General features: G+C 35.4%; 26 protein-coding genes, 2 long non-coding RNA genes and 2 other non-coding genes across 48 annotated transcripts in view; 12 read left to right on the top strand and 18 right to left on the bottom strand.

Annotated features, from left to right (window-relative positions):
* Positions 1 to 61,608, bottom strand: part of LOC126966878 (uncharacterized protein CG3556) — a 121,813-nt gene extending 60,205 nt beyond the window's left edge. Inside the window, exon 1 of one of the 2 annotated variants that reach the window (XM_050811167.1) lies at positions 34,095 to 34,169. In XM_050811167.1, the coding sequence (XP_050667124.1) occupies positions 34,095 to 34,142 (48 nt within the window). In that variant the 5' untranslated portion in view covers positions 34,143 to 34,169. Of the gene's footprint in view, positions 1 to 34,094; positions 34,170 to 61,491 lie in introns of those variants that run through there. The other variant, XM_050811175.1, reaches the window with a different exon arrangement.
* A 20,240-nt stretch (positions 61,609 to 81,848) lies between these two features.
* Positions 81,849 to 104,183, bottom strand: LOC126967071 (gustatory receptor for sugar taste 43a-like). The gene is made up of 10 exons (XM_050811442.1): positions 104,082 to 104,183; positions 100,921 to 101,035; positions 98,132 to 98,325; positions 93,814 to 93,961; positions 92,141 to 92,296; positions 90,691 to 90,834; positions 89,543 to 89,728; positions 85,726 to 85,835; positions 82,180 to 82,341; positions 81,849 to 81,911 (listed from the first exon to the last, which is right to left on the bottom strand). Exons 2-10 carry the CDS (start codon positions 100,955 to 100,957, stop codon positions 81,849 to 81,851), a joined length of 1,200 nt encoding a protein of 399 aa, XP_050667399.1. The 5' UTR covers positions 100,958 to 101,035; positions 104,082 to 104,183.
* Positions 104,184 to 121,251: 17,068 nt separating this feature from the next.
* Positions 121,252 to 123,384, bottom strand: LOC126979522 (uncharacterized). The gene is made up of 7 exons (XM_050828852.1): positions 123,143 to 123,384; positions 122,541 to 122,627; positions 122,372 to 122,422; positions 121,847 to 121,910; positions 121,689 to 121,754; positions 121,451 to 121,564; positions 121,252 to 121,347 (listed from the first exon to the last, which is right to left on the bottom strand). Exons 1-7 carry the CDS (start codon positions 123,223 to 123,225, stop codon positions 121,252 to 121,254), a joined length of 561 nt encoding a protein of 186 aa, XP_050684809.1. The 5' UTR covers positions 123,226 to 123,384.
* Positions 123,385 to 129,563: 6,179 nt separating this feature from the next.
* Positions 129,564 to 131,421, bottom strand: LOC126967471 (uncharacterized). Its single transcript, XR_007730001.1, has 2 exons — positions 131,279 to 131,421; positions 129,564 to 129,842 (listed from the first exon to the last, which is right to left on the bottom strand). It is a non-coding gene; the product is annotated as an uncharacterized LOC126967471 (long non-coding RNA).
* Positions 131,422 to 141,137: 9,716 nt separating this feature from the next.
* Positions 141,138 to 146,614, top strand: LOC126979530 (general odorant-binding protein 84a). Its single transcript, XM_050828865.1, has 4 exons — positions 141,138 to 141,306; positions 143,114 to 143,175; positions 143,830 to 143,980; positions 146,532 to 146,614. The coding sequence occupies exons 1-4, from the start codon at positions 141,138 to 141,140 to the stop codon at positions 146,612 to 146,614; spliced, it is 465 nt and encodes a 154-aa protein (XP_050684822.1).
* A 206-nt stretch (positions 146,615 to 146,820) lies between these two features.
* On the bottom strand, positions 146,821 to 146,894 carry Trnas-uga (transfer RNA serine (anticodon UGA)). Its single transcript has one exon. It is a non-coding gene; the product is annotated as a tRNA-Ser (tRNA).
* Positions 146,895 to 148,132: 1,238 nt separating this feature from the next.
* LOC126967108 (hatching enzyme 1.2-like) lies at positions 148,133 to 161,073 on the bottom strand. Its single transcript, XM_050811518.1, has 7 exons — positions 160,835 to 161,073; positions 155,140 to 155,307; positions 154,329 to 154,475; positions 152,920 to 153,075; positions 151,774 to 151,907; positions 151,227 to 151,312; positions 148,133 to 148,324 (listed from the first exon to the last, which is right to left on the bottom strand). Exons 1-7 carry the CDS (start codon positions 161,037 to 161,039, stop codon positions 148,252 to 148,254), a joined length of 969 nt encoding a protein of 322 aa, XP_050667475.1. The 5' UTR covers positions 161,040 to 161,073; the 3' UTR covers positions 148,133 to 148,251.
* A 6,651-nt stretch (positions 161,074 to 167,724) lies between these two features.
* Positions 167,725 to 223,584, bottom strand: LOC126966683 (max-binding protein MNT-like). 8 transcript variants are annotated; one of them, XM_050810881.1, is made up of 13 exons: positions 214,424 to 214,546; positions 210,199 to 210,691; positions 200,880 to 201,120; positions 197,872 to 198,097; positions 195,449 to 195,590; positions 195,057 to 195,106; positions 194,785 to 194,901; positions 190,046 to 190,123; positions 187,482 to 187,568; positions 186,853 to 186,955; positions 183,678 to 183,746; positions 181,855 to 181,976; positions 167,725 to 177,084 (listed from the first exon to the last, which is right to left on the bottom strand). In XM_050810881.1, exons 2-13 carry the CDS (start codon positions 210,578 to 210,580, stop codon positions 176,953 to 176,955), a joined length of 1,749 nt encoding a protein of 582 aa, XP_050666838.1. In that variant the 5' UTR covers positions 210,581 to 210,691; positions 214,424 to 214,546; the 3' UTR covers positions 167,725 to 176,952. The 8 variants fall into 8 exon arrangements, with proteins under 8 accessions (XP_050666838.1, XP_050666848.1, XP_050666799.1 ...); XM_050810891.1 differs by having other exon boundaries at positions 214,458 to 214,545; XM_050810842.1 differs by having other exon boundaries at positions 214,111 to 214,544.
* Positions 223,585 to 228,352: 4,768 nt separating this feature from the next.
* LOC126966996 (phosphorylase b kinase gamma catalytic chain, liver/testis isoform) lies at positions 228,353 to 252,894 on the bottom strand. Of its 2 annotated transcripts, XM_050811301.1 has the most exons (12): positions 252,509 to 252,894; positions 250,774 to 250,949; positions 247,960 to 248,092; positions 243,926 to 244,077; positions 242,444 to 242,534; positions 240,985 to 241,014; positions 240,005 to 240,111; positions 238,898 to 238,995; positions 235,976 to 236,059; positions 234,130 to 234,291; positions 232,874 to 233,066; positions 228,353 to 231,300 (listed from the first exon to the last, which is right to left on the bottom strand). In XM_050811301.1, the coding sequence occupies exons 1-11, from the start codon at positions 252,598 to 252,600 to the stop codon at positions 232,932 to 232,934; spliced, it is 1,260 nt and encodes a 419-aa protein (XP_050667258.1). In that variant the 5' UTR covers positions 252,601 to 252,894; the 3' UTR covers positions 228,353 to 231,300; positions 232,874 to 232,931. The 2 variants fall into 2 exon arrangements, with proteins under 2 accessions (XP_050667258.1, XP_050667262.1); XM_050811305.1 differs by lacking the exon at positions 235,976 to 236,059.
* On the top strand, positions 250,404 to 250,477 carry Trnas-aga (transfer RNA serine (anticodon AGA)). Its single transcript has one exon. It is a non-coding gene; the product is annotated as a tRNA-Ser (tRNA).
* A 571-nt stretch (positions 252,895 to 253,465) lies between the features above and the next one.
* Positions 253,466 to 370,525, top strand: LOC126966448 (myotubularin-related protein 4-like). Of its 3 annotated transcripts, none has more exons than XM_050810493.1 (21): positions 287,027 to 287,300; positions 302,405 to 302,711; positions 329,987 to 330,142; positions 335,908 to 336,083; positions 342,077 to 342,275; positions 343,242 to 343,381; positions 344,688 to 344,865; positions 345,933 to 346,129; positions 347,015 to 347,207; positions 348,502 to 348,687; positions 349,448 to 349,609; positions 350,750 to 350,912; positions 352,086 to 352,188; positions 355,158 to 355,239; positions 355,938 to 356,192; positions 357,162 to 357,540; positions 359,005 to 359,166; positions 359,986 to 360,209; positions 363,020 to 363,130; positions 363,863 to 364,050; positions 364,208 to 370,525. In XM_050810493.1, the coding sequence occupies exons 2-21, from the start codon at positions 302,565 to 302,567 to the stop codon at positions 364,305 to 364,307; spliced, it is 3,501 nt and encodes a 1,166-aa protein (XP_050666450.1). In that variant the 5' UTR covers positions 287,027 to 287,300; positions 302,405 to 302,564; the 3' UTR covers positions 364,308 to 370,525. The 3 variants fall into 3 exon arrangements, with proteins under 3 accessions (XP_050666464.1, XP_050666450.1, XP_050666457.1); XM_050810500.1 differs by having other exon boundaries at positions 355,941 to 356,192; XM_050810507.1 differs by lacking the exons at positions 287,027 to 287,300; positions 302,405 to 302,711 and adding an exon at positions 253,466 to 253,654.
* Positions 370,526 to 371,858: 1,333 nt separating this feature from the next.
* Positions 371,859 to 384,854, bottom strand: LOC126967194 (WSCD family member AGAP003962). The gene is made up of 5 exons (XM_050811678.1): positions 384,354 to 384,854; positions 383,349 to 383,521; positions 379,485 to 379,569; positions 376,284 to 376,453; positions 371,859 to 374,196 (listed from the first exon to the last, which is right to left on the bottom strand). The coding sequence occupies exons 1-5, from the start codon at positions 384,619 to 384,621 to the stop codon at positions 374,023 to 374,025; spliced, it is 870 nt and encodes a 289-aa protein (XP_050667635.1). The 5' UTR covers positions 384,622 to 384,854; the 3' UTR covers positions 371,859 to 374,022.
* A 467-nt stretch (positions 384,855 to 385,321) lies between these two features.
* LOC126966719 (CCR4-NOT transcription complex subunit 10) lies at positions 385,322 to 387,275 on the top strand. The gene has a single exon (XM_050810944.1). The coding sequence runs from the start codon at positions 385,451 to 385,453 to the stop codon at positions 387,149 to 387,151; it is 1,701 nt and encodes a 566-aa protein (XP_050666901.1). The 5' UTR covers positions 385,322 to 385,450; the 3' UTR covers positions 387,152 to 387,275.
* Positions 387,276 to 387,708: 433 nt separating this feature from the next.
* LOC126967334 (ribonuclease P protein subunit p29) lies at positions 387,709 to 388,698 on the bottom strand. Its single transcript, XM_050811794.1, has one exon. It carries the CDS (start codon positions 388,351 to 388,353, stop codon positions 387,727 to 387,729), a length of 627 nt encoding a protein of 208 aa, XP_050667751.1. The 5' UTR covers positions 388,354 to 388,698; the 3' UTR covers positions 387,709 to 387,726.
* A 2,916-nt stretch (positions 388,699 to 391,614) lies between these two features.
* LOC126979533 (uncharacterized) lies at positions 391,615 to 392,991 on the top strand. The gene is made up of 3 exons (XM_050828879.1): positions 391,615 to 391,715; positions 392,520 to 392,609; positions 392,988 to 392,991. Exons 1-3 carry the CDS (start codon positions 391,615 to 391,617, stop codon positions 392,989 to 392,991), a joined length of 195 nt encoding a protein of 64 aa, XP_050684836.1.
* An 880-nt stretch (positions 392,992 to 393,871) lies between these two features.
* On the top strand, positions 393,872 to 741,763 carry LOC126967144 (aldo-keto reductase AKR2E4-like). Of its 6 annotated transcripts, none has more exons than XR_007729936.1 (7): positions 393,910 to 394,134; positions 394,707 to 394,880; positions 395,968 to 396,084; positions 396,658 to 396,825; positions 397,848 to 398,051; positions 399,791 to 400,948; positions 741,728 to 741,763. XR_007729936.1 is itself a non-coding variant. In XM_050811602.1 (7 exons), exons 2-7 carry the CDS (start codon positions 394,422 to 394,424, stop codon positions 399,968 to 399,970), a joined length of 846 nt encoding a protein of 281 aa, XP_050667559.1. In that variant the 5' UTR covers positions 393,913 to 394,134; positions 394,207 to 394,421; the 3' UTR covers positions 399,971 to 404,130. The 6 variants fall into 6 exon arrangements, 4 of the variants coding, with proteins under 4 accessions (XP_050667568.1, XP_050667577.1, XP_050667543.1 ...); XR_007729937.1 differs by lacking the exon at positions 741,728 to 741,763 and adding an exon at positions 564,140 to 564,175; XM_050811602.1 differs by lacking the exon at positions 741,728 to 741,763 and adding an exon at positions 394,207 to 394,424 and having other exon boundaries at positions 393,913 to 394,134; positions 399,791 to 404,130.
* Positions 404,474 to 426,613, bottom strand: LOC126967110 (putative tricarboxylate transport protein, mitochondrial). The gene is made up of 5 exons (XM_050811530.1): positions 426,331 to 426,613; positions 419,153 to 419,279; positions 406,671 to 406,894; positions 405,990 to 406,154; positions 404,474 to 405,588 (listed from the first exon to the last, which is right to left on the bottom strand). The coding sequence occupies exons 1-5, from the start codon at positions 426,524 to 426,526 to the stop codon at positions 405,350 to 405,352; spliced, it is 951 nt and encodes a 316-aa protein (XP_050667487.1). The 5' UTR covers positions 426,527 to 426,613; the 3' UTR covers positions 404,474 to 405,349.
* LOC126967038 (SWI/SNF-related matrix-associated actin-dependent regulator of chromatin subfamily B member 1-A) lies at positions 435,791 to 444,867 on the top strand. Its single transcript, XM_050811348.1, has 8 exons — positions 435,791 to 435,981; positions 436,057 to 436,247; positions 438,055 to 438,217; positions 438,595 to 438,742; positions 440,756 to 440,967; positions 441,482 to 441,655; positions 442,420 to 442,558; positions 443,026 to 444,867. The coding sequence occupies exons 1-8, from the start codon at positions 435,901 to 435,903 to the stop codon at positions 443,115 to 443,117; spliced, it is 1,200 nt and encodes a 399-aa protein (XP_050667305.1). The 5' UTR covers positions 435,791 to 435,900; the 3' UTR covers positions 443,118 to 444,867.
* Positions 453,841 to 455,489, top strand: LOC126967579 (uncharacterized). Its single transcript, XR_007730036.1, has 3 exons — positions 453,841 to 453,966; positions 454,521 to 454,664; positions 455,150 to 455,489. It is a non-coding gene; the product is annotated as an uncharacterized LOC126967579 (long non-coding RNA).
* Positions 467,107 to 782,468, top strand: LOC126966438 (cyclic nucleotide-gated cation channel alpha-3). Its single transcript, XM_050810481.1, has 10 exons — positions 467,107 to 467,238; positions 611,258 to 611,467; positions 747,005 to 747,162; positions 763,648 to 763,791; positions 764,775 to 764,916; positions 764,989 to 765,186; positions 776,698 to 776,805; positions 778,276 to 778,416; positions 781,988 to 782,140; positions 782,398 to 782,468. The coding sequence occupies exons 2-10, from the start codon at positions 611,330 to 611,332 to the stop codon at positions 782,407 to 782,409; spliced, it is 1,194 nt and encodes a 397-aa protein (XP_050666438.1). The 5' UTR covers positions 467,107 to 467,238; positions 611,258 to 611,329; the 3' UTR covers positions 782,410 to 782,468.
* A 55,638-nt stretch (positions 782,469 to 838,106) lies between these two features.
* LOC126966915 (uncharacterized) lies at positions 838,107 to 846,721 on the top strand. Its single transcript, XM_050811202.1, has 2 exons — positions 838,107 to 838,392; positions 842,804 to 846,721. Exons 1-2 carry the CDS (start codon positions 838,217 to 838,219, stop codon positions 844,071 to 844,073), a joined length of 1,446 nt encoding a protein of 481 aa, XP_050667159.1. The 5' UTR covers positions 838,107 to 838,216; the 3' UTR covers positions 844,074 to 846,721.
* A 5,861-nt stretch (positions 846,722 to 852,582) lies between these two features.
* On the bottom strand, positions 852,583 to 865,661 carry LOC126966966 (histone deacetylase 3-like). The gene is made up of 7 exons (XM_050811287.1): positions 865,094 to 865,661; positions 863,466 to 863,654; positions 862,743 to 863,017; positions 860,895 to 861,082; positions 858,895 to 859,035; positions 857,322 to 857,431; positions 852,583 to 855,583 (listed from the first exon to the last, which is right to left on the bottom strand). Exons 1-7 carry the CDS (start codon positions 865,332 to 865,334, stop codon positions 855,420 to 855,422), a joined length of 1,308 nt encoding a protein of 435 aa, XP_050667244.1. The 5' UTR covers positions 865,335 to 865,661; the 3' UTR covers positions 852,583 to 855,419.
* Positions 865,662 to 868,884: 3,223 nt separating this feature from the next.
* LOC126967340 (protein D2-like) lies at positions 868,885 to 880,249 on the top strand. Of its 2 annotated transcripts, XM_050811800.1 has the most exons (5): positions 868,885 to 869,036; positions 873,081 to 873,190; positions 877,356 to 877,479; positions 878,513 to 878,726; positions 880,064 to 880,249. In XM_050811800.1, exons 1-5 carry the CDS (start codon positions 869,012 to 869,014, stop codon positions 880,200 to 880,202), a joined length of 612 nt encoding a protein of 203 aa, XP_050667757.1. In that variant the 5' UTR covers positions 868,885 to 869,011; the 3' UTR covers positions 880,203 to 880,249. The 2 variants fall into 2 exon arrangements, with proteins under 2 accessions (XP_050667757.1, XP_050667755.1); XM_050811798.1 differs by lacking the exon at positions 868,885 to 869,036 and having other exon boundaries at positions 872,999 to 873,190.
* A 40,642-nt stretch (positions 880,250 to 920,891) lies between these two features.
* LOC126967373 (protein D3-like) lies at positions 920,892 to 927,217 on the bottom strand. The gene is made up of 5 exons (XM_050811814.1): positions 927,138 to 927,217; positions 926,092 to 926,171; positions 922,840 to 922,963; positions 921,651 to 921,864; positions 920,892 to 921,081 (listed from the first exon to the last, which is right to left on the bottom strand). Exons 2-5 carry the CDS (start codon positions 926,167 to 926,169, stop codon positions 920,943 to 920,945), a joined length of 555 nt encoding a protein of 184 aa, XP_050667771.1. The 5' UTR covers positions 926,170 to 926,171; positions 927,138 to 927,217; the 3' UTR covers positions 920,892 to 920,942.
* A 24,313-nt stretch (positions 927,218 to 951,530) lies between these two features.
* Positions 951,531 to 1,027,086, bottom strand: LOC126979540 (uncharacterized). The gene is made up of 2 exons (XM_050828893.1): positions 1,026,851 to 1,027,086; positions 951,531 to 952,485 (listed from the first exon to the last, which is right to left on the bottom strand). Exon 2 carries the CDS (start codon positions 952,476 to 952,478, stop codon positions 951,531 to 951,533), a length of 948 nt encoding a protein of 315 aa, XP_050684850.1. The 5' UTR covers positions 952,479 to 952,485; positions 1,026,851 to 1,027,086.
* A 4,004-nt stretch (positions 1,027,087 to 1,031,090) lies between these two features.
* Positions 1,031,091 to 1,032,842, bottom strand: LOC126967448 (mediator of RNA polymerase II transcription subunit 21). Its single transcript, XM_050811918.1, has 3 exons — positions 1,032,672 to 1,032,842; positions 1,032,310 to 1,032,588; positions 1,031,091 to 1,031,327 (listed from the first exon to the last, which is right to left on the bottom strand). Exons 1-3 carry the CDS (start codon positions 1,032,711 to 1,032,713, stop codon positions 1,031,202 to 1,031,204), a joined length of 447 nt encoding a protein of 148 aa, XP_050667875.1. The 5' UTR covers positions 1,032,714 to 1,032,842; the 3' UTR covers positions 1,031,091 to 1,031,201.
* A 4,470-nt stretch (positions 1,032,843 to 1,037,312) lies between these two features.
* LOC126967090 (solute carrier family 35 member G1) lies at positions 1,037,313 to 1,041,160 on the bottom strand. The gene is made up of 2 exons (XM_050811481.1): positions 1,040,902 to 1,041,160; positions 1,037,313 to 1,040,823 (listed from the first exon to the last, which is right to left on the bottom strand). Exon 2 carries the CDS (start codon positions 1,040,805 to 1,040,807, stop codon positions 1,039,773 to 1,039,775), a length of 1,035 nt encoding a protein of 344 aa, XP_050667438.1. The 5' UTR covers positions 1,040,808 to 1,040,823; positions 1,040,902 to 1,041,160; the 3' UTR covers positions 1,037,313 to 1,039,772.
* Positions 1,041,161 to 1,045,209: 4,049 nt separating this feature from the next.
* Positions 1,045,210 to 1,075,019, top strand: LOC126966524 (zinc finger protein 431-like). 2 transcript variants are annotated; one of them, XM_050810658.1, is made up of 15 exons: positions 1,045,210 to 1,045,552; positions 1,048,124 to 1,048,276; positions 1,049,545 to 1,049,700; positions 1,051,330 to 1,051,581; positions 1,052,587 to 1,052,862; positions 1,059,427 to 1,059,616; positions 1,061,112 to 1,061,289; positions 1,061,862 to 1,062,055; positions 1,063,249 to 1,063,409; positions 1,064,446 to 1,064,604; positions 1,065,334 to 1,065,480; positions 1,066,896 to 1,066,973; positions 1,069,135 to 1,069,203; positions 1,070,015 to 1,070,098; positions 1,071,010 to 1,075,019. In XM_050810658.1, the coding sequence occupies exons 1-15, from the start codon at positions 1,045,421 to 1,045,423 to the stop codon at positions 1,071,133 to 1,071,135; spliced, it is 2,355 nt and encodes a 784-aa protein (XP_050666615.1). In that variant the 5' UTR covers positions 1,045,210 to 1,045,420; the 3' UTR covers positions 1,071,136 to 1,075,019. The 2 variants fall into 2 exon arrangements, with proteins under 2 accessions (XP_050666615.1, XP_050666622.1); XM_050810665.1 differs by having other exon boundaries at positions 1,065,337 to 1,065,480.
* On the bottom strand, positions 1,056,694 to 1,057,888 carry LOC126967095 (dnaJ homolog subfamily B member 13-like). The gene has a single exon (XM_050811487.1). The coding sequence runs from the start codon at positions 1,057,827 to 1,057,829 to the stop codon at positions 1,056,810 to 1,056,812; it is 1,020 nt and encodes a 339-aa protein (XP_050667444.1). The 5' UTR covers positions 1,057,830 to 1,057,888; the 3' UTR covers positions 1,056,694 to 1,056,809.
* A 2,716-nt stretch (positions 1,075,020 to 1,077,735) lies between the features above and the next one.
* On the bottom strand, positions 1,077,736 to 1,092,390 carry LOC126967121 (cyclin-dependent kinase 1). The gene is made up of 7 exons (XM_050811539.1): positions 1,092,016 to 1,092,390; positions 1,091,796 to 1,091,940; positions 1,089,161 to 1,089,295; positions 1,085,911 to 1,086,020; positions 1,085,145 to 1,085,258; positions 1,083,323 to 1,083,425; positions 1,077,736 to 1,081,289 (listed from the first exon to the last, which is right to left on the bottom strand). Exons 1-7 carry the CDS (start codon positions 1,092,162 to 1,092,164, stop codon positions 1,081,101 to 1,081,103), a joined length of 945 nt encoding a protein of 314 aa, XP_050667496.1. The 5' UTR covers positions 1,092,165 to 1,092,390; the 3' UTR covers positions 1,077,736 to 1,081,100.
* Between the last annotated feature and the right edge of the window lie 17,814 nt (positions 1,092,391 to 1,110,204).

Genomic DNA, 1,110,204 nt, shown 5'->3' on the forward strand with positions numbered 1-1,110,204 from the left:
CTAAATTTTTATAGATGAAGCTAATATCGATTTATGGACATTTATACAAACAGAAGAAAGGGGTGGCTCTTCCATAAAAAAAAAGAATATTGAACATGAACCCAAATCGATGGCTTTTTTATAAGCAATGATATGTTGGCAATCAAAGCTCCGTATTGCCAAGCCTTTCAGCGATTTAAAAAATAAAACGGCCTGGAATCAGAACTCATACTTCTTACAAAATGGCTGACTGACAGAAGGATTGCTGCAGTATTGTCACAATCTTGGCGTCAATAGATACTTTTTGTGATTTCCATATATATTTTTTTTTCAGAATACAGCTGTTGTTGCCAGCTGTCAGCTGACCATGTAGGACTGACCCGCAATCAGTACTGTTAATAAAATATATTTTATCATTAAAGAACCCATGCGTAACAATTATTATTAACGTGATTTGTAGGTATGTATCCAATTTAAATGTAAAAAAACGATTTTTGACTGTCGGGTTGTTCGTTATACGTGGCACATCACTATACTCATGTACCCATGCATGAAATATAACATTTTTGGTATGACAGTTTAACTAAAAATATACGAAACTTCATAGACGTGAGCTGTTAAAAGTAGGCGTGTGTTGGCCAATTATCTATGTGTTGACCAATCATAAGGCTGCGTTAGTGGTTACATATGTGTGCGAATGCATGTGTTTATTAGACTAGGGGGTATCTAGGGCGTATAGTACAACATCGAATGGAGACAGTGGTTCCCATACAAATTACGCGCGATGGCTATTCAAATGTCTTTTACCTGTTCTGTGGTCTAAAGAACATTAATTTTTATTCACTTTAGGACATTGTGAAGAGTAACAGACACAAACTGATATGCATACTATTTGAAAGCTGTTCTGTTTTGGGCTCCGTAATCAAAGGGTAACGGGAATGATGTTAAAACCACACTATTCAAGGGATACTGTTTAGGCGTACACCTGCCAGCTGTGGATAACACTTTCGCAGACAGCTATGAGCAGAATAAGAGTCCAGTACAATGACACGTTCCGAGCTCTTATGCGGCTCCCGCGGTGCTGCAGTGAGTCAAACATGTTCGCAGATGCTGGGGTCCCCGACTTTTTCGCGATAATCCGGTCTGGCGTTGCCTCTTTCTGGCGGAGACTGCGACGTTTCCACAACAAAATACTCGTGGCTGTCTCTGACGACATCAGGAATCCAGTGTGTAAGCGCTGGATCTCTGTTCAGATGGACAAGAACAATAAATGACTGCACAAATATGTACAATATGTACAGTTTTAGTTACTTTCATTTTACTTTTAAATCGGCACCCCTTCACAGTGTCTAAATTTTTTTGTAACTGGGTTTTAATGCCTGAAATAAATGCCTTTTATTTATTTATATTACTATTCTGTCCATAGGTCCATTGTAATTCCAACAAATAATATAATTTTTATCAAATACCTAAACAACTGCCATGCAAATAATGTTTTTAGTACAAATCTATTTAAAAATTACATAGTTCTTGTACGATTAGACAGCAACTTCCGATTAGGGTTACCATACGTCCGGATTAATCCGGACATGTCCGGACTTCTAGACTCTAGTCCGGAGTTAGATTTTATTTTTAATAAGATGTAATATAGTAATAATACTTCATATTAACTAATAACAAATTAGTCTTTACGAGACACGATCTAAGCGAGATCAACTAAAAGTCCAGACTTTTATCGAAACTTTTCAAATTACTAAATGGTAACCCTACTTGCGATTGTATTGTCTTTCAATAATCACGTGTATTATTTTATCAGCAATAAATAGAATAATCAACTTATTTTTCTAAGTTGTACAAAAATTAATCTTAATTCTATATATAAACTACCTGACCCAGCAAACGTTGTATTGCCGATATTAATATCGCGATACAAAAGTAACTGTTGATCGTAGATGGGTGAAAATGCTGACTCATAATCAAACAAATTTAAAAAAAAAATGTCAAAAAAATAATAAAAATAAAAATCGTGTGAACCACCCTTAACATTTAGAGGGATTAAAAATAGATGTTGTCCGATTCTCAGACCTACCCAATATGCACTCAAAATTTCATGAGAATCGGTCAAGCCGCTTCGGAGGAGTTCGGTCCTGCAAACCGTGACACGAGAATTTTATATATTAGATTAATCTTGATTCTATACATAAATGTTATTATTATACTACTTAACGAATTCAAGCACGTGTCAAATAAAAACTTATTAAGTAAAGGTATAATACGCAGCTCCTAACTTAATTATTATATTACGTGCTTGTAGAGTTTTCTCACGAAAAATATTTTCCTGAAATAACTTCCCTATCAACACGTTACAAGGCTGTGTCGAAATATTACACAAGTGTAAGCTAAAATACACCGTATTACGTGGAGATATGGTTTGACAGAGCAATTCTATTGAAAATAAATATACGAATAGACGATATTACAGTATCGATATCGTTACTATTATATCCTGGCCTTTATTAAATTTGTTCTATTTTTTCCTTCTTTTTTAGTTTAAAATCTTCATTATAATTTTTCTGGATATCTTTTCGAATTAGATTGATTAGATTGGTCTCCGCTGCGCTCCAACTAGTATCTATTTGGAGTTCTACCTAAGAAAATAACTTTATTATTACGGCAATTATATTGTAGTGTGTGTTTGGCTATTTGTAAAGGTTGCTTGTGTGCATGGCATCTTGAAACTTAATTGGCATCTTTAAAATTTTATAACTTACTAGCTGACCCAGCAAACGTTGTATTGCCGATATTATAATCGCGATACAAAAGTTACTCGTAGATGGGTGAAAATTTGAAGTTGTATGTATTTTTTAATGCTGACTCATTCGTGAAAAAAAAATTCGTATGAAAAAAAAATCCCTTAACATTTAGGGGGATGAAAAATAGATGTTATCCGATTCATGGACCTACCCAATATGCACTCAAAATTTTATGAGAATCGGTCAAGCTTTTTTGGAGGGGTTCAAAGTTATATTATCTATGTATGCAACCCTACTCTTATCAACTCGACTTCAAACAGACAACACAAAGCTTTCATTAATATTCTCTGTGTATGTCTCGTAGTCTCGTAAAGTACGTACGTTAGCAACTAAATTAATAATGCATTTAGTTCAGAACTATTACACAAACTCATACTAATTTGTTCAGGTGTTTATGGAGTTGTTAGAGACAATTTACTATTACTATTTATTTATTTCATATATAAATGTTAGTGAAATAGTCTTAACCTATGTTAGGAAATACAATAATAAATTACATATATGTAAGTAACCATCTTATTCTATATTAGTTGATATAATTAATAAACTTACAAACTAAAGCAGACATCCAGTGCGCTTTGAATGCGCTGTCCTGTCTGTCGGCTATCAAAATAATATTGGGACTCCTCTCCAACCTATTTTTGACGGAGGTGATTCTTTTCCGTATGATTGCGGAAAAACTATCGACACGGTTCTCCACAAACATACCGGACGCGCTACAATACCGAGGCAGTCCCAACATTATCCTGAAGATGTTATTATATTGGACACGGAGAGCATTAATAGATTTTTGGGTATAGTCAACCCACAGACTGCACGTGTAAAAGCTCTGACAGAGTGACTTGAACAGCGTGATCTTTACATATCTTGTGCAACGTGCAAATCTGCGAGCCAACATATTCCCTCTAACCGCCAACGCTCTCCGCTCCCTATCAATGTCACAATTATCCTTCATGTCTGCTGTAACCACATGACCCAGGTATGTGAACTTGTGCACCCTCACCAGCTCTGCACCGTACAACCTCACTGGAGGTACATAGCTCGGAGAAATTCCTCCTGCCGCAAAGACCATGAGCATGCTTTTTTTTACATTATATTTAAGTCCATACTTTTCTGCATAGTCTTCACACACACGCAGCAAATCTCCCAGCGCGCAGACCGATGGGCTCAGCAGCACCATGTCATCCGCGTAACTGATGTTATTAATCATTTGATTATCAATCGACATCCCGCATGCATGGTACTGAGCCCCTCGATCAGCTCGTTCACGTAGAGGCTGAAAAGCTTCGGTGAGCTCCGCGCACCTTGCCTGACTCCGCATTCCAGCCTATACGTGTCCGAGTATACCCCCGTCCACCTTATCTGGTTATCCTGATTTGTATACCAGTACCTGAATATTTATATGAGTTCCTGAGGCAAGCCTGTGCGTCTAAGCTTGTCCCAGAGTATCGGGTATGAAACCAGATCAAAAGCCATTGACAGATCCAAGAAGCAGGCGTACACTGGTGTTTTCCTGCTTGTATAGTACTTGACGGTCTCCTTTAATGTTAACACTGCACTCTCGGTAGACAGTCCCGCTCTAAACCCAAACTGTGCATCATGTAGATCTAGGTATTGATCCAATTGTCTATCCAGGAGGCCGTCAAGTACCTTGGCGGCTTGACAATGCTACTGTTTATCTCATTAGTCCTAAACTAATAATATCAATACCCATCAACTGAATAAAGTTTATCGCGTAGGGATTTGTTTTTATCTAATACTAGTAGTCCCGACTGACGTTGTTCTATAAATAGAAGTAAATGATGTAGGCATTTGGGAATACCGTACCCTAAATCCATCGAAAATGTGAATCAAATTGTTAATGAGTTAAAAATAAAACAAAAAACGTATTTCTGAATGATTTGAGGAGATATATTTGTCATCGCGGACTTTTCTGTAGACCTATATAAGATACACAATTCCACCATACATTATTTTGTTATATCTCAGATAGCTTAGACAGTGCTTTCGTTGAAAGCTCCCAGACGGCTTATCATTTGGGAGCAGGGTGTAGTCGCCAAGAATGGTGTTACGCTTATGCATTAGTGGGTCTCAATCGCAGAGAAAACGAAGAGGTGTTTCATCGGCCTCTAGGGAAAATCTGCAAGTTTTTCCGTTTTTGATTCCGACCACAATGAGGTGCTTGTTTAAGCGACATTGCCCAGTTAGCACCCTGGTAAGTATACATAGGTTTTTCCTGTTCAGTGATAGGGCTTCTATCGCGATTCTACTTTTGAAATCCTTTATCAGTCCTTTAAAAGCCTGCCATTACAATGCAATGCCGCTTAGGAATTTTAATTTAAGCCAAACTTCGTTGCGGATGTTTAGTCTCATTAGGCCGTAATATCACTTACTACGACGGCATTGAAACAAACACAATAATGCTTGCATATTACAGCTTGACGTTAGAAAAAGAAAACCCTGTGGTAGCCAGCCGGTTTCTTGTACAAAGAATCCTCCCACTGGTAGACCATGAGAAAAAGGATGAAAATATATAAATAATATTGCTGTCTGAAGTGATCCTATAAATACGTGAGCACCATGGTAAAACGCTAGCGAATAAATAGCAAAAACTGCGCAAAATTATTATTCAAAATTCATTATCAAAAGAGTCATATTTAAGTTATTCAACTATATTAGTAGTATAGTAGCGTAGTCAATAAGCACTAACAGTAATTATTAATTAAACATCGGATGGGTATAAGTCCCTCGTTATCGTTATCCTTTATTATCGGGATAAGTCCGCACGGTTCGGCCGCCCAAGCAATAATGACTAACTCAATATGACCGCAGTCTTCGCTCTGCCAAGTCTCCCCTCCACATGTTACAGTTAATTTTACAATCATGACGTTTCGGTTCATAAAGGCTCCTCCACTCAGGCACGTTATTATAGGCCGATAATGTCGCATGCGTTATTGCGATAATGCGTCCCGATTCCTTGCACACAGTTGCGTTTCTATCTTACCTTCGTTTCGTCATCTTCCATTTTTGTAATAAGTATTCTTCATCTGATGATATATTACCATCCATATTATAGAAATGTTTTTAGAACACTCATACAGTCATGTAATTACTCTTAAACTGTCAATAATACCTTACCAGTGGGACCACAACGGCGCTTATTTCTGCCGTGAAGCAGTAATGTGTCAACATTACCCTGTGTTTTGGTCTGAAGGGCGCCGTAGCTAGTGAAATTACTGGGCAAATGAGAATTAATATCGCTCTGAATTTTATGGGTTTTTCAAGAATCCTGAGCGGCAATCCATTGTAATGGGTAGGGCGTATGAATTACCATCAGCTGAACGTCCTGCTCGTCTCGTCCCTTATTTTTATAAACCAAACATCCTACAAGTACTGTTGCGTAGCAACCCTTCGAAGTATATGACGAGTCAGTACTAACGTTATTATTGCAGGTGTGTGCACGGTTACATCTAGATCATAGGTTATCAACGTGGGCAATAACGCCCCCTTGTGGGCGTTTGAGACTTTCGGGGGGGGGGACAGTAGAAAACCTAGAGAAAATAAGGGGGCATTGAGATGGCGCAGATGGGGCGTGGGTAGATTAAAAATGTAATCTAAAAAGGAATAAAAATACACGAAAATACTCTTGAAAAAAACATATTCTCAAAGTGAGCAAAATAAGGTTGAGAAACTATGATGTAGATAGACTGTGAGAGTTGTGAACACGTTGAAATAAATAGCGAAGAATTGTTGTTCTATCTTCAGCAACGCATGCACACTAAAATAAAGCGATTAACGAGTATAAGTGGTAGCTCAGGTCAGAGGCATTCGTTTTGGAATGGGTGGTAGTTTTTATGACTTTCAATAAGTGATGTCACACCCTATTCTGAATAAAAATATTTGAAGTTGAATTTAATCCATACTAAAGTAATAAAACTGGCCTGTTGGCATGCGTAGCCTAACAGCAAGAGGCTCTATAAAGAGGTATAAATTATTTAAGTTTTTAATTTTCATATTTTGTATCGTATCTTTGGAGTACAGTGTGTCTTAATAACAATGAAATTAACACGCATAAATTTCCACGATACGATTTAAGATTTATTTTATTACATCTTATGTAACCAAAATAGATATGGAATAAATAATAATAGCTTTAAAGATAAATATATACACTTCTATAATAAAGCCACTGTTCAGGCATTATCTAAAAATAAATTTAAATGTTTTATAAAAAAATGGCTCTGTCGTACATCCTATTACTCCACTGCTGAATATCTAAATGATCGGACAGCCTGGGATTAGATTGTGAATATTTTATAGCGATAGAAATGACTGTACAATATTGTATATTTTTATTGAAACGAGCGCTAAAAAAGAATGCTGGGAGAGTTTCTTGCGCCGCTACTTCTCTCTCAGTGCACCATTTGTTTCCGAAGCGGTAGTAGTATCTAGTAGTATAAGAAATGACATCAAAAAGAATTCTAAAGGAATCAATTTTGAGAAAATAAATGCCTTCTATGCCTTTTATGCCTTTTTATACGCAAAAAAGACTGAAATGCACGAGTTGAAGTAAGCATTACCGCATGTCGGATATAGTTATTAATTCTATGGATTGTTTTCTATTGATTCACGACCGAGATGTACTTCATACTTCTCTACTACTCGAGAAGTACTTGGACAAGTACTTCAACGAGTACTCCGACGAGTACTTCGACGAGTACTTTGGCAAGTATTTCGACGAGTACTTCGACAAGTGATTCGACAACTACTTCGACGAGTACTTCGCCAGGTACTTCACAAAGTACTTTGACAAGTACTTCGAGATGTACTTCGATTAGTTCTTCGAAAAGAACTTCTATGAGTACTTCGCCGAGTACTTCGACGAGTACATCGACAAGTACTTCGACATGTACTTTGACAAATACTGCGACGAGTCCTTCGACAAGTACTTCGACGAGTACTCCGACGAGTATTTCGACAAATATTTTGACGAGTTCTTCGCCAAGTACTTCGGCAAGTACTTCGACAAGTACCTTGACGAGTACTTGGACAAGTACTTCCACGAGTTCTTCGACAAGTACTTCGACAAATACTTCTACAAGTACTTCGACAAGTACTACGACAAGTACTTCGGCTAGAACGTCAAGAAGTACTATAGCCATGTATTATAAGATACATGGCTATAGTACTTCTTATACTTATATTCGCCTCACATGTGAGGCGAGTATCACAAATAAGAATTATATCGACAGATACGGAATTTAGTGCAAAATCAAGTAATTCATGTATCTTCCTTGCCTATACCATACCTCTATCCTACCTTATCAATAATCTCCAAAATTACTATTTTTATGAAACTATTCTTTGATGATAAGTATATTGACCGGTAATATGCCAACATCAACATGCCATTAATTTTTACGGCCCATACTGTCATACGCAAGCGTCGTGTTCGCGCACACCCGACCGAGCTACTTACGTCGTTTGCAAGTAGTTCAAAATAAATTCACGCGCATGGCAACCGGAGCCCCGTGGTTCATCCGAAACGTAGATCTTTACTGCGATCTAGAGCTTCCGACGATAGCTCAACACTTTAATGAGATCTCGCGACGCTTCTTTGACAAGGCGCCTAACCATCCCAACATCTTGGTTAGGAAGGCATGTGGGTACACCCCCCTTCACCATAGTCTCAACCCAATAAGACGTCCCAGGCACGTCACGGTAGACCCTGATGACGACATCACCATCGCGAACGCAGCACCCACACAAACACCGACACAGACACGCACACACCGCCTTCGCAGGCGTAGGTGCGGTCAACCGCCGCAAACAACTGGCACTCGTCACTCTGACGCCATCGTCAGCGGCCCGCAACCTATCTAGGTTTTCATTCATTCTTTTGATACCCGACGAGACGTTAGTTCCTTCCTGTAATCGTTTCACTCCACTCACACTCACTAACGGACTGACATACACCACTTACACAATCACAAACACAGTCCACAAACAGACACAAACACAAACATACATGCCCACAAACATTTACACTACTTACATACATACAAACATACACTCATAAACACATACATCCACACTTACATATATTACAGAAAACATCACCACACTCGCCGGCGAGTGTGTTCTTCTCATCTTTTCATCTTTCATCTTCATTTTCATTCTCTTTCCTTCCCACAAGCACACAGCCGGTCCGAGGTTCGAGTCTCCTTAGGAGACGCCCCGCGACTGTTGTTGCGTAGTCTTTGCGGCCTTCACGGCCCATGTCCTATGTCGCTGTAAAAGCATGGCTATCAGCATAGAGGAGGTTTGAGTCGGTATGGGGTGTCCGCTTACGCGGAAACTCGAGTCTCTCGAAACTCCTCCACTCAGGCACGTTATTATAGGCCGATAATGTCGCATGCGTTATTGCGATAATGCGTCCCGATTCCTTGCACACAGTTGCGTTTCTATCTTACCTTCGTTTCGTCATCTTCCATTTTTGTAATAAGTATTCTTCATCTGATGATATATTACCATCCATATTATAGAAATGTTTTTAGAACACTCAAACTGTCAATGATACCTTACCAGTGGGACCACAACGGCGCTTATTTCTGCCGTGAAGCAGTAATGTGTCAACATTACCCTGTGTTTTGGTCTGAAGGGCGCTGTAGCTAGTGAAATTACTGGGCAAATGAGAATTAATATCGCTCTGAATTTTTGGGTTTTTCAAGAATCCTGAGCGGCAATCCATTGTAATGGGTAGGGCGTATGAATTACCATCAGCTGAACGTCCTGCTCGTCTCGTCCCTTATTTTCATAAAACAAACATCCTACAAGTACTAACGTTATTATCGCAGGTGTGTGCACGGTTGATTGCGTGATACAAAACATTCTAGAACTCATATCGGAATATCGCAGGACGGAGAAACCCAACGTTCTACTTCCATTGCGGCGTGTTTATCGCAGCAGTGTGTAACTCCACGGCCATCTTAATACAAAATGTACGGATATCGCAAAAACGTATACGATATTATCTACATATGATAAGGTCTGTGTGGGGGGGAGCCTTAATTAAATTACTGTTACAAATGCATAATTTTATCAATTGAAAAGTCAAATGAGATAACTGAAATCTTTCATAACGAAAATATTCCATAATATTTAATTAACTTAATTTTGTTGAAAGGCGAAGTTTGGAGTGAAGTCTAAACAAAAGTGAAACGGGAGTTTAATCAAACTTTCTTTTAGTTTTTCCAATTTCAACAAGTCTTTGCTCGAAAATAATTCGAGCAAATTTGCATTAAATTATTAATAGAATTTGGTGAATCAATTAAAATTTGAGCGTATGTGCGTAAACGTATTTGTACATTAAGTTATACTTGAGGATATGTGCTGTTAGAAGCCTTGAAAATATATGTGAAAAATAATTACTACTATTTTAGAGTGTTATTTTTTCTCACTTATAAATTTTCTCTATTTGTAAAATAATTCATAAGATACATAATAGCTTTAAGGGTAAATGTATACACTTCTACAATAAAGTCCCAGCCACTGTTCAGGCATTATCTATAAATAAATTTAAATGTTTTATAAAGAAATGGCTCTGTCGTAAGTCGTATTACTCCACTGCTGAATATCTAAATGATCGGACAGCCTGGGACTAGATTGTGATTATTTTATAGCGACTGTACAATATTGTATATTTTTATTGAAAAGAGCGCAGAAAAAAGAATGCTGGGAGAGTTTCTTGCGCCGCTTCTTCTCTCTCAGAGCGCCATTTGTTTCCGAAGCGGTAGTAGTATCTAGTAGTATAAGAAATGTCATCAAAAAGAATTCTAAAGGAATCAATTTTGAGAAAATAAATGCCTTTTATGCTTTTTAATTACAAATTTGGCTCAGTAATTACTGAGCTTATCTGGCTAATACATTAGGTTTGTGAATCACGTTTGAATAAAATAACTTCTTCATAATTCTTCCCAGTAAAAAATACCAGATATGGAGTGAGTATTGAGTTAAATAGCGATTAAAAGCAAGTGACCCTTTTATCTATTTTAGTATAAATAAATTTTGGACACTATGCAAAAACAAGTCATAAAAAGGTATGTAGGTAAAACATACTCTTCATTTTTCTTGAAATATATTCATATTATCTTGAAATAAGATCTCTATTAGTACGTTACAAAACTGGCTGTGTTGAAATAATGTCTAATGTAAGCTAAAATACACCATATTGCGTGGAGCGATGGATTATTGCCACAAAACACTAAAATTGGGAGAAAGAAAATATAGGAATGAACGATATTACTGTATAGATATCATTGCCTCTATCTTTCATCCCTTTTTACAGTCCGAATAAATCAATCATAAGCAAAAAAAACATTTTGTATATTCCTGGTTTATTCTCAGGTATAACTTTATACCAAGTTTATTTGTAAGGCCGAATATGTTTATTCAGATTTCAGACACTACTCATCCAAGTTTCGTAGTTCGCAAGCCGACAATGCTACGAGAATAAATCGTAGCTAGAACTGTAGCACCATTGATGCCTACGTATTAATTATTGGTTCAAAAACTGGACTGAATTAATATATTTCCATAATAATATAAGATATAGGTGAATTCTTTATTTTAGTTTAATATTACATTCAATTATTATATTATCATGTTTTTACTATATCTAAACTAAACTACATTTTAATTGTATGTATTGTATGAAGTAGGCTAACCTATTTTTTATATGATTTAGAAGATAGCCTAAGAGTTTCTTATCAGTTCGTCTCTCCATCTCGAAGCCACTTTACGAACTGATGTTCATTCATGACGTTTACCAAAATATGTTGTTGCATTATGCCATGCTACTGTAAACAAATATAATATATTTCTTTTCTTTTAATTCGATTAATAAAGAAAATTACTAGATCTGGTAATAAGAGTTTTTTGTATTGTTATGGCACCTTTTATATTTATACTGAACTTCATTAAATTTAGAAACCTTTCTGAAACATTATTTTAATTACGTAAAAAGTAATAGGTTATTAACTTACTTATAAATATTATTTCATTTCCGTTTGCGAATAATAAACCCTATAAATTTACATTTTTAGTATCAATTACAGTAAGGTTCTTAATAACAGTTGAGTTAATCATAACAGTTAAAAGCGGGGAAATAGACAGCTTGCGAGGGTTCGAATGTATAAATATTATACGTCTGTTTCAACATGTCGGTTCCTGATTAATATTATGTTCTCCTTTATTACATCCAGGCATGTGAATGTCGGCATATTTTAAATCATTTTAGATGACCGTTGATGTTTCTAAATGTATCTTGAACTGGCCACTAATAATGAAATAATAAATGAACAATAATAGATTTAAAAGTCGAACGCTCTGAGAATGAGTAATTATTAAATCTTAGATAATTTATACATCTAGATCATAGGTTCTCAACGTGGGCAATAACGCCCCCTTGGGGGGCAGTAGAAACGAGCGCAAAAAAAGAATGCTGGGAGAGTTTCTTGCACCGCTTCTTCTCTCTCAGTGCACCATTTGTTTCCGAAGCGGTAGTAGTATCTAATAGTATAAGAAATGACATCAAAAAGAATTCTAAAGGAATCAATTTTGAGAAAATAAATGCCTTCTATGCCTTTTATGCCTTTTTATACGCAAAAAAGACTGAAATGCACGAGTTGAAGTAAGCATTACCGCATATCGGATATAGCTATTAATTCTATGGATTGTATTCTATTGATTCACGACCGAAATGTACTTCATACTTCTCTACTACTCGAGAAGTACTTTGACAAGACCTTCAACGAGTACTCCGACGAGTACTTCGACGAGTACTTCGACGAGTACTTCGACAAGTGATTCGACAACTACTTCGACGAGTACTTCGCCAGGTACTTCACAAAGTACTTTGACAAGTACTTCGATAAGTTCTGCGACGAGAACTTCTATGAGTACTTCGGCAAGTACTTCGACGAGTACATCGACAAGTACTTCGACATGTACTTCGACAAATACTGCGACGAGTTCTTCGACAAATATTTAAACAAATAATTCTACAAGTACTTCGACAAGTACTTCGACGAGTACTCCGACGAGTATTTCAACAAATACTTTGACGAGTTCTTCGCCAAGTACTTCGGCAAGTACCTTGACGAGTACTTGGACAAGTACTTTGACGAGTTCTTCGACAAGTACTTCGACAAATACTTCTACAAGTACTTCGACAAGTACTTCGACAAGTACTTCGGCTAGAAAGTCAAGAAGTACTATAGCCATGTATAAGGCTTATAATTACTTATAATAGGGAATAATATAAGGGAAATATTTGATGTGAGTATCACAAATAAGAATTATATCGAAAGATTCGGAATTTTGTGCAAAATTCCGAATCTATGATATTTATGAAACTATTCTTTGATGATAAGTATCTTGACCGGCAATATGCCAACATCAACATGCCATTAATTTTTACGGCCCATACTGTCATACGCAAGCGTCGTGTTCGCGCACACCCGACCGAGCTACTTACGTCGTTTGCAAGTAGTTCAAAATAAATTCACGCGCATGGCAACCGGAGCCCCGTGGTTCATCCGAAACGTAGATCTTTACTGCGATCTAGAGCTTCCGACGATAGCTCAACACTTTAATGAGATCTCGCGACGCTTCTTTGACAAGGCGCCTAACCATCCCAACATCTTGATTAGGAAGGCATGTGGGTACACCCCCTTCACCATAGTCTCAACCCAATAAGACGTCCCAGGCACGTCACGGTAGACCCTGATGACGACATCATCATCGCGAACGCAGCACCCACACAAACACCGACACAGACACGCACACACCGCCTTCGCAGGCGTAGGCGCGGTCAACCGCCGCAAACCACTGGCACTCGTCACTCTGACGATGGCCAGCGGCCCGCAACCTAGACACACCACACATTCTTTTGATACCCGACGAGACGTTAGTTCCGTCCTGTAATCGTTTCACTCCACTCACGGACTGACTGACGGACTGACATACACCACTTACACAATCACAAACACAGTCCACAAACAGACACAAACATACATGCCCACAAACATTTACACTACTTACATACATACAAACATACACTCATAAACACATACATCCACACTTACATATATTACACAAAACATCACCACACTCGCCGGCGAGTGTGTTCTTCTCATCTTTTCATCTTTCATCTTCATTTTCATTCTCTTTCCTTCCCACAAGCACACAGCCGGTCCGAGGTTCGAGTCTCCTTAGGAGACGCCCCGTGACTGTTGTTGCGTAGTCTTTGCGGCCTCCACGGCCCATGTCCTATGTCGCTGTAAAAGCATGGCTAAATGGTTTGAGTCAGTATGGGGTGTTCGCTTACGCGGAAACTCGAGTCTCTCGAAACTCCTCCACTCAGGCACGTTATTATAGGCCGATAATGTCGCATGCGTTATTGCGATAATGCGTCCCGATTCCTTGCACACAGTTGCGTTTCTATCTTACCTTCGTTTCGTCATCTTCCATTTTTGTAATAAGTATTCTTCATCTGATGATATATTACCATCCATATTATAGAAATGTTTTTAGAACACTCATACAGTCATGTAATTACTCTTAAACTGTCAATAATACCTTACCAGTGGGACCACAACGGCGCTTATTTCTGCCGTGAAGCAGTAATGTGTCAACATTACCCTGTGTTTTGGTCTGAAGGGCGCCGTAGCTAGTGAAATTACTGGGCAAATGAGAATTAATATCGCTCTGAATTTTTGGGTTTCTCAAGAATCCTGAGCGGCAATCCATTGTAATGGGTAGGGCGTATGAATTACCATCAGCTGAACGTCCTGCTCGTCTCGTCCCTTATTTTCATAAAACAAACATCCTACAAGTACTAACGTTATTATCGCAGGTGTGTGTACGCTTGATTGCGTGATACAAAACATTCTAGAACTCATATCGGAATATCGCAGGATGGAGAAACCCAAAGTTCTACTTCCATTGCGGCGTATTTATCGCAGCAGTGTGTAACTCCACGGCCATCTTCATACAAAATGTACGGTTATCGCAAAAACGTATACGATATTATCGACCTATGATAAGGTCTGTGTGGGGGGAGTCTTAATTAAATTACTGCTACAAATGCATAATTTTATCAATTGAAAAGTCAAATGAGATAACTGAAATCTTTCATAACGAAAATATTCCATAATATTTAATTAACTTAATTTTGTTGAAAGGTGAAGTTTGGAGTGAAGTCTAAACAAAAGTGAAACGGGAGTTTAATCAAACTTTCTTTTAGTTTTTCCAATTTCAACAAGTCTGCTCGAAAATAATTCGAGCAAATTTGCATTAAATTATTAATAGAATTTGGTGAATTAATTAAAATTTGAGCGTATGTGCGTAAACGTATTTGTACATTAAGTTATATTTGAGGATATGTGCTGTTAGAAGCCTTGAAAATATATGTGAAAACTAATTACTACTATTTTAGAGTGTTATTTTTTCTCACTTATAAATTTTCTCTATTTGTAAAATAATTACAAATTTGGCTCAGTAATTACTGAGCTTATCTGGCTAATACATTAGGTTTGTGAATCACGTTTGAATAAAATAACTTCTTCATAATTCTTCTCAGTAAAAAATACCAGATATGGAGTGAGTATTGAGTTAAATAGCGATTAAAAGCAAGTGAACCTTTTATCTATTTTAGTATAAATAAATTTTGGACACTATGCAAAAACAAGTCATAAAAAGGTATGTAGGTAAAACATACTCTTCGTTTTTCTTGAAATATATTCATATTATCTTGAAATAAGATCTCTATTAGTATGTTACAAAACTAGCTGTGTTGAAATAATAAGCTAAAATACACCATATTACGTGGAACGATGGATTATTGCCACAAAACACTAAAATTGGGAGAAAGAAAATATAGGAATGAACGATATTACTGTATAGATATCATTGCCTCTATCTTTCGTCCCTTTTTACAGTGCGAATAAACCAATCATAAGCAAAAAACATTTTGTATATTCCTGGTTCATTCTCAGGTATAACTTTATACCAAGTTTATTTGTGAGGCCGAATATGTTTATTCAGATTTCAGACACTACTCATCCAAGTTTCGTAGTTCGCAAGCCGACAATACTACGAGAATAAATCGTAGCTAGAACTGTAGCACCATTGATGCTTACGTATTAATTATTGGTTCAAAAACTGGACTGAATTAATATATTTCCATAATAATATAAGATATAGGTGAATTCTTTATTTTAGTTTAATATTACATTCAATTATTATATTATCATGTTTTTACTATATCTAAACTAAACTACATTTTGGTTCTGCGCAGGCCACCTAAAATTGTATGTATTGTATGAAGTAGGCTGACCTATTTTTTATATGATTTAGAAGATAGCCTAAGAGTTTCTTATCAGTTCGTCTCTCCATCTCGAAGCCACCTTACAAACTGATGTTCATTCATGACGTTTACCAAAATATGTTGTTGCATTATGCCATGCTACTGTAAACAAACATATTATATTTCTTTTCTTTTAATTAGATTAATAAAAAAAAATTCTAGATCTGGTAATAAGCGTTTTTTGTATTGTTATGGCACCTTTTATATTTATACTGATTTTCATTAAATTTAGAAACCTTTGTGCAATATTTATTTTAATTACGTAAAAAGTAATAGGTTATTAACTTACTTATAAATATTATTACATTTCCGTTTGCGAATAATAAACCCTATAAATTTACATTTTTAGTATCAATTACAGTAAGGTTCTTAATAACAGTTGAGTTAATCATAACAGTTAAAAGCGGGGAAATAGACAGCTTGCGAGGGTTCGAATGTATAAATATTATACGTCTGTTTCAACATGTCGGTTCCTGATTAATATTATGTTCTCCTTTATTACATCCAGGCATGTGAATGTCAGCATATTTTAAATCATTTCAGATGACCGTTGATGTTTCTAAATGTATCTTGAACTGGCCACTAATAATGTGCGCTCTGTGAATGAGTAATTATTAAATCTTAGATAATTTATACATCTAGATCATAGGTTCTCAACGTGGACTTTCGGGGGGGGGGGAGCAGTAGAAGACCCAGAGAAAATAAAGGGGCATTGAGATGGCGCAGATGGGGCGTGGGTAGATTAAAAATATAATCTAAAAAGGCATTAAAATTCACGAAACTACTCTAGAAAAAAACATATTCTCAAAGTGAGCAAAATAAGGTTGAGAAACTATGATGTAGATAGACTGTGGGAGTGAACACGTTGAAATAAATAGCGAAGAATTGTTGTTCTATCTTCAGCAACGCATGCACACTAAAATAAAGCGATTAACGAGTATAAGACGTAGCTCAGGTCAGAGGCATTCGTTTTGGAATGGGTGGTAGTTTTTATGACTTTCAATAAGTGATGTCACACCCTATTCTGAATAAAAATATTTGAAGTTGAATTTAATCCATACTAAAGTAATAAAACTGGCCTGTTGGCATGCGTAGCCTAACAGCAAGAGGCTCTATAAAGACGTATAAATTATTTAAGTTTTTAATTTTCATATTTTTTATTTTATAGGCAAGTACTTCGACGAGTACTTCGACAACTACTTCGACGAGAACTTCGCCAGGTACTTCACAAAGTACTTTGACAAGTACTTCGAAGAGTTCTTCGACGAGAACTTCTATGAGTACTTCGGCGAGTACTTCGAAAAGGACTTCGACGAGTACATCGACAAGTACTTCGACATGTACTTTGACAAATACTGCGACAAATACTTCTACAAGTACTTCGACAAGTACTTCGACGAGTACTCCGACGAGTACTTCGACAAATACTTCGACGAGTACGCTGACGAGTACTTCGACAAATACTTTGATGAGTTCTTCGCCAAGTACTTCGGCAAGTACTTCGACAAGTACTTCGACAAGTACAACGACAAGTACTTCGGCTAGAACGTCAAGAAGTACTATAGCCATGTATTATAAGGGAAATATTTGATGTGACAAATATAATACATCACAAATAAGAATTATATCGACAGATACGGAATTTAGTGCAAAATCAAGTAATTCATATATCTTCCTTGCCTATACCATACCTCTATCCTACCTTATCAATAATCTCCAAAATTACTATTTTTATGAAACTATTCTTTGATGATAAGTATCTTGACCGGCAATATGTCAACATCAACATGCCATTAATTTTTACGGCCCATACTGTCATACGCAAGCGTCGTGTTCGCGCACACCCGACCGAGCTACTTACGTCGTTTGCAAGTAGTTCAAAATAAATTCACGCGCATGGCAACCGGAGCCCCGTGGTTCATCCAAAACGTAGATCTTTACTGCGATCTAGAGCTTCCGACGATAGCTCAACACTTTAATGAGATCTCGCGACGCTTCTTTGACAAGGCGCCAACCATCCCAACATCATGGTTAGGAAGGCATGTGGGTACACCCCCCTTCACCATAGTCTCAACCCAATAAGACATCCCAGGCACGGTAGACCCTGATGACGACATCACCATCGCGAACGCAGCACCCACACAAACACCGACACAGACTTCGCAGGCGTAGGCGCGGTCAACCGCCGCAAACCACTGGAACTCGTCACTCTGACGATGGCCAGCGGCCCGCAACCTAGATAGACACATTCTTTTGATACCCGACGAGACGTTAGTTCCGTCCTGTAATCGTTTCACTCCACTCACACTCACTCACGGACTGACTGACGGACTGACATACACCACTTACACAATCACAAACACAGTCCACAAACAGACACAAACACAAACATACATGCCCACAAACATTTACACTACTTACATACCTACAAACATACAAACATACACTCATAAACACATACATCCACACTTACATACATTACACAAAACATCACCACACTCGCCGTGTGTTCTTCTCATCTTTTCATCTTTCATCTTCATTTTCATTCTCTTTCCTTCCCACAAGCACACAGCCGGACCAAGGGTACCATCAAGCGAAATTTCAATTTTATCGGTCCAATACTTTCAGAGATTAGCTCGTACAAACAGACAAAGAAACAATAAATTTGGAACAAATCGGATTTGCTCTATCTTACATCCCAATGACTCGATTTTGAGCATTTTTTTTGTACAGAAATTCGATCTTTACAGTTTTATTATAAGTATAGACAGACATTGAACTGCAAATGTCAAATTATCACAAACATTTTGTAAGAGCAGCATCCTGAATTCATAAAAACCCAATATTCTTCACGGGGAGGCCGAAAGGGGATAATGTAGCATCAAGATCGTAATCGAAATAAAATCTCTCTGTTATATTTTTTAGCCTTTGTGGCTGGAAAGGAATTCTATTTAAATTTGATACTTGATTGTCGCGTTGTGACTGTACAACCATTTGATTATATTGATCATGCACTGAATTGAAGGCTCTGACCTTATATGGTTGAATAATGTAACCTAATATTATGAAACAAGTATTTCTAATAAGCAAGATGAAAAACAAAATATATAACGATAATATTAGTATACAAGAACAAAGCGGCCAAGTGCAAGTCGGACTTGCCCATGAAGGGTTCCGTAGCAGCAAGTAACTTAATATAAAAGTTGTTTAATAAAAATAATAATATTTAAGTTGAATGAATGAACGGTAAAATTTTAACAAAAAGGTAAAGGTTTACGATTTATGGAAGTTTGCATGATAATATACATCATATTTTTTGTTTTATCATTCTCTTATAATATTATAAGTTATAGGAGGGGACACATTTTACCACTTTGGAAGTGTCTCTCGCGCAAACTATTCAGTTTAGAATAAAAATGATATTAGAAACCTCAATATCATTTTTGTAGACCTATCCATAGATATGGATATATATCGTATGGGTTTGAAGAAAAAAAAATTTTGAGTTTCAGTTCTACGTATTAACCACCAAAATTTACTGTTTTCTCTTCTATTTTTGTGTGACAATGAACAAAGAACAGAACAAAGTGGATGTGACATACGGACGGACAGACAAACAGACATGATGAATCCATAAGGGTTCCGTTTTTTGTCGTTTGGCTACGGAACCCTAACCAGTGCACGGTACACTAGTATTGGTCCTATAAACATAAGTATTAAGGTTAAGTTAAAGATTACTTTAACATGTATAAATTTAAGAAAATTTATTGAATAAGGCGTTACTTTGCGGAAATCCATAATTACACAAATTATTTAAGTTTTCTTTAGTGCTAATTCCGCCAATATTTGTCTTTAAAAACAAAGGATGCCTCGTGTAGAGGCGAAACACGTGTCGAATTGTTTTAAAGACAAATATTGGCGGAATTAGCACTAAAGAAAACTTAAATAATTTGTGTATGTATAAATTTCTTAATGATACCATAGATAGGGAATGGAAGCCACTTAATAATAAATGTTATTGTACGATGTTAATTTGCAATCAAGTTTTATTCCGAAAAAGCCAGCTGAGTTTCTTCCGCCCGTTGTTCTCGTTCATGAGGTTTAATTAGAGATATTAAATACTATTTTGAATTAGAATTTAAATTTTCTTAAGCGTACCTATTCATTTCTGTATAAATAATATACCTTACCTTTTTACTACTCTACGGCTTCAAATATTGTTACGTTGAGTACTAGTAACTGAGCAAAAGACTCTGATATCATAATAATAAACATATTTAAAAGAATAAGGTTGAAAATAAGGAATAGTAGAATTAGACTGGCAATGTTATATCGCAAGTCGTCGATAAGTCGCTGAGATTCAGTCCTATTGAGTTGTCGTCCTATCGAATCAGTACGTGAATACAAATTTTAGACCAAGTTTCAATAGGACGACTTCTGAACAACAACGGTTTTTGGATCGTTATAATAAACGTGAATCGGCCTACTGGAAACATAACATGTTGACGCTTTTCCTTACATCGCATCCACGCATTTAGGTATATGAGGCACCTGCTTACCGTCCAACGAAAAACCTCGTCAATTTTCTTAGTATTAGGACTTTAGCAACATTTCTAAAATCACTCCGTTATAAATCATACTGAAAGTCAAATTTGGACTTTTTTAATGAAAGCAAATAAAAATATTTGAGTTTCGTTTCAGTAAATATACAAATATTGTATAAATAAGATTGTTGAACGGAATAACAGCGTGTTGATATCAAAACGGATATTAAATTTCCTTTATTTGCGTTCTGTTTGTCGTCTATTTACTTTACACCGGATGCTTATATATTCTATCAAATTTTACGTCATTTCTAGTTTTACTTACACTTCAATACCAGGATAAACAGATAGCAAGTGGGCAAAATCCCCTAGATGCAATATTGCGCCGTTCTACATAATTTTACTCAGTTGAAAATATTTTCTCGTAGTTTTTCTCGCTTCACTTTGGTCAACATATTTTGACAGCTCCCATTTATTACTTTGCGATTTTGCCGCTGTGTCAATTGCACTGATTGGCTTCATTTATTTTATTGAGTTAAGATCTTATTTGTAGAAAGTTCTAGGATTGCAATATACTATGGAAAATTGGTCGTCGGCACTCATTAAAAAGGGATTGAATCGACTTACCGTTCATACATCATAACATTCCCGGGAATTGTGATATCAATGACGAACATTATTTAATAAAATAGGTTATTGACCTATTGTATATTTTGGATACGATGTATAATTTTCGAATTTTATATAGCCAGACAGCGGAATTAGATACTGGTCGCTGTGAAGTCACTACTCGCTACTATAGCGGAGCGCGAAGTTATGACATCACGCGGGAACTGCTCCGTATGGAATATTTAAATAATGTTAGGACATAGGATGCCGGTGAATTTCTGCCGTGAAGCTGTAATGTGTAAGGATTACTGTGTTTCGGTTAGCCGTTTCTAGTGTAATTACTGGGCCAATGAGACTTAACATCTTACGTCTCAAGGTGACGTTGTAGTGCCGCTCAGAATTTAGAGGGTCTTTCCATCAGCTGAACGTCCTGCTCGTCTCATCCATTTTCATTAAAAAACATATATATATCTTCACATATAATTTCCCTTACCCAAAATATGCTTTCAGCTACACTTGAATTTAGATTAAAGATATAATAACACTTACGTCATCACCGATATAAGATTATCTTGAAAATCTTAAGAGTCTTAAGTACAGTCTTATGCGTAAGCTTCCACGATACAAGAGATACTTACACAAAGTAGGATGGTTCAACTGTTCTTATAGAAATTATCCTCTTTTACGAGGAGCCTCTCTCCTCGAATGGAGCGCCGAGAGAATATGTCTTCAATGTCTTTATCGATTTTGACTTAATTAAGAAATGTCAAATTCAATGAAATTTACTAAGATAATTTATACGTCTAGATAGATTGTGACAGCTCGAAATATTGAGGTTGACAATTAAACCTCCATTTTGAGTTTGAGTGAATGCAATACTAACACAAAATGTGATACAAATCGCGAGTGTAAGACGTAGCCTGTCACGCACGCTTAAGTTATAAACGTGGCCTGTTTTAATCGGTTGTCTAGCAGCAAAAGGCTAAAAATCTAGACAAAAAAAAATAAAAAATCAAAATAAAATTGATTCAATTAGGCTTAAACTAAGCGCTTATGAATCTTCTCTATAAATATTTCTTTCAAATTACTGAATCTACTAACATATTCGGAAAATGTAGAGCTCTTGAGAAGAACACACAAGAAACACAACGGCCACTCTTTTCAATCAATAGAGTATTTTATAATCGCTGTTATATACAAAATAAATTAATTTGTAAGGGTATGCATCCAATATATGAATAAAATAAAATAAATAATTAATTAAATTAAAGTAATAAATTTATTACTTAAAATGGTTTATTTAGTTATTAAAATTAATTAAATTATAAGAAAAATAAGACTAAATTCTATAAACTTAATAATTAACAGTATGCAAACTGACGCGACGCGCCGCTTGCTGTGTCACACTGAGCGTCGCTGCAGCGACGTGCTCCATACAATATGGTTGAAATAATTTTGACGCTTAGTACCGCGCAGTGCAGCGCTGCGCAGCGCTGCGCTAATGCGTTCCGGCCTTTACCATCATGTGACCGGTTATTGCATTAAAAAAGCTCGTTAAAGTGTCAATTAGCCGTCAAAACTCTCAATATAACATGTAAAAATCTATGTTTACTCTATGATGTAACTAATTACTCAATTTTAATCCGATATATAACCCATACAATTTTCTTTCAGTCAGACATATTGTGTTTGGTTAGTATATTTTTAATGTTACTTGGTATCGAGCGCTGCTTTAACCGCCATTGTTTGAGCATCTGTGTACTGTCGTACACAGATATGATTATATACCTAATGGAGGGGTTTATACACGTACAGTCGTACAGTCAGTAGTACTGTCGGCACAATCATTCTTTCATAACGGGATAATCTCTTTGTAACTGCATCAATTTATTGAGTTGAATCTGGCGTTCTTCAAGCAAATCTCTTCTCCAAACGTTTGTACTTACGTGAAAAAGGTGTTATTTTTCTTTTAATTTTAACGCTTGTGGCATTTATATAGATTAAGGCTGACCTCAACTATTTTAAAGTTTTTTTTCGCATCTAACTTATATTAGTTGAAATATTATTTTTTGTAATCTTTATTATTATTTATTTTATCTTAAATAGTTTTTTTTAATTAAATTTGTACTAAATAATAAATATTAAATATACAAAAGTGCAATAAATACGCGCGAAATATAAAACATCGAAACGCAATGCTATTGGTTGAAGCGCAGTGTGACGTCAGAATCTATCCCAAGAATCTATATTGCACTAATAAATGTATGTCCAGCTAAATTAGTTGTATTCCGAATTTATAGGTATTTCTAGATAAAAAAATAGGTTCTAAATAAGTAGGTAATCACCAACATATTATATACTAAAATTTTCTCCGAAACACGCTGCATCTAATGGTATGAATTATTCTGATCGGTGCAGTAGTTTTCGCAGTATAACAGTTTCGAAGGTAAAAACCGGCCATACATTTATTAGTACAACATAGATTCTTAGGATATACTCTGATGTCACAGAAAACCCGCGCAAAATGGCGCGTTTGAATAGCCGAACTATCTTACAGGGAAAGAACATTTATTTTCCAATAGAATTAGAATGTTTTTATCTATAATTTGATGTGTTTGATAATTTTAAGGATGTAAAAAATCAAATTTAAGTATTTTTAAAATTCATGCATATACCCCATTTCTCATAGTTTGGACTACTTGTGCGCGCAAAACGAGCATTTCACGCGCACGTTACGAGCAATTAATACCCACGCGTGGAGCGACCCCTGATTTGTTGGTTTTTCGAAATAACAAAAAAAGGCGCGTTCGCGGCTGAATGGCGGAAACAGACGTACGCGGGAGGTTCGTAGTAAATGCGCGGTGAGCAAGATGCGTGTTGGTTGCACGGTTGCAGCGAACACTGACCAGTGGGAGGCTCCTTTGCACAGGATGAAGGCTAGATTATGGATACCACAACGGTGCCTAATGCTGCCGTGAAGCAGTTATGAGTAAGCATTACTGTGTTTCGGTTTGAAGGGCGCCGCAGCTAGTGAAATTACTGGGCAAATGAGACTTAATATCTTATGTCTTAAGGTGACGAGCGTATTTGTAGGCGTTTCAATTACCATCAGCAATGCAATGCAATGAAAGGTAGAATGATACATTTCATGTTACGTTTCACCAGTCTGTACGCACCTTAAGACTACATTTTTTTTAAATACTACTAAGCTGCGCCCAGTGAGGAAGCTAGAGGTCCACTTGCACAAGCTCTCGGGAAGCCCAAATGATGGAAGTTTAGAGAGGAGCGCCTTGTGCCATACACGATCAAAGGCCTTCGCTATATCCAGGCTAACTGCCAGGCCTTCCCCCTTGCTTTCAATAGCCGCAGCCCATCTATGTGTTAGGTATACCAGAAGATAACCTGCCGACCGACCATGGCGAAAGCCGTATTGTCGGTCGTTGATCAACTGGTGACCCTCTAGGTATACCAAGAGCTGACGGCTAATTATGCTCTCCATGATTTTGGAGAGCAGAGAGGTAATAGCATCCTGTAGTTTGCCGGATCCGAACTTTCTCCTTTTTTTTGGATCGGATGGACAAGGGCTGACTTCCATGAGTCAGGGACTACGCCTTTGGAATAAGAGTGCCGGAATAAACGCGTTAGCACCGGCGTCAACTCAGGGGCACACGTTCTTACCACGATTGGAGAAATGCCATCCGGCCCGCTCGACTTCCTGACGTCCAATGAAAACAGAGCTCGCCTAACAGTTTTCTGTCTGAACTGTACTTCAGGCATAGAGCTCTGACACCGCGGGATGGTCGGCGGTGTTTTTCCGTTGTCGTCAAGAGTCGAGTTGGAGGCGAAAAGAGCGCACAGGAGATCGGCTTTCTCTTTTGCCGTATGGGCCAGGGTGTGATTCCTCATGTGCAACGGCGGCATGGACGGCTGGCTGAAGTTACCAAGAGCAGCTTCCGACAACGACCAGAACTTGCGTATTCCGGTCGGGTAACTGGAAAGCTGCTTGCCGATTTTGACGACGTGTTTTGACATTGCACGGGCGATTTGTCGCTTAAAAAATCTGGAAGCACGGTTGTATTTCCTCTTAAGAACTATGCAGTTCGGATCCTTTGTGCCCAGCGCCGCAACCCAAGTTCGATACGCCTGTTTTTTGCAGTCAGATGCTGCTTTAACTGACGCATCGAACCAGGGCTGTGATCTGCCACCGATCGATACTGCAGAGCTTGGAATAAAATATCCATGCCCTGTAGTATCACATCGGCTACTGCAACGGCGCAGGCACTAGGATGATCCGAAGGAAACAAACATACGAAACAAACCCTGCTCCAAGGGTAGGATGCAAAAAAGGAACGCATCCTATCCCAATCTGCTGACTTGTAGTACCAAACGCGGCGGGTCGCTGGTGGTCTGCGACTTGGGCGTCGGATAGGCATTACACTCCAGACCAGGCAATGGTCGGACGTTCCGAGAGGGGCGTCGACAATGACCTGGTAACCATCGGGATCTGTAGTCAGCAGAAGATCTAATAAGGACGGCATGTGGCTATCCACATACGGGAGCCGCGTTGGCGACTCAACCAATTGGGACAGACCGTACGCCAATGCAAAATTATGCACAGATCGCCCTGCGTAGGGGGGGAATGGCCTCCGGTCCTCGACACTAACCTATACGAAACATAGCGGCACTAGGCCGCTATTTCACGCCGGTATTCTGTGCGAGTGTGGTAATTAACCCGGACGAGTCTGGCCCGATTGTGCTGACGTCAAAAGACGGCTGCGTGACTCTCCCACATCTAAAAAGCCCTTAGTCGCCTCTTACGACACCCATGGGCCTGGGACTCCCCTATTCTTTTTATGCCCCGGGGAAAGTACAGTCGTATGAAAACAATAAAATATTTCACGTCTAAATGTGAATTTAATATTTGAATGATATATTTAATAGATCTAAGTTGTATGCTGACTGTACATTCACGATATGAATGCCAGAGTAGATGGCATTGTGCCAACGTCCCGTATCTGATTTGTTAATAGATAAATCGCGGGCGTTTGCCTCCACACAATGTGCTATCCATTATATGATAAGGAGACAGATTCCCAACCATTTTTAAACCAATTTAAAGTTCATTCTTAAAAAGTGAAAGAGTTTGTGTCAACTATAATCCTGAGTCATATCCGAATATTTAGATGTCTTGACTTAGATTAAGGATTGGTCTCCGCTGCGCTCCAATTAGATACCGCAGGCGTAGTCACAAAGTGCGGCAACTATTACTATACCCAAGTGGGCGTACTACCAGTCTCTAACAACAACTAATTGTGTGGCGTTGACGTGCCACATGTTAAACTTTGCTAATAATTGAAACTAAAATGCTGGGTTGCATAGTAAAACTTTGTAAAAATAATACTACAAGAAATAAGAAAGACACTGGAATCACATATTGTCAGTAAGTATTTTGTATTTTATAAATTTCAATGTAAAATAACACGAAGCGCATATAGGTTAGAAAATTTGAAAGACGCCATTGAGTGTCAAAATGCCACGCACACAAGCATCTTTATAATTAGCCAATACACACCACAATATAAAGTTGCCGTAATAAAAAAGCTAATGTTCTTAGGTAGAGCGGTATTTAGTTGGAGCGTAGCGGAGACCAATCCTAAACCTTAGTGTCTTGGTAGATTTCTGAATGACTACGAATATTTTGCAAATGCTCAAAATATAAATAGGTACTTAATGGGCGTCGGAATATTGGGTCTCGAAAGCTCGAAAGAATGCCAATTCCGCGGTCATTTGGAAGACAAAGCCAAATTAGCTTCGAAGAAACTATTCCTCATAAATATGGCATGGCAATACTTCAAGCCGGCCCACATTCTAGTGTTTTACAAAGCGCAGCTCCGGCCACGTATGGAGTATTGTCATCTCTGTTCTGCTGCACCCAATTATCAGCTCGAACCTTTACAACAAATTGAACAATAATCGCTAATAGTGCAGACGAGGCATAAGGCTCCATCTTTAGTGGGGTAGAAGAAACTACGGCGAGAGACGCAAGCCTTTATGATTCACTTTACAGCCACACCGAGATTGTTGCCTTTGATAAGACTTCAAGAACAAAATTACTCGGAAGCCTTAGATAATATAAGATAGACTTATACGTTCGGATAGAGCCTCTTACGGCTAGAGCACCGATGATTATTATGGCTACTATTACTTTAGTGTGCGTGTCAAGCTACTTAGTACTCGCGATTAGTATGTAACTTTGTGTTAGTGTGCGTGCATTGCTCAAAATAGATGCTAACGATCAACCTCAATTTTTTTCGAAGTTTTAACAGCCGTCACAGTCTATCTACACGCACAAATGATCTAAGTAAGTAAGTAAATAGCAGCAAAAAGTATAGTGTTTTTTCATCAAATTTCGAGGGAAAAAAATATACTGTAAAAGATAAAAATAAAAAATAAAAATTTGTTATTTTATTGTTAAAAATTTATTAGTTGTTTAAATATGTAAATTTATTTTTCACATAAATTTTGAGGTTATGTGAAAAAAGTGAGAAAACAAAAGTTGTAGATCTTTTTATTATCTACAACTATGTTATTCAACGTTTTCCATTGGACTTGTAGTTTCGCCGAAAATCGAGGTAAACTGTTTGTTACCCTTAAGCCCCCCCCCCCCCCCCTTTTATGCTTCCTAAGCTTAGATCGCCCGCAATTTATTTTTTTGTTCATTTTTGTTATATTCTCTTCCTTTTCCAACGGTTTTCATCCTACTATTATTCTTGGTGGTTTCAAAAATTATCGACCCTGGAAAGTCAAAGTTATCCAAATAAAAGTGATGGTACCTCTTTGGTGATCATCATGGTGTATTTCACTACAGCTGCTTCAGATGCGGTATACCGAAATTAGCAAATGTTAATTATACTGTACTTGAGATGTACAATGATGGCCGAACTTGCAGTAAGGCAGCTCAACTCACCAACCGATCTTCAACATTATGGGTTCATGATGACCTCACACGGCTTTATGAACAGTTTCAATTCTACAGGATCAACATTTAAAAGCCTTTCACTATCCTTTGGTAAACTAAAAATTATTCTTCTCAGGATTTATTTAGTCTACGTGGCCAGAGATCTACCACAAAAACATAAATGACCTTTTCGTGAGATGGCGGAAATATAGATAACGAGGGTAAATACCTCGATAAAATAATTATATTAAAACTAATAAAAAATGATATTTTCAGAATAAAACGGTGTTTTCTTATTTTAACCAGTAAATAGTAATTTCCATTAACTTTTAGCCTAACTTTTTAATGACCTTGAACTAAAGTATTATTACGCATGTTTGAAATTGGAATTATTTGTGTAAATAGTTTTGTATTTTATACATTTAAGTTACCTTATGAGGCAATTGAATAAGGATTAGCTGATTATGTTTTATTTTATTGAAAGTAAGGGCTTAGACGAGCAGGACGTTCAGCTGATGGTAATTAATACGCTCAGGATTCTTGGAATACCCCAAAATTCTCAGTGGCTCTACAATAGCGCTCGTCACCTTGAGATATAAGATGTTAAGTCTCATTTGCCCAATAATTTCACTAGCTACGGCGCTCTTCAGACCTAAACACAATAATCTTCACATATTACTGCTTCACGTCAGAAAGAGCGCCATTGTGATACCCATAATCTAGCCGGCATCCTGTGCAAAGGAGTCTCCCACTGGTAAACGTTTATGTAAACATAAATAATCATTTCAATATCCTACTAATATGTATAAACACAGACATACAAAGCAAGCCACACTGCACCTGTTTCCTGCAATTAGAGCTTCGATCGACAATTATTAATGACGATCACAATTTCATTGAATTTCGCCCAGCAACGTTGACATATTAATTCCAGCTAATATCGATTCCGCCCGGAACTCTACAAATTGATACCAAATCAATTGTTCGCTAAAAGTGATGCCTGTTTTGTAAATTATGTCAGGTATTTTGATAATATATGAATGAAATACCCAACTGTCTATGGGTGGAAATGTGCCTCACTATTTGTTCCGTTACCGTAACACGTTACACATAACGTTTATATTTCGCGCCACCGATGAACGATAGTTGACACTTGAATTTAGTGCAATGACAACCTGCAGCTAACACTAGCTGTCATGCACGTTGTTTTTGACGTATGTCAGCGAACGCACTCCGATGTGGTACCGCGTGTGGAGACACAGCCGTCAACGAAAACGGTTACAAACAAAACCGTCGCGCGCGCGCATCATCTCCAAGATCCTATCGACCACGTGAGAATCCCCGTAGCTGGTGGAGAATCATCGAGTGTTAGTAGCAGTTCGAGGTACGTACGTGCATTGTATTGTTATTGCCTATTTCAAAGTGTTCACATCGTCATCGTTAGATCCTGTCGGTCTAAATTCCCAATGTGGCACGGGCCACCAAGTTGCGAGTTTGCCACACTATTTTTATGACAAAAATAGGCTGATGAATAATGATTATTGTGGTTGATTCACCCAGTCCATTCCAATGCAGTGCTGCCTAGGATTCAGGATTGAAGCAAAAATTCTGATCGGTCCTACAATTGCGCTCGTCACCTTGAGACATTAGATGTTCAGTCTCATTTGCCCAGGAATTTCATTAGCTACGGTACCCTTCAGACCGAAACACAATAATACTTACACATTACTGCTTCACGGCAGAAATAGGCGCCGTTGTGGTACCCATAATCTAGCCGGCTTCTTGTGCAAAGGTGTGAAGTGAAAAGTGAGGCTCACTTGTGGTGGCTTTCATCAATTTCTAGAGCAAACTTTAAAAAGCTAGTCCACAAGGAAAGGCCAGTAACGCTCTTGTGATTCCTCTGGTATTGTTGGTTGATCCAATCGCTTCCAAAGTTCACAGAATTACTCACAGGCTAATCTGAAGATTGCCTTAATATTGTAACGAAATCCGTTTTGAACTCCACAGGGACGGAACACAAATAATAAACACGCCATGTATTTTATTTAATAAGCACATCTCACCTATAACTGACAACGACTATTACAAAAAATTAAAGAATATGTGAAACCTGTAATTTGGATGGATTTTATTGTATCTGTATTTTTGATTAGTTTGTTAATTTTATTAAAAATAAACAACAATTGTAGATAAGGATTTATTTTCACTCCTACATAATTTTAAACCGCGTTTAGTAAAAGTGAGTATATTGCCGGTAATTTTGTTTTTCGGTTTATCCTTTAGCTTAAATAAACTTGGAATATCATTTTTCTATACTAAAAATTCCTTTCTTAAAAACTTAGAATCCAGTGGAGCTTTTAGGCATCTTTATAATATATTAACTTAGGAAAATTTGTGTACGGAGCGGAATAACCGCACGCAATTTATTTTATTAACCGACTTCAAAAAAGGATGAGGTTCTCAATTCATCGGTATGCTGAGATGAGAAAACCATGAGTCTTAAATGTGTTATACATACGTATAGTAAAGTTGATGATAAATTTACGAATTACTCAAAATCGCTCCAACCTATTTCGATGATTCTGATTACGGAATCCATGACAAAGTAACGGAACTCTTCAATTCTTAGGAGCAAATTAACGATACTCGGCCGACTCTTTTTTATGCTATCCGGATATAAGTCATCATTACTTGACCATAACATAGTTCCATAACTACTACGACTACGACAATTACTTGACCATTCAAGTAATTGTCGTAGTCGAATATGATGATCAATGAGACTCGTTAACGACTTACAGTAAGGGTGCGATCTGTGGCAGAATTTTAGAAATTCTGTCTGTAATAAAATGACAATGCGCTTACGTTCATTGCTGCATTGAAAAATTTTGTATATCTACACATATTTAGACAAATTGTTAGTTACTGTACTTCAAATTCGTATTATTATACAATCTAATTCTAGTTACGATTATTGTAGTTTTTGGAGTCGGTTTCATCCAGGATAGCATTGTAACTACATACATAGTTATAGCTGAGATGTGCTTGAGTCGTGAGGAGGCGAGAGGCGAGAGCGGGTCGCGGCGGAAGGACACCGATTCCAAAAATTACTATAATCGTAACTAGAATTAGATTAATTAATTGGATTGTATAGAAATATGCAATTTTTTTATACTTTTTTAGTGCATATTATATCTATTGTTTTGGAATAGTGTTTTTGAAGTGGGTTGTTTTTTTGTTAAAATATTTTCTTGGTACCAAAGAGATTGCACCTCGTTCCAAATATTCAGTGAACGCCTCTCGTAAGAGGATTATTCATCGATTTATGACTTATCACATTTTCAGTAATCAATATGTGTACCTGTTTAACGGACGCTGATTTTATTAAAATTAAAGTAACGCTGAAAATAACATCTTTGTCACATATAAACATCCGAGTTGTAAAAAAAAAAATATTGAAGTAGGCGGAAATTACATTGCGGAAATCCATAATCAAACAATTCGATACGTGTTTCGCCTCTACACGAGGCATGCTCAGGACATGTTGACTCGCCAATTGAATTGTTTAAAAGACAAATATTGGCAGAATTAACACTAAATAAAACTCAAAACATTTGGATAATCCGACTTGTAGACATTTTATAGCTTTATTGAATTCATAGATACTTTACTGCAATAAACTCGTAAGCACCAACAATAACTTTAAAAAACTATGGTATTACACGGTGATAAACGATCCTCTTAAAGATAACGTCATGAGAAATGCATTTTACAGTTTTATGAAATTTATATTCCCATTAATACAAGTTATTTCCAGCCGTCTAACCCATTAATCTGACATAACGCTGTTGTTTAGAAAATGGAACATGTTTGCATGTGCTACTGCGGACGTATATACGTGGGGCACTCAGACTTTTGAAAAACTAACAAATCACCTTATATGGATTAAATATCTTTTCTTAAACATGCATGGAAATATTGTCATTATTTTCGAAGAAAGAACACGCGAAGTATCGTATTTTCGAACAAAGAAAATCAAATCCATTGCAGGAGCGTTTTTTGAATTTGGAACATTACAAAGCTCCTGCAATGTTGTATAAAACGGCGTGCTGGGGCTATTAAATACTCTTTGATCGGATCTCTTTTGTCATTCTTGGCATACCTTTGCGTTTGATTGTCGGCACAGATGATAAACAAAAATTAGAGTCAAAGCTTAAAATTCATCTTGATTTGTTATATACATACCTACTTAACAAATATAAATTTATAATAATTAAAATGAGTTTCAACGGTTCAGAGAGTGAAATGGAGATTGATTGTAGTCCACCAGATTTAAGATCAGAAGCCAAATTGACAATGGAAAACCTGCTTCCAGCAAAGTCATAAGAAAAATACATGAAAGTATATGAAAATTTTATGAGTTTGAAAAACGAGAAAAAAGTGAACATTTTCTCGGAATATTTTTGGAAATATTTTTGGCGTATTTAATTTTAATTTTAATGGGATTTCTAAAACTAAAAAACCATCAAAAACATTATGGGCAATTTATTCCATTTCACATACACATATCATGTTAAAAACGGCATAAACTTGAGAAAACCTATTTCGGCTAAGGGATCAGCCTAGCTATCGAACGCTGAAATGTTACCAGGTTTATTGGTGCATCTGAAGTGATAGTTCTAAGTTAAATAAATCATAAGAAGTACCTAGAATTCAATCCCGATTTTGGGGAGTTTGGTTTTGAGTCTTAAAATGTTATAAAATTTATCGCACCAATAAATGACGACTAGATACCGGACTACCTAAGAACAATAGCCTTTTTATTGCGGCTACTATTAGATGCTTGTGTGCGTGGCATCTTGACACTCAATGGCATCTTTCAAATTTTGTCACATACGCTTCGTGTTATTTTTACATTGAATTATTAAAAGTTTGACAAAACATAATAGTGTGACGTCAACGTCACACATTGTTCTCCACGAGACCACACGAGACTGGCTCGAGTACGCCTACGGGCGTAGTATTAGTTGCCGCACCAGAGAGTGACCAATCATTAATGTAAGCCAATAAACTTTAAATATTATAAGCACAAAAAACTATCTTAACTAACATCAAAAAAAGAAGGAGTTCATTATGTAGAGTGAATTTATTGGATTGTTATTTCAGAACTGGGCGGTGTATTGGAATTTCGTTTTCATTGGAATTGTTTCAATTTTCGGTTTAGTCGTGTTTTAAAAATCATATTTGTTAATGGAATCTATAACGACAAAAGGCATATAGATTTTTTGATATTTTCAAAAATAAATCAGGCATTATGTATGTCACTAATCAACAAGCATAAACTTAACTGAATGGTTGAATTAAAAGCAATATTGCCACTGGGAAAATTTGAGATTTAATAGAAGCCCACTGAACAACTAAAATGTTAAACAACGGACAAGGAAGGCCGACCCCATGTAAATGGGAATAGATCTAGGAGAAAGAAGAAGAAGATATATTCCATACTATATAGCCTCAATGTATTCTGACCTAAAATATCCTATGATGAGCCTAGGTAACACCGGGCAAAGAAGTTATTGCGGAGATTAGTTATATGTGGAATAAAATTCCATGAAAACCGCACGACGTTGAAAATACATCTTTAGATATGTCCGATAACCTGAGCGGACTGTAGATAATGTTAATTAAAAAAAAATGGCGATCGAATGAGAACCTGTCGGTCAAAGATTGGCAATCGTAAATAGAAATCTTCATCCACTAACCTTGAACTCCCACTTAATTGCTCTGATTTGGTTTCCTCGGAGGTGCATGGCACGCAATTGTCACGGACAAGAGTATATCCAGAACGTCTGGTCGACAAGCTTCTCGGATCACGGTCTAACGTAGACTGCTGGGGCGTGGTGCGTGCAGGGCCGCGGTCGCCATTACATTGCAAAAAAGATGAGGGTAGTCAGAAGGATGAATTTAAATCTACCCACCAAACCTTATAATGACCGATGATTATTCTTATGTTCTAGTGGTGCTGGTTATTGCGTGTGTTGATACTGGAACTTCCCTTTCTCCTTTGGAACCTTTCTCCGTCGTAGCAGACGCACAATCAAGCGAGGTCTCTAAGCAATGCTAACTGTTCCAGTCGTCCACTGGACCTAGAGTACTGGACCCAACATACTTTCAGGAGTTCAGCGTTGTCCACGGATGAGATCAAGCAAGAGACGAGAGCAGTATTTCATGTGTTGCCGAAACTGCAACTTAAAGAGTGCTAGAATGAAAGCTGGTATGAAGTACTATCTCGATCCAATAATCCTTTTTTTGAAGCTAATGACAACCATTGTCTCATTGTTTTAAATCAAAAAAATCTTCAATGACCTAAGAGTATATTCATAATTTTATTCTATCAATATATTTTGCATAGAATTAGAGGACGTACGAGTCACGAGAGAATATTTATTTCGTAATTTTATTTATAATAGATAGCAACAGCTATTATACGCCTCGTAACTATAATATCCATTCTTAACAATTTAAATTGAACCTCATTGCAAAATATCTTCACGTTTTTCTAGAAGCAATTTACATCAGGATCATTTCCGATCGGGCGTCACTACCAGATGGCCATCGGATATTGAGTCTGCGTAACAGAGAGTATGATATTTTACTCATTTTTATTGATTTGAACATTACCAGGGCTTCATAAGGAATTCTTTATTAAATGTCTCGCCATTGTTTTGGTTACACTAATCAGCTGCAATGAGTTTTCACATATTTCCAAAAATACTTTAAATTTAAATGTAAGTTTTCAGTTAAATCTGTATATTTTTACACTATGCGAACTTTTGTTATGTAGTAATTTTAAATTTAGAAACATGTAGAATGCCAAAGAGAAAACATTTAATAAGAAAATCCTAATTTGTGGCGTGTCGTGTGGAGGTAGAAGTCGACGGTAGGAATCAGATCAAACATCTCTTAAGAAACTTAAGAAACTTTAAGATTTCACAGATATCATTACCCAATATTCCGATACTAGGCGAGGCAGGGGAGTGTTATTGAAGAGCGGTGATTCGACAAATGGGGTGTTTGTTTCTTGACGCACAACCTTGAATCTTCCGGGGATTCAGTAAAACAAGGTTCTTTTAACCCCATTCCACGACCATCATATGAAAAGACCGGATAGAAGAAAAGTTTAATCCGATTCTGTTTGTCGATGTCTATAGTGAGACCTAAATGTAGATGACATGTCCAGTACTGTTATCTAAATAGTAACGAATTGATATGCAGAAAAACTGTGTACGTGGTGTGTGTGTGGGCGTCCAGTGAATGCTGCGCCCAGTTGGGAAGCTGATAATCTACTTACATAAACTCTAGGGAAGCCTAATTGATGTTAGTTGAGAGGAGACCAGCTAGTGTTATACCCGATCGAAGGTCTTTGCTATATTCAGTTTAACTGCCAGGCTGTGTATAAGTAAAAGGGCTACAACAAAATATTATAAAAACCATAATGGTAACCATGAAAATTAAAGAAAATAATTATTTTATAACAATTTTTTTCTATGAAAATAAGGGACGAGACGAGCAGGTCGTTTATTAGCTGATGGTAATTGATACGCTTTACATTACAATGCAGTGCTGCTCAGGATTCTTGAAAAACCCAAAAAGTCTGAGTGGCACTACAATTGCGCTCGTCACCTTGACATAAGATGCTAAGTCTCATTTGCCCAGTAATTTCATTAGCTACGGCTCCCTTCAGACTGAAACACATTAATGTTGACACATCACTGCTTCACGGCAGAAATAGGCACCGTTGTGGTACCCATAATCTAGCCGACTTCTTGCGCAAAGGAGCCTCCCACTGGTAGAAACCAAAAAAGTACATACTATTTAAAAATATTTAACCGACAAACTTCAAACAAAACAAAAACTCTTCACACACACATCACTGCCAACCACACTACCATGCAAGCCAATATCAGGTACTAAATAGGTAATAAATTATAATTTTTACATTTTTCGTCTTGACTACTAAATAAAATATCATTTTCTGGAATGGGAAAAGCACTCTTATACTAATAGTATAGTTTTTGATCGATACCGATAGTTTTTGATTAGCGTATCATAAAAAAAATCTAGAACGAAAATAAATAATTTAAAGCGGCACGGAAATTCTATTTCAGAAAGTTGAAGCAATGACTATTCCATTATTGGGATAGTATAACAAATGTTTTAGAATGACACGACACGCCACAAATTATGATATCATCCCCACCAGCTGGGATCCCACAGTGTGGCGTTACACGGTACACCACAGTAAGGTTTTCAAGGAACCTTCTTCCACGTACGACCAAGCTGGTATGAGGTTCCTTGTGCGGTGTTTCCAGGACGATACGACATGGGTGCCTTCAAAAGAAGCGTTTTCTAATGGTCCAGTGCTCTTGTGATTCCTCTGGTGTTATAAAGAATGTGAGCGGCGGTGATCACTTAACATCTGGTGACCCGTACCCTCGTCGTTCCTCTCTTTAATAAAAAAAAGCTATAAAAATTACAACAGCTTTTTTATGAAATAAATTTTTATTAAAAGTTATAACTTTCATGGAGTCCCAAATTAAGGTTCCGTTAGGACGAGTAACAATGATTCAACGAAACAAAGTTTACAAAGACATTTAATTAGACAGTTCTACGTGATAATAATTGCTTATTAATTTCAATTTAACACGCCTAAATAATAATGCAAAATATTCCAATTAAAATTCAACACGTTGCTCGAAACCGAAACATTTATTCAATTAATATTTAATAAGTTACACACACGGTCAAACGTGAACGAAATAATTTAAACAACATTGAGTTAAATTTAGCTCGATCCATTCGATCGCATAACAGATTATATAAATTATCGGTGATGTTTTTAATAATAATTTAAGATGAATACTTTTATCTAATGTTAAAGCATATCACATATATAGTTTATAGTTTTGGTTTGACACTCTCTTGGAAGCATTCGTAGTCATACAAAAACGTATACACACACAAACATATTTTATATTTAGTCTCAATAATATAGAAAATAAAATGCAATTATATAATTAACAAGGAGTGGGGAGGAGACTCATAGCACAGGCCAGGAGACTCATAGCACAGGTTCTACCTAGTTTGACCTCATGTCTCCTAGCTGTAGTTTAACATTTATAGCTAATATATTTATAACTGTAGTTTAACACATATTGGGAGAAAATATACGTATTTGATTTGGTTTAGTAATGTTTTTGTTAATTATCAGAGCGTTGCAAAACGTACAAATGAATCCGGAATATCGAAGAAAAATTGGTACGAGGCGGCAATGGAAATGGAACTTGCCGGATGAGAGACAATAGCCCTAGCCTATACTTAAATTCGCTCTTCCACCGGGTGCCATTTTATTGAAGTTAGAAAAATGTTTTGAGTTCCCCTGTTATATCACAGAGAAACATCATTCATAATCATCATCATCAGCCGGAAGACGTACAATGATGGACAAAGGTCACCCCACGACGATCGGTCCTGCGCTGCCCTCATCCAACGTATTCCGGCGATCTTGACCAGATCGTCGGCCCATCTTGTGGGGGGCTGGTAGACCTGTGGTACTGCGTCTTCCGGTACGTGGTTGCCATTCGAGCACTTTACTGCCCCAACGGCCATCTGTCCGTCGAACTATGTGCCCTGCTCACTATCACTCCAGTTTTGCAATCAGTTGAAAGAAAAATTATAGTTACAATAATTCAAAGATTTTGAAAACGAATTAGTTACAACCTATTTTATTTTATACTGTGATCCTGTCAAACAAATTTACTAAAGAAACATCGATATTACAGATAATTGATATAAGAAGCTTTGGTTCCTATTATTAAAACAATAATATTATGACGCAGACTTAGAAATACGAAGTGTATTTTACCAGCCGAAATTGTTGCGGTTTAAATAATTCGTTAACCCTTCGTCGCTTAAATTTACCGAGGTTACTCCGGGAATTTAACAAATAACATTCTGTACAAAACCGCAGATTACAAAACCTGGTTTTGGTTTCTTGGGCTTAAATCGCTTTAACAGACAGAGAAGTTGTCACATTGTGATTTATTTGTGTTTTGTCTTTCTATGTTCATTGCTTTATTGTTTAATAGTATTAATAATGCAAAACTAGCTTATTAGAAATCCTTTCTAAATACGTAGCTCAACTGACAGAACATAATAAAAAAGGCCCGACTCTTCATTATAAAAAAACTCTTGCGGGTGAAAAATCCATTCTTAGCTGACCTCTACTCGGCGAAAGAAATATTCTTAACAAATTTCATGTCTATACGCCTTATGGTTCTAAAAATATCTCGTGATAAGCTAATACAAAGAGTTACATAAAAACCGCATTGTGGAGGAATACGACCCGAATGGTGACGAAGATATTCAAGATGGTGAAGAAGACGTTTTTGGGGTGAGAAGCGATGATAGAATTCCAGTAATACATGTGGTGCAAGAAAAACAACAAAGTGACATCGAATCTTATTTTAAACGTCAATAAAATCACTCACATAGCTTCGGAAACAAATAGTGCGCTGAGAGAGAAGTAACAGTCAAAAAAGCTCTCCCAGTTTTTTTTGCGCTTATTGCATAACATCTAAGCGACGCCAAGTGATGAAGCCTCAACAAAGTGCTGGATTCCTGACAGTTGGAGCAGCTCTTGCGGGTAACTGGTGCCGCTCAAATCTAGGGCACCCATAAACAAAGTACATTTGGGAGTAATACCTGAAGAAACATATACATGATATACATTGGTTTTTTGGTGCAAATGAGCGTTTTTATTTAACCCAACGTTTCGTTGCTTTTCTTTTTCAAGCTGATTAAGGTTGATAGCAGTCGAAATGTATCTGTCAGAGTTTAAAAAATATGAAGATTTGCAACAATTGGATGTAGTACTCGTTGTAGATGGATGAGTTATGCAAAAATTTACTAATAGTGTTATTTTTAAGCATACATTTGGGTTTTCATTTGGAAATTTGTTGTATATTTCTAATTCGTCTTCTCTATTCAAATTTGAATGTGTTGTAACCAAGGTACTGAAACAACATAATAAGTCAGACCGGACCCAAAACCCATCTGTCTGAGGTATATTTTCATGGACAATTATTGTTATACTGTGTTGGAGCCTATAAGAATCATAGCACATCGCTATTTGCCCCCTGTTTTCCGTGCGTATGAGGATGCATGAACACATCTGTTGAAAATAAGCAATATTTATGTTCAGAAGACTTCAATGTTTCTATTTTTATGATTATTTGTATAGTTAATACCAATCAGTAACGGAAAATTAAAATTGCTGACTAACAATTAGGCATTTTTCACTGGTGATCTCAAGTGATCTCAAACACGATACACAGCAAGTTAAGTAGAAGAGACATGTCTCAAAATGTCCTCTTAGTGGTGGAATGAAAATTGCGACGAAAAAATGTGATCTAAAGCGCGATAAAATTAATATTCTTCTATGTAGCACGGAGTATATTCAGTAAAGGTTGCTGACGTGTGACATTACAGGCTGTTTGATCAACGTCTGAGCGGTCATGCGAGCGAGCGCAGTCTCCGTGAATTCTATTAATATCACTTTGCATCTTTCTCCTAGAAAGATTTAAATTTATAATATTTGACAGCATCGGATGCGGTGTTCACTTACAAATTATTCACGACAGGTGACCCTTACTCTCTTTGATAAAAATATTGCTGGACGCGCCTACTACTACTATACGTACGGCACGCTATGATGGCCGTTTTGACGTTTGTCCACTCATGAAGTTTCGTATTAATTAATAATTACATTGCAGAAATTTATAAAATGTAACTTTTCCTACAATTAAAAGTAATCACAGCATGCTTTGTGTTACAAAAATTATTAGTAAGGAGAAATCTAGAAAAATATTGATTAAAATTAGTAACTTACCAGCTATTTATATAATATAATATTACATTGATTTCTAAACTGAAGCTTTAAACTAAAGATTCTAATTATTGGTGTACTTATTTACCACAAAACATGAAATTCAAAATGAAATATAATACGACCGTCACATAGGATCGCTGGCCAGCACAACTACAATTTCCGGCAAACTCGCATCAATGCTCAATGCAAAACAAAGCAGTTTCGACTTCGAAAAGTACAAATTATGCCTAATTGTGAGTCAACAATTGTAATTTTCCATTGCTGATTACTATCGGTAATGGATTGAGACCAGCCTTTCTAGTATTGCGATGGAAATAAACTATACAAATAATCATTAAGATTGAAATATTAAAGTGTTCTGAACGATTATTTGCATATGAGAGCTATACAAGCATGTGTTACTATGTCGAGTGCACATTGAGTGCACAACTTGTACAGCTTTAGTGTTCGAACACCCGGGAATAGTATGCTTTGTTCTGAGCCTTTCTCGTTTTTATATTGCACGCCTTTGAATAGCGGATGTGCATGTACGATGCACTGGGCATTTGAAAATGTTCTACTTCAGTTAATTTACAGCTAGCAGTAACAACGTTTTAAAGGACCTTTGTTCATTGTTACTAGAACTATCTCATATATACACTATATACATATAGATATATACATACAGACTCACAGACAAGAGATGGACGATACAGACAATGAAATGGAAAGGGCCGATGGGCATTAGAAAAGTTGAAAGACCGTTTAAGAGGTGGACTGATGATCTAATGGAATATTCTGGAAAATTCTGGCAAATTATGGGCAAAGACTGTATAGTATGGAAGAAAATTGAAGAGGCCTTCATCCAAAGAGAGCCTATTAAAAAATAGACAAAAACTTAATCACATAAAACTTTTTCTCTTTTTTAATTCTTATAATAGTAGGCTTAAGTTAAGTTAAGGTTTCTAACAATAATTGTAAGATTTTTAATTTTTAAATTTAATTTAATTTGGTTATGTAACTAATGTAGTATGGGAATAAATAGTTTTTTTGTATTGTTTTTTTAAGAAGAATAAAGTTATTAAATTATTCGATGCTTTCGTGAAAAATCTGGAAAGAAATGAAAAAATAGTGCCGTCTAGGGATGCCTGTTTTCGAAACCGTTATACCATACTGAAAACGTTAACGTTTTGGGTCTGTGGAGCGCGCGGCAGCTGCCACTCTGTATACGTATATCGTGTAACGGTCCTAAATCTGATACTATCGTGTAACGCCTAAATCTGACGCTTAGCTCGAGTTGACAGCCCGCGCAGCGAGCGACCTGTACGTCAACTACAAGAAGTAATTTTAATTAATTAATTAAAGCAACAACGATAAACCACTTATTACAAGCGTGACAGCTATGAAGTGCGGAATACACATTTCGGAGTCAATTTAAGAATCTTATATTACAGGTACATATTATGTTTGAAATTGGTCCAAATTCTTACTTTTAACGCTGCAGACACATACATCAATGTACGTTTTAAAAAAAACATTGTTGGTTTTATGAAACCACGGTAAGAGTGAAACTTTTTTTCACATTAGGTATGTCTATACCAAAAAACTAAAAATTTGTAATTATCAATTTTACTAACTTAATTATTAATTATATTAAATAATAATTATAATGACAAAAACAAACAAAATAGCGTGAAGCACTGGCACAAATGAGTAATAGTCTATACACTACACGGTCAGCTGCTGCGAACTATAGGCGCCGCCCGACCGTCACGCGACATGCAACACACAGACGAAAAAGTTTGAGACGATGTAATTAAAGTTTCACTTTAAAAATATCTTATATAATATCTATCTTAATTTAAAAAAATATCTTCCGATGATGTTTATCTCTTACAACAACGCGTGTCAGTGAGACAGAAAGTCGCTACAGAGTAACTTCCCTGCGTTCGAGAAAACATGTCAAAAGTAAATAAGGACCGGCAAAGAACCCCAAAGTTTAATTAAATTCTCCTCAGTTGTTCCTTTTGTTTGAACATGTTTCATCCTTACATCGTTAAATCCCTCTTACAAAGTCTTAACTATTCTTACACCCTTCAATTTCTTACATTACGCATTTATATGTATGTTTTAGCTCAACTGAACAATATACAAGCATTTTCTTCATAATTTGAATAAGTTTGTGCATTTCATCGTCTCAGTATAATATTCTTCTAGAGTGCTTTCTTGAGAAGGGCGGTGATGGCCAAGTCGGAAACTACGAGACTTAGAGGAAAATCATGAAAGGTGTCATGCCCTCGATTTATAAGAAACCAATAAATGCATTTCGTTTTTCAAAAATTTTTGAACTTTTCAAGGAAATCGACCCGAATGATTTTTCAAAAAAATACACCTGTATTATTGGACTAATGGACTCTGTTGCTGATAAGGATCAATCTTTGCAAAGAAATTTTTTACTAAAAATAAAAGGAAATACCAAATTTTCTGTTTTATTATTTGGATTTTTTATATTTGGAAGAACACTCATCTCCAATTCAAACTTTTTATTAGAAATCTCACTTTTTTGTTGATATTCTATGGAGGATAAATCCTGTCATGTTATTAAATACAGTAAGGTCTTTAGAGAGACGTATAAACTTATGCATTTGAGTCAATTATGGAAACCATTTTGAGTAACTTATTAGGTAGGTAAAAGTGAGATATGAAAAGCAATTTGTAAATTTTTTATATTTGCATATCCTTATTAACAACAGAGTCCATTGGTTCAATAATACAGGTTGTAATTTTTTTGAAAAATCATTCGGGTCGATTTCCGTCAAAACTTCAAGAAATTTAAAAAAAAACTAAATATGCAGTTAATTGTTTCCTATAAATCGAGGGCATGACTCTTTTCACAACTTTTTTCTAAGTCTCGTAGTTTCCGACTTGGCCATCACCGCCCTTCTCAAAAAAACATCCTGTATAGCTTTCTGTTTTTGCCAATAACGAAAATCTTTATTGTCATAGCGTATTTTTTCAGTTTTGTCTCGTATAAGTACCATAAACATGTCCCTAACATCTGGGTAAATTAGTCAGCCGATTGGAAGCTAGCCAGTTCGTTGGATGCCGGCATTTGACTATGACATGGCTGAAAAAGAACTAGCCCAGTTGTCAAACGCAATTTCTTTAAGGAAAACTGTTGTAAGGGCAACAGAAAAGTAAGTAATTGGGGATATATATACAACATATTAATAGTAAATAGTCGACTTCTTTGGTTATGATAATGGGTTTGCATAATATTACGTGACTGGCACTAGTATAGTTAACATTGTGTAAAAAGAATATTTTAGCATACTCTATTAGTGTTATAGATTAAAGAATACACCTTTATGATATACGAGTACAATACTCTATTCTAGAGTACAGTCAGCGTAGCGAAACTTTTTAAGAAAACAGCGATTCACTCGATTGTATGAAACGTGCAGTCACTGATAGATTGACAGATGACGGCAATAATCTTGTAAAAAATGTATATAGCCGAAATCCACTACGTTTTAAGCAACTGTTCGTTTTCAAACTTAGCTGGTTTATATATACTTCTTCGACAATCGCCATACTGTAATAACTATGCGTCAAACTTATGTCAAATGACTGCACGATTCATACTAAACTAAATTAAAATTTTTACTTAGGCAGTCCCGTCTCTATTGCGTAGTATTTAAATCCTCTTTGAGTACGGTTGGCAACTCTAGTTATAGGAGGCCTATACTGTTATGGTAGAAATAGGCTAAAAAGAAGAAGTTAGTTTAACTGATTTATGAATTTATTGAAGCAGGCGTTACTTTGCGGAAATCCATAACTATCCAAATGTTGTGAGTTTTCTTGAGTGTTAATTCCGCCAATATTTGGCTTCAAACAATTCATCACGTGTTTCGCCTCTACACGCGGCATGCTTAGGAGATGTTGACTCGCCAAAGACGGAGAGTTAACAGTCAAGATAAGTCCCAATTTTTGGATGATATACGAATGTTTAAGAGTCAAATAATACAATGTTCACGAGAATTATAACGCATCGCAACACTGCTTCGCGCTCCCGAAAGTAACGATTTAACATGAAAAAGCGACCCAGATCTCTTTGAACTCGTACAAATGTTACCAGTTTTAAAAATTATTTCAAAAGATAGCACAATAGTGGGATGGTACTCCAGAGCTCGGCACGGCATGATTATGAACGAATGAATACGAATTACTCGAAATGGGTCGGGAATATTCTCGACAGCGATGACGTTGCATATAAATTTTATTGCATGAGAATTTTATTTTTTGTATATATCAAGTGGTGAGAATCGAAATGAAATATTTTAAGAGCAGAAACAACTTGTTTGTTTAACCGCGATGTTCCCACATTTCGGTTTTGTAGCGGACGTTTATATTTTGTTTTGCTGGTGCAGATTATCCGGCCAGCAAGCAAATTATAATTTGAACATTTTCTTACATGTGCCCTCAGTAAACTATGGTGATTTTTTATGTTCGACACAAACAAAATACTGCTACATAATAGTTGTAAAATAATATATAATAAAATAATTTTGACTTCCCTAGTTTCTGAAATACTTATAACCCAGTCATATTAGGTAAAAAAAGGGGTCAACCTCGGAATGAAAGATAATAAGCTGTTAATTTGTAATAAACCTTTGTTTTGTCGTTCTACAAGTTGCCTCAAAAGTCACAAGGGCTATCGTTTCTTAAGATATTGAAGGTCAAAGGTCGTAAAAATCGGTTTTTCGTGAATATCTTGCTTTCTATTGTTTAAATGAGATTTGCAGCTTTTTTACGTATAAGGTACGCGGAGAGCATTGACAATGTTTAATTAATTCAATTATTATTTAATAATTTTTCCTTTTTGTTTTTCGTCTAATTAGTGTAAGTAGCAATGGCGTGGTAAATGGACAATAAACAAAATTAAATAAATAAAATAATGATATATCTTTAAAATAATCAAGGATAATAACTTCGATCTAAATATGAAATCTGAGCTGATCTCTATCTTTGTGAAATTTTGTTCCCTGCCTTACCATAATTTTTTTATTATTATAGTAATAATATCAACTGATTCGATCGGATCAGAAATGCGGAGATCCGTAGGAGAAACAAAGTCACCAACATAACCCAAATGATTGCGAAACTGTAGTGGCAGTGGGTAGGGCACATAGCTCGGCGGACAGATGGCCGTTGGGGCAGTAAGGTCCTCGAATGGCGACCACGTACCGGTAGGCGTAGTGTTGGTAGACTCCCCACAAGATGGACCGACGATGTGGTCAAGATCGCCGGAATACGTTGGATGAGGGTAGCGCAGGACCGATCGCCATGATCTTTTGGGGAGGCCTTTGTCCAGCAGTTGACGTCTTCCGGTTGAAATGATGAATAGTATGTAAACTCATTTGCAAAAAAAAAAGACGTGTGGCACTCGGGGACTGCCGCGGTGAAGGTATCGCATAGCATTTTTTATCAAATTATGCAATTATATATATATATTTTTTATGCAGTATTTTTTTTAATAAAATTAATTTAAAAAAAGCAAACGGGAACTGAGTAAAATTTAACTTGCAAGATTTGAGTATAGACAGAGAACGGGACAGGTGAAACTAAATAAAAATGCTTGTGAAAATAACAAAAATGATAATAATTGAATAAGAAAGAGGTGATAAAAAAAATAAAGAAATTAAAAAAAAATCAAGATGTAGGTACCCAAGGCCTTCGAACCTGGACCTTCTGCACAACGAGCATATGTGATAACCGCTGTTCCACGGCAACTGTAAAAAGTGTGCCGAAATATCTATATACATGTAGTAAGTAAGTGTTAGGTTATTTTCGTTACGGAATTTCTGGATTCGGTCCCCACGCTCAAGTCCCGCGATAGAGGCTATGCAATAGCTTAGAAAACTACGTTTAAAAAAAACCGACTTCAGAAACTAAAGAGTATAAAATAACTTAATAAAGGTTTAATATAATACACCACTTATGCAAACCTAAAATAATACCTTAATAATAATATTAATAAAATATTTAAATAATATTCTAATTTATCATTAAGCATAAAATAACACGGTGGAAAAACAACAAATTTCTAATTAGATAAAGTATAATGAATGCTTATTTCACTACTATGATTAATTTTCTTGCAATAATGTAAGAAGAAATTTAGCAATTTTCATTTGTTTAATGTCACAGAAGGAAATAGTTTCCGACAATTTGTTGCAATTGTCTCCTCCAGCCGCAAGTACTGTTCAGTTCAACTTTCAAAAGTGTTCAATTTTCAATGGTTTCATAATGCTCCAGATGAGACCAGGAACCTTTACTTCAATATGTTAATCTTAATTTTATAAACAGAAACGCTTATGTGTCACAATCATACAAAATATATCCAATACGCCATTCCATAGATGGATTGAAAAAGAGAATATCAAACGTTTAATAGATAAACCTTAGATACATAGATTAAGGATTGTTCTCCGCTGCGTTCCAATTCGGTATCTGTACCGCAAGCGTAGTCGCAAAGTGCGGCAAGTAATAACTACGCCCAAGTGGGCGTACTCGAGCCAGTCGACGTTGACCTGCCACATGTCTGACTTTGCTAATAATTGAAACTAAAATATAGGGTTGCGTAGTAACACTGAAAAATGCCATACAATTTCAAGATGCCACGTACACAAGCATCTAATAGTTGCCGTAATAAAAAAGCTGTTGTTCTTAGGTAGTGCGGTACCAAGTTGTAGCGCAGCGGAGACCAATCCTTAATCTAAGCTAAGATAATTTACAAGTCTAGATAGAGCCTCTTGTTTTCTTCTGACATCAGGCCAGGTTTATTACTTTAATATGCATGACTGTTAAGTCGCAATACGTCAGTCGCCTTGTTTTAGGATCATTGCGTTTGCGGAAAATAGAATAAAGTTCACCGCTATTTTTTTCGACGAGTTCACAGTTGTCACAGTCTACCTAGACGTATAAAATCTATATAAATATATATATATATATATATATATATATATATATATATATATATATATATATATATATATATATATAAGAGATTTCCACGTATATAGTCACTTATCACGATATCTCTGGAACCATTAGAGCTAAAGTCTTGAAATTTGGTAGAAATATTCTTTTCACCGAGTAGAGGTCAGCTAAGAACGGATTTTCCAAAATTCCATCCGCAAGAGTTATTTTTTATTATGCACGAAAAACGTCTGTCGGGTCAGCTAGTATTATCTAAGAGAAAAACAACTATTTTTATTTTTGTTTATCTCTAGCATTTTTGCATAATAAATTTTGGATTGGAAATTTTGTATTGGAGCTGTGGATAGAAATCGGCTGTGAATGTTCAAATATCTACAGTTCAATTATTTTAGGAGACTCGATCTTTCAGCCAGGCTGAATTTGAAGAATAAAAATGAAACACAAATAATCTTGTAAATCGTTTCCAATGGTAAGAGGAAAGTACTGAAAAATCTCGTCATATTTAGATAATGGTCTAGAAGCAGAGAGCCTAATTCATTATTTATAGCTTCATGATCATCAATTTACAAAATATTTTTAAATTTTTAAAAGCGATTAAGAAAAATTACTCAAAGTAAATTATTCCTAAAAATAACTCAAAAGATTTATTGGGTACAGTCGATGCATCATGCGAAGATTTTATTAAAATATGTATATAGTATACCTTAAACTTAACTACAAAAGTTCACTGTGCCAACCTTGGCCAGGCACCACAAACTATACCCGTTTACGAGTATGATGCGTGGATCAACCACTCCGTTTCCCTCAACACGAACGCAAGTAATAAAGACAAGGCCATACCAACTTATTCTGAAGTGTACTTATTTATGTTAGGCTCGACTAGTTCATCCTAGGCTAAGCGGGGTTTTTCGAAAGCGGATAGGAGAATATATTTTAACCTAGTCTGTACCTGTATATCCTATCGCCTAAACCATGAACTGATTTGGACTAGTTTGTTCTAAAATCGTGTTTGACCGGTAGCATACAAGAGAGAGTTTGTTTAAAAGTACTTATAAAGTACAATAAGAGTTTGAGTAACATTATCGTATAGTAGTTTTAGGTTAAAATAATAATCTATGAAACAGTTAATATGAGAAAATTACCGTCTTATGATTCTGTATGTAAATCGGACGTACCAACTACTCACATAAATTACGTACGCTCTAAGTTCGCCTTGGGAAGTTATTTCCATGTCTCTTTGCTTTGTACGGAGTCGTTATCTATTCAATAGCAGAGGATACATATAGTAGTCCCATTACATTAAATGTCGAAAGCGTGTGAGATTAACGACGACGACCTGTATAGCCGAGTGGTTAGCGATCCTACCTACTAAGCTAGAGGTCCCGGGTTCGAATTCCGGTAGGTGCAAGCATTTATATGATTAATATGGATGTTTGTTTCCGAGTCATGAATGTTTAAATGTATTTATGTATGTTTATATGTATGTTTATATGTATGTTTATATGAATTTATGTATGCTTAAGTAAGTATATTGTATTAAATATATCATTGTCTTGTAACCCATAACACAGGCTATATATGCATAACTTGGGGCAAGATAATTTGTGTGAAAAGTGTGTCAGTATATTATTAAAAGCTCAATATTATTATATAAACACTAGCTGACTCAGCAAACGTTGTATTGCCGATATAAAAATCGCGATACAAAAGTAACTGTTGATCGTAGATGGGTGAAAATTTGAAGTTGTATGTATTTTTTAATGCTGACTCATAATCCAACAAATTTAAAAAAAAATGTCAAAAAAATTCAAAAAAAAAAAATCGTGTGGATCACCCTTAACATTTAGGGGTACGAAAAATAGATGTTGGCCGATTCTCAGACCTACTCAATATGCTCACAAAATTTCATGAGAATCGTTCAAGCCGTTTCGGAGGAGTACGGGAACGAACATTGTGACACGAGAATTTTATATATAAGATATTTATGCAGGATTTGATACTACATGTATTTCAAACAAGTAATTATCGGATTATACGTATGGATATTATATTCTAAAATACAATACCTCGGCCATGTTTAGTATACTTGGGCCGCCCACGCTATGTATAAAACATTATTAATGTTATTCTATACAATACCGATTTAAGTAATGTTTTTAATATTGCAACAATAGTAATATTTTTTATGGTTGATTCTCTTTGTCCAAGACATAAAACTCATCAAATAAATCAATATTTTAATCTGTGTGAGCCAGTAAAAATAGGATCGAGACTTAGAAATAACGAGTGATAGTTAATGAGCAATAAATAATATAATGAATTTGGACTATATTGGGTTAAGTTACGAAAATTTAAGTCCATGTTACGTCCGTTGGTGCTGGGGCTGCTGCTTCGACTGCCGAAGACAGCAAGCGTCCGAAATATGTCGGTCTCAGTGAGTCTTACATTTTTGTGCCATTCGGTGTAAGATACTTGGCCCATGGGACCCAGAGGCGCGGAGATTGTATAGAGTACTATATACACGCCTTAATAGAGCTACTGGAAACCCAGGTACTAGCAGGTACTTCAGTCAACAGGAAAGGTTGCCAGTGTTCTTGGTACGCTTCTCCGTAATGATAGTTTTAATATAATTTAATCATAGTATTATAAATAATAGTTATAAGACTTCTTTTTTTTTAATAAATACATTTGGACTATTGCATGCCGCTTTTTGTAAGAAGATGGTTAAATGATACAATTCGAATCTGCACCGATATATGTAAGGGTTGGGCGGATGGATTATGGGCTGTCATAAAAAAATTATCAAGAATCCAACTAACGTATCGAATAATTATATATAACGAATAAATAAAATATTTGATTATTTATTTATTGTATACTAGCTGACCCGACAGACGTTGTTCTGTAGATAATAAAAAAATACTGTTTTATAGGAATTTGCCAAAAATATTTCAAGATGTTTTATTACTGAGCGACTACACTTGTACAGAGTTCGTTACATCACTGGTCGTCTTACCACAGATACATATTAGATAGCTATAATGTTATTATAATGAAAGGTACAATCACGTCGAAAAATTAAGAAAAGGTACAATCGTGTTAGTACAAGTATATCATATGTGGTATAGTCCATAGAGCATACTTCTAAAGAAAGAAAGACGGTTTTGCGGATGTCCATAGGTTTTACAGTTTCCCATCACGTAATTCACATGCCCGATTGCACCCTTTTATAAAAAATAAAGTCGTAATATTGGTAACAAAATCGACAACCAAAATTTAAGGGTATATGGACTATAAACTTAGTATACAACCGTTATAGACAAACACTAATTAAAATGTACATGTGTGCTAGTTTTACAGATGTGTTGGTGAGTTTGTGAAGTGTGTAGTATTTTTGGTCAATCCCTATGACAAATATTGATAAACGGCGTCATATTTACGTATACAATATTTTATTTTTTAACACATATTTTTTTTATTAATATAATATTTAGAAAATAGTTTGTAAAGTATAGATTTATTTAGTACAGTCGATGCATTATGCGAAGATTTTATTGAAATTTATACAATACCTTAAACGTAACTACATGAGTTCACGAGTATGATGCGTGGATCAGCCATCGTTTCCCTCAACACGAACGCAACTAGTATAGACTAGGCCAGACCAACTTATCTTGAGGGTTTATTTATGTAAGGCTCAACTAGTTCAGCCTAGGCTGACTAGTTATATAAAATATTTTACTGAATATGTTCCAGGAAAGCTGTATAGAAGAAAATTTATTGATGTAGGCGATACTTTGCGGAAATCCATAATTATACAAATGATTGAATCTGAACTAAAGTCACGAGTCTCGTGCCAGATTTTGGCGAGACAACACGTCCTGAGGATGCCTCGTGTAGAGGCGAAACACATGTCGAATTGTTTAAAAACAAATATTGGCGGAATTAACACTAAAGAAAACTTAAATCATTTGTATGTATAGAAGAATTTTGTATATGTATTACTATAATCTGGATTCTAGCTGTAGATAACAACACGATCTAACATAGAACCCGACACCATTATACTATTTAATTCAAATCCGTTAAAACACAGAACAATTACGATAAAATCACTAAAATAATAATGCGGTCTAATTTGACAAGAGACTAATGGACACCAAATTGTTTCATAACGGTTTCACGGTCCAAGTATTCCGTCTCTTTCTTACACCTAGAATTTTGTGTAAGGATAGTTATCACACTTTCACACAGGGTTCGTCTATAACGCTAGTATACTAAGTTTTGATTTGGCTAGAAACAATATTTCCCTTGTAACAATTACTATGTTTTCGCGCAACATTATAATCGTATATGCCAACGTTTTTATGTGGGGACTTTATTTCCATAAGCAATTGCTTTATAATGCAAATGAAAAGTATAAAATTTTCAAGTGGCCTAGAAACTTGTTACCTCTTCTGTGCTATAATAAATAGCAAATTATATCGAAAAATTTCAGAATGGCTAAAGATTTATTAAAAGTTAATCTTCTTTTCAATTTAGAGACACCAGCTTCCCTTACAAATATAAATATTTGATAATTCTACAATGATCTTTCACATATTTTAACTGTTTCAAGCATTAAATTCCTAGAGAGTCGTAAATCACATTGTTTCAACAAGAATCCCAGCTTGAACTCAATTATCTTAGTATCGTTAACATAATATAATAGTTGCAAAGTATTTATATTATATAACGGACTTATACCCACAATTTCGTGTGCGTGTAACTTCAACTGTAATTTCCAAACTGGGGTACACGGGATAATACACCAGTGAATTACGCTACTTGTGACTATCATAAATTTATTATGCACAAAATCATACAAGTATACTTTGGAATTTTCTGACATTTTAATTTTCTTTGCTATGAATGCGAGATCTTATTTTTTTTAACCGACTTCAAAAAGAGGAGGTTCTCAATTCAATTGGTATTTTTTCATGTATGTACACCGATTATGCTGAGATTTATGATCCAATTGACGTAATTCTTCTTTAGTTCGATACGGAATAGATGCCTTTGTAAAGATTTAACAAAGTTTGTGTCCAGTAGTTTTCATTTTATGAACAGTTTTTATGAAAAAATTTGTTTACACAGTTACAGTTGTTTTTTTTTGTGAACTAAAAAACTGTAAAAAGTAAAAAAAAAATTTCGTTTAAGAAACGGACTTCAAAAATTTAAAAGCATAAAATATACGTCTTAAGCACACTTTTACCTTTAATATTAATAAAATACTATTATTTGTTTGTGCTACATATTGATAGCTTTGAAGTTGGTGCCAAGTCAAATCTAATAGTATCTACTATAATATATAGTACCTACACTAGCCACGCGTGACTTTGAGCGGGATAGCTTCGTCTAGAACAAAACATCCCAAAAGGGCAGACACGCGCGGCCAGACGTCCTTTTTATAATTACAGTAAGTAAGCTGTTTATAACACAGAACAGAAAAAAAATATTAAGTTTTATTTTGTTAAGGGCTTGACACCGACGTAAAACCTATCAATAGGTAGCACATATAAATAATAGTATTTTATTAATATTAAAGGTAAAGGTTTGCATAAGATGTGTATTAAATTACTTTTTTTTAAAGTTATTTTATATTTTTCAGTTTTTGAAGTCGGTTTTTTTTATACGAACTTTTTTTATTAAGCCGACACTAAATGCCAGCGACCTTGAGCGATATGAGTTCACGGCTGCCGGCCCACCATCTATGTAACAAAGCCAATATTTTCAAAATTATTGCGTGGAAAACAGTTTATATAAACTGCTTACAATCCTCGTTATTCACTACTAATCTGAATAAATGAACCTACACAAAAAAGCACAAGCTATAAGAATAACTTTTCTGAGAGAAGTACCAAAAAAATAAGTCACGTCATGCCAAAAAACTTGTTTAACTTCAAAGAAATGTGGTAGATCAAAAAGGCTCGGCAGTGTTAACTATAGCCAACAGCAAGCATTAGCAACCTACAAATAAGACTTAAGGATATGTGTAACAGGATTAACTAGTGTTCATAGCTCGAAATGCTATACTTTCACCACAAAACTTGTCTAAAAACACCATGTTTGCGTGTTTTCTGCTTACTTTTCGCCTTAAAGAAAGTAATTTGATCATTCGTGCACTTCTCTTTACGGTTCTCCACACAGACGATGTCGCGGGAAGAAGCTGTAAGTCGTAAGTGATGAGATAGAATCATTACACTGCACGCGAAAATGCATCTTATTTGTCGCTTATTACTTCATTGTGCGAGTAATTTACTCATAACGCTACGTCCTTCACACAGCCATTATGTCGTCCACTTTGTACAGCACGGTCACTCATAATATTATGTTTTACATGAGGATAAATTGTCATCACTTTTACCACGAGAAATGTCTTGCTACTTTCAAATTAAAATTCAAATATTTTTATTCAAAACTAGACGTTGTTCTGTATATAATAAATAAAATAATGTTTTTATTTGAATTTGTCAATAATATATCATAACATCTAAAATTTCTTCGTAAAATATGCACCCTGCTGTCTTAATGAAATTGTTTCACAGCAGAACTGTCAAACCGTGCGTCAATAAATTCTCAAATAGAAATTATGTATTCACACATCATCAAAAACATTTAATTCCGAGCATTTTCCAATTTATTCACCTTTTAAACCTTCTCTGGACTTCCACAAATAATTCAAGACCTAAATTTTCCAAATCGGTCCAGCCGTTCTCGAGTTTTCGCGAGACTAACGAACAGCAATTCATTTTTATGTATATTCAAAATAGGATGTGACATCACTTATTGAAAGTCAAAAAACTACCACCCATTCCAAAATGATCCAACCTGAGGAGAACGGGCGCAACAAACTCAGCGGGCTTTCTTTTTACATCGAAAAAATATGTTTAGAAAGTAATATTGTACAATTAAACTTATTATTTAATAGCCTAAGGGCGGTTACGCAGTTTTTAATAAGATTAAAAAAAACCCGAACTAATCTTTGATTATAGATAAATGCTTTTGAAGTCTTGGGCATTGTGGCAGCAATGTCTATCATAAAAGATATTATATTTAAATATTTCTTAGGCTTCAGATGATTTATTATTCAAGTCAAACGCAAGTAACATAACAAAGTTTTCCAGTTTTCAAAGCTGCCAAAGTAATGCCAGTTTTAAATCGGATTTGTCAGCGCTAATAGTAAATACTTAGTACCTCAAACTCGACACAGTAAGGCGCCAACTTTTGTAGGTTTAAAATAGCAAAAGTGTTTCGCCGTCGAGATTGTTCCCGCTCAACATAAACGTTTTTGACCTGACCCGGTTCCAGCATTTCAGAATTTCTCACTGTGATTATCTCCTGACCTAAATCTGACAGGTTTTATGAGGAGGTCTGTTCATCAGTCATTGCTTTACTCACGTAGATTACGTAACATCATTCATAGTCACTGCTCAACAGTTATAATAACGATAAAACAAGCTTTTACCGCCGGTTTTGCTCGCTTTATAAGCTGTGATATAGTGTTTTTTTTGACCAGGATCTCATAAACATTTCAGAATTCGAAAATTCTATTTGTTTAAAAAACTAAAAAAACTTATATGTCATTAAGTTTTGATGCTTGCCTCCTTGAGGAATTTTTAGAATTTTTTTTCATGAAAGTAATGGATGACGTTCAGCTGATGGTAATTGATACGCCCTGCCTATTACAATGCAGTGCCGCTCAGGATTCTTGAAAAACCCCAAAAAATTCTGAGCGGCACTACAACTGCGCTCGTCATCTTGAAACATAAGATGTTAAATCTCAATTGCCCAGTAATTTCACTAGCTACGGCGCCGTTCAGACCGAAATACAGTTATGCTTATACATGACTGCTTCACGGCAGAAATAGACGCTGTTGTGGTAGCCATAATCTAGCCGGCATCCTGTGCAAAGGAGCCTCCCACTGGTGAAAGATAACCAATCTATTTATTATAACGAGCTATTTCGATGAATAGGTTATTTATAAGAAAAAAAAAACTGAAATAGAAATAGGTAATAACTAAATAAAAACAAGTATATACGTAATCTCAAAACTTAAAACATACTTATTCAGGCTTATGCCTTAGAGCCCCTGATACATATACATATGTACTTCCCCCTCTCGAAAAAAAACTTGTTTGAAATTTAATTAGTTTTATTAATTTAGAGAATTGGTAACAAGACCATCAGCTCAAATCAAAATTGTAACAAAAAAACAACCGACTTCAAAAACACTACTCCAAAACAATATATATAATATGCACTAAAAAGTATAAAAATAATTGCGTATTCTTAGATAATCTAATTAATTAATCTAATTCTAGTTATGATTATTGATATTATGAATCTGGACCACACGGGAAGCACCAGCTTTCAAATAAAAAAAGAATGATCAAAATCGGTTCACCCAGTCCAAAGTTCTGAGGTAACAAACATAAAAAAAACCAACGAATTGAGAACCTCCTCCTTTTTTGAAGTCGGTTCAAAATGTATAAAAGAAGAATATTTAAATCATTTTCCGATATACTCGATTACAAGAAGAAATCCAGTTAGGTTTTCCCTTATCAGCTGTTCTTTTGAACATTAAAATAATATAAACACAGAAACAACAGAAACTGATCGGTGACAGTTCTCAGCTTATACGAGTAATTTATAATAAATACTATTGAACCCGACAGACTTTGTTCTGTACATAATAAAGAAATTACTATTTTTTATGAACATGTCAATAATATTTCATAACATCAAGAATTATTTCGTAAGATATACTCCCTGTTAAGTATCTGTTGTTATAATGAAATTGTTTCACAGCAGAATTGTCAAACCGTGCGACAATAAATTCTCTCATAGAAAATATGTCCATACAAAAAAAATATTGGAAATAAAAATAATAACGGGTCCCAAATCGAAATAAAAACTATTTTATCTCTTAAGTTGGAGTAAACTGCACTCCATGAAGTACTCCCCATCAAAATCCGTTCATTAGTTTAAGGGTTCACTGGAAACAATCATCAAGACACTGAATTTTTCTATATATATACTGAAAATGGTCATTGTTTGAGGCTCTTTCACGCCTAAACCACTGATCGTATCGACATGAAACTACCACCATTCGATGCGAGATTTATCCCAGATGGTTTATGGCTACTTTTTCGAATTCTAACGTTCCTTTATTAATTTATTATCCTTTTAAAAAATCGGGCGTGAACGGCCAGTACCTTTATATTAAGATTTTATGAAAAAACTTGCCGTTTTGCTTAGAATCGCGATAAAACCTGTTTTTGTGACATTTGCCCGAGTAAATATTTATCCAGGCGGCGGATCGATGAGGACTTTAAAATTTCCAATTTTCAGCTGGGTCCGAATTTATGAAACTTCCGATGTCCAAATTGACCGGACTATATTTCATATTTTCACAATATAGAGTACAATACCCTGTTGAATAGTGAAATTTAACAGATGTAGAGACACTTTTCTTTATAATTTATAGGAATGCTGGCGGGATACTAGATGTAACAAATGTTACGAACAAGGATTACGATAGACTACTCTTATTTAAATGCCGAAAGCATGAAATGGGTCTAATTATCGATTGCACTGTGCTTCCCCGGGGCTTAAAAAAAAATAGGGGAGTCCCAGGCCCAAGGGTGTCGTAAGAGGCGACTAAGGGCTTTTAGAAGTTGGAGAGACGCGCTGTCGTCTTGTGTCAGCACAAACGGGCCAGACTCGTCTTGGTAATTTACCACACTCGCACAGAATACCGGCGTGTTGTAGAGGCCAAGTGCAGCTATGTTTCGCATAGGTTAGTGTCGAGGACCGGAGCCCATCTCTCATGTAGAAATTGGCCTCTAGACTGATAAAGCTACAATCAACTAAAAGTTTCTTTTATTTCTATTAGGTCACATGACTAAGTTTTACGTATATTTCGTTTCTTAGAGTAATAATATATACAATACAGAGTTGTCCTGTACACACATGTACAATTAAAAAAATCGGTCCAGACGTTAGGAGGTTGTTCAATTGTGAATCTAAACCATCCTCGAATCAACTTGAACGCACAGAAAAATTCATTCAAATCGGTCCAGACGTTTAGGAGGAGTTCACTGTCAACATACGTACAGAAGATTTATATTATAAGATATAGCTAATATTTTATGCCCATAAATTTACTTGCTTCGCTATGGATATGTAAATAAAGTAAAACCTCAGACATCCAAGTAATAAAACTTAGCTACACCCCATCCAACCGCATAGTACCTATTTAAGACGTAATGTATGAAAAACGCCATATAAATTCCATGGCTGGCGAAGTCAAATAATATTGCGAGAAAGTCTAGTGCAAAATTGTTTTATGAATTATTTAAGTTCGCAAGGGAAATGTTCGTAATGCGAAATGTTAGATTTCTTTTTTAGTTTTGAATAAATTTCTACAGAAACTTTGCAGACTTTTGACTCCGGGATTGTATTGTATCTCCTAAAATTTCTGCGATTCTGATCATTCGATTAATCGAGTTATTTTATCATGTAATAATTTTCGTTCATTAAAGCTGTATAGAACTGACCAATTGTAGTTTATTTGCTAAAAATATTAATTACTCGCAAGTACTGTTACGTTCCCGCGCAATTTTTTGTAAACTTTTGTATAGAGTGTTCGAATCTACCTATTCAAAACTATACCTACATTATTTGTCTTCATTTAATTATAAGTTCAAAGGGAAATAGCACTTCCTACAACCAGAAATCAAATGAGGCGCGCGTGTTTCTCAATGCTTCAGATTGAGTTACTCGGTACGCCACGGGTATATTGATTGGTAACGTGCCTGCTTATTTTCTCTATTATCTATGATTCGCCAAGTCGCGCACGCAGCTACAGTTGTGTTCTCTTTGTTATCCCCCATATTGCCAACATAAACCCAATCTTAAGAATGTGTTGCTCATTTAATGAAATAGCCAAATTAGACATAGATGTGTCCGATTCTAGACTTTCGTAATTTTTTAATATTTTTACTTAGTAAAATAATTAAGTAGATTAGGGAATTTCGTTGTTGATTTAGCTGTGTGACCCTACAGGATTGCAATAAGATTTAAATGATTAATTTAATAGGTTAGAAATTATTGTAATCTATTAAGATTGACTAAATAAATATTTAATTTGTGTAAATTGAAATGCATCATAACCACTTTGTGCATGGCTATCAGTGCAATTATATTATCTTTAACACACCATTTCAGTATAGTGATTTAAAATTAACCTTTAAAATTATTTGAAGTGTGGGAAGTGAGCGAAGTATATAGAGCAAGCTAGCAAGAGCCCGTGGACCACAGACCTACGTCATTTTATAAAAGCTGAAAGTTTGTCATTGCATGCCCCCAACACAGGTAAGAACGATGGTCCATTATGGAGTTTGGGTTGCAGTGGCTTTGGCAGGTAAACGGTACTAAAAGTGTGTTAAATACCGTTCTAAATACATCAAAGAATAAAGTGCGATTTTTCGGTATTACCTTCAGAATATTATTAAAAATCACGTAATTCATTGCCAGACACTTACCATCGTGGCAACCCCTTGCCAGACACTCTTAATGTTCACGAAATTATAATTTTACTTACGTCATAGTATAAAAGCTGATTTTTATATATAATACTTAGGTAATAAGTATATGATGTTTCCCCATTAGCCAGACAGTTTTGATAGTTCCAACCCCTTGCCAGACGTGGCTTTGACAGGTAAACGGTACTAAAGGTGTAAAATACCGATCAAAATACATCAAAGAATAAAGTGAGATGTTTCGGTATTACCTTCACAATATTATTAAAAATCACGTTATTCATTTCCAGACACTTAACATCGTGGCAACCCCTTGTCAGACACCCTGGGGCTCTTAGACCAATATATATGTTATTATAAATTATAGTAATAGATTCTTACAGTTAAAGGGAGTGTCTCGATCGAGTCGGTGGAAGAATATTTCTGATATCTTTTTCAGTAATGAAAAACCAAAATAACTAAGTGTGAGAAAAAGTCTTCACCAGCCTTCCCAAATCGGCAGTGCCCCAGGGCACTAGATTTTTCAGATACACTAAAACAGAGTGTACCGTTCCACCCACCCACGTTTGCATGGTCTTATAGCTTGTTTCAATAGCTTTCTGCTACATTCACTCAAATCATCCTAATTATAATCAATCTATTGCTACACGTAAAATAATACGCATTGACAGAACGCGCGAGCGCCAAAATCGCGCCGATCTGAGGCATACCACGCGATCAGTCTCCCAATCGGTGAAGTTCAACGTGGGCATCATTCTGAGTTTGGTGGTCTTCTTAAGCAGTAACAAAGCTTAATTTTGTGAAAAAGTAGTAAAAACGTCAGCTAAAGTGTACCAAGAGACTATCTTAGATCATGTTTTGAAACATCCTAGCAATACGCTTATTAAAAATGTGCCTTTGACTTGCCGAACTGATGTAGCTTCATGATACTTACCAAATGTTGTTGCTATATGTTATGCTATTATCAGTCCCTATGGTAATTAAATATAACTCTATTTCTTAATGTCACGCCGACATCGTTGAAGAAATCTCTAGAACAAGCTGAGACTACATTTCTCATGAATGTGTGTCTGTGTGTGTAAACCGATAGATTTTCCAGACAGATTAAGGGCCCGCGTTTTAACCTTAAGTTTTAACTTAAGGTTCATTTCTAATATAATTATTTTTTGAAGTGAAAATTTCTTTAGCCGCGTTGGGCACTTTATGGAAGGGGAATCTTTTTGGTTCCCGTCAGCGACATGCTAATGACTACAGCACGCGATAAATTAATATTTAAAAAATAAATATAAATATATTATATGAAAATGCTTATATCAGTATATCTGTAGCTATACAGCTGACGTATTGTGTAACATTAGTGCTATGTAAATCTTATAAGTGAAATTGAATAGATTTAGTGAAAAATTAAATTTTTGTGAAAAATCATAAAGATTTATAAATAAATTGAAATTTATAATTAGATTGTTTTTAAACATTATGATATTTCTTATATTTATACTAAAAGTTCTAAGTTTTCACATCTATCGGCAACATCTCTACAACTGCCATTTTTTTTTATTTTTTGCTGAGACTTTAATAAATAAAAATATACAAGTTTTTTTTAATATTGCATACTAATCATCATAATTAAAAATAATCATAAAAAAATGTATTTGATTTTTTTGTAACAGAAGTTATGGCAAAACTTGGTAAGTTTTGCCATATACCTTCATTATTTGGTCTTTTATTTTTTGCATTTCCTTCATTTAATAAATAAATAAAATGTAAAAAGAATATTACTTCACAATAACTCAAATCCGAAAATATATTATCTTTCATTTCCGACTCCCATATATTCTGAAGCTAAAATAATTATAAATCTGTACTGTTGTAAAAAGAAAAATTTAACTTTAATTATTATAATAATATTTCTACCACCTGGATTTGTAATCAATTTTCTGATAGACTTTTAAAATATTTTTCTGTTTTTTCGGCAACTTTCTATTAAAGTGATCAACGCAAGACAATCTATTTACCATACAATAGACGTATTATATGATAAATATAGTATATAAAAAAATATCTATATTCCTTGTCTTCAGAAGCCTATACATGTACCTACCTATATTTTTTCCTTTGGTGCATTTCATGATTTATTGCAGCATTCATCTATAGCAATTTAATAGGCGTTTTACGTCCAGGATTCAAATCGGCTTTATGATTAAATTATTAATATTATCATTAATTTGATTAATAGATAATTAAATCACTGATGTACTTTCTTTTTATTATATTTACATTGTTATTATTACTAAAAAAATATAATTATTCGTGTTTTACTGCATTATTTAGTATGATTACAATTGTTGGTTAAATAAACACTAATTTACGTAATTTAAAATGAGTTCGTACTAAAAAATAATGTTCCATATTTAAATGTTAAACTTGAACATTTCAGATAGCATAGACAACTTTTTAATTACTTTTTCAGGATTAAACATTCAACTTTTCATACAAAGCCAAGCATCTACAAGGCTCAGCTTTTCATTGTGACTGAAAGCTTATAGAAACTTTATGAATGTATTAATCAAATCTACTTTTTAGGCTTTTATTATAAAATATATTAAGTGTTAAGCAATTTTATTTAATAAATAATCACTTACCGATATGTGGAAAGGATTATGAACACTATTTAACTATAAACACGTCCGCCCCAGACAGCAGATACGCGGGGACTGAATAATAAAATTCAGTCTTTAGCCTACAGGCTTATACTTCAGAGGACTGTACACCCCAGTGCAATCCAACTGCAATCCCTCCATATTTGCGTTTCCTTTTCATACAATTTTCAACCTTATAGCTCTTGATTACAATCGCGTAATCTACTAGGCTATAGGTATATTGTGTACGTACTTTGATAATAGAGCTTAAATTCGTTTGTATACGTCATGTGTTAGTCAGACTTGGTTAATGTATTGTGTCTAAGCGGCCGTCTCATCCTTTATGCTCCATCGCTTATACGATGTGTGTAACAATGTTTATGAGGGATATTGAATGTTGTTTTGTACAGAATTAGGGTTTTGGAAATGTGTTAATAAATTAACAGGATAATTTTTGAATTATTTTGCAGTATTATATTTTGTTGTTTTTTATAACAGAGTATAAAATGTAATAATATATTTGTTTGGAAGTTTTTTTAAGCATCCGTCAAGTCGTTTTCGTCGAAGGGACCTACACCTATCCGTGCAATTGATGAAAAGGTTTTTATCAAATTAAATATGACTTATTATATAACGCGTATAGTTTTCGGTAAGACCCCCAAATTTTTATATTAAATATAAAGTAATCTATAATAATTGAAACTATCTTTGCTTATATGTTTACTTCTAAAGTCAACTTGGCATGATTGGACAACGGCTGGTATTTATATATAGTAAGAGAAAATCATATTATCTCTAAACTACTTCAAAATGTTTGTTCTAGAGCAAAGTCAGCGCTCCCCCAAAGATCGCCAGTCCTCATCCAACCTATTCCGGCGATCCTGACCAGATATACCAGTGGGAGGCTCCTTTGCATCGGATTTCTACCGTGAAGCAATAATTGCTGTGTGTAAGCATTACTGTGTTTCCTTCTGAAGGGCCCCGTAGCTAGTGAAATTCCTGGGCAAATGAGACTTGACATCTTATGTCTCAAGGGGACGAGCGTAGTTGTAGTGCCGCTTAGGAGTTTTGGGTTTTACAACAATCCTGAGCGGCATAGCATTGTAATGGACAGGGCGTATCAATCAGCATTAGCTGAACGTCCTGCTCACAACAAGTTCACCAGTCCATCTTGTGGGGGATCTATCAAATAATGCAGTGTAAGCGGTGTGTATACACCTAACCTGATTCTTAATACTTGTATAAGTATTAAGAATTATCGATCAGCATCAAATAGAATAAGAACGACTTCGAAAATGATTAACCGGGAATAGAACATTGAATAAAATCTAATAATTATAAACAATACAATAATAGTAAACTCTGAGTTGGAAAGTGTTTCCGTTTTTAAAATTTTTCTGCTAAAACTCAAGTTTACTTTCAAACACTCTCGTCTCATCCACGAGTTACTGAGTCACTTCTATTGGAAAATGATAAAGAATGTCAACAAAATCTTTGTTGGACACGTAAAACTTACTAAAACTTTTAAATATTCACTACTAATAATATATTAGGGGAAAAAATAAATATATAAAATAATAAATAAATATATACAGTGTATAATTACGGCGCTTAAACTATATTATTAATAAATTTTATTAAATTATATTATTATTTAATATACGGCTCTATAATGGCAACATTAAATGAACACACGGATAGAGCTACTTAACCGCAATCATAAAAAATAAATTTAAAAATAAACATACATAATTCATTGAAATAAACCATTTTTTGTAAGTAATCTAGTAGCCGTGAGCTAGCGTAGGCACTGACACTTGTTCCACGCCGCGCCGTAGCCGTCGGAATAGCCCAGTTTTCAATGTTTGTTATTAAGATATTTTGTACCTTAAAAAATACGGATTCAATACCAATTTGTTATAAAAACATGAGAATTATTTATATTTTCAAAATTAAAATCATAGTTTTATTATCTTTATGTCACGAGACCGAAAGCACCGACCACCATTTTGTCACGTCACTAGCACTCAGCATAAACAATATATTTTTAGCAACACGCTAACGATACAGATTATGAAAAGTCATTTTGATATAAAAAAAAACAATAAGGATAGCACTGGACATTTGACGTTTCTTTGTTTATGTTATTATGACGTCACGATCATGGCGGCTCCCTTTTTGGCGCGACTATTGATCGTTTAAATTTAAAACAATTTTTTTTAGACATAAAGTGGAATTATTTGGAGAAATTAAAAATAGCAGTTGGATATCGAAACTTTACGATCATTTTTGAATATATTCTAAAAATTCGAAGGATAGCCTATTCGTAGGTGAATAGCACGTAGGGATTCGAAAATAAAATTAGAATTTTATTTTCGAAATGTATCATTTTTTTTTAAAATTTCAATTATTTTCTTTAGTTTTAAATTTATTTTCTTATTATCAAGGATAAGTATTTCTTACCCGTGTTCATTTAATGTGGCCATTGTAGCGTTACGCTATATAAATACATTTTTTTTTGTAAAAGACACCTGTGGTCTGTGTGTTATATCTTACATATTCGGTGGTTCCCAGGACATGCAGTATTCAAGGACAATGATTGCAAGAATGTGTCAATAGCAATCAATTTTGCTATAAGCCATTTTGAAGTATGTAAATAAATATTTCTAAATCCCCTTTGCAACAATATTGGTTCAGTAAACCCAAGAATAGCACTCTGGGTTTGAACCAATCCAAAACATCTTCTTTCTTTTAAAGGGGCAAACGTACAAGCGGTTCACGTAACGGAGATTTAAAAACCAGCCGCCCATGGATATCGCAACATGACCAAGAGATACATAAGGGCGACCTTTAAGGTACTTAAGGACCCTAAGTCGTATTATATGCTAGTGAGGCAGAGGTAGGTAGGGAAAACTTACCTTAACCAAGATTGTTTTTAATTTTATTGGGGCACTGCAGGCTGAGTAAGCATCTCTTAGTTCTGCCACTTATTCGCATAATGATAATTCGCCTTGTACCGATTTGAGAGCATTTTTTTTTTTCAGTTTGCTACTTTTGCTGAAGCTTGAGGCGTTGCCTTGTCCTAAATTTCCTATGACGGAGGGCTGGTACTCGATTTTAGCGGAAGTATTTGTATCGTATATTAACAGAAGTTGACATTTTTCAAATATTATCTTTTATAATATCAAGGGGCGTATTACGAGGTACAGCGTCAGACCATTGTAAAATGTAGGAAAACATTTTTTTGTTGTTAGTGTTGTATCCACGTAAAGAATATAACGATGTTTCTATATTTCATGACTAAACCACTTATAAGGCATAATATAATAGAAAGTGCGTTTGTACGCATACAAAGAGCAATTCACATTGCGCCAGTTAATATTTTCGCAATTTGTGATAATAATAGTCAAATAAGTGAACTTAATTATATTCATGTAAATCTGCGTGGTTGGTATTTATTAGTAAAAAGGTACATAATCTCGTGCAAAGGTTTAGCGGTTTTTATCGTGCAAAGGTTCCTTAAGTCTAAGCTACAGTGACATGAATTGTGAAGAAGTGAATGACAGTCTCTTCATACACTTTGGCTGAAGTTTTCACTACTTTTTAAAAAAAAAAGCTTAGTAACTCTTCGATAAAACAACCCCCACACAAACCATCACTGACACAGGAAGATGGAGACGTTGCCCTTTTTCAACCACTTGAGAAGCATCTTAGGAGCTAAGGCCGTAAAATTTGTTATTTTTAACCGACTTCAAAAAGGAGGGGTTATCAATTCGATCGGTATTTTTTTTATGTATGTACACCGATTACTTTAAGATTTACGTAATTTTACATAGTTTGGCCCAGTAGTTCTCATTATATGAAAATTTTTGTTTACCTCGATGATACAATTGTTTTTTGTGTACGGCTTTTTTAAGAGTATTCATTCAGGTTGATTATATATTATAATTATTAGCTGACATTAAAAAAAAATAAAAAAAAAACTTCCTTAAAAAAACCGACCTCAAAAACTAAAAAAGTATCAAAATATAACTAAAAATAATAGACACGCGTGGCCAGACAACCTTAATAATTACAGTAAGCTATTTATAATATTAAGTTTTATTTTGTTTAGGGCTTTGCACCGACTTAAAACCTATCAAGAGGATCAGTGAAAGGGAAATTTCCTTTTCACCTGCGTACCCAACACCAACAAGAAGCATTTTGATCTAGTCCACTATCTTTAAGTGTAGGGATTGTGAGGATTACCTTAGGGCATGTCCTATTTATCGAAAATAAACGGGATAGGATACAATGTGTATGATTAAGCAGTGATTTCAGGACATTATCCAATAGACATAAATTCCTATCGATAAAAATGTACGTCACTAAACGCTATTCTTCAATTTACGGCGCGGCCAATATTCCACAGCTCACTAAATTTATAAAGGCCACAACGAAACACTGGTGTCAAAAGCGGGAATCCCGCGTGTAGATGACTTAACTTAATAACGGGAATATTTCGTTTGTTTATTTTTGTTTTAAGCTTGTATAAACCTGACTGTCATTAACAGAGTATTGTCTGGCTAACTTGATATTTACTGACCGTTTGCTATTATATCATTATTAAAAATGTGCCTTCGATCGAGTTTTTGATTTTATTGCGAGAAAGTACTAGAGATATTCCAAACTAATTAACTAAAATTTAAGTGCTATTTCGCCTTGATGAGGACATCAGTCACACATGCACCTCATCATCACTGCACTGTATGCTCCGCTATCTCTTGTTGAGTCTTCTCAATTTAATAATCGATCACACTGCCGGTATCAGGACTGCTTAGTGTGGCCTTAATCTAAGAATTTCCTTTGTATACGAACAGAATCCCTTTGAATTGACCAGATAAAATTGCGCCGTTCAATTGGCGCCTCATTACACACGATGAACGCATCGGTTTATAAAGACCTGAAGTTGATGCAACACGCCCTTTGTGGTCTTTCATTTCTGGCATAGAAACACAGATTTAAGGTTGTATCGGAATACTTCTAGTTTACGCTACGATTCCATTGCCATACAGTATTGGCAATACTCACGCTAACTCCTCTTCATTTCCTTCATTCAACATTCCGGCTTTTTCCGACAGCGTTTGGCTTGCATATCATGGCGTGTGTATTCTTGAGGTTTATGTCATCGCCATAATCAAAATCCTTCAGGGTAGAAGGATTAGTTCTATTGTTATATTGTTTGCTACCAGCTAATGTTTCCAGCCGTTGTGATGACTGACGCTCTTACAAAAAGGACGTATTTACATTGAAACTAGGCCTTACTATAAACCACACCAAAACTAAGCTTATGGTAGTCGACCGCGCCAAAAAAAACTAACAATGACTGGAGCGCTGAATCTAAAACAGGTCGACAAATTCACCTATCTGGGGTCTAGTATCAGCAACAACGGGTCATGCGAACTGGCTTCGAATTGAAATGGATAAAAGTGCAATGTGTCAACTCGGAAAATATGGCGTGACCGTAACATCTCACGAAAAACAGTAATTTTTTTTCCATCTTTAGCTATGGGGCTGAGACATGGATACTAAAGAAGGCCGACAGAGATCGGATTGATGCCTTTGCGATGTGGTGCTCGAGGAAGATGTATCATCCTCATCCATCATCATCATCATGCTGACTCATCCATCTGCCTCCCTACGGAGGCCAAAGAACTCTAAGATTCTACAATCTTAGAGTTCTTTGGCCATCATATTGCCGGAAAAAGTGACCACAACCTCGAACAACTAATGTTAATTTTATTAGTTTAATGACGACAGACGACGACCCAGAGATCGCAGCCCTATAAGGCTATCTCTGGATACCGGAATTCATGACGCACTGCACGTAGCCAAATATAGACACAGATGGCGAACTATTGTCAAAAAGTTGAATCCTAAGAGAAATCACGACCCTCAGCAATGAGAAATAAGACGCGAGGAGCAGGAGCAGGGACGTATTTACATAACAAACTACAGTAATTGTCCTTTAGTTTCAAGTGTTACTGTATCCTGATTTGCCGAGTTAAGAAGCAGCCACGTTGTTACCAATGCTTTTACTTTACTTATGGTTATGGTTTGTTCAGTGGCTTTGGTAGAGTTCAGTGCAGTCTTCTATCACTGCAACCAATGTGATCTATTGTGATACCACCGTTATCTATAGCTCAGTTAACGTTACTTTCTCGCAGTTAAAACAAAAACTCGATCGACGGCACCTTTTTTAGTCAAGGTCAAAAAAATATTTATTCACTGTAAAACTTTATAAGTTATTTAGATCAAGTCAGGATGAAGTACAAAAGTTACAATAGCATTCAAATGAGTATAGCAATATTCATTAACAAAATTTAGCACATTAATTCCAACTATCTTTATCATTCAAATATATGTGCGTATAAGAGCTTCTCGTATATGTTCTCGTAGTGTACTGTCATAATATTAATTCCACTAAACTTTTCTCTCAATGAATCCCTTGAACGCATTTTATAGACTGCTCGAATTGCTCTTTTCTGCAGCACAAATATGTTGTCAATATCTGCAGCCCTACCCCACAATATAATTCCGTAAGACATGACACTATGAAAGTAGCTGAAATATACAAGTCTAGCCGTTTCAACATCTGTCAGCTGCCTATTTTTTTTTTATCCCAAATGCTGCAGAGCTAAGTCGATCACATAAGTTTTTTATATGACCATTGTAGCTTAAAGTAATGCCTAGGAATGTTGTTGTTTCTACGACATCAAGTTTGTCATTATAATTTTTTATAGGTAATGTAGTTTTGTAGGTTTGATAATGATATAATAAGCAAACGGTCAGCAAATATCAAGTTAGCCGCACAAAACTGTTAATGACAGTCAGTTTTTTACAAGCGTAACACAAAAATAAACAAAGGAAATTTTGACTTTACCGCTTTTGACACCAGTATTTATATATATACAGGTGTCCCAAAGTTATGGGACATTAAGGGAAAGTACTTTAAATATCGAAGATATGCTATTTTACTGAAAGAAGACTTTATGTTATTTTTAAAAGTTAGTAATTCTGCATTCAAAGATTTTCTAAAAATTACTTGCCTCGTCTGGGAATCAAACCGACTTAAATGTAAAAAAAACACTCCTACTCTTATGATGCCAATCGAAAGAATGGCCAAAAACTAATAACTCTTCTTAAGTAACATAGTATTTTAAAAGAATGTAGTCAATTATGTGGGTATTTTTTTGTAAATTAATTAATTAAATGCTCAAAATGTGATCCTCTTGTCTTACGCAAATCGCCAATCTTTTAATGAGTCCGCTGCCTGTTGATTTTCTTATCATTTTATGGTGAATACTCGATATGATATGGCACAATTCTGTTTGTAACTCGCCCACATTCTCGTATCGTTTTTTGTATAGCATATCTTTAGTTCTAGTTTTTGGCCATTCTTTCGATTGGCATCATAAGAGTAGGGGTGTTTTTTTTTTTACATTTAAGTCGGTTCGATTCCCAGACGAGGCAAGTAATTTTTAGAAAATCTTTGAATGTAGAAGTACTAACTTTTAAAAATAACATAAAGTCTTCTTTCAGTAAAATAGCCTATCTTCGATATTTAAGGTACTTTCCCTTCATGTCCCATAACTTTGGGACAGCCTGTATATACCCACGTGTTAATTACAACTTATTTCATTAGTACCTGCTAAAGACAATTATAATCTAGTCACAGGCTCTTTTATAATAATTATAAGTGATTTTTCATTTCAAATCGTAAGAATAATCTAACATCTCTTGTTAAACTTTTGTGCAATAATTCACCGTAATAGATACAGTACGTCTGTGTTCACCGGATAATCGCAGTCATCTGAAATTGTTCGCAGGAAGTTAAACTATTAGACTCCGCTCTTCGTGAAATACTGTCACAGATGGTGTCAATTTAACACACGGCTCCTAAGAATAACAAACATTTTACGTAATTCAAATTCAAATATTTTTATTGTAAATCGGATATCAAATCGCTTAGTGTAAGTCAATAACTACCACGCATTCAAAAAGTATGCCTCAGACCTGAGAAGAACGGGCACAACAAACTTATAATTGAGTAGCCTTAGGGCGGTAGCACCATTCCAGATCTGTGGTATCGTTAAGAAAGTCATCATACAAACATATTCTACACAAACGTTTTTAAACAATTATTTTGAATTTAGTTAAGTTTTGAATATATTCTGGGTTCTTGTTGTACAAGCATATTATCACAGACATCGCCCCACAAAACACGTTTTACTTACTCGACTTACTCGACTCGAGTAGTTGGCATAATTACACGCACAATATCGTGTAGGTAACATGAATTAATGTAACGCTTTTTAATGGTTTGTATACAACGTATTTATATTGAATTCCCATAACTTTAAGGTTACAATCTATAGCTAAAAAGAAAAGAAAAGTCCAAAAAACATGTGTTCTAAAATTCATATTATGGGTGTAAAATATTTTTAAATGAAGATTGTGTTTTGGTTGTAACCAGTATCAAAGAATAAGTAATAGTTAGTATGCCAAGTCCTAATCTTAGCGATGTTGCCAAACTTACACTTGCAAAGTTAATCAAAGGACATAATAATCAATAGAAGCAAGAAGATCTCTCTCCCGGATGATTATTTGTGAACTCTCGATATTTCGAAACTGTCTTTGTGGAGGCGCTTACAACAAGGAAATAGGGGGGTATTAGCAAGTAAGACTTACAATAGGACTCGTTCAAACACGCGGAAGCACTGTTGAAGTGAATAACATCTGATGGGAGGGTCACTTCGTAACGTAACGCGTTACGACCCCAGTCTGTCTGGCTTCCCTCTCTACCATGCATACGGCAGCGATAGGCAGGCTTATATTCTCTCACTCTAACCAATTGTTACTTTTATAGGATAAAATAATAATACTAAAATAAATAAATAAAAATACTAAAGAATTGTAACTAAGAATAAAATATATTTTATAATCAAATTATTCAAAACTTCCTTAAGTCATTATTAAATTATTTATGAATACTCACGTTCTTTCGGTGTGGGTACCGACTAGTTTCGGACCATTTGGAGGTCCTTCATCAGGGTGAGTGTGGTGGGTTCGCGGTAACTATACCACCTACCTAGTTAAAAAGTTATCATTTCTAGTTAAGTACTTGCAAAAGTAGTCTTTGTATTACATGGCTCAAAATGGCAGACAGACTCTTTCTATGAATTCTTTCTATGCATCGGCTAGAATGTCGGAATTACAGTACAACTACATTAGCTAATTAGCCAATTTAAAAAGAATAGTGATGTACACAGTGTCAATACTCGAAACAAACATAAACTCGCAATTCCATCTACTAGGCTCCGTAAAATTGCTAAATCTTTTAAAGTGGATTGTGTTGTATTTAATAATAAACTCCCAAATGAAATTAAAATGTTACCTATTAAAAAATTTAAATGTATCGTAAAAAATAAATTAACATCTAAGGCCTATTATAGCGTGAAAGATTATTTGAATGATAAAGATAGTTGGAATTCTAAATGTTGTTAATGAATATTGTTATACTCATTTGAATGCTATTGTAACTTTTGTACTTCATCCTGACTTGCATTAGTGCAAGTCACTGTAAAACTTATAAAGTTTTACAGTGAATAAAGATTTTTTGACTTTGACTTGACTTTGACTACACATCTTTTGAAGATGACCAGTGCAACCGCGATATAGGGATTCCAAGTGACACATTGTCTTGGGCACTGGGCAGAGTGAGTCACTCATACACTTACAACATACCATCGTATAGATAATAGAACAACAAAGCGTCCTGTTCGAATAGTTTTTGATGTGCAATAAGTGATTTTAAATCCTATTCTTATAAAAAAATTATTTGAATATTGTCATGTAACTCACCAGTATGGTATTCTATCAAAATATTCGAACAAAAAGCAATTTAAGAACTTGTATGTGGTACCTATGGTGAAGTGTACGTGTGAGTGTAAAAAAATTGCTCGTCTGTTAAATCGGTTTTAGGATGTAGTTATGTATGCACGCAAGAAGTTATACTTCTATATAAACGAATGTCGCAACGTCAGAAAATCTTAGGAACCAACTTCACCCTGTTACTTTTGTGTTACAGTGGTGCGCACGCATTTTAAAATTTCACTCTCGCAATTTTTTCATAACACACCTAAAGAAGTATAACTTCAAAAATCCTGCAAGCTACAATTACGTTAGTATACATGGGATATAAATATATATTATTATTATTACCAGTGGGAGGCTCCTTTGCACAGGATGCCGGCTACTTTATGGGTACCACAACGGCGTCAATTTCTGCCGCGAAGGAGTAATGTAAGCATAACTGTATTTCGATCTGAAGGGGGCCGTATCTAGTGAAATTACTGGGCAAATGAGACGTAACATGTCTCAAGGTGACGAGCGCAGTTGTAGTGCCGCTCAGAATTTTTAGGTTTATCAATAATTCTGAGAAGCACTGTATTATAATGGGCAGGGCGTATCAATTACAATCAGCTGAACGTCCTGCTCATCTCGTCCCTTATTTACATAAAAAAAATACCGCGTTACATACAACTCTTCCGCCAGCAAACATTATGTGCGTAATAAGGTAAGGCAATATCCGACGCGTATTTTGAAAATATTCAGATACTGTAATAAAACGTTATAACAGTTATATAAAAGTTTATAGCATTACGTGAACACAGTCGACGTGAATCCCTCAACAACGCAACTACAAAGGATGAAAAAGTGAACAATGTTTTTCATTAAACAAAAATGTTACAAGTCGGACGCAACAATGCGAATCAAACAAATAATTCAAACATTTTTAGCATGGATATTGCAACTGAAATTAAAATGGATAAGTTGGAATCCAGGATTAAAGGGAATTTATAAATCTTTGTGAGCTTTATGAAATCATTGAAGTATCGAACATTTTTATATCCGATTCGAGTATTATTTCGATGGAATGTGAATTGGGGTGTAATATTTTAGCGCTTGGTAACACTCTCTCATTAAAAGCATTAAGGCAGTCAAGTTATCTTGACATCTGCTAGTATTGGTGGGATGAGGCCCACAGACTTAGACTAAAATCTATAGAACGTACTGAGACTTTGCTCAAGCTTTACTTACGTAAGGTCGCGTTTCCACCTGCAAGCAAACTCGCGGAAGTCTTGCATTAGTTCCTTGCAATAGTGTTTACATGTCGTACTAATTCCTGCAATTTCTTTCTGCTATAAATGTCTTGCGAAAAGCTCGCGGAGGTGCTTACACACGAGAGCTTACTAGCATCGGGATAGGAACTATCGTCAAGCCGCCAAGGCTTTGCCGTTGACTCATTATTTTCAATTTAAACAAAAACATAAGCCGTTCGGGCGATACTTGCTGCGAGATATACGAAACTAGATCGATAAGCAGTGAGATCTGTCGGGAGTCGGTGCAGATATGTGTAGACATGTTTTTGCAACTACTCGCAGGAAGCGCTTGATAAACTGTCGCGACAGCACTTGCAACGGTACTTTACACCTGCAAGCTGCTGTCAGACAGGCTGTCGGACATTTCTCGCGGAAGTTGTCTTGCAGGTGGGAACGCGGCCTAAAACTTAGCTGAGTGTGATAAAACTTGCACTAGACTATTGCAATGGGCTGTCTTAGCTTAAGTTTATCTGATTTTTAAACCCCTTCTAACTTTGAACATGATTCATATATTGGATGCAGTACAAACTAATTTGTTTTGTATAATACAGCGATTGTAAAATATTATACTTATTGAAAACAGTGGTCGTTGAGTTTCTTGTATGTTTTTCACACGAGCTCTAGTTTTTCCTAACATTAATAATTTCAGAGAAATATTTATAGTGAAAATTCAAAAGCGCTTAGTTAAAGCCTAATTAAATAAAGTTTCTTTGAATTTGACTAAGCTCAGCATTATTTAATCAGCTGTCAAATGACTATAAAAACGAAATCAAAGCTTATGCTAAGCTTATACTCAGCTAGGTTTTTCCGTGAGTTAAGTCTAAGTACGCTCGATAGATTTTTTTAATGAAAATTTGGGACAAGACGAGCAGGTCGTTCAGCTGATGGTAATTAATACGCCCTGCCCATTACAATGCACTGCCGCTCAGGATTCTTGAAAAGCCCAAAATTCTGAGCGGCACTACAATTGCGCTCGTCACCTTAAGACATAAGATATTAAGTCTCATTTGCCCAGTAATTTCACTAGCTACGGCGCCCTTCAGACCGAAACACAGTAATGTTTACACATTATAGACGACCTGTATAGCCGAGTGGTTAGCGATCCTACCTACTAAGCTAGAGGTCCCGGGTTCGAATCCCGGTAGGTGAAAGCATTTATATGATGAATATGGATGTTTGTTACCGATGTATGTTTAAATGTATTTATGTATGTTTATATATGTATTTATGTATGTTTAAGTAAGTATATTGTATTAAATATATCATTGTCTTGTAACCCATAACACATGCTATATATGCTTAATTTGGGGCAAGATAATTTGTGTATAAAGTGTGTCAATATTATTATTATTATTATCCTTATTATTGTGGTACCCATAATCTTGCCGGCATCCTGTGCAAAGGAGCCTGCCACTGGTAAATATCACAGTCTGAGCTCTCTACCCTGGCTTGTTTTCACTCATTTAAATATGTCTTGACATTTAAGGATGATAAATACCTGTCGTACTTTAAATCTGGTTATCACAAAACGACCAATCTATTCTATGCAAAGGTAATCTATTAAGTTTAATATTATGGGAATAACTGGCCAGTGAATAAATACTTTTCTTAATACTAGAGCTCGAAATTCGATCATAATTCATATAATTATAAAGTTTTAATTTTATAAGGGCTTATTGGTCAAAGACCTTTATAGATATACATAATGTATGTGTGTATGTTGTGAATAATTCAAGAATCAGTGTGTGTAATATTTATTTTAATTAAACTAAATTATTTTAGCATTTTATATAAGAACAATATCCTTATGCACTCGTATCTACTCTATATAATGTTTAAATGTGTCAAATGAAATGATGATGAAAAAAATGCGCATTTTTTTTAAAAGAGTGCTTAAAAAGTTTTTGCTTTACGCTTTTATGATTGTGCAGACTACGTTTAACTTACAAATATCTCAAAAGCGTTCCATTTCTGTTGTTAGTATGTCACTCGAATTAAACTTACATTGAGTGTAAAGCATTCAAGTCTACGAGGCTGTGGCACTTTATTCTAAGTTATATCAACCTCCATACCGATTCCACTTCTGGATTTTGCACATTGAGGTGCATCTACTCAATTACCCGACCGCACTTTATCTATATTCATACAAAGCATAGATTTATCAAATTTGAAGCAACCCGCTTCATCTTCGTTCTAGTTCAAATTGAAATATAATATAAAATAGTTGCCTTGGAAATATTTAACAGATAAGTGATGTCTTTAAATTATATATAGAACTTAACTGTAAATGATAATTAATAACGATTAACGGGCTAATTTAATAACGATTAATTATGCTGTGGATGCTCTCAAATGCGCTTATTATTATTTTTTGTTTATAAGTATCTATGATATAATTCTTCCGTTTAAGTCTCCTTCATCATTTTCAGCCGAAAGACGTTCAGAGCTGGACAAAGACCTCCCCCAAAGATCTCCACGATGATCGGTCCTTTGCTGCCCCTAACCAACATATTCTGGTAATCTTGACCAGTTTCGTCGGTCCATCGTGTGGGGGGCCTACCAACACTGCGTCTTCTAGTACGTGGTCGCCTTTCGAGGTCTTTTCTGCCCCACCAGCCTGTCCGTCGAACTATGTGCCCTGCCCACTGCAACTTCAGTTTCCCAATCATTTGGGCTATGTCGGTGTCTTTGGTTCTCCTTTGGACCTCCTCATTTCTGATTCGATCTCGGAGGGAAACTCCGAGCATAGCCCACTCCATTGCCCTCTGAGCGACCATGAGCTATCTCATCAGGCCCATAGTTAGCGACCACGTCTGCGTACCGTAAGTCACACTGGTTAAAAACCTTCGTCTTCAGACGCTGTGGTATTTGGAACGAGAAGGTTATACGGAGCTACTAGCTAGAGAAGTAGTGGCGCAAGAAACTCTCCCAGCATTCTATTTTATTTATAGATAATGCCTGAACAGTGGCTGGGACTTCATTATAAAAGTGTATATATTTACCCTTTAAGCTATTATATACCTTATGAAGCCTACTAGAATTAGTTACAAGCAATCCCTTATTTCTAGTGTTTTAATAATGAGAATCACTATTAAGAGCAACAAGGTGACGATTTTTGTGAACGCATATTGCAACAGTTACGGGGGGCTTAAAGGAAACTACCCGTACCGGCCTTTAAGGAATGTTTATTATGAATCAATTAATTTACTATAATATGAGCAAGGGTCGTAGGTTGTTGGTTGATTGATCTAGCTCGCCTTCGTAGTCCAGTACTCCCCTGACGCCGAAGACGCCGTTGCAGGCCCCTCAGCTGGAGGCTAGAACTCAGCGTGTCGCAGGTATATCGGATGATCAGACGTGTAATCAACCACTGGAACTTGGTGGAATCTACCTAACTTCCCCATCGGGGTGACAAGTTATCCTTGAACATTATTTAAATATTATAGTCCACTAGACAATAGTGGTTATACAAAATGATAAATACGGTAAGACGACAACATTAAATCAAATAATGTATTTTGTACGGCAAACGTGAGAAGACACTGAGCTACCTTAGTGAAGGCTTGCACATACAATTACGTGTTGCTGTTACCGAGCGCAGCCGTGGTATGGCCAGGGGTGGGACAGACGCCTTAAAGTGACGTTTTCAGAAGGCTGTAGTGCCATCTGTTAGTTGGCCCGAAAATGAAAGCTTTGTCAGCTGTCACTCGCTTTGAAACCTTTCAACTTTTCTTTAATTGTGTCACTGCCTACTGGTCATAAAATGGCGGCTACTTCTAGCGGTTGCGCACGTATGTAACTCTCGTGTTCCATTTTGCATATTTACACTACTAAATCTATGCTTTATGTTCTATGTTGTGACAAAATTAAATAACTAACTCTACGCGCAATTTCAACATGGTAAAAAATTGCAATACCTACATTAAAAAGTAGAGTTAGTTATTTAATTGCGCCACAACATTAAAAATTAATTTTATAATTTCGAGCATATATATAGTTATTTAAGGGGCCAATCTCCAGATGGCGCTTTTTCAAATAGACAGCTCATAATGCGTAGAGAGGGCTCTCTTTTCCCTATATATTATTATACTCTTTGGGTATGGCGATAGCCGGGCGACGGGTGACGCGAGCGAGCCATGCATTTTTTATCTATAGAAAAAATAAATTGTTATTTAATATACTCACTTTTTATTGTTTTATATTAAGTTTTTATTAATTATTTTATGTCAAAATAAAGTGTATGTAGATACAACGTTATAATATTAATTTTTTATAAATGTACTGACAATGAACAGTCATAAATTTATTTCTTCAAATTTTTCTTTTTTAATTTATTAAATAAAAAAATACTTTTACACCAACACCTAACACACTAACACCCCTAATGTTAAAAATAAATCTATAATTACCCGCGTTAGCCTTTTAAAAAGTATTTTATTCAAATAAATGTGTAACACTCAGAGAAAATATTAAAGTAATATAACATTAAAATTAAATAAGACTGCAAACTTTCCGTCCGGTTCTATGAGAATCTAATAACAAAATAAGTTTATAATGTAGGTATGTTGGCACGAGACTCAGGAAAACTTATTCCCTTACAAGTAAATAATTTTAAACTTAAACTTTGTCGACCGGGAGTTGTACACGGTAGCTACACACGACTTTCTAGTTGTAGTTTTTGTTTACTTACAACTTAGAAATGCAAAAGTCAGCTAGTATACTCTGTATATATTTGAGCCACGGAATGTTTAACGTATGTTTTTTAAACAATTTAAAATTTGAAAACAAAATTTTATGAACGATGCGAGCCTCGAACCCACGACCTCTGGCGTTCCGTGCCATAACCTGAGAATTGAAGAAAGCATACAAGATTTTTTGGCGATACGTCACTCGAACGGTTAGCTCAGTTGGCAGAGCACTGGCACGGAATGCCAGAGTCCCGCATCGTTCATAAAATTTTCTTTTCAAATTTTATTTGTGTATTAATCCTGGCAGTGAGGGTTACCACTTTAAAAAAACATAGCAAATTGTTTAGATTTACAAGAGCGACATCTCAAGTCAATTTCCTGTCAATATTTGCAAATGTTGGGTTTGAGAAGGTTATCAACTGTAAAGTAGATCCTGTAGATGCAGCCACTACCTGACAGTTGAACAAAGCATACAAGATTTTATGACAATACGTCACTCGAACAGTTAGCTCAGTTGGCAGAGCACTGGCACGGAACGCCAGAGGTCGTGGGCTCGAGTCCCGCATCGTTCATAAAATTTTGTTTTCAAATTTTATTTGTTAATTAATCCTGCAACTGATGGTTATCACTTTAAAACAACATAAGAAATTGTTTTAACAATATGGTTTTTATTTTCACTTTTGGGATTAATAACACAAATTGAATTTGTAAACAAAATTTATGAACGATGCAAAGTAGATCCTGTAGATGAAGCCATAACCTGAGAGTCGAACAAGACATATCAAGATTTATGAACGATATGGCTTTCGAGCGGTTGGCTCAACGGTAGAGAGCTCGCACGTAACGCGAGAGGCCTCGGGTTTGTGACCAGCATCGTTTATAAATATTGGTTACAAATTTAATTTGTGTATATATTTTCCTTTACATTGGGCTGTTTGCAAAATGATTTTTTTTGTTGTAGAGAAAGCAGAGCTCGTGAGTGAACTTACAAGAAACTCAACGGCTACGCATTTACATCAAATAGGCTATTTTTTTAATGGCTGTCATAAGCATAATAAGTTAGTTTGTAAGTTGCTGCATGCGGTATGATAATAAATCATTTGAAAAGTTAAAAAGAGTTTTTAATTTGAAATATTTCATAAGAAGTAATTAAAAATAAACTGTGTTACTATAAATTATATATTGGATGCAAGAAGATGCAATTGTGCAAAGATACAATATCGGTTAGTGTTACTTTGTTTATTTATGCCCTCTAACATGAGTTGAACTCAATACAATATGATTGATAATATTTAATAGGGATCAGCTTACACTGGACGTATATGTTTATTATATATCTTTACACAAGCAATTCTTTTATATATCTATATATATAAAAATGAAGGGAACGAAATGAAAACTCGAGAACGGCTGGACCGAATTGGCTAATTTTGGTGTTGAATTATTTGTGGAAGTCCAGAGAAGGTTTAAAAGGTGAATAAATATGAAAATGTTCGGAATTAAGAAAAAAAAAACAACAATTTTGTTTTTCCTTTGATGTGTCGCCCGTCGTTCATAATCAAATTGAAAGAATAGTTTAAAATGAATAACGAATTAGAATCTTTGTATCTGTTTAAATTTCTCAGGAGTTAAAAAAACAAACTTAATTTTAGCTGCCTATATTCAAATTCAAATTCAAATATTTTTATTCAAAATAGGATTTATAATCACTTATTGAACGTCAAAATCTACCACCCATTCAAAAGAGACTGCCTCAGACCTGAGAAGAATGGGCGCAAGAAACTCAGCGGGCTTTTTTTTTATATAAAATATGGATTACAATGTGATATCGTACAATAAACATTAATAATTAAAGAGCCTGAGGGTGTTCGCTTTAATCCCAGTCCGTGGTGTAATTAAGAAAATCGTTTATGCTATAATAACCTTTCCCACCCAAACGTTTTTTAACAATTCTTTTAAATTTCGTAACACATTTGTTTTGTACATTTTCTGGGATCATATTGTAGAAGCATATACATCGCCCAACAAAAGACTTACTAACTCGACCCAACCTAGTAGTAGGCATAACAAGTTTATGTTTGTTCCTCGTGTTAACATTATGAATGTCACAGTTTCTAGAAAATTCCTCAATGTGCTTATGAACATACAAAACATTATCAAAAATGTATTCAGAAGCAACAGTCAAAATGTTTATTTCTATAAATTTTTCTCTTAATGATTCTTTAGGACCTAGGTTATAAATCGCGCGAATAGCCCTCTTCTGCAGCACAAAGGTAGTATTAATATCGGCCGCACTGCCCCATAACAATATACCATAGGACATAATACTATGAAAATAACTAAAGTATACTAATCTCGCCGTATCTATGTCAGTTAATCGTCTGATTTTCTTAACCGCATATGCTGCAGAACTAAGCCTATTCGCCAATCCTTCAATATGGGGGCCCCACTGCCAAGAAATATAGCAGATTCCACTGGTTTTACCACCTCTCCATTTAATAAAATATTCGCATCTACATTTTTGACATTTGGCGCGGTGAATTTAATATATTTGGTTTTATGATTACTTAACAATAAGTTATGATGATTATTTAACCAGTACACGATGTCAGATAGAGCATTGTTTACTTCGTCATATAAAACTTGGCTTCGTTTCACTTTGAATATAAGTGAAGTGTCATCCGCAAATATATAGTTTATAGATTAACTATAGTTGATGATGATACTATGATGGCAATACAACGTTTGCTGGGTCAGCTAGTATATATATATATATAATCTGAGTTCAGGAAACGGCTCCAACGATTTTCATAAGATTTAGTAAGTTTTAATGAGAACCCAGGTGTCCTATTAGATTATAGATTTCGTTCTTATTGTAATTATGCTGAGCTTAAGGTTAGGGGCCGAGCCAACGGCCTTGAGGAATCGAGCAGAGCTAGGTTACCTTACTCGCACAAGATTGCCATAGTTTATATTCAGAATTAGGAGCATTTTAATTGTTTAAATATAAACTTAAATATAATACAATTTTCTTTACAAAACTATGTCATGTTTATTGATGTACAATTAATAAATTTTCAATCTATCAAGATTGAATGATTAGCATGGCTCCAACTGTTAAAGTATTTTGCTAATTTTTTTCGCACTGTCTCTAAAAAATAGAAATGTAAAAATGAATATTTTTTTGTAAAAATATAAGTGTTGTATTAACCGTTAAGAAATGGTTTCAATTATGCGATATTTTGACGATTTCTTAAGTTAGCGGCATTAAGATTAAGACAGCCCAATGCTAAGTCAAGCCAAGTCAAGTTCGCATTTTATCAAACTCGGCTAAGTTGTACGTAAGTAAGGTCTAAGTACAAGTTTTAATGACAAACATCATTAGCAAACGAGTTATTTTATCGTTATGATAATTAAATTAGTAAATTGTACAACTATAATTGAATATGTAAAGTTTCGCGGTTTTTAAGAATTTTGTAACCACGTCAACGAATCTGTCGCATTATAAATTGTATATTGATGAACACTTTCAAAATGACAACCAGTTCAGTCGTGGTCATAATTTGTTTACTTTTAACTGTTGTGTCTTCGAGCAATACACATTCGGGTATTAAAAGTGTTCGCAGTATAAATGGTCACAGAAGAACAGATACATGGACCAAGTTACCATTATTGCTATTATCGGCTTTTCAAGGGAATCGCTGTGCAACCGGCTTCGCTAAAGTGAATGGAAAATGTGTATCTGTACATAAATAACTAAATATAAATCGCATTGCGTTCTTATTGTGAATTATTATTTATAATTATGTAGAAAAAATTATGGTTTTTTAAAATTAAAAGTTTTTTTACATTGTCTGAAAATTACACATGAAAATTAACTTAAATGTATATTACTATATCAGTTGTATCTGCAATAAATATTGTACAGCCTAATTCATGTTTTCATTAAATAACGAAAAATTTGTTTGGGTAATGTTTTTATATTAAACAAATAAGTACCTTTTCAGGGTTCCGTAGCCAAATGGCGAGAAACGGAACCCTTATGGGCTCGTCATGTCTGTCTGTCTGTCCGTCCGTATTTCACAGCCACTTTTTTCCGAAACTATAAGAACTATACTGTTAAAACTAGATGTAATCTGTAAGCCGCAAGATTTTTACACAAGAATAGAAAAAAACAATAAATTTTAGAAATGAATCTCAAAATTTTTTTTTCATCAAACCCATACTTGGGTATCTATCTATATATAGGTCTTCAAAAATGATGTTGAGGTTTCTTATATAATTTTTTTGAAATGGATAAAAAAATGGATAGCGGAGTCTTATTACCACGGATTACCATTAAACTTTAAGAAAGATTAAAAAATAATAGATTTATTCAAACATTAATTTATCAATTTATTATAATAATCATTTGATTTAACTTATTTAAAATTACATTTATATTTAGATTAATACTAATTAGATAAAATTAAGAGTCATATCTCTGGAACTGTATCAATATAACTAAATATGTAGTTACAGCGCCAAATACCTGAAAAAAAATAAAACTTGTATTTTGAAATTGCTAGAGACTACATAACTATCAAATGTTTCACTTAGACCCTTAGTTAGTTTAGAGATTAGTCTTAGTATTTTGACGTTCAATAAGTTATTTTAAATCTTATTTTGAATAGTAAAAATATTTGGAGTTGGAATTCTATAGGGAAAAGAATACCAAGTAAAATTATACTCAGTTCTACTTGAAACCTTTATCTAACCACTTGAAAACTCGTTTGTCACTGCAAATGCATTCAACTTACGGAAGCGACTAATGGTCTCCCGAGTGTGCACATTCCCAGAGGTGAGTAGCAGATAGATCGTAACATCAGCTGTCGGGAGAACAATTCGAGGCGAGACGGCAACATTCCCGTAGACGAGGATGACGTCATAAGCCGACACACCAACTCCTCCGTTCTTTTACTCTGCATATAATAAATCTTTGATAATATATACGACTAGATAGACTGTGACAGCTGTGAAATAATAGAAAAAAAATTAGGCTGACTGTTAACCACTATTTTGAGCAATGCAACGCTAAAGAAAAATCGGTTGTTTAGCAGCAAGAGGCTCTATCTAGGCGTATGAATTATCTAAGCCTATTATACCTGACGACCTGTATAGCCGAGTGGTTAGCGATCCTACCTACTAAGCTAGAGTTCCCGGGTTCGAATCCCGGTAGGTGCAAGCATTTTTATGATGAATATGGATGTTTGTTTCCGAGTCATGGATGTTTAACTGTATTTATGTATGTTTATATGAACTTATGTATGTTTAAGTAAGTATATTGTATTAAATATATCGTTGTCTTGTAACCCATAACACAGGCTATGTATGCTTAACTTGGGGCAAGATAATTTGTGTAAAAAGTGTGTCAATATTATTATTATGCTCAAATAATATTTCTTGCAAAGCCATTAAGTTTATCAGCATCTGTTTGTATAGTGCTTGTCTTAAATAACTTACTGCTGTATATATACAGCTTCATCTATTTCCTACATTAGAAGAATATTATTAATGTTAGAATATTTAATTAATATGGAAAATCATAAATGCAATTTCGTTTCGTATAAGAGCGTATGACATTGAGCACTAGAGCGCACCTATATGATCTATTTTGGAGTTTTTTGTTAAAAAATTACTAGAATTTGTTTCTTTTTTCAATATTGCTGCTTTAATGTCTCGAAAATTAAATTTCATATAGAACGTAAATTTTCGAAATTCAAAAAATTCGAAAAAAAATTGTAAAAATTCGAAACGTCGGGTTAACTAAAATAAAAATGTAACTTTTACGCAAACATCTAATGTAAAACCGTTACAACTACACGCGTTTTAATCCTTTAAAAGTGTTTTATTTAAACGTAAATTTTACTCCAAAATAATCATCCAGTATTTAGCAGGCTCGACAAAAGAATAAAAAATAGTATCAGAGAGATAAAATACTGTAAATTTATAAATCTTGCTTGAGAATATGAATATATTGAATATGCTCATAGAATTTCCTTCGAAGTTTAAGTATATAACAATTTAATTCTATGGAGTTCTCTTAATAACTTGTATAATTTTATTTTACTCAAAAGAGAGCAAAAAAGAATGCCCCCAGAGTTTTTTGCGCAGTTTCTTTTCTCTCTGAGCGACATTTGTTTTCGAAGCGGCGGTAGTGTTTGAACTGACATCGAAAAGAATTCTAAAGGAATCAATTTTGAGAAAAATTAAATGTTTTTTTTTGCCTTTAATAAGAACGTTCTTTTTTATACATATTTCGCACATAATATTACATATATTTTAATACCGCGTTTACATTCAGCCCGTTGCCATGCCAGTGAGCAGAGTTATTTTATGAAAATTAGGTTAAGGTAAATTAAATAAACAAGGTTCCAGAGCAACAGGACGTTCAGCTGATGGTAATTGATACGCACTGCCAATAACAATACAGTGCCGCTCAGGATTATTGAAACACAAAAATTCTGAGCGGCACTACAACTGCGGTCGTCACCTTGAGACATAAGTTACCAAGTTTCATTTGCCTAGTAATTTCACTAGCTACGGCGCACTTCAGACCGAAACACAGTAATATGTACACATAACTGCTTCACGGCACAAATAGGTGCCGTTGTGGTACCCATAATCTAGCCGGCATCCGGTGCAACCTTTGCGTACTATTTTTCCCCAACCAAAAAGTGCCAAAAAGGTAGTGTAGTGTATGATACTTTTTATTTTTTTAAATCACATGTTGTAACTAATAAATCATAAATTGACTTCGGAATATTTAGTTTAAACCTAAACATTCGGTTGATATTACTCTAAATAACATAATTTTTGTTTCCAAAAAAGTTAGAAAAGAAAATTACGTCGGTGGTTGTCTTCATTTTTTTTATTCTAATTTGTACCAAAACAACAATGGCGAAATTTTACCTGACTATAAGAATAACCGTCTATCGATAGGATAGTTACAAAAAAAACTTCATAGATAAATTGACTTGTTAGATAAAATTGTATTGCAAAAGGAACCGGGGAAATAAATGAAATAATTATTTCATTTTCACATTATATGCTGTCACAACTATGAAATCATATCCATTTTAGGTTACATCAAGGAAAGCTATCTGTCAATATGACTGACAGCGATGAGCGAATGATCAATGAGTATCTATACCTGTCACCTATGCCTAATACTAATAATACCTATCAATTATAGTTACCGCTGTTGTGTTGTTTTGTGCTTTCTGTATATTAATAAGTAGTTTCTATTTTACCTGGCTTGGTTTTGGACTTGAATAATATCTTTCTCTCGTTTTAAACTCTGAACCTCATTTTGAACTACTTCTGCTCTCCATTACCGGACTATGATATGCCCCACGATTTGGTCTAACGTACGCTGTTTATATAACAATAAACAATATAAAATATTTTGCTTGTTTAATTTACTACTACCTACTTCTACAAAATAAGAACTTGGATTGAGAAAAAGACAATAGGAAACTAGGTACTTATTTCACCAGTTTTTTAAGATTATAAAAATGTAAGTACTTTTAAAAGTCGACCCGAGCCTTAAACTCGGGCGTAGGTTAAGTACACTTTAGAAGTACCTACCTACGACTATGGATTGCGCATTTGACTTCCCTCTTTTAAAATTACTTATAAAGCTATGGACAACCAACTCTGGTTTGTTGAAAATAAACTGTTTTTACCATTGCATCAAGTAACAAGTTTCCATTTTATCATAATATAATACTCAGAGTTGTTGACCGTAGACAGTTTAGTAATGAGAAATTAATTAACTATTTGCCTATGGTTACTAGTTCCTATCCTTAAGATTTTTGGAATTCGTGTTATTCAGTGTTATTGTTGTTGGAACATGTTAGAATATAATAGATAAGTATACTATAGTTAGAACGCTAAAGTAATAAACAGAAAAACCTAACCTAAAAATTCAAACAAAATAATCATTTATTTCTCCATTATCCCGGTTCTAAATTAAAAATGAATTATGTCAGTAGATGCAGAAAATTATAGAGAATTAAGTAGTACACGTCAGTTCTTGAGACGCTATCATTCAATTTCAAATATTTTGTAGTATGAAACTTCGCCATTGTTCTTTATAGCATTGTGGGATTAGGATGCGACAATTAGGCATAGTTGGATATAGCGCTTGGACACAACCCGAGATTCGCGGGTTCACATCCGGCATCTTTCATAAAAATCGACTTGTACGATCTTCGTATGTCCCATAAAAATAGCCAAAACATTATCTTCATTGTCAAAAATGATGATAAATTAAAGGTTAAAGACGGCTGTACAATATTTACCTCGGTGATGGTATAATGACAAGGTTCCACAACGACGAACATCCGAAGGACGTGAATAGCAATCCACAGAAACTGCAACACCATGAAGTGAAGCCGATGTGTTGATATCACTGTAAATATGCCTGCCATGAGCTTGCCAAAAGTGAGAAAGTGAGGGCATACGTAGTATATTCATATTATATATGTACATGGGACACACTAAAAGATTTACACTTCTAGCTAATCGGAACTATTTGAATTTCGAATGTTATATTTTTTGAGACGCTGGAACCTTCTTCGTAATAAAAAAAAAAACAAATGGCGGGAAATCATTCGTCAAACCCAGGCTGTTAAAAAAGGTACGCGAAAGACGACCAATAAGCCGCGTTCTCCTACATCATAACAACGCTTCATCTACATCATCTTCATGACATCTTCACACACGGCCAACAAAACTAAGTCATTTTTAGCTTCCGAAAAGTAGACCTTGACGAGTTCGTCACCCATCCTTCACATAGCCCCGACCTAGCAACCTGTGATTTCTGTATTTTCCCCGAAATCAAAGATTTGATGAGAAGTTTCACTTTTACCAATTGCGAAGCAGTGATAGCGTTCAATCAGCACGTAGAAAATATGCCTTCAGATCTGTGGTATTCATGTTTAAAAAAATGGTTCGATCGCATGACAAAATGTTTAAAATGTAAAGGAGAGTATTTTCAAAAGCAATAAACATAACATTTTGCTTATAACATGTTGTTTTTTTAAGTTGCATTACAAAGTAGGGAGAGAATGTCTGTTGAAACTTGTGTTTATAAAATAGACAAAACAACATATATAGTATAGATTGAGAACGATTCTAACGATCTTAATTTGGCATGCTCAAAGTATACTTATCTCAATTCAGAAACAGAATTGAAATTGATTTTACGTTGAACAATACTTAAGTCGTACTTAATACAAAATTCTTAATTCAGAAAACAGCTGTTAGAATCTCTTAAATACATAAGGAACCTCATTATACCGTACCACCATTATAATATAGGACTTTATATTGCTTGGTTTTAATTTACAAATACTCTTTCTATTTTTAAGAACTCTACCATTAGTTGTGCTTAGTGAGAGTTTCTCAGTAGAAGGCAGTAGCCGTTGTCTGTTCTGTGTATCAGTCAGGTCACAGAAATCACTGGGTTACGATATCGAATAGACACACTCACTCGGTTCCAGCATAAAGAAGCAAAGCATTACGATAAAATGAAACAGCTCAGCAATAAATGACGAGAGGCACGCCTCCGTTACTGTCTTCTACTAACAGTAGAGGAAAAAATCATTGTGCTCTTTCGACGCCATACAAATCATTGTTAAGTTTCACGCGATCGAATAGGTAAAAAATCTCACACTTGGTACTCTGGTGGCATTAAAAAGTTCATCACACTCATCACATCACATTCACTTGAACTCGTTTTGTCAAATATAATTTATTTTTCAAAGTCAATGATGAGCAAAACAATATTTCCCGCGGTAAAGTGTTCATTTGTTTTGTATAAATACCACTGGACAGGCTGTTCCAAACATATGTGTTTGACAGATATTTTTTTTGTGGCTATTTAAAGCGCCACTCGCGAGCGTCCAGATAAATAATTTTGACGCATAAAACAAATGGCTGTGAAGGAACGTACAATAGTCTGAAGTATTTTTACATTTTGAATTAATTTCGTATGGTTTCCGTGTTATTTATACTTCAAGAATCAACGTAATAAAGTACAATTGTTTTGGAAATAGTTTCCCACTGTCTATGTTGTCCACTAGGTTATCATCTAACTAGTTTAAGTACCGCTGACTCTCGCTACATGGCCAACAGCGCCAAAATGGCGAATATCAAACAGGCACAAAAGCACTTTCATCCGCAAAAGGACATCCGCCAGTCCAATAGTTTATAGTAGAGGATGTCTACAGCTGTGGTAGAGGTCAGTGGTCACGATACCTTAGTAACACTGAAAACGTTTAGAAAATGAAAACCGGCTTAATGTAACGTAACCACTAAATATGCTAACGAAGTTTAAATATTTTGGCCACTGGGTCTCCGACAACCTAAGTGATAACTGATAAACGTAGGGCGTTGGCTGTCCGCTGTAATATGCTGGCCCGAAGGTTTGTGCGTTGCAGTGTACAAGTCAACATAACTCTGTTTAAGGTTTATTGCCAATCATTTTACACGTGCAGCCTTTGGACCGGCTATACGCAGAGGGTATACAACGCGCTGCGAGTGCAATATAATGACGCGTTTAGGGTAGTGATGGGGCTGCCTAGGTTTTGTAGTGCATCCGGCATGTTTGCGGAGGCGCGCGTTGATGATTTTTACGCGATCATTAGAAAAAGATGCGCATCATTAATGAACAGGCTCCAGGCTAGCCCGAACACTATCCTAAGCGCGTTGGCATGCAGGTGGGACTCCCCACTGCTGAGGCATTGGATAGGTTTGCATGCGCCTCTAGCTAGGTGCAACTTATTGTGAAACTAACTAACCTTACTAACATAATTTTTAAGAAAATTGTAACTAACATACAATTACTAACACTACCACTAACATTACTAACTTAGTCTAAGAATAATTGTTACTAACTTACTAACTAATACTTATGGATGTATAGTGTCCGAAATAAATGATTATTATTATATTATTATTATTAATGTAGAAAGTTGCCAATACGTTTATTGTTTTTTGTAGTAATCTCCGTACCTCTCTACACATCGTTGCATTCGATGGAACCACTGAGAAAAGCAGTGGGCCCATTCTTCCTTAATCTCTTCTATGGCATTTTCTTACGCTTTCACCGCATCTTCAGGGCTCGTAAAGCGAATACCTCGAATTTTATCTTTAGTTCTTGAGAATAAATAAAAGTCGCAGGGCGGCAGGTCATGACTGTATGGCGGATGACTCATTATCTCCACTCCTGCCATAGTCAAATATTCAACAGTCCGTTTTGCGGAGTGAGCTGAAGCATTGTCGTGGTGAAGGAGGATCCTGCTTTAAAGGCGCTGCTGTCGAATTTGTTCCAAGACAACAGGCGAACAGCGATTGACATACCAGTCTGCAGTAACTGTCCTTCCATCTTCTAGCACAACTGTCGCGAAATGACCTTTCCGACCAAAGAATGAGGTCTTCATCATCATCTTTTTTCCTTGACTTCTTTCTTTCTTTACCTTAGTTGGCCGATCCTCGAAAGGAAACACCCACTGAGCTGATTGTCTTTTTTTTTCGGGTTCGTAGCAATATATCCAGCTTTCATCACCTGTGACGATGTCAAATACAGCATTTAAGTCACCGCCGTTGAACTTATCTAACATTTGGCGACACCAGTCCATGCGAAGGTGTTTCTGGTCGTCGGTTAAAGTATGGGGAATCCATCTGGTACAAAGCTTCCTGACGCCTAAATGTTCATATAATATTTTTTGAACTTGACTCATACCAGTGCCTAGGCTTGTCCGTATCTGCTGATAGGTCACTCTCTTATCTTCCTCTATCATGCGTCGCACAGCACTGATGTTATCTTCAGTAGTTGCTGTTAAAGGACGTCCCTCACGCGGATCATCATTGAGATTGCTACGTCCACGCTTAAACTCCACGTTAAACCAATTGTAAATAGTTGCACGAGATGGAGCTTAACATAAAAACAAATGACAAATGAATGCAATATACTACATAAGGTTACCAAAGAGTTCTAAAATTGAAATTCAAAAAAAAAGTTTTCATTAGCAATGTTTATAATGGGCCAGTTCTAAATATTTTCAGTGTTACCCACGTACTCGCCGTGTTACAATGTCAAACTACCAAACTCACTCAGTTCCATAATAAAGAAGTATGGAGTCACAATCAAATGCAGCAGCGTAGATATAAGTATGATGATGAGCGGCAGACCATAGCTGCTGTCTATTCTGTTCACCACGTCGCACAGAGCACCGTGTAGACTTGCCAGACGGCGGATAGCTTCACACGGTGCCACGACTAGCTTCGGCACGCCATTCACTGAAATCATTTGTAAGCAAAAGCAATATTTGTTAGCACTCAGGAGACAGAGATATGACTTTAATACTTTGGTAGCAATAATGTTTAATGTTACTGGTCGCGATGGGTAATCTAAAAGATTATTTTGAGTGGACTGTATGAAAAAAAGGTCGCAGGGTTCGTCTCCTTGTAATACCAATTAGCTCCATGCAGTACAATTCCAGGGACTAATCTTGATATCTTCTGCAGGCCCCGCCAGGACGTCACTTTAATACACCACTGACACAGTTTATTTACAAATTAATATTAATTATAAAGAGCCCAAATATTAGATAAAAAGTTTATAATATAAGATACGCGCATCGAATGCACGGTTTGAGATGCTGTGTTGATATATACCCTTTACGGTCGCTTCGCGAATGACATCGCGATCCAAGTTAATCCTTTCACTCTACGCAATGAAGCTAATTGGCAGAACCAGTTACAGAAAATAAATCTCAAAGGTTATTTTGCAGAATATCGGGAATTTATGACCTGAACGAAATGCCATTGACTACAATATAAGCACTGAAGCATGTCCGAGCCACCAAATAAAATAAAATTAAAATTTACAACTGACTTATCTATATATGGAAAAAAATCTGTGTACCCACATTTAATTATTGCCCATAATGTGAGTAGGTAGGAATTCATGGGCTAGAAGGAAAGAAAAGAGGACGTAACTAGTTTTAAGAACTGTATAGATCAATGTGAGTTGCACAAACTTTGAATTTATGAAGGTTTGTGGAGGTTTACTGGAAGACTGTCGAATAAATGTAATTGCATTGATACGAGCGACGATCGACGTTCTCTGGAGGAGAAGCAACGGTCTTTTCGGTTCTTATTCCCATATTCCCCACTAACCAGTCCTTAAGTGAAACGAGAACAAAATCTTTTCAGTAGATCAGATAGATGAGTCCATTTCATTTATTTGGAATACGTACCACCCTTTTTTATTATGACCACATTTCCTTTCTCAGGTGGAGCGGTCAGCGAGTCCACCAGTAAGCTGATATTGTGAGTTCGATTCTCGGCCGACACTCGAACAGCGAACACGTTCATGGGGGGAGTTGATTCAATCCTCTCCACTGTAAGTGATATTGATTATGGGTTACCCCGTAAACATTACATACCTATATAAATATCTAGAGATAAGTTCGTTGACAGTAATCTATTTATTATTTGTCGCTTTCTGATGTAAAATTTAGTTTTTTTATGACAATAAGGGACGAGACGATCAGGACGTTCAGATGATGGCCTGATTGAAAGATACGCATACAAAGAGTAAAATACTAATCAAGTCTCTCTTATATGATAGCCAGCAATCTAATTAATTTATTAGATTAACTTTAAGCCCCCTTGGATTAAGCTTCATGTCTCCTTTTGTCTGCCCTTTATTCAAAACTCAAAATATCTTTATTTAGTGTGGACTATATTTCTTTTAATAGCGAAGTCGAACAAAGTCATGGGCAACTTCAAAATTTAACAATGTCGAGGAGAACTGGATAGAAATAAATTGACATCTACTTTTCTAAAAGCAATTATGGCTTCAGCTTTTTGAAATACCCGATGAACATAAGATAGCTTAAAATAACAATATTGAGGTAGTAATAGGTAGGTAAATAGTATAAGGGACGAGACGAGCAGGACGTTAAGCTGATGGTAATTGATACACCCTGCCCATTACAATGCAGTGCCGCTCAGGATTCTTGAAAAATCAATAAATTCTGAGCGGCACTACAACTGCGCTCGTCAGCTTGAGACATAAGTTGTCAAGTCTCATTTGCCCAGTAATTTCATTAGTTACGGCGCCTTTCAGACCGAAACACAGCAATGCTTACACATTACTGTTTCACGGTAGAAATAGGCGTCGTTGTGGTACCTGGTATAACATAAAAGATGCATTAATTACCTTTTAAATAAACAGCAATTTTCGGGTGTCGACGCCAGATTTCATACACCCATCAAATATTACTTCGTTTACCTACTCTGTCAATCATACTTCATCTTACTGTCAAATACAATCTTCATTCATTCACTCTATTCTACTTCAACTACTTGCACATGACACCTGAACTACACAAGAACTATAATTGTAATCCTGTTAAGACAGACGAAATATACATCTTTAAGAAGATACCAATCTTTCTTTTGTTCATCGTGAACACCGGCATGAACAAGAGAAATAACTTCGACAGCAAATATTAAATATAGATCTGAAGGATTTTTACGAAGACAGTATCAGCCAAATCGAGCAGCTCAAGCTATTGCTTCCCTCGCCATATTTTAAGGAAGTTAACTTTCTACGACATGACGAGGCCATTAAGTAAATGTTTGTTAACATCAAGATTAAATTCAGCAAACGTAGCTCTAAATAACTTTGAATCGACTTACCAGGTACCATCAACTGTTTAGCGGTGATAGTGAGCACATCATTGACAGCTTTAAACCGGGCCCTCACCGACAGCGCCGTGAACGCAAACTGCAGCTCAAGAACAATCACCACGTACCACAGGAGGTAGAACCCGATGTAGTTCGTTACGACATCCCCTGGAAGTATGTGTCAATGCGATAGTTCCGGAGGATGAAAAGAAACTACCCGTGCCGGCCTTTAAAATAAAAAAATATAAATATACGAGCACGGGTCGAGGGTTTTAGGGTTGGTCGATCTAGTTCGCCTTTGCATTCTGGTACTCCCCTGACGGTAAAGACCCCTCAGTTAGAGGCAAGTATTATGTCGGATGGTCAGTGTCCGTGCAATCATCCGCTGGAACTTCAGGGGATACTGTACTGACTCCCTAATTAATAATTATAATTATTACGAAAGTTTATGGGCTTAAAAATTGTCAACTACTAGTTTATTTGTGACCTAAATTTAAAACAAAAGCCCGCTCGAAGGAAAAGGTTTATTCTTCTAGGAAATCGATATCGGGTTTTGATTGGAATCCCAACTCCAACTCATATAATACTATTTATTCAAACTGACTATTCAATTTTTAATTGTTATAATTATTATAATATCCGCTTTGTTTTTTTTCCTGATAAATAGTGAAACACACAGAAAAAGAGCTGTGTTATACTTAACTACATTATTAAATGTAGAATCTATACAATGCTTCAGGTTTTTCCAAAATATTTTATTTGGGAATTACTTTTTACAAGTTGTCGATTGTTAGAATGACTCTTAAGGCACCATTCCATTAATGCTGTGCTGCACACTGTTCAGATACAGATATTTTCCTTCGTGATATTATGAGAGTAAAAATTAACAAAATTTGCGCGCACTCTGTTGAAAAATTCAAAGAACTGAGAACTTTTGTTCGTGCACTCGTCAAAGTTTACTCACGATACATACACACAAGTGTTCACACATTCAGAATTATTCCGCAAATACGATTCTTGTCACCCAGATATTAGAATGCAAAAACACCCAAGAGTAGGTCTTGCTTTTAATAGTGAATCGAAAACTGACTTTTTTTTATGAAAATAAGGGACGAGACGAGCAGGCCGTTCAGTTGATGGTAATTAATGCGCCCTGCCCATTACAATGAAGTGCCGCTCAAGATTCTTGAAAAACCCTAGAAATTTTGTGCGGCACTACGTCTGCGCTCGTCACCTTGAGACATAAGATGTAAAGTCTCATTTGCCTAGTAATTTCACTAGCAACGGCGCCCTTCAGACCGAAACACAGTAATGTTTACTGCTTCACGGCAGAAATAGGCACCGTTGTGGTACCCATAATTTAGCCGGCATCCTGTGCAAAGGAGCCTTGCACTGGTACTGGACTACGAAGAGAAAATAATAAGACTCGAATTCATCATGTTATAGGATTTCCGATATATGGAAATGTATTGTACAGGTCGCTTAAAAAAGTAATGCACAGTTTTGTCGGCTTCAGCAGTTTTGCAAACTGTCAAAAAAATGCTGAACATTGTCTCAATGAAATGGCGCCTTTAGGTATCATCATCATTATCAGCCGAAAGACGTCCACTGTTGGACAAAGACCTAAGGAATACCTAGTGTTGATTGTACTAATCTTTGAACTAGCCGCATCGATGTTAACTTACATTGACGATCGATCTTCTTCGCTTGCATCGCGTAGAAGCAGAAATCATCAGCAATCAGCACAGTGAAGAAGATGAGAATAGCCAGCAGTATAGCGCAGAGCTTGCGCTCAGTCGTGGTGGAGTAATGAGCCCCGATCGTGTTGTCCACCTGACATACATAAAATTAATGTTAAAATATTGTTTACATACTATACATGAGCACGTACAATTACGCTCATGATTCATAATAAAATCAGCAAGTACCGTACAGTTTTTTAAGTTCATAATTATGTTTTATCTTTTGTTTGAATGTTAATGGACATAGATCATAATGGGGCTGACATGTACATATACATATAAAAGCCCTTAAAAAAATAAAGAAAAACTAAATATCTTGTTTTACAATCCTGGGTTTCAAGCCCTTTTGTGCCAATAGTTTTTCGTCGACCACGCTAGCCCAATACTGATGGTCTATTAATAATGCATTTTGTTTTTTTATGAGCAAAAGTGACAAAGTGCGCAACCCTTCATTACACTGTAGTTTACTGAGCAGCGATTTTGTGCGACAACTAATTGATGTTTAGTCTGACTAGCCCATTGATTTCATAAAATACGGTGCCCTTCAAGAGTAACATAATAATGCTAGCAAATTACTGTTTAATGGCAGAAAAAGACACCAATGTGCATCCACCCAGCCGGCAAAGCATCTCAGTGGTATATAGTGTCTATACTCTAAGCTTTAAGTGTACCATCAAAGTGTGTAATGAACATCCACATGTGCCTTGGTGTTTCCAAGACAATTCAATATGGGTTTCTGAAAAATAAAAGCGCGTACACCTGCCTAAACTAATGACACTTACCGTTTCAACATATATCTCTTTTTTGTTTTGCCTAATCTTTTCAACGGATGACAACAAAAAAAACATTTTTATGGAAAAAGAGGACTAACGAGCGAACGGGTCACCTGGTTACCCTGCGGGATGGTCAACGATGTTTTTCCGTTGTCGTCAAGAGTCTAGTTGGAGGCAAATAGAGTGCACAGAAGGTCGGCCTTAGTCTTTTGCCGTATGGGTCAGGGTGCCATTCCTTATGTGATTGAAGTTACAAAGAGTAGCTTTTGACAAAAACCAGAACTTGCGTGTTCCAGTCGGGTAACTGGAAAGCTGCTCGCCGATTTTGACGACGTGCTTCGATTTCGCACTGGCGATTTGCCACTTACAACTTCTTAGGTACGGAATATGTCGCAGATTCATTTGGATTAAGATTGGGCGCCACGGTGTTGGTATCCGCCATGTTGTTTTAAGTCGAGCAGTACGCACCGTTGGTCGCTAGCTTGAAGATGAATGCGACTTCGAAATGAGTGCTCTACTGATGGACAATAATAACTTCAATCATGTCACAGACATTGACATTTGCCCTGTACTTTCCCCGGGGCGTAAAAAGAATAGGGGAGTCCCAGGCCCATGGGTGTCGTATGAGGCGACTAAGGGCTTTTTAGAAGTGGGAGAGTCATGCCGTCAGTACAATCGGGCCAGACTCGTCCGGGTTAATTACCACACTCGCACAGTATACCGGCGTGAAGTAGCGGCCTAGTGCCGCTATGTTTCATATAGGTTAGTGTCGAGGACCGGTGGCCATCCCTTACCCCCCCCCCCACCCAACAAAATATGAGAGCGGTCCGTACAATGATATCACCCCAGGAGGGTACCGGCTCTAGCATAGCCGGAGAATCCCTCCCCGAGCACTCTCGCTCGGGCTGCCCTTCGTATTCTGGGGTGGGCACAGAACCGCGCATGACCGAGGACAAACGAGGCAGAAACACCACGGCACCCCGCTCCACGCTCAACGTGGACTTTTGCAATATCAGGGGAATTCACTCCAATTTAAACGCCGTCCACCACCACCTTGAGACGGCGCAGCCGGCCTTGTGTTTCCTTACGGAGACGCAGATATCTCGACCTAGCGATACCTCATATTTAATCTACCCCGGGTACAAAATTGAGCACAATTTTTTGCCTCATGCCGGGGTATGTGTCTACGTTAGGGAGGATATCTGCTGTCGCCGTCTCGGCAATTTTGAGGGTAGGGACCTGTCTACTCTCTGGCTCCGCGTAGATTTAGAGGACCGCGTCCGTATCTATGCGTGTGTCTACAGGTCCCATAGTGGTAACGCAGAAACCGATCATCTCATGGGCTGCGTTCAATCGGCAATTGACGACGTGCTTGCACAGATCCCCTCCGCTGAAATCGTAGTCTTGGGTGATTTCAACGGGCACAATGCCGAATGGCTTGGATCACGTACCACAGACTACGCAGGGCGATCTGTGCATAATTTTGCATTGGCGTATGGTCTGCCCCAATTGGTTGAGTCGTTAACGCGGCTCCCGGATGTGGATAGCCACATGCCGTCCTTATTAGATCTTCTGCTGACTACACATCCCGATGGTTACCAGGTCTTTGTCGACGCCCCTCTCGGAACGTCCGACCATTGCCTGGTCAGGAGTGTAGTGCCTATCCGACGCCAACGTCGCAGACCACCAGCGACCCGCCGCCTTTGGCACAACAAGTCAGCAGATTGGGATAGGATGCGTTCCTTTTTTGCATCCTACCCTTGGGGCAAGGTTTGTTTCCCTTCGGATGATCTTAGTGCCTGCGCCGTTGCAGTAGCCGATGTGATACTGCAGGGCATGGATATTTTTATACCAAGCTCTGTAGTACCGGTGGCAGTTCACAGCCCTGGTTCGATGCGTCAGTTAAAGCAGCATCTGACTGCAAAAAACAGGCGTATCGAACTTGGGTTGCGGCGCTGGGCACAAAGGATCCGAACTGCAAAGTTCTTAAGAGGAAATATAACCGTGCCTCCAGATTTTTTAAGGGGCAAATCGCCCATGCGAAGTCTAAGCACGTCGTCAAAATCGGCGAGCAGCTTTCCAGTTACCCGACCGGAACACGCAAGTTCTGGTCGTTGTCGAAAGCTGCTCTTGGTAACTTCAACCAGCCGTCCATGCCGCCGTTGCACATGAGGAATGACACCCTGGCCCATACGGCAAAAGAGAAAGCCGAGCTCCTGTGCGTTCTTTTCGCCTCCAACTCGACTCTTGACGACAACGGAAATACACCGCCAACTATCCCGCGGTGTCAGAGCTCTATGCCTGAAGTACAGTTCAGACAGAAAACTGTTAGGCGAGCTCTGTTTTCGCTGGACATCAGGAAGTCGAGCGGGCCGGATGGCATTTCTCCAATCGTGCTTAGAACGTGTGCCCCTGAGTTGACGCCGGTACTAACGCGTTTATTCCAGCACTCTTATTCCAAAGGCGTAGTCCCTGACTCATGGAAGTCAGCCCTTGTCCATCCGATCCAAAAAAAAGGAGACAGTTCGGATCCGGCGAACTACAGGCCTATTGCTGTCACCTCCCTGCTCTCTAAAATCAGGGAGAGCATAATTAGTCGCCAGCTTTTAGTATACCTAGAGGGTCACCAGTTGATCAACGACCGACAGTACGGCTTTCGCCATGGACGGTCGGCAGGTGATCTTCTGGTATACCTAATACAAAGATGGGCGGCGGCTATTGAAAGCAAGGGGGAAGGCCTGGCAGTTAGCCTGGATATAGCGAAGGCCTTTGATCGTGTATGACACAAGGCACTCCTCTCAAAACTTCCATTATTTGGGCTTCCCGAGAGCTTGTGCAAGTGGACCTCCAGCTTCCTCACTGGGCGTAGCATACAGGTCGTTGTCGACGGATATTGCTCGAACCCGAAGCCCGTGAATGCTGGAGTGCCCCAAGGCTGTGTGCTATCTCCTACGCTGTTTCTTCTGCATATCAATGATATGTTGGATACCTCCAACATACATTGCTCCCCACCATGTGTGGCGGTCTTCTACAGTGCGGTTTTCAAGGAGCTTTCTCCCTCGTACTACAAAGCTATGGAATGAGCTTCCTTGTTGCGGTGTTTGCGGGACGATATGACATGGGTACCTTCAAAAAAAGCGCGTACACCTTCCTTAAAGGCCGGCAACGCTCTTGTGATTCCTCTGGTGTTGCAAGAGAATGTGGGCGGCGGTGATCACTTCACACCAGGTGACCCGTACGCTCGTTTGTCCTCCTATTCCATAAAAAAAACATACACAGTGACAACTTCAAACACACCTTGACAGGTGACCCGTACGCTCGTTTGTCCTCCTATTCCATAAAAAAAAACATACACAGTGACAACTTCAAACACACCTTGACAGATGACGTTCGCCATCAGTTCAGCCACGATACAAAGAATAGAATATATTCATACAGGCAATACTACTATAAAATTTTAATTCTCCGACATAAATTTGGTTATTTACCGTGGCAATACTGTCCATGAAACGCAGCATGTTCCTCATTCTGGCGGGTGCGCCGTAGACCCCTGCGCCTGCTGTCACCACTACCACCAGGACATCACACGTGGACACGAACTGTGCCATCGTTGACGTCATCCGGACCGACTTCTGCACGCCCACGTTTATTTCGGCCACCAGACCGAACACTGTGCCAATCACTGGGGACGTAAAATATTTATATATTGGAAAACCTAATACATTTATTGTAGTTTTATGATATCATATTATTAAAGTGAAACTTTTATTACATCGCCTCAAATTTTTTCGCCCAGATATGTCGCATGTCGCATTGCAATCGGCCACGGAGTACAGCGTATAGTGAATTGTATCATTAATTGCGGCCGCGGAATTATATCATTAAGTTCAACTATTGCTTTTAAGTAAGTTTGGCCGCGCAGTTTAAGTTCCTAGATTAAAGCTCTGGTTCCTGAGAGGGAGAGTAGGTAACTTCGAAGGTAGGTTTTTTTATTATATACTTATACTATACTTTTATTATTATATATATATATATATATAGATAGTATAATATATATAGAAAAAAGTTTCACTTGAAACGCGGTTTCATAAAAATCCCACAAATGTTTTTTAATTGCAGACGGTCACAGCATTTCATAATAGAGGTGTCATTTCCTCGGGATGAATATGACAGGATTTCTAAATTAATATAACTTAAATTTAACTAAATTATTGCAAAAATAGCATTTGAACTTTGAACTTAGGCACGGTTTTCGAAAATCGAATAATCAGACTAAATGCGGATGTCAATTGGTCGCCTCGGAGCTGTAATTTGAGCCCTGAGGATTATTTTCTGTGGGGAACCATTAACGATAAATGTTACGCAGCCATCCAGAGACGATTGAAGCGTTCAAACGTAAAATCGAAGTTGCCATTGAAGAGATTCAAGCCGAAACTATGTACAATGTACTGAAAATTTAGGTTGATCGGATGGTGTACTGCCGAGCCAGTCGTGGTGGTTATATGAATGATATTGTATTCCATTCTTATATGACAAAGTTCAACCTTTCCAAAACAACAATAGAATTTTGAAAAAATAATCAGATTTTTTTATAGTCTTCAATTTTGTATACAATACAATACAATGTAGATTCAAATTTGAAACTCTACATGGCCCACCCTTTATTATTACTATACGGGTCCTTGTGTAAGCCTTTATTTAAACTGACGTTTTATAAGATTTTTTTAATGACAACAAGGGACGAGACCAGCAGGACTTTCAGCTGATGGTAATTGATACGTCCTGCCCATTACAAAGCTGTGCCGCTCAGAATTTTAGAAAAACCCAACAATAGGCACCATAATTGCGCTCGCCACCTTAAGACATAAGATGTTAAGTCTCATTTGCCCAGTAATTTCACTAGCTATGGCGCCCTTCAGACCGTAATACAGTAATGTTTACACATTACTGCTTCACGGCAGAAATAGACGCTGTTGTGATACCCATATACTAGCCGGCATCCTGTGCAAAGGAGCCTCCCACTGGTAAACAAGATTTAGTAAACACGATTTCGTAATTAAAGATATAGAAAGTTAAAATTTGACATTTATAACAACTTATTAGGACCGACTCGTATAGAGGCTTGAGAATTACTGATGACTCAGATTGACTACGAACTGCCCTTGCTCTCGCGCAAAATGACCATGAGCTGCTGATGCTAACATCGATATTTGTGGAGTCAGCCTGTCCCTATACATAGCCAGGGTATAACATTTGTGCGTCCTTAATATATGTCGGAGAATTAGAATATAAAAGTAATAAGGCCTGTATGATTATATTTTACTCTGTGTAATGGGCTGAACTGATGGCGAACTTCATCTTTCAAAGTGTGTTTGAAGTTGTCACTGTCGGTGACGTGATTAAAGTTAGTTATTATTGTCCATCAGTAGAGCGCTCATTGAGAAGTCGCATTCGTCTTCAAGCTAGCGCCCGCGCCGGTTGTGCGCACTGATCGACTTAAATAACATGGTGGATACCAACGCCGTGAAATATATAATACATAAATCGTCAGAAGTGCGCTATTATTGCCATCTAGATACAGTCCTCTTAACTCACCACATTCAATTAACATAGCACTAACAGGAGTTAAGTTCGGAACACGTCGAAAGTTATAGTCGTGAAAAATACGTTACAGTTCAAATCCAAAATATTTTTATTCAAAATAGGATGACATCACTTATTGAAAGTCAAAATCTACCACCCATTCCAAAAATAATGCCTCAGACCTGAGAAAAATGGGCGCAACAAAAACAGTGGTTGTTCTTTCAGCAAAAAAATATGTTTACAAAGTAATATTGTACACTTAAACTTATTATTTAATAGCCTGAAGGCGGTCCCTCCATTATCATTGAGAAAGTCATTTATATCATAGTAATCTTTACCTCACAAACGTTTTCTAACAATTCCTTTGAATAACGTAACACTTTTGTTTATAACATTTTCTGGTATCTTGTTGTAAAAGCACATACATCGCCACATAAAGCATACACAAGACTTACTAACTCGACTTTGCCGAGTACTAGGCATTACAAGCTTATGTCGGTTCCTGGTGTTAACATTATGGTAATGACAGTTTCTAGCAAATTCACTTATGTGCCTATGAACATACATTGCATTAGAAATAATAAGATAAATTGAAGTCGTAACAAAAACATTTCGAAATCGTTAAAGCGGTTTTCCGTTAAATAACTTTCAAACAAATACATAATACGTGGGGAGATATTAACGTTATACATACCCAATATTGTCACAAGTATATAGCTGTATACACACATGCCATTCGACAATTGAACTGAAAACCCACTGCCAAGTGACTCGAATCGGAGCGGCGCCAAACCGAACAAACTCGATATCTAAAAAAAAAACAAAAAAAAAAACAATAACTTAAACCTATTTTGTAAAACAGCCTCAATAAAATAATTTAATAAAACTGAATTGCAATGGATTTATATCATAGCATTAATAAGTTTGTAAGTCGACCTGTTATAGTTAAAAAATCATTGTAATTGTTGGATGCAATTACTAATTGTGACAGTAATCACGACCATCATGTTCACGAAGCGTCCTTACACAAACAATGAATTCAAGCTCTTAAGGTTGATGCATCCAATATACGATAATTTATATTTATACAGTTAATTTCTCATTACTTTTTATGAAATAATTTATGTTATTTAAACACGACTTATATATTGGGATGCAGCACCTTACAAACTAATTTGTTATGTGTATTTCAGCCATTGTATAATAATCTATTTGATTGAAAGAGTGGCCGTTTCTTATATTATGTTCTTCTCACGAGCTCAACATTTTACGAACATATGGTAATTTTAGTAATTTAAAAGAAATATTTGACGTGACGATTCAAAATTGCTTAGTTTATGCGTAATTGGATAAAGTTTATTTGACTTTGATAAATTTCGATTAAGATAAAAAAAGATGTAGGATATTATCAATAATTAATTAAATCAAATCAAATCAAAATATTTTATTGCAAGTCACATTTTACAGTAGGATTGTTGGTACATTAATGGGTAGACAATATGTGACGCCCTGCAAGGGCACAGCAACGTTGTACATAAAATAAATAAGTCTTATACATTCTTATACTATATTGTAACTAATTCTCACACTTGTAATTAAAAAATTCGGGTAAATCGTAGAAGCATTTTGAAACTAAAAAAATTTTAAGATGTCTTTTAAATAGAGAAGGCTTCTCTTTATTTTTAATTTCGTTTGGGATGTGATTATAAATTTTTATTGCTGGTTGCTGTGGTGAGGGCTCGATGACACTAATGACATACTTATTTGGTAGTGCTGAGTATAAGTCCGAATGTTTTTTAACAAATTTACATGCTTCTAGGATGTAAATTGAAGTAAGAGTTAAATTTTTGTGTTTAATTAAATATGGTCTACATGAAACTATCTGCTGAATATTTTCTAAAATTCTGATACATTTTTTCTGTTGAATAAATATATCTTTTATTTCACTACAGTTTCCCCATATTAATATTCCATATGATTCTAGATAGAATGTGCATATGCATAATAAGCAGCAAGGGCAGATTTGAAATCTGTTACGCGTTTTAGTTGGTAAAGAGCATAAGTAAAAGATGACATTTTGCTTTTTAATTTCTGTAGATATGGCTTCCATGTCAAGTGTGAGTCTTAATCAATTCCCAGTAGTGTAGCTGTGTCAACTGTTTCAAGTTGTGAATTTTTGTAAGAATATGATATATTTAAGGGGGATTTTTGATAAGGTTTAAAAGGTATAATTTTAGTTTTATTAATATTAAGTTCAAGATTATTATTATTTAGCCAACAAAAGATTTTGTCCATTGTAATATTAAATTTTTCTTCTAGTTGTTTAAAATTAGAGCATGGGATCAAAATAGAAATGTCATCAGCAAAAAGAGTACAATCATCGTCTATTAAGTTAGGAAGATCATTTAAAAATATGAGAGAGATAATTATGAAATATATAAAAAATTCGAATCAAACTACTGAACTCATTTAAATCATATTTTACATACTGTGTGCAGTTTGATCCAACCTTAGAGATATGTTAGTCTTTATATCGATTTCGTGCTCCTTAATATTTTTTAATTTCAAATTTTATTTCTGTATGAATAATTCTATAAGATATATTTTTGACGCACAGTTTGACAGTTCTCCTGTGACCTGCGGACCTACCATGAAATCTTATTGCGATTCAATTGACAACCTAAAATGAACTGCTTTGCTATTTCGCACCACGACGTGATTAGAGCTATCTAATTTAGGTTGACGTCAAATCAACGGATTAAATCGCAATGATGTCAAATATGATATCAACTGGAATCGCAAACTGATTTAGTTCGTTCATCCATCCGTACCATGAGGTGTTATTTCAACCTAAACTGGATAGCTTATTTGTCAAAGTGACCGATTCGAAAAAAGTTGCTACCTCCAAAAAAAGGAAGGTGAATCGTGTTGTTAATAACATTTAAAAAATGGTGAAAACATAGAGAAGAAAAATTTTATTGATTAAAGATGAGATGAGAATACTTTATTGGACTTTTTTGTAAAACAAAGTACTGAAAATAAATACCAAGAATGAAAATACTAAAGACGAGGCAGTAAGGTCCCGGGCTATAGCCTGTTCGCAAGAACGAATTAAAAAAAAATTACTCTGTGGTCCTGTCAAATCAAACATCAATTATGCATATATATCAATATATGATACTCAAATGTATCGCACACGAAGATCAACAGCTAGTCTACTACATATTTTGTTTAATTCAGTATTTTATTTTTAAGTAGTGTTTATCACTTAGATTAAGGATTGGTCTCCACTGCGCTCCAACTAGATATCGCACTAGCTAAGAACAATAGCTTTTTATTATGGCAACTATTAGATGCTTGTGTGCGTGGCATATTCACTCTCAATAGCATCTTTAAAATTTGTAACTCATATACGCTTCGTGTTATTTTACATTGAAATTAATAAAATACAAAATACTTACTGATGATATGTGATCCCAGTGTCTTTCTAATTTCTTGTAGTATTATTTTACCAAATTTTACAACGAAACCCGGCATTTTCAATTATTAGCAAAGTTTAACAGAACATGTGGCACGTCAACGTCACACATTGTTTAAGAGTGGCTCGAGTACACCCACTTGGTATTAGGACGTAGTATAGTAGTTGCCACACTTTGCGATTACACTTGCGGTATCTAGTTGGAACGCAGCGGAGACCAATCCTTGATCTAAGGAATATCAATATGTTGTAAAGGACACAAAGAATATATTAAATTTCGTTCTTTAGTTCACTGATAATAAAGTTTACCTAAGCCTATTAAAGAGGATATATTTAATACTAATAATCCTTAATCTGAGATTTTACGACATTCTTACCCTCAGAATGAAGGCATGCGCACCACCAACAAGGCTGTGTGTCACATTATCATCGCCGAAGTGATTGCGGTTGTGCGCAGGCGACGCTTCGTCCTCACGATCTGAATTTGCACCTGGAATTTATGATTTCCAAGTCATTTGTAGAACGTTTTAGATACAAGCTAATCCACTAATTTCTTTTTTTGTAAGGGACAAGGCGAGTCAGACGTTCAATTGATGGTAATTTATACGCCCTGACCATTACAATGCAGTTCCGCTCAGGATTCTCGAGAGACTCAGAAATTGAGGCATATAATGTTAAGTGCGGTATTTTTTAATATGTAGTAATAGAAAGATAAGAATTTATATAGTATTTGTGTAAACAGCCTTTACATCACCGCTTTAAAATTGCCATTTTTTAAAAGTATTAAAATGAATATAGTCTGTTATCCTTAAGAGAAAGACATATGCCGTCGGGGAATTTTATGTCGATGTATATATGATACACAGCGTTTTCGTTGAAAGCTCCGACACGGCTTATTTTTTTCCGATACCTCCAACAAATATCGTTAATGTATACAAAAATCTTTACAAAAACTAAACATATTATTTACTAAAACCTTCCTCGAGAACCATTACTATCCATTGGTGAAAAAAGCATGAAAATCCATTCAGTAGTTTTTCTGTTTATCGCGAACTGACAGACAGACAGACGAGGTGGAGGACTTTGCTTTATAGTAGTGATTATTTGATACTTACTTTGAGACTTCATAAAAAATGTAACAAATTAAATACTGTGTTTACTTTCTCGTTCTAAATAATGTCTATTTATTAGCTACAGTACGGTATAATATCAATTAAAGTACAGAACAGGTGGTTGTGAGAGCTAATCAAACAGTGAATCGATCAATTTTATAACTCCCGTCAAAACTAATAACACTTACAGGGAAATATGAAACTTTAATGTGAGATTCTATATTATCTTTCTATCGAGATTCTATATAAATTAATCGTGAGTCTAGCTTCTATAGCTATTATATTCTAGAGATTACCAGTGGGACGCTCCTTTGCACAGGATGCCGCCTAGATTATGGGTACCGCAACGGCGCCTATTTCTGCCGTGAAGCAGTAATGTGTAAGCATTACTGTGTTTCAGTCTGAAGAGCGCCGTAGCTAGTGAAATTACTTGTCAAATAAGACTTAACATCTTATGTCTCAAGGTGACGAGCGCAGTTGTAGTGCCACTCAGAATTTTTGGGGTTTTTCAAGAATCCCGAGTGGCACTGCATTGTAATGGGCAGGGCGTATCAATTACCATCAGGTGAACGTCCTTCTCGTCTCGTCTCTTATTTTCATAAAAAAAAGATGGTTTGGCTATGTCGAGAGAATGAATGAAGAACGATTGACGAAAAAAGTGTATAATGCCAGTGTGAATGAAAGTGTTGGAAGGGGTACACCTAGGCGGACTTTTCGAGACCAAATCAGCGACGTCTTGAAAATGGCCAGGTCAAGAGTACCCTAAACCGAAGAGGATGTTTGAAGGAAATAATGAAAGTGGACAAAGCGAAATAGGTATGTAAGGATCGTAGCAAGTGGAAAGAAGTAGTCTCTGCCTACCCCTACAGGAAAGAGGTACATACATACATACATATAGTATGTAACTTTTGGAGCTATGTGTAAGCAATTTCAATGGAATGTAAAAACGTGAGATGAGTGATAGATGTATCTTGCCTCCGAAACAACGGGTTGCGGATTCGAATTCGAAGGATTAAAATCCGTTGATAAGTTTAGGAGTTCACTGGAAACAAACATCAGACACTGGGTTTATACATATTAAGATTAAGTGGGAATTACTGATAACTATGATTTATAGTGTTCAGGTTTGGGTTATCAATTTGGTATTGTACGTCCGACTCCTTGTGTGTCCTAGAGTTGTGATTGTTAATGTCATAGCCTCTGGTTATGATTAATATTACGTTGACTTCATTTCATGTATTTTGTATTAGTTGCTTTTGGAATAAACCTTAAATGTATTTACAACAAGATGGTCCACAAATAACTGTTATAAATATATTTTTATAAAATTTAAATAATTTTAGATCCCAAATCAAAATAAAAACTATCCTATCTCTCAAGTTGGACTAAACTTCACTCCATGAAGAAATCTCCATTAAAATCCGTTCATTATTCTAGGATTGCATATACGCTAATATCATATATGCTAATATCAGGAACACACTGGATTTATATATATTAGGATAACATTTTCAATATACATACTTTTAATTTAGTATATATTGCTCTGGTAAATTTTGTTCCAATGATTCGCGCTGCTTTTATCGACTCGAGACGACCTTTTCCGAAATTGCGTGAAAGGCGATCTCATTCGATACCCAATAAATACCCAACATGCAAAAAGAAGTATTCACTTCAAAAAAAAATAATACGGGTTGCACTCCGGGAGTGCCGACAGAAGTGAAAGCTTATTTTGCCGCGTTAGCCATTTTTTAGACGGGTTAGTGGGTAAAAAATTGCATTTTATTTATGAATTGTTTTTTAATAATTATTAAAAACTTTAAAATACATATTAATATTCTTTTATGAATCATCGTTAACAATTTCGACTACTCTCGTATCATTATCATAAAAATTATTACAATCTAAAATAGAAACTATAGATTCATGGTAACTAAAATAGGAAAAAAAATTGATTCGACGTATATATAATAATAATATATCTAAATTTAATTTATCTAGACGCATTCGCGGTCTGCTATATGTACATGCATATATGCACACAGTATAGCTGCGTCTCGTAACGGTGTCGCGAGTCCAGAGATTTTATCTCATCTAAAAATATGCGTATTAAAGAAGATTTCACTTCAAAAATTCAAGTAGATCCTTGAATTGGATTTTAATATAAAAGTTAAGAATACTTGAAAGGAGGTTTTGAATAAGTTTTACCTGTTTACCTTTCGAACTCTCTATTTACGAATCAATCAATCAAATTTTAGAAAATTTATTGAAGTAGGCGTTACTTTGCGGAAATTCATAATCAAACAAATGATTTGAGTTTTCTTTAGTGTTAATTCCGCCAATATTTGTCTTAATTAATCTTATTAATTCGACACGTGTTTCGCCTCTACACGAGGCATCCTCAGGACGTGTTGTCTCGTCAAAATCTCGGATCTGAGAGTCTCGTGCCAGATTATCAAAGTTTAGCTAGAAATCTCTCCGTGATATACGATATTTTTAACTAAACAATTTTATGACAACACACTACGTATAATTATACAGATAATTAAAACACATGTTGCATGCAGATAGTTAATGTTTAAATCATGTTTATTACTGTTTTTATAGCTGTAATTTTTTCAATATCAAAAAACAACACAAAATAATATGTATGTATTACACCTTCCTTAAAGGCCGGCAACGCTCCTGTGATTCCTCTGGTGTTGCAAGAGAGTATGGGCGGCGATGATCACTTAACAACAGGTGACCCGTACGCTTGTTTGTCCTCCTATTCCATAAAAAAAAAAATGTGTGTGTTTGTGTAAGCGCGTGATTTTTGTGCTAGTATAAGAAATCAGTCCTGCTAAACATGATCCCCCTTTATTCATAATGAACCGCTAACTTTAAACAGCCGCTTAGGAGTGTTTTTTCTCATTCTGATTTAGGTCAATAGAAGAAGACAGAGTGAGAATTAGCAATGCTTTAAGTTAGCAGACTATTATGAATAAGGGGGTAAATATATAGGTGTGGCAAATTAAACACAAGGAAACAAAATTGATATTTTTAACCTACTTCAATAAGGAGGAGGTTCTCAATTCGATCGGTATTAATTTTTGAGATTTATGATCGGATTTAATAAGAGTAATTATTCTTTGGTTCGATGCGGAATAGATGCTATTTGGCCCCAAAGAAATTTTACATGGTTTGTTTTGTTTATTTCTTATGAAAATGTTTGTTTACGTGGATGATATAATTGTTTTTTGTCTACGGCTTTTTAGGAGTTTTCATTTAGGTTGATTATATATATTATTATTATTAGCTGACTATGAGTATAAAGTAAAAAATAAATAAAAAACTGAAAAGTATCAAATAAGTAAAAATTAAATTTACATCTCTTATGCAAACCTTTACGTTTAATATTAATAAAATACTATTATTTGTATGTGCTTGTATATTTGTTGTATTGTTATCTTTGAAGTCGGTGCCAAGCCAAATGTAATAGTAGGTACCTACACTCGCCACGCGTGAGTGTGAGCTTCGTCTAGAACAAAACAACCCAAGCGGACAGACACGCGTGGCCACACAACCTTAATGATTACAGTAAGTAAGCTGTTTATAATATTAGGTTTTATATTGTTTAGGCCTTGGCACCGACTTAAAACCTATGAATTTGTACCTACTTGTAAATAAATAAATAAATGAATAGGTAGTCCACAAAAATAATATTATTTTATTAATATTAAAGGTAAAGGTTTGCATAAGAGGTGTATTTAATTAAATTTTTAGTTATTTGATACTTTTCAGGTTTTGAAGTCGGTTTTTTAAACGTAGTTTTTTTTTCAATAGTATAAATACTACTATATATTTACTCAAATTATAAAGCCTCAAACTAGTTATAGCTTATACTATAGGTCCCAGACTATAATATATATAATACGATATACATACTTAAATGTACATATATACAAATGATATGTTTATCACAGTTATTTATGGACCATCTTGTTGTAAATACATTTAAGGTTTATTCCAAAAGCAACTAATATAAAATATATGAAATGAAGTCAACGAGGCTACATTAACAATGACGCCTGTAGGATACACAAAAAGTCGGACGTACGATTGATACGAAAAGATTGATAAAAAAAGAAATTGATACCCTAAACCTAAACACACTGTAAGTCATCAGTAATTCCCACTAAATCTTACTATATGTAAATCCAGTGCCTTGATGTTTGTTTGAAGTGAACTCTTATACTAATGAACGGATTTTAATTGGCATTACTTCATGGAGTGCAGTTTAGTCCATCTTGAGAGATAGGATAGTTTTTATATCGATTTGGGACCTATAATTATATTTATTTCCAATATTGGTTTTTTATTGACATATTCTCTATGAGAGATTTATTGACGCATGATTTCATTATAACAACAGGGTGCATATTTTACGAAATAATCCTTGATGTTATGAAATATTATTGACAAATTCATATAAAACAGTATTTTATTTATGATGTGACCAACGTCTGTAGCGAAAAATATAAACTGACTAGTTTATATTTTTCCCGCCATATCTCGAATTTATATATTTAAAATCTGGAAGTTAAATCAGGGCATTTAACATAAGGCAACTGATATCGATCTCAATTAAATTTTCCGATAATAGCAAGTTGTACCTTCACCATTCATTTATAATTATTTGTACAGGGCGTGCCATAGAATGAATAATGTATTTATGAACGATCAATGCATTATTATTTATCAGATTTATGGCCATGTTGAGTCGTATTTTTTATTCCGTTCTTCCTTTATTGGCGAACTATATTACTGTATTTTTATATTCACTTTATTTCGTTCACCAACAGATTTACATTATTAATTTGTAAGGCATTGTTTATTTGGCGTTTGAGTATGTTTGAGGCATAATTTTACATATTATATTGTAAATGAAATGATTTGTAAAACGATGAAAATGTAAATCTTAGAAGTAGTAGAAGTAGCGGTAGATTCGATATCAAATTCAAATCAAGACATTCATAAGTGTCATTTCCGTTACCTACATGAATAAAGTGATTTTGATTATTTTTCAATACAGAAATTGAGTACACAATTTTTTATATTAGAAAGAATGTACAACCTATTTATAGGCGAAAACAACTTGTTTGTTTAAATATTACTTAATGCATCGCAATAAATATTACCGTTGCAAGGAACCTCAAAAAGAAAAAGCTGAACCCTTATAGGAACGCCTGTTTGTTCATCTGTCTGTCAAGACCCTTCATTTCGGGAATGCGTGGAAGTATAGAGTTGAGTTAAACGATAAACTCAAGTCTACAGCCTCTGGAAGCTGTGAAAAACCAAGCTTCTAAGTTAACGTAAAAAATTACGGCCATTTATGCTGCCAAAAACCTATATTTCGGCAATCACAAGGGAATCACAATTTATAGGGTATTTTCTATTGACTGAGTACTACAAAGTTTGAAAAGTAATACCGTCTTATACTACATGTATAGGGAATAGTCTGAAACTTATACATTTTTAATAAAATAAAAATAAACAGAGTTTTCATGCAAGGAACGGCGCGGGCGGTCCTAATTATTATGAATTAAGTTTAACCGTGTCATGTGGGATATCGTATGAAAGGGCTTCACTGGCACAAGCTCAAACAGATTTATAAAAGATTTTAAATTATTTTTATAATGTGAAATTTTCGAATAATGACGAAGAATGAAAAGAAAACAGCATATGTATACATGTATTTTATATATTTATATCATAATTGCATTAAAAATATGAGGCTCATTTAAAATGATCTCCAATTGGACTCCGAATTACTTTAGACGTTGAATACACTTATCAATTTAAACACTTAGTGTCTCCATACTAAAACTTTCTACTACCAATCTTGTAGATTAATTTAGGAACTCCAAATTATCATGTCAGGGCATACCAATACTCTCTAAAAAAATCATAAATTATAATTGGAGACTATATTACTCCCAGTCTTTAGCACTGATGAAATTTTTTTCCAACCACGCTTTAATGGATTGAACTGGGTCTTGTTGAAACAACCATTCTTGGTCATGGAGCATGGTATTGCTAAGGAGCTTAACCGACTTCTTTTCTCTCTCGACATCGTATTATCTTGATACACATGCCTATGTATAGGTATCATTTCGTTATGGGGGTACCACAAGGGTCCATTCTTGGACCCTTCCTCTTCCTAATTTATATAAATGATCTACATAAACTTATATAAAAAAAAGCACAAGGTGGTATTGTTTGCGGATGACACTTCAATCATATTCAAAGTGAAACGAAGCCAAGTTTTATATCACGAAGTAAACAATGCTCTATCTGATATCGTGTACTGGTTTAGCGCCAATAACTTATTGTTAAATAGCCATAAAGCCAAATATATTAAATTTACCGCGCCAAATATCAAAAATGTAGATGCGAATATTTTATTAAATGGAGAGGTGGTAAAACCAGTGGAATCTGCTGTATTCCTTGGCATTACTCTTAATTCCAAATTGCAATGGGGCAATTGCAATATGGGGATATTGAAGGATTGGCGAATAGGCTTAGTTCTGCAGCATATGCGGTTAAGAAAATTAGACGGTTAACTGACATAGATACGGCGCGACCAGTACACTTTAGTTATTTTCATAGTTTTATGTCCTATGGTATATTGTTATGGGGCAGTGCGATCGATATTAATACCATCTTTGTGCTGCATAAGAGGGCTATTCGCGCGATTTATGATTTATGCGCGGTCCTAAAGAATCATTAAAAGAAAAATTTAAAGAAGTAAACATTTTGACTGTTGCTTCTCAATATATTTTTGATAATGTTCTGTAAGTTCATAAGCACATTGAGGAGTTTTCTAGAAACTGTGACATTCATAATGTTAACACGAGGAACAAACATAAACTTGTTATGCCTACTTCTCTGTTGGGTCGAGTTAGTAAGTCTTTTGTTGGGCGATGTATATGCTTCTATAATATGATTCCAGAAAATGTATAAAATGTGTTACGAAATTTAAAAGAATTGTTAAAAAACGTTTGTGTGGTAAAGTTATACTATAACTATTGCATACACACTTTTCTTAATGACACCACGGACGAATAAAGCGAACACCCTCAGGCCCTTTAATTATAAATGTTTCAATATAACATTGTAATCCATATTTTTATATTAAAAAAAAATCCCGCTGAGTTTCTTGCGCCCATTCCTCTCAGGTCGGAGGCAGTCTTTTTTGAATGGGTGATAGTTTTTGACATTCAATAAGTGATTTTGAATAAAAATATTTGAATTTGAAATTTGAAATTTGAATTATTGCCATGAATATGGCTCAAACAATCTGCTCTCACTTCTCCCTCTCCTCCTTATTCAAATTCAAATTCAAATATTTTTATTCAAAATAGGATGTGAAATCACTTATTGAGAGTAAAAACTACCACCCATTCCAAAATGAATGCCTCAGGCCTGAGAAGAATGGGCGCAACAAACTCAGCGGGCTTTTTTTTTTCATCATGAACTATCATCATATCCCGACAAATTATCACTGAGGTCGGATAGTACCAACTTTTTACTCTGCTGACTTATTTAGAAGCTTTTATAGAAAATTTATTGAACTAGGCGTTACTTTGCGAAAATCCATAATTATAAAAATGATTTAAGTTTTCTTTAGTGTTTGTTATAACAAATAGTGGCGGAATTAACACTAAAGTTAACTTAAATCATTTGTAGATTTTATAGAGCTTTTATCATAAACTCGTTCATTTTCGTTGTAATGTTGCTCGTTATAAAAAAGTTATCGTCAGTAGTTATGTTCGGACGATCATAAAAGGTCTTTTTAAAAATTATTATTTATTACACAAAACTAATTACAATGATATTAAAATATGACGTGTTACTTATAACAAGACTAGAGCGAAAGTGAATTATAAAAATATTAAATTATAGACAATCGAAATTCAGTGTCAGCATCTATTCACTTGTTCAATCTGCCACTCAGCTCTTTCACACCGATGGGGCCCCGGTAACGCAGTAAATAACTTTTTTATAGCTCCTTTTGTGTATGGTAGAAGTTTTTTTGAACTTACCACCCTCTTCATTTTTAATTTATCAGTAAAATAAGGAAAAGTGTGACTGTTATAACGTCCAAGTCCTAAGTTATCTCTTAAAACATGCGTCATGATTCTAGGTGCTGTTTTAGTATCCCAAGATAAAAAAATGGTTTTGGTCAGGATTTCTTCAAATTATTTTCTTATTTCTTTCTACGGGTATTACGCAGACGTTTTTCTGTCGCAAGCAGAATTTCGTACCACCAATTCAGAGCTTGGAACACAAACTTTCGATTAACATCAAGCAGATGAGTATCCAAATGATTTGAGTTTTCTTTAGTGTTAATTCCGCCAATATTTGTCTTAAAACAATTCGACACGTGTTTCGCCTCTACACGAGGCATCCTCAGGACGTGTTGTCTCGCCAAAATCTGGCACTGAGTTTCAAAAATTGCAATTGTCTCTAATGCTTGATCAGCAATTCGGGTCTTTATTCACTTCATTTTAATATCACAAGAATATTTACAAGATTGGTGCGAAAACGAGAACAGACATTGAACAAAGTCATGTAAAGTATTTTTTTTTATTTATTCATGGCACATAACAACATATCACAGGCACAAAAACTTTTTTTACTGTAGGGAGGACAAACACTCAATCACAAGAGCGTTGCTGACCATATAAACCGTTGAACAAATAAATAAATATGAATTTGAAAACCGAAACCACACGTGGTGGGCGAGGTTCGAACCGGGGACTCCGAAGCAGTACACAGCTATAAAAATAAGTCTATAATAATATAATATTGACACACTTTTTACACAAATTATCTTGCCCCAAGTTAAGCATATATAGCCTGTGTTATGGGTTACAAGACAATGATATATTTAATACAATATACTTACTTAAACATATATAATTCGTATAAACATACATAAACACATTTGAACATCCATGACTCGGAAACAAACATCCATATTCATCATATAAATGCTTGTACCTACCGGGATTCGAATCCGGGACCTCTAGCTTAGTAAGTACGATCGCTAACCACTCGGCTATACAGGTCGTCTATAATTAATAGTAGTTAAAAAAAAAACTAAAAAACACGCGTTATATAGAAAACTGACATAAAAAATATTGGTTTCTTTATAACAGTGTGTTTTTTTTAAATTATTATTTTGCATTGTCGAATTATAAATTCTCTTTTGTATTCGAAAATTTCCTGATATTAGATAAATCGGTTAAATATAATGGTTGTAATTTAAAATTAACATAAATTTCTGCCTTAAAGACGATAGACGAAAATTATATAAATTAACTAAAATCTTTATTTTATTAAATTGAAAAATGGAATAGTTTTATCAAATTAATGTATTGTCACCGGTCCGTGGGTAAAATCGCGCCCAAATATGTCGGTTACAAACAAACATACATACAGGTGAAGTAATAAAAATCATGATATAAAGACCGGCATCAATTTAATTTTAATATATATCTAGGTGTATATTGTCTTAGTATAAACAGATACTAATGAAATATGTGCCCTTACATTATTTTAGGCTTACAATACTAAAAAAAATTTAAAAGAACAGCAGCATTGAAAATTTTCTGTAGAGATTTACTTTTCACGTGAAGCACACACATTTCGTTTGTAATGTGATTGTGGGTGCAATATTATGTAGACAATTTGTTTTTTTATTTATGAAAATAAGGAACGGGACGAGCAGGACATTCAGCTGATGGTAATTGATACGCCGCACCCATTACTATGCAGTGCCGCTCAGGATTCTTGAAAAACCCAAAAACTCTGAGCGGCACCACAATTTTCCCAAGGATTTCACTGGCTACGGCGCCCATCAGACCGAAACACAATAATGTTTACACATTACTGCTTCACGGCAGAAATAGGCGCCATAATCAAGCCGGCATCCTTTGCAAAAGAGCCTCCCACTCATAGTATGGCTGTATGTAACATATTGTTATATTTTATTGTTTATGCTTTGCCTCGCAAGCAATAGGGAGGTTCAATTACTGCTAGAGATTGAAGTGCTTAAAATGTGCTGGTTTGTATGTAGTATATACCACAAGAAAGGTAATTTAACAGACTATAAAAATAAAAATATTTAATTTTAAAACTTTATCTGCGTAAAATACGAAAAACCGTCAAAATGAGGTCAGCCGTAAAAATTATCTGTAGCAGTCGATTAAAACATTCTTTTTTGTATTATCTATAATGTTTTAGTAACTATTCTATGAATAATTAGTAACTTTGAAGTATGTTTTACTTATAAAAAATTATAACATTCATTGGTAATAATCTAAATGTAATCTGTAGAATCGAAAAAAATCATAAAAATGCATGACAGCCCTGACAGCTGTAAAAATGTCGAAAAAATTGACTTTAGAACTAACCTCTATATTGAGCACTTCCCGCGCACTGGCACAGTGTCATACAAATCGCAATTGTAAGAGGTAGCTTGTCACGCACACTAATAAAACTAATATTCCTGGCCTGTTTTTATCGGATGTCTAACAGCAAGGGACTATCTAGACGTATTAATTATATAAGGATTTTGTCCTTCTTGGTTTGGATAGTAGAATAACATAGTACTCATTTGCTTCTATTTAAAACACGATCTACTTACTTAACATAAGCCCAAGTAAGTTAAATTTGAATCAGTGTGTAGCTATTTTCTCAACTAAATTATTATCTTAAACATACCAAAAACAGAAACAATTTTTCAAAAAATCATTTACTACTTCATAATAAAGTAACTTTAACTCAATTATCAAATTAAATATTAAAATCATAATCGAAAGATTTTTAACTTTATTTTCGCAACATATAAAATATATTTACAAACCCATTGTTTTAGGATAACACTGTTTCACGAAAACAAGTATCAATAGAACGCGAATATTATTTTTCATTGAAACTTTTAACTTTATATTTAGATAAGTTCGTGTGAACTGAGGGCGAGCGGGATTGATACTAGCCTACACAGCACAGTTCCCGATACTATAATTTATAAACACAAACATATATGTGTATTTTACTGGAAGACCATTAATTTAATTTGAGGCAGACTCACCAAAGCCCTTTTTATGTTTCATAATCTTTTAGATCTAATTCAAACTAACCTTTTTAAAGTGAAACGTTTATTTTATTGTTTTTAATGTAAAAGGAGGACAAACGAGCGTACGGGTCACCTGGTGTTAAGTGATCACCGCATCGTCCCGGAAACACCGGACAAGGAAGTTCAATCCACATCTTTGTAGAACGTGGAAGAAAGCTCCTTGAAAACCGCACGGTGGAGGACCGCCACACATGCAGGTGGTGGGGACGATATTCTCACTCCTAACTTGTGGCGTGTCGTGGGAAGGTGGAATTCGGCGGTAGGAATCAGGTGAAACAGCTCTTCGGAACACTCCCCATGATATTTTTTTTTATGGAATAGGAGGACAAACGAGCGTACGGGTCACATGTTGTTAAGTGATCACCGCCGCCCACAATCTCTTGCAACACCAGAGGAATCACAGGAGCGTTGCCGGCCTTTAAGGAAGGTGTACGCGCTTTTTTTGAAGGTACCCATGTCGTATCGTCCCTGAAGCACCGCACCAGGAAGCTCATTCCACAGCTTTGTAGTACGTGGAAGAAAGCTCCTTGAAAACCGCACTGTGGAGGAAACCGCCACACATCCAGATGGTGAGGATGATATCCTAACTTGTGGCGTGTCGTGCGAAGGTGGAATTCGGCGGCGGGAATCAGGTTGAACAGCTCTTTGGAACACTCCCCGTGATAAATGCGGTAGAAGACACACAATGAAGCGACGTCTCTACACAACGCCAAGTGATCCGGCCGTTCACAGAGCACTGGGTCCCAGACAATTCGAGCTGCTCTGCGTTGCACGCGGTCAAATGGATCGAGCTGATACTGGGGTGCGCCAGACCAGAGATGACAGCAATACTCCATGTGTGGCCGGACCTGCGCTTTGTAGAGCGCTAGTATGTGGGCCGGCTTGAAGTATTGCCGTGCTCTATTAATGACGCCCAGTTTCTTTGAAGCCAATTTGGCTTTGCCTTCCAGATGACCACGAAATTGGCAATCGCTCGAGATTTCGAGACCCAGTATTCCGATACTAGGCGAGGCTTTGAGGGAAGTGTTGTCGAAGAGCAGTGATACGACAAATGGGGTTTTTTTAGTGGTAAACGCGCAAACTTGAGTCTTCTGGGGGTTAAATTGGACAAGGTTCAATTTTCCCCATTCCGCGACCTTCTCAAGAGAGGACTCGATAGAAGACACAAGTTTCTCCCGGTACTGGTCGACGATTTCCCGAGAGAGACCTGCATGGCCCGTGTATATGGCATCACCAGTGCTGTCGTCTGCATAGCAATGAATGTTGGAGGTGTCCAACATATCATTGATATGCAGAAGAAACAGCGTGAGAGACAGCACACAGCCTTGGGGCACTCCCGGATTCACGGGCTTCGGGTTCGAGCAATATCCGTCGACAACGACCTGTATGCTACGCCCAGTGAGGAAGCTGGAGGTCCACTTGCACAAGCTCTCGAGAAGCCCAAATGATGGAAGTTTGGAGAGGAGCGCCTTGTGCCATACACGATCAAAGGCCTTCGCTATATCCAGGCTAACTGCCAGGCCTTCCCCCTTGCTTTCAATAGCCGCAGCCCATCTATGTGTCAGGTATACCAGAAGATCACCTGCCGACCGACCATTGCGAAACCCGTATTGTCGGTCGTTGATCAACTGGTGACCCTCTGGGTATACCAAGAGCTGACGGCTAATTATGCTCTCCATGATTTTGGAGAGCAGGGAGGTAATAGCAATAGGCCTGTCACGAATTTATAATAAACAGTACGCTGAGTTTGACGTATTTCACTTATCAAAAATTAAGTTAAAAACAGAAATAATAAAACATCATCGTAAAAAATAATAATAATAGGTAACGCAACACACACAAACACACACGCACACACACACACCACACACGCATACACACACCACACACGCACACACACACCACACACGCACACACACACCACACACGCACACACACACACAGACACGCGCGCGCTATTGTAATCTTTTATTTTATTTGTTAGTATATATAGTACATTTTTAAGTCTATTCTGTTAAGGTGACGCATTGATAAACAATTATTTGAAATCGGGTGCCACGCCCCCATGAGCTCCCCGCAATCAGTTCATATCCCGGTAATTTAGCAGCAGCTATCGTGCACTCGGGCCACGCGAGCGGCCCGTCTCGCGTCATAACTCGCGCGCTACTCTGTCGTGCGCTGCCGCGCTGGGACATAGACGTCGTGGAGTCGCCTTACCTCTATTTAGTTTTTTATAATGATTTGAATATTTTAAATTTTTGTAGACAAGCTGATATTTTTTGTGGTACTATGTCGATAAAAATAATTTGACGGCATGATAAACATTAAGTGATGAACAAATACCCACATACTAAACATACCTACCTACCTACAAACTTATATACATACAAACGCCGGATCTCATATTCATTGCTATATTGTTATATAAGTATATATATTTATATATATAAATATATATATAGATATTTATGTATTATATGTATTTTAGTAAGTATAATTATTTTCCATTTAATCCTTTGTATTCATACCTTATGTATGTACACGAACCTGCCACTAAAGGCACCTCTCTCTAGCCTCAAAAGGTTTGCTGGAAGAAAACTCTTGTTAGGGTTGTTTGCTTGCCTTTGTACATGTCCTCTATTTCTGTCTTTTTCCTATGTATTGTATTGTGTGCAATAAAGAATTAAGGACTGCTTCCGCTCTTATTAGATTTTAGTATAATTATAAAATTCTGACATAGGTAAGTATAATAATATATAAGTAAAAACCAAAATTAAGAGGTAGGTAAGAAAAATTTCGTTGTCATTTAATTTTTGTTACTTATTATAATGTAACGATTACCTAAATAAGTTATCAAATTATTGAGGACATAGTAGGTAGTTTGCGGTCAATATTCAGAAAAAGCCATAATATATTCTGAACTATCTACGACAGAAACATCGTCTGCGTCAGCAACATCTTCGTCAACAAAAGCAAAATTGTCGACATCAGCAGTTTTATCCGTGTCAGCAACAGTATCATCAGAATTTTCTTTTGATTTTGGTTCTTCTGAAATATTTACAATATTTGACGCAGCATTTTCCTTGCTTTGTGCAACCACGTACTCCGGATCACGAATTGGCTTATTCCTTATGTGTCTGGGATCGACTAACTCAGGAAGGAGACAATCGTAATAGAATTTCAGCAATTTTGGTTCCATCACGTCTGCCCAATACATTTCATCTTTTTCTATAATTTCTGTTTTTATTTTATTATCGCCAAACCAAATTCCAAACAAACATTGTTGTTTTTTGCAGATATGCAATTGACCTTGCACTTGAAAATACCAATCCGATTTTTGGTTAATCACTACTGCGCCATTTTTATTTTTTTTTATAAAAATGCATCTTGTTCTGCCGAATCGCTTCTTCTAAACCAATTTTAAATGGTGCTATGGGACATTTTATTTCCACAATCATGTCGCTTGTGATGCCATCAGGCGTTGCACCCAAAAATGGGTATTTGTCATCAATAAATAAGCCACAATTTTCAATCTTAACATTTTTCATTATAGATAGTTGTTCCAGCGCGATTTTTTCATATTTTTTTCCATGGCTTATTGACGAAACATGGTCAATATTAGGTTTATACAGTAGATTTCTTACTATGTTTTGGCATGTATTTGTCTGTTTTCGTTTTACAATTTTTCCAAAATTTGAGGCTGTTAACATGTTTCGCCTTAGCTCTAACCATTCTCCAGATTCACTCTGTAATATGGTTCTCTTTTCAATATCTCTTCGCTCTTCATCAGTTTTCATCAAATTTTGTACTAAGGTAGTTTTTGCTTTTTTCAAAGTGTCTTCGTCTAAATCTGGTTTGTCTACTATTTCACCATAAGCCAAATTAAGCGTCCTTGGTACCAATAAGCGATTCTTTTTTCTTATACATTTTTTTGTCTTAGCCCTTTTATCGTTCATTGTTTGTTCATGTTTTTTAATAGACTGTTTGGGACTGTTTCCACATATATTTCGATGCACAGTAGATAATAGTTTGCCTGTATTGAAAGAAATTACAGCGGCTGAGCATCTTGCTTGATAAGATCGTCTTTGAGAATAATTTATTCTTTTTCCGCCCACTAGTTTTGCAATGACGCCATTGAATCTTTCCACAATATTGCTATCGACATCTTCAATTAGACTATGTGCTTTATCAGCTAATCGAGCAACTAGTGTTTTTATTTTCTGCCAAAGTAAACTGCCGAAAAATGTGTTGGGAGCTTCTGGATGCATATTATATTTACATAATAGCTGATTACAATTTCCATGACGATTAAAAGCATGGCAAATAGATGCATTTATGTCTTTGTACAAACCATCTTCATTCCTGCTCTCTTTGTGAAGTTTTATGGCCTCGCATATATATTTCCTTGACCGTAGTATTTTTTCTTGTGTAAGGTTTTTTCTATCCACCACTTTATAATGTGTATCAGTAGTAAGCTGTTGTAACTTGTTGCAATAATTTCTTTATAAGTGATTGCGACAGTAAATTTTTGCAACTGTAATACCTGGATATGGCCGAGCATCTAATATTTTCGAATAAGTGCTGCTATCACCATCAGCAATAAAACGTGCGTAAACCAAACCATGCATATCAATAGATTGCTTGAACCCTTCGGTTATAATAGTTGACTCCATAGCAGTAGAAGCTCCATCGAAATTCTTATAGCACTCGTGTTCTTTTGGGCTTTCTTGTTTCTTTTGAGATCTGGCGCAAATACAACAATATTTGTTTTTTACACACATGTACAGGACTTGGCCGAAACGTCTGCCAATAATGGCTGCAGCTCCTGATAACGCTGCGTAATTTGTTCTGTACGAACGTTTACTCCAGCACCCATCTACAATTACATCAATCATTGGTATTCCGTCTTTCGTGACTTTTCCTTCTTTAATTGCTTCTTCTCTTTCTCTTTCACCAGCTAATTTCATTTCGTCCCAAGCAGTGTCCTCCCAATCCCTACATATATCATTTTGAGTTTTATTATAGGTATATTCTGACATAATAGGTAAACCTACTGCTGCTGAAAATTGTTTTAATTGCGCATGACCACAACCTGCGGCCGTTATACCCGCAACAGCATCTTTGTTCACATCATCCAATGACGATTTTATTTTATTTTTATAATTACACATCATACATACATATGTGTATTCAGATTGCAATCCTATTCGATGTTCAGAAATTAATTTCATTGTAGATAATCCGCATTTAAAGAGATTTGTGTTGAGAAATTTTTACAAGTTCTGATGTGAAATGATTAAAATCTATTATTCGGTGCCCCAAGTTTTGTATTTCAGGCTGCATCTGAAAGATACAGAAATATTTATTTGTTTATTGTGGGTCTTGTATGATCTTCCTACTTTTGTAAGGACATGCAATGTAAATCTTACAAAAGCAGAATGCTTACCGTTACTTCAGATGTGCCTTCAACTATATATGGAAGTGCATTACTTTCTTCACATTGATTTTCAGGTAATACGTTTGAAGCCTGGTCCTTTTCCTTATATTGATTTTCTTCTGTCTAAAAATTAAAAATGTATGATTGATTATTTACATTCTAGCCCATGACCAAAATAATCACTCTAGTAAAAATACTTTGTTCGAATAAAGCTACGATATAAAACGAATAATAAAATTTTGTTTACCATTGCTTCTGATTCGCATTGCGATATATTTGGAGGCGCATCATTATCATCTAATTCCATCTCAATCTGAAAGATAAATTAAACAATTATGATATGATGTTATGATTAATTTATGACCTTTCAGGTCATGTTATAAAATGTCGTAAAAATAAACTTACTGTTGTTTTAGGCGTTTTTTCTTCAAAATAACATGGAAGTGAGTTCTGATCCTTTTCGGCCGCCCTAAAAAAACATTAGTAAACTTGACAAGGCCTGTGATGGGTGGAAGGATTTGATGAAGAAATTTGTCCAGCAGCGGAACAACATTAAAAGAGAAAAAACCGGCCAAATGCGAGTTGGACTCGCGCATGAAGGGTCCCTTACCATTACCTATCTATAAAAACGGCAAAAACGGCACGTTTGTTGTATGGGAGCCCCCGTAAATATTTATTTTATTCTATTTTTTAGTATTTTTTGTTAAAGCGGCAACAGAAATACATCATCTGTGAAAATGTCAACTGGCTAACTATCACGGTTCATGAGATACAGCCTGATGACAGACGGTCAGACAGACAGATGGACGGACAGCGGAGTTTTAGTAATAGGGTCCCGATTTACCCTTTGGGTACGGAACTCTAAAAACAAACAACACTTTACTTTTATAAATTGACACTTATATCTATGTAGGTAATCATGAAACTTACGTGAGCGTCACATTTTGTAAATCTGCATACGACGATGACATTTCTTGTCTTCTACAAAATAAAATTCTAGTCATGTCTAGTTCATTGGAATATTATTTTCACACACGTTCAAAACTATTATTATGCAGTCACAGTGTGATAAATATGTAGTAGATAATTACATACATACCCTTCTAAAGAATCGATTGTATTCGTTTCAGTTTCGCCTAAATCCAGAGACGACTCCATAGTTTTTCTTTGTTCGGACAATTGTTTCCTAGAATTTTCATATTAGGTTTTTACTTTTAGGTACCCATGTAGGAATAATATACAAAATAAACATTATAATTATGATGAATGGTAGAACAGGGTTTTTCTGAAGGTAGATAGGCAAATACCTACCTTATTATGATGAAAAATATAAATATATTACCTACCTACATACTTCAAAAATATTCTGTGAGTGATTGTCTTTGTCGCTGAGTAGGTAAGGTACCTACTAGGTACCAAAATACTGTTTTTTATGATACCAAATACACATCTTATAAAGAAACTTTATATAATTTTTAACCTACACACGCAGTGTAGGTAGGTACCTGCACACACATTACTTTGGCATGTACTTTACTGTTCATGTACCTGTTCCTTCCTATCCTAGGTATCTACCTTCTTTCTAACTAGGTAAGCAAGTACATAAGTAGGTATGTGGATTATGAATAGGAATTAGTAGGTACCTGCCTATATACTATTCATAATTCAAATAAAAGAAATATGTATCTCACGTTTACTTACCTTTTCTTGACCATATCCTTACATTTTTCAATGTACAGAGCTTTCATCTTCATTTTAGAAACTTTTAACTTTTTTTTTCCCATTTTTAATAATTTGTAATATTTTATTCAGAATAAGATACGGTTATCGATGCTCGGGAGCTCGATTGGCACAAGTCCGACGCTGACAATGGTCAGAAACGGACTGAGGGGGGCCGCCTGCATACAAACAAACGCGATAGCTAGCTTGAAATTAAAAGTCGTAAGCGCCAAAACACTATATCTCGTATAAAATAAAAACTATTGGTAATTATGTAAATTCCAATTACCATTTTGAAAAGGGTGTTTATACTTATATGTATATAAAATTAAGAGCCATAAATCGGTTCCGTTCAGTTGTAAAGTGAAAATCTATGTTTTTATTTAGCAGATTTTGAGTATTTTTTTTGTGCTGTAATAGTTGACCAATCGTGTAAAACCAATTACCAATTTGAAGTTAAGCTCATGAACAACTCAAAACATAAAATATTAATTCCGAATGTTTTGTAATTGCTGAAAAAAGTTGAAATCCCTGATGCAATACCGTCAATGCGTCGTCTTAATATATGATTTCTTTTTATAATTTAAAATTTATGTAATCCTTAGTGGCTATATGTAAAACCTAGGTTAATTTTGTAAAAATAATTGTTGTGTACGCTGTTGATTACTTTAATAAATAAATAAATAAATAAATAAACAAATAAATAAATAAATAAGTAGTTTGCCGGATCCGAACTGTCTCCTTTTTTTTGGATCGGATGGACAAGGGCAGACTTCCATGAGTCGGGGACTACGCTTTTAGAATAAGAGTGCCGGAAAAAACGCGTTAGCACCGGCGTCAACTCAGGGGCACACGTTCTAAGCACGATTGGAGAAATGCCATCCGGCCCGCTCGACTTCCTGACGTCCAACGAAAACAGAGCTCGCCTAACAGTTTTCTGTCTGAACTGTACTTCAGGCATAGAGCTTTGACACCGCGGGATGGTCGGCGGTGTTTTTCCGTTGTCGTCAAGAGTCGAGTTGGAGGCTAAAAGAGTGCACAAGAGATCGGCTTTCTCTTTTGCCGTATGGGCCAGGGTGTCATTCCTCATGTGCAACGGTGGCATGGACGGCTGGCTGAAGTTACCAAGAGCAGCTTTCGACAACGATCAGAACTTGCGTGTTCCGGTCGGGTAACTGGAAAGCTGCTCGCCGATTTTGACGACGTGTTTTGACTTTGCACGGGCGATTTGCCGCTTAAAAAATCTGGAGGCACGGTTGTATTTCCTCTTAAGAACTGTGCAGTTCGGATCCTTTGTGCCCAGCGCCGCAACCCAAGATCGATACGCCTGTTTTTTGCAGTCAGATGCTGCTTTAACTGACGCATCGAACCAGGGCTGTGATTTGCCACCGATGGGTACTACAGAGTTTGGTATAAAAATATCCATACCCTGTAGTATCACATCGGCTACTGCAACGGCGCAGGTAATGCGGTAATTGAACGCGCCTTAAACTTTTTCTATCGCTAAATATTATTTGTATGCGCTGAAATATTTTGTGTTTTAGAAGATTAGTTAAAAATATTTTTGTCATTGATGCGTTGAACTTGAATTATTATTATTAAGTAATCAATATGCTTTCCATCCAAGGGCATATTTTGTTAACATACAAGTTGACTGTCACATTTCTGTTAATTCCTCAGTTGATTTTAGTTGGTATATAAACATATAAGTGTCACGCAAATGACTGATTTGTTATGTTGTATACACATTTAAATAACATTAGTTTATTCTATATATCTACTTGTTTAGTGTACATCAATTGTAGCTATCTTGGATCTCAAGAATAGTCGCAATTTCCTTTTCTGCACCCCTAATAACATTTTTTTAATGGAAGAAGAGGACAATCGACCTTACGGGTCACTTGATGTTAAGTAATCACCACCGCCCACATTCTTTTAACGAGCCTCACGTACCCGTTTGTCGTTTCATGCGTACCAGTGGGAGGCTCCTTTGCACAGGAAGCCGGCTAGATTACGGCGCCTTTTTCTGCTGTGAAGCAGTAATGTGTAAACATTACTGTGTTTCGGTCGGAAGGGTGCCGTAGCTAGTGAAATTACTGGTCAAATGAGACTTAACATCTTATATCCCAAGGTGACGCGCGCAATTGTAGTGCCGCTCAGAATTATGGGAATTTTCTAGAATCCTAAGCGGCACTGCACTGTAATGGGTAGGGCGTATCAATTACCATTAGCTGAACGTCCCGCTCGCCTCGTCCCTTATTTTCATAACAAAAAAAAATCCAAATTCATATAGTTGAAAAGATAATTGTTTCAGGAATAATTCAAAATAAATGTTTATAAAACCGGACAAATGCATCTACCTCTGCTTATAAAAAAAGGCCAAGTACGAGTCGGACTCTCCCATGAAGGGTTTCGTAGCAGCAAGTAACAACAACAAAAGTTCTTTAATAATTATAATAACATTTGAGCTGATTGAATGAAAGGTAAATTACAGTTTACGATATATAACTCGTTCAAACCAGGTTCAATCCAGGTAATGAATATCATATATTACTTTTAGTTTTATCATTCTCTTATTTTAGAAGTTACAGAAACACATTTTACCACTTTGGAAGTGTCTCTCGCGCAAATTATTTAGTTTAGAAAAAAATATATGAGAAATCTCAATTTCATTTTTGAAGACCTATCCATACATACTCCACACGTATACCCCCAAACTATTTTTAAGTTTCAGTTCTAAGTAACTCCCAAAAATTTTTTTTTCAAAGTTTTTTTAAAAGTAATTAAAAATCTGTTTAAGCTTGGGCCAATGAGTTCGGCCCTGTAATTCATACGACACCCCATATGACACAGTTAACCTAATTCAAAATTTAATCACCAGTTCTTGCATCCTGTTCTTTTATTTGAAAAGAGATATTCCATATACCTGTAGTATAAGACGGCATTACTTGCCAAATTTCATAGTTCTAGTTGAGCGGAAAATAACCTATAAGTTTTGATTATAATAATAATATTGACACACTTTTAAATGATATAAATGATTGCACCTACCGGGTTTCGAATCCCGGGATCTCTAGCTCAGTAGGCAGTGGGCTACTGGGGTCTAACATTACCTCAAAAGTGTCGAAATACACTTTTTATGCGGAATAAACGGCTGTTATCTTTTCTTTTACGTAAAGTTTGATTTTTTCTTAGCTTCAATAGACTCAAAAGTCGTTTATATCGTTTTACCCTCATATTTCACCTCGATACCTCCACGCGTTCCCGAGATAAGGGGTCTTGACAGTCAGGCAGATAGCCAGACAAACGGACGGATTAACAACAAAGGGATCATATAATGGTATCGTTATTCCTTTTGAGGTACAGAACCCTAAACAGTATGTAATAACTAGAATTATCAGAGGACATTGTTATCTGACCATCCCACGCAGATTAATGCTTGATTTAATGCAACAAGACAGTATTATATTTTTTTCTTTATAAAATGTGGCAAGGTGATATGTAATATGATCTTGAACGTATGTATTCCCGTTACAGTATTTAGCCTTCTAATTATCTAATATTACATTGCATGGTAAAAGCTTTTACATGTATTTTTAAATAAATTATCATAACGGTATAAAGGTATGCGTTGACTTGAATATAAACTCTTCATCTAAGCTCGCGTACACTAGCACTAGTAGATAGACCTAACTCTTAATTTTTGTGTGTCGTCATTTTGAATAATAGATGTATTGTCTGTTTAACCAATTTAAGATATAAATGTATACGATTTTAAAAATCTTTAAGTAAAGAAATTCAAAAATTGTCAGTTAATAATTTTTAACATTCGTCTAACAGTTAATTGAGTTGTATGGCCTATTCCAGTTTAAAAGACTTCATTAATAAAATATATCAAGCCTTATTATTAATCATCATCATCAACATCATCAGCTGGAAGACGTCCACTGCTGGACAGAGGCCCCCCACAAGATGGACCCACGATATGGTCAATCTCTGGTTTGTCTGGTTGGATGAGGGCAGCGCAGGACCGATCGTCGTGGAAATCTTCCGGCTGGCATATAATTTTATATTATATATTTAAATTGCTTATTATAATTTTTAGTTATTTATTATTGATAATATTATTAATATTGAGTCTATCTGTTATTATTTGTAAGCACAAAACACTATTTGCGTGTTCTTGTCGCTTTTTCTCAGGTGATTCGCGATAGTCAAGCCCATAGTAGTTAAGCCAGAAGATTGAAGGAGACTAAATTCATCCTGTTAAATAAAGAAAGTCTGAATTAGAATTAGAATTTGGAATTGAATTAAATCATCCCGACACTAGTCGATGCATACACACAACTCTGGGTGAACCTTAAGCTATAAAACTTATGTCTCTCTATGACAGAGTACATCACGAGTCCCTTCTGAAGAAACTTTCGTCCTGTGGGTTGTCCGATATACTGTTAAACTGGTTTAGGTCATACTTAGTGGATCGAAAATCTAAAGTGGTTATAGCCGGGCATTCCTCTAAATGTTTTACAGCCGTGTCTGGGGTACCACAGGGCTCTCATCTTGGGTCCTTGCTCTTCAATATATTTATAAATGATATTGGAACTTGCTTTCAAAATTCTAAATTTTATATGTTTGCGGATGACCTAAAAATTTTCAGACCGGTCAACTCGTCTGATGACTGTGTTTTGTTGCAGAAATATTTGGATAGATTGAGCAGATGGTGTGGTATAAATGGCATGTCCCTAAATAATCAGAAATGTTATGTTATAAGCTTCACGAGAAAGAAAACAAAAATACCCAGGTCATACTACATCAACTGCGCACCGTTGACTGAGGTCGATCATATTTGCGATTTGGGAGTCACCCTTGACTGTAAGCTGAGATTCAATGTACATATTGACAACATTGTAAAGAGAAGCTTCAAGACTCTTGGATTTGTCATAAGAAGCATCAGGGAGTTTAAGTTACCCAGCACTAAAATATTATTACACAACTGTTTAGTGCGTAGCTCTCTGGAGTATTGCAGTGTCGTATGGAACCCTCACTACGATGTTTTCAATAAGCGTTTGGAGAGTGTACAAAAGAGATTTTTATGGCACCTATCTTATTCATGTAATTTGGCCAAGAAACTCCCAAACTATAAAGATCGTTTGCGATGCTTCGGTTTAGTTTCGTTAAATAACCGCAGAAAAATGCATGATGCTGTATTTTTGTATAAACTGGTCAACAGCACAATCGACAGTCCTTATCTTATTTCAAAATTAAACATTTTTGTTCCAAGAAGACTGCCCAGGTCCAAGAAATACACCCCATTTATAATGAGTCCAGCACGGTCTAATCTGGGCCTCAATTCTTCTTTGAACAGAATTGCAAGTACTTACAACGCTGTTCATAACTGCACTGTTAATGGCGATGATAGTTATATTAAGGGTGGCCAAGCTATTGATATCTTCTATGATCACCTTCATAGCTACAAAAGAAAAATACAGCACTCTGTTTTGTCCTCACACTCAATAACTCTAATAACAATTAGCTTTCGCTAATATGTCTAATATGTCTAATTTTGCAATTGTAATCGTTTTAGTTCTAATGTATTAACAATGATTTATTGGATCAGCTCTTTTTCCATAGGACTTATATTTTATGAAATTACATGACATTACCTGAATACATTATAATAGTTAATCTGGTTAACATTTATTTAAATTGTATATGAGGGATTTCATTAGGCACTGTATAAATGTTACGGATACACAATTATATTAGTAATATTGGTTATTTATGCAACTGTTATTTAATATGGGGTATTAAAACACGAACGTGGGTTTATATATGATAATAGTGTTACATGAGTGTTTTAATACCTAATTATGAACAGTTGCGTACAAGACTTTAGCTACACCCATAATATGAAACCTCTATAAATGATTCTGAAACAGTTAGCTAACATTAAAAAAGCCAGTCCTAGTAACCATTATATCATCCAAAGGAGTGTTTTTATGGAAACTGATGATATAATGTTTTACTGAATTTCATTACAATACTCGTTTGGATGATGTAATGGTTATTAGGACATTGGGTGTTTTAATGTTGGCAATAAGCTAACTGTTTTACAATCTTTAATAAAGGATTTTAATCATGGGTGTAGATAAACATATTAATACTATAATTGTGTATTTTAATTAAATTAGGGTGTAGTAAATTATGTCAAATTTTGACAAATCCTTAGAAATGTATTCAGATAAACCAACAAAATAATAATATGTCAATTCTATTAATAATATAGCAAAGGGCTAAGGACTAGAAGAAAATAACGTAAAAACAAAAAAAGGGGTGTGGAGATGTAGAATTTGTAGATCATAAATCACTTATGCCTAACATAAATTTTGTAATGAAAATAAAGTTCTCGATAGAGCACACAGATTTATATTAAAGTTTATTATTAAGTATATTACTCATGATTGCCGATTTAATTGAAATTTGGAGTACAATATGCAGTGCGATTAAACTTAAGTTTCTGTGTGTTGTTCTTCATATTTCTCTATCTCACGTTCCAATTGATTCAAGGAATTTATCAGTTGTTCTTCAGTAATGGACGGTGAATCCTCTTCAGAGGTTGCTTTGCCATCATTATTCAGCTCCTCTGGAGTTTCCACATCATTCTCTGAATCTGTTTTTGTATCTGGAATAGAAAAATATTTGTAGTGTAGATGCATAGTTCTTATTGCATGGTGAGTCTGCATATGACTATCTCTGTAAAATTGTTTTGGAAAATTAAATAGTTTGAAACAATCTGAGCATTTGGTGGTGAGGCAAAACGTGTTTATACACGCATAGACAAAAGCTGTTGAGTTTTCAAAAAACAAGTATCGATACTTTCATTAGTATTTATTCAAACAAAACAAATCTTATAACTATATTTACAATACTATGACTACATAAAATTAAAACTATCATAACGTGGAAGCGTACAAAGAATACAGGCAGCATTTCGGCGTTGGATAGATCCTGACCGACCTGATCCGTTGACCGAAATAGCTGCTGAAGATAGTACTTTGTACATTGTCCGCGCCTCTTAGCCCCACGGGATATTTATTTTTTGTAATTTATATCAAAATTAAAATTCATTTGTGACAAGAAATTTTTTCATCGAGGTATATTCGCGGTCAAGGCGCTTATTTCATGTAAGGCGCAGTAGCTATGTGATTTTTATTAAGGACGCGGCTCTAAAGAACTATGAGTTTTCATGAACTGATAATCAACAACTACATCAGAAGTGACCAATACATAGAGTCCCGAGATTGGAAAGATGTTGGAGCAGAATCTTATCATTTAACTTTATCAGATAGAAGGACATCGCGAAGGAACAAAATGTGAAATTTAATTGACGTATGCTTAACTAATTATTAGCATTAATTGTAACCAGTGGGAGGCTCCTTTGCACAGGATGCCGGCTAGATTATGGGTACTGCAATGGTGCCTATTTCTGCTGTGAAGCAGTAATGTGTAAACATTACTGTGTTTCGGTCTAAAGGGCGCCGCAGCTAGTGAAATTACTGGGCAAATGAGACTTTACATCTCGTTACAAAGTGACGAGCGCAATTCTACCTAGTGCCTCTCAGAATTTTTGGGCTTTTCAAGAATCCTGAGCGGCACTGCATTGTATTGGGCAGGGCGTATCAATTACCATCAGCTGAGCGTCCTGCTCTTCTCGTCCCGTATTTTCATAAAATATAACCCTATGCGGTTTTTTAGATACTAAGTTGACCAACTTTTGTATATACTGGAATAGCCCGCTGAGTTTGTTGCGCCCATTCTTCTCAGGCCTGAGGCATTCATTTTGGAATGGGTGGTAGTTTTTTGACTTTCAATAAGTGATTTCACATCCTATTTTGAATAAAAATATTTGAATTTGAATTTGTAATATCATAAATAAAAAAATAAAAAATTCAAAGCCGTTTTCTTATCAAGCTGCTTCTAAATTGATCAACAATGTATATCTTAACTTAAAACTATCATAAAATGTGTGCTCTGCCAATATTATACTTTACCCGTATATTCCAGGTGCAATTTAACAAACCTGTTAAAAATAAGAATTAGAAAAAGTTAATTACTCACATCCAAAGTTCATTAATACAATGATTAGCAAAATATATGAAAAACCCGATTTCAGTATCATATTTACTGCACAATGCACACGACACTCTCGAATGCTCTTTGGTTAAATATGAACTAAACAACCTACCGAGGTCTTATGTAGATTGGTATACAGGAAATAACAGATAACAATATGTAATTACAAATTCTAATACCTACTCAAAGTAGGGTTCATCGATAAGGGGTTTTACCATTAAAACCTTACAAATTACAGTGGCATAAAGTTATACCTGAGTATAAACAAAGAATATGCAAAATGTTTATAAATACACATTTTGCTTGCCTCTCGTTTACACCAAGAAACAAGTCAAAAAAAATGTTTTATACAAAACTTGTAGAATACTTGTCAAAATATTTGTTGTAAACATGTATTGCAATTGTCTGAAACATACTTTCGTTCACACTGTGTTGCCAACGAGTCTTTATACAAGTATAAATCACATTTGCGTTCACATACAGGTCTGAGTCATGTTTGATCGAGAATGATACATTGACAGCATTCACACTAAACTAAAACATACATGTTTTAAACAAGTATTGTTAATTTTATTGAAGTTTATGTATAGTACTTATTTAAAACAAGTTTTATACACTATCCATGCTTGTTGGATAAAGTTTTATACATTTACCGAACAGACCGCATTACTTTTTAAAGTGGGAAAGAAGATGACCAATGGAGTGTCAAAGAAAAAAACTTTATTAGAAATATTTAATACGATTGGTTTATTCTGACACATAACGTTTCCCGCTTTATTGTGCAAGGCTGCTTGACATTTGGAAAACTTCAGAATAATCATTGTATTGACAGTGTTGTCAACGAAATTGTCATTATTTTGCATATTCTTGGTTTATGCTCAGTTAAAACTTTGTGTTTGTATAATAAGTTTATTTGTAAGGCCGTTAAGCTCTGGCTCTTATGGATGAGTATAATTTGAAGATTATAGTGATTATTGATTGCTTAATTGCTTAATCTTTTCGTGAATAGGACTCAAGATTATGTTAAAATAATGAGCTCATTCACTCAAAAATTCTAAGTATTTGAAAAACCCAAAAATTCTGAGCGGCACTACAATTGCACTCGTCACCTTGAGACATAAGATAATAAGTCTCATTTACCCAGTAATTTCTTCCCTTCAGACCGAACCACAATAATGCTTACTGTTATCACATAGATAATGGCGAGAAAAATCTTTCGAAATAGATAGCTTAGATCAAATAGATTAACCCCTTTATTCATAATGTGCCGCTAACTTAAAACAGCTGCTAAGGAGGGTTTTTTCTCATTCTGACTACAATGACTACTGACAATAGAAAAAGACAGAGTGAGAATTAGCAATGCTTTAAGTTAGCAGACTACTATGAATGAGGGGGTAAGAAGATACCTCGTAATAATGAGCGATTAATAATGAGTAATTTTCCACGAAGCTGTGGAATGAGCTTCCTTGTGCGGTGTTTCCGGGACGATACGACATGGGTACCTTCAAGAAAAGCGCGTACACCTTCCTTAAAGGCCGGCAACGCTCTTGTGATTCCTCTGGTGTTGCAGGAGAGTGTGGGCGGCGGTGATCACTTAACACCAGGTGACCCGTACGCTCGTTTGTCCTCCTATTCCATAAAAAAAAAAAAAAAAATATTTTAAAAATCGGAATATGTTGGATGAGCGCAGCGCAGGACTGACCGTCATGACGATATTTGGGGGAGGACATTGTCCAGCAGTGGACGTCTTCCGGCTGTAATGATCATGATGATGATAATGAGAAATATTGGGTAATGAACTAAAAGCTAATAACTCAAAAATAAACAGGTAATAACAACACAGAATATTAAAGAAAATGTTAATAATGATGAAGACAATGTACTTAAAGCTAACAAATGATTTTATAGGCCCTTGGAACGCGAGTCATCATAATATGTCCGTATTAAATCACACTGATCATACTCAAAAATAAATATGTTGGTCGCATGTCATTTCTATCAGTATGATTACTGCGTGTAGTTAATATTAATATAAATTCTATTTATATAGACGTGATTTGAGTTTAAGACTCATTTAATACGAGCACTGTACGAACAATTTATAATTATCAATACGGTTACTGTTCGAACAATTTATAATTATTAATACGGGTACTGGACAAACAATTTATTATTGTTTAAATTTGTTTTTGGGACCTACTAGTGAACAACAAAATATAAAAACACAATCTCCCCCAATCCGACTGGTCCTCGTGGGGGATGAAGACCACAACCTTCCAACAATCCAAAAACGAAAAGAAAAAAATCTATATTGCAGCACTAAATACCCTTACTCTGAGAAATGAAGAAAACTTAATAGAATTGACATACGCGCTAGAACATATCAAATGGGACATCGTTGGCCTTAGCGAAGTGAGACGATTGGGAGAAAGGATTGTTTCATATCAGGATTTCTTATTATACCATATAGGGACCACTCCTGGCCATCATGGGGTTGGCTTTATTGTAAAGAAACACCTGACAAACTTTATAGAAGGGTTCATGGGCATTTCGGAGCGCATAGCAATGATGAATTTAAAGCTATCAGGATACCAAGACTCATGGTCTATTATACAAGTGTACTCACCTACAGAACAGTCAGACCTAGAAACAATAGATATATTTTATCTTGAATTAAATAAAGTCATCCGAGATCACGCTCATAAAAACTTAATAGTAATGGGAGATTTCAATGGCAGAATTGGAGACAGGCGTCCTGGACACAACACACTAGGAATATCCACATACTGCAAGAAAACCAGAAGCAGGAATGAAGAAAAAATTGTTTATTTCACTCAAGAAAACAACCTTTCCATTTTAAATACTATATATAGGAAAAACAAGAAAAGAATGTGGACTTGGATCTCACCAGACGGGAACACAAAAAACGAAATTGATTTCTTCATGACTAACAAGAAAAGTTACTTCAGCAACTTTAACGTCATTAATCAATTTAATTTCAACACCAATCATAGGATAATCAGGGCAGAATTAAAAACTAAACAACCAAAGAAACCTAGACCAAGGCAAGAACTAGTAAATGTCAAGCTCGGAAAACATAAAATGGAACAATTATCGGCCAGCCTGAGAGAGAAATTCACAAACTTTAAAGAAAAAACAAAGAACCTAAACATACAGGAAAAATACAACTGGATAGAGAATATTTATATATAACTGAATTTATTATAACTGAAACAAAAATCGCTGCAAATTCCAGTAGGGAACACAAGCAATGGCTAACAACTACCACTATTAAATTGCTAGAAAAAAGAAGCCACTTAATCAACACAAGAGATGCAAAGGACAGAAGAAAAAATCTGACAGAAATTAACAAAGAAATAAATAAAAACATAAGAATAGATAGGAACAGAAATAGAATGGAGACTATTGAAAAACATATAATAAAAGCGAGTGGTATCAAAAAAACACACAAGGAACTAAGTAAATCTGTAGACTGGGTAGTAAAAATGAAAAGCAATAGAGGAAAATGGAACCACGACAGAAATGACATATTGGATATTGCAACATCCTATTACAAAGATGAAACACTTCACCAGAAGAAATGAATTTGGCCGAGACCTCAGTTATTCCCGAAATTCTTCACGTAGAAACAGAGAAAGCAAAAGACACACTACGGAAAGACAAAGCACCAGGACCAGATGGTATAAATAACGAGATAATAATGCAAAATAAGCAGGTAATCACTCCGATCCTCACGGAAATGTTTAATGATATAATAGACACAGAAATCATCCCACAACAATGGACAGAATCAAACATTATTCTTCTATATAAAAAGGGAGATAAACACGACATCGGAAACTACCGCCCAATTAGTCTCATGTCTAATATATATAAGATATTTGCCAAGATAATTTTAAAACGGATAGAAGGAACACTAGATGAAAATCAACCCATCGAACAGGCGGGCTTTTGGAAAGGCTACTCAGTAGTCGATCACATTCATGTTGTCCGCCAGATCTTAGACAAGTATAAAGCCTATCAGCGCGAATACTACATTGCTTTTATCGACTATACCAAAGCATTCGACTCCTTGCATCACGAAAAGATATGGAAGTCCCTTAAGGAACAAGGAATCGAACAAAAATATATCCGTCTAATAAAAAATGTATATAGTCATAGTACCGCAAGAATCCAGCTAGAAAAGAAAAGTGAACCATTCAGAGTACAAAAAGGAGTCAGACAAGGAGACCCTCTATCTCCAAAGCTATTCACAGCGGTTCTTGAAACAATCTTTAGGGGCCTTAACTGGGAAAACCTCGGAATCAATGTCGACGGAGCCTCCCTAACACACTTGAGGTTCGCAGACGATATAGTGTTATTTGCTGAAACGCCGGAAAACATACAACAAATGATCCATGAATTAGCGGATGAAAGTGAGAAGATAGGCTTAAAGTTGAACCCAGAGAAAACAAAGGTTATGACAAACGGAAAGAAAACCACTATACATCTAGGAAATAACCAAATCGATTACACCGACGAATACACCTATCTGGGACAGCTAATAACACAAGATGATCCTATACCCAAAGAAGTTGAGAGAAGAATAACAAATGCCTGAAAGAGATAGGCCATGTAAGACAAAACTCTTCACATTAATGTAAAGAAAAAACTATTTAACACCTGCGTACTACCTGTCTTAATGTATGGCAGCCAAACATGGCCTTTAACACAAAATACGACGAGAAAACTGGAAACCTGCCAACATGCAATGGAAAGAAGTATGCTGAATAGGAAAAGGTCGGACAGAATAAAAAACCATTACATCAGAAAAAAGACAAAGGTCATAGACATAACATCCAAAATCAGAAGACGGAAATGGAAATGGGCAGGACACATGATAAGAGGTCAAGAGAAATGGAGCAAAATTGTAACACGCTGGTACCCTAGAGAAGGGAAAAAGAAAAGGGGCAGACCACAGAAAAGGTGGGATGATGATATTAGACAAGTAGCAGGAGTTACATGGAATAGAGTTGCACAAGATAGGCAGGAATGGAAAAGGTTGGAGGAGGCCTTTGCCGATTGGCAAATAGACCTACAAAAAATAGTTAAGTATAAGAATAGAATATATTAAGACTAGTTTAGAAAATAAAAATAAATTTGTTATATTCATAGATTTTAGATCATAATACTTTGTAAACAGATATTAAGTTGGTCTGAATAAAGGGCTCTATTATTACTAGCGAACAAGGGCCGATTCGTGCGTTATGGTCAACAGTCTAAATTTGTTTTTGGGACCAAAAAATTGGATACATGTAGGAATAAATATAATTTATTCGACCAGTACCCGTACAAATAGTCACTTCGTTGATTTTATTAGATTAAAGCTATGCATTACAGTTTTAATTTCCAGATTCCTCTAGATGTGCAAGAATAAAGTGTCGATTGTCAATCATTTACTGTTAGGTGACTAGCATGGCCTTCTTTTACCCATAAAATATATACATAATATTTTAATATAGCCTGAGCAGTTTTGGTAGGGCCCCGACAAGATGGACCGACGATCTGGTCAAGTTTGCCGGAGTACGTTGGATGAGGGCAGCGCAGGACCGATAGTCGTGGAAATCTTTGAGGGTGGCATTTGTCCAGCAGTGGACGTCTTTCGGCAGATGTTGATGATGATAGCCTGAGCTTTTAAAATACAGAGAAATAGTATATGAAAGTAATGCTTTAAATGGCAAACAAAGAAGTCGTTTACACAAATCGGCTTCATTTGCGAACATTCGCGTAACTTGGCATAGAGAAATAGATAAAGATTACCCCCTTTATTTTGAGAGTCTGATTCAATAGCTTTGACATTATACGTGCCATTTGAGAACAATTTAATAAAGCATAATGATATAATAGCAAATTATCAATGCAATAGAGCAGTACTGAGCGTATAATAGGAGATGTAATTATTATAACAATTTAATAGTTATTTGCTTAATGTGCCAGGCTTTGAGAACACTAAATTCAATATACCTAATAATAAATCTTTATTTGTTGCAAAAAAAAAATACAATTTTGCTTAAAATTACCCTCGACCCCCAAACTAGGACAGCCCGTGACATGGGGGTCAGTCTCTTCCCAGTTCTGCAATGTAAAATGTCAAAATAACAAACATCAACATATTTTAAGGTCTTACAATGGAAGTTATGCAACAAATTATGAACACAAAAACTATCTTATATATAATTTAGGGCGTGTGTTGTGTGTTAGTATTATATGCTATCGACTGTAAGGATATATTGTTTGTTTCCATTAATACCTATATAAAAACACGAAGGTAACTACCATAATTAATTATTTGGAACTAAATTGATGCTGTTATTCTAATGGGCGCTAAAGAAACAAATTCTTAAATGTTATTTATTACTTCTTTTCTATTCCGTTAGATCCTAAGTGATTTGTTGTTCTAAACGTGTTTTAAAGTTGATTTCGTCAAGAGCGTCATCTCAAGTCAATTTCCTAATATGCAATTATTGTGGTTAAGCAAATTATGAACTGCAAAGTAAATCCTGTAGATGGGGCCAAAACCTGAGAGTTGAACAAGACATACCAAGATTTACATTCGGTTCGTTACTCGGACGGTTGGCTCAGTTGGTAAGAGCGCTCGGACGGACCGGAGAAGCGCGGGTTCAAATTCCGCATCGTCCAAAAATATATGTTCCTAAAAATATTATATTTGCGGCATAAAGTTACATTTATATTTTGGCCCAATACAAACTTTAGGATTTCTTTATACGAAAACAATTCAATCGCGTCAACTGAATTTCATTAATTATTATTACATATATTATTATTATTATCAAGACGTTTCGTTGATAATAATAATATTGCAGCGACCAGGTGTCTAAAAGCTGGACTGTGGCAGTGGACAGTCAGTTATACATTGGAGAAAGCTAAACGCAGGATAACAAGCCGACTATAAAACATATGGTCTGTGTCTTCTATCGAGTCCTCTCTTGAGAAGGTCGCGGAATGGGGTAAATTGAACCTTGTCCAATTCAATCCCCAGAAGACTCAATTTTGCGCGTTTACCACTAAAAAAACCCCATTTGTCGTATCACCGCTCTTCGACAACACTCCCCTTAAAGCCTCGCCTAGTATCGGAATACTGGGTCTCGAAATCCCCACCACTCATGGAGTATTGCTGTCATCTCTGGTCTGGCGCACCCCAGTATCAGCCCGATCCATTTTACCGCGTGCAAAGCAGAGCAGCTCGAATTGTGGGGGACCCAGTGCTCTGTGAACGGCTGGATCACTTGGCGTAGCGGAGAGACGTCGCTTCATTGTGTGTCCTCTATCGCCTTTATCACGCTCCCCGTTCCGAAGAGCTGTTTAACCTGATTGCTGCCACCGAATTCCACCTTCGCACGACACGCCACAAGTAAGGTTATTATCCCCACCATCTGGATGTTTGGCGGTTTTTCAAGGAGCAGGTTATCAAGGAGCTTTTTTCCACGTACTACAAAGCTGTGGAATGAGCTTCCTTGTGCGGTGTTTCCGGGACGATACGACATGTGTACCTTCAAAAAAAGCGCGTACACCTTCCTTAAAGGCCGGCAACGCTCCTGTAATCCCTCTGGTGTTGCAAGAGAATGTGGGCGGAGGTGATCACTAATTTGTAGCGTATGTGAACACCATCGACCAAACAAAAATTCGGGTAGGTTTCACCGAAAAAATGGTGCCACGAAAAACATCATTTTTGAGTAAACGGTATAGAAAATTGCTAATACCTGGGATCCGATGATATCCAAAATAAATACACTAAATTCTTTTATAGTAAATAATTTTTTTCTTAAACCTACAACAAATGCCACTTCCGTAGCAATAAAAGGCGCGAAACTATTCACAACTTAGACAATTACTATCTCGAGCGATCATGTTACAATTTTCACTGTATAAATAAATTATGTTAAATTTATAGTGAATTGCTGTAAGCTTTATTGAAAGTGATTTGTTGGAAATAAATAGCATTTCTTTTTTTTTCTTGTTATGTTATCAAAACTGATTACTGTAACTTGAGTGACATTTTTTACAATCTATAGAATATATAAAAATCTTGTGTCATAATTTTAGTATACTATACGTATATATTTTTTAACGCAATTGTTATTATAAATTATTTATATGGCATTACAACATATTTTAGCGTGTCAGCTAGCTAGTAATCTATATATATAAAAATGAATTGGTGTTCGTTAGTCTCGCTAAAACTCGAGAACCGATGGACCGATTTGGCTAATTTTGGTCTTGAATTATTTTTGGAAGTCCAGGGAAGGTTTAAAAGGTGAATTAATAGGAAAACGCTCAGAATTAAATAAAAACAACAATTTTGTTTTTTCTTTGATGTGACCCCGTCGTTCAGAAATCAAATTAAAAGAATAGTTTAAAATTAATAACATATAAGAATTATTATATCTTTCTAACTTTTTCAGGTAAAAAATAAACCTAATTTTGGCTAACTACGGTTGGTAGATGAAAAACAGTTCTATTCTATTCTATTCTTTCTACTGTGGCTTCTGTGGAAGATATACCACAGATTTGCCAGAATCACGTTAGATTAGACTACCAAGCTTTGATTATGTGTCTTCTAAGTTTAACGGTAATAATCGGTGTTCAGATTACATAAAGTTTAATTTTCTAATAATATCTGAAACAAATTATATACATGCTTGTAAGACTATAAACGACATACACAAATAGAAATACTTAAATAATTAATTAATATAAGTACTAAATAATATTTACAACTTAATCTTATTTATTTTAATATATTTACACAAAATATTTACAAAAGGAGTGTAAACTAGGGAGAGGAGACATTTAACGGAGGTTGGACGGGGGACTTCAGCGGGTATATAATTGTGCAGAGAAGATTGCATTAAGGGACAGCTAAAGAATAAATGATCCATGTTTCCCTCATCAAGGCCACAATCACATAGAGAATGATCCCTAATTCTAAGTTTAGCTAGAAAGACTGGAGTGCAGGCATGGTTTAAACGTAAGCGGCATATAGTTGAGATTATTGTTTTATTATGAATCCTACATTTTGAGAACCAAGGTTTTTGAGGAATTTCTGGTTGGAGTTCTCCATAAAATTTACCTTTTAAAGTTTTGGAAACTTGCCAAATGTTTGACCAACTCTCATACATCTTGGGTTTCAGGGTAGAGCACAAGTCGTGAGTGAATATTTCAGAATACTGAAAGGAACCTGAATGAGCAGCTGATCTAGCACAGGCATCTGCATTTTCATTACCAGAGATGCCCATGTGACCTGGAATCCAAGCTAAAACTATGTTAATTTTGAGTTCATAGCACTATTTCAAAGTTTCTCTTATTTTGAGAATGATGGGAAACAGACTTTTTGACTTAAACGGATTTGAGAGAATTGATTGGAGGCAACTTTTAGAGTCTGAAAGAAAAGAAACGAGTTTGCGTAAATCAAACAGCCATAATATTGTCATTCGAGCTGACAAAACACCTGCCGATGAACCCACAAGGAGGTTTTATTCACCCATCATTGACGAAGTGGCTGTTTTTATTGTGGGAGAAAATTTACAATCTAAAACAACTATTCTTATTTCCAATATTTGTTTTGTATGGACATATTTTCTATTATTGACAAATTCATTAAAAACATTAGTCTGTTTATTATATACAGAACAACGTATGTCGGGTCAGCTAGTATTATAATATAAATTGCCAGCAGGTTTTCAATATCTGCCATTTGATAGATATACATATCTGTAGATTGGTAACATAGTTCAAAATCAGTCTGACCAGGGTATCAGAAAATATGAAGACTGTTTTAATTTTGACTTTAGCACTTTTTACGTTTTCATTGATAAGCACTAGGAAAACTGAGAATGTTACTCAAGAAGCAGTTACAAAAGAAGCTCCAGATAATGACTTTAATCTGACAGATGTCATGACGCAATGTAATGAAAGCTTCCGAATTCAAATGTGTAAGTATTTTTAAAAAAAGAAAGAAACGTCAAGTTAAACCACGGACTAATAAAAAAGAAGGACTCCGCTCCGTGATATTAGCAAGTGAAGCACCGTTATGTTAGTGTGTGTGCGGTTACGGGGGATACTAGTTAGGTACACAATTTTTTCTCCCTTAAATAATCATATAGGGCCACAAATACTTACATATTATCATTTTTATACTTTTACACAACGCATGACGGCATTTTTATAATATTTTATTGAGACGCAAACTGATCTGTCACAGACGATGACAATTCTCAAGTGTGTGCGCGGGGCTATGTTTTTACACGTTAATCGGCATGTTTTGTTGCTACACTGTTATGTAAGGTGACACGGAGTCCTTATTTTTTTACTAGTCCGTGAGTTAAACTTGCCTGCTCATTAAAGGCAGCGAAATAATTAGGATATAATTCAATTCAATTAATGTAAATTATTGTAACAGACCAAAATTTAAAATTCGCACCTTAGAACATGTCATGTGAGATTTCTTCCATGTTCATCTTAGTATTATTGAAACAGACATAGTAATAAGACTCTGTGTTATGTATGTTTTGATTGTTTGACTATTATTTAGTTGTTGTATAAAATATATATTAAATTTATATTTAATTAATTAATATTTTAATTTGTACACTGTACATATATGTGGACAATTAAGTAGTAAGTTTCTGGGTTTACTATTTGTAATTAAATTATTTAAAACATCAGTTATGGTATTTGAAAATGGAATACGCCGAGAGCGGGTTATATTTTAGTTTGTTTTTTATGTTGTCATCGGTGACGAAACGGTTAAAAGCAATATACCCAATATTTTTTTTTATGGAAAAAGGAGGACAAACGACCGTACGGGTATTAAGTGATCACCGCCGCCCACATTATCTTGCAACACTGGAAGAATCACAGGAGTGTTGCCGGCCTTTAAGGAAGGTGTACGCGCTTTTATTGAAGGTACCCATGTCGGAAACACTGCACAAGGAAGCTCATTCCACAGCTTTGTAGTACGTGGAAGAAAGCCCCTTGAAAAGCGCACTGTGAAAAACCTCCTCACATCCAGATGGTTGGGATGATATCCTAATTTGTGGCGTGTCATGACGGTGGAATTTGGCGGCAGGAAGCAGGTGAAACAGCTTTTCGGAACACTCCCCGTGATAAATGCGGTAGAAGACGCACAATGAAGCGACGTCTCTACGCATCGCCAAGTGATCCAGCCGTTCACAGAGCGCTGGGTCCCCGACAATTAGAACTGCTCTGCGTTGCACGCGGTCTATATTGTGTTTATATTGCTTTCAACCTAAAAGAAAAAACCAATCGGCCGAATAAAGAAAAAGCACGAGACGATAAATAAGATTAACGCTCGAAAAATGACCGTAGATTGGTATGTAAAAACGTGCTAATGAAAAAGTTACGTACTCGCAGCAAAGTTGTCCTTTATCATGATAACACGTTTTGAAGGCCTCAAATAACACAAAGAACTGGTGACACCATTTCTTATATTTTTTGTAACTTTTAAAATTAAAGATAAACTAATAAGGAAGGAATAAGATTTGACATTCCCGAAGAGGCGATGAATGCGTTCAAAGAAGCCATTCAAAATGTCCCTCGGAGAGACAAATGCTTCTAGCTATGGTTCCAAAAAATGCAAAAGTGTGTGAATAATGAAGGGTACTTTGAAAAACAATAAATATATCATAAACATATCTGACATTATTTATGAGAATCCAAAAATTTACAGTATGTTATGTATAATTATGCAGTATTATTGATTTATCTTATTATTTTCAGCATACTTGGAAGCATTAAATGTAAGTGGTAGTATACCAGATGAAACAGATAAAACACCTAAGGTAATAAGCTCATATTTTTACAATTTTTATTTGAAAAATTCATAACTATGTTGTCTACCGATACGCTGCTGATATTAATTCTTAAATTATTTATTTTTATACATACTTGTTACATACAATTGCGGTACACATATAATATTATAATATTATTTATAAATATCTCATGTTATAATGTACAAAACTTGAACAAAAAAACACTAATAGGACATCTGGATTCGAACTGAGGTCTTCTGCTTTCCGGATCACCCAATTTCCCATCTGAGCTATTACAGTCTTGTATATATTTGTATTCTAATGTTATTGTAGTTTCTTATTAAAACACGGATAAAACTACATTTTTTTAAATAGATTTTTTTTTTTTTGTTTTTGAGACCTACTAGTTAATAAGGGCCGATTCGCTGAGATAACAATTAGTTGCTTGAATCGAATTATAGATATAGTATCACTAGTGATTTTATAATTCACGGCTTTGACAATATACCTGCGTGTGTATGTGTACACAATATACCCTCTGTTTTTTCATTTAATAACCGCTTTTTTAATAATTTCAAGGGATTTATTTGATGTAGAATTCAACTTCATTTTTACACGCGTTTCTTAGAAAAAGTGACTCGAACGGTGGAAAGAATCCTAAAATGCTATTTTAAACTTCAGTGTTTCCTGAGATGCGTGCTAGAGAAGACTAAGGTATTATCAGAAGATGGCGAATTTGACGTGGAGCGAACAGCTGATGTCCTCAGCATGGTGAGGCATGGCACTGCTAAGAATGATGTTGAGGAGATGGCGAACCGATGTTCAGATAGACGTAAGTTTTACTCGATACAGATGTTATATTACATAATATTAAACAAGTATTTTATAAGCACTTACACCGGGTACACGTGCTCATGTGTACCCGGACGAAGTTGCGAAGTCATACGTACACAACCATGGCGATTTCTGTACTAGACTGGTAGGTATGTATTTTTTATTTTTATGGAAAAGGAGGACAAACGAGCGTTAAGTCACGGGTGTTAAGTAATCACCACACATAGGAGCGTTGCCGGCCTTTAACAAAGGTGTACGCGGTTTTTTTTTAAGGTATCCATGTCGTATCATCCCGAAACACCGCACAAGGAAGCTCATTCCACAGCTTTGTAGGAAGAAAGCTCCTTGACAACCGCACTGTGGAGGATGATAGGGATGATATCCTAATTTGTTGGGTGTCGTGCGAAGGTAGATACGGCAGCAGGAATCAGTCGAAACAGCTCGTCGGAACACTCCCCGTGATAAATGCGGTAGAAGACACAAAATGAAGCGACGTGTCTACGCAACGCCAAGTGAACTGGCCGTTCACAAAGCACTGGGTACCCGACAATTCGACAATACGGGGGTGCGCCAGATCAGAGATGACAGCAATACTCCGTATATGGCCGGACCTGCGCTTTGTATAGCGTTAGAATGTGGGCCGGCTTGAAGTATTGCCGTGCTCTATTTATGACTCCCAGCTTCCTCGAAGCCAATTTGGCTTTGCCCTCCAGATGGAAACGTAACCCCGAAACAGAACCAGAGGGTATGTATGTGTGTGTGGCTATGTTTTATTCTATCTAGTAGCTATAATATATCTATAGCTAGTTGTACTATTGGTTACTTCAAGCTAATAACTTGTGCCATGTTTTCATTTCTTATTGATTAAAGTCTTCATAAGTCATTTCACATTCCAGAAGAAATTATTTTTTTCATCAATGTTGTTTTATAAGCGAGCGTACAAGTCATCTGAAATTAAGGCTAGGTTGCATCATATGAGCTGTTATAGTTACGGTTTAAGTCAAATTTATCGTGAACAGTAACGCTGACTTAAACATAGACTGCGGACTGTGTTGCACCATCGCATTCCTTGGGATAGTTAAAGTAAGAGATAAAAGGTGAAATATCAAGTCTTTAGAGACTGAGCGTTTGGAGATTAAATAAAACAACTGCTTGACTGTGAGGAATATGTGGAAGATATGATTTATTTGAAAGTTACATGATATATATACAAAATCCTTAAAACTAGTTACCCAATTACAATTGTTACTTAAAAAATATTTACAAGTTCAGAAAATACACACCAATACTAAAGCTTACATTTTAACCAATAGTAAAACGTTTCATTCAATAAGAATTGAGAATAATATTATGTGTTCTATCTCGCTCTAAAACTAATGCTATAGCAGTAAGCCGGCCAGAGAGCGCGGTTTGTGTAAACTCGCGTCGAGCCTAGATCATACGATGTCAATGAGCATTCAGCACCTACTCTGTCGCTCATAGGACGCTCGGCCTTGCTGTGCGGTTCATCACGCGAGTATATCATGCGATCACGTGAGTATATCTGCGGTCGTCGAGAGAACGTGACGATGCTCGTACATCTATGAGATGACTACTGGTGATCTGTATGATTCTATGAATTGATGTACAGCATTATGAAATGGTTCTTATCAGAGCTAATATTACGTTATATAAAATAAAATGTTCTTTTCAGAACGAATCTTTCGGCATACGCTTATTACAGTTATTATGCACGATTACTATTTCTACGATCTATAATGCTACGTTACAAGTTAGATATTAGACATTTGTATTAATTGATATTATTGGTTGTAGGTACAGCTACAAGTCAATATCGAATATATATTTGAAACTTTTAACAGGTCGCTATTTAGCTATTTAAGTACAATGCTATGATTACATTAGCTATTTAATATTAACAATAGCTTTAACGGGCGATCGGAACGTTACGGTTAACAGTTAAAGTTATGAGACGTCATCTAAAATTTGTCAAATGGTGCAACACATATTTTGCTTAACCGGTAATTTAACATGATTGTTATTGCTAAAATTAGTTGATGCAACCCACCCTTCGTGTTCCCCGCAGCCTGTAAAGAATACACACGACCATGAGTGCCCATGTCGTATAGACCTGTAATTACCACACTGGAAAGCTCTTCTGTTTAGTATAATTTTTTTTGAAGTGAATGCTTTTTTAGCGGCGTTGAACATTTTTCTTGGGATGGGTATAAAATGTTAAACTCGCGTCAGGACACGTGTCCTGATCGAAAATTGGTAAGACTATTCTATACAGTGTTTTGGTACCAGGCAATCATAGTGGAAGAAGAGAATGTCTTATGTATGACACGAGTATACCTTAATATATTAAATGTGCAACCTGTATTTTTTTCAAAGTTAAATGCACCATTGGACGGATGTGACGTGGTTACAAGTGCAGGATTAAAAATATATCAATTTGTGGTCTTTACATTTAGTTTTCACCATCAGCATTTATAGGGCGAAGAACCACAAATAGCCTCTTTTAAATGATTTTCTTATTTTATTTTCAGCGGAGAAGTGTCAATGCGAGAGGTCGTATAACTATTTAAAATGTCTCATTGAAGCAGATTTAGAGAGACACAAAATGGAATAAGCGATGTATAAACTACAGTAATTATTGATGAACCACGACATTAAGATTTAAATGAAGCAAAGAAAAAAAATAAAAAAAATGTTCACCATAATTAAATATTTACTATGCACGAAACATTGTTTTAGTTTATAGTTTTAAGAAATATCGTAAGAAGGTATGACTATATATTAGTACATAAATAAAATTTGAAAAACAACAAAATTTTATGAACGATGCGGGATTCGAACCCACGACCTCCGGCGTTCAGTGCCGGTGCTCTAACCAACTGAGCTATCCGTTCGAGTGTCGTGTCGTTATAAAATCTTGTATGGTTTGTTCAACTCTCAGGTTGTCGCTTGGTGGTTGCTTAGAGCACCGGCACGGAACGCCGGAGGTCGTGGGTTCGAGTCCCGCATTGATCATAAAAGTTTGTTGTTTTTCAAATTTTATTTGTGTATTAATCCTAGAAGTGAGGGTTATTACTTTAAAAGCATAACAAATTGTATATATATACTTTCTCATATTTTCGAATGCAGTAAATATCGTGATTCAAATCACAATTCAAAGAGTATTAACAGAGACAGGCCGATCTTTTCAACCTAACATATTTAAATAAATACAAAATGTAAAAACACAGTTACAATTACACGCGTTTTAATCTTTTAAACGTGTTTTATTTAAATGTGTCGCGGAAATCAAAGAAAATACTAACATAACATAGTTTCATAATAAGATTAGAATTAACTTTCGTTATTGGGTAATACATAACTACAGTAAATACAAATTTAGATTGATTTTCAATGTCAGATAAAGCAAATGCACATACAAAATAACTTCGTCTTCATGGCAAAATGAGAACATAAATTGCCTCACAGCTGCAATGAATAGTAGGCATTATAATATTATCTGATAATTTGTCACATCTACGTTTTTTATCTGATTAGGTCAAAGAGAGTTCAAAAAAAACAGCTGATAAGGGTTGCGGCAATCATAGTTTTTGCGAAAACTTAACACTTTAAATATTGTATTAAAATATAATGCTTCATTGCTGACTTCACATAGTCATTAGAGATGACCTAAGGAATGTCTGGTTCAAAGCATAGTATACCCATTAAGTTATGACTCGGGTACGTTTTCATTATTTTCATCATGTTGATTATCTACCAGTGGAAGGCTCCTTTGTACAGGATTCCGGCTAGATTATGAATGCCGTAAAGTAGTAATGTGTAAACATTATTGTGTTTCGGTCTGAAGTGTGCCGTAACTAGTGAAATTACTGGGCAAATGAGACTTAACATCTTATGTAAGGTGACGAGCGCCATTGTAGAGCACCTCTGAGTTTTTGGGTTTTTCAAAAATCCTGAGCGGCACTGCATTTTAAAGGGCAGGGCGTATCAATTACCATCAGCTGAACGTCCTGCTCGTCGCTTCCATTAATGTCATTAAAAAAAACATAAATTATAAGAATTATCGTGATGAATATAGGTTTCCAAAATTCCAGTTTACATACACAAAGAAACTACAAAGAAAAAACACAAATTTAAACTGTTTGTTTTATTAAAAGCTTATAAATACAGAGATTCTTAAGAAAATCAAATGTGATACAAAATTAAAAACAATTTTGCCATTTATTCAAATACCATAAATAGGTATTATTTCTAATAAATATCTCGACCCTTGCCGCTGAACATATTTTGCCAAATAGATCCCAACCAGCCAGTTTGTGGTTCTCTGAAAAGTTAAAAGTTAGGTTTTACAATAGATTTAGGTTTTAAGAAAATTAAGTCGCTACTTAGTATAGTATAGATGTATCTATTGAACAAAGTCTTAGTAATTATAAATATTAATTAAAAATACGCTATTATGTTTTTTTTAAGTTATAAAAGTAGTTTTTAACACGCTTTTTATTAGCTTCACCTGCATGTATGTTTGTTTGTAACCGACTCATTTGGGCGCGATTTTGACCCACTTTAAACGGCCAGATTTCGTTCAAACTTCGCAGATTTATCGAGGACCGGTGACAATACATCAATTTGATAAAAGTATTCCATTTTGCAATTTGCAAAAAAAAAACAGATTTTTGTTAATTTAGGAAATTTTCAAAGAGAATTTTCAATTCAAGAATACAAATAATAGTTTAAGAAAGTAATAAACACGCTTTTATAATTAAACCAAACTAAAAAGAAGGAATTATTTTCTATTTTTTAAGTTCGGTCTTCTATAAACAGGTGTGTTTTAGCTTTTTTTTAACTACTAGTTATTTTCTTAATTACACTTCAAACTCCAAGTCAAATAAACTTATCAATTATTAGGTTTAAACTAAGCGCTTTTGAATACTCACTATGAATATTTCTTTTAATTATTACTAAATGTGTTCGGAAAAAGTTGAGCTCGTGAGAAGAACATACAAAAAACTCAACGGCTCTATTCAATCAAATAAAGTATTTTACAATGGCTGTAATATACATAACAAATTAGTTTGTAAGGTGCTTCATCCAATACATATGAATCATGTTTTATTATATTAATTATTTTATAAAAAGTAATATTGAATAAACTGTATTAATTTAAATTATCGCATATTTGATGCATCACCTTTAGAGCTTGAATTCATTGTTTGTGTAAGGATTTTTCTTGAAAATGATGGTCGTGATTACTGTCATAAATAGTAATTGCATCCAACAAATACAATGATTAACAAACTATAAAAAGTCGACCTGGCACCACAAGCAGCACCCGTTCACGAGTTGACGCATGGACCAGCCATCATTCCTTTCGCTCATATTTGAGGGAAGGAGACGACCCTGCACACGACGCCCCGCCGCCGCAAGCAATGCCATTCAGTGGGCATGAAGAACCATGTTGTAATGTTACAACATGGTTCATACCAACATGTTGTAATGTTACAACATGTTGGTATGTACCAACGCATGATAACTACAAAATTAATGGTCACAGAGCAAGCCCACAAGTGATTCTATATAATGCAATTACATTGGATTCTTCTTATATTTATGTTTTAGCAGCATTACCCTCTCCCTACTTCAATCTGATATATAAAATTCTCGTGTCATGGTGTTAGGCATAAAAAGGCATAAAAGGCATTTATTTTCTCAAAATTAATTCGTTTAGAATTCTTTTTGATGTCATTTCTTATACTACTACCGCTTCGGAAACAAATGGCACTCTGAGAGAGAAGAAGCGGTGCAAGAAACTCTCCCAGCATTTTTTTTGTGCTCTTTTCAAAAAAAATATACAATATTGTACAGTCATTTCTATCGCTATAAAATAATCACAATCTAGTCCCAGGCTGTCCGATCATTTAGATATTCAGCAGTGGAGTAATAGGATTTACGACAGAGCCATTTTTTTATAAAACATTTAAATTTATTTATAGATAATGCCTGAACAGTGGCTGGGACTTTATTATAGGAGTGTTTACATTTACCCTTAAAGCTATAATGTATCTTATGAAGCCTACTAGAATTAGTAACAAGCAATCCCTTATTTCTAGTGTTATAATATTGTTAAAGTTAAACAAGTTAAATAAGTTAAACATTGAACTCCTCCGAAACAGCTTGACCGATTCTCATCAAATTTTGAGTGCATATTGGATAGGTCTGAGAATCGGACAACATCTATTTTTCATCCCCCTAAATGTTAAGGGATTAACACGATTTTTTTTTTAGTTTTTTTGAGATCTTTTTTTAATTTGTTAGATTATGAGTCAGCATTAAAAAATACATACAACTTCAAATTTTCACCCATCTCCGATCAACAGTAACTTTTGTATCGCAATTTTAATATCGGCAAAACAACGTTTGCTGGGTAAGCTAGTTAAATATAAAAATGATTTTATCCAAGTGTAGTATATATAGTATAGGTATTGTAATTTTTAGGTAAGTATCAACATGTTGTTCATAGATCCGATTCATATTCAAAGATATTTCACTATATTATGGTCTATATGATTTTTGAATGTTATCTAGCTATGTAGGTGAGTCAAAGTATATATGTAGATTGTGATATTAAGCTATTGCATAGCTTCTATCGCGGGCCTTGGGCGTGGAGACCGAATCCAGAATTCCGTAACGAAAATAACCTAACACTTACTTACTAGATCTATATAGATATTTCTGTGTCTTTTTGTGCAGAAGGTCTCAGGTTCGAGCCTGGGGTACGTCTTGATTTTTTTAATTTCTTTTTTTTTTATCACGATTTTAAATTTTTATTTTTATGACAAGCATTTTTATTTAATTTCACCTGTCCGTTGTCTGTCTGTAATCAAATCTAGCAAGTTAAATTTTACTCACTTCCCGTTTGCTATTTTTTTTAAATTAATTTTATCAAAATAAAAATACTGCATAAATAAAAGAAATAAATAATTATAATTGCATAAGTTGATAAAAAACGCTATGCAATAGCTTTACCGCGGCAGTCCCCGAGTGCCACACGTCTTTTTTTTTTTGTAAAATCTATATATTTTTCTTTACTTTATTGTAATAACAGTAGTAAAGAGCTTACAATTATTATTATTTTATTGATGCAGAAATTGCAACATTATCAAGGTTTTAACTGAACAGAAAATCTTAACACTTTTGTACGTGAAAAAAAAGTATGCATTTTAACTTACTCCTTATTGCAGTTATACATGTTGTTAACTTTCTTAACATCGCCGCGACTCAATCCTTCCCGCTGACCAATTTTTACGTTTTTCATCTAAAATTGCATATATAACAATTATTAATGCGGTTAAAAATATCGTGTTACTTTCTTTCATCTTAACACAATCTTTAAGTTAGTTATTAGTTAAGTTCAAATACTCCTCCCAAAATGTTTCCGTGTAAAACATGATTTAGTAATCCCGCCCCCCAAGGCCCCCGCCCGGCTTCACCGTAAAAGCCTTTAGGGGTATCAGCACAGGTTTTTAGTCGGTAGGGGGTGTTTAGACTTGAGCCCGACATATGGGCCACGTTTCGGGGTCTTCAAGATGTAAATGTATTTTCCTACTCTCCAAAAAGAATAATAAAACTCCCTGCGGATAATTCAGCGTGGAACTATTATATACATCAAAAAATGGCTATTATAATTAATATGAAATAAAACTTTTTGGAAATTTACGGCTGAACATTGAACATTTCTTACCCTAGGCTTCTCACCTATTATTTTATACCCCTTACCTTTGGCTCTATAGTTCTCTTGGAGTTTTTCGAAAACGCAAATTCCGAATAATGCATCACACTGTTGTAGTCATATCCAATACCAAAATCATTTGTGTTTTTCTTGTCAGATATCTTGAAATTTATTTCTGCTCCTGTGAAGTATTTAAACAATTCTATTTAAATTTCTTACTTACATATGAAGTGCGTTTTGATGGGAAAGTTGTTATGCTTCCCTGGTAAATTCGACCAATAATTAAAATGAAGTATAGGAAATATGATTGACCCGTGAGGTTGAAATTTTGGCAGTATCAAAGATACGCTTGTACACGATATTTTTTATGAGAAAAACTGGTAAGTGATACGCCCTGCCCATGAGAGTGTAGTGCTGCTAAGGATTCGTGATTGAACTTCTGAGTAGCAATTCAATTGCGCTCGTCGCTTTGAGATATAATTTCACTAGCAACGGCACTCTTCATACCGAAACACAATAATGCCTGCACGTTCATACTTTACGGCGGAAAAGGGCACATAGTTAATTTTACGGAACTTGCATTTTAATCCGAAGCTAATCAGCCTGGGCTATTATTATTAATGGTAATCGATTCTTAATGAGTATACTTTACATCTTCAAAGTAGTCTTCGCACAAATAATTCCCATCATTTAAGCCGCAAGATGTCAACTGCTGGACAAAGGCCTCCCCCAAAGATCGCCAAGACGATTGGTACTGCGCTGCCCTCATCCAACCTATTCAGGCGATCTTGACCAGATTATCAGGTCCATCTTGGGAGGGACCTACCAACACTTCATCTTCCGGTACGTGGTCGCCATTCAAGGCCCTTACTGCCCCAACGGTTATTTGTCCGTCGAGCTATGTTTTTGCCCTCTGCCACTTCAGCTTCTCAACTATGTCAGTGACTTTGGTTTTCTACTGATCTCCTCATTTCTGATTCAATCTTGCAGAAAAACTCCGAGCATAACCATCTCCATTGCTCTTTGAACGACCATGAACTTCCACATAAGGCCCATAGTTTGTGACCACGTCTGCTCTCTGTATATCATCAATGGCATCACACACTGGTAAAAAACCTTCGACTTTAGATACTGTAGATAGATAATACCTACTTTATTTAGGTACTTTAGATAGATAATAGACAGTCTCATACCAGGTTTAACGTTATTATATTGTATAGTAACATAGTCATCTCGTTCTGGCCGGCTCTGTTCGTGCATGAAGCCGATCGCATGCAGCAGTTCATGCAGGACTGTCCCCTTCTTGGACACGCAGCCTGGAGACTGTAGGTTCACCTCCTGACGCCCTCCTGCAGTAAATGCATCGTTATAGCCATATCCATAGTAATGATATAATATTGCATTTAGATATTTATTTTTGTAATAATAAGTCATCTGGTACTAACTGATAAGTTAATTATATATTATGCTGCGACATTAGAAGACAATATTTATCGATCTCCATCCATTTATTTATCGTTAAAACTTGGCAAGTTTTATAGTATGAGGTGAAGTGTGAACTGCTGGAAATCTAACCACGTCATTGGCAACACTGTGGAGGAATGCCACACATGCAAAAGGCGAGGATGGAAGTAATGATGAAAATCGCTGGCAGGAATGAGGTCTAAGAGTTCTCAGGCATGCTACCCTTAATTACCGTGAAGTCTACGTGAATGAATGAATTGACGTCTCATGGACTTATAAAATACTCCATATCCACCAACTAGAAGTCTCCCAAAGGACTATGGAAAGAGCTATGTTGGCAATTTCTCTACGCGATTACGTCCGGATCACCGAAATCCACAGGAGAACGGGACTAACTGACATAGCAAAAACCATATCCTCTAGGAAGTGGAAGTGGGCGGGCCATATTTTTCGTAGGGCCGATGGCGCATGGGGCAAAAAGTTGTTGGAGTGGAGACCAGGAAAGGGGTTCAGGAATGTTGGGAGACAGACAGCAAGATAGACGGACGATTTGGTGCGAGCGGCTGGGAAGGACTGGATGCCGATAATTCAGACCTGCACAAAACGGTCTAAAATGGAAGAGACCTTTACTTAGTATTGGGTAAATCAAGGTTGAAGAAGAAAAAGAAGAAGACTTATAATATACTAGTGAATAGGCAACCTAACAGCCCGATTATGCCTGACTTATTTTGATTTATCAATTACTAGTCAAAATAATATTTTTATTGGGTCTGTTTACGACTTGACAATCAAAATCTGTTACAGTAACATAAGATTCGTTTTCCTTTTCTATCTTTCTATATCTCGGTTAGAGATTTTCTTCTCTCTCGCTTCTCTACTCTATTATAGTAAGTCTTCGCTATATTCACGACAAGTAATTGAGCCGTTCACAGAGTACATATTCGGTGATCCGAGCAGATCTATTCTGCATGCGGTCTAAGAGTTTGATCTAATACTGTTCACCTGATCATATATGAGAGCAATGATCATATATGTAGCTGGGCGGTTTGAAGTAAACACCACATTTTCTTTCTTTGTTTTTTCGCAAACAAAACTAAACTTAAACTAAAGTCTTCTGAAGCTTAAAATATAAACAAACCTATACGACCGACGCTGGACCAACAACCTGTTTTTGTGTTTTTTATGATAATGTAATCAGCTTCCTTCTGATGAGGAACAAATCTCAAACAAGTCAGTCGATGGTAATCGGCAATGGCCTTTCTGATCGTATCACGCTGGTCTTGGTCTGAAAACGATTACTTAGTTAATAATTAAGTTATGAAAATTAATAAAAAGAAAAAAAATAATTTAAACATTTATTAATCTCTTTCAGCCATATGTATCTACAACCCATCCATCTGACCTCAAGGGCTGTTGAAGCAATCCTGTACCATTTCTAGCCTTTTTTTATGACAATAAAGGACAAAGGCGATCACGATGTTCATCTGATACAGTGATACAATGCAGTGCCGCTCAGGATTCTTGAAAAACCCAAAAATTCTGAGCGGCACTACAATAATTGCGCTCGTCACCTCGAGACATAAGATGTTAAGTCTCATTTTTCAAATAATTTCACTCGCTCCACCGCCCTTCAGACCGTAACACTATAATGCTCACAGATTACTGCTTCACGGCAGAAAAAGGCTCCGTTGTGGTATCCATAATCTTGGCTCTAGCCGGCATATTGTACAAAGAAGAAGTGCTTCTTCCAACACGCTTGGGCCTGGGACTTCCCTATTCTTTTATGACCCAGGGACACGCAACACGCAACTTCTTGAAGAGTATTATAATACGAATGTTCGCTTTACTTTCAATATCTAACCCTAGGTAATGTATGCTGAAAAACACCAATCAATCCATCTGTTTTCATGGGGATGTTGAAAAAATTATATTATACCAAAAATACTTACTGAAGCTACTATCGATAACGTAAGGTATGATGCCTTTGGACCAACGCGATGTTTTGTCTCTCATACCATTTCGCGATAAATTTGGTATTAAAATATCGCCCTCTAAATAACTGCCCATTTCTTCCGGGTTCATTAGAGATGATTCGGTCCATTCCGATATCGCGTCTCCTACAATGAAACAAAAATAAAAGAATTAATTGAAAGCAGATGCCTAACATAATAATATAATAGATAATTTATTCGTCTAGATCATAAGTTCTCAACGTGGGCGATAACGCCCCCTTGTGGGCGTTCGAGACTTTCGGGGGGGGCAGTAGAAGACCCAGAGAAAATTAGGGGGCATTGAGATGGCGCAGATGGGGCGTGGGTAGATTAAAAAATATTGTCTAAAAGGCACAAAGTGAGCGGTGAGCAAAATAAGGGAGAGAAACTATGGTCTAGATGGATCTTCTTCCTTTGCCCAATATGCCTTCGTAGAATGCTTGAATTCTTCGGACATATTGCTCGTAAAGAGGGTCACAACCTTGAACAGCTGATGGTGACAGGCAAAGTAGATGGCAAACGTCCCAGAGGACGCTATCCCACGAGATGGTCGGACCAAATACGATCATCTCTGAACATCAGCTTCCATAATGCTCTTCATAAATCTAAGGATCGCAGCAGATGGAGGGGAATCGTACGGGAGAAACTGATGCAGCGGGGGGAGTCACCACCCTCAGTAATAAGTAAAACGACGTGAGGAGGAAATGGATCCTCTTGCTGTTAGGCAACGCAGGACAATAGGCCAGGTTTATTACTTTAGTGTGCATGAGAGCTACGTCTTACACTCGCGAAACGTTAGTCAGTTTGTTTTAGAGTGCGTGTGTTGCTAAGGATAGAGGTTAAGGTTTGCCGCTATTTTTTACGACGCGTTCACAGCGGTTGAGTCTATCTGGACCTATAAACTATCAACAAATATGATACGTAGATGATGGGAGCTTTTTTAGAGTGATTATATTCGTTTGAAAAGTTACTTCCATACTTTGGCTCTGTTGGAAGAAGAAATTTGTTTGCAACTAGCTGACCCGACAGTATAAATAATACTGTTTTTTTATGAATTTGTCAATAATATTTCAAAACATTTCGGCATTTTACGCGAAGCCACACCAGAGCATTCATGTCGTTGATCATGAATCCTTTCAATCTGCGTCAACTTCTGGCAATGCTGTTGTATGTACGAAGACACAGAAAAAGTAAAGAATTTTGGGTGCACCCTCTCTTGGTGGACTGACGTTTAAAAGGAGCTTTTTACAATGACCACGCAGCGTTACGTCAATACGACAGGAAATTTTATAATTTCTACCGAATGAATGTGTCCACATTCGATTTTATTTTACATTAAATAAAAGAAAATATTTTGCGACAAGACACAAAATTAAGACATTGAATATCAGCCAGAAGAAATGCTTGCAGTCACATTAAGGTCTTAATCAGACAATATATTTTATTATTGCTTACTTATAAGTACTTATGAAGGTAGATCAACAATACACATCCTGTAATTCGGATCGGATGCAGTACGCTAGCGTTCATAAAAATAATACTATGGCTACTTCGGGCCGTCAATAATCTTCTCCGGAACGGAGATTAATGGTTGACGGAAAAAAATCGGATGACGGAAGCCGGATCTAGTTCGTAAACTACCATACAATTAGTTCTACGACTAACGTGTTTTTGGGGATACGGATCGGACTCTGATCGGACTTACAGCGAAAGCGAAACTTATTACATTATTTTACGTCAAATGAATGAAGTCACAAAACGGTAGAAATGCTTAAAACCTTTTTTTTATACTTTTAAAACATTTCCGATGTTTAGCAAACTTTATCACTTTTAAATTACAACGTAAACTGCATTTTCTTATCAGGATATCATAAAACCGAGGAAATGGCTGTCATCGCCGTCAGGAGGTGACACATCTCAATCAAACATTATCACTTCGTGGAGGTGTCACTCCACTAATTTGAATAATTTATTTACGATGGTGTTACTACATGACCTTAAGGAAATATTTCATACCTACGCAACTAGCTTATACGCGCGACTATGTCTATTGTATCTAAACACAATAGACATAGTCGCGCCTCTAAAGGCACATGGAAATATAGTATATACTAATAAAATATGAAATAAAAATAATAGTTTAATACTACAATTAAAACCAATAGTATGCTATTCACTACTGCCAATCTAATTGACTTCAGTTCATACATTTTAGAACAATCAAAGTAAAAAGGAAGGCTTAAATATATAAAAATCGCGCTTTAAGTATTTATTTCCATATTGTTAAGATACATATTTATTTTTGTAAATTAATGCTTGTCCTCCACAAACCATATGTATTTTTCTAGTTATATCCCTCAATACGTAGATAGGGTTGTAGTAATAAGTTTTCTGAGACCTACATATATAAGGCTTAATTGTTAATTGCTATAATAAGTAGATTATAAGTAATTATGTACATATCTTATTAACAAATATAGAAATTTGAAATAAGATTTTTTTTGTAAATTAGTGCTTTCATACCACCTCCATGATAGCGTTAAACGTTTAACGCAACCTTGTTGGAAATCGCATTAGAAGTTTTACTTCAATAAACAGATGTACTTTAAAATGCGTTACCAGTATTGTTGATAATCACTTATGTCATTTGTGTAATTAATGAGGCAGCTCCAACTAGCCATAATTTAGAACATTATATATTTCTCTTTAATCTCAATTAATATTGTATAAACACTTTTTCTATGTATGTAGCATTGTATATCTCAAAGTTAACATAGTAAGATATGGATAGCGTATCCGACTACAATTTTATTAAGTCTTATATTTTGTTTTTAAAACAATTCGACACGTGATTCGCCTCTACACTAGGCATCCTCAGGACGTGTTGTCTCGCCAAAAGTAAGTCTCGTGCCAGATTTTCTCGTGAAGAGGCGAAAAACGTGTCGAATTATTTTAAAAACAAATATTGGCGGAATTAACATTAAAGAAAACTTAACAAGTAACGCCAAATTCAATAAATTTTCTTAAGTCTTATATGTTATTTCTTTAAGTACCAACTCTGTGAGTTGTAGTTGTTTGCTTTTCTTAATAAAATATAAAAAAAGGACTCACGCTCTATATATAACGCTTGTTCGAGTACAGTCGGCTCTAGGTACTAAGGGAGCACGACCAGCCAATGCAAAATTTACCAAAGTTATTTATAGAGAATATTACAAATATTATTATTAAAATATTATTATATAAAGAAAATTGTATTCTGTTTTATTCAAGTCGAGTAATGTATTAATAACCTAGCTTTGGTAAAGTTTTCACTCCTGTCTTCTGGTTTTTATTCTTAGATATTCACCGGAACAAACATGACATGCCACAAGTTAGTATATCATCCCCACCATCTGGATGTGTGGCGGTCCTCCACAGTGCGGTTTTCAAGGAGCTTTATTCCACGTACTACAAAGCTGTGGAATGAACTTCCTTGTGCGGTGTTTCCGGGACGATACGACATGGGTACCTTCAAAAAAAGCGCGTACACCTTCCTTAAAGGCCGGCAACGCTCCTGTGATTCCTCTGGTGTTGCAAGAGATTGTGGGCGGCGGTGATCACTTAAAAACAGGTGACCCGTACGTTCGTTTGTCCTCCTATTCCATAAAACAAAAATACATACACACATTAATAGATATTCCCGAATAATATCAATATTTAAAAAAAATATGGTTTACAAAAAAATCATCAAAATAGACGAAGCGCGTTTATATTTCCATAAGCTTAATGTTTTTATTTGAACCGATTCGAACCTAATTTTTTTTTTATAAAAAAATATACATATTTTATTTAAATAAAACACTTTTAAAGGATTAAGACGCGTGTAATTGTAACTGTGATTTTTGCCTGGGGACTGCAGATGAGTCCCCCGCAAAACGAGATCTGGAAAGGTCTTGAAACGTCGGGTTAACTAAAATGAAAAAGGTAACTTTTATGCTGTGTTTATGTTTTCATTTCTGTGTTTCGGTCTGAAGGGCACCGTAGCTAGTGAAATTACTGGGCAAATGATACTTAACATCTGATGTCTCAAGGTGACGAGCGCAATTGTGCTGCTGAGTGCCGCTCAGTTTTTTCGGGGTTTTTCAAGAATTCTGAGCGGCACTGCACTGTAATGGGCAGGGCATATCAATTACCATCAGCTGAAGTCCTGCTCGTCTCGTCCCTTATTTTCATTTAAAAAAAAACATTTATGCAAAAATCTAACACAGTTACAATTACACGCGTTTTAATCCTTTAAAAGTGTTTTATTTAAATGTGTAACACTCGCGTTAATTAAAGAAAATACTATATACATATTTTAATTACATTAAATAATTGTTAAATAATTAATTATTAAAATACGATAATTATTCAGAAATACCAAAATTTCACAGTTCACAAAAATTTGTGCAAAATTATACGACGACGAAGTACGGGTTGTGTTAGTGGGACACGATATTTGTATGGGAACTCACATTACCTCTTCATGAAAAGACAAAATTAGTCTCCAAATATTAAACCAAAATTAATTTGAATAAATCACGTGAATAAGCTGCAATTAATGAAACTGCGAACCAGAATCATGGTACGTATAATGTTACAATTATGTAATAGTATTTTTAATATAGATAAAGACATTGATATCTTTTTTCTGATTTAATTATTTCTGATTTAAAAAAAAAAAAAAAACAAATTTATATTGCTCTCCAAAAATTGTAGAATTTATATTTTAAAATATCACATGTGCATGTAGTACACATCTTGTGCCTACCTCAAATTTAAGTACATTTAAACCATTTTTCTCAGTGCATATGGTTATAAATTGTATTCAGTTGTTAGGCCTTTATGAATAAATAAATCACTATCTGTAAATAAAAATAAAAAATATGCAATTCATGTGTGAAATTTATATATGGACACATATTTTTTCCCAAATGTACATTTTTTGGTGGCCTTACTCATGTATGAATAGATTGGCATTGATTTTGAAAATTAGAAGCCAAGTCAGAACTGCCACTATACAAGATAGAAAATACTATAAAATTACTAAATTCGCACTGATTTTACTTATATATTCAAGGTCAAATAACAACCATACTTTATCTATTGACATCACAAATATAGCTTCGGTTATCAACATAAAATGCACATATTTCTCGCTAATAAAGTAGCGATCTATGGATGATAGTAATAGTTAAAATCAATGAAGTATTTTATTTTTATTTTATGCATAGAAACATACTTACAGAAAAGTATTACATAATAAACGATAATAATCTAATTGGGTGCAAGTTAACCTTTCTATCTAATTAACCGACATTACAATATTCTTTATGTACCTTTGTAAATTGGCCTGTTGTTTATTTATATGAACTTAGATTAGTATGGGTAAAATTCTAGGAAAAAAAAATAATAACATGAACAATTTCTTATAAATACAGATAAAAATCGATGTATCTCACATAAAAAAAAATGTACTTAGGTACGTTTTCGCCAATTTATTGCGAACTCCCGCTAAATAAATAAATTCAAAAGACAAAGAAATTGATAACAAAAATGAATTTGTGGGCTATTACTGCTAAATCGTAATAAACACTACAAATAAATTAAAAAAAAAAAATAAAAACAAACTTACCACTTTCATTCTTGGGACTTCCATACGCCTGTGAATCCAGATCTGATATATCTATTACGTTATCAATGTCATCATCAATATTGTTAGATGCATAATCGTCCCATAGATAGATGATATCCGCATCTTCTACAGGGAGTGAATTTGAAAAATCAAATAAAAGAAAAACGCAAAAAAATAATAGTGCCATCCTAAAAGTACCAGGCATGTAGAATGTAGAAAGCGATGTGAGTTAATTTTCCCGCACAATTTATATTTACGTGTCTGGGACAAGCAAGCTTCTGTGCGCCAAACTTCCTGATAAGGAATTTACTTGTGTTGGTATTAAATGCTGAAAATATTTGCATAAGATGTTTCCGAATTATGTAATTGGTTAGGAAATGTTTTATCTAATGCGACAAGGTAATGGTGGCATATTAAATATTTTTTGTTTGTAGTTGTCTGTACTCTCGTTATGTATATACGGCCTTGTTACTAATATTTACATTACGTTATGCCCTGTGACTGTATTCAAGGATAATGCACATCCATGCCCTAGAACAGGAAAAGTAAAGTAGGCTTTAGAACGTCATAGTAATAAATGTTACAATACAATTACACGCATTTAAAAAAATCTTTACAAAGGTGTTTATTTATTTTTATTTTTATGATAATAAGGAACGAGACGAGCAGGACGTTCAGCTGATGGTAATTGATACGCCATGGCCATAACAATACAGTGCCGCTCAGGATTCTCAAAAAAACCCAAAAATTCTGAGCGGCACTACAATTGCGCTCGTCACCTTAAGACATAAGATGTTAAGCCTTATTTGCCCAGTAATTTCACTAGCTACGGCGCCTTTCAGACCGAAACACAGTAATGCTTACACATTACTGCTTCACGGCAGAAATAGGCGCCGTTGTGGTACCCATAATCTAGCCGGTTTCCTGTGCAAAGGAGCCTCCCACTGGTATTTAAAAGATTTTATTCAAAAAGCACTTAACAAGTAAATACTGGAATGGAATTTTAATTTGATTTAAACCTTGGCTGTCCAATTTATAAATAGCTACCCACGATATCTCCCGCATGTTATTATCGTCATAAAATACCTGCCGCTTATGATTTTTTTGTTGTTTTGTTTAAGTTGTACTTTGTAGTACAAAATAGTGACATTTCACTAACAAACGAATGTGAATTTATCTGTTTATTACGCTTTCACGCCAAAACTACTTAACCGAACTTCATGGAATTTTATGCAAAAATTGTCAGTGGTGCAGAAAAGGACATAGGACACATTTCATCAAGAAAGACAAAATTCTTTCATCGTCATCAGCTTCACCATCATCATCAGCCGGAAGACGTCCACTGCTGGACAAAGGTCTCCAAAGATCTCCACGACGATCGGCCAGGCGTTGCCAGTCAGTCCAACTTGTGGGGGGCCTACCAACCCTGCGTCTTCCGGTTCGTGGTCGCCATTCGAAGACTTTACTGCCCCAACGGCCATCTGTCCGTCAAACTATGTGCCCTGCCCATTGCCACTTCAGTTTCGCAATAATTTGGGCTATGTCGGTGACTTTGGTTCTCCAACAGATCTCCTATATTCTTCCATAGTGACAGAAAAATATGTAAATATGTTTAAGATCGTCTGACATATTTACTTTTCGAATATTTTATTTTCATTTGAATTAAAATTCACTATCCCAGTGCCTGTGCCGTTTCATTGGCTGATGTGAAACTAAAGGGCAAGGATATTATCATAGCAATACCTGAACCGATCGGTTGCAGACCATAGCCCTGGTTCGCTGCGTCAGTAAGAGCAGAAACACAAAAAACAGGCGTGTCACACTGCAAAGTTCTTAAGACGAAATACTACTATGATCTCCTCCACCATCAATCGCTGATGCGAAATTTAGGCCATTGTCAAAATCTGCAAGCAACTTTCAAGCTACCACTCCGCAAGAGCATTCTAGGGGATGTCGGAAGCTGCCATTAACTTCATCTTAACTATGTAACTTCTGCTTGCCGTCCCTGTACATTGGATATAAGACCCATGTCCGTACGGCAAAAGAGAAAGGCGATCTTGGCACTCATTTTCCACTCATTTCCACTAGCTTGTCCTAGCTGCTCTTATCGATATTGGAAGATCCTTCCCGCACTGTCAGAGCTCTATGTCGGAAGTAAAATGAGTTCACGCCGGTACTAACGCGTTTATTCCGGCACTCTTACTCAATAGATCAAGGACTGATCAATATCTGCACTAGTCCATACAAACCCCAAAAAAAAAGGCGAAAGCTCGGATCCGACTAGCTACATGCCTAAAATCGTAACCCCCCTTTTCGGCCATGCACGTCTCTCCCGGGAGATCGTCGATCATTACCGGAAGAAATTTGAATATTAACAAAAACAAAAAGTACCTCAATAAAACACCCAGAAGACTCAAATTTGCGCCTATTCCTATTACCGCTCTTCGACGAAATTCTCCTTAACGCTACGCTTAGCATATCCTATATTACTATAATCACAGAGGAGGGATGGATATATACGTATTCTATAATATATAATCGCTTCTATTTACTAAAATCTCTCGAGATTTCGAGATCCAGTGGTTTAGGAATCTCGAGAAAATGGTTGTCATAAATAGAGCAAGGCAATACGTTAAGCCGGCTCATATTCTAGTGCTCTATAATGTGCCTACACCTAAAATAGATATTCGATATATCGTGGCATTAGTCGTGTCGAATCCTACGCTCAGTTACATCGTATTCAATGTCGAAACGATGATTGAACGAACGAAACATTTTTCGATATTATCGGTCCTAACCCTACTCATAGTTGAAAATGTCAGAGACGAATATGGGATTTGACAAATAATCATTTTTGAATATTTTTCATTTCGTGTAAATGATGGTGCAGAGTCTGGCATGGTCCTTAGTGCCTCAACTATGTTTTCACTTTTGACACTTAACAGCGACATAGCACACATAATATTTATTTTTTCAAGGCTTGCGCACAATTCATTCACTCTAACATCGTAAATAAAATCAAAATATTACTCTATGGTTACGATGTTGTTACGATAAACGATAAGGAATTCGAATATTTGTTAGAGTAGGGTAGGTGCGATATATTCGGGGGTCTTATCGTATCGTTCCGAATATATCGTTGTCGATTTTGCGAGTAGACCTCCTGGGCCGGCCACGTATCGAGTATTTGGCTGAGATCTGAGATGAGAGAGAGGGTATTTAGACTTTACTCACGTAACACTTAGCTGAGTGTAAGCTAAAAATAATATTTGAAATCGTTTTTATAGTCATTTGACAGCTGAAATTATGCTGAGATTAATCTCAGCTTAAGCTAAGACACTCCAATGCAAAAGTCTAGTTCGCGTTGTATCATCAAGTTTTACGTAAGTAAAGTCTGAGCAAAGTCTAAGTACGCTCTATAGAACTAAGACTTATTCTCATCCCTGGTCTGGTACATCCCAGGATCAGCTAAAACCTCTTCACCGAATGCAACACAGAGATGCTCGAATTGTCTGGGATCCCGTGCGAATGGCTAGATCACTTGGCGTTGCGTTGAGACGTCGTTTCAATTTGTAACCTCTAACATATTTGTAAAAAGGCATAAAAGGCATTTATTTTCTCAAAATTGATTCTTTTAGAATTCTTTTTGATGTCATTTCTAATAACTACTAGATACTACTACCGCTTCGGAAACAAATGGCACTCTGAGAGAGAAGAAGCGGCGCAAGAAACTCTCCCAGCATTCTTTTTTTGCGCTCTTTTTAATAAAAATATACAATATTGTATAGTAATTTCTATCGCTATAAAATAATCACAATCTAATCCCAGGCTGTCCGATCATTAAGATATTCAGCAGCGGAGTAATAGGATTTACGACAGAGCCATTTTTTTATAAAACATTTAAATTTATTTTTAGATAATGCCTGAACAGTGGCTTTATTATAGAAGTGTATACATTCAACCTTAAAGCTACTATGTATCTTATGAAGCCTACTAGAATTAGTTACAAGTAATCCCTTATTTCTAGTGTTATAATAGTAGAATTCCATTTTCGCCTTACACGCAAAAAACTTGGATATCAACCCTCGCAATGCGGTTTCCAGGAGACTTTCTTATATAACCAAACGGTGGAAAGAGTTTCCTTGCGCGGTGTTTATAGCACGATATGCCAGGGGTCGGTACCTTCTTTGAGGTCTACGCGTTTACACTTTCCTCAGAGGCCGGCAACGGTCCTGTGATTCCTCTGGTGTTGCAGACTAATGTAGACGCCGCTGTTTCGGTGATAACTTAACATTTGGTGACCCGTATGATTATCCTCCTTTTCCGAACAAAAATACATTCCAAATCAAAAAAACATGTTATAAATTGACTTACCTAATCTTTAACATGGTTGATAGTAAAGTAGAAGCATTTTATTTATAGTTCGAAACTATCTTGTCTAATAGATAAAAGTAAGTTCAAATACCTGTTAATTACTCAAGTATACGAAAAACAAATGAAATGCTTAGAAATGTGGGCCCCCTATTCTTGTACATAATGTATGGTGTGGCATTTAAGATATAAAATAGTTAATAATAAAATTGAGACTCATACTCAGATAAAATGTTTTGCGAGTAATTTTAATGCTTTTCAAAGTCAAAGTCAAATAAACTTTATCCAATTAGGCTGAGTGCTTTTGAATCATCATCATCAGCCGGAAGACGTCCATTGCTGGACAAAGGCCTCCCCCAAAGATTTCCACGACGATCGGTCCTGCGCTGTCCTCATCCAACGTATTCCGGTGATCTTGACCATATACCACAGTGTCTGAAGACGAAGGTTTTCAACCAGTGTGTGTTGCCAGTGATGACTTACGGTACGCAGACGTGGTCGCTAACTATGGCCCTTATGAGAAAGCTCATGGTCGCTCTGAGGGCAATGGAGATCCGTAGACGAACCAAAGTTACCGATATAGTCCAAATGATTACGAAAATGAAGTTGCAGTGGGCAGGGCACATAGTTTGACGGACAGATGGCCGTTGGGTCAGTAAAGTCCTCGAATGGTGACCACGTACCAGAAGACGCAGTGATGGTAGACCCTTCACAAGATGGACTGACGATCTGGTCAAGATCGCCGGTATACGTTGGATGAGGGCTTTTGAATAGCTACTATAAATTACTGAATTTACCATAATATGTTGGGAAAACTTTGAGCTCGTGAGAAGAACATAAAAGAAACTCAACGGCTACTCTTTTCAATCAAATAGAGTATTTTACAATGGCTGTAATATTTAAAATGTAATGTAATTGTAATATTTAAATAATATAAGTCATTTCTTACAAACCTTTAGCGTTTGAATTCACTGTTTGTGGAAGGATGCTTCGTGAACATGATGGTCGTGATTACTGTCATAGTTAATAATTGCATCCAACAAATACAATGATTTAATAATTACTAGCTGCCCTGCAAACGTTGTATTGCCATGATATAAAGTAATAGGAAAAAATCAATACTTAAAATTAAAGTTTGTTTTTTTACCTCCTGAGAAAGTTAGAAAGATATAAGGATTCTATATTAGTTATACATTTTAAACTATTCTTTCAATTTGATTTCTTGACACATCAAAGTAAATACAAAATTGTTGTTTTTATTTAATTCCGAGCATTTTGATATTTATTCACCTTTTAAACCTTCTCTAGACTTCCACATATAATTCAAGACCAAAACTAGCCAAATCGGTCCTGCCGTTCTCGAGTTTTAGCGAGACTAACGAACAGCAATTCATTTTTTTATAGATAGATTGATAACTGATCGATCGGCACCACAATCAGCATTATCATTTTATCGACAGCATCAATATTTATTTATACATAGTTAAGAGAAGTCTTTGCACATATTGTATGTTTAAGTTTGAAATTAAAAAAAATGGCTCTTCTTTTTGTACATGGCTGATTTTGATTATATTGAAAAAGTTGCATTGATTTCGGTTTCTCCGTTCTTTACAAGATTATAGCCGTCATCTATTAAATCACTGCACGTTTTTCTCTCTATCAAAATGAGGAAATGTATACATTTTAAAATGCAGATTCAACGCAAGCCGCGAAATAAAATTGTGACGTTTAAGGGCCTAACGCAGTAATAAGATTACAATTAATTAAATCTATTTAAAAAGCATAGTGATTCGGTGTTATAATTTTCTTTTTTTTTAATATAATAGTTTTGATTAATTGTAATCCATATTTTTGCTGCAACGAAATAACAGGTGTGAATTTTCTGTGAAATGCCTTTTGATAGGCTTTATTTTCCTAACATTTACCATAGTAATGTATTTTTTGAACACCATCAAAAAGTAAAGATTTCGACGTACTTAAAGCCCACCGACTTTTTTGAAAAAGCTAATATTCTTACGGGAGCAATTTGATTCAAAATTAATATTTCAAATCAAAATAGTTACAGTATATTTGGGACATTAAAAGGTAACTTTGTGCCAAATTTCGTGGAAAAAAAAAATATTTTACTAAAGATAAAAATAAAAAAAAAAAAAACTTGGTTAGTTGAATTATTCACATTGATTTTGAGGCTATGTGAAAAAATTGTGAAAACAAGTAATGTTGCCATCTGCAACATTAATTGTTTTCACAATTTAATTGTTTTTTACTACCAACAACTTTGCTATTTAACTTTTTTCCATTCGACTTAATAGATTCGCTGGAAATCGAGATAAGCCATTTTTTAACCTTTAAACAAACGTCTCATTTGCCCATCAATTTCACTAGCTACGAAGTGCCTTCAGACCGAAACACAATAATGCTTACACATTACTGCTTCACGGCAAAAAAAAAGCGCCGAAAAATATAAAAATAACTAGCTTATATGACAGAAAACTTAGGGAATAAAAGAAATAAACGAATTATAAATATGCATCTCTTGTATTTCTATAATATTACATTTTACACTAGATTATTTATTTACATGAGCATTCACTCTTCACAAATATTGTAACATTCAAAATAAATTTATCTTTCTCAAACGTCTTGTACAAATATTTTTACAAACGTCAGATTTAGACAAGTGCAACCATGTACACTATTTCATTATAATTTTACAAATAATTAAAAAAATAAATATTCACGTCATCAATAACAATAATTCGTCATCAAATAACACAACACTAGCGACAAAATGTGCCAATTAATTATTGCAGAACTTAAAATTGTGACTATAAAATAATACCATTCCTGTTTTATGAGGATTTTCTTTTATTATCGATAAAGATCCTCCTTGGATCTTGAGCGATCAGTTATATGTAGAGTTGCAGAATTAAGTTAATTAAGCATTTTATGTTGAATCATATTATGAACAACTGATTTTCTTTGATTAACAACATTATATAATGTAAATGTGTAATATTTAAATAAAATACTTTAAAAGGATTAAAACGCGTGTATTTGTAACTGTATGTTTTAAATAAGTTATTTGCGTAAAAATTTATTATTTATTTAACTCAACGTTTCGTAAGTTTCTTAGTTTCGTAAGCAGGAGCACATTTTCAGGGGGACTCAACAAATTATAAAAAAATGTAACTTAAATACCAAATATGCAAATAACTTGTGTAAAAATTTTAGTTACAATTTACACGCGTTGACAATCTTTTTAAAAGTATTTTATATAAATGTTATTTAATTTTTAATAATATTTTTAAGACGCATTACAATATTTTTCGCAGTACCTAATCGAGGCTGTATATTAGACATACATATTCTATGACTGAATGAAGTATAAGTCCTGAATACAGGTTTCGTTCTAACAACACAGGTTTTAGTCAATATATGATCAATTGTGCCGGTGCTCTATGCTAAAGTCAAACACTCGGTGCCCGCATTACCATAAACCACCGGTTGTTTACAGATATTGATGATGCGTCAATAACAACAGATATACAAAGATAAATAAAATTTGAAAACAAAATTTTATGAAAGATGCAAGACTCGAACCCAAGACCTCTGGCGTTCCGTGCGGGTGGCGAATCGTCATAAAATCTTGTATGCTTTGTTCGACTCTCAGGTTGTGGCAAAGTTCAAATTTTATTTTTGTATTAATCCTAGAAGTGAGGGTTATCACTTTAAGAATATAACAAATTGTTTTGATATATATAATATAGATGTCTAGAAAAATGAAGACGTGTCAGTTAATATTTTCTTCAAGCGTCACCTCAATCTGTATTCGTCCGTTAGTATTTTTAAAGACAGTATAGTTCAATATTTTACATACAAATAAATTAAAATACACAAAATATGATAACAAAATTTATGTACGATGCGGGACTCGAACCCGCGACCTCTCGCGTTAGGTGCGAGAGCTCTTTCCACTGAGCCAACCGTTCGAGTTACGTATCGTTGATAAATCTTGTGTTAAGATCAACTCTCAGGTTGTGGCTTCATCTACAGGATCTACTTTACAGTTGATAACCTGCTCAACCCCAATATTTGCATATAAGGAAATTGACTTTAGATGTCGCTCTTTCAAATCTAAGCGGCATCATTTATAAATTTTGTATACTAAATTTGTATAATTAATCCCAGAAGTGAGGGTATATCACTTGAAAAAATAACAAATTGTTTATACACTTTTATCATTGACAATGTATTTATATTTCGAACATTATAAAGCTTAAGCAAATACTGCATCGTCTGAATAATCGGACGTAGTTCCTTAAAAACGTTCCAAGCCACAAACATCACATTTTAAGGAATTCGTATTTAAAGTTTAATAATTATTAGTGTGTTCCGTACATATATCCGTACCCGTATGCTGAGATGGTTTGGACATGTCGAGAGAATGAATGAAGAACGATTGACGAAGAAAGTGTATAAGGCCAGTGTGAATGAAAGTGTTGGAAGGGGTAGACCTAGGCGGACGTTTCAAGATCAAGTCAGGGACGTCTTCAAAAAAGGCCAGGTCAAGAGTACCCTAAACCGGAGAGCATGTATGAAAGGAATAATGAAAGTGGACGAAGCGAAACAAGTATGTAAGGATCGTAACAAGTGGAAAGAAGTGGTCTCTGCCTACCCCTACGGGAAAGAGGCGTGATATTATGTATGTATGTTCCGTACATATGGGTTTCACCTACTAAGTCATGGTGTCATTTAAAGAGTGACACTCTAGGGTTAGGGTTGCCACTCTAGGGTTCGGGTTGCCACTCTAGGGTTAGGGTTGCCACTCTAGGGTTAGGGTTGCCACTCTAGGATTGCCATTTTTTGTCAGTCTGTTAATATGAATCACGTGACCAGGTTTGTTTTCTTAACGCAATTTCGACAAGATTGTGGTTTGGAACGTTTTTCTGGAAGTACGTCCAATTAGGATTCATCAAAATACTCACGCAAACTATCGAATACAAACATTTACAAATTTAATATGACAGTTCCTAATTTATAGTAGCGCTAGGAAATCAGTTCTAAATGATCAAAAATGAGCAACGCACGGGCTTATAATTTTTTTATGGAATAGGGGGACAAACGAACATACGGGTCAGCTGGTGTTAAGTGATCACCGCCGCCCACATGCTCTTGCAACATCAGAGGAATCACAATATATTATTATAAGTATATTATATTAAAATTATAAGTATTATATATAGATAGTTTTTTTATGACAATAAGAGACGAGACGAACAGGACGTTCAGCTGATGGTAAATGATACGCCCTGCCCATTAAAATGCAGTGCCACTTAGGATTCTTGTAAACCCTTAAAAATTTTGAACGGCACTACAATTTCGCTCGTCTTCTTGAGAAAAGTCTCATTTTCCTAGTATTTTACTGTACAACACAGTAATGCTTACACATAACTGCTTCACGGCAGAAATAGGCGCCGTTGTGATACACATAATACATTTTTAATATAATTTAATTAACACGAGTTTTTATCATTTAAAAAGGATTTTATTTTAATAAATGTGTAAAACTTGCGTTAATAAAAAAGACCAATAAACTATTATCACCATAATATTATGATAATTTGAGCGTTACCAAACGCCATAAGATTTAATTAGAATTAAGATTAAGTAGAAAGTTACCAGTGGGAGGCTCCATTGCACAGGAAGCCGGCTAGATTATGGGTACCACAACGGCGCATATTTCTGCCGTGAAGCAGTAGCTTGGCAAATGAGACTTAACATCTTATGTCTCAATGTGACGAGCGCAGTTGTAGAGGCGCTCAGAATTTTTAAGTTTTCCAAGAATCCTGAGCGACACTACATTGCAATGGGTAGGGCGTATCATTTACCATCATATGAACGTCGTGCTCGTCTTGTCCCTTATTTTCGTAAAAAAAAAAAACAATAGCTACATTTAACAAACACACGGGTTGATATAGCAGCCACGCGCTACCGTAGTAACTGACACCTACTTGTCCCACGTCAAGCCGCAGCTGTTCAGAGCTCATAGGTACTCGTCTACGTAAGGCAAGGTATTTGTTTCTTTGAAAATTTTACTTATTATTATTTTTAGAATTTTTATGATTATTCTCTGTCCAAAAACATTAACCCATATTAATTTGTGAAGCTATGATTAGTTATTGTACCGTATTTTTTTTTTGTTTCAAGCCAAACCACACATTTTAATCATAAATTAATAACATATCTTAATAAATTTTTAATTACACAGTTGTGAGTTGGTATTTGGCAGTTAAAAGAAAAAGATTTTTATTCCTGGCATAAATCATAATTCACAACATAAAATATTTTAATTATTACGGTTAAGTAAGTAATTCTAACGGTTTGTTCATTTAAAGTCAAAAAACAGTATTTATTAGGCCAACGCGTTAAAAATCTGCTACATATGAAGCTGCACGAAAATCCACATGATCTATTAATTTTATATTAAAATACGAATTTTCAGTATTGTCTACTCCCTACTTAGGAGATTAGAAAGATTTTAGAGGACTAAATACACTTAAAATATTTTATAAAATCCACTGTGAATGTAGGTAAGTTAACATTCAGTTTAAGCCGCGTGGTAAAATTAGCAGTGTGCGCTATCGCTAAAGCGACTATCGACGATTCAGGTGTATTTTCAGTGTGGAGTTTTGTTCTTATTTGACTTTTCAAAACTTCTTTGCTGACGCTACTTTGCTGAAGAACTGTCATTATTAAATTTTCGAACTATTAACCCCTATTTCATGACAATAAATAAGGTCCTCCGACAAACTAGCGACTTAAAACATTCAGTGAAATTTTTAAGACTTGCTGCCGAGCCCGAACGATCCTGCCTAAATCTAAATTCACGTCAGTCTATACGCTAAATATAGGGAATGGATGCATTTATGGAATACTGGCAGCGAATTCCGAATTTTGCTACGGATTAGAACTCCACTATATTTCATCAGTGTGCCTAGTATGACTAGATCAAGATGGAGACAACCCAATATGATCTCTGATGAAGTTAACATATAAGAAAAACAATAGAATTGTATGTGCAGTGGATAAGCTGTGTTCTTAAGGGCCATATTGCCACCACACACACATATTGTACCATATTTGAGTTTCAGAAAGACAGGCGGTCTTATCACAGTAGCTTAGATCACATTATTCACTGCAGTAGGCGTAGTGACCGCGCATAGCGAAAGATGGTCTCCTTTCGTCACTTTTACTCATAAAATATAGAAGCTTTTCCAATACTGCGATTGTAGGATCAGTAGCCAAAACAACTTAAAAAACCCGTCAAAGATGTTAAAAGTCGCTAGTTTGTTGCAGCCCTAAGAGCGACGATATCACAACAAGTAAGTAATAAAAATGTCTGTAAGTCAACAACAATGGATTGGAACATATAACAACTTTAACTACAATGTTTTTTATATTGTTTTACTTAACATTTTATGCCTTCACTTATTGAAGAAAAGGTACCTATTATTTTACATCTTATGCAATTAAGTAATAAATATTATGACGTTCCGAATTCGAAATTGAGTTAAACTTAGAGCACATAATATAAAAGTAGACAAGATAAATTTTTCAATTAAAATTTTGGATTTTCTAGTCAATTTAATGTCAAAGTAAAACAATTTGAAAACTCCTTATTATTTATTCCGTCCTAGTGGATTATTAAACAGATATAAACGGTTACCAATCATATATATCAGTGGTATTCAATAATTTTACATAAAATGTATTGAACAAATAGGTTATTAATAAATTAATTTAATTAATAAATAATATTTTTTTATTGCGATTAATAAATATAAAAAAAAAGCCAAAAACATATAATATGATAGTTGTGCGGTAGCTTCATTCCGCTTTATTTATGAAATACCTGAGGATTTCCATAACTAATATTTTTTTCTCAATGAAAAATGTACCAGCCATTTTTAAAGATCATACTTAATAACTTAGATACTTTATACGTCTAGATAGTCTCTTGCTGTTAGACAATCGATGAAAACAGCCCAGGAATATTAGTTTAGTGTGCGTGACAAGCTACGTCTTACACTCGCGATATGTATGACACTTTGTGTTAGTGTGCGTGAATTGCTCAAAGTAGGCACATGTATCAGGCTTATTACACTTGACTGAATTTAGTCGTCTTAATTTAGTCATTACTGAATTAAGTAAAGTATAATCGCATTCAGGAAGCTAGCATCCTAAATTCAGAAGCAATTTTAAATCTTGATATGAATTTCCTGTTGCAATAAATCTTAGTGTTACAAGCAATCTTTCTTTTACACTAATACGTCTCGTAGGATAGTATCTTGCTTTCAAATAAACGATGTCACAAGATTTATTAATATGTTTATCTACACCCATGCTTTAAATCCTCTATTAAAGTTGATGAAACAGCTTATTGCCAACATTAAAACACCCAATGTTCTAATAACCATTACATCACCCAAACGAGTGTTGTAATTTTGTACTGAATTTCATAACAAAACTCCTATGTTTTTTTTTCGATACCTTCATGCGCAAGGAGTTTCAACAGACAGCCACATTCTTATAGCTCGATGCGTGGTATCTGTATGAATTTCAAAAAAAGAACATTTACGTTAACGCGCGTTACACACTACCAGAACGTCGCACGCCGTAAAAAAAAAGTAGGTTATTCGAATCCCCGCCATTTTTCTTCGATATATTTATTGTTTTGTTTACAAAAAATGAACGATTCATTTTAAACGCTGCAAAGGGGGCATTATATTCTATTGAATTTTAATTATAGCACTATACAAAATCTAAATTAATACTAAAATAATTGTTTCATAATTACTTAGTTTATTTGTATATAATCAGTAATGGATGATATTAGGTTACTACTAGGACTGGTGTTTTAATGTTAGCAGTAAGATGCTAACTGTTTCAGAATATTTTAGAGGATTCATATTTTGGGTGTAGATAAAGTCTTGTATGCAACTGTTGATAATTAGGTATTAAAACACTCATGTGATACTATTATCCACATTCGTGTTTTAATACCCCTTATTACACAACAGTTGCATAAATAACTATAAAAGATCTCGAATCCATTCGGTTCAAAAACACCCATAATATGTAATCATGTTTGCTAACTTTCCGCGCAGTAATATCTTTCACCCATGTTCTTTTCTTTTTTCAATTTTAATTGAGCCAACGGCCAGGCAAATGTCAATTTTTTGGTGCCTGGACAACACTGGACCCATCTTCGTACTTATACCACACGTCCGAATTCGTCGCGCTTTAAGTGGTGACTGATTCAGTAACTAAATTTAGGACAGTGTGATCAGTAGCTTCTAAATTTGCTTCTGAATTTAGATGACTAAATTCAGTAATAACCGCATTAATAATTTATTTCGACGATTTCATAGCTGTAATAGTCTATCTAGACGTAATAATGATCTAACCTTAATAGTTTAAGAGCAACATTTTTAAATGTTACTTTATAAAATTATTCACAATTAGGCACTAGCTACGAGAACACGTTTTAAACAGTTGTTTTTTACAGAAGTGTCAACTCTACATATGCAAACGACCTATACACATCACAGCTGTTGTAAGACATATTAAGTAATAAGTTTTTATAACTTAGATTGAGGATTGGTGTGCGATGTGCTCCAACTAGATAGCGCACTACCTAAGAACAATAGATTTTTTATTACGGCAACTATTATATGCTTGTGTACATGGCATCTTGACACTCAATTGAATTTTTAATTAATAAAATACAAAAAAATAACTGATGATATACAGTGATCCCAGTGTCTTTCTTATTTCTTGTAGTATTATTCTTTTAGAGTTTTACCACGCAACCCGGCATTTTAATTTCAATTATTAGCAAAGTTTAACAGAATATGTGGCACGTCAACGTCACACATTATTCGAGACTGGCTCGAGTACGCCCACTTAGGCGTAGTAATAGTTGCCGCACTTTACAACTACACCTGCGGTATCTAGTTGTAGCGCAGCGGAGACCAATACTTAATCTAAGTTTTATAATTATCTACTGTTGTGACGCGATTAGATTTATGAAATTATGTTTTTAAATTACTGCTCATTTAATTACAAAAACTATAATATAAATAGGTATTTTAGTAAAAACTTTCTTAATTGAAAACAATAAAATAGAACTCTTGAAACTGAAAAATGTTAGCAGACGTGTCAAACGTTATCAAAATCACAAATAGGCAAAAAAAAATGGCAGAAGTAAATTCCCAATTATCTCTCTTATAACTTTCAACCAGAATAATTTATCATCAACCTAAAATCCATATTGTTTCTAAATATTTCTGACAGACATCTCTCTCTATGATTTAAAACTGAAAACTTAGATTAAGGATTGGTCTCCGCTGCCCTACAACTAGATACCGCATTACCTAAGAAGTAGCTTAATAATAGCATCTTCATTGCGGCATATATTAGATGCTTGTGGCATCTTGACACTCAATGGCATCTTCAAATTTTGTAACATACGCTTCGTGTTATTTTACATTAAAACTAATAAAATACAAAATAATTACTGATAATATTATGTGATTCCAGTGTCTTTCTTTTATTATTATTGTTTCCAAGTTTTACTACGCATCCCGGCATTTTAGTTTCAATTATTAGCAAAGTTTAACAAAACATGTGGCACGTTAACGTCACACATTGTTCAAAACTGGCTCGCGTACGCCTATTAGGGCATAGTAAAACTTGAAGCACTTTGTGACTACGCCTGCAGTATCTAGTTGGAGCGCAGCGGAGACCAATCCTTAATCTAAGACTGCAAATAATAAATAAAATTAAATCAATATATTACAATTAGTATTTCTCTATACACTCCCTACTCTGTACAAAACGTTGAATCTATGTAGAAAAATATATAGTCTACTCTTATATCAATTTGGCCGGCAATCATTGTCAACCGCACTTACCATCACATTTTGTTAACCATTATGTACATCAATAATTCATACAACTTTTACACGCGTGTATGATAAGACGCACTTTATGAGCACGAATTTCACGTCTCTAATTTCAGTCGCACGCGTATTGTTCCAATATAAGATATTGTAAAACATATTGATAACATTTAACCTGATTTGACAGCATGAGGTAGAGTGACATTAAATATAAAATATACTCAACATAGCTCACTAAACATCAATTCATATATTTAGTATTGCTGACTGGCAGTGGAGAAAAGTTGTAACACCCATTTAAGAGAAGTAATACCTATTTATACGTAACTTAATCACTCAACCTTGAATTGTGAATACATATACTCGTAAAAACATTTACAGATAAGCTGATTAGCTCATTATTGAATTGTCTTGAAACTCAGTTTCTTAAAGCATTAGTTTCTTTTTTATATATACATGAAATTTTGCTAAGATTTAAGTCACACACAAAAAATAATCCATTAAAAAATAAATATTTGTAAAATTCTAAACAATCTTGGCTTATCAGTCATATTAACGCGCCACGTTGAAAATATAATAAAATATCAATATAGTTTACTAATTAAATGTTTTCAAAAGTTACAAAATAAATATAATTGTTTTCATAAACTATAAAATTACTTAACTGAAATTGTAATTTAAGATTTTTTATTAATTGTTTTTTTTTTTAAATGGTCACTGCACGAATTAATGATCTGTAGAATGTGTTCGGGTACCAGGCAAGCAGAGTACGCGCAGAGGTCACGTGGAAGGTTTTGAGGAATGCGCGCTGGTAACCACGACCATGGGCTTTACGATCGTTGTCGCGCTTAAGTATTGGGCACTTACGGTCAATGGAGCCACGCTGCCTTTAACCATCTGAGCTTCAACCATCTGGAACATAATTGTGATATATACATAATTGTGATATATAAGTATATAGTTTGGCGTTCACATTACGCGATATAATCGTAAGTATTTATCACGGAACAGAAAAAACTAGAGGAAGTGGCATGTGGGCGTTACCCTGTCGCCACTATTGTGTACAAATGTGCCTATTCGAGGCTCAAGTGAGACCAATCATTTGATGTCAAGTGAAGTATAATTATCTTTTAAAAAAATACAAATATGCCTTATTGTGCTATTTTTGACTGTAGAAATAATAGCCGCAATAAAAATAATTCCAACGAAGGTATTTCCTATCATCGGTATTCATAATTTTCCGATATAAATACAATTAATATTTTTTATATGTTGTGCAAAATATACAATTAAAAATGAACCATAAAATTACGATTTCATTTGCCTTTATGTTTACTTTAATCGATATAACGTATGATAGAATAATTCATGTAAACAATAAAAATATCTTGCTACTCAACAAGTGCATGCATGTACATATCGATATAATTTTATCGAAATAAATTTTAACTTTATAAATTGTATTCAAGTATTGCTCTTTTCCATGCATCATGCGATAAGGGTTGTAAGCAAAATGTTATGATATGGTTGTGGTAATAGTGTACAAGAGAGACTACGATGAATTCAAATTAATACATCAAAAAAGTCATGCATGATATTACAAATTTACCATTTATATTAATTAATTTCTAAGACTTTATTCACTCAAATGCAAAATGCATGTAAACTTTTTTGTTATTGATGACATACTGGTTGGATGTAAAAAAAAATCGGTTGTTTTGTTTTTTTTTTCATAAAATTAAATGAAAGGGAATCGGTTTGAATTTAAGTGCGTTTTTATTGCTACGTTGAGTCTTGATTTTATAATTTTACCAACCATTTAAATAAAGTTAGCGACAAAATTGAATTGTTAGATATTCTTTACCTCATGGAGCGACGTCATTTGACGGCAAATGAAATGCAAAGAGCTGTAGGGATGTTGCAAGCGGGAGGTAATCAATCTCAGGTACCTCGGCATTTTGGCATTCATAGAAGTGTTATTTGTCGTCTTTGGCAGCGCTACAATAATACAAGGGATCAGGACATGCTCCAGAGACGTGTTTTGAAGGACTTGGACGGAGTGACATTAACCCAACAGCTGAAGGATTTGCTAGAATTCCATTGGGAGCGAATACCGCAAGATGACATAAACAGTCTCATTATTAATTCAATGAATAATCGTTGCCGACAAGTTCTGAATAGCAGAGGAGGCCATACTTTGTATTAAATTATCCTATTCTTTCACAATAAATTCATTTTCTTTAGAAATTTAATTTTGTTAAAAAAATGTTTAGTTGCTTATGTACCTTAGTTTCTGCAGTATATTCTAATATTGTTAATTTCTGTTATTAAAAGAACTTATAAAGACAACAGCTGTTATTTTTACACCATAGGACCCTAAAAATATTATTTTAAAAATAAAATACAACGTTATAATGTGAAAAACCATCCTAAAATTTAAATTAGTACATGTTGCTTAGACTTTTTTGATGTGTGTAGTGTTAATTGTCTCTTAACTAATTATTATTTAACAAATATGTGTAAGTGTGTAAATTTTAATATTCAACATATATTGAGTTTCCATCGATAAGGTGGAGTAGGTAGAGGAAATACGTCATAGAATTATAAAAAATAGATCGAAAACCATGATTTTCATGGTTCAGAATTCATATTCTGGGAATGTTTGCCATTTTCATCGTAACATATGTACATCATAATATAAAATATCATATATGATGGGACTTACAATATTATTAATACTTCATCAGTACTTATAGCTTCTCTTTTTATTAATCATTCGTTATTGCTTGTTTTGGAAATTTTCTTTCCGCACGCGCATTATGTATGGAAGCAGTACGGTTTATAAAATCTCATGCCTTACTGGCCCCTGGGTTTATACAGAATAACGATGAATACTTATTAAAAAAAACTATGTTTTATGCGTGTATTGCTTACCAGGTAAATACAGGGTGGACCAAAAGTCCGTTTATAATTGGAATGATGATTAAAAAAAACTAATTACAGTAGATCAAAATAGTTAATTGTTTTCGATAGTAAACAAAAGGGGAATTTATTTCTTAAAAATCACGTCATCCATATGCAATCCTTCATTATTCTGGCATTGCTGCAATCTAGAGCGGAAATTTTCGATGACAGCTTTACATGTTTCTGTTGAGATGTTTTGGATTTCTGTGCGAATACGATCCTTTAATTCGTCAAGAGTTACTGGGTTGGTTGGCTGGAATGCAGGGGTTTTTGATCACCATGACATAGTGTAACTCCGATAGCGACAATTTTGTCTATTAACATGCCCATTTAGGTGGAAGTGTGCCTCGTTGACAAAAAAATGTTTGTAAAACTGGTGAATCGCTCTACCATTTCGTTCGCAAACTGCAACCTAGTGGCATGGTCCTGAGGCCTTAATTCCTGCACCATTTGGATTTTATAGGGATGTAGACTTAAATCTTTCTTGAGAATGCGGTTTAATACATCATTATCTTGGCACGTTAAGGACAGCAGACCGCTTTCGAGTTGAAAGTCCAGGTTGGTCACGAACAGACGATTTTACTCGCTCCACGTTTTCGGGGTCCCTCGACGTTCTAGGCCGGCCAGATCGAGGTAAATCCATTGTTGAACCCGTCTTCTCAAACTTGAGCACCCATTTTTTAATTACCACGCCTGATGGAGCATGATTTTTGTGTCGTATCTTGTAATAATTGCAAAACTTTCGTTGAGCTAAGGTCGCAGAATCGTTGTTTCGATAGTACTCGCGTACACAAAACACACGTTGACTACCGCTGAACGACGTCATGGTACTAAATTCCCATTGGCCGCTCTTGCAATGTGTAACCCCTCCACCCCCCTCCGCCGCCGCTGCTAGACGCGGCAACCGATTCAAATGTTAAGAGACTTTTGGACCACCCTGTATAATAATATATTGATTTTGTAACTTTCCAAGACTATTCGTGCACGCTGTCTTGATTTTATTTGAATTGAGCTGAATATTGTCCATCCTTTCAAATAAAACTATACCCAAGAAAAAATATTGGCCTAATAATATTTTATCGGTAATATACTTTATCAACCCTGATTGCATAATTTCTAGTTTTCACTAACTTATCGATATGTTAATTCATTTTCGTACAACACTACGTATCTTGACAGAAGTCAAATCTATGGTTACAGAGTTTCTATTACTTCAAGTTTTTATATGTTATTTTTCGCAATTTAAGAAAAAGCTTTGACGTTGATCACTTTTAGAATATGAGATTAGCGTAGTTGTACTAAGTTCGAAATTGATGTAAATAAATAAATAAAGTTGTAGTTATGTCTTTTCGTGATTGTGAATTTAGGCCTATCAAAAAGCCGGAATTAAGTGTGTGTATAACATATTTAATAGATAAATGTGTGAGTTTGGCGACATCGGTTTCCATAATAAAATGCCATGATACCACTTCCACTAGTTTTTTCTGTTCTGTGGTATTTATAGTATATGGTAAGATCAGTTGACCGCGATCTTTGAAGACTGTGCACACGATCGACACAATGGAGTTTATAATTGAAAGTCTTCAAAGCTCATCGACGATGATGACAATGCACATTTGAAACTATGTTGTCATTGATGCTACGAAAGAAGAAAAATGCCAATTCCACCTTCGCACGACACGCCACAAGTAAGGATATCATCTCCACCATCTGGATGTGTGACGGTCCTCCACAGTGCGGTTTTCCAGGAGCTTTCTTCCTCGTACTACGAAGCTGTGGAATGAGCTTCCTTGTGCGGTGTTTCCGGGACGATATGACATGGGTACCTTCAAAAAAAAGCGCGTACACCTTCCTTAAAGGCCGGCAACGCTCTTGTGATTCCTCTGGTGTTGCAACAGAATGTGGGCGGCGGTGATCACTTAACACCAGGTGACCCGTATGCTCGTTTGTCCTCCTATATGGTATACCATAAAAAAATGCCAGAGCATGGATATCAAATGATATAAAGTTCAGAGGAGAACGTGGCGATTGAAACTTGGAGATGGAAGAAGGAGAAGAGGGCAGCTCACGATATTGTACAACATAAACTTAGCACATGCTCAATTTTATTGCGTATAGTAATGCAATAATAAATTGTATAGTGAAGTGTGACCCTGTCTATAATACTTAATGTATGGTGCGCGATATTGTTGTGATATGAACTATTTAATAAAATAAGTACTAAATTATTATTCAATAGATACAGGGACCCTTCAGTCCGAAACACAGTAATGCTTACACATTACTGCTTCATGGCAGAAATAAGCGCCTTTGTGGTACTCATAATCTAGCCGGCATCCAGTGTAAAGGTCCTCCCAATGCTAATTCAGTCGTTTGTCGAACAACCGACTTTACCAGTGGGAGGCTCCTTTGCACAGGATGCCGGCTAGATTATGGGTACCACAACGGCGCCTGTTTCTGTATTTCGGTCTGAAGGGCGCCGTAGCTAGTAAAATTACTGGGCAAATGAGACTTAACATCTTATGTCTCAAGGTGACGAGCGCAATTGTGGTGCCGCACAGAATTTTTGGGTTTTTCAAGAATCCTGAGCGGCATTGCATTGTTATGGGCAGGGCGTATCAATTACCATCAGCTGAAGGTCCTGCTCATCGCGTCCCTTATTATCATAAAAAAAGCCGATGCAAATCATAGCACGCTATAGTATTCTAGAGTAGTTACCTTGTGTGTGAGCGTGTGCGCCTGAAGCAGGTGCGTGTGTGTCGCCGACTGGGACACCACGAGGGGCGACAGACCGTTCATCAACACGCTTCCTGCACCAACACCGTTCTCCTCCCCGCAATCTGTATGGTACAATCAGTATGTAATATAAACTATTACCCCCTTATTCATAATAGTCTGCTAACTTAAGGCATTAACTAATTCTCACTCTGCCTTCTTCTATTGACCTAAGTCAGAATGAGAAAAAACACTCCTAAGCGGCTGTTTAAAGTAAGCGGACCATTATGAAAGGGGGTTAATCCATATTTATCAAAGAAGAGCATGCAGGTACTTGATGATAACTAAATCACAAGAGCCGCACCTACAGACAGACCTAGACAGTATTTTTTTACAAAAAACTAATTAAAATTTACAAATACGGGCGCACGGAAACCTCGAGGTAGATAAGAAGTCGGTCTCTCGCTTACAGCGACATGCTTGCTGCTTTTATTCCAGTAGTCATATGTATTTTCCTTTCTCTGCTCATTACAGTACTTACTCCACGTACAACTAAGCCGTGGAATGAGCTTCCTTGTACATAGGTACCTTCAAAAAGCGCGTACACCTTCCTTAATGGCCGGTAACGCTCGTGTGATTCCTCTGGTGTTGCAAGACCAAACAAAAATATATTTAAAAAACTATTGAATAATTATTTATTGTTGCAGTAACATTTGTAAAATACGTTTTAAGATTTATTTTATGAGACTCGCTCGATCCTGTAGACAATATAGTTTATAATAAATAAATAAAAAAAGAGTGTGGGCGGCGGTGATCACCTAACACCAGGTGGCCCGTTTGTCCGTACGCTCATTTGTCCTCATTTTTCATAAAAAAAATATAATGTAGTAAATCCTGTCAACAAAACTAACGAAAGAATTACACCTAGGTTTCTAATTAGGCAAAGTAAGTAGGGTATTCCTTCATCTGTAAACCTTACAGCTACAAGTCAACAGGTCCTTATCGTGAATGTCGCCTGCTGACTTATTGGTTCGCCACAGCACTGAGAAGGTATCCAATAGGTAAATACGAGCACACAGTAAACTGATTTATCAATGTGTTACGAACCCATCGCTAGCTGCCTTGCGTTCTTAGTACAATTTAAAATTAATCTTATTGGTTATTATTACCTATACGAACTATGAGGAACCTGCATTTCGGCGTTTACAATTTTATTGAAAATTCTTGTACATTCTGAACGCTGAAAATACTCCGTAGTAATAGAATCACGTGCACTGTTCTATTTTCCAGCGGTTTAAGTTTACGTAATGTATATTTCTTAATAATTATGAAATACTTATCTTCTTTAATATATATAAAAATTTCGTGTCACGTTGTTTGTCCGCGATGGACTTCTAAACTATATAACGGATTTTAATGGGGATTAATTACTTCATGGAGTGCAGTTTAGTCCAACTTGAGAGATAGGATAGTTTTTATTTCCCTAACCCATAATTATTTTTATTTTCAATATTTGTGTTATATGGACATTATTTTCTATGAGAGAATTAGTGACGCGAATTTAATGTTTGACAGTTCCGCTGTGAAACAATTTCATTAAAACAACAGGGAGCATTTTTTACGAAATAATTCTTAATGTTTTGAAATATTATTGACAAATTCCTATAAAACAGTTCTTTTTATTATCTACAGAACAACGTCTGTCGGGTCAGCTAGTATAAATATAAGCACGCGCGATTCTGCGGGCCGTGAGTTTCCCGCCAAGTCTGAACGCATTCAATTAATTTAGGTCACATGCCTTTTTAATATTAAAATTTTGGTCTCACCTGTACTTATGGAACTCGAGTGCACTATGCCATTCTCTTTGGGTATTCGATTGTTTGATGATGTCATACCTATAACAAATAAATCCACATTAATAATACTCGATTTTCGAAACCTTTCATAGTTATTACAGATTCATATAGTTACGCGGTTGGCGCAATTTTATCACAGGGTGAGATCGGCAAAGTCCTTTGAATCTCTAACTTTCAAAAAGAAGTATTCTACAACCGAGAGCTAAAATCTCGGTATTCTATTCGGTATTAACACATTCCGACTTCTATGGTTATAAATTTAAGATCAATACAGACCATCGCCTTCTGTTTAACCCTTAACACCCAGGCAGTTGCTTACGTCGATGAATACTTAATTAGAAGAGTTTAACTACTAGACTGTATGTAAACAGGGTAGAATGTGTTGCAACGCAGAACTATGTATCATCACCCAGTAAATGCTATGACACGTTTCTAATCTTTTTATTACTTACTAGTTGACCCAGCAAACGTTGTATTGCCATATAAAGTAATAAGAAAATTTATAATAAAAAATTTTGAGGTATAAAAAATAGATGCCGACCGATTCTCAGACTATATAATATTTAGGTTATATAGTTATTTTATAATTATCTAGGCTAATCATATAGGTGTGCAAAATAGATGTCATCGGGAAACAACTGTTATATTTCTGAATATTGGCCAAGAAGTGCTTAGTATTATTTAGAAAGAAAGATATATAAAATGTAATTAGTCATTTATTATAGATTACTCTTTCAATTTGATTTCTGAACGACGGGGACACATCAAAGGAAAAACAAAATTTATGTTTCTTTTAATTTTTTCCGAGAATTTTTCATATTTATTCACCTTTTAAACCTTCCCTGGACTCCCACAAATAATTCGGTCCAGCCGTTCTCGAGTTTTAACGATACTAAACGAACAGCAATTCATTTTTATATATATAGATGAGAAATGAATGCATTATACACAAAGCGATAAAGTTAATGAAAGTTAAAAAAGAAACAAAATAACAAATATCAATTGCTTGTCTGTTTTCTCTAGACTTAAAAGTAAGTAAGTAAGACTTAAGTACTCTGTGCTACAAACAATTTACAATGACAGATAATTCTGCTGAGGTGCGCGATGGCGAAAGCGAACGAATTATACAGATTGCCGGTAACACATACGAGGGGAGGCTGATAAGTAATCTAACTAACTATGAAAGAAAAGACTTTGATGGCTAGTTTTTTTTTTATTTTTCTATATAGTCTCCTGCAAGTGAAATACACTTATGACATTTGAAAATAAATGACATCATGCCGTTATAATAGTAATTTTTATTTTGCTCGTCAAAATGGTCAGTCACAGCCTCCTTCATTTCTTCGTCCGTCGAAAATCTGCGACCCCTCAATTTTTTCTTTAAATCTTTGAATAAGAAATAATCACAGGGAGCCAGATCTGGACTATAAGGTGGATGGTTAATTTCTGTGAAGCCGTTTTTGCTCAGGGCTGACCTCGCCGATAAGGCTGTGTGTACAGGAGCATTGTCTTGTAAAATCAGACCACCTTTGCTGAGTTTGCCTCTCCGCTTTTCTTTGATTTGTTCACGAAGCTGGTCAAGCAAGTTTGCATAATATTCAGCATTCATTGTTGTATTTTTAGGCAAATAGTCTATCATCAAAATCCCTTCGACATCCCAAAATACGATGGCCATTAATTTTCCAGCCGACGGCCGAACCTTGAACTTCCTTGGCGGCTTTTCTCCTTTAAATTTCCATTGCATTGACTCTTGTTTGCTTTCCGGATCCCACTGGCGAATCCAAGTTTCATCACAGGTCACAATTCGAGAGATAGTCTCTTCTTCTTTACCTTTGACCAGGTCTAGAAATGCCTGACAACATTCTACTCGCCTTTGTTTGTCAAAGGGGGTCAACATTCTAGGGACCCAACGCGCGCTTACCTTGGACATGCCCAAATGTTCGTGAATAATTTCATGAACTCGTTCCTTGCTAATGCCCACATCTCTGGCTATCTCCCACTGCTTGATTCGCCGATCTGCAAGAATCAGGTTCTTCACCTTTTCAACATTATCTGCGGTAACAGCAGAAATTGGCCTTCCACTACGTGGGTCGTCTTCCAGGCTCTCACGGCCATGTTTAAATTGCTTCGACCAAAACTTTATGACGAATTCAGAAGGACTTGAATCACCAAACACCTTTAACATGCGCTCTCTGATCTGCGTAGGTGTGTTTCCTTCTTTACTTAGGAATTTAATCACTGCTCGATGCTCAAATTTCATCATTTTACAATTTTCTTTCGACATGGTGAAATCAAAGCCGCGCCAAAAAAACAAAAGCAAGCGAAAAAAAATAAGCGTCATAATTTTGAAAAAGGAATAAATATAGAATATGATTTTGCAGTGGCCAGTTCGATTTTCAAAACTTTCTTTAACAAAGAAGATTTTATATCAGCCACCCCTCGTACATGACTTTAGGTTTGATGTTTGACCAAACGCTCACCATAGACTAAAATATAGATGCTTTTTAAAGATATTGAAGAATGAGCGATTGACTCAGTCGTGTCAACTTGGCTACCAAGTTAGCGTTTTCTACAATCGCTTACTCCGAATGGTTGATATAAAGCGTTTGTAACTTGGCTATGCCTGCTCATACACACACATATTAAACACATACATATTAAAAAGAATAGTGATATTCACAGTATCAATACTCGAAACAAACATAAGCTCGCAATTCCATCTACTAGGCTCCATAAAATTGCTAAATCTTTTAAAGTGGATTGTGTTATATTTTAATATATAATAATTTATTTTTTTCAAATTTTAATCATACCTCCTAGATTATACAAGGCAGTAACAAACATCAATATTCATCATAATATGTTTGCACCTACCTGGATTCAAACCAGAGACCTCTAGTTTAGTGGCCAAGGTCACTAACCGTGGGCTATTCGTGGGTTCATCAAAATTATTTTTATTAATATATTTTTTTTATGTTTTTTTTTATCGTTTTACAATTTCAATTTCTAAATTTTGACTAATTTAACTTAATCTAGCAGGAGTCGACAGGGATTTTTAACAAGGATCCTTTTTTGTAGCATTCATGCTTAAGCGCTTTTAAAACGCGACTATTTTTATCAAGCTGTAAAAACATAGATTAGTTACCATTTGTATGAACAGTGGGGCTCTGTAACACCCTCAAACCGCCGGTGGTCGACAACAACTGGATGGTCGCCGGACTCACCATCAGTCCGCCGTTTCCCACCACCTGTAACGTTATGTTCTCCTGATACTTTTCGCTCTGTATATTAATAGTTTTGAAGTTCTTCTTTTGATACTTCTTTAGGCGCGTTATGAAAAAATTATGAGAGTGAAATTTTAAGATGCGCGCGCATCACTGTAACACAAAATTAACAGGGTTAGTTTTTCTGACGTTTTTTTTGGTTTGTTCGTCAATTTTTAGGATAGGAAAAGGGTTCAAGCCCGTACAGCCGTATTCGTTATTTTATAATTTTTTGTCAAAGCCATCGTTGCAAGATTTTTACAATATTGTTCTTTCTACAAACGTAGAATAGCACGAGGAATATTTTTTTTTAATGCGGAGAGTGTAACTACGCCAAGGCATGTAGGTAGGCCTATGTAATATTTATTTTTAATTCCAAACAAATATCCAACAAAAAAAAATACTCTGATAAAGTACAATATGAATATGAGATAATAAAAGCTGTTATTTTTATTAATTAAATATATAACGTATTTAAATTAATATTAAATTTTATTTGCAGTAAATTTACCTGTGAGATAGGCAGGTGTATCTGTGTGGGTTGCACTATACTGCTTAAGCTATTACTGCTCGCCAGGATACCGTTCTCTTGCGTTTTCTGAAGTAATATCAACAAGTACTTTTAGTAACACGATAAACAATAATAGTATGTGTTAAGATGATTGGGTACTTCGGAGTGATCACTTCCATTTTATTTATAATTTAGTTTTTAACTTTATTAATTTAAATTATCTTTGCATTTAGGCATTTCGGAAGAAACCCGTATTTATTAATATCTAGGGATATTAGGCAAGATTGTGAGGCTAATATTTAATAACTTAAGCCTCGACCATCAATAAAGCCATCGTTCATCGTAAGGTCAGCTTAACATTTGATGACGAGATGAAAAATGCACTTTGAAAGGTATTTATTAATAGTTATTTATGCAACTGTTGTGTAATAAGGGGTATTAAAACACGAATGTGGATTTATCTCACGAGGCGAAGCCGAGTGTGATAATAGTATCACATGAGTGTTTTAATACCTAATTATCAACAGTTGCATACAAGACTTTATCTACACCTAAAATATGAATCCTTTAAAAGATTCTGAAACAGTTATCTTACTGCTAACATAAAAACAGCCAGTCCTAGTAGTAACATAATATTATCATCCATTACTGATTATATACAAATAAAATAAGTATTAATGGAAGAATTATTTATTTTAGTAGTAATTTACATTTTTTATAGTGCAATAATTAAAATTCACTTGAATATTATGTTCTTTTGGAAATTAATCGCTCATTTTTTATAAACAAAACAATAAAAATATCGTAAAAAAATGGCGAGGATTCGAATAACCTACTTTTTTTACGGCGCGCGACGTTCTGGTGGTGTGGAACGCGCGTAAACCAAAATGTTCTTTTTTTGAAATTCATACAGATGCCACGCATCGAGCTATAAGAATGTGGCTGTCTGTTAAAACTCTAGAAGCATGAAGGGAATGAAAAAAAAATAGGAGTGTTGTTATGAAATTCAGTACAACATTACAACACTCTTTTGGATGACGTAATGGTTATTAGAACATTGGGTGTTTTAATGTAGGCAATAAGCTAACTGTTTCAGAATCTTTAATAGAGTATTTAAAGCATGGGTGTAGATAAACTTTATTAAACAACTCCCCTTAGTATATCTCGTTATTTATAACGGGTTATTTATAACCCTTTAGGGTTACCTCGTAAGTCGACCTAGATCCTTTATGGGGCTATAGTTTAGATCATTTCTGACTGATTTGACTATGAAACACCATATCCTAAATCCAATTTGAAGTATTTTTCATAAAAATTCCGTTTTTTGCCTTTTTTGTAATCTGAGCCTCTGGAATGTTTGTTTATACGTTTTATTTTAGAAGATGAATTGCTCTATCCATTTCAATTAAAAAAATACAGTTGCATAATAAAATGAGTCGTGAAAGATGGAGAATAGTGAAAAATCAAACAAAAAAAAACCTAAGATGTGTTTTAAGAGATACTTAAAAAAAATCGATGGAAGTCTGATTGCAGATGAGCTTAAAACATCTCCATTTTGTCATTTGTTATACGGTAGAAGATACATGGAAACCCTCCCCCACATATATACGCAACAAGAATCGAGCCGATGAGGGATTACTAGATCCGCGATTATTCGTTCCGCTCTTCGATGCATGCGATAAAATGGCGGAAGCTGAAACTGTGGAGCCCACGCCCAGAGGTGACAACAGTACTCCATGTGAGGCCGAATTTGCACCTTAAGTTATTGCACACAGTGGCTTGAAATGAAATACTGTCTCACCTTACTGAGCACACCAAGCTATTTTGAGATAAATTTTGCCTTCTCTCCGAAGTAACCACGGAACTGAATCATGAACCAACTATGTCTATACAACCTATGGCATTGGGCATAAGGGAGTGTTCTTACGATGAGAAAGAAAAATTTTTGCTCACTGAGTTTCTTCTGGATCGCCTTCTCAGCTGAGGGCCTCACTGGCCATAGTAAATATAGGATTAAACGTTATTAAAGAAATTATGAGTTTTTAAGGAAGACTTAAGTAGTGAATGCACAAACCTGCGTTTTCTTTAAAGTAAAAAAATAAAGCCGGGCCTTTCGAGGCTTTTTTTATGAAAATTAGGGACGAGACGAGCAGGACGTTCAGTTGATGGTAATTGATGCGCCCTGCCCATTACAACACAGTGCCGCTCGGGATTCTTGAAAAAAACAAAAATTCTGAGCGGCACTACAATTGCGCTCGTCACCTTCAGACGGTACTTTGCACGGTCATTTCACTAGCTGCGGCGCCCTTCAGATCGAAACACAATAATGTTTACTCATAGCTGTTTCACAGCAGAAAAAGGTGCCGCTGTGGTACCCATAATCTAGCTTACATCGTGTGCAAGGGAGCCTCCCACTGGCACGAGGTTGCATAACACAGTCTCGAGTTTATTCTCGTGGATTCTACTCTGAGGGATGTTGGCAATTCTTGGCACTATTATTCCATCGTAATAACCGGACTCTGGAGCCATATGAAGTGGATTGAACTGTACTAAATTATAATTACCTGTGCTGTTGATTCTGCCGGAGCTATACTCGTTAAAGTGAGAGTATTATGCCTCGCGCCGTATGATGTCCGAACGACCTGCAAATAACACTCATACATTTCAAACCTACAAACAGTATTATCTAGCCATTTTTCCCGAAGGATGGGCAGATACGATTTTAAGACAAAAGTATACTTTTCAATAGATGGCGTACTTGCAAAGCTTTGGCATCTAAGGCATCTTTCTATTACGCGGTCGAGACAACTTTTACGAGCCCAATCATTACTTTTGCAGTTAACTTTTAAATGTATAAGTCAATTTAAAAAGTTTAGTACCTGCAAGCTATTTTCATAGTTATAATAAAATCGGATAGATTTTCTACGAAGAAAAATTGATGAGTCTTAGCTCTCTTATATTTAATTACCAGGTCTTATTTAATTAATATAACATCAATATTTGTCGATTATTCGATTTTTATAGTAAGTATAATGTATAAGCGTACGATCGCGTTACCTATTTTCGTTGTAAAAAGGTCCATTTGTAAAAACGCGCCATCTTCCGAATGTAAGTATTTTGAAATAAACTTATATTTAATTCTTTGATTAGTTTTTAGTACTTCCCACAACTGTAAGGTAACCAATAAACTGAATCAAAGCTTAAATTTGTCGCAACGTTTTATATTATCATTCTCAACAATAATAATTGTTGAACCGCGACTTCGGGTTGGGCAAAACCGGGATATGGATGGAGAAATGCTATTATTTACACTTATGAATGGTAAATTACAATTGTATCAATTGTCTAGCGCTTAGCAGAAAGGAACCAGTCCACAAAATCATAAAAAAATACTGTTTGACATCCCGAACAAAACTTATCCGATATTCCTAATTTAAAAAGGAACCAGTCTACTTCTCGTATCTGTAGCAAAGATATTGTAAACATTCACCAAAAAGTCACAAAACAAAACAATAACCATCTTTGACTTTGGACCTCAAATACTCAGCTTAGTTTGCATGTGGTCTGGTTCCATTCTGCTAAGCGCTAGCCAATTTATCTCTACTTCGGAGCTGATAAAAGTTTAATTTACAGTTACAAATATTTACAGTTTCGGCTTGAGCGTGCATGTATTTTGGGACCCACTGATAACGATAGCGTACATGTTGGAAACTTAGCCCCTTATTCATAATGGTCCGCTAACTTTAAACAGCCGCTTAGGAGTGTTTTTTCTCATTCTGACTTAGGTCAATAGAAGAAGACAGAGTGAGAATTTGCAATGCTTTAAGTTAGAAGAGTATTATGAATAAGGGGGTTAGTTATAGGTGTAGAACGGGATAAAAGTAATAAAAAAGCAAATGGTAGGGACGTATAAAAGTGGGGGAAAACATAAATATGAAAAAAACTATATATTAAGTACTTATTATTATTAATTATACCAAGACGTGTGGGTAGAGGTTATTGTTACCGATAGATTAAAGTGCTTACTGTATCATAATGTAAACAATATAATTATTGTATAAACCTAGCTATTTAGGTTTTTAGTAAAATGTACGTAAGTAGGTACCTCCAATTGAAAATTACCTAGGTCAAAGAATCGTAAAAGGAAGATACTTAATGCGCTTATTTTTCGTTTTCTAAAATAAATGACTGTATTGATAGAATTTAACAGGCATTGAATTAATTTTTACTAGGATTTTTTCAAGAAATTTATAGCTCTTTAGCGCCTTAGCTCTTTTTATGAGGTTCCGAATTTAAATAAAATGACAACTGACAAGGGCTGTCAATTAAAGCCAATACATTTTCTATCTCAATTTATTTTGTAACAAATTTCAATCTTTTCCTTTATTCTTTTGACTCTCATAACTCAGAATCTAACTAATTTTTATTTAAACACCGAATAAACTTATTATTATAATTTATATATCAACTTGCGTATGTACGATGTTTCGTTATTTTATAAATTATGTGGGTCCATTTGTGCCATACACCTTTGCAATTACGAGGGGTGGCTGATATAAAATCTACTTTGTTAAAGAAAGTTTTGAAAATCGAAATGGCCACTGCAAAATCATATTCTATATTTATTCCTTTTTCAAAATTATGACGCTTATTTTTTTTCGCTTGCTTTTGTTTTTGTGGCGCGGCTTTGATTTCACCATGTCGAAAGAAAATTGTAAAATGATGAAATTTGAGCATCGAGCAGTGATTAAATTCCTAAGTAAAGAAGGAAATACGCCTACGCAGATCAGAGAGCGCATGTTAAAGGTGTTTGGTGATTCAAGTCCTTCTGAATTCGTCATAAAGTTTTGGTCGAAGCAATTTAAACATGGCCGTGAGAGCCTGGAAGACGACCCACGTAGTGGAAGGCCAATTTCTGCTGTTACCGCAGATAATGTTGAAAAGGTGAAGAACCTGATTCTTGCAGATCGGCGAATCAAGCAGTGGGAGATAACCAGAGATGTGGGCATTAGCTAGGAACGAGTTCATGAAATTATTCACGAACATTTGGGCATGTCCAAGGTGAGCGCGCGTTGGGTCCCTAGAATGTTGACCCCCTTTGACAAACAAAGGCGAGTAGAATGTTGTCAGGCATTTCTAGACCTGGTCAAAGGTAAAGAAGAAGAGACTATCTCTCGAATTGTGACCTGTGATGAAACTTGGATTCGCCAGTGGGATCCGGAAAGCAAACAAGAGTCAATGCAATGGAAATTTAAAGGAGAAAAGCCGCCAAGGAAGTTCAAGGTTCGGCCGTCGGCTGGAAAACTAATGGCCACCGTATTTTGGGATGTCGAAGGGATTTTGATGATAGATTATTTGCCTAAAAATACAACAATGAATGCTGAATATTATGCAAACTTGCTTGACCAGCTTCGTGAACAAATCAAAGAAAAGCGGAGAGGCAAACTCAGCAAAGGTGTTCTGATTTTACAAGACAATGCTCCTGTACACACAGCCTTAACGGCGAGGTCAGCCCTGAGCAAAAACGGCTTCACAGAAATTAACCATCCACCTTATAGTCCAGATCAGGCTCCCTGTGACTATTTCTTATACAAAGATTTAAAGAAAAAATTGAGGGGTCGCAGATTTTCGACGGACGAAGAAATGAAGGAGGCTGTGACTGACCATTTTGACGAGCAAAATAAAAATTACTATTATAACGGCATGATGTCACTTATTTGCAAATGTCATAAGTGTATTTCACTTGCAGGAGACTATATAGAAAAATAAAAAAAAAACTAGCAATCAAAGTCTTTTCTTTCATAGTTAGGTAGATTACTTATCAGCCTCCCCTCGTAGTTTTACACAAATTGAAATTTATAATAGATTTATATAATCTGTAGGCTGCATTTTAATGCACACAAAAAACCTCTATCGGCTTGACTTACTATAATCACGGATTAGTAAAAAAAGAAGGACTCCGTGCAGTGATATTCGCAAGTGAAGCACCTTTATGCTAGTGTGTGTGCGGTTACGGGGTATACCAGTTACACAATTTTTTCTCCCTTAAATAATCATATATCCACAAATACTTTTATGTTAATGTTTTTACACTTTTTCACAACGCACGACAGCATTTTTAAAATATTTTATTGAGACGCAAACTGATCTGTCACAGACGATGACAATTTAAGTAAGTGTGTGTGTGGGGCTATGTATTTACACGTTAATCGGCTTGTTTTGGTGCTACACTGTTATGTAAGGTGACACGGAGTCATTATTTTTTAACTAGTCCGTGACTATAATATTCAATTTAAAGGAAATTCATAACAAACTCAAGTGAGACAGTTACAGAACTCACAGACCTCCATTTGCCAAATTATTGACTTTTCAAGGCGGCAAAGCAATTTTCACATTCCACTTTCGTCCACAGAGGAGATAAAGAATAAGGGGGCGGGAATCTCGTAGCCGTTTCTTGGGTATTTATGATATTTGGTCCCAATATGACTCACGAGATGCAAGGGAAATAGAATCATTCATAACTGCGAATCTACTAGATATTAGTGCGAACAGGTATGTAATTTCGGCTTCCTGAGCTCCTGTTATTATAATCCATAATAGGCCCATAATAGGCCCAGCTAGCTTTTTTATCAGGGGGAGATAACGAGTACAATGGTGCATACTGCATAAAGAGACCTAAGTCCTAAAACCTAATCGTTTTGAAGTTAAAAAGCATCACCTTACTTTTGTCAAAATAATTTAAGTTAGGTTCCAAATAAAATATTTCCAAAAATTTAAGTACATATTGCATTCATGATTTGGACCGGGCAGACGTTGTCCTGTCCAAAAATGTGATTATTATCATATTATGATTTTATGAATTTGTCAAGGTATTAGAAATATTTTATCAAAGTGCTTAGGATTCCTGTACAAAAGAGGGTCTGAACCAGAAAGATAATCATTACAAATATTACAGTATCAACCGACTGAAATTTATATTTTTCTCAAAAGATTTTTATAAAAAAACGAAATGAGACCGCGTAATGGGATAAAAACAAAATGCAACTCTCGAATTTTTATCCTATTTTCGTACAAATTTATAATCAAAATTACACATCAAAATCAGTTAAGTTGTCTTGTTTAGGTGATACATACATACATTATATACAGTTGTGTAGGTTTTAATTAATATAAGACAATTCATAATATAAAATAAAATGCATAATATACAGAAATATATATAGCCCATCTCGCTCTTCCTAACGTTTTTCTAATTCTAATTCTAATCAGCCCTAATTTCTAACTGTGTACCAGGATAGCATACCTGCGAGGTAGTTGGTGCTATTTGTATGGGCAACGTGCGCAGTTTTGTGGTGAGGTTCCAAGTGCGGGGGGGCGACGTCTCTGCCAAAGCGGCAGACCGCGGCGGCGAAGAGGTTATCTGAAAGCAAGCCAAATAAATATGTATTATTACACTAAACACAGACTAATATTTACAGTAATTAGTTTTTAGAATTTTCGATAAGTTAATAATTACTACTACTTTGCAATGTAAAATTAAAAAAAAATCATTGTTTAGAAAATATTCATACTTACACTTATAGGAATCCCAGTAATACTTTCGTCTTTTTCTTCAGTAGCGGTATCTGAAATAAGATTTTCTAATGATTAATAAATAATTTTAAACATTTTTCAGATCCTTTTACGTATACAATAATTTTGATGTTGCTTGGTATATGCTGTCACCTGATTATGAATTGATAAACTTTAACTTCTAAAATATCGTTTCTTTTTTAATTTACTAATAAAAACTCTAAACCATTAGAAAACTGTCAGGTGTCAACACTTAATTATTCAAATCTCATATCCAACATGGATTCATTCAATAATAATTAAATTAATAAAATAAGCTGTTAACATTGTCAAATATTAAATAATATCGAGCGTAAGTACCAGGCGCACAGCGGTCAAGAGGAGCTCTCACTCACCGATAGTACGTGGACGATGTGACGTAGTCGCGCGAGTCGAGACCTCTCGCTTTAACGCAGCAAGGCGCTGTTGCGCGGCGATCTTCTCTCTCGCTAGCCTTTCCATCTCGTGCTCGCATTCGCGCTCCTTGCGTCTTAGCACCTGCGAATATTGTACTAGGTCAGCAAAGCTTCTATAGATATTCATTGAATTATCTCTATCGTAGTGAGTACGTGTACGACGGCTCATCGCTTCCTTAGCAATCAGTATTATATAACAGTAAGGGTTACAATCTATATTATGTTGTCCTGTTATTCCTAAATTCGCATATCTAAGTAAATAATTAAATACCCATACCGATTGGGTTTAATATTATATGTAATGCGTAAATGCAATAAGTTCCATCTTTGTATCCCTTAAAGTTCGTTATGGCATTACAAAATATAATACCATTTCGTTCGTACTACCGACATCATAAGGTTTAATGCTTGAAAAGTATAATTTGATTAGGACCGACCCGCGAGGCGGAGTATACAAATTAACATGTTTTCCTGAAGAAAAATAAAACTTCATGAAATTATTCAAGCGATTTCTAAGCAAAAACAAATGGAAGCCAATCGATTGCTGAGAAATTTTAAATAGTACATTGGTATAATTTGACATGTTTATAAAAGTATCAATACATATAAAAGCAATAACCTACATGTATGTTATACATTTAAATTTAAATATTTATTTAATATTGAGTATTCACATCACTTTTTAAATACTAGAATCACCAATTCGTTCAATGATCGTTTAATAAAAATAAATGATTAATTACACAAATTAAACTTGAAAACAAAATTTTTTAACGATTCGGGACTCGAAAGCGTTCCGTGAGAGTTGAACAAGACATTCGAGATTTATCAACGATATGTCACTCGAACGGTTGGCTCAGTGGAGCTCTCGCACGGAACGCGAAAGGTTGCGGGTTTGAGTCCCGCATCGTTCATAAATTTTGTTTTCAAATTTAATTTGTGTAATTAATCCCAGAATTGAGGGTTTTCACTTTAAAAAAATAACAAATTGTTGAGAATAAACGATTATTAATTAGTCAAATAAAATATACTTAGTTTAAAAACACTGGGTAGTTTTATGGTAAATTTTGATATTTTGTTTGTTATTAGGAACTCAGCAAGGTGTGTGATTTGAGTGTCTGTAAGAACTAAGAAGGTTATAATCTAAATTCCTATTTATTTATTTATTCAGTGAAAGGAAATATAAAAGTTAGTTTACTTTTCTTTCGAGGGTTACTATATAATATATTTTTATTAGTTTCAATTCTAATTTCTAAACAAATAAAATAAACACAATAATTAGGGCTCACTGGCGAGCAGGAGCACGGGGAGCAATACCCTGCATTCGCATTAATTTCGCTCACCGTTAAAGATTCAATTTGTTAAGTGCGTAAATAGCTTGCCGTATTTAAAATAAACATGTGAAATATTTAATATCATAAATACAATGATTTACAAATCTTTCAAATGTTTAATCATTTATAATTTTGTTAATACCTGACATACCACACCAGTTACGATTAAAACAAAATTTTTTTAACACTTTAATCGAAAAATACACACATATAATATATACTACACATACACTACAACCAATAGTAGAACTTCCATCCATCCATAACACCTTTCTACATAGCTATACCATCTTCATAGAAAAATGAAGGTACCTATAACCATATGCTTCGTTGAATACGTCACTACATTATTATATACAAATGGCCAAGCTGCCTTCTAGAAGAATAATAAAAAAAAATATAAATTTTTATTTGGAATAACAAAGCTAATACAAACGATGATAGCTGCAAAAGTATTAACTACAGCGCAACTAACAACGCTCTTACAGCCCCAACAATAAGGAATAATATTCCATGCACAAAGATGTAGATATAAACACCACCCTAATTCATAATAGTCTGCTAACTTAAAGCATTGCTAATTCTCACTCTGTCTTCTTCTATTGACCTAAGTCAAAATGAGAAAAAACACTCCTAAACGGCTGTTTAAAGTTAGCGGACCATTATGAATAAGGGGGTAAATAGAGTAGGTACGGTAATTGATATCAAGAAATTAAAAAAATAGTACAGTACATGTGATTTCAAATTTGAGGTGAAGTGTGTGGGTGAGTGTTAGTGATATTCAAGCAGTGATTGTGAAGTTAGTTACATGTGTGCTGTGTGTTTTTTTAGGTGTGTGAGGGAGTGATGAATATTTTACACTTCCACGAGTTTCTCTGTATCTTCATATTCTAGTGTTTTTAACCAGGAGTCAAGTTTCGCTTTGCATTTCCTCTTGGTCAGTGGGTAAGCTTTTGTTGGTTTTGTTTTAAATTTTAGAGCTATGTGTTTGTAATGGCGACTTGCATTGTAGTTCACTAAACAACTCACCTGTATGTACCGTATCGCAGAGCCCAATATAGATAGGTTGGAAGTCTTCTTGTCGTCGGGTGTCGCAGGCAGCTGCCGCTTGAGCAGCTCGAAGCACTCCTTGAGGTGCGCGCGCCGGTTCTTCTCCAGCTTGTTGTGAACCTCACGGGTGCCAGCGCGGGGGACGCTACTGCTGCTTCCACTGCTGCTATTGCTGACCGAAGGCGGCGACGGAATCTGTGCCGTTCTGAACACAGACAACTTACTATAACTAAGTACCACAGTGACCGAACTCTGACACAGATATCTAAATAACAAGGAACTAGAAGTGACATAGCCGCGTTATACATTTCAATCGTGAGACTTAATAATAGATTCTGGCGAGTTATTAATTAGTCGTGATTTAGTATAAATCGATACGGCGGACTTGAAACTACACCTAAATTTGGAGCACTTTACTACATCCGCTAACATCGGAAGCTCTTCCACAAAAATCGGCAAATTTTTATTTAACTAAACTGCTGCTTTTTTCACACAATTTCTATGAAAGTTTCTTAATATCCGAAGCGTAAGGCACTAGTTTAGTACTAATAACATTTCAAATACCTTTTTATTTAGATATTTATGAAGGATTTATGGATTTATCGCTACATAAATGGAGAGGATGGAAGATGGGAAAGCGAAAAAGGTTTCCCAGAGGATGACATCTATACGGGTGATCACCCAAAAAAAAATCTTTGTGTAGTATGTAATAGTCAAACAAATCGTGAGAGCCGATTGCAAGTAAAGCAAAAAGTAGATACAAAAATTAAATCTAAAAAAACTAAAATAAAACTCGCTTTAAAAGGAGATATTTTTTATTGTGATAAGTTCTTTCTGTCTTTTTCATGACAATGAACATGTGCACTTTATCGCTATAGAACAAGCAACTAATGTTAAAAAAAAATTAATCAAGGTTTTTTTAGTTTATATATAAAGGAGCCTTTAATTTATAAATATTTTAATGCTGTTTTTGTAACTAAAAATATATAAAATAAAATTAAAGAGGCAGGATAAAATAGTATCGGACACCTAAATGGGTTAAAACGTGTTCAAAAATTCCGTTACATGTACAAGCATTGAATATTATACCTATTAACTACATAACTCAATTTTCCATATACATATTAAATTTTCTGATCTTATTACCAACTACTTTTAAATAAATTTTAGGTGAAAATCAACACAAATCTGTTTCGTTGCTAATACGTCGTTCGTTTATTAATGTAAGTAATAAAAATGCGATAGATCTGCGGGTAGCTGATTAAATTACAAAACCGGGAGCCGTATACTAATGAGACATCAATGATGCATTCAGCGAAGAACAAGCTGCGAATGAATAATAGATTTAACTCAATATTCAAAACATCAACTTAAGAAATTCAAACCTTGACAACAATCAGCGGAGATTGGATAAACAACACTTAACCAGCTCTCCAGCGCCAAGGGTGAATTAGGATTCGATTATGACCTATTTACATTTCATTGCTATGCGATAGAATATACTAGATGCGACATATTCATGCTTCTTTCTTTATTTGTGTCGATATTTACAAACCAAATGATATTATTTAAAACTGATGTGCCTTCTAGTTAGTTAATGTTTGTGTCGACATCTTGGAGACTAATTCCAAACGCTCAGAAATTCAAATGCAAATTTGTTATATTTTAAAGTGATAACCCTCACTTCTGGGATTAATTGCACAAATTAAATTTGAAAACAAAATATATGAACGATGCGGGATTCGAACGCGAGAAGTCGCGGGTTCGATTGCGCATCATTCATAAATTTTGTTTTCAAACTTAATTTGTATACTAAATATGCTATTTTGTTTATCGTAGTATGATTTAGCTCTCGTTAATTATAAAGAAAGTTTAAGATAATTAGTTCGATACATTTTTTTAACTAATGGATCCATAAGCATCTCAAAATTTATATTCGGACCACATTCTATTGAAAGTTCTGTTTAAAAAATATCGCAGCATATATTATATAGTACATAGTGTAGTTAAACGGGACAATAACGTTATTATTAATTAAATTTAAACATTAACTTTTCTAATTTAACAGTTTTCTTTTATTATAAACAGACTTGAACACGCATATGTACGGATTTATACAACAGCTATGTCGCATGCTATTAAGGAATTAAATATTTTTGTACTTAATATTGTAATATTTACATACAAGTACTTTAACTACAAATTATCTAAACTAATTTTATAAAGAGGGTTACTAGACCGTTTTAAAATTCTTTCATTACGTACTTGAAATCAAGAATTTTTCAATACGCGTAGAGAGTATTTTTAAATATACTAATGTCGGATATTCCACGTAAATTACTTCACGGTAGAAAAGGCGCCGTTGTATTACCCATGATCTATCCCAGGGGTGCTCAAGCTTGAACTGCTGGCGATCTACCTCAAAATTGTTAGGCTACGATCGATCGGCTCTGAGAGGCTTCAAGTTTGTGTGATGAAGGATTGTCGTCTAGGTAGAGTGTCACGATGACATACATATTAGTTTTGCGCAAAATATGCATTTTTTTAGTCAAGGTAAGTGTAGGTCTGCTCTTAAATGTCAATGAAAAAACGCATAATTATTATTCAAAATTTATTGGTTCTTACAAAACAAACGCGTTCTAAAGTTCTAAGCTTAACTAAATAGTGACTTTGGATGTTGAAGTGTGACACTGCATGTCCTGAGCATACTTTTCATAAGATGGTACGTAATTACCGATTTTAGTTTATTATACCGGATTTTTTTCTCGAGATCGACTCAAAAAGCACTATCGATCGACCTGTCGATCCCGATCGACCGTTTGAGCACCCCTGATCTAGCCGGATATGACCAAACTTTGCTTAAAAATACATTCAAACTTGCGCGACCCATCCGAAGCCAAGCCAGTTTTTGTTTCTTCTATTATAAATAATCCCTTTCAACTCACAGCTATTTTTGAGACCGTGCATACAAGGAGATCATAACATACCCAGCATTGCTTGTAGTTCGTGTTCTGGAATGTTCTTGTGCAAAGTCGAGGATGGACGCCGAGGGTTGTTGGACCGGCTCAAGAGGCAATGCAGGGGCGAGCGGAGGCACAGGCGCGGCCGCGGGGGCAAGTGCAGGGGAGGGGGCAAGAGCCGCGACCGACCCCGGCGATGGCGGCCGGATCACACCAATGCTCCGTGTAACCGACACCTGCAGTGTAACTGGCGACTTTGGCTCCTCTTCTGCAACAAAAAAATAATCAATGAAGCAACAAAGAACGTCAAAGGATACAAACCGCGGCGCTCAAATACCAGGCAAACATAAACTACCAAGAGATCATCCTACTCGATTCGTCATACGATTACTATTATGCTTGACATTTCAAAGCCCGGTTTCACTGAGCTAACTTATGTTTAAATTGACAATATTCCAGCCATTTATTATCTATATATATAAGAGATTTCCACGTATATAGTCACTCATCACGATATCTCTGGAACCATTAGGCGTAGAGACTTGAAATTTGGTAGGAATATACCTTTAGTCGAGTAGAGGTCAGCTAAGAACGGATTTTACGAAATTCTATCGGCGAGAGTTTTTTTTTAACAGAACAACGTCTGTCGGGACCGCTAGTTTATTTATAAAGAAGACCAGAATGTTTAAGAGTAAGTATCAGAGGCGTCACGTTCGCTTTGTTGTGGGATGTGGAATTTAAGATTAATATTTTGTATTTGAGTAACGCCAGTATAATATTAATTTTTTTTTTCATTGATGCCAAGTTCAGAGTAATTCAAGAGAGCCATGTACCAGCTACCCTTCCAAAGATCATAAGTTTTATGGATCGCTTTATAAACCATTCATGTTCTTCTATATAATAATAATAATAATATTGACACACTTTTTACACAAATTATCTTGCCCCAATTTAAGCATATATCGCCTGTGTTATGGGTTACAAGACAATTATATATTTAATACAATATACTTACTTAAACATACATAAATTCATATAAACATACATATAAACAAACATAAATACATTTAAACATCCATGACTCGGAAACGAACACCTATATTCATCATATAAATGCTTGCACCTACCGGGAACCGAACCTGGGACCTCTAGCTTAGTAGGTAGGATCGCTAACCACTCGGCTATACAGGTCGTCTATATGACAGAGTATTTTTGAAGTGATAACTTCTTATGGGGATATATATAATTTCTTATTACCATAATAATTATCTGCTTAATATACATAAAATTTAAGTTATAATCTAAACATTTCTCAAGTTAAACAATTTCAATATTAAATAGGTGATGTTAGAAGTTATGACTTCTTTCCAAGACGCACACTTTTTTTAAATCTTCACTTGTATGCCTATTTCGCTCTATCTCTCTCTCTTTCTGTCTTTGCGGCTTCGTATGCCTTATATTATAATCCTATTATTGTTTCATGCACCTTTCTCCAGGGACAAATGCCGCGATATCGTATGACCGATAAGAGTTTCAGCGAAACCATATTTTATTGGTGCAAACTTGCATGACGATGTTCGATAATGTTGTAAATTAGAGTATTTAATAATTTAATGATTTTTAATGAATATTTCGATATAGGATTGTCATTGCTAATACGAATACTGTGAACACTGCATCAACGCGAGGATATTTGTATAAAATACAGCTATACTCACTTATCGAGCCTCCCTTAATAGATTTTACCCGAATGGGCGTTACATAATCAAGCGTGACGTTTTAGTCTCATTCAACACCCACAAAACGCACAGTGCGTTTTAAACTTCAAAAACCAACTCGTCATTTCGACTCAAAGTTTTTATATGTCCTTAACCAAGCTCGAGACTGGTTCAACAGGTGGTAGTGGAAATATACTACCTTTAAAATTAGGGTTGACACTATCATTAAATTAAAAAGTTTCATATATCCAGAAACACGTAAAAAAATGACAATATTTCCAACCTCATCTGAAAAATTATGCTCGCTTAGTAAAAAACAGCTAGTTTAATCTTTTTTATACGCTTGTTTGTATGTTTGTAACCGACTTCTTTGGGCGCGATTTTGACCCAATTTAAACGGCTAGATTTCGTTCAAACTTTGTAGATTTATCGAGGACCGATGACATTACACTAATTTAACTAAAAAATTGAAAATGCTTTTTAAGATATTATTAAACACGCTTTTTTTACAATGAAATATATTTTTTTTACACTATTTTCAATTTAAATTTATTTTCTATTTTTTAGTTGAATTTTATATAAAGCGTGCTTTTTAGTTTTTTTTAACTATTATTTTTACTTTAATCCTACCATAATTGTGTGGCGTATCGTACCTGGATGCGTAAGGGTACAAATAAATAATAAGTGTAAATTTAAGTTATAAAAAATAATTTATCCTTATTAGACCAAAATTAGATGACAACCCTACAAGAACAACATTAAATGCTGATTTTTTCGATTCTTTATTCGAGATATTATAAAATCAGCGAGTAATATACGCTACCTATTTGTTATAACAACTACAACTATAATAAAAAAATTAATTAATGTAATAGGTTAATAATTGAGTGTTAATAATAAATTTATTAAAAAAGTTACGAGACGAGTAAGACACCCTGATGGTAGGTGATAATACGATTTGCCCATCAGCGTCCTTGATTGAACCCAAATTCAAAACGGCTTTGCAATTGCACTCGTCACTGTGACATAAGATTTTGTTTCTTTAGTTCTTAATGGCAGTATAAGGCGCCAGATTCCTGTGCATAAAAGTCTCCAGCTCCATGTAAGTAATTATCAGGATAGCATATCTTATAATAAATAATATTATAGACAAATTCACCAAATTAGTATTTTATTTATTACGTACAGAACAACGGCTGTCGGTTCAGCTAGTTAGTAAGTATGTAAATTGTACTGAAAATAATTCTTTATATATATCTCGAAGGTGTTTGTTAAGTAAGTATAAACCTGTGTTTGACGTCCAAATGAAACATTGGAAGTACTTCAATGGCTTTTTGTGTTATGTTGTTCAGGAAATAAAAAATATCGTACTTTGAGTTAGTCTATAAAATCTCTAATCTCTGGTTTCCTCAGTTATTTTCTGATTAATTATTAAAATTATCTTTTTATATTATGATGTAACAACTCAAGCATGATAAATCACCCAAATGTAGTATTAACAAGGTTTCAAAGTACATATTACTCCAAATACCTGAATTATTTTAAGGCCACGTAAAACCAACGAAGGAAGCCAGATAAACATCTCCCTTCTCTTTCACTCGCGTCGCAACACAATTACTCTTTCTCTTTCGTTCCATAGATTTCTTACGCCGTCGTTCGTCATATATATATTATTGTTTATTAATTGATTTGACGTTAAGACTAACTAAGGTTTAAAAAATAACTATTGGTTTGGTTTATAAGATTGATTAGTCTTTCAGAACTTGGGCATGTAGAATATCATATATTATATGGAGACGTCATGGAATAAAAAACGTGCCGTGGATATATGAATAATATTATCATGTGAAAGCATATCGTATTTGTTAAATTATTTATTATTATATTCAACAGGAAAATGAATTTGTCTTTCTGAAGGAACCATATTGAAAAGATAGATGTCAAGAACACAAGTATTGGTTGTGCAAAAGCCAACAGGGAGATGGGCATTCGGTCGAATAAAACCCATTTCTACAACAGCCACTATGAGTACTCGGGCGCTTAGAGTATTTAACCAAAAGATTAATTCAGTTATTCACTACAGATGTAGTTTTTATTTTAACTTTGAGCTCTTAGCGATAATAAGTGCCAAGTTTATTTATTAAATAATCCAGCAGGGAAAACACACTCGAATTTAAGAGATTTATTTAAAACAACCCCTACCTACTTACCTACGCACGGAAACACGAAATTATAATAAATATTATACTTATTATGTAATAGTTATGGTTTTTTCCTGTAGAAATGGATATCGAACCAACAACCCATTTTCGATATGAAACTCATACCGCTCGTTATTAATTTATTATTCACGATTTACATGTAAATTATTTTGAGAGAGAGCCCCGCTCTTGTACACCTAAATCTTAAACACGCAAAATTGGGAAAGCCGTTACTGTTGGTTAAATGCTCTAAGACCTGGAGGTATTATTACGTGAGGTTGTGCGGTACCAGGCGCGCGGCGGCCGGTGTCAGCAACGTGAAAGTAGGTACCTACATATTCGTCTACAATTCTTTATTTTTTTTTCCTGATTCATGTTGGTTACAAAATTTCATGTGTTACCAGAATTTTGTTTTTTAATATTTTTACAAGATTCAAAGTCGAAGTCCAATAACCTTGAACATAAAGACTACAAAAAGTAGCGCTGTTTATTTCGACTTAGAAATGCTATACGCAATACAATAATTCAGTGATAGAACCTGAAATGAGCGGACAAGAGTACTTAATTTATATGGCAATACAACGTTTGCCGGGTCTTCTAAAAAAACTAATCCGACAGCTAAATCGCATTACGGTACGCACTACACATACGAGTAACTACTGTTTATGACCATTTAATACATATTTTCAAGTCTTTCAAATGATACTGATAAAATTTAAATTTAAAATACAAGACCTTTGTATAATAAATGTATGTATCATCGTCAGCTGTAAGCAAAATTCAGACGAACTCTTCACAGCTTATACGAGCCTAGTACAAGGGGGCATAATGGCGCGGTGTGATGGGTTTGAATCGTGTGAGCAGTACGTACTCGGCGAGAGCGAGACAGATGTAAGAGCAGTCAGCAGAGCGCAGACGTACTGAATGTTAGGCAATATGGCGGGACATTTAAATAACTTACATTATGCAATATTTACAAGTATTTACTTTGATTAACGCGAGTGTCACACATTTATTTAAAACGATAATAATTATTCCTCTTTTTGTAAGACTTAAATATTACTTTATTAATATGTTGATACTAAAATTTCTAATTTTAGGCCTTCTGACTTCTGAGATGCAGTCCAACCTCATGAGTACCTGTTTTATTTAATCATGTGGTCGAACGATCAGTTTTTTTTTATTAAAATATCATATAAGGTACTTCGACTGAGCGAAAATCCGACTCACCTAAGTGTCACTTCGCGGTTAACATTTTTCACAAATTAGGCGTTACAGAAAACATGTTTTAAATGCATTCGTATGCCGTAAGAGTTTAATTTAGATCATTAGGTTAACCTTGCATAAATGGTAAAAATGTGACAAGGCGATTACGTGTTGCACGGGTGAGAAAGAGATAAAACATAAAATGAGCGCTGCGTAAGCGGTTTTAAGTTAGTGTGTGCTTCCAATAACATAAAACGTTTGATTTTTTTATACTTTATTACAATTATTCGATCAATCTGAATTAGGTAATCATTAATAATTATATTATTGAACTTGGGTGATATTTTGCTAGCTATAAATATATATATAAAGCTATTTTGTGGTCAAGCACGTATTTTTAGAATTCTTAAATTTAGAACGATTATTATTATATTATACAGGATAATTATGTTTTAATTAATAATGGGAACTTGATATTTTCACATAAATGGTACAAATTAAAATTAAACATTTAAATGTGTGTATAGTCGTGGTAATAATAAATAATTTAAAACAGACGAAAGTTATGACTAGAGTTTGAAAGTACCTAGTAGCCATTACCATACTTAGTTCGCGGATATAGACTATAGAAACGCCAAACTATTTCAAAAATCCAATTCCGCTGAAATATATTGCATACAAAATATAGGTATTATTAATATTAGTCACGGTAGATAATTGATAAATTAATACACTAGAAATTAAGATCATCGCGTAAAAAAAAATATTTTAATTTACAGTGCACGATTTTCTAAAGAAACACAGGTTGTTTGAAGATAATGATAAATATCTCCATAATAAAAATATTACACAGCGCCAAAACAGAAAACTACTAGGCGCCCGCCCTCGACCTTGCTACGTCTCGTCCGTTCGTTAACGTGTGCTATGTTTTAAGCTGCTGAGGCATTCTGTTGTCCTAGTAGATGCAGACACAAATTGCGACTACGGCGCGCAAAAGTTGGGACGGAATCTATCTGAGTTATTTATTGTATGTTGAGTACTTGCTTGTTCGAGAGAGATGACAAGACAAAGCTTGTAGGAAAAAGATAAATTCGAGGTATAAAAACACTCAACTGTGCTATTTTTATTCCTCTTGACTATTTTAAAGCCGTTATATTATATTAACACTAAAATATGCTAAAAGTAGATTCAAAGAGGGAGATGAACAATTATTCGTTTTTATTTTATTTTTTATATAATTGACCCATTTTAATTATAAGTTTTATGAAATAATAATAATAATAAATATCGCTTTTACTTAAGTATTAATAAATAAAAGTGGTAAATACTTATGGTATTCATAATTTTTTTATATTTCCCAAATATTGAGGTAAGTCATTATTAAAAATGGCCCGTTAATATTATTATTAATTTAACTTAATCATTTTTTAAGATTTTTCGGAATCTACTAATCAATGCTACTGTGCGACAAGAGCCGCGCCTCCTGCAGATATTATAATAGTATCGTATTACTAATCCCCCAAAGTCAACAAAACAACGAGAGATACCAAGGTTATTGTATACATAACATCGATAACAGCATAGTGTTTATATCACTATATGGCCCCTTAGTTTTACTTTATTAATAAATATAAAATTAAACTAGATTAAGCTATATTTACTTTATGACATCCTGGTAGTTTATAATACATAATATCCATTATACAAACTGGTGATGCCATTTGTCCCAACTCCAAAGTATTTTTTGGTTAAGAGGACATTTGAGAGAGAGAGATAGATTAGATTTAAGAATGATAATTTTTTTAAACATTTGCTGCTTTTTTCACTGACCTTCTATCAAAGACCCTCACGAACAACAAATATGACGTAACGCGTGAATAGTAGATAAATGTTATTAATATTTATATCCCAGTCTTGATGTTATTCAAAATGACTTATTCCAAATTTACTTTCCGAGAAAATATCGTACCAATAAAATTCAATAAATAAAACTCTTATACAAAGCTCTACCAGTAACTCTACATTGCAATTTTGACACGTTTTGCCTTCAAATAAACTATCTGTCTTGGGTCAGCTTTCTCAGAATATCATCTGTTACATAATCTAATTTGTTTTAATCTACAATTTTTTAAGAAAGTGGAGAACAATCGAGCATACGGGGGTCGTACTTGTCGACTAATTTTAAGTTTATCACCGCTGTCTCCAGTTTTCTGCAACACCAGATACACATTAATCTCGTCAGGAGCCCTGCGGGCCTTTAAGGAAGGTGGCTCGCTTTATTGTATGTATCTAAGTCGTTTCGTCCTTGGACCACTGTGTAGTGTAGCTCATTGCAGTTGGGTGGTAAGTGGCAAAAACGTTCATTGAAAATCGGACAGTTGAGGTACGCTACACATACAGATGGTGGGTATATATTATATGTATGTGGTGCGTCGTGCGAAGGTGGAATTGGACGGCAGGGATCAGATCAAGTAACATTTAGTCACACTTGCAATTCGATCTTCGATCACATAACATCAGGTGACAATTAGTACGCTCGTTTTCCTCATCAATAAAAACCAATTTATTTTTGCCAAACGGCTAAAGATGTGTGTAGTCTAGAGTTATCGCGATTTATGCCGCTTTCTCTCAACTTCTTGCTTTATGCTCATCAATCAATCTCTTCAATAACGCGACACACGATTCGGTTTCATTACGGCTCAATAAAGAATCACAAATGAGTACACGGTTCGTTAGGTTTCTTTTAATGAGCTCGTGGGGCACCCAAATATCAAGCTTTTATATGCGTAACTACCTTTTTTTAAAATAGGTCAATATTGTTTTTTGGTCATTCCCAGAAGATATGCCGATCTTGCTCCACTTTCTCAAAAGTGGGATGGAAAACTTTAAACGTGACTTTAATTTTATATTAATTAATTAATTAATTATCTTCATACATATTCTATTTATAATTTTAAAATATTTTGACTACCTACTTATATGTAAACATGTTTTCTATGGGTCCCTGACCTGCAATAAAATGAAAAAAAAAAAAAAAACCAACTTGTGCTACTGTTACTGACACTGTATTTGGTCCATAAATGTCACAAATAATTTTAGGTGTATTTGTCCTTGATTGTAATAAATATTAAATAGCTGGAATTCTTCTGGAAACATTTAACAATTTTTTTTACAATGAAACCTTTTTATATCATCATATCCAGCCAAATAGGTATACAAATAGTAAAACTAAGGTAAAAACAAAGTTTACTAGGTACAAGTTTAATACTTTATACGAAAAGTCTTTTTCCCAACCTATTTATGTAAGTATATTTTATAAATTAGCTAAAGTGATAATAAGTGAAACAGGGCTAAAATGATATTAAAAATAAACATAATATGTTAATTACAGACGAATCTTGAAACATAAAACAGGTATACTGCATCTGCACGCTCCGGCCTCGGCCATATTACTAATATTAATCAAGGAACTTTCTCGCACGCTAACACACCATCTTGCATAAACGTTGCAGTTGCTTGCTAGATATGCATGCATATGCATTTACATCGCTTATCAATACCTAAAGCTAATAAGATATTGCTTGGTAACAGTATCCTTTACCATAGCGCGTTGTCGGTCTTACAACATGATGAAAGGTAAATACTTAATAACCAAATACAGTAAATAATAATGATTCGATGTTATGTAACAACAGTTAGCTGATAGTCATTGACAAATTTCATCGTCGGAACGAGTGTTGAGCGTCGATTGTCGACTCCCGACGAACACGATTGTGCAAAAACACAATAACAAGGTTGGTGTTGCAAGGTCAGCCGCCGTTCGCCGCCCGCAGCCGGCCCGTCTAATACCGAACCAATGTTGCCAATTTGTCTAATTATTGTTACCTCTGCAGAACATTCTAGATTAATTTTATGATGACTGCCGGGTATTCCTATTCTTACTAATCAGGATCTTATAATATAATCACAAATAGGTACTTTTAATTTAATAATGAGATCTATTAACACACATTAATGAAAAAAACTCATTAGAGAAAAGCTCGAGAAACTCAAAAGAAAAACAATAAATATTCGAAACTTAAGTATTTCAAATAATACGTACATAATATATTACATCATGTCGTGTTTATTACTTATTAAGATTGTCGCCAAGACGCCTATAATATGTACATAGATACCTACTAAATTAAGAATACTAAACGATAATATATTAAAACTTACCCAAATATTCTTTAATCCATTTCTTTTTAGGTGGTCTAGCAACGTTTGGAGAAGAATTGGAAATAATCGGACGAATGACCGATGTTGATGAATTCTTCGTTTCCACACGGGCGACAGAACTCACAGGAGTTATAACAGACTGTGGGTAACCGTATCCGTTCGCTACGTGGCTGAAAGCTTGCAGTGGGTTATATGCTTTCAGTGTAATCGGTATGGGCTCAACTAGGCTTCCAAATTCTGTTTCCCGGGTATTCATTGCGATAGTGTGCAGTGTGTTGGTGTAGTATTCTGGTCCAGATTGCCCCACGTTGCCAAATATCACTCCGTCGCTCAAGTTGGCAGTGACAATGTTAATATCGGAGTTTTCCATGAGAACAGCCATTCTACGTTACTAACTCACAGTTTTCACAAAACGTCCGAATCATTTCACTTTTTCTTTTATACTTAAGTACACTTAGAATTAAGTCACTTTAAAAATTGTTTATAAAATCACCTACGCACATAAAGGGCTAATTTTACAAAATAAATTATAAATATTAATATCAAAAGCGATGGCGATTGGCGGGTGTGTTTGCGCTAGTCATCGCTTTCTAAAACATGATTTTTTGATTAAAACCATATAACATTTTTTATTAGTTGTTACAGCCATAATAATCAGTAATCACAATATTATTATTTTAATGCGAAATTGAAATCAATAACCTCGAGGTGATAGCAACACACGTGTGATAGAGATAGAATGTATCGAATGAAGCGAGTAGGAACAATGATAACAGTGTCGTGCGGCACGAAGGCCAATAGCACTGTCAATACTCAGCTTACTCAGTAGACGGTACTCGACAGAGCGGTGCGCTCAACAAGTGAGGGGGACGGATGATGTACGCATGGCCGTCATAGTGACATGGCTACGAGCACGTGTACTACGCCCCTCCCGCCTCGCGCTGTTGGCATAATACCAATTCACCTCTTACAACATCATGTGAGCCTAGTAGTAGTGAGAGTCTATATTTTGCACAGTGGACCATGGGACGGTAAATACCTATCTGTGTGGACTTGGGACCTTATTAGCTGACATTTATTTTAAGCACTGAGGATTTATTTGACAGTATGTCAAGCAGACAATAAAAAGGATATCTATACCGACTTGAATACGGTCAAAATTGAACAAATTATTAGGAAGAATTTCTGAAAACGAACGTTTTTTTCACAATAAAAAACGGCATAACAATCTAGTATAGAAAGCTGAAGCTATAACGAATATATTTATTGAAATAAAAGGGAATGAGTAACCAAAGCAACAAAACACGTACCTGCCTGCTCCGAGTTCAAAGCGAAAACATACGGTGTTACGCCACCTTGTATAAGAAACAGCACGCAATACTTATACTATTTATATTCAAAGAAAATGACATAATTAAAATTGAGTTCAATCGAACGATTCTGGACAGGAAAATCTAGACATTCCTGATGATGATTCAGAAGTATTCATTATAGGTATGGAAGATCGACCTAGTAAAACAGTTAGGCAATGTGCCTAAAAACTTAATCACGCACTCATGACAACAAACATTTACACATAAATTATCAACAAACAACTCTGTTTTGAAGAAGACTTGAAGAATAAATAGTTTTTTCAGTCATTTCTTGCAAGACTACAAAGTAGAAAATAAATTCCTTACCAGCCAAAGACTACTACTTAAATCTCTTGAAAAAGCGCCTTTGCCAGGGGAAATGATTCCCGTTAAAGATGTAAGGAATGCTCAAATTGTTAATAGCGCGGGAAAAAAAATCTATGCGATCTTTACAATGAAATGTAATATTTCTTTTCTTATCGTCTTTGTTTTTTTGATTTTCTCGGATTATAGTGGTTGTTGTCTAGTTTTGACAAGAACGAATCTATAATTTCATGAGTCAAGTTTGTTAAAGAATATCAATCAGATTTTGTAATACTTATCATATTGAAAAAAAAAATACACGAGCTACTTATTATGCAATCTGGTAAAGATAATAATTGTCGTGGTAGTCAAACTCGACACTCAAGTGTTAAAAGTTGGAAGTTGAATATAATATTTAATAACTGTAAATTGACGAATTGCCTACTTAGCAAGACGTCCCGGGTCAGAAACAGAAATCCTAAACTGTACTGCATTGTAATAGACAGGGAAATTACTATCAGGTAAATATCTTGCTCATCTAGTCACTTTTATTAAAAAAAAAACTATCTACTAAATTAACACCCAAAAGTATTCCGGCTCTGTTGCTTAACTTCTAGACAATGGCTGACTCAATGTAAGATATTTAATCATGATCTGTTAAAATAATATTCGAGCTAAGAATTAATTAGTTTAATAATATTGCGATGACAGCACAACATAAAAACGTCTGACCATGTACTTGAATAAGCAGAAAACGTTGGCAATTAGAACTGCTCTGTAACTTGATTAGTAAGCTGTAATATTGTAGTCTATAAATTTTTGAATGCGCCATGCCTATATTGGTAATTAAATATATTTTCAAAAAAACAATTTCTACTTATATACCCCAAAAATGATTGTAGAATTATTGTTGTCTGTGCTTTTTTTGTGGGCGCTTATCCCAGATCTGCCGATTTTCGAACATGGGCGAACATTGTATCCCAAAATTTTGTTCCTCTGGGAGTGCGCTTTGTCAAAATAGTAGTGAACAAATGAGCGGGCAGAGGACTTTACATCAACCATATAAATAAAATATTTAAAAGAGCAATTATTGTTGAATTCCTTGAAGACTCTTCCATACACACACTTTCGGAGTCGAAGGTAATGGTAAGGATTTGAAGCGTCATACGTAAAAATCGTTTGACTTTTTGTCCGTCTCGACTTTATTTCAGTTCTAGTTATAAATACCAATGTTATAGACTTATTTGACATGACTAGCACAAAGCACTCATCATACCAGCCGGAAGGCACCCACTGCTGGACAAAGGCCTCCCCCAAAGATCTCCACGACGATCAGGAGGAGCGCTGATCTCTTCCAAACTATTCCGGCGATGTTGACCAGATCATTGGTCCAATTTGTGGGGGCCTACCAACATTGTGTCTTCCGGTACGTGGATGCCCTTCGAGGACTTTGTTGCCCCAACGGCCATCTGTCCGTCAAGTTTGTCATGCCTTTGGTATATTTATGTTGTGTCAGTTAAGTATCCTTAACTGCTGTGCATCAATGTAAGTCTTAATAAAAAGGTAAAATAAGGATGGTAGTCTCTAAAAGCATCTACTAAAATTTTGTTACTACGATGCGTGCTGTTTTGAACAATTATTGTAACTAACTGTGCAGTCGCCACTAGACTGGGTCGGGAATCCGGATTTTTTTAGGATTTGGTAAGGTGCCATTTTATTTGACCAATAATTCACGAATTGCAATTTAAGAAAACAAAGTAAAATACAGCTTTATTATTTCAATATTTAGAGAAAGTCTGAAGCAGTTCGCATATAACTCATTGGAAAATTGTTAAAAAGTTTCAATGATACTTGTCTGAAAGACGTATTACAGTTTGTAGCCAAACAAAAAAAGTATGTATCGAAAATAATCAACGGCATTTATAAACAAAGATTAATAAAGATACCATTAATAACAGAAAATGAGCGATAAAACCAAGCGACAACTAGCGTGACCAAACTTTGTTTCAAATAAGAGAAATTAATTTTGCTATACCAACATCTATTCTCTCAATCTATGTTGGTTAAGGTACCATACAATGTCGCTAACTTTAACAATATTTCACACCTAGCTAGGTACAGACAGGGAAAGACTAAGCAGATTTGTGTGTAAGAAAGTAATTTGTAAATCGATCTGAATGTAAATATTGTTCACGTCATTCACTGTCATATTGGTCATGTGAATGAACATGGACATAAAATAAAACTATTAACTTACTGCGATACAATAATAAGACGGCGATATTGCGGGGCTGTAAAGATTCGATGGAAATGTTTTATTCCCTAATTAGTAAAACGTTCTAGAAAGTGTACTTTGTATCAGATTGTCTGAGTCTAGTATAATAGGCCTGTCATGGGCGATGGCGGCGATCGCGATGGTCTCAATGAGCCAGCTGATGTCCAGCTAGTGGGTTGTGGGCACGTGGGGCGTCAGGTGCCGCCGACCTCGTCTCGCCTTCGAGGTCGCGCGGATGATAACACGCGCTATTTCCGAACGCAGCTGCCGGCTGCAACAACCGTCGCAAACGCACCCGCGAATCACTTTCAACTGTCCAAACTGCGAACCGTAGGCGTCACTAGAGCGAGCGATCCACAGACCGCAGCGGTATATAGCGACAGCCGGCGCTTGCAGCCGCCCGACGTCGTCACGCACCGCTCGACGACTGACCCACAATGAAAGACGGAGGATCGCGTGGGGTACGGGGGGCGGAGGAGGAGGTGCGCGACCTCCGGCGGCCCCCTGGCCCCGCGCCGCTCCACTCTCGCACCGACCGCGACGACAACAAGCGAAATCGCGATGCGGCGGCGGAAGCGGGTACCCGCGGGGGACGGAGGAGGGCACACGCGGTCGAGCGCAGCGCAACACTTACAAACGCCGACTGCATGACTCGTCTGACGTCTCGCCGTCGCTTTATATAACGCGCTGCACGACTGCGCCATATACATATGTACTAGGAACCCAGCAGTACCTACAGACCGGCTCAGACAACACCCACCCGATTCAAAAGCCCTTAAACAGGAGTACGAGATATATTACAGACAGCTTCATGCGACTACACGTCCAAAAACTTGGTTAGCAACAGCCGAACATAATAAGGTGAATGGACCGTTGTGACCGAATCAAAACAAAATCGGGATGTTGTTAATACGCAGTGCCGACCGATAATTTGATATTTGTTGCCTGAAAACAAACGTGGCTCATGTACGAATAAATATACTGTACCGAATCTGAGATATAGGATATAACAATATAGAGAGTAGGTACGTCGAAACTGCTCGGTGACGTGATTACACGTGTGCGCTGCGCCTCTGCTAGAGTTACACATTTAGATAATAGATAGATAATGTTCAGTGACGCATACAAACGCGAGCCACGTGAAGCTCTGTGTCTACGAAGCGTGCGCAAGTGTGCGAATGCGAACGGCCCCAAAATAAATAAAGATAAAACGCTAAAAACAGACATATAAAAATCGAATATAAACTGGAATATAGCTCATATTTCTGATACAACTTGGGGATAAATTAATGACCAGGATATATGGGTGTTGGTTCCGATAAGGTTGAAGGGAGATAAAAGCGTGAGAGGGGTGGAGTGCGCTTGCGTGCGGCGGCTGACCTTGGCTCGGTGCAGCGTGCAGCGACTAGGCCGCTGCTGACCCCGCCGGCCCGCGCTCCTGTTCAGACACCTCCCCGCACCTCATGTATTCCTCGTAGCCCGTAGGCCACACCTGCCGGTTTAGCAGGTTGCCAGTCTAGCAAAATCTCTAGATTTCTATTTCAGGCGCTACCAGCATGGATTTGACGATTACTTGTTCGCGCAAAATGATTATACGATACTAGTGTGAATAACCTGGCCTGTTCCTCGTTAAAACCTGTAGTTATTTTCAAGATACAATAATATTATTCTTGTTTTCAACAGTAATTTAGTGTTAGTAAAAACTATATTACCTTCCTCAAATTATTTAGATACTTATGCAATTGACTCATCTTAAACTTATGTAAGAACTTTAAGTATTGCATCTGCAATTACGAAACCTATTTATATTTAATTACTTATTACATTAGTCACATCATTATCTTCCTAAAGGCCTTTGATACAATAGATTTTTCAGTATACCAGGTACCTGTTACTAATTACCAATATTTTTTTAAAATTTATCGGCACTTGTATGTACATATTTTGTTATATGTGCTGACATAGTCTCTATTGTATGACGTAAGTTTTGCGTTTCTCTTTGAACTCTCATAATTTTCACCAGCATTCGTTCCCCACTCAATCACGCAAATATTTTTTCCTCTTTCAACAGTTCATTAGATTTATTTGAACTGTGATTGCATACTACATTTATTATACATTGCATACCGAGACACGGTAGACATGTTTCAAATCTTATAATACTACAGTCTCACCACAGTTTCCACGGCATCATCGAAGCTCACATAATAAAATTAAGCGGATTGTGGTTCACTAATTTCCCGGCATTCACTTTTGAGAACAGTGGATACGACAAAAGACACTACGTATACAAGAAAGAGTTTTAAAAATTTCCTATAAATACCAAAATAATCTCATGCACTTATTTACATACTTGGTAATCTCGAGTATATCTCTGATAGAATCATCGTGGAAAGTACGTCTAGTTTATCTTTCTCAACACATTCATCACATCCATAAAGATTTTTACAGCTAATATACATCCAGCAACCCGTTGGTCGACAGGCAAATAGATATGTATACCAGTTGACCAAGGGGCTCTTCTAAATGATTGCACTATGCCTGGCATTAAAATTTGCGAATTCCAACACGTGTGGCAACATTTAAATGATGATAATTGTCAAGATAAGTCTGTATCGTAGCAGAATGTGTTGAAAAAAATCATGACATACAGTTGTCGAGATTCTATAAACGGTTAATATCTTAAGCATTCCTCTGGAAATTATTATGGAAAAAAATATATGTCACATCTCTTGGGAAAGAACTGTATTTATGTAAGTTTAGAACAATGTCAGTTTTATGTAGATGATCTGTCTCGCTAGCAAAAAGTGCAGAAAGACCAACGCGTAGTTTTTTGCAGTGGGTCCCGTCATTTGCATTGTTCTGGGCAGGCAAAATTTACTTTTTGGGCTAACCATTAACGAATTACCATTAGCAAACATTACCGAATGAATGTCACTTTTTCTCACAAAAAGAAAACATCTCAAAAATCAAACGAATACAGGACTAGGCGAAATCTTAGAACAAACATTACAGGACACCTTTCAAAGCTTTAATACAAATAATTTTGGGAAGGTTCCCAGATAAGATTATCTACTAAGCAAAAGCAGAAAAATAACTGAATGGCTGAACATGAATTCCAACCGTAATTTATTAAAACCTCCCAAAAGACATTAGAACGCTCATGAATGCAGTTGGTCTGGGGAGATGGGGATGAGGATAGTAGTAGTAGAAGTTCACATTTAAAAAAAAATATTGCTTTAGCCACTTCGAAGAAAGTCGGATACAAATAAACAACCTGTTTTTTATATGGATACAAAATATACATCCTGTATTTTATACTTAATTGAGTAACGGTGCACTCGCGTCATGTTTCCCAAGCGACAGTTAAGACGAATAAGTTTACAACACTAATTTATTGAATAATGCGCATGTATAAAATATTTAAGTTATCGTGGCTACATCGACAATGTTGTTTGCGCTGATCGTTGGACCATTGGTTCAATTCCTTCTGTTTTAGGACAAAGGTTTATAAGGCATAATTTTATTACACTAGATTTACCTTACTCAGCAAAAAATATCATTACATTAGCTTCAATGCCAATTGCATAGAAAACGCGTAGGATATTATTACCTCATTTTTTAGAAGTAATGTTAATAAATAGTTTCTGGTAAAGGATAAGCGTTTGTTGATCAAGTTTGATCACCGCTCAAAACATACACATACAAAAAAAAATACAGACGACTATCAAAATGATCAAGTATTGTCAGCGCCATTTGTCCTCTCCGCTGTATAAACTCGTAAGTATAACAGCATATTTGATGAAGCAACGGTACCACGTAACGAGAATCCTTTATGAATATTTCAATACTGTTTCGTTATATAACAATATAACAGTATTTTTTGGTTTTTGGCCGTCATGGCCAACTAGTACGCTATCGCATTTTACTTCTTTTTTTTTGTCGATCACCACGGCGCATTTAAAGATACTAGGTGATCACCACCACCCATCAAAACTCACACATTAAAATTCTATTTCGCAATATGTGGTCTACCGCAGGTCTAGTTTTTGACTATACTTCATATTAATGTAACAAAAGCCGACAACGATTAAAAGAAATTTATTCAATTAAATAAATAAAAATTGTTAATCACTTCTATTTAAGCGTGTTTTTTTTAGTTTCTTAACCATTATTTATTTTTGCTTATGATAATTTTGTAGCAACTAATAATCGACATTTTGGTGTGCGCATAATATTATGTATTACGCATGCGTCTGTGGTACAATTTTGGTTACGCGACATAAAAACCGCTTATCCTAAAGATCCTGCTAAGAAAAATGGAACAGATTATATTAATTACTAGCTGACCCGACAGACGTTGTTCTGTTCATAATAAAAAAAAACTCTTGCAGATGTAATTTTGGAAAATCCGTTCTTAGCTGACCTCTACTCGGTGAAAAGAAAATTCCTACCAAATTTCAAGTCTTTAGCTCTAATGGTTCTAGAGATATCGTGATGAGTGACTATATACGTGGAAATCTCTTATATATATACAGATTGAATTGTCAACTATCATCTTCATCAATTAATTAACTTTATAAGAAAAAATATTATACAATTAGTTCTTTTGTGCTAAAAAATTTCTAAAAACAAATCTGGATGCTATGTGCATTCCACAAGCTAAACTGCACACGAATGCAATAACAATCATTGTATAGTGAGTAGACGCTAGTCTTGTCGAGGCCACTCGGGTCCCTTTCACCATTCTGTTTGCCGGGTACTAGTTTGAACTCAGTTCCTTGATTCTTCAGTTTAAGTGCATAAAAAGGGCGTTTCGTGGGGCGTATGTATTTTATTTTGCATTCCTTTGATAGACACTTATTATAATAACGTTCGTTGGCAAAAAAATGTTTTAGTTTTCATTTTACAATTTTAATTTTAGGAGGTACACGTACGAGTAGGTACGTACTTTAGGAACTTGATGAAGATTAAGTTTCTATAATGTTTTTTATTTTTTGTAGCTTTGTAAGATCTTACAAGTCAAAACGTACAAATATTAAACTGGTCTCATTAACTTTTATTAGATCCTACATAAAAACACGAAACTGAAAAAACCGAAAAGATACGTAAACACATAATAGTCGTGTTTAAGTAATAAATTAATCAGGAAGTACCTATTCAACATCGTAGTAAAGAGTGGTCTCTCTTTGTATTGAAGTCTGGACCATACATATATACATAATACAGACTGCATGCAAGATCACACTTCCACGAACTGTTATGAGAGTGGGTGAGGCGGGAGAAATATACCAGGACCCCAGCGAGTGAAAAGATGTCTCTTCTATCGAATGAAGCAGTTTGTACACAGTGTTTGTACTTTGTATGTACATACTACATGACGTTGTACGTAAAGTGCGAATGAATAATGAGATTGTAAATGGCGTTCCGTTTACTTAGTAACCGCTTGGACGCTTGCACACTATCGCCGTCTGTACTTACACTGGCTTGGATTGAAAATTGCGATATTTGTAATATCCCATATTATGCTTACACGGACTAAAGTAAAGTTATTTATATGAATAAAATTCATATTTAAATTTTTTTTGCCATAATATCTTCATTCAATAAATTAAAGTTGTTAAAGTCTTAAGTAACAACTATTTTTACTCAGTCATGTGTGTACGCGGACAAAGTCGCGCATATCAGCTAGTAGAAAATAGAAAGCAATGGGACAATCGTATTACAATTCTTCAGAAAAATAGTGACAACACGATGCTCAAGTGTTCTTTCAAAAAATCTTGAATACAGCCCGTATGTAAATGAATACAATAACGTTTCCAAAACACTAATGGCCGGCGTGAAAGTACTCAGCAACTCATGTCAGTTAGCTACGCGTGCTATCGTAGAACGATAACCATTGCTAAACAAGATAACGCGAACCTTTCATTGTTCTACCCCTTTACGTAACGAAACTGATTAATTTTATATGTACATATTTCAAATTATTCGTGCCTGGTTTTCATTCAATTTGTTCATTTATACAAGAACATAAAATTTTGTAACAATTTATACATAAAATAATATATGTTTAATCTATAGTTAATCATAATAAATCACGTTTTCTAACAACACACCAGCACACAATAAAAAGTGAACACAGCTATAGGGGTCTTTTTTGGTTATTGCGATTGGTTCCTGTACGCACAAAAAATAATCAAAATACTTATTTTCTTCTCGTATATAGAGAGGGAAAACGAGCAAGAGACACACGTGAAGTAAGTAATATTTGAGGTTGTTTGTTGTGCTCTCACGCCTTAGCTTTATACATATTATCCCAATTATTTTAAGATCTCCCGAAGAATGGCCATTACGTATTTGATGCGGAAGAAGTCGTGGGCAGAATACAGTAATGAGCTTCCTTGTTCGGTGTTTCCAGGGCGATACGACATGGGTACCTTTAAAAAAACCGCGTACACTTTTCTAAAGGGTCGGCAACTCTCAACTCTTGTTGCAAGAGAATGTACGCTCGTTTGTCCTCTCTTCGGGAATGAGGTAAAACAGCTCAGAAACACTCCTCGTGATAAATGCGCTAGAAGAGACACAATTAAGCGACGTCTCTACGCAACTCCACGTGATCTAGCCGTTCACAGAGCACTGGGTCCTCGATAATTCGAGCAGCTCTACGTTGCACGCACTCAAATGGTTCGAGCTAATGATACTGGTGTACGCCAAACCAGAGATGACAACAATACTCTATATATGGCCGGACCTGTGCTTTGTAGAGCGCTATAATGTGGGCTGGCTTGAAGTATTGCCGTGCTCTATGTATGACGGCTACCTTCTTCGAAGCCAATTTGGCTATGTAATCCGGATGACCACGGAATTGGCAATTGCTCGAGACCTTCGAGACCCAGTGTTCCGATACTAGGCGAGGGTTTGAGGGAGGTGTTTTCGAAGAGCGGTGATACGACAAATGGGGTTTTTTAGTGGTAAACGCACAAACTTGAGTCTTCTGGGGTTAAATTGGACAAGGTTTATTTCACCCCACAAGTTTCATCCGGCACTGGTCGACGATTTCCCGAGAGACCTACACGACCCGAGTATACGACATCACCAGTGCTGTCGTCTGCATAGCAATGTATGTTGGAGGTGTCCAACATATTATTGATATAGTACTATATTAAATACTTAATACTTATCTTTAATATCAGTACTAAGCTAAAATAACCTTATAAAATAAGGGAACTCAAACCTAGAAAGATTTGTTAGTTAGGCAATTAGTAAAAACTAATCTCATACTAAATGTATGGAAGTGTTTATTTATTTATTTATTAAAGTAATCAACAGCGTACACAACAATTATTTTTACAATCTTAACCTAGGTTTTACATAAAGCCACAAAGGATTACATAAATTTTAAAAAGAAATCATATATTAACAGAATAGACTTAAAAATGTACTATATATACTAACAAATAAAAGATTACAATACGCGCGCGCGTGTGTGTGTGTGGTGTGTGTGCGTGTTTGTGTGTGTTGCGTTACCTATTATTATTATTTTTTACGATGATATTTTATTATTTCTGTTTTTAACTTAATTTATGATAAGTGAAATACGTCAAACTCAGCGTACTGTTTATTATAAATTCGTGACAGACGCGGAATTATGGAATTTTGGGCATAATTTGTATTAGGTTTGGGAACATGCAAAAGGCGCGTGTGACGCGATCTTAAAGATTGAGCGTTTAATGAAAAGGCTGACAGTGTGTGTTAAATAAAAATTTTTCGATACTTCTCGTTTGATTTTTAAAAAGTCACTCATATCATTTTACTGATTAAATAATGTACATTCGATAACAATTCAAAGTTTTTTGATATCTAAAATAGTTACAGAATAATCGCCAGGTCAAACTTAAAGTCAGTAAAGTCTTAAAAAACACATCGTCAACAATGTTGATCTCATCAGGAGTTCCTCAAGGACCACTACTAGGTCCCCTACTCTTTAATATATTTATAAACGATATTTCTTCGTGCATAATTAATTGAAAAATAAAATTATATGAAGTTTTCCTAAAATTGTAAAATAAAATAAAAATAAATATTACATAAACAAACTGTACTAAACGCTGTCTGTTAATGTTTAATATGTAATTTTTTTTTTCTTTGCCAATGAAAAAGGATACGGCTTAATTGTGAACTGCTCTGGGTGGTGTTATTATAGCATAAAGTATTCAGTCGATTCTGAATCAGTTTAACTTTTACAAGTGTAAAATACCAGAAGAAAAATTAATTACAAGGTAATTGAATCTTTGGTTTCTAATCTCGACATTGCTAGAAAAGTGAACCAATATTGTTGATAATAGCAACGATTGCTGCAAATACAATGCATTATAGACTCTATATCGTAGTGCAAAGGATTTCAATTGCATTGTTTTCGTAGCGTAGCTTGATGGAGACCACGAGTCCATCGTTTTACCAACAACCGAGAGACGCGTGACCGTTACGCAACGCCACTGATCATCACGCCCGCGCCACTCTCAACTTGAAAACCATTTTGAAATGCAAACTTTATTTGAAACAATGCTACGAGGTGAGGTTCCGAACAGGCCGGCCGATGCGTCTGCGATTACAACCGCCGCGGGACTCCGCGCCCGCACCCCTCACATACCGCCAGACGGCAGTCACCACTCACCCCCTCCCCGCGTACTGCACGACTCGATCAGCTGACCGCGCGCTCCTTGTCGCTCTTACAAACAAATGCGTCATGATTGTTCTCTATAATGCATACGTGATTATGGCTTGTGTGCTCGTCAATAAATGACACAGTACGATCCGACATAGTGCAACGACAGCGCTATGTAGAACATTCATGCAACACGCAAATATAAAACAGTACTTACATAGGTACCTACATAATATAGGTACATGTAGCTTACATGCGTAACATCACTCAAGCGGTATAGAACACGTTACCACTATAAACATACCATTCGCTGTCGAACAAAAATACTAGTTGTAGAGTCGAGAATGGCTTGGCACTACTTTCGGATCGTATAAGCCAGTAAGAGTTTAGTACGCGGCGAGGATTTCTCACGAAAGCTAAACCGTGGACGGACACGTCATCGTCAGAATCGGCGTAATAGTTACGGTAATTGACACAAGCGAGGAAGACTGTACAGTTGTGGGGAAAACGTCGGGTGGTGTTCGTAGAGTTTCTTGCTTCCTTTGTTTACGTGGGGCGGGGCGGGCCGCGCTGCACTCAAGGTCAAGATCGCAAGACGACGGGTGACACAGCACCGGCTCCGGGACGTGCTGGAGCGAGGGTCGGTAACTTACCGGCCTGGAGGCGACGCTCCTGCAGCTCGATGAAGCGCGCCGCCTCTAAAAGCGTGTCGAGGAGGCTCATGGCGGAGGGCGGCCGGAGCGCGCGCGTTGTAAGCGCGCCCGAAGTCACGCCGCGACTGACCGGGCCACGCGCGCCGGTCTCCGCTCACGTGGCCGGCGCGCCAACCGACCAATGGGCGGCCGGCGGCGGCATCACGTGGCAGCCGCAGTTGACCAATGGGAGCAGCGAGCGGGAGTCGCGAGGGGCGTGCACGATCAATGCCGATGCAGCGATCGAATGCAATCTGTACCGGGTACCTAGTACTCTGTTATCTGTAGTCACTCACTCACTACTCGCTACTGAGTACTGATCACTAGTCTGTACTCCGTAGACAGTAGAGTACCGATTAGCGTTGTTCTCCGACGCGGCTTGCTAGTTTTGTTTATCTGTGTTGCATTGTAGCCCGCCGGTGACTATGAAGACAGAAGAGCACGTGCCATATGGCCGACTTTCACTTTGCTGTTTGCGAGTTGTGCCTCGATTAAATATGAAGTAGTTGAGTTCCTCTAATTTAGTGTATATTTTCTAACTTACCTACTAAGTACTATATTCACAATCTTGAAATGTAGTCACCACAACGGCGCCACGTATCAGTATCTATTAACGATCCTGAAATCTTAAGAAATGTAAAAATTGATTGGCCGTTTAGCAGATTAAGACAAAATAATTCTAATTTCGTATCAAGACTGAGATCCGGAAGAAAGTCATCTAAATAAAAATTACAAAAATATCTATATTCATCCCCTTATCGCAGGCCATGGAGAAAAGGTATAAAAAATTTATTAAAATACCTACTGTAGCAGTGAAAGTGCAGCAAACAGAGTGATTTTCAGTTTAATAATATTTGTGTGGATGTCGTGTAAGATATAATACTTGGCACTGAAATATCAAGTAAACGGACGTAAGCCTAGACTTCGCGGTATAAAAACTTAACTAAAAAGGTACGTCCTTTGGTCCAACAACCATTGCCAGTAAATTCCACCGGGTCAAAATAAATGTACTCAACCAGTTATTTAGGAACACCGCCACAGTAACCATTTATAATCCCACTGTCTTCGCCGGAGAATACGAGCTCTCACAGCGAGCTGCACTTCTCAGAATTCCTATCACGGAAGGTCGTAACTAGGAACCCCCTTATCAAAAACCCTCCTCTCAAAACCAATTCTGTTAGAACCAATACTGCTAGTCATCCTCATATCTACTTCGATAAAAAAAAATTGTATTTCCGCCATCTTGCATTTTACTCGCGTGATTTGTCTATTTTTTATGACAATAAGGGAGGAGATGAGTAGGATGGTGATTGATACGCCCTGCCCATTACAATGCAGTGCCGCTCAGGATTCTTTAAAAAGCCAGAAATGCTGAGCGGCACTACAATTGCGCTCGTCACCTTGAGACATAAGATGTTAAGTCACATTTACCCAGTAATTTCCATTACTGCTTCAAGGCGGAAAATGGCGCCGTTGTGGTAGCCATAATCTAGTCGGCATCCTGTGCAAAGAAGCATCCCAATGGTAAATGCTCAAAGTCTATTATTAGTTGGTATAAAATGCCCTATTATTAGGTTTATACCTAAATATAAATAAATGTTAATTTAATGACTAATTCGGATAATATTTTTTGGCAGTTCCATAATATACATGAAAGGTTTTAATAAAAAAAAAAAAACAAATATTAAAAATTGCGTGGAAAAAGCTAAAATAAATCTGTCCACAATGGAACTTGGACAAGGAACATTTTGAAGAACTCAGCAATGGCAAAATTTTTGCAGCAATGTAAATAAGTATAGTGTGGGATGACCGCACGATAGCACAAAAAATGGCCTTCGGAGGAAAGTCCTTAAGATAGAACTAATAAAGATCTGAGACACAATAGAAACCAATTTAGTGTAGCGATTGCCGATTACTTCAGTAGCTGTACTACGTTTTGTGTCAAACATTACCAGTGATTCCACGGGCAATGCCAGCGGTGAACTCAATGCATGTTTATCACCTGCAATTGCTGGAAACACGCCATGATATTATTATTTATATTAATAGTAGTATTATTATTATTATATAATTTAAGCAATATATGTTTCCAATTGCAAAATGATCGATCTGGAGGCAAGCAAGAATATGCGTGTCGAGTTGCAAAATTATCGATATAGAATATTTTCAAAAAAAAAAAAATACCTTGTGAATGGCAAAATCCCTATTGACGATTCGTCTGGCCTTAGAATAATAATGCGTCATTACGCGTTGTACATTACATTTCCTGTAGATTTTTATCAGTTTACTCAAACAACAACCAAACTCATTCAAAAGTTGTTCCCAAACGTCGCGGTCGCTCAAAATTAGAAAGGTCATTAGTGAAAATTGTAATCGAAGCAACAATAATTATAAAAGGGAAAAAATAATAGAGAAGGAGTGGTGATAGGTACAACGCATCCTAATGATCATCAACATTTCAGCCGGAAAACGTCCACTGCTGGACAAAGGCCTCCCCCAAGGATCGCCACAATCAGTCCTGCGCTGCCTTCATCCAAACTACTCCGGCGATCTTGACCAGATCGGTCCATCTTGTGGGGGCCTACCAACACTACGTCTTCCGGTACGTGGTCGGCAAGCGAGGACCTTACTGCCCCAACGGCCATTTGTCCGTCGAGCTATGTGCCCTGCCCATTGCCACTTCAGTCTCGCAATTCGATAATGACTGCAATTTCCAATTCGGTTTGCTACTGTAATTACCATAAATAAGTTACTAATAATCTTAATCTTAACCCATGCTTTTCTCATAGACGGCAATTGTATGTTGCCTGCCCCCGCGTAGAGAAACCGTCAGCTTCATTTATTTACCTGTCAAGTAATTACGAAATAGTATATTAAGATACAAATGAGCTAAGTTGCTCATTATACACGAGGCTGTGGGTTGGCTTAAATCAACCGAGTGTCTAGTGAGCAAGTTGCTCACGAGTTTCATACGCACATTTTCAACACTCTTGCGAGGAAAAAACAAACATGTATTGCATAAATCATCCAAACAAAATAGGTATGTTAACGGATTTTTTTTTGCATGCGCCAAATGTAAGATGATTGATTACATAGTCCTACAGCCTACATACGTTTTATCACTAAAATTTTAATTTTAAAAAACGTATCTATTTTATAACAAATTATTGTGATATATTGATAATTAGATAATAACGGTTTTCGTCTTAATTAGGGACACATTTGTTTCTTCCAGAAATGTAAATGGATTTTCATGGACACTTAAAACCTCTTTGTTGTTACAAAAAAAAACTGTATTACCCGAGTAAATTGAAAATGATCTGTTTATATATTTGCAGTTAAGATGATTGATTGAGATGTAATAAGGCTCACTGACGTGCAAGTGTTGAAAAAATATAAGAATGAGTATCATCTAGTTAACATGCAACGTTAATACTGAAAATATAGCATAAACTTTTAAATTTCTTAGGCTTGCCGACGAACATTATAATACTTAGTAGGATTATTTATAAACATTCATCTACATTGCGGTTTACAAGTACCTAACTTTCTTTCACATACTATTCCAACTGTGGGAAATATTCATGCGTGGTGTTAGGTATCTACTACTAGCAAAGAATATGTAATAGTACAGAAGCCACTCCGCAAAATCAATTAAAGATACTTATATGGACTCTTGCGGCCATACAATAAGTTGTTGACCTACATTTTTATTCACCAAGAAGTTGCGTCTCTTTCTTTCGCGTGACTCTTACCTGCTCTGACGACATTAGGGTTGTCTTCTTTACCTAAAACTCTACCAATCTATTATAAGGTCGACATGGAAAAATAACTCAGTTTTTTCTATAATATACCTACATCGGTATGTAATCGTAATTTTAAATCAATATTCTTTCGTTGTCAAACCTACTTAGTATATAGGAAATAAATAGGTAGTTATCATAATAATTAATTTAAATTAGATTTTTTCAGCGTCTCGAAGCTTAAAAAAATAATTTTGGATCGCAATGACCTTTAATATGCATTGCTTTTCTTATGTTTCTCCATTTTTAAATGATAAGACGGACTGGTGAAGTAGGTGATGAACAAAACTCGCGAGTATGTCACTGCTCGCTCGTGAGACCTTACAGGATTCCACAGATTAGGAATGGAGCGACCGCCCTCAGGCTATTAAATAATAAGATTAATTGCACAATATTACTTTATAAACATATTTTTTAATGAAAAAAATAGCCTGTTAAAAAAGTTCGTGCGCCCATTCTTCTCAGCTCTGAGGCACTCTTTTTGGAATGGGTGGTAGTTTTTGACTTTCATTAAGTGATGTCACATTCTATTTTGAATAAAAATATTTGAGGCCGCCGCGCGTAGGTACCTACTTACATTTGCAATACCTACACGAGGAGTGGGACAGGCCTGCTAACTACTAGGGTAACATACGTCAAAAAAGCGCTGGGAACACTCTCATTATTATTTCGAAATACGGGAGGCGGTGGTCACATAACATCTGGAGTATGTTCGTATTTTATATAATATTTATCATACAGTTTGTTTAATACATTCATATAGTTTAAAAATGTTTAAGCAAGGTTCCATGTTAATAGCTTATATCATTTAAATACGTCTAGATAGACAGCTGAGGAAACGTCGAAAAATATTGAGTTGAGTTAACCTCTATTTTGAGCAATGCAACACTTACCACAAAGTGTCATAGTAATCGCGAGTGTAAGACGTAGGCCTATGTATGTAGGTTTTTATCGGTTGTCTAACAGCAGGAGACTCTATCTAGAGTCTAGACATATAAATTATCTATGGTTGATACTATCGAGTATTTAAGAAATGTATCGAATGTCACAATAATCGATGGATCAAAGTAAATAATGTTTAATATACACTTTCATCATAGTTTATTTCACAATCCAAATAAAACGAATACACACATTATTTCTAAATCATAACAAATCTAACACATAATAGATACACGAATACAATATATTAACCCCCTTATTCATAATGGTCCGCTAACTTAAAACAGCCGCTAAGGAGTGTTTTTTCTCATTCTGACGTAGGTCAATAGAAGACAGAGTGTGAATTAGCAATGCTTTTAGTTAGCAGACTATTATGAATAAGGTGGTATATATATATATATATAGGGCAGCCTGGGTGGTATAAAACTGATTTTAAGTAAAAATAAATATCACACAAATAAGTTTTACAAATAGCAGGATTTTTTTCCCAATTTTCGCGTATTTCTATTGCACCGTTTTGCCTAGATTATAATATAAAAGAAATATGAAATCCCGAAGTGTGATGACGTTATTTAAGAGTGGCAATTAGATTTTTGCCACCTCTTCTCATTGACGGTACGGAGTTTCGTCATTTTTGTTATACAAATAGTAAGTCAAAAACTACTTTGTTCTGTCGCTAAACATCTACAATCGCTGTCACCAGATCTAGTAGCTAAAAATATGGATTTGTCATAAAAATTTGCAATAACATGTACGCATATAAAAAGTAAAAAAGGAGATATTAATATATACATAGAATAACACTGTAACAGGCTGATGTTTATACATTATGGATATTGACGAAAAAAACAAATTTAACATTTTAATATTTTAATTTAAAATTAAATTTTTAACATCAATGCCCCGCGGTGGATTTTTATGGGTAGATTCCCAAATGATTGAAATCATAATTATCTTAACTTAATAAAAATAATTAATAGGCAAGGAAGTTAGACCGAGCTATTCAAAGGTACTTTAATTAATAAAATATTTGAAACCAATAAGAAAGCAAGAAAGATTATTTTTCAGAAAATTTATTTTATTTCCATTGATAAAGACAATTTTCCAAAGTAATAATATCTCTAGTGTGATCAGCCAGTGTCAAATTTTTAGTAACAGGTTATTTTTAATGAATAAATAAAAAATATTGGATAGTCATCTACCGACGTGCTCTGGGTTACCACCTAGTCAATGATAGTTACGTTACCTCCCCGGGTCAACAATAATAATATAACAAATCGATTCCGCACGTTCGCCATTTGCGAAAAAATAAAACAAAGAAAGAATATCAATAAAAAAAAGTTTAATCCTTGAATAAGTAATAATTACAGATTTTTCCCGGTAAAAGTAGCTTCTTGATATAATATTGGGGCGATGTTAAATTAATTTAATATTCATCACTATCATTACGATAATTTGTTTTTGTTTTAACTTCAATAATAAAATATGCAAAAATGTTAGGTCTGCCCTAACGGTTACTAAACTTTCTATGCATTAAGCTACTTCGATGACAGCCATTTACCTAAACTCAAAATAACTTTAATTGTGTTATACGTTAAGATTATACATAAATACTAAAAAAATCTATTTATCTCAAATCATTAATTCGTCTTTTTATAGTAGTTATACATATTTACGCAGTATTATATTCAATGTATACAAAAAAAAATGTAGAGAAAACTTTTTGATTAGAAACTTCCCTTCATGCGGTTGTAGATTAAAAATCAGACAAACGTCTACTTTTTGAGCAAATGTTTTAAAAATTACTTTAATGTTTTTCTTTTAAGAACCTCATCTTGATAATGTTTTCACTTCTTTGTTATTTTTTTTTTATTGGAAAGCAAACAATTAGTAACATGATTTAAAAATGAAATTGGTTAAAATATTCTGTATAGACTACAATAGTCTATGGTAAATTCGCGCCTTTTTACTTGATATCTATTATCTCTCTAATCTATGCACTTCACTGCAGCTTTTTGTACTATGATAAATTTTCTATAATTTAGCGAAGCTCCCACCGGGTGACTCCAATTGATTTCTGTGTTGAATAATTGTTTCTCGGCCATTTCTGAAGCGATTTTAAAATTTTTTGAACTCATTGAAAGATTTCGATTTTCTAGATTATTATTATATTATACAGAATTTTGTATTTCGACTTGATTCAATTATTATAATTAAAAACAAACATGATTTAAAAATTATTCTAAATTAGCACGCGCTATTTATATTTATTTAAAAAATGACCCGATTTATCAAATCTTGTTTGATTAATTCTGTTTTGTTTTTGTACACAGACTTAGTTTACCTCGCTTCGCTCAAATAAACGCCGCAGCGAAACGGTACGACGAGCGACTGCGGCATCCTAGTATAACTTAACAGATTCGTAATCGTTGTCTCGTGGAGATAGATGGGCGGATTCGTCGAGATATACATATAGATACTCCTTCGTGGAGTTTGTGCGGAATATAAAATTTTATGTTTTTTTTTATAAATTGGGCGAGAAACCAGTACCTGGTGGTATGTAATAACCGCCGCCCATACAACTATCGCCGCAAAATAAACATTATCTCAAATAATAATAATATAACGACTCCTAATATGTCATTTAACAACGTTACATTTCTACAAAAGCATTTCTTTGTAAACATACCATTTTGTCTTTTTATTTCATAATTATTACTTTATCTAACACCGAAAAACTCACGGTGATCAAACCAATCAGGTATCACAAACTAAATAATACTTACTACAAGGTACAAATAATATAATGAGATATAATTACTAAGCATTATATATAGTCACAAATTTATTGCTTTCTTTACCAATGCTACATTTGTACTGCGCTATCTATTTATATCAAAATTTACGTTCTAACAACGTATACTTAGTGTAAGGTAAGATGGGTAAACATATAAATAAAATAACAATTTTACTAGTTATAAAAACGCTATTCCGAAGCTTTGAATCAACAACGGCGACAACTTTCTCTAAATCTCTTCTTAGCTGTTGCTCTCCTGGTAAATTCGCTCCACTGTAAAACAAAAATTATAATCCTTTTACAATAAAAATTTACATATTTTGTCTACACTGAGGTAGAGAGAGAGAGAGTCAACACAGAGCAGCTCGAATTGTCGGGGACCCAGTGCTCTGTGAACGGCTCGATCACTTGGCGTTGCGTAGAGACGTCACTAAATTGTGTCTTATACTGCATTTATCACGGGGAGTGTTCCGAAGAGCTGTTTCACCTGATGCCTGCCGCCAACACGCCACAAATTAGGATATCATCCCCACCATCTGGATGTGTGGCGGTCCTCCACAGTGCGGTTTACAAGGAGCTTTCTTCCACGTACTACAAAGCTGTAGAATGAGCTTCCTTGTGCGTTGTTTCCGGGACTCTACGACATGGGTATCTTCAAAAAAAGTGCGTACACGCCGGCAACGCTCCTGTGTTTCCTCTGGTGTTGCAAGAGAATGTGGCCGGATGTGGTGACTTAACACCAGGTGACCCGTACGCTCGTTTGTCCTTCTTTTTCCATAAAAAAAAAAAACACTCTACAGCGCAACTTATACAAAATATTAATTTGATAAGTAAAACAGTATTTCTACAGTATCATAAGTACAATTTTAGACCATATAAATTATTTTTTAACATTAATAGTAATTTAAATCCGTTGTAAGGACATCAGATAGACCAATTTAAATGGCCGTAAGTTGATAGTCTACAAACCGGCAATGTTCATCATCGTAACGTATACAAGTAAATTTGACCGAATAGCTTGGCAATTTACAATAGGTACTGTCAATTCAAGAAAAAAATTCCTACTAAAAAGAATTAACAGACTGAGTAGTAAAGGTTTAATTTGATATCCTGTAACTCTTGTAAAAAACGGAGATCCCCGAAATCCACTACGTTTTAAGCAACCGCTCGCTTTCAAACTTAGCCGGATTATACTTCGTCGCCAATCGCCATATTGTTGTTAAGACTATTTCAAACTTATGTCAAATCATTGCACGTTTTATACTAAAATAAATTTCAATTTTTTCTTAGGCAGTCGTGCCTCTCATTATGTAGTATTTACATCCTCTTTGTTAGAGACTTTTGTCAAGAGATGCGTTGCCAGCCTTATTCTTGCTGATGTCCGTGGGCGGCTGCTTTTTTTTACTTTCCATCAGTCGAGCCACTTCACCGTTTGCTCTTTCCAATATAAAAAAAAAGTTTTACAATTTCATCCTTATCTATTTCCTTTGGTCGATAAGACATGCTAGCGTACGAGTCAGCCTGCCGAGTAACTTTCTTATTTTTTATGTTTTATAGTTATTTTCCAATTTTTGACATAGTTGTCATAGACCTTTTCACCGTTTTTCAATGAAAACAAGTCGATATCACGGAGTATTGCGATTAGACACCAGCAAATATGTATCGTGTAGACTTCTCAGGCGAGCTACTCGCGTACGAGTAGACAAGCCAAATAGCTGTCTACTAATGTGATACTATTATAACAAATTCGTGTTTTAATACTCCTCTTTGTACAAAGGTCAGTTACCTATACAATAATTAAGTATTGGCTAACTAAATAATATTTAACAGATAGTTTAAAATTTACCTCTAGTATCAGGAGAGCAGAGACAGTGAGGAGATATCCAAAAGCAAGCGTAGTGCGTCTATCGACTCAAATTGCTAACGTACAAGCTCTTCAGCTCCGTTTTAGGTGTATTCTCAAAGAGGGCTGCCCTGTTCTGACCTTCGCCCTTCTTAACCCAATGCCCGTACACCCGGAAAGCGCATCCGTCGATAACCTAAAAATTATTAAAAAGATTTTAACTGTATATTGGGCCTCTGAAAAATTTTTGGAGAAAAATAATTACAATGCGATGATGACATTAGCAAAGTAACAATCAGGCTTTAATCATTTTTATATGTCTAGATAGACTGTGACAGCTGTGAGGTCAACCTCTATTTTGAGCAATGCACACTAACAAAGCACTTAAAAAATGGCTCTGTCGTAAATCGAACTACTACTCAGCTGAATATCTAAGTGATCGGACAGCCTGGGATTGCAAGAGAACAAGAAATAATATATATTTCTAACAGATCAAGCAAACAAAATAATGACAGTAGGAGTCTCTTTTAATTGCTCAGGATGCCGGCTAGATTATAGGTACCACAACGGTGCCTATTTCTGCTGTGAATCAGTAAGGTGTAAACATTACTGTGTTTTGATCTGAAGGGCACCGTAGCTAGTGAAATTATTGGGCAAATGAGACTTAACATCTTATGTCTCAAGGCAACGATGACGAGCGCAATTGTAGTGCCGCTCAAAATTTTGGGTTTTTCAACTATCCTAAGCGGCACTGCATTGTAATGGGCAAGGCGTATCAGTGACCATCAGCTGAACGTCTTGATAGTCTCGTCCCTCATTTTCATAAAAAAAAGAGTTTAATACATTTATAGACAGTGGTAAGTTGGAATATAAAATTAAAGAACCTTAGCACCAATGTTAGAGGGTTTTCTAATTAGATTTGATATGGAAATAAATTTTTTCCGGATCATTCTGATAAAATTTAGCTGTCGGTATCAACAGATGACGCCATTTTGTGTCGCGCGATGTGGTGCGTGTGTGTGAGTACACAGGTGTCTAATACACAAATAAAATTTGAAAACAAAAATTTTATGAACGATGCGGAACTCGAACCCACGACGACCTCTCGCGTTCCGTGCGAGTGCTCTTCCAACTGAGCTAACCATACGAGTGACGTAACGTCATAAAATCTTGTATTCTTTGTTTGTTAATTGTATGAGGATCCTAGAAGTGAGGGTTATCACTTTAAAAACATAACAAATTGTTTAGGTGTGTAGTACCTTCCGGAGCACCCGAAGCGTGTAGGGGTCACCGAGAGCGTCGTACAGCGGTATCGCTCTTGCGGCGGTATGCGGCAGGTGACGTAACCGCACTGCGGCGCGGACGGTTATCAGGGCGAGTCGTAACTTGGCGCGCGCGTTGAAACCGCTCGACTTTATAGCCTGTGTGAATATGACAGTACACATTAAAGCTAAATTTTTACCTCAGATCATTTATACGTCTAGATAACTGTGACAGCTGTGAAAACGTTAAAAGAAATTATGTTTAGAACTAACCGCTATTTTGAGGAATTTATGCACACTGAATGAATGATTGCGAAACTGAAGTGGCAGTGGGCAGTGCACATAGTTCGACGGACAGATGGCCGTTGGGGCAGTAAAGTCCTCGAATGGCGACCACGTACAGAAAGACGCAGTGTTGGTAGGCCCCCCATAAGATGGACCGAACATCTAGTCAAGATCGCCGGAATACGTTGGATGTGGGCAGCGCAGGGCGGATTGTCACGCACACTAAACTAATATTACTTTTATCACTTGTTTAACAGCAAGAAACTCTATCTAGACGCATAAATTATCAAAGATGTGTACTTGGTATTAATAAACATAGCAGTGTTTTCGCTTAAATTACTCTTTTTAACCAATCTTAATATATTTGTTTTACCTTGTTGACTATGTGTCAAATAAGAGTAAACTTAATAAAAATTACTTCTTCTAATTCTTTATAGTGGCTTAGTCTAATAATTCACAAATTCTTGATTATTTTCATATAAAATAACCACAGCGCATTGTGTTCACTATCAATTATTGATGACGAAGACATTTTGGAAATTTTGATTAAATAAAATAATAATATTAAAACATAATATGATAAAAAAAATTAAATTCATTAAACTAAGGTTAAGAAAATGTTTGTACTAAAATATATCACAACATAATTAACAGCTCATGCTTTCTACTAATCTTCTTGACATTTTTAGAACCGGGTCTGAAACGATAGCTTCGTTGTCTCAGATCGTCACCTTGTACTGAAAGCTGCTCTGTGAGATTCGTAAGATAAGAGCTTGCTTCCTTGATAATATTAGGCCGAAGAGGAAGTTCAAAAAGCAGTTCTTCGTATTTATTGGTTAAATTCAAAACATTTATATCCGGGTTAAAAAAAATATGTGCATAAAAACGTATATATGCAGTTATAGTCCCTGTCATAAGACACTATAAATTATGTTAACAAATATTCAGGGGCTCGCAACATTTGGATGGAAGGTAAAATAAAATTTTTGTGATATATTTATATGTATATAATATTTAAGAATATGGTTTTAGATGACTATATTGCCTTCCACTTCACCCGCGTGTATTTCAAAATTGATTAGCTGTATTAATATCACTCATTTATCAATTTCAAAAGTGAAAAAGCAATATGTAAAAACCTAACAACTACTATACTTAATAACCATTAATATCGCAATATTTAACAACAACAACTAAAAATTGAAACAATTAAATATCAAATAACAAACAACCTCAAGCGCATTCGACGTCTTGACGTCTACTTCAAAATGGCGGACCAAATGTTTACATCCAAGGAGTCGGACTCGTTCCTGTACTATAAACATTGAGCTTTCGCTTTCTATCGTTAAAATATAACCCACCTGATTTGAACAGGTCGTTACTTTGTATTACCCGTATAGTAATTACAGTTAATTTTATTTGGTTAGCTAATAATATTGTCGTATTCAACACAGTAGAAGTTATACATGTACTTAATTTATAGCTTCTCGTGGCGGGGACTTTAGTTCGTGCATTAACGATGTGCATAATAAGCATGCTTATGTGTGTGCAACATTACCAGGGCAATCTGATCTATTCTGGACATCCTTCGGCTGGTTGTCGACAAAGACTTCTTCAGCGGCGTGACGTCCTGGTCCCATAGCTAACAGCGACAATACATTTTAGCGACATGCAGAAAAAATATGTGGAAAAAGTATTTTTGGTATGTGAAATAGTTCAATGTCTTGCGGAGATTGTTAATTCCTAGGCGAAGGCTAGACGTACAATAAATATTTTTATTGGAGCGTATTAAAGGTCTGCACGTGGCGTTTGGTTGTGTAGAACCATTTAAAAATTATTTACTGTATTTATGGGAAACGGCACAAAGGGAGACAAATAAAAATATTGTAGGATGATTTGGCCACAATTTGGAGAGTGGCACTGGATGGAAATGAATGAAGGGGGGTTTTAGAGGAGGACTACGCTACGTCACAAAACAGCCAGTTCCAAAGTGATTTCGCACGACACGCCACAATTAGGATGTCATCCCCACTATCAGAATGTTTGGCGTTCCTCCACAGTGCGGTTTCAAGGAACTTTCTTCCGGGTACGACAAAGATGTGGAATGAGCTTCCTTGTGCGATGTTTCCAGGACGATACGACATGAGCACCTTCAAAAAAAGCGCGTACACTTTTGTAAAGGGCCGGTAAAGTTCTTGTGATTCCTCTGGTGATGCAAGATAATGTAGGCGGCGGTGATCACTTAACATCAGATGACCCGTACACTCGTTTGTCCTCTCTTTCATAAAAAAAGCTTAAACAGGCAGCTGATACCAATCAATTCATTGTTCCATTCAACAAGCAATGTATAAAAATGTCAGGGATAATAGAATGTATTTCCAATTATTTTTAGTGCCGTTATCGTTTCGTGTGTCAGTCTAGTAGTACGTTGTGATTACGTATTATTTTAAGTGTTGTGATAAAATTATTATTTGGAAAAAAGTAGTGAATTCAAATTGTAATTTAAGTAATAACTCATTGAGTCATATTCGTGTTCTTTGTTTTAAACCCCGTCTGTTTTCTAAGGATATTCTGTTTAGAGACTGTTTATCGTGTACCTAATCAAAACATCCGAGCGTTTAGGACGATTTATTGTCAGTCCGCCGTCAATATGGATATCTTGGTGATAATTATGGAACAAGTAGTTGCGCGTCCAATGTTTATCACTTTACAAACTGTAGTGGTTTTCGACAACGATGTAGATATACTGTGGATATTCTGACGTCGTTCGTGTTTAGAACCTTTCTCAAAAACCTAACGACCAAACGATACATAAAATCATTTTGTTCTTAGACTGACACTAACTACTAACTATAGTCGAAAATGTAATTTCAAGATCAAAAATGTAAACAATGAAATGTCACTGTCAAAATGACAACTCAGAGGTAATCAACATTTTCTAGGTACTTTAATTATAAACTTTTTTTGTGGCACTGCACTGTATGCGCATTCAGCCAAATTATAAACTTATTTTGAGTGTCTTTATTTGATAATGGTTACCAAACATAAAACAGATAATTTAATAAGACTTGTCATACCTGTCACTACGACCAAGATTTTTTTGAAGCATTATTTACGTTTTTCGAATATTTAGACGAGCCAAATGTCAGAGCTTCTATCTTATTGCCAGTGGCAAAGCAAAGTTTGCACAAAAAATTACATTTTAATTTTCGGATGTATTTTATGCTATATAACAAAGAGAAAAAGTTATGCAATATTTATTTTTATGTATTTAGACCACACTTATAATTTTAGAGTGATACTTTAGTATATTACGATACACACAACGGAAAATGTTATTATTTTTAGTTTTCGACATTTGAGTATTTTTGTTGCGTCACTTTGCATATATTGTAATAGAAGTGATTTGTAAATTGCATTAAAAATAAGTAAACTTGTAACACCTAATATGCCTTGAAAAGAGCAACCTTAAAGTTTCTTGCTCATTCTTCTCTGAGGAAATCTGCCTTCCGAATGAGCTGTATGACAAACAATTTACATATTTCAAATGTAATATGATTTATCTATGAAATAAAAATATTTATGATTTGATTTAATCTCGAATTGGAATTCCTCCTATAACTATACCAATAACTACTGCCCGAACTGTGAGACAGTTTTATACATCTATTACACAAATGTAACAAAGAGAAAGTAAGCGAAATCGGACGGGCATTCGAAAATAGGCAGTTTTATAGTCACTATATGAATTCGCATTTCAACCAAATAATTTAGATGTGTATACTTTTTCACGTTTTTTATCACCAATTTATAATCAGGGTATAATAATAGCAACATTAACCTTGTAGCATCTATGGTAACGTCCGCACCTGAAGGAAGCCATATTAGTCAAGTAATTACTGAGCGTCTTGACTCAGTGTGTGCCCGCGGTCTTTCAAGATATCTCAATTCGGATGCTATGGCATAGATCATGATAATAATTTCTTTACGTACAGCCTTCGCCTTACATATCAAATAATGTTATATATTAAAGTAAGGGTACTTCAATATCTATTGAACTAAATTTTACAAGATCGATTTTAACATCGAACAGATAGCATTACCTTAATCAATTTATAAGACTACAACATCCCAAGACATTGACAAAAATTTCGGCATTGATTACATGCATATAATAATGTTGAATTGAAAATTATGAATACTGCAAAAGATAAGGAGAAATAAAAAGTGACATACACGAATTGTGTATGGTAATGTAAATTATTATCTAATATGTCGTCGGAATCATAATATTAGTATTGTATAAAAAAAAGCATTATGTAAAAGTTTCGATAAAAATTGGATTAATATTTCCAATATTATGATTCCAATTTAATATATTTTTTAAATTAATTGAAAATCATGCTCGTTGCCTCAAGAATTGTCTAATAATTAAGAATAATAAATCAGAAGTACTAGCACTACATAAATCAAAGAATACCTTCGTGTGGAAGAACGGATGCCCCAACGCGTCAGATATTTTGATCCTTTCCATTGGATCGACAACTAGAAATCTCCTTATTAGATCCTTCGGGTCTTCTGCAAGATATCACGAATGTTATTAATATTTGGTTAATTATAAATTATTAACTAGCCTTTTTCTCAAAAGTTTACATTGTGAATAATTGGCAATAAAATATCTATAATCTTGTTCTTTATAATCTAATTATTGTAAACCTTGAATTCAGATAAACAAAAAAGGTTTTAATTTAAACTTATTTGTTTAGTCGCGTTCTCTGCCGCAACATTCGGTTCGGACCTTCGCGTATTTAACGCGAGTGCGGCGTTCGGTTCACGCCATGCGAACTATTTATTACCCCACTTATTCATAATGGTCCGCTAACTTTAAACAGCCTCTTAGGAGTGTTTTTTCTCATTCTGACTTAGGTCAATAGAAGAAGACAGAATGAGAATTAGCAATGTTTTAAGTTAGCAGACTATTATGAATAAGGGGGTACATGTTTAGCGATAGAATGCTTTTAATTAGGAGGATTCGAGTCACGGTAACTGAAAGCTGTTGAGTTGCACTTTTTGATCCGATAGGGAATGTGTCTATTAAAACTTCGCTTATATAACTAATAACCGTTCAAGGCAAAATATAAAATTGTTATTATGAAAATATACGTATTATAGTACCGAAGCGGCCAACTTTAAACGACCTAATTCGCAAAATAATCTATAGGCTATAAAAACGGATGAATATAACGGATAATATAAGATACCTATCAGGAAAACATACTATTTAAATGAAAATAAGGGACGAGCAGGGTGTTCAGCTGATGGTAATTGATACGCCCTACCCATTGTATTGCAGTAACGCTCAGGATTCTTAAATATCCAAAAATTCTAAGCGGCACTACTCGTGTGCTCGATACCTTGAGATATAAGATGTTGTCTCATTTACCCAGTAATTTCATTAGCTATGGCGCCATTCAGACCGAAACACAATAAACATTACACATTAGTGTGCTTCACGCTGTGGTACCCATAAACAAGCCGGCATCCGGTACAAAGGAACCTCCCACGGATATGTACGGTAGGTACGTACCTGAGATATCAACCCACTCGGGGCTGGTGAAGGAGTACTTTCCCTCCATAATGTTCCTCAGCATAACCATCTGCTTCCGGTGCCAGAAGGGAGGGCAACCGACCAATCTGGAAATACACATGTTATTTAATGAAACCGAACCAGTATCCCGTCGGACCAACAGATCAAAATCAAAAATATTTTATTGATATATAATCAAAAGATTACTCTTCAACGTCAGTCACCAAAAATACAATTCAAATACATGCTAATTACACAAAGGTTCAAACATATTATACAGGCTGTCCCAAAGTTATGGGACATGAAGGGAAAGTACCTTAAATATCGAAGATAGGCTATTTTACTGAAAGAAGACTTTATGTTATTTTTAAAAGTTAGTAATTCTGCATTCAAAGATTTTCGAAAAATTACTTGCCTCGTCTGGGAATCGAACCGACTTAAATGTAAAAAAAAACACCCCTACTTTTATGATGCCAATTGAAAGAATGACCAAAAACTAATAACTCTTCTTAAGAAACATAGTATATTTTAAAAATAATGCAAACCAGTAAAACAATACAAGGCTGAACAATAAAATCCATAAAAAATAACAACTATAATACTATTGAATACGACACGCCATAAGTTAGGATATCATCCCCACCATCTGGATGTGTGGCGGTCCTCCACAGTGCGGTTTTCTAGTAGCTTTCTTCCACGTACTACAAAGCTGTGGAATGAGCTTCCTGTTGCGGTGTTTCCGGGACGATACGACATGGGTACCTTCAAAAAAAGCGCGTACACCTTCCTTAAAGGCCGGCAACGCTCTTGTGATTCCTCTGATGTTGCAAGAGAATGTGGGCGGCGGTGATCACTTAACACCAGGTGACCCGTACACTCGTTTGTCCTCCTATTCCATAAAAAAAAGTCTGCGTTTAGTAAAAGATAAAAGATCAGACCAAGCATATGTATAGATAATGCTGTCTGTCAAAACTACTTACAATGTGAACATTATAACACCACAAGCCCATCTGAAAATAAAACAAATTTTTATCAATTTTACTACAATTGAAATGGGGGTAAATATAAGGGGATTTTTTTTATGAGAAAAAGTGACGAAACGAACAGAACCCTTAGATAATTTAAACGTCTAGATAAAGCCTCCCTTACTGTGAGGCAACGTATGACAACAGGCCTGGTTTGTTAATTTTGTGTGTGTGACAAGCTATGTGTTACAATCGGGATACGTATATAACTTTGTTTTAGTGTGCGTGCGTTGCAGAAAATAGAGATTAACAGTTCGCCCCTATTTTTTTCGTCGTGTTCACAGTTTATCTAGATGTATAAATTATCTAAGGCCCTACCCATTTTAATGATATAGACACACGATGAAGCGACGTCTCTACGCAACGCCAAGTGATCGAGCTGTTCACAGAAAGTGTTCTGGGTCCCCGTCAATTCGAGCTGCTCTGCGCTGCACGAGGTCAAATGGATCGAGCTGATACTGGTTTTTTAAAATACACAGATTCTATACTAGGTTGAAACCTACTATAGATATCAGAGCACTTTCCCCATTTCAGATAAATTTATTACAATATTAACTTAGTATTGAATGATATGTATGAGTAATGAAGAAAAATTTACAAATTATATTTTTTTTTAAAGTGAGTACAACCATTTTTTTGTTTATGGCAACACTCCCAATCTTCCTTGCGTGTAATATGTATTATATATAATATTAAAAAAGAGTTATTGAACAGTTTAATTTGCCTTTTTATGTATATATCCAAATATAGCCAAAGATGGGAGGACGACCTCGGCAAAATTCGCAGGAGTGACCTGGAGCCGGGTTGCAATAGACATTAAGGAGTGGAAAAGGTTGGAGGAGGACTATGCCATCAGTAGAGGACAACATAGATTTCATACAACTTAGACATAAGTATTGTCTTTTCTGTAGAATAAAAGAATAAAAGGCTATATTATTAGTTTTCATTTCTCATACTCGGAAAGTAATGTTGTTTTGATCTGATTATTGGGTGAAAAATGCTGCTTCCCTCCGTAGAGAGGGAAAAACTCATACAAATTACTTCCCACCTAAGGGCCGGAATGAACTTTAAAATTAGAACTGTTCATAGCAGTTTTATGTAAAAAAAAAACTAATTAAAAAAAATGCTGCGGCTATGTGACTTTCTAAACAGCCAGTGTGAACTTAGAGCATACTTCTTTGAGCGGAAAACAGCAACGATTACGTGGTAATCTCCATATTTGAAATTAAAAAGGTGTACATAAATTGGCGGGATACTAATCTGTGCTTAGATAAACAACTAGTTTTATTTTCCTCATATTCGAAATGAAAAGTAGAGTGTTTAACACGGGTAAAAGTATCAATTCCTACTCGGACTATAGCCGACCTCTCGGTTAACAATCTAGTATTTATGTATGTATCCTTATTATACGTACAAATCGACCTCTCGCCCGTAGCCCGGAGCGTCTTCGAACATGTTCGCCTTCAGCGTCTCCGGTGCCAGGTATCCCGGGGTGCCACATAATTCTGTCCACAATTTTTTATAGTTTTTACATATACATATTATCATCAACTTTTAAGAAGCTTGTTGGTGACGTTGTATAATATAACAAGCAATAAAAAAGGACAGAATGGGCACAATTATTATTTTTTATATATAAGACGGGCCCATTGGGAAGTGGTCATGCAAACCGCCCATGGACATCCGCATACCAGGGATCAAGAGATGCGTTGCAGGGGTGTATGCTCAAAGTTTAAGGTCCCTAAGTCGTATCGGTTTTGGAAAAATGTGATTGTACGAGCAAGCTCTACGCTTGAAGGTCTCTAAGTCGTATCAGTTTTGAAAGTTGCAGCCTTTAAGGCCGCTATACCAAGAAGCGCCTAAATAGCGCATAATTGATGGTTTATACAAAGCTTATATTTTTACAAAAAAAAAAAATTTTAAATCTACAGAATATGAGAAGAAAATTCATATTATCTTTACATTTCTATTTTTTGTACAGAATGCGAAAAAGTCCCTAAAATAAATTATAAATATAATACCAAAATAAAAATTATAAGAACATTTATTAATTATACACCAATACTATTTAACATGACATAGTTTTGTTATTTTTGTAAAGAAAATTGTAGCATATTTGTAATGAATTAAAATGCTTCTAATTCTGAATTAAAACAACGGCGATCTTGTGCGAGAGAGGTAACCTAGCTCCGCTCGATTCCGCTCAAGGCCATTGGCTCGGTCCCCAGCCTTAATTGATTCGATAAATTAGATGCGATGGTGCGAGACAAGAAGTTTATCGCACGGTTGTAGGGTTTCTCATTTTCACGTTATATCCGTTTGAATGGAATGGTATGGAGTTTGTCTGCTGCATTCAACCCGAAGAACTCAATAACAACAACGACATCAACATTTAAAGAAAAACAAAATATTCTATAACAAGCACAATATGCAAATTAAAGTTGAAAACAAAAATTAATGAACGATGCGGGACACGAACCCGCGACCTCTCGAGTTCCGTGCGAGCGCTCTTCCCCTAAGCCAACCGTTAGAGTGACGTATCGTTGATAAATCTTGTATGTCTTGTTGAACTCTCAGGTTGCGAGTTCGAGTCCCGCATCGTTAATAAATTTTGTTTTCATATTTAATTTGTGTAATTAACTCAAAAGTGAGGGTCATCACTTTAAAAAATAACAAATTGTTTAAGCTAGTAAATGTTTTAATTTTGAATGTGCTTTCGTGTTAGTATAGTGTCGCAATATAACATTATATTAATAAGATTGTTTTTTATTTTCTTTGTAGGTGTAGACTGTATGAATGTATCAATTGGGCCATAGTTCGATTCACCTACGAGGGTATTGAGACGAGAGGCGTACACACACAGGATTTGCTAGCACACTCCTTTGGACTAACTTACCAAACAATTTCTCTCCATCTTTAAGCACCTTTGCAAATCCAAAATCAGTAATCTTAACATTGAGCTGGTCATCCAAAAGTATATTCTCAGGTTTTAGGTCGCGGTGCACAATATCCTTGTCATGTATGTATCGCACGCCTTCCAACACTTGCCTGTAAGCATTTACAACAGACTATATCAGTTCCTCATAGAAAAATGATCCATATAGAAATTTCTTAAAGTAGATAGAATAAGAGATCTTCTTTTTTGTATGAAAATTAGGGATGAAACGATCAAGATGAGAACTGATGTTAACTAATACGCCTTGCCCATTACAATGCAATGCCACTCAGGATTCTTGAAAAACCCAAAATTCTGAGCGGCACTACAATTGCGCTCGTCACCTTGAGACATAAGATGTTAAGTCTCAATTGCCCAGTAATTTCACTAGCTAAGGCCCCTTCAGACCGAAACACAGAAATGTTTACACATTACTGCTTCACGGCAGAAATAGGCGCCGTTGCTCGCAAAGGAGCCTCTCACTGGTTCTTCTATAACATTACAAATATTACACCTAAGGAAATATTTTTAATATAATTCACTTTTTAATCTGTCATAACTAAGGACACAAAAATATTTGAGCCCGATTCCTTTCACCTTCTTGGGTTAGAGCCCCATCACATACAGAGAGTAAATACATAATATGTAGTTAAGTTTTTCGTAAAAGGTTTATGATTTCATATTCACGCATTCATTATTTTTTGATGAAACGAAAACCCTTATTTGTAAAACCAACTCGCAACTTTTATTTTTATTGATTAATTTGGACAACCATATGGAAAGAATATTAATGCAAATAAATTGAGCTTATTGTCTTACTAATCACTTTAGAAGCTAAGATAAAAGCCCTGTGATGCATAATTATAAGTAATCTTAAAAAAAAATCATCATCATCAGCCGGAAGACATCTACTGCTGGACAAAGGCCTCCCCTAAAGATCTCCATGACGATTGCTCCTGCGCTGCCCTCATCCGACGTATCCCGGCGATCTTGACCAGATCGTTGGTCCATCTTATGGGCCGGCTAGCACTGCGTCTTCCGGTACGTGGTCGCCATCCGTCGAACTATGTGCCCTGCCCAGTGCCACTTCAGTTTCGCAATTATTTGGGCTATGTCGGTGAATTTGATTCTCCTACGAATCTCATTTTTGATACGATATAATACAATTTTAAAAACAAATATTATATTTACTGAAGAAGAAGAAAAGATATATCAACAAATGGGAGACTGCCTTTTTAGTATGGACAAAAGTATTGACCTTAATATTACTGTGTTCTGATGAAAACGCCTTTATTTGATAATGTTATCATAATGAAATAATACACACCAACTTTAGTCAAAGTCCACTCAGGGAGTTAAGAGATATTGAATACTAGCTTTTCCCCGCGACTACGTCCGCGTGTGATGAATACTTTGGGCAGCATTTTTTAAATATTTTAACATACTTTCAAATAATACACATACAAACTGCTGTGGTTAATACATTTTTATAAACTACCAACTATAGAACTTCCATACCCGTTGTTCAACCTCACACAGGTCGAAATTTCAAAAACGCTAGAACAAATATTTATTTCTTATCAAGTGCCTAAATACAAAGTTTCATGGTGTCTTATTCGAAAATGACGATCTTCCATAAAAACATCCAGCCCTGTTCCAACCCCTCCAAGCTTTTTATTCGCGATAAAAAGTATCCTAACTGGTTTAGTCGTAAAAGCGTAACAAACAAACTTACATTCACATTTATAATATTAGTAGGGATATAGTCACATAGAGTACATTTAACAGGACTCTATGCAAGATTGTTTAAGACTATCATTACCTTTTTGGATGTATTTTACAAATTTCATTCATAAAAAAATTAATTATTAAATTAAATAGCGGAAATTAACAATACATAATCATGTTATTAAGATTGCTTAACAGAATGACTATTTAAGAGCTAGACATCTCTTCAAAAGCATCAAATCCCCATCTAATCCCTATAGCAAGTCAGTATAGCAAACCTACAAACACCATATTAATATTATTTAATAATAAAAAATAAAGAATAAAGAAACCCAAATATCTTAAGCAAATATTATTTCATACAATGCATTGCTTGCTATTAATAATTCTAATTGTACTTGACTTAGATTTCACGTTTGATGCAACCTTGATGTTAATTTATGAAAATATACTAACAAATATGTAATGTATTCATTCTGTAATTTTTCATCAATACTATTTCACTTGGATTTAATGTATTATCTAAGCATATATTTATATAGACTATTTTGGACTTCATTCATCAACATCATCAGCCAGTAGACGTCCACAGCTGTACAAAGGCCTCCGCCAAAGATCTCCTCGACGATTGATCCAATGTATTCCGGCGATCTCCGCCAGATCGGCAGTCCATCTTGTGGGGGGCCTACCAACACTGCGTCTTCCGGTACGTGGTGGACTGATTTTTGCTATGTTGGTGACTATGGATTTCCACATTCTTGATTCGATCTCGGCGGAAAACTCCTTCAAGCATAGCCCTCTCATTGCACTTTAAGCGACCATGAGTTTTCTCATCAGGCACATAGTTAGCGACCTTATGGTTCCAGAGATATCGTGATCAGTCAATACATAGGTCGAAATCTCTTAGGTATACTTAGTCTAGCCATAATTACTGTTACAATTAAAAATAAACAAACTATTACAGTTGAATTTGGAATCTGTCATTTTTATATGATTGATCATTGAGTTTTCACATTTTGGCGCCAATTCATTGTACAATATTTTGCAATATTAAAATGGAGTCGGTGATAAAGAGAACCGAATTGCTGTGATTGCATTACACAAATTTGAGCCAAATGCAATTTTTAAAACTCTCCATACGCTTGGTATTAGTAAAATTATTGTGTACCGGGATTTTAAGAAGTACAATGAGACCTCCTCCGTTTGTGACAGAAAAAGATCTGGCCGACCTCGTAGTGTTCTTACGCAAAAGTTGGTCAAAGCAGTTAGGGAAAGAATTCGAAGAAATCCTGTCCGAAAGTAAAGATTTTATCTCGGGAGAAGAAGAAATCGAAACAACTTCTGAAGCAGTATGACCGTATTTATGCTTAAAGCTCCAAGGAAGCTTCCCAATTAGTCGACAGAGTGCAACGTTGCCCACGTACTCTATCCGACTTCAGTAATAGTTTGGTGGGGAATACCCCATCCAAATCAAAGTTGAAGGTATGAAGAAGTGACTGAGCCATACGTTTGTGAAAAGGTATCAAAACATCAGCACAAATGTATCAAGATAACATTCTTGAGAAGGTACTGAAGCCCCTTAACAAAACCATGTTCAATAACCAGTAATGGTCATTAAAGCAAGACTCGGCACCGGATCATTAAGCTCGGTCTACGCAGTCGTGAATTCCTGATCTTAATCCGCTGGATTATGATTTATAGTTTGTTTTAGAGAATACGGCTTGATAATTTGGAGTCCCTAAAACAATCCGTACAATTGGTAGTGAAGAGTTTTCCCATGGAAAGAGTGTGTGCTTCTATTGATAACTGGCCTCAACGTTTAAAGGACTGTATTGCAGCCAATGGAGACCATTTCCAATAAGCTTTATATTTTTAATTGTTTTATATTTATGTATTAAACTAGCACTCATTTTAAAAGTAATAAATGTTATTTGCAATAGAATTTTTATTTTCTTAGTTTCCGTATTTATGGCAAGACTTGGTATACATAAAGAGAGCACCACTTTGCAGGTTCAATACTCTCTTAAACATTAGCTTACAAGGTAAGCTTATTTTTCTGTTTTTCGTGTTCAAAATAATAATTTCGAACTATATTGAAGTTATAGAAATAAGTAAATAATTAATTTCGAATAGTCAGTGAGAAATAGATATTACGATTTGGTGTTAGTACTTAAATTACTGCACTGAAATTAAAAAAAGATTATTTTGTTCGCTACCATAGATACAAGTCTCTTAACATATTAGTTGTACACATATATATTGCCTACCTCATGATGTACCGAGTCTTCTTCTCCGATAGAGTGACAACAGATGTTAGATAGTCAAAAAGCTCACCATTCTTGCATAGCTCAAAAACCAGAAATATAAATGTCTCTGATTCAAACACATCCTGTAGCTCGACTGAAACGAAAAAGGTATAGTTCAACTTCAGTTAAGGATGTGTATACATGTGAAACATCAGAAATTTAATTCAATGTGTACAATGTGTATACAGGATAGGAGATTAAGAAGACCAACACCTTTACAGGGTTATAGTTATCATAGTTACTGATCTATTTGACTATGATCACAATTATTGATGTAAGAGTGGCTTTGTGATTCAAAGGTGTCATTTTTGACGATGATAGCAAGGAATTGTTGAATGCAGACCTCCCAAGATCTGTTAATGTGTGAGCGTTTGAGGGAGGCCTAGTGGATGTTTATGGGATGATGATAAAACAAATTGAGTTAGTATAATACTAAGGTTAGTTTGATTATTTCTTGAACATTAAAATGGATCCTGGTTAATAGGGGTTATGTTGAACATTAATAACAGAATACTAGGCAACACTATTAATTTGAGAAAGTCCCCACATCAAACTCAGAAAGGTAAACTTCGGTTAAACCATAGTGTTGCAAATACATTACAGTGTTACATTCCGTTAGTTAACTTCCCAACTAGAGCAATAATGGGGTACCTACTGTATTAAAAGGAGGTGTTGCCGGTTTGTTCACTTGTGTACTAGTACTTGTAAATAATAATAATATGTCACATAGATACAAGAAATCAGCTGCACATGTTTTTGTGTTTACATAAACACAACAACATGTGCAGCTGTGCACATTAACACAACACAATTTTTTTATACAAATTTTACCAAAAATTATTAATTATTAAGGATGCGGGGCTCGAATCTGCGACCTTTCGGGTTCTGTCCGAGTGCTCTTGCCAACTGAGCCAACCGTTCATAAATTTCCGTATATCTTGTTCAATACTGAGGTTGTGGCTCAATCTACTGAATCTACTTTACAGTTGATATCCTGCTTAACCCCAATAAATTTATTATAAGTAATGTATGTGTGACACATGTGGTGGGGTATTTTGTTTTATATACTAGTATAAATGTATAGACAAAATTATTAACCCAAATAAATAAAATGAATATTGTATAGAGCACATAACTTGAATTATCTGCATTGACCTCAAATATTTAATGTATATATGATTCAATATAGACAGTATAGTCAAATAACTGTTATAATAGCACTCTAAAAATTAAATAAATTAATAGTTAATTGAATATTTCATTCACTGTCATTTAGTTGCATTTTTGAAGAACAGGGCATTAGTATAAGGTACCTTGAAGGAACACTCATTATCTCAGCACATGCCAATCAAGTTTTGATAGTAAATTTAATTTAAATAGACACTTACATGTTGATAGGCTTGTGATGAGTTCGCTGATTCTTGGCACTCCAATGGACACAGGTTGACCTGTGTCCATCATGATTATCATATGGGCACAACTTTGAGGATATCCCTTAACTATTTAAGTAAAGTTAAAAACCATCAAAGCTGATACATGGTTTGAATGTTAATGATGTTATAATGGATACTACTTATCCATTAGATTTTAATATAAACAAATTAGCTAATTTAATTAGTCTTTGCTTGTAGTAAGTCTGATTAATGTTTTTCTTATAAATATTTCTATGATTTTTTAAATTTCTGTCTGTATGTTCTTTTATAATTCAAGATTTCTATGCAAGCACTATCTCAATTAAAATTGATGTGTCTGTGTTCCATTTAACAGGCTAGCATTTAGCACCAAAATTTGAAATTTACATCTTCAGGAAATCTCAAAAATTCGGGTTATAATGTCCTTTCCTATTCAAGGTATGTGTAAAATTTGTGTGAAAGCCAAACACAAAAACAAACTGCAGTCATGTTATAATAACAATTACATATAACAACCTGCCTAGGCTCAATAACAAAAAAGATTATATATAGGTAGTTATAGTAATCATAACAAATAAATTCAAACATCTTGAAAAATCAGACAATTAGAAATTAATGTGTTTCTTATACATGTGTTTATGTCAATGATAGACTTTAGTATAATGATTTTGGTACACCATAATGTGGTAATTATATAAGGTACAAATTTTGAATCCTCTCTTTTGGATTGTGTTAGTAGCTTTCAGGGGTGTGTCAAAACTAATTCTAGCTTATCTAACCAAATAGACAGATATATCGAGTTTACTTCGACTTTACTTACATAAAACTTAACTGAGTGTAAGCTTAGCATAATCTTTGATTTCTCTATTATAATTACACAAATAAAATTTGAAAAACAAAATTTTATGATCGATGCGGGATTCAAACTCTCAGGTTGTGGCTTCATTGGAGAGTTGAACATAGCAAACAGAATTTTATAACGAGGCTGTACTCGAACGGTTAGCTCAGTTGGTTAGAGCACCGGCACAGAATGCCGGAGGTCATGGGTTCAAATCCCGCATCGTTCATAAAATTTTGTTTTTCAAATTTTATTTGTGTATTAATCCTAGAAGTGAGGGTTATCACTTTAAAAACATAACATATTGTCTATTATAATTATTTAGCAGCTGAAATTATGCTGAGCTTAAGCTTAGCTTGCAGCCAATGCGAAAGTCAAGTTCACATAATATCACACTCATCTAAGTTTTATGTAGGTAAAATCTGAACAAGTCTAAGTACACTCCATAGATCTCATCCTTAAACTATATATATATTAGTATGGCCCATTCGGTTAAAATTTTACATAAATAAATAACTCACTCACTAATATATGGATGCCCCGCCACCATTCTCAATATATTGATTTCCTGTCGAGTAGCATCTCTCATTGTATGAGTGTCAACTCCATCCTGTGACTCTTGACTCAGGTCAATAATTTTTGCTGCAAACTCTTTCCCAGTTTCTTTTTCTATACATCTTCTTACTGTAGAACTTATGCCTCTATAATAAAAAGTATTATAATTAAACCAAAATATGCTATCAGTTTACAACCATTTTTTGATTATCCCCTCAGCTCCGACGCAAATAGAATTTAAAATGGTGCAACTGGGAGGGCCATGCACATCTCACAGGCACTTGAGTGGGTCCGGTTACAATATAAACATTTTTTCCCATTTATGATGAGTGTAGGCATGTTACTTATAATGGGCCCTTATAAGTTCCTTATGAAATAAGCTATGTTGTTGATTAATAATGGTAGGGATAAAGACTTTGTAATTTCGTCAATCATTGGCTAAAGTTGAAGTTTTTTTCCCTACAGGATTTTTTTATTTAAACCCTCAGATCAAACAAATACGACAATGTTTTATAGAAATTGCTAAATATATTTCAATACAAAACATTATTTAACTGTAATTTTATGTAAAAGGTTACATCTCCATACTTTTTTTTAAACAAAAAACATGAGAAAATTAAGTCCAATGCAGGGTGCTCGCACACCTGAATTAATGAATAAATATTTTAACAAAAAATGTATGGCGCTGAGTGTGCTGTTGACATTAATGCTTTTCTTGTTTATCCAAAATTGATAATAAAGAAAAAAAAGAAATCTGAGACCATAGCGGATCGAACATAATATGTCTGGTTCACAGTTAACTCCATTTTGACACCATACAAATTAGGTCTGTGTACCAATTAAGGGGTTATGGGAGTAATTTACAGAATGCGCAGAAAATCAACATCATGTTAAGCGGCATCATCTGGGCATAAAAATGACAATATTATGGTCTGAACTGTAAATTTCAGCTATGCCTCCAAACATTTAGGATAATACTTTGGTATTTACGTGAATGGTATGGAGGAAGCATTTGCCGATTTAGCATTTAAGTTTTCTTTGTTAATCCCACATAAGAAAATTGTATTCCAAACCTTACACTCTACATTGAGTAGATGTATGATTGTTATTAGTTTTAAGTGAATTAATTAAATATATAATAGTAAATACTGATATTTTTGGGCCCTTCGGTTGAGGCTTTTGTAATATAAAGAGACCTAACGAAATGTTCTCCAGGACACATCATACAGGAAAATGATTCTGGGACTAAAGAAAAAATATTGTCTCCTGAGCTGTAATAATAATCCATGTCAAACACAGCAGAACAAACAGACTGTTGTCAACCAGTGTGATGGCAGTTCAGCCTCTGATACAAAGATAAAGTCAGTTCACTATAAATTCTACACAAATGTTCTTTGATGATGTAAGCTCTAACCTCAACAGAATTAAAATGATTTAAACAAAAGCTGAAATGTGTTCATAATACTGAACACTGATTACATATGCCTACAATATAATTCACTTTAATAAATTATTTGATATAATATGTAATTAATAGAACTAATTCAATTTTTATAATTTAATACAGTCTTAAATTTGAAAAGATTTTAGCATTTAAGATAACACTTTTAAAAAATTAATGAATACAAAAATATTACTATTAAAAGCGAGCTGTGTAGAAATACTTGTCGATCAAAGTAATCAAATATTATCATCAATACTTTACCTTCCTATTATTTCTTTAGGCTCATACTTTGCGTAGAATTCTTTTGCAGCATCTTTATCAGGCAAGTTATCATCATCTTCTTCCTTGGCCATATTTAAAACTGTCGAACTTATATTTTTAACTAAGAGCCAAGAGCAGCATTCGAGTCCTCACAATATCAAAATCCTGAAATATCTGTTACGATTCACGAAAAATTATTATGTCGTATCGGCTAAGAGATGCTCCAGATACCATACAGCCAGTTCTTATTATATAAACTAATTATTCCGTCTTTAGTGGATTGATTATAAATAAATCTATAACGTATTCCTATTTCCTAAACGCTCATGCTAAGAAATTAAAAATTCACACACTAACAAGTAACTTAGCCCGACATAGGTATTATGTACCAGACACCAGAGTAAACTGACATTGACATTTGACATTTTACAGAAATAAAATTTTATTTAGTTTGTTTTACGGTCCCGAGATCAAGCACTTTTTCGCATTTTTATTGCGTGGCATGGATGCTAGTTTTATAGGCAAAATAGGAAAGAAATAAAGCAATATTTTTATTTATTAAAATATTTATGAATGTGGTTGCCATCTGCTTAAAAAAATAATCTATAAAAATAAATATTACATGTATAGATAAATAAGCACCGTTTTAGTTATTTAACCACCACAGACTTTTAGTTATGTACAGTATGGCCTGAACGAATCGATGCCAATCCTGCAAATAACAAAATTTCCAAGTAAAGTTACACGTAGTAAAATGAGGGCAGATATTTAATTAATTATCTATGGGTATCATAAACTCTTTGGACATTATTTTACTGACAGCTGATAATGTTGTATTGTCAACAGCTGATTTCGTTTTTAAGGTATGTTGTCAATTCAGTGAAGTAGTAGTTTCGACTCTTTCTTGCAAAGCTAGTACGGTATTTTTGTCTCTTTCACTATTAATTTTATGAATTGTTACATATCTACCTTCTTGGTTTTTCGACATACATAAATGCCTTATAAATTGTTCTTCCGTCCGTTGTTTGCGTTTTATCGGTATTATGAAAATTAAAATAGTGCTTTGCTGTGAATAGTTAACACAAAAAAGGATTTCCTGGATTGCATAGACCTGTGATAGTGCTTGCCTTTTCGGATCTTTATAAGGTAAATAAAATTGCGCATTCATTTGTGTCCTTACTAAGTAGTAGCAATCGTTTGTACTGATCGAATTGTACTTTTAAATCAACCTTGAAATGTTCTACAAATTGTAATTTGTACGTCACGTAAGGTGTGTTGGAGTTAGTGACCAATAAATACAGGCTAAGACACTGAATATTACTTACCTGCTTAAAAAAAAATACTTGGCAATGAGCTGGTCCAAGTGAAACCTAATCTCAGCCATAAATACCATAACATTAATATTTAGGTACAAATTTTCCAAATCATCAGATATAATAACATTAAGTACTTATTGTGTGTTTATTTTTATCTAATAAATCTATTTCAAGGGGGTAGCAAATTTGTGTTAGTATTTATTTATTGTTTACCTCATAGATTTAGATTATTAATAAATAATTTAGTAAATATTATATTGAATTTGAAGAACAAGTCATAGCATACATGGCTCAATAGTCTGCAACTAAGATAATCCAATGTAAATGATCCAATCTACGGTCCAATCCGATCCAATCAATGGTAAATCAACAATCTAAGTCCTTGGCCCCACTCATATCAGCAAAGATATTGATGACATTGTAGTTAGGTTACAATTATATGGCTGTATGTGTAGAACCTATGATTCCACAGAAGATGAATTTACACCATAACAAAATGTATTATATCAAATGTATTAAACTTTTTTATGAAGTAATATAATTTGAACACTATGTGAGTTGTAAAGATTGCAGTTTTTTCGAAGTAACACTGTTGTTGAGGCTCTTTTGCTTAAGCTATAGTTCAAGGAGATGAGAGAAGAGGATGTAAATACTATGTAATAAGTAATAATTGAAATTATATATGTATGAAATGTGCAGTGATTTGACATAAGTTTGAATCAGTAGTAATTACAGTATGGCGATTGGCAACAAAGTATAATCCAGCTATGTTTTAAAGATTTCAGCGATCTCCGTTTGTTATAAGATTATAGCCGTCATCTGTCAATCTAACAATGAATGCACATTTCATACAAAAAAGTGAATCACTGTTTTCTTAGAGATTTTCTCTAGGTTACTATAGTGCTATGTTACCCATGAGTCGTTTCCATCAGTGACCTTGAAGACCATAGACTGAGATGAATCTATTTGCAAGTCTAATATAAATTTAATTGGAATATTATCTATTATAATGTATACTTGAAAAGCATTTAGAAAGTAACAAATGTTGGATAAATATAAGATGAAATCCTAGCTTTCAGCATTTCTGTGAACGACAGAAATATGTCCATATTTCTGTCGTTTATTATTTAGCTGTCCAGCTAAATAATAAATTTCAATATTAACAAAATTCTTCTCATAGATTGACTCTACTACATTCAAATTTTATAAGGTGTTCCTTAATTTTGTAATACCATGGGAAATATACACCTGAAATCACAGACGTTATCCAGTTTGGTCAGCTGATGGTCCAGGGAAGGATAATGGTTTCAATAATATTAATTTAGATTGTTTATCCTGTTATCTTTTCCATCACACATATTAATATTCCACTTCAACTTTTTCAAGTGATACTCCTCACACCTGATGCTTTCCGGGCACTCTAAACCATGATTAATAATATTAATTTGAATTCATTTTTTCATCAAAATATATATTTGTTGTAAGTAATATTCACTATTCCATCATATTTGGTTTATATTCTAATTTGTCTAAGTACTTACCCCCTTATTCATAATAGTCTGCTAACTTAAAGCATTGCTAATTCTCACTCTGTCTTCTTCTATTGACCTAAGTCTGAATGAGAAAAAGCACTCCTATGTGGCTGTTTAAATTGAGCGGACCATTATGAATAAGGGGGTTAGAATTCAAATTCAATTTCTGTTTTTTATGCTATGATTATTATCTACTTCAAAGTTTCATAACAAAGTATGTTTGTAATTGTGACTAAAGCAGTCACAATTAAATTTCTTAATTTGTGCAAATTATGTTATTTTATAAATTTTAAAAATCTATGTTTAAGTCAGCTAATTTCATCAATAGCTGGATGGAGGATGAGTCAATACTTTTAATGTATTGTGTACTGGTAGAAGTGTGTTTGTCATAGACTTTGGTGAATATTTAATGACCTGATCATATGACACATACTACACCTAAATATATTAATGTTATATCCACTTATTGAAATAAGACATGCCTCAATCATATTAAGACCTACCGGCTAACTGGTACCTGCCTGCAGACTTCATCAGTATCATCATCTTAGCCGAAAGACTGCAGTTCACTGCTCGACAAATGCATCCCCGAAAGATCTCCATGACAATAGGTCCTGAGGTGCCCTCATTCAACTTATCCCGGTGATTTGGACCAGATCATTGGTCCATCTTGTTGGACCTACCTCTTTTTTATATAAAAAACAAACTTCCGGATGATATGGACTGCCATATGGACGGCCTTCTGTCTTCGAGGTATGTGCCCTGCACACTGTCAATTCAGTTTCGCAATCATCCGGGCTATGGCGGTGACTGGTTCTCCTCATTTTTGATTCGACCTCACAGTTATACTCCGAGCATAGCCCTCAGTTGCCCTCCGTGCGACCATGAGCTTTCTCATACCCATAGTTGGCGACCACATCTGCGTTCCGTAGGTCATCACTGGCATGACACACTGGTAAAATACCTTCGTCTTAATACTTTACGGAGCGTCCCAAACGCTGCCCATCCGACGAGTGATCTCTCTCTCGAAACCTGGACCTACCTCGCTCGATTGTTTGTTCAAGGTGGAACGAACTCTTCACAAATTTCGAGAGCACAGTTTCAAAATGTTACGGAAGTAGGCGACAAAATTCCATTTAGACCAGGGTCGATAATTTTTGAAACCAAAAAAATTACAGTAGGATGAAACCCATTGGTAAAGGACGATAATATAACAAAAATTAAGGGAAAAATAAATTACGGGCGATCTGAGGTCGGGAAGTGGAAATGGGGGGGTGTTTTAGGGTAAAAAACGGTTTATCTCGATTTCCGGCAAAACTACAAGTCCTATGGCAAAAAGTTAGTTGGCAAAGTTGTAGGTAATAAAGAGATCTACAACTTTTGTAATTACACTTTTTTCACATAACCTCAAAATTTAGGCGAAAAATTCAAAAAACCAAGTTTTTGGTTTTTTATTTATATCTTTATCAAAAAAGAAAAAAAAAATCTACGAAATTTGGTGAAAACTTACCTTATTATGTCCCAAATACACTGTAATTTATTTGATTTAAAATATTTATTTCTTCGCCTTATTTTAACTTAATATCAAAAAAGCACCCTAATTTTCAATCGAAAATTCTGACGTCAAAATCTCAGCTTTTTTCAAAAAGTTTGGGGGCTTTTTGTTCGTTGAAATATCTACTTTCTATGGTGTAAAAAAAATATATATTATAACTGTAAATGTTCGGAAAATTTAAGTCCAACAAAAGGCATTTCATAAAGAATTCATACCTGTTGTTTCGTAGCAGCAAAATTACGAAATTTTAGAAACTGAATGGAAAATAAATATTCTGTGTTTGAATGTTTTGATTTTTTCGGCAGTAAGTACCTATTAAGAAGCCTTTGTTTCATGCGCCCTATATGATTTAGCCCTTTGAAGTACTCTTACTTGTAAAAACGAACACGGATTCGAAAACGTTTGTATAGAGATATGTTTCTTTCTTCACTTCCCCTATTGTTACTTCTGAAAGCAATCCATAAGATTCGCATTGAAGAATTTTTCCATGGACTAAGTGCGCATTTCAATCGATAACTGGCGTCAAGGTTTAAAGGATTCTATTAAGGCCAATGGAAATCAATTTGAATAAACAATAATAACTATTAAAATTTAGGTGGCGGTTTTACTAGCGGGAGGCTCCTTTTGCACAGGATGCCGGCTAGATTATGGGTACCACAACGGCACCTATTTCTGCCATGAAGCAGTAATGTGTAAGCATTATTGTATTTCGGTGTGAAGGGCGCTAGTGAAATTACTGGGCAAATGATACTTCACATCTTATGTCTCAAGATGTCGAGCGCAATTCTACTGCCGCTCAGAAAAATCATTATCTTAAAAAAGGTAGTCTTGTTTGTTCTCTACTGTCAGTAGTTATCGTATTGTAATAGATAATAATACAAACGAGGGAATTTTATCACAAATTTGTCACCAAGTACGTACTGTGCGGTGGAGTATTCTGCGTACAATCTATTTATCCCCAGCAATCTGCCCTTGTCAAGGACAAGGTCACCGAGTGAACGTCTGGACTCTGAACATCGATCGGATGTCGGGCCTCTCGTATGAAGTATATAGGTAGTATATAACACTTAGGGTTGCCACCCGTATTTCAGGTATTCGTAACTTAAATATTGACACATACCAGCCATACTCATTGACATAAACACAAAAAACTTTCTCCTTACTTATCCAAATATACTAATCATTCATCATTTATTTATTCATCTTTAAAAATAAAATGTCTGTGTGACAAGTTGTTGGATAAAAAAGTTTTTAAAAATTTCAATATATGATACTCTTTTTCTGTACTGTTTATTAATTATCCTAATTTAAATCAGTAATACTTTACTTATTCCAAAAAAAGTAGACAACCCTAGTGACATTGCAATAATATTAAATTACACACCAACAATCTATACTAGTTTAATAGTACTGAAGCGTTTGTTTTTGTTGCTCTCTTGGGTCAAATCCATTGTCCTGAATTGACCCGTAGACCAGGGTCGATAGTTTTTGAAATTTTTCACTTTTTAACGTTTTCAACGGCTTCAGCACTGGTCTACCGAGATCCGAACCGATACTGCGTTATTTAAATCATAGTAGGTATTATATAATAGACTACCGGACGTACGCGACTTTGTCCCTTTATCGTATATTTTGGCGAATTATTTTTTTGTATGTGAATCACTACGAATGAAACAAACACTAGCTGTGTCATTAATAGCGTGAAGTAAAGTTATTCCAAATTTAAAACTTGTCTTCATCCTACCTTTGTATTGTCACTACAGAATTACAAGTTAGAGAAAAGTAATTTTAAACTTGGGAGTAACTTTTCATTGCATTTATTAATAAGATAGATGTTTTTTTTTTTTATGAAAATGCGGGACGCGACGGGCAGGACGTTCAGTTAATGGTAATTGATACGTCCTGGCCATGCCGCTCAGGATTCTTGAAAAGCCCAAAAATTCAGAGCGGCACCACAATTGAGCTCGTCACCTTGAGACATAATATGTCTCATTCGCCCAGTAATTTCACTAGCTAAGGCGCCCTTCAGAACGAAACAATAATGTTTACACATGACTGCTTCACGGCAGTAATAGGCGCCGTTGTGGTACCGATAATCTAGGGGGCATCCTGTGCAAAGGAGCCTCCCACTGGTGAGCTTCAAGAAGCTTACCACAGTTAAACAGAATTCAAATCAGTTTAGCCGTTTCTTAGTTTACCGAGGATAAAGAAATAGACAGCCCCGGTACATAAATACGACATGGATAGATCGTTTGTTCAAAATATTTGATGTATCGACTTATACGATAAGTTTACGATTTAAATGTAAAGAATTGGCTTCCGACCATAGACGCTAAATTAGAAGGGAATTAATGTTACATCGCTTTATGTTTAGTATTTATTCGCAGGATGTGGACTGTACCCTATTTATTATTTTAATACGTGAGCCAACAAATAAGATTTCAAAATACCAATTACAGGTCATCGCTAGTAGAAATAAAGTAAAGGTAGACATAGACACAGGGGCGTATCTACCACCTTATCAATTATACGGGGCCCCGGGGAAATGGGGCATCCGACGTGCGGAAGCAAAAATTTATAAAAACTTGCTGCTTGCCGAAAGAAAATCAATGAGAGACTAGAGAGAGAGATATTTAATTTGAATTGTTTCTAACAAATTTTACTTCCACATAATTATCTATTATGATGATTAAATATTTCTTTTAATTTTATGCAATGTTTTTTTCTTCTGTGAGTAATCTTTACCCTTCAAATTGGGGGTCCTTACCCAAGAAAATTTTTATACGGGGCCCCGCCAAGGCACGCTACGTCACTGCATAGACATATCAGTCAAAATTTAAAAAATGGTTAAGATAAACAATGAACTTTAGCTGAGATCTATAGAGCGTACTTAGACACAGACTTTACTTAAGTAAAACTTAGCTGTATGTAAGCTTAGCATTATCTTTGCCTAAAAGGCATTTTTTTCTCAAAATTGATTCCTTTACAATTCTTTTTGATGTCAGTTCTAATATCAGTACTACCGCTTCGGAAACAAATGGCGCCTGCCGCGATGCATAACATAGCCGCTTTGTGGAACCAATTACTGGTTGCGATTTTCCGAGCTTAGTGACCTTCAAACATGGGGCATTATGCATACCACCTTAAAGACCGGCAACGCATCATTTGAGCACGACTCTCATCACCATTTCCCATCACATCTCTTGCCCGTTTGCCCCCTCTTATATAAAGAAAATAGGCATATAATGTTTTATATACTTACTAGCTGACCCAGCAAACGTTTTATTGCCGATATTAAAATCGCGATACAAAAGTAACTGTTGATGAAGTTGTATGTATTTTTTAATGCTGACTCATATTCAAACATATTTAAAAAAAAATGTCAAAAAAATTAAAAAATATTTTCGTGTGAACCACTCTTAACATTTAGGGGGATGAAAAATAGATGTTGTCCGATTCTCAGACTTAATGAAATTTTGAGTGCATATTAGATGCACTCAAAATTTCATGAGAATCGGTCAAGCCGTTTCGGAGGAGTTCAAAGTTTAACACCATGGCACGAGAAATTTATATACTAGGTTATCTAAAATTTTATTCAGCACTCGTGGTACTTCCTGCGTTGTTAGTGTTTGACATTTTTATAAAGGAAAATTTTGTTGTCCATTAAATTACAGTCTTATTTTTCTTAATAATATAACAGGCAAGTTGCGGTTTATAATTTATTTATAATGGCGACCACTGCAGTTTAATTGCATGCAAAGACCCAACTTTCTGGTTTGCAACATTAATAGCACGCAGGACTTGTATATTTTATGTTAATTAAATTCTATGCTGACAACCAACAAGACAAAGTGTAGGGTTTACTTGCCTGAGCCGTGAGCAGTTGACAAAAGAGAAGGAAAATTATCAAATCTCTCTATCGATATTTATAGAAATACTAGCTGACGTTGTTCTGTAGATAATAAAAAAAATACTGTTTTATAGGAATTTGCTGATAATAATTTCAAAACATCAAGAATTAATTCGTAAAAAATGCTCCCTGTTGTTATAATGAAATTGTTTCACAGCGGAACTGTCAAACATTAAATTCGCGTCACTAAATTCTCTCATAGAAAATATGTCCATACAACACAAACATTGAAAATAAAAATATGGGTATATTATGGGTCCCAAATCGAAATAAAAACTATCCTATCCCTCAAGTTGGACTAAACTGCACTCCATGAAGTAATCCCCATTAAAATCCGTTCATTAGTTTAGGAGTCCATCGCGGACAAACAACATGTCACGTAATTTATATATATTAAGAATGTAATCGTGACGGCCGCGGGCGGCGTCTGTACATTAACGGCCGTTTTCAATAACCTATCTATCCTTAGTTTAACTTACTAGAGGTAGACAAATCTATTCATTTACGCTTACTTACATTTCAATAACCTATCGACATAAAGCATTGGACTATAACTACATTGGACATAACTATGGATAGATAAAATCTTGTCATTTAAACGGTGACAGTACGGTATACATAACTAGAGATAGTTTATTGAAAACGGTCGTTAATGTTTGTTATTTGATTGGGCCCAAAAAGTAGTTATATATTCATCTGGTTATCTGTCAATGAAATCTTAGAAACGACTGAACCGATTTTCATGTGGTAACATTCACTGTCGTATTAATAAACGCAATGTTAAGCTACTACCAAATTTAGAAATGCTTCTCCCTGTCATGTTATTCTATAGTAACGTAAAGGTAAGATAAAAACAACTTTTAAATTTGGAGTAACTTTACTTCGAGTTTTGTCGACAATCAAAGAAAGAATCAAGACATCATTAACTAGGTTCAGCTAGGACTGTGAATTGTCAACTAGGACTGAATATCTAAGTGACAGCCTGGGATTAGATTATGATTATTTTATAGTAATAGCAATGACAGTACAATATTGTATATTTTTATTAAGAAGAGCGCAAAAAACATGGAGAGTTTCTTGCGCCGCTTCTTCTCTCTCAGAGCGCCATTTGTTTCCGAAGCGATAGTAGTATCTAGTATTTCGGAAATGACATCAATAAGAATTCTAAAGGAATGAAATTTTGAGAAAATAAATGCCTTTTATGCCTTTTGTCGCGCCTGGTTGTGATAAAGTTGTTATTATAAGTAAAAATTGTTAATTTTAAAACTTCAAACAAAAATTTTGAAGTAAGTACATAATAATATGAGAAAAATATTCTTTTTTCAAAACTATATTATTTAGTTACTAAAATACTGAAGCAGGATTGTTAATATGACAGTACTTTTTCATGGTGGATAAATTTCTGAATATAACTCAATTTTAATTTCTTATGTCTATCTAGTTCGATTCTGGTTAATTATTTAAGAATAAAATTTACTTAAGCAAACACTACTTATTTCACAATTTTTATGACAATAAGGGACAAGATGAGCAGGATGTTCATCTGATGGTTATTGATACGCCCTGCCCATTACAATGTAGTGCCGCTCATCATCGGATTGTTGAAAATCCCAAAAATTCTGATCGGCACCACAATTTCGCTCGTCTTCTTGAGACATTAGATGTTAAGTCTCATTTGCCCAGTAATTTCACTAGTTACGTCAGTACAATATAGTATATTTTTATTAAAAAGAGCGCAAAAAAAAGAATGCTGGGAGAGTTTCTTGCGCTCTTCTCTCTCAGAGCGCCATTTGTTTCCGAAGCGGTAGTAGTATCTAGTATATTAGAAATGACATCAAAAAGAATTCTGAGAAACTAAATGTCTTTTATGCCTTTTACGTCGCCCTTCAGACCGAAACACAATAATGCTTACACATTACTGCTTCACGGCAGAAATAGGCGCCGTTCTGGTACCCATGAGTTAATGGTTATTTAGAAGCCTTCTCCATGGCTTGGTAATGAAATCAAAGGTTGGTTTTCCTTTGTCCATTTTTAATGTAGTTTCAGATTCCCTACGCCTATAATTTATTCTTATATCAAGGCCTGACGCCACCACTTCCTCCCAAGAGCTCCGCGAGGGTCTCACGTGGCTGTATACATATAACATGCACTGTGCATTGAGCACATGCATGCACGCGACATGTTTATATAATTGGACACACAACAGTGTTGCGAGGCGTGCGCGTGACGTGGCAATCAGCATAATGAGTTTGTTTACAATTTCCATCGGCCAACTATTTATAATGAATATGTTTATCAGGAAGTAAGTATTTAATACGGGTTCCGTACCTGAAGGGCATCTCACAATATGTTGCGATTATGAGACTGATAACATTTTAATGGAGACTGTAACATTACAATTGTAAATAAAATATGTGGCGTTGGTTTTTGAAGTTATACTTCTTTAGGCGCGTTATGAAAAAATAATGAGAGTGAAATATCAAGATGCGCGCGCATCTGCACTGTAACACAAAAGTAACAGGGTGACGTTGGTTCCTATAATTTTTCTGAAGTTTGCGACGTTAATTTTTTTTTTGTTTTCTTTGTCCATTATTAGGATAGGCAAAGAGTTCAATCCCGTACAGGCGTATTCGTTATTTAATAATTAATTGTCAAAGCCGTCGATTTTTACAATATTGTCCTTTCTACAAACGTAGTACACACCCCTTTTTCTTTTGTAGCTACTAAAGTTATTTCGAATATATGATTAATATTTAATTTTCATGTCAACGTACTGTTCTTTAGTTTGTGGAAAAGTAAACACATCGTAGGTAATCTTACAAATCAATTTTGTTATGTATGTTTTTATTTGATACGTTTGTATTATAACTAACCCAGAAGTGAGGGGGAAATCTCTTTTAAAAATAACGAATAGTTTAGATTTGAAAGAGCTACATCTCAAGTAAATTTTCTAATATGCAATTATTGGGGTTGAGCAAGTTATCAACTGTAAAGTAGATACTGTAGATAAAGCCACAACATCAATATCAAGATTTACGTTCTATGCGTCAGTCGAACGGTTGGCTCAGTTGGTAAGAGCGCTCGGACGGAACCCAAGATGCGCGTTGGAAGACCATGATATAGTCAAACCTACTGAGTATATAAAATTAATAGGTAACTTTCATAAATGGTAATCTCATTATAATAATAATCACTATAAATTAGATTCTTTCAGTGTCTTTAAGAAGATTATAAAATTTAATTTTGGATCGCAATGACCTTTAATATTTTTTTATGTTTCTTCATTTTTTTAAATATCGGTCGGATTAGTGAAGTAAGTGACAGCCAAGCTCGCGCGTGCGTCACTGCTCGCTCGAGTCCCTACTGCAGGGGTGGTACAGACGCCTTAAAGTGACGTTTTCAGAAATCTGTAGTGCCATCTGTTAGTTGGCCCGCAAATTAAAGCTTTGTCAGCTGTCACTCGCTTTGAATCCTTCCTACTTTTCTTTATTTGTGTCACTGCCGCCCACTGGTCATAAAATGGCGGCTACTTCTAGCGTTTGCGCATGTATCGTGTTCCATTTTGCATATTTACACTACTAAATCTATCCTTCATGTTCTATGTTGTGACAAAATTAAATAACTAACTCTACGCGCAATTTCAACATGGTAAAAAATTGCAATACCTACATTAAAAAGTAGAGTTAGTTATTTAATTGCGTCACAACATTAAAAATGAATTTTATAATTTCGATTTTATATATAGTTATTTTCGGGGCCAATCTCCAGATGGCGCTAGTTTTCAAATAGACAGTTCATAATGCGTAGAGAGTGCTCTCTTTTTGCTATATATTATTATACTCTTTGCCCTACTGGCTGGACTACTGTGTAGAAGCCGCCAGGCCAGACAGGCTTATCTGCGGCGCCATAGGTTGAACCGTTGACTCTCACCACAGAACCCCTGGTTCGAACCTCGTCCGCCATGTACCGATGTGTTTTCATTTTTTCGAATGCATATACGCACTTTTATTATACGGTTTATAAGATCCGCAATGCTCTTGTAATTGCTCTGGTTTTACAAGAAAATATGGCCAGCTGTGATCACATAGCATCAGGTGACACGTATGCTGATTTATCCTCTTTCCCTCCTCTCCCACAAAAAAGAAATCTGATTAAACCACCCAAAATACAGAGTCGTCACTAGTCCAAGAATATGGGTATATGCGTGACACGTTTTTCGTCCGCGATGGACTCCTAAACTAGGTAATGAACAGATTTTAATGGGGGTTACTTCATGGAGTGCAGTTAGGTCCAACTTGAGAGATAGGTTACTTTTAATTTCGATTTGGGACCCATAATTATTTTTATTTCCAATATTTGTTTTGTATGGACATATTTTCTGTGAGATAATTTATTGACGGACGGTTTGACAGTTCTGCTGTGAAAAAATTTCATTATAACTCAACAAGATAGACCAGGGTCGATACTGCTGCTAAATAACAGGTATGAATTCTTTATGAAATGCATTTTGTTGGACCTTAATTTTCCGAACATTTACAATTGTAATTTATATTTTTTTACACCATCAGAAAGTAGATATTTCAACAAACAAAAAGCCCCCAAACTTTTTGAAAAAGCTGATATTTTGACGTCAGAATTTTCGATTGAAAATTAGGGTGCTTTTTTTGATATTAAGTTAAAATAAGGCGAAAAAATAAATATTTTAAATCAAATAAATTACAGTGTATTTGGGACATAATAAGGTAAGTTTTCATCAAATTTCGTAGAAAAATTTTTTTTTCGAAAAAGATATAAATACAAAACCAAAAACTTGGTTTTTTTGAATTTTTCACTTAAATGTGAAAAAAATGTAAGTACAAAAGTTGTAGATCTCTTTATTACCTACAACTTTGCCACTTAACTTTTTGCCATAGGACTTGTAGTTTTGCTGGAAATCTAGATAAACCGTTTTTTACCCTAAAACACCCCCCCCCCTTTTCCACTTCCCGACCTCAGATCGCCCGTAATTTATTTTTCCCTTAATTTTTGTTATATTCTCGTCCATTTCCAATGGGTTTCATCCTACTATTATTTTGTTTTACTTTTTATCATTTTCAAAGGCTTCGGCACTGGTCTAATAAGCATATGTTATGAAATAATTCTTGATGAAATGAATTGACAATTACATGAAAAACAGTATTTTTTTTATGTACAGTACAACGTCTGTCGGATCAGCTTGTTATGTTATATATTATCAAACATCTTTAGCACATACCGCATAAAAGGTTAAGATTACCTTGTATATTACAGGTTAAGTATAAACATTTTAACATAATATTATTACGGACGGTGATATAAAAATGGACGTTGCGAAGATTGTATAATTATCCTGTTTGCGACGTTCAAACTTGTTTGTTAGTACATGACTGTATTTAAGATTGTTAACTCTCATCATATGAAAAGCGCGCTTGACTTTGAACTCTTACGATACTGGATGCCACGATATTAAGAGCTATATTTCACCAGGACACCACCCACCCATAAGATACCAAACTAGACACCATACAGACACCAGATAACGCTTCCGAGATGGTCGCGTCACCAAATTTTCCACAAACATTACTGTGTTTCGGTGTGAAGGGCGCCGTAGCTATTGTATGTAAGTACTGGGCAAATGAGACTTAACATGTTATGTCTCAAGGTGACGAACGCAATTGTAGTGCCGCTCAGAATGTTTGGGTTTTTCTAGAATTCTGAGCAGCACTGCATTGAAATGGGCATTGCATATCAATCACCAATCAACTGAACGTCCTGCTCGTCTCGTCCAAAATCATCCTACCTAATCATATTGAAAAGTACGACTAAAATAAAACACTTCTACGATCTACTTTAATAGAATATATATTCAATAATTTCACTATGATCACAACTATATACATCGTAACACTAAATGATATATAACACTAGGACAGTCGGGTGACCAGCAGTTTGCACGTCCACCACTTTGGACTGCCCCGACAAGAAGTGCCCGATAGCGGAGAGCAATTCCTAACAGTCACCATACTGCCAACTTAATTATACGACACTGCCAACTTCATAATAAAGTGACATCACTATGATTTTTCATGTGATTATACAATATTACAATTACAAAAAAAATAACCAAATATAATATCTAACTATAAAAAAACTACGTTTAAAAAAACCGACTTCAAAAACTGAAAAGTATGAAATAACTAAAAATTTAATTTAAAACACCTCTTATGCAAACCTTTACCTTTAATATTAATAAAATACTATTATTTATATGTGCTACCTATTGTTGGGGTTTAAGTCGGTGCCAAGCCCTAAACATAACAATATTATAAACAGCTTACTTACTAGTTTACTGTAATTATTAAGGTTGTCTGTCCGCTTGGGTTGTTTTGTTCTAGACGAAGCTATCCCCCTCAAAGTCTCGCGTGGCGAGCATAGGTACCTACATTTGGCTTTACTATTCAACCTGAATGAAAACCCCTTCAAAAAGCCGTACACAAAAAAGAATTATATCATCCAGGTAGACAAAAATGTTCATAAAATGATAACTCCTGGACCAAATGGCATCTATTCTTCATCGAACTAAAGAAGAATTACGTAAATCGAATCATATATCTCAGAGTAATCGGTGTGCATACATAAACAAAAACACCGATTGAATTGAGAACCTCCTCCTTTTTGAAGTCGGTTTAAAACAACATAATATTAACAGGCTAAATATTATTATATTATCATAACTGAATGTTGGTACTAATTGAAATGTCAAATAACCATTTAACGATGAACTTGTAAACTGCAGTAATTCACAATACAATCGAGTTGTTTTATAAATACTGCAGATATTTTAAAGAACTGCAGATTTCTTGCAAACGCAAGGCATGTTTATTGCACACTCCGATTCAGAAAAAGCAAGTAACTTGCTTTGTATCGAAGAGTTAGTTTTAGATTCTTCTTATTTTTTTCTTAATAGGTTTTTTCTACCATATTCAAATTCAAATGTATTTATTCAAAATAGGATGTGATATCACTTATTGTAAGTCAAAAACTACAAATTATTCCTATAAGTATGCCTCAGACCTGAGAAGAACGGGCTCAACAAACTCAGCGGGCTTCTCTTTTTTTTTCTCAAAAAAATACGATTACAAAATAATATCGTTCAATTAAACTTATTGTTTAATAGCCTGAGGGCGGTCGCTCCATTCCCAATCTATGGTATCATTGAGAAAGTAATTTTATGTTATAGTAACCTTTACCACACAAACGTTTTTTAACAATTCTTTTGTTTTTCGTTATACATTATGAACTTTTTCTGAGATCTTGTAAAAGCATATACATCGGCCCCATAAATGACTTAATAACTTGATTTAGCCGAGTAGTAGGCATCATAAGTTTATGTCTGTTCCAAGTGTCAACATTATGTTTATTATGATGTGTAATATAATGATGGTGTTAGCATCTTTTACCTGCCGCTATAGATTTCTATATTGGGCTCCCATCTCCTATATGCATCCCGTTCACCCCGCGACATGTTTTAATTTCATATTTCTAGCGCATATGCAATCTTCCTCTTGGGTCCTTCTGCCTCCAATGCTGCCGCTCTAGAACTGTCTTCCACTAGGAATCTGCGTTTATTGTTACGTGACTAAGGCATCGTAACTGTTTATTATCTACTTGACGGTATCTGCGAGTTCTTCGCGTAAGGGTCGAATGTACCCTGAAACGAAGTACCGTTCATAAGTGAAGGAGCGAATGCTAATTGGGCATTTCGGCCTTAGTTTGTGACTCTCTCGTTTCGGTAAAGGTATAAAAGATATTTATTTTCTCAAAATTGATTCCTTTGGAATTCTTTTTAATGGTATTTCTAATATACTAGATAGTACTACCGCTTCGGAATGGCGCTCTGAGAGAGAAGAAGCGGCGCAAGAAATGCACTCCCTACCAGCATTATTTTAAATATACAATATTGTACTGGCATTGCTATTGCTATAAAATATTCATAATGTAGTCCCAGGCTGTCGGATCATTTAGATATTCAGCTGTGGAGTAGAAGGATTTACGTCAGAATAATTTTTGAATAAAACACTTAAATTTATTTATAGATAATGCCTGAACAGTGACTGGGATTTTATTATAAAAGTGTAGACATTTACCCTTAAAGCTATTATGTAATCCCTTATTTCTAGTGTTATAATAATGAAAATCTGTATTATGAGTAAAAAGGTGACGATTTCTGTGAACGTATATTAAATTTTCATTGACTGACAATGAATAGTCATAATATTTATTTATTTAAATTCTCCTTGAGACTGTCTACTTACGCATTTTTAACTTTTAAAATAAATTGCCAATTTTTATATAATTTACACAATTGGCGAAAATGACGAACATCTAGTCATTTTCTTCGAAAATTTTATGCTAATTAATTACTAAATATGTATATTTGTCACGGTCGATTTTAGCCGCCAGCCACATGTAACGAACTCGACACAGACAAAAGTCGAATGCTTGTTTTGTGGCGTGTGGATCTAGTCTTTTGCCGCGTTTTTGAGCATCATATTCATATATTTTATGCCACCTGCGCCGCATAAGGTCTCCTGCAAGTTTATTTTTCCTGTAATATAAAATATAATATCACTGGTGTGTGTGGGCAAGTGGGTCGCGGGAGACCTCATAGAACATTCGTCGCCAAAACTGAGGACGGTTTGAGAAAAGGAAAGGTCCGAAGCACCCGGAACCGGCAAGCGTGTATGTAAATAGTAATGAATGTAGAGGAATCGCATGAAGTTTGACAAAATCTAGCCGCCATTTTGTTCAAATTGTGCAAATCGCGCGAACAATGCATTTTATAAAAAGTAATCAAGGTGACCTTGAGTTTCAATTCAGATAATATAAACACGTAGCGGGGTCGTCGAACCCGTCTGCTATGTAAATTAATGTCGTTACTCGATACCACGTAAATCTTGTACAGTGTACGTACATTCAGTAATTCTTTATTCAAGTTTTATACGCCCCGGCCTGACTCTTGAGCGGGGAGTTAGTTTTACTTCGCGATTGATACCGCGTGCTAGCATTCTAATACCGCATTTTTTACTCTTACGCATTTTATGACATTTCGTTTAATTTCAAAATTTGATAATGAATATTTATCGAAACAAGCTCCGATGGCGAGATATTGGATGTACTAATTTTATTACAATTATTTGCTCACTGTCTCTTATGCTATTTATCAACAATAATGCGCCGCTTATCGACTTTCGTACTGGAAGACGCAGTGTTGGTAGGCCCCCCACAAGATGGACCGACGATCTGGTCAAGATCGCCGGAATACGTTGGATGAGAGCAACGCAGGACCGATCGTCGTGGAAATCTTTGGGGTGGGCCTTTGGGCAGCAGTGGACGTCTTCCGGCTGATGAAGATGATGATGATGAATCGAGTTTATTTTAACTGCAGACACTAATTGCTGTGTAGATTCATATACATATTAATAAATGTAATGGCGGTTTGTTACCCTTTAAAGATTTATTAGGTATCTATTTTTACTACCCCCGACCTAAAGCGCTTTTTATTTGTCAGGCCCAGCCGTAGAAGGCTTAATTATTTTAAAAATATTCTAAAAAATAAAACATTAGCAGAGAGTGTTCCGAAGAGCTGTTTGACCCGTTTAATGCCGCCAAATTCCACCTTCGCACGACACGCCGCAAATTAGGATATCATCCCCACCATCTGGATGTGTGGCGTTCCTCCACAGTGCGGTTTCAAGAAACTTTTTTCCACGTACAACCCAGATTTGGAATGAGCTTCCTTGATGATACGACATGGGTACCTTCATATAAAGCGCGTATACACACGTATTTCTTAAAGGCCGGCAATGCTCCTGAGATTCCTCTGGTGTTTGCTAGGGATTGTGGGCAGAAACATTTCAGTTAACAGGTGACTTATAGGCCATATTTATCGTAACAGCGGATGTGAACCAAAGCGTACGGAAACTCTTTCTCAACCTTGAACTATACCAGTCAACCTTAGAACACTACCTACTTCTGTTTACATTACTCCTATTTCTTTCCTTTGCAGCTCTCAAAAAATATTTATTCTTCACTCGTATATGAGAAACTATTAACATGAAGTACATTATTTTTATTAATGATATTTTTATTGGCATTATTTTTTAACCTTGGTAGTGAGTTTTGCAATTATTGCAATTTTCATAGGGATCTCTATTTTCTTTAAACAAATTGCAGCCCATGTAGGTTTACCATCTGTCTGGATTAATCCGGACTTTTAAACTCCTGAGGGCCTACCATCAACTTTTAATAAGCGATGCGATTCCGATGCAGTTCAGTTTAGGTACCTAAATTGAATCACTAAAATTCGTACCATGAAGTGCATTTTACCAAATGGCGTTTGGATAGCTTATGAAGAATGAACGGAAGAAATTTGTCTGAGGTCTGCGGTGTGAGAAAGAGATGACGCTCTACAGTCGTTGTATAAGTTTGTCTCTCTTACTCGAACCATATGCGTTGCGTTTCGAAACCTAAAATGATATAATTTTAGCGGTTCTTTTGCATAGAAAATACTTAAAATATATTTTAAAATTGCGCTTTATAGCTTCAAATTATAAACCATTAAGCCCTTTTTTGTAATTATTAAATAATAGTAATATAAATAAATATAGTTCTTTGAATTACAAATTAAATGTTTCTCAGGTGTTTTTGTAAAAATAACAAGTTATGAACGCCACCCCCATTGATGTTTGATTTGACAGGACCACAAAGTACATTTTTTTAATTCGTTCTTTCGAACAGGCTATAGCCCGGGCCCTTAATGCCTCGTCTTTAGTATTTTCATTTTTGGTATTTATTTTCAGTATTTTCTTTTACAAAAAAGTCCAATAAAATATTCTCATCTCATCTTTCATCAATAAAATTTTTCTTTTCTGTAAGTTTTCACTATTTTTTAAAAGTTATTATTGTCGAGCTATCCAGTTTAGATTGCAATATTACCTCATGGTACGAATGAATGAACGAACTAAATCAGTTTGCGATTCAAGTGATACTATTTTTGACATTCAATTGACATCACTGCGATTTAATCAGTTGATTTGACGTCAACCTAAATAAGCTCTAATCACGTCGTGGTACGAAATAGCAAAGCAGTTCATTTAAGGTTGTCAATTGAATCGCAATAAGAGTTCATGGTAGGCCCGCAGTACGGATTTTGTGCGGATTTTATTTTTAAGTAGATGGAATATAGTAATAACACTTCATAGTAACTAATATCAAATAAATATTTAATCTTTACAAGAAACAAAATCTAAACGAGATCGACTAAAAAGCCCGGACTTTTATTGAAATGTCAGGCATGTTGTCAGGACTTTTAAAATTAATAAATGGTTACCCTAAGGCATAAAGGCATTTATTTTCCCAAAATTGATTCCTTTAGAATTCTTTTTGATGTAATTTCTAATAACTACTAGATACTACTACCGCTTCGGAAACAAATGGCGCTCTGAGAGAGAAAAAGTGGCACAAGAAACTCTCCCAGCATTCTTTTTTTGCGCCCTTTTTAATAAAAATATACAATATTGTACTGTCATTGCTATTGCTATAAAATAACCTTAATCTAGTCCCAGACTGTCCGATTACTTAGATATATTAAGCTGTGGAGTAATAGGATTTACGACAGAGCCATTTTTAATAAAACATTTAAATTTATTTATTGATAATGCCTGAACAGTGGCTGAGACTTTATTATAAAAGTATAAGCCATTGTTTATCGCTGATAATGTAACTCTCTCTATGTGAAACAATTTTTGATATCGAATTAGTAGTTTTTAAGGTTATCAATTAAAAACAAAGCCAATACAAAAATATTGGATGATAATATGTGTAGCATTATAAGTAGGTTAATGTAGAATACATACATTGAAGCAAACGGTTTATTTACTTTTATTAATTTATTTCATATATGAAAACCAACAGCAATCAATCATCTATATAATATATAAAAGTGAATTGCTGTTCGTTAGTCTCGCTAAAACTCGTGAACGGCTGGACCGATTTGGCTAATTTTCTTGGTCTTGAATTATTTGTGGAAGTACAGGGAAGGTTTAAATAAATAGGAAAATGCTCGGAATTAAATAAAAACAACAAATTTGTTTTTCCTTTGATGCGTACCCCGTCGAATTTATTGACGCAACGGTTTGACAGTTATGCTGTGAAACGATTTCATTACAACAACAGGGTGCATTTTTACGAAGCAATTCTTGATGTTATGAAATATTATTGACAAATTCATAAAAAAAAAAAAAACAATTTTATTTATTATATACAGAACAGCGTCTGTCGGGTCAGCTAGTTTTAAATAAAATCTTATAGTAACCAGGTCCTCACGGATAGCAAATTACTAGTTTAAAATAATTACGAGCACTTAAGTAAATACTGACAATTTTAGTAGTAGATACAAGTATGCTCCAAGAATTAAGTCAAAGAAATCGTAACTCAACAACTGCCTGGCCGATGCTACGTTTGTTTTAGAAAAATAGGTGGTTTCTAATAAAAAATAGGTCAAAGCCTACTCACTTAAATCAATTTTATTAAAGTTACTGTTCACTCGCCACAAGTAGGAATTTTGTCTGTATTTGGATAAGAGGATTGAAACGCAAAAGACTAACAGGGGACTTGTAAAAAAATAAGGACTCCGTGTCACCTTACATAACAGTGTAGCACCAAAAGAAGCCGATTAACGTGTAAATACATAGCCCCACGCACACACTTACACTACTACAGACCGATGGGCGGCTATTACATTATGTTTGAATATAATTTAATAATAAACAGTACAAAAATCCACTCTGAGCAGGAAGTAGCTTCTGATTTTGAGAATTTTTTTTCTGACATTCCAGTTTCCAACTCAACTAGTTTGTTCTCCTCCACCAGTGTTGCCGAGTCACTTCTTTTGGAAAATGTTAAGGAATGTAAACAAAATTTCAAATTCAGTGTTGTTAGCCCAACAGAAATAATTAAAACTTTCAGATCCTTAGAAATGAAAAAAACTGCTGATATATGGGGTATATCTGTAAAAATAATAAGTTCTGTTATTGTCGTCATAGCACCATATCTAGCACTAGTTTTTAATAACTGTATTGATCATGGCGTGTTTCCTGACCTTCTGAAGAATAGTAAAATTACACCAATATTTAAATCGGGACTTATTTTTGAGGCCTGGGAGGAATCACAGAATGCACTTGGTATCTTCTGTGATTTATCTAAGGCTTTTGATTGTGTTCAACATTCAACGCTGGTTAGGAAGCTATGTCACTATGTTATAAGAGGATCTGCACTCCATCTTCTGATCTCATATTTAAATAATAGGATTCAGAGGGTCGAGGTAAATGGCAGGAGATCTCCTGGGACTCCTCTCGGTATATACGGGTACCACAAGGGTCTATTCTTGGACCCTTCCTCGTCCTAATTTATATAAATGATCTACCTAACCTTGGAGAAAAAAACACAAGGTGGTATTGTTCGCGGATGACACTTCACTTATATTCAAAGTGAAACGAAGCCAAGTTTTATATGACGAAGTAAACAATGCTCTATCTGACATCGTGTACTGGTTTAGCGTCAATAACTTATTGTTAAATAGTAGTAGTAGTCATAAAACCAAATATAAATTCACCGCGCCAAATGTCAAAAATGTATATGCGGATATTTTTTTAAATGGAGAGGTGGTAAAACCAGTGGAATCTGCTGTATATCTTGGCATTACTCTTGATTCCAACTTGCAGTGGGGCCCCCATATTGAAGGATTGGCGAATAGGCTTAGTTCTGCAGCATATGCGGTTAAGAAAATTAGACGGTTAACTTACATAGATACGGCGTGATTAGTATACTTTAGTAATTTTCATAGTATTATGTCCTAAAGTATATTGTTATGGGGCGGCCGATATCAATACCATCTTTGTGCTGCAAAAGAGGGCTATTCGCGCGATTTATAACCTAGGTCCTAAAGAATCATTAAGAGAAAAATTTAAACATTTTGACTGTTGCTTCTCAATACATTTTTGATAATGTTCTGTATGTTCATAACCACATTGAGGAATTTTCTAGAAACTGTGACATTCATAATGTTAACACGAGGAACAAACATAAACTTGTTATGCCTACTACTCGGTTGGGTCGAGTTAGTAAGTCTTTTGTTGGGCGATGTATATGCTTCTACAATATGATCCCAGAAAATGTACAAAACAAATGTGTTACGAAATTTAAAAGAATTGTTAAAAAACGTTTGTGTGGGAAAGGTTATTATAGCATAAACGATTTTCTTAATGACGGACTGGGAATAAAGCGAACACCCTCAGGCTCTTTAATTATATGTTTATTGTACGATATTACATTGTAATCCATATTTTATATTTAAAAAAAGCCCGCTGAGTTTCTTGCGCCCATTCTTCTCAGGTCTGAGGTCTCTTTTGAATGGGTGGTAGTTTTTGACGTTCAATAAGTGATTTTAAATCCTATTTTGAATAAAAATATTTGAATTGAATTTGAATTTATGAGAATTGTCATCATCTGTGACAGATCAGTGTGCGTCTCAATAAAATTTTAAAAATGCCGTCGTGCGTTGTGAAAAAGTGTCAAAACGATACTATATAAGTATTTGTGGCCATATATGATTATTTAAAGGAGATAAAATTGTGTAACTAGTATCCCCCGTAACCGCACACATACTAGCATAACGGTGCTTCACTTGCTAATATCACGGCGCGGAGTGTTTCTTTTTTTTACTCGTCCGTGACAGCGGTATTAAATTTTATCAAATTAAAGTAATCTTCAAGATGAAAGTAATCTGCAAATGTATTATTGGAGAGAATATTTTCTAATAAAATATTAGACAGAGGTGAGGCTATTTAAATAATGCATGTATCAATACTGTTTATCAACTATGTTGGTGGTTGATACAAGTGTACCTTCCACTGATAACGTTATCAGCTGGTGTGAGGTAATTGCGGCGCTTGTGGCATACTTGTCATTGCATTATTTTAAAATATTGTGTATTTTTGATAAAGAACGAAGACAAATATAACAGAGCAATTATAGGACTTTGCATATTATTTTGTCTTTCTGCATAGTATTTATTAACGTTCCCGAAATGAGGAGATCCATAGGAGAACAAACTCAGCGACATAGCTCAAAAATCTGCGTTATCATAGCCCAGATGATTGCAAAACTGAAGTGGCAGTGGGCAGGGCATTCATAGCTCGACGGACAGGTGGCCGCTGGGGCAGTCCTCGAAGGGTGACCACAGACCGGAAGACGTACTGCCGCCCCCCCATAAGATAGACCGATAATCTGGTCAATATCGCCGGAATAGGCAGCAAAGGACTGATCGTCGTGGAGATTTTTGGGGAGGCCTAGCAGTGGACGGCTTTCGGCTGAAAAGATGATGATGATATTATTTTTACTCCAGAGGATACATTTCTAAGTATATCATAAATTATATAAAAAATTGTTCAAGTTTAAAAAAAATCACACAATGAAGTCAACACATTGCAATCAACCCCTTGATAAATAAATAATGATTTAAAAAGAGTCAAATATTAAAAAAAAAATGTTGGATACGTTATAATTTTCAAGGTCAAGAAGAAAATACACGTCCCACAGGATATATTATACACAAAACTATTATCTCCTCTAAATGGGGTAAATATTTCCATATCGTACTTTAATAATGAACACTGTTTCTCAATCTGTCTTGGTTCACATTAGTTTTTATTTTTATCAGTTGAAATTATTTTTGGGTCAGACAAATAAGCATTCTATAAATCGGGCCTTCACCGAGCTTAACTAAACCGTGAATATTGGTTGCAATTTTGCAAATAAAAGTCTTTCATAGCGGTTGAAATCATGTGTCATCCTAGCAACATGTACCAGGACTTCATATGCAGTTTAGAGGTTCATGCACAATGCAAATTTCGCTTCTGACATGTGTACTTTGTACGCACGCAATTTTTGTTTTGCTATTTTTTTTATCAAAATATTGTGAAATAGACATTGATATCGTTCTTATCATGATTTAATTTGGTCGGGCTGCAAGGCTGGCATTGTAATGGAATCTCAAGAATTTACCTAACCTCTTACATTGTTTTGAATGCATAATTAATTAAAATATTTTTTTATTGTTTGAATATTAATTTACAGTCAACATCATTGTGGGCTGTTACCCCATTAAATTCAAATTACACACAATGTTTCTTATGTTCTTTGATTTCACTAATTTTTATAACAATTTCTTTGTTTGTTTCAGGTAAATAATATACATGTAACAGGGTGCTAGAAACTGCAGGAGATGAAATTGGTGAGTAGATCTAACTTGTTTAAACATTTATACGTACTACGAGGATCAGCAATCGTTGTATATACTAAACCATTGAACCGAACAGATTTATGCGCTGGGAATCGAGCATGTCTTTAAGGGCAAAAAATATTTTCACAGGACTCCTCCAAAAGATTGACTTTACCAAATCTTACAACAACAATGGTATTTTCAACTCTTTAATATCGTGATACACAGGAAACAGTGTCTAAGTATTTAGCGAGTTTTTTTTTTCATTTTCCGTATCATACCAAACCAATATTTTTTGATATTAAGGTAATATTTTGTTTACTTAAACATCACAAGAAAATAATTTTCTTTTAATATTTACACTTAAATGGACATATTTTCACAAATTCAGTGTTAATAGGTCGGGTTACAGTTCTATAATATAATATATAATATCTAAGTATAATTGAATAAACTTGTAGTAAAATCTCTTTGGCGGCAAGTACTATTTGTGAAATTTATATTTTAATGCTATTTATATATTTTTATGTTAAGCATGCTTTCTTTACATACTTATATTCCCATATGTTTCTTTTGGTTTGGCTCATGTTTGATAGCCGTAGTTGAAGCTTGGTAAAATGTATTTGCATCTATTGGTATTCCCGGATCTTTCATAATTTCTCCCTCGTTGTATGATCTGTTTGTGAGAGATATTTGTTTTCCGTGCAAATGTGTTTTAGTCTACATAGGTAATCAATTTTAAATCGAGTTGATCGAAATTTTATGGGGGCTAAATCATTATTTTAGCTTTAATTACTTTCAAAACAAAAGTTGGTAAATGTGTTGTTCTGTCACTTTTTTTTTACTTTTTCGTTGCACTTCTGAACGACTTGTTTTGGGTTTTGAATGTGGGAAATTCACTTTTAAAATCTGGTTTATGCGATCATTGTATTACTAGAGTTTTGCATTACCCTTGAAGGTTCAAGGTTGACGAAGCCGTGTTGTCCGGCGCGCCAGGGCTTATCTAGTAATCACGCACCGACACATGCGATGTACATTCCCCACTCCTCCCAATATACCGTGAACAGTCCGTATTCCAGAGGTCGTCTCAATCCGTACTCTATAATCAAGTGTATTGTTGTCACAACAAAACAATTTATCATTAATTATATTACTTTATACAGTATGTGAATTATGAGTATGGAGAGGGCTATACTCGGAGTTTCCCTGTAAGATCGAATCGGAAATGATGAGATCCGTAGGAGAACCAAATTCAACGATATAGCCTAGATGGTTGCGAAACTGAAGTGGCTGTGGGCAGGGTACATAGCTCGACGGACAGATGGTTGGTGGTTGGGGCAATAAAGTCCTCGAATGGCGGTCACGTACCGTTAGACGAAGTGTTGTTATCCCTATAAGATGGACCGAAGATCTGGTCAAGATCGCCAGAACAAGTTGGATGATAGCAGCGCAGGACCTATAATCATTTCTTTATGGAATAGGAGGACAAACGAGCGTACGGGTCACCTGGTGTTAAGTGATCACCACCGCCCATATTCTCTTGCAACATCAGAGGAACCACAAGAGGGTTGCCGGTCTTTAAGGAAGGTGGACGCCCTTTTTTTGAAAGTTCCCATGTCGTATCGTCCCGGAAACACCGCACAAGGAAGCTCATTCCACAGCCTTGTAGTACGAGGAAGAAAGCTCCTTGAAAACCGCACTGTGGAGGACCGCCACATATCCAGATGGTGGGGATGATATTCTTACTTGTGGCATGTCGTGCAAAGGTGGAACTCGGCGGCAGGAATCAGGTTAAATAGCTCTTCATTCTTAATTAACACTCCCCGTGATAAATGCGGTAGAAGACACACAATGAACGCGGTCTCTACGCAACGCCAAGTAATCCAGCCGTTCACAGAGCACTGGCTCCCCGACAATTCGAGCTGCTCTGCGTTGCGCGCGGTCAAATAGATCGAGCTGATACTAGGGTACGCCAGACCAGAGATGACAGCAATATTCCATGTGTGGCCAGACCTGCGCTTTGTAGAGCGCTAGAATATGGGCCGGCTTGAAGTATTGCCGTGATCTTTTAATGACGCTCAGCTTCTTCATAGCCAATTTGGCTTTGCCCTCCAGATGGCCACGGAATTGGCAATCGCTCGAGGTTTCGAGACCCAGTACTCCGATACTAGGCGAGGCTTTAAGGGAAGTGTTGTCGAAGAGCGGTGATACGACAAATGGTTTTTTTTTGTGGTAAACGCGCAAACTTGCGTCTTCTTGGGGTTAAATTGGACAAGGTTCAATTTACCCCATTCCGCGACCTTCTCGAGAGAGGACTCGATAGACGACACAAGTTTCTGCGCTGGTCGACGATTTCCCGAGAGAGACATCATGGCGATCTTTGGAGGAGGCGTAGTGTTGGTAGGCCCCCCACAAGATGGACCGTCGAACTGGTCAAGATCGCCGGAATACGTTGGATGATGGTAGCGCAGGATCTATCATCATGGCCATCGTTGGAGGACGCCCCTCAAAAGATGGACCGAAGATCTGGTTAAGATCGCTGGAATACGTTGGATGATGGCAGCGCAGGACCTATCATCATGGCGATCTTTGGGGGGGCGTAGTGTTGGTAGGCCCCCCACAAAAATGGCCAACGATCTGGTCAAGATCGCTGGAATACGTTGGATGATGGCAGCGCAGGACCTATCATCATGGCGGTCTTTAGAGGAGGCGTAGTGTTGGTAGGCTCCCACAAGATGGACCGACAATCTGGTCAAGATCGCTGGAATACGTTGGATGATGGCAGCGCAGGACCTATCATCATGGCGGTCTTTAGAGGAGGCGTAGTGTTGGTAGGCTCCCACAAGATGGACCGACAATCTGGTCAAGATCGCTGGAATACGTTGGATGATGGCAGCGCAGGACCTATCATCATGGCGGTCTTTAGAGGAGGCGTAGTGTTGGTAGGCTCCCACAAGATGGACCGACAATCTGGTCAAGATCGCTGGAATACGTTGGATGAGGGCAGCGCGGAACCGAAAAGGCCTCCCCCAAAGATCGCCATTAATCGTCGACGATTCAGGCCTTTGTCCAGCAGTGGACTTCTTCCGGCTGAAATGATGATGATGACTGGTTACTAAAGATATTTTAAGAAAGCTTGCAATTTTCCATAACAGTGTGTCAGTCTCTTAGCCTTATTGCATGTAAACAAGCAACACGCGATGCCCTTGTCCCAAATTACGTCTACGTGACGGAAAGCACGCTGTGGTATTTCTATGGAGTTTGCTAGAGATTTCCCATGTTGTGTATTGTTAGAGAAAGGTGCGATGAATCTTATGGTATATAGTTGCGTTTTGAAAGTCATAACAGTTACTTACCTAATAAATGATAAAATAACTATTAACGGCGTTAAAATAAAATACCTTATAAATATTTCAGACATAATTTTTTTTATCATAGTTATTCAATGTAATTACTATTTAATAATAATATTAAATATTGTAACTAAACATTGTAATTATCAACGTTTCAATCGTGATCAGTATTTTTTTTTATGGTATAGGAGGACAAACAAGCGTACGGGTCACCTGTTGTTAAGTAATCACCGCCGCCCAAAATCTCTTGCAACACCAGAGGAATCACAGGAGCGTTGCCGGCCTTTAAGGAAGGTGTACGCGCTTTTCTGATTGATTAAAATTAAATTTGAATCACAATAAATTTGGTCATGTCATCACTAGTTAAAAACTTAGTAAAGTGAATGCGCGTTGTAAGAGATCGTAAATATGCAGTTTATACATATACTAGCAGACCCGACCGACGTTGTTCTGTTCATAAAAAAAAAACTCTTGCGGATGGAATTTTGGAAAATTAGCTGACCTCTACTCGGTGAAAAGAATATTCCTACGAAATTTCAAGTCTTTAGCTCTAATGGTTCCAGAGATATCGTGATGAGTGACTATATATGTTCGTATATAGTAACGTTCTCCGCGTACATCAACTGTTCATTCTGAGAGCAACTATTACAACTCACAGCAGAGTTTCAGATTCTCCGCAATACAATGATCTAATCAAACAAAGAGTCTTTAAAATCCATAACCCCCAGGTTAATAGCACCTTTATCAAAAGACTACCGTATTTTCTTCTGCCACATATATACAATAAACTTTGCCGTATTTTAAACCTGAAAAAACTTACTACCCGCGATTCAAAACGAAAAATTGAATTACACTTATTTAGTCTAGATTATCAAGAAACTGAAAATATCATTCAGACAATTTTATAAAAAGGATTGAAACTCTCACACACAATCACTGACACACACACACACATACACACACACACGCACGCACACTTTATTGTTTGTTAAGAAGTTTTTATTTTTATTTTCTTTAATTTTACATTACTATTATTTTTCTGGCATCTCCATGCTATGTTCCGCGAGTCAAATAGAAGTAACTTTCTTTAGTAACTGTGTTTCCCGGCTTCTGTGTCACAAGCACCTTGCTTAGTGCAGAGCCAACACTCAGTACATATAACGTACAAGGTACTCAAATATTCACAATTATGTTAAAGTGTAATGTGTTAACCTTAATTACTTTGTATGTATCTTAATTCTGGTAATAAATTTATTATTAATATTATATGTGGATATCTCTTCTATATATATAGATACCTAAAGTCAGTTTATACATATATACCTATATATACTGGAATAACAGTTATATATTATACAGTAAAAGCTTATTCTCGTTTCCACTATTCGCGGATTAAAAAAAATGCAACCCAATGCCTATATTTGCGGGTAAATATTTCTTTTTTCACGCATCTAATCGTTACATCGGTACATACATATAAATAAAATGGTTCCAATAGGTAACCAAACCAATATCCTTTGCAAACGCGTCGTCAAATGGACTAATAAAAATGAATAAGATAAAATCTAAGCTAAAAAGCATTTAACTATTATTCAGAGTTTCCCGCCCGTGAATAAAAAGCTTTTACTATACATATTAAACTTTTCAATAACCCTGTACACATAACGCAATATTATGGAAATATTACTCATTTAAGTTTTTTATTAATGAAATATAACCGGTGCCGGGGTCCCTCGGGGGATATAGCCCGAGGAGAAGAATGGAACAGTTATAGAAATGATGGACCTGTTTGTTAAAAATAACGGTGTGTATGTATTTTTAAAAGGTTGATTAAAATGAATGAATGAATTAAAATGCTGTGGAATGAGCTTCCTTGTGCGATGTTTTCGGGACGTAACGACCTTCAAAAAAAAGCGCGCACACCTTCATTAAAGGCCGGCAACGCTCCTGTGATTCCTCTGGTGTTGCAAAAGAATGTGGGCGGCGGTGATCACTTAACACCAGGTGACCCGTACGCCCGTTTGTCCTCCTTTTCCATAAAAATATGGGTATTTAATTAAAAATATTCTATAAATGGCATCGAGAAATACAGGGCGTCCCATGGCTGTGCCACATGGAGGGGAAGTACCTTAAATATTGTAGATGTAACATTTTACTGAAAGAAAACTTTATTTTATTTAAAAAAAAAAATTAAAGTGCGTTCGTAGATTTTTAAATATTTAAATCGAACCCGCTACACGAGAAAGAATACCCTGTAGCTTTATCATACTCATCGAAAAGCTTCATCATAAGGCTTATTTTTGGCACATAAAATAGAATTAGAAATAAAAGGAAGACCATAAAATTTAAAATGTTGTTAAGAAAAATGAGAATCTGACATTGACGCAAGGATATACAACTTACATTATCATGTTCGATTCCCGGTTCAATCGGGCAATTATTGGAAAAGCTATGAATGCAGTTTCAAATATTTTTTAACTTAAAACAAAGACTTCTTTCAGTAAAATGTTACATCTACAATATTTGAGGTACCTACTTTCCCTACATGTGACATAGCCATGGGACACCTGTATATTAATAAAATTTCAACCCCCATTTCTTCACAGTTGGGTATGTAATTCTTCCATAAAATTAAAGGACTACACTAAACCTTGTGTATATATATGCCGTGTTTATATTTGCTTTACTATGACTTAAAACCTAGCAATAGGTAGCACATATAAAAAATTGTATTTTATTAATATTAAACGTAAAGGTTTGCATAAGAGGTGCATTCAATTAAATTTTTAGTTATTTAATACTTTTCACTTTTTGAAGTCGGTTTTTTTTTTCATATTACAAACAGCCCCTTAAATGTTATATGTAATTATGTACCTTAATTTATACGTCTAGATAGCCTTTTCCTGTTAGACAACCGATGAAAACAGGCCAGGTTTAATAATTTAGTGTGCGTGACAAGCTACGTCTTACACTCGGGAATTTGTGTTAGTGTGCGTGCATTGCTCATAATAGAGGTTAACTCTGAACTCAGTTTTTTCCGACGTTTTCACAGCTGTCATAGTCTATCAGACGTATTAATGATCTACAAATTTTAATCGTTGATTATTAATTTAGACACGTCTCAAATTCAAATCAATTTATATTCTTAGCCTCGACGACGGCGTCTGTTAGTCATAACCGTGATGTGTCGCCATGGAAGTAAGTAATAAGTCATGCCATATTATAACATTCCAATACTGATAACAAAATATTAAAAGTTAACAGATACTTTTAGCTATTGTTGACTATATATTTGAATTTTAAGTAATTCTAATACTTGCATATTAAACGGTTAATACTTAATAGGCGTGTAGACCAGGGTCGATAATTTTTTAAACCAAAAATAAATAATAGTAGGATGAAACCCATTGGTAAAGGACGAGTATATATCAAAAATTAAGGGAAAAATAAATTACGGGCGATGTGAGGTCGGGAAGTGGAAAAGGGGGGGTGTTTTAGGGTAAAAAACGGTTTATCTCGATTTCCGGCAAAACTACAAGTCCTATGGCAAAATGTTAATTGGCAAAGTTGTAGGTTATAAAGAGATCTACAACTTTTGTAATTACACTTTTTTCACATAACCTCAAAGTTTATGTGAAAAATTCAAAAAACCAAGTTTTTGGTTTTTTATTTTTATCTTTTACAAAAAAAAATATTTTTCACGAAATATTGTTAAAAGTTACCTTTTTATGTTCCAAATACACTGTAATTTATTTGAATTGAAATATTTATTTTTTCACCTTATTTTGACTCAAATATCGGAAAAGAACCCTTATTTTCAATCAAAAATTCACACGTCAAAATATCAGCTTTTTTCAAAAAACTTATGTGCTTCCTATTATTGTTTGTTACCTCAGAACTTTAGACTGGGTGAACTGATTTTGATAATTCCTTTTTTTATTTAAAATCTGGTCTTTTCCGTGTGATCCCTTGATCTGACAGTGGCGTCCTTGAGCTATAAAAGCCTTAAATGTATGTGCGCGACAAACTTACGAATAACTCAATATTGTGCCAACGGATTTCGATGATTCATTTTTTATTGGAAAGGATTTACTTTAAAGCAGTGCAATGCGACTACAATATCTATTCTATTGTTCTAGGGCTGATTATTTATTGGAATGTCTATGGACCAGTTAGAGTAAGTTGAATAACAACTTGGAAAAACTTTTGCTCGCAAAGTATCACAATTTTTGGCTTAGGAATTTTGGCTCTAAAGGTCATGCGATTGTCAGTGAATTATAAGTATCGCTTACTTCGTTCTGCGCTGTTCTGTTAATTATATCAAATTAAATAAACAAAAATTATGTCCTGACATTTTTTGATAGGACGATTTCGCCATTATTTGGATCCCGATGGGAGCACAACTAAAAATTTACAGTTTTCGGTAGAAATTGTCAATCCCGATGGGCTTGAACCTGATTGTAATAAGGTTCTTAGAGCTGCGGCTTAGCTTAAATTGCGCAAATTCTATAACCTCTAGAAATTTTCCTGTTCTGTCTGTCAGAACATGCACAGTTAATGAGTTGTAGAGCAAAAATTGAGAAAGTACTTAATATATCGAAGGTTTATACGTTTTGCACAGGGAGCGCATGTTGTTAGAAGTTACGACTATCCTAGATTTAAACGAGCCTTTTAACTTCAGTAGCTATAACAGTTTACCTCAACAACTAGAACTACACAAATAAAATTTGAAAAACAAAATTTTATGAACGATGCGGGATTCGAACCCACGACCTCCGGCGTTCCGTGCCGGTGCTCTAACCAGGCGGTACTCGAACGGTTAGCTCAGTTGGTTGCATCGTTCATAAAATTTTGTTTTTCAAATTTTATTTGTGTATTAATCCTTGAAGTGAGGGTTATCACGTTAAAACATAACATATTAACTAGAACTACATCAAGCTTTGCGATTTCAATGTGGATGTCCACTGGGTTAGTGGTGGTTTTAACTTTCTATTTCTATTATAAGTCTTCCGGATGAAATGAGAGCGTATAATAATTATTGTTTGTACCTACTGGAATACTTGGACTTAAAGAAAATTTTGAACCGAATAGAATATTTATATATAATTTGAAATATCCAATAAAAAATTTGGAAGTTGCTTTGCAAAAATAAACTTTGGAGTGAAAAATCTCCGAATTTTCAGCTATAACAACATTCTTTTTTTTTAAGAATTTGATAGAATTAGTACTTTTCTAAAACTTAAACTGAACGATTTTTCAATTTAATATGTAAATTTTGAATAAACAAAAGAAAACCAGTAAAATAAATGCCCATTTGCAGCTACATGATCAACACAAATATTGTAGGGTTGGATATAGCGTTTACAATCCTAGTCAGTCTGCGCCTTAAGATTCTTGTTTTCTTTTTTTTAATTTTATCAGATAATAATAGGGTTGGTAACCCTACTATACAGGTTGGTTTTTTGAGAAGGCCGATGATGGCCAAGTCGGAAACTACGAGACTTAGGAGAGATAAGTCGTGAAAGGAGTCATGCCCTCGATTTATATAAACCAGTAACTGCATACCTATTTAGTTTCTTTTTTTTTTAAATAAACTTTTGACGGATGATTTATAAAAAAAATTACATACTGTATTATTGAACCGGTGGACTCTGTTGCTAATAAGGATCAAACTTTGGAAAGATGTGTTCTGTTTCCTTTCATTTTTAGTAATACATTTCTTTCCTATAACTAGAAATAAATAAAAATACTTTATTCAGTCTAAATAACGGTGGCAGCCCTACTCTTACATCTTGATATTCTTCCCTTTCTCATAAATAAAGAGTTTTGGCGCCTTTCTTTACTTGCAAAAACGGACTTAGATATTATTTGCGAAAAGTGGTTGTAAGCTTAGACAAACTTAAAGGGGTTTATTTTTAGAAAAGTAACTAGTTAAATATTCGTCATCAATGATTAACTACCAATCGGGTTTGTTATCGAATTTACCAGTTCTATTAATAGATTCCTGTGTCGATTTAGTTTTGGTACCTAATTAGTGTCTGGCCTTATAATATAAAATGCCATAGTGCAGAAAAATTTGCGATATGTTAGCTAAATAGCATAAAGGCGTTAAGAGCTATTACTATAGCTCAATTTATTGTTCAATGTTAATCATTGCCACGAGCGTTCCAATGAATTGCATGTTTTTTGCGGTCTGCAGTGCCAGACCTTGCTCCAATCGCGAGGAGGATTGTGCGCGCGTCAGTGGCGTCTCATTCTTCAATATTCACTCTTCAATCACAATAATAATTAGTACAGCGTGTAATATATCTCATAATATTCTAAACTCTATTCGTAATAGTCACAAGTCACAATTACTCTAGTCCGAGACTCACGCTTTGCTACAGACGCCGCCGGCTCCCCCCGCCGCCCTCGTAGTATTTGCCGCACCCCCTCCGTTCTCCGCACCAGCCTGCCCCTCCCGGCCCCCTCACGCAGTTAGCTCGCAGCTGCCGCGCACGGACGTCGCATACTACATGCGACCACGTTGTCCCTCAACTATAATATGGATAAACGGCAAATTCGCGATCATAACAACTGTCAGTTTACGTACCCGTGGTTCTGTGAGGTCTCCGATAAATACAAATGGATTATATTGTGAAGTGAACAGTGACCGACGTTTGTTTAAAGGTCGACGATGGAATTTACAGTGTGGCTAAGACTTACACGGTGCGGCGGATTGAATTAATATTATGCTGGCGGAAATATTACCGTAAATTACATTGATGTATGATATTATTTATTGTTATTAATGCAATCATATGTGCTTGAAAAACGAATTGGAAGGTTTTATTAGAGTTAATTGAAACTTCATAACGATACGCGGCGGGGCGGCATGGCGTAGTCGTGGCGTCCACGTTATAATATGCCGACTGCCGCGTAATATGACTTTTAGCTAAAATCTCCATTTGATAGTATACTAAAACAGATATAATACGTAATGCTATGCCTACAAACATTTTATAAACATAGAAACGAATAGATATCAGATTTATCGTTGAACAGTAAAAATAAACAACGACAATTAGCACTACCCTTTATTTTCTTTTGAACCTTTTTGATTGCATTTCGACACCAAGGCCAATCATTCAATCTAATCATTGAAGCAAGTCAATTCTAGTTGGGCTTCTAAGTTTGTGTTGCAATGTGAATCATAGTAAGGTACTTGCACATCAAGGTTAATAATTATTGTTAAATTGTAGAAAAAAATAGGAAGACATTAGTATGCAATCGACTCCGACTGCAGTGTGCTTTATGAGTTATATTATGCACTTAACGCGTAGGCGTGGCGGCAGACATTCTCTCGTTTCTGATTTCCTGGTATAAGTTCACACAAGGCAAGTGAAATTCTCCATGGAAATGTTAAATAATGGAATTTATTTAACTTCCGTGGTCGTCTACAGAGCTTTAATTTATGAAAACACATAAATATATAGTCAATTTGAAATTCAGTTTTTTTTAAGCCGCCAGATATATGTGCCTACAATTTGATTGGAAAATTTACGCGCAATTAATGGAAAGCTTGCTTGCCGCATTAGGGAGAGGTTATGCAATTGGAGACCGCCACGTGGCAGACAGTCATAACGCGCATGTCTGTCTGGTGTACGATGCAGCTTTTACGTGGAATTTCTTGAAAGAAAAAAAAAAGAAGTCGGTATATCCAATACACGTATAAGAATTATTATAAGTTCCAAGTACAGCTAAAAACAATTAAAACAATGTAAAACTTATGATACTTATGTTTTATACCTATTATTTATTTATATGATAGAATAATAGAAAGCTTAAGACAATAATAAGACACCGTTTTTCAGAAAGTCGTTGTGTGCAATTGTAATTGATTGTAACAATTGTATATTACGTTAAACTTAATATGGCCACGTGGAATTGGTTTCTAATGCGCAAGTCTACGTGCCACAGCTGAGTACAGAGAAAATCGTTAAGTTATTCTTCGAACCACAACTGAACGACACTTTTAAGGGTCAAGAAGCTATATAATTTGAGAAACCGCATCATTTTGTTGGCATCCGAAGTTCAAACTTATTCTTATTAATAATAGGTACTAAAATCCATAACCATATCGAATACTATGTAGAAAGATTTTTATTTCATAACATTCAGTCATAATGTTAACACCAGGAACAGACATAAACTTATGATGCCTACTAATCGGCTGAGTCGAGTTAGTAAGTCTTTTGTGGGGCGATGTATATGCTTTTACAACAAGATCCCAGAAAATGTTCAAAAGAAAAGTATTACGTTATTCGAAAGAATTGTTAAAAAACGTTTGTGTGGTAAAGGTTACTATAACATAAATGACTTTCTTAATGATACCACAGATTGGAAATGGAGTGACCGCCCTTAGGCTATTAAATAATAAGTTTAATTGTACAATATTACTTTGTAATCATATTTATTCGATGAAAAAAAAAGCCCGCTGAGTTTGTTGCGCCCGTTCTTCTCAGGTCTGAGGAATTCATTTTGGAATGGGTGGTAGTTTTTTGACTTTCAATAAGTGGTGTCACATCCTATCTTCTATATATATAAAAATGAATTGCTGTCCGTTAGCCTCGCTAAAACTCGAGAACGGCTGGACCGATTTGGCTAATTTTGGTCTTGAATTATTTGTGGAAGTCCAGAGAAGGTTTAAAGGGTGAAGAAATAGGAAAATGCTGTTGAATTAAAAAAAACAACAAATTTGTTTTTCCTTTGATGTGTCCATACATAATTTCAATGAGAGAATTTATTGACGCACGGTTTGTCAGTTCTGCTGTCAAACAATTTCATTACGACAGCAGGGTGCATATTTTACGAAGTAATTTTTGATGTTATGATATATTATTGACAAATTCATATAAAAACATTATTTTATTTATTATATACAGAACAACGTGTGTCGGGTCAGCTAGTTTTGAATAAAAATATTTCAATTTGAATTCCTATTGGAGTTATGTGTATTCTAGTACGTACACCTCAAAAATCTATTAATACGCGATCCGTGACGTGTCTTTGTAATAAAGTTTGTAATTATTATCGATATTTTTTACATTTCCTACAAATAATATCTATAACCCGGTCAACCAATTTGTACACACGTATATCTCTCATTGCATAATTCCTCAATTATGAATAAATACGGTTCAGTAATTCTAAATTTATGACGATACCGTCTAACAGCATTTATTTTTTATTCATACAGATTTGATATTTGCAAAGCTCCCAAGGTCGCTTCATCTTGCTGTGTGCGTCTGATAAACCGGTTCTCGACAATCGTATTAGCTTCAATGTATCAGTTTGTGATAATCATCGCATTAATAACAGGAAGAAATATAACTTTTTTATGCCTCTTACTCAGGGGTGCTCAAGCTTGAACTGCTGGCGATCTACCTCAAAATTGTTAGACTACGATCGATCGGCTCTGAGAGGCTTCAAGTATGTGTGATGAAGGATTGTCGTCTAGGTAGAGTGTCACGATGACATACATATTAGTTTTGCGCAAAATATGCATTTTTTTAGTCAAGTTAAGTGTAGGTCTACTCTTAAATGTCAATGAAAAAACTCATAATTATTATTCAAAATTGCGAGTTTATTGGTTCTTACAAAACAAACGCGTTCTAAAGTTCTAAGCTTAACTAAAGAGCGACTTTGGATGTTGAATATTCATGACATTGCATGTCCTGAGCATACTTTTCATAAGATGGTACGCAATTACCGATTTTAGTTTATCATACCGGATTTTTTCTCGAGATCGACTCAAAAAGCACTCGCGATCGACCAGTCGATCCCGATCGACCGTTTGAGTACCCCTGCTCTTACTAATCTAAGTCTTGTTATTAAGTTGGGTGAACTATATACATCCACTAGCTGACCCGATAGATGTTGTTCAGTACATAATAAATAAAGTACAATTTTTTATGAATTTGTCAATAATATTTCAAAACATCAAGAATTATTTCGTCCCAAATCGAAATAAAAACTATCCTATCAATGAAGTTGCACTAAACTGCACTCCATGAAGTAATCCCCATTTAAATCCGTTCGTTTGTTTAGGAGTCCATCGCGGACAAACAACGTGACACGTAATTTATATATATTATTAAGATAACAGGATCCCAGAAAATTTGTTGCCTTATTCTTAATGTATGGTATCTAACATTTGAAAAAAAGTGTCCATGTCAAATTTTGATAAAAATATTGAGCTTGTATGAGAATTTGACTTGCGGTTCAATACTTCGAGTGGCCGTGTTATCTCAAACGTTATTATTTACGTTTTAGCTGTTATCATCAAAATATTAAAAGTTTTATCAGAAATGTCTTTGTTCGACCTTGTCGGCTTGTTCGACCTTGTGTGTTTGTGCATCTAGATAATTGTCAATGTAAATAACTCCAATGACATATTATGATGTTTAGGATGAGAGGTGCTTTTGGAAGTGCAAATATTTCTTTATTCTTAACTAGTGTTACCAAATTTTATTAGAATAAATTGAGTATATCTGATATTGAAGTAGTTAAATAAATAATATGGCCTTCTAAAAAAAAATTATTAGTTATTTTATAATTTTTAAAAAGAATGCAACAATTCTCAAAGTAATTTGTGACATGACATCGACATTCAGAAACGTCCGAATGTGGCCTTGGGGAATTGGTGATACCACCATATTGACAGTAAATAATTATAATATTGACAATCTTTTTACACAAATTCTCTCGCCTCAAATTAAGCATATATAGCCTGTGTTATGAGTTGCAAGACAACGATAAATTTAATACAATATACTTATTTAAACATACATAAATACATATAAACATCCATGACTCGGAAACAAACATCCATATCCATCATATAAATGCTTGCACCTACCGGGATTCGAACCTGGGACCTCTAGCTTAGTAGCTAGGATCGCTAACTACTCGGCTATACAGGTCGTCGTAAATAGTCGACTACTTTGGGTCTTATAAAGGGTTTGCATAATATTACACGACTGGCACTAGTTTAGTAAACTTTGTGTAAAAAATAATATTTCAGCATACTTTATTAGTGTCATAGACTACAGAGTACACGCACATGGAGTTCAATACTCTATTTTAGAGTACGATTGGCAACGCTAATCTTACGATTACCGCAATAATTATTGACTGTCTACCCACAGTAGATGCATTAATACACACACTATAAATAAATGATGATATTAGCCAAATATTTTGTAAACATGAACCCCGTTATTCATATTGGTCCGCTAACTTTAAACAGCCGCTTAGGAGTGTTTTTTTCTCATTCTGACTTAGGTCAATAGAAGAAGACAGAGTGAGAATTAGCAATGCTTTAAGTTAGCAGACTATTATGAATAAGAGGGTAAGTATATTATCATATCATGAATAAATAATATTATAATATCTTTAAATTTAACAACCAGATCAGGGTGCAAGGTTAAATCAACAGTTTATTGCATATTTTGTTTTAAATCTGGATCAATATCAATGATTAATAATAATTTAAAGATTATAGCGTCCCATTCAAAATTAGTTGAAGAAAAGAACATTTTAAATGTGGTTATTAAGTTTTTAATAATACAGGATAATGAGACTTGCAATCTTAGGGATTGGTCTATGTATTTATCAATTTTCTATGACAAAACCTAATTCAGTATGTATTTAACGATATAACAACATTTAATTTGTTAATTGGCCTGATAACACTACCAGCAATGGAAACGGTAGGATTTGATACTACGGGATTTCTTTTCGGATAGATGAAATAGTCCTACTCGGAATTGCAAGTGACGATCATGCAATTTTGTCGTGTTTCATGCCTGTGAAATAATTTTGAATGGGACAGAAAACACGGTTGCGATGGTAATTCAATAATCCGGTTGCAATTTTAGAATGTTATTGAATATCGCGGTATTCTTGGCGATCGACCGCGACGACGAAATCTAATGTTCTAGATACAGGCCGATATCTTATTTCAATATTTACATAATACATTAAAATAACGCTTGCGAATATATTTATAATTGCGACGGATTAAAAGCTAATTTTCTGTGCCAATGCGATGTAGAGGAATGCCGGTAATGTGAGAGAAGTGAATGGGGGCCAGTTGATATTCTTGCGGTCCAGCGGCTTCAGCGAGAGCAGACTCAATAATCTAAATGCAGTACATTGCCGGTGTTTAAAGCACATGCCAAGGGTTGCGTGGTTTCTGACAAGAAGTGTGCTCTGTTCTCGATAATTGTCCGTTAATTTTTTTCGGGTACATGTGCCGTGCATTCCTCAGTGAGTACTCAAGATATTGTACATTAAGATTATTAAAAGTATTGTCAATAGTTACTATTTAATTTAAACGGAAGTCAATCGACCTATAATTTTTCTATGAAATCTATGAGTTGCCACACACAAAACTAAAAAACACGCTTTGGTTGAAAAGATAATGGTTGAAATTTAAAAATTTACATCAATCCCTACCTTAACGAAGGTACATGAAAAAGTATATTTAAATTAACATAATTCCTATTTTGAAAATTGAAAAATAGAATAATTTTATCAAATTAATGTAATGTCGTCGGTCCTCGACCACGATATATCTACGAAGTTTGAACAGGTGAAGCTAGGAAAAAGCGTGTATATAAATATTCAGAATAATTAGATAGTGATTTCATCTGCGTAAAATTTGGTTATACATATAACGCTCCCATGGCTCATTTTGAAAACATCAATTTGGTAGTTTAGGCGTAAATGAGGAAGACTGACACCGGAGTTACTTTTACATTTACAATATTTTAATTGTATGGATTCGTTCCTATAAAAGAGTTAGTAATTTTTTTTGTTCCAATTAACTCGGAGTATGTCGTTTTATGCGGAAATTAGAGAGAGGGATAAGATTCCCTCCTTTGCTTCGTTCTTATAACTAGTTTAGTCTTATTATTGCGGTTTTCAAGCAGCTTTCTTCCATGTACTATAAAGCTGTGGAATGAGCTTCCCTTTGCGGTGTGTGTGCAAAAAATTCGTATTGACGACATGGGTACCTTCAAAAACAGCACGTACACCTTCCTTAAAGGCCGGCAACGCTCATGTGATTGCTCACTTAACACCAGGCCAGGTGACCCGAACGCTCGTTTGTCCTCCTTTTCCAAAAAAAAAAGAAAATATTAATCATTTCATCTTATGACAAAAATGTTATCAGGAAGGAGCGACCTCAATTGCCCGGAATGCACTTCCAAGCAAATACCGGTTGTGTTGCAAGAGCAGTGACCACCAGGGCAGCATGAGTTCCCTACGTCTATAAAAAAAAGAACATCTGATATTGTTGTGAACGAATACGATTCAGCTGGACATACAAATTCAAATTCAAAAACACTTTATGTAGGTCACAGGAATGACACTTATGAATGTCAAAAAAAAAATATAAAAATATTGTTTCTTATTGAATTTACCGCTACTTCGTAAAGGGTTGAGCTAATGAGAAGAAGTAGCAAGAAACTCATTGCCACTCTTTTAAGTCAAGATTTACATTTTAATTGTTTACAAATAATTTCAATTACAATATATGCAAAGTGACGCAACATAAATACTCAAATGTCAAAAACTGAAAGGCTTACATGAGTAAGTCAAAAAAATAAAAAAAGGTAAATTAATACTTATAAACACAAGAATTATTGAGTATAGTAGATGCATCAATCCACACATACCGTAAATAAATAGAGGCATTATGTGAGCATTTCATAAAATAAAATATATAATAACTTTAACTTTAAAGGAAATAATAATAATAAAAAAACACATCAAGCAGGCATACATGTAATGAAATTACATTACAAAATAATTTGTTAAACGAGCAACTAATACTGTAACCGAAATAGCGACACTAATTAATTAACTAAATTATCATATTCATAATTAACTTCACCCGAAAATATGAAAATTAATTAATTAACTACTTATTTGCTGATCTTAATTTAAAAGCACTTTAGTAATATGTACTGAGTTTTTAATATGACTGATTTTTCTTGACGTGAAAACTTCTGAAATCGCGCTGAGCAATATATTTTGTGGGTACTGAATGAGACTGAGCCATTACACTCGCCTATATAACGCTCGTTTAAGTAAGTAAGATCTTTTTTTTTATGGAATAGGAGGACAAGGTAGCGTACGGGTCACCTGTTGTTAAGTGATCACCGCCGCCCACAATCTCTTGCAACACCAGAGGAATCACAGGAGCGTTACCGGCCTTTAAGGAAGGTGTACGCGCTTTTTTTGAAGGTACCCATGTCGTATCGTCCCGGAAACACCGCACAAGGAAGTTCATTCCACAGCTTTGTAGTACGTGGAAGAAAGCTCCTTGTAAACCGCACTGTGGAGGACCGCCACACATCCAGATGGTGGGGATGATATCCTATTCGGATTCGATACACAAGTACTTAATTAAGTACAATGAAATAATCCATAATTCATGTGGTAATTGTGGTTTCGTTATCACGAATAAAAACTATTATTTCATTTTTGCTCCAGTAAATCAACGATAGGCGTCGGTGACCGCATTCCTCGTCAGCACGCACACACGCAAAGTGGAGCGGGCATCCGTCGTACTGTTACACTAAGTCTTCTCGTATACAGTGCGCTACCTCGTCACATCTTCTGTTGCCCTGGTACCTACATAAAAATTTCGTGTCACGTTGTTTGTCCGCGATGAACTCCTGGACTACTGAATCGATTTTAATCAAATCGTATGCAGTTTTTATTTCAATTCATGGCCCTAATATCTTTTTAAATTTAATATTTTATTTCTGTATGAATAATTCTATGAGAAAAATTTTTGACTCACATACAGTTCTATTCTAAACAATTTTTTATTTTTTTAAAGTAATAATCCTCACTTCTGGGATTAATCACACAAATTAAATTTATAAACAATCTAAAGCCGCAACCTGAGAGTTGAACACGACATATACAAGATTTCTCAACGACACGTCACCCGAACGGTTTGCTTAATGGAAGAGCACTCGCATGGAACGCGAGAGGTCGGGTTCGAGTCATGTAGTAAATTTTGTTTAGAAATTTATTTTTTATAGTTTTATTGTGACATTATCTAATTACAAGAACAGGGAAAAACGAAATGGTTATTGTAATTTAAAAAGTCTACTTTCGTAAGTAATTGACTAAAAAGATTATTAAATTTTGATGTGAATTTTGTATAATATATTTTGCATTTGTTTAGGTAAGACGAAGCGCACCAGCCACAAGCTAGTTTGTGTATTTATTATTTATTTATTTATTAAGAATAATATACATTTTGACAAAAGCCGTCTAGACATACCGTCTAGGGGACTAGTCGACTAGGGGACCATACAATCTCACTATATATTGTTTAACAATTAACAAAATAAACATGTTATCAATTTTATTTCCAATAGATATTTTTTAACGTATTTTTAAATTTAATTTTATTGGGCTCGTTTCTAATATCGAAGCAAGCAGTTAAGGATATAGGGGTGGCGTTTCTAAATAGTTCTACCACATGTATGTATGTATATTACAGCCATTGTAAAATACCCTATTTGATTGAAAAGAGTGGCCGTTGAGGTTCTTGTATGTTCTTCTTACGAGCTCAACGATTTACGAACATATGGTAAATTCAGTAATATAAAATCAATATTTAAGAGACCCCGCAAACTGCAGACTTTTGATCGGCCGATAGTTTGGTTGGTTTCTTAATCAGTATGAAGATGTATGAGAGTGCGCACATTATAACGATTCGGTATTGGCCGACAAAAAAGTTTGATGGGCTACACGATTGCCTTCAAACTGAACCGTCAGCAAACTATCGGCCGACTGTTAAATCAATACAGCGCTCTTCTAGGCGCGCACACCACCGATTGTTTAGTCGGCCAGACTCATCAATAGCCGATTTAAAACTTATAGCGAATCGTCCCTAAAACTGTCGGCCGATAGTTGTCTAGTGTGCGCACTCATCACAGACCCAACTGTTTAGTCGGGCCAGTGTGCGCACTTAACAGCCGAACTGAAACAAACTATCGGCCGATCGAATACCATTTCAACTTATGAGTGTAACTACTCATCCTAAACTTCCAATCTTTATATATGTCACTGAACTCCTCCAAGACGGCTGGACCGATTTTGATGAAATTTTTTGTGTGAGTTCAAGGGGATTCGAGGATGGTTTAGATTCACAATTGAACTACCTCCTAAACGGCTGGACCGATTTTGATGATATTTTGGTGTGTTCCAGTGAATTTGAGATTGGCGTGTGTCTTCAGGTGGATTCGAGAATGGTTTAAATTCACAATTAAACCACCACCTAAACGGCTGGACCGATTTTGATGATTTTTTTGTTTGTTTCAGTGAATTTGAGATTGGTTTAGATTCTTAATTCCGTCCATATAATATAATTCTCCTGCTCATGTGATGTTAGTGAACTCCTCCTAACGGCTGGACCGATTTTTCACATTTAAGACGTGTATACAGGACAACGTCTGTTGGGTCCACTAGTTAAAGATAAAATTATTACGATATTAAACTATGCGGCTTGTATCAATGTCCAGGACATTTTTGGTCTCGTAACTTAAAACATACAATCGTTATAGAACAATCTCTCATAAACACATGCTTAACGCCACTACCATCTCAACATCTATCGGATAAATCAATAAGGCTTTACGGAAAGGAGTCTAGTAAGGCTTCGCGGGTAATTATAGTGTATGGCGTGAAGCGCCGGCTTATGGTATCCAACGGCTTAGTATGTTGCATCGATTTGTTGTCGACTGTAATTGTTTTATTCGAAATAAAATTAAACACATGTACAGGATGTCCCAAAGTTATGGGACATGAAGGGAAATTACCTTAAATATCGTTGACAGGGTATTTTACGAATAATCAATGCTATCTATGGAATGATAATATCTCTACTTTTCGGACGTCGTCGTCGGCAGTAAATAACTTTCTTGAAATTTGACTCAAACATTTTACGTTGCTCCTTTCTTTTAAAATACTATGTTACTTAAGAAGAGTTATTAGTTTTTGGCCATTGTTTCGATTGGCATCATTTAATTGGGGTTTTTTTTTTACATTTAAGTCGTTTCGATTCCCAGACGAGGCAAGTATTTTTTAGAAAATCTTTGAATGCAGAACTACTAACATTTAAAAATAACAAAGTATTCTTTCAGTAAAATACCCTATCTACGATATTTAAGGTACTTTCCCTTCGTGTCCCATAACTTTGGGACAGCCTACATATTTATGTTAGCAATGAATTTTAATAGTGTAAAACATTACGTGAATTAAATTGATATGGTTGGATTTTTTTTTTTATACGAAACTATAAGATTAAAATAATCTTAAAAATAGTGGAATAATATTGAAAGAAAGAAATATATATTATTTTTATATTGAAACTTATAAGTAGTATGTAAGTTTACACAAATACAAAAGATTTATAAAATAAACTTAAGATTTTGATAAACAAGCAAAAAAAACTTTATACGATTAAAAAAATGGTCCCAACTCAACATGTTTGCTAGTTTGAAAACCAACGCGGGTCTACCGTTGGGCCATTTGTTGACGTCATGATAAATATGAAGATATTATATATAAAGCAAAAAATTTTTAATGGCAGCAAATTAAAAGTAACATGGAATAAAAACTATATCTTATAAACGAATTTAAATTTAATTTCTTAATGTATCGATCTGATTTATATATAACGATGGGCAATGAGTTATAAATTTACGTTTGTACTTGTATACTATTGATTTTATAGAATACTAGCTGACCCAGCAAACGTTGTATTGCCGATATTAAAATCGCGATACAAAAGTAACTTTTGAAGTTGTATGTATTTTTTAATGCTGACTCATAATCAAACAAATGTAAAAAAAAACATTTTGGCGTGGACCACCCTTAACATTTAGGGGGATGAAAAATAGATGTTTTCCGATTCTCAGACCTACCCAATATGCACAAAATTTCATGAGAATCAGTCAAGCCGTTTCGGAGGAGTTTAACTGCAAACATCGCGACACGAGAATTTTATATGTTAGATAGACGATTATGTAATATTATTTCAAATTGCTGTATAGTTTGAACATACATAGATTGTGATACAAGTATTAAATATAAATATAATAAGAATAGTTTTTTCCCATGAATGATACGTGAAGCCATACGAAATAGTAAAACATCAAATGTATCGAGATTGACAATGGTATAGACCAGAGATTAGCAAACTTATTTCTTTGAAAATCAATTATTTTTCAGCACCACCAATTTTTTATACACTCCTAGTACAAGTATTCCTAGTTTTATTCCTAATTGGAGCGTCCGTGCACTCATACATTTTAAATTCATATCCGTGATTCTTCAAAGTGGCCGTAATACAAATACATACATTCAATTCGTATTTTTTTTTTCATGGATCCGGAAAATCACGGATGAGTGAACAAACACCCTTATTCTAAATTTTAAGTATAAAGTATCTAAATGAATTTACAAATCAAACATCTCTCCTGACGCGTCATTACCCCTCATTTTTGTCTGGGTCCTTTAACGCCCCCCGTCTAGGTCTCTATAGCCCACAAGGGGGCGTTATCGCCTACTCTGAGAAAGACTGGTATAGACCTACGCGTTCTTACTTAAATGGTCACTGCTATGATGTCAGGAATATAGAAATGTCTCAAATGATATTTACCAATCATTCCATATAATATGCTATTTACACCGTATGTATTAGATTGTAATAAACAAAAAACTCACGTATGTGCCGTTAATGATATTAATTAATTAATAGTTAGAGACCTATCTACTAAGATCGAGGTCCCGGGTTCGAATCCCGGGAGGTGCGAACATTTATATGATGAATATGGATGTCTGTTTCCGAGTCTTTGATGTTTATATGTATTTATGTATGTTTAAGTAAGTATATCGTTGTTTTGCAATCCATAGCACAGGCTATGCCTAATTTGGGGCAAGATAATTTGTGTAGAAGTGTAATTTTTTAGCTATGAGAAAGAAATAAGGTGTATATATAATATATGCAGACCACATGTCTTGAGTCCCGTTTAACAAAGCACCGTCTCCTTAATAATACATATTAGGTTGATATGATTTTATACTAATAATATGTCCTAAAGTGTACCTAGTGTACTCAATGATTATAGAGTACATTCTGTCGTGGACGAGTTAAGACAAGCGGCAGTAATTGTCATGATATGATCTGTTGACAATATCTTGTTACGTTCAATGATGTGTTTAACCGCATTCGTTGTATACTGTGTCATGACGGGCGAAATAGCATGTGCAATGTATGAAGATGTTGGATATTATACGCTTCCTTATGTATGCAAATTGTATATTAGCAGACAAAGATAGTCCATGGTCAATTATATTACTATACATGAAGAACAGATGATATAGTTAATGTTACGGCCAGGGTTGTACTTGAAAACTTGTAAGTGGTCTTGAGATGGAATTGAGACGAATTTTGGCTTAGTCTAAAATTTTTATATTGTTTTAATGTAGGAGTGTGCGCGGGTAATGTATGTATGTTTGTTTGTTTGTAACGGACTCATTTGGGCGCGATTTTGACCTACTTTAAACGGCCAGATTTCGTTCAAACTTCGCAGATTTATCGAGGACCGATGACAATACAATTAATTTGATAAAATTACTCCGTTTGTCAATTTGCAAAGTAAGATTTTTGTTGATTTATATATTTTTTTCATCGTCTCGTCGATACGGTAGGAATTGATTTTCATTTTAAATTTCAACCAATGCTTTTCAACCAAAGCGTGTTTTTTTTATACTACTTTTGATATTATTATTTGCAAATATATTACGTATCTATATTATTTGAAGGTGGTTTGTTCTCCCGTCGGAGTTATGAACTTTCCTTATACCATTGGCAGGATTCTTTGTGCAATATATTGGCTAGGTGGATAACAAAGCGGTGTTCTTGGTACTTTATGATGTGAAGTGGAACCAAATTACAGGGCGAATGATACTTACCGTCTTATGCCTTAAAGTGACGAGCGTAATAATTGCGATGCTGCTCTAAATTTCGGGTTTAATAAAAAAATCCTGAGAGGCACACTGCATTGTAATGATAAGGGCGTATCACTTATAATAATTAAAATAATATAGCCTTTATTCAGATGGCAAATTTACATATTGTATATTTCTATCCTTAACTATATATCTATCACTATCTGTTTGTCTATTGGCAAAGGCCTCTTCCATCTTCTTCCACTCTTTTCTATCTTTAGCTATTCTAGACCATGTCTTGCCTGCTATCGTCCTAAGTTCGTCTTACCATCTCCTGTATTTTCCCCCCCGTTTCCTTTTTAGGTTTCTGGGATACCGGATAAACTATTAAGGCGACACTAAATTCCAGCGACCTTGAGCGATATGAGTTCACGGCTGCCGGCCCGCAATCTACATAGATTGCGGGCCGGCAAAGCCAATATTTCCAAAATTCTTGCGTGGAAAACAGTTTATATGCTTACAATCCTCGTTATTCACTACTAATAAATTTTCTGAGAGAAGTACCAAAAAAATGCGTCACGCCATGCCAAAAAACTTGTTTAACTTCAAAGAAAAGTGGTAGTTCAAAATTGCAACAGTGAACTGGCGATAAGAATTACTTATCGGGTATATTGGGACAGCTTCAGATTATTGACAGTAGAAGGTAGTAATTTATCTCGATCTGTAAATAGTATATTGGGAACGGACGTATAGAAAAACTCGGAATATTCACTATGAAAGGCCCATTTCTAATAATATGTTATTCCGTAAACAAGTCTATTAGTGTTCTCGGTTGAAACTACACGGTGTAAGACTCTTTCAATCAAAATAATATTCGTATTGATTGGTCAATGAACCGAAATGAAGCATTGCATTATACGAAGATAACATCGTGAATAGTGAGCGGTGCGTAACGAGAGCGCGCCCTCTCGCGATGAATGCGTGGAACTATTAGTGCGTTCACATGTCCTTATTGGTCGGTAGCTGGTACATACTGCCCGGTACGGAAATGCGTAATTCGTATGCTTCACGAGGTTTCTTTAACGCTTTCTAAGGCCTTGTACACATGTACAAAGAACGACTACCAATCGAATACAGGCGTACTACATTTTACTTCTATTTTGCCCACTTCGCTACTCGTGCAATAGTCTTCTTTGGAATATTTGGACCCAACCACAAACAGTGTAAAAAATAACAATAATATTAACATGCTTTTATACAAATTATCTTGCCCCAAACTAGGGCCGGTACTATGGGTACAAGACAACAATATACTTAAACATACATAAATACATATAAACAACTTCGATGTTTGCTGAGGTTGTTTTAGTACCGCGGACTCACGCTACATGGCCAACAGCGCCAAAATGGCGAGTATCAAACCGGCACAAAAGCACTTTGACACCCGCCAGTCCAGTGGTATATAGTAGAGGTCAGTGTCTACAACAAAGCAGTTTCGGACAACATCTTTTGGTGCCAAACATGTCAAATTAACAATAATATACAACACTTCCGCCTCAGATTGTTTTGATCGACGGAATCCGAACGGTATCCTCGTAAATGACAAGGTTTATTTAAATTATGCTAACTATGACAAACGCTCAAGGCGCTTGCTGAGCCAATTATTATTTCAAGCATATTTGATTGCATCGCGAGGCATTTTCAAATTGTTTTAACGAACAATGCCAGCGTCGTACTAAGCAGTGACGTCAAAACTGTCCTTACGTTAATTGCAGTAATAAATATTCCCCGCCAAAGATAATTAAAATTCGAAAATTTTTCACCTTTAGCGTATTCTTTCAGAACGGTGTGATTCGATGTGCGCAAATGTGATTTTTTTACAAGTGTAGTGCTTTGTTAGATACATAATACATATTTAGAGTTTTATACGTTTTATACCTGAAATATGGATCTTTGTGTGTTGGTCGTTTGAACTAGTGTCAAGTGGAGTGTCGGGTAGATTATGCTGATCAACACGTACCTTGACACGGAGGATTTCGTGCACCTTTATTACGCTGAGGATGAGCCGACGCCGAGCCAGGGTTGTGGTGCCGGTGCTCGCATGGCCTCAAAGTATCCCCCGCGGCCTCCCTCGCCGGACTATGAACAGGTAATCCTGGACCATGTACCGTACTGTAGTCGACTAGCTACCAGCTCTTGCAACTGTTTTAAAAAAAATCAAACCAAATTTCAATTATCTTAGACCTAGTGTCTCACGCTGAGATGGGCGTACCTAGACTTTGCTCAGACTTTCCTTTTTTTTATGAAAATAATGGACGAAACGAACGGAACGTTCAGCTGATGGTAATTGATACACCCTGTCCATTACATTGCAATACCGCTCAGGATTCTTGAAAAACCCCAAAAGTCCTGAGTGGAACTACAATAATTGAGTTCGTCACCTTGAGACATTAGATGTTAAGTCTCATTTGCCCAGTAATTTCACTAGTTACGGCACCCTTCACACCGAAACAATAATGTTGACACATTATTGCTTCACGGCAGAAATAGGCGTTACTTACGTGAAACATAGCTTAGTGTAAGCTTATCATAATCTTTGATTTTGTTTATATACTCATTTGACAGCTGAAATTATGCTGGGCTTAAGATAAACCAGTCCAATGCAAAAGTCAAGTTCGCGTTTTATCGAATTCACCTAAGTTTTACGTAAGTAAAGTCTGAGCAAAGTCTAAGTAAGCTCTATGGATCTCAGCCTTAGATAGTCTAGTTTTAGCTATCTTGACTATCATCGGTAAGTGAAAACTCATAAAGCCAGTTAATGCTAATACTTACGCTATCGTCGATAAGTCTGCATATAATCTTAATGAACCCTGAAAGAAAATAGATGTAGTACAGTGCTTCTATTGATTCGTCTTAACTATAGCTCTAGCGTGTCCCAAGATAATATATCACAGAGGTCTGAATAAAGTATCTCTAAAGCTCTTCGACCTTATGACCCAAACCTACAGTCCCACTATCCTCTTAAGAAGCCTCTTAGAACCACGAAAGAATTATGAGGTTCTAGTTGGAGCTACTTATATCAAACATCATTGTTGCATTCCATTGACGACCTGTATAGCCAAGTGGTTAGCGGTCCTACCTACTAAGCTAGAGGTCCCGGGTTCGAATCCCGGTAGGTGCAAGCATTTATATGATGAATATGGATGTTTGTTACCGAGTCATGGATGTTTAAATGTATTTATGTATGCTTATATGAATGTATGTATGTTTAAGTAGGTATATTGTATTAAATATATCATTGGCTTGTAACCCATAACACAGGCTATATATGCTTAACTTGGGGCAAGATAATTTGTGTAAAAAGTGTGTCAATATTATTATTATTATTCCATTCTACTTCCCTTACCTGATAATTACCGAAGCATTGACAAATATTTGCCACAGTGACTAGTTGTTTACGAGAGCATCATAGATTGATACCAATATCTTAAACCTTATGAGAAGTTCAGCTGTCATACAATAAATTTTTTCGGGTCTTAAGCCAATCCCCGTATCCTATTTTGTCCGCCATTTATTTGCCGCAAGAAAACGTGACAGTGATAATCTTAATCCAGGTTAAGTTAATATGTTTTATGTGTAAATAGGTGACATTTTCAATGCGAGCGAAAGTAGATATTTTTATATTATATTTGCTCAAAGAATATATTATATACTTTATTCTTTTTGACAGATGACACTAGCAATCGCATATACTAAGCATGTTTAGAAAAATACTTTTTAAAGGATTAAAACACGTGTTGTGAAATTATATCTGTGTTTTACATTAGATCTTTGCGTAAATGTTTTTTTTTATTATTATTAGCTTGGCGAACCAAACACAATATCTCAAGCCGGCTTAAAGAACACATCGCGTATATCAAACACAGACGTCACTCTGAGTCACCTGTATGTAAACACGATATCAGTCAAAACCGCTACATCTGCTTCGACCAACCAGAAGTTTTGGTAAAAGAGAATAGATTACTCTCAAGACTGGTACTTGAAGCCATTGAAATTAAAAAAAAAAACACTCAAATTTCAATAGAGATGACGGTCTATAATTATCTTAGACCTGAGATCCAATGATCTCTAAATTAAAAAGAAGAGGACAATGTCAGTAATTTTTGTCAAACTATGATATTACTATATTGACTCTTTTCAACCGCAGTCGCCCTGAAAACGTGATCTGGAAAGCCCTCGAAATGTCGGCTTAGCTAAAATAATAATAAAAATGTGACTTTTGCGTAAAAATCGAATGTAAAATCACAGTTACCATTATTACAGTGCACAATGTATGTGCACAGGAATATTAACTTGTTTACGAAAAATAGCGATAGTCATAAGTTTAATACTAGGAATAAGGATAAGCTTGCTGTTACCACTACCAGGCTCCATAAAGTCGATAAATCATTTGCTGATATGCTTAATCTGACAATAAACAAATTTAAAAATTCAATTAAACGGAAACTTTATAAAAAAAACTTACTATAAAATAACGGATTACTTAGATGATAAAATAATGCTTGGGAATGAACATGCTCTAACTCTGTTTTAATAAAACAAAATGTGTATTATAATTTTCTAGAGATAAGTATATGTATTATTTTTACAAACTACATTATATAGCTCTTATTATTACAAGAAACCTTAAATTGACGATTCAAAATGATCAAATATGATTTCAATGAATAAAGATATTTTGAATTAGACACGCGTTTTAATCCTTTAAAAAGTGTTTTATTTAAATGTGTAACATTCGCGTTAATTAAAAAAAAGTACTTTTAAGTATGCTTTTGATTGAAACTTGGAATAAGCTAGTGGAATGTAGTTAAACAGCTCTTCGGATAGTCCAGAATAGAATGAAGAATGCAGGGGAAAACGCAATGCTGTCTGATGTTCCTAAGAAACGCCTAATGAGTCCAATAAAGAGTTTTCTTTGATTATTGTACATAATAAAACACTTACGAACCACCTGAATAGAATATATATTCAATGAATTAACTATAACCACAACTATATACAAGTAACATTTAATGATTTATAACAATAGAGCAGGGACCGGCAGCTAACACGTCCGACACTTTCGACTGCCCCAACAAGAAGTGCCCAATAGCTGAGAGCAATTCCGAATTCGTAACAGTTACAGTACTGCCAATCTTAATAATACGAAACTACCAACTTTATAATAAAGTGACATTATTAAGATTTTGCATGTGATGAATATACTCAATATTATATATTATTTAGATATTCTAAATATAATAACTATAACAATATAATATGAACACGTTAGAAATTATTCTATTAATATTATCATAACTTATTAAATTTTATAGAAATAACTACGGATTAAACTCTCCCATCCAAGTCATATGTGTAAGCTATAATATAATATTTAAGTTAGATCATATTAATATCTATATTTTTCTTTTATAAAAAACAGGTGTCCTCGTCATTAAAAAGCTTAAATATAGATTAGTGTGTAAGTAATTAGTAGTAAATTCATTACTTTTATTATTTTAAATTTGTTTTTAGCATTATTTAGTTTAGTTACGTTGTGCATACCTTTAATTTGTAAATAGTAACACTTATTAATGTTTATCTTATTCGTAGCTATATGTTTAATTATGTATCTAGTTGGTACCTAAGCCTTAATAAATAAATAAATAACTGAATGTTGGCACTAATTGGAATGTCAAATAACCATAACAATTGCGAGGGTAAACTAAAAAACTTTTAACGCGTGTAATTTATAACTGAGTTTTAAGGACGTCGGTGGTGCAAAGGCTAAATAATGCTGATTCAAATTCAAAGATTTTTATTCAAAATAGGATTTAAAATCACTTATTGCACGTCAAAAACTACCACCCATTCAAAAAAGACTGCCTCAGACCTGAGAAGAATGGGCGCAAGAAACTCAGCGGGCTTTTTTTTGATATAAAATATGGATTACAATGTGATATCGCACAATAAACATTTATAATTAAAGAGCCTGAGGGTGTTCGCTTTATTCCCAGTCCGTGGTGTCATTAAGAAAATCGTTTATGCTATAATAACCTTTCCCACACAAATGTTTTTTAACAATTCTTTTATATTTCGTAACACATTTGTTTTGTGCATTTTCTGAGATCATATTGTAGAAGCATATACTATATATATGATCCCTCTGAGGCTGAGGCGCCGGCTCATTCACGGCAATGGCAATGTTTTTTTTTCGAATTCAAATTTACGTTGATTTGACGCGCTTACGCTGAAAGAAGACAGCGTGATTAATTTTACACATGTGAATAAATTAATAAGCTGTGTATAAAGTCGCACTAATCTAACTGATCTCTTAACGGCTGAACCCAAGGCGTATTTACCCAAAATATGGGCACAGTACCTACACGTGGAAGATACGCGTATTTTAATATTCAACTACGGGGCAAAAATAAAGAACGTCTTCTTGCAAATTATGTTTATTACGATTGAATTATACTGTAGAATGTCTTTTTCAATTCTCATTGAAATTTTACAAAATAAAGTGATTTTTTATTTGAATTTTATGTGACTAATGGCCCTTTTCAATAAACTATATATCGTTAGTTTAACTTGCGGATACATTGCTGTCGCCGTTTAATGACAAGATCTTATCTATCCATAGTTATGTCCAATATAGTTATATTCTAATGCTATCTGTCAATAGGTTATTGGAATGTAAGTAAGCGTAAAAGGATAGATTTGTTTACCTCGAGTAAGTTAAACTAAGGATAGATAGGTTATTGAAAACGGCCGTATATCGAATTCGCCACACAGTTACATAATATAAAATCACACTTGACAGCCTCTTAAAATCAACTTGTACTTATACAGAAGGTCGTTAGAAGGATGATGCAAAATAAACAAATAAAGGAAATGTCATCGTCACCTTGACGCTCCACGACTTGCCTGTAGTTTTTGTGTTGATGTGCACACGCTTTGCGTCCTGAGTCTGTTTCGAGTACAGCCTGGCCGCTAATTATTTAGTAAATTTTACGGTCGTTTCACCGTTGATTGCGTAACATTTTTTTTATGACAGTAAGGGACGAGGCGAGCAGGACGTTCAGCTGATGGTAATTGAATGCAGTGCCGCCTCTGGATTCTTGAAAAACCCATAAATTCTAGCCGGGACTACAAAAGCGCTCGTCATATTGGGACATAAGATGTTAAGTATTATTTGTCCAGTAATTTTACTAGATACGGCGCCCTTCAGACCGAAACACAATAATGCTTACACATTACTGCTTCACGGCAGAAATAGGCGCCGTTGAGGTACCCATAATCTAGCCGGCATCCTGTGTAGAGAAGACTAGATGATTGCGGCCTTTTGAAGACGCATCGCCAAACTGAAGTGCTCTCATTCAAAAATATAGTTAAGGTACCTGGTGGTTGGTACAACAAATGCGTCAAGATTGAGTTGTTTTTTTTTTTTGGAAAGGATGAAGTTACATTTATTTATTGAATACCCCGAAACAGGGCCCATTTGGCGGGCTCGGGTGTTTGACTAGAAACCAGCCTTGGATGCGGAAATGTAGCTCAGTCAGCGGCGTGGGGTGTCTCGGAAGGAGACTCGAACCTCGGACCGACTGCTTACTAGGCTGGATGGAGTGAAGATCACTAACGATCTAATATATCTGTTAGTCGAGTCGAAATCTCCCTTGTAGTCAAGTACGACTTCGATTAGGTGGGAAAGTGATATATAATAATTCACTCGAAACCTCTTTGAATTTATCCAAATGGAATTCGATTTATGTTGCTATGCCTTGAACACAAAATGGAAATTCGATAGGTGGGTAATTTAGCCATGTAAACGTAACGGGCGGACAGAGAGTGACTTTCCCATTTATGTATATTATTAGCATAGACTATTTATAAATCAATTACTAATTAACGTTCAAATCACATGCCGCAACAAGCGCGTGCGCTCCGTATATGAATAAATAGTACCCACAGTGAATAGTTGGCGTTACTTGAATGGATTCGAATGTGTGTCAGCTGATGTGGGAGTTTTCTATTGGCCCGTACGGCCCTACGCCATGTGCCACGTGCGATCGCCAAACTTATATCTGACAGACCAACTATCATTATTCATTATATAGGCACCCGCATGCACCAAAATCACAGCTAGCTGACGTCACAAACATCATAATCTCCTATTTCATTAACAATAACTAGAGTGTGGTACTAGAAACTGATAAATTTTAATAATATCGGAACTAACAAGCGATGGTTATGCTTCTTATAGATGGTATGTCCATGTCGGGTTATCTATCGCACAAAATAATGGCAGATGACGGCTATATCTAATAATCTTGTAAAAAACGGAGATAGCCGAAATCCATTTCGTATTAAGCAACTAATCGCTTTCAAACTTAGCCGGATTATACTGCATCGCCCAATTGTAATGACTATTTCCATCTTTTGTCAAATCACTGCACGTTTCATACTAAACTAAATTTCAATTTTTACTTAGGCAGAATGACCACCTCTTATTACGAAGTTAGTATTTACATCCTCTTTGGTGATATAAATTACATAGATAAATATAATTAACATAAAAATGTATAATAACTTAGTTAACGCAATGCATTTTTGCTGTACCTACTTATATATAAAATCAGGATTTTGGTTTTCTTAGAATTATGAGCGATATTGCATAGCATATAAGCATAGCGAATTAAATTCCAACAGGTAAACTCAAACAGCGTCTTGAATTATCATAAAACATAAGTAATTAAATAAATCTAGTTGCGATAATTCTTATATAATACGCACACTCGTTGACAAAATACCAGCACGCCATGAGTGTAGCGGAGGTATTGTGTCATAGAGCTACTAGATATGGCCTCAATTGTATCTCCAGTAGTATCCCATGACTCAACATCTTGACACAAACGCCATTGCGTCAAATGCTTGGCACGCTATTAAATTAAGCGGCGCTACATTCATATTTAGACTCTAGTCACTTGTGCTAAGATTAACAATTGGATGCCGATGTGTTGAGGGCTGATTAACATCCGAAGACATTGTTCTCGGTGTGTGGCGAGTTGCAAGAACCATTCAAGCCCCTTGACACCGTACGTCACGGCGGACTGAATTATGTTGTGAATGAACAGATACGGTTTCTGGGAAAACTATGATAATAATGAACTCAAGGCAATTCAGAAATTCCAAGCGATTAGTAGAGTGAAAAAGATTATTTGCAATTCAAAACACAAACATAGAATACATTAAATGCATACATTGAAACACCAGTTATGTATTTACCAGTGGGATGCTCCTTTCCTTTATTGCCGTTGTTCATGAGTGACTGGTTTTTTTATAGAAATGTCTCCTAGAAACTGAAAGAGATTATTCGTATAGCTAGGTACCTTAAATTTTCTGGTCGTTGAATGGATGTCTAACGGCCGTTCCCAATATTCAGTCTATCTCTTACTTGAGATAAAAATCTTAACTAACGTTGACTTTTCTGTCCCAATAAACTTATCGACGGTAACTCAAGGTGAGTTCCATGCGTCCCAATAAAAGGCGATAAGAATGACTTATCGGTTATATTGGGACAGCTTCAGATTATTGACAGCTAATTACTGACAGTAGAAGGTAGTAATCTCTATCTGTACATAGTAAATTGGGGACGGCCGTAAGAAAAAAGTTATTCACCCGATTGTATGAAACGTGCAGTTATTGATAGATTGACAGATGATGGCTATAATCTGGTAAAAAACGGAGATAGCCAAAATCCACTACGTTATAAGCAACTGTTCAATTTCAAACTTAGCTAGATTATACTCCATCGCCAATCACCATACTGTAATTACTTCTATAACTTATGTCAAATCACTGCACGTTTCATACTAAACTAGGCCTCTTAATACTTAATATTTACGTACTCTTTGGCCAGTATATTGTAATTATATAATTATACAAAGAAAGGCTCTTTTTGTAAATGTAAAAGCCAATTTCTCACAATAATTTATTATTATTTACTAACTAACTCTGAAGATTGTCTAAACTCTAATCCAAGGCAAAACGCGTGAATAAGCAAGAATCTGCACATTTTGTTGCCTTTGTCTTTGACCAATTTGAGGAAAAGCAGAGAATGGAGACCTTGAATGGCGGATGTTTTTGTGATGATACCAACGACCTAAATTCGCAGTCAGGCCTTCGCCCAGAATAAACACCGGCTATCGAACGTATTTTAATTCCAGATCATTTGGTGCAAAACAGCTGTCTGAGAGAAGTCTTATTTCAGTAGCCTTCTTGTTCTAAATATAATTAATTTATTGAAGACTTAATTGTATTCGGTTTATATTGAACAGCTTCAAACTAAATATTGAAGAGCTGTTTCACCTAATTCCTGCCGCCGATTTCCTTCTTCGTACGACACGCCACAAATTACGATAGCATCCCCACCATCTGGATGTGTGGCGGTCTTCCACTGTGCGCTTTTCAAGGAGCTTTCTTCCACGTCCTACAAAGCTGTGGAATGAGCTTCCTTGTGCGGTGTTTCCGGGACGATACGTCATGGGTACGTTCAAAAAAAGCGCGTACACCTTCCTTAAAGGCTGGCAACGCTCCTGTGATTCCTCTGGTGTTGCAAGATAATATGGGCGGCGGTGATCACTTAACACCAGGTGACTCGTACACTCGTTTGTCAATTTTTCCATAAAAAAAACTGCTTTTGATTTTGAGGAACTCTCAGAAGATAGGAAGCGGACTATATGTTATGTTGAGTGTTTTTGGCGGTAGGAATGAATAAATAATATGTACCTAATAAGATTCCAAAGGCCAACTTAAAAACGTTAAAATAATTGGTAAATTGTAGAGCAGTTCTATTATCGGCCTTAGTTATTAAATGTGTTTATGGTTAAGTCAAGTTTGTAAGTATTTTTTTTGGCGAATGGCGATATTTATGCTTTTACAATATGATCCTATAATATTAACTAAACAAATGTGTTACGAAATTAAAAAGAATTGTTAAAAAACGTTTTTATGGTAAATGTTAACATCAAATTATGGCCTTTTAATGAAAACACAAAAAAAAAACCCGGTAAGATTGTTGCAAATATGAATTTCATAGTCAGCCAAAGCAAAGTAGGTGTTGCTTGTAACCGGGGTTTCCACCATTCACCACCAGTGGGAGGCTCCTTTGCACAGGATGCCGGCTAGATTATGGGTATAACAACGGCGTCTATTTCTGCCGTGAAGCAGTAATGTGTTAACATTATTGTGTTTCGATCTGAAGGATGCCGTAGCCAGTGAAATTACTGGGCAAATAAGACTTAACATCTTACGTCTCAAGGTGACGAGTGCAGTTGTAGTGCAGCTCAGAATTTTTGGGCTTTTCAGGAAACCTGAGCGGCACTGAATTGTAATGGGCAGGGCAATCAATTACCATCATCTGAACGTTCTGCTCGTCTCGTCCCTTTTTGTCATTAAAAAACAATGCAGTTAATAATGCCTTTTACAAGTTTTTTAGAGCAGGAAGGTAATAAGTAGTACCGATAAGATCCGATGTACAAGGGCTGACATCCATGAGTCTGGGATTTTGTCTTTTAAGTATGATTGACGTCATAATCACGACCCGATCGGAGAAATGCCATACGGCCCGCTCAACATCTCAACGTGCAAGGAAAACGGAGCTCGCTGAACAGCTCTTCCGGCATAGAGAGCTCGCTTGCAATAATTAATGTGTAACTTTTACTCTCTGTTTTGATGTAGCGATATTATTTGAAACATTAATATTTATTTATAAAAAGTTGTTATTATTCTTAAAGTGTAAAAAGTGCGATTATAATGGTCTCTTTTTAATTGGAATATTTATAGCTTACGAGCTTTTGCGTTGAATAGATACTTTGGGTAATTTTTATTTTTATTTTTAATACGGTTTTATTAGCTTCATACGTATGTTAGTATGTAACGGAATCTTTGAACATGGTTTTGACCCCCTTCAAATCGTCGGATTAAAATCGAAATTTATGGGATACTTGATAAGGACCGATGACAGTTCAATATAACAAAAAAAAAAAAATAGTGTAAGAAATAATGATTTTATTGTAAAAAAAGCGTGGGGTGTTTTTCAGTATATTATCAAAATGATATCTGTTCGTAAAATATTTTTTACTATTGATCCCCGCGCTTTTTTACAATAAAATCATTTTTTCTTACACCATTTTTAATTCAAATTTATTAAGATTTATTTTCTATTTTTTTGTGAGATTTTCTATAAAAGTGTATTTTTTTAAGTTTTTTTTTAAACTATTACTTTTTTGGTATATTTTTCAAATGATACACATACAAACCGCTCTTTCTGCTGCTGGCAGCGCTCTTCTATGATACAGCGCATAATCCTTGTCATTGTGGACAGTCTCTTTAATAGTATTTCCCTGTGAACGTTAATCTTCTATTTCATTCCCATGTAAGTAAAAGTGTAAAAAATGCCCTTCTCAAGTGCCTTAATACAAACTTTCAAGGTTTTATCTTCAAAAATGTCGAATTTTTATACAAACTGCCATCACCCATCCATTTATTTTTTTGCAATAATCTATGTCCTTTTTCAAGCTCTAGGCTATGTCTGCACTAAATTTTATCAAAATCGGTTCACTGGTTTAGGCGTAAAAGCGTAACAAACAAACTTAAATTCACATAGAAAGACTAGGTGATTCGAATAATTACAGTGGTTTCAATTTATAGTCTAAATATTGAAAATTGCAACTGATTCACACCACCCGTATACTGAATTACATCAATATCCGATTAGCCTTGATATATAAGAATTCAAATGGAATAAACGTCTATTGAGGTCAATAAACATGGTGGTGATGGCGCGAGCGTCATAACAAAAGTGGGGTATAGATACACACGTTGTTGTACGCAAGGACGTAGAGCTGTCTGCGGACGGCCGGCGGAAGTGACGACACGCCGAGCCCTCGATAAACACGTCACGTCACTAACCATATTTTGTGCTTAGAGTCTACAGTCTACAGGATAGGGTTGGTGCGGCAGTACACTCGACAATTAACATTTCGCCACCTAGAATGCCTTATACATATCTTTAAACTGAGCAATTCTTGTATACAGGATGTCCCAAAGTTATGGTACATGAAGGGAAAGTACCTTAAATATCGAAGATAGGCTATTTTACTGAAAGAAGACTGTGTTATTTTTAAAAGTTAGTACTGCATTCAAAGATTTTCTAAAAATTACTTGCCTCGTCTGGGAATCGAACCGACTTAAATGTAAAAAAAACATCCCTACTTTTATGATGCCAATCGAAATAATGGCCAAAAAGTAATAACTCTTCTTAAGTAATATAGTATTTTAAAATTTATTTCTTCTTTCAGTAAAATATCTTCTTATATCTTCGATATTTAAGGTAGGTACCTACTCTCCCTTCATGTCCTATAACTTTGGGATACCCTGTATATATATACTAGCTGACTCTACAGACGTTGTTCTGTACATAATAATAAACAAAATATTGTTTTTTTTTCAAATTTGTCAATTATTCTTCATAGTATAAAGAATTTTTTCTTAACGTATGCTCCTTGTTGGAACTGTCAAACTGTGCGTCAATAATTTGTCTCACAGAAAATATGTGCATACAAAACAAATATTGGAAATAAAATGGGTCCCAAATCGAATTAAAAACTATCCTATCTCTCTAGTTGGACTAAACTGCATTCCATCAAGTAATCCCCATTTAAATCCGTACATTAGTTTAGGAGTCCATCGCGGACAAACAACGTGTCACGTCATTTATATATATTATGATTAAGATATAATCTGAATGTCGGAAACGGCTCCAACGTTCTTAATCAAATTTAACAGGTAGTTTCGGGGGCGATAAATCGATCTAGCTAGGTTTCAATTTTAAAAAAATGTAGTTTTATCCGAGTTTTAATGAGAAACAGCTACAATAAAATTAGAATATTAAGGTAAATTTCGCCACTATATACAAGACTGTAATAGATCAGATGGGAACTTGGGTGATCCGGAAAGCACAAGACCCCGGTGGGAATCCAGATGTCCTATTACTTTTTTTTTTTTCAAGTTTTGTACATTATTAACAATCCGAGCAGGGCTCGGTCGGCCGGATATTATATATTATATTAAGAATAAAGCAGTTGTGTTATAATTTTAATCAAAATACTAATGAGCCAAGCGTAGCTCACTGTTCACAACTTGTCAATAAACAACCGTTTTAGTAATAATAGATTCACCCCCTTATTCATAATAGTCTCCTAACTTAAAGCATTGCTAATTCTCACTCTGTCTTCTTCTATTGACCTAAGTCAGAATGAGAAAAAACACTCCGTAGCGGCTGTTTAAAGTTAACGGACCATTATGAATAAGGGGGTCAATCTCTTTTTCTATCTTGCTGTATCGCCATTAGATATGTTTTTCACTCTCGCACGCTCTGTTTGTATATAATATACGCTAGTAAATTGTAAGTTTTTAACCGCCACAATATAAACAGGGCATTGTTTATATTAAAAATTGTTACGATCGTCAGTTGCGTCTCCTGCGCGTTAATACTCTAAGAGACTATTTTTTTTTTGACAGTTACCATCCATTTGATTTTTCATTGTTTTAATAGATTATTTTATGAAGTGTGCCTTTGTAAAAAGACTAAAGTGCCTCTGTACTGTATACATTGTCTCTCACTATCAAGAATTTATTCGGAGTCAAAACAAATTTCTCTAAACTTTTCTTTTAATGATTTTTTTTGATCATATTTATAAATAGCGCGAATAGCCCACTGCACAAAGATGGTATTGATATCGACTGCACTGACTGACACCCATAATATCCATAGGACATACTTTTTTTTATGGAAAAGTGCTAGTGTCTTGCGAAGGTGCAATTCCGCGACAGAATTCAGGCTGAAACAGTTTTTTGGAACACTTCCCGTGATAAATGCGGTAGAGTAACAGTGAAGCGATGTCTCTACGCAACGCCAAGTCTAGCCGTTCACAGAGCACTGGTTCTAAACTATAATTAACAATAACTAAAGTAAACTAGTCGAACCGTTTTTATTTATTTCCTGGTAGTATGCTCGATTAATGTAAGCCTCAAAACATGGCATTTGTAACCGGATTTATTCGGTTCTATTGGAGTTCCAAGCTCTTAATTAGCTCTCATTAAATTCTACCTGACAATTTTACGAATATTGCTCTTAGAAATTCCATAAGCGTTCCTATTCCGTCCCTATATTCGGGTTCCGTAGCCAAATGGCAAGAAACAGATTCCGTTATAAGGATTCTTATGGATACGTCATGTCTGTCTGTCTCTCCGTCCGTATGTGACAGCCACTTTTTTCCGAAACTATACGAACTGTACTGTTGAAACTTGGTAAGTAGTTGTATTCTGTGAACCGCATTAAGATTTAAGACAAAAATAGAAAAAAAAAATTTGGTGGTTACTTACTTAATACATAGAACTGAAACTAAAATTTTTTTTCTAAACTGATTTATTGCGCGAGAAACACTTCCAAAGTGGTAAAATGTGTGTCCCACCTCCCCCTGTAACTTCTAAAATAAGAGAATGATCGAAATAAAAAAATATTTGATGTCCATTACCATGCAAACTTCCAGCGAAAATTGGTATGAACGAGATCTACTAAGTAGTTTTTTTTAATACGTCGTAAACCGCAATTTACCTGTCATTCAATGAACTCAAATATTATTGTTGTTATTAAAGAACTTTATATTATGTAACTTGCTGCTACGGAACCCTTTATGGGCGAGTGCGACTCACACTTGGCCGTTTTTTAAATTAATTACGAAGTACGTCCCCTCCCAAACGATATATTAATCAGATGTTATGATCTACGTTCATATACAGGACATGTGATAAGAAGCAAATGAAAGAAGATAAATGGACAAAAGTCACTATAGAGTGGTATCCAAGATATGGAAATAGAAATAGAGGGATACAAACGATACGATGGGAAGATGATTTCAAAAAGATAGCTGGACCAACATGGAGAAGAACAACTTACGACAGGAAAATGTGGAAAGATCTGGAGGAGGCCTGTGTCGGCGGACAAGCGAGCAATGATTAACATAAGATATAGTATATATTACCAGTTACCAGTGGGAGGCTCCTTTTCTACCGTGGAGAAGAAATGTGTAAACATTACTGTGTTTCGGTCTGTAGGGCTCCGTAGCTAGTGAAATTACTGGGCAAATGAGACTTGACGTCTTATGTCTCAAGGTGACGAGCGCAATTATAGTGCCGCTCAGAATTTTTGGGTTTTTCAAGAATCCTGATCGGCACTGCATTGTAATGGGTGGGTCGAATCAATTACCATCAGCTGAATGTCCTCCTCGTCTCGTCTCTTATTTTCATACAAAAAAATATAAGGTGAAATTTTATTATAATCATTTACGGCTGTTTTCAATAACGTATCTCTAGTTACGGATACATTGCTGTCACCGTTTAATGTCTAGATATTATCTATCCATAGTAATCTCCAATATAGTTATGTCCAATGCTTTATGTCGATAGGCTATTGAAATGTAAGTAAGCGTAAAAGGATAGATTTGTCTACCTCTAGTAAGTTAAAGTAAGCATACATACGTTATTGAAAACGGCCGTTAGTATATTCAGTTGTAGCATAAAAGCTTCATTCATTCATGATCTACGTTCTAATCCCAAGTCAATCTAAGCTCTAACTACAACATTAAAAGTCCAATAAATTGAAAGTTTTATTCTCGGTTCGATCTTAGTTCAAGTTTATGGCCACTGTACAAGTTGTTATATGTAGTTGCATGGATCTGGACAAGTTTAACGAACTTTAAAGTTTGAACCGGCCGAGTGTATAAATAGAGTTGTATTGTCGGGTGCCCGTTTTATGAGGTGTCGTTTTAAATAAGCCGGTTTATCTTCGCCAGCGGTAACGCCCACACGCGCTGCTTTCCTTATTATAATTACACTGCTATTAATTGTTACTGGTAGGTCAGCACAGACTGTAAGCGTAGTTATATGTATTTATTGTTATGGAAGAGAACGTGTCACCTGATGTTAAGTGATCACCGCCGCATCTTGCAACACTAGAAGAATCAAAGGAGCGTTGGTGTCCTTTAAGTAAGGTTTTTTTTTTCGACAGGAGGAAAAAACATTTACGAATTGAAGACCCCGAAACGGGGCCTATTTGTCGGGCTCGGGTGTAAACACCCCCTACCGACTAAAAACCTCCTCTGTGCTGATAGCCCTAAAGGCTTTTACAGCGAAGCCGGGCGGGGGCCTTGGAGGCCGAAAATGTAGCTCACAGGCGCGGGTCTTCTCGGAAGCAGACTCGAACCTTCGGACCGCCTGCTAACTAGGCTGGATGGAGAGAAGATCACTAACGATCTAATATATCTGTTAGTCCAGTGGACTCTAGGTTTGAAGAGACTTCGCACTCGCCGGAGAGTGCGGTGATATATGTATGTGTGTGCACATACTTAAATAAGGTGTTCGAGCTTTTTTTGGTGTCAAGATGTCACTAACACAAAACGTATCTAATAGTTGCCGTAATAAAACAGCTATTGTTCTTAGGTAGTGCGGTATCTAGGTGGAGCGCAGCGGAGACCAATCCTTAATCTAAGTAGTATTACATGTTGTACAATGGTAGGGAACCGTTCGTGTGCGTTCGTTCGGTTCAACTAAAAGTCTCGAGTTCTTTAGGATTTAGTATTACACTCTATTATCTAATATATAAAATTCTCATGTCGCGGTGTTTGTAGTTAAACTCCTCCGAAACGGCTTAACCTATTCTCATGAAATTTTGAGTGCATATTGGGTAGGTCTGAGAATCGGACAGCATCTATTTTTCATCCCCCTAAATGTTAAGGGTGGTCCACAGCAATTTTTTTTTATTTAAAAAAAATACATACAACTTCAAATTTTCACCCATCTTCGATTAACAGTTACTTTTGTATCGCGATTTTAATATCGGCAATACAACGTTTGCTGGGTCAACTAGTGTATTATATAATATATTATTGTAGGCGAACCTTGATGTAAGCCGACAATCCGTACTTTTCGATACTTATCGAAAAAAACTTTATGTACATAATAAAATGTGTTACAAAAGTTTATTAACTTTGAATAGAATAAATTATATCATGCATTATTCATATATATGTATATATGTAACTGCAATGCTTTACATACACAACAAGAATGCTATACTTATTGGAATACTATATATATTTTTTTAATGAAAATAAGGGACGAGATGAGCAGGACGTTCAGCTGATAGTAATTACTATACGCCCTGCCCATTACAATGCAGCGCCGCTCAAGATTATTGAAATACCCAAAGATTCTGAGAGGTACTACAGTTGCGCTCGTCACCTTGAGACATAAGATGTCAAATCTCATTTGCCTAGTAATTTCACTAGTTACGGCGCCCTTCAGACCGAAACACAGTACACATTACTGCTTCACGGCAGAAATAGGCGCCGTTGTGGTACCCATAATCTAGTCGGCATCCTGTGCGAAGGAGCCTCACACTGGTAGATAGTAATATCGTTCGAGCAACGTTTCATCTTGTAGCTACTGTCATAAGCCCGGTCCTCTTTTGGTATCGCTGGCGGCCGCGAGGGTGAACGCACCGCGCGTGGTGGGCGCACACCCACGCGGAGACCATTGTTCGATTATAGCGGCCATTACATCGCATTATCACCATGCCCATGAGCGCGAATCATTGGTGATTCATACCCAATGATTAAAATTATTATTACAGATGCCTCTTATGATAATCTACTTTCTCCTTAACAAGATTGTGAGATTCCTGTAACTTTCGATTAATTTTATCGGTAAATGTTTGTGTATGCTCGTGCTGTATAGCTTGAATTAGTCCCAATTTAGTTATTTAACCCAGGATTTTCATAATGCTAATAATAGACTTTCTTTAGAATCATGCCTTGCTTGACGATACGCTAGCAGACATGCTGCATTTGCATTTTCCATGGTCCAGTAATATTTCTGTAGTTATCCTATATCCTTATAATTTATACGTCTGGATAGAGCCTCTTGCTGTTAGACAACCGATGAAAATTTTTAACAACAGAACATTTTAACAGCTGTCATAGTCTATCAAGATGTATATAAATTCTCTAAGCTTAGCCCATTAAAGAGATAGTCTTCGTGCAATGAAAAGTCTTTCACCCATCACCTCCTCTTCATGACAAAACCAGTTCGACATACAAGCCACAGTTTTCAAATCGCAAAATGAATTATATCCTAGATGTCCGTATTCGTTAGTAATACGATGTAATAACTCAATGAATATTAATCTCCTTGCCAGAGATGCACTTCCTTATTCCGCATCTGGCATGGAAATCCACGATTAAAATAGTATACACATGTGGTGGCAACACTTTGACCTCGCGACCGTGAGAACTGTCTGTTTCAGTGACGTCAATGACTGTCAAGTAAATAAACAGATAAAACTGCAATCTCTAGTAACGAAATCAATCATAAAAAATGTGTGTGTGTGTGTGTACACTTACGTACGCACTCAAGAAGTAATACTTTGGCTACTAAAAAGATTAGGAAAACGATTGACCCTAAAGGCCATCACTGCAATTTCCCGCTAAAGGCTACAAATAGTTCTTGTTACAATTTTGAGGTCAAAAATATAATCTGTGTTATTTAGAGCTCTTCGAGATTTTTTTCGTAGTTGTTTGAGATGTCTCAAAATCTACCGGTCCGAATTTAGCTTCCTGGGACCTTAAAACGTAGAGTTCTGCTGAAAGCTCGATTTCCGAAAAACAGGGTAAAACATTTTAAATTGTTAAGCGGAAATTGGAAGTGAAAAATATTGCTCGTGTTACTACACGATTTTTTTTTATTGGTTGTTAGTTTTGATACCTTCTAATACAATATACCCCTGGGTCTTTTGCGTTTGTACTAATCTGAAAATACACTCACCTATATCTAGACTATGCCAAACATATAATTCTCCCGATGTATCTGTAGACATATTTACGTTACCCATTGCATTTAAGACTGCTGTTCGGAAGTTTTTGAATAATGTTAAATGTAGTTTTGAACTTAATGTACTTGATATATTTTGTTACCTGGTTTGCATGTTGTGGCACCTATATTCAGTGCACTTAAAATTTTATTTAGACATTTACTTATTTAAAGATTACTTTTGGTGTAACTGTCACTGGATGTCCTTAAAGAAATAAATAAATATTGTTCTTTCAGAAAAAAAAATAGTAGTAGATAGAACAATATTGTATTCGAAGGTATTAAAATTTGCAATCAATAAAAAAATATCCGTACGATTTAGATAAATAACGTTTATTTGAATAGCATTAAGTGAATTATTTTTATACAATTAAAAAGTAGTTTTTTTTTTGGAACTTATACATATTTTGTTGAAATTTATTTGATTCTCGTCAATTGCTTGTGGTTCTGTAGATATATTATAAGTTAAAAGAGGATTTTAACGCTAACTGCAGCATGATAAGATGATAAGTACTCTAGTTGAGCACCTGACGTCAAGGTGTCGAATTTGGGTGTTGGGTGTGCGCGCATCATAAAATTCACTTTATTCCCTAACGCGCCAAAATCGTATAACTTCAATGATTTATAAAATCTTAATCCAAATCAGTTGTTATCACTTTTCTTGACGTGATTCAGTACATTTTTAGGGTTCCGTAGCCAAATGGCAAATAACCGGTCCTTCTATCCGTCCGTGTATGTTATAGCCAATTTTTTCCGAAACTCTAAGAATTATACTGTTGAAACTTGGTAAGTAGATGTATTTTGTAAACCGCATTAGGATTTTCATCAAACCGATACGTTTATCTATGAATTGGTACTGAAATGATATTGAGGTTTCTAATATAATTTTTTCTAAATTAAAAATAGTTTGCGAGAGAGACACTTCCAAAGTGGTAAAATGTGTACGTCCCCGAATAACTTCTAAAATAAGAGACTGATCGAACTAAAACGAATATATGATTTACATTACCATGCAGACTTCCACCGTAAATTGGTTTGAACGAGATCTAGTAGTAAGTAGTTTTATCAATAACTGAATTTATAAAAAATACACTATTATTAAAACATCTGTCAAAGTTAAAATGAACTACAAGAACTCTTATATTCTGTTATTTGCTGCTATGGGCGAGTTCGACTCGCACTTGGCCGCTTTTTATTATTTATAAGTAGGCACTTATAGTGTATTTTTACACTATACACACGGCAGTAATAATTGCGGCAGTGGGTAATACCCCGTCGGACAAAGGCCCGCGGCGCCTCGTTACGTCACCTCGTCGGAATGTTACGCCAGTGGCCAACTGTTTAGAAAGCGAGTTGTATTGGTGTCTATCGCCTACTAGCTCACTCCCACAAACACTCGGGGTATTTTAACCGACTTCCAAAAGGAGGAGGTTCTCAATTCGATCTGTATTTATTTTTTAAGTATGTACACCGTCTACGCTGAGGTTTATGATCCGACTTACGTAATTGTTAGGTCTGAAGTCGGTGCCAAGCCAAATGTAATAGCAGGTACCTACACTCGCCACGCGTGACTTTGAGCGGGACAGCTTCGTCTAGAACCAACAAACAACCTAAGCGGGCAAGCACCGACTTACACCCTATAATAGGTAGCACATGCAAATAAAAGTATTTTATTAATATTAAAGGTTTGCATAAGAGGTGTATTAAACTAAATCTCTATTAAGTTATTTTATACAGTTTTTGAAGTCGTTTTGTTTTTAATTTAGTTTGTTTTCATAGTCGTTTAGAGGCTTATATTAAAGGTTACTTATAATGGATATGATATTCGCAACATATAAAGTACCGATTTCGTATCCATCCATCGTACAATTGCCACAACGGAGTCTGCTACTACAATACCAAAAACAGATTGGTCTAAGTAAATATCTATCTGTCTAATCTGTCAAACGCAATGTAAAGTTACTCCACGTTTAAAATTACTTCTCCCTGTCATGTAGCTCTGTAGTTACAAAGGTAATATAAAGACAAACGGCCTTACAAATACAGTTGGTATAAAGCTATACCTGGGCATAAAGTTTTTTTTTATGGAATAGGAGGACAAATGAGCGTACAGGTCACCTGGTGTTAATTTATCACCGCCGCCCACATTCTCTCGCAACACCAGAGGAATCACAAGAGCGTTACCGGCCTTAAAGGATGGTGTACGCGCTTTTTTTGAAGGTACCCGTGTCGTATCGTCCCGGAAACACCGTACAAGGAAGCTCATTCCACAGCTTTGTAGTACGTGGAAGAAAGCTCCTTGAAAACCGCACTGTGCAAAATATTGACTATATGTCTGACTGTCACTGTCAATACAATGATCATTCTGGAGTTTTCCGTACGTCAAGCAGCCTTGCAAATAAACGCGGGAAACGTTGATGCAAAATGTCTATGTGTAAACATTTTGCATATTCTTGTTATATACTTGCTGTCTGTTCTACAAACTTTTATTCGTTTGTATGTATGTCGGGTGAAACACATGAACTTCTGAATGAATTTTGTTATAGGGAAAACATTTTCACGCCTGCATCTAGGCTCATTTTTTTAGCTGCTTTATAGCTTCCACGCGGACGACGTCGCGGGCAACAGCTAGTTATACATTATGTCTAAAATATTGATCTTCTACAGACAATAAATTACAGTCTACAGTTTTTTTGTTTGAATAATCAGAAATCGTGTTCGTTTAAAACAAAGAGTGAAGGCCAACGCACCTCGTATGTTGTTTTCATAATCGCCAATTAAATTTTTTAACAGATAAAATTGATGCCGTCTTTATTAAATATGAATATTTTTAAACTCTCTTGGTCTCGCTTTTTCGTTCGTTCATCGACTTTCAAATCACAACGATGATAAATAAGTTTTAACTCCAAAAATTGTAGCTTGGCAAAGAGACGCTTGCGAATATGATATTCCCGACGTGAAGCGAAACCTGTTTCCCATTTTTATTTTCTATAGATTGTTACCTACTCTTGGTTCTATTGTGGTTCGCATTCTCTTTGTACGCGCTTTTGTCCTTTATCCCGACAGTGACCGTGCATTTTCGTGTAACGGAACGTGGGATGAAGTGATTCACTCTCAGTTACTCATTTAGCTTTGTGTTAACTGTACATTCATTGCAAATAATTTCAATTATCATTCTGTAGAGTTAAGTACACTTTGACAACCCTGTTCACCATGTGGAATACACTAGATAGCATATTGGTATCAATATAATTTAAAGGCCGGCAACCCTCTTGTGATTCCTCTGGTGTTGCAAGAGAATGTGGGCGGCGGTGATCACTTAACACCAGGTGACCCGTACGCACGTTTGTCCTCCTATGTCATAAAAAAAAATATATATAAAATATATATTCTTTGAATTCTAATGCATTTTGCATCTCAGACCTCTCTCAATTCAATGTACACCTTTTCAAAAGGGGCCTTAAAGAACGTTGTATGTTTTGGTATTACTTCAAAATGTGCATGTAGACATATATTATTAGAGAATTTTATTAGTAACCCGCCAAAAAACCTAGACAGGTCAAAATAGTAGGGTTACGAAAGAGGTTAAAGGTTACTTAGACAAAGGTGACGTGTGATATTTTTTTTTTAATTTTGCGTTATTTGCGGAAATCCCTAATTATCCAAATGAGTCTTGAGTATCAATTACTCTAAGATAAGACTGCTTCATGTTGTTAAAAGTTATTGAATATTATATCAATTATCTTAATATATATAAATTACGTGACGCGTTTTTTGTCCGCGATGGACTCCTAAACTAATGAACGGATTTTAATGGGGATTACTTCATGGACTGCAGTTTAGTCCAACTTGAGAGATAGGATAGTTTTTATTTCGATTTGGAACCCATAATTGTTTCTATTTTCAAAATTTGTTTTGTATAGACATATTTTCTATGAGTGAATTTATTGGCGCATGGTATGACAGTTCTGCTGTGAAACAATTCCAATAACAATACAGGGAACATATTTTACGAAATAATTCTTGATTTTATTGAATATTATTGACAAATTAATAAAAAAACACATTTTTTTTTATTATGTAGTTACAAAACAACGCCTGTCGGATCAGCTAGTAGTTACTACATGATGTTTAATATAGTAAAATATACCTTTATTTGTTTACGGTGTGTGTGGATTAGTGCATCGACTGTAGGAACTCAATAACTCTTGTGGTTTTCATCTTGTATTATTTAACGTTTTTTTAGCATCACTCACATATTATATTGTAATTAAATAAGTTTTACAACAATGAAACTGTAAATGTTGATTTAATAGAGTATACCACTTCTTCTCAGTAAAACTGAACCTGTTCCGAAGTGATGTTAAATGGTAAAAAGCATAACTATTGATATTCTTAATTTTAGTCATTTATTTTTGACTTAAATGAATAGTGATTTTGCTTTGATTTGCCATTGGAGATTGTATGTTTGAGATAAGACATTTATAAACAGTCTCTTAATGTTATTCTCTCAATTTTCGTTACATTCTTAATATTTTATTATCATTGCTTTTTAAACCTGCTGCATTTTATGGCATATCTTTATAACGGTGCGATAAAAAAACCTGTACAAAAATTAAATTTGAAAACAAAATTAATGAACGATGGCGGCGACGTGGGGCGGGCCGTTCCCTTCCCTAAAATATGGCCGAGGGAGACGATGGCTGGTCCATGCGTCATGCTCGTGAACGGGTGCTACTTGTGGGGGCTGGATGATCTTGTTACCGGGAGGTCTGCTTGATGTGTTTTTTTATTATTATTATTTCCTTTAAAGTTAAAGTTATTATATATTTTATTTTATGAAATGCTCACATAATGCCTCTATTTATTTACGGTATGTGTTGATTGATGCATCTACTATACTCAATAACTCTTGTGTTTAAAAGTATTAATTTTAATTTACCTTTTTTTTCTTTTCTTGACTTACTCATGTAAGCCTTTCAGTTTTTGACATTTGAGTATTTTTGTTGCGTCACTTTGCATATATTGTAATTGAAATGATTTGTAAAACAAATAAAATGTAAATCTTGACTTAAAAGAGTGGCAATGAGTTTCTTGCTACTTCTTCTAATTAGCTCAACCCTTTACGAAGTAGCAGTAAATTCAATAAGAAAAAATATTTATATATTTTTTTTTGACATTCATAAGTGTCATTTTTGTGACCTACATGAATAAAGTGTTTTTGAATTTGAATTTTGAATTGGAATTTGATGCGGGACTCGATCCCGCGATTTCTGAGTCAACCGTTCGAGTGACGTCACGTTCATAAATCTTGATACGTCTTGTTCAACTCTCACAGTTTGTGGCTTTTATTCGTGTAATTAATCGCAGAGGTGAGGGTAATTACTTTAAAAAATTACAAATTGTGTAAAATTAAGCTTGTTACGATACATGACCAGGAACCGTAAATTTAACGTTACGTCACAGAAATAACCATTAAAACTGAATTTAATTGCGTTGAATAAAAACTTAATTCAAATATTATATCATTATGAAGTAGAATGTCTGAAATATAAACCTTAATAGGTATTTATGTTCGACGTGGTAAAAAGCCTTGAACAGATGACACCATCTAGTCATGTTATTTTTCCATAATATTTATTTATTACACATTTTTTATGACAATACGGGACGAGACGAGCAGGACGTTCAGCTGATGGTAATTGATACACCCTGCCCATTACAAAGCAGTGCCGCTGAGGACTCTTGAAATACCCAAAATCTCTGAGCGGCACTATAATTGCGCTCGTCAACTCGAGACATAAGATGTCAAGTCTCATTTGCCCAGTAATTTCACTAGCTACGGCGCCCTTCAGACCGAAACACAGTACATATTACTGCTTCACGGCAGTAATAGGCGCCGTTGTGGTTCCCATAATCTAGCCGGCATCCTGTGCAAAGGAGCCTCCCACTGGTAAATACACATAACCAAATAAAGCAAAAGCTACTGAATAGATTTGATTAAAATTTTGCATATTATGTATTAAAAAGGCGATATTAATTAAATTAGGCATTATTTCACGGAAATCCATTATTATTAACAATTGGTCGGCACAACAAATTCACTTTAAAATATATATTAATTCTAGTCTTTAAATAATGACATTTAAAAATAATAATAATAATTTAATTTGACCTAAGTGCTTAAAATATAGAGTTTATTAATGTTAAATCAATTATAGTAATAACCAGAAATGGCCGATAACATTGATACATTAAAACTATTTACACCCAATTGTTACATGTTTTCTAGCAAAATAAAGGATTTATTTATTTATTTAACATACAGGCTACATATTGTCACTCTAGCGTCCACGCAGACGACTCCGCAGGCATCAGCTAGTACATGTGACCATGATAATTTCTGCTGCTTATCCGCTAATCGTCGCGTCGTACATTTCGACGTGTCTTTTTCTAACGTGCATCATTGTGCAAGGATTGTTTCGGTTTAAAGTGCACCATAGTTAATGAAATTACTGGGTTTATGCGATTGAATGTCGTTATATATCAAAGTGACGAGCCCAATAGCCATGCCGCTTAGTTTTGGAGTCACAATAATTCTGATCAGCGCTGCACTTTTTTTTTTACGTAAACTTACAAAAAGCATCTGTAAATAGTCAACATTTTTTTTTAAGTATTCTTTTATCTCGTGCGCCAGTCATGAGCATGTCGGTGACGCGAATCGTTGAAGAAGTATTCACTTCAATAATAATTGGTGATAAAATGGATTGTATTTTGAAGAACTCAATTAATGTTTTAATTGATATATATATAAAAAAAATATTTTTCACCCTATTCGTCGTTAGTGTAGTGTAGTGTTATAATTATTTTTTGTTAATAAAATAATCACTCTGTATAAAAAGTAACAATATTTTTAGCGTTAAAATTGTGGGTATTTGTAAATTATTTAGTTTGTAATGTTGTTTATGCGATTGAATGTCGTAAATATCAAAGTGACGAGCCCAATAGCCATGCTGCTTAGTTTTGGAGCCTCAATAATTCTGATCAGCGCTGCACTGTTTTTTTTTACGTAAACTTACGAAAAGCATCTGTAAATAGTCATAAAATGTTCACAAGTGCGCAAAAGCGTCATAAAGTAAATTATTATATTGTAAGTTATTAAAAATACGTCAGTGGATACACTACAGGGTCGCTTAATATTATAGTAACCTTTTCCCATTAAAACAGTTTTTATATACGTCTTGAATGTTTTGTCAGGCTGTTATGGTCGTGGCGAGCTTATTATAGAATGTTTATGTTCGCCTCGTCATCATCGAAAGACTAATAATGTTAAGGAAAGTCTTATAATCAAGCGACAATACATAATAAGGTAATGTCTCTCGCTGTTCGTTGCTCCCTCCATTATCAAGGACTTGAAGTTGAACTTTGTACCAAACGGGCACGCGGCTTGTGTTCACGGTCTGTTCAATACGTGATATCGAAGTTTCGAAGTGAATGTTGCGACGAGCTTCAGTGAGTCTTTGTGCTCCAAACGATATTATTTACGTCCATCAGCCCGCCCTAATTGCTCATCTTCAAGTGCACTGTCGATTGAGTGTTTGTTTGTGTCTGGCTGAGTTTATATTGTGTATGTTCCAAGTTTGTCGTCAAAGCTAAGTCTTATATCACCTCTTTAAAGACTTGCTGATGTCATCTTGAGCAGCTGTTTATAATAAAATTATTGGTTTCACTAATAGCTGCAATGAGTTACTTCATATAATTTGTGTTTTTTTTCATATGATTGAGGGCGGAAAGAAGGAAGGAAGTGTCAGGGCTGAGCCCTATACCTTGGCTCTTCTTCTCGCAAAACGTTGGGAGAGTCTGTGGGTATTGAGACTGTCGGCGCTATTCGCACGTTGTATATTTTTTTGGAACGAAGTTCCTTATCGCGCGTTGTGAAAGGGGGCTAGACGGAAAAAATTCTTACGAAAAGTTGTCACGACACTTTTTGCTATAGTAAGCTATTGTACGCTATTGTAAGCTGTGCGGCGTGAGATTGAATTAAATAATAATTATATAATTGTGGATATTATAACTAATTGAATTATTATATTAATATAATTATATAATTAATTAATTATTATTATTATTAATTTTTAAAATTAATTTTAACAAAGTGGACGATTATATAAATTATTATATTATATTCAATTATATTTATTAATTTTATCGATTCCACCACATTTGCCAAAATTAAATTTTATTGAGCAGCGACTTGTATCACCGAGAATTCCCTTCAAATAAGGAGACTTAGACATGTTGACGGTTATATAATATTTATTAATAATATATAATATATTTTTCACCCTCCTCGTCGTTCTTGTAGTGTTATTATTTTTTGTTAATAAAATAATCACTCTGTATAAAAAGTAACAATACTTTTATTGTTCAAATTGAGGGTATTTGTAAATTATTAAATTTGTAATGATGTTCATATAATGTCTTAGTACATAAATGTTTATCATTTGTTTTTTTTTTTTTCTGTATAATTAATATTTGTATGTAGTTTTAAGTTGTTTACTCTTTCTTTTATAATTAATTAAGTATTACACTTCAAATTTAAATAATATTATGTATTTCGACGACCTTTTATACACGGTAAAATTCGGATGAGTTTATTTATATGGCATTCAGCTGATGGTAATTGATACGCCCTGCCTATTACAATGTAGTGCCGCTCTGGATTCTTGAAAAACGTAAAAAATCTGAGCGGCACTACAATTGCGCTCGTCACCTTGATACGTAAGATGTTAAGTCCCATTTGCCTCGTAATTTCACTAGCTACGGCGCCCTTCAGATCGAAAAATAGTAAAGTATACACATGACTGCTTCACGGCAGAAATAGGCGGCGTTGTGGTACACATAATCTAGCCGGCATCCGGTGCAAAGGTGCCTCCCACTGGTAAATGGTTTATGTATGTACAAGAATTTCGATATCTATGATCACGGACGAGTAAAAAAATAAGGACTCCGTGTCACCTTACATAACAGTGAGACACCAAAACAAGCCGGTAAACGTGTAAATACATAGCCCCACGCACACACACTAATACAAGCCGATCGGCCGCCATTATGAGATTTGCCATCGTCTGTGACAGATTAGTTTGCGTCGCAATAAAATATTTTAAAAATGCCGACGTGTATTGTGAATATGTGAAAAAAAAGTATTTGTGGATATATGATTATTAAAGTAGAAAAAATTGTGTAACTGGTATACTCCGTAACCGCACACACACTAGCATAAAGGTGCTTCACTTGCTAATATCACGGCGCTGAGTCCTTCTGTTTTTACAAGTCCGTGTCTATGATGTGTTATTTGTTAATAATTAATATAACGTGTGTGGTCGTCGGTCGCAGGTGGCCATGAGCGAGCGCGAGCGGGGCCGCCTGCCGCCGCCGGAGCCGCCGCCGCACCGCGTGCGCGCCGCTGACATGTACCCGCGCATGCGCACGCACTACGACGAGCCCGGGGTCGAGCCGCGCTTCACGCCCATATGCGGCGAGTTCATACAGGTACCTACACGCACTACATACACATTTTATGGGAAAACGTTTGTTTGTTTAGCGAGCTGATCTGTTTTTGAATCACATACAATTTATGCCGTACGGCAAAAAATAATCCGTAAATATAGTGGACCTTTAGCATTTATCGAATAGGCGCACGTAAATTTTTGTAGACTTTAGTCAACGAAATCCTTTGAGAAACTCCGATTTGTGATTTTCGTTTCAAAAATAGAGGTTAATATTCATTTTCAATGTAGCTGTTTTGGTACGAGCAGTACAAACATGATTTTTAACAGTATTTAAAAAAAAACGGAAGGCACATAAGCGTGGCAAAATATATTGCAAATTTCTATCTTTTTTTTTCCGTAATTTTTTCATATGTTTAAAATAAAAATATCCTAATAAATATAAAAACTCCTTCATGCGACGAATCTGCGAACTCAATGTGTTTAACACCGCCGGACATTTAAAAAGAAATGAAAACGTATCGCCAAGTCAAAGGCAAAATATCATCTTACCACTTCCATACAAAACCGCCACCAATTTGTGTAATGCAAAAAGTAGGTACCAGAAAGTCAAAATCTTTATCGGAAAACGTTTTTCTTGTTTATTAAGCGATCTGATCTATTTATCAAATTCAAATTCAAATATTTTTTATTAAAAATAGGATGTGACATCACTTATTGAAAGTCAAAAACTACCACCCATTCCAAAATGAATGCCTCACACCTGAGAAGAATGGGCGCAACAAACTCAGCGGGCTTTTTTTTCATCGAATAAATATGTTAACAATGTAATATTGTACTATTAAACTTATTATTTATTAGCCTGAGGCGGTCACTCCATTCCCAATCTGTGGTATCATTAAGAAAGTCATTTATGTTATAGTAACCACACAAACGTATTTAAAAATTCTTTTGAATAATCAAGCATCAAGCCCTCATTACTTTAGGGTTAGGTACCTAAACCTCCATGCACGATTTTGGTGAAACGGGATTTGATCATCAAACCACAGAGTATAGGGATATATACTTACTTGTTAACAGAGATACAGCTCCCATACTATGAATGAAACTACTTTTAATCGCATAAGAAGAGCGACAATTTGTTTAAATAGTTTTAGGATTTAAAACTTTCAATGTTGGGCAACTGACCAGAGATTATGGAACACCAGTGGGAAGTTCCTATGCACAGGATGCCGGATAGATTATGGCTACCACAAAAGCGCCTTTTTCTGCCGTGAAGCAGTAATGTGTAAGCATTACTGTGTTTCGGCAAATGAGACTTATCATCTTATGTCTCAAGGTGACGAGCGCAGTTGTAGTGCTGCTCAGAGATTTTATGTTTTTTCAATAATCTTGAGTGGCACAGCATTGTTATGGGCAGGGCTTATTAATTACTATCATCTGAACGTCCTGCTCGTCTCGTCTATTATTGTCAAAAAAAAACACAGTTTGACGATTGTGCTAAACAGAACCGATTGACAGTCAGATGGATTTAAGTGTAAAAAGTCAAATGTCTTTACAGGATAAAATGTGTAAATATTTACCAATGAGCTAGCTTTATCATCAAGGGTTGTAATTTTTTTTTATGCAATAGGGGGACAAACCAGCGTACGGGTCACCTGGTGTTAAGTGATCACCGCCGCCCACAATCTCCCGCAGCACCAGAGGAATCACATGTGCGTTGCCGGCCTTTAAGGAAGGTGTACGCGCTTTTTTTGAAGGTACCCATGTCGTATCGTCCCGGAAACACCGCACAAGGAAGCTCATTCCACAGCTTTGTAGTACGAGGAAGAAAGCTCCTTCAAAACCGCACTGTGGAGGACCGACACACATCCAGATGGTGAGGATGATATCCTAACTTGTGGCGTGTCGTGCGAAGGTGGAATTCGGCGGCAGGAATCAGGTTAAATTAAATTGCAATACTGTTGATTTTGTGCTGTTGCTTTCTGTGCTGTGTTGCCGAGGGCCTCTGCGCTTTCACTCATCTTCATTGCTGACAGCAAGCCACATAGCCACAAGCCTGACAGACTACAGATCACCACAGTTATATACAGTTCACAGTTAAACATTTATATGATTTAACTTCAAGGTGAATTCAGCGGAATAAGCAAGTCACATTGATTACGGAGCTAAAAATATAATGCTTATCATCAGTTCAAAAGTAGCACATAAGGTTAATAGGTTTTTACTCGGTTACACAACACATGCTCCAATAATACATATTATTTACTAGGTGAACCGACAGACGCGGTTCTGTGAATTAAAAAAAAAATTAATGATTTAATAATATGTAATAACTAGCTGACCCGGCAAACGTTGTTTTGCCATATAAATTTATTTTTGGAGTTAGACCGTTTCTTGGACATTGCAACATTACTTTATTTTGATAAAATAAACGTAACCTAAGTTACTACATATTACAGCAGCAACCTGCCAATAAAATTCCCGTCAAAATCGGCCCAGCTATTTCAGAGATTAGCCGGAACAAACAGACAGACAAAAATTGTAAAAAAAAAAAATGTTAGTTTCATGTATGCACCGTATATTCATATACATGTAGTAAAAAACGGTTATTGCAATATTACAAACAGATACTCCAATTTTATTTATATGTATGTATAGATAAAATGATAAGGATTAAGGCGCGGTCATACCTCAATATCCACAAGAATTGGTTTCTTAGAGAGTCGATTACAACATAACGCAATGAAAATATTCCGACGAAAAAAATACAGTGAACAAACAAGGGCTTAAAGAAAATTTTGAACCGAATAGAATATTTATATATAATTTGAAATATCCAATAAAAAATTTGGAAGTTGTTTTGCAAAAATAAACTTTGGAGTCAAAAATCTCCGAATTTTCAGTTATAACAACATTCTTTTTTTAAAGAATTTGATAGAATTAGTACTTTTCTAAAACTTAAACCGAACGATTTTTCAATTTAATTCGTAAATTTTGAATAAACAAAACAAAACCAGTAAAATAAATGCCCATTTTCAGCTTCTCCACATGATCAACACAAATATGGTAGGGTTGGTTGTAGCGTTTACAATCCCAGTCAGTCCGCGCCTTAATATCGTCTTTGTGTAAACAGCTTTTACATTACCTCTTTATAATTGTCAATTTTTTAAACTATTAACTTGGATATAGTATGTTATCCGTAAGAGATAGACAGACGCCATCGCGGACTTTTTAATAGACCTATATAAGATACACAATTCCATAAAATATTTAGTTTTATCCCAAAGGGCTTTAGACAGCGTTTTCGTTGAAAGCTTTCAGGCGGCTTATTTTTTTCCGAGACCTTCAACAAATATCATTATTGTTCCAAAATTGTATTCAAAAACTTAACAAATTATATACTTAAACCGTCCTTGGCCATCAGGCTATTAGTATCTGGTGAAAACAACATGAAAATCGGTGCAGTAGTTTTTAAGTTTATCGCGAACAGACAGACAGACGCAGCGCAGTACTTTGTTCTATAATATGTAGTGATAATACTACAATGCAAGACTCTCTATACCTGCTAATACCAATAACATGTATGTTTGCAAATATACAATTGTACTGTTGAAATAATTTTGAAATCAATTCAAGTAGTTTTGGACTTTATTTATTACAGACATGATATAGTTATTTATGCAACTGTTGTGTAATAAGGGGTATTAAAACACGAATGTGGATTTATCTCACGAGGCGAAGCCGAGTGTGATAATAGTATCACATGAGTGTTTTAATACCTAATTATCAACAGTTGCATATAAGACTTTATCTACACCCAGAATTTGAATCCTCTAAAACATTCTGAAACAGCTTACTGCTAACATTAAAACAGCCAGTCCTAGTAGTAACCTAATATCATCCATTACTGATTTTAAACAAATTAAATAAGTATTAAGAAATAATTATTTATTTTAGTAGTAATTTACATTTTGTGTAGTGCAATAATTAAAATTCACTTGAATATTATGTTCTTTTGCAGCATTTAAAATGAATCGCTCATTTTTTGTAAACAAAACAATAAAAATATCGAAGAAATTTGGCGGGGATTCCAATAACCTACTTTTTTACGGCGCGCGACGTTCTGGTAGTATGGAACGCGCGTAAACGAAAATGTTCTTTTTTTGAAATTCATATACAGATACCACGCATCGAGCAATAAGAATGTGGCTGTCTGCTAAAACTCTTTGAGCGTGAAGGGATAGAAAAAAAAATAGCAGTGTTGTTATGAAATTCAGTACAACATTACAACACTCGTTTGGATGATGTTATGGTTATTAGGACATTGGGTGTTTTAATGTTGGTAATAAGCTAACTGTTTCAGAATCTTTAATAGAGGATTTAAGGCATAGATGTAGATAAAATATGTTACAAGTTTCCTAGGTAGTGGAATTTATCGTAAGCAGGTACGTCAATGTAACATAATATTATGCATAGGTGCGTACATTTATGTAACGACTCCATTGTATTATTTACCATTTTTATTAGGTAGCTATACTTACATTTGAATAATTTGTAAATGTGTTTACTATAATGTAAAATATGAGTACGTTGAACTCGGAATTTGTATAAAATGAAAGAATAAAAAATAGTGCTAAGTCTTACCGGAACATTTACTATAAAAAGATATTAAAATCTCTAGGTATTTGATCGTTTTTAGTGATCAATTTTCAGAGAAATCACACCTAGTTAAGTTAATATTTTTTTTATTGTTTCAGATGGTTTATTTCATCATATTTTAGAGAGCTTGCATGAAATTAAAGTTTGTCTGCACATGAGCGTATGGGGATGGTTAAAGACTATAGACCAGGCTAACAGTAGATACAGAGAGCTTGTATGAAAGGATTGTTGTGAGTGTTAGAAACGAGGAAAGTTTCCATGGTAACCGATGACCGAATCTTCGTCGACCCCTCTGAGAGGCAGGCGTTATTATTTATAAATAGAACAATGATTTTAATCTATACAATACTAAAACTGCCTGAGGTATAAACTGTCACTACTTTGAAGCGTACTAACGACTGTTCCCAATATTCAGTCTATCTCTTGCTTGAGATGAAAGTCGTAACTATCATTGACTTTTCTTTCCCAATAAACTACACGCTATTTGTCAATGGGACGACGTATAGCTTACCCGCAATTCACGAGTCCCAGTATAAGGCGATAAGAATGACTTATCGTGTATATTGGGACAGCTTCAGATTATTGACAGCTAATTACTGGCAGTATTGCCGCGATGGATAGCTCATTCTTTACCGTGATTTTACTTGCCAGCGCTTGGGTGTCTATTGGCTCTTTTGAGCCGAGAATTTTGACACCAAAAGGTACAAAAATGTTACTAAAACTGGAATATTTAAGATGTTTGCTAAAGTAGCCTGGATATGATAAGAAGTCAGACTGAAAAATCAGTACTGTTTCATAGCCACGGCCGTGTCACAGCTAATCCTGAGTCGGTGACCCATTTCCTGCACTGCACAGGAACTCTCCAATATTAATTCAATTACTATTTAAATAGTACTTTATCGGTTTGTTTTGTAATTTAATCTTTTTATATTAAGTGTATCCTGTGAGTGTTTTGTGAATTAAATGATTTTCTTTCTTTCAAGTCAGAGTTGCCATGCAAGTCGTATTCCACACCAGCTCTCTTTCCTGTACCCAAACCACCAACTTCACACCATCAAGACTAATGTTAATAATCCCTTAAAATATTATGGATAAAGAATATTAAGTACCAGGCGTACATAAATATAACGAAGGTTATTTCCACAGTGGGTTGGCCGCACGTCGGACGGCGGTACAATAGCAATGTCCAACTACCGTCTCCATCTGCAGCCGAGGAAGCGCGGCGCGACCGGCGCGTCGGTTCCACTTCGCCTCATCGATGCGATGGAGATCCGAGATACTCTGTGCCTCATCATACTGTGCAAACATGGACGTCAGCTGAAGTAAGTATACTATATAAATTGTATTGAAGATATGATGACAAACGATTAGCCTCGTCATTAAATTACTTAAAGTTTTAAAAAGAAGCTTTAGTATAAAAAGTTTAACTACGCTTGCACTTACCGCATGAAAAGACATAAAAGGCATTTATTTTCTCAAAATTGATTCCTTTAGAATTCTTTTTGATGTCATTTCTAATAAACTAGATACTACTACCGCTTCGGAAACAAATGGCGCTCTGAGAGAGAAGAAGCGGCGCAAGAAACTCTCCCAGCATTCTTTTTTTCTGCTCTTTTTAATAAAAAAATATAGAATATTGTACGGTTTTTGCTATAAAATAATCATAATGTAGTCGCAGGCTGTCCGATCACTTAGATATTCAGCTGTGGGGTAGTAGGGTTTATGACAGAGCCATTTTTTTATACATAATGTCTTACTACTTTACTAGTACTTATAGTTACTATAAAAGTGTATACATTTACCCTTAAAGCTATTATGTTTTTTATAAAGCCTACTAGACTTAGTTACAAGCAATCCCTTATTTCTAGTTTTATAATATTGAAAATTATCACCATTAAGAGCAAAAAAGTGACGAATTTTGTAAACGTATATTAAATTTCTTTAATTTTTTTATAGCACGAACAGCTCTCTTTTGCAGAGCAAACACTATATCAATGTCAGCAGCATGACCCCACAGTAAAATATGCAATATTAATGACCCAAAGACCTTGATCATATCATCCCACTATCTGCCTTGTATCTTTCTGATAATTTGACAGATGATAGCCAATAACCAGATAACTTTTTCTACTCCCCTATATTTATATGTCATTTTTACAGCTACCGTCAATCAGTGGTAATATAAGTACATGCTTTATTCAGTTTTTGAAAAAGCCTATACTCTATGGCCTAAAAAAGCATTGTTTACCGTACTTGTCGCCAAAAATGCGCAGTTGTTATGGTGCCACAGACAACTAAATCTCCGTTAAGTAACCTACGTACCTAGTAAGTGAACCTACCCTAGGTTCATAGAAATATTCAGTAGTACGTAGTACATACTATATTACATACATAATATTTTCATGTTTACATCATTAGACTAAACATTCTAATATCAACTTAAGAAAAAAACTTTCTAAGTTGTAAAAATTGTTATTTGCCATGATTCTACTAGGTACTTATAGTTTATAATTTTCAATTTTCCCGCGTTGGCTGTTGGGGTGTACCTTTGCCATGCCTTGAAGGAAAAATAAAACCCTTCACCAGAGATAAGTATGTATATTCTAACGGCTGTTCCCATTATATATTGTCTACAGTTAGAGATAAATTACTAACTTCTACTGTCAATAATTAGCTGTCAATAATCTCTTGCTGTCCCAATATACCCGATAAGTTGTTCTTATCGCCTTATATTGGGACGCATAAACGTTATATCGCTGGTAAGCTATACGTCGTCCCATTTTACTGTCGATAAGTTTATTGGGACAGAAAAGTCAACGATAGTTAGGATTTTTATCTCAAGTAGGCCACAACAGGAGATAGACTGAATATTGGGAACGGCCGTTAGTGTATACAGTGATCAAGTGTGTTTTGTCAATGTCTTCATCGCTCATCTTGATCTGGAATACAAGACTTACTTCCCCGGTTTAGTTGTGGGTATTCTAATAACGATCTTATTCAAAGGCAGCTTCCTCTGTGCAGCGGATATTACTGATAAGCAGACACTGTTTTATTCGGCGGAAACGTGGTTATTGTTCGATATAATACGTCTGTTTAAAGAAGTTTATAAATAAGTCAATTGTTGTGTTGTTATGCAGTATCTTATTAACATACTAACTAGCTGACCCGACAGACATTGTTGTGTACATAGTAAATACTGTTTTTTATGAATTTATCAATAATATTTCATAACATCGAGAATTATTTCGTAAAATATGCGTCAATAAATTCACTCATAGAAATTATTTCAACACAAATTTTGGAAAAAAATTTATTATTGGTCCCATATCGAAATAAAAACTATCCTAACTCTCAAGTTGGATTAAACTGCACTCCATGAAATAATCTCCATTAAAATCAGTTCATTAGTTCAGGAGTTCACTGGAAACAAACAACATGACACTGGATTTCTTTTACTAACGTTATTAAATGGCACTATAGGCAGGCATATAATCAAGTCTAGCCATCGCAACAAGAAAATTAGTTCTACACTTTGAATATGACCCTTTAAATGGGCTTAAAAAGTAATTAAATGGTACGCGCCCATTAAATGATTCAAAGTAAAAAAACACACATTGTAGGTTACCTGCGTATGTAACAGACGCCATTTTTTTTTGTAATATTTGATTGATTGTCTGTGCGTCTGTTCACCTTTGTCTCAGAAGCAACTACACAGATTTGCGAATGTGGTCCTAACTAGTACTACAATATATATTTATTTAGTAATAATAACAATAAATTTCATTTATTAATTTGTTTTAAAATGTTTTGAAAGAATTTGTATACTATATACTGTTACACAAATTTTAATTATTTTCTACAAAAAGAAAAAAATTAAATCAAAAATCTCAATTTTATTTATTTAGCATTTTAGTAAATAGTATTTGAAGGACTTCCCTTTTAAGTTCGCAGAGCCTGTGTTAGTGAAGACCGCTCTTTCCAACGGATAAGAATGCTTACACATTTAACGAAAATATAAATTATACTTCAATAAACCAATCTTAGGCATAAAATAAACAAACTAAAAATTGTTTCAATATTGAAGGTAGATTTATATTTGCGTGGCTCTCACTAATCTTGTAAATAATATACCTACATAAAAACACTTGTTATCGATCGACTACTGCAAGCTCCTTGTAATATTTGCATGTTTCAAGCAAGTCGGTTTGCATACAAAACATTAATATACGTTTCCATAGAGTAACCCCCTTAATGGTCCGCGAACTTTAAACAGCCGCTTAGGAGTGTTTTTTATCATTCTGACTTAGGTGAATAGAAGTAGACAGAGTGAGAATTAGCAATGCTTTAAGTTAGCAGACTAATATAAATAAGGGGGTTTATATTTGAGATTTTTACACGCTTTTTGTTAGCTTCACCTGTATGATTTTTTTTTGTAATCGACTTATTTGGGCGCGATTTTGATCCACGTATAACGGCCAGATTTCGTTCAAACATCGTAGATTTATCCAGGACCGATGACAACACGTTAATTTGATAAAATTATTCGATTTTTCAATTAGAAATATAATATTTTTTTGTTAATTTATATAATTTTCAACTATCTTCTATAGGGCAGGAATTGATGTTAATTTTAAATTTCAAAATAAGTTTTCAATTTTTTAGTTTGGTTTTCTGTAAATAGCGTGTTTTTTTTAACTACTATTTATTTATACACATACTTATGTTATGAATATTTGTCTGTTTGATAAACCGTGTGTTTGCCACTCTACATTGAAAAGAGTGATGAGTAAGGATTAGCAGTATCAACCCACATAATATTTTTCAAATGCAGTATTTTGGCGAGTGTTGGCAACTCTAAAGTTCTCACTGGTTGTAGATTATATTGCCCTTGACATAAATAAGAAGTGCATGAGCGATCAAGTTGATTTTTATTTCGTGCATCGGCAAGATTGATAAATTGAGGCCGTTGAGAGAATGATTTAGGGATGGGCCGAGCTTCGTTTTACATTCGGTTTATCCGATATTCGGCGGCTTGGACAGAACTTCGGCGTTCGGCCGAAGCGCGGCTATTCAGTACAAGAAAAAAATAAAAAAAATATCTGCACTAAATTAATAAAACAAGTCCTTTAAAACTTGCAAGAATATTTTAGTATTTCTCAAATTAAACCTCGTTAAAACACCTAATACCACGAAATAATACGTTAACCCCCTTATTCATAATGGTCCGCTAACTTAAAACAGCCGCTAAGGAGTGTTTTTTCTCATTCTGACTTAGGTCAATAGAAGAAGACAGAGTTTGAATCAGCAATCCTGTAAGTTAGCGGACTATTATGAATAAGGGGGTTAATCTAAACAAAAACGCACTCGTCATGAAGATGACGTATTTGTCAATGAGCGCCGACGATGGCCAAATGCATGAAACGTCGAAAATCAATCAAACTTTGACCAAATTTATGATATTTACCGAAGTTCGGCCCATCACTAGAGTGAATCACACCGCAGTCTACACATTATTAAGAATTAACTATTTGAAGTTGATTGATTGAAGTAATTTATAGACGTACTTAATGTTCGATATTGGAAACATTACCGAGACATCACTTGTTAAAGTAAATGGAATATTAATTAAGGTTATTTCACAGCGAATAAGAATGTTTTACAATAAAATAGACGCTATGAGAAATAAGTACCTATAGAGGAATGAATATACAATGTTCTTTTGTATACATTTTGCAGATTAATGCAGTGACAAAATTGTTCTTAACTTTTCTATTTATTTTTATTTATTTATTTATATAACCACACTACATCCATCATTACAGGTTTAACCTGATGCGACAGATAATGAACAAATAAATAGAATAATATAAGAATACAAACTATACAATACTTATCTATAGCAATATGTTTAAACGCGTCAGTATAGGAGTCTTCTAATTCTAATCTCGCAGATTATTTTTTTTTATTTGACGTATACGACGTTATACGTAAACATGGCAGGATCGTTTTATGAGTTGAAGAAGCTCGGAGCAAGTCAGCTCATAAGTGCTCAAAGTGTAGTGAAATTACTGGGCAAAAGAGTCTTATGTCTCAAGGTGACGAGCGCAATTGTTCTGCCGCTCAGAATTTTTAAGTTTTTCAAGAATCCTGAGCAGCACGGCGCCTATTTCTGACGTGATGTGTAAACATTACTGTGTTTCGGTCTGAAGGGCGCCGTAGCTAGTGAAATTACTGGGCAAATGAGACATCGTATGCCTCAAGGTGACGAGCACAATTGTAGTGCTGCTCAGAATTTTTGTGTTTTTCAAGAATCCTGAGCGGCACTACATTGTAATGGGTAGGGCGTTTCAATTACCATCAGCTGAACGTCCTGCTCGTCTCGTCAGTGTTTCCAGGATTTCTTTAAAAAAAACACGTATTCAAATCAAAAATCCGGTAACGCGCCTGTAATTCCTCTGCTGTGCAAGTGAGCATGGCAGGCGGTGATCACTTAACATCAGATAATCCATACGCTCGATTGTCCTCATTTTTCTTACATTAAAGTAACCTTAAAAACACTTCAATACATGCAGTGATGTGCACGTAACATGCATCTGGCATGCAGACGGTATGTGACTTAAATGTCTTGTGAGATATTACTCTCATAAATTAAATTATAACTGACATATACAAACTTGACTGAAACGCAAGATATTGTAAATCACTAATTACTGTAACACTAGTGTGCGACGGTAAATAATATCTATGTTACTGGCAAACCTGACGAAAAATATACTATTGTTCTGTATGAGTCGGACACGCATTATGACAACTAAAATGACACACTGCTGAAATTCTCTGGACATATTGCTCGTAAAAAGCGTCACAATCTTGAACAGCTGATGGTGACAGGCAAGGTAGATGGCAAACGTCCCATAGGACGCAGTCCCACGAGATGGTCGAACCAAATACGATCTTCTCTGAACATCAACTTCCACAATTCCTTCATAAAGCTAAAGATCGCAGCAGATGGAGGGAAATCGTACGGGAGTAACTGATGCAGCGGGGGGAGTCACGACCCTCAGTAATGGGGGAAACGACTCGAGGAGGTTAAACAATCGGGCAATACAATACACAAAATGAAAAGAAAATGTGGTCTAAAAGTCTAACGGCGGTTTTTCTTGTAATCGAGTTTATTGAAAAATTATTTAAATATTCTTCTGAATTGTATTTTGGTATTAGTTAATGGTCTTGTTGCCTATGCTCTAAAATCTAAATAAATTAAATTATAAAAAATTAAATAAATTGACTAGTAAGTTGTTTTTGTGTTTTCTAGGTGTGTGTTCAATACGGGTGACCAATGCATGGAGTGGTGCAGAAGGTTGACAACTGCTGCGTTAACTCCGATCGCTTCATTACAAGATACCTTCGCGGCAGCGTACGCTGCCTGGGCCAAGGAGCAGCCACCGTCTTCCGTTCACAGGGCATTGATAAGAGCTTCCCTAGCGCAGCAGCCTCATTGGTTCGGTCCTGAGGTGAGGATATCTCTATATGAAACAAGGTAGATAAATTAGAACTTTTCTTATTTTATGACTGCCTGGTGTATAGCTTGTGTCTTGTTTGATTTATCGAGAATTATGTTCCTGTTTGCGTTATTATTAACCTAAATTTAGATGTTGTTTATGCCTTATCAACTACAAATAATTAAGTACGTCAGATATTATGGACCTCAATTAGTGACGTGCGTGAGAGTTCCCTTGCTTCTCTATCTCGTATGAGCCTTTCAAACGTGTGTTATTAATGGTACTCGTGAACTGGCCTCTTTTCAGTACATACCCGATCTGATCATAGAAGTACGCTTAAATCGACCTTTATCAACGTATCTCACAAATATTGCTTTAAATTTGTGCATCATTCATCTTTATACAGTAGAGTCACTACGTCTTCATTACTTCTACATCGCTTTTTTATGGCAAAAGAGGATAAACGAGCTCACGGGTCTCCTGGTGTTAAGTGATCACCGTCAAACACAATCACAGGAGCGTTGGCGGCCCTTAAGGAAAGTGTACGCGCTTTTTTTTAAGGTATTCATACCGTATCGTCCCGGAAAAGGAAACTCATTCTACATCTTTTTAGTACGTGAAAAAAAGTTCCTTTGAAACCACACTATGGAAGAACGCCACTCATCAAGATGGTAGGGATGATATCCTAATTTGTGGCCTGTTGTGCGAAGGTGGAATTCGGCGGAAGTAATCAGGTGAAACAGCTCTTTGGAACACTCCCCGTGATAAATGCGATAGAAGAGACATAATGAAACGACGTCTCTACGTAACGCCAGGTGATTGATCCGTTCACAGAGCACTGGTTCCCCGATAATTCGAGCAACTGCGGGGTGTCTTACTTATGTCACTCATGGTAGATATATTTTGGCTTATTAATGGCTTAAAAAGTTATGTTATTGCTTTTTGATTGGAGTTGACATTTGGTCTATTTGACAACAGGTGGAGCGGTTAGGGTTCAGTGAGAAGGGGCCGTGGCGCGTGACGGCTGCCAACGCCGAGTACAAGCTGTGCCCCTCGTACCCTCCCCTCCTCGTGGTGCCAGCGTCCATTGGAGACGACAACCTGGAAGCTGTCGCACGGTTAGATTGTGTTGCTCTTAGTGTATGGATGTGTGCGTACTTATTAGTACACGATAAACAAGGTAGAAAGGCCAAGAAGAGAAAACTATTATTATCCAACTTTGAAGTATACATCAGCGAGGTTTCACTACAGTTTACAAGATGCCTCTGGTGGCATGCTGATATACTGTAGGGGGTAATGACTTAACCTTTCATACATTTGGTATAAAATAATAAATGATCCATCATTTTAAGCATGTTCTGTTTGGTTTCTCCCAATCGCCTATTAAAAGGTCGTCAAATGTCCAAGTGGCTTTGTATATACGTCATACGTATTATGTAGATGTACATTAACGCCTTATTTCGTGGGCAGTAATGTTCAAAGTCTATCGTATACACCCATAAGAAGCTCATAAGTAAGTCTTTTGTGGTTCGATGTATATACTCGTACAACAAGATCCCAGAAAAAGTAAAAAATGCATTATGAAATTCAGAAGTTTTGTTAAAATACGTTTGTGTGGTAAAGGTTACTAAAACATAAAATACTCTTAATGATACCACAGGTTGAGAATGGAGCGACCGCCCTCAGGCTATCAAATAATAAGTTTAATTGTACAATATTATTTTGTAAACATATTTTTTGATGAAATTTTTCATCAAAAAATATTTGATTTTTTGATGAAAAATTCATATTCAGTTTTCAGCGGGTTTATTTAAACCCGCTGAGTTTGTTGCGCTCGAACGAGAAGAATTTCTCACGTCTGAGGTATTCGTTTTGGAATAGGTGGGAGTAGATTAGACTTTCAATAAGTGATGTCACATCCTATTTTGAATAAAAATATTTGAATTTGAATTGATTATGGTGTGAAAGGGGCAGAAAACTTCCTTCATAGACAATTTTTGTTCGTGATGGTCTAGTTGTTTGCTGTCATCATCATTAGCCGGAAGACGTCCACTGCTGGACAAAGGCCCCTGCCAAAGATTTCCACGAAGATCGGTCCTGCGCTGCCCTCATCCAACGTATTCCGGCGATTCTTGTGGGGGGCCTACCAACAATGCGTCCGGTACGTGATCGCCATTCGAGGACTTTACTGAGCCAACGGCCATCTGTCCGTTAAGTTGTGTGCCCTGCCCACTGCCGCAGTCAGTTTCGCATTCATTTGGACTATATCGGTAACTTTGGTTCCTACGGATCTCCTCATTTCTGAATCGAACTCGCAGGGAAACTCCGAGCATAGCCCTCTCCATTGCTCACTGAGCGATCATGAGGTTTCGTTTTTTGCTGTACGTCAATGTTTTTAATGACATATATTTGTGTTGGGTGCAGGTTTCGTGCGATGCGGCGCATCCCGGCGGTGGTGTGGCGTCACCGCGGCTCGGGCGCAGTGATCGCGCGCTCCTCGCAGCCCGAGGTGGGCTGGTTCGGCGCGCGCTCCAGCGAAGACGAACGCATGCTGGCCGCCTTCGTGAGCGCATGCAATGCGGACAGACCGCACCCGCACAAAGTGAGAGGAACATTAAGAAACCTCTACCAGTTTTATGACTGCCTGGTCGTTTAGAAGCAGCTGCAATTCGGACAGACCGCACTCGTACTGAGTAGCGATAGTCTACTGTACTAGTTATTTATGCAACTGTTGTGTAATAAAGGGTATTATAAAACGAATGTGGATTTATCACACGATGATGATGTGATAATAGTATCACATGAGTGTTTTAATACCTAATTATCAACAGTTGCATACAAGACTTAATCTACACCCAGAATATGAATCCTCTAAAAGATTCTAGAACGGTTAGCTGCTAACATTAAAACACCAGTCCTAGTAGTAACCTAATATCATTCAATACATTACAAATAAACTAAGTATTAATGAAACAATTATTTATTTTAGTAGTAATTTACATTTTGTATAGTGTAATAATTAAAATTCACTCAATTCACTCAAGGGATCGAAAAAAAAACATAGGAGTGTTATTATGAAATTCAGTACAACATTACAATATTCGTTTGGATGATGTAATGGTTATTAGAACATTGGGTGTTTTTATGTTGGCAATAAGCTAACTGTTTCAGAATCTTTAATAGAGAGGATTTAAAGCATGGGTGTAGATAAACTTATTTACACATTCTGCTGTGCAGTGTTTGTTCGGACAGACCGCGTTAATACTAAGTAGCCGTGGAGTCTACAGTACAATTATTCACATATCACGCAGTAACTCTGAATTATATGAGTCGAGTGACACCTGCTCACAACATGTATGTGATCTGGTTCCAGATGAACTCCACTAAGCTACTACCAGTGGGAGGCTCCTTTGCACAGGAAGCCGGCTAGATTATGGGTACCATAACGAAGGCTATTTCTGCCGTGAAGCAGTAATGTGTAAACATTACTGTGTTGCGGTCTGAAGGGCTCCGTAGCTAGTGAAATTACTGGGCAAATGAGACTTAACATCTTATATCTCAAGGTGACGAGCGAAATTGTAGTGCCGCTCAGAATTTTTGGTATCAATTACCATCAGCTGAACGTTCGGCTCGTCTCGTCCCTTATTTTCATTAAAAAAAATGTTCCAGAGCGGCAAGCTGATGATCGTGGACGCTCGCTCGTACACGTCGGCGGTCACCAACCGCGCGCGCGGAGGCGGCTGCGAGTACCAGCAGTACTACCCCAGCGCCGACATCCAGTTCATGGGGCTGCCCAACATACACCACGTGCGACGCTCCTACCAGCAGATGCGGCAGCTGGCCGCCGAGCCCAGCGACCAGCCAAAGTACGTCACACAACCCAAAATTTATATATATGTATTAGCAAATCTGTTAGGATAGATGTTAAAATATCGATAGAAAAAAAACATTACAAGACCATTTCAATTCAAACAACAAGTCAACATTTCGTTTAAATGTTTCGTGCCGTGTATTTACATCCTCTTTGTAGTCTTTGCAGTCTGACAAACGTCATAAAACGGGTGGGGATGAATGTACAGTACCTACTTACAAAGAGAACATTCAGTAAAATGATTGCATGACAACAGATGTCATTGTCGTCGCAAGTGACATCCTACAATATATAATTATTAATACAATAATTCTAAACGAGCACTATGTTTGACAATATTGCTGTTTACTTGCCGGCAACAATCAGTTTGTTGCGGCTATAGATACATGATTTATATGATTTATCTTATAAAGATTGACTGCTCGAGTGTACTGAATTATTTCCTGATTATTTCAGTTATTACTTTAGTCAGCTCTTTAGTCAGGACATCATTTTTCACGCCACGCGAATTTTGCGACTAGCGCCGTGATTATTTGAATAATTTGTGATGTTGACGGTACTTATGTAGGCATATTATATTACTATACAAGCGTTACGTTAATATAATGGCCGTTTAGACAAATTTAGTAATATTTATTTAATTTTATATCGAAGAAAATCATTATCTTTTGGTAGCAATTATAGTGATACCTACAAATAGAGTTTATATTTTTTTTAAAGCTGTATCCTGCTCCACGCTATATTTAGATTTTTATAACAGGTATCTACACTCCATTTAAAACGCCATTCAACACCACTTTAAAGTGGTCACCAGATCAGGTGACTGGTTTGATGCCTTTTCATAAATAAATCAATACATAGAATGTGTGGTATGTTACAGTTGGCACAGCAACCTGGAGCGCACACTCTGGCTCCAGAACCTCTCTGACGTTCTGCGCGCCGCGTGCCTGGTAGCCCGAGCGGTGGAGGCCGGCTGCCCGGTGCTGGTGCACTGCTCGGACGGATGGGACCGCACGCCGCAGCTGTCGTCTGCGGCACAGCTACTGCTCGACCCCCACTACCGCACCCGCCAGGTTCGTGCACACAACCTCCTCGACAATCTGCGCGCCGCGTAGACTACCAACATTTTTTGTTCATAAAAATACGAGACGAGACGAGCAGGACGTTCGCTGATGGTAATGCATACGCCCTGCCCATTACAATGCAGTGCCACTCAGGATTCTTGAAAAGCCTATAAATTCTGAGCGGCATTACAATTGCGCTCGTCACCTTGAGACATAAGATGTTAAATCTCATTTGCCCAGTAATTTCACTAGGTGCGACGCCCTTCAGACCGAAACACAGTAATGTTTACACATTACTGCTTCACGGCAGAAATAGGCGCCGATGTGGTTACCCATAATCTAGCCGGCTTCCTGTGCAAAGGAGCCTCCAACATAACCATCCTCATCATCCAAATTGATGGCATTCCGGATGATCCTCTGCTCCTCCTCTGGTTCGGATAAACAGTACCCGTATATCAGAACTGATACTACTAAACGACCTTCAAGCATATTTTCACATTGAGTAGCACATACCTAAACCTCTGGTACTACAGATGTCCATTGGTGGATGGTTTTTAATTTCCATGACGTGGGCCATTTGCACATTTGCCCCTATTATAAGAAAAAACTATCAATGTAATTTCTACCATGTATATTTATACATACTACGGATTTAGAGTGTGTCAATAGTTGGCAAGTGGCAACATTCATATAGTTCCTCAACCAATATATTCCTATATAGTAACCCCCTTATTCATAATAGTCTGCTAACTTAAAACATTGCTAATTCTCACTCTGTCTTCTTCTATTGACCTAAGTCAGAATGAGAAAAAACATTCCTAAGCGGCTGTTGAAAATTAGCGGACCATTATGAATAAAGGGGTATGAATATATCAATGATTACCACAATGGATGCTTCTTTGTCCACTCATTTCATATATTTTATCTAAAAATAATTGATAAGTGTGTCTTAATAATTTCCCCGCATCCTTGGACAAAGTGAAGAAAATATAATTGAGAAATTGCATAAAAACGCGCATAATTATAAATTTTTATCCTTTAAATATTATTTTATTTAATAGTGTGAAACTCGTGAATCAAATCGCCTACACCTTAAATGCCGGCAACGCTGCTGTGATTCTTCTGGTGTTGCAAGAGAATGTGGGCGGCGGTGATCACTTAACACCAGGTGACCCGTACGCTCGTTTGTCCTCCTTATTCCATAAAAAAAAGAAAGGAAATTAGAATATTAGATGGGCAATTTTAGCAGATAACATAAGTACTTATATTGAAATGTGAAATTTTTCATGTCTTTAATTTTTAGGGTTTTCGTATTCTAATCGAACGGGAATGGCTCGACTTCGGACATAAGTTCGGCGATCGCTGCGGCCACCAGTTTGGTGGCGAAGACCCCAACGAGCGCTCGCCGATATTCTTGCAGTGGCTGCACGTGGTGTACCAGCTTGTCAGGCAGTTTCCCTGCAGCTTCGAGTTCAGTGAGGCTTATCTGGTGAGTTATCACTTTTAAATCAATATTAAGATTAAGTCTTGATTTCAAACACGGTAATGGCCTTGTAACAAAACACATCTGATGACAGATATTGAAAAGGAAAACTAGGTTTATTTATGGGGGCAATATTCAATATATCACAACCAGCACTAAGCAATTTTTGTTTTATTTAGAGATGGCCGTCGAATAGGCTTATCTACAGATCATGGATGAACTATGACAGCTGTGAAACCGTCGAAAAAGATTGATTTTAGAGTAAACCTATATTTTGAGCAATGCACTCACACTAGCACAAAGAGTCATACAAATCGCGAATGTAAGACGTGGCTTGTCACGCACAATAAAGTATTAAACCTGGCCTGTTTTTAACGATTGTCTAACAGCAAGAGACTATCCATATCCATCTACTCTATCTATAGAGTCTAGACGTAACTTATCTAAAGACGTGATGTCTGTCAGTGGCAATAACCCGACAGTGTTTACTGTCTGTAGTATGAACCAGTGATAGCGTTTGCTGTACGTAGCGATGACGGATGGCGCGGTGCTAGTGAAATTACTGGACAAAGACTTAACATATTATGTCTCAAGGTGAGCAGCGCAGTTTTAGTGCCGCTCAGAATTATTGGGTTTTCAAGAATCCTGAGAACCACTGCATTGTAATGCGCAGTGCGGATCAATTACCATCAGTTGAACCGTCTCGTCAATTTGTCATTAGTAAGAACTATTATCAACTTGCTAATGAGTGTGCTTTGAATTTTAGATAAAGCTAGCGGTGCACGTGCACTCGTGCATGTTTGGCACGTTCCTGTGCAACAACGGTCGCGAACGCATGGAGTGCGGGGCCGCGTCCGCGCCGGTCGCCTGGCACCTGCTGAGTGCGCCCGCCTACAGGAACCATCTGTACGCGCCGACACAGCACCAGGTGACTACACCGTACACTGAGTAATAAATCTATATTCCTTCGTTTAATGTTTAATAAACCTACATCAGAGATACTATCCATGGTTTTCTTCAAATCTGAGCTGGAACATGACTCGCATAAGATAAACAAAGTGCTCAACGCCGTTAAAGAAGTCTTCATTTCAATAATCTTATATATAAAATTCCCGTGTCCTGGTGTTTATTACCAAACTCCTCCGCAACGAGTAAACCAATTTGTTTAAAAATTTGTATGTATATCGGGTAGGTCTGAGAATTTTCCAACATTTATTATTCATACCCCTAAACGATAAGGGTCACCCACAATTTTTTTTATTTTATTATGATTCAGTATGGTTGATTTATTTTTCAACATTATAAATACATACAACTTCAAATTTTCACCCGTCTACGATCAACATCTATTTTTGTATCGCGATTTTAATATTATTCTATCCCATCCAATGGCAATCGAATATAATGATTGTTGTAGTTCGATAAATTTTATGTACAATATATTTGGTAGGTTTGAGAATCGGTCGTCATCAATTTTTTGTAGCCCAAAAATTTTAATTATTGAATTTTTTTATTACTTTATATGGCAATACAACGTTTGCTGGGTGAGAAGAGTACATACATATATAAAACCACGCCTCTTTCCCGTAGGGGTAGGCAGAGACCACTTCTTTCCACTTGCTACGATCCTTACATACTTGTTTCGCTTCATCCACTTTCATTATTCCTTTCATACATGCTCTCCGGTTTAGGGTACTCTTGACCTGGCCTTTTTTCAAGACGTCCCTTATTGGATCTTGAAGCGTCCGCCTAGGTCTACCCCTTCCAACACTTTCATTCACACTTTCTTTGTCAATCGTTCTTCATTCATTCTCTCGACATGTTCAAACCATCTCAGCATACCTTTCTCAATTTTTGTCACAACATCTTCTTTCAGACCACAACGTTTCCTTATCTCACTAATTCTTATCCTGTCACTCAGTTTAACTCCTATCATACTTCTCAACGCTCTCATCTCAACTGCATTTATTCTGCTTTCATGTTTCTTCTGCCATAACCAACTTTCACTTCCGTACATGAGTGAGGGAGTAGAGTAGTGGTAGTAAAAGTATATAATTGTTGATATCAGGTGCTGTGGCCGGAGTGCAGCGTGCGCTCCATGCAGGTGTGGTGGGAGCTGTTCTCGGGCGAGTGTCGCGAGACTGCCGGAGACATCGCGGCCTCGCTCCGGGACTCGCACCACGACCCGCCCTTGATGGCGCTCGCAGACAACACCCCGCAGGCACACTTCGGTAACTACCACTAGCATCCCCAATCCCACCTTGATGCGGTAGCTTGATCATGAATAGTCTTTCAAAGAAAAATTTAAAGAAATAAATATTATGATTGTTCATTGTCAGTACATTTAATATACGTTCACAAAAATCGTCACCTTTTTGCTCTCTTAATGGTGATTTCCATTATTATAACACTAGAAATAAGGGATTGCTTGTATCAAATTATAACTATAGTAGGTAATGTCGTAGGCTTCATAAGATACATAATAGCTTTAAGGGTAAATGTATACACTTTTATAATAAAGTCCCAGCCACTGTTCAGGGATTATCTATAAATAAATTTAAATTTAAGGCGCCATCTACTGGGACGAATTGTGGTCTTAAACTATTGAAAATATACAGTTCTCTCAATGTCCATTGTAAATAAACAAAATCGGACTTTATACCATATAACACGCAATCCACACCAAATTAATATATATTGGACCATGATGATGAATATATTGGAACTAAAAATATCTAAAACAAAAAATGATGTGGTGCATATTATTTATATTTTTTTTCCAATAAAAATTTAATGCAGTCTGTTTATGTATCATAGTTATCTAATTGTCTCTATTATCTCCGTCTATTGTCTCCGCTGCGCCCCAACTAGATACCGCACTACCTAAGAACAATAGCGTTTTTATTACGGCAACTATAAGATGCTTGTGTGCGCGGCATCTTGACACTCAATGGTATCCATAAATTTTTTTAACAAACGCTTCGTGTTATTTTACATTGAAATTAATAAAATACAAAATATTTACTGATGATATGTGATCCCAGTGTCTTTCTTATTTGTGTAAATTATTATACAAAGTTTTAATACGCAAGCCGGTATTTTAGTTTCAATTGTTAGCAAAGTTTAACTGAACATGTGGCACGTCAATGGCACACATCGTTCGAGACTGGTTCGAGTACGCCCACTTAGGCGTAGTATTCGTTGCCGCACTTTGCGACCACGTCTGACCACGGGACCACGAAAAGTATATTTTTGTGGGCCAAGATTACATTTAGTAACAGGTAAACAACACGATTTCTCGTGAAGAATATGCTATGATTCAGTTATAGGGAACCCATAATATATATTCGGCATTGGACTGTTTAATAGATGATACATTGACTATCTGCTGTCGTGATTTAAAGGTGCGATGACGAAGACTCGGTCGTGTGACAACTTGCTTTGTGATGGAGAGAAAAGGACCGCGCAGAGGAGATGCAGCGATCCCAGCCTAGTCCCTGACGTCATGTGAGTAGACCCTGTGTACTAATATATATATAATATATAAAATTCTCGTGTCATGGTGTTAAACATTGAACTCCTACGATACGGCTTGACCGATTCTCATGAAATTTTGAGTGCATATTGGGTAGGTCTGAGAATCGGACAAAATCTATTTTTCATCCCCCTACATGTTAAGGGTGGTCCACACGAAATATTTATTTTTATTTTTTGACTTTTTTTTTAAATTTGTCTAAAAATAAAATTATCAGTCAGCATTAAAAAATACATACAACTTCAAATTTTCACCCATCTACGATGAACAGTTACTTTTGTATCGCGATTTTAATATCGGCAATACAACGTTTGCTGGGACAGCTAGTATATATATATATATATATATATATATATATATATATATATATTACGTACAATAATACGTATGTCTGTATTATAATTATGATATGATATTATTATTATATATGTGTATCCAATTTTCTATCTAAAATTATTGTTGAAATAGTACTGAACAAGTACGCTACGCTCGGCTCGTGCGTTGTGACTAAGATTGTTAATTTGTTTTTGGGACCCACCACTTAACAAATGACTTACAATAAATACAATAAACAAACAAATCAGAGACGTCCTCATAAACTAACGACCAGAAAAATTTTCAAAAAATCATTGCCTTACAATATCACTATACTATAGGCCGTTAAATTGTAAGAAATAAAGTCGATTGACAATCTACAATTTAATCGTAATATCACGGTTTTGACAATAAACCTGCGGCATAATATATATACATACATAGTAATGCTGGAAAAAGCAGCTATTCCATTGATAAAACTGATATATTTATCGTCTTCAGTGTTCGTCTTATTACTGAATCTTGACTAATATCTGTCCAGCATCTGAGTTCCATAATTAATGCAACATTATTAATATTAACCTTAACCATCTTACCACTCCTGTTCTTCTCTATCAATTTGTCTCCAATTTCGCCTCGCTTCAGTCGCACTAACTAACAAACCAACACTGTCTATCAAATTGACGCCGTCTATTTTTATTTAAACCTTTAATTAGGCCAAACACATTAAATGCACAGAATAAAAACAATTCATTGAATAATTTTATGATGACACACTTATATAAATTTAATATCTTTTTAAAGGATTAAATCGTGTGTAAATTGTAACTGTGTTTTTACATTGATTTTGCATAAAACTCACATTTTTATTATTATTTTAGTTAACCCTACGTTTTCAGATCACGTTTACAGGGGGACTTTATTTAAATATGTAACTATCGGGTTAATCAAAGAAAAACAAATCAAAAAACCACATATAACATATCAATCTAACTGCAGACGGTGAACAAGAATATTTTTAATAAAGAGAAAAATGTCTAAGATTACCCATTTTTTTTAATGTATATAAAATAATTTTAACTCGAAAAATTAAGAGAGCGATCAGCAGATGAGTCTAAAGGTCAGTTCAATTTGAGTGACTCACATCCCTCTTATTTTGTAATCATTACCAACCAACCATTGTAACCCGCTAACAAGAAATAAACGACCTGAATAGATTGAAACTAATGCATGCGCGGAAGCATTCGTTCCGACACGCAATCCTACGTTAGCCTTGATTTATTAATTTAGAGCATCGGCCAAATAAAACCTAAACATACACATTTGAAGTTATACTTTTTATAGTGAATTATCACGATGCGCGCGCACACCCGTCGCGCAAATTCAAGACCCTGACGTTAGTTGGGCAACTAGACCATTTTTTTTAACGCTGAAAAATCCTCATGGATACCCCACAGGTGCGGGGGGCGCTGTCGGGTTATGCCGGACTCTTACCGGCTAAAAACCAGCTGTGTTCCTCCTCCCCGTCTCCGTCGGACCAGCGGAAGTGTGCGAAAGCGTACCCGCAGCTCCGACGGTTGTCCGACTTGGACCCATCTTGTGGGGCGCCCACCTGTGGCGCCACTCACTCTTCAACCTGGCGTGCTGGAACACGGGACACGCCAGCCGTCTCGGGGGTCTCCTCCAACTGGGCCATGGTATCCCCCCGTCCCACCACCCGGAGACCCACATTAAGGGGGAAGGCGGCGCTCATGTGCCGAGCGCTTCCGTCCCACTCTCTTGCGGCGGATTTGGTTTGACGGGGGATTGCCTTCCCTCACCCGCTCCGCCACCTCCTTTTGCACCGTGGTAATTATTTTAGATAGGTTTTTTTCCTCGCGGCCCCCACCGGAGTAGCGGCCCTGACGCCCACTGGTCAGGGAGTGAGTCGGCCAGCGGTGGCCTAAGCCAATGCTGCCAGTCCCGCGACCGACAGCCCGTCGCCCCCATCCTAGATAACTCTTTATTTACCCACCCTAGTCCCATCCACAGTGCCCTCTGCTAAATCAGAGGGACACGCAGAGAGACACCACCCCTGTGCCGCTCTTAGTCTGGCCCCTCTCTTCAAGCCTGTCCGTTATGGGTAGCCCTGTACGGCATAGCCTTGGAGATCCGTGGGACACGCAAACCCCCCCACCACGACAAGGTGGCAGCACGATCGGGGAGGTGGGCAACTAGACCATTTGTATCGTACTTCAGCTATTAAGCCTCTTGTTACTCATATATCTTCTAAACCACAACTAATCGACGAAAATAAAATAAATTTTTAAAATAATTATTTTTTTAAGTATTTTTGTATTATTACACCAACGAAGAATAACTTTTTGCTTGATAAGATAAGAACACACACCCTTTTTTTGAAACATCAGAATTTTACTTTTCAATGTAATTATATGCTTCTTAAATATGTATGTTATTTTTGCCTATAATTAAAGTAGCACTCAACTTGTATTTTTGTCAATATTATTCGTGTATATTTTATTGGTGCAATAAGTAAATATGACGTCACTAGAAAAAATAGTCGTTTATGTTTATTGAGTAGTGGTAATACATAACGAGTTATTGACATGTTGCCATATTGTTACAGGAAATTGTCTGTATTAATGAATGGCCTCAGTGGTAGCGACGAGAGAGTATCACCCGTCGCACACACTCGCACGCCCGCACAGGTACGTACGCGCACACTCACGAATACTCTCTTATGCTTTGTAGGACATAGGTTTTTTTGAAGAGGACAAACGAGCGTTTTTCAGGGTCCCTTTATAGTGAGTGATCTTCGCTGCCCATACTCTATTTACTTTACGTGAGTGTACGCCCTTTTTTCCGAAGCTAATATCACAGTTTGATTGCCTGTGGAAGAGCGTTCCTTCCGTGCTATGATATTTTAGTATTTAGCGTATGGAATTGTATTGCTCACAAACGATGGCAGAGGATGTGCCCTGTGAAACTATTATGTAGTAGTAATGTTAATTTCTCACTATTTGATATATCATATAATTAAATATTAAGTTTCCACATTCTAATGGGTAAAATCAACACATCATATCGATACCTCAGTTTCAAATAAAGACTTCTATCTAGGTATCTAGACAAGCTCTGTGGCCTTAAACAATTGCTCACCGTGTTCAATTATGTGCAAATATTAATATTACTGAGTGAAATAGATACGATTTTGACAGACAACACACATAAATCTATACCTGTATAAACCTATTTATATTTTTATTTGTAGCACTATAGAGATACTGACTTTATTTAGAATTTTAATCATATTTTTATATTAATAAATGTAAATTTATTTCTTGTTTGGCTTAAAGAACTTGTGTCCAAAGCCGTTAATAAATTTAAAAACAAAAATACGTTGAAGCAGGTGGAGGTCGACCCGGAACACTTCGAGGGCCACACAAACGACATCACCAGCAACTCGTCGTCTCTGGAGCGCGAGCTGTCGTCGTTGACGATTGCGGCCGCGGAAGCGCCCGTAGTCAACGTGGCGGCACTCATTGACGCCACGGAAGCGGACACCGAGCTCACTAACGGAGCGGACGTGCCGGACGGCGCGCAACCGGACCCTGACCGGAACGTTTTCGATCTGTATGCGGACGTGTTTGACGTTACCGAGGTTAATATTTTTTATACAAATTCTTTCGTAGCTCTGTAAGACTGAGCGTGGCTAACGTAGTTCCGAACATTGCGGGGTAGAAGAGCTTTTGTAGGCTATAAGTATGCAAGGCTCGAATGACATAGGCATGTGTCTGTCGTAGGCACTGCTACGCTTATCGTGATGCTATTAATAAAACTGCAGTAAGTAATGATTGCATTATGTTAACTTCAGCCGAAAGTCCCTTGTTGGACAAAGACCTCCCCCTAAGATCACCATGACGATCGGTCCTTCGCTATCCAACCTAGCTCGGAGATCATGAGAAGATCATTGGTCCATCTTGTAGTCTTATCTTGCTTCTTGTGAAGCTCTTCAATTGTAACAATTTTTTCATCAGTGAAATGTATATTTCTGTATTTTTCACCCATTTTGATCGCCCACTTTCTTTAACTTTAGGAATCGATTCAGGGCATTTCCTGTATATCGACGATAAACTTCCGTGTTTCTTTTATGATGCAATATTAAGAAATTCTTAATTATAATAAATTTTGTTTCCTAAAAGGATTTCGGCGAATTCTTGCTTTAATAGCATTAATTGTCTTTAAAGTTCTAAGTGTACTTCGTTGCTTCGATCTATTATGATCTTCGACAGAGTATGTTTTGATAAATCTATCGACGGTACGTAGAATCCGACTCCATACCCACTTTGTGCAAGCAATCACTGCAATTCTGTCTTCTTTAACACCCTACTCCATTATTGTGAATTCCATTTTAATATTAACCTTAAAAAAATATGCGTAATGGCGCAAAATGATCGCAGTTAATATAATAACCGCGTTCCAAATTTGAACCCAAAAAAAATATATTGGGACAATATTTATGGCGAGAATAGTTATTTTAATGTTAATATAATGCATAAATTGATTCTAACGTTATTGGACAGAAGAGAATCCTTACATTAACAAATTGTGTACTTATTTTATTTCACAGACCACCCGAGAAGCAAGTCGAACACGCAACATAAGCATAACATGGCGGTCGGTTTCCGAGTCCAGCAACCAATCGTCTACCTTCGATATCCCGGAGAACTCTCCCCAGAACCGCGTCATTCCACATTCTATCCGACTCACTGATGAGCTCACCATAGACAGCAGAACCTCCTCCGACAGAGACACGCCCATCATAGACGCCCGCATCTCCTCCCCGAGGGAAACTTCACCAATAGATAACCACATCACGACGCAGACGGAGGGAGACCTAGTGAATCACAATATTGTCAACGGCAACACAAACCACAACCGGCAAGAAAATGGAATTGCCAACGGGCTTGAAGACGTCACAGCGCAGTTAATAGATGCCGAGATTAATGGTAAGTTTAAATGTACTTATTAAATATAAAAATTCTTACACATTGAGTATAGTCCAGTTTTTAGTTTTATTTATTTAGAGAATTGGTACCAAGACCATCAATAGCTCAATATTTAAATCACTCTTCAATATTTGATAACAAGAAAAAACCCTGTTAGGTTTATGGGCAAAAAAAAATTCTTGATGTACGGTAGACGTCCATTTTGTTAATCGTATAGACCAGTCAAAAGACAAATAATAAAAATTATAATGAAAACACGTTTTGAGGTTGTCAACTAACACACTGGTATTTATTTTAAAAGTCAACCACATTACATTAACGCCACAGATGACACTAGTAGCAAGTAAGTACACTGAGAATACAACTCTGTTATTGTAGATATAAATTTAACAAAAATTTTAATACAGTCGTGATTTTAGCCCTCGCTTTGTTTCTGTCGTTGAATCTGAAAAATTTAATGAATTATTGTCGAAATACTATATACATGTTGAGTTTATGATATATACAAAATTTTACATAATATTTAGTTAAGCAGTTAACTATTTATTTATTTATTATAGGCACACCAACAAGCTATTCTAAACTAAACAAAAATAAGAAAAATATAAAACAAACATTATGAACAGAATAGCTTTCTTACAGGTATGTACAGCTCTGTTGTATTATTAAAGATAATTTTAGTACAAAAAACGCAAAGTACTTCATTTATTTATTTACTAATAATCCAACAGCTTTATTTACCATTACAATAGACTTACAAATAATTTTACAAATATGCCAATTTAGGATTAAGAATAATAGTTACAAAACTTTAATAGTTATACATTTGTTATATTATGCTAATATTATTACATACGTTAGTAATAATATTATTTAAGAGGTGTGTGTGTGTGTGTATAGTGTAGGTGAGTGAGGGTGTAGGTGATTGAGTGTTTTCGTGTTTATGTTATACAATTTTATTTTCGTGTGTTTTAAGTATTGAGATTTCGTGTAAAAAGCGTTGCTTAGACGTCGCAAAAATGTCAGTACCTGCGTAGTCGGTATTATATAAGTATGTTATACGTTTTAAAATATAGTTCTGGGCATAATTTGTGGTTACTTGGGGGACGTGAAACAAGGCAGTGTGACGGGTTCTGTAGTCCGGTACGCTAAGATATATAGATTCTAATAATTCCGACCAGTCTATAAGGTTATTCAATAACATATGGAGTAACAGTAAATCGCTTTTTCTCCGCCGTATAAGCAGAGGTTCCATTCTAAAGCGTACACAGACATCGTCATAGGTGTCGAAATGAGAGTAATTCTTGAAGCACAAGAATCTAACAAACTTTTTTTGTATAGACTCTACTTTAACGATTAATAACTATAAAAGGTTATATATCATTTCGCGGTTCATACTATAGGTATAGACCATGGTGTAATTTTATAATGTTTAAATTATATTACAATATAATGAATGTAAAGGTGGTGTATCATCGAGCGGCGCCAGCTCTGAGAGTGACGGTGAAGGTCGGACGAGCACCATGCGGGCCGGCCGCGGGCGGGACTCCAAGGGTGGACGGATCTCCAGTCTACTTACACTATGTCCAGCGTCGCCGCGACGTCCTTATTGCCGCTGCGCTCCTGGTAATTGCTAGCACGATTATTGCAAGAACAGCTCTTATGACATCTATTCCAAAGATTATGAAACGCTACAATAATAAGATTACAGGGTTCTGGCGTTGTAAAATTGAAATCGTTCTTTATAAGATACTTAAAATAGATATTTATAAGTTTCCAGGATTACGCGATGTTTCCAGAGCGAAACGAAATGGGTATCTGCAAAAAAGCGCGTACACTTTTTTAAACGGGCAACAACGCTCCTTCTCTCCCTCTTGTTGCTTGCAACACCAGAGGAATTACATCAGAAGTGATCACGTGAGCGACGGTGATCACTTAACCTCCTCATATTCCATGACAAAAACAGTTGAATGCGCATATGATATCACAACAACGTTAAGTGACTAGAAGACACTATAGAGTAATTTGGCTACCTAACCTATCTCTCAAGCGTCGAATACTGTTTTCATACGTTCATACGAATATGAAATCGATTACATTCAAAACTTTTAAAGCGCTAAATATAGGAATTTGGTTCCCCGCTCAAATCGGCTCGAAAGCGGCCCCAATAGTTGGTGATGGTTTTTAGTTGGTGACTTGATGTTTTTGGGCATTTATTATGCCAATGTAATCTAAAATAATGTCATAGTATTTGAATTATTATTATACCTCATACTTTATTAAATATTAGTTTTTTTTTAAATTTATTACAACTAAACCAGGTTATATTTTGAATTATTAAAATGGCCAAAAGTTGGTAACACTTTCTCAGAGTGGAACGTCGAAATCGCTTGTATTACTGGAAGAAATAAATCATACGTTTTACCTAAATGATGTGTTTGTTAGCATCGGCGGAATCAAGTGCACTGAAGGGATGCTTCTGCGGCGCGTGCGCATCGGGCGCGGGTTGCGAGGCGGGCGACGTGTGCGGCGGACACGCGCGCTGCGTGTGCGGCGCGGGGCCGAGGCCGGACGGCGCGGCGAGCGGCAGCCGGGACGCGGTGGACGGCCTGCCGCCCGCCGCCGACGCCGTGCAGGCGAGGCTACACCAGATTATACTGTATCAGAAGGTAATAGATATATATCGGGCGCGGGTTGCGAGGCGGGCGACGTGTGCGGCGGACACGCGCGCTGCGTGTGCGGCGCGGGGCCGAGGCCGGACGGCGCGGCGAGCGGCAGCCGGGACGCGGTGGACGGCCTGCCGCCCGCCGCCGACGCCGTGCAGGCGAGGCTACACCAGATTATACTGTATCAGAAGGTAATAGATATATATCGGGCGCGGGTTGCGAGGCGGGCGACGTGTGCGGCGGACACGCGCGCTGCGTGTGCGGCGCGGGGCCGAGGCCGGACGGCGCGGCGAGCGGCAGCCGGGACGCGGTGGACGGCCTGCCGCCCGCCGCCGACGCCGTGCAGGCGAGGCTACACCAGATTATACTGTATCAGAAGGTAATAGATATATATCGGGCGCGGGTTGCGAGGCGGGCGACGTGTGCGGCGGACACGCGCGCTGCGTGTGCGGCGCGGGGCCGAGGCCGGACGGCGCGGCGAGCGGCAGCCGGGACGCGGTGGACGGCCTGCCGCCCGCCGCCGACGCCGTGCAGGCGAGGCTACACCAGATTATACTGTATCAGAAGGTAATAGATATATATCGGGCGCGGGTTGCGAGGCGGGCGACGTGTGCGGCGGACACGCGCGCTGCGTGTGCGGCGCGGGGCCGAGGCCGGACGGCGCGGCGAGCGGCAGCCGGGACGCGGTGGACGGCCTGCCGCCCGCCGCCGACGCCGTGCAGGCGAGGCTACACCAGATTATACTGTATCAGAAGGTAATAGATATATATCGGGCGCGGGTTGCGAGGCGGGCGACGTGTGCGGCGGACACGCGCGCTGCGTGTGCGGCGCGGGGCCGAGGCCGGACGGCGCGGCGAGCGGCAGCCGGGACGCGGTGGACGGCCTGCCGCCCGCCGCCGACGCCGTGCAGGCGAGGCTACACCAGATTATACTGTATCAGAAGGTAATAGATATATATCGGGCGCGGGTTGCGAGGCGGGCGACGTGTGCGGCGGACACGCGCGCTGCGTGTGCGGCGCGGGGCCGAGGCCGGACGGCGCGGCGAGCGGCAGCCGGGACGCGGTGGACGGCCTGCCGCCCGCCGCCGACGCCGTGCAGGCGAGGCTACACCAGATTATACTGTATCAGAAGGTAATAGATATATATCGGGCGCGGGTTGCGAGGCGGGCGACGTGTGCGGCGGACACGCGCGCTGCGTGTGTGTGTAATAGATATAATATATTAGGTGCACTATTTTATCCCAACTGAGCTAACTGTTCGAGTGACGTATCGTCATAAAATCTTGTATGCTTTGTTCAATAGCACTGACACGTAACGAACGAGACAAGTGAAGCACCTTTAAGCTAATGTGTGTGTAGTTGCGGGAGATACCAGATAACACAAATTATGTCCCGTTATTAGTCATAGTATTATATAGCCACAATACATTAAACTCCAATTTTCTAATTTCTGAGAGTCAGATTGTTTAATAAATTAAATATAAATATTGCAGGCATAGTATGAGTAAAAGTAATTGCGTGCGTACAAAGTACAGAAGTCAGAAATGAAACCAGCATTGTGCATAAACCACTTAACTGCATATGAAGTCCTGGTACATGTTGCTAGAATGACATATGATTTCAACGAATATGAAAGACATTACTATTACCGCTACCAAATTTATGTTCTCCTGGTGTCTATGTAGTATACGTTGTGCGCATGACGTTATTAAGCTACTCGCGTTATACATATGACAATCTCTTCTTCAACTATGATCGCCTGGTAAGAAAACACTGTATAATGCTTACTATCTCATTTTCTCCCACTTTTCTTATGAATTTATGTGTCTGTCTCTTTTAGTGTCGCCCTTTTTCGTTTCATAGACTTTCAAATCACAACGACGCTAAAGAAGTTTTCACTTCAATAGTATGCATATTTCTGTCTCATTCTTTGCCGGCTTCATCCTACACACTTTTGTATTTGTGTCTCTTACCTGTCGTTTTTTCCGTTGCATCCGGTTTGAAATCATAACGATTCTAAAGTTCTAAGTTTCACTTTAATAAATAAATTATATAAAAAAACAGGTTGAAAGGAAGGATTGCGGGGTTTATTTCTGTGTCCATGTTTTGTTTACAGTATCTTTTGTTCTAACTGATATAAAAATGACGTACTCACATTTCTTATTTTTAAGAAAACCCACACAAATTCATTCTTAAATTCCTTTGTTTGCCACTGACGTGGTATCAAATAAGTACATTTTTGGAGAACAAATAGCAATGTGCTTTATAGTGATTTGGTTGCTAGGTAAATACACAAGTGATAGAAATTTTGACAGAGTGCTGGATCTAGTACAGTAGTACGGGATCCTCGACAACGAGTAGCTCTGCGTTGCACGTTATTTAATGTTTAGAACTGATACTGGGATGCACTAGATTAAAGATGAGAACGATACTCATATTGAAGTAGTGTTCCACTAACTTTAAAAAAAATATTGTTTAACACATACCTGTTATCAGAAATCACTGCATCTTGAAACAGATAATAATTTATCTACTTAGAACACTATTACATGGATTACCCAATTTTTCGGGTAAAGTCCCTGTTTATTTACCGGCCACACTGGATGTCACTATCCGTCACAGATGATGGCAGATGTCATAATGGCGGCCGATCGGCTTATATTAGTGTAAGTGTGTGCGTGGAGCTTGCATGGATACTTAAATTGGCTTGTGTTGATGCTTCACTGTTATGTAGGTGGCACAGAGTCCTTATTTTTTTACTCGTCCGTGGATACTAACTACATCATCATCACCAGTTATGTTACCTACTTACAGAAGGTGGTGGAAGAGTTGAGTGGTCAGCTACGGGAGGCCCGCGAAGCTCTCCGGCGCGCGTCTCCTTCGAGGCCACCGCCCGCGGCGCCCATGCGGCCCCGCCCCGCTCAGGTATACGAGATGATATAGATTGATATAAATATGATAACAGACTGTTATGAACTGTTGTTATATGAGGTAAAAGGCCGAGTTATAATATTAGTTTTATGTAAAAGCGACAGTCGCCGCGCGGTGTGCGGAGTTGGCTACATTCAGTCTTGAGAGTTAGTTGCGTGTAAAAATTAAAGTTGTGTGTGGAAATTAAAGTAATTCGGGAGTCAAAAAGTTTTTTTTAAATGGCCATTAGCGCGTTCATTCTAACAAAACGAAGGATACGGGCTATTGGCTGCTACTTTGGCGTATTTTGTAGTTCGCCTAAGAAGATAAGAGAGATCTGCATTGATTTTATCTGCCATAGTTCTAAAGCTAAACGAATAGATTTATTAGATCCCGAGTTGGAGTCCCGGTAGGTATAAACTTTTATATGATAAATAATAAATATGGATGTTATACGATGGATTCTGTTAAAGTGTGTCAATATTATCTTATCTTATATATATAGAAAAATATATAATGGAAATGGTCTTTGTTTGAGGCTAATCACGCCTAAACCACAGATCGTATCGACATGAAACCACCACCATTCGATGCGAAATTTATCCTAGAAGGTTTATAGCTATTTATTTTTTGAATGCCAACATTCCTTCATTAATTTATTTCCTTTTAAAACTCGCCTAGCGTGGCGGGAGGAAACGACTAGTTATTATAATAAAAAAAAATGATATATCGATATTGTGGTTCTAGATGTCAGGGAGCGTGATAAATGGAAGTGGTAGCGGAAGCGGAAGCGGCAGTAGTAGCAGCGGGAGCGCTTCCGAGGTGGAGGTGGGCGAGGACGCCCGCGGCGTGGTGTGGTTGCCGGACAGTGCCGCGCCCCGCTGTCAACACTGCCGCAACCAGTTCTGGCTGGCGCGGCGGCGACACCACTGCCGGTACGGACACCCGCAAGGAGATACTCAACGCGGTTATTACTGCAGCGTTCAAAGTCAAATGAATTTACAGTTTAATTCAGAAGTGTACCTAGCATAATGTTTATTAAAATGTGTAGGTATGTAATATTGATGATCCAATTTCTTTGTTGTACAACAGGCGGTGCGGCGGGATATTCTGCGGGTCGTGCTCGGAGATGAGCTCGTGGGGCGAGGTGGGCGCCGTGCGCGTTTGCCGCCGGTGCCGCGTGCTGCGGTGACCCGGCTGCAGTCCGGCGCCGGTCGTCCGCGAACTGATCGACTCAACGCTGTCCTAACCGTTATTGTTGTACAAATTATTATTACTAGTCCGAAGATTCGTCGCTCGATCGATCCGAGTGGAGAACCCTTCCGATATCCTAACACGATTGCTATTTATATTACTGTTGTGATCGGGGCGGCAGCCCCCCGCGCCGTCCCACCACACCCTCTAACATTATTGTACAAATTATTACGCCACTCCGGTAATTTGTCGCTCGATCGATCCGAGTGACGGTAAACTAGACTGTTCGCTTTCTCTTTCTGTTGTATTGTACGAATTATGAACAGATCCCATATGAGTCATAGACTATGACGTCACACGTCCGACGAGACACCATGTTGTCCGTTAATGTTACGATTTATAAACACCAAACTGTCAATCTAATTATACATCGAAAGCTTGGAATTCGAATAGTTAACGAACTGTGCAGCAACTAATACGTCACTTCTACTGGCACAATATTAAAACGGTCACTTAAACGCACTTGTGTACAGTATTCATCAGAATCGTTGAATTATTTTCCAATCGACTTATATAATAAATATTGTGTTGCTTAAAATAACATAACCACATACAAAATTATTTGAGATACTAACGCAAGTTAATATGGTGAATAATATTTCTTTAAAATTGTCATTTATCAGTCAGACATTATCTGTAGATGTGAATTTCTTCGTTTCATGCGTTTAAAACGACTTGAAACACGTCAACTGTCGTAAAAAAAAAAACGAAAAAATGGAGGTCTAACCTACATCAAGAATATTTATTCCCGTATTAACCTTACGGCGGTTTTTCTTTTAATCAAGTATATCGAAAAATGATTTAAATATTCTTATTTTATTGTATTTTGGTTTGAGTTATCAGTGCTCGAAATAAAAAGAAATAAAGTGACACAAACAAATGAAACAGTCGAGAGAACTTTTAAGTCGTCAGAATATATTAAGGTATACTCGCGTCATACAATCTCTTCTTAATCTATAATCGCCTGGTACCAAAAGACTGTATTATGCTTCCTTTCTCATTTTCTCCCACTTTAAATCGTATCTGTCTCTTTTTACTTATCTCTTTTTTATTTCATCGACTTTCAAATCACAATGATGTTTAAGAAGTTTTTACTTCATAATTAACAATTGTATTTTGTAAAGTGATAAAAAAAGTTCGAGTTGTGTTAAATCTATATAATGTTGGATACTTCAAATAAGTACCAAAATGTCTACTCCAAATGATAATTCACATTCAATTACCGATGATTAAAATATATTAGAAAATGTATTTTTGGGAGATCATGTAAAAACAAATATTTATATTAATATTGTGCCAGTAGATATGCTGGTTATTTATTAAAAGAAGAATTAAAAAGTGAGCGCGGCGCAATAGACACTAGTCTTCAAAGTAACTAATGAACTGAACTAAATTTGACGATATACAAGCATTGTATGTCAATTGGTCTTCATTATTTGGCTAATAATATGCATAATAATTGATATCGTAAATTATTTATAGGAACTATGGTTCCCAACTGCCAGTATTAAATAAAACATAAAGTTTAATTTATTCTATATTTTATTGTACAAAACAGATAGATAAAAGATCAGATATTTCGTTAAAGTATTTACATTTTACACTATATCATTTATATACTTTTTCTAATCCTCGACTTTTATCTGACATTATACAACCACAATCAGTAATATAAGTATAGACTGTAATGAGTTTGAAGAAGTCTATACTCTATGGCCCAAAAATGCACAGTTGTTATGGTGCCACAGACTACTCAATTTAGGTTAAGTATGGCAGGTTCATAGAAATATTATGTAGAAATATACATACCATATTAAATACATAATATTTTCATGTTTAAACCATTAGACTAAACATTTAAATGTGAACTAAAGAAAAAACTTGTTACTATAATTTGCTAACATGCTGCTAGATATATTTTGTAATTCAATTTCCTCTCGTTGGCTGTTTGGGTGTACCTTTGCCATTCCTTGAAGGAAAAATGAAACATCTCACCAGAGATAAATATGTATACAATATATAAAATACTATAATGTATCTGAAGCTTCAAAATATATAGTGATAATATGTTTCTAATATGATGGATTATCTCTAGGTTTCTATCTTTAGAAAACGCTCTGGTTCATCCCTCATTGCTGGCAGTCGGGAACCAACCATATCTTATAATCCGTGCCTATAATAATTAAATATAAATGTTGTCAACACAAGAGGCGGCAACAAATTGTACATTTCTCACATTTGCAACGCAATTTTTTGTTAAAGAGAAATTTTTCTTTTTCACACGACTGTAATAAATATTTTTCTTTTTTTATGGCAACTTCAGAAGTTGGTTTTTACGACGATATAAAAAAAAATTAAGAGTTATGACATGTGTATCATTGATATTGACGTAATGCCAGATGATATTTTACTTACTAGGTATCAGGTAAGCAAACGTAATAATATGGATTAATTAGCTGAAACTCCAAAAATATTATATTTTAATAAATAATTGTTCACCACATATATAAATTATGAGATAGTGTAATCGAACAATGTTTTAAATTACGTGTTTTGACATTTTCTTACGTCACCTGTCAATCGCCCGTAAAAACATCGTTATCATCCTCTTTTTTTTATAAGATTTTATGGCTTGGTAACGAGACCTTTAAGCCAAATGTCTCTCACTCTCTATTGCAACACAAATACTACAGTGTACATAGAGCTAGTATTATTAGAAGCTTCAAGTAAATATTCAGTAAAATATTAGCGCATAGATCATATTCTGTGGCAAATGATTGACGTATATTGTTTACTAGTTTGTAAATTAATAATCATCTGACCCAGTAGGTTAAATATTATCCAATAATTTATAGTAAAATTGCGCATAAATAAAAATATATATTAAAAAAAAAAAATTAAAATGGTTGTAGTTAATTATTTTTTGCTAGTCAGTAAATGAATACCCTAATAGTTCGCACACGTTAGGGTCGATTACGCTGTGATTTTAGCGAAATTGTTGGCTCTATACAGCTGTAGTTTGACGACCTTGCCAAAAACCCGATTAAAAATTCTGTTCATCAGATAGCTATCACGCGTCAACACAGAATCACTCTCTGGGCTTGTCTGTAGATTGCTTGAAAATTTCTTCTTAATTGGTCCAGCCGCTTTGAAATTCAAATATTTATATTCCAAATAGGATAATAAGATACAACTTATTGAATCTCAAAAACTACCACCCATTCGAAAAAGTATGCCTCAGACCTGAGAAGAACGGGCGCAAGAAACTCAGCCGCCTATTTTTGTAAATAATAAGGTTACGATGTTATATCAACAATAAAATTTATTATTTAATAATCTGAAGGCGGTCGCTCTATTCCCAATCTGTGGTAACAATGAGAAAGTCATTTGTGTTATAGTTACCTTTAAAACACAAATGTGGATTTGGAGTTGGTACTACACTTATTTGCAAATATATTAGTTTATGTCGTGTTACGACGCTTTGAAGAATTTGCATTTTTATTATTTGCCATCTATACTATAACATTTCTCTTTAGCAAAAAAATGCATTGTATGTTATTTCTATAATAATTAAATTATTTCTCGCTGTAAAACATTAGTAATTATTAAATTATGAGATTTCGGTGCAGGGCTTATTTGTGTGACCTTCCCAATTTAAAAGCCGTAGGCGGCACCTGTTACATAACGCCATGTTTTGTAAAAGTGTATATTTGTAGTGCTGCGAACTTGTTTATCCGCCTACAGTCATTTTAAATTTCGAAGTTTTATACTAATCTTGATTATATTCTCACACTCGCCTCAGCTCTTAAGTGATCGGTTTGATATGTAGGTAAATTATATGGAGTGTCGCGACGAATTGCGTGCCCTCCAACTAGCTCAAGGATAGGTATAACGTTATACTCTATAAACCTTTTAAATTATTTATACGTCTAGATAAACTGTGACAGCTGTAAACGCGTCGAAAAAAATAGCGGCGTACTGTTAGCCTCTGTTTTCAGCAACGCACGTACACTAGTGACTAACGTGTCGAGAGTAAGACGTAGCTGTAATGCACACTAAAGTAATAAACCAGGCCTGTTGTCTTAAACGTATAAATTATCTAAGGTGTATAGTGACTTAATTGTCATTCGACGTTGGAAAAAAATAAAATTAGAGAAATTCGTCGCCGGTGGTGTTTAGTGAATGTTCGAAGGCTGATATTGAGCTGTTGATCTTGTTTCTACAAATTTATAATGGGCTGTTTGTGAGCGGTGCGTTACGCGCCACACTGAGGACGCAACGCTATTGCCGTTGAGTTCACATCTATCTTCAAAGTTAATGATACTCTTTTGTTCATGCACCCAGATACCAGATGCTATACACAATATTTATTATATAATTATCAACATTGACTAGCATTATTTGCAAGAAAACGTCATATATATGACTGAAACTAATTTTTACAAAATAAAAAACATCTGAACGTAACGTTATTATAAACTAATGTACATAGAAGTTAGAATGAAACCGCGAAAACACTCATCAATAGGAATGGGCCACTGACCTTTATAAATACCACTGGACAGGCTGTTCCATATGTTTGACAGCAAATTTCTGTGCCTATTTGAAGCGCCACTCGCGAGCGTCCAGAGAACTAATGTTGACGTATGATGATACAAATTGCTGCGAAGGAACGTAAAATACTCTGAAGTATTTTTACATTTTGAATTAATTTCATTCTTTTTCCGTGTTATTTTTACTTCAATATTCCACGTTATAAAGTACACTTTTTTTTTTTGTAAATAGTTTCCCATCATCTATTGATTTTAGTTTTAGAGATACTAGTTTTAATACCGCAAATTCTCGCTACATGGCCAACAGCGCCAAAATGGCGAATATCAAACAGGCACAAAAGCACTTTGACAGCTGCCAATCCAGTGGTATATAGTAGAGGTCACTGGACTGGGCTAAGATACTATTTGATGTTGACGTTTAGCAACTCATTAGCACTTTTGTCAAGCCCCGTCGATTGTTACAGTACGTGAGTAAAGTAGTCCCGTAAGTGCGCGCGCGTGCGCAGGCGCGGCGTCGCCATATTGACTGATCTAGATATGGTGGCGACGGCCGCGCTAGCTGCAAAACCGAACATTGTTGTATATGTATCTTTTATTGTATTTCTTATGTTAATATTTTCTAGTTTTTAGCTCCTTCCAAAGAGACCGCTTTTGTTTTGTATTGAAGTTTGTCGATTTGGAAATATTATGTACTTGTTTTCACTTTGTTTTTTTTGTTTTTCACTTTATCCCGCTTTGTATATTGTATTTAAGCCGCGGTATTGGCTAAGTATTTTAAAACACATTAGATTCGTGCCACGTTCAAAATGTTTGTATATTATCATATCGGAGTTAGAGGTCTTGAATTTATTGATTTTTGTGATAATTTTGTATAATGTTAAGAGTTTAATATCGTGTTATATGAGGTTGAATTTTACTGGTGAAGTATATATTATAGACTTGAGGCGGGCCGTTGTGTTTGTTTCAATTTGTGAATGGTGTGTACAACACTACACATGACAATAGCTTGACAACGCGCCGCGTAGACAGAGCCACTGATATTTATCTGTCTAAAACATAGAAACTCATAGACACATCTGCCAAAATAATTATTGTATAGTTTTGTGTATGGACACCCGGGGCACTGTGGCTAGACAAACAATTATTGAAATGATAATATTAATTAGACGTTAAACATTTCCTAGCCCATGAAAACGATGGCATTGAGACATAGATTCAGTTTGTTTCAAGGTACACTTTATAATTATTATTTGTATAAACACGAAGTCTCAACCAGTCCGTAGGTTTGAACATAATAATATATTCGCTATTCATTTATTTTTTTAAGTTATTTTATTAACTTTCATCATTAACAATAGTTCGTACCTCGAGTCGCATCGCCTCGGTGTCGCTGTCGCCCTAATATAAAGCAATAACTATATAGCCTCTACATCGCTTTGTGTAAAAATGCGTTAATTTATTTGAGAGCCGTGGATGTGTTGGTATTTACATATATTTTATAACGTAAACGATAAACTTTGAGTAACTTCTGTTCCATATACACAGTGCAAACTCGTTTGACACAATTGTGAATGAAATAAAGCATATTTAGTTTTATGAGTAATTTGTTTATTTATTTATTTATTACCCTTATATACCTTTCATCCCAATATTCTTTGTTACTTCCCGGTTATATTACCACCGACGTCGCATCGTCGCTTTGTTACGGTGTGCAAAACAAGCTTAATAATTAGGATAATATTATAACGAACAAATAAAAAAAGATTTAGTTTGACGTTGTGTTGTGATGCTGATTATTATTATAATAATGATGAAAGAATCTGGCTTAAGTAAAAAAGATTTTATTTTACTGGTAATAATAGCGACACGGGACATCAGAAACTACAGAACTATTTACAACATAAGTCAAAAAATAACAATGAAAACATCAGAAAAAACCAGTGATAGCACGAAAATATAAAAAAAACGGTTATGAAACTAAGCCGTACTGATGCAACAGGACGAGCGTGAGGGAGGAGATAGAGCAAGTTCCAGAGATAATGTGAGGTCGTGTATTATCAAGCACCATAGTTATTTATGTATTAAAATAAAGCCATATACTTAGATTAAGGATTGGTCTCCGTTGCGCTCCAACTAGATACCGCACTACCTAAGAACAATAGCATTTTTATTACGGCAACTATTAGATGCTTGTGTGCGTGGCAGGTTGACTTTGACTTGATTTTACAATGAAATTAATAAAATACAAAAAACTTACTGATGATATGTGATCCCAGTGTCTTTCTTATTTCTTGTAGTATTATATTCTACAAAGTTTTACTACGCAATCCGTCATCCTAGTTTCAATTATTAGCAAAGTGTAACACAACATGTGGCACGTCAACGTCACACGTTCGAGACTGGCTCGAGTATAAGCCACTAGGGCGAAGTATTAGTTGCCGCTCTTTGCGACTACGCCTGCGGTATCTAGTTGGAGCGCAGCGGAGACCTTATCCTTAATCTACGGCCATATAGTTGCAACTTGGCCAACAATGTAACTAATAATAAATAAAAAATTAACAAGGTATAAATAACATAAATTATTTTAGACCTAGTTGTATAATACACTGGTAGGCGCCCAGTGCCCTGGTCTTGAATGATAGGGAGATCTTAGCGTCCAATTAAAAAGTAGACTGTAATTAATAAATTTAATTCGTGAAGTTCAATTGACAAAGGTAATATTACGTTAACACGACAGTCCGTTCGTATCAAAAATGACGGTCGCGAGGCTCTCTGCTACGCGACCGTATTGCATCCAAAACCGGTCTGTCCGCGCGACCGTCTTAATTCGGCCGCTTAACACAGCGACTGTATCGCTAAGAAACAGAAAAGTTTGTTCCCAAGATGTTTTGAGCAATAGGTATATATATATAAATAAAATCCTTTGATATGAGTACAACGTTTATTAAAATTATTATAAAGTAACAAAAAATACAAAACATTAACATATTGTAAACTTATGAAACTATTAAACATATTTACACAATCGTTGGAAAATAGTAACATTGTTATTAATTTAATGACTAGAAATTCAAACACTTAATAAACTGAGGCCGTTAATAGTTATTTATGCGACTGTTGTGTAATAAGGGGTATTAAAACACGAATGTGGATAATAGTATTACATGAGTGTTTTAATACCTAATTATCAACAGTTGCATACAAGACTTTATCTACACCCAGAATATGAATCCTCTAAAAGATTCTGGAACATTTAGCTTACTGCTAACATTAAAACACCAGTCCTAGTAGTAACCTAATATCGTTCATTACTGAGTATATACAAATAAACTAAGTATTAATGAAACAATTATTTATTTTAGTAGTAATTTACATTTAGTATAGTGCAATAATTAAAATTCACTCGAATATAATGTTCTTTTGCAGCGTTTAAAATGAATCGCTCATTTTTTGTAAACAAAACAATAAAAATATCGAAGAAAAATGACGGGGATTCGAATAACCTACTTTTTTACGGCGCGCGACGTTCTGGTAGTGTGGAACGCGCGTAAACGAAAATGTTCTTTTTTTGAAATTCATACAGATACCACGCATCGAGTAATAAGAACGTGGCTGTCTGTTGAAACTCTTTGCGCATGAAGGGATTAAAAAAAAACATACGAGTGTTGTTATGAAATTCAGTACAACATTACAACACTCTTTTGGATGATGTAATAGTTATTAGAACATTGGGTATTTAATGTTGGCAATAAGCTAACTGTTTCAGAATCTTTAATAGAGGATTTAAAGCATGAGTGTAGATAATAGAACATTACAACATTCATCTTAAACCATATTAAATAGTAACTATAGTCCATACAAAAATTACCTATAGGATTTTGTTATTGCCGCTATAAAATGAGCACTTGTTTTCGACTTAGGGAACATCATTCCTATTTGTGCTAATATAGCTAGGTACCAAAATATATAATCTTGTTGTTAAACCCATGTTTAGATTTTAACCAAATTTGGTACCTAAATATGGCGTAGGTATCTGTAAGTAGTGCCGCCCTAGCCTTGCGCGGGATCATTTTTAGTGCATGGTCACAACATAAATACATAAAAATATTTTCTAAGCTAAACTGTGACCTCCGGTTAATTGAGCGCAATGACGCTTTGCATAAGCTGCGTGGGTTGTGTGGAAGTGCTTTGGGTAGTAGAAAAGTCCACTTTTATGTAGCATGGCTGGAAAGAGCACTATTTCGTTCTTTGTAGGCTATAGTTCCAGCAATTTCCACGCCAGCCACTCCGATCAGGAGCCAGGATCGAAAATGAAAACATGTTTTAGCATGTTTACAAGAGACTGAAGATGTGAAGGGAGATATTGAAAGGAGAGTGACTCAGGGAAACTATGTGAATGGAGCGCTGCATGCCTATATTAACGACTAGACTGTGCCGAAAGAGGCGCGACAGGCGAGCATTTATGAAAATAGTAATTAATGTAGACGAAGTGACGTTCTGTTATCTCGGCCTACTCCTACGGGAAGAAGGCAGTGTTGAGTGTATGTATGCATGTAGTAACTTATTTTCTCGGCTTTGATTTACATTTTCATGGGGACGGTTCCACGCCTCATAAAAGGCGCCATAAATATTATACTTTTCTCTTATATATTATCGTTTATCGCAATTAGCATTTTGGCGGCCCTTGCCACCTGGTACCGGTGATTGCTAAATATAAATTCAGTTGTGTAATACAAATTATTTTCTTGTAAATAATACTTTTACGTTATAGGATCATACCACTTATGTAAGCCGCAGTATGAACTTTGAGCGGTGTCATTGAATTAACTGAAGTCAAATAACAATAAATCTACGTTCGCCATTCGTTCTGTTATAACAATAAACCCTCAAATTCAGAGGAACAGTCCGCCCGTCCATCATCAAGTGACGTGAACCCACGGGGGTTTACGCACCTGAACATAGATATAGCTCACCGTCAAGTTCTGTTACCAAGGCCTACAGTAAAATCGCGGAAATCTATATTTATAGACACGACAAAATATTTCGCAAACTTGATTGATATCACTCGATTTCCAGTTTGAGTATTTTGTATTAGGTTCATTAGTAAGTAACATTCTGAACAGTTCTCTGGTAGTCTATGACCATATTGAGCACGTTGTGCCAAACAGTTTGTATGGCTACGTACATGTTTGGTGTGTATGGGTCAAAGTCCTTGTATTTCTTTTTTCGTCTGTAGATGCCTTCTTTGTACGCCAACGCACAACTCATGTCCTCCTGGTGGTCAAATGTAAGACATAAAATACGTGTTAATTAAGACATTAACTACTTTAACTGTGCTGAGTACTTTATATTGTGGGCATTGAATGAGAATCAACTGTCACGCTCATCAAAAGTAACGCTTGTCGGGTCAAAATAGACCTGGGAAAATCATTTGTAATGAAATAAAAATGAACTAATACTTAATAATAATTTTGCATTGCCGAAAAAATTGATACCTTAAAACTATTTACACCCATTGTTACATGTTTTCTAGCAAAATAAAGGATTTATTTATTATTATCTATTCCACAAGCCAATCCCATGATGAAGCGGGAAGCAAAACGCTTCAAGTGTATAATTAAGTTAAAATAACATTAGAATGAATTGCACTAATGAATGACAAAATTTATACAGCTACAATGGCAGTAAATAATACTAATAATATACACAAATAGGTACTTAACCGTAATCACAAAAAAAATAAAGCCAAAAATAAAAATTCATAATTCACCTAGGTAAATAAATTTCTCACAACATTATCTCAGAACACCCTGTAAGTAATCTAGTCATGCATGCATGTCAATTCACGAAACATACTGTATTTATCAATAATTATTATGTTAACATCTTAAGGCGAAGGGTAAACAGAAAACACGCAAACAAGGTGTTTTTAGACAAGTTTTGAGGTGAAAATATAGGATTTGGAGCTATGAACACTACTTTATCATGTTACACATACCCTTAAGTATTACTTGTAGGTTGCTAATGCTTATTGTTGGTCAAAGTTAGCACTCCAGAGCTATTATGAACTACCAATTTTCTTTGCAGTTAAACAAGTTTTTTCTCAGCATCATGCATTTGTTTAGTATACTACTATCATAAAAGTTGTTCTTATAGATTTTACTTTTTTTATGTAGGTACATTTATTCAGATATGATAATGAGGATTGTAAGCAATTAAACAATTTGCGCCTGTTAAAATGTTAAATTTTCGACGCATAAATTTTGAAAATATTGGCTTTGTTTTATAGGAGCCGTAGACTCATATCGCTCAAGGTCGCCGGCATTTAGTGTCGCCTTAAGTACAATGTTTCTTGCAAATAAAATTTCATTTCATAGTAGCCGTGAGGCACTGACGCCTATTTCTTACACGTGGCGCCGTAGCCGTCGGAACTCGTAGGTGAATAGAGCCCACGTAAGGGTGATTAAAATTTTGTTTCCTAAATGTATAAGTGATTTTTTTGTTTGGAAATTTCAATTACTTACCTACTCTAATTTTTCAAATCTATTTTTTTACGATTAAGATTAAGTAGGTCTACCCGTGTGTTCATTTAATGTCGCCATTGTTTTTTTTTATCGAAAAAGGAGAACACACGAGCGTACCTGGTGTTAAGTGATCACCGCCGCCCACGTTATCTTGTAACACCAAAAGAATCACAGGAGCGTTGCCGGCCTTTAAGGAAGGTGTTCGCGCTCTTCTTGAAGGTACCCATGTCTTATCGTCCCGGAAACACCGCACAAGGAAGCTCATTCCACAGCTTTATAGTATAGTAGCGCCACGCTGTATATTTTACAATTTCCTTCTTCGGTAAGGTTTACTACTCATATAATTGATGTCAAAAACAAGATTAAAAACACCTCACGTTCTGGACACCCGATTGTGAAATTTGTTTTGGACTGAAACCTTCAGATATATCTATCATCATCACCAATCATATAATATATATACATAATATCTGCCTACCGCGCTGGGAGTTTCATTTCTATTAATAATATACAAATACCTATATTGAAATAAAATTTGGAAAACAAAATTTTATGAACGATGCGGGACTCGAACCCACGACCTTTCGCGTTCAGTGCGAGTGCTCTTCCAACTGTACCTAACCGTTCGAGTGAGCGTCGTCATAAAATCTTGTATGCTTGGTCAACTTGCAGTTCAACAATTTGCTATGTTTAAAAAAACAAAACAATGCCTATATTGTTTTTCATTTATTGTATGTAAATTATGATTGAAATATTCACTTGGTGGTAAATGAACCCAAAACTGATACAGAACATAGAGAGATGATAAGTTCAACAATCTAGTGTCACTTAACTTACTTCGTCTACGGTGTGGTTGAGAAAGTCAAGAGTCCGTTGCAACGTCATCCGTGTGTCCCGCACCAGAGTCTCATAGAACACTATATGAAGTGGGCCTTTGAAAGTGGTCAGCCACATCCTGTGCATGCTCTCCCAACCCGTCAACTCCACAGATACGTATTTTGACCAACCTGTAGACAAACTAAAATATAATTAAAAGGCTCCTTTGTACAGGATGCGCGCTACATTATGGGTTGGGACCCAAGCCCACAACGGCGCCTTTTTCTACCGTCAAGCAGTAATGTGTAAGCATTATTGTGTCTCGGTCTCTTCGGGCCGCAGCTAGTGAAATTACTGGACAAATGAGAATTAACATCTTATGTCTCTAGGTGACGAGCGCAATTGTAGTGGCACTCACAAATTTTTGAGTTTTCAAGAGTTCTGAGAGGTACTGCAATGTAATGGGAAGGGCGTATCAGTTACCATCATTTAAACTTACTGTCATAAAAAAAAACTAATATTTCACGCAAGTCCGCACGTTGAAAAAGGGGCGGTACCCGATATTAAAGTCTGCGTCACATGAATATGCAAACGATACTTATGATTGGTGATTTATGAAGTGTCTGCCTGGACTTGAAATAATTAAGATGACGGCCTCTCCCCATTTAAACTTGCGGGTATGCTAGAACCTCTATTCTTAATCCTAGTTAGGACTAGACTAGTAGAGTTTGTATTCATATTTTATTGACTAAGTATAATACTCGCAACTATCAAAAAAATATTAAACTTTTTGTAATCACAATCTATGTATATACAAGAGATTTCCACGTATATAGTCACTCATCACGATATCTCTGGAACCATTAGAGCTAAAGATGTGAAATTTGGTAGGAATATTCTTTTCACCGAGTAGAGGTCAGCTATGAACGGATTTTACAAAATTCCACCCCTAATTATTATTTATATTTCCAATATTTGTTTTGAATGGACATATTTTCTATGAGAGAATTTATTGACGGACTGCTGTGAAACAATTTCATTATAAGATCTGGAAGCATATTTAACGAAATCTTGATGTTATGAAATATTATTGACAAATTCATAAAAAATCAGTATTTTATTTATTATGTACAGATTGTTCTGTACATTATTAACAACGTACAGATGTTGTCGTCTGTCGGTTCAGCTAGTTTATAATAAAATATAAACTAGAAAAATCCACACAACAAATTGTAATATTAAGAATTATAAAAAGAAATACTAAAATTGGTAATATAATGTTCTCACCAGTGGGCAGAGATATGACTTTTCACGACATTTAAAATTCTACTAAAATAAAAGGTTTTGACTTGTTTACTTCGTACTTGGCACCACCACCACTCATAGGTGTTATTTGACTATTGATGTTAATTTTGAAATTTAAAGTAATAGCTACCATTCACAAGTTGTAATAAGAGTTAATTTTGAATAGCAAAAAATTCTTTCGGCAATGTCGCATTTACAACTTGTTCACAATAAAGTATCTACACATTATTATTATTTTTTGTGTATTAAAAGTATAAAAAAAAATTTATTGAATTAGGCGTTACTTTGCGGAAATCCATAATTATACAAATGATTTAAATTTTCTCTAGTGTTAATTCCGCCAATATTTGCTTTTAAAAACAATTCGACACGTGTTTCGCCTCTACACGAGGCATCCTCAGGACGTGTTGTCTCGCCAAAAACGAGACACGACACGTCTCGTGCCAGATTTTGGCGAGACACAACACGTCTCGTGCCAGATTTTGGCGAGACACAACACGTCTCGTGCCAGATTTTGGCGAGACACGACACGTCTCGTGCCAGATTTTGGCGAGACACAACACGTCTCGTGCCAGATTTTGGCGAGACACAACACGTCTCGTGCCAGATTTTGGCGAGACACAACACGTCTCGTGCCAGATTTTGGCGAGACAACACGTCCTGAGGATGCCTCGTGTAGAGGCGAAACACGTGTCGAATTGTTTTAAAAGCAAATATTGGCGGAATTAACACTAAAGAAAACTTAAATCATTTGTATATTAAAAATACATTTTAATTTTCAAACGCCAGACAGGAGAGAACAGAAGTAGAAGTAGTAGCGACCTCACTTTAGGACCCGTAATGCTTGTTCCTTTTTTTATGGAATAGGAGGACAAACGAGCGTACGGGTCACCTGGTGTTAAGTGATCACCGCCGCCCACATTCTCTTGCAAAACCAGAGGAATCACAAGAGCGTTGCCGGCCTTTAAGGGAGGTCTACGCGCTTATTTTGAAGGTACCCATGTTGTATCGTCCCGGAAACACCACACAAGGAAGCTCATTCCACAGCTTCGTAGTACGAGGGAGAAAGCTCCTTGAAAACCGCACTGTGGAGGACCGCCATACATCCAGATGGTGGGGATGATATCCTAGCTTGTGGCGTGTCGTGCGAAGGTGGAAGCTTCCTTTGGCTTGTCGGAAACATTCTTACCACTACAATTAAAATTCAAATATTTTTATTCAAAATAGTATTTAAAATCACCTATTGTACGTCAAAATCTATCTACCATCCATTCGAAAATAGCGTGCCTCAGACTATTTGCCCACACAATACAACTTGTTACCTTAGATAATTTATACGTCTATAATCTAGATAGTGCGTGCATTGCCCAAAATAGAGGTTAACTGTCAACCTCAATTTTTTTTGACGTTTTCACAGCTATTCTATCTATCTATTATATTATATATACTAGTTGACCCGACAGACGTTGTTCTGTATATAATAAATAAAATAATGTTTTTTTATGAATTTGTCAGTAATATATCATAACATCAAGAATTAGTTCGTAAAATATGCTCCCTGTTGTTGTAATGAAATTATTACACAGCAGAACTGTCAAACCGTGCGTCAATAAATTCTCTCATAGAACTTATGTCCATACAAAACAAATATCGGACGACGGGGGACACATCAAAGGAAAAACAAAATTGTTGTTTTTACTATATTTCCGAACACTTTCATATTTATTCACCTTTTAAACCTTCCCTGGACTTCCACAAATAATTTAAGGCCAATATTAGCCAAATTGGTCCAGCCGTTCTCGAGTTTTAGGGAGACTAACGAACAGCAATTCATTTTTATATTTATAGATCTATATTCTATCGAGACGGATAAATTATCTAAGGTTGTAACACAAATAATAATGAATGAAAACCCACTTGATCTGTGTTCATTTGATTTTCTTTTGAAAGCAGACTTAGGTGCTGTTCCAATGTGACCTTTGTGTAATCTGTTGAAGTCAGCCTAAAAACAATTCCATATATTAATCAGTATACATATACATAAATCAAACCAAGTAAAAAGTTTGCAAAATAGTACCCATATACAACAGATAGATAATTTTTTTAATGTAAATAAGGGAAGAGACGAGCAGGACGTTCAGCTGATGGTATTTGATACGCCCTGCCCATTACAATGCCGCTTTACATTTACTTTAATTACATTACCGCTCAGGATTATTGAAAAAACCCAAAAATTCTTATCGGCACTACAACTGCGCTCGTCACCTTGAGACATAAAATGTTAAGTCTCATTTGCCCAGTAATTTCACTAGCCACGCCGCCCTTCAGATCGAAACAGTAATTCTTACACAGAAATGCTTCACGGCAGAAATAGGCGCCATAATCTAGCCGGCATCCGGTGTAAAGGAGCCTCCCACTGGTAACTTTAACAGTGGGAGGCTTTAACTTTTACCAGCGGGAGGCTCCTTTGCACAGGATGCCGGCTAGATTATGGGTACCACAACGGCGCCTATTTCTGCCGTGAAGCAGTAATGTGTAAGCATTACTGTGTTTTGGTCTGAAGGGCGCCGTAGCTAGTGAAATTACTGGGCAAATGAGACTTAACATATTGTCTTAAGGTGACGAGCGCAGTTGTAGTGCCGATAAGAATTTTTGGGTTTTTTCAATAATCCTGAGTGGCACTGCATTGTAATGGGCCGGGGTATCAAATACCATCAGCTGAACGTCCTGCTCGTCTTGTCCCTTATTTTCATAAAAAAAAAAAAAACTTTAACAGAATTGTGAATTCGACTTTAATATTTTGTCATTTTTCCTTTTGTACTACTTAGTACTAACAATATTATATTATGTATGAACTTGTTGATACAGAACTTCTACTGCTGATTATTATGTTCATTCCATAATAAATACATTCTTTCTTCTCAAGTAGATACAAAAGAAGTAAACTAAATTAAGAATGAGTGTGCCTTAATGGATTGATTGTTACTAGTATAGATAATTTATAAGTCTAGATTTATTATTATTATTATTTGGGGATTTCAATGCACTTAAATCCTAGGATTTCTATTGTGCCCCTTCTTGCGCTAGCGCGCCTGTTCTCAAACTGATAAGTTAGGGAGGAGAATCGAGACTACTAACTAGGATACGTGTTACTGTGCCGATATTTAAATTATATCCTCGAGACCTATTACTTTTCGAAGGCGTAAGATCCTCAGAGGGTCCAGGCATGGCACGTCCTCTGCTTTGAGTGAAGGTGTATATATATATATATATATATATATATATATATATATATGTGTCTAAATAGTCTCTTACTATTCGAGTCCGAATGTCCGAATGCAGAAGAACATTGAGTTAGTGAGAACCACCAAACAGCATAAGATCTCGTACCTCGGTCATATATTGCACAACGACAGGCGGTACGCCTGCTGGGAAAAGAGGTATTGGAAGAAGAAAGAAGTCTTGGAAAACAGGCCATGAATATTTGTTTAGTGTGTGTGCGTTTCTCAAAATATAGGTTAGTCCTAAACTCAATTTTTTTCGACATTGTCACAGCTGTCATAGTCATATTCGTCCATTAGGTGCATGCGTGCATAGTTCAAATACTTCGCTAGCTAATAAAATATTTGCATGACAGATACTCAATACCTTCTACTTGATAACTCTACATTTATTTTATGATATATTTAATTTTTCATAGCATCACTTGATTTTCAATGTTCCAAGAAGTTTCTTAAAACTTGTTCTAGTTAAATAACGAACGATGTGGTGCTAAAAGGGTTTCTATAATTTGGCATTCATAAGTTTAAGTTCTTGACCTTAATGAATTTTCAAATTGAAATCAATCTATGTTAAACGTAATTATTCAAACAGGCCAACACAGTTTGTACAGCTGCATGCTCAGAGAAATTGGCAAGAAGAAGAAGAAAATCATATTATCAAAGAATTAACACATAAAAAAAATTTGTTGAAATATTTATTTCAAGTACACAGTCGAGTATGAACAGTCCAGCATTTAAAGATATCTAAGAATTACGATGATAAAAGCACAAAAATAATACATTATGGCTACATACACCATGCATAACACATCAATAAAAATTATTCTATATAAAAAAAAGTGTTACCTTAAATATTACCCACAAAATTTTATTTGTACATCCATTAAGAGTACATACTTGAGTAACCAAGTATAGTTAAAATTTTATTTTACAGGAAGATCTATGGACTTAAAAACAAAACTGATATAATGAAATAATATTTCAACAAATTTAACGAGTAGATTATGGGTGGTGTCATATAATGTGTCACAGAGGAGAGAGAGAGAGAGAGAGTTTGTACATTGTACATTCAATATTCATATACATATTAATTTTGTACACCACTCAAAATCTATGCTGAGGTCTAAATCTATTGCATCTAACCTTTAGGCAGAGTATCATCAGGATTTTAACCAGATTAGTTGTTTAATGATATTGCAATTATAATTTTGTGATCTTCTACAAGATGGAAGCATGTTGTACAGCGTATAAACAAACTGAAATAAACACAGAAACAAGAAGACATTAAAACACTGCACATAAGTGAATAACTAAATACAGAGCCAAATGGGTGGATATTATAATATTTGGGTTAAAGGTATGAAATTATTGTTTTGTACTGGAGAATTCAAATATTTTTATCTTCGATTGAAGTAATTACCCTCATTTTCGATAAACACATTTATCTCAAGGTCATTTATGCCAAGAGACCTGGACACAACAAAGACATTTTATAAAGGTCCAAGATTATTTGAAGTGTGACACAGAGAAAAAGTTTTACTCTGAAATGTTGCACCAAGGAGATTATTATCCAAAGTACCCTGTACTGATACACCAATATGGCAATTTCATACTTAAACTCCTTTTACATACATATCACATTTTTTTTTTTTTTGGAGTTTATGGTCTGGTATCTAGACCTTAAGGCCAAGTCTTGAGTATTTCTATTAGGTATCTTATAATTTCCCAACTGTATTTTTTATGAATTTATATAGAGGCACGTAATAGGATCTATTTTTCAACATATCACGCAGGCGGCGGGAGGGATCTTGCACTGTCAATTGATTTTGCACTATTTCACTGACAAGAATCAATCTGTCAAACGAAAAGCACTCACATTTAAATATGAAATGTTCGATATCACCAACAGAATTATTGCAGAAGGTGCAGTAGCTACTCTCCACTATACCCAACCGAGCCAGGTGGGCCGGGACGGTGGTACATATCACATAAATTTAAGTAAATTATAAAGTGTATACAACAATAGAAAATCATGCAAAGCAAAAATCTAAAAATATGAGTTATAGTAAAATCTCTACTATACTGGCAACCTTAATGCCGTAATTTAACAAGCAACTTGTTTATATACATATTGTATATCTTGGAATGGGCTTGTTAAAATTTGAATTAAATTTACTACATACATAAATAAGTGCTTTTTGGTGCATGTAGCTAGATGAGATTCCACCCCTAAAACCCCCCATGTAGTAAATTTATCCATATCTTAGGAGCCAATTCCAAGATATGTGTAGTACATAAAGTTGCTTGTTTAATTATATAAGAACAATAAAGAAATATTACTATCAGAATATTTTTCATAGAACCTATCCTGGATTATATCCTACTTTACTTTGAACAATTTAACAGTTAATATAAAGTTAAGCGTAAGTTACTTAAGTTTAGTTGTACAACACTATCAGAAATTATTAAACACTTTGTATGGACACACAAAAATACTCACTAATAAAGCATCTCTTGGATTCCTGATAAGTAGAATAGCAGAATCATACTTCCTGTTTGTTGTTGGTGTCTCATGAGTTTTGACTACTAACACCGATCCATCTGTCACATTTTCAGCAGGAAAACCATGTAGTTTCAGACCATAATCCATGTATACTGACCCAGTCATTATTCCTAGAAAAGGAGATAGTATTTTAATGTGGTGTGGTATTTAATTAATAAAAAAAATGATGAGCCTATTGCTCAAGTATTTTTTAAGAAATTAAGGGACAAGATGAGCAGGACTTTCAGCTGATGGTAATTGATACACCCAGCCCATTACAATGCAGTGCCCCTCAGGATTCTTGAAAAACCCAAAAATTCTGTGTGGCACTACAATTGTGCTTGACACATTAGTCTCATTTGTCCCAGTAATTTCACTAGCTATGGCACCCTTCACTGCAGAAATAGGCGCCATTGTGGTACCCATAATTTAGCCAGTGTCCTGTGCATATGACCCTCCCACTGGGGAGGAGCCTTCCAATGGTATCCCTCTGGCCACATATGTCTCTGTTCCTAAGCTGCTTGTATGAATAGCTAAATCATTTAATATTTTAACTTTTAATTTAATGAGTGATTAATAAAAGAAGAACATTGAAACCTAATTTCACCCCAAGACTTTCAATATTTATTAACTTGTTTCGAAATTCACTTACTTACTTACGAAATTGTTTCAACAATATTTACATTTGATCAAATATTAAGTAAATGATTTAAGTTTTCTTTAGTGTTAATTCCGCCAATATTTGTTTTTAAAACAATTCGACACATGTTTCGCCTCTACATGAGGCATCCTCAGGACATGTTGTCTCGCCAAAATCTGGCACGAGACTCAAATCATTTGTATAATTATGGATTTCCGCAAAGTAACGCCTAATTCAATAAATTTTCAAATATTAAGTATCTAAACAAAGGTGCATTGAATATTTGTCATTATAATGCACAAAACTTGAGCACTATGAATTACCTGTAGCTTGCTGCAGTAAATATCTTAACCAAGTATTTCCACTGCCAGGATAAGAAACAAGAGCAACAACATTTTGAGACGGTGGAATTCGCAACTTCAGCTCCTTACACCAATCAACACTGGGATGTTTATAACCAAACCGAGAAACGTACCTAGTCCCATATAGGGAACTTCTAGTGCTGTACAGGGGACTGAGCATAAAAATGATTATAGAAAAGTGTAACACTGCAATACAAGCTGCTAGTATTAACAACAAGCGTCTAGACATTTCTGTTGCATTACTACATACGTAAGTACGCAATTAGCAAGATTCATTTCTTTTTAGCCGATTCAGACTTTAGCCTAGTCATTGCTAAGTTTAAAGTTTACATTAATATGCAATTGCTTTAGCCTTGTGTATACTTAAGTTGTAGTTAACAGCGCATGAACTCTATAAAATAAAAATATAACAACAGTATCAAGTCATAGTATGAAAATAATATGTTCATCGAATTTGAAACAACATTCACCTGTCACCACTTATTCACCATAATAGTAGTAAAATATAAATAAAATTGTTGTTATTTATGACAGTGACTCCAATTGATACTTGAGGTTGACAGTCACACTTATTAATATATAGTATTTACATACTCTTTGACGCCTATGACCAAAGATTATATTTACTTTAGCGTGACATGACACAAACGACAGTATGACACAAATATACATATGACACAGGAGGAGCAAAAGTGATGATTTAAGATCTTAAAATATTAAAGGATACCAATTCTAACTTTATTATAAATTATACAATATGTATGCAGGTTTCATTATTACTGTTATTATGGTAAAGATATGTTATTATCTATGGCAATAATAAAATATATAGTCTTTGTACAGTATTTGGATTTCTGTAAATGGCTTAAAGGTCTCGTTATCAGGCCATAATATCCAAAAAAAAAAAAGGATTTCTGTAATCTGTAAACTGACGTACTGATTTGATTTGTATTTTGGTTATTTGGTTGATGAAAATATTCTTTGTAATTTGTAAATCTTTAAACTTATAATTAATTCATTGCACTTGTTATTTATGTTGCATTAATTGCAATTTCATAATGGCGAACAATAAAGACGAAATTGTTGTTGCGGCTTACCAAAGTTATCTTAAAAGCGACTACGTATCAACTCAAGAACGTTTAAATGAACTTGAGACTTTAGTAGGAAACAATGCTGTATTACTGAAACGAATAAAACACAATAAAGCTGTAGTTGAATTTGCTGCAAGTGATTGGAAAAATATAGATTCATTCAGGAAATCAATAACTGATATCATAGGAGCTACTTATCCTGATGAAGAAATAACAATACTTCTTCCATTTGCTGCGTATAACTATGCTGTTATCCTCTACCATTCAAGATATTATTACCAAAGCTCAGTCATATTGGAAAACTTATTAACCTCTAATGTTATTCATGATACCAAATTATTACATCAAGTTGTTTTATTACTCTTAGAATGTACATTATGCAGACGGACATATAATAAAACACTTGAAATAGCTAAGAGTTATGGTGAATCATTAAAATCTAATAATGAACTGTGTGACTTGTTTCAAAGACTGGTCTGTAGAGCTCAAGTATATCTTGGCCAAAAAGTTATGTTGAAACTTGATACAATAGAGAACATGTTCATAATGGCCCAACAACATTATTTAAATGGAAATGTAAATGATGCTGTCAATACATTGGCTATCTATAAAACACTTAAATATAATTACAATATGAAAAATGAGGGCGAAGACATATGGGCTGCCATAAATAATAACCTTGGAGTAATTTATTTATCATTGAAAAAGCCATATTTGGCTTCCAAGTATTTTCAAAATGCGCTGAAGGAACATTTTATGAGTATGGAGAGTGAAGATAGTGAGAGGTTAACAGTCTGCAAGGATCGCCCAATATATGTTTATAATTTAGGACTAGCTCTATTAGCAACTAAGAATTTAGAAGGTGCATTTGAATGTTTGGTTGAAGCTGCAAGACATTATCCCAATAATCCTAAAGTATGGGTTAGACTGGCAGAATGTTGTATCAAAAAATGTTGCAGCGAAGAGGCTCAGCAATTTACTGTTAAAAAGCTGGGAAGTGGACCACATACAAGAATATTGGTGACTAAAGAAAAAGAGAAATACTCAGCATCTGGAGAATCCTTTGCTATACCTTCTCTATCACTTGAATTTGCTGCATTATGCTTAAGAAATGCTACAACATTACTACCAAATCAGGAACCTCCAACAGATGTTACAGAACCAATGATTCAAGCTCCCCCTGGGCCTCCTATAAACTGGAAGGAAAGATGTGAATTGAAGAATCTTATACTACTCTTACAAAGTTATATATTTTTGCAGTTACAAGATCCGTTAGCAGCTTTAGTAAGTGCTAATGATTTACTATCTCAAACAGATTGCTCTAAAATTCATAAAACATGGGCACATGTATATGCTGCGGAAGCATTGATATTTCTAGACAAAACAGTTGAGGCTATAGAACATTTACAGCCGGCTATGATTCATGAGCTGGTTTCAGAATTTTCTGATAAGATGCGTGATGTAATTGGAGTAGCTGTTTGGACAAAAGCAGCTGTTTGTAATATACTAAGAGGGGATCTTGTGCAAGCAAGAAAAGTATTGCAACAAATTAGTAACTCTAAAGTTTTGCCGTTGCAGATGTATGTTGAAATTTGTTTGGGAAATATAGAAAGTTGTCGTACAATTTTGCGTAAAATTCGCTATACAAATACAAATGTATCAATATAGCAGTGTCCTTCCCAAGTGCATCTGTTTGTGATAACTTTTGTGCTTGAGTTTATTTGTAAAAAATTAAATAATGTAAGATAATTTATTTTTTCAATATTAAGGCATAAATGAAGTTACAATTAAATGTATATTATGTTTCTAAATCTATTTATAATTTTCTAATCTTCCTTGTATTTGTTATTTATATGTAGTGATGAGGAGACTATTAGTTAAATATTTTGAACAGATTTAAGTCAGCCCACATAAATATTAATTTGTGGACCAAATCAAATTATAAGAAAATGACACTGACAAAATATGTATTTGATGTAGAACTAAGAGGGCTACAATCTTACGTAAACAATTATATATTTACATATTTACTATATATACTTGAATATCTGTGTTGAAAATGAAAATAGGAGGGAATAATTACTTTCTATTACATTATCATTATCCTATTACACACCTATCAACCCCAATAAAAATCAGCTGTATGGAAGCTTACCAGACATATTCTTTAAAAAAAAGCTATACTAAGTATTTGGTCCATATATATACAATAATAAATCAACTAGTATTATTTATATTTTTATTCATAAATCTAGATGTGAATGACTTTTAAATTTCTTTGTTGATCTTTCTGCTGGTCTAATACATATATGTTTACCAAAAATAGTTATGATAATATTTTTAACATAGAAATTAAAGACACTCTCCTTTTTAGGGATTGTGGTGATAATATTATTTTCAGATATAATTTTAAAAGTATTCTTTGTGTCCATTACACATATACCCTTTATATCAACATAACTTGGACATTTTGATCTTACTACATGCAATCTACTTCCATGGAAATCTGCCTTGTAGAATGTTTGACTAAACTGTTCCCACCTTTTGTCTAATGGAGCTGGAATAGGCTTATCCAATTCTAACATTTGACTGATATAACCATTCCATAGTTCATTTAGTGGGACCATATCAGAATACTTTAGACAGTTTCTGGGGAAGTCATAAAAACCTAATTTATTTTTCTCTTTTCGGGTAATAATCTTTGATTTGCGGTTTTTCTTAGTGCTTTGTTGTTTACTTCTCTTTTTTCCCAGGAGAAAATCTTTTTTAAGTTCAGTTTCAATGTGAGGGTGGTCCTTTTTTCTGACATTGCTTTCTAGAAACTTTAAAACTCTTTCTGATGCTTCGTCCTTAACCTCAACAAAACTCATACTTCTATTCTGTTTAATAGTTCGGAAAATCTAAAAAAGCACGCCTAAATCCGAACATTAATTTTAAACTACAGAATTATGAAAATGAATATTCTCGACATTGAACACAAACTTTTTTTTAAAGATTTTGTGGTCTGGTAACGAGACCTTTAAGCTAGGACGCAGAAGTAGTTCCATGCGAAGGGCTTGTCATGGCTCGTGGCGGCATCGTGAGGGGGGTAATATAAGGGCATCGAAGGCTAGTCCATGCGTAATGCTCGTAAACCAGCATCCAGCGCTGCTTATCACAGCTGCTTATTGTGTCTGGTCGGTCCTATCTTCGGGGTTTGTATTTTTAAATTGATAATATTATATAATTTGTAAGTTACTGGTTTAAATATAATATAATTGCTCAAATAATACCTTTACTTATATATAGTGTATTCAAATTGATGTATCTACTGCACTCGTTAGGTACTCGGTAAAGCTATATATATATATATATATTCGGGTACTCCAGAAAATAACCAGCGCTGTAATATGTGAAAAAACCTTTTTCAATTTTTATTTATTTTCTATTCTTTAATTTTGTAAATCATTATTATTTTCTATTCCATAGTTTAATCTTAATTAACCTTTAATAAAGTTTATTTGACTTCAAAAATTATATATTTTATATTTGTGTTATCGATTTATTAAAAAAAGATCTTGGAGGGGTTGAAATAGGGACTGGAAAATTGTTTGGAAATTCGTTATTATCGAAGATGGATACCATGCAATTTTGTATTTAGGCACTTGATAAGAAATAAATAAATTTATGTTTTTTTTTTTGAAATGGGGTGTCGTTAAGTATTTCATAAAAAATGTGAGCCGTCACGGAACGCCTGGCAGATGTGAAACATCGACATTATTTTGTAAAAGTAATATGCAGAAAAGAACATATTGTGATAGGAACTAAGTATGTCATAATGATAAAAAAAGTAATTACGATTTTTTTCCAGACAACGATGACTATTTATTGAATATACATTTATTTTCATTAAATACAAAAATTTACGATATTATTTCAAATCGTGACTATTTAATTCGTTTAATCAGTGGCTTCGGTAATAGTTATATTCGATGTTGTCTCTGAGGACGGTATTACTGTGACAAGGCGACGCGTCGCCATGCCAGAAATCGGTTTTACGTGCGGCTATAGATTTTTCACATCAAAAATAAATAAAAAACACGATAACTCAAAAATGTTTAACTTTTCCATATTGCATAATAAGAAAAAGTGAAACATAGCAAATAGTCACCCCAATTATTTCTTAATAGTATGAGACGTTGCTAACGTCGGAAAATTAAGAATTTCAGGTAGGCTAGTTTTTTAATACTATGCTATATCTCCCACTCTCCCGGACGTTATGTGGACTTTCTAGCTGGCAGTAGAGGTTGCGTTCATTAGTGCGCATCAAACCTTTACAGGTAAAATAACGATTTTTCAAATAATTTTATATTTAATATACTAATATATTTTTAATTTAATATATTTTATAATAAAATGTTTTTTAAGTGTTTAGAAATTCAAAATTTACCCAACAGTAATTCAGTTCGGTTCGGTTGTTAAACCTCCAGCCAGGCTGCTTTAAAACTGAAAAGTTATATGGTATCGTGTGGTTAGTATTGCTTGGTCTAGAAATGGTCGCTAAATAAGAGATGTTGAATAAAACCATCTACCGATAAATTTAACTAATATAAATCAACGATTAGGTTCAATAAATAAAATGAACGATTAATATTATTGAATAAAAATATAATTCAACTTCAACCATTTCAATCTGGATTGATGACGATACTTCAACCAATTTCGAATTAATTAAATTGAATGATTTCAAATTTAACTTTTAAATATCTGAGTGACAGTCAACATTTTCGTACGTAGGTATGTATAATATAATGCAACCGCACTGAAGTATAACTAATTATTATGTTAACGTCATTCTATTGCCGTCCTAACTAAAGTGAATAAGTGACTATAGAATGTTTATGTTTGAATTGTTTGCACGAAGTGAAATCGCGGCACGAGTTGTACCATCTGCCCATTCACATTCACGGCATGCTCGCCATCGTATGTGAAACTCGCCGCGAAATGGACGTTGAAACTAAGCTGCTGCAATAACTCTCTTTGCTATGGCGACATATGATTAAGTATTTAGATGTCCAAAACAAGAAAGTTTTAGAAAACGTTGGTAAAAAGGAGATGTTGGATGACTGAAATACATCGTAAACTATCAAGGTTTGCTAATATAGTGAATTTAACTTAACTTACTACGTATGTGATAACTGTATTTATAATTATATAAAATTAACGCTTTAAGGCATTCCATGGAGAAGTTATCAGATTATTATTACATTCTGAACCCAGTGGCAAATTTAAAAAAATACTCGTATGTGAACAGGTGACATGTACACATATTGTGTACTTTTTCTCTCAGTTCTTTCTGTTATCTCAGTTTCATTACTCCGATCGTTCACGCGTGACTCAATTTTAGCACACGCGTCTGCACACGTCGCACGGACGTGCAGACTGAAATACATCGTAAACTATCAAGGTTTGCTAATATAGTGAATTTAACTTAACTTACTAGGTATGTGATAACTGTATTTATAATTATATAAAATTAACGCTTTAACGCTTTCTATGGAGCAGTTATCAGATTATTATTAATTTCTGAACCCAGTGGCAATTTTAAAAAATACTCGTATGTGAACAGGTGACATGTACACATATTGTGTACTTTTTCTCTCAGTTCTTTCTGTTATTTCAGTTTCATTACTCCGATCGTTCACGCGTGACTCAATTTTAGCACACGCGTCTGCACACGTCCGTGCGACGTGTGTCTGTTAGTCCAGAATAATCGTTCAAGTGGCACGGGGCCGTGAATGTGGATGTGTACGCGTGAACGCTGCGCGAAGGACCCACAAACACCGATGAGGAGGATGAGGACATGGTGCCGCCCTTCTTGTTGTCCAGGGTGTACCAGGAGTCACTGGACACTCCGGTAGACCCAGAAGTGGTTCTGCCTGCTGCCTCCGAGCCCAGGCTCGTAAACTATTCAACAATTCCTGTACAACACCATCTCCAGAGATGGTGTTGTACAGGAATTGGCAGGTCTAGGTGATGGTACACTTCGACCTGTTGATCTTTTTGACTTTGTGTGGACGGATTACCCCAGCTCTCCCACACCATCAAGCGAGAAAAGGGAGCCGTTCACTCCAGATTATATTGGCCCCACTATGCCATGTGAAAATCAATATGACATTTTCACTGCCATTTGGGACCAACATATAATGGACCATATTGTAAAAAATACCAACAGGTACGCGGAAGATGAAGTGTCAAAAAGAATGGACAGAGGCAGCCTTGGCCCATGGAGCTGTCTCAATTTTTGGAAAGAGATAACAATAGACGAAAGGTACACGTTGTTTGAAATAATTTTAACAATGGGTATCGTTATAAAAATACAATAGCAGATTACTGCTCAACATCTGGAGACATTTTTTCAACGCCCGGTTTCCGTGCACGCGATTGTGATGTCCCTAAAGCGATTTCAACGTTTGACTTCTTGCCTACATTTCAATAATAATAGGAAAATGCGTGCACACGAACTAAAGCGATTTCAACGTTTGACTTCTTGCCTACATTTCAATAATAATAGGAAAATGCGTGCACACGAACTCAACCCATCACAAGCCAAACTTTTTAAATTAGAGCCTATAATCCACAATACAAAATTTCATCCATGTTTAAACGTACTGTTGCGAATCGCAAAGTACCTTGGGCGATTTGCTGTTCATGCCTACAAAAGAGTCACACCCCAAACCGGATCGCCACTTGATGCGTCGCCACCTTCCATCGTGCTGGAGCTCCTCCGTGGGCTCGAAGGTAAGGGGTATACTTCTATGGACAATTTCTACAATTCCCCAGCTCTGGCCCGATATTTGAAAGCGCATGGCTTTGACGTGGTGGGGATTCTACGCACAAACCGCCAGTTTGTGCATAGTCAATTGACCGAATTGACCAAGGCCAACATGCGACCTGGTTAAATTGCTGGTTTCACTTCTAGTGACGTGAACATCTTGGTATGGCGCGATGAAAATAGAATCGCCACCATTTCTACATACCACGGAAAAGAAACTAGCATAATACTAGGTAAAGTTAAGCCATGCTTACTTCTTTATTATAACATCATGATGAAGGGTGTTGACAAAAAAGATCAGATGTTGGCCATGTATCCGATAGAACGGAAACGAACCCAGGTATGGTACAAAAAGTTTTTTCCCAGACTACTGAACGTCTCTGTCCTTAATTCCTACATCATAGCTTCCAAATCATCCCCTTCCAAGTTGATTCATCATCGTATTTTCCGTATGAACCTTATTAATTCCCTCCTTAGCCGACACAGTAGACCTCCAAATCCTACTCCTCGTCCAGTAGTATCTTCCAACCAATTTTTGGCAAAAACGCACCACGTTATGGAGCATTCGGTTGGCACCAACAAAAGTCGGCTGCGACGTAGGTGTTGCGTTTGCAAAAAGTTGACACATTTTTGCTGTGCAGGCTGCGAAAAGACAGTTTCTATTTCAACTTGTTTTGTTTCCCGTCACAGCTAATTTTATTTTTTATAATCGTGTCTTATAAGTTAAAACATACTACTTAGGGACCTTTAAGAAAAGAGCACACTCCCGTCTCTTGACACCTGTGAGATACGACTTAGGGACCTTCAAGAAAAGAGCATACTCCCCCCATCTCTTAGACCTCCCATGATTATTCTGTAGCAATGACAGTACAATGTTATATTTTAAGTTTTTAATAATTTTATTTTTTATACATATGTCTATCTTATATTTTGAAAAAAAAAAATCTTTTATAATACTGTCCCAGCGACTGTTCAGGCATAAATGTTTTAAATTGGTGTTTACTGTTTTATGTAAAGTAAATAAAATTTAAAAAAAAACGCAAAGAAAATAATGCTGGAATAATTTCTTGTGCCGCTTGTTCTCTCTCGGAGAGCCAATTGTTTCCGAAGCGGTGGTAGCGTTAAAAATATATTTTTTTTAAAGATAATTATGCTTCACTTGACCTCATATGAATGGTCTCACTTGACCCCCGAGTAGGTACAGTTTTACACAATAATGACGACAGGGTAACGCCCACATGCCACTTCCACTAGTTTTTTCTGTTGCGTGATGTAAATACTACGTATTAAGAGGCGGGACTGCCTCAGTAAAAATGAAAATTTAATTTAGTATGAAAGTGGCAGAGATTTGACAATAAGTTTGAAATAGTAGTAATTACAGGCAATTGACGACGAAGTATAATCCGGCAAAGTCGGAATACGAACAGTCGTTGAAAAGGCAGTGGATTTCGGCTATCTTCGTTTTAAACAAGATTATAGCCGTCATCTGCCAATCAACCAATGACTGCACGTATCATACAATCGAGTGAATCGCTTTTGACAGTTTCGCTAGGCTGACAGAATTCATTTCACGTCACTGTCAGTCGTCATCTGGTTTGTAGTTTGTTATTTGTACGAAACTTTTTTTTGTATTTATTTATTCGGTATTCCGGCCTGCAAACACAGTTCTTGCAAATAACAACTAATTAATTAAATTGCAAATTAAAGTGAAATAGAACTAAACGTAATTTCTTATCATTGCTAAATATTTTATTAAATTATAATGGACAAAAAGGTCCACAGCGTCAAGTTTAATAATGGACTTGAAATTCCAATCATCGGACTTGGTACATATTCAGTAAGTCTTAATAATACAATTTAAATCAATTACCTTAACGCTGATCTGATGAAACGATGATATCTGTTTCAGAAAGCCGGTGGTGCTTTATAAATGAACTTGCACCTTTTGACCTTCTTCGACCTTTATTTCCTACCATTACTATTTAGTAATTTGTAAAGTTAATATAATTTGTTTATGTGTAGTTTTATTATTATATCCCATCTAATTTGGAATAAAATTCAGAACAGTTAGAGAGCCGGAACATATTCGGACTAGAGTCTAAAAGTCAGGATTAATCCGGAGGAATGGTAACCCTACTTGTACATGATAATTTAAAATTTTATGGGAACTATTCCCACTAATCACAGAATAAGCAGGCCCACTTCATGATCCTATACTATACTAGACTATACAATCTTGATCACATCATACTGCACCTGTTAATGTTTCATTATGCATAAATACCTGTCTGTAATATAATTAGACATACTTGCACAATTCTAACAGAAATACACTTCTTGTACTTACCTTCAGTACTAATGCAAACAATTTTCAGGCAAAAATGAAAGATAAATTATTAATCATTGCAGAGAAACCCTCAACCAGGGCAATTTAGGCAAGCAGTGGAATGGGGTATTGAAGCTGGGTATCGGCATATTGATACTGCTTCTATGTACAAAAATGAAGTTGAAGTGGGAGAAGGAATTGCAAATAAAATTAATCAGGGACTGGTTACTCGGAAAGATTTGTTTATAACTACTAAAGTAAGAAGTACATAGGAGAGTATAGAATAGTATTATTTATTATTTTAATCAAATTGATTTCACAATGTTTGTATCTATACTATTATCATCAGTATCTAGATACTTCCTTCATCTTGATGAAAATTCTTAAGTTACAGATGTACATATAGAACATAGTAGAATTTGTGTCAGTCATTCATAAAACTAATATTTCTCACCATCTTTGACATAAAAATAAAATTATGAACTGTATATTATAGCTAATATCCATACCTGAGTTATTTACTGAGTGTAACAAATCTTTGCTCCATACATACTACAAAAAGAAAGATCTTACGTTAATGTGTCTGGCTTAAACTATTCAAATACAAATATTTTTATTCAAAATAGGATTTAAAATCACTTATTGAACGTCAAAAACTACCACCATTCAAAAGAGACTGTCTCAGACCTGAGAAGAATGAGCGCAAGAAACTCAGCGGGCTTTTTTTTTAAATATAAAATATGGATTACAATGTGTAATATCATACAATAAACATTTGTAATTAAAGAGCCTGAGGGTGTTCGCTTTATTCCCAGTCCGTGGTGTCATTAAGAAAATCGTTTATGCTATAATAACCTTTCCCACACAAAAGTTTTTTAACAATTCTTTTAAATTTTGTAACACATTTTTTTTGTACATTTTCTGGGATCATATTATAGATGCATATACATCGCCCAACAAAAGACTTACTAACTCGACCCAACCAAGTAGTAGCCATAACAAGTTTATGTATGTTCCTCATGTTAACATTATGAATGTCACAGTTTCTAGAAAATTCCTCAATGTGCTTATGAACATACAGAACATTCCACATATTCTTATTTTGATTTTTTTTAAATAAGAAATTATAACAATTACAAATATTTTATTAATACTCAGACTTTTTTAGGAAATAAAATTAATAGTGATTGTTGTTGGTGGATGGTGAAATTAAAGATTCATTTAATCAGTGACTTCAATATACCAACTAGGAATAATAAATACCTTTGGAAACCTAAACCTGTGATTGTTAAATTCACAGCCAAATTTTATTTATTTATTATATTTGGTTCTTTATTTTAACAGTTGTGGAATGACCATCATGCTGAAAATAAAGTAATAATAGGTCTAAAAGATTCACTTGGAAAGCTTCAATTGGATTATCTAGATTTATATCTAGTTCACTGGCCTGTTGCAGCTACAGTGAGTAACCAGCTTATGTTTATAGAGAAGAAAGAAAAGAAGTAGAACTTATAAAATAAATATAGCATTCTTTAGATTCTCTTAATACATAATATTAATTTAAAAAGCATTTTATTAACATTTCAATTACCTTGTAACTTTAGCAATGTCAAATATTATTGAGAGATATACAAACTATTACCATGATATTATAAGATACTAGCTGACCCAGCAAACTTTGTATTGCCGATATTAAAATCGCGATACAAAAGTAACTGTTGATCGTAGATGGGTGAAAATTTGAAGTTGTATGTATTTTTTAATGCTGACTCATAATCAAACAAATTAAAAAAAAAAAGTCAAAAAAATTAAAAAAAAAAATTCGTGTGGACCACCCGTAACATTTAGGGGTATGAAAAATAGATGTTGGCCGATTCTCAGACCTACTCAATATGCTCACAAAATTTCATGAGAATCAGTCAAGCTGTTTCGGAGGAGTATGGGAACGAACATTGTGACACGAGAATTTTATATATAATATTATATGATCTGTAAACTCTTTCAATTGGATAAAGGATTGAAAGGATATTTCAGATTAATGGAGAAGATGAAGAAATAGATTATATAGATACTTGGAGAGGAATGGAGGAGGCAGTGAGGCAAGGTCTCACAAAGTCAATTGGTGTCTCGAACTTCAACGAAGAGCAGTTGGCTAGACTACTACAATATGCAAAAGTGAAGCCAGTTGTCAATCAAATTGAAGTGAGTGTGTATCTACTTATATTTTGTATTTATTTAAAGGCATAAAAGGCATTTATTTTCTCAAAATTGATTCCTTTAGAATTCTTTTTGATGTCATTTCTTATGCTACTAGATACTATTACCGCTTCGGAAACAAATGGGGCTCTGAGAGAGAAGTAGCGGCGCAAGAAACTCTCCCAGCATTCTTTTTTTTCTGCTCTTTTCAATAAAAATATACAATATTGTACAGTCATTTCTATCGCTATAAAATAATCACAATCTAGTCCCAGGCTGTCCAATCATTTAGATATTCAGCTGTGGAGTAATAATAATTTATGTCAGGGTTGTGTGGGGGCTGTTGAGTCCAAACTTATTATTTATTTAGATAAAATGTGGAGGAATATGGCCACACATTTATTTGTATTACATTGTAATTGTGAATATTACCATTTATTACCATCCTATAATATTTTGTTGTATAATTTTAATAATTTTGTTCTACTAATTTGTAATGAAAAGCGCAAATTCTTGCCATGTTCTATACATTGCATTTCACAATAATGTACACAACATTTTTATGGAACTTTATTCCATGTTAAATTGTTAATTTATTGTATAATATATATAATTATTTTGTTCCTAATTTAATTTTTACTGTATGTTAATGTTGTAGTTTTTAATCATGTGATTATGAGTACAGCTACTTGTATTATATATATTATAGCATAAAATATTGATGACCAGTATGGCCGGATGGTTGGTTAGTGACACTGACTACTAAGCTAGAGTTCCCGGGTTCGAGTCCCGGTAGGTGCAATCATTTATATGACGAATATGGATCTTTGTTTTCGAGTCATGAATGTTTAAGTAAGTATATTGAATTAAATATATAGTTGTCTTGTACCCACAGTACAGGCTATGCCTAGTTTGGGGCGAGATAATTTGTGTAAAAGTGTGTCAATATTTATATTATATATTGTATTGTTTTTTAGAGTGAACGGAACTGTGTGTATGTCACCTTAATTTGATTGCACTTTTTTCAGATTAGTCCAACATTGACTCAACATAAACTAGTTGATTATTGTAAGAGTGTATCAGTGGTCCCTGTAGCATACACACCGCTTGGCTTATTATCTGATGCACGGCCAGAGTTCATTGGAAAGGATACCATCAAAAATGATCCCAGGTTAGATGCTTTAGCTAATAAGTACAAGAAGACTAAAGCACAGATTGCTCTAAAGTATTTGGTAAGTACACAATTAATTAACTAAATCACTTATCAGATTGCTTAAAAGTAAATATTTATTTTCTAGATTTGTCAATATTAATTATAGGTTAAAAATAATTTAATATTCATATTCAAATTTGAAAAGGGCATAATAAAGGGTCTGCCAAATTACTTTTTCTTAAATGCTATAAAAAAAACTAATGAATATTTTCTCAAATTTATTTTTTTATTTGAAAGTACAATCCTACCGGTTAATAATGGAAAATAATTTCATTCAAATGGCTGCCTCGGCTGGCCATGCAGTATGCCTACACGATCGGTAAAATTTTTAAGCACATTATCGATTGTGTGGCTTGTCGGCGTAATACTTATCTTTGACGGCACCCCACAAATAATAGTCCAACGGTGTCAAATCGCAGCTCCGAGGTGGCCAAACGACATCAGCTCTGCGGCTGACAATGCGATCTTCAAAAACAGGGCGCAAAACATCGAGTGTAGCTTCGGCTGTGTGGCACGTAGCGCCGTCTGTTGAAACCAAATGTTGCCAATATCCTCCTCTTCATTTTTTGTGAACAAAAATTCGTTCAAAATGGCCCGATAACAATCGCTATTGACTGTAACGGCCACTCCTGATTTTCGAAGAAAAATGGCCCAATTACGCCCCTGGACCAAAATCCTCACCTCGTTTTGGGTGCGTCGGCTTTGCAATGTAAATATGCGAGCGGGTTTTCTGTGCCCCAAATGCGACAATTTTGCTTGTTTACATACCCGCCAAGATCAAAATCAGCTTCATCTGAAAAGATGTTTTTTTTGGCAAAATCGGCATCTTCTGTAAGTCGATCGCAGGCCCACTTAGCGAAGCGAAAACGCGTTGGATGGTCAGTTGGCTTCAACTCCTGAACCAATTGGACTTTGTATGGCGTCATACCAAGGTCTTTATACAAAATTCGTCTCAATGATGTCTCCGAAATGTTCAATTGTTGAGAACGACGGTGAATTGATGTTGATGGCGCTTCACGCACACTTTCTGCCACATCAGCAATATTCTCGGGTGTACGCACTGTTTTTGGCTTTTCACGCTTTGGTTTATCGATGAGGATGCCAGATTCTTTCACTTTTTTCACAAGATAACGAACATACGGAGCTGACGGTGCTTCTCTTCTTCCAAAATCCGTACGCAATTTTCGCACACATTCTGCAATTTTCAAAGTAATGTCGCAATATTTCCCAGCGTTGTTCAAGCGTATACAGAACCATATTCGTTCAGCGGAAGGATAAAACTAATTATCTGTCAAATCAAACATGAACTAAGTGTTACCATTCACGAAATAAGCACTAGTTGAAAAAAAAGTTAGATAGCGGACCCTTTATTATTATGTTTGTTATCATTGGTCAGATCAAGGCTAAAACACATAGAACTATATGAAACATTTTTAAGACTATTCATTGAATAATTACATACCTACATGTGTAAAAGCATTAATGTGATAGATAATAACTGAAAAGGCCTGGCAGAGTTAGCCTAGAGATAGCATAGAAGGCCTTTCATTGTGTATAGAACGAGGTACTTCTTTCAAAACTTCCATCATATGGGCTTCCAGAGTTTATGCAAGTGTTAATTTATTCCTCGAATTTTATGAAAATATGTCAACAATTTATCATTTTTTATGTTTTTACTTCATTAAAATGTAACTGATAAACAAGATTATTTTTCTGGCAATTTAATAATGATGTATAAAATATGTTGATATGTTTTAGGTACAACGGAATATAGTAGTTATACCAAAATCATTTACCAAGTCGCGCATAGAGGAAAATTTGAATCTATTTGATTTTCAATTGAACGAACAAGAGATGGCGCTAGTGGACAGCTTTAATATTGATCATAGGTGTGTTCCGGCTACATCATTCGCTAAATATAAAAATTATCCATTTTAAACAGACTTAGATTACATGTTGGTAATAGTCAGTAAGCAAAAAATAATAATGTTGTAAATTGAATTGGGAAGATTAGGAATTTTAAGGAATGTAATATTTTTTTAATTGACAGATTTAGGGTTGTAAGCTTTGATGAAATATGAACTAGAATAAACGTCGCCTTAATAATAGAGGTCGCAAGAGAAAGTGTGGCCTTATTTTTGTTTAGTATGGTTGATCTAAAGCCAACATGTGGCCACTCTCCTTTTAAAATGAGTAGTTAAATTTCAAACATTGCCTATCAAGGATTCTAGATCATTTTAACAAATTTTTTAGTGTTAAGGATTTATATCTTCATATTTTATTATTAACGCAACGCAATCAGTTGTTAAACCTGATATTTAAAATTTATTTTGGTTTTGACTATTGTGATGCGACAACGTTTTTACTGAAAATGTGATATTTTGCTTAATTTAAATTTTATAACATTATTTTATTCATTCACTATAAATATAATGAATGAATGATAAATATCTAATAATCAAATCTCAAAATCAGAGGTTCTTGGATATGGTTATGTTTGAAATTTAGCGACTCATATTGTAAAAAAGGCACTTCACAAAAATAATAATTTTTACCTAAATTATACGTCTAATTATAACTATATAGTAATTGTGAGTATTACGTAAGTTTTAGTTCATATTAAGTATGTAAGAAGGGCGCGAATACCATATAGGTCACATATATAGAACATATAGGTCACCAATTCAATGAGACGTGTATATCTAGTGTAAATTATAAAACACATCTCCCAGAATACATACTTTGCTTGTTGCTTTTATATAGCTTTGTTAATTGATAGGTTTAGGGTTAGGGCTTAATTAAGCATTAATATGGGTAAATCTAATATATAAAATTCTCATGTCGCGGTGTTTGTAGTTAAACTCCTTCGAAACGGCTTGACCGATTCTCATGAAATTTTGAGTGCATTTTGGGTAGGTCTGAGAATCCGACAACATCTATTTTTGGGTGGTCCACGCCAAAAATTTTTTTTTACACTTTTTTTTAAATTTGAGAGTCAGCATTAAAAATTACAACAACTTCAAATTTTCACCCATCTACGATCAACAGTTACTTTTGTATCGCGATTTTAATATCGGCAATACAACGTTTGCTGGGTCAGCTAGATACTATAATAATGGCCATAAATTCTATTACAAATAAAACGTACCTATTTATATTCTTTTGTCGTAATTTAATCTTAATAACTCTTATATGTATTGAAGTCTGCAATAAATAAAAATTAATTCTATTCGCATTTCGAAATGATCCTTGATCTTTAGCCTTTTTTACCGGCCCTTAGTCGGTCTGGCCACGAATCTTTGGATTTACGCCAGGCTGTTTCCATGGGTAGTTTAGCCACTGCTTGTTTAAGAGATATTTTAGACGACTCAAGATGATGTCCACTTCCTCCCCCTCTCAGGATGATGTCCACTTTGCACTATTCTGAACACATGTGAAGCTTTTTTGGAAATATATCATCGTGCAATTTGTCAGATTAATTATTGTTTCCTTATAGGATTTTTGCCGAATTCCTTTTTAAACAGTCTTTTAATGGATTTCAACAGATGATGTGTTGGTCGATCTATATCTATATTGTCTATCGATATCGGTTGGTATATCGATAATACGAATATGAACTGTCTTGGAATGAGCTACGGCTCCCCAACCTTTTTTGTGCAAGACAATCACTGTAATTCTGTTTTCTTTTATATCGGGAGGTGGAGAAAACCATTATTGTGATTTAAGGACGCGTTCTCAAAACAGAGAGCTATCGAATCGCACCATTACACTGACACCGCTCAAACACATAGGTACACGTACTTAAAGTTAATTGCGGGAACAGAATGAATTTGATACTTTAATAAGTGAATTTTTTTCACAGATAACTTTAATGTTTTTTTAATACCTATGTATTTTTGATAATTGGTTGATGTATCCGTTTAGTAGTTAAATATTACAACTTTAGATGGCAATTCTATCGCATAACGTCGTGTGCAGTAAACGCAAGTTTTTTATAAATACAAGATGGCCGCCGTGAAAAATTATGATTTCAACATTTTGGATATCGTATCCAAGGTTCTCGAGGGTGAGAGAACGAATTTGAGATCATTTTTGAAATCCAATATAGCTGCCGCGCAAAATTATGATTTCAATATAGTCCTTTTATTTAGAGATGAACTTATAAATCACTAATTCTTCAAAAATACAGAAACACAATTTTTAGAAAATCTGACTGCGTACAAAATAAGTATGTAACGTATCAAAGACAGTATTGTAGAGCTTTTAAAAAATATTCATGTTCGTACAGCGATCTTCTCAAGCACGAGCTGCTGCTTACAACCGACACAGTGTCTACCCACGACGGCGGCCGAACGCGGACTGACGTTGTTTCGATAGATCTTTCTATGCAATGCGTACGGACGGAGTGACAAAATAAAATAACCCTTAACCACACATTAAAGCTCATGCTTATCAGAAAAATATATGAATTTTAGACGATTAATTTTTTTTTTGTAATAATTATAACATATTCATTAATTTATTTCCCGTATTTTTAAATATATTATATCTGCTTTCCTTACGTATTTTTAAAGAGACAAAATTATGTAACGGTAATAGTTTTTACGACATAAAATATGAAAATTTCAAAGCAAAAATTTCCCGCTAATTGGAGATAAAGAAGTAATCTATGTGTGGAAATTTTTAGTTTTGTTAGATTTAGTTTCATTTCATCACAAACTACCAAAAAATATCTTATTTTTGTCGGATCGCAAATGCGTCCTCAATAATACTTACGATCAAAAAAATGATTGAAATTTTCGAACACAATAAAAGCGTTTCAAATTTTAATTTAAATAAAATACTTTATAAAGGATTAAAATGTGTTTTTTTAAAGTGTTTTGTTTAAATGAGCAGCACTCGCGTTAATAAAAAAAATATGTATTTTAGTTGTAACAGTTATTATGGCCAAGTTAGTAATTGGGTATAACTACTTACATATAAGCGAAGGAGAGTTTTAAGTTTAACATTTTATGGAATTGTGATTTATTGATGTGATAGTAATGTATAGGAAATAAGTGAAATATAAATATTATCAATTAAAATGGGACCACATGGATTGAGGAATCATCTACGTAATCATGGACGGTTTAAAAATGGAAATGGTGTTTATTTGCACTTATTGCTTATATTCTTTTGGTATTGGTAGAAAAGGTATTTGTAAATAAAACATCTTTCTTAAAAAAAAACTGATATTGATAAAAATTTAAAAAGCGTTATTTTTTGGAAATCCATTATTATCTAAATTTTATGAGTTATCTTACGTATTTCTTCGGCTAAGATTTATTAGTTTACATGCAGTATAAACCTAAAGCTCAACTGCACGGCTTAGAGTTGAAGGTTAACCCCTTTCTTTTTTTCGGAGGACGCGTTTAACGCGGCCCACGCTGATCTCCCGAGTCCGGGTTATTAGGCAAAATAAATCTCTACTTCAACCAATCAATCACCGAATTCTGGAGCGAGAGTAACTACGGTGTTAACGTGTGTTACTAATACGGTGTTTCTTTAATCGTTGAAGCTATTTACTTAGATAACTTATACGTCTAGATGGAGCGTCTTGATGCTATACAAGCGATGAAAAAAGGCCAGGTGTACTTTAGTGTGCGTGACAGGCTACGCCTTACACTCGCGATTTATATGTCACTTTGTGTTAGTGTGCGTGAATTGCTCAAAATAGAGGTTAGTTCTAAAATTATTTTTTTCCAAAAGTTCGCCGCTTTTTTTAGACGTTCTCATAGCTGTCACAGTTTATATAGACGTATACGTGATCTAAGGCGTGACAGAATTCACATAAAAAAGACAAATTATTTATGTTTTTCATAAACGGTAAGTACAAGTTAATTTTAGAGTGGTAAACTTGTATGTAGCTCAATATTATCTAAGCAATAACACGATACTCTATAGATTAGTAATTTCGTAATAGTTGTATAAAGTTGTTAATAGAAAACAAACGGTTTACTATTTTGATAAATGTGATATTCCAATTTGATACTAAATCTATATTGATTAATACTTTTGTTATTTTCTGAAAAATAAATCAAATATGCAAGATAAAATAATACTTTTACTTATTTAGTCTTTATTTCCCAATATTTTAATATTACGAAGACCATATGTTTATCTAAGAACTGAGAATCCACTTACTATCCACACAAAAAGATGGTTCAGTAATGAGAACAGGCGCAGGAAACTTACCAGCCCTTTTTAAGATAGAAATTTCAACCTAAAAGGTGGTAAACAATCCTGGAATTTGTTTTCGGGTTAGAGTCCCGCATCGATCATAATATTTGTGTATATACATATTATATTATTATTGATAGACTATTATAATAAATATCAATTAAAAAAAACAGTCTGGATACGAAGACCATTCGGTCTGTTATATCAGAATAAAACAAATAATTTTCTCTAAAATATTTATTTAGTATTTGAAATGTATAAACGGCAACATGTCATGTCAAATGCAATGAATTATAATATTATATAAACCCATATTAAAGTTACAAAGGAATGTCTAATTAAGACCTCTCAAATATAGTTAAAACATTTTAAACTTAACAATCCCCAACCAAGTTTCTAAACTAATTTGTCAGTTTCCGAAACGCAATCAAATAAAAAAATCTTTAATAGTCAAACTTTTGTTTCGAGAGATCTTAATAAGTAAACAAAAATAAGAAATGCATCGTAAATAATAAAAAAAAAATTGAATAATATTCAAAATATAAAGATATAACAATTACACCCATAATTGAAACTTATTACACACACAGCCTGTAAAAAAAACAATATGAAAAAGTCATTTGATTTAAAAACATTCAATAAATAATAATTTGTCAACTTATTAAATTAAATAAAGATTAACAAAACAAATAAAAAAACCTTGCAGCAAACAACATAAATAAATACATAAGCTTGGCTTGATCTATTAAAAATAATTCCAAAGTATACAAAAATATATTTACCCTTATTCTATGTCTATTTATAGCACAGCTTTGTATTTTTGTACAAAAAACATACAAACAACTATTGTATGAACAATTGAAATACAACAACATTGTATCTGTAACCAGAATTATCAACACTTATCCCCAATTTTTAAAATGATAATTAATAAAAAATAACAAAGAATAATGGAAGGATTGTTGATTGTAAAATACTGTTTTCATATTTCAATTGTCCTCAAACAGATAACATTAGTTCGAGTGAAAAACATTTGCATCTATCCTAAGTCACATATTTTCCATTGATTCGATAATACATTATGTGTATAACTTATACTTATTTCCATACATAGTTGAAGGCATCCATTATACTGTCATATATCATGAAGGTGATGGCTACATCGAATACTACTCGGCTTAGCCTAGGAACTGTACCCTTGTAGAAAGCGAAGGGACCTTCTTGTTTCCATGTTTTGATGAAACAATCTACTGTGCTCTTATATTTGGCAGCTTCTAGGCCCTGCATTCTGGTCTTGACGACATCGATGGGTGTGTTACCAAACACTGATGCTGCTCCTATGAGACAAAATGTATTTTAGTCTGTGTAACTTACATTAATGCTCGTTATATCAATACCTCAGTTCCAAGTTTAAAAAAAAAAGGATTCCGAAAGAAAATTACTTAACTAACAAAAGTTACTGTATGTACTGAAAATATTCTAGACTTATGAAGAAACAACTTAACTGCATTCACTTATTGACTTGTTTCTCTGTGGTAATGGTTAGTTTTTTTTTATGGATCAATTTTCATACATATCCCAAAATAACTGAATTTAGGTCTTGTTACATTTTGGAACTAAGGGTATTGATATAATATCTATAATGTTGGGCTTTTCCAAAAATTAAAAATATGACTAATTAATTAATCATTTCGATTTTATTTTTGACTCTAGCTCAGTTGTGACGTCACAAGCATACCTGCAACACCACCAAACAGTCCTACGATGTATTTGGGCACGTGCTTGTCTTTATCACCGCCCTTGTACCAGTCCCGGAGAGACTCCATCACGAAGAATCTGATGGCCTGGTTACTTCCTTGCTTCATTACGGTTGCTGTCACACCTTTGTACACCCCACCTATACCTGCAATGATATCATACAATCAAAATAACCTCACCTAAACGAACAGTTCTTGCCTTATACAACATTTATAGAAAGTAGACTCTCACGAATTTGATACACATAAATTTTAATTTTTGTAACATTAGGTTGGGCCCATATATAACAAATGGCGAATGAAAATGAGTATATGTAGCGATGGTCTATGAGTTTAGTTGCCAAATATAGAAATATACAAAAGTATGTTGTTGATTAATTTTATTTAACTAGTTTGAGCTTATATTGAAGTAGGCGTTACTTTGCGGAAATCCATAATTATACAAATAATTTGAGTTTTCTTTAGTGTTAATTCCGCCAATATTTGTCTTTAAATAGTTCGACACGTGTTTCGCCTCTACACGAGGCATCCTCAGGACGTGTTGTCTCGCCAAAATCTGGCACGAGGCTTTCGTTTAGAAGGAATAATTCGCCTCGCTATAAATGGGACCCGACCTTAAGCAATATTAAAGTTTCACTTGTAACAGTTGTTCATAGCTATACCTTCTTCTCTTACAATAGTCCTGACACCATGGAAGAACCCCCGGAACCTGGGCTTCTCAGTCCTCATGTCGTTAATGAACTTGACCTTGACGGTCTCCATGGGGGTAACAGCGAACACCGCCTCGGCGACCCCGGCAGCCAGACCACACATCATCTTCCCACTAGCAGATAGGGTTCCGTTTTCATTAACCATGTATATTTTTGCCTGCTCGAACACGCCAAACCTGAAACGTGATAAAATATATGGCAGGGGAAGCTTAAAGGGCAGCGAGTCTTTAGCTGTAAAGGACATCCGTCTCTTGAATGAATTTTCTTTCAGATTCATGCCCGAGGTCCGCTTTAAATTAATTTCCCGTCCCTCGGAAAGTCTTAATAACTATGGGACAAAATATATTCTAATTTCTATCCTTTTCTTTTTGAAAATTTCACGATAATCGGTCTTAACCGATTTTCACGCCTTAACTCATCATAATCATGAGATGTGAAAGCGTTTCAAATAAACGTCGCTTACTTGTGTGTCTTCTACCGCATTCATCACGGAGAGTGGTCCGAAGAGCTGTTTAACCTGATTCCTGCCGCCGAATTCCACCTTCGCACGACACAAGTTAGAATATCATCCCCACCATCTGAATGTGTGGCGGTCCTCCACAGTGCGGTTTTTAAGGAGCTTTCTTCCACGTACTACAACGCTGTGGAATGAGCTTCCTTGTGCGGTGTTTCCGGGACGATACGACATGGGTACCTTCAAAAAAAAGCGCGTACACCTTCCTTATAGGCCGGCAACGCTCTTGTGATTCCTCTGGTGTTGCAAGAGAATGTGGGCGGCGGTGATCACTTAACACCAGGTGACCCGTACGCTCGTTTGTCCTCCTATTCCATAAAAAAAAATAAACATTTATAATGACTTAACGCCAGGTGACCCGTACGCTCGTTTGTCCTCCTATTCTATAAAAAAAAATGATTGTCTTTTAAATAAAGTGGAAAACTCACAACAAACACCATTAACCACTAAAGAGAAACCGTTGAGTGAATGCAGTTTAGTTGTTACTTCCAATAATTTATCTTCATAAGTCTAGAATATTATCGTTTCGTACAGTAACATCTCGAGTTATTTTTTGAATTTTGTTTGAGAACAAACAACACATAACACTTTTCTGAATTGTTACTCTTTGGAACTGAGGTATCGATGTAATATGTTTGGCGCTATAGCTGGAAAACACCTCGTAGCTCTCTGTTCGATCCTCACCCGCCACGTACCAATGCGTTTTCGAACTCATCTGGGGGCACGGAAGTGCCCCGCCAAGTCGGGCATAAAAAAAGGGGCACGGCCGTTCCATCCTTTTTTCGAAGCAGTTCAGGAAAGATTACAAGCAGGCATCGTATAGACACGGCGTATTTAAAATTTCATTCAATTTGAACCAGTAATTTAAAAATTATAACAATTCAAAAATTTTGTAACTCACTGACTGACTGACTGACCGATCATCGGAAGTTTAAGGCACTTTTAGAATTTATAGAAGCTTCAAATTTAGAATACAATAAGTATTAAGTGTATTAATCAAGGGAAAATATTTTGCAATTTCGGTCCTGATATCTAAATACACTTACTGCAGAAATAACTTTGTAATCTCATATATTACAAAGATATTTATGCACATATACTCCACAATTGAGTTGTTACAGCTAATTGTTCATTTGTAACTTGCAATTGTTTGTAATGTTCATTATCTTTGTGTAATCAACTGTTGTCTTTTGTTTGTAACAAGACGCGCTTGTAAACAAGAACCGTTTGCTTTCGTGGAATTTCATATAAGGAAAATATAATCCGAGTTATAAATTTGAACACTACGGAATTATATTGTGGGGTAGGGCCGCAGATATTGACAACATATTTGTGTTGCAAAAACGGGCAATTCGAGCAGTCTATAAAATGCGTTCGAGAGATTCATTGAGAGAAAAGTTTAATGAAATTAATATGATGACAGTACACTGCCAGTACATATACGAGAACCTCCTGCACGCTCATACACATAGTAGCCAATTTAAAAACAATAGTGATGTACATAATGTCAATACTCGAAACAAACAAACTCGCAATTCCATCTACTAGGCTCCGTAAAATTACTAAATCTTTAAAGTGGACTGTGTTACATTTTAAAATAAACTCAAATGATATTAAAATATTACAAATTAAAAAAATGTATCGTAAAAATAAATTAACATCTAAGGTCTATTATAATGTGAAAGATTATGTGAATGATAAAGATATTTGGGATTAATATTTCTAATATGAATATTGTTATACTCATTTGAATGCTTTTGTACTTCAGCCTGACTTGCACTAATTAACTTATAAAGTTTAACATTGAATAAAGATTTTTTTGAATTTAAACTTGAACTACAAACAACTAGTTAGTCGTGTTATTAACATTAGTTATCTAATAAATCGTACAGTCAAATGACACATTATTTGAATATGACCTTCTCGGATGATTTTATGTAGATACTAACTACTTACTATTTAAAGTCCTTGAACATTTTAAAATATATCAAATATAATTATTAGCCTTTGTTAGAAATAATCTTAGAGAGCAAATAAGTACTATAATTAAGATTCCATGGGGTATCAAAATACAGGAAACGAGATAATTTCCGAGTTTTATTGTTTGACGAAGTAACTTTTATAAACATTTTAATAGGCATCTAATTTGATACAAATTCATCGATTTTAGATCAGTAATAAATACTTAATGCTAAAAACAAGAAATCTGTTATCGATTTCAATGGTATAAATTGCCTAAATTACGGAGACACTCCTGCCGAGTCGATAAATAACATATAAGATGATACATTATATTTAGATTTGTTATAAATTGCTATCACCTAGCTATATTATTATCAACTATCTTATTTTGATAATTTAAACTCTACTACTATAACTTTAACAAAATAAAAAAGCAAATTGACAGTACGGTAAAAAGATACCACAGAAACTAAGTGAGGAGAAATTTGGGAGCACGGCCTTTACCTAAGGTTTAAATAAATTCTATGTTCATAACTATTATACTAAAGGGATAGAATTGAATGTATGAAAATCATTAGCGGAACTAAGGTTAAGTAATAAATAAAAATATCACGAGTGTTTGTGATATTACATAATAATATTATGCAAATTAACACGTCCGGATCGTCATTGAACACTGCATGTTTCTGAACATTGACCGACATTATATATTGAACTTTGACTGCTTGCTTATCAATTGAGTGGCTCGTAATTTGAATTTGTATCTATGTTATAATCATTAGGCACCATTTCCATCTATCAGATACTTGCAATGAATCCGTCCTACTATTTTCGGTTATCAGTAGAGCTTGTTTTGCACGGTGTAACAATTTTTGCGTCGCGGTTCGCATACCAACGCCTCGTTGGAAGGCCGGGTCCACAGGTAACGAACGGCGGCGAAAGAATGTGAGTGGAATGAAAGAGAAAGAGTATGTACAGCGAGGCAAGTAAAAGACAAGGCCAAAGGCGAACGACAAATTGCGGTAACTCCAAGTAACGGAACGGATTCGGTGCAATATGCCCGTGACAAGACCGAGCAAATGATCAATTCGACAAGATTTTTTTAAGCCCCGGAGACGAAGTGGACATTATGGACAAAGCAGTATGTTTAGATAACCGGCAGATACAGAAATACAATAATAACTGAGTAGGTATGAGTCAGTTTAACAAATACAGGTACTTGTGTCCTTATTTAAATTTGAATCCATTTTTTATCAGCCATTCTGAACGAGTTTTGAGTAGGTCCACTCCAGATTGCGCCAATTAACCCGGTCTTACGCTACCTCCATCCAGTTCACTCCTGCAATTTTCTTGACGTCATCCTACCATCGTATCTGTGGTCTGTTCCTCGTTCTCTTTTCGTCTCAAGTTCTCCATTCCATTTTTACTGCACAATCCATGTTTTCTGGATATGTTTCCCGTCACATATCCAGTAACACAACAATATAGTTGTAGTGGCAGTACTGCTCAAGATGAGTAACCAACTGCTACTGATAGGAAATCACTTGTTTATCGCTCAATATCGCTCGATTCGTGTACTATGACGTATTGCGGAGAGGGGACCATAGTTTGTATTGCATCGCATTTAGTGGCCCAGCGAGATTATCGTCCATATAGATAGTGCGTTAGTTACAATCTATCTTTGAAGCGCCTGATTGGCCTGATAGTGTTACTCGTGATCCATTTGACATCGAGGTCATATTTACATTTCATACTTAGTTCTATAATCATGGTATTTGTACCAACGATCTGATAGTTTATAGCGATGTTTTACTATTTCGTTGACTATTTACAGGTGAGATTCGTACTTATTTACGCCCTCTCAAATAAACTTGGTATAAAGTTATACCAAAGAATAAACCAAGAAAATGCAAAAAGTTGACTTTATCCCTGACAACACTGTCCATACAATGGTATTTCTGAAGTTTTCCGAATGTCAAGCAGCCTTGCAAATAAACACGTCCGGATAAACAGCTTATCATAAGCAATATATCTGCCCTGTGCTTCCCAGGGGCGTAAAAAGAATAGGGTAGTCCCAGGCCCAAAGGTGTCGTAAGAGGCGACTACGGGCTTATTGAAAGTGGGAGAGTCACGCTCGGGCGGCCCCTCGTGTTCTGGGGAGGGTACCGCGTATGTCACAGGACAAATAGGGCAGCAACACCACGGCACCCCGCTCCACGCTTAATGTGGACTTTTGCAACATCCGGGGAATTCACTCCAACTTAAACGCCGTTCACCACCACCTTGAGACGGCGCAGCCCGCCATGTGTTTCCTTACGGAGACGCAGATATCTCGACCTAGCGATACGTCATATTTAACGTACCCCGGGTACAATATTGAGCACAAATTTTTTGCCTCATGCGTCGGGGTATGTGTGTACGTTAGGGAGGTGTGTCGCCGTCTCGGCAATTTGAGGGTAGGGACCTGTCTACTCTCTGGCTCCGCGTAGATTCAGAGGTCCGCGTCCGCATCTATGCGTGTGTTTACAGGTACCATAGTGGTAACGCAGAAACCGATCAACGCAGCCCGTTCAAGCGGCAATTGACGACGTGCTTGCACAGATTCCCTCCGCTGAAATCGTAGTCTTGGGTGATTTCAACGGGCACAATGCCGAATGGCTTGGATCACGTACCACAGACTACGCAGGGCGATCTGTGTACAATTTTGCATTGGCGTATGGTCTGTCCCAATTGGTTGCGTCGTCTACGCGGCTCCCGGATGTGGATAGCCACATGCCGTCCTTATTAGATCTTCTGCTGACTACACATCCCGATAGTTACCAGGTCTCTGTCGACGCCCCTCTCGGAACGTCTGACCATTGCCTGGTCAGGAGTGTAGTGCCCATCCGACGCCAACGTCGCAGACCACCAGCGACCCGCCGCGTTTGGCACTACAAGTCAGCAGATTGGGATAGGATGCGTTCCTTTTTTGCATCCTACCCTTAAGGCAAGGTTTGTTTCCCTTCGGATGATCCTAGTGCCTGCGCCGTTGCAGTAGCCGATGTGATACTGCAGGGCATGGATATTTTTATACCAAGCTCTGTTGTACCGATCGGTGGCAGATCACAGCCCTGGTTCGATGAGTCGGTTAAAGCAGCATCTGATTGCAAAAAACAGGCGTATCGAACTTGGGTTGCGGCGCTGGGTACAAAGGATCCGATTAAGAGGAAACATAACCGTGCCTCCAGATTTTTTAAGCGGCAAATTGCCCGTGCGAAGTCAAAGCACGTCGTCAAAATCGGCGAGCAGCTTTCCAGTTACCCGACCGGAACACGCAAGTTCTGGTCGTTGTCGAAAGCTGCTCTTGGTAACTTCAACCAGCCGTCCATGCCGCCGTTGCACATGGGGAATGACACCCTGGCCCATACGGCAAAAGAGAAAGCCGATCTACTGTGCGCTCTTTTCGCCTCCAACTCGACTCTTGACGACAACGGAAAAACACCGCCGACCATCCGCGGTGTCAGAGCTCTATGCCTGAAGTACAGTTCAGACAGAAAACTGTTAGGCGAGCTCTGTTTTCGTTGGACGTCAGGAAGTCGAGCGGGCCGGATGGCATTTCTCCAAAAGTGCTTAGAACGTGTGCCCCTGAGTTGACGCCGGTGCTAACCCGTTTATTCCGGCACTCTTATTCCAAAGGCGTAATCCCTAACTCATGGAAGGCAGCCCTTGTCCATCCGATCCAAAAAAAGGAGACAGTTCGGATCCGGCAAACTACAGGCCTATTGCTATTACCTCTCTGCTCTCCAAAATCATGGAGAGCATAATTAGCCGTCAGCTCTTGGTATACCTAGAGGATCACCAGTTGATCAACGACCGACAAAACGGCTTTCGCCATGGTCGGTCGGCAGGTGATCTTCTGGTATACCTATCACATAGATGGGCGGCGGCTATTGAAAGCAAGGGGGAAGGCCTGGCAGTTAGCCTGGATATAGCGAAGGCCTTTGATCGTGTATGGGCACAAGGCGCTCCTCTCAAAACTTTCATTATTTGGGCTTTCCTACTGCTTCTGCCATTGGACCTCCAGCTTCCTCACTGGGCGTAGCATACAAGTCGTTGTCGACGGTTTTTGCTCGAATCCCAAGCCCGTGAACGCTGGAGTGCCCCAAGGCTGTGTGCTATCTCCCACGCTGTTTCTTCTGCATATCAATGATACGTTGGACACCACCAACATACATTGCTATGCAGACGACAGCACTGGTGATGTCGTATACACGGGCCATGCAAGTCTCTCTCGGGAAAACGTCGACCAGTGCCGGGAGAAACTTGTGTCTTCTATCGAGTCCTCTCTCGAGAAGGTCGCGGAATGGGGTAAATTAAACTTTGGCCAATTCAACCCCCAGAAGACTCGAGTTTGCGCGTTTACCACTAAAAAATCCCCATTTGCCGTATCACCGCTCTTCGACAACACTTCCCTAAAAGCCTCGCCTAGTATCGGAATACTGGGCCTCGAAATCTCGAGGGATTGCCGATTCCGTGGCCATTTGGAGGGCAAAGCCAAATTGGCTTCGAAGAAGCTGGGCGTCATCAATAGAGCACGGCAATACTTCAAGCCGGCCCACATTCTAGCGCTCTACAAAGCGCAGGTCCGGCCACACATGGAGTATTGCTGTCATCTCTGGTCTGGCGCACCCCAGTATCAGCTCGATCCATTTGACCGCGTGCAACGCAGAGCAGCTCGAATTGTCGGGGACCCAGTGCTCTGTGAACGGCTAGGTCACTTGGCGTTCCGTAGAGACGTCGCTTCATTGTGTGTCTTCTACCGCATTTATCACGGGGAGTGTTTAACCTGATTCCCGCCGCCGAATTCCACCTTCGCACGACACGCCACAAGTTAGGATATCATCCCCACCATCTGGATGTGTGGCGGTCCTCTACAGTGCGGTTTTCTAGGAGCTTTCTTCCACGTACTACAAAGCTGTGGAATGAGCTTCCTTGTGCGGTGTTTCCGGGACGATACGACATGGGTACCTTCAAAAAAAGCGCGTACACCTTCCTTGAAGGCCGGCAACGCTCTTGTGATTCTTCTGGTGTTGCAAGAGAATGTGGGCGGCGGTGATCACTTAACACCAGGTGACCCGTACGCTCGTTTGTCCTCCTATTCCATAAAAAAAATCATTAATTAATAAACATTTTGATATTTTTGGCTTATACTCATGTAGAACTTTATACCAAGTTTATTTGTAAGGCCGATAAAGTTTTAACGATAAAAGAAAAACTATATCGCATTTAAGGAGGCTTCAAAAGCAAATCGAAAAGAGGTAATTTTACTTTTTTCTTTCTTTATTATATGTCTGATCCAAAATGAAAAAGCCGACTGAATGTGAATCTTTGAAGCAAAATTTTTTTTTCGATAAAATAAATAAAATAAAGATATAATAAAAGTAGACATTCACGCCACTGACGAGTAAAAAAGAAGGACTCCGTGTCACCTTACATAACAGTGAGGCACCAAAACAAGCCGGTAAACATAGCTCCACGCATACACTTACACTAATACAGGCCGATCGGCCGCCATTATGAGGTTTGCCATCGTCTGTGACAAGATCAGTTTGCGTCGCAATAAAATATTTTAAAAATGCCGTCGTGCGTTGTGAAAATGTGTGATCTAAGGGAGAAAAAATTGTGTTACTGGTATACCCCGTAACCGCACACACACTATCATAAAGGTGCTTCACTTGCTAATATCAAGGCGCGGAGTCCTTCTTTTTTTACTGGTCCGTGATACACGCAACTTATTTTTATATCAATTGAATATAATTTTTAATTACTAGCGGACATGTGTTTTGTGACCTTCGTTTCATTTATTTAGAAAATATGAACTGAAGCAATAGTGAATCGTCAAATATAATCCGACCTAAACCGTATCGATCATTCGTACCTGGTGTGTGTGAAGGTCGACCACATAAACTATTGACTTAATCCAATTTAGTTTTCGTTAACATACCTATATCACTATCGCCGGAGAAATCTAACTCTGTGCCCAACCTATCATCAATGTCGCAGAATGAACCAACTTTTGAGACTCAACTTTTGTATTACCACTAAGAACTTTTGGGTTTTTCAAGAATCCTGAGCCGCACTGCATTATAATGGGCGAGGCGTATCAATTACCATCAGCTGAACGTCCTGCTCGTCTCGTCTCTTGTTATCATAAAAAAAACGTAACTCCAGGAGGGCAAATAAAAGATACCTAGAAACTGCTGGCACAGATGAATTTTCCGAAATTAAAGAAGAAATGAGGGAGTTGGTGTGCTCCATGGTAAATCACCCTTCGATATAATATTATGTTAGCCCTAAGCGCGAAGCTGTTAGTTGTAAAACAAATATCAGACGTGTAACGTGACACAGGAATAAAAAGCCGTCTCAATGCCGTGGACTATACAATACCAGAGCACATTAACTTTCGTTTATCAGCCGCACGACAAGTAGGCAAACACATTACAAATTAGTTTTATCTTTATCATTATCATATTGTTCAAACGAGAAACTTGTTCAAAATGACAACGCGATAGCACATCTTTATCTGGAGCTGATTCTCATTTATCTTACCAGGGATAATTCACAGATGATACATAAAGTCAAAGTCAAATAAACTGAGCGCTTTTGTCGTGACTATTAATATTTCTTTTAAATTACTCAAAGTACATTTTTTTCGGTAAACTAGAGCTCGTGAGAAGAACATACAAGACACTCAATAGCCACTCTTTTCTTTCAAATAGAGTATTGTAGAATAGTTGTAATATACCTAGTCCAGCTATAAGTTCTGTTACAAATGAAAATGCATTTTTTAAAATGAAGTAATGTAATATTATTAAATTTATACCTACATATTTATTAATGTCGTGAAGCAGTAATATGTAAGCGTTATTGTGTTTAAAGGTGCCGTAGCTAGTGAAACTACTGGGCAAATGAGATTTAACATCTTATGTCTCAAACTCTCAGACTTGAGAGTCTCCAGGTGACGAGCACAATTATAGAGCCGCTCTGAATTCTTGAGGTTTTTCAAGAATCCTGAGCGGCACTGCATTGTAATAGGTAGAGCGTATTAATTACCATCAGCTGAACGACCTACTTGTCTTTTCCATTATTTTCTTTAAAAAAAAAGAATATCTCCATTAAAAATCGAATTAAAATAAGTGGCTAAGTGTGAGGGGACTCAAACAGAATCTGTTATCTAATATTATCGTAGGTACATGATGACGTAACTATAATATGTATGTTATCTAGCCGGCATCCTGTACAAAGGAGCCTCCCACTGGTAAACTGAGATAATCGCGTCTGAAGTTTCTAGCCCACTTTTCGGACTTAAAGCATTATTAATCTTTTAAAATTGGTGGTCGATTCACTTTCAACGAGTGATTGAAAAATCCAATGTTGTATTTTTTTAAATCTCAGATTTCACCGAGTAATCTTTTCTTAATACATTTCCCGAGTGTTCATTTGGTGGAGTTGACCCTTTGGAATTTATGTAATATATTCGTATTACTCGAAAAACTTAAACGGGAATCAAGTCCAACTGGTGATCGTTTTGACAGCCTGCACGAGGACAGAGCTCTACAAACAAATATGTTGAGATATATAAGAAAGAGATTGCATTTTATTTATTTCTAGAACACGAACGGCATTGGAATTAAAAATAGAAAGCCAATACTGTGTTTAAAAAACCCGCTGCTTGTGATTTGTAAGTTCGTGTTATTTTTATTATATTAACGAATAATATATTCGTTCACGGATTGTTATTGTATGTTAAAACAATTAAATTATAACCTCACAATAGTTTAATGAATTATTAAGCTTACTACCGACATAATTTGTTCAACAATGTTTATGCGCGTAGAAAAACAGCCGTTGAAAAGATTTTGTGCAACGAATGTGATTTAGAAATTCAAGACCTATCACTATTTTATCCGCTTCATTAAACTTTCTGGCGTGCGCCAAGGCTCGCATTTAGAGCCGTTATGCTTAAGTAACAATATTTTAATCATAACCGCACAAAAGTAATATTAAATCAATTAAATCATAACCTCACAATAGTATAATGAATCATTAAGCTAACTACTAATGTTTTCCTTGTTCCACAATGTTTATTGCGCGTATTTCAACGTAGACTGATGGAAATACAGTGGTGGTAAAGAGTATACAATGTGATATAAGTGTACAAGACGTATCACTATTTTATCCGCTTCATATACTTTCTGGCGTACCCCAAGGCTCGCATTTATAGCCGCTATACTTAAGTAACAAAATTTTATAAGCTCATATTTCAACGTAGACTGATAGAAAAACGGCGGTGTAAAGAGTATACAACGAATGTGATATAGAAAAAGACCTATCACTATTTTATCCTTCATAAACTTTCTGGCGTGCGCCAAGGCTCGTATTTAGTGCCGTTATAATTAAGTAAAAATATTTTAATCATAACCGCACAAAAGAAATATTAAAGCAATTAAATCATAACCTCACAATAGTATAATGAATCATTTAGTTTACCACCGATATAACTATGTAGTTCAACAATATTTTTCTCAGTTTGCATAAATGACAAGATTTTACAATACAGCCTTGAGTCTTACAAACAAAATTATATCTTTGTATAATTTCTTAAAGGTAAATTGATTGCTCGGTGCTTTGTGGGAACGCCGGAACATTTACAATTCTTCATCAAATTTAATGATTCAAACACTACTTAAAAACTAATATTTGCCGCTATTGACGAAAAATAGCCAAGAAATTATGAAAAATAAACAGTACAGTATTTCCCCGTAACCTTCAAATAGATACTTCTCCGAATTTTATAAAATTTCATAGATGAGGGCTTAGGGCTAACTAGGGTTTAAACTCTCTTAATTCAACAGCCAATGTGTGTAATCAATATTTTTTTAAATTAAATAATCTAATCTAATGACATCTTTCTTAACATTGTTCTTGTCTCTGTATCATTAAAAACAATAAAAATTGCTTAACAGCTGTGAACATGTCGAAAAAAATAGCGGCGAACAGTTAACTTCTATTTTCAGCAACGCACATTAAGACTAAGTGACATACATACCGCGAGTGTAAAACTTTAGAGGCCAGCTGAGTTTTACACACTATATTCTAAGTATGCTCTATAGATCTCGGCCTAAGACGTAGCATGCACACTAAATAAACACGTAATAAACCTGGCCTAATGTCAGTGCCGGAATAAGCAAACGCGGGGTCCGTAGTAAATTCTTTCAGAGAGCCCTTGGTCTATTTTGGAAATAGTCTGTTACCGAGTGCCTGACGTGGATTGTCTTACTTGTAAATGTTTCACGTTTTTGTAACTTGAAGTAAATTCAATAAACCACATCTTAATAAGTTTCATTCAAAAATTACGCAGAGATGAGTTAGAGAGAGATGGTTTAAATATGCGGGGCCCCCTTTCGCATGCGTTGCCTAACAGCTAGAGCCTTAACTAATCTAGACCAAAGTCTAGACTTATAAATTATCTAAGTTTTGTTCACACCTTTAATTTAGATAGAAATATAATCTTATTCGTACATGTAAAATTATGTGTCTAGTTTTTGAGCCTAAATAAATATAATCTTTTTTTTATGAAAATAAGGGACGAGTTGAGCAGGACTTTCAGCTGATGGTAATTGATACGCCCTGCCCATTACAGTGCAGTGCCGCTCAGGATTACTGAAACGGCAAAAATTCTGAGCGGCACTACAACTGCGCTCGTCACCTTGAGACATAAGTTGTCAAGTCTCATTTGCCCTGTAATTTCACTAGCTACGGCGCCGTTCAGACCGAAACAAAGTAATGCTTACACATTACTGCTTCACGGAAGAAAAAGGCGCCGTTGTGGTACCCATAATCTAGCCGGCTTCCGGTGCAAAGGAGCCTCCCACTGGTAACATAAGAAAGATTAGTAGAATTATATCGAAGTGCTTACCTGACTGCGGACTTTGGGATAGATCCATACAACAACACGCTGAGTCCTCTGTAGAGACCAAAAAAGCCATGGCCTTTGACAGTTTTCTTGACGCAGTCGAAAATACCGGAGTACTTTTTGGTGCCACCTGAGAAGTAAACGATTTTTTAATGTTATTCCAATTTGTCAAAATATTACTCTAAACTCTTGTCTAGTCATATTGCTCTCTAGTCTCTAGTTCTAGGTGTAGCCCGATCAGTTTGACCGGATCTAGCTGATTTATTCGTCAGATATACAGTACTTTGTGAGCGGCTTGATCGCACATGTCTCTTCAGATTGAGTCTAGTGCATTTATCACAATAGAGTGTTCTGGAAAACTGTTTTTGTACATAATCCTCCCGCTCAATTCCACCGTTGTACCAGACGCCAAAAATATACCTAATTAAAATCCTCACTATATATCTTAATAATATATATAAATTGCGTGTCACGTTGTTTGTCCGCGATGGACTCCTAAAATAATGAACGGATTTTAATGTGGAATTACTTCATGGAGTGCAGTTTAATCCAACTTGAGAGATAGGATAGTTTTTATTCCGATTTGGGACCCATAATTATTTTTATTTTCAATATTTGTTTTGTATGGACATATTTTCTATGGGAGAATTTAGTCAAGCACTGTTTGACAGTTCATTATAACAACAGGGAGCATTTTTTACGAAATAATTCTTGATGTTTTGAAATATTAGTGGCAAGTCTTATAAAACAGTATTTTTTTATTATCTACAGAACAACGTCTGTCGGATGACCTAGTAATTATATATAACACTAGCTGACCCGACAGAAGTTGTTCTGTATATAATAAATAAAATAATGTTTTTATATGAATTTGTCAATAATATATCATAACATCAAAAATTACTTCGTAAATATGCACCCTGTTGTAATGAAATTGTTTCACAGCAGAACTGTCAAACCGTGCGTCAATAAATTCTCTCATAGAAATTATGTATGGACACATCAAAGGAAAAACAAATTTGTTGTTTTTATTTAATTTAGCAGCATTTTCCTATTTATTCACCTTTTAAACCTTCCCTAGACTTCCACAAATAATTCAAGACCTACATTGGCCAAATCGGTACAGCCGTTCTCGAGTTTTAGCGAGACTAACGAACAGCAATTCATATATATATATATATATATATATATATATATATATATATATATAATATAGATAGATAGAAGATAGATTATGTATTACTTATTTGTGAGATATATTGTGTTTTTAATAAATCAAATGAAAAGATACATTGTGATTTAATGCGATGGCCAAGTCTATGCTGTAGAGTATTTGATTGACAAGCAGCCACGTTGGAATGAACCCCATAGTAATTTGAATATTGGGGGGTGTGGCGCCGGGCAGGGAGTTATTTCGGACACAATATAATAATAATTGTTATAAAGCTTTATTTGATTCCATGTAAAAATTACAAGATATTTAATCTTAATTCTTAGTTACTATCCCTGGTTAGTATGGACAAAAGGGGTCCGTAAAGTAAAAGCCTCCTCCAAAGAATTCCATTCAGTTTTGGTTTTTGCAGTCTCTATCCAACTACCAGTGGGAGGTCCCTTTGCACAGGATGCCGGCTAAATTATGGGTACCAAAACGGCGCCTATTTCTGCCGTGAAGCAGTAATGTGCAAACATTACTGTGTTTCGGTCTGAAGGGCGCCATAGCTAGTGAAATTACTGGCCAAATTCGAATTAACATATTATGACTCAAGGTGAGCGCAATTGGTAGAGTCGCTCAGATTTTTTTTGGTTTCTCGAGAATCCTGAGAAGCACTGCATTTTAATGGGCAGGGCGTATCAATTACCATCAGCTGAATGCCCTGCTCGTCTCATTCCTTATTATCTTAAAAAAAAACTTTGCCCCGCCACCACAACTATTTCATCTGCCCATGTACCACAAGGCCTGCCTCTCTTTCTGATGCCTCGAGGTCCGGACCATTTAATTGTTTTGGGTGTCCATCTGTCGTCCATTTTCTTGCAAGGGAGAAAGTAAGTGCATTTATTTAAAACATAAAATAGCTAATCTATTTATTTAAAACATAAAATATTTTCAATATTGATATGGCCGCTATAAGATTTCGTAGGTTACCTAATTATGTAATAACTTAAGACAGAAGGACCCCTAAGTAAATAAATAAAATGGCAGATTTGGTATTACAAGGATCTCACAACTTTTTACGGTAGAAGAACTGGGTTGCGAGACTTGGTTTTGTTTACAAGTTATGTTTTGATAGCATTACTCTTACATTATCATATTATCTAACTTTCCAAAATTTTTGCATTTCAATTAACGATATATGGAAAGTTGTTGATCTGTTTTTCGATTTTTCCAGATACATATTATAGTTCTCTCACTAAAATCTGGATTCTAAAATAGTTATTTATGCAACTGTTGCGTAATAAAGGGTATTAAAACACGAATGTGGGTTTGAGGCGAAGCCGAGTGTGATAATAGAATCGCATGAGTGTTTTAATACCAAATTACCAACAATTGCATACAAGACTTTATCTACACCCATAATATGAATCCAATATAAAAGATTTTGAAACAGTTAGCTTACTGCTAACTTTAAAAAGCCAGTCCTAGTAACCATAACATCATCCAAAGTAGTGTTATTATGAAAACGGATGGTATAATGTGGTACTGAATTTCATTACAACACACACTCGTTTGGATGATGTAATGGTTATTAGGACATTGGGTGTTTTAATGTTGGCAATGAGCTAACTGTGTTAGATCTTTAATAGAGGATTTAAAGCATGGGTGTAGAAAATATAATTTACGCAACGCATTGTGTCCAAAATAGGTTAAAAATAAAAGACAGAGCGAGAAACGCAGACACCCGCAGTAAAACTAAAATGACCGATGCACTTACTTTCACCCTTGAAAGAAAATGGAAGTGGACGGGGCACGTGGCCAGATACACTGACGACAGATGGACACACAGAATAATTAAATGAACCGGACCTTGAGTCATCAGAAAGAGAGGCAGGCCTTGTAGCAGAAAAAAACTAAAATGTTGTTCGAGGTAGTAGAGAATATGTATATATAATACATACCTACAAAATTTTAAAATCTACAGTTTTATATACGGTTCTTACTTTGTAGGTCGAGTGGCATTCACCTCCAAGTGAAGAAGGGTTATATTTTATGAATGGATAGCGAGCTAAAATCACTATGAGATGCCCACATACCTCTATACCGAACATCTTCAGGGCATCATTCATGAAGCTGTAAAGTGCCCACTGCCTTATCAATTCAAGGCATCATTTATACCAAAAAGTGCCCACTGTACTTAATACATCCAGGATATCAATGATGTTGTAGGTTGGGAACATATCATTGCAATTCCTAGATTCCTTATAGACACTCAGCCATGTAAATGTATATTTATATATAAAAAAAACATAGCGAAAAAGTCTTGTTCTAACAAGCATGTGAATGATCTAGAAAAATTGAGACATATATCTTTCAGTATAAGTTATTGATGATGAATGACAACGGAACTTCGACTTTGTGTAGTACATGCTAAAGTCGAATATCGTTTACGTTTTATTTCACATTATAAACACGGACGATCAATATCAGCGATTCATTTTTTATTTATGCATACATTGACGTAGTTTAAACAAGTAGGCTTCCAATTGCCTAGTAAATGGTCAAAAATTTCAAGCAGTGTTGACATTAAACAGATAACATTAAAACATTCATTCAAATTAACATGAGTTAAGAAAGAATGCCTTATCAAATATATAAGGCAAGTGTGTGTGGGCAAGTCGGTCGCGGGAGACCTCGTAGAACATTCGTCGACCAAATTGGGCACCCGCACCCGGAACCGGCGAGGGTGTATATAAAGAGTAATGAATGTAGGGGAAGCGCGTGAGGTTTGTAAGGATAGAAGCAAGTGGCATTCTGTTGTCTCTACCTACCCCAACAAGAAAAAAGCATGAGTGTGTGTGTGTCATTTGGGGAATCTAACCTAATGAGTCAAGGGCCATGTAGATTAACGTTATGGACAGATTAAGAATTGCTCTCCACTACGCTCCAACTAGATATCGTTCGTTCGGTATCTTGTGAAAAAAGTAAAAGAAACTGGCATCTTCATCGATAAACCAAAGCGTGAAAAGCCAAAAACAGTGCGTACACCCGAGAATATTGCTGATGTGGCAGAAAGTGTGCGTGAAGCGCCATCAACATCAATTCACCGTCGTTCTCAACAATTGAACATTTCGGAGACATCATTGAGACGAATTTTGTATAAGGACCTTGGTATGACGCCATCCATACAAAGTCCAATTGGTTCAGGAGTTGAAGCCAACTGGCCCTCCAATGCGTTTTCGCTTCGCTAAGTGGGCCTGCGATCGACTTACAGAAGATGCCGATTTTGCCAAAAAAATCATCTTTTCAGATGAAGCTCATTTTGATCTTGGCGGGTATCTAAACAAGCAAAATTGTCGCATTTGGGGCACAGAAAACCTGCTCGCATACATTGAAAAGCCGACGCACCCAAAACGAGTCGAGGATTTTGGTCCAGAGGCATAATTGGGCCATTTTTCTTCGAAAATGAGCAAGGAGTGGCCGTTACAGTCAATGTCGATCGTTATCGGGCCATGTTGAACGAATTTTTGTTCACAAAAAATGAAGAGGAGGATATTGGCAACATTTGGTTTCAACAGACGGCGCTACGTGCCACACAGCCGAAGCTACACTCGATGTTTTGCGCCCTGTTTTTGAAGATCGCATTGTCAGCCGCAGAGCTGATGTCGTTTGGCCACCTCGGAGCTGCGATTTGACACCGTTGGACTATTATTTGTGGGGTGCCGTCAAAGATAAGTATTACGCCGACAAGCCACACAATCGATAATGTGCTTAAAAATTTGACCGATCGTGTAGGCATACTGCATGGCCAGCCGAGGCAGCCATTTGAAATTATTTTCCATTATTAACCGGAAGGATTGTACTTTCAAATAAAAAAATAAATTTGAGATATTATTCAGTAGTTTGTTTATAGCATTTAAAAGAAAAAAAAGGTATTTGGCGGACCCTTTACAAGAAATAAGAAAGCACTGGGATACTGGACTGTATATCATCAGTAAGTGTATGATACAAAATTTGAAAGATGCCATTAGTATGCTGTGTAGTTGAAGCACAGTGAAACCAATCCTTAATCTAAGGTCTGGCATTAGTTTACGAAACACTTTTCAAGTAACAATTCCAAATTAAAAAATCTCAAGCTCATTATAAATCATCAGAATATAAGCGCTGATTGTATCTGTTATCAGCTGCACACTGTCTCACAGCACCATAATCATTGACTCCATTTTATTTATGCATTATGCATAAAACACCACTCAGGAACCATGTAACGGCCTATAAAATCCTTATCATTTTCAAACTAGTTATGTTTACTTTGAGTATATCTGTATAACATATTATCTTTATTATCTCTGTTTTGTCTACTCTAGTTTTTTAAGGTCACCTAACTTACTTATAATTTTAATTAATTGAACTTGATTATGAAGGTACAGTGCTGCTCAACTGAATGACCGCCTATCTGAACTACTACGCCCGACCCGCACGACATTTTAATTGCACTCTTATATCATCATGATAAACTAGTTGATAAACGATATTTTTCCACATGAAAGTAAACTCCCTAAAATGCCTAAATGATTGACAGTGAAGATCAACCTGAATTAAAGATTTTTTAAGAATTAATTGTACCTACAATCATGTAAATTAACATGTTTTACTACAAAATTGTTTGTACTTTTTTCATTTAATTCCTATTTGTCATTAAAGATATACAATAGATATGGTTATCATTTAACTGTAAATATGTATAGCTGAATCAATTTACATAATATAGGAAGTTCGATTATCCAAAAATATCTGTTTTCTGAACACCCATGGCCCCTAATTCGTTCCGATAATCAACAGTCTACAGTACATAAGTAACCTACAAACTGCTTCTCAAACAGCTTTGTGAAGGGGCCAAAATAAGTACAATGTGGCAAAGCATGATTTTAACATTAATAGGAATAAAAAGTAAATGATAAAAAGGTTAAAACAGTCAGTAGTCATATACTTATTGGAAATTTTTATAAAAATCATATTAAAATATGTATAATAAGTTATCTGTTAATTAGGATTATGTCATGGACTACAAAATTTAATTTAATGACTACAAAATAAGTGCCAACTTATTGAAAATTAAAATTTGATAATAACTAGTTATACCAGTGGGAGGCTCCTTTGCACAGGAAGCCGGCTAGATTATGGGTGCCACAATGGCGCCTATTTCTGCCGTAAAGCAGGAATGTGTAAGCATTACTGTGTCTCGGTCTGAAGGGCGCCGTAGCTAGTTAAATTACTGGGCAAATGAGGATCTGAACATCTTATGTCTCAAGGTGACGAGCACAATTGTAGTGCCGCTCAGAATTTTTTGGTATTTTGAGAATCCTGAGCGGCACTGCATTGTAATGGGCGTGACGTATCAATTATCATCAGCTGAACGTCCTGCTCGCCCCGTCCCTTATTATCATAAAAAAAAATGTATTTTGCAATAAACAAAAATATTTTAATTACAATATCCATTACTAATGAAGCTGGTATAACATGTTTGATATTGTCTGCTATAATTATATACAAATATTTAAATTATTTATGTAAATATTTTTATCATTTATAATATATAATAATATAAAGTTTGTTTATTCTGGTCAGATAAGTACACAATAAACTAGTTATTGGCATTTATTTTCCGTACTTAGATAATAATATGTAGTTTCTTACTTTTTATATGTGAACAAAGTCCAATAATCTAATTGGAAAAATTAATATTGTTTCATAAACTGTTACGTCGCGCCACTTTATAATAGCGAAGTGTGGCTGTTGTTCAACCTCGAAATGCTATCTTTGTAATTCTGCTTTAAAGGAAGGAAATTACCTTATTATTCAATAAATTATTTAATAGTTGCCGGTCGTAATGACGCAAGCGACGAATATTTACTTTATAAAAATGCGAAGATATCGGTAAAACATCTACAGGTGATAAGACTTTATAAAATAGATAGGTTGATGACTGATCGAATATATATTATAAGTGAAATAAATACTAGCTGACCTTTTTCGTCTAACTGGAGCTGAGTTTTCACATATTCGGTAGGAAATGTTATTAAAATTTCAATGCCACCAGTTATGCCTCCAGCTACTACTCCTTTAAGTCCGGTAGATCCGCCACCCGTAGCAGCCGCGGCTCCAGTTTCCGTCATCCATGGTCTCGAAAAGGGATTTTTGAAATTTCCTGTCCCACTAGACATTATAAAAGAATTTCACTTAACCGATATTTTCAACTGGAGCGCGCGACACACAACACACCTCCCATCGATTCAAAATACTTACTGCCAATCTGATTTTAGAATCTGTCATCTGCGCTGACAACTGACAGCTAAGTGCTGACAAACGAGTGAATGACAACTAACAAATAGAAATTACAACCATGTATTGACAAGTGACAACAGTGATATGACAAACTCCAGCAAAAGAATCAAAGATATTTTGACCATAAACTTAGTATGCTAGCGTAACAGAAAATCACTCTCCTCATTACAGCGAGACTAAATTTGAAATGTTCATGTCACGTGCTAGATTAACAGCTAATGTTTTAATGGGTTAGTAAAGTGACATCGACGTCATTGCAATATCGATGGAAAAGGTTCGGCAATATTAATATCACATTTGATTGGTATTTTGTATGTTTTATTGCTATGTAATATTTATTTGATGTAAATAAAAAGAGAACATGGCTATAACAGTAATAAAAAAACGCTAATATATCTTTAATTTTCCAACATTAAGTTGTTTTTTATGTCTTTACCTGTTATGATATGTAAATATCATTCGCAGTCTGATAGCGGAACAGCAAAAGTGAGCTGAAAGACACTGTAAGCACACTTTTCTGCTTAGTCGTGTGTTTACTGTATGTCAATCATCAAGTCTAAGTGTGCTGTAAAAAAGTGCTCAAATTATAGGTTAACGACGCAAAAAAACATAGTGTGACCTTATCACCGGTAAGTTTAATTAATTAATTTAAGATGGGTCCGCAAAAAGCGTAAATAATTTAGTGAAACGAATATTTTTTCATTATATATTGCACAATTATAATTGACAAGAATTAACATCACTTTCTCTCCCGCTTGTCAGAATGAGACAGATGAAAGGACGCGACAACAGTCAGAAATGAATACTGTACAGTCGCTCTTTTTTTAAAGACTAGTAGTAGTAGTAGTAAGACTAGTACTATTTAGAAACAAACGCATCGTTACCATTGTGATAATAGATACTTATTTACACCGAAAATTTGTAAAAGATAATCTTTTTCAGGTTTTCCGTACACGAGATATTGAAAGAGAATTGGGACCAGTTCGTAGCAAGAAAGAGATATGAAAAAATTTACAAACCAAATCAGTCCACTATCATTTGCTCGAATCATTTCCTTGAGGCTGATTTATATATCACCACTAAAGGATTTAAACGTTTAAGAATTCATGCTATTCATGCATGTAAATGAAATGTAAAAATATTGAAATCTCTTTCGAATATCAATATATTTAGTCAAATTGACGCTTACACAAAATTCCAATTTAGCCACGTTTATAATTTATATGTTGATGTCCGCGTATACTAAATATGCCAAAAGATACCATGGGAAAGATGTCTAAGTGTAAAATACAAAATTTGACAAATTAAATTTATTTCAGGGAACTTAACATTTTAACCTTTCCGGATCGGCGCGCTCCGGATCTCGCTGTACACTGTAGATCGGCAAGCTTCCGGCATTTTCGCGGCATTTTCCCCGTGTGTATTATTTTACGTGTAGTTATAAAATGCTTATAACTAGGGTGATTTGAGTGACTGTCACTGAAAGCTATTGAAACAAGCTATAAGACCATGTATAAATTATTCATATTGTCTTTCTTTTGTTATTTCACACAGACTTTTCATTCGAAAAAAAGTGTAAAAATAGGTATATTTTAAAATAAATATTGTTATTATTGTTAATTACTTGTTTTATTTATTTCCTTTTATGTTTTTGTAATGAATAGTATATGTTAATTATAAAATAAAGCTTAAATCTCCACAAAGAACGATCTTCGTGTAAAGTCTTGATAACGACCGCTCGCTGCGCCGGCCGGGAACAAGTGGACACATAAGTGCTTTGTCCGTAAAGCTATGACGTCGAATATTGGTGGCCTTGAATCGTAACGGATCGAAATGTGTTTGGGAATTCACTCGTTCATAACTGCGTAGGCAAATAAACCAACTTGTACACCTACTTACCGAATTATTTTCTGAAAAAAAAAACTTATATAATATGAGAGTTTAGAAACTTAAAAAATATTTACAAGTTCAGAAAATACACACCAATACTAAAGCTTACATTTTAACCCGTAGTAAAACGTTTCATTCAATAAGAATTGAGAATAATATTATGTGTTCTATCTCGCTCTAAAACTAATGCTATCGCAGTTTGTGTAAACTCGCGTCGAACCTCGATCATACGATGTCAATGAGCATTCAGCACCTACTCTGTCGCTTATTGATTAAAATTGCATGAATAGCGATCGACCCCCGAGTCCCGACGCGTCATTCGAGGACGCTCGGCCTTGCTATGCGGTTGTGTAACGCGGAGCATATGACTGATCACGTGAGTATATCTGCGGTCGTCGAGAGAACGTGACGACGCACGTACATCCATGAGATGTCTACTGGTGATCTGTATGATTCTATGAGTTGATGTACAGCATTATGAAATGGTTCTTATCAGAGCCAATATTACGTTATATAAAATAAAATGTTCTTTTCAGAACGAATCTTTCAGCATACGCTTATTACAGTTATTATGCACGACTAATATTTCTACGATCTATCCAATGCTACGTTACAAGTTAGATATTAGACATTTGTATTAATTGATATTATTGGTTGTAGGTACAGCTACAGGAGTCCCCTTCAAGTGAAACGCACCGGCAACTTGATGTGTCGGCCTGTCCTTGACATTTTGATAGGCTGGGACGTCAAGTTGTTCGTAGGGTCTGGTAACTTGGTATTTTGGGTATTGGTGGAATGTTTGTAAGGTATGGTATCGGTAAGGTTTTTGGTAACTTGTACAGGTAAAGGTAATGAATATAATGTATTGTTTTCTTCAGTTTCATTTAATAAATATGCAGGTTTTAAACAGTCGATCGATATGTTTGTTTGTCGACCTGGTAACTGAATGGTATAAACTTTACCGCTTCGTTTGATAACACGGTACGGTCCTTCATATTGTGTTTGTAATGGTGGTTTTACTGAATCTATTCTAATAAACACATGACTGCATGTATGTAAGTATTGATGAACAAATATGTGTTTGTTATTACGATGTGAAGTAGGTTAGTGTGGTTTATTAGCTGCGATATGGGTACGTAATTTATCAACGTAGGTATGATCCAATGAGGTAGATGATGTTTGTGTGTTTATGTCGAAGAAATCACTTGGTAGACGAAGGTTATAGCCGTATGTTAGTTCGGCGGCGCTAACGCCTGTGTCCGATCGTAGAACTGCGCGCAGGCCTAATAATACGGTTGGTGGTTCATTGACCCATGCACAGGTGTTCATTAACCTTGAACGAAGGACTGTCTTCAAGCAACGATGAAAGCGTTCTACCTTTCCGTTACTCTTTGGGTTATAGCTAGTACTTCGTATCCGTTTAACTCCCATAGTTTTCATGAGGTTGTTAAACAGAGAGCTTTCGAATTGTCGACCTTGATCGCTTGTTAGTGTCGCCGGGCATCAAAATCTTGAGATCCAGTGATTGTATATGATATCTACAATTGTCTCGGCTGTAATATTGTCGCTAGGGATTGCCTCAGGCCAACCAGTATGTCCGTCGATCATTGTTATCAGATAACGATGTCCTTGAGCAGAGGTAGGTAGAGGTCCAACAATATCTATGTGTATATGCTGAAAACGATCGCTTGCGTCAAAACATTGAATTTTGCTGAATGTGTGGCGTTGTATTTTACTTTTCTGACAATTTATACAAGTTTTACTTCACTTCCCGATGTCGATATTCATTGATGGCCAAAAGAATTTTTGAGATATTAATTTACGTGATGTTCGTATTCCTGGGTGAGTAATATTATGTACACTATTAAAAATTTGTTTGTGGAATTCTTTAGGTATGTAAGGACGTACATGACTTGTTGATGTTTCCCAATATAATTCTAGGTTCGTGTTAGGTACATTTATTTTCTTGAAGGTTAAGTTTGGTTGTTGAATGAGTTGTTTTATGCTGCTGTCTCGCTCTTGTGTACCCTCTTAATTCTATTGTTTAGATATGAAGTCAGAAGATCGAGCGCAGTTCCTTTTATGCCATAGTGGTATAGCTTCCTGACCAGCGTTGAATGTTGAACACAATCAAAAGCCTCAGATAAATCACAGAAGATGCCAAGTGCATTCTGCGATTCCTCCCAGGCATCAATAATATTCTTGATCAGCTCAACACCTGCATTCGTTGTTGAACGTCCCCTAGTAAAGCCAAATTATTTCAAATGAAGTAACTTATGAGAGTTAAAGTAAGTGAGACTTATGAGACTTAAAATTATTTTTTCAAAATTTTACTAAGGGTCGGCAAAACCGACAAAGGACTATAGTTGTTCGGGTCAGAAGAGCATCCCGACTTAAATATTGGTGTAATTTTACTATGTTTCAGAAGGTCAGGAAACATGCCACGATTAATACAATTATTAAATACTATTGCAAGATATGCTATGCTATGACATCGATTATTGAACTTATTATTTTAACAGAAATGCCCCATATATCAGCAGTTTTCTAAGTGACTCAGCAACACTGGTAGAGGAGACAAGAGTGTTTGTAATAGAAACTGGAATCTCAGAAAAAATTCTCAAAAGCAGTAGCAACTTCCTGCCGAGATTGAATTATTGTATTGTTTATTGATAGATTATATTCAATGTCTTTTAATTGTCTTTTAATCTTCCAGATTCCCAGTTAATAACATTCCAAGTCATCTTTATTTTATTTGGTGCATTTTTAATTATTTGTCTGATATGCATAGACTTTGCAATAGAACAAACACTTTTAAATAATTTAGAGTATTTTTTAACATACTCGAGAAAAGATGCATCATGATTATACAATGATCTCTCACTATACAGTTCATATAGCCTTTGTCTGCTCCTATGAATTCTATTTTCTACTCTAAACTATTCTAAACTATTCTTGCACTCTTCGAATGATTGTGATGCTTCGTCGGTCCATTCAATTATTGTTTTATCACGTTTCTTGACATGGTGTAGGTAAGCGTTTAGCGGAGAGCGCGTTTTTTTTTGTATTGATGCAGCATTCGGTATGTGGTCACGATAGAAATTTAACATGCCTAGAAATCGTCTTAAACCTTCTATAGTTTTCGGTTTTGAATATTGGGTAATGGCTTTAATCTTCTCTTCTAGTGGCTGTATACCGTTTTTTGATACGATGTATCCAAGAAATTTGACTTCCGTTTGGCCTAAGTTACACTTCGCGGGGTTGATAGTGATACCGTTTTCTTCCAATCTTCTAAGAACTGTTCTTAGGTGATCGCGATGCTCAGTCTCGTTTTCTGAGGCTATGAGCAAATCGTCGATGAATGGGAAAACGTAGTCTAATCCACGGAGCACTTCGTGAATAAATCGCTGAAATGATTGTCCCGCATTCTTCAGACCAGGACACATGAGTCATGGTCTGAGACCTGAGAAGAATGGGCGCAAGAAACTCAGCGGGCTTTTTTTTTATATAAAATATGGATTACAATGTAATATCGTACAATAAACATCAATAATTAAAGAGCCTGAGGGTGTTCGCTTTAATCCCAGTCCGTGGTGTCATTAAGAAAATCGTTTATGCTATAATAACCTTTCCCACACAAACGTTTTTTAACAATTCTTTTAAATTTCGTAACACATTTGTTTTGTACATTTTCTGGGATCATATTGTAGAAGCATATACATCGCCCAACAAAAGACTTACTAACTCGACCCAACCGAGTAGTAGGCATAACAAGTTTATGTTTGTTCCTCGTGTTAACATTATGAATGTCACAGTTTCTAGAAAATTCCTCAATGTGCTTATGAACATACAAAACATTATCAAAAATGTATTGAGAAGCAACAGTCAAAATGTTTATTTCTTTAAATTTTTCTCTTAATGATTCTTTAGGACCTAGGTTATAAATCGCGCGAATAGCCCTCTTCTGCAGCACAAATATAGTATTAATATCGGCCGCACTGCCCCATAACAATATACCATAGGACATAATACTATGAAAATAACTAAAGTATACTAATCTCGCCGTATCTATGTCAGTTAACCGTCTGATTTTCTTAACCGCATATGCTGCAGAACTAAGCCTATTCGCCAATCCTTCAATATGGGGGCCCCACTGCAATTTGGAATCAAGAGTAATGCCAAGAAATATAGCAGATTCCACTGGTTTTACCACCTCTCCATTTAATAAAATATTCGCATCTACATTTTTGACAATTGGCGCGGTGAATTTAATATATTTGGTTTTATGATTATTTAACAATAAGTTATTGGCGCTTAACCAGTACACGATGTCAGATAGAGCATTGTTTACTTCGTCATATAAAACTTTGCTTCGTTTCACTTTGAATATAAGTGAAGTGTCATCCGCAAACAATACCACCTTGTGTTTTTTTGATTAATGTTTTCTCACCATAAGTTGAAATTGTTGTGTTGTTTGCAGCGTACAATTTAAATGGTGGAGGCGTTGCTTTCAGGCCTAGTTTTCTTGGTAGGACGGATATATTAGCACCGGTATCTACTAAGAATGACATCTTTGTTTTCTTGTCTGTGACAAAAAGGCGCTATGAAGTGTGAAGGACGCCGGGTTCCGCCGCAGCTAGCGTCCGTTCTAGTTTCCCGATGGCTCTTTCTTGAAGCTGCAGGGCGTAGTACAACGTCGTGCTTCACTACCAAATCGGCGATGGTAATAACAGTAAAGTGTTGGTGATCTATTGAGTGTGCGGGAACGGTGTTGTGACGAAGTTCTATTGCAAGATGACGAGCGAAATCGGTGGCGATGATAGTGTTGAGATAGCCTTGACTTGAGTTCGGCGACTTCTAGAGATAGTTTTCGTATCTCGTTAATAAGGAATTGTGTGTGATCTACCTGATTTGACGTCGATGATTCTGGACCTGATGCTGGTGGCTGGCTGGAGACGGCTGCTACCTCCTGGATTTGCTCCATCATCGTGTCAGCAAGCAACGCTAGTTCCTCCAGCGTGGGCTTCGCGCTAAATGACTCGCTGACGGCGAGCACGCAGCGGATGTGGGCTGGCAGCAGCTTATTCCACATCATGCGGAGGGTGGAGTCTGTAACTTTGTCCCTTGCAAGGTTACGCATGCGTCGCAGTAGCTGTGAAGGCTTCTGGTCTCCGAGCTCCATCTCGGCGAGTAGCTTGCGGCTGTCGGATTCTTCATACACCGATATGAGACGTTCCTTGATTGCTGAATATTGTTTGTCTCTCGGTATGTTAAATAGGATGTCGGAGATTTGTTCGATGTCAGCCTTTTCTAATTGGACGAGCACCATCTGTGTCAGCTGGGCTTGACTCCTCTTGAGGTCATCGGTGGCGGCTTCAAAGTTCGGCACAATCGCGGATTTTCCCGCCAAAATGGTGGTATGCGCATTGACAGTGAAATGCTGGAGATTACTGTCGCGGTTGGCGCTGGGAGTGGCTGAGCCTGGTTTGTGTCTTCCATTTCTTCGTCGGGTTGATATTCCTCGAGAAGAGATTCGTCGAACAGGAATTCGTCGTTTCGGCGAGCTGGTGAAGCTGTTCTTCGATGTGTAGCCGGGCAGAGGTTCGGTGTTCTTCTGTTCTGGCTTCCTTCCGTCGGCGTTCTTGTTCGGGTTCCTTCCATCGGTGTTCTTGTTCGGGTTCCTTCCGTCGGTGTTCTTGTTCGGGTTCCTTCCGTCGGTGTTCTTGTTCGGGTTCCTTCCGTCGGTGTTCTTGTTCGGGTTCCTTCCGTCGGTGTTCTTGTTCGGGGTCACCACTTTAGAGACTGAGCGTTTGGCGATTAAATAAAACAACTTCTTGACTGTGAGGAATATGTGGAAGATATGATTTACTTGAAAGTTACATGATATATATACAAAATCCTTAAAACTAGTTACCCAATTACAATTGTTACTTAAAAAATATTTACAAGTTCAGATAATACACACCAATACTAAAGCTTACATTTTAACCAATAGTAAAACGTTTCATTCAATAAGAATTGAGAATAATATTATGTTTTCTATCTCGCTCTAAAACGAATGCTATCGCAGTTTGTGTAAACTCGCGTCGAACCTCGATCATACGATGTCAATGAGCATTCAGCACCTACTCTGTCGCTCATTGATTAAAATTGCGTCATTCGAGATCGCTCGGCCTTGCTGTGCGGTTGTGTAACGCGGAGCATATGACTGATCACGTGAGTATATCTGCGGTCGTCAAGAGAACGTGACGATGCTCGTACATCCATGAGATGACTACTGGTGATCTGTATGTTTCTATGAGTTGATGTACAGCATTATGAAATGGTTCTTATCAGAGCTATTATTACGTTATATAAAATAAAATGTTCTTTTCAGAACGAATCTTTCAGCATACGCTTATTACATTTATTATGCACGATTAATATTTCTACGATCTATAATGCTATGTTACAAGTTAGATATTAGACATTTGTATTAATTGATATTATTGGTTGTAGGTACAGCTACAAGTGTTTGTTTCGCTTATTATAAATTATCTCAACTTATTAGATCCAAATCCATTTAGAGCGTTAAGGAGTAACACATATATTCACAGACCAATAAATAAACATTCAAACTCTCGCCCTTATAATATTAGTGTAATATTTGATTAAAAACGTTAAAAAAGTCCGACAACAGATTTTGATCAGAAAATAGGGACACACTGACAAACATAAATATTATAGCAACCTTCTTTTTTGTAAGGTTCAAAAAAAAATACTTAACTGCTACTCCACTGGTGTTCAAGCCGGGTTCTGAAATTCAACATACGCAATTTAAATAGATGTGTTTGCAAAATACAGCAATAGCAAAAATAATAAGTTCTGAAATGAACGCTGATAGTTGTATTATTACATATTCTTTGCTGATAGTTACTGTTTTAGAACAGACATGTATTTTGCTTTTGCATAATACCACCCACATCACATTGACAGTTGGTATTCTACAACCAGGCGTTATTAAAGAAATTTCTTGCCAGGCTCAGCCACCTTGTGGAATCAATTATCGGCTGATGTTTTCCCGATCCGATATGACATAGTGGGCAGTTGATCATTCCCATCCCGTGAGCCTCTTGCCCGTTTGCCTCCTCTAATATAAAAAGCCGTCTCTTTTTATCGCACTCAAATCATAAAAAAACGCCGAAGAATTGGCTGTATGGGCTCTAACCTTTTGCCTGTCCTAAAATTGGACGAAGAAACTAAAAAAATATCACTAAATGGCTGTCTGATTGTGTAGGTTAATTTGTTATTGTTTTATTCATGTTTTGAAGATAAAGAAACATTAACATAAATTCTCTCAATTGTTAGAGCAAATTATATCAAAATGGCTTTGCGGACGTACGGCGATAAGCCGATAAGTTTTCAAATTGAAGAAGGTGGAGATTTTTACTGTGTTGGATCAGAGGTATAAAAACAACTTAGTCGAAAATATTAAACCAAAAACATCCAGTATTGTAACCTTGTTACTTGTTATTTATAGGTGGGTAACTATTTACGTCTATTCCGTGGATCTTTATACAAGAAATACCCTGGCATGTCCAGGAGGACACTCACAAATGAAGAACGAAAACGATTAGTTGATAATGGCTTAGGTCCCCATGTCTTGTCTAGCTCCGTGTCTCTCTTGAAGGCTTCTGAAGTCGAAGACATTATTGAAGGCAATGATGAGAAGTAAGTCTGAAGGTTTATTAAGATCGCTACATTTCTAACGGTTGGGACTGTTTTAATGAGCAGAAGTGACAAGACAACCAAATGTTCACCAGTTTCTAAGTGAAAAATCCTGTCTTTATGTTATAATATATAATATTGACACACTTTTACACTAATTATCCTGCCCCAAACTAGGCGTAGCCTGTACTATGGGTACAAAGACAACAATATATTTAATACAATATACTTACTTCAACATACATAAATACAAATAAACATCCATGACTCGGAAACAAACATCCATATTTATCATATAAATGATTGCACCTACTGGGGTTCAAACCCGGGACCTCTAGCTTAGTAGTCCGGGTCACTAACCATTGGGCTATATGGGTCATCTATGATAACTAGTGCAGGTCAGGTTTATTGTATCCCATAATTTTGAGTAGCATTGCATTGTGTTTGTTACTTTGAGACAAAATGTTTACATTTAATACAATGTTTGCACATTACTACTTAACAACAGTGAAAGGTATTTAAATAAAACACTTTTAAAGGATTAAAACACGTGTAATTGTAACGGTTTTACATTAGATCTTTGCGTTCAAGATCTGGAAAGGTCTTGAAATGTCGGGTTAACTAAAATAAAAATGTAACTTACGCAAACATCTAATGTAAGACGTTACAATTACACACATTTTAATCCTTTAATAGTGTTTTATTTAAATGTATGTGTAAATTTCAAAATACTATGTGCAACAGTAAAGACTGGAAAATGCTAAAGAGAAAGGTATTGCTGTGGTACCCAACATGTTGGCATCCTTTGCAAACAAGTAAATAAATCACTACGTTGATACATCTAAGTATTTTAATCCTGTTTTAAACCATCTTGTATCAGTGTAAAATTTATCACTATAGACTGCATTTACTCTGTGCCTACATTCAACATACTTGCTAATTCTGCTTTTGAAGTGATAAAAACTCAGAGTACACAAAGATGTTGAGCTAATATATTTGTTATGTAATAAACTTTCTGTGAAAAATAAAATAATATATTGATAACACAAGAAGAAATACTTTTTTTTTATGCAATAGGAGGACAAACTAGCGTACGGGTCACCTGGTGTTAAGTGATCACCGCCGCCCACATTCTCTTGCAACACCAGAGGAATCACAAGAATGTTGCCGGCCTTTAAGGAAAGTGTACACGCTTTTTTTTAAGGTACCCATGTCATATCGTCCCGGAAACACCACACAAGGAAGCTCATTTCACAGCTTTGTAGTACGTGGAAGAAAGCTCCACTTAACAACTTAACACCATACCTGTTACACCCAGTTTTAATTTAATATTTGCAGCATGAGGCAAGCTTTAAAGCTTTTGTAGCTATAAAATGGTTACTATATATTATGCTTATGGGTTAGTGGCACAATAGGTGAAAACATGGACTGTCAACCTGGTTTAATCCACCCCTGTGATGAATCACTACTATTATATTATGTTATCTATGTGTTTGTTTGTCCTCTTCCATTAAAAAGAACTACAACATGAAATTTATTGTGGATATGTTGTGATTGATCCTGTCCCAAAAAAGTTGAGTCTTGACTAATTCTGTTTAAGATGCTTTATTGAGTATTTCAAGTAAAACTTTGAAGATAAAATTTGCTCAATATTTCTGTGCTCCTGTAAAATTATTTTCTGTACCATCATGATACCGACCATCCTTCACCGAGATAAATTATTCCAAGCTATCACAGTTCTTCCTTAACAGTCTTACCAACTTGATCCTAAAGCAATATTAATACATTGTGCTATTTTTTTACACAACAGGTATAAGGCAATTTCAGTAAGTCAAGAGCTGGCAACACCTAGAGAAGGTAAAACAAAGAAGCCACATAATCCATCATGGCTGCCAGTGATGCCAAACTCCTCTCACTTAGATGCTGTACCACAAGCAACACCAATAAGCAGAACAAGAGTTCATAATAAAAAGGTAAGTTTATATTCTAGTAGGTGGAATGATTTCTTGCATTATTACAGTATGACAAAGGCCAAGAAGAATGTTGACAGAAAGTGTGTTTAAGATTTTCGAAATTATACATAGATTTCATTCACACTTTAATAATTAAGCAATATGTTGTGAGGAAACCGCAAACTACTGCAAAGAAAACGTCAAAAAAAATACTACTTAAGTGTTTGTATGACAAGCGTTAAACATCTTACACTCGCGATTTGTATTTCCCTTTCTGTTAGTGTGTTTGCATTGCTGAAAATAGAGGCTAACTGTCAACCTCAATTTATTAGACGTTTTCACAGCTGTAATGTTCTATCTAGACATATAAATGATGTAAGCTTATAAAAATGTTTCAGGTGCGCACTTTTCCACTGTGTTTTGATGACACTGATATGAGTTCAATGCTGGAGAATGCCTCACAGAAGCAAATTTTGGTACCAATTAGACTTGATATGGAGATAGAAGGACAAAAACTGAGGGATACATTCACATGGAACAAAAATGGTATGTAAATGACATGAACACAACAGAGATACATATACAGGGATTAATTAAGTTTTAAATTCATTAGTTTTGTGTCAATGTTCAATTACAAAGAAGCTCAATAGGTTTATTTTTACTTGCATTTGCTTGAGTCTGGACCATAAAATTAACACTACATCTATAATATTATGTTTGTTTATTTTATGTAAAACTTTTTAATATTTCTCTATGGTTCCACTTTAACTCCGATCAAATAAATAAAACTAATATGTACCAATAATAACAATAAAAGCGGTACGCACGTCGCGGTGAGCGACTGCCAAACCAATGCATGTCTACCTCGAGGGTCGACCGCAACGACAGGTATGTTTAGTACCTACATCCCGGAGTGACACATGTCTTGTTGCAGAATAGAGGGAGACACTACCCTCCTTCACATGGCACCCCAGCAATGTTCTTGGATGGCTACGGCAGTTCAAAAACGCTGCTAGTTTTCTGAGACGGCCTGTGTTTGTTGGAGTAAGATTAACAGACACGCACAGTGGGCCAATCAAGTGCCCGAATGCGTAAATAGCCAAGTCAAAAAAAAAGTCTTACTAACTAACCCCAACTCAATTCCGTAGGACCACAGGCTTTAAGATACTTTTATATAGGAGTAATTTATTACAGAGAGACAATTTTGAGTGCCGTGACATTAGCCAGTTCATCTTTCTGAGTTGTATGCCAAGTGCTTTTCTTTTATTGAAAATATGTTTTTTCCATGTCAGTCTTCTGTCCATGAGTATACCCAAATATCGCACTTCCTCGCATTGGGGTATTTCAATGTTATTCAATTTTACTGGAGGGCATGAGCCATGTCTAAGTGTGAAGGTCATATGAGCAGATTTGGACTCATTCGCTTTGATGCACCAGTCGCGCAGCCACACGGTTATCTCATCAAGACTTCGTTGGATATTGGATGCAATTTCCGGATCTTCATGAGTAGATAACACGGCTGTATCATCAGCGAAGGTGCCCTCAAGTACATTTTTTGCTAATGGTAGGTCAAACGTATACGTACGTACCCTAATATATGTGCGAAGGGAACGATGGCTGGTCCATGCGTCAACGGTCCTCGTGAATGGGTGCTGCTGTGCGGTGCCAGGTCGACCTGTTATAATTAATTAATCATTGTATTTGTTGGATGCAATTACTAATTTTGACAGTAATCACGACCGTCATGTTCACGAATCCTTCATCCTTACACAAACATCGAGTTCAAGCTCTAAAGGTTGATGCATCCAATATACGATAATTTTATATACAATTATTTCTTTATTACTTTTCATTTAAATACATTTTGTTCTTTATTACTTTCATGTAATAATTTATATTATTTAAACACCTCTCATATATTGGATGCAGCCACCTTATAAACTAATTTATTATGTATATTACAGCCATTGTAAAATACTCTAGTTGATTGAAAAGATACTCAAATCTTATATGGTCTTCTCACTTTTACGAACTCATGGTAAATTCAGTAATTTAAAAGAAATATTTATAGTGACGATTCAGAAGATCTTAGTTTAAGTCTATTTGAATAAAGTTTATATGACTTTGACTTTGACTGTATACGGCTAGATCACTTGACGTTGCGTAGAGACGTCGCTTCATTGTGTGTCTTCAATCGCATCACGGGGATTGTTCCGAAGAGCTGTTTGATTTTATTCCTGCTGCCGAATTGCACCACAGGCCATAAATTAGGATATCATCCTGACTATCTGAATGTTTTGACTTTCTCTTCGGTGCGGTATCAAAGAGATTTCATCCACGTAAACTATGATTGAGCTTCCTTGTGCGATCCAGGACGATACAACATGGGTACCTTAATGAAAAGCGCATACACTTTCAAAAGCCCGCAATGGTTCTGTGATTCCTCTGGTGTTGCTAGAAAATATGGGTGGCAGTCATAACTTAACATCAGGTGTTCCATATGCTTGTTTGTGCTTCCATAAAAAAATATGGTGTTATTCACTTTATTATGTTTTTTAGAATCAATTATAACCCCGGAGCAGTTCGCCGAAGTATTATGTGATGACTTGGAACTAAATACTAGTACATTCATCCCGGCGATTGCGTCGTCGATCCGACAGCAAATTGAGGCATACCCAAGTGAACCTCCCGCCCTTTTGGAAGAACAAACTGACCAGAGAGTTATCATTAAACTTAATATACATGTTGGAAACACATCTCTTGTAGACACGGTAAGCTTGATTGGATGGTGTTTTTAGTGTTAACGAGATATTAAGTCCCTGATTTCTTAAAGGCCTTTTTTGAAAAGTTTGCATATATATCTATACATATTAACAAGATTGGAGAATCTGTTTGTAATATTGAAATAACCGTTTTTTACTACATGTATATGAATATATACGGTACATACACCAAAATAACATTTTTTACTATTTTTGTCTGTCTGCCTGTTTGTTCCTGCTAATCTCTGAAATGGCTGGGAAATTTTGACAAGACTTTTATTGGCAGGTATAGATGTAATAAGGAGTAACTTAGGATACATTTATTTTAGAAAAATAAAGTAATGTTGCAATGTCCAAGAAAAGGTCTAACTCTAAAAATTATTTATATGGCAAAACAACATTTGTCGGGTCAGCTAGTTATAAAATAACGTCTGTTGAACTTGGAAACCAACTTTAATGTGGTTTATGCATGTCGTCCAGATAACATTAACAGTACAAGCTCTGACTAATAAGTTGTTTTCAGATTGAATGGGATATGTCTGAGAAAGAAAATAACCCTGAGCAGTTTGCAATGAAACTATGTGCTGAACTAGGCCTGGGTGGAGAGTTTGTGACCGGGATAGCATACAGTATCAGAGGTCAACTGAGCTGGCATCTGCGTACATATGGGTTCAATGAGGCTCTACCCACTGTAGAGGTATTCAATTTTTTTCACAAGTCACAAAATATCAAGATTTTTTTTTCATATTTGGAGTTAGATCTATAGAGCGTACTAAGCCTTTGCTCAGACTTTACTTACGAGAAACTTAGCTGAGTGTGATAAAACCGGAACTTGACTCAGCATAATTTGAGTTGTCAAATGACTATAAAAACGAAATAAAAGATTACGATAAGCTTACACTCTGCTAAGTCTCTCGTAAGTAAAGTCTGAGCTAACTCTAAATATGCTCTAAAGATTCTATTCTATTCTTTCTAGTGGCTTCTGTGGAAGGGGCACCACAACTCGCCAATGTCACGTTTCAGTAGTCCAACAAGCTTAGAGTGTTTTTTGATCGGTGTAAACGAGTTTATAAGTAATTATAGTAATGACCGGTGCCCAGAATCAAAACAGATTTATTTTCTTATTATACCTGAAACAAATATACATGCTGTTAGATTGTTAGGCTCTACCCACTATAGAGGTATTAAATTTTTTCACAAGTCACAAAATATCAATACTTAGACTTTGCTCAGACTTTACTTACGAGAAACTTGACTTTTGCATTGGGCTGTCTCAGCATTATTTAAGTTGTCAAATGATTATAAAAATGAAATAAAAGATTACGATAAGCTTACACTCTGCTAAGTTTCTCGTAAGTAAAGTCTGAGCTAACTCTAAATATGCTCTAAAGATTTTAGACTAAGTGATTGCAAATTTGATTGACATTTCTCATTATAAATATATTTTATTGTCACTTTCAGACGCCGTACCGCCAACCGTCGGATGCCGAGATCTGGGCTCCACACCTGGAGACCCTCACGAATGCTGAGATGGAGAAGAAGATTCGAGACCAAGACAGAAACACGAGGAGAATGAGACGCTTGGCTAACACTACTCCTGGTATATAAAGCCTTTTATTAAATTAATTCCGATGTATTTTTGGCGGAAATTTTGTGAGAATTGGCCCATCTGTTTAGCTACTTTTGGGTAGTGTCGCACTAAATAGGCGCTAGTGATGTAAATTAAAATATATCAAAATTTTTGTGTAGGAGCGAGCTATTGATACTATATAAATCTGATGTTAATTGTTATGAAACGAGCTAAAATAAAAGAAAATGTAGTTGTTCAGTTTTGCCCCATTCTATAATTATTGATTTTGTATTATTTTGTAAATTGATATCGTATGAGCGACTTTTTTAATTTATTGTAAAATTATCTTTATAATTAGAATTTAAACAATATTTCTAAAAAAAGCATTTAATAAAATATAAAACTGCATGAAAGAACTGTTTGGGTTTGCGTAAAAAAACGAGAGACTAGACGTTGAAACTTGGTGTGTTTTAAGTACTTAATAATTTATTTCACAGATGTATCTCTGAGTCGCGCTGTCAACCGACTCATCAGAGCAGATGAAGTGTTGTTCCCGACTACGCCGGAGAAGAGGAGGAAGAAAATATAATTGCATAAAGACCACAGCATTGGTTTATTTTTTTATTATATTTTATTAATTATGTAATACTATAAGTTTTTATTTAGGCAGGAGATAGGTTATCATTTCAAAATAGTCCTAATGAATGTATTTTGTGAAAAACGCACTTTAATGTTTATGAGTTATATTATGCAGTAACTTTTTAGAAGAACTAAGAATTAAATATCATTTATCAAATTTTTGGTAAAAAGAAATATTTTCATTTATAATAATAAAATAAGAGAAAACACATCAACAACCATTTTATAAATAGTAAAAAAGAAGGAATGTCCAAAGTTTTACAAACATTAATAAAAGTGTTCAATTTATTTCATCAGGTTCAAATCATAATTTATAGCTGCCGAAGATACCTGTATTCCTCACGAGACTCATCAAATATTTGTATTTTACTTCGCTAATGGGTAAAACCTGGAAGCACACTGTCAGTGACCTGATTAAAAATGTGTTCCTTAATTTGAAATAAAATTATAAAAATAATTAAAAGTGGAATGCTCTTTAACATCATAACATTATGCATTACTTAGTAGCCTACACCAACCTGACATGGACTCAATTGTGGTGACCTTTCCACAAAAGCCACAATATAAAGATTAAAATAGAAAAGAATGTGTTTCCTATCTGCTCACTTGAACCTGTAATGTCAACCTAGCATTCTGCATCGTCTATAGGAGATATGACAGCATCGAAGAAATTTTTCTGGTTAATACCAGTGGCTGCTTTACATAAAATGTGATGCATAACCACACCTGGATGATAACCTCAATGGCGCATTTCGCAGTAAATTACACCTGGCACAGCCATTTTGTGGAATCATATTCTGCAGGATGAAGGACCCCTAAATGTAAGGTCGTACTTCCACTTCTAAAGCCGGCAACAGCTCCTGATCTCTGGTGTAGCAATGTTCACGGGCGGCTGTTTATCATTTTCCATTAAGTTTCATGTTATGCTGTCCTCCTTATATTATAAATAAAACTACTTCTAAACATATTTACAGGGAGCAGGCTGTTGATATGCTCACTATTATAATTGAATCATAAAATTGCCGATCCATGTCCAAGGATGGTTAGCCTGACTTGATTGTCTTGGCATTATATGTTGCTAGGTCTTGTAGTCTTGCCGAATTCGGGAATTATTAGCACCCCCTGCCCCGGTTGTTTATCGTGCTGCTACCGAAGCCACCACGAGTGGGGCCGCCGGGAACTGTGGGCCGGGGTCTTACAGTGTCTGTCATTTGTCATTTTGCGCGGTTGTAGCATAATCGCCACGCTTGGCAGGTGGTTTGGCGAACATAGTAGATGTTGATGCTCTCTCGGAAGGAAGCTGCTACTCAGTTTCTTTTCTTTCCATCCCTTAGTCGCCTCTTACGACACCAACGCGAGATGGGATGGTGTTATTCTGTTGCGACTTGCCTATTTGCCCCCTCTAATATTATAAAAAAAAAATTTACGTCAGCCATATCCAAGACATAAGTCTAGTCTTCATTCGTACCATACGAAAAATACTCCACATGGAAATGAATGTTATATTCCCCGGAGGAATTTCAAGCCTCTGACTTCGACTTAGGAGACAGACTTATTCCACCTTTATTAAATGGCACTACGAAGTTCTCTTGGACTGAAATATTATAATATAGGATATTATGTAATTGTTTAAGCATTTCTTATAATGTGTTTTTGGTTAAGTGTGAAATTGTGAGAAAATAAGTAAAAGTTCTTCATAACTAAGTTGTTTTATTTTTTCTCTGACAACAAGCAGAGACGAATTTATCACGATAGTTTTTTTACTATACCTACTGCAAAATGCTTTATGAATGTAAATATACAGCAAGCACTAGTTCTTAAATACCAAAATGTTTCACGACGTTACACTTTAAAAAAAATCCCTCTAAAGCTATTTTTAATAACCTACTCGCCAACAATAATTATTAAAAGGCATAAAGCAATAAGTGTTAAGGCAACGATGGGATGCGGTAATGAGGGAGAGCGTCCCCCTCCTATAAGCACCATCTGCAGTCGTACCGATTCATTATATTGCAAATCGGTACTACGCTAACGCTATCGGTACGGTAAGAACGCAGAACGAAAGAATTGACCCACTAGGTATTTGTATTTATACACATAGTACGATGGCTTGCTGTTCATCCTTCTTTTAAATAATAATTTCATTTGGTTTATGGGCCAAAAGGCATACGGTGATAACTTAGTGTGCATCATATATTATTCCACTGCCGTTAGGTGTAATACATCTATGATCATGAATGACAGTCCACAGGTTATCGCTCAAGCGGAATCTAAGGTACGCGAAATACGTTGTTGATATGATTGTTTGACAGCTGTCAGCTGCCACAAGTGTACCTACGTGTTTTCATCATTTCTTGCGCCAACTCTGAAGACGCACACTGGAGATGACCTACTGAAGGTAATCTTGTGCTCATATTCCAGAAGATATCTCAATACCTAATCCATGATTAAGTGTGTTTTGCCAATCATCATAACTGTATAATAGAAGCTAAGCACACCTGATCACGAATTTTGTATTGAGACGCCTTCTTGATGGAATACGGCCTTGTTCTAATCAAAAAGTACACTAAACTAATAAAAAATATCAGCCGCAGCTGTCAAATCTTAGGTAATTTATAATTTTCTTGATGCTGGAGAAAAATCCGATGAAAACAGGCCAGGTTTATTACTTTAGTGTGCGTGAAAAGCTGCGTCCTACGCTCGCAAAATAATAACAAAATAACAGCAACATTGAGCGGTGTGAACTAACCTTTAAGTAAGTACTTATACATCTATGTATAAATTTACAAATTAATTCTCATTTGCCGTATGTATAAATTGTGATAAATGCCGATCGCCATCTATTGCATCTAAAATAGAAGCTATGTCGTGCCTTATCCAAATACCTGGTAAACCTACATAGCATGGCAACGTACAATTTAAGAACTTTGTATTACAGCTTCATGGGACTGACTTAATACTTCCGCATGATCTTGTGAAAAACAGTATTGACAGCTGGGCAGACGAACAAAAATGATGCGATCCTTATCGAATTCCTTTTTCTATGAGAGCTACGGAATCCTAAGAACATCTGCTTCTCGACACCGGTGTTGTTAGCGACAGTGTCGCTCGGCTTAAGCTACGTTAGGATCAGCAGTACTAGCCAAGTTACAACCGCTTTGTATCGACTCTCTTTCTACAAGCGTCAACAATTCGGAGTTGTCACGACTGAGTCAATCGCTCGTTCTCCAATATCTTTAGAAAACATCTTTAATTTTAGTTTATGGTGAGCGTTCTTTCAAACTTCAAACCTATCAGTCACAGTTTATTTAGATCTTAGTGCGCGCGCGGGATAAAGTTTTGATTTAATTGTTGATTGTGTTTTAAAGACTTAAAAGCTTAAAATGTAACCGAAATAAGGTACGAGTTCTTCATATAGCCACAGCACCAAGAGCCGACGCCACCCTGCAGTAGCAACGGCAGCAAATGCCGCCCCGCATGGATCGGGAGTGCTTCGGGCGCAACCGCGCCCTTACCTGACACGGATCGTCTTTCAGTCATTCTTCTGCAACAATAAATAAACACACACGGCGCCTGGGCACGCCGTTTACGTTATGAATTCGTGAAAGAGCATTATGCTCCTCAATCTTAACAAAATTAAAAAGTTGATACAGTAAATGTTGTCTCGACAAACCATTAGAATATGTGAATCGATGCGCGTTTTAGCACATTGTAAATAAGTATGTGATACCCTGATGCAACACGAGCAGTTGCCACAATGCAGCACCATAAAACTGTCCCCTCCGCCACCGCAAGACACAGGTGACGCTAACATCACCGTCAGCCACCAGCGACACCATGCGATGCCGCATGCCTCTTCCGTAGATGCTGCACATGGGGCCAGGCGAAGCAACTAATGCAGGTGCCAAAGTGGCACCGACGCCAAAGTAGCGTGACGAGCCAGTGACTCACACTTGGATCCATTAAATATGAAAAATTCATTGAACGCCTTCTAGTTAATCCTGTTTCAGCACTGTCGGATTTCTAAATAAAATTTGCAAAAGGTAGTTACACATCTCACCAACTGCGCCACCGACACAGACTCAAAGCCCAAGGACGTTTGCCAATGGTATACCATCGTCTCGTCGTGTAGTGTTTCCTATAGGGTCGCTGGTTTTTAGCTCGTTTAATGAATGAATTTATATAGGCACTTGCAATCAACCAAAAATTATGAAATAGAAGTGAAATGCACTCCACTAACCTTTGAACACTCCCACGCCACTCAGGTGGCGGCGGCGCAGTAGCTCCAACGGTCCTGACTCTGGTATTCCAAGGTGAACGTCACAGTGGCAATCTCAAGCTTGCAAAGTGATAACGTAAAGACACTAGCATTGAACGTAAACGTGGTGGAGAGTCACGAAGCTTGTGGTAGACTTGATGACAACAGGATATCACTCGGGGTAAACATGGTTTATAGATGTAATGTTAGCAACCACGCCCGAGCAAAGCTCAACAGCCCCTCTCCGCTTGTTAACCCAAGCGCGACTCCTGTCATCGGCTAGCGGAGATGACACGAGTCGCGCAATGATAATGACGAGACGTACAACTATCCTCATGATTTTTAATAAAATCAGCAAGTACCGTACAGATATGTACCAAGGTTTAAACACATTTGATGTGGTATAGAGTACATATTGGTCCGAATTTTTTGACGACGTGAATTGTGCATCCTACAATATGGATATCCAATATATTTTCAAAAACCCGATAAAAATAATGAAAAGTGGTTTTGAAATAGAATCATCAGATCCCTCGACGTGCTTTTTATTAGTAGAGTTTCCCAAATGCAGCTTTACTAACCAGTAGTTTGAATCTAAATGTGAGTTGGTCCGGTTTTACTCGGATAATGTTATGGACACCATTAAAAACCTTTATAATTGTTCGCAAATTAATTAATCGATGTAATATCTGGGACGTGATCTGCATTAATGAAGTTCTAAAGTTCAGTCAAACGGGTCCTTTATTTGCCAGGTATCACCCGCCAGTAATATGTATTTTTATCATATAATATGTATTAAGTTTATACATGGCATCTTATAGCAGATATTATTGTTGACATTAGAAAAAAGTGAAGATCCCAAAGCGCAAGGCTACGTTTTAGGCCATTAATTATATATTTACTAATTGCCAAATCATTTTTCTTCTTTTAAGTTGCTTAAAAATAAGTTTTCTATTTTGTACACTGCAAAACTTTATAAACTTGATGATACTCATTTTAATGCTTTTCCGACCGGTACCGCCGCAACCGGTATGTCCCTGCATTTTAAATCTGTAATATATTCTAAAATATTCATTTTAATTACATGCTATAAAGGGCCATATTGAAAATGAAAATGAATTTATTTCGGAAGAAAAACTGACACATTCACACAAAAAAGTTAAAGAGAACAAAATATATGCTTAATCTAATACTTAACTTACTTAACTTAATACAAAAGAAATAAAAGCAAAACTTGATGTGGCAGTGGTCTTCCAAAACTGGAGTCCACTCAGTTATAGTTGTGTCCATACACTATGAGCACAACACTGATTTTCAGTGACCCCATTGTGTGAAGTTTGGAGCTGAACTGACATATTTTTAAAAGTAAAATATAATTAATTGTGGCACTAACATAATTAGTATGAGAAAAAAGAAAAATATGATTAACAAAAAAAATGTTACTAAAAATAAATATGACAATAACAAAAATAATAAAAAACGTATGTGTAAATATATAAGGAAGAAAAAATAATAATAAATACCAGAAGCTATTTTATATAATACAATGAAATTTAAACAGTGTTCACCAAGGCAGGAGATGTAGGGAGGTATTGGTCATTAATAAGTATTTTTTGTATTTTTTTCTGAAATTCGACACTGTATATAAACCCCGTAGCGGCGGTGGTAAATTATTCCAGCACTTGGTGGCATTGTACTTGAAACTTCCCCTGAAAGCCGCAGTGTGATGCTTGGGAGGACAAAGCTTAGCCTTTACAATGTTCCTTGTTATGAAATTCAACACCCTGCCCTTATTTGCCCATAACAGTTTCGAATAGAGATATGCTGGCGTTTTTGACTTTATAATTCCAACAATCATACAAGCGAAGTGTAGCCGTCTGCGACTTTCCATGTTCAGAATATTGGCTTCTCTAAGATACGGACTCACATGAGATCTGTGTGGAATATTCCAACAAAACCAGGCGCAGGCATTTTGCACTCGCTGTATAGTACTTTTGGTGCGGGCTCGTAGTCTAGGACCATACGTAGTGTCATTATAATTAAATTTTGAGAGTACCAAAGCATCACACAACCTGACACGTAGATTTGTATTTAAATAGTACCTAATGCGATAGAGTACTTTTAAACGATAAAAACAGTTCGCAACAGTAGAGTTTATATGTTTCTCAAATCTAAGATTCTCTTCAAATATTAATCCTAGATTACGAACCTCATGAACTCGCTCAATAACTTTATTATTAATAACTATTTTAGGATTGTAACGTTCAATTTTTTCAACGACTTTAGGGGTTCCCAGTATCATAAATTTGGTCTTAGATGGATTAAGAACCAGTGAATTATTTACCGACCAAGTATAGATTTGGCTGACATCTGAATTAATATTTTTTTCTGCATTTGAAATCTCGTTTGGCTTGAAAGTTATGTAAAGTTGAATATCATCTGCATATATTTGATATTTACAATGTTTAATGTTTTTAACTACATCGGCACTATACAAGATAAATAATAGCGGTCCTAATATTGATCCCTGAGGTACTCCGCGCTCAAGAGCATTACAATCAGAGAATGACCTACTTCCATCTTCCTGTGTAATGACTACAGTTTGGGTTCGATTACTTAGGTAACTGTGGAACCATTTTATTGCTTTCGGACTCAATCCATAGTAACTTAGTTTGGAGAGCAGCAGACTCGAATTTATGGTATCAAATGCGCGCGAGTAATCAAGTAGTAATAAAATCGTACCCTTTCCATCATCTTGTGCAGTAAGAATATTGTCAACTACGTCCATTAACGCTGTAGTTGTCCCTCCGTGTTTTCTAAACCTTCTGTTTGTTAAACTTTTGGTATGGGACGCACTAGGGCATGACGCCATAAGTCTGGAAACTTACTTGACGACAAGGATGTATTTATGATATGAGTAAGTACAGTAAGAGTTTTTTTGTGTAGTCAGCTTAAGCATATCCAATGAAATATCATCAATTCCCACGGCTTGCGATTTCAACTCATTCAAAGTCTGAAATACCGTATGTCCATTTACTAGTTTAAAATCGAAAACAGAGTCACTATGGCGATGGAACTCATAATATGTCAGAGTAGACAGAGGAATCTCAGCACTGCCTGGGATGTTAAGGAAGCTATTATTAATTTCATTAGGATTTGCAAGGTGAGATGGTAATATGTATTCTTTTTTCGTAGTGATTTGAGTATTCTGTTTAATATGCTTCCACAATACTTGAGGTTTATTTATATTGGAGTTATATATATGCATGTTTCTCTCTTTGTATTGCGAACTTAACATAGTTTTTTATTTCTTTATAAAATTGCTTATGAGATTCAAGCTTACTTTTGCGTGCCCTTACTTGTCGTGATGAAGCCACGACACTGCATCATCTTCCTAATATTGTATGTAATCCAAGGGTGTGTATTACATTTGATTTAACATATTTCTTTGGTGCATAAAAATCGAATAAAGATAATAGTATCGATGTTAATGAGACTACAATTTCATCAACATTTTCTAATATTAATAATTTCTCTCACTGGATGTCACTTAATGATTGCTTAAAATCGTTCACGTTAATGTCTTTTATAGGTCGACACACGACCTGTTTTGGAACAGGTTGGTCTTTATTTATATTTAAAACACATGATATAAACGCATGGCTACTCAGACTTTCAACATGATCCACTGTAACAGATGATACGGGAACATGTGTGCATATTAAATCTATAAGTGTTTCTGTTTGAGAAGTGAAATGCGTTGCCTCTGTCACATGTTGTTTTAATTTAAAGGTGTTTAAAAATGTTTCAAGTTTTTTGTAATTAATATGACTCGAATCAAAAAAGTTAATATTAAAATCCCTAAGTAAGACAATGTTTTCACACAAGACAAACGCGCCCATTGACTCAGTAAGAGCATCAAAGAATGTATTGACATCCATCCAATCCAATCAATTCGACCAAAACTCTGCCACGGATAAAAAGATTAAGCCACATCTGTTCAACGCTTGGTGTAATTGGATGTGATAAGATACGTACAGATAGGCCTTGTCTCGTGTAGAATCCAACGCCACCGCCTCGAGAGCGCACGCTGGTTGGGCGCGGAACATGTCGTAGTTTGTATCCAGGGACAGCGGGTGCGCGACCCTCCTGGCCCTGGCGCAGCCACGTTTCGTTTGTAGCCATCAAATCAACAGTATGACGTTGCATTGCCGCTACAAATTCGTCATGTCTGGTTCCAAGTGAGCCGGGATTTAGCAGACCAATTTTAAGTTTTTTTTTATAACTGAACAGAGTGATATTTTGAAACAATGTATATGTGACCAAGTGAAATAACGTTTATATGTGTAAGAGAATAAAGTAAATAAAAATTTGTTAGTATAATATGTAGATAATTTTTCATTTTATATAACCATACTTGATTTAAAATATTTATACGCACATATAATAAAATAACATCACAACCGCTGTTAAAATTTAAAGTTAATAAAACTTGACCACAATAGTACTGCAAAACCATGCCACATAGAATCTCTATATAATAATAACACATTAAAGCTAGAATAAACATAACTAAAATATAGTACATAAAGTTCCAGACAATATTATAATTATTGCCGTTATCATTCAGACTCAGCGTCATTAGAAAAGAGAGAAGTGCATTAAAATAATAATAATTTGCTGTGATTAATGTTTTTGTAGCTCTCGAAATTCCAATATAATGTGATTGACAAATGTTTACTATAGCGAAAACAATATAATTAAAATTATGTAATAAAAATAAATTACTTTTAAAAAGTACTAAACTCACTCTTTGCCAAAAACCTTACTGATGTCCTGTTCAGAACGAATAACATGAACAGAGGATTTCTGATCTCGCCGAGCATATATTATCCCACCCCGGGTCCACACAAAGCGCCAATTTCTCTGTCGTGCAAGTTCCTCTCTCGCCAGGTAAAACAATTTACGATTTACGCGAGTCAGGTGCTCGTTTACATAAAAACGGCGCGGTTCTCCCCCTAAGCCCATTCCCATAGTGTCCACTCCACGCCGGACGCGCGCCGCGTGCAGGAACTCATCGCGCAGGTATCGGCGTGTGAGTCGCACCACAACGGCGCGCGGCCGTCGGGTTCCTTCGGAGCCGGCTCCCCTGGATTCCACAGCATTGATGCGTGCACCGAGCCTATATGCATTCACTATATCACGTTCCTCGAGACTAAACCCTATCTTTTGAGCGAGTGTAATGACAACGTGTAACAGATTCTCCCCATTATTTTCCTGGAGACCTGAGATCTCGACATCGTTTAGCAACTTATCTTGTTCCGAGTCATTTAGTCATTATTTTTATTTATATTTTTTTAAGCTGTCAATAGTCTCGTTGACCTCTGAACATTGCTTCAGCTGATCCTGGTCGGCACAAAATTTTGTCTCAAGTCGGTTTATTCGTTCCTCAATACTGTCCATTCTATTGGTGAGTTTTTCCACAACTGACGTATATTTAGACAAAATTGAAATCTCAGACCGCAAAAGCTTCATTTCCTCCGCGAGTGAAGGTGGATTGCAAGACCTGGGACTACTGGTGTCCTCTTCTTGGGAGCTAGGGGTATTCACCTCCCTGCAAGCTTCCTTAGTTTTAATGCTCATGTTACAATCCTTGCAACTCCACTTGTTATTATTTCGAGCATCCGGATAACACGTCTTATGGAATAACACTGAACATTTTTTACACTTAGCGCCATCTGACCCCTCTGCGAAGAACCTTCCACAGTTGTTGCACTTTGCCATTATAAATTATTTTTTTTTAATTTTGCTATGGGTGTACTAGATGGCAATAGTAGCACGAAGATGATTAAATTATTTTTATTGAATGAAGATTTAAATGTGGGTAAGCAGAAAAAAAAGCACTGGTCGTTGAACTATTTCGGGGTTTTATGCAATAAATAGACTTTACACACTGGTATAACACTGTATGTCACAGGTAAAATTATATTACACTAATATTTCCACTTTTTATGTCCGGGATTACACTTTTTTCACTAATTTACGAATAAATTGCGCGACAACTAATGACAGCAGCTCCAAACGTCATTGATTTATATTATTTGCAAAATGTATTTAATGTACTTTATTGTATAAGGATTAACACTGTATTGATTAATTTCGGGTTATCACTTGTAGCCTAGAGAGTATCATAATATTTTAGAAAAATACCCAGAAATGACTAAACCATCTGGCATACATAACACACCCACTCACGGCACTGTACACCATATCAGAACCACATCTAGACCACCAATTTGTCATAACCCACGAAGGTTGGCACCTGAAAAACTGAAAATAGCTAAGGCTGAGTTTGACTTAATGTCACAGAATGGCACTTGTCCTCCTTCTGAGTCACCATGGGCGTCATCTCTGCACCTAGCACCGAAGAAGTAGAACGGCTGGAGACCTTGCGGTGACTACAGAATGCTCAACGCACGTACAATCCCTGACCGGTATCCGGTTCGTCACATCCAGGACTTCGCTCACAGTCTTTCGGGATGTAAGGTCTTTTCGTCTATCGACTTAATTAAAGCTTTCAATCAGATTGCTGTGAATCCTAGTGACGTACCAAAGACCGCAATCACAACCCCGTTCGGTCTTTACGAATTTCCATACATGACGTTTGGACTTCGTAATGCCGGACAGACGTTTCAGCGTTTTGTTGATGAGATGTTGCGTGGGCTAGACTTTAATTACGCTTATCTGGACGATTTTTTGGTCTTTTCGAAAGACCAGAAGTCCCACGAGCAACATTTGCACAAACTTTTCACCAGACTTCGTGAGTGGTCATCAACACTGCAAAGTGTATTTTCGGTGTACCGTCCATAACATTCCTTGGATATACAATTTCAGCAGAGGGCACAAAACCATTGCCTTCGAAGGTAGAAGCTATAAAAAGTTATCCAACTCCTAAGACAGTCAAAGATCTTCGTCGATTTCTTGGTATGATTAATTTCTACCGACGATTTTTACCAGGAGCTGCAGCCTTCCAAGCGCCTTTGAATGCACTACTTACCGGCTCTGTTAAAGGTTCCCATCCAATTAACTTTACAGATGTTGAGCTAGAAGCATTCCAGACCTGTAAAAGATGTCTTGAAGATGCAGCTACGCTAGCACACCCGGACTTCGAGGCTAAGTTGGCAGTAGTTACGGATGCATCTGACAAAGCAATTGGTGCAGTCCTCCAGCAGCTCAAAGGTAACTCATGGCAACCTTTAGCATTCTTTTCTCGAAAGCTTAGCTGACTCAGGTAAACTATTCACCGTACGATCGTGAACTGCTTGCATTTTATGAAAGTATTAAATATTTTCGGCATATGTTAGAAGCTCGACATTTCGTGATTTATACAGATCACAAGCCTCTGACATTTGCTTTCAATACTAAAAAGCAAAATTGCTCACCGATACAGTCCCGTCACCTTGATTTTATTGCCCAGTTTACCACGGATATCAGGCATATATCGGGGAAAGATAACGTGGTTGCTGACACTCTGTCGAGAATAGAAGCTATCACACAGCCGTTAGACCTGGAAAAGCTAGCACTAGCACAGCAGTCCGACAATGAGTTGAAAGCTCTTCGTCAGGGCGACACCTCATTACGACTCCGTCAAGTAATATTATCTGGCACATATTGTAAATTATATTGCGACGACAGCAATGACACATTAAGACCTTTTGTTACAGAAGGCTTGCGCAAACAGGTTTTTGACAGTCTCCATTCATTGAGTCACCCTGAAGCTAATGCTACAGCTACTTTGGTCGCTGAAGGGTTTGTGTGGCCCGGAGTTAGGAAGCAATGCAGAGACTGGGTTCGTTGTTGTTTAGCTTGTCAACGTTCTTAGTTTACACGTCACGTGTCTTCGCCGTTAGGTCATTTTAAACTACCACAATCTAGGCTCTCATTTGTACACATTGACCTCTTGGTCCACTATCTATAGCTAACGGCTATCGCTATTGTCTCACCGCCGTCGATAGATTCACACGTTGGCCTGAGGCAATACCTTTAGTTGATGTATCTGCCGAAACTGTAGTTAAAGCCTTATTAAGCGGATGGATATCTCGCTTCGGATGCCCTAACGATATCGTTACGGACCGTGGTAGACAGTTTGAGTCGACACTCTTTAAAACCCTTTCGCAAATTGCCGGATTCCAGCACCGAAAAACCACTGCGTATCATCCGGCATGCAACGACTTAGTGGAAAGATTTCATAGGCAACTTAAAGCTGCCGTAATCTGCCACGCCAGCGACAATTGGGTTGACTCTCTCCCACTAGTTCTATTAGGAATCCGAGCCGCATTTAAAGAGGATCTTCAAATATCGTCCGCAGAACTTCTGTATGGAGAACCCTTGCGTCTCCCTGGCCAATTCTTTTGTCACCAGTTTGAAGAGTCTATTGACATTACAGATTTTGCGGTACGTCTCCGCAAACGAGCTGAGGAGTTGAAACCAGTACCTGCTTCATGGCATTGTGGTAAGCGTCCTTGCTTCGTTTTTAAGGATTTAGCCTCCTCTTCTCATGTCCTATTGAGAGATGACAATGTAGGAGGAGCCTTAAAACCAGCGTATTCTGGGCCCTACTGGGTTAGTCAAAGGGGAGACAAGTTTTTCAAAATTTTGATAAATGGCAAGGAGCGTACAGTATCAATAGACCGCATCAAACCAGCCTATATGGTCCAGACATTAACACGCACGACACAATATCACTTTACCAAACCACACCAAACATAACATACACCAGACACCCCCACAACACCAGATGTATCTGAAGATACAGGAAGATTTACAAGATCAGGTCGTAGGGTACAATTCCCGGACTATTATCGCCCTTGACGGTCTCTGGAGGGGGGTTATGTGGTGGTTAGTTAAGTTTCGTGCTTTCGCGCGCCCGAGAGCACTTGTAGCTTCGGGACGCGACTGTCATTGGCGCGCGTGATGTATAGACTGAGTTGACAGCTGTGGTGTGTCTAGGGGTGGGACAGACGCCTTAAAGAGACGTTTACAGAAGACTGTAGTGCCATCTGTTCGTTGGCCCGAAAAAGAAAGCTTTGGCAGCTGTCACTCGCTTTGAAACCTTTCAACTTTTCTTTGTTTGTGTCACTGCCCACTGGTCAAAAAATGGCGGCTACTTCTAGCGTTTGCGCATGTAGCTCTCTTGTTCCATTTTGCATATTTACACAACTAAATCTATCCTATATGTTCTATGTTTTGACAAAATTAAATAACTAACTCTACGCGGAATTTCAGCATGGTAAAAAATTAAAAAGAAGAGTTAGTTATTTAATTGCGTCACAACATTAAATTTCCAGATGGCTGTAGTTTTCAAATAGACGGCTCATAATGCGTAGAGAGGGCTCTCTTTTCCCAATATATTATTATACTCTTTGGGTGTGTCGCCGCGGCAAGTCGATACTGCGCCGGCGCATGCGCAGCATAAACCATTCCAGACTCTTAAAGACCTTTTTTAAGATGTACGATACTGTATAAGAACCGCACCAGAATCCATTCCGTAGTTTTAAGATCTAAGCATACATAGGGACAGACAGCGGGAATCGACTTTGTTTTAAACTATGTAGTGATGCGTAAATAATATTGTAGAATTCTCTTGAAATTCACACTACCACATGTACGAAGATAACCCAAAAATTTATAGACCTGTAAAAATACTTCGCTCGTTGATTTGCTACTGCGAGACTTGGACAGGCTTTCAGATATCTAGGTGCTTTCAGATATGTAGCTTCGGAGGCCCGCAGCTACACCTCAACAAAACGGTAAAATAACTTTAACAATGTCAGCAACAGTGATAATTTATTTATTAGTCTATATTTAGAAATTTTACAGATAATATCTATATAAACTTATATGAGAGGATTAATTATAAATTATTTGTGAATCTTAGTATTTAAGTTTTATCGTGTAACTGTTATATAGAATATCTCGTACCTTTAAACGAGCAATTCTTGTATATATATATATCTAATCTGAATCTCAGAAACGGCTGCAACGATTTTAATGAAATTAAGTATAAGAGCGAGAAAATGATCTAGCTAGGTTTCAATTTTAAAAAAATGTAGTTTTATCCGTGTTTTAATCAGAAACAGCTACAATAACATTACAATATAAAGGTAAATTTCGGCACTATATACGAGACTACAATAGCTCAGATGGGACATTGGCTGATCTTGAAAGCAGAAGACCCCGGTTCGAATCCAGATGTCCTATAAGTTCTTTTTTGTTTAAGTATTGTACATTCTTAAAAATCCGAGCAATGCTCGGTCGTCCGGATATTATATAATTATCTCTTATATAGAATCCTAGCTGACCCAGCAAACGTTGTATTGCCGATATTAAAATCGCGATACAAAAGTAACTGTTGATCGTAGATAGGTGAAAATTTGAAATTGTATGTATTTTTTCATGCTGACTCATAATCAAATAAATTAAAAAAAAAAAAAAAAAAAAAATTGGCGTGGACCACCCTTAACATTTAGGGGGATGATAAATAGATGTTGTCCGATTCTGAGACCTACCCAATATGCACTCAAAATTTCATTAGAATCGGTCAAGCCGTTTCGAAGGAGTTTAACTACAAACACAGCGACATAAGAATTTTATATATTAGATATAAAACAAATGCTCCTGTGGGTCACCTGTTCTAACAACAATGTGGGTGGTGATCAGTGTGGGATTTCTTTAATTAATCCTTATCTGTGATTATGGTATCGTAGTCACCATAAAATTACTATATACTAGCGTAAACACAACCTGACAATTCGAAAATGCATAACAAACTATATGCATAAAAATGTGTGCGTTAGTTAATGGTTTATTATTCAAAATACGCCTCCTAAAGATCCCGTGGACGGCATTTCACACCAATGTATCCATCCTCAAAGAGCTTCGTATTAAAGACAGACTATTGTCAATTGTGCAACTAAGAATACTGAAGTTCTTTGGTCACGTCTCTAGAAATGAGAACTCGATGGAGAGACTGGTAGTTCAGGGCCAGGTGGAAGGCAAGAGAGCACGCGGTCGATCGCCAACCCGCTGGATAGACGCCATCACAAAGGCTACTGAGTCCACCATAGTCCAGTGTACTCGCAACGCCTCTAACCGCCAGAAATGGAAGCACATCGCCAGGAGATCTTGGAGGATGTTGACCCACCGAACACTCCACCATGTACCTCGTCAGCGCAACCACGACCACTCTGACGAGAGTGTCCGACTAAGAAGATTCAAAATACTAAGGAGTAAGAGAGAGGACAGCGTGGCTGACTCTTTACGACTTGTCAATAAAATCAGTTACAGTAACAATAGATTCGCTTACCTTTTTTATCTTGCTGCATCTCCGTTAGAGAAGTTTTTCTCTGTCAATGTCATCTCGTATGTATCTAGTTTATAGTAGATGTTGTATTTATACGACAACGATTTGGAAAATTTAAATCTATTGAGTTAGGCGTTACTTTGCGGAAATCCATAATTAAACAAAATCTGGCACCAGACTGATATATTTTGGTGAGACAACACGTCCTGAGGTGCCTCGTGTATAGGCGAAACACGTGTCGAATTGTTTTTAAAAATAAATATTGGCGGAATTAACACTAAAGAAAACTTAAATCATTTGTAAAATTTAAATCTATTCATTAATGGCTATGATGATGGGTACCACAACAGCGCCTATTTCTGTGTGAAGCAGTAATGTGTAAGCATTACTGTGTTTCGGTCCGAAGGGCGCGTAGCTATAAATTACTGGGCAAATGAGACTTAACATCTTATGTCTCAAAGTGACGAGCGAAATCGTAGTACCGCTCAGAATTTTTGTGTTTCTCAAGAATCCTGAGCGGCACTGCATTGCAATAGGCAGGGCGTATCAACTACCATCAGCTGAACGTCCAGCTCGACATGTCCCTTATTTCATAAAAAAAATTAATTCGATTGTCATATAAATTAAAAATAAAATATTTATTGGTACAAAATCGTAACCGAAGTATCCCTTCAAATCTCGCAGAAAGGTAGTAAGGTACGTAGAGCACGAAATAATACGATGTGAATGATTTCAGTGGAAAAGTTTCCCTCAACAAAAAGCCTACTTGTACGCAAATAACTCTGTCGACGTCAGCAAATAAATTGGTCTTGGAGGATCGATCCGAGGCGTGGCTGATAGTTGCTCTAAGTAGTAATAAATGCTTTCTTAATGTGAATTAATCGGGTACTACGAAGGTGTATTGTTCAAATATTTTATTCCACACGAGACCGAAACGTTTAATTGAGATTTGATCACAATTTCATGAATTTTAATCGTGTATGCATCATAAACCAGTTCATGAGTAACTACTAAAACTAACCTATTAAAAATACTATTTATAATGGAAAATTCCATCAATTAGTTTAATTCTATTGTTTGTGAACTGTTTGAAATGTGTCAAGCTCGCGGCAATACATCAACGAAAACCGCATGACTCGTAATAAACAGTTGACTAATCACCGGCAAAAAAATCTAGAAACAATTTTTTGCCCTGTGCAATATAAGCACAGCACAATTAGATTAAAAATTGCACAATGTAACAATAAATACACGATTGCGATTTTACTTAAAATATGAATTTATAGATTGTGTAGGAACTTATAACAAGTCAGAATCGGTCCTATTTCTGAACTTAACTAACTGCATTACGAAATAAAAAAAAAGTTAAGACAGACGACCCCTATAGCCCTGTTAGTGACCCTGCCTAGTGAGCTAGAGGTCCCGAGTTCGAATGCCGGTAGGTGCAATCATTTATATGATGAATATGAATGTTTGTTTCCGAGTTATGGATGTTTATATGTATTTATGTATGTTTAAGTAAGTATATGATTGTCTTGTACCCATAACACAGGCTATGCCTAGTTTGGGACAAGATAATTTGTGTAAAAGTGTACCAATATTATTATTATTAGTTTTAAACATACAATTTAAAAAGAATAAATAATCGACGAAAATATTAATTATCTTTATAGAATAAAAAAGTAAATGGTTATATTATATATTACCGTTTTACTCCAACACCGTTAAGCCGATCACTAAGAAAATTGGAATACATGGGTAGGTATGTTTATTTATGTGGAGAAGGTTTTTGTGCTTATTCTATTTGTTGCAGAAGATTATTATTAGTATAAAAAAGTCAATTCCCGCTGTTTGTCCTTATGTATGCTTATATCTTTACTACGCAACGGATATTGATGGGTTTTTTTTTAGATAGAGTGATTCAAGAAAAAGTTTAATAAGTAAGTATCCCTACGTTGGGATATTGTAGAGAAACACTGATATTTTAGAGTCAACGATACTCTTGATCTCTGCTGTTGGGGATGTATGTAAGTCTTTTGACCATTTGCCCCTTGTACGGGGGCGGCACTGAAAATTTCGGGAATCAAGGAAGTGACACAACATTACTATGTAAAAATGTATTTATTGCTTTTCGAAGTATTCTCCGCGAAATAGGACACATTTTTCCATGCGATGGAACCAATCATTGTAGCAACCATTCCATTCGAAAGGGTCTCCAAAATGGCCGTTTTGTAGGCGTCCACAGCTTCTTCAGGTGTTGAAAATCAAAGTGATTTTTAAAACCAAGGAGTTTTAAATTAAAAAGATTTTAATATGACAGGGACAGTGGAAATATTCCATTCCCGATACTTTTAGTGCAGCCTATGTATATAAAAAAATATTGATTGCAAATAAATGAAATGTTGACACACACCACACCTATTTTAGCGCTGAGTAATTTCTGTTAAAAAAATATTTAAGAAAATTATTCATAGGCAGGCTACTTGATCCCATCATATTTACATTGAGCAGGTCTTTTAAGTAATTCATTGAGCGTTCATAAAACATTTTTTATTACATACCGTCAGCGAGATATAAGCCGGTAACTCGTTTGCAATTCAATTTGCTGACATTCCCAGGCCGTTTGACCCAGAAACTTGAGTTTTCCCGATAAAATACACCATAAACGGGCTCTTCATCATTTTTTTAAGTAAGAATAACAAAATTAATAAATCATGTTTTAATCACAGACTAGTAAAAAAAAAAGGACTCCGCGCCGTGATATTAGCAAGTGAAGCACCTTTATGCTAGTGTGTGTGCGGTTACGGGGTATACGACTTACACAATTTTTTCTCCCTGAAATAATCATATATCCACAAATACTTTTATATTATTTTTACACTTTTTCACAACGCACGACGGCATTTTTAAAATATTTTATGGCGACGCAAACTGATCTGTCACAGACGATGGCAAATCTCATAATGGCGGCCGATTGGCTTGTATTATTGTAAGTGTATGCTCACTGTTATGTAAGGTGACACGGAGTCCTTATTTTTTTACTCGCCCGTGGTTTTAAAAAATAATATTTTGTACGATTTATGTATCAGAAGAATATTTTTACTATATTCACTTATAGAGAAAATCTATTCTATTAACAAAACTTAGATTAAGGATTGGTCTCCGCTACGCTCCAACTAGATACCACCTACCTAAGATCTATGGCTTTTTTATTACGGCAACTATTCGATGCTTGTGTGCGTGACATCTTGACACTCAATGGCATCTTTCAAATTGTGTAATATTCGCTGCGTGTAATTTTACATTGAAATTAATAAAATATAAAATGGAACAATACTGATGATATGTGATCCCATTGTCTTTCTTATTTCTTGTAGTATTATTTTTACAAAGTTTTACTACACAGCATTTTAGTTTCAATTATTTGCAAAGTTTAACAGAACATGTGGCACGTCAACGTCACACATTGTTCGAGACTGGCTCGAGTACGCCCACTTTGGCGAGTATTAGTTGCCGCACTTTGCGACTACGCCAGTGGTATCTAGTTGGAGCGCAGTGGAGACAAATCCTTAATCTAAGTTACAGTATAATAAAATTTATTGAAGTAGGCGTTACATTGCGGAGATCCATAACTATCCAAATGTTTTGAGTTTTCTTTAGTGTTAATTCCGTCAATATTTGTCTTCTTCTTCTTCTTCATACGGGCGCTTTCCGTAACTCGACGTCATATGCGCCTATTTTGCGTGCGAGGGTGGTAGAGGCTACTCCAACCAGCCAAGCTCCTCCAAGAAGTCACCCAACCTCTTAACGTCGCGGAAGACTTCCCGAAGAGCGCCTGGTGACCCCAGGTGCTTCGCCCTGTAGTTTGCCACCTCACTGCATTCCAGCAGAACGTGAGCGGCTGTTTCCTCTGCCCCCAGGCAACCTCTGCATAGAGGGCTGTCCGTGACACCTATATTAAAGAGATGCCTGTTAAAATTGCCGTGACCTGTGGCCGCACATAATATTAATCTTAGTCGACACCGATTAAGTTGTAAGATTTCCCTGGTAAAACGCAAGTCGGCGCAAGGTAAAGCTGCTTTGGCTTGCTTGCACTCCTCAAGGCTATCCCAGTATTGTTGATGTACTGCTTTTATCTTTTGATTTAAGTGGTTCCTGAACCAACTATGTGGCAGAGGCAGGAAAGGCTCTGGTCCAACCGGTTGGGTCTCAGAACCCCTTCTAGCTAGTTGGTCTGCCGCCTCGTTGCCCCTGATCCCACTGTGATCTTTGATCCACTGAAGTGTTAGGTTGTTGTTTTTACCAGCAACCTTATTTAATGCTGAGTGGCATTCAAGTAATAGGCTGGAATTGATTATCTTACCTTGAAGGGATTGTAATACCGATTTGCTATCAGAGAGTATTCTAATGGAGTGATCTTGAACCTCTCTGGCCAAGATAGCATTGGCAGCTAGCAAAATCCCCATGCATTCAGCCTGGTATACAGTGTTAAGCTTACCCAAGGGCTCGGATATGCTGATATTTAGATCTTCTGAGAAGACTCCCGTGCCTGTGCCTGAATACGTCTTCGAACCATCTGTGTAGAGGTCGAGCTCATAATGTGTAAGGATACTGTCGTTCCTTTCCTCGAGCTCTATTCTGTATTTTTTGTCAAAAATGAAAATCCGCTCTATTTTATCACTAGCTGCTTGTGGTGCTACAAGTGGCATAGCTGACCATGCTTCTGCTAAGATGTCTTACTTTGTCAATTCTCTGTGTTTTCAGATGTTTTAATCTTAGCGCAGCCATTGCCGCTTCTTGATATATGAATAAGTGTAGCGGAGGGGTGTTCAGGGCTATTTCTAAGGCGGCGGTAGGGGTTGTCCTCATGCATCCCGTCACCGCACAGCATGCTTGCCTTTGAAATTTTTGTAATTTGGCGATGTAAGTTGTAAGTCTGGTCCTGGTCCACCACACTACACAGCCATAAGTGAGCATTGGTTGGAGACCCCATCTTTTGCCAATCATCTTGTGGCATTGCAATAAGGTGATACTCGCGGAGTTGATTTTGTATTCAAGGTGGCTGCTCCAGTTCAGTTTGCTGTCTAGAATCACACCTAAGTATTTGACCTATTTTGATAACTGAAGTCTTGTATTGAAGATAGTGGGCGGTTTGTGGTTCCCTACCATTCTTTTGTTAGAGAAGAGTACTACCTATGTTTTCAGTGGGCTTACAGAGAGCTCATGGTCTTTACAGCATTCCTCGACGAGTCGAAGAGCTGCTTGTAACCTATCACATACCATGCTGGCATTATTGCCTGTGTGGTGATGTCATCGGCATACCCTATTGTGTAAAAGTATTGGTTGTTCAGTTTGGAGATCAGGTCGTTCACTATTAGGTTCCACAGAAGCGGAGAGAGAACACCTCCCTGCGGACAACCGCGGGCTACAAGGGCGCCTTTTGTGTCTTCCCCTGTTACCCTTATAATTCTATTGCTTAACATATTAATTATCCAGTCAATAAGCCGGGTCTGTACTCCGTGTCTGCGAAGTGCTATGTTGATACTGGTGAAGTTGGTCTTGTTAAAGGCTCCCTCTATGTCTATGAAGCAACCTAGACAGACAAATTTATTTTGTAAGGCATGTTCAATTTTTCCTACTACCTGGTGAAGAGCGGATTCCGTTGATCTGCCTTGGCAGTAGGCATGCTGATGCCTGTGTATGGGTGTGTTGCGTAACGCATTATCTCTCAGGTGTCTGTCGCATATTCTCTCTAAAGTCTTGAGGAGAAAAGACGACATACTGATAGGTCTAAACGATTTAGGATTAGTGTAATTACTCTTACCTTACTTGGGTATGAAGATGACCCTAACTTCCCGCCAGGCAAGGGGAGTGTCTTTAAAGGCCAGACAATCTCATAGGCGGTTTGCCAGCAGTTTTCTGTAACCAAGTTGTTAGGTATCGTCCAAATTGGTTCTTGTATTATTTTACAGTCTGGAAAGTGTGTTTCTAGCAGTACCGTGTTAGTCTCCTCCTGGCTCAGGGTCATTGTGCCATAGGCTTTCTTCAGATTTCCGACAACGCAAGGACCCTGTTTGGCCAGTACCTTCCTAATGCGGTTTGCTTGTGGAGTGGAATTAATGTCTTCACAGAATTTTCTCCATGAGTGAGACTTCCAAAATCTAATGCGTTTTTTATATAGACTTTTGTTCTCCTTGTAGGCATCTCAGTCTACATCAGCGCCTGTATTCATTGCTCTGTTGAAGGCTTTCCTTACTTTTGTTCGTAGCTTTTTAAGTTCTGTGCCCCACCAGCCCTTGAATATGACCCCAGTAACCGGTGTTACTAGAAGACAGGCTTTATGGAAGCACTTTATTAAGGTGCTGTTTAAGTTACTTACCTGTTGATCAATTGTTTCTATGCTGTCTAACCTAGTGGTAGGCGGCTGTTTTCCCAGCTCTAGTTCTACTAGAGATCTATAGAGCCTCTGGTCAGTCTTCCTCGGGTACCTTGTAGGTTGTTCGGGGTAGGTTATCTTTAAACAATTCGACACGTGTTTCGCCTCTACACGAGGCATTCTCAGGACGCGTTGTCTCGCCAAAATGTGGCATGAGACTATCGTTTAGTATCGTTTAATTTCGTTAATAGTTTAAAGACAAATATTGACGGAATTAATACTATTTAATATTATTAAATATTTTATTCATTAATTTTGATAATTTAATTTTTAATGGACTATTTACGTTTGTCTGGCGATATTATATTATATATCACCAAGAATATAAATAAGTGAAGAATTATGTAATTTACTATTAAAAATATTTTTTCGCAGGATCTGTTAACCGATATAAAATAATACGCTGCGGCATCACTTCGAGGGATTCTGCAACTGGTCCGTAGGTCAGAGATATGATCGTAGTCTCTGATAAGGACTTATTATGTACTTCTGACATTTCAGCTTCAAGCTAAGGGAATACTACAACTTCAAAGGCTGTCAACTCTTTACCTATTGGTATTGTGGGTATCTACAATGGGCGGTGGTTATTCACTATCCATCATCTGAGTCTCATCTCCGTTTGTCATCTCCAACATAAATAATTGATCCAAATGACTAAAAATTTGATCTCGTGAAATAATCAGTCATTCGTATAAAGCCTTCCCACCACAACTCTTTTAAAATTATTTATTTCCAGTTGCTAACTCAAAATCTAAGTTAATCTAAGCGTAAATCCCGTTTGGGTTAAAACTTCTTATATGTTACAGAGTCTACAACACGATAGTGATCATTTCAGTGTTGTAGTAAAAGTGAATGTTAAAAACAGTATCTATTTAAACATCTTGTATGTTTGTATGTATTATATAGCTGACGATAGCTCGCCAATGAATCAAGCTTGGATGTAAGACACGTCAAGTTTCAGTTGATAAACAAGTGGTGCGCATGCCCGAACTTCACTAAACTTGTGTCCTGCATGAAGCTGTAACCACCATCCCTAGGGATTTATCATGTCGATACTTTTTATCGGTTATTTACTATTAAAAGTGTCAATATAAGAACTGTATTGACTAACGTTATCTTTTCGCTTAGTAAGGAACGAGAAGTACTTATAAGTCTAATGAATGTATGAATTCATCTACTGATTACTAAGAAGGCAAATTGTTTTAAGATTCTACTTTAAAATTACAAATGGATTTGTAACATACCAACCTGGCTTTTCCAAAATAATTATCACACGTCTACTGAATCACTGATGCTTATATTAATATCGTACTAACTAGTTTTGAAGTTTATTATAGATACTTATAATAAATTTAATATAATGCTAGTTTTAGGTTTGAAGCCGACTTAATGTCATGTTGAAGTTTATTTTTGTCTTATGCACAGTTATGAAGAGAGTGACAAGTAACATTAACGTATTAAGTAAAGTTAACATGTAAAACAAGAATGTGTTTTTGAATGTTAATAACATTTGAGCTGCAATTATAAATTTCACAAAATTTGAACAATCGTAAGGAAAACTAACAAAAATGATTAAGTATCAAGAATCCAAGGACTAGGGCTATAAAGTCTACACAGAGGCGTGATTTGAGTTTAAATTAATTATATTTAAACTAATTTCTCACTAAAGCTAGATGAATAGGTTGTACTTTAAAGTTTACAGATTGAAGCTCGACCAGATGTACGTGGGATGAATAAGAATTGTCGATTATGTGTCACAACCCTAGCTTCGGATTTCAACTCTCAGTGTGTAGCCGGGAGATACAGACGCGGTCGGACCCGCATCATTTCTCCTAAATCTCGCGCCAACGGAAAAAAAAAACTGAAGTTTCTAAATTGTGACGGTTAATATGAATTGTTAGGTTTTGTTGATGACTTGTATTTTTGTTTTTGGCAAACTTTATTCTTGTGATCAGCTGATTGGCTTTAGTTTAAATTATGTGAGTGTGTTGGAATATTACTTTTACAGTTTGTTGGTAAGTCATTTAAATATTTTTATATTTTATTCAAGTTTTCAGTAATAATTGTAATAAAATATAATAAAACATTTTGTTCCTATTTGTTCCAGGTGAAATACTTCTGTTTTAATTAGAAGTTTTTGTAGAAATGTCACATTTTATCAAATTTACTGAATGTATTGCTTGTTAACGTGAAAGAACGGATTAACAAAATACTAAATAATATTATTATTACTAAACTATTACTTATACACAATGAAATATTTTTAAAAACTGTTTGGAAGGCTAGCTTTTGATACGTCATGTACATGACTCCCGAAACGCCTATGTCTATTTCAGTAGTTTGACAAAAAAGGTGTTTTAATAATAAATAAGACCTTATTTTTTTATCCTTATACAATCTTCTGTGCTAGAAATGCTTTCATCATCAATTTCTTCGTGCTTCGTCCTTTTCAACATTATACACGTCACGTGAGAAACATTTATTGAATTTGTCTTTGCTCTTCCAAGCGGCTACGATTCTATAAACTATCCCCCTTATTCATAATAGTCTGCTAACTTAAAGCATTGCTAATTCACACTCCGTCTTCTTCTATTGACCTAAGTCAGAATGAGAAAAATCACTCCTTAGCGGCTATTTTAAGTTAGCGGACCATTATGAATAAGGTGGTATGTATTTATTCTATTGCTAAAATTGCGTATTGATGGCCAGGCTTAAGCCGATTGTCATAAAAAATACTCGTCCATTCTATTGTAGTCATATGATTTTCCACATTAATTTTATATTTTAAATTTAAATTTTTGTAAAATTATTAAATATAGTTTTTATGAAATATAGAGAATAGAACAATCTTATCTTCAATAAGTACTTATTAAAGTGGGTTTGGTGAAAGCTAATGATGATACGGTTATGTAAACGTATTATATTATGTTCGCCTTTGACGATTTATCTTTGAGTAAAAGTTAAATTAATGATATCAGCCATGTTCGAATAGATCAACCCTCGCTCGAATGACGCGAGATGGTAATTTTATATTTCCTCCGAGGCCCGAGCATTTTTTGGAGATTTACAGCCCAAGGCGAAACTTTTAAATCGCTCGCTGAATTTACGCAACTTTTAATAAATTCAACGGCTTTATGATTTGTCAGACTTTTACATTCTCCACACAAACTCGTTTCCAGAAATGTAAAACATTTTCCATTTTTAACAGTAATTATAATATATATTCATTTATATATTATAAAATACAGGAAAATTCTTTTCTTAGGAACCATTTGCTCCAATCCAGTTATGTCAGGCCATAGTACCAGTTAAAACAACATACTGTGTATTTCGTGTGTGTTTGTATGTGTTTGTGTGGGTGTTTGTATATTATATATATTTATGTACTACGAATTTAACCTTCGCACGACACGCCACAAATTAGGATATCATCCCCACCATCTGGATGTGTGGTGGTCCTCCACAGTGCGGTTTTCAAGGAGCTTTCTTCCACGTACTACAAAGCTGTGGAATGAGCTTCCTTGTGCGGTGTTTCCGGGATGATACGACATGGGTACCTTCAAAAAAAGCGCGTACACCTTCCTTAAAGGCCGGCAACGCTCTTGTGATTCCTCTGATGTTGCAAGAGAATGTGGGCGGCGGTGATCACTTAACACCAGGTGACCCGTACGCTCGTTTGTCCTCCTATTCCATAAAAAAAAAATATATATATTTATGTATGTAACACTGTGTGCTTAAGACTACAGAAGTGAAGTCTTCATCAAGCTGAAACTAATTCCATATAATTACGGCATATAACTTTTTTCATTACATTTAATATAACATTTAATATAACAATATCCGGACGATCGAGCCTTGCTCGGATTTTTAAGAATGTACAAAACTTGCACAAAAAAAATCTAATAGGTCACCTGGATTCGAACCGGGGTCTTCTGCTTCCCGGATCACCCAATGTCCCATCTGAGCTATAATAGTCTTGTATATAGTGGCGAAATTTACCTTTGTATTCTAATGTTATTGTAGCTGTTTCTCATTCAAACATGGATAAAACAATTTTTTTTAAATTGAAACCTAGCTAGATCGATTTATCACCCCCGAAATCCCCTGCATACTTAATTTTATGAAAATCTTTGGAGCCGTTTCCGAGATTCAGATTATATATATATACAAGAATTGCTCGTTTAAAGATATAAGAAATTACAATTTATAATAATTATAATTTAGATTGTCACGCTCGCTTAGTCGACTCGTGCTGACGTTACGCGAACCACCGTTAATAAAGTCGAGGTGATCACTCAGCCAGATTAATGATGGAGTATTGTTGAAAAATAAATAGCGCTATATGTGTATATTATAATATATTTCATCAACGGAATTATGATTAATTGAAAGCTATTTTATAGTTATACAAATTCATGTATTCTCAGTCATATGTTCAGGAATCAGTTATGTGCCTGATTCCTGATATGAGACATATTTTGGAATGCATTACAATCCAATTTGGAGCCAACTTCTAGTTTTTAGGTAGGTAGATATACATCTGAAAATCTAACATCATAATGCGACAGAAAATTCAATTTAATATATATACTACGATTGACGGACGACGCGGTATTCGAAACAACTCGAGGGTACCAATGTTTATAGATAATTCATCATTGGGTTTGGATAGTTCGGTGGTTAGGCTACGTGGTAAAAGCGCTGGGGCGAAGAGAAAAAGGTTCAGGTTCGAAACTAGCATCGTTCATAAGTTTTGATATGTAAATAATATTTTATTTAATCGCAGCAGTGATCACTTAAAACAAATAACAAATCGCGAACAATCAAGTTACAGAGTTAAGTTTTATTTCGCCTCTACTTATTATGACAAATTTAAACATTTGTACGACAAACGGGAAATGTATTCAGCTTTTCTTTGAGGTTGGGTCAAACAAGCGTAACTCATGGTAACAAAGGCCGCATATAATAATAATAATAATATAATAATATTGACACACTCTTACACAAATTATCTTGCCCCAAGTTAAGCATATATAGCCTGTGTTATGGGTTACAAGACAATGATATATTTAATACATACACATACATACACACAAACACACACACACATACTACATACACCCTCAAATACACTACACGCAACCTTACATACACGCACACACACTCCTGTAACCTTATTTTGTAAAGCTTATTTTCTAAGTAGCTTATTATAGTAATTGTAAATATTTTGTTATCTTATTCTGTCTTGTTTAAATCATAAAATGTTACTTCTTTTGTTTAATACCTATATACTGTAATCAGTTTTGGCCTTATTTTTATACTTAATAATGTAATTATATTGTATATAAATTGTGACGCTGTAGATTACATGAAAATAAATAAATAAATACAATATACTTACTTAAACATACATAGATTCATATAAAGATACATATAAACATACATAAATACATTTAAACATCCATGACTCGGAAACAGACATCCATATTCATCATATACTCTTTAATCTCGCAACAACAGAGGTGCGTTAAAATAAACGTAAAAATTGATACGGAAAAATTCCTTACTCCTTCATTTAGTTTCCAAAATTTTGTTGCAGTTGGCTAATTTTTGGAGGAGGCAAGAATGTCAAGAATGAAACGGTGACCTTTGAGTTTTTTTACTCACGTTTAAGAGACGGAACTGTTAGGAGAAAATTGTCTGCTACATCACATTACATTTTTGGGTTGGAACATGCTTAGCAAAAATATGGGCACACATTTATTTGTCTTTCGTTATCGGGCCGTTTATGAGCTTATCTTTAAAATACATTTGTATTTGATCAAAAAAATAGTCTGATTGCCGTTGTGAAATCTTCGCAGGCGAAATCGCGGGCAGTGTTTCGTAAAACTGATTATTCTGTACAATTTGTTATATTTTTAAAGTGATAAATCACTTCTAGGATAAATACATAAATAAAATTTGATAACAAAATTTTGTGAACGATGCGGGACTCGAACCCACGACCTCTCGCGTACCGTGCGAGTATTCTGCCAACTTAGCTAACCGTTCGAGGTTAGTTAAGTTGGCAGACGTATCGTCATAAAATCTTGTATGCTTTGTTCAACTATCAGGTTGTGGGTTCATCTACGGATCTACTTTACAGTTGATTACCTGCTCAACCCTAATATTTACATATGAGGAAAATCTGAACAATTTGTTATGTTTTTAAAGTGACAACCCTCACGTTCATAAAATTTTGTTGTCAAAATATATTTGTGATTATTCTGTTTCTGAATATAATATTGAGATTCGTTGGGGTCACGTATAGGCAAAGTTATTTGTTTTCTAAAGTAGCACATATAAAATATTCAACCCTTCAAAATAAGCCTGTGTGAGCATTACTAGGGCCGGCTTATTTCCGTAACGGCTTAACTATACACGCAGGCGTTATCTATTGTTATATTATGCTATCCTGGTAGAGGAAACAGTTATAATTTTATAAGATACGTACCGTTGGCCTCTATATCTTGTTTATGTTCAGTTTCGTATTCCTACATTAATATTTATGTCTTAGCCTTGTTATTTTAAATATAAGGTAAGTACAGTGTGTTTCTGAGAAATTTTATAAGAAATATTATCCAAAATGTTCTGAGTTTTATTTAGAGTTAATTCCGCCAGTATTTGTCTTTAAACAATTCGACACGTAATTCGCCTCTGCACGAGGCATCCTCGGGACATGTTGACTTGCCAAAATCTGGCACGAGACACAAAATCAGTCTTATCTTGGCGGAATTAACTCTTAACGCGAAGAAAACTCAAAACATTTGGATAATTGTGGATTTCCGCAAAGTAACGCCTACTTCAATAAAAGAAATTTTATATATTATATAATTTTTAATATTTTAAGTAACAAAATATTACATAATAGGTCAGGTCATTTTGGGAAGATTGTCGCCCACACATTTTTACGTATAATAAATAATTGTTTTTATTAATAAAATGACTATTTAAATTTCAAGAAAATTGACAAATAAATCTGACATGAACATTACTGTTTTCTTAGATTAAGGATTGGTCTCCGCTGCGCTCCAACTAGACACCGCACTACCTAAGAAGAATAGCTTTTTTATTACGGCACCTATTAGATGCTTGTGTTCGTGGCATCTTGACACTATCTTTCAAATTATGTAACATACGCTTCGTGTTATTTTACATTAAAATTAATAAAATACATAAATACTTACCCAGTGATCCCAGAGTCTTTCTTATTTCTTGTAGTATTATTTTAACAACGTTTTACTACACAACGTTTTATCACAAAAGTTTAACAGAACATGTGGCACGTCAACGTCAAATATTGTTCGAGACTGGCTCGAGTACAAGCCAACTTGGGCGTAGTATTAGTTGCCGTATTTTGCGAATACGCATTCGGTATCTAGTCGGAGCGTGGCGAAGAATAATCCACAATCTAAGATTGTTTTTTTACAATTTAATATTATGAATTGTGCATTGCTTAGATGTTTATTATACTTATTCGTTAGGTTCAATGTTGTATAAAATAAATTAAAAACAATAACAAATAAATTGCCAATGACCGCTCTCCGACTCTTTGAGTCTTACGATGTGGCGGGTAGTCAGACTATAAAGAGCAACGGACAGAAAGAAAAAACTTAAAAATCGGTTTTATGTTATAAATATTGTGTAACCCCTAATAGGCGTTCAGTAAAATGCATTTTTGTTTAACAACTGACAATGCAATTTAATTATAAAATACTAGCTGTCCCAACAAACGTTGTATTGCCGATATTAAAATCGCGATACAAATGTAACTGTTGATCGTAGATGGGTGAAAATTTGAAGTTGTATGTAATGCTGAGTCATAATCAAACAAATTTAAAAAAAATATCAAAAAAAAAACGTGTGGACCACCCTTAACATTAAGGGGGATGAAAAATAGATGTTGTATGATTCTCAGACCTACCCAATATGCACTCGAAATTTCATGAGAATCGGTCAAGCCGTTTCGGAGGAGTTCAAAGTTTAACACCATGACACGAGAATTTTATATATTAGATCTTCCCTTTCTTGGCGTCCATCCGCGCAGAAAGGGATGTCGCTATGCCAACTTATTGGCTGACAGGCTTGCCCTGCATGTTTCAGAACGACAACTCTCTCTGTCCCTACTTGAACATTTTATTGAGATAAAACCTTCAGTTTCGAATGCAACGGGCAACTACTAGTAAAATATATAAATGTATAGATGCGCCATAAATTTTACTATCATCCCCACCATCTGTATGTTGTGTAGTTCATATGTAGAGCGGTTTTAATGAAACTATCTTCCACGCATAACAAATCTATGGAATTACCTTGGACGGTGCTTCCTGGACGTTACGAAATGGGTATTTTAAAAAAGAGTGTGTGCATGTACGCATGAAGTTATGCTTCTTTGATCTAACAAAGTAAAAATCATTAAAATTATTTATTCCTCGTGCTATTCTACGTTTGTAGAAAGAACAATATTGTAAAAATCTTGCAACGATGGCTTTGACAATTAATTATTAAATAACGAATACGGCTGTACGGGCTTGAACCCTTTGCCAATCCCAAATAATGGACGAAAAAACAAAAAAAAAAAAAATAAGGAATGTCGCAAACGTCAGAAAATTTTATGAAACAACTTCACCCTGTTACTTTTGTGTTACAGTGATGCGCGCGCATCTTAAAATTTCACTCTCATCATTTTTTCATAACGCGCTTTAGAAGTATAACTTTAAAAAAATGTACTATAGTATAGAGGGCTGCGGTGATCACTTCTCAAGTTACCCGTTCACTACAAATCCATTAAAAAGTCATTAATATCCTCTTGTATCTTGTTTGTGCAGCTCGGAGGAAAATTAAATTTAATAAAATATTTACATGAAAGACAATTTAGTACTCTACCTTATGTGGAATGTATAATTGTTAAAGTTACCTTCAAACTTAAAGAACAATAATAATATTAATTGTTTATTGGAAATGGAGAAGTTAAACAGGAGTTTAAAAAATCAATTTACCGTTTCGTTCAAAAAATTCAGACATTTTATGTGAGGTTATTTAATCAAAATATTTACTTTCGTTATTTATACATTTCTGCCATCTCACGGGAAAGTAGTATGCCTTTAACTCCCGGGAACTGAACCCACAACTCCGTGAAGGCTTCTATTTCTGCTACTTCGGAATATCTAATATATATAATTCTCGTGTCGCGGAATTGGTTACCAAACTCCTCCGAAACGGCTGAACCGATTTGTATGAAATTTTGTGTACATATCGGGTAGGTCTGTCAATCGGCCAACATCTATTTTTCATACCCCTAAATGATAAGGGTGACCAGCCCCTAAATATTTTTTTGACATTTTTTTGTTTATTATGATTCAGCATTGAAAAATACATACAACTTCAAATTTCGCCCTTTTACAATCAACCCCTTTTTTAATCACGATTTTTATATTATTCTGTTCCATCAGCAATAGGGTTGCAAGATGGCAATCGAATATAATAATAATTGTAGTACGATAAATTTTATGTTCGATATATTTGGTAAGTCTGAGAATCGGTCGTTAACTATTTTTTATACCCCAAAAATTTTATTATTGAATTTTTTTTATTACTTTATATGGAAATACAACGTTTGCTGGGTCAGCTATAAATTTCAATTTACCCATCCTTACTTTTAAAACAAAAAAATTACAAAAAATCATTATTTTTTAAATCTAGAATGTTCGAGATAAAAAGTGAAAAACTTGCACTCTGAAATCTTGCACCAAGGAGTTTTTAATCCAAAAATAGCCAGTCCGTGGGCTCGAAAATTTCATACTTGAATCCCGTTTTTCTATCTTCTAGATATTATGTCAACTATATTGATATATATTTTATGTAACAATAAAAAGCAGAAATACTAGGACAACATACTTAAAAAGAGTTCGTCAGTTTGGTTGGCCGACCTCGTATCGTTCCAACCGAAGCCGCAGTACTAATGAGAGTTTCACTGCAAAAGTAAACCACAGTTTTGTAATACAGTGACTAAGTAGAAATGACGGGATCACACTTAACATCATAGAAGTTGAATTATGCAAAGTGGTTTAAAAACGGAAAACGGTCTAATCTTAATCTTCTTAATAATTGCAGATTATTTCCAATTTCTGTTTCAAGTGTTACATTAACTATTATTTAAAACGAACAAGTACGGCGTGAAAAGTAAATGAAATAGCGCTGCATTACATCTGTTAGTACTTTTTTACTAGTATTTATCAGTAAGTTTTTGTTATAGTGGTATAAAGAGGTCAATAATAATTCCTTAGTATATTAAAAACTCACATGTAAGCATATGCCCGCAATTTCGTCTGCGTGCGACTACAAGGAGCTGCATAAAGTGTTTTTCTAGAACCAACATCAAAATCTACATATCCTTCCTACCAAATAGTGCTACGGAGGAAGAGCGACGAGCGAGTGTTCATCGTAAGGGGCCCCATAAGAGTCAAATAGATTGCAATTGTTCCTGGCTACATGATGGACCCAGCACTTGCACAGTTTCCAAGCAATGCTTCGAAATTCGTCAAATTCTATATAGTTATTTTATAATTTAAGTCTTTTTAATACAGTAGTTATTCGTAAAAAAATACTATACACATACTTTAATATAAAAACCATAAAAATCCATGGTTCGGCAGCAAACATTCACATTATTTACACAGCATAATTTAATCATTAGATTGAAATTTTCAGCTGAAGTAGCAAGTGCGTCGATTCCCACCGTTTTATTTGCACACATCTTGTTAAATGTGGGTACTTTGAACTTTGATTTTCTATTAAATCCTATCCAACGAGTAATTAGTGTTGAAGTCTCGTTGAGGTACTTGATATATCTATAGTACCTTAACATTGATGTGACAACTGGGCCCATCATCATCATCTTCAGCTGGAAGACGTCCACTGCTGGACCAAGGCCTCCCCCAAAGATTTCCACGACGATCGGTCTTGCGCTGTCCTCATCCAACGTATTCCGGCGATCTTGACCAGATCGTCAGTCCATCTTGTGGGGGGCCTACCAACACTGCGTCTGAGTCGCCCTATGAGCGTCCATCAGCTTTCTCATCAGTCAGTCTCTCTTTATCATCATAGTTAGCGACCACGTCTGCATACCGTAAGTCATCACTGGCAACACTTACTGGTTGTAAACCTTCGTCTTCAGACACTGTGGTATTTGGCCCGAGAACGCTGCCCATCCGACGTTGATTTGACGAATGACTTCTTTCGCGAAATTGGACCTGCTTAACTGGATTTTTCATCCGTGGTAGAAGTACTCATCGACAATTTTGAGAGTTCCCGTGTGGTCCCATTGTAATTTTGTTCAGGTCTCACAATGGCATCCAAGAGAAAACCATAAAAGTCTTAAATTTGCTATACATACGTATAGCAAAGTGGATGATAAATTAAACGAATAACTCAATATCGCGCCAACCGATTTCGATGATTCTTTTTTTATGGGAATGGAAATTTTTGGAGTCGGTGTCATCCAAGATAGGTTTGTTACTACATACATAGTTATAGGTAAGGAAGAAGGGAAGGACACTGATTCCAAAAATGACAATAATTGTAACTAGAATTAGATTAATTAATTAGATTGTATAAAAATACGCAATTATTTTTATACTTTTTAGTGCACATTATATCTATTGTTTTGGAATAGTGATCTTAAGATCACTATTCCAAAAAAATAATCCTTTAAAGGCGGTTGTTTTTTTATTTTTTTTTTCTATCTTGCTGTATAGCCATGCCCGCCCGCTTCGCTGGGCGAATTTTAAAAGGAAGGAACGTTGGAATTCGAAAAATAAAAAAAAAACATCTTGGATAAATTACGCATCGAATGGTGGTAGTTTCATGTCGATACGATCAGTGGTATAGGCGTGAAAGAGCCTCAAACAAAGACCATTTTCTTTAGATAAATGTAAAACTAAAACACACATTGTAAAAATAATAAAGATATTATGTGAATATTATATCAACGTTATGAAAATGTATGTAACTTTAAACATAATATAACTTTATGTTTAACAACATCAAGCAGATACTCATTGCATAATTTGCATATTTCATTCCAGGAGTATGTAGGAAATTGTTTAGTACCTACTTGTCTGTTAATATTTTGATGCATAAATTGATCATGATTGAAATAGCAACGTTGATCAAGTTACACCAAACACGCCTCGTTTGCATGGATCCAATTAATTACATATCGAGTGTTCGATGTGTACGTCCAGAAATGTCCTTGTATGTCGTTCACTTTGATGCCCTTTTTAATAGCCCTAGCTGACATAAATATTGAATTGACGACAGTTCTACTACATAAAATAATTAGTATGCGGACATTTATTATATCATTAAGTAGTAATAACTTATTTTAATGTTAAGTTCATTTTGGTGGACTTGTTTTATTTGAGAGCTATTTTGAATCTGTCTGATGTGATTTCTGATTTATGACTTTTTTGAAGTGAAAACCTCTTAAGAGGCGTTGAGCGTTTTTCTTGGGATAGGTATAAAATGTTAAACTCGCGTCAGGACACGTGATCTGATCGACAATTCGTAAGACAGTCGTTGAAATTATGGATGAAAGTTTTATACTTCTAAGTAATTATAGTTCGGCTGATTCAACCCAATGATCAAACAGTCATTGGACCAGGGGTTGAATCATTGTGATTCCAAAGCTGCAACCAAATTATTGAAATAGTTCTGGAGTTTTAAATTTTTTATGTAATATAAATGAATATTGTATAACCACATAAATGCTAGTATTTTTATATTGATAACTAAAGCAATTCGTGCGATATTATTCCCTAATCATTCCAAAATATTCAAAAATGCATCATAATTAGAGCTTTTTAGTCACTGTGTAAAAGTGGAATCCTGGTGACTAGTAATACAGGTATTTTGTTACCACAGGCATTTTGTTACCACAGACATTTTGTTACCACAGGCACCAGCGATCCACGACCAAAACTTTTGTATCCCCTGTATTTTTAAGTTTTCGCTGTATTGTAATTTTGGTAGTTGGTGAGAAAATAAAGTTATTACTCTTTTTTTATAATGTTCAAGTTTTCAGTTCTGCCGGCACTTCTGGAGTGCAACCCGTATTATTTTTTAAATGAACACGAATCTAAGACTTCCGTATGGGCTGAAACCTGAGTATTTCGGATTTTTTCAACAATTTCATTGGTTATCATTTGTTTGTTTAAAGTGGCTTAGTTACCTTCATTGCGATATCTTATCGCGGAGCACCAGTTTCCTCAAGGGGATACAGGTCCTTGCCGATAGTTGCCAGATGACACTTTTATCTTTTATCGAGTATTGTAAGAAGGTCGCGAAATTGGGAAAATAAACCTTGTTATAAATCCCAGAAGACTCAAGCTTTCGTATCAAGCACTTTAGTATTCATCTGTCGTAACACCTCTCTTCGATAACACGCCCCGTAATGCATCGCCTAGTATTGGAATACTAGGTCTCGAAATCTAGAGCGAAAGACAATTCTGCGGTAGTATGGATGGCAATGTATTATACATTGCCGGTTGGCGCTGTATAAAGCGCAGGTCCATCCACATATGAAGCATTGTATTTGACAGCGTGCAACGAATCGAGCATTTTGTGAATATCTCTTAGCGTTGCGTAGAGATGTCGCTGCACTCAGTGTCTTTTATCTAGACGAGTGTTGAAGTTTAACCGAAAAGCTATTTGACTTATTGATATTATTACCCCTAAATTCCACCATTACACTAAAAACTTTGATATGATCCACCAGGATGTGTGGCGTTCCTCCACACTCCTCCTCCAAAAGGTTTTCAAGGTATTTTCTAACCCGTCCATCCAAACTGGAAGGATCAGCGACGACATGGGTACACATGAAAAAACTTTTACATAACCATACACCATCATGAAAATAGTCCTGTAATTCCTCTGGTGTTGCAGAGAGTATGGGTTGCGGTGACGCTTTCATAATAAACCTAAGTAAAGTCGGAATCAATTAGTTAGTCATACATAAATTAAAAGTTCTTTGTAATACTATCAACACTCTTAGTTAATCTATACATGTTGATATCGTCTCTTGCCAAGCTCAAGTCTCTAGACAACCATTAAAACAGGCCAGGCTTAATAGTTAATACTTCAGTGTGCGTGACAACCTACGTCTTACACTCGCGATTTGTATGTCACTTTGTGAGTGTGCGTGCATTGCTCAAAATAGAGGTTACCTCTAAACTCAATTTTTTTGAAGTCACAGCTGTCATAGTCTATTTAGACGTGTAAATGATCTAAGTCAACACAGATCATCTATTAACTAGGTATTCTTATATCTTTCTGTGTTCTGTGGTGTTCTAATATCAAAACGAACACAGACTAACTTAATTAATATTTCATGAATTAAAGTACTATCAACTGGCATATTTCTATTGAGCATCATTTGTACTAATAATATAGAGATCGGTATATGGTACACAATTCGTGGAAAATTTGGCGCATGTCCAAGGACGGCACTGCATAATTTAACATTTTGAAACTGAATAATAAAATTACGTGAATATCTCTATGGGCCGATTTTATTAAAAAACTTGGCGAGAGTCTATTTTCGATTTACATATTTGCACAAACACATCATATTATCTTCGAGTATTATTGCGGTCGAAATATAGTGCCAAGCATTTCAATAATCTAGATGCAAACTTTTCAATATAATCTATTATCTAAGTGATCGGACAGCCTGGGACTAGATTATGATTATTTTATATATAGCCTTAGATCATTTGCGGCCGTTCCCAATATTCAGTCTATCTCTTACCAGCGATAGAAGTTTGTATGGAAATTGCTATTCATGCGTCCCAATATAAGGCGATAATAATGACTTATTTACTGACAATAGAAGGTAGTAATTTATCTCTATCTGTAGATAGTGTATTGGGAACGGCCGTTATACATCTAGATATCCTATGACAGCTGTGAAAACGTAGAAAAAATAGAATTTAGAACTAACCTCTATTTTGAGAAATTCCCGCACACTAATACAGTGTCATACAAATCGCGAATGTAACGTAGCTTGTCATGCACGCTAAAATAATATTCCTGGCCTGTTTTTATCAGTTTATCAAGAGACCTCTATCTAGACGTATAAATTATATAAGTTTATAGCAATAATAATGACAGTACAGTATTGTATATTTTAATAAAAAGAGCACAAAACATTTTGGGAGAGCTTTTTAAGCCGTTTCTCCTCTCTCAGAGCTACATTTGTGTCCGAAGCGGTGGTAATGTTAGAAATGACATCAAATTGATTGATTCTAAATCTGAATCAGTTTTCAGAAAATAAATGCCTTTTTATGCCTGTTATTACTTCTGCCTAATAGATATGCATATAATATATAGAATCCTATTCCGTTCCTTTATCAAATCAACTCAAATCAAAATCACTATTCCTGTAGGTCAAGGGAATGCCAAGTTTTCTTTTCTATTTAAATTTACCGCCACTTCGCAAAAGGTTGGGCTTAATGAGAAGTGGCAAGAAACTCATAGCCACTCTTTCAAATCAATATTTACAGATTCATCGTGAAACAAATCATTTCAACTACAATATACTATGTAAAGTGATACAACAAAAATACTTAAACGTCATATACTTAACCCTACAGTGGTCGCGCATAAGTTCATATCATTAGAGGTCGCGCGGATGACAGTTGTAATTCATTTTCATTCAACGATTTATAATAATATTATCAGTATTTAGATTGTATTTATTTATTTAATATATACGAAAACTTAATTACTTACAGTATACAACAAAAATGTAATAAAAAATATTTTTCTTAACAAAATAGGTTTAAGAACCAAGTCCTTATAAATTATTTGGAACTGAAATAAATTTTTGCCTAAATATTATGTCTTATATTAGATAAGAAATTACTTACAGCTATTGCACAAATATACTTGCAATGATTTTGGCAAAATTAACCGCATGCTTGGCAAGATATACGTGTGGTTTTATTGCGTTTTCTTCCGCATAAAAAACAGCTACCACGCGCGCCTTCACGTTGGGTACTTGCTACTTTCTGGTGGTTGTTCTTCTAATGGATTTCCCAAAAGGTCTTTCACGGAATATTGACTTTGCTCAATCAGTATGAGTTTATTTGTAGAACTAGTAATCTTAGAAATAATACCATCATCTAGAAAGAGGGACATAGAATCTATTGGTGTAGTAATCTTTGATTATGCTTCTTGTTGAGGCCTCCGTCGAACACGAACAATATTATGTTGACGCATCATAAGGGCAAAAGCAAAGTCGTTATTGTAGCAATTTAGCATTATGAACACCTTGAAGCAGAATAAATTTGAAATTGGTAAATCCTCATAATCTGAAACATCATGTGCAGGGCTTACATCTGATCTAAATCATCATCGTCGTCATATTCTGTGCCCGAATTTATGATCTGGACTTCAATGTGATCAGAATTTTCGTTACCTGAACAAGAAGTACCCCTCTACCACGTATTCATCTACCCGTCTTCTATCTTCCGATACCCGTTCTTGGTGCCAGTATCGGGTCTAAAATAGAAAAAAATAACAATTACATAGAATAGAAGTATGAAGAATAGGTTATTTCATAATCTTGGATAATATTTATTACTAAGGTTGCTATAAATATAAAATAGAACAATTATAATATTGAAAAAATATAGTTAAAAATACTCACGTAAGCAGTCGTGCGGATTTTGTTCGTCCTCCACCCACAATTTCGAACTTTTCCTGACACATCAAAGTCACTCAAGCACACGGCCGTTACTGACATCACAAAGCGTACCATAGACATTACTTAACTCAGCGCCACCTAAGTGTTTCCATATAAAAAACAAAAAATCCCGCCAGTTAAATCAGCTTGAATGACATATGTCATCCGCGCGACCATTATAGGGTTAAAAGTAATGCATTAGAAGTCAAAAAACTAAATGTAAATTAAAACTGCAAATTTGTTTCTCTGATATGATGGATATTATATCATGACGTAGTTGTGCTCATCTTCTATTGTGTCGTGAGATTTTTTTTTTCTTTTTTTTTTTATTTTTTTTATGGAATAGGAGGACAAACGAGCGTACCTGGTGTTAAGTGATCTCCGCCGCATTCTCTTGCAACACAGCATTGCCATCCTTTAAGGAAGGTGTACGCGCTTTTTTTTAAGGTAACCATGTCGTATCGTCCCGGAAACACCGCACAAGGAAGCTCATTCCACAGCTTTGTAGAACGTGGAAGAAAGGTCCTTGATAACCGCACTGTGGAGGACCGCCACACATCCAGATGGTGGGGATGATATCCTAAATTGTTGTTTTATCAGTATTATACAACTAAGTTAATTATCAAAGGTCCATCGCAAAGGTTAGTGTAGTTATGTTCCACTTGCAGGGGGCTGATTCGATCGCCGTCCACAACCTATCTATATGTTTTCGGTTTCCTGAATTCATATTTGCTTTTATACCATTGACACTGAAGGAAAACATGGTGAGAGAATTTTTAAATACCTGCGAAGATATTCAAAGTACTTATAGTCCAATTAGTAAGGCAGTGCCACTTACACTAATTAGACGAAACACAAAAAAGGAAAAATTATAAACAAAAAAGGAATATTAAAGAATAATTGAATTAATTATACAATTTCAATGCTCTCTGCGTACCTTAGTATTTCAGAAACTAGGGAAGTCCAACCATCATTGAATGGATTCCATTGAGCATTCTTGTCCAAGAGAGCGTTGAAAGATGCCAATGAACGCGGTATAGGTGACATGGCTCGGCAATATACAAGTGGGTTGTGCGTGAAAGATAACACCAATACGTTGTTTACCTCTACGATTATTAAAATTCTGTAAAAACATAAAAAACGAATATTAATAAAAAATATATATTCGTAGAGGTGTTTAAAATCTCTTACGCACAATGTGACATATCATTTTTAGAGAACCCGTGACGGTTCAGTGCTTTCCCACCTTAAGTCCCCAACGTGTCTGATAGAGTTTTCAATTCAATAAATAAATTGATATGGTTCAATGCTATCTGTCGGCAAGTTGTAGCAAAATGCCATAGTACGAATAATATAATCTTACGGCCCTACAAATAAACTTGGTATAAAGTTATACCTGAGAACAAACCAAGAATATGCAAAATGTTGACTATATCTCTGACAACAATGTCAATACAATGATAATTCTGAAGTTTCCCAAATGTCAATCAGCCTTGCAAATAAACGCGGGAAACGTTAAACGTCAAAATACATCAATCATAGGCAAATGTCTATTTGTAAACATTTTGCATATTCTTGGATTATGCTCAGATATAATTTTATGCCAATTTTATTTGTAAGGCCGTTAAGTGTCTTATATCTATGTGTATTGCCATAATGCTGTCCACTTAGCACTGAGTAACAAAAACGTGGACAAACCATCTCCTTGAAATACCGCGTTAAAATGCAAAATTTAATCTAAAGTCAATCCATCGACTACTAGCTGATATTTACAGCCACAACAATTTGCAAACAAATTTTATTCATAAAAAAGATTACTGGCACAAACTAAAGCCTCAAACGGCTGCATTTCAAACAGTAAAAACTATTCAATCGAACACATTCTCCCGTAAATAGAATCATTTAATTCAATGCCCTGCTTTTCGTTTCGGTGGCTATGTGGACCGAATAGCGATAACTTGATCGGTATTGTAGCAGAACAGTGTTAGCCGCAACGCTTAAAAATAATTTATTTTAGTTTGAAAGTTCACTGTCAGAATGTTAAAAATATATAAACTGAAAACAGTCAAGAGACACAGTTAAGTATGAATTGAACTTGAGTACATATATAAACATTATATATTGCTGTTCGTTAGTCTCGCTAAAACTCGAGAACGGCTGGACCGATTTGGCTAATTTTGTTCTTGAATTATTTGTGGAAGTCAAAAAACAACAATTTCATTTTTCCTTTCATGTATCCCCCCCCCCCGTCGTTCAGAAATCAAATTGAAAGTATAGTATAAAATGAATAACTAATAAGAATTTTAATATCTCTCCAACTTTCTCACGAGGTAAATAATCAACTAATTTTTAGGTAACTATAGTTGGTAGATTACTGACATCTATCAGATTATTTTTATATAAATTGATTGATAAAATGTGACGATACCATATAAAGTTAATAAAGTTTTAAGAAATAAAGATTTTAATAAGTACTACGTGCTTACTCATGTGTGTACGCGGACGAAGTCGCGGGTAACTATGATTTAAAGTATTAAGTATAAGTAGTGAAGATTTTTTTTTTATTCACATTACTCACATTGCTTGTAAGTACTTACATCCAAAATATTAAACTCGAATGCTTTTTGCTTTCAATTTATGCACTAATAATTGGTATTTTATTATATTCTTGTAAAGTTTGTATTTGGTTATGGTAATTAATTTTTATACTTACTAACATTATCGAGCCATGTGGAAGAAAATGTGTGAGGTATGTTACATACATACTTACAAATGATTAAATAAACGTCCTTAATTATTTAAAATATCTAATACATTCGTTAGTTTGTTAGTTTTACAATGCAGTGCCGGTCAGGATTATTGAAAAACCCAAAAATTCTCAGCGGCACTATAATTGCGCTCGTCACCTTGAGACAAGTTCGCGCCCTTCAGACCGAAACACGGTAATGCTTATCATTACTGCTTCACGGCAGAAATAGGTGCCGTTGTGGTACCCATAATCTAGCCGGTTTGCTGTGCAAAGGAACCTCCCACTACTGGTCCCATAATCTAGCCGGCATCCTGTGCAAAGGAACCTCCCACTGGTAACAGCGAACCGTCCTATTGACGCATCGCCCGTAAATCCTGGCGTGCCTTGTTCAACTATCAGGTTGTGGCTCTCAAATTTCGGCATAAATTGAATTCGTATATTTAATCCCAGAAATGAGGAATGTCACTTTAAAAAATATTAATGAATATATAAGTGTTCATTACTATCGGATAAGCAAAGCCATCGTGTATGTTTAATCTTATGTTTACATTACGAGTTATGTTTACATTTAAGTCTATTCAGATGTAAAAGCGAGTACAGCTACGTAATATTATGTACATGAATTACTGCTCATTTAAATATATTGATGTCTGATCCCGTCGTGTGTCAGCCCCGTTTATAAGTTACAATCAGGTTACATGATATAACTCAGAACATATAAAGTTTTACCCCCTCATTCATAATGGTCCGCTAACTTATAACAGCTGCTACAGAGTGTAATTTTCATTCTGTCTTAGGTCAATAGAAAAAGGCAGAGTGAGAATTATTAGCAATGCTTTAAGTTAGCAGACTATTATGAATAAGGGGGTTATTGTACAAGCAGGTTCTTATGCCTGTATGGACTCCAGTTATGGGATCCAGGTATGAGGTTGGACCGAACAAACAAATATTCAAATCATACAACGCTTCCAGAATAAAGTATTAAGGGAAATTGTGAACGCACCTTGGTACATTCGAAATAGCGATCTCCTTCGGGACCTTAACATCGAGTTCGTTGACAAAATAATACAAACATACACTGAAGCTCATCAACACAGACACATAGACTTCACCATCACGTGAACGTTAAGAGTCCTATTACATTTTTTATGCAAATTCATGATTTTTGACGCTGTAATTCTCAGCAGCAGTAAGATATTTTAATAATATGATTATGAATAACGCTAATACAATTCTTCCTCTTGTAAGTTGGAGTTCCACATTTTCATTTTTCTTTTCATGTAATCTACTATAAATATTTTAAAAACTTTTTGCAAACTCAGTTTGCAAAAAAAACCGCCGCCGATGGAACTTTAAAGCTCTAATTCACATTGTAACATTTAATTCTCATAAAAACTATAATTACTATATGATAAGTTGAATGTTTTACTTGTTTATTGGAGTTCTAGAATTTCTTTAAATTCCCTGAGAAAACCTAATTTAAGCCATAAATGTCTTGATTCAGCGTCTATTATATTCCAAATAAACACAATTTTATCAAATAAAGTAATATTATATAAAACTTCGCACACCAACGTAATTTCGTGTATTGCAAACGAACACTAGCGCTCGGACACTGTAAGCGAGCGTTGACGATTCGTAATAGGACTCTTAAGGCAATCCAGCTCCTTGACAACACTGATATAGTAAGAAGACTAAAACGAACAAAATCATTTGAGTTAGTGTAGTGCTAGTGAATTAGTTTAATATAATATAATAATATTGATATTATAAAATACACATGTACAAAGTGACTTCCTATTAATAGAGACATTAAGAAATGTGTTAATGGACACATTCTTTAGTTTAATCTATCAAGCAGTTTAAGTTATTAGTCTAAGTTAAGGCTAGATTGTAATGCAAGTGGGCAACACTATAATAAGTATATTATTATGTTCTCTAGAGGAAAAAAAAATTTATATAAATTCGCGGATATTCAAGCCAAACGTTCTGTCAAAACGTCAATTCTCCGCAGTGCTGCCAAGCCTGTTTGGATATTTCTTGTTTTGTTTTTCATTTTAAACAAAATATATTTAAAATAATCTCGATATTGCAAGTTTTGGCAGTTTCAAGTAAAAACAATTTTCAATGAAATAATACCTAAGATCATTTATACGCCTAGATAGACTATGACACCTGTGGAAAAAATTGAGTTTAGAACTAACCTCTATTTTGAGCAATTCACGCACACTAACACAGTGTCATACAAATCGCGAGTATATGACTTAGCTAATTGTCACGCACACTAAAATAAAATTCCTGGCCTGTTTTCATTGGTTGTCTAACAGCAAGATACTATCTAGTCGTATAAATTATCTAAGACTATAATAAGCTATGTACATATTTACCGAGATTACCATCTATAGAGACTTGAAATTTAGTAGGAATATTCGTTTCGTCGAGTAGAGGTCAGCTGAGAACGGATTTCATGAAACGCCCGCAAGAAAGAAAGAAAGAAAGAAAGAAATCATTTATTCTGCAACTTAAACCTAGTATACAAGTAAACTTAATTATTAATTTACATCAACATGCAGGACTGATCATACCCACAGGTTATTTGATCAGCGCTGGTCTTCCGAAGAGTGATTGTGGGGACGATACCACATAATATATGGATCATTCAGATATATGATTTTGTTTTATTTATTAATTTTTTAACTTCCCAATAAGAAAATTGAAAAATTTTAAGGTAGTTATTGGTCTTACCCTGTTTTGCAAAATTCCAATTCTCATCGGATCTCGACGTTCTGAGGTCCTAGGAAGGTTCCCCGACTACTCTTGCGAGGGTGTCACTATGTCTGTGTGTGTGTGTGTTTGTAAGTATTTTAACCTCCTATCTAGTTCTAATTCGGTCAACATCGGTTGACTCGTGCGAGAGATGAAAGAAAGAACGAAAGAAGAAACCGAAAAATGTGTTTTTTTTTTTCGGAATTACACCGAAATTCTCACTCACTCAAGAGCATAGAACAGCTATCTTTTTGAGCTCGAAAAGCTCAAAAACGACGCATTAGATAAAATTTAAGTGCTTAGCACGGCCTTTAGATCAACTGTTTTCTTAATTATTTTATTATGAACAGAACACCTGTCGAATGAGCTAATACTTACGGTTTGTAGCTACTTCTTCATAGTTTAATGCTTAACGTACAATATACTGTAGACAAACAAACTATCCATAAAAGAAAAACATCTCAGAAGTGAATCTATTGTAACTGTAATCGATTTTTATTGACAAGTCGTAAACAGTCAGCCACTTTTGCAATTAGCTCCATAATATTTTCAATATTTAACTAGTAAAGCAGAACTACACTTACGCACATATAAAAAAAAGTACATATTGACAAATCAAAAAAAAAAATATATAAATAAAGTTATAAAAAAACAATAATTAAATTTTTTGTGGTATAAAAAATTGATGACGACCGAGTCTCAGACCTACCAAATATATCGTACAGAAAATTTATCGTACCTACTACAATTATTGTATTCGATTCCCACCCTACTGAGGATCTGTGGATGGAACATCTAATATATAAATTTCTCGTGTCATGGTGTTACACATTGAACTCCTCCGAAACGGCTTGACCGATTCTCATGAAATTTTGAGTGCATATTGGGTAGGTCTGAGAATCGGACAACATCTATTATTTATCCACGAAATTTTATTTTTTATTTTTTTGACATTTTTTTTAAAATTTGTTTGATTGTGAGTCAGCATTACAAAAAATACATACAACTTCAAATTTTCACCCATCTACGATCAACAGTTACTTTTGTATCGCGATTTTAATATCGGCAATACAACGTTTGCTGGGTCAGCTAGTAATAATATAAAAATCGTGATTAAAAAACAGGGGTTGATCGTAGAACGGTGAAAATTTTAAGTTGTATGTATTTTTAAATGCTTATTCATAAAAAAATATAAATAAAAAAATTGTCATAAAAATTAATATATATATATATAGGGTGGGTGACCCTTATCATTTAGGGGTATGAAAAAAAGATTTTGGCCAATTCTCAGACCTAACAGATGTACACACAAATTTTCAAACAAAATGGTTTAGCCCTTGGACATAAGAATTTTATATATTAGATATAGGCCTTTGTCCAGCTGTGGACGTCTTCCGGCTGGTGATGATGATGATATAAATAAAAAATACATATTGACAAATTAGAATTAGTCTCGCATTATCTTGCTGTCAGGTATACTAATATTACTACTAGTATAGTCTATGGTTTGATGTCACCCAATAAATTTTATCGTAAATGCTCAAAAAGCAGTGAGGGAAACGATTGGAGTAAAAAATGGAGTTCTCAGGCTACTTTGGCTCGGTTCCCAGTCGTCAATAAGGATTATTGTCCCTTGGTTTATATTATTCTGGTTTGAATGAGGTCAGACAATGTTATTAGATATTGTATTGTAATAATGCCATTTGATAGACTTTTCCTGCGGTAATTAATCTTTAATTTGATGATGTTATACTTTATATAATAGCATAGATGGATGTAAGTAGAAGATCTGCTTATGACCTGCTAATTATAATCTAGCTTCTAAAGAATCATTAACGATAAGATAATATTATGTATATAGACACGTAAGTATATAAGTAAGTAAGCTAGACCCTGTCGTGATCATAATGTTAATACCAGAAATAAAAACAATGTTATTATGCCTACTACTCGGCTAAGTCGAGTTAGTAAGTCTTTTGTGGGGCGATGTTTATGATTTTACAACAAGATTCAAGAAAATGTTCAAAACAAATGGATTACGAGATTCTAAAGAACGTTGATGTGGTAAAGGTTACTGTAACATAAGGCAAAAAAAGAAAAAGACCGCTGAGTTTCTTGGGCCCGAGTTTGCTTTTTCTCAGGTGTGAAGCATTCATCTCCGAATGGGTAGTAGTTTTTGATTTTCTGCTATGACAAAAAATATTTGAATTTGAATCATTTATATTCTTTATTCTCTAAGAAGAACTACTCCATATTTTAATTATAAATTTCTTTGATTATATAAGAAGTACGTGTTCACGTTTATCGTAAAAGATATGTTATTCTTAAGTACTTTTGTAAATCAAACTTTTTTTAATTTTTTGTTTTTAACTTTAGAATCAATAGATCAAGTTTCAAAATTTCAGCTGCCTCAGCTTTGCCTGCTTCCCCGGGATAAAGAACAGGGAAGTCCTAGGCCTAAGGGTGTCGTAAGAGGCGAGCATAAGAGACTAAGCATTTACCAGTGGGAGGCTCCTTTGCACAGGAAGTCGGCTAGATTGTAGGTACCACAACGGTGCCTTTTTTTACCGTGAAGCAGTAATGTGTTAGCATTATTGTGTTTCGGTCTGAGGGGCGCCGTAGCTAGTGAAATTACTGGGCAAATAAGACTTAACATCGTGTCTCAAGGTGACAAGCGCAATAGCAGTGCCGCTCAGAATATTTAGGTTTTTCAAGACTCCTGAGCGGCACAGCATTGTATTGGGGACGACCTATCAATTACCATCAGCCGAACGTCCTGCTTGTCTCGTTATTGTCATGGAAAAAGCTGTCTTACAGATACAGTGTAAAAAAATGGAAATCCTCGGCTCCCTAAAAAAATCATAACATACTATTGCTTTTCTTGAATTAACTTTCAAATAACATTAAGGTAATTATTTTGTAAGTAAAACTTTAAATCGTTGTTGAAATTGATACCGACCGCTGCTACCGAGCTTTGTTGTAATTAAAGCCAGCTTACTTAATTAAAGCTTCTGTTTCTGTGTAGCTTATTTAAATAAAGCGAGATCTAAGGTGCAGATAAATAAGTATTTAGAATGCCTTTATTGTGGGAATGTCGATTAATTTTAGTTTAATAGGTTTTATGTTGGGCGGTGTCTTTTAAAGTAATTATGAACGTAGTTGAGGCTTTGTTTTGATATTATGTTTAGAACGTTTTTATGTGGGATAGAATTTTGATGGAGAATGATCACCATCATCTAAGGTGGCCGTTTAAATCAAATCAAAACCACTTTAATCATGAAGGTCAATGAAATGATTTGATTATTGAATCTACCGCTACTTCGTAAAGGGTTGAGCTTATGAGAAGAAGTAGCAAGAAACTCATTGCCAATCTTTTAAATCAAGAAACTACAACAATCTAGGCTGGGATCTTGAATGGTACCCATAGGATTTATCCCAATGGTATCCTTTTGGCAAGAAAAAATATTACTGAATTCAAGAAGAATTGTAGTTTGAATTCATCCATTTTATTCAATTCAAGAACGGTGAATAAACTGTACGTGCCGTTTGATAAGTAAGAGTTAAGGGCTCTTTCTTGGTATTCAATTTTACAATAAAATACCCGACAGTATACTAGGATTCGATAAGCACAAATTCAAGAAATAAATTAAATCTTCTTTGACAAAGAAGGGATACTACCTAGTCTTGCTATAAATACCGAAACAAAGAAAAATACTAATTTCTATTGCAATTAATATTATTACATAAATATAAAACAATTTAAAATATAAAAACGTTAACGTTGAGGCTAGTTATCAATAGAAGAACGCACTCTTTCCATGGGAAAATTCTTCACTGTCAATCGTACGGATTGTTTTAGGGACTCCTAATTATCAGGGCGCGCCGAAATGAGAAAACTAAATGAACAATCATATAAAAATGACAGATTCCAAATTCAAATGTAATATTTTATTTATTTTTAATTGTAACAGTATTTATGGCCTGACTAAGTATAGTATAGTAGATTATATAGGTTATATAGAGGATAATGATGCATAGTTTTTTTCTGGTTCTGCGTAGGACACCTAAAATTGTATAATATTATATAAAGTAGGCTGGGAGCTTCGGCGTCAAAGCTCCTTAACGAATTAATGTAACTTCATGATGTTAACCATGTGTTGTTGCAATCTGTTATGTTATTTTCACTTTCTATGGTAAATAAATATATTTCTACTAGCTGACCTGGCAAACGTTGTTTTGCCATATATATTATATATGTAAACCTTCCTTGAGCTTCAACGAATCTATTACAAAAGATTTCATTGAGATCGTTCGAATAGTTTAGGTGTTATTAGGGAACATACAAACATACATTCTCTTTTATATATATAGATTTCAATATGTAACAACTTGGTCAAAGTTGCAAAATATGGCGCATTAGAAACAGGATGGACGCAAAAAGTAAGTTGTTGCCAGACAAAGGATGCCCTTCCATAGCTAAAAGAGAAACTAGTGAAACTTTTGAACACAGGCCTGCATGCTGTAGGTATCACCGATGAATATCTTTGCAGGGAATATCTATCTTCGGAAGAAGCTATCGCTCAAGCAGTCCTGGATACTACTCTATACTGCTACACTGGCCTTCAAAAGTAAGTATCACACTTTTAAAATTGGGATAACGTTTTAAGATCACAAGATATACTTTCGAAATAAAAAGGACTCCAAAGAGAATTTTTTTGTACATAAAAACTTTATAGTCGGTAACCTTCTTTTAAGAATGGGCTGAAAAAAAACTTCAAAAACAAAACCATTCCTTTTTCAAAGTGGACGTTTCCGAATTACAATTTTACCATTCACATTTTTCTTTCTGTTTTAAATTTTTTTCAAGATCGATGGGTCTTGTTTTAAAAATTTATGCTAAAAAGCACATAACATTTATTTATCATGCCTCTTTCAGTTGAAGAATGTGCTAGGATCATGGCTTTTCTGGAACTAGGCTGATGCCTTGCATACTGATGTATGCGTCGCACTGCAAGAATGGTGGGTGTGACGGTACGAATGGTCCAGAAGGTAAAGCGAAGGTACGAAGAGACTGGACACCATCTGAGGAGACCTTGTAATGGCAGACCCAGGTGTACCAGTGCCCGAGAAGATCGTTATATTATTTCCACTGTGTTAAGAAATCGCCACCAAAATGCAGTTGAAGTCCAGCAACAGCTACTTCAGACCCGGAGTGAATGTAGTCCACATTAGTGACAGAACAGTGAGAAGAAGACTTGCTTAAGCAAATTTTAAACCCCGAAGACCAGCGAGTGGCCCAAAACTCGAGAGACAGCATCGAGTAGCGAGACTGCAATACGCCCGTGAACACATGCAGTGGGATGAAGAAGAATGGACAAGAATTTTGTTTGCAGATGAGTCTCGATTCTCCCTTTACACTTCTGATGCAAGGCGAAGTGTTTACAGGCGACCTGGTGAGCGATACCTTCAAGCCTGCATCTCAGAAAGAGTCCAATACGGTGGAGGCTGTGTACATGTTTGGGCTGGCATATCTTCAGAAGGTTGCACAGAGCTAGTAGCCATAGAAAATGGCACCCTCACTGGGCAAAGATATGCTCAAGAGATTCTCAATGAGTATGCAGGGCCGTATTTAGCAAATATGGGTGATGGATCGATGCTGATGCATGATAATGCCCGGCAACACACGGCTCATATAGTACAAGAGTATATTCAGGAGGTCGGTATCAGCGTGATGGCTTGGCCATCAAGAAGTCCTGATCTCAACCCGATTGAACACGCCTGGGATGAGCTTGGGAGGCTAGTCAGAAATCGCAGACCACCACCTACTACCCTCAGGGCACTAAAGCAGGCCCTGGTAGAAGAATGGGAGAATATTCCCCAACATCGGCTCCAAAACCTAGTGTTCAGTATGCCAAACCGGCTCAAAGCTGTAATCAGAGCTCGAGGAGCCAATACCAGTTATTAAGAATTAAATAACATTTGTTAAATAATATTGATTTTTTTTACACTAAACTAAAAATGTCTATTTTCATTGTTTTATCTTTTTTAAGTTAAAAATGTTACTAATGTATAATTTTAGTTTCTAAGAATTAAAGCCTATAAAATTTGCAACAAAACGATTTTAATCTTAAATCTCTACCTTCTATAGTTAAGAAAAAAAAATAATTTGAAAAGTGTGATACTTACTTTTGCAGGCCAGTGTATATACCACTGGACTGGCGGCTGTCAATGTGCTTTTGTGCCTGTTTGATAGTCATCATTTTGGCGCTGTTGGCCATGTAGTGAGAGTCTGCGGTACTAAAACTAGTGATGACAAACTCAGCAAACATCGAAAGATGGTGGGAAATTATTTACAAAAAAATGTGTACTTTATTACGTTGATTCTTGAAGTATAAATATCACGGAAAACGAAATTAATTCAAAATGCAAAAATACTTCAGAGTATTGTACGTTCCTTCGCAGCCGTCATATTAGTTCTCAGGACACTCGCGAGTGGCGCTTCAAATAGGCACAAAAATTTGCTGTCAAACATATGGAACAGCCTGTCGAGTGGTATTTGTATAGGTCAGTGGCTGAAACGTATCACTATCAGTCTCAACAATTCAACCACAAACAATGTATATATAGCCTTATTGCATGATTTTCTCATACCACATCTATCCAAAATAAAAAACGGCAAGATTCATTCAACCGCTGATGTTGGTAGATAAACGAATGATTAAAAAAGCCCTTACTAGTTCGTCGAGGATTTGCACCAGTTCACGTTTCCACTTGGGTTGCAATAAAAATAATTTTGATTGTAAATATTCTTTTGTATGCCAATAAGTGATGTAACCAACTACTCATCTCGCGTTTATCGACATCTACGGTAGAGAAGTAAACTTGATGGAAGTTGATAAACTTAGCACTTCTTACTTGACTTCTCTCAGTGGGAGGCTCCTTTCGCACAGGATGCCGGCTAGATTACGGGTACGACAATGGCGCCTATTTCTGCCGTGAAGCAGTAATGTGTAAGCATTACTGTGTTTCGGTCTGTAGGGCTCCGTAGCTAGTGAAATTACTGGGCAAATGAAACTTAACATCTTGCTTATAGTGACGAGCGCAATTTGTAGTGCCGCTCAGAACTTTTATGGATTTCCAAGAATCCTGAGTGTCACTAATTGTAATAGGCAGGGCGTATCAATCACCATCAGCTGAACGTCCTGCTTGCCTCGTCCCTTATTTTTATAAATAAAAAACTTGCTAGATTTTTATATTTTACATGGTCTATAATAACCAAGTAACTCGTCCATCTTTACATCAGCAACAACATGCGGAGTGATATCTTTGTGTATGTAGGTTATGGTTTGTTATCCATACAGATTTTATAACATTCCCATGATGTCTGTATGGTCCTGCCATACTTGAAAATGAAAATGAATTTATTTTAGAAGAAAAACTGACACAAGGCCGGCAACGATCTTGTGATTCCTCTGGTGTTGCAAGAGAATGTGGGCGTCGGTGATCACTTAACACCAGGTGACCCGTACGCTCGTTTGTCCTCCTATTCCATAAAAAAAAACTGACACATTCACACAAAAAAGTTAATGAGAACAAAATATATGCTTAATCTAATACTTAACTTACTTAATACAAAAGAAACAAAAGCAAAACTTGATGTGGCAGTGGTCTTCCAAAACTGGAGTCCACTCAGTTATAGTTGTGTCCACACTATGAGCACAACACTGATTTTCAGTGACCCCAATGTGTGAAGTTTGGAGCTGAACTGACATATTTTAAAAGCAAAATATAAATGTGGTACTAAAATAAATATTGCACAAAAATAAACAATGACAATTACAAAAATAATAAAAACGTATGTTTGTAAATATATAAGGAAGAAAAAAATTTTAAATACGAGTAGGTGTTTTATATAATACAATGAAATTTAAACAGTGCTCACCAAGGCGAGAGATGTAGGGAGGTATTGGTCATTAATATGTATTTTTTGAATTTTTTCCTAAAATTTGAGACTGTGTATAAACCCCGTAGCGGAGGTGGTAAATTATTCCAGCACTTGGTGGCATACTTCAAATATCAAAAAAAAATTATTGGTACCAAAAGTTATTTTAAATGATATAATTAGTTGGGACCTTCGTTTAGGTGACAAAACCTGTGTCAGAAGGTCCCGCTCTTTCATATCTATAATCACTAAGTAGGTATTACACTAATAAGGTGTGGGTGTGTGTGTGTGTGCGTTTGTGTGAGTAAGAGGGCATGTGAATGTGCATTTGTGTTAATATAATGTGTAATAAGTTTTATAAATAAATAAATAATAATGTTCTTAAGAATTTATTGTATATTTTTTTATACTTATTTAGAGATACTAGCTGATCCAGCAAACGTTGTATTGCCGATATTAAAATCGCGATACAAAAGTAACTGTTGATCGTAGATGAGTGAAAATTTAAAATTGTATGTATTTTTTAATGCTGATTCATAATCAATTAAATAATTTCAAAAAAAGAATGTCAAATAATTAAAAAAAAATCCTTAACATTTAGGGGGATGAAAAATATATGTTGTCCGATTCTCAGACCTACCCAATATGCACTCAAAATTTCATGAGAATCGGTCAAGCCGTTTCGGAGGAGTTCAATGTTTAACACAATGACACGAGAATTTTATATATTAGATTTCAGTAACAGAATCTGCAAGAACCAATTATCCATAACACACCTTACGTTTTCATAATAATAGGGTAGTTTTGCTTGTAGAAATATGCTGAGCAAATACTGCAAAAACTCAAAGATATACGTGAACAAGGAAAAGGTAACAGTTTCCAAACGGACTGGTAGTAATTCATTTTCACATCATTACCTCTTTTTATAGTGAATAGATCTACGGCCTAAGTGATCTATATATACTTGCATAAGCGGAGATGTGACGTATATGTTATTTGAGATATAAACATAATCGAAATATTTTTTTTATTCTTCTGTGTAAGATTGATTACAAAAGGCACTACAACCTTACAGAGCGTCATCTATACATATAAATAAAATTGGAGTGTCTTTTTGTAATATTGAAATAACCGTTTTTTACTACATGTATATGAATATATATACACCAAAATAACATTTATTACAATTTTTGTCTGTCTGTTTGTTCCGGCTATTATCTGAAATCGCTGGACTGATTTTGACGGGACTTTTATTGCCAGGTAGCAGATGTAATTAGGAGTAACTTAGGCTACGTTTATTTAAGTAAAAATCTTTGTTTTTTTATTTCAATGTTGCAATGTCCAAGAAACGGCCTAACTCTAAAAATAATTTATATGGCAAAACAACAGTTTGTAATATAATTTCATCGTATTGTGTAACAAAATATTCAGTTACATACACAAGAAACTTTACATTGGTCACCAAATTTTTTCTCATTTACACACTTACGAAAATGAGTTAGCTAGTTCTTTAGTTTAGCTGGACTACTTACAAACTTAACCTTTTGATTGGGCCATTCGTCTTCTTACTCCAACCAGCCCAGATCGTCCCAGAAGTCTAGTAGTCTTTTAAAATTTCTGCAGGCATCTGGGAGCGATGCTGGAAATCAGAGGATTTGTGCCCTTTATTTATACTCCTGCATCCCATGAACATGTTTGAACTGGCGTTTCTTTTGCCACAGTGCATCCTATGCACATAGTGCTGTCTGTTAAGCCTTTATTAAAATAGATGCTTAGTTAACCGTGACCGATGACAACACCTACTATTTTACCTATTTCGTCACTGTGTAGTCTCCTCAGGTTGCGGGCAAACCTCTTTGATGGCGCCGCATTCTTGCAAAAATGACGCGTTAATGTTTATTTCACAACTAGGTAACCCAGCAGACTTCAGACTGCCTCAATGCCTCAATAAAAGACCTAAATTTTTGTATAAAATAAACTTAAAACAAACAAAAGGAATCTTTTTGCTGATCCTCTGGTCAGACTGGTCAGACACTTCCTGCCTTAATTACAATAATTGTCCTTAATGTTTTATTGCGGAATACGTTCCAACTCCGCGGTAATGATACTCTTTAGTTCTCCGATGTTTTGCGGAACCGGCTGCACTAATGTCATTCGTCGTTTTAGAACATCCCAGGTATGCTCTATGGTCTATGGAATTCCAATCCAAATGACGAAACCTCATCTGTGAACGCAAGTATTATCGTCTCCCAGACTAATTAGAACTTCCGTAATGTATCAATTGTGTACTATTATTTTTAACCGACGTCAAAAAAGGAGGAGGTTCTCAAATCGTCGATTTTGATAATTCTTTTTTTTATTTGAAACATGGTGCTTCCCATGTGGTCCCATTGCATTGCAATCTTGGAGTCGATGTTAGCCAAGGTAGGTTTGTAACTTCATATATATACATAGTTATAGGTGAGATGTGCTTGAGTCGCACGCGAGATGAGAGGTGGCGAGAGGCGAGAGCGGGGCCGCGGCGGGAGTACACCGATTCCAAAAATAACAATAATCGTAACTAGAATTACAGTAATTAAGTAGATTGTATAAAAATACGCAATTAATTTTATAACTAGTCCATATTATATCTACTGTTTCGAAATAGTGTTTTTGAAGTTGGTTGATTTTTTTGTAAATTTTTATTTTAATTTCACAATGTCAAAATAATGAGCTTTAAGATCACCATAGAAAACAATATCCCAAACAAGCTATATATATACACATATATTATACCATTGTCTGAACTTTGTAAAATAACAGTACACTTTCTAAGGAGAACTATATAAATGTTTGAACGGGCAGAGATCTTAAAAGTTCTAGAAACTTCCACATTGTGTTACAAAAGTTCTTTGTAGAAGATTTTAACAATTCAGAAAACGTTTTGTTCAGTATTTAATAACACGATCAACAAAACAAGATTTAATATATCTTAAAAACATTTGAATAAGATTTAATATATAAATGGGGCACACTAAAAGACAGTGCTAAAAGTTTTGCACTTCTAGCTAATCGGAACTATTTGAATTTCGAACGTTATATTTTTTGAAACGTTGCAACATTCTTAGTAATAAAAAAAAACAATTTGCGGGAAATCATTTGTCAATTGTTTTTTATCACGCATCAAAGTTCTACGTGCGCAACAAAAATGGAATTAAGTCGAAAACATTTTAGAGCGATGATTTTTTATGATTTTAAAAGTTCCCTCTCCCCGCAAGCCTATGCCGCTCGTCTTCAAAATGCTTTTGGAAGAGAAGAACCTTGCTTGAGCACCGTGAGGCGATGGTTTTCTGAATTTGAAAGAGATCGGGTTTTTCTACATGACGAATTTCGTGAAGGGCGCCCTTCAACTGCCGTCAACGAAAATAATGAGGCTACTTTTAAGCGGCTAATTGAAGAAAATCCGCGGATTACCTATGAGACAGTTCGAGGACTATTGGGGATTGGTACGAGCCAAATTCAGAAAATTTTACACGAAGAATTGAAAGTTAAAAAAAAACTTTGTTTTCGTTAGATCCCTTATGAACTAACAACAGAGCAGAAGTGGGCTCGCGTGGAATGGTGCTCACAGATGCTAATTTAGTACGACCACGGACATTCTAATGCTGTTTATGACATTGTCACAGGAGACAAAACGTGGTTTTACTGTTTTGAAGCCGAAAAGCAATCTTGTAAATGGGCAGGCGAGAAATATTGGTAAAAAATGATCGCAGTTTTTTTCTCAGCTACGGGTCCCATCTGCACAATTCCACTTGAAGATCAAAAGTGTGTTAATGCCGGGTAGTATCCTATCATTTGTTTACCCAGGTTGTTAAAAAAAGTTCGCGAAAGACGACCAAAAAGCCGCGTTCTTCTACATGACAACGCTTCTTCACACACGGCCAACAAAACTAAGTCATTTTTAACTTCCATAAAAAGTACAACTCGTCACCCATTCTGCACATAGCCCCGACCTAGCACCCTGTGACTTCTGTATTTTACCCAAAATAAAAGATTTGATGAGAGGTTTCACTTTAACCAATTCCGAAGAGGCAGTGATAGCGTTCAATCAGCACGTAGAAAACATGCCTTCAGATCTGTGGTCCTCCTGTTTTAAAAAATTGTTCGATCGCCTGAAAAATTTTTAAAATGTAAAGGAGAGTATTTTGAAAAGCAATAAACTTAATATTTTGGTTATAGCATGGTGATTTTTTAAGTTACGCAAAACTTTTATTGTAACCTACGGTATTTGCTATTATGAAATAATTGATATTAACTCAATGCATTACAATGTTTACATGGGACTTATAGGAAAGAGATTTTTGTCACTCTATTCCAACTAATCTCTAATGAAGGGAATTTCAGGTCCATCATGTAATCAAACGCCTCTCAGGCTCCACTTTTAGTACTGCAAACGAATCAGGTTTCTACGCAAGAAAAATGATAATCCATAAAATGCTATTTAATATTCAGATTGCTACGTAAGAGAAATTTAGGCGATTGAAGTGACGAGCACTCGAATTTCAATGTGGGCGGCCAATAAAATAATTTGTCCATGAGTCAGTGTAAGAAATTACTTAACACCAGTGGGAGGGTCCTTTGCACAGGATGCCGGCTTGATTATGGGTACCACAACGGCGTGTATTTCTGCCGTGAAGCAGTAATGTGTAAGCATTATTGTGATTCGGTCTGAAGGGCGCCATAGCTAGTGAAATTACTGAGCCAATGAGACTAACCATCTTCTGTCTCAAGGTGACGAGCGCAATTGTAGTGCCACTTAGAATTTTGAGATTTTCAAGAATCCTGAGCGGCACTGCAGTGTAATGGGCAGGTTGTATCAATTACCATCAGCTGAACAACCTGGTCGTGTCGTCCCTTATTTTCATAAAAAAATAAATAAAATACACATTAGAGAAATAATTCTGCAGCTAGACGGAGAAACTATGTTATGTTAGTTATGAACTTTTCGAGTGTGATTATGATTCTAGTAGTTTATTGTACGTCAATGAGTGCAAAGTTAGATAAGTTATATTGTATTTCATTTCATATAGTATGTGAATTATCTTATAAATAAAATTCTCGTGTCCCGTGTGCTTGTTATCATACTCCTCCGAAACGGCTAAACCCAATTTGTTTGAAAATTTGTGTGTATATCGGGTAGGTCTGAAAATCGGTCAACATCTAGTTTTCATACATCTAAATATATTTTGTTTGAATTTTTTTTTTATTTACTTCAAATTTTCACCCGTATCCAATCAACACCTACGATTGTATCGAGATGTTAATATTATTCTATTCGATATATAATACTGAATCGCCTAATGAATAATTAATGGTTTAATAGTTGATAAGTTATAAGTTAAGCGCAATTTAATCGTCCATAAGACATGTACTAATAGGTCAAATGGTTATTAATGCCCTCAGAAACCTTATAACCTTGTGAAATACGCTCCGTCATAATCAATAGTAGAAATATTGAAGGTTACAGAAATATTCCGTGCTCATGCACTAATTGATTTGATTGATTATATGCATAGCCACGCCCGCATGGGGTTTGTTTGAAACGAAATTGAAATTCGTTCATAATTACAGATCTTTAAGAGCTATAACTAGTACTTAAGGCTAACTTGTACGTCAATCTGTCGAATCAAGTATAACTATACTAAACAATTTGTTATGTTTTTAAAGCGATAACCCTCACCCTCATAACACCTGAGAGTTGAACAAAGCATACAAGATTTTATGACGATACGTCACTCGAACGGTTAGCTCAGTTGGTTAGAGCACTGGCACGGAACGCCAGAGGTCGTTCGAGGTGGTTCGAGTCCCGCATCGTTCATAAAATTTTGTTTTTCGAATTTTATTTCCATACTTAATTATATTCAGCATTTGTAATTAGTAACGCCAAAGATGTTAGGAAAACATCCATATTAAAAGTCCCTTTTTAATAGTTTTGTGAGATCTAAGTTAATACAATAATAATAATAATAACATTGGCACACATTTACATAAATTATCTTGCCCCAAACTAAGCATAGCCTGTACTATGGGTACAAGACAACGATTTATTTAATACAATATACTTACTTAAACATACACAAATACATATAAACATCCATGACTCGGAAACAAACATCCATATTCATCATATTATAAAATGATTGCACCTACCGGGATTCAAACCCGGGACCTCTACCTAAGTAGTCAGGGTCACTAACCATTCAGTTGGAATACTGTTCTCAAGAATAGTGCCCTGACTATAATATCCACAGTAACAGGATTGAAATGCTTTGAAAGAAAATAATCCGCTACCTACCGTCGCACGTGACTTGATTTATTATAACTCTCGTCTGCATCATTTTCAAATCTTTTCATTCAAATCCTGCCGTTTATTTTTAGATAAGACATGCTGCATAAAATACTAAAAGGAAAATTGAGTGTCCTGCTCTCTTGAGTTTGGTTTGACATCAATGTTCCTCATCCAACTCCTCGTAACTGCATTGTTTAAAATCCCATTACGCAGAACGAGGCTCGGAGCTAACTTAACTTTAGCAAGACTTTCACGGTCATCGAATTATCTATCTTAAACGATTGAGGGCTTAGACATTAACGAAAGCTTTGTATTTTTTTGAAAAATAATTTTATTTAAATTTGTTCTTTAAACATATATTTCTCTTTAATATGTGTCCAAGTTGTAGTTGTAGTCGAATGTATGAATGGCGGCAATCTTAAAATAAATAAAGTCAGCTAATCACTGAGTTAAGTCACCTTTAACTTAACTTATTCGGCACGTTATTATTGGTTGTCATTTAACGCATCTCTTATCGAATTTTCAGAATCTCTGCACTAATTTTCATGGGTTATATAAGTAACTGATGAAAATAAACTATTGGATATCTATAAGCAGCTTCCTTCTTTTAATAGTTCCGTATGTCAAAAGGTGATTCCCTTTTAAGAAAAATCTGTTGTCCATCTGTGTCTTTGTCCGTCCGCCTGTCTGTCAAGACGGTTTATCTCAGGAATACGTGGACGGATTGAGTTGAAATTAAAAACATTTACTCAGGTGTACAGTATCTTGAAACTGTGAAATAATCTAACTTCCAAGTTACCATAGTAATTATATATATAATATATATACAATCTATATCAATAAATTCTTAAGGGTTATGGCATACGTTCCGTTGACCCAGAACCATGAAGTTTGGCAAGTAATATCGTTTTATGATACATTTGTGAGTAAAACCACGATTATATTAATAACCAAAATAATATAATTAAGTATTTATGTGTATAATTTTTGTTAACTTAAAATTTTTCATTTTTAAGTCAAAGTCAAAAATAATTTATTGACATAAAATTCAAAAGATTGCTCGTCAACGTCAATCACTTAATAAAATATTCAGATACATATTAATTACACAAAAGTTTAAACATATACATATTTTTATAATAAGGCTGAACCATAAAACTCATTAAAACAACTATAATACATATTCAATTCCACATTGTAATATCTTCAATACTGTAATAAGCCTTCGACATAAGTCTGCGTTTAATAAAAGATTTAAATATATTTATTGATAATTCAGATATTAATATTTAACTTAGTTTTAATTTTATACTTGCATTATTTTCTTTAGATTGACATTTTTTAATTCGTAGAAAGATATACTTTTGAATGGAAAGTCCGATGTTAATAACTAAAAAGTATTTTAAAGGTAAAATGGTCTTTAATAAAGTCATTTAATGGGATAAGGATTAATACAGATGTAATGAATGATGATGAATAATCTGGTTTGATTATTGTCGGCACTTTAAAATGTAACAAAGTAGTTATAGTGGCTACTACTAACTACAGTAGTTGGACATATGGTATAGCGGACTTCTTACGTATTAATTTTTATTATTTTAAAGTATTATGTTATTCAAAAGAATTGTTAAAAAACGTTTGTGTGGTAAAGGTTAGTATAACATAAATGACTTTCTTAATGATACCACAGATTGGGAATGTAGCGATCGCCCTCAGGCTATTAAATAATAAGTTTAATTGTAATGTTACTTTAATTGTAAAACATACTTTTGATAGAAATAAAAGCCCGCTGAGTTTGTTGCGCCCATTCTTCTCAGGCCTGAGGCATTCATTTTGGAATGGGTGGTAGTTTTTTGACTTTCAATAAGCGATTTCACATCCTATTTTGAAAAAATTGAGTTTGAATTTGGTACTGACTGTAGATATTGATACGTTCTATAATACTGTAGAACATTTTTCTGTTCTATCATCAATAGATTCCGCAGCGCACGCGATGACATTTTTTGGATGACAAATTTTTTCACACCTTGGGTTATATTATTGCATTTTTATTAGGGATCTCTATTTTTATATCAGAATGTTATATAGCCTTTGTCACCCAGTGAAGCTGCAGATTTCTAATGGTGAAAGAATTTTTGAGATCGGTCCGGTAGGGTCCGTGCGAAAACATTACAGAAATATATATTTTTTATGAAAATAAGGGACAAGACGAGCAGGACGTTCAGCTGATGGTAATTTATACGCCCTGCCCATTAAAATGCACTGCCGCTCAGGATTCTTGAAAAACCCCAAAAATTGTGAATGTCACTACAACTGCGCTCGTCACATTGGCACATTAGATGTTAAGTCACATTTGCCCAGTAATTTCACTAGCTATGGCGCCCTTCATACGAAAACCAGTAATGCTTATACATTACTGCTTCACGGCAGAAATAGGCGCCGTTGTGGTTCCCATAATCTAGCCGGCATCCTGTGCAAAGGAGCCACCCACTGGTGTATAATACAAAAACACAAATGTTTCCACTTTATAATATTAGTTTAGATAAATATTAGCAAAATGTATCTCTAGTGTAAACTTTACACTTCTCTATGTTTCAGTGTAATCCATTATTGTGATATACTTAATACACAAACACAACAATAAAATTATACACTTTTCCAATCACGTTTTCGAAGCCAAACGGGTGATAAACAGTACAGTAAACACAAAGACTTAAATATATTAGCTACCATAGACAAACAAAAGGTGCGAGACAGAAGTATATCTCTAATGGAGATACAGCAAGATAGAAAAGGAAAGCGAATCGAATTCAGTTCAATTATTTTTATTCAAAACTAGCTAACCAGGCAGACGTTGTTTAGCCATATAAATTATTTTTAGAGTTAGACCGTTTCTTGGACTTTTTTTTTATGGAATAGGAGGACAAACGAGCGTACGGGTCACCGGTTGTTAAGTGATCACCGCCGCCCACAATCTCTTGCAACACCAGAGGAATCACAGGAGCGTTGCCGGCCTTTAAGGAAGGTGTACGCGCTTTTTTTGAAGGTACCCATGTCGTAACGTCCCGGAAACACCGCACAAGGAAGCTCATTCCACAGCTTTGTGGTACGTGGAAGAAAGCTCCTTGAAAACCGCACTGTGGAGGACCGCCACACATCCATATGGTGAGGATGATATCCTAACTTGTGTCGTGCGAAGGTGGAATTCGAGGGCAGGAATCAGGTATGTCTTCTACCGCATTTATCACATTCGTAATAAATGCGGTAGAAGACACACAATGAAGCGACGTCTCTACGCAACGCCAAGTGATCCAGCTGTTCACAGAGCGCTGGGTCCCCGATAATTCGAGCTGCTCTGCGTTGCACGCGGTCAATTGGATCGAGCTGATACTGGGGTGCGCCAGACCAGAGACGACAGCAATACTCCATGTGTGGGCGTACCTGCGCCTTGTAGAGTGCTAGATTACACTTTGCAACATTACTTTATTTTTCTAAAAAAAAAGAATTTTTCTAAAATAAACTTAGGCTAAGTTACTCTTTATTACATCAGCTACCTGCCAATAAATATGCCGTTAAAATAGGTCGGTCCAGCCATTTCAGAGTTTAGCCGGGACAAACAGACAGACAAAAATTGTAAAAAATGTTACTTTGGTGTATGTACCGTATATATATTCATAAACATGCAGTAAAAAACGGTTATTTCAATATTACAAACAGACACTCCAATTTTATTGATATGTATAGATAGGATACAAAATCGTATATTGAACGTCAAAAACTACCACCTATTTGAAACAGTATGTCTCAGACCTGAGAAGAACGGGCGTGAGAAAGTCAGAAATCTTAATTTATTATTTAAATTTCTTTACAGTATTATCTAACATCGAAAAATAAAATTTATTATTGAATAGCCCGAGAGCGGTCGCTTCATTCGCATTCAGTAGTACCGATAAAAAGTAGTTTATCAATATAACACAAATGCCATTTAACGATTTTTTTAAAATTTCGTTTTGCATTACATTATTTCATTTATATCATTATCATTAGTATCATTACATTTGCTTTGTACATTTTCTGGGATCATGTTGTAAAAGTATATATATACATCGCCCAAGAGTTACTAATTCAACTTAACCGAGTAGTAGTCATAACAAGTATGTTTGTTGCTGTAACCTGTTTTGGAATGTTACTGTAAGCACTTTACAATGGTTACTCAACACTTAATTTTCTATTGTGAAATTGACAATAATATTACATACTTAAATAGGCATATAGGCTCCAATGAAAGTTAAATGGGAAGTAACTAATCAACGCTTTTCTTATATAAGATGAACGAGGCCTTTGATCGAATGAATGAATGAAAACTTAATTAATATCAAAACAAACCACACAGAATAATAGAAGTACATACAATTTACAGAGGTTAGAGAAAAATAATTAATAACGACGGGATAACTAAAATAATAATGAAAATGTAACTTTTACCGAAAATCAAATTTAAAAACAGTTACATATACACGTGTTTTAATCCTATAAAAAGAGTTTTGTTTCAATTTGTAACACTCGCGTTCATCAAAGGAAGTACTATAAAACTAATAACACATAAAAAAAAAAAACAAAAACATTTATATATGGAAATTATTATAGTAAAGATCTTAATTTAAAAGTACTGTGTAGCAGTCAATGTTATCAAAAGAAAGTGTTTTAGCGTCATGCTGCGTTGGTATAATTAGGTAAATTGAATAGTGGGAGGCTCCTTTGCACAGGATGGACCGGCTAGATTATGGGTACCACAACGGCGCCTATTTCTGCCGTGAAGCAGTAATGTATAGTGTAAGCATTACTGTGTTTCGGTCTGAAGGGTGCCGTAGCTAGTGAAATTACTGGGAAAATGTGACTTAACATCTTGTCTCAAGGTGACGAGCGCAATTGTAGTGTTGCTGAGTATTTTTTAGAGTTTTTGAAGAATCATGCATTGCCATATCTAAATACCATTAGCTGAACGTCCTGCTCGTCTTGTTCCTTATTTTCATAAAAAAAAACCAACACAGTGCTGATTTCCAGAAGCCCCCTATTCCTATAACAAATACGCTTTTTAAAAAATATTTCCCGTATTTAAGATGAAATTATGATGAAGTATGCTGTCTCGCTCTTTGATGATACTACTTGACGAGGCTATATTTAATGTCGTACCCATTATCGAGAGCAACCGCGTTTCTTACGATTCATCTTAATCAGGAAGCTATGTTGTTTTCGAACTGGTTATAGCATCAACTTTCATTAATATGTCTGAAAGCTTTATCTCAATACTGAGACGAGAAAATTAAAATAACAATACAGTGAAAAGGACTGATGTTGTCTTGAAATTTATGGGTTTTCGTATTACATGTCCAAATTGATTTGTAATGAGATATATAAAGCCTGATAAGTTTGATCTATATCTAAACTTTGCTACATTTGTATTATGGAGGGAGGACAAACGGGCACCCGATGGTCATCATCATAGTTATCATCAGCCACTGTTGGACAATGGCCTCCTCCTAAGATCTACATGATGATCGGTCCTGCGCTGCCCTCATCCAACGTATTCCGGCGATGTTGACCAGATCGTCGGTCCATCTTGTGGTCCATCTCCTACCAACACTGCGTCTTCCGGTACGTGGTAGCCATTCGAGTACTTTACTTCCCCAACGACCATCTGTGTTTCATAAGGTGTTCATAACCTGTGTTTGAACACATGTTTGCCGACCTTATGAAACGCTGAATAAACGCATACGTCGCATTAATAAGTCAATGTCAAATAAACTTTTTCAATTAGGCTTAAAATAAGCGCTTTTGAAATGTCACTATTTATAATTATTTATCTAAATTACTTAATCCTTCTTCTTACTAGTCCTACTAATATTATAATTAATGCGAAAGTTTGTAAGAATATGTATATATGACCCGGCAAACGTTGTTTTGCTATATAAAGTATAATTCACGCGATAGTTTTATAAGTAATAAAATATTGCCTATATTATAGCCTGTACATCATTTTGTTCTATTGTCAATAGTTTTTGCAGCGCACGCAAAAATAGGTTTTCGATTTTACACCTTGTGTTACAAAATAGCAATTTTATTACGGATCCCTAATTTTGAAAAAAAAAACATAGCCTTCCTCGATAAATGGACTACCCAACACTGAAAGAATCATTCAAATCGGACCAGTAGTACCAGAGATTAGCGCGTTCAAACAAACACTGCAGCTTTATAATATTAGTATTGATAAAGAATATGTCTAGATGTATGTTTGTTACTCTTTCACGCATAAATTACTGAATGGATTTTAATGAAACATTACAATAATATAGCTCACACATCAGAATAACACAAAGGCTATAATTTATAAGGATATAGTGTGTTTTAGCCAAAATAATACGATAAGTGTTAGTAAGTAAGGAAAAAATCTGCAATCTGCAAGCTATTCAGGCGTGCGCTGCAAAAAACTGTAGGAGTTACAAATATTGTAATGTATGTATAATATAATTGTTTATATTCATTAGTCCTAAAAAATTCCCGCGATAGCAGATTATATCTATCTTTTATATGTAACCCATTAACGCAAAAATAGTGATCCATAAATACAAAATTAAATTACATAATCTTTGTATATTATACTACATTATTGGAAGAAATATTTAAATAGTTAGTAATAAGGAAAGGAAGTAAATTAATTCATATATTTATTCGTATTGAATTGATAAAATATATTTATAATATATATTACTTTAATTAGGGTACAATATAATTTGTTATATTACATTATTTGTTTCATGATTAATAATTTATTTAATAATAATTATAGATAAAATTAAAAAAAAAAACAAAACATCAAAATGGGACTGAGGAGAGCGGGGAGCGCTATGATAAGTTGGGGAAGTATATTACGTAGAGGAAACGTGACCCTTCAGTTTTCGTTAGCGTTTGATTTTCTACCCATTTGTTTTTCATACCGTACGCTATATATAAAACGATTCTTAAGGAGTAAAATAGAAGAATATGCTTTAAAAATACAAATCATCATATAAAAATAATGCCTACTTATTAAAAACAAAACACAAAGAAGTTGGAAATTAGTAGTGAGTTTAGTAGCCTGAACTAGTTAAACGGCTTAAGGGAAGTCATTTAAAATAAATAAAAATTGCATAGGCGTGGCTTAAACTGAAATCCTTTTCACTTCATTACCAGGCATCCGATGTTCTGTTTTGTGCACTGACGCAATTAACAATATTTTTTAACACTGAAAGGCCTTTAAAAAATACTTTTTAAAGGATTAAATCGTGTGTACTTATAACTGTAATATGTCTTAGATAAGGTTTTTATGTATAGAACGTCATTGGGTTTTTGCGTAAAAATTAAATTTTATACAATTTATTTATTTAACCTGACGTTTAGTGACTTTTGCAGGAGCACGTTTTCAGGGGGAATGCTGTAGACAGAAGTCGAGAGAGTATTTGCCAAATTTTTAGCAAATACTTAAGGTTAAAAACACGGTTAATTACATGCGTTTTAATCATATAAAATGTGTTTTACTTAAATTCAAATATTTTTATTCAAAATAGGACGTGAAATCACTTATTGAAAGTAAAAAAAAACTACCACCCATTCCAAAATGAATGCCTCAGGCCTGAGAAATGTACAACACTCGCGTTAATCAAAGAAAATGGGAGGCTTCTTTGTATAACCCGTGCAAATAAAGAAACGAATCTAATATTGCGGTCACTAATGATTCGCTCTCACTCGCACATGTAACGTCACCTATCTGCTATTCCTATTTCACTGTCAGACCGACCTATTGTATCGCCGCCATATTTGATTTATTGCGGTATTATTGTTTCGGAAAAAAAGCCTAAACATGTCGGTTAAAAATGATTTATATCTAAAAGTCATACTAATTATTATTAACCAGCTTTTTTTGGAAGTCCTTAAGAACTATATCCTATAAAAGCATTCTATTTCCTAAATAAATAGACATTACTAAACCCACAACACCTATATTATAGTTTATTTAAACTAGATAGCATTAGATCAGCCAAATATACAAATGTAAAAAGATATATTCATGAAATATTAAATCGACCAAACACTGCATCAGAAACAAATATAAAATCTCATTACTGTGCTATGACACTTTTTAGATTTGCGAATACAGCGCTATAAACATCCAATAATAGTAACATATTTAGTTCAATTTCTGTCTGATATTGCGAGAGAAGGATAAAATTGAATTGTCCCAAAGATTTGCGACTATTGATCGTATCTCCTCTGCACGGAGTCATAAATAAGACGAACACATTTGTACCACGATAACTTTAATGATTCATACGTTATATTTAATATTGAGTTTTATAAGACTCGCTTTAGTTGCATTACGATAAATAATGTATTATAAATGAATGAAATGTAATATTTTGATGAATTTAGTCAAAATTATTGTGCAAATGAGTGTAGGAAAATTTTCTTCGTTCTCATTGGGGCAATACTAATAATAAGATGACCCATATAGCCGAATTGTTAGTGACCCTGACTACTAAGCTAGAGGTCCCGGGTTTGAATCACGGTATGTGCAACAATTTATATGATGAATATGGATATTTGTTTCCGAGTCGTGGATGTTTATATGAATTTATGTATGTTAGGTTATCACGGGCTATTATCCGCAACTTGACGACTACAGCGCGCCTATTTTGCGTGGTGAGATGGGCGGCTAATCCTGCCACCCCAGCTCCTCAAGGTATTGTATAAAACCTCTGATGTCGCAAATGACCTCGGGGAGAGTCCTCGGTGACCCCAGGTGTTTGGCCCGGTATGTGGCCACACTCGTACACTCCAGAATGACGTGTGCGGCTGTTTCATCTGCCTCCATGCAGGCTCTGCACAGTGGACTGTCGGTGACACCTATATTAAACAGATGCTTGTTAAAATAGCCGTGACCCGTTAGTACATGAGTTATTTTCCGTAACCTAGGTCGTGGAAGTTTTACTAGCTTGCGAGAGAGCTTGGGGTCTATTTGAGGTAGATCTTCTAATGCTTGTCTACACCCACTCACTTCCATCCAGTACTTATTATGTAATTCCTTGGTGTGTTGACGTATTACCATCGCAGGCTAGCTAGGCGGGAGAGGGATAGTTGGTTTTGGTCCTTTTGCTGTCATCGCTGAGCCCCTCCTATTTGGGCCAATTCATCAGCGGCATCGTTCCCTCGTAAGTTACTGTGACCCTTTATCCATTGAAGAGTTACTTGGTTGTTATTTTCGCATAACTCCCTCAGACACTGGTGACAGTTGTATATTAGCTTAGAGGTGATAGTGTGGCTTTGTAGGGCTTGTAGTACTGATTTGCTATCTGAAAGGATGCGGATGGAATAGTCTTTTACCTTTCGAGTCAAAGTAGCTGTGACTGCTTCTATTATACCCATGCATTCTGCTTGAAAGACAGTGCTATGAGCTCCTAGTGATTCAGCTATTCTTATATTTAGGTCTTCCGAGAACACTCCGTATCCCGTGCCCGACCTTGTCTTTGAGCCATCTCTGAAAATCCTGAGGTCTTTTGTACTGAAGTCCTCTTTCAGTTCTTCGTACAGCTGTATTTTGTATCTCTTATCGAATATATATTCTTTTGGAGATCTATCACTTACTGCCAACAGCAGATGCTCCTTTTCAATCACCTCATTTAGAACCACTGGGTGTGGGGATTGAGTGGTTTTCCAAAGATTCAGTGTCTTCAACCTTACTGCGTCGCAGGCCGCCTCTTGTTTTATAAAGAGGTGTAGAGCCGGAAGATTCAACATAGCTTCTACAGCCGCGGTAGGTGGGTTCAGGATGTATTCCTGTGATAGCCATACACGCTAGTCTTTGGAATCGTTTATTACAAGTAGTGTTCAGCTTGGTACGTGGCCACCAAACAAATTCACCGTAACATATCATAGGTCAAATCACAGCTGTGTAGAGCCATAGTACGATATTCGGGGCAAGTCCCCATGTCTTTACTATCATTCTACGGCATTGCCAGAAGGTAAAAGTGGCTGTATTTATTTTTGACTCCAAGTGGGCGGTCCAGTTTAACCTGTTGTCAAGTATTACTCCTAAGTACTTCACTTCGCTGTTTAATTGGAGTTCGGTGTTAAACAGTTTTGGCAGTTTATGATTACCCAAAACTCTTTTGTTTGTGAACATTACCAGTTCCGTTTTTAATGTGTTGACTGATAGGTCGTTATCTATGCATCATCTTTCCACAATTTTCAATGCTGCATTTGTTACTTCACATATAGTACTGGCAAACTTTCCGCATATCAATATAGTTAGGTCATCTGCGTAGCCTACCGTAAAGTAGTGATTTTCGTTTAGAGTGGTAATTAGATCATTTACTACCAAGTATCATAAAAGAGGTGAGATTACTCCATCTTGGGGGCAGCCTTTAGCGACAATTGCCTTCTGTGTCTCACTTTCATTTAGTAATATCACTCTGTGTTTGAGCATGTTTTCAATCCATGATGTCAGAGTTATACATACTCCATGGCGGTGTAGTGCTTCTTTTATTTTTGTAAATTTTGTTTTATCGAAGGCTCCTTCAATGTCCACGAAGGTTCCTAGACAAAAGGTTTTTTCCGAAAGTGCGCCCTCTATAACGTTCACTACAGCGTGAAGTGCAGATTCGGTGCTTTTACCTTGACTGTATGCGTGTTGATTAGGGTGTAGGGGTATTCTTAAGGTAATTCTCCCTCAGTTCTCTTTCACACAGCCTTTCTAGGGTGTATGTAAGAGTGTATTTCTGTATGATTTAGAGTTGGAGTAGTCACTTTTACCTGGTTTAGGTATGAAAATCACTTTTACTTCCCTCCATCTCCTAGGGAAGTATCTATGCGCTAGACACGCCCTGAATATGTTGATCAGCCGGATGTGGAGACCCTCTCCTCCCCATTGCAACAATGCGGGAAAAATCCCATCAGGTTCTGCTGACTTAAAGGGGTGAAAGGAATTTATAGCCCTCTTTGTTTTATCGGTAGTCACCACCTTGTATGCTTGTTGCAAGTCAGCTTCTTCAGCGGTTATGTTTTCATTTACCCATTCTATATACTGCATTATTTTGCATCCTGGAAAGTGAGTTTTCATCAGGACTCACTCTGTTTCCTCTGGTGAGTTGGTAAATGTACCATCAGGTTTCTGCAGGGATCCAAGGATTTATGTATGTTAAAGTAAGTATATTGTTTTAAATATATCGTTGTCTTGTACCTATAGTACACACTATGCCTAGTTTGGGGCTAGATAATTTGTGTAAAAGTGTGTCAATATTAAAACGCTGTCATTATTACAGCGTCAAAGGAATAGCTGAACAGCTTTCTTGATGATAATTGATGCATTCAATATGCGACAATTTATATTTATGCAATTTATTCTTTATTACTTTCTAAGAATTAATTTAAACGCTTTTCAAAGAAAGAAAGAAAAAAAATTTATTGACGTCATTATACATTCTGATTCACAAAGTTATACTAATCTAATTATGATCTAATGACGCCAATGGGCCCCCAACTCAGCATAGTTGTGGTTTCGAAAGAATCCACAACGCTGGTCTTCCGTGGAAACCCAGAGAGCGCTACTAACGCACCGTCCTGTCACACGAATGTGTACAAACTATTAATTCTCTATGAGCACAAAGCACAGAAAATAGTGAAACTGGGATCCAAAATTAAAACTAACAACAAATAAAAACATAAATATTTTAAATTGATTGTTGGACATTAATAAGATATTCCTTGTATTTTAATTTAAATAGCCCTAAACTAACGCAGTTCTTTTAACTTTGAACACCATTCATTTATTAGATGCAGCACCTTACAAACTAATTTAAAACTAATTTAATTATATTACAGCCATTGTAAAATACTCTATTAATTGAAAAGAGTGGCCGTTCAGTTTTTTGCATGTTCACCTATTTCTGCCGCGCCGTAGCTAGTGAAATTACTGGGCATTACATCTTTTGTCTCAAGGTGACGAGCGCAGTTGTAGTGCCGCTATGAATTTTTGGGGTTTTTCAAGAATCCTGAGCGGCACTGTATTGTAATGGGCAGGCGTATCAATTACCATCAGCTGAACGTCTTGCTCGTCTCGACCCTTGTTTTCATAAAAAGAAGTGATGTGTAAGTCTCTTTAAGGCCAGTGATACACGACATCTACGAGTATAGTAGAAAGGAAAGTAGTAGTGGAAAAAGTTTCCTATGATGTGATGCCGGCCTTAAATCCTTCTCCAATATTTTGGCATTCATCGTAAATCAGTGAAGGCGGATTGACGCGAGAGGAACCCCCGTCAAGCGGACATCGATCCGAATCTGTTGTAATTGATTTACATTAGGTCGTTACCAGCGCCGTATCTAGGTTAACTTGGAGTTGGCGATTTGCTGAGTCATTTACGTTCGGGCATCTATCTTCCTAATGTCTTAAGATCCACGACCTTTATTTCTTTGATGTGGGTTGACGTCTGTTGATATTACTATTCGATATTAATATCTTAGAATCCATCCCTGTATAAATTATGAATATAATATAATATTGAACAAAACGAGGCATGATTTGATATCAAGTTTCTCTTCAAAGACTTCAAGAAGAAATTTCACAAACGTGTCAGCCCTCAGTTGTCCCTTTTTCATCTAAAACAGTATTCGTTAAATTTATCTTAAGAAGTAGTGAAAGTTAAATTGGTATGATTCATATCAACCGCTATATCTATCAAAGTTTGTTTAACGGAAACAAGTTCTTTAATATTAAGTGCAACAAAACATTAATCGTCATATTATCATCTCATCATGTCCGCCGGAAACCATATACTGCTGGAAAAGTGCGTACCTAGATCTCCAAGATAATCGGTCCTACGCTGCCCTCATCCAACGTATTCCGGCGATCTTGACCAGATCTTCGGTCCAACTTGTGGGGCGCCTACCAACACTGCGTCTTCCGGTACATGACCGCCAATCAAGCACTTTATTGCTTACTGTTTTCTTACAAAACTTTAAAGAGGTAATATTATTAAATCGAATTAGTAAAAATACATGTATAAAAAAGTTTTTTATCTGTAGAATATTATCAAATTTGAAAATTAATTTGATTAGTATATGCACTGTTAATAGTAAACTAACTAGTTTTTTTTTGTTCGGTTATACTGCAAAAAGTACTCAACTGATCGGAATAATTCTTCTACCAAAAGATGCAGAGTGTTTTGGAGAAGGTTTAAGTATGTGGTATGTTAATGATTACTTATTCGGAACCTTTATTATTTGACTTTGATATATCCACCTTCGCACGACACGCCACAAGTTAGGATATCATCCCCACCATCTGGATGTTTGGCGGTCCTCCACAGTGCGGTTTTCAAGGAGCTTTCTTCCACTTACTACAAAGCTGTGGAATGAGCTTCCTTGTGCGGTGTTTCCGGGACGATACGACATGGGTACCTTCAAAAAAAGCGCGTACACCTTTCTTAAGGCCGGCAACGCTCTTGTGATTCCTCTGGTGTTGCAAGAGAATGTGGGCGGCGGTGATCACTTAACACCAGGTGACACGTACGCTCGTTTGTCCTGCTATTGCCGTAAAAAAAAGCCATATTGCTGCCATAAAAAAAAAGTACCTGTATATTCGCAATAAAATTAATTCAGTTACACATTTAATTACATAATATGAAAATTCATACTATGAGCGGGCGCGGGGCACTTAATTTATATGGCAAAACGACTTTTACCGGATCAACACTTGTGTAATCATATTTGAAGTTTATTGCTTAAGATCTTCGATTAATTGGATTCGTTTTAAAATAGAAATCATTGCAAAATTTTAAACGACTTCTTCATGGAAATATCGGTGATGGTCCCCATCAAGTAGTTTTTTCTAACACGTAAATATAAAACGATATGATTATTTCTTTCTTTTTGCTTTTCTCATCGAAAGTGTAATTTACAGTTAGCCAGACATAAAATGGTTCATATGTTAGTCGCGACGGATATTAGCGACCTACCATTTACGTCTGCTGATTCCGTAAGTAAATGGAACGATGAAAATACTATATACTTAAACAAAGTTATATTAAATATGGCTGCAACCACTCAAAAGGTATGACGAAAATCTTGAATAATGCCTTAGTTTGTGGATTTACTAGATTATTACTATTCAAATATCTTCGCTCAAGGATATAAAAACTATTTAATTATCTATAAATACACAAATAAAATTTGAAAAACAATATTATATGAACGATGCGGGGATTGCCGACCAACCAACGGAGCACAGGTTAGAGCACCGGCACGGAACGCCGGAGGTCGTGGGTTCGAGTCCCGCATCGTTCATATAATTTTATTTGTGTATTAATCCTAGAAGTGAGGGTTATCACTTTAAAAACAAAACAAATTGTTTATCTATAAATAATACAGTCATATCTGATTGAAAGTAACTCATTAGTAACTTTAGTTAGAGTTCAGTATTTTTATAGAAAGTAATATGTATATGAGATATCTAATAGAGACATAGTGTCGTATAAAGTTCGGAGCTGCTTTTATAAATTCTATTTTCTGATAAGGAGTAGTTTTTTTTTCTAGATTTAGGATTGAAAAACGCTTAAATCTTAGGAGCCGTTGGGAGCACAACTTGTATGCGCTAGCGCGCCTGCTCCTCAAAACGCTATATCTAAAACATAAGATGTGGAAATATCGAGGCTACTAGCTACGGAACTAATGCCCTTACTTTAGGCAGGGCACGTTCTCTTCTTAAGGTATACTTTAAGACACCCCACGCTGATCCTGTCAATAGCCTTCCATTTCAGTAGAATATAGGTCTTCAGTGGCTGGAGTAAGAGTATCATGGCTGTATAGTGAATATCGAATATATTCTTAATGTTCTTCAATATTATGTCATGTCATAGGTCCAGGTTCCGCAAACATTCAACTCGTGTCGTGGTTTTGTTACCAAACTCCTCCGAAACGGCTAAACCAATTTTAATGAAAGTTTGTATGCATTAGGTCTGAAAATCGGCAAACATCTATTTTTCATACCCCTAAATGATAAGGGTGACCCGAGCCACCCCTAAATAGTTTATTTTATTTTTTTGTCAAAAAATTATATTTTTATTGTATTATGATTCAAGATTAAAAAATACATATAACTTCAATTTTTCCCCTGTTTACGAGAAACCCCTATTTTTAACCGACTTCAAAAAAGGAGGAGGTTCTCAATTCGTCAGTATATTCTTTTTTTTTATGTTTTTTACCTCAAAACTTTCGATTGGGTGAACCGATTTTGATAATTCTTTTTTTATTTGAAAGCTGGTGCTTCCCGTGTAGTTCCATTGTAATTTGGTCCAGATTTGACAATGGCATCCACGAGAAAACCTTAAAAGTGTTAAATTTGCTATACACACGTATAGCAAAGTGGATGATAAATTTACGAATAACTCAATATCGCGCCAACCGATTTTGATGATTGTTTTTTTATTGGAAAGAATATACTTCAAAAATAGTTTGAGAGGGAGAGTTTGGTAAGGTTCTGATTACGGAATCCATGACAAAGTAACGGAACTCTTCAATTCTTAGGAGCAAATTAACGATACTCGGCCCAATCTTTTTTATGCTATCCGGATATTTAAGTCATCTACCATGACATAGTTATGGTCAAGTAATTGTCGTAGTCGAATATGATGATCAATGGGACTCCTTAACGACTTACAGTAAGTATTTCTAACTGTCTGTAATCAAATTGCAAAGCACTAACGTTCATTGCTGCATTGAAAAATTTTGTATATCTACACATATTTAGACAAATTGTTAGTTAGTGTACTTCAAATTCACTAAAAATCATAAAATAAAATTTTTTTAACAAAAAAACAATCGACTCAAAAACACTATTCCAAAACAATAGATATAAAGTGCACTAGAAAGTATAAAAATAATGGAATAGTGTATTTGAAGTCGATTGTTTTTTTTTTATTTTTTTTTTGTATCGTAATTTTTATATTATTCTGAGACTTAAGATGTTAAGTCGCATGTGCCCAGTAATTTCACTAGCTACGGCGCCCTTCAGACCGACACACAATAATGCTAACCCATTACTGCTTCACGGCAGAAAAAGGCGTCCTACGTCCTTGTGGTACCCATAATCTAGCCGGCATCCTGTGCAAAGGAGCCTCCTACTGGTGAAGAAATAAATGAGATTATTGTACTGAGTGAATTAATATGATACTGTTTTAATACTGGTAACACAACACTCAATGTGTGTTTGCAGATGTCTTTACTCAATTTGTAACCCACTTCTTGACTGCTTCAATTACACTGCAGCCAATTACGATGCAAATCCGATTCCAAATATTCATTAATGAGCTATTTGTAGCTGCCATATACAGGGTGTTATAGAGACGGTAGATATTATATACTTCTTTCAACAGCTTAATAATACTCTATTGCTATTACGCCACTGTTGATTATATATATAATTCTTCTGTACGTGTGATGACAGTGAACTCCTCCGAAGCGGCTGGACCGATTTGAATGAATTTTTCTGTGTGTTTTCAAGTGGATGCGTGGATGGTTAGATTCACAATTGAACTACCTCATAAATGGCTGGACTGATTTTGATCATTTTTTAGATTCTCAATACAGTCCATATATAACTCCCCTGCGTATGTCAGTGATCTCCTAACGGCTGGAACGCTTGTACAGAACAACGTCTGTGGAGTCCGCTTACTTACCTATTTGATAAAAAAAATATTGACCCATTTTTTCCCAAATTAGGTATGCCTATACTCGGCATAGCTTGCACTTTACAAGATCACAATAGATCACATTGGTCGCTGGGTTACAGTACTAAAGCCGCATTTTCATGGGAGCAAAATATCGACTCGGTTACAAACATCCATATTAATCGTAACAACTGGTCGACTTAGTTGTGGACAGAACAATACTAGGGCAGAAGTAATATTATTAGGACACAATTTCAGACCATTGTATAAAATTTTATCCATAAATCTAGTGTTGAAATTGGTCAAAATATTTTTTTGTAGAGGTAATGGGTAAATATTGGGAAGTTTTAAGAAAAAATCCAAAATAACAGCCCCAGCAAAATAAATAAACTTTTATTAGTAGAACATCTTCGTGAGAACCAGCCGGTGTAAACAATATGTAAGAAAATGCGGTGTGGTGGGGGAGAAGACACTTGCCGGCGATCACTACGTTAGTGCCGGTAGAGCAGTCAGGGTTGGCACTACTGAATTATCAAATAATAATCTATATATATAAAAGAAAATGTATGTTTGTATGTTCCCTAAAAACTCCTAAACTATTCGACCGACCTCAATGAAATCTTTTGTAATAGATTCGTTGAAGTTCAAGGAAGGTTTACATATATAATTTATATGGCAAAACAACGTTTGCCAGGTCAGCTAGTAATAAAATAACTATATAGTGTATAAAATCTAGCAACTAATTAATTAGAAATTGTTATTTACAAATATAAGTTAAATCTTTAATTAGTTTTAAATATCTTATTAAACGTATCCAAATGTTTTGAGTTTTCTTTAGTGTTAAATTCGCCAATATTTGTCTTTAAACAATTCGACACGTGTTTCACCTCTACACGAGGCATCCTCAGGAGATGTTTACTCGCCAAACTTTGGCATGAGACTCAACTGCACTAAAGTAAACTCAAAACATTTGGATACTTATGCATTTCCGCAAAGTAACGCCTACTTCCAATGACGTTCTTTTGTGTAATGACACCTTCAATTTCGGCTTCGGCAATGGCCTACTTCTATAAATTTTATTAAACGTTGTTATTAAACGCATAAGTCAGAGGAGTTTGAGTGCGTCTCATAGATTTGATGTTAGGGAAGCTTATTATACAAATATTATAAATACAATTATTATTATTACAAAAAAGATTATTCGAAAATTTGTTTGAAGAAGCAAAGTCGGCATCGCTTTAACAAGCCTATCACACTAAGCCTCGAAAAAAAATTGTTCACTGTTCAACCTCACTCACTCAGCTATTTATGACGTTTTTAATAATTAATTTATGTATCAAAGCTTAGATAGGTTTTACGTCTACATAGAGTCTCTTGCTGTTAGGTAAAGCATGACGACAGGCCAGGTTTATTATTTTAGTAGCTTTGTAGTACATGACAGCTACGTTTTACAATCGCCATTTGTAAGGCACATTATTTTAGGGTGCGTGCGTTGCTGAAAATTGATGTTAGCAGTTGCCGCTATTTTTTTCGACGTGCGGAAAATTATCTTAGTATCAAAGCAAGCTTTCTGTACTTCTAAGAAAAAGTTAGTGCGCCTACACATTTGTATGTGCCTATTTTTATATAAAGATATATAATTGTAGAAAACATGTCAGTCTATTTCTGCAATTGACCCTCAGCTATATAGTGTTGTCTAAAATCCTGACAGCATTTAACAAACCACGGTGTGCGATCGTTTCTAGAACAAAATGTGGGAATACATTGTTAGCGTCAAACCATATTTTACATTTGCAGCAAGAATTTGGCCGAAGTTAAAACCACAATTGTACGCTGGCTTCAAATGTTTTATGAGTGTGATGCAATTGTTCGAATATCTTTCGGCGATGCTTATGGTAATATGCACGACATAAGGACTTTGAAAATAAAAACAAATGAAAACTGTTTATTTGAGTCAAAATGTTCGGAAAATGGAGCCTTTTGATGTTCAATTTATTAATACTATATTTTATTTAGTAGAGATTCGCCGTCAACTTTTTAAATATTTTGTAATTATGAATATTATTGTAATATAACAATATTATTAATATTATATAATTTGTGAGCAGTAATGAAAGGGCATTTGCTGGTCTTAATATACCAGCTGTTTTAGAGCCAAATGGTATTTTTACCCGCCACGATGGCAAATGTCCTAATGGAATACCCTGGTGACTTGGGCACGAGGAAGGGCGCTGGCGTGGGACGCGACTTGCGTCGACAATCTGGCTCCTTCTCATGTCCAAGTTACGTCAGTTGGTGCTGGGGCTGCTGCTTCGACTGCCGAAGGCAGCAAACTTCGCAAGTATGGCGGTCTCAGTGAGTCTAACATCTTTGTGCCGTTTGGTGTCGAGAAACTGGGACCGTGGAGCCCGGAGAATGAACAGTGTACTATCTACGCACCTCAACAGGGCTACCGGTAGCCCAGGCGCTGGCAGCTATTTCGGTCACCGGATCAGCCTAGTTATCCAACGCGGTATCGCTGCCAGTATTCTTTTGCCACTTCCCCGTAATGGTAGTTTTAATTTAATGTAATTAGTATTGTTAATATAATTATAAGATTTCTTTTGTTTGACTAAAAATAGTATCTTATGAATTATCAGTTTTACATAAATAACGCACGTATACTTCATGTGTACACGGCAATTTTACAGATGAGTTTACTTTTTTTATTAGAATCGTGTCATGGTAAAATAATATGTGTAGGCTCCACAAAACATCTGAGGTAACGAGTTTCTGAGGTTAAAGTGCACAAACGCACGGACAATTGACGGACAAAAAAAAATGTAGACTAATTTTGACACTTTGACAAACGAAGAAAAAAAAGTGTATCGCGGTGAATACAAGTGGGAACTGACGGTGCGGTGGGACAGAAGACACTTGCAAGCAATAACTTGGTGGGTGGCAGCAGAGCACTCAAATTCAAATTTTAAATTTCAATTTAAATATTTTTATTCAAAATAGGATATTTTGTTTCCGATAGCATTCACCAAAAATCACTAAGGCGTAATATTTCCGAACGACTCCTGGCGACTGAACCAAAAAAATGCAAAAAACCTGACTTCATAAATCCTCATATTCGAAGCTAATTCCATCTTTAGTTACTTTATTAATGATGTACTTTTTAATTTTATTATCATTTCCATTAATTACAATTAGCAGCACTACTATTGCGTTCGTCACGTCGAGATATAAGATGTTAAGTAGCATTTGCCCAGTAATTTCACTAGATAGGGCGCCCTTCAGATAGAAACACAATAATGCTTACAGATAACTGCTTCACGGCAGAAAAAGGCACCGTAGTAGGTACCCATAATCTAGCCGGCATCTTGTGAAAGGGGCCTCCCACAGGTAAAAATTCTTTATATAAGCATAATTATTAAAATGAATCTTACAGGTATAGGTAAAACTCATATGGATTTAGTATAGTAATAGATAAGATCCCTAAAATCCAGGAGGAACCATAAAAAATACCGTAATTCAATTCAAGGCAACGTTAACGTCCATAAAACAATTTATTACAAGTTCTCCTTGAGGGATACGAAACTTCGCGTGGATTATAACTTGCCGAATTTTTGTACACAAACATTTTCATGTCGAATTTTGGAAATTGGAAACCTAAATAGGATTCAGGAACACAAACGAAGTTTTTGTAAGCCTCTTATGAAAAGTAAAGCCTAATAAGTAATGTATAAGTTGAACATTTTCGCAATAAATAGGCGACACTGCTACGTGAGTGTATAAGTTTAATATTTTCTAAAATAAAGTAATGTTGCAATGCCCAAGAAACGGTCTAACTCTAAAAATAATTCAAATTTATTTCTATTTCATAGGTTCATTTAGTGACTTTTAAATAAAAAGGCATTAAAGTCACAGAAATTTACGTGTATGTTATAGATATTTATTTCTTTATTTATTCGGAAACACAACACCCACAATCGCACACTAATACATTAACTACTTACAAAAAATTAAACCTTGAGTACCTGGACGATCGATGGACTTATATCATACAACTTCAGTTATATTAGTTAATGCGTCATACACACAACGTCTAGACACTTCGGATCTCAATGGATTTGACAATTGGATCACGTAGAGTTGGAACTTGAAATGTTCTCAGAATACGACTTCTATTTACTAAACTGTGTCTGTTACCCTGTTTGGAAAAATAATTTACATTGATGATATCTTGAATGTTAATAACATGAACGTTAAATGCGCGATTATTCCATAATATGGTTGTATTTTTTATGTATTAAATATCTTTTCAACATCAATGTGCATTAAGTAGAAATCACTTATTATATAAAAATCAGGAAAGAGGTTTAATGGAGAGGAGCCTTTAGGTTTGCCCAGAACTCTTATTATAATTAAAAAAAGTTCAAGAAACAAAATCAAAGGATGACTATACAAGAAACCATTTTTATTTTCAGTCTAAGACCTGGACATATGTTTCTACTCTAGACGAGGCATGTTCAGGAGCTCTTGACTCTCAAAACGAACGAGAGTTCTCTCGTTCCTGTATAATCAAAGAGCTTGTAAATTATTAGTGAATATTAAAATTTAGGTTGATTCATTTTCAAAATAATTATCTGAAAAGGATTCTAAAATTATCTCTTTACTTAACAAATAACATATGTAAGAATAACTCGTTAAGACTGCGACAGAAATAAAATATTTCTCGCGGCATTTACGTGAACTTAGATACTGTCAGAACTGGATTAACCAATAACTTCTCACTTCTGACTTTACAGAAACTATGATTTAGTAGATTTTATAGTTCAAGGATAGCCAGCTCGTTGAAAACAGACACTGTGGCTATAACATTAATTATCTTGACACAGCGTTACTTGAATCTGCAGCCATTTAAGTGTGAATGTGCAGTAAAGCGTAGAGATTATTAATCTTAATAAATCTCTGCTAGGGTTGATATCCACGATGCATGGCACTAAACGATTTAATCATTAACTTTTTGTCTTCTGACGTAGTTCGTAGCCCGTAGCGCGTAGCAGAGTGTTTTCTATTATCTAGCTCATAGCCACACGTGTTGTTTTGAGCATTTAAAGCTGTGTTTATTTTTATTAACTTTACATAATATCAATTAGTTAGATAATTAATGGTATTTACATTTCTCATTCTATCTATTTCATTTATTGCATCAATATTTGAAGGTTTCTACCAAGTCAAGTTCTTCAATTTTAAGGCTTGCTAAAGCCCGAATCTATCTTTGTCTTTTTCTTGCGATCACTGCGGTTACTACGCGTTCCTCTGCCGCTTGTTTTAATGGACATGCTTACCGGACAATTTTTTTCCTTTCATTTCTTGTAGTTCACCTTTCCTTCTCTCTTGTTCACTCTATCAATATTTTGCCTACGTTTTCTCGCTGTTTGACCACTGCTAAACTATTTTTTTTTCAAACGTTGTCGCTTCTCGACATCGCCTTCACTAGCAATCTTCTGCTGTCGTTTCGATTTATCTTTCTCTAAGTGACTTTTCTTAGTGTTGTAGTTTCTTTTTCATTCGTGTAATTCCCACGAGTACAATGACGGTTAGTCCCTTGTAAAGGGTATAAGGTCTTCTGTACATCAGGGTTCGCCCTGGTATCCCGAGGTACAACATTAGCGAAATGACTTTTGTTAATTATATCACAGATTGGGAATAGAGCGACCGCCCTCAGGCTATTAAATAATGAATTTTTTGTACGATATAATGAAATTTTAAAAGAAGAAGTCCGCTGAGTTTCTTGCTCTCGTTCTTCTCAGGTCTACGGTATGCTCTTTTGAATGGGTGGTAGTTTTTGACGTTCTATAAGCGATTTTAAATCTTATTTTGATCAAAATTGATATGCTAAACTGTGCTATTAGAAATAACAGATAATTAAATGTTTACGACTATCACAATCTAGAATCAATTTGCCTTGTCGTTAAGATATTCTGCAGTTTAGTAATAAGATTAACAGCAGAACCCTTTATAATAAAACTTATTTCGACATAACTTCTGAACGTAGATTCAAACGTTATTATAAAAAAAAACATAAGCTCATATTTTCTCTCTCAATCCCTATCAAAATACATACGACAAAATAGTTGGTAAGTTGAAGCTTAAGGTCATCTTAACATGGTTGAAGCAACTAAAATCACAAACTCTAGGGTAGTGTTAGAGACATTGCATTGATTGCACACAATCTTATCTACAATGCAAATCGCCGCTCTGTATTGATGGCTCTCGGAACATGGTTCTTTGTGGGATATTGTTGTGCTGCATTTGGTATTCGAGATATTGGAGAGAATATTTTCTATTATTAGACTCACAAAGACATTGTTCTGATAATATAGAAAGATAGATTATAACCGTTGGTTTTTTTCGTGACAATAAAAGACGAGACGAGCAGGACGTTCGGCTGATTGTAATTGATACGCCCTGCCCACTACAATCCAATATTCTTGAATCACCACTCAGGATTCTTGAATGTACCAAAAATTCGGAGTGGCACTACAATTGCGCTCGTCACCTTGAAACATAAGATTTTAAGTCTCATTTGCCCAGTAATTTCACGTTAAATTAGTTCTCAGTCAAGCTGTTTAGTAGGTAGGCGCTTTTTCAAAGTTCTGTCACCGTTGTAGTTATTAATTCTAGGTATCTCGGACTAGGTAACTTACCAGCGGACATCGACCGCGTAAAGTGATTTTGCATAACTTGGATTAAGTAACATAAAATATAAATAAAATAATATATTATAGAATTGCTTTGCATTGTTGTCACTCAATTTTCAAATCAATGTCAAATCATTAAAAACAAAATCACACAAATTAAAGTGTAACCTACTCTTGGAGTTTTCCGTATTCAAATAACGTGCTTATTTTTTCAATAATTATATATACAATAGCCAGTCCAGAAATCTTCAGTTTGGTCCATGTATTTTGAATAACGGAGACAACGGAGTCGTAGTAAAAAGTTTAGATATTGGGGTTGTAGCGATTATATTTGAAGATCAATTGTGCCCCCTGCCAATGGTGTGGAAGTCTGTAATTACGGACCGTACTTTTGCCTTGCTGGGGTTTTTAATCTTATCCTATTTCTCACGTTAATGTTATGGTTTGTAAACTGGCTCTATTACAGTCCAGTACAGCCCTGTTTCATAGTGACCAATGTGATCTATTGTGAAAGCCACAGTTAACTATAGCTCACTGCTTAGATTGATTCTTTTCATGGTTTTTCACGTGGAGTGTGTTCTCTTCTTTAATTTTTTTTTGCTTCAAGGCATCCCAATATAACACTCATAATGGCATTACACATCAGATATGTTTTAAGGCCTCACAGCAAAATCTGAACAGGTTGGAATCACTGGGACCAATTTTGGCCATTCATCTTACAATGGTCAGATAGGAGGTCTGTATGCATTTGCAATTGCCTCCTAACCATATTTATGTTTAATTTGGCACACTTTCGCTGTTAACTAACAGGAGACATAGAAACAGCTTGGCTTAGATAACCTAGTATCAAGGTTTCTTAAGAATCTGCCAATCAGAGTTAATGATAATATAATAATTGTAGTTAATAAATCATTGTATTTGTTGGATGCAATTACTAACTTGTAATGATAATTTACATTTATACATTTTATTCTTTATTAATTTTTATGAAATATTTGATATTATTTAAACTCGTTTCATATATTGGGTGCAGCACTTTACAAACTAATTTGTTAATTTATATTAAAGCCATTGTAAAGTACTCGATATAAAGAGAGTAGTTTCTTGTACGTTCTTCTTCCAAGCTCTACTTTTTCCGAGCATATAGGAGATTGAATAATTGGAATTACGTTATAAATGACTTTGACTGTGAAGGTTTTTGAAGAGGAGGAGGCACCTTAATCTAAACCGTAACCTTAATCTAGCATAGGATATCCAGTTTCATTCTACACTCTCAAACCAACCATATGCCAGTGGGAGGCTCATTTGCACTGGATACCAGCTAGATTATGGGCGCCTATTTCTGCCGTGAAGCAGTAATGCGGAAGCATTACTGTGTTTCGGTCTGAAAGGCGCCGTAGCTAGTAAAATTACTGGGCAAATGAGACTTGACTACTTATGTCTCAAGGTGACGAGTGCCGCTCATAATTTTTGGGTTTTTCAATAATCCTGAGCGGCACTGCAATATCAATTACCATCAGATGAACGTCCTACTCGTCTCGTCCCTTATTTTCATAAAAAAATAGTTACATGTAAAATATCCGTTTAAATGTTTAATGGTGCTGTTTACTATAAGAGCTAGTGTAAATAAGTGTGTTGACAAAGTGGGGGCAACAACATCCGAGTCGCCCTCCTGTTCCGCTTCGACAATTTGCACACAGACCCGATTCAGGTTTAATTGAGTTTCTTGTTTACCTACTGAACATAGTCACCTTCATTGATATGTAAAAATGTTAATAGCTTCATTACAATACGAAATGCAATATAATTACAATGACTAATTTATTTGAATTTATTTATTTGAAATTGGCATTTTATTATCAATTACATTTTTTTTTATATTTTCCATAGATTTGGTATATTCCAAGGGGATAAACCACTTGGACCTGGGACTAGATTGTGATTATTTTATAGCGATAGAAATGACTGTACAATATTGCATATTGTTATTGAAAAGAGCGCAAAAAAGGAATGCTGGGAGAGTTTCTTGCGCCGCTTCTTCTCTCTCAGAGCGCCATTTGTTTCCGAAGCGGTCGTATTATCTAGTAGTTATTAGAAATGACATCAAAAATAACTCTAAAGGAATCAATTTTGAGAAAATAAATGCCTTCTGCCTTTTTGCCTTTTGCCTTGACAGCCCGATATTGCATTACCAATTATATTTGTCGATGTGTGCGTTAGCTATGGGTATAATATTCTCAATACTGAGGAGTTATCGTTTCGATTACTAAGAAATGCCTAATTATTAAAACTTTTGTGAGTCATTATTAAATTATCTATTAATACCGCTTTACTCACGTTTTTGTTGGTGTCGGTACTGACTAGTTTTGGACCATTCGGAGGTCCTTCATCAGGGTGAGTGTGGTGGGTTCGCGATAACGTCCCAACGAACTAGTCGAAACGGTCTGAAACTAGTCGGTCCCGACACCGACAAAAACGTGAGTAAAGCCGTATTAGATATATAGATATATATAGATTATAGATAATTTAAATCCCTACTTACTTGGCAACAATTAGTGCTACCATTTCCCACAGTCCAACTAAATTAATTCTTCATTATTGCATTCCAACTTCCAATGTATCGACTTGAAATAGACGGACAACTCAGTCGCTCGATACTTATTTCTTCGTTAATTAAAAAACTTCAGAACACTTCCAATATTCCGAAGTATTTTTCCTCAAACTGCTTGAAGTATTTATTTAACAACTTATTTGGATCAATACAAAAGAATTTTTAAGAGCCGCTGTTAATTAATTTCGGCAGATTGGAGAAATGTAATTATAATTGTTAATTTGAATGTTGTTTATTGAATTTATAATTGTTTGGATTGTTTTAATTATTGTTTGCAAATTAATTATAACAGATTTAAAAATACAATTTTCTTTTTAGCAAATAAAAACATCGCCTATTTAAAATTGCTGTGTCTTGTTTTACACTTTTATTGCCTACACTTGCATTGGAGAAAATATTTATGAATAAATTAAGAAGAACAAACAATATAATATTATTTGATGAAAACAAAATGGACGCGTTGTATGCAAATATTTGCATTTCCACGTCTTGTATTTGTTATTCGAGTATAATGAAGGCTTGAAACTAATGCTTAGTTAATTGATTCCGATGTGGCAACTAATTCGCTAACCATGCGAGACCGTATCAGAAATGAGGAGATCCGTAGGAGGACTCAAGTGATCGATACGATTGCGAAGCTGAAGTTGCAGTGAGCAGGGCACATAGCTAGAAGTACAGATATACGTTGGGGCATTAAAGTCCTCGAATGGCGACCACTGGAGGAGGCAGTGTTGGTAGGCCCTTCTGAATATGGACCAATGATTTAGTGAAGATTGCCGGAATAGGTTGACTAGGGCAGCGCAGGGCCGAATGTCGTGGAGATATTTGAAGGCCTTTGTCCAGCAGTGGACGTCTTTCGGCTGAAGTGAACGAACTTTAGTCAAAATGAGAACCATGAAACGTAATTTGTACTTATGCTTTCAGTTTGAATATATTGCTTCATCCCAAATTACATGATTTTAGATCTACAGAAAGAAAGCAAGTTAAGCAAAGTCAAAGGGCCGCATAATGTATGTAAAATTAATTATTGTATGTAAAAAATTTTTCGACTTAAATTGGATAATTATAGAATGATAATTTTTTATATTAAAATATTTTAAGTTTAGAATAAGTGAACTCGCTATTCCTCACATAAACAATTAAGTTTCATGAGGATGGCTTAAATAGTTTAGAAGTTTGTCTGCTGTATATATTGAACAATAAAAAAATCGGGTTTATCTTTAAAAACTTGATTTTCTCACAGCTCTAGTGAACCGCAGACCTGAATATGTGGCTTTTGAAATTGATATCTCCTGAGAAATAGGATATTAACATACAGACGGACAATCAAGACAAATGGGGTGGTCAGAACTGTATTAGAAAACGTGGCTTCTTGTTGCGGAGCTGTCAGTAACATGTGTCGCTTCACTGAACAACACAACCTTTTCACGCTCTGTGAACACGATAATGGAGCATCAACTTGGAAACTTTCTCGCCGGCTATCTTCACTAGACTTTACTTCATTAAAGATATAAAAATACTATGACATTGACCTTGCGGGTAGAACAAAATAAAAAAATAACGTTTTGATATAAACCCAAAAAATAACTGAGTGTGGTTAAGACTACATAACGCATATAATAATATTAAAATAAAAAATCTATATTCATAGCGTTATAATTTTAACAATCATCATCATTATCATCAGCCAGAAGACGTTCACTGCTGGACAAAGGCCTCCCCAAAGATCGCCATGACGCTAGGTCCTGCCCTCGTCCAACATATTCAGGCGATCTTGACCAGATTATATGTCTATCTGTACTACTAAATGTCCTAAATGTCTGTCCTTTATGCCCTACCACTAAAGTTTCGCAATCATTTACAATATGGTATACTCTATTGGGTATACTCTAAGTAATCGCGCTCCTATAGTCAACTCAACCCAACCTTACTCGAGTAAGCTTTAATAAGTCCAGCGCGACAGCTCAATCATAAAAGGCTATTATCTTCTCAAAATTGATTTTTAGATTTCTTTTTGATGTCATTTCTAATATACTAGATACTACTACCGCTTCGGTAACAAATGGCGCTCTGAGAGAGAATAAGCGGCGCAAGAAACTCTCCCAAAATTATTTTTTTGCGCTCTTTTTAATGATATATACAATATTTTCATTACCCACAAAATAAAGTGCTTACCGTGCCGTATTTATTCACTTAAAAAAGCTTTATAACGACAAAAACTTTTTATTTTTCTTTTATTTAAATCATATAGAAAGACCAACAGCGTAGAATAATTTTAATTAAAACAAATATAGGGACAAAAAGCAATTTTAAATATAATATGCAGAGATCATTCTATAATTTTTTAATATTTGCATGAACCTCTCTTAGTAATAGGATTTTAGTTGCCCGTCTAATGCAGACCCTAAAAATTTAAGTAAGACTTAACGAATTTAGGTTTCCGTACTGATATTATTACAAGAAAACAGACAAAATTAAAAGTTATTTTTTACAAATAAAATTTGAAAACAAAATTTTATGAACGATGCTGGTCTCGAACCTGGGACCTATCGCGCTCCGTGCGAGCACTCTTACCAACTGATCCAACCGTTCGAGTGACGTATGGTTAATAAAATCTTGTATGCTTTGTTCAACTCTCAGGTTACTCAACGCATACAAGCTTTTATCAACGATACGTCACTCGAACAGTTGGCTCAGTGGTAAGACCGCTCGCGTAGTGGAAAATTTGATTTGTGTAATAAATTTAATCCCAGAAGTGAGTGTTATCACTTTGAAACTTAAGAAATCGTTTTATTATACAAAAAGTATTAAGCAGTACAATGTACCCCTTGCTTTTTTATTTAAGAGAAAGATTACCGATCATACATACGGGTCACCTGATGGTGTGTGATCCCAGCGACCCGTACTCCATTGTAACACCAGATGAATCACAAGAGAATTGCTCAAAAATTAAAGTAATAAAAGTCATTTACATATCTCCAATATCAGTTTTGTTCATTATCATTATTTTTACGTAATCCTTTATCACCGTCGCTTTCTCAGAAAGAAGCAATGTCGCAAGATGCAACCCGAATCTTTTCCCCCCGAGGGGGCAAACAGGGAAATTAAGGCAGCGTTCGTAAGAAACGTTTTCGGTCGACCGTTTTTTCTCAGACTTTATTTGCAAATACGAATACCATGAAAAAGTCTTTTCATTTTTTAGTTGGTATTATTGGTAACAGAATTTTAAGAATCGTATCAGTAAATCCAAATATCCCCCTACAACCCTTACCTCTTTATAATATTGGTATACATTATTTTCAATTTTCATTTAACGATACGCCCATGCACACATTTTTCTATAGGCTTTATATGGATGAAAAGATAAGTATTTGATGCTTGTATTCCATGCGTTATTTATTCTTGCCAGACCTGGGAACTTACAGACAAACAAGAAAAACAATTAAGAGTATGAAAGAAGTGTTTTAGGTATTCGATTAAAGGACAGAATAAAACAAGACGAGATAAAAAGCAAAACCAAGTTTAGAAATGTGATTAATTTTAGCAAGAGATAAAAATGGAAATGGATATGACACATACTTAGAGATAAAGGAGATTATGGATATAGAAAGTTATAGAGTGGATACCATGTAACAAAAAAAAGAAGAAGAGGAAGACAGTTTAAAAGATGGGAGGATGATGTACTTAGTATAGCTGGCCCCTTGTGGCGTAAGTATGGCTTGACATAGAAAAGAGTGGAAGATACTAGAGAAGGCCTATGACCAAAGACAACCTGTATAATAAGCATACTGGTTGCTAATTTATATTGTTGAAATTTAAAACATTGTAATACAGCAATTGAGGCTAATATTATTATAACGCTGACCTGAACGTAATCCAAAATATAAAAAAAACATGATCAGACTAAAATGGAACGTAATTAGGGCATTAGCAAGGGCTTCACGTATTACTCGATTAAGAGCTCACGATTATCTAGCTTCAATTTAAAAGTGTAATTATGCGCCGTCCCAGAGGTCGCTGATAAACACCTGGGGCCTGGAGTATTTTATCAGGTAACATTTAATTACCAGAGATACGTAAGGGTTACATGACGACAGGGGTATCAAATTACTACAATTTTTTAGCTTTCAAGCTGTTATGATAAATAATGGGGCATAATTTTTCGTAACTGTAATATGGTCTACTTAAAATTTAAATTTTTTATATATTTATTTATTAGGTTTATTTACGATCACAATAATACAAACAAATATAAAAAGTAGAACTAGGAACTAAATGGAGTGATTGCTTACAAATAAACACAGCATGCAAAAATAATTTTAAGTATTATACAGAATAAATTAAGAATTAAACAGATTTTTTTCAATTATTAAATGAGTAGTTTACTACGTTATATAATCTATTAAAAATGATAATTAATTATTTTTATCACAATAGACCACATTTGTCGCAGTGAAACAGGACTGTATTACCTGTATTAAAGCCACTTTACAAACCATAACCACTATTATTGGTTCTAAGATATGTCTATATATATTCAAGCAGATCTTGGGCTTTCGAACTGATTAGCAGGTGCTACAACATAATTGTGTAGCCGCTACGACGTAGCAACAGATAATTGATTACGCAACAACATTACAGATATTGTTGAAAATGAGAATATCATTAATTTTTTAGAAAGGTTCATTTATGATGCTCAAAATTATCCAACATTTTATTAATATTGGAATTGTATTTTCAAACAAGGGAATTAAAATGAGGATTATTATGATAAGTAATCCTTGCAGGCATAAAAAGGCAGTCCGCCTTTTTATTGAAAACCTACAAAGTTTTAATAATAATAAATAATAAAAGGTGAATAGGAAGGAGAGATGTGCGGAGGTAAAAAACGTTTAAAAATGTATGACTAAAGAGTTGTATACATATCAAGATTTATGAGTATAGTAATATTGGTCAGCGGTAACATTCATAAAGTGTTGGCTTATAGCGTTGCAGCCGTAAAAACCAGGAACCCGAGTTTGACATCCTCATCGCCCATAATTTTGGTCAAAAAAAAACATATTACGTTTATTTTAATCTCCAAACACAAGTACGTATTTCCATTGCTTAGCAACATATTGCTTTTATTTTACATATATCAGTACATTTATGAAAATTGAATAAAAGTTCACAAAAATCTTCACTTTTTGCTCTTAATAGTGATTTTCATTAGTATAACACTAGAAATAAGGCATTGCGTGTAACTAATTCTAGTAAGCTTCAGAAGATTTATTAAAATGTTTTATTAAAAATTGGCTCTGTCGTAAATCCTACTGCTCCACAGCTGAATATCTAAATGATCCGACAGCCTGGGACTAGATTATGATTATTTTATAGCAATAGCAATGACAGTAGAATATTGTATATTTTATTATAAAGAGCGCAAAAAGTGAATGCTGTGAGACTTTCTTGCACCGCTTTTTCTCTCTTATAGCGCCATTTGTTTCCGAAGCGGTAGTAGTATCTAGTATATTAGAAATTACATCAAAAATAATTCTAAAGGAATCAATTTTTTGAAAATAAATATATTTTATGCCTTTTATAAAACAATTTTTTTGGAACGTTCATGCATGGAGATATGAATTCAGAACATCTGTCGACTAAACTGTTAAAACAATCTGTGATCAAGAATTGTTGTTGGGTTAGAAGGCCTTATGGTAACTGATTTGTACTGCCTATGCTCTTGTGCTTTTGTCTATATTGCCTCAAAAATCATATTTCTGGCCTTTCAAGACACGTTATGCACTTTAATTTAGTTTTCCTGATTATTTATTTATACATAATCCACATCCCATAAAAAATAATATGATCTGATGGCCAAAGCGGAATTTTAAAGGCCTGAATGTTTATATTACCTCTTCTTAGATTTTTTTATATAATCACCATAGTAGTTAAACCAATCTATAGAATATTTTTATCAGAAGCGTCATTATTTCGGTATAATTTAATATATCAATGTTTTGTGACAGGCAATACAAATATATAATCTGGCTTTGTGTACAGGGTCTACTTTAGAGTTGATAACCTGCTCAATCCCAATATTTGCATGTTAGCTAAAAATTGAACTGAGGTGTTGCTCTTTCAGAGCTTTACAATTTATTCTTTTTTAAAGTGACAAAGCCACAACTTGAGAGTCAAACAAAGACTTATCAAGACTTATGAACCTTATGTCACTCTAACATTGGTTGGCTCAGTGGAAGAGCGCTCGCGCGTGAGAGGTTGCGAGTTCGAGTCCCGCATCGTTCATAAATTTAGTTCTTAAATTTACTGATAACGTTAAATGCTGTAAATGGTTTAAATCAAAAACCTTAACATTTACAGCAACCCCGCCTGAGTTTATGTCTATGATCTGACAAAAAGATAATTACATTTCGGTAATTTGGCCTTGAGTCAGCGAATTCCAAGTCTACGCTGTGATCTTAGCGCCGCCACGCCTGTTATCAAATGTGTCACAGCGAGAATGATAGATGATATCACGTCGATAGAGCTAAGGTTTTTGCCTTGTGTTACATACGACAGTTGATTTATATCGGCCACAGGAAAAAATGTTTGTGGCATCTAGCCTCGAACACAAGGAAAACTAAATGTCTCCTCTGTGTTTAATTTATACGGAATAACTATTTAATATTTTTAACTACTTTTTACAATTTAATGGAGTTATTTGTTGAAATGGATTGCTATATATTTTTTAAAACCCAAAAATTCTGAGTGGCACTACAACTGCGCTCGTCACCTTGAGACATATGAAGTCTGATTTGTCCAGGAATTTCACTAACACGTTACTGCTTCACAGCAGAAATTGGCGTCGTTATGGTACCTAAAATCTAGCCCAAAGGAGCCTCCCACTGGAGAAGTATATAAATATAAAAGACATAACTATAAAATGTTATAAATTATAATCATTGGTCTTAATTCAGCTAAGTTTCACAAAATATCAATATTATTATTATTAAATAAACCAATCATAAGCACAATGTCTATTTGTTCACATTTTGCATATTCTTGGCTTATTATCAGGAATAACTTTATACCAAGTTTATTTATAAGACCGATAGAGTATAGCTATAATCGCGTACCTTCAGCGCAGTCCGAACCGTTCATCCGCATGCAAATCTCAGCTGCACGAATTGTGAGAGACTCTACTCTATGAACATCTCGATAGCTTGACGTAGAGACGTCACTTCATTGCGCTTCGTTTACTATATTTACCACGGGTCTTAGATTAAGGATTGGTCTCCGGTGCGCTCCAACTAGATACCGGAGGCGTAGTCGCAAAGTGCGGCAACTAATACTACGCCTGTTAAACTTTGCTAATAATTAAAACTTAAATCCCGGTTGCGTAGTAAATCTTTATAAAAATAATACTACTAGAAATAAGAAAGACACTGGAGTCAGATATCATCAGTAAGTGTTTTTTATTTTATTAATTTCAATGTAAAATAACACGAAGCAAAACAAAATATGAAAGATGCCATTGAGTGTCAAGATGCCACACACACAAGAATCTCATAGTTGCTGTCAATGACGTTCAATATAGAACGTCATTTGTTTCTGTAATAAAAAAGCTAGTTAGTTCTTACTTCGGTATCTTCTTGTAGCGTGGCGATGATGTGTGGCGTACACAGTGTGTTGCTCCAAATTGTGGAATGAGTTTCCTCAAAGGAAAGGAGAAAAGGGCGCTATTGCTCCTGTGATTCAGTTGGCAATTAACATAAATATTTGTACTTTCTTGTTTTTGAAGTTTGATTAAAAAATGAATTCCTACAACTCAAGAATATTCTTTGATGCCTTCAGCATCTTGGCGATGTGTCTATACTTATAAACGGAAGGCCGATTTTTATGTTCGGTTATAATGCGAAAACTATTGATCCGATCGGAATAATATTTATGTCATAAGATGCAGCGTGTTTCGGAGAACGTTTTGTATGTTAGTGATTATTTATTCGGAACCTATATTGTACTTTCTGTAAATCGGTTGGTGCCAGCGAGCGGTGCCATCCGATTCACGAATGCACTTGCGTAAATATCGGCGGCCGGAAAGTGACTGGCGTTGAATGAACGGTTCAATCAATCAATCGACGACGCGTCGACGGTTCGCGTATCTTCAATCCCATGCGAAATGAAGCGAATATATATTATTGTGCGCTTGGGGGAAAGAGATGGAAGATGAAAAAGACTTATGAACATGAAATTAGTTAATTATTTCAAACATTTTTTTTGAGTTATTCTTGGTACATCAAATATAAATTAACCGCCCTGAAAATGTACTTTATAAGAAACGAAGTATGTATTTCATTTTTATAGCTTTAAAAATATTCATTATAATGAAAAAAAATCCATTTGATAATACTAGAGCCGGGTGGAGTGATTTGAACAAAACAACGTTGTAATCTATTACTTCCTTGCTAAGGGATAAATATATAATCCAAAGCCGGCAATGTTATCGAAAACCCCTCTTATCTTTTGTTCGGTTGCTATGGGGTTTAATTCCCAGAAGCATCTGTCTATACCAACTAAGCTAAAACTCGCCGTCACTCTGTTACGTTTCTGATATTTGCTTCCTCTTGAGAATTATTTGAAAATCACGAATGTTACAAGAAATATTTATTTATTTATTTTACCATTGATTTTAGTTTATCATGATTATGTATTCGCTTTTATCATAATTTATACTACTGATGATAGATGATACCGTCTGGATATTGAGTTTTCAAAGTAACTCATATTTTCTAATATAAATAGGCAAAACACCAAGTCATCTCACATTCTGGTTAATGTTCTAGAAAGACAGAGTGCAGCGTTGATACGATCTCCTTTCCACATCAGTCAGTTGTCAGCACAGTGCTGCGCAGAGATTTACAGACCATTTGGAAACGTAAATACGATTTAGCAGTTAGCTTGAGCTCAATTCCGACTCCCCGAATAGGAGATAAGCTCTTTAGCCAGGCTTTGGATTGGTGTAATATATTATCAACTACTCTGAGTTTAGCTATTATTCTGAGTAGTCGTTGACAGACAAAAAAAAATGAAATTTACAACGTCACGTAGCGTTAGCTATTACTTGGAACCAAATTATTTCAAAATGTCTTTTGACGACAATGTTTGCAACGATCATACAGGCTAAAAAATGAAATTATATAAATAAAGAAATGCCTAAGCCATCTTTAATAATATTATATTTTTAATATTGCAATCTCCATAAATAATGGAAATCTTGGAAGGTTTATTCTCAGATTTATGAAAATCCCTTTGGCGTGATGAGTTCAGTTCAACTATGATTTCGTGTTCGTGGTAATAATAAAAACAAATTCACTGTTCTAATAAAAATCTTAAACAAAACAAGTTTAACACAAGTGAGGCTGAGGTTTTTGTTTAACACGAATATAATAAATATGTTAACATTTCTAAAAAAACCTCTTTGTACCTGAGACTCTACAAACTGCCTGGAGGCTTTTTGTACTGTTTCTTGGAAAGAAATGGGATTGCTTTACCGGATTTGAGGTAGGTATAGTGACCGAGCTAAACAGACTCTACTTTAATGTGGATAAGCATGGCTTTAGGGCATTGTTTTAGTGATTCATCTGTCACCAGCCATTGCTATATGATAGTGATTATAATATGGGAAACAACTAGCTGACTTGACAAACGTTGTTCTGTAAATAATAAAAAAATACTGTTATGAATTATATTTCATAAATAATATTTCATAACATCAAGAATTATTTCGTAAAATATACTCCCACTTGTTATAATGAAGTTGTCTCACAGCAGAACTGTCACACCGTGCGTCAATAAATTCTCTCGTAGAAAATGTGTCCATACAAAAAAAATATTGGAAATATAAATAATTATGGGTCTAACTATGGGTCGAAATAAAAACTATCCTATCTCTCAAGTTGGACTAAACTGCACTCTATGAAAGTGCATTAAAGTGCTTTCATTAGTTTGGGAGTTGGACTGGAAACATACATCAGGATACTGGATTTATATGTATTAAGAAGATCATAGTGGTACGTTGCATTTAGTCATATGTCCAAAATATCTTCATGTATTACACGGAGAGGTAAGCTTCAACGTGCACAGCTCTTTGTTTATTAGGCCCCAATTATGAGAGTAATTTTTATTTTAAAGAATTGCTACAAATAGTTTAATTTTAATTTTCAAACAATGCCGCTAAGTTGTAGCAATATGGTAAAAAAAGGATTGATAAAGGGAAAAAGCGCACTAACTTGTAATATCACAGAGGTTGCTGATGACATGCTCGTGCGCAGATGCAGCTTCAATCCTTTGTTATAACTCGTATTGGAAAATTATTCATATCTTGCTATATCCATTCTCATGTTAAAATCAAATTATAAAAAACAATTTTAAATTCATCTTCAAATATTCTGATAAGTTTTGTGAAAAAATCGTGAAAAGGTTTAACTGCGTTTTATTTATTCATTTATATACATTATTTTTTATTAGAAGTGGCCAGTGCATTAAAAGAAAAGGTTTAATTGGTGATATTAAAGAGCGCCATTTACATATTTATTTACACACAATCAGCTCTGAAGTAATCGAGTATATTTTGACACAACACAACACAACAAATCTCTTTTATCTGTAAATTATATCATAAAATAACAAAGTATTAACCACGAACATTCTGTTTTACAGACAATTAATAAACCCTCTAGGGAAAAGTAAATATCAGTAATGAAACCGAGTGATGTGGAATTCTTATTTGGATGCTCAGAGATTGATGCTTCTGGAAATTAGGCCCATAGCAACCGAACAGTTAGAAAATGCGGGCTCTCTCCAATAATCTCAATTAGATTGTTTGTTTAATCAACATTGTATATTTATATAAATAACCATTCTTGACGCATTTACTTCTACCAAAATAATAATGCTCATTAATTGGATGATCCAACTACTGCAATCAATAACTTTTGTTTTGTATTAATTTACATTTACTTTTTTGACTTAAACGTGTAAGGCTTTGACTGTTTGACGTTTAAGTATTTTTCTCTTATCACTTTACATGTATTGTGATTGAAATCATTTGTAAATCAATGACGGTGTAAATGCTGATTTAAAAGAGTGGCAATACGTTTCTTGCCACTTCTTTCCTTTAAATCGCAACCTTTTATGAAGTGGTGGTAAATTTCAGAAGAAAACTAATCTTTTAAAATTCGTTAGTGTCATTTCTGTGACCTACATGAGTTTGATTTGATTTGGCGGAAGCCAAGAATAAGAAAAGTTCAGAAAAATGTTTCTATACACTGACCTGTAGAAATATCACTGGACAGGCTGTTCCATATGTTTGACAGCAATTTTTTTTTCCCATTTAAAGCGCCACTCGCGAGCGCCCAGAGAACTCATTTTGACCTATGATACAAATGACTGCGAAGGAACGTACGATACTCTGAAGTAGTTTTGCATTTTGAATTAATTTCGTTCGTTTCCCGTGTTATTTGTGCTTCAAGAACCAACGTAATGTAGTAAACATTTTTTTTGTAAATATTTCCCCACCATCTATCGAAGATTGCTAAGGGTGTCATCACTAGTTTTAGTACCGCAGACTCTCGCTACATGGCCAACAGCGCCAAAGTGGCGAATATCAAACAAGCACAAAAGCACTTTCACAGCCGCCAGTCCAGTGTTATACAGTAGAGGTCAGTGTTTCTATATAAACTGACAATCTCCTCAAAAAGTCGACGATTAGTCCCATTTTTGGTCGTAAGTGATGCACTGGCGATGAACTAATGATATACCTCAGGCTTCCGACATATTTTAATGGAAAATAAATAAACCACTCAACAATACTTGCATATCGCGTTGAAAATCCTCATAGACATAAGCTTTTTAAAAATGTTTCTTGGACCATCCAGCAAGATTTTGTGCCTGGTCACAATGCACGTAGGTACTAACCTAAGCTTCAGTGGAAGTAATGCTCTTTAAAAAATTATAAGAGCTAAAGACTGGGCCTCGTCTAGCCGAAGTCTAAGCCACTTAGACTTTAAATTCAGTTCAGTTTTAGAAAACATGGCCTGCTAAGCGACACGCCGTCCTTGAGTCGAGTAAGAAATTTCTAAAGCAAGCAATGACTAAATTCCATATTTAAAAAACTGCGTATATCCAGAAATTCCTGGACAGACAGACGATAGGTTTGTATTAAAGCAGAAGGTTCATTTCGAATAGAATTCTAGTCATTTATTGCTTTAGATTCAATAAATAAATAAGTTCATATAAGTTTTATTGAGATTACATAGCGTTTTTAAAGAAATAAATCCATTTTATGTTTGTAACAGAACATAGCCGTTCTAGGTGTAGTAACACGATGTTGGTGGTTCTCTACGATAACATCGGTGGCATTTTCTTTTTCTGTATTCCTAGCATTATGTTGCAGTTCATTCAGACGCTTAGATTAAGGATTGGTCTCCGCTGTGCTCAAACTTTTTTATTAGGTGCCTTTGTGTGTGGCATCTTGACGCTCAATGGCATCTTTCAAATTTTGTAACATACGCTTCGTGTTATTTTACATTGAAATTAATAAAATACAAAATACGTACTGATGATATGTGATCCCAGTGTCTTACTTATTTCTTGTTGTATTATTTTTACAATTTTTTACTACGTAGCATTTTAGTTTCAATTATTAGCAAATTTTAACAGAACATGTGGCACGTCATTGACACACATTGTTCGACACTGGCTCAAGTACGCCCACTTGGACGTAGTATTAGTTGCCGAACTTTGTGACTACGTCTGCGGTATCTAGTTGGAGCGCAGTGGTGACCAATACTTAATCTAAGGCCAGCCGACTGTCTAATACTAATTTGTTTTCCTATCCCTCAGGTACATTATTTTTTCTGGATGAAAGTAACTAGATGTTCTTTTTGTGTACAACCACAGTGTAGGAATGGATACTTACGTATTAAGGCATAAAACAGGCATTTATTTTCTCAAAATTGATTCCTTTAGAATTCTTTTGATGTCATTTCCAATATACTAGATTCTACTACCGCTTCGGAAATAAATGGCGCTCTGAGAGAGAAGAAGCAGCGCAAGCAACTCTCCCAGCATTCTTTTTTTGTGCTCTTTTTAATGAAAATATATAGTATTGTAGTGTTATTGTTGTACGATTTTAATTAAGTACAACTATTTAGCTTAACAGAAGCTGTTCTGTCATTAGAAGAGATATGATGTAAGTATACTGAAAGAATGTAGTCTAAAGTCATCGGAAACGTGTAACCGAAAATAATGAGTTAAAAAATGAAACAAAAATAACAACCAAGGCAACAGCCTTGAGAAATCGAGCGGAGCTAGGTTACCTCTCTCGCACAAGATCGCCATAGTTTTAATTCAGAATTAGAATATTAATAATATTTTTTAATTTATTACAAACATAATACAGTTTTCTTTACAAAATTTACAAAACTATGTCATGTTAAATAGTAATGGTGTACAATTAATAAATTTACGTACAATATTTATCTAGTTTGAACAATTAGCATTTCTCCAACTGTTACAGTTGGGGGTATTTTCGTGATTTTTTATATAAAAAATAAAAAATTTATTTAATTAGGCGTTACTTTGCTGAAATCCATAATTATACAAATGATATAAGTTTTCTTTAGTGTTAATTCCGCCAATATTTGTTTTTAAAACAATTCTACACGTGTTTCGCCTCGAGAATCAGTCTCGTGCCAGATTTTGGCGAGACAACACGTCCTGAGGATGCCTCGTGTAGAGGCGAAACACGTGTAGAATTGTTTTAAAAAAAAATATTGGCGGAATTAACACTAAAGAAAACTTATATCATTTGTATAAAAAATAGAACTGTAACGAAAAAAAGAATTTACTTCTCACATTATAAGCTTTATATAAATCGTCAACAAATGGTTTCAATTATACACTATTTCGGCGATTTGTTGCCTTAAACATATTTTTCTGAATGATTTTATAATATGTACTAATAAAATGTGTAAATAACTTTGAACATTACCATTTTACAATCGTCAATTTTATAAAATACTAGCTGATACCCCGCGACGTCGTTCGCGTACATATTTTTACATCCTGGGTTACATTATTGGAGTTTTATTAGGGATCCCTAATTTTTTGAAAATGTAATGTAACTCGGGGATAGTGTAGCTTCCCAACAGTGAAAGAATTATTCAAATCGGTTCAGTAGTTGCGGAGCCTATTCAATACAAACAAACAAACAATCAAATCTTCCCTCTTTATAATATTAGTATAGATTAAAATGGATATAGTATGTTATCCATAAGAGGTAAACATACGCCATCGTGGACTTTTCTTTAGGCCTATATAAGATACATAATTCCACATGCATTATTTTGGTATATCTCAATGGGTTTTCGTTGAAAGCTCTCAGACGATACGATTAAGATTAAGAGATAAACTTTATTGAATAAGGCGTTATTTTTACCAACCAAATGTGAGTTTTTCTTCAGTGTGAATTCCGTTAAAACTTTATATTGAGTGTTGTTCGAAGAAGTCAAATCTACATCTCCTGGAGGTGCCTAGTGTAGGTGCGAAACACGTGATAACTCACAAACTCATTGAACTACAATTTTTTATTGTTATCTATTCATAAATAATATATAATACACTTTTATAAAAATAATACAACAACATTATGTATATATTATATCTGTGAATAAATTTGTTTATCTCTGAATGATCATGCTATCCCTTATTTGACTTGTGCCGACTTTATCTGACTTTACCTGACCGTGATATGACAAAGCCAATACCCAAAATATAAAATGCTTGCCACACATAAAGAAGTGTTACTTCATCTGATTCTACAGATAAAGCGACTCATCTATTTAAAGATATGATAATGTCGAAGATTATATTTAACTATATTCTGTAGGTTAAGTTATTCTTAATAGATATCATGAACTATTTAATACAATTTAAATCCCCATTCTACGATTAATCTTACCCAATTGAGTCTCGTAGCTGCCGGCGCTCTGCTACAGAAGTAGCAAGGCGTAGCAGCTAGTAGCTTAAGTCAAATTAATAATATTGTCTACGGTTTCTTAATTAATTTTAATAAATTTGAAGTCTTCTTTAGTTTATGTTTTATTATTCATATTGTAATTTTACAAATATTACATAAATAATGGAATTCAAATGAGGTTTAAAATTAAAATGAAATTCATTTCATTCATTTATTAAAATTAATTTCCAAGATAAAGCTCAATTTACTTGTTTCTTTAAATGTCAGCGAGGCATTTTTGTACGAGATGCGAGATTATTTAATGCAAGAACTTCTGAGATTTTTCTCTCCAAGTTTTCTACGGAATAGAGCGACAATATATTTGCGCGTCACTGTATGGTAAAAAGAAAGTTTAATATATCAATGACATATCGACGTGGATATACTTCAGAAGTTAATTCGATTGGTAGCACAAAGTACTAGCAAACTTTTTATTGCAGTTAACTTTGAATCTCATTAAAATCAAAGTTTTTGAAGTTTGAGTATTTTTGTTGAGTGAGATACTCTAGAGTTTCACTTTACATAGATTCTAATTTAAATAAATTTAAAAACGATGAAGTTGTAAATGAAGAAATGAAGTGGTGGTGTCTGGTAAAAAGTTTACCTTTTGAAATTCAAAAGTGTTATTTATTTTACCTAAATGAATAAAGTAATTTTGATTTCACTTGATTTTTATCTATTTGGTGAGATAACATCGAACTTATAACACTTATTAATAAGAGCCAAGTAGGTTGTATCACTAAACCACGAATATTTTTGTAGGAATATTTACGATGTACATTTCCTGTATTACAGACGCCTTATAAACTCCCAAGAGGAAAGCAAATATCTGTAATAAAGAAAATATCAGTAATGAAAATGAATGAAGTGGAAATATAAGTAGGATTTCTAAATATTTGAACATTTTGGGATTTCACAGACCCATGGCAACCGTCCAAAAGACAGAACGGCCTCTCAGCAACTATTTCGATTCGTTTAATCGAATGTTTAACACATTTAATGGATTAAGGCTGTGTTTAACAACTTTAATTGTTGGATTAAAATATGTATCAACATAATAAATACTACGCACTTCGATAATTTATACGTCTAGATAGTCTCTTGGTGTTAGACAACCGATGAAAACAAGCCAGGTTTAATAGTATAGTGTGCGTGACAGGCTATGTCTTACACTCTCGATTTGTATGTCGCTTTGTGTTGTAATAGTTAATTTTGCTCAAAATAGAGGTTTATACTCATATGATACAGCTTTATTACTTTCACATTATTTCCAGAACTAATCGTATAATCTTAAATTTACTTTTTAAAATAAACATTTGTGAAAAGAAATTTAACTTGACTATAGACCGACAAAAGGATATTATTTGTGATTTTGCTCAGTTAGGTAAATATACAAATATAATGCCCGTATAAAATATGAAAACAAAATTTTATGAACGATGCGGGAACCCACGACCTCTGGCGTTCCGTGCCACTGGCACTCTCCCATCCGAGCTAACCGTTCGACTGTCGCATCGTCATAAAATATTGTATGCTTTGTTTAACTCTCAGGTTGTGGCTTCATCCCACACAGCCATGGTCGTGGTCGAGTCCCGCATCGTTCATAAAATTTTGTTTTCAAATTTTATTTGTGTATTGATCCTAGAAGTGAGGATTATCACTTTAAAACATAAGTAATAAACTTTAAAACAAAAATAATAAGTAAACTTAATTATTATGCCAATTATTATTAACTTATTTATCGAATAGAGAGTGGAAGAGACTTGTTCACGAAATACATAAATATTTGTTGATATTTATATAAATGAAACGCATTAAATACGCACCAAGATTGAAAAGAATCAACATCAAGATAAAAGAGTATACGGTCGTGTACGGTCGCTATTGCTTCAAATATTTTCATATCATCCGCAAAAAACAAGAATTCACTATACTTATTGCTAACATTAATGATATTTATGAAAAATATAAATAATGGTGCAATTATCAGCTAGTAATATAAATTAAATTTGTAGACAAAATTCATGGACGATACGGGACTCGAACCTGCGGATCTCGGGTACCGTCCGAGCGCTCTAACCAGTCGAGCTAAGAGATAGAGCGATATCTAAAGTCAGTTTCCAAATATGCAATTATTATCTTATAGAGCTAAAACCAATTTGAACAAAACATACAAAGATTTTCGGATTATGCCGCATGCGGACGGTTGGTTTAGTTAGTAGAGCGCTGGGACGTAGCCCGATTGGCGTAAGTTAAAGAATTTTCGAATACAAATTTTATTTGTATTACTACTACAACAAACCTAATGATAGTAAGAATCCATGAGAATATAGTCACTTGGCTTGAGTTAGCAAAATCCGAATAGTTCATCTTCTGTCTGTACTCCTCCGCGACTGTTATCAATGTGTCACAGCGAGAATGATAGATGACGTCACATAAATCGAGCTTTGCTAAGTTTTTGTCTCGTGTTACTTAACATCGGACAGTTGATTTATTTCGATCTCTGAAAAAATGTTTGTGCCTTCTGGCATTGAATTCAGAAGTTGTTATGCCTATTGCGTTTGTGTTCATTGTGTTTGCCTATTTCAATTATATAAGGCTATATAAAGGCTATATAAAGGAATGGAAATATCATGTTGAATACATATACAACAAATACTAATTTTATGGTAGGTGATACCTCAGTTATAGGCGAAATTGACATGCTATTCAACTAAATTAAGCCACGCAATAAAATAAGAACTATATACATAAAAATAGAACGAGGTCATACCACCCTTGAATAAACCATTCTTACGAGTTAATTATACAATAAACAGAATATTATATGATTAAATAGACCTTAGATAATTAATATGTCTAGATAGACATTGTGTGCGTACATTGCTGAAAATAGAGGCTAACGGTTTGCCGCTATTTTTTTCAACGTGTTCACAGCTGTCATAGTGTATCTTTATGTATATATATCGAAGAAATAGACATTACCAACCTATGAAATTTTGAGGTATCTTATATCATGCTAGTGGTTATTTTGTGGTTTGTTATATTACATTTATAATTGAGTTTGATATCGCAACCAAGCTAAGAAAATGAGAAAAAGGTATTGAATAAATTATTGTCGTCATGTAGTAACTTTCCAGTCTGACAGTCTCACTATTCTCGCCTTTAGAGTGCGAGAGGGACTGCAACTACAGAACTATAGGTCAAACCAATTATAACTACAAAACTTAACGAGAAACAGACTGTTTCGTATTCCCCTGCCTTTCTTCTCCATAACAAAGCTAGAAGAAATTTTAGAAGGTTTTAATTATTACCTCTAGTCATTCATCATTGGATTACATTAATTTATTGCTCTGGTAGCGTTATTCAGAAAGTGAACAACACAACAGTAAATTAACAAGTGGGAGGCTTCTTTCACAGGAAGCTGGCTAGTTGGGTACCACAGCATTACCTTAACCCGTCAAGCATTGACGTACAATAAGTAAGAAGACTGAAACAAAATTATCTGAAGCAAACTCTGCCTACGCGTCTAGTAGGCAGAGTTTTCGTTCAGTTGTGTTTTGACCGCGCTTTGAATACTACGCCACGCAGTCTCAGTAACATTTACTCAATTTAGTCAATGATATATTTATTACTATCGATTTTTTTTGACATAAATGCGCAAAAGTAGTGGTTAAACCATTTTTTTTTGGTAATAATAAAATAATGGTTTATAGATAAATGCGAGATGAGATAATTTAGATGCCTTATGCAGAGTGTTGTCATCCGCCATGTAGTGTTTTGAGCAACAAGAGAAAGGACACCATGACAATACGATCCTACACTCAACCTATTTATTATACTCGCAGTTTTCATCGCCATAAGATGCGCTAACAGCGTTCGAAATCTGTTTACTAGAAATAAGAGCTTCAAAAATTGTTTCAGACGCTTGAAATCTTGTATAAAGGTGGCTTATTCTTTGAATAAATTTCTAGATTTTTGTAGTGAACTCTTCTTAGCGGCGTAGAGCACTTTTCTAACAATGGGTATAAAATGTTAAACTCGCGTCAGGAGACGTGACCTGATCGAAAATTCGTAAGACAGTCGTTGAAATTATGGATGAAAGTTGATTTTATACGAGGAATAAGCTTTTTAATGTAATAGTACATTATTGTAAAGGCCGGGAAGTAGGCAATTGCAGGTCGAGTATAGGTAGTTTGAAGGCCGAGCCGTAGGCGTGGACTTCACTAAATACGAGACAGGCAATTGCCATTTCCCGCCGAGGCATATATAGTGCTTTTCTTAAAAGAATGCAGGGAAATAAAACACACTTTTTATATTTATTTTTATTTTATTTACTAAGTAAGTATATAAATAACAAATCAAGACGAATTTTCAGCTTTGCCGCCAATTTTTTTTTATCATGTGTGCCGACAGGCAAATGCAAAGAGACTATGTTATGCCAAGAATGACAAAAGAGATCCGATTAAAGAGTATTTAATAACCCCAGCACGCCGTTTCATAAAACATTGCAGGAGCGTTGTAATGTTCCAAATTCAAATACGATACTACGCGTGTTCTTTCTTCGAAAATAATGACAATATTTCTATGCATGTTTGAGAAAAATAATTGTAATAGTTCCGAAGTATTAAATTTTTTATGTAATATAAATTGTCATTTTTGTGTATGACAAATGAATATTGTACTGATTTAACAACATAAATATTACATTTATACTGACTAGTAAAACAATTCGTGCGAAATTATTCTCTAACCATTCTAAAATATTCAAAAATGCACAATCTAATTAATGTTCAAGTTTTTACTTCTGCCGGCACTCCCGGAATGCAACCCGTTATTTTTTTTATCAATATCAGTTAATTTTTCAGTTTCTCAAAATTTTCCCGCATATGTTGACAGTGATACGGGAGAAACAATGTTTTGTTACTAGTTACTACAAACTTAACTATTTGGTGAAAAACTAATGATTAAATTTAATTACATTTCCAGGTACAGGTAACAGGTACCAGTAACATCATATACACAATTTGTTATGTTTTTAAAGTGATAACCCTAACTTCTGGGATTAATACAAAAATAAAATTTGAAAACAAAATTTTATGAACGATGCATGCCTGAACCCGCGACCTCTCACGTTCCGTGCGAGGGTTCTTCTAACTGTAGATCCTGTAGATGAAGCCACAACCTAAGAGTTGGACAAAGAATACAAGATTTTATCAACAATACGTAACTCGAACGGTTCGCACAGTTGGAAGTGCACTCTAACGGAACGCGAGAGGTCGCAGTTTCTAGTCCCACATCGTTCATAAAATTTTGTTTTCAAATTTTATTTGAACATCATATAGTTCTTTTGAACTCTTTCAGAGAAGAAACTACTGCAAAGTTTTGTGAAATTCCCGCGATGATAAATTGTTGTAATTCCTAAAGCTTTCAGATAAATTACATTCAACGCTCAGTATTGAGTGATAAGCCCACAACAATAAGCTTCGATTATAGAGAGTTGTTTGCGTGTTGATAACAGATGGGTAGAATCGATTTTGTAACATTGTCCGATTAATTAATCGCCATTATAATAAACAGACTATACAGGGTGTAATCGTTAAATGTGACCAGTCGATTATTCCGTAACTATATCATATATCAAAAAACTTTGAACTGATATCGAAAGTACGTTAACTAATTAGTAACATGACATGTATGTATCCAATTATTTGATATTAAAAACTTCCATATATTTAGTATAAGATAGTAGTTCAAAGGTTTCAGTATCCTTATTTTAAAAGGTTATTTTAGCTCAGGACTGATATAAAGACAAAGTAATAAAACTATATTTTAATTGAATTATATTATTTATTTCTTAGTAAGTACAAATTTTATGTTCGAAGTGACGTCCTTGATGTGCAAAACAATGAATGACCTTTCTACTAATCTCATACTATATGTATCAGAGTGTTAAATATGTAATATTTGGACACTTCTCGTTAGATTTTTAAAAAGTTATTGATGTCATTTTCCGTTAATTATAAAGGTTTTGAAATCTGTAATAGATTCGGAATAAAGGCCTGGTCACACTTGACGGTAACAGCCTGTAAGCCTAGCCCGGCTTTGTTCTAGTTGATATTCCAAAACAAAAATTGTTTGTTTTTTACTTTCAGTTACGACAGTTAGTATAAATTCCAATGTTTTTCTCCAAAATTGGATCGTACCATCACTTGCTGAAAGTCTATCAATCTATTTGAAAGAGAAATGCTTCAGGATTGACAAGATCAAGCGCCAGAAACTCAGCGGCACAAAGGTACGAAATGTGGACAACTAATTACTACTCAGCGATCGATGGCTTCATATATTACTATATACACTATACTGGCCTAACTGTCAAAATGCTCTTCCAACTGATCAGAAAATCTTTTCGGGCTTGGAGCTCTAGATTATGTCACTGACATTTTTCCAATTGTCATTAGAAAAATAGCATTGACTTCTTCTCGAAGTACTGTTATATTCTCTTCAGATATAGCGTGGACATCTGTTGTTTGATGTTCTGCCCATAGAGTCAATGAGAAACGCAATATCCTCCCCGAACTATTTTCATTAATAAATATCATAATATAACTAGTATAACAATATCAAGCAACAATAAATCATGTATACCAATCATAAAAACTTTAAGATATCAAAGTTCCACTCGCGGTTATTGCCATCAAGTTTTCGCGTAAGAAATCTTGTTAACATAAAATTGATAAAGCGTCATAAATCAAAATGTTTGCCTCGAATTTATTTTGACAACGTAAAGAGAAGATAAGTTGTAGCAGCTAAGCGGCGGATCTTAATTAATTCAATCACATGAATCTCTTCGACGCCGGCCCAGGACTTTCTTTCCATCTACACAATCTTCGTGCCCCAGTTGATGATTACAAATTAGTTGACTTATCTTAACCGTCTTGGCGTAATGTTTTTCGTTTATTGTGTATATTTCATTTATTTATTTAAATAAGACAACTCTTATGATTATATTTACAAACCTATGATTAAATTCAATTAAAACTATCATTATGGGGAAGTACTGGGTTAGCACCAAGAATACTGGCAGCGTTACCGCGTTCGATAACTATACTGATCCGTTGACCGAAATAGCTGCCAGCGCTTGGTTTACCAGTAGGCCTACTGAGGCGCGTACATAGTACTTTGTACATTCTCCGCGTCTCTCGGCCCCGCGGTCCCAGTCTGTCGACACCAAAAGGCACAAAGATGTAAGACTCACTGAGACTGACATATGTGTGACATTTGTTGTCTTCGGCAGTCATATTTTTAATTTACATCACAGCGAGGTGGCTCACTACGCTGTGCTTGTATTTGGTTGTACATTGTGATGGACATAATTAAATTATAACTTTTAGATTTGTGAATATATATTGTAACAAGCGTAACTATTTTCAAATAATACGCATTGGATGTTATTGTCGCATTTTATTTTATGAATTTTATCAGCTATACATTGTCTTGACGAGATTTATGTTTTTATGTTTGTTAAAACTTTAATAGGCGTTCCTTCTTTTTCCTAGCCTTAAAGTTGTGTAGCCATTCTCATGTTTAATGTTCAAACGAAAAATATTTCTATTGTATTATCATTTATTAAGAAGAATTCATTTCAAAAATGAAATAAAAAATATTACATCACACAAATAAAAATTTTATCAAAATAAAGTTGAACAAGGAATTAAGCAACTTGGACATAAGAAGAAACCTGAGTGTTGACGCAAATCACGTCCCACACCAGTGCCCTTCCCCGTGCCCCAGCCACCAGGGTCATTCCATCAGGACGATTGCCATCGCGGCGGGTAATATACTATTTGGCTCTGAAACAGCTGGTATATTAAGTATATTCTATATATTTGATATATAACTAGCTTTTTATATTTATATGTAAGTTTAGTACTCGAGAATGAATCAGAAATGAGGAGATCACATAGCACATACGAGTAGTTCGACGGACAGATAGCCGTAAGTTATATAGTTCAGGGCTATATGGCGGATGTATTAACACCTCCCAGCCACGGTCTGTGTGTGTGGTCTTAATTTATCGGGATCAAATACCACACCCTTTCTATTCTTCTGTTCTATTCAACTCCGGCTGATTTCTCTCAACAACTTGATTTGATCTCATCAGTTGTTGGCAGTAGAGATCTGAATCGATGGTTTTAACCGGCGGGAGAAGCTTATAATGAACAGTGCCCTTCTAATCCCTATAAATAATTCCATCGTAATACCTAATAAATAATCCTTCAATGTTGGCGCTAGATTAACTAAACGTATTTTTATATACTTAATTGTAAAACTTTTATAAATTTTCATATAGATATAATTTTATACATTTAGTTTTTTTTTTAATATTTGTAGTACAGCTACAAATATAGTAACATGTGAATAAAGCTTCCCTAATAAATTAAAATAAATAAATACATGATAATTTTTTCATCACCTGGTTATAATCTCTTCAAGGTTCTCAATCAAAATGAGTACATAATTCATTTAGATTTTCAGTCAACTCGTGTAACACCCAAGTACGAGTATCACACTTTTATGCGTAACTATCTTTTTTTAAATCGGTCAAAACCGGTATGCTCTTCATGCTCCAATTTTTGCAAATATAGCGTCTATTTTATCTGTAACAGGGCAACTCGACCGAGGTGCATATTTGACTTCAAAATTCAGGGAGTGAATACGCACACTAGTAAACGTAAAAAAAATATTCGCAGCTATTCTATGCTATCGCATTCGTTGCAAATTTCCTTTTTTTTTGTAAAACTTTAAAATGTATCAATTTTCTTCCTTAAACTTAGATAGCTGGTCACAAATTTAATTTATAATATTTAATAGTTTGTTTCTTTTGAGATGTAACCTTTCTTATAACCTTTCATCAATATTAGCCAGACTCAGCACGCAGATTTTATACTAAGTTTATACATAATTAAGCGAAAAATCCTACTATTATATCGGTGCACCTCTATAACATTAGATAGCAAACTTTATTTTACCAATGACATAATCTCTAATGCAAATTAATGTATTTTTATCAACCTACTTTGAATTACGCGCGTAGGTGTCATGGCGGCCGATTATGACGTAACGCCTCAGAAATCAATGATAGCACGTGAATTATGAACCATAATATTTCAATACGTCTATTTTGTATATTCTTGTCGTACGTGATCTATTTTTCATCACCACTTATGATTTCTTCAAGGTTCGATTAATATTGAATATCTCAATATTAAAAAAAGCTGAGTCACTTCTTAAATATTAATAGTTTATTTTTTTTAACAATTCATTCTTTGAATCATTCATATTTTCATCAAAAATAAGTGAATACTGTGAGTGGTGTGAGTGGAGCGGTCTCGACTGGTGAAGTCTACGTTCTGACCTGCACTCATCGAGATCCAAAACCCGTAACTTTTCATCGAATTGCAAAACCTTTTCAAAGAATTCGACTGTTTAATCTTTAAACAGCCGGCCGTCTGAACAGGTTCTGTTCAAACCTTCAAGGCTGGGGACTAAATTCTTCAAGGCTAACAATCTTACCCTAAAATTGATGGACGTAAGAAGTCAATTGGCCCCTCAGTCCCCGCATGATGCTTCCTAATACATGCATCCAAATTGACAAATATTCAATTTATCAAGATTCAATATAATACAATCACAGTGGATTCTTTATAAACCAAATGAATATATTACATTCATAAGATCAACAATCTTAATATGAAGAATTATTATTAGGTGGACCAGGAGCATCTATTTTCCATACTTCTTTATCCTCTATATATTCTTTAATCATATAGAAGCCTTTTTCAATAAGGCGATTCTTTATTTCCCATTTAATATTATACTTCTTGATACTTTTTTACGTTTAGTAGGGAAAATTCAATACATTTTGTTTTGCTCGCGTTAAGTGACAAATTGTGCACCCTGATACATCTAGATATGTTTTCCAAGGACAGGTTTATTTTAACTTAATTCTGTGAATGCCTATTAATATTATAAACTCATGAAGTGTCGTCACATTTTTTCGATTCTAGAATTGGCAAATCATAATGTAGAGGAGGAATAAGAAAGGTCCTACGATTGAACCCTGATGCACGCCTATCCGCATTACAGCTCCAGATAGATTTACATTATTTATTACTACTTTCTGGGTTCTATAAGTATGAAGTAAAAAGATCAAATGATTTGCTTCTTATTCCATATATTGAGCTTATGGATGAGGGTAGAATGGTCTACCAATTAAATGCTTTCGAAATATCACATAATATTCCCAGCGTTATCTGATCTCTCCCAAGCATTTAATATGTCAAGGTCAAGATTCCTTTAGGCTGGTACACATCAAATTCGTATTAAGTTAAGTAAGTATTCGTATTAAATACGTTTTAAGGCTGGTATTTTCATTTATATTTGAAATCAAAACGCTAATTAATCACAAAAGAGTAGAAAATGTAAACAATTAAAAATGTCACAGATGAATAGCACTAACAACCAATGCCTCTTATATTTTATAAATATTGTACTATTTCTTATAAAATAACGAATTTGTAAGCACAAATTAAATCAAATTAGGTTAGCCGAATTGCTCCTAAGTTAGTACAGATTCACAGAATATAAGCTGTTAAACAAGCAAACTTTTGAAATGGATTATTTGTATTCCAATCAGAAATGACTCGGCGAGTTATTGGAAAAGTTAGTTGCAGCTGAGTTCCTGTAAATAATAACTTTAACGCGAAAGTTATAACATAACTCTGTCTATACGAAACGTTCAATTTGAAGTAGAGTCATCTGGGGTTGTCTGTGTAACATAACCTAGTAACAAAGAAATATATATATTTTAATGTAAAGTTTTCTTAAGGTATTAACACTATTTACTTTTGAAATTATACTTCTTTAGGCGCGTTATGAAAAAATAATGAGAGTGAAATTTTAAGATGCGCGCGCATCACTGTAACACAAAAGTAACAGGTTGAAGTTGGTTCCTACTATTTTCTGATGTTTGTGTCATTCGTTATTTTTCTTTAGGTTATACCTATTTAGATATTTAATTTTTTTTTTCGGTTTCTTTGTCCAGTATTCGTTATTTAATAATTAATTGTCAAAGCCATCGTTGCAAGTATTTACAATATTTTTCTATCTACAAACGAGCACGAGGAATAAATAATTTCAAGGATTTTTGTAAGTACACATACGCTTTTTTTTTAAATACTTTTGTAAAAAAAACATTTCTTTTTAATTAGCATGATAGCTATCTTGGAATAGACCAACTTGGTTCTTTTTATTTGTTGATAAAGCGGAAAATTGATGTGCGATTCGAGCTTATTACTAGCTCGGCTTCAGGGTATCACTCACAAAGTTTAAGGAAATAAATGTATTTAATATGGCATCCCAATATACATATTGAAGTATATTTCTTAAAAAAAAATTACGGTCGCATAATAAATACAAGAAATTAACATAAGGTGCAATAACATCAAAAACGTCTGCAAAAAATCCGCTTTTCCATCAAACTTGCCAGTAATATCCAGGATCTAACAATATGTATTTAATAATGTCATTACAAACATTCTCTGTAAAAAAGGTTATTACAAAATATCTGATTATTTGGATGATAAAAAGCTGAAGGTCAAAGCTGCTCAAGTTCACTGAGTTTTAAATTAGTTGCGTAATGAATATACCGGTGTATTAAAACTATTTGTAAACATTAATTAATTAAGTTATCATTTTAAATTAAGACATATAAGAGTGTTATTTTTGTTGAGTACTTGCAAAATAAACATTTTTAAATTTTGTGATGTGTATACATGGCAATAGAGAGTGTACTCTGTCAATCTCATTTATATCAACGGACGCCGGATGCGACTGAACTGGTCTGCACGAAATTACCAGGCTATCTTCATTTTTGGTCCTTTGACAAGATTGTTACTCGTACTATAACATACATCGAAGCATTGTCGGGCTTAATAGTATACAATATTACATTCGAGTTTTACTAACAAAGGTTACAATGTAAGATAGAGAATGTAGCTGAAATTCCTCTATCTGATAAACAAGGGTGTACCCTTGTCTTTCAAATAACGTTAGAGTTACAGTTATCCCGCCCTTACAAACATTAATTAGACAATCCCTTATCACTTAATCTTTTATCCAACTTTAAGGATTTACTAGTGTGAAGTGCATAAATAAGAAAAAAGGTTTAAATGAAATTAAATTTTTAAAATAATTTATGTTAGACATAGACCAAGTATATATCTAGTAACTAATAACTAGACATCGGTTTGGCGTGGCCAACATGAGACAGATAATATTCTATATATATAGGTACATAATAGAACACAAGTGTTCTTTCGCTATCACTTTTACATCGTAAAACACAACATCGCATCATATTTCCTTCGATTCTACTTAAAATGTTCACTGATGTTGAATAAATAGTGGATATAACAATAATATCTATTTTTATAGACGCCAATAAATGTAAACAAAATATCTGTGCATCACTGTCAAGTTTGTTTAGCACACCGGGTGTGCTGACCTTGAAAAAACCGGCACGCATGGTGAATCAAAAAAATCTAATCACTCTATCTCATTTCTTTATATAACACTCGCGTAAGTTTTTCTTTTTCTCGTGTGAGTGAGACGGAAGCTATCAATAAGTCTAGTTACTTATACTTGGTCTATGATGTTAGGTATAGTAAACCTTTACCACAAAGCCGTTTTTGACAATTCTTTTGAATTTGATAACGCATTTGTTTTATGAGTTTTTTACAGTTTTCATAAGAAATGAACCTCGCTAGATGCTTGATTAGATGCTCGCTATTGGAGGGTCAAATAAAATATAAGACGTCTGTCAGCTGTCGAAGCAAAAAGAATAATATAATTCATTTGAAGGCTTTGATATCGTAAATGGAATTGTTCTTTGATATCCAGCTTGCTGTTCAATTTATTCAGAGTGCATATTGCGTCGAGATTGCGTTCCAGTCTTAGCTCAATGCCTCCCACTATGAGATGGAACTCCATTTTATGTCGATTACTTGGAGATTCTTGATATTGCAACTTAAAGTAAAATGACGTATAGACAATTTTTAAGTTTTCAAATCTTAGATTAAGGATTGGTATCCGCTGCGCTCCTACTAGATACCGCACTACCTGAATTAGATGCTTGTGTGCGTGGCATTTTGGTACTCAATTCAAATTTTGTAATTTATACACGCTCCGTGTTACTTTACGTTGAAATTAATAAAAATACAAAATACTTACTGATGATATGTGATCCCAGTGTCTTTCTTATTTCTTGTAGTTATTATTATTATTATTACAAAATCTTACTACGCAACCCCCCATTTTAGTTTCAATTATAAGCTTAACAGAACATGTGGCACGTCAACGTCACACATTGTTCGAGACTGGCTCGCGTACGCCCACTTGGATGTAGTATTAGTTGCCGCACTTTGCGACTTCGCCTGCGGTATCTAGTTGGACTGCAGCGGAGACTAATTCTTAATCTAGGTCATTTCATATGAAAATAAATAACACGAAGCGTATGTTACGAAATTTGAAAGATGCCATTGAGTGTCAAGATGCCACGCACACAAGCATCTAATAGTTGCCGTAATAAAAAAAGCTATTGTTGTTAGGTAGTGCGGTCTCTAGTAGTAGCGCAGCGGAGACCAATTCTTAATCTAAGTGAACGGACCTTCAAGAAAAGAGCATACTCCTACCTTAAAGGCCGGCGACGCATCTCTTGACACCTTTTGTTGCGGATGTCCATAGGTGGTTGCCTCACCTCTCGCATCTGGTGAACCTTTTGCCCGTTTGCCTTAGTTGGTAAGAGCATTTCCCCAGGGATGCGGGCTCGATTCGCTCATAAAATATTTGAGTTGAAATGATACTGCTAAAAATTAAAACAACGAAATAAAAACAATAGAAAACTGCTAATTATGGGCTCTTTTTATAACATCCATCTCATTTATTTGAATAAATAATAAGTTCCTCCTCTGCGCTCCTCTGATATAATATTTTCATTTCCCTCTGACAGACGAAAGCCGGCTTGTCTCGAATAATAGAACTCAGTGAGGGACTCACACGTCAGAGGGACTCAAGTTGTTACTTTGACCTCTTGTATCGGACGGAGTTCTAAAAAGTGACAAACTAGGTTAATTTTTGTTAGATACATATTTGAATTAGATTGGAAGACAAAATTTATAAACGATGGAGGACTCGAACCCGCGACCTTTCACGTTCCGTGTGAGTGCTGTTCCACTGAGCCAACCGTTCGAGTGACGTAACGTTCATAAATCTTGATATGTCTTGTTAAATTCTCAGGTTGTGGCTTCATCTACAGGATCTACTTTACAGTTGATAACCTGCTCAGCCCCAATATTTCATAAATTTTGCTAACTAAATTTAATTTGTTACACTTTAAAAAAAATAACAAATTATTTATATTTGAAAGTGTAGTAAATTTCCTAATATGCAAATATTGGGGTTGAGCAGTACTATAAAATAGATCCTGTAAATGAAGCCACACCTGAGAGTTGAACAAGACATATCACAATTTTTGAACGTTATGTCACTCGAACAGTTGGCTCAGTGGAAGAGCACTCGTGGAACGCGTGGGTTCTAGTCCCACATCGTTCATAAATTTTCATAACAAATTTAATTTGTGTAATTATTCGCAGAAATGAGGGTTATCACTTTAAAAAAAATAATAAATTGTTTAGATTTATCAATTAAACCTTACCTTATAGTAATTATACTATTAATGAAAATCTACATAATATATGAACAATTGGTAAGCTTTTTAAATATAAAACTTTTTTTTTATGGAATAGGAGGACAAACGAGCGTACGAGTCACCAGAGGAATCACAGGAGCGTTGCTGGCCTTTAAGGCACCCATGTCGTATCGTCCCGGAAACACCGCACAAGGAAGTTCATTCCACAGCTTTGTAGTACGTGGAAGAAAGCTCCTTGAAAACCGCACTGTGGAGGACCGCCACACATCCAGATGGTGGGGATGATATCCTAACTTGTGGCATGTCGTGCGAAGGTGGAATTCGGCGGCAGGAATCAGGTTAAACTGTATAATAATACCATAGTTACATGAATGTATCGTCATACAGTACACAGTTTAGATTTTTTTTTGAAAATAAGGGACGAGACGAGCAGGGCTTTCAGCTGATGGTAATTGATACGCACTGCCCATTACAATGCAGTGCCGCTCAAGATTATTGAAAAATCCAAAAATTCTGAGCGGCACTACAATTGCGCTCGTCACCTTGAGACATGAGCTGTCAATTCTCATTTGCCCAGTAATTTCACGAGATACGACGCCCTTCAAACCGAAACACAGTAATGCTTACACATTATTGCTTCACGGCAGAAATAGGCACCGTTGTGGTACCCATAATAGCCGGCACCCTGTGCAAAGGAGCCTCCCACTGGTAGATATTGTCATTTCCTAAATAAATAATCTTGAATACAGCTATATAGCTATCATTTCATACTTATTTTACCTGTGCTTATACTGTGTAATAAAAGCGAAGTAAAGTTATTCCAAATTTAAAACTTTTTGTCCTTATCTTACCTTTGTCACCTCAGAATTACATGACAAGGTCAAAATAACTTTGAACTTGGAGTAACTTACCTTAACTTATTAATAAGAAAGTTAAACTACTCCGAATGGAACCGAACCGAGCGTAACTCTTTATCCTTTACTTCAATATTTCCATTGTTCAACTTAAATCCGCAAGCCGCGTTAAGGTCACTATCCCGAGAAATCGCCAAAATAGCGCACAATTGAAACCATTTCTTGACGGATTATATGCAGTTTAAATTTTAACAAAAAATAATTGTATATCTACAGAATCTGAGAAAAATATTCATTTTTCTTTACATTTATATTTCTCATAGACAGTGCGAAAAAATTCACCAAAATACGCCTAACTTTTACAGTTGGAGCCATGCTAATCATTCAATCTAGACAAAAAAATGTACGTAAATTTATTAATTGTACACCAATACTATTTAACATGACATAGTTTTGTTAGTTTTGTAAAGAAAATTGTATTATGTTTGTAATAAATTAAAAATGCTTCTAATTCTGAATTAAAACTATGGCGATCTTGTGAATTCGCACAAGCGAGAGGGGTAACCTAGCTCCGCTCGATTCCTCGAGGCCGTTGGCACGTCAGCCTTGAAAAACTTTGTTAAAAAGATCGTCTATTCTTTACAAAAGTCTATCAACCCTTCTAGAAATCCAATCTTTTATTTAAGTTACCCTTTGATAAGTTACTCCCTAATCTATCCATTAAAATTATAATTAAAAGCTCCTCGAAAACAAGCCTTGTTAAAAGAATAAGTGATCGGTTATGATTATTTTATAGCGATAGAAATGACCGTACAATATTGTATATTTTTATTGAAAAGAGCGCAAAAAAATAAGAATGGGAGTTTGAGTTTCTTGCGCCGTTTCCTCTCTCTCAGAGCGCTATTTGTTTCCGAAGCGGTATTAGTATCTAGTATATTAGAAACGACATCGAAGAGAATTCTAAAGGAATCAATTTTGAGAAAATAAATGCCTTTTATGCCTTTTAGTGACGCTTAAAAAGATGTCAGTGAAAAATTTCTTCAATCATTCATAAAATATTAACCAGTTACATTTTAAAACGATAAAAACGAATTTCATCGTTGTCTTTTATATCTAAGCAAAGCGTTTCTTTTTCCTAACTGGCAGCGCTACGATTGGAAATTTATTTTTTCTATTTCTGCAGTCATACTTTGCTTCGATTTGCTTCGCTCAAACATTTAACATTATTATATATTGTATTTCCTTCTTTTACAAGAATATATTTGTAATTCGTTTACGCATATTTTACAATCATTAAAATATTTTGTTGATTCTCTCGCTGGGTTTCATGTCGTAAGAATTTATGGATTCCTTACTTAAGGATTGGTCTTCGCTGAGCTCCAACTAGATACTGCAGGCGCAGTACAAAGTGCGATAACTAATACTACGCTCAAGTGAGCGTACTCGAGCCAGTCTCGAACAATGTGTGACGTTGTCGTCCCACATGTTCTGTTAAACTTCCTAATAAATGAAACTAAAATGCTGTGTAGTAAAACTTTGTAAAAATAATACTACAAGAAATAAGAAAGACACTGGGATCACATATCAAGAGTAGGTATTTTGTATTTTATTAATTTCAATGTAAAATAACTATGCTAGGAGTTTCCCTGCGAGATCGAATCAGAAATGAGGAGATCCGTAGGAGAACCAAAGTTACCGACATAGTCCAAATTATTGCGAAACTGAAGTGGCAGGGCACATAATTCGACGGACAGATGGCTGTTGGGGCAGTATAGTCCTTGAATGGCCACCACCTATCGGAAGACACAGTGTTGGTAGGCCCACCACAAGATGGACCGACGATCTGGTCAAGATCGCCGGAATACGTTGGATGAGGGCAGCGCAGGACCGATCGTCGTGGAAATCTTTGGGGGAGGCCTTTGTACAGCAGTGGACGTCTTCCGGCTGATTATGAATGTAAAATAACACGAAGCGTATGTTACGAAATTTAAAAGAAGCCATTGAGTGTCCAGATGCCACACAAGCATCTAATAGTTGCCGTAATAAAAAAGCCATTATTCTAAGGTACTGCGGTATCTAGTTGAAGCGCAGTGGAGTTGAATCTAAGATCGATTCTTATTGATAATATGACTTATTTGGTGAATGTATTTTATTAGTCTGACAAAACTGTCACTATAAATCGTAGTGGGCAACAATGTTACACTTTCGTCTTACCGGAATTAATTAATCATTTGTCTGTAACAGAACATTGGCACAAAATAGCTACAACATTGGTTTAAATTATTTGAGACGTGCCGCAGATGGTGTCGATCGTTCAATAGTCGGCAAACTTAAATCATATTGTTGACTGTTCGCGAGAATTCGATAGGTACTTTACCAGTGTGAGGCTCCTTTGCACAGGATGCTCGCTAGATTATGGGAACCACAACAGCGCCTATTTCTGCCGTGAAGCAGTAATGTATAAACATTCTTATGTTCTATCTCTGCAACCAGTGGGAGGCTCCTTTGCACAGGATGCCGGCTATATTATGGGTACCGCAACGGCGCCTATTTCTGCCGTGCAGCAGTAATGTGTAAGCAGTGCTGTGTTTCGGTCTGAAGGGCGATGTAGCTAGTGAAATTACTGGGCAAATGAGACTTAACATCTCATGTCTTAAGGTGACAAGAGCAGTTGTAGTGCCGCTCAGAATTTTTGGGGTTTTTCAAGAATCCTGAGTGGCACTGCATTACAATAATGGGTAGGGCGTATCAATTACCATCAATTGGACGTCCTGCTCGTCTCGTTCCTTATTTTCATAAAGAAAAACAATAATAGCTTTTTATAAATAAAACGAGAAGTATTCAACATTTTTAAATTAAACACTCCCATACATTTAGTATGAGATTATTAGAAAGGTCACTGTATCGCACAAAGACTTCGAACATCTGCCTTGAATACAAAACTTTGTACTTAGGTACTAAGGAATAGAAAATATTATTCAATTGAAAGATTATTTTATTACTTTGTTAGATTAATAAACAGTATCTCTTAATATATTAAATGCTAAGCTAAAATAATCTTTTAAAATAGGGGAACCAAAACCTCTGTACTACTATCTCATATGAAATGTATGGGTGTATTTTACTTAAAAAATTTGGATACTTCTCATTTTTTTAAATGAAAGTAAGGGACGAGACGAGCAGGACTTTCATCTGATGTTTATTGATGCACCCTGCCCATTACAATGCAGTGCCGCTCAGGATTCTTGAAAGACCCAAAAATTCTGAGCGGCACTACAACTGCGCTCGTCACCATGAGACATAAGATGTTAAGTCCCATTTGCCCAGAAATTTCACTAGCTACAGCGCCCTTCAGAGCGAAACACAGTACTGCTTACACATTACTGCTTCACGACAGAAATAGGCGCCGTTGAGGTTTAATCTTTTTTTTTATATTTTTTTTATGGAGTAGGAGGACAAACGAGCGTACGGGTCACCTGGTGTTAAGTGATCACCGCCGCCCACATTCTCTTGCAACACCAGAGGAATCACAAGAGCGTTGCCGGCCTTTACGGAAGGTGAACGCGCTTTTTTTGAAGGTACCCATGTCGTATCGTCCCGGAAGCACCGCACAAGGAAGCTCATTCCACAGCTTTGTAGTACGAGGGAGAAAGCTCCATGAAAACCGCACTGTGGAGGACCGCCACACATCCAGATCTAGTCGGCATCCTGTGCAAAGGAGCCTATAAGAAGTCTACAACATATTGCCCTTAGATATATATTTGTATTAGTAACAATGTAACATAGATTTGTTATTCACATCGGCTTAATCCGGATCAAACTAGAACCAAGAAGCTTCTCGGCACGTTCCTATCACGTGTTTAATTCCATTTTCATTCTTACGTAACGCTAGGGGTGAGATATCGTGATGAGAAATGAGTAGCGATTTGTTAGAAGATGAAATATAATGTTTTTGTTGTATGCTTGTAAGGGAAATGAGAAAAGAGGGTGTTTTAAATATAACATTTCCCGAAACTCGCCAATTACTGAAAACTGAACCCCACTGGATCCCACTTATCGGTGGATTCCGGGCTAATTCAAGTTTGGTACCACCCTGATTAAAATATTAGTAATTATTTTAAAAGTCGAATGAAATTTTTCAAAAATCTGTTACGCTTTTCGTGTGGGAGCCGGCCACCGAGTAGGTATCGAATGATTATTATTTTTACAGTACAGATTAACATAAACAATTCGAATATAAGAAAATCTATTCTACTATTATATTGCTATATGTGATTGCTTTTTATGTTATTCGAGTATTGTGTGGTATTAGAGTGACGGGCGCAGTGTGATGTTATCGGGGTCATATCATAATAATAATAAAAGCCTCGTTGAAGATACTTAGTAATGTATGTGTTGGAAGACCACGCCATATTCAACATTATAGTTCATTTTTCTTTCAAAAAGTAGGAACTATATAAATAGGTAGGAACTAGGTAGGTACAAACGACCTTGAACAGAACCACGACGTTAGTCGATCCATTTGACCGCGTGCAACGCAGAGCAGCTCGAATTGTCGGGGACCCGGTGCTCTCTGAACGGCTGGATCACTTAGCGTTGCGTAAAGACGTCGCTTCATTGTGTGTCTTCTACCGCATTTATCACGGGGAGTGTTCCGAAGAGCTGCTTAACCTGATTCCTGCCGCCGAATTCCACTTTCGCACGACACGCCACAAGTTAGGATATCATCCCCACCATCTGGATGTGTGGCGGTCCTCCACAGTGCGGTTTTCAAGGAGCTTTCTTCCTCGTACTACAACACTGTGGAATGAGCTTCCTTGTGTGGTGTTTCCGGGACGATACGACATGGGTAACTAACAACAGGTGACCCGTACACTCGTTTGTCCTCCTATTGCATAAAAAAAAATCGTTAGACTTGCACACGTCCTTTTAGGTATTGAATTTACAATAACAAATAATTTTTTTGCGGTCGGCTCTTGATCTAAGTACGAAAAACGAAACACAACCATTGAACCTACTTAGTATCGGTATTAGATAGGAAGCTATCATAATTGGTTATTTCACTTTAAATTAGATTGTTTCAGCGTCTTAAGGAAGCCTAATAAATTTAAATTTGGATCACAATGACCCTTAATATGCTTTGCTTTTAGTTTCTACATTTTAAAAATATCGGGCGGATCTGTGAAGTAGGTGACAACAAACCTAGCCCGTGCGTCATTGCTCGCGCGTGAGGCCCTACTAGCTGACCTACTCTGTAGAGGCCACCGCACGTACTTACGATATCGATACCTACACGGGCAGTGAGACAGGCCTGACTGCTGTGCTGCGTCACCTCCGTGTCGCATACGCTTCTCTCATAGATTCAATCAAATTCCGTAAAGTTGGTTAGACAACAAATTTTCTGTACCCATAATATAAATGTTCCTTAAAATGCTGCTGAATATCTAAGTGATCCGACAGCCTGGGATTAGATTATGATTATATTATAGCAATAGCAATCGCAGTACAATCTAATATATAAAATTCTAATGTCGCGGTGTTTGTTGTTAAACTCTTTCGAAACGGCTTGACCGATTCTCATGAAATTTTGAGTGCATATTGGGAAGGTCTGAAAATCGGACAACATCTATTTTTCATCCCCCTGAATATTAAGGGGGGTTCCACGTCAATTGTTTTTAACTTTTTTGACATTTTTTTAAATTTGTTTGATTATGAGTCATCATTAAAAAATACATACAATTTCACCTATCTACGATCAACAGTTACTTTTGTATGGCGATTTTAATATCGGCAATACAACGTTTGCTGGGTCAGCTAGTGAAGTATATATTATTAAAAATACCGCAACAAAAAGAATGCTGGGAGAGTTTCTTGCGTCGCTTCTTCTCTCTCAGAGCGCCATTTGTTTCCGAGGCGGTAGTAGTGTCTAGTATATTAGAAATGACATCAAAAAGAATTCTAAAGGAATCAATTTTGAAAGAATAAATGCCTTTTATGCCTTTCATATATATGTGTGTTCAACTTATCATGTGAATGCTAAATCTAACGTGAAAGTACTATTATTGAATTATGACGAGTGTTATTATTGGAATACAAACGTCATCCAATATTCGAGTTAGATCCACTTACACCGTTGTATATCGGTTGCTCGCGAGTGAATTGAATTTATATGAAATTCAATCCAATGTGGTGCATTACGCTAGAATTTCTATATATTCTTCTGCTGTTATTCTTACCGCTGTTTTACAAATCGATTTAAAATGACAATCTATGAAAAACCGAATATTAAATAATCCACAACGTCACCAGTTTTGTCTATCCACAAAAAAAAATGCATATCCTGTGGTTAATGAACATACGAGTCCAAATCAAATATTACAAAAAGTTCAAAAAGCTGCGGGGAAATATGTATTCTTTTTGTGTATAATTTTTATATTTGGTCCACATTATTACTCTCATATTCTACCAGTGGGAGGTTCCTTTGCACAGGAAGCCGGCTAGATTATGCTTGAAGCAGTAATGTGTAAACATTACTGTGTTTCGATCTGAAGGGCGCCGTAGGAAGTGAAATTACTGGGCAAATGAGACTCAACATCTTATGTCTCAAGGTGACGAGCGCAATTGTAGTGTCGCTCGGAATTTTTAGGTTTTTCAAGAATCTTGAGCGGCACTGCATTGTTATGGGTAGGGTGTATCAATTACCATCAGCTGAACGTCCTGCTCGTCTCATGCCTTATTTTCATAAAAAATATAATTTCTATTGTTCTTATTTTTAATATTGACGCAACTTCTCTAAATAATCCATGACGTGTTACCGACGTTGACGAAGTTAACTCTATCCTACACGTCGTATGTTCTTATAGATCAATGTGAATAAATTAACTCTTAGAATAGTTCCTGTTTATTGTTTGGCAGTATTGTATTATACTCAATAGAGGCTTAACTGTTGTTATAACCGTGTCGTGGGGCTTATTCGTAAAGCCTCGACGATCACTTGATGAATAGGCAATAACGCTAATGACGATTAAACAAATTAATATTTGCAATACACATGATTCCATAGAGTTTTACCAGTGGGAGGCTCCTTTACATAGAAAGCCGACTGGATTATGGGTACCACAACGGCGCCTATTTCCGCCGTGGAGAAGAAATGTGTAAACATTACAGTGTTCGGTCTGAAGGGTGCCGTAGCTAGTGAAATTACTGGGCAAATGAGACTTAACATCTTATGTCTCAAGGTGACGAGCGCAATTGTAGTGCCGCATAGAATTTTTGGTTTTTTCAATAATCCTGAGCGGCACTGCATTGTAATGGTCTTACTCGTCCCGTCCCATATTTTCATAAAAAAAAGTTTAAGAATGGAAATATCTAACACAGCATGGAACTATCATTGTACTTAAATAATAATTTCAACATTTCTATACTATTATTTTTTTTTACATAATTAGGCGTTAGAAACCCATAATTAAGTAAATGTTATGCGTTCGGCTATGCCTGAGTTGGGGCATTCCCGCTGATAAAGAACTTTTATAAAAAAAAAAATATTTAGTCCGTTAATAACAAGTCACCTCAGCTTGGGATGGCCTCCGGTCCTCGACACTAACCTATGCGAAACATAGCGGCACTAGGCCGCTACTTCACGCCGGTGTTCTGTGCGAGTGTGGTAAGTAACCCGGACGAGTCTAGCCCGATTGTGCTGACGTCATAAGACGGTAGCGTGACTCTCCCACTTTCAATAAGCCCGTAGTCGCCTGTTACGACACCCTTGGGCCTGGGACTACCCTATTCTTTTTACGCCCCTGGGAAGCACAGGGTTCATTGGAAAACTAATTTTGTAATGTTGCTTAGACTTCTTTCTTCCTCTTATCTTCTTCCTAAAAACTAGGTCTTTCCAAAAACAAATATATTTTTAACGCATTGAAAGTAATTTGTACATGCGTTTAAATTTAATTATAACATTAAATGTATTTTTTTTATTACTTTATTATAGACGCGTATAAAAGTCTTAAAAACCTAAAAACATACTAATTAATTTGGTAAAAGAAGTTACCAATTTGCTGTAGATTAAAATGCTGTTGTAATTACACACCGAACGATATCTGGACTTATCGGATTAACTCTTAATCGAATCAGTTCGAGTACAGTACACACGGATATTTTGTTTAAGGTTGGGTTTTATCAACTAACTTTAGCAATAATAAAAATGTTACAGTACCGGTTATGCAAAAATATGATACTTATAGATGACGTCATAACTTTAACTGTAAACTATCATCATCAAATGTTTCATTTAAAATATTCGACATGATTTGAAATTTCACTTTTTAACCGACTTCAAAAAAGGAGGAGTCAGAAGTATAAAAATAATTGCTTAATTTTATACAATCTAATTTATTTAATCTCATTCTAGTAATTTTATTGTTATATTTGGTGAGTCGGTGTCAGTAAAGGTAGGTTTGTAACTACATACATTGTTAAAGGTGAGATGTGCTTGAATCGCACGCGTGACGTGAGGAGGGGAGAGGCGAGAGCGGGGCCGCGGCGGGCGGACACCGAATCCATAAATAACAGTAATCGTTACTAGAATTAGATTAATTAATTAGATTGTATAAAAATCCGTAATTATTTTTATACTTATTAGTGCATATTATATCTATTGTTTTGGAAGTCGGTTTGTGTTTGTGTTTTTGAAGTCGGTTGCTTTTTTGTTAATTTTTTTTATCTAAAAGTATGCCAAGGAGTACGAGGATACAATACATTTCGCAGTATATGTTTGTAAAGTCACCGTTAGTGCTATGTTTCACCCCTTTGTCTAATCGCTGCTACCAACTAAATATACAGCTATATAGAGAATAACTCATCTGGAGTCCGTTTGATTTCGCAATCAATTTGGCGGCGCGACCAGCTCTGACGCGTCATGACTCTGGTGTTTGTATGGTGTCTAGTTTCTAGTAGTAGCAACCTAGCTAATATGATGCGAGCCAGCCTTAATAGTATAGAAGTGCTTTTGAATCACTTTTTTCAAGTATCTGAAATATATGAACAAGGTGTCATTCGATTAGTAGCGTCTAGATGCTTTATGTAAAACTAATTTCCGCCCGAAAAAAATGCAAAAACTATGAAAAATTTATAGAGGTGCTGGTTTTTTGCATATATCTACTACAAATACTAATAAAAAATTAAAATAAAGTAGAAAATTTCCAAAATACCTAAAACAACTAAACAACATACAAAATATTTATACAATATGTTATGTTTTAAAGTGATAACCCTCACTTCTAGGATTAGTACACAAATAAAATTTGAAAAACAAAATTTTATGAACGATGCGGGATTCGAACCCACGACCTCCGGCGTTCCGGTTCTATCCCGGTACCGGCACGGTAAAATATTTATAGTTTCCCAAATAAAAAATATTCTTAAGGTTAGTTGGTCAACTAGACCATTTGTATCATACGTCAGCTATCATTAGACTCTTGTTACTCATATGTCAACTGAACCACAACTAAACGATGAGAATTATAAAGCAAACGTTATTTAACTAAATAATGCGGTATTTTCATTGGTTGTGTTTAAAACCTTTTTTATTACAACATTGTTCTTTCTGCAAACGTAAAATAGCCCGAGGAATATTTTTTTAAGGATTTTTGTTTTATTTTGCGAAAGAAGTATAACTTTTTGCGTTCGTGCATAAATACATACCCTTTTTTTTACCCGACTGCGCCAGAAGGAGAGTTATGATTTTGAGAGTATGTATGTTTGGCAGGTTCTGATTCAGCTTGAGAGGTGTCATTAGATTTGTATTTACTGAGAGAGTGACACTAAAGAAAAATAATACAAAATGGCGGATTTTGGGGCCAAATTAAAATGTTTGACACGCTCTGCAGCCTGAACGGCTGATGGATTTTAGCTTGGGAGGTGTGGGTAAATTTGTATTCAATGTGAAAGTGATACCGGGTATAAATTATTAATTCGAACATAACATAAGCTGGAAATTAAGAATTTTAGTGTAAACGGGCACTCGACTAATACGGGTAAGTGAATTATAGCATAGGAGACCATAGCATTTTTAACAATATTTTTAAGTACAAGAAAAATTGTAGTAGTCGTGACCCATTTTAGAAAGTTAGCCAGTCAGATTGGGGTAATCTGCAATATTAGGTATGTGCTCTCAGCTCATTAAGCATCCATTTCTAGAATTTGAAGGATTAAATTAGGAAGTCTTATAAGTTACCCAGCTCTATTAGTCGAGTGCCCGTTTGCACTTCTTAAGGCGCCTTAAGATGTATTGTCTAAATTGACATATTTTGTATGGATTCGACGCTAATAAGTATTGCCTGAGCAACTTTGGTCTTAAGATAAGTGCAATCTGGTATGACGGCTTTGCTGTTTTAGGGTTTTTTCATATCTAAATACACAGAAACGCATTCGAGCTTTTTATTTAATAAAGATAGCTGCTCTATTTGACCTCTGCTTAAAGAAAGAAAATATTTATGATAAAGAGTGCTAATAAAATTAATATGTATAAGATAATAATATAATAATAATATATAATAATATTACCCTATAAGGAACGCATGATGGTGAATGTATGGATTAACTAGACATAACCAGGATTAATATTCTGTAAGTTGTAGATAAGTAGGCGCCAAACGATGATCAAAGTATACCAGGAAATTGAAGCAAATGGGCTCATATCTGATATAAAGGAATTTATTGGTCAGTTGCCAGACCACGTAATATGTTCATATTATTCTGTGCTTGGCAAATATTGCGAAAGAGTGAACCGCTCTATGGATTTAAATGATATTTTGTAAATATGTATTATTTGAAAAATTGTAAAGGGAAGTTTTGTCTTTTTTGCATGAAAATGTCTGTGAAACAAAATGTTCGACTTTCAGTTTGGTGATAGATAATTTATACGGTTTGATAGACTGTGATAGCTGTGAGCACGTCGAAAAAGATAGCGGTGAACTGTTAGCCTCTATTGTAGGCAATGAACGCACGCTACAAAAAGTGACATACATAATATAGCGAGTGTAAGACGTAGCGTAAGTAATAAGTCTGGCCTGTTGTTATGCGTTTTCTAACAGCTAGAGACTATCTAAACGTATATATTATTGGTTGATATAATGATTGAGCGTCTAAATATTTAAAAAAGACCATTTGGCTTGTTTCTGAAAACCGTCTTATAGTAGTGGGGTGTAGAACACCAACAAATATTTTTTTATTTTAATGTAAGTATTTTATTAAATGAAGTCATTTAAAAAAACAAGAAAAATTTAAATTGTTAAAATGGTTACTGATGACGCTAATGTGAATTCAAAAGTTTGTAAACAACATTAGAACAGAGTATTCTGTTGTATAATATAAATAAATATAATCTATCTTTATATATATAATTCTTGTGTGCGTGTGTATGTCACTGAACTCCTCCTAGACGGCTGGACCGATTCTAATGAAACTTTCTGTGTGTATTCAGGTGGATTCGAGAATGGTTTAGATTCACAATTGAACTACCTCCTAAACGGCTGGACCGATTTTGATGACTTTTTTGTTTGTTTCAGTGAATTTGAGATTGGTTTAGATTCTCAATCCCGCCCATATAATATAATTCTCCTGCTCATGTGTATGTTAGTGAACTGCTCCTAACGGCTGGACCGATTTTTCAAATTTAAAACATGTGTACAGGACAACGTCTGTTGGGTCCACTAGTATATATATAAAAATGAATTGCTGTTCGTTAGTCTCGCTAAAACTCGAGAACGGCTGGACAGATTTGGTTAATTTGGGTCTTGAATTATTTGTGGAAGTACAGGGAAGGTTTTAAAGGTAAATAAATAAGAAAATGCTCGGAATTAAATAAAAACAACAAATTTTTTGTTCCCTTGATGCGTACCCCGTCGAATTTGTAAAGTAATTTTTGATGTTATGATATATTATTGACAAATTCATATAAAAATATTATTTTATTTATTATATACACAACAACGTCTGTCGGGTCAGCTAGTAATAAATAAAATTCTTGATTAAAATTCATTCTCCTTAACAAATAGTGGAAAGAACCTCCTTTAAAGCATATAAAGAATGCTTGTTGCAGGAAGCTCCGCTCTTTCTTAACCTTTAAATAATATACTTTGAGAACTTTATGAAATATGATAAAACGTGTGTGTGTGTGTATGTGTATTTGTAGGTATATGTGTATTTGTGTGTGTATGTGTATACACTCAGACCAACCAGCCCAGCTCCTTCTAGAAGTTCAGAACAATCCTGGGATGTTCGCAGTTCTTAACTCTTTGCGTAAGAATAGTCGGTATGGCTTCACTTCTCTTTTCAATTTCTTCTGCGTATGTTTTATTAATATTTTTAAGGTTTCAAGATAACTATGTGGCTGCTAGTTACTATTTCTATATGGTTTTAGCGTTGAAGAGTATATGGTTTTCTACTAACACTCAATTACATTTGAAACACTTAATTTTAATAGCTACAAGCCCTTTATGATCATGTTATTCTAAATGAAAATATCTACTTTTATATAAAGTTTATTTTGGTTTTGTTTTTGTAAACATCATCTAAGGTTGATGAAGACGGATGTGTTCTTAGGTTACCTGCGAGATCGAATCAGAAATGAGGAGATCTGTAGGAGAATTAAAGTCACCGACATAGCCGGCAGGGCACATAGCTTGACAGACAGATAGCCATTGAAGCAGTATATTCCTCGAATGGCGACCACGTACTGGAAGACGTAGTGTAGCCTCCCAAAAGTTGGACAGGTGTTCGCCGGCATATGTTGGATCAGGGCAGCGTACGACTGACTGTCGTGTCCAGATCTTTGGGGAAGGCCTTTGTCCAGTATATTTTACCAGTCCGAATCGCTTCCTAAATCCATAATCTACTTGGTAATAGATAAGTTATTATTTTTCACACATAAGTCATATAGCCATCTACATAAAAGTATTTAAAACATAATATTACTATACAAGAAGTTGAGCAAAAGTTACAGATATCAATGTTTTTAAGAATCGTCTTCATAAATTATGTCGATTTATTGACGGTCGATAGTAAAGAAATCGAATCGGTACCACAACAGCATATCACTAATTGATTAGTACTCGAGCTATCAAAAGTAAAATTAACGGTAGGACAGAGCATAATAAAAGTTATCTACAATGGTTCAGAATTCATGATTTCCAAATCTCATTGCACGTTTACTTCATTTAAGCTTGGTGGTCGTAAAACGAATTCAGCATTTGATTGATTTGATTTATTGCACAGATAAGGAAGTTAAGCTTATCGTGTTTTATTAGGTCATCGTGAAGTAGAACATGAAATAGCGTTTTATACTAACGTGTCAATCTTCCTTTTCAAACTAACAAGTTCTGTGCATAGACGGCCAAACTCTGTAGGCGGAAACTTGGAAAACTTGTACGTGTTACTTCTTAAAAGTTTAGGAAAGATTCAATTTTACTGAACATATTTTATCATAGGAAGTGAAAATAGAAAGAGGACAATTTCAATCACTCTAAGACACCCGGAAGAGATCGCTGATTGTAAGTTATAACAAAAATAAATGTTGCCAATTTTTTTTATCCATTTATTCGGTAGCACTGTCTTACGTCCAGGGGCGTGCATATAATATAGGCAATTAGGCAATGCTTACCTCGTTATGAACCTAAATAAATATAGCACTAGTGTTAAAGTTAATTTACTTTAAGTTTCTTCCGTTATTTTATTACTAAACTTCAATTAAACTAGGTGTTTATTATTCATAAATTTTTTCCTTACGCTAGATACAAATATCTACGGTAAGCAATCTTTGCTTATTCCAAACCTCAACTACGACTAGTTAGATCTACAGTGCCTACCTTGCTAGAAAACCAATGCGCGCCCCTGCTTACGTTGAAAAAAAAAATTGTTTCTTTAAAGAAAACAGGGCGAAAGTGTGAAAATGATATTTTGGTATGCTTTATCATCCCCTACCATCTGGATAGGAGCTTTCTTCCACGTACCACAAAGCTGTGGAATGAGCTTCCTTGTGCGGTGTTTCCGGAACAATACGACATGGGTGGACCTACAAAAAACAGCGCGTACACTTTCCTTAAAGGCCGGCAACCAGTTCCAATAATTCCTCTTTGCTCGTTTGTCCTCTTTTTTCCACAAAAAAAATGCTGACTACATTAGTTCGAAATACAATCTTGGTGCTATATTTGATGTTCAAACGTTTTTAATTTGATTGAATATTAGGGTAATTTTTGAATTAATGCTCCGGCGCGGAACTAACACAGCAGAAACAGCTTGCAATATCAGTGCTGTGTTAGAAGGTGATACGGCTAATGAAGGCACCGTGCGGTTTTGTTTAATCGCTTCCGTAAAGAATACTTCAAATGAACTCCAGTGTAAACTAACCACTAAGCTACTAAGTAGAAGAAGTCATATTACTAGAAGCTGCATCAGGCTTTAAAGGAATTTCTGGTATACATCTGTATGTGCCTAGTTTATTTAAAGCTGGCAACCGAGCCAACGGCCTTGAGGAATCGAGCGGAGCTAGGTTACCTCTCTTGCACAAGATAGGCATAGTTTTAATTCAGAATTAGAAGCATCTTAATTTATTACAAACATATTACAATTTTCTTTACAAAAATAACAAAACTATTTGTGTTACGTGTTAAATAGTATTGGTAAGCGGTTAATAATTTATCGTACAATTTTTACCAAGATTGAATTATTAGCATGTGAATTAGAATTATTAGCTCCAACTGTGAACATTAGGGGTATTTTGGTGATTTTCTTTCGCTAGTTTTTTTGCATTTCTATTAAAAAAAGAAATGTAAAAAACTTTGAATTTTCTTCTCATATTGTGTAGACATTAGTTTTGTAAAAATAAAAGCCATATATAATAATTAAACTTAAGAGTTTTCACTAGATACGACGCCCTTGTGACCGAAACACAATAATGTTTACACATTACTGCTTCGAGGCATAAATAGGCACCATTGAGGTACCCATAATCTAGCCGTCATCATGTGAAAAGGAGCCCCCACTGGTAAAGTATAAGTATATAACTTTTCACTTCAAAAAGATTAGACTACTTCAACTATATTTGTGGAGGTGAAGTTTGCAACTTTATTGGAAAACTTATTTGATATTCGAGTAGGTTATAACATATCGATACAAACAATGAAAAAGTTATTTACATACCATGTTATATTAGTAAGTTTCAATACAAGAAGTGATGGCGAAAAAAGCTGAGACGAAAGAGATAGAGTGTGCGTGTGAAGAGTTGGAGGAAAAAGAATCGAGAGAAGAAATACCAATAAAGAAAACTTAATTGCCTTAGATTTATGATTTGTCTCCGCAACGCACCAACTAGATACCGCACTACCTAAGAACAATTACGGCAACTATTAGGTGCTTGTGTGCGCGGCATCTTGACACTCAATGGCATCTTTCAAAATTTTGTAACATACGCTAAGTGTTATTTTACATTAAAATTAATAAAATACAAAATACTTACTGATGATATGTGGTCCCATTGTCTTTCTTATTTCTTATATATTCGTTTTATAAGGTTTTACTACGCAACCCGGCATTTTAGTTTAAATTATTAGAAAAGTTTATAAGAACATGTGGCACGTCAGCGTTACACATTGTTTGAGACTCGAGTACGCCCACTTGGTATTGATAGTTGTCCCACTTTGCGACTACGCCTGCGGTATCAAGTTGGAGCACAGCGGAGACCAATCCCAAATCTAAGTTCATTGTAGAGAAACGCTACATACCCAAATACATTATTAACAAATGTTGCTTCCCTCCCTTCCTCTTCCGTCCCTTTTTAGAACCTCATGTCAGGACGACGAAGTTAGATTAGCGCCGTGAGCAAATCTAAACTATCCGTAGCAATATCAGAGCATCTCATGTGTTTAATATTTGCGGAGGGACAACAATTCAAACAAAGATCAATAATTCCAACAATCTGTACATACAGATTGTTGGACAGACTAACATTAGTTGTTCAGTATTGCCTGCTAAAAATATCTAATTCATTCTGTGTCATTAGATTATTTTCTTGGAAATCCTGCAGAAATAAAGTAGAAGTAAAGATATTCATATTATTTTATTCATTTCATTTGTCCGTTTATAGTCATTGAGTAAAAAAAGTATTCTATCACTTATCTGTAATCCAATTAAATTTGTATTAATTACAGACTAAGAGCTGTCGATATTTTATGCTGTAATTAATTGATATATTTTAAAATGAAGAAAACGGTTCTGGTGAATGAAGTTGGTCAATAAATTTCAGATGACACAATAACTAAATATTATATACTTTCGGATGGTCACTTTTAAGACCTATAAAAAAAGGAACCGTTTCCAAAAATACTGAGTGGGTGTCCTTTTAACGACGCCGTATTTTTTTTATTTGTTAATTTAACTGTGTATATATGTTTTGTGATGTCATGAATAAATGCATACTTTACTTTACTTTACTTTAAATCGTACCTGCTGCATATTTTACTAGACCAACATTTATGTATTTATTTTGTTGTTGTAGAATGTAAATGTTATGTGCATATAGTAAAAAGGGTTAACGTGTCTTATTAACGCTGTCATTGATGAAATGGTTAATTGTCTTCAAACATAAAATGTTCGCGATAAAAAATAAAAACTCATCAAAAACTTGGATTAAATTTATATGCTCACTCTTAGCCTAGCTTTAGAGGCAAGTGGAAACTTATTCTGAACCGCACTATAACGAGTTTATGAGCTTTAAATGAAAAAATGACTCAATTAAGTTTTTAATTGTTCCAATGGAATTCATTGTTTAAAGCGGGAAGGTATTAATTTGAATGCAGACTACGTAGGCAGTAAATGTCTTTGAAACTTTTGTTACGTCTAATTATTAATATTAAGTTGTAAGAATAGTATATTTTGTATATATGTGCTTCTATTATAAAGGTGCAGAGTTTTTGGTTTAAAAGTACCTCTTAAAACACCAGTGTGGTCTGAGTAAATATTTTAGTGTGCAATAGTTTAATTATTGCGTAATTAATTCATTTGTTTCATCAGACAACAAGGATCCATTTAGATTTTAGTGTTAGTGACAATGTATTCTAAATAACTTTTATTTGTACTTATACAGAAGTTAGAAACAAAATATTTAATAACCTATGTTAGTACTTAATCACTAAAGGGGACAGTCCTCTGCATGAGTTTCCCCATTAGAGGGCCATCTATTTTTTCCAGCTATAATGCGCAGGATTCTATTGTTGCATCCTCGGACACTGGAAAATAGGGAGGCAGTTTTCTTACGCCAAATGGTATCAAAGCCGTCCGTCCGCGCATTGGTAAACATACCCTAGAGAATCGAGGTTGCCGCAACAAAATCCGGAACGCGTTAGTATATTGGACCCGCAACGCATTGTTAAGTCTTTGCGTATACTGAAACCACAGGCTTAAGACAATGTGACTTTCACAGCATCTCTATATCGGACAAACCTCCGGGCCACCATATTCGCTCGGCCTGACACTGCCCTGCGTTCCCTTTCCATATCATCACTATCTGACAACCTGTATAGCCGAGTGGTTAGCGATCCTACCTACTAAGCTAGAGGTCCCGGATTCGAATCCCGGTAGGTGCAAGCATTTATATGATGAATATAGATGTTTGTTTCCAAGTCATGGATGTTTAAATTTATTTATATATGTTTATATGAATATTTGTATGTTTAAGTAAGTATATTGTATTAAATATATCATTGGCTTGTAACCCATAACACAGGCTATATATGCTTAACTTGGGGCAAGATAATTTGTGTAAAAAGTGTGTCAATATTATTATTATTATTATTATCTCCAAGGTCCTCGGTTAACAAGTAAGGTATTTGATTTTGTAAACTCTATTGAGTACTACTCCATCGAGTTTCAAAGGTGGAATATATGTTGGACACTTGGTACCGCCCTGAAAATCATGACTTCGGTCTTCTTGACTTCGTTAGCATCATGCAAAGCGCGCCAATTTGAAGGAGCCAGCACCATCATATCATTGGCATATCTCAATCAGTTCATTTACGTATAGGCTGAAAAACAATGGTGAGCTAAATCCACCCTGTCTAACGCCACATTCCAGGATGTACGTATCCGAAAGCTCATTTGCCCACCTCACCCGGTTCTCAAGACCTAGATACCAATGACTTCAATAAATAATTATCCTAGATATTTAAACTATGCAATATTCGTTAAGAAAAATGCTACCAAGTTGGTGTTTCCGTGTATACTGTTTCTCTGTTTATATGATATGTTTGATAATCATAATAAGGTCAATAAATAAATATAAAAAATTTCATTTCTTTAGTTAAAATTACACTTTGAGCACGTAGTACCTTGCCTGTAGTAGTTTAGAATTAAGTTTTAATTAATTGATTTTATTTAATTATGTTGCTCCCGTATCTCTTAAATAGATCACAGGTTTTCCCATAAAAACACAGTCAAATTACTTTGTATATTCATTGTAGCAGAAACCCTAAACAAAATAGAAAGTAAAATGCATGAGCTATGTTCCAATTTGGAGATCTCTTTTTTCAATAAATCACTAGGTGATCTCCTTTTTAAGACGATTTTTAACTTTGATCACGATATATTTACAACTACTGTAAAATATTCATTCTTATCACTAGTTCTACATTTTCTGAACATATGATAGGTTCAGTAATTTAAATGAAGTATTTAAAAGGCATAAAAAGGCATAAAAGACATTTATTTTCTCAAAATTGATTCCTTTTTGATGTCATTTCTTATACTACTAGATACTACTACCGCTTCGGAAACAAATGGCGCTCTGAGAGAGAAGAAGCGGCGCAAGAAACTCTCCCAGCATTCTTTTTTTTTTGCGCTCTTTTCAATAATAATAAAAATATACAATATTGTACAGTCATTTCTATCGCTATAAAATAATCACAACCTAGTCCCAGGCTGTCCGATCATTTAGATATTCAGCAGTGGAGTAATAGGATTTACGACAGAGCCATTTTTTTATAAAACATTTAAATTTATTTATAGATAATAATTTTTAGTGACGATTCGATAGCCCTTATAGGTAAAGCCTATTTGAATAAAGTTTATTTAATTTTGGCCTTCACATTATCTTTGCAATAGGCACATCTGGGTGCCAAAACACCAATACATCATATGTTTTTTGAGTGGTATTTGAATGGATGTTACAGATAAGCGTTTTCTACATGGAATATAACTAATAAGAATCCATAATTATATAAATGATGTGAGTTTTCTTTCGTGTTAATTCCGCCAATATTCAGTCTCGTGCCAGATTTTGGCGAGACAACACGTCCTGAGGATGCCTCGTGTAGAGGCGAAACACGTGTCGAATTGTTTAAAGACAAATATTGGTGGAATTAACACTAAAGAAAATTCAAATAATTTATACAATTATGGATTGCCGCAAAGTAACGCCAACTTAAATTAAAAAAATAAGAACCCAATCAATAAGATTGAAGTTTTGAGATGGACGGATGACATCTGGATTGTTAATAATCTTAAATTAAAGATTGAATACTGAAAGCCTTTTTAGAATACTTTTCAGCGCTCCATTTCTTGTCTCCGAGAATCTGGGTCTCGATTCTTTCATTAACTGAATCTTGAAAGGAAACCTTACCAACACAGCTCATTACGACATTGTTATTAAAAGCCTTCTTCAGATTGTCTTTATCACGCCATAATTGCGACTTAAATTAATAAAAAGTGTGTGTGTACTTATGTATGCAAGCAAGTAGTTGTACTTCTTTGGCGTAACAAAGCAAAAATCCCTAAAATTATTTATTCCTCTTGCTATTCTACATTTGTAGAAAGAACAATAAATTATTTTTATTAATTATTAAATAACGAAAACGGCTGTATGTGAATGAACCCTTTGCCTGTCCTAATAATGGACAAAGAAACCAAAAAAAATAACGAATACCGCAAACGTCAGAAATTTTGGGAACCAACTTCACCCTGCTACTTTTGTATTACAGTGATGCGCGCGCATCTTAAAAATACACTCTCATAATTTTTTCATAGTGTGCCAAAAGATGTATAACTTCAAAAAAATATAAGTGACTTATTAATAAATTAAAGATGTACCGTATATCTTTAAACAAGCAATTCTTGTATATATATGGAATCTTGGAAACGGCTCCCACGATTTTAATGAAATTTAGTACACAAGTAGTTTCGGGGGCGAGAAATCGATCTAGGTTCCTATTTTAAAAAATTGCAGTTTTATGCGTATTTTTATGAGATACTGCTACAATAACATTAGAATACAAAGGTAAATTTCGCCACAAGACTATAATAGCTCAGATGGGACATTGGGTGATCCGGAAAGCAGAAGAGCCCGGTTAGAATCCAGATATCCTATTAGTAGTTTTTGTTCAAGTTTTGAACCTTCTTAAAAATCCGGTCGTCCAGTTACTAAGCATTGTATGCGATATAGCTACTATAATTTTAATGAAAATATAAATTGTCGTCGAAATCTAAACGTTAACTCACCCAGCTACTGAACACATTGTTCACAAGCTTCGTGGAAGCACTTACGTCGTGACCCATTTAATTTCCAATCCTTTTTGTTCCACGTGTGGATCCTATTGAGGGAAGTTTACCGTTCCGCTCGGCTCGCTTTGAAATAGTATGCGAACTTGATCGAATAGGATTCGTTTTTGTACTCGCGTTCCAAAGCCGTAAATACTGAGAAACTGATTGAATTGTTCCGATATTAAACACGTTTCTTTCTATTTAACATATTGTTCTTTCAGCCAGTAACTTAGTAAATAGGTAGTACTATTTTCACTAAAGCAATAATTAGTCATACAGTTAGTGTTACAAATTTAAATGAAATACTTTTGAGGCCATATTTTTAAATGATGTATGTTTTTAAATAATGTAAAATATAGTTTCAATTACACGCGTTTTTATCCTTTTAAAAGTATGTTATTTATATTGTCAGCCATTTTAAATATATTTTGCACTTAATACTAATAAGTACTTAATATCAAGAATGTATTGAGAGGCAAAAGGTATGAATGTATTGAGAGATAAGGTGAATTTGTAACGCGTCACTTTGTGTTCTACCGGATTTTTCTTAGAGAATGTGAAGAACTGTTTGATCTGAACTGAATTTCCACCACAGTGTGGTTTTCAAGGAACGTTATTCCCAATTGTGGAATGAGCTTCCTTGCACAGTGTTCCCAGTTCGACACGATGCGAGTAGTTTAGTAAAATAACGCGTACCTATTTATGGTTACTCTTGTGTCTACAAAAATGTACTATTAGCTTGGTTAAGTTGTAGGTTGTGTCCCTTCTAGCATCCTGTTTAGATTTATATGAGTCATGACCTAATAATAATATAGGTAGTATTAGTTATGTTACTATACAAAAGGAATTGTTCTTTTTTAGGCCGGAAGAGGAGGTACAGACGAGCATACGGGTCACCTGATGTAAGTGGTCACTGCAGCCACAAGAGCGTTGCCTACTTTATAAAACGTCGAATAAACGTACATATGTATTTGAAAACCAATAATACTACATAAAAAAAAACTAAAAAACACGCATTTTATAGAAAACGGAACTAAAAAAAATAGGAAAAATATTTTGAAATTTAAAATTAGCATCAACTCCTGCCTTATTATATTATATAAATAAAAAAAAATCTTATTTTGCAAATTGAAAAATGGAATAATTTTATCAAATTAATGTACTGTCATCGGTCCTCGATAAATGTACGATATTTGAACGAAATCTGGTCGTTTAAAGTGGGTCAAAATCGTGTACAACTGGGTCGGTTACAAACAAACATACATGCAGGTGAAGTTGTAAAAAAAGGGTTATTGAATAGTTTGTTGAAAAAAAAAACATCTTTAGGACGGTACAAACTCGTCGGGCAATTTAGCTGTAGGATGTTATATGATGATGAGATAAACTCGGCAATCCCTTTATAAAATGTAATAATGTCCATCCATCACAATGAGACACATGTTTACTCTTCAACCTTCCCTTTATATACATTTCTGTCTGTATGATGATGATAAATAAAACTAATTAAAGACCTTAGATAATTTATACGTCTAGATAGAGTCTCTTTCTTGACAACTGATGAAAACAGGCCAGGTTTATTACTTTAGTGTGCGTGACAAGCTACGTCTTACACTCGCGATTTGTATGTTACTTTGTGTTAGTTTTCTTTTATTACAATAACGGACGAGACGAGCAGGATTTTCAGCTGATGGTAATTGATACGCCCTGCCCATTACAATTTCGTGCTGCTCAGGATTCTTATAAATCCCAAAAAATCTGATCGACACTACAATTGCGATGAGACATAGGATGTTAAGTCTCATTTGCCCAGTAATTTCACTAGCTACGGCGCCCTTCAGACCGAAACACAATAATGCTTGCAGATTACTGATGTAATTATTTGCATATAACATTAAAATTGTAATTTTGCGACTGTTTGATGCCAAAATAAAATAAAATAACTGCTTCACGGCAGCAATTAGGCGCCGTTATTTTACCCATAATCTAGCCGGCATCCTGTGCAAAGGAGTCTCCCACTAGCAATCACACGCCACTGGTAGGGTGCTCAAAACAGAGGTTCACTGTCAACCTCAATTTTTTTGACGTTTTCCCAGCTGTCACCACCTATTTAGACGTATAAATGGCCTAAGCTAAAGCCTATATTTAAGTAAAACATGAATGTATGCTGATTTCATCCTGTTGCCATTTTCAAAGAAACATTAATAGAAAACCGTTGTTTGACGCAGCGCAGGTATATCCACTAGTTATTAGCCCGCATGTGACAATCAATGTCACTCAATTCAACGCGGCTTGTCAAAATCGCTTATAATTTCTTCATTTCTCAATATGCTATTGATTTGGCTTTATGATGTACAAGTGCTGACCCGGCAAACGCTATTTTGCCACATAAATTAAGTAAGCTCTCGCTAATACTATGAATAATTGTCATATGTGATTGTCATTGACTGAATTATTTGTGTGTCATTGATATAGTCAACACGACTTTATAAATAATCTAATAAGAGAGAAATTTATACATAGATAATCTAATAAGAGAGAGAAATTTGTAAATAATCTAATAAGAGAGAATAATTTATACATAATCTAATATGAGTGAGAAGTTTATGCATAATCTAATAATCTAGTAATTCATCTATTCGGGCTAAGTGGGTTCCACAGGCTCACTCTTGGACTCGCAATTAACAGAGATAAGTCCAAGAGATGCTCGTGGACCTAATGGAACAAATCAACCTGATATCTCCCTGATCGGTAACTGTGAGGTTGTCCAAAGCTACGTATACCTCGGCTCCACGATCACGAACACTGGTGTGTGTGAAGACGAGATCCGTAGGAGATATGCTTTTCACACGATCTGCCGTTGACAAGCTGAATAAGGTCTGGTGCAACCGCAACATCACTAAAGCCACGAAAGTCCGCATGATGAGAAGCTTAGTCTTCCCAATTTTCTTATATGGTGCAGAAACGAGGACGGTGCGCTCAGGCAAGATCGACGCAAAATCGACGCACTAGAAATGAGGTGCTGGCGACGACTCCTGCGAATTCCTTGGACTGCGTTTCGGACCAATGTATCGATATTGGAAGAACTCAAGGTGAAGGAGAGATTATCGTCGACTGTGCAAAAACGAATCCTCAAGTACTTCGGGCACGTTACACGAAACCAAAACTCCATGGAATGACTCGTTGTCCAAGGACAAGTGGAAGGCAAGCGGTCACGAGGTCGGTCACCTACGCGTTGGACAAACCTGATAAAGGCTGCAACACAAACCACCATAGTCCAATGTTCCCGTAACGCTGAAGACCGTGGCAAGTGAAGGCGCATTGCGAGGGCTGCATTATCCACCATAGATACGTCTTGTGTGTACCTACAGTCTTATCACGCAACCACGACCACTCTGTCAAGAGTGAACGACTAAGGAGGAGGAGGGTTCCACATTGGTACGTTTTTCGGCAGTACAAAGTGATATGTAAGCATTTATTGTGTTTTCGTTTCAAGGGCGCCGTAGCTAATGAAATTACTGGGCTATCATTTTATGTCTCAAAGTGGCGAGCGCAATTGCGATCCAGTCAAAATTAGGGTTCAATCAAGGATCCTGATTACATTGTAATAGACGTATCACTTATCATTAGGTGGTCACTTTTGTAGTATGTAGTGTTTACGTAGTGTAGCATCTGGGATTATGAGAATTAACACTTTATAGTCCAAAGTGACGAGCGCTATTGCGATGCTGCATACTACTGAGTTCCGATCCTGTGTTGCATTCTAAAGGATGTATCACTTATCAAAAAGCGAAAGTCTATCTCGTATTTTCAAATTTTCTGTTAAAAATATCAAACGAGCGTGAACAAGCCAAACGTGAACAGCTTATTCTCATCCAACACCGACAAAATAAAACGCTTTGAGAGCCTATAGAAGATTTTACTTCAAAACTACAAACCAAAACATGATGACAGTTAATTTAAGGCCGTTTTTAATAACCTATCTATCCTTGGTTTAACTTACGGATACATATGCTGTCACCGTTTTATGACAAGATCTTATCTATCAATAGTTATGACCAATATAGTAATAGTCCAATGCAATCAATAGGTTACTGAAATGTAAGTAATCGTAAAAGGACAGATTTGTCTACCTCTAGTAAGTTAAACTAAGGATGGATAGTATATAGTACGTAAAGTTTTTAAGTGTTTAACTTGTAACTAACATTATATATAAATAGTTTTTCATTATATTGTTTTAAAATACATGTATGTTTCAGACAGTATATTTTAAGTTAAAAGATTTTTGATAGCTGATCCGTGACTTCGCGTGCGTATAGAAATGATACAGCGCGTATTGCTTATAAAAACCGTTTTTTCTTAAAACTTATAAGTATATATTAAATGAAGAAATCACAATATTTCATGTTAAGATAAAGGCCCAGTGGCTTCGGAATAAAACATAGAAGACTTACCTCCTTATTCATAATGTGACCGCTAACTTTTAACAGCCACTAAGGAGTGTTTTTTCTCATTCTGGCTTAGGTCAATAGAAGAAGACGGAGTGTGAATTAGCAATTCTTTAAGTTAGCAGACTATTATGAATAAGGGGGCTAATTGAAATATAGCCAGTAGTTTATTCCGTGATGCGCACTAGTGAAAACCAAATGGCAAAAAATGGAAGCCTCGTAGTTTCGTCATGTCGGTCTGTCTGTCCGTCCGTATGTCACAGCCACTTTTTTCCGAAACTAGAACTTTAAGTAGAGATATTCTGTGAACCGCAATAAGATTTTCATACAAAAATAAACAAAATAAAACATTAAATTTTGGGGGCTCCCAATACTTAGAACTGAAACTCATAGGTTTTTTTTCATCTATGTATCTCTAGAGGTCTTCAAAAATGATATTGAAGTTTCTAGTATATTTTTTTTCTAAACTGAATAGTTTGAGCTAGAGACACTTCCAAAGTGGTAAAATGTGTCCCCCCTCTGTAACTTCTAAAATAAGAGATAATAAAACTAAAAAAATATATGATATACATTACCATGCAAACTGCCACCGAAAATTGGTTTGAACGAGATCTAGTTAGCAGTTTTTTTAAGACATAAATCGTATTATCAATAGCTTAATTGACAATGACATTTAAAAAATAGACATATTAAAACATCGATCAAAGTTACAATGAACTATAAGAACTTTTATATTCTGTTACTTGCTGCTTTTATTTTATTTTATTTAGATCCTTAAAGACCGGCAACGCTCCAGCGATTTCTCTGGTGTTGCAAGAGAATCTGGGAGGCGGTGATCACTTAACATCAGATGATCCGTACGCTCATTTATCCTCCTCTACTACAAAAAAGATATAAAGTCGCAGAAGTTATAAAGATTGACTTTTACACGAAAAATGGCCAATCTTTTAATAGGGGTACTTGAACCAGCCCACACATCTATCTTCACGTCTTAAGGACACTTTGAGCTAACATCATTAGTCTAAGTGTTTGTTTCGTTGAGGACCACTTGGCGAGACACGTATTGAGCTGTACCACTTTTGTGTATCCGGAAAATATGTGAAAATGGAGAATATTATCACTATCTGCAGTTTTATCAAACTGATACTACTTAGGAACCCTCTAGCATACTCCTATAAGGTCCGGCAACGTATTTCTTGACCTCTGACCGGATTTACATGGTACCCCACTCGCATCACGTTGACGTCTGGCAATCCACAACCGCGCTGTTTTCGAGAAATTTCTTGCCACCTTTGTGGAATCAATTATTGGCTGCTGTTTTCCCGTACCGATACGACTTAGGGACCTTAAAAAAGAGCATACTCCGACCTTAAAGGCCGGCAACGAATCTCTTGCCTTCACTTCATTGTATTATAATTTGAAAGAGCGACATCTCAAGTCAATTTCCTAATATGCACTGTAGATGAAGCTACAACCTGAGAGTTGAACAAGACATATCAAGATATAAGTAGAAGAGCGCTTGCACGGAACGCAAAAGGTCTCGCGTTCAAGTCCCGCATCGTTCATAAATTTTGTTTTAAAATTTAATTTGTGTAATTAATACCAGAAGTGAGGGTTTTCACTTTAAAAAAAATGTTCAGGAAGTTTATCAAGTGTGGTTGCAATATTTTATGTTTTTTTCAAACCTTACAGTAAATAAGTATATTTCAATTCTGTTCACAAGTCACGAGACGTGGTCGAGGGTCTCAATAGACCCGAGTAATGGAATCATAATTTCTTCCGAGGAAAATACAAAGAAATAACTTAGTTTTTGGCAACCCAAAGTCCGGAGCGGTATATGATGTCCACATCACTTTGAGATATACATAAGTCTCATTAGGCAAGAAATTTCACTACCCTGAAAAAAAACGGTATATTTTTAGGGTTTATTAAACAAACTGAGTTCATGGTTCGCGACTGTCACTGATCGATTTCGTAAAAAATTTGTGATTTGATGAAAAATATATAATATTAATAAACGTGAGAGATAAATAATTTTATTCTGCTACAGTTTTATTATGTCTACAATATTAACAGATATATCTTGAAATTTGTGTAAATATGAAAGAACTTTGACCCAAGGTCAGTGTCACCTTTGGTAGACTTAGCTTTGCATGTTTACAAAAGGGAACAACCTCAAGTACTGAGGTAAGGAGTTTGACATTGACGACCTTTTCAGTAAGTGTATACCTTTTTTCTACGTATGTCGTACCGTCCTGGAATCAGCGAAATAATTTGGCTGAATATGGGAAACGTTCACTATTTAGAATTTTTTAACGAATATAAGGGACGAGATGAGCAGGATGTTCAGCTGATGGTAATTGATATGCCCTGCCCATTACAATGTAGCAAGTAACACTCAAGGTTCTTGAAAATCTCAAAAAGTCTGATCGGCACCACAATTGCGCTATAGAGTATAGGGAATAGAAATTACAAGTAAAGCGAACATGAAATTCTAATAACCTTTATATTCAAGTAAACCACCATTATTTTAGGAATTTATTTATTACGTCATGACGCTACATCGGTTCGCAAAGAAGCTTTGATATGGGGAGAAGACCCGAAAAGAAACTCCCAACCCATCGTTTAAATCATATAACAAGACGAAGACCATTTCAGTTCAGAAGTCAAAATTCGAGGAGTACGTCTACCTCGGACAAACAATCCAGTTAGGCAGGTCCAATTTCGAGAAGGAGGTCACTCGTCGAGTCCAACTCGGATGGGCAGCGTTCTGGAAGCTCCGTAAAATCTTCTCGTCCCAAATACCGCAGTATCTGAAGACGAAGGTTTTCAACCAGTGTGTGTTGCCAGTGATGACTTACGGTACGCAGACGTGGTCGCTAACTATGGACCTTATAAGAAAGCTCATGGTCGCTCAGAGGGCAATGGAGAGGGCTATGCTCGGAGTTTCCCTGCGAGATGGAATCAGAATTTAGGAGATCCGTACGAGAACCAAAGTAACCGACTATATTTGGACTATCCAAACGATTGCGAAACTGAAGTGGCAGTGGGCAGGGCACATAGTTTGACGGACAGATGGCCGTTGGGGCAGTAAACTCCTCGAATGGCGACCACGTACCGGAAGACGCAGTGTTGGTAGGCCCCCCATAAGATGGACCGACGATCTGGTCAAGAGCGCCGGAATACGTTGAATGAAGGCAGCGCAGGACCGATCATCGATGAAATCTTTGGGGGAGGCCTTTGTCCAGCAATGGACGTCTTCCGGCTGATGATGAACAATGTATTATACAGAACAAACTATGTACAACATACATCCAAGAAGTCGAGGAATCTTTAATAAATTATACTTATGTTAAAATACTAACGTAACACTTACTAGCCTCATTTAATATTCACAAGGGGTGACGCTATTAGATTATTAATAGATATTTGAACGGATAATAATATCAGAATAGAAAATATAAGAAAATAATAATTAGATGTACTTAACGCTGACGTGTCCGTTCGGTGCAGGAGCTAGTTATCACTAAAGAACTGCACCAACGAAACCTGAGTAGACTTAGGTTGGCAATCCTAGCTCGAACAGCCAATCAGCAACAAGCTCCTATTGGCTGTATTGACTTTAAAATACAAATGAGCTACTTTTTAGTTTTAAGATGTCAAAACATTACTCTGTTAACTTTGAATTACTTACATTCGGTTTTATTCAGTGTTATTTACTTCTTAAAGATAATGAAATAATAACATGAAAGACATAAGATGTTTCACTAGCTACGGCGCCCTTTAGACCAAAACACAATAATGCTTACACATTACTGTTTCACACCAGAAATAGGTGCCGTATAGGTACCCAGAATCGAGCCGGCATCCTGTGCGAAGGAGCCTCTCACTGGTAATGATGGTTATGGATATATTAAAGATAGTGGTGCGATTGTAGATATCCTACATATTACATATTTAACCTACACAAACCATATGTATGTTAACTATAAAATATATCTCTTCCCTTGTATTTCAGTTGAAAGCGATGTTTTGATATTTACAGGATGCTAAATGCATTACTTTTTAATAGGGTTACATCCTGTTACATCTACCTAAACTGATACTGGCCCAGTAATCAGGCCAATGAAATTTGCTCGCAGGCGTAGCGGCGAATATCGGTGAGCCTTACCCTATAATCAAACTGGATATTATTTCAAACAAGAATGGTTAAACGGTTCATAACAATAAATGCTAAAATTCTTTGAAAGTATATAAATTTGTTGTTTTTCGTAGCCTTATAAATCATCGCTGCTAAAGGACAAACAGTTTCTACTTTTTAAACATAAGAGATAATCCGGGCATGTATGTTGTATGTCACCAAACTCGAAGTGAACTCGACTGGTTGAGATGTGTCAAATGTTATAACACAAGGTTTGTTCAATATTAGTTCCTTTCGCTGTATTTATTGTTTTACTCGTGTCTTCACAATGTTGTAGTTAATATATTTCTTGCTTACTTGTTTTCAAATCATCACTAAAAAGCTTGTTAGCCGAGTATGTGTAGATTGATACATCTGTTGTATTGTTTACCAGTGGGAGGCTTCTTGCACAGGCTGCCGGCTTGATTATGGGCACCACAATTTCTCCTGTGAAGCGGTAATCTGTAAGCATTATTGTGTTTAGGGCGCCGTAGCTAGTTAAATTACTGGGCAAACGAGACTTAACATCTTATGTCTCAAGGAGACGAGCACAATTGTGGTGCCGATCAGAATTTTTGGGATTTTCAAGAATCCTGAGCATAACTACAACATTGTAATGGGCAGGGCGTATCAATTACCAGCAGATGTACGTCTTGCACGTCTCGTCCCTTATTGTCATAAAAAAAATGTACCATATGTACTCTATTTGTATGAACTCAATAACTCTTGTGATTTTACTTTTTTTTTTCTTGTGTGAGGCATTTGATGTTTGAGTAGTATTGTTGCATCACTTTGCAGATATTGTAATTGGAATGATTTGGAAAACATGAACTCAGTAGTAATACTCAATTTGTTTTGAAAACAGCATATTTAGAGTTTCTTGCTCGTTCCTCTCTGAGTAAATCTGCCTACCCAATGTGCTGTATGAAAAAATTACCTATTTTAAGGATAAGGTAATTTACCTATGAAATTAAACATTTTTAATTGACTGATTGACATTGCCATTTTGGCGTACTTGATACTTTCTAATAAAACCTACTTGGTCTTAGATTTCAGAGAGAAACTTTATCTGATGACTCACATTATGTTTTATAGATTTAAAAATGTTGGACTTTCAATTGTTTTTTAGCCGACTTCAAAAAAGGAGGAGGTTTTTTTTTATGTTTGTAACCTCAAAACTTTCGACTGGGTGAACCAATTTTCATAATTCTTATTTTTTTTTGGAAGCTGGTGCTTGCCGTGTGGTCCCATTTAATTTGGTCCAGATCTGATAATGGCATCCATGAGAAAACCATAAAAGTCTTAAATTTGCTATACATACATACATAGCAAAGGGGATGATAAATTTACGAATAACTCAATATCGCGTCAACCAATTTCGATGATTCTTTTTTTATTGGAAAGGATATACTTCAAAGATATATTGGTGAGAGTTTGGTTAGGTTCTGATTACGGAATCCATGGCAAAGTAACGGAACTCTTCAATTAAGCGCTTACGTTCATTGCTGCATTGAAATATTTAGTATATCATACACATATTTAAACAAATTCTTAATTAGTGTACTTCAATAATTGCGTATTTTTATACAATCTAATTAATAAATCTAATTCTAGTTTAATCAGTAATTTTTGGTGTAAAAATAAGCAATTATTTTAATAATTCTCAGTGCATATTATATCTATTGTTTGGGAATCGTGTTTTTGGAGTCGGTTGTTCTTTTGTTACAATTTTTTATAGTAATAACAAGTTAATAATTAACGCTAATGCATAAACTACCTTTCAATGAGATTTTTTTTATAAAACAGGGGCAAACTTGTTTAAGGCTCATTGTTATCCGTAATACCAGCGGTGAAGAGATATATTACCAGCCTCTTAGTTGGGTATATACTCTATGATTGAAGGGGCTGATATGTTCTTTTTTGTAAATAAGGCACGAGACGAGCAATACGTTCAGCTGATGATACGTCCATTACAATGCAGTGTCCCTCAGGATTCCTAAAAAGCCCAATAATTCTGATTGGCACTACAATTTCTCTCGTCACCTTGAGACATAAGATGTTAATTCTCATTTGCCCAGTAATTTCACTAGCTACGGGCGCCCCTCAGACCGAAACACAGTAATGCTTACACATTGCTTCACGGCAGAAATAGGCATCGTTCTGGTACCCATAATCTAGAAGGCATCCTGTGCAAAGGTGCCTCCCACTGGTAAATGCATGTAGTTAAGAATAAATACTTCGATATTTTGAGTAGCAAATATTATTTGAATTTTACTGAAAAATGGCAACTTCATACCATAACCCTAATTATAGATCTGTAACCTTAAGTAAAATGTAATGTGAGCGCGTCCTAATTTCAGAAAACGATATATAATGACGGTCTTCAAACAAAGGCTTGTACACAAAGTCAAGCATTCCGGGAGCTTTACAGAGAAAAGTAGCTCGGGCTTGCGCGACACAATAATGAGCACTTCTACTCACAATTTGTGTTACAAAAGACTTGGACCCTACTCACCGAAGTAGGTATCTGAAGGAGGGTCTCATACCAAAAATCGTTAACAAGAATAACACTTCTATTTAAATAGGGTTTTTTACTTTAACAAAATTCTGAAGAACAGATTTTAATGAACTTATTAAACACTTAAACATATTATGTCAAAATTAATTAGATAATAAATAGTAATTATAAAAAACTAAAAACACGCTCTTAAAAAAACCGAACTTTTAGACGATAGATGAAAATTATTATATAAAAAAACAAAAATGTTGAAACATTGAATTATTTTATCAAATTAATGTATTGTCATCCGTCTTCGATAAATCTACGAAGTTTGAATTAAATTTGACTGTTTAAAGTAGGTCTAAATCGCGCCCAAATGAGTCGGTTACGAACAAACATACATACAGGTGAAGCTAATGAACAGCGTGTAAAAATGGCTTATTACACAACAGATGAAGACATGAACTATACAAATGCTAAGAAACACCTAATATTAATTAGTTAACCGCCAATTTAAAATAATTATTGCTTTGTTAATGTCGCTCAAATTATTTAATGTTACAAATATAAACAGGGATTATATGCATTATTGTAGAGATTTAAAGATTCTAATAATAATAATAATTCATTTGTTTACAAAAGAAGTAATTGTTATTAATAAACAAATAAATGAAACGTAGTCATAAAAAAAGACGTGTGGCACTCGGGGATTGCCGCGGTAAAGCTATTGCATAGCATTTTTATCAAGTTATGCAATAATAATTATTTATTTATTTTATATAAGCAGTATTTTTTTTTTGATAAAATTTATTTAAAAAAAAGCAAATGGGAAGTGAGTTAAATTTAACTTGCAAGATTTAATTACAGACAGACAACGGGACAGGTGAAACTAAATAAAAATGCTTGTCATAATAATAAAAATTAAAAAAACGTGATAAGAAAAATAAAGCAATTAAAAAAAATCAAGATGTACCCCAGGTTCGAACCTGGGACCTTCTGCACAAAAAGCATACGTGATAACCGCTGTTCTACGGCAACTGTAATGACCTTGCCGAAATATCTATATACATCTAGTAAGTAAGTGTTAGGTTATTTTCGTTACGGAATTTCTGGATTCGGTCTCCACGCTCAAGGCCCGCGATAGAAGCTATGCAATAGCTTAATTGAAAAAACAAAGTATAGTATGTGTATAAAAGTTTTAGTATGTGAAGCCGATATAGAAGGAACATGTATTTAAGCATATAGAGCCAATCCCCTCGAATCACACTTAAAAAAATTACTTAGATAATTGCCTTTACTTCTTAAATGTTACACAATTACTCTTTTAAAATTATTTTAGCCAAGCTATCACCACTTTTTATATTATATTTTAAGTAGAGGTCCAATTACAAATCAAAAAACCGCTTTCTACCACTTACATTGACCAAATAAGCTTAAGTGTGATATGTTAGTCATTTAAAAACTATCGACATAGCATTCTTAAACAGTTCACCTTACTTCTTAGCATTAAATAAAATACACCAAAATACACACAATCTGATCAAAGTTGGCTTAGCTCTACAAAATAAATATAAAAACAAACAAAATCATATACCGATATTTAAAACAAATCCCTATATGTGAGTTAAGCAAAAGATACCATTGGGAGTCTCCTTTGCACAGGATGCCAGCTAGATTATGGGTACCACATTGGCGCCTATTTCTGCCGTGAAGCAGTAGGTAATGTGTAAGCATTATTGTGTTTCGGTCTGAAGGCCGAAAGTAAAGTAAGTAGCTAGTAAAATTACTGGGCAAACGAGACCTAATACCTTATGTCTCAAGGAGATGAGCGTAATTGTAATGCGGCTCAGAATTTTTGAGTTTTTCAAGAATCCTGAACGGCACTGCATTATAATAGGTAGGGCGTATCAATAACCATCTCGTTCCTCATTTTCATAATAACAAGATAGGGTAATATTCGGTACACGAAAGGTAATAAATAATGCTCATTAAGCATGACACAGGACTCAATTGAGATAATAAATTTATATAACTCTTAATTATCAAAATATGCTCCCCTTCATTATATTCCCTCATACATAATATTGTTATCTTAATGTAGATTAAATCACTGGTTCCTGTTGAAAATGCAAACATAAAAGGTTTAACGAAATACTGTTACGTTTCCACGTATAGCAGGTATTTACATTTATATTAAGATTATCGTGCAAACGCTTTCTTCATAACAATTTCTTTTTATTGTATTGCTGTTGGCTTATTTATTACACAGGTTCTAAAGAATAACTTAGAGAAAAATTTTAAGTTTTTAACGTATTAACTGATGCCACTGAATATATTCTTGATAATGAATAAAAATTATTCACCAAGGCTCCTTTACTCTCTTACGCTACAGAATGCCGGCTAGATTATGGGTACCACAACGGCGCCTATTTCTGCCGTGAAGCAGTAATGTGTAAACATTATTGCGTTTCGGTATCAAGGGTGCCGTAGTTAGTGAAATTACTGGGCAAATGAAACCCAACATCTTATGTTTCAAGGTGGCGAGCGCAATTGTAGTGCTGCTCAGAATTTTTGGGTTTCTCATGAATCCTGTGTGGCACTGCATTGTAATGGGCAGCGCGTATCAATTACCATCAGCTGAATGTCGTGCTCGTTTCCCGTATTTTCATTAAAGAATATATATGAAGTTGAAGAAAAATTGGTTATGTTATTTAGACATCTGATAGGAGAATGTTTAGGATACACGACATAGGATTTACGTAAAGATTTAGTGTAAAGATTTAAAGTGTAAAGATATTAGAATTTATTTCATATTATTAAAATATCTACTTTTTTGTTCTTCATCCCTTCGTTTTTTTTCGGTCTTCATACGCGTACAAACAATAACAGTGAAAAACTTTAACTTGGGTATTATAATTGTATGAAATTAAAGGGTGGGTTAAAATAACTGATGCACATATATAATATACCTAAAGTAATATGTAACACTAAATGAAGGTATATAAACATAGCAATCATAAGGTGCACGATTATTTTTGTTTTATATAGATGTACGTGTTTAAGTCTATTGTGTAATTTATCTGTGGTAAATGTAATTGGTTTCACAATTAAGTCAAAGTCAAAGTCAAAAAAAATTTATTCACTGTAAAACTTTATAAGTTATTTAGTGCAAGTCAGGATGAAGTACAAAAGTTACAATAGCATACAAATGAGTATAACAATATTCATTAACAAAATTTAGAACATTAATTCCAACTATTTTTATCATTCAAATAATCTTTCACATTATAATAGGCCTTAGATGTTAATTTATTTTTTACGATAGATTTAAATTTTTAATAGGTAAAATTTTAATTTCATTTGGGAGTTTATTATAAAATATAACACAATCCACTTTAAAAGATTTAGCAATTTTACGGAGCCTTGTAGATGGAATTGCGAATTTATGTTTGTTTCGAGTATTGACACTGTGTACAACACTATTCTTTTTAAATTATTAAGTTAACTGAGAAAAAAAACTGAGTTTTATATTTTATACGATTCAAAAAAATGGGCCCAACTCAGCATGTTGCTGGTTTGAAAACCAATGCTGGTATTCCGTTGGGCCATTTTTGTTACTTATAGTAAAATGCTTAGATAATTTATACGTCTAGATAGAGTCCCTTGCTGTTAGAAAACTGATAAAAGCAGGCCAGGAATCTTAGTTTAGAGTGCGTGACAAGCTACGTCTTACACTCGCGATTTGTACGACATATGCGCTAGTGTACGCATTGCTTAAAATAGAGGGAGTTTAGTAATAGCCTATCTAGATGTATAAATGATCTATGGTAAATTTTATTGGGGAACTGTTTGCTCGTCCTAATAAAGTAATTTAAATAAAAATGCATAATATTGTCAGCGAATACAAAAACTCATAAAATAAAATATAACATGAGTTTTATTAGTAATTCATTTATAGATGATTCCACTCTGGTTTAAATTTCTGTGAAGTTAACATTCATGTCATAATAAGTCAGGAAAACAAAGCAGTTGCTGTACATTAATTGTTCTATCTGTTACTGCGTAGTCGTATTCATATCTAGTGATGTAATATCTGTGTTATTGTTCTTTAAGAGCGTCTTCATCGCCATGAGTGTATGTTTTATTCAAATGTAGATGTAAGATGTGTTTGTGATGTATTTTAATGGAATGGACGCAATTTGTCACTAAGTGCTGAGTTTATATTTTAAAAACACTCGTATTCATATTATTTTTTAGTACAGTAATAACTTGAACTATTTATTATTCAACTAGCTGCCCAGACAGACTCGTTCTGTCATAATTTAACTGTAAATCTATGTATATAAAAATGAATTGCTGTTCGTAAGTCTCGCTAAAACTCGTAACGGCTGGACCCGTATTGGCTAATTTTGGTGTTGAATTATTTGTGGAAGTCCAGAGAAGGTTAAAAAGGTGAATAAATAGAAAAATGATTAAATAAAAATAAGATATTTGTTTTTCCTTTGATGTGTCCATACATAATTTCTATGAGAGATATTATTGACGCACGGTTTGACAGTTCTGCTGTGAAACAGTTTCATTACGACAGCAGGGTGCATATTTTACGAAGTATTTTTTGATGTTATGATATATTATTGACAAATTCATATAGAAACATTATTTTATTTATTACTAGCTGACCCAGCAAACGTTGTGTTGCCGATATTAAAATCGCGATACCAAAGTAACTGTTGATCGTAGATGGGTGAAAATTTGAAGTTGTGTGTATTTTTGAATGCTGACTAATCAAATTTAAAAAAAATGCCATAAAAATAAAAAAATAAAAATTTCGTGTGGACCACCCTTAACATTTAGGGGTATGAAAAATAGATGTTGGCCGATTTTCAGACCTACTCAATATGCTCACAAAATTTTATGAGAATCGGTCAAGCCGTTTCGGAGGAGTACGGGAACGAACATTGTGACACGAGAATTTTATATATAAGACTAGCTGACCCAGCAAACGTTGTATTGCCGATATTAAAATCGCGATACAAAAGTAACTGTTGATCGTACATGGGTGAAAATTTTAAGTTGTATGTATTTTTTAATGCTGACTCATAATCAAACAAATTAAAAAAAAATGTCAAAAAAATTAAAAAAAAAAAAATCGTGTTCGGAGGAGTACGGGAACGAACATTGTGACACGAGATTTTTATATATAAGATATACAGAACAACGTCTGTCGGGTCAGCTAGTATTAAATAAATATGACATAGGTATTTCGGAGTGATCTCGTTATTTAATTTGTCATATCTTCGCAAATATTCATTTAATGCAACATGCTGTAAAGGGCCGTAATGATCTATATTAGATGCAAAAGGTATTATTGCCATATTGCTTAAAATCGCTTCGTAAATAAACCTTTATTTCTTATAAAAATTAAAGGATAAAAATGGTTATTATGGGTTGTCCCTAAGAGATAGACATATACCATCCCGGACTTATTTATTCACCTTTTTAAGTTCTACAATACTGTTGTACATTATTTTGATCTTTCTCGGAGGGTTCAGCCAGCGTTTGCAATGTAAGCGGTAAAAAAAATTTCATTTAGGACGTCACATTAGAAACCTCTAAAATTATCAGTGTTTCTCTACTTTATTATGTATGTTAATGTTAATTATTAATTAATATATTGCCGCTCTTAATATAACAGCTATTTTAGAGCCAAATATTATATCACCTACCCGTCACGTAGGCAAACATCCTGTTGGTATCACGCTGGTGGCTTGGGCACGGGGCGCTGATGTGGGAAGCGACTTGCGTCGATACTCTGGCTCCTTCTCGTGTCCAAGTTCGTCAGTTGGTGCTGGGGCTGCTGCTTCGACTGCCGAAGACAGCAAGCATCGCAAATATGTTGGTCTCAGTGAGTCTTACATCTTTGTTACGTTTGGTGTCTAGACACTTAGCTTAGGCCAAGAGGCGCGAAGAATGTACAAAGTACTATCTTTGCGCCACAATAAGGCTAATGAAAACCTGGAGCGCTGGCAGGTATACAACGCGGAAATACTTCCAGTATTCATTTTTAATTTTATGTCATCATAATATTGTAAATATAGTTATAAGATTGTATGTATGATATTATACATATAAAATATAAACCTTCCTCTTGAATCATTCTATCTATTAAATAAAACCACATCAAAATCTGTTGCATAGTTTCTTACAGAAAGAAGTATCCCTTAAAAATATTTAATACACAGAATAATACGTCAGAAAACTCATACATCTGGGAGCCGGGAGACGTTTCGATTAATTTTGCAGCTTCGTTGATTTGTAAGAGCAATTTCAGATTTCACCTGATCCAAGTTTCATTTGAGAGCCAACGTATAGATTATTAAAATGCAATTTTTGTACGCGGTAACTACTAAAACTAAATAGTTACCAAAGTGTTAAATAAACTATGAAATAGTTGTACGTATCGCTAGTATTAAGATATTAAAACCTGCAATATATTTTTGGAATGAAAGAGATAAATTGGTGTTTTTGTAATTACTGTTTTTATTTGGTTTTCAGTTTCACTATAGATTATGCTTCGATAGACAGGACAAACCTTTTTATAAGCATAAATATAATATGTACTAGCTGACTCGGATAACGTTGTTTTGCCATATAAATTATTTTTAGAGTTCGGCCGTTTTTTCGCCGACGTACTATTTAGATCCAACTACCACGAAGAAGTCATTTCATTTTTTTATTGGTTAATAAAATATAGTCTATGACAAAAATAAGGTTTTGTATTAGTAACAAAATTTTCATAATCGGTTCAGTAGAGCCAGAGATTATATATTTTTTTGCCAATATTTCAATCTGTTTATATTACTCTACTATTCGGGACGGAGAAAAATCCAACAAATTAAATAACATGAAGATCAGTCCAACCGTTCTCCAGTTATAAGTCTCCAAACAACTATAGTGTGTAATGTATGTAAATTATAACAAAGCTTTTTTTATCATAATCTCACTAATAGGTGTTATAAACGCTATAGTTTGTAATGATAGACAAATTTATATGATGATTGATGGTACTGAAATATACTCCTATAAACTATTGTTAAACAATTTTTTTCGGTCAGCATAAACAAGCAGATTTAGCGATTTAGAAACGCGTGGCACGCAAGCCACGTAGAGCTGATCGTGGGAAAAACATGGTGTGCCCAAATGTATGCCTGCTACCTTTATGGTTTATGTTGGTAATAATTGAAAAAACAACTTTTACTGGGAGCTTCAGGCATTTAAAATTAACAACTCCCCCGCCCGCAGTCATCCGACTACCTTCGCGCCGGTCCCATTCACCCGCCACCGGACCAGAACATAATATCGCGCATTCGGTTCTTTACTTCTTCGTCGTCGTCACAACTATTCAAATATTTGTCTAATCAATAAATTTGTTACTACCAAATGTTTTCTAGCGAAACAATTTTTTTTTTGTATTTATGGTTTACTATTTTGGCGATAATCGCTTACATGGCTTTGGCGATATTCCGGGATGATACGACATGTGAAGCTACAAAAAAGCGCGTACACCTTTCTTAAAGGCCTGCAATGCTCCTGTGATTCCTCTGGTGTCGCAAGAGAATGTAAACACTTAACACCAGGTACGCTCGTTTGTCCTCCTTTTACATAAAAAAAGTATTTCATGATGTTATATGTAATTAAAAGCGTTCAAATTGTATGCACCTCGTATAGCAATCAATTATTTTTGTATGTTTACGCCGCAAGATTTGTTACGTTCTAAAGTTGTAAACAAATGTAAATTTTTTACGAAGAAGCTCTTCGTGGAAATAAAATAAGGGAAAATGTAGAATAAGATATAAATAATTCATGTAGAGCAACGATATTCTGTAGGATATTGAGATTACTTCTCTGATTATGTAAAATGATTTATTTCGCTTCTGTTAATCTGGTACGAAATAAATAATATATAATAGATCCAGCTAGATTACCACAACAGCGCCTCTTTCTGCTGCGAAGCAGTAATGTGTAAGCATTATTGTGTTTCTGTCTGAAGGACGCCGTAGCTAGTGAAATGAGACTTATCATCTTAAGTCTCAAGCCGCTCAGAATTTTAGGGTTTTTGCAAGAATCTTGAGCCCTTGGCACTGCATTTAAATGGGCAGGGCGTAACTATTACCATCAGCTGAATGTCTTGCTTGTCTCTTCCCTCATTGTCATAAAAAAATACTTACAGAAATTACTCCATATGTGATCATAATATGACTTTTTTTGTAAGTTAAGACAAACATTGAAAAAAGCTTTAGTAAGAAATTCACACATATTTCAACTTTCCAAAACTTTAGTCATTTTTATCTTTTACTAGGCAACTTCAATATATGTAGAATCTGCTCTTCGTTTGAATCTGCCCCTTAAATATTACTTCATAGCCCATATAACTTTACATTAAAGTTGTTACATATATTTAAACAGTATAAAGTTTATACATTCCAATAACAACCTTTTCCTATGATTATAAATAAATGAGTAAGTATTGTAATTTAATAATATGATAAATGACATAAAAAATTAAAAAGTATTAATATATGTAAATAAATATTTTTAGCTTCTTTGTGATTAAGTTATAAAAATATCTGTTTACTTGGCCCATATTCAAACAATACTCAGCAAAAACTGTGATAATTAGTTACATCGAATTATTGAAACAATAGAAAATGTGCACTGAAATTGGTCAACGAACAATAACTTTCATAATTCACTTATGTTTATGTTACCTTTTATGGCGTTTTATTGTTTCTGTAACTGTCAAATAACTTAAAATATATGCTTCAGGCTTACACAAATGTCTTTATGTCGTATGGCGTGCCCTCGTCTCGTATAAACATTATAAGTTAGGGTTTTGTATGTTTGATATGAGCCTGAATATGTTTCTGGATTAGGTTCAGGGTAACTTATTTGCAATAAAAAAAATGTTCGTTATATGGTTAGAGTTGGGGTCCTTTATCCTGAAGGCGCCGATGTAATCCTAACCTGCCACGTATCAATTAGTTTTCACTTTTCCTTATTAAGATGTACCTTTGCGTAGACGCTGTTTTGGTGAAGATGAACATCTGAAGGAAACCATTCACACACCTGAAAAGATGTTTAATGGTTGCGTGTTAAATTGACAAACTCGAACTGGGCTTACAAGGGTTTGAATAGAGAGTTTTCACGCACATTATTTATTTATTTACTTGATACCTTTTTATTTCTATTGACCAAGTGGAAGGTCATCCGTACGTTGGACCGATCAGATAAAATCTTATCAACCTATTGCTTTGTCAAGAGCACAATACATTAATAAAATAGAACTTCAACTTCGTACCGTATCGACGCACGCACACATACACATGATTTACACAGCCGCTTAGCAATCTTGGGAAGACCAAACTATTGAGTGCGCAGCGACACACCATGCGTCCCGAAACTACTCGCTGTTCGAGTCAAATTAGCTACGCAGTATGCCGCGCCGACCACATCATCAATTCACAATTTTACTTTTTGTATGTACCGACCCTAATGCCCGGTATCCACCAAAGCGGAGAGGAGATGAGATGTATTTTAATAACCAATCTGATTTCGTTATTTTCACATCTCCTCTCCGCTTAGCTGCGGTGGAATTGGATCAAGCGGATATGAATAGAATTTTGTGCCATTTCGATGAAAAAAAAAAGAAAGCCCGCTGAGTTTGTTGCGTCCATTTTTCTCAGGTCTGAGGCATTCATTTTGGAATGGGTGGTAGTTTTTTGACTTTCAATAAGTGATGTCACATCCTACTTTGAATAAAAATATTTGAATTTTGAATTTCGAGAGATCCAGCGGCGCGGCAGAGCGGAGATGCATGTAGGCGGGCCTTTCGTTGATATTTTACTGATATCGAGCACTCACAGCTCACATCTTCTCTGCGCTCTGGTGGAAAAAACCTGACAGCTTCGCGGCTTATCTCCTCTCGTCTCCTCTCCTCTCCGCTTTGGTGGATACCGGGCCTAACGCTCCGCCCAGACGTAGGTATACCTTTCAAGGAGACCGCTGAGTTACGCTTCTATTCTATTACTTTATTATGTCAAGAGCGTATCGACCGAGAAGAAGAATTTATTTTAATGCGTTATTAAAATTTTTCAATAGGCAGTTTTTAATTATGTTATTGATATTGAAAAAACTATGAAATTCAAGTCTTTGTCAACGCCCAATTATAGTGGTAATATAATAAGCTAAATCCTTAAGCTAACGCACTGCTGTAGACTTCTTGTCTCGTAAATGTACAAAAGATAACATAACAACTTAAAAAGTGTCTCTCTACGTTTGCTTTTAAGAAATTCATAGCAATTGAAACATGGCAAACTTTGCAATTCCTTCTAAGACAAACTAAAGTCTTTAAAGCAGTTCGCAGATATAAATTTACTAAATATACTAGTTGCAGTTTAACATTTTTTTTAGTTTTTGTCATATTTTCTTTAATCTCAACTAGTTATGTAAATATAAGTAATCTGGCCATCAATATAATTATAACTTTAAAACTTGAAATTAATTTTTAATTCCATTTTGGTTTGCGTTCATTATTTATTATTGTTAGACACTTCACTTATATCATTTTTTTGAGGCAAATATCAGAAAACAGAATTGTAATGATTGCCTTGTACAAAGTTGGTACAAGAATTTGTCAAAATCTTAGAAGGAATCAAAATATAAGTGTGTAGGTAGTGCACACAAGAAGTTATACCTCTTTGCCCTAACGAAGCAAAAATCATTAAAATGATTTATTCCTCGTGCTATTCTATTATTCAGAAAGAACAATTTTGTAAAAATCGTGCAAAGATGCCTTTGACAATAATTATTATATAATGAATACGGCTGTATGGGCTTTGCCTGTCCTAATAATGGACGAAGAAACCAAAAACAAAGAATGACGTAAACGTCAGAAAACTTTAGGAACCAACTTCAACCTGTTACATTTGTGTTTCAGTGAGGCGCGCGCATCTTAAAATTTCATTCTCATCATTTTTCATAACGCGCCTAAAGTACTTTATAACTTTAAAAAAAATATCCAATCTAAACTTAAATATTGGCTCTGTGTCTCATGAACAGCTAAACTTTCTAGGAAGAGCACTGAAAATTTCTTTCATTACCTTACATTGCAATACTAATTCGATCTCTACACAGAATCGGGAACACTATGCAGTACTCTACTGTTCTTTAATTGCTCTCTCTGCGACTACGACAGTCATTCACATCTAGTGTTGTAATTCTTTGTTATCGTTGTTTAAGAGCGCCTTCATCGCCATAAGTGTATGTTTTATTCATATGTAGATGTTTTTGTGATGTGTTTTAAAGGAATCGAGGCAATTTGGAACTAAGTGCTGAGTTAAACCTTTGAAATTAGTGCTTTTCAATATTAGTAATTGTCATTTCCAATGTTTGTAATTAATTAGTATTTATGGTATACTCACAAAAATATACTATTATTTAGATTAAATTATATCCATTGAGCAAGTCTTCTAAAATACTTTACCTTCTCAAGCGGCAAGGCTTCGCTGTGGCTTATATCATATAATAAAATAAGATAGAGAGGGTAAATTGTACCTATAACGTAGACATATAACTATCTGTAACCAAGCCACATGAAAATTTAAAATAAAAAAAATGATGGATAATTTCCTTTTTTTTTTTGGAAAAGGAGGACAAACGCTAGCATATGGGTCGCCTCATGGTATATTATGATTACTGCAGCCAATAAATACCCTCTTGTAGCACTATAGGAATCATAAGGATATCATCCCCACCATCTGAATGTGTGGCTGTCCTCCACAGTGCGGTTTTCAAGGAGCTTTCTTCCACGTACTACAAAGCTGTGGAATGAGCTTCCTTATGCGGTGTTTCCGCGACGATACGACATGGGCACCTTCAAAAAAAGCGCATACTCATTCCTTAAAGGCCGGCAACGCTCCTGTGATTCTTCTGGTGTTGCAAGAGATTGTGGGCGGCGGCGATCACTTAACACCCGTGACCCGTACGCTCGTTTGTCCTCCTATTCCATAAAAAAAAAGATCAATCCCCAGCTTATTAAGAATCGCCGAATTAACATACATAAGAATTCAAATAACAAAAATACATAAGAACGTGGCGGGCAAGGTCGAATGCTCTTTTTTCTTTTATAAGAGTTTAACTTATTAACTTTCATCTCTCAAAAAGATTAGGTCACTAAAAACATTTAAACGTGAGCTATCAGACTATATTGTTTCAAAGTTTTTATAAAACACATGTCTAAAATTGTTTGTTATGTGACAGTGCCCTGTAAAAGTGTGTAATCTTAAATTTTGTGAAGAAGAATAAGTACTATAATGTGTAATATGAATGTACTGAACATCTAAAGAACGGCGGATAAATTATTACATCATATTTTTATGTTCTCATGTAAGTGACAATATTATGTTTTTAATAAGAAATAAATATCTTTAAACGTAACTTTCGATACAATCTGGATAGTTAGAGATTGTGTCTAGTTGAGACTTTGTGTCGGTTTTTATCCCGAACATGCATCGTGAATATGAGATTTTAAAAATTATAAAGATTGTCAAACTGTAGTTGTTTAGTATTTCCAATTAAATACAAACAAACGTATGACTTTGGATTAATTTGCAGTTCGAATTGATTAATGCGATAACACTGTAAATAATCCTTCAAACCCTTTTGTTTTTCAATGGCCCGAGGTGGGGCAAAGAAGTTTCTAGAGCGAGTTAGTGCAGGGGCGTGCATATCATATTATAGGCAATTAGGCAGTGCCTAACTCGTTATGAACCTAAATAAGTATAGCACTAGTGTTTAAGTTATTTTTTTTATGACAATAAGGGATGAGATGAGTAGGACGTTCAGCTGATGGTACTTGATATGAACTGCCCATTACAATGCAGTGCCGCTCAGGATTCTTGAAAAATCCAAAAACTCTGAGCGGCACTTTAATAACGCTCGTCACCTTGAGACATAAGATGTTAAGTCTCATTTTCCCAGTAATTTCACTAGCTACGACGCCCTTCAAACCAAACACAATAATGCTAACACATTACTGCTTCACGATAGAAATAGGCGCCGTTGTGGTACCGATAATGTAGCCGGCATCCTCTGCAAAGGAGCCTTCCACTGGTAAAATTTAATTTGGTTCCGTTATTTTATAACCAAACTTCTATTTAACACCCACTCATAAAAATTTTCCTCACGCTAGATACTAAATCACTACGGAAGCAATCTTTCATATTCCAAAGCTCAACTACGACTAGTTAGATCCATAGTAATTAACGGGAACAGTAACCGATACAACAGTATTTGTTATAATATATCCATATGTATACCACGTGATGAATGGTTTCCAAATCATGTTTGATATAATATACGAATGTTTAGCATGACTTCACTCAAATACCACTGTGATTCCAGAGCAAGTAACGCGTATATTTGAATGGCCACAAGGCATTCGGGTTCAGGCGTAAACTATTTTCTAGATAGAGAGGCCAGTTGATAGACTTGATAAAAATTCTACATTACATTCAACAGTAAATATGTGTAAAGCTTTGCGAAGCAACGTTGCTTTAATAAAAAGTTTAGGTTTTAAAAGTAAAGATATTCTGTCAAAGATTTCGTGGCGTAAAATAAACAGCGTTTCATTTTCGTGATTCCTTTGAGAATTTTCATCCAAATAACATAATTTATCTTGTTGTAAGAGCCAGTGAATCTTTTAGCCGTATAAAGATAGAATACTATATCTATTAGCATTTTATTAAATTTTGTGCACACATTTGCACAAAGATTGCACAATTTATTTTGCCAATAGCCGTTGCAGGTTTTGAATTTATGCTCACATTACGACGACCTGTATAGCCGAGTGGTTAGCGATCCTACCTACTAAGCTAGAGGTCCCGGGTTCGAATCCCGGTAGATGCAAGCATTTATATGATCAATATGGATGATTGTTTCCGAGTCATGGATGTTTATATGAATTTATGTATGTTTAAGTAAGTATATTGTATTAAATATATCATTATCTTGTAACCCATAACACAGGCTATACATGCTTAACTTGGGGCAATATAATTTATGTGAAAAAGTGTGTCAATATTACGCCTTATGGAATTGAAAAGATTTGTTAAATTTGTTCTTAATTGACTACTAAAAAGTAGGATCATGTAGATATAATTGTTACATTTCTTATAACAACCGTTAAGATCTGTAAAATCTTGTAAGCTCTATCTTCTAGACAATAAATCACTAAACTTGAAAAAAATAACTTAAGCAATCTCGCTACTTTCAATATTCTGTAATACAATGTTTTGTCCCTCATTTTTATATGAAATAGCTTTAGGTTTTATATGTTATGTCTCAAGGTGACGAGCGCAATTGTAGTGCCGCTCAGAATTGTTGGTATCGTCCAGATCGGCTTCTCTCTCAGATCGCCATTTGTTTCCGAAACGGTAGTAGTATTAGAAATGACATCAAAAAGAATTCTAAATGAATCAACTTTGAGAAAATAAATACCTTTTATGCCTTTTATGAATAATAACAACGCTTATTATTATGACATTAAACTTAACTTAGATAACAAATTTAAACACATCTCGATTATCAAAGTATGCTTCCTTTCATCTAATTTCCTCGCATGTAATTAGTATCTCATCTCCGCTTTTTCATATTAAATGTTGAAGGTGAAAATGTAAAAGGTATTTCGGTGGGACGGTATCTTTTACATTTAAATTGAGGTTATCGTAACAATCTTATCCTCTTAAGCGGCAATTTTTTACATTTTACCATTATTGTACCCCCTGAATTAACGGTTATTTACCTTTATACCTTTGTATTCTGCTGATTTTGATCGTAGTTTATCTGGCCACGGATTTTTTTTTATGAATAGACTAACACTTGTTTAAATGATATATATATACATACATGATATAGGTAAAATTAATATCGACAATGAGTCCCGTACATGTTAAAGAAAATAAAATTTTCAAGTATAGACGCAACTTATATATAGTTATTACAATTTTGACAATTATATAAAAAGAGTACAGTATTTTTCGTATGTGTCTAAATTTTTCCTTTCATCTCCTGTGACAATGTCAGAAATACCATTAGAATGTCCATGATTGTACTTCATTAGCATCTGTGGACACCATTCCACGCAAGCCCGCTTCTGCTCCGTTGTCAGTTCATGAGGAATCCAACGACAATAAAGCTTAAGAACTTTCAATCTTGTCATTCGGAAAACTTCAGAATTGTCATTGTATTGACAGTGTTGTCAACGATATTGTAAACATTTTGCATATTCTTTGTTTACGCTTAGTTAAAACTTTATATCAAGTTTATTTGTAAGCCCGTTAGTGTGCCACTTGTATTATTAGCTATTAAGGAGTTTCTGAGCCATACTTATGTGAAAAATGTTTCAAAAAATCTGTACAAGTGTATTAAAATACAATTCATGAGAAGGTAGAGAAGCCCCTAACAACACCATGTTCAATAACCATGAATGGTCCTTCTAGCAACACTCGGCGTCGGGTCATAAAGCTCAGTCTACGCAGTCTTTGTTGGAAACGAACGTTTCGGACTTCATCAGAGCTGAAGACTGGCCGTCGTCTAGTTCCGATCTTAAGCCGGATTATGATTTATAGTCAGTTTTAGCGAGTACGGCGTGCCCTAAGCGTCATAATAATTTGGAGTCCCTAAAACAATCCGTACGATGGGCAGTGAAGATTTTTCCCACGGAAAGAGTTCGTGTTTCTATTGATAACTGTCCTCAACTTTTAAAGGACTGTATTGTAGCCAATGAAGACCATTTCAAATAAGCTTTTTATATTTTAAATTGTTTTACGTATGTATTTAACTAACACACTGTAAAAGTAATAAATGTTTTTTGCAAAAGAACATTTTTTTTTCTTTGTTTCAGTATTTACGGCAAGACTTTTTATTTCCAATATTTGTTTTGTATAGACATATTTTCTATGAGAGAATTTATGGACGCACGGTTCGACAGTTCTGCTGTAAAACAATTTCACTATAACAACAAGGCGCATATTTTACGAAATTATTTTTGATACACAAATAAAATTTGAAAACAAATTTTATGAACAATGCGGGACTCGAACCCCCACTTCTGGCGTTTCGTACCAGTGCTCTGCCAACTGAGCTAACCGTTCGTGTGACGTATAGTCATAAAATCTTATATGCTTTGATCAACTCTCAGGTTTTGGCTTCATCTACGAAAATCTGTAAAGTAGATCCTACTTTACAGTTGATAATCTGCTCAACCCCAATATTTGCACAATAGGAAGTTGACTTGAGATGTCGCTCTTGTATATCTAAACAATTTATTATATTTTCAAAGTGACAACCCTCACTTCAAGGATTAATACACAAATAAAATTTGAAAACAAAATTTTATAAACGGTGTGGGACTCGAACCCCAAACCTCTGGCATTCCGTGCCAGTGCTCTGCAAACTGAGCTAACCGTTCGAGTGACGTATCGTCATAAAATCTGGTATGCTTTGTTCAATTCTCTTTTATTTGTGTATTAATCCTAGAAGTGAGGGTTATCACTTTTAAAACATAACAAATAATGTTATGAAATATTATTGACAAATTCATAAAAATTAATAATTAAAAAAAAACTATACAAAGAAACTAACCTTGAGTATTTTTTTTAAACTTAAATACTACTATATACATATATGAACAACATATTAAATTCGTTTTTTGTTATAAAAATTTTGTAAGAAATAAAATGCTATTTTATTATATGTATTTTATTTGAATTCCAAAACTTCAATTAAACAAATAAGTTTTACTAAGATCATATTTCATCAATAACAATACATTTTTAGTTGTAACAAAATTTATGGCTACCCTAGGTAGAATTGGAAGATCGGAATACCAAAGATTTAGTTGAAATCCAACTCCAATTTTTCTTATCAGCTATCTAGCGTTACTTCACGGATTTGAACACAAATTTATGTAGTGAAAATAGGTAACATTATTGATTGTCGTTTTTATTCTAGAGGAGGAAAAGTCGTCTCATACAAATCTTCCCGATTTGAACACAAATAGGACAATTTATATAGATGGTAGTAAGTGCTAGTCTTTTATCCTGACACACAGACTTATCTATCTTTCTTTGAGTATTCGATACACCTTATTGAGTGGAATTGAAATGATGAGACTAGATAAATTAACAAGACATTTTATACGTCTAGATAGAGCCTCATAGCTGCTAGAAAACAGGCCGGGTTTATAACTGTAGTGTGCGTGACAAGATACATCTTACACTCGCCATTTGTATGTCATTTAGTATTAGTGTGCGTGATTGCTTAGTAATTTTTAGAAAATCTTTGAATGCAGAATTACTAACTATTAAAAATAACATAAAGTCTTCTTTCAGTAAAATACCCTATCTGCGATATTTAAGGTACTTTCCCTTCATGTCCCATAACTTTGGGACGCCCTGTATATATAATTTGTACTAAGATTCGATAATACTCCATTATCTTTATAAATAATAATATAACCTTGTATGGAGTTTTCAAGAGGTGTGAATAATTTATTATTGAACCGCTGAGGTCAATGGAGATTAGGGTGTCGTCTGATTTAACCTTTACTGATAGATGTCAAAGTGTCGGGTGTTGTTATTTACTTTGCACATTGAATCAAAAAATCGTAATTTTGTTAAATAGTAAGCGATTATTGTTATTTTTAAGGTTGATCCTTACAGACTTTTATTTCAATGATAAGTAGTGCGAAAAACTTAATAATATTATAATAGATTTAGATTTTTTTTTATGGAATAGGAGGACAAACGAGCGTACGGGTCACCTGGTGTTGAGTGATCATCGCCGCCCACATTCTCTTACAACACCAGAGGAATCACAAGAGCGTTGCCGGCCTTTAAGTTAGGCGCTTTTTTTGAAGGTACCCATGTCGTATCGTCCCGGAAACACCGCGCAAGGAAGCCCATTCCACAGCATTGTAGTACGTGGAAGAAAGCTCATTGAAAACCTCACTGTGGAGGACCGCCACATCCAGAATATATTAGCATATAGACAACCCGATAATCTGTGACGAAGTTTGATTTGTCAATGTATGTGCTAGCTAGTGTTTTACATTCAAAATACAAGGAGGTTATTCCGAGGTTAGGGCGACTGTTTATAATCAAAGTCGGTTACAATACAATACATTCCCTTCCTTACCCTTTTAGAAGTGAATAGTTCTTTAGCGGCGTTGAGCACTTTTCTTGGAATGAGTATTAAATTTTAAACTCGCGTCAGGACACGTGACCTGATCGAAAATTCGTAAGACAGTCGTTGAAATTATGGATGAAAGTTGATTTTATATGAGAGATAAACGTTTTTAATGTTAAATAATTGTAATTGTTCTAAAGTGTTAATTTTTTTATGTAATATAAATTGTCATTTTAGTATTCGATAGCGCAATAAATGAATATTGTATTTAACCATATAAATGCTAGTACTTTTATACTGATAAATGAAGCAATTCGTGCGAAATAATCCCCTAACCATTCCAAATTCCTGCTGGCACTGCCGGATTGCAACCTTTTATTTTTTTCTTTCTTGCTGTACCTCCATTAGAGATGTTCTTCCCTCTTGCATGCTTTGTTTCTCTATGCGCTAGTATATATTAAGTCTATGATTATAATAACATATCCAGGAGAAATAATTTCAATAGGTAATATTGCAATTTATCACTGATTTTTTCGAAATATCTTATTTGACCAATAAGTTATGTATAAAATAGTAGTAGGTAGATCCTACTAGTAAATTATCATATTTTATGTATTTTTTTTGTTGGTGCTTACTGCTTAGGCCCAAAGAGGATGTAAATAGTACGTAATAAGAGGCGGGGCTGCCTTAGTAAAAATTTAAATTTAGTTAAGTATGAAACGTGCAGTGATTTGACATAAGTTTGAGATAGTAATGACAATATTATGGCGACGAAGTATAATCCGGATAAGGTTGATAGCGAACATTTGCTTAAAACGTAGCGGATTTAGGCTATATATGTTTTTTACAAGATTGTAGCCGTCATCTGTCAATCTATCAATGACTGCTCGTTTCATACAATGAAGTAAATGGCTTTTTTTAGAGAGTTCGCTAGGCTACTTAAGCCTATGAAAAAGACAGAATAGATTCAGTACAGAGTAGACAAGCGTTGTATTGCCATATAAAGTAATAAAATAAATCAATAATTAAAATTTTTGGGGTATAAAAAATAGATGACGAAGGATTCTCATACATATCAAATATATCGTAGGTACATAAAATTTATCTAACTACAATTATTGTATTCAATTGCCATCTTTCAACCCTATTGCGGATCTGTGGAACAGAATAATATAAAAATCGCGATACAAAAATAGATATTGATCGTAGACAGATGAAAAATTTAAAGTTGTATGTATTTTTAATGCTGAATCATAATAAAATAAAATAAAATAAATTGTCAAAAAAAAAAATATGATGATTACCTTTATCATAATAGATATTGGCCGATTCTCAGACCTACCCGATATGCACACAAAATATCATGCGAATTGGTTTCGGAGGAGTTTGGTAACAAACAACGGGACAAGAGAATTTTATCTATGAGATAATAAGGTAGATAAGAGGTAAGAATTATTGATTGAGCAAGGTTTAGCCTTAGGGCTTAGACACAGCATTACATTTTCTCACTGCTCATTAAATGAGAATGTTCAAGTATTTTACTCTGCGACCATAAAAGTGTCACAGACGCAATAAGATTTGGATCGATACTTTATTTTCTATAGCTACTCTTATAGTTGATAGACAAATTTTAATATCCAAAACTTTCTGAAAGCCTCCTGTCAAACGGCTTTTTCTCCTCGACTTAATGGCGCCACCTTAATACGCTAGGGATGTGTCAATAAAGTAATTGATATCGACGATAATATTGTAATATTTGTCACAGACAAATATTATTTGTTTACCATGGCCTATTTTACGGTTTTGTGTTTTCACTTTCCTTGTCGCAATGTGGGAGTTTCACTGCGAGTTTTACATTCAAGTGTCTGCAAGGCGAGAAATATAATGTTTCTAATCATTTATTACTTTGAAATTTAAGATTTTGTTTAGAAACTTATTTATTTATTTAAAATTCTACCACAGATAATTTAAACGTCTGTCTGGGACCAGATTGTGATTTGTTTATTTATTGCCCAATTAGCACGGCAATGCCACTTAACATTAATTAGACGAAACACAAATAGGAAAAATTACAAACAAAAAAGGAATGCTAAAGAATAATTGAATTAATTATACAATTTCAATGGTCTCCGCGTACCTTAGTATTTCTGAAATTTATTATTATATTTATTTTCATTGATAATCTTATTGCAATAATTAATGTGCAGCATTCATTGTATATAATATGGTAATATTTAAAACAGCATAACATAATATAATACTGGAAGATTTATTAAATGAAATAAATTTTTAGGACAAACTAGTTTTACCTTTGTGAAATTAGTTCATCCTTTAGGCGATAGCATAAAACGGTACATTCTAGGAACCTATGCTAGGAACTAGTTTCTCCTATCGGCCTTTAGACAAACCCGTTTAGCCTAGGCTGAACTAGTTGAACCTAACATGAATAAGTACACTTCAAGATAAACTGGTTTGGTCCTAGTCTATTCTAGTTCTACCTGAATAAAAATCTGATTTTTAACCAGTCAGAACTATATTATTCTAAAATCGGTAACATATGCATTGATATAGTTGAACATAAGTTTTCCCAACTTCAGGACGTGTGTTTGAAATTTCAAAAATATGTAGGACTAAATTGAAAGTTCACCTGATAAGAATTGATTAACGCCGTAAGCTACTGAGTTCTGAGATAGCAAATAAAAAAATACGCACAAATTGAGAACCTCCTTTTTTTAAGTTAGTGACAATTGTATATTAATTGTTACAGATGATGATCATACCAGTGAACAAGTCCAAAAGCAATTAGTGTAACTCATCTAGTGATGTATCAGTGTAAGCCATGAAGTTGAGTGTGAGTGCGTACCGCGCTCATGCGTCGGCGCACAAGAAGATCCTGACGTCATCGTACCAGCAACACTATGGAAGCACCGCCGCGCCATCTTGTAATCCTCTGCAACCGACGAACTTCACACCGCAGGTATTTTATTTTAGACATCCATTTTAACAGCTTGACTAGATATTATATTTAAATACTTCCATCATACTTTAAATTGTTATAGACACGGTAGCAGAAGTTTTGAACTAATGAAAAGTAACATGAATTTTTCTCACAGGAAACCATACTATTTATGATTATTTGAATAAATTACGAGCAATCTATCAGCAATACATTCAGTAATAATTTACCGTAACATTTCAGCATTATTATTAAAATTGAAACAAAGCATTATGAATTGAGGACAGATGACAATACAGTGGAAAATAAAATTTTATTTTTACATGTTGGTAAGCTTTACGCGCGTTCCGTGCGAGTTCTGTTACCAACTGAGCCAACCGTTCGAGTGACGTATCGATGATAAAATCTTGTATGCTTTGTTCAACTCCCAGGTTCTTCAGGGTTCGACTCCCGCATCGTTCATAAAATATTGTGTTGAAATTTTATTTGTGTAATTTATCCCAGAAGTGAGGGTTATCACTTTAAAAACATAACAAATTGTTAATCGTTGTAATGTTACATCTACGGTATTTTATAAGTTTTAATTTAAGCCGTTTAAAACATTTAAATGTGATTTATAAGACTAAATTATTTCAAAGTTTTCATAAAGAACATGTCTGAAATAGTTTGTTATACTACAGTGACTTGTAAAAAAAAACCTATTATAAATTTTGTGAAGAAGAATTTACTAAGTACCTAGATATGTATGAACTGAAACATGTAAAGCTCGGCGGATAAATTATTACATCATATTATGTTCTCATGTAAGTGACAATATTATGTTTTTAATGAGAAAATAAATATCTTTAAACAGCTCGAGACATAGCTTGTTTTACATAATATTTGTAGTTGTATTACATAATATTATTAACCTCTATCCTCGCTTTCATAAAGTTTTCACTTGTGTCGTATAGTCGTATTAAGCTGTAGTGTACGTTTGATTTGGAAACCAAATTGAAATACTGTATATACCTTAGATTAAGGATTGGTCTCCACTGCGCTCCAACAAGATACCGCACTACCTAAGAACAAAAGCTTTTTTATTACGGCAACTTTTAGATGCTTGTGTGCGTGGCATCTTTCAAATTTTGTAACATTCGCTTCGTGTTATTTTGCTTTGAAATTAATAAAATACATAATACTTACTGATGATATATGATCCCAGTGTCTTTCTTATTTCTTGTAGTAGATTTTTTTACAAAGTTTTACTACGCAACCCGGCATTTAAGTTTCAATTATTAGCAAAGTTTAACAGAACATGTGGCACGTCAATGTCACACATTGTTCGAGACTGGCTCGAGTTCGCCACATCTGCGTAGTACTAGTTGTCGCACTTAACGACTACGCCTGCGGTTTCTAATTTAAGCGAAACGGAGACCAATCCGCACGCTGGCTAAGCTGTAAGGAATTGGAAATCTGACTTCTAAGGCTGCGTAAAGTCAATGCCACAAGAAATTTTTTACGTAAGTTGGGTATTGCTTTTTCAGGCGTATTTAAAAGTAGAATGAGAAAAATATACATATGAAAGAGAATAATATATATTATAACAGTTATTCTATTGCTTAAATTATTATTTTTTTGAAAATAGCAGACGTGTACCGTTGAGATTATTATACTCATTATATTATAGAATGAAGAATTTAAAATCTATCTTTCCTAGCTAACGGTATGTTGTTATGGAGCAGTGCAGTCGATATAAATACCATCTTTCTGCTGCAAAAGAGGGCTATTCCCGCAATTTATAACCTAGGTCCTAAAGAATCATTAAAAGAAAAATTTATTGAAAAGAACATTTTAACTGTTGCATCTCAATATATTTTTGTTAATGTTCTGTATGTTCATAAGCACATTGACGAATTACGAATTCTTTCGTCTTATGAATTTTCGACCAAGTCACGTGTCCTGACGCGAGTTTATCATTTTATACCCATCTTAAGAAAAGTGCTCAACGCCACTAAAGAAGTTTTTATTTCAAATATATTATCGTTATTATTATTATTAACACGTACGCTGAGGCCCAAGCAAACTCCCACTATACCTTGCTAAACACGAGTGGAGGTCTTACGAATTTTCGAACAAGGTCATATGTCCTGGCGCGAGTTTAAAGTGCTCAACGCCACTAAAGAAGTTTTAACTTCAAAAAAAACCCGCTGAATTTCTTGCGCCCTTTCTTCTCAGGTCTGAGGCATAGTATTTAGAATGGGTTGAAGTATGACGTTCAATAAGTGATTTTGTATAAAAATAATTGATTTTAAATCGATTTGCTTTCCTTTTCTCTCTTGCTGTATCTCCATTAGAGATGAACTTCTCTCTAGCACCCTTTGCTTGTCTATGGTAGCTAGAATATGTCTTTGTGTTTACCGTACTGTGTGCCACCCGTATGGCTATGAAAACATAGATTATGGAAAAGTGTATAGCTAATTCAAATTAAAAATAAATGATAAAAATATTTGAATTTGAATATCACCTCGAACATTTTTAATAAATGTCAAAAAATACGAATTATTTACATTTGTGTACCTTCATAATATGGTTGAAATTGTACAAAGATTAAGTTAACTACAACAATAAAACAAAGACAACATTATGGTGTTATATAAAAACATCCAAGCAGTTTACAACCATAAAATTCATATTCAAGTTTATTGTCTATGATGTATTCAACAGAAGTGACTTGCGGAATAGTCTCGTAAAATAAACGAGGGTGGAACGTTGAAAACATTTCGAGATTTTTAACGTTTTGTTTTATGCTTTCGGTTAGGTATATGTAAATGTTATGCGCTGATGAATACCCCAGGTAAAATTGTTTACTGAGATTAACGACCTGAATAGAAACACAGTGTTTATTTAAATGATATTTATTGACGGTGTTTACTGACATCTAAATTTGGCTAAGGTAAGCCAAGATTACGGGTTGGGTCATAGTCAAAATATTTATAAACAACACATGCCCAAAAACTACATTTATGAAAGATATAGTCATATCTTAGAAATAATGTATATTTCACAGGTGTATTGTCAAAGCCGTGATATTACAATTTCACTATAGATATTATAATTTTTAAACGGTAGATTGTCAATCGAGTTCATTGCTTACAATTTAACGGCCTGGTGTTAGTGACATTGTAATGTCACGGGTACACTATAGTGATATTGTAATAATATTCAGTTTGTCCTATTTCAACAATTTAGTTTTGACTCAGTGGAAAGAGCACTCGCACGGAACGCGAGAGATTGCGGGTTCGAGTTCCGCATCAATTCATCAATTTGTATAATTAATCCCATAAGTGAGCGTTATCACTTTAAAAGAAAAAAAAAACAAATTGTTTATACTCTCCTAAGTGAAAACATAACTTAGACAAGAGTGTCATTCAAGGAAAATTGTCACAGCATAAATGACTAAAGAGCCACGTTGATTGGTGTATTATACGGCAGGAAATGGGGCCGAGTTATTGGACCATTTAGAGATCTGGGAGTGGCATGTAGAGTTATTTTCATTAAGAACGTCTAGGGAATTCGAGACATTACTATAATGAGGTTTTTGCGGAAAGCTCCGCAGAACGAGGAAGTTTGTTTCATTATTACTATCATGTTCTGTTCTAGATGTATTCGCATTGTGAATATTGTAGTGAGGCGTGTCTTCTTTGGTATTCGGGCTTATTAGATACACTAGAATTAGGAAATAAGATTAAAATGTATTTTTTTTAAAACAAGAATTAGGAAATTAGTTTAAAAAACGGTTTTTAACAACACAATGACTAATATTCGAATAGAAATCGGGCAGAGTAACGTCCTAACTAGTCAACGGTTGCAGCAAAAATGTGTCGACTGTCGATGCTGGGGCGACGCCGCCTTTTATGGACGTCTTCACCATGTCCAGCTCTCACTGTCAACACAATTTAAATAATTACTCTGACAAACAATCAATACGAAAACGGGCAGAGTTTCGGTGAGATGTTCACAGTGCGACGACAAAGGAATTAATTGTCACCTACTGTTCTGCTACCGCTTATATAGCGGTCTGTCAGCTGCAAGTGGGAAGAGGTGACGTCACGTATTGAAAATTTTCTTGTGTTTCTAAGACTAGATGTTCCAATCTTTATATAATAAATAAATTATTATTTAAATCAACTCATAGAAAATACAATTGAATTCAATTAGCAATCATTAATCAAAACTTTGCAAAACCAGCAAGTCAATTATAGTGTGTAGAGATTTTTATGTAACTTGCTTGAACATTCTGTCAATTGTACTAGCCTTAAAAAACTATTTCAAAGTTTTAATTTGTTCAATGTATTTTGGGAACCTACTAGAATCACTTCTACAACAGTAACCTGTTTAGATAATATTTTTACAAATGTTACTATTACTAGTAAACTTATAATTAACAATCTTCAATCGGACCATTTTGGGAAACTTATAAAAGTAAATACAAGATCGGACAATCTCAGACCAAAAACGATTATACTCGTACCAGTTACTGGTAGCCGTCTACAGAGGCTTAGGAAAAATTCGGTAAATACCATACAATTTTTACACTGTGGTGAAACTGCTAATTTTCACTATAACCTAGTCTTCAATTCCTTCTGTGAGAAATTTGACAGGATTTTTACTCCAGTAACGGTAACAGTAAACGACAAACATTGTTTTAATGATTGGACAACAATGGGTATCCACAAAAGTCGTAAACGCTTATATGACCTATGAATAATAGTGAAGAATTTAAAATATATGTAAAAAAATACTGCAAGCTCTTTAAAGTAGTTTGCCATGAAGCGAAGACACATTTCACTGTAGATAAAATTAAACACAGTAATAATAAAGCAAAAGCAACTTGGACTGTAATTAACAATGAAAGTGGTAAATTGAAGTGCCGTAACACCTCTATGTGTTTAAATATTAATAATCGCGTCATAAATTCGGAAATAGAAATTGTAAATGAATTTGATAAATACTTCTCCGAAATCCCAATTATCACGACCAAAGACCTAAACTCTTCACCAAAAGCAGCACATGATATGCTTAAATTACACGTACCAGTATCTTCCATTGATTTGAAATTTAAGTATGTCAAAGGTCTAAAAATCTTCAAATTAATTAACCTAAAAAATACAAAGGACCTATGGGGCCATTCGACTAATATTGTAAAATACATACTTGACATTATAGCGCCTGAATTAGCAATAATATTTAACGAATGCATAGATGATGCAGCAAAGTTATACCTTTGTTTAAATCGGGCAGTTCTTTTGACCCTCCTAATTTCAGGCCTATTTCAGTGCTTCCTGTTTTTAGTAAAATTTTTGCTTCAGCAGCTACAAATGCATTTTTGTTAATTATTGAACAAAACTCAATTTGGTTTCACTAGAGGCTTATCAACAATTAATGCGGGTACTATACTCATTGAGCACATCTTTGACGCCTGGGAAGAGTCACAGGATGCATTGGGCATTTTTTGTGATTTGTCCAAAGCATTTGACTGCGTCCACCATGAAACTTAACTCCTAAAACTAAAGCATTATGGAGTAAAAAATAGAGCCCTTAATCTGTTAAAATCATATTTAAGTGAAAGAGTTCAGATAGTCGAAGTAAATGGCAAACGGTCTTCGGGTAAACCTGTGGGAATAAGTGTTCCGCAGGGTTCTATTCTCAGTCCTTTCTTGTTTCTTATATATATTAACGATCTACCGTTTGTGCTAATGATAGCCATGATTGTATTGTTTGCTGATGATACTTCACTTATTTTTAAAGTGAAGCGACCTGCAGATATTGATGCATGGAAATTTGATAATTATCAATCTTGCAGCGTAAAGGGTAACATAAAATGGAAAGTGACTTTTTTGCAATATATTCACTAATAGTTTTCGTTTTTATTACGTAATTTATTGTAAATATAAATAATATCAAATCTATATTCCGATTTTTAAATAATTACAAGTCAATTTCAAGATAATGTATATATATATATTAGAAATTTTTTAATATTGCTGAAAAACATATTGTGTTAATAAAAACACACACATAAAATAACTGTATTACCCGGAGAAAATTATAGTGTGTCATCTACGTACATATAATTTGCTACAAGGTACCAAGGCTAATCATATAATTGGCATAATACAATAATATACTAAATACCGCACTAGTGATGTAATCTTCTAATATATAAAATTCTCGTGTCATGGTGTCAAACATTGAACTCCTCCAAGCTCTCCTCAAGCTGTTTAGCTTGACCGATTCTGATGAAATTTTGAGTGCATATTGGGTAGGTCTGAGAATCGAATAACATATATTTTCATCCCCCTTAATGTTAAGGGTGGTCCACAAGATTTTTTTTTTAATTTTTTTGACATTTTTTTTTAAATTTGTTTGATTATGAGCAGCAAAAATACATAAAACTTCAAATTTTCACTCATCTACGATCAACAGTTACTTTTGTATTGCGATTTTAATATCGGCAATACAACGTATGCTGGGTCAGCTAGTAGAAAAATTAAAATTATCTTACAGAGTAAGAGCGTAAAAGGGATGTAAAAAAAAGGCTTTGGGGACTGCCGATTGAAGTGAAAACTAAGTAACTTGTGAATTGTATCATCCAGCTATCAGATTAACAACTTTTGGAAAACAAGATTTTATAAACGATGCGTGACTCGAACCGACGTCCTCTCGCGTTCCGTGCGAGTGCTCTTCCAACTAACCGTTCGAGTGACGTATCGTCATAAAATCTTGTATCCTTTGTTCAACTATCAGGTTGTGGCTTAATCTACAGGATCTACTTTACAGTTGATAACCTGCTCAACCCCATTATTTGCATATTAGGAAATTCACTTGAGATGTCGCTCTTGTAAATCTAAACAATTTGTTATGTTTTTAAAGTAATAATTCTCAGTTCTAGGATTAATACACAAATATAATTTTGAAAACAAAATTTTATGAACGATTTTTTTTTCTACGAAATTTCAATCTTACCAAATTCATGATCAATCAATTAATTTATTTTGGATTTCAAGTGCTGCGTTTTAAATTTAAAATATTGCTTTGTTTGCTCCTGGGACAGTGAGAGCTCGACTTTATTTCCATACGATGTATATATAATTACATATAATAAATGTAATTTCATTCATTCTAAATAGAAGATCTTGGATACTAAAATACATCCTATATAATTTTAAATATTCCCTGAGTAGTGTTTGAGCCGGCCTTTTGAATTTTAATTTCTTTTACTGTGAACTACTTCATTGTAATGCATAACTGAAATTCGAGTGCTTGAAATTGCTTCTTTTGAAAGCTTGTGAGAAACTAAGTACTTCAATTTTTAATAGAGCTGGAGGACAACAGAGTATGCGGGTCATCTGATGGTTAGAGATCATCATTATTATGTTATCTGGTTATCCTATAAATAAATAAATAAATCAGCTCACAAACTAAAGAAACGCGAGCGTTGCCGGTCTGCCAAAACCACGCACCCAAATAGTGGAAATTATTAATCACACCGTGATAAACGCAGTTGCAGACAAACCATTAAGAGACCAATCAAAGCTAAGATATCTAGCGTAATTGACCACTGGGTTGACGCCAAAAATTTGATCAGCAAAGCTGGTTGCACGCGGTGAAATGTTTGAGCAAATATTGTGGTACACGGAACCAGAAAGAGAGTAATACTCCATATGGACTGGTCGGGCTTAAGCCAAGCCAAGCCAAGTAAAAAAGGTTATCAATACAGTAAGACCTTAAGGTCTTAAGGTCTTACTGTATTGATAACCTTTTTTATTCTGGACTCACGCTTAATAGCTGGGGTACGAGTCAAATTCAAATTCAAATTCAAAAACACTTTATTCATGTAGGTCACAGAAATGACACTTATGAATGTCAAAAAAAATATATAAAAATATTGTTTCTTATTCAATTTACCGCAACTTCGTAAAGGGTTGAGCTAATGAGAAGAAGTAGCAAGAAACTCATTGCCATTCTTTTAAGTCAAGATATACATTTTAGTTGTTTTACAAATCATTTCAATTACAATATATGCAAAGTGACGCAACAAAAATACTCAAATGTCAAAAACTTAAAGGCTTACATGAGTAAGTCAAAAAAAGAAAAAAAAAGTAAATTAATACTTATAAACACAAGAGTTATTGAGTATAGTAGATGCATCAATCCACACATACCGTAAATAAATAGAGGCATTATGTGAGCATTTCATAAAATAAAATATATAATAACTTTAACTTTAAAGGAAATAATAATAATAAAAAAACACGTCAAGCAGACCTTCCGGTAACAAGATCATCCAGCCCCCACGAGTAGCACCCGTTCACGAGCATGACGCAAGGACCAGCCATCGCCTCCCTCGACCATATTTTAGGGAAGGGAACGAACCGCCCCACGCCACAAGCAGAGGCATTTAAGCGAGCATGACGACACCTGTCACGAGAAATCTACCGAATAACAAAACAATTCAAGTTCATCTACATATTATGAAATACTATTAATATTAATATTATTACTTATAATTTTGGTTCAAATTACATAACTCATGATAATGATTATTAAAATTGATTAAAAAACAGAAACAATATTAATATTTAAATTATATAACTATAATGACATTTATCAAACTAAGACAGACATGTAACAGCCCAACAGCTCAGTCCCAAGGGTTCTTTAGATCCAGATATTTTGTAGTACCCTTTTGTATACAACTTCTTCTTTAGCACTGATTTATATTCATTTAAAGGTAAGTTCTGAATGTCAATAGGGACCTTATTATAAAAACGTATACACAGACCTCTGAATGAATTTGTGACTTTTTGGAGTCGACTTACATGAACAGCAAGCCTATCCCTATTTCTAGTATTGACATTATGAGTGTCACTAATTAATTAAACGAATTTATATTTTTTTTTACATAAACAAGGTTTTCATATATGTATTGCGATGTCAAAGTCAAAACTTTTATTTCCTTAAATTTTTCCCTTAGTGACACTCTTGGTCCTAATTTATAGATGGCACGAATAGCTCGCTTCTGCAGTGTGAAAATGGTGTTAACATCGGCAGCATGTCCCCAAAGTAAAATACCGTATGTCATCATACTATGAAAATAGCTGAAGTAGACCAACCTCGCGGTATTTTCATCCGTAAGTTACCGAATTTTTTTAACTGCGTATGCTGCAGAACTAAGCTTTTTCGCCAAATTCATAATATGCGGACCCCACTGAAGTTTGGTATCTAAGGTTATCCCTAAAAATACGGTTGTATCTACAGGTTTCAACTCATCGTCTTTTACTACAATATTTGTGTCAACCTGTCTAACATTAGGCAGGGAAAATTTAATACATTTGGTTTTTTTTTCATTAAGAAGGAGATTATTCGTAGTGAACCATTCCACTACTTTGGAGATAGCATTGTTCACGTCATCAAAAGCAGTATGCTGTCTATGTAGTTTAAAAAGTAAAGAAGTATCATCTGCAAACAATACTATCTCATGCTTATTTTGTACAAAGTATGGTAAATCATTTATATATACAAGGAATAGGAATGGCCAAAGAATCGAACCCTGTGGAACGCCCATGGTAATGGGAGATCCAGCTGACCTCTTACTGTTCACTTCAACCATCTGAAACCTGTTGCCCAAATAAGACTTCAGAAGGCCAAGTGCTTCTCCCTTGATACCATAATGATGTAGTTTTCTGATTAAGATTTCATGATAAACACAGTCAAATGCCTTGGATAAATCACAGAAAATACCAACGGCATCCTGACAACTATCCCGTGCTTCAAAAATTTGCTGAATAAGCTCAACACCAGCATCTGTTCTTGAGCGACCCCTTGAAAAACCAGATTGTTTAGTGCACATTAAATTGTTACCATAAAAATGATTAAGCAATTGTTGTAAAATAAGCTTTTCAAATATTTTACTTAGCTTCGGTAGAATAGATATTGGTCTAAAATTTGTGGGGTCAGAAGAACTACCGGCTTTGAATAATGGAATGACTTTACTCTGTTTCATCAAATCAGGAAACACACCATTGTCAACACATAAGTTAAATATGACAACCAAGTATGGAGCAATACAATTAGCTATGGAGTGAATTATTTTAACGGAAAAGCCATCAAGATCAGCAACCTTTTTAAATTCTACTGATTTAAAGGCTTTCATTACATCATTGTAAGTAACATGAGTGAATTTGAACTCTATTTTACATTCATTTACATTAGACATAATTATAGATTCAGCAAGAGTGGCAGATGACTTAAGGGCCTTGGTGGTGGAAACTGGAATATCAGCAAAAAATCTTTCAAAAGCATCAGCAGCATCTTGGTCTATATCCAAGATTTTATCATTTGTTTTTAAACTAAAATTTAAGTTGTGAGGTTTGTTTCTTCCAGTCTCACTGTTTATTACTTGCCATGTTGATTTTATTTTATCTGAACTATTTTTAATTTTACTACTTATATACATTAATTTTGCTAAGGTACATGAGCGTTTTAATATCTTTGAATAATTTTTTACATAGTTAGAAAATATTTCTGAGTGATTATACAATTTTTTCTCATAAAGTGAGTATAATTTCCTCCTGCTAATATAAATTCCTACCGTTGCCCAATCACTGAAAGACAATGAATTATTTTTCTGTATATACTTTGGCTTAAATATAACATTGTATTCACCTTTGATAACATCAATAACAGAATCATATAGTTCATTTGGGTCCTCATGATAATTTACATTAGGCAACTTCATTAAAGTATTTGATCTAAAATTATTTAGGCGACTAGTGTTCACAGGTACATTTTTAACACTACTTAGGTTTACTATAAATAAAATTAAAAGTGGTTAGTAGGCCACAGTGGTCTGATTCTAATTTATTTATAATTAACTTTGACTGTGGAACAATATTGGTAAATATATTATCAAGACAGGTTGATGTAGTCACTGTAATTCTAGTTGGCTCTAAAAATAAATTAACAGATTATAGCATCGAAATAGGGATATTAGCTTAGTGCTCAGGCCGGATTCAACTAATAAATTGACATTAAAATCTCCACAAACAAGAATATTTTTATTATTTTTATTACTAATTTTAAATAATACTTCATCCATAATTTTTTCAAAAATGTCATATGATGCAGCTGGTGGTCTGTATGCACTCATTACAACAAGCTGCTCAAGCTCTATACAGGCTATCTCAATAGTTTGTTCAACTGACAGGCTCACAATATCTGAACGTTCTTTATATTTTAAACTGTTATGAATCAGTATTAGAGAGCCTCCGTGTTTTGCATTTTGTCTGTTTAACGAATTAGCAACCTTGTGCTTCCCAAAATCATATTTAGAAGGTAGCAATTTTTGGAAGGGCATGCATTGCATGCAAGTTCCTCAGTCTGTCATCCTACCATGGTCTTCAGTTTTATAATATTATTATATGCGTATGCGAGATTGTTTTCCACTATTTCATACCTTAGCTATTCAATTGATGATCACTAAATTTTGCACACAAGTTGTCAGGAGCACGTATTAGGACACTTTTTATACCGGAATTTTGTAAGTGCTAATACATTAGCTCGGAACTACATATAACGAATTATGGTAGTGGAAAGTTATGACAGGAGAGAGAATAATTTCCTCGGAATGACGTAAGCAAAAATTAAGCAAAATGGATATCGTTTCATTGTTTCTCAGGATTGCGAAGAATTTGGGATGATTTTAGAAACCCAAAATTTCCGTTATTGAAATTTATGATTTCAACGATAGGATTTGGGGGTAGTAGAGAATGAATTTGGGATAATTTTTGAGATTCAAAATGTACGCCGCGCAAAATTATCTACAGTAAAGCGGATGAAGTTGTACGTATGAGCTATTATTATATACTTTTAAATTTTAAATATTTTTGAAGTGATAACTTCTTTAGTAACTTGTAACATGTTGCTGCAGTTAGGATCCTCATGATTTAAGACGTAATATATTCTTGTAACATGATAAGTCTCATTATTATTATTATTAATAATAGACTAAGCAGCTTTCGCTGATGCGTCTATATCATTTGCCATATCTTTATCACTTTGTCCTCCACTTCGTCGAACGATCCTAGGTACCAATTCCCCAGTCCCTCGATTATGTAAAATTTTAAATTCTTATAGCGTAGCTGATATTGATATATATGCTGATTCCTTAGCCAAATTCCGCAAGACCATTTGCAGCATCATTGGTAATTTTAAATAATGTTATAATTGGAAAATTGATGTAACTGTGTATAACTCATTTATTAATTTAAAAAAAAATGTTTAATTTGTCACTTATAATATATAATACCTAAAATTAATTACTTATGTGCATGCTGTGTTTAATTGTAAGTTATCACCACATTTAGTTCCTAGTTTTTAGTTCTTCTTTTTATATTTGTGTGTAAAATTGTAAGTGATTGTAAATAAACCTAATAATTAAATAAATAAATATCTATTCAAATGTTTGTCAGGAAGTGTTTTAATGATTGGCACAGTAATTTCACTAGCTTTTGCGCCCTTCAAACTGAAACACAACAAGAATTACAATGCTTCTGCTTGTTTTGATTAAATAATTAGTTATGAAATAGTTTGTTAATTATAATAAAAATCATTTGTGCGGGTTCATACAACCCGTTGCAAATGAAACTTTTAATCACAAAAAACATATTAATCCTACTAATATTATAAATGTGAAAGTTTGTATGTCTGGATGTATGTTTGAACTTCTTTAACTTTAATCTCTAGCAAGGAAAAGATCAATACAATTTATATGGCAAAACAACGTTTGCCGGGTCAGCTAGTATCAGCATAAACCTTTGTCAGATAGGGTTCCCACTTACTCTCCGTCTTGAGAACCGGGGTTAGATCATTCAGTCAACCTGACTTAAAAAAAGGAGTTGAAATTAATGATTCAACGTCACCTCTACTCCGTGGACGGCTGTAATGCGACACAGATGGACGAAAAAATTGATTGATTGATGAGTCAAAGTCAAATAAACTTTACTGAATTAGGTATAAACTAAGCGCCTTTGAATCGTCACTTTAAATATTTCTTTTAAATCACTGAATCTATCATGTTCGGAAAAAGTAGAGCTCGGGAGAAGAAACTCAACGGCCAATCTTTTCAATCAATAGAGTATTTTACAATGGCTGTAATATATAACAAATTAGTTTGTAAGATGCTGCATACAATATATGAATTCTGTTTAAATAATAAAAAATATTTCATAAAATGTAGTAAAGAATAAACTGTTTAAATATAAATTATCGTATATTGGAAGCATCAATCTTTAGAGCTTGAATTTATTGTTTGTGTAAGGATGCTTCGTAAAAATTGAACTTGTAATAAAAGTTTCACTTTAATAAAAGTCTTTTTGTATATAGAGATATATAATTTAAGTTTTTCTTAATATAATCGTGTTTGTAGTTTAGTATATCAAGGGATGGAAGGAATTAAGAGAAGAAGATTGTTCAGCTCCTCAGGTTATGCAGGCGAAGGAATATGTGCAGCCCACTGGTACTCTCTCGCCTTCCTGACCTGAGGATATGAGCTGCCACTCCTGAAGACGACGTCTGAAGACTCCTTGTAGATTTAGAGATTTGTACACATGTATTTGAGCTATGTACATGGGGCACACTAAAAGTTTTGCACTTCTAGCTAATCGGAACTATTTGAATTTCGAATGTTATATTTTTTGAAACGTTGCAACCTTCTTAGTAATAAAAAAACAATTGGCGGAAAATCATTTGTCAATTGTTTTTTATCACACATCAAGTTCTACGTACGCAACGAAAATGGAATTAAGTTGAAAAGATTTTAGAGTGATGATTTTTAATCATTATAAAAGTTCTCTCTCTCCGCAAGACTGTGCCGCTCGTCTCCAAAATGCTTTTAGGAGAGAAGCATCTTGCTTGAGCACCGTGAGGCGATGGTTTGCCGAGTTTTGAGAGAGGTCGGGATTCTTGAGATGACAAATTTCGTGAACGGCGGCCTTCAACTGCCATCAATTAAAATAATGTGACCCCTGTTAAGCGGCTTAGTGAAGAAAACCCGCGGATTACCTATGAGACAATTCGAGGACTATAGGGGATTGGTATGAGCCAAATTTGGAAATTTGTCCCATCTGCACAATTCCACTTGAAGATCAAAAGAGGGGTAATGCCGAGTGGTATTCTACCATTTGTTTGCCCAGGATGTTAAAAAAAGTTCGCGAAAGACGACTAAAAAGCCGCGTTCTCCTACATCATGACAACTCTTCTTCACACACGGCCAATACAATACTAAGTCATTTTGAGCTTCCGAAAAAGTACAACTCGTCACCCATCCTGCACATAGCATCATAGCACCTAGCATCCTGTGATTTCTGTATTTTTACCAAAAACAAAGATTTAATGTGAGGTTTCACTTTTACCAATTCGACTCTTCGGTCAGTGTTAGCGTTCAATCACCATGTAGAAAACATGCCTTCAGATCTGTGGTCCTCCTGTTTTAAAAAATGGTTCGATCGCATGAAAAAATGCTTAAAATGTAAAGGAGAGTATTTTGAAAAGCAATAAACATAATATTTTGGTTATAACATGTTGTTTTTTTAAGTTACGCAAACTTTTAGTGTGACCTACGTATATGATCAATTTTCAGCCTCTATTCTTAGCTAATTTTGAAATATTTAGAGATAATATATTAATTAATACCTCCAGATATATACTTGATTATATAATGTGTGTACTTAAATAGGCAAATGAGTGAATTTTCTCTAATTTTTTATAATCATTGAATAATACTTGTTATATATATATAAGCTTGCTATGCCTGCAATCCGGCTTAGCCGAATTAGTATGTCGTTTGTTGAAAGATTTTCGGATTTTTATCATATTAATATAGTATATTACAGAATGCGTCTCAAGACGTGTTACAACGACGGTGACAAAGTTTTGCCTTACTGCACCAAAGACTAACGACATACTAGCGGTTAGACAAACAACCCATGCGAGAGAGAAAATATCTCTAACGGGGATACAGCAGCATAGAAAAAGCTAAGCGAATCTACCTACCATGAACTCTTATTGCGAATCAATTGACAACCTAAAATGAACTGCTTTGCTATTTCGTACCACGACGTGAATAAAGCTATCTAATTTAGGTTGACGTCAAATCAACTGATTAAATCGCAATGATATAAATTGATTGTCAAAATTGATATCAACTGAATCGCAAACTGATTTAGTTCGTTCATTCATTCGTACCATGAGGTAATATTTCAACCTAAACTGGATAGCTTATGTGTCAAAGTGAGCGATTCGAAAAATGTTCCTACTTCTTTAGAGGAAAGCGAATCGTGTTTTTAATAACTTTTAAAAAATAGTGAAAACATACAGAAAAGGAAAATTTTATTGATAGATAAAATGAGAATATTTTATTGGACTTTATTGTAAAACAAAATAAATACCGAAAATGAAAATACTAAAGACGAGGCAGTAAGGGCTCGGGGCTATAACTTGTTTGCAAGAACGAATAAAATAAAATATACTCTGTGGTCCTGTAAAATCAAACATTAATGGAGGTGCGTTCATAGCTCGTTATTTTTACGAAAACACCTGCGGGCCTACCATGAACTCTTATTGCGAATCAATTGACAACCTAAAATGAACTGCTTTGCTATTTCGTACCACGACGTGAATAAAGCTATCTAATTTAGGTTGACGTCAAATCAACTGATTAAATCGCAATGATATAAATTGATTGTCAAAATTTATATCAACTGAATCGCAAACTGATTTAGTTCGTTCATTCATTCGTACCATGAGGTAATATTTCAACCTAAACTGGATAGCTTATGTGTCAAAGTGAGCGATTCGAAAAAAGTTCCTACTTCCTTGGAGGAAAGTGAATCGTGTTTTTAATAACTTTTAAAAAATAGTGAAAACATACAGAAAAGGAAAATTTTATTAATAGATAAGATGAGAATACTTTATTGGAATTTTTTTGTAAAACAAAAACTGAAAATAAATTACAAAAATTAAAATTCTAAAGACGAGGCAGTAAGGGCCCGGACTATAGCCTGTTCGCAAGAACGAATTTAATAAAATGTACTGTGTGGTCCTGTCAAATCAAACGTCAATGGAGGTGCGTTCATAACTCGTTATTTTTACGAAAACACATAAGCAAACATTTAATTTGTAATTCAAAGAACTTTATTTTTCATTTCATTTTCATTTTATAAGTCCAAAAAAGGCTTAGCGGTTTATTATTTGACGCTATAAAGCACAATTTTAAAATGTTTTTTTAGTATTTTCTACGCAAAAAAACCGCCAAAATTTTAGGTTTCGCCACGCAACGCAACGCATAGGTTCGAGTAACAGAGACAAACTTATGTTACGACTGTAGAGCGTCATTTCTTTCACACACCGCGGACCACAGACAAATTTATTTCGTTCATTCTTCATAAGCGATCCAAACACCATTCAGTAAAAGGCACTTGAATTCATGGTACGAATTTTAGCGATGCAGTTTAGGTACCTAAATTGAACTACATCGGAATCGCATCGCTTATTAAAAGTTGATGGTAGGCCCTCTGATCAGGCATTATAAGCCTGTCATGTCAGTTGCTTATATCAGTTTACAGTATCAGTCTCAAAAACAGAAACAAAGAGGCACCATTTAATTTATTAAATTCCTCTGGATGGCTCACTAGGAAACCATGTGCAGAGCCAATCAGTGATTACAGTCTGCTATGTAATTTCATTTAATGTTACTAATGAATGAAATAGAACTAAAACTGATAACAATACAATATTTATCTGACTTGTATATCTATCTTATAATAAGAAACTTTATAAAATGAAATAGTAATAGATAAAGCAAATCGTTATAAATAAATTAAATATATACACATTAAGTTATATTAATTTTGAATTGATAATTTTCTCGGTTTCATCGTAAGATTTTAAAACAAATTTGAATACTAAATTGTTAAAAGTGGTTACCACAGTTACCTTTTGTTTTGTATTGACAATGTCACTTGCGAACTAGTTTATAAAGGGGAGATTCATCGAGAAACTTTACGGTATCGGAAAATCATGTCAATCAAGTGAGACATATCTGACATATAAATGACAACTTAAGTAAACCATCATAAAATATTTTTGACAAAGACTATTCGTTATACGTAAAATATACTATATTTTGAATTACCACCCCGAATTTCAATCAAAGTTATCATAACTATCAAATCTAATCAAAATTTCTTTATTTGTACACAGCCATTTAAAATCACATATGAAACTCTCCTGGTAGATTTAGATAATCTGTGTTAGGAGTGAATCGCTCATTGCAAGTTATACAAAACAAAATTAAAAACTAAAAATAAGGAAGTTATTGTCTCTAGTAAATTGGATTATAAACAAACAAAACCAGTTATCTAGTCGGCCTGGCAGCCCGGGCGATCGCACGCGAATTAAGTTATTAATTTGAATGGGGATCAGGTTGTATTAGCATCGTGCTATAGTTATAATAATTTAAAAAAACTCTAATTATATAAAGTAAGGATTCAAATCAAGAAGCTTAGATCATTGTTTTTTTTTCAAATATTAAACTATTAAAAATAAATTAATTCCAGAAGTTTTTCTCGCTTTTTTAGGAGTGTGCCGTGAAAAGTCTATGCGAGTAGGGGAGACAAGCCACATTTAATAAGGAATTCATCCCCACAATCTGGATATGTGGTGGTCGTCTAAAGTGCAGTTTTATAGGAACTTTCTTCTGGACTACAGTTCCAAGGCACAAACATCACATTTTAAGGAATTCGTCATTAAAGTTTAATAAATATAAGTGTATTCCATACATGTGGGTTGGGCTACTAAGTCATGATGTCATTTAAAGAGTGACAGTAGGGCTGCCATTTTTAGTCAGTCCGTTAATATATATGAATCACGTGACCAGTTTTGTGTTCTTAACTCAATTTCGACGTGAATGTGGTTTGGAAAGTTTTTCTGGAATTACGTCCAAATAAGCTATGGAATGAGCTTACTTCTGCAGTGTTTCCAAGACGATTCGATATGGGAACCTTAAAAAAAGCGCGGACTCCTTTTAAAATAGCCGGTAGAGCTCCTGTGTTTTCTCTGGTGTTGCAAGAGAATGGGGGCGTCCGTGATCACTTAACATCAGGTATTCGGGTCACCTGTTTCACGCGTTTGTCCTACCCTTAAATAAAAAAGCGGCCAAGTACGAATCGGACTAGCCCATGAAGGGTCCCGTAAGCAGCAAGGAACATAAATAAAAGTTATTTAATAATAATAATAAAATTTGAGTTGATTTTATGAAAGGTAAATTGCAATTTATGACGTATTAAAAAATAGTTTTTTTTACTACCTTACTAGATTTCGTTAATTTTTTTTGTAATTTTCGGTTTGCACGGTAACGTCCATCACATACTTTTTTATAGTTTTATCATTTTCTTATTTTAGAAGTTATCGGGGTAGACACATTTTGGAAGTATTCGCACAAACTTCAATTTAGAAAAGAATTATATTAGAAAACTCGTTATCATTTTGGAAGACCTATCTATAAATACCCCACACGTATGGGTTTGATGAAAAATAATTTTTACGTTTCACTTCTAAGTAACCCCCAAAATTTATTGTTTTTTTTTTTTCTATTTTTGTGTGAAAATCTTAATGCAGTTCACAGAATACATGTACTTACCAAGTTTCAGCAGAATAGTTCTTATAGTTTTGGAAAAAGTGGCTGTGACATAAGGAATGACAGAAAGACATGATGTATCCATAAGGGTTCTGTTTTTTCCCATTTGGCTACAGAACCCTAAAGTATTCATAATTTCTAACTTATTAGCTTTCAAGCTAATAAGTAATATTATGGTATCTAGGACGATCTCAACTCGCAGCAATTAGCAGTAAGAGTTAAGATTTACAACAAAAAACTGTAAATTTCAGAATGTTTTAATCACTTTATTTACCAGTGGGAGGCTCCTTTGCACAGAATGCCGGCTTGATTATGGTTACAACAACGGCACCTATTTCTGCCGCGAAGCAGTAATGTCATACACGTTACTGTGTTTCAGTCAGAAGGGCGCCGGAGCTAGTGAAATCACTGGGCAAACGAGACTTTACATCTTCATTTACATCTTACAAGGAGGATTTACGATTCAATCGTAGTGCCGCTCAGAATTTTTGGATTTTTGAAGAATCCTGAGCGGACAACATTGTAATGGGCAGGGCGTTTCACTTACCAACAGCTGAACGTCCAGCTCGTCTCATCATCAATCATCAAGATAGAAATTCAATTTTAGCCTAAGAAGCAGGACTTTCAATCAACGTACCGCTTAGTGAGTTAAAGTTGTATTACGACCTTTTTGCAACCGCTTTTATTGTAATAAGGTTATAACCCTATATTGACTAAGGTTACAAAGTTTGCTGCGAAATAGAAAAACAACTTACTGAAACAGGGCAATGAAATTGTGGTTGAAATGTTCAATTTCCGACCGGCGCGCCGTTTACTGGCGATTGGCAAATAGTCTTTTCATCAAATTCTTTCAATAAATTTTTAAAATTAGTTTAGTCATCCATGTTTCGTTAGGAGGACAAGGTTCACTTGATGGCAGTGGAAGCCAATATTGAAAGCTAGTAGAAAAAGTTAATGATACTTAAGGGAAAATATTCAATATAGGTTGAACCGGCCGTTATTTAAACAATTAAGTAAAAATGTTTTAACTTAAAGTATTACCTTTTTAACTATCGCTCGGAATTTTTGTTAAATTTATTAAACGCCCTCTGTTGTTCGGTTGCTATAACACTCCAGCTCATATACTGGTTCTGTAGCTGGAATACGTTCTAATTGTTATTACAATACAAGTAATCTGTTTTGTGTTTGTTATTACGTGTTATTGGATTTTGGAATGATATTGGAATCTAGGTAGTGCTATAGCTATCACGAAAAACTAAAATGAGGCTAGTCAACGTCAAATTTTTACCATCTTTAGCTATGGGGCTGTGATATGTACACTTAAGAAGGCCGACAGGGATCAGGATTGATGCCTTTGAGATGTGGCGCTGGAGGAAGATGCTCCAAACCCCTTGAACAGCATCCCGAACCAACCAATCCATCCATCACAATCTAGATGTAAAAACCAGACTCACATCCATCTGCCTCCGTAGAATCTTAGAGTTCTTTGGACATACCGCCAGAAAATATGACCACAACCTCAACGATGACCCAGAGATCGCAGCCCTATAAGATGGTCTGACCAAATCCGCACATCTCTGGATATCGGACTTCATGACGCACTGCACGTAGCCAAAGACCGACATAGATGGCGAACTATTGTCAAAAAGTTGAATCATTAGAGAAATCACGTCCCTCAGCAATGAAGAATACGACGGGAGGAGGTATGCTATTATCACTTGGCATCAAAAATGTCGCCATTGACCACTGTCATAACACTGGATAAGTATGTGAGTAGTTTGAATTTCAAATGCTATCAATAATAAAATTAGTGACAAAATTTCCTTGTCCTTACTTGATCACTGAGTGTTTGTTGTGAATGCCAATATAACGACACAGATATCAAGAGAACCACTCGTAAATAAGTCCGCTTGATGCCGTCGTAAATGTATTCCGATGTTACGGTTCAAGTTAAGGAGTACTTAATTATTTGAGTGTTTTGAGCTTATTTCGCTGTGATGAAGTCTTGCTTTATGATTAAACCTTGTATACTTTTTATTATTGCAATCAGATGAAAATTAGAATTGTATTTATATACGACTAGTCGAGACTTAACTATCCTTTCAACTTAAAACTTTATTTATTTTAATTCAAATTTGGAACACGCTCATTATTTTAATTAAATACTTTCGAAAGATTAAAACTCGTATAATTGTAACTGTTTTTAAATTAGATTTTTGCGTAAAAGTTACATTTATTTTAGTTAACCCGACGTTTGAGTCCCCCTGAATACGAGATCTGGAAAGGTCTTAATTACAAATAAATCTCTAAATTACAAGCGTTTTAATCCTTTAAAAGTATTTTATTTAAATGTGTAACATTCGCGTTAATCAAAGAAAATACCATCACTTGATTATGTTAGAAACTTCGATCACTTCCCGCCATTTCATAAATATATATCGAGGTAAATGTTTTATCTAGCACTCCTTATGCTTAAAACTTCTTATTTGTGAAAAAAGAGTAAAGACTTTAGACAAAGTTCCTCAAGATATTGTCTTAGACCGTGTTGTGAGAGGTTTTTAATAGATTTTTTGAAAGTGTTGAACTTGTTGAACCTCGAACTCTCCAAGCCTGGCTTAAAGTAAACGTTTCGGACTCTATAAGACCAGAAAAGGGCCTCGTCTGACCTAGATCAGAATCCAAAAAAAAATATGATCAGTTTTGTAAGACATGACTTGCTCTAATCGACACACCAACATCGAGTCGCAAAGTAAATATCTATATATAGCAGTGACTAAATTTCCCATTGAAATACTGCGTAAATCCAGTGGCCAGACAGATTAAGGCCTATATTTAAGCCAAATTTCTAATAAAACTCTTTTCTATCTATTGCTGAGACTTGGATAAAAAATTACATATATTAGATTTAAGTAACAGAATTAATTAGACGAGGCACAAAAATCCCGTATCACGGTGACACGGTGAAATTTTATAAATTGTGTTTGGTCCAACTTCTGAGATTGAAGGGTTTGTATTTCGAAACGGTTAGTGATTTTATTAAAGTGAAATTTCTTTTGGGACGATGTGAATTGGATTTTATGAAACATCTACCATCATATGCGGGCACAGTAAAATCTTTTCGTCCCAAATACCTTAGTGTCTGAAGACGAAGGTTTTTAACCAGTGTGTATTTAATGCCAGTGATGACTTTCGGTACGCAGACATGCTCGCCCAGAGGGCAATGAAGAGGGCTATGCTCGGATTTCACCGAAATGGAATCATAAATGAGGACATCTGTGGGAAAACTATAGTCCGATATAGCCCAAGTAATTGAGAAACTAAAGGGGCATTGGGCTGGGCACATAGCTCTATGGACGGATGACCGTTGGGGCAATGAAGTCCTTGAATGGCGACCATGTACCGCAAGATGCAGTGTTGAAAGGCCCTCAACGAGATGAATCTATAATCTACTCAAGTTCGCGGGACATGTTGGACGAAGGCAGCGCAGGACCGACCTTCGTGGAGATCTTTGTGGGAGGCTTTTCTCCAATAGTGGAAGTCTTCCGGCTGATATATATATGCATGTTTTAAAAATATATGTATATTTAAGTTAAAACTTCTTTAGCCACTGTATTTTATAAGTATTGAATGAGACTCAGTCGTCACGCTCTGTCGGGTAAAGTTGGCTCGGGTTGATTAAGGGAGAGTTGCTTTGTGAACATAGTGAGTGAACATAGATATTAGTTACATAGATAAAAAAAAATTTTTGTTTGACAATCTCAATTAAAGAAATATTTGGAATCAATATTAAGATTTTTTTAATACTTTAAAATAAAATGGCAGTGCTTAAGATAATATAAACGTAGAGTAATAATCCCCTTTTTGCCTATTTTTGCATTAGGATTTCTTTTAATTTGGAAGTGCAGCTACTTTTAATGTGCTCAGAAATAACCTCAATTCCTAACTTTTATAAATACTTTTACAATATTGATATTGACACACTCTTACACAAATTATCTTGCCCCACCTAGGCATAGCCTCACTATGGATACTAAAATAACGATATATTTAATACAATATATTTACTTAAACATACATAAATACACGTAAACATCCATGACTTGGAAACAAACAACCATATTCATCATTTAAATGATTACACCTACCGGGATTCGAATCCGGGACCTCTAGCTTAGTAGTCAGGGTCACTAACCATTCGGCTATATCGGTCGTCGGTTTAATAGTATAAACTAAATGTTATATAAATCTCAGATAAAAACATGGTCATCACTCGAGTTTATTTAACTACGGGCTTAACAAAGACGAACAAACTAATGCTGTAGATCTTGAACAAAGGTTCGTTGCCCCGTCGCAATGGAAATTTGTTTACAAAAGACTAAGGGCGTTACTTTGACCGGTTAAAATTTCAGTGCAAATTTATTTGCGGCTAAAAATGTTGGTATGAAATTTTCTGTCCAATGTAGTTTTTTTTCACTCCGATTTGAAATAAACTTTAATTATGTGAGTGTAAATAATAATAGTAATGTAACATTTGTCTAAACAATATTTTTAAAAAGGTTTCCCTAAAATAAAATAAACTCAAAAAAAAGCTTTAATAAATAATTTTCACGTAAGCCACAAAGCAGTACGTTTAGTTATTTCAATATTTAATAGTTCTCAAAGTGGATCAGTGACTCTCTTTGAAGTAAAATTTAAGCTAATTGCTGCTAGTTTCGTTGGTGCCGGCCTAGCGAAACGTGAAGTCATTGATAGATTGACAGATGACGGCTATAATGTTGTAAAAAAACGGAGATAGCCGAAATCCACTACGTTTTAAGCAACTGGTCGCCTTCAAACTTAGCCGGATTATACTTCGTCGCCAATCGCTATACTACATACATACACAGTCACGCCTTGTTCCCGTCGGGGTAGGCAGAGACAATAGAATGCCATTTGCTTCTATCCTTACAAACCTCACGCGCTTCCTCTACATTCATTACTCTTTTCATACATGCTCGCCGGTTGCGGATGTTTCGGACCTCTCCTTTTCTCAAAACGTCCCCAATTTGGTCGACGAATGTTCTACGAGGTCTCCCGCGACCGACTTGCCCACACACACTTGCCTTATATATTTGATGCGTCATTCTTTCTTCACTCATTCGCTCCACGTGTCCAAACCTGTCGCATTCCTTTTTCAGTCCTTATCACAACATCCTCTTTCAAACCACAGCGCGCTCGTATTACCGCATTCGGAATTCTATCAGTCAGTCTTACCTCACACATACTACGCAGTGATCGCATCTCAACTGCGTTAATTCTGCTTTTATGCTTCTTCTGCCATACCCAACTATCAATTCCATACATTAACGTGGCGACAAGCACTCCATTATGTATAGCCATTTGCGCTTCTATTGGCAAAGCCTGACCGTTTATACAGGCAGGCAGCGCTCCATTCACACAGTTTCCCGCAGTCATTCTCCTTTCAATATCACCTTCATATCTACCGTCTCTTGTAAACATGCTACCCAAATATACGAATTCTGTAACTTGTTCTACCCTTTCATCTTCAATCGTAATATTACACTCAGTCAACTTTTCATTCTTCTCAAATTCCATCACTTTCGTCTTACTTGCACTTACTTTCAAACCTCTCTCTTTAAAGCTCCCGTTCAAGCAGTTCATCAATTGTTGCAACTCATTTACCGATGATGAAAAAATTACTTGATCATCGGCGTATAAGAGGCACTTAACGCACTACCCTTCTATATTGATTCTACACTGCATTTCTCTCACATCATTCATGCATCTATCCATGAATAGGTTGAACAACCAAGGCGAGGATACACAATCTTGTCTGACACCTTTGGAGATATCAAACCAGCCCGTATAGGCACCATTAATACGAACACAGACTTGAGAATCCCTGTACAGAGATTTCAGAGTCCTTATCAGAAAATTGTCCACCCCATACATACGACCTTCCATAATTCCTTTCTATTCACTCTATCATATGCCTTTTCCAAGTCTATGAACGCGTAATATACTTTTTGGTTTTTTGCTTGACTTGACAGACTTGATCCGTACATCCCATTCCCTTCCGAAATCCGGCTTGCACATCCTATGCCTTGTCATTAGTCACATTCATTACTCTTTCAATCAATATTCTGGCATACACTTTTCCAACTAAGAAAGCTGATCCCGCGATAATTTTGACATTCCTGCTGCGAACCTTTGCCTTTATAAATTAGGACAATCACTGCCTTCGTCCAATCGTCTGGAACTTGGCCCTATTTCCAACATAAATTAAATAGGCGATGCAGCAGGCTCACTATTAGTCCATCGCCAGCCTTTAATATTTCAGTCGTCACTCGATCATACCCAGCAGACTTTCCTGACCTCATACCTCTTAACGCTTTCATAATTTCATCCAAACCAATTTCATCACTCGGGTCCACAAACATATCTATTATCTCCTCTTGCTCTTTTTCACTTACATCTTTCTCGAATAAGCTCTCAAAATAATTCTTCCAGCACTCTAGTATCATACTTTCTTCATTCATGACCTCACCTCGTTTATTCCTAATCAGTTTCATAGATGAATTTATAGTTTTTCCCCGCGCTTCTTTCACGAGTTTCCATAACAGTATTATATTATCTGGGAAACTTGCGCCGAATTGTTCCTTATATTTCACCTTTTTCTCACTCCTTTTCTTCTCTATACATTCTTTTATTTTCACTTTCAAGGATCTATATTTGTCCTTGGTTTCTTTAACATTATCTTCATTCATACCGCCACTCACTCTATTCGTTGCTTCTATTGCCAAGACATTCAGCCATGCTTTTTTCTTTTCCTCAACCATTTTTCTAGTTTCATCATCCCACCAGTCGGCATTCTGGCATTTCTTGCGTCTTCTTTTACTCACACCGCATACATCTTCAGCACATTTTATAATGTTGGTTTTAAAAAACCGACCATACTTCATTTACACTTTCCTCATCAACATCACTCCAGCTTTTTTCTAGCCGTTCACTCAATTGCTTTTTATACATCTCTTTTACTCGCTGATCTTTCAATCTTTCCACTTTTATACGTTCTTATTCAGTAGTTGACCCTTTTGATCTGTGCCGCCAGCATTTAAACAAACCACTTATTCTGCTAATTACCAAATAGTGATCTGTGCCGACATCTGGTCCACGATAGGCTCTATCCACTACTTTCATTTTCATTCTTTCATCGAATATCACAAGATCTATCATACTCCTTAACACAACATTGCCTTCCTTCGTTTGCCATGTGTACATATGTATCATCTTATGCTGAAACCACGTATTCATCACAGACAGACCCATCTCAACACATACATCTAACAAGTATACGCTGTAGTCATTCACATTCTTATCCCCAAACGTCTCAAGCACATTTTCATACCCATCACGCTTCACTCGAACCCTTGCATTGAAATCTCCAAGCATGACAATACGTTCATTCAACTTACGCAATAACAAGACCTCTCTCGTTTGTTCCCAAAATTCTTCTCTTACCGCCTTACTATGGGAAGAGTCCGGAGCGTATACACCTACCAAAAATAGAGGTGTCAGACCTACTTTCAATCGGACCCAGATAAGGCGAGGACTTCCGCACTCATACTCTCGCATGCATTCTGACATTCGCTCTGAAAGAAGTATACCGACGCCTTTACTGCCTTGTTCTTCATCGGGAACTCCCGACCATATTTCTGTGAACGGGCCGCGCGTCAGTATCTCTTTCTCCTTACGTTTTGTCTCATTCAAACACAGCTCATCTAATTTTCTTTCATTCACTTACTCGTAAACTTTATCCAGTTTCTCATTCATTCCTCTTCTTACATTCAACGTCGCAAAACGGCAATCCGATTCCTACTTTCCGCCCCGGCGAGAACAATTTAGACTCAGGTTTTGGCGTGACGTATGGCAAATATCGTCGCCGCCTACAGCGGTTAGGTTGCTCCCCCCAGAATACGAGGAGCAGCCTCGTCCTGCAGATACAGGAGGAGGAGGGGATTCTCCGGCTCTGCCGGTACCCCCTTGGGGTACAGTTACAGTATTTTTTCCTACAGCCATGTTCCCGACGGTAATTGTTTGTTAGGCTGTATGATGTCTTTGGGGTTTAACAGCCAGCCCCTAAGCGGCGGGACAGAATACCGGGTTTATTTCAAGTTTTCCTTCTCTAAGATTGGAGACGTCAAAAGCTTGATGATATTACGGACGTCAAAATAACTTAGTCGGCTTTTACGACGCCTCGGTAAGAGTGATAGAGGTCTATTCTACTCTGCCGGATACCCCACGACAATTACTTTTATTTCAAACTTATGTCAAATGACTGCACGTTTCATACTAAACCGAATTTCAATTTTTACTTACAGTCCCGCCTCTTATTACGTAGTATTTACATCCTCTTTGATTGGTGCTGCCAAAGATGGTAAACACATCCGCGCGCACACACACATTCCTTCCGTATTGTGAAAGGCAGATGTTGCAGCGTACCCAAGGTATGAGATCGAGCTTCATCATCAGATACTAATTGGAGTCTTTGGCAACATCCTCGTTGACTTGAGCCACAGCGAAAATAAAGAAAAATCATGGTACGAGTCTTTTCTCAAGCTAAATTCATTGCACAAAATTTGTGGCGACACAAATTTTTAAAAAGATACTGCAAAAACAAAAGACAATCTCATAAGCTAAAATGTATTTTCTAGGAGTATATCGTATTTTTCCTATTATCGTGCGCAAAGTTCGATTTTGCGTATGCATTTGCGTTCGCAAAGTACCACACGTTGACAAGAGCGTGCGGGAATGCGGTGCGCGTGCGGGAATGTTTGAAAATAATAATAGTGGTCGAACTTTGCGCAACCTAATATGAAGAATATTATACGATATTCGTGCGTCTCATCATCATGATGCGCTATCCTGCACTCGCTTCGCTCGTGCCGGACCGACCTACTTTGCGCACTTGTATCGTAATGTACTATTAAAATACTGCAATGAAATAATTAAGTCCGAAATTAATATTAATATTTAAATTCATACAAATCATGTTGTATTTTTATATTATGTTGATGATTCTATCAAATAAAATCTAAATAAAAAAGGATCTTTTCAAAGCGGATTAGGTTTGAATTTGGCACTCAAAAGTTAAATTAACTACCCTTTGGCAAGCTGCCATGTAGTCCAATCCCGTTTATTTACGAAAATTGTAAAGCATTTCGGTAAAAACTTATCTGAACGTGTTGTTTTGTAAAAGTCGGCGACTTAATGTTAAATGCTTTTAAATAGTTTCAACTTTAGAATTGTATATAGAAGTGACGTTTGTAGCAATTTTTCAACTGTCTCATGCGATTAGATTTGATAAGATAACGTTGCTTTGGTAATCATATTAATATTTTATGAAGCTCTTTATAATCTATACTAATATTATAAAGCTGCAGTGTTTGTTTGTTTGTTTGTTTGAACGCGCTAATCTCTGGTACTACTGGTCCGATTTGAATGATTCTTTCAGTGTTGGGTAGTCCATTTATCGAGGAAGGCTATAGGCTTTTTTTCAAAATTAGGGATCCGTAATTAAATTGCTATTTTGTAACACAAGGTGTAAAATCGAAAACCTATTTTTGCGTGCGCTGCAAAAACTATTGACAATAGAACAAAATGATGTACAGGCTATAATATAGGCAATATCTTATTACTTATAAAACTATCGCGTGAATTATACTTTATATGGCAAAACAACGTTTGCCGGGTCAGCTAGTGTTTAATAATTATCAATTCACACGTGTAAATGCGCGTGCGCGTGCGCGTGCAAAAAAAAACATATTATAATATTAAAAATGAAAAATTAGTTATTTCGAACCAATAGACAGACATACCTGAGGTTCCGAGGAGAGATGGTGTGGTGGGGGCCCCCGCTAAACCTCTAGGAACTTGCCGGCGTAGGTGCTAAAGTGTGTGTCCGCTCGGCGTTTGGTGAATAAATGCGTTGCACCAAGTACTTTGATGCGATGCGAATATACCGGTGACAATGATTAATTAATCAGCGCGAGGGTCACAACTGGCATTAGATGAGCCAATCTACTAATGCGTCTGTTATCTATAGGTACCTCTCTATTACCTACAGGAATCTAAAGTTTGCGATAGCAAAAAATTACAACAAAGGAATAGACAATGCGACGCATTCAATTTGTATAAAATGACGTAAATACTGGCAAAACTGATAGAAAAAAATAACTGTGGGATATAAATAGTGCAATACAATTCTTAAAACCATTCCATATTGTAATACTTTATTAAGCGCAGGTTCAGCCAAATATATGGTAGGTATTCCTCTCATCTCTAGTCCGGTGCACCTAGGGTTGCCAATTTTTAATTTAGTTTAGTACCCAACAAATATAGTAGACATCTTTTATTGATAGTTTTTTTATTTTATAGAACCCATTGTTACTATCGTTACTATTTTAAGTTCTAACTATTAACTCTGCTTTTATCAGACCGATTCTGGCTCACCTCAAATGGTGGATACTATATTATATAGTAGGGTTGGCAAGCCCAGGTACAGCCAGTGTAAACTCGAAACATTTGACCGCGTGCAACGCAGGGCTGCTCAAATTGTCGGGGATCTGAAGAAGCTGTTTTAGGAGAAGTTATAAGTTTGTGAAGACGACTAAAAATACTCTCATTCAGGACGTACTACAATGGCGTTGCTTAAAAGAGGTCCCTTTTTGCTTTTGCTTGTACTCAATCAAACCAATTCAATAATACAGCTACATACGCATCATATTTTAACACTTCAGTAAGTAAATAGAATCGAATACAATCTATTGATATATGAAGTTTGGTGTGTAAGCTACTCGTCAGACAGCAAAATCAAATAAAGTATTAGAAATTCTTTCTTTTGTTGTCATAGATTTATTGGCCGGTGAAATTGAGCTCTTCGAGCGTCTATATAATATAAATAGTACTTTGATATTCTGTAAGGTATGTCGTTTTATATATGAGTCCATATTTCAGATTAAAGTAATACAAATTCAAATATAACGTATTGAGACAACTTAAGCTTGAGATTACTCGGTACACAATACTCGTTCTTATTATGTGATACATCGTTAGTTAAGCGCAAGCACCGACAGGTGCGTACTATCCTTCCTACTTTCACGCCTTTCGAGAAGTTAAATTCGTGCGTCCGCGCGATCTACTATGTTGTCAATTAGTATTTTTTTCAATTTTTTTTTTCTTTACATAATTATATCGGAACTAACAGACGTTGTCAGTCACACGTTAAATTTGAAAAATCGTTCTAGACGTTAGAAGGTGATCACTAACATACGCAGAAGAATTATATATGGACTGTATTGAGAATCTAAATAATCATCAAAATCGGTCCAGCCATTTAGAAGATAGTTCAATTGTGAATCTCGAAACCATCCTCGAATCCACTTGAACACACACAGAAAAAATCATTCGAATCACCGCAAATAGCCGTTCAGGTGGTGTTCAATGCCAACACACGTACAGAAGAATTATACATACATAATATGATCACCAAACATCCGTCCGAACTCAATTATCGTAAGTGTCTCACCAGTCTTGCTTTATATATATATAGATATAAACAAATTGCTATAAATGTGCTTTGTAATTTTCCGTATAAATACTTTTCAATCTATTTGGTAGCTTAGTAATTTCGTTTTTAATCTGGCAAAACTTATTTTCTTCCGTAGCACTTGTTAATACAGATAATTCACCACATTTACACAGTAGATAACTAGATAACCACTAATGGATAAAGTATACTCACATCTGTGGTCTGGTGCACCCCAGTATCAACTTGAATCACTTCAGCAGTGCTACATCGTATATCTGCAGATCCAGTATTTTCTCCTAACAACTGAACTTCAATGATCAAAAGGAATTTTACTGTATAAATGACATTTTGATCATTCAAAAGATTTTAATGCGTATGAGTATTACGGGTAGGTAAAATATACATTAAAAATGCATACCACGCTTTGAAATTGAAATTCAAATAGAGCAAAATCCACTTTTCTCTTCGTAGGTTTTTTTGTAGCGTAATATATTTATTCCAGATGATGCTAGCGTGGCTGTTAAAACTGATATTAAGTATCATAAAGTTAAATTAGATCACGAATACTTTATGTGAATATCACGAAGAAAATAATCCAAACTGACTCCCAACGTGTAACGTTTCTGAAGGTACTCTACCTTCACAGGGAAGCTCCTTTGCACCGGCTAGATTTTGGGCATCCCAACGGCGCCTATTTCTGCCGTGAAACAGTATTGTGTAGGCATTATTGTGTTTCGGTCTGAAGGGCGCCGTACCTAGTGAAATTACTGGGCAAATGAGGCTCTTCTTCATCTTATGTCTCAAGGTGATGAGCGCAAGAGTAGTGCCGCTAAGAATTTTTAGATTTTTGAAGAATCATCGTCAATCAACGTATCAATTACCATCAGCTGAACGGCCTGCTCGTCTCATCCCTTATTGTCATAAATAGTACCTGTTATTTTAAAATACAGTCAGAGATGTCATAACTTTTTAAACATTAAAGCATTCTCAACCTGTAAGTCTTGGCAACCAACTTAACACGAATAATATAGTTGATAAGATGTTATAAAAAGGCTATCAATAATAACTTAGTGACAATATTTTCATACCGTTCAGTTGGTGATTGTATCGAGTGTCTGTATCTGTTTGTTGACGACGCAGATATCAAGAGAAACCACTCGTAAAATAGTTCGACTGATGCCGTCGTAAATGTATCCCGATTTTACGGTCCTAGGTAAGAAGTATTTAATTATTTCAGTTTTCGAACTTATTCTTGGTGATAATATTTCACTTTGTTATTGAACTTATAAATTCTTAATGTTGCAATCAGATGGATAGCTAAGATTAAAATATAAACTGTATCTTAATATATATAAATCCAGTGTCCTGATGTTTGTTCCCAGTGAACTCTTAATCTAATGAACGGATTTTAATGGGGATTACTTCATGGTGTAGTATTATACATCCAACTCAGAAATAAAGCAAAGATATTCTTGATTATTGTTAATTTTAAAGAAAAAAAACACACGTCCTTTCAATTCGTCGTAACAAGACCAACTGTGTCAACCTCAAATCAATCCAATATATACACAGAACAGAAAAAACTAGTTTCCGTGAATATATATACCCGTGCGAAAATTATCTGTCGAACTATCTGTCAGTGACAAGCATCTGTCACTGTCAGCACGTTTGAACTGTCACAGCTACAACACGCCAGAGAATATGAGTATATAACGAAGAGAGTGAATGACCATAAGTATATATATATGTATATATATCTACAATAACAATATAAACAGCCATTGTAATCTTACAATGGAGTGCAGTTTAGTCCAACTTGAGAGAAAGGATAGTTTTTATTTGCATTTAGGACCCATAATTTTTATTTCCAATATACATATTTTCAGTTTGACAGTTCTGCTGTGAAACAATTTTATAACAACAACAGGGAGCATATTTCACTCACTCAAATTATTCTTGATGTTATGAAATATTATTCACAAATTCATTAAAACAGTATTTTATTTATTATGTACAGAACAACGTCTGTCGGGACAGCTAGTTTAAACTGTATATTGTAATTGTGTGTGCTTTTTATTTATGGAGTAGGAGGACAAACGAGCGTACGGGTCACCTGGTGTTAAGTGATCACCGCCGCCCATCCTCTCTTGCAACACCAGAGGAATCACAAGAGCGTTGCCGGCCTTTAAGGAAGGTGTACGCGCTTTTCTTGAAGGTACCCATGTCGTATCGTCCCGGAAACACCGCACAAGGATGCTCATTCCACAGCTTCGTAGTACGAGGAAAAAAGCTCCTTGAAAACCGCACTGACCGCCGATACTAGGCGAGGCTTTAAGGGAAGTGTTCTCGAAGAGGTGGTACGGCAAATGGGTTTTTTTTAATGGTAAACGCGCAAACTTGGGTCTTCTGGGTTTAATTGGACAAGGTTCAAGTTACCCCATTCCGCGATATTCTCGAGAGAGGACTCGATAGAAGACATAAGTTTCTCCCGGCACTGGTCGACGTTCTCCCGAGAGAGACCTGCATGGCCCGTGTATACGGCATCACCAGTGCTGTCGTCTGCATAGCAATGTATGTTGGCGGTGTCCAACATATCATTGATATGCAGAAGAAACAGCGTGGGAGATAGCACAAAGCCTTGGGTCACTCCAGCGTTCACGGGCTTGGGATTCGAGCAATAACCGTCGACAACGACCTGTATGCTGCGCCCAGTGAGGAAGCTGGAGGTCCACTTGCATAAGCTCTCGGAAATCCTAAATGATGGAAGTTTTGCGAGGATCGCCTTGTGCCATACACGATCAAAGGCCTTCGCTATATCCAGGCTAACTGCCAGGCCTTCCCCCTTGCTTTCAATAGCCGCCGCCCATCTATGTGTTAGGTATACCAGAAGATCGCCAGTCGACCGACCATGGCGAAAGCCGTTCTGCCGGTCATTGATCAACTGGTGACCCTCAAGGTATACCAAGAGCTGGCGGTTAATTATGCTCTCCATGATTTTGGAGAGTACGGAGGTAATAGCAATAGGCCTGTAGTTTGCCGGATCCGAACTGTATCCTTTTTTTTGGGATCGGATAGACAAGGGCTGACTTCATGAATCAGGGACTACGCCTTTTGAATAAGAGTGCCGGAATAAACGCGTTAGCACCGGCGTCAACTCAGGGGCACACGTTCTAAGCACGATTGGAGAAATGCCATCCGGCCCGCTCGACTTCCAACGAAAACAGAGCTCGCCTAACCGTTTTCTGTCCGAACTGTACTTCAAGCATGGAGCTCTGACACCGCGGGATGGTCAGCGGTGTTTTTCCGTTGTCGTCAAGAGTCGAGTTGGAGGCAAAAAGAGTGCACAGGAGATCGGCTTTCTCTTTTGCCGTATGGGCCAGGGTGTCGTTCCTCATGTGCAACGGCGGCATGGACGGCTGGTTGAAGTTACCAAGAGCAGCTTTCAACAACGACCAGAATTTGCGTATTCCAGTCGGGTAACTGGAAAGCTGCTCGCCAATTTTGACGACGTGCTTCGTTTTCGCACGGGCGATTTGCCGTTTAAAAAATCTGGAGGCACGGTTATATTTCCTCTTCAGAACTTTGCAGTTTGGATCCTTTGAGCCCAGCGCCGCAACCCAAGTTCGCTACGCCTGTTTTTTGCAGTCAGATGCTGCTTTAACTGACGCATCGAACCAGGGCTGTGATCTGCCACCGATCGGTACTACAGAGCTTGGTATAAAAATATCCATGCCCTGCAGTATCACATCGGCTACTGCAACGGCGCAGGCCCTAGGATCATCCAAAGGGAATGGAAACAAACCCTGCCCCAAGGGTAGGATGCAAAAAAGGAACGCATCCTATCTAGGCACTACACTCCTGACCAGGCAATGGTCGGACGTTCCGAGAGGGGCGTCAACAGAGACCTGGTAATCATCGGGATGTGTAGTCATCGGGATCTAATAAGAACGGCATGTGGCTATCCACATCCGGTAGCCGCGTTGGCGACTCAACCAATAGGGACAGACCATACGCCTATGCAAAATTATGCACAGATCGCCCTGCGTAGTCTGTAGTACGTGATCCAAGCCATTCGGCATTGTGCCCGTTGAAATCACCCAAGACCACGATTTCAGCGGAGGGGATCTGAGCAAGCACGTCATCAAATGCCGCTTGAACGCAGCCCATGAAGTGATCCGTTTCTGCGTTACCACTATGGGACCTGTAGACACACGCAATGATGCGGACGCGGTCCTCTAAATCTACGCGGAGCCAGAGAGTAGACAGGTTAGGGACCTGTCCCTCGAAATTGTCGAAACGGTGACAGCAGATATCCTCCCTAACGTACACACGTACCCCGCCATGAGGCATGAAATTATGCTCAATTTTGTACCCGGGGTACGTGAAAGTTGCTTTAATTCTTTAGAATTTATTTATAAGATGGAATATAAATGTATGAGATTCTATTCAAATTCAAATAAACTTTATTCACTGTAAAACTTTATAAGTTATGTAGTGCAAGTCAGGATGAATTTTACTTAAAAATAGTATTCAAATGAGCATAACAATCAAATTGTTAAAACTTTCGTGAGTCATTATTAAATTATTTATTTATACAGCTTTACTCACGTTTAATCGGTGTCGGTACCGACTAGTTTCGGACCATTCGGAGGTCTTTCATCAGGGTGAGTGTGGTATGTTCGCGATAACGTCCCACCTCTTACTGCGGACTTAATGAAGGACCTCCGAACGGTCCGAAACTAATCGGTACCGACACCGATGAAACGTGAGTAAAGCTGTATTAATAAATTGAGTATAACAATATATTGAATATTAGCCCCAACTATCATTATCATTTAAATAATCCTTCACATTATAATAAGCCTTAGGTGCTTAGTTTTTTTTTTCGATACATTAAATTTTTATTTTTCTAGATCTAAGGTCAAATGAAAAGTTTGATAGCCTTCCGGTTAAAAGACACAAGAACATGCACGAAAATGTACATCTTTTTAAGTTGAAAATCACTAGATCAAACATCAGAAGTGACAAATATCTCAAATGTGCTACACTATACACCATGAGTGGTTCGGGAAATTATTGAATTTACTTCAATCGAGCAAATGGTTTTGAATATGTGTATAGCTCCAGTCTCCCGTTCTGTTATCATTGGATTTATTGTGCCGTTATCGAGCTACAATACGTAGTAAGACAAAGAGAAATAGTAGTTACTATTTTATTTTATGAATATAAGGGACGAGACGGGCAGAACGTTCAGTTGATGGTAACTGATACGCCTTGCCCATTACAATGCTGTGCCACTCAGGATTTTTGTAAAGCCGAAATATTCTGCACCTTAAGACAAGATAGGTCTCATTTGCCCAGTAATTTCACTAGCTACGGTGCCCTTCAGACCGACATGTATACACATTACTGCTTCAAGGCAGAAATAGGCGCCGTTGTGGTACTCATAATCAAGCCGGAATTATGTGCAAAGAAGTCTCCCACTGGTATTATTCAATATAACTCATATTTTAAATGTAAATATAAGTTTGTTTGTTGCTCTTTCCCATGAAATTTTGTAAACACATTGTCAGGAAAACAGAAACGGACATAGGATATATTTTATCAATAAAAACATAATACTTTCCCAAAAATTGGTCTATGTGTATCTATCATTCATATATAACCTTCCATTTAGGATTTTAATAAGTAAATCAAAAAAGTAAAATATATATCTACTATTTATTTTCACAATAATTTGCTCTACTTCACAACTTTTTGCTCTTAATAGTGATTTTCATTATTATAACACTAGAAATAAGGGATTGCTTGTAACTAATTCTAGTAGGCTTCATAAGATACATAATTAATTTAAGGGTAAATGTATACACTTATATAATAAAGTCCCAGCCACTGTTCAGGCATTATCTATAAATAAATTTAAATGATTTATAAAAAAAATGGCTCTGTCATATATCCTCTTATTCCACTTCTGAATATCTAAATGATCGAACAGCCTGGGACTAGATTGTGATTATTTTATAGCGATAGAAATGACTGTACAATATTGTATATTTTTATTGAAAAGAGCGCAAAAAAAAATAATGCTGGGAGAGTTTCTTGCGCCGCTTTTTCTCTCTCAGTGCGTCATTTGATTCCGAAGCGGTAGTAGTATCTAGTAGTTATTAGAAATGACATCAAAAATAATTCTAAAGGAATCAATTTTGAGAAAATAAATGCCTTTTATGCCTTTTAATTTGTCCGTAATAGATACCAAGCAGCTGTTTTCCAGCTGTTTTGCTTAAAATATATTTATAAATGACCTCTACCTGACCTACATACATAAAATTATACATATAATTTAAAAATAATACTCTTAACGGATAGCCATTTTATTTTATACTTGTTTTGCCATTTTTCTGTCGCCTAAGCAGTAGTGAATTTATTTTTTTGACCGTTTGAGATTACGTATCTTCTTCTGTCTATTCAGTTATTGTTTCTTTTTCCGTTTATTTCAAAATGCCTTGCTAATGTAAATCCAATTTATCTAAGAATTGAGCAAGGGCAGGGCATCAAAAAATTTTAATAAAGCAATCTTGTTTAGTTAATTAAACTTAATTGAATTTTAGAATTCCTAAGAGATACTAGTCAGATGAAAATCTGAAAAAGTTATACTTGTTTGACACTTATTTAAGAGCATCATCGCAAGCAAAACCACAGGTAAAAGATAGTTATCTAAATAAATATGACTGACAACTACACGCCAGTGACGTCACTTGTTCCATGCTTACAGCGTTTGCAATAACGTCGTATTACCGACAAACTCATAATATTGTCGAATTGCGCGGAGAGTTTGTAAAGTAATATCATTATAAGTTACGTCGTTAAGCGACCTATTAGTGAATTTAGTTTTTCATTAGCTAGCAAAACACAAGTTGTTTTATTAAAAAAATGTAAACATGTGTTGAACACTTGTTTTAAAAATTAACAACCTTTAGATCAATATAGATAGACCAACAATCTTAAGATATTGCTTATATTTAAACACGAGTCGAAGCTTATCTCAAGTGTGTCTAACGCATAGATACTTATTTGGAAGACTTAGAATACCTTTATGATGACACATAGATGACAGCTGTCAAAAACTGCGTTCCGTTCCTATAATTGTTACACGCATTTTATTAGATTCACCTGTATGTATGTATGTTTGTTTGTTTGTAACCGACTCATTTGGGCGCCATTTTGACCCACTTTAAACGGCCAGATTTCGTTCAAACTTCGTAGATTTATAGAGGAGCAATACATTAATTTGATAAAATTATTCCATTTTGCAATTTGAAAAATAAGATTTTAGTTTATAAATATGGTCATATAAAGTAATATGTCATGAAGTTGTTTTGGCAATTGTTTCATAGAAGGCAAATTCATAAAAAGTCTGTGAAATAAAATGTAATTGTTTGTTTGCTTAGAAATTGTGAATAAATAACACGTGTCAGCAATTCCCATATTTGTATCTAGGGAATAGATAATAAACATCTCTTTTTTATGAAATGTGAATCGCTACAATGTTTTTATTGTGATATGAATAAATTGTCGACATTTATGTGCCGTATGAGAGACACTGACGGTATTATTACAAAAAATAATTAAAACATGGCTTAGACACGTGTTTTGTTAGACAGTGATCTAACCATAACAAGGTCAGTGACCTAGAAATAACGACGTCTGAAATGGAGTTTATCTTTTTCTATCACAAAACAGTGCTTGGCTTGTGTTTAACTAAAACGTTGCTAAGCAATATAAACTGAAGTGTACAGTTGTTGAACTTTTTTGTAATACAGTTAATGTTCATAGATGTGGAGATGAATAGGGCTATAGAAACCCTACAGATGGCAGTTTAAAATAACAAAATTTTACGATAATTTGTATACCTATAGAGACATTGGATTGAGAATAATGATTATATTATATTATACATTTAAACTTGACGCGAAATCCTTAACCACCAGATGCGCAAAGTGTCCCGATGAAGATGAAGAACAGCAATTGTTTTGGTAAAAATTGTTTTTCTTACACATATGAGTGCATCTATCTCTTCAGGAATACCTTAGCTGACATATGTTTTCATAAAGTAGCTTTAAGAGCTGGAGCAGTAATTGGCAGTTTGAAGGGCGCTAGTGTAATTACTGGGACTCAACATAGTGACACGAGAGTGGGTCAGGGATTGGAAATAGTAGGATCGAGTCTTTATTTGCGTTCACTTTTTCTGAACTTGCACTTCGCCGGTCTGTCGCGGTTCCTCTTGTGGGCGGCGGTACCTTCAACGAGTCACACCGCACCGAAAACACTAAGTCTCTTCCATCTTCTTCTTCTAGGAACACTTTCATTTCTCACTACTTCTTCTTTTCTTCTTCTTCGTCTATCCACTTTCGAGTCAGAACTAGAACTGCCGTAGGCCACGCTTAGTACGGCTTATATACCCCCGGATCTGTTCTTTTTTCAAAATGATTCTCCCATTCCATCTTTCAATTTAAATTGTACTAGAAAATTCTTTTAACTATTTTTATCCTGCTTACACATTTTCCATCCTTTTTTTCTGTTCGATTTGATCCTGAACTTACAAGAAATTTCCATTAACTTTACAAAACCGAAAAAATTCCATACACTGGGTAGGTGTATCGAACCCGGGTCTACAGCATCTAAAGTAAACACTTTTACGCTAAAGCTACGAGTATTGCTGACGGAGCTGTTGAAATTATCAATGTCTTGAAGTTTGTCAACTCTCGTCATGTACTTTGCTGCATGATATGACGTTTGTCAGCTCGCGTCAATTACGTTGAAGCGTTGCTACGCGACAATAGTATGGCTCAAAGTAGCAAGTACATTTTCCTTAACAAAACAAGCAGGTACAATTCCCAAAACAGATTACAAAACTCGGTGTAATCGACTTCATCTCCTACCATTAACACTCCGTAGATACATGGCCTATATAACGACTATTATGGAAACTGCTCAGTGTAACATTGACAGTCTAACCTTTTTATCTAAATTAAACCTCAATATTCCGTACAAACATTCTAGAAAAAAGAATCTCCTCTATATTCCACTCATGCGCACAAACTTTAAACATTCTCCTTTTTACCACAAACTTCGAATAATATGAACGAACTAAAAACATCCGAAAAAGATCTATTTTGTTCCAATTTACTTAGTGTTAAAAAACTTATTATACAAGATTATTTCCAGGTCACACAAAACTAATATAATGACAAAATAAGTGTATAATTTAATTTACAAAAATGCGTAAGTTACCTACCTAATACATAGTTATGCCTTTAATAAGCTGTAAGTAATTTTTAAAAACTATTTAATTGCTATTTGTGAAGGCTAATAATTACTTTAAATATTTAATATTGGCCGGCCTTTAAGGAAGGTATACGTGCTTTTTTTGAAGGTACCCATGTCGTATCGATCGTACGAGGAAGAAAACCGCACTGTGGAGGACCGCCACACATCCAGATAGTGGGGATGATATCCTAACTTGTGGCGTGTCGTGCGAAGGTGGAATTCGGCGGCAGGATTGATGGCTGTTAGTCACCATATGAAAATAAAAATAAAATAAATCCTTTGTGACTCCTCTCAGAATTTTGGCTATTTCAAGAAATTTTTTTGAAATAGGCGTTTCTTTGCGGAAAACCATAATTATCCAAAACTGGCACGAGACTGAGTGCTAGATTTTGGTGAGACAACACCTCCTTAGGATGTCTCGTGTAGAGGCGAAACACGTGCCGATTTGTTTAAAGACAAATATTAGCGGAATTAACACTAAGGAAGGCTCAAATCATTTGGATATTTCAAGAATCCTAAGCGGCGTATCACTTACCACAAGATGAACGTCTTTCTAGTCTTTTTGTGATATAATCAGAATGTCGGACACTTACAATATCAGATTTTCCGGAAATGAATTCTGTTTGTAATCCTCCAGACTGTAAGCCTCCAGGCTACTCGGGCTGATATTGAATGGAATATTGCAAGGTATGTAGAAATGATAAGACTTATCTAGCGTTGGGAATCGTAACGAAGCTTATTACATTAAATTCGTTTTTTTACCCGAACCCTATAGCTAGGTGGTTAGTGACCCTGCCTACTTAGCAGAGGTTCGAATCCCGGTAGGTGCAATCATATATATGATGAAAATGAATGTTTGTTTCCGAGTCATGGATGTTTATTTGTATTTATGTATGTTTATGTGATTATATTGTAATAAATATATCGTTATCTTTCTTTCTGTCTTTTGGTACACTAGGCTATGCCTAGTTTGGGGCAAGATAATTTGTGTGAGAGTGTGTTAATACTATTAATATTTAATAGACAAAGAAACGAGTTGAGAGAGTACTTACGGGGTCATCTGATGGTATATGATCACTGCGACCCATACTTTTTCAGCAGAGGAATCACACGAGGGTTGCCAACCTGAGCCGAATAGACGTACATTTGAACTCGTAAACGTATTGGTACGTGGCCAGCGAGGATCGAACCTGAAATCTCATCGTGGGTCAACGGCACCCACTCCGCAAACGACTCTTTTATTAGAATATACCTCACTGATGTTATCAACCTACTCTTTAATATTTTTTATGACAGTAAGGGACGAGACGAGCAGGTCGTTCAGCTGATGGTTATTGACCTTGCCAATTACACACCAGTACCGCTCAGGATTTTTGTAAAACACAAATATTTTGAACAGTACTTCAATAATTGCGCTCGTCACCTTGAGACATAAGATGTTAAGTCTCATTTGCCCAGTAATTACACTAGCTACGGTGCCCTTCAGACCGAAACACAGTAATGTTTACAGATTACTGCTTCAAGGTAGAAATAGGCGCCGTTGTAGTACCCATAATCTAGCTGGCATCCTGTGCAAAGGAGCCTCCCACTGGTAAGCCACTCAGGATTCTTGTCAAATCCAAAAATTCTGAGCGGCACAACAATTGCGCTCGTCACCTTGAGACATAAGATGTTGTCTCATTTGCCCAGTAATTTCACTAGCTACGGTGCCCTTCAGACCGAAACACTATAATGCTCACACATTACTGCTTCAACACTTTAGAATTAGACGCCGTTGTGGTACCCATAAACTATCCGACATCTGTTGCAAAGGATCCTCACACTGCTAAATAATGTTTTAACATCAATCTCATATTCGAGCTTTTGATCAGAAAATCTCCTACGGGAATTGCTTCTACATTTTTATGCTGTGGTTAAATTTACCAATATATTTACAGATTTAACCCACTAGCTATCTACTGCGAATAGGAAGCCATGCAAAATCTATTCAAGTGAAATATTATTTCAGTTCCCCCGATTCCGGAATCCAATTAACATCTATTACTTTTGATAAATTACATTTATTAGGTTCTTTCGTCGAACTGAATATTTCTTGTTAATTCAGAATGATGAAATGAGAACCCGCAGTATTTAAATGATTTCTTTCATAAACTTATTTTATACTTCTTCTAATTCTAGTCATTGGACAGGAATTTAAAAATTCAATCAAATTATTCGTTTCTTATTATAGGAACCGTTACACTAAAATTTATTTCAGCCTAGCGAAACTCTGTAAAAAGTGATTCTCTCGATTGTACGAAATGTCATGATAGATTGACAGATGACGGCTATTTGTTAAAAACGGAGATAGCCGAAATCCACTACGTTTTAAGCAACGGTCCTCTTTCAAACTTAGCCGCATTTTTTTTTAAGTTATTAAGTGATCACCGCCGCCCACAATCTCTTGCAACACCAGAGGAATCACAGGAGCGTTGCCGGCCTTTAAGGAAGGTGTACGCGCTTTTTTTGAAGGTACCCATGTCGTATCGTCCCGAAAACACCGCACAAGGAAGGCTCATTCCACAGCTTTGTGGTACGTGGAAGAAAGCTCCTTGAAAACCGCACTGTGGAGGACCGCCACACATCCAGATGGTGGGGATGATATCCTAACTTGTGGCGTGTCGTGCGAAGGTGGAATTCGGCGGCAGGAATTAAACAGCTCTTCGGAACACTCCCCGTGATAAATGCGGTAGAAGACACACAATGAAGTGACGTCTCTACGCAACGCCAAGTGATCCAGCCGTTCACAGAGCACTGGTTCCCCGACAATTCGAGCTGCTCTGCATTGCACGCGGTCAAATGGATCGAGCTGATACTGGGGTGCGCCAGACCAGAGATGACAGCAATACTCCATGTGTGGCCGGACCTGCGCTTTGTACAGCGCTAGAATGTGGGCCGGCTTGAAGTATTGCGTGCTCTATTAATGACGCCCAGTTTCTTTGAAGCCAATTTGGCTTTGCCCTTCAGATGGCCACGCAATTGGCAATCGCTCGAGATTTCGAGACCCAGTATTCCGCATTATACTGCGTCGCCAATCGACATACTCTAATTACTACTATTTCACATTTATGTCAAATGACTGCACGTTTCATACTAACACAATTTCAATATTGTGTAACTGTATTTCTATATAGGGCTTCTGCATTAAAGTACCTTTTTTAATCCGACCTTTAGTGACCTTTGCAGTCTCATATTTTTAAGGGCACGGATCCCTTAAGTAGTAGTTAGTAAGTAATCGAGTAGCGGTGCCCTAGCTTACTTACCTTAGAAAATTTTGTTTTTTTTATTAATTATGTACATATACAAATACCAAATGTTTATTATCTTTATCAAGTATGTACATAATTCAATATTCATGATTGCAGCCTCCTTTTAAACACTAAATAGCACAGTCAACATATCTACTGTGACACTAGCGCCTGTGTTAGAAGACTCCGCTCTACCATAGCTTATTAATTATTATGATAATAATAAGTATATCATAAATATAATAATAAGTATATCATGAATAAGAAGTATATCTAAGAAGCATGTATACTAAGAAATAAGATGTATGTGTGCGTTGTGTGTTGTGTGTGATAAGGTGTGAGAGGTATAATGAAGCGTATGTGAGTCAGTGTGTATGTAATCAGATGAATGAACCTTTCAAAAACAAATAAAATAAATAAATAAAAGGTATTTATTTCAGGCATAAGAAAACCCATAGTTACAAAACATTTTGGACACTGTAAAGGGGTGCCAAGTTAAAAGTAAAATTAAACTCACTAAAACTATATAAATATTGCACAAATTTGTGCAGTCATGTGTGTCTATAATGAAATGTCTGTGTTAGTGTTAAATTAATATGATTGTGTTAAATGGTAATTAATATGATTGTGTTAAAAGTTCTTCAGTTTCTGAAAATTTCAAAATTGCATTGCAAACATTTTACGTCAATGTTTTTTTTTATGAAAATAAGGTACAAGACGGGCAGGACGTTCAGCTGATGGTAATTGATACGCCCTGCCCATTACAATGCAGTGCCGCTTAGGATTCTTGAAACCCCCAAAATTCTGAGCGGCACTACAACTGCGCCTGTCACCTTGAGACCTGAAGATATTTGCCCAGTAATTTCACTAGCTACGGCGCCCTTCAGACCGAAACACAGTAATGCTTACACATTACTGCTTCACGGCAGAAAAAGGCGCCGTTGTGGTACCCAAAATCTAGCCGGCATCCTGTGCAAAGGAGCCTCCCACTGCTATGCTATACTCGTATAAAAATATTTTGTTTCCTGCTTACTCCTAAGCCACGTAACGGATTTTAATGCAGTTTTCAACATCTGCTACATAATTTGTCACAGAAGTTAAGTATATAAAACCTAATAAATTCTAAGTAGAAAAAATACCTTGTAACCATGATGCAAAAAAAAAATCCATAGTATAATTTCAGAAGAATCTGTAAGTAATCTAGTAGCAACGCCCTAGCGTAGGCATTGACACCTACATGCCCCACGCCGGACCGGAGCCGCTTACAAACGTTTGTTATTTTAATATGTAATTTGTTTCTTTGAAAATTGCTAACTTACATTTATTTACAATTTTTTTTTACATTTCTTTGTTTTATTATTATTAAAGTTAAGTAGTTCTGTGTGCGTTCATATACCAGTGGGAGTCTCTTTTGCACAGGATGCCGGCATTTTATTATTTATTTCGTACATTTTTTACATTATTGTGTTTCGGTCTGAAGGGCGCCGTAGCTAGTGATATTACTGGGCAAATGGGACTTAACATCTTAAGTCTCAAGGCGATGAGCGCAGTTTAAGTGCCACTCACAATTTTTGGGTTTTTCAAGAATCCTGATCGGCACTTCATTGTAATGGGCAGGGCATATCAATTACCATCAGCTGAATGCTCGTCTCGTCCCTTATTGTCATAAAAAAAATTCGTCCTTGTAGCTCTACGCTTTATACAAGGCGTGATTAAGACTGCTTAAATAGGTTCCCTTTGCTTTGGAGATTTCCTTTTGATGTCGTCGGCAATTATCTTTAAGTAAAATTTAATTTCAATCTAATAGGACACTTTTTATTCCATTTTCGAAGGCTTGAGTTCCCAACAATAGTAAATTTAGCACACAAAAGAGATCCGTGTTCTATTTGGGTCACAATAAAACGGTAATTCTGTTCAGGGATGCCCATCGTGCCCGTAATGGCCAATATTTAAATAATCGATGGAACAAGGGGCAATACATGGGTAGCGTCGACAATGCCTTTTTAGCTGAAATGTGGTGTGGGAGTGGAGTGGGAGGCTCCTTTGCGCAGGATGCCAGCTAGATTATGGGTACTAAGTAGTATGTAAGCATTATTGTGTTTTGTTCTGAAGAGCGCCGTAGTTAGTGAAATTACTGGGCAGATAAAACTTAACATCTAATGTCTCAAGGTGACGAATGCAATTATAGTCCCGCACAGAACTTATGGGTTTTTAAGAATCAGAAGAACTGAGCGGAACTGCATTGTAATGGGTAGGGCGTATCAATTACCATCACCTGTCGTCCAACGTCTAGTCGTCTCGTCCCTTATTTTTTATATTGATGACAATATGTGACGAGTAAAGTAATATAAGAATTGTACTTTCACCATGTCTTATAACAATGTAATAATCCGGCTCTCTGGTATGGGCCTAAGTGTGGTTTTTGTTGCGGTCACTAAACAAAACAAAACTGCAGTGCCCTATGAAACATTAAATTAATAAATCTAAAGCGATATCAATAATGTAGAACACCTGCGGTTTTGTTCATTTACAAATGTTTATTTTTTTTTAAATGAAAAAATCATTAATATATATGATAAAAAATACAAGTAATATTCCTTAAAAGCCGGCAACGCTCCTGTGATTCCACTGGTGTTGCCAGAGAATGTGAGGGGCGGTGATCACTTAACATCAGGTGACCCGTACGCTTGTTTGGTATTTTTTTTATGGAATAGGAGGACAAACGAGCGTACAGGTCACCTGGTGTTAAGTGATCACCGCCGCCTACATTCTCTTGCAACACCAGAGGAATCACAAGAGCGTTGCCGGTCCTTCTCTTCTCTAAAATTTGGTCAACGATATCTCATTAAAAGGCTCTTATAAAAGGTCAAATTTAAAGGCGCATTAAGTATGCTTGTTACATTCAAAAGTTAAATTAACTACCCGTTGGCGAGCAGCCATGTACTCAAAACTCACGATTATTTACGAAAATTGTAAAACATTTGCTAAAACCGCACTGTTATCTGTACGTGTTCTTTCCTAAGAGTCAGAGATTTAATGGAAAACGTTTTTAAATTATATTTTGCTATTATATTTATTCTCATATAGTATACTTATTACTTTTACTATAGTATTCTTTTTCTTTCTTTTTTTAAATCGGATGTAGGTATGACAGAAGTGCTTGGATCACCAGTAATTTAGCAGTGGTAGGCTCTTTTGAACAGGTTGCCGGCTAGATTATGGGTACCACAACGGCGCCTATTTCTGCCGTGTAGCAGTAATGTGTAAGCATTACTGTATTTCGGTCTGAAGGGCGCCGCAGCTAGAGACATTACTGGGCAAAGGGCAAACATCTTATGTCCCAAGGTGACGAGCGCAATTGTAGTGCCGCACAGAGTTTTTGGGTTTTTCAAGAATCCTGAACGGCACTGCATTATAATGGGCAGGACGTCTCAATTACCATAAGTTGAACGTCCTGCTCTTCTCGTCTCGTATTGGCATAAAAAAAGTATCAAAAAAATGTAATAGTGATAGTGAGTGATAAATACTAACTTGCAGCAACGGAAGGCAAAACAGCGCAAATATATTTTATATTTGCGCTTTTTTTTTAAAAAAACATGGAGTTTCAATCGTATGGAATTCCATTATTTCTTAACACTCCATTTCGATTGCTCGGATTTTGACATTCACGAGCGGATTCTTGAGAGTTCACGAGCCGTTTGGAGCGATGGCGTGCCCGTGAATGGGGGGGCTTAAGATGAGGTCAAGGGAAACGGCGGCTGGTCCATGCGTTAATCTGATCAACAAGCCCTACTTAAATGATAATCTAGTATAAGAATACAGTATAAAATCCCTCATGTCAAAGTTATATGTTTTTTTTTAACATTTAAAACGTTCGCTTTTTAGAGAAATAAAACACCTGTTTTCTATTTTTAGATTGATAAAAATATCACCAGTAGTTTAGAAACAGTAATAAATTTAAACTGAAAATATATTTATTCAAACAAAACAAATCTTATAACTATATTTACAAGACTACCCTACTTATATTATAAATGTGAAAGTTTGTATGTCTGGATGTATGTTTGAACTTCTTTAACGCAAAATCTTCTGAATAGATTTTGATGAAACTTTACAATAATATAGCTTACACACCAGAATAACAAATAGGCTATAATTTACAAAACTATAGTGTGAATTATACAAAATATAAAAGAAGTGTGATTGTTACTAATGAATACAACTAGCGCCATCTCTTATCAACTAGCAAGCACAAGATTAATACAATTTATATGGCAAAACAACGTTTGCCGGGTCAGCTAGTGACTACATAAAATTAAAACTACCATTACACGGAAGCTTACCAAGAATACTGGCACCATTTCCGCGCTGGATATCAAGGCTGATCCATTGACCGAAATAGCTTCCAGCGCTTGGGTTTCCAGTAGCCTTATTGAGGCCCGAAGATAGTACCTAGAAAAATCTCCGCGCCTCTGGGCCCCATGGGTACCCTCTGGCGCCTCTGGGCTCCACAAAGATGTAAAAATTATTTGAAGTGCTTGTTATAAAATAATATCACTACATATTATAAAACAAAGTCCTCCGCCGCGTCTGTCTGTCTGTATGTTCATAATAAACTAACTGCACTGACTTTCACGCTGTTTTCACCAATGGATAGCGTGGTTCTCGAGGTAGGTTTTTGTATATAATTGTTATGTTTTTGAATACGTTATTGTATACATTGACGATATTTGTAAGAGGTGTTGGAAAAAAATAAGTCGTCTGGAAGCTTTCGACGAAAACGTTGTCAAAACGTCAAAGTCAAAGTCGAAAAATCTTTATTCACTGTAAAACTTTATAAGTTATTTAGTGCAAGTCAGGATGAAGTACAAAAGTTACAATAGCATTCAAATGAGTATAACAATATTCATTAACAAAATTTAGAACATTAATTCCAACTATCTTTATCATTCAAATAATCTTTCACATTATAATAGGCCTTAGATGTTAATTTATTTTTTACGACACATTTAAATTTTTTAATAGGTAATATTTTAATTTCATTATAATTTATTAATGTATGGCAAATACGCGATGGCATATGTCTATCTCATAAGGATAACATACTAGAGTCATTTTAGTACCTTAAAAAATTGGCAATTATAAAGCCGTAAGGTAAAAGCTATTAATACAAAAACTATATTAATCCTTATCATTTTTTATTACAACATATTATAAAATCATTCAGAAATACGTTTTTGTTTCATTTATAACTCATAAAATTTGATTACACATTTCCGATGGCGTAGAATACATTATTCCTGATTCTTTTTTCTTTTGGCAGAACAGCGTCTATCGAGTCAACTAGTGCTGCATAATTTTGCTCAATTTCGTACCATACTCAAAATTCTTGAGAGAAAAATTTACAAAAACGAACCATTTGCGAGTTGAACTTAAAACACAATCGCACATTCGGTTCATCTACTTATTAATTATTAGTTTAGATTAATTCATCATTATCGTTCTTCTATTAATAAACTTTAAATTAAAAAATATAAAACTATTTTTTTGCTAATTTTGCTCAGCAGTTATTTAGCATTAGACATAATATATTGGTTTTTATTAATTGTTGATTAAGCGGCAATAGTGCTCACTCTGTCAAAATTTTAACTATCTAATTGTGCTTTATCATTGCTAATTTTTAGGAAAATAAGGGACGACACGAGGAAAGCACTCAGCTGGTGGTTATTCATACGCCCTGTCCATTACAATGCAGTGCCAATCAGGATCTTGTAAAACTCAAAAAATATGAGCTGTTCTACAATTGCGCTTGTCAACTTGAGACATTAAGATGTTAAGTCTCATTTGCCCTGTAATTTTACTAGCTACAGCGCCCTTCAAACCGAAACACAGTAATGTTTACACATAACTGCTTCACGGCAGAAATCGGCGCCGTTGTAGCGTGTACCTATTGGGCTTTATGAGATACAGCCCGCTAACAGATGAACAGACAATGGAATCATGTTTATAGTGTAGGATTCGACTGTGCTCGCCACTTTGAGACATAATATGTCAAGTCTCATTTGCCCTGTAATTTTACTAGCTACGGTGCCCTTCAGACTGAAACACAATAATGCTTACACATTACTGATTCACGACAGAAATAGTTGCCGTTGTGGCGTGTACCTATTGGGCTTTATGAGATACAGCCCGCTAACAGATGAACAGACAATGGAATCATGTTTATAGGATAGAATTCGACTGTGCTCGTCACTTTGAGACATAATATGTCAAGTCTATTTTTCCCTCTAATTTTACTAGCTACGGCGCCCTTCAGACTGAAACACAATAATGCTTACACATTACTGATTCACGACAGAAATAGGTGCCGTTGTAGTACCCATAGCCTAGCCGACATCCGGTGCAAAGGTGCATCCCACAAAGTGCTGCTATTGGTCATTCAATCTTAAAGAAATCGCTCTCTGAAATTTCAAATGTGTGCCTTATTCTTCTATTAATATATACCGCTATTGTTCGCTGATTATATTTAAATCAAGTCCTAAAACTACTCGACCAAATGTTACACATTAAATAGAGTAAATATCTAACTAAGCTAGAATAGCAATACCAGGAATATTCCCTGAATTTACAATCCCATAAACTCCTGTAATCAATTTAGAATCCATTCGGGTTTTTATAAATTAAATTTATTACTTCCAGATTTCATCACGAATTTACAATCCCATAAACTCCTGTAATCAATTTAGCATCCATTCGGGTTTTTATAAATTAAATTTATTAAAAACAGACTTCATCACGGAATAATTTTGACTTGAATATTTTTTAGTCATTCAAGAGTTTTGAAATATTCTATTAGGTCTTTAGAAAGATATTTTATCATTTAATTGTTTGGATTAGCGGAGGGGAGGTAAAATCTGTAGAATTTACTATATTAATTACTATATCGACCACCTCAAAAAGGTAAGCTAAGGCCGGATCATGCAATAATGTGCAACAGCGAAAGAAAGATAACAAACGAAAGAGACAAGAGTGTTCGTTCGCTTTATATGGACAAGGCATAATATACTCAGTTATGTAGCATACGGGGCTTAAGGCGACACTAAATGCCAGCGACCTTGAGCGATATGAGTTCACGGCTGCCGGCCCGCCATCTATGTAACAAAGCCAATATATTCAAAATTCTTGCGTGGAAAACAGTTTATATGCTTACAATCCTCGTTATTTACTACTTATATGAATAAATGAACCTACACAAAAAGTACAAGCTATAAGAATAACTTTTCTGAGAGAAGTACCAAAAAAAATAAGTCACGTCATGCCAAAAAAATTGTTTAACTTCAAATAAATGTGGTAGTTCAAAAAGGCTCGGCAGTGTTAACTATAACCAACAGCAAGCATTAGCAACCTACAAATAAGAGTTAAGGATATGTGTAACAGGATTTAGTAGTGTTCATAGCTCGAAATGCTATACTTTCACTACAAAACTTGTCTAAAAACACCATGTTTGCGTGTTTTCTGCTTACTCTTCGCCTTAAGTCTGAGGACCGAGCCAACGGCCTTGAGGAATCGAGCGGTGCTAGGTTACCTCTCTCGCACAAGATCACCATAGGTTTAATTAAGAATTAGAAGCATTTTTAATTGATTACAATTATAATACAATTTTATTTACAAAACTCACAAAACTATGTCATGTTAAATAGTAATGGTGTACAATTAAAACATTTTCGTACAATATTTATCTATATTGCATGATTAGCATAGCTCCAACTGTAAAAGTTAGTGGTATTTTGCTGATTTTGTCGCACTGTCTATAAAAATAAAAATTGTATAGAAAAAAATAATTTTCTTCTCATATTCTTTAGATATACAATTGTTTTTTGTAAAAATATAAGCTTTATATAAAACGTAAAGAAATGGTTTCAATTATGCGCTATTTTGGCGATTTCTTGGGATAGTGGCCTTAAAAGAAAAGACTGTAAATTGACATAAGTACCGCTCGCCTAGTTTCTTTTGAAACCAAACAAACTAAAATCTTAATATATATATAAATTACTTGACACGTTGTTTGTCCGCGATGAACTCCTAAACTAATGAACGTATTTAAATGGGGATTACTTCATGGAGTGCAGCTTAGTCCAACTTGAGAGATGATACTTTTTATTTCGATTTGGGATCCATAATTATTTTTATTTACAATATTTGTTTTGTATGGACATATTTACTGTGAGAGAATTTATTGACGCACGGTTTGACAGTTCTGCTGTGAAACAATTTCATTATAACAACAAGGAGCATACGTTACGAAATAACTCTTGATGTTTTGAAATATTATTGGCAAAGTTCTATAAAACAGTATTTTTTTTATTATCTACAGAACAACGTCTGTCGGGTCAGCTAGTTAATTATAAAATTTATTCAGTGTTTGCCATAATAGTTATTTATGCTATTGCCATATTATAATGATGAATGCTAGTTGTGACATGAGGCGAAGATTGCTAATTATATAGTCTTGCTTATTTCATTAAGAAAGCTGAGAAACGGCAGCAATTAAAAAAAATATGCTGCTAATTGGATAACTGAATAAAACGAAGTTGATACTGTTAATTTTAAGCAGTACCAAAAAGTCCAAAATATTTTATTCCAATTTTCAAAATTAGGAAAAATTACGAAATTTATTTTATCGAAAGTCGTTAATGCGATTTGTTAGTTTTCCGTTTTTGATAAGTTCTGTGTGTGAAAAGCAACATTCCGATTTTCAATACATCGAATAATCTATTAAAATGATAATTCTGAATCTTATTGAATTAGTATATTATTAAAAACGCATGTTTACTCAAAATCTATAAGTATCTTTTAATGTATTTTAAAAACGTCTAAGTATTTTGTTACTAATATTTGTGTATCCATAAATTTGTTTTGTTTTTGTCTTTCTAGTATTAGATACACTGAACTCAGTATTTTGTTATTATTAATTATAAACGTTAGTAACTTTGAAATTTTCGAATTATAGGATCAATTAAAATAGGATCAATGATAAATTGAAGTTGTTGCATTACGAATTTTTTTGATTGAATTATGAAAATTTGATTGAATTTCTAATTTGTATATGTGACTGACGGAGTTTTTTGTATTTATGTACTTGGTACTTGTTATTATTACCTACATCTGATCAATCAAAATACTATACAAAATCAAAATTAAATCAATTTTATTTTAAAAATTTTACCGAGCTATATATCTATTAAAGGCATTATAAGTTTAATTATATAAAATTACCAAATCTTTTAGTGGGTTGTGTCATATTTTATAATAAACTCCTAAGTGATATTAATATGTTACCAATTAAACAATTTAAATGTATCGTAAAAAATAGATTAAAATGTACGGCGTATTTTAATGTGAAAGATTATTTGAATGATAAAGATAGTTGGGACTAATGTTTCTAAATTTATTGTTAATGAATATTTTTATACTCATTTGAATGCTTTTGTAACTTTTTTACTTCATCCTCAATAGTACTTAATAACTTAAGTTTTACAGAGAATAAAGTTTTTTTGAATTTGAATTTGAAAAGGCCTCCCCCAAAGCAGTCCACTACGGTTGGTCCTGCGCTACCTTCATCCAACGTATTCCAGCGATCTTGACCAGGTCATCGGTCCATCTTGTGGGGGGCCTACCGACACTGCGCCTTCCGGTACCTGTTAGCCATTCGAGGACTTTACTGCCCCAACGGCCATCTGTCCGTCGAACTATGTGCCCTTCCCATTGCCACTGCAGTGTCGCAATCATTTAGCCTATGTTGGTGACTTTTGTTTTCCTACGGATCTCCTTATTTCTGATTCGATCTCGCAAGGAAACGTTGATAAATGTAAGGGTCAATAAATGTAAATTATTCGTCATGGATGTAGTTTGTGAATCACACCGATACTCGAAGTTAAAATAAAAAGTTTTTTCAATGGCGTGTATTACTAATTACAATTATCATTTAAATATTAATTTATTACTGAGCGGAGGTCACCTTCATACCTTCAAATGTGCCCATCGTTTTGATCGTTGCTATGGCAAGTCTCTATATAGAAGAAAAACGTAGGTATTTATGTTGTTTAAGCGGGGCGTTCACTCTCCGAAAACCCTTGAACTAAGTGTTCCCGTACGAGCTAAGCACATAGGAATACACTCGGATTCTGCTTAACACGTATCCAAGTCCGACCTGTACAGCCGAGTGGTAAGCGATCCTACCTACTAAGCTAGAGGTCCCGGGTTCGAATCCCGGTAGGTGCATTAATAAGCATTTATATGATGAATGTGGATGTTTGTTTCCGAGTCATGGATGTTTAAATGTATTTATGTATGTTTATATGAATTTATGTATGTTTAAGTATGAATATTGTATTAAGTATATCATTGTCTTGTAACCCATAACACAGGCTATATTATATGCTTAACTTGGGGCAAGATAATTTGTGTAAAAAGCGTGTCAGTATTATTATTATTATTATTATCTGTGTAGCGTTTGTTTTCTTACACAATCAGTATAGCAACAGCTGATCTGTTAAAAGTTATCTAAAAATATTACAAAAAGCTTAACAATGTTTATACTCACTGAGGTTGTAAGAACTGCTAGAGCCAAACTTTGATTCATCTTTGTCTTAGATGAAGAAATCATTTTATTCTAACTCGTATGAATAGAACTGCGTACAAGTCCACTCGCATCTTATGCTATCGTCCGGGTGCACTTGGCCAAAGTGTACTCGGACAGTGAGAACCCCGCTTAAGTGTCAAATTTATCAATTATAGATGGGTCGTGGGTCAACTTAGTTATATGAATGAAATGAATCGCAGGATAAAAGTGTAGATTTACTCGTTATTATAGTCGAGCTTTATTAATTAAGTCTTAACGGAGATGGACTACCATCTGGGCTTCGGTTTAGAAACTTCAATAGCCGCGTACTGATTGAGCGACTAGCCTCGCGAGGAAGGCGCTCCAGGCAAATCCTCTGTCGGTCAAGACGTGCCTCACCCGAGGCAAACGTACGCGCTGCCTCGCCCGAGCATGCCGTAGCCCGAGTCGAACGTTATCAGTTTTAGTCCATACTCAAAAGCGCCTCGGTAAGCCGCGTGCACACAAAATGGTGTGTGTTTTTCCTCGCTTGTTCGACAAACGACGCAAGCTTTTTCTGGTTCTAATTAATCTGGTAAAGATTTTCTCAATATTCTGAACACAGAACTTAAAATGCCAAAGGCGTTCTCCACAACTATTCTTGCTCTGGACAGTCTGTAATTTGTTTTCGTTATCTTTTTTGTAGAAGTCGAAGAATTAAAGTGGTCGATATAGTTTTCCGAACGTACTGTCTCATGTAAAACACACTGGGTGGCAAACGTCCGAGGCTTCCTCGCAAAGCTGCTGCTTTTGACGTAACAAAAGAAAAATCTTTAAAAAAATTATTCCTCGTACTTTTTACGTTTGTAGTAACAATTTTGTAATAAAGAAGCTATTAAATTCAACCAATGAAAATATTATTTTACCGCATAATTGAGCTGAATAACGTTTCTTTAAATATTTTTATGCAGTAAGAAATACATGAACTTTTGTTTTTCAACTTACACATACACGGTATTTTATTAAACACCCGAATTATAGTAATTGCCAATAACATATTATGTCCAAATAAAATAAAAAAAAATCATTTCCTGTACATTTGAGTAACAGTTGAATTTATTAGTAGTATTTTTTGTTCAGTTAGTTTAATTGAAAACTTTAGTAATAGTTTTCTTTTATTCTCAGTGATAGTAAAATCATTTATTTATAAATTTCGTATTATTTTAAATTTTTGCCTATTCTAAAGGAATGCCCTAGTGGGTGAAGGCCTCCTCCAAAAAACTTAAAATGTCTCTATCCTGTGCAATTTGTATCCAGAAAGGTTTGGTAATACAATATATTTTTTTTATGGAATAGGAGGACAAACGAGCGTACGGGTCACCTGGTGTTAAGTGATCACCGCCGCCCACATTATCTTGCAACACCAGAAGAATCACAGGAGTGTTGCCGGCCTTTAAGGAAGGTGTACGTGCTTTTTTTGAAGGTACCCATGTCGTATCGTCTCGGAAACACCGCACAAGGAAGCTCATACCACAGTTTTATAGTACGTGGGAGAAAGCTCCTTGAAAACCGCACTGTGGAGGACCGTCACACATCCAGATGGTGGGGATGAATCCTAACTTGTGGCGTATCGTGCGAATGTGGAATTGGTGCGAAAATGGAGAAATTCTATTTACTTCACTCTCCCATCTTGTCATAGGGATGCCTCTAGTAACATATTGAACCTGTGTTAAATTCATAATCACCGAAATTAAGTAGTATTTTCTGTATTTCTTGTTGCTTAGCAAATAGTGACGCGAAACATCTATCACAGATCCGTCAAAATAAAAATAATAATTAAAAAAAAACTAATAATTGCCTTGGTGATGAAAGTACTATTCCAATCTACTCTTATGTTTGACCAAGTTACTGGCTGAAAGACCATTTCTTTAAATAGAAAGAAACGAGTTTGAAATCGGAACAATTCAATTTAGCTTCTCAGTATTTACGGCTTTACAAAACTTTTAAAAACGAAGTTCGCATACAATTTCAAAACGAGCCGAGCGGAACTGGAAATTTCCCTCAATAGGATCCACACGTGGAACAAAAAGGATTGAAAAAGAAATGGGTCATGACATAAGTGCTTCCACGAAACTTGTGAACAATGTGTTCGGTAGCTGAGTGAGTTTACATTTACATAACTTTCGACAAAATCTCAGTGAATCAATGAGTATTCCATTGCAATTGAAAATTATAGTTACCTATTTAACCAAACACAATTAATTTCTTTAAACATATTATAAATAAAATCAATCTATTTGACACAAAACAGATCTTAACTATATTTACAATGCTATGATTACATAAAATTAAAACTATCATTTCGAGGAAGTGTACCAAGAATACTGGCAGAATTTCTACGTTGGATAGCTACACTGATCCGTTGAACGAAAAAGCTGCCAGTGCTTGGGTTGCCAGTAGCCCTATAAGTTTCTGATTATAAATACATCTAATATATTATAATTATGCCAATGTTTTAAGATTAAACAAGCAAGTTTATCTCTATGACGTAAGATTAGCACTTAAAAAAGCCAAAATGACTGCTGTAATACCTTTTGCGTTGCATTCGAGGTGGTAGTCATTTCGTTAGTGGTTTTGCTTTTCTTTCATAGCAAAAAATCTTGTAAATAAATACAGTATGCCTGGTGGGGTTGTCTATTGCGTTCAGCGGTACCACTCTAACTTTTGTAACATCCTTCCTCTGATAGAAATTACTAAGTTCATATCAATGCTCTGTTCGATTTCGATTCGATTATCTGGTAACTTGTAACATTGGGGTGCCACAGGGCTCAATATTAGGGCCATTACTGTTTCTTATCTATATTATCGATCTGTCTTACTTAGTAGGAAATAATCGTGAAATGGCAGATGACATTTGTTTGGTCATAGAAACTGTGCTCTTTTTAAAACTATCCACTGGTTTCGTGCAAATAATTGATTATTGAATGGAAAAATCAAAAACTAATTGTGTTATAACAAAAAAGTTAAACATGTATTGAACACTTGTATTTAATTCTTAAAGTAAAAGTTCTATTACAAATCTGTGTCTTTCTGTTGTTTACCGCACAGAACAGTTTAAAGAGTTTACTTGTTCTGTGGTTTAGCGTTCAACATTATTTAGACTTGCTTATATTTAAATACGAGTCAAAGCCAAAAAACCTTAGACAATAAGGTGTGTCTACCATAGATTTACATTATATGATGCCGGAAAGATCTGACTAAAATTGCGTTCTGTTAAGGTTTCATTCCTTTATTTGTTCCTATACATTTCAATTTTTGTTAAACACAAGCTAAACACTGTTTTGTAAAAGAAAAAGATAATCTCCATTTTAGACGTCATTATTATTAGGCCACTGACGTTGTTATAGTTAGGTCACTGCTTAACAAAACACGTGTCTAAGCAATGTTTAAATATTTTTTTTGTAGTATAATGTAAATGTGTAGGATTTTACAATTAAACCCAATATGGATGTGGCAAAAACTTTTGTAAAATTAAAGATGAGAATATAGACGTTTTCCGAGTGATGAACTTCAATTGGGACCTCATATAAGTAAGTTTAGACTCAGACTTCAGACTTAGTTCTGAAGCATATGCTGCGAAAGAAATCCATAATGTAACAGACGTGAAAGTGGACTTAAGTAGCAATTAGCTAGTCAAGTTACTAGAAAATAATATTCCTGCTGCAAATGGCTCTAGAATAGCGAACTTGAGGTTAGGAAGCGCCTAAAAGGAGAACTTTGCATACATGTTGTTAGAGATACGTAAAGGATATTTGATACATTATATCCTCAAAATATTTATGTTGAAATAATTTATATGTTATTTAAATTTTCCTCCCTTAATTTCCTCACACATATTGTCCTGTTTTGTTGACTCTCTAGCACAAACTGTATTGTATGAAACAATCAATACACGAAGTTTATTTTGAATGGTAGCTCGGAAAGTTTACTCGAAACTCATAAAAAATATTGCAATTACGTCTCAAGTCGCTTGCTATATATCGCCTTTATTGCTTTTGGTGCAAGTTATAAGCTGTTCACAGTAAATAACGTTAAAAATAAGTATTTATTAAATAAGTCACGCTTAATAAAGAATAGCATAAGTATACAAATGTATTTTTTAAGTATTTTTATTTTTTAACATTAATTCATTTTCAACTTATTTTAGTATTTTGTATACTGGTTCTGGATAAAAACTTATATATGCGCAAGGATTGTGGTAGATTAATATCCTCTAATAATCCTGTAACCAGAATTGAAATGATTTGTAAAATGATGAAGCTTAAAATGTTGATTTAAAAGAGTGGCAATGAGTTTCTTTCCACTTCTTCTCATTAAAGTTCAATATTTTCCGAAGTCGTGGTAAATGTAAAAAGAAAAGAAAAGTTTCGACATTCATAAGTGTCATTTCGTTGAGTTACATGAATAATGTGATTTTAAATTTATTTGATAAATCAAAAGATTGCCCGCCAACCGACCGTGGCGAAAGTCGTCCTGTCGGTCATTGATCAACTGGTGACGCTCTAGGTATACCAATAGCTGGCGGTTAATTATGCTATCGATGATTTTGGACAGCAGGAATGTAATAGCAATAGGTCTGTAGTTTGCCGGATCCGGCATAATGCTTTGACAGCGCGGGATGGTTAGCGGTGGTTTTTCCTCGTGGTAAAGAGTGCACAGAAGATCAGATTTCTCTTTTGCCGCATAGGGCAGGGTGCATTCCTCATGTGCAGCGATGGAAGGGATAGCTGGTTAAAGTTACTAAGAAACAGTTTTCGACAACGACTAAAAGTTACATGTCCCAGTCGGGTAACTTGAAAGCTGCTCGCCGATTTTGACGGCATGCTTAGATTTCGCATCGGTTCCTTTTCCCTTTAAAGAATCTGGAGGAACGATTTCCTCATCAGAGCTTTGCAGTTTAGATCCCTTGTGCCCAGAGCCCTAAATTAGGTTTGATAAGCCTGTGTTTGGGCAGTCAGCTGCTGTTTTAACTCACGCAACGAACCAGGATTGTGATCTGTCACAGATCTGTACTACAGAGCTTGGTGTGAAAATATCCATGCCCAAAGTATCATCGGCCACTGCCACTGCCATGGAACAGGAACTGCCATCATCTGAAGGGAAACAAACCTTGCCCCAAGGATAGGATGCCAGAAAGGAAAGGATCCTACCCCAAACTGCTGACTTGTAGTGCCAAACGCAGCGGATTGCTGGTGTTCTGCAATGCGGCCGTTGGATAGACACTACACTCCTGACCAGGCACTGGTCAGACATTCCGAGAGGGGCTTCGACAAGACAGGCGAGGACGGTATCCACGGCTGTGAGCTACTTTGGCAACTCAACTTATTGTGACAGACCATACGCCAATGCAAAATTATGCACAGGTGCCCGTTGGAGCCACCTAACACTAGCCCATGAGACGATCCATTTCTGCATTACTATTATGGAACCTGTAGATACTCGCAGTCCTCACAAATCTACGCACAATCCGAGAGTAGACAGGTCCCTCAAATTCGACCAGACGGTGACAACAGATATCCTCCCTAACGATCATATATACCCCGGTATGAGGCAAAGAAAGCTCAATTTTATTCCTGGAGTATGTAAAATACGACTTGGTATTCGGTCGAGATATCTGCGTACTAAAAACAAGGCCGGCAACGCCGTCTAAAAGTGGTGGTGAATGATGTTTTAATTTGAGTGAATTTCCCTAATGTTGCAAGAGTTTACATTAAGCGTGGAGCATGGTTCTATGGAATTTTTTCCTCGTTTGTCTTCGGAAATGCGTGGTTCTATGCCCTGCCCAGAATACAAACGGTGGACCGAGCGAGATTCTCCTACTATGGCAGAGCCGGTCCTCAGGTGAAATCTCTTTAAGGACTGCTGTCATATTCTAGTAGAGGGACAGGGGTAGGGCGCTATAACACCCTTGGGCCTCGGACAAAATAAGGCCACTTATATTGATATCTTAGTTGTAAGAAAAAAATACATAGTTGACATCTTTCAGCTTGTAAATTGAACCACAAGTAATAAACTTGCGGTTATAGTTATAAGCGTACCACGCATTTTCACTTTTACGAGCGGTCTATTGTCAATGGGTGTCAGAAAATACAGACTATTTAATACAATTCAATTAAAATATTGCACATTGGCTTAAATTTTTTTTAGTGACATCGGTGGGCGAATTATTTTTCCTTCTATAGTGCTTTAAAAATATGAAATAGTCAAGATGACGTTTTGATACCTCTTTGAACTACCCTTTTAGAAAGTATGATGTACAGATCAATCACTGAGAAGCATCAGCAATGAGATTTTTATACTTACACTTTCATATAACTTTAAAACTGAATTTTTCCATTGGATAGCGACGTCTTATTGTCTTTTCAGGCAAATCCTTTTGGGGGGGAATCGAGTGTTATAATACTTTAAAATGAGTTTATTATGAAAGTATAACATTGAGACTTACCAGAGGTATTGCTTAGATTAAGGATTGGTCTGCGCTGTGCTCCAGCTAGATACCGCAGGCGTAGTAGCAAAGTGCGGCAGCGAATACTACGCCCAATTGGGCGTACTCGAGCCTTTCTCGAACAATGTGTGACGTTGATGTACCACACATGAGATTTCTGGATTGCGTAGTAAAACTTTGTAAAAATAATACTACAAGAAATAAGAAAGACACTGGGATCACATATCATCAGTAAGTATTTTGTATTTTATTAATTTCAATGTAAAATAATACGAAGCGTTTTTTACAAAATTTGTTAGATGCCAATGAGTGTTAAGATGCCACGCACACAAGCATCTAATAGTTGCCGTAATAGAAAAGCTATTGTTCTTAGGTACTGCGGTATCTAGTTGGAGCGCAGGGGCAACCAATCCTTAATCTAAGAGTTATTGTTTGACATGAGAATAATTTTGAATGTGCGAGATTATATCGATATAAATTTTAAAAGCGTGGTAGCCCTTGGTGAAAATCGATCCTCACCTGCTACGTACTAATGGGTTTTTGGTTTTCATATTCATATGTACCTATATCCGAAGCTTCATAAGATCGGCAAATCTCTTGTGATTCCTTTAAATCATTTTAAAAAGGAAAAACACTCTTTAATACGCTGTTAAGTTCAGATTACGCTACACTAAATAATTGTATCGCATTTCAAAACAGTTTCAAGACGAAGCGCCTTAATATACAGAACAGTTTAAACTTTAATAATCACCGAGTGATATTACTTAGCGCGTCTCCTATTATGAACTTTGTAAACTTGAAGTTTTACATCAAGTCTAATTAATTACGTGATGCTACGAGATGGAACTACATTGAAACATTTCTAAAATTACTATGTGATGTGCTTGAACACACATTTTGTACAGGAATGAGGGAAACTTCACTTTTTTTGTTGTTATTATGACAGAGGAACTTAGAATTTCACAGAATTGTATAAATACCACTGGACAGGCTGTTCCATATGATGCGGCATTGTGCCTATTTGAAGCGCCACTAGCGAGCGTCCTGAGAACTAATTTTGACGTATAATACAAATGGCTGCGAAGGAACGTACAATACTTTGAAGTATTTTTGGTTTTTGAATTAATTTCGTTCGTTTTCCGTGTTATTTCTACTTCAAGAGTCAGCGTAATAAAGTACATAATTGTTTTTTGTAAATAATTTCCCAAAATCTATCGATGTTTGCTAAGGTTTTATTACCGCAGATTCTCGGTACATGGCCAACAGCGCCAAAATGGCGAATATCAAACAGGCACACAAGCACTTTGACAGCCGTCAGTCCAGAGGTACACAGAAGAGGTCAGTGTAGAATATAATGTCAATATAAGCATAGTCCCACCTTAAAGGCCAGCAACGCATTTCTTGTCACACCTGTTGTTGCGGATGTCCATGGGCGGTTGTCTCACCTCTCCCCATCCCGTGAGCGTCTTGCCCATTTGCCCCCTCTCATATAAAAAAAAATATTCTAAGCTGAGGAAGCTTGTTGACACGATAGCTCTACTTCAGAGCGCCGCTGCTATATGTGACTTATGTGGGCATAGCGAAAGACATTCTATACACATTAAGCACATACTATAATTTGCAGTCCGATTAATATTATATATGGTATTAAGCACAATGTAAACACACTTTTCTCCTTAGTCGTGTGTCTTAGTAGCTGTCTGTGTGTGTTGTAAATTACAAGAATTGTTAAAAAACGTTTGTGTGGGAAAGGGTATGTACTATAGCATAAACAATTTTCTTAATGACACCACAATGATAGACTGGGAACACCCTCAAGCTCTTTAATTATAAATGTTTATTATACGATTATACTTTGTAATCAATATTTTTAATAAAAAAAACCCGCTGAGTTTCTTGCGCCCGTTCGTCTCAGGTCTGAGGCAGTCTATTTTGAATGGGTGGTAGTTTTTGACGCTCAATAAATGATTTTAAATCATATTTTGAATAAAAATATTAGAATTTGAATTTGTGCTAATCGGGTTCTAAATTTAAAATACGTAACCTGAACTGAATAACAGTTATTGTTTCACTTCGCTGCTTATTGACCAAGAATATTGTAGTTTGTTCCTTATTTCGGATTTGTGTTTATACGAAGTGATTTATCTATATTATGTATAAAACGTCATTGGGCAGAGCGTATCAAGTTACAGTGCCAATGGTGGGTGTGTCCAATATGTTTTAACCGACTTCAAAAAGGGGGAGGTTCTCAATTCGATCGGTATATTTTTTAATGTGATTTATGATCCGATTTTAGTGATTCTTTAGTTTGATGCAAAAAGTTTGCTATTTGGTCCCATAAAAATTTTACATAATTCGGCCCAGTAGTTTTCATTTGTTTTTATTTGAATGTTTTTTGTGTACGGCTTTTTAGGAGTTATCATTCCGGTTGATTGTATATTATTATTATTAACTGACACTAAAAAGTAAAAAATAAAAAAAAAACTGCGTTTAGGAAAACCGACTTCAAAAACTGAAAAGTATCAAATACTTAACTAAAAATATTATTTAATACACCTCTTATGCAAACCTGTACCTTTCATACTAATAAAATACTATTATTTGAATGTGCTACATATTGATGGCTTTAAAGTCAGTGCCAAGCCAAATGTAATTGTAGGTACACTCGCCACGTGTGACTTTGAGCGGGATAGCTTCTTCTAGAGTCAGACCTTAATAATTACAGTAAGTAAACTGTTTCTATTATTAAGTTTTATTTTGTTTAGGGCTTTGCACCGACTTCAAACCTATCGATAAGTAGCACATAAAAATAATAATATATTATTAATATTAAAGGTAAAGGTTCGCATAAGAGGTGTATTAAATTAAATTTTTAGTTATTTTATACTTTTCAGTTTTTGAAGTCGGTTTTTTAAACGCAGTTTATTTTTATTGGAATAATTCGTTTGTTTAATCAATATGTTATAAGGCCGGAAATGCTTATGTGATTCCTCTGGTGTTAAAAGAGAGTTGTATGTATGTAAGCTCGTTTGTCCACCTTGTCTAAAGTGGTAAATACGTTGTTGAAAACTAATAGACATACCACGCCAAACGCGTTTAGGAGAACAAAAATTATCAAAGAATATCTTTTTTATTCAGGGACGAGAAACGGTTATCATTGAGTTTAATGCTTAGAGTTTTAAGACCTTAATCCACTTTAGATGATTCGTAGCCAGGCGAGAAAGTCATTATCTTATATTAAAACTTTGCTTGAATGGTTGGTCGGTCAATCACCGCCTGTTTTCTTTGAAACTCCAATCTAACCGTGCCTTATGCCTTAGGCTAAGTTTATTTAAGGTTGACAGGACATTGACCTATGACAGTATTAATTGTATAAATCTTTTAAGATAAATTTTACTATTATGATTTCATTACAAATTACCTATTCGAAACCCATTCGAAAAAGCATGCCTCAGACCTGAGAAGAACGCTAAGAAAATTTAAAATTTTCAAAAATTCGAGTAGTTAATGGTCATTACCATGTTTTTTCAAAAATCAAGTTTTCATCAAATCTCGACAATTTAAGGCCTTTAAGGAAGCTTCCCTGACTATTCCCGCTATGGTGTCCGTAGGTATGTGTGAGTTTATATGAAATCTCAAAAAAACTACGAAAAACCTTTTTTCATTTGTGTTTTTTTTGGGATAGGGTTTTACCGATCAATTCCAAAAAATATTCAGCTCCTAAAACCAAAAAAAACACGTTTATTGCCTTGGTGGCTGGTTTGAATATTAAAAATTACTGTTTTATTAAAACATTTACATAAACCTTTGCTCAATATTAATTACCAAATGAAGTAAAATCTGTAAATTCTGTCGCAAAATATGCAATTTTGAAAATTTTCATATAAGTATTTTTACTAAATAACTTCTAACTTCCTACTTAGAAAATCGAAAATTTTGAATGAAAAGTTGATTGATTTTACCCCGTTTTTCAAAAATCGAGTTTTCATCATAATTATCGACATTTTAATGCCCTAGAACGCGTTCCTGACGATTTTAAAGATGGTGTCTGTATGTCTGACTGCGTTTGGGTGTGTGTGTGTGTGTTGCTATTCGAAAGGGCTTGATCAAACTGAGATTTTTAATACAATTTAGACTGATGGATCTCTATAACTCAAAAAAATAAATCGCCTTACGATCGACTGTAAACTGCGTGAAAATCGGTTTTATTCATTGAAAAATAATTGAGACTTAAAAAATTATACGGTTTTATTTAACCTTAATCAGACTTATAAGCTCGAAGAGCTCAAAAATATAGAACAGCTAACTCTTTGTGCTCAAAATAATATAAACTATATTTTTCAGCTCGAAGAGCTCAAAATCGTCATAAGTACAATTTGAAGAGTAAAGATATGGAATTAGCAGAAAGTGGCAGGGATGGCCTTAAGGTCAACCTTTTTTGTAATTTTTTTTAAAAATTTATTATTAAATAGTTTAAGGGCGGTCGCTCAAATCCCAATCTGTGGTATCATAGGTGTACATAGATATCAAAGGTATTTATTTTATAATCACCTTTACAACACAAACGTTATATTAGCAACTTTTTTGAAGTGAAAACTTCGTTAGCGGCATTGAGCACTTTTCTTGGGATGGATATAATCTCAGGTCAGAACACGTGGCCTGATCGAAAATTCGTAAGAAAGTCGTTGAAATTATGGATGAAAGATTTATACTTCTAACTAATTATAGTTCGGCTATTTCAACTTTGGACAAAATTGGACCAGTGGTTGAATCATTGTGATTGCGAAACCGAAACACCGCGCGGTCGAGGGATCGAAACTGAAATGTGAAATTTTACACTTGAATCATTTGTAATTAGCGAAGACTCTCCCTAAGGCGATAGTTATTACTTTGTTACATTTTTTTTTATTAAGGCGAAGGGTAAACACAAAACACACAAACAAGGTGTTTTTAGACAAGTTTTGTGGTGAAAATATAGCATTTGGAGCTATGAACACTACTTTATCCTGTAACACATACCCTTAAATCTTACTTGTAGGTTGCAAATGCTTGCTGTTGGTTAAAGTTAATACTTCAGAGCTATTATGAAGTACCAGTTTTCTTTGCAGTTAAACAAGTTATTTCTCGGCATGATGCATTTGTTTAGTATACTGCTCTCATAAAAGATGTTCTTATAGCTTTTACTTTTTGTGTTTGTACATTTTTTCAGATTAATTATCAATAGTGAAAATTATAAGCAATTAAACTGTTTGCGCCTGTTAAAACGTTACATTTTCGACGCAAGAATTTTGAAAATATTGGCTTTGTTACCTAGGAGCCGTGAACTCATATCGCTCAAAGTCGCCGGCATTTTGTGTCGCCTTAAATTATTTTGTTTCTTACTTTAGCTACCATAAACCCATTGTATCAGTTTTAGAGATTGGCGATAATGATGCTGATAATGAAGATGGTGAAAGAGTCGTTGAAATTATGGATGAAAGTTGATATTTCTGAGAGATAAAATTTTTCATGAAAAATAATTGTAGTAGTTCTGGAAGTGTTAAATTTTAATGTTATATAAATTGTCATTTTTGTGTTTGATAGCATAATAAATAAACATTGTATTTAATCACATAAATGCTAGTACTTTTATACTGATAAATAAAGCAATTCGTGCGAAATTATTTCCTAACCATTCCACAATATTAAAAAAAAACGCTGATGTTCAAGTTTTCACATCTGCCGGTACTCCCGGAGTGCTACCCGTATTATTTTTTTCATTTCACAGGTAACACATTTGTTTTGTATATTTTCTGGGATCATATTGTTAAAGTATATACATCGCCAAACAAGACTTACTGACTCAACCGAGTAGTAGGCATAAGAAGTTTATGTTTGCTCTGTGTGATATTAATAGTATCTAAAAAAATCGTGCCTATGTACATACATTATATGATTTTAAAGAAAATTTGTCACTTCATTTGTTTGTAAAATAATTCTGTTTGAGAATTAATTTTATTCAGAGCTTTTTGCGGCAAATATATATCATAACATTTACGATAATAGGTCGTGTTAAAGAATCGGCAATTTATCTTCTTATGACAACCCACGCTGCCGCTGAAAGTAACTGGCAAGAAAGAAATATACTGACACTAATTGCGTCGTTAGCATCGATATAGAAACTTTTTTATTTCTCGTGTTGCCATTTTGTGGGTGGATTGCGCATTTGTGTACGTGTCCCTTAGGGCTGAACTTCACTATGACACCACGGTGGCGCAACCAGTCGCCGTTACCAACAAAATATATACAGCTCTATAGAGAGTAACTTGCCTGGTGTCCGTTTGGTGGCGCGAACAGCCCGAGCTGGTCCGCGTCCGAACGCGTCATGACTCTGGTGTCTAGTTTGGTAGCTTACGGATACCACTGTGGCGCAACCGGTCGCCGCTACCAATAATATATATACAGCTCTATAGAGAGTAACTGGCCTGGTGTCCGTTTGGTGGCGCGATCAGCTCGGACGCGTCTTGACTCTGGTGTCTAGTTTGGTAGCTTACGGACACCACAGTGGCGCAACCAGTCTCCGCTAGCAATAAAATATATACCAAAATAGGATTCAAAATCACATATTGAGCGTGAAAAACTACCACCCATTCAAAATAGACTGCCTCACCGAGGTATCACTCACAACCATATCAAAAAAGCTCTACAACGACTATACAAAGCCAAGAGTGCGGGACCAGATGGTTTTTTTATGACAGTAAGGGATGAGACGAGCAGGACGTTCAGCTGATGGTTATTGATGCGCCCTGCCCATTACAATGCAGTGCGGCTCGGGACTCTTGAAAAACTCAATAATTCTGAGCGGCACTACAATTTTGCTCGACAACTTGAGACATAAGATGTTAAGTCTCATTTGCCCAGTGATTTCACTAGCTACGGCGCTCTTTAGACGGGAACACATTAATGAGTACACATTACCGGCAGAAATAGGTGCCTTTGTGGTACACATAATCTAGCCGGCATCCTGTGCAAAGGATGCCTCCCACTGGTAGGTGGTATTCGACCTGTGTTTCTGATCACATTAGGTACTGAATGAAAACTATCCGCTCCTTTAGAAATAATACTTAACACTTCTATTCAAAACGGGATCTTTCCAAAGGTTTGGAAAGAAACGAAGTTAATACCCGTTTATAAGGATGGAGACAAATCCTTTGTTTTGAATTACCATAGCTATTTTATCTATCATAGCTAAAATATTTGAATCTTTTATTTGTGAAAAAAATCACTTTATCGCAATTAATTGGTACTAGGCAACATGGTGTCGTTAAAAACAAATCGACAGCAACAAATTTTGTTGAGTATACTGAAGAAATTGTGGAAGCAGTCAATAGTAAAGCACAAATTGATGCCGTATATATTCCAACTAGAGCAATTACACAAATTTGTACGCAATGAGAGTCACCATATCATATCATATCTTATCTATCTACACTTCTGGACAATCCGTTCCTGCGCTACCCTCATTCTACGTATTCCGGCGATCTTGACCAGATCATCGGTCCATACCGTGGCAAACCAACACTGCGTCTTCCAGCACGTGGTCGCCATTCGAGGACTACTGCCCCAACGGCCATCTGTAACCCCCTCAAAATGCAATGAGGGTGGCAAAATATATTTAACAGTTCAAATATGAAAGCCAATATTTTACAAAAAATCCTCAAACTACCACTTGATACGCAAACACGATCTATATGAGCATCACACCTCCATTATGTGCGTTATCTTTTCAATAGACCACTTTTTTTCACTTCCTTTTTTATTTTTTCTTACAAGCTACTGGATGAGTTGAAAATACAAGCAATAAAACGCTTTCAAAGCTTTTTATTATTTTAAAATTATTATTTAATTGTTTTATAATTTAGTACTATTTCGGAAAAGTAGAGTGTTGTAAAAAAATTAATTACAGCATTATTATTTATACAATCTTTGTAAAGTGATTTATATATACTCAAATGCTTCCACAATTAACTTGAGTAATAAATCCTGCATCAATAAGACGCAAATTTTTACCTTTTCTTATTCAATGACATTCATGAAGTTCAGTCGGATAGGCTTAGACAAACCAGATAGGTTAATTGACATATTTATCTAAATGGTAACAGACATCAGCTTAGTCATTTACACCGGTTCGCCCTTTGGGCACAAGCCCCTAAACCTAATGCATTGTTTGAAAAGCTCTGCACGTAGCGAAAGCCTTTTATAATCAAGGCTTTGCGACGTGAAAAAAATCAGTGATATGAACAAAATGTAAATTTAATACTAAAGTCAAAGTCATATAATCCTTGTTCAAAAAGGTTTTAGTGTTAAAAATGAATCGTCAATAATATTTAAGGAAAATCAAACGTTAAAAAACTTTCAAGACCTACATAATAGTGTATTGTATAAATATCTGAAATTCGATGGAATATCTTGCTTGCCTTGGTTGTTAAAAGAGAATAAAATAAATTGCCATAGTCCATGGTCATAGTGGACGCACACACTTGTAGCAAGTGTTGAAGTTGCTTAATGAAGTTAAATTAAATCATAATATATTATTTACAACGTATTTTTAAAGAAGAATTTTAGAACATTCGATAATCAATGTGGCACCTCTGGAGAGGCTGAAGCATCGCCCAGGTCTTGATTGAATCCAGCTCTCTCATAGTCCACGAACGCCAAGTATATTGGCTGGATATACTCCTCCGTCTTCTGTATAACCTGCCTCAGCGTATATATGTGACCAAAAGAGGTGGGACGTTATCGCGAACCTACCACACTCACCCCGATGAAGGACCTCCGAATGGTCCGGAACTAGTCGGTACCGACACCGATCAAACGTGAGTAAAGCCGTATTAATAAAGCTTGTTTGTTCTTTGTTTTGCCCACAGGCATGACGGAATTGAATAGCTTCTTCTAAGCACAGGAGTGCCGCCAAATCTCAGAAGCTCAGCTGTAATTCCATCATCACACGGCGCCTTGTTGTTTTTAAGCTGTTTTAGGTCCATACTAATCTCGTACAGGCTGACGTCTGGGATATCTTCGGTGTAGTGCCGGGTTAATTTGGCTCTTGGGTCTTCAGCCTTGTTGGTAACAGGTGCTCGTGCGGTTGTGTATAACTGTCCGTAGAACTTCTCGACTTCCCTCCAAAGTTTGGGTTTTGGCGAAACAACCCTGCCGTCATCGGTCTTCCGCTTCGTCAGTTGGCTGTGCCCGATACACAAATCTCGTGCGAATACTGTAGAGCATAGGTTCTCAACGTGGGCGATAACCGAGTGCACCGATAAATATTTCCTATATACAAGTAGCGCGATAGAGTAGTAATTGTTTATTTTTAGTTTTTTGGCCAATATAGAACAAACAAATTTTTAGTACGACGAAAAGCTGACGGGTTTCTCTGTTAAGTCTTTCGGAGGGTAAACACCATTACAATCTACAATCAAAGGATATTTATATATGAAGTACGACTAGGAAATATGGTTCCAATTTCCACCTTACAGCGTTGATGATCAGTCTGATGCTACAGTATTTATAAGCATAGATTTTAATTCGATACAATTTTAAAACTATCTTATCACCGCACGTAAATTACTCACTTTCAGTTCGTCTTCATTATCAGTGCTGCTACACCATTTATTATATGTACTTGTTTGTTTTAAACGAATGCTTAATCATTTTAAGGAGAACCTTATTTATAGATTCCATTATAAGATGTAGAGTATACGCAATTTGGAATATTTCATTCGCGAGAATACGCTGTCAAACGAAAAAAGCATTTATTATAATATTTATTAATCTAAACTATATATATGGATATATGTGTTAACTAATCTATATATTATTATACGTGGGTAACACTGAAAATGTTTAGAACTGGCCAGTTAGAAACATTGCAAATGAAAACATTTTTTGAATTTAAATTTTAGAACTCTTTGGTAAACTAATGTAGTATATTGCATTCATTTGTTTTTGTGAATTGGCGGCAAATGTAAAACTCTTGTTACATGTGAAAATGAACCTAACACGAGAAAATTTTCGGTCAATGATTTATTATGACTTTCATTGTGGGCTTACTCAACAACAAAGCTATGATGGGCTGCGATTAGCATTTTTTTAATGAAGCCCCATCTCATGCCACTATTTACAATTGGTTTATTGAGTTTAAGCGTGGACGTAGATGATGATCCGCGTGAGAGACGTCCTTTAACAGCGACTACTAAAGATAAGACGCATGATAGAGGAAGATAAGAGCGTGACCTATCAGCTGATACGGCAAGCCTAGGCACTGGTATGAGTCAAGTTCAAAAAATATTACACGAACATTTAGACGTCAGGAAGCTTTGTATTAGATGGATTCCCCATACTTTATCCTACGACCAGAAACACCTTCGCATGGACTGGTGTCGCCAAATGTTAGATAAGTTCAACGGCGGTGACTCAAATGCTGTATTTGACATCGTCACAGGTGATGAAAGCTGGATATATTGCTACGAACCCGAAACCAAAAGATAATCAGCTTAGTGGGTGTTTCCTTTCGAGGATCAACTAAGGTAAAGAAAGGAAGAAGTCAAGGAAAAAAGATGATTGCCTCATTCTTTGGTAGGAAAGGTCATTTCGCGACAGTTGTGATAAAAAATGGAAGGATAGTTACTGCAGACTGGTATGTCAATCGCTGTCTGCCTGTTGTCTTGGAAAAAATTCGAAGGCAGCGCCCTCGAAGCAGTATCCTCCTTCACCACGACAATGCTTCACCGCACTCCGCAAAACGAACTGTTGAATATTTGACTATGGCAGGTGTCGCGAGATAATGAGTCATCCGCCATATAGTCCTGATCTGGCGCCCTGTGACTTTTATTTATTCCCAAGAAGTAAAGATATAATTCGCTTTACGAGCCCTGAAGATGTGGTGAAGCGTACGAAAATGCCATAGAAGAGACCCCTACGGAAGAATGGGCCCACTGCTTTTCTCAGTGGTTCCATCGAATGCGACGATGATAGAGAGGAACGGAGATTACTTCGGAAAACAATAAAAGTATTGGCAACTTTCTACATTAAGCCGATTTTCATTTTCTAAGCATTTTCGATGTTACCTAGGTATACCTCAATGTTCTTATATATAAGAGGGTTCCACCTATATATTGACTCATGTCAGTTTCTCTGGAACCATAAGGGGTAGAGACTTAAAATTTGGTAGGAATATTCCTTTCGCCGAATAGAGGTAAGAACGGATTTTACGATATTACTCTCGTTTTCTTTTATTATGAACAGAACAACGTCTTTCGGGTCAACTAGTAGTCTTATAAAGAGGTAAATTTTGTGAGGAGGAGGTGGCTGAAATAGCCATTTTTAGCATAGTATCAAAAAAAATTTTATATAATGGCTTTTTTATTGTTTTGTATTTTTTTAACGATTCAATCTTAGATTCATTATACGTCTAGATAAACTGTGACAGCAGTGAAAACTTTAAAAATTGTATTTAGAACTAACCTCTATTTTGAGCAATAGACGCACACAAACACGAAGTGTCATACAAATCGCGAGTGTAAATCGTAACTTGTAACGCAGATTAAACTAATATTCCTGGCCTTTTTTATCCGTGTTCTAACAGCAAGAGACTCTATTTTTTTACTTTACTTACTTCACTTTAGTTTCAAAGGAACCTGATAAATTTCGCTATACATTTTTTAAACTCTAACTTCTGTAGCTTAAAAGAAGTGGATTTTTTAAACTGTGACACTTAGTTTTACAGGCTAGTGTAGTTATACATAATACTAATACCATAGTAGACATATCTCTACTGAGCAAATACGCAGTAAAAAAATTCAAGTTACTAGCTAGTCAATTAAGCGATGGTTACATCAAATTACATAGATATGTGTAACTTTCAACTTGGTGTAACTTTATACTTTGACACTTGCTTGTTATAACATCTATAATTAAGAAGTTTCCATGAACATAATTGTTTAACTTTAATGAATAAATTTGCACACGTCCAACTTTGAAAGTGTGCTATTTTGTGCAAGACAAATAACCGAGTCGAAGTTTAGCTATGAATCGTCACGTAACAAACGTAACGCAAATATCAAAATCTTCTTTCTTTCTTATTTGTATATTTTGCATAAAATAAATGAATTTTTCACGCATTAATCTATGTTTACTTTTAAAAACAATTGCATATGTTAAATTAACCTCTTATTTAAAGGATTTTCATTAAATTTTGATTGTTCACGTGGATCAGTAGATCTTGTGTATACAGAAATTTTATTAATGCAAATTTCTTGCGCCACGGGGAGTTTCAATAAAACTCACTCAGGGGAATGAAATATTTATTAGATTCTTGCAAAGTATTTTAACATTGATACCACAATCACAGAGTAGGAATGGATAGTCGATACTTATTACTTACGTATCATAATCATTCCTTGATCAGTATTTATATAAGCGCCATCTGTTTTTACTCAGTAGAACTGGCATCACACAAATAGAAAAGCCACGAGTTACGGTGCGAGTGCTAGCTGCGAGACTTCAGGAATCGTTTCAATTAGTTTTTCTATTAAGCATTTAATAATAGAAAATAATGCGTAGGTAGATACATAATTTTGTTCAATTCCTGGTTGTTTTCTAATCAATTATAGGAAAATATTTTCAGCAGTCTTTATTAATTTACTGCAGTGTTTTGTACCCATATTTCAGTAGTTTTTTTAACTAACTTTTTTTAGAAGGTGCTTCTATTTCAGAATATCTTATAATTTTTTTTACGTTGGTTTGTAACGAAATATCACTATCGAAACAACTCCTGATTTATATATAAATGAGATAAGTATATTTTTTACATGTGTGATAAGTATGTCCTTATACAATAATCTATAATATATTTAATATTCTCATGTCACAATGTTAGTTAACAAGTTAAAAGGAGGAGCTCCAAAGGGGCTTGATGGATTTTTATGAAATATTATGTGTATATTCGGTATGTCAGAGAATAAATAGGTTTTAAACATTTTTTCGTAACTCGTGATAAGAAAAACAACGTTTGCCGAGTCATCTAGTATAGTGTGGATTTTGTGTTGTAGCATATAAAATTTTCACTAAATATCGCTTAGAGCTTAGCCACACCACAAAGCATTGTTAGTTCACAGGCTAATAGGCTCCGAGGGTACTCTTTCGCTATTAGCTGAGATATTCACACCTTAATTAAATGGTTTTCTTTACAGCCTTATAAGAGGGGTTTTAAGGATTTCTTCGGTCACAGAAATAATATAGAACAAATGTGTTAATTTAACTACAAAAAAATTATTTATTGATAAGTCAAATGAACATAGGTACTGTGTTTTAACATGATTGCTATATGAACTAAGAATTCCGTTATGAAACAAATGATAAAAATATTAACCTCAAAAAACGACATAATGTAAATAGAAACCTACTTACTTTTATCTATTTATTTGACGTTAAAACGTGAATATTTTTTTTTATTAATGTTGGTATGACTATATTAAAATAGGGCATACAGTTTGTTGTTTCTAGCTACATATATATCTTTCACATGTAATGTTTATTTGCGCCAATCAGTATCTAAAGAAACAACGATATTTTTACGTAGAGTGACGACTTCTAATTATTGTGTCCAGTGGAAAGGGAGGTACTGCATCATATGATAATTTTACTGCGTCACATAGTTTTCGTTTTAATATCATTATCATCTTCATCTTATACTATCTGTTACCCATGACTTCGTCCGTATTAAGCAGGGTATCTATATTAGTTAGTATTCCGATACTGTCTGTCTGTCAGATGCATATAATATACAAAACAATCATATTATATCTCTCATCGCTTAGGCAGCGTTCGTAAAAACGTTTTCCATAAACCTTTTTTTCTTTGACCTACTTTGCTATCCGAATACCTCGAAAAAGTCTTTTCATTTTTCGGGTCAATAATATTCGGCCGATTGTCCACCGAAACGTCGAATTTCCGAAGAAATGTGCCTTCATTACTTCCAGACACTCGGTCAACGCTTTATCGCAGGCGGTGACTGGAATGCGAAACATATGTATTGGGGCTCCCGCTGCACAGTAGCCAAAGGTGGAGTGCTCAAGACGTGCGTCGACAGAATGAAGTTACAGACATGGTCGTCAGGCCATCATACGTGATGGCCAGCAGATCCTAAATGGTTATCTGACTTTTAGACTTCTACAATGCAAAAGCCGTCAGTCACTTGTACTTGTGTCACTAGACTCTATGCACAGGATCGTCCCACCACACGCCAGTCATCAAATTCAAATTCAAAAAATTTTTTCAAAATAGGATTTAAAATCGATTATTGAACGTCATAAACTACCACCCATTCAAAAGAGACTGCCTCAGACCTGTGAAGAATGGGCGCAAGAAACTCAGCGGGTTTTTATTTTAATATAAAATATGGATTACAATGTAATATCGTACAATAAACATTTATAATTAAAGAGCCTGAGGGTGTTGCTTTATTCCCAGTTCGTGGTATCATTAAGAAAATCGTTTATGCTATAATAACCTTTCCCACACAAACGTTTTTTAACAATTCTTTTAAATTTCGTAACACATTTGTTATGTACATTTTCTGGGATCATATTGTAGAAGCATATACATCGCCCAACAAAAGACTTACTAACTTGACCCAACCGAGTAGTAAGCATAACAAGTTTATGTTTAGTTCCTAAATCGTTCCTAGTTCCTAAATATAAGCGCTGGAGTGATTAATAAGGAAAAACTGGAGAAATTATATAATCATAAAACTGACTTGGATGGCTTCCGCATGCACTTAGAAGAGAAAACAAATCTACGTACTCCTACTAACCTGATTCAATCGGCTGCCTGGCTAAATACACCCGGCAAATTTGAATCATATAAATATCGTACTACGCCAATGGACATTAGATGAAAGCTCGAGGAAAACGTCGCTTTAGAAGAAGTTGGCATCAGTCAGATCTCGACAAGACAAAATTTCATTGACTGTTGTATCTCAATATATTCTTGATAATGTTCTAAATGTTCATAAGCACATTGAGGAATTTGCTAGAAACTGTGACAATCATAATGTTAACACGAGGAACAAACATATTGTTATGCCTACTACGCGGTTAAGTCGAGTTGGTAAGTCTTTTATTGGGCGATCTATTTGCTTTTACAATATAATCCCAGAAAATGTACAAAACAAAATTTAAAAGTCCGGCAACGATTTTCTGCCATAAAAAAACGTTTGACAGTCAGACATAAAACGTTTCTTATCACAAAATTTCGGAAAGAAAAATGTAATTTCAGAGACTACAGATTTATAAAGTAACATAGATGTCTGAGAGACAATAATTGGGGTTATAACTCATAGATGACTTTGATAAAAACACATCATTAATTATTAAGGTTAGGTAAAGTTTCGGTTGCCTTTTTACAAGTGATTTATTAAGTCAGATGTGATTTGCTTATCTCACTATTCCTGTTATACACTTACTTAAATTAAAGTCTTATTTTATATATTTCATTATTTTGAATATTTATAATAGCTTCTCTTTATTAAACTGAAAAATTCTAAAGATAAAAAACCTGTTATTGACCTGTTTATTGATGATGAAATAAAAACATGTTTTATTTGACTTACTTTTGCATCCATTGGATGATGGGGGTGAAAAGTTTTTCATTAATTATCTAGAATTTCTAATGATTTAATAAGTTAGTTTTTTTCTTATTTATTTTCTTAGTTTCTCTGTATTAAATATTCTTTGATTTACATCACTAAATATTGTAAAACAAAGCCTGTCTGTCTGTCTGTTCACGATAAACTCAAAAACGAATGCACCGATTTTCATGCTGTTGTCACAAATGGAGAGCGTGGTTCTCTCTCGAAGGGGTTTAAATACATAATTTCTTAAGTTTTTGTTAGTTTTTTTGTATGTATGAACGGTATTTGTTGGAGGTGTCGGAAAAAATAAGCCGTCTAGGAGATTTCGACGAAAACGCTGTCTAAACCCATCGATAGATATATATTAGACATATATATATTAGATATAACAAAATAATGTATGGTAAAATTGTGTATCTTATGTAGGCCTCCAGAAAAGTCTGCGATGGCATATGACTATCTATTAAGAATTACATACTATATCAATTATTTTTTTTTCTATTTACTGTACAGCGTCTGTCGGTTCAACTAGTACAATATAAAATACTTATTTTAACAATAACCCCTCTAATTTGTTTGAATAGAGCAAAGCTTTTGCCACAGTATTTAAATACTTTTGCATGTAGCGGGAACTATTATCGGCAATTTAATAGATCCTCCTATTAATTTTAATGTTTTTTTATATAAGACTACATCAAAACCTAAATTTATATATATCTAAAAAAATCATTGTTATATGATGTTTTATGTTATAATACCTACTATTTATCGAAATCTCACCTCCAATCGCTGGCTGGTTCTAGTGTTTGCATTAAATACTCACTTATTACACTTACAGTTATGAATATCAATAAAATATCTACTTTAACCAAAACACTCACTCTGACAATCAGGCAGCATTGTTGGCTTTAGACGCAGACATGAAGGCGTCAAAATTAGTCGAAAACTGTATTGACTGCCTAAACACATTAGGCATATAAAATAGAGTGATTCTCAGATCGGTACCAGGGCATGCCAGAATCATAGGCAATGAAATGGCCGATGAGCTTGCAAGAGCTGGAGCTAAAGCAATCCAAAATGGTCCGGAACCTATTTGTGGACTGCCTAAGCCCGCCATTCGTCACACCCTGTGGAACCATTGTCAACGAGAAGGACTTAAACGCTGTAGCAACTCAACAGGTTTAAGCCATTCCAAAGCACTGATAAAGGCTTTTAATAACAGAAACGCAAATAAGCCCTATCATTGAGCAGGAAAAACCTATGCATACTCAGCAAGATACTAACTGGTCATTGTCGCCTAGCCTAGCGAGCACTTCAGTGTGGTCGGAATCAAAAGTGAAAGAACTTGCAGATTTCATTCATTGATCTCCTCTGCAATTACGGCCCACTAATGCATAAGTGTAACACATCCTTGTCGACTACATCCTGCTCTTAAAGATGGTTGTCATACTCGTGTCAAGAAAATACTGCGGTTCGTAAACGCGGCAGGGATTGACGAGCTATAAGTGACGAACACAATAGTTCAATTCTGGACGCGGTGTTACTAGGACTCATTAGAACTAGCTAAACAGCCATTCTCTCCAAATAATAATAATAATAATACAGCGTGTGTTATAAAATTCATTTGAATCTTAATATATATAAACTACGTGACACGTTGTTTGTCCGCGATGGTCTCCTACACTAATGAACGGATTTAAATGGGGATTACTTCATGGAGTGCAGTTAAGTCCAACCTTAGAGATAGGATACTTTTTATTTCGATCTGAGACCCATAATTATTTTTATTTCCAATGTTTGTTTTGTATGGACATATTTTCTGTGAGAGAATTTATTGACGCACGGCTTGACAGTTCTGCTGTGAAACAATTTCATTATAGCAACAAGGAGCACAAGTTACGAAATAATTCTTGATGTTATGAAAAATTATTGACAAATTCCTATAAAACAGTTTTTTTTTTTGTTATATACAGAACAACGTCTGTCGGATCAGTTATTATTATATATAAATAGATATTTATACCTATTATTAATGGGAAAGAAAATATTGCTAAATATATTTATAATCTATTCACTATTGAATTTGCGTACGACACAGAACAAATATAAGCTTAAAAATAAATACATTATTTATAGTACTTTACATTATTATACAAAATTCTAAAAACAAGTAAAATATACCTAATAAGGCTTTACTAAATAAATACATAAAAAGGATCATAATATTAATGATTCCCAAATGATTGCGAAACTGAAGTGGCATTGGGCAAGGCATATAGTTCGGCTGGTGCAGGTGGGCAAGAAAAGTCCTCGAATGGCGACCACGTACTGGAAGACGCAGTTTTGGTAGGCTCCCAACAAGATGGAATACGTTGGATGAGGGCAGCGCAGGACCGATCATCGTGGAAATCTTTGGGGGAGGCCTTTGTCCATCAGTGGACGTCTTCCGGCTAGATTATGGGTACCACAACGATGCCTATTTCTGCCGTGAAGCAGTATTATGTAAGATCGTAGATGGGTAAAAATTTGAAGTTGTATTTATTTTTTAATACAAAAAATGTCAAAAAAATTAAAAAAAAAATCGTGTGGACCACCCTTAACATTTAGGGGGATGAAAAATAGATGTTGTCCGATTCTCAGACCTACCCAATATGCACTCAAAATTTCATGAGAATCGGTCAAGCCGTTTCGGAGGAGTTCGGTCCCGTACACCGTGACACGAGAATTTTATGTATTAGATAATAAATAAATTGAATGAAAATATCGCATTTTTGTAAAGATAAGGGCTAAATGTCAAATGAATAAAACTTAGAGCACTTGATTGAAATTTATCCAGTTTCTTTTCCGTGATACACAAATGATTTCTATCATTTTTTTAAACGAAAATAAAGGACGACACGAGCATGACGTTCAGCTGATGGTAATTGATACGCCCTGCCCATAACAATGCAGTGCCTTTCAGGATTCTAGAAAAACTCCAAAAATTCTGAGCGGCGCTACAACTGCGCTTGTCACCTTAAGACATAAGATGTTAAGTCTCATTTGCCCAGTAATTTCACTAGCTACGGCGCCCTTCAGACCGAAACACAGTAATGCTTACACATAGTAATGTGGCTTCAAGGCAGAAATAGGCGCCGTTGTGGTACCTATAATCTAGCCGGCATCCTTTGCAAAGGAACCTTGTATATGGATAATTAAGCTGTAGATTAATTTATACCTTATGACATTATTATGTTTTCCTTTTTTGTGATTATTGAGTTTCAATATCTGCTCCTCCTGAAACACAGGATTACCTAGTTCAGGGACAGTGATAAGTAGCTTTTAAGTAAGACTTTTGTATTATTATTTATTTTGTAATTTAAAAATCGTTTAGTCAATAAATTGAAATGGAAACACTGAAATTGAACACTGAATGACGAATACGTGTCAAAATCACACGTATTCGTCTCTACACGAGGCATCCTCAGGAAATGTTGACTGACGGGATTAACACTCAAGAAAACTCATAGCATTAGAATATATATGGATTGCCGCAATTTACCGCCTTATTCAATGGCTTTTCTAAATACATATTATTATGTTTTAGGGTTCCGAACGTTCGGATGGAAAAATCTGGAAGCATTATAGAATTATCCATGTAAGTTTATGTCTGTTCATCTGCAAATGCATCGAATTCTTTATTGTTTTTTTTTGTTTAAATTACAAGTTTGAAATTGATTGAGAGTTCCCCAGGGAACGCGATACTATCGCTGGAAAAAGCTAGTATTATACAAGTATATTTCAAATATATATATTTATATAAGAACTTCGTTAAATTGCATTGATAAAAGTTGAACTTACGGTATTTCTTTAATTATTTTTAGTTACTTAACTACATATTAAGAGTTTGCTTTTAAGAAGTTTAAATTTGGGAATTAAATTGAATTTATCTAATTATTGGAAAAGTGTATTACCTAAGTTATCAAATTCTCGCCACTGTGTTGCAAATATGCAGTTTCAGCATTCTACCAATTGGATAAATTTTGAAATTTAATATTTTTTCAAGATTTTAATTCAATTTTTACTTCTAGCAGCAACAAATAAAAATAAAATAAAAATAAAAATAAGTTTAGTAAACATCATATGTATGTAATTGCTTTTAAATTGGATTTCTGAAAAATAATTATTCCAGTTGTACTTCTGAGTGTGTCCTTACTTAAATATATTTTTACGGAAATCTCTTTATCTTTAGAGTGACATATAAAATAAATCGACCTATTTTAAAATTTGTGCAATGAAATTATTACTACTACTTCATAAAGTAAATTTTTCTGATTAAATATATCTTTAACTTAAAAACCAAAATTAAAAAAAGGTATCACATATAAAAAAAATACCGACGAATTGAGAATAGAATAGAGAATCGATTAAAAATATATAAACTTATAATTGATAATTTTTCTCACTGTTTCTGTTTACTATTACTGTGTATAATTTCAATAATCTCGACTTTCTTACGAGTAGGTATATAATATCTTATTTTTGTAATGAAACAAATGTATGTAAACATTTTAGTTAATGAAAAAGCGTGGTCTTCTGGACCGTGTTTTCCTCACCTAATCGAAGATCACTCCTATGTTCGTACCATTTTTGTAACTGCAAAAAATGTTTTTTCATTTTTTTATCCATTCGCCAAATTACTGATAGCATTTGGGTCATTTACCCTAGATACATTACATAAATTTCTGTTCATAAATGGAAGTTGAATCAATTTGACATTCGATGAATCAATCATAACATTAAATCAGCTGTATACTTAATACGCGTCATACATCTAATGGGATAAAAGACAGCTAACAATACGCCGATACAGTTTTATTTCTGCTTTATTCAGTACTACGTGAGCTGTGATACGAGGTAGAGCCTTCCGTTGCGCTCCATTCCAATTCGCCATAAACTCGCCGCCGCGCCTAAACTCTGACGAAAAAAAAGTGCTTATGTTTCGGCGGGAAGTGTGTTCGAAATGTGAATTTAATAGACGTATTGCCAGCATTGTAAAATGGCAGCAATAAAAAATGTTGTACGCTTGCCGTCTGTGGTAAGATTTTTTGAAAAAATCGCACAATTTAAATGCATGTTTACAGGTTTTACTGCTATATCATTTAGCTTTTCATCAATTTAATTATACACATTGTTATACATCATATAATATATATTAAGGTAAGATAATGGCTTATTGTTACTGAGATATTTTTGTAATTTAAAATGGAACTCTTTAGTGCAGAATTAATGAAAACCGATCGATAATCTCATTAATGTGAGATTTTCATTCAAAATTTATTAGATTATCACTTATTGCCAATTGTATTACCCGTTAGACGATTAGATTTTTGTATTTTATTACCGCAGAGGTTATATTTAACGATTCATTGGAGTAGTAAAAAACTGTATGATGTATTTTTTTAATATCTTAAATGCATAATATGACAGCATCGATATATAGAATAAAGGCCAGCTTATTTTATGACTTTTTAGGTCAACTTTTTCAAAACTCACATCCATACTTTCATATCCATTCATACAACTCTTTATATTTTCTACTCTAGAATAAGAAATTGATTTACACTTTAAATATTATAAATATTATATATAATAATAATATATATTTTATCTTTATTTATTATTATTTTAATTTCATGACTAATGAGATGCTTTTGGTGTTTGTATCTACAGTATAATTATGAAACTGATTTATTGGAATTGATATAAACTATGTTTGCTAACTACTAATAATTTAAAAATTTGTTTAACTATATTAAACTCAATATTTGTGTAATTTAACTTTAAGGATAGATTGAATAATTGAACTGAAATTTATTTACTCATGTAGGTTTCAAACATAGATAATTTATACGTCTAGATAGAGTCTATTGCTGTTAGACAACCGATAAAAACAGGCCACGAATATTGGTTTAGAGTGCGTGACAAGATACGTCTTACACTCACGTCTTACACATACATTTGTATGTCACTTTGTTTGTTGAGGTTAGCAAGTCAACCTTAAATTTTTTCGACGTTTTCACCGCTGTCATAGTCTAAGTCAACGTATAAATCTAAGATCTAAGAGCAGGGCATTATTATTATTATTATTATTTGCAGAGGGTGGCTATGTGGCTAGTCCTGATTGGGTCCTAGTAACACCGCGTCCAGAATTGAACTATTGTGTTCGTCACATGTAGCTCGTCGTCAAGCCCTGCCGCGTTTACGAACCGCAGTATCTTCTTGCGCTCGCGAGTATTGCAAACAGCATCTGGGAGTAGGGTATAGTCGCCAAGGAAAGTATTACACTTACGAATTAGTGGGCCGGAGTTGCAGAGGAGATGAAGAGGCGTTTCATCGGCCTCAAGGCAAAATCTGCAAGTTCTTTCGTTTTTTATTCCGACCTCACTGAGGTACCTGTTTAGGCGTCAGTGCCCAGTTAGCATCTTGGTGAGTATGCATGGTTTTCCCTGCTCAATGATAAGGCTTCATTCGCGTTTCTCTTATTAAATGCATTTATAAGGCATACGAGACGAGTTACTTGTTTGTTAGTTGTCACGATTCTTTTGCTTAACCAGAGGAGTCACGTAAGCGTTGCAAACTGTTTAAGAAACTAAATAATTTTGGACTAGATATAGCTTGTGTTAGTGTGTCAATGATTACTAAAAGAAGGGTTAAAAGTATCATGAATAAGATGATGATTGATGAGAGATTCCTCTCGGAAGAGTATGTCAGGACATTGGCGCACCAATTTATGTTGTCTACGCCCGTGTAGCAGACAAGCTTAATTCAATGCCTGCATAAAATACCTACGATAATAATAGTAATTTTCAATGCTAAACTTAAACAATTTGTTATGTTTTTTAAGGTGATAACCCTCACTTCTAGGATTAATACACAAATAAAATTTGAAAAACAAAAATTTTATGAACGATGCGGGATTCGAACTCACGACCTGGGCGTTCCGTGCCGGTGCTCTAACCGTTCGAGTACCGCCTCGTTATAAAATTCTGTTTGCTTTGTTCAACTCTCAGGTTGTGGCTTCATCTACAGGATCTACTTTACAGGCATATTAGGAATTTGACTTGAGTTGTCGCTTTTGTAAATCTAAACTATATGTTATGTTTTTAAAGTAACCCTCACTTCTAGGATTAATACACAAATAAAATTTGAAAAATAAATTTTTATGAACGATGCGGGATTCGAATGGTAGTCGAAGGAATGCTTAAATTTATAATAGCAACGTTTTATTACGGCCAGTTAAGAAACGACTATTAAACCAAAGTAATTGACCCTGTAAAGGTGAAAATTAAATTGGTTGGGGGGCATCGAGGTAACTACCCACTCTCAAGTAAGATCTTTCATTACATTTTATATATAATATTATCATAATAACATGAACATTAAAAGATTTAGTTGAATAAGTAATTTTTTCTTCGGTGTCGTATTAAACCTTTTCTTAATAATCTTATTTCAGAGCCATTTTGGTGTGAAATTCATATGGATTTGTGTATAATTTTATTCAATACTAGTTCTATATTATTCGCAGGAAGGTTTTACCACAAAGAAATAATTTGTTGGAATCGGCTGCTATAGTGGATTTACTGATGACCATTTTTAATATTACAATAAGAATATATCGCTGGATTTTCTGGATTGGAATAAGTCAATAATGGTTAATGTAGAACCGCTTTATTTTTTTGGGCTTTTGTGTATTCAAATATACCTCTATGCTTATGTAGGCCTTTGCTTATATACCTACCATATTTTTATGAAAATAAGGACAAGTTGAGCAGGACTCTCAGCTGATGGTAATTAATACACCAATAAGGAGTTATTACAATGCGGTGCCGCTCAGTATTCTCGATAACCCACGAAAATTCTGATCGGCACTACAACTGCGCTCGTCACCTTGAGACATAAGGATGTTAAGTCTTATTTGGCCAGTAGTCTCACTAGCTACGGCGCCCTTCACACCGACATAATACTGTTTCACGGCAGAAATAGGTATATTGTGGTACCCATAATCTAGCCGGCATCCTATCCAAAGGAGCCTCTCACTGGTAAAAACTGAAATGATTTATATAATAATTACTTCTAACAAAATAAATCGTTGGGGATACTAAGTGTCATTTTTTTTAATAACCTATATATTTATTGTATTCGTGCGTACTACGAGCGGACATTGAGTAAGCTCCTTTTGATAGTCGCTATCACTGCTACATAGTCCTTTAAATAAAATAACACATATATATTTTGACGACCTGTATAGCCGAGTGGTTAGCGATCCTACCTACTTAGCTAGAGGTCCCGGGTTCGAATCCCGGTAGGTGCAAGTATTTATATGATGAATATGGATGTTTGTTTCCGAGTCATGGATGTTTAAATGTATTTATGTATGTTTATATGTATATTATATGAATTTATATATGTTTAAGTAAGTATATTGTATAAAATATATCATTGTCTTGTAACCCATAACACAGGCTATATATGCTTAACTTGGGGCAAGATAATTTATGTAAAAAGTGTGTCAATATTATTATATATATACTAGCTGACCCGACAGACATTGTTCTGTAGATAATAAAAAAATACTATTTTATAAGAATTTGCCAATAATATTTCAAACATCAAGAATTATTTCGTAAAAAATGCTCCCTGTTGTTATAATGAAGTTGTTTCACAGCGGAACTGTCAAGCCGTGCGTCAGTAAATTTTCTCATAGAAAAAATGTTCATACAAAACAAATATTGAAAATAAAAATAATTATTGGTTCCAAATCTAAATAAAAAACTATCCTATCTCTCAAGTTGGACCAAACTGCACTCCATGAAGTGATCCCCATTTAAATCCGTTCATTAGTTTAGGAGTGCATCGCGGACAAACAATGTGTCACGTAATTTATATATAATAAGGTATATATATATATATTTGCTTTTGTAATTTTTTATACTGACACAGGAGTGGGTCAGGGATTGGAAATAATACTACTACGTGCACTTCGCCGGTCCGCCGTTTCCTCTTGTCGGCGGCGGTACCTTTAACGCGTCACACTGCACCGAACACTAAGTCTCTTCTATCTTCTTCCTCCTGGAACACTTCCACTTTTCACTTCTTCTTCTTTTCTTCTTCTTCTTCCTTAACACTTTCTAGTCAGAACTAGAACTGCCGTAGGCCACGCTTAGTACGCCTTATATATCCCGGGATCTGTTCTATTTTCAAAATGATTCCCCCATTCCATCTTTAAATTTAAATTGTACTAGAAATTTCTTGCTTACACATTTTCCATCCTCTTTACTCTGTTCGATTTGATATTGAACTTACTAGAAATTTCCATTAACTTTACAAAACCCAAAAAATCCATACACTGGTAGGTGTATTGAACCCGGGTCTACAGCGTCTAAAGTAAACACACTGAGCTACGAGTATTGCTGACGGAGCTGTTGAAATTAACAATGTCTTGAAGTTTGACACTCTCGTCATATACATCGAAGCGTTACTACGCAACAATACTATATAGTGTTTTTTTCCTCTTATTTCTGTAGCTCTTTTTACTCATTTGATAAAATATACAATGTACATACTATTGTTTGCTGGTATTTTGTGTTGTTATGTTGCTTTTATGGTTTATATTTATTCTTAACCTTCAATAATTGACGCAAGGTATTAAAAATGATACAAAAAATAAGAAAGACGCAAGATATTACAGCAGGAAGGTACAGCCTGTTCTGTGGGCGCTGAATGATGTAGGCATTGTTCAATAGCATATACAAAACATTAATGATTGTGAAACTGAAGTGGCAGTGGGCTGGGCACATATTTTGACGGACAAATGATGGGGCATAAAAGTCCTTGAATGGCGACCACGTATCCGAAGACGTAGTTTTGGTATTCCCCCACAAGATGGACCGATGATCTGGTCAAGATCGCCGGAATACGTTGGATGAGGGCAACGCAGGACCGATCGTCGTGGAGATTTTCGGGGGAGGCCTTTGTCCAGCAGTGGACGTCTTCCAGCTAATGATGATGATATACAGAACTATATACTTAAAATAAACATCTATGGTTCGAATATAAATATTCATATTCATCATATACCTACACGATTGCATTTCTCGGGATTCTAGCCTGATACCCCTAGGTCAGGGGCCAGAGTCATTCTCTTTTCTTTGGGCTATGAGATCCGCCTAACTATGACCACATAAACAATATTCTACAGAATAATAGCTTTCGATACTATTATTTAATATGCCTTTATATGGCTTCCCAGCCTACGTCCAAACTATTTCATGGTAGAATTACACGTGTTTTTTTTCGTTAAGTAAGTAATTTACTTTGACCAGAGAGAAAGAAACTGTATAAGCCCCATTCAGTTTAGAAAATATTAAGCAGAATAATGAAAATACTGCACAACAAGCGAAGGGATGGCTGGTCTATTCGGCATGATGATGAATGGGCGCTGCTTAGGGTGATAGTCTAGGTTTTCTTATTTATTTATGTAGAGGAAATGAATAGTATTAAAATAAAAATAGAAACAAAACTTAATCTAATACTTTCAATTCTACTCTCGGACTATTCACAAATGAAGCTCTTTGACATTGTTTGAAAATTAAGATAATTTATACGTCTAAATAGAGTCTCTTGCTGTTAGACAACCGATAAAAACAGGTCAGGCTTATTAGTTTAGTGTGCGTGACAAGCTACGTCTTACACTCGCGATTTCTATGACACTTTGTGTTAGTGTGCGTGAATTGCTCAAAATAGTTTTAAATTGAATTTTTTTCGACGTTTTCACAGTTTATATAATAAATCTATGGCCGTTTTCAATAACGTATCTCTAGTTACGGGTATATTGCTATCACCGTTTAATGACAAGATCCTATCTATCCATAGTTATGTCCAATATTAGTTATAGTCCAATGCTATCTGTCGATAGGTTATTGAAATATATGTAAGCGTAAAAGGATTGATTTGTCTACCTCTAGTAAGTTAAACTAAGGATAGATAGGTTATTGAAAGCGGCTGTTAGACGTATAAATCATCTAAGTATGAAAACAGATCTCTGAAACATTTGTTCGCATTAGCAATATTATCAGTGTGCCAAACTAAAGAGATAAAAACAACAAATTTCGTTCGTAAACAATAAACTCGATCCATAACAACGATAACGGAAGGGACAAGCTGACGTTTAATCTAAACGCATACGTGGGCCATACTGAGAGTTTTTGTACTGGCCATTAATATTGTAACACAATTATTAAGAAAAAAATACGGTATTTGAAAATGGAATACCGCGAGAGTGGGTTATATTTGATAACCAAACTATCGAAAGAATAATATATAATATATAGGGAAAAATTATCTCTGGACCTCGCTGGAACGTTAATCCCCCTCCCGTTCCCCTTTCACCCCCTCAGGGTGGTCATGTTGCGTCAGTACCATACATCATTCGATTTGTCATTACCGTTAGGTACATGTCGTGATCTTTTCGTGCTGTCACTCATTTTTTATTGAAGTTGTAATTATTTCGGTTTGACTTTTGTTGTTATTAGCTCTACAGAAGTAATAACAACATCTTCTTATCATTACAATAATAATAATGATATTCAGCATCATATCACAACATCTGTACATTAATCTTTAATACTGACAAAAATAAAATCTCACCTGTAGTAACAAACCTATCTTGGATGACACCGAATCCAAAAATTACAATAATCGTAACTAGAATTAGATTTATTATTTGGATTGTATAAAAATACGAAATTATTTTAATACTTTTTAGTGCATATTATATCTATTGTTTTGGAACAGTGTTTTTGAAATCGGTTGTTTTTTTGTTATTTTTTTTTTAGTGAATTTGAAGTACACTAACTAAGAATTTGTCTACATATGTGTAGATAAACAAAATTTTTCATTGCAGCAATGAGCGTAAGCGCTTAATTAATAATAATAATAATAGGTTGACAGTTAACCTCTATTTTATTCTTTTAATGATATATAAATTGCGAGTGTAAGTCAAATCTTGTTACGCACACTAAAGTAAAAAACTTGTCCTGTTTTCATTAGTTGTCTATACGTGTATCTAAGGTCCTGCTAATTGTATTTTCACAGATTCTAAGTTCTTTACAGACAGATAGACAATTGAACCCATTAAGTTTTGTTTTAAGGGGTTATTTAATACCCCTCAAAATTCGCTGCGATCGCTCTCTGTTAGAGGTAATTCAAGTACACACATACACGTAATCGATCACAGCAGGTTTAATTTGGTAAGACCCAAAGACCAACAATGTACTAGTGTAGAGACGAATAAAGTGAGCGAGAGAGAGAAGCACATATCTAACGGAGATACAGCAAGATAAAAAAGAAAAGATTAAAACATTCATTCAAATTAACACCTTATTTGGTGGCAATAATGTTCAAAGTACATTCTTATTAGAAGCTCGTACGCGAACATGAGACAAGAACGTTTTGTTTTAGTAACACAATTTTGTTATTTATTTGCATTTACCTGAAATACGACACTCGGTCCTTTTTAAGTTTGGCTAAGTTGTTATTTGGACAGTTTTTCACTGAACACTTTGTCATTGCGTGGCGATGTATTCAAAGCGCGGTCGCAACGCAACTGAACGAATTCTAATAGACGCGTAGGCTAACTTTTGCTTCAGAGATTTAGGTGTTTATTGTACATCAATATAACAAAATATATGCAGTTTTAGACGACTAGCTACGATATTTCGTTCAAAAAAAACCTCTGTTGGATGAATATTTAGATATTCATAAGGCATTGACCTCTTCGGGCAGGAACCTAATAACGAGGTCTCTAGTTCTAAGGATACAGCCGTGATTTATTAGTGTATGTGTCAGGTTCATTTTATATCAAAATAACTTCGTGTTTTTCTTGTATAATTTTCCATTACCACGTTAAATAGGTCGAGATTTACATATCACTGTATTATGTAATAAGCTTTGCTTTCTGACATTATTTTGAATGGAATACAAATAAAAATACTCATCTGATATTCAGAAGTATCTTAGAATATTTATTTTTATTTATAAAGTTTATTTGAACTTCACTACGCAGTGTTGATAGGCCCCCCCACAAGATGGACCGATGATCTGGTCAATATCACTGGAAGTGGTGGCTTACCCAACCGCGTAGGTGTGGCAGCGTAGGACCGACAGTCTTGGAGATCTTTGGGGAATGACTTTGTCAAGCTACGGACGTCTTCCGGCTAAAAACATGATAATTATGGTGAAACTTTAATTCTACAAAACAGGACAGCACGAAAGTTAAATAAGGAATAACGTTCAAGAAAATAATTTTCATTTTGAAGGATATGATCGCGTACTACTTAACTTTATATTGATTGTTCTGTAAAATTAACATCATTTATTCATTTCGAGATTTTGTTTTTTTTATAAGTGTGGTCAATTTAATCACTATAACATATTAGCCTTTAGGCAAACAAAGCATGTAAAAGAGAAGAACATCTCTAACAGCAAGATAGAAAATGAAAGCGAATCTTTTTGAAACCGATTTATACTGACAAGTCATAAACAGTCAGCCATACTTGTCATTAGATTAGTATGTAGAATATTAAACCACTAGCTAATGCACACATCAAATCAAAACTGACCACTCATTATCGAGCTGTCGGGTCATCTATACGCTGCTATTTTTTAAGTCTATGGTTCATACAATGAGATAATGTTAAAAAGCAAATCAAATATTGATACTTAACAAATAAAAAAAAAATACTATGATTAAGTTTAAATTCGAGATTCGAGACACTTGGCCCGTGGGGCCCAGAGGCGCGGAGAATGTACAAAGTACTATATCCACCCCTCAATAGGGCTGCTGGCAACCCAAGCGCTGGCAGTTATTCTGGTCAATGGATCAGCCTATCTATCCAACGTGGAAATGCTGCCAGTATTCTTAGTGCGCTTTCCAGTAATGATAGTTTTAATTTAATGTAATCAAAGTATTATAAATATAGTGATAAGATACTTAACTAAACATAAAATAATACAACTACGTTTTACCATTTTCAAAACAAACTTTTACTTCAAATCATTACACTATTAAACAATGCCTTAATTAGAAATTTACACCAATTTCCTAATCATTTAAATGTTGTTCTTATATAATTCAATCAAAGTTTAAATTGTCAATTAAACAAAGTTGGTAGTACTGTCGTCGACAAAATACAACGCAAGACGACAATTTATAGCTGACTTGCGAAATTAGAGCGAACGCATGTCAATCTCAGTGACGGAATCTGTGAAGGTCGGCTGTTGTGAGGCCTGATTTAGATGAGAAGCTTTTTGTTTGCGTGAAATAATGAGTCTTGTCTATGTGAGAGCGTATCGCAATTTAGGTAATTATAATATTATTCGTAAATTGCTGACGATATTTAAAATTGTTTCATCTCGTCGTAAAGCGTCTTGCACCAGAATTTGGTGACTCAACATCTCCTGAGTATTCCTCGTGTAGAGACGAAACACGTTTCGAATTGATGGAAGACGATTATAGGCTATAGGTATATTGGTTAACACGGGCTACTATCCGCAAGTCAACGATGGTGGCGCGCCTAATATGAGTGGTGAATAATAATTTAATTGACACCGGTCACTCACTCGGAAACAATAATAACTTTAATATTTTTCATACATTTAAAAAAGGATTTCGCTTGAATGTGTTAGAGAATTAGAAATAATAAAACACAAAAATAACATGTTTACATTGTTGAATGAACAAACAAATTTTGTGCCTTCACCATTGTTACGTATCTCTGCCGGGGTTAATTCGTCACAACAGCCGACCAATCACAGTGCTTCATTTCGTGGGACGAGGGTATAAAAGAGTGGTTTCCGGCTCATTCAACATATCCTAACGATGCCTCATGTAGAGGCGAAACACGTGTCGAGTGGTTTAAAGACAAATATATGGGCGGAATAACACTAGAGAAAACTCATAACATTTATAATTATAGATTTATGCAAAGTAATGCCTACTTCAACAAATTTTCAAACTTTTTAAACCAATATCATTATTTTAGGTCAAAAATTACACTTACTTCTTTTCACACTTACTTTACGACACTTAGAAAGAATTGAAATTTTATAAGAGAAAATGGCAAGAAACTCACTACTTATTCAATCCCTGCAAGTTGGTGCGACAAATACTTTGAAATAACGAGCTATGTAAAAAAATATTATAAATACGAGATTTTTAGAGCACCATACCCAGACAGTTACCATCATCTATCTATCTGGCAAAGGGTTGTATTTTTTGTGTGAAAAAAATGACGATATAAGCCTTGTTACTATACCCAACGCTAATTAAGTCTTATCATCCCTGAATATCTAGCAATATTCAATTCAATATCAGCTCGAGTAGCCTGAAGGTATGAAATTTAATTAACGCAATCCGATTAGAAACAAATTAATTTCCGGAAAATCTGATATTACAATTCATTTGGATGGAGAACTAACGTTATTACTAATTGATTAAATGCTTTTTTATTAAGAAAAGTGACGAGAATATCACGGAACGGTATACGTCCTGCCCATTAAAATTGAGTGCCGATCAGGATTCTTGAAATAGCCAATATTCTAAGAGTCATCGCATTTGCGGTCGTCTCTTTGTTACATAAAATGTCGCCCACTAATTTCTCTAGCTACGTTGTCCTAAAAACATGTACCCCTGAAATTTCAATAGCTATGAGCCTGCGGCGCCATACGAACACGTAGCCCAGAATTTTCAATAGCTACGGCGCCCTACGAACATCAAGCCCAGTGATTGCACTAACTACGGCGCCCTACGAACATGTATCCAATTAATTTCACTAGGTATGCGCGCTACAAACGTGTAGCCCAATAATTTCACTTGCTACGGCGCGCTTCGAATATTTAGCCCAGTAATTTCACTAGCTACGGCGCGCTTCGAATATTTAGCCCAGTAATTTCACTAGCTACGGCGGGCTTCGAACATGTAGCCCAGTAATTTTGATAGCTTCGGCGCGTTTAGAACATGTAGCCCAGTATTTTGCCAGCTTCGGCACGTTTAGAACATGTACCCCAGTAATTTCACTAGCTTCAGCGCCCTTCGAACATGTAGCCCAGTAATTTCACTAGCTTCAGCGCCCTTCGAACATGTAGCCCAGTAATTTCACTAGCCACGGCGCACTTTGAATATGTTGTCCAGTAATTTCACTAGCTTCAGCGCCCTTCGAACATGTAGCCCAGTAATTTCACTAGCTTCAGCGCCCTTCGAACATGTAGCCTAGTAATTTCACTAGCCACGGCGCACTTTGAACATGTTGTCTAGTAATTTCACTAGCTTCAGCGCCCTTTGAACATGTAGACCAGTAATTTCACTAGCCACGGCGCACTTTGAACATATTGTCCAGTAATTTCACTAGCTTCAGCGCCCTTCGAACATGTAGCCCAGTAATTTCACTAGCCACGGCGCACTTTGAACATGTTGTCCAGTAATTTCGCTAGCTTTGGCGCGTTTAGAACATGTATCCCAGTAATTTCACTTGCTTCAGCGCCCTTCGAACATGTTGCCCAGCAATTTTCCTAGCTACGGCGCGCTTCGAACATGCATCCCAGTAATTTGACTAGCTACGGTGCCCTTCGAACATGAACAAAGCTCCTCGATAAAAAAGACTCCCGAGTCGAGAATATCACTATCTGGAATAGTTAGACAAGTAAAATTACATAATAAAAATCAAGATGGCGAAGTCCAAATATAGTTATAGCGTCATCTCCTCTGTCTTTTAGGTACATAGTGTAATATCTTGTACAATACAACTTTTGTGCGACTTAACTTGACTTGACAGTTTTGAGACCTAATTCTAAGTAATGACGGCAAAAAGTGTGAAAGAATGGTAAACATTACTGGACATTAGTAAACTGGTAGCTTCGCCTAAATAACGCGTAACCACTATGTAACAGACAGTTTCGAATGGAATGACACAGCACGTAGGAAATAGTTATAATATTGGTTTCGAGAGCACAGATTTTACGATCGTGTTCGGATTCAAATTGGTTTGGTGTCTGTTATTAATTAAAACTATTATTTGGTTCACGGGTATCCCTACTGTTAGCGTGACAAAGCCGCCGCACATGGATATCTCCACAAATTGGTTGCCGGCCTTTTATTTGGGAATCTGTAATTACTTGAAGGCTTCAAGTTGCCGGGAATGCTCAAGCCAATGCGCAGTAGAGGAGATTATTAAAAAAAAATATGTGTTTACTATGGATATACCTAAATCGTTGGTTTTGGGGCACTTCGAAACAGTGCGGGAATATTGAGCTGACATCGAAATAGTGTGTGCGTAGGTACTTACTATACGCAAGAAGTTAAATTACTTTTTTATTTTTTTAATTAATTATTTTTTATTGGATCTACCAGTGATTTGTTACGTAGCGTAATGTTATCATTACTTTAAAAGTCTGCAATCATCATCATCATCATCAGCCTGAAGACGTCCACTGCTGGACAAAGGCCTCTTCCAAAGATTTCCCCGACGATCTGCAATCTATCTCCCCTGCGCTGCCCTCATCAAACATATTCCGGCAATCATGGACAGATCGTCGGTCCATCTTGTGGGAGGCCTACCAACACTGCGTGGTCTTCATTTGTGGTAGCGTTACCGCACCCGTGGATTCCTAGAGCCCCCTGCCCCGTCTCTTATGTGGCTGCTGCCGTACCCCACTTCGGTATTCCGTCGGGGACAAGTCTGCAAAATATCAATTGAGAATTGTCTGAAAATAGTTATGGTAGTAACTTCTTAGGCGTATTAAAAAAAAGCAAAAATCCTTTAAAAAATTATTCCTCGTACTAATTTTATGTTAGTAGAAAGACGAATATATTGTAATAAAGAAGGATACAACCAAAGAAAATATTATCATGCCGCATAATTTGGTAAAATAACTTTCTATTTCAATATCATTAAATCATTTTTATATTCATAAAAAGAAATTACTTTTTTACAAGTTATACAAATTTTAAATTGATTTAATTTTCGTCTATTTGTTGTGGTAACATATTAGTGGTTTTATGTAGAAATGTCAGTTACGAGAGGCTTATATGAGCTGAAGTATGATACAAATGGTCTAGTTGACCAGCTAACGTCAGGGTGTTGAATTTGCGTGACGTGATAATTTCTTCCTAAAGCGCCAATATAAGTACTACATCAAAAATCTAATATTGAAATTCATGATGCCAAGGTGAATGGTGAGAATGCATGTATTTTGGGACCCACTGAAAGAAGTGGCGTACATCATGGAAACTTATCAATAATTGTAGAACGTAACAAAACTAAGAAAAAAGCAAATCGTAAGTAAGTCTAAAAATGTGGGAGATAAGAAAGAAAGATATGCCTAAAAGTAAAATATAACTTAACATTATCTATTGTTCAACAAATATTTTTTATCTTATGCCTATGCCTAATTACTGTTTGTTAAAAGATAATATAATATATATTGAAGGTTGGCCAGCAGCTAATAATAGAGGATTTACAATTCATTCTATTTTCAAGCAGGTATCGGATCTTTTAACGATACTGACCTACTAATTTTAGTATCAAAAAACGATAAAAATCTTATTTTGAATTACTATTGAATTACTGATTTGAGTAGGTATATATAGTTTGATGGTGTAGGAACATCGATATAAATAATGACAAGGACTGTCATATCAAAAAAATGTAGATGTCAATTGCGCAAAACGTTCCGTTATTGCAAGATGACTTATTCTTTAATCTATATATATAAAAATGAATTGCTGTTCGTTAGTCCCGCTAAAACTCGAGAACGGCTGGACCGATTTGGCTAATTTTGGTCTTGAATTATTTGTGGAAGTCCAGGGAAGGTTTAAAAGGTGAATAAATATGAAAATTCTCGGCAAAAATAAATATAAAAAAAAAATCTGTTTTTCCTTTGATTAGTTCCCCGTCGTTTAGAAATCAGATTGAAAGAATAATTTAATAAAAATAACTAATTAGATTTTATATATCTTTCTTTCTAAATGATACTAAGCACTTTGTGGCCAACATTCAGAAATATAACACCTGTTTCCAGGTGACATCTATTTTGCATACCCGTCAATGATTAATCTACGAACCTGTACCTGTCGTACTACAAAGCTGTGGAATGAACTTCCTTGTGCGGTGTTTCCGTGACGATACGACATGGGTACCTTCAAAAAAAGCGCGTACACCTTCCTTAAAGGCCGGCAACGCTCTTGTGATTCCTCTGGTGTTGCAAGAGATTGTGGGCGGCGGTGATCACGTAACAACAGGTGACCCATACGCTCGTTTGTCCTGCTATTCCATAAAAAAAAACCTAGATAATTATAAAATAACTATATAATCTAAATATATAGTCTGAGAATCGGTCGTCATTTATTTTTTATATCCCAAAAATTTTAATTATTAATTTTCTTATTACTTTATATGGCAATACAACGTTTGCTGGATCAACTAGTAAATTGTAATAATTTATTTCTCTTGACTCGCATATCTTAGCGCCTCAATATTTTTTGTATATACATCGTATAAACTTAAGTTTATAATTAATATAAACTTGTACTTGTACGATGCTTCCTTCATTTTCAAATTACATGGGTCAATTCTCGCCATCCTCCTTTTAAGAGACATGACCGTGTCTCTGGGTCACAATACCTGATAAAATTCTTTTATAAGCCTAAACAATTCTCAATTCGCTGGTAAACATTATTCTTCCAAGCATCAATAGTAAACAAAGCTATTTTCATCGTCTCCGCGGTACAGAATTATGAAGGCAATTTATTACATGACTGACTCCAAATCGAAAGTAGCAACTATGCAGATATATATTTGGTATTATATGATCTTGAGACATTATATATTATATCTTTAGATATTATTGGCTTTTTCTTATAAAAATATTGTATTACTAGTTGACCCGGCAGACGCTGTTCCGTATGTACGGTCAATGCTATCGCTATATAAAAAAAAACAACCGACTTCAAAAACACTATTCCAAAACAATACATATAATGTGCACTAAAAAGTATAAAAATAATTGCGTATTTTTATACAATCTAATTGATTAATCTAATTCTTGTTACGATTATTGTTATTTTTGGAATCGGTGTCCTTCCGCCGCGACCCGCTCACGCCTCTCGCCTCTTCACGACTCAAGCACATCTCACCTATAACTATGTATGTAGTAACAAACCTATCTAGGATGACACCGACTCCAAAAATTATACCTTGTCCCTATTTTATTTTCATAAACAAGTTTATGTTTGTTCTTCGTTACAATATGATTATTACAATTACTATAAAATCCGGTAATGTGCCCATATACGAGTGGCCATTCTATGAAAATTATACCAAACTTTGCAGCGTTAAATCTTGTTTCTTGAGAAAATTTTCAAGTAATTTGTTCACGTGTTAAATTAAATACAATAGTTTTAACGTCTAAAGGACAAAGTTTCGTGTACGAGTTAATGTGGCCGGCTGAAACATTGAGTACGCTAACTTCTATCTAAAGTCATAACTGACGTTTATAATGCTTCTTTCTCGAAGGTCTCTTATTTCAGATGCTCCTAAATAGTATATTTCGAATATACTGCCTAATATTGTATGATTGATAATGCTGCCGTAATATAGTATTCCCTTTGATTAACGCGAGTGTTACACATTTTAATAAAACACTTTTAAAGGATTAAAACGAGTGTAATTGTATCTATGTTTTTACATTAGATTTTTGCGTAAAAGTAACATTTTTTTTTCAAGACCTTTCCAGATCTCCTTTTCAGGGGGGCTCGTTTTCAGTCCCTTTGTAAGAATGTTACTTTTACGCAAAAGTCTAATGTAAAAACACAGTTACAATTACATGCGTTTTAATCCTTTAATAGCGTTTTATTTAAATGCCGTGATATAACCAAATAAGTATATAGTATCTTTATAAGTTATCAGTACTTACTCAAAATCTCTCTTATGTTTTCAAAAAATTGTTGTTAAATTTTTCTCAAGATTGTGCCCTTGGATAATTAATTAATCGATGAAATCAGGCCAGGCTCGTTAGTTGGAGGATTGGTCTCTGCTGCGCTCAAACTGGATACCGCAGGCGTAGTCGTAAAGTGCGGCCACTAATACTTCGCCCAAGTGGGCGTACTCGGGCAAGTCTCGAATAATGTGTGATGCTGATGTGCCACATGTTCTGTTAAACTTAGCTAATAATTGAAACTAAAATACCCGGTCACGTAGTATAAGTTTGTAAAAATAATACTAAAAGAAATAAGAAAGACACTGGGATTATATATCATCAGTAAGTATTATGTATTTTAAAATAACACGAAACGTATGTTACAAAATTTGAAAGATGCCATTCCACACAAGCAACTAATACGAGTAGTTGCCGTAATCAAAAAGCTATTATTCTTAGGTTGCTAACTAGTTGGAGCGCAGCGGAGACCAATCCTTAATCAACGCCAGGCTCATTCAAATTCAAATTCAAATTCAAATATTTTTATTCAAAATAGGATTTAAAATCACTTATTGAACGTCAAAAACTGCCTCAGACCTGAGATGAATGCGCGCAAGAAACTCAGCGGGCTTTTTTTTATATAAAATATGGATTACAATGTGATATCGTACAATAAACATTTATGATTAAAGAGCCTGAGGGTGTTCGCTTTATTCCCAGTCCGTGGTGTGATTAAGAAAATCGTTTATTCTATAATAACCTTTCCCACACAAACGTTTCAAAAATGCTCGAACAAATGTTTATAAATTATTCCTTACTTTAGTGTGCGTTACAAGCTACGTCTTTCACTCGCGATTTGTATGTCACTTTGTGTTCGTGTGTGTGCATTGCTTAAAATAGCGGTCATAAACTGTCAACCTCCATTCTTTTCAACTTTTTCACAGCTATCATTGTCTGTACGTATAAATGATCTAAGATTTCGACTAACGAAATTTTTCGTATAGTTGTTTAGCTATCCTGAGAAATAATGTCATTAACTGAAAAAGCTAAACATCAATCATGTACATGAACACTCCAATATAATGATAATAATCAAGCTTTATTTATTCCTCCATATTTTTCCATTTTTCTCTATCCTGTCCTGTTTTCATCCATTCCTTTCCTGCTATCTCTTTTATGTCGTCGACCCACTCTCTTTCGTCTCCTGAGTCTTCCAACTTGTCTTTTTCCTATCGGCCACTTCCATTTTGTTATCTTCAGTGTCCATCTTTTGTCTTTTACTCTACAGATATGTCCAGCCCACTGCCATTTTTGCTTTAAAGCATATTCAAGAGCATCTGAAAACTTGTATTTTTTTTTTCTTATAATTTCGCTTGTTATTTTTTGTATTTTCTTTAGCTTTAGGATGCTTCGTTCCATTTCGTGGTCATCTGGAAGGCAAAGCCAAATTGGCTTCAAAGAAACTGGGCGTCATTAATAGAGCACGGCAATACTTCAAGCCGGCCCACATACTAGCGCTCTACAAAGCGCAGATCCGGCCACAAATAGAGTATTGCTGTCATCTCTGGTCTGGCGCACCCCAGTATCAGCTCCATTTGAGATCCGCGTGCAACGCAGAGCAGCTCGAATTGTCGGGGACCCAGTGCTCTGTGAACGGCTGGATCACTTGGTGTTGCGTAGAGACGTCGCTTCATTGTGTGTCTTCTACCGCATTTATCACGGGGAGTGTTCCGAAGAGCTGTTTAACCTGATTCCTGCCGCCGAATTCCACCTTCGCACGACACGCCACAAGTTAGGATATCATCCTCACCATCTGGATGTGTGGCGGTCCTCCACAGTGCGGTTTTCAAGGAGCTTTCTTCCACGTACTACAAAGCTGTGGAATGTGCTTCCTTGTGCGGTGTTTCCGGGACGATACGACATGGGTGCCTTCAAAAAAAGCGCGTACGCCTTCCTTAAAGGCCGGCAACGCTTCTGTGATTCCTCTGGTGTTGCAAGAGATTGTGGGCGGTGGTGATCACTTAACAACAGGTGACCCGTACGCTCGTTTGTCCTCCTATTCCATAAAAAAAATCTCTTTGTGTTGATGTAATTTTGATTTTATTTGTGTAAACCCATGTTTGACTTCTTTATGTTAGGCTTGGCAGAAGGCATGTATCCATCATAATCTTTTTTTGTATCAAGCTGTAATCTCAGTGGAGAATTTCTTTTTGTGCCTAAAATTTTTTCCAAGTTATGTTCACTCTTCCAGCGGGCTACCCCTTTTGTAAAGCAAAATTATGTCGGATTTGCACATACACAATACACAATAACTAACTTAATTTTTTTACCACTTTTCATTTATTACATCTGGCTTACATTTACATTTTATCTTTATCTAATATAATAAAATTATCTATCTATATCATACACATTAAAAGCAAAGAAACCTTAAAATCTTCGTTAAATCTCGTATTGTTCACTGTAATCCACTTAATCTGTTTGTCGTTTGAGACTTGAAAATCAAATGTAATTTTCAATCATTATCATTCTTTTCTGTGCGTTTTTTTATTGCAATGAGCGCCAAATGGTTTCGAAGCGTTGATAATGTTTAAATTAACATTAAAATAGTATTGTACAATAATTAATTAAATAGTACATTTAAATTTTGAATTTAAAGCATAAGAAAAATATGCCCGGTTGTCTATTTAGGGTGTTGGTTTTTATTATCATCGCAATTATTGCCAAAAACAAAATTAAAATTTGCTTGAAATAATTCGCTATTTTGAAACTTTATTGTCTTTGCTTTATGAAAATCTCGGTGATCATATCTCTATGGAAAGATCTATTCATCATAACGGTGTTCTATTTAAATAACAATTTAATGTATTTTTTTTAATATTTTTCACTTAACTTACCTACACCTAATTCAAGCACTGGTATCTTCCTAACCTTTATATGTCGATATGTTTTTACTATCCTTATGGCTTTAGTTAGGATTTACGACAAACTAGCTTTTACCTACGACTTCGTCCGCGTTGAATGGTTACTTTGGGCAATATTGGATACTTTTCAAATAGTACATACAAACTGCTTTCCGTTGCTGGCAGCACTCTTCTATGACACAGTGCATATCCCTTGTCATTGTGGACAGTCTCTTTAATAGTATTTCCCTGTGAACTTAAATCTCCTGTTTCATCCCCATGCAGGTTAAAGTTTAAAAAATGCTCGAACAAATGATTATAAATTATTCCTTATCAAGTGCCTAAATACAAAGTTTAATATTTTTATCTCCGATGATGACGAATTTCCATACAAACTGCCATAATTTCAACCCCTCCATTTATTTTTTTGCAATAAAAGGTAGCCTATATCCTTTTTCAGGCTCTAGTCTATCTCTGTACTAAATTTTATCAAAATCAGTTCGGTGGTTTAGGTGTCAAAGCGTAACAAACTTACATTATGATGTTAGAAAAGTTGTATCACTTGTGTTTTTGATATCTAGTAAATTTTTGAGACAATCGTACATCTTAGTGGTGGCTGTTATAGTGTTGTAATAATCCTTTGCTTTCATAGATATAGTTCAAGATTATATAAAACGTATAACAATATAGAAAAGAACAAGATCCTGGAAGCAAATTAATACTCATGCGAAAAGGAAACTAATGTTCCGCAACGCTCTTCGTTGGAATCAGGAAATCCTTCACGGAGAATCATTCTTGGAGAATTGAAGACAATGAAAAATTGTTTTAATTAAAATCTCCAGACTTTGCCCAGCACTCAACCTTTTTACTTAGTATTAAATATACTTGATAACTATATAATTACCTAGCTGACCTAATATACGCTGTAAATAGTATTTTTTTTATGGAATAGGAGGACAAACGAGTGTACGGGTCACCTGTTGTTAAGTGATCACCGCCACCCACAATCTCTTGCAACACCAGAGGCATCACAGGAGCGTTGCCGGCCTTTAAGGAAGGTGTACGCGCTTTTTTTTGAAGTTAACCATGTCGTATCGTCCCGTAAACACCGCACAAGGAAGTTCATTCCACAGCTTTGTAGTACGTGGAAGAAAGCTCCTTGAATATATTTATTTATTTAGAAATACCAACATTTGTTTACATTGATGCATTACATTTTTATAATACAGACTAAATATTATAATGTAACAAACAATTACAGGTATCTACCACATGCTTTAATAATTTTCACAAAGTAAATATTAGTTTGAGAGGAAAAAAAAACTTATATGCTTATTATTGGTAGTAGTAAAGGTATCGGAAATGTGTAATCAAAATTAATGTGTTACCGAATCGTACTTCTGAATGATTTTATAATATGTTGTAAAAAAATGATAAGGATTAATATCGCATTTGTGTAAACAGCTATTACATTACCGCTTCATTATTGCCAACTTTTAAAGTATTCAAATGGATATCTTATCCTCAAGAGATAGAAATATACTATCGCGTACTGTATCTGTAGATATATATCTCAAAGAGTTTGGACAGCGTTTCCATTGAAAGCTCCTAGGTGGCTCATTTTTTTCCAACAACTCCAATGAATTTCTTTAATGTATACAAAAATGAACACAAAAACTTTACAAATTATCTACTTAAACCTTCCTCGAGAACCACGTTATCCATTGGTAAATACAGTATGAAAATCGGTGCAGTAGTTTTTGAGTTTATCGCTAACAGACAGACAGACAGACGTGGCGCAGGACTTCGTTTTATCTTATAAAAAAAAATCTCGTGTCACAATTTTAGTTACCTTACTCCTCCGAAACGGCTTTACTGATTTTTACCAAATTTTATATGCTCAGTAGGTCTGAGAATCGGCTATCTATTTTTCATACCCCTAAGTGATAAGGGTTGTTCACCCTTAACATTTCTTTTTTAATTTTTGGACAATTTTTTTATTTTTATTTTACTATGATTCAAAATTAAAAAATACACACAACTTCAAATTTTAACGGTTTACGATCAACACCTATTTTAATATTATTCAATTCCATCCACAGATACGCAATAGAGTTGCAAGATGGCAATGGAATACAATAATTGTAGTACGATATATTTGGTAGGTCTGAGAATCGGTTGCACCAAAATTTTAATAATTGACTTGTTTTATATGTTATATGGCATTACGACGTTTGCTGGGCCAGCTAGTGTTATATATTATTGTAGTGAAGCTTCTAGTGAGATATAACCTCACTCGGGATGTCTTTTGTCTCTTTTACTCTCAACATACTTGAGCCGTTAAATTTAAGTCGTGCACTTACATAAGATTTATGACGCAAACTTTGACTCTCTCAATTAATTTTCGCAATTTCATTTAACGACAATACTAAAGCATGTGGAGGCTAAATTAATTTTCAGGATTTAAATGATAATTAGATTCGAGTCTTACTTGTAACAAATAAAGGTATATAAGACGAAAATAAACATATTAATATTGTGGTTTTCTGTATAAATTTTGTAAGGTACATTTAATTTAGATACATTACATTTTTATTATTTTTCTTTAAAGACAGACTATGTACCTATGTGTGTTATTTTATTTGTAAGAGACGATCACTGATCTCTAATCAACGTCATTTATCTATCGATGATTAATTTAGCAATCGTTTTACGGCCGTTCCCAATATTCAGTCTATCTCCGTTTGTGGCCTACTTGAGATAAAAATCGTAACTATCGTTGACTTTTCTGTCCCAATGAACTTGTCGACGGTAACTCACCTAATCCGTACACGCTGTGTGTCAATAGAGAACGTATAGCTTACCAGCGATAGAAGTTTGTATGGAAATTGCAATTCACGCATCCCAATATAAGACGATAAGAATGACTTATCGGGTATATTGGGACAGCTTCAGATTATTGATAGCTAATTAGTGACCTCAGGCTAATATTATAAACTGACCTGAATCTGAAACAGCTGACCAATGTCGGCCATTTTGTCATTGTCATAGCAATACCTCACCCCATATTTTTTATTCGCCTATTATAGACAGTCTATAGTCATTGGCTTATTCCATAAATTTATTGGAAAAATACGTTCCGTAGATCGCTAATAACACAGAGTAGGTATGTATATGCTTCTACAATATGATCCTGGAAAATGTACAAAACAAATGTGTTACGAAATGTGTGTGGGAAAGGTTATTATAGCATAAACGATTTTCTTGATGACACCATGGACTGGGAATAAAGCGAACACCCTCAGGCTCTTTGATTATAAATGTATATTGTACCATATTACATTGTAATCCATATTTTATATTTAAAAAAAAGCCCGCTTAGTTTCTTGCGCCCATTCTTCTCAGGTCTGAGGCAGTCTCTTTTGAATAGGTGGTAGTTTTTGACGTCCAATAAGTGATTTTAAATCCTATTTTGAATAAAAATAATACTTACGTATTTATTAATAGCTTTGCAAAAGTATGAAGCAATGATAGTATCTAGCTTGGCTCGCCCATTTAAGATTTTGATCGAATATTTTAATTGGCCGTTAGTGTTTTAATAGTTTATCAAATTAACGGTAAAAGTAATTTATTTCTATATAATCATAAATTTTACCATTAAACTTGCATTTTATTCAGTAAAGTTTCGCGTTAATTAGGATTATATTCCAGAAGGTATTTTAATACGCATTCAAGTTATCAAGGCTATTGTTGTCTCTGCCTTCATATTTATTCATAAAAGAGACAAAATTGAAATTCGAACTTTATCAACGAACATCCAAATATCGAGATTAGTTAGCTAGGATCTTTAATAATAATAAGTTAAATATAGAATACGTCACACTGGGTACCTAACCTTGTACGACAACTTGTAAGTAATCACGAATTACGGCCCTTCCCAATATACTATCTACAGATAGCGATAAATTACAACCGACTACTGTCAGTAATTAGCTGTCAATAATCTGAAGCTGTCCCAATATACCCTATAAGTCATTCTTATCGCCTTATATTGGGACGCGTGAATTGTAACTTTCATACAAACTTCTATCGCTGGTAAGCTATACGTCGTCCCATTGACAGACAGCGTGTACGGATAAGGTGAGTTACCATCGATAAGTTTATTGGGACAGAAAAGTCAACGATAGTTACGATTTTTATCTCAAGTAAGATATAGACTGAATATTGGGAACGGCCGTTATACATTGAAACAACAATCGCGTAAGACACATGGCATCTTTGAACATTGGTTGTGAGAGGCTTTTACATTATATAAAAAAAAAATTGAAGAATTATTATTAGTGTTAACTTTAATTTAACTGTTGTAACATTTATTGAAGTAGGCGCTTCTTTGCGGAAATCCATAATTATCTAAATGTTTTGAGTTTTCTTTAGTGTTAATTTCGCCAATATTTGTCTTCAAAAAATTCGACACGTGCTTCGCCTCTACACGAGGCATCCAGAGGAGATGTTGACTCGGCAAACTCTGAAAATTGTTTGAAGACAAATGTTAGCGGAATTACACTAAAGAAAACTCAAAACATTTCGATATTTGTTGTTAAATTTATTAGGCTTGCATTTTAATTATATTTTAATAGTAGTGTTAAGTATTTCAAAAACTATTATTTTAATATTATATAGCGAATGTAGTATTCTGCAATTTGTAATACATAAAAAATATAAATTAGATTTAAGTATAGAATTGTAAATTTAAAATACTCGTATGCACACTCTCGGAGATCCGTATGAATAAATAAATATCGTACATATCTTAGATCATTAATGCATCCAGATTCTAGATAAACTGTGACAGCTGTGATAACGTCGAAAAAATTTAGGTTTACTGTTAACCTCTATTTTAAGCAATGCACGCACACTAACACAAAGTTACATACAAATCGCGATTCTAAGACGTAGCTTGACAGGGACATTCTAAGGCTATAAGGCTCTAACTAGACATCTAAATTATCTAAGGCACATATCATACATCAAATTAACAACTTGTCAAAAAAAGATTATTGCCACCGGCAACCGGTTGAGGAAAATATAAAGGAACATCATGAAAACGATTTGTTCATGATAAAATCGGTATTTAATTCAATATTTCAGGACAGACGATTTCTTCCATCCATTTCAAACAAAACAAAACATTACAAGAACACATCATTTATTAACATCTTTCCGAGCAGATATAAATGACTTAACAGAATTTACAGACACGTGGAAGTGAATAAAATGGAATCTGATGTAACAATAATTATTCGGCGAAATTATCCTTGTTGCTGGAAGCTTGAAAGATTAGAAAAATCTTTAAAGCAGTCTTCCTTAAGATCCATCCATTCTTACTTATGTACATTAATACTTATTTTGAAGTGATAACTTCTTATGGGAGTATAAACCGCTTCGTAACGTAACGCGTTACGGCGCCATTGTGTTTGGCTTCTCTTTCTCTCACGCATACTGTAGCGGTAGGCAGGCTTCTCCTCTCTCACTCTAACCAATTGTTACTTTAATAGTATTAAATAATGATACTAATAATGTAACTAGCTGACCCAGCAAACGTTGTATTGCCGATATTAAAAATCGCGATAAAAAAGTAACTGTTGATCGTAGATGGGTGAAAATTGAATGTATTTTTTAATGCTGACTCATAATCAAAGAAATTAAAAAAACATGTCAAAAAAATAAAATATTGTGGACCACTGGGATGAAAAATAGATGTTGTCCGATTCTCAGACCTACCCAAAATGCAAATGCACTCAAAATTTCATGAGAATCGGTCAAGCCGTTTCGGAGGAGTTCAATGATAAAAGATTTTATTAATAAATAACCATTCCTTACATTATCATTTTAATATATACATAAAATTTGAGTAATTACCTAAGCTTTTCTTAAGTAAAACAAATTCAAAATTAAAAAGATATTGATATATTCAACTTAGATTAGTTTAAGTTATTTTTTTATGAAAATACGGGACGAGACGAGCAGGACATTCAGCTGATGGTAATTGATACGCCCTGCCCATTACAATGCACTGCCGCTCAGGATTCTTGAAAAGCGCAAAAATTCTGAGCGGCACTACAATTGCGCTCGTCACCTTGAGACATAAGATGTTACGTCTCATTTGCCCAGTAATTTCACTAGCTACGGCGCCCTACAGACCGAAACACGGTAAAATTTACGCATTGCTGCTTCACGGCAGAAATAGGCGCCGTTGTGGTACCCATAATCTAGCCGGCATCCGGTGCAAAGGAGCCTCCCACTGGTATATATAGTTATCACTTCTGTCGGTCGTCAATTTCAAATTCAAATTACAAGACTCTGTTGGGACTAATAATGAAATGTTTACCACGACTTGAGGATATTTTTGTAGTAAGAATTATAATTCTATGGTTTCTATGATCTTTCGCCATGGCGGAGAGTCATAGATCATTAATAACACAGACCAAAGGTGCAATAACTGTTAAATTTTCATACTTTCCAGTTACATTATCTCTAGACCTAACTTCGATGAAGTCACATCGCCGCTTGGTACGGTGTGCAAAACAAGCATCGATATGATATTATTATTACTAAATAAACATTTTTTTTTCTGTATTATTGATTGATGTTAAGGTGTTCTGATGGTGATCATTAGTATGACGATGAAACATCAATGAAATAATCTGGGTTAGATGAAAAAATACTTATTTTTACAACAATACTAATATAGGACAGAACAATTAATAAATAAATTTAAAACGTAACAGAAAAAACTTCAAACACAAAGCATAGAATAGCATGAAAATATCACGACATGTGCCTAACGGCAATGAAACTTCTAACCGTACTAACGCAACAGGATTTTTTGAAAGATAAACGAGCGTACGTGTCAGCTGGTGTTAAGTGATCACCGCTACCCATATTCTCTTACTTTACCAGAGGAATCACAGGAGCATTGCCGGCCCTTAAATATATTTTTAAGGACGCGCTATTTTTTGAAGGTACCCATGTCGTATCGTCCCGGAGACACCGCACAAGGAACCTCATTCCACAGCTTTGTAATACGTGGAAGAAAGTTCCTTGAAAACAGCACTGTGGAGGATCGCCACATATCACAGATGGTGGGATGATATCCTATTTTGTGGTGTGTCGTGCGAAGGTGGAATTCAGCGATATAAATCAGCTGAGACAGCTCTTCGGAATACTTCCGTGATAAATGCGATAGAAGACACACAATGAAGCGACGTCTCTACGCAACGCCATGTGATCCAGCAGTTCACAGAGCACTAGGTCCCCGACAATTCGAACATAATACGGATGAGCGCGAAGGGGTGAAAAGGGATTGGAAGGGGGCTTCACGTTCCCGCGAGAATTACCAGAGATCACTTACCACTTTGGCCATGTAGTACATATACTGAGAATAAACACCCATAATTTTTATCTTCTTAAAACGATGACTCATCCAAAAATGCACCAAACCTATTGATTTGACAATTTTAGAGCACGAGCATGGAATTAAATAATTTCATTTATCTACACCCATGCCTTAAATCCTCTATTAAAAATACTAAAACAGTTAGCTTATTGCCAACATTAAAACACCCAATGTCCAACGAGTGTTGTAATGAAATTCAGTACAACATTACATCATCCGTTTTCATAATAACACTCCTTTGAATGATATTATGGTAGTAATAATATGACTGTCTTTTTTAATGTTAGCAGTAAGCTAACTGTTTCATAATCTTTTATAGAGGATTCATATTATGGGTGTAGATAAAGTCTTGTATGCAACTGTTGATAATTAGGTAGAAAAACACTCATGTGATACTATTAATACACTCGGCTTCGCCTTGTTCCACCACCTCCTTCTTCCTCCACACTCGTGTTTTAATACCTCTTACTACACAACAGTTGCATAAATAACTATTGTCTCTCCCTCAATTTAGGCTGCCATGTGGCTCCAGATCGAAACAGGAACACCAATTGGTAAGGGTAAGCCTGCCACGGGTTATTTAAGTTACTATTATGGAGATAGCATACAGCTGTTACAGAAACCGTATTGTTCCTTGGAACTAAACATAATATTATGTTAATTCGCTTATGTTTTCCTTGATGAGGATTATCTTACCCTAGCTGAGCTTCTCAAAGGAACTCAAGGAAGGAAGGACTTTAAGTTGAAATAATAATTCTAGTATTCGGATTTTATAGCTGATATCTACATGGTAAATAGTACAGGCCGTCAACATTACATAACAGTCTCGTTCCAGGATTTGGCGAGTCAACATCTCCTGAGGATGCCTTGTGTAGAGGCCAAACACGGGCCGAATTAATTAAAGGCGAATTTGCAGAATTTACACTCAAGAAGGCTCACAAAATGTGGATAATTATTCCGATTATTCCGATTAGCTAGTAGTGCAAAACTTTAGTGTGCCCCATATAGTACAGGCCATCAACATTAGATAACAGTCTCATGCCACAATTTGGCGAGTCATCATCTCCTGAGGATGCCTCGTGTAGAGGCGAAAAACGGGTCGAACTAATTAAGGGCGAATCTTAGCAGAATTTACACTTAAGAAGGCTCACAAAATTTGGATCATTATGGATTTCCGCAAGATAAAGCCTTATCAATAAGTTTTCTTAAATATTAATTTTGAGAAGTCGAAAGAAAAAATGCTCGCAAACCGCTTTATTCTCATCATTGCCCGTGTGTCGTAATGTTTAGTGATAGGTACATATTATAATGTTCTACAAATATATTAAGGTACGCTTAAAAAATCTACGATACCTTTTAGCTAAATGGATAGAATTCAAGCCTAAATTGTATATTCTGATATACTGGCTTAAAACAAAATACGGCATTCAAATTACAAATAATCTTCAATTCGAATTTTCGAGAACTCTTTGCGATACATAAACAATTCGGTATACATAGAATTTGGAGTAAAACCATTATATAATTTAACAAATGCTTTTAGTAATACTAGTAGTCATTTTCATGTGTTTATTCCCAGTAACCAATAAATATTATCTACTGTTATATAAAACTGTTTATTTTATGAGTATGTAGCTAAGTTTGATCACCGCGAATAGTAAAGTGCGTGAATTTTACGAGCACATCGAAAATGCCAATTTTGTTGGTGGCTCGTAAAATGTAGTATCGATTCTTAAGATGCTTTAAGATATTTTCAGTACACTGTTCCTGTTAGCAAATCAATAAGCATTATAAAGGTTCTACCAGTGGGAGGCCCCTTTGCACAGGATGCCGGCTGGATTATGAAACAGTAATGTGTAAGCATTATTGTGTTTTGGCCTGAAGGGCGCCGTAGCTAGTGAAATTACTGGGCAAGTGAGACTTAACATCTTCTCAAGGTGACGAGTGCAATTGTAGTGCCGCTCGGAATTTTTGGGTTTTTCGAGAATCCTGAGTGGCACTGCGAATGGATAGGGCATATCAATTACCATCAGCTGACCGTACTGCTCGTCTCGTCCCTTAATTTCATAAAAAAAAGGTTTTTACCCATTCTTTCATAGCATAATTTAATTTTACGGGAATACGTGTGTTTCAGCTTTTATGCAGCTGTTGTTTCTGAAGGATTAACTGATTTCATGATTTAGAGCCTATTCACACGAGGACCATTCGTGTTTTTGACGAATAATTTTTTTTCGATTCTTTTTGACGGTAGCAATGTTTTATAAATGCCCATGTTCACACGCTTCACGAATCCTAGAAAATGAGTGTGAATGCGCCCTTAGTTGAGCCAGGCTAATTCAGACATCTTTACAATATTCTTCGAGTATATTCAAAATTTTACTGTAACTTGTAAACAAACATCAACTCGCATCAAAGCGGAAGAAAGAGATGGACAAAGACAGATAAATAGAGAGATAGAAAAAGATAGATCATTTATAATAATAATAATGTGCATGCAAAAGATTAATATTAATAATATAAATTTATTACTGTGACAAAAATTGTGTATATAGTTCTTGTTTGCATGGAGCCCTTTCAGATAAAAGACTCCCACAAAGTAAGCAAAGAATGTGGGCGGCGGTGATCACTTAACATAGGTGACACGTACACGAGTTTGTCCTCCTATTCCTTTAAAAGCTTCCATAATCCGCTGAATCATTATATATTTTATTTCATTTATCGTGCTGCCGATATTAATGACACATCTTTGTGCTGCAGAAGAAGCCTATTCATGCTATTAATTACCTACGTTCTAGATAATCATAAGAGCAAAAATTAAAGAAAAAAACATCTTGACTGTTGCCTCTCAATATAATCTTGATAATGTTATGGTACGTTCATATGTACATAAGTGAGTGAAGTGAGTTACCAGTGGGAGGCTCCATTGCACAGGAAGCCGGCTAGATTATGGGTACCACAACGGCGCCTATTTCTGCCGTGAAGCAGTAATGTGTAAGCATTACTGTGTTTCGGTCTGAAGGGCACCGTAGCTAGTGAAATTACTGGGCAAATGTGGCTTAACATCTTATGTCTCAAGGTGACGAGCGCAATTGTAGTGCCGCTAAGAATTTTTAGGTTTTTGAGAATCCTGAGCGGCACTGCATTGTAATGGGCATGGCGTATCAATTGCTCGTCTCGTCAAAAAAAAAAGTGAATTTGCTAGAAACTGTCATCACAATGATGTTATAAAACGTATAATGCCTACTACTCGGCTAAGTCGAGTTGGTAAGTCTTTTGTGGGACGATGTATATACTTTTACAACAAAATCCCAGAAAATGTTCATAACAATTGTATTAAAAAATTCAAAAGAATTATTAAAAGACGTTTGTGTTGTAAAGGTTACTATGACATGACTTTCTTATTGATACCATAGATTGGGAATGGAGCAACCACCCTTAGGCTATTTAATAATAAATTTTATTGTACGAATTTACATTGCAACCATACTTTTAATAAAAAAAAAACCTGCTCACTGAGTTTCTTGTGCCCGTCCTTCTTAGATCTTTTCGAATGGATGGTATATTTTGATTTTCAATAAGTGATATTATACCCTTTTTTGAATTTGAATATAATTTTTTGATAACCTACATCGTTTACCACTATCTTCGGGAGTAGAATACCACATTTTTTTGATCTCTCGAACACGCAGGTCACACATTGGAGAAATAATGTTAAAATATATCGACACGAGGTTAATAAATTTAATTCTCTGTAGTACTGTTACGTCCTTCTTAAGTTATATGATATGAATAAGTATGAAGGCCTGGTACATGTCATCAGGATGACATGTGATTTCCGTTGCTGTCATCATATAAATTACTATCAATATTTATGTTCATCTGTTATATACCTGTACGGCGGCGGCCATGTTTATGACGTCATTTTATTAGGTAAGACACACGTCATTCAAACGAAACAGAAAAAATATTGTAAGTAGTAATGTCGTTTTACTAAGGGAACTCATGTCGCCACAGTCACACAAATGTCTCTTACATTACAGAGAGAAATTCACCAAGATAAGACATACTACACGACCACGACCGGCTAGATGATGGGTACCAGAAATAGACGCCAAAAACGCGCTAAGTACACTACCTCATAGCTGGCGTGGAAACGTGTGCATATTATGACGATAACAACTTTTATAACTTTTTGAATCGTTATATCTCAGAAACGGTGGCTCGTAAGAAAAAAAGTATCAACACATTTTTTATAGATAATTTTATGATCTACAATTTTTCTCCTAAGTACTTTTATGATAAAACTTACCGTTTTGCTGAAAATCGCAAAAAACTCATTTTTTTTACCTTTGACCTTGAATAAAAAAAAATCCACACACGGGAATGATGGGGAACTTTAAAATATTGTTTATAATTATGTTTTGAACAATTTCACTGATTTTCAGCTTGTTGGGACTTTATGTAACTTCGAATGTCTAAATTGACCGGGCTATTACTAACTTTATGGTGTCGAAAAATGGTGACGCTGAGCGCGCGTATTTAAAAAAATGCTTCATATAACATGAAAGAGTGTTAAGTAGTTCTTTATATTTAATGATTTTTAGAATTATTTGAAGTTTTTATGCTGCGTAAGTAATTAACGTTGAGTTAAAATAAAAAATGAACCCTCTCTCACTTCGTTGTACCTCGGTCCGTTTATCAAGACCCTTTTTATCTGGAACGCTGTATCAAGTTGAAATGATTATGTATGCCATCCCTTGAAGCTTTTAAATTAACCTCATCAAAAAATGCGGCTGTTGAACCCTAGTACTTTGACACTTTGAAGGCTAACGGCCGTTCCCAATATACTATCTACAGATAGAGATAAATTACTACCTTCTCCTGTCAGTAATTAGCTGTCAATAATCTGAAGCTATCCCAATATACCCAATAAGTCATTCTTATCGCCTTATATTGGGACGCATGACTTACAATTTCCATACAAACTTCTATACGTCCTCCTATTGACACACAGCGTGTACGGATAAAGTGAGTCACCGTCGATAAGTTTATTGGGACAGAAAAGTCAATGATAGTTACGATTTTTATCTCAAGTAGGCCACAACCGGAGATAGACTGAATATTAGGAACGGCCTCATATAGTCTATACATCTTCATGGAGCCTCTTGCTGCTACAACCGATGAAAATAGGCCAGGATTATTACTTTAGTGTGCGTTACAAGCTTAGTCATACACTCGTGATTCGTATGTCACTTTGAGTTAGTGTGCGCGCATTGTTCAATATAGAGGTTAAATGTCAAACTCAATTGTTATAGACGTTTTCACAGCTGTCACAGTCTATCTAGTCGTATAAATAATTTAAGCGTATAACATATTTCCGGACCATCTTACATGAAGAATACTAATATATATAAATTCATAATGGAAAAAATGTAGTCAAGGTAGAACTGCAAATAGTCCTAAACTCATGGCTCGAAATTCCAGGCTCAGTTACGCTAGTGAACACTTGAATTGGTCTCTGGATGATTGGTCAGGAGTTATGTTCTCTTATAGGTTCTCTTCTTGCATACCTCACCCATAAATGGACGCAAGTGGTTGAGTTGAAGAGAGAGGCATTGGCAGTGAGTTTGGACATCGAAAGCCTTCGATCGGGTGTGGCATAAAACGCTGATAGCGACACTGCCATCCTATGGGCTTCCCGAGAGGTTGTGCAAATGGGTCACTAGCTTTTTGGCCGATCGAAGCATCAAGGTTGTTATCAAGAGTGTATGCTCCGACTTAAAACCTGTTTATAGGCTGGTGTCCTGCAAGTCTGCGTGCTGTCCCCTACACTGTTAATATGTCCCGGGAAAGCGTCGACGAGAACCGAATCAAAATTGTGTCTGAAATCGAGACTATGCTTTGCAGTCACGGAATGGGGCCGATAAAATTAAGTCTAATTCAATCCCAAGAAGACACAAGTTTGTGCGTTCACCACTAAAAAGTCTACTTTCGTCGTATCCCCTTGATTCTAGTACACTGCATTAACTGCCACAGCCTGTATTGGCATACTTGGCGTCAATATATCGAGCAACGTTCAGTTCCGTGGCCACTTGGAAGAGAAGGCCAAACTGACCTCTAAAATCGGCCTATCTAAATCTAACTCCCGCCTTAAAGGACGGCAACGCATCTCTTGACACCTGATGTTGCGGGACGTCCATGGGCGGTTGCCTCACCTCTCCCCATCCCGTGAGCCTCTTGCCCGTTTGCCCCCGCTTATATAAATAAATAAAAAAGGTGGCAGAGAGTCTAAAATAGACCAGGAGATCGTATCGCACTTTCTTTTCAATCCAATCATGACTATTATAGATTAGTCATGTTTGCATTGAAGAGAAAGTGCCGTACGGAGGACGCACGTACACGGTTTGGAAGAAAGCCGCACCAAACTAATGGTAATAGAAAATGATACTAAACTACAGAAAGATAGAAGATCAAAGTGAGATCTACAAGAAGAATGTGAGATCTTTTAACATTGAAACAAGGGCGAGAAGCCCCCCCACGCGTGGGATAGTGTTAAGACAACCTTGAAGAAGTCAATATCCCATTAAGCATGAGCTCCGAGGCGGAACCTCGAGCTCTGAGTCCAAGCTACTGAGTCTTCAGACTTAAAGGCTCGAGCCTTGAAGGCTCAAGAGTTTAGAATAAAAGATACGAGTCGAAGCCCGAGCTTTATTTATATACCTGATAATATTGAAATGAAATATTTTTATTTAATTGTGGTAAGAACCTATAAAATGAAATAAAGAGATAGAAAATAAGAAAACTTTATTATATTATGAATAATTATTCGATTTTCAAAACTGCACACTGATTTTGACACGAATGGCGTATACAATTATTACAATAATATTAATAGTGATGTAGGTAGTTCTAAATTCTAATAACTAGTGATAACACTGGATCGGCGCGATTAGTTTCCTATATAGGACGAGGTACCTCGTTTTCAGGGGGAATCAACAGGAAGACGAAGAAGGGGGTGCGATCTGGAAAGGTCTTGAAACGTCGGGTTAACTAAAATAAAAATGTCACATTTACGCAAAAATCTAATGTGTTTTACATACAAAACTCGCGACTCGAGCTCTGTTTTAAAGGCTCGCTTCACTACATTGTCACCAAAATAAAGCTAATAAATATGTTATTAAAATAATGTATTTTTATTAACTTCACTGCTTAGTTTTTTCTTTGATAAACGCGAGTGTTACACATTTAAACAAAACACTTTTAAAGGATTAAAACGCGTGTAATTAATTGTATCTGTGGTCTTACATTATGCGTAAAAGTTACATTTTTCATTTTTATTGTAGACTAGCTGACCCGACAGACTTCGTACTGTCTCAATGGATAAATAAAAGACCTAAACTTTTTTATAAAATCAATTTAAAACAAAGAAAAGGATTTTTTTTTTATTAAAAAAAAATATTCCGTGTGAATGAAATTATATTATTATTTTCGATTTTCCTGAAATAGGTACTGGCTTTTTATAAGGGTTCAATTTGATATTATCAACTATTATTTGAATAGTAATTTCTGAACGACGGGGAAAGAATCTAACAAATATCTAAATCGTTGTTTTTATTTAATTCTGAGGTTTTACATATTTATTCACCTTTTAAACCTTCTCTGGACTTCCACAAATAATTCAAGACTAAAATTAGCCGAATCGGTCCAGCCGTTCTCGAGTTTTAGCGAGACTAACGAACAGCAATTCATTTTTATATATATAGATAACAGATCCAGTCCCCTGAAAACGAGATAGAAAAAATGTAACTTTTGCGCAAAAATCTAATCTAAAAACACAGTTACAATAAAACGTGTTTTAATCCATTAAAAGTGTTTTATTTTAATGTGTAACACTCGCGTTAATAAAAGAATATAGTAGCCCTCATTATTTTAAATATAATATGCACAAAAATAATTGTATATTGTTCAACGTAATTATTTTAAAATCAACTTAATGTTTATCTAGCTTGTTTAAATACAAATGCCTCAGTTCTTCATAATTGGTAATTTAATTAATTCACATCATTGCACAATCATGCTACGGGTGATTGGTTTGAGAAGTATTTTTAATGTTTATATAATACAAGCTGAATCGACAGACGTTGTTCTGTACATAATAAATAAAATACTGATTTTTTATGAATTTGTCAATAATATTTCATAAATATATACAAATTTATTTCATACATCAAGAATTATTATTTATAACGAGGCGGTACTCGAACGGTTAGCTCAGTTGGTTAGAGCACCGGCACGGTACGTATTTTGACATAATTGCATAATAACTAATCATGGAAAAACAATTTTTTTCTTTTTATGGAATAGGAGGACAAACGAGCGAACGGGTCACCTGTTGTTAAGTGATCACCGCCGCCCACAATCTCTTGCAACACCAGAGGAATCACAGGAGCGTTGCCGACCTTTAAGCAAGGTGTACGTGCTTTTTTTGAAGGTACCCATGTCGTATCGTCCCGAAAGCACCGCACAAGGAAGCTCATTCCACAGCTTTGAATAATAATAATAATAATTACATAATACCATAATAATTCCTTATTCAGGAAGCGACAAGGCAGCACAATTGCAAAATGTTTTGTAGAATTACAAACAAAAGCAGGTAATCGTTCTCAAGACTAGGAGCGAGTCTGTCTCGAACAGATATCTCATTGTTTACTGTCTAACAAATTGTATCCCTCTATCGTTTATTATAGAAAGCTTCGGATATTAATAGTTTTCGTCAAGCCTATGAGATCAAATGTATATTTATTTTCAATTTCAAATAGAAGTGATTCAAACAGAAATGGTATAATCTTAATATATATAAATTACGTGACACGTTGTTTGTCCGCGATGGACTCCTAAACTAATGAACGGATTTTAATGGGTATTACTTCATAGAGTGCAGTTTAGTCCAACTTAAGAGATAGGATAGTTTTCATTTTGATTTGGAACCCATAATTATTTTTATTTCCAATATTTGATTTGTATTGACATGTTTTCTGTGAGAGAATTCATTGACGCACGGTTTGACATTTCTGCTGTGAAATAATTTCAGTATAACAACAGGGAGCATTTTTTGCGAAATAATTCTTGATGTTTTGAAATATTATTGGCATATATATAATAAAACAGTATTTTTTTATTATCTACAGAACAACGTCTGTCGGGTCAGCTAGTATATTATAAAACAAAAAAATGTGTGTATGTTTTCTTTAAGCGCGATTGTAATAATTAACTTTAGGAATATTTAACAGATTCATAAGTACATTATAATTATTACATCAATTAAATTCATGTTACCAACTGAGCACTCATGTATTACTGAAAAGCTAGGCGTATTGTTAGATTTTTTTGCTATTTTGTTTCTCGGAAACGCTGACGATATAACCTCATATTTTGAGCAATGTTGGTATGTCATTGGCCTAGATTAAAAAAAATCTTTATAATTATATTATTTTAACAAGTGAGATTTAATTATTTTACAAAGAATGATACAGAGCTACATTGATATTATTAATAATTAGAAAATAAACGTTTACACATTATCAGGTTATATAGAGTTAAATGTCCCTCAGATTCCACCATTTCATTTAACTGATTATTATTTTCATTTTAAATTCCATTTATAATTCATTCACTTTTTAAAATTTTCACTCATTAAATAAAATAATTGAAAATAAGAAATTGAAGCTTAGAATTATTGAACATTCAATATAATATTGAAGAGGTTGTTATTGAATATTCACGAATATTCTGATACCTGTTCGAGACAGACTCATATATTCACATGGCTGTATGGGCGCGACCCTTTGCCTGTCCTAATAAAGGACGAAGAAAACAAAAACCGGATGGTACAGAAAGGTGACGCCATCTTGACGTAACGGACTTCCGGTTCCGGTGCATTGTCTTCCAGTTACCTCGTAGTCGCGGCTTAAGAAGTTTTACTTCAAATCGATGAAGGATTTTTTTGTTGAAGAGGAGCGTAAGCGTCACCTGATGGTAAGTGATTACTGCCGCCCACATTATCTTATAACAACAGAGGAATTACAGGAGCATTGCTGGCCTATTCGAAAGGCATACGCGCATTTTTTGAAGGTACCCATGTCATATAGTCCTGGTAACACCACACAAGGAAGCTTACTCCACAAATTGGTTGTACGTGGAAGAAAGTTCCTTGAAAACCGCACTGTAGTGGAACGCCAGACACCCATCTAGATTTTTTAATGAGTATAAGAGACGAGACGAGCAGGACGTTCAGCTGATTATAATTGATACGCCCTTACCATTACAATGCAGTGCCGCTCAGGATTCTTGAAAAAGCCAAATATACTGAGCGGCACTACAAGATGTTAAGTGTCATTTGTCCAGTAATTTCACTAGCTACGGAGCCCTTCAAACCGAAACACAGTAATGTTACAGTGCTGCTTCACGGCAGAAATAGGCGCCGTCGTGGTACCTATAATCTAGCCGGCATCCTGTGCAAAGGAGCCTCCCACTGGTATATAATAGATGATGATATCCTAATTTTTGGCGTGTCGTGCGAAGATGGAATTATGATCAACAGCAGGAATCAAGTGAAAAAGCTCTACGGAACAATCTCTATTATTGGTTTTTGGAGAGTAGTTTGTGGTGCGGCTTCCTTAAAACTTATCAATAGGTAAGCACATACAAGTAATAGTATTTTATTAATATTAAAGTTATACAAATGATTTAAGTTTTCTTTAGTGTTAGTTCCGCCAATATTCGTCTTTAAAACAATTCGACACGTGTTTCGCCTCTACACGAGGCATCCTCAGGACGTGATGTCTCGCCAAAATCTGGTACGAGACTATTATTACGAATATTGGCGGAATTAACACTAAAGAAAACTTAAATCATTTGTGTAATTATGAATATCCGCAAAGTAACGCCTAATTCAATAATATTTAAGTTATTCTTATTTAAATAAAACACTTTTAAAGGATTAAAAAGCGTGTAATTGTAACGGTTTTACATTAGATGTTTGCGTTATAGATGGAGATGGATGGAGAAAAACTGAAAACAAGATCTGGAAAGGTCTTGAAATGTCGGGTTATCTAAAATAAAAATGTAACTTTTACGCATATATCTAATGTAAAAACACAGATACAATTACACGCGTTTTAATCCTTTAAGAGTGTTTTATTTAAATGTGTAACACTCGCGTTAATCAAAGAAAATCTTATTAAGTTTACATAAGAGGTGCCTTAAATTAAATGTTTATTTACTTATTTTACACATTTTAGTTTTTTAAATACTGTAAATGCTCAGATTAAGGATTGGTCTCCGCTGCGCTACTATTAGATACCGCACTACCTAAGAACAACAGCGATTTTATTACGGCAACTGTTAGATGCGTGTGCGTTGTGTGCGTGGCATCTTGACACTCAATGGCAACTTTTAAATTTTGTAATTTATATACGTTTCGTTTTGTTTTATATTTTATCTACACCCATGCTTTAAATCCTCTATTAAAGATTCTGAAACAGTTAGCTTATTGCCAACATTAAAACACCCAATGTTCTAATAACCATTACATCATCCAAGCGCTGGCAGCTATTTCGGTCAACGGATCAGCCTTGCTATCCAACGCGGTAATGCTGCCAGTATTCTTGGTACGCTTCCACGTAATGATAGTTTTAATTTTATGTAGCTGTAGTATTGTAAATGTAGTTATAAGATTTGTTTTGATTAAATATATATTTTCTTCCAAAAGAGTGTTGTAATGTTGTACTGAATTTCATAACAACACTCCTATGTTTTTTTATCCCTTCATGCGCAAAGAGTTTCAACATACAGCCACATTCTTATTGCTCGATGCGTGGTATCCACATTCGTGTTTTAATACCCCTTATTACACAACAGTTGCATAAATAACTATTAATTAATGAAATACAAGATAGTTACTGATGGTATGTGATCCCAGTGTCTTCCTTGTTTCTTATAGTATTATTTTTAAAACGCAACCATTTTAGTTTCAATTATTAGCAAAGTTTAACAGAACATGTGCCACGTAAACGTCACACATTGTTCGAGACTGGCTCGAGTACGCCCACTTGGGCGTAGTGTTAGTTGGAGGGCAGTGGAGACCAATCCTTCATCTAAGTATAAGTGTTTTATTTTTAAATAACTATATTACAAGGTGCCAGTCTTTCAGTATGGCTCACGGAACCCAACTACATGTTTTCCATAGAATTTAATATAATTTTTATATTCAAAATATAATGTATATATTTTCATTAATCACAAGAAAATATTTAAATTCACGTTGCAAATACTAACCAGAGCCGCTACGTTTCCCCCTGCTTGATTTCGGCAATTAATTAAGGTAAGAAATATATGAGGGTTTCAAGCTAAACAGTTAAATTCTATCGTAAATTTTATCAGACCTATTGGAATTTTTTTCTCGTCAGGGTAAATAGCGTTAAATTTGGAATATACGAAAACCTTTAAAAAATTATTATATAATAATATTGACACTATTTTATACAAATTAACTTGCTCCAAACTAGGCATATGATGTACTATAGATGCAAGACTACGATATATTCAATACAATATATTTACAGCAAGCGTCGCAAATATGTTGGCCTCAGTGAGTCATACATCTTTGTGCCGTTTGGTGTCGAGACACTTGGCCCGTGGGTCCAGAGGCGCGGAGAATGTTCAAAATACTATCTACGCGCCTCAATAAGGCTATTGGAAGCCCAGCGCTGGCAGCTATTTCGGTCAACGGATCAGCCTTGCTATCCAACGCGGTAATGCTGCCAGTATTCTTGGTACGCTTCCACGTAATGATAGTTTTAATTTTATATAGTTGTAGTATTGTAAATATAGTTATAAGATTTGTTTTGTTTGAATAATAAATATATCTATACTAATATTATAAAGCTGCAGTGTTTGTTTGTTTGTTTGAACGCGCTAATCTCTGGTACTACTGGTCCGATTTGAATGATTCTTTCAGTGTTGAGTAGTCCATTTATCGAGGAAGGCTATAGGCTATGTTTTTTTTTTTCAAGATAAGGGATCCGTAATAAAATTGCTATTTTGTAACATAAGGTGTAAAATCGAAAACCTATTTTTGCGTGCGCTGCAAAAACTATTGACAATAGAACAAAATGATGTACAGGCTATAATATAGGCAATATTTTATTACTTATAAAATTATCGCGTGAATTATACTTTATATGGCAAAACAACGTTTGCCGGGTAAGCTAGTGTGATATATTTACTTAAACATAAATTTATACATACTTGGAAACAAACATCCATATTCTTAATATAAATGTTTGCACCTACTGAGATTCGAACCCGGGACCTCTAGCTCAGTAGGTAACGTTACTTACTAACTATTAGGCTATATGGGTCGTCATTATTTGCCCTTTTTTATTATAAAGCTAGCTAAATATATCTCTTTACTGTAGCTGAAGGCTGTCTGTCAGACGTCGGGTTCGGCATTTATAGACCTCCAGACTAGATATAATTAACTCAGATTGGATAACAAAGACATTTCCATGCCATCTTGAGATATTTAAGTAAATTTATAGATATATTGTAATCTTTAAGAGTAGATAAACAAATTACATAGCAGATAAATAGCCATTAGTACTATTATTCTAAAATTAACAACAATATGTTTGGGTATGTTATAAGTATATTATGTTATAGTAAACACATCGAACATATGTTTTTAACCGACTTCAAAAATAAGGAGGTTCTCAACTCGATCGGTATTTTTTAATGTATGTACACCGATTACTCTGAGATTTGTAATCCGATTTACGTAATTCTTTAGTTCGATGCGAAATGGATGCCATTTGGTCCCGTATAAATATTACATAATTTGGCCCAGTAATTTTCGTTTTATGAACATTATTTATGACAATTTTTGTCTACGTGGATGATATAATGGTAAGGGAATAATTTCGCAAGAATTTATTTATATATGTATATCAGTATAAAGTACTAGAATTTATATGTGAATTATTATCGTATTAAACATAAATTGCAATTTATATTACATGAAAAATATAACACTTCAGAACTATAACAATCAACTTTCATCCATAATTTCTACGACTGTCATACAAATTTTCAATCAGGCCACGTGTCCTGACGCGAGTTTAACATTTTATACCCATCCTAAGAAAAGTGCTCAACGCCGCTAAAGAAGTTTTCACTATTAAAATGGGTTTCCATGTATTAGAAGGATAGATTTATTTATTTTTATACGACTTAAAAATGTGTGGCATAAATAGGGAATGGTATAAAAATTCTTTACGGTTTTTATATGTCATTAGAGTTCCATACCCGAAGTTTAATCTTTAATATTATATATTTTAGAATAATTTTTCTAACTTACATGTAAATAATTAAAGTTTTAACTTTATATCAATTACATTATATTTGTGAAATAATTATATAGATACACAATTACAATAATTATTTTCCCCCAAATTAGACATACCTAAAATAAACATATATACATATTAAATACATTTATAAAAAAGTCCGCATTTATAATTAAATACCAATTTGCCTGCAAAAATTGTCCTATAATAGATTTAAATCGGTTATCAATAACATTTTAAGGCTGGGGACCGAGCCAACGGCCTTGAGGAATCGAGCGGAGCTAGGTTACCTCTCTCGCACAAGATCACCATAGTTTTAATTCAGAATTAGAAGCATTTTTTTTATTACATATATGCTAAAATTTTCTTTTCAAAACTAACAAAACATGTTAAATAGTATTGGTGTACAATAATTAATACATTTTCGTACAATTTTTGTCTATATTGAATGATTAGCACGGCTCCAACTGTAAATGTTAGGGGTACTTTGGTGGGATTTTTCCCATTGTCTATAAAAAATAGAAATGTAAAGAAAAACGGAATTTTCGTCAGATATTGTGTAGATATAAAATATAAACTTTATATAAACCGTCAAGAAATGGTTTCAATTATCGCTATTTTTCTAGGGATAGCGGCTTTAATTAAAAAGGCCTTTACACTGTTAATGATTACCTGAATGACAAAAGCGCGTGGTTGCTTAGCAAAACACAAAGGGAAATACATACTGAAACAATAACATAATAATGAATTTAATTTAGATTTAAAAAGTAATTAATTAACATATTTTTCAATTTGTTTACTATTTTTGCCAAGTACAAGTGTATGTTAATACCCAAGCGCTGAATAAAAATCATTCCATGACAAGGAAACAAAAATCTATATTCCCTACATAAATGTTTCCACCTACTGGGATGCGAACCGGGGCCAACAGTTCAGAGGGCAGTGTCGCTAACCACTGAGCTAAATAGATGATAAATTAAATAACATAGAAAATTTTATTGAAATAGGCGTTACTTTGCGGAAATCCATAATTATACAAATGTGTTAAGTTTTCTTTAGTGTTAATTCCGCCAATATTTGTTTTTAAAACAATTCGACACGTGTTTCGCCTCTACACGAGGCATCCTCAGGACGTGTTGTCTCGCCAAAATCTGGCACGAGACTCAAGTGAGTTTGAGTTGGTTGGCGGTTGAGTTGAGAGAGAAAACTTAAATCATTTGTATTAAATAACATATTTAATGGAAAAAAAATCAGTATAAAATGTTTTACAACTCCTTTATACAATAAAGACGAATAAAACAATCGTTTAACCTTCAAAGTTGTAAAGAACACTCCGTATCACATTAAAATAGAAACTTATAAATTTTAAACAGTTATTATAACATGGGTACAAGTCATTTTGTTAGAATTCCCGAGTTTTAGTTTTTGTTAAGCATATTATTCTTGCGTGCTTATGCTAGGACTTTCAAAGTAAGTACTAACATTATTATAATTATTTTTTTGTATAGGTACATTAAGAACTTTGTTGAAATGTTAAAATGTTAATGAAACACTAAAGGGCAAGAAAGTTATAATAATATACTATACGTTTATTTCAGATCAGATCCATATTTCTGTTAGTAATGTTATACTTAAAAACTAATGTTAGTAGGTACCTAAATCTTTTTTATGATAATAACGGGCGAGACTTGTAGGACGTTCAGCTGATGGGAATTGATCCGTCCTGCCCATTACGATGCAGTGCCACTCAGAATTCTAGAAAAACCCAAAAATTCTGAGCGGCAGTACAATTGCGCATCTTGAGACATAAGATGTTAAGTCTTATTTGGCCAGTAATTTCACTAGCTACAGACCGAAACACAGTAATGTTTACACATTACTGTTTATATATTACTGCTATACGGCAGAAATAGGCACCGTTGTGGTACCCATAATCTGGCCGGCTTCCTGTGCAAAGGAGCCTCCCACTGGTAAAATTAGGATAGTGTTGGTGCTGTCATGGACTTGAGCGAGCAGAGATGCGCATCTTTATCGTATAATGGCTGCGACACCAGCGCCTGTTATAAAATTGTAATAGTGGGGGGTCAACCCTACGATTGGTCAGAATAAACCAATTTCTGACCGCCCGGGCCCTTGAGACATGTACAAACAAAATACAGAGCTCCCGAACAATACTTAAACCGTCACAGTGGCCACTTGATTGTACTCTACCCTTTATACTGTATGAAAAACCAACTGATAAAAGAACTGTTTCTTTCAAATGTGTAATATGTTCCGTCAGTAATTAGTCAATGAGTTAACATTTTTTCGTTCATTTGATGTTTTAGCAGAATATTTAACTAAGTCTCACCACATCAGTAAAGTTGAGCTTTGATGTGAAGAAGTTGCAAGCAAGTTATTGCCACTTTTGCAAGTAATATTAAGATAATAAATAATAATATAAATATTGACACACTTTTACACAAATTATCTCGCCCCAAACTAGGCATAGCCTGTACTATGGGTACAAGACAACTATATATTCAATACAATATACTTACTTAAACATACATAAATACTTATAAACATCCATGACTCGGAAACAAACATTCATATTCATCATATAAATTGTTTGCACCTATCGGGACCCGGACCTCTAGCTCAGTAGGAAGGGTTACTAACCACTGGGCTATTAGGAGTCGTTGTTTTATGTATTTTTTATAATTATTACATCTTTCAAAACATAATAATATGTTAGTCTCATTAGGCCAGTAATTTCGCTTGCCAAAAGCGCCATAGCTTTTCAAATGTTGACATGTTTGAATACTCAATGATGATTGCACAATACAATGCCACAGCAGAAAAAGGCGCTGCTCTGGTACTCCTGTGCAAAGAGGACTTCTTGTCCTAAAGCTTTGAGGCCCGCTGATAAGTGGCAGACCTCAAACTGGTCATATCTTGCTTGCCGGTAAGTACAAATACTAAAATGACCTGAAACATTAGTGACAGATAATGAGGCACCCTTATCACAACTACTAAGTTTCGACAAAGTAAATAAATGCCCAATCGGCAAATTGATCCGAATCGTTGCGAAGAAATAAATCGTTATCTTCTTACGCTGCCCCCATGTCCCAAGAGCAGCTTTATCAGTTAAACTGTATTGTATTACGAAACTATCTATCTGTGGTAATAGTAATTGGTAAAATAATAACTTGATTTATCTTCTATTCTATTTAACGTATAAAACATCTCTACAGCCTATTCTTTTTTGCAACGCCAGTAAAGTAACAGCTGAATTGTCATCTTTTAAGGAGATTAAATGCATTGTTTGAGATCATCTTTGTCATATATTATTCAGAATTTAGTTATTATCATATGATTGGTCTAGATAAATATATTTTAGCAAATATTACTGAGTTATAGACAGCACACATGCACAATCAGGTGCTACAGAATATAGCAATCAATCTCAGCGCTTATGGCTAACTTCAGGTCTCGAAGACTCTAGTTTGCGCGTTTACCACAAAAAAAAACATTTGTCCTATTACCGCTTGTACAATACCTCCATTAAAGCCTTGCCTAGTATCGGAAGCTGGGCGTCATAATTAGAGCACGGCAATACAAGCCGGCCCACGTTCTAGCGCTCTACAAAGCGCATGTCCGGCTACGTATGGAGTACTGCTGTCATCTCTGGTCTGGCACACCCACTGGGGTGGTAGTGGTTCAAGCTGATACTGATAAGCTCGAACCACTTGACCACGCCACGCAAAACTGCTTGAATTGTCGGGTCACTTGGCGTTGCGTAGAGACGTCGCTTCATTGTGTGTCATCTACCGCATTATCACGGAAAGTGTTCCGAAGTGCTGTTTCACCTGAATCCTGCCGCCCGATCCCACTTTCGCATGACATGCCACAAACAAATATATCATCCTCACCCTCTGGATGTGTGGCGTTCTTTCACATGCGGTTTTCAAGAAACTTTCTTCCAGATACCCCAAAGCTGTGGAATGAGCTTCTTTTTGCGGTGTTTCCGGGACGTTTTGACTTGGGGCCAGCATCGATCCTGTGCTTCCTCTGGTGTTGCAAGAGAATGTGGACGGCGGTGATCACTTAACACCAGGTGACCGTGACCGCAGGTATACGCTCGTTTGTCCTCCTTTTGCTTAAAAATAATGTCGCGTAGAAAATGATATACTCATAGATAAAGCTGAAACCACAATAAATGTGACGAGTAATTTGGAATATTTTTGAACCCAGCAGCATCAAACACATTATGTATCTCTATATCATATTATAATATTAATAAAATAATAATATTATGCTTTATTGCATATTCTAGCAATATGGCCAGCAATTCTATTAGAACCATCATTATATATTGCCATCTAGATGCAGGATTAGTTAAAAATATTCAATAAAACGTATAAAAAGATTTTCCCAGCAATATCGAATTCTCGTACGCCTGTAAGAGACGTAAAGTATTGAGATAAATTCTAAAATAGCTCTGAACGGCCGAATTGTTGATTAATTTGAGGGTCGCCAGAAAATAATATAAATCAAATGTCAACGCTTCGTTCATGAATCATATTTTATTTGTTTTTGCACGCTCTTTACAAAATATTATGTCAAACCATAAACGAATAAATAGGAACTTGATGGATACTTGAATCAAGAAAGTGATGTAATTAATACAATGTCCGCTTAACAATCCGCCGCTACCAAACATGAGGTTCTGAGTTGCCAAAAATCAAAACATTGAAAATGCATAGAAATGGTTAAGGTTATGGTTGAAAAAGCAGATTTAGCACAGTTTCGGGCAACTCCACTGCAGAAGGGCGCTGTAGCTAGTGAAATTACTGGGCAAATGAGACTTAACATCTTATGTCTCAAGGTGACTTTGTACAATTGTAATGGTCAGGGCGTATCAATTACCATCAGCTGAACGTCAGAATTGCTCGTCTCGTCCCGTATTTTCATAAAAAAATAAATATTAATTTAAATTACATTTTTGAAACAAATCAAAGTGAAATTAAGAAAGAAGAAAAAGTATATCTAAGTGCAGTTAAAATGATATCTAATAAAATAAACTTAATAAATAAATTAAAGTCAATGTTGAATTTAAATTGCATTAAAAAAAATCATATAAAAAATATAGAATTTTTGTCAAATTATTGAGAATAAATTATTTATATTATTTAGTAGTAGTCGCCTCTTTGCCGTAGGTCTCCGCGAATAAGCATTTACTACTTAATAAAAACATACAAACGATTTATTTCCTTTGATCGTTCTTAGTTTATAGTGTTCATATACAGAGTTAGGAATTTATACGACACGGGTGTTAGTAGAAAAAATATTAGTCCATTGTAAGTCCTCGTAGAGAGAAATCTTTATCGATAACACTCCAAATTGCATCTAAATGGTTCTAAGATCGCCTGTCTGGGAGCTTACTATAGAGATCTCGCATTTACCTACGATTTATATATCTCTCAAGTATCTGAAGATTATCTTTTAGGACCACTCTGAGCACTTTATTGGACAGGCGGGTTAGACAAACTATAACTACAGAATTGGGTACGTTTAGACTTTAGATACATAGTATAAATTCAAGCAATATATTACTTAATTTACTTGAACAAATTTTTGTTATATATAATTGCTTCTTATAAAAAATAATTTCATTTCATCAGTCTTTACTAGTCTCAGAAAGAAAATGTTGTAACCAAATAATATAACAAACCCAAAATTTTAGAAATGTTAATCATAAATAGTCCTACAAAAAATCCTGCGACAATATATAACTTATATATTTTATGATGTGGAAGCTTTTATCGCCCAAATAGTGAATCATAAAATACGATAAAAATTGATAATTTATTTTAATGCACATTAGGTAGTTTCAAATTGATTCTTTTATCAAAATAAGCATTTTTATGGCTTCTGTTATTTTAAGTAAACAAACTTCGCCTTTTACGTTACCGGACCGGACCTTACACCATTAGATTTCTTCTTTTGGGGATACGTGAAAGTATATGCTATACAAAAAGCGATACGAGAACGTGGGCGAGTAACAAACAGAATTGTGTCATATCATATCGAGTATTCACCATAAAGTGATAAGAAAATCAACAGGCAGCGGACTCATTAAAAGATTGGCGATTTGCGTAAGATTTGCGTAATTAATTAATTTACAAAAAAAATACCCACTTAATTGACTACTTTCTTTTAAAATACTATGTTAGTTAAGAAGAGTTATTATTTTTTAGCCATTCTTTCGATTGGCATCATAAGAGTAGGGGTGTTTTTTTTTAAATTTAAGTCGGTTCGATTCCCAGACGAGGCAAATAATTTTTAGAAAATCTTTGAATACAGAATTACTAACTTTTAAAAATAACATAAAGTTTACTTTCAGTAAAATAGCCTGTCTTCGATATTTAAGGTACTTTCCCTTCATGTCCCATAACTTTGGGACACTCTGTATATATATTTGCTGCTTTGAAGCGTCCACGCGGACGATATCACGGGCAGCAATTTGTGGTTTATATTTATGTAGAAAAATAAAATTAGAGTCAGTTCTTATTTGAAAATTTCCGATAGTTATAATTCAGCTTAAAGTGAATAAGAATAATAACACTTCTGAGGCGTGTCTCTTTAAATACTAACAATTAGAAAATAGAATAGAAAAATCAACTTGTTATCCTAAAATTCTAGTTTAATCGGCTTAGAACACTTTAGGCTGACGCAGCAAAGATAAATCGTATAAAAGGGGTTGAGCGTGGTCTGTTTATTCTTTGGATTTGGCTGTCTAACTCTTTGTTGAAATTTACTTATCTCATAAAAACATTTCATGGTAAATTGTTTGCTAAGGCTTACATTTTCATAATTATTTCACTCTGAAAGGTAATCATCAAGTCGCTAGTAGAGCTAAGTTATCACATAAGCTCTTGTTCTTAGGCTACAAACAACTTACAAATTTTACACCGGCTGATTAGAAACAATTCCATTGAAAATTTTATTTATATTTTGTATTTAGAACTATTTTGCTAGTCGAATATTATTCATCTGCCACTTGTTCGTATGAATTTGTCGAAAGAATTCAACGCCAGAAAAATTTCTCTTTGTTGTATTACGTTTCTCACTGTATTTTAAGTGAAAAACAAACTAAGATTGTATTTTCATGATGAAGCCCCATCCCGTGCCCCTGCTTACCATAGGCTATTTTTCGGTTTTTTTAAATATGTTCACAAATTATCGTGAAGATTCGATAGAGAACTGATAATTTTCTTTCCTCAAAATAATTCCGAGTAACGAGGGCTATGTACTTTATTTACAAAAAAATTGGTTTTTATGTGTAAAAGCTTTTATACTGACGTTCGGGTCGCTCGCTGCACGGGCTGTCTACTTGAGTTAAGCGTCAGATCTTCTAGCGTTACATTAAACGTCAGATTTATGACCGTTACACGATTATATTAGATCAAATCCTACAGGATTGAGGTGTGGGTGGTACTACTAGTCATATTTGTGTAGAAATACCTTTTTTTTAACAAACAAAATAACTTTTGGACAAACTTGCGTACGGGTCACCTGATCGCTCATATTCTCTTGCACCGAAGGAATCACAGGAGCGTGGCTGGCCTTAATGAAGTACGTGCTTTTTTTACCCATGTCGTATCGTCCCGGAAACACTTCATAAGGAAGCTAAATGTCAATTAATTAGATAGAAAATCTCGTAACACTTAATAATATCTCAAACAAGCGTGTCTATGACATTTATCGTAAAATTGTCGATATATTTGTTGAGAGATTCCCTTTATCGACGAATTAATTTCCACGGCACTTCACTGATTCATATCTAAACCGGGACAGCTTCGAAACGATCGAATACTTCAATTAATCTGTCAACGCGAAAGTGGGGATCGCTCTTTGAAGGCAACTCTTGAAGTTAGATCGAAATTCCAACATTTTTGTTTTCGTTTCGATGTCATTTAAAATATAGGGATAGGATATATCCTATACTTTTTTGTGTAGGTTCATTTATTCAGATTAGTAGTGAATAACGAGGATTGTAAGCATATAAACTGTTTTCCACGCAAGAATTTTGAAAATATTGGCTTTGTTACATAGATGGCGGGCCGGCAGCCGTGAACTCATATCGCTCAAGGTCGCTGGCATTTAGTGTCGCCTTAATCTAAGTGTCCTACATAAACCAAACAATTTTTTGGAAATCAGAAATGATTTATTACAAAACCTAGAAAACCACGTTGGCGTATCCGCCATATTATAATAAACAAATATTAGTAATTTCCATAACTTTGTTGACCTACCTGCTAGTATTAACGCAGCGTTACACGTATCAACTTATACTTTGATCAAACATCAAAGACTTTCGAATGAAAATCGTTAATTTGAACAAGGAATATTTTAATAAACCTATGGTATACCATAGGCTTAGAATATACCATCGTATAAACCTGGCAGCCTTATAATACGTAACTTTTTTTATCAATGTGTGTGATAGTGTTTTAATATTCAAAATACTTAGGATCTACTGCCTAGAGTGGCTGACTGTTTCAGAGTGGCTAGAGCTGATACTTTCTAGTGTTTCTTTGCTTTAGTGATTCTCCAAAAAAACTGGATTGGTTTTGTCAGGACTTTCAATGATAGCGCATGTCAAAAGAAGCAACATAGGTTAATGGGAAACTTTGATATTATCTTCTAATATATAAAATTCTCGTGTCATGGTGTTAAACGTTGAACTCCTCCGAAACGGCTTGACCGATTCTCATGAAATTTTGAGTGCATTTTTGGTAGGTCTGAGAATCGGACAACATCTATTTTTCATCCCCCTAGTGTTAAGGGTGGTACACGAAAAATTTTTTTTTTTTTAATTTTTTTGACATATTTTTAAATTTGTTTGATTATGTCAGCATTAAAAAATACATACACCTTCAACTTTTCACGCATCTTCGATCAACAGTTACTTTTGTATCGCGATTTTAATATCGGCAATACAACGTTTGCTGGGTCACCTAGTAGTTTGTAAAGTACTTTGAAAAAGGACATTTATTAACTGAAGACATAAATTATATGCATCAAAATATTCCTTGTTTAAATTAACGATTTTCATTCGAAAGTCTTTGATGTTTGATCAAAGTATAAGTTGATACGTGTAACGCTGCGTTAATACTAGTAGGTAGGTCAACAAAGTTATGGAAATTACTAATATTTGTTTATTATAATATGGCGGATACGCCAACGTGGTTTTCTAGGTTTTGTAATAAATCATTTCTGATTTCCAAAAAATTGTTTGGTTTATGTAGGACACTTAGATTAAGGCGACACTAAATGCCAGCGACCTTGAGCGATATGAGTTCACGGCTGCCGGCCCGCCATCTATGTAACAAAGCCAATATTTTCAAAATTCTTGCGTGGAAAACAGTTTATATGCTTACAATCCTCGTTATTCACTACTAATCTGAATAAATGAACCTACACAAAAAAGTACAAGCTATAAGAAGAACTTTTCTGAGAGAAGTACCAAAAAAATGCGTCACGCCATGCCAAAAACTTGTTTAACTTCAAAGAAATGTGGTAGTTCAAAAAGGCTCGGAAGTGTTAACTATAATCAACAGCAAGCATTAGCAACCTACAAATAAGACTTAAGGATATGTGTAACAGGATTAAGTAGTGTTCATAGCTCGAAATGCTATACTTTCACAACAAAACTTGTCTAAAAACACCATGTTTGCGTGTTTTCTGCTTATTCTTCGCCTTAAGGATTGGCCTCCGCTGCACTCCAACTAGATACCGCAGGCGTGGTCGCAAAGTGCGGCAACTAATACTACGCCCAAATGGGCGAACAATGTGTGACATTGACGTGCCACATGTTCTGTTAAGCTTTGCTTATAATTCAATCTAAAATGCCAAGCTGCGTATTAAAACCTTGTAAAAATAATACTATAAGAAATTAGAAAGACACTGGGATCACATATCATCAGTAAGTATTTTGTATTTTATTAATTTCAATGTAAAATAGCACGAAGCGTAAGATACAAAATTTGAAAGATGCCATTGAGTGTCAAGATGCCGCGCACACAAGCATCTAACAGTTGCCGTTATAAAAAAGCTATTGTTCATAGGTAGTGCGGTATCTAGTTGGAGCGCAGCGGAGACCAAAACTTAATCGACGGTAGAACATCTATATCATTCATCCAAGTATATAATGCATCACTTTCGCATGTTTGTAGTATCGAGCTTTTTTAATTCCACAAATTTTCATTGCACACAAATCACTTGGCAATTAATTGCATGTTCACTTACCATAGCCAAAACCTGTAAAAAGCACTCGGTGTTTTGGAATTGTATAAATGAATGACGTATTGAGGAATGCTTAAAGAAGAAAGAATACCATTGATACGAATAGTGGTAAGTATATATTGATAAGAATGCTTTGTATTTTGCTTGCTATAATAAAAATAATATAAATAACAGTAGGATGAAACCCAATTTTGTGGTAAAGATGAAAATAAAAAACCATAAACTTGGTTTTTTGAATTTTTCACATAAATTTTGAGGTTATGTGAAAAAAGTGTGAAAACAAATGTTGTACATCTTTTTATTACCTACAACTATGCCATTTGACTTTTTTCCATAGGACTTGTAAACTACGTTATGCCGGAAATCGAGATAAACCGCTTTTTACCCTTAAACACTTTTTTCGCCTTTTCCACTTCCCGACCTCAGATCGCCCGTAATTAATGTTTCCTTTAATTTTTGTTAAATTTTCTTCCTTTTCCAATAGGATTCATCCTGCTATTTTTTTTAACTATATGTTTATTTAACCTTCTGATATATAAATTAAGCTAATGAGTAAAACTTAGATAATTTATACATCTAGGTAGACTATGACATCTGTGAACACGTCGAAAAAAATTGCTGCGATCTGTTAGCCTCTGTTTGAGCAACGCACGCACACTAAATCAAAGTGCACACTAAAGTAATAAACCTGGCCTCTTCGTTAACAGCAAGAAGCTCTCTCTCTGTATACGTATAAATTATCTTAATAGTAAAACTACATTTAAAACTTTTGGCAGTAAGACTAGATACATCCGTGGATTCATCTATAAGTATAGACTTTTGTAAAGTCTACCAGCTGTATTCTCTCATAGAATTATTATAGATCTTTTACAACATGAACTTAGTAAATGTTTAAAACACATGGAAATTGAAAAGCATTATTATAAAACATTAATGTAGCCTTCTTTGTCGGACACTCTTGTCAGAGTGGTCGTGGTTGCGCTGACGAGGTACATGGTGGGGTGTTCGGTGGGTCAATATCCTTTCTGAGGGTAGATCTCCTGACGATATGCTTCCATTTCTGACGGTTAGAGGCGTTGCGAGTACACTGGACTATGGTGGACTCAGTAGCTTTTGTGATGGCGTCTATCCAGCGGGTTGGCGATCAACCGCGCGCTCTCTTGCCTTCCACCTGGCCCTGAACTACCAGTCTCTCCATAGAGTTCTCATTTCTAGAGGCGTGACCAAAGAACTCCAGTATTCTTAGTTGCACAATTGACGATAGTCTGTCTTTAATACGAAGCTCTTTGAGGATGGATACATTGGTGTGAAATGCCGTCCACGGGATCTTTAGGAGGCGTCTCCAGCACCACATCTCTAATGCATCGATTTTTCGGCAGTCCTGCAGTCTCAGAGACCAAGTTTCGGCAAGCTTAATGTAGTAAGTGTTACTATAACACTAATGACTTTTTGTATTACTATTTACTACTATCCAATTCAATTTAGACTCAGGTACATAAAAACTTTTAACTTATATTATAAACCAAATGTTATATAATATTACATTAAATGCAGCTTAGCATAACTATCCACAATAAAAAGTAATTATTTGTGAAAACTTGTAAATAGCTTCCTGTTTTATAATAGTTTAATTTTTAATATGTGCCTAGCTGTATGTTTTCTAAAGTTGTAAAATAAAATAAAATTTCTAATTTATGACTTTTGCGCGGCTCACCGGCAACGCCACCTTATGATATTGAAATATTCAAATTCTCTCACAAACACTCAGTGACCCAATTGTACAGTAAGTTCACATTTGCTCAAAATGAAAAGTCTACTTTTTAACAAAAAAATGCACGGATTTTGTTCATTTTTGGTATATCGTCAGCAAATATGCTAACAAGTATATACCTACATTTATTTCATATTATACTAGTTCCATACTGTATGAGTAATATAAATTATTTCATAAAATATAATAAATAATTAACGGTATAGATATAAATTATTATTTATTGGATAATTGGATGCATCAACCTTTAGAGCTCGAAGTCATTCCTGTAAGTATGCTTCGTGAACACGATGGTCGTGATTACTATCACAATTAGTAATTGCATCCAAAAAATACAATGATTTAAAACCATCTACTTAACCAAAAGCTCGCCAATAGACTCGTATTCAGCTTCATTTTACTTTTGCTCATTTATCGAACATGTATGTTGGCACCATTCCAAACTGAATTCTCAGTAAGAGCGGAAAACACTTAACCATTTAAGACATTCTAAATTGGTTTCCTGCAATATTATCTCCTGATACTTTGTGAATTTATCATAACGTCGGAAATATCGCCTATTTGCTTTGAGTACTTGGAAAAGTTTTCAGAGTAACATTACAATAGGGAGAAGCAGCTATTAATGCACTTTAAAGTAATTTGTCTAGCACTTAGATAATAAATACGGTTAGATAAAGTCTCTTGCTGTTAGACAACGGATAAAAACAGGCGAGGTTTATTTTTTTCATGTGCGTGACAAGCTATGTCTTACACTCGCGATTTTTACCTCACTTTTTGATAGTATGCATGCATTGCTCAAAATGGAGGTTACCTGTCAGCCTCAATTTTGTTTTAAAATTGACGCTACTGAACACTTACACGTCTTCTTTTTTTGTTGTTTATACACACTGCCATTAGATAATTTTTACGTCTAGATAGAGTCTATTTGCTGTTAAAACCAGACCAGGTTTAGTACTGTAGTGTGGGCGACAAGCTACGTCTTACACTCGCGATTTGTATGACACTCAGGGTTAGTGTTCGTTGCATTGCTCAAAATAGAGGTTAACTCTAAACTCATTTCTTTTTCGACGTTTTCGCAGTCTTTCTAGACGGATAAACTAAAATTCTTTTAACACGTGAAAATGAATCTAACGCGAGAAAATTTCCGGTCAATGATTTATGACTTTCGTTGTGGGCTTACTCAACAACATAGCTATGATACGCTGCGCTCGTGCCACTATTTACAATTGGTTCAACGAGTTTAAGCGTGAACGTACCAATCTCAATGATGATCCGCGTGAGGGACTGGTGTCGCCAAATGATAGATAAGTTCAACGGCGGTGACTCAAATACTGCACTGTTTGACATCGTCACAGGTGATGAAAGCTGGATATATTGCTACGAACCCGAAACCAAAAGACAATCAGCTCAGTGGGTGTTTCTTTTCGAGGATCGGTCAACTAAGGTAAAGAAAGGAAGAAGTTAAGGAAAAAAGATGATTGCCTCATTCTTTGATCGGAAATGTCATTTCGCGACAGTTGGGCTAGAAAATGAAAGGACAGTTACTGCAGACTGGTATGTCAATCGCTGTTTGCCTATTGTCTTGGAAAAAATTCGACAGTAGTGCCCTCGAAGCCATGACAATGCTTCAGCGCACTCTGCAAAACGGACTGTTGAATATTTGACTATGGCAGGTGTCGAGATAATGAGTCAGCCGCCATACAGTCCTGACCTGGCGCCCTGTGACTTTTATCTATTCCCAAGAATTAAAGATAAACTTCGATAAAATTCCGATCAAGTAGCGTACGAAAATGCCATAGAAGAGACCCCTAAGGAAGAATGGGCCCACTGCTTTTCTCAGTGGTTCCATCGAATGCGACGATGTGTAGAAAAATCGGGTTTGGACGGTAACATATTACGTATATACATTATATAGACATATTTATATTCACAATATGCAGAAGCTGTTTGTCTTGATATTAAATGTTCGATTCCATTAAAAAACACTGTTTTTGTTCCAGGCTGAAGAAGGCACTACCAGGACATCAGAAGGTGAGGACAATGATGGGAGTGACGTCAACGCCGGCTCATCAAGAGCTCTGTCGACAGCCACGTCCAAGGAAGAAGACGATGACTCGAGCATCAATGTTAGCAATGGAAGCAAGAGCTCAGGACAAAGGTAATTACAATAACTGATATTTATATAAATTCCTTTAGCGTACGATGTAAATTTTGTTACATTCGATAGTACTAATTGTCCAGCAAGAATACTACTCCTGTATCTAGCATGATTATATGTAGCATATATTCATGCAAAATTTTGAGTTTTCACCTGCCACAGACAAACTTACAAACGTACTAAAATTCTGTATATTTTTTTTTGATTCAGCATTTAATATTTGTAGAATAAACAGCAAGTATACTTTAAAAAAATAATTACAATAAGGGACAAGACGAGCAGGACGTTCAGCTGATGGTAATTGATACGCACTGACCATTACAATGCAGTGCCACTCAGGGTTCTTGAAAACTCCAAAAAATCTTAGTGGTACTACAATTGTGCCCGTTACCTTGAGACATAAGATGCTAATTCTCGTTTGCCCAGTAATTTCACTAACTACGGCGCCCTTCTGACCGACACACAATAATGTTTACACATTACTGCTTCACGGCAGAAATAGGCGCCGTTATGGTACCCATAATCTAGCCTCCCACTGGTGAATTCAATTTACAGTTTTTACTTTGCTACGATTTAATTATTTGCATAGATACTGTTATCAATATATGAAATACTAAGAGATACAACAGACTCACTAATGGAGATGTTCTACATTTTCATATTTTCTATACCTATCAATATAAAGATGTATATAGATCACATGTCTATATAACTCACGAGAACCATTGGCTCTCCCTACCTTGGAGCCTTCGGTTCGATCTTCACTGCATAAAGTATCTATTAATGGTGCAGTATGAGTGCAACGCTCAAAGGCAACTATTTAAATCTTAATAAGAAGGTTATTCCTTGCGGGATGTCTGCCGATTATGTTTATATATACGACGGGGGAAGGCCGGTCACAATATGGTCAGGATGCTCGTGGTTGTCCATTGTTTTGGGCGTTGAACACGACAGCAAGTAAAACACAGTCTTACAACTACACGTGGTATCATTATTACCGTGAATACATTACATAAATCGAAATTGTATACTTTTCAGGGCAGCCATATTTAAGTTAAATGGTAAATCGATGTTTTTGTCTTTTTTACTTAATTTTATATGTATCTAAGTAATTTAATTGGAACTTGAAAAAAAATGACAAGTTAGGTTGTTCACCGACGACATGTCAACGTATTCACCTTAGTAATTAATGAAAAATCGATAGCGTAATAAGATTGACGACATAAAAAATAGAAAAATATAGTTTTATTTACTTTATTAATAGACAGTTTGTACTCTGTTTAATTATGTTAATTGAAAAATATAAGATAAAACATATTTTTTACATCAATATTAATACAAACTTAAATGATGAAACAATAACGACTGTCGGAATTTTGTTATACTTAATCTTCTACATTTTCCTCTAAGTATGTATAAAAATCAGGATCAAATCCTTCTTTTTCTCTGTACTTATAAGCAAAAACTCTTTGGAGACTACTTCTAAGTACAAGATCCGTCTTGAAAGGTATTTCTCCAAAGGGCTTTTGATATTACAGCCATATTACAGGTTGCAATAAAAAAATTCAGAGCATTTTTTTAAATCGTAAATGGTCCTTTTTTTTAAAGATAATTCTGTTAAATTTAGGATATTTTACAGTTTCATTGGTACAACATCGTATGCATTATTTATCTTGCAAGATCTACTAGTTGCAGCCAGTCATTCAAATGGTTAATTTTAAGTTGGATCCTTCTTTTGGTTTTCTCAAATAAGTCATGATTCGAGTCACACCCCATGTATTTTTGGGCCACTAATAAGAAACATGTGATCATCATCATTGCAACCGTATTATGTTTGTTGACTTGTATCAGATTAAAAAGTGACCTGACGAAAATGATGGGATGGGACGCAATTTGGTTAGTTCCACGAGCACTGATGGTCTTTTTTTTTTTATGGAATAGGAGGATAAACGAGCGTACGGGTCACCTGTTGTTAAGTGATCACCGCCGCCCATACTCTCTTGCAACACCAGAGGAATCACAGGAGCGTTGCCGGCCTTTAAGGAAGCTGTACGCGCTTTTTTTGAAGGTACCCATGTCGTATCGTCCCGGAAACACCGCACAAGGAAGTTCATTCCACAGCTTTGTAGTACGTGGAAGAAAGCTCCTTGTAAACCGCACTGTGGAGGACCGACGCACATCCAGATGGTGAGGATCATATCCTAACTTGTGGCGTGTCGTGCGACTATGTAGGTATGTAGGTATGTAGGTATCTTTAACTGTTTTTTTTTAAAGACAAGTTAAATCATGGAGGCACTGGCTGTACAATTTCAGAGGCAAGAAAAAAGATTTTTGCAAATTTCTTTACACAAACGATACATGGCCGCTATGGAAATTTGAATGAGTGTTCGTCCAAATCATGCATTTTTTGTACTTTTTTCGGAACTGTATTCTCGAAAAATCAACCGCCTTACGAATCGGCTCCGTATATATAGATATTTGTCACCGTACTTTTGTGCCCTTAATAACTTGATATCTCAATATGTATATTTGGGAACGCAGTTATGGGTTATCTGAACAACTGATCGTCTCAAGCTGTGCTGTTAGTTAATTCGAGTATCTCACGTATATAAGTTAGCATGTTGAGTTGTATAAATAAATAATATTAGTTTATTTAGACATCTGTAGATGTATTTATCTCGTAGGCAACAGAGTTGTTTAATTATTAACAAGAGTGACACACCAAAAATGAGTGAGTTTATCGACTTACTCATTTATTCCCTATATAAAGCAAAAATCCAGAACTCAAATTTTCTATTACTTAAAATTGTATATAAGTCGACTTGTCAATGTATTCGCGCCGTGTACGGATTAGCAACAAACGTTACAATCGTAATTGAAAATGAAAATTAATGAAATCAAACAAAGAGGCATCGATGTTTTTCATTTTTCTGGATGGCTACTAACCTTGTGCAGAAAAACCAGTGATTTCCATCAATGTGTAATGAAATGGAGGATGAACGGAGGACCGATGACAATACATTAATTTGATAAAATTATTCCATTTTTCAATTTAGAAAATAAAATTTTTGTATACTTTTTTAATTTCTTCATGTATCGTCGATAAGGCAGGAATTGATGTTTTTTTTAAATTTCAACCATTATCTTTTCAACCAAAGCGTGTTTTTTAAGTTTTTTTTAAGCTACTTTTATTAACTCACTAATGAACGTACTTATACATGTGATTTTATTGCATTAGAAAATGTTTTAAGTAATACAGCCAAATGAAGGCAATCCAGGTGACAAATAAGGAGCTAAGCTTACTTATTACGGTCACGAAATTATCAGTTGAGTGACTCACATACTTACTCTTTGATCTAGTTTGTAATTAATATTTTTACCGAGACTCATTTATCTTGTATTATGCGCAGACATCTAAATTACTTGTCTATTTCGAAATCTTGGCTTTAGTTTACTTGTAGTAAATCAGTTTCAAGTAACTTTGCTTGCGATAAATTAGTCTATTCATACAAACACCCTCTATCTACGGAATGTATAATAAACGGAGTAAATTAACTATATTAATATTAGTTCTCTTTTATAACCATATATTTTTAGATTATACAAATATACATTTATATTTTGTTTTTTCTTAAATTTTTTGATGATTTGAATCAAACAATTGAATCTACACTGTTTCATCTGCATACCAATGATATGCTGCAAATCAGTAGTATTCATTGCTATGCAGACGCCAGTACAGGGTATGCTTCCTACACCGTGGGCACTACACTTGGGCGGTTCTCTCACCAATCCCATCCCGTGAGCCTCTTACCCGTGTGCTTCCTCTTATATATAAAATTTTTTTTCGTCCGTAGTTCCGCTAACATCAAATCTACAAGACAAACGTTTTTGTAACTTTTCTAATACTTTTGTTGAGTTTCGTTCAAATTCGCGCCAATTTAAGGCGCCGCCCGAGCACAAAGACCACAGATAATGAATTAAGCTGTCTATGTATCGCTTTTTTGAATTTTCTTGTTCCACGCCCCTTCCTTTGGACAATTAGTACGCCAGTACATCGCTAGCCGCTTATTAAGACACACCTGTGTTTTGGTGTCTGTCAAAACCTTAAGGCGACACTAAATGCCAGCGACCTTGAGCGATATGAGTTCACGGCTGCCGGACCGCCATCTATGTAACAAAGCCAATATTTTTAAAATTCTTGCGTGAAAAACAGTTTATATGCTTACAATCCTCGTTATTCACTACTAATCTGAATAAATGAACCTACACAAAAAAGTACAAGCTAGCAATAACTTTTCTGAGAGAAGTACCAAAAAAATACGTCACGTCATGCCAAAACTTGTTTAACTTCAAAGAAATGTGGTAGTTCAAAAAGGCTCGGCAGTGTTAACTATAACCAACAGCAAGCATTAGCAACCTACAAATACGACTTAAGGATATGTGTAACAGGATTAAGTAGTGTTCATAGCTCGAAATGCTATACTTTCACCACAAAACTTGTCTAAAAACACCATGTTAGCGTGTTTTCTGCTTACTCTTCGCCTTAATGGCCGCCCTCTTGTGACGCGATACATATAATCTATCCTAATTAATCCCGCTGATCCATGTGTAAAAGCTTAAAATATAGTGCGATTCTACTTAAAACATTATACCGTGAAATTTAGCAGGTCTGCTGTGCAAAGTGATTTTGTGAAATTTGAGAAGTTCAGTGCGCTGGCGTGGACTACCCTGGATAATTGGGCACTCACGGACACAATGAATAGTGTACGTGAGTCCCTCAATTTTCCTGATATAAACCCATTCTCCTGGCAGTGCGCGGACAGCTGTATTCCAGTCAGTGTGCATAATTTTAGAATGAAATAAAAAGGGTTTTGAGATTAGTAGCAAATACCGTAGTGTGGATCTGAGCTGAATTAGCTTCTAATTAATATACAGTCTTATATATAAAATTCTCTTGTCACAATGTTAGTTACCTTACTCCTCCGAAACGATTTTACAGATTTTTACCAAATTCTATATGTATATTCAGTAGGTCTGAGAATCGGGTACTATCTATTTTTCATCCCACTAAATGTTAAGGGTTTATATAGGGTCACCCCTAATTTTTTTTTTTGCCGTAAGTAATTTTTTGTTTTTATTTTTTTATGATATAACATTAAAAAATACATACAACCCTAAATTTTCAACCTTCTACGATCAACCCCTATTTTTGTATCGCGATTTTTATATCTGTTCCATCCACAAATCCGCTATAGGGTTGCAAGGTGGCAATGGATCAATACTTACAACAATTGTAGTACGATAAATTTGGTAGTTCTGAGAATCGGTTGCATTTACTTTTTACACTCCAAAAATTTTTTTATTACTTTCTATGGCAATACAACGTTTGCTGGGTCAGCTAGTTACAATATAAAATAGCTCATTAAAGATTCAGACAAAATAGTTCTGAGGATTGCCAACTATCATTATTATTTTTTATGCCCCTCTAAATATACCAACCATCAAGGTAAAAACAATCAACCTACTTTTTTATTAAAGAGTCAGTTAGGTGGATATGTTAAAATTTAATAGTTTAAATATTAACATTAAGATACAGACACAACGGTACAATGATAATGTGTTTTGTGGACTACAGCAAGGCTTTCGACTGCGTGGAATGGGATTGTTTGTGGAGGGTACTTGGTGAGCTTGGCGTACCTAATCACCTAACAGCACTGATCCAGGCATTATATTATAACAGCCAAGGAATTGTGAGGGTTGACCAGGTGACTTCGGGTCCTTTTGGTTTTGAAAAGGGAGTTCGACAAGGCTGTATACTTTCGCCGATCCTGTTCGACGTATACGGCGAGTACATCGTACGAAAGACCTGCGACGGCTGGAGCGGTGGAATCAACATTGGCGGGCATAAACTCACAAACTTACGCTATGCTGACGACACCACTCTGTTGGCAGCCAACGAGGCTGAAATGCATGAACTTCTTAGCAGGATGGAGAGCGTCAGCGCTGAGCTGGGTCTCGCTTTAAACAGGTCTAAATCTAAGGTTATGGTTGTGGATCGGTCTGGCAGGTTGGAGCTTACCGGAACACTACAATTAGAAATGGTCAACAGATTCAAATACCTGGACTCTGAAATCTGCAACGATGGTTCTCGCGAGGGAGAGATTCGTCGTAGGATCGGCATGGCAAAAGGCGCCATGTGAAGATATGGAAGAGTAGAACCATCAGCATAAAAACCAAGACCAATCTTGTGCGATCACTCGTGTTTTCCATTTTCATATATGGCTGAAGCATGGACTTTAAAGAAAGCCGACCGAAAACGAATCGATGCCTTCGAAATGTGGTGCTGGAGAAGGATGCTGGGCATACCTTGGACAGCAAACCGAACTAATGTGTCGATCCGGAAACGGCTGGGCATTGTGTCTAGGCTCTCTACCATCTGCTTGCGTAGGGTCCTAGAATACGTCGGCCACATCGTCAGAAGGGACGAAGACAACCTGGAGAGACTGATGGTAACAGGGAAGGTAGAGCTAAGAATACCAAGAGAAAGGAGCCCCATGCCATGGACCGATCAGATTCGCACTGCCCTTGAAACCACTGTCCACGACGCTTTACACTCTGCTTCCGACAGGGGCAGATGGCGGCAAATAATACGCAAAAAAGTACTCTGTCGAGATGATCACGACCCTCAGCACTGAGGAAACCGACGCGAGAAGGGACCGGCACAACAGAAATTTTATTTTACAACTTTAGAAAACTTACAGCAGATAGCTATTTACAAGTTTTCACAAATAATAACTATTTATTGTGTATAGTCATACCAACATATATACCTACATTTAATATAATATTATATAACCTACTTTGCTTTATGTTTTTATTTACTTGACGTCTAAATTGAAATGGTGTCGTCTTGAATAAGTCAAGATTCACTATTAACTTCATTATAAAGTTTGCATGCGCTTATAAGAAAACTATTCTGTCTTAAATTACATTTTGCTGATTGTATTTCAAGTAGGTTGCCCCACCTTTGGGAGCTGACAGTGGTTCGTAAGTCAATCTGCTCTAGCAGTTCTGCACAATCAACTCTACCGTTTGCTATATTTAGTATATAAGTAATGTCTGCAACACGTCGCCTTTCTTGGAGAGGCAAAAAATTAAATTTTTTACAGTGTGACATGTAATTATGGTCATAGTTTTTTGTACGGAATTGTAACGTATGAATCTTTTCTGTATTGATTCAATGCGGTTAATGTACACATTATAAACTGGATTCCATACTTGTGATGCGTATTCTAGATGGCTACGAACGTAAGCACAGTATAATATTTTCATCAGTTTAATTGATATTAGTTCAGAACACATCCTTATGATAAACCCTAATGTTTTATTAGCCTTAATAATTATATTGTTTATGTGTAGATCAAATAGAAGCTATGAATCAAAGATAACTCCGAGATCTTTAATGGATGATACTCTTCTTATTGATGTTCCAGATATTGAGTAATTTTCTAGTATATGTGCAAATAAAGCATTTTGAAATATTGAGATCTAATTTGTGTTCTGCAGAATAACTAACAAATTTATCTAGATCAGTTTGTAAAAGTTCAGCGTCTCTAACACAATTAACCGGGCAAAGTATTTTCATATCGTCGGCGTATAGTATTATTTTGGAATGTTTAAAATTAGAGGATATGTCATTTAAGAAAATATTAAATAAGAGGGGGCTCAGAATGGATCCTTGTTGGACTTCTGAAGGAATACACATAGTAGCAGATTTAAAACCATTTAGAACAACAACTTGACATCTATTGGCGATATAAGCTGAAAACCATCGATATAAGTTGCCTCGAATCCCTATTTGTAGTAATTTGTCAAGAAGAATAGAATGGTCAATTCTATCAAATGCTTTCTTAAAGTCAGTGTATATGACATCTACTTGGGAAGGCTCCGACATATACTTTGACAGTGTTTCAGTGCAAAGAAGCAAATTTGATGTGGTTGATCTTCCATGAAGAAAGCCATTTTGATTTTCACTAAATATGTGTTTTAGGGCAAATGAACTTGCTTGTGCACTATTTTTTCTAGAACTTTAAAAAACAATCACGTTCACACAAGTAAATCTGACGTTTTAGTAGCATAAAAAATAACACTGTAAGTTTTGGTTATGTAGATAAGTAATTATACTTACTTTATAGCGTATTAGTATATTTAATAGAATGTTACAACAGCTGTTCAGTATGTGCTGCTAATAGTAATTTTCTTTGTTCAAAGTAATCAATGTTGTATATTTTTACAACCCAAGAGAAATTAGATAGACAGGTGACCTTTACGACATACAAGGGTGGGTGGAAATCATGGAGCAATTAACTAACCAAAGACGGCATTACCATTTTTATTGTAATTCAGTTTTGTTGTTTATTATAATGTGAAACTTTTATTACATCCTCTCAAACTTTTATGTCTGTGTGTTGCATGTAGCGTGACGGTCGGGCGGCGCCTATAGTTCCCAGCAGCTGACCGTGTAGTGTATACACTATTACTCATTTGTGCCAGTGCTCCACGCTATTTTGTTCGTTTATTGATTAAAACATAATATTTTATATATAATTTCGATACTATATGCTTATATTAGTAATTATGTGGAAAAACGTTTCACTTTCATCGTGGTTTCTTAAAACCACAAAATTGCTTAGTTTAAGTTCCATACTCAGATAGGAGGATCATACCTTAGGACATTTTCGTTATCCTTCTATCTATCATCCGTTCTTGCCAAAACTTTTAACAATATAAAGTCCCTTATTTTGGCTATAATTTTGATAATTATTTTAAATGAAAACTTATGAGTAGCTTAGTATTATGAGAAAAAAAAATATTATTTGTTATTGTATAGCCGAGTGGTTAGCGATCCTACCTACTAAGCTAGAGGTCCCGGGTTCGAATCTCGGTAGGTGCAAGCATTTATATGATGAATATGGATGTTTGTTTCCGAGTCATGGATGTTTAAATGTATTTATGTATGTTTATATGATATTGTGTATGTTTAAGTAAGTATATTGTATTAAATATATCATTGTCTTGTAACCCATAACACAGGCTATATATATGCTTAACTTGGGGCAAGATAATTTGTGTAAAAAGTGTGTCAATATTATTATTACTATTATTGTACTTCAGTAAATATGGCATATTATTTACGGTTAAGAATTATAAACGGTTTCCTACCTCGAACAGATAATAGCGCTAATATTTCTCATGCATTTAATTTTTTTTTTATGAAATTAAAGGGACGAGACGTACAGGACGTTCTTCTCATGGTAATTGATACGCCTGCCCATTAATGCAGTGCCACTCAGGATTCTTGAAAAGACCCGAAAATTTATCTAAATAAAGCACCTCCGTAAAGTTAACTACTCTAAGCGACACACGCTGCTAAAAACGTATGATTCATGTAATCATGATCTATAATTGACATCTCATGGACATGTATAAATATGGTTTTCTATTCCCACGATACTTTAAAAAGATTCAATGTGTAGTGTATTACTTTTAAGGCTAAGTTCATACATTTGTAATTTCTCTGGTATGCACGGCGTTTGTTCACAACTCTATATTTAGTTTTAAGTAATTATACAAGTGTTTTTATTCAAAGAGGTACCTTAGATTAAGGATTGGTTTCCGCTGCGCTCCAACTAGATACCCCATTATCTAAGAATAATAGCTTTTTTATCAAGGCAACTATTAGATGCTTGTGTGCGTGACATTTTCACACTCAATGTCATCTTTCAAATTTTGTAACATACGTTTCGTGTCATTTTACATTTTAATTAATAAAATACAAATACTTACTGATGATATTATGTGATCCCAGTGTCTTTCTTATTTCTTGTAGTATTATTTTTAGAAAGTTTTACTGCACCACCTATTTTAGTTGGGCGTAGTATTAGTTGCCGCACTTTGCGATTACGCCTGCGGTATCCAGTTGGAGCGCAGCGGAGACCAATACTTAAGCTAAATTTTTAAAGATTCTAAGAATAAATAAGAAAGGATAAATTATACAAATTCTGAGATATAAAAGATACCTAAAACAATTAGAATTACCACATATCAATATGACATTTTTATTGAATATTAACAAGTATGGCTGTATGGGCTTGATCCCTTTGCCTGTCCTTATAATGGACGATGAAACCAAAAACCGGATGGAACAGAAACGTGACGCCATCTTGCAGTAACCGACGTCCGTTGCATTGTCGCCCAGTTACCTCGTAGTCGCGCCTAAAGAAGTTTTACTTCGAAAGTATAAGATGGCAATAATTTATTACGGGGAGTGTTCGGAAGAGCTGTTTAACCTGATTCTTGCCGCCAAATTCCACCTTCGCACGACAAGCGACATATTAGGATATCATCCCCCCAGTGCGCTTTTCAAGGAGCTTTCTTCCACGTACTACAAAGGTGTGGAATGAGCTTCCTTGTGCGGTGTTTCCGGGACGATACGACATGGGTACCATCAATATAAGCGCGTTGCATCTGCGTGTTGCAAGAGAATGTGGGCGGAAAGAGAACTGTGGTGATATAGATTCGACAAACTATGTGAAGGCATTTTGTACTGCCTCCTGAGGCAGGTAGGTATTGAGGTTCTATGTCAATTCAAAGAACTTATTACAAAAAAGGGCAATTGGATACTTAACCTCCTATTATTAAGAGGTGCTGGATGGAAAAACCGGCAGTTTTCTCAGATACAATACATATAAGCTGCTTCCGCTCAAACTGATGGACAAAACCTACCTTCATGGAACAATCGTTTCGCCTCGCTGATGATAGGGATGAATTCAAAAAGCTAACGGCCAACCTAGTTTAAGTTGTATTTCCAGGACAATACGACATAGACTACTACTGTATTTGTTTAATAACTTAACATCCTTGACCGGTACGCTCGCCCTCTTCATCCATAAAAAAACCACTCACCCTTTCACGCAAACTAGAAGAACATTTGCTTGATTATATGACCTCACTCACTCCCATAAGTAATATAATAATTAATTATCCCAGAATATATTGGAAGTCAATTTACGGTCTTATTGAAAGAATAAGGATTGAAATATCAAGTACCTAAACTCGTCGCAGCGCCTACTTCGAAGTAATCAAGTGAAGCTAAAAATAAAAACATTCAACACAAAGCTCGCCAAAATCATTTTTTTTTTAAAGAGGAGCAAATACATTTACGTACTACTTCTGCGCCATATATTATAGCACAGGTAGTGTGGGACTCAACCACATACGGGCGTTCCCAATATTCATTCGTCTTTCTTCGGTTGTGGCCTACTTGAGATAAAAATCGTAACTATTGTTCACTTTTCTGTCGCAATAAACTTTTATCCGTACCACGCTGTCTGTCAATGGGAGGACGTATAGCTTACCAGCGATAGATGTTTGTATAGAAAATGCAATTCACGCGTCCCAGTATAAGGCGATAAGAATGACTTATCGGGTATATTGGGGCAGCTTGGCAGCTAATTACTGACAGTAGAAGCTAGTAATTTATTACTATCTGTAGATAGTATATTGGGAACGTCCGTGACACCATCTTCTACGCAGATGGAAGTTGGCCAAATTTGCTAACCTACTAAAACCTCCGTGAAATCAGAGAGTTGCCCTTTTTGAGAGGTTCTCCGGGATCTTTGCAGGGCATTTCAACGGAGAACAAAATCTACTAACCCAACCAACCCCTAAGAAAAGAAATATAACTTTATGACTTTAAATCCATAATAATTATAATATTTATATATTATGTTGTCATATCCCCATTTATTTGCAGTATTTTCGACTTCACGCAAATTGTCACATCTAATTTCCGTTTCGCTAAGCAATATCTATGTGTGTTGATTGCTTTTACTACCATGGGATTCGAACTACGAGATCCGTCGAGTTTAAATAACGGTTCACATCATATATGTACAAATATAATAAATAAAGTTGGAGTGACTGTTAATAATGTCAAAATAACATCTCTTTTCAAACATATGTTATATGAATATGTTTAATGTACGCAGATTTTTCTTTTTGTCTATCTGTTTGTTCCGAATAATATCCGCTGGAATTATTTCGACGATATATAAGGTTTTTTTTATTATATTAGTTACAAGTGCTGACCCGGCAATTGTTGATTTGCCATATCAGCCTAGCGCAACTCTCTAAGAAAAAAGCGATTCACTCGATTGTATGAAACGTGCAGTTATTGATAGACGAAATCCGCTACGTTATTTTAAACTATTGTCAAATCACTGCACGTTTCATACTAAACGAAATTTAAATTTTTACTTAGGCCATCCCGCCTCTTATTACGTAGTATTTACATCCTCTTTGAGCCATATAAATTTAGTACCCCGCGCCCGCTCATTGTATGAATTGTCATATGTAATGAAATGTTTTAGACTGAATTATTTATAGATGTTTTAAGTCAAAAACTATAGGTTTTGCATAAGTAATCACCAACATATCGTATACTAAAACCTTCTCCGAAACACGCTGTATCCCATGGTATAAATATTATTCCAATCAGGCATTATAACCCAAAGCTGTCTATATACTTATATACGTTATATATTATCTTCAAAAAATTAATATAATGCTTAAATGTTGTTTTTTTACACGCTTTTTATTAGCTTCACCTATATGTTTGTATGTTTGTAACCGACTTCTTTGGGCGCGATTTTGACCCACTTTAAACGGTTAGATTTCGTTCAAACTTTGTAGATTTATCGAGGACGGATGACATTACACTAATTTGACAAGATTATTCCATTATTCAATATGCAAAATAAGATTTTTGCCAATTTATATAATTATTTATTTAAATTATGTGCGAATGCATCGACTACTCAATATATTTAATAAACTATTGAATATATTGAGCGATTTCTATTTTTATACAAATCGTTATACCTACTGTAATTTTGCTGCATCACTTTACATAGAATGTGATTCGAGTAGTTTGTTGAAGTATGAATTAAAGCCCAACCCATTCCGAAGTAAATTAAATCAAATCAGTTTTTTTTTTATTTCGTAGATAAATTGCATTGCATTTGTAATATGTAATTTTTTCATACAGCTCATTCGGAAGGCAGATTTCCTTAGTGAATAATGAGCAAGAAACTCTAAGGTTGCTCTTGTCAAAACAGAATTGGTTATTATTTTCAATTATATTTAAAAAATCATTTCAATTAAGTACAATATATGCAAAGTGATGGTAAATCGTAAATTTTATATACTTTTGATATTCATACGTGTATTTTATAGACATAAATGAATAACTTTGGTTTGATTTTTCATTTATTATGCATCTCGCGTATATATAATAATAATAAGCCTTTTATTAATACCGTCAACCTTCAAATACATAATAAGACTACGCGAATAATATAAAAATATAAAAGTAATGTTATTGGAACCCCTGTATAGCTTAGTCTAATTACATATGTACGGAACTCAGCTTTCCAGTCGGACATCGAATCGTCCACTGTTTTATCGTAAGCCCCTTGCTGTGACCCAATCAGGGCAATTATCATGATTACATTATCTCAGTCGGAAGATATCCCCATCATATAAAAGTCCTCTCCTTTCTAGGTTATTTGAAACACTTGTTCGTGGAGATGAATGTTATAACATTAAATCCAAAACTAATTACAGCTTTTGGTTATTTTTATAATACAATTTCATCAAGTCATTTTTAATATTTGGTAACATACCTACGTAGCCTATTTTAACCATATTATACATATTAATGTCGTAATTATATTAACAGAGCCGTGATATAACAATTTCACTAGTGGTATTATAATTAAAAGGTAGATTGTCAGTTTTTTTCTCATGAAATTAAGGGACGAGTCCAGCAGGACGTTCAGTTGATGGTAATTGAAGTATATTTGAAGGTCAGGATATTTGAAAACCACAAAAATTCTGAGCGGCACTACAATTGCGCTCGTCACCTACAGACAAAAGATTTTAAGTCTCATTTGCTCAGTAATTTCACTAGCTACGGCGCCCTTCAGACCGAAACACAATATGATTACACATTACTGCTTATGGCAGAAATAGGTGCCGTTGTGTTATCCATAATATAGCCGGCATCTTGTGCAAAGGAGCCTCCCACTGGTGACACTACTGTGTCACTCAGGAATGTTGGTAACTCAAAATTCTAAACATAACTTCATTTGTGCTTCACTCGTTAACTCAGTTCATTAGTGAGTAATTTCACTTGCTACCGCACCCTTGAAATTAAAAAAACAAATTATGCACGTCATTACTACCATATCATCCTATGTGGGTTGTTCACCGATCAATAAAAAAGATTGTCTGAATGGATCAGTACTTTGAAATATCCATATTATTGTTAATATAGAATCAAGCAGCCACAAGTACCGTAAAATCGATCTCTGTAATAGGCTTATGAGAACCGTGACCTATCTTAGTATTGACCCACGTTGGAATCAATAGAAGGTCTTGACACTAATACCCAGCATGTCTCTTGTCAGCCAATCTTACAATAATATTACCTTTCAATCTATTCTCATAACAATTGTTAATTCATTAATTAGCACTTGTCTCAGGAACCAATCTATTTTACAGTGGAACTACTATGTTCTATACCAACAATAACTGAAGCCAGTAAATACAAATTCAAATTGTTTTAGTACGTCTTCTACTACTTCCAAAACAAGCGACGTTTTGTGGAGGGATCAACTTCCTGGTTTTTACCCTTTTCTACAGAAAATAACTCTTGATGTTAATTATTTTGACTTTGATACACCGTTTTAGGGTTCCGTTGCCAAGTGGCAAAAAAAAACGGAACCCTTATAGATTTTTCTTGTGTGTCTGTCTGTCTGTCCGTCCGTATGTCACAGCCACTTACTTTCCGAAACTATAAGAACTATACTGTTGAAACTTGGTAAGCAGATGTATTCGGATTTAACAAATACATCTATATAACTAAGATTTTTACACAAAAATAAGACAAAAACTAGAAATTTTGGGGAGGAATACTTAGAACTGAAACTCAAATTTTTTTTCCATCAAACCCATATACGTGTGGGGTATCTATGGATAGGTTTTAATAAATGATATTGAGGTTTCTATTATATTTTTTTCTAAAACGAATAGTTTGCGAGAGACTTTCAAAGTGGTAAAATGTCCTCCCCCCCCCCTGTAACTTCAAAAATTAAGAGAATGATGAAACTAAAAAAATATGATGTACATTACCATGCAAACTTCCACCAAAACTGGGTTTGTAACAAGATCTAGGAAGTAGTTTTTTTTAAATAAATCGTTGCAACGAACTACAAGAACTTTTTACTAGTATGTTACTTGCTGCTACGGAAGCCTTCATGGGCGAGTCTGACTCGCACTTGGCTGCTTTTTTGTTGTTTGCATTACATAGCGATAGTTATGATAATAATACTATATTAGATAATTAACTCACTACATTTAGTACAAGCAATTATCCGCATTTTGGTAACGCAGCACATCGCTTATCATCGAATTTGTCTTTAAAATTTCTTATGATTTAAAGGGATTACCCTCACTTCTGGGATTAATTACACAAATAAAACTGAAAACCAAATTTTATGAACGATACGGGACGCGAACCCGCGACCTCTCGCGTTCCGTGCGAGCGCTCTTTCCAACTGAGCGAACTGTTCGAGTGACGAATCGTTGATAAAATCTGTTTTTTATTTTCAATTTTATTTGATTAATTAATCCCAGAAGTTAGGGGTTATCACTTTAAAAACAGAACAAATTGTTTAGATTTGCAAGAGCGACATCTCAAGTCAATTTCCTAATATGCAAATATTGGGGTTAAGCAGGTTATCAAATGTAAAGTAGATCCTGTAGATGAAGCCACAATCTTTGAGTTGAACAAAGCATACAAGATTTTATCAATGATACGGCACTCGAACGGTTGGGTCAGTTGGAAAGAGCGCTCGCACGAAACACGAGAGGTCACGGGTTCGAGTCCCGCAACGTTCATAAAATTTTGTTTTCAGTTTTACTTGTCGAATTCGTCTTTATTTTTTAAATTATAATGTGCTAATGTGAATTGTATTTGTAACATCAAAGTGACGTGTTTCATGTCGCTCTTGAAAGAATTTGCTAATCTCGCGATTCTTCCTCGACCTAACTCAGTCACAAAATAACCTCTTGCCAACACTGATAGCTGAAATAGTCTGAAATTTTTAAAAACTTTGCTCTATAATTGCAGAATATTGCATGCTTTAATACCAAAAAGGGAACCAAAACTATATTATTTTTATCTAGATTATAATAGAACTTTGTATAATATACTCGTTCCTGCACTTGCTCATGCTGATGATGAGGGGTGATGATTAAACGAACCTAAATATAGTTTTGCTTGATTAGAATATAGTCCTTCTTTAATTGAAAACGCACATCATCACATGGCACCTATAACACAGACTCCCTTTATAGGCGACCAATCATTCCATCGGGCTCAACACGTTCTTGCAAGTCCATCGAGGACTCAGGGATGCCTGATTCCGACAAACGAGGCCATAGGTGGAGACACGTCCAAGCTGTTATGGCTTACTACCAGGCACTCAGGAAAATAAAGAGGTTCGATCGAAGACAACGGTAACCGTTGTAACGATGTCAAGTCTTAATATCATTTGTAAATGGTTGTTGTCTATTACCACTTACGTGCTATTCATTCCTTCGTCTTTGTCTAGGTTTTCGAGAATGTCTATTTCAGCAAATTTTGTCTATGTTTTTCTATTCTGTTTAATATTTGATTTTTAAACTTAGATATCTTTCTTACTACTTTTTATTATGAATGCATATGAATTTATAAGGTTTTATATTTTAGAGATTTATGAGTTTAAATTTAATCTAGATTATATGTGTTATTTTCCCTCTTAATTTAATGATATCGAACTAGTTTTAACCTTCAGTAATAAAAACAGCATGGAGAAGGTAGATTTTGTGTGTGCACGAATATAAAAATAGTACTTTACATAAACACTTCTTAGGTCTTATTAACTCTAGGGTAACCTTATTTCCGTAAAATTATTCATTTTAATTTAAAATAATATTCTCAGTTACTTATAAAGCTTCTACTATATCTGTCTGAAGCCCATTTGAATATTCGATCTGGTCTATTTAAGAAAACGTCTGATTTAAATCGGGCTAACTGCTGCTCACTAAGCACAGCACAATTGCAGCGCTGCATACGTCATTGTATCTGTCACCTACCATCAACAAATCGATAGTCAAAGCGATTCGAGTCAAAGAGATTGATGATAAAGATACCTTTCCTACTATAATTTGATAACGTAACTCCTCTTGTCGATCAAAAAAAGAAAGAAAAGACCAAGTCTTGTCAATCGTTCATTCACAACTAAATGCTCAAATAATTTTGACTAAATTGGTAATAATTATCAACTTGCTATATCTGCAGTACCTTGTTGTAACTAATATACAGTAGTGCCAGATTTACATAAGCTAGATCGAATATTGAATACTGGCACAACTATTTCAAGCATGGGATTAATTTGCATTTAAAAACCATGATATTAACTGTAAAAATATTTGATACGCAGAACGAAGTCCAATCAGAGATGGATGAAGTTAAGGACAACTGTGCAGCTCAGTTCGGCAATACAGAAGAAGCCTCCATTGAAGAGAGAAGACTCGTTTCTGAAGAGATTCTCGACTCGTCAAATACCAGAGACACAGGAAACAGTGAGAGTTTGTTAACATTATACTATTATTTAGGTAAATCTTCTTGCACCAACATTTTTTTTTAATTCTCAGGTAGAAGATACTGGATCGGAAGGTGCTACCGGTGATCAAAGATCGACCACTAGACAGAGGCGGCGCAAAGTAAGAGTTCCAAGAACTGTCGTGAATCCTGATGAAAACTTCTACTTCTACTGGCTCTGGATGATCACTATCTGTGTATTGTACAATCTCTGGACGCTCATCGTGAGGCAGAGCTTCCCTGAACTTCAGGTTAGTGAAAGTGTAATCAACTTATTAACTTTGACTATTTCGATAGAATAATCGAATCTATAATCCAATACATACTTGCTTAAAATTTCGACTGTCAATTTTTTTAATAAATGACTGCTGGAGTAGCAATGAGAGTCGCGCTTTTTGCTAACACATTCTTTCATAGAGCTTCATTGAGAGAAGTAGTTATGAAGTCACAGCTGTCCAAGAAAATATTACCCGTATCAGATCTGTTCTTTTTTTTTCTCTTCATGTTTTCTTGTTTATTTTCTTATGCAAAAGATGTTATAAATCCAATATGAAATTGGCCACGCATAATTTCAGCCTTAAATTGAGTACGGCTTTCATCTCTGGGCGGGCGCTTCCCAGTACCAACTTCTTACATTTGACCGCATGCAACGAAGAGCGGCTCGAATCATCGACGATCAGGTCACCTCCGATTGGCCTAATTCTTTGGCGTCTCTTTAAGCAAGAGCACATTATGTCAAAGTCACATTAACTTTGTTCATATAGCCTTATACTAAGCGTTATATTCGTAACAATTAATACTTCTTTACAATTCATTATTTTTAAAGTGATATCCCTCACTTCTGGGTCGTCATACATAAAAGTTTTGGAGCTATTATTGATAAATATCTGGACGACCATATTGCTCGTATTTGTAAGAATGTACAAAACTTGAACGAAAAAGAAAACTAATAGGACATCTGGATTCGAACCGGGATCCTCTGCTTTCCGGATCACCAAATGTCCCATCTGAGCTATTATAGTCTTTTATTTAGTGAAATCAGCTCAGTCTCGTGCCAGATTTTGGTGTGACAACATGTCCTGAGAATGCCTCGTGTAGAAGCGAAACACGTGTCGAATTGTTTAAAGACAAATATTGGCGGAATTAACACTAAAGAAAACTCAAATCATTTGTATAATTATGGATTAATATAATAATATTTTTTTTTGTTAAAACGTATGCAATTGAAGCTCAATGTGAAATTATACAAATTGCTATTTTAACTATTCTATAATATAGGTATATTTATAGGTCCAACTAAAGCCTAAGAAAATTTTCCGTAGCACCAAGTCAGGCTAGATATCGATTAGACTTAGATACAACTCAATGCCCTCGAGCATAGAATTATTTATTATTAGAATAAAATGGGTCAAACCGTAATGGAATAATCTTACTTTATATAACATCGTCTCTTGTCAACCTTAGCTCATGTAAGGATTGTTCAGTGATAATAAAAGTGGGGTGTACTAAAAAATATACCAATATATATTACTACATTATAATACGTAGAAATTGTCATTATATATATATATATATATATATTGGACAGAGGGTATTTAATTTAAAAATGTAATGAAGCGTTATTATCAATAATAGTTCCAAAACTTTTATATATTAGTTACATGACTAATTACTTGTTTAGACGTGTAGTAACAGCAAAATGTTCGCGTTATCGCAAAAATATGGCCGCAGCATAACTAGTAAAAACTATTCTGAATTCAAAGCAATCCCAGACTGATAAATCGAGTAGTGGAAACGTGGAAAAGACTACCGCAAACAGTGATAAGTGGACCCTTAGTGAACTCTTTTATAAAAGACTGGACAAACATTTACTTTTTTTTAATGAAAATACGGGACGAGACGAGCAGGCCGTTCAAATGATGGTAATTGATACGCCCTACCCATTACAATGCAGTGCCGCACATGATTCTTGAAAAACCCAAAAATTTTGAGCGGCACTTCAATTACGCTCGTCACCTTGAGAAATTAGATGTCAAGTCTCATTTGCCCAGTAATTTCACTAGCTACGGCGCCCTTCAGACCGAAACCCAGTAATCTTTCTGCGCAAGACTTTGCCGCTCGTCTTCAAAATGTTTTTGGGAAGAAGCATCTTGCTTGAGCACCGTGAGGCGATGGTCTCAATTGTAATTTCACTAGCTAAGGCGCCCATCAGACCGGAAACACAGAAATATTTGCCATTACATATTAATCTGCTTCACTGCAGAAATAGGCGTCATTGTGGTACCCATAATCTAGCCGGCATCCTGTGCAAAGGAGCCTCCCACCGGTATTATTAGACAAGTACAGTGATATATGACACACATCAGCAAAAACTGCTGCTAGTGTATTCAGTATATTTAGTAGTTAGTAGATCTACTATATTTTGCCAAGCATTTAAAATCTTATAGACCTTAACGATTTAGGTTATCCTCTGGTGGTAAAAAAGAGAGTTAAGGCTATAGTCATCTGATTGACAAGTATCCTGTGCCATTTAACCATTCCATGGTCAGATTGAATGACATGAATGACAGTGAGATCTGGAAGACCATATTATATAATACAGTGACATTCCATGCCGACAGAAGTGAAAAATTTAACAATTTCGGGTGTTTTTTGAAATCGCCAGGAAATATTATGAGTGTATTTCAACCCAAACTCTTGTCTTGTGTAAACGAGGCCTATAAATTATATGTAACTACACGTATATAATTTACAGCGGTTTATTGTTTTTTCCCATCTCAGAAAATGCCAACAAACATATTATAAAAATACTAGCTGACCCAGCAAACGTTCTATTGCCGATATTAAAATCGCGATACAAAAGTAACTGTTGATCGTAGATGGGTGAAAATTTGAAGTTGTATGTATTTTTTAATGCTGACTCATAATCAAATTTAAAAAAAAATGTCAAATGACCACCCTTAACATTTAGGGGGATGAAAAATAAATTTTGTCCGATTCTCAGACCTACCCAATATGCACTCAAAATTTCATGAGAATCCGTCAAGCCGTTTCGGAGGAGTTCAAAGTTTGACACCATGACACGAGAATTTTATATATTAGATATTATTTTACTCTTTATATAAGTATGTACACCTCAATTAATACCAATTCCGTGTCAATATTTACCCTAAAAACATTAGGGTACACGTTAATAACAAATCGATTATATAAATTAAATGGGAACATTATTTTCGTAATGAAACGCCGATAAAGCTTTCGTACGGGACACGTTCCTAATTAAAGTAAGTGAAGGTGAGAGAAAATATTTGTTCTAGTAAGACCCCGAGCTTTTATAAGAAGCGTTTTATTACTCGCACTTTAGTCGAGGATGCTACAGGGTTATGAAGGAAATATTTTTGTTTGAACGAAAAATTACGAAACAGCAAGCGGAATTACTGTCGCTTCAGGGCAACATTGTACTTAAGAGGATTATACTGGACATTAGACGAAAATTGTAATGTTTCTTTCAAATTTCAAACTAAAATTTAGTTCTATAAAGTACAAAACTCAGTAAAGGCGCCTTTTCACTAGGTCGCAAGCGGTACGACTGTAGCAGCGCGACAATCGCGCGGCTCTATTTTGTATAACTCATTCGAGTCAAGCGCACGTTTGAAGTATGAAGCAAGTACGCAAGTATGAAGAAGTGCGCCACCCCAATCTAAACAAGTCGCGCGGCTGCAGTTGTAATGAAAAGGCATCAGCGATGCGACTAGTGAAAAGGCGCTCTTACGGCCATGTTTCCAGAACGATACTACATGTATATCTTCGAAAAAAGCGCGTATTCTTTTTAGAAGGAAGGGGCAATGCTTCTGTCATCGCTCTGGAGTTGCTGCAGAATGTGGGCGGCGATGATCACTTAACATCCGCTAACCCATACGCTAATGAACCTCCATTGATACAAACACAGTTTAAAGAACATATAACCAAATTGTATATTTCATTAAAAAGAGCACAAATAAAGACTGCTGAGAGAGTTTCTTATGCCGCTTCTTCTCTCTCAGAGCGTCATTTGTTTCGGAAACAAATGATAGCGGTAGTAGTATCTAGTATAATAGAAATTACATCAAAAAGAATTCTGAAGGAATCAATTTTGAGAAAATAAATGCCTTTTATGCCTCTTTATGCCTTTAAGAGTACGAAATATATATTTGATCAAAGTTGACTCCTTAATAATTCTTTTTGATAGTACTTTCTTTGATTAACGCGAGTGTTACACATTTATCAAAATTTTAATGTCAATTTAATCACAACCACCACTTTAAAAACAAATATCGATAGAGAGAGAAGAAACAGTACGAGAAACATAAGTCTATATGAATAATCTCTTAAGGTATATCTATATATACACAGTATGTATACGTATAAATGTATTAGTTCGACATGAGGAGAGGTTTAGTGTAAGATTGGAAGATTGGAAACTATTCAAGAGCAAGTCAATCTCCAAGCTAAGCTGATGTAGCTTAAACCTTGTCTACGTAAAAGCTTCGTATCCAGACTGTACAATATGCAAATGTTAGGTTTGACTATTTCTATCATATGATAACAATTGGTCAGCTGGTATAGAAACATCTAAGTCAATTGTAGTAATAAGCCCTAAATAAAAAAAAGGATTGTGTGGTCTTATGAAACCACGGTAAAAGTGAAACTTTTTTTTTAACTTTTCTTAACCAAAAATTTTTTTTTGGAATAAATTCCATTAAGGGTACAATAACAACAGTTACATTAATCAGTGACAAACAACATTTACATTAAACACTGACAAAAACAAACAAAATAGCGTGGAGCACTGGCACAAATGAGTAATAGTCTATACACTACACGGTCAGTTGCTGCGAACTATAGGCGCCGCCCGACCGTCACGCGACATGCAACACACAGACGAAAAAGTTTAAAACGATGTAATAAAAGTTTCACTTTAATAAATATAATTTTATTACGAACATAGTTGAGTAAATTAGTGTCTGTTGATAACCTGATATTTGCCTGATATTTGTTCGATTACGATAGCCCCTTTTATTCGAATCTTCTTATGAAATATATTCTTAGCCATCGGCTAACTTATAACGGACAGTCCTAAGTGCAGAGGCTGTCTAGCCGAGGACGAAACGGTTACTCAAGTAATCCTGGAATGTGCGGGGGTGGCCAATTAATGGGCAAAAACCTTAACCAATACGAGGTCGCTCCAGGAAGTCTACGAACACGCCAGGAATGTTCTGAACTTCTGGAAGGAGCTGGGGTGGTTGGAGTAACTGGCCAATACTGCACGCAAAATGGACCCATACTAGTGGTTTAATTGCGGAAACCGGAGCCCCTATACCATACCATACCATATTCTAAGCTACCAACTGGAAGTTCCGCAAACTTGACTTTTGCATTGGGCTGTCTTAGCTTAAGGCGACACCAAATGCCAGTGACCTTGAGCGATATGAGTTCACGGCTGCCGGTCCGCCATCTATGTAACAAAGCCGATATTTTCAAAATTCTTGCGTGAAAAACAGTTTATATGCCTACAATCCTCGTTATTCACTACTAATCTGAATATATTAACCTACACAAAAAAGTACAAGCTATAAGAATAACTTTTCTGAGAGAAGTACCAAAAAAATGCGTCACGCTATGCCAAAAAACTTGTTTAACTTCAAAGAAAAGTGATAGTTCAAAAAGGCTCGGCAGTGTTAACTATAACCAACAGCAAGCATTAGCAACCTACAAATAAGACTTAAGGACATGTGTAACAGGATTAATTAGTGTTCATAGCTCGAAATGCTATACTTTCACCACAAAACATGTCTAAAAACACCATGTTTGCGTGTTTTCTGCTTACTCTTCGCCTTAAGCAGTATAATTTCAGCTGTCAAATGACCACAAAAACGAAATCAAAAATGATGCTAAGCTTACCTACATTCTGCAAAATTTCACGTAAGTAAAGTCTGAGCAGTCTGAATACGCTCAGCCTAAGTAGCTTGAAGTATCGAGTTTCTACTTGCTACTAACTTCAGGCATGTTCATTCGTTAATCACGGACATTGACAAGTTATTTACAATATTTTTAAATACTTCAATATTATGGTTCTGTATAAAACATACAATTTCGCATTTTAAATTGTTACAGTGATTTATAAAAAACGTAAAAATTTGTATATTTCTAAACTCGGACAAATAAACCAATGGAAACGAAACCAAGAAGGAAACAATATTAGCGTGTCAAGGGGGTACTACAATGGTCAAATAATGATAGTAATGCTTCGAGCTCTAAACAAAATAGAAATGATAAGTGAATGAATGAGTGCTACATATAATCCAAACAAATTACTTACGCGACAGCTTTGAAGCCTTAGATACTTTTACCTTAGATATTGATACGTCTAGATAGATCGTTGAAAAATTGAGGTTAACGGATAACCTCTATTTTGAGCAACGCACGCACACTAACACAAAGTGACATACAAATCGCGAATGTAAGACGTAGCTTGTCACGCACACTAAAGTATTAAACCTGACGTGTTTTCTATCAAGAGGATCTAGCAAGAGGCTCTATCTAGCGTATAGATTATCTAAGTTTAGAGCATGTACATGTACTTTTTAAAATGACGTTTTGTATTTAGCTTGCGTCACGCACGAGTAAAAAAATAAGGACTCCGTGTCACCTTACATAACAGTGAGTCACCATAACAAGCCGGTAAACATGTAAATACATACCCCCACGCATACACTTACACTAATACAAGCCGATCGGCCGCCATTATGAGATTTGCCATCGTCTGTGACAGATCAGTTTGCGTCGCAACAAAATATTTTAAAAATGCCGTTGTGCGTTGTGGAAAAGTTTAAAAACAATATTATAAAAGTATTTGTGTATATATGATTATCTAAGGGAGAAAAAATTGTGTAACTGGTATACCCCGTAACCTCACACACACTATAATAAAGGTGCTTCACTTGCTAATATCACGGCGCGGAGTCCTTCTTTTTTTACGAGTCCGTGAGCTTGCGTATGAAATTTTAATTATTTTTCAAAAAATGCCACTTTAATAGGTTAAAATTATAGGTACACGTGAAAAGACACATTTATTGAATGTCTGCGAATATTTAAACAAAACAAAACATCACCCATTTTCGTAATATTTCACTTTGAGATCTCGAGTAAGACTAGTGCTAATAAAATGGACGCAAAATACATTTATTTATATATTTATTTACGGTGTGTGTGGATTAATGCATCTAGTGTACCATGGCCTACTATTATTGTTGATACAGTAATTATAGTATGCTGTACATTGTAGTTTCAGTATTTTTGTTGCATCACTTTACATATATTGTAACTGAAATGATTTGTAAAACGATGAAAATGTAAATCTTGATTTAAAAGAGTGGCAAGTAGCGGTAGATTCAATAACAAAAAAACTTTTTCTTTGACATTCATCAGTGTCATTTCTGTGACCCACATGAATAAAGTGATTTTGATTTGATTTGAGGGCAAGGAATACTAAAGGCGAACACCGGCCTTGTTATGCATCGTATGGTTAATACATCAAAGATTTTAAATGAATAATAGAAATGTTATATAGGACAATAATATTAATGGCAATAGCTAGATATAAATCTAAGCCCCCTGGTGGTTGTAACAGTAAACAATTGTAATAAACAGCATCTTTCAGTAAACTAAGAACCGGAACGGAGGCCCTGCATTTAACGAGGTGTGTGTCCAGGATCGCCGCACTTAGGAACACAGAGCTCGTATAAATCTTTACCTTTTTATGTCTTTGTTCAACGTTTTCTTTATAATTGGGTACTTATATGACTTAATCTTTTTTGGGTTCCGTAGCCAAATGGCAAAAAACCGGAACCCTTATAGATTCTTCATGTCTGTCTGTCTGTACGTGTATGTTACAAGCACTTTTTTCCAAAACTATAAGAACTATACTGTTGAAACTTGGAGTAGATGTGTTCTGTGAACAAAATTTTATGAACGATGCGGGATTCGAACCCACGACCTCCGGCGTTCCGTGCCGGTGTTCTAACCAACTGAGCTAACCGTCAGAGTACCGCCTCGTTATAAAATTCTATTTGCTTTGTTCAACTCTCAGGTTGTGGCTTCATCTCAACGATCTACTTTTTTACAGTTGAAAACCTGCTCAACCCAATATTTGCGTATTAGGAAATTGACTTGAGATGTCGCTCTTGTAAATCTAAACATTATGTTATGTTTTTAAAGTGATAACCCTCACTTCTAGGATTAATACACAAATAAAATTTGAAAAACAAAATTTTATGAACGATGCGGGATTCGAACCCACGACCTCCGGCGTTCCGTGTCGGTGTTATATGTTATGTTTTTTTTAAAGTGATAACCCTCACTTCTAGGATTAATACACATAATCTTACTAGATCTTTCAGACAGTTAAACAGCTATGTGCAGACTTTAATATTCATTTCTAATTGAATTTAACTATATATACATAGACAAGAACTAAATTACATCTATGCTGCACTTCTAAATTAGGTGTAAATGAAACTACACAACATCGGATCTTAATTGCATCATCCTACCTAATTCAACACATTCCTTATTCTAATTATTTTTATAAAACATTATAGAACACTAATAGCTATTGATTTTATAAAACTTATTTAGCACTTCTTACAATTATTATCATGACACTTAATATTAACTGATTTACAACTTAAACTACAAACTGTCTCTCTGTCGTGCACTTAAAATAAACGTTATTTAACTAAATTATGGGATATAACATATTTTTATTGGTTGCGTGTAATACAATATTAATAACAGTATTGTAATATTGTTCTTTCGACGTTAATAAAATAGCACGAGGAATAAATTTTTTAAAGGCTTTTCCTTTTGTTACGTTAAAGAAGTATAACTTCTTGTGTGCATACTGAGCATGCAAACCAAGACATAAATAATGATGTGCGCTAAAAATAAAATTAAAATACAAACCCACAGGCATTTAGGAACTTAAACTCTTGGAGGGTCACATGTCACTATCACATTTTGCAAAACAAAGATCACATTTTGTTTTGGCTTTCTCTGTTTAATCAGAAAAATCCTTAAAACTTTTATGTTATTTGATCAATTGAATTAGTTATTTTATCATTTTATTTGTTACCTATTCTAGTTTTAAAAATAAAATATCAATATAAATCAAAAGAGATGATTCATGCCACCAAATTACACCTTCGCACGACATGCTAGTTCCGTTCCTTCACCGTGCGGTTTTCAAGGAACTTTCTTCCACGTTACAAACAAGCTGTGGAATGAGCTTAATAGTACAGTGTTTCCGGGACGATAACACATAACCACATTGGTACCTCCAAAAAATGCGCGTACACCCATGTAAAAGACTGGCAACGCTCATGTGATTCCTCTAGTGTATCAAGAGAATGTGAGCGATGATGACCACTTAACACCAGGTGACCGTAGGCTCGTTTTGTCGTTCGCTTCGTCGTATTAAACTTTAAACACAAAGTCCTTAAAAGTGATGTTTGTGGCTTGAAACGTTTTTCAGGAACGACGTCCAATTGTTATTCGAAATCAAATCCTTATTGCCTAAGATTATAGAGTTTTTTAACTGGCTACTATGGTTTATTGTAAATAGTAAATATAAAACTTCAATTAAGTATTAAAATTATATACTACAGATGACTGTAAACTATCAACAAAAATGTACCTAGGTGTAAACACACCTGGCAACCCTAATGTAGCAGGTGACTGAGAGCTGGCAACCATATTTTTTTCAATTCTTTACATAATTTTCTTTAAATGACGTACAATTTATTGAAAAACATATTGGTGCAATTTATTTGTACTAAAGTCAATAACAACTTGCGGCCAACTTTTATAGGCAACCTATGGCTTAGAGCATAGTTTCTCTACCTTATTTTGCTCACCGCCCACTTTGAGAATATGTTTTTTTCTAGAGTATTTTCGTGTATTTTTTTGCCTTTTTAGACTATATTTTTTAATCTACCCACGCCCTATGTGCGCCATCCCAATGCCCCCTAATTTTCTCTGGGTCTCCTACTGCCCCCCCGAAAGTCTCAAACAAGGGGGCGTTATAGCCCACGTTGAGAACCTATGGTTTAGGGAGTATGCAATGTATTATTGCATACTCCTTAAGCACTTAACGTTTATTTAAACTTACTTTTATCAAAAGAACACGTATGTACCTGCAGAATGGAGCGGTGGAATCTTATACTATTATGCGGTAAAGAGGAACGGCAAACTAATGTTTTGCCAAAAAAAGTCCAACTGACCTGTAATACACAAAGAACAAGCAGAAAGCTAATATTCATGGAGCGTTTGTACCTTAGTTGATTACATTTCGCTTTGCGACGCCGTAAAACATTCTCAAGGGAATACTACGGGTCTTATACCTACAACCCTGCTTGCGATATTATCACCCTTGGTCGGGAAATCGATTAAGCTTAATGACAATATAAGGATTGGAGAGACATGCCTTAATACGGTGGTGATTAATAAGTTAATTAATTGACTGTTTTTAAGTAATCATAAATATATTGATGTTCTTAATTTAAAATCACGCCCTATAATATAAGAAAATCACGTCGTATAAAATCAAAGGGGACATATGGGACATGCCTAAAAATACACCATTGCTTAGACAGCTATATCTATACGTTGCCGCATTTACTCTAGTTGTTTAAAGCTTTCTTGGTCAATAAGCAGCAATGTAAAACATATATTCAGTTCAGGTTTGATACGGAGAGTAACAGTTGACACACGAATAAGGAGAAAAGTGTGCTTACAATTGTCCTTAAGTACACATTTGCCATTCCGCTATCAAACTGCAAATGATGTGTCCTAATATATGTATAGACCGTCGTTGGTAGCAGTCATTAGATACTATCAAAAATAATGATTAATAAGTTTATTGCCTTGAAGTAAATTTAAATATACAAAATCTACTTATTAGAAAAACATACATTCAGACAAAATATGGGGAGTCGACTCGGTTTATGCTGCTTGAGATAATTATTTCACGCAGCACTGGCTTTGAGCCATCCCCATCTCCCCAGTATGTCAGGTAGGATTCATAGTAAATAGAGTGCATTAGATATTTTATCATTTTCTTTTCAACTTTTCCTTTAACACAATAATAATTCATTTAAGTTCCTGTATCCCCTAGCTGGGGCAGAGGGCAGCCACAGTGCATCTCCATCGGACCGATGACCAGCCTGAGCATCTCTCTTCATTCCACTCCAGCTCTTTCCGATGTCTTTTGTTTCGTTAATTTTGTGTTACCCTTGAGGTTTCCAGTCTAGGGCTTGCCTCGGTATATGGTTCGGATCTCTCCGGAGTGTGTTACCTATCCAGCTCCATTTGATACGCCCTGCCCATTACAATGTAGTGCCGCTCAGGATCCTTGAAAAACACAAAAATTCTGAGCGGCAAAACAATAGCGCTCGTCACCTCGAGACATTAGATATTAAGTCTCATTTGCACAGTAATTTCACTAGCTACAGCGCCCTTCAGACCGAAACACAATAATGCTTATACATTACTGCCTCATGGCAGAAATAGATGCCGTTGTGGTAACCATAATCAAGCCGGCATCCGGTGCAAAGGAGCCTCCATTCCAACTTCCACGTTTCACACCGATACAGCAATACGGTCTTCACGTTGGACCGGACACAATAATAGATATGTTGTATAATGTTCTATATTCTTGTCCGCAGGCCATGTGCCACTACTTCTGGGTCGCGTGCGACGGCATCAGTGACATAATATTTGCACTGGACCTCGTCGTCCAGTTGAGGACTGGATATCTTGAACAAGGTTTGATGGTAAGCATCTAAGATATCATATTACATATTATAAGCTTTGTCATTTAAAAACTCTCATATTCAATTCGCTATTTTACACTCTTATTTATTCACTTTAATAATATAATCAGCTTGATCTGAGTTACAAACGAAAAATCTAGGGTGTTATCACATCAAATATCGGTCATCATTGAGACGAGAAGAGGGAACGAAGGAACTTAAAACAGGTTAAGTGGTTGTGTTCTATAACTATTACAGATATCAAAAAACTTTAAACTGATATCGAAAGTACATTTCCTAATTAGTAAAATGACATCAATATCTTTTTTTAAATCAAATGAGAAGTAATCCATTATTTATTATTAAACACATTATATACATTTAGTATCTATGCGATTAGTGGAAAGATTTTAGTGTCCTTATTTTTCAAGGTTATTTTAGCTTAATACTAATATTAAAGGAAACTATTCATAAATCTTATTATTTAATTGAATAATATTTATTTCTTAGGATGTAAGTACAAAATTTTATATTCAAAGCAGATGTTCGAAGTGCATTCTTATAATGCGGTACAATTTTCTTTTCCTTCTACTTCATACTAAATGTATTGGACTGTTTAATTTAATACGTAAGTATCTATCCCTACTCTGTCGTTTATTATTAAAATTTTGGATACTTTTCGTTTGATTTTAAAAAGTTCAACATCAGCTGGAAGACGTCCACTGCTGGACAAAGGCCTCCCCCAAAGATTTCCACGATGATCGGGCCTGCGCTGACCTCATCCAACGTATTCCGGCGATCTTGGCCAGATCGTCGGTCGATCTTGTGGGTCCTACGAGGACTTTACAGCCCCAATAAATGGCCGCTATCCTTCGAACTGTGTGCCCTGCCCACTGCCACTTCAGTTTCGCTATCATTTGGGCTATGTAACTTTGGTTCTCCTTCGGATCTCCTCATTTCTGATTCGATCTCGCAGGGAAACTCCGAGCACAGCCCTCTCCATTGCCCTCTGAGTGACCATTAGTTTTCTGATAAGGCCCATAGTTAGCGACCATGACTAAAAGTTATTAATGTCATTTTACTGTAATAGTTACAAAATAATCGCTTGGTGACACTAAACGATTACATCCTGTATACCTAATTATTATTACATCGGCACCGATTCCCTTCAAGCAATAAAACAGCTTTGCTGCTGTAATAAGGTTGATCAATAATAGAGGTATACGAATATTTTCTAGTGCGCCGATCATTTGTTACACCGCTGTGAGTGGTATTACTATATATATATATATATATATATATATGTGGGAATGAAGCGGCCGAAAAAAGAATAAGCCCGCTGAGTTTCTTGCGTCCTTTCACCTCAGGTCTGAGGCATCCATTCTACCGATACTACCCATTCAGTTCAGTTTTTGACTTGCAATAAATGATTGATAATCTATTTTGAAAAAAAAAAATGTATCTTTAATTGAAATTGAACAATGATTGCAGGTGTATGATTCAAGCAAGCTAGCCAAGCATTACCTGGCCTCACGCCCTTTTCTGTTTGACATTGCGGCGCTGACGCCTCTCGATCTATTGCAGCTCAAGTTTGGCACCCAACCTATGATTAGGTTTCCAAGATTCCTTAAGGTAATCTCAATATATTTATTATAGGTATTACGGACAATGATTCACTGTCGATTTTCTTATTCATGTAATAAAGGTAAATTCAGTGTTCTAACTAAAGGAGCCAAGTAATTATGGAACTGCTGGATTTAGCAACCGTAGCAAGAGCAAGTTTCGGGCCCCACGCGAAATTCTAAGGCCCGGTAACCACCAAAGCGGAGAGGAGAGGAGATGGGAGCTGTGTTTATAGCAACACTTTCTGGTGTACGAGGCGCGGGGAGAAAAAAGCGGTGAAAAGGCTGCCCTCCTACACGCATCTCCGCTCCGCCGTGGAGCTTGATCGCTCGACGCGGCAAAACATTCTATACATAATTGAGACATCTCCTCTCCGCTAGCTCCATTTCCACCGAAGCGTAGAGGAGATGTGGAAATAACGAAATTTGATTGGTTATAAAAATATATCTCCTCGCCTCTCCGCTTTGGTGGATACCGTTCCTAAGGCTAATTTTAGCTGTAGTATATTGAATTTACTTGATGTCACAAAAACGTGAAATGTTACAATTTTTCTATTAAGACAATGCATGTCAGACACTCGGTAGCCGTCCGTATTTCCAAAATACATCATGGGCTCTTCGAAAGAATTTGCAACTGGTGTTTGTTCGCACCTAATACTAAATGCCATATCGTACATCCGATTTCTAAAGGTGTTTAGGTAACTTATTGCTTGCACTTGCGGAAAGGTATATTCTGAGACAAATATGCTTAATAAGATAGTTATGGCTGGATTTAGCTAAATTATAATAATAAAAGCCTTTATTCGATCACGAAAGCAAAGTACAGGTTGAACTAACTATATGTTATTTGACTACAAAGTTTTTCTTTTAAAATTTAGCCCTACCAACGTATCAGTAAAAATTTCAGTCTAAACGGCAATGGTGCATTTAATTTAGTTGGCAGAAAACAATATACGCAGTCTTAACATAGTTTTTGTGCAACTATATAAACTCGAACATGCGATAAAACAATTTTACTATAAAATACATTTAAACCCCGAAAAAGTTTCCTTACAAATAAAGTGCGAACAATGTTCGTATATATCGAGTTAAATCATAGTTTCAAACAAAATTCTATCTGGATTCTTAACGCATGTAAAGATTTTCAATGCAGAGTGATGCAAAATTTAAAAGATAAAGTAATGGACAAATTGTATTTTTGTAGTAATATTCATAAGGCTTTATGATATTGTGAAAATTTTCGTAAGTAAACATATTGTGTTGTTGTTTTTTTTTTTGTGCAATGTTTTATTTTAGTACAAAGATAATCATCATCAGCCGGAAGACGTCCACTGCTGGACAAAGGCCTCTATTAAAGATTTTCACGACGATCGGTCCTGCGCTGCCCTCATCCAACGTATTCCGGCGATCTTGACCAGATCATTGGTCCATCTTGGGGTGGGCTACCAATACTGCGTCTTCCGGTACGCCGTAATCATTCGAGGACCTTTCTGCCCCACCGGCCAATCCGTCCTTCGAACCATGTGCCCTGCCTCCTCCCACTTTAGTTTCGCAATCATTTGGGCTATGTCGGCGACTTTGGTTCTCCTACGGATCTCCTCATTTCTGATTAGATCTCGCAGGGAAACTCCGAGCAAAGCCCCTCTCCATTGTCCTTTGAGCAACCATGAGCTTCCACATTAGGGCCATAGTTAGCGACCACGTCTGCGTGCTGTAAGTCATAACTGGCAATACACACTGGTTGAAAAGCTACCTTTTCAGACAGCGTGGTATTTCGGACGAGATGATTTTTATGGAGCTTCCCGAACGCTGCCCATCGGAGTTGGATTCGACTTCGAATGACCTCTTCTGCGAAATTGGACCTGCCTAACTGGATTGTTTGTCCAAGCTTGACTTACTTATCAACAATCTCGAGAGTACAGTTCCCAATTGTTACAGGAGTAGGTGCTACATGGTCATTTGACATGATTTTCGTCTTTTCCATGTTCAATTTGAGACCTATTCCTTGAGAAGCTGTATTGAAGCCATCGAGCATATGGCTTAAGTCTTCCATCGTCTCTACCATGATTACGATATCGTCAGCGAATCGAAGATGAGTGATGTATTCGCCGTATATATTGATGCCTAGCCTATTCCAGTCCAAAAGCTTAAAGACATCTCCCAACGCAGCGGTGAACAGCTTAGGCGATATTATAACATCGCCTTGTCTGACTCCCCGCTGTAGTCGACAAAGGTAATAGGCTAATCTAATTCTTAATAATTTCCAACAGATTTCGTAAGCTTATGTGACGCACTTGTCATATACCATATATGTATAAGCACAAGAACAAACTCTTTTATATCTACTATCTTGTAGAGTCTGACTTTTCGTGCTCTTATTCATTCCCCAAATACGTTAATTGCGCACGTTCTTGGAAATTTGAGTAATCGACGAAATACAGAAAAATGCTTCATCAGAGGTCAGGTCATTGTCGAATTCAATCTATATCATGTCCAAATTAAAAAAAACAACGATATAAATTTTCAAACGAACAACAGAAATATATATTTCATTTTATCATATAAACATATGCCGGTATAGATTTAAGTTCACGCTGACGAAATTACAGACACAGCTATTTTACTAACAAATCTTTAAAAAGAAAATTGCAAAATACGAGTGGCTTATGAATATTTAACGCCCTTGAAGCGTACTGAAGTACAAGTATGATAAATTAAATTACGAATGGAAATAGGTTTAGGACTTTAAATAAACTCCTTGTCTGTTACAAAGTGTGAATGTATTCTAATCATCTTTATTTTATTTAAATTCCCTTGCACTATTTTTGTTATTATTCATCTATTTTACCCAAAGACGAATCAAGACTCACGATTTTTCTCAAAAATTGTCTGAGGCGAAGCACTGCCTAAGCGTCTATTAGGCAGTGTTTTCATTCAGTTGTGTTTCGACCGCGCTTGAATACAACGCCACGCAAACAACTGAAAATCTGTCAAAATGGAGTAAAAATGGTTGGAGTGTTGTATTTCAGATAAGTGCCCTTTTAAATTAGCAAAATTCTGTAACTAACTTGGCGTTTTTCATAATTTTGCTAAATAATTACATTTCAATTGGTAAAACATGAGGTTTTTGGATAGTGGTAGCGTCCGAGCTTTTAATGAACGTGTACAAATAAATAGACTTTGAACATTACTACCACGAAATAAGATGTTAATTTGAGTAAACGTTTTAATGTTATCTGTATATTTTAATGTATACGTTTAAACAACGCCGCTTGGACATTTTTGACGACCTTTTAATAGGCGATTGGAAACTCCAATTGTTTATTGTACGTCGATAATTTTAACATTGAATTTCTTATTTCTATAGTGATTCCATCTACAGTATAAACCTGGTGCTCATATATATGAGTGCTCTGTGAACGGCTGGATCACTTGGCATTGCGTAGAAACATCGCTTCATTGTGATTCCTCTGGCAAGAGAATGTGGTGGTGATCGCTTAGCACCAGGTGACCTTTACGCTGGTTTGTCCTCCTTTTGCATAAAAAAAAATAACTTATAGTAAAGTATACATTTAATACAGGTTTATAGAGCTATTAGCTGCTACTACATCGTGGAATCGAGAACAGTCTACCCAAACTTCTGGCGAGTAATCAACTTGATTCATATTCTGCTCATCCTTGCGCATTGGTTCGGCTGCTTCTATTTCCTCCTCTCCGAAGCTGAAGGGTTTCAGGTTAGTTGTGATCAAATATTTTTTCTTTATGTTTTGGTCCTCTTTTGGACATTAGCACTGACTTAACTCAGCCTTGAAATAAGCGTCAATGCAGTTCAAATTATTATAGTTAAGTTACAAATTTGCGAGTAAAGTTTTTTTTTATTAATTCTATTAATAAGAATATTATATTATTTTCGAATTGTTGTTTTATATTTTTTTATCGATAATAGAGAATCCTAATGCTATATCACAAAATCATGTATGTATTGTCTCAGGTACTTTTGTAAAAGCCGTTTCTCGTCTTCTTGGATGTCTGGGCTACAACTCCTTGGAAGCAATAAGCGCCCTAAACCAGATAGTGATAGCTTGTAAAAAAAATTACACTTTGACAATTATTTAACGGATTTTGCTGTTTTAATGACAAGAAGCAGCGAAACAATAATTCCTCTTCAGAATCAGAATACACATGACCCCCAATGTTTCAGAATGAAGCCGAGACTAATTTATGCAAAATATTCTTTAACCTTCTTTTATTTATTTAGTTGGAGGCAAATACAGATACATCCATATACATAAAATAAACAATCCGCTAGTTGCAGAAAGCATCTTTAAAGTTAATATTTCATTATATCACACGGTATCTTTGACTGTCAAAAAGTGACGGTATTATCTTTATATACATAATTCTTGTGTGCGTGTGTATGTCACTGAACTTCTCCTAGACGGCTGGACCGATTCTAATGAAACTTTCTGTGTGTATTCAGGTGGATTCGAGAATGGTTTAGATTCACAATTGAACTACCTCCTAAATGGCTGGACCGATTTTGATGATATTTTTGTGTGTTCCAGTGAATTTGAGATTGGTGTGTGTCTTCAGGTGGATTCGAGAATGGTTTAGATTCACAATTAAACTACCTCCTAAACGGCTGGACCAATTTTGATAATTTTTTTGTATGTTTCAGTGAATTTGAGATTGGTTTAGATTCTCAAATCCCTCCATATAATATAATTCTCTTGCTCATGTGTATGTTAGTGTACTCCTTCTAAGGGCTGGACCGATTTTTCAAATTTAAGACGTCTGTTGGGTCCACTAGTATTTAATAAAACATTAACCTTAAGGATGCTTTCTGCAACTAGCATATAGTGAGACAGAAATAAGGGCATAATAATGTCTCCATAAACAGTGTGCCTGAGACCCTTAAATTATTTAAATTTACACTTAAATCACACCCAATGACTAATCGTTTACTAAAACAATTCACATAAAGGCAAAGCTGTGAACGGGCAATTTTGCAATATTGGATAATCCATCTTGCAAAAGTTTTCGAGCTATTTTTAGGTTAGCCACGCTGAAAAAAGTATTAATTATCAATAATCCAATTAAATATCTTGATTCACGGTAACGCTACATCATTAGCATTTTTTTCTTCTCTGAGTACAATATCTACAAACGAGGTACAATCTTAAAAAGTTTATTAATTAACAAATCAAGAGTGAAACAGAACTTTTTAATTGTTTTAAGACTTAATATTCGTCTAGATAACTTTAACAGTACAAAATACAAATGAGAAATAAAAGTTAGTCTCAATTTTAGACCTCTTTTTGTAATCCTGTTTGTTTTTAATTTGTAATAGTCAATAAGTTTAACAATTACCACAACAGAAGACTTTGCAGGCTAAGAATAAATGTAAGAATGCATCTGAGCTCTTCTACAAAGTGTTTTGGGAAGTTCAAAACTCCGACTTATGACTTCAAATCATTTTTTGGGAAAGAGATGTTATTAATAAATCCTTTTACTAAAACAATTCACATAAAGGCAAAGGTGTGAACGGGCTATTGTGCAATCCTTAAATAACGAGGTCTCAAAATAGTTTTAATTCAGTTTTATTCATGTGAAAGAGGCTTAAAGATTAAAAAGCACGTTACAATTTCGCTTTTTAACTTCAGAAGAATCATCCAAATTGTTTGACATTAATCTTGTTTTTCAGAAAATGAGATTTATATTATGTTATTTCCAATGTTCTGCTCTTAAGTATTTCTACGTGAAAACTGCATGAAAGTAATAATTTTGACATCATAATTCTATATTATCTCCTTGAGTCTTCAATGCTTGTGCTCGGCTCCAGCCTAAGTTGAAGCCAATTTATTAACTTCAACCATATCGATTTGAGTTCAACTTACATTGGTACATACCTATATATTTCATTAAGTGTTTAATTCTTTCAATAACTTGTTTTTGCCATGTAAAAGCTAACATCTAGGTTGATAAAGTTATTCTCATAGATATTATAATTTAAATTTGTTACCAAAATTTATAAACGATGCGGGATACGAATCGTCTGACATCTTGGGTTTCGTCCGAACGTTAAAATGTTAGAAAATATAGAATATGTGTCAGTGATTTATTGAAATGAAATAAAATTGAAATAATTTATGAATATGAATCATATGTTATCATATCGTGTTACCAACATAGTTCTTAACAATTGGCTTAACTAATTTTTGATTATATTTATTACACTAGAATGATTATATTTATACATCATTAATACACATTACATAGCTATATAACTATGTTCTAGCTAATAATCGATGACTAATAATTATTTAAATATGTTTAGGGTGACTGGGCGTATCCTCATCGTCCCGGAGACTACGCCACACTAACAAGAAAATACTTAGGCTCATTATACTGGTCAACACTTACTTTGACCACCATTGGAGATCTGCCAACTCCGGAGACCAACGCTGAGTAAGTACATTATTTATTACTACGCGGCTGCGAATTTAGTTAAGTACACAATCTGTCAAATATAAATTGACAGACCAATTAATAGGATGGTCTCATCGGCTCATCAAACTTAGCCCCCCAAAAAAAATACTTTTCTATTTTTGAATTTTCAATATCGCATATCGTTAGTTCGTAGTTTGTTCTTAATTGTTCGCTATAAGCATAAGCATACCCTTTAGTTAGCCCCCGCCTCCTGTTAATGGAGGGAAACGACTACTATTTGGTTCTGGCACTCGCCGGCCGCTGCCGCGGCACGCTACGCTCGGCTCGTGCGTTGTTTCAACTGTTCAAACATAAACCTAACCAATTTTAATGAATTGCATTTTTTTTTAAATAAATAAATCGAGAACAAACTAATGTTTATAGAGAACAATCAAGAACAAATGGCGAACTAACGATGTAATAAAAAAAATAAAAAAATCTGGGGGGCTAACTTTCTTGAGCTGGTCTCATCTTATAACCAAAACTTCCTTGACATATTAGAAACTAAAGAGTGGGTACCTTTGTATATGTATATATATACATAGAATCATACACATATACATATTAATACTTATCCATATTATATAACAATATAAGTCAAAGATTACGTAATTATTTTATGCAACTTGTTATATATATATGTGTGTGTGTGTATTTTGAAACCTTTATAATAACGTGATTTTAGTGAATTTGTTTCTCCAACATAAATAAGTAATCTGTGGATAACGTTGTTGATTATACATATTTTATTTATATTATATGAATTGTAATTACTAATTAAGATGTCATGTATAAATTGTTTGTGATTCCCAATAAAAAATAAAAAAAAAGATTGCGTGTGGCATAAAAACGAACTAAAGATTTATTAAGTACATTAACTATTCTGGGTATTACAATATATACATTAGAATGTAGCCTCATTTGTCAAATATATTAAATTGTTTTAAAGCTAATTCAAGCACTGACTTATACTTGATATGGCTCATACCTTATAATATGTAGCATCTTAGATTAAGGATTCGTCTCCGCTGCGCTCCAACTAGATACCGCACTACCTAAGAACAATTGCTTTTTTATTACTACAACTATTAGATACTTGTGTGCGTGGCATGTTGATACTCAATGGCATATTTCAAATTTTGTAACATACGCTTAGTTTTTATATTGAAATTAATAAAATACAAAATACTTACTGATAATATGTGATCCCAGTGTCTTTCTTATTTCTTGCAGTATAGTTTTACAAAGATTAACTACGCAAACCGGCTTTTCAGTTTCAATTATTAGCAAAATTTAACAGAACATGTGGCACGTCAACGTCACACATTGTTCGAGACTGGCTCGAGTACGCCCACCTGGTCGTGGTCGTTGGAGCGCAGCGGAGACCAATCCTTAATATAAGTGATATGGTGTATTTCTAGAATAATATGGTGACCATATTATTCTAGAAATGTCAAAATGTGACATGATTTTTCTGAACTACTAAAGTACTTTATTGAGGTTAAATTTTATATCCTCTGCATAGTATAAAAGGTTTACTAAGATAAAGAAAGAAAAGGTTTACATCAAACATTTTTGATGTTAAAAATTTTCGTATAGCTTTAATTTAAAATTACTAAGAGTGCTTATAATATTATTTCTTATCATTAAATTATTATTTCTGAATCATTTTGGGTTATCAAGTTTAGATATATACAGACAATAAATGATTAATTACTAATTTTCAGCCGGAAAAACATTTCTCGCCAATTTAAGAGATCTTTTCAATTCATTCGATGTTTGAAATAAGTTCGTTTACGAATTATTTCCTGTTCTATTAACATTCCAATTAAGGTGATTTATCATTAATCACGTATATTATGAAGGAACGTTCGATGAACAGAAATAGGGAGTTTTTGGGAAGCTTTTTAAATGGTTATTTATAAATGCCAACAATATCTGAAAGGAAATTTCTGTACAACGTCTTTATGTTGAATTCCCACAACTCTGCGGTGTTTCCGGGACGATACGACATGGGTACCTTCAAAAAAAGCGCGTACACCTTCCTTAAAGGCCGGCAACGCTCTTGTGATTCCTCCGGTGACCCGTACGCTCGTTTGTCCTCCTATTCCATAAAAAAAAACTCTATGGTATTAACGAGACCGTTTATTAGAATCGGATCTTTCATACAAAATAATTATCAAATATCAGTGTCACACACCTTTATGAGAAAATTGGCAACACTGCATACTGACACCTTCAAATTATGAATGATTGTGCTTGCCTCATCAATGATAAATATTTCACTATCTTACTTTCATAGATTATTATGTCCTTTGATTAACTTTTGTAAGTGTAATTTTGGCAACGTCGCTAAGATTAGGCATACTGGTTACAATTCAGAGACAATGGACCTACATTTAAAAACATTTTTACATCCATAATTTAGACAAATAATGTTTGCAAAAAATAACTTTACGGTTGTCTCAGTGGAAGAGCGCTCGCATAGTTCATAAAAAAAAAATGTTTTGTTAAATTTTTTTTATGTCATTACAACATGTATTTATACTTACTACTAACTATAATATAATATTTAATTTCGTAACATTAGTACTAACATAACCGTACGTTAGTGTTGCTATATGATTTGTATGTGTTAGCACGCTTGGAGGCCCCAAATTTCTGCCCCGTCGTGGACTGAAGTCCCGTCTGCTGCAGTTCAGGTCTAACAGAGGGTATGTGGCGATCCTGATTGGTCATATTATCAATATACTATTTTATAAACAGAATATTCGATTCACGGTGCACTGTGATTGGTCAGATCACCAATTTTGAAATGAGTCCCAAACGCCCGATTGTTAACTGAAAAAATCTAAACAGCTTATAAAAAAACATTTCTGAATCATACAATAAAACTTAAATCTAAAGTATGAACAAAATAAAGTTTTAACAATATTTTTGAACAATTTTTACTCTGAAAAAACAAAAAATATAATGTGCACATAATTTGATATTCACTTTCATTAAATGTAATATTAAGTTAGTATTTAAGATTATACAAATACACATCTTTTATTATTTATTCAAAATAACTAAATATTTTTAAAGATATTCACAGTTATTTTTAACAAGTAAGTATATTATGAATAAAAACATGCAACACAAAACATAGATTCACTCTATACTATCTATATATATAAAAATGAAATGATGTTCGTTAGTCTCGCTAAAACTCGAGAACGGCTGGACCGATTTGGCTAATTTTGGTCTTGAATTATTTGTGGAAGTCCAGAGAAGGTTTAAAAGGTGAATAAATATGAAATGCTCGGAATAAAATAAAAACAATAATTAAGTTTTTCCTTTGATGTGTCCCCCGTCGTTCAGAAATCAATTTTAAAGAATACTTTCAAATGAATAACTAATTAGAACTTTTATATCATTCTAAGTTTCTCATTTAACTACCAACGGTATGTAGATTGATAAATCTTAAGTTATTAAATTCATAAAAAACAGTATTTTATTTATCGTCTGTCGGGTCAGCTAGTATATATAATATATAAATTACGTGACACGTTGTTTGTCCGCGATGGACTCTTAAACTAATCAACGGATTTAAATGGGGATTACTTCGTGGAGTGCAGTTAGGTCCAACTTGAGAGATAGGATACTTCTTATTTCGATTTGGGACCCATAATTATTTTTATTTCCAATATTTGTTATGGACATATTTTCTGTGAGAGAGTTTATTGACGCACGGCTGTGAAACGATTTAATTATAACAACAGGGTTGCATATTTTTTTAAATAATTCTTGACGTTATGGAATATTATTAACAAATTTAAAAAAATTGTATTTTATTTATTATGTACAGAATAACGACTGTCGGGTTGTACTATATATTTCACAACTAACTTCATGGGTAGCATAAGAGCTAAGTTAATGTATGCGCTGATAGTTTTGTCTCGCATCATTTTCTCTATTACACGCCATATAAAGTATAAATTAATCAGTACATTTTAACGTGACTCTTAAAGTACACTATTTTGTTGCCTTTGTCTAGTACTAGTCTATTAAGTTTTCTATGGCCGTTCCCTATATACTATCTACACATAGAGATAAATTACTACCTTCTTCTGTTGGGATGTGTGAATTGCAATTTCAATGCAAACTTCTATCGCTGGTTAGCTATACGTCCGCTCATTGCCAGACAGCGTGTACGGATAAGGTAAGTTACCGTCGATAAGTTTATTGGGACAGAAAAGTCAACGATAGTTGCGACTTTTATATCAAGTAGGCCACAACCGGAGATAGGCTGAATATTGGGAACGGCCGTAACACGGATTACATTGATTGCCTTATACGGTTTCACAGTCAGTTTAGCAATTAGCAAAATATTATGTCTTATTTTATTGTGTTGCGTCTAACTTTAACATTACCGGATTTGTTTAGTAAGAAATTTAAATAATTTACAAACATTTGTTCGAGCATTTTTAAAAGTTTGATGTACATGAGAATGAAATATGAGATTGAAGTTCACAGGGAAATACTATTAAAGAGACGAGGCATATGCGCTCTATCATAGAAGAGCGCTGCCAAAGCGGAAAGAGCAGTTTGTATGTGTATTATTTGAAAAGTATCCTAAAAAATAAAACAAAATTGCTCAAAGTAACTATTCAAGGCGGACGAGGTCGCGGGTAAAGGCTAGTTATAATAAAACGTCTTTTTTCCTTAAATCAAATAAGTCTTTAATCTCTACGAGAAACGAGATCAACTAAAAAGTTCGGAATTTTATCGAAATGCCAGGCGTTTTGTCCGGACATTCCAAATGACTACAGGTAACCCTAATTGTAGGTGTATCACTTAACATCACGTGAAAATATTGGTCATCGCGGCAATTTACCTCATAAAAAAACCGTACAAGTTAAGATGTAAAGAAAATAGCAAGAGACGACGAAATATACACTCAAGTGGACAATCTTTGCGAAAGCTCTTCTAAAAATAAATACATTGAACACGTAACAGCTGTTAGTCTTAGGGACCGAATGCTTTTTCTATTCTCTCTCGATGGAAAATCGATTTCAGTCACGATGCTCACATTATAGAACACAACATAGTAGAACCCTACTTCAAATGTATTTTATGTCAGTCTCATATATTTAAATTCAGCACATTTTTTAGCAATCAACTGAAAAACTTCAAAATTACGATATAAATAATATATAAATAGTAAAAAAAAATTGCCTGCGTACAAAGCACACATGTGAGAAATGAAACCTGCATTGTGCATGAACCTCTAAACTACATATGAAGTCCTGGTACATGTTGCTAGGATGACACATGATTTCAATCGCTATGAAAGACATTACTATCACCACTACGATATATTTTATGCTCTCCTGGTGTCTCGCATCGTACATAAGACAATCTCTTCTTCAACTATGATCACCTGGTACCAAAATACTGTATGATGATTCCTATCCCACTTTCAATCGTATGAATATATGTGTCTGTCTCATTTGTCTCGCTTTTTCGTTTCATCGACATTCAAATCACAACGATGCTAAAGAAGTTTTCATTTTAGAAATGTATGAATGGTGTTTTTTAGTGTAAATTTCGCTAAATTTCACCATCACTTCAACATGTGTCGTGTTCTACATTTTCCGGTAGCTTTCTCTCAACGTATTGCTTAATTGTTGGCAGTACAGATTCGAATCGATTGTTCTCCCCAGCGGCAAATGCTCATAATGAACGATGCCCTACCAAACCCACCATACACACAGCATCACCTTATTCCGAGTTTACCCGGATTTTGGACCAGTGTGACCTGACCTTTTTCGGACTTTCTTATCGAACGTGATTCACTTTACAACATCAGATATCAATCTCTTTAAAAACGGTTCGGTTTTATGACGTCTCAGTAAAAAAATCGCAAATGAGTACACAGTTCATTAGGTTTCTTTCAGTGGCGTCTTGTGGCTCCCAAATATGGAGCCCTTTTTGTGCACCTAGCTTTCTTCAAATGGGTCTAAATTTTTTTTGGTCAATTCCCGGGTAATTGCAAGTAACAGGATGTACCAATGCAAAGTGCATTTTTGCCATCAAATTTCCCGGATGGGAAAGGTTTAAGCCAGTTATGTGCTGCTCTTTTGTGTACTCTTTTTTATTAGAGAATCTATAATCACATTTAAAAGTTTATCATAGCATTCAATAGACGTTCTATAGTAAATGTAAAATCGCTTTTCATCTTCACGTAGTTGCCAGTGCAAGGTATGGAATTCACCTTCCTTTCTCTGGTTTCATTTATACTGTGTACCCAAACTCTTGCTTTTCTGAAAAAAAATAACATAATGAGACATTATCTTACAATTGATTCACTAGACTGTATTGTGTTGTACTTACCTTTCTTGATCCTCTTCATCTTCAATGAGAGCAGACAGAAGTAAAACTTCTTCAATTTCACTATCTGTATCAGAGAATATTGTAGTTAAATGACGTGGCTTCAGCCTGTTGAACGCAATAACAAACGCGACAGTGTACACAACTTTTGCACGCGCAGTAATCGCCACCGTGCACGCCACCACGGACGCGAATTGAACGCGTTGGTTTGTCCTAGCTTTTGCTGAAACTGCATTAGTTAGTTAGTTAGTTAGTACGAATGGGCAGTGATCGCGTACCATATTATATACATATATGGTGATCATATATACATATAAGGTGATCACGTATGCTAGTGCGTCCTACTGTCTCATAAAAGAGCAGTTTCAATCTCGAATCAAGAACTTCACACATTTTACTGTATTTCGTATCACACACACTTGTTTCGTTTGCCCCGAGTAAGTTGTAGTGGAGTCGTAAAAAGTTGTGATGCCCTTCCCCGAGTTCAAGGCATCTCCCAAAATACTCTTTATTGTTAGGGGAATGATTGGATCGCCCCAAAAAAGCAATAAGTGTCTATTGTGAACAGGAAACTATTTTTTGTACAGAAATATTTCTTTATTTGCTTTACGTTTGTACGCTGTTAATATGATGAGCAAAATTTTGGGAAAAAAATAGTCGGGTTCAATTCTATTCATAGGAAATACAAATAATACACTTGCAAGCATTGGTACTTTAAGGGCTATTTTTCACCGAGACACCACGGTGGCTCTGTGAGCCACACTCTATAGCCACACTTTGGTGTCTGTATGGTGTCTAGTTTGGTAGCTTATGGACACCACGGTGGCGTAACCAGTCGCCGCTACCAATTTAGTGGATGGACCAACTCGGACGCGTCATGACTCTGGTGTCTGTATGGTGTCTAGTTTGGTAGCTTATGGACACCACGGTGGTGCAATCAGTCTCCGCTACCAACAAAATATATACAGGTCTATAGGGAACTTCTTAACTGGTGTCCTTTTGGTTGCGCAACCAATTTAGTGGCACGACCAACTCGGACGATTCATGACTATGGTGTCTGTATGGTGTCTAGTGTGGTAGCTTATGGACATCACGGTGGCGCAACCAGTCACCGCTACCAACAAAATATATACAGGTCTATAGGGAGTTCTTAACTGGTGTCCGTTTGGTTGCGTTACCAATATAGTGGCACGACCAACTCGGACGCGTCATGACTCTGGTGACTGTATGGTGTCTAGATTGGTAGCTTATGTGGCACAGCCAATCGCGCCACCGTGGTGTCCCGGTGAAATATAGCCCTAAAACAGAAATAACATACATCAGAAATCAATCGAAATAATAGATGTCGATATCTGATGAAAGAATCCCTAGCTCGATCTTTTCCTAATCTCAAATGGAAAAAAAGTAATTGCCAGCTCTCACTCAGCCGCAACGTTAGGGTTGCCAGGAGTTAACACAAACATGTATATTATTCTTAATTATTGATAGAACACTTAATATTTTTAAAGGAAATAAAGGAACGAGACGAGACCAGAAGACCTCTGCTTGCGGCCATTTTTTAACTGGCAACCATAGTTTATCGTAAAATATAGATAAATAAAATAACAAATTGGAGGGTTGCAGTCACGCATAATAATTTAACGTTAAGGCAATCTATTGAAATCGTTATTAAGATTTTTATTGAGATAAAGATTAAGAGGCATTAACGGATAAAAAAAATGTATTAAAACTCTTCCATTCTGCAGATATACGAATATAGTATGCGTATTCTCAAATTAAAATAAATACCAAACAATATCATAATTAACAAGCTTAGTAAAATTTTAATATAGTTGACCCGAAGAATTTCGTCTATTGACGTCTATTGACGAAATTCTTAAAATCCTTCCTTAACTGACCTCAACTCGGCAAAAGGAGTATACCAAATTTCAAGTTTCTACGCTTTGTAATTCTAGAGATTCTAGAGATATCGTGATGAGTCAATAGATAGGTGGAAATCTCTTATAATATATAGACTAGCTGACCCGACAGACGTTCTTCTGTTCATAGTATAAAAACTCTTGCGGGTGGAATTTTGTAAAATCCGTTAGCAGCTGACCTCAACTCGGCAAAACGAGTATTCCTACCAAATTTCAAGTCTCTACGCCTGGTGATTCTAGAGATATCGCGATGAGTAAATAGATGGGTGGAAATCTCTTATAATATATAGACTAGCTGACCCGACAGACGTTCTTCTGTTCATAGTATAAAAACTCTTGCGGGTGGAATTTCGTAAAATCCGTTCTTAGCTGACCTCAACTCGGCAAAACGAGTATTTTTACTAAATTGCAAGTTCTTTACGCCTTGTGATTCTAGAGATATCGTGATGAGTTAATAGATCGGTGTAAATCTCTTATAATATATAGACTAGCTGACCCGACAGAAGTTCTTCTGTTTATAGTATAAAAACTCTTGCGGGTGGAATTTCGTAAAATACGTTCGTAGCTGACCTCAACTCGGCAAAACGAGTATTCCTACCAAATTTCAAGTTCTACGCCTTGTGATTCTAGAGATATCGTGATAAGTTAATAGATCGGTGTTAATTTCTAATAATATATAAACTAGAACCGACAGACGTTGTTCAGTTCATAGTAAAAAAACTCTTGCAGGTGGAATTTCGTGAAATCCGTTCCTAGCTGACCTCTACTCGGCGAAAGAAATATTCAGAGAAATTGTGATGAGATGGAAATCTGATATACTTAAATAGATTAGAGCATAGACTTAATTTATATTAGCGTATATGTAGCTTTTAGGAGACAGTTTACAGCCCGATAATAAGTGACTATTTGTCAATGTGTGCGTTAGCTAGTGGTAAATATAAAAATGTTTAAACTACTAAGAAGATAATGCCAAGCGTGGCTGACTGTTTACGACTTATGAAACAAAATAGGTTGCGTTACAATAAATTCGTTTTCTGTTATTTTATAGCTCCTTTAGAGAAGTTCTTCTCTCTCGCACGCTTTGTGTGTTTTTTCTATTGTGTAATATACATAAACAATAAGTTCAGTAACATTGCCTTTTAATATGTAAAACATCATTTCGAAAAGTGCGTCACTTCAGCGATCTTGGACAGCGCCAACTATTAATTGTTAAAGTAATAAAAGTTGTTTAAAAAAACTTAAGAAACACGCTATGGTTGAAAACTTGGTTCAAATTGAAAATGAACATCTATTCCTGCCTTATTGACGATACACGACGATATGAAAAAATTATATAAATGAACAAAAATCTTAATTTGCAAATTGAAACTGTAATAATTTTATCAAATTAATGTACTGTCACCCATCCTCGATAAATGAATTGGTTTACAAACAAATATACATACAGGTGAAACTCATAAAAAGGGTGTAAAATATAATTCCATGGTAACGCATAATCGAAATGTGGAGTTACCCATGTCTCAGCCCAGTATGTCTATCAATAAATACATCATAATCTGTTCAGTCACTTGCGTAATTGAATAACAAAACTAAACATGTTCACAAACTTTGACATACTTATAGACCTAAATTAATAAACATAATAATATTTGGTACTTTTTTAGTAAATAAGAGTTGCAAAACTCTAAAAAGTTGTCAGTCTAAAAAGATGTGGTCTGAAAATCCAAATTAGATTCCTTCAATGCGCAAAGAATAGAGACAATTCGTTTTACCAATTTGCACGAGAAACATGTTTCTCGTGGCATCAGCCTTCTTAATAGAAATGTAAATTTATTTTTGAATTCTCCTTATAGTTCTGACATTGTATTGTAGTATTATTTGCATTAGCCACATATTTACAAAATTTTACATTTGTATGGTATCTTATCATGCTATTCAAGCTATATCTGTCAACACTTTGATAACTTAAACATTTTACTTATGGCAAGTACTATTTAGGTTTTCCTTTTCTTCGTCAATCGCCGTCTCCTCGACTGATTTTGATGGTCACCATTGCTTTTTCACTTTGTACGCAGCAGCTCGCGATAGTCACCCAGAGCTCAAGACCTCTCCAAGGTTTTTCAGTTCCTCTGTTCACATTTTATTTAGTCTCTGTGTTATAAGCACGCATGTTTTATTTGTCTGTACTTTATTGGAGTTTCATTTTCTTATCATCTTATTATCTATGTTTCTCAGCCATTACTTTGATGCTTATAAAAGCGGAAAATTGCTTCCGAAAGTTCAAACTTGGTATTTTTTAAATTCAGTAACCTTCCGATATTCATTTTCTATCTGGTATCAAACTGGATAGTAAACTTAGGCCGGATTGGCTAGATAACTGGGTATCCGCTGGATCCCTAATATATACCCCTAAGAATTATTCTCAAATGATATCGAGTAAAGTAGTTACTATTAGTAAATATTGTATATTAATACAACCAACAAGGAAAGATGAAAAATTAGGTTGTTAAGTTTAATCTCTTGATAAATTGATGGCTGAAACCGTTCTCATTGCTTAAAACACATAATTAAATAACTGAATAAATAAATAATAATCAGATAATAAAACCTCAATGTAGCTATTGAAATATTGTATGAAAAATTTGCCAAGGACTTTGGTCGTCTGCTGCATACTCTCTCTTTCTCCGCATATCTTTCACCGTTTTGGGTCAATATTTTTATGTAGCAGAAGCTAACCGATTATTTATCTTTTACATACACCGATAAGTACCATGTCAACCAGGTACTTAAAAATATTGAATTAAATGACACAATGTTAAATACATAATCAATCAAGAACTAAGATACAACAGATATTCATAGGAAAAGTTATATGATTATTCCATATTAATACCACAGAATAGGGATGAATACTAACTAAATACATGTCTAATCAATCACACAAACACAAAAGACTAGCAGAATAATGTATTATTTATTAGAATACCGCTCTCACTTCATTCAAATCTCAAATCATAATACAAATCGATGTTTAATTATGTTTAAAAACAAGAATTAATTGAATATTTTTATACTTTTAAAAATTGTGGTGTGCCAGGATTCTATTAAGATGACTTCGTCCTTTTACTTTATTTATCTGAGTTTAACGTGTTTGAAACACTGAATAAAAGCTCTTTAATTAAAATCATAATCATCAGCCGGAAGCCGGTGATTCCTGTACGATACAACATGGGTTCCTTCAAAAAAATCGCGTACACCTTAAAGGCCGACAACGCTCCTGTGATTCAGGAAGGTTTTACGGAGCTTCTCGAATGCTGCCCATCCGAGTTGGACTACTTTCGCGAAATTGGACCTGCCTAACTGGATTGTTTGTCCAAGGTAGATATACTCGTCAAAAATTCTAAAGTACAGTTTCCAATTGTTACGCAAGGCCATGGACATTTGACATTTGATCTTCGTCTGTCCATGTTCATCTTATGAACTACTCCTTGGGAAGCTGTATTGAGGCCATCGAGCATGCTAAGTCTTCCATGATCTCAGCGATGATAACGATATCGTCTGCGAATCGAAGGTGAGTGATATATTCGCCTTTGAAATTAATGCCCAATCCATTCCAGTCCAGAAGCTTAAAGACATCTTCCAACGCAGCGGTGAACAGCTTCGGCGATAGGCTTAGTGATCTGATAGGTAGATCCTGGAGACGGACTGACATGGTGGCGTTTCCATACAAACACTTCAACGCTTCGATATATCGATAATTAAAATGGCGCCTTTGGAGAGACTGTAGCACCTGACTGTAGGTCTCGATCGAATCAAAGGCTTTCTCACTGTCCACGAACACCAAGCATAGTGGCCGGTTATACTCCTCCGTCTTCTGTATAAGCTACCGCAGCGTATGTACTCGTATGTGGTCTATAGTGCTAAAGCCTTTTCGGAATCCGGCTTGTTCGGGAGGCTGGAAGTAGCTCCATAAGCCTCCATAAAGATTTCATCGAATTATGGTGAAATATACCTTTATCTTCCGAACTATCAATTTCATTGGCCTACATCTCACATGTATACATATATACGTGTTTCTAAAGAAATATCTAAATTGTTACAACCTCACAATGCTAAATACCTATCTGATCCCAGATCAATAGAACCTTCGGAAACAGGCTATTTAAGAATATTTATCTCCTCGGGAGGGCATTATGACGGAGGTCAGAGTAATAAATAAGGGTCGCGGGTCAATACTGAGCTGTCTGAATTATAGAGCACTCGTAAAATTGCGAGTGAGGTTGCTGTCGTTAAGTATAATAACTTAAGCTGTCATTTGCTGGTAAGTTTTTTATGATAAAGTTAATTATTATCTCTGGCTTAGTTATGATATTATATATAATACAAGCGTCTACCCGCGACTTTATCCGCGTTTAATATTGTATCATGCTCCTTCGAATGTAATTATATACTTAGTCTTGCCATAAATACTGAGACAAAGAAAAACAATTTCTATTTCAAATAACATTTATTACTTTTACAGTGTGTTAGTTTAATACATACATATAAAACAATTTAAAATATAAAAAGCCAATTCGAAGTGGTCTCCACTGGCTGCAATACAGACAGTCATTTAAACATTGAGTTCAATTATCAATACGAGTAGAAGCACGCACTCTATCCATGGAAAAATTCTTCACTGACAATCGTACGGATTGCTTTAGGGACTCCAAATTATGGCGTTTAGAGCAAGCCGTACTCTCTAAAACTGACCATAAATCATAATCCAGCGGATTAAGATCGGGACTAGACGACGGCCAGTCTTCACCTCTGATGAAGTCCGATACGTTCGTTTCCAACCAAGACTGCGTAGACCTAGCCTTATGACCCGGCACCGAGTCTTGCTGCAAAGATCATTCTTGGTTATCGAACATAAATAGTTTTTATTTCGGTTGGTAAACACTGCTGTTTTCCTCCATTAGGTAAACCGTTGTAGACTATAATTGGCTATGTTTTTGTATTAAATTATAAGTGATTATTTTGTTTTAAGCTGTTGTCAACCCCAATAATATAAAAAAAAATAAGAAAAATATACTTTTTTGTCAAACATGTACCGGAAAAAAGTCAATTACACACAAAATGATAGTAATTCAATTAAAATTTATTTTATCGCCTTCAAAGTAAACTATGCTCCTTCTGATACGAAACAATTACGCCAACGAATAATTAAATTGTCAGAAAATTTCTACTCTTTTTACGGAAGTGAGTTTAGTTCTCGTCGCGAACTCTTCTTTATGTTTTTCTTTTGGAAAAGGAAAAAAGTCGGCTGGAATGAGTTGGTTGCCCGATGGTATTACTTGAGTTTTTGATAAAAAAAAATATATTACATAATAACGTAGATAATTTATGCGTCTAGATAGAGCCTCTTGCTGCTAGACAACGAATAAAAACAGGACAGTTTTATTACTTTAGTGTGCGTGACAAGCTACGTGTTACACTCGCGATTTGTATGTCACTTTGTGGTGGTGTGCGTGTATTGCTTAAAATAGAGGTTAACTGTCAAACTCAATTTTTTCGACGGTCTCTAGACGCATAAATGATCTAAGACATACTTTCGATATATTTTTCTAGACGTTATTCCGTGTAGAATGAGACATCGGTCATATTTTTAGGAGCTTTTTTTTCCGTACTTTTAGAGTAGCGTTAAAATTGATGTTTATCCTTTAATATGTCGTGTTCTTCTTCATGACACTCTTGGCAGAGCGGTCGTGGTCATCACCAAGTGACATCTTTTGGAGGAGATGTGATTCGCCCCATGAGCATTCGCCGCTTTTCCCTGCTGGCCTACAGCCTGGTAAACTCGATCTATGAACCGCCCACAGCAGACTAAATTGGTCGGTCCATCGCTTGGTGACCTTCCCCCCCCCCCCTCTGGTGCCCTCTACTTTTGATTTATGACCTTTAATATTATGGACTACTGACACATAACATCTATGTTTCGAGATGATTCATCTCTGGTTTCGACCACGTGTAACGCAGATCATCGAATCGTTGGCGATCCAGTGCTCTGAATGGCTAGATTACTAGACCTTACAAAGAGGGTTGGTTCAAAGTGGGTTCATCATGGCGAGTGTTCCGAAGATCAATTTGATCCAGCCAAATTCCACACGCGCACGACACGAGAGACCACTGCATTAATTCAAGCCAGCCCACATTCTCGCACTCTACAAAGCGTAGATCCGGCCACATAAGGATTATTGCTATCATCTCTGGTCCGTCGCACACCAATATCAGCTCAATCCATTTGTACTGCTTGCAAGGCAGAGCAGCTCGAATTGTTGGGGACCCATAGCTCTATGAATGACTGGATCACTTGCGCGTTGATTACTGGCGTTGCGAGATACATCGCTTCATTGTGTGTCTTTCACCATATTTTGACGTTCAATAAGTGATTTTGAATAAAAATATTTGAATTTGAAAAAAGACTAAATCCTATGTCTGGACTCCAAGACAAGCAAAAGCATTTATCCAAATCAAAATTTTATGCAGAGTAAAGCTATATTATTCAACGTCTTATTTTATTAACCACTTTAAACAATGAAGCTTTATGTATATCCTCCGCTGTAATTTAATATACTTGCCACTGTAATAATACTTACATAAAATCTGAATAAGAAATGATGCATAAATTTGACGCTGTCGTAAAACTAAAGTAGTTCACACCTAATTTGAACGGGAACTATTCAGACTAAATTAAAAAAAACGAATAAAATAAAGTCTTATCATATATTCAATCCTGTTGTCCTGATGTTTGTTCCCAATGAACTCCTTAAATAATAACGGATTCTAATGAGGATTAATTTATGGAGTGCAGTTTAGTACAACTTGAGAGACAGGATAGTTTTTATTTCGATTTGGGACCCACTATTATTTTTATTTCCAACTAGCTGACCCGACAAACGTTGTTTTGCCATATAAATTGTATTGATCTTTTTCTTGCTAGTTGATAAGAGATGGCGCTAGTTATATTCATTAGTAACAATCACACTTCTTTTATATTTTGTATAATTCACACTATAGTTTTATAAATTATAGCCTATTTGTTATTCTAGTGTGTAAGCTATATTATTGTAAAGTTTCATCAAAATCTATTCAGTAGATTTTGCGTTAAAGAAGTTCAAACATACATCCAGACATACAAACTTTCACATTTATAATATTTGTAGGATATTTGTTTTCTATGGAGATATTTTCTATGAGAGAATTTATTGACGCACGGTTTGACAGTTCTGCTGTGAAACTATTTCATTATAACAACATGGAGCATTTTTACGAAATAATTATTGATATTATGATATATCATTGACAAATTCTTAATATACAGTATTTCATAGAAAATTATTTTAGTGACGAATTTACGATTGAATTTAGATTTTTCTAAATCTAAATCCGCGGGAACTTTTATCGGATTAAATGTAGCTTATATATTAGTTCTGGGTAGAATCTATATCCATATCCATCCGAATTGGTTAATTACCTGTGGCGTTAAAGAAAAATAATAATACGTTCGTTTCGGGTTTTCAAAATCCCGGAGGAACCATTATTACAGGATAACAAGTAAAAATATGTCTAATAAGGATATAATCTATCTCCATTCTAAATTTCAGCCGAATCGGATAATTAAAAGTAAATAAGTAAATTTCAGCTTTTATAAATCCCACCCGTGGATTTTTACGGGATAAAAAGTAGCCTATGTGTTAATTCAGGGTATAATCTATATTCATTCTAAATTTCAGCCAAATCCGTTTAGTAGTTTTTGCTTGAAAGAGTAACAAACATACACACAAACACACACACACACACACACAATCTTTCGCTTTTATAATATTATGTGATATTTTATTACGTTTACAATGAAATGAATCTTGAAATTGAAATGTAGTGAAAGATGCGGCTTTAAACGTAGGTTTTCTTCAAGAAGGTCGGCTTTACATTCAATTCTATTTACGAAGGCTTTCCACCCGTCGCGCAATTGATTTAGACTTTCTTTTGCATCAATGCAAATAGTGTCAGTAAAAGCAAGAAAACGTTCTTTCTCGAGCACCAAGGGTATCTCATTGGTAACGAGAACAAAGAGTTTAAATTATGTTGCATATTATTTTCTAGAGCATTCCTACTTTTGAATACATTGATACTATATACTTTGTTAACCGACTTCGAAAAGGAGGAGGTTCTGAATTCGATTGGTATTTTATTCCGATCCGATTTCCGTGATTCTTCTTTAGTTTGATGCGGAATTTGTATCAAATGGACACATAAGAATCAAAACTTGTATTTTAAAAAGAATTGTATCTGACGAATTATAAGGATAGCCCATATATTTGATCCATAGACATCATAAAGTCAAAATAATATATTTTGTTGCTAAGGCCTACATCGGTACATTTTTACATGTTGTTTCAAAGCAATCTCAAATGTATTAGGTATATGAAAAATCACAATTATTCAATCGAAATTATACGGTTGATTTATTATTATATTGAATTAAAACGATATAAAATATTAATTTTAGTCTCTCGCTGTCATTCTTATTAGTCTGTGCTATCATTGTCACTCGCTCTTGACCTTCGTTTGTGTTGTGTTGTGTGTTCTCAGCGTCTCAGTAATTCTGTTTTTTTTATACCTACTTAAAACTTTGCTATTTTAAGATTTGATTTTTTAGTAAACATAATAACAGAGTAAACATACAAATGATTTAAGTTTTCTTTAGTGTTAATTCCGCCAATATTTGTTTTTAAACAATTCGACTTCGAGACTTCAGTCTCGTGCCAGATTTGGGCGAGACAACACGTCCTGAGGATGCCTCGTGTACAGGCGAAATACGTGTCAAATTGTTTGAAAACAAATTTTGGCGGAATTTACACTAAAGAAAACTTAAATTATTTGTATAATTATGGATTTCCGCAAAGTAACGCCTACTTCAATAAATTTTAGTGTAAACATAATCAATCTATCAAAAAATAATTTAAATCATACTGTAATAGTATTGTTTTATACATATGTTATTAACTGCTCAATAATTATAACCTCAAAATGGGATCATTTTTTTAATAATGCGACATCCTAAAGTGTCTGTTTTATAAATAATTTGTGAAGAGAACCTGTAGGACATATAACATATTTCAAGCGTTTTTTCATTGCTGACGGTGCTGGGGCGAATAATGTATGGACACAGAACATCGTCGTTTGGCACGTCCCGACATGCACTAGTCCGGTTTGTTTAAATACTACCTTAAAAGTAGTAGATATATCATTATAAAACAGATTTCAAATGCTTCCAATAAAACTTAGTTTTGAGACCACAACCACAGCAATCCGCGCATGTACATTCGACCTCTAATTTGCAATGTTCATAGTTGTAATTAGTTTTCTAACAGGCAATAACTGTAAGCAACAAGCGTGCGGTTACATCTGTTGTTTGTTTTACATATAAATTATATGTGTATGTACTCTATCCACTACCCACGCTGTAGTAATTCAAGGACTTTTCTTCGACAATGATATGGGTTGACGTGTATTAAAATCTGTGTTATATTACTGGGATATAAGAGGCTTTTTAAACGTGACGAAATGTGTTACGAACTCGGCACAGGAGATTTTATTACGTCAGCAACTGTCGAACAAACTCTTCCTATGAACTCATGTATGACTCAATGACGTTGATGGGGTTAAAAAATTTTGGTGCCAGCAATCGACGGTAGTAGAACAAGCTAGCGAAACTCTAAGAAAAAAGCGATTTACTCTATTGTATGAAACGTGCAGTCATTGATAGATTGACTGATGACGGCTATAATCTTGTAAATGACGGAGATAGCCGAAATCCACTACGTTTTAAGCAACTGTTCGCTTTCAAACATAGCCGGATTATACTTCGTGGCCAATAGCGATACTAAATAGATACAGAACAACGTCTGTCGGGTCAATAATTTTTCATAACATCAAGAATTATTTCGTAACATATGCTCCTTGTTGTTATAATGAAATTATAGTTTCACAGCAGAACTGTTAAACCAATAAATTGTCTCACAGAAAATATGTCCATACAAAACAAATATTGGAAATAAAAATAATTATGGGTCCCAAACCAAAATAAGGTCTGTCCTATCTCTCAAGTTGGACTAAACTGCACTTGATGAAGTAATCCCCATTTAAATCCGTTCATTAGTTTAGGAGTACATCGCGGACAAACAACGTGTCACGTAATTAATACATATTATTAAGAAGATAAATAATTGAAGGCCTTATTTTCGTCACCGCTATTTACAGGAACAATAATATCTATGTTATGTTTTAATTTATTTCTGATGTAATCACCTGTACAAATCATTGATACCAATGGCCAGATGATGGCAAAAATTAGGAAAATAGTTACTATATATTTTTTTATTTTGGCCGGCAAATGGGCATTTCCTTTGTGAATGGTGGGTAGTGCCTTATTGAAATTAATTAATTCCTGCTACATGTGATAGAATAAAAATAAGCATGCAACTGATTCATTTACATGGATGTGTTCATTTTGAATTAGATTCATTTATCTTTTTTTTTTGTGAATTATAAGGATAGCCGACATATTTGATCCATAGACTGCAAAAAAGCATAATAATCTATTTTGTTGCTAAGGCCTACATCGGTACATTTTTACATGTTGTTTCATAGCAATCTCAAATTGATTAGGTATATTAAAAATCACAATTATTCAATTCTATCTCATACGCTTTATTTATTATTATCTTGAATGAAAACGATATAAAATATTAATTTTAGTCTCGCGCTGTCATTCTTATTAGTCTGTGCTGTCACTGTCACTCGCTCTTGACCTTCATTTGTGTTGTGTTGTGTGTTCTCAGCGTCTCGGTAATTCTGTTTTTTTTATACCTACTTAAAACTCGGCTATTTTAAGATTTGAATTGATGTGTGAATTTTGAATTAGATTCATTTATCTGAAAGCAGATCGAACCAACGTTACGTTCTTAAATATGTTGAATCTTCGTTTATGCCAACGGCATAATAATTTAATCTATATTTTCTCTATTTCGTATCTTAATATTTTTTAAATACACCTCCATGGTAAATCAGACATACATGAATTCATTTTATTTTGGCGTTTGGGACATAAATAGTTGTTAACCATACAATGATTAAAAACATGCAATTAAATACGGTAACACCAATTTAATACAATAAACATCTTAACACCATTTTCTTTTTGAAATAATCTGACCAATCAGTCACTAAACAATTTATTATTTACAATAATTAACTCAATTATTATTATAGCTACGTACTTTTTTGTCTAACACAATGGCTGTTTTGTTGTATTTTATATTTTATTTAGAAATATTATGCATAACATTTACTTAAAGTACAAACTAATAAAATTGGTTATTGGCAATTTCTATGTCACAACACGAGAGAAATTTATACGAATGTAAATTCGTTTTATTTTTCTAGAAAATTAAAAAAATCCATGAATATTTTCATAAAACAATATTTTTCAGTTATGTATTTAACTCGCCAAGATCCGTAATATAATACTAAAAATATGGTTGCTTATTATTCTTGAAAAATTAAGATTAAAATACAAAGAATTATAGTGATCTTGACTGTCAAACAACTTGTTTTAGCGAGCCGGGAACTCAATGATACTTCTTTATTCCAACGAGTCATCAAAAATGCTTTGTCGTCATCTCATAAATATTAATTAAAATGCCAGGTTGAGATTCTTCAAATGTAGTTCAGTTCAGCTGTATCATACCACACAGTACATAAAGTATGACTTATTATAAATTTAGTATCGAAATCTATTTTGTATTACGAAGCTATTGAAGAATTTATCCATGTGTCTACTGCGACATATAATGATGCAATAACCCTGAAAAAAGCTTTAAAAAAAGTCTGTGTAAGATTTTCAATGTATAATATCACTCTTAAACATAATGAAAGACAATTAAATTCCTAAAACAAAATTCAAGTTATGTTATATTTCAAACACATTACTTATTCAATAACAAAAACAGCCATTGGCGGCAAACGAAACAAAATGGCGGCTGCAGAAATTTGGAGGCTGTTCCCAACCCGGCGAATAACTTCGGATAAGTCGATTGATGTGATTTGTTTTCTGTCATCGAAACCTTTTTTGTTTCTTACTTTTTATTGCCCATTGATAGTTGACGATGTTTGAAAGTTTTCGAACAGCCTTCATGGAATGTGACCGCCATTTAACAGCTAATTTTAACATTTTTTTTCTGGTTTCAATTGCAACTGTTCGAAAACTTTGCACCGCTTTTAGCTTCCGTTGCATGCATTTTTGTTTTTGCACTCACTTTATTCATCTATTTATGTCATTGTATTACAATACTTAAGAACAGCTTTAATCTGTGGATGAACTAATTTAAAGGAAATTGGAGTTGTTTAGTAAATTTAATAAGAATTATTTTCTTGCTTGGCTGCATAGGTAAATGATTAATAGAATTTCAAAATTATTATTGACGAAATTATATTTAAGTGAGTTGTTACTTGCTAGTTAAATCGCAATAGATTTTCGTAGCAAATAATAACTACTTATAATTCCCATATAATATTACGAATCTAATACTCAAATCTGAGTTAGCTTGCTTCTAGCTTAGATTTGGGGTTGCTGCCCATTTAAAAGGTGTTAGTACCGTCTTTTTTTATTTTATCATTTAGGTCCAAAACTAACTAATATCAATAATACCTTTAGATTTGGCGAGAAACTGACGCTCTTTTGATTAGTCATGCATTTACAGTTTTAGTAGTTGAATTGTCTTTGTCATTCGTTTCTTTTCCAGTGTTGTTTGCACTGCTTTCGGACTCAGTATTTTATCTTAGTTATCTTATTATTTATATTTTTTATTTCATAATTAGCTATTACCATGCTTTTTATATATTATAATTCGAACCATCAATCAATAATTTATTATTCCAAAACTACTTTTTTCCTTCCTTTTCACTTTTCGCCTCCTTCGTTAGCTTCAGTAAAATTCGCTATACGAGCATACTTAATCATATACTTGTGTTATCTAAATTTGGGATAGTAGCAGTTTTTTACGTGAAACATGAAAATCAGCTGTATTAGATATTGTCTGATTAATCATTTATTTATAGATACGTGTTCACAATAGTAAGCTACTTGATTGGAGTGTTTATCTTCGCTACGATCGTCGGTCAAGTTGGGAATGTGATCACCAACAGAAACGCAAACAGATTAGAATTTGAAAGACTTTTGGATGGAGCTAAAACTTATATGAGACATCATAAGGTAATTATAGTTTTATTAAAATAAATAATAGAACAAGCATTTGGTCTTAAGTATATTGTATTAAATATACCGTTGTCTTGTACCCATAGTACAGGATATGCCTAGTTTGGGGCAAGATAATTTGTGTAAAAGTGTGTCAATCATTCGTGTGTAAAAGTATGACTTATGATGCTAAGCGGTATAATGTTCTCATTACAGTGATAATACGTACGTGATGCGTAAACTTTAGATCCCTTACTTTAGTATTACTCTCTGTTTTGGCATATTGAAATTTCACTTAAACACAAAGCCCAGAAAGCTTTGAATGACATTATAATAAATCAAAGTAAATAGCTGTATCATTGTTTACGTTATTTTTAATGTCAAATGAAAATGGCATTTCAATGGCAGACGAATTTTTATAGTACTAAGGGATTTAAGAGATACTTTTTCTCCGGCTATTGGTGAATTATAAAATCTGATTTCAAAAATTCGAATCTATTTATAATTAAATAACCTATGATGAAGCGTTCCACGATACTCAAATGTTCGCTGAGGCCTGATGACACTTACACGTCTATACTGGACAATACAAGAGCAAAAAAGGTATACAATCAGATAAATTAGTAGAAAAGTCAAACAAAAAATGATGACAGCTGACCAAGTGATGAAGTGATAATAAATGGAGATAAATTAGAATAATGTTCTCACGAACCTTTTATTTTTACTACAAGTATTTTATTGGGCATAAAAGTAACATTTATTGCATTTAAGAAAATTACAACATCAGTTAAATAAATGGATTCAAAGGAAAGCGCAAACTGATAAACAATTAAATTATCCAATTAATATCTCTCTCAATAGTTTACAAGCTATGTTGCAGGAAAGTTTTCGCAACGGTTGGTTTCACAACTTCGAGTCGTTACTAGTTTGATTTGTGAAGTGAGACGTGTATCCGTTGCCGAAGTGTAAATGTATGAAATAAAGAAGATTCTGTTAAATGTTCGTTGATGTTTACTGTAGAGACGATGAGCTAATGATAATAACATAAAACTTCATAAAATTTAAATTCAAATTTGAAGATTGATCGAGGCTGTTGTAAGCAACAAACTAACAGACACATTTTGGATATCAATTCAATTATAATATCACGTTACTTAAAATGAACTAGGTGTTTGGTACACGTGATGGATGTGTACATTCCATTAAAAATTTGGCGATGTACGATAAACGACTTTATAAAGCGCATACGAAAGGGTTGAGACTACTGCTAGATGCCAGAAAAGTAAGATAAGGTGTATGGAGGAATGAAAAGTCTTTCTTCCCCTCTGGAAGACAAGTGTGATTGTGTGAAGATGCCGATGTGGCAAACACTTTTGGAGTCCATAGATAGATAATTAATAAATTGTATTTCTAGGTCCCAGGAGGTATGAAGCGCCGAGTTCTACGATGGTACGATTACTCCTGGTCTCGAGGGAGGATACAGGGAGGGGGAGACATCAACACAGCACTCGGACTGTTACCTGACAAGTTGAAGACGGAACTGGCGCTCCACGTCAACTTGAGCGTGCTCAAGAAGGTTCGTAAATATGAGACAACAATTACTTATATATAACTTATATACTTATATATAATAGCCAAAAATGCACCACATGCGAGAAACAATCAAAATTCGGTTTCTTATAAGATAAGCGCACTGATTTCGCATATTAGATGATCTGATAAAATATATCTTAAGCTGCATTTAGTGCTCGAAGTGGTCTCGGTCGCTCGGTCAGCGTCGCACTGAACGAACTTATTTATCGCCATAGCGCGTCAGCGGATCAACGTATGCCGGACCGACGAGCTCGATCGGTGATTTACGTCAGCGCGATGTTGCTATCTATACGCGCGTAGTATTTCATCAGCGGCGGACAGAAAGCGATCATATGTTTTCATTGCTACGGCTGGAACGCATTAGAACGCCGCTGCGCTGCGCGTCGCTTCACGTCGCTAGACGGTACCTACCGCACTACAACTGCAGTCAGCGGCAGCTCGCGTCATTTCTATAGCGTGCGAGCAACATTTCAAGTTGAGCGATAGTAGGTAGATCTGTTCATTATATCTTTATTGTGTGCAGAAGAACCTATTAATCCAAGAGAAAAAAAAAAATAAGATCTCAAAGTCAAATATAATTTATTCAATTAGCTTAAACTAAGCGCTTTTGAATCGTCACTATAAATATTTCTTTTAAATTACTGAATCTACCATAATATTTCGGAAAAATTAGAGCTCTTTTCAATCAATAGAGTATTTTACAATGGCTGTAATATACTAAATATGTTAGTTTGTAAGGGTATGCATCCAGTATAAATCAAATTATTAATTTATTAAATTTACTAAATTAATAATTAAATTATTTCTATTTAGTTACTAAAATTAATTAAATTATATGAAAAAACTTATAAACGTAGGAATTAACAGTATGCATCAGTATGCATACTGTTAATTGTCGCGTCAGTACGCGACGCGCCGCTTGCTGTGTCGCACTGAGCAACGGTGCACTGCGCGTCGCGGCAGAGTTGCCTCCGAGAGAATATTTTGACGTGCAGTGCAGCACCGCTCTGGTGCGACATGTTCCATACGAAATGGTTGAAATAATATTTTGACGCTTAGTGCCGCATAGTGCAGCGCTGCGCTAATGCGTTCCGGCCTTTAGAGCTACGCTTGACTGACGTCAGCGCTGAACGTCAGTCAAGCACTAAATGCAGGCTGCATTAGTTGTAATTTTACAGAGCGTATACCAAAGAGTATAATAATATATAGGGAAAAGAGAGCCCTCTCTGCGCATTATGAGCTGTCTATTTGAAAACTAGCGCCATCTGGAGATTGGCCTCGAAAATAACTATATATAAGCTCGAAATTATAAAATTCATTTTTAATGTTGTGGCGCAATTAAATAACTAACTCTACTCTCTAGTTAGTTATTTAATTTTGCCACAACATAGAACATAAAGGATAGATTTAGTAGTGTAAATATGCCAAATAGAACACGAGAACTACATGCGCAAACGTTAGAAGTAGCCTCCATTTTATGGCCAGTGGGCAGTGACAGAATTATAGAAAAGTTGAAAGGTTACAAAGCGAGTGACAGCTGACAAAGGTTTCATTTTCGGGCCAGTTAACAGATAGCACTACAGTCTTCTGAGAACGTCACTTTAAGGCGTCTGTCCCACCCCTGACGTATACGAACGCACACCACATGCCTGTCTGGAAGTCTTTTACTTTGTCTTCTTATTACCATTTCGTGTCCCTTAGTGCAGTACTCCCAATAGTATATATTGATTTTTAGAAGATATTAAAAATAATTAATTATCATATCCATATCACAGGTAACAATATTCCAAGAATGCCAGCCAGAGTTTCTACATGACTTAGTACTAAAGATGAAAGCCTATATTTTCACACCTGGAGATTCAATATGCAGGAAAGGTAAAACATTAAATATACACTTTTATAGTTAGTTAATAATACGAAGCACCATAATCAAACGGAGAAATATATATTCAGCTTATAAGTCAGTTATAGAACTTGTACTGTTGAGTTTCGGCTGAAAGGGTGTGGGTGCTGATGGGAATACAAGCAACTGATATATTACATATCAGCGTGACCAATTTTGATTTGTCAGTGCGTGCGTTAGCTTAGTTCATATACATATATAATCTAAGTGCGTTAGCTAGATTAAGAGCGCTTTCTACTACATCCGATCAGAGTCCGATGCGTACCCGTGATAATACTGAGTACCCGGGTCTGGAGTAGTAGTAGTTTTTTAATGAAAATAAGGGACGAGACGAGCAGGATATTTAACTGATGGTTTTTGATACGCCCTGCCAATTACAATACAGTGCCGCTCCTGAGCAGCTCCAGAATTTTTGGAATCAGGATTCCTGAAAACCCTTTCTTGGTTTCAAGTGATTTGACGTTACTTACGGCCGTTCCCAAAATAGTATCTAGAGATAGAGATAAATTTCTACCTTCTACTGTCAGTAATTAGCTGTCAATAATCTGAAGCTGTCCCAATTTACCCGATAAGTCATTCTTATCGCCTTATATTGGGACGCGTGAATTGCAATTTCCATACAAACTTCTATCGCTGGTAAGCTATACTTCGTCCCATTGACAGACAGCGTGTACGGATAAGGTGAGTTACCGTCGATGAGTTTATTGGGACAGAAAAGTCAACGATAGTTACGATTTTTATCTCAAGTAAGAGATAGACTGAATATTGGGAACGGCTATTAGTACTATTCTTCATTTGTGTCGTTAGTACTACTCTCGATAAAGACACTTCAATGCCGATAAATCTATCTAAGATGCAACGAAAATCAATAACACAAAAATTTATAATAGCAAAAATGTTTCAGGCGAAGTGGCTCGTGAAATGTTTATAATAGCAGATGGAATTCTCGAAGTGATATCAGAAACTGGTAGAGTGCTGACGACAATGAAGGCTGGCGACTTTTTTGGTGAAATTGGAATACTAAACTTGGATGGACTAAATAAGTATGTATATATCTTAACAAATCAAATTAAGTATCGGGGACCCAGTGCTCTGTAAACGGCTGGATCACTTGGCGTTGCGTATAGACGTCGCTTCATTAGGTGTCATCTACCGCATTTATCACGGGGAGTGTTCCGTAGAGCTGTTTCACCTGATTCCTGCCGCCAAATTCGCCCTTCACACCTTCGCTCGACACGCCACAGGTTAGGATATCATCCCCACCATCTGGATGTGTAGCGGTCCTCCACAGTGCGGTTTTCAAGGAGCTTTCGTCCTCGTACTACAAAGCTGTGGAATGAACTTCCTTGTGCGGTGTTTCCGGGATGATACATCATGGGTACCTTCAAAAAAAGCGCGTACACCTTCCTTAAAGGCAACGCTCTTATGATTCCTCTGGTGTTGCAAGAGAATGTGAGCGGCGGTGATCAATTAACACCAGGTGACCCGTACGCTCGTTTGTCCTATTCCATAAAAAAAAGTCAAAATATAAGTTTCAATTAATATGAAATAATATCGTTACCTGTATCATTAATAATGTCCAAATAAAATATGATTATCATAGTACATGTAACACTAATCTTTGATTTAAAATATTTTTCTGCATTTACTAAAATTGTTTTCAAAAACTTATTTACTCACAGACGCACAGCCGATGTCCGCTCTGTTGGATATTCGGAGCTGTTTTCTCTTTCAAGAGAAGACGTGCTTGCTGCTATGAAGGACTATCCAGAAGCACAGGATATTCTGCAGACCTTGGGAAGAAAAAGATTGCAAGAAGCTAAAAATATGTCGAGACATAGAACTAAACGTAAGGATTTAATTTCATAGACAATTCAATTTCTTTTTTTGTCTAAGCATAGTTCTATTCTACACATTGTTAATAAATGTTTCTTTTAGCGAAATATTTTTTTAATTTGTATTTATGAACTTATTAACTCAGAGGATATTTCGGCCCAGTTGCAAGTGTCATAGACGAGGGATAAGTGTAATTTATCAATATTGTCCTTTACTTTAAATTGTTTATTGAGAACAGAATGTTTTAATTATATTAAATTAAATTAAATACCATATCAAGTATTGTAAATATTCTTATAAAGATTGTTATATGTTGCGTATAAATATTCCTCTTTTAATTAAAAATCAGAAGTTTTTTTTTCCAAAATAAGGGACGAGACGAGCAGGACCTTCAGTTGATTGCAATTGATAAGCCCTGCCCTTAACAGTGCAGTGCCGCTCAGGATTCTTGAAAAACTCCAAATATTCTGAGCGACACTACAATTGCGCTAAGATGTTAAGTCTCATTTGCCCAGCAATTTCACTAGCTACGGCGCCTTTCAGACCGAAACATAGTAAAGCTTACTGCATCACGGCAGAAATAGGCGCCGTTGTGGTACCCATAATCTAGCCGGCATCCTGTGCAAGGGAGCCTCTCACTGGTAAAAGATACATTAATAAATATTACCTTACAGCGGAAGCTAACCCTACTGATAAAACTGGTGGTGACGACAGTGCTTCAAAGAGGATAGTCCACAAACTTCGCACCGATGTTAAAGTGAGTTTGCTTGGTAGTACCTACTCCGGCAGCCAGTAGAAGCACAATAGGAGTAATAGAATAGTAGTAGTAATAGGGAAAGGGCTACCCTCCGGGATCGCGACGGGAGGTAGGTGGTGAATGTTCATGCATGCCAACGCAGCCTTAGTCTGCGTTGGTTATGTGGGACTCACGTAAAACTTAAGTGCCTACCCACTAAACACCATCTGAGGTTGGCATTGGGCAAGTGCCCTCTAAGCCTTTTTCGAAGGCGACCTTCTCTTGGGGAGAGAGAGGCGCAAGCGGCACTCCCTATGGAGTATCCGCTGGGATATAGCACAGAAGGTGCTATCTTATTAGGACTAGTGACATCAGAACAATGTTCACAACAAACTGGAGGTGATCCCTGGATGCCAAGAGGCGATCCAGGTCAGACGAGAGTTGATTAGGGGGTAAAGCGTAATTCAGCGGTCTCCTTGAAATTTATTGCTACGTCTAGGTGTAGCGTTAGGGTTGGTACATACAAAATGATTAGCGATGAAAACGGTGCGGTGCAGCTAATTTAATTCGAAAAGCGACCGGTCTCGGCGACGCACGACGTGGCACTCAATAGTTTTGTCTTCCCAAGATTGCTTAGCGGCGGTGTATGTGTGCGTGTTGACTCAGAAGCTCTAGTATGAAGTTATTAGTTAAAGTACTCTTCTATTACAGCATTGTATACGTGAGTCAAAAACTACATCATATTTGATAGAAATTAAAATAACAATATCTGTTTCTGCCGTCCTTTCAATACCTATAGTGACAGTAGTAGTAGTAACTACCTTTTTTGATTATAAAAATTGAATGATATATTTATAATTATCAATTATTGGTGATTTTTTGACATTATACTTTTCTTTTTATCGCCATGTTATGTATATCTATTATCAATCCATAGCGTACTGATACAATAATACTGTCTTTGGTATTCGATGGTATTTACTCAACTTGGTATTAACTTCCTCGGATGGGCCACCGTGTGTCTGTGGCATTGGTTTATCAAAAGTAAGTACTTGAGCTTGGGTCAGTTGATTTGTGAATATAATAATAGTTGCATTTAATGGTCACTGGTTAATGAATAAGCCCGATTACAATTTGTATTTATGCAATAATAAAAAAATCCCTTGCGTTGAAATTTTCAATTCCAAAATCAAATGAAAGAACGAAAGAATGAAGCGAACGAAATGCTATTTTAATTATTAAGCGAAGCGGCACTTTTAAATTATTCACGAGTTTATTTATGCAGGATACTGAAGGTAAATAATTTACGCTTTAATAAGACTGTGATTGCTGTAATACCAAAGCGGTATATACTTCGTTGTTATTTGCTAAATACAAGTTTATTATGGTTTAATAATATTCAAAATCAATGCATTTATTAAATATTGCTAAAATTAAACGAAATCAAGTAGGTCAAGGAAGTGACACTTATGAATTTCAAAAGCTTTCATTTACTTTTTACATTTACCACCACTTCGGAAAAGGTTTAGATATAGTAGTAGTAGAAGTTGCAAGAAAATCGTTGCCATTCTAAATCAACATTTACAGCTACAGCGTTTTACAGATCATTTCAATTACAATATAATATGAAAAGTGATGCAACTTCAAAAGATATTTTCACTTCAAAAGGCTCATGCAAACTAATTACCGTCTTACAGGGAATCCGTAACGCGATCCGTAGCAAGTCTCGTGTCGGAAGACGTTCGGGCGACTGTCTTGAGCTACAAACGATGTCGGACCGCGGCGACTCTAAGATGTTGCGTCGGATGCCGAGAGTAGAGAGTGATGAATCGCAACCAATCCAAGATGTAAGTTAAATAAAGAATGTCTTCGACCTCGCTGAGTTCCTGGTACATACGCCTTAAAGGTATCTGCACTTAGATACTATGTTCAAGTCAGGGAAGTGGCTTATTGTTACACGATTAATATATTATTTAAACAAAGTTTATTAATTTTTAAACTGAAACATTTAATGCATTAATACCTCAAACTTCTTCGTCCATCTATCTCATGTCGCATTACAGCCGGCCGCAGTGTAGGGGTGGAGTTGAATTATTAATTTAAAGTACTGCTTACAAGTCGACAAGGTTGGTCGAGTAGTCTAAGACATCGGATTTAAGATCTGGCTCTAGTGGGTTCGAACCCGACGTTTGACAAGGGTTGGGGTCGTTTTTATTTTATGAATAAGTGGAACATAATATATATAAATTTGTTTAATTTCCTTTCGATTTTTGTATTGATATTAGTTTATGTTATTAAAAAAAGATTCACTTGAATTGTGGTGTCATAAAACCACACGATTGCTTTGTTTTTTCAAATATGCTTATTTCGATCAATATAAGGAATTGGATTACTATGTATTTCCAATAAAATAAAATTATCGAACAAAGTACTATGTTCATTTTTTTATGAAAATAAGGGACGAGACGAGCAGTGCCGTTCAGGAATCTTTAAAAACCCAAAAATTATGAGTGGCATTACAATTGCGTCACCTTGAGACATAAGATGTTAAGGCTCATTTGCCCAGTTATTTCACGGCAGAAATAGGCGCCTTTGTGGTACCCATAATCTAGCCGGCATTGTAGAAATTCAACATTTTTCACTTGGTTTATTCACGAATCTAAGATATGCTTAAAATATTTTACAGGAGCAAACTGTAGAAAAAGCTCCTGAAGCTAAAGATGGCGAAAAAGTAATTTCCCCAATCGGTGCTGGGCTACCTTTACTCTCAAGACTGAAACTTCTCAAAGAGAAACAGGTATTATAAATGTTTTATTTTCTGTAAAATAATAATCATATTAATGTATTATTATTCATTACGTTAATTTTAAAAACAATTTTGTCAACAGGATCGTGAAGAAAAGGTTTCAAAGCAAAGGCATTCCACATCATCAATGATCTCAATATCTCCACAACCAACTCCTTCAACAAGTTCAGCTCCAGAAGTAGAGTCAACAATAATTGGGGCTGGCTTACCTCTTCTCCAAAGACTTCTTCTTTTGAAAGCAAAAGAAGAAAAGGATAAGAATCAGTTAACACCTACAACAAGTAATCAACCATCAAGCTCGGAAACAATAAGTCCTATCTCAATTAAAAGCCCTCTAAGTCCAACAGTTAAATCTCTAAGTCCAATGAAGAAAAATTATGACTTTAGTGCCCCTGGTAAATTACAAAGCCCTACCTCAAAAACATCCAGAAAAAATTCTTCCGGGTCAAGCGATAGTGTGTCTCGACTTAAAGTTAGTTTTAAAGAAAAAATCTTACAAGTACAAAGTGATGGCACAGCAGTTTGCCAACCTCTTAATAAAGATGTTGCAGATAAACCTGCTGCAGTTATTGAGCCAACACCTAAAACAGAGAGTAGTAGCATATGTATTCCAAACGCTGTCGTTAGTAAAATCAAGTCTCCTGCTAAAGTAGGGACAACATTCAGAGACAAATTAAAAGCTCTTCAAAGTGGAACTTTGTCCAAAGAAATTGATGATAAGAATAAGTCAGAAGATAATAAAAATAAAACAACAGCTGAAGTTTCTTCTATTCAAGCAAAAGAAGTTCAAGAGGAAAGCAAGAGTAAGAGACCATGGTCAATGCTGAAAAAAGCGGCCATATTAGGAGATCTAAAAAGCTCTAGTAAGAGCACAAGTGAAAAGTTTGATAGTAAAATTACACAAGATAGCGCTAATAATATACTGGATACTAATGTAAATATTGTGAGTATCCCTATAGTTAATACTGCAGAGCTTGTAGAGATAGACAATAACAGTGTTAACGTTAATTATGATAAACCAAAAATATGTTTAACTTGCCCTTTAGACCCCGTCCATGACAAATATTTAGATTTAATGACTTTATCACCTAAGAAAAATGTAAAAAATATTGAAGTTAAGAAAACAATATGTACACTTTTATCCAGAGAAAAAAAATACAGATCTATAGACGACTTATCACCAGAATATGGTGGGTTGCCATTCGTGAAAAAATTAAAAATCTTAAATGAACGGCAAAAACTAGCTGAATTAGAAAAAGTTGTCAAAATTCGAAGCTCGAGCTTGGATTGCGCTGGTTCTTCGGAAGATTTACTTGCTGATACTTTAACAAGAAGCCACTCTGAGGGTAGTACCATGGACAAAAGAAAATTTAAAAGAAAATCATTAGATTCATGCGAAAGTCATGAATCAAATGAAACTTTAGAACGACGAACACTTAAATCGATATTAAAGAAACTATCAGAAGACGTCACACCGACTGAAAGTCCTCAAAGAAGTAGTGAACTAAGAAAATTAATTAGAGCACCTACTATAGAAGGATATGCAGCCAGACATTCAAAGTTTGCGAAAAGCGTAACATTCCATCGTCACACGCTACCATCTCCCCCACACAGTGCCATATCAGATATTGTCGACGATGTATTCGAACTGCCAGAACCAAAACATGAAGCACAAAGGCAATGCTCTCCAGTCGAAATAAAAACAGAAAGCCCACAAAAAGAACAAATAAAATCTAATAATTGCTTAGAAAGTGACTTCAACGTTGATATTAAGACTGAATACAAATTTCAACAAAATCCTGATTTAAAGTCACTTCGACCGGAAAACATCAAGTTGCCATCGGACAAACCGAAAATCTCTTTAGTCTCTGCTGTTGCAAACCAAAGAAAACTTTTGAGAGGTAATTTTAATTCCAAATTTGAAGATTCTTTACTTAAACTCTTGCAATGCATTCATTTTCATTAATACTTTTTAGCATCTTTTGAGGAACAAGAATATTTTGGTGAAGTGTTGATGGGAATCAGACATGTTATAGAAGGACATTTACATGAAGTTCAAGGAAAGTTTCAAGATAGGTAATTTCTTATTATATTGAACACATTATATAAACTTAGGATATATAGTTATATAGAGTAATTAATGGCTACAACAAATTTATTAGTAGAAATGGTTCTACTTAAGGTAATAATAATGTTTAAGATAAATGCAAATCGTTTTATTTAAACCAAGCCGCTTACATTTAACATAAAAGTCAATCGTTTATGTTAACGGATTTGAATTATAGACTGATTTAAGGAATTGCATATCTAGTGTTTATTAATAATCGATATTATTTTTAAGGTTTACTAGTTTAGAAAATGAAGTGAGAAAACGAGATGAAATCATCAGCCAACTTCAAAGAAGAATCCAAGAGCTAGAAACACATAGTTTACCTGAAGTCACGTCACCTAAAATAGAAAAACCACAAGCAAGACAAATTACATTAGATGAATTTATTGGTAGTGGTATTTCACAAAAGAACGGTAGTTCTGAAAATGAAGAAGGTTCGGAAGTAGATGAAGGATTTATGGTTAGTACAAATCTGTGGCATTCACGGCTGTGTTTGAAATGCTAACATAACAATATACTTAAATTAAAAAAAAAAGTTTGATTACATCTGTATAACAACTGTCAACCGTGGCAATTAGCTTTTTCGAAGAATTGTTGAACGTGTAGAACGATAACTAATAATAATAGCGGGAACATAGCTCTAATGAGGAACGCTAAAATGTAAGCACTGTAATGCAGCACTGCTGGGACTGAATTATTACATTATCTGTGGATCTTTTGCTTTCGTTTTATCGACTATTTCAATAACGCCTTAAACAAATTGAAACAAAAAAATTTATAGGAAGCACAAACTTCTGCTGAGAAAGTGATCCTATATCAAATTAAATTCTTGTGCCCCAATATTTAATAAAAATACGAGCAAGTGAGATTGTAATTGTCTCCTTGCAAACCTACGTAATATAGAAGTACCTAAATTAAATTTCAATTCAGTATAATAAAATAATACATTTTGGACATATGAATGGCAGTTTTAGACATTTATTTTGGAAACCTTGAAGAAATGAATATTAACGGAACTATTGTATTACAGAGAGGAGATTCCCTCGACACAGTCTTCATAACATCGCCAACGGACAACAATAGAACATCAAGCAAAACTACAAGGAAGTCGTCCAGTGATGTCACAGATGATACATTAACCGAACTGACTGGTATAGAACTTTCAAAACTTTCGTACTCAGAATTGCAATCATTAGCTGAATCAATATCGAATAGGACGGAAAAATCTGGAAAAGAAGAATGGACTGTCAATAAATCTAAGAGGCTAGATCTAAATCTAGATGGTAAAGCAGGCACGTATTCGAGAAAACGAGCCGCAAAATTGAAGCAAAGAAGATGTGAACGACAAAATAATCTAGATAATATGCAAAGACAGGAATTAGCGAGGTATGCTACAATATTGTGATCTATAATTTTTGATAGGCACATCTTAATTGTCATATAGTTATTATTATTAATTAAATCTGAGGACTAAAACATTGTCCAGGGCCTTTGCATGGAGAAATTATAATTATGTATTTAAATTATCATAACTTCACCATTAAAAAAAATGCAATTAAGTTGTACCTAAACACGTATTTCGTAAATCCTAAATTATAATCTGTGAAAATTGGCAGGTTGTCAAGTTTTTGTTTGAGTTCCATGGGTAGTGCTTGTTATGCTCGCTTAAATTTCACCATAAAGTATTATTATGATTTAAGAGAATCAGATACTCGTGGCAGCGTCATGGGGCAGGTCGTTCCTTGAGATATGTGCGAGGCTGGTTCATGCTTCATTTTGTTACGGAAAAGGAGGACAAACGAGCGTATGGGGCACCTGGTGTTAAAGGATCACCGCCGCCTACATTCTCTTGCAACACCAAGGTGTACGCGCTTCTTTTGAAGGTACCCATGTCGTATCATCCCGGAAACACTGCACAAGAAAGCTCGTTCCACAGCTTTTTAGTACGTGGAAGAAAGTTCCTTGAAAACCGTACTGTGGAGTGCCACCAAACATCCAGATGTGCGTGCGTCATACTCGTGGACGGACGCTGCTTGTGGTGCGTGGTCGGTCCTGATTTCGGCGATTTTATCGGTCAACCTATTGAACTGGGTCGTTTATTGGATGATCAAATCTAGATTCTAGATAATAACTAGAGATCGAAAATTCGGCCGTAACTAATTCCTACCCATTTCACGTGGGCCCACTAAAAGAAAAAGCAAAGCTGGACTAATCACATAATATGGAATCACAAAATTTTAGAAAAAAAATCTAATAATATGTAGTGTTTTTGTGAAGTAAATAATTAAGACCTTAAATTACTTAACATATTACTTAATAGAACAATATTTAAAAATTTCAGACCAGTCTCACCACAAAGTACATCTGAGGATCGGTCTCTGTTGAGTCCAGAACAATCAAGTCTGCGTGTAAACAGAAAAGGAATGCCCTTCCATTTTTTTGGATCTCATCTTGATAGCACTAAATCTAAAATCAAGAAAACTCTTTCAGTGGATACGGGCATGCACCAAACGGGCAGAAGGGATAGAAGTACGTCGTCAAACTATAACATAATATTATTATGATATAAGAGAATTAGACATGGGATTTCACATAATACTAATTATACTTAACTAGACGTTCCCGCACACTTCTCTGGGCGAATTTTAAAAAGAAATAAATTAATGAAGGAACGTTGGAATTCGAAAAATAGCCATGAACCATGTCGGATAAATTTTGCATCGAATGGTGGTAGTTTCATGTCGATACGATCAGTGGTTTTCATTATATATATATATATATATATATATATATATATATATATATATATATATATATATCTTTTGTCATATTAATATGCGAGAGCTTTTTAATGCACCAAATTTAACGCTGATATATTTAAATTCTTAACTAGTTTGTTCATTGTGATTTTTATTAAATAAGAAATAAAATTGGCTGGTTTTTCACAGGGCAAAGTGCTCGACAAATGCGCAAATTTAGCCTGGGATCCATATTCGGCTATCGCAGTGCTCATCCCAAGCCTTCTAACAATAATTGTAATGAAGTTGTTCTGGATATAAACAGTGACTACAGCTGGAGTAATACGTAAGTTCTGATTTGTTTAAAGTAATGATATTTATACATTGTAGTACTCGGTACTTGGTTTTCGTTATTATGTAGAAAAAATCAGGTGGGCTCTTAATTTTCGAATACATTTCACTTTAAATGATGAAGTGTACGCCGTCACCGCAGCCTTGACTTTTTCGTTATTTGGACACAAGCGCCGACAGGTCCGTGTGTTCGCCTGCCTCCCTCTTACTTCCGCGTGTGCCCGTGAGGTGGCTATGCGTTGCATACATACTTAACTATACATAATTAATTACTTAACTTTTGGTTAAGTTAATTAAGAAGATAATGAATATATTTTTATACATATATGATGTTATGGATGACATTATTTATACATATAATGAATTTGAATGTTTATTTCCGAGTCATGGATGTTTATAAGTATCAATGTATGTTTAAGTAAGTATATTGTATTAAATAAATCATTGACTTGTACCGATAGTACAGTCTGGGTATACAATAAACGAAGATCACCGTGGCTGATCTTGCAACCGCAGTTTTGGATTTTTTTTTCCCGCCATGCTGCCATAAACGACGTTGGATGACGCCGCCAACATGCCCGCTATCCTGGAGCCCAATCGTACTTCACGTGACGATGGCAAAAGACCTCATGGCATGACGTTGATTCTCAGCACGACCCCTGGTAGATTTCACTTGTGTGGCCACGCTACCGTCCTCTCACATTGACAACACATCTAAGGCGGCCCGTGCAGCAGTAGAAACTGCCGAAAACCTAAAGAGGACGAAATTTGCATCACTCGATGTGGGATTTTTTATGATATAAGGGATGAGACGAGCAGGACGTTCAGCTGATGGAAATTGATACGGCCTGCCTATTACAATGCAGTGCCGCTCAGGATTCTTGAAAACTCAAAATTTCTGAGCGGCACTACAATTGCACTCGTCAGCTTGAGACATAAGATGTTAAGTCTCATTTGCCCAGTAATTTCACTAGCTACGGCGCCCTTCAGACCGATACACAATAATGCGTACACATTACTGCTTCACGGCAGAAATAGGCGCAGTTGCGGATAATCTAGTCGGCATCCTGTGCAAAGGAGCCTCCAACTGAGGTGTTTGTTCCCATTGGGATGGAGACGATGGGCCCTTGTTGTTCATAAGCACAAAAACTCATAACAAACTTTCCAGGCACCTTACCGATTTGACATGTGACCCATGGTCTGCTCAGAGGTACGCCTCTGTCAAAGGATAAGTTTGACCATATAGAGAGGTAAATTAAGACCCCCTAATGGCCACCTTACCTGCCAACAGCGATTGTTGAATTTTATTTTATTTACACAAAATCGGAACGTCATCGTGGGATTATATTTTACAGGACATCTTCCTCGAGTGACTCGGATTCAATTCCCCATACGCCTGTTTTTGAAGAGTTTTTAGATAGCTCTAGAAGATGTCAGACCAGCTCATTAGTGCAGAGCGGTGATTCAACAATAGAAGGTCAGTAAGCTGTTTAAATATAATATTAAAAGAGAAGCAACTGTCACAAGGAGAGACCTATAAAATATTAATGCAAAATACTCTATTTCAATATAAATTAAAGAAAGTGTTGTTAAACATTAAGCTGGTACTCAATCTGCATTTGTCAAATAAATAGTTTTATGTTTCGTCTTTATTATTTCAATTATCATGTTAAATTTATAATTTGTACTTTCATTTCTTATTTTGTTATTAGTTTGTATTAGTTCTATTTTTCAGAAGTAATTAGGGAGTATTTTTGTAATTTTTATGTTCACCATAATTGTCCTATAGTTTAGTACTACTAATTGTAACATAGGATTAAGAAAATTGTATTGTATATGATGTGGCGTGCTTTAATAAGTCAATAAATGAATTCACATTTTGGAATTACTTATAATATTATTAAAGCAAGACAGTGTCAGATGGCGCGTGGCAGAAAACGAACAAATAATTATCAATTGTATCAATATATTCTATAATATAATAGTTACCAACATGATTCAATTCTATTCTTTTATTTATTAGGTAATTAATAATTATTATTCCGTATACGTTTAAATTTAAAGCGATATTATGAAGATTATTTAACAACTCGATAGACCGCGAACGCGAAGGACGGCGATATATCGCCAACTTTCACTTAAAAAGGTGTATTTATACTCAATAGGCATGTGAAAGTTCTGGAGAATTTCTGAATGGCTTGAAGACAAAGTACTGCTATCACTTCCTTTTACACCATGAAACTGTTCGTATCTAATTAATAAAATTAGATATTATTTTGTCTGTTGTGTTATTTATCTTCTGAAACAGTGCCACGTAAGAAATAAGACGTAATATGTAATATATTGTTTTTACCGCCATCTGCATTCACTGTGATTTTTGTCTACTACATATATTTATCATTTTGTACTTTTTATATTTGATGTGAGACGTACAGTTTTGGATTTTTCAAACTATTAAAAAAAACCGCAAATGCAATCGTTTTCATTTTATAAACCGACTTCAAAAAAGGAGGAGATTCTCTAGGTATTTTTTTTATTACATATACTATTCTTGACACACAAAATGATGCGCTTAAAAACTAAGGCGGCTTAGTCGCAATAATGCCTAACCCTCTTATTCATAATAGTCTGCTAACTTAAAGCATTGCTAATTCTCACTCTGTCTTCTTCTATTGACCTAAGTCAAAATGAGAAAAAACACTCCTAAGCGGCTGTTTAAAGTTAGCGGACCATTATGAATAAGGGGGTAAGTATTGTTACATTTATTTAATATTATATACAAAGCAATTTTTATTATAACTGTCTTCCTGAAACAATATTGTGGTGTCATGCCAAATTCTATAGAATTATAGAATTATGTATATTTGTAGCCATTGTAAGGAAACCTAACTATCTCTCAACTAATTTAAGGCACATAAAAAGCGTCTTTTACAATAATAAATAATTTGAGGAAGGTCTTTCAGGTAGTGGTGGTGACTGGGAAGTAATGATGCTGGTGGATGAACTCGAGAAACGAGAGAGAGAAAAAGGGAGAGATGAAGTACGCAGGCATCACTACCCTTCATCGCTTCGAGATCTAGAAGAGGTGAGGATTCTACAAGAGTGTGATATATATATGACGACCCTTATAGCTTGGTTCCATATAGAATGGTTAGTGACTCTGACTACTAAGCTAGAGGTCCCGGGTTCGAATCCCGATAGATATCGATATTAATCATAAATATGATGAATATCGACGTCTGTTTCCGAGTTATGTATGTTTAAGTAAGTATATCGTATTAAATATATCGTTGTCTTGTACCCACAGTACAGGCTATGCCTAGTTTGGGGCAAAATAATTTGTGTAAAAGTGTGTCAATATTATTTTTATATACACTTAGCAAGAACAACTAGCCAATTATCAGTCAATTTAGTACTATGATAATAAAATATGTAATCACGTTAAGTTTTGTGACAAATAAAAAATGAATTTATTATAACGCGTTGTAATCAATACTTATATTATGTACAAATTAAATTAATAACTAAGATTTATGAACGATACGTCACTCTAACGTTTGGGTTAGTTAATAAGAGCGCTCGGACGGAACCCGAGAGGTCGCGGATTCGAGTCCCGCATCGTTCATAAATTTTTGCTACAAATTTAATTGTGTTTGTATCATAATCCCAGAAGTGAGAGATATCACTTTGAAAATAACAAATTGTTTAAAACTTATATGTATTTATGTATTTATGTTTCGGAAAAAATAATATTTATGGCCAGACTAGTTATTCTATATTCTATCTGACATCGTGTACTGGTTTAGCGCTAATAACCTATTGTTAAATTGCTAGAAAACGAAATATATAAAATTTAGCGTAACAAATGCCAAAAATGTTGATGCAAGTGTTTTGTTGAACGGAGAGGTGATAAAATCGGTGCAATCTGCTAAATTTTTTAGCATTACTCTGGATTCCAAATTACAATGGGGCCCCCATATTGAAGAATTGGCGATCAGACTTAGTTCTGCAGCATACGCGGTTAAAATGATTAGACAATCAACTGACATAGATACGGCGCAACTTGTATACTTTAGTTACTTCCATAGTATTATGTCCTATGGTATATTGCTGTGGAGCAGCGCTGCCGATATTAACACAATATTTGTGCTGCAGAAGAGGGCTATTCGCGCTATTTATAACCTAGGCCCTAAGGAATTATTAAGAGAAAAATTCAAAGAAATTAACAACTTGACTGTTGCTTTTCAATATATTCTTGATAATGTAATGTATGTTCATAGACACATAAGTGAATTTGCGAGAAATTGTCATAACCATAATGTTAACACCAGGAACAGACATAAGTTTATAATGCCTTCCACTCGGCTAAGTCGAGTTAGCAAGTCTTTTGTGGTGCGATGTATATGCTTTTACAACAGGATCCCAGAAAATTTTCAAAACAAAAGTATTACGTTATTCAAAAGAATTGTTAAAAAACGTTTGTGTGGTAAAGGCTACTATAACATAAATGACTTTCTTAATGATACCACAGATTAGGAATGGAGCGACCGCCCTCAGGCTTTTAAATAATAAGTTTAATTGTACAATGTTACTTTGTAAATGTTACTTTAATTGTAAAACATATTTTTGATGAAAAAAAGCGCGCTGAGTTTGTTGCGTCCATTCTTTTCAGGCCTGAGGCATTCATTTTGGAATGGGTGGTAGTTTTTTGACTTTCAATAAGTGATGTCACATCCTATTTTGAATAAAAAATATTTGAATTTGAATTGTTTTCCTCGTTACAGGAATCTGATATGCAGCAGCGGGAGGATAGCGCAGATGAAGACTCCAATATGGGAGACTCTAACTCATCGTCTACTCGTCTGCTCTCCGTCAGCGAGCATTCGGCAACAGTGGAGACAACCTTTACTGAGGGAAGCAGGCAACAACAATTAGGATCTTTAAGAGAAATGGTAAGTAGATACTTCCCGTTTCTCGTAATAACATATGAATATCCATTATTCGTGATCAACTTAGCAGCGTTCGAGTTAGTTGCTTACGAAACAGCCAATTCTGTCATACTCCGCCTTAGTTCTTGGAACACAAGGTCGAGATTCGCATAAGCTGGTAGGTGTCAATTTAACTAAATATCTTGAAAATTCAACTCGGCATTCGTAACAATCTATTTTCATTTATTAGTTACTAAAACTAATATTTTTGTCAGGAAAGGATTATTCGATTTTGATATTTCCTACACATGTATGAACAAGTGTAGGTAATATTATATTATAATGTTCAATATCGTATAGGTAGTGTTCTTACTGTATTAAGGTTAGTAGATGGCGCACCTGCTAGAGATTCACGTAATTTCAAAATCATTGACGTTAAGTAAGTAAAATGAGGCAGACACATAAATTCATAAGATTTATCGTGGGAGAAAATGAAATAGGAAGCATAATACAGTGTTTTGGTACCAGGCGATTATAATTGAAGAAGAGATTGTCTTATAAATATTAAATTCTGACGTCATGTGTACTACATAGACATCAGGAGAACATAAATATGATAGCGGTGACAGTAATGTCTTTCATAGGGGTTAAAATCATGGGTCATCTTGTGTTCGAAATGTACCAGGACTTCATATGCAGTTTAGAGGTTCACGCACAATGCATGTTTCACTTCTGACATGTGTACTTTATACGCAATTTTTTTAATAATTTATATATTAATTATATCGTGATATCAAAATCATAGACGTTATGTTTAGAAGTGAAAACTTCTTAAGCATCGTTGTGATTTGAAAGTCGATGAAACGAAAAAGCGCGACAGTAAGAAGAGATAGACACATAATAAACTCATAAGATTAAACGTTTAATAATCTGCCATCTGCAAGCTATTCTGGCGTGGGCCATAAAAACCGTTGGAGTTACACGTATGTAATGTATAATGGAAATGTTTATCTAAAATAGTCCTACAAAAATGACCGGGACAGCATATATCTCTCTTTTATGTATAAACCATTATCGCCAAAATAGTGAACCATAAATACAATAAAAATTGATAATTTATTTCTAATGCATATATTTTGGTAGTTACACATTGCTTGAAGAAATATTTGAATAGTTATGATGATTAAGATACAACCGAGACGAAGAAGAACAACCAAGTGCGCGATATTATGGTGCGGACGACCGGACGACTGTGAGCGGAGGAGTTATTAAGTTACATTTTCAATGACTATCAACAAATCGCAGGGTCAAACCTCAAAAGAAGCAGGCATACATTTGGGCATGCCATGTTTTTCCTACGGCCAACTCTACATGGATTGCCCACGCGTGTCGAAATCATATAACATAGTTCAGGAGTACATTGCAATACATACATCCGCACCTATCTAAATTACACAATATAATTGTTCGAACACTTATATCTGCATAACGACTGGACCGATTTTCATGATTTTTTTTGTCGGATATGGCTCTGTATCGAATAGCAGAATATTATCATATAAAATTATTGAAAAGTTGATCAAAAAAGAAAATACTTTCTTTCATTTAAAATCAGTATCAAAATTTTCTAGAGGCTTATCTTTTTTATGAAAAAAGGAGGACTAAAGAGCGTACGGACACCAGGTGTTAAGTGATCACCGCCGGCAAAATCAGTCCCAGCTTTCTCACTGGGCGCAGCATACTGGTCGTTGTCGACGGATATAGCTCGAACCCGAAGCCCTTAAACGCTGGAGTGCCCCAAGGCTGTGTGCTATCTCCCACACTATTTCTTCTGCATATCAATGATATGTTGGACACCTCCAACATTCATTGCTTTGCAGACGACAGCACTGGTGATGCCGTATACACGGGCCATGCAGGGCTCTCTCAGGAAATCGTCGACCAGTGCCGGGAGAAACTTGTGTCTTCTATCGAGTCCTCTCTCGAGAAGGTCGCGGAATGGGTTAAATTGAACCTTGTCCAATTTAACCCCCAGAAGACTCAAGTTTGCGCGTTTACCACAAAAAAATCCCCATTTGCTGTATCACCGTTCTTCAACAACACTTCCCTTAAAGCCTTGCCTAGTATCGGAATACTGGGTCTCGAAATCTCGAGCAATTGCCAATTCCGTGGCCATCTGGAGGGCAAAGCCAAATTGGCTTCGAAGAAGCTGGGCTTCATCAATAGAGCACGGCAATACTTCAAGCCGGCCCACATTCTAGCGCTTTACAACGCGCAGGTCCGGCCACACATGGAGTATTGCTGTCATCTCTTGTCTGGCTCACCCCAGTATCAGCTCGACCCATTTGACCGCGTACAACGTAGAGCAGCTCGAATTGTCGGAGACCCAGGGCTCTGTGAACGGCTGAATCACTTGGCGTTGCGTAGAGATGTCGCTTCATTGTGTGTCTTCTACCGCATTTTTCACGGGGAGTGTTCCGAAGAGCTGTTTCACCTGATTCCTGCCGCCGAGTTCCACCTTCGCACGACACGCCACAGGTTAGGATATCATCCCCACCATCTGGATGTGTTGCGGTCCTCCACAGTGCGGTTTTCAAGGAGCTTTCTTCCCCGTACTACAAAGCTGTGGAATGAGCTTAATTATGCGGTGTTTCCGCGACGATACGACATGGGTACCTTTAAAAAAAGCGCATACTCCTTCCTTAAAGGCCGGCAACGCTCCCGTTCTTCCTCTGGTGTTGCAAGAGATTGTGGGCGGTGGTGATCACTTAACACCATGACCCGTACGCTCGTTTGTCCTCCTGTTCGGAAACCGGAAACCTGACATGAGCGAGCCGGCATGCTGCAATGGCTGCACAGTAAAGGATCGAATGTGTATCAGCAAGGTCTTGGCTAGATTGTAATTAAGAATCAAGTATACGATCCAGAGCCACAACTAACGATATGTTACAATTATGAGTAGGAAAACGGGGAAGTCGCGGTTTCCCAGAAGCTGGTATTTGTCTTAACTCGTGAATCGAATCTTCCAAAGCCCTCCTCAATTGCTCACTATCATAGGTACAAACAGTTACAGTCTCGACGTCCACACGACAGAACTACAATCTGTAGGTGACATCAGATTAGTTATTATTATTAAGGTTGTTAGTTATTATTATTATTAAGGTCGGCTCAAAAAATAAGATTTTTGCTATATTATTTCTCTTTGTCATTTATTACCAATAATAATTTAATATTTTTCAGCCGCGGATCGAACTAGCTCAGTCTCGGGGTGTTATTCTGCGGGCAGCAAGTCTTGACCGCGACACATCGCAGCCTCTGATGACAAGACTCTGCTCCATTCGAAGCCGCAGCACGGACTCTCAACGTCGACAACTCTGATCGTTTGTCGATATCACAATTCAACACGCGATTGTGTTGCACTGTTTTGTAGTAAAAAAATTAAAAATCGGATTCCGTTATGGATGGCACGACTGCGAGACCTTGTCATAATTTATTTAGACTTTAACAACTCTCATCTTTTATGTATACGGTGTTTTTCGGCCTGTAAGTCGTGAACGCTGAAGATAAACCTGTGAAAGTCGTTATAGTTTCAAATTTCGAAAAAGAAAAGCGGTGTATGCTTACACGAAAGAAGTAAAAACTTGTCGTTCGGCGAATAAAAAATACGAAGTATTTTTTTTGTTCTACCTTCATATTATATAACATTTATAGGATATATAATTATAAATTATGTTTTAATTACTGTGGTATCTTGCTCTTGTTTTATTAAATATCTTATGTTTCATCAAATTACTTAGCGCAATCACGCATTACAACAATCACACAATAGGGATGATCGATATTCATCGATGGTGAATACTATATCGATGTTTAGCAGGAAAACATCCATGTGTTGACTTCAATATAATCGACACATCGATTTTATAATAATAAAATATCGAAACGTCGATAATTTCTTAGGGAGCCATCAAGAGTGTATCATATATATTAGGTTCAACTATCAAGCTAAATAGTCATTAGCTATGACTTACTATTTTCCACTAGGTAAGACTATTTAGACACCTGTCAAAGTTATTTTCTTTACAAAATCTTTGTGCCCAAAAAGTTAACTTTTTTCTTTACCTTTGGAATTTTTATAACAATAAACAATTTTTCTCAGTTTCCTCACCATCGATGTTGAGGAAACTAAAGACTATTTAGACACCTGTCAAAGTTATTTTCTTTACAAAATCTTTGTGCCCAAAAAGTTAATTTTTTTCTTTACCTTTGGAATTTTTATAACAATAAACAATTTTCCTCAGTTTCCTCAACATCGATGTTTTCAGACATATCTATGTTTTTCAATCGATATTTATCGTACATCGATACTTTTGATTCGATGTCAACATCGATGGTTTTCTAATATCGACCATCCCTACCACACAATCAACATAGGCGCCGCGCTGCTGCAAACGCTAAACGAAATAGCGAATGCATTAATTTTGTAGTTTCCGATTTCGAAGCAAGACTCTTGTCAAAAGCATTTTTAAAAAGGGGCCTCACAATTTTGCTGAAGACATAACAATGAGAAAATTAATTTTATATGATTTTATATCAATTTTTTGCCAACTGTTGAAAATGTCGTGCCAAAGAAAATATGAAAGAGAGACTACCTAGATAGTTATAATTAATGTTCAACAATTAAAATGCATGTATAATATATTACTTATTTCAAATTTTATTCTAAGAGAGTATAATATAATAATATTGAATCTATATAAATAATTTGCCAATGAAACCAATTGGCATTATTGAAAATGTTTTCTCCTTATACGGTCGAATGCCTTTGTATTTAGACTTTGGTTTCTAGAATTACTGAAATATTTCAAACATAGTTTGGGGAATAGATATTGTTAGGTCGTAAATCGAAAATTTGTTCTTTATATATTAAGTAATCCGGATCTATCATATCTTAAATGCATTTTAAGACATTCAGTATGGTTAAATGTTAAACTTAACCTACAAAAATGGTCCTTTGCTGCATAATGGAATTTTCCACTATGCAGCATATATGGGAAAAAGTGACATTCCTGTGTTAGAAGATTTGTATATGGCAAGCATGTCATTTGTATTTCCTCGTGTCCTAGGGCGATGCTGCTGTTAGCTTTTAAATTTCCACGAAACCTCTTCGTTTTGTCAATTTTCAGCTTATCGCAAATCAGCGATGCTATACCTACACGTAATTTCATCCTACGTTTTGCTCTGGATTCGTATTCTGGTATAATTTCCCTAGAAGGTTAACGAAATTGGAGTCGCGCGTCAACGACATCAGAAAGTCATAAAGTAGTCAGTAAATGTAAAATATTTCTCCTACAACTAAAAGGGTTATCTATGCTATATTATATAATGTTTTAAGTTGTCAACTCAACCAAACGTCAAAATTTTGCAGAATACTCAATCTCCATAGATTGACGTTCTATCTTGTTACGAGAATACGCATCATACGATTTCCCTAGATCAGAACTGAACCATCAATTTGTGTTACTGGAATACAAAATCCTAACTTTTTGAACTTATGTCGCTGCGATCCTATTCTCGTTTTATTACGAGAATAGGGTTCCAGTACTTTGGTAACTGTTTGTGTACCCCGAGTCAATAGAGAGAATAATAAAAAATGGCCACGCTTATCAGTTTTTCTAATCCACATCCTATTAATTTCTTTACTCACATGTATACGTGGTAGTATTGTATACTTTATTTTGCTAACCATACTACAGATGTAGTGCAGGTTTTTTTTATGACAGTAAGGAACGTGACGAGCAGGACGTTCAGCTGATGGTAATTGAAACGCCCTGCCCATGACAATGCAATGCTGCCCAGGATTCTTGAAAAACCGAAAACTTATGAGCGGCACTACAATTGCGCTCGTCACCTTGAGACATAAGATGTCAAGTCTCATTTGCCCAGTTTTTTCTCTAGCTATGGCGCCCTTCAGACCGTAACTGAATTATGCTTAAATATTACTGCTTCACGGCAGAAATAGGCACTTTTGTGGTATCCATAATCCAGCAGGTGCAATGACTAGGCTTATAAAGGCACCCTTTGACATTAGGTATCTACATAATATATTTTAAATCTCTCATTAGTTGCATAAATGCATGTTTAATAGAACAGGTCACCACACATTCATAAGTCCGATTTCATTCCAGAATGAAAAATCAGTTAGCAGTTAGTTTTGTGAACTCCATGACATTGTGCCATAACTTAAACAAGAGATATCTACATTTTTTGCACAATTTAAATGTTAAATGTTAGTTCCAATTATAATATTAGAACATAGTAACCTTAGATTAAGGATTGTTCTCCGCTGCACTCCAACTAGATATCGCAGGCGTAGTCGCAAAGTGCGGTAACTCATACTACGACCAAGTGGGGTACTCGAGCCAATCTAGAACAATATTTGTGACGTTGACACATGCTCTGTTAAACTTTGCTAATAATTAAAACTAAAATGCTGGGTTGCGTGGTAAAACTTTGTTAAAATAATACTTACTACAAGATATTAAAAGACACTGGGATCACATATCATCAGTATTTTGTATTTTGTTAATTTCAGTGTAAAATAACATAAAGATTATGTTACAAAATTTGAAAGATGCCATTGGGCATTGATTGTCAAGATGCCACGCATACAAGCATCTAATAGTTGCCGCAATAAAAAACCTATTGTTCTTAGATAGTGCGGTGTATTAGTTGGAGCGCGGCGGAGACCAATCCTTAATCTTAGATAGTAACATTAAGAACTATGATAATATTATGTTGACATCTATCAATTCTTATTAAACAACAACCCAAAAATAACTAGGTTATAGTGTAACCACTAAATTATTTATATATCAGCCTTACAATTTTTTTTTTATTAAAGTAAGGCTAATACTAAATAGATAACTATTAAAATAGGTTCACGATTACAATTAAAAATAGTTAAATATAATATGTAATGTAAAACATGATATGAATTCCAATTACCTACTTATAATTTTAGATGTAGTGTTCTAAGTACCTAATTTCTATATTTATGATTGTATTAATAGAGTTTAAACGATAATAAATGAATGGTGATATTATTTTATATGAAAAGAAGTTTTATTTTCTTAAGTATTTACCTATCGGTGTTCTGTTTAATCCAAAGAAGTTGGTTTCGCGCATGGTCATTGATAAATATCAATGACCATGCGCATTTTAGTTCCATGTGGCACAACAATTTTCACCGCAGCCATCTTGGATTTAAAAAGTGATCCCAAATTCGTTCTCTGCACCCCCGAGAACCTCAGATACGATATCCATATTGTTGAAATCATAATTTTGCACGGCGGCCATTTTGATTTTCAAAAATGATCCCAAATTCGTTCTCTGCACCCTCGAACCTCGGATACGATATCCATATTGTTGAAATCATAATTTTGCACGGCGGCCATCTTGGATTTCAAAAATGATCTTAAATTCGTTCTCTGCACCCTCGAGAATCTCGGATACGATATCCATATTGTTGTAATCAAAAAATTGCGCGGCGGCCAACTTGGATTTCAAAAATGATTCCATATTCGTTCTCTGCACCCTCGAGAAGCTCGGATACGATATCCATATAGTTAAAATCATAATTTTGCACGGCGGCCATCTTGGATTTCAAAAATTATTCCAAATTCGTTCTCCACGCCCTAAAAAACCTCGGATATAGCTGGAAAAGGCGCTTTTATCGTCTCGCTTTTTCGTTTCATCGAGTTTCAAAAAATAACGATTCTAAAGAACATCTTTACTTACACTTCAAAAATTGTTGCAAGAATTATTAAATACGTGATGTTCTTATTAAATTATTTATTTATATTTTATTTCTTCTTTCTTTATTACATATAATCTAGTATTTCTTACAAATTACTGATTTAGGGAAATGTCTATTCACTTGCAACATAGTTAACAATAGCTGTTTGTCTGCGTGTTGGCGAGTGTAAGTACGTGACGCTCACGCACTCATTAATTATAATGTTACTTCTATATTGGCAGGAACTATGAATGAAACTATCGTTCTGGGCGTTATTATTTTATGCCTTTAACATTGATAAAATACTATAATTTGTATGTGCTACCTATTGATAGGTTGGAAGTCGGTGCCAACTGCTAAGCTAAATTTTATAGCAAGTACACTCGCCACGCGTGACTTATCCCCTATTACGAGACACTGATATATCATGAAGAGCGTTTTTTAGCTATGAATAACAGGTAGCCTAAAACCTACTTATTGGCAAACAGGTTAATAATAATAATAATATATAATAAATCTAACTGAGAACTCCTAACAAAGCAGTACGCAAACTATAACAACATCATCCACGAAAACAAAAATATTCATAAAAAATGTTCATAAAATAATGACTACAGGGCTAAATTATGTCATAAATATCGGCGTTAACGGTGTACATACATAAAAAATACCAAGCGAATTGAGAACCTCCTCCATTTCGAAGTTAAAAAATACCAGCCTCAAACATTCTTGCTATTAAAGAACATTTTGAAGTTGGTGCAAAGTTAAACATAAAAATAATTACATTCTACTGGGAAAAGGTTACTATAATATTATGGAACCAAAATATTTATTATTCAAACAAAACAAATCTATATATTTACAATCCTCCGACTACATAAAATTAAAACTATCATTACGTGGAACCGTAATAAACCGTGGCGTACCAAGAATACTGGCAGCATTACCGCGTTGGATAGCAAGGCTGATCCGTTGACCGAATTAGCTGCCAGCGCTTGGGTTTCCAGTAGCCTTATTGAGGCGCGAAGATAGTATTTTGAACATTCTCAGCGCCTCTGGGCCCCACGGGCCAAGTGTCTCGACACCAAACGGCACAAAGATGTATGACTCACTGAGGCAACATCTTTGCGACGCTTGCTGTCTTCGGCAGTCGAAGCAGCAGCCCCAGCACCAACTGACGTAACTTGGACATGAGAAGAAGCCAGAGTGTCGACGCAAGTAGCGTCCCACACCAGCGCCCTTCCCCGTGCCACCAGCGTCATTCCATCAGGACGTTTGCCATCGCGGCGGGTAATACCATTTGGCTCTAAAACAGCTGGTATATTAAGAGCGGCAAATGCCCTGCGGATGACTTCATTAATGCTGGCGTGACGACTGATACGGCCTGCCGATTTTAGGCAGGATAACCCGTGACGTCCAAGAACATCTACCTGAACTGGCTACATCTACATTGATGTGATTCATTCAGTTTTATACCTAGCCGGAGTGATACGCATATTGACAATGTCATATTGTCAAGTAGCGTTCCAATCGGCGCAGAAGGCAAGGCTTGTAACCAAAAGCGAGACTCATTTTGTGTCACGGCCAAAAGACGAGCACGCTCTGTTATGTCAGTAGATGAGATCAAAAGATCATCAAAGGCTGACTTACAAAGAAGTGCGTCCCATGCTTTTTGACACTTTAAATCGTCTGGAAAATTTTGAATGTTTGCAATATTTAGCCAAGCATTGTTAGCTTCGTTCAAATACACAATCTCTGAGTTACCTGGTACATGATTTACAATTCTAGTAACCAAAGGCTGCGCACTATGAACTGAAGATAGAAATGCTGGTAAGGCGACGCCCGAAATATTTGCGGGTACCCAAACCACCAAACCGTATCGGTAAAGACGCTTGAGACCATGCACGATCTGTAAACGCGCAATTCAAATCGGTTTCTAAAATATTTTTAAGTGAAATATCAATCACATCAAGCAAATTTGGAAATTTCCATAACGGGCTAGACCTTAAGAGGTACGTAAATTTTGGAACAAATAAACAAGACCGAATAATAGTTAACGCCATATGAGAATTAATTTTCAATAATCTGTCCGAAACGTTATTAAATTTTTTAATGTGATCGTTTAAGATCGTTGGAATTGAAACAGGAAATAATGGAGCTCCAAGAAGGTGAAGTGAATTCTTATTCAAAACTTTAATATTGGGGGCCAGAACATTAAATTTATTGATACTATCAACCCGGTCTGAAATTTGGAAATTTTCGCCTATAAAAAGCACATTCTACTTATAATTAATGATTGATAAAATGACAATACGAAACCAAAATATATTGGTTTTAGGTAGTCATTACTAATTACCACCGTATGTGCCATGCTACAAAGGGTTAAAAATGTTTTATTTACATGTGTGTTGGTCGCGCTAGTTAAATAAAATACTTATGTATCCACAGTGGACAGGGATGAACGTGACGTCAAAAGTCGGCTATGTGCAAACTTTTAAGTGTATGCCTGCCCTTATTTCAACTATTAAATATTACTAGACCAGTGCTGAAGCCTTTGACTTTTTTTACACTCTTCACATAACCTCAAAATTTATATGGTAAAATTCAACCAAGTTTTTGCTTTTTTATTTTTTACTTTTACCCAAACAATCCACGTTATTTGGTAAAATTTTACCTTACCTTTTATATCCCAAATATACTGTGAAACATTTATTGTTTCACCTTTTTTCGATTTAAATATCGAAAATAAGCCCTAATTTTTAAACGAAAATTCTCATGTCAAAATACAAGCTTTTTAAAAAAAGTCGGTGGGCTTTTTGTTTCTTGTAAGTCTTTACTTTTTGATGGTGTAAAAGATACACAAATAAATCATCAAATATAAAATTATTATGGTATTTCTATATATTATGTTCTCAGAAAATGCAAAGAAAACGAAAAAAACTCGAATCCGATTTTTTTATAGGTACAATTTTGAGCTATTTATTAAAATTTACACTCTTATTACTCCAAAAATGTAAGATTCAATATAATATTGATAAACAAAAGAATTGGAAATCGAAATATACTAGTTTCAACCAAATAGATTAATAAGTTAATAATTAATGAGACATCTATAATATTTTGAGAAAGTTGTAGAATCTTCTTTAAATTATATGCTTAGATGCCTATTTATAGCTATTTTAAGATAACTTATAAGGGTGTTTAAGATAACTTATATACTTGAGTGACCTACGGAAAATATTAGCCCATCAAAAGGTATTTCATAGAGGATAAATATGGATTACAATTAATCAAATCTATTTTAAAATGTAAAAAGGATTTTGTTTCATTGTTATATTAGTACTAATTGTATTATTTATAAATAAAGGCGAAAGAAAGCTAAGAGAAACGGAGGAGAAAAAGTGTTTGTGAAGAGGCGAGTGAAAGAAAAGTTACCTTTCGTTGGATTTTGTTCGCTGTATATCTTTGGAGTGTGAATGGCTGTAGAGATGTCCTCATACATGGCGTCCACCTCCTTGTCTGAGTGTGTCAAAGTCGGAGCGTAAGCCTGTATGGCCTTCAATGAATATTGTTCAGTAATTCTGAGTATTAGGTTCTAGTCGACACGCTCCCCACCTCAGTTACGTTGTTGTCGAGAGACTTGTGAACGAGGAACCTGACACCACCCAGGCACAGTTGGTTGCCTCCCGGAAGTAGAGCATGTGTCCGGAATTTATGTCTTCGGACCTAAGATAGCCCCACAACATCCCATCGTAATCTGCTCACGGCTTCCTCCAACTTCTCGTCGGACCGCAGAGTCTTGACATTGTATGTTGCCAGGGACAATAGTCTTCGTTTGTGGTAGCGTTACCGCACCCGGGATTCTTAGCAGCACCCCCGGCCCCGTCGCTTATGTGGCTGCTACCGTGGCCACCACGAGCGGACCGCCGTGGACTGGGGACGAGGCCTTCATTGGCAGGTTTGTTGGCGAGCGCAGTAGATGGTATGCTCTTAACGATAAGATGCTGCTGCCTATCCTCCGTTGTTTGTATCCCTTAGTCGCCTCTTATAACATCCACGGTAGGAGATGGGGTGGTGTTATTCTGGTGCGATACCACACAAACAATTTTTTGCTACTGAAAAGATAATGTCGCGCCTTTGAGCCGCTCAATTTTCAATATAAATTTTTTATACAAATTTAAACAATGATTTTACTTTTTCATAACATTGTGGAATGCTACAATATTAATAAGTATATAAAACAAAAAATTTAGTTATCACTTTATAATCATAATAATAAATTGGCAACAAACAAAAATAAAATGTCTTCGGTATGGACGTACATTAAAATATATTTATAATTTATATAGAAACAAATAATTTAAATAGAAATAAGTAAATAACAACAAAGAAATACTGGAACAAAAGATAAAATGGCGCCTTTTGAGTAGTACTTACCAAACAGGAGCGATCGCCTCTTGGGAGTCTTGACCGGCGACTGAGTTGGCTACGTCAACTTGGCGCCGAAAGTCCGAAACACAAGCTTGTATCTCGTAAATTTTAAAAATACGGCAATATATTTCTTTCGCGTGCGCCTCTGAAGTGCTTTCTAGGGATAAATCCTTTAGGGTTGTGTACATAATAATAATTATACCTATATATTATATTTTACACTAATCTGATGTCTATCCTCCTGCAATTATTGGTAACCTCATTCTTATGGCTGAATACGCATACTGTGCAGTGCCAAAGAAGAAGAAAAAACTTGTTATCACAGTTGACAGTTGACACTTGTCATTAAGTCTCGTGTGTTCTGTGTAGTTTTATAGTTTAGTCTACTATAGTATATTTATTATTTGTTACAAAAAAGTACTCTAAAATGGCTGATGCCGTATTATCGTAAAAAGATTAAGGATTAGTATTGTTTCTTTAAATTGCAATCAATAGATATGTCGCCTCATAAACAACCTAGTAGTCTGCTCAAACTGTGTGTTAAAAGTTCTTTAAATCTCATAAACGAATGTTGCTATATGATTGAAAAAAAATGTCCAGAAATTGAATGCAGGGATTGTGAAGGGCAAGTGAAAATTTTAAAAGGATACCTTATCTCTTTATTGCCAGCCAGGTATATGATTGTCATAGAATTATATTTGCTATTTTATTATTTGCACTACATTATCTGAGTTTTAGTACCTCGTGAGCTTTGTTGCAATACATAATTAAGTAGGTACATAGTTACTTATTATGTTTATGTCTGTTACTGCCGTATTCATAATATATTCCCGAACGTAAACAGAAATAGCTGTACACAGTAATATACATATTAGAAATACCTTTGATTAATTATTATATGTATTAGTATAGTAAATACAATTGTTATTAGTATCTGCAAGTATTTGTTGGCCTCTTAATCTTGTATATCTGTATCACCTGCCTACCTTTTCCTAAATCTACCCTTATACAATTACTTACCTACTTTCGCAAACTAAGTGCTAACATTTTCTGTTCAAATACTTAAGTTTGCAGTCTTTTGATTTAAATTCATATATTTTTATTATTAAATCACTTATGAAAGTCTTAAACTACCACCCATTCCAAAATTTATGATTGAAATAATCTGTTGAGGTTGCTCCTCCCTGATCTGTGGTATCATTTTTGCTATATTACTATATATACACTGGTTATGTGGAAAAGTTTACACTTTACCACATTTAAATTTTGTAGTTCATTTGTTTTAAACATTTTCTGGGATCATGTTGTAAAAGCATACGCATATATTGTTAACAAGCACTCATTTGATTTTATATCAATAAAATATCTTTGACTAAAAGACTTACTAACTAAACTCAGCGGAGTATTAATCATAATATGCTTATATTTGTTGTTCTTATTTGGTTTTAACATTATGGTTATGACAGTTTTTAGAATATTCACTTATGTGCCTGTAAACATATATAACTTTATCTCAAGAATTTATTGAGAGGCAACAGTAAAAATGTTTATATCTTTAAAATTTCCTCTTAATGATTTTGTTGTATGGCTGGTTGTTTAAATATCAATTGTAGGTTATTCAAAAGTACTTTCAATTTGATCAGGCCAGTCTGACTACTACATCTCTCTTTGTTACTTTTGCATTCAAGGTGGTTAAACATGAATCAAATTACTTCTATTTAAAATTACCTACTTTGGTGTCCGGAGTGTAGATCTTATTCATGTTACTGTAGAATATTTGGATCTCTTCAACAATTGATTTTTTAGATCATCAGATATGAGTCTCAAGATTTTAATTGAAGCAGAGCCACTCTCTAATATTTCTAAAAAACTTTTTGTTGTATTTTTTCACTTACTTGAAATACCTCAACATCTAGTTTTTTTTATTGATGTAATCTTTGCATTCTTCTAATTTTTTTACTATTGTTTGATGTCCTTGCCTGTGCTATTGTCATAAACTGATATTTGTTGTAGTTTGTGTTTTATTAAATAATAAGTAAGTCTATTGCATTCATAAAGTGTTTCATATTCATGTTTTTATTTATGACGGTTTGATGATTTTTGTATTCATTTATAGATCTCTTATTGCACTTTGATATGCTAGTTTCAATAACATTTGTTCTGTCTTAGGCACTCCGATAACAGATCCAGATCATCTGCTAAGTACAATTGGCTACATTTTTCACCATTTATTTGAATTCTTCTTACACTCTAATTTATATTCTTGATGATCATCTTCAATGCTCTCTACAGGGAACTCTTATTATTCTTGTTACTATGGATTAGACAAAATATTTTTTCATGGAGGAATATAAATTTACAGACAGTATCCATTTAAGAAACCGCAATTGTTTATTTATAATATTGCAGTTTTTCATTACTGGTTACTAAATACTTTCTACACTACTGAGAATCATGTTCTACACGTTTTTATTTACTTGTCAAGATGAATTTTTCTGTATACAAGATGGGGCAGATGGGCGAAAGGCTCACATGTTGGGAAATGGTGAGACAATCGCCTAGTAAATTCAGGAACACCGGGGGTCAAGCGATTCGTTTCCTGCTCTAAGCTTGAAGGTCAAGTCATATCAATTCGGGAAGGTTGGTGGGGTTGTAGAATATCAGACTCAACATGATGCCAGTGAAATTTCGCATTTTGAAGTCATTGTCTACAAATGATTAGTAGGAGAGCCAAAACGACTGGTAAGGATCTGATTCCGGGGCACGTGCCTGCAGCAATATCGGGCCCGCTTGATTTATTGAATGGCCAAGTTGATATGCACCTTATCGGCGTCGCCATGCCGGAGTTTTACGTCTAGCATGTATGAGTCGCACTGCGGAATAAGAGGTAGAGGTGTACATTGGTCCAGAATCGAGTTCAATGCGAAAAGAAAGCCCAGGAGATAAGCATTCTCTTTCGCGTCGTGGGACGGCGAGTTATCGTCCCTGTGCAGTTGCAGAATGGTAGTCTGGCAGACATCTATCTATCTATCTATCCTCCAGCTTCCTCACTAGTCGCAGCATACAGGTCGTTATCGACGGTTATTGCTCGAAACCGAAGCCCGTGAACGCTGGAGTGCCCCAAAGCCGTGTGCTATCTCCCACGCTGTTTCTTCTGCATATCAATGATATGCTGGACACCTCCATCATACATTGCTATGCAGACGACAGCACTGGTTATGCCGTATACATGGGCGATGCAGGTCTCTCTCGGGAAATCGTCGACTGGTGCCGGGAAAACTTGTGTCTTCTGTCGAGTCCTCTCTTGAAAAGGTTGTGGAATGGGGTAAAATTAACCTTGTCCAATTTAAACCTCGGAAGACTCAAGTTTGCGCATTTACCACTAAAAAAAACAATTTGTCGTATTACCGCTCTTCGACAACACTTCCATTAAAGCCTCATCTAGTATCAGAATACTGGGTCTCGAAATCTCAAGCGGTTGCCAATTCCGTGGCTATCTGGAGGGCAAAAGCAAATTGGCTTCGAAGAAGCTGGGCGTCATTAATAGAACACGGCCATACTTCAAGCCGGCCCACATTCTATGACCGCGTACAACGCAGACCAGCTCGTGAACGGCTGGATCACTTGGCGTTGCGTAGAGACGTCGCTTCATTGTGTGTCTTCTACCGCATGTATCACGGGGAGAGTTCCGAAGAGCTGTTTAAGCTGATTCCTGCCGCCGAATTCCACCTTGGCACGACACGCCACAAGTTAGGATATCTTTCCCACCATCTGGATGTGTGGCAATCCTCCACTGTGCGGTTTTTAAGGAGCTTGTGTGCTGAGGAAAGCTGTGGAATGAGCTTCCTTGTGCGGTATTTCTGGGACGACACGACATGGTTACCTTCAAAAAAAGCGCGTACACCTTCCTTAAAGGCCAGCAACGCTCCTATGATTCCTCTGGTGTTGCAAGAGAATTTGGGCGGCGGAGATCACTTAACACAATAAAAAATTCTTTGGACAGTCTTGTTGTGTGACTAAAACGCACGAGTTCCCAGGGGAAGTTGTGAATGTGTTTCACCAATTCTGCCTGTGTCGTTCCGACCTCTCCTCAGCCGTAAATCTTTTGAGGAACCTGGATTATATTATTGCAACATCTAACTGGCTCCACATCTCTAAAGAACAAAGAACCTTTGAATTTTATAAAACATGCCTCACGAATAGGGTTTTGATAATAATTAATCACTGCTATTAGCAGAGTAGTCATAATATTTAATTGCATAATAAAAGTAATACTTTCTATTGAACTAAAACTCCTGTTTAGAATTGAAAGTTGTGTGTGCTAACATGTTCACATCTCTTAATACAATCCTATTGCTCGTAAAATATTCCAAATATTGCACACTATCGGAATTTTCCAATGTCCGCTTATATATATCCGCTATCTTTGCTACCAAAATGTTGTGTTGTTTTGTTGCTCAGCTTATATTACTACATCCAAACCCACTATAATAGACCTGACAGAGACTGAGGCTCAAATAATTTTAAAGTCCGATTTCGCTTAATACGGTAGACGGCATGCTGCAGTTGTAGTTGTATGTAGGAAACGATCTCACAGAAATTATTAATACTGCATAGTAAGGAAGCCTGCTGCTATGGGACCTAACGTATTTCGTTTATATGGGAAGAAGTGATCAGACTAGCAAGACATTCTTGTGGTATATGACCCAGTAATTGCCCACTAGAACGCATTGCCGATCAATATTCTGAACAGAACGCAATAGCCTAGTCATTTCAGTAGCTCTGGTGCCCTTAACAAAATATTGCTTGAACATTATTGCTTCACGGCAGAAAAGGGCACCGCTAGGGGCAGCAGGGTATCAACCCTAGCTGGCAACCTGTGCAAATAGTTAGCATCCCACGGAGTTGCACCTGTCTACTGACACTGAATGTTAATACGATATTGGTATCTTCGGCAGAACTTATCCCCTAAAACTTGATCACTTCACCCGTAAATTATTTTGATCTTTGATATGCTGTAATAATAAATGCTTTGTTAATATTCGTGTAAAATAAATGTTATTTAACTGTAAATATTGTTTCAGGTTATTCGATGTTCTCTGTCTTGAAAGAGGATGTTGTCAGTATCGTGGTGATCCTAGAGTTCAGCTCAATGTTTTATTACATCCCAAGATGTCTGTCTTTCATAAATGTGATATTGACATTAGCATTCCTCAAAACTTTTGGGTGCGTATTATCCCTTGGTCTAGCTGTTTAGTCGTTCTTGATTTGAAACTTATTTGCACTGACGATATCCTAATAGCAATAGGCACACAGTGTGTCCAACTTGAAGAACTCAACATTGTTTCCAAAGTTGATATATGCAGGTCTTCAGTCAATGCGTCTATTTTAGTACGTAATGTCTCGGATTTTGGTCTCGAATGTTTAACTGATCTAAAGAATTTGCGTATTTTGTCTATGGATCCACCTCGAAATGAACGGGCTAATCGAGTGGGTGGGTGCGTGACTCAAACGGGGATCATCAAGTTAATTAGGGAGCTGCCTCGTCTCGAAGAACTTCGCATCGAGTCCTGTGATATCGGTTCAATGTTGATTGGATCCATTCTACCTATTAATCCTTTGAGCCTACGTAAAATCAACTGTCACTTTGTTTCAGCAGATGGTATTCGACGGTTAGGTAAAATTTGTCCACAGCTCAGAGAGCTAACAATAACACATTTATCAGCACACAACAAGGACCAACTTCTGGACGAGTTGGCTTTAGGGGATTTAAAGCTGCATAGGTTAGATATGTCATTTTTTTCTTACAGTAATGCAATGCATAAGTTAATGAAAATTAAAGGCAGTTACATAACACAGTTTTCTCTATGGGAAATCGACCATTCTCTAAATTTGGAAGCAGTCATCAATCTGGGTGTATCTTGTCCAAATCTCACCTCTCTTTGTATTATAACACAGTCAAAATACTTGTCAGTACCAAAATTCTTCGAAAGGCCAACAAATATCTTTCGCAATCTTCATAAACTAACATTAGGTAACGAAAATTTCAGTCTAGGAGAAATTTTGATGTTCTTTCTACAATGCACACAAAAATTGCAAAAATTAACATTAAAATATCAAACAAAAATATCGATTGACAGTGCTTTGATTCAAATGTTACAGAAGGGTTACATAAAAAATATTATCAATTTATGGCTAGATTGTACATTAGTGGTTTCCAAGGATGTTGTGAAGCAAATAATTGACGGATGTGAACATTTGCAGTTGTTAACAGTAGATTTGACAGAAGACATGAGTGATATACTTTCATATATAGCGGATAATAATTTAGATTTAAAACTAGGTGGCTATTGATTAGGAACTACGATAAAGGGTCACATTGTTTTTAGGAAATAACTCCGAAAGGATTAAAGATTCCGCTATTATATTATAATATAGAAGTGGTCCTAAAGTATTAAAAGTTTAATTATTTTGACTCCCAAAAATTATTTATGTCCTACAAGAAACTGTCAGAATTATTTTATTGTGTATTGGTAATATGCAGATTCTTAGAACGTTTAATAATATTATTGTGAACATTCCATATTTGTGTCGTCTAGCATAAACATCCGTCAGATCCATAAAGGTCAATTTTACAATAAATGACTTGCAGTTACGAATTACATACCATTTTATACATTTTAAGTAAAATTACTTTATTCGAATTTCTGAACAGTCTAAAAGAAATTATATACAGCTTTTAAATGAAACAACTTAAATAAATGTAAATAAATGGACTTGGCGGGATTTTATATTGAATTATGGATCTGACGGATTTTGTTAATCAGCTCATTGGATGTAGCGGATGTTGATACTGACTCTTAATATACAGGATGTATTGATGTATAAATTCAAAAAGGGAAATTCATGAGCTATTTTAGAAAATAATATTAAGCACTAATAATTAAAACTGTTTACGTATTAATATTTTTTTAATTAATGAACAAAACACATTAACAAATCGCTAAGATTGATAAAAATATGAATGAATGAAGACAGGTATTTAAGTGAAAAAGGAAAAATGTTATTATATAAAATTATCGCTTTCTTCCAGAGCGACACACTGAAGATTCTCATATTCTTCAAAATTGTCATTATTTTCTTCTATTTCTTTAAAATATTTCAAAGTGTCGATTGTCCTCCAGTCTTCACCGTAGTGCTTTTCCAAAAGGTTAGCAACATCAAGTATTTTTTTGGGGTTAACTTTATTGCCTCTTCGTAAAATTGCAGGTGCCATTTCAGATATTTTCTTGTCTCGTTTCGTTACATATTTTGGTTGCCCAATTTCACTCCGATAATTTTCTTCTCACTAACGTTCTGTCGACCCCTGTGCAGCATAAAACGCTTTGAGGGATTGAACTTGAAATGCCAAGATCCTGGAATTTTTAGTGTTTTATTGAAGGCAGAAGGCCTTCCAGTCACGTACTTCGACATCGTCATCACCTAAATGAGTACACGCATGTTCCTTGAATAAATTCACATAAATTTGTGGATGATTTTGTTTATGATGGATCTTTTCTTTTTGGTTTTTTTTTTTCAATCTGCAAATATGCGGTCCTGTGGCAAAAAAGAGTGGCCTACCATGGGAAATATAATTTCAAGTTGATTTACATGGTATGGTGCATTAGTAACCAACCAACTGCAAAACATGCCCAAAAGAGGTGTATTTTTATTCTGGCCTCTGCGGCAGTTCTGTAGTATGAAATTATCTGGATCAAGTTTATTTTGCAATTTGTAAAAATTACGGTGCATCCGAACAATGTCTTGCCGTCTTTATTGCCGAACAATGAAAAATTGTATTTTTTTTATGATTGCATGCACTGTGGAGGTTGCGGAAAGGATTTAGGAGCATATCTGAAAAAAAGTGTAATATTTTAACAAGTTATGTATGAAAAGCACTTTTTAGCGTCATGTAAACGTCTCCTTTTTTCATTCATTTGGTGTATTATAGTTTTACTAAATAAATTAGGAGGCATTTTATTTATTAAGGTTCTATGATAGTACCGAAGTGAAGTGAAAGTAAATAAGAGTATTTAAAATGTATCATGTCTTCAACAGATCGTCCAAATTAACTAATTTCATGAAATTAATTTTAATGTGATCGACTCTTGGAAAAGAAGTACTCTTACCGGTACTAATTTTTACTCAAAACTGTAGAAGTATAGCAATCTCAATGAAATTTTAACTAATTTATTAATGAAATCCATAGAGTTCAAGAAAATGTAACCATATAGGCATATTTTTTAATTTTCTGGTAATAATGTAGCTGGCGGGTTTTGATACTAGACGACACATTTTTTATTCCAATAGATACTGCAATTTTCTGAAATCTGTTAAGTGTTCAATTTCTTTATAAAATTATGCGTTCCATCATTGCTGCTGCCATTAACGGTCTTGATGGAAGCTGATTTATCTTGTTCCCTGTTTTCAGAACCTTTGCACCCATGATAAGATAATTTCTGTACCGTAGCATGACAACAAAAATAACGCAACGAAACAGAGATTCATCGCACTTGTTTTGATACACGTATCTGTTCTGCAACTCCTGCATTGAGCTAAAAGGTGACACTGATTTTAATGAAGCAATTTCTAAACTCATTATTTAGGGATTATTCCACATTTTCCTGAAGCTGCGGAATTCAACGATATTTCATTTTGGGGAAAAAAATCAAGGACTAGTTAAGATGAATTATTTATTCACAGCCTTATAGCAATGAAGTAAGATTTTGCTTCTAGGGCATTGCTGTCTTATTTTTCAAGACTTTTTGTAAACTAGCCCTTTCATCCTCTAACTACAACTAAGCTTTCCATAGTTCTACAAATATGAATTTGTCCTCGGTAAATTTAATTCATGTACAATTATAAAAACTTATGTGACCCTTGTACGACATAATGTATTGCGTAAGTTTTGTATTTAATATAATTTAATTATAACTCTAAAAATAAACATTTTTTATTTTAAATAGTTTTATTATTCATCCATGACAGTTCAATAAGTATACCTACATATTTAGTTTAGTCCAATTTTGCAGTTTTTGATAAAAATGTAATAAAAGATTATTACTTCATGCGATAAAAAGAAATTTAGTACGTAGAAGACCTCAATTTGTTTTGTTCTACGTTTAACCTATTTTATGGTTTCTAGAAATTCATAATAAAGGTTTTGTTGTATAAACCGGTTAAGAAAGTGTTTTCCCACCTATCTTCGTCGCCGAGTCATTTGACAGATTTTCTGATATTTACTCACCACGCCCCTAAGGTCTGTCTGGAATTAACCGATTAATAAAACACTGCAAAGGAAATAATCGATGCCGGTTGATGCGAAGCCTTGTTTGCAGGTTCTTTTTTGTGGAAGAGGAGTACAAACGAACGTACTTATCACCTGACGTTAAGTGATCACCTTTTTTATGATAGTGCCCATGACGTATCGTTCTGGAAACAACGATCAAGGAAGTCATACTATATTTTTGTTGAGCTAGAGGAACGCGTGTCGTACGAAGATGGAATTCGACAGCAAAAATCAGGTCAAACAGACGATGCACAAAGCGCTGACTCCATGCAACGCCAAGTGATCTAGCCATTTACAGAGCACTTGATTTGGGTATCCCGGCAATTGCGAGCAGATTTGCCCTGTGCTTCCCCGGGGCGTAAAAAGAATGGGAGTCCCAGGCCCAAGGGTGTTGTAAGACGCAATTGATTAGTAAAGGTCTTAAGCAAAGCTGTAAAACAAAAAGAAGACTGCGTTATATTTACTACAAACTGAAAACCAAGAGAGCCAAAAATAAATACCTAACATATTCAAAAATCTTAAAAAACTGTATTTATAATTCAAAAAGAAATGTCAACATTAAATATAGTATAATGAATAGTAAAAATAAGTGTAAAGCTTCATGGGCTGTTATTGACAATGAAATAAGCACTGCAAACAAATATAAGATTATAGAGAACATTAATATTAAAAATAATTCTGTATCTTACCCCTACAGAATAGCAAATGAATTTAATGATTACTTTATCGAATTGACTGACGACGTTTTGACTACAAATGGACATCCTCAAGCACCTACCAATCAAAGCTTTTTGCGAACTATTTTCTTGAGACCTATGTTAGAAGTTGAGGTTTTAAACGAGATTGTCATTAAAAAATACTAACTCGGAAGGGTACGACGAGGTGTGTACAAAGGTTTTGAAGGCAAGTTGTGGTGGTCTATTAACTGTTCTGACATTTTTGGTAAAATTATCTTTCGCCAGTGGTACATTCCCAGATTTACTCAAACTATCAGTGATAAAGCCTATATTTAAGAAATGTAATAAGTCTGATATTAGCAACTATCGTCCAATAACATTAATCTCAAACTTCTCAAAGGTTTTTGAAAAATGCATTCACAAAAGATTGATGGAATTTTGTCTAAAATTTAATATAATTAATACTGATCAGTATGGATTCCAGAAAGAGAAGTCTACGACTCAAGCAATGTTTTCACTACTACAGAATATCTTATCTAATCTCAACAATAAAAACTGGACTACTGGGCTATTTGTTGATCTTTCGAAGGCTTTCGACAGAGTATCTCATCCTATATTAATTAAAAACTTGAAGATCATGGTATAAGAGGAACCACCCTTGAATGGTTAACTTCATACCTTTCAAACAGACCTCAATACGTTAGCATCACGAAACCTGATGAAAAATAACGAGATGAAGTCATACGCATCTGACCATAAATTAACTAAATACGGGGTTCCTCAGGGAAGTGTTCTTGGCCCGTTTCTTTTTCTAATTTATATTAATGACATTATAAACATAACAAGATACAAATGTGTCCTCTTTGCAGACGATATTTCCATAGTTGTGGCTTCTGACAAAAATGCCTCCGTAAGTGATCATGAAGCTGACAAACATGACAATGAATTCAACCTCAAGATAAATCTGGCAAAGACAAATTATGTTCAATTTAACGCAACTAAACGCGAAACCCCAATTCTAAAAGTTAATTATAATACCACCACAGTTAACACAGCAAATCAAACAAAGTTTTTGGGATTGCTCCTGGATGACACCATTAGATGGGAATCACATATTTCTAACGTTTGTAGCAAGATCAACAAATTTGTTTATGCTCTACGGCAAATAAAAAAAGTCACTTGTTTACATACAACATTTTTAGCTTATCACGCTTACATTGAGTCTGTTTTACGTTACGGACTGTTTTTGTGGGGTAATTGTACAAATATTTCTAGGGTTTTTATATAGCAAAAAAAATGTGTGAGAGCAATTTGCAACGTGCCACCTGATAAGTCTTGCAGACCTTTGTTTGGAAAACTTGAACTATTACCACTTGCTTGTCTTTATATCTATGAAGTGTGTCTTGCAGACCTTTGTTTGGAAAACTTGAACTATTACCACTTGCTTGTCTTTATATCTATGAAGTGTGTGTATTTGTGAAATTCAATAGTGATTTATTCAAGAATGTGTGTGACACTAACCCTCAAAGAAACCGCCGGGATCCAAATCGACTAATTTTCGACGAAATCCCACTGACCTTGCAGTATGACAAGAGTTGTCTTGCTATGAGTGTCAGAATATACAATAAACTGCCCATTAATTTAAAATTATTACATAAAAGACTTTTTAAGAAAAAACTTAAACACTGGTTAAGTGAGCGACTATTTTATACGATAAATGAATTTCTGAACGCGAGTAATTTCATAACATAAAATGTGAAACTTTTTGTTAATTATTAATTAGACAATATTTATTATTATTATGTTAGTCTGTTATAATTTTATTATTATGTGAGTCTGTAATTCTGTATTATTTTTTAGTATTATGATAATTTATATTTATTGTTTCTGACATGTAGACATATATCATCTAATCTTGTTATGTGTTATTTACCATAAACTATTTACTGTATTAAATTAATTTGCATGCCTAGTTAAGCCTGGCGGTTGCTGCATGTTGATGTGAAACTGTAAGATTATACCATCGTAACAAACCATGTTTATACGCAAATAAAGAAGTACGGCTTTCGCCATGGTCGATCGGCATGTGATCTTCTGGTATACCTAACACATAGATGGGCGGCGGCTATCGAAAGCAAGGGGGAAGGCCTGGCAGTTAACCTGGATAAAGCGAAGGCCTTTGATCGTGTATAGCACAATATATAAATATACTGTTGTCTTGCAATCCATAACACAGGCTATATATGTCTAATTTGGGGCAAGACAATTTGTGTAAAATGTGTGTCAATATTATTATTATTATTACAAGGCGCTTCTCGCTAAACTTCCATCATTTGGGCTTTCCGAGAGCTTATGCAACTGGACCTCCAGCTTCCTCACTGGGGGCAGCATACAAGTCATTATCGATGGTTATTGCTCGAATCCCAAGCCCGTGAACGCTGGAGTTTCCCAAGGTTGTGTGCTATCTCCCACACTGTTTCTTCTGCATATCAACGATATGTTGGGCACCAACATACATTGCTATGCAGACGACAGCACAGGCGATGCCGTATACAAGGGCCATCCAGTGCCGGGAGAAACTTCTGTCTTCTATCGAGTCCTCTCTTGAGAAGGTATTGCGGAATGGGGTAAATTGAACATTGTCCAATTTAAACCCCCGAAGTCTCAAGTTTGCGCGTTTATCACTAAAAAAACCCTATTTGTCGTATCACCGCTCTTCGACAACACTTCTCTTACAGCCTCGCCTTGTATTGGAATTCTGGGTCTTGAAATCTCGAGCGATTGCCAATTCCGTGGCCATCTAGAGGGCAAAGCCAAATTGGCTTCGAAGAAGCTGGGCGTCATTAATAGAGCACGGCAATACTTCAAGCCGGCCCACATTCTAGCACTCTACAAAGCGCAGGTCCGGCCACACATGGAGTTTTGCTGTCATCTCTGGTCTGGCGCACCCCAGTATCAGCTCGACCCATTTGACCGCGTGTAACGTAGAGCAGCCCGAATTGTCGGGGACCCAGTGCTGTGTGAACGGCTGGATGTGTCCTCTACCGTTTTTATCACGGGGAGTGTTCCGAAGAGCTGTTTCACCTGTGTCCTGCCGCCGAATTCCACCTTCGCACGAAACGCCACTAGTTAAGATATCATCCCCACTATCTGGATGTGTGGCGGTCCTCCACAGTGGGGTTTTCAAGGAACTTTATTCCGCGTACTACAAATCTGTGGAATGAACTTCCTTGTGCGGTGTTTCCTGGACGATACGACATGGGTACCTTCAAAAAAAGCGCGTACACCTTCCTTAAAGGGCGGGCAACGCTCCTGTGATTCCTTTAGTGTTGCAAGAGAAATTCATTAAACACCAGGCGACCCGTACGCTCGTTTGTCCACTTTTTCCATTAAAAAAAAAGATGTACGCGATCCAATGGCTGTATCAGTTATATTTTTATGGTATACCGTCCTGGAAACAACAAGGAAGCTCCTTCCATATGCATAGTTTTGTACGTGGAAGTCAGTAACACGACTAATGGTTTTTTTTCGTGGATAATTTCAGTCTAAGTAATAAATCTTCTGAGGTTAAATTAAACAAGGTGCATTTTGATCCAACCATTCGCGAACTCGAGAGAGGACTCTATAGAAGACACAAGTTTGTTCCTGCACTGTTAGAGGAATCCCGAGACCTGGTTGGCCCGTGGATAATATAGATAACGCACGAAGCGGTAGCATCAGATAGACATTACATCAAAAAGAATTCTAAATTTTGAGAAAATAAATCACCAAATAACACCGCGATAGGAAGCTCATTCCACAGCTTTGTCTGCAATTAAAGAAGAGATATAGACAATACCTCCCAGGTAGTAAAAAAAATTTAATAATAATGTCCAACATGACAGCCAAGAGAAATTGCAATATTTTTAAGTCAAAACTTCTGACTTCTAATGTCATCTTCATGACAGCCTCTTTCGACGTATATATGGGCGCAAATCGCCACCTACCGTCAATTGTTTGCAACTATTGATATTTATGTTTTAGTTCATTGTTAAAATGAATATATTATTGATATAATATCTGAAATATATATAATAAGATTTAAATACAAATAGCTATATGTAAACATAAAACTGTTATTTATTAAGGTCTAACTAATTTAATAGACACTGTTTTGACTGTTTGAATTGTTTGAAGATGTTTCATGTTTTATTTATTGTTAAAATACTTAATTGAATGTGAAAATATTCAAATTAATTTGTATTAGAATTAATATCGTTATTCTGTATCAAACTTTATTATTTTATGCATTAAGTCTTTCTTAATTGTATTTCGAAACTTGCTTGCAGCGCCATCTTCTTACTTCGTAATGTTTGTTCAAATTAAATGAACAAACTATTATATAAATTATTTGAAGTTATATAAATTCACTAATACATTTATTGAGCTGTATTTAGGAATTATTTTACAATACCTAATTGTATTTGTGTTTTAAAAGAAGTTGTATCTACTCTTTTTCATCTATTGTACGGAAGCTATAAAAGCGGTGGTTTTATGTAAATACGGTTCATATCTATACTAGCAGTTGTGCTTCAATAAACTGAGAAATTATTAGTGTTGTATTTCTTCATGGTGGACCCTGGTCAAGGAAACCCTGGCGTAACGCCGACATATACCTACTAGGGCGAATCAACATGACACCTGGCCCAAATGTCGTTTGTGCAACGTAGTGTACAAAAAAGTTTTTATTTCCATTTTACTTAATAGTATATTATTTATTAAATTTGTTACGCATGTATTTTGTTAAATTACATAGATGTATCTGTTTTAGTTAGTAATTTGTAGTTGACTTTCAATTTATGGAAATTAAACAAAAATAAATAGTTATTAGTATTTTTTGTATTAGATTTATTTATTTACTTAGTTAATTATATTTAGTTAAAAAGTAACATCTTTTTTACCATCATACTGAATCGTAATTTCATGGATTTCTACTATTCCAGATATTATATCGCTATCATTAACATCTATTAAAATATCTTTGTATATCGATAAAAAACGTCCAAACTTAAAAATGACAAATAAAAATTAAAAAAGTACAATCATGTCCCTAATTATTTTAAAAGTATTTCATTAAAACAAAAACTTATCAAATATCTTATAACATATAACAGCAAGGGAATAACTCGAATATTTTAGAGCGCAAAGACACGTGCAACGTATCTGCTATGCTATCGCTTAGTGTGTACAAGTTATAACAGTTAATCACGGACTAGTAAAAAAATAAGGACTCCGTGTCACCTTACATAACAGTGTAGCACCAAAAGAAGCTGATTAACGTGTAAATACATAGCTCCACGCACACACTTACACTACTACAGGCCGATAGGCGGTCATTATGAGAATTGTCATCGTCTGTGACAGATCAGTTTGCGTCTCAATAAAATATTTTAAAAATGCCGTCGTGCGTTGTGAAAAAGTGTAAAAACGATACTATATAAGTATTTGTGGTCATAAATGATTTAAGGGAGAAAAACTTGTATAACTAGTATCCCCCGTAACCGCACACACACTAGCATAACGGTGCTTCACTTGCTAATATCACTGCGCGGATTCCTTCTTTTTTTACTCGTCCGTGCAGTTAATATAAAATGTTACAGCAAAAAAACATTAACCATTACTGTTTTCCAATAGACTATTTTCCTGCGCTAGAGTGCATTATGCGGCATAATGTTCAACGTTGAGTGTTCCAACTACAGCAATGCTTCGCACCATCGAGCACTCTCAAAAGTACCTACTACTTTCGCGTGATGAGTAGAATACATACTCAGTGGCAGAAAATTAACGTGTGTTTTTTCTATAAGTAGGCATTGATCCAAATTTTATTTTCTATCGGTAGTAAAGCATTCGTTTCGTCGTAGTTTTTTAGAAATAATAAAACTTGTTTCAGACTGTGTTGAAAAAAAAGGTAAGTACTTACGGATAAAGGTACAAATTTACCGAAAAATGATTAAAATATTCTTCGTTTATTGTATTTTGGTTTGAAATGATGGTCTTGTTACCAATGCTCTAAATAAATAAAACTAAAACTAATGAAAGTATAGGTGAACATTGAATATTTAATTTTAAATACCACATTTAAAATGTGAAAACAATTTCATTTTAGAATTCTAAAGTATACACAAATTTATTGAACAGAAGTATACTTTTGTCAACATTGCAATGGCTTGATCCATAATTTTTTTGTGGAAATGAATATATTTATCAAAATGAAGAAGACAACATCTTATTTTCTTATTAGATTGCTAACTCTATGAATATTTTTTTTCAACACTGAACTTAGTACACACGCACTCTGCTGGTGCATTTTAAAACTAATTCATGTTCCAATTGAGCATCAGCACAATCTGGCATTGTGCGGCACTGAGTGCATTATGCCCAGTAATTGGAAAACTACGCATGTTAATATTAAATTCTCTAATAGTTATTTATGCAACTGTTGTGTAATAAGGGGTATTAAAACACGAATGTGGATTTATCACACGAGGCGAAGCCGAGTGTGATAATAGTATCACATGAGTGTTTTAATACCTAATTATCAACAGTTGCATACAAGACTTTATCTACACCCAGAATATGAATCCTCTAAAAGATTCTGGAACATTTAGCTTACTGCTAACATTAAAACACCAGTCCTAGTAGTAACCTAATATCGTTCATTACTGATTATATACAAATAAACTAAGTATTAATGAAACAATTATTTATTTTAGTAGTAATTTACATTTAGTATAGTGCAATAATTAAAATTCACTCGAATATAATGTTCTTTTGCAGCGTTTAAAATGAATCGCTCATTTTTTGTAAACAAAACAATAAAAATATCGAAGAAAAATGGCGGGGATTCGAATAACCTACTTTTTTTTACGTTCTGGGAGTGTGGAGCGCGCGTAAACGAAAATGTTCTTTTTTTGAAATTCATACAGATACCACGCATCGAGTAATAAGAATGTGGCTGTATGTTGAAACTCTTTGCGCATGAAGGGATAAAAAAAACATAGGAGTGTTGTTATAAAATTCAGTAGAACATTACAACACTCTTTCGGGTGATGTAATGGTTATTAGAACATTGGGTATTTTAATGTTGGCAATAAGCTAACTGTTTCAGAATCTTTAATAGAGGATTGAAAGCATGGGTGTAGATAAATGAATAAATATAACTCCAAAGTTAATTATTATTATCGCCGATACTAACAAAATTTATAGCTCTGTAGAGAAGTTACAGATCTGGTGTCCGATTGGTTGCGCAACCAATTTGATGGCATGACAAGACGGCCAAGGAGTTCACTTGATTGTAAGTGATAGGCCCTATTGATTTTACCCCGAAATTCAGGGTATCAAGTTCGTGAATGCTCATGCTTGATTGCTGAGTGCATCAAGAAATAATGTGAATTTCCCTAAAAAAACTAATGTTAAATTTCAATTATATCTAATGCATTAAAACTAATTTATTTCAATGTTATATAGTATAGTATATATACTTAGTCGTAACATAGAAAATTACACTATTAAATGTCTTATATTGTGCAATCTCACTACACTGAAAGTATTTACAATACTTAGTCCCGCGTTTTCAATTTATTCACACAAGTATTTCCTGTAGTTCTTAAGCTTTCCGTGTCACATGGCTAGTGGGTCAGCCATCTCGGCTGTATGCTATGGCTGTTCCTTAACTTCAGGTAGTGACTCCTTGTCATTATCTTTCTCGTCATCATAGAACTCGTTCTTGGCATCTACAGTTTTGTCTGCTTCTTCTTGGCTTATCCGAATGTCTGGGTCAGGTTCATCTCTAAGCCTTTCTTCTTCTGGGAAGAAATCACCTAAAAACGAACAATTTAACCCTATAATATATATAAGTCTTACAAGACCTATTTGAGATAAAATTAAATAATAATACATTTTCGTCAAATTTAGTAACAATATTTTCCGCAAGTGTTACGGATATTCGCATCCGCATATGCGGAACATTCGCATTAATTCAGAAATCCGCATCTATTGATATGGATCTATTACGGATGCGGATCTGCAACAAGACCTGCAAAGTGGGCGGGGCTAGAGTGGCATGTGCCTCGCGCGTCCTTGCTAGTAGCTATCTTCGTTCGTTGACCAATAGTAAGGCACACATTGGTGACAAGATCCTGCAGGTTTTGTTTGTTTGTATTGGGTTAGTGTTTGTTAACTGTATGTACCTATATTAGGTGAAAAAGATAAAAATGCCACCACCAATAAAGTACTATTTGGACATATTTAAAATTGGACAAAAATTATATGGAGAAATTTGAATGCAATATATATAATTCCCCGATTGTTGAATAAAACTACTGAAAAAAGTTTCTTTATACAAATGATTTAAGTTTTCTTTAGTGTTAATTCCGCCAATATTTGTTTTTAAAACAATTCGACACGTGTTTCGCCTCTACACGAGGCATCCTCAGGACGTGTTGTCTCGCAAAAATCTGGCACGAGACTACTAAAGAAAACTTAAATCATTTGTATAATTATGGATTTCCGCAAAGTAACGCCTAATTCAATAAATTTTCAAGTTTCTTTATGTTTTTTAAATAAAAGTATTTATATATATGAGATTTTTTTATGTTTTATAGGCTATAACTATTAAATACGATCATAAATGGTTTACTTTTGTTTGCTAGTATTTAATAAAAACATAAAAAAATTAGAACGATTTTCAATTATGGACTTAAAATTTAAACATCTTTAAAAAAATCCGCATTCGTGTCCGCGGATGTCAAAAAATTTGCATCCGCAACAACCCTCGTCTAGTGTAAGACTATTTTGCGTGAAAAATAAAATGGGTAATTTTTTTTATGGAATAGGAAGACAAACGAGCGTACGGGTCACCTGGTGTTAAGTGATCACCGCCGCCCACATTCTCTTGCAACACCAGAGGAATCACAAGAGCGTTGCCAGCAAGGAAGTTGTACGCGCTTTTTGAAGGTACCCATGTATCGTCCCGGAAACACCGCACAAGGAAGCTCATTCCACACCATTATGTACGAGAACAAATATTCAATCTAAACTCTGCACTTGTTTTTATTATTGTCAAGCATGACGTCATAGTCCATGACAACCAAGCCCGCGAAGATAGCATGCGTTTAAAGCATCCGCGTCGATTGGCAATTTTTAACAAATTTAAAAAAAAATGTGCAAGTGAATCATTTTACGTTTAATATTTTTTTATTATTTACCGACGTAATTAACCCATTAAAAATATGTGCGCGTTAGGCGATTCTTAGATTTCATGAAGGCTCTTCAACATTAAAATAACATATAAAATGTTTTAATGTGCGTGCGTTTTCTAAAAATAGAGGTTAACAGTTCGCCGCCTTTTTGACGTTTTTACAGCTGTCACAGTCTAGACGAATTAAATAACTAAGTTACTTTAAAAAACATTCAATACCTACTATTCTAAATAATAATTTTCTACCATTCTTTCATTTCATGCCCCAATAATCCTTATTATTAATTATTATAATTTAACTTATCAACTAAGTTATAACTTTGTTATTATTTAGTTTAATTAAAAAAAATATATAATACCTGGAACATGTGTCATTTGTACGGCGGGTGAATGTTGTAACATCTTGAGATTATCATAAACATACTTGGTGATCGCTTCAAGGTATTGCTTGCTGTTCGCGTTTTGAGAGCTAAAATACGAAAACAGTCATAAATAATACTGCTTCACTGCTGAGAAAGGCGCCATTGTGGTTTCCATAATCTAGCCAGCATCCTGTGCAAAGGAGCCTTCCTAATTACGTAGAATAATATATCAAACAACCACTCATGATATATACAGCGGTGGATTTACACTAGGGGCAGTTGGGGCAAGTGCCCAGGGTGGCAAAATTTTGAAAGAGAAAAAATTTTTTTTAGTCTTATCAAGATTGCTCAATGTAATTAATTAATTCTGTTACTTAATAATTTTTGGTTTAATTGATAATTCAAGAAATTCAATTTATCCATTATTTGTAAATTATAATTTTGGCACGTTTAGTGAAAATTAATAATTATATTTTATATTATAAAAACATTAATAGTTTCTGCAGTAAATTAGTTATTTCAGTTTTGAAAAATAAAATATATAACATATAAGTTTAAGTAAAATTCCAGTATTGGGGCGAATTTTTTTCCGGTGCCCAGGGGCAGCATTACGTTTAAATCCGGCCCTGGATATACAGGTGTCCCAAAGTTATGGGACATGAAGGGAAAGTACCTTAAATATCGAAGATAGGCTATTTTACTGAATGAAGACTTTATGTTATTTTTAAAAGTTAGTACTTCTGCATTCAAAGATTTTCTAAAAAATACTTGCCTCGTCTGGGAATCGAACCGATTTAAATGTAAATAAAAACACCCATTCTTTTATGATGCCAATCGAAAGAATGGCCAAAAACTAATAACTCTTCTTAAGTAACATAGTATTTTAAAAGAAAGGAACAACTTAAAATGAATGTTTTCCTACTTGGATTGGTACGAATGAACCGATTAGATGGCCGGCCAGATCCCCGGGTTTTTACACCATTAGATTTCTTCTTTTGGGGATACGTGAAAGATATGCTATACAAAAAGCGATACGAGAACGTGGGCGAGTTACAAACAGAATTGTGCCATATCATATCGAGTATTCACCATAAACCCAGCAGCGGACTCATTAAAAGATTGGCGATTTGCGTAAGACAAGAGGGATCACATTTTGAGCATTTAATTAATTAATTTACAAAAAATACCCACTTAATTGACTACTTTCTTTTAAAATACTATGTTACTTAAGAAGAGTTATTAGTTTTTGGCCATTCTTTCGATTGGCATCATAAGAGTAGGGGTGTTTTTTTTTACATTTAAGTCGGTTAGATTCCCAGACGAGGCAAGTAATTTTTAGAAAATCTTTGAATGCAGAAGTACTAACTTTTAAAATAATATAAAGTCTTCTTTCAGTAAAATAGCCTATCTTCGATATTTGAGGTACTTTCCCTTCATGTCCAATAACTTTGGGACACCTGTATAAATAGATACATACGACACAGATTAAAAAACAATATTAACCTATGAACCAATTGAAAAAATTCTTTATATGTATGTGGAAGAAATAATGCTACAGAACAGTACATACGTGGAGACTTCTGGATGCAATTGGAAGTCGGGGGCAAAGAACTCCAAATACTCGGTGTATGGCAACTCGTTAGATATGTCCTCGTCGATCAGGAGTGATGTCTCATAGGTCCAGCACCTCGCTACGTTCCGGAGTGTGTAACTGAATTAAAATTATTATTAGTAACTATCGTACTATCTGGACGACGTTCTATACATACAGACACATCACGAGCACGTGAAAAGAACGTACAAGATACTCAACGGCTGCCGCTCTTTTCAATCAATAGAGTATTTTACAAATTGCTGTAATATACAGAATTTGTTTGTAAAGTGCTGCATTCAATATTTTTTTTATAAAATAGGAAGACAAACGAGCGTACGAGTCACCGGGTGTTAAGTGATCACCGCCGCCAACATTCTCTTGCAACACCAGAGGAATTACAAGAGCGTTGCCGGCCTTTAAGGAAGGTGTACGCGCTTTTTTGAAGGTACCCATGTCGTATCGTCCCGGAAACACTGCACAAGGAAGCTCAATCCACAGCTTTGTAGTACGTGGAAGAAAGCTCCTTGAAAACTGCACTGTGGAGGACCGCCACACATCCAGATGGTGGGGATGATATCCTAACTTGTGGCGTGTCGTGCGAAGGTGGAATTATAATAATATATAAGATATATAAATCGTATTCAAAGTTAAAAGCGATAATATAATATTTCATAAAAAGTTATAGTTACTTAATAATTTGTTATGTTTTTAAAGTGATAACCCACTTCTGTGATTAATTACACAAATAAAATTGCGTGCGTACAAAGTACACAAGTCAGAAGTGAAACCAGTATTGTGCATAAGCCTCTAAACTGCATATGAAGTCCTGGTACATGTTGCTAGAATGACATATGATTTCAACGACTATGAAAGACATTACTATTACCGCTACCAAATTTATGTTCTCCTGGTGTCTATGTAGTAAAACGTTGTGCGCATGACGTTATTAAGGTACTCGCGTCATACTTATGACAAACTCTTCTTCAACTATGATCGCCTGGTACCAAAACACTGTATAATGCTCACTATCTCATTTTCTCCCACTTTTCTTATGAATTTATGTGTCTGTCTCTTTTTACTGTCGCCCTTTTTCGTTTCATCGACTTTCAAATCACAACGATGCTAAAGAAGTTCTCACTTCAATAGTATGCATAATATTATGCAAATATTTCTGTCTCATTATTTGCCTGTCGTTTTTTCCGTTGCATCCGGTTTGAAATCACAAAGATTCTAAAGCAGTTCAACTTGAAAAATTGTTTTCAGTTTTATTTGTGTAATCAATCCCAGAAGCGAGAGATATCACTTTAAAACATAACAATTTTTTTAGATTTGCAAGAGCGACATCTCAAGTCAATTTTCTAATATGCAAAAATTGAGTTTGAGCAGGTTATGAACTGTAAAGAAGATCCTGTAGATGAAGCCACAACCTGAGAGTTGAACTAAGCATAAAAGCTTTTTATCAACGATACATCAATCGAACGGTTGGATCAGTTGGAAAGAACGCTCGCACGGAACGCGAGAATTCGCGGGTTCAAGACCCGCATCGTTCACAAAATTTTGTTTTAAGTTTTGTGTTTTAGTTTCTTTTTTATTCAAACATATTTACTTTTTTTTTGGAATAAGAGGACAAACGAGCGTACGGGTCACCTGGTGTTAAGTGATTACCGCCGCTCACATTCTCTTGCAACACCAGAGGAATAATAAGAGCGTTGCCGGCCTGTAAGGAAGGTTTACGCGCTTTTTTTGAAGGTACTCATGTCGTATCGTCCCGGAAACACCGCACAAAGAAGCTCATTCCACTGCTTTGTAGTACGTGGAAGATAACTCCTTGTAAACCGCACTGTGGAGGACCGCCACACATCCAGATGGTGGGGATGATATCCTAACTTGTGGCGTGTCGTGCGAAGTTGGAATTAAGCGGCAGGAATCAAGTTAAACAGCTCTTCGGAACACTCCCCGTGATAAAATCCACCTACCCTCCGCCACCAACAACAAGTGTCGGTACGTTAAGATTCTTGACAAACTTGACGCATTCCCCGTGTCCACGCGTTGACAGGGAGAAGCAACCGAGTCTGTCGCCAGCGAGGGAATCGGCGCCACACTGCAGCACTATCGCCGTAGGACGGTAGAACTCCATCACATTTGATATCACCGGCTTGAAAACCTGAAATTTAAATTCAACAGACTGGTTTATGTCTACATAGATATAAAATTGGATTTGTTTTGTGAGAATTATCAAAATAAGAATATAACCCTGATCACAAATACGATAAATGGACCAATCATCGCTTTCCTTGTTATATAGAATTCGATAGGCCCCCCAGTGTTGCTACATTCGAAAATAAGGCTCTATCGGAAATTCAAAATTACTACAGTAACCCTCACTGTGCGGGCACTTATTCCATTTGACCGCATACAATGAATCATCGACAATCAAGTCATCTCCGATCGGCTTGATTCTTTGGCGTAGAGATTTGATTCCTCTCTGCTTTTGCTACTGCATGTTTACAGGGAGTGCTCAAAGGAGCTGTTCGGGTTATAACCAGCGGCAGAATTCCACCACCGGACATTGCAACAAATGCTAAATACCATCCGGATCACATACATCTGACATTCTACAACCGCGTGTCATGCAAAAATTGTCTTGCCTCGCACAGCCACTTTGTAAAATCAATCACAGGCTGCTGTTTTCCCGAACCAATGCGACTTAGGAACCTTTTAGAATAGAGCACATAAGGACCGGCAATGTCTTGCGCATGTCCATATCCACTGTCACATCAAGTGAGTCTCTTGCCTGTTTCCCCCCTCTTATATAAAAAGGCAAGATAATAAAATACTCACAAATTACAGCTGTATACACACTTCCCGTTTGACAAGCCCATTGTTCAAATGGAATATTTTTATCTGCTTACTAAATAACCGGTAGGTGGGACTATCTGAACTGGGTCCGTTGCATATTTATTAATTTATTTAGTTTTTTTTTTGGGGTTACAGCACTTAAATCCGTAGATTTATTGTGCCTTCTACTTGGTTTCAGACACACATTCTGACAATGTGTAAAACCGTATCTAAATTAAGTCCTGAAAGAGTTTCAAGTGGGGTAGGTCATCTGATAAGATTAAGAGGGCTTTAAGGCACATAATTCACAAGGTTTTTTTAATTCTGATGGTGAAATTTGGCTATGGGCCTGTTTACCTTACAATGGCAATAAAAGGAAAGAAACCTGTGTTGATTTATATTGAACTTTTACCTAAGTTAGCTATATATTCCACCTCCAATTGTAGTCCCACCGGAGTAGCTAAACCTGCGTTTGGCCCGAAAAAAGATCCAATACCTATCTGCTTCACAGTGTTCCTGATTCTAAAAGTCTGTGGATTAGTGATTCCCCAAAACAATAGTAGAGTTCAGGTCCAGTAAAAAGGGGAGGGTGATCATTCCTTAGCTGAAAATCTGACTTGCTGTCAGATTATTAGACATTAAAGTACATGTCATTCACAAGAAAATCTGGTACATGGGATGTATCAGGTGTCCGGTGCCTATTATCAATGCCTTCTTATGTTTAAAGGTGACAAGACCAGTCGAAGTGACATGGCAAAATTCTGAACAGTGTCAGGTGAACATTTCCACTGGATTGTCCACCACTCACAAATGTTAGGACTGCGAAATGGAGATTTCAGGAGGCAGTCCTATGAATATCGCCAAATCTTGAAGAAAAAGATTGGTAGTGCAAAATTATGTTAATAACTGACAAGTCTGTTATTCATTCATTATTGGACTCGGTAAAGTAGGTTTGCTTTATCGTAATGGATATAATAGGTATATACCTGTACATAGCTCTGGTCATCAATGCCTTCTTTAAGTGGCACATTGACAGAAAAATATCTGCCACTCTCAGCTCCAATTTCATACATGTCACCGGTACCAGGGAAAAAGTAGCTGCCATATTTGTGAAAGCTTACAGTCATAACTCTGTCAGTCAGATAGAAAGCTTCTTGGACTCCATCACCATGATGGACATCGATGTCGATGTACAGCACTCTTGGATGATATTTAAGCAACTCCAAAATTGCAATCACAATGTCATTCACGTAACAAAAACCTGTGAAATAATATAAAGTGTATTTATTTATTTAATTTAATTTGCTCATTAATTGGGATTCATTGCAGCAAATTAGCTAAACTCGTAAAATATTTCTTTTAAATAAGTGAATCTACCATATGTTCGGGAAAACTTGAGCTCGTGAGAAGAACATACAACAAACTCAACAGCCACTCTCTTCAATCAAACGAGTATTTTACAAAGGCTGTGATATACAAATCAAATTAGTTTGTAAGGTGCTGCATCCGTTATATGAATCATGTTTAAATAATATATTTCATAAAAAGTAATAAAGAATAAACTATAAATAAAAATTATTGTATATTGGATGCATCAACATTAAGAGCTTGAATTTGTTATTGGTATAAGGATGCTTCGTGAACATGATGGTCATAATTACTGTCATAATTAGTAATTGCAATTTAATTACATCAATACAAGTACTAACCTGATGGTTCAAACTTCTTGGCATGGTGCAATCCACCCGACCAATTGATTGCAATATCACATACATTATTATTTAGTTTCATTGCTCCCTCTAGTGAAGCGCCAGTGTACATTGAACAAAAATCAAACAGGCCTTCAAACACAGGACAATCATCTCCTACATTATAATGAAGTAAGTCCTTTGAATAACCTGGTAAAGATAAAATCAAACTTTAATAATATAACCTCAAAAGAAAGTCAATAGTCATTAATTCAGTACTGTGTGAGTAATTTTATTTATTTATCTCTTCTTCTATTGAGATACTATACATGGCATTGAGCGAGAGGTTTAAAGTGTCTGAAGATAGGCATGTACAGAGAGCCCAGTGGCTAATCCATATTGAGATAGGTACTATACATGGCATCGAGGGAGAGGTTTAAAGTGTCTGAAGATTGGCATGTACAGTAAGCCCAGTGGCTAATCCATAAATTCCCAGGCTTCTAGAATCAAACATATATAGAACCACATGAATCTGGCCAATTACAAGTTTTCTAAGCTGTAGACTAAAAGTTTTTCTTTAAGTGAATATAGGTTTCTTCCATGTGAGACATCTATCCAAATGGAGACCAAGGATTTTTCAAGGCCATGTAGCAACTTCATTTAGGCTTTTCTGTTCCATAACAGATACAACTCTATAGCTGGTAGGTTGATGTGTATATTAGCTATAAGGCAGGACCCATCATGCATCATACTCCAGCATGTTTCTCATGTAATGAGGTTCTGTCTTTGCCATGTTTGAGATAAAAGTGGTGCTGATTTAGATATGTGGATGTGTGGTGGTCGTCCACAGTGCGGTTTTCAAGGAGCGTTCTTCCACTTACTAGAAAGTTGTGGAACAAACTTCCTTGTGATGTGTTTCCAGGACGATATGACATGGACACCTTCAAAAGTGTGTACACTTAAAGGCCGGCAACACTCCTGTGATTCCTCTGGTGTTGCAAGAGACTATGGGTGGCGGTGATCACTTAACACCTGGTACAGGTCGTATGGTTCTTTGTCCTCCTTTTTCCATAAAAAAAAAGATATGAATATATCTGTAAGTAATAATGTATGAAACAAGCTAGAACTTCGTACAATTATAGACCTTCTTACCACATATGGTCAAATACTTGGGAGATATTATTACTATACTAAACAGTATTGTATGTTTTATATATGTTCAAATGCATAATATTTTGGTAACCAAACTGTGAACTAGTTTGTTCCTTTGGCCTCACAGAAGCCAAACTTAAAACAATCAGTTGAAATTTGGCAAGTTCTGGAATATCTTTTCATAAAAAGGATCTCAAAAAGTTTTGGTATAGTTGGCAAGAGCAATAATATAGGGTACAAGGATTATTTTGAAAGAGAGACAAACTTCTTAGCATTCTATGGGTGCTGGATGAATTATGTAGCCAGAGCAACTCCAAAAGTTCTTGAAATTCTATAAATTCCGAGTTCACAGTATACATATATATATGCACTACTACCTATCAAAACTTGATTATGAAAACAACATTGCTGGAACTAAGATTACAGATATAAATACCTAGATAGGGAGATGTTTTCACATTTTCTCATGTATAGATCTGTTAGTTGGTAATACTTACTCTGTATATTTTGTGGAGTTACATTCTGCAGGAACTCTATATAATCCTCACTGTGAAAGCGGCACATATCATGAGCACTGGCTCTGTAGGGACGATATATTTGCATTTTTTTATGAAGACCATAGTTGAGAACCAAACTATGTGTAACCGACAGTCTATGCGGCTTCATAGGATGTCCAGGGCCATAGTGGAAATTGCCAACGTCAGAATTATAAAAGTACGCCACCCTTTGCTGCGTCATAGTGGGATACAAAAACGTATTCTTTTAAAATCAAAATAATTCCCAAAACAATAGCAATAACTACTAAACGCCTTGTCAATTGAATATCATTTATCAATATCATATTCAGAAATCCGTGACTTTATGTCCATTATAAATATTATTGATTAGTTTCAAATATATGGAGAAGAAAACTGCTTTTTTGGTAAAATATTTATTGTAATGCTAAGCTTAAACTTTCAAAACAGAAATTAAACACTTATTGATCGATAAATAATTTTTATTAGCTTTGTTCCAAGGAGACTTTGTTCTGCTTTTTTTATTTGGGATTTTATGACCTGGTAACTAAGACTTTGTTTTGCGGTCTGCAGCAACTTGACACTTCTACAGCTCTATTTTCAGTTTAATATTTTTTTTTATAATAAATGGCTCCGTCGACTGAATGGCGACGATTCGGTCAACGTCAAGGTGGAGAGATTTTTTATTTTAATTTAGCTGATTGAGGTATATTAAGAGCTGATTAAAAGGAAATGATCAGTGACGGTTGATATAGCTGTGTTTTAACAAGAGTTAGTACGGTTAGTAATAAACACCCATAATATTAACTACCTTGTTAGTATCTAATCTAAATTTAAGGGAGAAATGTGTGAATGTAAGTGGGAATATAAAGGCATAAAAGGCATTTATTATCTCAAAATTGATTCCTTTAGAATTCTTTTTGATGTCATTTCTAATAACTACTAGATACTACTACCGCTTCGGAAACAAATGGCGCTCTGAGAGAGAAGAAGCGGCGCAAGAAACTCTCCCAGCATTATTTTTTTGCGCTCTTTTCAATAAAAATATACAATATTGTACAGTCATTTCTATCGCCATAAAGAAATCATAATCCAGTCCCAGGCTGTCCGATCATATAGATATTCAGCAGTGGAGTAATAGGATTTACGACAGAGCCATTTTTTATAAAATATTTAAATTTATTTTTAGATAATGCCTGAACAGTGGCTGGGGCTTTATTATAGAAGTGTATACATTTACCCTTAAAGCTATTATGTATCTTATGAAGCCTACTAGAATAAGTTACAAGCAATCCCTTATTTCAAGTGTTATAATAATGAAAATCACTATTAAGAGAAAAAAGGTGACGATTTTTGTGAACGTATATTAAATTTTCATAAATGTACTGACAATGAACAGTCATAATATTTATTTCTACTTTAAAAGCGATACGAGAACGTGGGCGAGTTACAAACAGAGTATTCACTATAAAATTATAAGAAAATCAAAAGGCAGCGGACTCATTAAAAGATTGGCGATTTGCGTAAGACAGAAGGGGTCACATTTTGAGCATTTAATTAATTAATTTATAAAAAAATACCCACTTAATTGACTACTTTCTCATATCTACATATCATAAAAGTAGGGGTGTTTTTTTTACATTTAAGTCGGTTCGATTCCCAGACGAGGCAAGTAATTTTTAGAAAATCTTTGAATGCAGAATTACTAACTTTTAAAAATAAGATAATGTCTTCTTTCAGTAAAATACCCTATCTACGATATTTAAGGTACTTTCCCTTCATGTCCCATAACTTTGGGACATCCTGTATATATACCCCACTGAAGCTTTTTATCTAACGTTAACGTAAGTTCCAATCTCTGGTCATTTATAAGTACGTTGCTTTGTACCTCCGCTGTGTTTGGTGTAATGAACCGTAAACACTTTGTTTTTTTACTGTTTAAGTGCAGATTATTCGTCTCAAACCAACGCACTATCTTTGAGAGTGTATTGTTTACCTCGTCATCAATATCTACACGTCGCTTCACTCTAAAAATAAGTGAAATATCACCAGCAAACAATACAATCTCATGGCTATCATCTACCACAAACGGTAGATCGTTAATATATATAAGAAACAAGAAAGGACCGAGAATAGAACCCTGTGGAACACCTATTCCCACAGGTTTACCCGAAGACCGTTTGCCATTTACATCATTTATGTGCCTAATAGAAGCGTAGAAAGTATGGAGGATTGGAATTAAAATTTAATATTATTTCGGGAAATAAATTTGTAAAGAATCTCTATGAAAGGGGAATGGCATAAAGTAAGAAAAAAAGGGATGTTGATGGGGCGAGGGATATTCTTCCGTAGAAGGTCATGTAAATGAATTGACAATTTAGGGCAATAGAAAAAAATATGTTCAAGGGTACCTTCCTCAAGGCCACATTCACTAAAATGGTCCCTTACCCGGATCTTGGCCAAAAATACTGGGGAACAGACATCCCAAGCGAAGTCGTATAATGACAGAAGTGAAAAGTTTATTTTGTTTTTTTTTGAGGAAAAAACCAGGGCTTAGAGGGGATGAAGGGTTGGATAGAACCATAGAATTTACATTTAGTTTGTTTTGTGGTATGCCATAAAGAATTCCATGATCAACCAGAAAGGGTTTAGACATAGCACGTAGATCTCTAGGAAAACAGTAATTAAATTTTAATGTTCCAGACTGAATCGCGTCTTTAGCGCACGAGTCTGCAATTTCATTGCCAGTTATCCCTAGATGGCTAGGTATCCAAGCTAATGCAACTTCTATTCCCATTATGTGACATCTGTACAGAGGGCCTACCATCAACTCTTGATAATTGATGCGATTCCGATACAGTTCAGTTTAGGTACCTAAACTAAATCGCTAAAATTCGTTAATTTGTTAAATTCGTTCGTTCGACTTACATAAAGCAACTTTTACTGAATGGCTTTTGGATTGCTTATGAAGAATGAACGAAATAAATTTGTCTGTGGTCCGCAATGTGAGAAAGAGATGACGCTCTACAGTCGTTGCATAAGTTTGTCTCTCTTACTCGAACCATATGCGTTGCGTTTCGAAACCTAAAATGATATGATTTTAGCGGTTATTTTGCGTAAATACTTAAAATACATTTTAAAATTGCGCTTCATAGCGTCAAATTATAAACCTTAATGGTTTATTTTTGTACTTATTTGTACTTATTAGATAATAGTAATATAAATAAATATAGTTCTATGAAGTACTAACGAACTAATTAATCAGTTTGCTATTCAATTGACATCATTGCGATTTAATCAGTTGATTTGACGTCAACCTAAAATAGATAGCTCTAATCACGTCGTGGTACGAAAATATAGCAAAGTTCATTTTAGGTTGTCAATTGAAACTCAATAAGAGTTCATGGTAGGCCCGCAGGGATGCCTTTGTTCTTAAATTAATTGTGAAGTTGTTTGAAGATTTTAAAGAATTTTTTGTTAGGTCCATGACACCGCCTCTGACAGGGCAATTGATTCGCCAGTAAAGATGGAATTCTGCGGGGGACTTTTGTAATTTAAAATTATATGGAACTTAGGGATAAACTGCAGACCCAACCCAACTATTGTTGGATAATTTGGATGCGTCCGTGAACAACGTCACCCAATCAGAAGATAGAATGGAATTAAAGTTTTACCTATATATATATAAAGGTACTCTGTGAGTTCTATACTGTCAAAGTGTCAAGTGTCAGTTTGATTACTGTATTCTATACATTAGGTGGGTATACTCTGAGCGTCTCTGAGGCTTGAGATAACACAGAAGACTATTGAATTTTTGTTGAAAAGTACTACCTACTCTGTGACTGTGTCAGTGGGTCTGTAAGTAAAAGTGTTCTGTGGTCTTAACTCTAAACTCTGAATATGACAATTAAATTATTTTCATTAGGTAAGTGGTAATTACATATTTTGTTTTATTAAAGTAATTCATCAATAAATTATTAAATTTCCCGGTGTAAAGAGGAACTACATTTACAGTAATGTAATAAAACTCCATATAAATTACTAAAATATATGATCTTTAATCCCGACTTAAAAAGTCGCCGGCATACCTATGTATTTCTTTAAAATAACCTTTTTGTAGAATACCTTCTACCATAATATGATAAGAATGTAAATGTTGATAAATTATTTTTGGTAAAGCGGTCTTATAACATTCATAAACGTAGTACATATTTGGTTAATACTTAAAATTTGTGTTGCCACTGATAGTTCTTTCCAATGTGTGATGGTATTAAATAAATATCTATGAATATTATGTCTACAATATTATCACCGGCATACATAAAATTATTTAATTGTATTAGAATTGCTATAAATAGAGTTGTAAATAGATGGAAAAGGTAAATATACTAAATAATGACGCCAATATTTGCCTTATTCTTTCTAGTTTCTAATGTCATTGAGAACACCTGTACGAAGTGACTATAATGAAACTTGAAACAACACAACTGGGCCTATTTCTGGTCATATGCCTGTAATAATTGTTCATAGTGAATTATTTATATGTTATAATAGTAATTATAAGTTGAGGATAAAGTTTATTCACTTATAATTATAGCCGTATTGTAGTTTTTTTTATGAAAATAAGGGAAGAGTCGTCTCCTCGTCGTTCCCTTATTTTCATAAAAAAATGTTCAGCTGATTGTAATTGACACACCCTGCCATTAGGCAACTTTTTTTTTTCAATAATCCTGAGTCGCCAACCCAAAAATTCTGAGCAGCATTACAAATCTAGCTTACATACCACTTAGTTGTAAATTTCAGTTAAGTGATGCTACCAATTACCATGGTAACTAGAGTCAATTAACCAGACTAATTATTACTATGAACCATATGGATTATCATAAATCTGAATAGATGATATTTCAAGAGAGTGATAATAAATTTATAATGTGTCTGGGTCCAATATATTATTATTAGCCTTTTAATCAGACAGTTTATTATTCATAAAACAAATCTCTTTTCTTCCATATCCACATGTCCTGTTGCCAGTTGGCAAAGGCCTCCTCCAATCTTCTCCGTCCCTGCCATTCTGTGGCCACTCTACTAAAAGTTGTTCCTGCAACCTGTCTTATGTTGTCATGCCATCTACTCTGTGGTCTGCCTCTTCTTCTTTTGTCATTCATTGGATACCACTTCACTTGGTGACTAATTTATTTCATTAGTCTATTCCTCTGATAATATACCCTGCCTGTTTCCACTTTTGTATTTTTATTTTTCTAGTTACATCAAACAGGATGTAAATACTATGTAATTAGAGACGGGACTGCCTAGGTAGAAATTAAAATTAGGTTTAGTATGAAACATGCAGTCATTTGACATAAGTTTGAAATAGTAATAATTACAGTATCGCAATTAGCCAAAAGGTATAACGGTATAAGGTCGAACTAAATTTGAAAGCAAACAGCTGCTTAAGACATGTGGATTTCGGCTATCTTTTTTTTACAAGATTCAACTCAATGACTGCACATTTTATAAGATCAAGTGAATCACTATTTTCTTAGAGAGCTTCGTTAGGCTGGTTATATTCCTTTTGTCTTGAATCTGATAGGTGTTGATTTGTTCCATCAATATAGATTTTTGGCACATTTTTCTGTTGTTAAGCAGTAACATACAAGCATTATTGTGTTTCGGTTCAAAGGGTGTTAGCTGTAGGTAGTGAAATTACTTACTGGCTGACTTAACATCTTACAGCTGTTGTGGTTGTGGCTTACTTGAGATAAAAATCATAACTATAGTTGACTTTTCTGTCCCAATAAACTTATCAATGGTAACTCACCTTATCCATACACACTGTCTGTCAATGGGAGTATGTATAGCTTACCAGCGATAGAAGTTTGTATGGAAATTGCAATTCACATGTCCCAATATAAGGCGATAAGAATGACTTATCGGGTATATTGGGACAAGTAGAAGGTAGTAATTTATCTCTATCTGTAGATAGTATATTGGGAACAGCTGTTAATCTCAAACTGTGAAACACAATTGCGGTTCTCAGAGCTTTGGGTTTTCACAAACCTTGAGTGGCACTGCATAGTGGGCAGGGTGTATACCGTACCATCAGGTAAATGTCTTGCTCGGCTTGTCTCTTTTTCTCATAAACAATATTTGAAATAAAACAGCACAGTACAAAAAGTATGTAGTATGAGCTCACATGACTTAATGTTGATGTAACGTTCATTAAATACCCACTCACCGAAGTATATCATCTCATGAGAATGGTACAGATAAATACAAATTTTGAATTTTACTTTAAATTTTAAAGCACCAAGCATTGTAACTTCATGAATATCTTAAAATAACAATTTCGATGAAAGGAGATTGACAATTTAGTATTGACAAAAGTTTTCACCTTAATAAAATCATACTTCTATAGTTTAAACTAAAGACTGCCCCCTTATTCATAATGGTCCACTAACTTAAAACAGAGTGCTATTTTTCATTCTGACTTAGGTCAATAGAAGAAGACAGAGTGAGAATTAGCAATGCCTTAAGTAAGCAGACTATTATGAATAAGGGGGTAGGTAGTTAGGTACTATCTCAGGGAAATGGTTTAGGGTTAACCCTTGTTCTTGGCTAGGCAAGAGCTATTCTGAAATCTCCCTACCCCAATTTGGGCTCATATAAACCTTGAGAGAGAAGTTTTGAGGGAATTGTGCTGAGAGTTCGAGTCCGACAAATATGATTTTGTCTTATCCTCTTTGAATTCAACCTCTGAATGAGATCATTATAATTATTTTAATAGAAAGCACCTACTAAGTAATTTTTTAATGGCGCTGAGATGTGTCCACATGTTCTTGGCAAAGATAAGGCAGACATTCCTGGCCAGCTTAACAGTTTTAATTCTTAGTTTCTGCCATAATTATAAAAACTCCTGAGAAGAAATACTCAACTGATGAATTTTACTTACAACATAGGTACCAGTGGGAGGCTCCTTTGCACAGGATGCCGGCTAGATTATTGGTACCACAACAGCGCCTATTTCTGCCGTGAAGCAGTAAAGTGTAAGCATTACTGTGTTTCGGTCTGAAGGGCGCCGTAGCTAGTGAAATTACTGGGCAAATGAGACTTAACATCTTATGTCTCAACGTGACGAGCGCAGTTGTAGTGGCGCTCAGAATTTTTGGGTTTTTTCAAAAATCCTGAGCGGCACTGTATTGTTATGGGCAGGCGTATCAAGCACCATCAGCTGAACGTCATAAAGGCATAAAAGGCATTAATAGGCATTTATTTTCTTAAAATTGATTCCTTTATAATTCTTTTTGATGTCATTTCTAATATACTACCGTTTCGGAAACAAATGGCGCTCTGAGAGAGAAGAAGCGGCGCAAGAAACTCTCCCAGCATTCTTTTTTTGCGCTCTTTTCAATAAAAATATACAATATTGTACAGTCATTTCTTCGCTATAAAATAATCATCAGTATCTAGTCCCAGGCTGTCCGATCACTTAGATATTCAGCTGTGTAGTAATAGGATTTACGACAGAGGCATTTTTTTTTATAAAATATTATTTATAGATAATGCCTGAACAGTGGCTGGGACTTTATTATAAAAGTGTACACATTTACCCTTAAAGCTATTATGTATCTTATGAAGCCAACTAGAATTAGTTACAAGCAATCCCTAATTTCTGTTATCAAATGAAAATCACTATTAAGAGCAAAAAAGTGACGATTTTTGTGAACGTATATTATATTCTCATAAATGTACTGACAATGCTCGTCCCGTCCCATGTTTTCATTTAAAAAAATCACCAAACTCTAAATCAATAAATTGGTTAGAACTAGTTTTCGGCTCGCCTGTACCAGCTGTCTTGTATACAGTTACATAGCCTTCACTTGGTGGCGGCTCTCCATTCACAAGACCGACGCCGGCTGATCAGGTCGCGTCACAATGGCCCGTTTAATAACGTCAGCAATTGTTTTGTTAGTAGCCAACACCAGTTTTCGGACCATCGGAAGAGCAATGGCGACCTCGGTATTTGAGGCGAATGGAATTGTTCCGGACGTTATTCCTAAGGCGCCGGCGGACACTGTACAAGTTAGTATTTCATATTTTAACAGTACCCGTACCTAAGCAGTAGTAATAGTATAAGTATTTATTTTATTTATTTATTTAATAGGAAGCCCACGTTGTATACAATGTGTATATTGCCTTACCTTGTGGTATATTTACACATTAATCTATACTAATATATATATATATATATATAAAGCTGCAGTGTTTGTTTGTTTGTTTGAACGCGCTAATCTCTGGTACTACTGGTCCGATTTGAATGATTCTTTCAGTGTTGGGTAGTCAATTTGGGAAGGCTATAGGCTATATTTTTCAAAATTAGGGATCCGTAATGAAATTGCTATTTTGTAACACAAGGTGTAAAATCGAAAACCTATTTTTGCGTGCGCTGCAAAAACTATTGACAATAGAACAAAATGATGTACAGGCTATAATATAGGCAATATTTTATTACTTATAAAACTATCGCGTGAATTATACTTTATATGGCAAAACAACGTTTGCCGGGTCAGCTAGTTACCTATATTATTTAACATCGTATACCCCATTTACGGGCTAACTCGACATGCAATTAATTACATAATTAAATTACAAGTACTTAAAAACATTATTAACATATGGCAATTTACTTACTATCTAAATTACTTTATAAATTAGTTACCTACACAAAAATATAAAAAACTTGTAACTCTAAAAAAAAATATAATATATAAACTAAATTTAAAATAAAGTAAAAGTAATAAACATACGGGTAAAACTTCTTAACCCGTAATCATAAAAAAATATTCAAAAATAATATACTTACACAATTCACCTGAATAAATCAATTTTTCATAAATCGTTTTGGAACAACCTGTGAGACATCTAGATGCTCGTGCCACCTACATAGTGCCGTTTTATGCGACCACGTTAAGGATAATTAAAATTTTGTTTCCTAAACACTTATATCATTTATACGTCGTTTGAGGAATGCACTCAAACTGACACAAAGTCTCATACAAATCGCGAGTGTAAGACGTAGCTTGTCACGCAACTAAAGTATTATCCCTGGCCTGTTTTTATCGTTTTTCTAACAGCAAGAGACTATCTAGACGTATTAAAAAGCGCGTAAATCATCCTTAAAGGCCGGCAACGCTTTTGCGTTGCCGGCCCGGTTTAGCAATCACAGGAGTGATTCCTCTGGTGTTGCAAGATATTGTGAGCGGCGGTGATCACTTAACACCAGGTGACCCGTACGCTCGTTCGTCCTCCTATTCCTTAAAAAAAAGCCTAAATATATAATTTGTTTCTTTGAAAATTTGAATTATTTACCTTTGATTTAAGAATATTTTTTTTCGATTAAGGCTAGATAGCTCTACCCGTGTTCATGTAGTCGCCAATAGTGTTACACGGGAACTCTATTATTTCGAATGCACATAATAATAATACCGATAATGATTGACCAGTTATATTTATCAGTGTGTGCGTTAGTCAATGGTTATTCAAAATATTAAGAAGCGTGGTGTCAAGCGTGGCTGACTGTTTACGACTTGTCGATCAAAATCGGTTTCAGTTACAATAAATTCCCTTTTATCTTGCGGCATCTCAGTTAGAGATGTTCTTACATCTCGCACGCGAAATAAATTATAATCAATAGTAAAAATTCTTTTTAATATAATAAAATCTTCGTCTGTACGCTAGTGTATTGTAAATTAATGGTCCAACACGAGTTGCGTCCGTTCACGAGCATCATTAAAATAAGAGCTTATGTTACGCAGTTACCGTAGAAAATCAAAAGGAAAAAGTTTTTCCCTTATATTTATATTTCGCTTATACGTTTGTAGACTGTGACAGCTGTGAAAACTTAAACAAAAAAAAAGGCGAATTGCGAGTCGGACTCGCCCATGAAGGGTTCCGGGGTTCCGTAGCAACGAGTAACATGATATTAAAGTTCTTGTAGTTCGTTGTAACGATTTATGACGTATTAAAAAAAAATTACTAGATCTCGTTCAAGCCATGGTAATGTACATCATATATTTTTTTTAGAAGTTACAGGACCCCCAAAGTTTATTGTTTTTTTTTCTATTTCTGTGTGAAAATCTTAATGAGGTTCACTGAATACATCTACCATCTTACCAAGTTTCAACTGTATAGTTCTTATAGTTTCGGAAAAAAGTGGCTGTGACACACGGACGGACAGAATACAGACAGACATGACGAATCTATAAGGGTTCTGTTTTTTTCCATTTGGCTACAGAACCCTAAAAATTGAGGTTGATATTAACCTCTATTTGTAGCAACGCACACTAACACAAAGTGACATACAAATCGCGAGTGTAAGACGTAGCTTTTAACGCAACCAATAGCAATAAACCTGGCCTGTTTTCATCGGTTGTCTAGAAGCAAGAGGGTCTATCTAGACGTATAAATTATCTGAGGGCTATCTATTGCAGGCGTTGATTTGTTTCAAATTCGACGGCAGTTTTGAAATACAGATAAGTATTATAGAGTTACCTACAATAGCATTAGACGCATGTCGTTATCGAATCCAATCTACAACATCCCAAGCAAAAAACATCAAGACAATGGTGTAAATTGCCATAATAACGAACAAACAATTCTATTTTAAACAAACGCACGCACACTAACGGCCGTTTTCAATAACGTATTTCTAGTTACGGATAAATTGCTATCACCGTCTAATGACAAGATCTTATCTATCCATAGTTATGTCCAATATAGGTAAATGTTAGACGATAGGTTATTGAAATGTAAGTAAGCGTAAAAGGATAGATTTGTCTACCTAAGTAAGTTAAACTTAGGATAGATAGGTTATTGAAAACGGCCGGAAAATTAGTGTGTCGCGAATGTAAACGTCTTACAACTGCTGCCCTGCATAATACAGTAATAAACTCTATCTAGATGTATAAATTAAGTAAAGTTTAACATATCTGTAGGTAATCGGTTCGCTAAGGAAATTTCATAATTGATACTTTGCCTTAAGTAGTTGTCATGAAATAGTACCATTCAGGCAGAATTACAATGACACTATTAGTATGAATTTGATTGGAAAGGTCAATCTCAAGTTGATTACGGTTTCAAGTCATTACTGCTTACGGCTCGTTAGTCTGATGAAAAATATGAGGCTTGCTGGATTAATGATGACATGGGAAATATGGTTGGTAATGACGTTATCAAATAGCCGATAATAATATACAGTTATATCACGACCCACAGACAAGAGACACAGACTACGAAATGGAAAGGTCCGATAGGCATTAGAAAAGTTGGAAGACCGTGTAAAAGGTGGGCTGATAATATAACGGAACACGCTAGAATGGAAAAGACTGGCAAACACATGTAATATGGAGGAAAATGGAGGAGGCCTTCGCCCAAAGAAAGGGCGAATACTACTCATATTGGAACACTGGAAAGGACTCGCAAATACTGGGCAAATACCATGTAATATGTGGAAGTAAAATAGAGTACTCCTTTGCCCAAAGAAAGGGCGAATACTACTGATTATGGAATATGCTGGAAAAAAATGGCAAATACTGGGAAGCAGAAGTGGAAAGCAAATAATCTCATAAAATATATTAATGTAAATAAGTAAACTTATCAACCGTATTACAAATTATTAGTATTATGATTTAATTACACTTAGCATGAGCAGCAAAAACTGCAAATATTATCGTGGCATTTGGATGTATTTGAATAACTGGTATCTTGTATTATGTAACCGATATATTCGTTATCAGTATTAACTTATCTAAAAACACACTTTGGAGGACGTATGAGATTTTTCTGCAAAACAACGTATACTGTGCACCTATTTTAAATGCACTGGGTTTAATATTAAGTCCTTACATATGATATTGGCGTTTTGTCGTACTGGCCACTTTGATCTCAAATATTTCCTCTTTGGCTTAGGATTCCAAGTTCAAATTTATACAGTTATTTACTCATGCATTTGCGTTTCGAAATTTAAACTGGCGCTTCCCGTATGAGGGGCAGAGGCACCACACATACTCTGCTAGTATATTTTACCAGGAATTCAATACTCTTTTAAAAAATGAAATCAATGAGTACTTGCACAATACTGTTTTGAGGCAGAAAATGGTGCCGCTGTGGTTACCACCTCGCCCAATATGTGCTAAGAAGACTCATGGGTAACTAACAACCCATTAATTAAATAAATATTTCTGAACAGGTGTCATATCCAAGCGGTGTTACAGTATCTCAAGGCAATGAGCTGACTCCCACGAAGGTCAAGGATGTGCCCAAAGTATTGTACACCGCAAATCCTGACGACTTCTACACCCTGGCTATGACTGGTACGTATATTAGTAACTATATATATGGTACGTAACTATATTGAATTGGTACATTGCGTAGCAATATTGGTCCTCCTGGTAATCCCTTCCACTCACTTAAAACTAGTGTTTCCGGGACGATACGACATGGGTACCTTAAAAAAAGCGCGTACACCTTCCTTAAAGGCCGGCAACGCTCTTGTGATTCCTCTGGTGTTGCAAGAGATTGTGGGCGGCGGTGATCACTTAACAACAGGTTCAACACTTAACAAGGCTCGTTTTTCCGCCTATTCCATAAAAAAAAATGAATATAATAATCTACGGGTGTTCAGTGTGCTATTTTGCTAATACTACTCACAGAACGACGACGGCGGGGTGGGGAAGGCGAAGAGGGAGGAATGGTCGCTTATCAACTCAGGTCCCAAGTTAGGTTGAACGGGTAGTATTGTTATTATAAATAAACCAATAAGTTGTAATTATTACCTGGCCAATAAGGATATGCTATTATTATTACCTAATCAATTATATGCTGTGATTATAACCTGACCAATAACGATATGTTGTGATCGCTACCTCACCCCGCGCCAACTCACCACAGTTGGTTGACTGTTTGCATTGCGAATATATAGGTATGAGGAATCTACGGGTATAGAAGTTTGATGCCCTCTTAATAACATATTAGAGGGGGCAAACGGGCAAGAAGGGGTGAAGTGCGTGCAAAATTAACTTCTTTCTGATACCAGTTGTAACTGGAACATCTCGTATTATTTTCTAGATCAAGCACGTTCTACAATGTCAAACTATGATTGAAGATAATTGACGGAGGTGACGTAACAAGTGTAATCTGTCATTATATCATCATTATACAGACTATGAGCAGATGCGTTCCAAAGTTAGTAACGATCTTGCATCATTAGGAATTTCCCTATAACAAGTTAAAACTGTTTTAGGTATAACTTCATAATACCATGTTTATTTGTTAGGCTATATATGTATATGTATTGGAGGTGAAACCGGTTATATGTATAAATATTTATATACGTGTTCTATTAAGACCCCGACGCACCGTCCCGCAAGGAGCCAAAGTTTCGCGAATGGCATCACTGGCTAGTTGGGAACATTCCCGGTGACAACGTGGGGGCCGGGGAGACCCTGTCTGCATACGTGGGCTCCGGGCCTCCGGAGGGTACCGGCCTACATCGCTATGTGTTCCTCGTGTACAAGCAGCCCGGGAAACTCACCTTCGATGAACCACGACTGACTAATACGTAAGTTATTATGGCCAGAACAGACTATATAACAAAATATGTTATAAAACGGACTTATTTTGAGTGTTTTATTTGTATGGTTAATGTGTTAATACCATAAGGTTATATCACAATTTCAGTGATATTTTGTTAGTTATAACAATAAAACTTCATATGTGTACAACAATTATTATTGAATGTAAAACTAATTATAGGCAGACACGAAATTTCTTAGTACTATGATACAAGCCGAGCAAATTAACATGACAACTCACTCTATTTTGACAGTCGCCTTGCGAGGGCAGTAGCGATAGCAGAGTTGGGTTAGTCATTAGAATTGTTAGCTTAAAACGTTAATTATTATAACTCTGTTAAAAATTAAAAATATCTACAGCGTTATATTTCACTGCGTAGTAATATATCACCGTTTGTTAATTTAACATTTTGTTTATGTTTATAGCAACAACAATCTATATATTTTTTTCGTGCTTATGGATCGATTCCTGGGAGGTGCGAATCTTTAGCCAAGTCTCTACCTAGCTATAGGGTCTTGAATACTTGATTATCATATACGCGTAAATCATGTCTATGTTATTTGTGCGTTCTTTGATTTAGGTGCTCTAGTATTTCGAACACTCATTCTATCGAGTATATTACTAGGAGATATCGGTTTTCATAGTTTTGATCCCTGATCTCGGATCACACTTAAATAATTATAATTAACTTTGAAGTTAAATTTATTTCTTTAGAGCATTAAATATTAATATGGTCAATGTTTTTTATGGGTATCAGTTTATATTAACTGTTATAACTTTTACACACTAAGCGATAGCATCGTGCTGTCACCGTTACACATGTCTGCGCTCAAAAATATTCGAGTTATTCTCTAGCTGTTACATGTTATTGTCATTAGATATTTGATAAGTTTTTGGTAAATAAAATATTTTTTAAGGATTACAACGCGTGTAATTGTACTTATTAAGATTTTTGTTGTCATTGTCACGTTTGGACGTTTTTTCTTGAAATAGCTATTATTAATAGAATGAATGGTGATTCGTTTTCGTATGTTTTCGTGAAATGGAAACAAAAACTTTTTTTGCACACTGTACATTGCACAAACGACATTTGAGCCAGGTGTCATGTTGATTCGCCCGCGAAGTACCTATTAAACGTCCCTTGCTAAAACTGTGCATTTTGACTTCTTAACCTAAACAAATATAGTGACAATCAAGATATGTATATTTTAATTTACCTACACAATTTTAAACCGAGGTGTGATTAACAACTTAAATTAATATAACAAACAACACATACTATATACTTATAAAGAGTAAAATAACATAAAAAAAATATTCCAGTTCTGCCGATAACCGCGGAGGATTCTCCATCGCCAAGTTCGCGAAGAAATACAACCTGGGTGATCCCATCGCCGGTAATTTCTACCAGGCACAGTACGATGACTATGTGCCGCAGCTGTACAAGCAACTAGGAGCTTAAACACTTACGAATACGTGTTATATTTCTGTGGATTCACGAGAGCTTCTCCTAACACAAATACACGAATTTCTAGAATGTTCTTCATAAGGTATATGTGAGCGCTGTCTCTGTCAGGTTTTAAAGAGGCTGAGAGGGAGGATTTCACTGAAGGGAGGATAAGTTATTTTATGAGGGTAGTTTCAAAAAGTAGTAAAAAATATTTAATTTGTGAGTATATAATAATACTGTCATTTACTTACAAACAAGACTTACAATAATTGTTTAGTAATGTTCAATGATGTGTAAATACCACTCCCTAAATTCTTTCCATCGTGGATCAGCAGAAATTCTAAAAATATCTACTATGGGGGCTTGGGAAATATGTATATTTAGTCAGTAAGAGTATTTTGAGACTAACGCCTATGTAATGGGCGGTAGTTGTAAGTTTAGTAGTAAGCTTGTGCAAATATATAGATTTTGAAAAAAAAAATTGTTTTTATTAGTTCACAATGTCTGTCCACAATACTATGCATGGTTTGATATTAGTAAAATGAGCTTATTCAAGATATATAATGTTTAAAAGAGTCGGTGGCCCAATATGTGGTACCTACCGTTGACTCTTACCATTCCTCCCCCGGTTGGATCCTCGCCCGCCACGTACCAATGTTTTTTTAGTTTTTGAAGTAATACGTATATGGAGGCTTTATAAGGTCGGCAACGCTCTTGTGATTCCTCTGGTGTTACAAGAGAGTAGAGTTCGGATGCGTATTTATGCTCGTTTGTCCTCCTCTTTCATAAGAAACAAATAGGCAGTGAACAATAATGAAATCAACAATAGCAGAACCTCTGCTGGCGTCAGGAACCATATTGTTTGTAAGATTAGTTGGAGCCCTGCTCCGGTTGAACGTTTGTTTTGTACATGGAGCGACATTAAATTCAACATCTTTATATATATATATTTCTTATGTGCGTGTGTATGTCACTAAACTCCTCCTAGACGGCTGGACCGATTTTAATGAAACTTTCTGTGTGTCTTCAGGTGGATTCGAGAATGGTTTAGATTCACAATTGAACTACCTCCTAAACGGCTTGACCGATTATGAAGATTTTTTGTGTGTTCCAGTGAATTTGAGATTGGTTTAGATTCTCATTTCGTATCATATAATATAATTCTCCTGCTCATGTGTATGTTAGTGAACTGCTCGTAACGGCTGGACCGATATTTCAAATTTAAGACGTGTGTACAGGACAACGTCTGTCTGTTAGTATATATATATATATATATATATATATATATATATATATTATACCTACATATATACTACAATATAGTAACAATATACAATATGTAATACTTGTTACTAACAAATTATAGTAAATATTGTTAATGAAACAACTATATTTGTTTTATAGCTTTAATTGTTTTTAAAGTCGTGACATAAACTATTAAGTAATTACCTAAATCAAATTAAACATTGATTTCAGCTCACTTTCAACTAGTACCCACCTACATACAATGCGACAGCTATGTAGAAATATATTTATTTACATAGCGTAAAGCCCACCATTTAAAGGTGTGAAAGGTATCACCAGAATAGCGAATCTCTCTAAGAAATAAATAATAGTTAAAAAAAACTAAAAAGCACGCTTTATATAAAATTCAACTAAAAAATAGAAAATATATTTAAATTGAAAATAGTGTAAAAAAAATATATTTTATTATAAAAAAAGCGTGGGGTGCTTTTTAAGATATTATTAAAATAATAATTCTTTTACAACCCACGCTTTTTTTTACATTATTTATTTTTCATTTTTTAGTCAAATTTGTGTAATGTCATCGGTCCTCGATAAATCTACAAAGTTTGAACGAAATCTAGCCATTCAAAGTGGGTCAAAATCGCGCCCAAAGAAGTCGGTTACAAACATACAGGTGAAGCTAATATAACGCGTATAAAAAGCGATTCACTCGATTGTATGAAAAGGGCAGTCATTGATAGATAGACAGATGACTGCTATAATCTTGTAAAAAACGGAGATAGCCGAAATACACTACGTTTTAAGCAACTGATCGCTTACAAAATTTGTCGCCAATCGGAATACTGTTATTACTACTATTTCAAACTTGTGTCAAGTCAGTGCACCTCTCATACTTAAGGCGACACTAAATGCCGGCGACCTTGAGCGATATGAGTTCACGGCTCCTATGTAACAAAGCCAATATTTTCAAAATTCTTGCGTCGAAACTGCTTAATTGCTTACAATCCTCATTATTAATTACTAATCTGAATAAATGTACCTACATAAAAAAGTAAAATCTATACGGACAACTTTTATGATAGTAGTATACGAAACAAATGCATGATGCCGAGAAAAAACTTGTTTAACTGCAAAGAAAACTGGTAGTTCATAATAGCTCTGGAGTGCTAACTTTTACCAACAATAAGCATTAGCAGCCTACAAGTAAGACTTAAGGGTATGTGTAACATGATAAAGTAGTGTTCATAGCTCCAAATCCTATATTTTCACCACAAAACTTGTCTATAAACACCTTGTTTGCATGTTTTCTGTTTACACTTCGCCTTAACTAAATTTCAATTTTTACTTAGGTACCGCCTCTCATTACGTAGTATTTACATCTTCTTTAGGTATCACCATTACCGTATCATTCATTCAGTGCGAAATTGAAATATAATCACTACGTATGTTGTTACTGCACCAACTATCTGAAAACATAACAAATAACATAAGTTTATAATAAATAAGTAACTTCACCATCAGGATGGTCTTCTTAGACTTAAAGCCTCGACGGTACTATGTATTCTTCCATTCAGCCTGACCTGCCAAACGATATCAGGTTCGCTTTATAGGTTTAATGGCTAGTATATTACCTACTACTAATATAATTATTCATAGTAGCTTCCCAAACAATGTTCATAAATCTCATGGATGGCGAATATGTCTGTCACATCCTCCAAATGCTTTTAAATAATACCAATCAGAAGTAACTCTTATATTAATACTAATTATTGAGAATATTGTAACATAATTTCTATCAAACAAAATAATACTAACAGAGACTATGATAGGTCGGTCCAAAACGCACATGCCAAGCGGCGTGAACACAGAATTGTTTAGACTGAGTATCTTGGAGAATATGTTCACCTCCTGGTAGAGATCCATGTGGTGATAACTGCGCCGGAGCATCTGACTGAGTATTTCTGTAGATGTTTTGACCTAAAACAGATAGCGGCTAGTAAGTACGATTTGGCGAAATAGTTTCGAGGGTTTGAGACAAGTAGCAATTGGCCAAATGATCGAAGCTGAATCCAGTGTTAAAGTTTTCCAGCATTTACAAAAGCATGTTCAAAGAGTGAATGAAGACATATGTTCTACATAACCAGATTTGCAAAGGCACATTGAATATAAATTAAGACAATGTTGAACGAAGAACGTGGTCACCCAGACGCGCACCGTACTGAAACTTCTCCGCCCCGTGCTGGCGTCCCACCTGCTGAAGCTGTGCGTATACAAGGCGTACGTTCACACGCGACTCACCTACGCGGCACCCGCCTGGTTCACGCTAACAAGCGAGACGGGTCGCAAGTCGCTGCGAGCGCATCAGTGGCTGGCGCTCCGCACCATCTCCGGAACACCAAGCTTCATACGGAATCAGGTCTTCTCCAGAGACCTGCGCATGGAGAGCCTGGACGACTTCGTTCGTCGCCTGAGCACCTAAGTGTTCGCGCGCGATACCATCGTTTGCGTGGCATCGCGCCATACCATCGACGACCACCGGACATAAGAGGACTACCACGTGACCTAGTCAACTAGGACACGACTGCTTCCTCGCCGCTGGCTGATGGGCGCTCACCGGTACACTACCGGCGGGCTCGACTTCGCTGAGCGGCGGGAGCAAGCTAACCACGGACCTATCACCCTGCCGCAGTCCGCAGATCGCTCGCGACGCTACGCGGGCTCGATCACACTGCAGCAGGATACCACCGGACATGACACCATGGACCAACCGGTCCCACCCAGTGCCCCGCCTGTAGTTGCAGGCGGCGATGATATCACTGAAAGGGTCCATCGCCCCGAACCAGAAGACCCAGATGGAGACAATGTTCCACATTTCCAGATTTACAAAGGCATGTAGAAAGAGGAAATGCAGATAATGTAAATGCAGATTCTGAAAAATGAAAGTTTAATAGGAGTCTTTTATTTCCTATGTTCCGCTCAATCAATGATTAAACCAAATTTTATTCACAACCCATATGTTTTGTGAGTCACCAACGCTCACTTAGGTCCTTAACATCATATAATTCGCTGCCCAATGAGTTTTTCTTCGAGGTTAAGGTCACAATTCAATGGAGGATTTTTTTCTGTAATACTTTTTTAAAAAATATCAAAAAGACCGAAAGTCAAATACCTGTAAGAAACGTTACAATAATCATGAATAGATTAAGAAGGAGGGCAACTGATTTAAGTAGGTACCTACCTCTCTCTGTATCTGATGGCCTGGTTCAACCATTATCAATAAATTCACGGCATGGTGTACAAGCCAATAGATCTGGAGTATTAACTTTCTTGTATTGTCTGATAAAAAGCCTGCAAATGAAATCAGACCTTGCTGAGTGTTCCTTTTAATTACTACAACAAATATCGGGAAAATTTTCGGTCGGATCTGTCAATAAATCTATGGAAACTGATGATGTGATAAGAAATTCATTTATTGAAAAATTACGGGTTGCACGCCTAGAGTGCCGACAGAAGTTAAAACTTATTTTAACGCGTTAGACATTTTTTAGATGGGTTCTAGGGTTATTGGGTTAAGAATTGTATTTTAATAATAATTAGAAACTTTAAAATACATTTAATATTCTTTTATGAATCATCGGCAACCATTTTGACAAATCTTATATCATCATTATTATTATTACAATTATTACAATCTAAAATAGAAACTATAGGTTCATTGTAACTAAAATAGGAAATAAAAAATTTGTATCGATGCATATATGCACACACTATAGCTGCGTCTCGTAACGGTGTCGCGAGTCCAGTGATTTTATCTCATTTAAAAATATCCGTACCGCGCTAAAAGAAGTATTCAATTTAATAAATGCCATGCACCACGAATTATATTAAAGATGGCTATGATATAACATTTCGATCGAAATAAAGTATTTGTAAAATGTATTGCTTAATTTATACGTCCGTCGGTATAAGACATTGGCCACATTGAATAAATGCCATATTACAAAAATGTTCAACTTTTTATTGAGAGTGGGAGGTATTATTACGTGAGCAAATATATCACACATCTCTTAGGTTTTTTTTTAAGTTGAGTTCCCGGGGGAGGGCTTGTCATGCTCACTTAATGGCACCAGTCGTGGCGTCGTCGTGGGATTTACTGGTCCAGCGATTACTGGTCTATGCGTCATGCACGTGAACGGACGCTACTCGTGGTGCCTGGCCGCTTCTGTCTTCGGGGATTTTTATTTTACATTGTTAAAATACCACTTTAAGTTGTTAGTTAAATAAATAATTGCTCGAGTTTCTTGCCACTTCTTCTCATTAAAGCACAACTTTTCCGAACTGGTGGTTCAATCTTTAACATTCATAAGTGTCATTTTGCCTAAGTGAATAAAATTATTTTTCTGTCTTTCTCCCTATATACTTTACTCTTCCGTTCCATCGTTTAAGTTCGACGTCATTTGTTATTTTGTGTACCCAGATCCCGCCCTAACATAAATTAAAACAATTTGACAACATAAAATAAGGCTTTGTACCAGTGGGGGGCTCCTTTGCACAGGATGCCCGCTAGATCACGGCGCCTATTTTTGCCCTGAAGCAGTAATGTGTAAGCTGTGTTTCGGTCTGGAAGGCGCCGTAGCTAGTGAAATTACTGGGCAAACGAGACTTTACATCTTATGCCTCAAGGTGACGAGCGCAGTTGTAGTGCCGCTCAGAATTTTTGGGGTTTTTCAAGAATCCTTAGCTTCACTGCATTGTTATGGGCAGAGCGTATCAATTACCATCAGCTGAACGTCCTGCTCGTCTCGTCCCTTATTTACATTTAAAAATAAATTCGATCCTTCAAAACTTACTCAAATTAGTAATCAAATAATAAGGGCTGATTATCAAGTGGAAAAAAAATGCCGTAAGAAGTGTTAGGAGCACCAGTCCACAGTGATCATTGATTTGGGAGAGACCTTCGTAAACATCTTCGTAGGCACTGGCAAGCAGGCGTACCTCTGAAACTGTGTCCTGTTGGAACATGTCTTCTGAAATAGAGAAACCACTCTTAAAGACCACTACACATTCACACGAGAATCTCACGAGATTGCTAGTGATTCGCGAATGTGGAACCGTTCACATTTCCTCGCCTTGTTCCCCTATTTTTGTCGGACAGAATAGATAATAAGGCAAGAACAGGCGAACAATTACATTGACTCCACATTCGCATGTTTCTCAGTGTCAGTAGCGAGAGACTGGTCCATTATTACAGTTATATATATAATATGAGCCGGATTTGGACGACCAAACTAGAATATTTTCAAGCAGAACCGTTTTTGTTGAATATAGGTTTAAAAGATTATAAAATAAAACTAAAAATCTACGATGCGTAGAACGTATTTGCACCTTGATAGAATTAGGTACAAATTGATGTTAAGTTTGTCGGGGCAGTTACTTCTGCGTCCATGGTCATCGAGCGTGAAATCTGTATTGAGAACCTTGCGAGTGTGTACACAATGAAGAATTTCACTGAGATAATAGGCGAGGATCTAGCGTGAATGTGGAGTACAAAATACACATGTCTGAAATGAAACCTACATTGTGCATGAACCTCTAAACTACATATGAAGTCTTGGTACATGTTGCTAGAAGGACACATGATTGCAACCGCTTTAGTAGACATTACTATCACCGCTACCATATTTATATTCTTCTGGTGTCTATGTAGTGATACGTCGTGCGCATGTCGCCAGAATATATTACGGTATACCCAATGACGTGTATAGAACGTCATTGGTATACCCGCGTCATACATATGACAATCTCTTCTTCAATTATGATCGCCTGGTGCCAAAACACCGTATAATGCTTCCTATCTCATTTTCTCGTACGTGTCGGTCTCTTTTTAGTGTCGCGCTTTTTCGTTTCATCGACTTTCATATTACAACGATGCTAAAGAAGTTTTCACTTCAAATTGTCAAATCAAACCACTCCTTAAATTGGCAAACATATAGGTATTTAGTAGTACCAGTTTGACCATAATTCATATTATTTTTCAGTTTGAACTTCACAAGTTTCTCTTTGTCAAAGATTATGTATTTATAATGTATGTTTGTATGTTGTGTGTCATTCAAACAGTAGTGTGTGTTATATTTAATTTAATATACTCATATGGCATTTAATATAATATTAAAAATAGCTTTATGTACCTATTCTCCATATAAACTTTAACTGTGTTCAGTTTCACCTGTTCGCGCAATTTTTTTGAAAATGGGTAAGTACGAAGTTTCGCTTTACGTATTAATATAAAGATATAAAATTGTATTAAGCAAGGTTATGCACTGCCAATATTTAACATAAAATTAGGAGGTTGAAGAATATATTTTTTATTTTTTAGTAAATATCTTGATTCATAATATATATATTGTTTGTACCTATGAAGTCGGTTTTTTTTTTAAAGTATTTATTTTACTCTTTTTTTGTTGCGAAGGTAAATATGGCCAGGTCATACATACACTTAGAATATGCGTAAAAACCATCTGACAGCCCGATAATGTTTAATAATGATTGTCAACGTGTGGGTTAGCTAGTGGTTCAATATTCAAAATACTTACTAAAGAGTTACAGCCAAGAATAGCTGACTGTTTACGACTTGATCATAATCGGTTACACTAACAATATATTCACTTATTTATTAATACGGCCTTACTCACGATTTATCGGTGTGGGTACCGACTAGTTACGGACCATTCGGAGGTCCCCCATCAGGGTGAGTGTAGTGGGTTCGCGATAACGTCCCGTCTCATACTGCGGACTTGTGCTCGTAGTGCGCGGCTAGACAGGGCGGGAGACGCGGGCACCTTCAACCTGATGAAGGACCTCCGAATGGTCCGAAACTAGTCGGTACCCACACTGATAAAAAGTGGGTAAAGCCGTATTGCTAAATAAGTTAATCATGTCTCACGAAAGTTTTAATAATTTAACGTAAATAGATTCGTTAGAGATGGTCTTGTCTCTCACATGCTTTGTTTGTTTATACGCACGTATATTGTAAGCATAATATATTTAAAATAAATATTCATTTTTTATATTGAAATTCAAATATTGTTATTCAAAATACGATTTAAAATCACTTATTGAACGTCAAAAACTACCACCCATTCAAAAGAGACTGCCTCAGACCTAAGAAGAATGGGCGCAAGAGACTCAGCGGGCTTTATTTTTAAATATAAAATATGGATTACAATCTGATATCGTACAATAAACATTTATAATTAAAGAGCCTGAGGGTGTTCGCTTTATTCCCAGTCCATGGTGTCATTAAGAAAATCGTTTATGCTATAGTAACCCAACTGTATACTAAGGCAAACCACATTTATACAATGAAAAAAATATATACCTGATGTCCACTGTATATTTGGTAATTCCTTTGAATATATGGCGGGATTCGCAAACGGCTGTACATAAATGATATTCTTATTTTCATTTTTAGCCTCACTTACTGCTAAAATATAATACAATTATTTTAGTACATTCCATTTTTACATAAAAAAAATGTTAAGCGAAATAAAACGCATCTTTAATACAAAATAAATCCAAATTATGTAAATATTTGAAAATTGAAAAGAAATATCTATACTAATAATGGAGAGCCGAAAAGTATTGGACCGATTATATGATATTTATACCATAAGATGCAGCAGGCGAAGGTTTTAGTATGTAATTTATGGTCATTACATATCCAGAACCTATATTTTTTGACATACAAATACCTATTTATTTACAATCACTGACCCCTACTATATACAACTGGACTGGCGGCTGTCAAAGTGCTTTTATGCCTGTTTGATATTCGCCATTTTGGCGCTGTCGGCCATGTAGCGAGAGTCTGCGGTACTAAAACTAGTGATGACTACCTCAGCAAACATCGATAGATGGTGGGAAACTGTTTACAAAAAAAAATTGTGTAAGTACTCTATTACGTTGATTCTTGAAGTATAAATAACACGGAAAATGAACGAAATTAATTTAAAATGTAAAAATACTTCAGAGTACGTTCCTTCGCTACCATTTGTATTACACGTCAAAATAAGTTCTCTGGACGCTCGCGAGTGGCGCTTTAAATAGGCACAATAAATTTGCTGTCAAACATATGGAACAGCCTGTCCAGTGGTATTTATACAGGTCAGTGTTTGCAGTACAAATAGTTCAGTCAGTGACATTTCATCACAAAATATGACAGTTCATGCTGATGAGCGGTCACGAGGTATTTAATTGAGATGACTAAACAACATTTGCCGGGTCAGATAGTATATTAATAATTGTGCACATATTCGTTATATATGAACGGTTGTTGGTCTTGTACGAATTGATTTTTATAATTTATACCATGATTGGTGATTGGTGATGGTATTTGGAGGCGACTTTGAGCAGAATGCTGGCTACGTGGGAACCACAATGAAGCCTTTTTCCCTCCGTGAAGCAATAATGTGCAAGCACTATATTTGTTTCGGTTCGAAGGCATTTGAAATTACTTAATTACACTTAACATTTCTCAAAGTATGTAACGAACGCAATGCCGCTCAGAAATCGGGTTTTTCAAGCTGTACTGTATTTTAATAATAATAATAATAATATTGACACACTCTTTCACATATTATCTCGCCCCAAACTAAGCGTAGACTGTACTATGGGTACCAGACAATGTTTTTTTTTATGAAAATAAGGGACGAGAGGAGCAGGACGCCCTGCCCTTTACAATGCAGTGCCGTTCAGGATTCTTGAAAAACCCAAAAATTCCGAACGGCACTACAATTGCGCGCGTCACCTTGAGACATAAGATGTTAGTTCTCATTTGCCCAGTAATTTCACTAGCTACCACGCCCTTCAGGCCGAAACACAGTAATGTTTACACATTACTGCTTCACGGCAGAAATAGGAGCCGATGTGGTACCCATAATCTAGCCGGCATCCTGTGCAAAGGAGCCTCCCACTGTGCAGGATGACGATGTTTTCTCACTTTTTCCATAATAATTTTTGTCTACGAAACAACACATTCTCCCGAACATTATTCGTTAAAATACTTGTGTCTAAAAGGAGAAAATTCTGGAGACTTTTAAGTATCTAATTTAAGGATCAAGTAAGAAATATATTAAAGACTCCCGTCTTTGATGGCATTTATTCAGTCTTTGACCGTTTAATATCCAGAAACTTAACCCGTGGGGCTGAGAGACACAGATATTGCCCTAAGAACAATCTTAGGCATTTTTTCAAGCAAGAACTATATCGAAATTTGCTACTTAATGAAAATTCTTTTCATAGTCTATCATTATTACATAAATCTAAATTTCGGCTAGATACTCGTAGAATTTTGCTTCATCCAATTGCAAACGTTTTTCATATACATCGATAAAAATATTCAAATATTCTTTAATTATTCCTTGAAATAGTGATATATTTGATAAGGTACCTTTATGAAGAATCTTGCGAAGCCTCTTATTAATTTCTTTTAAAACATCACGCAACTGTAATGTTATCAGTACAAATTGGAACACCAACACAATTTCAACGTAACATCCAATGTAGAAGAAAGAATATGCCAGGCTTGTTCTAACTAGAAAAATAATTATATAATATAATATAATAATTATATGAAAATAATTTATAAATAAGTAGGGTCGAAAATAGCTTGGTTGGACAAAGAATGGTAATACTCTGTAAATAGAACATCTTTTGATTTATAATATGGCGATACGAGTGGGAAGAGGCGGTGCGGTGGGAGCAGAGGACGTTTGCCGGCGATCACTATGTTATTGCCGGCAGAGCAGTTAGGGTTGGCACTACTGAGTTATTATATCATAATAATTTTGTAAAAAAATCATTTTGTCTTAATCCACCCCACAGTAGACTTCGGACAAGTAAACACTACTAAACAACTTTTTATTGCGTTTTACCTTTACCTACATTACATTGTATAAACATGATTATATTAAATATTAACAGAAATCCTCGATTTATATTTTTTCAATATTATTAAATATAGTAATTAACTTAATTACTTTAAATTAATTATATATTATCAAACTCCAATCAGGAAATTATTATTTGGAAAAATCGAGTTTTTTTCCATTTTATTTAGAAAACAATTTCTAACTCCTGTGTTACCCGTGGCCTCCAGTCCTATTAATCCGGCACTAAATCTGCCTATTAATAAACTGTATGTATGTGCTCATGTTAAAATTTTATAAGTTAGTAACTTTTTAATAAGAAGGGATTAAAAAACATTCAGAAAACACACAGGAAATTGAACTCGACCCCAGAATACACAAGATTGCCCGTTTACTCTTGATGTCTTTTCTACTACCGATCTTGTATCGGTGAGTAGTAAATCTCGAGCGATTACTAATTTCGTGGTCATCTGGAAAGTTAAGCTTAATTGGCTTCCAATGAGCTTGAAATCCAGCCATATGGCTATATTCTAATATATAAAATTCTCGTGTCATGGTGTTAAACTTTGAACTCCTCCGAAACGGCTTGACCGCTTCTCATGAAATTTTGAGTGCATATTGGGTAGGTCTGAGAATCGGACAACATCTATTTTTCATCCCCCTAAATGTTAAGGGTGGTCATTTGACATTTTTTTTTTAAATTTGATTATGAGTCAGCATTAAAAAATACATACAACTTCAAATTTTCACCCATCTACGATCAACAGTTACTTTTGTATCGCGATTTTAATAGCGGCAATACAACGTTTGCTGGGTCAGCTAGTATATATATAGAAAGAAACAATTATTCTTTAAGCCGGCCCGCATTTAGCGCTCTATAATTCGCACAAATTATGTACACGTGCAGCACAAAGCTGCTCAAATTATTCCTGTACTCTGTGGTTGGCGATGCCTATTAGAAATTGATTGAGTGTATTCTAAACAATTTATCTTTTAAAGTTATAGCCCTCACTTCTGGGATTAATACACAAATAAAATTTCAAAACAAAATTTTATGAACGATGCAGGAATCGAACCCGCAATCTCTCGTATTACGTGCGAGTGCTCTTCTAACTGAGCTAACCGTTCGAGTGACGTATCGTTGATAAAATCTTGAATGCTTTGTTCAACTCTCAGGTTGTGGCTTCATCTACAGGATCGACTTTACAGTTGATAACCTGTTCAACCCCAATATTTGTATATTAGGAAATTAACTTTAGATGTCGGTCTTGCAAATCTAAATTGCAAATTCACGGAACGCGAGAGGTCGCGGGTTCGAGTCCCGCATCGTTCATTAAATTTTGTTTTCAAATTTTATTTGTGAGTGTATTCTACAAAGCGTTTATCGTGGGGAGTGTTCCACAAAGCTGTTGCCTGTTTCCGAATTTGACCGAACTACAAATGAAGATATCTTCCTTACCAGGTGTACCATAATTATGCTCGTTTCTCAGATAAGTAAAAAAAAAGACTCAACGCGAACTTTGATGTAGATGTTTTAATAAATGAATAATTACAAACCATCTTTATTACGTAGATATGCTTCAAAATTGAATCTATAAAGATCCAGCAAGGTAAGAATCGAAACCGAGACAAGCATGAAACATAGAGCAACGTATTGAATCTTTTCTGTTGAATCTTTTTTATTTTTGCTTTTCATGTTTTGTTTAATCTGAAAGAATACCGGTATTAACGTTAGTATAAATAATATTTATTCAAAATAAAACAATGCTCATAATAGTTATTTATGCAACTGTTGTGTAATAAGGGGTATTAAAACACGAATGTGGGTGATAATAGTATCACATGAGTGTTTTAATACCTAATTATCAACAATTGCATACAAGATTTTATTTACAACCATAATATGAATCCTCTAAAAGATTCTGAAACGGTAAGCTTACTGCTAATATTAAAACAGCCAGTCCTAGTAGTAACCTAATATCATTTACTACTGATTATATACAAATAAACTAAGTATTAATGAAAGAATTATTTATTTTATCTACACCCATGCCTTAAATCCTCTATTGTAGCGTTTAAAATATATGGCGGCGTGCTGTCAAAACTTGATACGCTAATTTTTTGTAAACAAAACAATAAAAATATCGAAGAAAAATGGCGGGGATTCGAATAAACCACTTTATTTTACGGCACGCGACGTTCTGGTAGTGTGGAACGGGTGTAAACGAAATGTTCATCATCCGTTTAGATGATGTAATGGTTATTAAGTACATGTTTTAATGTTGGTAGTAAGCTGTTTCAGAATAGAGGATTTAATGCATGGGTGTAGATGAATATATTTACAAAACATAGTATGATTACATGCTGTTAAAACTATTACTACGACATTTCCTCGTTGGATAGAAAGGTCCGTTCATCGATGTAGCTGCCTAGTCCTATTGAGGTGCGTAGATAGAATAGAGATATAATAAATTGTACAATCAAAATTTAAGATGACCCCATCCATGAGGGCGTATCCATTGTAATCGTCCCACTGAAAATTAAAAAGGGGAAAATAATCTGATGCACTATTAGGAACCTTCCCCTACGGCGGGGCTAGAGTGGGACTCCCCTGATTAAGACGTTGACATTGGGACTAAGGGTTGTCTTACAGTCAAGGAGGCAAGTTGGCCAAGTACATGGCAGACATCTAAGTATATATTTTCTATCTACTTACTCTTTCGATTCTCCTCAAGATGTCTATTATGAAATGGGACCTCGCTGGAGCAGTGCAAGCACCAACGAAGATAACTATCACAGATAATAAGAGACCAGTGCCAAAGACGAGGAGTGATGTGGAAGATCGCGCTCGAATAGATTTTTCACGGTTCATTACGTCAATGATGAATCCAGATATTGTAACAATATCTGTAACAAAATGATATTATTTATCCATAATAAGAAACCGCCAACACATAAAAGAATGCACGAACAGGTATATACTACATTGAAACAATCGTATGGTCAAAGCTATTTGAACAGGTAACATATGCTGATACCTTAATCAGATTTATAAGCAGTGTGATACTGCAGCTTCGTCTAAAAATCATGAATATAACTTAATACGGAACGATAATGACCGGTTAGTGGAATTAATCTTCAATAAATAAAATGAATTCTTGAAAATAAAAGTAAAATACTATTTCATAAAAGATCAAATATTCTTGAAGCGCGATCGCTTATCAAGCAGGGGAGTATGCTTAGGTGAGTTTCGCTACGATTTACATAGATTTTAACCTTTCCAAATTATTATCTCGAGTGTTATATTGCGGTTGCGGTGGAGTTGATTGTTGGTTAAACACCACCGTACATATGATATGAAGCGCAGCATTTTAGACTTGTAGAGTTGTACGATTTCCAAATTTTAATTAAATTCCAAGGTTAAACGATACCACAACAGGGAATGGAATAATTCGCAAACTCTACTTTGTGAAAAATTATTATGTATACTATAGATTATTAATTTTAACCTGAAGGCCTCTTTTTTACTTTTCGTGGCCTCGTTTTGATACAGTAGTAGTCGGCCGTGAATGTACTCAATAGCTCTTGTTTTTTACGTATTAATTTACATTTTTTTTGAGTATTATTGCTGAATCACTTTACATATATTGTAACTGTAATGAGTTGTGAGTGATTGCCACAAAGAGTTTCTTGCCACTTCTTATTAAAGCTCAACCCACAAAGGAGGTGGATATAAAAAGAAAAGTCATTTCCTTGGCCTGCCTGAATAAGGTGATTTTGATTAGATTACATTGAGCGACAAATACCTTCATTAAATTGAAAAATTATTATATGTGCTACAGATTATTATTATTAATCTGAAGGCTTTCTTTTTATAAAATGAAGTGTTCAAAGTGAAATATAATTGATTCAGCGGTGCAGAGATGAGATAAGCTACCATTGATCGACAAATACCTTCATTAATATAAAAAGAACACTGTACTTCTACTTACTTATAGCTGTAGCAAGAATCTGTGAGTAAATATTATAAATCCTGGAATATCTTAATCCGTCGGCTTCAAACTTAACAGGAGCCATACCAAGTATTCTAGAAATTTTCAGAGCTAATGCTAATGGTCCATGGATTTTACTTCTCATAGTGAAATATATTTTAGTAACTTATCTTCTCTATAATTTTGTAAGAGTTGAATAACCTACAAAACATGAGGTAAATTAAAATGAGGTGAAAGAATTGTTGAATATGTCAAGTCAAAATATTGGCACTCGTATATTATTATTTAACTGTAAAATAAATGAAATTTTGACAGAAAAATTTGTTTATCCAAAAAAACATTTTTAAATACACAGGTATTATCATGCGGGTATTTGGTCTACGGACTTGCATCCCCTGCCCGTAGGTATTCGAGCCACGTCTCGCTAGTCACCACATGAGTAAATAAAACGGCACAAAGACTAAGCTTCAGATAGCAAACATATTAATTATGTTGATTAAGCTCTGTCTGACAGAAGTTGTGTAAATACGTAACCCACGATAAAGCTTATTTCGTCCCTATTCTCATAATTGTGCATAAAAGAGCCAACAATATAGGTACTTACTTGATTATCGATTACGAATTAAGACAGCTTATGAAATAAAGGTCAATGATACGAAGATATTATACACCTACATGGGTTTTTTGTACCTTTTACTAAATTACTTTTGATATTATTGACGGAAAACACAGAATACACATGTCAATCCATAAAATTATACAACAAGTCCAAAAATCGTCTTACTGCAATGACAGGTAAACATATCCTGTAAAAATACGAACAATTTAATAATTTTATATATACATACTTGGTGAACACGGTATAGGCGCTATTGTAGATTTATACTTTAATTATTTCCCGCCCAGTGTACATTAATAATTAATTAATTATATATTATAATACTATTTAGTTCCACAGTAAACCAAGTATAATTTATTTTCTTTTTATGTACCCGTAACGTGGTAAATTTTAACACAAAGTGATTCAATACACATTTTTTAATACTTCGGAAAGTTTGTCATATAAGTGAGGTCATGACAATATTTGTTCACCATAAGAACGAAAAAGAAAACTATTTACTTAGAAATAACAAAACCGAGTCCTCCTGTCACATTTCATATTTGAACAGTGCGTATTTATCCTTAAAAATCTAATGTATTTAATCGTTACGAAATATCAACGTAATGTTTAACTTTCAGAGGTGACATAAAGGTATGCATCAAGGGCAAAAGGTGAATAAAGTAGCATTTGTTGATGGATTTCCTGTAGAATATGAATTTTACCAAGGGTACTCGAATAAAAATACTATAGGTAATCTAGGTATACCTATGAATTGCAAAGGATATCTTTAAATTGTAAAAATGTTAATAAACGTCAATGGACATTAAAATTATTCTTTCAACATTTGTTTCTCTTACAAAATCTAATATACGTTCACAAAAATCGTCACCTTTTTGCTCTTAATAGTGATTTTCATTATCATAACACTAGAAATAAGAGATTGCTTGTAACTAATTCTAGTAGGCTTCATAAGATACATAATAGCTTTAAGGGTAAATGTATACACTTTAATAATAAAGTCCCAGCCACTGTTCAGGCATTATCTATAAATAAATTTGAATGTTTTATTAAAAAAAATGGCTCTGTCGTAAATCCTACTACTCCACAGATGAATATCTAAGTGATCGGACAGCCTGAGACTAGATTATGATTATTTTATTGCAATATCAATGACAGAATAAGCTTCTTCTCTCTCAGAACGCCATTTGTTTCTAAAGCGGTAGTATTATCTAGTATATTGGAACTGACATCAAAAAGAATTCTAAAGGAATCAATTTTGCGAAAATAAATGCCTTTTATGCTTTTTCATGCCGTTAATATTTCATTCATTAAGTATTTCGAAAAATTATAGAGATCATATACTTAGATATGTACCTATAAATTTAAGAAAGATGCAACCTTTCCAAAGTAGTGGTAAATGGTTAAATGAAGAATGTTAAGTTATTAAAAACGACAATATTTCATGTTCGTCATACTTAAACAATATGTTGTCTGACTTACCTGCCCACCCTGGAACATATTATGTCGACCTCGGGTGCTAAATACCTCCCCTATAGCTGAAAAGATTTTCCAGTGAGATGTGTGCTTGGGGATAGGAGAACATACCCCAGCAATCTGTTAAATCTAATATAATCCTTCAGTACAAAAAAGTTGATCAGTACAATAAGGGGAATTACTGGCCCATAAGTTTGATCTCTAAACTGTATTTGCAAATACATATCACTCAAGCAAATGGAGGGAAAACTTGAAAAGCAGCAGCCAATACAAGAGGCGGGTTTTAGAAAAGACTACTCAGTTCTTGATCATATCTATGATGTTAGACACATCATTGAAAAATATGTGGAATATCAACTCATATGCTATCTAGCATTTGTCGATTACAGCAAGGCATTCGACTTATTAATACATAAAAACATCTGGAAGGCGTTGAGAATAATATCCACATTATCTCTGGACCTCATTGGAACGTGAAGTACCATCCCCTTTCCCTTTCACCCCCTCACGCTCGTCCTGTTGCGTCAGTAGGGTTTGCAGTTTCATTACTTGTTTTTGAATATTTCAGTGTAAAGTTTTGACTTTTGTTGTTAATAGTTCTGTTAGTTTCTGTCAGAAAAATAAATATTTTTTATATTTAATCCAGATTCCTTCATTGATTTTACATGATTATAATAATAATAATTCTGTTCGGGTTGATACCAACGGCCGAATTCCATCACCCGCCATTGTATTAAATGCTAAATACAAACCGCATCACGTTGTCGTCTGGTTATCCACAATCGTGCGTTTTGCAAGAAATTTCTTGCCTCGTAGAGCTACTTTGTGGCACCAATTACCGTCTCAAACTTCAAAAGAACCTTGCACCAATTTAGTATTTGCTAAGTTCAGATTAACATGCCGCCACCCAATATGTCAGTTATATACATAATAAAGCTTATAGTCGCACAGAGGGCAATGGAGAGGGCTATGCTCGGAGATTCCCTGCGAGATCGAATCAGAAATGAGGAGTACCGTAGGAGAACCAAAGTTACCGACATAGCCCAAATGATTGCGAAACTGAAGTGGCAGTGGGCAGGGCACATAGTTCGACGGATAGATGGCCGTTGTGGCAGTAAAGTCCTCGAATGGTGACCACGTATCAGAAGACGCAGTGTTGGTAGGCCCCCCACAAGATGGACCGACGATCTGGTCAATATCGCCGGAATACGTTGAATGAGGGCAGCGCAGGACCAATCGTCGTGTAAATCTTTGGGGGGCCTTTGTCCAGCAGTGGACGTCTTCCGGCTGATGATGAATCGAACATGATATAAAATTTCTCATTGACTGTAGCTGCAAGTATTGTATTGACTGACTGAATGAAAGACATTTGTTGATCTTTAGAACAAAACGCAGTCCTCGCAGGATAGTCACCGTTGCTGAGACTGACTGTGGGTGGCTTGCTAGGGGCCTTCCTCCTACTTAAAGGGAAGAGTTAAACTCCATTATTTATCCAAATATATTGTTCTTTCGGGGCCGAAGTAGCGTTTATGTGCTAGGTACTTTTATTGCTTCATCGTCAAATCATTTCTTGACAATTTTTTATGGAAACGCTAGTGAGATTAGATGCACTGTTTTCTCTGTATGGACTGTAAAGTTCGAATACCCATTGCGCGCTCAACTATTAAGGTCATTAGATCTTTTCAATGGAAGCTTCCATTAAAAAATTAAGCTTAATTTAAAACTCGATCTGCAGAGAGAGAACTTCCGTTTATGTTCAACACAATAAAACTTCTTGCAACAATTTATTACAATATTAAGCTTATTAAATAATTAATTTCAAAATACATTACCCTAAATTAATTTATGAATATACATTGATTGTATTACAACGCATTAAAAACTAAAACAAGCGAGATAATTATTGTAGCTGTATTTCCAAACCACTTCTCCCCGACGTTTCACTCTTCATTGCTCGATCGAAATTGAAATATAATCACAAGATACGTTGTTACCGCTCCAACTATCTGCAACAAAAACAAGTTTACGTGAATATCATGGTGAGTATTATTTTGTATTGTTGCAATCCCGACATGACCTTGTTCATATATTATATACACACATACATACATACACTCACGCCTTGTTCCGGTCGGGGTAGGCAGAGACAATAGAATGCCATTTGCTTCTATCCTTACAAACCTCACGCGCTTCCTCTACATTCATTACTCTTTTCATACATGCTCGCCGGTTGCGGGTGCTTCGGACTTCTCCTTTTCTCAAAACGTCCCCAATTCGGTCGACGAATGTTCTACGAGGTCTCCCGCGACCGACTTGCCCATACACACTTGCCTTATATATTTGATGCGTCATTCTTTCTTCACTCATTCGCTCCACGTGTCCAAACCATTTCAGCGTTCCTTTTCCAGTCCTTGTCACAACATCCTCTTTCAAACCACAGCGCGCTTGTATTACCGCATTCGGAATTCTATCAGTCAGACTTACCTCACACATACTACGCAGTGATCGCATCTCAACTGCGTTAAGTCTGCTATGTATGTATATATAGCATATATATATATATATATATATATATATATAGCATATATATCATATATTATATATTTCTTGAAAAACATCATTTCACATAAATTATTATTTATTTTATTGTAATATGGCTAAAGCCTTTATTGTGGAAATAAATAATTCTAGTTGCTTTAATTCTACTTTTATAATAGATTATACAGTTCCAGTCGTTAACTAAATACCGCACTACCTAAGATCAATAGCTTTTTTATTACGGCAACTATGAGATGCTTGTTGCGTGGAATCTTGACACTCTAAAATTTTGCAACATACGATTCGTGTTATTTTTACATTGAAATCAATAAAATCCAATCCCAGTCTCACTCTTATTTCTTATAGTATTATTTTAGCAAATTCTTACTAAGCAACCCGGCATTTTAGTTTCAACTATTAGCCAAGTTTAACAGAACATGTGGCACGTCAACGTCACACATTGCCCGAGTCTGGCTCGAGTACGCCGTACGTAGTATTAGTTGCCGCGACTTTGCGACTATCCCTGAGGTATCCAGTTGGAGCGCAGCGGAGACCAATCCTTAATCTTAGTGACTATGATTATTTTATAGCAACAGCAATGACACAGTATATACAACATTTTAGGACACAACTACGGATCTCCTCATTTCTGTCTTATAATGGCCGCAAATTGTCCTTTCCTGTCTAGTCGTTTCATTTGACATGTGATTCAGCAGTATATACATCTATATAGAAAAGTAACAAGTCCGGATTCTTTAAATGATTTAACTTTGGATCGTTTCGTTAGTACCCAACAAAAAGACATACTCACAGCGACCATTATGGGTCTGTCTAAGACGCACAGACCAAGAGGTGAGAATACAGGATTGATGACAATGAATGTCTTGGAGAACACATTCAGTTCCTGGTACAAGTTCTTGTAGTTATGACAGCGACGAAGCAACCGACTCAGTAGGTCTCGAGATTTCTGCACCTGAATCCAAAATAAGTTAATCAGAACGAATTATAATGTAATAAAATATTTTGAAATACATTTATAGCACACTTTCTTGGAAAGTCATGTACCGTCATGTGGGACCAAGTAAGGATGATTAAAATTTTGATACCTAAATATACAGGGTGCCCCAAAGTTATGGGACATGAAGGGAAAGTACCTTAAATATCGAAGATAGGCTATTTTACTGAAAGAAGACTTTATGTTTTTTTTAAAAGTTAGTAATTCTGCATTCAAAGATTTTCTAGAAATTACTTGCCTCGTCTGGGAATCGAACCGACTGAAATGTAAAAAAAAATAAACACCCCTACTCTCATGATGCCAATCGAAAGAATGGCCAAAAACTAATAACTCTTCTTAAGTAACATAGTATTTTAAAAGAAAGGAACAACGTAAGATGAATGTTTTCCTACTTGGATTGGTACGAATGGACCGATTAGATGGCCGGCCTTTATTCACTTTGATTTTTATATCTCTCAAGATTTTCAAGCAAATTTTGTTATCAAGTAGTAAAAACAAATAAATATTGATTTTCAGTAAATAAGCACACTAAAAAAAAGTAAAAAAAAAAGATTATTAACGTAGCCAGTTTGGACACCTCTGCATGCGGCCATTTTAACTTTTTCTAGCCCACACACCTATTTCATTCATGTACCCTGCGAAGGGCATGCAGGCAAAAAGAAAAGTTTTATATTAATAATAAACATTGCCCGCCTCATTCGTTTGAGCCGCGCAGCTGATGCTGGCTACACGCCATTGGACCGAGGTCAGGGCGATAACCTTAGTTTACTATTTATTCTACGGGGTTTTGATTTTTAATTTTATATTTACTGGTGTTTCCTCATTCAACTTCATATCCGTGTCAATTACCGTTTAGGTATATACCTTACATAGTGTATATACCTCTCTTATTATTATCAGAAGACTTTAATTTACCTCTTTTTGAATCTGGTGGCCTGGTTCGATAATAATTATAAAAATCAATGTGTGGAACAAACACCAACAGAACTGAAGTATTGTTGTTGCTGTTTTAGTTTTAACACGACCTGTAAATTCGAAATTATTATACAATTAAATAGTGTGAATTGGAAATAGTGCAAAATAACGTTTTGTTTTGAACGTTTGGAAGATAATTAATTTCATCAATTCCGAAGAGACAATGAATCAACATTTTCTAAATGTAACCTATATGTGGATTGTTGTGCACATTTTGGCTTCCGTTTTATTAAAGTTAAATAAAACTATAGATGATAGATGGCTATTGAAATAGGGCAGTTCGTTTCCTTCCTTAATATGACCAGGGATGGCTGGTCCATGTGTCTTGCTCGTGAACGGGCGCTGCTAGGAGTGATTGTTCGATTCTATCATCGTGAATTCTGTTTTTGTTAGTACCAACTTACTAATAAAAAGTTAAATAATTCTTAAAATTATTTTACATATTGTAAGGTTTTTTGTAGGTGTGCATTAAGCACTTACTCTTTTATACAAATGATTTAAGTTTTCTTTAGTGTTAATTCCGCTAATGTTTGTTTTTAAAATAATTCGACACGTGTTTCGCCTCTACACGAGGCATCCTCAGGACGTGTTGTCTCGCTAAAATCTGGCACGAGACTGAGACCTTGACATTTTGGCGAGACAATCTACAATACTAACAGGCTGAAGCCATAAACTATGACGTAAATGGCATTGAGTTTCTTGCCTTTCTTCTTCTGATGAATAAAACTGAACTTTTCCGTACTGGTGGTAACAGTTAAACGTAAAAAGAATTCAAAACTATGAGTAATAAATTATAATATGACGAATTGCCTGTCTTGACATGTAGAACAATTCATATAGTCGCCTTATTGCGAAAATGTAGCCGCAGCATAGTAAAAAATCTGAATACAAATTTCTTAATACAGTAACATCTTGGTTACCATATTTATCTCTAGTTATGTACTGATAAGGTCACTGAATAATATATATTATATTACTTCACATTATATGTAATAGATGGAAATTTATACACCTACTTCATGGTCTCTCAATTTAAAAGTAAACAATTACTCTCATAATTTTTATCCTAACCACGTCATAAGAAGTATAAACTAAGAAGAACTTACTCAAATTCGTTATTATGTAATACGGACTTATCACCAAATGAATAAAGAACGATGTTAAAAGCAATAGAAGAATGAGACCATAATGTTTATTAATTATCCACAGAGAGTTTTTAACAGATTCGTAGGCATCTCCTAGGGTTCGCACTGTTCTGCTTGTGTCGCGCTCTCCTGGAATGAGAAATATAAGACCACGCATAAACATGCAAATGTTATTAGCACACCGGAACTCACATAGCCAAGTGGCTGTTAAAAAGACATTTAAAGAGAATAGACCAACTCTGCTGTTAAGCTATCCCTTCGAATTGCACAGCGGTCATGTGACGTTTGATTCGCGCTCAGTCGGCTGAACGTAGTTTTTAAATTCTTTTTGCAGTCGGCATTCAGACACGGAACGTGCAACACGGGACGAAAATCGACAAAAATGCCGAATTGAAACGATTTGTGCTGTAAAAATAATAATAGTAGTATTGACACACTTTTACAAAAATTATCTTGCCCTAAATTAGGCGTAGGCTTTGCTATGCGTTGTAAGACAACGAAATATTTTATACGATATACTTACTTAAACATATGTTACGGGCAATTTGATAAGTCCGGGCACTTTTAATAATGGCCGGTCTGTATACATAATGCCCGACTCAATTGGACAATGTGATTAAAACAGCATGATTAATTAATCAGTTTTCCCGGCCATTATTAATAATGCCCACCCTATCTTGGGCAAAGTAATAAAATAGGTGAACTGTGTTTTTGTTTATTAAATGTAATTAAACTTACAAAATTATCATAAAAAGTTAGCAAAAAATAAACTATTGAACAAAGTAGTTAAAAAATAAATAGTTAAAAATGTAATAAAATCATTAGTTAACTACTTTTATTTAGACAAATATATTACTTAAAAAAAATAGTTTAAAAATTAGTAAGCTGAAAAAAATCAACAAAAAAATCTAATAATTAAGGACTGTGCAAGAAAGTTATTAAGAAAGTAATATAGTGATAAAATCACGCTATCTCAGACACTGACTTATTACATGGACCACGGGCCGTCGGGCATTATTAATAATGGCCGGTCAAAGTGATAAATTAATCACTTTGCCCATCGCTCTTGGGCATTATTAATAATGGCCGGTCCTTATTAATAATGCCCAGTTAATCACGTTGCCCGTAACACATACATAAATACATATTATAAACATCAATGTCTCGGAAACAAACATCCATATTCATCATATAAATGTTTACACCTACCGGGATTCGAACCTGTATCTAAATAGTGAAGATGAAAATAGGAATCAGAAGTTCAGACCAAAGCTTTACCTATTAAAACGTATGTTATTTTATATAATGCTACCAAATCATGAGAGTAGCCGCCGCTGGGGATAACCACACCATCATTATTATCATAGAACCTAGTCGTGTAAGATACAATTCTATCAGACCGATTTTGGCGGGAAGTGTTATTGGTTATTTTTGAATGCGTCATGGGCGCCACGCTCATATCCCCGGATAAAATTGGTTGACGCGGTACTTTATAGTAATAGCCTGTATAAATATATCTTTAAATGACTTTGGGCCGTAAAATATATAATCGATGCAGATGTAAAGTAAGTTTATATGATATATGCAAACTTCAGTGACCTTTTAATCTTTTTTTTATTACAAAGTCACAGAAGATATGCAGAACGTAAAACAAATGACATTTAAAAATAAATTTCATATTTCAATTGTTTGAAATTGACACATCTGCCGGCACTCACGTAGTGATCGAATGCAAGCGTCTCCTGTCCCCACCGCATCGCCTAGTCCCTGTGTCCGTCTATCAGTAGCGGACAGGTTCTTCTTATATCAACTTTGCCGATAGTAACAATAATAATAGAAAAGATCTAAAATATTTTATCCTTTGTATTGTGGTCTTTTTGGAATTCTCCATCTTGTTGTTAACATTTATAGTGGCCATAGTAATAGTAATTGATACAGCCTGCTGTCAGACATACAGACGGATGGACAGGGGGGTCTTAGTAATAGGATTTCGTTAGATAATCCTACAGGTACGTATCCCTAAAACGTCCTAGTTTGTAACCTGATAAATTACCAGATGTAATCCTTGTTGATGATGACTCCGTCAAAAACTTTATAGATTTTGTAGATGGTAGAATCACAGAAATATACTTATCGGTCTTAATTTCAACTGCGTTCCATTTTTCTAAAATAAATAATATATCATAAAAATCTAAACTAAACTTTAAAGAATGCTGTGAATTAAAAACTGATGCATCGTTTATATTTAATGTAAAAATTTAATTTGTACCAAAAGTTACAAACATTCCAAACCCGCGCAGGTTCCGAGCGCTCTTAATTGTCTTATTTTATGATTTTTTTTTACTTTTATGAAAACACGGGACGAGACTAGCATGACGTTCAATGTCTTAGACTTATCTTAAATTTTGCTATAATTTAAATTTGTATATTTATTCCCAGAAGTGAGTGAATATCACTTAAAAATAAAAAAACTGTTTCGATTAAAATGATAAGAGTGACATCTCAAATCAATTCCGTAATAAGCAATTATTGGGATTGATCAGGTAGACCAGGGTCGATAATTTTTTAAACCAAAAAAAATAATAGAAGGAAAAATTGGAAACCCATTGGAAATATAAAAGAATATAATAAAAATGAAAGGAAATATAAATTACAGACGATCTGAGGTCGGGAAGTGAAAAAGGGGGTCTGATTAAGGGTAAAACGGTTTATCTCGATTTCCAGTCTACAACTGCAAGTCCTATGGAAGTACGTCAAATGGAAAATTTGTAATGATAATAATTTTGTGTTATGCTATCCATTTTTTCGCATTATTATTGATATCGGAAAGTAGAGATTTTGAACAACAGAAAACAGACCAATTTTTTTAAAAAAGCTGATATTTTGACGGGTGAATTATCGATTGAAAATAAGGGTTCTTTTTCGATATTTGAGTCAAAATAAATATTTCAATTCTAATAAATTACAGTGTATTTGGGACATAAAAAGATAAATTTGCACGAAATTTCGAGAAAATAAAATAGTTTTGGACAAGGTAAAAATAAAAAACCAAAAACTTGTGAAAAACCTTTTTTTACTAAGGTAAGGTTTTAAGAAACACCCCCCCTTTTCCACTTCGCGATCGCCCGTAATTTATTTTTCCTCTCATTTTTGTTATATTCTCTTCCGTTTCCAATGGGTTTCATCCTACTATTTTTTTTTTAATTTTTATCATATTCAAAGGCTTCAGCACTGGTATACGGATATCAACTGTAAAGTAGATCCTGTAGATGGAGCCACAACCTGAGAGTTGAATAAGACATACCAATATGGGCTCAGTTGGTAAGAGAACTCGGACGTAATCCGAGTGGCGCGGGGTCGAGTACCGTAAGTGAGGGATATCATTTAAAAATAACTGATAACACTTATATTCATTACAGGATGTTGTATGAAGTATGAAGAAGTGAAAAAAAACTCTTAGCCACACTGGTGTTACCAACTGGTGTGAGCACGAGTCGGGAATGGCTTTACCAGTGGGAGGCTCCTTTGCACAGGATGCCGGCTAGATTAAAGGTACCACAACGGCGCCTATATCTGCCGCGAAGCAGTTATGTGTAAGCATTATTGTGTTTCGGTCTGAAGTGCGTCGTAGATAGTGAAATTCCTTGGAAAATGAGATTTAACATCTCATATCTCAAGGGGAAGAGCGCCAGTGTAGTGCCGTTCAGAATTTTTGGGGGTTTTTCAAGAATCCTGCGCGGCACTGCATTATAATGGGCAGGATATCAATTACCATCAGCCGAACGTCCTGCTCGTCTCGTCCCTTACTGTCCTAAACAAAAAGACGTGTGGCACTCGGGGACTGCTGCGGTAAAGCTATTGCATAGCATTTTTTATCAACTTATGCAATTATAATTATTTATTTATTTTATTTATGCAGTATTTTTTTTGATAAAATTAATTTTAAAAAAAGCAAATAGGAAGTGAGTAACATTTAACTTGCAAGATTTGATTACAGACAGACAACGGGACAGGTGAAACTAAATAAAAATGCTTGTCATAATATTAAAAAATAAAAAACGTGATAAAAAAAAAATAAAGAAATTAAATAAAAATCAAGACGTACCCCAGGCTCGAACCTGGGACCTTCTGCACAAAAATCATACGTGATAACCGCTGTTCCACGGCAACTGAAATGATCGTGGCGAAATATCTATATACATCTAGTAAGTAAGTGTTAGGCTATTTTCGTTACGGAATTTCTAGATTCGGTCTCCACGCTCAATGCCCGCGCTAGAAGCTATGCAATAGCTTAAAAATTTATATGATCGTAGTTGTATAAGATTAAAATACATGAGTTTAACATTACCTATTCTACTAATTATATTTTGAAGAGTGATATTTATCTCCTGTACCATCAGCCGCAATTGTAAGGTGATCAACATGAACTGAAAATCCAACAGGACTTCCATATAGTACGCGACGTAGAACAACGAATACGTGTAGATAGGTTCAACTGGAATAAATCATTGCTAAATTTAATATTTATTTATTTATTTAAAACATCACAAAATCCACAGAACTTAAATTAGGTTATAATAATACTATTTTGTAGGACTTACATCTAATAACGGATTTACAATATTTATAATAAAACATGATATTTGTGCGTGTGGGGTTTGGTGAGAGTGCGTGTGGGTGTGCGTGTGTGTGTGTGTTTGTGTGTGTGTGTGTGTGTGTGTTTGTGAATAACTCAAAATTTAACCTTCCTTTAGATTTTTACTAACACTCCTTTTAAAGCAGCCTTTACTGTTATTAAAAAGTTCAGCACTGTTGAATTGCTTATTATAGCTGCAATTGGTGTGAAACAATTTATTGATATTGTTTATAATAAAAATTATACACTGGTAATATTTTATTGTAAATTTATGTAATACTAGCTTTTATCCGCGACTTCGTCCACGTGGAATAGTTACTTTGAGCAGCATTTTTTTTAAATACTTTGCCAATAATACACACACAAACTGCTGCTTGGCTACGGCCAATACGTAATGAGTGGACTCTAATACTACGGTATTAATGGTACGGTGCCTGAGCTAACCGTTAACCAGTGGGAGGCTCCTTTGCACAGGATGCCGGCTAGATTATGGGTACCACAACGACGCCTATTTCTGCCGTGAAGCAGTAATGTGTAAGCATTACTGTGTTTCGGTGTGAAGGGCGCCGTAGCTAGTGAAATTACTGGGCAAATGAGACTTAACATCTTGTCTCAAAGTGACAAGGATGCCTCGTGTAGAGGCGAAACTCGTGTCGAATTGTTTTTAAAAACAAATATTGGCGGAATTAACACAAAAGAAAACTTAAATCATTTGTTTTTCCTTCATTATGGATTTCCGCAAAGTAACGCCTAATTCAATAAATTATTGTAATAATTACTTACCATCTCTATGACGATGATGTGCTTCGAGCTGAAATCTATATAGGTCCAATATAATAAGAACAGAGAGTGAGATGAGCATGAAAAATAGAGCGATGTATTGGTTTCTCTCCTTTGACTCTTTCTTATTCTTGAATTGGATGTGACGTTTCAACTGAAAGAAAACCGTTAATATACCGGTGAGAGGCTCCTTTGCACCGGATGCCAGCTAGATTATGGGCGGCGCCTATTTCTGTCGTGAAGCAGTAATGTGTATTTATTATGACGGCATTACTGTGTTTCGGTCTGAAGGGCGCCGGAGCTAGTTAAATTACTGGGCAAATGAGACTTAACATCTTATGTCTCAAGGTGACGAGCACAGTTTTAGTGCCGCTCAGAATTTTAGGATTTTTCAATAAGCTTGAGCGGCACTGTCATGAGCAGCGTACCAATTACCATTAGCTGAACGTCTTGCTCGTCTCGTCCCTTATTTTCATAAAATAAAACAAATCAGGATATCACCTTCAAAAAGTACACATCTCTTAAGGGCCGGCAACGCTCCTGTGGTGATTCCTCTGGTGTTCAAAGAGAAAGTGGGCGACGGTGATCACTTAACATCAGGTGACCTGTATGCTCATTTGTCCTCCTCTTTCATAAAAAAGTGACTGCTAGTATTTATTTAAAGTAACATTTGCTAATAGCTTCTTGCTGTAAGGTCAAGAACCATTCTGTCAAGATTTTTCTTGCTGTAAGGTTATGGTGAAAAAATTATGATTAAAAATAATATGTTCTATAAAAATATAACGCGTCTAATTTAAGTACAAAATTAGCTAATACTTACATTTTCAATACTTTTCAAAACATCTATATTGGACCGACATCTCGCTGGTGCAGTACAGCCTCCAACAACGATAATAGCCATAAGGATTGATAGGTTGGAAACCCAGACCAGGCAGGATGTCAAAGTATGGGCACGGATCGAGTTCTTGTGGTGCATAATGTCAGTTATGAATCCGTACATAGTTATTATACCTAAAATATCAATAGAAAATTAATTAAAAAAAATTAAAATATGTATTCTTTCAAATATTTTGGCTTCAAGATAATGAGGCGAATGTAAAATTTCAGGAAAAGGATAATATTTTAGGTTATAGTAATGATCATAGTGTTGCAAAGTTTGATAATTATTTTACAATTTATTCATATATATTGCATAGTTTTTCAGACTCAGAGCATACATTTCCGATAAATGATACAAGATGGTTATGGTAAGTAAAGTATGCTTAAATACTTTGGTCTTAATATATATTTAGAAAGAAAGAAAAATATATTTAAGAAAGAAAGAAAGAAGAATATGGTCAATATATCTTTAGAATACTGCGTAAATTACTGTTTTTGATCTTTTTGTTGATACAGTGCGACTGTGTGCACATTTTCATATTAAATTTGGCTTCCGAAACCTCAATCATTGGAATCGCTGTATCCGATGCATAATTTACATTTAAACCTGTAACCTGCATATGAAGTCCTGGTACATGTTGCTAGAATGACACATGATTTAAACCGCTATGAAACACCATTACGGCTTCTAATGTTCTCCTCTTATTCTTTGTTTCAAATAAATATTCGTCGATATTGGCTTGATGTTTTACTTTTTAACTTTAACTATGCCAAGGAATACGATAATGCAGGGGTGCTCAAGCTTGAACTGCTGGCGATCTACCTCAAAATTGTTAGACTACGATCGATCGGCTCTGAGAGGCTTCAAGTATGTGTGATAAAGGATTGTCGTCTAGGTAGAGTGTCACGATGACATAGATATTAGTTTTGCGCCAAATATGCATTTTCTTAGTCAAGGTCTGCTTTTAAATTTCAATGAAAAAACTCATAATTATTATTCGAAATTGCGAGTTTATTGGTTCTTACAAAACAAACGCGTTCTAAAGTTCTAAGCTTAACTAAAGAGCGACTTTGGATGTTAAATCAGCATGACACTGCATGTCCTGAGCATACTTTTCATAAGATGGTACATAATTATCGATCGACTTTTGAGATCGACTCAAAATGCACTCGCGATCGACCTATCGATCCCGATCGACCGTTTGAGCATCCCTGCGATAATGCAACACACTACGCATCTATGGTAAAGTCTGGTTTACGGAATATCAGTATGATTATGCCTATAATGCTATTCGAATTACTGACACAATATCCCGAAATTTCTTTGCGTTTACCGGCAACAAATTCTGTAGAACACAAAATATATGCAACCAAGTTTGAAAAACACACGATACGATGTCAAAACAACGCTCCAGACAAAAAAATGCGCAACTGAATTTCTGCCGCGTAAGTTCGGTAGTTATGGTGTATCTCACCCGAATACGTCGGAACGTAAATCAGTCGCGTACCTTCGGTTTAGTGTGTGTAGACCATAAACTAGGTATATTAGACAAATAAAATTTGAAAACAAAATCCTCCCAATTGAGCTAACCGTTCGAGTGACGTATCGTCATAAAAACTTGTATGCTTTGTTCAACTCTCAGGTGGTGGCTCCAAATTTCAAATTTTATTTGTGTATTAATCCTAGAAGTGAGGGTTATAACTTACAAAAAAATCATAATAAATTGTTAAGTATACTAGCTTAATTGACGAACCCTGTGTGAAATTGAGGTAACTATCAGTACTGGGTCCCCGACAACAACAACACAACTTTACTTTAATTTACAAATGCGATTATTTTGATGGGCATAGTTGCAAGCTGTGAAACATTTTTCACGGTTAGATTTACTAAAATACACTACATTTACCCATTCTTTATTTCACGTGTGCGGTTCAGATCAATACTAAATCACCACTTCCTGTGTGGTGGTCTATCGGTCACCTGTCAGAAGACATGTTAAACGCGGCTATTTCATTTCCAATACCATCTTATTTAGATTTATTTATTTTTAGCATGATGCAAATTAGATTATAGATATATATATATATTATATACTGTTATATATATATATATATATACATACAAATCGAATAGCGATACAAAAGTAACTGTTGATCGTAGATGGGTGAAAATTTGAAGTTGTATGTATTTTTTAATGCTGACTCATAATCAAACAAATTTAAAATAAAATGTGAAAAAAATATAAAATAAAAATTTCGTGTGGACCACCCTTAACATTTAGGGGGATGAAAAATAGATGTTGTCCGATTCTCAGACCTACCCAATATGCACTCAAAATTTCATGAGAATCGGTCAAGCCGTTTCGGAGGAGTTCAATGTTTAACACCATGACACGAGAATGTTATATATTAGAGATATTAGAATTGACTACTAAGTTAGAGTTAAAACAATAACACTATCTTCGCGCCTCAATAAGGCTACCGGAAGCCCAAACGCTGGCAGCTATTTCGTTTAACGGATCAGCCTTGCAATCCAACGCGGTAATGATGCCAGTATTCTTGGTACGTACCACGTAATGATAGCGTTAATTTTATGTAGTCATAGTATTCTAAATATAGTTATTTGATTCGTTTTGTTTGAATAAAAAAAAATGTGTACTGTGTAATATTGAAAAGAAGCTTATATATAAAATGATGTAGAGAGCATACTTGTAATTAAAACAAATGTTAGTCCGTATATGTTGTACTTCCGTGAATATGTCAAGCCGTTAGTTCCGAACGTCACCGGAGCTAAGCCAACCAACCTGGACAGCTTCAGTACCACCGCCAGAGGTCCTCGCACTACCACACTCATGGCCCCTATTATCAAATGGAAGTTTATATTACAAGGCCTTTTTTATAAAATCGAGGGACGAGACGGGCAGGACGTTCAGCTGATGGTAATACGCCCTACCCATTACCACTCATGATTCTTGAAAAACCCAAAAATTCTCAGCGGCACTTCCATTGCGCTCGTCACCTTGAGACATAAAATGTTAAGTTTCATATACCCAGTAATTTCACTAGCTACGGGCGCCTTTTAGACCGAATCACAATAATGTTTACATCTACAATACTGCTTCACGGTAAAAAAGGGCGCCGTTGTGGTACCCATAATCTAGCCGGCATCCTGTGCAAAGGTGCCTCCCACTGGTGGGTGGCCTTAATAATTAAATAAATCTATAATAATTTATTAAACTATTTAAACCAATTAATCATTAATAGAAACTATCATTAAGTTTGCAGTCGACAGGTACGATGTCCATGTCTCTGTATGGCAAAACTTATCCACTGACAGAGGTACGTATTAAGATTGTATTTGGATTAAATCACATAATATACATTGACTTACCTGATTGAAACCAACGGGCGAATTCACTTAAGAAATGCTAGCAGTTTACACGTTCCGGTATTTAAAAAAAATAAAAGACTCGTATATTATAAAGTTGACGAGGAAGTTAAATCCAAGTCTGATAAAAAACATTCGGTTTAGTTGTGTCATATTGATTTATTTAACTGTAATATTTAGGGTTCGATGAGGATGAGGGAAAGCTTAGTAAGGACGTAAATGATTTATTATTATACAATTATTTTACTAAACTTTTAATCATAATAATATTTCAAACGAGGAAAGATTTGATTGTTTGTTTGTATTAAATAGGGTCCGAAACTATTGAAGCGATTTGAAAAATTCTGTCACTGTTGGAAAGCTACACTATCACGGTGTAAAAACATTTGCTAAAATATTCTTTATATCGCGTGCGCTGCGAAAAGTATTTTTATTTATGAAAATAAGGGACGAGACGAGCAGGACGAGTAATTGATACGCCCTGCCCACTACAATGCAGTGCCGCTCAGGATTCTTCAAAAACCGAAAAATTCTGAGCGGCACTACAATTGCGCTCGTCACCTTGAGACATAAGACGTTAAGTCTCATTTGTCCAGTAATTTCACTAGTTTACACCATTACTGCTTCACATTAGATATAGGCGCAGTTTTGGTACCCATAATCTAACCGGCTTCCTGTGCAAAGGAGCCTCCCACTGGTTGATAATAGAATAAAATAAGGTACCTACTTCGACTTTGCAGAACACATTATTATATACAAAATGTGTCTTTTATTTTAAAAGTTTAATTGAAATGTCACTTCTATGTGCTCAGTATTTTGTGAGGACGAAGTCGCGGGGTATCAGCTACTATTGAACATCCGTACACGAAAATCTTAAATAATAATAAACATTTTAATAAACTACCTATTTGAGTCTATTGGTTTTATATTAGCCGATACTGACCCGACTGACTTTGTTCTGTTCAAAATAAAAACAACTTACGAGAGGGATTTCGTGAAATCCTTAAAGTTCTGAGCTTTTTTTCCACATGTCACCTGGTGTTAAATGATCACCGCCACCCACATTCTCTGCAACACCAGAGAAAGCACAGGAGCGTTGCCGGCCTTTAAAGAAAGCGACCTCTACTTGGTGAAAGTAATATTCCTACCAAATTTCAAATCTCTACGCCTAATGGTTCCAGAGATATCGTGATGAGTCAATACATAAGTAGAAACCTCTTATATATATATAAATATATATATATTTATATTTTTTTTATGGAATAGGAGGACAAACGAGCGTACGGGTCACCTGGTGTTAAGTGATCACCGTCGCCCACAATCTCTTGCAACACCAGAGGAATCACAAGAGCGTTGCCGGCCTTTAAGGAAGGTGTACGCGCTTTTTTTGATGGTACCCATGTCGTATCGTCCCGGAAACACCGCACAAGGAAGCTCATTCCACAGCTTTGTAGTACGTGGAAGAAAGCTCCTTGAAAACCGCACTGTGGAGAACCGCCAACATCCAGATGGTGGGGATGATATCCTAATTTGTAGCGTGTCGTGCGAAGGTGGAATTCGGCGGCAGGAATCAGATTGAAATATATACTCGTATAGGTATAAGTTGCGTCGGAAGGGCAAGCGACCTAATTATGTATATCTTCGCATGTCCGGGCTACTTCAGTTGGCGCTGGTAAACTGGCGACGACAGGAAATGTCACAAGTATGTAGGTCGCAGTGAGTCTTCCATTGGTAGTAGATACACTTGGCCTATGGGGCCCAGAGATGCAGCATTTGTAAAAAGTACGATTTACGCGTCTCAATAGAGCCACTGAAAACCCAAGCGCTGACAACATGATTTGGGTCCTTTGTGGCCGTTCCCAATAATCAGTGTATCTCTTACTTGAGATAAAAATCGTACGTATAGCTTACCAGCGATAGAAGTTTGTATGAAAATTGCAATTCACGCGTCCCAATATGAGGCGATAAGAATAACTTATCGGATATATTGGGACAGCTTCAGATTATTGACAGCTAATTACTGGCAGTAGAAGGTACTAATTTATCTCTATCTGTAGATAGTATATTGGGAACGGCCGTTAGTCAAGCTAATATTCTATTAATCAGCCTAACTATCCAACTCTAAAATGAAAATTTTTGATTGTTAACTATAAAAGCAACATTTTATAATTCTTATACATAATTATTGGGGTTGATCGAAGGGCTTAGCATACTATTAACTGTTATATAAATCCTGTAAGTGAAGCCACAACTGGAGAGTTGAACAAATAAACGACAAGATTTGTGAACGATATGATATCAGCTAAACAGCTTAGCGGAAAAATTTGCTGAGCTCAGAGAGCATGTGACTTTACGAGGTCTTTCAGATTAGGTATATTAATATCTTTAAAATCTTAAATTTAAACGATTTAAAGTCTCCACAGGTCCCCGAAGTTAAGCCGACAGAAACAAATAGTTCACTCCAAGTGTGGTCCACTTGTTGATGACCACAATCCTCAATCATGAGGGAACGACTAGAGAGATAGGCAAAACTCGGGCAAACAGATTAAGTTGTCAACGTCGTCTGACTCCCCGAGGATTCAGCGAAAATTACTAATGTAGATAAAAAAAAACTGTAAATTGAAACTGTAAACATTTTTCTGAAATAATTAATTTTTAATTTATTATCATTCATTTCGTTCGAACTAAACTATTTCTTAGTCTTTATGAGAAAAAATGACGAAGACTTCAACTTGATGGATAGTCTTACCCTGCCCATTACAAAGCAGTTCAATTGAAGAGGATTTTAGACCCTTCACTTTGAGACATATAGCCGCTCTTTAAAATGAACCACAGTAATGCTTGCACATTACTGCTTCGCGGCAGAAAGGAAAGAAATAAAGTTTATTTGAAACATATAGTACCTATACGTAAAGATTTAAACTATTTTATAAGAGAGACAGACAATAAACGAGGAAAACTTTTAATACTATACGCTTAGAACAAGGGTAAGTCTCCGCTGCACTCAAACTAGATACAGCAGACGTAGTCGCAAAGTGTGGCAACTAATATAACGCCCTAGTATTAAATCTAAGCCGGGTTGCGTATTAAATCTTTGTAAAAATAATACTATAAGAAATAAGAAAGACACTGCGATGACCTAACATCAGTAATTATTTTGTATTTTATTAATTTCAATGTAAAATAACACGAAGTTACAAAATTTGAAAGATGCCCTTGAGTGTCAAGATGCCGCGCACACAAGCATTTAATAGCTTCCGTAATAAAAAAAGCACAGCGCAGCAGAGACCAATCCTTAATCTAACCCCCTTATTCATAATGGTCCGCTAGCTTTAAACAGCCGCTTAGGAGTGTTTTTTCTCATTCTGACTTAAGTTAATAGAAGAAGACAGAGTGAGGATTAGCAATGCTTTAAGTGAGAAGACTATTATGTATAAGGGGGTAAGACTGTACGCCACAAAATGGTCGAATTCGACAAAGGCGTCGCAGTTTTACTATCTGGCATCCGTGCAAGAATTCCAAAAAAAAAAAAATCCAATGGTGAATTTAAATTTGTAATAACTTTTTCACAGAACCCTCAGCTCTGCTATAAGCATTCAATATATTATACATTGATAAAATAAATAGTCAAATGCGTAGCTAACAAATTGGAGAAGTAAACAATATGAATTTATAAAAATCAAGTCCATTTCATTAACGCTTAGCTATCGATCAAATCAAATGTTGTAAGGTAAATATTTGGCCGAAAAATATTTGTTATCAAAGAAAATAATTATTTATAGTAACAGCGTGGTTATAATGAATATTTATTCTTCCGCCATCAATGTAAATATGAATTGAATTTAATTTTCTGATATTTCCAGTTCTTGTCAAGTTTCTGGTAACAAGTGGTGTGAGTAGGTAGGTACTTAGCATCGGCATTTAGTGTACTTTTAGTTGCCCGAAGACATTTCTAAAAAGACAACCACGTATGCAATTAATGAAAATTTTTGAATCGATTGTGTTCCACACCCTCAAAGGTATGGAAATAAAGGCTTTTTATGTAAGTACTAAGTTGCTCTGATAGAGTTTTAAATCATACATTCAAGGCTTCTTCATATTGCTTTTCAGAAGTGGAATCGTCGGGTAAGGTAAGACCTCTTCTTAATTATAGTTGCCCTGTACTTTCCCCGGGGCATAAAAAGAATAGGGCAGTCCCGGGCCCATGGGTGTCGTAAGAGGCGACTAAAAGCTTTTAAGAAGTGGGAGAGTCACGCTGCCGTCTTTTGACGTCAGCACAATAGGGCCAGACTTGTCCGGGTTAACCCGGTAATTAATTCCCACACTCGCACAGAATACCGGCGTGAAGTAGCGGCCTAGTACCGCTATGTTTCGCATGGGTTAGTGTCGAGAACCGGTGGCCATTCTTTGCCCCATGGTATGTGTACGTTAGGGAGGATATCTGCTGTCACCGTCTCGGCAATTTTGAGGGTAGGGACCTGTCCACTCTCTGGCTCCGCGTAGATTTAGAGGACCGCGTCCGCATCTATGCGTGTGTCTACAGGTCCCATAGTGGTAACGCAGAAACCGATCATCTCATGGGCTGCGTTCAAGCGGCAATTGACGACGTGCTTGCACAGATCCTCTCCGCTGAAATCGTAGTCTTGGGTGATTTCAACGGGCACAATGCCGAATGGCTTGGATCAAGTACCACAGACTACGCAGGGCGATCTGTGCATAATTTTGCATTGGCGTATGGTCTGTCCCAATTTGTTGAGTCGCCAACGCGGCTCCTGGATGTTGATAGCCACATGCCGTCCTTATTAGATCTTCTGCTGACTATAAATCCCGATGGTTACCAGGCCTTTGTCGACGCCCCTCTCGGAACGTCTTACCATTGCCTGGTCAGGAGTACCTATCCGACGCCCACGTCGCAGACCAATAGCGACCCGCCGCGTTTGGCACTACAAGTCAGCAGATTGGGATAGGATGCGTTCCTTTTTTGCATTCTACCCATGGGGCAGGGTTTGTTTCCCTTCGGATGATCCTAGTGCCTGCGCCATTGCTGTAGCCGATGTGATACTACAGGACATGTATTTTTTTTTACCCAGCTATGTAGTACCGATCGGTGGCAGATCACAACCCTGGAACGATGCGTCAGTTAAAGCAGCATCTGACTGCAAAAAAAAGCGTATCGAACTTGGGTTGCAGCAAGGGGCACAAAAGATTCGAACTGCATAGTTCTTAAGAGGAAATACAACCGTGCCTCCAGATTTTTTAAGCGGCAAATCGCCCGTACAAAGTCAAAACACGTCGTCAAAATCGGCGAGCAGCTTTCCAGTTACCCGACCGGAACACGCAAGTTCTGGTCGTTGTCGAAAGCTGCTCTTTGTAACTTCAGCCTGCCGTCCATGCCGCCGTTGCACATCAGGAATGACACCCTGGCCCATACGGCAAAAGAGAAAGCCGATCTCCTGTGCGCTCTTTTCGCCTCCAACTCGACTCTTGACGACAACGGAAAAACACCGCTGACCATTCCGCGGTGTCAGAGCTCTATGCCTGAAGTACAGTTCAGACAGAAAACTGTTAGGCGAGCTCTGTTTTCGTTGGACGTCAGGAAGTCGAGCGGGTCGGACGGCATTTCTCCAATCGTGCTTAGAACGTGTGCCCCTGAGTTGACGCCGGTGCTAACGCGTTTATTCCGGCACTCTTATTCCAAAGGCGTAGTCCCTGACTCCTGGAAATCAGCCCTTGTCTATCTGATGCAAAAAAAGGAGACAGTTCGGATCCGGCAAACTACAGGCCTATTGCTATTACCTCCCTGCTCTCCAAAATCATGGAGAGCATAAGTAGTCGTCAACTCTTGGTATACCTAGAGGGTCACCAGTTGATCAACGACCGACAATTTCGCCATGGTCGGTCGGCAGGTGATCTTCTGGTATACCTAACACATAGATGGGCTACGGCTATTGAAAGCAAGGGGGAAGGCCTGGCAGTTAGCCTGGATATAGCGAAGGCCATTGATCGTGTATGGCACAAGGCGCTCTTCTCAAAACTTGGAAACTCGGACATTGCTCAAACCTGAAGCCCGTGCATGCTGGAGTGCCCCAAGGCTGTGTGCTATCTCCTACGCTGTTTCTTCTGCATATCAATGATATGTTGGACACCTCCAACATGTCTTCTATCGAGTCCTCCCTTGAGACGGTCGCGGAATGAGGTAAATTGAACCTTGTCCAATTTACTCAAGTTTACCACAAAAAAAAACCCATTTGTCGTATCACCGCTCTTCGGCAATACTTCCCTAAAAGCCTCGCCTAGTATCAGAATACTGGGTCTCGAAATCTCAAGCGATTGCCAATTTCGTGGCCATCTGGGGGGCAAAGCCAAATTGGCTTCAAAGAAACTAGGCGTCATTAATAGAGCACGGCAATACTTCAAGCCAGCCCACATTCTAGCGCTGTACAAAGCGCAGGTCCGACCACACATGGAGTATTGCTGTCATCTCTGGTTTGACGCACCCCAGTATCAGGTCGATCCATTTGACCGCGTGCAACGCGGAGCAGCTCGAATTGTCGGGGACCCAGTGCTCTGTGAACGGCTGGATCACTTGGCGTTGCGTAGAGACGTCGCTTCATTGTTTGTCCTCTACCGCATTTATCACGGGGAGTGTTCCGAAGAGATGTTTAACCTGATTCCTGCCGCCGAATTTGACCTACGCACGACACGCCACAAGTTAGGATATCATCCCCACCATCTGGATGTGTGGCGATCCTCCACAGTGCGGTTTACAAGGAGCTTTCTTCCACTTACTACAAAGCTGTGGAATGAACTTCCTTGTGCGGTGATTCCGGTACGATACGACATGGGTACCTTCAAAAAAAGCGCGTACACCTTCCTTAAAGGCCGGCAACGCTCCTGTGATTCCTCTGGTGTTGCAAGAGAATGTTGGCGGCGGTGATCACTTAACAGCAGGTACCCGTACGCTCGTTTGTCCTCCTATTACATAAAAAAAAATATGGACTTTTAGGCACCACAAGTAATGACCTCAGTCTCCAGTTGGATGTGTTAAGGGTCAGTAACTATACTAACAGTAAAGATTTTGGATCGGTGGTAATTCAGCGTATATTTGCTTGAAAATGTAATAAGGGAACCCTGCGATTATAAGATTGGATCAAACTTCTTTTAAAACGTATGTGATTTATTAACATTGTCGTTGGTTGTGATGGGCTTTTCGTATGTCACTTCTACCAAGGAATTGCCTATGTGGCAGCTCTTAATTTTTACTGCTTAACCCATTACTTCCAGGAAGTTTAGGCAGTTTTAGCACTACTGCATGCAGAATATGCCGCTTTAGGTAAATAATTCGTTTGCGCATTAGAAGTTTGCAAGAAAAGAGGATATGCCTTGCTGTTTCCTCCGTTACATAGCAGGATGTTGCACATTCATTTTTCTAAATCCTTGACATATTTACTTACAATGATCCGTCAATATTGTAAGGACTACTCTTGTGGTCCCACGTAGGCACCGGAGATTTTAAGAACTACTTCTATTTTGCTTATTATTAAATTGAGCACTATTAGTATTCTTCTATAATTCTTATTATTAAATTCTATAAGGTCGAAGCCAACCGCGTCGCTTTAGGCGTAATTCGTGTTATTCCTCAGGACTGGTAACTGGTAAACTGCGACAGCTATGTTGCTCCCAACTTACCCAATAGGATCTCCTTGCAAAGGTATATTTGTCACTGCAGAGGTTTTTTGTTTATTTGATTTTAATAGATTTTTGACAACTTTTTAGTCAATTCTTTGATTAACTGTAACTGTAATATATTAATATTAAATATTTTGCCTTTTACGAACCATCGATCGATAACTTTTTTTTGGCTTAAGCAGATTGGTGATTCTATGCAACGTTTATTGTACCGTTTTGTCTGTAATATTATTAAATTCATTTTACATTACCTATATCTTGTTAAGTAGTTATAAAGTACCATACCAATTTTTACATTCCATTTAAGTACCACTTTCGGTTTGATCATTCCATCTAAGAATAAGTAAAGAAAGTCAATTAAAGATCGGTATGAATCAGATAATAAAAAGAATATCTTTTACACTTATAAAATTTATTCAATAAATATCTGGCAAACTCTTTCTCAGTTAGACTCCGAGACTCTTGTAAAGCAGTGGCACGTAGTCGTCAAATTGTGCTCGGTAGAAGTTACCGGCGTAGGGTGCGCCAAGGTTGTATTTTTGAGCAAACACTTTAGTTGAAAACATTGCTCTGCCGTCGATTGATCTGAAAATAAAAAAAATATATTTGTTAAGCGCGGCAGCTAATAAAGTTACTCAGTTAATGGGACTTAACATCTTATATCTCAAACTGGCGAGCGAAATCATGGTGTCATTCAGGATTTTGGGTTTTTCAAGACTTATGATCGTTGTCACTTTGAGAAATAAGATTCCCAGTAATTTCTCTACCTCATCATCATCATCATCAAAAGACGTCCAATGCTGGAGAAAGGCTTCCCCAAAGACCGCCGTGACGATCGGTCCTGCGCTGCTTTCATCCAACCTATTCCGGCGATTTTAACCATCTTGTGGGAGGCCTATCAACACTGAGTCTCCCGGTACGTGGTCGCCATTCGAGGACTTTACTGCCCCAACGGTTATGTATCCGTCGAGCTATGTGCCCTGCCTACTGCCTCATCATTCGCAATCATCTGGGCTATAACATATGACTTTGTCGTGGAACCTCACGCAACACACCAGTACAGTTTAAGGGAACCTTGTTAACTTGATTCAAAATTTTTATATTAAGAATAAATGATTTTTTAACAACCCTGAATGAAAAGTTCTCTTTCTTACTTGTTTGTCAGCCTGGGTTCATCAAAGGTCAGCTTGCCAGGCTGCTTATAGACGATGTACACGTATCGATGGATGCCGGTGCCTTCGGGAGGACCTGAACCGATGTATCCTGACAGGACCTCACCATCAGCCACCTTGTCTCCAGGAATATTCACAACCAGCCAGTGGTGCCATTCACGGTACACCTTCTCTGGACCATCATAGTTGTCGGGGTCTAATGATGGAATATTGTTAATGTTATAAAAAAAAATTGTTGTATTTAATTCTTTTTCACTTAAAACGTGCATTGGATTTTAGTTTTTACTATTTATATCTAAAGTAGGTTTTCAATGCGAAGTTGAAGGTCGTGAGCTGCTGCCGACAAATTACTTACGTAGTTTGGCAGATTGTACATAATAATATTATGTAATATGGGTGAAAAAATAAAAAAAAAGAAAAAAAAAGAAATTTTCAAAAATTTAGAAACAAAAGAAACAAAAAATGTATTACAGCTGTGATTAATTGTGTAACTGGAGAAGAAAGTTAAAAAAATAAACATACAATTTACAAAAATAAATACGGCCTTACAAATAAACTTGGCATACTTGGTTGACTATATCTCTGACAACACTGTCAATACAATGATGATTATTGAAGATTCCGAGTGTCAAGCACCCTTGCAAATAAACGCGGGAAACGTTATACGTCCGAATAAACTTATCGTAAACAAAATGTCTATTTGTAAACATTTTATATTATGTTGGTTTTTTCTCAGGTATAACATTATGCCATTTTTATTTGTAAAGCCGTTAAAGTATTACAGCGTATATATTTTGGCATAGACCAAATAATAAGTATGAATGAGGCCCTCCACCTCCTTGTGCGGTGTTTCCAGGACGATGCGACGTAGGTACCTTCAAAAAAGCGCGAACATTGCGTTGGAAATTCTTTTAGTGTTGCAAGAGAATGTGTGCGGCGGTCCAGGTGATCTGTAAGCTCATTTGTCCTCCTTATTCTTAAAAAAAGTAATAATAAATACAAATGATTGTACATAATTTCATCAATTGTTTTCGATTTTTTGATGTTTTAGTTATATTAATAACTAATAGGTATGTACAGATGATTAAAGAGGTACTTTTTGTTAAAATTCGCCGATTTAAGAGCGACATTAATGACTAGCTGGTGTAGTTGTGCTTAGCTTTCAATGTACCTGTGAAGATGAGTGTGTAGTAAGAGTTAGGGTCTGCTTCGAAGCTCACGGAAGGTTGCTCCTTCACTTGAGTTGGAGTCAACTCATTGCCGAGTTGGGCCACTGCACCGCTGGGGTACTTCAACTGCAATAAGTATTCGATAAAATTTTAATAATACTAATTTTATAATGAAAACTCCTAAAAAACCGTACACAAACTACAATTACATCATCCACGTAAATAAAAATTTTCATAAAAATGTGCATTAAATGAAAAGTAATGGACGAAACTATGTTAAATTTTTATAGGACCAAGTGGAAACTATTCCGCATAGAACTATTCTATTTCATTTTGTGTCTTCTACCGCATTTATCACGGGGAGTGTCCCGAAGAGCTGTTTCACCTGATTCCTGCCGCCGAATTCTTCGAACTCTTCGCACGACACGCCACAAGTTAGGATATCATCCCCACTGGATGGATCTGTGGCAGTCCTCCACAGTGCGGTTTTCAAGAAGCTTTCTTCCACACTACAAAGCTGTGGAATGAACTTCGTTGACGACATGGGTACTTTCAAACAAAGCGCGTACACTTTCCTTAAAGACCGGCAACGCTCCTGCGATTCTTCTGGTGTTGCAAGAGAATGTGGGCAGCGGTGATCACTTAACACCAGGTGACTCGTACGCTCGTTTGTCCTCCTTTTCCATATCAAGACGTATAAATGATCTAAGGAAGAACTATGCGAGAACGCCACACATCCAGGTGACAAATCATACGTCTTGAAAGCAGGTGAAAATGACAAGAATCCGTCACATAGATGATATGTCAAAATATTGAATTTATTCATGCGCTAAAGCGTATATAAAAATTTTACTTAAACAATGCTTAAAACTTATGTTTTAAGCTATCGTTGTTGCGATAAAAATAATGAGAATGCAATCACGTTTATGTGAACTTTAACCTAACTTACAACGATATTTTTTATGGAAGAGGAAAAAAAGCGGCCAAGCACGAGTCGGGCTCGCCCATGAAGGGTTTCGTAGAAGTTCTTTAATAATAATAATATTTGGGAATGAAAGGGAAATTGTGGTTTACGATTTATGACGTATTAAAAAAAACTACTTACTAGATCTCGTTCAAACCAATTCTCGGTGGAAGTTTACATGGTAATGTACATCATATATATTTTTTTAGTATTGTCTTTTATCTTATATTTATTATTCAAACAAAACAAATCTTATAATTATATTTACCATACTATGACTACATAAAATTAAAACTATCATTACGTGGAAGCGTACCAAGAATACTGGCAGCATTACCGCGTTGGATAGCAAGGCTGATCCGTTGAGCGAAATAGCTGCCAGCACTTGGGTTTCCAGTAGCCTTATTGAGGCTTTTATCTTATTTTAGAAGTTACAGGGCGGACACATTTTACCACTTTGTAAGTGTCACTCGCGCAAACTATTCAGTTTAGAAAAAAATTATATTAGAAACCTCAATATAATTTTTACTACTTACTATCCATAAACCCACAAAACACGTATGGGTTTGATGAAAAAAAAAAATTTGAGATTTGTGCGTTGTTTCCGGGACGATACGACATGGATGCCTTAAAAAGCGCCTACACCTTCCTTAAAGGCCGGCAACGCTCCGGTGTTGTGTTTTTCTGGTGTTGCAAGAGGGCGGCGGTGATCACTTATCACCAGGTGACCCGTATGCTTGTTTGTCCTCCTTTTCCATAAAATAAAATAAATGGCACTCTGAGAGAGAAGAAGTGGCGCAAGAAACTCTCCCAGCGTTATTTTTTTGCGCGCTTTTTACTAAAATATACAATATTGTACTGTCATGTATTTATCATAATCTAGTCCCAGGCTGTACCAGATATTCAGCTGTGGAGTAGTAGGATTTACAACAGAGCCATTTTTTAATAAAACTTTTAAATTTATTTATAGATAATGTCTGAACAGTGGCTGGGATTTTATTATAAAAGTGTATACATTTACCTTTAAAGCTATTGTTTATCTTTATGAAGCTTACTAGAATTAGTTACAAGCAATCCCTTCTTTCTTGTGTTATAATAATGAATATCACCATCAGGAGCAAAAAGGTGACGATTAATCATTAAATTCTCATAAATGTACTGACAATGAACAGTCATAATATTTATTTCTTTAAATTTTTCTTTGAGAGACTCTTTTGCATAGCCACGTAAACCCACTCATGACTTTTATGCGAACTCTACGTACAACGATGTCTTGAAATATTATATATATTTTTTAATGATTGAAGTATAGTCGGTACTTAGGTTACATAATAACTATATCATTAATGGTAATTAATCATTATTTATCATAAGCAATGATAAAAATATTTCGTGGCGATAACATTGTTGATAAATATGTGATTTGTCTATTGATAAACATCAATGTTTGTAATTCGCTTAGAAAATGACGATTGTAAATACAAATGACATTCGCTGTTCCTTTTTTGATAAAATATAGTTTTAAATTTTACACCGTCCATCATGAAAAGGCATAAAAGGCATTTATTTTCTCGAAATTGATTCCTTTAGAATTATTTTTGATGTCATTTCTAATATACTAGATACTACTACGGCTTCGGAAACAAATGGCGCTCTGAGAGAGAAGAAGTGGCGCAAGAAACTCTCCCAGCAGTATTTTTTTGTTCTCTTTTTATTAAAATATACAATATAGCATTGCAATGCTTTATTAATAAGATTATATTATAGCAATAGCTATAAAATAATCATAATGTCCCAGTCAGCCAGTCCCAGGCTGTCCGATCACTTAGATATTCAGCTGTGGAGTAGTAGGATTTACAACAGAGACATTTTTTAATAAAACATTTAAATTTCTTTAAAGATAATGCCTGAATAGTGGCTGGGACTTTATTATAAAAGTGTATATCCCTTAAATCTTTTGTGTATTTTATGAAGCCTACTAGAATTAGTTACAAGCAATCCCTTATTTCTAGTGTTATAATAATGAAAATCACCATTGAGAGCAAAAAGGAGACGATTTTTGTAAACGTATATTAAATTCTCATAAATATACTGACAATGAACAGTCATAATATTAATTTCTTTAAATTTTTCTTGGAGAGACTGTCTAATGCGTCATTGGTCTAATGTCATGGAATACTTCTTTCCCATTCATTTACGATCGGTTAACTTTTGTAAGACGGATTTGTCGAGAACCTAACACTGATTTTTATGTTTTTTACTCAGAATTTTTTGAAAAAAAAAAACAAACCGTTATGGATTTCGTGGGTGCGCTAGGAATGACATCCGGCACTATCTTGCTTGACTCAAAGGTGCTGGCGACCGACATGGCTGTGAAAATTGAGAATTATCTTAAAATTTATATTGTAAGAACATAAAAAAAAATCGATAGGCCTTATAAAAAGCGTGGTGTTAAAACATAAGGTAAGAAATGCCACAAGATGTAGATCATTTCAAATAGTATTGCATGACGGATGGATGATATTCAGGCGTAGTGTTTATGTGGCGACAAATAAGTTTTGATACTTTTGGCATTCAATGATATTATTTTCTGAACTTAAATTCAGTTGTCCTGTAACATCACTAATATACGTGAAAATAAAGATGTTTTGATCTTCGACAAGTGATGTAAACAGGAATGAAATTTATTTTTATGTAGGTACAAAGTCGCTGCCTATCACCAATGTACAAGGTGGACAAAATTTGTTTAATTCTTTTTCATGCAAGCTGACCCAGCTGTTTTTTTAATGAAAATAAGGTACGAGACGAGCAGGACGTTCAGCTGATGGTAAAAGATACGCCCAGCCCATTACAATGCATTGCCGTACAGGATTATTGAAAAACCCAAAAATTCTGAGTGGCAAGTTGTCAAGTCTCATTTGCCGAGTAATTTCTTGCTTACACATTACTGCTTCACGACAGAAATAGGCGCAGTTGTGGTACCCATAATCTAACCGGCATCCGGTGTAAAGGAGCCTCCCACTGGTACGCGTGAGGCCTTATTTTTCACTTACAAATATATAATGGTAAGTTTAAAAATATATTTGAATTTCTGGCAAAGTTAGCAAAAGGCCAAACTTGAAGAACATCTAATTTTACTTATTAAAACCTCACCAAAGTCTATTTTTATTAGTGAAACTTATTCCCAACAACTTTGTAGAAGAGGTCGGTAACGGGGAATAACTCTGATACTTAACGACAGAAACTTGAGAATGTGATGGCAAATATATCTAATGTCCCATAATTGAATATACAAATACTTGATTAAATTTTTTTGCCTACAAACGAACAACTTACCTTGTTATTCTCGTTCAAGCTACACGTAAGAACTGAGTCTTAAATATTACATTACCGATAAGGCATTTGTGTTTTGTATTATGTGATATGAGATAACCTGGCGCTTATCGAACATGAACTTTTTTTTTATAAAAATTCGGCCCTGCTTGGTTATCGGTTTAGGTGAGATAAATATTTATAACTAGCTGACCCGACAGACGTTGTTCTGTATATAATAATTAAAATAATAATATAAAAAAAAATATATAAAAATATGCACCCTGCTGTCGTAATGAAATTGTTTCACAGCAGAACTGTCAAACCGTGCGTCAATAAATTCTCTCATAGAAATTATGTATGGACACATCAGAGTAAAAACAAATTTGTTGTTTTTATTTAATTTAGCAGCATTTTCCTATTTATTCACCTTTCTTTAAACCTTCCCTGGACTTCCACAAATAATACAATACCAAAATTAGCCAAATCGGTCCAGCCGTTCTTGAGTTTCGGCGAGACTAACGAACAGCTTGATTTTTATATATATAGATAGATTGATGTTGTTCGAGTATTTTCTGGGTTAGTAAATATTTGAATTTCGACAACAATAGGAGTATCTTCCTCCTCCTTGTGCCTTTTTCTTCATTGCTGATGGTCGTTATCTACGAATTACTCCCCGGACGACTTTCCATTGGTTACGGACTTCAGCAATGTGTATAGCTTTGTGGGCGTTTTAATTGGCAGCGTCGTTCATCTGGTGGCTCCAACGCAATGGACTCCTGCCTTTCGGTCGCTTGCCTTGTATTTTTCCTGTTACTAGTAGCTTTTCTAGGATCTTGCTTTTGTTATTGGTGATGTGACCAAAAAAGTCCTACGGAGGCAGGACAGAAACAATTGTGCGGAGCGTAGTCCAGGGTATGCGTCACATTTTCCTCCAGCATTTCAAATGCACCAATGCGTGCACGGCCAGGTTTTATGAAAGTGCAAGTTTCAGCTCCATATAAGAATATTGAGTAATCTAGGGCCCTGGGCTGATTTTAGTGTACGGGGAATATAAATAAACTCCTCGCCAAATTCTAGGTGCATGCTTGTGCAGTCCCAATAAATAGGTACTCGGAGGGACGAATACGGAATGTTCCTGTGCAAACAGGTCCGTGGCAACTTCAGAGTGAACTAGAAGTTTGGCATGTCACTCTTAATTAATAGTAATTGGATTCTGGATCGGTAAGTCTTTTGTGGGGCGATATATATGCTTTTACAACAAGAAATGTTCAAAACAAAAGTATAACGTTATTCAAAAGAATTGTTAAAAAACGTTTGTGTGTTAAAGGTTACTATAACATAAATGACTTTCTTAATGATATCACAGATTGGGAATGGAGCGACCCCCCTCAGACTATTAAATAATAAGTTTAATTGTACAATATTACTTTGTAAACATATTTATTCGATGAAAAAAAAAAAACAAAAAAAGCCCGCTGAGTTTGTTGCGCCCATTCTTCTCAGGTGTGAGGCATTCGTTTTGGAATGGTTTGTAGTTTTTGACTTTCAAAGTAATGTCACATCCTATTTTGAATAAAAAAAATTGACTTTGAATTATTTCAACAATAACGTTTTTTATTAAAACCTGGGGCCGTAGAAATCATCTATGACATGAATAATTCACGGTTGGTTGAAAATATATAAATAAGCGACTATACCAACTATATTACGATATTCAAAATTATAGGCTACCAGATAATGTTAACATCGAGCTGATGGTACAATGATTAAACTTGTATGGGCAAAGTGGAAATATGAGAAGATGCATTTTTATATAGATTCACTTCCTTTTGATTATTAGGGTATAATTTCTCGTAATAAGTTGGTAAGCTTCATGAGAAATAATTGATTTCAAGTATGAACTTGATTATATTTAGTCAATTTCCGTATAAGATCTAATCTAAGAACTGAAACACAAATTGGGAGTAAGGAACAAAACTAATAAAACATAAGCATTTTAAGGTAATGAACTCATCAGAATGTATTAAATATGATATATGTGCTCCATGATTGGTTGTTGAGGAATAAAAAAAAACTGCATTCCCTTACGTGGTGGAAGAAACTAGAGTTGATATTATAATTTAAATTGACTTAAGATTCAATAAGTCTTCCGCTTTTTTAAAAGTATCAAAACGAGTAGAACGTTCACCTCATGATGAGTTCCTACCTGATAAGGAGAAAAAAGATGTTAAGTGTAATTTACCCAGTAATTTCACTAGCTACGGCGCTCTTCAGACAGAAACACAAAAATACTTGCACATTACTGCTTCACGGCTGAAAATTGTTGACGCTGTGGTGTGGACCACCTTGTCGACATCCTGTTCAAAGAAGTCTCTTACTGGTAAACCCGTTCGAGGATGGCTTCTTCTCCTTATCCATAGAAAAGTTTAAAGAGTCCTCTAGTAAAATAAATATATCTTTCTTTCTTTCGACGGAGTATTTATAGTCACAAGGACTGCGTTGGAAATTTTTATACAACAGCAATCACAATAGGTACGGATGATATAGGTATCGTTGGAAACTTGATGAGAGAAGCACAAAATCGTGGGTTTCTGGGTGGGCGGGATTTAAAACTATTCAGGTTCAAAAATTTCCCATTGAGTTACATTGAAAGTGAGATTTGTTCACCAGGCATGCTTACATGGGCAGGGACATGAGTAGGACGAAAGGGTCGTGACTCATAATATGCAATATAAATATGTTTTGTACAACAGAACACGGACAGCAGAATAAGCGCCATGTGCTGAGGTCTTTCAAAGTTTTAAGATTTCTTAAGCAATATACGGGCGAAGCAATAATCACTGTGATGAGGACAAACTCAGCTCTGACTAAAATCTTGAGTACTTATATAAATCCTCCACATTTTTTGTAAATTTTGGAAATTGAATTTATAGAAAATATTGTGTGTTTGGACTGTTTTGATTTTTGCCTCTGTGTATATTATAAACACTTATACAGCCAAGCGAAACTCTATAAGAAAAAAGCGATTCACTTGATTTTATGAAACGTGCAGTCATTGATACATTGACAGATGTCGGCTATAATCTTGTATAAAACGGAGATAGCCGAAATCCACTTCGTTTTAAGCAACTGTTCGCTTTCAAACTTAGCCGGATTATACTTCGTCGCTAATCGCGAACTCCTCCTAACGGCTGGACCGATTATTCAAATTTAAGACGTGTGTACAGGACAACGTCTGTCGGGACCACTAGTATTTTAATAAAATATATCTGAAATAAAACATAATATATTGATTGTAATAAAACACTACGATTCAAACATTGCAATTATTTATTTCAAACAAAATATGGATGAAAATTAAAAAAAACAACTCGACACAACATAAAATATAAAATATATTACTATTTTAATGAAAATTCAATAATTTCCAAATAATTTTACATTTAATAATAGTATTATTATTTTATCTATTTACAAGATTACATTGCTATAAAAAATTTACATTTTTAAAATCAATTGCCGATCTAAGTTATACTCAATTCAAATTATTTCTTTAAGTACAATAATTATTTTTTAATAAATACGTCATTAAAATATTTTTTAATTGAATTTCAATACAAAATTCAATTCAGCATTTACATAAACTACATTGGTAAGTAATCAGACTACTGCTTATTAATAATTATTCTTCAAGAATAAATAAATAACAATATTCTATTTAATGCAATTTGTTTAGAAATGCTTTTATACTAAATCATATAGGCGCGAAAAACGGGAAAACTAGAGCAAATTTACGGCCATTTTCAATAACGTAGCTCTAGTTACGGATAAATTGCTACCACTGTTTAATTACAAGATCTTATCTATCCATAGTTATGTCCAATATAGGTTAGATGATAGACGATAGGTTATTGAAATGTAAGTCAGCGTAAAAGGATAGATTTGTCTACCTCTAGTAAGTTAAACTAAGTATAGATAGGTTATTGAAAACGGCCGCTATTTTGTATCCAAGTTGCCGAGCAGGGTCATGTTTGGATATTTAAACTCAGTTAAAACAGAGGCATATAGGCTAAATAAAAATAAATGTTATGAATGTGAACATATTTGTTTAACAGATCATAATAATTATTAGACCACCAGATTTATTTGATTGATTGAACGAGATGATTTGTCAGATAATATTATGTTGCCTGGATAAAAAGACGACGAGGGAAGAAGAAGAAGAAGATAGAAATACAATAGTTTTTATCAAAAGTTACAAATCACCAAAAAACGATCATATATATCTAGCGGTTTCAATTTATAATGTATCAATTTAAGGGATTCTTCACATATACCTAATCAAAATCTTTGTAGTAGTTTTGGCGTTCTTAGACAAACACGCATGCAGAGGTATTGTATTTTGTAAGAATATATAAAAAATATAACACCTTGCGCTATTCGAAAGGCAATGATTATCCAATCAAAAATGGCTATGTATCACTTTAAGAATACTTCGTGAAATAAAACAATTGTGTATTACAATATCAATATCTATTATAAAAAAAGAAAAAAAAACCCGGTGAGTTTCTTTTATTTTTGTGACTGGCTTGTTGTATTAAATGGCTTCTAATAATTATTGTATATTTATAAGCTGAAACTCTACTTTGAAACTGTCCAACATCAATCTTACCAAGATTGGCGGCAATTCAATTCAAACTAATTTTACCATTAAGAACGTAAATATGGACATAATTCACATTCACAGTCTGATAGCGGACAGTGTGACAGTGACAGCACGCACAGTCTTGTGTCAACTGTCACTGTCCGAATCAAACATGAACTGAATAAATGTTTTACATTCCTGCTTATTAACCAAGAATATTTTAAGCAACTGGATTAAATGCGCAATGTATTCACATGGCAGTGTAAGCTTATTATGGTGTTATATGTGGTATGATCCATATTTTCGGTTTTGTTTTTCTACGACGTGATCTGTCTATAAGTATAGAATGTCATTGATTAAAAATGTTCCATTCTACGTGTTTATTTGTTAGTCTTACGACTCAAACTACTAAACCAACTCAAAAACAATTGCATATATGAAAATATCTACACGCCTTGGCTTTTTAGATGTAAGCCCAAAGTGAGGAATAAATAATGATAAAAAAGACAAACTTAGTATGTTATGAAGTTAAAAATCCTTTTCAAGTGTCAATCTGTCTGACGTACTGAGCATAAACGAATAAATGTTGGCAGGGGCGTAGCTACCGCCGTATCAGCCGTATTATATGGGGCCCCTTGCCACCGGGCCCCCGACGTCCGTAAGCAAAATTAATAAAAATCCCAATTTTTTTAAATTCAGAAATGACAAAAGTCAAAAAAGGTAAAAAAAAACTAAAATCATAATCAGTTTGCCCAAAAAAAGGCAGGAGAGGAGTATGTATTTAATTTGAATTGTTCGAAAAAAATTTGGAAAAAGTGACATTATAATTGTGATGAATAAATATTTCTTTTGATTTTATGCAAACATATTTTGTCTTTAGTGAGAAATCTTTACCCTTCATAAGGGCCTCCAATAATATTTTATACGGAGCCCCGCCAAGGCGCACTACGATACTGAATGTTGGACAATTTTATTTACGATGTGAGCCCTCTTTTCTTGACTATCTTGATTCTATTACAATGGTTAAAGCCTTTTAGACCGAAATACGATTATTAAGATAAAAAAAATATGGCAAAAATCGTCTAATATACATTGAGGAGTCTTAGAAGCTATAAGGTATAGAGTTTAGTGTTTCATATAAAGGAGACTTGATCCTTTAATCCATCCATTCTACTCATTTTCTAATAAAAAAAACCTTTTAAGTAATGAAACAATAATAATGACATTTTAATTAATAATATGATGATAGCTTACACTTTACAGGGTTTAATATGTAAACTTTTTCCTGAACATAGATTAAGGATTGGTCTCCGCTGCGCTCCAAATGGATACTGCACTGCTTAAGAACAATAGCTTTATTATTACGTCAACTATTAAATGCTAACCCCCTTATTCATAATGGTCCGCTAACTTTAACCAGCCGCTAAGGAGTGTTTTTCTCATTCTGACTTAGGTCAATAGAAAAAGACAGAGTGAGAATTAGCAATGCTTTAAGTTAGCAGACTATTATGAATAAGGGGGTAAATGTATGCATCTTGACACTCAATTATATATTTTAAATTTAGTAACGCTTGGTGTTATTTTACATTGAAATTAAATAAAAAACTTAATACTTACTGATGATCCCCACAGACATGGATCCAAATAGATGCCGCGAGTGTATGTACTTCGCGTGTCAAAAAGAGGACAAAAAGGGAGCAATGCTCTTTCTTTGATGCCTTTTTTTATTTTTTATTATGATTTATAATACATTGCCGGTTTTAGTAATAAGCAATACCGACTATTGATGTACTGAAAACGTCAACTAATGATGAGGTGAGTGGCTTAACGTTAGGCTCGATGCACTGGAATTTTTAACGACGTCACAGTAGGTACAAAAAAAGTGCTCACTTGGTTTTCATACAGACGGAGGGATTTGCGTTATCTACTTGGATCTATGTCTGTGGTGATCCCAGTGTCTTTCTTAATTCTTGTGGTATTATTTTTACAAAATTTTACTACGCAACCCGGCATTTTACTTTCAATTACTAGCAAAATGTGGCACGTCTCACATTGTTCGAGACTGCCTCGAGTGCGTAGTATTAGTTGCCGCACTTAGAGACTACGCCTGCGGTATGTAGTTGGATCGCAGGAGACCAATACTTAATCCAAGGCTATGAACCTTCAAGAACTTAGGGTAACTTACTAACTTACAACGATCATACGCATTTTAAATGGAATAAATCATAAACTTAGTATATACTAGCGTATAGAATAGGTGACAGCCCGATAATACATGGAATATTTGACAACCTGTATAGCCGAGTGGTTAGCAATCCTAACTACTAAACTAGAGATCCCGGGTTCGAATCGCGGTAGGTGCAAGCATTTATATGATGAATATGGATGTTTGTTTCCGAGTCATGGATGTTTAAATGTATTCATGTGTGTTTATATGAATATATGTATGTTTAAGTAAGTATATTGTATTAAATATATTGTCTTGTAACCCATAACACAGGCTATATATATGCTTAACTTGGGGCAAGATAATTATTTGTGTAAAAATTGTGTCAATATTATTATTATATACATAGTTTGCAAGTTTAATAATCAAAATATTAACGAGCTAACTCCAAGCGTGGCTGACTGTTTACGACTTGTCGATCAAAATCGGTTACATTAACAAAATATTTGCTTTCCTTTTTTATCTTCCTATATCTCCGTTAGAGATGTTTTTCTCTCTTGCATGCTTCGTTTATCTATACGCTTAAATATAGTAAGTACATGATTTAAATTGTATTTTGCTATAATGTGAAGAAACCGGCAACAATTGTATAAGTTTAAATGACCTGTATAAACAATTTTGCTTACGAAATATTTACTTTATTAGGTAACAATAACGCAATAACTGTTTCATCAAATATTGTAAAACACGTGTAAGCATTTGCAATGGTGGATACAATAATATTAGAATATTATTCACAATTCATATTAATAATAATTAAATTATACAATTTAATGTGATTGAACAGTAAAGAATATTCTCAGTAATAATAAACTTATAACAGTAAAATAAACATATTTTAGTATATTATTAGTAGGGTAAGTAATTCGTCAAATAATGTGTATTTTTCACAAATTCATGAGTTTAAATTTATCAATGTGCACATTCCCGACCTTTTTAACATTATACTAATTAACTATCTAAAGACATTTTGTTAAATTTAAAGAGGTCTTCGTCTTCATAATATGGCTCCCGTGGGTAATTTGCCCATAGACAAGTAGAAAATACGAAAGAAAACGACACCGGCCTAATACTAGCAATTTCCATATTAAACAACTTGAACGGTCGCAAATGCGCTGAAGGTAACTTTCTTTGGTGGTTCCACGCTGCAGGTCCTCACGACAGACCGTTTGCCTCCATCATGACCGTTCATCTTCAGTACTGGTTTCAGATTAGCAACATCTCCATGAGATTGTGCCTTAAACCTTCCAAGAGTATTACCATTACCAAGGTCTCTTAACTTATTCGTCAGACCTGATATTTTATTAGAAATATTCGCATAATTCGTTTTCTTTATCTCAGTCTGTTTTTTTGGTTCACTAAGCTTCATTGGGATATCGAGATTCTGTAGGGACATGTATTTCCGATGTTCGGTGGTAAGATTTCGTTTGATTTCTGGAGTGGGTCGGGGAAGTCTTGGACCGGGGAGAAAGTTATTCGGCCGGAATGACAGAGGGGTTAGCTTCGATTTGTTGTCAGTATTTAGTCTGTAATACTGTGGAGTTGGCTCCAGTCGCTGTGGTTTCTTCAAGGTCAACGCCATCGCCATTTTCGTAGGCCTGGCTAAGCTGTCGAATGCTGTTGTGGAGAACTGGGAGCGGCTACTTCTCCATTCTTCTCGATCTGAGTCGTAGCCGTTATTTCCTGGAAGTTTTAATTAATCAGTTAGAGATAATTGTTACCAGAGTTACCTCCTTTGCACAGGATGCCGGCTAGATTATGGGTACCACAACGGCGACTCTCTCTGCCGTAAAGCAGTTAGTGAAATTTTCAAGAATCCGTAGTGGAACTGCATTGTAATGGGCAGGGCGTATCAATTACCATCAGCTGAACGTAATGCTTGTCTCGTCCCTTATTTTCATAAAAAAATCGTTCAACCAGGGGCGTGCATACTATATAGGCAAATTCTAATTCTAATTCATTAGAACCTAAATAAATATAGCACTAGTGTTAAAGTTGTTTTACTTTAATTTGGTTCCTTTATTCTATAAACTAAAGTAGCTATTATTAGTTGACCGATTGGTCGGAAATTATATGCGAAACACAAACAACTTCAATATTTCGATCTCAAAACCTAGCGCAGTTACTACGCTGCAACTACGACTAGTAAGATTTACAGTGCAACTGCTTTCCTTGCTAGAAAACCCATGCGTGTCACAGTAGACATGTACCAGTACGGAAACTTCCTACAAACGTTCGAAATGACACATTCACACAAACATGCGCATCGACGAGGCCCCTAAGCGGCTTTCGCGGTCATGCAAGTAGCGAGTGACACGAAGTTATTTGTTTCCATGATCTTTTTAAAAATGCCAGCGTATTGCCTGTGCCTGCGTTCAACTACACACTGGACTGTTCTCATTAAAAATGTAACTGAGATTCTCATCATCGAATACTCTCGAAATAAAGCTTTCGACAGATATGGGAAAACATCGCGATAAGAGCAGCCAGGAGTATTCTGCCAAGAGTGAACGACTGAGGATTTTAAAAGCATATTCAAATAAATATAAATACGAGAACAAACGAGAATAATTTAGTTTCTTCACGAGGAAGTTTTTAGTGATAAACATATTAATATTATCATAATATAAATGTTAACATAACATAGAAAAAAGTATACTCAGGATTAAGACAAGTGATAGAATAAACTTAAAAGAAATAAGAAAAAGGCAAACATTGCAGACGTATCACAAACAATTAGTAAACTCAATGAAATGGCAATGGGCAGGACATCTGATACGAGACAAACAAGAAAAATGGGCCAAAATAGTAACAGAACGGTATCCTAGAGAAGGGAAAAGTCAGTGAGGAGGAGCGACGATTTTTTATTATTTATTTACTGGTATGACGTGGAGCAGATCATGTCATAACCGAGAACACTAGAAGAGCCTGGGGGAGGCCTATGCGAAAGGAAAACAATCTGTGCCGATGTCAACTGCAAACTAAATGTAAATCTAAAACTAACTTAAGATTGTTATTAAAGGCTATTATTATTAGTAAGTAATATAAATGTTATGTATGATAATATTAAAACTAGATTGCAACATGACAACACTAATGAAGGGATTAATCGTTAAAATGACTTCTGCATAATGGCGTACGGTCATTATATTAAATGCACATTACATCACAAGCTATCTTATCTTATGTGAAGCACGTAAGGAAGCGTCTTGTTGCATTCCAATTTGGAGGCACATCTTTACGACTCTGATGCAAGGGTCACATAGGTACGCTAACGCATAAAAAAATTATATTCACGTAATACCTCATATCATTAAGTAATATCAGATGTCACATCTGATGTAATTTGAAGAAAAGTTAAAAGAATGAATTCGAAAGAAATGGCATATTGAGAGCACGGACTAGTAAAATAATAAGGACTCCGTGTCACCTTGTAAGGTTGGTTAAAACAAGCCGATTAACGTGTAAATACATAGCCTCACGCATACACTTACACAACTACAGGCCGATAGGCGGCCATTATGAGAATGGTCATCGTCTGTGACAGATCAGCTTGCGTCTCAATAAAATATTTAAAAAAGCCCTTGGTGCGTTGTGAAAAAGTGTAAAAACGATACTATGTAAGTATTTGTGGCCATATATGATTATTTAAGGAAGAAAAAACTGTCTAACTAGTATCCCCCGTAACCACACACACAATAGCATAACGGTGCTTGACTTGCTAATATTACAGCGCGCAGTCCTTCTTTTTTTACACGTCCGTGATTGACAGACAGAAATTAAAGTGACGTCATATTACCATCGGTAAATAGATTCATGAGCATGACATATTTGCATGGAAAAGATTTTATGACTATTGATGGACTGTCACGGCAAAAAAAAAACTAATACTAAAATAATTTATATCTAAATATTAGATTTTTTTTTGTATAGTTATATACAAAAAAAAATAAACTGCGAAATTATATATTATAGCCGTATTAATGTCGCAATGTGAAGGTAAGGTGCCAAAGAAGCTGGCAACGTTACCTCTTTGAATTGCCAAACTTATTCTGTGGCAAAGGTATGTGCCCGACCTAGTGTCACTCGTCAAATTTATAATTTCTCTTATATTGATTAAATTGAAACTTATACTATAATATTTACAGATATATAACACAATTATTAGGGTTCCGTAGCCAAATGGCAAAAAACGGAACCCTTAGAGTTTCGTCATGTCTGTCCGTATGTCACAGCCACTTTTTTCCGAAACTATAAGAACTATATTATTGAAACTTGGTAAGTAGATGCATTCTGTGAACAGCATTAAGGTTGTCATACAAAAATAGAAAAAAACAAATTTTGGGGGTTCCCCATACTTGGGTCTGAAACTCAAAAAAAATTTATCCGTGAAACCCATACGTGTGGGTATTTGTGGATAGTACATCAAAAATGACATTGAACTTTCTAATGTGATTTTTTCTCAACTGAATAGTTCTGCGCGAGAAACACTTCCAAAGTGGTAAAATTTATGACCCCTGTAATTTCTAAAATAAGAAAATGAGAAAAATAATATATGATGTATATTACCATGCAAACTTCCACCGAAAATTGGTTTGAACGAGATCTAGTTAGTAATTGTTTTTATCTAATCACTACATAGTATAAAACAAAGTCGCTTTCTCTGTCCCTATATCCCTATGTATGCTTAAATCTTTAAAACTACAAAACGGATTTTGATGCGGTTTTTTTTAATAGATAGAGTGATTGAAGAGGAAGATTTATTTGTATAATAACATCTATTTTATAGTGGAGAAATACTGTTATTTTTGAGGTTTCTAATGTGATGTCATAAATAATTAAATTTTTTCCGCTTACATTGCAAACGCTGGCTGAACCCTACGAGATTTATCATAATAATGTACTAAGTATTGTACACATTAAAAAGTTCTACAGAAAACACCGCTATGATATATGTCTACCTCTTATGGATATCCCACAATAACATTTTTTTGTCATTTACTTTTTACGACAAATAATGACTAATTTTCGAAGCGATTTTAACCACTACAGCATTAATCCTTATCTCATTAAATACCTTAAATACGTCGTTGATTTAATATACTTCTATATGGCCCTTTACAGCATATGATTTAAATGAATATTTTCGAAGATGTTACAGATTTAATAGCACTTTGAATTTAGCATGTATCGGACGCGTTCTGGACCTTTTTTTCAAATTTAAGGCGAAGGGTAAGGAGAAAACACGCAAACAAGGCATTTTTAGACAAGTTTATTAGTGAAATTACACCATTTGGAGCTATGAACACTATTTTATCATAGGGTTCTAATGTTTGCTGTTGGTTATAAGTTAACATTTCAGAGCTATTTTGAACTGCCACTTTTCATTGCAGTTAAACAAGTTTTTTCTATTCTCAGAAAAGGTATTTATATAGCTTATACTTTTTTTTGTGTAGGTATATTTATTCAGATTAGTATTCAATAATGAGAATTGTAACCATATAAACTGTTTGCGCCTGTTAAAATATTACGATTTCCACGCAAGAATTTTGAAAATGTTGGCTTTGTTACATAGATCGCGGGCCGGCAGCCGTGAACTCATATCGCTCAAGGTCGCTAGCATTTAGTGTCGCCTTAACATGTGTGTACAGGACAACGTCTATTGGGTCCGCTAGTTAAAAATAATAAACTATTATTAAAATATCGATCAAAGTTACAACGAACTACAAGAACTTTTATATTTTGTTACTTGCTGCTACGGAACCGGGCGAGTCCGACTCTCACTTGGCCGCTCTTATTATAGCAGGTGTATGATGTGTTAACCACACAGGCAGTGGCATCACTTACCATCACGCTTAGAATCTTGATTCCTCCCATTTTATTACGTCATTCCTATTCTAGAAAAAATATGACATTACTTAAAAATGTCACCTTAAACCTTAGCTATTATGTTTCCTTGAAAAATTGCCATCAATATATCAATAACGATAATTATTACAACAAGGCTGATGAAAATATAATGTGCACGTGAACCTGTTCCTTTACTTATTATATTGTCTATTTAATATCTTGATTTGCGCCATGCTGTTTGTCAAAACAGCTAGAGTCTGATAATAAGAGATTACCACGTTTGTTAGAAAAAAAGTCTATCAATACTCGTGTCTCTGTTTGACATATTATACTTGTTTGTACTCTGGGTGCCTGCCATCTTGTTTTCTCTGTGATCGTTGCTACGATATGGTGATTGTTGTTCTTGTGTAATAACTACTAAGACTGTTTCATGTGCATCTCGATTAAATCTAATCCAAAGAAATCAGTATATTTCATATTCATCAATCCTAGATATTCGCACTTGAATAAAATTTGTATCTTTCATTATAATTGATGTCTTCTTTTCACTTTTACATAGCAATAACTGTGTCGAATTGCAATGACCTTGAATAAATAACTTATAGCAATAGTTTGAAAGGGTTGCAACTTATAAAAATACTACATAGTGTTCTTTAGTCACTTGCGTCAAGCTTTCGTAAAATTAAAGGTTATCGTCATCTCTGACCCGTTAAATGCAAGCATTACAGATGGTACCAACAGAATACTTGTTTTACATTCCACGCACAAGATTTTTATCATTCAATCGCAAACATCTTGAATAAATTGATTACATCTTACAATTGCATAGTAACCTTCGCATTAAATATTGTAATAACATTTATATACATCGGGTCACACAAGGGTCAACTCTAGGTCTAATATATTAATTCCTTTTTTTTGTAAATTTGGACTTTTGTCTCGATGAAATGATCGAATTAAACGATTATTGACGTAGACCTTAGTGGAAATTGGAGGAGACCTTAAAGTATTCTTAAGAAACTATTATTTAGGTTCTCTATAGGTTACTTCCCTTAGAAATTTCTGATGATAAACTCCAAGAGAAAGTGAAGGTACTCCTCAAAATTTTTGGGTACACATATATATTTTTATTTTCAAAAACAAATCAGACAATTGCATATAGAAAGTATAATTTGGTGAAGAACTAATTTAACTTTAACTGATAAACCACAAAGTGTCAATACTATGATAGACACAAATTGGAATACGTCATGTTAGATTGATGATCAGATCCTATTGTGTTTCATTCACAAAAGTTACAGCTGAATGGTTATTTAGTGAAGAAATATAATACACCTAGGAAAGATTAAATTCCCGCGCTACTCAATTCACTACAACTTCCTGTTAATTTAAACCATGCATTGATGCGTTACACTATTATGTAAAAGTAGTATTCGACGAGCTAAATATTGGCTCTTTACATATCAAATTAATTTATGTACATGTTGAATGTGTTTCTAATCGATATAATATATTTAAGAGCTTTGGTATTGATGAGGTGTTGCGATGTTAACCTTAATTTGATTTGAAAGTTCTTTTAAATGTTTTCTTTTTATGAGTAAAATTATGAGACTACCAAGACTCAATTCACTCTATAAGTGATACGGCCTGAGTATTGCAAGGTTCATCAGGATTATTTTTGAAGTAAAATTTCTTTATGCACGCTTAATTTCGGGAGTAAGCTCGTGAATGCGTGACGAGAGCGTTACGAAAAGTGTTATCGAGCGTGCCGAAAGGAAGTTGATATTTTAAATATATTTAAAGTAAGTATACCTTTGAAATATTATGTGTTTAAAGCTTTGCCCTTTGAAGTTTCACTTCTACAATGTGTCCCAGAACTCATTTCGAGTATTTCGTAGTTTCATTTCGTTCTTGTTTCTTCTTGAACAATCTTATAAAATAATATTTTGTTTTACTTCAGTCGTGTTTTAAGTAAACTTGCCCACTTGGGCGTAGTATTAGTTGCCGCACTTTGCAACTACGTCTGCAATATCTTGTTGGACGCAGCTGAGACCAATCTTTAAGGCGACACTAAATGCCAGCGACCTTGAGCGATATGAGTTCAAGGCTGCCGGCCCGCCATCTATGTAACAAAGCCAATATTTTCAAAATTCTTGCGTGGAAAACAGTTTATATGCTTATAATCCTCGTTATTCACTACTAATCTGAATAAATAAACCTACACAAAAAACTACAAGCTATAAGAATAACTTTTCTGAGAGAAGTACCAAAAAATGCGTCACGCTATGCCAAAAAACTTGTTTAACTTCAAAGAAAAGTGGTAGTTCAAAAAGGCTCGGCAGTGTTAACTATGACCAACAGCAAGCATTAGCAACCTATAAATAAGACTTAAGGATATGTGTAACAGTCTTAAGTAGTGTTCATAGCTCGAAATGCTATACTTTCACCACAAGACTTGTCTAAAAACACCATGTTTGCGTGTTTTCTGCTTACTCTTTGCCTAAGATTAAGATTCTAGCATTACTTATCAAAAAGATTTTAATTTAAATAATTTATAAAACGATCAAGCAAAGGTAAGTGTTGACTTAAATGTGGCAATGAGTTTCTGGCCGCTTCTTTTTTAAGTTTGACCTATTCCGATGCCGTTGTAATTAATGGTAAAATGACTTTTGACATTCATATGTGTCATTCTTTGACCAAAATGAATAGAGTTATTTGTTCTGTTTTGATTTGATTTATACTATTTATTTTTATTGAAATAGAGGAAAAGGGGTTCCACGCGTTCTGTCTTAGATGATTAATATGACTACGCTTATTGTTGCTATAGATCCGATGAAAACAGGCCAGGTTTATTACTTTAGTGTACGTGACAAGCAACGTCTTACAGTCGCGATTTGTATGTCACTTTGTGTTAGTGTGCGTGCATTGTTCAAATAGAGGGTAACTGTCAACTAGCAAACAGCGTTTTCACAGCTATCACAGCCTTTTAGACGTACAAATGATCTATGCTTTGTATCAATGCCAGAGGAGTCACAGGAGCGTTGCCAGCGTTACCGTTTGAATTAAGAACCCTAAAAAACCTTCTGTTTTTAGGGTGCCGTAGCCAAATGGCAAGAAATGGAACCCTTATAGATTCGTCATGCCGGTTTGACTATCCGTCCGTATGTTACAGCCACTTTTTTCCAAAACTATAAGAACTATATACTATTGAAACTTGGTAAACAATAAATTTTAGAACTGAAACTCAAAAATTTTTTTTCATCAAACCCATACGTGTGGCGAGTATGTATAGATAGGTCTCCAAAAATGATATTGAGGTTTCTAAGATCATTTTATTCCAAACTAAATAGTTCGCGCGAGAGACACTTCCACCCCCTGTAACTTCTAAAATAAGAGAAAAAATGAAACTATAAAATATATGATGTAAATTACCATGCAAACTTCCACCAAAAGTTGGTTTCAACGAGATCTAGTTAGTGCTTTTTTATGCGTCATAAATCCTTTTATCAATAACTTAATTGAACTACAACTACAATACACTATCATTAAAACAACGATCAAAATTGCAAGCTACAAGAACTTTTATATTCCCGTACTTGCTGCTAAGTCAACTTGTAGCCGCAACTGACACCATGCCTAAAGAAATTGACAGAAGGATAGCCAAGACCTGGAAAAGGTTTGGTCCCTTAGCGAGATTATGAGAAATGCAGATATGCCAATTAAAGAAAAAAGAAAAGTATGTAATACCTACATTTTGTCATGTCCAACGTATGGGTGCCAAACATGGGCATTAACAGAAAAGTTCTTGTAAAAATTTTTTGAAAGAAGTGTTATTGGAATTAAAAGAAGAGATAAAATAAAACTAACAAAAATTAAGAGTACAACTAACTTCAAAGATGTCAAAACTGTGTGCAAAACATTTAAGTGGAAATGGGCGGAACATATGCTACGTGACAAAAGCGAAAAATGGACAAAAATCATAACGGAGTGGTATCCACGAGAATGCAAAAGAAGCAAAGGGCGACAAATAAAACGATGGGAGGATGACCTTAAGAAAGTGGCTCGCCCAAAATGGATGAGAATGGAGAGAGAGAGAGAAAGAAAGATGGAAGTCTTCAGGGGAGGCCTATGTCGAAGGTCAAGCTGTTATAAAATCGTAAGAAATTAGTTAAGGATATACTTTTAAAAAAAATATATTATTAGTAACGGCAATAAAGGCTTATTTTATTTATTTATAATCTTTAACTAAATAATATTCTTTGAGGTGTATTTTACTTTGTGGTGAATTTAGAACCCATAGTAAAGATGTGGTCTTGTGGCATATAATCATAAAATTAACGATGTTTTGTGTAATATGGATGCGTGTCAATGGGTCACTGCAGTGTTGATGTTGTTACTTCACCACTGTTGTAAATTTGTGTATCTGAGATTTATTTGCATATTGTTGGCTGATTGTTGTTGCAATATACATAGCAGAAACCAACATCTAAGCTCGCAGAGTCCTTAGTTATTTTAATGATGATACTTTCAAAAACTGTTCATTAAAGTTACTGACTAACAGCTCGAATTGTCGGGGACCCAGTACTCTGTGAACGGCTGGATCACTTGGCGTTGCGTAGAGACGTCGATTCATTGTGTGTCTTCTACCGCATTTATCACGGGGAGTGTTCCGAAGAGCTGTTCAACCTGATTCCTGCCGCCGAATTTCACCTTCGCACGACACGCCACAAGTTACGATATCATCCCCACCATCTGGATCACATCCACAGTGCGGTTTTCAAGGAGCTTTCTTCCTCGTACCACGAAGCTGTGGAATGAGCTTCCTTGTGAGGTGTTTCCGGGACGATACGACATGGGTACCTTCAAGAAAAGCGCGTACACCTTCCTTAAAGGCCAGCAACGCTCTTGTGATTCCTCTGGTGTTGCAGGAGAGTGTGGGCGGCGGTGATCACTTAACACCAGGTGACCCGTACGCTCGTTTGTCCTCCTATTCCATAAAAAAATAAATAAAAAATAAAGTTAACTTTTCGTAAAAAAAACTTTAAGTACAGCATAGTTGAGCTAACTGATGCGTTTGACTGACGCACTGGTTAGCTCAACAACTCAAGCGCTGATATTTTCATTGACGAATAAAAAAAAAGTCGACTTCAAAAACTGAAAATTCAATTTAATACACCTCTTATGCAAACCTTTACCTTTAATATTAATTAAATACTACCACCGAATCCAAAGCTATCAATATGTAGCACATACAAATAATAATATTTTATTAATATTAAAGGTAAAGGCTTGCATAAGAGATGTATTAAATTAAATTTTTAGTTATTTGATACTTTTCAGTTTTTATTCTAAACGTAGTTTTTTTTATTTTTTACGTTTTAGTGTCAGTTAATAATAATATATAATCAAGCTGAATGAAAACTCCAAAAAAACGCCGTATACAGAAAACAATTATGTCATCCTAATAGATTATAATTTTCATATAAATGTTCATAAAGTGAAAACTACTGGGCCAAACTATGTAAAATTTTTCACATAAACATCGAACAAAAGAAGAATTACGTAAATCGGATCATAAATCTCAGAGTAATAGGTGTACATTCATAAAAAAAAAATACGATCGAATTGATAACCTCTTCCTTTTTGAAGTCGGTTAAAAAATTAAGATCGTTCAAGAATTTACTGCTAGTATATATGGTATCAAGAACTACACCAACCTAACTTTTGCATATACTATGGACTGCATACTGTCGATTGGTATAGAATTTGTCCATTAAACAAATCGGTGAAATATTAAAAAAAAAATCAATAATTAATCGTATCCTGGACAGAAATTTGATAGGCAATCCATATATTTATTGATATATTCAATTTCATAAAAAAATATGTTTCATTCAATAACCAGCTCGGTGAAAGTCGTTCTATACTGTCTCTTAGACTATTACTAGATCTCGTTCAAACCAATTTTCGGTGGAAGTTTGCAGTATATCATATATTTTTTTTTGATTTTATCATTCTCTTATTTTAGAAGTTACAGAGGGGACATACACATTTTACCACTTTGGAAGTGTCTCTCGCGCAAACTATTCAGTTTAGGAAAAATGATACCAGAAACCTCAATATCATTTTTGAACACCTATCCATATTACACATGGGCTTGATGAAAAAAAAAAATTTTTTTTTCTGCTTTTGTGTAAAAATCTTATTGCGGTTCACAGAATACATCCACATACCAAGTTTAATAATAGTATAGTATAGTTCTTATAGTTTCGGATAAAAGTGGCCGTGACACACTGACAAACAGACATACAGACATGGCGAATCCATAACGGTTCCGTTATTCGCCAATTGGCTACGGCACCCTAAAAAGTAAGTTTTTCATTTCTGATTTAAATTCTGTCTCAGTCAAAGTCATACCTATTATTATTATAATAAAGCAGAATCAGGCAAGAACACCATTTACCGTAATATAATATGGGATACACCCACACGTTCTAAACAAGTTAAGGCACATGATTTCGTCTTAAATATCACGGACATCGAATGACTCTCAAATATTTAGACAAGTAATTTATCAACAAACACACTAATCGCCATTCTGGTTGTTACCGACTGATATTTCGAGGACGCACGTGTTATATTGTTGACTAGCTGACCCGGCAAACGTTGTTTTGCCATATAAATCATTTTTAAAGTTGACCGTTTCTTGGACATTACAACATTCCTTTAATTTTCTAAAATAATATATTTTTTTTAAATAAACGTAGCCTAAGTTACTCCTTAGTACATCCGCTACCTGCCAATAAAAGTCCTGTCAAAATCGGTCCAGCCATTCCAGAGATTAGCCGGAACAAACAGACAGACAGAGAAAAATTGTACAAATGTTATTTTGTTGTATGTACCGTATATATATTCATATAAATGTAGTAAAAAACGGTTATTTCAATATTACAAACAGACACTCCAATCATATTTATAGATGTATAGATTTTGTTTTGTTTCACAAACTGTCTAATACTAGAATATACTATACACGTATTTTTTTTATTTTTTTTTATTTGCATTGAATAGGTTTCATTATGGTATAGTACAAATGTTTACAGTATGTTATTCAACTCTATACAAAGCATGCAGATGTCAGAGATTTACAATTATTTATATAAATAAGAATATAATAATACATAGCATTTAAAAGCTTAGTAATAATAAAATATCTACCAACATTTTTATTTATTTTCTTTTATGTTTGGTTGAACAATAGATTTTGAGAATATATATAAGTGTACCTATGTCTCTACATTCTATTATTTACAAAAATTTAATTTATTATTTACATTCAAGTCCAGAGAAACTATTTAAAAATAGCGGCCAAGTGCGAGTTGGACTCGCCCATGAAGGGTTCCGTAGCAGCAAGTAACATACTATTAAAGTAATATAGAAAGGAAAATTATATTTAATTATTTAAATGGAAAAGGCAAAAAATCCTTGCTCAAAATCATACAGTGCAAATGAGCTCTCATCATTTATACGTATAAAAAAAAGTACTTACAAGATTACTTTCAAACCAATTTTCTGTGGAAGTTTGCATGGTACATCATATACTTTTTTGTTTTATCATTGTCTTATGTTAGAAGTTACAGAGGGGGATACATTTTACCACTTTGGAAGTGTCTCTCGCGCAAACTATTCAGTTTAGCAAAAAATAATATTAAAAACCTCAATATCATTTTTGAAGACTTAACTATAGTCCCACCCCACACGTATGGGTTTCATGAAAACAAATTTTTGAGTTTCAGTTTTAAGTATTTATATTTAACCCCATAGTTTCTTATTTTTTTTCCATTCTGTGTGAACATTTTAATGCGGTTCACAGAATACATCTACTTACAAAGTTTCAACAGTACTCGTATATTCCTTTTTAATTTTGGAAAAAAGTGGCTGTGACATATACGGACTGACAGACAGATATACGAATCTATAAGGGTTCCATTTTTTACCATTTGGCTACAGAACCCTAAAATGGTTCTATATATATCCCTAATATGGTCTAATAAAGCTAAATGCTAAATGGATGATAGAGTTTTGAAAAGTCGACCTTATAGTAAATTCCACGGTATTTATCGGGGGTGTGACTAAAGAGGTCAGATGGAGGATACTAATAGCAAGCATTCTTCATTCCTTTTTATGAAATATTTCATATTTAAAACGCATTTAACTTTGAACATTTATATATAGAATGCAGCACCTTACAAACTGATTTGTTATGGATGTTAAAACCATTCTAAAAAACCTCTATTTGAATTAAAAGAGTGGCCGTTGGGTTTCTTGTATACTCTTCCCACGAACTACTTTTCTGATCATATGGTAGATTCAGGAATTTAAAAGAAAAATTTATAGTAACTACTCAAAAGGGCTTATTTTATAATTATAATTGAATAAAGTTAATTTGACTTTGACAAGTTAGCTTGTATGAGAGGGTTTTTTGCGATTACGAGGATTAAAGTCTTGTATACTACTTTGTCTTCTTGTCTAATGAAGCTCCATACCTTTAGAAACAGGTATGATTTTATGTATGTCTTAGCTGCCCATTACTTTTCGTAGATTTGAGTAGATTTTTTTACTTAATGGGGCAAATGATGGAAAATGATAACATGAAGCCGACCATGGATATGTCAAATTTGGTCTACAATTTATTGGGAATAATAAAATTATATTTCAATTTGCAAAAAATTCTTATTTGATTTCAGATTGTTGCGCATTTCGAAGACTGGACGTCTATGTCGACGTTTTCCAATATTTCAAAAAAATACGCCATATAAATTTATGCAGTCAAACTACTTTTACTGGTCCCCTGCATAGCTGCTAGAGGTTACGGTACCACAACGGCGCCTATTTCTGGCGTGAAGCAGTAATGTGTAAACATTACTGTGTTTCGGTCTGAAGGGCGCCGTAGCTAGTGAAATTACTTTGCAAATGAGACTTAACATCTTATGTCTCAAGGTGACGGTCGCAGTTGTAGTGCCGCTCAGAATTATTGGATTTTTTCAAGAATCCTGGGCGGCACTGCATTGTAATGGGCAGGGCATATCAATTACCATCATCTGAATGTTTTGCTCGTCTCGTCCCTTATTGTCATAAAAAAAATCTAAAATATTTGTTGAAATATATTAGGCAAATTAGCATTAGACGACATGATAATGCAGAAACGCAATCATCTATAAAAACTAACTCGAATCTAATTTGTGGCAAATTGATACAAATTGCGCACAGCCGAAGAAGCAACAAGGCGAGTGAATGACCGTGCTTGCGACATCTGACGGCCAGAAACGACCTTGATGCAGATATTGTGAAGATGTCTTGCATGCGACCTGTCAACATTGTTTGTAAGAGACCAATCGTAATGGCCATGTTCTACATTGTTTGTGGTAATAACGAGACCTTTTGGCCCGATACATTAGAAACAGGCGCATTAAGCGAGGACAGATTTTGGTCTTTTCATCTATTGTGTCGGTACACACCAATGAATTGTATGTATTTTACTGTGAAATTGAAAATTTTAACGAACCATACAGCCGAGTGGTTAGTGAGCTTGCTTACTGAGCAGGTAGGTGCAAACATTTAAATTAGTTAGGAATTAATATAACCAAATCTTTTTTGAGCTGTGACCTCACTTTTATTTTATTGAATATCTTTCATTATTAGTATTAAAATATGGGTAATTTTTTAGAAGCTTTATATTATAATTTTTTAAACCATGTTTGTTTACACATACGCATTCAATACAATCTATTGATTTCGTTTTCAGAAGGAAATCTAGCTCTATTCCGATGCCGCTTTATTTTTACAAAAACTCAAGTTTCATACCCAAAGGTTAACCTAAAGGAACCTGATTAATATTGAACCAAGACTTTGGTGTCTGTCCGTCGGTTTGTCTAAAATTTGTTTTTCTTTCCTTCTTTTAAATCACAATATTTCAAAGAAGAGGGTGAACACAGAAATAACTTAATTCTAATTTAAAAGTAATATTATTTCTTTTGATTAACGCGAGTATAAATAACCTTTTAAAAGATTACAACGCGAAAATGTAATATTTTTATTATTACATATTTTATTTAACCCGACGTTTCTGTGTAGGTCACCCTTTGCAGATCACGTTTTCAGTCCCCTTTTAATAAAAAATATTATTTCACAAAAGTTTTCAGAAAGTAAACAGTAATATATCTAGTTCAGTAGTACAAAACCCTTGTTGTTGACCCATTTTTTATTTCAGAAATGTGAAAGTGACCCCGTCAGTAGGTACTCTTTCACCACCCAACCGCAAAATTGATTTCCATGAAGTTACGCATGAACATAGTATATGGAAAGGGTATTTAAACACAGACGTCACAAGTCAGCTGTATATAAACACATAAACAGACCGTCCAAACCACTACATCCGCATCGACCAACCAAAAGTTTTGGTAAAAGAGAATAGATTTCTCTCAAGACTGGTACGCGAAGCCATTGAAATTAAACAACACCCAAATTTCAATAGAGAAGACGGATTAAAATTATCTAACCTGGGATCCAATAATCTCTAAATTAAAACCCAAAACTACACACGCCAAAAACCATTTGTCTCTATCATGCATATACCACCTCCGAGGTAATAAATGGCGCTTAACTTTATAATGAACTATATATCCTGATAACAAGTATGACAAATACTATCCTGACTTATTTCATCTGCACTCCCCCTAAAAACGAAATCCGGAAAGGTCAACTATCACTATGCCGTTCAATACTTTTATACTCGAATCGAGAATAATTGCTAACGACTAGCTATGTGCCAAAATGGGATACTTAATTCATAAAAGTAATTAATTGCTTTAAGTTAAGATTATCAACGACCAAGATCCGTATTCCTGAAATTGTCTCAATACGTGATCCTTGAGCAAAAGCTGGAAATAGGCGCGGCCATGAAAAAAACACAAAAACACCACAAACCGCTGACATTTGTCACTTTGACGATGGCCAACGGCCCGCAACTGAATATAATACAATTCACACACTTTGTTAGAAGCCCGACGAGATAGTCCTCGTCCTGTTATCGCTTAGCACCACTCACAGTCACAAATCACACACCTTCAATAACACAACACACAAATAGTCACACACTTATACACATACATACATTCACACAGAATTACAAACACACATACATATATCACCGCACTCGCCATTGTCCATTGTACTAACAGCTATATTAGATCGTTAGTGAATTGAGAGAAGATTCTCTCCATTCAGCCTAGCGAGCAGTCGGTCCGAGGTTCGAGTCTCCTTCCAAGGCGCCCAGCGCTTGTGAGCTACATTTTCGGCTTCCAAGCCCCCCGTCCGGCTTCGCTGTAAAAGCCTTTAGCGCACAGAGTAGGTTTTTTAGTTGGTATAGTTCGGATGTTACGTAATACGTAAATGTATTTCCCTCCTATCAAAAAAAAATCGGTAATAACGTTCTAAGAATAAAATTCACGTGCTTAGATTTTCTTCCAAAACAATAAACCTGTCACCGATTCCATTTTGATTTTGCATACGATACCCGTGTTTTAAATATAGAGGACTAATTGGCAAATTAAAATAAAATAAAATGCAACAACGGCTATTAACATGCTTCGGAGTTATTATGATAAGACCGTGTTTCCGTATTGTATGTACATCATAAAAAAACTTGCTCACCTTTATTGCTCGTCCACAAGTTGCTAGCAGGCTTCTTTGATTTTTCTCTAAACATAAGAATGTCTGGTATTTTATTCTGTTTATAGTCTTTAGGAACTACATCGGGGGATCTTTCTACGCTGACTCTGACGTATTCACCTTTCAATACCTTTGGTGAATCCTTACTTGGTAGTAATGGTGGAGAAGGCGCCTTCTGTTTTTTGTTAAACAATTTCTTTTTCTGGGGCTTCGTAGTTATATCAATATCAGTATGTATAATGCTGTCTATTTCACCAATATCTTCATTTCTTATTCCAATTAGACTCATAGGTTGGTCGAACCGAGAACCCTTATGTTGCACAGATAAGTGCGTTATTCCATCATAGTCTTTCTGCATTAAATCGTATTCAGAGTTTCCTTTGTCAAACAAACTATAATCATCAATACTATTTTTTCTATTGCTAAAGAGATCAGTTTTCTTTTTGGAAAATAAATTATCGTATGAATAACTTGATGTTTTTGTTAATCTGTTGCGCATTTTAAAATATTTATACGTAAAATATATCCTCTTGAAGTCCTGTTCGTTTTCGAATTTCAACGCTATTGCTTCGATATGAAGGTTTTTTGTTACATAGAAGACTAGAGTGTTTTCACAAGTGGGATAATTTTCAATGTTGACACAGTTGGTGATATCGTCGATTGCGATGTTTTCATACTTGATTGTCTTATTGTAATTATTTTTGAGTTTATCGTCATCGTTATCTTCCTTTGTCTGTTTGTGCGTCAGTTGGAGTTGGTCTTTTTCGTTGAATCCAACAATTATATTGTAATCTTCTTGGTTGGGTTGTTTGATCGTGTGTAGTTCCAGCTGATGGCTGGAGCTATGTAGTTTGTGACGAGCTGCTATTGCAGCCCACCCTCCGCATCGGTTCGACTTCTTTACAGTCATTATGGATCTGAAAAAAAAATAAGTTATTAAATATTTATTCTGTTATTAATTTTATTGAAGTTCTGTTTTTTTTTCTATACAAGTATTAGTGTTGTCTCGTTTTGATGTTATATGAAGGTTACACTACGATATTTGTCTTTGAAGGCATTTTATTTTTACTAAAACAACTGAATGAACTAACACTCTGGTGCTCTAGCTTAAAACATCCGCAAATATAATTCATAAATAAATAAGCTATTACGCTACTAACAACAATCGTAATTATATTACTGCCTATATATATATATATATAGAACATATCAGCATATCGGTGACGCAACTAAGAATGTTCCACCCTCCTAAAAATGCTTAACCCGCGTACTTTTCACTTCAAACAATTAGCCTACATTTGCCCATGCACTTCAATAGTTATGTTATGAATGTTAAAGACATAAAATAATTTTATAGTGTTATAAAATTTAAATCAATTATTATTTTAAACGACTTCGTCGTCACAGTAAGTATAACAGATACGAGAGTCATTACAGAAATTCTTTAACTGCCATAAACTATAGTTGGTGTGTTAAATTTTAGGCCTTTGACACACTTGATAAATCTTAAACGAACGTGAAACTATTATAGCACTGTACACGATAACAATGCGGGACTCGAACCCGCGACGTTAAGTAGTCCTGTAGATGAAGCCACAAACTGAGCGTTGAACAAAGACATCAAGATTTATAATCTTTACGTCACTCGAACGGTTGGCACAGAACGCTAGACGTCGCGGGTTCTAGTCCAGTTTCAGAACATTGTTATACTTCTGCACAAGGACAAATGAAGAAGGTGTCTTGTTCTCTTAAAGTAAATATCGGTACCCACTTAGTTATTGCTTGCCCTTCATTTTTGTTTGAAAATATGACAAAATCAAAGACCTATTATACGATGCAAGTTTTCTGTCCAAGAAAATGTACATATTAAAATAAGACAAGACGGAATATGAACGCTTGTTTTCATTCTAGAAGGCTTATCTGAAAACGACCATGCATATAAAATGTAAACGCAATAAGTAGTTGCCATCTTTTTACTATCAACTAGCTGACCCGACAGACGTTGTTCTGTTCATAATAAATAAAATACTGTGTTTTATGAATTCGTCAATAATATTTCAACACATCAAGAATTATTTCGTAAAATATGCTCCCTGTTGTTATAATGAAATTGTTTCACAGCAGAACTGTCAAACCGTGCGTCAATATATTCTCTCATATAAAACAAATATTGGAAAGAAGATTAATTATGGCTCCCAAATCATAATAAAAAACTATCATATCTCTCAAGTTGGACTAAACTGCACTCCATGAAGTAGTCCCCATTAAAATCCGTTCATTATCATTCAACATCAGGACACTGGATTAATATACATAAAGATTTTGTGTAATTGACGATGTATTTCCCATTTTGTTTTGTATTAAATAAAGCTTTATAATTATAGTATCACATATTGCAAGATTAAACGTAATTTTCACAAAAAAAAACGTTTAATTTAACACATATAACACTATATGAATAACTAATAATAATCGAATAGAATTTATGCATTCGAGAATGTTTTCCAAATTTTGTATGCACAACCTTTAGATGAAATAACAGCAATAACTAACTTATAGAACACTCTATCAATTTAACATTTTAGTTTCATATCGTTTAATAAAACGTAAATTTGTTCAGGCCAATAAAATAATATAGTCAAAAAACAAGCAAATTTAATGCCAAACTTTCACTAACTTTCGTTTGACATTCGTCGCGTTCGCATTTCTGTTTACTTTTAATTTCGAATTTTGCATTAATTACAAAATTTTAATTAATTATGGACATAAAATGATAAAACGACACTTTAGAAAGGATTTCATTGAGATCAAATGGAAAGAGAACCTATTTTAACTAAATTGTTTACAACTTTTTTGCATACTTCGCTCGAATTGCTGCCATGTCTGCTTTGATGCAAAGCAATGGCTGTATATAATGTTATATCATTCATTAATAATGTCATAAATAAGAATAATAAAAAAAAGACCATGGGTAACACGAGTGTGAAGTGGCGAGTCGTACATACTAATGCCTTTAGAGCTTCAATTGCCAGCTCTATAATTTTTATGCCTTTGTGAAAATCAAAAATTGAGCAGCACTACAATTGCGCTCTTCACTTTGAAACATAATTAACATGTTAAGTCTCATTTGCCCAGTAATTTCACTAGCTACGGCGCCCTTCAACGCGAAATACAATAATGCTTACACATTATTGCTTCATGGCAGAAAAGGGCGCCGTTGTGGTACCCATAATCTAGCCGGCATCCTGTGCAAAGGAGCCTCCCACTGATATTCTTGTTTTCTTTTCATCCAAAACACTTCGACACTGGACATAAAATCATTATGGTAGTCGTTTCAAATTATAAATTACTGATTAGATTAACAAGCAGGTAACCAGAATTTTTCAAGCTGTAATGGAGCCTCGAAATAAATAAGATATAATAAGATAGTAAGAAAAAGCACTGATCTATTTTATTTCTTGTAACTTCCGCATAGAAACCTCTCAAGTGCGAGTTAGAAACGCACTTGGAAGGAATAGTGAAATGAGCAAGGAGTTCACGTAATAGTTAAGAATACACCCTGTCCATCGAAATGCAGAGCCGATCAATATTATTGAAAAATTCAAAAGTGTCAGCGACACAACCATTGAGTTCGTCACCTTAAGCCATAACTCCAGCGTCCTTTAACCGAAACACAAATAGTGCTGCCACACTACGGAGGAGAAAAGGGTGAAAAAGGTTGTGGTCAGTCCTACATCAAACACCCAATTAATGAGAATCTTGGGCAAAGATGCCTCTGACTGGTTCCCGTACTATTTTAATCGAAATATTTATTTTTATTTGGTGGCGGATATTTTAGGTTTTAAAATTTGTTGTTAAGTTGAAAGGTGAAGGGTGAATTGTAATTGGTTTCCCATTTTCTATCATTTGGACAACGAACACGGAAAAGCAAAAACAACATAGCTATTTAATATTTTCTTTGATTAACGCGAGTATTAAAACATTTAAATAAAATACTATTTAAAGGATTAAAACGCGTGTAATTGTATTATTTTCATAAGGTATTGGCGTAAATTATATTTTTATAATTCAATTATTTAAACTGACGTTTCGATGACGTTTGAAGGAGCATGTTTTCAAGACGTGGGGGACGTTTACGATCAATTAAAAAGTATTTTATTTAAATAGTTTATTTAGGATGAAGAAGGTCGTGAATCGAACACTTCGTGTGCTAACACGCTGCGTTTATTACTAGCGATGACACGAGCGACGTGTTAATATCGTAATTCGTTAGATAACACGCTTACGACACACCCAGTAGTGTGGGCAAGTATTTTTTGTTGGATAATCGCGGAATATAATTACAATAATCATTGTATTATATTCAAAGAAACGGATTATGTGATGTTCAGCTGGCCGTCGTAAAGTTGGTATTGGGAGCAAATTTGTGGACGAGATTATTTTATGCTTTGACCCTGAGTTTTGTACTTATACGGTGTAGGCTTACTATAGTATAGTAGATTATATAGAGAATAATGATTTATTTATTTATTTATTTGCATGGATCTCCAACAGTTGTACATATTAACTTACATCTAACACATGCCTTATAACTAAACATTTGTATGTACTACCAATTAAAGAAGAACACATCATTCCATAAAAATAATAGTGACTCTAATTTGATTTTAAGGTGACTAAAAACTACTTAAGTATCTTAAAAATAGGTTATATAATAAGTATTAGATGGAAGAATATGGTTTTCTGAACAATTACAAATGTTGAATGTAATAGAAAGTTAAACACTAATTAATTGGCCAGAGCGTCGCTACATTTTTTCAGAAAAGTGGGAGCCTATCACAACCAATGTCGAGTGTTGCTATGTTTTTTACACATTCGTTGTATACGCGTGACATACGGGCTGTAGGAGCGTCCTGTCCAATGATACATGGTTATTGTCTGGTTCTGCGCAGGCCACATATTAAACTTATACTTATAAATAATAGTTTTATTATCTGTATTTTTAATATCTGTTTTTTTATGTATAAAACTTATTTATTTTATATAAAACATTGCTGTGCCCTTACAGGGAGTTACAAATTTAACGTAATGTAATGTAAACAATATTGTCTACCCATCTAATGAAGACCCTTTTGTAAAAATGTGACCTGCAATAAAATATTTTGATATTTTATATTTTTTTTATATTCTGATTGATATTTTTACGGCGCCCTTCAGACTGAAACAAATGGTTACGACAGGAATAGGCGCTGTTGTGCTACCCATAGCCAGCATCCTGTGCAAAGGAGCCTCCCACTGAATTTCTTGTTTTCTGTTCATCCAAAACACTTCGACACTTTCAGCATAAAATCATTATGGTAGTCAGTTAAAGATCCGGACGACCGAGCCTTGCTCGGATTTTTAAGAATGTACAAAACTTGAACAAAAAAAAACTAATAGGACATCTGGATTCGAACCGGGGTCTTCTGCTTTCCGGATCACCCAATATGGGACATTGGGTGATGAGGGTGGACTGAGCTATTACAGTCTTGTATATAGTGGCGAAATTTACCTTTGTATTCTAATGTTATTGTAGCTGTTTCTAATTTAGACACGGATAAGACTACATTTTTTAAAATTGAAACCTCGATCGGTTTATCGCCCCCGAAATCCCCTGCAAACTCAATTTAATTAAAATCGTTGGAGCCGTTTCCGAGATTCAGATTAAATATATACAAGACTTGTTAGTTTAAAGGTATAAGATACATATTATATTTTTACTTATATACTTTATTCTTTACAAACAAACTGTTGAATGAGCTTCCTTACGTGGTATTTCCAAGGTACACTAATACATTCAAAAAAACGCGTACACCTAAAAGGCTGGCTACTCTCTTGTGATTCCTTTAGTGGGAGAGGTCTGGTTATGGTAATTTTTCCAGTGCAGAACCGTTTATTTCAGTGACATCAACATTATAGTTGATTATTAATACCATGTTTATCAACTGGATGTGCGGTGGTCCTCCACAGTGCGCTTTTCAAGAAGCTTTCTTCCACGTACTACAAAGCTGTGGAACCGGCTTCCTTGTGCGGTGTTTCCGGGACGATACATGGGTATATGAGGCATGAGTACCTTCAAAAAAAGCGCAAAAAACTTACTTAAAGGACGGCAACGCTCCTGTGATTCCTCTAGTGTTGCAAGAGAATGTGGGCGGCGGTGATCACTCGTTTGTCCTCCCTTTTCCATAAAAAAAAGAATCGCGTAAAAATGTTTGACTTAGTGTGCTGTCTAAATAAATAAATTTTTAACATTATACATGTAAATTAGGCGAAATAACAAATAAATAGCGATCATAAGTTTTAAAACGTAAACTTTTAAAGACTTAGCCCATTTTTGGAATAACTTAGTTCCTAAATACACAGTTTTTGGGAGTTTTAAACTCATCCGGTGGTAATCACATGCCATTGAGTCTCAACTCTTTAATGGTTGATATAAAAAGTAACAATGTTAGAGAAAGCATAGGCTGCATTATTAAAGTGACATAGATAAACAATAGCGTTGAGAGCGTGTGATTTGTGACGTCACAGCTTCCTACTAGCACGGCGCATCTGGTGCGGTAATTGATTGACAGCTGTTTTAAGTCATAAGATGAAGCGGAGATAAATGAAGTTATTAAGTAAATTAGGAGGTACGTTTGAGATAAGTTGGCTTAGGTTTGCTACAATCGTTTCATATCTAAATAGATGATGAAAAATAATGTTTAATTCAAAGAAGTCAATGTACACTTGAAACTTTAAACGCACTTAAAATTATTGACATATCTGTATTTTACACTTTCTACTTATAACTTAATACAATTTGGGCAGCATTACCCCTTACAATAAACAATGTGTAATGCTCTCTAGAACTGAGCGCTCTAGCTTATATAGGGCACGACCGTCACAGTGATTATGCTACGAACTGTTAGTTGGCACTACTGTAGTGCCAACTAACTCGTTTCTATCATTTGAACAACGAACACAGCAAAAACAACATAGGTATTTCATATTTTCTTTGATTAACGCGAGTATTAAAACATTTAAATAAAATACTATTTAAAGGATTAAACGCGTGTAATTGTATTATTTTCATAAGGTATTGGCGTAAATTATATTTTTATAATTCAATTATTTAAACCGACGTTTCGATGACGTTGGAAGGAGCATGTTTTCAAGACGTGGGGGACGTTTACGATCAATTAAAAAGTATTTTATTTAAATAGTTTATTTAGGATGAAGAAGGTCGTGAATCGAACACTTCGTGTGCTAACACGCTGTGTTTATTACTAGCGATGACACGAGCGACGTGTTAATTCGTTAGATAACACGCTTACGACACACCCAGTAGTGTGGGCAAGTATTTTTTGTTGGATAACCGCGGAATATAATTACAATAATCATTGTATTATATTCAAAGGGATTATGCGATGTTCAGCTGGCCGTCGTAGGTTCGTATTGGGAGCAAATTTGTGGACGAGATTATTTTATGCTTTGACCCTGAGTTTTCATGCGCACAATTTAGTTGAGTAGATTATATAGAGAATAATGATTTATTTATTTGTATGGATCTCCAACAGTTGTACATATTAACTTACATCTAACACATGCCTTATAACTAAATATTTGTATGTACTACCAATTGAAGAAGAACACATCATTCCATAAAAATAACAGTGACTCTAATTTGCTTTTATGGTGACTAAAAACTACTTAAGTATCTTAAAAATAGGTTATATAATAAGTATTAGTTGGAAGAATATGGATTTCTGAACAATTACAAATGTTGAATATAATAGAAAGTTCAACACTAATTAATTGGCCAGAGTGTCGCTACATTTTTTCAGAAAGCGTTAGTTGGCACTACTGTAGTGCTAACTAACTTACACGAATCAAGTTATCGAAAGATCAATATACTATTTTAGTTATTTCTAAAATTATAGTTATAATTGTACATAACAATATAGCACATAACAATTATAGTTATAGTTGGCTAAATGATTATAATTTTTATAGTATTAAGGAATTTATGGAAATGAAATTCTGATTATATACATTGTGTTTAAATATTTGCATGCTAGGAATAGTGCTGGCAAAACATGTAAGCTCTTATTATTTATTTAAATTTAAACACCATTGTATACTATGTTTTTTGCAAATAAATATATTATTATTATTATTATAACAATACTAACAAAGTAAGTCGTTAAATAAATGTTATAATTAATTGGGATGTCTAATATAATCAATTATATATCGTGAACTTAAAATGTCAAATAATGTCAAAAATGACAAATTTCTTATGACAGTTCCTGACGTTGGTAGCGCTTGTTAACACAAGCTGACACATATCTCTTTTTATCACTAGTAGCGATTTGGATTTATTCGACTATTCTAATAGTTTTGAAACTAAAACCGCAAAAGTTATTTATTCATTTTGGTCATAATACAAATAAATTTATAGATAATTAATACTTAGCATCAATTCGAAAAAGATGACCTTTAATGAGAAGCGGCAAGAAACTCATTGTCACTCTTTTTAATCAATATTAATAGCATCATCATTTTACAATTCTTAATTGCAATCAATGTATGGTGATGCAGTGAAACAAATAAAGTGAAAAAAATGTAAATAACACTTAAATAAAGTCAAGGGTTATTGAGTACCTAAAATTTAAAAAAAAAATTAAACAAGTGATAAATTTATGTTAAAAATATCTCTAAAAATAAATATACTGAATTACTATCATTCTCTTTAATTGAAAATACTTCCTTTTATAATCAAGTCAAAAGCGTGTCGCTTGTGGCACGGATATTGGTTTCTAGAACAGTTCCATATCACAAACAATTACAATACAATTATGACCTCGTAACGTAATGTTGATTCAAGAAGAATGATTTTCGTAACCTTTTTAATTTTTACACAAACGTGTGTTCATTTCCACATCAGGCTAATTAAATCTTAATATATATAAATTACGTGACACGTTGTTTGTCCGCGATGGACCCCTAAACTAATGAACGGATTTTAATGGAGGTTACTCCATGGAGTGCAGTTTGGTCCAACTTGAGAGATAGGATAGTTTTTATTTCGATTTGGGACCCATAATTATTTTTATTTTCAATATTTGTTTTGTATGGACATATTTTCTATGAGAGAATTTCGTGACGCACGGTTTGACAGTTCTGCTGTGAAACAATTTCATTAAAGCAACATGAAGCATATTTAATTATATGTGCAGAACAACGTCTGTCGGATCAGCTAGTATAAGTATAAAATATGGCACTACATTTTTTTATACTTACGGTAAATATATATAATCATACTCAATTTGTTATGTTTTTAAAGTGATAACCCTCACTTTTAGGATTAATACACAAATAAAATTTGAAAAACAACATTTTATGAACGATGCGGGAGTCAAACCCATGAGACCTCTCGCGTTCCGTGCGAGTGCTCTGCCAACTGAGCTAATCGTTCGAGTGACGTATCCTTATAAAATCTTGTATACTTTGTTCAACTCTCAGGTTGTGGCTTCATCTACAGGATCTACTTTACAGTTGATAATCTGCTCAACCCCAATATTTGCATATTAGGAAATTGACTTGAGATGTCGCTTGGTTAGCTTAATTGGCAGAGCACTCGAACGGAACTCGAGAGGTCGTGGGTTCGAGTTCCGCATTGTTCATAAAATTTTGTTTTCAAATTTTATTTGTGCATAATCGTACTATTTGTCGTAATATATATTAATCCAGTGTTCTGATGTTTGTTTCCAGTTGGAGATTACTTCATGGAGTGCAGTTAAGTCCAACTTGAGAGATAGGATAGTTTTTATTTCGATTTGGGGCCCATAATTATTTTTATTTCCAATATTTGTATTGTATGGACATATTTTCTATTTGAGAATTTATTGACGCACGGATTAACAGTTCTGCTGTGAAACAATTTCATTATAACAACAGGGAGCATATTTTACGAAATAATTCTTGATGTTATGACATATTATTGACAAATTCATAAAATAATAGAATAAAGACAATTTGTTTTCTAAAGAACACTTCAGACAGCTTACATATAAACCCGCTAATTGAGCTTAATATATTTTTATTAGTTATTAGTTAGTTATTATACAATTGTGCTCTTTCATAAGAGGTTTCTTTTTGTCCAAATGTTTGAAGGACTAAGTCGGGAGATACTTTATGTCTCTTGTCAGATAAAAGAATAAATACAGTGCACTGATTGACTCGTAAGTTTTATTATCTGAATACCTACATATATTACATTATTCCTTAGAGGCCGGCAACGCTCCTGTAATTCTTCTAGTGTTGCAAGAGAATGTGGGTGACTATGATCACTTAACACCAGGACACCCGTATGCTCTTTTGTCCGCCTTTTCCATTAAAACAATTAACAAAAATATGTATAAAGCTGTCGTATGTATAATTTTTATATCCTTATAAATTTTAGTTGGAGATGTAAGATGTATACAAGTAAGAGACATTAACTTATCTCGTACAAATATGGTAAAAGTATCAAACGCAGCGAAACAGTGAGACTGCATTGTGTCAAATTCATTATCCATTCATCTCCGAGGAACAATTAAGTACGTCTTATCAATTTAATTGTAAGTTAAATGAGGGACGTAACGCGAGAGATGGCAAAATTCTCGCGGTCCACAGATTATCCAAAGAATAGCATTTCCCATAGACAATGTCTCGTGTTTTCACAATAACAATGCATTTCACATCACACACATCTAAACTGCTTACAATCTAATAGAAAGCTATGTAAAACGATAATTCGAGTTTCTAGAATTTGAGATACGTTCGAATACTAGGTCAAATATTATGCATTTAGATTTCTGATAATCATATACAGTTTACGGAGCTTAATTATTTAAACATAACCTGTCAGAAACATGTTTTGCTTATATTATTTTGCTGCTGGTCTGTCTTAAAGAAATTGAAAGATATTTATTTATAAAAAGGAGTGACAATAGCATAACAGAAACTCTAAGAAAAAAGCGATTCGCTCACTGACCTCTACTATATAGCACTGGACTGGCGGCTGTCGAAGTGCTTTTGTGCCTGTTTGATATTCGCCATTTTGGCGCTCTTGGCCATTTAGCAGGAGTCTGCGGTACTAAAATTAGTGATGACAACTTCAGCAAGCACCGAAAGATAGTGGGAAACTATTTACAAAAAAAAATGTGTACTTCATTACTTTGATTCTTTAAGTATAAATATCAAAGAACACGAACGAAATTAATTCAAAATGCAAAAATACTTCAGAGTATTGGAAGTCCCTTCGCAACCATTTGTATTAAACGTCAAAATTAGTTCTCTGGACGCTCGCGAGTAGCGCTTCAAATAGACACAAAAAATATTCTGTCAAACATATGAAATATCTTATCCAGTAGTATCTATACAGGTCAGAGGATTCACTCGATTGTATGACACGTGCAGTCATTGATAGATTGACAGATGACGGCTATAATCTTGTAAAAACCGGAGATAGCCGAAATCCACTAAGTTTTAAGCAATTTTTCGCTTTCAAATTTAGCCGTATTATATTTCGTCGTCCTATTGTACTTAATATTTCAATTTTATGTCAATTCTTACTGCACGTTTCATACTAAACTAAATTTCAATTTTTACTTAGGCAGTCTCCCACCTCTTATTACATAGTATTTATCTCTCTTTACATAGCATATTGCACTTGGTAACAATCATGAAACTACATCAGTGTGTAAAGTGGCTAAGACATGGGGAGATGAACAGATAAGAAACTCCCAGTCCGCCTTTAAATCATTGAATAACAAAATTGCTTGCCCACCTAAAATTATATTATAAATTTTGAGGTGGCCTGCGCAGAACCAGACAGTAATCATGTATCATTCATCTTCTATATAATCTACTATAGTATATTCTCCGACAAAGAAAGCTTACAATAGTATAGTTACTACTACTTAGTATAGTTACTTTACTACCTATAGTAAGTCTTCGTTGACGGAGAAGCTTTAATACATTTCTTGAATTGTGCTCAGTGATATGCCTTCGCCACAATATGCCTTCGTAGGATGCTGGAATTCTTTGGACATATTGCTCGTAAAGAGTATAATCTGGAACAGCTGATGGTGACAGGCAAGGTAGATGGCAGGCTTCCCAGAGGACGCAGTCCCACGTGATGGTCAGACCAAATACGATCTGATCTAAACACCAACTTCCATGATGCCCTTCATAAGGCTAAGGATCGCAGCAGATGGAAGGGAATCGTACGGGAGAAACTGATGCAGCGGGGGAGTCACGACCCTCAGTAATGAGGAAAACGACGCGAGGAGGTGCTCAGTGAGTCCTCTAATATAAATTTATTTTGTAAAATACTGTTTAGTATTTTCTGGTCAAATTGGATAGGTACACTGACACAAATCGCGAGTGTAAGTAAGACGTAGCCTGTCATGCACACTTAATATAAACCTGGCCTGGTTTTATCGGTTGTCTAACAGCAGCTGTCAATGTTTACTTATACCGTTTTTACCAGTGGGAGGCTCCTTTGCACAAGATACCGGCTAGATAATGGGTACCACAACGGCGCCTATTTCTGCCGCCGTAGCTAGTGAAATTACTGGGCAAATGAGACTTGACCTCTTATGACACTGCATTGTAATGGGCAGGGCGTATCAATCACCATCAGCTGAACGTCCTGCTCGTCTCGTCCCTTATTTTCATTAAAAAAATGACAGTAATATTTCAAATACTTTAGCTGTTAATCCACAACAAAAACTGATAAATATTGAGATGAAAAACTCGAACGGCAAATTTAGTTCAATATAAAAAAAATATTGAATTAGGCGTTACTTTGCGGAAATCCATAATTATACAAATGATTTAAGTTTTCTTCAGTGTCTGGCCAGACACACTCGTGCCAGATTTTGGCGAGACAACACGTCTTGAGGATGCCTCGTGTAGAGGCGAAACACGTGTCGAATTCTTTTTAAAAACAAATATTGGCGGAATTAACACTGAAGAAAACTTAAATCATTTGTATAGTTCAATATAGTCTATGACGATCTTCAATGAATATAGTACGATGACTTTGACAGATGTCATAAACGGCTATTAATTGAAAAATCCCATTTAAGGCTATTATTGTCCTTTATCCAGGCCAATGTCAACACGAAAGTGGAAGTGTAGTTGGCCTCCGAGAATTTCTTCCGATTCATGACGAATGTTGCAGGAAAATTTAATGTCAGGCCATATAAAATATAGCCGCCATTGACAACCTTAAGGCTTTTATTTCTTCCTGTACAGAGAATAGGGTAACAATAAATATATTTATTTAGATTTTTTGTTAGATGCTGCGTTGAATTTTAACTCCAACTTGGCCTTAAGATTTATTTTTCCTACTGTCATCGTAATAGTGACAAAAATTAAATCTTTTTTTTGCTGCGACATTCAAATTATTTTTCTGTTTTTCGACATAAAACTTATAAACATAATTTTAGCTGGTTAAAAATAATTACTTACATATCGTACTTATTACCTTTTTTTTTATTACCTTGGTTTACCATTTTTTTAAGAATCGCATGACGAAAGAGTCAGTTCATTATTCTCAGGGATTTTTGCAAAACTAATCATACTACATAGTATTCATTATAAATAATTTTGAGTGTCTTTTCTGAACAAAATACAACGGATGTTAATCAATTGCAGTTGATTATTTTATACGTCTATGTAGACAGTGACAGCTGTGAATACGTTGACGAAAAATTGAGGTTGACAGTTAACCTCTATTTGAGCAAAGCACACTTACGCAAAGTGACATACAAATCTCGAGTGTAATCTTGTCACGCACACTTAAGTAATAAACCTGGCCTGTTTTCATTATTTGTGCAACAGCAAGAGGCTCTATATGTAGAGACGAATAAATTATCTAAGTTTTTAACTTATGCGTTGCAAAATAGGGAATTAGAAGAGGGATCGCATTTCGGGGACACAGATTATGTAACGGAGTAGTAAAACCGAAAGCTGAATAAAGAACCAAGAACAAGTTTAAACATTACATAAAATGGCAAACGTTTAAAACATTTTTTTAAATAATAGTATATTACGCATCTAGGGAGAAGAGTAGGTCATTCTAACCCGCGGATTATTGACACCCGGCGACGGTGAGAATCGCGGGTGACATTGTCCTGCTTATCTTACGTGGTGCGTATACGATTTTTCACCCACCTGGATGAAAAGCTGTCTTTTAGTACCTGGTACGAGGGAGAAAAGTGGCCGATTCTCTCCCGGCAAGACGAGTAAAAGTGAGCTTTTCATCGCGGTGCGACAAAATATTATTAATGTACATCAATTAATTACTTCTCAATTTGTCAATATAAATATTTTAGCTATATTTATTTAGAGCATTGGTAACGACACCGTCAGTTTCAACCAAAATATAATAAAAGAAGAATATTTAAATCATTTTTCAATATACTCGATTACAAAAAAAACATTAGGTTTTTGTGTCAATATCAAATAAAAATAAAATGGCGGACGGTAGCAATACCATACCACAGATTGTTAATATTTTGAAATTGACTTGAAATTTGACTGAGCGCATAATATTGTGCCGCATTCAGAACACAGATAGAAGCTCTTTAGCCTTGAACACTCCATCTTCAAGGCTAAAGAGCTTCTATAAAAATATTTAATACAACTATCCTATATGGAAACTGAAAATCGTCTTAAGGTACACTCCTAAAAAATACATACATACACATATACACAATACACACAATTAATACTTGTATAGTTATTACTTTTAGTTTATTTCTTTATACGATTAGTTAAATTTTAGTAATCAGCTTGCTGTCACTACAGCTTGTATATCGTTATTTTCTGTTAATTCTACTATTTCCCTCACAGGACAGGCAACGCCTAGTGTGGGGGTCAGTATAAAATGTTAATTTGTAAATGAAAAGTGCGAAATAAATGATTTTATTATTTTTTGTAGTTAAAAATATAGACAGATTTGTAAATGTCCAACTGTGAACCAGTAGCATAAAAATTAAGATGGCATATGTTGCGACACAAGGCGACCACTCACTCTATATATGGACTGCGTTGTATTATTTTAATATAAAATGGCTAACCTAAGGTTATATTATTTTTAAGGAAATATACTGTTAATTTTTTCATTCAAATTATAATATTGTTGTTTTATTTAGATACTTGCAACACCCACTAGCACTAAAATCACACTTGAAGTTTCATTACAAATTCTCATTAATTCACTGAATCTATCGCTGGCGAAGCTTGAAACCCCTTTTAAAGGTTACCGGTTCAAATAATTTGTATTATTCTGTTCGGAGTGTTAACGTTATAGCAGTTATTTTTAACTATTATTAACTGGTTAATTTAGCAAGTATCAAAATGAGACGAGTGAATCTAACCAAAAGGTACGCTTGTTTCGTACGCTGTTGTTGAACAAATATTATGTAAACATCAATCAAATTAAAACAGTACGCTGACGAATTACTCAAGGATGGAACCGTTCTTAACCGGTTTGTTTAGCAAAACATTTATAATGAACTTAATCACACAAAAATTCAGTCCGTAGCAGAATAACAAAACCGAATGAAGAAAAGCTCTTAATGTATTTCGACGTTAACCGATAAGATTTTATTTCTAAGCATTAACCGTGTGTTTGGTACAAATAGACCATTGAGAAGGACATAGATCGCTACAAGACACTCAATAGCCGATCTTTTCAGTCACGAAGGATTTGTATAATTAGATATACAAAAAAATATTTAATTTTATTTTTCAAAATACTAAATCGACAAAGGGACTCGAAAGGATTGTGTCTTCCATCAAAATCCAACTCGCGATTAAATTTCCACGTCTATTTTTTTTTTCCTTCCGAGTGTGTAATGGTTTCACTAATATGGTTTTGATCTTAGTTGTGACTATCCCGAATATCTATGTTGACCTGTGGCACATTATTCATGATGTAAATGGACAGTTATGTTTATAATTGACATAAGGTCAGATTTAATTTTCTTCGTGCTGTTAAAAACGCGACACGCTGATAGACAAATTCATTTATCACTTACAAACTACGTTACATCGAAGACATTATATATCACTTTCTCATTCAGTCGTCGCTATATTTACTCATCGTTTCTCAAAACGGTATCTATGGTAATCCATACCATTAATAATTCAACACTAATAAGTGAACTATTATTTTAAAAACCTATTTAATTTCATCCGTAAAATCCTTATTTTTTACTACAACCCTCTGTGATTTCCTATCCATAAAAGGAACGGCCATATAATAATTTGTGTACAAATCATTCGAAGAGAAATTTTGATTGCAAGTTTTGGGAACAGTTAATCACGGCGGTACTGAAAGGGTTAAGATAAAATCTAGCAAGACACGGATGTATCAATGATATAATAATTAAGTCGCTGAAATATCTGAAAAACAATATAATAATAATACCCAAATGAGAGAAGAAAACTATTTATAAATCTATACCATAACTACAATTATTCATAATTAAAATTGAGAAGATTTTCTAAAATATAAACTAAGTGATTTTACAACGGCAACATCAAATGTATCGTTATCAAGCAGAAGTTAATAGAAAGTGTTCGTCTAGTTTTAATGATCTGAACACTCATAATTTAGAAGTAATGAGTGGTTTCGTATTAATTTTATCACGATTGTGTTAGTGCGTTTACACCGAGACTAACAAGAACACTGTAGCATTTTTATTTTATATTTTCGGCTGTTTATAATAATATATTAAATGTTTTTGCGACACAAGAGTTGTAGTAATTTTACAAAACTTTGCGGAACCAAGACTAAATAAAGGAAGAAAATGTAACATTTATACCATTTAAATAGCAATGTGGTTCCGAAAAATAACACAGAATTATATTAATTTTCTACAATAAAAGTTGGGGCAAAATTGAGAGATATAGATGAGGATTGGTGGGAGGTGATATTTTATAACAAGAAGGTATAAAGCGCAATCCTCACTTTACTGTTGGTGAGATTTAGCAATCTTTTTTAAGTTTAGTTATTTTACCACCGGAACAAGTTCCGTTTAACCCTACTATAAGTCACTTCCATGATTGCCATATGGGGCTTGTTGTGTGAAGGTTGCTCTAGCTCTAGCAATTCTCAACAGTTATACCTTATAAAGCAATAGCTTCCCTTTTGTGCTTAGGATATTTTATGTGGTGTATTGAATTTGATGATAATATTTACTAAATTTTAAAAGATTAGTTAAAGTAAGCCTCGTGGTCTCGTCAAAATAAAAAAAAACTAGGGCAGATTTTAAATACGGTAAATAAATCACATCACAAGGTACCAGGGTAACATAAGTTGCGTGGGAGCTCTGTCCCACGGCACGCCGACTCCTGCTTCCATTATTTACAAAGTCCTGAAGCGAAGAAAGCACATTAATTTATGTGAAATCGTATACCGTACATCGCCGCGTAATTAACTGCGCTGTTGTATTGTGCTGCTAACGAAGGCATTATTACTTTACAGAAGAAATATACATAGACCTAAGTATTATAATAAGATTAATGATTTGTAATTCGTGTATTCCCAATTATACTGTGGCTTATTTTATAAAAAGTTGACAATCAAATTGAATTTGTAATATAATATTTTACTTCATAAGTACCTACTATTACACAAATATTTATAGAATTTATACAATTGGTAGAGAAGTAATCATCTCTGAAATACAGAACAGACTCCAAACTGGCAGCGAAATAAAAATAATATTAGGTACCTATATATATGCTTCCGTTGTACATAAGTATGCATAGGAATATAAATTATTTTACTTGATGGATAACAATAAGGATATCTTTAATTTATAGATAATGAAATACCGTTAAAGAATAACGCATTGTTGTGGTTACCTTGTCTATGATGACAAATGGATATGCATATTTACTCTGCGCACGTCAAAGGAAATGTCATATCTGTCAAAATAGACGCAAATTCCCGCCAACCGTGTGGTCTAGAGTTTAGACCATTCCCGCGCTCCCCACAAACTCCGTTAAGCATTACGGTGTTTTTGTTGAAGCTTACCGCTTACGTAATGCTGTTTTGATATTTTACGCATTATGCAACAGGCTTGACACCTCTACAACATCGCGAAATTAGCGATTGTAAATGCTGGATGAGAATGTAATGCGCGGTGTTGTGGGAACTTGTTCGATAACTTGTACAATGTATCTAATAGAAGAACGAGATTTGCATATGCGTTGATAACTTTACACACTTCCTGTTTTAATAAGCTTGTAATTACGGCAGCGGGTGTGAAAAAACAACAATTGAATGACTATTTGTATTTAAAATTCCTAGGATTTTCTACATAATTTAAGTAAGCTAAGTAGCGGAAGAGTTTGACATTGAAATAAGCATTTTTATTGGTAATGTGACGGAAAAAGCAGATGATTATAATTGTTTTATTCATTTCGATTTACTTACCAGTGAGAAGTTCCTTTGCACAGGATGACATCTAGATTATGGGTAATACAATGGTGCCTATATCTGCCGTGAACCAGTAATGTGTAAGCATTATTGTGTTTCGGTTTGAAGGGCAAATGAGACTTAACATTTTAAGTCTCAAGCAGACGAGCACAAGTGTGCCACTCAGAATTTTTCGGTATTTCAAGAATCATGTATGCCACTGCATTGTAATAACCAGGGCGTATCAATTACCATCAGCTGAACGTCCTGTTCATCTCGTTCATTATTGTCATAAAAAAAAATAACTATATATATTTTTTATGTCCAGCAGTGGACATCTTCCGACTGATGATGATGATGTTATATTTTTTTTTTAATATTATTGATTTTTAATACTTTAGAAGTTTTTCACACAACCGGCTTGTGATAATTTTTTTAGTATATTAAATTTGATACAAAATGTAAAAATTTTCATCGATTGAACGGATGGTCCAAGGTTGCTTCTTATACAAATCATAGACAATAGAGTGCTCAACGCGTCGAAAGAAGTCAATGAAATACTGTCCCGTTAATTTCGATTAAAAGCGTCATTAACCTGTCTCCTAGAGGGTAGCTAGAAATTACAGTACTTACTCAATCTGCCTTGGTCTTGTCTTTTTTTTTATTGCATAGGATGACGAGGTGATGAAGACATTCTCTTGGTATATACAATTATATTAAAAGTAATTCCATGGATCCCTTAGTTACCTAAGCATATTTTGCATTAAATTATGCACTTTTACTAGAGTAGGTGGTGAGTAAAACTGTACTTATTTTTAACCGACTTCAAAAAAGGAGGAGGTTCTCAATTCGTCGGTATGTTTGAACTGGGTGAACAGATTTTTGAGAATTATGAAGGTGCTGAAACCACAACCAGCCAACTTAAGCAACGCCCAAGTAATTAATAACTTAATGAAGATAATTTGAAAGCAGCAAAAAAGATATTGTCTTCGGCTTAAGATTGTCGAGACATGAAGTTGGTCAAGGTTTAGACACAGGTCGGTTGGAATAGTAAATAAGCTTTTTTCTTATTATAAATGATTTTCTATACTTTAGGTATTTTACCAGTGGGATGCTCCTTTGCACAGGACGCCGGCTAGTTTATGGGTAACACAATGGTGCCTATTTCTGACTTGCCGTGTGCCGTGTCAGTCATGTGTAAGTATTATTGTGTTTCAGTCTGAAGGGCGCCGTAGCTAGTGAAATTACTTGACTAGAATGAGAAGAATATACATACATATATAAGATATTTCCAGGACGATCCGTTATTGGAATCTTCAAAAAATGCACTTACACCTTGCTAAAATGTGATTCTTCTGGTATTGGAGAATGTGGACGGCAGTGATCACTTAACATCAGGACCTTAACCCTCATTTGTTTCTTTAATTATTGTGGTTCGGTCTGAAGAGCGCCGTAGCTAGTGAAATTACTGGGCAAATGAGACTTAACATCTTACGTCTCAAGGTGACGAGCCCAATTATTGTAGTGCCGCTCAGAATTTTTGGGTATTTACGGTCACGATCTACCGTGGCAGCTGTGAAAACGTCGAAATAAATTGATATTGGTAATACACATCAATTTTGAACAATGCACGCACACTAACACAAAGTGACATACAAAGTGCGAGTGTAAGACGTAGCTTACGCACATTAGAGTAATAAACCTGGCCTGTTTTCATCGGTTGTATTTCATTTCAGTGGTTGCTAACCTGTGGTCTACGGACCACCAGTGGCCCACAGGAGTCAGAATATGATCCGCGACTGCGAATCAATTTCAATACGTGGACAATGCACATTATTGTGAAAAATTATTGATTTCACGAGAACTGAAAACAACTTCAAAAGGCATCGACGCCATGAACACGATATCGGAATATTTTCAGAAACATAACATTAGCTGGGCGAAACTCGTTGGTTTCTATCAGCGGTCAGCCGCGCCGGATGGCGCTATGGCCAGCAATGTTGGGATCACGCTCTGGTCTGCCAACGTTAGTTAAACAGAAGAATCCTGAGGCAACAACAACGCATTGTATCATCCACCGTCAGTTGTTAGCTTCGAAGAGCTTCTTCCTGGATGTCTTAAGAATAGAATGCAAATGCAATGCATTTTTTAAATTCTACTTTTTGATTAAAGTTTATTTTCGGATTGATTCAATTTATTTTTCTTGTACATCGTGGTCCCTAATAATAATAAAATCAAAACGGTCCATGGCCAAGAAAAGATTGGGAAGCACTGATGTATGAATTATCTAAGATTTTTCACTAGAGCCAAGTATTTATTATTATATTCACTTATAAATTAAATATGGGTTGCATCTCGAAGGTCGATAACGCATCAAAAGTCGATACTATATAGCGCATAATGAATTTATCAAGGTTTTACGGACATGTCAAGTTGAGCCGAACAATGAACATTTAAAATTCATACATTGTTCTCGACAAACGTTGACCGCCATCGCCTTCAACTGATGGCGGCTTCTGTTGGTGCCATACCTGAAGGTAGAGTTAGTTTAAATATTAAATAAATAGCAACATTTAAATTTCATTTTATAAATATTATTGATATCATTGTGAAATCCGACATGTTTCGGTATAACTGTACGAGTAGTGTTTAGACAATTTTGTAACATATTTTGCATGTCAATTGACGAAACATATTGGATTATCCATTATATTGTTAACATCTTAAGTACAATGTTTCCTGCAAATAAAATTTCATTTCATTTCAAAACATTTTTAATGGATTAAAACGCGTGTAATTGCTACTGTTTTTTTACATTTTTTTTGCATAAAAATTAGATCCTTTTTTCAGTGGGACTGAAAAAAAACTCGCGAGATCAGGAAAGGTCTTAGAACATCGGGTTAACTAAAATAATAATCTATATATATAAAAATGAATTGCTGTTCATTAGTCTCGCTAAAACTCGAGAAGGGCTGGATCGATTTGGCTAATTTTGGTCTTGAATTATTTGTGGAAGTCCAGAGAAGGTTTAAAAGGTGAATAAATAGGAAAATGCTGCTTAATTAAATAAAAGCAACAAAATTGTTTTTCCTTTGATGTGTCCATTACTATGAGAGAATTTATTGACGCACGGTTGGACAGTTCTGCTGTGAAATAATTTCATTACGACAGCAGGGTGCATATTTTACGAAGTAAGAAGAAGTGATATATTATTGACAAATTCATATAAAAACATTGTTTGTTTTATTATATACAGAACAACGTCTGTCGGGTCAGCTAGTTAAATATAACTTCAACGCAAATATATAATGTAAAAACACAAGTTACATCTACACGAGTTTTAATACTTTAAAAGTGTTTTATTTAAGTGTAACACTCGCGTTAATTAAAGAAAAACTTTATATGACCTATATTTCTTGTAAAAAAGCGATGTTTTAAAGTTACAAAGAAAAAGAAGACCTCAAGTTACGAAGAAGAAGAAGAGCTTCCTTGCGCGGTGTTTCCAGGAAAGTACGACAATGGTACCTTTGAAAAAAAGGACGTAAGCTTTTCTAAAAGGCTGTAAACGCAGGCGTAGTCGCAAAGTGCGGCAATACTACCAAGTGGGCGTACTCGAGCTAGTCTCGAGCAATGTATGACGTTGACGTGCCACATGTTCTGTTAAACTTTTCTAATCATTGAAACTAAAATTCCGGGTGCGTAGTAAAACTTTGTAAAAAAATACTTCAAGAAATAAGAAAGACACTGGGATCACATATATCAGTAAGTATTTTGTATTTTATTAATTTCAATGTAAAATAATACAAAGCGTATCATACAAGCATCTAATAGTTGCCGTAATAAAAAGCTATTGATCTTAGGTAATGCGGTATCTAGTTGGGGCACAGCGGAGACCAATTTTTTTTTTTTATGAAATTAAGGGACAAGACGAGTAGGAGGTTCAGCTGATGGTAATTGATACGCCCTGCCCATTACAATGCAGTGCCACTCAGGATTCTTGAAACTCCCAAAAATTCTGAGCGGCACTACAACTGCGCTCGTCACCTTGAGACAAGATGTTAAGTCTCATTTGCCCAGTAATTTCACTAGCTACGGCACCCTTCAGACCGAAACACAGTAATGCTTACACATAACTGCTTCACGGCAGAAATAGGCGCCGTTGTGGTACCCATAATCTAGCCGGCATCCTGTGCAAAGGAGCCTCCCACTGGTACAGGTTTATCTAAGCCCTGTTATAAGTTATAAAGCGAGCATTTCTACTAATTCCACGCAAAGTTGGCTGATACAGAAGAAATTTCACGAAAGTGTGAGACAATTGACACAAAACGTAGATTTCATCTGCGACGACAACAAAGAGAACGTTATGTTGTGAGACCTTTTGTTTATTGTTTACAACTATTGTCAGCGGCTTTGCGCCACTGAAAACGTTTATGCTTCATTTTTCTTACAACCTTGCTGTCAAATATTGCTACGATTTGAATATTCAACGAGCACAGACTCAAGAGATCTTAAATACACCAATATTACACAAATTAAATTTGAAAACAAAATTAATGAACGATGCGGGACTCGAACCCGCGACCCCTCACGTTCCTTGCGCTGTTAAATAAAATTTGTGTAATTAATCCCAGAAGTGCTAACCCCACTTAAAAACAATAACTATTTGTTTAGATTTAAAACAGCGACATCTCAAGCCAATTTCCTAATATGCAAATATTGGTGTTGAGCAGGTTATCAACTGTAAAGTAGATCCTGTAGATGAAGCCACAACCTGAGAGTTGAATAAGACATACGAGATTTATCAATGGTACGTCACTCGAATGGCAGGTGCAGTGGAAGAGCGCACGCACGGAATGCAAGAGGTCTCGGGTTCATAATTTTTATTTTCAAATTCAATTTGTGTAATTGATCCCAGAAGTGAAGGTTATCACTTAAAACAATAACACATTGTCACCTCTTCGTTTTTGACATTGATATGTTTAGATCACTTCATTTCTGCTAGATAATTTAAATTTTAAGGAAATGATAGAATATACCTATAACAAAACTTTTAAAACCACTTAACAATCTTTTTAAATGTGTAATATTGCTAATTATAATAGAAACAAAAATTAAAACTGTTGGAGTTATTTAGCATTGAAAAGTGATGTGTCTTAGAGTTTAGAGTTTAGACTAAGGTTCATAACATTAATGCACGGTACTCATAACAACATTTCTTAACTAACACCAACAAAAGCTAGATAAATTAACTTACAAACATTGCCACAAACTCCGAAGCATCGCAATCTTTCATTGCGTTTGCATCACATCAAAACAACAGCACAATTTAAAAACAAATGTCACGATTCTATTCAAATTTGGAACTTCGATTTTTAAACCAATAGTCTCACAAATGTCACGAGTCAATTCAAATTTCGAACTATTATTTGAAACCAATAAAGATGTTGGAATAACACCGGCGCAGCATGGCGGCAGCGTTCTGAAATCGTACTTCAATAGATTTACATAACTCCGAAACGTGACGATAAGCGATGGTATAATAATCACGCACCGATTTGTGTTTTCCATAATCAAAGTTGTTCTTTCATCATTCTTAAATAGGATTAATTTGCAGTAAAAACATTATTTACCAAAACAGATAATTAATATCTGTTTTGGTAAATAATGTTTGAAAAAACATAACTTAGGTTAACCCTACATTTTCAATTTCAAAGCCATTATAAGTTTATGTCTGTTCCTGGTGTTAGCATGATGGTTATGACAGTTTCTAGCAAATTCACTTATGTGCCTATGTACATACATAACATTATCAAATATTGATATATATATATATAAATATATATATCTAAATTTGATAGATATAGTCTTATATCGTTGGTATCCAAATATGTAAAGTTTCTGGACGAAAAACATTTCAAGAAATATTAAAATAAATTGATTTAATATAATTCTGTATTCTTAATTATCATGTCTTAAACCAAACATACTCTACTTACATACTTAAATAAAATTTGAAAAACAAAATTTTTTGAATTTTTCAAATTTTATTTGTGTATTAATCCTAGAAGTGAGGGTTATCACTTTAAATACATAACATATTGTTTAGATTTACAAGAGCGACATCTCAAGTCAATTTCCTAATATGCAAATATTGGGGTTGAGCAGGTTATCAACTGTAAAGTAGATCCTGTAGATGAAGCCACAACCTGAGAGTTGAACAAAGCAAACAGAATTTTATAACGAGGCGGTACTCGAACGGTTAGCAGTTGGTTAGAGCACCGGCACGGAACGCCGGAGGTCGTAAATTCGAATCCCGTATCGTTCGTAAAATTTTGTTTTTCAAATTTTATTTGTGTATTAATCCTAGAAGTGAGGGTTATCACTTTAAATACATAACATATTGTTTATACTCTACTTCTTGATTCTTCGAGAAAATTTTCTCAGCCCTACCGTCAACATACAGTACAGAGTAGTCGCATTAGTAACAAGGTATCATATATAGTGGGATTGTCCAATGACCTGTAATGTGTACTAGCTTGTTGTAAACCAACGCCACTTGTGCCTTGCGAGATAAAAGGTATCAGTTTCAAGGTACTATGCTAGAGGCCGCGTCTTGTATTCTAGGACGAAATTATTGGACTATTTCGAAATTATACTTGTACCACAGAGTAGTGATGTATACTTTACTAGTGGGAGGTTCCTTTGCACAGGATTTCGGCTAGATTATGGGTACCACAACGGTGCCTATTTCTGCAGCCTAGTGATGCAGTATATAAACATTACTGTGATTCGGTCTGAAAGGCGCCGTAGCTAGTGAAATTACTTATTATCTCTCAAGGTGAAGAGCGCAATTGTAGTGCCGCTCAGAATTTTTGGGTTTTTCAAGAATCCTGAGCGGCGCTGCATTGTAATGGACAGGTATCAACGTCCTGCTCGTCTCGTCCCTTATTTAAAAAAAATATCTTTTCTAGTACAGTCCCTATACAGATTATGATATTTTAAAAGATTGGCCTCTTGAGTTTTTGTCTGACTTTCCCTGACATGGAAATAAGGTCTTATTTCACAAGTTTTAATTTTCCAAAAGTGCATAAATTCAATGTTTGATTTGCGAAAACTTTATAAATCATATTTACAATTTTCTACTTTTCTAAAGCAGAACTTAGAAATAACTTATATGTTAAAATTGTTATACCTATGTAGATAGTAAAAAAATCCCACAGATAACGGGGCAAATAACTGTCATATAAGAATCTTGATAATATCAAAATATATCAAAACACTTACATCATTAGTAATTAAGTTATATAATTTTATTACATGAGAAGCAAAGGATTTTTATGAGCGACGATTCTCACAAAAACAATGAACTCGTAACAATAGGAGATGTTTGCGAACTTGAATTTTGAAACAATTTTTATTAAATAATAGTGGACAAACTTAAATAATTTGGTTCAATTTATTTAATTTTATTTGTTTTAATTGGGCTAACAATAGTTATTATAATAAAACTTATAAAAAAGGCTTAAAAGTGTACAACAATTACTAAATATTTAAATCGTATATTTTTAAACGAGTAATTCTTGTGTAAATATAATCTGAATCTCGCAAACGGCTCCAAGGATTTTAATAAAATTTAGTAAACAAGGAATTTCGGGGGCGATAAATCGATGTAGTTAGGTTTCAATGTTTAATATGTGGTTTTATCCATGTTTCAATGAGAAACAGCTACAATAACATTTCAAATCAACTCTCATCAAATCAAAATCAGTTTATTCAAGTAGGTCACGGAAATGACACTTATGAATGTCAAAAAAAAATATTTTTCCTTTTGAATCTACCGCTACTTCGTAAAGAGTTGAGCTAATGAGAAGAAGTAGCAAGAAACTCATTGCCACTCTTTTATATCAAGATTTACAGATCATTTCAATTACAATATAATATGAAAAATGTAAAATGATGCAACAAACATAGTCAAACGCCAAATAGTCAATGTCTTACACGAGTAAGTCAAAAAAATAAATGTAAATTAATACAAAAGTTATTGAGTAGCTGCATCATCCACATACACCATAAATCAATAAAGGTATTCTGTGAGCATTTTATAAGCGATTATAAATAAATAAACATGTATATATCCATACATATATATATATACACAATAACTTTTAAGAATCTGAAACCGAGTCTCCGGCAACAGGATCATCCCGCCACCGCAAGCAGCGCCCGTTCACGAGCATGACGCATGGGCCAGCCATCGCCTCCCTCGACCATATTTTAGGGAAGGGAACGACCCGTCCCACGTCGCCGCCACAAGCAGTCACATTTAAGCGAGCATGATGAAAACCTTTGAAAACAAAAAATGCAATACCAAACTTGCTTATTATTTTTAAAAACCCTTTATCTACGCGGACGAAGTCACGGGCATCAGCTAGTATACTATAAAACAAACAAGGTAACCAATAAGTATATTCCGTATAATTAAATTTTCCAAATGTGTCAATTATTAACGGCCAAGATATGGTAACACACACACAAAAGACATAGTCCTTTTGAGAAACCCCTCTTGTTTTTGAAGTCGGTTGATTAAAATGCTATTGAGGGGAAGTTCCTTGTGCGGCGGAAGCTCGCGTGGATTGATTGAATCGGCTTTCATTTCTACGAAGTGCTCGGGGCAAGAAGTCGCGGAACACACAATGCGGCTGCGGTGACGGGTCAGTGGGATTGCACGGGTCCATTGTCGCACGATTTGTTACGTGAATCCCCGCAATATACTCGATGTGTAATAAACAAATTTATTTAGTATATAAAATATAAATAGTTATAGCTTACCGAAGTAATTGTAGATTCAATTAACAAAGCTATAAAAAAAAAGGCAACATGTTGTCTATGAAATATTTCTATTGAGAGAACACATGTCATTAAAATCGCACTCGTTTATTACAAATTAATGCAAAAAGTTTAAACGATAATTATTTGACTATATTAATTATTATCTAAGTGCTTTGAATAATTATCTTATGTGTTAATTTCGCTACGATTTATTAGTCTACATGCAGATTGCACCTCCCACCCGCACGGCTTAGGGAACTCCCCTCCTCCAAAGAATCGGCCCCTAGTGAACCCCCGATCAAACGACTGGGTTAGTTGGAAACGTAAAACCGTGCCCTCTCGTTCCAGAGTCCTGCGAGTGAATAGCTCCTGGGATGTCACGTAGAGTTGAAAAGCTTGTGGAAATGATTTCAGCAGAGTTTTATTTGCCGACTAGTAACGACCAACAGTGGACAACACCGATCACGTAGCACTGCCCTAACCCCCTAAGGGATATCTCATACATTTTTACATAAAATAACAGTTGAATTGGATTTTGCTTACAATTGCAAAGATATTTTTTTTATTCGCGGAACTCTTATTAATTTGAAAAGGTCAAGTTCAGTAGTTCAGTCATTGTTGACTAGCCAGTCTAGAAGTGTTCTATCACATTAAATATCACTTTTTAGGGTTCCCGAAAGATGAGTGACGATTTACCAAACGTATACGTATATTAGCGGGCAGAAATCTTAGTGTGATTATTAACAGATCAGAGTGTGTATTATTATTGCCCGTAGGTATAGTCACAAATGTTAAAAACCAATAATTGGTGCAATTTTCGATTGGCTGTCAAACAATTAAAAAAAAAAATTTGATATTCGTAATTTATATCAAAAGTACATACATGTTATATTTTGCATGATGATATAACGGTTTTCTTCTTATGGTAGATGATTTGCAATAGATAGGTTTTTCAGCTGAACCGATTTCTGACGGGACTTTCACTGATAAATAGCTCAAATTATTGGACGGTGGACTTAGGCGAATGTTATTTAAGGATATCACCAGATAAGTAATAGGCTACTAACACTTATGTTTAACATTTTTAAATATATGTTACTAAAATGTACTTTATGTTATTTACTCTAACGTCCAGATTTGCTTTAATTTTCCAGAGAAACACACATGTTAGACGAAATTATCGCATGTGAGTACAATGGAACCGCGCTCATCGAAAGTGAAAGGAATCGGCGTCGGCAACCTTTGATCGCAGCTCGTTGAATGTTATGTAGAGATGATCTTACGGACAAATTACTGCACTACATAACGATTACCGAAGTATATTGCCAGTTATTGAACCCGCTGTGAGTGACACGAACCTGCTAGGGAACCGATCATGGGTTCAATTTCTAATTATTTTTCGAGTGTGTACACCACGATAGTAAGACAGTTGATATTGTCACAGATGATGTATTTCTGTTGCCGCTACTCGTATAACGATAAAAACAGAATGAAATAAACATTTAAGGCACATACAACAAATGTGATTTTTATAGATGGTGTTTTATATAGATGATGTTTTTATAGATAATAATGGTAGGGAACCCTTCAGCATGAGTCCGACTCGCAGTGCGGTTTTTTCACTATTAGATTCTTAATCAAATCGTGTTAAATTGCTGCATATAATTATATAGGTAAATACAATATTATATAAAAATTATACTTTAAAAGAGTACCTACTGCGAGATTTTTTACTATCTTTTTATCTCTTATTTATTTGTAAAGGAGTACTTTTCCGGTCATCAAAAAGAAATCTAAAGGAATATTTTTTTTGTAAGAAATACTAGTGTTGGGGTCATATGTTCAGCAAAACAGCTGAATTTGCTAGGTGCATTGACTCGATTCCTGCTAAGAATAAAAATACATCGTAAGAGTAAATTTACTTGCCGAAACTAGATAACATGGAAAATTTCAGCATGCTGGGCAAGGCTGGAAGTAAAAAACCCGGAGAGCGGTCACCTACGCTGGTACGACAATGTTACGGCATTCACTGGCCTTAGTAACAAGCACCCTGAGAAAAGCAGAAACAAGACTTGCACACGACTTTCAGTGGTGAACGAAAAGCGATTAAGTACGAGAGTATTATGGACTAGCATTCAAAGGGTTCCGCGCCATTGTTTTTTATGATTTTTTTTTAATTATTTTGTACACAAATTTTATGGATTTTTAACTTCCCTGCCCGAGCTTGACACACATTGTTACATATATGAATTTCCTACTGTTGAGTCTTATTTTTTTTTATAATTTGATTTTTACAAGTAATCGAGTTCCTAAGTTATATTTTCTTAAGACTTGCTTTATATAACTTTCAAGTTTTAATATTTTAGATTTTAGCAAGTGACGTCTCAAAGATTTCATCCCCCCTGCCCTTGTCTCATTTGGTTAGCCCACCTCCCGCCATGATTTAAGTGTGACGTATTTTATGAATGGAATTTTGGAATTTGTTGTTATACGGCTTTTAATCTCATAAGAAACAACCAGCTAACAGATAAAGAACGGATGGACTGCAGTTTCGGAGCGAAAGAACACGCAAAAATGACCAAAAACCCCAATACTGCCGTGTGTAAATTTGGCGAAAGACGACCAAAAAGCCGCGTTTCATTACAACGCTTCTTCACACACGGCCAACATAACTAAGTCACTTTTCCGAAAAAGTACAACTACACACTACTACACTACACTACACACCCATCAGGCACATAGCCCCGACCTAGCACCCTCTGATTTCTGTATTTTCCCCAAAATCAAAGATTTGATGAGAGGTTACACTTTTACCAATTCCATGATGGCGTTCAATCAGCACGTAGAAAACATGCCATCAAATCTGTGGTCCACCTGTTTTAAAAAATGGTTCGATCTCATGAAAAAATGTTTAAAATGTAAAGGAGAGTATTTTGAAAAGCAATAAACATAATATTTTGGTTATAACATGATGTTATTCTAAGTTACGCAAAACTTTTAGTGTGACCTACGTTTGTGACTGGAAAATGTGCGAATAACAAAAACAAGTGTGTTGACAAATAAACGTACTTTATATGACCTTCCAATTTATATGTTTATTATTTAAGTTAATTAAATGATTATGCAATCTTTCTAGATAAGTAAATTAAGCCATTTACTTTTCCACATTAAATACCAGTGGTAACGCTTGAGAAAACTTGTTCATATATCACACTATTTGAATATGCTCACCTTTGCATGACCAATATTGACATTTCGAAAGGGGACTGAGGTGGCTTAGAAATGACCTCAACGATGTTGGATTTTTATCAAAATGTCAATATCAAATTATACTAGCAACACTTCGGTCTGTATTCCAGAAAGTTCTACGGAAACATAATCTGGCCATAAGATGTCCCTGCTTCGAATCCCGGTAGGTGCAAATATTTATATGATGAATATGGATGTTTGTTTCTGAGTCATGGATGTTAATATGTATTTATGTATGTCATATATATTGTATGAAAAATACAATTGTCTTGTACCCATAGTACAAGGCTATGCCTAGTTTGGGGCAAGATAATTTGTGTAAAAGTGTGTCAATATCTATACTAATATTATAAAGCTGCAGTGTTTGTTTGTTTGTTTGAACGCGCTAATCTCTGGTACTACTGGTCCGATTTGAATGATTCTTTCAGTGTTGGGTAGTCCATTTATCGAGGAAGGCTATAGGCTATTTTCAAAAATAGGGATCCGTAATAAAATTGCTATTTTGTAACACAAGGTGTAAAATCGAAAACCTATTTTTGCGTGCGCTGCAAAAACTATTGACAATAGAACAAAATGATGTACAGGCTATAATATAGGCAATATTTTATTACTTATAAAACTATCGCGTGAATTATACTTTATATGGCAAAACAACGTTTGCCGGGTCAGCTAGTTATATTATATATGTGGACCTAGCGCTCGTCCTGTTGCGTCAGTAGGTACGGTTTGCACTTTGCAGTTTCATTACCGTTAGGTGAGTGTCGTGATATTTTCGTGCTATCACTGCTTTATTTTTGAGGTTTTCATTGTGACGTTTTGACTTTTGTTGTTAATAGTTCTGTAGTTTCTCTTATTTTGTTCGCTATATTCCCCAGATTCTTTAATTGATTTTACATCATTATAATAATAATAATCAGCATCACAACACAACACCTTTACATCAATCAATAATAAAGAATAAATTAATCGTTGTTTTTTTATTAATAATAAAATCCAAGTGATGCTTGTTTTGCACACCGTAACAAAGCAAAGATGTGACGTCATACACGTGAGGTCCAGAGGTAATGTAACCAGGAATCAGTCTTCATAACCTTGCATAAAATAGACAAAATACATTTAATTCAAGGAATACATGGAAACAGTGGGAGGTTCCTTTGCACCGCATACCGGCTAGATTATGAGTACCACAACAGCATTACTGTGTTTCGGTCTAAAGGGCGCCGTAGCTATTGAAAATACTGGGCAAATGAGACTTGACATCTTATGTCTCAAGGTGACGAGCGCAGTAGTAGTGCCTCTCAGAATTTTTGGGTTTTTCTATAATCTTAAGCGGCACTGCATTCTAATGGGCAGGGCGTAATTAACATCAGCTTAACGTCCTGCTCGTCTCTTCCCTTATTTTCATTAAAAATATGGAGCCATGTTATGTGTAAAAGTTACGAGTGCAAACACGGGGTTGCTCAGAATTTTGGGATCTGATGAATCCTGAGCAATTCTGGGTTATAGAGACATGTTGCATCACTTACTTATCAGGTAAAATACTTACACGACTTGTCTCATCTTAATATATATAAATTACGGGTCACGTTGTTTGTCCGCGATGCACTCCTTAACTAATGAACGGATTTTAATGGGGATTACTTCATGGAGTGCAGTTTAGTTCAACTTGAGATATACGATTTGGGACACATATTTATTTTTATTTTCAATATTTGTTTTGTATGGACATATTTTCTATGAGAGAATTTAGTGACGCACGGTTTGATAGTACCACTGTGAAACAATTTCATTACAACAACAGGGAGCATTTTTACGAAATATTTCTTGATGTTTTGAAATAAATTTCTATAAATTCTGTCTGGTCAGCTAGTTTTATGATAAAATTATGTGCATAAAACTTCTTGGGGTTTCACCGTGTTAAATTGAAATGGTGTTTGTTACTGATAAATTGGTGATAAATTGTTCTGTAAAGGCTAAAATTTGTCTTGGCCAGTTGGCCATATTGTCGTACGACTAAAGTTTAATAATGATTATAGACTTATGATATTATGTGAATTAATAAAACTAATTCATCAAGTATTAAATTAATATTAAGTATGTTACTATATTGATCTGAAAATTCCGTGAGTTCTTTTTGAAAAGATTATAGAAACGTCATCAACAATGTTCTAAATAACCAAACCAAATTGAAATTAAAAAAAAAAGCGGGATCTAGAAGTGAGATACGCCGGAGAATTAAAAAGTTATAAGATTGACCGCCATTTGCAGAAAGCATCCTTAAAGTTAATGATTCATTAAATATAATACCGTCACTTTCTTTTTCATTTTGACAGTCAAAATAGCATGTGATATAACGGAACATTAACTTTAATTAATATGCTTTCTGCAACTGGAGATAAGACTAACACATTCAACTGGAGACAATAGAGAAGGGCGCGCACGACACGCCACAAATTAGGATATCACTCCACCATCTGGATGTGTGGCGGTCCTCCACAGTGCACTTTTTACTTTACACCAGGTGACCCGTACGCTCGTTTATCCTCCTTTTTCCGTAAAAATAATCCATTGACAAGATTATGCTTATAAAATAAATAAAGCAAAACGCATGGACTAGTCATCGCTTCCCTCGCATAATTTTAGTGAAGAAATAATTATAAGATGTGACATCACTTATTGAAAGTCAAAAAACTACCACCCATTCCAAAATCAATGCCTCTGGCCTGAGAAGAACGGGTGCAAAAAACTCAGCGGGCTTTTTTTGTCATCAAAAAATATGTTTACAAAGTTACATTGTACAATTAAAATTATTATTTAATAGCCTGAGGGTGGTCTTTATGTCATAGTAACCTTTACCACACAAAGTTTTTTAACAATTCTTTTGAATAACGTAATACTTTTGTTTTGAACATTTTCTGGGATCCTGTTGTAAAAGCATATACACCGCCCCATAAGAGATTTGCTAACTCGACTTAGCCGAGTAGTAGGCATTATAAGTTTGTATGTTCCTGGTGTTAACATTATGGTTATGACAGTTTTCAATCCGCCTACAACGACACATAATTTAATGAATCATAAAATGATATTACGCGGTACCGTTGTTATCATTCGATACATAAAATGTTACCGTTTATTGGAACGAGTTAGCACTTTCGAAGCAATTTCGTTGAGATCGCGTGTGATACGGCACTTACCGCTGGTGTAAGGTAGCGCTAGGCGTGAACTTAACATGCTTCATCGTGATTATATTGTTGTGTGCATACCTAAATATATACCGCGTTTAGAAGTATATAATTAAAAGGATGAGCACCCTTTTTTTATGGAAAAGGAGGACAAACGAGCGTACGGGTCACCTGGTGTTAAGTAATCACCGCCGCCCACATTCTCTTGCAACACCAGAGGAATCACAGTAGCGTCGCCGGCCTTTAAGGAAGGTGTACGCGCTTTTTTTGAAAGTACCCATGTCGTATCGTCCCGAAAACACCGCACAAGGAAATTTATTCCACAGCTTTGTAGTATGTGGAAGAAAGCTCCTTGAAAACCGCACTGTGGAGGACCGCCACACATCCAGATGGTGGGGACGATATTCTAACTTGTGGCGTGTCATGCGAAGGTGAAACAGTTCTTTGGAACACTCCCGGTGATAAATGCGGTAGAAGACACACAATGAAGCGACGACGTCTCTACGCAACGCCAAGTGATCGAGCCATTCACAGAGCACTGGGTCCCCGACAATTCCTACTGCTCTGCGTTGCACGCGATCAAATGGATCGAGCTGATACTGGGGTGTGCCAGACCAGAGATAACAGCAATACTCCACGTGTGGCCGGAAGGTCTACGAAGAGGCGGTAAATGCGAGTTGGTCTCACACTCCAAAATGTTTGGACAAAATACAAGTAATAGAACAGTATAGCGGATCGCTGGGGTTGGTATATACAAAAATATCGACGACGCGAACCTCGCGGCGCAGTTAATTTAACTCGGACACGTACTAGTCTCAGCGGCGTAGGGCGTGGCACTCAATAATTTTGTCATCCCAAGATTGCTTAGCGGCTGTGTAAATTGTGTGTATGTGTGCGTGCGTCGATTCGGGCGATCTCGTATAAATTAGCTAAAGTACTGTTTTATTACTGTATTGTGGTCCCTACCACAATACAGTAATAAAACAGGATACTTACGTCTGGATACAACATGGATACTTACGTCTCAAACTAAAGTGTGTGTGTACTTATACTACGCAAGAAGTTATACTTCTTTGGCCTAACGAAGCTATAATAATTACAATGATTTATTCCTCGTGCTATTCTGCGTTTTTAGAAAGAACAATTTTGTAAAAATCTTGTAAGAAAGATGGCTTTGATTATGACATAATGAAAACGGCTGCATGGGCTTGAACCCTTTGCCTGTTATTATAATGGATGAAGAAACCATAAATTTTAGGAACCAACTTCAACCTGTTACTTTTGTTACAGTGATGCGCGCACATCTCAAAATTTCCCCAGTCTGTGTAAGGAATCATTCTAATCCAAGTTTACGTTCTTCTCTACGTTCTTTTCTATTATGGTTATATTAACTTTGATGTTCACTGCGTCTTCTTTATCTAGATTGTCGTTAAGGAGAACGACATCGTCGGGGAATCTATATTTGGCTTCTGTTTTTCAAGTCAAGATTTTTAAATACATCTTCAAGTGCTTTCCCCTGTCCTATCCCTCTTTTTCCTCTTTTATTTATTTCTTAATTATTCAATCATTTGATATATTGCCCTTCATAGTAACATTATTTTAGATGCAGAATATTTTAAGGAAGCAATGATAATGATGCTTTAAAAACGAATACTATCAAAGCTTATATTACAAGCATGCGCATCCGCCAATAGGTTACATAATTTGATACATTACATTAGGTAGTATTGCATATAATAATAAGGCAGGATACAGGTGGGGCTCATCGGAAATAGCAACAGATAAAAAACAAATTAGCCGAATCAATAAACGAGTTCCTATCCGTATCATTGGATCTGATTGGAAACGAGTAACACCAGTTTTGGTATACTTTCTCTCCCCTTCGAGACTGTTAGGCATCAAAATTTGCAAATATTTATTCTACTGAGTTGTTTGGCCTTGTGCATTTAGTGTTTGTCCTCTATAGAGATCGTTGTACTTCAGTCGATTGCGATCACTACCTTGAAGAATCATCAAATGAAATCAGAAAGTATTTATTTATTTTTACTAAGCTTTAACCAGCAATTCGGAAAAGTCGAGTTTCTAAGCAAATCAATCAAAATGCTAAATCCGTAGGCTAGGTGCAGATGTGTTGATATACGGTACCTAAAGCAGAGGCTACATAGGCTATTCGTCTTCTCAGCAATCTTCGTGCTATTTTGTACCAAACAAAGCAGATCGTTCTCTCTGTCGATACTTGCCTTTCCGTTCTGGGAAACTCTGATTGCGCGCGGTATGCTTCAGATCGGTGTGATTTTGGCGCGCACGCAGCATTCTGCCAATGCGTATTATTTTACGTGTATTAGTAGATTGCTTATAATTAAGATGATTTGAGTGAATGTATCTGAAAGCTATTGAAATAAGCTATAAGACCATGCAAAATATACCATCTTATAAACAAAATGAAGGTCAGAACTTGGTGAGGGAATAGTGTGCCGTTTGGCATTCTGGGTTTTGGTGTATATCTGAAAAATCTAGTGCTCTGTGGCACTGCTGATTTCGGAAGCCTAGTTAGAAGTAGACATAATTAATGAAATAAGTGTGGGGTGGTGTAAACAAAGATCGACCTAGGCGTATACTCCATGATGAACACCACATATCCAGATGTTGAAGATGAAACCCAAGAGCGTGGCGCGTCGTGTGAAGTGACCCAATAATTCGGAATTGTGAGTACTTAAAGCTCAAACTTGACTTTCTCTGGTTTACATTGACACCAGAATCAACTCAGAAATACACGTCAATTTTGCTTAAAATAAAAGATTTCATTTTTCGGTACACCGTATGTGTTTCGATATTTTAATAAAAACTTACAATATTGTTTAGACATGGGGCTTTAATAAGTAGGTAGGCAAATAAACAAAAGTGAGACGTCTTGAAATGGGTGAAATTCACATTGATAATTTGGGTCATATACGAAGCTAGTTGGGCGTATAAACATAAATGATGAAGGTACGAGATTTGAATTTAATTTTAACTAATCCAACTAAGATCGAAAATAATATGACAACGCTTCAGTAAAAAAAACTTAACTAATACAAAGTTACGGCTATATTCTGTCATATCAAACAAAAAACTTGAGAAAAGATTTGCTTTGTAAACATTATATATATTCCTATTTCCCAAACCACTAATACATACTTGAAATTTAAACGTTTAACTCAAATGCGTAGTAAAACTTTTGTTATAAGTATTGTTAGTAAATTTTGTAAAGCAATGAAAGTTCAACAATATAGGTCTTTCGTTGACTCGACGTAACAAATAAACAAGGTCGGCGTTTTGTGCGGCAAATTAAACAGTTTTATATAAAATATTTTACCTTAACAAACTACCTTCAACAACTTCTCAAATAAATCGGTATCCTTGAAAGTTACTGGGATCATACCTGAAATTAAACAAAATTTCAAATGTTATTAAAATGTAGTGTTATGAATACATATAAATACAGTTAATGAGTTTGTTTATAACGTCAAAATAATAGCTTTTTTTTAAATGTATAATAATGTTTAACCACCCGAAAGGTTTTTTGACCCATTTATTGACACTAGAAAATTAATATAAAATCTGCCTGTATATTTTTTTTATGGAATAGGAGGACAAACGAGCGTACCGGTCACCTGGTGTTAAGTGATCACCGCCGCCCACATTCTCTTGCAACACCAGAGGAATCACAAGAGCGTTGCCAGCCTTTAAGGAAGGTGTACGCGGTTTTTTTGAAGGTACCCATGTCGTATCGTCCCGGAAACACCATACAAGGAAGCTCATTCCGCAGCTTTGTAGTACGTGGAAGAAAGCTCCTTGTAAACAGCACTGTGGAGGACCGCCACACATCCAGATGGTGGGGATGATATCCTAACTTGTGGCGTGTCGTGCGAAGGTGGAATATATCAGTTCCTTCTAATCTTAGGGCTAGACCAAATTTGACATAGCCTCATGTAAGGGATAGGAACTGGCAACTATGAGTTAGCTCTTGTTATACGGAGTAACTAAAGCCAATTTTCGTTCCGCGCAAAATGATCAGATTCAATAACCAAATTGTCATAAATAAAGAAAATCTACCAGAGAATCGTAGCAAGACGCCACTTAGTCACAAAATCTTATGCAATAACAGGAAAAAATTATTTACCAGTTTCTAAATAATAGAAGTAGGAACATTGTATCTAATTATCTGAATCTAAAACTATATAATATAATATCAGCACTGAATCTCCATTCTATCTTATATAATATCCAATTGCGTGTACTCGTTCCATTCATAATTATAACAAAAACTTGTAGACTAACTTAATGATGTTACGTAAATTCTTCATTAACTCGTTTTAAAAAGGAATTTGGGTGATCCACATTTCCTCAAATTGTCACATCATAAAAGTATTTTATTTGTTAAACATTTGTTCAAGATTTCTAACTTTCAAATAATTTCTATTTTAGCCTCCTATAATAATTAAAATATTACGTAAGCTTCAATTTATACTTGGAATTGTTGCAATGTGCTATCGTGGTTACAAAATAAAATAAAAAGAAAAATTTTGCCTTTTAAACTTAGCGGGTAGATATGAATGTCCATTTATATTATATTCTTTATTTTTTATAGATGAGAAGGACAAATGAGCGAACGGTTCACCTGATACAGTAATTACCGCCGCCAATACTCTCTTGCAACGTCAGAGAAATCACAGGAGTACCAGTACCATCCTAGAAATACCGCAGAAGCAAGATTATTCTACTGTTTGGTAGTACGCAGAAGAAAGCTCCCTGAACACCGCATTGTTGTTCATGTGGTGTTGAGGAACACCACACATTCAGATAGTGATGATAGATATGTAGAAAGTCTGTGGTGGAAATCGGCAGCAAGAATTAGCTTCAGCAGCTTATCAGGACAGTGTCCGTGATAAATACGGTAGAAGACACACAATAAAGGAACTTTACGAACTCCAAGCGATAGGACCATTTACAGAGGCCGATATTCGGTTTTTATTACTATCGCCTTTTTTCTAAAGTTATTTTTTAGTAAATAATCAATAAAATTTTTCATTAGATATCCTATTACAGTTTTATGTCCATGCTCTTCAAATCTCATGGCAATTCATTTTTAAATTGTAAAAACAATTTAGGTCCAATAACACTTCCCTGTGGTACACCTACGAAGATTAGTTACTTCCGCAGATAGAACGGATATGAAACTCGATTGATTTGATACATATCAATGCCGTCAACTATATACAAAGTTGAAACGAAATGTATGTGCTACAACATAACCTTTAAACGATCATAATACGCCTCTTAATTCATTAGAAAAAATATTTTTATATAAATACATATTACATGCAATTAAATCACAAGTAACGATAAGTACCTAAAAATTGAATTTAAACAATTCATTACTTTGCATTTTTAAACTATTTTATATGGACACACGAGCTTAAGCCTGATGGTATGTGGTCAGCACTCCTCATACTCTTGTGCAAAGCCAGAGGAATCATAGCAGAGGCAACACTTTTCGGCATATAAAATAAATGTTTGCGTCTATACATATTATGTAATCTAAGGTGTCCATGTCATGTGCAATGATGACGCAAAGGGATAGGTTGTCCCTAATTCCAGGTGGGGTCGATTCAATCTGACATAGATACGGCCAGAATAGTATATTTTAGTTACTTCTACAGCATTATGAGCTACGGTATCCTTTTATGGGGTAATACTGCTGAGATCAATACGATATTTGTGCTGCAGAAGAGAGCCGTTAGAGCCATTTAACACATGGGATATAAGAATGTCGTTAAAGAATAAGTTTCAAGAAATAGGTATTATGGCAGCGGCCTCACAATTCATTTACGAGAATTTGATGTTTGTACAAAGGAATAAAAATAATTTGACAAAACTAAGTGACTTACGAGTACATAGTATTAACACTAGAAATAAGGGTAGACTTGCCATGCCTGCCACAAGACTCCATAAAGTCAGTGATTCTTTTAGCTTCAAGTGTGTTCGCTTAAACAAATTCAAAGCCTTCACAAAAAGTAAATTAAGCAGCAAAGGCTATTACAATATCCAATATATTTAAATGATATAGCAGCTTGGAATTGAACTGCTCTACATAAGTGTGATTTGTTTTATGTGATTTTAATAGTTTGATGTTATTTATTTATTGTTATGAAATTAAGTGTATGACTGAACTTAAGCCATTGTTAATAAATGTTATGAGTTCAATAAACGTTTTGATTTGATTTTGAATCCCCGCTCTATAGAATATTTTCCTCGTTAGGGTATGGTTGTTTCAGTATATTCAACATCCTACACAATAAGAGACGCTCCGGCCTTAAACTTTGTATTTTTCCAATAAATTAGGTTATTTTAATATGGATACTGGGAAAAATTTAAGGAGGATAAAATTTGGTGAGTTTCTTGACGGTTGTACTCAGAATAAGTCCTGGTAGCCTGTACCGATGACAAAAAATTTAAAAATGTACCTTAATGAATAAAGAAATTTCATTACAAATAAAAGTGTTTTCTTTAAGGCTTGCGCAACAATTGCACCAAAGGCTTTCAAGGTTCTGTTGCTCTTAGTAAATGTATTAAATTGTGTATTAAAAAATGAAAAACGAAAAACTGTAAACAAAATAATCAACTGTTATTGTAAGTAGAGGTACTTCGTTAACAATATTAATTTATTATTTGGTAAATTTCCATGGCAGGCTTCGTCATGGTCGCTTTATTGTTTTACGTTTATTAAGTGGTTTCGTGGGGAGGGCCTTTACTTTAGGGAGCGATGGCTGGTACGGCTTACATTCTGCTTGTATCGTATACAGCGCTGCTTTCAGTGACTGGTCGATCCATTAAGCGCCAATTCTGCTATTGTTTACTCACAAATCTTTGGAGGTGTTTTGTAGTCATTTACTCTAGAGTTTGTGTTGCATCAGTGCTGGATAAATATTTTATAAAATGCTGATACTATAATTGATGATTTAGATTTTCTCTTCTCATCAAAGAATAACAAGTGAAGGTAGTTGTTAAACTGAAACTTTGATATTCATAAGTGTAGTTTTTTTCAAGTACATATATTCGATTGATTGATTAATACATACTATCGAATAATCTTTATTATTTATGGAAGAGGAATACCTGGTTATGACTGCCGCCCTCAGTCTCTTGTAACACCAGTGGAGTCACAGGAGCGTTGCCCACCTTTTAAGAAGGTGTACGCGCTTTTACGCACAGGAAAAGCCGTGCAAGAAAATTCATTTCCGAATAAATGTAACCCCAATACACGTCTTTTCATTTATGGCATCAAAGTATTGTATCAATTCTATACTTGAATTTCTTCACATAATTAATACATTTAACGTTACTTCCGACACAAGCCCTTAAAATAATTTAGCAGAGAAACCGAACAAGGTAATTCATTTAAATAGTAACCATTTAGCACATGACCTAATGCGCTTAGCGACTAGGTATGCGATAAGTCCGGTTTGATTGCTAAAGGAAATCTCTTGGTTCATTAGCGCTGTCCGTGTATACGTCGACTTTCTTAAATCAATCTATTTTGCGATGTCTATTTGCATAGATTACAGTTTTCCAAGTGAACGCTACAGTTCTACTATCAATGACCTTTTTTTGTTTTCATTTGAAAGACTGAACGCTTTCTTCATCAAGCTACTTTTTTATAAATTTGACTCAAGCTTCTGTCTTTCCTAGATGAGACAGAGTATTTTTTTATGACAGTAGTTCATCTGATGGTAATTGATACGCCCTGCCCATTACAATGTATGCAGCTCAGGATTCTTGAGTAACCCAAAAATTCTGAGCGGCACTACAATTGCGTTCGTCACCTTGAGACATAAGATGTTAAGTTTGCCCAGTATTTCACTAGTTGCGGCGCCAGAAATAGGCACCGTTGTGGTACCCATAATCTAGCCAGCATCCTGTGCAAAGGAGCCTCCCACTGGTAATATATCCACAATGCTCTACCATCCTGTAGGGTCTTAGCTTCACGTTACTTCACCCCAAGTCTTTATCGTAGCTTTCGCTTCTGCAATGACCGCTCACCTGTTGTCGGATACGGAATATGGATTCGTACAAGGCGGAGTGGGTGACCAGTCCAGTGCCATTTGCGGCGTTTGATCTGCTGTTCAATTGACGTGCTCAATTTAAGTAATGAAATTAAAGATGCATTTTTGTGTGCCAAAAAATTACGGGACAAGCTAGACGTTAACCTGATTGTAAATGTTAAGCCCTGCCCATTACAATTCGACATCGCAATCGCGTCAAATCAAATCAAAATCACTTTATTCATGTAGATCAAGGAAATGACACTTATTAATGTCAAGTTTCGTTTCTTTTTACATTTACCGCCACTTCGGAATAGGTTGAGCGTTAATGAGAAGAAGTTGCGAGAAACTCATTGCTATTCTTTTAAAATTTGAGACATAAGATGCAATTATTAAGTCTTAAGGTGGTGAAAGTATGGCATTTCCAGCTATGAACACTACTTAATCCTGTTGCACATATCCTTAAGTCTTATTTGTAGGTTGCTAATGCTTGCTGTTGGTCATAGTTAACACTGCCGAGCCTTTTTGAACTACCACATTTCTTTGAAGTTAAACAAGTTTTATGGCATCGCGTGACGCATTTTTTTGGTACTTCTCTCAGAAAAGTTATTCTTATAGCTTGTACTTTTTTGTGTAGGTTCATTTATTCAGATTAGTAGTGAATAACAAGGATTGTAAGCATACAAACTGTTTTCCACGCAAGAATTTTGAAAATATTGGCTTTGTTACATAGATGGCAGGCCGGCAGCCGTGAACTCATATCGCTCAAGGTCGCTGGCATTTAGTGTCGCCTTAATAGTCCAGAAATTTACCACTTCGTAAATTTCTGGACTTATGGCGACTTTCCTATCGATAGTGCACAAATAATGCTTGCACACCTCACTTGACAACAGAAAAAAGCGCTCATAAACATACGAATATATAAAGAGATCCAACTATCACAATATTATTACTACGACATATATTCACAAACCAACAATCAAATTATACCTTTATTAGCAAAGTATTTCTTATAGGCTTTATACAAAAACTTATCCATAAATTCATTATTCATTCAATTAAACCAGTCTATGTCACACTTATACTTTTTTTAGAAATCGCTTCTTTTCTTGGAAATCATTTAGCTATATTGTGAGCAATAGGACTTAGCAGTTAGCATCCGCAGGATGATTTTTTACCACCATTTCTTCCATTAAATGTAAGGAAATGGCAAGACACTCATCACTTTCCAAATTATTTTAATTGTCATTATATTAAAAATACTCAAACGTTACAACCTACACGAGTTACTTAAAAAAATGTAAATTAGTAAAAAGAAACCACATAAAGCGATTAAGTACCTACAGAAGATACAAAAACCCATACTGTGATACACGCTGTAAATGAAGGAATGCGAGCATTATACAAAAATTAAGATAAAAGTAAAGTAAATAAAAGTAAAGTCAAAGTAAAAAGTAATGCAGTAAAATCCTCGAATGGCGACCACGTACCGGAAGACGCAGTGTTGGTAGGCCCCCCATAAGATGGACCGACGATCTGGTTAAGATCGCCGGAATACATTGGATGAGGGCAGCGCAGGACCGATCGTCGCGGAAATCTTTGCCTTTTTCCAGCAGTGGACTACTTCCGGCTGATTATGATGATGTTGATGAAGATATAAGTATAAATAAATTACTTTATGCTTTATTTAACATGATGCAGAATTCTGAATGTCATGATCATCTAGCCACTTCAAATAGTGCCCGTTCTGGACGCATAGACCAGCCATCGCCTGCATCAACCAAATTTTGGCGAAAGCAAACAACCCACAATCGATGAAAATTAAGCGACAAAGAAACAAATTCATATATAAGGAACTGGAACCAGTGGGAGGCTCCTTTGCACAGGAAGCCAGCTAGATTATGGGTACGGCGCCTATTTCTGCCGTGAAGCGTAATGCGTAAACATTACTGTGTTTCGGTCTCAAAGGCGCCGTAGCTAGTGAAATTACTGGGCAAATGAGACTTAACATCTTATGTCTCAAGGTGACAAGCGCGCAATTGTAGTGCCGCTCAGAATTTTTGGGTTTTTTCAAGAATCCTGAGCGGCACTACATTGTACTGGGTCCTGACCTGCTCGTCTAATCCCTAATTTTCATAAAAAAAAAACTGAATTCAATAGGCACATCGAGTGTAAGGAAAGTGTAAAACTAGAATCGTCGTAATAAAATTAGTACATACAAGTTATATACCGGTCGGATACAGATTTTCTATCGCCGTGTAAGCTGATGATGTAAAAACTCGACTACGATACTTGATCGATTTATTGTCTGCGGCAACTCGATTCTATTTAGTACTAGAAAGTTTCTCAGACATCATTTTATTACATCCATCTAGTTTTTACGTATCCGTTGTCAAATGGGTCAGATGGGATATAGTCTTTGTTATATGACTTTATTTACTAGTGTTATTATGTTTATGTCTGTTGCATCATTAATTTACATATAATATTGTAATTTGAAATGATTTGTAAATCGATGTACTTAAATGTAAATCTTGATATAAAAGAGTGGCAATGTGTTTCTTGCTACTTGTTCTCATTAGCTCAACCCTTTGCGAACTAGCGGTAGATTCAATAAGAATTTTCCTTTTTTTTGACATTCATAAGTGTCATTTCCGTGACCTACGTAAATAGACAGATATTGATTTGATTTGATTTGATATATTAGATGGATGAAATTAGCACGAACTAGCTTCAGAGTGATAAAAATTCTATGTTAATCCAAGGAAGCGATATTTGAGTTTCTAACGCTGGAGTAAGAAGACGGGACAAAAGTATCCAAATGTTTTGAGTTTTCTTGAGTGTTAATTCCGCCAATATTCGTCTTCAAACAATTTTGGTTTCTTCACCATTGTTACGTATCTCTTTCGGGAGTAATACGTCATAACAGCCGACCAATCACAACGTGCCAACTCAATATTTATTTCAGTTAAAATGGCACAAACTCAGTAGTGGATGTGAACTTCTATTTGATAAGAAACCTATGCCAGAAGGCCACGCTCTTCTACATTAATAAACTTTAACAGTAGTAGAAATAATTATTAAATAAAGTAAATTTAAAACTGATCTGTGATCACATATTATTACTTTAATGTTTCGAACTCAGATTGACATTTGACAGTGTTGTCAACTTATCAGTCAGCACTTTAGAAACTTCAGAAATTGACAAGCTATATATAAGCTTGACTTGATACATTATCTTGTTTACTCAGTCTACGCATTAGTTACTATTATATAATAATCTTTAAGGCGACGTCACCAAATGGCCCAACGGAAGACCAGCTCTTTGTGACGTATAGAAAATAATATTTCTCAATTTTGTTTTATGTTTTACGATTTACAAGAATATTACAATATTCACTTATAGAGAAAATATATTCTTATTACTATATAATATGTGAGCTGTGAGAATATAACAATATCTGTAATGTATCGATTATTTTTTCTTGTTTAACTATAAATATTAACAAAGTATTACTCACTTTGTTAATATTTATAAAAAGTGGAAAAAAACAGTAAACACACACTAGTTGATCGTCATGAAAAAACTTTTTTTTCTTTCAAATATTAGGCGCACATTTTGATTCTATAGAAAACATGTAACATAACAAAAAGTGTGTATGTATGCACGCAAGATGTTATAATTCTTTGGCCTAACGAAGCAAAAATCATTAAAATGGTTTATTCCTCTTTATGTTAATCTTAATATAATGTTAATCTAAGTTCTTAAATACCAAATCAAAAGTCAAACGGAGCCACTACAGAGCATAACACTAAGGAGGGTTGACTGAGTTATTGTCGGTCAGTGTAATTATTATATTCTAAGTAATAATACAACAATTATTCTGCGTTCTATTCGAACTAGGGCAAAAATATGCCCGTCATCCAATTTTCAAATTGAGGAAATAGATTGTATGGTATCAATACTTCCCACTCGTTCCAATAGTTTTATTGTTTGACGTATGTATAATATTAGATGTTTGAATTATATTGATATACTAGCTGATACCCGCGACTTCGTCCGAGTACACACATGACTAAGCACGTAGTACTTATAAAAATCTTTATTTCTTAACAAAACTTAAGATTATCGTTCATAAAAATTTTGATTTCAAATTTTATTTGAGCTAAAATTAAACTTATATTTTACCTGCTGTGAAAGTTGGTAGGATATAAAAATTCTAATTAGTTATTCATTTTAAACTATTCTTTCAATCTGATTTCTGAACGACGGGGGTGAGTCCCCCGTCGTTAAAGGAAAAATAGAAATTATTTTTATTTAATTCCGAGCATTTTCATATTTATTCACATTTTAAACCTTCCCTGGACTGCCACAAATAATTCAAGACCAAAATTAGCCAAATCGGTCCAGCCGTTCTCGAGTTTTAGCGAGACTAACGAACAGCAATTCATTTTTATATATATATAGATTACATACATAGATACAGCATTTTAACGTAATTAAACACATTTGAATTTACTTAGGTATGAGAATATATCAATTTATTTACTGCAGAGCTGAGCCATAAGGGAAAAGCTATAATCAAAATGTTTTTCAACATTGAAAAGTAACACAAAACTTAATAGGTATTTGATATATGTGGGGCGCTCCTTTGCACAGGATGCCGGCTAGATTATGGGTACCACAACGGCGCCTATTTCTGCAATGAAGCAGCAAAGTGTAAACATTATTGTGTCTCGGTCATAAGGGCTCCATAGCTAGTTAATTTACTGGGCAAATGAGACTTAACATCTTCACAATACAACTTCTTATGTCTCAAGGTGACGAGAGCAATTCTAGTGCCGCTCATAATTATTGGGTTTTTCAAGAATCCTGAGCGGTACTGCATTGTAATGGGCATGGCGTATCAATTACTATCAGCTTAAAGCCCTGCTCGTCTCGTCCCTTCTTTTCATAAGAAAACTTCTAGTCATTACATATGACCAGCGAACGTACATGTCATGCCGATGACAGGCGTATGACGCCAAGCTATATACAGGATGGAAAAAAACGAATTGTTGGTTTTCATGACTATCTCTTCATTTAATTATACGTGTTATTTAGAGACAATTAGTTACAATTTATAACTAAAGCATTTTGTTTCCATCCCATTAAATACTTATTTTTTATATTTCAGAAACTATTATGTTAGAATCAAACGTTGATACACTATCTGTTACTACGTTTTTTTGAAACATCCCGTGTGTTTATATTAATATGTCATTATGAAGAAACGGGCATGAAATGTACGCTCCCTGCCTAGGACAATGCTAACAATGAGCGGGCGCGGGGTACTTCATTTATATGGCAAAAGAACGTTTGCCGGGTCAATACGAGTATATTATGATACTTATAATAATAATAATATATAATAATAAAATTGACACACTTTTTACTCAAATTATCTTGCCCCAAGTTAAGCATATACAGCCTGTGTTATAGGTTACAAGACAATGATATATTTAATACAATATACTTACTTAAACATACATAAATACATTTAAACATCCATGACTCGGAAACAAACATCCATATTCATCATATAAATGCTTGCACCTACCGGGATTCGAACCCGGGACCTCTAGCTTTGTAGGTAGGATCGCTAACCACTCGGCTATACAGGCTATACTTATGACAAATCGTTCCACCAATAGTGCAGCGACGATGCAAACTTACCTGTTTTTTGCATGTCACAACAATAACGTTCTAACTCGTTCTATAGATAAAGACAAATCAAGTGGAATAAAAACAAAGCTGAACTATGGAACATGCCACAAAAAATACCTTAAGGCTGCTGCTCCCAAGAAATCGCCCAAAATGGCGCATATTTGAAACCATTTCTTGACGGTTTATATAAGGCTTACATTTTTACAAAAAATAATTATATATATCTACACAATATGAGAAGAAAATTCATATTTTCTTTAAATTTCCATTTATTATTGACAATACGAAAAAATATCACAAAAATACCCCAAACTTTTACAGTTGGAGCCACGCTAATTATTCAATCTGGATAAAATTGTTCGAAAATATATTAATTGTACAACACTACTATTTAAAATGATATAATTTTGTTAGTTATGTAAAGGAAATTATATTATATTTGTTATAAATTATAAATGCTTCTAATTCTGAATTAAAACTATGGCGATCTTGTGCGAGAGAGGTTAACCTAGCTCCGCTCTATTCCTCAAGGCCATTCGGCTGGTCGCCAGCCTTAATAAACTTCCACTGCTATATCCTATACATTACCGCATTTACTCCAGTTGTTTAAAATATTCTTGGACAAGAAGCAGCAATGTTAAATATTTATTCAGTTCAGGTCAGTTCAATTTAGAACCCTATTCGGACAGTTGACACACGACTAAGGAGAAAAGTGTGCCTTTAATTATCTTTAAGCACACTTTTACCGTTCCGCTATCAGACAAAAAAAGTGCGTACACCTTCCTTAAAGGCCGGCAACGCTCTTGTGATTCCCCTGGTGTTGCAAGAGAATGTGGGCGGCGGTGATCACTTAACACCAGGTGACCCGTACGCTCGTTTGTCCTCCTATTCCATAAAAAAAAAACTGCGCATGATATGTCCTTTTAAGTGTTAAGAAGAACGTCATTGTGTCATATTGTAAGTATAATATATTTAAATATATAATTTTTCTGTACGTGTATTGACAGCAAACTCCTCCTAAACGGCTGGACCGATTTTATTGAAATTTTCTGTGTGTGTTCAAGTGGATTCGTGGATGGTTAAGATTCACAATTGAACTACATCCTTAATGGATGGACCGATTTTGATGATTTTCTTAGTGTTCCGGTGAATTTGAGATTGGTTTAGATTCTCAATACAGTCGACATATAATTCTCCTACGTATGTTAGTGAACTCCTCCCTACGTCTGGACCGATTTTTTTAAATTTAACAATTGTGTACAGGACACCGTCTGTTGGGTCCGGTACTATATTATATAATGAATATAAATATTTCTGTTCTTTCTATAAGAGGAAGTTTTAACGATTTAATTTCAGTGTTGAAAATTCGTGTTGTTCTGCGAGCGCCTATAAATAGATCTCTCTCATAATTTCTCCCCAAACACGCCTGAATACGTATAGGTAATAACTTAATTGGTATAATATATAGAATATGTGCATATACCAATGCAGTAAGACCCGAGTTTTGAGCGTAGTTCGTAGAACGGACATTTATCAGGAATGCGGTCAAACTGCGTGTTAATACATTGCAATACGTGGGTCTGTAATTCACTGTTTAGTATTTACGATTCTACGAGATAAGCCATGTTGACACGTGCATGGTTTTTTGAACCGAATCCAAAAATAAAAATCAAAACTTTAAATAAATAAATGTTAAAAAAAACTAAAAAGCAGCAAGCTTTTTAAGATATTTTTAAAATAATAATTTTTGTACACCCCACGCTTTTTTTTACAATAAAATATATTTTTTTTACACTATTTTCAATTTAATTTTTTTTTCTATTTTTTATTTGAATTTTACATAAAGCGTACTTTTTAGTTTTTTTTTAACTATTATTTATTTTTCATTTTTTAGTCAAATTAGTGTAATGTCATCGGTCGTCGATAAATCTACAAAGTTTAAACGAAATCTAGCCGTTTAAAGTGGGTCAAAATCGCGCCCAAAGAAGTCGGTTACAAACATACAGGTGAAGCTAATATAAAGCGTATATAAAATAAACATTGTCGCTATTGAAAGTACTCTTTAGTTTTATAAGTTACTATTATACATATTTCATCACGAATATAATGTTATTTAATACTTGATTTCTTGTTATATTGAATGTGTTGATCCCTTTTAGGATATTAGGATATATTCTGACTATAGTTTAATTTTTTTTAACCGACTTCAAAACGGAGGAGGCTCTCAATTAGATTGGTTATATCTATATATATAAAAATGAAATGCTGTTCGTTAGTCTCGCTAAAACTCAAGAACGGCTGGACCGATTTGGCTAATTTTGGTTTTGAATTATTTGTGGAAGTCTAGAGAAGGTTTAAAAGGTGAATAAATATGAAAATTTTTGAAGTCGGTTTATTATTTTGTCAACAGTACTTTTACGTGTTCTATTATTCCTTCATTAATGTTATCACTTAATTGGTAAAAATTCCGTTTAATGGACACACCGCTTGTTGCAGAAAGCAACTTTAAAGTTAATCTTCCGTTATATCACATGCTATCTTTCACTGTCAAACTGAAAAAGAAAGTGACGGTAATATATTTAATGAAATGTTAACTTTAAGGGTGCTTTCTGCAACTAGCGGCTAGACTTAGAATATATGGAATACTAGCTGACCCAGCAAACGTTGTATTCCCGATATTAAAATCGTGATACAAAAGTAACTGTTGATCGTAGTTGGGTGAAAATTTGAAGTTGTATGTATTTTTTAATGATGACTCATAATCAAACAAATTTAAAAAAAATGTCAAAAAAATTCCAAAAAAAATGTGGCGTGGACCACCCTTAACATTTAGGGGGATGAAAATTAGATGTTGTCCGATTCTCAGACCTACGCAATACGCACTCAAAATTTAGTTTAAATACAAACACCGCGACATGAGAATTTTATATATTAGATAAAGAAGTAGATAGGTATATCGTGTGTAGTTTAAACAAACTTTCTGTCCCTAGGTTCAAATTCGAAGACAAAGTCAAATAAATTTTTATTCATTTCGGCTTAAGCTAAGCCCTTTTGAATTGTCATTATAAATTTTTCTTTTAAACTACTGAAACTACCATGTGTTCGGAAAATGTAGAGTTCGTAACTTAAACCCCGTCTGAAGAGCGCCGTAGCTAGTGAGATTACTGGACAAATGAGATCTGATAACTTATGACACAAGGTGACGAGCGCAGTTGTAGTGCCGCTCAGAGTTTTGGGTTTTTCAATAATCCTGAGTGGCACTGAATTGTAATGAGCAGGGCGTATCAATTACCATCAGCTGAACGTCCTGATCGTCTCATCCATTATTTTCTTTAAAAAAAACCTATTATTTTTGTCGTTATTTCTATGTGACTCGCTTAAAAGTCATTGCTTGTGGCAGTGACTAGAGACAATATGCGATGGCTGGTTTATGAGTACCGTAATCAAAGAAAATACTATAATAGGAGATTTGCAAGAGCGACATCTCAAGTCAATTTCCTAATATGCAAATATTAAGGGTAGAGCTGGTTATCAATTGTAAAGTGGATCCTGTAAATTAAGCAAAGCATACAAGATTTTATGACGATACGTCATCCGAACGGCTACTCAGTTGGCAGAGCACTGGCACGGAACGCCAGAGGGTGTGGGTTCGAGGCCCGCATCGTTCATTAAAAAAATTGTTTTCAAATTTTATTTGTGTATTAATCCTAGAAGTGAGGGTTATCACTTTAAAAACATAACAATTATGTTAGTTATTGTAACTTAATCACATTATCAAATCTTTAATTACCTTTAAGTGGTAACTGATGAACCGACGTCCTGCTCGTCTCATCCCTAATTTTCATAAAAATGGATTGATTAAAACAGAGCGCCGGTATTACGATTTTGATACTATTATTTACAAGATGTTATTGGGCCCACTCTAAGTGTTATGCAACAACCTATCGTTTAAGGCTAACAACAAGCTGCAATTAATGCTACAAAAGAAAGGCGTATTCGCCGAGTGTCCGCCCATAGATAAATCAGATCGGTTCGTGTGACGTAATATAATGTTATTGTGAAAGTAAATTTCAATCCCTGTCAAGTGGCAAATTTGATCTACGGCCGAGAAGCATTTTTAAAATATATGAAAAACTAGCTGTAGGTCTACTCTTATTCAACGAAAAACGAAGTTACGATCGAAGTTTCGTGAGTTTCCTACTACGGTTCCATTCGTTTCGAAGTTTCGTCCCGAACGTCGTTGTTTGACATTTCGAATTTCTAAACGAAACCAAAGATGTTACATCGTTAAAAAATGCTTTCAATTAAAAATCGTTAGTACTAATTTGACATGTCATTAGTTACTATCCGTTGGTCGCTGGGATTATATAGAACTCTTCAAATTAGTCGGATAAAAATAACGTTCAATTCAATCGTTCAACATTCGTTCCCAAATATTATCTATGCTTCCGAACTTCATCATTGTGACCGAAAATAAAATAGAGTAGGGTACCGATACAATTTCGTTCGTTTACGTAGTTTTGTTTCGGAGAAAGCGAGTAGACCCCCTGACCCGACAGACGTTGTTCTGTCCATAGTAAAAAAAACTCTTGCTAATTTCCTAAAATCTGTTTTAAGCTGACCTCTTCCCGGCGAGAGGAATATTCCAAATTTCAAGTCTCTACGGTTCCAGAGATATCGCGATGAGTTAATAGTAGAATAGATATGGGTGGTTGGGGAAATGAGATGCAACTGTAAGTAAGTCTTCTGAAATGTGATAGACGAATTATTAAGAGAAACTTTGGACAAATTGAATCTGAAGATTTAATTTGGCTAGTTAGTGTGTTACAGATATCAAAGATCAGACAGTGCTCTATCAACGGCTAGATCACTTGGCGCTACTTAGAGACGTCGCTTCATTGAGTGTCTTCTATCGCATTTATCACGGGAAGTGTTCCGAAGAGATGTTTCACCTGATTCCTGCCACCGAATTCCACCTTCTATGCGAGACGCCCCAAATTAGAATATCATCCCCACCATCTGGATGTGTGGCGGTCCTCCACAGTGCGGTTTTTAAGGAGCTTTCTTTCACGTACTGCAGGGCTGTGGAATGTACTTCCATGTGCGGTGTTCGGGGACGATACGAAATGCATACCTTCAAAAAAAGCGCATACACCTTCCTTAAAGGTCGGCAACTGTGATTCATCTAGTGTTGTAGGAGAATGTGGATGGCGGTGATCACTTTAGACCAAGTGACCTCTGTGATGTTTGTCCTCCTTTTCCATTCAAAAAAAAACATATATAAAACAAATCTCTACATATTATTAATCAAAGTCCTCCGCTGCGTCTGCCTGTCTGTTCGCGATAAACTCAGAACCACTACTGCACTGATTTTGATGCTGTTTTGTCTTTCTTCTTTTATCAAAAATAGAGTACTTGCAAAATATCTCAAATCGTAAAATTTAACTTGTTTATTTTTCAAATTCGTAAATTGTGAGTAAAATCTATTTTTACGCGACTTGTGTGCGTGAAACAACGCTATTAGGGAAGCGATTCTACTATTCGGGGCCGCGTATAAGTAGGTACTTTACCAGAAGAATTATTAAAGTGGCAAGGTTTTATTAACCGACTTCGAAAAGGAGGAGTTTCTCAATTCGATTGGTTTCTTTTTTTATGTTTGACTCGTCTTCTTTAGTTTGATGGGGCATGCTTGCCATTTGATCCCATAAAAATTTAACATAGTGTGGTCTAGTAGTTTTCATTTAATTAATATTTTTGTTTACGTGGAGATGTTATTTTAGTTTGTGTACGGCATTTTTAGGAGTTTCTATTTAAGGTCGGAACGCACTACAGCGGCGCGTCGCTTCACGTCGCTAGACGGTACCGCACAATAACTGCAGTAAGCGGCAGCTCGCGTCATTTCTGTAGCACTTCGCGTGCGAGCGTGCATTACAAGATGAGTGATAGTGATGAGAATGTGGTCATTATTTTTTTATTGTGTGCAGAAGAAGAAATTATTAATGGAAGACAACAAAAAAATTTCAAAGTCAAATAAACTTTATTCAATTAGGCTTCAACTGAGCGCTTTTGTATCGAATTTAAATTGTTCTTTTAAATTACTGAACCTATCATAATGTTCGGAAAAAGTAGAGCTCTTGAAAAGAACATACAAGTAGTACAGCGGCCATTTGTTTCAATCAATAGAGTAGTTTACAATGGCTGTAATAAACAAAATAAATTATTTTGTAAGGGTATGCATCCAATATATATGAATAAATTAATAATTAAATTATTTTTATTTAGTTATTAAAATTAATTAAATTATAAGACAAAATTTTATAGACTTAACAATTAACAGTATGCATACTGAAGCGACGCGCCGCTTGCTGTGTCGCACTGAGCGTCGCTACACTGCGCGTCGCGTCAAAATATTCTCTAGGAGGCAACAATGCCGCGACGCGCTAATGCGTTCCGGCCTTTACATTGATTATATATTATTATTACTTACCCGTTTTCTGATAAGTTTGTCGTAGGCTACCTGTAATTTATAGCTAACAAACGTTCTTCACAATCTTTTAGTGTCCCACAATAGTGAAATAGGGGATCTATATTGTTTAAGGCGGGCGGAACCTTTCGCAGGCGTACCCTCCTTAAAAAGCTCCTTAAAAAGAAATACTTCGTTTACTTCGTCTAAAACCAAACAACCCAAGCGGACAGGCACCGGCTTAAACCCATTCAATTGGTAGCACATACAAGTACTAGTATTTGTATTGTATTAAATTAAATCTTTATTAAGTTATGTTATACTTTTCAGTTTTCGAAGTCGCTTTTTTTATCAACACACAAACATCGCTGTTGAGAACTTATCACCATAGTTTGCTCTCATTTTCACAATATGCTCATGTCGTAGAATAACTAATTAATATGGCAGAGTTAACTAGGTTTAACTAACACCATTTAAGTCACGTAGCGAGATTAGTTGGTTAAGTGTTATCATTAATAGTCTTTTTACAACTTTGACCTTCAAAAAATGGGGTTTTGTAATTATTATTAAGGTATTTAGTACCTACGTGGTGAATTAAGGTTTGACGAGGCCTTGTTTTTTATTTCAGAGTAGGACAAGCGAACGTATTGCTGTGGCGCAGCGCTGCCGATATTAATACAATATTTTTGCTGCAGAAGAGGGCTATTCACGCTATTTATAACCTAGGCCCTAAGGAATCATTGAGAGCAAAATTCAAAGAAATTAACATCTTGACTGTTGCATCTCAATATATTCTTGATAATGTAATGTATGTTCATAGGCACATAAGTGAATTTGCCAGAAACTGTCATAACCATAATGTTAACACCAAGAACAGACATAAGCTTATAATGCCTACTACTCGACTAAGTCGAGTTAGCAAGTCTTTTGTGGGGCGATGTATATGCTTTTACAACAGGAAAATGTTCAAAACAAAAGTATTAATTATTAATTAAAAAACGTTTGTGTGGTAAAGGTTACTATAACATAAATGACTTTCTTAATGATACCACAGATTGGGAATGGAGCGACCGCCCTCAGGCTATTAAATAATAAGTTTAATTGTACAATGTTACTTTGTAAATGTTACTTTAATTGTAAAACATATTTTTGATGAAAAAAAAAGCCCGCTGAGTTTGTTGCGCCCATTCTTCTCAGGCCTGAGGCATTCATTTTGGAATGGGTGGTAGTTTTTTGACTTTCAATAAGTGATGTCACATCCTATTTTGAATAAAAATATTTGAATTTGAATTTGAGTCAACGAAATAACCGTATTTCACGACCCTTATTGGACAGAGGTAATTCTGTTCTCCATTATCAGGGATCCGTACTCGTAAGTTAAATTCAAATATTTTTATTGAAAATAGGATATCAAATCACTCGTTGTAAGACAAAAAGTATCACCCATTCGAAAAAGTATGCCTTAGACCTGAGACAACGTTCGCAATAAACTTAGGCTTCTTTTTTTTAATAACAATATCGTTTCAATGTCATATAATAAAATGTATTATTTAATAGCCTGAGGGCGGTAGCCCAATCAGTGTTATTATTAAGAACACACAAGCGTTCCTTACCAGTGGGAGGCTCCTTTGCACAGGATGCCGGCTAGATTATGGGTACCACAACGGCGCCTATTTCTGCCGTGAAGCAGTAATATGTAAGAATTATTGTTTCGGTCTGAAGGGCGCCGTAGCTAGTCAAATTACTGGGCAAATGAGACTTAACATCATATATCTCAACGTGACGAGCGCAGTTGTAGTGCCGCTCAGAATTATAGAGGTTTTTCAAGAATCCTGAGGGGCACTACATTGTAATGGACAGGGCGTATCAATTACCATCAACTGAACGTCCTGCTGGTCTCACTTCCTATTTTCATAAAATAAGCGTTTTTAAACAATTCTTTTGAATTTCCTAATGCATTTGTTTTGAATTTCCTAATGCATTTGTTTTGAATTTCCTGGGATTTTCTTGTAAAAGTATAATATAAATCGCCCCACAAAAGAATTTATAACTCGACTTAGCCGAGTAGTAGCCATAATAAGCTTATGTTTGTTCCTGAATCCTAGTGTTGGTGGTGTTTCAAGAAACAGGAACACTATTTATTCGTTAAATTTTTAGATTAAGGATTGGTCTCCGCTGCGCTCCAACTAGATACCGCAGGCGTAGTCGCAAAGTGCGGAACTTTTTACTACGCCCAAGTGGGCGTACTCGAGCCAGTCTCGAACAATGTGTGACGCTGAACTTTGTTCTGTTAAGCTTTGCTAATAATTGAAACAAATATTTAAATTTGAACTTGAAGGCTATAAGAATAACTTTTCTAAGATAAGTACCAAAAAAATGCGTCAAGTCATGCCAAAAAACTTGCTTAACTTCAAAGAAAAGCGGTAGTTCAAAAAGGCTCGGCAGTGTTAACTATAACCAACAGCAAGCATTAGCAACCAACAAATAAGACTTAAGGATATGTGTAACAGGATTAAGTAGTGTTCATAGCTCGAAATGCTATACTTTCACCATAAAACTTATCTAAAAACACCATGTTTGCGTGTTGTCTGCTTACTCTTCGCCTTAACAGTTGTAATAAAGAAGCTATTGTTCTTAGGTAGTGCGGTATCTAGTTGACCAATACCAACCTAAGGATCAATTATTATAGTAAAAACGCCGTTGTCATATTTATCTCTGTAACTGACGTAATTATGATATCGATGGCACCGTGTCCCATTGTCAATGCGCGGGCATTGTGTCACACATTATCGAAACACATTAAAACAATTTTGTTGTGCGCTATTAAAATCAAAAATCAAAATCAGTTTATTCATGTAGGTCACGAAAATGACACTTATGAATGTCAAAAAATAAAAAAATTCTTATTGAATCTACCGCTACTTCGTAAAGGCTTGAGCTAATGACAAGAAGTAGCAAGAAACTCATTTCCACTCTTTTATATCAAGATTTACAGATAATTTCAATTACAATATAATATGTAAAATGTAAAATGATGCAACAAACACACTCAAACGTCAAATAGTCAATGTCTTACACGAGTAAGTCAAAAAAGTAAATCTAAATTAATACAAAAGTTATTGAGTACAGTAGCTGCATCATCCACATACACCGTAAAGCAATAAAGGTATTCTGTGAGCATTTTATAAGCGATTATATTATTAAAAAATTACAAGAAGTAATGTACTTTATAATTATCGCAGGTAAATAGGCCATATTATGTTGATGAGGTCAAAGAATTTGAGTGATTAATTATTAATTGCCTGCAATAAGGTTATCATTATTCTAATGACAACGCGTTAACAATTTATAACTGTAAGTTTAATTAGGTAAAAATAATTTGAAATGTTTTATTAAGAAATAGTAGATATTATAATTATCTTGTGTGTGTGTGTGGCGACTTGCGTCGACACTCTGGCTCCTTCTCATGTCCAAGTTACGTCAGTTGGTGCTGGGGCTGCTGCTTCGACTGCCGAAGACAGCAAGCGTCGCAAATATGTTGGTCTCAGTGAGTCATACATCTTTGTGCCGTTTGGTGTCGAGACACTTGACCCGTGGGGCACAGATAGTACTTTGTACATTCTCCGCGCCTCAATAAGGCTACTGGAAACCCAAGCACTGGCAGCTATTTCAGTCAACGGATCAACCTTGCTATCCAACGGAAATGCTGCCAGTATTCTTGGTACGTTTCCCCGTAATGATAGTTTTAATTTAATGTAATCATAGTATTGTAAATGTAGTTATAAACGACGACCTGTATAGCTGAGTGGTTAGCGATCCTACCTACTAAGCTAGTCCCGGGTTCGAATCCCGGTAGGTGCAAGCATTTATATGATGAATATGGATGTTTGTTTCCGAGTCATGGATGTTTAAATGTATATATGTATGTTTATATGTATGTTTAAGTAATAAATATATCATTATCTTGTAACCCATAACATAGGCCATATATGCTTAACTTGGGGCAAGATAATTTGTGTAAAAAATGTGTCAATATGTTAAAAATATAAAAAAAAAGATTTGTTTCATTGTTTCATTGTTTTTATTTTTTTATTTTATGAAAATAAGGGACAAGACGAGCAGGACGTTCAGCTGATGGTAATTGATACGCCCTGCCCATTACAATGTAGTGCCGCTCAGGATTCTTGAAAAACCCCGAAAATTCTGAATGGCACTACAACTGCGCTCGTCACCATGAGACCTAAGATATTAAGTCTCATTTGTAATTTCACTAGCTACGGCGCCCTTCAGACCGAAACATAGTAATGCTTACACCTTACTGCTTCACGGCAGAAATAGGTGCCATTGTGGTACCCATAATCTAGCCGGCATCCTGTGCAAAGGAACACCCCCATATTATACATATAAACATATTTATACATATACAGTTCGTTCCAGTAGTATTCTATTCAGCAATATATACATTAGAAATACATTCCAATATCCAATTACAGTTAATTAATACACAATTGGAATCCACTCCACATACTTTCGTATCGTGCATGAAGCAAGGATTTATAGACTTAAATAAGTTTTGTTTTAAGCCATTACTCATTACTACTGGATCTGCGCACGCGACGATTGTTAAAATGTTAAGGCTTGCTACACACGCTTGGTTTTTATAATAGTTAAACATGTACCCCCTTATTCATAATGGTCCGCTAACTTTAAACAGCCGCTTAGGAGTGTTTTTTTCTCATTCTGACTTAGGTCAATAGAAGAAGACAGAGTGAGAATTAGCAATGCTTTAAGACTATTATGAATAAAGGGGTAGTATCACGCGTTATTAATGTTAAACGTTAAATATAAATAAAATTAAACATATATAAAAGTGACACAAACATTAAAAGACATTGACTTATATTCTAGCATAAAGAAAGACAAAATTAATAATACCAGTGGGAGGCTAATTTGCACCGGATACCGGCTAGAATATAAGCTCCACAACGGCACCTATTTCTGCCGGGAAGCAGTAATGTGTAACCATTACTGTGTTTCGGTCTGAAGGGCGCCGTAGCTAGTGAAATTACTGGGCAAATGAGACTTGACATCTTATGTCTCAAGACTCTCTAGGGGACGAGCGCAGTTGTAGTGCCGCTCAGAATTTTTGGGTTTTTCAATAATCTTGAGCGGCACTGCATTGTAATGGGCAGAGCGTATCAATTACCATCAGCTGAACGTCTCGTCACGTTCCTTATTTTCATAAAAAAAAAATAACCATAATTCGGCACCGACTTCAAACCTATCAATACACATACAAATAATAGTATTTTATTAAAAGTAAAGGTATTAGATTTGCATAAAAAGTGAATTTATTTAAATATTTATGAAGTTATTTTATACTTTTTAGTATTTGAAGTCGGTTTTTTTAAACGTAGTTTTTTATTTATTCGGAAATGTCGCTGTTGATAAGAATCAACTACAGTGAAGCGTGACCAGGCTTAATGAGTAGCAAAAAATAAGCAATAAATAATTCATAAAAAGTAATAAAAGTTCTTTTCTATTTTTTTTTGTCAATTAAAGTAGGTACTACCATTGCCTCGGCTCATATCGCCTTCTGAGGGAAAGAAGTGGCGCTAGAAACTCTCTGTAAAAAACAGTTTGTTAATAATTCACTTAAGTCAATTAAGAGCGGCTCGAACCATCGACGATCTAGTCATCTCCGATCGGCTTGATTCTCTAGCATTGCGTAGAGATGTGGGTTCTCTCTGCATCTTCTACCGCATTTATCACGGGGAGTGCTCAGAGGAGCTGCTCGGGTTGATTCCAGCGGCCGAATTCCACCATCGGACATTACGTGCAAAGTACCATTCGCATCACGTAGACGTCTGGCATTCCACAAACGCGCGTTTTGTTCGAAATTTCTTGCCTCGCACAGCCACTTTGTGGAATCAACTACCGGCAGCGGTCTTCCCGAACAGATAAGACTTAGGGACCTTCAAGAAAAAAGCATACTCCCACCTTAAAGGCCGGCAACGCATTTCTTGACACACCTGTTGTTGCGGATGTCCATGGGCGGTTGCCTCACCTCTCCCCATCCCGTGAGCCTCTTGCCCGTTTGCCCCCTCTCATATATAAAAAAAATAAAGTTATTTGGTCAAAAAAAGTGTGTGTGTACTTATGTATACACGCAAGAAGTTATACTTCTTTGGCCTAACGAAGCAAAAATCATTAAAATGATTTATTCCTCGTGCTATTCTACGTTTTTAGAAAGCACAATTTTGTAAATTATTAATAATTAATTTTGAAAAATCTTGCAAAAATGGCTTTCACAATTAATTATTACATAATGAATAATGGACGAAGAAACCAAAAAAAACAAATGACGCAAACCTCAGAAAATTTTAGGAGCGAACTTCAACCTGTTACTTTTGTCTTAAAATTTCACTCTCATAATTTTTTCATAACGCGCTAAAAGAAGTATAACTTCAATATTGTCTATTAATAAAAACAATAATTATCCTTTATGTTATTTGTAGACCTCACAATCTTCACACGTTAAATTACGTAAAAAATAACGTGCGAATCAAAATAATTATTTTAAAATCATAAATCATAATTCAAAAGTGTATGACGTTACTTTTACTTTCATAATTTGTCTGTATGTGCTTAATCACAACACATTTTTGTATGATATTTGAAAATAGCATTTATATCATTAGATTTACAGTATAAAATTCTTTTACAAGTCCCAACTCGCATGAGTATCAATGATTTTTTGGATTATAACGCTTATTTCAAAAGCCGTAAAGTTTTAATTTGTACAGTCATATACCATCACGCATGGGAATTATTCAAATAATAGTTACGTGACCGTCTGCACTCTACAGTCGCGTCTAATTAATTAGTAATTACTGCCCGATTATTCGATGCAATCGACTCGATTTGTTCTCGGTGCTTTGCGATTTGAAACCGATTCGTCAATTCGGTAATTATTACTGGCTGTTAAAGTTAGTTATACTTTTTAAATTGTTAACTTATGAAAAATGTTATTCTATACTTTAATAAACCAAATGTCACGAACTTAGATCATTTATACGTCTAGACGCACTGTGACAGCTGTGAAAACGTCGAAAAAAATTGAGGTTGACTGTTTACCTCAATTTTGAGCAAAGCACGTACACTAAAACAGTCACAGACAAATCGCGAGTGTAAGACGTAGCTTGTTACGCACACTAAAGTAATAAACCTGGATTGTTTTCATTGGTAGCAGTAAAAGGCTCTAGCTGGACATATAAATTATCTAAAGGTGCGTACAAACTGGTGAAACGTAACATGAAATGTATAATTCTACCGTTCATTGCATGTACACTCCAAGCTTTTTTACTAGTGGGAGACTCCTTTGCACAGGATGCCGGCTAGATAATGGGTACCACAACAGTGCCTGGCACAATTTCTGGCGTGAAGCAGTAATGTGTAAGCATTACTGTGTTTCGGTCCGAAGGGCGCCGTAGCTAGTGAAATTACTGGGCAAATGAGACTTAAGATATTATGTCTCAAGCGCATTTGTAGTGCTGCTCAAAATTTTTTCGTATTTCAAGAATCCTGAGCGGCACTGCATTGTTATGGGCAGGGAGCATCAACTACCATCAGCTGAACGTCCTGCTCGTCTCGTCCCTTATTGTCATAAAAATAAAGCTTGGACGCACACAGTGCATTTACTATAAAGAACATCCCGCGTACGTCTGTTTCCTCCATTCAGCCGCGAACGCGCCCCTTTGTGTTCGTTCAAAAAACCGACAAATCACGGGTCGCTCCGCGCGCGGCTTGTAACGCTCGTAGCGTGCGCGTGAAATGCACATTTATTAGAAATTATTACAAAGTGTGTTACCTTTCATGATATATTGCAGCGATATGTACGGCGAATTCTTTCATTGTACCATGAAATGTTACGTTTCACCAATCTGTACGCACCATAAGGTCACGAATTTTGTCCAGATACAGCGAACAAAAGCCAGCGAACGATCTCCTATCCCTTTCAAACGTATTTCTACACAAACTCTATCTCTTTCGTTTTTAGCATTCTTTCCGGCTTAAAAGAACACACAGGTGGAGCCTAAAATATGTAAGACCGTATATTTCCTTACGGTTAAACTCTGTATACTGTTTTATTACGAATTTTATTATTAAAGATAATCTCAGACAGTGCATCCATACTTCAGGCGCTATAAAACAACATCATAACATTTGTCCTTATACTGGAATGCAATCAATCAATAACTTCAATCCATCGCAAACCAGAACAGAGTCACTTTGCAATGGATTAAAGGACATAGCAACTCACTGGGCAATGATGCCGCAGATGAACTAGCCAAAAGGGGATCCGAAGCTGTAGCATATGGACCACAGCCACTGCTACCCATACCTCAGTCCCAAATTAAAAAATAACTGCGAGAAAATAACGGAACAATCCCACCTAACAGAATGGAGAAACAGCAAACGTTGCAGATAAACAAGAATGCGGTTCCGGTGCCCCCAAAGAGGTTCGCCCGCAACCTGATGAGACTACACAGGGACAATTGTAGGTGTAGTCACCGGTCACTGTCCCTTGAACAAGCATCTGTCTATCATAGGTGTAACAGACAGCCCCTTGTGCAGAGGATGCATGGAGGCAGAGGAAACGCCAGAACACGTCCTTATGGAGTGCAGCAGTGTGGCCGGGCAACGGGCTCAAATACTCCAATCACCAGCATCGCTTCTGGATGCCTGCAGAAACTTAAAAAGACTGCTAAATTTCTGGAATGATCTAGGCTGGTTGGAGTTAGAAGACATTTTAAAAACACACATGGCCCAATCAAGAGGCTAAGTGTGTAAACAGCCCAGCTAAACTAACTAACTTACTCACTAACTAGTTTTAACTGTAGACATCCAGCTTGTAAAGTGGCAACCCTTCTGCAATTCCTTTGATGCTGCAAGACGTGTGGCGCTCATTACTAACCATCAGAAGAACTATAATACTGCACTGTCTTCCATTTTTCAATAAAAGTATTATACGGAATAATTGTGTGCAGAATAATGTAAATTCTCGTACAAAAGTAGTTACAAATCATATAGGTTCTCTCTTCTTAAAAAGAAAAAAAATACACCATATTTATTTACTGATACAGCATATTTCATGTGTTTTGTAATATTATATAAGAATTTCCTGAGTATTAGAAAATATTGCTGAACCTATGAAAGTTCCGTCAAAATACGTCCATCCACTTTTGCCAGAACGAGCAGTTTAAATAATATATAAATAGATATTCTATTTACCATTAGGTATAAATAAGGAATAATTATTTATATAACTTCATTTATATAAATGTAAATTATTAAATCAGTTCCAAAAATAATAGATTACAAAATACGATTATACAATAAGTCGAAAAAAAAGTAGAAATAGAATAATTTTAAATATAGAACGATCTTTCTATAGACATTATGGTCCCCTATTTGGATTATTTTATTGTCCGAATGATCCTGGTTATGGTCATGTTTAAATTTTGTAAGTCATCCGTACTTTTTAATTAAAAAAGTACAGTCTAGATCTGAGGAATCGATTAATAGATAGATATATTCGTACCGGTCAAATCAAGTATAATATTCAAATGCAAAAATTTTAGAGTGAATTAACATTAAAACCTCATTTTCCGTCCATAGACTAAATCTGTGTCTATGGAATTTGGAAGGGTGCTAATTTCGACATCGCTCTACAAGCTTCTGACATAGATAATAAATGTCGTTGAGAATTGCACAAACTATTTACTTATTCGGGCAACGAACGCGAATCAGTTTAGCAATTCATACATCAGCATGTTTAATTAGCCGTGATGAAACTGTCGTGACAGAATATCGTATTTGTTAGGAATTGTAGGTTTGAGTCACTAAGGTCGCGACCACAATAAGAAACTTATTGATGAATATATTTTTTTTTATGAAATTAAGGGACGAGACGAGCATGGCGTTCAGCTGATGGTAATTGATACGCCATACCCATTACCATACAGTGCCGCTCAGGGTTCTTGAAAAACCCTAAAATTCTGAGCGCCACTACAATTGCGCTGGTCACCTTAAGAGTCTCATTTTCATAAATAATTTCTGCTTCACGGCAGAAATAGGCGCATATTCAAGTATCTTTAGCAGATGAATACTATAATACTGAAAACATACATTATCATCACATCAGATAATTAATTAAAGTCGATTAGGACATTTTGAAGCAAATTTACTGCAATTTTACAAGTAGTAGTATAATAAGCACATTTTCGTACGGTAGGTTTTGTGATATTACCGCATTATTAGTCTAAATTTTATTGCTCTGTGACTGTAAGGACCAGGAAATTAAAAAATAAATAATTAACATGTCACCCACTGTTTGAGAAATTTTATTTATTTTTTATTATTTGCTACAAGTTATGTCTGTATATAAATTAATGTATATGTGTTTCTAATGCAAACTTACAATCGTAAAGGCTTAGATAATATTGTATACGTCTAGATAGAGTCTCTTGCTGCTAGATAACCGACAAAAACAGGCCAGGAATAATAATTAGTTTAGAGTGCACGTGCGTGACAAGCTAAGTCTTACACTCGTGATTTGTAAGACACTTTGTGTTAGTGTGCGTGAATTGCTCAAAATAGAGGTAAGTTCTAGAGTCTATTTTCTTCGACGTTTTCACAGCTGTCATAGTCTATCTAGACGTTTAAATGATCTAAGCGTAAAGGCCTATTTATACAGTCTTGTGTATTTATTAATGCTAAGAATTCTAGCACAATAATAACAATTGCTTAGTTATGATTTTGATTTAATATCGTAATCATACAAATGTATAAGTAGTAGTTTATAATATTAGTATTAAGATTCTAAGACCACGCAGATTCACGACTTCCAAAACGTGCTTGCCAATAATTACTGTCGCTAGACTCGGCCCGTCACACAATACGAAAACCGATAACAAGGCAAAAATGCGAATGAATAGTCCTAAAGAGAGATCGCCATTTTGTTTTCGAAGCGATGATGAAAAAATAACAAATATTGAACTTAAGATTGCCTTGTTTTACCAAAAACTTTTAACGCAATTCTATTCCTTACCTTTTCAAAATAAAAACACTTTATTCTGGTCGAGCAAACATGAAATGCTACATAATGAAATAGTGGGCACTGATCTCCAGAAAACGTTAAGCTAGCCAATGCACGAAACATGCGAGACAAAAACTCCTTGGAGTGTAAACAAAAATAAACTTAAGACGGCATAACTGTCAATTAAAAACCGCATTGCGCTAGTTCATGAGTTTTATACCTTATAAAAAAAAGTGGAAGTTCAATTCGTGTTATACAGGTCTATTGGTAATTCCACGTATTCCCATTGATAAGTGAACCATTTTTGAGTTATCATATTTTTAAGCTTTTTTCAATCTCATTTTTTAAGGCAGTTTGGTGAAAAAAATATTGAAATAATATCGTTTCTCGCTTTTTTAAATTTTGGATCGATAATTATTGTTGTTTTAATATAAATAAATAACCAGTCCTTTAGAGAGAAGAACCTTCCTAAAGGATCTCCTTTAGGAAGGTTATCTATAGCCAGATAGAAAAGGAAAGCAAATCTACTATAATTGTAACCTATTTTTAATTGACATGTCCTAAAAGTCAGCCACGCATGGAATTTCCAAAAATTCCATGCGTGGCTTTCAATTCCATGGAAACTCCTTAGTAATTTGAATATTGGATGGCCAGGCCCCGGGGAATTAGGAAAAGGGAAAGACCTAAAAGCAGATGAAGCAAATGCCACAGATGGACACTACTAGGTATCTTTGAGAGTTTAGGGTATCTTTGGAGGAGGCCCGTAGAGGCCTCAAATAGTTCACACTATTAACAGTAAACCAATTGAAAGTAATTAATAAAAAAAATATTAAATTTTTATTAATGTATACGTATAAATGATAATAATTTAAGAAAATTTATTGAAGTTTAATTTTTATTTAGTGTTAATGCACGAGACTCGTGCCAGATTTTGGCGACTCAACATGTCGTGAGGATGCCTTGTGTAGAGGCGAAACACGTGTCGAATTGTTTAAAGACAAATATTGGTGGAATTAACACTAAAGAAAACTCAAATCTTTATGATAATATTTTTTTTAAAATGTATAATAATATAATATATAAAAAGTAATAATTTTTTAAATGTATAATGTATATAAATCATTATGTTTTCCTATCATATATCCTATCAATATATCGATTAATTGAATTAATAACTATTTGAATACTTTAACTACATCAAATAACTGAATAATGATATGTATAAACTATAATGCATTAATTATTTAAGTACTAGGTGTGAAATAAATAGCTTTTTTTATTTTTTTTATTAATTTTGGTCAAGTGTAGGTGAAATTCTGAATAGCATTATTTCGTTAAAATGAATACGAATTTTCTATAATACTAATAATTAACACTACGAAATACAGTGACGCTCACCGAGCGAGTGTGCTGCAGTATCACTTAATCAACTCGAGCTGATTTACCCGTAACATGCGTTACATATGCAAGTGTGACGGCTCAAACTCATTAAATATTTACAAAATAATGTCTCAGCGTGTCTACGGAAGTTTTTATTTAAAAAAAAATCCAGCTGGCATAGATAGAACCCATATGTTGCTATTATTATAAGAGTCTTATATATATCTACCAATCGTCAACAAAGTATGAATTAAAAAAATAGTGTTTTAAAATTAAACAGGTTACTTGTGATAACAAGCCCATATGTTTACTTACAAATCACTTAGCAATCAGGGTCCTTCAGATTGGAATATGTAAATATGTGATTATCATATTCGGAGGTCGTGGTCGAATCGAGAGTTATAAGACAATTACTTATATTATGCTATTAATTATATGGTATCTGTGGTTTATTGATAACGTATGATTTGTTATTAAAAAGTACCAAATTTGGCATCATAATTCGACGTAGTTCCTGAAAAACGTTCCAAGCCACAAACATCACATTTTAAGGAATTCGTGTTTAAAGTTTAATAAATATTAGTGTACTCCATACATGTGGGCTGGGCTACTAAGTCATTATGTCAATTAAAGAGTGACAGTAGGGCTGCCATTTGCCATTATGCCAGAGGGTTAAAATGAATTGCGCGACCAGTTTTGTATTCTTAACTCAATTTCGACTTGATTGTGATTTGGACCGTTTTTCTGGAATTACATCCAGTTAGTGTTGTATGAAAAGAAAATTAATAAAATTCATTATACTTTTGAAATATTTAGGAAAAATAAAAACACTATGAAAACTAAAATCATAATATAAAACAGTACTCATTCCCTTTTTAATGGTGGTAGGTACTCGTGGAAGTGATATCATATTATTCAAGTTCTTATTAAAAGACTAACTAACTAACAAAGTTATCTATGTACCTTTGTACATAGTTAACTTTATAACTATACGACTTTAGAGCTCAGCATAATAATCTGTAATTTACATACGTTAGCTTTCGCGCCTTTTTTTACGTCACTTTATTGAACAACCGTCATATTGACTCACCTTGACATTTAAAATATCCAAGATGTGCAAAATATTTAATGGTATTGGTGGTATATTTGTGGAATTTGCAACTGTCATAATACATAATGAGCCATTTAGGATTTCTTTTTTTACGGCAAAGGCGTAGAAGTTTTAAAAATTATCTTTAAAACAATATTTTCAACGATTTGAGAAACAAGGTTTATAACTTCTACTGTTGTATTTTATTATTTTATTTGTATGCGACTGGGCCAATGTACCTACATATATTATGTTTATTCTTCAAGTAAGGCGTAAAAGCTATTATCCGTTATTTGCTTCTTTTTTCAATTATTTTTGTGTCTGTTCATTTTGGATAGGGACTTCTGTGTCCCTTTTTGTTTTAACAGAGAGGTAATATTACAAGACCTCTGCCGTTTCAAGAACAATAAGAAGTAACTACTTAATAATATCTATTTTAGAAAAATTATACTTTCAGCCCTTTTAAAACTCAGTGAAAATGGAATTCCCTTTCATATAGCGTGCCGAAATCGATTACTTTGCTGTCTGACAGGCGCTACAGCAAAGTGTTTAACTTAAAGAACCTTCGAAGTTATTAAACCGAATTGGAATCTTTAGAAGAATACGTAATATATGATAAGTGCTAGTAAATTTCCCTGTACCCTTTGCTATTTATTACATATAAAAACGCGATGGAAATTTTGTTTTTAACGCAGGTATAAAACTCATGAACTAGCGCAATGCGGTTTTTAATTGACAGTTATGCCGTCTTAAGTTTATTTTTGTTTACACTCCAAGGAGTTTTTGTCTCGCATGTTTCGTGCATTGGCTAGCTTAACGTTTTCTGGAGATCAGTGCCCACTATTTCATTATGTAGCATTTCATGTTTGCTCGACCAGAATAAAGTGTTTTTATTTTGAAAAGGTAAGGAATAGAATTGCGTTAAAAGTTTTTGGTAAAACAAGGCAATCTTAAGTTCAATATTTGTTATTTTTTCATCATCGCTTCGAAAACAAAAGTCCAACTTGAGAGATAGGATACTTTTTATTTTATTTGGGACCCATAATTATTTTTATTTCCAATATTTGTTTTGTATGGACATATTTTCTGCGAGAGAATTTATTGACGCACGGTTTGACAGTTCTGCTGTGAAACAATTTCATTATAACAACAAGGAGCACAAGTTACGAAATAATTCTTGATGGTATGAAAAATTATTGACAAATTCCTATAAAACAGTATTTTTTTTTGTTATATACAGAACAACGTCTGTCGGGTCAGCTAGTATAATATATAATTATCACCGCTTATGATTTCTTGCAACACCAGCGGCGTCAAATCATGGACGTTTGCAAATTTAAAATTTAAAACGATATTAAAAGGATACGAAATTGCATTTTAATAATGGTTTGGTAAGTATAATATAAATTAGCGAAAAGTTAATAATTTGTTAAAGTAATGGCAGTTTGCATTAACTAATGGTTAAAATAATAGTAATTGTTCGTAATTGTTAAAATGCGGTTGCAATGCGGTCAATGGTATCAGGCCGTAAGAACTGTATCTCATAAATAAGTATTTATAATAGGGCTATTGAGTATTATTATATCATAAGACAACGTTTACAATACATTACTGCAACGGCCAGCAAAAGAGGTATTGATGAACGAGATGAAGCCGAGACACACATATATATGTTAGTTAGATAGTTTTAGCTAGGGCTTCTACATTGTACTTTTCTCAAATAATGAGCGGAAGTTAAAACTAAACGGCTCTTGACGCCTCTTGAATTTCAGGTGGCATTAAAATAAGTACATTACACTCATTGTCTTCATTTGAACTCGACTTTGACGAACAACATTAATTTTTCCCGCATTTAGTGTTCAATTGTTTTTTTTTAACTGACAGCTTTGTATTTGAAGCCAGTTCGAAATTTAAATATAATCTTTGATAATTAACGTCTTTGGTTGTCATGTTTCCGAGTAAAAGAGCGTTCCATTTTTAAATTACACGACTAATATGAGTTTAATATGTAATTTATATGACCACTAATACCACGACCATAATAATTAATACTTCTCCTTGTCTTCCGTAGTGGCAAAGGTTTTAAATTTGGAATAACTTTACTTCGCGTTTATTAGATAACACAGATTGGAAATAATGGATGAATTGTTCAGTAAGGCGAGGACTCTGGTGCTGTGAAGTCCGTTGGCAGCTGGTTTTTCCATAAGGACAGCTTATCCGTTTGCTCTAAGATAAAAGGGGTTGAAGTATGAAATTCCCGTTTAATTGTAATAGGTACTTCGAATTGACATAGAACCTTCATGGTTTGAGATTTTTCACTGAAACTTTTTTCACATGGTACCTATGTAGTTCTTCTTTTAAAAAATGTGCATAATTCGATTAGCGATACTCAGTTGTTCTTTTTAATTCACTGCGCTTGAGTCCACAGAGGTGAAAATTTGAAGAGCTCGCCCCGAAAAGAATATTATTTTTTTAATTAAATAAGAATGACCTTATCAAAAATTTGATATGCTAGATAACTTTAAGGATGTAAAAATATCAAATTTAAGTATTTTTGACTTTTTTTAAATCCTGCATATAATTGACTCACTTTTACACAAATTATCTTGCCCCAAACTAGGCGTATTATGTACTACGGGTACAATACAACGATTTATTTAATACAATATACTTACCTAAGCATACATAAATACTTATAAAAATCCATGACTCGGAAACAAACATCCCATATTCATCATATAAATGTTTGCACCTACCGGGATTCGAACCCGGGACCTCTAGCTTTGTAGGTAGGATCGCTAACCACTCGGCTATACAGGCTATACTTATGACAAATCGTTCCACCAATAGTGCAGCGACGATGCAAACTTACCTGTTTTTTGCATGTCACAACAATAACGTTCTAACTCGTTCTATAGATAAAGACAAATCAAGTGGAATAAAAACAAAGCTGAACTATGGAACATGCCACAAAAAATACCTTAAGGCTGCTGCTCCCAAGAAATCGCCCAAAATGGCGCATATTTGAAACCATTTCTTGACGGTTTATATAAGGCTTACATTTTTACAAAAAATAATTATATATATCTACACAATATGAGAAGAAAATTCATATTTTCTTTAAATTTCCATTTATTATTGACAATACGAAAAAATATCACAAAAATACCCCAAACTTTTACAGTTGGAGCCACGCTAATTATTCAATCTGGATAAAATTGTTCGAAAATATATTAATTGTACAACACTACTATTTAAAATGATATAATTTTGTTAGTTATGTAAAGGAAATTATATTATATTTGTTATAAATTATAAATGCTTCTAATTCTGAATTAAAACTATTCTGAATAAATTAAAACAAGTTTATTGAATCACCGATGGGTCTTTTACACAGGATGCTGGTTATATTTTGGGTACCACAACGGCGCCTATTTCTGCCGTGAAGCAGGAATGTCGAAGCATTACTATGTTTCGGTCTGAAGGGCGCCGTAGCTAGTGAAATTACTGGGCAAATGAGACTTACTATCATCCATTATATTATATCGTCACAAGGTGAGTAGCGCAATTGTAGTGCCGCTCAGAATTTGGCACTGCATAGTAATGGGCAGGACGTCTCAATTACCATCAGCTGAACGTCGTGCTCGTTTCGTCCCTTATTTTCATTAAAAAAAGGCTTTCGTTATTCACGCGGACAATGTTGCAGGAAATAGCTAGTAACATAGCCGTCGTAATCAATAAGCATACATCTGGTGAACGCGCAGCTACTCTGAGACCGGTTTCATGGGGTCAACACTTTCCTTTTTGAGAGACGAGTGACGACCGATCTCAAGTCGCTATCATGCTTCCTTATGTCATTTGTAATAGAAGGTTTATATTTCGGTATGTGTTTACTTTTTAGATGTTCTACTACGACCCAGTTCTGTCATGCCGGTTATGAGGGCGAGCTGCTCGAAATTGTCGAGGATAAAGTGCTCTGTCAACGGCTCGATCACCAGCCGTTGCGTGGAGACATCGTTTCATTGTGTGTCTTCTACCGCATCTGGGAGTGTTCCGAAGAGCTGTTTCACCTGACTTCTGTCGCTGTTTCTTCACACGACCCACTACAACTTGGAACATTATCCCCAACATCTGGATGTGTGGCGTGCCTTGAAAGTTCAGTTTTCAAAAACTCTTCTACGTACAACCAAGCTGTGGAATTAGCTTCCTTGTGCGATGTTTCCGGGACGATACGGCATGGATACATTAAAAAAAGCACGTTCTCCTTCCTTAAAGGCTGGTAATGCTCCTTTTATTCCTCTGGTATTGCAAGAGAATATGGGCAGCGGTGTTCGCCTTAAACCAGGTGACCTTGCTTGTCCTTTTCTTCCATCAAAAGAGCTGACAGCCAAACTTCATGATTGAAAGACACTTTAAGAAGAGGACGGATTATGATTTATAGTCAGTTTTAGAGAGCATGGCTTGCTCTAAACGCCATGATAATTTGGAGTCCCTAAAACAATCCGTAAGATTGGGAGTGAAGAATTTTCCTACGGAAAGAGTGCCTGCTTCTATTGATAACTGGCCTCAACGTTTAAAGGACTGTATTGCAGCCAACGGAGACCACTTCGAATAAGTTTTTATATTTTAAATCGTTTTATATTGTGATGTATTTAACTAACACACTGTAAAAGTAATAAATGTTATTTGCAATAGAATATTTTTTTCTTTGTTTCAGTATTTATGGCAACGCCAGATTCAGATAGGACTTCCCATAGCGTTGACCATTTCACAGGGTCAAAGTTCTTCTGATAATCCACAAAAGATGTGATGAATTATGTCAATACGGTGGCAAAGTAGAACATCTATAATTAGAATTTTCTCACGATGAATAGGCGACACAAGTAGGTGTTTATGTCAATATTTAATAGCTTAGTGTTTTTTTTTAATTTTATTTTTTCATAAAGAGAGGAGATCTAACTGACAATATTTGCTACAACTTCAGCATATATCACTTTGCACAATGTATCAGTGCACAAAAAACAGTTACAATGATAGATTCTATGCAAACTAACATAAATCATAATTTAATCTTTACCCTTACCTCTGTTCCGCCATTTTGTTCTTATACATCGGTCAACTGAAAGTCAGTTAGCGTGTATGTGTAAATTCATATTTCATGAAACTCGCGACAAGATCTTTTCAATATACAGTGATAGGACAAATATATCATATGACGAACCATATATAGCCCAGTGGTTACTGAGCTAGAAGTCTCGCGTTCGAATCCCGGTAGGTGCAAACATTTATATGATGAATATGGGATGTTTGTTTCCGAGTCATGGATTTTTATAAGTATTTATGTATGCTTAGGTAAGTATATTGTATTAAATAAATCGTTGTATTGTACCCGTAGTACATAATACGCCTAGTTTGGGGCAAGATAATTTGTGTAAAAGTGAGTCAATTATATGCAGGATTTAAAAAAAGTCAAAAATACTTAAATTTGATATTTTTACATCCTTAAAGTTATCTAGCATATCAAATTTTTGATAAGGTCATTCTTATTTAATTAAAAAAATAATATTCTTTTCGGGGCGAGCTCTTCAAATTTTCACCTCTGTGGACTCAAGCGCAGTGAATTAAAAAGAACAACTGAGTATCGCTAATCGAATTATGCACATTTTTTAAAAGAAGAACTACATAGGTACCATGTGAAAAAAGTTTCAGTGAAAAATCTCAAACCATGAAGGTTCTATGTCAATTCGAAGTACCTATTACAATTAAACGGGAATTTCATACTTCAACCCCTTTTATCTTAGAGCAAACGGATAAGCTGTCCTTATGGAAAAACCAGCTGCCAACGGACTTCACAGCACCAGAGTCCTCGCCTTACTGAACAATTCATCCATTATTTCCAATCTGTGTTATCTAATAAACGCGAAGTAAAGTTATTCCAAATTTAAAACCTTTGCCACTACGGAAGACAAGGAGAAGTATTAATTATTATGGTCGTGGTATTAGTGGTCATATAAATTACATATTAAACTCATATTAGTCGTGTAATTTAAAAATGGAACGCTCTTTTACTCGGAAACATGACAACCAAAGACGTTAATTATCAAAGATTATATTTAAATTTCGAACTGGCTTCAAATACAAAGCTGTCAGTTAAAAAAAAACAATTGAACACTAAATGCGGGAAAAATTAATGTTGTTCGTCAAAGTCGAGTTCAAATGAAGACAATGAGTGTAATGTACTTATTTTAATGCCACCTGAAATTCAAGAGGCGTCAAGAGCCGTTTAGTTTTAACTTCCGCTCATTATTTGAGAAAAGTACAATGTAGAAGCCCTAGCTAAAACTATCTAACTAACATATATATGTGTGTCTCGGCTTCATCTCGTTCATCAATACCTCTTTTGCTGGCCGTTGCAGTAATGTATTGTAAACGTTGTCTTATGATATAATAATACTCAATAGCCCTATTATAAATACTTATTTATGAGATACAGTTCTTACGGCCTGATACCATTGACCGCATTGCAACCGCATTTTAACAATTACGAACAATTACTATTATTTTAACCATTAGTTAATGCAAACTGCCATTACTTTAACAAATTATTAACTTTTCGCTAATTTATATTATACTTACCAAACCATTATTAAAATGCAATTTCGTATCCTTTTAATATCGTTTTAAATTTTAAATTTGCAAACGTCCATGATTTGACGCCGCTGGTGTTGCAAGAAATCATAAGCGGTGATAATTATATATTATACTAGCTGACCCGACAGACGTTGTTCTGTATATAACAAAAAAAAATACTGTTTTATAGGAATTTGTCAATAATTTTTCATACCATCAAGAATTATTTCGTAACTTGTGCTCCTTGTTGTTATAATGAAATTGTTTCACAGCAGAACTGTCAAACCGTGCGTCAATAAATTCTCTCGCAGAAAATATGTCCATACAAAACAAATATTGGAAATAAAAACAATTATGGGTCCCAAATAAAATAAAAAGTATCCTATCTCTCAAGTTGGACTTAACTGCACTCCATGAAGTAATCCCCATTTAAATCCGTTCATTAGTTTAGGAGTCCACCGCGGGCACACAACGTGTCACGTAATTTATATATATTAAGATAAAGAATCGGCCGGTACGTTTGTATGTAATTTTTATGAATTTGTCAATTTTTTTCAATTGATTCCTTGAAAATTCTTTTTGATATCAATCACTACTATCGCTTCGCAAATTAATCTCTGAGAGAAGAAAAGGGTGTAAGAAACTTTCCTAGTACCTACGTACTTTTGAGTTGTTTTATAAAATTTAAAATCTAGTTATATAATTCATCTAAATATTAAAGACAGGTTTGACCAAACAACCGCTTGGTCGGGACTCGAAAAAGGGTATTAATAATTAATAATTTAGGTCCCAACCAATTACAACCCTGTCGGTGGATTACATGAGAATGTTTAAACTTAACAATCGATTCTCGATTTTTTTAGAATATACGAATTGACTTTACGATATTTATCAGGCTAATAGAAAATCTCGAAAATAAAATAATATAATATTATTATTAACAGTCGATAAAATATTTTTGTTAACAGAGTATTAAAATATCTTTATATTAAATAAAATCGCACCTCAGTGGACTTATAATTCTTTAAGACAGTAAAAAAAATTTTCAGAATAACATACCTCTAAAGAAGCGATGAAATTTCCCGTCCTTTCGGGTCTTATCTAATTTTCACAACACTCTTCAAATTAAGGCAATAATATTTAATCCTTATTATTAATCATAATACATACACAATGCATAATCCATAACATAACTTATTAGAGCATTTGATACTAAAAAAAAAGAAAAGTTCGGTTCAAATCTGGAACGCGTGAATCGTTTATAAACCTACAGAGCTCACGTGCGCGTAGCAAAGAGGTTGTTTATCAACTAAAGTATGCTGTACAGGTGAAGGCATGAGGCTGGGAGTGCCTTTAAGTCTAGCCTCCACTGCATCAGATGATATTATTATTCTGTGTTATTGATAAAATATAAGTAATTATGATACATTAGAATTATGTAGTTTCTAATATTGAAAATAGAGTGAGAATAATAAGAAAAAACAAGAGCTCAATTCACACGAGGTAGAAGAAGACACTTCAACAATTTTATCTTCAAGATGAAGAATGTAAAATTTCGGGAAGAGATAATTGTAGGTGTTAGTAATGATCATAGTGATACAAAGTTTGATAATTATTTAACATTTTATTTGTATATATTACATAGATGTACTCAGACTCAGACCTTACATTTTTCGGATTATGATAACTAAATTATGAAATAAATACCTACTTAATATGGTCAATATATCTATGCAATACTGCGTCAATTACTGTTTTTGATCTTGTTGTTGATACAGTGCGAGTGCGGATCGTTTTCAAATTATGTTTAGCGTCCAAAAACTCAATCAACGGAATCGATGCAAATACATATCTTAAAAATCCGTTGCAAAAATGTACATTAAAATCCCTACTTCAGAATCTTCGGAATTTTATCGTATTCTTTTTCGAGAATTCGTGTTACGTGTGTATTTAATTAAATTTTCGTGAATGATTTCAATAAGGTATTAATTATTGATTGGTTGGTTGGGAGAAATGTAGAGAGTAGCTCTCCATACAAAAATACTATTACCTAATTTGGTTTGAGATTCACATATTTCTCCCAATTTAGAAATCTGAATTCATAATGATTTCTGTTGTGGTTTATTTAGTTTCTTTTTTTATTTGAAAGCTGGTGCTTCCCGTGTGGTCCCAGATCTGACCATGGCATCCATGAGAAAACCATAAAAGTCTTAAATTTGCTATACATACGTATAGCAAAGTGGATGATAAATTTACGAATAACTCAATATCGCGCCAACCGATTTCGATGATTCTTTTTTTATTGGAAAGGATATACTACAAAGATAGTTTGGTGAGAGTTTGGTTAGGTTCTGATTACGGAATCCATGGCAAAGTAACGGAACACTTCAATTAAGCGCTTACGTTCATTGCTGCATTGAAAAATTTAGTATATCTACACATATTCAGACAATTTGTTAGTTAGTGTACTTCAAATTCACTAAAAATAAAAAATAAATTAACAAAAAAACAACCGACTTCAAAAACTCTATTCAAAATCAACAGATATAATATGCACTAAAAAGTAATAAAATGATTGCGTATTTTTATACAATTTAATTAATAAATCATCCAAGATAGGTTTGTTACTACATACATAGTTATAGGTAAGATGTGCTTGAGTCGTGAGGAGGCGAGAGGCGAGAGCGGGTCGCGGCGGAAGGACACCGATTCCAAAAATAGCAATAATCGTAACTAGAATTAGATTTATGTTAAAAAAAAATTACACTATTAATTTAGTACAATAAAGGACAACTTAAACTTCATAATACATAACTAAGTAAGTTCACCCTTGAAATTTCATTATTAGTCGCAGGTATTTTGTTATTGAGTTTTAAATTGTCTTTGTTATAGCTTTATAGTATATCTTGCTGTGTACACCAGGCCTTCCAACCTGTGCTTAGTGGTGTAGCAGCCGGTTTTCCGGACGACCCGAGGCATAGACAGGTGAATTTTGCAACAAATTTGCTCTAGGAAAAGTTTTGGTGCATATCCGTATTTAAAACAGTGTGTCTCACTGCCCTATGTTTGGTCAATAGGCCAGTGTAGCAATTCACAAAGGTAGGCAAAAACTGAATGATTTGTAGTTTATTTTTTAAGACAGTTTACTAATATTTATGAGGTATTTCAAACTAATGTCGAAACCTATTTTTATATACATCGCTTTTGGCTTTTGATCGCGTCCGTTACTCAGGAAAGTACACCATTACGGAATCCGTGGTATCGCTCTGAATTTATTACATACTACCTCTGTGATTGACTTTAGAGAGGTGATATTAATGGTAAATGAACATCTGGTTCACATGTAATAATGGGGGTGATACGTGGGTCAATGTTAGGGCCATTTCTTTTCCATATCTATATCAACAAGCAAGTTTTCAAACTACTTAGTACTACCACTGTTATGGGCATAGGATTTCTTCTTCTTCTAAAGCATTACTGTCCCAATAACGCTGAATGGGATTGCGATCCGGGCTGCCTGTTGACCAATTCTTGGAACGTATCCTAACCGTAAACGTGCGGTTGATTTAATACCCATTATCTTGCAGTAGAGTAAAATTTTCGCATATAAATCCCATTTAAGAATCACAAGTTCCGTTCGACCGATCATCGAAGTGCCACACCACACCATACACGAAACCTCTCCAAAAGGAACACGCTCATCAGTGCAACTTTGAGCACATCTCTCCCCACGTCGACGATACTCTTCTGCAACCGTCTGCACTATTTAAACATGTCTTACACTCATGGTGAACAATATGGAGGCCCATTTGCTCTTCACACCAATTCAGATGTACACGCACAAATCTTAAACGAGACTTGTCATGGGCTATTTCTCGGCCTAAAAGGGATGATTGCCGTATTGTTCGTCCACTCTCGTTTACTCCACGCACTTCATTTAGCTCTGTTAAATCGGGTGGTAGCTCGAGTTCTGCCGGTACCGGGTCTCTTTTTGTAAGAACTCGTCTCTACAAACCTTCGATATACTCAAGAAACCGTAGACTGGTTCCAATTTGAATTTCTACCAATTGTTTGTTGATCCAAGCTTACCCGCACCAATGCCACAATTTGATTGCTATTATATGGTTATAAAACTTTTGAAAGACCAATAATCAACACTATTGGTAACACCTACAAAACAACAATTTAAATCGCAAATGAAAAAAAAAAAATCTTTAAAAAAAAACTTTACTATCCCACGATTTTGAATGCATTATTTTTTAACCTTTTACTTCAGTTTTCTTAAGATTAATGGACAGTCTCGACATTTTCATTTAGTTTAATATAATTCAGTAGTCATCTTGAACTCATATGCAATTTATAAGTCAATCAGTGCAGTTATCTTAATCTTAATATATATGAATTACGTGACACGTTGTTTGCCCGCGATGGACTCCTTTACTAATGAACGGATTTTAATGGGGATTACTTCATGAAGTGCAGTTTGGTCTAACTTGAGAGATAGGATAGTTTTTATTTCGATTTGGGACCCATAATTATTTTTATTTTCAATATTTCTCTTGTATGGGCATATTTTCGATGAGAGAATAAAGTGACGCACGGTTTGACAGTTCAGCTGTGAAACAATTTCAATAAAACAACAGGGAGTAAATTCTCAATGTTTTGAAATATTATTGGCAAATTCCTAAAAAACAGTATTTTTTTTTGTTATCTACATAACAACGTCTGTCAGGGTGCCTAGTACATATATTATATACATGATTATAACAAAATAACAATCAGTATAGTGAGTTCTACCCAATGAAGAAGTGCCCTCAAGTATAATTCAAGAAAACAGCTAATTATGAAAGTCACGATTGAAAAACTGATTGTTTTATTAATTTTAATTGTATGATCACTCTTATTAAGTCTAATTTAAGTCTCTATGAAGATTGATAAATAAGATTGAACTAAATAATAATAAATTGAGTGTTGAACTATTAGTGGCAAACAGTATAACAATTTGTCTGGTTCAATGAATACCAGTCGCTGTTGGAGATGTATTGTCCCACTTTGATGTCTTAGCTTGAAGGTCTCAAGTTGTTTCAAAGAGCACAGTTTTGCCCCTACCAGAAAAGTAGCCAGGGCATTCGCCATCAGGTACATACTCGTCTTATGAACAGGGCAGTGCAGCTGTTGCATACCCACCTTTTCCCTTGCAGGCCGATGCAGAACAAAAAGCAACACAACATATTGCATACTCTCCCACAGAAATCCCCTTGCGGTGACAAATGCACAACACAAAATAAGCAACACAACATGAATCATAAGACTTAAAATTACTGATTTATTACAAAATACTATACAAAGGAATATACAAAATCACTTCAGTCTGTTTTCACTGGCGGTGCTGCCCGCCATATATCATCTTCTATAACATTGGTTTTACATCTTTGTTTAGAATAAGTGCTGGGTTTTGCATATCCAGCTGACATTGTGCTATGTCACTTAATGCTCCCTGTATTTTTTCTAGAAGGATCTCTCCCTGTCTTACAACCTGACAACAAACAAACAATATTATAATTTATTTTATTTTGAACAAAAACTTTTTGGTCACCTGTTAAGTAATCACAACCTATGAGCTCTTGCAATGCATGTTGAATACATGGAATGATAATAAGTGACAATTACGGCCAGTCTACAAGCTTACGGTGTGATTGACACCACACAACTATATTATTACTTTCTATGGCTAGCAATTAATGTATTGAATAGTTAGACAAACAATCAAGTGTTGGGCCACAATAGTTTTTTAATATTTTATTTATATAAAGAAAATAAGGGACGAGATGATATTTATTTAAAGAAAATAAGGGACGAGATGATCAAGATGTTCAGCTGATGGTAACAGATATGCCCTGCCCATTACAATGCAGTGCTGCTCAGGATTCTTGAAAAACCCGAAAATTCTGAGTGGCACTACAATTGTGCACATCACCTTGAGATATAAGATGTTAAGTTTCATTTGCCCAGTAATTTCACTAGCTACAACACCCTTCAGACCAAAACACATTAGTGCTTCATGGCAGAAATACTCATAATCATAATCTAGCCGGCATCCTGTGCATAGGAGCCCCCCACTGGTAAAATGGTGCCCCCCATTTAATCTTCTCATCAGGTGACCTGTAATTATACATGATTGTCCTACCTATCTATAAAAAATCATAATGAACATGTGATTGAGTCTTACAATACATTAAAGGGTTTGCATTTTGATTACTAGCCCTAGAAAGGTATAATATAGCTGTGGAACAGTAATCATGCTAATGGCATCTAGACACTTTTAAACACACTTGGCATATTTAACAGCACTAATACAGCAGAGTACAAAATAAAACATAATCTTATATGTTTTTAAATACAATACATATTTAAAAACACAATATTATGTTGTATTTTTGCAGTTAATGTGCTAAAATTAAAGGTACATCATCAGGTAACATAAAGTTCTTTTACACAAAAATGTATGGATTTCTTACTTCTTCTAATTGCTCAGCAGCCTCTTTATTCTCAGCCTCCAACCGTCTCAAGCTCTGAACCTGTAGTTCAGTGGAACTTTCTTCACTCGGCAATGATTCAATCAATGTGTCAATATCTTTGGCACAACGTGATATAAGGGTTGCAAACAACATAGCATAATCTTCTTGGTTTTGTTGCTGCTGGGGTGTTTGGGAACCACTTCTATCAAAACCAGGAAATTTACTTGGTGACGAAAACTGTTGCAGAATACCTATACTATTGCAGAAATGTTCTGCTTGCTGAAAATACAATATAATGAGTATATAAAAAACGCAATTTTCTTAGTAGTAAGTAAGTAGGTTTGTATACATTATAGAACTACCTGATTTATTGTATCCTGTAATTGAGTAAGACGGTCAGCCATTTTTATCGTTTTAAAAAATATATAAAACTAGAATCGAATGTATTTCAAAATATTGCAATTAATAACAACTATCAACAATTCATTGAAATAAATAACATCATTCATCAATACTGTTAGTGAATACACACAGTCACAATAATTCCTAATTCATGACAGAACTGTCAAGTGTCAAAACATTTAATACTTTTTTATTTTTCCTTGCGAACAGGCTATAAGCCAGGGGCCTTACTGATATTTGAATTTGAATTGAATTTTCAAAGGCAATTATTTTCAGTAGTTTTAAAAAATATTTAGGACGACACTTAACATAAATGAACGTCAACTATAGAATCCTCGAATTTATCTACATTTGGTGCACGTCAGTTTTAAGCACCACGAGGAAAAGTCATATAACAAGATTGCACTAATTAATATACATATATTTAGAACTAAGAGGAGTAATTAAAAAATAAAGTTTCTACAATAACCTCCTCAACAAGCCTCTTTATACATAGAAATGCTATCGACGCTTTTCCATGAAAAAAGGGGTAAAACCGAGTTTAACTCGCGCACTGAGTATCAACTGAGGGCTCTTAATTGTTTCATAAATGGAACATAATTCTATAAAAAATTGCCTTTGGTTTTGAAAAAAAGGTCCCTACTCTGTCTGGCCAGAAATCGCAGAATTGACTCATTGTTTTGATATATTATCAAAGCTTAGATACATTTTATAAACTCAATTTGAAACAGGCTATCTTAGATAACTTTTTAAATTAACTTAGAGAAGATTCCCTCTTACTGTTAATCTTTCGTCTCTTACAAATGGCAGATGTTAAAAAATCCTCAAGATTATCTTTAATGTTGAATAAGTAGGCTAATGAACCCGATTTGTCTATGAATAAGCTCATTTTTACAGTCTGGGTCTGTTCCAGCTATGAGCGCTCGTAAACGTACGCTCATGTTGATATTCCTCTGCATTTTTTCTCCAAGTAGTTAGATCTAGGTTAAGTTCTTCCAATTCCAACACTAAATTACTCTGTTTACTAAAATCAACATTGTTCATCCGATTACGTTCTGGTACCATAACCTAAATTCTATTCTTCCGTCACCAAAATATGCCTCCACCTGAATCCAATTCAATCCAAAATTTCAAGCTCATCACTGATTGTCAACACTCATCACTGATTATCAACAACTAGGTACCCATTCGAAAAGGTATGCCTCAGACCTAAAATAAACGGGCGCAAGGAATTCGCGACTTCCTTTTAAATAAAAAATTGTTAAAATGTAAAATCGTACAATAAAATCATTTAATTGCCTAGCTCGCACGCTCCATTCCCAATCTGTGGTAGCATTAAGAAAGTCATTTATGAGTAACCTTTACCATACAAACGTTTTATAACAATTTTCTGGGATCCTGTAAAAGCATATAGGTACAACGCCCCACAATAAACTTACTGACTCGACTTAGCCGAGTAGTAGGCATTACTCTGTACAAACTTGATGCGTATTGTTATGGTAGAGAATCGTCCACAAATTCCTCTTGTTTTTTTTTTTCAAATACGATGGCATCATTTTTAATTCTTTTATGGAAAAAGAGGACGAACGAGTGTACTTGCCTGGTGTTAAGTGATCACCACCACCCACATTCTTTTGCAATACCAGAGGAATCACAGGAGCGTTGCCGGACTATATTATGGAAAGTACCCATGTCGTATCGTCTCGGAAACACCGCGCAAGGAAGATCATTCCACAGCTTTGTAGTACGTGGAAGAAATCTCCTAGAAAACCGCACTGTGGAGGACCGCCACACATCTAGATGGTGGGGATGATATCCTAATTTGTGGCGTGTCGTGCGAAGGTGGAATTCGGCAGCATTCATCGGGTGAAACATCTCTTCGGAACACTCCCCGTAATAAATGCGGTAGAAGACAGACAATGAAGCGTCGTCTCTACGAAACGTCAATTGATCCAGCCGTTCACACAGCACTGGGTCCCCAACATTTTGAGCTACTCAGCGTTGCACGCGGTCAAATGGATTGAGCTGATACGGGGGTGGACCAGACCAGAGATGACGACAGTACTCCATAATATGTGGTCGGACCTGCGCTTTGTAAAGCGCTAGAATGTGGGCCGGCTCGAAGTATTGTCGCGCTCTTATTATGACACCCAGTTTCTTCGAACCCAATTTGGCTTTGCCCTCCAGCCTCCAGAGACCGCGGAATTGGCGATTGCTCCAAATTTCGAGACCCAGTATTCCGATATTAGCCGATTTATCCGCCTACTAGGTGTTAATTAAGCATTCTATAAACACTAGGCGAGGCTGTAAGGGAAGTGTTGTCGGAGAGGGGTGATACGACAATGTTTTTTTTGGTGGTAAACGCACAAACTTGAGTTAAATTGGACAAAGTTCAATTTTCAAATTACAATTGATTTGAATTTTCTTTTTTTTACTTCCATTTGCAATAATTTGGGCCTGGCTTGACCACTTCTGCGGAAGCAGTATACACGATGAAGTGACCGCTAAACAGTTAACAACACTATCCTACGGGCGTGCACTCATATAGGCAATTAGGCAGTGCCTACCTTGCTAGAAAACCAATGCACACCCCTGCCTACGGGTAAGTTTTTCTTCAGGGCATTTTTACATCATGTGATCTGGCGTTCGACATTGCGATGTTCATATAGAATCCACTTTTCACCACACGTGGCAATTCCAAAAATCCCTTCATTTCTATACCTACCGGTTCAACATGGTCAAGGTAAGCTTCACCGCGTGTCTCTCTCTCTTTTGTATAGATCTCAGATATATCATTGGGCATTCAATTTATAAGCTTTCTATTTTACGGATTTGTCATTTGGTAGGCACAAATGAATCAAAATTGTGGATATTAAACCATGCTGCTAATTTCCTGTTAGTTTGATGCTAATCGGCTTCTACAATCGTTTTAAATTCATCATTTATTAGGTATATTAGCAACTATTCTTCTTCGGAGAACATTCTTCAGGTTGAAGTTTCCTCTGCAATTAGCGTTATGGTATTGAAATTGCGAGGTATTTCTACTGCTTTAATTCGACCCCGGAACATGTATTCAAAAATTACTAAAATTTTCAACGTATCCTTTAATTTTAAGTAAGGTGGAAATACAATAGTGTATAGAAATAAACAAATGTGTAATTGGATTACAATTCATATATACAAATATAGAATTCATAGCTGTGATGTGATAAATGTATCACTCTAAAATCTTGCACTATTTCATAAAAAATATCTAACTATATAAACCCCAATTATTTTGAATGAAAATGAAAAAAAAATCTAACTACAAATAAAATACTTACGCCTATAATAATGTTCATCAAAAAAGCAAACCTACCTCTCTCTACCTACATTGAATTTTGTCATGCAATGGAAGGGCCAGGATGTCCATGGGTGGAATCATTCGTTAAAGTTACCACTAAAAATTCGTTATTTTTAAAGTGATATCCCTCACTTATGGGCTTAATTAAATTAAGAACTTAACCAAAATTTATGATAGATGCGGGACTCGAACCCGCGACCTCGGAGCGTGGGAGGCTCCTTAGCACAGGATGCCGGCTAGATTATGGGTACCAAAACGGTGCCTATGCCTGCCGTGAAGCAGTAATGTGTAAGCATTATTGCGTTTCGTTCTGAAGGGCGCTAGGTAGTGATATAACTGGGCAAATGAGACTTAACATCGTATGTCTCGACATGACAAGCGCAATTGCCGTGCCGCTTAGAATTTTTGGGTTTCTTAAGAATCCTGAGCGGTACTGCATTATAATAGGCAGGGCGTATAAATTACCATCAGCTGAACGTCCTGCTCGTCTCGTCCCTTACTGTCATAAAAAAAGCCAACCGTTCAATTGAGGTATGGTTCGTCAATCTTGGTCTATTATGTATTTGTATGTATTATTCAACTCTCAGGTTATAGCTCCATCTACAGGATCTACTCTACACCTGCTCAACCCCAAAAATTACTTATTAGGAAATTACTTGAGATGTCGCTCTTTCAACTCTAAACACTTCGATATTTTATCTCTCACTTCTGGGATTAATTAAATTAAATTCGATACATTACACTAAATATTACAAGGCAATCTCAACCTTTATAATTACTCTGATGGTGCTAAAAACTAGTAACCAAAATTAAAAACGATGCGAAACCGTTGGCTCAGTTGGGAAGAGCGCTCGGACGGAACCCAAGAGGTCGCGGGTTGCGAGTCCCGCATCGTGCATACATTTTGGTTACTAGTTTTTTAGCAACATCAGAGGAATCATAAAGGTCGAGATTGACTTGTAATATTTTGGTGTAATGTATAGTTTTTGTAACAGAAACCAAAGACGTTAAGTGATCAGCGCCGTTCTCATGGCCGTTTTCAATAACATATCTCTAGTTATGGATATGGTTCTGTCACCGTTTAATGACAAGATCTTATCTATCCATACTTATGTCCAATGCTTTATGTCAGTTATTGAAATGTAAGCAAGCGTAAAATGATAGATTTGTCTACTTCTAATAAGTAAAACTAAGGATAGATAGGTTATTGAAAACGGCCATTAATGATTACTATCTGATTGGCAAATAAAACACTACATTTGATTTCGAAACTTTCACATTTATTCATTCAGTCCTGAACTACTGCCCATAGAATGATAAGCCTCCAAAGTAGAAGTCATATTTTCATTATTACATGACTCTTATATTCAACTATAGTGACAAATGAACAAGATACAAACAAAACAATATCTAGATTATGGACCTTATGCTACAAGGTGTGTAAAGTATGGCAATTTAAAAACCAGATTTAAATGTAAGAGTTATTACCGGTTCAAACATCAAAGTCAATAATATATATTATCTATTAAAATAATCTCAAAATAACCACCATAATACTTAATTATTTTTGTAGCACAACCATTTCTAGATATGTCGCAAAATAATAAATACAATTTTTTAATCTATGTCTAAAGTTATAACATTAAATAATTTTTAACTCTAAAATAAATAAAATAGTATATTAGTTATTAATGCAAATTCATCCATAGCATAGGTAATTTAAATCATTTATAATATTGACTTTTGTAAAAAAGTAACACATTGCTAAAAGCTACAAAAACTTTTTAAGTAATACCTATTGACTAGAATATATTGACTAGATAGGTTAGCTGGAAATAGTAATAATAATTGCTTAACTACTTCTAAATAAATATTTTTCATAACATTACAAATCATTTGTTATTAATGTATAAGCTTCGATTGGTCTTGAACTATTACTTTTAAAATACAAACATTCCTACATATAATATACTGTTTTATTATCCACTATATATAACTACAACGTCATGGCTCAAATCAACTTAATTCTTAGCAATTTTTATGCAATAATCATAATATATTATACACAGTGTCGTAATTTTACATAGCTATTATGTGGTGTCAGTGAAGTCCAGTATTTATAAAATTAATGACCTTTTATGAAATATTAAAAGGCACATCATATTATTTAATTTATAACATAAATATTTGAAATAATAAAACAAGAAAAATCACTGGGACATAACATACATTAGAATCAACACAATATAACGATAATGTAATGAAAACCACTTGATTTATGTAGCTCAAGGAAATGGCACTTATGAATGTCAAAGTTTTCCTTTCTTTTGATATTTACCGCCACTTTGGAAAGGGTTGAGCTTTAATGAGGAGTGGCAAGAAACTTATTGCCACTCTTTTAAATCAACATTAACAGGTTCATCTTTTTACAAATCATTTCAGTTATAATATATGTAAAGTGATGTAACACAAATACTCAACACCTTACTTGTATACAGGTAAGTCAAAAAAGTACATGTAAATGAATATGTAAAAACAAGAGTTAAGGAGTACAGTTGATCAACCCACAAACACAATAAATAAATAAATGTATTTTGCGAGCATTTTATTAGCCATTATGAAAAATATAATAACCTTAATTTTAAAAACATGAAGCATTCCTGGTTACAGGACTATCCTGCCACCACAAGTATCGCCAGTTATAATGTTTTGCAAACTGTGAAACTTAAGGATTAAAGGTCTGTCTTATGTTATGAGTGTTATATTGGAGTGGAGTGTGGTAGCCCGTTACTTGTCTTACTTTCTTGAGATATGTTATATTAGTGTGAAGTAGTACACTACTTTTATAACCACTCCACAATAAATAAGTATCCAATATGGATTCCTTGAAGAATGCATAATTGCATTTAGTTAATCTATAAATAACACTTGACACAAGTTTGTTAGTTGAATGTAGTGCAAAAAAATTCATATCTTGTGGGCAACTGTTTGTCAATGGAATAATTTACATATCAAGTTTTAATAATTTACATATAAATTATTTATATATCAAGTTTTATTTTTATTATTAGGAGTTTTATGGAGTTTCCCTGCAAATTAGCTCAAATGCTTGGGAAACTGAAGTGGCAGTGGGCAAGGTGCATAGTTCGACGGACAGAAGGCTGGTGGGGCAGAAAAGTCCTCTTGGATGCGAGCATTCTTTTGGATGAGCGCAGCGCAGAATTGATTATTGTGGAGATCTTTGGGGGAGGCCTTTGTACAGCAGTGGACGTCTTTCGGCAGATGATGATGATGATGATAAATAAAATGTACACATCTCACTTCTCAGGAAATGGGTTTGTGGAACAATTATTTTGCAGCATTATAAGTGGAATGTCTGGTGGCAGTTGTTTAGAAATATTTAAGATTATATTTTAAGTAACTGTTCTATTTACCGAAGTCATGACCATTTATTTCATAATATATTCACAATAAGTGACTAGATACTGGAACCTTAACTTAAATTTATCATTACAATAAGTATAGTGAAATTGTATGTAAAGGATCAAGCAACATATTATATATTAATATATTGAATAAATAAATTTAATTCATGATAATTACTAATTTATAAGTATGAAAAGTCAATAAACAGTCTCCACATGAAAGAATACTTAATCTCTACACAAAAAAAAAGATAAATTATAAAACTAAACAACAGCAATTACAAATTAGTATGTTATTGTGCTAGAACACCTAACTTTTTTCTTAATTGTGAATCTACAGGAAGGGCTAAGGCCCACTTTCTCACTCCAACCAACATTAAAGAACTAAGGACTAGCACAGCACCTCCAATCGAATATTTGCTTGGTATTTCTTCAAAGAACATAACTTGCCAAAGAAAGGCAAATACAATGTCAGCTGAGCGGGCTATTGCAACAGGGCCCGCCTGTTCCATTTGTAAAGACATTGTTAGTAGTATTTGACCTAAATAACTAAATAAGGCTAAGCAGACAACAAGAAATCTTTCTGTACCACAATTTGGCATACACAGGACACCAAACACAAAAGAATAAAACAAAGTCTGTATTATAGCAATAGCACCAAAATTAGTCATAATTACAGAAAAATGTAATCCTTTCAGGACTCTTAAGAGAACATAGGCATTGGCTCCAAATATTGTAGAAATAAAGGCAGCAATTGCTCCCCACAATGTATTATTGTTATTTGATTCAACATGGTCATTTTTAAAAAGAAAAGGTGGGTGAGTGATTAATATAACACCCAATAGGGTAAGCAATATTGATATTGTGTTCCATATACCACATGGTTCTTTTAAAAATACTCTAGCAAACAATGCAACAAACACAGGTACAGAGAATACTATAACAGATGCATCAGCCAGAGGCATATTCCTAAATGCATAAAAACTTAACATTAAACCAACAGTTCCAACAATTGACCGCAATATAAGTAATATTCTCTTACCTTCTGGAAAAAGTGGTTGTTCTGTGTATATTACAATAGGTACAGTTGGCAGTAAAACGCCAATAAATCGAAACATAGCAAGCTGCATTGGATCAATGTTAACAAGACTCTTTACTATCACAGAGCATAAAGAGAAAAATAATGATGATAATGTTGCTAGAAGTAGGCCAAGGTATGGACATCGTTTTAACAAAGGCCGCTTGTTTTCGAGTAGATTAGGGTGGGTTTCATCACCGCTACCAGCGGACAGTTCTACTAGATTTTGCAGTTCCAAGTGTTCAGGCATTGTTGTTTTGTTAGTGCTGAAATAATAACCCAACCTTAAGAGAACTGAACTATATGAATATTAAATCTTATCTCTCAAAGCTTATAACACATACATTATTTGCTAGATAAAAGCAATAATTAATTCTTCATTTTACTGTCAACTTAGTAACATTAATTGTTGTTCCATATTTATTATTTGAGTCTACAGACTCAAAGTTCAGGTTATAATTTTTCGCTTAATTAAGTGGAATATTAATGGAATTAACTAAAATTTATGGTATTTTATTATGTATTTTTTTTTGGGATCTTATGACCTTTTATTCATATTAATCAAAAGAGAATTTAAACACTACGTAAAAATCTTTAAAATTGTCAAATTCAAGTTTAACAAAAGAGTAATAAATAGAATAAGACTAAAAGTAGGTACCTACTCTCAAAGAGAATTAAACACTAAGTTACTACTGCCTACTCTGTGATTGTCAAAATATTAAATATGTTAAAAGTTGGACTTTAGTTTGATTATGAAAACGTAAATTATTTAAATATTGATTTAAAAAAATGTGTGATTGATAAAGATATTGGTATACGACTGGCTTATTTAATGAAAAAAACACACACAAAATTAATACTGGGTCAATAGACAATATTTTGGTTTAAGTGTGACGTTTACTTATATTTGTATAGTTTTTAAGTGAAATTTTTATTACATCGTCTCAAACTTTTTCGTTTGTGTGTCGCATGTCGCGTGACGGTCGGGCGGCGCCTATAGTTCGCATATTGGATGTAATTGCGTTCGGGTGGAAGAGTAGTTTCGAACCCCACACACTTGATAATTTTTATTTTTATTATATGAAAATGTAAAGCATAATATAAATTTGTTTTTTTTCTATGCTGATATTAATACCTATGTTATTTTGTGCAAAGAATGCATCATGGTTTCATTAAACCACACAATTGCTTTTTAATTATTTTATTTATTAAAGAGCACATGATGTACTTCAAAGATTATTGATACGACGTAGGCAATATTAACTCCGTTACGTTACGTTTTTGAGTACATTTTTATTTTATTTATTTATTTATGAACTACCATGAGAGTTACATTATGATATATTAACATAAATGATATATTAACATAAATCAAGTCTTAGGTGCTAAGGATCAAGGTCGTACAAATGTTTAGCTATATCGGATCCGTGCATAAGTTCAAACTTGAGGAGCTGATTAGTAATTATCCTTAGTAGGTACGGGTGCAATCTAAGGTCCCTCCTCACATGGAGTATTGCTGTCATTCTGGTTTGGTGCACCCCAGTATCAGCTCAATCCATGACCGCGTGCAACGCAGAGCAGCTCGAATTGTCGGGGACCCAGTGCTCGGTGAACGGCTGGATCATTTGGCGTTGCGTAGAGACTTCGCTTCATTCTGTGTCTTTTACCGCATTTATCACGGGGAGTGTTCCGAAAACCTGTTTAACTTGATTCCTGCCGCCGAATTCCACCTTCGCACGTACACGCCACAAATTAGGATATCATCCCCGCCATCTGGATGTGTAATGAGCTTCCTTGTGCGGTGGTTCGGGGACGATACGACATGGGTACCTAAAAGAAGCGCATATACCTTCCTTAAAGGCCGGCAACGCTCCTGTGATTCTTCTGGTGTTGCAAGAGAATGTGGGCGGCAGTGATCTCTTAACACCAGGTGACCCGTACGCTCGTTTGTCCTCCTATTCCATAAAAAAAAAGTTTTGTTCTTGAAAACATGTCTTAAGAGCTTATTACCTATTACATTGTTTAATCTGCAAGAAATCTACAATACACTAGACTTGAAGTACAGTTACATGGGGTTGCACGTTTCGAAATTTTTGTATCCATATATCCGACCGAGCTTTCACACTATGTTATAATCAGGTTCCACGATGTTCCCGTTAAATATTACTGATGATGAAACCTACTACACTACATACTTCTGAAATATCAAATATATGTTTCGTCGAAATTATTTACAAAATATGTATTTTATATGTTTAGTGGATACTAAACGTATAAAATACATATTTTAAAGAGGATTCTTTCAAGCTATACCTAGTTTTCCTGCAGATGTTTTTTTCGAAAGTGCCTTAATATTTGCTTATTTAGGGCTTGATTAACGTTAATTTACGTTATTCACGACTCCACTAAGTACTCCAAGTTACTATTCGATAAACAGATTGATGCTAAACCCACAAGGCTTGCGAAGCCTTTAGAGTTATAATTCGGTTATCTTAGTCAATGCGACAAATAAGAACATTAAAAATTATAGTTTTTTTGATTGTTACGTACAGTAGGTATGCGTAATAACAGTATAGGCTTTAAGGGTAAATGTATACACTGTTATAATAAAGTCCGAACCATTGTTCAGGATTATCTATAAATGAATTTATATGTTTTATTAAAAAATGTCTCTGTCGTAAATCCTACTACTCCACGGCTGAATATCTATGTGATCGGACAGCCTGGGACTATATTATGATTATTCTATAGCAATAGCAATGACAGTACAATATTGTATATTTTACTAAAAATAGCGCAATAAATAATGCTGTGAGACTTTCTTGCGCCGCTTCATCAAAGGAATCAATTTTGAGAAAAATAAATGCCTTGCCTTTTTATCACTAATGCGCACCACGCAACTTGACCAAAGTTTCCGCGGCTGTTGAAAAATACATAAATATAAATATCCTTGCCTGAAAATATGTTTTGGTTTGAGCTGATGCCCCCAAAAATAAATAGAAAATAAATTAAAACGAAGTGTTTAGCAATAAAATATAATAAACGATATGAAATTCGATTTAAGCTGATGGTATAAGCATACCTACCATAATTAAGTAAAATGAAAACAAAGTTAATATAATCATAAACACTGTTAAAATCTTGCATTGTCCATAATAAGAATTGGATAAAATTTATTACTATACTACCTATAAGGCGTCTAAAATGTGGAAATGGAAGAAAATAGAAATACCTAATTGCAAACCGCGGCGCAGTCATACCTAATGCCTATATCACAGAACACTATTAGTTATTACTTTCAGTTCTCTGTAAGGTACTCTGTGGTTATTACTCTGAATTCTGACGAAGATCATAATATTGTGATGCTAGGCTTATTATATTATTATAATTTACTCTTTGGTCTCTACAGATTTTGAATCCCCTAAAGTTTCAGTGATTATTTTAACATTGCTTTTGTTTCTATGAATTGAGACACATTTTAAGATAAAACTTTATTACTTTTACTAAGCACGGGACTTGTTTCGTGAGACACAATGTAATAGGTATCTCTTTTTATCACATATTTTGGTGATAAGCGCCATCTACTAGTTCTTGAATGTATTAACAACTACTAAGAAGTATGTTACGATATTTAACTTTTTTACCTTGCTTCTAAGCTGTATGTAATTAAAACATCTATAACTAATTAGCGTTCCTATTTAAAATCAATTTAAAATATTATGGTAAATTTGTTGTGATAGTTTTTTGTGAAAACATTTCTTGTTATACATAGATCACGTATCTATCATATTATTGTAAATTAATAAGATACTAGCTGGAATGAAAACCGCCATCTATTGGTATTTGGTAATATAATAGTATTATAATTATTAAACATTCAAATTACCTATATTGACTTCATCATCATTTAATAAAATAATACATCTGTATGTTTTGTTTTTGTTCTGTAACAAAAGATGAAATCAAAATTTAATTTCACGCAAATAAAATGAAATAGGCCTAACCTTCAATTTCCAATGAGTTGACTCGTATGAGTATTGAGTAACCTAGGTAGGAATAGGTAGTACGTCGCGTGACCTAGCTACAAAAATTCATAGAACTTTCATGTAATACTTATAGCTATCTCTTTCCGACATAACTTTATTTTATTATTACTTGGATTTTGCTTTATGAGCGAGATAGACTTTTATTAAAAAACTTTCGTAAAGTAAATCCTCGAAATATTACTATCGAAATTGAAATTTGAATATAAATTCATCTAAAAAGCCACCAATTAACCTGATATCATTTATTCTTGCATAGAAAGTAGTACCTATTATCTCTTTCCTTCTTATGTTGTTATAATGAAGCCACCAAAACTTCAATAGGTACATTAAGTTTAAGCATTTACACATGTACATGTTATGACAGTATCACTGCTGCAAAGAAAATAAATTAATAAACATTGGTCTCATTCTCAAGTACTGTCCGTCCAGATATAATATTACTATTTTCAAATTTCAAGCATTAAAAAATCTCTAATATGAAAGATGATAAATCACTTATCTCCCTCGCACTCATATGTAAAGCAACGAGAGGTCGGAACTCGGAACGAGAGATATCCCCACTCGTTTTGTAGAAATTCGATTGCCTCATTCTCGTACATACATCTGTGCTCTATGTCTGTCTTTCTTTTTTACAAATACTAGACAGTCTGTTTCTGAAATTCTTAAATAAGTTGTGAAGTGATGTCAATATTTTTAATAACTTTAATTTTGTAGTAAAGATAAATAGGTTGCTTAGTAGTGAACATCGTTTTTAATAATTATTACTGATATGTGAGTGAGCTTTGTATCACGTTTCTCAGTACGTGGTTGTCACAAAATGGCTGCCGTAAAGAAAACGACGTACAACTTTGAGAAAATATGTCGCGTTTGCTTACAAGTAAAAAGGGAAATGAGACCCTTGTTCGAACAGCTGACTGCGACAATGCTGATGGAGATATCAAAAGTGCAGGTGAGATGATGATTTTGATAATTTTAGGAACATATTGTTATCTCTGTCGCACTTGTACAAATGCGTATAAGGCGCTACTATGCTATCTGTCCACGCATCCAGTCATCTTTGTTTAGAAGTCTGGGATAGCGTCAATGCACGCTACTCTTGTAATATTCTCAGAATTGATTGAGAGATATGCGGCTGTCCTTGTCTTATTTGGGCTATTTGGAATGGGGTTGTACGAGACACAAAAAACAAAACAATTACACGAATGGGCGTATGTAAATAGATAGAATTACAAAGTAAATTACGTATTATAAATTAAAAATAAATATTATAATATGAACCTTAATAGTTTCTATTAAATAAACACTACATTCATGAAGAATAAATAGAACATAGATAATATGCATTACTATAAAGTTACGCAATGTGTTTTATGTATTGTGAATGGTATTCAATTTGGAAGGATTTCAATTTTATAATTTTTTTCTTTCGAGTCCCGATTATGTTAATGTTAAGGTAAAATACTTCTAACAACTTCAAAATCCACCTATTAAATTATTGTTTTATACTAGGTACCTACTGAGGTATTTAGTTAGGTACATACCTTCATTGTTTTACCGATGTTACTAATTTCATTAGGACTTTTTGTTTGATTAAAATTGCTTTATTTAATGAACTTAATATCTTATGTGCCTTGATAATTTTATACGTCTGCAGCTGTAAAAACGACGAAAATAATTGAGTTTAGGGTAAGCCTCTATTTTAAACAATGCACGCACACTAACACAAAGTGTCATACATATTGTGAGTGTAAGATGTAGCTAAACTATTAAACCTGGCCAGTTGTTATCGGTTGTCTAACAGCAAAAGACTATCTAGAGTCTACAGGTAGATCTTATAAATTGTCTTATGCGATATCGCCAATCTTGGAGAAGGTAGTAAAGTACCTACTCTTTCATACTAATAAATATACCGCTGCGCTCCAACTAGATACCGCACTACCTAAGAACAATAGCTTTTTATATAGGAGATTTCTTGCGGCTTTCAATCGTCGTAGATATTAAAAAAGCTCCTCGCAATATAATGCAGTAGAAGATACACAATAAAGAGAAATCTATTCGCTACTCCAAGCGATCGAGCTGTTCACAGACTAATATTCCCGAAAATTAGAATATTCGTCGCGGTTCGGTGATTTACACACCACTTATGACGCGCATATCAAAGACTGTTCGTCTGTGCTAAGAACAACCCTTAACCAATATAAAAAAATTAGGAAAACGGTTGACACTAAAGGCCAACCCTGCAACTTCCCGCTAATTCCATACCTTAAAGCTTCAAATTGTATTTATGACGATTTTAAGCTGACGCAGAGATCGTGGGTTCGAGTACCGCATCGTTCATAAAATTTTGTTTTTAAAATTTTATTTGTGTATTAATCCTAGAAGTGAGGTTTATCACTTTAAAAACATAACTAATTGTTTAGATTTACAAGAACGACATCTCTAGTCAATTTCAAATATTGGGGTTGAGCAGATTATCAACTGTAAAGTAGATTCTGTAGATGAAGCGACAACCTGAGAGTTGAACAAACCCTACAAGATTTTATGACGATACGTCACTCGAACGGTTAGCTCAGTTGGTAAGATCACTGGCAGGTCGTGGGTTCGAGTCCGGAATCGTTCATAAAATTTTATTTTTCAAATTTCATTTTTGATTTTGAGCTGTTAGAGCTCAATTAGCTGTTCTATGTTTTTAAGCTCTTTATAAAATAACTCATAACATGCATATGATCAGATATTAAATTTAGGAGTAATTTGTAGTAAAAAATATAATATTTCGGAGTAAAAAATGTTCTGAAAATGATGTCTGTTAAAGTTTAATAAAACACAATTTTTTAATTTTTCAAACGGCAATAACTTTTGAATAATTTAACTGATTTTCACGCGGTTGGCGGCCCTATAAAGAGATATTTGAGTTTCAATTTATCTCACTCGTAATTTTGAAGTAGGTAATTACGAAAAAAACCTTTTGTCAGTTTTCAATCGATCAATTCAATTTTGGAATCGATCGGTAAAGCCGTTTAAAAGTTATTCCAAAAAAACCACATATGATAAAAAAAATTGTAGTTTTTTTATATTCCTTAAAACCAACCGGTCCGAATTGTATTTAAAATAAATCTAAGTTGGTTCAAGCCCTTTCGAATGGCTTCAACCGCGCTGAAAAGTTACAAGAAGTTTACATATCCATACACACACAGACACACACACACGTATACATATATACACACTTACGGACACTATCTGGTGAAAACTCTATTTTCGAAAAACGGGGCAAAACCAAAAACTTAATGAATTTTTGAAAATTTTCAATTTTAAGTTAAATTTAAAGTTCCTAAGTGGTATCTATTCGGGAATATTAGAGCCGGTTGCTTATTAATATAATGGCTTAGCAAGGCATGATTTTTTCCGAATTGCTCGGTTTTGCCTACTAGTTACGAGTGAATCTATTTAATACATTGTATATTTAAACACAAATACAGGTCCACAAGGGCTGGTGGTTTTTAAGATTTATTACTATTCTTAGGTTGCGGTAGGAGATGGATTACCAGCACAGCTGTGTCTGCAGTGCGTGCAGCAGATCTCCAGGAATAACGCCTTCAAGGGTATGGTGGAGAGGAATGACATCGTGCTGCGTGAACAGAAGGCCAGGGATGACGATCTTCTCAAAAGCATACATGTATGTACAACGTTACTACTATGTCCATGACGCCACAGCCCAATAGGCGATGGCCTGGTCAAGGAAGAACCTCCATTCTATCCTTTTCTGTGCTAACCGCATCTATCTAGTGGTTGCTTTAAGGTTTTTTTTTTTAAATAAAAATAAGGGACGAGACGAGCAGGACGTTCAGCTGATGGTAATTGATACGCCTTGCCCATTACAATGCAGTGCCGCTCAAGATTATTGAAAAACCCTCGAATTCTGAACGGTATCACAACTGCGATGTCAAGTTTTATTTGCCCACTAATTTCACTAGCTACGGTGCTCTTCAGACCGAAACGGAGTAAAGTTACACATTACTGCTTCACGGCAGAAATAGGCGCCGTTGTGGAACCCAAAATCTACCCGGCTTCCTTTGCAAAGGAGCCTCCCACTGGTAATCGATCAATCGACCTAGACTTAAAATTGAGAAGAATAGAGGGGAGGATCATCATGGAAACGAAAAGCCACAATAAGAATATTATGGCAAACATTAGGGAGAGGCCTTTGCAGGAGGAAAATCTGATACTAATATTATCGATGTAGAAATGTTTAGTACCTACAATATGGGATTGGAAATAAGGAATATTAAAATACATTTTTTTAAATGAAAATAAGGGACAAGACGAGCGGGACGTTCAGCTGATGGTAATTGATACGCCCTGCCCATTACAATACAGTACCGTTCCGGCACTACAATTGCGCTCGTCACCTTGAGACATAAGATGTTAAGTCTCATTTGCCCAGTAATTTCACTAGCTACTACGGCGCCCTTCAGACAGAAACACAGGAATGCTTACACATTACTGCTTCACGGCAGAAATAGGCGCCATCCTTTGCAAAGGAACCTACCACTGGCATATACATAAACTTATCAATGTAGTAGAAATGTATAATGTAGTATCAGAAATAATGCCGAATGCACGGACGAGTAAAAAAAGAAGGACTCCGGGCCGTGATATTAGCAAGTGAAGCACCGTTATGCTAGTGTGTGTGCGGTAACGTGGGATACTAGTTACACAATTTTTTCTCCCCTAAATAATCATATATGGCCACAAATACTTGCCGCCTATTGGCATGTAGTAGTGTAAGTCTGTGCGTGGGGCTATGTATTTACACGTTAATCGGCTTGTATTGGTGCTACACTGTCATGTAAGGTGACACGGAGTTATTTTTTTACTAGTCCGTGGCCTATTGTGTTGTTATTTCGTTTCAAATGACTAGAGGTTCAATTTGATTGATTTCAGGCAGACGGAACAATATCCATACAATGTTCTGAGACGGGAACATTTCTGAAGTTCGATGACACGGGACTCAGCAGTAATCAAATATTAGAGGGATTCTTTACAGTACCACTACAAACTAATCAGGAAATTAATAAAAATGACTTTGAAATGGAAAAGGTAACTGTAGGTTCCCAAATTAAACTTATACCAAGTTAAGGCGCAGTTGTCAAAAGGCCAATTTTATCTATTAAAATTAAATGTTATTTATAGTATATATATATCCTACCTACTAAGATAGAGGTCCCGGGTTCGAATCCCGGTAGGTACAAGCATTTATATGATGAATATGGATGTTTGTTTCCCAGTCATGGATGTTAAAATGTATTTATGTATGTTTATATGAATTTATGTATGTATAAGTAAGTATATTGTATTAAATATATCATTGTCTTGTAACCCATAACACAGGCTATATATGCTTAACTTGGGGCAAGATAATTTGTGAAAAGTGTGTCAATTTTATTGTTATAGTGTTTTTACCATAAGAATAACGAATTCAATTGTGATTTGTTCTAAAAATTTAAGAATTGTTTATACTTTCAAAATTAAAGTCGTAGTTTTAGTATGTGACCGGTCACGTGACCGAAAACGCCGACCACCATTTTGTCACGTCACAAAATGGCGGTCGGCGTTTTCTATAGCAGAATCAATTTGATTTTAGCAACACACACACGATACGGACTATGAAACGTCATTTTTATTTTTTAGAAAAATCAATAAGGTATTTGCATTTGACGTTTCTTTGTTTATGTTATTATGACGTCACGATCATGGCGGCTCCCTTTTTGGCGCGAATATTTGTCATTTAAAATTTAAACAGTTTTTTGGAATTATTGGAGGAATAAAAATTTAAGGAATTATTTGGAGGAAATAAAAATATCAGCTGTGGCTATCGAATCTACGATCTTTTTAGAATATATTTAAAAAAAATCGAAGGATAGCCTATTTTACATACAGAAATCTGTGCTGTGTGCGGTGTTGTTTGTGCATTGCGGCGCAATGCAGTGTCAATGTACGGAGACTGTATATTTCTTCAATCCTTAACGCATTCGTTGCCATTACTTCCTAAATTTTTGGGCAGCATGATAACTTTCCCGACCAAAAAATGGTCTGCTTCGAAGAGAACTGTTCAGTTATTTTTTTTGTGCGATTTTTTCCTAATAAATTGCCTATAAAATTATTTTTATTGATGGGCTATTGGATAAGTCACAATAATATCTTTTTACTATACGATGGGTCTTGTAATGGCAAATGATTAAGCTTAAGCTATTTTGCAACACCTGACCATTCGCAGAAGCGTTGTAGGCCTTCGCGGTATACCAATGTAGTATCGACGTAGAAACACCGCACAAGTAAGTTAAAACCTCAGTTTTATTGTAAGTGGGAGAAAGTTACCTGAAAATCTATTGCATTTATGACAATAAGGGACGGGACGAGCGGGGCGTTCAGATCGGGTGGTTATTGATACGCCCTGCCCATTACAATGCAAAATTCTGAGCGTCACTGCAATTGCGCTCGTCACCTTGAGACATAAGATGTTAAGTTTCTTTTGGCCATTAATTTCACTAGCTACGGTGCCCTTCTGACCGAAACACATAAATGCTTACATATTACTACTTCACGTGGCAGAAATAGGCGCCGTTGTGGTACCCATAATGAAGCCGTCGCGTGCAAAGGAGCCTCCCACTGGTAAATGCCAGACATCTATAAGATATAAGTATAACATAAAGGAAATATAAATTTCAGATACAGCCAGAAACAAAAGCTGAACAGAAAGACGAAAATGAAGCCCTGAATTCAGACGAGGAGAACTATTTACAAATGGTTGTATTCCAAAGTAATAATCTGGTAGGGCCCGGCAGACACATGTGTAATCTGTGCCACAAGGAGTTCAAACATGCGAGGTGGCTAAAGTTACACATGAGATCCCATTCTAACTGGATTAAGGCGAATTGCAAGAAACCACCCATGTGCCCCATTTGTGATCGAACTTTTAAGGTAATCTAATCACCAACCAACCAACACTAACATAAAAGCCACATTGTCTCATTAAATCTTTTGTAAACATTTGGAAAAACATTGATAATTTATTTTATGCAACTTTAAATTTTGGAGGTTTTGCGGAAGGTTTTTTTTATGGAAAAAGGAGGACAAACGAGCGTACGGGTCACCTGGTGTTAAGTGATCACCGCCGGCCACATTATCTAGCAACACCAGGGGAATCACAGGAGCATTGCCGGCCTTTAAAGAAGGTGTACGCGCTTTTTTTTAAGGTACCCATGTCGTATCGTCCCGGAAACACCGCACAAGGAAAGAAGATTGAAAAAAATTGGGTTTAGGGTTAACTTCTATTTGAGCAATGCATGCACACTAACTTTTTGGCTTACCCGTGTAAGGTATTTAGTAATTGTCGTTTGTGTATTTTGTTGCATCACTTTGCATATATTGTAATTAAAATGATTTGTAAATTTAATTGAAAATAAGAACTTGTAATACCACTCTGTTTTGAAAAGATCAACCTTAGAGTTTCTTGCTCGTTCTTCTCTAAGGAAAACTGCCTTCCGAACGAGCTGTATGAAAAAATGATATATTTAAACTTTAATGCAATTCCCCTATTCACAGTTTAATTATTATTCAAACAAAACTAAACTTATAACTATATTTACAATACTACAGCTACATAAAATTAAAACTATCATTACGTGGAAGCGTACCAAGAATACTGGCAGCATTACCCCGTTGGATAGCAAGGCTGATCCGTTGACCGAAATAGCTGCAAGCGCTTGGGTTTCCAGTAGCCTTATTGCGGCGCGAAGATACTATTTTGAACATTCTCCGCGCCTCTATGCCCCACGGGCCAAGTGTCTGGATATCAAACGGCACAAAGATGTATGATTTCCCTATGAAATAAAATATTTTCACTTTGATTTTTTAAGATTTAATGATCGCTTGCCTACCATTTATCCGTAATTTTTTTTATATTTTTCGTTTATACGATTTCAGGGCCAAGGTATGCTCAAGATGCATATGAGAACACACGAAGACCGCCCTCCCAAGCAGCCAACTTGTTCCGTCTGCCAACGAACTTTCCCAACAAAGACGCTGTTGTACCGCCATAGACAAACACATTTCGAACAGAAGTCCCATCAGTGCACCGTATGCGAGAAACGGTTCTTTAGCGCGTACGCATTAAGGTCGCATATGGCGCGGCACAGAGGAGAGAGGCCGTACGTGTGTGCCGTATGCTCTAAGACCTTCTATAACCCGACTGATTTAAAGGTAAGCATTGAAGTGGCGTTTTTAAGCTATTGCATAGCTTCTATCGCGGGCCTTGAGCGGGGAGACCGAATCCAGAAATTCCGTAACGAAAATAACCTAACACTTACTTACTAGATGTATATAGATATTTCGCCACGGTCATTTCAGTTGCCGTGGAACAGCGGTTATCACGTATGCTTTTTGTGGAGAAGGTCCCAGGTTCGAGCCTGGGGTACGTCTTGATTTTTATTTAATTTCTTTATTTTTTTATCACGTTTTTTTATTTTTTATTATTATGACAAGCATTTTTATTTATTTTCACCTGTCCCGTTGTCTGTCTGTAATCAAATCTTGCAAGTTAAATTTTACTCACTTCCCGTTTACTTTTTTTTTAATTTATTTTATTATAAAAAAATACTGCATATATAAAATAAATAAATAATTATAATTGGATAAAAAATGCTATGCAATAGCTTTACCGCGGCAGTCCCCGAGTGCCACACGTCTTTTTTTTATATTGGGGCTCACAGGATGGGGATAGGTGTGGGGAGAACAGGTGTCAAGAAATGCGTTGCCGGCCTTCAAGGTGGGAGTATGCTTTTTTCTTGAAGGTCCCTAAGTAGTATCTGTTCGGGAAAACCGCAGCCGGTAATTGATTCCACAAGGTGGCTGTGTGAGGCAATAAATTTCTTGCAAAACGCGCAGTTGTGGAATGCCGGACGTCTACGTGATGCGGATGGTACTTTGCACGAAGAGCTCCTCAGAGCACTCCCCGTGATAAATGCGGTAGAGGATTTAATAACTGTACTGTTATTTACAGTGTGTGTGGATTGATGCATCTAATGCAGCAATCTAGGCAAACCTACTCAATAACTCTCATTCCTTTTAGTTTTTTTTTACTTCATTAAGTTGAAGCGATTGAGTATTTTTGCATGCATCAATTTGCGCAGATTATATTTAAAATAACCTGAAGATGATGAAGCTTTCCTGCACTGCACTGATTTAAAAGAAATGCGATGGGTTTCTTGCTACTTCTGATCAGGTATATGGGAAAAAGTATAACTTTTACAATACAAGGTTAATTTTCTGACCTAAATGCACGAGAAATTCATTTTATCTGATATATATTTTTTAATATAGATATAGGCCCAACTGTTTACAGGCCACCAGTTATAAGAAGAAGTAATCTCAACCTAATTTAATAAATAAAATAAACCCAACCTCAAAATGTTGGTAAAAAGAACATCCTTAACGGAGATACAGCAAGATAGAAAACGTCAGCAATTCTTTTGTTACTGTAACCGATTTTGGATTGACAAGTCGTAACAGTCAGCCACCCTTAGCATTACCCCCTTAGTATTTTGAATATTAAACCTTTAGCTAACGCACACATTGACAAATAGGCACGCATTATGGTCACGTATAGTCTGGGGACACGGCAGTACCATCCTTTTCTCGAAGCACTTCAGGCCATTTTCGACCCCCTATAACTTCTTCTTCATACGGGCGCTTTCCGCAACTCGACGTCATATGCGCCTATTTTGCGTGCGAGGGTGGTAGAGGCTACTCCAACCAGCCAAGCTCCTCCAAGAAGTCACCCAACTTCTTAACGTCTCGGAAGACTTCCGGAAGAGAGCGTGGTGACCCCAGGTGCTTCGCCCTGTAGTTTGCCATCTCACTGCATTCCAGCAGAACGCGAGCGGCTGTTTCCTCTGCCCCCAGGCAACCAATAGAGGGCTGTCCGTGACACCTCCCTATAACTTCGTTATGCATAAAACTACAAGCCTGAATTTGGATAGTAAGCAAGCAGACATTGTAAAAACTCAGTATATTTAAAATTTCATTAAATTTGAACCAGTAGGTTATAATATAATAATAATATTGACACACTTTTACACAAATTATCTTTCCCCAAACTAGGCATAGCCTGTACTATGGATGCAAGACAACGATATATTTAATACAATATACTTACTTAAACATAGTTACATAAATACATATAAACATCCATGACTTGGAAACATACAATCATATTCATCATTTAAATGATTGCACCTACCGGGATTCGAACCCGGGACTTCTAGCTTATTAGTCAGGGTCACTAACCATTCGGTTGTATGGGTCGTTATTAAATTATGACCTGAGTTTCAACATAGTATTAGCGTTTAGTGTATAAATCAAGAAAAAACATACAATGTTTTGCATAAATCAAGGGAAATTCTAAATATTTTGCAACCTCGGTTTAGTTTTCTAGATACACCAACTGCATAAATAACTTTGTAATCTCATATACAAAATATGGGATTACTATGTTTGTTATGCAGTTGTTGTATGTGTTGCAAGCTTACGTGACACTTTCGAGAGTCATATCTATCTAAAGTAAACTTGTAGGTATTAAGGCGGTATATTTAAAATTTCATTCAATTTGAACAAGTACTTTAAGAATTGTAACTAGTCAAAGTTTCTTAATTTTGTCACCCACCCACTGACTGACTGATCATCGAAAATCTAAGACACTTCTAGCAGACATAGAAGCTTCAAATTTCGAATACAATAAGTATTTAAGTGTATAAATCAAGGCTAATTCAAAATATTTTGCAACTTCGGTCTTGTTTTCTAGATACACCAACTGCATAAATAACTTTGTAGCCCTTATAAAATATTTAGGATTACAAATGGTATTTATGCAGTTGGTGTTTTTTTTTTTATGAAAATAAGGGACGAGACGAGCAGGACGTTCAGCTGATGTCGTTAGGCTTGATAATTACTTGTTGGGGCTGAATAAATTGCCCGACTTGGTATTAGATACATCGATCTCACAACTTTTTACGGTAGAAGAACTGAGCTGCGCGATTTGGTTTTTATTTTACAAGTTATGTTTTTGATGGTATCGGGCTGTCGGCCGTCTATCAGCTAGTATAAGTCTATAAATGCAAGGATGTTTAAGTTGTTTGTAAAAATATTTTGCTGTTATACCTCTCGGAGCCACTTCTTTGACATTATAGTTAACATTACCAGTGGGAGGCTCCTTTGCACAGGATGCCGGCTAGATTATGGGTACCACAACGGCGCCTATTTCTGCCGTGAAGCAGTAATGTGTAAGCATTACTGTGTTTCGGTCTGAAGGGCGCCCATAGCTAGTGAAATTACTGGGCAAATGAGATTTAACATCTTATGTCTTAAGGTGACGAGCGCAATTGTAGTGCCGCTCAGAATTTTTGAGTTTTTCAAGAATCCTGAGCGGCACTGCATTGTAATGGGCAGGGCGTATCAATTACCATCAGCAGAACGTGCTGCTCGTCTCGTCCCTTATTATCATATATTATAAAAAAAAAATTAGTTGGTCATTTCATGTTAGGATATATAATACTTAGTATTTATCACTTGGTACATATTATAAAACAGTCTTTCGCTGCGTCTGTCTGTCTGTTCGCAATAAACTCAAAAACTACTGCACTGATTGTCATGTTGTTTTCGCCAATGGATAGCGATTCTCGAGGAAGGTTTTAGTTCATAAATTGGTTAGCTTTTGTATACATTAAACTAAAGATATTTGTTGGCAGTCTGCAGTGCAGCCGTCTGGCAGCTTTCAACGAAAATGCTGCTTAAACATTTTGAGATATAACAAAATAATGTATGGTCGAATTGTGTATCTTAAATACTTAGTTCTACAGAAAAGCCCGCAATGGCTTATGTCTATCTCTTATGGATAACTTACTATATTCATTTAAATACTTTAAAAAATTGAGTTATAAAACGGTAATACAAAAAGCTGTTAACACAAATACGATATTAATCCCTATCAATTTATTACTACATATTATAAACTCATTAATTTTTTCTAGTGGCAAAACAGCGTCTGTCGGGTCAGCTGATTACTAATAAAATAAACTTGTAATAAATATAAACACAATACTGCAATCTCTTTTATTTGTTTACTTTTCTCAACTTCGAATCATGACAGTATATTAATTATTATAAACAGAGGTGGTGGACAATGTGCCACATTTAAGATTATCGAATTTTTTGTCTTCGGCGTCTTTAGTTCGGAATGCTTCTTCGAACGCGATCTTGCTTCGTTTGGACAAATATTCGGGAAATTCAACGTTGAATCGTATTATTAAATTGCCTTTTGCTTTTGTCGGACAGACGGGAATCGGCAAACCTTCATCCTCAATAACCTTCTCGTACGTGGGTGTTATAACGTCTGTTATTTTGATGCGAAGAATACGATCGTCCAGAGTTTTTATTGTCAGTGAAAATCCGCAGAGAGCTTCTTTTAATGTTACAGTTTTCATCATTAGAAGATCGCTTAGTCCTGATCTGACGAAGTCATCATGCGGTCTATCTTTCGTTATGAATATAACGTCAGCAGGGATCCTTGTTGGACCCTGGTCGCCTTCTTCCTTGAAACGGATCTCTGTGTTCGGATAGATGCCGGGCTTTATTGGTATAGACAGGACCTTCTCCCGAAGATTCAGGTTTGAGCAGGATTCGTCAGTAAACACTAACCGTTGTATCTTCATTTTCTTAAGTCCGCCTCTGTATACTTCTTCTAACGAGAGTGATAATGGACGCACTAATGCCGGATCTTTTTCCTTGTAGCCTTTTCCAAGGGGCGAATCGAACATTGGTTGGGGATTCTCGTAGTAGTCTAAGAGGTCTGCATATGGATTAGTAGTGCCGAAAAACTCTTCGAACGTTCGGATCGGTTCTCCATGGTAAATGTAAGGTTGGATGTATTCTGTTGGACCAGGTATCCCTCTTTTCAGCCCTTCCTCACCATACTGGTCGTATACGGCTCTGTGTTTATGGTCAACAAGGACCTCGTAAGCTTCGCCGATGAGCGCGAATATTCTTCGCATGTTCTCATCATTGTCGTATCTCTCTGGATTGTATTTTAATGCGAGCCTCCGGTATGCTTGCTTCACCTCTAGTTGAGTGCAGTTTCTTTTAATCCCCAATATTCCGTAGTAGTCAAATCCCATTATTGTTGTAAAAATTGTACCACGAAAGTTAATAAATAATGAATTGTATCAAATCTGGCGTCTAGTGTCATCGGAAATTTTATAAGATCACAGACATACGAAAAATACAATAGGTTTCAACAAAGCGTTGCTTAGCCGAGCTGTCGAAATCAATGTCTTTTTACACTCTTTTTATAAGCTTCACCTGTATTTATTTTGTTTGTAACAGTACTCATTTGGGCGTGATTTTGATCTTTATAGGGCCAGATTTCGTTCAAACTTCGTAGATGTATCGAGGACCAATGACGATACACTCAATTGATAAAATTATTCCATTTTTCAATTTGTAAAATAAGATTTGTGTTAATTTATATAATTTTCACCTATCGTCTAGATTGGAATTGGTGTTAATTTTAAATTTCAACCACTATCTTTAACCGATTTATCTAATATTAGGAAATTTTCGAAAACAAAAGAGAATTTTTCTATAAAATAGTGCTTTTTAGTTTTTTTTTTAAACTATTATTTATATTATATTTTAATCTAATGACGAGTTGAATCCAATGGCAATGATTCGACTCCAAAAACTACAATAATCGTAACTAGAATTAGATTAATTAATTAGATTGTATAAAAATACGCAATTATTTTTATACTTTAAAGTGCATATTATGTCTATTATTTTTGAAGTCGGTTGTTTTTTGTTAATTTTTTCTTTTGATTTTTAGTGTATTTGAAGTACACTAAATAACAATTTGTCTAAATATGTGTAGATATACAAAATTTTTTCAATGCAGCAATGAACGTAAGCGCTTTGCAATTTGATTATAGACAGTTAAAAATTCTGCCACAGATCGCACCCTTACTGTAAGTCGTTAAGGAGTCCCATTGATCATCATATTCGACTACGACAATTACCTACTTGACCATAACTATTTTATGGTAGATGACTTAAATATCCGGATATCATAAATAAGATTCGGCCGAGTATCGTTAATTTGCTCCTAAGAATTGAAGAGTTCCGTTACTTTTGTCATGGATTCCGTTATCAGAACCGAACCAAACTCTCACCAAACTAACTTTAAACTATATATGTAAATAAAATGTTCCAATAAAAATTAAGTAAAAATTAATTAAAATCATAAAAGTCTTAAAAGCAAAGTGGATGATAAATTTACGAATAACTCAATATCGCGCCAACCAATTTCGAATATCGATTTTATGAAGAATCATCGAAATCGGTTGGCGCGATATTGAGTTATTCGTAAATTTATCATCCACTGTGCTTTTAAGACTTTTATGATTTTCTCGTGGATGTCATTGTCAGATCTGGACCAAAATACAATGGGACCACACGGGAAGCGAGCTTTCAAATAAAAAAAGAATTATCAAAATCCCCAGGTTCACCCAGACGAAAGTATTGAGGTAACAAACTCACTCCTCCTGTTTTGAAGTCGGTTACAAACATTGCAAAAGTTATTATATTTCTCCAATTTTATGTGCACCATATCATATTTGCATAAAAAATTTAGTGTTCTTTGTATGTAATAACCCTTTCTGTATCTCCCATACGAATTTTTACTAAGCTGGCCGTTATCATTAATATCTCATGCTTTAGGTCCATTTCCGCATGCACACGGGAGAAAAGCCACTCAAATGTTCGGAATGCAACAAGGCGTTTAGGCGCCACTCCACACTTTGCCAGCACATGAAGAAACACCGCGGTATCAGGAACCACGTGTGCAATATTTGCAACAAAGCCTTCTACGAGGTGTCCAAACTTAACGCGCACATGAGAGTCCATACAGGTGAGATTGCTCGTTGTGAACAACAGAGAATCTAGATCAAAAGGTGCCTGTACATTATTGACTACACTTAGTCTGGCCATAAATACTGTTACAATTGAAAATAAAGCTTGGTCTACTCAGTCTTGGTTGGAAACGAACGTTTCGGACTTCATCAGAGCTGAAGACTGACTGTCGTCTAGTCCCGATAACGCTATGATAATTTGGAGTCCCTAAAATGATCCGTACGTATGTCAGTGAAGAATTTTCCCATAGAAAGTGTGCGTGCTTCTATTGATAACTGGGCTCAACGCTTAAAGGACTGTATTGCAGCCAACGGAGACCACTTCGAATTAGCTTTTTATATTTTAAATTGTTTTATATTAATGTATTCATCTAACACACTGTAAAAGTGATAAATGTTATTGCAATAGTTTTTTTTTTCTTTTTTTCAGTATTTATGGCAAGATTAGGTAGTCGGCCACATAAATTAGAGTTTTGCTTTCATCTCTGGTTATGGCATAGTTCAGTATCAAATGTAACTAATTGACCGCGTGAAAGTCAGAGCTTTTCGGTTTGTCGAAGATCCAGTGCTGTGGACGGCTAGATTATCACTTAGCGTTGCGTAAGGATGTGGATTATTTGTATGGCATTTATCCATGCCATCTTTGCGCGACACGCCACAATCTTGGATATCATCCCCATCATTTCAATGTGTGGCGTTCATCTACACTACGATTTTCAATGTACTTTCTTCCATGCACAAGTAAACTATGGAAGGTGCTTCCAAGCGCGGTATTTCCAAGACAATTCGACATAGGTAGCCCTAAAAATGCACGTACCCTCCTAAAAGGCCGGAAACGCTACTCTAACACCTCCGCTGCTGCAGGAGAATGTGGGCTGTGATTCCTCAGTATCAGATGATTTATAAGTTAGTTTGTCCTCGTAAACCCATAAAAATGTTAACGTGTCTGTTCGTTGAGAAGTGCACCTACCTACAGGTCTGTCTATGTAGAAATGGGGTGGGGGGCTTAATTCCCGCTAGAAATAATCCATAGGTACTTTTTCAGTTCTTGATGTTACTAGTAGAGTATATTACGGGTGGAAGGGATGTTCGATTAATGATTTCGGACAGTTTTCGGGCGTGCGGATTGAGGATTCTCTCCTCAATTCCTCCTAGAAACAATCAATAGGTACGTTTTCGGTTCTTGATGTTACTAGTAGATTGGTTCGAATAACGATTTCGGACGGTTTTCGAGTGTGCGAATTGAGGAGAGAAACGCGCATTTTTATTAGGAGGATAGACGAGCGTACGTGTCACCTGGTGTTAATTAATCACCGCCGTCCACATTCACTTGCAATACCAGAGGAATAACAGGAGCGGTGCCGGCCTTTGAGGAAGGTGTACGCGTTCTTTTGTACCTTACCCATGTCGTATCGTTCTGGAAACACCGCACAAGGAAGTTCTTTTCTTGCTATTCTCCCTTTTGATGAAGTATGTCCTATCATGTCTTTTCAGGGGAAAAACCCTTCGAATGCCAGTTCTGTACCAGAAAGTTCACGCAACTATCGGCGCTGATCTATCACCGAAGAACGCACACGGGCGAGAAGCCTTACTGTTGCAAGGTGTGCCCGGCCAAGTTTACGACGTCGTCGGCAAGGAACAACCACCTGTTGACTCATACTGGACTGAAGAAGTAAGTTGATGGCAGTTGTAGTACGTAGAGTAACTAGGTGGTCTTTTTATGAAAATAAGGGATGAGACGAGCAGAAAATTCAGTTGATACGCCTTGCCCATTAGATTCTGAGCGGCACTACAACTGCGCTCGTCACCTTGAGACCTAAGATGTTAAGTCTTAATTGCCCAGTAATTTCACTAGCTACGGCGCCCTTCAGACCGAAACACTATAATGTTTACACATTACTGCTTCACGTCAGAAATAGGCGCCGGTAAATAGTTATTAAAATGTAATGGTAATTAAATGATTCATTGCGGGTCGACTGTGGCCTTTATACTCATGCCTTTCATTGCTGCGTATGTTTATACAATTTAATTAATTAATCGAATTCTAGTTATGGTTATTATTATTTTTGGAATCGGTGTCCTTCCGCCACGACCCGCTCTCGCCTCTCGCCTCCTCACGACTCAAGCACATCTCACCTATAACTATGTATGTAGTGACAAACCTTTCTTGGATGACACCGAGTTCCACCAAGTTCGTAACGCATCTTGAAAGGCCATATTAAGATCTTCCAATGATTGGTGTAGGTTCGTGTGTCCCGTGTGCCTGAAGGGCTGCTCAAGCCGGACAGAGCTGAGGGTCCACTCCAGCAAGCACACGGGTGAGAAGCTGTTCGGATGCGAGACGTGCTCGCAGCGGTTCAGCTCAGCATCATACCTGGCCGTCCACCGCCGCTCTCATAACACCGAAATCAAATACCACTGCAACATCTGCGATAAAGGTAATAGAGTTTTTTAAATCTATATAATATATATAAAATTCTCCAGTCCCGGTGTTTGTTACCAAACTCCTCCGAAACGGCTTGACCGATTTATTTGAAATTTTATATGATGTTCAGTAGTTCTGAGAATCTGCCGGCATCTATTTTTCATACTCCTTTGTTTTATGGAATAGGAGGACAAACGAGCGTACGGGTCACCCGGTGTTAAGTGATCACCGCCGCCCACATTCTCTTGCAACACCAGAGGAATCACAGGAGCGTTACCGGCCTTTAAGGAAGGAGTATGCACTTTTTTTGAAGGTACCCATGTCGTATCGTCCCGGAAACACCGCACAAGGAAGCTCATTCCACAGCTTTGTAGTACGTGGAAGAAAGCTCCTTGAAAACCGCACTGTGGAGGACCGCCACACATCCAGATGGTGGGGATGATATCCTAACTTGTGGCGTGTCGTGCGAAGGTGGAATTCGGCGGCAGGAATCAGGTTAAACAGCTCTTCGGAACACTCCCCGTGATAAATGCGGTAGAAGACACACAATGAAGCGACGTCTCTACGCAACGCCAAGTGATCCGTTCACAGAGCACTGAGTCCCCGACAATTCGAGCTGCTCTACGTTGCACGCGGTCAAATGGATCGAGCAGATACTGGGGTGCGCTAAAACCCGAGATGACAGCAATACTCCATGTGTGGCCGGACCTGTGCTTTGTAGAGTGTTTTACAATGGCTGTAACATACAAAACAAATTAGCTGTGCTGCATCCAATAAATGAACCGTGGTCAAAGTTAAAATCGTTATAGATATCACGTCATATTTCATAAAAAGTTATAAATATAAATTATCGTATATCGGATGTATAATCCTTTAGAGCTTGTATTCATTGTATGTGTAAAGATGCTTCGTTAACACATGAAAACTTCTTTTCTTTCTTACTTTCTTTACTTTCATAATTAGTACTCGCATCCAACAAATACAATGATTTATTAACTAAAACAGTTCGACCTGGAACAGTCATTCAGCTTAATACTCGGAAAAATATGGAATATTAAACAAAGTGTCATATAAATATTTCAACCAATCATCGTGACAAATTTATGTGACCAATTATAAGTGCGGAATGTACGTTTTGGACTTAAATACTCAAATAAGGCTATAGAGCCAATCTCTTTTCAAAAATTTATCAAATTTCTTTCTCAGGTTTTACGGATTCCAATGCGTACAAGAAACACTTAAAAACTCACACGAAAGACAAAGGAACAGATAACTCGACGGAGGTGACGCAGGAAGTGAAAATAAACATGGATAAGGAAGTACCGGAGATCGAGCAGGTGGATGAACAGGAGGACACGCAGACCCAGGTGACGGTGGGAGGGATATAAATTTACTTATTACTACGTGAATATTATCTATATACATAAATGAATTGCTGTTCGTTAGTCTCGCTAAAACTCGAGAACGGCTGGACCGATTTGGCTACTTTTGGTCTTGAATTATTTGTGGAAGTCCAGAGAAGGTTTAAAAGGTGAATAAATAGAAAAAGGCTGCTAAATTAAATAATTTTTTTTATTTAATTTAGCAGCATTTTTTAATAAAAACACACATTCCTTTGATGTGTCCATACATAATTTCTATGAGAGAATTTATTGACGCACGGTTAGACTGCTGTGAAACAATTTCATTATGACAGCAGGGTGCATATTTTACGAAGTAATTCTTGATGTTATGATATATTATTGACAAATTCATATAAAAACATTATTTTATTTATTATATACAGAACAACGTCTGTCGGGTCAGCTAGTAAGTAATAACGATGATATAATATTTTGAACAGTAAACACCAACAGTCTGAAGACGAAGGTTTTCAACCAGTGTGTGTTGCCAGTGATGAATTACGGTACGCAGACGTGGTCGCTAACTATGTGCCTGATAAGAAAACTTATGGCCGCTCAAAGGAGAGGGCTATGCTTGGAGTTTTCCTGCGAGATTGAATCAGAAATGAGGTGATCCGTAGGAGAACCAAAGTCACCGACATAGCCAAAATGATTGCGAAACTTAAGTCGCAGTGGGCAGGGAACATAGTTTGACGGACAGATGTTGAAAAGTCCTAGAATGGCGACCACGTACTGGAAGTCGCAATGTTGTTAGGCCCCCCACAAGGTGGACCGACGATCTGGTCAATATCACCGGAATACGTTGGATGAGGGCAGCGCAGGACTTTTTATAAAACATTTAAATTTATTTATAAATAAAGCCTGAACAGTGGCTGGGACTTTATTATAGAAGTGTATACATTTATCCTTAAATTTATTTTGTATCTTATGAAGCCTACTAGAATTAGTTACAAGCAATCCCTTATTTATAGTGTTATAATAATAATAATAATAATAACAGGTCACAGAAGCGCAGGGCGAAAGTGCACAGAAGCGTTACAGATGTGGCCTCTGTGTAAAGAGTTACACATATTTACACAGTCTGAAGCGGCATATGCTGACTCATGTGCAGATGTGTGTGTATAACACAGATGTCTCCGAGAAAATGTACGCGTTTAAGGTAAGGCAACGATTAAAAACTTTAACAAAATATTTAGGTTCACTGTTTACTTCTAAATTTATTCTGTATTTTTAATTATGGAAAAGGAACAAACGAGATTCTCTTACAATCACAGGAGCTGTCGTATCGTCCCGGAAACAACGCACAGGGAAACTCATTCCACAGCTTTGTAGTACGTGGAAGAAAGCTCTTTGAAAACTGTGGACGATTGCCTTTCGCCTCTACACCAGGCATCCTCAGGACGTGTTGTCTCGCCAAAGATGGCACGAGTATCGGGATCGTGTCGAATTGTTTAAAGACAAATATTGGCGGAATTAACACTAAAGAAAGCTCAAATCATTTGTATACTCACACACTGATAAATGCGGTAGAAGACACACAATACTTATTCTGTATAAAATTAAAAATATATATATTTCTGTGCATGCTGTGTTTATTTGTAAGATTCTTGTAAAACCCAAAAAAACTGAGCGGCAACACAATTGCCCTCGTTACCTAGAGACTTAGCTGTAAAGTCTCATTTTACCATTACCAAATTCACTAGCTACGGCGCCCATCAGATTGAAACACACTAATGTTTACACATTACCGCTTCACGGCAGAAATAGGCGCCGTTGTGGTACCCATAATCTAGCCGACATCCTGTGAAAAGGAGCCTCCCACTGGTGGATGATTTTAATGTTTTAAGCGTGTGATACGATGAGTGTATGAATGGATGTTTGTGTTCAGCAGCAACAGCAAGTGCAACAAGAACAACAGCAAGTGGCGCAGCTTCAGCCGCAGCAGTTGCAGCAGGTGTTGCAGGTGGGCAGCGTGCAGCAGCTCGCGGTGCCGCTTCAGCACGTGCAGCAGGGCCTCGCGGTCTCCGGCGTGCAGGTCAGCCTAATAAAGACACAATTTTAAATAATTTGTTATGTTTTAAAAGTGTAAACCCTCAATCCTGGCATTAATACACAAAATAAAATTTGAAAACAAAATATTGTGAACGATTTGTGTATTAATCCGAGAAGTTATCACTTTAAAAACATATCAAATTGTTTAGATTTACAAGAGCGACATCTCAAGTCAATTTCCTAATATTGGGATTGAGCAGATTATCAACTGTAAAGTAGATCCTGTAGATGAAGCCACAACCTGAGAGTTGAACAAAGCATACAAGATTTTATGACGATACGTCATTCGAACGGTTAGCGCAGTTGGCAGAGCACTCGCACGGAACGCGAGAGGTCGTGGTTCGAGTCCTGTGATAGGGGTTAGGGGACTCTATTGGTTCACTCTCTGTCCAATCGTTCGGGGTTTGTCTGTCAGGGGAGTCAATTGTTAGACAGCTGAATGGCCAATTCCAAAATGGCCGAATTGCAAATCACAGATAACGCGCGATTTGAATACAGACTTCAGGAATGCGATAGTGCTGTGACCTAATTATAATTGATGACCATAATCATGAGTGTGACGATACGTTTAAAAGATGCTTCAAGTTTACTATTTGACACTAGGTTAAAATGACAAGATTGACTGTCCTCAGCTTCTGAATAAAATTAATTTTCGTGTCCCTAGTAGATCCCCGGAAGCAAATTGCTCCGCTAGTTCCACCGGTTCGAAGATGTATGTTTGGAGCGAACTCTCCTATTCCTAGGCTGTGCAAGATGGTAAACATATATAGCGATTACATCGATATTAATTTCACGACTTCTGTCTATACAGTTCGTAAATTATTTGTATGTAAGTTTAGTGAATAAAATGTAGTCATAATAATTATGTTTCTTAGTTTTATAATATATATATAATCATCTTAAATAATAATAATTTCAAACCAAATCATTTAACTATTATTACTTGTTAGCGTATATTTTTTTTTCCCCTTAAACTAATATTTACTTTGTGAAAATTATTAAAGCATGAGGTAGATACCTGTAATTGTTTGTTACATTAAGCACATTATATTTAGTCTATATTATAAATATATAACGCATCAATGTAAACAAATGTTGGTATTTCTAAATAAATAATAAATTTTTGGTCTGCCTTTCATCAAGACACATGTCAAAAAAATTTTTCGACATTTCTCGTGCGTGGCAATGAATAAGACTCGCTTTTTTTTTGGAACGGAACCAAATGGACTTGGATCAGTCATTCTTAATTAAACTGACTTTTTTACTTATTATCTCACTGCCATTTTAGTTTAAATGTATAGTTACTTGATCTTATTCCTGCGTCGGAATTCGGAATATAACATATAATACCAAGTACCAAACATATCTAACTAAATAGTTTTAAATTTTGTTTTGCAGACGGTACAACAGCCGTATCCTGTTATGTCGACAGTACAATCGCTGCAGCTGCAACAGACGCAACAACATAATAATGGGGTATGTTGTCATATCATTTTACTAATTGCACTATCCTTCACGAATACTATAACTTCTTGAAGCTTCTTTGTATAATGGCGACTTGAGATGGATACCATTGAAGCATCTTTTCCGGCAGTGAAGTAGTAATGTACAAACAAGTGTTTCAGTATGAACGGAGTCACATCCTAACATCATCGGCCCTACAAATAAACTTGGTATAAAGTTATAGGTACCTGAGAATAAACCAAGAATATGCAACATATTTACAAATAGACATTTTACTTATTATTAGTTTAGTCGGAGGTATAACGTTTCCCGCGTTTATTTCCAAGGCCGCTTGACATTCGGAAAACTTCAGAATTATCATTGTATTGACAGTGTTGTCAACGATATAGTCAATATTTTGCAATTTCTAGGTTTTTTATCATGTATAACTTTATACTTACCAAGTTTATTTGTAAGTCCGGAAATGACTAAAAGTGACTAGAGTTTTTCTGATGCCGCTCAGAATATTAGTTTCAGTGGAGAATCCTGAGCGGTACTGCATTGTTATAGGTAGAGAGTATCACTTACCATTACCACTTCAAGCTCTTCTCATCTATACATACAAATAAAATTGGAGTGTCTGTTTGTAATATTTAAATAACCGTTTTTTACTACATGTATATATATTATATACGGTAGGTACATACACCAAAGTAACATTTTTTACAATTTATGTCCAAGTAATGGTCTGACTCTAAAAATAATTTGTATGGCAAAACAACGTTTGCCTGGTCAGCTAGTTAAAAGAATATCTTTAGCTGTTGGTGATAGGGTAAAGAGAGATAAAAAATTATACAGTGGAAGTAATCATTTATTTGGAGATCACAGACACACTACACAGCAGTTACTATTTACAAAACACAATAGTTATCGCGCGCGGGCTGTTGCCTCGCATCAGCCTAGCGAAACTCTCTAAGAAAAAAGCGATTGTATGAAAAGTACAGTCATTGACCGATGACGGCTATAATCTTGTTTAAAACAGAGATAGCTGAAATTCACGGCGTATTAAGCAACTGTTCGCTTTCGAACGTAGTCGGATTATACTTCGTCGCCATAATATTGGAATTACTATGTCAAATCGCTGCGCGTTTCATATTAAATTAAATTCCAATTTTTACTTTGGCAGTCCCGCCTCTTATAACGTAGTATTTACATCTTTGACTCGCATATTCATTGTTGCGGGGCGGCTTCATATTATAATTGTAATTTATTTTCTTATCTATGGATTGTTATGCCAGGTGGAACCATCGCCAACAATAGGTATTCATTATTTTTCACCAATCGACGTCTACTGTGCGCCCTTCATGCGTTAACGGCAGTGGTTTCCCAAAATTAAGTCCGCATGGCCCAGTAAATAGAAAAGCAGTCAGGGAAAATTAAAACAGAATTCCAACACAAACCACTGTATTATGTACAGATTTTACAATTATAACTTTCAAATATACACTCTCGGAATTATTTAACAACACTTTAACACGGCAGAATAATCATTTTTCCGCCTGGGTCTTCCGCGTAGGTCCTTACGGGCCTCGGGGTATCTGTTTGGGGCGATGGCCCCTTTCAGTAGTATAAACGCCGCCTGCAACTACAGGCGGGGCACTGGGTGGGACCGGTTGGTCCGCGGTGTCATGTCCGGTGGTATCTTGCTACAGTGCGATCAAGCCCGCGTAGTGTCGCGAGCGATCTGCGGACTGCGGCAGGGTGGTAGGTCCGTGGTTAGCTTGCGCCCACCGCTTAGCGAGTTCGAGCCTGCTGGTGAGCGTAGTGTACCGGTGAGCGCCCATCAGCCAGCGGCGAGGAAGCAGTCGTGTCCTAGGAGACTAGGTCACGTGGTAGGCCTCTTATGTAATTTTGTAAAAATTAATCCCGAGCAAGGCATTATATACCCTTCGCCACCTCTCTCCTCACACCACTACACTAGCGCCACCTTTCAGACACCCGCTGCTCACTTCACTTGACTCGTTACAAATAATACTTGCACATTACTGTTTCACGTCAGAAAAAGGCTCGCTGTGGGTACTCACCTCAATTCTCTCAGTCATATTGGGCGATGATAACGGAAAGGTCAATAATAATTATTTAATTATCATATTATATTATATAATAGTAAGCCCTTGTAAATATTTTATTACAGCAACAACCGCAGCCGCTACAAGTACAGACCATACAGATACACCCGCATCACCAGCCAATACAGATACACGTGAGTATTGCCTAAAGACCGATTTCAATATTCCTTCTCTAGTTTAAGATTTCTAGTCGAGATGTCTTTCGAGTCCAGATGTCCCCCTTCAATAAATCCTAAATCTGTATTTTTAATTTTAAGTTTATTTGATTCCAGATGTAGTCCGTCAATCAATGCTGAGTCTGTATTTCTAACTTTTAGATTATTTAGAATTCAGATGTCCCTCCCCCCAAGCAATCTAGAATCTGTATTTCTAACTTTAAGATTATTTAGATTCCAGATGTCCCGCGCCAATCAATCCTGAATTTGTATTTCTAAATTTAAGATTATTTATATTATAGGTGTCAATCAATCTTGAATCTGTATTTCTAACTTTAAGATTATATAGATTCCAGATGTCCCCTGTTAATCAATTCTGAATCTGTATTTCATACTTTAAGATTATTTAGGTTCCAGATGTCCCTCCCATTAAACAATCTAGAATCTGTATTTCTAACTTTAAGATTATTTAGATTCCAGATGTCCCTCCCCCCAAACAACCTAAGAATCTGTATTTCTAACTTTAAGATTATTTCGAATCCAGATGTCCCCCGCGTCAATCAATCCTGAATCTGTATTTCCAACTTTAGGATTATTTAGAATCCAGATGTCCCTCCCCCCAAATAATCTAGAATCTGTATTTCTAACTTTAAGATTATTTAGATTGCAGGTGTCCCCCGTCAATCAATCCTGAATCTGTATTTCTTATTTAAGATTATTTAGATTCCAGATGTCTTATACTATAATATGAATTTTGATACATTTTGTATACTTTGTGAATGTCGAGCAGACCGTAGGAGTGCAGCAAGTGCAGCAAGAACAACTGCACGTGGCGACCTCGAGCTGTCAAACAATGCTGCCAAATATACTGCAGGTAATATATATATCACCTTAGGGTGAACACACATTTTCGTTTCGATGAGTTTTTAACATGTTAAGTAGATTTTTTTTTTTAAATAAATTGCTTGGGTAGAAATATTATCCATAGTTACTTATACTTACTTAAAGAAAATAGTTATATAAAACTTATTCTTAATATTTACGTAATCTATTTCGGAAAATTAACTTTAAATCAATTTTATTGATTTGAATGAACTTTGCTGAATTAATGTTAAAATTCAGTTACAATTGTTAATATTTTTAGTTACACGCGTAAAATCCATAAAAGTATTTGATTTACATGTGAATTACTCCAGTTAATTAAAGAAAAATATAATTAACTCAGATTAAAAAAAAATGCTGCTGACATTGATATAGTGTTTGCTCTGCTAAAGAGAGCTGTTCGTCCAATATATCAGCTTTTTTATAGACAGTCTCAAAGAAATAATTAATATGACCGTTAATGGTATACATTTATGAAAATTTTAATTAACGTTCATGAAAATCGTCAACTTTTTGCTCTAAATAGTGATTTTCATTATAATAACACTAGAAATAGGGATTGAATGTAACTAATTCTAGTAGGCTTCATAAGATACGTAATAGCTTTAAGGGTAAATGTATACACTTTTACTACTCCGCAGCTGAATACCTAAGTGAACGGACAGTCTGAGACTAGATTCTGATTATTTTATAGTAAATAACAATGAAAGTACAATAATGTATATTTTATTAAAAAGAGCGCAAAAAAGGATGCTGGGAGAGTATCTTGCGCCGCTTCTTCGCTATTTGTCTCCGAAGCGGTCATCATCATCAAAAAGAAATTCTAAACATTACAATTTTGAGAAAATAAATGCCTTATATTTTTATATAGCATAACGTTGACTTGTATATTGTTTGATCTAGCTCCAGCCGGGCACTGTGGTGTCAGGTCTCGGGCAGCAGGATCTCAGTGGTGTCGCTCACCGGATCATCCTGCAACAACAACCTGGACATCCCTCGCACCCCGCGGTCTACACCATACACCACTGAACCTCATTATGCCGCTGCTAATGCTTAGTTGGAACGGAGAACTAAGTTCAGTGTTAAAAAAAGAAATATTCATAGAGTTAGCAACCTAATAATAAAATAAGATGTCTTATTGATTTTGAAAAATAGGTTCTTTTCCACGAAATAGTCTATTACGCACCGAGGGAGAAAAGTAGGTCCAATCTCACCCGCGGAATATCGGCTCGGATGACAATTGTGGGTGACAATCCTACTTTTCTCACGTGGTGCGTATACGATTTTTTTCCCACTTAGATAAAAAGCTCGCTTTAAGTCCCTGGTACTAGGGACGAAAGTCGTCTTGCCGGGAGAGAATCGGTCACTTTTGTCCCTCGTACCAGGGACAAAAAGACAGCTTTTCATAGAGGTGGGAAAAAAAACATATTTTATGATTGCCTGCTTCATTCGATCAAGCCATTGCAATGTTGACAAAAGTATTTATTTCTGTAATAGATTTGTTTATTGTTTCGAATTATAAAATGAAATTGTATTCATACATTTTAAATGTGGAATACAATAAACGGCGAAACGAAAGCTTTAAAATTTTTTCAACAATATCACTAACGATAATAATATATAAATTAATTTTCGATCAATATCAACTTAAAGAAAAAACACTTGTTAATTTTCTGCCATTGCGTTGGTATCGATTGAACTAACCACGCGATAGCAGTACTTTTGATAGTGCTCGATTGTGCGAAGCGTTGCTATAGTTGGAAAATTCCACGTTGAGCATTATACCATTTACGCTTTAAGGCTGTTGTTGGAAAACTACAATAATTAACAACTATTATAATATATACCTACAACACAATAATGAACATTATACCAGATTAATAATCGCTATTTTGTACTTTAATGAACGTTATAACTACGCAATAATAATAATTAATGTCCACACCACATTAATACATTTTATATATTACAATAATGAGCATTATACCACACTAATGATCGCTATTTTATACAATAACGAGTGTTTTACTACGCAATAGTAAATGTCACACCACATTAATAAACTTTATACCATACAATAATGAACATTATACTAGACTGATGATCGCTATTTATACTATAATGAACGTTATAGTAACAACCATAAACTTAATATACTACCGTATTAGAGAAACACTCTTCTCATTATGGCGAGACTTAATTTAAATTGTTAACTTGTGCTAGTTTTACAGATATGTACGTGAGTAAGTGAAGTGTATAGTATTTTGCTTTTGGTCAATCCCTATGACAAATATTGATCAACGGCGTCATATTCACGTATAACGCAATAACGAATGTCAAACCACACTACTTAATTCTATACAATACAATAATGAACATTATACCAGGTTAATGATCGCTATTTTGTACTATAATGAGCGTTATAACTAAGCAATAATGTCACAGCACATTAATACATTTTATACAATACATTAATGAACATTATACCACACTAATGATCGCTATTTTATACTATAATGAGCTTTATACTACGCAATAATAAATGTCACACCACACTAGTTATTTTATACAATACATTAATAAATATTACATCTTATTATTATGAACGTTACACCAGGGATGGAAAATCTTTTATGTACATATTCAATGACTTTAGACGACCTGTATAGCCGAGTGGTTAGCAATCCTACCTACTAAGCTAGAGGTCCTGGGTTCGATTCCCGGTAGGTGCAATCATTTATATGATGAATATGGATGTTTGTTTCCGAGTCATGGATGTTTAAATGAATTTGTGTATGTTTATATGAATTTATGTATGTTTAAGTAAGTATATTGTATTAAATATATCATTGTCTTGTAACCCATAACACAGGCTATATATGCTTAACTTGGGGCAAGATAATTTGTGTAAAAAGTGTGTCAATAAATAAAAAAAATGTGCTTTAATTTCATGAAAGAAATTTTTGTGGTAATAACGTGTTATCATTATTTTGTGGCTACCTGGTTCAATATATAACTAGACACTACTGTATCCAAGGTTTGATTACTGAATTTTAGCTACAAAAAATGAAATGCAATTGTGATCGTGTTTTCTATTTTGGCGTTCTAGAATAATCTTATGACCATGGATATGAATGTAATTTAAATATATTACTAGTGGACTGTATCAACGCACATATGAATTTTATACATATACAATAGTAATGATTTTATTACACAATATTTAAGGTTATAACTACACCGTAATGGCCTTTATGCAATTTTTGCAGGTTTGCGCAACAGTGATCGCTGTATAATAATACATTTTTTTATACAATTTACACCTACAACAATTATGACCTACATTCGTAATATTAAAAGTTATACAACGTAGCATTTTATAAGTCATGCCATTTTATAGGTTAGGTATACAACACAATTTATAAGTTATATATATACATATAGGTATACTAGCTGACCCAGCAAACGTTGTATTGCCAATATTAAAATCGCGATACAAAAGTAACTGTTGATCGTAGATGGGTGAAAATTTGAAGTTGTATGTACTTTTTACTCCTTACTCATAAAACAAATTTAAAAAAAAATTTCGTGTGGACCACCCTTAACATTTAGGGGGATGAATTCCGATTCTCAGACCTACCCAATATGCACTCAAAATTTCATGAGAATCGGTCAAGCCGTTTCGAAGGAGTTCAATGTTTAACAACATGACGCGAGAATTTGATATATTAGATTATTAAAATCTTAGATTAATAAAGGATTGGTCTCTGTTGCGCTCTAAATAGAACTGCACTACCTAAGAACAATAGCCTTTTTATTACGGCAACTATTAGATGCTCGTGTGCGTGGCATCTTGACACTCCATGTCATCTTTCAAATTTTGTAACATACGCTTCGTGTTATATTACATTGAAATTAATAAAATACAAAATACTTACTGATGATATGTGATCTCAGTGTTTTTCTTATAGGTAGTATTATTTTTACAAAGTATAGCTACGCCACCCGGCATTTTAATTTCAATTATTAGTAAAGATTAACAGAACATGTGGCACGTCAACGTCACCCATTGTTCGAGACTGGCCCGAGTACGCCCGCTGGAGCGTAGTATTCGTTGCCGCATTTTGCGACTACGTCTGTATTATCTAGTTGGAGCGCAGCGGCGACCAATCCTTAATCTAAGATTTCAGTGTTAAATCTGAATAACGTATCTAAGGTGACCATTTTTTTTGAGTCTTATACGTCGTCTTAAAGTCGTATTTTTAAAACGGTCTTTTAATTGTTTTGGTTTTCAGATTTCAACGAATAATAATTTAATCTACAGTATTTTAAAGAAAATCTAATCGATTCCATACATGAACTCCTTCTCCTATATTAACCTTCCAATTTCATATATCTTGTTTTATTCTAGTACAAATTCTTGAATTTGTCAATAATATTTCATAACATCAAGAATTATTTCGTAAAATATGCTCCCCGTTGTTATAATGAAATTGTTTCACAGCAGAACTGTCAAACCGTAAATTCTCTCCATATATTATGTCCATGCAAAACAAATGTTGGAAATAAAAATAATTAAGGGTGTAAATAAAAACTATCCTATCTCTCAAGTTGGACTAAACTGCACTCCACACAAACTAATCTCCATTATAATCCGCGATGCCTATCTTATAATTATATTATAAGATAGGCATCGCGGATATTCTTGAAGCTGACTGTACATAGATGATAAGCTTTATTGCTTACATATATTGTGATATTTATTTTATTGTTAATATAACTAGGTGTAGCTTTATATAAAAGATTCGATAGTACTTAAACTGATAGAAAGCTGGTTTTATTTATAAAATATTATTTAATTTTAACACCGGATTGTATTCATTGTTGTCATAATAAAGTTTTTTAGATTATTATTATGCCTTATTTCTTTATTTTAGTGTTACTATTAAGTATGTAAGTAAAAAGTCATCATATGCACACCAGTCATGACGCGTCCGATCTGGTCGCGCCACTAAATTGGTTCCGCAACCAAAGTGAGTAACGGCCGTTCCCAATATTCAGTCTATCTCTTACTTGAGATGAAAATCGTAACTATCCTTGACTTTTCTGTCACAATAAACTTATCGATGTTAACTCACCTTATCCGTACACGCCGTCTGTCAATGGGACGACGTATAGCTTACCAGCGATAGAAGTTTGTATGGAAATTGCAATTCACGCGTCCCAATATAAGGCGAAAAGAATGACTTGTCGGGTATATTGGGACAGCTTCAGATTATTGACAGTAGAAGGTAGTAATTTATCTCTATCTGTATATAGTATATTGGGAACCGCCGTAAGTAACTATATATATATCTATAGAGCTGTGAGCTGTTTACATCTTGTTGGTAGCGGCGACAGGTTGCGCCCCCGTGGTGTCCCGGTGACAATCCCTTAGGTCGGTCCTACATTGGAAGCGGAATTTCTCCCGACCAGACGGTCTGGGCGGGTCTGGTCGGGGCTGAAAAAAACAAACCTACCCAGTGCTCGCTCCGGGGAGGGGAACAACAAGTCTGAACTGACAACTGTCTGTTCAACCTGTCTAACTTTAGTGTAGGAGCACCTACTCTGGACTGGTCTGGCTGGACAGACCGACTCCGCTTCCAATGTAGGATCCTTAGGGCCCGGGTATCGTAGTAGTGGCCCAGCACATTGCACATATGACAATACACAAAAATCCCTTTTTACCCAGGAGACAAAAGTTGGGATTATCAATCTATATATAGGCATGACACCGTCATCGAGCTTCTCAAAATGCATGAGGAAATACTATCGACTATCCTAGTGCGGCTAATTGGTTGTATAGTGTACATATATATATATACTACTTAGATTATTAATTAGCATCAGTTTATCCTGACGGTAAGAATACCATTGGCCAATGCTCACAGACAGACTCAAAGGCCGGCAACGCTCCTGTGATTCTTCTGGTGTTGCAAGAGATTGTGGGCGGCGGTGATCACTTAACAACATGTGACCCGTACGCTCGTTTGTCCTCCTATTCCATAAAAAAAACATCAGTAGCAGTTAATAGAGGTTTTGGAGAAAAAATTATTTTCGAAGGAAAATTGCTTTGTGAAATATAATCACATTATGTCCATGTTCCAACACTCTGCGGCCATTGCTCGAAAACACTTCGCTGGTCAGCTTTTATGACATCATTAAAAACAAAAAAGTATACTGCATTTATATACTGTCATGACATTACATTTAATTATTGAAGTGAAAATTTCTTAAGGCCAGATGAGCACTATGAGACTGAATTGTCACTCTCGACTATGTAACTCACATTTGGATAAAGTTCGCTTCAGTAAGGGAGTGTGTGTAGTTAGTAAAATTTAAGCTGTTAAATTGCTAAATTTATACAAAATAATTATAATAATGTAAATGCATATATACATACCTTTACTTTATCAACAAAGAATAAAACACAATATTATGAATATAATTTAATTCTTTTACTAATAACTATACTTAAAATGCACTTCATTTGCTCAGTAATGTTTTTATTCTAAGGCTAAATTATAAAAATACAAAATTGGCACAATTAACTTCGGAACAATATGAGATGCACCAATCTTAAGATACAATTATTAATTACAATAACGTTTTTTGCAAAGCTTATCGGCAGATGGGTTTGGAACCCACTTTGTAGGTGGTAATTTCCTATGCCTTACCGAGTTAATTAAAGATGCAGTCCCTTTTAGATCAGAGTAATAACTAGAATGCAATCAACAGTTATAAGTAAACCATTCTTTATGTTTTTTTACAAAATTATTCTCCAACACCCCTTCAAAAGTATCACCCATTTGATATTTGACCGGTAAAGTTGTCAAACGACATGTCAAATTAACTCATACAGCCATTCCTCTGATTTTGTCTATTACTCTGTATCGATTGTGTTGATGAACTTTTTTTCAGCTCATCTAAAATATTTATCCCAAATTACAACTATACAAAAGTATATAGTTGATATCCTAACGTGACTGGATAGCAGATATTCAAAGCATCTAAGCTGTATCCAAACACCACACACAAAACATACCATTTTCTACCTCACACATCAAAATGTGACGACCCATTAGAAGTCAATCAAGCCACAGAAAACTCTTGTGATTCTAATGACAGTTTATTTATATTACCACACTACAGCACCCATGAGATTGACAAGACACAGTCAATTGGATCCTTTATGCCATAGACCAAGTATAGTAACTAACTAGAATTGATAGCTTCCGTTCCGTTCACTCACACGAGAAAAAGAAAAACTTATGCGAGTGTTATGTAAAGATATGAGATAGAGTGATTAGACTTTTTGTTTCACCATGCGTGCCGGTTTTTTCGGGGTCAGCACGGTGTGCTAAACAAACTTGACAGCGCTGCACAGAAAACTTGTGAAATGAGTGAAATATCCACTATTTATTCAACATCAGTGACAATTTTAAGTAGAATGTAACGAAATATGGTGCAATGTTGTGTTTTACGATGTAAAAGTGATGTGATGATGATGTGTTCTTTCACGAACACTTGTTATTATGTACCTATATATATAAAGTACCCGTCACGAGAAGCTATAAATTATGTAAACAAACATCTTTTACTAAGTAAACATTTTATACTACGAGATAATAATAAATTGACCATATTCAATCGACATGAAATATAGACGGGTTATATGAAAGTAACAACCTATTTAATTTAGTCGGATCATATTTTAACGACGCAAAGCACTATCGTTTGTGTTTCTTGGTACCGGAACGCGTCCATCGCAGGGATTGTAAACTATCGGGACGCCATTTTGAAATAAACGCGTCATTCGAGTTTCGAATGCGTACGAGTTTGTTTCATTGCTTTGCATATATCGCGGATCTGGTTGTTATTGTTAATTTTGTTATTGCTTCGTTATCACTTTTTTATTGTTGTTACTTTAATTGTTGCGTTAATTTTATTTGTTATTACGTATAATGGAGCCAGTAGCCAGTACATCTAAGGAAATAAATTCGCCACGAAAAAAACGTCAAAAGGTGCGTAATACAATTTATCTAAAATATATAATAAGTAAAAAGAAAGAGTTGTTTGTTCAAACGCGCTAATCTTTGGAAACTTAAGGTTAATATTAGAAGTAGGTTTTAAATTGTGAAGTAATTGGTTAGGTTAATTGGTATACCTGGAGATATAGCTTGAGCTTCGTGTGACAAGTGACTACAGGTGACGAGCTTTACGGCTAATGAGAAAAATATGGTGATCAACGTATATAAGTACGTGAAAAAAAATTGGCCATCGAATGAATATCCCTACAAAACCGAAATAAATAAAAAAACAGCATCGATTTTCGGAATTGGCATAGCAACTGTGTATAATATATTAAAAGAATATAAATCAGAAGAGGGAATAAAATCACCTATCAAGTCTAAAGACAGGCCTAAATTTTATCAGAAAGTAGACGATTTTGATAAATCCGTAAATAGGAAAAAAAATTACAGTTTCTTTTTAAATGGCCAATTACCAACAATTCTCAAGATTCTTCAGGCAGTCAATGACGATGAAGATTTGCCAAATTTTAGCGAAACAACTCTCAGGCGGCTAATAAAGCATTTAAACTTTAAATATATAAAACGACAGCGAAATAACGCACTTATTGATAGAGATGACATAACAATATGGCGGCGAAAATATTTGAAATCTATTAAAGACTATAGACAACAAAATCGCCAGATATTTTACATGGATGAGACATGGGTGAATGCAGGTTAGTGTGTTTTTTTTTATTGCAGTGAAACGGCAGACTACCACACGGTTCGCCTGATTGTAAGCAAATACCGTCGCCTTTACCGTGAAGTGATGTGTATGATACTGCAAATCTATTTGCAAAATATAACCCACGCGCCGCCGACCTTGAGACATTAGTTCTTAAGGGCTATCACAAGTGTGTATTAATAATAATATACTTCAACTCTTTTACTGCGCAAGACGCTAATTAACAAATGTTTAATTGTTTTTACAGGACATACCGTAAATAAAACTTGGGTAGACAAACAAGTTAAAAGTAAGAAGCGGGCTTTCCTAGAAGGACTTAGCATTGGTGCACGTAACCCAACGTCAAAAGTTAAACGATTAATAATTACCCATATCGGCAATGAGAACGGTTTTGTAGAGGGCGGTGAAAATATATTTGAATGCAAGAAGACGGGAGATTACCATGAATCAATGGATGCAACACATTTTGAACAATGGTTTGAAAACGTTCTCCAAAAACTTGGAGAAAATGCAGTAGTGGTAATGGACAATGCACCATACCACTCAAGGCGTCTTGAAAGAATTCCTACTACTGCCTGGAAAAAAAATTATATACAAAATGGGCTTGTAAGTAAGAATATTTCTTACGACGACAATGAAATTAAGACTGAATTACTGCTAAAAGTAAAAAATGTTAAAGACAATTTTAAAACATATGTAGTGGACGAGCTCGCAAAAAAATATAAGGTGGAAGTATTGAGACTCCCGCCATATCATTGTGAGCTTAATCCAATTGAGCTAATTTGGGCCAACGTAAAAGGATATGTTGCTCGCAAAAATACAAATTTTAAATTTGACGAGGTAAAACAATTATTACAAGAGGGACTGCAGCAGATTACTTCGGAAAATTGGAAGCGTTGTGTGGAGCATGTTATCAAGGAAGAAGATAATTTTTATTCCAAAATCGATGAGATGATTGATAAAACTGTAGACAGCTTCGTGATACATGTCACTGATTCTGACACAGAAATGGAAACATCTGAATCTGACGAATAATTATTCTTAAATAATATATGTTACTTAATAATTTATTAAATCTTAAACAAATTCATTTTTTTTGTTGTTCCAAATGTTGTGAACTCCTGAACACTTGTTTACAAAATTTATAGCTTCTCATGACGGTTACTTTAGTTACTATACTTGGTCTATGCTTTATGCAATGACTTAACTGACTGTAAACACACTTCACAATGTTCTGTAGTATGCAATAGTTATTTCTAGCATGATCAGTATGTATATTTTTTTATTATAACCGGAAAGTCAGAAGACAAAATACCTAAATTTGTTAAAAATTGTCAAATTATGAATTATATATATTTCATCAACTAAAAAATTTATGCTTCACAGACTTTCTGGTTACCTCACTTGGTTAATGGTTACCGCTAACGATAAACTTACTGAATAAGAGTTCTTCGTGGTACCAATCTAGAAAGTCCCTTAAAATTAAATTTTTCTATGGTTTTAAGAAGAATGTTTGTGAGACAGCACTGTGAAGGCATTTAAATTGAACACTACATCAACTTGCCTATATAGTACTATTAACTACCTATCATATATATGTTAATACTAGATATATGCAACTTTAAATTATTTAACTATAAGACACATTAATATACGACTGTTATCATAAGAAAGCTACAAATGTTATGCTATATTTTCAGTAATGAAATTCGTCTGATAATTTATATATTTTAGGCACTTTGACAGTTAAAAGTATTTTAGTCTCGTAATCTCTAAAACCGTTTTACATTACAAAGGCTATAGTTAAATACAAACCCAAATGTTTCACAGGTATGACAATACACTATAATAAAGGATGTTGTGAAAGAAAAACAGAACATCTATAACCAATTAGTTTTCCAAAAGAATTACAAGCCATCACAAACCCTTTGAATTCTATCCGAAAGGGTTAATCAATGAAAGTCCACAAATATCTAATCCACAAATCAGAGGTGGATCAAAACCGAACATACATAATTAATTAATAAATTCAAATACAATTTGTTGCCAGGCACCATCACTATCAATAAGAAAATAAAACAGAAAATTCGCAAACTGAAATTGTTCAACACCTTCACTTCCAGTATCAAAGTATACAAAAATTTATGTATGGTTTAATCATGTCGCAATTCTCACAAGTAAATTATACAAAATCGAGCTTATTCACCATTTTTAAAGATAATTTCAACATCGTTTGCATACCCCTTCAATGTGGACAGACCTGCGGGCAATTTAACATTTCTAAAGTACTGGTGCTTCTGAACTTGTCTGGCTGTAATCCTTTCCGCTGGATTGTAAATTAACATTTTCTGCAGCAAATTCATACCGACTTCATCTAAGTTTTGCACCTGGAAAGAATTTATTTTATAGTGCCTAACCTAAAAAATGATTTTCTGCTAATATCGAATCTTAGGTATGTTTCAGTTTCTACCTGAACCAAATCTTTTTTCAGAAATTTTAAAATCTGTAAATCGTTTAACTGAAATTTGGCTTACATTATGTAGTCATACAAATAGTTAAAAGTAAAAACGTTTTAAATGAATAAAAAACAATCATTAAGATAAAATTAATAAATATATTACATGTCTTTTGATATGACTACTTCTAATAAGCAATTTTACACTTGTCATGGAACAAAACGTTGTTATTAAATTTCTGAATGCAGAGATTAGGTTCGGGCCCAAAAAGGTGCAGAAGCTAAATTCTTTTGCTGATCCCAAAATTTAATTGAATGACCCAAAATAATTTAAATAGTATGTTATGTTTTTAAAGTGATTAATACACAAATAAAATTTGAAAAACAAAATTTTCCGCGTTCCGTGCCGGTGCTCTAACCAACTGAGCAAACTGTTCGAGTGATGTATCGTCATAAAATCCTGTATGCTTTGTTCAACTCTTAGGTTGTGGCTTTATCTACATTCTACAGGTTCTACTTTACAGGCATATTAGGAAATTGACTTGAGATGTCGCTCTTGTAAATCTAAACAATATGTGATGTTTTTAAAGTGATAACACAAATAAACTCCGAAGAGCTGTTTAACCTTATTCCTGCCGCCGAATTCCACCTTCGCACGACACGCCACAAGTTAAGATATCATCCCCACCATCTGGATGTGTGGCGGTTTACAAGGAGCTTTCTCCCTCGTACTACAAAGCTGTGGAATGAGCTTCCTTGTGCGGTGTTTCCGGGATGATACGACATGGGTACCTTCAAAAAAAGCGCGTACACCTTCCTTAAAGGCCGGCAACGCTCTTGTGATTCCTCTGGTATTGCAAGAGAATATGGGCGGCGGTGATCACTTAACACCAGGTGACCCGTACGCTCGTTTGTCCTCCTATTCCATAAAAAAAAAAGATTGTGGCTTCATTCAGAGTTGAACGAAGCATACAAGATTTTATGACGATACGTAAATTTCAAAAACAAAATCCGGCACGGAACGATGGAGGGCGTGAGTTCGAGTCCCGCATCGTTAATACAATTTTGTTTTTCAAATTTTATCCAAAATAATTTTTTATACAAGTTGGTTTGCTAGTATAACCAAAACTAATGTAAGGTGGATGCTTTGGATTTTAATATTGTTGCATAATATTATTTATAGTGATTTAAATGTTTCTAAATTTTAACGATATTTTAGGAAATATGATACGAAAACAATAATTGTAAATTCAAATTCAAATATTTTTATTCAAAATAGGATGTGACATCACATATTGAAAGTCAAAAACTACCACCCATTCCAAAATGAATGCCTCAGACCTGAGAAGAATGGGCGCAACAAACTCAGCGGGCTTTTTTTTTTCATCGAATAAAAATGTTTACAAAGTAATATTGTACAATTAAACTTATTATTTAATAGCCTGAGGGCGGTCACTCCATTCCCAATCTGTGGTATCATTAAGAAAGTTATTTATGTTATAGTAACCTTTACCACACAAACGTTTTTTAACAATTCTTTTGAATAACGTTATACTTTTGTTTTGAACATTTTCTGGGATCTTGTTGTAAAAGCATATACATCGCCCCACAAAAGACTTACTAACTCGACTTAGCCGAGTAGTAGGCATCATAAGTTTATGTCTGTTCCTGGTGTTAACATTATGGTTATGACAGTTTCTGGCAAATTCAGTTATGTGCCTGTGTGAACATACATTACATTATCAAGAATATATTGAGATGCAACAGTCAAGATGTTAATTTCTTTAAATTTTGCTCTCAATGATTTTTTAGGACCTAGGTTATATTATTAAGTGATCTAATAATACTACTAGTCTGACTGATAACGTCAAGCAGTCTTCTTCCAAACATGCTATCAATAATGCACGACATGTCCAACCCATTTATTGACTTACATTTATTTATATTTTTAAATATCGCACTTACATGATTGTGAAGGTTAAGTGTGGTCCAGTTGGGAAATGTTGGCTTGTAGTCGGGTAATGCGGAAACACCGGGCCATAATTCTTCTGTTGGAGTACGCAACATTCTGGAAAATGAAACATTTCAAATAATTATACAACAACAATGAGTTTTGTTAACATTTATAATTCTATATAAACCTTGAAGTGTGAGTGACATTTCTTAAAGAAAGTCATGTACGGACATTTACACTCCTGTCGCTACTACCAATCTGTCTCCAATTTAGCACCACTGTTAGTTACAGATGGGGGGATGATCTCTCATCTGTTAAAATTCCCACATTCAGAAATATTACATACCAATTGATCATACTATGATATGTCCCTTCACCATTTTTATTAGTCAACTAGCTGACCCGGCAAACGTTGTTTTGCCATATAAAGTATAATTCACGCGATAGTTTTAAAAGTAATAAAATATTGCCTATATTATAGCCTGTACATCATTTTGTTCTATTGTCAATAGTTTTTGCAGCGCACGCAAGAATAGGTTTTCGATTTTACACCTTGTGTTACAAAATAGCAATTTTATTACGGATCCCTAACTTTGAAAAAAAAAATAGCATATAAGCCTTCCTCGATAAATGGACTACCCAACACTGAAAGAATCATTCAAATCGGACCAGTAGTACCAGAGATTAGCGCGTTCAAACAAACAAACAAACACTGCAGCTTTATAATATTAGTATAGATAAGTATTTAATGGGATGGAAACAAAATGCTTTAGTTATAAATTATAACTAATTATCTCTAAATAACACGTATAATTAAATGAAGAGATAGTCATGAAAACCAACAATTCGTTTTTCTCCATCCTGTATATAGCTTGGCGTCATACGCCAGTCATCGGCATGACATGTACGCTCGCTGGTCATATGTAATGACTAGAAGTTTTCTTATGAAAAAAAACAGCCTATAGCCTTCCTCGATAAATGGACTACCCAACACTGAAAGAATCATTCAAATCGGACCAGTAGTACCAGAGATTAGCGCGTTCAAACAAACAAACAAACAAACACTGCAGCTTTATAATATTAGTATAGATATGTCCGTACATCAGTTATCTCTGTCTAATTATATTTAAATAATGCAAATAATGTGTCGCTCAAATGCTTACAATATTATCTATTAAAGTTTTCCCACAAGATAGACCAACGGTCTGGTCAAGATCGCCAGAATATGTTGGATGAGTGCAGCACATGACCGATTGTCATGGCGATCTTTAGGGGAGGCCTTTGTCCAGCAGTGGACCGGCGAAATGGTCATGATCAATGCAAATATAGAAAACATATCATCAGAACTTTTAATGCTAATACAGAATTGATGAATCACATACCTACTAAAAACATTGTTTTAGTTTAAGAACAATTAATATAATTGTTTATTTGTATAGATATTACATACTTTATTTGGATTTAATTGTGAGTGTTATTTTGCGAAATTGCACAAAGATTGTTTAAAATTAATGAAAGTGAAGACTCTTGTAGCAGAACTAAAGTTTGTTTTCATATAGGTAATCTGAAAATCTCTCAAATCACTTTTATTTAAATATGGCAATAATAAGTTAATTTAATTTATAACTTGTCAAGTAAGTAGCGTGCAATGTTTAAAGCATTTTTAAATATATATTTTTTTAAATAAATAAATTGTTGTATAGTGGTTTACCTTCAGAACTTGAATATATATACACAAAATATATATTTTAAGACAAAAGTCAGTGGCATAACATTTATTTAATAAGGTGTCAACAAACACACTATACCTTTACAAAAATTACTCGAAATTACCTGAAAATCCGAAACAGTTGGTCGATCTCAGAATCTCCTTGAAACAGCGGCTTCTTTGATGACATCTCAGAAAAGATACAACCAATAGACCATATGTCTATTGGGCACGAATATCTAGCAAAAAGGAAAAAGAAAGTTAAACATATCTGCTGCTAAATATATAATACCCTCATAATGTTGAGTAGCATTCATCAGGCCTGGATTTATATGTATTGATGTTTTTTTTTTCAGTAAACTCCTAAACTAATAATAATAATAATCATTTATTCAACTAATAATATGGGGTACAAAATGTTTTGTGCCCTATCCTCTGCGATAGGATACCCTGAATTGCAGAGGCTAGGTCCTTCCGAAAGGCTATACATTATTAAACATATTTAGCAAACTCACTAAAAAGTAAAGGTATGTGTGCGTGTATGTGTAAGTGTGAGTGTGATTTTTTTTTTTGAATGAATGAATTGATTTTAATGGGGACTACTTCATGGAGTGCAGATTAGTCCAACTTGAGAGATAGGATTTTTATGTGTTTTTTTATTTCAATTTGGGACTTACAATTATTTTTATTTCCAGAATTGTATGAGGGGTCATAGAAAATTCTGGGAGAATTTATTGACCCACAGTATGACAGATCTGCTGTGACCCAATTTCATTATTACAAGACGCAGCAAATTTTACGAAATAATTCTAGATGTTATGAAATGAAATATTATTGCCAAATTTATAAAAAACATTATTTTAATATAAATTAAGAAGTACTCATCTACACCTTTGACAGCCGAGCAGAACTTCAGGTGCTCTGTACCACAATGTAACAACTTCATGAGTGTATACTCGTACGGGCACACCGAAAGCACGACCTAGTCCAAAATCAGCTACCTGCAAAAAGCAATGGTATTTAATTAATTCCCCTGTGCTTCCCCGGGGCGTAAAAATAATAGGGTAGTCCCAGGCCCTAGGGTGTCGTAAGAGGCGACTACGGGCTTATTGAAAGTGGGAGAGTCACGCTACCGTCTTTTGACGTCAGCACAATCGGGCCAGACTCGTCCGGGTTACTTACCACACTCGCACAGAATACCGGCGTGAAGTAGCGGCCTAGTGCCGCTATGTTTCGCATAGGTTAGTGTCGAGGACCGGAGACGCAGATATCTCGACCTAGCGATACGTCATATTTATCATACCCCGGGTACAAAATTGAGCACAATTTTATGCCTCATGCCGGGGTATGTGTGTACGTTAGGGAGGATATCTGCTGTGTGTGTGCTGATCCCATAGTGGTAACGCAGAAACCGATCACCTCATCGGCTGCGTTCAAACGGCAATTGACGACGTGCTTACACAGATCCCCTCCGCAGAAATCGTTGTCTTGGGTGATTTCAACGGGCACAATGCCGAATGGCTTGGATCACGTACCACAGACTATGCAGGGCGATCTGTGCATAATTTTGCATTGGCGTATGGTCTGTCCCAATTAGTTGAGTCGCCACCATTGCCTGGTCAGGAGTGTAGTGCCCATCCGACGCCAACGTCGCAGACCACCTGCGACCCGCCGCGTTTGGCACTACAAGTCAGCAGATTGGGATAGGATGCGTTCCTTTTTTGCATCCTACCCTTAGGGAAAGGTTTGTTTCCCGTCGGATGATCCTATTGCCTGCGCCGTTGCAGTAGCCGATGTGATACTGCAGGGCATGGATATTTTTATACCACGCTCTGTAGTACCGATCGGTGGCAGATCACAGCCCTAGTTCGATACATATAATTATTGTTAAGAATAAATTAATTGTAAAGTGGATCAACCTTCAGAACTTGAATATATACATAAAAAAAAATTGTTAGACAAAAGTAGGTGTATGCCAACCAATTTACAACATTTTTATTACATTTATTCATAAGTCCATCCGATCCAAAAAAAAGGAGCAGTTCGGATCCGGCAAAATACAGGCCTATTGCTATAACCTCCCTGCTCTCCAAAATCATGGAGAGCATAATTAGCCGCCAACTTTTGGAATACCGAGAGGGTCACCGGTTGATCAACGACCGACAATACGGCTTTCGTCATGGTCGGTCGGCAGGTGATCTTCTGGTATACCTAACACATAGATGGGCGGCGGCTATTCAAAGCAAGGGGGAAGGCCTGGCAGTTAGCCTGGATATAGCGAAGGTCTTTGATCGTGTATGGCACAAGGCGCTCCTCTCAAAACTTCCATCATTTGGGCTTCCCGAGAGCTTATGCAAGTGGACCTCCAGCTTCCTCACTGGGCGCAGCATACAAGTCGTTGTAGACGGTTTTTGCTCGAATCCCAAGCCCGTGAACGCTGGAGTGCCCCAAGGCTGTGTGCTATCTCCGAAGCTGTTTCTTCTGCATATCAATGATATGTTGGACACCTCCAACATACAATGCTATGCAGACGACAGCACTGGTGATGCCGTATACACGGGCCATGCAGGTCTATCTCGGGACGTCGACCAGTGCCGGGAGATATTGTGTCTTCTATCGAGTCCTCTCTCGAGAAGGTTGCGGAATGGGGTAAATTGAACCTTGTCCAATTTAACCCCCAGAAGACTCAAGTTTGCGCGTTTACCACTAAAAAAACCCCATTTGTCGTATCACCGCTCTTCGATAACACTTCCCTTAAAGCCTCGCCTAGTATCGGAATACTGGGTCTCGAAATCTCGAGCGATTGCCAATTCCGTCGCCATCTGGAGGGCAAAGCCAAATTGGCTTTGAAGAAGCTGGGCGTCATCAATAGAGCACGGCAATACTTCAAGCCGGCCCATATTCTAGCGCTCTACAAAGCGCAGGTCCGGCCACACATGGAGTATTGCTGTCATCTCTAGTCTGGCGCACCCCAGTATCAGCTCGATCCATTTGACCGCGTGCAACGCAGAGCAGCTCGAATTGTCGGGGACCCAGTGCTCTGTGAACGGCTGGATCACTTGGCGTTGCGTAGAGACGTCGCTTCATTGTGTGTCTTCTACCGCATTTATCACGGGGAGTGTTCCGAAGAGCTGTTCAACCTGATTCCTGCCGCCGAATTCCACCTTAGCACGACACGCCACAAATTAGGATATCATCCCCACCATCTAGATGTGTGGCGGTCCTCCACAGTGCGGTTTTCAAGGAGCTTTCTTCCACATACTACAAAGTTGTGGAATGACCTTCCCTGTGCGGTGTTTCCGGGACGATACGACATGGGTACCTTCAAAAAAAGCGCGTACACCTTCCTTAAAGGCCAGCAACGCTCTTGTGATTCCTCTGAGAGAATGTGGGTGGCGGTGATCACTTAACACCAGGTGACCTGTACGCTCGTTTGTCCTCCTATTCCATAATAAAAAAGGTAACATCTAATAAGTGAAAAAAACTTAACTAAACATCCCACCATTTTAAATCTGATCTTTAATGAAAACGAGCGGCAAGAAACTCACTGTCATACATTAAAAATATTCCTTTACAGCTCCATTATTTAAAAAAATATTTATCTTTATCTAATGTCTAGAGTTAAAAAATTAAATGTAATTTATTATAAAAAAAATCAAGTACACACTATATTAATAAATAAAGCAAAGCAGACATTTTTCAACTTGTGATAGTAAAATACTTTTAAAAGATTAAAATAAATGTAATAGGAACTGTAGGTACCTTTTACATTAGGTTTTTGTGTAAAAGTAACATTTTATAATCATTTTATTTAAACCTATATTATATGAGCTTTTGAGTAACACTCATATTAATAAAACTTACTTTTTATAGTTTAAAAAAAAAACTCGCCACAAGCAGGATATGACCAGGCATTATCATACTCCATATTTTAGTGTAGTAATAATTATTCTCTACTATTGTAACGATGTAGGATGTATGAAGGAAATTGTACATCGTTCATTATTGGTCTGGAGCTACTATTCATATTATACTTGATAGTCAGAAAGTGTTAGAACAATATAAATGCAGAATCATGTCATAGCCAAGGTTCCTTATGTAAAGAGGGATATACAAATGGATAAAAACAATTGAACCTTACCTTAATAATACCAGTCTTGTCGATAAGCAGGTTCTGTGGTTTGAGATCTCTGTGTAGAATCCGACGCTTGTGACAGTAAAGGATGGCATTGTTGATTTGATATAGATAGCTTTTCACTGTCATCGGATTCATGAACTGTAATTTAAAGTTATAATAATTATTAGGGATTTTATATGGAATAGAAGAAGGATGCTTTGTCAGTCATATTTTAAATCTAGTTGTGGGAGGCTTTGAGTTCCAGAGATACAGAGGATTGTAGAAAACATATATCAAAGTTGAGTTAAGATAAAAAAAAACAGAGTATGAGAAAGGATAGAAAGCAGAACAGAAGAGAGAAAATAGAAAAACAAATCATTAAAACAGGGGGAACAAAAAAGGCATATTTTAGAATCTACATTGAATCTATAAAGATTGGGTTACAAAAGTTAGAAATATGAAAGGAATAGAACAGAAGAACAGACACAAAAGATATTGCTACATCATATTGTAAAAAAATTATATGAACAAGAAACACAAGACGAACATGGCGAATCAATAATACTAAACAATGATGAGGATGAGAGTGTACCCGACATACTACAACGAGAGCTGGAAGCAGCGTTACAGTCCCAAAGTAAGGACAAAGTCCCAGGGCCAGACGGCATTGAAAATGAGATCCTATTAATGGCAAAAAAATTCCAAGTACCAGTAATTACGAAACTATTTAATGAAATTCTCGAAAGTGAAATTATCCCTATACAATGGATGCAATCTAATATAGAATTATTATATAAAAAAGGTGACAAACTTAATATAGGTAATTATCGTCCAATCAGCCGTATGTCCAATCTGTATCAAATATTTGCGAAAATACTGCTAAGAAGACTAGAAAGAAAATTAGATAACAACGAACCAGATGAGCAAGCAGGTTTTCATAAAGGTTATTCAGTATTGGATGTTATGTATACATGTTACAATGAAAGATATACAAGGAAAGTACAGCATGCATACAATTAGAAAAGAAAGGTGAACCATTTAGCATACAAAAGGGTGTACGACAAGGCGACCCACTTTCCCCAAGACTTTTCTCAACATTTCTTGAAATGATATTTAGAAGACTAAATTGGGACAGATTTGGAATCAACATTGATGGAACCTGGCTAACAAAAGAAATAATGAAAGATAAAAAACTGCACATATCAATTAAATCTAAAGTGCACATGTGTGTTGAACACATGCATTCTCCCTGTATTGATGTACGGAAACCAAACATGGGCCCTTACCAAATTAAAACCTTAAAAAATTAAACATATGCCAGCACTCAATGGAGCGAAGAATGATCAAGGGGATCAAGAAAAAAGATCGAGTTTGGCTAGAAGACATCAGGAAAAACGCAAAGGTTCGAGACATAGAAACAAATATACGGAAACTGAAATGGCTGGGAATATGAGTAGAGGGAAGGAGAAGTGGAACAAAAAGGTCACACAATGGTATCCTAGGAATGGCATAAGAAGCAGGGGAAGACCCTGCCAAAGAAGGGAGGACGACCTGGCCAAATTTGCAGGAGAGACCTGGAGCCGGGTTGCCAAGGACAGAAAGGAGTGGAAAGTGTTGGAGGAGGCCTATGCCAATTGGCAAACAGCCGAAGACTACCTGGAGTTTATTTAAGTTAGATATAAGAAATTGTATTCTTTGTTTTCAGTTGAATAACTTTTATTCAACTGATTATTATTTATTATAGTGGGAGGCTTTAGCACAGGATACCGGCTAGGTGGCAGTGTTTTGCTGCCCTGAAGCAATATTTTGTTTCAGTTTGTAGGGTGACTAAGACAAGAACCCTGAGTAGCACTGAAATGTTATGGCCTAGGAATATCACTTACTATCATGTTAACACATCCCATTAGACTTTTTATTAGAAAAACATCCATCATCAGGCATCATGACTTAAGGATAAGTTGTAAAGTGGTGCAGAACTCAACTGATAACAATGATAGCCAAAACTTTATTGTCTACAAGATTTAGTGACTGTACTAAACTGACATTTACTAACAGACACCAATCCATTATTTGCATGCAAGTACATCTTGAACCTTACAACTAAGAGGTCTTCATACAAACATGATTGTGGAAATAAAACAAAGAAACTACACACTCCAAAGTTGTACAGGGAAACATGAAGGAAATACCAATTTTTCAGGCATATATAAACAGAATTGTATAATCATGCACTTAGGAGTAAAAAGAGGTGAAAATGGGAAGGTATTATCAAATTTTGTTTGGAAGTAAAAGGGCAATGTATGTCCACAGAAAAAGCACTCATCACTCAGGTCTACGTTCTTTAACCTTTGATGTTGCCAAAAGTACCCATTTGAATGATATACTGTACAATATAACTATATGTATTTAAGAGATTTCCATATACTCATCACAATATCCACGATGAACCAGAAGGCCTAGAGACTTGAAACTTGGTAGGAAGTAGGTATTCCTTTCTTTCTTATAGATTATGTTGTGATCACTAATAAATCAAAATATAAATAAATAAGTAACTGTTTTGTTATTATAAAGGTATGTCCACCAACATTTTCTCTCTTTATTTATTTAAAATTGAGACAAAGTACTAAATCAAGACATTTTAAATCATTGTTGCACTTACTTTCCCTGAGCCTAGAGAATCCATATACTTCTTTAAATCCATTGAAAGAAACTCAAATATCAAATACAGTTTGCTTTCTTCCATCAAGACATCTTCTAATTTGACTATATTTGGATGATTTAACTCCTTTAGTAATGATATTTCTCTGCAAGGAACGGATATATGATGAGATACGTTAGACGATTTCATATTGATAATTTATAATAAAAAAATATTAAACCTTATTGCAGTAGATGGTATTCCTTCATCATCAGCTTCCAATCTTATTTTCTTCATAGCAACAAACTGGCCGGTGGTTTTGTTTTTTCCTTTATACACAACGCCATAAGTTCCTTCACCGATCTTTTCTATTTTTATAAAATCATCCATTTTATGAGCAATGGTGAATGTTTTTATTTTTGAGGTTTTTGTAAATTAGTGGTAAAGAAGCCACCGCGTGTTAGGTACTTCACAAAAGATTAGACTACTATAATATGACGTTTATATATATTGTGTCATTCATGTAAATAGTAAATAAACCTTTTATATGTTAACCTCGCAAATTCACGCAAAAATAGAAGAAGTAGAGAAAATAACGAATTCAAACGAAAATAATTTAAAAATTTTGAACTGTATTGACAATCATTGACAAGATTGGTATTTTTAAATCTGGCATGAGATGAGGCAAAAGTTATGCGTACAGCCATCACGATATTCAAAACTTGTCTATGGCGAGCGTATAATTTTCAGACTTGATAATATAAAAATTATATCGTTAGCTCACGACATCAATTCTTTAAGCATCAAAGTATAATTCAGCAGAGACTGACCGGCTCCAAACGATTCTTGATGATTTCAATGCCCGCCGCCGGCCTAATGGCTAAGCTCACGAACTACCGATCATGCGGGGAGATCTGTTCACGACTTCGCATTAACATGATATGGTCTGTCATATCTGATTTTTGCGCCGAAGTTAGACTTTCTGTTGACCTCAAATCCGAACGGCTACCTAGTTCCCGCTGATCCTCCCCCAGGGTCGTGGGATCACTGCCTGATCTGGAGAACCGTGCCAATCACGCGCTTAACATAAAAAGACATAAAATACATTTATTTTCTCAAAATTGATTCCTTAAGAATTCTTGTTTATGTCATTTCTATAATACTAGATACTACTACCGCTTCGGACACAAATGGCGCTCTGAGAGAGAAGAAGCGGCGCAAGAAACTCTCTCAGCATTCTTTTTTGAACTCTTTTCAATAAAAATATACAATATTGTACAGTCATTTCTATCGCTATAAAATAATCATAATCTAGTCCCAGGCTGTCCCTTAGATAATCAGCTGTGGAGTAATAGGATTTACGACAGAGCCTTTTTTTTTATAAAACATTTGAATTTATGTATAGATAATGCCTGAACTAGGACTATAGTTTAAAAGTGTATACATTTACCCTTAAAGCTATTATGTATCTTATGAAGCCTACTAGAATTAGTTACAAGCAATCCCATATTTCTAGTGTTATAATAATGAAAATCACTATTAAGAACAAAAACGTGACAATTTTTGTATGTTAATTGTGACAAAGGTTGAATTTTCATAAATGTACTGACAATGAACAGTCATAATATTTATTTCTTTAAATTTTTCTTTGAGAAACTGTCTATAACCAAGCTGATATATAGCACGAACAGCTCTCTTTTGAAGAGCGGACCCTATATCAATGTCAGCAGCATGACCCCACAGTAAAATACCGTACGTCATGATGCTGTGAAAATAACTGAAGTACACTAATATAGCGGTCGCACCATTCGTGTACTCTCTAATCTTTCTAACGGCATATGCCGCAGAGCTGAGGCTATCTGCTAGTTGGGCAATATGTGGTACCCACTGAAGCTTTTTATCTAACGTGATACCCAAAAAGACGTAATGTCCACAAGTTCCAATCTTTGGTCATTTATAAGTACGTTGGTTTGTACCTCCGCTGTGTTTGGTGTAATGAACCGTAAACACTTTGTTCTTTAACTATTTAAGTGCAGAATTTTCGTCTCCAACCAATCTTTGAAAGTGCATTGTTTAATTCGTCATCAATATCTGCACCAGCAAACAATACAATCTCATGGCTATCATCTACCACAAACGGTAGATCGTTAATATATATGTATAAGAAACAAGAAAGGATCGAGAATAGAACCCTGTGGAACACCGATTCCCACAAGTTTACCCGAAGACCGTTTGCCATTTACATCGACTGTCTGAACTCTTTCGCATAAATATGAAACCAAATTGATTTTTGTTCATTAATTTACAAAAATGTATTTGTAGCTGTTGAAGCAAAAGTTTTTCAAAATATTTATTAAAAACGTGCAGCTCTGAAACAGGCCTGAAATCAGCAGGGTCAAAACAACTGCCCGATTTAAACAAAGGTATAACTTCGCTGTATTTCATGAGGTCAGGGAATACACCCTCATCTATGCACTCATTAAATATTATTGCTAATTCAGGTGCTATAATGATTCAAGTCAGTCAGGAAAGCATTTTACAATATTAGTATTAAGAATGGTCTTTTGTATTTTTTAGGTTAATTAATTTGAAGATTTTTATTATGTCGCTACCTTTAAACCCGCCTTTTAAATTGCCGCCGCATTTGGCACTATTATTGGTCACTAGAGTGGGATGAGATTAGTAGTATTTTTAGCATTGGCGATCCAGATGCCGCTGCTGACGCCGTTGCTGATGTGGTACTGCAAGGTATCGAACTCTTCATTCCATCATCCTCGGTGCCACCGTCACAACCAGGTGTCACAAACATGGTTTGACCGCTCCTGCAAAATAGCCTATCACCGAAATCAGGAGTTCTATCAGGCTTGGGTCAATGCGATGGTATCTAAGAATGTGAATTCTAGCGAAAAGCACTACAATCATGCCGCCAGGGCCCTAAAAAGAGTTATTGCTGACACGAAGTCGAAGAACATTGGCAGAAATGGCGCGATACTTACACGCCTTCCCTCGGGAACTCGTGCGATCTGATTGCTTGGCCAAGGTCCAAGTCGGCTGCCAGCCAGCCATTCCGCCACTGCACATTGACGATGACTCGCTGGCCCATGGGGCAAAAGAGAGCTGATCTACTGGGCTCCCTCTTCGCACCCAACGCGACTCTGGATGTATGATGTTTCTCCAAAGTAATGGAGTCGATCATCAACCGCCAGCTCTTGGGATACCTAGACGAGCACCAGCTGATCAGCGACTGCCAGTACGGTTTCCGTCAGGGTCGCTCAGCTGGTGATCTTCTTTCATATCTCACCCATATATGTGCGTAAGCGGTTGAGTCAAAGGGCCTCTCCCGTTGGGGGGGTGAGTTTGGACATAGCGAAGTCTTTCTCTCGGGTGTGGCGCTGCCTTCCTGAGAGGTTGTACAAATGGGTCACTAGCTTTTGGCCGATCGGAGAATCAAGGTGTTATCAACGGTGCATGCTCCGACTTAAACCCCATAAACGCTGGTGTCCCGCAAGGCTGCATGCTATACCCTACACTGTTTCTTCTGCATATCAATGATATGCTGCAGATTATCAGTATTCATTGCTATGCAGATGAGATTACAGGGTGTTCTTCCTACACCGGCTATGCGAACATCTCCCGGGATAACGTTGACAAGACCGGGACAAACTTGTGTCTAAAATCTATCTCCAAATCTATCTAAGTCTCGGGAATGGGGACTACAAAATTTAGTGATGGTTACTGTCATAATTAGTAATCACATCCATCAAATACAATGATTTATTAACTGAAATAGGCCGACCTAGCACAACAAACAGCACCTGTTCACGAGTTGACGCATGAACTAGTCATCGTTACCTTCGCACATATTCGAGGGAAGGAGACGACCCAGCCGCCGCAAACAATGACATTTTAGTGAGCATGAAGAACCATTTTACAGAATACACATGTTAACTACAAAATTACGAAAACAATGTTCACAAAGCAAGCCCATAAAACGATTCTATCAATGCAACAGTAAACTTTACCGAAACTAAATAATTATTAGTGGCAGTTGTTGTGTAAATCTTTTAGTTAGTAATTTATATTACAAACTTTTATTGTAATCAAAGAAACGCTGATTATTTTGGTTAACATAAGTAATAATTAATCCAAAAGAAGTATTTCCTTTTTGCCTTTAATCTATTTGTCTTAATATGTATGTAACTTTTTTAAAACATTTAAGTGAATAGATAATTATTATTATTATTTACTAATGTTCTCTCAAGAAGCAATTAAATTCAAAAAGGGGGTATACCTTTTAACAACCAATTTAATAATGGAAAAAATGCAGTACTTTCTTATACTAGCAAAAATGTTCAGTATTATATTCATTACAGCTTTAATAGAACATCTGTTTAAAATATAAATAGGTTTGTTAGAAGAGTTTGGCATAAATTTTGATACTCAGAATTCTATAGTTTTAGTACATTATGAAAAATAGCGTTACTATTTATTTTTATAATTATATATATATTATTAAATACTTAAAAAAAATAATAATAATATTAATGATACTAAATACTTAATACTTTACTTTTTAATACTTATATTATTAAACTAGAAACATTATCTCTAATTTAAGAACAGCACGCAGTGTAGGTAATATTTTTTTCTTTTCCCCGTTTTGATATAAAAACCATTTTTCTACGATTAGAAATAAAGTAAATATTTTCATAAAATCAGTTTTTTTGGCCGTACTGTAAAATCAATATTAACAATAATAATAAATAACAAAAACAACAATAATAATATTTCCGGGTTATGCTTTTTTTCCACTGAAGATACGATATATTGTGTATGTCTTTTTGTTTTAGATACATCATCAGTGTTCTTTGCGGTAAATAATCTCAACAGTAAAAAAATTCTTTATTTATGATGACCTTCCTTATTCACGAAGCGATAAATAGCAGAGTTGATTAATATACATTCGTAATTTACAAAATTTAAAAGGATCGCCATCAAGCCAAACATATAATGATAAAAATCTTGCTGTATCTCCGTTCGAGATATTGTCTTCTCTCGCATTCTTTGTTTGTCTTTAAGCTAGCATATTGTTTGATTATATGGTCTATACCAGAGGCGCTCAAGCTTAAAGTGCTGGCGATCTTCCTCAAAATTTCTAGACTACGATCGATCGACTCTGAGAGGCTTCAAGTATGTGTGATGAAGGATTGTCGTTTAGGTGGAGTGTCACGATAATATAGATATTAGTTTTGCGCACAATAATATGCATTTTTTAGTGAACGTAAGTGTAGGTCTGCTCTAAAATGTCAATAAAAAAGCTCATAATTATTCAAAATTGCGAGTTTATTGGTTCTTACAAAACAAACGCGTTCTAGTGTCGAAAGTTCTAAACTTAACTAAAGAGTGACTTCGGATGTTGAATGCATGACACTGCATGTCCTCAGCATATTTTTCATAAGATGGTTCGTAATTACCGATTTCAGTTACCCAAAACGAAATCTGTGAATAGTACTATATCGGATTTTTTTCTCGAGATCAACTCACCGTTTGAGCACCCTAAACTTTTGTCTCTCGCGTCGCGACATATGTCGCGTTGCGCATCTTAGCCCGGCAGCCGGGCTAAGTCTATACAAATACAATTGGACATAATATGCTATTCCAAATCAGATGACACTTGAATAATAATATGCTGCCGAGGCTGTTGAAAAAAAATTACCAATAAAGCATAATATTTTGTTGACTAGATAAATGAGTACACTAAGCATAGTGTATTCGTCAAGTGTGCGAGGTTTTACAACGACCTTCGAAAACACAAGCCAATTATAATTTTAATACAAAGAAGTATATTATAGTGTAAATTAATATGTACACAAGTGATACAACTGTTTCATTAAACTAATAAACAGACGTCCGTTAAATAGATGAGACCTTCTATCTATGTATCTATCTAAACCTTCCAATTAAATATTTGTATCATTGACAGCTATATCTTTAAGGATTATAATTTTTATTTTTATGGAAAAGGATGTTCACCGCCGCCGCCCACATTCTCTTGCAACACCAGAGGAATCAGAGGAGCGTTGCCGGCTTTCAAGGAAGGTGTACGCACTTTTTTGAAGGTACCCATGTCGTATCGTCCCGGAAACACCGCACAAGGAAGCTCATTCCACAGCTTTGTAGTACGAGGGAGAAAGCTCCTTGAAACCGCACTGTGGAGCACCGTCACACATCCAGATGGTGGGGATGATATCCTAATTTGTGACGTGTCGTGCGATGGTGAATTTAGGCAGCAGGAAGCAGGTAAAATAGCTCTTCGGAACAGTTCCCGTGATAAATGCGGTAGAAGACACAAAATGAAGCGACGTCTCTACGCCACGCCAAGTGATCCCGCCGTTCACTCAGCAATGGGTCCCCGACAATTCAAACTGCTCTGCGCTGCACGCGGTCAAATGGATTGAGCTGATACTGGGATGCGCCAGACCAGAGATGACAGCAATACTCCATATGTGGTTGGACCTGCGCTTTATAGTGCGCTAGAATGTGGACCTGCATGAAGTATTGCCGTGCTTTATTTATGACGCCCAACTTCTTCAAAGCCAATTTGGGGTTGCCCTCCAGATGACCGCGGAAGTGACTGAGAGAGACCTGCATACGGCATCACCAATGCTGTCATCAGCAATATATCTTGGATGTGTCCAATACGCAGTAGAAACAGTGTAGGGACTTCTGGTTCGAGCAATAAACGTCAACAACGACCTGCATGTAGGTCGTTGATCAACTGGTGACCATCTAAGTATACCAAGAGCTGGCGGTTAATTATGCTCTCAATGATTTTGGAGAGCAGAGAGGTCATAGCTATAGGCCTGTAGTTTGGAACTGTTCCCGGGGATGGGGATTTGCTCCGGTCCTCAACTAACCTATGCGAAACATATAACTACTTCACGCCGGTATTCTGTGCGAGTATGGTAATTAACCCGGATGAGTCTGGCCCGATTGTGCTGACGTCATAAGACGGCAGTGTGACTCTCGCCCCCTCTTACGACACCCTTGAGCCTGGGACTCCCCTATTTATTTTACGCCCCGGGGAAAGTACAGGGTAAAATTATAAATTTACTAGCTGACCCAGCAAACGTTGTATTACCATCATAGTAAACAATTGTCGTAAATCAGTTAAGTAACAAAGTTAAATAACTATAGGTAGCTAAAATTAAGTTTGTTTTTTACCTCCTGAGAAAGTTAGAAAGATACAAAGATTCTAATTAGTTATTCATTTTAAACTATTCTTTCAATTTGATTGCTGAATGACGGGGGACACATTAAAGAAATTACAAAATTGTTGTTTTTATTTAATTCAAAATATTTTCATATTTATTCACCTTTTAAACCTTTTAAAAATTGGCCAAATTGGTCCAGCCGTTCTCGAGTTTTAGCGAGACTAACGAACAGCAATTCATTTATATAGATAGACTTAAGAATTATTATTATAGTGTTTGCCTCAAAATAAAATTTTGGTAAATAGAGCTCATAAGCCATCGACAATTTTTATATAAGAACACGAAAATTCCGGCGACGCTAATACCAATACCATTCTCATAAATTTTACTTTGGGAAAATTAGCACATAGCACAGGATGTTATGATTTGACCGTGCCGTAGCTAGTGAAATTACTGAGCTAATGAAACATCTCATGTCCCAACTATTTTGGGGTAAAATATAAAATTATTTATTATACTTGATTTAGATATTAAAAGAATAGAGATTAACATTGCGCCGCCAGACTCTGTTACTGTTTACATCTTTTATCACTTGTCACGTCTGTGTTTTAAAACACGTTTAAGAAGATCAGATAGATGTTACATCACCAAGATGATATTGAGATTACAAGATAATGTAATTGAATATATTCGATGGGAAGTTGTTGAAACGATTAGTGACCGCTGGATCATAATGTGGAAGTGTACAGCCCTTGTTATTGTGTTAACGCAATGTGTCATAGTAAGTTGTTTTTTTTTTGTTTAGTCAGATACTTTAAATTGCAAAATATAGTAAAGATAAACACCTTCAGTGTCAAGAGTTTGCAAACTTAATTCGCGACGGTCATGCGTAATTTTCCCTCCCTATAAAGATTATTTTAAATAAAAATAAGGAACGCGACGAGCAGGACGTTCAGTTGGTTCACTAGTTTCGGCGCCCTTCAGACCGAAACACAGTAATGCTTACACATTACTGCTTCATGGCCGAAATAGGCGCCGTTGTGGTACCTATAATCTAGCCGGCATCCTGTGTAAAAGGGCCTCCGCAGGGAGCTAATTAACCGTAACCATAAAAAAATAAATCAAAAAATTTGAGTTAGTAATTGATATTTTCGCACAAACATTATATTATATAGGTACTTGAAGTACTTGCCAAATTGTATTAAGGAAAATTAATTTCTTTAGATGAAATATCTTTTTTGTTGAGGTGATAACATCTTTAGCGGCGTTGAGCACTATTCTTGGGATGAGTATAAGACGTAAAACTCGTGTCATGAGACTGTAGTATCCTCGTTAAAAAATCAAAAGTTATGTCGATACGTTGAAGTCAAACTTTAAGGCTTCATCGCTTCTAGGTTTGCATTTAATTTATTTTAATATTAAACCACGTATAACGGCTGTCAGGTATTCTATTCGCTAGTATATTCTAAGTCTATGGGACATTATATTGTTTATACAAATTGTTATGCTTTTAAAGTGATAACCCTCACTCCTGGGATTAATTACACAAATAAAATTTGAAAACAAAACTTTATGAACGATGCGGGGTCTCGAACCCGCGACCTCTCGCGTTCCGTGCTAGCGCTCTTTCCAACTGAGCCAACCGTTCAACTGACGTATCGTTTATAAAATCTTGTATGCTTTGTTCAACTCTCAGGCTGTGGCTTCATCTACAGGATCTACTTTACAGTTGATAACCTGCTCAACCCCAATATTTGCATATTAGGAAATTGACTTGAGATGTCGCTCTTGCAAATCTAAAAACAAATTGTTGGCTCAGTTGGAAAGAGCGCTCGCATGGAACGCGACAGGTCGCGGGTTCGAGTCCGGCATCGTTCATAAAATTTTGTTTTCAGTTTTATTTGCCTAAATTGTTTATGTCGATTCTGAATCTGACTGACACTGGATTCTTAATTAATGAGTGTTACATTTATAATAAAAACATTATTTATATTCAAGTGGCCTTACAAATAAACTTAGTATGAAGTTTATACCAGCTGATAATAAACCAAGAATATGCAATATCTTGACTATATTGCTGGCAACACTGTTAATACTATGATAATTCTAAAGTTTTCCGAATCTCAAGCACGAATAAGTTTAAGGATAATTTATGTCATTAAATAATGATAAATTAAATATTTTTCAAGCTTATATGCTACATTGTGATTGTCATCATGTGAATCGCCACACTAGTCGGAGATATGGAGAGATGGAATCAAATAGAGCTATAACTAACAATAAACTAATTAACTTGGCAGTCATTATTTGGCATTACTATGGCAAATTTTGAAGATGTTAATTAACTATATATTTTTGAAGATATTATATAAGCAGCCTTGCTAATAAACGGGGGAAACATCCGAATAAGCCAATCAAAGGCACATAAGTGAATTTGCTAGAAACTACCATAAGCATAATGTTAATACCAGGAACAGACATAAACTTATTATGCCTACTATTCGGCTAACTCGAGTTAGTAAGTCTTTTGGTGGGCGATGTATATACTTTTACAACAAGATCCCAGAAAATATTCAAAACAAAAGTATTACATTGAAAAGAATTGTTAAAAAACGTTTGTGTGGTAAAGGTTTTGTGTAACATAAATAACTGCACTGTAAATGCAGTAGCAGTATTTGTATAGTGGAGTAGAAAATTTTTATTACTGATAAAAATATAAATTTTTCTTAGATATTTGTTCTAATGTTAAAGGTAGCTCCAAATCTAACAGAAAACGAAGACGCTCCCCGTCTCACTCGTGGTGCTGAAGAATGCTGTCCTTGCGGGTCCAAAACTGACCAGAGGATATCACAACTGAGATCTTCAGATTGTCCATGCAGGTCAAGTGATTCCGATGCTGCTTCCTCAATCTTCTCTCCTGTAATGAGCGCTATTCATCCATATGCAAGGTGAGTTATATTATGTACTTACAACCGTTTTCAATAACAGATCTATCCTTAGTTTAACTTATTAGAGGGAGACAAATCTATCATTTTACGCTTACTTAGATTTCAATATCCTATCGACAGATAGTAATAATATGGACATAACTATGGATAGATAAGATCTTGTCATTAAACGGTGATAGCAATATATCTGTAACTAGAGATACGTTATTGAAAACGGCCGTTAATGAATACACAGAAGGAACAGGTTCTGACTTTTTGCGAAATCCCACTGTAATAAAATAATTTATATTTTACTTCATAAAATTTATTTTTCTTAAGTCGCGCTGATAAATGAAAAAAAAGGATAAATAACATATAAATCAGTTAAAGCTTTCATGTTATTCACATATCTACATAAATATTTAATTGTAAGTGTATATTGAGAATATTAAATGTTTTATTCTATATTATCTACAGGCAAACAGAACCAAAGGATGAACCGAAACCACTTTTAGAGCCAGAAGTAGGGCTAGCCTCATCTGTTTTAGAAACCTTGAGAGAGGCTACTGAAGAAGAATACCAAGAAGCATTGGCAAGAGACGCCTTAAGAAGTAGTCTAAGAGATGAGGAAATGGAAGAATCTGCATCGGACACCGAAACATTGAATCCAACTGCAAGATTTAGTAATGACGATACCCTTTCAGAACCTTCAAATTATGAGGAAAATCGATGTATTCATCCGATGAACCACGATATTCAGCAGGCCCAGATGTTTGGTAGATCTAATGCAAATAATTTTTTAAACAATGGTTTTACATTACCAAAGTTTGATGGTATTTCGCATTTAGCACGTGATATAGAGAGTCGTGCTAGTAATATTCAGCAAAACTTGCTTTTACCTCATCGGCACAGTTTGCTTGGTAAAATAGGATCTGTCACTAAGCCTTTCCAAAATTTTATACAAAACTCAAATCCTTGGCTTGAAAATCGAAATTATGAAGAACATGGCAACGTCGATAATATGGGCCTTACAAGTGGAAAACATTCGCAATTTCTACGCTCCAGGAACAATGATCGGCACGCAAACAATTATTTATCTTCAACAGACAAAACAGCATCACGGCATATTTATGAAAATACACCAAACAATTTATATAACTTTAATGACTTGGAATTGTTATCACCTAACAAAATCAATTTACCAAAAGTACAACAAATAGATGATAGTGGAATCAAAGGTAAGAAATTAAACGCTGACTTGCTGGATAAGAATACCCATACGGAAATTTTGGATTCTATTCCAGCTCTATCAGAGTCGACGAAAAGTCAAATAGAATCTAAGCCTCACACGCATGTACTAGAGAATACTGAACAAAATGAAGCTACCGATCCGAGTAGCAGCGAAGGACGAGCTACTAAATCTTATATTGAAGATGCACAAGGTGAAAATGAAGGAAGATCTATACATGATTTGAGTGAAGGAGAAAGTCGTAACTATATAAATGAAAATGTTAATGACAATATTGACAATTCTAGAAGCATCAGCCAGTTGAGTGATAATACAAACTCATTAAAAAAAGAAGCGGATCAAAACACTGCATTGCCATTACCAAAAAAAGACATACTAAGAACGCTAGAAAATTATAGGCGTGCTAATGCACTTATGCGAAAGAATGTTAGAGCTAGTTTAAATGATCAACATCGTGAACCCCACACTGAAGAACAAAATAATAATGATAAAGTACAACATGAACAAAGAAGTGTTGCAAATCATGATGAAAGTAAATTAAACATCAACGATTTACAAAAAATGTCAAATCAAATCCTTTCAAATTACGATAAGCAACGAAAAGAAAATAACCCCGATATTATTGATGTAGCTTCAGAAGAAAAATCTGTTGCTGAAGAACAAAGTACTTATAAAATGAATAATGTTGCAGACACATCTTCCGAACAACCTAGAGCAACTGCAGAAAATGATTTTAAAGACTCCGAATCTTTTAAGGCAGCCGACAATAAGCAATGCTTCATAGAAACAGATTCAAATAGTCATGTGGATAGTAACAGAAATGCTGAAAATGAAATGAGTAGTGCTGCTAGTGAAGCTAGAAATAATTATAAATGGTTCCCAATATCTGAACAGTCACCACGGCATACTGAGTTAGATATTAATGATGCTAAAGCTTCTTATGAAGATATCGCAGCAGATGATACCAACAAAGAATCTTTTAGAGAAAGACATTTTCAGCCGAAACATTCAACACCATTGACGGAACGATTTGAAGATGTTAATTTGGATATATTAAAATTTCATCGACCATTACTAGAAGGTCAGAATGATGAAAACTTGCCGTCCCCTAGACTCAATATTAACTCATATAAAACAAAATTAGCTATTCCTGAATCTATGTTATCTAAGCCAGTAAAACTTCACAGATCTTTCAGAACTGGTTCTGATGTTGTTGGTGCAACATTAACTATCAATCCAAATGAAATAAGCAATAAAGAGAGCTTACAAAGTATGAGTGCATCAGACATTATAAGTAAAAGATTCGAGGAAATACCTGACATCGATGATTTGCGATCATTCTTACGAAATAATATTCCAGACATTTTTGATTTGTCAAAAGGCTCCGGCAGCAAGGTATTAGATTATGTTCCAAGACCTAATGTTGGTGATGTATCTAAAAGAATTGTACACGGCACAGAAAACGCACTGCACAATATTCATCGTACTTTAGGTAATACCTTTAGTGGAGCTCGTGAAAATGAGCGATTTGGAGATTCCTTGTTCAATAATATTGACTTAAAAAACTCATTATCTAGAACTCAAGAAGGTTTCCAGGACCGATTGCATTTACTTACTGGAGATATAAATGATAGACTCGAATCTTTTCGCCGGAGTTTATTTAATACCAGAAGACCCCAACTTTTAAGATCACATCAACGAACACCACACCAATCGATACTACTTGACAAACCTGCATTCAGAAAAGAAACATCACACATCAATTCTCCAATCAATCGAAGCGTACCCAGATCAAGATCTGGTCTTAAGAACAAACAAAGACTTTCCGAAAACAAAATTCCAATTTCCGAATCCAAACGAACACCATCCTTACTAAAGGCAACATCATCTCAAAATGTTGAATCACCAAGGTATACCACACAAGAAAAAACCAGTGACAGGGCTAAATTATTCTCAAATCCAAATCGTTTACAAACACTACAAGAACGACTTAAAGTTCCAGCTGCAAAAAAAGTAACTGTGTCTATTACTACGCCTAAACCTTTTATAGTCGATAGAAAAAACTCACCTTGGCTACCCCCTAGGCGCTCTTCAGTAGTCCAAAAAAATCCAGAACCACCTAAACTACCATCGGCGAAGGTTCCCTTGTCAGAACGTCGTGCAGCCAAGAAGAATTTTGAGCAATCAACTTCTCCCAGTGAGAATATTTATTCAAAGGAACCCAGAGCCTCAGCAAGGCCAGGAGATGGATCTTTTGTTAGTGATCAGGGTGTCAGGCAACCCAAAACAGCTCCATTGCCGAAAATAGCTGAAAGTACTTTCTTGTCTAAAGTGAAAGACGCTGTCAGTAGCCAAAAGCCAAATCTTAACCGAAATTACAAGAGTAGAGATACAATCCCAGCGGCCTCAGGTGTTGATATTTCAGAGCCTCTGAAGGAAAATGTTTCATATAAATGTAAAATGGTTTGTGGAAGAGAAAATAAAAGATAACCACTATGTAATCAAATTGATTTGTAAGTACTAATCGAAGCTATTTTGTTATTTTAATAAATTATTTCATGTTCCATATGTAATGAGTAATTATTTAAATGGTTTAGATCGACTTTTAGAAATATAATAAAAGAACTGTATCATTTTATACTACTACAATTGCCACATGAGCTGGTTGTTGTACCAGACAAGTTAATTGATGAAAAATGACATAGATGAAATTCATTATTAAATGACATATATCAATTTCATCATGCAAAAGGAGGACAAATAAACATGCAGGGTTACAAACAAGTAGTAAGCGATCACTACCGCCCTTTATCTCTTGTAGCATCAGTATAACACATTGTATTTATTTTTATTCAACTAACACTAAAGTGTAGAATACAGAAACTGTAAATATATGGCTGATAAAAGAGTGGCATGGCATGAGTTTCTAACCTTAGCATTAATGTTCACTATCCCAACTGCTGAGTTGTTGACATTATGCTATTTAAATTTGAAAAAGTTTCCTGCGAACGCGCGGTTTGTTGATTGCCAGACATAAACCAAGAGCTTTGCCAGAAATAAATGCCTGTATTGGCATACTTGGCGTCGATATAGGGGCTTATCAACAATTAATGCGGGTACTAGACTCATTGAGCACATCTTTGACGCCTGGGAAGAGTCACAGGATGCATTGGGCATTTTTTGTGATTTGTCCAAAGCATTTGACTGACCATGAAACTTTACTCCTAAAACTAAACATCTGCTAAAATCCTATTTAAGCGAAAGAGTTCAGATAGTCGATGTAAATTGCAAACGGTCTTCGGGTAAACCTGTGGGAATAGGTGTTCCGCAGGGTTCTATTCTCGGTCCTTTCTTGTTTCTTATATATATTAGCGATCTACCGTTTTTGGTAGACGATAGCCATGAGATTGAACTGTTTGCTGATGATACTACACTTATTTTTAAAGTGAAACGAAGTGCAGATATTGATGATGAGGTAAACAATGTACTCCCAAAGATAGTGCGTTGGTTTGAGACGAATAATCTGCACTTAAACAGTAAAAAAACCAAGTGTTTACGGTTCATTACACCATACACAGCGGAGGTACAAACCAACGTACTTATAAATGACCAGAAATTGGAACTTACGGACACTACGGTCTTTTTGGGTATCACGTTAGATAAAAAGCTTCAGTGGGGTCCAAATATTGCCCAACTAGCAGAAAGACTCAGTTCTGCGGCATATGCTGTTAGAAAGATTGGAGAGTACACTAATGTTACGACCGCTAAATTGGTGTACTTCAGTTATTTTCACAGCATCATTACGTACGGTTTTTTACTGTGGGGTCATGCTGCTGACATTGACATAGTGTTTGCTCTGCAAAAGAGGTGGACCCTTTTTTGTGGTTACACAATGGTATAGGTTGTACTTTGTATTACCTCGTCTGCCTGAGCACACAAAATTTTTTAGGAGTAAATTTTCTTTCAAATGACTCCCGAACTGAAAGTTTCGCTCGACACGATGTACGCTGGTGGTGTAAAAATGTGTAAAAACTACTTTAACTGATCATTACACCACATTTTTAAAACTTGAAACAGTAAAAAATATCTTCACCCGGTAAAATACGACTACAGCTATTAATTTTGAAAATGCACTTAAAGACCTACTTGATAAAAACATATCTGAGCTTCTTTTTTGTGACGACCCAAACCTAGTAACCGACTGTTTGATTTCCAAACTGATAAGAGTCAATAAAAGAAAATACCACTACCAAAAACATTCCAAAAAGCAAACGTATCATTAAACCTTGGATTACTACAGGTATATTAAGGTGCATAAAAAATCGGAACAACCTTCAAAAACAAGTTCAACTCGACCCTCTCAAAAAGATAAAAAGATTTACATATACCCATTATAGAAATTATTGTAATAAAATAATCAAGAAACTGAAAAGAAAATATGATAGAAAACTACTTGAAAACTCAATTACAAATAAAAAGTTACTTTGGAAGAATATAAAAAACATTACTTTCACCAGTAAACCTAATCAATTAAATCCCGAACTGACAAATATTAAACCTAATCCTATTGAATCAGCAAACTACATTAATGACTATTTCGCTAGCATAGGTCAGAAACTTGCAAAGGAAATAATATTAGACCCATCAAATATTGAACTAAATCAATTTATAAATAACATTCCCAGACAACTTCAATCATTTGTTTTACTTGAAACTGATAGTGATGAAGTGAACAATACCATAACCAATTTAAAAGCAGATAGTGCCGCAGGGTGGGACAATATTTCAACCAAGTTTATAAAATATGTGAAACACGTTATTACCCCAATTATAGTGCACCTAGCTAATCTGTGTTTTAAGACCGGTATTTTTCCTGATTTATTAAAGAAAACTATGATTACTCCTGTGTACAAGGGTGGGGACAGAGACAATATAACAAATTATAGACCCATATCGGTATTACCTGTTTTATCAAAAATCTTAGAAAAAATGCTAAACACAAGACTATTAAATTACCTAGAAAAATTTAACATAATATCCTCATCTCGATTTGGGTTTAGGAAGAACTTATCAACGGAAGATGCAGTAATATCCTTAACTTCGCTAATTACAGATCACCTTGACAAAAGGAAAACGTGCCTATCAGTCTTTATTGACCTGAAAAAGGCATTTGATACTGTATCTCTCCCCATCCTTGTGCAAAAACTGGAATCAGTTGGGATAAGAGGCACACAACTTGCTATTTTTAAAAATTATTTATGTAATAGGAAGCAAAAGGTTAAATTGGGCCAGTGGTCAAGTCAGGATGTCAACGTATCATGTGGTGTTCCACAAGGAAGCGTGTTAGGCCCTACTTTATTTTTAATTTATATCAATATAATTTACAAATTAACAACGCCAAAATCTTCTCGTATGCCGATGATACGGCGATTGTCTTTGCAGGAGACACCTGGCAAGAAACAAAATGCGCCGCTGAACAAGGGATGGTACTAGTTGCCAATTGGTTGAAAAACAATTTACTCACAATTAATACTGCTAAAACAAACTACATTTGCCATACCATCTACAACAACAGTCAACCCACAAATGATTTTGAAATTAAATAGACCATTGTGAAGACACTGCTAGTACTCATTGTAACTGTCCCAAGATTAGCAAAGTGCATGTCACGAAATACCTGGGTATTATGGTCGACCAGCGTCTTTCCTGGTTTCCTCAAATTGAATATGTTAGCGCCAGGATTAGAAAATTTATCTGGATATTTAAGTCTCTTAGGTACATAGTTCCCAAGTATTCACCAAAAAATAAAGGCCCTCTGAGATACTTACTGCATGACATATATATAGCTCTAGTTCAGTCTGTAACTGTATATTGTATCGCAGTATGGGGTGGTGCTAATAAATCAAGATACTGGAAGTGGAAAGAGCCCAAAGAGCACTTTTAAAGGTTATGCACTTTAAGCGACAACGTTTTTCTACAGAACGCTTGTATCAGCTTTGTAACCTATTAACTGGAGGAGGTTCTTGCCACTATTTATTATGGAGAATGTGTTAAAACTAATAAAGAATTTTATTTTATTTATTTATTTAAAAGGCAAAAGGCATAAAAGATATTTATTTTCTCAAAATTGATTCCTTTAGAATTCGTTTTGATGTCATTTCTAATATAATAGATACTACTACCGCTTCGGAAACAAATGGCGCTCTGACAGAGAAGAAGTGGCGCAAGAAACTCACCCAGCATTCTTTTTTTGCGCTTTTTTTAATAAAAATATACAATATTGTACTTTCATTGCTATTGCTATAAAATAATCATAATCTAGTCCCAGCCTGTCCGATCACTTAGATATTCAGCTGTGGAGTAATAGTATTTACGACAGGGGCATTTTTTTAATAAAACATTTATATTTATTTATAGATTATGCCTGAATAGTGGCTGGGACTTTATGATAAAAGTGTATACCATTTACCCTTAAAGCTATTATGTATCTTATGAAGCCTACTAGAATTAGTTACAAGCAATCCCTTATTTCTAGTGTAATACTAATGAAAATTACTATTAAGAGCAAAAAGGTGACGATTTTTCTGAACGTATATTAGGTTTACATAAATGTACTGGAAATGAAGCGTCATAATATTTATTTCTTAAAATTTTTCTTTGAGAGACTGTCTATAACCAAGCTGATATATAACACGAACAGCTCTCTTTTGCAGAGCAACCACTATGTCAATGTCAGCAGCATGACCCCACAGTAAAATACCGTACGTCATGATGCTGTGAAAATAACTGAAGTACACCAATCTAGCGATCGTAACATTTATTTATTTATTTATTTATTTATTTATTTATTTATTTATTTATTTATTTATTTATTTATTTAGAAATACCAACATTTGTTTACATTGATGCGTTACATATTTATAATATGGACTAAATATAATGTGCTTAATGTAACATACAATTACAGGTATCTACCACATGCTTTAATAATTTTCACATTATTGTACTCTCCAATCTTTCCAACAGCATATGCCGCAGAA

Source organism: Leptidea sinapis, chromosome 1 (assembly GCF_905404315.1).
Source record: "Leptidea sinapis chromosome 1, ilLepSina1.1, whole genome shotgun sequence".
In the NCBI taxonomy this organism is placed as follows: Eukaryota; Metazoa; Arthropoda; class Insecta; order Lepidoptera; family Pieridae; genus Leptidea; species Leptidea sinapis.

Excerpts from the sequence above, each read along its gene's own strand:
- LOC126967071 (XM_050811442.1), bottom strand. The coding sequence starts at position 100,957 with ATGTGTGTATACAGCTATATACTTGTGACAATATTGG. Across the intron at positions 92,297-93,813 it reads GAAGAAGATCGATCGTCAAT|GGGATGTCGTAACGAACTAC; the intron begins GTAAGTTAACAT and ends ACATACTTCCAG. Across the intron at positions 89,729-90,690 it reads GGTCATAATAAAAAAGGGTG|TGAATGGCGTGCCGAAGCTA; the intron begins GTACGTATTCCA and ends AAATGATTTCAG.
- LOC126979522 (XM_050828852.1), bottom strand. The coding sequence starts at position 123,225 with ATGGGAAAAAAAAAGTTAAAAGTTTCTAAAATGAAGATGAAAGCTCTG. Across the intron at positions 121,755-121,846 it reads AAAAAACGCCTAAAACAACA|ATTGAGATGGAATTAGATGA; the intron begins GTAAGTTTATTT and ends TTTATCTTTCAG. Across the intron at positions 121,565-121,688 it reads AATGCGAATCAGAAGCAATG|ACAGAAGAAAATCAATATAA; the intron begins GTAAACAAAATT and ends TTTAATTTTTAG.
- LOC126979530 (XM_050828865.1), top strand. The coding sequence starts at position 141,138 with ATGAAGACTGTTTTAATTTTGACTTTAGCACTTTTTACGTTTTCATTG. Across the intron at positions 141,307-143,113 it reads AAGCTTCCGAATTCAAATGT|CATACTTGGAAGCATTAAAT; the intron begins GTAAGTATTTTT and ends TATTATTTTCAG. Across the intron at positions 143,176-143,829 it reads AAACAGATAAAACACCTAAG|TGTTTCCTGAGATGCGTGCT; the intron begins GTAATAAGCTCA and ends TTTAAACTTCAG.
- LOC126967108 (XM_050811518.1), bottom strand. The coding sequence starts at position 161,039 with ATGCCTGGTACTTTTAGGATGGCACTATTATTTTTTTGCGTTTTTCTT. Across the intron at positions 153,076-154,328 it reads GTCCAGCGTCGGTCGTATAG|GAGGGCGTCAGGAGGTGAAC; the intron begins GTTTGTTTATAT and ends CATTTACTGCAG. Across the intron at positions 151,313-151,773 it reads AGAGAACTATAGAGCCAAAG|ATGAAAAACGTAAAAATTGG; the intron begins GTAAGGGGTATA and ends ATGCAATTTTAG.
- LOC126966683 (XM_050810881.1), bottom strand. The coding sequence starts at position 210,580 with ATGGCTGTTCTCATGGAAAACTCCGATATTAACATTGTCACTGCCAAC. Across the intron at positions 195,107-195,448 it reads ACATCGTCCACGTACTATCG|ATACCGCTACTGAAGAAAAA; the intron begins GTGAGTGAGAGC and ends ATCTTATTTCAG. Across the intron at positions 190,124-194,784 it reads TAGCACCAACTACCTCGCAG|GTCGTTCGGACATCATACGG; the intron begins GTATGCTATCCT and ends TGTTATTTGCAG.
- LOC126966996 (XM_050811301.1), bottom strand. The coding sequence starts at position 252,600 with ATGGCCAAGGAAGAAGATGATGATAACTTGCCTGATAAAGATGCTGCA. Across the intron at positions 244,078-247,959 it reads AAGACTCGGTACATCATGAG|GCAAGTGTTGGAAGGCGTGC; the intron begins GTAGGCAATATA and ends AAATGCTTACAG. Across the intron at positions 242,535-243,925 it reads AGATGGAGAGAAATTGTTTG|AATTATGTGGCACCCCGGGA; the intron begins GTAAGTTAGTCC and ends AATTGTGGACAG.
- LOC126966448 (XM_050810493.1), top strand. The coding sequence starts at position 302,565 with ATGCTGATCAACACGTACCTTGACACGGAGGATTTCGTGCACCTTTAT. Across the intron at positions 347,208-348,501 it reads CCCACTACCGCACCCGCCAG|GGTTTTCGTATTCTAATCGA; the intron begins GTTCGTGCACAC and ends TTTAATTTTTAG. Across the intron at positions 360,210-363,019 it reads AGATTATACTGTATCAGAAG|AAGGTGGTGGAAGAGTTGAG; the intron begins GTAATAGATATA and ends ACCTACTTACAG.
- LOC126967194 (XM_050811678.1), bottom strand. The coding sequence starts at position 384,621 with ATGTCTAGACGCTTGTTGTTAATACTAGCAGCTTGTATTGCAGTGTTA. Across the intron at positions 379,570-383,348 it reads ATCCAAGAGATGCTTTATTA|GCTGACTTCAACAGATTACA; the intron begins GTGAGTATTTTT and ends AATTGTTTTTAG. Across the intron at positions 376,454-379,484 it reads ATCAAATGAACACAGATCAA|GTTGGTCAAAATACGTATCT; the intron begins GTGGGTTTTCAT and ends GTTTGTCTACAG.
- LOC126966719 (XM_050810944.1), top strand. The coding sequence starts at position 385,451 with ATGGCGAACAATAAAGACGAAATTGTTGTTGCGGCTTACCAAAGTTAT.
- LOC126967334 (XM_050811794.1), bottom strand. The coding sequence starts at position 388,353 with ATGAGTTTTGTTGAGGTTAAGGACGAAGCATCAGAAAGAGTTTTAAAG.
- LOC126979533 (XM_050828879.1), top strand. The coding sequence starts at position 391,615 with ATGCCATGTGAAAATCAATATGACATTTTCACTGCCATTTGGGACCAA. Across the intron at positions 391,716-392,519 it reads AGGTACGCGGAAGATGAAGT|CATAATACTAGGTAAAGTTA; the intron begins GTCAAAAAGAAT and ends AAAAGAAACTAG.
- LOC126967144 (XM_050811586.1), top strand. The coding sequence starts at position 394,060 with ATGGACAAAAAGGTCCACAGCGTCAAGTTTAATAATGGACTTGAAATT. Across the intron at positions 396,085-396,657 it reads ACTGGCCTGTTGCAGCTACA|ATTAATGGAGAAGATGAAGA; the intron begins GTGAGTAACCAG and ends AGGATATTTCAG. Across the intron at positions 398,052-399,790 it reads AGATTGCTCTAAAGTATTTG|GTACAACGGAATATAGTAGT; the intron begins GTAAGTACACAA and ends GATATGTTTTAG.
- LOC126967110 (XM_050811530.1), bottom strand. The coding sequence starts at position 426,526 with ATGTCTAGTGGGACAGGAAATTTCAAAAATCCCTTTTCGAGACCATGG. Across the intron at positions 406,895-419,152 it reads ATCCCAAAGTCCGCAGTCAG|GTTTGGCGTGTTCGAGCAGG; the intron begins GTAAGCACTTCG and ends ATCACGTTTCAG. Across the intron at positions 405,589-405,989 it reads ACTGTTTGGTGGTGTTGCAG|GAGCAGCATCAGTGTTTGGT; the intron begins GTATGCTTGTGA and ends TTTGTCTCATAG.
- LOC126967038 (XM_050811348.1), top strand. The coding sequence starts at position 435,901 with ATGGCTTTGCGGACGTACGGCGATAAGCCGATAAGTTTTCAAATTGAA. Across the intron at positions 435,982-436,056 it reads TTTACTGTGTTGGATCAGAG|GTGGGTAACTATTTACGTCT; the intron begins GTATAAAAACAA and ends TGTTATTTATAG. Across the intron at positions 438,743-440,755 it reads ATTCACATGGAACAAAAATG|AATCAATTATAACCCCGGAG; the intron begins GTATGTAAATGA and ends TATGTTTTTTAG.
- LOC126966438 (XM_050810481.1), top strand. The coding sequence starts at position 611,330 with ATGAAGTTGAGTGTGAGTGCGTACCGCGCTCATGCGTCGGCGCACAAG. Across the intron at positions 611,468-747,004 it reads CGACGAACTTCACACCGCAG|GCTGAAGAAGGCACTACCAG; the intron begins GTATTTTATTTT and ends TTTTTGTTCCAG. Across the intron at positions 778,417-781,987 it reads GGTTTCCAAGATTCCTTAAG|GTTTATAGAGCTATTAGCTG; the intron begins GTAATCTCAATA and ends CATTTAATACAG.
- LOC126966915 (XM_050811202.1), top strand. The coding sequence starts at position 838,217 with ATGTCGCCTCATAAACAACCTAGTAGTCTGCTCAAACTGTGTGTTAAA. Across the intron at positions 838,393-842,803 it reads ATCTCTTTATTGCCAGCCAG|GTTATTCGATGTTCTCTGTC; the intron begins GTATATGATTGT and ends ATATTGTTTCAG.
- LOC126966966 (XM_050811287.1), bottom strand. The coding sequence starts at position 865,334 with ATGACGCAGCAAAGGGTGGCGTACTTTTATAATTCTGACGTTGGCAAT. Across the intron at positions 863,655-865,093 it reads AACTCCACAAAATATACAGA|GTTATTCAAAGGACTTACTT; the intron begins GTAAGTATTACC and ends TATCTTTACCAG. Across the intron at positions 859,036-860,894 it reads CTTGTTGTTGGTGGCGGAGG|TTACACACTCCGGAACGTAG; the intron begins GTAGGTGGATTT and ends ATTTTAATTCAG.
- LOC126967340 (XM_050811798.1), top strand. The coding sequence starts at position 873,044 with ATGGCCCGTTTAATAACGTCAGCAATTGTTTTGTTAGTAGCCAACACC. Across the intron at positions 873,191-877,355 it reads CGCCGGCGGACACTGTACAA|GTGTCATATCCAAGCGGTGT; the intron begins GTTAGTATTTCA and ends ATTTCTGAACAG. Across the intron at positions 877,480-878,512 it reads CTACACCCTGGCTATGACTG|ACCCCGACGCACCGTCCCGC; the intron begins GTACGTATATTA and ends TGTTCTATTAAG.
- LOC126967373 (XM_050811814.1), bottom strand. The coding sequence starts at position 926,169 with ATGTCGGTCGCCAGCACCTTTGAGTCAAGCAAGATAGTGCCGGATGTC. Across the intron at positions 921,865-922,839 it reads CTACACACTCATCTTCACAG|ACCCCGACAACTATGATGGT; the intron begins GTACATTGAAAG and ends TTCCATCATTAG. Across the intron at positions 921,082-921,650 it reads GAACCCAGGCTGACAAACAA|ATCAATCGACGGCAGAGCAA; the intron begins GTAAGAAAGAGA and ends TTTTATTTTCAG.
- LOC126979540 (XM_050828893.1), bottom strand. The coding sequence starts at position 952,478 with ATGACTGTAAAGAAGTCGAACCGATGCGGAGGGTGGGCTGCAATAGCA.
- LOC126967448 (XM_050811918.1), bottom strand. The coding sequence starts at position 1,032,713 with ATGGCTGACCGTCTTACTCAATTACAGGATACAATAAATCAG. Across the intron at positions 1,032,589-1,032,671 it reads TACAGGATACAATAAATCAG|CAAGCAGAACATTTCTGCAA; the intron begins GTAGTTCTATAA and ends TTGTATTTTCAG. Across the intron at positions 1,031,328-1,032,309 it reads CTGCTGAGCAATTAGAAGAA|GTTGTAAGACAGGGAGAGAT; the intron begins GTAAGAAATCCA and ends GTTTGTTGTCAG.
- LOC126967090 (XM_050811481.1), bottom strand. The coding sequence starts at position 1,040,807 with ATGCCTGAACACTTGGAACTGCAAAATCTAGTAGAACTGTCCGCTGGT.
- LOC126966524 (XM_050810658.1), top strand. The coding sequence starts at position 1,045,421 with ATGGCTGCCGTAAAGAAAACGACGTACAACTTTGAGAAAATATGTCGC. Across the intron at positions 1,049,701-1,051,329 it reads ATGACTTTGAAATGGAAAAG|ATACAGCCAGAAACAAAAGC; the intron begins GTAACTGTAGGT and ends TATAAATTTCAG. Across the intron at positions 1,061,290-1,061,861 it reads ACTCATACTGGACTGAAGAA|GTTCGTGTGTCCCGTGTGCC; the intron begins GTAAGTTGATGG and ends TGATTGGTGTAG.
- LOC126967095 (XM_050811487.1), bottom strand. The coding sequence starts at position 1,057,829 with ATGGGATTTGACTACTACGGAATATTGGGGATTAAAAGAAACTGCACT.
- LOC126967121 (XM_050811539.1), bottom strand. The coding sequence starts at position 1,092,164 with ATGGATGATTTTATAAAAATAGAAAAGATCGGTGAAGGAACTTATGGC. Across the intron at positions 1,091,941-1,092,015 it reads ATACCATCTACTGCAATAAG|AGAAATATCATTACTAAAGG; the intron begins GTTTAATATTTT and ends CGTTCCTTGCAG. Across the intron at positions 1,081,290-1,083,322 it reads CACTTAACCTTCACAATCAT|GTGCAAAACTTAGATGAAGT; the intron begins GTAAGTGCGATA and ends AATTCTTTCCAG.